This window comes from Lepus europaeus, chromosome 6 (genome assembly GCF_033115175.1).
Source record: "Lepus europaeus isolate LE1 chromosome 6, mLepTim1.pri, whole genome shotgun sequence".
NCBI classification, from domain to species: Eukaryota; Metazoa; Chordata; class Mammalia; order Lagomorpha; family Leporidae; genus Lepus; species Lepus europaeus.
Window position 1 is genome coordinate 93,771,327 of NC_084832.1, and position 1,153,433 is coordinate 94,924,759.

Consider the following 1,153,433-nt stretch of genomic DNA (forward strand, 5'->3'; position numbering starts at 1 on the left):
GTGCCTAGGGTCAGCCGTGTGGCTGGACATCTCACAGTTTGCTACTGTGCTCCAGTGACCCAGAGTGGAATGGAAATGAAAGAAAGGCAAGGCTGTGGGAGTAGATTGAGCAAGACCTGGCCCACCTCCCTCTCTCCAAGTGGACGCATTGTTTCTTTTTCCTTTCTATTCTGCAGTGAAGCCTTCAGAGCTTTTAGTTTTTATTGTTGTATTTTCCAGTTCTAAAGTTTCCATTTGGGTTTTCCTTGCATCTTCTTTTTATTTGCTGTGATTTTCTGTTTGTTTTATCCATTTTATTTGTTTCAAGTGCTCATTCAAGCATTTTTATCACAGGCACTTTAAAATCTTTGTCCAATAGTAACAGCATCCCTGTCATCTCATTTTTAGTGTCTGTTGATTCTGTTTTTTCACTACCTTTGATATGTTCCTGGTTCTTGCAACAATGAATTATTTTCTATTCAAATCTATATATGTTTTATTCTTTTGATAATCTGCATCTTATTTGCATTTTACATTTTTTTTTCTGATACTGCTTCAGCTGTGGTGGAAGGAGGCACTACCTCATTACATCCAGGGCAGGTAGAAATACAGGCTCCCCACTTAGCCTCTGTTGACACTCATAATTGGAGGAAGCTTCTTGTTGCCCTTGGGAGGGGACACGAGTCCCACCTTCCCGTGGGTTCTCTTCTGACTATGTAGTAGTAAGTGGTGTTCTGTGTCCGTCTTTTTTTTTTTTTTTTTTTGACAGGCAGAGTGGATAGTGAGAGAGAGAGACAGAGAGAAAAGTCTTCCTTTTTGCCGTTGGTTCACCCTCCAATGGCGCATCACACTGATCTGAAGCCAGAAGCCAGGTGCTTCTCCTGGTCTCCCATGCGGGTGCAGGGCCCAAGGACTTGGGCCATCCTCCACTGCCTTCCTGGGCCATAGCAGAGAGCTGGCCTGGAAGAGGGGCACCCGGGATAGAATCCGGCGCCCCGACCGGGACTAGAACATGGTGTGCCAGCGCCGCAAGGTGGAGGATTAGCCTGTTGAGCCATGACGCTGGCCCTGTGTCCGTCTTTAGGATGATGTTTCAGCATCCTATCTGGCTTCCTGGACAGCACCAAGCAGGGGTCACTGGGCCTTGTGGCTGCTTCCCAAGGCTGGGAGTCTTGGAGCATGCTCAGCCTTTACAGCTGTGGATGTGTATGAGATTGTTTAATGGATAATACCCAAGGTTTTAGTTGCACTTAGTGGAAAGAATAGGGAACAGTATATCTAGTCCATTTATCCTCTCCGTTTGGGTTGAGAATTGTGTATACAAAGATGCTTGATAGGAGTAATATTAAGTATAGTACTTTCAGTTATCAAATGTCTTAATCTCTTTTCTGCAGAAAAATTTGATCACAGAGATTAAATGAAAAATGTTAAATAGCAGATTTGGTTCTGCAAACCAAGTCATGTCATAAAAACCTGTTCTTTCTACACATGGCAATGATTTTCTATGGATTAGGATTCTGTCTTGCTTGTTTCACTAGACCGAATCTTCTCTTCACTGTGGTCCATTTGCCAAAATGCAGCCATTTGCAACTCATGACTAGAGCCTAGGGAGATTACTGACACCATTAACAAGAGTGTCAAATTGTTAAATCAACAACAGGAGTCACTGTGTACTTATGTCTCATGTGGGATCTGTCCTTAATGTGTTGTCCAATGTGAAGTGATGCTATAACTAGTACTAAAACAGTATTTTTACACTTTTGTTTTTGTGTGGGTGCAAACTGATGAAATCTTTACTTAGCATATACTGAATCAGTCTTCTGTATATAAAGATAATTGAAAATGAAAAAAAAACTGGTGTTAAATTGGAAATTGCATAGAAAATTAATTAATTTTAAAAAAATATCATGTAGGATCTGTCTTTAATGTGCTGTACACTGTTATTTAATGCTATAGCTAGTATTCCAACAGTATTTTTTCACTTTGTGTTGCTATGTGGGGGCAAACTGTTGAAATCTTTACTTAATATATACTAAACTGATCTTCTGTATAAAAAGGGAATTGAAAATGAATCTTGATGTGAATGGAAGGGGAGAGGGAGCGGGAAAGGGGAGGGTTGCGGGTGGGAGGGAAGTTATTGGGGAGCCATTGTAATCCATAAGCTGTACTTTGGAAATTTATATTCATTAAATAAAAGTTAAAAAAAATAAAATAAAACGCACCATTTGAGATTCAAAAAAAATGCAGCCATTTACAAGTGTTTAAAACAGAGGAGATGATTTTGAAATTTCATAGTATACTCATTTTTAACCTACATTTTAACCCTTTAAAACTCAAGCAGGGTTAGGTATTTGGTGCGGGAGTTAAGATACCGGGAGTATAATAACTGGGTCATATGCTGGATTTTTTTTAGTTGTCTGAGCGGTTTTCATACTGTTTTCATCAATTTATATTCTAACCAAGAGTGTTTTATGGTGTTTTTCTACAACCTTGCCCACATTTGTCATTTTCTTGATTTTTGGATAATGGCGCTTCTACCTGGAATGAGGTAATACCTCAATGTAACTTTTATTTGCATTTTCCTGTTGGATAGTGATGGAGCATTTATTCATGTATCCGTTGGCCATTTGTATTTCTTTTTTTTAATTTACATTTGTATTTATCTATATGAAAGGCAGAGTTACACTCTCCCAAGTGGGCGTAGAAGCCCAAGGACTTAGGCCATCTTCTATTGCTTTCCAAGGCCACATCAGAGAGCTGGATCAGAAGTGGAGCAGCCGATCTTGAGCTGGCACCTATGTGGGTGCCAGCAGTGCAGGTGGCAGCTTTACCTGCTATGCCACAGCAATAGCCCCATTTGTATTTCATCCTCTAAAAAATACATGTTCTTATCCATTGCCCACTAGTGAGCTGGATTTATTTATTTTGTTGTTACTGAGTTTCTGGAGCTTGGCATATCTCCTGAATATTAATCCTTTCTTGTATGCATGATTTGGGAATCTTTTCTCCCATTCTGTTGATTTTCTCTTCACTTTGTCATTTGTTGCCTTTACTGTGCAGAAGCTTCTTGGCTTGATATAATTCCATTTGTCTATCTTTGCTTTTATTTGCTGTGCTTCTGTAGATTATCCAAGAAGTCCTTCTTTAGGCCAGTGTCTTACAGCATTTCTTCTATGTTTTCCTGTAGAAATTTGGTGGTTTCATGGGAGCAGCACTGTGTCGCAGTGGGTAAAGCTGCCGCCTGCAGTGCTGGCATCCCATATGGGCACTCGTTTGAGTCCTGGCTGCTGCACTTCCGATCCAGCTCTCTGATATGGCCTGGGAAAGCAGTAAAAGATGGCCCAAGTCCTTGGGCCCCTGCACCTGTGAGGAAGACCCAGAAGAAGCTCCTGTCTCCCAGCTTCGGATCGGTGCAGCTCTAGCCGTTGTGGCCAATTGGGGAGTGAACCAGTGGATGGAAGACCTTTCTTTTTCTCTGCCTCTCCTTCTTTCTCTTTGTAATTCCAAATTTCAAGTAAACAAATCATTTAAAAAAAAGAAATTTGGTGGTTTCAGATGTTAAGTTTAGATCCTTGATCCATGAGTTGATTTTTGTATAGGATATAAGGTAGGGGTCTTTTTTCATACCTTTGCATTGAGAAATCTATTTTCCCATCACCATTTTTTAAAAGATTTTATTTATTCGTTTGAAAGTCAGAGTTACACAGAGAGAGGAGAGGTAGAGATAGAGGTAGAGAGAGAGAGAGGTCTTCTATCGACTGGTTCACTCCCCAGTTGGCTGCAACTGCATCAATCCAAAGCCAGGAGACAGGAGCTTCTTTTGGATATCCCACTTGGTTGCAGGGGCCTAAGGACTTGGGTCATTTTTCACTGCTTTCCCAGGCCATAGCAGAGAGCCGGATCAGAAGTGGAGCAGCTGTGACACGAACCAGTGCCTATATGGGATGCCAGCCCTGCAGACAGCAGCTTAAAATGCTTTGCCACAGCACCAGCCCCTCCCATCACTATTTGATGAAGAGACTTTTCTTTCTCCAGGTAATTATTTAAGGTCATTTGCTAGTGATTAGTTGGTTATAAATTCATGAGTTAATTTCTGTTGTGTCCCATTGGTCTATGTCTGTTTTTGGGCCAGTGCCAGACTGTTTTGATTATAACTTCCCAGTAGTATGTCTTGAAATCTGGTATTGTGGTGCCTCCAGTTTTGATTTATTGCTTAAGATTGCTTTTGCTATTTGGGATCACATGTGTCTCCATATGAATTTTAGCATCTTTTTTTATCTTTGTGAAGAATGTCATTGGCATTTTGATTGGGATCTCATTGAATCAGTGAATTGCTTCGGATAGTATGGACATTTTGATGATATTAATTCTTCCAATCTAATAATATGAAAGATTTTTTTTCAATTTTTGATGTCTCTGTCTATACTTTCATTAATCTTTTATAATTTTCATTGTATAATTTCATGGTATTATTTTCATTTTTCCTATCCTTGGGAAAACTTATCCCTTTGTACTGAATTTTTTGGAGCTACTGTGAAAAGGGCTGTGTGGGTCCAGTGCTGTGGTGTAGCAGTTAAATCCACCACCTGCAGTGCTGGTATCCCATATGCACACCTGTTCAAGTTCTGGTTGCTCCACTTCTGATCTAGCTCTGTACCAGGGTGGGAGACCTGGAGGAAGCTCTTGGCTTCAGATCAATGTGGCACCAGCCTTTGCAGCCAACTGGGGAGTGAAGCAGCAGATAGAAGACTCCTCTCTCTCTCTTTCTGCTTATCTTTCTCTTTAACTTTCTAAGTAAATAAATAGATAAATCTCTAAAAACTGGGGGAAGTGTGTTGGTTTTATATGTTAAATTTGCCAAATTATCTTGTCAGGTCCAGTTGTCTCTTCATGGGTTCTTTTGGTTCCTCTACAAAAAGGATCATGCCGTCTGCAAACAAGGATAATTTTGACTTTCTGTTTTGCAATTTATATCTATTTTATTTCTTGTTCTTGTCTAATATGGCTGACTAAAATTTCCAGAACTATATTGAGTAATAATATTGAGAGTGGTCATCTGTGTGGCTCCAACTTTTCCCCCTTCAATATGACTCTTACTGTGGGTTTGTCATATATTGCCTTTATTGTGTTGTGATATGTTGCTTCTGTCTCCAATTTTTAAAGATTTTTTTATGAAAGGAAGTTGTATTTCATCAAATGCTTTCTCTATTTTGAGTTAATCATATAGTTTAGTGGATGTGGGATAGTACATTTATTGATTTGTGCATGTTGAATGAACCCTGTATCCCTGGGGTAAACCCACTTGGTCAGGGCGGATGATCATCTCGATGTGTTGATGGGTTTGATTTGCTAGTATTTTTGCATCTGTGTTCATCAGGGATATTGATCTCCAGTTCAATGTTTAATGATACTGGAGAAAATACAAAACTGTTAAGCACAGCAGGATTAGGGAAACATAGTATGTTTGCCAGGCAGCATTATGGGGTCATTTGAGGTTAATTATTATTTAAAATAAGACTAGTCCACAAATTCAAGTGTTTTATGGAAGCCACATTCCACCTCTAGTGTGCAGTTATAGAATAGGCAGAGAAAACTATATTGAGTCTGGTCTGTGGTCAGCCATGGAGTACCTCAAAGCAATACAGGAGCAAAGGACGTGGAATTAAGTGTTCTACAAGGGACCAATTATAATTCTTGACTATGGAATTTGAATGGAGTGACAAACATGTGGATGTGAGTGGGTGAGGGAGCGTAAGAGGGCAGTAGAATCAATGATGTAAATGTTGCTGTGGAGAAAACTGTTGCAGTTGGGGTACTAGGGTTGTGAGCTGTAAACACGGGGCTTAGAGAATAACACAGTTAAATAGGCTATGGGAAGTTTGCAGTTTTCTGTTTTTGTAATGACAAGTTAAAGATTTTGACCAATGGCTAAAGAATTAAATCACTGGAGAGATTTAAAAAAATATCAGAAGCCAAGTATTAGAAATACCTACAGAGTATTGAAGTTGCTGGAACTTCTGATTGGTAGAGTGATTACGAACAAGGAGGAGTTATTGCTGCAACACCTAGGGTGGTAAGTGATAGACAGTCTGTAATAGGTGAGTTAAAATTGAATATTTTGGGGGAGAAGAGGGGAATGGTCTGGAAGTAGTATTCAGGAGTGAGGACTCCCCTCTGTCATTCATAGCCGAGAGATAAGGAGGATATGGAAGTTAACAGGTATATCTGAGAGAGCTGCAGGTGAGGTAGTGTTATCAAGTGAGAGCCAGAGGTCAGTTACTGCTCTATATGTTATGAGGTCATATTGTTATAAACGTCTGTATTAATGATCATTACACATTTTTAATCAACATTCCCTGATTGTCCTTCATGACACTTTTTGCCTTCAAATCTATTTTTGTCTGATGATAGTTGTCCTTGTGGCTTTCTTTTGGTTCATATTTGCCTTGTTCCATTCCTTTGTTTTTATCTGTCCTACGCATTTTGGAAGCTTGTCTCTTATAGACCATGTATTGCCAGATCATACGTTTTAATTCAGTGTGGGAATTGCCTTTCTATGTGTGAATCCCTTTCATGTTAGAGCTTTGAATTCCATTTTAGTTTGTATTTTTTTCTTTATTTCCTCAGATTCTATGGGTTTGAAAGACTTGCATCTTTTATTTGTTTTTCCATTGTTCCCTACTTTGTTACATTTGAAAATATACATCTATGGGAATATATTTAACTATTTAAAATACTATATATGATTAAAATATATGTTTAAGACAACAAACTTTACAGTTATTTCTCATTCTTACTCTTATATTTCATAGCATTTCCTAACTGTTTCTGTTTAATAGGTTAGTTCTCCCTAGAGTCTTGTCTTGTCTTGTCTTTTCTTTTCTTTTCTCTTTTTGACAGATATGAGAGAGAGAGAGACAGAGAGAAAGGTCCTCCTTCCATTGGTTCACCTCCCAAATGGCCGCTACGGCCAGAGTTACACCCATCCAAAGCCAGGAGCCAAGTGCTTTTTCTGGACTCCAATGCGGGTACAGGTGCCCCAGCACCTGGGCCATCCTCCACTGCCTTCCTGGGCCACAGCAGAGAGCTGAATTGGAAGAGGAGCACGTGGGACCAGAACTGGTGCCCACATGGGATGCTGGTGCCGCAGGCAGAGGATTAACCAAGTGAGCCACGGTGCTGACCCCCTAGAGTAGAGAGTCTTGATGATAATCTACTCAGACTTGGAGGTCTAGGAATATAGTTATTGTGTCCTAACAGTTAAATGCTAGTTTCATTGCATGTAGAATTTTAGAGTTAAAATTTCTTTTTTCAGTGTTTTGAAAAGCTACAGAATTGTTTTCCTGCATCTGATGGTTCTCTTGAAAACCCTGATAGCATTCTGAATCTCATTCTTTATGGGTGAGCTGCTCTTTGAAAGCTTGTCAGTTTTTTTTCTTTGCTTAGTCAACATGATTAAGAATTCATCTTCAATTCCATTGTAGTATCTCCGAGTATTCATATTTCCCTATCAACCCTATTCATCACTCCTTGTCTTTTCAGAATTTACCTTTCTTTGAAAGATCTTACCTGTTTTTTCATATTTCAGCTTCTTTCCCTTCAATACTTGTTTTAAAGATTTTATTTATTTATTTGAGTGGTAGAGTTACAGATAGAGGGAGAGAGAGAGAAACAGAGAGAAAAGTCTTCCATTTGCTGGTTCACTCCCCAAATAGCTGCAGTGGCCACTCTGCACCCATCAAAAGCGAGGAGCCAGGAGCTTCTTCCAAGTCTCCCACATGGGTTCAGGGTCCCAAGCACTTGTGCCATCTTCTGCTGCTTTCCAAGGCTGTAGCAGAGAGCTGGATTGGAAGAGGAGCCCAGACATGAACAGGTGCCCATATGGCATAAGTTGCAGCAGGAGGCTTCTCCTACTATACTACAGAGCTGGCCCCTCCACTACTTTTTTAAAAATAATTTTTATAAATAATTGTGTATTTATGTGAAAAGCAGAGAGAGCGAGAGAGAGACAAAGAGCTGTTCTACCCAGTGGTTCACTCCCAAAATGGCCACAAGCTAGTTCTGGGCCAGACTGAGGCCAGGAGCCACGAACTCCATCCTGATCTCCTACAGTGGGTGACAGGGAACCGAGTATTTGGGCCATCATAAGCTGTCTTCCGGGGCACATTAGCAAGAAGCTGGATCCAAAGAAGAGTAGCCAGGACTTGAACCAGTGGTCTGATATGGGATGCCAGAGTCACAAGCAGTAGCGTAACCCCCTGCACCACAATCATGGCTCTGATTTTAAAAATCTGATTTTAAAAAAGGGAGGGACAGAGAGAGAGGGAGAGAGAGAAAGAATGAATCGATCTCCCATCCACTGGTTCATTTTCCACATCAAATTCAGGAAGTGGATGCACAATCCAGGTCTCCCTTTTGGATGGTGAGCACCCAAGTACTTTAATCATTACTTGCTGCCTCCCAAAGTGTGCTTTAGCAGGAAGCTGTATTGGAATAAGAGTAGCTGGGACTGAACTTGACACTCTGATGTGGGATGCAGGCATCCCAAGCAGAAGTTAATGGCTGTGACGATGGCTGCTCCTCTTCTATTTTTTATCTCTCTTGTTAGGATTCTTATTATAAGAAGGTTTTCATTTCTATGTCTCCTGTATTTCTTTTGTAATTTTCATCTGTTCTTCCTTCCAAATGCCTTTGAAAAGTACCTTGACCTAATATTGGTCTATGTCCATTTTCCTGTGTATCTCATCTAATTTATAAGTAGGTTTTGAATATAAAATCAACCTGCTTTGTTCTTTACAATTATTTGTGATTCATTGCCTCATTCTATTGTTGAGTTTTGCTAGTCTTGTCATCTAGAAAATTAACGTAGTTTACTCTCTTCCTGGTTGTCTAGTTATTTTATCTATAAACTCTTTTCTCCCTTCTTTACCGAATAATAACCACTTTCTGATTCTCTAGGGGTTACTTCTGCTTTATATTTAAAGATCTATTTATTTATTAGTTGAGGGCAGAGTTAGAGATAGAGTCAGAGGAAGAGACACATAGAGAGAGATCTTCCATCTGCTGTTTCACTCCCCAGATGGCTCAGATGGTTGGAGCTGGGCTGGTCCGAAGTCAGGAGCCAGGAGCTTCTTCTTGGTCTCCCACGTGGGTGCAGGGACCCAAGGACTTGGACCATCTTCTGCTGCTTTTGCAGGCACATTAGCAGGGTCTAGGATCTTAAGTGGAGCACCTGGGACTAGAATTGGCACCCTTATGGGATGCCAGCATTTCAGGTGGCATTTTACTGGCTTTGTCACAGCAAGGGCCCCTTTTTTTCCTTCTTACACCCGTTCACCACTTCTGTTGCATGTTTGGGTTTGGATTTTAGGAAGTAGGACTGTGCCACTTTGCTTTCATGTCAGTGGCCCTGACATGTACCTTTTTTTTTTTTAAGACTTATTCACTCATTTGAAAGAGTTACACACAGAGAGAAGTAGAGGCAGAGAGAGAGAGAGAGAGAGAGAGAGAGAGAGTCAGTCTTCCATCTGCTGGTTCACTCCCCGATTTGCTGCAATGTGTGGAGCTGGGCCGATTTGAAGCCAGAAGCCAGGTGCTTCTTCCTAGTCTCCCACATGGGTGCAGGGACCCAAGGTATTGGACCATCCTCTGCTGCTTTCCCAGGCCATATCAGAGAGCAGGATTGAAAGTGGAGCAGCTGTAACTCAAACTGGCGCTTATATGGAATGCCGGTACTGCAGGCAACGAATTTACCCACTAGGCCACAGTGCCAGCCCCTGATATGTCCCTTTTATGACTCAGCCTTCACCAGGCTTTGCTTTCACTTTGCTTCCAGTGAACTAGAGCAGAAGATATTCTCTTAAGTAATCATAGTAGTCGTCTGGAAATTAAGATGTTCAATCTAAGAAAATGTAGCAGGACATAAATGCAAAAGACAGATCAAGCCATGCACATTCATGAAAAACAAACTGGGCATTTTATTGAAACATAGGGAAATTTGTTTTGAACACGCTTGTATTGAATTTTTATAGTCATTTAGTAGTCTTCTTAATCCTGGGAGTGAAACAAGAAAATATTATTACAAATTGCTCAGAAACACATTTGTGGGATATAGGTAAAGCATAGGGAACCTAAGAGAGCCTTTAGAACTCACAAGGCAAACTTAGAAAAATCAGTTTATAATCCATATTAAAGTCATATTAAAGGACACAATGTCTTGCAGGACAAAAAAAAAAAAGAGCAGGGTGTGACAAAATTACTTACCAGATAATATTTTTAAAAATTCCTTTGAAAGGCAAAAAGGCAGTTAGTTTGGGGGTGGGAGAGAGAGAGAGAGGGAGGGAGGGAGGGAGGGAGGGAGAGGGAGAGAGAGAAAGAGATCTTAAATCAGCTGGTGCATTCTGCAAATGCTAGAAATAACTAGGGTTCTGCCAGAAGACTGGGACTCAATCTTCCAGCTGGGTTATAGGGATTCAAATACTTATGGCTGAGAAGTTCGGGGGTCATGGGCCATGAGAACTGGGTTTCAAGAGCCATCCACTGCTGTAGCCTAAGGTGTTTATTAGCAAGAAGCTGGATCAGAACTGGTGGTGGGACTCAAACCCAGACACTTTAATATGAGATTTGGGTGTCTCAAGTGACATCTTAATCACTGTGTTAACATCCAACCCATTCCACAGTATTATCTCAAAGTTAAAACATGGCTTCAGAATTAACAATGGTTGTTATTTCTGGGGATAGAATTTGTTTCCAGTTTCTACAACAAGCATGCATTGCTTTGTAATTAAAATATTTAGTGGCATTTTCATAGGTAATAATTGTATCAGTATGGCAATCATTGCAAGGAAAAATGGAGCAACATTCTTATAATGTTGACAGTTTTTCTAATTTCTATCAGAAACACAGAACAGTACTATAAGTTATCATGCATTTGTATGATTGACTATCATGTATCCAATAGAATGACAATGTAGGTCTACGTGAATATAGAAAAACTTCAAAGATATACTGTTAAGTGAAAGAAAAGCAAGTTTAAGAAGGTACACTATATGAGCTCATTTTCACTTGGTACATTATATCTATATTTGGAGAAAAATGCAAGGTATACTAACAAGCAAAAAATAAAACAGAGCACTGTTTAAGAGACAGAGCAAGCCTCAGAATGAGAGCCAGGTGTGATAGGGATGTTGGAATTTACAGACCAGTATTTAAAGGAATCATGAAAAGTGTGCTGTGGGGCGCCAAATGTAAAAAGTAATCAAATGCAAGAACAGGTAGAAAATGTAAGCAGAGAGATGGGGATGGAAATTCTAAGAAAAATTGAAAAAAAAAAGTTGGAGATCAGTACTCTAACAGAAATGAAGAATGGCTTTGATAGGCTCATTTGTAAATTGTGCACAACTAAGGAAAGACATCCTGAGCTTGAGAATGTGGTGATAGAATCTTCCCAAACCAGAAAGCAAAGGGGGGAAAAGGCTGAAAAACAGAATATACAAGAACTGTGGGAAAGTCACAAAAGGTATTGCATTGCATATGGGTCATGGAAATTCCAGCAGAAGAAAGAAAAACTAACAGAGGAACTTTGAAGCATTAATGACTGAGAATTTTCCCATATTGACCAGGAACCAAACCATATCCATGAAGCTCAGAGAGCACTAAGGTGTATAAATCCCAAACAATTACATGTAGTCACATCGAGTTCAAACTGTAGATACCAAATAAAGAAAAATTCCTAAAGGAAGCCAGAGGGCAAAAATACCTTTTGTTTTCATCTCTCCAGAAACTATTGAATGAAGAAGACAGTGGAGTGAGAAATTCAGTAATGATAGAAAAACCCCACCAACCTAGAAATCTGAATCCCATAAAATTATCCTTCAGGGACTGGTGCTGTGGCATGTAAAGTCAATTGGCCGTCTGCAGTGCCAACATTCCATATGGGCAAAGACCCAGCTAAGACCTACATAGGGAAGTAAAGGATTTTGATGTAGCATACTTTGTGCCAGCTGTGAGTTTTCAACAAAGATTTTATTGTTAAAATTCCAAAGGCCAAAGAGTCATAGAGACACAGGATGAGTGAAAAGAGATATGGCTGACAGTCATTCTCAGTAGCCTTGATCTCACTCTATTTGGTAAGATTTTCCTGATTTGATTCAGTATTTAAACCATGCAGTTAACAGTCTATTTCACGTGTCTGTAATGTGTCACAGAAATGTATTTGCAATTCTACTTCTACCTTAATTTCTGTCATCTAAAATGCCTGACCCTGGGAGTTGGCATTGCAGTACAGTGGGTTAAGCTGACTCTTGAGATGCCTGGTTGGTTGGTTTTATATATATATATATAGATAGATAGATAGATAGATAGATAGGCAGAGTGGATAGTGAGAGAGCGACAGAGAGAAAGGTCTTCCTTTGCCGTTGGTTCACCCTCCAATGGCTGCCGCAGCCGGCGTGCTGTGGCTGGCGCACCGTGCTGATCGGAAAGCAGGAGCCAGGTGCTTCTCCTGGTCTCCCATGCGGGTGCAGGGCCCAAGCACTTGGGCCATCCTCCACTGCACTCCTGGGCCACAGCAGAGAGCTGGCCTGAAGAGGGGCAACTGGGACAGAATCCAGCGCCCCGACCGGGACTAGAACCCAGTGTGCCGGTGCCGCTAGGTGGAGGATTAGCCTGTTGAGCCATGGCACCGGCCTTGGTTTTATATTTTTCAGAAATGAAATCCTCATGTCTGTGACACACCAAACTCTTAGTTTGGCAACTACCTGGTGCCACAGGAGAAAGATTAGGGAAATGAAAGCTGTAGGAAGAAAGACCTACCAAAATGGTTAACAAGGCTGAATTTCCATGAATTCACCTGCCATATTGAAATACCTTCTTAGCATTGTGGAGTACACCAAACATGGGTGTTTTCTGCTCCCTTCCCAGGGCTCCTCCAGGAGTTAATGCTTCTAAACTTCTTTATTATGCATTCTTTATTTTTTAGATTATATTTATTCATTTGAGAGGTAGAGTTACAGACATTGAGAGGGAGAGACAAAGAGAAAGGTCTTCCTTCTGTTGATTCACTGCCTAAATGGCCACAATGGCTAGAGCTGCACCAATCAAAGCCAGGAGCCAAGAAATTCCTTTGGGTCTCCCATGCGAATGCAGGGCCCCAAGCCCTTGGGCCATCCTCCACTGCTTTCCCAGCCCACAGCAGAGAGCTGGATTGGAAGAGGAGCAACCGGGACTAGAACCGGTGCTCATATGGGATGCCAGCACCACAGGTGGAGGATTAACCTACAGCACCACAGCACCAGCCCCTATGCATTCTTAAAATAATCTTTTAAAGGATTTTATTTATTTGAGAGGTAGTGTTACAGAAAGTGAGAAGGAGAAACAGACAGAAAGGTCTTCCAGCTGCTGGTTTACTTCCCAAATGGCTGCAGGGAATGGAGCTGAGCCTATCCAAAGCCAGGAGCCAGGATCATCTTCTGGGATTCCCATGTGGGTGCATGGCCCCAAGGACTTGGGCCATCTTCTGCTGTTTTTCCAGGACATAGCAGAGAGAGCTGGATTGGAAGAGGAGCTGCGGGACTAAACTGTGTACATATGAGATGTCCTCGCTGCAGGAGGAGGATTAAGCTACTAGGCCACAGCACCAGTCTCCCAAGAATTTGTTATTAATAAGGAGAATGCACTCCTCCTTTTTGGTTTTGAAAAGTAACTCAAAACCAATAAATCAACCTCTCGGTAAGTTCAGAGAATTAATACTCCCTTAGACTCTCCATTGCACAGTATCATAGTGGTGGGGAAGAGGAAGATCTCAGACAGAAAAATTACTTTAGGTTTTACACATCATCTGAAAGTGTCAGTCTTTCCACCACATACCTGACTTTCTTGACAGGTCATGTATCCTCTTCTGTTGGTGGCTGTTGGAATGTCTGTTGAACAGATTCGCTAGAGGAAGGTATCTCCTTTTTATGGCTGATCAAAGCATTTGGTCGACTAAGATTCAATTTATATGTCTCTTGTAGCTATAAAATGAATTAAGGATATCATGAAAAGAATGGGACAGGCTCTTTAGGGAGGTCTTCTGACCTGGTCCTAGACTGAACTACAGCTCCTTCTTTACCCTGCATTTGCAAGTCTTCCTCTTACATGTGTAATTTCAGAGATGGTATCTATGGCAAATCAATACCTGGGGCCTAGTTAAGCACCAGTCTTGGTCATAGTTGTGAAACTGTGTTATTTGCTTATTTATGAAGGCTGTTTTTCTTTATTTCTAAAATAGGAATAACAAGATTGTAGACATTGTATAAGGCAGCATATGTGGAATTTAAATTGTGACACACTATGCCAACCTAAGATAGCTAGCATTACTGCATACACACTGAATGGCGGACACTGAGCCAGGCATTTCCCACATCAGCTCATTTGGAATTTATAACTACCTTAAGAAGTGGGAGTTTTTATTTGTGTCTTACATATGGAGGAGCTAAGGAAAACTTTAGTGTTGGGGCATGTGTTGTGGTGCAGCTTATTAGCTGCTCAGGTCCTGCATCACATATCAGAGTGCTTGAGGTTGAATCCATCTCTGCCTTCCAATCCAGCTTCTGAATGCTTATGCTCCTGGAAGACAGCAGAAAATGACTGAAATTCTGAAGGCCCTGCCACTCATATGGGAGACCAGAGTCAATTTCTTGGCTCCTGGTTTTGGCCATGTTGATTCTATGAAAACTTAAGGTATCCAAGTATCTTAGCTAGCATGTGGTGAAAGTTATTTGAATCCAGATAATCTGGTTACAGAGCCAGTCCTCTTAATGATCACCCCGATTCAGTGTAAGGTATTCATTCCTGTCTGCCCTCTTATCCATTTTGATTTTCACTGTCTCTTCTTAATGCCTTCATACCAGTATGTTCAGATTCCAACATTCCTGGACTCAGACCCTTACTCATCATCTGAAATGCCCTAGACCTGTGATTCCTGTTAGATGGCTAACACATCTAACACATCTTGCTGGGCTCCATGCACAATTGGCCATATTTGCCAAATCTAAAAGTGAGGCATGGTCTTTTTTATTAACAGAGGTATAATATTGCATATAAAATGTTCCTAGAACTCTAGCTTGTGTTGTTTATAATTAGAACTTCAGTTAGTGCTAGGAGCTCAGCTCTTTTTTTTTCCCTCCCAAAAAAACCTTTATTTAAGGAATACAAACTTCATGCATTTCATGAGTACAATTTAGGAATATAGTGATTCTTCCCACCATACCCACCTTCCCACCCCTCCTCCTCCCTCTCCCATTCCCAGTCCCATTCTCCACTAAGATCCATTTTCAATTTAACTTTATACACAGAACACCAACTCTATACTAAGTAAAAAGTTCAAATAATATTGATTTTTCTATTTGCCTCTGTAACTACCTATACCAGAGTTCTTGATTTCATCATGTAGTTTCAAGTTGTTTAGTGTCTTGTCATTTCACGCTGAAGTACTGTCTTTAACATTTCTTGTTGAGAAGTGACAAACTCCTTCACTTTTTGTTTATCTTGGAATGTCTTAGTTTCTTTTTGATTTTCGACAGAAGAATTTTTCAAATGAAGACATAGAATTCTTAGTTGACAGTTTTTTTTTTCTTTGAAGGCGTTTATGCTAATGTCTTCTGTTAAGGCTTCTGGCTACAAATGGACTGTTCTTTTTTTTTTCTTTTTTTTAAACTTTTATTTAATGAATATAAATTTCCAGTATACAGCTTATGGATTACAATGGCTTCCCCTTCCCATAATTTCCCTCCCACCCGCAACCCTCCACTCTCCCGCTCCCTCTCCCCTTCCATTCACATTAAGATTCATTTTCAATTCTCTTTATATACAGAAGATCAATTTAGTATACATTAAGTAAAGATTTCAACAGTTTGCACCCACATAGAAACACAAAGTGAAACATACTGTTTGAGTACTAGTTATAGCATTAAATCAAAATGTACAGTACATTAAGGACAGAGATCCCACATCAGGAGCAAGTGCACAGTGGCTCCTGTTGTTGACCCAACAAATTGACACTCTAGTTTATGGCACCAGTAACCACCCTAGGCTGTCGTCATGAGTTGCCAAGGCTATGGAAGCCTTCCAAGTTCCCCGACTCTGATCATATTTAGACAAGGTCATAAAAGACAGGGTGAGGATAGTAACCAATGATCCTAAGAGTGGCATTAACCAGGTCTGAACAATGATACAGCATTAAGTGGGGAAGAGGACCATCAGTACACACAGGTTGGGAGTAGAGCCATTGGTGGTAGAGTAGAGGTTATGATTACAAAGGAATGAGGCCCAAGTGCGCTAGACAGGGTCTAGAACAAAGGACAGAGTCATTATTAGAGGAGCTAAGAAAGGTGCTGTCTAAGCTACAATTAAGTTTTCTGATTGAGAGGCAAATAGAACCTGATAGAAGGGGCTTGATAATAATCTGGTGGGCTTTAGGCCTTGTAAGTTAAGAGGCCCAGACCTATCTATCTCTTCACATGGGGTATATCCTAAGGGAGGTGTGAACCTCCTAGGGGAAGGCACTCTGTTGACTTTCATTACTTGGCTGGCCTGGGAGGAGAGCTGGCCAGGTAAAGGCAGGGGGCATCTCTAACAAGAAATTTACAGTTCTGCCTGCAATGTTGCTGACCCTACTTGACCATCCCCTCAGCTGCAGTGGTCACTTTGGAAGTTGGGCTGAGTGAAGGGCTTTTCAGCTTAGAGCCAATAAGATCTGTGGCTCTGACCTGGGCATCCTTCGACTCCAGGGCAGGTCCATTTCCAGTGACCCAACTCTTGGCAGAGCTGCCAGGGCTCTTCACAAGCTGACTTCTGCTGAAGCCCAGGCTTACCACATTGAAAGCCACTGCAGTGGACTGGCCTGTTGGGTCTCCTTGAGGGCAGATCACTGTACAGATCAGCCATTAATAGGCCTGCCACCCATTGCTTCTGATGCCTAGCTTTCTTTTCCTCCTGGTTTGTGTTAAAGCAGACCAGAGGATGCAAGTCAAGGGAGTGCCCATGTCCCATCTCTAATCTTCGGTGGCCTGAACTACAAGTCTATAGTCACAGGCATGTTCTGTAGTAGTTTTTCTAAGGTAGACAATGCCCACAAGGAAAATTATATTCTCACTTTAAAACTTTCTTTCCCTTTGGTCTGAAAGGGAGGGTTTTTTTTTTTCTACTTACTGTATACTTCGCTGATGGCGAAGTGAATCTAGCTATGAGATTATTATTTAAGCTCTTATTTTGGCTATGCTATTACAGAAAAATGTTAGCCATCTCTTATAAGGTCTAAAGATTAAATTGTGCGTCCTACAGATTCCTTCATAATAGAATTAGTTCCCTACCTTGAAGAGAATAGAGAAATGAAAGAACAAGTTGGGCTTAGAATAGAGAAATGAGGGAGCAAGTCCTAGATCACTTGCTGATAATAGCAATATTACATGAATACTTAGCAAACTGTTTCAACCCTTAGATAAGAACTTAATAAAACATTTACCAGAAGGTCCAATGCCTTCTATAAATTTTAAGAATCATGTATTTGAAAACACCTCTTAAATATCTAACATGGTGTAGTTTGTTTAACCAGTAAACTTAAGCACAACCATATAAAATGTTTTTAGTTTCTTTCTACCAACAAGTTTAAAACATATGATACACAGATTCAGGTCACACAAATTAAAATGTATCTTTGATTTTAGCAGCTTAAATTTATGGACAATCTTATCTAAAAGCCATTTAAAATAAAACTCTTAATAAAATTTCCCCATGTGGACATACAATATGTACGCACATATAACATAGCATAATAGACCAATATCAAAATCCAAAATATCTGGTTGAACTAAGATTCCTTAAAATCATGACATAACATAGACCAAATTTGATCATTGTTACAAGGTGATTATTCAAGTCTTTGAAAATAAGCACATAGTTAAATAACCCATAGCTCTTAATAAAAATTCAGCTGTTTTTGAACAATTAGAATTTAACAGACATCAAGAGAACATAATAGATTACTTTAACACATTGCTCTAACAGAGCATCAGAGTTTAATTCTATGTCAAAGAGAAATTGAGCTTCCTGTGATCTTTTGCTGTGAGGTTTCCTTCCTTTACCTTCTTTCATATTGGTGACCATGTTTCTGTGTTTCTGTGTGTAAGACATCTTTAAGCAGCTTTTGCAGGGCAGGATGAGTGGCAACAAATTCTTTCAGTTTCTGTTTGCTATGAAAAGTCTTAATTTCACCTTCATTCACAAATGAGAGCTTTGCAGGATATAATATTCTGGGCTGGCAGTTTTTCTCTCTTAGTACCTGGGCTATGTCTCGCCATTCCCTTCTAGCTTGTAGGGTTTCTGATGAGAAGTCTGCTGTGAGTCTAATTGGAGATCCTCTGAGAGTAATCTGACGATTCTCTCTTGCACCTTTTAGAATCTTTTCTTTATGTTTCACTGTGGTGAGTTTGATTATGACATGTCGTGGTGAGGATCTCTTTTGGTCATGTTTATTAGGGGTTCTATAAGCTTCCTGTACTAAGATGCCTCTGTCCTCCAAACCTGGGAAATTTTCTGCTAGTATCTCACTGAAAATGCCTTCTAATCCTTTCTCCCTCTCCATGCCTTCAGGAACTCCTAGAACCCGAATGTTGGGTTTTTTAATAGTATCCTGTAGATTCCCGACAATATTTTTTAGATTTCTAATTTCTTCTTCTTTTCTTTGGTTTGCCTGTTTCCTTTCCTGTTCTCTGTCTTCTAAGTCTGATATTCTCTCTTCTGCTTCGCCCATTCTGTTTTTAAGGCTCTCTAATGTGTTTGTCATTTGATCTATTGAACTCTTCATTTCATTATGATTTCTAGTCACTATCAGAGTTTCTTGTTCCACTAGTTGTTTCATTTCATTTTGATTCCTCCTTAATATTTCACTTTCACGAGAGAGATTTTCTATCTTGTCCATTAAGGATTTCTGTAGTTCAAGAATTTGTTTTTGAGAACTTCTTAATGTTCTTATCAATTTTTTGAGATCCGCTTCTTGCATTTCTTCGATCTCATCATCTTCATAATCTTGAATTGGGGTGTCTTTTTCATTTGGGAGCGTCATAGTTTCTTCCTTGTTCTTGTTAGCTTGGTTTTTGCATTTGTTGTTTGGCATGTTGGAGATATTTGGTTTCTTCACTGTGGTGTTTTTTCTTGTTACACTATGGCTCTATATTAAGTGGACTGTCTGCTTTCAGTGGAGCCTTAGAGGCTTGAGATGGGTGTGGACTGAGAGCTGTGTTTGGTTCCTCAGGGTTGAGGGTGTGTCAAGATGACACTCCCAGGTTAGGTGTGGTAAATGTCTCTTTCTTTTGTTGATTCAAAAGGGAAGTAATTCCTCACAGCTGAATGTAATTGGAGGTAGTTAGCAGGCAAATGATATACCCACAGGAGCCAGAGATTGGAAGGTCTTTCCCAAGGACCACACAGGGAATCTGTGCTGCCCTCGGTGTGGGCTCCAATTCTCCTGCAGTCTCCCACTGGGTTGCCAAGTTAGATGCTAATCTCCAGTTATTTCACCCCTCCCCCCAGAGTCAGGTTTTTCTGCTAGGCTCAGGGCCGGTGCAGACCTGAGGTCGCCCTGCTTATGACGTATGTCCAAAATGGCGCCTGCTCTTTGTCTTGCTCGCCCTTGAGGGGTGAGCGGAGAGAGAGAAACTCGTGTCCGTTTGGGTCACTTTTTTTTTTTTCCCTCTCTCTCTTCTAGTTAGCCTGGTGAACTTTTCCCCACGGAGTTTCAAGCCTCGTTCCCTCTAGCCTCCTCTTTCCGCTTGCCCGCTGGTGTCTCGGGCTATGGAGGTTCGGCTCACCTCGCGTTCCAGCGCTGGTGCGTTGAGTCTGCTGCTGGTGTCCCGAACTTGGGCTCCCACGCTCTCCACGCAGGTCCACTGTGAATCACTAGTTCCGGAAGAGTTTCCGCTGCTGTTTCTTCCCCTACTCTTCCTTGACCCTGCAGTATCTCCACTTTTATTAACCTGTGTCTTGCCGAAGAATATCAATGTGCTCCCTTCCTATTCCGCCATCTTTGATTTCCCCCCAGGAGCTCAGCTCTTAAACATATAATCCCAGGGGAAAAACTCGCATCTCAGCTTTGGAAGTCTACTGTCACTCTCAAAACACATTGGTGGTTTTCTGAGAAGGGGCACTAGGCCATAGTGCGTGGATGCTAGCTTGAACAGGGTTGTCTGCCCTGGTGCTATGGAAGCAAGTTTTCTCCCTCCTTGTAAACTCATGAGAGTAAACCCAGCCACCTGAGAGTATTGAGGAGAAAGGTAACCACCCTGGATTAGGGAGCAGTGACTTCAAGAGGTTTCACCTCTGGAGTCAGGGAGAGTTGGGATGACCAGGAAGGAGCTGAATATTTCTGAAACTCACACCTATTCTTATCTAGAGGTCTACCAAGTTAGTATTCCTGTTGTCCATCTAGCAGTGTAACTGGTCATACTGTATTGGTGGGTTGGATCATCTCAAAAGCTATATGCACTCAGAACCTCTGAAAATGTCCTTACTTGGAAGAGGGGTCTTTACATATGTAATTTAGTTGAGGATCTCAAGGTAAGATCATCATGGATTAACCAAGATGTCACTGGGTCCTAAGTCTGATGGCATGTGGCCTCCAAAGAGACCAAAGTGAATCCAGAACACACATGCTAATGTGGTCATTTGGAAGATGGAGGCAAAGATGGAGTTTAGTGGCTGCAAGCTTAGGAATACCAAGGATTTCCAGTGGCACTGCAGTCTAGGACAGAAGCATGGGTCGGGGTTCTCCCTCAGAGGACCCAGAAGAAACCAGGCCTGCAGCACCTTGATTTTACACATTTTTGACCTCTGGAACCATGGCAGGTTGCCTTGGGAAACCTTGTATTCTGCCAGGGTGCATTTGGGTATTTATGCCATCATTCATGGCCATAGAAAATTGTGAACTTAAAAATTAGCCTGCTATAAATTCCTTAAATTGCACGTCTTGCCTGTGGTTGCCTTGCCAGGACCAAACCAAATGATTTCAAGGACCTTGTCTGGTCCATGGGCAGAACATTCCCCACCCTGTGGCGTCAAGTTTGTGGTAATTTATTAGGACATCTCTGGAAAAGTGGCTTTTGTGGTTTCTGCAGGTTGGTGTTAAACTTTCAAAACGTAGTGCTTTCATTTTTCTGTCATAACTCACTGCAGACAGTGAACAGAAAGCAGATTACCTGGTTAAATAAGGTTATCATTTTCCTCAGGCACTGATTCCGTTTCTCTTCCAGAAGCTTCTGCTTCTCAGTCCAGACATGCATCACTCTTTTCTGATAGTCATCAATTTTGCTCAGCATGACGTAGAGTTTCTGCATCTCAAAACCTTTCCCAGTGTTTTGGGTAGCTTTCACTCGATGGATTATGTAGTTTCTTGAAAAAAAAATTGACAAAGATTAGTTTGATTAGTTAAGGAGCTTAAGTTTTCTCATTCCTCACATCACCCTTTGTTTCCCTCATTTCCCTCATTCCTCGCATCATCTATTGCATGTAGAGAGGAATGCGATGGGACAGGAACAAGGGTTTTTGTTTCTGTTATTAACAAGACAATCTATTTCCCCATGAGAATAAGCTTTCAATAATCTAAATGGCCACTGAATTTTCATTAACTATTCACAGTTTCTTAGCATTTAAAAGCATTGCTTGTCATTTCAATATGTAAAAATGTTTAAATACATGTATTTTTAAAAAATGTCTCAATGGGAAAAATTCTCCATAAAAAAAAAACTGATATGTAAGACATGTAGCAAGTACTTAATACAATTATTAAAAGACTGTCCAATCCTCCAAAGCACTCACATTTTTAATAGAAAACTTTTATTTAATAAATATAAATTTCAAAAGTACAACTTTTGGATTATAGCAGTTCTCCCCCCTTAACCGCCCTCCCACCCGCAAACCATCCCATCTGCTACTGCCTCTCCCATCCCATTCTTCATTAAGTTTCAACTCTATACTAAGTAAAGATTTCAACAGTTTGCACCCATACAGACACACAAAGTATAAAGCACTGTGTGAAGACTAGTTTTACCCTTAATTCTCATAGTACAACACATTAAGGACAGGGTTCCTACATGTGGAGCAAGTGCACAGTGACTCCTGTTGTTGATTTAACAATTGACACCCTTATTTATGATACCAGTAATCACTCGAGGCACTTGTCAAGAGCTGCCAAGGCTGTGGAAGCCTCTTGAGTTCACATACTCTGACCTTATTTAGACAAGGCCATAATCGAAGTGGGACTTCACTCCTCCCTTCGGAGAAAGGTACCCCCTTCTTTGATGGTTGCTTCGTTCCATGGGGATTTCACTCACAGAGATATTTCATGTAGGTCATTTTTTGCTACAGTGTCTTGGCTTTCCATGCCTGAGATACTCTGATGGGTTTTTTAGCCAGATCTGAATTCCTTAAGGGCTGATTCTGAGGCCAGAGTGCCAAAGCACTTATAAATGAGAATAGTGATTGATCAATTAGCTGTGTCAAAGATACAATGAATAAATGCTAAACAAAAAGAAAACAAGGCTCTGTGAGCAAAAAGAAAGCATAATTAATACAAGAGTAATAAAGAAAGCTTTAAAATCTTTTAACTTTTATTTTAATTGAAAGGCAGAAAGCACTTCTATCCACTGGTTGACTCCCCAAATGCCAGTAGCAACCAGAGCTTTTGCATGCCAAAACCATTGTCAGGAACTCAAACTAGGTCTCCCATGTGTGTAAAGTGGACCCATGCCATTGAGCATCTTAACCAGTGTGCCAAATGCTCATGTGATGAAGAAGATTTTTAGGAACGTACTAAGTAAATCTTGATTTAAAATCTCTCAAGTTTTGCCATTCTCATATCTACAGGAGAGAAAAAGGAATCTGAGCCAAATTCAGTATTTTTTCTAAAGTTTTACTCTCTCTCCATAAAGCAACAAGGGTATTTCCCAAAGCATAGACCCTGGGCACCTGGACTCCATCATTGAGGGTGGTTTTTGGAAGTGCGGATACCAGGGTGCTTCCCCAGACCTTTTGAGTCACTATCTTGCTGATAGTCTTTTGGAATCTGCAGTTTCAACAAAACCTCACGTAAATGTTCTTTTACTAAAATTTTAAAAGCATTATGCTAACCACCAGCATGGGAAGAAGAGGATGAAGAGTTTCAGGTTGCCTGGGCAAGCAGTAGAAGATAGCCCAAGTGCTTGGGCCCCTGCACCTACATGGGAGACCAGGAAGAAGCACCGGGTTCCTGGCTTCAGATTGGGCAGCTCTGCCATTGCAGCCATTTGGGGAGTGAACCTACAGAAGGAAGACCTTTCTCTCGGCTCTTCCTCTATCTGTTACTCTACCTCTAAAATAAATAAATAAAATCTTTAAAAATAGATAATACTACCAACAAGCAGAAAATGACAGTTACATTGAGGGTGGTGAGTAGTCTGGGAGAACACAGAGATATGAGAAAATGTGTCAAGATGTAGTGAGAGAATGGAACAAGGATGGCTGGGTTATGGAACATCCTCATAGGTTTTTTTAAAAGATTTATTTATTTATTTATTTATTTGAAAGTCAGAGTTACACAGAGAGAGGAAATGCAGAGAGAGAGAGGGGGGTCTTTCATCCGCTGGTTCACTCTCCAGTTGGCCGCAATGACTGGAGCTATGCTGATCTGAAGCCAGGAGTCAGGAGCTTCCTCTGGGTCTCCCATGCAGGTGCAGGGGCCCAATGACTTGGGCCATCTTCTACTGCTATCCCAGGCCATATCAGAGAGCTGGATCAGAAGAGGAGCAGTTGGGACTAGAATCAGAGTCCATATGGGATGCAGGTACTTCAGGCTAGGGCGTTAACCCACTGCGCCACAGCACCAGCCCTGTCTTATAGGTATTTTAAAGAGTTTGGAATGTTTTGTGGGTAATAGAGACCCTTCAAATATTTTCCTCAGTATATATAAATTTAGAAATCTGTGCCTACTTTTTTCATACTATGCATCATTTTCCATGAACTCTTTAGGAGTCATATGCATGAACTTCAGAATTTTTTTGCACCAAAATAAGTTTAAAACTATTTGCTGTGACTTTATGAAGTACCTACTTATCTGTGTGTGTGTGTGTGTGTGCGCGTGCGCGCACATTGATATATTCTCTCAGGGAATCCATACAATTTACCCAAAATTCTGTTTGAAAAATCATCTTTCTACGGAATGCTACTCAGCCATAGAAAAGAATGAATCCTGTCTTTTGCAACAAATTGGATACAACTGGAAACCATTATACTTAGTAAAATAAGCCAGTCCCAAAATGACAAATACCATATGCTTTCCATGAATTGTGGTAACTAATAGAATACCAAAAATATAATGTATATGAGTGAAATTGACATTTTGAGATGCAGTGAATATTTATAGCCCTTGTCTCTACTGTTGAGGTACAGTGTTTGTTTCTTCCATTTGTTGAGTGTTGTACTTAGTGTAGGGTTAATCTTATGAGTATTAAATAGAGTGAGAGTAGATCATTATGAAAATTAAAGGAAGAAACGATAAAGGAGGAAGAGGCAGGGTAGAGTGGGAAGTATTACTATGATCCAAAATCTGTGTATGTGAAATATTTTAAAAAGATTTTTAAATACAAATTTTTTAATTAAAAATAAAATTTTTTCTTCTTTCTTCCTCCCTCCCTTCCTTTCTTCCTTTTCTTCCTAGAGAGAATAACTTTGCTTTTTGGTCTCTTTTATGAGTGGATATAATTAATACTTTGAAACCTGCCATATATATTGATCATTTAATACTAATATGTATTAACTTTTATTTTTCCCATAAGCCTCTTTTTCACACCACATGTTTTCTATCATTTTCTATTTACTACATACATGGTCTTTTGAGATCTCTTCACCCATAATTTTTCCCTTTTGATATAATATTTCACTACTTGTTTACATTTTGTTTCATTTCATTTTAGGTATATTATGTTTCATGTATCTTTAGAGGTAATTCATTCTGAAATACTCATATTCAGCCTAGGGAGAACCATGGGAATTATTTCCTTAGTTAAAAGTCCCAGCAGAGAGAAGCAAGGCTATTCATCCTCCTAACCCTTTGTTTCCACTCTCTTAGCCAATGCCATTTGTATTGATAACATATTGCCCCCATTGTAAGGAATGGTTATTTTTATCTGTTTTACATTTACAATGATTTGCATTTACTGAATATCTACTAAGAATCAGACCAAGTACTAGAAATTATACATCAGTCCTCTCTTTGTTGAAGCAAATATCATTGCATTCATAGTAGACATCACATTTGCATCTCAGAGAGGTTCAAAATTAGACATTTAAATCAAGAGTGTGGTTTTTTTTTTTGGACAGGCAGAGTTAGACAGTGAGAGAGAGAGACAGAGAGAAAGGTCTTCCTTCCATTGGTTCACCCCCAAAATGGCCGCTACGGCCACTACGCTGCGCTGATCCAAAGCCAGGAGCCAGGTGCTTCCTCCTGCTCTCCCATGTGGGTGCAGGGCCCAAGCACTTGGGCCATCTTCCACTGCCTTCCTGGGCCACAGCAGAGAGCTGGACTGGAAGAGGAGCACTGGGACAGAATCCAGCACCCCAGCTGGGACTAGAACCTGGGGTGCTGGCTCTGCAGGCAGAGGATTAGCCAAATGAGCTGCGGTGCCCACCAAAATTAGACATTTAAATCAAAATCTGCCTGATTTCCATAACCAAATCTAAGTAATATATTTTCATGTGGTTTAACCTTGTTCATGTAATGTTCTTCTAACAATTCTAGATTAGACAAGTTTGAGTCTTTCACAAAAGTTTCTTTTTGTAATTTTACTTATTTTGGGAGACAGAGACAGGCAGAGAGAGCTCCTTTCTATAGTTGGGACTTCGTGAGGCCAAAGCTGGGAGCCAAGAAGTCAAACCAGGCCTCCCACATGGTGAGCAGGAACCAAATTACTTGAGCCATCACCAGGGCCTCCCAGGGTTCACATTAGCAGATGTTGTCACTACACCTCCAGCTCTACTAAGTAGAAGTAGAGATGGAATCAAGATCCAGACTCAGAGCCAGCTATTGAACCCAGGGACATTGTGGGGTGGGATGTGAACATTTAACTGCTGGGCTGAATGCCCACCCACCCCCTACAAAATTCATATTTCCTTTGGCCTATTGGTTTTTACTGTTTCAGAAGGTCAGTGAATCCACTTTCAATTACAAACCCCACAGCTTTCCCTTAGTTAACTGGAGTTATAGTGTGGAAATTCCGCCAAGGCAGAGTGTCCTTTAGGACAACAGGAAACCCTGCAGTAGTAATTTCATTGCCACCTTTATATTCCTTCAAGAGTTAGGTGGATGCCCTCTGTTCCTAGCTTATGGCTGTGCATGAAGCTTTACTCCTCCTTAGATCCATCCTCCACATGAATGGCTTTCACTGCCCTAGAAAGGTTCTTCAGTTATCCTGTCATGTGCAGACTGAGTTACAAGATCTTTAGAGTACTATTTAGGATTCTTTGTTACCTGACCATTCTTTAGGGTTCTTCTGGCCCACAGCAGAGTACATGGTTCATGTACTGGCTCCTCTGCTTCTAATTCAGCTTCCTGATAAGATATAGGCACAGGCAAAGACTTCTTGGAAAAGACCCCAGAGGCACAGGCAGTCAAAGCCAAAATTAACTATTGGGATTACATCAAATTGAGAAGTTTCTGTACTGCAAAAGAAACAGGAAAGTGAAGAGGCAGCCAACAGAATGGGAAAAAATATTTGCAAACTATGCAACCAATAAAGGATTAATAGCCAGAATCTACAAAGAGATCAAGAAACTCCACAACAACAAAACAAACAACCCACTTAAGAGATGGGCCAAGGACCTCAATAGACATTTTTCAAAAGAGGAAATCCAAATAGCCAACAGGCACATGAAAAAATGTTCAGGACTACTAGGCATCAGGGAAATGCAAATCAAAGCCACAATGAGGTTTCACCTGACCCCAGTTAGAATGGCTTACATACAGAAATCAACTAACAACAGATGCTGGCGAGGATGAGGGGGAAAAGGGACACTAACCCACTGTTGGTGGGAATGTAAACTGGTAAAGCCACTATGGAAGTCAGTTTGGAGATTGCTCAGAAACCTGAATATAACCCTACCATACAACCCAGCCATCTCACTCCTTGGACTTTACCCAAAGGAAATTAAATTGGCAAATAAAAGAGCTGTCTGCATTTCAATGTTTATTGCAGCTCACTTCACAATAGCTAAGACCTGGAATCAACCTAAATGCCCATCAACAGAAGACTGGATAAAGAAATTATGGGATGTGTACTCTGTAGAATATTATACAGCAGTAAAAAAACAATGAAATCTGGTCATTTGCAACTAAATGGAGGAATCTGGAAAACATCATGCTGAGTGAAATAAGCCAGTCCCAAAGGGACAAATATCATGTGTGCTCCCTGATCAGTGACAACTAACTGTGCAACTAAAAGGAAACCTGTTAAAGTGAAGTAGACACTATGAGAAACAATGACTTGATCAGCCCTTGTCCTGACTGTCAAGGAACAACTTACTACTTTATTCCTTTTAGTATTTTTTTTGTACTACTTAATACCATTGGTTGAACTCTTTAATTTACACACAATTTTTCTTAGGTGTTTAAATTTAACTGAAAAGTGATCCCGGTTAAATATTAGAGTGGGAATAAGAGAGAGAGTGAAGATGTACAGTTCGGCACATGCTCAATCAGACTTACTCCTAGTGGTAGTTAGAAACATGCCAGGGGATTTCAATTAAATCCCATCAAGGTGGCATGTACCAATACCATCTCACTAGTCAAAGTGATCAGTTTCAGTTTGTAATTGGTCATAATGATAGGATTAAGTGTCAAAGGGATCACATAAACAAGACTAGTGTCTGCTAATACTAACTGATAGAATTAAAATGAGAGAATGATCCAACATAGAGAAGCGGGATACACAGCAGACTCATAGAATGGCAGATGTCCTAAAGAGCACTCTGGCCTCAGAATCAGCCCTTAAGGTATATGGATCTGGCTAAAAAGCCTGTGAGAGTATTTCAGTCATGGAAAGCCAAGACATAGTGGCAAAAAAATGACCTAAGTGAAAGATCTCTGCGAGTAAGATCCCAGTAGAAAGAACGGGCCACCAAAGAAGGTCATTCTCACCTTTCTCTGAAGGGAGGAGAGAACCTCCACTATGACTAAGTAGAAGTTAGTCAAACTTGGCACCTGCCCTGTCATCCTACCCTGAAAAACTGCCCATAGCCACATTCACTACTGTTTTATACCCCACTAGCTCCAGTCAGCCACTCAAATGGCCCACAGCCTGTGTGCGGTCATGCCATTCCTGATTATCATTGTTCCTCATTCCTACCCACATCTGAGCAGGCACTCCTGTGGTCTCCCGTTTTGAGCACTGGTTAGTCAATGATGGGTAAGATCTCCTGGGGGACAACCTAAGACAGGCACAGCCGCGTACAGAGACCACATGGAAACAGGCTGGGAAACCCCCTGGGAAACCACCTGGCAACAGAGCCTGCCTGGCAACAGGCTGTGATTGATGGCTTTGGAAATCACATGGCAACAGAGTCTGCATGGCAACAGGCTGTGATTGGTTAGGGCATAAACTGCCCCTTGACCAGATTGGCTGCCTTGGCTATTTAAGCTGCTGTACCAAATGAAATAAATGCGTCTGTGGGCTGCTTGCCTCTGGCCTGCTTTCACCCGATTCCCGGGGTCAGTGTGGTGACTGTGCGCCTCTTGCCCCCACCACGCTCCTCCTCTCAGAACGAATCCACCGCAACAATTGAAAAATGGGCAAAGTATTTGAATAGGATATTCACAGGAAATGAAATGCAGATGGTTCTGATGTCTATGAAGGATACTTAGGCTCACCCACAACAAGGCAATACAAACTAAAACAATGAGATTCCACATTTGATCTGTTGTATTGGCAGTGAACAAAAAGTGTTATACCCCATGCTAGTCTTTTTAAACATCTGTTTGTTCATTGGGGTGGACATTTGACACAGTGGTTCAGGTGACACTGGGAAGCTCACAATCATATGTTGGAGTTCTTGGGTTCCATGCCTACTTCCTGCATGCAGTGCAGCTTCCTGCTGATGCACACCCTAGGAGGCAGAGGTGATGGCTCAAGTAGTTGGGTTCCTACCACCCACGTGGGAAATGTGCATTGAGTTCCTGGCTCCTGGCTCCAGCTTGGCCCAGCCCAACTGTTGAATGTATTTGGGGGAGTAAATCACTCGGTGGGTGGGAGATTCTCTCTCTCAGTCTCTCTGCCTTTCAAGTAGGTAAAATGAACAATTTGTTAAAAAATTAACTTCTCTTTTTAAAAATGCTTATTTCAAAGCAGAAAAAGGGAGACAGAGCAGGAACTCCCATTTGCTGGTTACTCCTTCAAATACCCGCCACACTGAGGGGGTGGTCAGTGTGCTCAACTGTGAGCTGGGAACTCAACCAGGGCTCCCATGTGGTTGACAGGAACCCAGTTACTTGGCCATCACCTCTGCCTCCCAGGATCTGCATTAGGAGGAATCTGGAATCAGGATGGGGAGCCGGATCCAGGGATTCAACACAATTACTCTGATATAGGAGATAAGGATGCTAACAGGTTGTCTTACCCGATAGGCCATACATCAGTGTCCATCTCCGTTTTTAAAGATCGTACATCAGCTGGAGTAGTTGATTTGGTCTAGCCAGTTAAAGTCACCCATTAAGCTAGTGTCTAGGATGCCCATTTCCATACCGAAATGTCAGGGTTTGATACCTACTCTGCTTCCTGATTTCGGTTCTTGTTAATGCAGACCCTGGGAGGCAGCAGTGATGATGCAAGTTGGGTCTCTGCCAACTTGAGGAGACTATTCTTAGCTCTGAGCTTTGGCCCTGATCCACTTCTGCCCCCATGTGGGCATTTGGGGAAGAAAACCAGGAGATGGAAGTATTCTCTCTCTCTCTCTCTCTCTCATTCTGTCTCTCTTCCCCTCTCTGTCTCACAAATGAATTTTAAAAATGAATGTAATTAGACATTATTTTTAAAAAAGAAATAAAAATCCTACATCTTCTGGTGAACTAAAGATGAAAGAAACTCAGAGTGACCAGCAGGCATCTCTGACCTTTAGAAGTTGATCTTTTGGAGATCAACCATGATTCACAAAACATGCCTTAGCATCTCTGCTTGAGATATGAAAGAATGAAATGGATCTTGTTATTTGCCATTTCTTATCCACTTAAAAATGTCTCCTTTTGCTGTCTTAAACAGGCTTCCATCCTACATATCTTCAATAAAAGGTTCTTTCACAATATGCAATCTGACAAACACGAATATACTTCTAGGGCAAGGAGGGAGGATATTTGATATCAGGACTCTTAAGGAAAAAGCTGGGCATAGATCAGCTAGATCATTGGAGAATTATCTACCTGGAGCGCTGGATCATCCTGTAGGCAGTGTACTTGTGGAACAGGTATCCTAGCCGAACCTGGTCTGTGTGAAGGGTCTCGATGATGAGATTCCTAGCTGTTGTGTGGAGCTGGGAAGGGAGTCCATTACTTGTTAAGGCCTGATTTAATAACATCAGGTTCTTCCTCTGAGCCTCCACATCAACAAAATACATCCTCCCTTCAAGCTCTTCAGGAGAGGAAGGGGGTACCATCAATTTGTCTTTGTTGATGTCTGAAACTGGCTTCATGAACCATGGTTTATCTAGAGAGGGGTATTGGGATTTTGAGGCCCTCTGAGAAAGAGGTTTCTGTGATGTCCTGGAAGGCTGAGGAGTGGCAGAAGGCAGTGATGTTCTAGGCTTCTGCCGAGTGTGCAGCATTTCCTCATTAGTGTAAGGGACCCGTGTCGGTGGGGACTGTTGAGGAGCGATAGAAGGCAGGGCCATTCTCGACCTCTGTCGAGAGTGCAGGACCCCCTCATTAGTGAAAGGGACCCGTGATGCTGGTGTCAGTTGAGGAGCGAGAGAAGGCAGTGATGTTTTAGGCTTCTGCAGAGGATGCAGGGTCCCCTCATCGGTGTAAGTGATGCCTGATGTTGGTATGCTGTCGCTAGTGAGATGGGACTGAAGCTCCATGGGTGAAGAATCCTGGGGTGTTTGGGTTTCTGCAGAAGGCTTGCTGGCAATGAATGGAGTGAGATCTCTCTTCCTACCTGGAGGACTGGGTTGGACCAATTTCTGAGAAGCAATTCTTACCAGTCCTTTCTTCCTCCCAGAAGAGGGTATACTATTCTGGGGCATTCCAGCAGCTGAGGGGGTCCGTGATGTGGAGGGATGCACAGAGCTGGGAGCGATCTGTGATCGAGAAGTTTCTCCAGGAAGGGTCGGTGGTGCCAGATGTTGCGCAATGGCAGAAGGGGCCTGGAGGGCGGGGGGCTTCCCAGTGGAGACAGGAGGCTGGTGTGCCGGAGGCTGTGCAGAGGAGGGTCCAGACTCCAAGAACTCTCCAGGGAAGGAAGATGGCCCAGGAGCCAAGGACTGGCCAGGAGAGAGAGCACCATGGAGACCTGGGCTCTTTGTAGAGATGGATGTTGTTCTAGATTTAATAGGCCACCTGGGAGTGAGCGGGGCCTTCATTGCTGGAGGTGGCCGGGCAGTTTGAGGAAAGTCCTGCTTAGGCCTTAAAACCTCCAGCTCAAGGGGCTGCCCTGGAGTAGGAAGGGCCTTGTCAGGGGTAAGGTGGGCCCCCTGAGTCTGGGTGTGGTGAGGGGCCAGAGTGGTTCCCAGGGCCTGTGCCTGCTGGGGATCCAAAGTGGTCTCCAGGGCCTGGACCTCCTGGGTGGTTAGTGTTTTCTCCAGGGCCTGGGTCTCCTGGGGGGTCAGAGTAGTCATCAGGGCCTCTGCCTGCTGAGGGGTCAGAGTGGTCATCAGGGCCTCTGCCTGCTGGGTGGTCAGAGTGGTACCGAGGGCTTGGGCCTGCTGGGGGGTCAGAGTGGTCATCAGGGCCTGGGTTTTTAGGGGAGTGAGACTTTTGTATTTTGGGTGGGGCTGTGAGTAAATGGGAGGAGCTCCAGGTGGTGAGGATTCGGTGAAGGGAGGAGCGGCGTTTGTGTTCAGCTCCAGCTGTCTCTCTGTCTTCAGGCCCTGGCTCAGCTTCTCTTTCTTCTCCTCTTGCTGTTTCATTGGCCCCGGTGTTTTCAATTCAGCCGTACCTTCCAAAGTCCCAGGACCCATTTGCTGATGGTCTTCAGGTGGATGATATTGTTGTCCCGGCAAGTCTGGGGTCAGTACAGCTGGGGCTTTAAGTAAAAGTGAAGAGCCCCACTTTATCTCAGAGGATGTGATCTTTTTTGTTGGAGACTTATATAAAGTATTTTCCAATTCCTTGGCTGAAATATTGTCCATACTGTCTGCTATGTCCCCAGCCTTGATATTGGTCCTGGATGTGGGCATTGATGTATATTCTTCTTTCTCTTGCAGTTTTCGTTGCAGCAGCTCGTTTTGCTCGCTAAGGTCACAGATCATCCTTCTGGAGAGCTCTTTTTCTGTTTCATATTTTTCAAAAAACATGCTGTCACTTACAATGTTAGAAACATTGACTTGTTCACACTCGGCACTCAAGGCTTTGGAAAGATTTAATATAGTTGCTGAGATATATTTGATTGCAGTTTTTTCCATTTTGTTGAATGTTGAAGAACCTATAAGTTCTTGTAACATACGTTGAATTTCCAAAACCTTGGTGTTGGTTGTAAATTGATCAGAGATCATTTGATCTGGTCTTAGTGCAAGGGCTGTTGCAGGTCGCTTTATAAATCTGTCTTTCCATGTTTTCCATAGAGTACCTCTAGATACTGGAAGGAAAAAAAATGTAAAACAAAACAATGAGATCGCATTGCTTCTTTTGTGCTGTGCTCTATGTTTAAGCCTAATGAATTTAGACCAAATGGACAGGTAACTGTCCATTGAAGATTAGTCAGAAAACTTTAGCTATGACCCTGGCCTTGTGCCACACCAGATTAATCCACAACTTATGATCCTGTCATCCCATGTTGGAGCACTCACTGGAATCCCAGATGCCCTGCTTCTGATCCATCTCCTTGCTAATGTGCCTACGAGGATAGTGAGGGAGGGTCTGAGTTCCCAGCCTCTGTCACCCACATGGGGATAAACTAGATGGAGTTCCAAGCTTCTGACTTCACCCTGGCCCAGCCAACTAGGAAGTGAACCAGTAGATGGAAGATCTCATTCTCTCTGTGTCTCCTTCTGTCTCTGTCACTCTACCTTTCAAATAAGTAAATCTTTGAAAAAAGAAAAACAGAGAGAAAACTGTAGCTCTAAAAGTTTTGGTTTTAGAATCATCTTCTCTTACAATCACCCAGAATTGCTTCCAGAGGTAAGGAGATGATCTCAGTTGTGACATAATTATCTCACTTTTACTTGAACTTTGGGATTAGATAGAATGCAAATCCAACTTTCCCTGAGTTTGGCTATGCTTGAAGTGTTCAGTTTTCTCTTTTGGGTTCCTGTCTCCCTTTTCAACCTTTTCTTTTTTTTTTTTAGACAGGCAAAGTGGACAGTGAGAGAGACAGAGAGAAAGGTCTTCCTTTGCTGTTGGTTCACCCTCCAATGGCCGCCGCAGCCAACGCGCTGCGGCTGGTGCACTGCGCTGATCCAAAGGCACGAGCCAGGTGCTTCTCCTGGTCTCCCATAGAGTGCAGGGCCCAAGCACTTTGGGCCATCCTCCACTGCACTCCTGGGCCACAGCAGAGAGCTGGCCTGGAAGAGGGGCAACCGGGACAGAATCTGGCGCCCCGACCAGGACTAGAACCCGGTGTGCTGGCGCCGCAAGCAGAGGATTAGCCTATTGAGCCACAGCGCCGGCCCAACCTTTTCTTATTGTTAGAAACTTTGATTCTTTCAAGAGGGCCGTAAATCAATAGAAAGAAGATATACTGAATGGCTGAAGGAGAAACTCAACAACTTTCCCCCCACAACCAATGACTGAAGTGTCTGGGTCCCTACTGCCTATGTGGAACACCTGGATTGTCAGTCATGTATGAAATACAAAAGTCCCACAAGATCCAACTACAGGTGACACACCCTGGATTCAAAGACACAAAGAGAGCAGAAGTAAAGTGAAAGAAAAAAGATACACTTTGAATATGTGAGAGCTGAAGATTATACACTATCTGACAAAACAGATACCAGCACAACAACAATGGTTCTGGAGACAGCGAGGGTCAATACATCAGCAAGTTGTAATGATTATAAACATACAGCAATGATTGTAATGATTATAAACATACAGCCAAGCCCCCAAATACACAAAGACTGATGGAATTAAATGGAGAAGTAAATAACAGTCATAGTGTGGGGGAATTCAATTTCTCAATGTCAATAGTGGGTGGAACATGGGCCTGTGTTGGAGCCCTCTGATTGGATTTCAGAGCTCTTGAAAGGTACTGAGAATCATTTAACATGTTGAGTTTTATGGTCTATAAATGATACCTCCACCAACCTGCATTTTGAGAAAAAAAAAAAAACTCCATTAGCAAAGTCACAAAACACAGTTACCTATTTTTTTCTTCTGTGTCTTCTTATCGTTAAGGAAAGTGGTGCTGATTCTACATAGTATATTGACATTATTCTCAATGGCTCTCAGTGTTTCTGGAAACATCTCCATTTGTACTATCGAGTTGTAATGTTCTTCAACATCAAATGCAGTTATGTCAGACAAAATAACATCTTGAAGAGAGGAAAAACATTATTTTATGCTTACAAATAGATAAGCATAACCATATAGCTTTATAACATCAGGTAACTACTAAATAAATTGTATTCAGGAGTACAATCATGGCTATCATGCATTTACTGCTATTCTGAGGCTTTTCTCAATGAAACAGGGAAAAAAATTGGAGGAAGAAGCTGAGTAGTAAGTCTTATGAATCAAGTTTTTGAAAGGTATCTGTTTGGTTTTGTTCAACTCCAAGGAAGTCAGTGTCTAAAATAGGAATAGATGCTTTCATATTGGGTGTCTAAATGTAAATCGACCTGTTTGGGCAGTTTTCCAGTGTTTCCTAACCCCCATTACATGGAATTTCTTGTAAGGAGATGAAATATTTTAAACAAATGGTGAAGGGCCCAGCATTCTGGCATGGATTGCAGGATTCTCCTTATTCTACATATCAGAGTGCCGGTTTGGGCCTCAGCTGATCTGCTTCCAATCTCTCTTCTCCTGAATGTGCCTCAAAACTCAGCAGAATATGGACAAAGTACTTGGGCCCATGCCACCAGTATGTGAGACAGGATGGGGTTCCAGGCTCTTAGCTAAGGCCTGGAACATCCCGGACCATTGTAACCATTTGGAGAATGAATCAGTGAATGAATTGTCTGTCTGTCTGTCTATCCATCTATCTATCTATCTATCCCTGTTTATCTCTCTCCTTCTTTCTCTGACACTGTGCTTATTATTGTATGCTTGTTCATTCTTTAATTCACCAGTGTCTATTTAGATGTGTACTGTTGCAGATTCTGTTGATACAGCATTGAATACAAGTTCCCCAACTTCCTACTGCTTACATTCTAGCGAAAGGAGACAGAGAGGAAATAAAAATTAAAAGTTGTGTGGTATGGCAGATACAAATGGTGTAGACAAAGGTAAAGAAAGGTGCTTGGTAATGCAGAATGTGAGGTAACAGGGGATGTCAGAAAACACATTGTTTTTAAAGTGAAATTTAGGCAAGAAATGAGTGAAAAAATGTTCCAGGCAAGCAAACAGGAAGCATAAAGGCATTGGGCTGGGGCATTACTGGCATGCTTGAAGAAAAACAAGGACATCAGCATAATGTTCACTAAGTGAGCAAATCTATATTTTCTTCTTACTGGAAAATGAGACACACATTTTCTGAAAAACCTCCTTAGTGTTTTCTTCTTTAATCTGACTAATTCGCCACAGTAGAGTTGCTGACTTTGTGATTTTTCTCTGAAACACTTCTAGAAACTTACTCCATTCCTCTAACCAGGCCAGAATGTAGGCGAGTGTCTTTTCTCTGTTTTCCACGTTCTTAGAGAGAGTATCCATTTTCTCCAGAAACAGGGATCTCTGTTTCCTCACGTGTTCTGTAAGAGATATGCTGTGTCTGGAGGGCAAGTCAAAGTCGAGATTGTAGCGAGCCATTATTCGGTGCACGTTGCTCATTATTTCACTCATCTGTGTTTTAATGTTCTGAAGAAAACAAAGAGATAATATGTAAACAAAAGCTTTGAAGGAGGGGCTTATAGAACTGCATTGAAGGAAATTTAAGTCTCAGAAATGGAGAGTGCACCATCTCACAGATTGAAAGACAGCATTGTAGAGATCACATGCTCCCCAGATTAATCAAGACACTCAGTAGAGATTCAGGAAAAATTCAAACATGTGGTTTTTTTTTTTTGTTGTTGTTGTTTTTTTGGACAGGCAGAGTGGATAGTGAGAGAGAGAGACACAGAGAGAAAGGTCTTCCTTTTTGCTGTTGGTTCACCCTCCAGTGGCCGCTGCTGCCGGTGCACCGCGCTGATCCGAAGCCAGGAGCCAGGTGCTTCTCCTGGTCTCCCATGAGGGTGCAGGGCCCAAGCACTTGGACGATCCTCCACTGCCTTCCCGGGCCATAGCAGAGAGCTGGCCTGGAAGAGGGGCAACCGGAATAGAATCTGGCGCCCCGACTGGGACTAGAACCCGGTGTGCTGGTGCCGCAAGGCGGAAGATTAGCCTGTTAAGCCATGGTGCCGGCCCAAACATGTGTTTTACAATTGATTTTAAACTTCTCAGTCCAGTTCCAGAAATTGTACTTATAGAAGAGCAAATGGCTCTTCTAACATTTCCAAGACTCTCCCAGGTAGAAACATTTGATAGTGATGTTAGAGGTAGGAGTAAGATTACATTGGTCAACATTCTGATGATATGGGGGCATCAGAGTTTTATTAAGCCCTTTTTCTACACTTGTGGTAACCGGGCTGTGTAGTACTGCAAATCGACCAGTGAATCAGAATGGAGACCACCAACAGGCCCACACACATACACAGAAAGCTGATTTATGATAGAACCAGTTTTACACATCAGTGGGGATAGAATGAACTTATCACCAAGTGGTGTTGACACAAGCACTTATCCATCCAGAAAAAGCATAGTAAATTGAACTTCTGCCCCATACATTCACAAAAAGCAGTTTAGGGTAGCCTAAAGATAAATGTGGGAATGAAAATTATAAAATTTTTATAAGATTCCAAAAAATGTGTTCATAAGTTTAGGTAGAAAATGGTCGCTCCACAGCCAACTTGTATCTAGCTCTTAAAAAGAACAAAAATAAATGGTTTAATGTGATGTAAAGTGATTGCCAAGCCAAAAAGTTAAGTTTAAAAAAAGTAAATGTAAAAGACTATATCATTCATGTTTGAACAATGAAGATATGATTCATTATGCCTGAGTACTGTCTATTGAACTCCTTTGCCTATTTTTTAACTGGACCTGTTGGTTTTTTGTTGTTGTATTTTTTGAATTGCTGATATATTCTGGATTCTAATCCTTTTTCAGATAAGTAGCTTATAAATATTTTTCCCACTCTGTTGGCTGTCTCTTCGCTCTAGTGTTTGATTCCTTTGCTGGGAAAAATCTCCTGAGTTTGATAGGATCCCCTTTGTCTAGATTTGCTTTTGTTGCCTGTGCTTTGGGTAAAGTCTTACCCAAGAAGTCATCACCTACACCAGTGTCTTGAAGTGTGTCCCTATGTTTTCTTCCAAGTCTCAGGTCTTCAATTTAGGTCTTTGAACTATCATGAGTTGTTTGGGGTTTTTTGATATTTGATGAAAGGTAGGGATCTAATTTCATTGATCTCTATCTCTATATTTATATCTATAAAGATAAAGCTATATCAGTTTTTCCAGCAGCATTTATTTATAGAGGAGATACCCTACCTTTCAAATCAATCTTTTTTAAACAGTAAGGAAACTGGTAGAATTCAATTCAAATGATACCTGATACTCTTAGTACAGAAATCTGCCCTTATTAATGGGAGATACATGCCAAGACCCTAGTGGATGCCTAAAATGGTGGCTCTACCTAATTCTATGCTTAACTGATGACCAAGATTACTGTTAAGTGACTAATAGGTAGGTAGCATATCCAGCATGAATACACTGGATAAATGGATGATTCACATCTGGGAGAGATGTAACAGTAGTATATGAGATTTCATCACACTTACCCAGAACAGCATGCAATTTAAAACATGCCAGCTACTTACTTCTGAAGTTTTCTGTTTAATATTTTCAGACTGCCATTAGCCATGAGTAACCCAAACCATGGAGTTTGAAACTGGACAAGGCGGGGGGGGGGGGGCGGCAGTTGTAATGATGCAGTGATTCCAGTCATAAATAAAGTTCATGCACACATGCATCAAAAGATATGAACAAAACATTTGTAGCAATAATATTTATAGTGACCACAAATAGTAGAGTGGATAAAATTATAAAATGGGATGATAGTAATGAAACTTAAGGCACTGACAGTGATGTCATCAAGATGAAGAAGTACAATATAACCAGCTTTGATCCTCTACAAATAACAACTATAGACAACTATGTACATACCAGAATGGGCAAGGACGTATCAGAGGTCCATTTAAAAATCTGTAGCAGGGGCTGGCATTGTGGTGTAGCAGGTAAAGCAGCCACCTGCAAGCCCAGCAGCCCTAGTGGACAACGGTTTGAGTCCCAGTTGCTCCACTTCCAATCTAGTGCCCTGCTAATGTGCCTGGGAAATGGCCCAAGTTCTTGGGACCCTGCCACGCACATGGGAGACCTAGTAGAAGCTCCTGGCTCCTGGCTCCTGGCTTCAGACCAGCCCAGCTCTGGCCATTGGAGCCACTTCAGGAATGAATCGCAGATGGAAGATAGTGTCTGTCTCTCTCTGTCTCTATCTCTCTCTTTGTAAACATTGGAGGGAGTCAGCTAGAACAAGTAAAGGTAGATTTTACTGTTTTTTTAAGACTTAATTATTTATTTGATTGTCAGAGTTACATGCACACAGACACACACGCACACACACACAGAGACAGAGGGGAGAGAGAGAGAGAGAGAGAGAGAGAGAGAGAGAGAGAGAGAGAGAGAGAGGTCTTCCATCCTCTTGTTCACTCCCCAATTGACCACAACAGCCAGAGCTGCACTGATCCAAAGCCAGGAGCCAGGAGCTTTATCCTGGTCTCCCACACAGGTGCAGGGGCCCAAACACTTGGGCCTTCTGCTGCTGCTTTCCCAGGCATTGCAGAGAGCTGGATTGGAAGTGGAGCAGCTGGTACTCAAACTGGTGCCCATCAGGGATGCTGGCACTGCAAGTGGTGGCTTTACCCACTATGCCACAATGCCAGCTCTAGGTAGATATAACTGTTATCCAGTCACATTGTAGGAACCTCTATGTCCCTACTGGCCTGCTCCACAAAGAACACTGGCATCTTTGGGCACTGAGCTAACCAATAGCCATTCTCACTTTGAATCACAGAGAGCAGGAGATGCTCTTCCTCAAGAAACAGGTCTGTTTGATGCTCTGGGACCAGAGTTATCACCCCTCACCAACCCACTGGTGCCCTGTCCCTGAGCCATGGCTGCTCCATGAGTGCCTACACACTTTGTGCCTCTGTGGTTTCACTGAACTTGCTTGCACTTCAGACACTGGAGCCATCACCATAGTGAGCTAGGTCACAAGCCAGGTCCTAGAAGGAAGGTCTCTCTGTGCATGCACACAATCTGTTCACAGGGTGAACCACCATCGAGAGCCAGGCCCCACTCAGACCCCAGGGACACTGAGGCTCTGTTCATGCCCATGCTCCCATCCCTAGTTCCTGAACTACTTTACAATCACTTTTACACAGAGTTGCCAGCATTTCAGAGGAAGTGCCTGTACCCTGGGATCTGGTCCTATTATCACCCCTGGCTCCAGAACCATAGTCCCTCCCCATGTGTATGTGCTTTGGGCCTCTGTTACATAGCTGTGCACGTGTACCACACAGCAAACACCAGTGCACTGACACAAGTCATTCCACAAGCCAGGCCAATGTGTTGACATGGGGTTCTAGGAGTTCTTGAAGGCATGGAGAGGGAGAGAAAGGATTAGAAGACCTTTTTAGTGAGATACTAGCAGAAAACTTCCCGGGTTTGGAGAAAGAAAGAGACATCCAAGTACAGGAAGCCCACAGAACTCCCAATGGACATGACCAGAAAAGATCCTCACCATGACACATTGTAATCAAACTCACCACAGTGAAACATAAAATATTCTAAAATGTGCAAAAGAAAAACACCAGATTACTTTCAAAGGATCACAGCAGACATCTCATCAGAAACCCTACAGGCTAGGAGAGAATGGCGTGATACAGCTCAAGTACTAGGAGAAAAAAACACTGCCATCCAACAATATTATGTCCTGCAAAGCTCTTATTTGTGATTGAAGGTGAAATAAAGACCTTTCATAACTTTCAGAAATTGAAAGTTTTGTCACCACTGGTCCAGCCTGCAAAAGATGCTTAAAGATGTGTTACACACAGAAACACAATCATCAATACAAAAGAAGCTCTCTGCTATGGCCTGGGAAAGTAGTAGAAGATAACCCAAGTCCTTGGGCCCAGGCACCCACATGGAAGACCCGGAAGAAGCTCCTGGCTCCTGGCTTCAGATCAACATAGCTCCAGCTGTTGTGGCAAATGGGGAGTGAACTAGTGGATGGAAGGAAGACCTCTCTCTCTCTCTCTCTCTCTCTCTCTCTCTCTCTCTCTCTCTGTGTGTGTGTAACTCTTTCAAATAAATAAATCTTTAAAAAATTGAATTAAAGTGGGAAAAATATTTAACCACCCAGAAAGACTCACCCAGTGAAAGCGTCTCAGCACCATTTGTTACTATGAAAGTGCAAATGGATACAATTATGTCACTTTTGAGTAGCTGATAGTTAAAAGATTGACCACAGCAAGTGTTGATGAAGGTGTAGAGCAACTGAAACTCTTGTATATTGCTCGTGGGAATGTAAAGCAGGATGACCACATTTCAGAGAGGTTGATAGGTGTTTTAAAGACATCAATTTGTTTGAAAGGCAGAATTTCAGACGGACGAGAGAGAGAGAGAGAGAGAGAGAGAGAGAGAGAGAGAGACTGAGACTGACTCTCTAAATTCTGGGCCAGGCTGAAGCCAGGAGCCAGGAACTCCATGCTGGCTCCCTTCTTGGGTGGCAGGACCCAAGCACTTGGGCCATTCTCTGTTGCTTTCCCAGGCACATTAGTAGGAAGTTGGAACAGAGGAAGAGAAGCCACCATATAAGATGTTGGCCTCCCAAGCGCAGCTTCACCCCCTGTGCCTTATCTCGACCACACGTGCTGTATTTCTTAAGTGCTTGATTAATTGTGACAAGAAGAGATTGATATCAGGTTGGAGCTTTATTAATCAAAGAATCAGAGTCAAGTGACATCATTTGAAGTCTGTTACCTCAAAGTCAAATATTGTGAAATCCAGTGAGCTTTAAAAAGAACTTGCCTGGTCCTGGAAAGATTTTTAAAAGTGCAAGGGTGGGCATCTGGCCTAAGCACGTAAGACAGGTGTTGGGATGCCTGCACCCTGTGGAGTGCCTGAGTTTGAGTCCTGGTTCCACTCCCCATTACAGCTTCCTGCACAAGTGCACCCTGGGAGGCAGCAAAGGATGGCTCACGTAGTTGGGTCCCTATCACCCACCTGGAATACCTGGACTGGGTTCCTGGCTCCTGGCTTCCACCTCGCCAAACTCCAGCTATTACAGGAACCTGAAGAATGAACCACTGATATCTCTCTCTCTCTCCCCCTACCCCATCTCTGAAATAGAAATAATTTTTTTAGCGATGCAGTCTGTATATTTCTGGTTCATTTCCTACCTCTGTGGCTCGAACGGCCTGTGCTCGCTCAATCCGAGAGATGATGTCCTGTACGGAGGCTGGGATTTCAAGCGTGGAGACCGCTGGAACATCCTCAGCACTCCTGGGGTTTCCTCTCATGGTGGGGGAATGATTGGCATTTTTTTCTAATTCAGATTCACCGTCTTTCTCACTTGACATTTTGATAAAAATGTGGAGAAATCTGGTGATTTTATTCTTTTTCACAGAATCTAGGCAAATACTAACAATGGCATCCACTAGGAAGCAAAGAAAATGGGTTTCCTGCTCCCACAGGCAGTGGCTAACCGTTCTAGGAACTGGTTGAAAACCATCAACTCCCAGTCCTGGTGATGTCATAGGAGACCCACTGTGACATTCCCCACTGACTCACAGATTCTCTAAAGGGCCCTTCCCATATAGGCCAGCTACTGTATATGCTGTGAGGGTAGCAAAGAATCGACAACAGGAACACTAAAAGAAGTAGGAGATGAGCCCTGCAGAAATGAGCTAAAATGCCTGGTTAGAGTTCAGGATACAGTGTATTAAATGTAATTATGTTCTCTCTTCCTGGGATTTTGCTTAAATATCTTTTTAAAGATTTATTTCATTCCAAAGGAAAAATTACAGGGGCGGGGTGGGGGGGGAGACACAGATAGATCTCTCTCATCTGCTTGTTCACTCCCTAAATGACTGTAACAGCCGGAACTAGGCCAATCTGAAGTCAGGAGCCAGGAGCTTCTTCCAGGACTCCCACATGGGTGTAGGGACACAAGCACTTGGGCCATCTTCCACTGCTTTCCCAGGCACACTAGCAGGGAGCTGGATTGGAAGTGGAGCATCCAGGACTTGAACTGGTGCCTATATGGATACCGACATTGCAGGCAGTGGCTTTACTCGCTATGCCACAGCGTTGGCCCCCTTGCTTAAATAAGTATTTTAACTTATTTAAGTTAAATAAGTATTTTAAGTTCCTCAGGTGTCACTTAATTTTTCTTAGGTAGAAACTTGGAAGATATCATTTGGATGATGATAAAGACCACATTCCCTGCCCTTCCATCTGCTGGTTCACTTTCCAAATGTCCCCAAGATCTGGGGCTGGACTAGGCTCAAGTCAGTAGCTGAGAATTCAATATCCATCTCCCATATTGAATTAGGAAATAAAGTACTTGAGCCAAACTGTCCCCTGCCTCCTAGGATGCACATTAGTAGGAAGCTAGAATTCAGAAGCAGAGCCAGTACTGGAACCCGGATTTTCCAATATGGAATGGCATCTTAACCACTGCATCAAGTGCCCACCCCAAGGGCTATCATTTTTTAAGTGATGATAACCAAAAAGTGGAATTTGTGATCTTGGCTATAATCTTCATGACTGATATATTCCTTGTGAGGTGCTATTGGGAGAATGACCTTGTTCTCGTAGAGTCAGCTGTGCAGCCTGGCCTAGCACAGATACCGATCACCCTGTATCTTTGTCTCTGATGTATTTTAAATAATTGTCTGTGATAGCCCAAAGTCTGAGGTCAGCGTGAGGTCAGGTGGTCACACTTGTTAGTGGATCTGTCCAGGGATCAGCATTTCATCACATCAAAAAGTCACTCTTGAAGCAGGTGGAGGGCAGAGGGGAGGAGCTTAGCCTGCATCGCTGGTCTCCTTCACCACGGGCCTGACTCAGTTCTCTCTGCCCTGGAAGGGTGCACAGAGAGGGCAGCACCACTGAGCATGGCGTGTGAGTGTGAGCACTCTGTAGACAAACTCTAGGGAGAGAAGACAGAAATGCAAAGCTACATTGTCCGGGACAGCTGAGAAGACGCCGGCAGCTGCCCAGCTCCAGTTCTACTGGGAGGTTGCCTGAGAGGGGCTGGGGTCAGGGTGCTGTCTGCACAGGTGGGGCAGTGGATACGGAAGGAGATAGGCCCAGCTCTAGCACAGCACACCCTCTGTGCAAGAGAAGACACTTACTTTTCCAATGGTCACACTGGGGCTGCCCCAGTGGCCCCTTAGGAAAGACAGCCATTGGCTGCTGAAGCACACGTGTGCTCATTAATAGGCAGTCGGTGTGACTGCAGCCCAGGGAATAGGCAGGGTCAGCAAAGCTGAGTGAGCGGTGCTTGGTCATCAGCTGCTAGGGCGGAGAAGGCTGACTGCGGCCAGCAGAGGAGAAGTCACAGCTGCATGCTGGGCATCATACTGCTGGCATCCAAATGAAGATGACACGGCATTGAAATATTCTACTAAAGCCTTTTAAACATGAGTTTGTATGGAAAGAGGAGCTGGCAGGATTGAAATCAGCTCTGTAGGGGCTGGCATCTTGGCACAGTGGGTTAAGCTGCCACTGATCGCAATTCCGGTGTCCCACATGAGGGCTAGTTTGAGACCTGCTACTCTGCTTCTGATCCAGCTCCCTGATAATGGGCCTGGGAAAGGACTTGTGCCCCTGCAACCGATGTGGGAGATGGGATGGAGCTCCGGGCTCCCGGCTTCAGCCTGGGCCCAGCCCCGACCACTGTGACCATTTGGAGAGTGAACCAGCGGATAGAAGATCTCTCTGTCCCACTCTCCATCACTTTGTTAAATAAGTAAAATAAATCTTTCTAAAACATCAACTGAAGTTCTGGTGGAAAATAGGCTGCCTCCTGTGTGCTGTTGCAGTGGCACTGGGCATCACGTCAGAGCTGGCCATTGTCACCGTCGCCAGTTTCCCAGCACCAGCACATCTGAGCAGGATTCGTCCATGAGCCTTCTTGGCCGTGATATCACTCCTCATCCTTGCTCCTCCTTCCTTCCTGTCAGGGTGGCCCAGTGAAGCACAGGATCGCCTGTTAGAGACGCATTTCAGATAAGTGATCCAGTTTTTTAGTGTGTCTCCATGATTGCCCAGTACACACAATAAAAAATTGTGCCAAGCTCTGAAGTGCCTGGTGCATTTATTTGCTGATCCCAGTGCCCTCCTCCGTCTGGGTGCCTGAATCCCTTACTGCACGTCCTCAGGCGCTTATGGGGATACGGCCTAAGCTCTACTGCTCTGTAGTTGCTAAGCCAACAATGAAAACACTCAGATTTTCTCTTTTCGGCCAGTGCCACAGCTCAATAGGCTAATCCTCTGCCTAGCAGCGCCAGCACACCGGGTTCTAGTCCCGGTCAGGGCGCCAGATTCTGTCCCGGTTGCCCCTCTTCCAGGCCAGCTCTCTGCTGTGGCCCAGGAGTGCAGTGGAGGATGGCCCAAAGTGCTTGGGCCCTGCACTCCATGGGAGACCGGGAGGAAGCACCTGGCTCCTGGCTTCGTATCAGCACGGTGCGCAGGCTGTAGTGTGCCGGCTGCAGCAGCCATTGGAGGGTGAACCAACGGAAAAGGAAGACCTTTCTCTCTGTTTCTCTCTCACTGTCCACTCTGCCTGTCAAAAAAAAAAAAAAAGATTTTCTCTTTTCACCAGGTCAGTCTCTCCCAAGAGCCCACGGGAGGTGGACTCACCTGAGATGGCCAACCTGAGTGTGGGCGTAAGGGCTTTGGTTTATTGTTAAACCAAATATCACTTTAGCCAGAAAATTGTTTCAGGGCCATGGGGATTCAATGCTCTTCTCAAAAGCAGTTTTTAGTTCTTAGAGGTCACCAGCAGAGGGAGCACATTCCACAAGGCCACTGTGGACATGCGGTGCAGGACACAGGGCTGAGCTCATGGCTGGTCTGGGCCACCTAGGATTGGTCAGGCCCCAGGAATTGATAGAGCACCCCCAGGTGATGAAGTCTCTGTTGAGTACTTAATTTCTGACAGCCCAGGAGAGCTTGGGCAAACAAACCAAACACCCAGACAACAGCAGATAATGAAAGAAACACTCCATGTAGCTGATATGTTGAAGGAACTTCTGAGCTATAGCCAGCCCATAAACAAGAGGGCCAATTGTTAAATCAACAACAGGAGTCACTGTGCACTTACTCCCTATGTAGGATCTCTGTCCTTAATGTGTTGTACTATGTGAATTAACGGCATAGCTAGTACTCAAACAGTACTTTATACTTTGTGTTTCTGTGTGGGTGCAAACTGTTGAAGTCTTTACTTCGTATATACTAAATTGATCTTCTGTATATAAAGATAATTGAAAATGAATCTTGATGTGATTGGGGTGGGAGAGGGACTGGGAGATGGGATGGTTGCAGGTGGGAGGTAGGTTTCGGGGGAACAAGCCACTATAATCCAAAAGTTGTACTTTGGAAATTTATATTTATTAATAAAAGTTTTTTTTAAAAAAGGAAGAAACCCTCCAGCATTTATCAGCATGAAGTAAGTTAGATCTAAAAGGAGGGGCCAGCGCTGTTGAGCAGTGGGTTAACGCCCTGTCCTGAAGCACCAGCATCCCATATAGGCGCTGGTTCGAGACCCGGCTGCTCCACTTCCCATCCAGCGCTCTGCTATGGCCTGGGAAAGCAGTAGAAGATGGCCCAAGTCTTTGGGCCCCTGTGCCCACATGGGAGACCCAGAAGAAGCTCCTGGCTCCCAGCTTCAGATTGGCTCAGCTCTGGCCATTGTGGCCACTTTGGAAGTGAACCATTAGATGTAAGACTTGTCTCTCCCTCTCTCTGCCTCTCCTCTTTCTGTGTGACTCTGACTTTCAAATAAATAAATAAATAAATAAATAAACAAATATTTTTAAAAAAAAAGATCTCTAGGAAAGCTTCTCTAGGACTGTGGAATTGGGAAACCGTGTTCAGCCCCTGAGACTTGTGTCCTCCAGTGTTCTCCGAGCAGCAGCACCTTCTCTGCTTTCTCCCAGGAGCTGGACCTGCCTCCGACCACTGCCTTTCATTCACTTCCCCGAGGGGCTGTACATACACTCTTTGAGGCCAGCTTGGACTTTGTTTCGGCCCCTCAGGGGCACAGCTGTGGTGACCAGCATGTAGTGGGCCTCTTCAGATACCGGTGTTCTTGGGAGAGTTGAAAGAATGTTTTAAAATATCATGTAAAAGTAGGGCCCACAACTCTCCATCGTGAACTTTTGTACTCAAGAAAGTTTTGTCTGGGGCTGGTGCTGGGCACGGTGGGTTCAGCTACCACCTGCAACACCAGTGTTCCATATGGGCACCAGTTCAAGTCTCAGCTTCTCCTCTTCCAATACAGCTCCCTGCTAATATGCCTGGGAAAACAGCAGAAGATGGCCCAAATGTGGGCCACTGCCACCCACATGCCAGACCTTGATGGAGTTCTAGGCTCCTGGCTTCAGCCAGGTCCAGCCGCAGCTGTTGCAGACATTTGAGGATGAACGAGTGAGTAGAAGATTCTCTCCCTCTCTCTCTCCCCCTCACCTTCCCTCCCCACAACTCCCCCGCCATAACTGCATTTCTAACAAATAAATACATCTTTTAAAAAAATTGCGCTGCTCTTTCGAAAAATGTCTATTGAGGTCCTTGGCCCATTTCTTAAGTGGGTTGTTTGTTTTGTTGTTGTGGATTTTCTTGATTTCTTTGTAGATTCTGGTTATCAATCCTTTATCTGTAGTATAGTTTGCGAATATTTTTTCCCATTCTGTTGGTTGCCTCTTCACTTTCCTGACTGTTTCTTTTGAAGTACAGAAACTTCTCAATTTGATGCAATCCCAAATGTTAATTTTGGTTTTGACTGCCTTTGCTGTTGGAGTATTTTCCAGGAAGTCTTTGCCTGTGCCTATATCTTGCAGGGTTTCTCCAATGCTCTTTAATAATTTGATGGTTGCGGGTCGTAGATTTAAGTCTTTAATCCATGTTGAGTGAATTTTTGTGTAAGGTGATAGGTATGGGTCTTGCTTCAAGCTTCTGCATGTGGAAATCCAATTTTCCCAGCACCATTTATTGAATAGACTGTCCTTATTCCAGGAATTAGATTTGGATCTTTGGTCAAATATAAGTTGGCTGTAGGTGTTTGGTTTGATTTCTGGTGTTTCTATTCTGTTCCATTGGTCTATCCATCTGTTTCTGTACCAGTACCATGCTGTTTTGATAACAACTGCCCTGTAGTATGTCCTAAAATCAGGTATTGTGATTCCTCTGGCTTTGTTTTTGTTGTACAGGATTGCTTTGGCTATTCGAGGTCTTCTGTGTCTCCATATGAATTTCAGCATCATTTTTTCTATATCTGAGAAGAAGGTCTTCGGGATCTTGATGGGTATTGCATTGAATGTATAAATTGCTTTTGGGAGGATAGACATTTTGATGATATTGATTCTTCCAATCCATGAGCATGGAAGATTTCTCCATTTTTTGGTATCCTCTTCTATTTCTTTCTTTAAGGTTTTGTAGTTTTCATCGTAGAGATCTTTAACGTCTTTGGTTAAGTTTATTCCAAGGTATTTGATTGTTTTTGTAGCTATTGTGAATGGGATTGATTTTAGAAGTTCTTCCTCAGCCGTGGCATTGCCTGTGTAGATCACTAGCAACCAGAGAAATGCAAATCAAAACCACAATGAGGTTCCATCTCACCCCGGTGAGAATACCTCACATTCAGAAATCTACCAACAACAGATGCTGGAGAGGATGTGGGGAAAAAGGGACACTAACCCACTGTTGGTGGGAATGCAAACTGGTTAAGCCACTATGGAAGTCTGTCTGGAGATTCCTCAGAAACCTGAACATAACCCTACCATACAACCCAGCCATCCCACTCCTTGGAATTTACCCAAAGGAATTTAATTTGACAAATAAAAAAGCCATCTGCACATTAATGTTTATTGCAGCTCAATTCACAATAGCTAAGACCTGGAACCAACCCAAATGCCCATCAACAGTAGACTGGATAAAGAAATTATGGGACATGTACTCCATAGAATACTATACAGCAGTAAGAAACAACAAAACCCAGTCATTTGCAACAAGATGGAGCAATCTGGAAAACATCATGCTGAGTGAATTAAGCCAGTCCCAAAGAGAAAAATATCATTTGTTTTCCCTGATCGATGACAACTGAGCGCCAAAGAGGAAACCTGTTAAGTGAAATGGACACTATAAGCAACAATGAACTGATCAGCTCCTGTCCTGACTTTAGATGTACAATGTAATACTTTATCCTTTTTAGTATTTGTTGTTGTTGTTGTTGTTCTAGTACTATTGGTTGAACTCAGTAATTAACACACAATTATTCTCAGGTGTTTAAATTTTAACTGAAAAGTGATCCCTGTTAAATCTAAGAGTGGAAAAAGAGAGGGAGGAGATGAACAATTTGGAACATGCTCAATCGGACTGGCCGCAAATGGTGGAGTTAGAAATGTGCAGGGGATTCCAACACAATTCCATCAAGATGGCATGTACCAATGCCATCGCACTAGTCCAAGTGATCAATTTCAGCTCACAATTGATAGCTCTGATAGGTCTAAGAGTCAAAGAGATCACACAAACAAGACAAGTATCTGCTAATACTAACTGATAGAATCAAAAAGGGAGAGAAAGATCCAACATGGGAAGTGGGATACACAGCAGACTCATAGGATGGCAGATGTCCTAAACAACACTCCGGCCTCAGAATCAGCCCTCAAGGCATTCAGATCTGGCTGAAGAGCCCATGAGAGTATAGCAGGCATGGAAAGCCAAGATATCATGGGAAAAAAAAAAAAAGACCTAAATGAATGATCTCTGTGAGTGAGATCCCAGTGGAAAGAACGGGGCCATCAAAGAAGGAGATACCCTTCTCCGAAGGGAGGAGAGAACCTCCACTTTGACTATGACCCTATCTGAATAAGACCAAAGTCAGCGAACTCTAAAGGCTTCCATAGCCCTGGCAACTCATGACTAGAGCCTAGGGAGATTACTGACGCCATGAACAGGAGTGTCAAAATGTTAAGTCAGCAACAGGAGTCACTGTGTACTTACACCCCATGCGGGATCTGTCCCTAATGTGTCGTCTAAAGCCAAGTGATGCTATGACTGGTACTGAAACAGTATTTTTATACTTTGCGTTTCTGTGTGGGCGCAGACTGATGAGGTCTTTGCTAATTATATACTGAAGTGATCTTCTGTATATAAAGAGAATTGGAAATGAAAAAAAAAAAAACAACCTGGTGTTAAAATGGAAATGGCATAGAAAATTAATTATTTTGAAAAAAAATTATGTAGGATCTCTGTCTTTAATGTGCTGTACATTGCTATTTAATGCTATAATTAGTAATCCAATGGTAGTTTTTTCACTCGATGTTGCTATATGGGCAAAATGTTGAAACCTTTACCTAATATATACTAAATTGATCTTCTGTATACAAAGAGAATTGAAAAATGAATCTTTACATGAATGGAAGGGGAAAGGGAGCGGGAGGGGGGAGGGTTGCGGGCGGGAGGGAAGTTATGGGAGGGGGGAAGCCATTGTAACCCACAAGCTATACTTTGGAAATTTATATTCATTAAATAAAAGTTTAATAAAAAAAAAAATTGCGCTGCTGGCCATTGGAACTGTGTGTTGGGAGGTTAGCCCTTGACTGTGAGCGACACAAACCATCCCTTACTTCTTCCCTCCGAAGTGCTGAGCCAGCCTGTCCTTCATGGAAGCCGTGGTCAGTCCCACTCAATTCTCCTTCCCCTTCTCATCAACCAGAGGAGAAACGGACAGGTGAGCCCATTGGAAGGGAGGAGGAGTGAAAGCAGCAGAAGGAGCTGGCTTGAGAAGCAACAAACTGTGAAGAAGAAACGACATCAGCCTCCGTTGCCTTTGAGGCTTAAGCTGGCTGAGGCCAGAAGCAGGGAATGGAGGCAGACTGCAGAGTCGCTTCCATTTGTTTGATGTACACACCTAACACTTGCACACAGTGAATTTCTCTGCCAGTTCCAGCACTAACATCTTTTGCTTCTTTTTATTACTGCACTGTTAGTCCGCAGCTCGTGACTTTAAGTGGAATACTTTTAATGTTTCATTGTTAAGTTTGATTCTTTTTGTTAGATGCTCTTTATCAGGTTAAGGAAAGTGTTTTTTAATTAAAAATTTATTTATTTAAAGCAGAGAAAGAGTCTCCCATCCACTGGTTCACTCCCCTGAATGCCTGCTTGCAAAATCTAGGACTGGGTCAGGCTGAAGCTGGAAGCCAGGAACCCAGTCCTGGACTCCCATGTTGGGGCAGGGACCCAGCTACCTGCGCCATCACTTGCTGCCTCCCTGAGTGCACATTAGCAGAAAACTGGAATCAGAACTAAAGCCAAGACTCAAACCTAAGCATCAGATATTGGATATGGGTGTCCAATAAAATATATGTATTTTTAAAATTTATTTGAAAGGCAAAGTTACAGAGCAAGATGGAGAGAGAGAGATCTTCTGTCCCTTGGTACACTCTCCACATGGCCACAACATTCAGTAAGGGCTGTGCGAGGCTGAAGCCGGGGGCTGGGAACACAATCCAGGTCAACCATATGAGTACAGGGGCCCAAGTTCTTGGGCCATCTTCTGCTGCTTTTACCAGACATATTAGCAGGGAGCTGAATCAGCTTTTGCCTGCTACACCACAGTGCCCGCCCATTATTTGCTTTTTCTTACTAATTTGGTGAACTTGCATTATTTTCTTTTGGAAAAATGTGCCAGGAAACAAATGGACCCCTCTGCCTTGTTGTTAGCAGTGGCTTAGTCTGAGGAGGCCTAGTGCCAGGCCATGAGCAGAAAGCAGTCATTGGCATCTTTAGGACGCAGTTGCACAGCCCCAGGCAGGCATCAGAAGCACGTGGCAACCTTGGTCCTTTCCAAAGTCACATGACCAGGTGTCCCAGCCAGGTGTGTCTTATCGAGACATGTAAGAAGGGGGATTGGTTTGGACAGCCAAGCAGGCACCTGGCATCTCTGCTCCCCAGCCCCTCTCCAGGGCCTGCATCTGAAGGCTCCTGTATCTCAGGACCCCAAATGTGTCCCCAGTGCAGGAACCTCAGGCCCAAGCACACATCCAGGGGCCACCCCTATCTGGAATGTGACCTGCACTTGAGGAAACGGGATGTGGTCCTGACTGGCCGGGCTGGCCCTTCTCCCTGAAAGGGCCGGGAGCTCCTGGAGGCCTGAGACTGAGCCTGGGACCTCGGGCCTGGTGAAGTCCATGGCTTCGTGGCCTTGTGGAGGGAGGCGGGGGAGGGGTCAGAAGGATGTGGAGCTGAGATGGGTTTCTGGCCTGATCTCGGGCAGCTCCGTCAGCTGCTTTAAGCCCCAGTTCCATCCACTGTAGATGGAGATGATGGCAACTGAAGGGGTTAAACGAGGTGCCACGTTCCCTGCGTTTTCAGCTGTGGATCCCAGGGTCTTGCCCCTGGTGTAGGAGGGGTGGGCTGGCTACTTCCCACAGTGGATGGAATGGCCAAGTGTGCTGTCTTCTCCCCTGGAGTTTCCCTGTCCCCTGTGAGCAAGCAGGACAATGCGGCAGTACCCCTGTTGTCTGGGTCACTGGGCAGTCACCCCTGAGGCTCTGGGCCTGGTGTTGTCTTCTGGAACTGGGGTCATGACATCTGGTGAGTCCCCGTGCTGAGCACCAAGTGAGGTGACAGACCTGAGTGGATGACGTGACTTTCCACCTGCTGCCCTGCCTGCCCTGCCTCACCTCGTGGCAGCTGCCAGTGCTCCCGGTGCTGCAGTGTGATTGCTCCAAGGTTCCTGCTGCTGCCCCGTGTCAGGGCAGAGGCTTTGGCCCCCATCTCAGAGTCTCAGCCCCTGCCCAGAGCTTGCAGCCCTGTTGCATGGAGTCCTCGCAGAGGGAATCAGGAATGCATCGATGCTCTGGGATGGCACCCTTCTTGGCTCAGGCAGAATCCTAAAGGGCAGGTTCTGGGGGTGGGGCTGACCTGGAGCCCTGGAACTGCTAGCTGGTGGCCCCGTGGAAGGCCAGAGCATCATTCCTGTTTCTGCTCAGCTGCTCCACCACCTTCATGCTTGAGCTTGTCATAGAGCATGTGGAACTGAAGTCCTCCAGGGTCTGGGCCAGGGTTGGCGCCCCCTGCAGACTGAGGCCTTGGAATGAGACGTTGGGGTGAGCAGCAGCCTGGAGTTGGGCTCCAGTACAAGTGGTTCAGCCCCTTCTTCCCTCATAACAGAGTTTGGTAAAGTTGCAGGATATAAAATCTACATGCAAAAACCAATAGCCTTTTTATACACAGACTATGCCATGGCTGAGAAAGAACTTGTAAGATCATTACCTTTCACAATAGGTACCAAAAATTAAATTCTTTGGGATAAACTTAAGGATGCAAAAAATATCTACAACAAAAATTATAAAACATTAAAGAAAGAAGTAGAAGAAGACAAAAAATGGAAAAATCTTCCATGCTCATATATTCAAAGAATTAATATCATCAAAGTGTCCATGCAACCCAAAGCAATTTACAGATCCAATATGATCCCAATCAAAATACCAAGGATAGTCTCATATCTAGAAAAACCAATGCTAAGATGCATGTGGAAACACAGAAGACCCCACATAGCTAAAGCAATCTTAAACACAAAAACAAAACCAGAGGCATCACAATATCACATTTCAAGACATACTACAAGATAGTTATAATCAAATAGTCTGATACTGACATAAAAACAAACATGTAGGCCAATCGAACATAATATAAACCCTAGAAATCAGTCCATACATCTACAGCCAACTAATCTCTGACAAATGAGCTAAAATCAAGGACAAAAGGGAAGTCTGTTTTTTGTTGTTGTTGTTGTTGTTGTTGTTTTGTTTTTTCTCTTTTTGGACAGGCAGAGTGGATAGTGAGAGAGAGAGAGACAGAGAGAAAGGTCTTCCTTTTTGCCGTTGGTTCACCCTCCAATGGCCGCTGCAGCTGGCTCATCACGCTGATCTGAAGCCAGGAGCCAGGTGCTTCTCCTGGTCTCCCATGCGGGTGCAGGGCCCAAGCACTTGGGCCATCCTCCACTGCCTTCCCGGACCATAGCAGAGAGCTGGCCTGGAAGAGGGGCAACTGGGATAGAATCTGGCGCCCCAACCGGGACTAGAACCCGGTGTGTCGGTGCCGCAAGGCGGAGGATTAGCCTGTTAAGCCACAGCGTCAGCCGGAAAGTCTGTTTAACAAATGATGCTTGGAAAATTGGATCTACATGTGCAGAAGTATGAATCAAGACCCCTCAATTGCACCTAATGTAAAAATCAACTCAAAGTGGATCAAGAATCCAAATCTACAACCTGATACCATCAAATTACTAGAGGATAGCATTGGAGAAATGCTGCAGGTCATTGAAATAGGCAAATACTTCCTGGAAAAGATTCCAGAAGCATAGGCAATAAAAGCAAAAATAGACAAATGGGATTCCAGCAAGCTAAGAAACTGACACTGCAAAGGAAACACTCAACAAAGTGAAGAGGCAACTGACAGAATGGAAGAAAATGTTTACAAACTATGCAACTAACAAAGGATTCTATAAACAGCTCAAGAAACTCAACAACAGGGGCCTACACTATGGTATAGTGGGTAAAGCCACCACCTACAGCACCAGTATCCCATATGGTTGCCAGTTTGAGTCCCAGATGCTCCACTTCCAATCCTGTTCCCTGCTGATGTGCCTGGGAATGCAGCAGAATGTGGCTCACATCCTTGGGCCCTTGCACCCAAGTGGGAGACCCAAATGAAACTTCTGGCTCCTGGCTCATCACTGGCTGTTGCAGCCATTTGGGGAGTGAACAAGTGGGTGGAAGATTCACTCTCTCTCTTTCTCTCTCATGTGTGTGCTATCTGTCTATATCTGTATCTCTCTGCCTTGCCTCTCCATTTCTTTAACTCACTTTCAAATAAATAAATATTTCAAAAACCTCAAAACAACAAAACAAACAATTCAGTTAAGAAATGGTCAAAGGACTTGAACAGGCAGCTTTTAAAAGATGAAATGCAAATGGCCAACAGGCACATGAAGGAATGCTAGGATCATTATCTAACAAGGAAATACAAATGAAAACCATAATGATCCTGTTAGAATGGCTAACATTCAAAAATTTAAAAAAAAAATGCTGGTGACAATGTGGGGAAGAAGGTCCCCTAGTAAACTGTTGGTGGGAATGTAAATTAGTACAATCATTATGGAAGGCAGAATGGAGATTCTTCAGAAATCTGAAAATAGATCTTCCATATGAACCAGCCATCTCACTCCTGGGAATTTATCCAAATAAAGTGAAATCAATGAAAAAGTTATCTGTACCCCCATGTTTATTACAGCTTAATTCATAATAGCTAACATATAGAATCAACTAAATGTCCATCAGGTAATGACTGGATAATGAAAAATGTGGCAAAAATACACTATGGAATACTACTCAGCCATAAAAAAACAATGAAATATTCTACACCAAAATGGATGCAACTGGAAACCATTTTGAATAGTGAAATAACCGATCTCAAAAAGACAAATATCATATTTTCTTTGATATGTGGCAATTAATATAGAAAACAAAAAATTTTTTAGGAATGAAACAGATGTCTTGTGATTTGTTTGTTGTTTTCGTCCTTGTTTATACTCCTGTGGAACTGTGGTCTTCCTACTTTTCACTTGTTGAATATTATAGTTAGTGATGAATTAAGCATGCAATTATAGAGATTAAAATTATATCTTTGCAAAAATTAATGAAAAGAACAGAAGGGGAGGGGGTTTGGGTCAGGGAAAAGGAAGGAAGTATGGTTATTTTCTTAGAACTTTAACTATGAACTCTGTTCACTTTATATAATAAAAATTTAAAAATAGTAAAAGAAAAAGACTAGATAACCAAATAGAAAATCTTTGGCTAAATGGAGATTCAAAGCCCTAAAATCAGAGTGGTGACAGTGTTTGGCCCATTGATTAGGATGCTGGTTGGGACTCATGTATCCCATATCAGAGTGCCTGGGTTCCAATCCTGGATCTTCTTCTGATTCTAGTTTCTTACTAATGTGGATCCAGGGAAGGAGCAGATGATGGATCAACTGCCTAAGTCCCTGATATGCACATGAGAAGTTTAAAATCAATTGTAAAACACATGTTTGGGCCGGCACCATGGCTTAACAGGCTAATCTTCTGCCTTGCGGCGCCGGCACACCAGGTTCTAGTCCCAGTCAGGGCGCCAGATTCTATTCCGGTTGCCCCTCTTCCACTCCAGCTCTCTGCTATGGCCTGGGAAGGCAGTGGAGGATCGTCCAAGTGCTTGGGCCCTGCACCCTCATGGGAGACCAGGAGAAGCACCTGGCTCCTGGCTTCGGATCAGCGTGATGAGCCGGCTGCAGCAGCCATTGGAGGGTGAACCAATGGCAAAAAGGAAGACCTTTCTATCTGTCTCTCTCTCTCTTCTCACTATCCACTCTGCCTGTCAAAAAATAAAAAAATAAAAAATAAATAAATAAAATAATAAATAAAAAGACTGTCTTTCCCCTCTTGATCTTGGGCCCTTTGTTGAAAATCACTTGACCACATAGGCAAGGGTTAATTTCCGAGCTCTCAATCCCTTACTAGGTATAGTTATATTCAGATTTTCAATTTCTTCATGATTTAATCTTGGTTTTGTGATTCTTGGAACTTGTTCATTTCCCCTAGGCTATGCAATTTGTTAGCATGCAATTGTTCACAGTAGTCTTACAATCCTTTTTATTTCTGTGCAGTTTGTAATGTTGTTCACATTTCCATACTGAGTTTCTGCCAGACAGACAGACAGACAGACAAAAAGATACCTCCTATTCTCTGGTACTGGAGTACACTTACTCACCTTGACCTTCTACAGACTTCATTATTTCAAAAAGCTGCCCAGACACTACCCCAGTGAGAAAGGATGAATGGTTGGATAAGCCCTTTCTTTTTTATTTTTATTTATTTATTTATTTATTTTGACAGGCAGAGTGGATAGTGAGAGAGAGAGACAGAGAGAAAGGTCTTCCTTTTTGCCGTTGGTTCACCCTCCAGTGGCCGCTGCGGCCGGCGCACCGCGCTGATCCGAAGCCAGGAGCCAGGTGCTTCTCCTGGTCTCCCATGCGGGTGCAGGGCCCAAGGACTTGGGCCATCCTCCACTGCCTTCCCAAGCCATAGCAGAGAGCTGGCCTGGAAGAGGGGCAACCAGGATAGAATCCGGCGCCCCAACTGGGACTAGAACCTGGTGTGCTGGCGCCACAAGGAGGAGGATTAGCCTGTTAAGCCATGGCGCTGGCCAAGACAGTCTTTTTTAACAAATGGTGCTGGGAAACTGGACAGCCACATGCACAACAATAAAGGCAGAACCCCACCTAACACCAAATACAAAAATTAATAAGTGGGTCAAGGACTTCAGTGTAGTACCTGAAACTTCACAACATGAGATTTGGCAATGATCTCTTGGATTCAACACCAAAGATACAGACAATTACAGTTAAAACAGAAACCAAACTCCATGAAACCTAGAAAGTTCTGTGCATCAAAAGACGCTATAAACAGCATGAAAAGGCAGCTCACAAAATGGAAGAAAACAAGTCAAAATGTGATAAGGGATTCTGAATTCAGAGATGACTCCTAAAACTCAACAACAAAATATCCAAAAATCTAACTGAAAAATGAAAGGTCTTGGACAGATACTTCTCCATGGGAGATACATAAGTGGACAACAGGTACATGAAGAGATGTCAGAACCTCTAAAGCATTAGGGAAATTCAAAGCAAAACCACAATGAGCTTCATCCTAACAGATGATATCACAGTGAGTCTGTTCATGAATGAGGAAACATTCTGAGATGCTGGGGTCAGGACTTGAACTATAAGACCTGTTGGGGGACGCAATCCAGCCCTAAGGACCCACAGGGAAATTTTGTACTTTCCACCAAGAGCAGTGTTCTCCAAGCAGCCGGTTGGCTGTGTAAACAACTTACACACTGGGCTCACTGCCTGCTTGTGTTGTGTCTGTTCATTGCCCCCATTAAAGCTCTGTGACAACTGTGGCCATCCCTTGCCAACTACATGGGTTTTGTGAGATGCATTTTGGGACCTTGATTCTTTGGGGTGGGTTGCTTATCAGATTTCTCACCACCTTCTAATTGTGCTAATTTGTGGTATTTATATAACCTTGATGAATCACTTTGGATTCTTTAAGGAAGGGAGAGCTGTGTACATAAAGCTCTTCCTTGCCTCTTGCTGCAGCTTTCCTGTCTCCCTTGTGGCTGTTTGTGAGTTGGCTGTGCCATCCCTGGCTCAGTTCTTTGTTTTCCTGGACTGGCCCTGCAACCTCCTCTGCTATTCCAAGCCTGGCCTTCTGTGAAGTCGCAAGAAAGACAGGGAAGGCCATTTGGGAGCTGTGCTCTGCCCTCTGCTTCTGAAAATCATTTCCTGGGGCCAGCTCTGTGGCATAGTGGGTTAAGCTGCTACCTGCAGCTCCAGCATTCCATAAGGGCTCCGATTCCAGTCTGGCTGCTCCACTTCTGATCCAGCTCCCTGCTAATGCACCTGAGAAAGCAACAGAAGGTTGCCCAAGTGCTTGGGCCCTTGCACCCATGTGGGAGACCAGGATGAAGCTCCTGGCTCTTAGCTTCAGACTGGCCCAGCCCTGGCCCTTGTGGCCATTTGGGGAGGGAGCCAGCTGGTGGAAGACTCTCTGCTTCTGCCTCTGCCTATGCCTCTCTCTAACTCTACCTTGCAAATAAACAAATAAATAAATAATTTTTTTAAAAAAGATATGTTTATTTCCTGTGGGGATAGTCCTTGAGTCTTCTCTGGGGACCCCTGTTCTGGCTCTGAGACTTTGAACAGAAGACTCCAAAGAGAAGCACAACTGCTGGTACCTGGAACCGGCCCTGCACAGCACAGGGCACCCGCCCCAATCCAGAGAGTTTGCAGCCTGTGGGAGAACCAGACTGGGTCACTCAGTCTGTGCAGAAGAAAGGGACTTGGTGGTCTGACTGAAGGTAGGACACAGGGTGACAAGAAGCATGACTGATCAAGGAAACAGCATCAGCGATAGTCAAGGTTGTGCAGAGACGAGGTGTCCTGAGTCCTTCCCTGCTGCTGCAGTACCTCTTAGCTCTTCCTGCTGCCTTCTGCAGACAGCAGCTCTGCCCCTTCACTGTCTTCTCCAAGCTGCGTGTTACCAGGCCTTTTGTTCATGGGGCCTGGTGGTTCCCATTCAGCAGTCACCTGGGGATAGATCCTAAGCATTGTAATTGGCAACCCAGCTTCCAGGCTGCCAATAAAATTAAGGAGTGTAGGGGGCTGGAACACACAGGGCTGAGGGTCTTGTGAGGGGAGACTGCTGCCACCCCGAGTGTGACAGGAATAAGAGGGTTGCCTCATGGAGAGGGACACAGGAAAAGCATCTTTTCTGCCAATGCCTTTTAAAAGATATTTCTTTTCATTTTATTTGAAAGAGAGCTAGCCTCCATCCAGTGCCCCACTCCCCAAATGCCTGCAGCAGGCAATGCTGAGCCATGCCAAAACCAGGAGACTAGAACTCAATCTGGGAATCCCAAGGAGGTAGCAGGAACCCAAGTAGTTGAACCATCACCTGCTCTCTTCTAGGGTGTCTTAGCCAGAAGCTGGGTCAGAAGCTAAATAGTTAGAACTCAACCCAGGCACCCTCATATGGAATGTGGGTCTCCCGTGCAGCAACTTAATAACTGTGTGAACATCCAACCCTCTGGGAGTCTTTTGAAGGCTCCTCATGGGCTCAAGAAATCTATACACAAGAAAATATGCAGAGCTATGGCTGTTCTGTGGATCAGCTGAGTAGTAAAGTCAGTGAAAATCAGCTCGCATTGCAGTCTGGGCTTGCTACAGAACTTTCCTTTGCTCTGATCCTTACTCAGAACTGTCATCCCATAGGTGTCTTAAGTTGAAGTCGGAACACTAGTTTCTTCCCAAATACAAAGAAGACCACCAAGCACTGTACCTGTTTGTTGTGGTAAGTAGTGCAAGGTGCAGCAACTTAACCTTCATCTTGGAGGAGACATCTCAACATGCTCCAGAGCACTAGATTACCAGAAACTTCACCGAGCTGGTGGGTTCCCAATTCTTGTATTTATCTTCCACTTTCTGAGGTCTTCTACGTCTTACTAAGACCCTTAAATTGTTCTTTCCTGCCTACTGTTGACATTGAACCAGCATAAGGTTATAAACATATAGGCCAGTGTGATGTTTTGACATCATTGACATCATTGGGTTTCTTGGGTTGTAATTTGTCAGAAAGCAACAGTTGATATAAATGAAACTGTGAAAGTATACTTTTGGTCCTGTCAGATAAAAGTAGTCTACTTCTAGAAAGCTTTTGCAGATTGGTGTGGAGGGGAAAAAAGCACCAGCTAGTTATATAACTATATGCTAAGTGGAAGAGGTTGTGATTTGCTCTGGGAAAGATCACATCTAGGACAGCAGCTGCACCCAAAGTCACCACCCATTCTGCAAAAAAGGCTGGTTGTGGTAGTGGCAGTACATACCCACTGTGTGGGATGCTGAGTGACTTAGACATTTGGGATTCTCAACTTTGGATTTCAGATTTTCCAATTCTCTGTTTCAGGATCTTGCTATTTTTCAATCAGTGCCCCAACATTCCCATGGAAAACTTGTAAAGGCTGTGAATTCAATTGCTTTTGTAACCAATACTTACATAGTTAAATTTCATGTTTGAATTTCAACAATAGTGGCCCTATTGTTCTGAGAATTGAAATCTTATTAGGATTGTCTCTATATGTTAGAAAACACTTTTATTCTCAGACTGTGACCTTGAGCTTTTGTGTCTTTTCCCTTCTGTAAGTGCTCAGTATACTCAGGAAAACTGAGTCTACTCCGCGATCCTTATTGTCATCATTGCTGCCTTGATGATCACGTTCAGCTGCCATTTGTGCACTTTATCGCTTTCAATGAAAAGTTGTAATCTGGTGGAATAGGTCCCATGGAATACCCCCCTAACTTGTCCTTGGAGCTGTGACAAGCAGCACGGTCAGAAGAGGTTGATCCTCTGCTGCTCTCTTTAACCCTTGAACTTTTCTTCTCATACAACTCTAGACTCCAGAGTTCAGGTTCTGGGGATGCAAAGTTCTCATGAAGAAACAGCGAGGTGGGTTCATGTCCTATCATTTTCAGAACAGACTTGATCATCAATGGGATAGAGGGGTAGAGTTTCTGTTCTCAGGACTATATTCAAACAATACACATGTGTTTCTAAGACATTTTTCTGATTTTTAAAAATGTGGTAAAATACATAAAACATAAAACTGATCACTGTAACCATTTTAGGTATACAGTTCAGTGGTATTAACTGCATTCATAATGTGCAATAATCTACCATCTTCTCCAGAACTCTTTTCAGTCTGTAAGCTCTACACCCACTAAACAGTAATTCTACTTCCCCCGCCACCTTCAGCCCATGGCAACCACCATTGTATTTTCTGACTCTATCATTTTTGACTACATGGAGTACCTCATGTAAGTGAAATCATACATTTGCCTTTTTGAGATTGGTTAATTTCACTTAGCATACTGTCCTATTGTAGAATATTAAAGAATTTCCTTCCTTTTCAAGTCTGAATATGTGTATTTTGCTTATCCATTTATCAATCAGTAGACACTTATATTACTTCCACAGTTTTGCTATTGTGAAGGATGGTGGTACTAACATAGGTGTACAAATATCTCATCAAGACCCCACTCTCAATTATTTTGTGTATATACCTGAGAGTAGAATTGCTGGGCCATATGGTAACTCTATTTTTGAGGATTTATTTTTGAAAGACAGTGTGACAGAGGGAGAGATATAGATAAATAGATAGGTAGATCTTCCATCTACTGGTTCATTCCCCAGATGATTGCTCAGCCAGTTTTGGGTCAGCCTGAAGCAGCATCCAGGAGCTCCATCCTGATCTGCCACATGAGTGGCCGGGGCCCACACACTTACAACATGTTCCACTGCCTTCCCTGACACTTTAAAGTCCAAGAAGTTGGATTGGGACAACAGCAGCTGGAACTCAAAACAGAACTCTAATATGGGATGCCAGTGTTGCAAGCAACAGTTTAACCTGCTGTATCACAATGCTTGCTCTAGTTGCACTATTTAAATGCCTACTAACAGTATGTAAGGGTCCATTTTCTCTACACCCTCATCAATGCCTACTCTGTTTTTTTGTTTTTTAACAGTAGCCATGAGTTGGTATATCATTGAAATTTTTTGCATTTCCCTAAGGGTTGGTGATTTTGAGCATCTTTTCCTGTACTCACTGATCATGTGGGTGTCTTCTTTGGAGAAATGTGTATTCAAGTCCTTTAGCCATTTTTTAAAAAATTTTGGTTGTTGTTATTGAGTTTTAGGTCTTTATAAATTCTGGATGTCGATTCTTTATCAGGTATATAATTTACAAATATTTTCTCCCATTCTGTTAATTGTCTTCTTATTCTGTTGTTAGTGTCATTTGACATAGGAAATTTTTTTCATAAAGTCTATGTAGCCTATTTTTTCTTTTCTTGCCCATGCTTTTGGTGTCACATCCAGGAAATTGTTGCTAAATCAAGTGTTGTGAAACTTTTGCCATACATTTTCTTCTAAGTGTTTCATTATTTCAGGTCTTGCATTTAGGCCTATATTTGATCAGCTTTGAGTTGATTTTTGTATAAGGCATTTGGTTAGCATCCAACTTCATTGTTTTGCATGTGGTTGTCCAGTTTGTACAGAACCATTTGTTCAAGAGGCCAGTTTTTTCCCATCATATAGTGTTGGTATCTTTGTCAAAGATCAATTAATCTTACTTGTAAGTGTTTATCTCAGGCTCTTTATTCTGCTTCTTTGATCTAGATTTCTATCTTAGTTGTTATAATACTGGTTTGATTGTTGTAGCTTTGTAGAAAGTTTTGAAATCAGGAAGTGTGAATCCTTAAGCTTTGTCTTCTTTTTCAGGATTGTTTTAGCTATTGGGGATCTATTGAAATTCCACACGAAATTTAGGATGTGTTTTTCTGTTCCAGCATATTGTGTCATGTGATTGTGATAGGGACTGCATTGCATCTTCAGATTGCTTTGGGAAATATTGACATTTTAATAATAGGAAGCCTTCTAATCCATGAACATGGGATATGTTACCATTTATTTATTTATGTCTTTTTTCCTTTTCAGCAATGGTTTAGGGTTTTTACCTCCTTGATTGAGTTACTTCCTGAGTATTTTATTCTTTTTGATGCTTTTGTAAATGGAATTAATAACTTCCTTTTCAGATTGTTCTTAATATATAGAAACACATTTGTTTTTGTAAACTTTCTATCCTACTACTTTGCTGAATTCATTTATCAGTTCTAACGTGTGTGTTTATGTGATTGTATGTGTGTGTGATCCTCAGGGTTTTCTACATAGAAGATGATGATATCCTTTGTGGACAGAGTAATTTTATTTCCTACTTTCCAATGTGGGTACCTGCTTTTCTTTTTTTCTTACCTCATTTCTCTGGCTAGAAATTCCACAACTTTGCTGAATAGAAGTGGGAAAAGGCCATCACTGCCTTGTTCCTGATCTTAGAGAAGAAGCTTTTAGTCTTTCACTGCAATATGGTGTTCCTCCTGGGCTGTGTATGTCTTTTACCATGGTAGGCAGTTTTCTTCTGTTTCTACTATGTCAAGTGTCTTTATCATGATAGAGTGTTGAATTTTGTCAAATACTATTTCTACATTAATTAAAATAATCACATTTCTCTCCTTCATTCTGTTAATGTGATGTATTACATTGATGAGTTTTTGTATTGAACCACCATTAAATTCTAGGAGTAAATCATACTTAGTTATGGTATATAATCCTTACTATCCTGCTGAATTCACTTTTATAGTATTTTTTGAGGATTTTTGCATCATTGTTCATAATGGGTAGTTTTATTGTAGTGTGTGATTCTGTAACAGAGTAATACAGGCCTCATAGAGTTCGGAAGTTTTTTCTCCTGATAAATGTTTTTAAAAAGTTCAAGAAAGACTGATGATAGTTCTTTAAATATCTCATAGAATTCACCAGTGATGCCATCAGGTCCAAGCTTTCAAAATTAACTTAATTAATTTATTTTGATTTGGCGGAGGGAGGGGGTGCCATTCATTGGTTCACTCCCCAAATCCCAAATGCCCACAACTGCTGAGGCTGGGCCAAGGCTGAAGCTCAGAACTGGGAACTCAGTCTCCCATAAGGGTGGTAGGAATCCAGTCACTTGAACCATCACCTGCCTCCCAGTGCCTGCCTTGGCAAGAAACTAGAATCAGGAGCTGGAGCCAGGATTCAAACCCAGACCTCCTACCTGGCAGTTTACCTGCTAGGCCAAATGTCCTCTCTTAAGAATTTTTTTTATCAGATTTTTTATGACTAATTCAATCTCCTCACTGGCTATAGGTCATTTCAGATTTTCCGTTTCTTCATCATTTAGTCTTGGTAACTTTTGTTTCTAAGAATGTGTTCATTTCATGCAAATTAGCCAATTTGTTGTTTTAAAATTCTTCCTAGTACACTTTTTTTAAGTTTTTTTTTTTTATTATTTGAAATAGTTACAGAGAGGTAAAGGCAAAGAGAGAGATGGAGAGATAGGAAGATAGGGGGAGAGAGAGAGAGAGAGAGAGAGAGAGAGAGGTCTTCATCCACTGATTCACTCCCCAGATGGCTGCAATGGCCAGAGCTGTGCCGATCTAAAGCCAGGAGCCAGGAGCTTCCTCCAGGTTTCCCACGTGGATTCAGGGGCCCAAGAACTTGGGCCATCTTCTACTACTTTCCCAGGCCATAGCAGAGAGCTGGATTGGAAGAGGAGCAGCCGGGACTAGAACCGGTGTCCATATGGGATGCTGGCCCTGCAGGTGGCAGATTTACCTGCTACACCAGAGTGCTGGCCTCTCTAGTACACTTTTATATTTCTTTAGAATTGTTACTAATACTCTCACTTTAATTACTCATTTTAGTAATTTGGAAGTCTTTCATTTTTATTATTCCATCTAGATAAAGGTTTATTTAATTTTACTGATATTCTCAAAGAGGCAATTTTTGGTGTCAATGATTTTCTCTGTTGGTTTTCTACCTCCTATTTTATTTATGACTGTTCTAAACTTTATTATTTCTTTCCTTGTTTGTTCTTTGTTTTCTAATTCTTTAACTGGTAAAGTTAGGTTGTTGATTTGTAATAGTTTATAGCTATGAATTCCCTCCTTAGCACTGCTCTCACTGTGTTCCATAAGTTTGGGAATGTTGTGCTTTTATTTTCATTTGTCTCTATATTTTCTAATTTCCCTTGTGATTTTTTTATCCACTAGCTGTTTAGTAATATTGTGTTATTTGATTTCTATAATTTGTGAATTTTCTAACTTTCTGTTATTTATTTCCAATTTTATCCTTTTGTGGTTGAAGAAAATATTTTGTATGATATGTATCTTGTAAAATCTATCAAAGGACAAGATTTTTGTCACAGCAGTTAAATGCATGCCTCTTGGGGTGCCCACTTCCCATATTGGTTGTTCCTGTGTTTGATTCCTGGCTCTACTTCCAATACCACCTTCCTGCCACTGTGAATCCTGGGAGGCAGCAGGTGATGGATCAAGCATTCTAATCTCTGCAACCCACATAAGAGACCTGAACTGAATTCCCGACTCCTGTCTTTGGCCTAACCCACCCTTGGCTATTGTGGCCTTTGGTGATTGCATTGGAGTTCCCTCTTTGTCCATCTTGGTCTCTCTACCTTTTAAATAAATATAAATAAATACAATTTTAAATGTATTGATACTTAATGTGTAGACTAACGTGATGCAGTCTATCCAGGAAAGTGTTCCGTATGTACTTTGAAGAACATGTATGCTGTTGTTGGTGGAATGGTCTATGTTTTGTGCTAGGTAAAGCTAATTTATTATGTTAAATCTTCTCTTTCCTTATTTATCTTCTTTCCAATTGTCCTTTTCATTATTGAGAATGTGTTGTTGAAGTATCCAACTATTGTTATAGAAATATGTCTCCCATCATTTCTAACAGTGTTTGCTTTTATTTTGATAGTTATTAGGTGTGTAACTGTTTATAACTTTTATCTTTTTGCTGTATTGAAATTTTTCTTAACATATAATGCCTTTGTATCTTGTAACTTTTTGCCATGTAAGTCTATTTTTGTGGGTATTAGTAGAAGCAATGGGTGGCAGGCCTATTAATGGCTGATCTGTACAGTGATCTGCCCTCAAGGAGACCCAACAGGCCAGTCCACTGCAGTGGCTTTCAATGTGGTAAGCCTGGGCTTCAGCAGAAGTCAGCTTGTGAAGAGCCTTGGCAGCTCTGCCAAGAGTTGGATCACTGGAAATGGACCTGCCCTGGAGTCGAAGGATGCCCAGGTCAGAGCCACAGATCTTATTGGCTCTAAGCTGAAAAGCCCTTCATTCAGCCCAACTTCCAAAGTGACCACTGCAGCTGAGGGGATGGTCAAGTAGGGTCAGCAACATTGCAGGCAGAACTGTAAATTTCTTGTTAGAGATGCCCCCTGCCTTTACCTGGCCAGCTCTCCTCCCAGGCCAGCCAAGTAATGAAAGTCAACAGAGTGCCTTCCCCTAGGAGGTTCACACCTCCCTTAGGATATACCCCATGTGAAGAGATAGATAGGTCTGGGCCGTTGAATTTACAAGGCCTAAAGCCCAACAGATTATTATCAAGCCCCTTCTATCAGGTTCTATTTGCCTCTCAATCAGAAAACTTAATTGTAGCTTAGACAGCACCTTTCTTAGCTCCTCTAATAATGACTCTCTCCTTTGTTCTAGGCCCTGTCTAGTGCACTTGGGCCTCATTCCTTTGTAATCATAACCTCTGCTCTACCACCAATGGTTCTACTCCCAACCTGTGTGTACTGATGGTCCTCTTCCCCACTTAATGCTGTATAATTGTTCAAACCTGGTAAATGCCACTCTTAGGATCATTGGTTACTATCCTCACTCTGTCTTTTATGACCTTGTCTAAATATGATCAGAGTCGGCAAACTTGGAAGGCTTCCATAGCCTTGGCAACTCATGACGACAGCCTAGGGTGGTTACTGGTGCCATAAACTAGAGTGTCAATTTGTTGGGTCAACAACAGGAGCCACTGTGCACTTGCTCCTCATGTGGGATCTCTGTCCTTAATGTGCTGTACATTGTGATTTAATGCTATAACTAGTACTCAAACAGTATGTTTCACTTTGTGTTTCTATGTGGGTGCAAACTGTTGAAATCTTTATACTAAATTGATCTTCTGTATATAAAGAGAATTGAAAATGAATCTTGATGCAAATGGAAGGGGAGAGGGAGCGGGAGAGGGGAGGGTTGCGGGTGGGAGGGAAGTTATGGGAGGGGGAAGCCATTGTAATCCATAAGTGTACACTGGAAATTTATATTCATTAAATAAAAGTTTAAAAAAAAATCAGGCTAAAAAAAAAAAAGAAATTTTTCTTAACATATAATGCCTTTGTATCTTGTAACTTTTTGCCATGTAAGTCTATTTTTGTGGGTATTAGTGTAACCACTCCTGCTTTCTTATGGTTATTAATTTCATAAATATCTTTTCTCATCCCTCATTTTCAGTCTGTTTGTACCTTTGGCTCTTAAGTGAAGTTTTCATAGATATAACATCATTAGCTCATGCTGTTTAATCCACCCTGCCAGTCTAACTCTTGGTTGGAGAGTTTAACCCATTTAAAGTGATTATAGGCCAGCACTGAGGCTCAATAGGCTAATCCTCCACCTGCAGCACTGGCACACCAGGTTCTAGTCCCGGTTGGGGCGCTGGATTCTCTCCCGGTTGCCTCTCTTCCAGGCCAGCTCTCTGCTGTGGCCCGGGAGTGCAGTGGAGGATGGCCCAAATGCTTGGGCCCTGCACCCACATGGGAGACCAGGAGAAGCACCTGGCTCCTGGCTTCGGATCAGCGAGGTGCGCCGGCTGCAGTGCGCCGGCCACAGTGGCCATTGGAGGGTGAACCAACAGTAAAGGAAGACCTCTCTCTGTGTCTCTCTCTCTCTCTCACTGTCCACTCTGCCTGTCAAAAAAATAAAATAAAATAAAATAAAAATAAAGTGATTATAAGGCTGGCGCCGCGGCTCACTAGGCTAATCCTCCGCCTTGCGGTGCCAGCACACCGGGTTCTAGTCCCGGTTGGGGCACCGATCCTGTCCCGGTTGCCCCTCTTCCAGGCCAGCTCTCTGCTGTGGCTAGGGAGTGCAGTGGAGGATGACCCAAGTCCTTGGGCCCTGCACCCCATGGGAGACCAGGATAAGCACCTGGCTCCTGCCATCGGATCAGCGTGGTGCGCTGGCCGCAGTGTGCCAACCGCGGCGGCCATTGGAGGGTGAACCAACAGCAAAAGGAAAACCTTTCTCTCTCTGTCTCTCTCTCACTGTCCACTCTGCCTGTCAATAAATAAATAAATAAATAAATAAATAAAGTGATTATAATGATAAGGAGAGTTTTAATTCCATCATTTGGCTATTTTTATATATCATAATTTTTTAATCCTTCATTTCCTGCATTACTGTACTCCTTTATGTACAATTGAATTTTGTAATGAAACATTGAAATTCTTTTCTCATTTCCTTTTGTGTATATATTGTAGCTCTTTTCATTGTGCTTACCATGAAGATTACGTTTAACATCCTAGTTATAGCACTCTAATTTCAATTTAAACACAAATTTAACTTCAATGATGTCACAAAATTAACAATATTATACAATGTGTGCTCCAAAGCATAAACTAATGATTATTTTAAATGACTTAGTTTCAGAAAAATTTTTTTTATTTGACAGGTAGAGTTATAGACAGAGAGAGAGAGAGAAACGGAGAGAAAGGTCTAACTGATCCAAAGCCAGGAGCCAGGTGCTTCTTCCTGGTCTCCCATGTGGGTACAGGAGCCCAAGCACTCGGGCCATCTTCCACTGTCCTTCCAGGCCACAGCAGAGAGCTGAACTGGAAGAGGAGTAACTGGTACTAGAACCCAGCACCCATATGGGATGCCAGTGCCACACGTGGAGGATTAACCAAGTGAGCCATGGCACCAGCCCCAGTTTCAAATTTTGTAGAAAACAAAATATAGAGTTAGAAACCAAAGTTACAGCAATACTACCTTTAAAATTTAAATTTTTTTAAAAGTTTTAGTCTCTTAAAGTATGTAGAAAATAAAAATATGGGGCTGGCGCTGTGGCGCAGTGAGTTAAAGACCTGGACTATAGCGCCAGCATCCCATATGGGCACCGGTTCAGTCCCAGCTGCTCCACTTCTGATCCAGCTTTCTGCTATGGCCTGGGAAAGCAGTAGAAGATGGCACAGGTCCTTGGGCCCCTGAACCCACGTGGGAGACCCGGAAGAAGCTCCTGGCTCCTGGCTTCGGATCAGTGCAGCTCTGGCCATTGTGGCCAATTGGGGGGTGAACCAGTGAATGAGAGATCTCTCTTTCTCTCTGGCTCTACCTCTTTTCATAACTCTTTCAAATAAATAAAATAAATTTTAAAAAAAAGAAAAGAAAAAATAGAGTTATGAACCATTGTTACAATAATGCTACAGTTACTCATGTATTTACATTTAAAGGTATCTTTATTTCCTCACACAGCTTTCAGTTACTGTTTGGTCTTCTTTTATTTTACCTTACCCAACATGAGCATTTCTTGCAAGGAAGGTCTAATGGTAATAAACTCCACAGGCTTTTGTTTAACCTGGAAAGGTCCTAATTCCTTCCTCACTTTGAGGGACCATGTTTCTGGATATAAGGTTCTTGGTAGACAGATTTTCTTGTTCCATTTAACATTTGGATTTTATTAGCCCATTGCTTCTGGCCTTCAAAGTTTCTGGTAAGAAATCTGCTGCTAACCTTACCGAGGATTTCTTCTGGGTAATGAGTCACATTTCTCTTGCTTTAAGATTCTGTCTGGGTCTTTGCCTTTCAAAAGTTTGATTCTCATGTGTTTTGATGCAGAAATTTTGTGTTCAGCTTTTTTGGAGTTTATTATGATTTTGGGATGTTTATGTTCATGTCTTTAATCAAATTTGAGATGTTTTCAGCCATTGTTTCTTCAGATGTTCTCTCTGCTTCCTTCTCCCTTTCTTCTGCTTTTTGGATTCCCATATATGTATGTTATTGTGCTTGTCAATGTCCCATAGGTCCTCTTGGGTTATGTTTACCTTTTGCCAATATTTTTTCTTTATGTTCCTCAGATTTGATCATTTTTATTATCCTTTCTTCAAATCCATTGACTTCTATCTACTCAATTTGCTTTTGGATCTTTCTAGTGAATTATTCAATTATTGAACTTTTCAGCTCCAGAATTTTTTTGGTTTGTTAGGTATTAACTCCCTTCATTGATATTTCCATTTTGTTCATATATCACTTTCTTGACTTTATCCATGTCTTCCTTTGTTTTTGCTTTTAGCATCTTTAAAAGAGCTGTTTTAAAGTCTGTTTAGCAGCTAGTGCTGTGGTGTAGTGGGTAAATCTGCCACCTGCAGTGCCAGCATCCCAAATGGGCGCCAGTTCAAGTCCCAGCTGCTCCACTTCTGATCCGGCTCTCTGCTATGGCCTGGGAAAGCAGTAGAAGATGGCCCAAGGTTTTGGGCACCTGCACCCAATGTGGGAGACTAGGAAGAAGCCCCTGGCTCCTGGCTTTGGATTGGCAGAGCTGCAGCTATTGCGGCCATCTGGGGAGTGGACCAGCAGATGGAAGACCTCTTACTCTCACTCTCTCTCTGCCTCTCCCTCTGCCTCTCTGTAACTCTGCCTTTCAAATAAATGAATAAATAAATCTTTTTTAAAAAGTCTGTTTAGTAGATCTGCAGTCTTTTTGAGGGACAGTTTCTGTATTTCTTTTCTTTGAATGGACTGTACTTTTCTAACGTGCCTTAATATGTGTTTCTTAATATACCTTGAGATTTTTTGTTGAAAAGTAGACATTTGAATCTAAAAATGTGGTAACTCTGGGAATTAGATTTTCCCCCTCTGTAGGACTTGCTTTTTGTTTTTTAAATTATTGTAGTTGGGGCCGGCGCTGTGGCACAGCGGATTAATGCCCTGTCCTGAAGCGCCAACATCCCATATGGGTGCCGGTTCAGTCCCAGCTACTCCACTTCCGATCCAGCTCTCTGCTATGGCCTGGGATAGCAGTAGAAGATGGCTCAAATCCTTGAGCCCCTGTACCTGCGTGGGAGACCCAGGAGAAGCTCCTGGCTCCTGGCTTCAGATCGGTGCAGTTCCGGTCGTTGCGGCCAGTTGGGGAGTAAATCAGAGGATGGAAGACTCTCTCTCTCTCTCTCTCTCTCTCTCTCTGCCTCTCCTCTCTATGTGTAACTCTGACTCTCAAGTAAAAAATAAATAAATCTTAAAAAAAAATATTATAGGCTGCCTGTGTGCCAAGGATCTGCATGTGTTTTAAACCTAAGTTCTCTTCAGGTCTTCTTCAGAAAAGATTGCATCTTTACATGGACGCGTGAAGTCACTTAAATCTCTCCCATATATACACTTACTTTTGAATGACTTAGTCTATAATATCTGCCTCCCAAACATGAAAAAAGAAAAATGAAGGGGGAAGTCTGTGAGTCATTTAAATTCTCTGTAAATTATTATAACTGGTGAGGGAGAGGTTTACAAAAATGGAGATGATGCAGTAACTAGTGCTTCCCACCTCTGTTTTCTCACCTGTGTTATGGGCACAGATCCCTGAAATTTGAGGGACAGGCTACTATTTGTCCAATTTGGTCCCCTATAAACTGTATGTAAACTACTCCTGGAACAAATGTTCAGCTGCCTGCCTTGGTGCTGAGGTGTGGAGTGGGTCGTTGCTACCGTGATAAGAGTTGAGATTAACCAAAATTCACCTGGATTTATAGTTCAAGCCTTCTCCTAGAAGTGGTAAGTCTTCAATAGATTCCAGAGTACCAGAACTGTTAACCTAAAACAGACACTGCTCATGCAGTTGTTGTCTAGGTGGGGAGACAGACTTCTGGTGCTGCTTACTCAGCTTTCTTTTCAGAATTCTCTGGCAAAAATTATTTTTACCTAGGAAATTATTCTGGAAGTTTCGTCTAAGTGAATTTAAGTTATAGTAGCTAGAGAGAAATTCCCCCTTTCACTTCCAATAGTCCTCAAGGCATTTTATGTGGTATTTTCTCTCTTCGCTCTTACATTACCGCCCTCCTTCCTTCTTCCCTTCATTCAAAACCAGTTTAGTATTTTCCCAGTTATTTGGTGGATAGCTGTTCCGTTTTGTTGGATGTCCATTTAATTCTTAACGTCCCATTCCCTTAACTACTTTTGGCCATTTTTCTATTGACCCTTTAATTGGAAGAAAGAAGTAGGTAAGGAGATTAATTGCTAAATGAAGGTAGGTGTTAGCATCAGGCTCAGATTCCTCATTTTCTCTCCAGACTTCTTCTCATGTGGAGGATCTGAGACAACCAAAATAATTGGGTGTAGTTTTATGACCTCTGGGAAACGAAAGAATATGAAAGAGGGAAGATACAATTAAATCAATGTAGACATTGTTAAGAAATTTATTTGCAATTCTTGTTTTTGTGATTTTTGTTTGTTTTTTAAATAACATCATTCCTTGGATAAAAATGCAATCTTACAGGAATATACAATAGTGTCTCACACAGAGATGACCCTGAAGCTCTCCTTGAAAGATTGCCCCTTCTAGATTCCCTGGCCTTTCTCAAGGGTGAGAAGGCGCAGCAGGCGAAGCCTTTGACAATGGGGTTATTTGACGGTTACAAACTGTACAACAATATTTACAACAATCAGACTGTGAAGTCGTGGAGCCTGGAGGGGTGTGCAGATGCATGGGGGATGAAGACAGTGGAGGCACTCTCCATCTTTCCATACCTTTCTGCAAAAAGATGTGATACAGATTGAGCTGGGGCATGAAGGTGGCCTGAACAAGAGGACAACAGGAGGAGGCTGGAGGGGTGTCCTTTGGAGCCTTTTACATGGAGGGCAGTTTGCATTCTAGCCCTGGTGTTTAAAATAAACAGCAACATTATGAGAGTCATAGACATTCCAGTGCTTCACCACCTGGGGATCTGTCACTATTAATGAACTTTTGGGTTTTTCCACATTTCTGTCATCACAGAGGCATCCAAACCTGCTTATGTCTTTGTTATTCATGGCCTATTTCAGCATAGGACCTTGTGCCCATGAGGTTCTGGAAACAACCTATATGATGGGAAGGCATGGTGCAGCTACAGAGTGGCCATGGAATTCAGGCTTGAGGAATGGGATGCGGCTGATGCATGGATGGCATGGTGTGGAAGCAGAAGGGCAAATCATTTGGACCACTGGACTTGCCTTCTGCAGGATCCCCTGGCACAGGACTGCTTGTGAATAAATCATCTGCCCTCTAAGGTACCCCCTCCCATTTTAACGTGAGTGTAGTTTCTCCACGTTGAGAGGTTGTAAAGCGTGGAGCTTCGTACAGGACCCAGTGACCCATCATTCTCTTTTGCTCTTCTTGTGACTCTACAGAAAGGAGCTTTCTCTTCTCTCTTCTCCTGACTAAAGACTCAAGAGAGACTTCATCAAGGAGGTCTAAAACTTGTCCCATCAGGTTCCCATGGGAAGCAAGCCCCTGTTTACCCCAGTGCCTGCTCACTCCCTTCTTCCTTATTTACCTGCTCCTGAACTTGAGGGCTAAGAGACCAGAAAAGGAATTATTCAGACTCCACACTGAATAAAAATCACTCTGTCCATTTTCACATTTCTCATATAAATGACCCTTTTGGAATACCTACAACCTCTTCCACCCAGAACTTTCACTGCTAAGGACCTTAGTAGGTGGTAACTGAGTGATTTTTACGTAGGAGATTTTCAGTAAACAGCAGATTCATACCAGGTTCAGTGCCAAAGTTCTGAAAGCTGGGATGCATGGGATATGTCAGCAAGGAGAGGGGTACCCCTGGAAACAGCCACCACCTGCTCTACAAGGAAAGAATCTGGCTCAAACAATGGAACATTTCCAAATTTTTCATTTTCTATTTTTTTTTAATCTTCCTTATTGTTAGCAGAGGTTTAAGATAGTCTTCACAGTAAAGCTTGACTCTGGTTCGACTCAGGGTAGAATGGATTTGCTGTGGCTTATATAAGCAGCCACAAGCTCAAATTCCCTTTCAGACCCTTGAGTAAAAGGCATTTCTGATATCCTAGAAGGACAAGTGTCTTACCCCTTCATGTGCTGTGGATCAAAGCTCTGACAATCATCTCAGGGGAAGGAGGAGTGGTGGTTTCAGGGATAATGTTTTTTTTTTTTCTCTAGTGTTGCTAAATTATATTTATTTCCTAATCACAACAATAGCTGAGATGGCACTATTCCCACCAAAGGATGTGGGTCTGCTCTCCCTGTATCTCTTTACACAGGATTCACCCGTATGGAAGAAGCCATATAGGTAGACCTCAGACCCAGCACTTGGGGCCTGTGTGTGTGTGTGTGTGTGGTGGGCAATGAGGAAATCTGCTAGAAATCTATTTGTCTGTTCTATTGGTATCTGACTCCTAAAGCAATGCCCCATTGCTTTGAAATATAAATAAACAAAGTGAAAACTTAAAGTGGCTTGACAAGGATACTGTAAGAGTCTACACATTGGAACTTTTTGTCCCTGTCACCAGTCAGGAGGAGGAGGGACAGCTCAGGGCTGGAAGGAAGCAGGAAGAGAGTGAACTCTTAGGGAGGAGACAAATCCCCCCACCACACACACCCAAGCACACGATGCTTCTTTCCCTTATAAGATGGGTCTTCTAATTCTTATTCTTCTATTTATGGAAAATCTGTATTATGAAAAGAAACTATGCATAGATTTCAAAATTTTTTACACCAAAATAAACTCTGTGTATATTTCCATTTTCCACAAATATTTTTGAAATACTCTCTCTCCTCAAAATGCAGCTGTGGAGAGCCAGGACTTTGGGGACTGAGAGCTGCACCATGAACCAGACTGGAGCTTCCCTGCTGCTTCTGACAGGAGCCTGGTTCAAGTTGCTTGCTGGGTAACCTGAGGGGTGTGTGTAGCATGCACAGTAGACAGCTGCCCAGCCTGGGTGGAGGGAGATTTCATTGTTCTCATTGCCCAAAGTAGATCCGTAAGGCACTGGCCTCTCTACCACACTGCTCACTATGGGCTGCTGAAATGGACATTGCTCTCCATAAAATGGAAACAGGCCCACAGGGAGTCAAAATATTCCCCATTTGTCCTCCAGGCCTCTCAGTTGTCACTAGAGCCAGGTCTGCTTTTAAAATTGCAGTCGGGGTGGGCTAGTGGTAAGACCCTGCATGTTACATCACAGTACCTGGGTTTGATTCCCAGCTGGGGATGCTGACTCCAGCCATGATGAGCACCTGCCATGTAGGAGACCTGGATTGAGTTTCCAGCTCCGAGCTTTTGCCTGGCCCAGTCCTGGCCCTTGTGGGAACTGGTAAATGGGAGCTCTCTCTTTTTTTATGCACTGACTCTCAACTCTCTCAAACACATAAAAAAGAAACAACAATCAGAATCAGCCTAGACTCAATATCAGCATGTCTTTTACTTCCCAAGGGCTTAAAGAGTTCTTCCAGTCTCTTTGATAAACTAACTCCTAGACAACCTATTTCAAATATTCTAGGCCTCTAGGGGTAGAGATGCCACTATCCTCTTTAGCCACATGTCTGATTATGGTTTGATGAGGCTAAAAGGGCTAAACACAAGAGCTCTGCCCTACAGCCAACCTTGTTTCACTTCTCTGCCTTCAGGAGGAATGGGTGTACCCTTTCCTCTGTGAAATAGCCGTCAACCTGGTGATGACTTCCAAACATCTCATCTCCATCTTGTTCATCGGAGTGACACTAACTTTGGCACTGAAACATATGAAAGCTCTTCTGGAAGTTCTCAGATTTTAACAGAATTTAAACAATTTATTTTTGGTTAAAAACGCATGCATAGTTTTTTCATAATATGCAGTTTCCACATACTTGTTGAAGATCCCTCATACACTTGCATTTCAAAATTTTTTACACAAAATAGACTTTTCTTTTAATACATTTTTTATGAACTTTTGGAAGCGCCCTCATATACTTGTGTGTTTGCCCTGCCATCAGCAGCAGGAATGTTCTGGGTAGAGAATGACCATGAGGAAATGGCAGGCAGCTTCACTCTCAACCTCTCAACCAGCACCTGGCATTTGGACCCATAGAAACATGGGAGGTCAAAAGAGCTGGCCTTGCTCCTTTGCCTTTGGATCTCCCAGTCAGACGGAAGCCTATCACGTTAAGAAGATGGAAGGGAAAATACCCAATCGTTTCTGAATCCAAGGAGGAACAAACTTATGAATCAAACCAAAACCTACAGAGAAAGTTCTTTGTGCCCCAACAAAACAAGAAGCTTTCAAGAACAGATGGAAAAGAGACAGTGGAAAATCTTTCTGCTTAACATGGCCAGGCACACGAATAACTATGGAAAGACTGAGGTGTGAAAATAAAAGATGCAGGGCTGTTGAGAGGACAAATAAAAACTAAGTTTATCAAACTGCACTTCTTCAGACTCATGGTCCTCAGCCATAGACTGCTTCTCTCCCACCACTCAGGGGTGGTCAGGAAGGCCTATTGAAGAGGCGGTGACTGTGTTAACAAGGTCCTGGAGAGAATTCCATCTCAGGGTTGAGGAAACATCACTCAATACATGGTGGATATGGTTTGCTGATTCCACTACTGCTTGTACCACTGTCATCATGGCCCACATCACCATGGGGTCAGCCTAGGAAAGCCCCAGTGCCCTAGAGAGGGAATTTCTGTCTGCACTCCCCTACCTCCCCAGCAGCAGAGGGCAAGTGTGCCCTTGTCCCTGCTCATGCCACTCACGTGCAGTGCAGGGATGAGGGCTTCTCTGATCTTCTTGCCAGTGGTGACCATCAAGGAGAAAGAAGGCAATGGGTGTGAGTGCTGCAGGGAATCCTGCTGGGCAGGTCCCTAGGAGGAGCTGGCATAAACCCAGGCTGTAGTCCATGCCACTGAGCCTTGCGGATGCAGATGAAAAGTTCAAAAGAAAGAGAAGGCAGCATGAAAAGGTTGAGTGAGCATGTAGGTGTGTTAGGTCAATCAAAATTTCACATTCCAAGGTAGGAGCCCAATGCACAGCAGGAACCAGATGTCCCAGGAGAGCCTCCTCTCCAGTGTCACTAAAGTCTTCTCAGCACAGTGGTAGAAGTTTCAGGAAACTGGGCCAAGGACAACAGCTAACCGTAACTTCTGGAAGGCCTTGACAGCACTGAGAAGAAATCATGGAAGTGTGGGTGGACTGGGCATGGAGAACCATGAGGAATCTGTTTTCGGAATTTACGTCACCCTGGGATTATCTGTGCTTTACCATGAATCAGTCCATGACAATGCAGCTCATCTTTACTGAGGAACAGACTGTCCACTATTTTAATTTCTAGCTTGCTTGTAGATGTGCCAAGAAGTGTTACCAGAACATTGGCAATGGAAGAGATTCAGTGGGTAATTTCTTGGTGAATCATTGGGTCCTGTGTCCTGCAAATCTGTTACATTTCAACCCGCGTGGTTGAAATATATCTGAAGGACATAGCAGCAATCGGATGATGTCCTCGGTCTATGTAAATGGGCTTAAGACATAGCCCCACTAAATCTGTTTCCACTGTGAGCTCCTGATTCCTCCTCCCCATGTCCAGCTCCCCTCCACGGCTACCACGTAAGTTAGGGTGGGCCTGGAGGCAGTCCTGCTGCATGAGGAGGAAGTGATGAGAAGTGAGCACATCACGGTGGCTTCTGGTGGACCAAGGTTCCACCCAGGTGACTTTCTCTAGGCCTTGCTCTCTGTGTGTGAGAAGAGCAATGGTTAAAAAGCAAAGGAGCCTCTCTCACTGCCATCCAACCTGGCTTTGATTTCATGCTGGCAGTCAGTGGGCACTGTATAAAGGAAACCAACTCTTCTGTGGGGGTGCAGACACCAGCCCAGGGACAAAGAGGCCAATCAGAATGCCACTGTGAAGAACACGGTGACAGGCTGCTCTGGGAGTTGCAAATCCAAGAAGCAGAGCAATGGACAGAGTGAAGAGTGGAATCAGACATGTCCTGGTCTCTCTAAGTGAGATGTGTTCTGAACCTACCTATCTTGTGATTCAGGAAGAACTGAGGGAAATGGAAGCAAACACAAGATATGCAAAGCAGTGATGTCCAGACCTGTTGGTGGAGAGCAGAATGAAGACTTACAACGGCGATACCTTTGCTCATGGCACAAATGAGTTCCCTTCCCCCAGTCAAATATAGAAAAGCACTTCTGAGTTCAAAGGTAAAGCTTGTCACACTCCAAATACAAAATTATTTACTTTACATGCAGCAAAACATACAAGAAGTGAATTCAAAAACAAACTTAATTCATTATATTCGCTTGGCACAATTTGCAATTCAGTTTTAAAAAAATATGTGAAAAATACTGAAACTGACCTGAATTCAAGTATAACAGTTTCTTCAACAGAAACATTATCAATGCAATAAAACATTACACGGAATATATTGAAGCAAAATGCCTTCTTTTTTTCCCTTAAATTTGTTTTGTTTAAATACAGTTAATGCCAACACAACTCACAATTGTATTTTTAAAATGAATATTATTGCATTGTTTTTGCATATCTTGTGGGACAGAAAATGCAGAGTTACTGATTCCCGTTTCAGAAGTAGAGACAGTGGTTTGTTCTTGCTTTCTAATGGCCCCACATTCTGACCTCCCTGTAGTTAAACCAGAAGGGAAGTGTGTGGTCACCTGTGTGCCCGGGCACGCTGTGTGGGTGCACATCCACATGCACACAACCCACGCACACACACGCGCAGACATCCTCAGACATGCTGCCGCTCTCCTGCACCCACCAAACACCCAGCATAACACGGAACCCAACTCAATCACCCATATGTGCAAGACCGTATCAAGTGCATTGCCAATTACTTTTAAATTATAAATCAAAACCAAACCAGGAAAAAGAAAAAAGAAAAAAACCGTTACTACCCCAGGAAACGGTAACAAATTTGGGGGCATACACAATGGCTGGTAAAACTCCCACAGCGGCTTCTATGGAACCCCCTCTCCATGGGAAAAGGAACCCACAGCCTTTAAATAATACTATAAAACCAAGCCAGATTTACATATGCAAAAGTGGAAGCAGGAAGGTGGGTAGCCGCAAAATTTATAAACGCTCTTCTTCCTCCCCTCCCCCTGGGAAAACAATGATAACGATTAAAAAAAAAAAAAAACTGAAAACCGTAACATGCTGTCAAAAACATGGCAAATCACCAAACAAAAGAGCGCTCAACGGAAGCGCAGCACCACCCGGTCAGGCTGCGCGCTGGCTGTCCGGACCCGGGGACCGGACCGCGGCGGCCGCGCAGCACAGCGACGCGCCACCCCGCACAAGCAGCTGCGGATGCGGAGCGCGGCGCGGCGGGCGTGGGCCGGACAGCGCCCCCGACAGCCCCGGGCGCGGCGCGGAGCTTCGAGGCCTCCCCGCCCTCCGCTCCCGCTCCTCCGTACCCGCTGCGCAGCCTCCTGCGCGTCCTTGCCCCTCTCGGGGTCCTCGCCGCGAGTCCTGCCCTGCGCCCTTCTCCCAGTCCACAGGGCCCGGCTCTATGGAGACAGTGAGGCTCATACAGAATATGTGCAAATGATTTTTTTTTTTTACAAGCAAAGTTGAAAGACACCCGTTTGGTTTAGGGTCCTTTTGGCGAGCGAGGGCCACCGCAGGAAGCTGAGGTTCTCTCTCCCGCCCGGGGCGCGCCTGGAGCAGAGCTCGAGGGCGGGTCTCTTCCCCTTCCCGCGGCCGCCGCCCCCTCCTCGCCTCTACCTCTGCGGACAAAGAGGGCTCCACACCTCCCAGCCTGCGTCTCGTCCCAACAGAAATGAATGAAGACGCTGTTCTGGTTAACTCCAGGTCACGAGAACAGTGAGGCACTTCTGAAACGAACCCATTAGGAACATTGAGACAAATAAAAAACCCGCACCCCCGGCCCTGGCGCCTACAGGTTGCTGACGCCGGCCCTGCGGTCCGCGAGGGCCTCCTCGCTCTGCCCGCGCCCCGGGGCGCACGCGCCGCTCGCGTCCTGCTCGTTCTGCCCCGCTCTGTCCCGGCCCGGGTCCCTGCAGTTCACAAAGGGTAACAGGGTGCCATTGGGGCTCTGCCGGGCGCCCCCGCTGAGAATGTCATCTGCCGCGTTCTCCATCTCCTCTATGGTCAGATCGCAGGCGTCAGCCAGCTCCTGGGTCGTGACCTCGATGAACTTGGGATCTTGAGCAAACTGCCCCAGTCCTTCGGAAATCAAGACCTGAGGGATCATGGGGGAGAACCACAGGGGAGCGTCGTTAGCAGAGCTGCTGGGGTGGGCGGCTTCAGGTAGCGGGGTGTGTGTGTGTGTGTGTGCCTGTGGACACTGTGCACATGCATGTGTGTGAGTGTACATGCATCTAGGCAGGCGTGTGTGTATACTGTGTGGCTGCGTGTATTTGGGGGAGGGGCGGCGCCCACAGGAAAGCGGTAGAGACGGAGCATCCGACAGAGCAGGGGAGTTGTGGAGTGTCTGCAGCTGCCAGCAGACTCACATAGGAGCCGCAGGGCCCTGCTCTGCTGTTTTGGGGCAGACTGCAGCCTGGCCTCTTCGCTCCCCTCTGGCCCCAACATGTGCCTTCCTATTATTCTTCGCAAGAAACGTTCACTCCCCCTTTGGGAAACTGTTAACCTGTGCTGCCCACCCCTCGTCAGCGGGCTGCCTTCCTGGGCAGGAGGATCCGGGCGTATGACAAGTGCAAAACACCGTGGCTGCACCTGGCCCTGCTTTGCCCAGAAGGGGCCCATGGTGACCCCCAAAGCTCCTCCAGCCTGGGAGAATCAGCTCCTGAGCCAAGGCGTGGGAGGAAGCGAGTGGGTGGAGCTCCACACACACTTCTCCTGGGGACTCCTGGGTCTTCATCACCTAACCCTCCTCCAGAGCAGGGCTCCTTCCTGCACGCCTGTTTAGTGCCTGCCTCTCCTCACCACAGTGAGAGCTCAGGAAGGCAGCAGCCCAGTATCAGCACTGTATACCAGCACCTGGGGCGGCACACGGCGAGTGCCCAGCAGAGATCTGTGAAATGAGTCAAGGGCCATGAGGCCAGGTGCAGCAGCAGAATCAACGGACATTCGAAGTCACCTGGTTCAACTCCCGACCTCCTGCCCGCAGCCTGGTGGCCTGGAAGGCCCTGTCTGCTTGTCTAGGTCCTGTGGTGGGAGGTTTCCTACTTTATAGGAAAGACCCCTCATTCTGGCAGAGCTCATTGGAAAGGAGCCGAAATCAGCCCCGCCTGTCAGTCTGAGCCAGCTGCCCCGTCCGTCCTGCCCAGGGCTGTAACCCTTTTCGGCTGAGTGCCCGTATGGGTGTGAGATGAGAACCACAGCCTCGTCAGCCACTCCTTCTCGGAGTCACCCTCCTCTGGGTTTGCTCCAGCTTGTGAAAGGCCCCCTAAAATGTGGCGCCAGGACTGCATGAGATGCCCTGGACTGGGCAGCCGGAAGCACTCGTGTTCTCGACTGATGGCGCTCCAGCCTGGCTGTGCATCCGAGCTTTAAAATTCTCAGTTTAATTTGCCACAGTCTTCCAGAGCTCCCCGGCCACCGTGTGTGTGTGTGTCTGCAGCCCAGGTTTGCGTGTGGGTTCTGAGCGGTCCTTGAACATTGAGGCCCGTTTCTCGGGGTTCACTGCCTATGTTGCCCAGTGCTCTCTTCCTCAACAGAAGCCATGAGAGCCCATCACTTTCTGTGTGCCCCGAAAGTGGCGGTCAGGGAGTTGACATTCAGTCTATAGGGACAGAAGCGGCTCCCCCCTCCTCAGTTCTCCAGTCCACATGCCCTTCCCCTGCCTCTGCCCCGCAGCCCAGACTCACATACCGCTTCCACCAGGCTGCTGGCGCTGCCGTGGAACTGTCTCCCCTGGGCCCCAGCCTGGCTGGGCACAGTGAGGGAGACGGGCCGGGCTCTCCGGGCGGTGCTGCTGTCCCCTCTGCAGGGGCTGTTCTCCCCAGACCATGAACCGCAGTGGATGGATGGGAAGCTGCTGTTGAGTTTCTCGCTGGAGTCGGCCCCCTCCAGCCGCAGGGTGGGGATGGGCTGTGGGGGCCAGCCTCGGCTGCCCGGTGTGGCAGGGGGCGTGGCACAGGGCCTGGGGAGCGAGGTGGGGGAATGGCTTCTCTGCAGGAGGGGGCTCAGGCCCGCCACTGCCAATGCCTGTGGACACACAAGAAGCACGAGTTACTAGGAGCGATGGGGCCCAAGGGACACAGGCCTCTAATCTTCCAGTTAGTTCCGCCCACCTGGAACACACACCCCATCTGTCTGACCCCCTCTGAGCCCTAGCTCATCGAGACCTGGCCTAGGTTTCCATAATCTCAAAATACATCTCTGCACAACTCAGTCTGCCTGAAGTGATCTCTTCCTTCTGTGAGTTCAGAAAGCTGCAATTGAGTGGAATCAGGATCATCTGCTGTGCTTGTGAATCCTCTTGTTCTTGGTAGACTGCAGTGAGCGATGACCTTACACTGTATGTTAAATGCAGGACACGCATGCCCTGTAAGTCAGCCCTGCGAGTTGGGGTGAGGTTCATGGCCTGTGAAGAAGTTCGATGTCCATCAGGAGGAGCTAGACCAAGCCAGTACTTGTTGTTATGACTTTTATTAAAAAAAAAAAAAAAAAAAAAAAGCAAGGACGAGGAATAGAACCCTGCCAACCCCTAGCTCAGGTTGTCTTTGAGCCATGGCGGAAGCCTTACACTGCGCTGCTAGGAAGCCATGTACGCGTCTGTGTCCTGTGTCCCTGGCTGCTGCTGGGCAGCCCTAGGGTCCTGGCCTGCATCACCGCTGCGTCAGGACTCCGCCCCGCAGCGTCTGCTGCTCTGCTGTGGTGTGTGGTGGGAGGGGGCGACACTGGGTGGCTGGAGGGGCCAGATACAGGTAAGGAAGAATGCCTTGCCCACCAGCGTGATAAGAACAGATGGGTGGAACCAGCTGCTAAATCCACCTTCCAAAATAGCAAGCACGGTGTCCTCACTTCCTGCCATTCCCCCTGCCCCGGCCCCAGCTCCCAATGGGGTTCCTGGCTGCCTGGGAACCTAAAGGAAGTACAAGGCTATGTGTGGTGTTGTGGACAGCCCAGCAGAAATCATTCACACATGGGCAGCGCTCCACAGGCTAAGCAAAATGATGGATTTCTGTGAGCTGAACTGATATCAACGTGGCCACGCCAAGCTGGCTGTCTTAGGGTGATTATAAGCTTTGATTGCCAATTGAATGCCTTTAAGTATGGCCTAGACTGTTGGGGGTGGCTTAGTGCAGTATCATGGGCTACCTGGTGATGGACCAGATGCAGGGGCAGGACTGTCTTCTGAGAGATGTCTCCCCCTTGATGCTTCTGCCGCTTCAGACACTCCAGGTGGAAGGAAGCCCTTCGACCTGCAAAGCCAGCCAAAGAAGGGGCTCAGGGCAGGAAGAGAGGACAGGGCTGTGACAGCTCCGAACCCGGTGGGAGCAGGGTCTGAGGCTCAGACCCCCTTCCTGTTTGCCTCTTGCTTTGTCTCTGAGGCGTTTCGGAGCGTGTGTGTCCAGCTCCCACCCCAGCAAACCCTGTCTTTGCAATCGTTCTTCTCACTTTGGAAGTCTGCCCAGCCCACTGCCTGGATGTTGTTTGACCCCGGGGCATCCCGAGTCCCTGACCAGGGCCACCTCAGGGTGACCGCCAGCGCCCTCTGCAGAGCCAGGGGTGTGCTCACCCAGTGACGCGGAGCGCAGGAAACCCTTCTTTGGAGACAGCCGGATGTCCCGCTTCTCCTCCTCCGGGGGCGTCAGTTGTCGGTTTTCATCGTCCTGGTAGGAGAGCCTGGAACACAGAACTCTCGGGGCTCACTCCTGGAGCTCAGAGCTTTCGTCCACAGAAACCAGTTTGCCTTTTCCCTTGCTGAGGGGAACGCCCATCCTTCCCCACCCGGGGGTGCTTATGTACAGGTTTGGGGAGGGGCGGCCGACATCACAGATGTTGGCCCAAGGGGCTGTCCGTCCACTGCCCATGTGGTGAGCCCTGCGTTTCTGACTTCAGGCAGTGGGGGGCACTCTTGGGACAAAGGTAGTGAGAAAGTTGGAGGAAATTCCAGGCCCCTGTGCCTCTTTCAGAGTGGCCTAGGTTCCTGTGTTCACAAAGGCCAACGCTCTTTACCAGGGCTGTTCTCAGCCTCGGCCCCAGCGCAGCCCCCGCTCCCCAGATCCCCCTGCACGTGCATTTCAGCAGCTGCACACGACAAAGATGCAGCCAGTCAGTGGCAAGGTGGAGAGGGACCTTTGGGGTATCTGGTGGATGGCTGCCAAGCCTTCCAAGGGTGACCCCAGCAAGAAATACCTCGGGCACCCTGCCCGACAGACCCAATGGAAGGAAACGCACCTGACGGCACTCCCTGCACTCTGCACATTGCTAATCTACATTCGTCTGCTTGGTTTTGTTAAAAGGCTTGGGCTGCAACACACTCCAGGGACTTCACAGCCCCTCGTGCATTGGCCTGCATGGCTTGCATCCACCCCTTCATGCCACAGGTGAGGCCCCGGATGCTGTCCCCAGTGCTCCCCTACATAGTGGGCAGGGGTGTGCTGCCTTCACCACCGAGCGCACCCCTGCTCCGTGCGTTGATGGGTAGATGTTCATTGAATCTAAAATCATCTGTATGCATTGCTCCTTTCTTCTCAACCATGCAAGCCCTCCCTATTGTATTTCCTTCTTATCCACACCACCACCGCTCTTGCAGACCCAGCTTCTGTCTGAGCTTGGACTCATACCCATCACGGTCACCCTGCCCCCACCCCTTCTCAGAATGCCTCTGCAGCTCAGTGTGTGCCCCACTCCCACTCTGTGGGCAGTTAGTTAGACAGCTGCCAACCATCTTTCTTGTCTGAGATCCTCTCGGCTTCCAAACCAGTTTGTAAAACAGCCTAGAGTATGGACTGTAGTTAGTAACTCAGCAGAACTCCCGGATACCAAGCTCGCAGCCTGTGCTTTTCCTGATTTCTAGGATTTGTAGCCATGTGGTAATTTGCATTATCTAAAATTAATTTAGGGGCTGGTGCTGCAGTGCAGCAGCTTAATGCCCTGGCCTGAAGTACCCGCATCCCATATGGGCACCGATTCGAGACCCAGCTGCTCCACTTCCTGTCCAGCTCTTTGCTGTGGCCTGGGAAAGCAGTAGAAGATGGCCCAAGTCCTTGGGCCCCTGAAGCTGTGTGAGAGACTGGGAGGAAACTCCTGGCTCCTGGCTTCAGATCAGTGCAGCTCTGACCGTTGCGGCAAATTGGGGAGTGAATCAGCAGATGGAAGACCTCTCTCTCTCTTTCTCTCTCTCTCTCTGCCTCTCCTCTCTTTGACTTCAAGTAAAATAAATCTTTAAAAAATTAATTTAGAGGTGGGCATTTGGTTCAGGGATTAAAATGCCACTTGGGGCTGGTGCTACAGCTCACTTGGCTAATCCTCCGCCTGCGGCGCCGGCACCCCAGGTTCTAGTCCCGGTTGGGGCGCCGGATTCTGTCCCGGTTGCTCCTCTTTCAATCCAGCTCTCTGCTGTGGCCAGGGAGGGCAGTGGAGGATGGCCCAAGTGTTTGGGCCCTGTACCCGCAAGGGAGACCAGGAGGAAGCACCTGGCTCCTGGCTTCAGATTGGCACAGCGTGCCGGCAGTAGTGGTATTTGGGGGGTGAATCAATGGAAAGGAAGACCTTTTTCTCTGTCTCTCTTTCACTGTCTAACTCTGCCTGTCAAAAAAAAAAAATGCCACTTGGGGCGCCTGCACTCCAAGTAAGAGTGCCTGGTTTTGAGTCCTGTCCCTGCTGAGTCTGGTGTCCTGCTGATGTGCACCCTGATGGCTCAAATAGTTGGATCCCTGCCACCCATGTGGGAGACCCAGGTTGAGTTCTAGGCTCCTGACTTCAGACTAGCCCATTCCTGGCAGTCACAGGCATTTGGGGAGTGAATTGGTGGGTGGGGGAATCTCTTTGCCTGTCTGTCCCTATCTTTCAAATAAAATGAAAATATATTCACAATTCCAATTAGGGGAGTGTTATCTGTTAAAGAGGACCTTGGGCTTCCTACGCACCGTGTTTCACTGAGTCAGAAAGCAGGTGTTTCGCCCCCTCCCCCCTCTGCTGATTGGACATGAAGGCACAGAGGTTAACTGATTTGTCACGAGTTGTGGTCCTGCTGCTCTTTCCACGGTTTCCCTCACTTGCTGGATTCTTACAACATCAGGGGACAAGGAGGTGGCTCTGCTACTCTTCAACCTCTCTTGCCACTCCCTGGGGGGCCTGTGTCCCTGTCCTACTCCTGCCTCTGCAGCCACACACATCCCCCCCCCCCAAAAAAAACAACCCAGAAGGCACAAAGTGCTCTCCAGAAAGCATCCCAAACAGTGCATCTTAAGCTGTTCTGAATGCCACCCATAGCTGTCAGCGCATCTTATAAGGAGGCACGGTAGACAGGCATCCGTGTTGGCAGTTCAGCCATGGCAGACACTGATATTTTCTGTGTTCTGCTGGACAACAGACTGCCACACCCTTGGGCACATCCAGATCTGCGGGCCAGAGCTCGCCTCCAGCAATCCAACAAGAATCCAAACTCAGTCCCAGATTGCCAGCAGTGCCCTCTTCTGGGCAGCTTTTCTGTTTAAAAAAGTTGTTGCTATTATTTGAAACAGAAAGAGAGAGTACGTGCTGATTCGCTCCCCAAATGCTTGCAACAGCTGGGGCTGGGCCAGGCCAGAGCTGGCAGCCAGAAACTCAATCTGGATTTCCTGCAGGGCAGCTGGGCCCCAAGTGCTGAGCCGTCACCTGCCGCCTCGCACAGTGCGCCCTAGCAGGGCTCCCTAGGCATTCCCCTGTGGGGTACAGGCATCCCAGGCAGCATCTTAACCACTATATATCTCAAATGCCCCCACTGGGCAGCCTTATTATTAGAACAGTAGCTCCATGAAACACTTAACTGTAGATGTACTTATGTATGTGCTGTGTCCCACATACATATGTATGTGCTGTGTCCCACAGAAAACGTGCTTGTGGCTGCTGCTTGCAGCCAAAGAGGAAAGACGGTCAGCCGTTTTCCCAGGAGCGAATCATAGTGAGGAAGGACCCAGCTAAAGGGGATTGTGTGCGTGTTGGGGGTGGCCTCTCCCTCCCCTAAAGTGACCGCAGGTGCAGGGCAAGCAGGACTGCTCTCTGATCTCTCCTTCCCTACAGCTGGGGCCCGCCTGGGCCAGGAGGCAGCAGGACTCACATCTCTGTGGAGAGCAGGCTGGGCTCGCTGCAGCACTCGGCTTCTTCACCGATCCTCACGTCGTAGGTCTCGTCCTGGGACGCGCCCTCCTGACATGCCATGGCTATCTGGCTCTCCTGGGAGTGGCATCTAAAACATCCAAGGCGGAGGAAAGCTTAGGGACTGCCAGCCCCCCTCCCCTTCTCCCAGCCAGGAAGGGGCCACACAGGCATGCACACACGTGCACACACACACAAATGATGGCTGTGGCCTCTTCACCCGGCAGCTGCCGATGAAGCCGGGGAGCTGTGGAAGCATCAAGATTGAGGCTGAGGCTCTTGGTGGGAGACAGACCCACTCAGCCTCTGGCCCAAGTCACTCAGCCTACCCTGTGCCTCAGTTTCCCCTCCTGTAAAGTTGGAATGACCTGTGCTGTTGCTCGCAGGGTGGCTGGGCTCCTGGGCTGTCCTCTCCAGGGCAGAGTGGCACAGAGAGGGCTCTCCCCACCCCGTGCTGCAGACGGCTGAGCCTTCAGACATTTGGCCAGCTGAGAAGTCCCCAGCATCGTGGCCTGCCAGATTTAGTTCTGACGCTGGCTCCCTGGAGCAAAGGCCCAGAGAGGACACCTCACGCGGAGGGCTGTGTCCTACTGAGCAGAGGGGGTGGGCCTCAGTCCCTGCCGAGCCCAGCTGGGGCTTGCACTGTGATGTGCTCTCTCTGGAACAGTCTTCCTCGCTCCGGGCTCAGGGCTCTGCCCATCTCATCTTGGCTTGGCTGTCTTTCTCCCTGCGCTGTGTGCCAAAGCCCACTCTGCCATCAGGCCCCAAGAGGCATCTGGGAAAGAGCACAGTGTACCTCTCCCCCTCACACTTTGGCTGTGGGCTCACAGAGCAACCTGGGCAGACTGGGGCAGAGCTCTTCGGGGAGGACATGGACCATCTCCCGCCAAGGTCAGAGGGAAGATGAGATGTCAGGGGCTCCAGATGGAGCAGAAGGTAAGGCGTGTAGAGTGGGCGTGGCAAGGAGCCATGGGATGAACTGCACATGGGATGGCGGCAGGCAGGCAGCACCGCTTCTTGGGACCACTGTCTGTTCTCAGCCACAGCGATGCTGCCGCCAGAGCCACCACCGTCTGCCTCGAGCTCTGGCGGGAGGGACAAGGCCCAGGACTCCAGAGTGTTGGCTGCATTCTCCTCTTAGCATCCCGAAGGTTGTTTTTACCAAAAGCGGTGAGGGGAGAGGGCACTGGGGTTTAGTGAGCACTTAGGATGCGCTCAGTGCTCTGCATGTGTTATGTTTCATGGACAGGTGTCTCCGTGGGGGAGGAAAACCTCTGCTCCTCCCCCGCCAGCTCCTCTCTGGCAGTCGCTCTCACCCGGGGAACAGGAAGTGTCCTGCACAGGAGGTCATTTCATCTACACGGATACGCTAACGCGGGACGTAAAGAGCCTTCCTGAAGAGGTGAGTGGGGGAGAACGTGGGGCCAGGACTGAAGCCATGAAGGTTCTGGAAGAGGGAGAGAGGCCACCAGAACAGGCAAGGATGAGCCACTTGCACGTCCCTTGCCAAGCCAGCTTTTCCATGCCCTGTGCACACCTCTGTCCCAGGTGTTCAGTGAGTGCTTCCTATATGCTAGGCATTGTCAGGGGCTGGGTCGACTTGTCCTGAGCCCATTCAACCAAGGACAGGACTTGGGAGGCACCCTAGTACCTACCTCTCTCGCAGGGGGTCCGGGGCTACAGCCTCCATTGAATCTTGAGGGGTGGGGGGCCAGCCTGGGGCTAAGTGCTCCTCCTCCACCTGGCCCCTGGCAGTAGTGCGTGAGGCGTGGGCATCGGCCCTGGATGCCCCACCCCCCTGCTTACCTCTTGGAGCTGAGCTTCCATGCTGCCTCCTGTGCCTGGATAGCAGGAGACAAGGGGGACCCGTGGCCCTCCACGGTGCTGACTGTGCTGGGGTAGCCGGCGGGGCGGGGGAGGCGGCCCAGGGCAGTGTTGTTGGCATTGTTGATGTTGGCGTTGGAGCCGGTGGACGAGTAGCTGCTGGGGGTGAAAGTGGAGTCCACCAGCTTCTCGTGGGAGGGCGACTCGGTGTCGCCTTGGTTGTTGCTGGCCTTGCTGATGTGCAGCGGGCGCTGCGTGGTGAAGGTCTGGGGGAAGGCGCTCCGGCTGTCGCTTTGGTAGTAGCTGACGTGGTTGCCGAACAGGCCACCAGCCCTCTGTAGGCAAGATGGGGGCGGGGGAAGAAGCCCCTCAGCTACCCCTACCTCCAAGGCAGATGGAGAAGGAGGGAGCAGACATAGCATCCTGGCTCCCCATCCCGGGAACCCGTCACACAGGGCAGCTGTTGAGGGTGACAGCTGTCCTGGGAGTTCCCAGTGGAGCCCCTGAAGATCGGGCTGTGTCCCGGGGACAGTGTGGGGTGGCTGCCCTCCACAGCACAGTGCACGGTGGGTGCTGAGGGCCGGAGATTGTACCTCTCACTTTCCACAGGAAAAACCCACTGGCTCCCAGAGGGAGAAGCTAGGAAATGAGGGAGCAGAAGCTACCTCCTGTGCCAATGCCACCATGGCTTCCTTCCCCTAGGGGATTCTGGGACACTGAAAATTAGGAACCAGTGTTCTCTTTCTGGCCCCGTGCACTCCTTCCTTGTTTATATTTGTCCTGGGTGAGTGGGCAGGCGGCCCTGACCTGAGAATGTCTCTGGCTCTGGCGGAGGAGTCGTGGTTTCCGGGGTCTTGTGGGGCACTGGTAATGTGATACCAGGTCCCTGAGACCACCTGCTGAGGGACAGCTCATGGAAGTGAGGGTGAGCAGGAGCATGAGCCATGGGCAACATGGGCTGGTCCACAGCCAGGGGCTGGCCTCAGGGGGCTGCAGGGTCAGGCGTGAGCAGGGCCCCCCTACAATTACGGTGGGCAGGTTCTCCCTTGCTACTGAAGGACTTGCAGCCAAATACCTTCAGGGCGAGGCAGGGGTGCTGAGGAGGACAGAGAGCCAGACGCCGGGGTTCTGGCATTCCCACACACACAGCCTTCATGACTGCACCTGTCGGGTGGCCTCCATCTCCAGGGATGGAGAAGGAGGGCTGGGGGGCTTCTTCACCTGGAGTACACACGCTCCATCTCACAGGGCAGTGCCACTTCGTCCCAGCCTCTGCTGCCACGTGGGAACGCAGCCCAAAATCTTTTGATTGCTTTTTTTTTTTTTTCAAGAGAAGCTGAAAGCCTGGATTTTTGCTCGAATTTGTCAGATTTTCGAATAATGGCCAAGAAAATGGGTTTTCAGATTAAAGGTGGCCCAGAAGCTACCACTTTGCAACTTTTTATGTGGAAGAAGTTCACCTTGGAAATGTGTCCTTAGGAAAATAGCTCTCTCCCCCTTCCCTGAGAGCCAGTGACCAGCTACCACGTCCCCGGAGTGCTGGCTGGAGATGGAGCCAGGCTCAGCCAAGGGGCAGGGCTGAGCCAGGCCAGGTGGGAGGAGTCTGCCACAGGGCTGAGGGCCTTGCAAAGCGAAGGGGCGTGCCTGTGGCAGCCACCTACCCTGAAGATGTCATCCTCAGAGGCAGCAGACACAGCCTCCTTCATGGCCTTGTCCAGCTCCTCCTCAGCTGTCAGGTCTCCGGAGATGGCCCGTCGGATCTCAGGCCCGATGTCGTGCAGAGTGCGCAGGCCAGCCTGGAACACAGAGGGTCCCGTGAGGACCTCGAACCCTTTCCACAGGCTTCCCAGCCAGCTGCCACCGCCCAGCACCAGGACCTGCCACTGCTGCCCCCAGCCACCCACACTGCCACTTCTCCACGGGGCAGGTGCATCTCCAGAGTGTGTGTCTATGTGTGCGAACCAGAGGACGGCTCCCCTGAACCCCCTCCCTGCACTAGGGAATGGGTCCATGCAGAGTCCATTCACCCGTCCAGAAGGGATCAGCACTGCACTCCTGAGAGCAGGCAGGACTGTTCAGGGCAGTGTGTGCGTGAAGGGACTGTGGGAGGGAAGGGGTTACATCACCCCCCACACACACACATCCACCTGAGAGGCCTGGAGCTCTCAGGAAGTTTCCTTTGGAAGAGGCAGGGCCTCTGGCATCCTGGGAAAACCCTGGGACCCTGTCAGAGGTCAGGACTTTCCTTGGGGTGTAGACCCCTCCCTTGAGCCCCCAGCCCCTCACCTGCAGGGAAAGGGCGTTCCTCTGGGAGGGCTTGCCCACAAGCCCTTGCTCTTTGCGCTTCTTGAATTTCCGGAAGTACTCTTGGATCAGGAAGGTAGCGTAGAACTTGCCGACTGTGACCTCATCATCTGGGACAGAGGAGAGGAAGGGCTGTCAGAGGCAGACAGGGGGCATCCACGCATTCTTTGACTTTTTCACAGTGATTTTTGGGGGAGGCGGTACATGCCCACAGCCCCTAGACAGAAACAGAAAGAGTTCTCCCACCAAAGCCCTCTGCTTAGCTACCACCTCCCAGCAGATAGCTTAGCAGATAATTAGCTTCTTGAGCATTTTTCCAGAAATTCCTTCTGTAAACAACTGATGCAAATAGTAAATGTATCCTTATTCTCTCTCTCTCTCTCTCTCTCTCTCTCTCTCTCTCTGTAACTTACCTGCCATTGCTAGCTCTCATTTGATTCCACAGCTTCAAGTGCCATGCCCTGACTGCAAGCAAGGTTATGCTTCCAGGTCGGAGGGAGAGAGCTTGGTGCAAGGGAGGCTTTCCTCCTCTTGGAGTTTGTGTTTTTGTTTCAAATCACATGCGTGGGGTTTGGTGCCGTGTGGCCTGGCTGCCTCCCTGCTCAGCTGGGCACCCAAGACTCCAGGTGACAGAGTCAGTGTCTATCTTGTGAGAGAGCTAGAGCATGGGGAAGCTGTATGGGGACCACATCCGGCCGAGAGCAGCTGTGTCGTGGCTTCCAGTGAAGGCGACAGCTGGCTGGGTGAGATCTGGGGGCTTGCCTGGCTCTCCTGCTCCCCACCATGCCTCAAGACCAGCCAAGTCCACAGCAGGAAAGGGCCTCCCATCTCACAAGCCCCTCACTTCCGTGTGGGAGAGAAAGCCCTGGAGGTCCCTGTCCGGGGTAGCTGGGGGCGGGAGGAGGGGGGAGGTAGGGGGAGGACCTGCATGGTGGGGCAAGTGGAGTTCCAGGCTCTCTCAGACCTGGATTTGAATCCTGAATCTGCTCTGTCCTCACCATGTCACCTTGAGCCAGCTATTCAGCTTCTTCTAAGAAATCTCGTCCCTTGAAGAAATGCCATAGAAATGTTACGAGAATGAAATAAAATCACGGGTGCAAAACATCAAGTGACTCTTGCCTCTGTGTGAGCTTCAGCCCCTTCCTGCATTCCCTTGGGAAGCAGCTCTCAGCAGGGGTGAATCACCTCTTCAGGAGAGCCTCAGAAGAGGACAGGATGCTTTCCAGTGGCCCCAGTGACCTGGGGTCTCCTGGCATTCAGGGGCTCCAGATGTGCTCCTTAGCACATCACGGCTCTGTCCTCTAACGGCACCTATGCGTTGTACCAGACACCTGTCTGGGCAAGCAACGTGTTCATAGTGATCTCAGCTAAGCATCTGCTTACGAGCCTGGAGCATTTCCTGCATGGTTTTATACACCTGGAGGTTTGCAGGAAGACAACTGCTGCGTGAATTGGTGGAAGACTGTACTCTGTGCTGTCTGAACTTGACCGAGAGGGGTTCACATTTTGGAAAAACTGTTTCCCTGATGGCAGTGGTCTTTTGGTATCTGAACCTCCTCCACTCTTGTCACAGACAAGGTCACTCCGCACCCGCGCCTGTGTGCATGTGTGCACACTCATCTACATCCCGTATGCACACTTGTTTAGCCCTGCCTGGCAGATGAAGAATGTAAAGTGCTGACAGTACTCAGCTTTGTGTTACTTCCTTTAACACTAACTGGTTCATGACAAGTGGCTGCATGGGAGCAGCTCGTCAGTTAGTTACAACTTCTGACATAGCCGTGCCTGAGCATTTATCTGCGAGGGGTACTTCAAAACATCTGAGGACGAATGAAAGCACAGGGGATAGCACTTCTGTGGCTTAGCAGGTAAAGCCACCATCAGCAGTGCCAGCATCCATATGGGTGCTGGTTGGAGTTCCAGCTGCTCCACTTCCAATCCCGCTCTCTTCTAATGGCCTGGGAAAGCAGTGAAAGATGGTCCAAGTGCTTGGGCCCCTGCACCTGCTTGGGAGACCCAGAAGAAGCTCCTGGCTCCTGCCTTTGGATCAGCCCAGCTCCAGCTGTTATGGAATAAACCAGCGGATGGAAGACCCGTCTCTCTCTCTCTCCCCTTTCCCTCTCCCTCTCTCTGCTAACTCTGCCTTCACATAAATAAATAAATCTTTTTTAAAAAAATTAAAGCAAGGGTTTATTTTGGTGCAAACCAATTTTGAAATTCACACAGAGTATTTCCATTGTATTCTTTTTTAATCAACTTTTTGATGACCCCTTATGCAGTTTTAAAAATTGATTTCCACCAAAGTAAACTTACCTTTTAGTTCCATTACCCACAAATATTTTGAAATATAGCTTGCATTGAAAAGATTTCCTTATAGAATGTTTTACATTAGACTTAAGGCATTATAGTAGTATTTTGGAAATTCTATGTGTATGAATATTATACTATCTTTGATTTTCATTTGGGGTTCTAGTAAGTAACAATACAAGGGCTCTTCAAGAAATCTGTGGAAAATGTGTCTTATGTAAAACATAGGCAAGGGTTTTTGTTTTTGTTTTTTTGCACAGAAATAAACCTTTCTCTTACTCCCATTTTCGCATTCTGGAGTATCTTCATAAAAAGAATTTGCCACGAAAAAGGGCTTCGAACTTGATGAGGTTGAGAAACACTACTCTAGGAAGAATAAAAAGAATTTCAACCAAGAGGGGCAGGATCTCAGAGGATTCTTCTTCCAGGCCCCCAGAGCGATCAGCCCGGTGGCTTTTGGGGAAGCCTATACTTTGTGGATTTCCTGGGAATTTCTGCCAAGCTTGCACGCATGTGCCTGTCCATGGCTGCAGTCCTGCAGCAGATTCCCCACGTGACAGGGGGGCTCTGAGCTGGCGTAGGATGCTGTACCCCTGTCCCTTCTAACCACAGGAGCCCCACAGGAAAGGTCTGGAGAAAGCAGGCCTCTTGCAGGCCTAGTGGACTCTCAGGGCCTATGTCCACATTTCTAATGATGCTACAGCCCACGGAGAGGAAGGCAGAGAAAGCACGTGGGTGGCTGAGCACCCCGGGGCACACAGCCAGGAAGCACTTACCGCCCGCAGGGGGCACCACTTGGTCCAGCAGCTTCATGCTGGTCCGCTTCCAGATCTTCTTGATGATGGCCCGCAGCTCCTCATTGGCTTGTTCCAGGTTTCCTGAGGAAGGGGAGGTGCCAAGAGGAAGGGTCATCAGCCCCTGGAGGGCCCCAGATGGGATGGATCCCTCTGCACAAAGCAGGGGGCCGCTGATGGCGGCAGTGGCCCCTCCAGAAGCCCGATTTTTGTGTCTCTTCTTTCCTCACTGCCTCCCCCTACAACACCCTGCCCCAGGCTGCCTGTGGCCCCTCCCTCCTCTTGCCCTTCGTCTCTCTCTCTCTCTCTCTGTCTCAGTTTTCCTTCCGTCCTCCTTGCCTCCTGTGTCCTGTGCAATAGCACTGTTTTTCCCTTCCTCCCTGCCTGTTGCTCAGGCCAGCCCCTGGGGTCCCCCACATGCCATGCTGTTTCTCTTGTGGGTGGCCCGGGTCTGAGCCACTGCCCCGGCAGTGCCTGGCCAGGCATCTCTCATCAGCCCCGATGGCCAGCACCAGGAGAGCAGAGAGGGTGGCTCCCCGGAGCGGCACATCTCCTGGGCCGCCCTGGGATGCACAGGAATCCTGTGTGATCACAAGGAGAGGCAGTCTCCCCCACACGTGGACGCACACCTGTGTCAGTGAAGACTGCCCTCCCAGTCTCCCATAGGGAGGAGGTGGCCAAACCTCCCAGCGGAAGCAGAAATCCGAAGACTGGGTCCTGGGGCTGTGCATTTTCTCTGAGTCCACTTCCTCTTCTGGACAGACAAGCTCCATTGGTGCCTGTCCCATGTGGCCTCTGGGATATTGGGAGTTATGGCTGGGGAGAGGAATGCTCAGAACCTGCAGCTACAAAAGAGCGCGGGAGAGGCGGGACTCTAAGATGCTCCCCACCCCCAGTCTCCACGGGGCACCTAATCTCTGCAGCTGGGAGTAGCACAGACTTCACTGCCATGATGGGATTAGTTCCATGACACCTAGGATCTTAGGATAGGCAGATGATCTGGGTGGCCTGATCGAATCCCATGAGCCCATTGAAAGCGGGGAGTCCTCTCCAGTCCGGGGCAGAGGGGCAGTGGGAGAGTTGGGCTTTGGCTGGCTGGGACGGAAACCTAAACCGACACCCACTGTGTCAGCAGAAGACAGACAGGCAGCTTCTATGAGCCAGCAGCCGGCAGGGAAAGGGGGACGCTGGTTCTGCAATAGGGAGAAATGAATTTCACCCACAGCCTGAATGAGCCTGGGGGCAGACACTGCCCAAGAGCCTCCAGAAGAGAATGAGACCTCATCCAATTTTGGTCTTGTGTGATCCTGAGCAGAGAGCCTGGCTACACCATGGCTGTACTCACGGACCAGAGAACCAGTCAGGGGAAAGGAGTGCGGTGCTTCGTTGGTGGCCACAAGACACTAAAGGCAGTGGTTGCTGCGGTTAAAGAGGACAGGCAGTGCAGAACAAGACTGCCTGAGGTCAAACCTGCCTCTGTGCCTGGAAGGCAGTGGAGAGGGGGTGATGGGCTCCCGGACTCCTCATCTGAGCACCACGTACAAACAGTCTCTGGAAGAATGCTCCTTGGTATTCCAGTTAGAGAGGCATTCAGTTCCCTTTGGGGTTAAGGTTCTTAGTGATTTATGACACACGCAACCAGAGAGCTGCATAAATAATGCAGAAATATTATGGTTGCATAATATTCCCTCCCCTCCAAATTCATGTCTACCTGGTAGGAAATGGGGTCTTCCCCCATTAGTTACGATGAGGTCACGCTGGCCTAGGGTGGCTGCCTGTTAGAAGAGGACACACAGACACAAGGGCAAGGGGGCCCTGTGATGGTGGAAGCACAGGCTGGAGTGGTGCTGCCATGCGCCCGGGAACACCAAGCACGGCTGGTAACTATCAGATACCAGGAGGGAAGCAAGGAATAGATTCTCTCTCAAGAACCTACCCCACCAACACCTAAATGTTGGAATTCTGGTCTCCTGATTGGTGAAAGAATAACCTTTTCTTAGTTTTAAGCTCCCCAGGTTGGGATCGCCTGTGATGGCAGACCTAGGAAACTGATGTATCAGAGCCGGTGCTGTGGTGTAGTGAGTAAAACCACCACCTGAAGTACCGGCATCCCATATGGGCGCTGGTTCGAGTCCTGGCTGCTCCACTTCCAATCCAGCTCTCTGCTATAGCCTGGGAAAGCAGTGGAAGATGGTCCAACTCCTTAGGCCCCAACACACATGTGGGAGACCCATAGGAAACTCCTGGCTCTTGGCTTTGAATCAGTGCAGCTCTGGCCATTGTGGCCCATTGGTGAGTGAACCAGTGAATGGAAGACCCCTCCCCCCCCCCAACCCGGCCTGTGTAACTCTGACTTTCAAATAAACAAATAAATCTTTTTTTTTTAAAAGAAACTGATGTATTTTCCCGAAGGGTCTTTCCTATCATTTCAAGCCTCAGGATCTGCATGACTGTGCAACGTCACCAACATGTAGGTCATGCTTCTACTCCACACACTTTCCTTCCATGCTGCAAGACAAAGGCCTCTCTGCCTTGCTGCCAGACTGTGACAACGGCTCCAGGTCCCTACAGAAGGCTCAGCTCTCTCCAGTCCCTAAAGCTCTCAAAAGCCTCAGGGCTGAGGGCTGAGGGCAGGTGTTTGCTCAGAGTTCTTCCTAGCTGCTTCCAAGGGTGTGCCTTTGCCCCCCCGGCCTAGGGTTCTAACAGGTTTCGGAGGCCTTGTTTTTGGTAAGGGCTCACTCTTGGTAGACATTCTGAGACATCTTTGTGTGGACAAGACTTTCTTTAGCTCACAACTTGGCTGTAGTTTGCACACGACTAACTTTGCCCCTGGTCTTGGGAATCCGCACCTCAAACTTAACCATCTGTGTTTGACCCTCTTTGGGTAGTTCCTTCGCATTGTCCCAGCTGGTGATGTCCAGGTGCCACTGAGTTTGTTCTGTTGGTGCAGCGCCAGCATTGCTGAATCTTGACTTGTGCATAATAGTGTTTCATTGCTCCACCATGGAGCAAAAACTTGCCTCAGGAAGTGACATCAAGCCTTAAGTCTTAACGGCATATTCCTTCCAGAAGTCATTATTCCTTCTTCCCTTAGAAAGGGAAACCCTTTCCATAGAACATAAGTGCAATAATATTCATAGAAGAAAACTTGGTAAGGAAGAAGGCAGAAGTCACCACTCAGTAATTATCAGTATTAATATATTGAAGAATTTCCTTCCAATTCATCTCCTATGTTATATGCACCATGTGTGTATTAAATGTCTATTGAGTTGTTTTTAAAGTACATCTATTTAGACTCATTTCAGAGTGAATTATTGCATTGGCTACTGCTATTGCATTGGCATTTTAGCCTTTGTTTCCTTGGTACTTTAGGAGTAGTAGCAGTTGACCTATTTCCTTTTTTTTTTTTTTTGAAAATTAGCTCAGGGGCCGGCGCTGTGGCATAGCGGATAAAGCCCCTGCTTGCAGTGCAAACATCCCATATGGTCACTGGTTCGAATCCTGGTTGCTCCATCTCTTTGCTATGGCTTGGAAAAGCAGTAGAAGATGGCCTGAGTCCTTGGGCCCCTGCACCCATGTGGGAGACCCGGGAGAAGTTCCTGACTCCTGGCTTCAGATCGGCGTAGCTCCGGCTATTGTAGCCATTTGGGGAGTGAACCAGCGGATGGAAGACCTCTCTCTCTCTCTCTGCCTCTGCCTTTGCCTTTTTGTAACTCTGCCTTTCAAATAAATAAATCCTCAAAAAAAGAAAGATTAGCTATTATTCTACCACGTTTCTTGCTGGATTGGTTCTCTTCTCTTAGTTTCTGATGTTTCTGTTGCTTCTTGGAAGAATTTTACTGGAAGGAGGCACCACCCAGGCTACTTACTGAACTAAATTCCCACAGGTCCTCACCTTTCTTTGCTTTACAAATGAAGAAATGCAAGAAGTGTCAGAGAAGATGACTAACAGGCCTGGGGTTAGGGACAGAGCTGGGATACATTCCATCTCCACTGAAGGTGGCGCTGACTGGCAGCCGCGATTCTGAAGTTGAAATGAAAGAAGGCCAAGGAAAACGCACTCTGCCTCATCTGTGTTTTCTGTAATTGCTGTGCCCATGGGCTTCAAACCTCAGCTACAAGTGAATGACCCCTGCCGCTGGGTCAGAAAAGGACCCGCAATGGACGCCAGGGCAGAGGCCTGTGGCCACACTCTGTGGCCCACACGCTGCAGTGGGTGACAAGCTCTTGGAGAGAAATGGCAGCACAGGTGCATGTCACACAGCTTTCCCCACCCAGTGGCTCAGAAACAGCCAGTAAGGGCAGCAGACTCCCTGCCGCAGCCATGGCAGCTACCAACCCACGGGACGCCTTGGCGCACATTAGCAGGGACCCCTCCATGGGATGCGGCCCGCAGGGGAACGGTCTGAAAGGGGGCGCCCAGGTGGCGTCTTCACCCTCACCTATAGCTGCACAAAGGCAGGCCACGCCCTCCAGCACAGCCACCACTTGCCACGCTGTCCCCTTCCCAACACAGGTCTTTTCCATTTCAAAAGGGAGTTGAGCTCTTGGGAGACCCATGCGCTGCTGCTGGTGTGGCTGGGCCCCTCCAGGTTTTTGGAACCAGATAGTACGGCTTCAAGGCATCACCCAGAATAACAGCTTGGGTCTGACGGAAAGCCGGGGCTCCAAGTATGGAAGCGGGAGGCAGTGAGGCCACTCAAGAGGCAAAGGGAGCACGAGCGGTCCCAGCCCCTGTGCACTTGGAGCACACGCGCCCTGTCTCCCTGCACACATGCTGCATGGGACGGGAAGGGTCCAGCAGCACCAAGTGCCTGCCGAGCTCCTCGTTGGCCTGCTGGGGCTTCCAAGCAGCTCTCCTGGTGGCCCACAGGTGACCTTTACCTTCTGTTTTGATCCTCAGAGCTGTCCTGACCAGGGCAAACAGGGTGGCGTTGAACATGACCGTCCCGTCGCTGTTCAGAGGCATGTTCATGGAGACCAGGCGCTGGAGGGGAAGGGGAGGCAGAGCTGGTGACCACAGCAGGTGGTTCTCAAAAGGCCTACAGAACCGCGAGGGCGGAGGAATGCTGGGAGGGTATGAGTGTGGGTCAAACTGAAATGTATTCGAAGTCTTTTCTGGGGAGCATCTTGGCTCAGGCATGGATGGAATGCACCCCCGTTAGACTCTCTCCCTCGGAACAACGTTAAGCCTCCCCTGCCCTGCCTAGCTGTCTGCTCTGAGAGACAGCGTGCTCTCCACTGCGACCAAAGGCAGCTGTGCGCCAGGCTTTCGCAGGGTGCCCGCCTGCCAGGCAGCATTCATCCAAAGCCTAGAGAAGACAAACGGTAACAGGAGGCTCACTCGGAGGAGACACACTGCTTCCTCTTTCTGACTACTGACAAGCATGCCTCCACATCCAGCTGGACCAGGACCGCCTCCCCAACTTCCCTCCTTTCCACCCCCAAAGTGCGCTACTGTTGTAAGGTGCTATGACAGGTGTCACAGCACACACGGGGTCGGGAGAGTTGCATGGAGCTCATTACAGCATCTGTGTGAAGGGTGTGGTCAAAGACACTATTTGTCAGCTCCCATGGTAGCCTCCTGTTAATCTTAGCACCGGGAGGGGTTATAATTTTCCTCAGTGACTGGACCCTGTGGCCCTCACAGAACTGTATAGCAGGTTAACTGGGAAGCTTCGAGCCCAGCACAGCCTGCCCAGGCTCACTGCGAGGTCAGCAGGACTGGGCTTCAGTCTCGGCCACAGGGCACTCCTCTCTACTCATGTTTCCATCATGTTTTAGCTTTAGCTCACATTTAATTTGTGCGTTGGGGAAACATACAATCTTTTCGAGTGAAACAGAGCAGAATTAGAAAGTCCCGTGGTTTCTTCCACTCTCCACTTTCCACAAGTGGATTACCTACAGAGTTGAATCTTTCTGCCATCTGTGTTTCTTCCTCTCTCTACAGCTCTCTGACTCTACCCCCTCCTCTTTGGTGCTTGGTTCCTGACCCAGCACGGGGTGTTAGAATGGTGACAATGGGAGTGACATGGCAGCTGGAATTACAGGGGAGAGTACGGGGGTGACTCTCTCCTGCTGTTGGGCTTCATGGTGTGCCTGGGTGCACACATGTAGGGGGTCTCACTCTCAGGGCAAGTGATGTGTCTAAAAATGAGGATATTTGTCTTAACCTTTTTTCCTTCTTGGATTCATTCAGGAATCTGATAAAAGTGATAGAGCTCCTGCCTGGTAAGACTGTTGAGTGTTTTACTGCTTTTGCATACATTTTAGGGCTTCACAAATGTCTGAAGCAAATGCATGGCTCTCAGATGGCAAAAAAACAAACAAACAAACAAACCAAACAAACAAAAAACCTCCCAACCTGTGCACCGTGGACCAGGAAGTTTCTGGTGCTATGGTTTGGATATCCTCAAAGGCCTATGTGTCCTTGGTTCCCAAAGTCTTATGTCAACGGCACTAAGAGGGTGGGAACTTAATCCAATCAAATGTTTAGAGGTGGTATCTGGGGAGGTGATTGGATTGGATGAGGCTATGATTGAGTGATGATGGCCCTATAAGGAGAGACATAGAAGATGCCTCTGTGCTCCCTATTGCCATGTGGTACTCTGTACCACCTTGGGCCTCTGGCAGTGAGAACTCCTCCAGATTTCAAACCAGCTGGGCCACTTGGTCTACGACTGTGAGCCTTCAAAAGCATGAGCCAAAATAAACCTCTGTCCTTCATAAGTAGCTTTCAAAAGCTGACTGATGCACCCAAGATGCCCAGGTGACCCAGCCTGCTGAGCTGACCAAGTCTTTTATTCAGAACAGAGTGCAGAGTCCACTCAGACTTGGGGCATTCACTCAGTTGTGCCTCAACAGAGTCTAGAAGGACCCTTAAAATCTAACCTGCCCCTGGCCGGCGCCGTGGCTTAACAGGCTAATCCTCTGCCTTGCAGCGCCGGCACACCGGGTTCTAGTCCCGGTTGGGGCGCCGGATTCTATCCCGGTTGCCCCTCTTCCAGGCCAGCTCTCTGCTATGGCCCGGGAAGGCAGTGGAGGATAGCCCAAGTCCTTGGGCCCTGCACCCGCATGGGAGACCAGGAGAAGCACCTGGCTCCTGGCTTCAGATCAGCACGATGCGCCGGCCGCAGCGGCCATTGGAGGGTGAACCAACAGCAAAAAGGAAGACCTTTCTCTCTGTCTCTCTCTCTCACTATCCACTCTGCCTGTCAAAAAAAAAAAAAAAAAAAAAGAAAAGAAAAGAAAAGAAAAAAAAATCTAACCTGCCCCAGGCTTGCTTTTTTTAGGTCCAAAAATATTATCTTTATTCACTCAAAGGGTCACAAGACAAACAGCATCTTGCCCCTCCTATTTTCTCATTTGCCAATGAACTCAGGTCTTCTCTTACTTTGCAAGCCACACGGTGAGGGCACAGCTTCCCAAAACCCAGTGGGGGCTGGATCCGCCGGAGGAGGGTCACCACATCCAGATGTTTGATACGACCCCTAGAAGAAAAGAGAGGAAGAGCCATCAAAGGACCCCAGAATCTGCCAGCATCCCAGGACTCACAGGTCCCTGAGAGTTAGGGGCCCATGTACAGGAAGAACTCTCCATGGTGGAGCACTACTGGTCAGCTCCACACAGAACTGAATGGTAAAACTCCCAAACCAATACAAAGGTGTTTAGATTTTAAAGAACAATTTTGTGTCAGTGCTATGTTCAAGGTGGAAGGGATTTTAGCACTGCAATTGAATTCTCAATATGTACTTGCTACTTTAATCACCTGACCATATGACCAAAAGGTATTTAGTGAGTGTGACTAAAAGGTGATTGACTAATGAGAGTGTTCTTAGACCTGAGGCAAGAATAGAGCAGAGTTCTACTTGACTTATGAAGCTGTGATGTCCTAATAAACTGATCACTAGTAGAAAATATTGTAAATCAACAATGCACTTAACACACCTAATCTACCAAATGTCGCTTAGCAAATTAGTGACACGGTGCATTGTGGAGAACTCTACCACCAGGTGGAGATTGTGTCACTGCTGGAAGCTGCACTGTCTGCTGCTGCCTAGCATTGATAAAAGGGATCCTACTGATTACTGCTGGCCCAGGGAAAGAGCAAAATTCAAACTTTGAAGTATGGTTTGTACCCAGTGTGCATCACTTCTGCACCACTGTAAACTTGAAAGATCATTAAGTCAAGCCATGGTAAGCTAGGGACCATCGGTACTTGGTATTCATTCCTGATACTAGGATCTCCTATCCATCCACTCAACTCAAGTGATGGTTGTGTCTCAGACTCAAAGATACTTGGCCTCCTCTTCTCTTGCTGGCCCTTGACCCTCCACCCTGAGGTCTGGTGCAGTTCAGCGTTTCCAGTGGATGCACCTGGTGTTGACCTGTGTTGAACCCTTCTGCAGATCTGGTCACTCAGTCCACTCTCTCAATGTGAGAAATCAGGCTCTCCTACGGACACTCACTTGGCTTCAGGGTCATACTCTGCCCAGATTCTTTTAAATTCATCCAGATGGTGGGGACCAAGGATTGACCAGTCCCTTGTCAGGTAGTCAAAGTTGTCCATGATGACAGCTACAAAGAGATTGATGATCTGTAGAGAACAACAAGTAAAATGAGGCACTCGAAGAGGACTTTCCTACTCCCTTGCCTCTTGAATCTACCTTGCCAGCTAGTGCCCTTGCACAGCAGAAGCCAAAATCTCTAAATCCCAGCATCATGTTGCCATTTAAACACCAGCTCCTACATCCTGGGTCTCTTGGACATAAACTCGACCTGGCTCCCCTGCGAGTTGTATGTAATGAGCCCACATGTAGGCTGGACATCTTCCCTTACACCATGTTGCTGGGACAGGCTATCTTCTTTTCCTCACTCCTCATCAAGGTTCCAAAAGATTTTAAGCTCTCTCTAGGCTTCCATACATCACCTCTGTCCTCTGAGACAACGCCACCAGGACAAGAGCCGAGAATGGACAGAGAGATGCTGGCTGAACTTGCTCTGGCCCAGGGCTTCCTGCCTGTATCTTTGTTATTCCTAATAACTCAAGTCTTCCCAAGTCAGCTTCTCTGATGGGGTTACCCTGATCATGAGCTGCAGAGACCAAGGTGCTGGGCTGCCCCGTCATTGTTGAGTCCCTCCTTGGCTTACCAGGAAGGCACAAAGCATGTAGAAGCTGATAAAGTAGAAGACGGCGAAGCTGCTGCCGCAGGGAGTCTCCCCTTCTGTGCTGTTGTGGGGCTCAGACTCTGGGGCGCACTTCTTGCCTGGCATGCAGGCCAGCATGATGTCCTGCCAGGCCTCCCCTGTGGCACACCTGGGGGAGAGGTGAGAGAACCCAAGATCCCTAAAGCCAACTTCACAGATGCAGCTGGAGCCCCCCTGCCCCCTCCCCATGGGGAATTATTGAATGAGTGTGATGTTTATCACTCCCTGAATGCTCTGATGCAGTCATAAAAGATGAAAATATATAGCATTATTCTGAGTGTTCTGAAGTTTTAAACAGCGACGCATTATACCTTTTCTATAAACTCATCCTTTTTGCTATCAATATTAAATTTTTGAGGTTTAGCCACCTGGGTATATTTTAGCTCTAGTACATTCATGTTAACTGCTGTACAGGAGTACAGTCTATAAACATAGCATTAAGAAAATCCAGGGGTGGGTATTTGGCTTAGTGATTAATTAAGGTATCTGCTTCCCATAGCAGAGTACCCAGGTTTGGTAGCCACATCCAGCTCCTGATTCCAGCTCCCTGCCAGTGCAGACCCTGGGAGGCAGTGGTGAGGGCTCAAGTGTTTGGGTTCCTGCCACCCACCTGGATTCAGTTTCTGGCTCCTAGCTTTGGCCTTGGCCCAGTCTTAGCTGACTGTGGGCATCTGGGGAATGAACCAGCACCTGGGAGCTCCTGTCCTGTCTCTGCCTCTCAGATTAATTTTTAAAAAATCTAACGTCTTGTTAAGGGGTGTTTAGAATTTTGTTTTTAGTTTTATTTATTTATTTGAAAGACAGAATGATAGAGAAGGAAAGACAGACAGACCTTCAACCTGCTGATTTACTACCCAAAAGCCCACAACAGCATGGGCTGGGCCAGGTCAAAGTCAGGAGCCAGGAACTCCACCCAGGTCTTCCACATGGGTGGCAGGAACCTAAGTGCAAAGTCCATCATCTGAGACCTCCCAGGCTCATTAGCAGGAAGCTAGATTAAAAATGGAGGTTGAACTTGATCCCAGGCACTTCAATATGGAATTGCAGGCATCTCAAGTGGTGGCTTAACCCACTGTGCTACAATGTGCCCCCGCCCCCTTTTCTATTACAAATAACACAGAAATAAATGTGCACACTATAGGTATCTGTTTAGAAGTGGAACTGCTAATTGAAAGTACATGTGTCGGCCGGCGCCGTGGCTCAACAGGCTAATCCTCCACCTAGAGGCGCCGGCACACCAGGTTCCAGTCCCGATCAGGGCGCCGGATTCTGTCCCGGTTGCCCCACTTCCAGGCCAGCTCTCTGCTGTGGCCTGGGAGTGCAGTGGAGGATGGCCCAAGTGCTTGGGCCCTGCACACCATGGGAGACCAGGAGAAGCACCTGGCTCCTGGCTTCGGATCAGCGCGGTGTGCTGGCCGCGGCGGCCATTGGAGGGTGAACCAATGGCAAAGGAAGACCTTTCTCTCTCTCTCACTGTCCACTCTGCCTGTCAAAAATTAAAAAAAAAAAAAAAGAAAGAAAGTACATGTGTCTTCACTGGTACCAGGCGTTTCTTGCTCTCCAAGTGTTTGTCCAGTTTTGACTCCCATCATCAGTGTGGGAGAAGTGTTATTAGAGATGATTAACTTGTGGTATTAGTAGTGAATTCTAAAAAATGTCATTCATACAGTAAGTGGCAATGATATTAAATGGCTGTTTTAAAATGAATTGAGAATTTTATCTTCAGTTAAACTGCATGTTCACATTTTGGCTTGTTGGACTCTGGGTTATTTTGGTTGTTCAGTTTGTAGGATCTTTTATATTTTCTTCATATATCCATCTTTTGGTAATTATATGCATTACAAGTATCTTCCTCCAGTCTATGGCTTGCCTCTTGCTCTATTTGTAGCATACTTTGGTGAATCTAAGTCTTAAATTTCAGTGTAGCCAAATTCCTTTTTTTCTTCTACATTTTATGCTTTTTGCATCTTGCTTAAAAACTCCATTTGGTAGGGGGCAGCATTGTGGCATAGCGGGTAAAGCCACTGCCTGTGATGCCAGCATCCTGTATGGGCACCAGTTTGAGTCCAGGCTGACCCACTTCCAACCCATTTCCCTGCTAATTCATCTAGGAAAGGAGAGGAGGATGGCCCAAGTGCTTGGGCCCACGCACCCATGTGGGAGACACAGAAGAAGTTCCTGGCTCCTGACTTCAGTCTGGTCCAGCCCTGGCCATTGCAGCCATTTGGGATGTGAACCAGTGGATAGAAAAAAATTCTCTCTGTCTCTCCCTTTCTATAACTGTGCCTTTCAAATAAATAATAAATCTTTAAAAAAAATCCTCCCCTATTCTAGGTCACAAAGGTATTTTCCTCTATATTTTTCAAAAGGTTCTAAAGTCTTGTTTTTCACAATAACTCATAAACCTGAATTGTATTTTTGTGTTCAACATTAGGTATGCATATGCTTTTATCTTTCTGTATAATTAATTTTTCGAATACTATTTACTGAATGGCACACCTTTACTTACTGATTTGAGATATCTCTTCTTACATAAATTGTATTTCTATAGATGCCTGGGCCTTGTGGCAGCCTCTGTTGCACTGCATGGGTTTCCTTGACCGTCTGTTGTTGTTGTTGTTTTTTTTTTTTAAGATTTATTTATTTTTTTGAGAGGTAGAGTTACAGACAGACAGAGGGAGAGACAGAGAGAAAGGTCTTCCAACTGCTGGCTCACTTCCCAGATGGCCGCAATGGCCACAGTTGGGCCAATCCAAAGCTAGGAGCCAGGAGTTTCTTCCAGGTCTCCCACTTGGATGCAGGAGCTCAAGCACCTGGGCCACCTTCCACTGCTTTCCTAGGCCATAAACAGAGAGCTGGATGGGAACAGGAGCAGCTGGGATACAAACCAGTGCCCATATGGATGCTAGCATCTCAGGTGGAGGCTTAGCCTACTATGCCAGAGTGCCAGCCCCTCCTCATCTGTCTTGACACCAGGGATCCACACTGCCTCCACTTCCTGCCCTGGGAGAGCTCCAGCTTGCTCTTCCAAGTTTGTCCTAATGTTAATTTTTCTTTCAATGCCACAGACACATTAGCAATGGAGCGTCAATTTCTATGAATGAAACTGTCGATAATCTTAATAGAATTTCATTAAAACATAGATTAGCTTGAGGAATCCTGACATCTTTGTGCTATTAAATCCACTGTGACACACCTCTCCATTCAGTCTGACTATATTAGTTTTTAAAGTCTTCAATAACACTTTGTAATTTTACAAAATTTATTTACAAATTTTTTACAAAATTTGTTACATTATTTTTAGGTATCTGTTGCACACTGCAGATGGTCTAGTTTAAGAGTTGTATCAGTTTGCTGTTGATGGAGAGGAAACAGAACTGATGTGTTATACACAAGGCTAAATGAACTCCTAGTTTCAACTTTTCTGTAGTTTCCATATTTTCTGTAGTTGTATATTCTACCATGGCAATCAGGTTTTGCCATTTAGTTTTGTTTCTTCCTCTCCAATTCTTATCATTTGGTTTAGTTTTTCTCATAGTTTGTGATAAGACTTGCAGTACCATGTTGTCTTTATTCTATTAGTATCCTGTTAATTGTGTTAAAGTGTTTTCAGTTGATTTGCATGAATTTTCTACTTTCATTAGCCCACAAACAACAGCAGTTACACGTCTACGTTTTCGTATGTACAACCTGCGTTTTTTTTTTTTTTTTTTTTTTCTCATTTCCTTGTCGGCATCAGTCTGTGCTGATGAGCAGGGAGGTGTCCCCGTCTCTCTTTCCTGGAGAGCTCAGGTGACACAGGGGTGGCCTGGGGCTCGACAGTCTAGTAGGAAAATATTGGCTCTTGGGTCTTTTTGGAGGCTGAGACTTTCTTTTCGATATAAATTTATTCTTAGGATTTTTGTGATTCCTATTTTCCTATACAAAAGTATCCATTTCATTTAGATTTCTAAATGTATTGACATGAATTTGTTCATAATACTCTCTTCCGTTTTTTCTAAATTTTTATTTATCTTTTTGAGAGAGAGAAGGGTATCCCATCTGCTGGTTCACTCCCCCAAGTGCCTACAGTGACCATAACTGGGCCAGGCTGATGCCAATAGCTGGGAACTGAATCTGGGTGTCTCATGTGGGTGACAAGAACCCAACTCCTTGCACCAGCACTGCTGCCTTCCAGGGTCTGCATTAGTGGGAAAATAGAGACAGGATCTGGAGCCAAAAATTGAACATAGGTACTGGTTATGGTGTCATAACCAGCAGGTTAAACGTCCGCCACAGGATGGTTAGTAGTAGTAGCAGTAGTTTGCTTTGAGGGCTGATCTTATTTATTTGTTATTCCTAGGAAACCTTATTTTTGACAGGACTCATACTCAGAGACCAGTGTTCTCAGAGAGGACAGCTTCCATCTCTTGACAAGTTGCCCATGGCATTTTTCTTCGGTTTCCATTCTCTAGGCCAAAAGTTGAACACATCCTTTGGGCTCTTCCTCCCGTCATGGTGTGCCATTTCTTGGCGCACGCCCCTGTGTCCCTGCTGCGGGACATGTACAGTAGCAAGACATGAGACGTAAGTGCATTTTTCCTAGGCTTTTTCCAGTCTTTGTTTAGCGGCCTCTGCACAACAGTTTGGGAACATTTCTAGAGAGACCGAGGAGTTTGCAGATTGTTCTCCGGATCCCAGCTGATGAGGCACCAGAGTATCACTACCGAGTCCAGAATAACCCTCGCCTTTCTATTTGTACAACAAAACTGAGAAAGCTAGGAGTCATAATCCGCCCGTTCTTTCTTCAGTTCTCCTTGGTTTCTAACAGGAATGTCCCTTACCCGTAGCAGGTGCACACAGTCACACGACACAGGGAAGCTTCATTTGTCAGCTCTTTCACAACATCCATTCTTTGCCCAAGGTGTCTGCAGCCAACTTTGGTGGCCACGTCCTTCTCCCACAAGCACAGGCAGGAGATCCCCAGTTTCATCTTGAGGCAACTGATCATCTCCAGGTTGCCACAAAAAAAGACGTGTAAAACTCTCTTGTCTACATTCTAACTACATTGATTTTTGCACTCCTGTTCTTGTGTCTTTTTCCAATTGGATTTGATGAAAGTTTTCTTATATATTTTTTCTCAGAAAATCAGCTTTAGAGTTTATTGATGAAATCTATTTTTTGCTCCATATGTGGTTAATTTATGTTGTTTTGTTTTTAAAGTTTTAAAAGGCTGGCGCTGTGGCTCACTAGGCTAATCCTCCGCCTGCGGCGCTGGCACTCCGGGTTCTAGTCCCGGTCGGGGTGCCGATTCTGTCCCGGTTGCCCCTCTTCCAGGACAGCTCTCTGCTGTGGCACGGCAGTGCAGTGGAGGATGGCCCAAGTGCTTGGGCCCTGCACCCCATGGGAGACCAGGAGAAACACCTGGCTCCTGCCTTTGGTTCAGCGTGGTGCACTGGCTGCAGTGCGCCGGCTGTGGTGGCCATTGGAGGGGGAACTAACGGTAAAGGAAGACCTTTCTCTCTGTTTCTCTCTCTCACTGTCCACTCTGCCTGTCAAAAAAACAAAAACAAACAAACAAACAAAGAAATGTATGTGTTTATAACTTGGGGTTATATTTTGATTCCTTTTTGCACTTATTGGTTTCTTTACTATAAAATCTTTTAAGGAATAGATGAATTTTGGGCTCTGTTTTCTTTGGTGTTGATTGATGTGTCTCATATGCCTAAGACACAGTACTATTACTCTCTCATTTCTAAGTAGTTTACAGTTTCAGCTTCAATTTACTTAGAAGAGTAAGAACTATTTTAAGGAAATGTATTTGGAGGAACTATTGTTTTATGGTTAATTTCTGATTTACTTACATTGGAGTCAGAATTTTTAGAATTTATCAAATTCTTCTCATGACCAAAATTTTGTCTAACTTTTTTTTTATTTGATAGGTAGAGTTATAGACAGTGAGAGAGAGAGAGAGAGAGAGAGAGAGAGAGAGAAAGGTCTTCCTTCCATTGGTTCACTCCCCAAATGGCTGCCACGGCCAGCGCTGCGCTGATCCGAAGCCAGAAGCCAGGTGCTTCTTCCTGGTCTCCCATGCGGGTGCAGGGCCCAAGGACCTGGGCCATCCTCCACTGCCTTCCTGGGCCACAGCAGAGAGCTGGACTGGAAGGGGAGCAGCTGGGACTAGAACCCAGCACCCAAATGGGATGCCAGTGCCACAAGCAGAGGATTAACCAAGTGAGCCACTGCACCGGCCCCAATTTCGTCTAACTTTTATGAATATTTCTGGGTGCTCAAAAGGTATGTGTATTTTTTTTTTTTGCTATTTGATCTTTTTTTTTAATATTTATTTATTTATTTGAAAGGTAAAGTTATACGGTGGGGGGGGGAGAGAGAGAGAGAGAGAGAAAGAGAGAAAGAGAGAGAGAGAGAGAAAGAGAGAGAGAGAGAGAGAGCTTCCATTCACTGGTTCATTCCCTAAATAGCTGCAATGGCCAGGGCTGAGGCAGGTCAAAGCCAAGAGCCTGGAACTCCATCCAAGTTGCAAATGTGGGTGGCAAAGGTCAAAGTACTTGGGCTATCTTCTGCTGCTTTCCCAGGCACATTTTACAGAGAGCAGGACAGGAAGCAGAGCACCCAGGATTCGAACTGGCACTCATATGCGATGCTAGCATTGCAGGTGGTGGCTTAACCCACTGTGCCACAATGCCAGCCCCATGATCTGTTAATTCTTATGAACTAAATTAAGCCTCCCACTGTGTGCTTGTGGGTGTATGCACATGTGTGTATTTTCTCCTTATGGTTCTATCAATGTCTGATTCATTTCCAGATTACATAGCTGGGCTCTGTCAGTTTTATGACAATTCTAAATTCTCGTTTTTCTTATACCTCTTCATCTTGTTTGATGTCTTTTGCCTGGAGTTCTCTTTATTCTGATACTGCTACTACTACATCTACAGTGTAAGCACCATCTGGTATTCCTTCCCCGTCCTTTTATTTTCATTCTCTTTAGGGCATCTTAAATTACTGTATCTATTATAATAAATAGGCTAGAGTTACATTTCTTAAATCCAACATAGACTTTGTTTTAACAGAGAAATTTGTCACTAATTTTTTTTAGTGATTGTGACTATCTTTGCTCCTATTGCTGCCATCTTACCACACTGTTCTAAATTCCACATTCTATTTCCTTCTTTTGATGAATTGCTCAAGTTTTCTTTGTTCACTCTGCAACCCCCCAACAGTGGTTTGGAATATATCTATTGCATTCTCTGTTTTCTAGTGGTCGATATTTAAATATACTTAAATGTTTTTAAATGTAGCTTTTCATTGGTTTAAAGGGAAAAGTGAGAGACAGAGGCAGAGATATCAGAGAGCTTCCATACAGTGATCCGCTCCCCAGATTCCCATAACAGCCAGGGTCAGGCAAGCAGGAAGCCAGAGGCTGGGAGTTCAACCCAGATCTCCCCCACGGTGGCAGGGACCCAAGCACTTGATCCATTGCTGCTGCCTCCCAGGGTGCACACGAGCAGGAAGCTGGAATGGAAAGCAGAGCCAGGCCTGGATCCCAGCCTCTCCTATGCAAGGCAGGCCTTCCAAGTGGCATCTTAACCTCGGTGACAAACATGTGGCCTGAATGTCAAGTATTTAACATATATAGTTATACACACTTTGGATGGAGCTCCCAGTTCCTGGCTTCGGGACCATCTGTGGAGTGAAGCAGCAGATCAAAGGTATTTTCCTCTGGAGAACCCCCTCTCACTATCACTCTTTCAATTTAATGAAATAAAAATCTGTTTTAAAAAGTTACATATAGAATTATAGTATCAATTTCTTCTCCCCAAAGAAGAGAAGAATCTTAATACAGTTTCATGCTTCTCATTCGTCTACCTTCTCACTCCCTATTTGTGGGCATAATAGGGGATTATGCTGCCAAATTGTGACTGAAGTTGTGGATATTTTCTCTGAACAATTATTTATACTTCATACAACTCATAACCATAAACTTTATCATATCTTTACCTGTGCTATTAATCTTCATACTCTATTTCTTAGACTCACTTTTCATTTCATGGAAGAGTACTGTTGTGTAACTGCTTCAGGGAAGGGTTTTATGAGGGAATAACTTTCTTGGTTCTTATGTTTCTGAATGCTGATTAGACTGTATGTAGGAGTCTAGGTTCAAAAATACATTTTCCTCATAATTTTGAAAAGTCTGATGTTAATTGATTCTTTTGAGAGAATTTTTTTTTCTTTCTTGGCAATACCATTATAGAAGAGACTGTCTTCTCTCCATTGTATATTCTTCTTTTTTTAAAAAAAAAAGATTTATTTATTTATTTGAAAGTCAGAGTTACACAGAGAGAGAAGGAGAGGCAGAGAGAGGTCTTCCATCTGCTGGTTCACTTCCCAGTTGGTGGCAACAGCCGAAGCTGCACCAATCTGAAGCCAGGAGCTTCTACCAGGTCTCCCATGTGGGTGCAGGGGCCCAAGGACTTGGGCCATCTTCTACTGCTTTCCCAGGCCATAGCAGAGAGCTGGATCAGAAGTGGAGCAGCTGGAACTCGAACCGGCGCCCATACGGGATGCTGGCTCTTCAGGCAGTGGTTTTATCCACTGCTCTACAGCACCGGCCCACCCGCCTGCCTGCCTGCCTACCTGTCTCCCTTCCTCTCTCCCTCCCTCCCTCCTTCTCTCTCTCTCTCTCTCTCTATTTTTTAACAGAAACCATATTTAATTTAATTAATTGGGGTGGCTCCCATCTGCTGATTCACTCCCAAAATGCCTGTGGTAGCCAGGGCTGGGACAGGCTGAAGCAAGAAGCCAGGAAGTCAAACCAGGTCTCCCACAGGTGGCAGGGACACAAACACTTTTGTCCTCTCTTGCTGCTTCCCAGGATGTACGTTAACAGGAGGCTGGAATGGGAACTCAATCTGGACACTGTGATGTGGGATGCTGTACATCCCAACAGTGTTTCAACCACTGTGCCAAACTCCTGCTCTTGTGTGTGTTCTTTGTTCCTTTGTTGAACCTCAGTGGATGAAATGCGTGGGTTTGTTTCTGGAATCTAATATGTTACGTCAGTTGTGTCTGTTTTTATGTAGTGACCATGCATTTTGGTTGCTAATTTTGAGGGTAGCATCATACCTCCAACTTTCTTTTCCTTCTCATGATTGTTTTAACTATTTGGAGGTCTTATGTGGTTCCATATGAATTTTAGGATTCCCTTTCTATTTCAGTGAAAGATGTCACTGGAATTTTGATAGGAATTCCACCAAATCTATAGAAAACTTTGGGTAGTATGGACACTTCAACAATATTAACTCTTCAATCCATAAACATGGCATACTTCTCTATTTCTTTGTGTTGTCAACATTTCTTTCATTAATGTTTTATAGTTTTCTGTATATGAATATTTCACCTTCTTGGCTAAGCTCACTTCTAAGTATTTTTATGTTACTGTGAATGATATTAATTTTTAATTTCTTTTCCAGATTGCTCCTTGTTAGTGTATATAAATGTTAGTAATTTTTTGTGTTATTTTGTATCCTACAACTTTACCGAATTCATTTATCAGTTCTACCTACTTCCTACTGGAGTCTTAAAGTTTTCTATACATAAAACCATAGAACTGCAGAGATAATTTCTCTTCTTCCTTTCCTGTTTGGATGCCTTTTATTTCTTTTGCTTGTCTAATTGCTCTGACTAGAACTTCCAGTCCTGTGTTGCATAGAAACAGTGAGTGAGAATGGGGGCTGGCACTGGGGTGTACCTGGTCAAGCCGCCACCTGCAGCGCCAACTTCCCATATGGGTGCCAGTTGGAGTCTCGACTGCTCTGCTTCCAACCCAGCTCCCTGCTAATGTGCCCAAGTGCTTGGGCCACTGCACCCATGAGAGACCTGGAAGAAGCTTCTGGCTTTGGACTGGCCCAGCCCAGGATGTTGCAGCTATCTGGGGAGTGAACCAGTAGATGCAAGATCTCTCTCTCTCTCTCTCTCTCTAGCTCTTTCAAATAAATAAACAAATCTTTAAAAAAAAAAAAAACAGTGAGAATGGCCCTGCTTATACAGCTCCTGGTCTTCGAAGCAAACCTTTGAACTCGCCGCTGAGCCTGCTGCCTGCTCTGGGCTGGCCACGGTGGCTTCTATTGTGCTGAGGAGCATTCCTCCTCTGCTCAGTTGCCAAGGGCTTTTATCATGAAAAGATGCTCAATTTTGTCAAACGCTTCTCTGCGCCTATGAGATGCTCACGTGGCTTTTGCCCTTCATTCTTCCTGTGCTGCATCACCTTTACCGATCTCTGTGTGTGGAACCATCCTTGCCTCCCAAGTTCAGACGCTGCTTGTCTGTGGTAAATGAGCCTGCTGAGGATTTCTGCATCTGGGTTCCTCTGGGACAGACCGGGGGCGGGCATCACAACCTGAGGCTGGCTCACGTGGAGATAAAACTCAGCGCACAGCAACCGGCAGGCACTTGGCCAATGGCTCTACCTCCGTGTTTATCTGGCGAGGAAACTGAGACCAGAGATTCCGTATCTTGCTGAAGGTCAGAAAGCCAGTGCGTGGCAGGCCTGGCCTTGAGCCCATACAGATTCCCAGCCAGTGTGTTTTTAGGGTTTGACTTTTTGGTCTCCAAAGGGGTTTCAGTGGTGGCCAGCAGGTGTGTCACAGAGGGAACGTCACGTCGAATAACAGGGGAGGCTTGCAACTGGGGAGACGGCGCCCTGCGTCTCCGCCCAGGCTGCATCATGCAGGTGAGAGTGTGTGCATGTGTCCCAGAGACCCACCTGAAGAGGAGCAGCACAGCTTGGGGGAAGGTCTGGAAGTTGTTGTTCCGGTTGATCTCCGTGGTGTCGTTCAGGGCGATTTTCCCAAACACCTGATGGGGGGGAAGGAAGAGGTACTCGGTGACCTGTGGCCAGACAGAGGGTCCTAACATCCAACCGTGGGTCAGTGGTCTCTTTGAGGGGTACAGGTGTCTCTGGGACTGGCTGACATACAAGGCAAACAATCTCACGATGCAACCTGGGAGGCATCTGCTGCCCACCCGGCCTCTGATCCCAATTCCTTCCCCTGCACAAGGGAAAGGGGAGCAGTGCCCTTGACCCTCGGGAAAGGTCCCTGCACCCAGGGTGAGCTGGGGCTGCTGAGATGGGGACCCTCCTTCTGGGCAGCACCTGGGGCTCACTGCCTTCTGCCCTCTGCCGTGTCAGCTCTGTATGTCCACGTACTCTTCCAGCTTGAGCTCTTGGCTTTGGGGTGATATGGAATGTGTGATCCAGGGCTTAGGCAACCTCATTTCATTTCTGAAACCCGAGGTCTCCTTTCTCCCTGATCTTTTTGTGAAAGCGACACTCACCTTAGAAACAGCCACCTTTTGTCAGGTATCAGGGTGATCTCAAAAGGTGTTGGCCCATGAGCCCTTGGGTCCTTCTGCACTGAGCACGCAGAAGGAGCTACGGAGGGAAAGCTCAAAGCTGTGGGGGTGTGCAGAGAGAGGTCCTCCCAGGTCTGACCTTGGGGACCCAGCCAGAGACATGGAGAGAGGCTGGGAGCTCTGGGTGTAGGGCAGGAGAAGGCGCACGGGGAGTCTGCGAGGGAAGACCCCCAGAAAACTGTGGCACATTTGGTGGGGCAGGCCTGCCTTCTGGCCCTCCCAGTCGCTGGCCTGCACTGAGCAGCACTGGTGGGCAGTCACCCTCAGGCCACCAGACCTGGCCAGAGCACGGCATCTGGTCAGGCACACCCTTCCTGCTGTTTCCTGAGAAAGGGCTGGGTCTTGGCCTAATTCAGGAGCAATTTCCTATACCAAAGGCAGAACCCAGGCCTGGGGCCATGGGAAGGAAGCTCTCTGTACATAGCCCACAACTGACCAGCCACCCCTCTACCTAGAGGAGACCCATCTGGGGGAACCCAGCCAGCAAGAGTGAGGGGCAGAGGAGGAAGGGCAAGGAGGTGGTGCCGGAAACTGGAAGACAAGGAGGCGGTCCGGGGCCAGCGGCGGGTGGCCCTGCCTACCTGCATCCCGATCACAGCATAGATGAAGAACAGCATCACGATCAGAAGAGCCACATAGGGCAGGGCCTGGAAGGAAGCAGACGGGACCGCGGTGAGGCGGCACGGGAGGCCGGCCGGGTCCCTGCCCCCGCAGCACTGTGCCCGTCTCTGCAGCCAGCAGCCTCTGCCTGCGGCCAGCATGGCACCCACGTACGACTGGGAGGAGGCCTTGGGAACGGGCACTGACTTCTCACTTCAGCTCGGATTTAACCCGCTGGGCAGCGGTGTGGTGGGCCAGGAAAAGGAGGCGCGGAGCGACAGATACGGTGTGATCCCACCGTAGGAAACCAACGGAGACGAGCAAGGCTGCCTCCGACCCGATAGACATACGGCAAGGAGAAAGTGCTGGGGGCTGAATACTGCTCATGGTGGGGACATGGGGAGTGGCTGACTTTTGCTCCACCAGTTGTGGTGAGCAGGTGCTACTATTGTAGTAAGAACACCGAATAAAGAGTAAGTGTGAAGGAAGATCCTGACGCCATCTTTTTCTGCCACTCTGTAGCTTGTGCCTGTTGCTTAACCTCTCTCAGCCTCGGTTTCCTCATCTGAAGAATGGGAATAGCAATAATTACCTCTCAGGAGTTGTGTGGTATGTAAATGCTTTAAAACGTATGAAGGAGCCAGTGCTGCGGCGCAGTGGGTTAAAGTGCCAGCCTGCAGCACCAGCATCCCATATGGGTGCTGGTTCGTGTCCCGGCTGTTCCACTCCCTATCCAGCTCTCTGTTATGGCCTGGGAAAGCAATAGAAGATGGCCCAAGTCCTTTGGCTCTTGCACCCACGTAGGAGACCCAGAAGAAGCTTCTGGCTCCTGGCTTCGGATCATCTCAGCTCTGGTTATTGAAGTCATTTGGGGAGTGAACCAGTAGAATGGAAGACCTCACTCTCTCTGGCTCTACCTCTCTCTATAACTCTTTCAAATAAATAAAATAAATCTTTTTTTAAAAAAAGCATATGAAGTGTGTGGTGCAATGTCTTGCACAGAGGGGGGCTCCACACATTTCTTCAACTCAACATATGACCTGCCCAGCAGCTCAGACAATTTCATCTCCCAGCCACTTCTGGAGAAAGGTGGAGGGGGCCTCAGTACCCTTTACGTGTGAGATCCAACTCAAGCTCCTTGCTTAGCCAGCTGCCCAGGACCACTAGGTGGCACTGTGAGCCCACACGATGCTTTCTTGGTCTCATTGACATTCCTACTCCACATTCAAGTGGCTTCCTTTCGGCTACCCCCCATCTACTGCCTCTTCCCAGCCCAGGGAAATACTGGGGGTGGGGAGATGCTCTTTAGCCACTCACAGCTGTCAGCCTCTAGTGTAACCCCAGGGCTGAGCGAGGCACTGGACTGGGGAGCTACTGGGTGATTATCATGGAGGGTCTGACAGCATGGCCGGAGGGGGTCCGGCTGTAAGGGGTGTGGCCTGGCTGAGGGCCTTGACTGCTGGTGCCTAGAGGGCTGTGCTCTGGGGAGGGCCTCCAAAGCAGGCAGGCACCTGGTGGCAGAGCACCTGCCCCCTGGCTGCATCCACCGCCACCAGCACCACCCCCAGGCCTGCCTGCCAGAGCAGAGGACACTGCGGGTCAGCCCGCCACTGCTTGGAAAGCCTGAGCAGCATGTCCCTGGATGGAGAGAAACCCTCCGGTGGCACCAGGCCAGGGAGGCAAGGAGCCATATTCAGAGGTCTGTACACTCATCTTCCAGGAATTCAAGTGACCTAACAGCTTTGCTTCTCTTTAACTTCAGACTTACATAACTCTCCTTCGCGCTGGCCAGGAGCGATCATTATTCTGTTTTTACAGATGGAAAATGAGGACTGAGCAAAGGGAATGAACCATGCAGTTAAGCAATCCTGTGCCCATACGCAGGGACCACTCTCCCCAAGCAGGGTGACAACAGGGTGGTGAGAACCTGGGTAATTAGACACGCAGGAGCGGGCAGCAGAAATTCCCATTGGGAGGAAGGTGACGGCCAGATTGGAAAAATGCCAGAGTTGGAGGGGACCAGGGAGCTTAGCAGATGATATGGGCCTCTGTTCTTCAAATTTGTTTCATGCCACAAACCCCTTTGTCCAGAAAATAATTGCAGAGAAAGATGCTGACTCTGGGTTAGGTGGGGGTGGATCTGAGGGCTCCAGGAGTCTGCTTTTGAAAACTCCAGAGCTCCTCTGAGCCCCTTGTTGCAGAAAGCAAGGTGTTGCCACGTGGCTACGAGTGGCGCCATGAGGACGGCCCAGGGCCTGCAGCTCTCTGCTCCCGGGGCCGTTGCTCAGAGCGTGCCCCTGGCAGGCAGGCCGGGCGTGGGCAAGTGGCACAGCTACCTGGAAGGACTTGATGAAGGTCCACAGCAGCGTCCGGATGCCCTCCCCGCGGCTCAGCAGCTTGACCAGGCGCATGACCCGGAACAGGCGGAAGAAGGTGATAGAGATGCGGGAGTTCTCCTCTGCGTTCTGGAATCCATTGGCAACAGGTGCAGTTAACACAGCGAGGGGGCGGGGCAGGAGGGGCGGGCCCACTCCGAGACACGGCCCTTGGGTGGGGCAGGCGGGGCAGGGAGGGCTCAGCTGCACGAGACTCCTTGGCTCCTGTCTGCAGCCTCAGAGGCCCAGACGACCACCTTGGCCGGGTGGACAGGCCAGTGCAGCATAGTCTCTGCAGAGCCAGTCTGTGCCCAGGCCCCCGTGCTCACAGCCCTGGCTTTCCTGTCACCCTCTTCCCTTTCATCCCTGGTTCTGGGTTCCCTGGAAGGGGCCCGGGAAATTCCATCAGGAACTTCCAGATGCTGTAGAATCTCTGAGGCCCAGAATCTGCGTGGTGCCAAGGGAGCACCCCGGCCTGGCCCATCTGGTTTGGCTGAGGGTCCTGCACTCGAGGAGGACTGGGCTCTGCCAGGAGGCAGGCAGTGGGGATGATCACTTCTGGGGGGCCTGGTGTGCGGCGGGCTGCCCGCTGAAGTGTCCTCACTCCCCGGCTGCTCGGAGCTCCAGCCTTCTCTGGGGTCAGGAGGGGCGGGGAGTGGCTTGGGGCTGGGTAGAGGCCTGGTCTTCAGCCCTTGCCTTTCTCCTGGGCTCCTGCCCTTCTATCATCCTGCAGGCTGCACAGGACCCTGCAGGGCTGGGGCAGAGGGCAGGGGGAGGAAGGGAGGCAGTCCCTCCGAAAGGGTGCAGGGGTGCAGCTCAGAGCGCATCGTCTTCTCCCTCAGTGGAGTCCTGAAGGCACTAAGGCCGAGGCAAGAGGAAGTGGGACTGTAAGGTGCCAGCTGCCCTGGATCTGCTGGCCAAAAACTCACCCTCGGTGGTTGGACCTGAAGGAGCCTGGGGGCTTGGGCACTGGCCTGATCAGGGCTCTGGGGCAGGACTGGCCACGCTGTCAAACTCTGCCTCCAGACCTGAGCGCACCATGGATTGACCCCCACCTCCACCCCTGTCCACACCGGCCGGCCAGGCAGAAACCCGTGATGGAGCCACTGGTCCTTTCCCTGGAGCTAGTGCAGCTCACCCAGCCCTGCTGGCACCCACCGGGAGAGAATGGACCCTTGGAGGTGCCCCTGCCTGTTCCCACCCTGTGCTTCCCACATTATTGGAAGCATTCTGGCCCTCTTGCGTCTCACTTCCCTTTTCCTCTTGCTTTAGTTTTCATTACTTTTAGGTCCACCCTTTCCTCCCTGACAATAGCCACACCTTGGCTGCACCCTGAAAACCCCACTGAGCACTAAAATACTGGAGGCCAGATCCTATGGGCCTTTGCACCCTGTCCTGGCCACCTGTTGTCACTGTCACTGACACAGCTGCACAGCCTCTGAGGCCACTCCTCTCTCCTGTTCAGGGCAGGGGCCCACGAGGGAGGCCGGAAAATTCAGAGGCAGCTCTCCTAGGTCGGCAGGGCTGGAGGCCACCAGGGAAGCCAGGCCAGGGCCCTTGCCTGGTGTTCCAAGAGAAGAGTCAAACCCTTTATTTATTGGGGTGCTTTGAAACATCCACAGAAATGTGAGGCTGAAAGTTCATTTTGGTGCAATTTTGAAATTGATGCCCATTTTTTTCATAATGCAACTTCCCATGAGCTTAGGTGAAGGCCCTCGTATTTCAAAACCCGAGCGGGCTCCTGTCCCCTGCAAGACAGGGCCAGAGAGAGCTGCAGGTGTTTGGGGATGGCCAGCTGGGCTGCCACGGGGACTGCAGAGGGAGCAGGCAACGGCCCTTGCTCTGTCCCGGGGCCCGAGCCTGCCTGTGTATTTTGAGGTCTCCGAGCAAAGTGCCTTCTCTCCGTATTTCTATCACCTGCGGCAGGTGACTTCTGCACGAAATTCTGTCTTCTCCCCTTAACAGGAGCCTGTGTCCCCCTACAAGAGCATATGGAGAAGGCTCAGGGTGTTGGAACGCAGGTGTCAGTTCCACCACGGTCAAGAAAGGATCTGACGGAAAAGAACAGGCTTCAGCGGGCAACTTCAGCATGGGAGTCATGAGTTTGAGTCCAGGGCACCACTGAGACCTTTGGATTTGCGGAGTTAGAAGTCACCATGGACAAAAGCCTGGCTTGCAGTGAGAGCGCCACTCTGCTACTCCGAGCTCCCCAGTGGCTGCAGCTCCTGACACTGCCCCAGAAGGAGCACAGCCAGCTCGCCATTCGATGGACAGGCAGGTTCCTCTCATCAGCCCAAGGACACGCGGGTCCCCAGGGCGGCCCCTGTGCACCGGGTTGAGTAGCCATGGGGCAGCTTTCCCAGCAGCCTTTTGGCCTGCCTAGGAGGGGCTGCACTGGGGCATACCACGCACTCACCGAATCACACCTCTCGGGTGCTGACCTTTGGGGCTTGGGGAAGCGACTCCCTGGTCCTTCTAAAGGCCCGATGGGAAATGTGTGATGGTAGCTGCTTTGGAGGAGGCTGCTCCAAGGAGACTTCAAGGTCACCTGAGGGGCAACTCTGTCACTGGAGCCAGAGTGCATCCTGGGCTCCGACATCAGGAGTGGTCCAGTCGACTGAGTGTGTTTCTGTGCTTCCTGCCTGCTGCACAACACTGGGCACAGCCCAACTGGAATGAACTTAGAATTTTAAAAAACGCGAGCAGTAACATGGCTGGGGTGACTGAAACTTTCCTGGTGGCCGTCACCGCAGGGCACCTGGGAGGTTGCTGGTCTCAGACGCTGATTAACAGGAAGCTACCGTCTGTCCACCTCCTGGCTAGGTGGTCTCTTTTTCCTCCTCTTCCCTACCAAGGCTCTCCTGGGTGCCCTCTGCAAACCTCCCACATCAGATGAAGACTGGAGAAAGAGGCTTTGGGATGTTTAACAGGAAATGGCCCTCGGGTCCAATTCTCTCCCAGTGGCTCATTAGCTAGTCACAGAGACACCTCCCCAAGGGAGCTGGGAGGGTTCAAAGACAACCAAGACACGAACAGCATTTTCACAGCTCACACAAGACAGGCAGGCAAGGCACACGACAGCCATGGTGGCTACATGCATTGGGAGCCAGGCTGGGCTCCAAGAGTCTCTGAGGCTGGGGTGGGTAAGAGTGGGGGTGTTCGGGGGCCACGGAAGCTGGGAGCATGGTCTGGAGGGTCGGTCTTACCATAGAGGGAGAGCATTGGGTATGTTCAGCTGGCTTTAAAGAAAGGCAGACAGAGATAAGCTGTAATGAGTCCCGATGAAGACACCCAGCACTCTAGGTGTCGCTAACACAGGAGTAACACAGTGGCAGGAGAGGGCCAGAGGAACAAGTGACAGGACACAGAAGCATGGGCCTGGCAGGGACGTCACCACAGCTGGGGCTCTGTGTCACCAGGCCTCACAGCCAGCTTTCTCCTACCTGTGGGCATCTCTGGAGATGAATTAAGTCACTCGCCCCTGTTACAGACGAGCATCCAAGGTCTTCCAGGGTTTGTGGTTGGAGGTGTTGCTCCCTAGTTAGTCACATGTTCTACGATGACCTTGGAGGGTTTATGCTCCCTGCACTTGACCTTACCCCAAGCAGTGCCAGCTGAAAGATGAAGACCCTGCTGACGCCAAGGACCACCTCTGCCCACACGCAGCCACACAAAGGAACTCAAGGGTGGCGGCCCTCAGGTTCAGGGCAGACTGAAGTCTCCTGGTCACAGAGAACCCAAAGAAGCAGCTTCCAATGTCCTCCTTAGCAGGGTCTGGATCTTAAAGCTTAGGCCTAGAGGGTAGATGGTCTCGCTTGGCTCCTAGTTAACAGGTATATACAGTCTTGGCCACTGGCATGAACTAGTGAATGTGTGATGACTTTTTTTATTTTAAACCTGGAAGCCCTGCACACAGTTTGGGGTATGGTTATCAACACTCCAAGAAGCTGTTGTCATGGGTCTGAGTGCTGACCTCACTTGGGGGCAGGAGCTAAGGGCACAGGCCTCAGGTGGGTATCCTGGCCAACCCTCTCACCAGTCCCTTGAGCCTGTATCTGGAAGATGCCCTAATTGTTGGGGGCCCAGCACATGGAGCACAGCCCCTGGCTCATCTTGACCCTCTGAGCTGTTAGGAACTTGCTTGCACCCTCCACCTCCAAACAGCTGCTCTTGTTTCTCTAGGTCACAACCAAGGAAACTGAGTGATGGATTTCGGAAGGAAGAAAATGTACATAACTAGACTTGTGCTTGCAGCCCGAACAGGCTTCTCAGCAAACTTTTTGTTTCCCAAAGCTGTTTGGGGCCCTGTTTTGGAAATGGTGGCTCAGAGTGAGGTGAGGGAACGGCAGAGAGGGTCACTCCTCTTGTCACGTACAGAATACCCGCTAGACCAGCTGCACAGGCCTGCAGGGCGGCGGCCGCTCGCATCTGGCTCGGGGCTGAGGCTGAACACAGAAACAGACACACATGGACACACATGCACACACGCACACGGGAAGCATCTTGTCAAAGCACTGAACCCCCTTTTCCGCGGTTGGGTGACAGTCGCCCCATGGTCTCCTCTGGCTCCTTCCTGTCCCTCGGGCTGATGCAGAGTCTGTGCTCCTCTGTCAGTGGCTAAGCAGCTCTGTCACTCAAGCTTCAGGTGGTGGCTGAGGCAGGGTTGCTGGTACTACGCCAGTGCCTGGGTATTAGGCACAGATCCATCCTGAAAGCCATCACAGCCACCCCTGATTTCTAAGACTCCCGGGCACATGCCATCCTGAATCAGACAGACTGGGGCCAATCAGAGCACCCACTCGGCTCACCCGGCCCAACTGAAAACGGGAACACTTTCATTTTACTTCTGCAGAACATTGCGTTTGGGATTTTTAACAAGTTCTCTTCACATTTCCCTTGTTGCTTTTTAATATCTCGTGGCTCCCATTTAAGATCTCATCAATTTAAATCATATATTATGTGAAGATTTAGTTTTCAGTCTGTTCTAATCCTCTTGGTTGCATTTTGTTATTCCAGTAATATGTATTTACTTAATGATTCTTTGGTAAGTCCCTGTAACAGGAGACAAGAGGCCAGGAGGGTAGTGGAGAGGAGGGAAGGGGGCTCTCTGGGATCCCTAGTGGGTTCCCAGCCCAGGCATCAACCACTCCTCGAGGAGCCTCGCTTGGGGAGAACTCAGAGATGCCCAGATGAACTTGCCCTTGGGCCTTAAGCCATGCTGTTTAGGACACACGTTCCATTTTCTAGTGGGATATGTTTTCAAGACTACGGTCTTAAAAATAAAAACATTCATAACCAAGCCAGAGAGCATTCACTGAGGGATTTCTAGCTGGGGACAACAGAGAGAAACCCATGACACAGACCTTGCCCTGTGAGAACCCCGGCTCTGCTGATGCACTACAGACCTGGAGGGCCTCTACTGGGTGACCCGGCTGCAGGTGCGGACTGCCCTGGGAGGACCCACGGTGCCTCAAGCTGAGCGATCAGCCAGGGCCGCAACTGTGTGTGTGCGCCACTCTCCATGAATGCCGAGTACAGGGCCTTGGGAGGCCACGCACCAGCTGTTGTGCGTTTGGACTAAAATTCAGAGTGAATTAGTAGCCTGGAGCGCTTGTGGCACCAAGCTCAGACTCTTTCTTAGATTTGCTCCTAGGGGCCTTGAGTTGACAGCTTCTTCCTCCCTGGACTTTGTGGGGGTAGAAGGAGTGGTAAGAGTCCCTGAAGACTAAAGCCCCATGAACCTGGGGGTCCTCCCTGCATTCAGAGAGCCCCACCTCTAAGGGCGGCAACAGAGCTGCTTGCCCAGTTGGAACATTCTGGATGCTTTACAAATGCTCTTCCCCCTGATGCTAGCACGGAGTAAAGTTCTGAGCAGCCAATTGTTTCAAATAAAACTGGGAACAAGTCAGAGAATTCACTCGGCTGTGTGCCCTAAGGGGCTGGCAGTTTTTGAGGATGTCATGCTATTGAGGCAATTAATTTGTTCGTGCAATTGGCATACACTGAAATAAAGCTCCTGTTCCACGTCTGAGGCGGGGGTCAGGTGTAGTCAGAGTCCTGGCCATGGCTCTAGACAACAGGCACAACCAGCCACCTCACTTCAACGTATCTGTGCAGACTTCCTTGGTTTGGTGTGACTGGCGCTGGTGCCAGGAAAAGTACTAGGCAGCCAGTGAGAGATCATCTCTGCACAATGGTCTTTCTGAATTAAGTTCAGGGTCAGAGCCATGGCTTCCGGCGTGCACTCACTGTGACTTTTCACTGAGGTCCTAGCTCTAGAGCACCCGCAGGTGCTGAGGGATGAGCTCAGGGAGTTCCAGAGGCTGGCAGGGAGTGGGGTGGGGTGGGTGGGTGGTTTTCCCAAGAGCATGGCTTCAGAATCCCTGGCATGTGTTTCCCAGCTGTGAGATTACACTGTTGCTCTGGAGAACCGAAATGTCGCTGAGAGATGGCTCTTGACCATACGCAAACGTCCTGTTCAAAAATGATTCTTTTTACCCAGTACGCCCAGGAGGTAAGGTGACTAGGAATTCAGGGGCTGGGTGGAGACGGTTGGGCTGGCATACACAGCCGCATAGTCTTCCAGGTGATTCTCTGGGGACAAGGTGGCCAGAGCGTGTTCTGAAGGGACCACAGGCCCTGACGGCACTTCCCTTGCCCTGTTGACCTTGGGAGGAAGGTGACCCAGCTTACTGCAAGGGAGGGCTGCTCCCAGCGCTCCAGAGGACGGCTGTCCAGACCCAATGGCTGCCAGTGCGATTCCATGGGTCCCTGAAGCCGGGATCAAAGCAGTGTCATGGGAGCAGGTGGGACTCCAACTGGCTGCCCTGCTACGGAGCCCTTGTTTTTTTTGTCTAGAACTTGAGGCATTGTGTCTGATACAGAGTACCTTCCGAACTCCCAGGAGGTTCGGCCCAGCCGGCTCCCCTCGCATCCCAACCAAGATGCCCTCCTCTGCCCTCACTGTCTCTTCTCTCATCCCAGTTTCCTCTGGGAGACAGGGCACCCGGTCCTGTCGGGAGAGTGTCATGTGGGGGGACGGGGGTGGGGCCGGGGCCGGGGAAGACTGAGGGACTGTGCCCTGCTGGTGAGACCCAGCGTTCCTCTAGGTTGGGAGGACAGTCATCAGGCTGTCTAGGTAGCTGGAGAGAACTGGGGGTGACACTGCCTCCCCCCCAGGGGCCATCAGGGTAGGCTAAGTGTGTGTGTGTGTGTGTGTACGCACGCTGAGCGAGTGCAGGAACTCCAGTGTGGCCGTGTCTCTGTGGAGGAGTCGGGAGACACTGGGTCTCAGAGACAGCAGCAGGAAAAGGAATCTCAGGACAGCCAAAGGCAAACAGGTTTCCAACAACAAGCCTCCTAAGGTTGAACAAGGAGCCCCCTTGCCAAGAGAGAAGCTCTATGAGCAAGCGCACTTCACCTAGGATACGCAGAGCCTGGGGTACAATGGCCTTCAGGTGGGAGGGCCGATGGGGGCAGCCTGAGCAGTGAGGAGCCAGCTGGAAGCGGAATTCGCAGTACAGTGCTGGTGTGGAGACGGAACTGGGTGGGTGCAGGGGCGTGCTCCGCAGAGGGAGTCCGGCTGAAAGCCAGGATGGGACAGGATGGGGAACCGGAGGGTGAGGCAGACAGCCGGGAGGTGAGCAGCTGCCTCTCACTGGCCCTCCTCAAATTCCAGCTGGAAGGGGACACGCCCATTCTGGCATTGCCCCTTTAGAACTCCCCTGGAGGGGGTCTTTAGCTTCAAGGTGACTCAGAGGCACAGGTCATGGCAGTTGCTGGCTCCTGGCTCTCCCTTGCTCCTCCTGTCTTTTGTACTGAACAATGCAAGGCTGACCACTGTGACCAGCTTGTATCACGGGCAGCACAGCGGCCAGCTCCTGTGGCTGGAATCGGCTTAAGCCTCAGGAGTCATTGTGTTATTCACCTGCAACCTGATGGCTCCCAGGTGCTATCACCTGCTAGAAGTGCACTAAACAGGGTCGATTACAAAACCTCCAGGGTGTTCCTATCTGCCCCTGGGAAGAACAGCTGCTAGCCAGTCATTCAGACACACAAAAGAACAACAACAAAAGCCCCACAAAGAATGAATGAGTGAGATCAGCTTGTTAGCAGTGCTAGCAATAGCAAAGAATTCCAAACTGAGAGAGAGAGAGAGAGAGAGAGAGAGAGAGATCAGAAGGATAGATAAGACGGCAAATAGAACTAGTGCAGGCAGGGACAGAGACCCAAAATGGAAAGAGACAGCTAATGAACAGACACAAGTGAGTCTCAGGGCAGGAGCACTACACAGGACAGGGAAAGGAAGGCGACAGAAGCCGCCCTACTTTTGCAGGCACCGTGGGCCTTCCTGAACCTGTCCACGGCACAGCTCTCCTGCTCACTCCCAGCTCATGGAATCTGCTAGGTCCTTTTGCTGTCTGGAAACCACCAGCAGCGCCTGCTGAGCTGTAAAGGCTGAGTTGCAGACACCAGCCTGGCACAAGCAAGCCACACCGCCTTGAGGACAACCCAGGCGGCATGTCGTGATGAGTCCTTTTCACTCGCTTTTATAGGAAAGGAGGGAGTTGGATGTGAGTCTCAAAGATGAGCCTAAGGGAAGACAACAGAGGGAAACACAGGTGAAGTGGTGCTGGTCAGAAGATGGAGGGCAGGGGAGCCTGGGCTCGCTGCAGCTGTGTCAGGACACTCGGGCGATCGACTACAATGGAACTAAGAACCAGAATACGAGATAGCCGGGAAGAAGGGTTCCCATGGATCTTTGGGCCCAATTCTGCAGCTCACGGCTCAAGGCCATGACTTGGGAAAACTGTCCCAGGCCACTGTATCAGGCCTGGCTCTCTTCCCTCCACCCTGTCTGGCCTCGGCTCCCAGGGTAAGCCTAGCTCTGGAGACCCCTCCCGAGGGTCAGATGTGAGTCTGCCTTCTGGGATTGAGCGTGCTTCTGCTTTATTTCTAAACAGAACAGAAAACTGCCCTTACAGAAGGATGGGAAGGCTGCAGAGTGGGAAGACACCAAAACAAAAACTCCTTCCCCACGCAGGTGTCCCACGGCTGACGTCTGACCCCAGACACTGATGTGTTACCTTTAGAGCACACACTGCCTTCTCTTCTTTAAAGGTAAAGTTATTTCTTGGAGGGGTAGCTCGGTGTGAAGTGGTGTGTTGGAATCTCTTCCTTTTGAAATCAAACCCCTTGGTGGCATTTGCTGTGTTGGAGGGGTTAAGGATGGTGTTGAAAGTGGGAAGCAGCTGGAATGGGGTTTTGAGGGCGACAGAGGAGGGATCTAATAATGGACAAGGGAGGTGAGGGCAGAGGTCAAGGGTGAACTCCACCCCACCCATCTGCCCTGAGACCAGCAACCTTGACCCCATCTATCTACCCCGGAACTATCTCAGGCCATGCCGACCACTGCCATCCACGCAGTGTCGGGCAATAGCAACATAGGAGCCCCCGACTACACACATGGGTGTGGGAGTCCGGGCCTCGGTTCTGGGCCGACCCTGCCATAGAAAAGCTGGAGATACCAGCAAGTCACTTTTTCTGCCCCCGGCCCTCTGTGCCTCAGCTGTAAGCAGATCCCGAGGCTCTGGCACACAGTAGGCGATCAACACACATTTCAGGGACGGATGCTCTGCAGTTGTGTCCACCCTCGCATTCTGGGACAAATCTGCTCTCTGACCGCATTTTCCCAGCTTCCTCCCTCAGCACACCTCAAGTCCCTTCTCTGCTGGGGCAGGGGCAGGGACAGGGGCAGGGGCAGGGAGGGGCGGATGGAGCCACGGGAGCAGACTGAGAAGCAACCAGGCCTGCTGCCCTGTGTGAGGGGTATGGCTTGAGGATAGGAGCCGGGTGGGGGCTCTGACTCAGCCCCGAGGGGTGGCTGTGTAGCAAGCAGCTCTCCATGACTCAGGGCCTGGATGCCAGGGTAGGAGCCAGACTTGCTTCATCATTTCCATGGGTAGCCAGGGAGGGACACTCACTGGGAGCGGTGCCTGTCGGTGGAAGGCTCCAGGCCTGGGGGGGGAGGCAGATTCGTGCTCAGCCCCCGGATATGTCTGTTCCCTGGCATGCGGCTGACCCCAGGCCACCCGTGCCTTATTCCTCTCTCCTATGCTTCCCTCCCACTCCTCGCCTTCTCTTTGTCAAGCTGCAGATGTCCGCTGGGCAAGGGGAGTGCGTGCTGCCTGGTGCTTCCTTTGCTGCTCTCTGCCTGGGCATTCCGAGGGCACTGTGGCCTCCCTTGCTCCACCCCAGCAGCTCAAACAGGCACCAAGAAGCTCAGTTAAGCAGCTCTGGCCCAGGTCACTTGCTGGGAGGGCACTGGATATGACCTCTGAGCATCGAGGGCCTCCAGTCCCCATCCCTTGGCAATGCCATGTGGAGCCCAGATTGGCCCAGTGGGTCCGCAAGGGGCAATTCTCCCGCACATGTGGATTTGAGCCCCAGGTCTGCCAGAGCTTCCATTTCCTCATATGGAGACTAAGTCCTAGCAGAGTTCAGGAAGCTCATCATGGGTACCTTGTCCTTGGCATGGTGCCTGATACATACTCTAATCAGACAGCAGTTGTCTCTCTCTCTTACTGAGAGAGAGAGAGAGAGAGAGAGAGAGAGAGAGAGAGAGAGACGCTCCCTCTGCTGCAATGACTGGGGCTGGGCTGGGCCGGAAACCCAACTACTTGGGCCATCACGTGCTACCCCAGGGTATGCGCTGGTAGAGCCTGAACCAGGACTCACACCCAGACACTCAGGCATGGGACACATTGGGCCACTCGTCGTTAGAATGCCTTCCTGTTTTTCCTCTCCTCGTTTTCTTTTTCCTCCTCCTCTCTGCCCCTCCTTGCTCCTAATCAATAAGGTCACGGTCAGTGCCACCATTACTTAGCTTTGTTTTCCAGCTCTAGTCACTGTGGTGGACCAGACACTTTGTGCCTAAGGAAGTCCCTCAGTTTTCCTCCTCTGGGCCTGGCCCAGAGGTGCCCTTCCCCCACATGATCTCTGTGCCCACCCTTCTTCCCCAAGATCTCTCTCCTGCACCTTCCCTTGGGAGCATCCCCAGGTGAGCCGCACGGAAACCATGTGAGCTGATGCCCACAGGCCCTGGGAGCTTTCTGAGGAGAAGCCAGCAAGGCAATGAGGGGACAGTGAAGCACCTGTCTCCAGCCATCTGAAAACGCCCAGCTTAGGATCCTGGAGTGCCATCTCCACCCCATCCCCCAACCCCCATGTTTGTCCAAAGAGCTGGAGGCCCAGAGCATGGGCTTAACTGTCCCCTGTTACCTGTGCTTCTAGGGCCAGAGCCACAGGCATAAGCAAAGCTTCTCAATTCTCAGCGTGAGACTCTCTCTAGGTCTACCAACGCAAGGACCCAGGCCTCTGAGCACCTTCTACTTTTCAAAATACTTTAAACTCCAGAATGAGAAAGAAGAGTGTTAGCACCCACATGGATTCGGACTTGGGATGACACTAGGAGGCAGTTTGGAAGCCACAGTGGCTTTCAGATACAACCCCGGTCTTCTTTCTAAAATGGAGGATTTCAGACCCAAGACCGGAAGCTCCTCTGAGCCACATGAGCTGCACTCTGACCTCACAGGGCACACAGAGCGGGGCAATCCCGATTTGGAACAAGGCAGCTTAGAGCGGAGGTCCAAGGAGCTTAGTGCTGGGTCCTGGCCATTGAGGCAGAATTCAGACTAACTAGACAAGGTGGGGCCACAGGGGCCCCTCCTGTAATGCTGGGCAGCTCTTCAGAGGCATCTGCAGAGACAGCAGCAGCTTCCACACGTGGTGGCTCTGGGTACCACAGGGTGTCCCCTGTTCATGCTGAGGCCCCTGCCTGTGACCTCTTGGCTCTTTTCTCCCGTGGCACTCCCCTCTGGCATCACTGCTCTGAATGCCACCACGTGTGGGTGAAGCTGCACCCGCACCACAGATCTGCGTGGCCAGGCGTCCGCCTCGTGTCTCCGCTCCGGAGCTGAATGGACATGGCCAGGCCAAGCTCCAGACACGCACTGCTCCTACCAAGTCCATCCTGCCACTGCCCAGCCCGGGGGCCTCTCCTCCCACACCCACTAGGAGGGCAGGGGGCTCAGACCCTCCAAGGGTGGGTGGAGCAATGACTTCTTTCTTAGAAGATGAAATTTTAAGAAAGCCAACCCCAAGCCCTACAGTTATTTGAAATATAACTCACAGGAAGCAAAGCTTGAATAATCTCTGGTAGATGGGAATAGGCCAGAGAGGGACCTGTGGGGTTCATACCCTTATTACAGAGCACCAGACCAGGAATTAAAGAGACAGAGTTGCCTCTGGCCCAGGGCAAGGTGAGCTGGCCACCCCAGGGACACCTGGACCCAGCTCTGGGCAGGAGGAGGGGTAACACTCTCTCCATCAGCAGTCCTAACATATGCAAATGGGGGATGAAATTTCCTGCCTGCCAGGTTCACAGTTAACAGTTAAGTGAGGCAAGTGGAAAAGTGAATTTTAAGTAGAAAACCATGATGCTAGGGTGGGCGTTTGGCAGAGTTGAAGTCAGCTCTGTGGACACCAACAGCCCACACTGAAGTGCCTGGGTTTGAATTTCGGCTCTGCTGTCCATTGCAACCTCCTGCTAATGCAGGCCCCGGGAAGCTGCAGGTGATGCCCCAAGCGCTTGGGTCTCCCCACTCATGTCGGAGACCTGGCCCGAGGTCTGGGCTCCTGACTTTGGCCTGCCCCAACCCTGGCTCTTGCCAGCATTTGAGGAGTGAACCAGTGGATAAGAGAGAGCTCTCTGTCTATATATCTCTCTGTCTCCATCTCTCTGTTTTACAAATAAAAAATGTTAAAAATATATAGATACATAAGGATCTGCTTGACAATTTCAGTCTTCCTTCTTGTCCTACACCCACTCCACCCCTCTCTCCTCCAGCTGCTTTTTCGGTAAAACCTTCTATATTCTAGGAATTTTTTGTTCTTTCTAATTTTGCTATTACACATGCAAATCCTTTGAGAGGAAATCACAGGTGGACAGCTATAGGCCATGCCAACAGTGAGAAGGGCCTGCCAGGAGCCCCTGGGGTTGAGATGGGTTCTCTGCCACCTGGAGTGCTGGCTGCTGTCCCCTTCCTATACCTTCCTGCTGTGGTGCTGTGTCCTTCTGCACAGGTGTTCACATGGATCTGCACTACTTTCTGCCAAAAAGAGACCCTCTGGGGCCGGTGCTGTGGTGTGGTAGGTTAAGCTTCTGCCTGCATTGCCGCATCCATATGGGTACCAGCTGGTGTCCCAGATGCTCCTCTTTTGATCCAGCTCTCTGCTATGGCCTGGGAAAGCAGCGGAACCCACGTAGGAGACCTGGAAGAAGCTCCTGCCTCCTGGCTTCAGATGGGCCCGGTTTTGGGCAGGCAGCCATTTGGGGAGTGAACCAGCAGATGGAAGACCTCTCTGTCTCTCCCTCTCTATGTCTATAACTCTGCCCCTCAAATAAATAAATATTTTTAAAAATAATATTAGTAAAAGGAGACTCTCTGAGAGCAGAGCCCCACTGTTATTTCTTCCCTGTTTTTGAACACCCCAGCACCCCCTGTGCAGATCGCTGCCTGGCACCAGCTCTGAGCACAGCAACTCTGGCCTTTAAACTCCCAGGCTTGTCCAGCCTGCAAAACCGGGAGTCCCCTAAGCAGGGGCAGGGGTCTAGGTCAAGGGAGACTCAGAACATCAGCAAGAAGACTAACTTTGCTTAATGATTTGAGAACTTACCAGAAGTCAAGGGAGAGGGTACACATGTACACACACACATACACAACTAAGACAATGTTCGGAGACAGGGGGCAGTGGAGCTGGAGCTGCAGGATGAGCAGGGAGGGGATGTATGGAAAGTGCGTCCACCTCCTCCCAAGGCGCACCTGCTGTGAGGGGAGCACGCAGGACTTCTAGGCTGATAACAGGTCAGTTCAACTAACTGGGAGCATCAGAGCGACACTGGGGGGACGTGGGGGTGGCCCCTGGGACACTTTCCAACATCTTAGATTAAAACTCTCAAGTATCTTCTCTGAGCTGTTACTCAATGGTTCAGTGCATCAAACGTTTATGCAAACATTACCAAGTTTCTCTTCATTAAGGAAAAATCATGACAAACAAATTAAACAACACATGGTTAAGACTAACCGCAGGAGGGCTTGCCTATAGATAGAGAGAGAAGATTTAAACATGCCAGGTAACAAAAAGACATGTGCAGGAACTGCTAGGAACTGTATCGGAGGACGCAACTCTCGGGAGGAGGAGGTGGCCAGAGGCCTGGGGCACGGGGCTGTCAGGTCAGGGAGTCAGGAGTGGGGCTGTGAGCAGTCAGGGAGTGGAATCGGTGGAGAGGGACCAGGCGGGTGCAAGGGAGCCAGTTTCCACAGCCTCTGGGAGGCAAGGCCCACCGATAGATCCCCCAACCTCGGCTCTTTTGCCATTCCAGAGAGGAGGGGCACAAGCAAGGGGATGAGCACAAGTGGCCCTGCCATCCTCTCCCAAAGGAGCCTGGAGGGGCCAGGCCGCCTGCACGGGCTGCTGATGCCAAGCTGAAACACAGCCTGCTCAAGGTGAGGATGATGGAGTTGTCTTTGGGCGAGGGAGGCCTAAGGCTGACGATACAGGCAAAGTCCTAGCCTTAATTCAGGTGTTCTGTTTGCGGGAGAGCCTTTTCAGGATGTGGCGGGGATGAGAAGTGGGGGGGGAGGCAGTGGTCCGCAGGTGCAGGTAGGGGCTGGCAGAGGTCTGAGTCCCTGCCCCAGCAGCTGCCTAGCAATGATAAACACCCCAGGGTTTTCTCACTCCGTGGCTCACACAGCTGCATCCTCCCATACAGTGTGACTCATGCCAGGCCGATTGTAAGGGGAGAGAAAAAGATGCAGCAATCAAAACGCAAAAGGAAACGGGAAGCCCTGACGCGTTCCAAAAGTTTTAAAAAAAAAAATTTAAAAAACAAAAGTTAAAATAAAGCAACCAGAAAAAAATCCTCTGAACCAGTTTGAACAAATTTTTTTTAAAAAAAAGAAATAAAAATAATGAAGTGCGGAGGAGAAAATATAATATGAAGGGTAAAAAATAAAGCGGGGAGAGACAAATGAGTGTTAGAGCGAGCACGGCCAGTTAGGTGCACGCCGTGTACTTACGTGTACCTCGGTGATCGCTATATCAACAATGCTACCCACAACAATCAAGGCGTCAAATGTATTCCATGCATCACAGAAATAGTGCTGCATGGGGCAGAGAAGCCGAAGAGAGAGAGGAGAGAGAGAGAGGAGAGGGGGAAAAAAAACAAACAAAAAAAACCAACAACAAAGGAGAAAAACAAAACAAAAGGGGAGAGGGGAAAATGAAAAAAAGAAAGCATGAAAAAAGGGAGAGAAGAGAAAAAAAAATGAGAAAAGAAAGAGGTTACGTGGGCATATTAAATCATCTCTTACCACTGTACAGTTCTGGCGGCTCAAACCTGGGTAACCTGCTTTTCACGGAGTGGAGAGGGCTGACAAAAGCTGGGTTAGTTCAGACGTGACGCGGGCCTGTGGCCGCCGGGGCAGGGAGCCGGGCGGCGCCTCCCTGGGCACAGCTCCGCGCTAGGCCAGGCCCGGCCGGGCAGAGCTGGGACCGGTGGGAAAAAGGAGGAGCGGCTCCCACTTTTCCCCCACAGCACGACGGCAGGTTCAGTAAAAAGCATGACTGGAGGCGGGTCAGAGCAGGAAATTAAAAAAAAATAAATCATAGCACGAGGGAGGAAAGTGAGAGCCAGAGAGAGACAGAGGCAGAGGAGGAGGAGGAGGGAGGGGGAGGTTTCCTGGGGAGGGCAGAGTAATACTCACATTAGTCTCACTGAGAATGACGTCAATTATGCTGCCAATTACGATGAGGAAGTCAAAAACATTCCAGGGATCACTAAAGTAACCCTACATAAGGGAGGGGCAGGCAGGATGGGGATTAAAAAGGAATATTAGACAGACAAGAACAGAGCAACATCACCATCAGAATCACTGTCCAGGCACCTCAGCGCGGCTGCTCCAGGTCCGAGCGTCCTCCCTGCGGCCCGGGGCCCAGCGGGAGCGCAGGCGGCATCCGGCCCGGCCCTCCTGTCCTGCACTGCCTTGCTCACAGACCCAGCCCGCCTCACGGCTCCTACACAGAGGCCCTCTCCTCCTCCCAGCCTGGGCAGGGCAGGGCAGGGCAGGGCGAGGCTCTCCTCACAGCCCACGCCCAGCATCTCCTGCACCCCCTGTTCTCTTCCATCAGAGGGCCTGTCTGCAGGGAGGGGACACGGGAATGGGACCCCTTAGAAGGGTACCGGCTGTGGGCCTATGAGTGGTGCTGGGACCAGAATCTCAGCACGGAGGCCAGGAGGACGGCCAGGTCATCTGGGCACACAGGTGCTCATGGAGAGCTCAGAAATATCAAACGGGCCAGGTCACAGAACCACTGCCTCCCACGAGCCAGCCAGGGCACCCCTCCATTTGCCCTGGACACGCCCAGTGTCTCAGGGGGCACTGCTGCCTGGCAAAGGCCTTGCTGAGAGCAGACAGGGTCGAGGTCAGTCTCACGGTCTGGCAATGACTTAGATGGCTCCAGACAGAGCCAGGGGGCGTCTCCCAGAATTACCGCACTGATGTCGGTCACACTGGGATGTAAACACCACCCACAGGAAGAGACGTTCCCAAGCCTTTCCCGAAGACAGGCTTGACAGGGGTGGGCTGGGGACCGGGCTTGGGGACCCTGGCTTCTTAGAAAGGTGACACAGCCACGGTGCTGGCAAGGGGTGAGGTGGGAGCATTCTGACCCAGAAGGGCACGTGTCCTATCTCTACCCCTTTATCCTACAGGCGTGGATTTTGTTTTGCACTGTATTTGGAGGCGGGAGGAGACACATGTTCAGTGAAAGACTTTGTTGAGCTAGCTGGGCAACAGGACAACCAATGACAAGGCTGTCCCAGGCGCCGTGGAGTTCTGCGTGGGCAGAGTCCTCACCAAAAGCAGGCGGATTTCGCGGGTCTGGACCTTTCGCCTCCCTGGGAGCTGTGGGGCCTGGGGAGCAATGCTGTGAGACCCAGGGGGCAGGCAGCACAGCGCAGGAAAGCCCAGGGCCAGGACCGATTCCCTGAAGGCCGGGGGGAGGGAGTGATGTCCTCTTCAAGAAAGGACGTTTGCTCCTTTAGCTTTTTCAAGGAATGTTCTGCAAAGGGGACCAGGCAGAGCTGGCCACAGTGGTGGAGCAGACCAGCCTTTTCCTGTCCTCTGAGGCTGAAGGGTGCTCTGAGAAGTTCCCAGATCTCGCCCCGGCGCTCTGGAAGGCTGCCAACACTCCCTGTCCAGATTGCTAGTCACAGGAGCCAAGCCTCTGTGTTCTTCCCTCCCTCCTGCCTCTCGCCAGCACACTGAACTTCCCACTTCCCAGCCATGCCCTCTTTCCAGCCCTGGGGCTGGTATGCTTAGGGTGGGAGGTCAGGTCCCAGGGAAAGGGGCCTCTCTGTTCCCAGGCATTTCTGCCAGAAGCAAACAAACGGCAGCACGGAGACCCTGGTTGGCCAGGGCGTGGGTTAGGTGAGGGTCAGCCTGAATCCTGGCTTTCTAGTTGGCTTCCCAGAGTATTTTTCTGAATAACCCAGAGCCTTTGAGGCAGAGAAAGAGAGACAGAGAGAGAGGAAGAGGGAGAGAGAGAGAGAGAGAGAGAGAGAGAGAGAGAGAGAGAGAGAGAAAGAGAGAGAGAAAGAAAGAAATTCCCCTCTGCCTCTGTCCAAATGGAATCACACACATTCCGGGCAGCACAAGCCATCCCCTCCCAGACAGCACTCCCAGAGCCAAAGGAGAACCCTGACTCTGGGGGAGAAAAGACCCCCAGACGAACTAGACACATAGGTGTGCGTCAGAAGATCCAATTTCGGAAGGCACAGGGGGCTATCTCTAGACAAGAATGCCTTCTTGGAGGGTACAGCCATTCCAGGAAGGGAGGCAGGGGAAAGAGGTCAGGGAAGAGAAGGGACAGACACAGGAACAGGAACGAGAGCAGGTTCCGGAAGGCCCAGCATCCACCTAGAAAACGTGGTGATGGAACATTACTCGGGGGTGAGGGCAGGACAGGCATGGGAAGGTGGGAGTCCCAGTGCTCAAGAAATGCGGGTGAGTTGGGGTCTTTTCATCCACCAGAGACCTGAAACAAAAGCAGTGAGTTGGCCTTGGGCTGCAACACCTCTGAGAGAGGAGAAAGGGAAGGAAGAAAGGCAGAGGGCAGAGCAAAGCTCCGTGTTGAAAACCAGATGGACACGCACAGGTTAGCCCACCCCAGCGCAGGGGAAAGGTGGGACACGGAGGGGAGCCTGCCAGCCTCCTGGTCCTGCATCCCCGGCTGCCCTTTCTCTGGGACGTCTTGTGCCTGAACAGGCGCTCAGTGCCTCCTCGACCACGGGCCTGCGTGGCATTGGCCGGGCTCCGTGGGGATAAACGCCTCGGGCATCACCAGCTGTACTGCTGGAGACTCTGGGTCGACGTCTCTGTTCTGAGTCAAGCAGCGGTTCTCCACCAGCTGCAGCAAACAGAGCAGCTCTCCTGTTGCCAAGGGGCTCCCTGTGAAGCCACCCTGAGTGAAACTCAGGCACAGCCGACCCTCAGCGGGGAGGGAGCAGGTGTAGGAGAGCAGGCAGGGTCCCCTCAGGAGGCGGCTTCTCCCCCTGACCCATCCACCCGCCCTCCCACCCCTCCGCCCCACTGAGCCCACCAGTCTTCCAAGCCAGACCACGAAGACAGCATCAGCTGCAGCTTTCTGGTCTGTTCCCTTCGTCCCACTCCCCTCCCCGTTTTCAACAGCCCCTTCCTGCCTCCTGTTCCACACTTCTGCCCAGAGCGAAGCCTTGCCCAAGGGAGACACCAGGCTGAATCCCTGAGTGGCTGGGGCTTGGGAGGGGTATGCCTCCTCTACACTCTCTCGAGTGACAGGCCTTGGTGTCTGTCTTTCTCACACCCCTATCTGTTTTATCCACCCCTTGATTTGTGGGAACCAATGGAAATTGGGGCCTGCGGGTGTCATAGGGAAGGGAGGGAGGGAAAAAGTCATAGGCTCTTTTCCTTCTGGCCTCAGTGTGACCTGGAACCGGGTTATCCTTGTCGTTCTGTCTTCCCCTGATGGCTGGGTCCCAGACGGCTGGGAAGCCAGGGCTGGGGAAAAGGTTTTCCTGGCTCTCCTTTACATGGCAAACCACACCTCTTGACGTCCACCTGCTCACAGCCCGAAAAGGGATGGTGTCTGCATGGCTGGAAGCCTCGCCTTGTCCTCCCCAAGCCCCACAGAGGTCTCCTGAGCATCCAGGGCCATGTCCTGCTCTGCAGGTGCTGATGCCCTTGGCCAGGGTCCCTCCTCCTGGTGCTGCTCCCACAGCCTTGGGCTGGGCACACACACTCCAGAGGAGGCACCAAGTCAAACTCAGGAAGGAACCCCGGCTGCAAAAGCAGCTCTGGAGGCCTCACACATGCGTGGGATTTTGGAATTGTCTTCTCTTTGGGGTCACCTGTGCCCTGACTCAGCTGCATCGTCAGAGACTCAGAGGTGAAGGGTGGCGCAGCGGCTACCGGCCTGGTCTCGGAGGCGGACACAGCTCAGATCCTGCCTCTGGATGAACTCGAGCAAATGACCTGGTCTCTCCGCGCCCTGATTTCTTCACTTGGAAAAAGGGATAAGTCAAAGGGGTAAGGCACGTATTAAATGAGATTAGGTGCAAAGCACCTAGCACTGTGCTGATGTGAAGGACACTCTGCATAGCACTAACCACAGTTGTTCTGAAGCCGAGTCCATCTGCCCCCTTCGTCATCAAGTCAGATTCACAGGCTGCGTTTTGGGTGTGGGACTGAACAGAGGGAAAAAGTCTAGGTGTGTGGAAGGCTAGCTTGAGCTCTCCTTTGTCTCTAAGGCCTTGTCTGCCCTCCCTCCGAGTGATGAACATTGAGACTCCCAGGAATGAAGTCTGCTGGCACTGCCCGAGGTTGGCGACACGGGCAGGTGAGCTCTTGTTACACCTGCTGGGTTTCTGAACAGCCCTGTCCCCACCAGGGAAGACACAGCCACAGGCTGTGGAAGAAGAGGCTGGGCTGCCGGAGCGCTCGTTTCCTGTCTCTGATGTCCAAGAGCAGGGCATGCCTAGCCCTGGAATTCTAGAGCTGTTGGCTCCTTCTCTGCCTGCCCAGAGGTCTCTTCCCTCAGCAATACAAGTAGTAAGAGGAATTCACGAGACAAGGCACACATTTCTCATCTGCACCCTTGGTGGCGCTGTTGAAGTTGAGGGGGAAATGGTATTTTGCTGCCATTCCCTGCTCTTTCTGTCCCCAGTTCCATCTTGCCTACTCTCATCACCTGCCTCATACGGCCCTGCCAAAGCAAAGGCGCATAGGACAGGAGACCAGGTCATGTGGCCTGCCCCTGCTGGGGAAGCTGCCTGCTGGGGGCACCTGCCCCGGACCCCTCCCTCCTGGGGCCACAGGGAGCCCCGAGTGTGCTAAGGCAGCCCTAGGGGAGAGCTGAGTGGAGACAGAGAGGGAAAGGTTGAAGGAGAGACAGGAGAGGAGGGAAGGCTGGGTGCACAAAGGGAGGCAGCCCCAAGCACCCAGAGCTGTGGGCAGGGAGTGGGGGCAGAGGAGGTAGCCAAGGCCCCCCTGGGGGGTGGAGTCTAAGATGGGAGGGGCGGGGTACAGATGGCTTAGAGAGGCCGTGCCCAGTTCCGGGAAACACTGATCTTTCCTGGGTCCCAGGGAGAGCAGCTGGGCCTGGCAGCAGTGGCAGCGGCAGCAGACCAGGCTGGCATGTGTCAGTGACGGGTTGATCCCTGGAGTATGGTGGGACGCAAATGGAAAGCGACAGCAAGCAGAGGTAACGTGAACTGTGTGACACAGGACGTCAGTTAACATCTCGGCAGTCATGGAGTTGAGTGCCTCTAACAGAGAAAGCAGCGCCCAGCCTGTCCTGTGCTGGGGTCACGCAGAAGCACCTGCGGACAGACAGGGCACAGGCAGCTGAGCCCCCATCGGGGGCAGCATGCTCCTGGATGCCACCTGCTCTGGTTTTACTTTGGAACGGAGCACTTTCCTCTCCAGGGAAGTCTCAAAGGCCTTTATGCACGTGCTCACTCCCTCGTTTACTTACCAACTCATCCTGAGCACACAGAGGTGCTCAGAACAAGCCGGACCTCCCGACAGAGCAGGGAGTTCTGTGCAAAGCTCTTCTTGGGGCCATCAGGAACTTCGGGGAGTTTCCCACCTGCCCGTGCCGTACAAACGAGCAAGTTCTCCAAGAGCCTCTTCCAGGGCAGGGGTGTTGGACGGATGCATCCTAGCAGCTGGATGAGGTAGGGCGACCCAGTGTCGGATGCAGGCAGCTTGCAGGTCAAGGGCACATCACCACAGGCTCTTTGGAGGAGGGGCGGCATCTTTGGGAGTGAGGGGACAAGCAGCAGTCCCATGCTTTGCTGTGATAAGCTTGGACCCGTGGCAGCCTGCCCTGAATCCTTTCATAGTTCAACTCAGCTGAACTAGGCCTTGGTTAGAGCATTCCAGACGCACACCAGCCAGGTCCCTTCCTGCTTAATGCCCTCACAGCTCCCACAGTGCAGCCAGGACTCACTGCTCAGCAAAGGGGTGGGTCTGGTCCTGCTGAAAGGAATGAGCCCACCCTTTGCCTTCACTCGCAGAGATGAGCCGCCAGTTTTGTGCGCAGGGGACCTAACCCCTCCATGCCTCAGCTTCCTGACCTGCAAAATGGGAGTGATCCTACCCCGTGCCCTTCAGGGCTTTATCAGGAGCTCGTGAATTCCCACAGGGCCTGGTGCAGAGAGTGCACCTGCGCAGAGGGCTGTCAGAGCTGTCACTGTTGGCTCTCGCAGAAGCTTGGTTCTCTCAGCCTTGCTGTGGCACTGCCTGCTGCCTCTCACATCATGGAAAGCCCTTCCTGCCCCCGAAACAGGTGGAGCTCACGCGGCAGCCCGTGGGCAGGCCGGAATCCCTCTTCCCTGTGTTCCTACGGCCTTCCCAGGGGCAGGGCTGGAGCTGGGCACCGCAGGGCACTCTCCCACTGGGCTTTTCTAACAGTCTGAATGGTTTTCCACATTAAACAATTACATGTAATAGCTAACACTGCCCTTCCGGCATGAAGGCTTTGTGGAAGTCCTGTAATTACTTTTTAGCATTCACAGTAACCTGACAGTGCTCAAACCCAGGCAGGAAGGCAAGTTGTCACAATGTTGCTCCGAATATGCAAATTCCAGTCCGAGCTGCGGGGGTGTGGGGGCTCCCCACCAGCCCATGTGTGCCTGCCTGTTCTCAGTAGCCTGTGGGCACTCCGTAAATAAACAATAATCAGGGTAATGCCGACTTGCAAGGCAGGCAGCCAGAAGCAGGCACATGACCTACACCTCTCACGGCCTAAGCCTCTTCATCCTGTCCTGCTCTCAGAGGCTGGGGTGCGGAAGGAGGTGCCACAATCCATCCCCAGCTGCCTGCCTCCCTTTCCCTTCTCTATGCCTTAAAATTAACAAAGGAAATTATTTATTTGAGAGACAGTGAGGCAAGGATGACGGAGGGAGGGAGGGAAGGAGGGAGGGAGAGAAAGAGAGAATCCAAATGTCTGCAATAGCCGGGGCTGGGCTAGGAAGGGAAGAACTCAATCCAGGTCTCCCACAGGGTTCCAGGAACTCAGCTACTTGAGCCATCCAACACCTGTTGCCTCCCAGGGTCTGCATGATTAGGGTGCTGGACTTAGGATGGAGCTGGGACTGGAACCCATGCATGTGGATATGGGATACAGGCATCCCAGCCAGTGGCTTAACTGTTAGGCCAAATGCCTACCCTACTGTGCTTTTTAATGAGGTTCTGGGCCTATGGATTCTGTTGATGGCAGGAGGTGCTGTAGATAAGAAAATTTCAACTACAACCCCCAAAGGAGTTGAATGAAGTCCCTCTTCAGCTGGAGGCAGGGTTCCTAATGGTGACAGTTAGGAAACTGGAGGTCATCACAGGGGATCCAGCAGGCAACGCTGGCCTTCATATTGGGTGGGGGTGGGGGTGGGGGTGTGCATGCTCAGTGTCCTGCAACGAGTGGGGCAGCTCTGCCCAAGGAGGAAGTGTGGCAGATGTTCAAGGGGCGGTGATGAATGCAAGTAAGGCCCGCCAGGTGTGACCAGGTCTTATTCTCAGGTCTCAGGTCTTCTCTCATTATCCTCTACTTTGTTGTGTATGGAATGGATTCTTGCTTCTACTAAGCACAAACTTTCCTCACTGCATTGTAGTAAAGGAATTATATATTTTTGGCATTATATGTATACATGTGAATTGCATCTGCTTCCCATGGATTTTATTTAAGGAAAATTAAGGAGGTCTTCCTAAGTATTTATCACATAAAGGGTCTGGGGTTTAGAAGGGACTGAGTACTGCTGGCCTTAAAGAATACCTCTAAGTTTCCACACAATTTTTAAAAGAAAATATGCTTGATCGGTGAAAATTCCAGATCAGTGAGGAAATACTGAGTCCCACAAAGCAAGCTGTGTTGTCCGGTGGTCTTGTCTGTGCTAAACCTTGGCAGCTGGCCAGCCCTGGAGGAGGACCTGGAATTGGCTTCCACTGCATATGACCCACCAAAGGCCCCCGGTGACCGGCACCTCCCAGATGCTTTGCCAGGGCACACGGGATAATCCTTCCCTGGGCAGGACACAACACAGCCCCTCCCCACAAAAACTGGATGTCAGTTTCACCTCCTGGGATCACAGGGCTGCCTCTGCAGAGTTCCAAAACTGTTTTCTGTTGGCTGTTAACCGGCTTATGAAAGACCAGTTATATAAACTCAAAGATGAGGGTTCCCTCCTCCAGGAAGCCTGCAAGCACTGACTTCCAGAGCTGACTGAGGCAATCCCAGAGAGCACTCCACATCACAGGTGCTGAGGTCTGCACTAAGAAACCCACCTCATCCCGCTCGACCCAGGGTTTCCCGAGCAGAGAGGACCCTGCTCTAGCTCCTGCGGGGCACCACCCCGGAGGATGGCCATGTGGGCATCAGGGGCCGCTGTCTCTGCTTCCCTCCCCAGCGGCCAGCAGGGGTCACCACTGAGACTGGGACGAGAACTGAAGGGATCTCCTCCCCGGATGCTGGTGCTGGGGCCCCCTCCATGGCAGCCGGGCACACTGCACGGGCCAGCTCTGGTTCTGTCTTGTGGAGGTGACATGCACAGGGCACCACACAGGTGCAAGGTGCTCCTGTGTGCTAGCACTTGGAAGGACGGAAGGATGCATCAGAGACCATCCCGTCCTGCTGGAAGGAAAAGGGCCAGGATAGAGTGCAGGCACTCTGGGAGTTGAGAGCAGTGGAGACCACGCCGGGCTGGGACAATCTGGGAGGCCACTCTCGGAGGATCTCACATTGCAGCTGGGCCTGGGAGGAGGCACAGGTTTTTATGACCTACCACGGGGAAAACGGTCAAGAGCGAGGGCTCCATCTGAATGCAGCCCAGGGCATGGGAGCCTGAGGAGGGGATGAGGGTTGGAAAGCAGGACCGGGGCACACCCAGGACTTGCATCGGGAGCTGCTCAGGGCTAATCAGAGCCGGGAAGAGTCACAGGAAGCTGACACTGCTGCACGGAGGACAGACAATGAAGCTGTGGGCAGAGGGGATGGACGTGAAAGGAGGGGCGGGGGAGATGATGGGAAGTGAGGGCCAACTCTGGAAGGTGACCTGCTCATGACCACCATTCTTCAGCCCGAATCCTAAATCCGTGGCTCACTAGGCTGCTGTTGCCCTCTTCTTCCGTCACCACGATAAGACTTGTGTGAAACCTCCCCACAGAGCAGGACTGGATGCAGCAGGGAGTGGCAGGGCCCCGCACTCCCGAGAAGCTCTCGAGGCACTTCCCAGTACCTGGAATGCCTACCTCATGGTGCAGATGCCTTCCTCAGAAGGGATTACAGGAGCTGTGCATTTGGGGGCCTACTTGTGGCGCAGCGGGCTAAGCTGCCACTTGCAATTCGGGCATCCGTATCAGAGCCCTGGGTCTCATCCTGGCTGCTTTGCTTCTGATCCAGCTCCCTGCTAATGCACCTGGGACAGCAGCAGAGAATGACCCAAGTGCTTGGGGCCCTGCCCCCAACGTGGGAGACCCCAATGAAGTTCTGGGCTCCTGGCTTGGGCCTGGCCCTGCTCCAGCCATTGTGGTCATTTGGGGAATAAAGCAATGGATAGCAGTGTGCTCTCTCTCTCTCTCTCTCTCCCTTTCAAATAAATAATTAAATGATTGAGAGAGGGAGGGAGAAAGAGAGTTCTGTGCATTTCTTGCTGGTGGCCAGAGTTGTCCCCCCGAGCTCAGTTGTTGAGCCCTAATGATCTGTTCTGAGCCCCCCATAAAGTCCATGGGGAGACAGGGAGCTGAGCCAGCCAGACTTCTGAGCCCTGGGCTGACCTAGTGACTGTACAGACAGAGCAGTGAGGCAGTGGTGGGGAAGATGGGATTGGGAGAGAAGAAGATGGTGAAGGAATGAAGATGATGTGTGATGGGCACCAGTCCAAGACCTGGCTGCTCCTCTTCCAGCTCTCTGCTATGGCCTGGGAAAGCAGTAGAAAATGGCCCAAGTCCTTGGGCCCCTGTACCCACTTGGGAGACCTGGAAGAAGCTCCTGGTTCCTGGCTTCGGATTGGCACTGCTCCAGCCGTTGTGGCATCTGGGGAGTGAACCAGCGGATGGAAGACCTCTCTCTCTGACTCTCTCTCTCTCTCTCTCTCTGCCTCTGCCTCTCTGTAACTCTGTCTTTCAAATAAATAAAATAAATCTTAAAAAAATAAAAGATGATATGTGAGAACACCTACCCCTGGCTAAAGCACCAGCCTGGGCGGGGGTATTACTCTCCCTTTACCTAGTATATTTGCACCAAAGACACTCTTAGCAAAAGGGAGGCGCAGTACAGAAGGTCTGTCTTGGGAACCCCACGTAGGGAACCATGAGGCCCCTCAATTCCATCCTTCACAGCTGGAAAGGGAGAGGACCCTGGTGCTTTGCACACGCCCAGCAAGCTCTGAGGAGCCCCTGCCTTGGCTTCCTCCTGGGCGAGGATTTCTTTTCCAGTGGAAAGGGGAGCATCCTAGGAGCCTCTGAGATGCTCACCCAGGAGGGCACAGATGAGGGGGAGCTGCATGTGTAGGAGCCTCCCACCCTCTGAACAGCAGAGGCATTCTGGCCTCCCTCTGTCCTTCCCTGGTGTCTGGAAGGCCTGGGGGGACGCTACTTTGTATCTGGCTTCACTCCTTCCTGGACTCATCCTCAGAAGCAGGATCTCCTTCTTTGCCCTTCCCTGTCAACTTCCTGGTTCTCGGCCTTTGGACCGCTTCTCAGGCCCCCTCCAGTTTCCTTCCTTTTCTGCATTTCTCCCACTTCTTCTCCCAGGGCACAGAGACTTCTGGAAGGTTGCTATCTTCAGAGGAAAGTCTATGGTGTGACTTCCAAACTATGCCCTGACTCCCATAATATGTGCAGGTACTTCAAAAAGTTTATGGGAAAACTGGATAAAAAATGTGGGGGTAGGTGTTTGGTTTAGTCGTTAAGAAGCCCATGTTCCACATCAGGGCTTGGATTTGATACCTGCCTCACTCCTGACTCCAGCTTCCTGCCAATGGAGACCCTGAGAGGTAGCCGTGGTAGCTCAATTGTATTCTGCCACCAGCATGGGAGACCTGGTTTGAATTCCTGGCTCTTATTATCACCTAGTCCGGTCCTAGTAATTGCAGGCATGTGGGGACTGGACCAGCAGATGGGAGCTCTGTCGGTCTCTGATAATGCAATTTCCTGAACTCCAGCCTAGACTACCTGCTTGAATTTCAGATTTTAACAGCTCATATGATGTTTTTATTTAAGCAAAATTTTAAAAGCTTTATTCAATTATTTGAAAGGCAGAGTTAGAGAGAGAGAGAGAGGGAGAGAAGAAGGGAGGGAGGGAGAGACAGAGGAGGGAGGGAAAGATATCTTCCATTTGCTGATTCACCCTCTAAATGGCCATAATAGTTGGGACTGGTCCAGGCCAAAGGCAAGACTCCATCTGGGTCTCCCACATAGGTGCAGGGCCCAAGTGCTTGGGCCATCCTCTGCTGCCTTTCTTTCTTTTTTTTTTTTTTTTGACAGGCAGAGTGGACAGTGAGAGAGAGACAGAGAGAAAGGTCTTCCTTTTTGCCGTTGGTTCAACCTCCAATGGCCGCCGCGGTAGCGCGCTGCGGCCGGCGCACCACGCTGATCCAATGGCAGGAGCCAGGTGCTTCTCCTGGTCTCCCATGGGGTGCAGGGCCCAAGGACTTGGGCCATCCTCCACTGCACTCCCTGGCCACAGCAGAGAGCTGGCCTGGAAGAGGGGCAACTGGGACAGGATCGGTGCCCCAACCGGGACTAGAACCCGGTGTGCCGGCGCCGCAAGGCGGAGGATTAGCCTAGTGAGCTGCGGCGCCGGCCTCTGCTGCCTTTCTAAGTGCATTCGCAGGGAGCTGGATTGGAAGTGGAGCACTCTGGACTCAAATCAGCATACAGATAACAGATGCCAGTGTCACAACCAGTGGTTTAATCCACTGCACCACAGTGCTCATACCATATTTTAAAACACTGCTAAAACATATTTACTTATTTATTTTTGAGTGGCACAATTACAGAGAGAAAGGGGGAGAGAGACAGAGAGAGAATATCTTCCATCTGCTGAATCACTCTCCAAATAGATGCAATAGTCAGGTCTAGGCCAAACTAAAGCCAGGAGCTCCATTCAAGTCTCCCATTTGGGTGCAGGAACTCAAGCACTTGGGCAATCCTCTGCTGTATCCCAGGCACATGATCAGGCAGCTGGATTGGAAGCATGGAGCTGAGGCTCAAACCATGCATTCCAATATGGGACGGCAGAGTCCTGAGCAGTAGTTTAACCTGCTACTCTACAATGTCTGCCCCCATGTGACATTTTTAACTTAATATACCTAAAATACCCCCTTCAAACTGGTTCTTCACGTTTTTCTCTATTTCAGAAAATGACACTGCCTTCCATCAACCCAGGCACAAGTCAGGAACCCAAGAGCCATCCTTGGCCCCTTGTCCTCACCCTCACATTGGTTTGCCACCACACAACGTCCTGGCTCCGCTCCCCTCTCCCACCTCTGCTGCCGTCACCTGCAATGCCAGCAACAGGCTCCTGACTCCTTTCTTCCCATCCCAGCCATTCTCCACTCCGCATGCCGGTTCACAGATGCAGAGCAGATTATGCAATGTCTGCACTTCAGGCCCAGGCCCTGTGGCCATCAGGGCAGTCCACTCTTCAGGGTGAGTCCGCTCTCCCTCCTGGGTCCTGAAAGGCTGCCTGCCTGGGCCTCTTTGCTGCTTCCCCTCCTCACTTGCTGCTCTCAATGCTCAGAACAAGCTGGGCCCTGCCGCAGGGCTTTTGCTCATCCCTCTGTCCAGAGGATCTTCTTCTGCCGCCTTCTCAGCCTCCACAGACTCAGGTTCAGTGGGGCTTTCCTGATCACCTTACTGAAAGCAGGTGCATCTTCCCCGCTGCTACAGCACGTGCTGCACCTGTAACCTTGTGTATTCGTGTGTGGTGTCTCCTGCACTGAGACAGTGCCATGTGTCCACATCATCACTGAGACGCTCAGTAACATTTATGGAAGGAAGAGAGAGACAAAAAGTACTGGTGAGTGGAAGCCAGGAACACTGATCCAGTGTGAGCCAGCAGAGAGCTGCCTCTAGAGACGGGGAGTCTCTGGGACACAGGGCAGGAGGGTGAAGAGATTTCTGCATCGATGCAACATCAATGATCCTAATGCTTGCTGACACTCACATGTTGACTCTCTTTCCTTTTTCTTGTTCTCCAGTTCTAGAATGTTCATGCATGCCAGCATTAAGCTTTCACTGAAGGTTTCTCATGGGACACAAAAATGAGTACGAAAGAGTTTGTCTTTAAGGGACTCAGCCATTTGATGTTTGTCTCCACAACTTGCAAATTTTTCTGCTGCAAGTGGATGTGTGTGGTGTGTGTGTGTGTATACACATGAATATAAGTGTGGCATATGTGTGTGTGCATGGATTGATGCAAATATGTGCATGAGTGTGCATATATGTGGAGACATGGAAATGGGTGTGCGCCCACACATGGATACATGTGAATATGGGTGTGTATCAGGCTGTGGCTTCTTGGCCCTGAACTCACCTATATGGTGACTTCCCCCTCTCCTGAAGCAGCTGTCAATTGAGATTTGGAAAGAAATCCAGAAAGTCAGCACCAGTTCAAGGAAACATAGAGGCCAAAGACAGAAGGGCCGTATGAGAGGTAAGGGGAGAGCAGGGGCCTCAGAGGAGGAAAGGCCTAGGAACAAGGGACGCGATCAGCTCCATAGAGCTGTTCCTTAGGAACAGCTTGCTTTCATTTTTTCCTCCGATTTTCCTATAGGCAAGACACTCACATGGGTTGAGGACCCACCAAAGGCACAGCAATGACCAGCCTGCTCACAAGTCTTCTTTTAGTGGGGTGCAGGGGAGAGCTTGGCTTAAAAATCTCAGGATTTTTATGATGGTTTAACTGAACTCACATTTGTTCAGGTGCTTAGAGCAGTGTGGGGTAGATAATGAACAGGACAGTGTTCATTACAGATGATAAAACAGAAAAACAGCTCTGCAATCTTGGACATGTCACTAATCTTAGTCTTTCTCTGACCGCTGCTTGTCTTAAGCATTGAATGAGATAAGGAAGAAAACATAGAGCCCAGCGTCTGGTTCTTCATAGGCACTTAATGTGCCATTCCCTTCCCTGTGTTGCTTAATCTAAGTTGTAGGAATTGATATAAGATTGGCCAATGTATTTGTTGATGGCTTTGTTTTACTTTGGAAAATGAATACCAGGCTGAACAGAAAGTTTTCAGTGATAAATAAGATAGTGAGCTGGAGGGTCAACAAGCACCAAGAACGGGAAGAAGCATTTGGCATAATGGTCAAGAAGAGGCTGGGGATGCCCACATCCCACATCTGAGTTCCGGGTTTGAGTCCTCTCTGGATATCAGCTCCCTGTTAGTGTGCACCCTGGAAGGCAGCAGATGACGGCTCAAGTACCTAGGGTCCCTGCAATCCATATAGGAGACCTTGACCCAGCCACAGCTGTTGTGGGCATGTGGGGAATAAGCCAGTAGATGGAAGTCGTGTTTGACTATTTCTGTCTGTCTGTCTCTTCCTTTCAAATAAATAAAAATAATACATTTTAGACCATTCAAATTTTTAAAAAGACCCAAGAATAGGTCAAAACCAGGGACATTTATTCTTTAGGTGCGTCCCTAAAGCAGCGGCCCCTGCTTCTCCACCCTCCATGAACCATGAAGGAACCCCCAGGGGCGAGGGCAGCTGGAACCTTCCATTTGGGGTGAACCCCTATCTTCCTGGGCAGATGAGGAGCCATAGCCTCGCCTCCATCTCATCATCTCCTCTAGCTCTTCTTCCCTCGTCATCCCTGTGGAGGCACAGTCAACAGCAAACCCCAGGCAACAAAAGACACCCTCATTCTTGCTGGTCCCCAAATCTGCAGCTGACAGTGGCTTGTCTATGACTAGCACAGCTTCCTGTACCAGGTTCCTGCACTCGCTCTCTCCACAGTGATGCCTGAGTTGCCTGAATGGGCTGATGCCTCATCCTCCTCGGCCCAGAAGGTTTGCTGGGTGGTTCCTTCATCTTGCCTTGGATAAGGTTCGATTTGGAGTTTAGATTGGGGTCATATTGAGTCCAAGGATCAGTTGGAGGAGAAATGGTACCCTACTGAGTCTCCCAATTCATCAACATATTATTTACTAGTTATTAGCTTTTCCGAAATTCCTCTCTATAAAACTTTATAATCTTCTTTGTAGAAATCTTAGTTACTTTCTGCTAGACTTATTCTTAGGCAATAGATAATTTTTTCAAAAAGTTATTTTTGTTATTTGAAAGTCAGAGTTAAAGAAAGAGAGAGAGAGAGAGAGAGAGAGAGAATCTTGCACCCAACTGCTCATTCACTGTCTAAATGGCTGCCACAGCTGGGGCTAGGCCAAGTTGAAGCCAGGAGCCTGGAACTCCATCTGGGTCTCCATGTAGGTGTCAGGGAGCTAGGAACGTGGACCATTTTCTACTACTTTCCCAGGCACCTTAGCAGGGAGCTGGATGGGATGCAGAGCAAAAGGGACTTGAACTGGTGCTTATATGGGATGCTGGCACGGCAGATGACGGCTTAACCTGCTGCACCACAGTGCCAGCCCCAGTGGATGATTTTTATTACTTAGAAAGGATATATCAAATGATTTTTTTTCCTGTATTGGCTGATGAGTTTCAGCTTGTGACAAGAGGACAAGCCAGCTGTTTTGTTATCCGTAGAGCAAACCTTTCCCAGCTGACTCATGTGGGACCCAGGAATCGTCCAGTTGCTTATAGGTAGCTATCTCCCACTTCTAGGGAAGGTACTTCTTCTGCATTGCCATCGGGTATTCAAATCAACACTACCACTCTCTTCATGCTTCTAGGATCTGTGGAGACAGATCCTAGAAGTTTTGTTGCAGACTGAAGCTTTCTACATTGATTTATATTCACCTGTGTTTGTGTGTGTGGGAACAGGATGAATTCAAGGAGTTGGGCATTTGGATTTAGGAGTGAATCCACTTTCCATGAAGTTATGGGAGAATGGATAGAAATGAAGGGATTGGGAACATCAACCACCATGAAGGCAGTGAAAAAAGGAAGCAAGAGAACAAACTGGCCAACTGATGGATCAAGCAACCAACCAAGCACGAGACTAAAATTAGGATACAGAAGAAAACCTGAGCAGTGACAGCTTGGATAACTTCTCCCTGACTACAGTTCTGTCAACCTCCTCCATCCTTGCTGCCTAATCACACTCTCACAGCTAATGCTTCCAAGTATGAACTCGCTGCTCTGGTGTACCAACAACCATGCCAGTGATGTAAAACATGCAGAACCGGAGCCTGGTGACTGGTGAGCTAGGACAGCTGCAGTTCACCTTGTTCAGGTCACTGGTAAGGGCCCACTCATTCTGGGGACAGATCCAGTGAGATATTTCCACCAGAGCTCAATGGTTTCTGGTTTGACTTTGCCTGTTTGGGGCTGTTCTTTCTTAAGGGAAGACATAGCTTAGTGAGGATTCAGGAGACCTGGCTCCCCTCAGGGCTCTTCCCAACCACCCAGCCTTTTCTGGTCAACCAGAGACAATGGCCTTTACCCTCTATTGCCAGAAGTCCCTTTGATAGAATTAACCGGAAGGTTGAGCCACTTTATTCTCTGCTTATGGCATAGATTGACCCTGGCATGTGGCAAATGCAAATGGTCCCGGGAGGCTCTCTACCATCTTTGGAAAGTCTCTCTTATTTTGCTTCCTCTTATTACAGAAAACTAGAGACTGAGGACACCAGGGGACACTTATAGTTTAGGCCACCCCAACTGCCTACCTCCCAGGAAACTAGTTTGTTCCTTGATTTGCAGGACGTAGGTAGGAAGTGTTTCAGGCTGTGGTTCCTACAGGGTCTATTTCATGTGCTTCCTGGGGCAGGGTGCCCCATCCATCTCCTGTGCTCGTGACACATGATTCAGAAAGCCATTGCTAGCCTCTGCAGGCCGCCTCGGGCACCCATCAGCAGAAACACAGCTGAGTCAACTGTGGGGTGACTCAAGGCTTTGAAATATTTAAACCATATGTCCCATGACAGTAGATGAAATGATGCCAGTTTCCTACTGAGACGCTGGCATCTGAGACTAAAGCTCAACTTGGCAGTGACTCCGCATTCCTAGCCTCACTGGGTCATGCTGCTGTGGGTGGCGAACCTTCCAGTATTCCTGGAGTCTGGGACGTGGAATCTGGACATGTGTCGAGAGAGAGAGACTACAGGCCTTATAGAAGGCACTTCAATGGTCCTTGCTAGGTTGGGACCCTAAGAGAGACTAATCTTAAAGGGAAAGTGAAAAAGAGCTATTTGCTTCTCTGGAGGAGGTAGGACAGTACCATTGTCATCGCCCAGTGATGTCCACTAGGGGTCTTCTTCTATGAAAATTAGCCAACACTCCTAGGCATTCTTTGAGTGAGGGAGAGACAGCATTGTAAGACACCATCTTGATTGTCTTCTAAGTCGCTCAAAGGTTATTGCCTTTCTTTCTGAGTCGTCCCCAGGAGAGCACTTGACATTGAAAAGTGCTTGCTAACAGCTTGGTGTGGTGGAAAATATATATCTGCTATAAAGTCAGAGGGACTTGGCTCCAGCCTCAGTTCTTCCGCTTCATAATAGTGATGTAATTAATGTCGGGCACTTAATTGCTGCAGCCTCACCTTCCTCCTCCCGGCAGTGGGGATGTTAACACCCATCGCACAGCGATGTGTGGAGCATTGCACGCAGTGATGTGTGTGCAGGACAGGGCACACCGTCAAAACGCTAGCTGCATATGCACAGAAGGCTATGGACATCTTGCTACTTAACATGGATCCAGCAGCCCCAGAGGACCCTCCACCTCCAGTTAATTCTGGGATGTAAAACTCTAAACAGAAAATAGATACATAGGCCGGCGCCGTGGCTTAACAGGCTAATCCTCTGCCTTGCGGCGCCGGCACACCGGGTTCTAGTCCCGGTTGGGGTGCCGGATTCTATCCCGGTTGCCCCTCTTCCAGGCCAGCTCTCTGCTATGGCCCTGGAAGGCAGTGGAGGATGGCCCAAGTCCTTGGGCCCTGCACCCGCATGGGAGACCAGGAGAAGCACCTGGCTCCTGGCTTTGGATCAGCGAGATGCGCCGGCCGCAGCGGCCACTGGAGGGTGAACCAACGGCAAAAAGGAAGACCTTTCTCTCTGTGTCTCTCTCTCCCACTATCCACTCTGCCTGTAAAAAAATAAAATAAAATAAATAAAAAAAGAAAAAAAAGAAAAAAGAAAGAAAATAGATACATAGCCACAAACTCTTCTTTTTTTGCCTCCCTTTGATCTCTGTTGCAGCTGGGAGAAGCAGCCAGGGATGCAGAGAGAAGGCTCAGGAAGCTCAAGTCAGTAAGTGCACGAGTCTCGCGGACACAAGCCTTCCTCTCCACTGCTCCAGAGGGTGCTGCGGTGGCTGGGAGGCACCGAGCTGCTGCGGGCGCCTCCCTCTGAATCCCAGGCCTGTGCTGCCATGACTGACCTGTTACAGAGGATGAAGGGGAAAGGCACTGCTCACAGCAGTCTGTTTCCCCTAGACCCAGGGACAGTGAGAGTGAGGCAGGCTAGGAAGGGCACAGATAACCCAAAGAGACAGAGAATCCAATCTTCCCTACTTGACCTCTTCCAGCCCGTGGTTCTAATCTTCTCGCCCCTGCGTGCAGCAAAGAAGAGACAACTTAAGATACCTATTCTTCCTGTGTTGGAAGGTAGGTATGAGGGACTGTGAGGCAGGGAACTGCTAGTGCCTGTAGGCTGCAGCCCTAAGCCCTGAGCAAAGGCAGGCCTGGCTAAGGTTTTCTATGAGGTTGATCTGCACAGCTAATAAAAAGGGAGGAAGGCAGAACAGAGACTGTGTGGAGGGGAGGCCTGCAGAGGTTTGGTTTGCCATTCTGTGGGCATTACTCTTTCTTGCTTGTCTACTGGGGATTAGGGCCAGGCACAGGATGGGAAATGGAAGGAAAAGGGCCATCATCTGTCTCTCTAAGAAAAGGCTCAGCTCAGGCAGGAATCTGCTTCCTGTGACACCAGTCATGGCCAAGACCTTGAGTGAGATTCTGTTTCAAAAAGTTGGCCTGGTCCAACTCTTGTTAGGTGTAGGCGTTGGAGCCTGTACTGTGGGAGAAGGGATGTCGTCACTGATGACGCCCCCTCCCTCACTCTGCTTTTCTCAATGTCCGCACTCCTTAGCTCCTTCCCGTCCATTCCTCCAACGTCTGTGAACCGGACACTTTCTCAGAGGCCTACCTTGGGTTTGAAGGCAATGAGCTTCAGGATCATTTCCACGGTGAAGAGGCCGGTGAAGAGCATGTTGAGGATGTTCATGGCGATTTTGAACAGGCAGCTCTGGCCGTAGTGCTGAGTGGAAGGGAGGAGAGGAACCATGAAGGTGAGGCCGGGGTAGCCCTCCTCCTCACAACCTGCTGTCCAGTCTCCGTGGAGGCCCTCATCTCAACTGAGACCTTCTTTGGACAGACCCCCCAAGAGGCCATGCAGCTGCCTGTGGGCAGCCAGGTGGCAGGAGCCTAGGGGAAGGAAGAATCCCTTCCTTTTGTACTGGGAACAGCCTGGCAGAGTTCTGTGCTCCTTCTCTGGTTGGTTGTGACGACTTCGTGGAGACTTCTGACACTCCAGAGGGCTCAGGCACAAGCTGAGGTGCCTGAATGCAGGTGGCACTAGAGTGACCCTCCTCGCCCCTGTCTTACTGACAACAATGAGCACCATGCGCTCAAGGCCTCTGTTCTCCACCTCCACCACTTCAACGCAGGGGCTTATGGATGCTTTCACAAGGTCTCAGAAAGGAGCTCACCCTCGAGAAGGGACCTGGGCCTTTCGTAGGGGCAGAGGTGAGCTCTGCTCTTTCTGCCTCTCTTTGCTATCAGGGAGGTGAGAAACTGAGATGGTCATGCAGCTCTTTCACACTGTATAGCCTCCCACGGCGTTCTCCCATTGCAGGCACCGTGGGAGCAGACTCCCCCCTGGACTGACCTGCATGGCCAAGCAGATGGTGTTGAGCAGGATGAGGACGAACATCAGGTACTCAAAGTAGGTGGAGTTGACCACGTACCACACTTTGTACTGGTGCTGGTTCTTGGGGATGTACCTCCGCAGGGGCCGAGCCTTGAGGGCGTATTCCACGCACTGCCGCTGGGAGGGAGGCCGCGGAGGGGTGGGGTGGCAATGGGAGAGAGTGGGGTTAGTCACTTGCATGATGTGTTGGGGGTGGCACAGAAGGGCGCGATGTGAATGAGTCCTTGCACTTCTGGAAGTTAGAGAAGGAAGCTAACTGGGAAATGTTCTGGTTTTTTCCATCACTCCCTTAATCAAGACAGAGTCCTTGCCAGTCAAATCTCCTCATCTACATCACAGGTAAGGAGCACACATCTTGTTTCAACCTGGTAATGCCTGCAGGGAGTCAGCATGTGGTAAATACTTACTACCTACATGTCCCCGTGAACTATGTCACAGGTTTTCCTGGGGGAACCTCTTGCCTTGATTTTTCTTTTCCATCCTGAATCAACCCTTCTCATTGGCCAATGTCCACGACATCAGATGACAAAGTTCACTGATGGGGAGGAGCCCTGGGGTTAATGAGGTTCCTGGGATGCCTGCAATGGCCTAGTCTATTTCTCCGTGCTATGCCTAGATCCCCAAATCAGGAAGCAGGGAGTCACCTTGGCCTCATCCTCACCCTCCACACCCAGCCCCCAAGCCTTCCCGATTCCATCTCCCTCACAGCTTCTCATCTGTGCTGTCGCTCACCTGAGCTGGACCAGGGTCTAACCATCTCTTATCTACACTCTCTAATTGGCCTCTCTCTTTTTCTTATCTTCCTTCCAGTCCAAAGTCCACCTAGAAGTCTAAAGGATGAGTCTCAAGCTGAGATGTGGAGGCCAAAACCCACGAGGGGTTCTCTGGGCTTCATTAGGGTGGAGCTGGGCTCAGTGTACTGCACCCCCACCCCCTACCCCTGCAGTCCTCAGTCCCAGACAGGGTTCTGTTCCCGCCACCAACAGAGTGGGCCTCCAAGTGGGACTCTCGCTGGGGCGCTAACCCCAGTGACTGCATTTGCATCCCACCTGCAGAGCCCTGTTGCTCGCCAACGGAGCGGCCAGCCCCTTGCAAAGGCTAATAAGGGAGCCTGCCAGGGTGCCTGGCAGCACCAGCTCCTCCCACTTAAGCCTCTTTGCTGTCCCCTTCTTGCACTGGTCTTTATGATTGACTTGAGTAACCATTGAGAGTGGTTTCCCAGAGCAATTTTCTGCTTTACACACCAACATCTCTCAGGACTCTCTTGTTGTCCTTGTTTCGTCTCTCTTCATATAACCACCTGGGTGTTTTCTAGCTTGTCAATGTCTAGACAGGGCATAAGGACCCCCCACCCCCACAGAGCCCATCTTACAGTCTCCTTAAGTGAAAGCTTAATGAAAATGTGTTGCCCAATACATTCACTGTGTCTGAGATTTGTGGGGACCGGCAGCCCTGTTCTGGCTGAGAAGAGAGCGGGTGACCCTGAAATCCACATGGATCTCTGCCTTGACCATGGCCCCTTTCTCAGTAGGACGCAGGCTGCCAGCTGTGCCCATGGCTTTCGTGGGCCCTGCTTTCCCTCTGCCTTCCTCCTCCCCTCCTTGCTGGGGAGCTACCTGGTTCTTGTCCAGCTCACAGTTCTTGTACTCCTGCTCCCCCTGCTCCTGGAAGGTGACAATGACGAAACCCACGAAGATGTTCATCATGAAGAAGGCGATGATGATGATGTAGATGATGAAGAAGATGGAGATCTCCACTCGGTAGTTGTAGATAGGGCCCTTGTCTTCCGTGTGGGAGTCGATGGAGCGGTACAGCAGCCTGGTGGAGGAGACAGGCCCCACAGAGGGACGTGGAAACGCAGTGTCACCTCTGTAGGAGGATAGCACTGCTGTCCCAGGGTCCCTGGGACGGGGGTACCAGCAACAGCTCTAGGCTGGGGAGCCAGGTCTGGGCTCCGGTCCCAGCCCTGCCACTTTCTGGCTGTGTGACCCTGCGAGCATCAGTTAGCTTCGTTGAGCCTCAGATCCTTCATCTCTAAAACAGAGACAATAATCCCTGGCGTCCCTGCCTTGTGGGTTAGCGACAGAATGCATATGAAACCGGAAAGAACTGCACCATGAGCCATGGACATCAATTTCAAATATGGGAAAACTGGTAAATATTGAGACAGCTTTGCAAACTGGCACGGACTCAGAGGATGTCAGGGAGAACGGAAATAAATCTAGCTGAGAGCAAATACCCATGGAGATAAAATTACTCACATTTCCCACAAGCTTCAGATCATGAACATGGGCTCAGTTTCGTCCTTAGGTAGTCCCACTCATCAGGGCCTGGGCTGTGTGCCCAGTTACGCTGGCTATTCTGCATGGCCAGGGATCATCTCCTTGCCTGCCTTTGTGCGTGGCACAGTACTTGGCTATTCTCTAGGTGTCACCTACAGTGACTCACATATGAGATCCATGTGCTGTTACTGACTCAGAATACTGAGATTTTCTACACTTTGACTGTAACTTCCCTGGAATACCTACTGGGGAAAAGCAGGTGCCTATACAAAGATACATGGAGCTCCTGATGGAAAAGCTGCCTGATGGAGATGACACAGCATAAAAGACCAACAGGCCGGCCCAGGTGTGAAGGCGCAGCCTCTGCAGGAGGATGGGACGCAGGCTTTATATCAGTTTCCACTTCCTACTGTGAATACAGACAAGGCCTCCTCCAGGGGGACCGGGGTAGAGTCTAATGAAACAGAGACATCTCTGTTATCTCTGCCATCTTGAGTGCACTTTGGGGTCAAATGTGATGGCAATCAAGAGCCTGAGACCTGGAGAAATTCTTCCAAGTCCTTGTTCCCAGATGCTGTGAGGGCAATGACAGAGACCCCTGATAAAGTGAGCCAAGAAAAAAGCTCATTTTTGGCTGGAGTTTCATAAATGTGGACATCTTATCGAGGAAAAACCCAAGGGAGTATTTCTAGAAGTTTTTGGGTAAGTGGAAGTAAAAGGCAAGTGTACTGGGTGTAAAAAGTTTTAAAATCCATGCATAGGTTTTCCATAGTATGCATTTCCATGAAGTTTTTGAAGACCCCTTATGTTCATGGATTTCAAAATGTTTTAGACCAAAACAAACTTATCTTGTAATTCTATTTTCCATGAACTTTCTGAAGTCCCCTCATAAATATCAGCAGTCAGTATGGTTCACAGGTTGTTCTAGAAGCACACTCTCATGGCCTGGGGAGGCCACCAGTAAGTATGCCCTCTGCAAGGGTGGGGCGCAGCGTGGGGAGTGGCGCAAGGCCCCCTCCTGCCAGGCGGCTGGGCCTGGATGTGTAGACTCACTCTGGCCAGCCCTCAAAGGTGGAGACAGTGAAGAGGGCCATCATGGCTGCCAGGACGTTGTCAAAGTCAAACTTGCTGTTCTCCCAGCTGCGCGGCTGGATGATGGGATGGTCAACCTCTCCGTCTTTGTAGGTGATGTAGTTACCCCTGAGAGAGGAGGAGAAAGAGTCACTTCTGGGGCCTCTCATCTCCCTTTGCAGATGACCCACCAATGACTCCTGGCTTGCTGGATGGGACAGGATGGGCTTCAACCTCACACTTCAGCCACCGGAGAGAACTTCAGTGGGCAGAATCTTCCAGAATAGTTAGTACATACTGCACATGGGCAGAAGTTCTGCTGCTGCTCTGTCTGAGGGAGAAAGACTGTCCCTCTTCCCAGGCCAAGTCCCCGGCTCCCCAGAGCTCACCAGCGTGGTGCTGTTGGCCCTGCAGGCTGTACTCACTTGCATTCAGCCTCAGTCTGTTTGGAACTGTCTGAACAGGTGTACAGCTTCCCCTGGAAGGCAGAAGAACAAAGTGACTAGAGATGGTAATTAATCAATGAAGCAATCACAAAAATGATCAGTGGGCATCACTCAGGCCAGCGCTGAGCTTGGGATTGCAGAATTAAAAAGCACAAGAAGAGCAGACCCCAGATGTGGAAGACATGACTTACATACAGCAAGCAGCCAGAGCAGGGATGTGCAGTGCTGCCAGTACCACTGGGACTCCGCAAAGGGGAGTCCAACCCCTGAGAGCTGGACTGTCAGAAAGGTCTTGTGAGGAAGCAGGGAGTGGTAGGTGGTAGGTGGGAGGGAATCCACGGAGGGTCAGGGAGGGCAGGTCGAGGGGCGGTAGGTGAGAGAATGGCAGGACTGATGGCTGAAGGCGGAAGTGAGCAGAAGCCAAGGGAGACCCCGGGAGGGCTCAGCCAGGGAGCTATCTGGACAGACACAGCGCTCCAAAAGCTACAAGGGAAGGCGAATGTGCCACTGTAGAGAGGACGTGTTGGCTGCAGGTGTTAAGCAAGTGATTGGCACGTGGTCCTGGAACAGGAAAGTCCTCGCCTTCTCACTAGAAGGAAGGGCAGGGACGTGAAGGGCAGGAAAGCTGGGAGGGTGATGGGCCTTTGGCCGGGTAGGGCGGTGCCTCCTTCTGGCTTTCTCCTTCTCCTCTCCTCTGGGAGGCTCGAGTGGGGCTGTGGCTGGACACTGCATTCACTCCAAGTATGACTTGGGCCGCGTCCACTTCCTATTGTGCCTGCCGGGCCCCTTTCCTGGGAATACTGATGGAAAGGGCAGGCAGCAGATCCAAGACTTTACCTTGAAGAGCTGGACTCCGATGCAGGCGAACATGAACTGCAGCAGCGTGGTGACAATCACGATGTTCCCAATGGTCCGGATGGCGACGAACACACACTGAACCACGTGCTGTGGTGGGAACAGGGGGCCAGGGCGAGGGGGTGTGGTTTCAGAAGACACCTGCAGCCTGAGCTTCCTCAGCTGTGCCATGAGCCTCTCTGGGGAGGTAGTACTAGCAGCCCCTCTACCTCAAGGCAGAGAAATCAGCTCAACGAGGCAAAGCAACCCTCCTACAGTAGTGAGTGAGCAATGGAACCCGGTAGAACATAGTCCCCCATGAGATTCCAGGTGACTACAGGGACAGAAGCTCTACCACTAAATTGATGGTGGTAGGAATACAAGGGGACTCCTCCCCATGGGGGGACACTGGGTTTGTGTGGGGGTCTCCCCTTTGCAGCTTTACTTAGGAAATCAGGTTTGGAGTGGCTGAGTTCATTTGCTCATCACAAGACCAGGCCTTGAACCAGGACTAAGTCCAGTCCCCCACCCAGCAGACGCTCGGCCTGCCCATTATCACCTCCATCAGGCTCAGCTTCCACCTAGGCCTGCCCACCTCACCTTTAGCCCCTTGGCCCTGTTGATGGCCCGCAGTGGCCTGAGCACTCGCAGCACTCGCAAGATCTTCACAACATTGATTGCGCTGGACCTGGGAGAGAGAAACAGGGTAGGGGGCTAAGCTCCTCTTGTTCCTGGGGGAGCAGGCAATAACATGTGGAGGTGGCGTGCTGACAGGCCGATCCCAGGCACACCTGTGTCTCAGGACTTTCCCATCATGGGGCCAATTCTTGACTTTCTACTCCGGCCACAGAATGGGACAGTCGCCCTCAGAACCCTGAGCTTGCTTGTGATGGGGCCATTCCTGCTGGTGAGTAAGCCACCTGGTAAGCAGTTCACTGTGCATCACCAGCAACACGGTGCGCTCCTTGTTGGAAGGGGGCATCCCCATGTCAAAGAAAGAGGATTAGAGCAAGGCAAACCTTAGCTCCGCACCAGCACTGCCATCTGCCAGTTGAGTCACCGAGGACACACTGCCTAACCCTTCTAAACCTCGGTTCCCTCATCTGTACAATGGAGCAGTAATCAACTCTTAAAGTTGTTGCAAGAATTTAATGGGAATTTTATGTGAATCATTTGCAGTGGGCTTGGCATTTTTGAAGGCACTTCAAAAAAAGTTGGTGGGGAAAAGTTTATTTTGGTACAAAAATATTTTGAAATTCATGTATAGTTCTTTTTGTAAAAAGACTTATTTATTTATTTATTTATTTATTTATTTATTTATTTGAAGGGCACAGTTAGAGAGAGAGAGAGAGAGGTATCTTCCATCCACTGGTTCACTCCTTAAATGGTTGCAATGGCCAGGGCTGCGCCAGGCCCAAACCAGGAGCCTGAAGCTTCCAGGTCTCCCACATGGATGGCAGGGCGTAAGCACTTGGGCCACCTGCTGCTGCTTTCCCAGGTGCATTAGCAGGGAGCCGGGTCGGAAGTGAAAGCCAGAACAAGAACCGGCACCCATATGGGATGCTGGGGTTGTAGGCAGAGGTTTAACCTGCTTTGTCACAATGCCAGCCCCTCATAGTTTTTTTCTTTTTCTTTTTTTTAATAATGCACATTTTCCATAAATTTTTTGAAATACTCCTTGTAAGCATGGACTTAAAAATTCAGAAAAATAAACTTATCTTTGAATTGCATTTTCCATGAGCCATTTGAGGTGCCCTTTTCTTTGCTTTTTTTTTTTTTTTAAAGATTTGTTTATTTATTTGAGAGGCAGAGGCAGAGAGAGAGAGAGAGAGAGAGAGAACTCTTCCATCCGCTGGTTCACTCCCTAAATGACTGCAACGACCAGAGCTGGGTTGATCCAAAGCCAGGAACCAGGAGCTTCTTCTGGGTCTCCTATGCGGGCGCAGTGGCCCAAGGACTTGAGCAATCTTCCACTGCTTTCCCAGGTCATAGCAGAGAGCTGGATTGGAAGTGGAGCAGCGGGGACTGGAACCAGCACCCATATGGGATGCAGGAGCAGCAGGTGGTGGCTTTACCCAATAAGCCACAGTGCTGAGCTGCCCTTTTCTTAAGAACTGAACGGACAGCAGCTTTTATTTCTGTGCCTGTCGAGAACTCCTGGTACTGTATGGCAAGGGTGGCCCTCCTGGCCTCGCGGCTGGAGTGGCAGGTGCAGGGAGGCTGTTTTCCAGTGTTCCTCTCTAACACATGTCCCTGGGGGGTGCCCGTCACACTTCCATGTGACACTCACACTGCTTTACGGCACTTTGGGGACTCCAATGGTCTCCTCGCAGCAGGTCCTACGCAGTGGGGAGGCCAAGGCCAAGACAGAGTTTCTGGGAGCAGCAGGCTCCTGTTCTTCAGGAGAGGCAAGACCCCCAGGCTCCCTGGCAATGTGTCCGGATGGTTTCCAGAGTGCCAGGTCCTACCGGGGGGCTTATTAACCACAGCAGCTCTGGGAGGCGCTCAGTTTGCAATGAATCACATGGAAGGGACTTAAAGCCAAGTGTGGAAAGCAGGTGAAAGAGGAGGAGTCTTGGTTCAAGGTATCTAGCCCTGAAGTTTCTAGGCAGAAGATTTAGGACAAGGTAATTGGTGATCACAGAAAAGAGTCTCACCTTCCAAGGCCCCAGCCTCCACCCTATCTCCGCCGACCATGAAAACATCTTGGGGAGGGAGACCCAAGCCCCATGGGACTTAAGCCTTTCTCTGCCTTTGGTATGACCTTGAGTAAATCTCGTAAGGTCCTGAACTTCAGTTTTCTCATCGACAAAATAACGATAACATTACCTGTCCTGCCTACCTCATAGGATTTTTGCTTTGTTTTTTTCTTCTTCTAAGAACATGCATGTGTAAGCATTTTGAATGTTAAAGTGCAGGATTAACACAATCAACTCTTAGAAACAGGCAGAAATTAGTAGTGAGATCGGAGAAAGGTTTGCAACCTTGGCTGTGCAGGGGAATCACCTGGAGAGCTTATAAACCCCTCCAGCCCACACTGTACCCCAGTACAATTAAATAAAAGACTGGCCCTGGAATCGAGGCAGATATTTGTTTTGTAAAGCTACCCAAGTGACTCTACTGGGCAGTCAAGACAAGAATCAGCAGTTTCTCTCTGTCTGTCTGTCTGTCTCTTTCTCTCTCACTCACACCATCTCTCCCATCCCCCACAGGTACTTTGGAGAACAAGGTGAAAGAGAGGGGGATGGGACAGAGGGTCAGGGAAGGCCAAGGCCATGGCAGGCCCTTGGCAGCTAAAGGGAAGCCTAGGGATTGGGCACATGGCTGAGAGGGTAAGAAGAGAATGAAGCCCACAGTTTCTTTATAACTGGGCCCAGCGCTGGCAAAATCCAGATATTTCAACCTATTCTGCTTCATCAACACACCCCCAAATGTCATACCATTGAGGACATGGGGACAAGATATCAAAGCCACCATGCTGTAGCGCTTCAAAGGCCCTGCCCCGGTGACATCACAGTCGTCCTGTGCTGCCCTGCAGGAAGGTCCCTGGAGTTGGGCTGTCCTCTTTGACAGCCCCTCCTAGCCGCACGCCCCCGTCTTGGGCTGAGCGAGCTCTACTCACTGGATGCCGAAGGAGATGAGGGACACGCTGACCACCAGCAGGTCCAGGATGTTGAAGTAGTTCCTGCAGAAAGAGCCCTTGTGCAGGAAGGCCCCATACGCAGTCATCTGCAGGGGGACAGAAAAACACCAGTGAGGGTGACTTGGCCCATGCTCCAGAGACCCCCCACCCCACCTTCCTCCCACAGAAGCCTCCAGGAGGGACCCAGGCACTGCCTTTGGGGACCAGGAAGGACTGAAGAAGGAGACACGATGCCAAGACAGGGGCTCTGCACCATCACACAGTCACAAGGAATGGCCCCAGCCCCAGAGGTAAAGGTGGCTTCTACACTCAGCACACCATGCTGGGTTCTTCAGTCCTGGAGTCAGAGCCCTCTCAAACGGCCCCCACCAGCCTCTCTAGTTCTCCGCCGCTTTCTCCATCACAAGTCTACAGCTCCAACCCTCAGCAGTCCCTTGCTGATGCTCCCCAGGCTGGTGTCCCTTGTATGCACGTGTCTCAACCTCCTTTCCAAATGCTGTTGTCCTCAGGGCCAGCTGAGAACACTGAGGTGGGGGAGTGCCCACGAGGCTGAGCAACTGCTCTGATTTGCCCAGGACTTAAGTGGCTCTATCAGTGACAGCCCTGTGTCCCAAGAAGCCCTCGGTCTTTGGGAATCTGAGACCACTGGGCACTCCAGTGCCCAGTGAGAAGCTGCACCAACGACTCCGGTTATTAGCACCCTCCACCTCCTGGCCTCCAGCAAGTGGTGCTGGTGGGCTCTGCCAAACAGTCTAGACTTCTAGGTTGCCTGTCTTCTAGAGGCAGAAACAGTGTGTTCAGATTGGTGATGTGGTTCGATACTGGTTCAGAGCACGACCACTGGCTTTGAATCCCACCCTGTTGTGTTTTACTTGGGCAGTAAGAGACTTCTGTGTGCCTAACAATATCCAGTCAGAAGGGTTGCAAGCATCATCTACTGGGGCATTGCATGCAACACACGAGGGGTACTGCCCTGCAGGCAATTCTCCCCCACTGCAGCTGTGGTTTGAATGCTGGATTCTTCCCGAATGAGGCAAGTCGAGCTCCCTTTATTGCCTTGTTCCTGTGAGGCTCATGCAGGAAACAACGTGGAAGCCCTCTGAAAACTCTGAAAAGGAGGCCACATAGGTGACGATGACCATCCCAGGACTTGACCACTGCTGCCTCCCGCAGAGCTGCCTTCCCCCTTGGCTGCCTGGAATTGCAGGCGGTGGGCGTCCAGAAGAAGGGCTGTCAAAGGCCACAGGGAGGAAGTGTCAGCCAGAGGGGAAAAGCTGAAGCTGAGGACGGGTGGGAAGCCGAGAGCCGCTCCCGGTCACCTGGGGTGCAGCTTATCTCTCTGGAATCAGAGCATGCCCGTGCAGGGTGCCTGCAGAGCAATTCTAAAGCAAACACAGAGGGGAGAGGGACAGAAATAGCTCTCGCAACCTAATTCTTTCCACTTATCTTTTGCAGCGGGGGTCACAGGGGACTTGGGCACCTGTGTTCTGCAACAATGTTTAGAAGTAGGTGTATTACATAAAAAGAGGGCTCACCGTGACACGTCTCAGTGAGCTGTGACCCCAGAGATGGCATGCAGGAGGCTCCCGTGAGGACCCGCCCCTGAGCTTGCACAAGGCTGAGTGCCTTCCCTAGCACCTGGTTTCCATCTTACAAGAGGTGTGGCTCTAAGCTCTCCTGACTCTCGGCCCGGACCCTCTGAGCAACTGCTGGGGTCCAACAGAGCCCTGTGCACTCAGCAAACAGTGTTCAGCACGGAGGTGGACACATGGGGCTCACGGGGCCAACTGCTGTCCTTCGGCTTTGGGTCTCTGTTGGGTAAAGGGACCCTTGAGCGAGACAGCAGTGCAGGAAGCACATGGACTTGTATGGGGGCAGAGTGGAGGACACACCCAGGAAGAGTGGCCATGGGAGAAAGAACAAGTGGATGCTGGGGACACGGAATTTATTGAAAATCATCAGTGGCATGTAGGACAAAGAAGCCATGTTCAGAGGCCCAGCGCAGAGCCTCCTTCCTTGCCTTTTTTCTGACTGCCACCCATCTATTCCTGGTTTTTGAAAGGTTAAGTCGTTACCCAGGGAAGGTCCATTACTGGGGTGTTTCCAGCCGGCAGAGGGAGAGAGAATGGGACATAGGCTCATGACGTCTGTGGCTAGGAAGGGCAGGGAGGGACAGGGCCCTGTTCTGCCAGGGGCAAGCACCTCCTCTAAGGGCAGCTCTTCTAGTATTAGAGGCCTCTTGTCTTCTGCATTTGCATTTCTATGCATTCATCTCCTTCTGCCTTCCCCTCCTCTACTGGACAGTCCTTGCAACATGCAGGCCAGTGATGCGGTCTTACAAGCCTCTGAGTGTCAAGGCCAAACATTCCCAGATGGACAGCAATTGCCGTCCATGCTGCGGCACGAAGCTGGGCCTCCAGACCAGGCAGAGGGCACAGGAGGAAGGAGGTGCAGGAAGAGGCCTGGGGATCGGGTTTGTGCTCAGAAGCACGCTGAGCAAGAAAGAGACCAGAAGAGCGAGAGGAAGAAGGGGAGGGAAGGCCTCGCCATGGTGTCATGACAATGCCCACAGAGACTTTCACTTCCAGTGAAAGTGAAGAGACTTTCACTTTCGCTTTGCTTGTCCTGGGAAAGAACTTGGCCTCCCTGAGTCTGAAGCCCAGGAGGAAAAGCAGTGCAGCCTAGACAAGGGGCTCCCCTCACTGCACCTCAGCACAGGCAGGAAAGCAGCTCAGCCCCTCTCCCCCACTTCCGGGAACCGGGGCCTGCTCAGATCTACTCTGCCTGAGCTGGAAAGAAAATTCCACGCAGTGCTCCTGGTTTGCTGCAACCAGGGACAGAAGCCAGGTGGAGCCCCAGGAACACGGCCTACTCAGATTGTACCTGCACCTGATAGAAGTCACTTCCATGAAGGGGCTGGGCAGGGCTTGGGAGCTTCCCCAGGAGAGGAAGTGGCCCCAGCCGGGTGTGGACATCAGCTCACACCTGCCACCAGGATGGGGAGTCTGTGCTCTGTGGGCTGGGCAGTCCCAGGCAAGCCTCCTTTAGTTGAGTCAGACCCTTGCTCTGGGAGAGGCACACTTGACCCAAGTTCTCACACTCACAACCTGAATCTCAGATGAACGGGCTTGGCCATGTGTTGCTTTGAGGCTCAGAAGTGTGCTAGGAAAACCCAGAAATAATCCTCCATCTAGGGCTGCTCGGATGGGGCTCTGCCCGCTTTCAGGATACCCGCAGGGTAGTGGCTCCACAGGCAGGGGTGAGCTGGGTCAGCCGCCGGCAGGGCAGGCTGCCCAAGCTCCTATGGGCACCTGGTTCTCATCTCACTTAGCTCCCAATACATTTTTCCCTCTGCTGTGCTTAGGCAAAAGCCATTGTAACCAGGATTCTCAGCAGGTGCCTGAGGAGTCAGGAGCAGTCTGTTGTCACCTGCTGACAGCCCTCAGTGGGGATTCTGGCTCCAAATCTTGCCCAACCCTAGCTTAGCCCTGAGGTCTGCCCCATGCACTGAGGAAGGTATTGACGGCCATCCAAAGAGAGCAGTAAAGTGAGTTCTTGGTGGCCTAGAACGGTCCACTTTCTGAGGTTATGTGGCATTCTTCTTGGGGAGAGGAGGCCAGGAGGCTTCTGAGCAGGGCTCTGTCATCAGGAGCCAGAAACAGTGTGTGCTCGTGTGTATAGGGGCGCGGCTGAGGGCTGCAGGGCTGAACCAGTGCCATTGCAGCTTCAGTGGCAACACTGGCAGCTGCGTGCCTCTTCCAGGACAAGAGCTGCTTAAGGACAGCCAGAAAGGAGGGGCTCAGGGACACACGTGTCCGGCTTGCGAGCCTGGGCCCAGAGCACAACCCAAAGCGAGGGACAATAACTTTTGCAATTGCAGGCTTGAGAGAGAACAAAGAGAGAGTGAGAGAAACAGAAGAGAGAAAGGAGACAGCCATACAGGTACACAAAGAGAGAAGCAGAGAGCATGCGTCGCTCAGGTTGCTTTACCTTAAGGATAATTTCTAATGTAAAGATACTAGTGAAGACATAGTCTGCATTGCCTAGGATCTGAAAAATAAGCATAATCGGATTAGTGGCTCTGAGAGTGAACCCAACACCAGCAGGAGCGTGTGTTAGCCGTAGACAGAGACAGCAGCAGAGAGGCAGGGAAGAGAGGAGGGGGGTGGAGCTTTACCTTGAGAGCAATTTCAATGGTGAAAATGGTAGTAAAAACAATGTCAAAATAAAACAGAATCTGCAAAACAAAAAGAAACGAGATGGGGGCAGGGGTGGGAGAAAGCAGAATGGGAGGGAGGTCAGTGGATGTTCACCAGCAAAGGAACCCCGCTTCCAAACAAGGCACCCCTCCTGTGCATGGGGTCCCAGACAGCTCAGGGGCGCTGTGTCGAGCCCCCAGATATGTGAGTTTCCAGTGCAGGCCTCAGCTGGTAATGGGTCTGAGCAGCATCTGGCTGGATGCATTTTTATTAATGCAATTAACCAAGAAACCCAAATCAGAACACTGGGACACGTCAAGAGGGCAGGGGGTGGACTTGTTTTTGTTTCTGTTTTGCAGGGAGCTTCCAAATGCTCGGCTCCTACGCTGGTGCAGCTGAGCCAGCCGGTGTCCTGTGTTGGTGGCAATCTGTGCCACCACGTCCTCTGGGGAAGGAGCACCCTCCAGGTGAAGTGCATCCTGGCTGAGGATGGTCCACGCTTTATTACATCTCAGGTTAGAGCAAGGACCAACACCTCTAACCTTGGGCAGAGAGCCTTGGCCCCAGCCAGCTTCAGGGCTGCTGAGTGGATTGGCGTGGGGATGGCTCTAGATCAGCAGGCCACTCTCTTCAAGCCCACCAGGCTGGGATCGGATGAAGCCCTGAGGCTCTGACTCCAGCCTTTACCATTGCCCACTGGTGCCCTGGGTAGGCCTCCAGATATAGTTCTGCTCTACAAAAGACCACCAGGCTCTCCTTCCTCTTGGCTGGGCCTTCCCACCAGCACCTGTTTGCCAATGCCCCCTTCTGGTCAGAACATTCCAGGCAGAACAGGGCAGGAAGCCAGGGGCCACACTGTGCCAAGTTTATAGGGAATGAGAGCTTCCTGGGGAACATCCACAGGGCAATGGCTGTCCTGAACTTTGTCACTTCCCAAACCGGCCCATGCCCACTATTTCACTTGCTGGTGGCCCCAGGGTGGGTTTCCAGCAAAGCTCTAATCTCTTAGAGAGATGTTTATGGGATTTGGACCTGGACTCTCAATGGGACAATGACGCCGGCAACAAGCAGCACTGGGTGTGGTGACACTCAGAGAAGGAAGGGGTGCAGAGGACAAAAGGGGGTGCATACGTGATTCCTGAAGGAGGTGTGCTGCACAGGGTCCTCGGCAGCCAGGGAAATGCTGCTGAGCAAAATGAAGAAGAGGATCAGGTTGGTGAAGATCGTGTCGTTGACGATACGGTGACACTGGAGGCGGAACCTGCCCAGGGAGGAGAGAGGGCTGTCAGAAGAGACAGAGGAAGCAGCTCCTGGGGTCTCAGGAGTACCTCCCCTCCGATCCTTGCCTTGGTTTGCAAAAGGTGCTTGTGGTTTGGGGGTAGCCCCCCAGCTAAAATCTCACCACTGCTTGTAATGAGAATCCATCAACATCCCCACGATGCGCATCACCATGGAACTGGGGTGGTTCGTGGGCCCTTTCACACGCGGCAAGCTACTATTGACCTTTTGGAGGGTTCTGAGACTCCTGGGAATCTGACTTTTCACATGCTGCTCTGACATTATCAACTGACTTTTGTTTGGAGTTTTCTTTTTCCAATCATCGAAGAAAATTCCCTTCAGGAGATCTACTTGTTATTTTCTGTGCACAGGAAACAACAGCACTAACTGGAGACGCATAAGCTGAGAGCTGGAGAAGTCCACTTTCCGGCTAGAAGGGTTGCCCCTAGGTTACAGCTTTCAAGTTCACGCCTTCAGTTCAAGTTCACACCTCAGCACAGGTGCCAAGAACTACCAGTCTGGGCTTCTGCATGCTCATCGACAGCACCAACAGTGCTCAGTACTTGCATGCCATGGGTGGCTTGGATATGTCCTACCCCTGATGACAGTGCAGGATGGGAGGTATGCAGGTTATTCTCATTGTCACAGAGAAAGACACTGACATGTGGGAGGCAGGGGCTGCCCAGAGAGACAGCCTGCAGTGTGGAGCGCTCAGGGCTGGAGCCCAGGCCTTCAGACTTGTGCTCCTGGCATTACAGTTGCCTAAACGATCTGAGAAGCTGCAGAGCCTGGAAAGGACAAAACGTTGGAGGCACTTCTGGATTTGTGAGAGTTAGGAGACAGCTGCAGGAATCTTCTCCTTCAAACCAACCTACCTGCCTACCTGCCTACCTACCTACATACCTGCCTACCTACCTACCTACATACCCATTCACCTACTGAGCTGAGGTCTGAGTTTGAGCAGCTGGGAAGAATAGGGCTGCCTGAGGATAGATGCTAACAACAGCAGTGCTGTCAAGAAAGTAAGCAAATCTGGGAAGCCTGGGACTTGGGCTGAGCCAGCTTCCCCAAAGGGCATGCAGAAGAAAGATTCCCCAGTCTTAATTTTAGTCCTCAGGACTGAAGTCACTGAGGTCACAACCAAAGATCACCACACACAGAACAGGCTAAGCCACTAAGATAGGAAACCAGGAGAAACGAGGGGCTGGCCCTGTGGCACAGTGGCTCAAGCCACCACCTGTGATACCAGCTTCTCATATGAGTGCAGATTCGAGTCTCAGTTGCTCCACTTCCAATCCAGTTCCCTGCCAATGTGCCTGGGAAAGCAGCCAAAGATGGCCCAAGTGGTTAGGCCCTTGCCTCCCTTGTGGGAGACCAGAAGGAGTTCCTGAGTCCTGGCATTGGCCTGGCCCAGTGCTGTCATGACCATCAGGGGAGTGGACCAGTGAATGGAAGATTCTCTCAATCTCTCTCCCTCTTTCTCCTTCTCTTTCTATAACTCTGCCTCTCAAATAAATAAAATAAATCTTTTTTTAAAGGAACAAGTAAGTGATTAAGATTCTCCCCTCTGACACTACAACCATTGGACACTATGGATATTTGAAATTTTTAATGACATAAAGGACTTACATGAAAAAAATACAATGGGTTGTCAATGGAAAAAAACTGATTTAAACAGTAATAAAGATAAAAAAAAAATAAGAACTTGGATGGCGTATCCAAGGAAATCACCCAGAATACTCAAAGAGAGATAAGGAGGTAAATGATACATTAAGAGATAGGGAGGACAAGGTCTAACACTGGACCAACAGCTGGACAGACTAGAGAATTAAGGAGAGGCAGTATTTAAAGATCAGGGCTGAAAATTTTCTAGGACTTAAGATAAATATAAATACATGGACCTAGGAGCTATAACATATGTTAAGCCAGATAAATAGAAAGAAACCCATGCCAGGAGACATAGTAGTAAATCTACAGCAGATCAAGGCCAACAATAGAGCAAAGGCAGCTACAAATGAAGACAGGTTACTTTCGGAGGGGTGACTGTTGTAATTACAGCAAACATACAGTAAAATAACACCTGTAATGTGCTGAGGGACAAACCTATCAATCTAAAATTCTACATACAACAGAGAAAGCAATTATCAGAGAGGCCAAGTAGATTTTCCATAAAGGAATTAATGGAATTTCCAAAGAATGTACTTTAGGAAGAAAGAAAATGTTTACAGAAGGATGGGCTGCAATGCATCCCCCCCCCCCAAAAAAAAAAAAATGGTAGGAGGCTGCTGTTGTGGTGCAGTGGGGTAAGACACTACAATACCTGCATCCTGTATGAGTGGGGGTTTGAATTCTGGTACCCATTTCCAAACCAGTTCCCAGCTAATGCACCCGGGAGAGCAGTAGAAGAAGGGCCAAGTGTTTAGGGTCCTGCCACTCATGCGGGAGACCTGGATGGAGTTGCAGGTTCTTGGCTTTAGCCAGCCTGGCCCAGTCTGGGCCATTGTGACCATCTGGAGAGTGAGCCAGTGAGTGGAAGATTTCTTTCTCTTTCTCTTTCTCTCTCTCTCTCTTTCTCTCTCCCCCCTTTGTTGTGTGTGTGTGTGTGTATACCTCTGCCTTTCAAATAAATGAAGAAGTCTTTAATTTTTTTTAAATGGTAAACATTTAAAAAGGTAAGTTGTATGTAAATCCAAACACACACTGTCTGAATAATAATAATAATAATAATAATAATAATAATGTGACATCTATCTTGGGTGAAAAATAAAGGCTGGGACTAAGATGCTAATCAACAGTAACAGAAGGGCCAGCGCTGCGGTTCAATAGGCTAATCCTCCACCTTGCGGCACCGGCACACCGGGTTCTAGTCCCGGTCGGGGTGCCGGATTCTGTCCCGGTCGCCCCTCTTCCTGTCCAGCTCTCTGTTATGGCCCGGGAGTGCAGTGGAGGATGGCCCAAGTCCTTGGGCCCTGCACCTGCATGGGAGACCAGGAGAAGCACCTGGCTCCTGGCTTCGGATCAGCGCGGTGCGCCGGCCGCAGCGGCCATTGGAGGGTGAACCAACGGTAAAGGAAGACCTTTCTCTCTCTGTCTCTCTCTCTCACTGTCCACTCTGCCTGCCCAAAAAAAAAAAAAAAAAAGTAACAGAAGTCAGGAGAAAAGTGAGTTAAAACAGCCTAAGGTCCTTCTCTTACACAGCAGGAGGTTTAAGGTGCTGTTTAACTTTATGGATGCTAATTATCCTAATTGATCATTAAAAACATAAGCATGTATCAAAATATTACACTGTACCCCATAAATATGTACAATTATTGTTGGTCAATAAATAAAAAAAAGACTGGTAAACTATGAAGGATAATCAGCAAAGAAAAGAAGCTGAGTTTACGCATTTCTAACAGTGGAGAGGAGAATGAACACAGATTGTCTGATTCAGAATTCAGGGCTGTTTTCCCTGAACCAGCGTCTGTTTACTCCAGGAGTGGGGAGCTGGGAGGAGCCCACGCTCCACCTAGAGGTTCAGGGGAGACACAGGCATCTGCTCGGCTTGTCCCAGGAACAGAGCAGAGTCCCGCCTTCCCTCGCCATCCTTGCATACCTGTTGTTGGGGCTGAAGATGAAAAACGCACTGGCTTCTGGCATAGGCACGGCCTTCTCCTTAAGGTGCAGCTCAGAGAGTGGCCGAGGGCGGGGGCCGACAGGCATCTCAGGCTCCTCCTCGTCTTCTTCCCCTGCAGGAAAAGCAGCAGCTCTTGAAGTGACTCCGCCACGCCACTTATTTTTATCCCTGTGCCATCTACTCCCAGAGGAAGGATGAAGACATCGTTTGTATCCCTGCAAATGTAGGGGTCCAGCCAAGACAGACACCCTGCTGTCTGTTGCGTGGGTATTGCTGGAGCTCATCTCTGTTAGAGAGAAGCTTTCCTGGCAGTACACAGTAAAGTGGATGTAAGTAGGATGCCCAGCTTGTCACGGTTCAGCCAGGACTATCCAGCTTCCATACTGAAATCCCACATCACAAGGAACCCCTCAGGCCTGGGGAAACTGGGCTGGTCAGACATCCTGGCTGGAAGACCCAAGAGAGGGTGACCAGGGAAGACCAGGACATTGTCAGGTGTTATTCCTCCAACCTGGCTCCAAGTGGAAAGATCAGTTGACTTGTGGAACCCCTGTAACCAACCCTATCCTTGAAAATTTCAAGAATTCAAAGCCAAGACGTTGTCCATTTCTGAAACGAACAAAAGCAAACAAACCTATTTATGCAGGGATAACAGGACATAAACCCTGCCCTCAACAGGCCCTCTGTTCAAAAGTTTACGCACCTTCACTAGTTAAAGAAGCTCCTTTGTCCTCCAGATCAGTGACACATTTCATGTGGGCCACTTACTCCTTCGCTTGCAAGCACATTGCCCAGGGGAGGATGCACCAGCCAGCCCACTGGTCGAACATGGGCAGAGATGTCTGCGAGTGGGTCGGTGACGCCATGGGACTTAAGAGCAGTAATTCTCCAGCCAGAAAGCTGGATCCTAACCGTGGCTCTTTTCTTTCTGGCTATGGGCATTTTATTGAGTCTCTCAATTTATCCATCGAGGAAGGAATCATAATAGCAGCACAAGCTTCCTTTAGAGCCGTGTCTGACACAGAACGGCTGCCATGTAAGTGCTCGCTGCTTGAATTACTATCTGTACCCACGGGAGAGACTGAGCCTATAAATCAGCACCCGGCATTTTTCTCAGCCTGCTCCTTACCTGTGAGTATCCCCTAACAAACTGTCTCCTTGCAGCCAACTACTCCCTAAATGCTGGCTGCAGTGGTTGAATAGTGTCCCCTCAAAATGCATGTCCACCCAGGACCTCTGAACATGACATCCGTGGGGCACAGAGTCCTTGCAGATGCAATTAGCTATGCTGGAGTCATGCTGGGCCCTAAGTCTGTTGATTGTTGTCCTCATAAGGAGAGACATGAAGATAACGGCTCATGCAGGGAAGGGGGGCCCTGTGGAGACAGAGGCAGAGACCAGAGGGATTCATCCCCAAGCCGAGCACTGCCAGCAAGCACAAGAAGGCAGCACGAGGCAAATGTAGATTCTTCTCTAGAGCCTTGCAGGAGCGCTGTTCCGACACCCTGATTTTGAAATTCTAGGCTCCAGAACAACGAGAGAATACATTTTTTGTTCTAACTTGTCCAATCGGTGTTAAAGTAAAAACTTTAATTTGGGGTGTGGGGAGGGATGGGGGAGAGAGAGGGAAGGAGGGAGAGAGAGAGAGAGAGAATGCTTCCATCAACTGATTCACCCCTCAATTGCCTGCAACAGCCAGGACTGGCCCAATCAGAAATGAGGAGGCTTTGAAACTCAAGCCAGGTCTTCCACGTGAGTGGCAGGAACCCAGGACTTGAGACATCACCACTAACTGTCAGGGTCTCCGCTGGCAGGAAGCTGGCTGGAGTCAGGAGCCAAAGCCAGGAATCAAAGCAAGGCAATCTGACACAGGAGGTGGGGGTCTGGGCTGATGTGTTAACTGTGAGGCCGAATGCCGAGTGCTAATGGGTTCTGGCAGCCGCAGGGAACAAACGCAGTCACTATGGGCTCTCATCTTTCCACCTGCTCTCTTCCTGACTGAATTTCCCTCCACCTTTGTCTCTCCAGCAGAGCTTACAAGAACCCCTCCTCCAGAGAGCATCCCTACCCAGCTCTCCTGAGCACCAATGCTCCAGAGAGTGACCTTCCTGTGAACCCCAGCAATACTTTGCACCCCCCACACTCACTGGGCAATTAACACACAAAGCCTCAGACACCTGATTTCCAGGGTACCTGACCCATCTACGCGCTGGAGACCTGGGAGTGAGAGGCCATGCCCAGTGCACGAGAACCATTATTTCTTGCTGATGATGGGACCACCAACCCTTCATAAGGAAGGAGGTTTTGCCTTAGGAGTGTCCAGTAGAGACCAATTTGGCTGGAAGAAGGCAGTTTTGGGGAGTTCATCTGCAGAGCCAGCCACGCCTTTGTGTGCTCCCTCTTCTTCAGGTTAGAACAAAGCCAGGTGGTGCAGAGAAAAAAATGTGTGGCACAGAAAGCGGTTCTTTGTTAAGCGCAAAGCGTTTAGGGCATCAAGGCTGTTTGGGAGGCCCAGGGGATACAGGTGTGACTCAGACCCTCTCCCTCGGGCACTTGGAGCTGACCAGCAAGGCAACTGACATTCCCAACAGAAGAGAGGTGCAAGCTGGAAATCTGTGTACAGGCCAAGAATATTGATTTTTGACATCCCAACCTTGGTATGGAAGAGACAAGTCTACCTGAGGCAGAATAAGTGAAACCAGAGTTGGCCTACCTCACAATACTTGTGAGTGAAATTTAATTGAGAAAAACTTTAAACTCCTGCCTAGGTGTTTGTATTCTTTTTAGTTTTGCTCTAAATGATCCAAGAGTTTCTTATTTATGACAATTTGGTCACAGGTAATTTTATGCTTATTTTAATTGCTTATGTTTATAGAAAGCCGCATTTCCTAGTGCTGTGTTTCTCCGAGTTCTTAGCAAGGAAGCTTGTGTGCTGTTGCTGCCGCACTGGCCAACCGTACTACTGGGCAGTTCTGTGGAGGCAGGCACATCGGTTACGCCATCAGATACTCATCAGTTGCAACTCAGGCCAAATGCTTAAGAGGAAACTCTTGGGACTGGCGCTGTGACGCAGTGGGTTAACACCCTGGCCTGAAGTGCCGGCATCCCATATGGGCGCTGGTTCAAGACCCGGCTGCTCCACTTCCTGTCCAGCTCTCTGCTATGGCCTGGGAAAGCAGTAGAAAATGGCCCAAGTCCTTCGGCCCCTGCACCTGCGTGGGAGACGTGGAAGAAGCTCCTGGCTCCTGGCTTCGGATCGGCACAGCTCCAGCTATTGCGGCCATCTGGGGAGTGAACCATCAGATGGAAGACCTCTCTCTCTGCCTCTGCCTCTCCTCTCTCTGTGCAACTCTGACTTTCAAATGAATAAATAAATCTTTAAATATATATATGTATATATATGTATATGTATATATATATATATATATATATATATATATATATATATATATAAACTCTTTCTGAAGGGCAAACTCAAATTTGTCAAGGGGCAGAAATGTGACAGCATGCCATGTCTAGCGTTTACTATGGGTAAGGAGGAAGGCAGACAGATCAGAAAAGGCCTGGTACAGTTCATTTTGGGGTTAGCAAGCGAACCACTTCTGCTCCCAAATGCCAGGGAAATCCCTTTGGGATCTTTTTCATTTCTGTTGCCCAGGATGGGGGGAAGGGGAGGTGTTGGAAAAAGTGATAAGGGGGGAGCTGCTGCTTTAGACAACAACAGGGCTAGAATCTGCGCAAAGCAAAACCTCTGCCCAGCTCAACCTCCCGACTGTGGTCCTCGTCCTCGGTGAACTCGCCCCTCCCCACTGGGTACTCATCCTCCCCTCTGTGACTGTGCTTAATGCCAACGACAATAAAAGCTTCAGTGGCAAACATCTCGTGACTTTTACAAAGCACTGAACTGCACAGGCACAGCTGTGGCTCTGGTCCTTCTGGAAGTTCAGGCATTTAGTGAGGCACGGGGTTCACTGGCAGAGACAGGGTGACGTGTGGTGGGAAAGGAATAACCCCCGGGCAGTGCAGTGGGAGGGCAGGGAGCGAAGTGGAGGAAGCAGTTTCTGCACAGGGTCTCTTCTCTTTAGTGGCTGGGAAAACCCCAGAGTCACCTTCATTCCACTTTCTCCAGCATCCAAGCCATTAACAAACCCAGTCGGCCTGACCTGCAAAGTGTGCCCCAAATCCGATCACTCCCTGAGCTGTCACCCAGCCGTGATGCCACCTCGCCTGGACCACTGCACACTCTCCTCCCTGTCCCCAGTGCTGCTGCTCACCATCAGCTGTCCTTTCTTCCGTGAGACCTTGAAAGGGCAAGTCCTCCTCTGCCTGGCGACTCGGGCGGCTCTTGCTCAGATCAGCCCCTTACCCTCTCTGCTCCTGCCTGGCTTCCCAGTCTCACCATCTGGCACTCTGCCTTTGTCCTTTCGCTGCCAGGCGCACTTTCCCTCTTTGGAGCACTCCACAGCCACGGCTTCCGCCTAAGGTTCCACACCTGCTGGTCCCCTACCTGGGCAGTTCTTCCCTCTGATTTCCTGGGACTATTTGGGTTTCAGCCCAAAAGCCATGTCTGCAGAGAAGTCTTCATCAATCACACAAAGCAGCCTGCCCCTCCCAGACACCCTAACACAGCCCCGGATTTTATCATCTTCACAACACCTGCTGCTACCTCTTTGACTGCTTTGCTTTCTTGTTTCTTATCTATCTCCCCGATGACCCGTCTCTGTCTGGCCCACAGCTGTATCCCTGGGGCTTGGCACCCCACGTGGCCTGCAGTAGGTGCTTTGTAAGCAGTTGTTAAGCGAATGAACATTGCCAAGGTTTCTTCCACCTCTTCATGTCAATGACCATGGTTTGGTCCTGACGCCGAGGGCAGGACAGCCTCAATTATCTATGGACCAGAGGTCTCAAAGGCACGGAGACATGTGGGATGAACAGAAGTGAAAGCAAGGTGTGCAGGAGGGTAGAGAAGGGATTCTGAAATAGCTTAAGACTCCTGAGGCATTAGCAGAGCGTGGGAATCGCTTTCTGTTCAAAAGCAGAAGCATTCCAAGACTCCACGAAGCCTGCCAGGTCATCAGAGAGATGTTTCTGTGATGGCCACCATGGTGACAATATTGTCATCGTCCGTCTTTCTGTGTCCCTGACATTCTTCTCTTTGATTTCATTAAAGCCACAAAGAGGAGAAAAGCCAGGAGGATGTTTAGAATAATAGAATTTGAGATTATTGTCATAGATGCAAGAGGTCGGTCTGCCCCACAGCCACGCGGGAGGGACAGGCTGAGGCCTGACTGCAGCAGGGTGGGGGGCTGAGGGGAGACCTTCAGATCCAGATGTCCCCTCTGTTGTGTGCCAGGAAGCTGCGTGCTGGAGAGTGCGGGGCCAGCCTGGGATTCATGTCACCACTGCCCATCTCCTTAAACTTTAAAAGATGCTTGAGTTCAGACTCCTACAGGAAACCTCCACAAACCCTGCCTTAACAGTCACTGACATTGTGCTGATCGTGTTTCCTTTGTCTTCTCTGCTTCCCCTCTTTTGCTGTTGGAACGTTCAAAAGTAACTCCTCAACATTTTAGACAGCTCGGCATTTTCAAAGCAGAGCTAGAGTAATAGCATGTCAACAAGATTAACAAAAACCATCTCCAGCCATTTATGTGCCAGTCCATATTCCATCTAGCCCAATTATTTCAAGAATGTCACTTTGGTTTATTTGTTGATTCAGGGCCAAGAGGAGACCCTCCCCGTGTGTCTACCAAGTCTGCAAGATCGGCCCCCTCAGCCCACCCTGCAAAGGATTTTTGGACCTCAAAGGGCCCCAACGTGGAAGCAGCCCTCCTGCTCTTCTCTCTGTCCAAGCCCCAGGGCACCCAGTCTGTGCCCTTGTGGGGGCGGGAGCGGGAGCGGGAGCGGGGGTGAGGGTGGACCCTGCTTCCCAAGGACAACAGAAGAGATCTGCTGGTGTCCCTGCATGTAAGCAGAGAACAGGTACAGCGAGAAGGCTTTCCGCCACCTAACTGGCTTTCCCGCCGGACACAGCCTGGTCCACACAGAGAAGGAAATGCCTTGACCGCGAGCTGTTGACTTCAAGCTCGAAGCCGATGATAGTACCTGCAATTCTAGGTTAGAGGAGGGCAAGTCTGGGGTTTGGACAGGATGTGAGGCTGCAAGAAGCAAGACAAGTGAACCCTGGGGGAGGACCGAGGACCTCTGATATTAAAATCCCCTGAAAGGGGACTCCCTGCCCAGTCACGTATCAGATGGAAGCACGAGAAGACGGGGTCAGTAAGAGCTCTCTGGACAAGAAGAGACCTGAGAGAACTTTACAAATCAGCAAGGGAGATGCTGCTGGTGGTAGCCATCCCTGCACCCAGCTGAGTAAGGGCAAGGCAGATGTGAGATTTGCCACAATTACAAAGTGAGCAGAACACAGCAACAGGTGCTACACTAATAAATCAGGCAAGAAAACAATGATTTGACCAACACAGAATATAAGAAAACCTTACAGGTCCATAGAAGCCAGCTTCCAAAGAGCACAAAAGCCTTACTCAACTATAATCTTATCTAACCTAGTGTTGGTACTATGTGGAAACCAAAAACAAAGTGTTCCCCCAGATAATCATGGCAACACGTAAGTACAGAGACAGGAGACATTTAACAGTGCCACATGCTGGTTAGGAGAACCTGGAGCCACTGGCCCCTAACTCATGGCTGTCCGCACATGGCTTTGGAATTTGCATTTCTACCCTCAACCTCCCATCTCAAGGTCAGGCAGTGGGACCAGTACCTGTCGTTTCTGGGTTGGGGTAGGGACTCTTATCCTCACTCTCATTGGGCTGGAGGTCATCCATGTTGATCTATGCAGCCAAGGAGGGGAAGAAGAAGAAGTTAGATAAGTTCCACAGTTTTAGAGGCTCAGAGTAGCCTTGAAATGGCACAACAATCAGTGGCTGAGCTCAAAAACCCGCCTTTGTCACTTGAGACATCCCCTTCAGACACCGGCAGAGGCCTGGATTCAGCCAAGTGCATTGGCTTTATTCCCACAGAGTGGCCTCCCTCTGTCCTCTCCCCTCAGCAGTGGCCACAGCTCCTGGAAGGAGATGCAACTCACCTTGGTGGTAGGCGGGGACTCTCCATCAGCTGTAATGGATTTCAGCTCAATTTTCTCCTCCTTGGCCTCCTCCACGGCCGGCTTCCCTACCACCTCTTGTTTCTTCTCTGGGCTGGCAGTCCTGGCCGGTCAGCAGGAGGAAAAGATAAATGGATGTTTACTGGGGTGACAAGGAGCTGTTCTGGGGTCTACTGGGCTAGTGGGAGCACAGTCCTTGCATGGACATTCAGGGCACATTGCGTGTGCAACTTAATCACAAGTGCCACTGAGCTAGGCTGCACCTGGCTCTGCATGGCACTCAATGGGCCCCTTCCAGCCACGGCTCCAGTTCATTCATCCAAGAATGATTCTGGCTCTCATTTAGGATTGGTTCCTGGAGGAACTCTACTCGGTGCCAGGTGGATGCATGGCCTATGCCTGTCCCATCTAGACACTGAGGGGATACTCAATGCAGGGCCCACTCTTGCTTTCTTATCACTGGAAATGAAGTAGAAAATACCGAGGAGGCAGCGCTCTGAAAGCTGTGATTGTTTCCCCTCTGAGGGGCTGCCTTCCTCCTTCCCCACCATACATTACCACCACCTTTGATGGCTTCTCTGGTGGGGGAAATGCAACACCTTGGTGAGGACTGCAATCCACAACGGTCTTTCTTAAGAGCACCACCCAGGAATCAGAGAGAGGCCCAAGTTACTGCAGGAAGCCTCAGGCCCAGGGCCCTCCTAGGAGTGAAGGGATCGGAGGCCAGCACCCAAGCCTCCCTGCCCCTCCAGTGGGAACAGTATTCCAGAACTGAGATTCTGGGGCCTTGGCCTGGGTGAGTGTAGAGGGTTACCTGGCCAGCTTCTTTCTCTCCTTCTCTTCTTCCTCTTCCTTTTGGGCAGAAGTAAGGCTCTCAGCATCAGCCAGGTTGTCCACAGCAATGGCCAAGAACACATTTAGTAGGATATCTGTTTGTGTCCATTCTTAAAGAAAATGATGCTTGGCCTTGGGGGTATTTGGTGGGCATAGGGGACAAGGAAGAAGCAGGAGACACAGGGGTAGAGTTGCCCAGCAAAGACGGCCTGACACTGACCCACTGTGAGAGGGTCAAAGCCCAACAGTGACCCTCTCCTCTTCCTTCTCCATCACCCTACTAGCCACCTGGAGTTTCCTACGAGGTTGAGACCAGGCAAGCTTGCAGGTTGGAGCGGGGTGGGAGTGAGGTAGCAAGCCCTGCCTTGCTCTTTAATTGCGGGGTTTTGTTGTTGGGTGTCCCGCCGAGAGAACTGCTGTGACTGATACTGCCAACAGCATTGTCTCTAACAGAAGGCAGAATGCTCTTAAAAGTGGTTATTATAACTGGCACCGAGGAGGTGGCCTGGCATCTCTGCCAAGTCTCTATGTGAACCCACACATACAAAGACCCTTGGAGGGTCTGCCTGGAGCTGGCCAGAGCTTGGGAATTCCAAATCAAAGCAGTTATTTGCCCACTTTTTCCCACCTGCCTCCCTCCCTCACCCTCAACAACAGAAACACAGGTTCAGAGAAAGTACAGCTGGACGGGGTCTTCAAGTTCATGTTGTTGACCTCTACCCCCAGGTGCCAAACATCCCCATAATTTCTCGTATAGGGAAACTGAAACCCAAGCAGGCAACAGGCTCGTCCCAGGAAGTGCAGACCCCAGGGGCATTGTCTGCAACATCCCACAACAACTCAGAATGATCGCCTAAGTAGCAGTCAATTATTGTTACTCTACTACAGGCTGAGGTCCCCTTAGCCAAAGTGGTTGGGAGGACCATAAGTGCTTCAGGTTCCTGTCCCCCACCCCACTTTTTTTGTTTGCATTTTGGAATATTTGCATAGATCTAAGGAGCTATCTTGGGGATGGAACCTAAGTTGAAACACAAAATTCATTTATGTTTCATAATGTATCTTATACAAGAGTACTTTGAGAAAGTTTGTGGAGAAGCAGCACTGAAAGATGTTTATTTTGGTGCCAAAAAATGGAAACCCTTACATAGCTGTTCACAATATGCATTTTCCATGACCTTTTGAAAGATCTCTCTTAGGCATGGCTCTCAACGTGTTTTGCATCAAAACAGACATCTTTTCAGTTTCCCATGAACTTTTTGAAGTACCCTCAAATACATAGCCAGAAGGCAACTTTATATCAGGTTTTTAATAATTTGTGCATGATACAAAGTTTCAGATTCTTGGATCGGGGATGCTCATCCCAGACCACAATTCAGTTACTCAGGTAGAGCCTGTGGTTTGCCGAGGCTGCCCAGCTGGCCAGTGGGAAGCCTTGTCTGTAGGCCTCACTGTCTACGTGTGTTTTACCTGGAGCTGGTATCTAACTCCTGAGTCTCTGGCTAGCGCTGTTCTACTTTCCCTCCCAGCCTCTGGACATAGCGCTCCCCTGGCCCAGCTCAGGGAGCGTCTGCAGGGTCTGCCTGGGGAAGCCTGGGCTGCTCTGCCTGTGACTATATGTCCTGGGGAGCAGCTTCAGAGGGAGGGACACTGAATGGAAAGCAGGGAGGAGATATGAAAGTCATTTCAAGGACAAAGGCTTGGTCATTCCTCACTGAGCATCCTCGTTCCCAGCAGGTGCAACAGCCCCCCCCCCCCCATGGCAGCGGAGTGCTCAACTCCACAGGGACGTCCGAGTGAGTAGCTGCCCACACCACAACACCAGGGGGCGGTGTTCACCTAGATTGAGACCAGAACCCGCCTGTGGAGTCGAGCAATGATGTAGCCTGAACCAGCTCAGGAAGAGAAAGGTGCATCCTCACACCAAAGCTGAGGTTTCCACCCATGCCCACCTCCACTGCCAAAGAAGCCTAGTCTGGGACACGTTTCTTCCCCAGAACAGCCTCCCCCAGCTCACCGGGGCACCCAGTGCTCTGTGCCCCGCGCTAGGCCCAGCAGGCACACCAGTTTGGCATTGTGCTGCAGGCTGAGGGGGGCGGGCAGAGGGGTTGGGGTCAGCAGCAAAGGATACAATTTCCACAGATGAAGAGGATGATGAAGTAAATACAGACTAACATCCCTGGAAAAGAGGGGCCGCCATAAGCCATGATCCCATCATACATCACCGAATTCCAGTCCTCCCCGGTCAGGATCTGAATGACACATTCCCACCAATAAGGGACACAGCGTTAGACCAACAGCAAACCCCAAAACGCCCCTGCCCTGCCCTGCCCTGCCCCTCTATGTTAATAAAAATGTCCAAAGTCTCTTTTCCACTGCTCTCCCTCCTTCTGGCCCCCAGGTCTCCACCCCAGGGGCTCCGAGATATTAACCTGGGTGAGTTTGATGCTATCCTCAGGCAAAGTGTGTGGCCATAGGCATCGTTATTTGATCAAAACCCCTCCTACTATCCACACACAGTGCATGAGCTGACCCCGGGAGCCACACCTCGGGCTGAGCTTTGGGCCCCTTTACTGTTTTGAATGCATTTGTTTAGATAGTATTAAACTGCACCAGCCAATTTTTCCCAAACACCAGTCATGGGGGTACTACCTTTAAGGTTTTTGGTACCACCCACATTATTTTTCATTTTACTCTATAAACCAAATCAGTTTCAAGTTTAATAAGTGCCATGAAAGTTTTTCCCTAAGTCAAGATCACTACAAAAATCACAAGTTTGATGGACTAGTTATATTTGCTTCCCTGGGGCAAGTGTGTGGGTAGCCAAGACAGAGCTCCTCCAGCCTCCCCTCCCCCAACAAGAGCAGTCAGGGCTTCACGCAGAATTTATCTGACCCAAGGGTTCCATGGCTTAGAGTGAAGTTTTAAGCTACTCCCTTAGATTTCTCCCGTAACAGTTCACCACCACCACCCCCGCCCCCTGGGGTGGGTCTCCAAGGGGCTGGCAGGAGGGGACGATACACAGGGGACCCAGGGCCCATCAGGGCTGACTGCCCAGGCTGGCTCTGCTTGCCTGGCAGCAGGCCAGGCTTCCTGCTACCTTGTCAAGCCCCCTCCCGCCACCCTGCCCACCTCCTTAGCACTCTGCCACCCTCCCGGAAGAAACTGTACCTGAAACACGGTGAGCAGGGACTGCGGGAAATTGTCGAACGTGCTCCTCCGGGTCTGCATCTCATCGAAGTTGAACTTGCCTCCAAACAGCTGCATCCCCAGCAGAGAGAAGATGATGATGAAGAGGAAGAGGAGCAGGAGCAGGGAGGCGATGGAGCGCACCGAGTTCAGCAGGGAGGCCACCAGGTTGCTCAAGGAGTTCCAGTACCTGGAGCCCAACATGGGGAGGGAGGTCAGCTGCCTTTTCCTTCAGGCTCTCACCCGCTCATCCTTCCTCACTCACTGCCTGTCCGCTGTTACAGGTCCCAAGAGGGTTCCCACTCCCTGCTCTTCCCTTTCCCCATGGGTAGGGGTGGGGTGGGGGGTGGGGGTGAGTGTGGAGCTTGTCGGTTCCCATCTCGGGACCAGTGATGTGTAACTTGGAGGAGAAGGGACTCAGGGCTCCAAGCCTGCTAGCTGCATCACCCTTGGACAAGTCCCTTAGCTCCCCCACTTCCTCCTGCCTCCCTGTCTGAGAAATGGAGATGCTGCTGGGCTACTGGGAAGATTCCATGATGTAACCCCCAGCTGCCCAGGGAAAGCCCCAGCACACAGCTTGGCACACAGAAGCTGAGGGTTAGTAACTCCGCCGCTGGGCTTCAAGCAGAAACAAACCACTTTCTTCCCAAGAGCGCCAGTTTGAGTCGAGTCCAGGCAACAGTTGTCCAGCATGGACCCGAATCAGGTCACCCATGTATGAGCAGAGTTTCCCACATTTACTGTTTTAAGAATGGGCTGGGTAAAAGCGAGTCCTCTGGAAATTCTGATTCAGTAGCTATAGTTTGGGCCTCAGAAATCTGGATTTTCAACAAGGATCCCACAGGACTCTGAGAAGGAAGTCTCAGATTGTAACAAACCCATCACAGCCTTGGGGGGCAGCTCAACATACATGTCCTCCGTGAGTGGGCCAGGCAGCTCTGCCACAAGCAGAGAGCAGCTTCAGGGGGGATCCTTGGCGCAGGACCAACAATCTTTCCTCTGCTAATACAGAGGCACTCACCATAGCTTAGGGCAATCCCGTTCTCAGGGAAAAGTGAGTGTGGGGAACCTACTAACAGCTACTGACAGTGGCTTGGGCACCTGTGCAAGGGTCAGTTCAGGACCAGGAAATGCACTGTGGCAAAAGGGATACAGTCCCTGCCAGGAGCAAGTACAAAAACCAGAAAAATCACATTTCCCTATGGCTCCTGGGCTGGCCTGCCTGCCTTCCAAGCCACTGACTTTTGACTTCCCCCATTAGAGATCCCAGCTCATCACCAGCTTAAGTGGATGATGTGTGAACCACCCCATGGCAGAGCCCACAGCTGTGCCCCCAGTCCAGTCACTTCTCAGAGAACACCTCCACGTTAAGTGCAGGAGTAGATGGGCCAATGGTTTATTGGCGGGAGGGGAGAAAGAGAGAGAACACGCTCCCACCCACTGGCCCACTCCCCAAGTCCCCAAATGCCCACAATGACTGGGGCTGAGCTGAGCCTGAAGCTTAGAGCCAGGAACTCCATCCAGGTCTCCCACATGGGTAGCAAGGACCCAGCCATTTGAGCTATCACTGCTGTGTCCTGGGGTCTGCATTGGCAGGAGCCAGGGCCAGGCAGCAAATCCAGGCACTCCAGTGTTGGAGGCAGCCATCTTACCACCAGCCTCAAAGCCTACCCCAGAAGCTGCAGCCTTGCCCACTCTTTCTCCTTCACAAATTCATTTCCTCTCCCTTTTACCGGCCAGCCACAACTCCTCTGCAGGAGCATGCTAATCCATATTTATTTGTATGTGTTCTAGGCATACTCTGCAGTGTTATTTACTAGTGACAGTCTTGTTTAATCCAAATAAGCTCTGAGCCCAGAGGCTTCTCCCTTTATCTTCCCCATCTTTGGCCCCAGATCAATTTTGCATAACTCAATATGTGTGATGGGCTGTGTGGGGTCCTAATGGGTTAGAGGGTAAAGTGTTCTGTTTGAAGAAGGAAGGAAGAAAAACTCTCTGGGGTACAATGCCCTCTCCTCCTTCCCCAACCTGCCTGGAGATCAAAACCAACTGGGAAGCTTCTTCATCTTCAAAACTCAGTTCCCAGGTCCACTCTCGAACCATGGAGCTGGGGCTTGGGGAGCCCCATGCAGCCAGCCCAGCCCTCATGGTGCCTCATGGGCATTAAAGCTCCAACCATAGCAGTTATTTATTTAAGGAACCAGTACTTTTAGAGCATGTTTATAACAAAAATTTCCAAATAAACCACAGGGGAGGGCGTCTGCATGTGGACTAAGGTCACAGAGCCCTGTGGAGAGCCACAGTATCATGTTCAATTGTCATGGAATATTCTGGAAAAGTCTTAATGGTTGTGGGAGGGCAGAGCCTTAATTTTCATGGGGTACATGGATAGGAGGGAAATAACTCAACCCAGGCTCATGTCTCTGTCCTATCTCTCAAGGTAGCTAGACAAGGAAGCACCTGAATCCACAGAGGAAGTCTTCATAGATGGGGAAGGAGTTCGGCAGTGTGGACCAGTGTAGGAGGCAGAGAGGGGAGGGGAGGTGGGAGGGACATCTCCTGAGGGAGGAGCCTCTCAGAGAGCCTGGGCTTCTAGGGAAGAGGAGGCTGTGGTGGAGAAACAAACTGAGTCACCCACTAGAGGAGAACTCTGTTCTGGAAATGGCTGGTATGCGAAGTGGCAAGTAGTGACATTCTACAGGGGCCAGCAGAGAAATCGGTGTAAGAGCAGGGATGGCCAAGGGAGGCTGGAAATGGGCAAGGATTCTATTAAAAGTGAGAACTGGAACAGGTGTTCAGCTTAGTGATGAAGGTGCCGGTATCCCACATTGGAGTGTCTGGGTTTGATTCCCGGCTCTGGCTCCTGACTCCAGCTTCTTGCTAATGCAGACTCTGGGAGGCCTGGCTCAAGTAGCTGGGCCTTCATTTATTGCTGATAGAAATGAGATTTATTGGTGCCTGGGCAGCAGCCTGATGGGTGGGTGGAGTGGCATGGAATACCACATGGGGGAACTGGCTGGTAGCCCTACAGATCTTCACACTCTAAACTTATTAGCATCCTTCGGATTCCATGGCACTGCCATTATGGCCTGAGATGAGACAATGGCCTCTCTCGTACCAGAACTTCCCTCCTGTTTAGGAAGACTGGCTGGTGGCAAGGTAGAGTGGTCAATGGCACGTTAACCATGAAGTTATGGAGGCTTTGATCCTAAAGGGTCCAAGATATGAAATCACACACCCACATGCCAACAGTGAGCCACTTCAAGTACGCAATGTCTTGGTCATGGCACACTGAGGACTGAGGAGACCTGAGCCAAGAGCACTATCACCACTTCAGAAAGGCTCAGGGCACCCACAGAGATCTACACTCAGCGTCGGGGCTCCCAGGGCCCAAAGTGCAGGCCAGCTGCAGAGGCGCCCCTCCCCTCCTCACATGCTCCACCCACCCCACCCTCCGCCTTGGTGTCCACTTTTCTTTCCCATCCTCTGGCCACTGTGAATCATTCTCTTTAAAGCACACGTGTTTGTCTACCCAAACCACACCCATCTATTTACATTTGAGGGCTTCTAATCACATTTGAGGGCTTCTTTGTTAGGGACCATCTCCCCATGCCCAACAGCCTTCCTGTAGGTTCTGTCGCTTGCTCACCACCCATTCACTTTTGCTACCATTCCCCTCTGCCTCTCTGGGTTTAAGTTACCATCATCTGTTCATGTATACTTTCATCCTCATTTGTTTTTCCCCCTCTAAGTCTATCTCTGAGCTTGAGGCTCTATGGATTTCTACCTCCTTTTCTGCAATATAAAGAGATCCTTGCCTTCCTTGAATTGGAGCTTTCATCTCATGAGTCTTTTGCTTCAAAGAGCTCAGAGCGTGGTCCTTTCTCTTTATTCTAGGTATAGAACAGAGCCTTGAGCTTTCTATAAATAAAATATCTTCAAAAACCAGCACCAACCACTTTGGGGTGCTTTGCAAATGCTCCACTGTCCTTCCTCTCCATTGCAGAGAGGGTCATAACTAAATTTATACTTGTCCCAGCCATTCTTTTCCTGAAAGGCAAAGACAAAATCCTCTTAGTCTCAGTGGCAAGTGATCTATTGGAAGAATATGCATAAAGCAAATTTCAGGGGATGAGTCTGTGAGATGTAGACTTCCAGGGAGGGAATGAAGCCAGGAGGAATGGAGTCAGGTGAAATGACCTGGGAAGCAGGTAGAGGGAAGCCCTGGCCCTTTAAAATTCATTAAGGCCTGGAGGGATTCGTTTAGCTGGTGGCTGAACTGGGCATATTCTGGGCCAGAAGAAACCGCAGAGAATTCTAGGCTGACTTGGTGAGGGTCTGGAACAGCCTGGGGGTGACAGCCTCATCCACTGGCTCAGTTCCTGTTGGTCTCTGCCTCTGCTCCCTCAACTTCACCTTAGTCAAACCTGGCTTGGCTAACAAGTTCAAGGTTTTGTCTAATCTGTTTGCATCTGATGCCTTGGTCACATTGAACCTGCACCTGACCAAATAGCAAGGCAGCCTGGCCTTGACCTTGGGGTGGCTGTAGGAGGGTGCCCCTTAGAACTGCTGGACCAGGAGCTCCTCAGGGTCACTTAGTTGTCCCCTAAGGCAATGGGATTGTCAGGGATGGGGAAGGAGCACATTCAAGTCATCTCCCAAGCATCTTCCTGGTCCCCAGGAGGTGATACAGTCAGCCCCCATCACAGAGAATAACTGCCCTTTAGGTCCATGCCCAGTGTGCAGCTCTTGTGTTTGCGCTGCCTTCTCCACAGATTCTTGGCCAAAAACTGGGCAAACACAAAACATTGACCTTCTTGTCCATACTTTCCCCATCTGCACATTCAACTAGGTGTGAAATGAAAATATTTGGGGGGAAAAACTTGTGTCTCTGTAGACTTTTGATCTTGTCATTACCAGGGGTGATGAGGCCTGCGAAATCATTTTGTCTGGCCTTGTCACAGCCATCACAGGTGGGACTCAAAATTCTATGGCAGGCTAACTTTTAAGTTGATCTAGTTGTATGGCCTGAGGATCATGTTATAAGTATCCAAATGGCCCTTGGCAGATAAAGGTTCCCCAGCCCTGCAGGCCTAAGCAATGCATACTGTTTACGTAGCAGTTGCACTGTAGTAGATACAAGTAGTCTAGAGGAGGTTGGAAGTGTTTAGGAGGATGTGTGCAAGTGACTTGAAAATGCTATACCATTTTATACAAGGGATGTGAGCATCTGTGGAGCTTGGTATCTGTGTGCACCCCCTCAAGACACTGGGGGTCAACTATATACCTCCTTCCCACGGGCCCTCATTGAGCTCACAGGCCCCATGGGTCCATGGGAAGAGTGGGGGGTGAGAGTGGTGGGAGAGGGGGAGTGGGGCCGAGGCCCACAGCCAGACTCTGGCAGGGAATCAGAGGCATTCACAGCCTGGAAGAGTTGCAAAAGGCTCTCACCTTGGGGCTCTGTGGAGTTCCACGGGTGGTCATGATTCCTGAGTGACTCCTTATTGAGTCAGCCCCAGCTCCCATTTCAGGGCCTGGGAAGGGGAAAAGCTGGAAAAATGAGGGGGTGCCACAGGTCCAGAGGGGGAGAACAGCAAGTGCAGGGGGGATCTTGTGGCGCTCCAAGCTGACTGTATGAATAATGGGATGTGATTAGGAACCTGGAGGCATATCCAGACCTAACCTACCTTAGGCCCCTCTTCCTCCTCACAGAGTGATGATGGATCAGACAGATCTGACACAGGGGAGACCAACTGGATGTTGAGTCTTAGCAACATTTAGGGACCCGAAACCTCAGAACAGGAGAAAGCACCCCACCCATCATGTGGCTGGGAGGCCCGCTGCTCTGGGCAGTTTACCCAAAAAGGACAAAGACCCAGGGCACGTGCAGGCCCCTCTGTTCTCCCAGGGGTGGGGCTTTTGTCTTCCTTATTCTTCCCTATCCCACTGATAGCACGGTGCCCGCTCAGCAGTGTGCCTGTGACAGCTCTGCACTTGCAGTCTAGTGCAGGACTTCTGGGATTTCATTTTCATGAGCCACACGGGATGGAAGATATTCACATACACACACACACACACTATGCTCTGCAAGGTGCTTTCAGACTGTGACAACACACACAATGTAAGCACACTGACAATTCAACGATCTGGCCAAGACCTCTGATCTCACTAGGCAGTATGGATGGGTCAGAAGTCCATGCCAGCCACATCCACTCATAAAAGCAGCTGAGAATATAATGGGCTAAAAGTGATGATGTCACAAAGACAACACACTATTTTACTTTATTTCTAAATGTGGTTTATACACACGATGGAATATTATTCAGCCATAAAAAGTGAAATCCTGACATTTGCAACAAAATTGATGGAATGGGAGGTCATTATGCTAAGTGAAATAAGCCAGACTCAGAAAGATAAATTCACAGGCTTTCTCTTAATTGCGGAAATTAATATATTAGGATACAAAAATTGTGTGGATGTCATATCATTTGGTATTGAGTCATAAACAGTGCCTCAGTGAATCATACGATGTACATGACAACATAACCCTTCCATCTGCCATGCTTGGATCATGTCATGAACCCTTCACTTTGTGATGTTAATAGCCCTGTTTTCAATAAAATAGTATACATATATGCATGAATATAGGGTCTACACATAAAGTAAATATGACAAAAATCTTTAAAATTGCTAAATTTGAAAACTAAAAAAAACTTTAAACATTTTTAAAAAGAGAAATGAAAACTATTTTTTTAGCTTGCAGTAATTACAAATGATTTACTACACACACTGCTCAACTGTTGGGAACATACTGACTATTGTGACATCATGGCTGAGGGCCACTGACATTGGTGTTCTCAACTCTTGGGCCTCTGGCAAAGGCATGGGCGGCGGGAGGGCAGGTCAGAATCAACACATTTCAAATGCTGAATTCATAGCAGTTCACCATTACAAAGGGCTATTTTTTAATATAAGAAAGTGGACAAAGGACAACAGCAGGAAATAGGGCAGTGGTTCTCAAAGTGAGGTCATGGGGACACCAGCATGGAACTCTCTAGGGGTCACTGGCCTGCCTCTGTAGGGGAGATTCTACATTGTGATTACCCTTAATGAGTTCAACTCAGCTTAAGAATCACATTCATGGGTTCAGACCACATTGTAAAAAAAATGCTTCTAAAGCATAGGAGGGGCTATAGTAAGATCCTACAACATGTTCTCTGGGGGATTTTAAAAAGAAAAGGGAGAAATGTGTCTGATGTCAGGACCACATATAGGCAACCCATCTCAAGGCTCAGCTTAAGAGACCGCAATGTCCACACGCAGCCCATATTTTAGGCACTTTCGTGGTCACTGGATTGCACTGTGCTCATATCTGTGGCTGGGGACGAGGTCCAGAGGACACATGCGATTCCCCAGCTCAGTCGGCCTTTTTGTTGTTTTCCAAAGTCCCAAGAAAGTTTGGAGACTTGAAAATAGGAAGATAATAGCCTTTGTCAAGGCAACTTCCAATTAGATAATAACATTATTCTGTGTATAAACCCGATAGAGATCTGAAAGTACTAGTAATCCTTCTTGTGGAAGAACTCCGAGGAGCTCTCTGATAAAGATAATTGTTGAGGGGTAGTGTTTGGTGCAGCAGTTTAAGTGGCTACTTGGGATGCTTGCAGTCCATGTCAGAGTGCCTGGTTCAAGTCCTGACTACTCCACTTCTGATCCAACTTCCTGCTAACGCACACCCTGGGAAGTAGCAGATGATAGCTCAAGTACTTGGGCCCCTGCCACCCATGTGGGAGATCCAGATGGAGTTCCAGGCTCTTGACTTTGGCCTAGGCCAACTCTGGCTGTTGTACACACTTGGGGAGTGAATCAGTGACGAAGTATCTCTGCCTGTCTGTCATTTCTTTCTTTCTCTTTCTCTCTCTGCCTTTCAAATAAAATTAAAATAAATAAATAAAAATTTTCAAAAGAATTAGCTTTTGAAAAATGTTTTTTGACAATACTTTCATATTAGAAATAGACAAATTAGTAATTAAAAATAAAATGAATGCTAAATCTCTTCAAGATAGTATAACAATATCTAACAGTGATGCTTCTTTTTTTATAGAAATCTAAAACAAAAACAAAACCCCCAATGCATAGACTTTTGAACATTAAGAGGCATTGAAAACTCCAAGTTAAAAATAGCTTGTACCAGACCTCAGGAGGAGCAAGTAAAATCACCGTCTATCTATCCATAAGATTCAATATGTAACATTCTTGAAGTCTTGTCTCACGGGCAATACAAGACAGTGTGGCCTGTTGGCCCCATGTTTCAAGGAGTGGCTGGGAACACAGTAGCCGAAGAATGGCATACCTGCCTCTAAAACATTACTTATTTATTTGAGAGAGAGAGATTGAGAGAGAAAGAATGAGCACTCCATCCTCTGGTTCATTCCTCAAATGCTTGCAATACTCAGAATGACGTTTGGCCAAAGCCAGGAGCCAGGAACCAGGAGCCAGGAACTCAACACAGGTCTACCACTTGGATGCAGGAACTCAGTTACTTGAACCGCCAATTGTTGCCTCCCAGGGCGCACATTGGGAAGAAGCTAGTGTTAGGAGCTAGAGCTAGGGATCAAATCCAGGTACTCGGATGTGGGACGTAGTTGTGTTCATTGTTAGGCTGCAAAATAGGAAGAATAGTAATGGTAGTAGCCTATCCTCCTCCTCCTACAGGAAACTGTGAAGATTAATGGAGCTAACTTATGTAAGCTTTTGGGTCATGCTATCCGACACGGAGTAAGCACTGACACATGTTAATGATGAGTGTCAGTAGTGTTTCTAATACTTTCACTACAAACCAAGGATTTTTCTGAAATGCCAACATATTCAGGACTTTTAGGAAGAGCTCTTTTTTGGGAGGAGATGGGGAAGGAGGTTGTTGCTCAGAAGTGCTAAACATATGGATGTAAATTCCGTGTATAAGAGGCAGGCGTTTGGCTTAGCAGTTAAGATACTGGTTAAGATGCCCATGTCTGGTATCAGTGTCTGGGTTTGAGTCCTGGTTCTGTTCCAGATTCCAGCTTCTGGCAAATGCACATACTGAGAGGCAACAGGTAATAGCTCAAGTAGTCAGTTCCTGCCACCTACCTGGGAGACCTGGATGGAGTTCCCAGCTCCTGGCTTCAGCCTGGCCCAGCAGGGACCCAACTACTTGAGCCATCACCTGCTATCTTCCAGGGTGTGTATTAGTATGAAGCTGGCAGAAGTTGAACCAGTACCCAAACCCAGGCACTCTGATATGGGATGTGGGCATTACAAACAGCTTCTTAACTACGGCACCAATGGCCATCCCTGAACTTAACACTTTTAAATGCCTTGTCTCGCTGGATCATCTGTAACAGCAGTGTGAGTGCTGGATAGTTGCTGAGAATAGTGTGAAGAGAACAGAAATACCAAGGGATGCTTTGCAGGGCCAGCTGACTCACTCAGCCAAGTTCTGAAGGACACTGAGCTAGGTGTGCCAACCTTCATTAGTGTGCTGACTACCAAAGACTCCCCACGGCACAGATTTTTTGGGTCCCTAATTAGAGATCTTATTTTTGTTTTTATTTGTTGGATAAGGAAGAGGAGAAGGAGGAGAAAGGGGAGGAGGAGGAGGAGGAGGAGGAGGAGGAGGAGGAGGGGGAGGAGGAGGAGAGCCCATCTGCTGGTTCACTTCCCAAATGACCACAATGGTAAGGGTTGGGCCAGGGTTGGGTCTGATGCCAGGCGCCACAAACTCAATCCAGGTTTCTCAAGTGGGTAGAAGGGACCCAGTCACTTGAGCCATCACCACTGCCTCCCAGCATCTGCATTAGCAGGAAGCTGGAGTCAGGAGCAGAGCCAAGAATGGAACCCAGACACTGATACGGGGATACAGGGTGTGGGCATCTTAAGCATTAGGCTAAATGTCTGCCCCCAGAGTAGAGATTCTTAAGAAGAGGGGGCTGGTACTTCAGAAAATAGGCCCCCTTCCAAGTGTTTGCAATTTTTCCTTCTCTGTTTGACTGCCATCCACAGGAAGAAACAGATCTTACACTGCACATCAGATTCAGATCTCAGTGCTATGTCCACGTGAGCCCCTCCAATGTTCTTCTATTCGATATCATTCTTTGGTTACAAACAATGGGTGTGAGAAGGTGCAGAAATTAGAACCCTTGTATGTTTTTGGTGGGCATGTAAAATAGTCCAGTCTATTTAGAAAACAATTTCTCAAAGTCTTAAACACAGAGTTACCACATGACCTAGATGTAGCACTCCTTGGTATATATCCAAGAGAAAAGAAAACATACAGGTATACAAAAATGTGGATCTAAATGTTCATAACAACATCATTCATAGTAATCAAAAGTTATCATGAAACCAAATGTTCATCACTCAGGAATGCAGACATAAAATGTAACTCAGCCATGCAATGGAGGACGGAGGTACTGCCACCTACTACAGCACAGAAGGACCTTGAAACAACACAGAACACCACATGTCTGCACTGATGTAGACTGTCCACAACACACAAATCAACAGAGGCAGAAAGTAAAGCAGTGGTCACCTAGAGCTGGCATAGGAGGACTTTCTCTTTTGGGTGATGAAAATGTCCCACAGCTAGAGCGTGGTGATGGCTGCAAAACTGTGTGTGTGTGTGTGTGTGTGTGTGTGAAACACTGACTAGTATATGTCAAGGGGTAGATGTAAAGTATATGCATTATATCTCAATAAAGCTGTTAAAAATGATGGCTGTGATCCAATAAATTGATTTCACTGCCCCAAACAGATCACGACCCAGTTGAAAACTGTCCCAGAGCACACTGCCCCCTCCCCATGCCACCGCCCCCATCCTCATCATGAGAATCTCAGCACGCCCTGGACAGTGAGAGAGTCTGCAGTCTTTGGGTGGGCAGATGGACAGACAGATGGAGAGGGGGTGGACGTGTGAAGGAGGGATGAAAGCCATTTGTAGCACCATGTCCCTCAGGCTCCTTCCACAGCTAATGGATCTTGACTGCATTTGCAGTAGCAAAAGCCCAGCCAAAAGACTCACTTCGCAGTCTTCCTAACAGCGAGGGCGGCCAATGAGAACAGCTGCCCTTGGTGAGATTTCTGGGAGACATTGTTCCCCCCACTGACACAGCACAAAAATCACCATCATCACTATTTCTAGGCATATAGTTCAGTGATGCTAAAGACACTCATGGTGCTATGAAAGCACCACTTCCACCCCTCTCAAAAACTCTTTCACTGAAATCTAACCATTAAATAGTAACTCCTCCTCGTACTCGTCTACCATACTGTGATTTGTAGTTTATTTTTATTTTACTGGTTTGAAAGGCAGAGAGACATAGATAGAGAGACACACAGAGAATTCCACCCACTGGTTCACTCCAACTACTGGGGCTGTGTGAGACCAGAGCTAGGAGCCAGGAACTCCATCTGGGTGGTGGGGACCCAAGTACTTGAGCCATCTCCAGTTGCTTCCCAGGGTACCCATTTACAGGAAGTAGAATGGGAAGTGGAGACAGGTCTTGAACTCTGGTACATCAATATGGCTGTGGATGTCCCCAGTAGCAACTAAACCACCGAATCAAACACCTGCCCTTGCTTCTGTGGCCTGGACTACTCCAAGTACCTCATATACATGGACTCCTGCAGTACTTAGCTTTTTGCGAGTGGCTTCTTTCACTCAGTCCTCAAGAGTCACCCCTGTAGTAGCACACTGTAGAACCCCCTTCCTTTAAAAGCAGAATGATTTTCCATTGTATGGCTATATCTCATCTTGCTTATACCACATTTTGTTTATCCATTAACCATAGGGTACTACAGTTGTTTCCAGGTTTTGCCACAGTAAAAAATGCTGCTATGAACACAGGGGTACAAATATCTGTTCTACGCCATGATTCACACTCTTATGACTACATACCCAGAGGTGGGATTGATGGATAATAGAGTAATTCCATTTGTTATTTATCTGAGGGACAGCCACACTGTTTTCCACAGTTGCACAGTGGTTGCATTACATTTGCATTCTCACTAGCAATGTGCAAAGGCTGCAATCTCTCCATGCCCTCACCAACACATATTAATTTTTGTATTTTGTTCTGAGAGTAGGCTAATAGGTGTGTCTGGGAGTAAGAGAGACTAACTCAGCTGGGACGGGTGCCCCCATTAGCCCCTTTTCTTCTTTTTGCTTTGAATTAGAGCTGTTTTGTGACCTTTGGGGTAGAATCAACACCAAGGCTAGTGAGGGACAGAAAGACACTGAGTCCCTGACACTTTCTTTGAAGACATTTTGGCTACCTGTCTCTGGACTTCCTTCACACGACAGAATAAACCTGCTTTGTTTACGCCATTGAGTTGAACCTCTGATATTAGCAGCCAGTGAAATTCCAAATTATAAATGCCCCTCTGTTGCATATGAGCTGAGGGCAGAACCTTCTAGAAAATACAGCCACTCTCCCACCTAGGCCTTTCCTCCTCCCTTCCCTTCCCAAAGGACTTCTCCCTAGTCCCATCTCCAAACAGCAACAGGGAGCCAAATACCTCGTAATTTTGAATATTCTCAGGAGCCGCACGCATCTCAGCACAGAGATGCCCAGGGGGGACATGACCTTGGTCTCCACCAGGATGGTCTCCAGGATGCCCCCGCACACAATGAAGCAGTCGAAGCGGTTGAAGAGGGACACGAAATAGGCCTGCAGGCCCAGGCTGTACATCTTCAGCAGCATCTCAGCAGTGAACAGGGCCAGTAGAGCCTTATTGGCCGTGTCTTGTGGGGGGAGGATGTTTTCCCCAGAGCAGCAGGAACCAAGTGGGGGTAGGGAGGGGGAAGACAGAAAGGGCTGTTACCACCACCACCAGTGAAGAACACTCCCGTCTCCAGCGATACCCAGACCTCCCACTCCCGTGGGAGCCCAGCTCGTGGGAAAGGGGCCCCTGGAAGCACAGTGTCTGTGAGCAGCTGCCAACCCAGAAGGCTTTGTGCACACTTCCTTTGTCCGCACAGAGCGAGAGATGAGGGCCGGAGAGGGTGGTGATCTGCCCAGTCCAACCTGCCTGAGCCGGACCTCTTCACCCGAGGCGAGCTGCCTCCCAGAATTCTGGAGTGTAGTCCCCAGGCTGTGGGGACGCCAAGGGCTGAGGGGTCAGTGGGGCCCTCTTCTGCTGGGAGGATGACCCACCTGGCCACCAAACCCCCGGCCCCGTGAGGACAGCTCCCGGGGCGTGGACCTGTTTTGCACTTCCTGCCCATTTGCACATTTCATCCTTGCACGTCTGCGTAAGGCCTGGGGCACTGCAAATCCATTCTGAGAAGTTGGCAGCCAAGGGTCTGAGCTAGCCAAACAAGCGGCAGCTCATGTCCTTGTCACCACCTGGACCCAACGGCGACCGGGGGGGGAGGCAGATGGCGTGGGCCCAGTCGGGTGAGCCGCGTCTGTTCCTACTGTGGTTGGGCATTTTCCTGTGAGCCACCAGGCCCTCAGAGACTCCAGCATGACACCTGCCAAGAGCCACAGCCACAGGTTGCTTTTCTGTCACCCGGGGGACTCAGTGCTGAGGGGAGTGAGCCGGGGCTGGGGCTCACCTTGGACCTCCGTGAGCCAGTGGGGCTGGTTGTAGTGCTCGGAGGCAATGGTGAGCGTGTTCAGGAAGACCAGGAAGATCACGAGCCAGTAGAAGACGTTCGACTTGACCGCTGCGCGGCACTTTCTCCTGCAGAACCGATTCCACCGGCGCCAGTAGCGGCTGCACAAGGGGAGGCAGAGAAGGGTGGGGTTGGCTATGAAATGGGATTTTCCCCACCTGGGCTGCTTTCCACCCTTAGCCCACCTGGCCTTGCCAGAGCAAAGTGGCCAGGGGGCACGCTTTCTGCAAGAGAATGGGGCTGCCCCACTGACTCAGTGCTGCAGGGGCTTGGGGGGATGTGTCTGAACTTCTCCGGGCCTCAGTGCTGTCATCTGTGAAATGGGACTGGGGCCAATCTCAGGGTTGTGGTGGGTATCGATAAAATGCCACCTAGCGTATCTGCCTAGAGCTGAAGGTGCTCGTAACTGAAACTGCCTTCTACTAGTGGCGTTGTTGGAAGTGGGATTGCAAGTATTAAGAGCATTGTTAGTAACCGCGGCGTTGTTAACGATAGGACTAGCAGCAGCTACTGCGCCTGACACGTGCCCAGCCTATCCGGTCCTGCTCAGGATGTCTCCCTGGTTCCTTAAATGACTCTGCAAGGCAGGTGTCACCCTGACTGCAGAGGAGAAAATGAACGGCCACGGCGGGGGCGGGTGGGGATTCCTTGGCTCATACCACGGAGCGGCAGGGCCAGGCCTGGTCTTCTCCCCAGCCGGGTATCCTGCACCTTACCCACACCGCCTCCAAAGTAAAGGACAAGTGGGAGCAGAGGTGCTTTGCTTTTATGGGTTATAGAATATATATAGAATATATCCTTTATTTGGGAAAACAAGCGACCCTCCCCCAACACACACACACACACACACACCTTTTCAGCTCATCCATGGTCACCAAAGTGTTCCCATGGTCTCTCAGGGCCTTTGTCAGTGATTCTGAAACCTGGTTATGCACAGATTTCCCAAGAAAACGATAGCCGTTTCCCCCAAAAAGAAACCTTACCAGTACCCAGGCCCTAACATCAATTAACTGATGCAAATTTCTGGGGGTTAGGTACTTTCAAAGTCCCCAGGGTGTTCTAATGTGTAATTATGGCTGCGAACCATGAAGCTCGTAGGTCCCATTTTGTCATTCTATGGTAAAAGGGCTTATAACTCATCCTGAGTTCCATGCTCTTGATAGAGAGAACTTAGCTGGATTTGGTAATGGCAGATGACGCGTTTCATAAACACCTTGCACTGTGCAAAGTAGAGAAGCAGAGTGATGTACAGGAGGAAGGCAGCACAAGGCTGTGCTGAGGGCTGTGGCAGCAGAGGGGACACAATCGGGTTTGATGTTCGGAAACTGAAACACCCAACAAAAACAGCCCCCTGTCAGCTTCTGGATCAGGGGCAACACGAAAAAGACTCTTCTGGTTTTGCAGGTTAGAGACAATAATGGCAGTCGCTTTAGTAACGACAAAGCAATTTCGGAGGCAGTATCTGTAGGCTACTGAGCTGACCAGATGCCCAGGGTGAGATGGGAACGTATGGAAGGAGCTGCCAGAAGTTCTAGCCCGGGTGATCTGCCAGGGTGACACCCTGAGCCAGGAGAGGGCTGAGTGACACAGGAGGGGCCCCGGGCAGGGAGGCCAGCTATGAGCAGGGGCGTGCTCGGCTCTGGGTGGGGGCTGGGGGTGCTTGCAGGGCACACAGAGAGACCCACTTGCTGGGGCAGTAAAGAAGCAAAGCAGAATCTCTAACTATAGTTTTCCATAAAATGATCCCCAGTCTGCAAATTCCCCCAGTCAGGAAGACATCCTCTAAGCATGCAGATTTCCAGACTTCATACTGCAGCTCACAAGTGGGTTGACCAGGAGGTCATTTCTGGCACTGAAAAATGACCAGAACAGAAACTATCACAGCACAGATCATATCATAAGGATGGTGGTTTTAAAAAAAATTAGTAAGAAAATTATTTTCTAAAATAACAGTTTCGGGTGCGTGTATGTTTGTGTGTGGAGTACAGGGTCAGTATGTGAACGCTGGCCTTCCACTGTAGGGCAGTGAAACTGAATCAGGCCTTATATTCTAGATCTATGTCTCTGGCCTTCTGGCCAGAGATGACCACGAACTCCTGTAGAGGCCCTTCCTCCACAGGTGGGTTCAGGTGGAATGGCAGACTCTGTGTGAGTGAAGTGAGACTTCTACCACTTGTGTGCTTGTTTCCAAGCCCCTGGGCCAGGCAGTACCACATGTGAGTGTGTCCAAAGCAGGCATAAGACTGGTCATGGGGGTCAAGCCTTACTCTTCTACTTCCAGAAAGGGCGTCCCTCCAACTAGCCCACACTCCGGGATGCCAGGGAAGTGGATCCCTGCACCCACCTGCCAAGTTGCCTTTGGGGACAGCTTGGCCCCATCTGTATTTCTGCTTGGTCTGTAGAACACCCTGGTACCAAACCTTGGCTAAGCTTGCAGAGCGGGGCAGGAAGGGAAGGAGCCGCCTGGGTGATGCTCTGATCCGACCCATGGGCGCAGGCTGCTTGAATGCCATCGACAGTGGGCGCCAGGCCTTCGCAAGGACACTCAAAAATTCCCTCCCCAGAGAAGAAACACCAAGTGGTCGGAAAACTGCGGCTTCCAAACGCACTTGGAATGCTTGTCATCTCTGGTCATCGCACCCTCGATCTCAGCGGTGCGTGTGTGTGGAGCGGGGAAAGGCGTGGGACAGTGAGCTGCAGCCGCTCCATAGTGAGAAGCGACTCCACGGCCACCAGTTCCTGGGGCTGAACACCTTCCCTTGGCAGAGCACTGCCCTGCTTCTTTCCTGGGAGTGTGACTAACACATTGTACAGAAACTTGGTAGGGTTTTTTTTTTTTTCCCCTGGAAAATGAATTTTCAGGACAAACTCGTCTCTGATCTTAAATAGGCTACATTGTGGTTGCAAAGACTCTATTTTAAATAGACACAGTCTCACTGTAGAAATCACTGATAATTGCTTGGAGTCTCAAGCAATCACAGTTGCTTTCTTTTATAGTGTGTAGGCACCCGCCCTGGAGTCAGCTGAACACCAACGACCTGAAGCCCCTCTTCCCCCAAGTTCAGGGCAGCCGATGTGGAATGCTGAGAGGGCCGGCCACTCTGTCACGTGGCTCTGGACCTGCTCTGTAGGGGCTCCCAGGGGAGCGGGCTCAGCCAGGACTGCCACCCTCCCCCACACCCCAGTGACAGGGGGCTGCTCCAGCACAGGGCCTTTCACGGAGTCACATGGATTTTGGGCTGGGGTGGGGGTGGGGGTAATTACTATCCAGAGAAAGTATTTAAAGATAATTACACACCTCCCACTCTTCAAAATATAGCTTTACTTGACAACTGGTTTCCTGGCAACACTTCCTACTGTATAATAAATGTAATGGTTTTATTGGAATGTGTAAATTTATTTGTGTTTACGTATTCACGGAAGATCCAGAAAGTAAGTGGTAAAATAGGGAGGAGAAACTTGCCTTCCAGTCACGTTCCCTTCACACCAGCTGGAAGCCATTTGCTCTACAAACGGAACCATCCCCATGCAGACAGAGAAGGATGAAGGCCAATGGGTCTACTGGGCTTCTCTGAGCTCCTGTACCACTGCAGCCCTGCCTCTGCCCCCTCCGCCCGGCTCTGGGCCTGGCTTTTGACTTTCTGCTGTATAGAAGGCCCCCAACCACCAGGGCCTCCACCTTCTGCCTCCTACATTCGCCCACCCTGTAGAGCTCAGCTTGGGCCCCAGCATCTCCGTGATAAACTTTCTAGTCTCCCCAGCATGTGGCACTCCCAGAGCATTTACTGTCTGCATCACTAATTTTAGTGACCCGTGCATGAAATCTTCACTGAACACCTGCCATGGGCTAGAGAGCCCACAGTTCATGCAACAGGCACAGTCCCTGTCTACATGAAACCTGCAGAGTGCCAAGCAAGCTGTCACAATAGGAGGTGTCTGAGCACATGGAGCAGCCAGGAGAGGTTTCCCAGTTCCTTGGGTTGTCAGTTAGCTTTTACTGTCATGGTTCTTGTTTCTCCAGCGAGATCCTCAGCCCCATGAGGGAAGGGGACCGGGCCACCGACCCCCGGTGCTTGGCACAGTCCCGTATTACACACCAGAACTCAGGGCTGACAGGTTGGCTCAGCAGTAGAGGCAACAGAGATTTATGAGGCTCCAGAGACTCAGGGCTGAGGGTGGAGATGAGGAGGCCAGAGCTCCTGCAGTAGTCTGCCTGGCCCGTCACTGCTCATGGGCATCTCAGACAGTGGACCACATCAAATCAGTGGGCACTGCAGGCTCTGTCTGGAGGCTAGGGGAAGTTTCTGTTTTCTACTGACTAAGACCAAGAACAAGTAACACAGAAAATCATGAGATTTAACTCTTTTATAAAAACGGGCTGTTGGAGACTGGGACAAATGTGAATTGGGCCTTGCTGATAGGGAATACTAGGAAATACTCCATTATTGCCTTAATATAATAAGTCCTGGGCCGTTGCCGCAGCTCAATAGGCTAATCCTCCACCTAGCGGCGCCGGCACACCGGGTTCTAGTCCTGGTCGGGGCGCTGGATTCTGTCCCTGTTGCCCCACTTCCAGGCCAGCTCTCTGCTGTGGCCCGGGAGTGTAGTAGAGGATGGCCCAAGTACTTGGGCCCTGCACCCCATGGGAGACCAGGAGAAGCACCTGGCTCCTGCCATCGGATCAGTGCGGTGCGCCAGCCGCAGCACGCCGGCCGCGGCAGCCATTGGAGGGTGAACCAACGGCAAAGGAAGACCTTTCTCTCTGTCTCTCTCTCTCACTGTCCACTCTGCCTGTCAAAAAAAAAATATATATGTATATATATAATAAGTTCATTAATCTACTAATTTTGTCTAAAAGCGCCATTCTAATATTTCTCTTAAATAAGCCACAACCTGCACCTCTCAGATTTACAGATGGAAAAGGCCCATATGACATTCAACGTTGATTACAGGGGTACTTCACAAAGTTTGTGGAAAATGGAATTAAATGATAAGTTTATGTTGGTGCAAACGTTTTTGAAATTCACCTGTATTTTTGTCATAGTACACAGTTCCCAGGAACTTTTTGAAGACCCCTCATATTTCTCTTTGTTAAACTGTTTTGCTCACCAGAGAAAATAGTTAAGAATGTGTTGATAATTTTGTTGGCATTTTCAACCTGCTGCCAGCCTTAGATGTCAACTAGAGTCTACAGAATCTGAATTAGACAACTGCCTGGGACTTCCAGAATCACACTGTCTGATACAGTATCCCCAAGCAACATGCGGCTGTGTGCACTGACATGGGGCCAGTCCACACTGAGATGTGCAGTCAGCGCAAAACACACACTGGATCTCAAAGACTTAGTTTAAAATAAGGATGTCAAAGGGCTCACTAAGTTTTTTCCATTAATTACATGTTGAAATAATAATGTTTTTGATATATGAACTATTAAATCCTTTAAAAATTTTAAGTTACTAGAAACATCATATATATAAAAATATATATGCATGTGAGTGTATATGTGTATATATATGTGTGTATATATAATATATATGTGTGTACATATTATATATATATATATATATATATATATATATAGTGAGATAACAACCAAGCTGCCATCCACTGCTTCATTACCCAAATGACTCCGACACCTGAGTCTGGGGCAGTATCAAAACTAGGAACTAGGGGCTTACTCAACCCAGATTTCCCATGTGGGTGGCAGGGACCCAACTATTTGAGTCATCACTGCTGCCTCCCTGGGGTGCATTAGCAGGAAATTGGGATTGGAAGCCCAGTGTTGAACCCAAGCACTCTAATACAGGACTCGGGTGTCCTGAGCAGCATCTTAATTGCTATGCCAAACACTTGCTCCTAGAAAACTTTTACAAGAAATTCTATTTCTATTCAGAGGCACTGCTCTAGTGCTAGTGACTGTGCCCAAGATACAACAGCTGTGCAGGGACAGGGCTTAGTTTTGCCGGACAGAACCTTACCACCAGTTGTCATGGTGACAGTAGGTGGCCTCTTGTGTGTGAATTATGACATGGATGTACATGAAACATGTGACTCTGGCCTCTCTATCCTCAATCTCTTCATCTGAAAATGGGCTTCATGGTAGCAACTAGGAAAAGCCTTTTGGGAATACAGCGTCTGCTCTCCGTATTTATGCTATATTATGATTGGGGGCTGCAGAAGAAGGAACTCTCCCCAGAGTGAGAGGTCAGGGCCAATGGCTGGTCTACAGCAGGCTCAGCAGGGTCTCAAAGCCAAGCAGAGACCCCAGGAGAGGTGCCACTGCTCTTCCCTTCCATCTCAAAAATGCAGGTTATACCACATATCCCTGGATAACCCTGAGTGTTCTGGGCAATTGGCAGCTTGAGAGATTCTTTACAAAAATGTAATTCTCTCTTCCATCCTCCAGATCATGATAGCTCCTTCCTTCCTTCCTTCCCTCCTTCATGATTTACTCATTTGCACAAATAAGAGTAATATTTTGGAAATAATTTCAAATGTATTTACTCTTATTAGGGTGGAGACTCTGGAATTGTTAAAAGCACAACAGGCTTTCTCAGCTTTGGCTGTCAAATTAGACATTTTGTCTGAATCTGTGTCAAGTTTATCTCCCTGGGGAAAGACCATTGATACATTCACTCACTCAGCAGATATTTAGGAAGCCCCTGCTGTGTCCTCACCAGGCCCTGCTTCCTGGGATTTCAAAGTCCCTCACCCTCATGCATCCAGATCCATCCCACAGGGGAGCTGGGGAAGAGGAAAGATGAGAGACCACACATTAACCCTACCCAGCTAGACTGGAATGTAGCGACACTTATGTTCCTGCTACATCCTAGGTGAGCCGAGGAAAGCAAGATTAGATCAATCATGGAAAATAAACAGCCAATATCTTTAGGCATGTCCAAGATTCGGGGGAGTAAATTTTCATTCCCACGCCACGTGTTTGTCCATTCATCTACTCAACATGCGTATATGCACAGCCCACATGGGATAGGCACTGGGCTAGACTGCTTGGAAGTAAAGTCTCTGAGACACACAGACAAAGCCTATCGGGGGAACAGGCCCAGGAGCTGGTATTTCAGGGTATCACAGTGGGGCTGTGCTAGAGATAGCAGCAAAGCACTGTGGGAATCAGGAGGGGCGAGTAAACTCCCCCTGGGGAGTGTGCAGAAGGTGTCACAGATGCGGGCACAGTTGGGACTGGTGGTGCAAGTCTGAGTGCTCTGGGTGAAGACATCTGGGGAGGGGGAAGGCTCCACGTGTAAGAGGACAGGGAACTCGTGGGTGAGTGCAACGAGGCATGTAGTCAGGAAGGAGGGTATCTGCAGGGATGCACAGGGGCTGAGACTGAGAGGCAGGCGTGGGCTGAAGACCCCAGAGCCTCTGGAAGCCGCTGAGGTAGTCAGAGAGCAGCAACATGCAGCCCAGTCTCTGTCCTCATGGTTCATGTCTCACCTCGCCCCAGCCCCATGAAGCAGGTGCACCTTATCTTCCACTGGACTTCAGCCCTTGGGTCGTAACCCCCAAGGGACAGAGCTATCAAATGACTGCCGGTTTAAGACAATAATTCCACAAACCTCAACATTACTGTCCTGATTTGATCCCCAGACTTTTCTTGCTAACAAAAAAGAAAGCAATTACTCCCGTGGAAGACCAACCCCTCTGCTACCTCTGAACGGGCAGATTTTACCTTGGGCCACCCAAACAGTGGCTGAGGATGGCGCTGACGGTGAGAGGGAAGGAAGAGCGATGCGCACACTCACCTGAATTTCGACTTGGAGATCCGGTGGCTGAAAGAGAAAACAGACACGTTACCAGAGGACAGACACAGCATTTCCTCCGTTTAAAACCACCCCAGCTAAGTCTGATGTTCCCCCAGGTGACTACACACGGGCACTGGAAGGCTGTGCAATGGGAATTCAAACCGCTCCAGAGAGAAAGAAGACCAATGTGGAGACTGAGGGCTGGGCCAGCTGAGCACCCAAATCTGCCACCTTCTGGGTACAGACAGCTCTCTCACTACATCCCCAGGTGGCCAAGGCCTCCCCAGTGAGACCCATGAGATCGGGGGCGGCGGGGGGGGAGAGCTGCAGCTGGGGCAAGCCACAGAGGCAGGGAAGGCCTCTGTGAAGACAAAGGACCCGCCAGGGGCACAGTCGCAGGCACAGGCACAGCAGGGTGGGTGTGGCCCTCACTGCTGCCTGCCAGGAGCCTGCTCTAGGGGTATCTGGGGATGGCAGAACCTTCAGGGAGGCCCTGCGCAAGAGCACTGGAGTCCAGAAAAGCGAAGGCACGTGTCGCTAGGCTTTGGTGCTCACTGTGGACACTGCCGGTGCAGCGAGCATGCCCAGGTCAGACAGGAAGGGATGGCGACGACAGCCACAGACAAGGAGCGACCCGGGCAGAAAAGAGGACAGGGCAGTTTGTCCCAACCTGGCAGAGAGCGAGATGTGTCACGTAGCCAGAAAACACCAACCCCTCTAGTTACTTTTTATTAAAAGAAATTAAAGCAGAAGATGTGACAGGTGGCAAAGCCATCGTGCATGAGATAATTATATCTCTGGGGCACAGAGGATCACAGCCAAGCGCCTTTACTGTTCAGAACCCTTAGCTAACAACCTTTTCCCTCCCCCAAAGTCGGCCTGCTAGGCCTGAAGGTCTTAATCACAAGTTAACAAAGCACGTGGGAGGAGTCCCGGGAGCCCAAGGCAGCATTTTTATTTACAGCCACAGCCCTAGGGGGACTCAAACGTCTCCCTGCTGCTAATTGAGTTGCTGGGGGACCAGGGTTCTCCCCTCTTTGCAGGCCGTGAGGAGCTGGGGCCTTCAGCCTCCCTGGTCCAGGCTTGCCTTTAGGCAGATTGCTCCTCTCGGTGTCCCACATAAACCAGAGTGACAGCCTTCTCCCTCTGTCTCCCAAGCCCTGCCTGGCCCCGGGGCCCTGTCTCGGTGTTCCTCTGTGGAGTGCCCTTCCCTGGAGAGCTCACTCTCGCTCCAGCCAAGTGGCTCACAAGCCAAAGTGGGCTCCTGAAAGCTCCTAGTGGGGAACCTTAGTTGTGGGTGTTGTATCCCCAAGGAAGCAACTTGGACATGGGCCCAGGGCAGGATCAGAGCCAGGGGAGGCTGAAATGCCATCCTAAATGCTAATCCTAATGCCACCCTAGTTCAAGCTCGCTCAGGGAGCACGGGACCTTGCTTGGCATTCTGCACATGTGGAGCGGGGGGAGACCGGGCACGATCTTCTTGTCCACTCAGTTATAGGTCCATGAGGTCAAGGCTGAACAGCACACAGGAAGACAGATTTTCCTGCTGTCCTTGTTGCTGTCCTCAAGAGATTGGGAACATAACTCACTGGGTCCGAAATATTCTTTGCTTTTTATGACTGGCATGTTTGGGGTGAGCATTGTGGTGCAGTGGCTAAGCTGCCACTTGGGATGCCAACATCTCATGTCGGAGTGCCTCCAATTCTGCTCCAGCTTCCTGCTAATGCACACCCTGGGAGGCAGCAAGGGGAAGTTCAAGTACTTGGGTCTGGGCCACTCTGGTGGGAGACCTGTATTGAAGCTCTTGGCCTCAACCTGATCCAGCTTCAGCTGTTATGAGCATTTGGGGAGTGAACCAATGGATGGAACATTCTCTGTCTCTCTGTCTCTGTCTCTGTCTCTCTCTCTCAAATATAAATAAATAAATAAATAAATAACACATTAACGGTGACTGGCACATTTTATCAATGATCAGTGGATGTGCCGAGCACCATATTGCTTAGACAGCTCTCCTTAAGCAAGGGGAGGTATTGCGTATGTAGCAGCTGCCCAGAGATGAAGGCAAACTCCAGGCCTTTGGAGAGATGAGGTTAGAACTCAGTCAAGTATGAACGCCTTGCTTCTCACATCCTCCCCTTGTACAGGGGTACAGGGGCAGTTGACTATAGGTTCTGGCTTCATGGAAATAGAGGGACTCTTTTTCTTGGCAGCCCTTCACCTCCTGGTGGGAGGTTTGGAAAGTTGCTCCTGTGGTGTGAGGAAGGGAGCCCAGGAGCCTGGGGAATCCTGGGGATGGCGGCGCCACTCCTCACGCCGGGCTGGGGAACCAGTGGCACGTGCTTCCTCTCACTGACTTCTAACGTCCCTCCAAGAGCTGCAGAGGTCTCTAGCTTCTCCCAGGCCCAGTGGGGCACATACAACTTGCTCCAAAGAGTTCTGGGGCATCACTCATCCTAGTGAGGCATCATTCCTATCTCATGTTTAAGAGGATTCTTGCAGAATAAGGAGGAAAGTTAATAATTAACACATGAGACCACCACCAGGACAGCCCTACTCGGTTGGAACCAAAGTTCATTCTACCCAAGATACTTTCTCTGTCCAGGCTTCCAAGACAAAGCTTCTGGAAGGTCATCATATGCTTCTCTGAGGTTGAGATTCAAAATTACAGATCAACTCACAACTTTTTTTTTTGGCTTAGTTACTCAATTTGCATTTGTCATTGTTTGACAAATACTTGAACTTCTTGGGAGCTATTTATGTTTTCAGGCTTCCCTCTCAGAGTAATGAGCACCATATGATTACTACCTGCTGTGTGAAATAGTATTTCTGTGAATTGTCCCGAATTTGCCTTTACCATAATCACATGGCACTGCAGTCGTCATCCAGGTCGGCAGCCATCTGACCCAGCCCCTGCACCCCACAACTCCATCACCACCATGGCTGATTGCTGGAGAGAGCACTTCCTAGACCTTGTCACCACACGGCACTGCTGCAACACCGGGTCCCTGCCAGGCTCCGCTTTCCTGTTAGTCCTCCTGCTCTTTCACTCTCACTTTCAGTCTCCACCATCCTCTGGTCACACCCTTCCAAGACACCAGCACTAGCATCAGACCTGACTTCTAGGGTTCAACATGGGCCCAAGGGCATGGCAAGGTTGCCCCTTACTACCATATAGACCCCATATCACCTGGACCCTCTGCTGTGCCTGTGTGGCTAACCCCTGACCCTGGCTCACCCCACTGTCTGTTTTGAGTGCTCCTAGGCCATTGAACTCCTCCATGAGGTTGCTCCACATTCACGATGTCAGTTGCCACTGCAGCCTCCACGCTGAGCAGTGAGCTTCTAGCTACCTCAGTGTGACTCACTGCACTGCCCGTCATGCCCCTGCGACACCTGACCCTCCCTTTCTGGGATCAGATGGTGGAGATCCCTATGTCTGACTCCCACCAACAGCCCTCTGTTTTGAATTCCACATTCTCTACAGAACCACAGATGGTGAGAGCCGGAGGGGACCCTAGGTACCTCCTGGACCCCTGGTATGCAGTTTCTCAGGTGGCCAAATGCAGATGAAATCTTACATGGAAGCCCAACAAGTCAGAGATGAACGTGGCTGCCTGGTGCAGTTGGAGCCCCCAGCCTCTGCTGAGAGCACCTGGAAAGCAAAGGTCAATCCAGCCCCCTGGCTGCTCAGAGAAAGGGGCTGTCTACGCTGTGCCTCCCTACACTGCCTGCTCTCCTCTCCCCTTCTGTGAGCCCACACTTGAGTGGCTGCCCCATGCTGGCCCATTTCCACCCCTTCCTCTCCCAAACTGACCAAGCCGCACCTCAGTGCACCTTCAGAGTTTGTCAAGAGGGCTCCAGAACCCCCAAGCCAGCCACTTGTTAGCACCTCTGTACGGAGACTACCCGACGTCCTGCACATGGGTAATTGCTGCTGCCACTGCTCTCCTATGTCTTGCACCCACCCATGCTGTTTCTAACCTTACAGCAATCCTCCAAGGATGCATGCCAACCTCCCCTACCAGTTCCGTGCTCCTGGAACCTTTCAATGACACCTCATACTCTTAGGACAAAGACTATGATTGGTAAGGGGTCTATAGCCCCTGTCTGTCTCCTGCTTTGTCCCCCACTCTCTCCTCTCCCTCAAGCCCTGGCCAGATCTACCAGCCTGGAGGCAGCTGCTTCCCTCTCACTGGAACATTCTTTCTCATTCTTCACCTCCATGCATGTGTTCCTCCTTCAGCTCTTCAAAGAAGCTTTTCCTATCCTAACAGGTCCCTCTGTTTTTAACTCTCCATTACCTTTACTTTTCCTTCTTAACCCTAATCCCAACCCAAGATCCCCTCTTTATTTGTTGAGCGTCACCTCCTGCTCGGCTGTAAGCTCCAAAGGGATCATGGCCATGTTCTCTAAGGCCAAGCAGCCCCATTGCCTAGCACTTCGCTGAGCGCCCTGTGGGTGGATGGACAAATACAAAGACACTTCAGAAGGGTGGTAGAAAATGGAATTAAAAGCAAATTCATGCTTGTGTTCCAGATTTTTGAAATCCATGGATATGAGGAATCTTCCAAAAGTTCACAGAAAACACATATCATGAAAAAAATGTACATGAATTTGAAAAAAAAATCGCACTAAAATACTTACACATTCATTCCATTTTCCACAGTTTAAAGTACTCTTATAAATACTCCTGTGCTAAAACTCCTTCTCCCCTAGCTTCCAGGCCAATGCTGCTGTCCTCCTAATATGTTTTTTTTATCTATATCCTCTTGGTCTTACTCTTCTGTGTGTCAGTTTCCAAGGTTGAGCCCTTGGTCTGCTTCCTACTGTTCTGTGATCCAATCATGCCACATCATCTCACTGGCAGTGTTCATGCTGATCACATCACATTTTTGCCTCTATCTGTGTTCAGAGTGAGATCTAGATCTTCACATCCCACACACCCTGTGATACCTACAGATCCCTTAAGTTGGGCACCTGCTTCAAATTCTATTGCAGTCTCATTATCATTTGCTCTTCATCACCTCCCTTGCCCACTTGCTGCCTTCCCAGCAAAATATCATTTTACAGTTCTTTTTCCTCTGATCCCTGAGCCCCACAGGAACTATCACCTCCTAGTCCTTTCCAGTACCTGGAAGTCCTCATCCTGACCTTATCTTATTACACAAGACAGTGAGCTTGTATGAGCTTCTTGTGCTGTCTCTCTCATAAGGAATGTTGGCAGTTCCATCCCATCATGGTTTGGGGTGGGGTGGGAAGGTTAGGGAGATGAGGAAAGGCCATGGCTTATGAAGAGTATATTATAATTCTGGCGCTGTGCTGGGTCTTTTGTATGCACAGAGTAGGTGTGGAATGCGTAGAGGTAGCAGGCAGAATTTCTACAGTGCTCCGAAGCTTGTGGAGTACACGCTCCAAGGAAATGATCGATAGACTAGAAACTGCCAGCTTCCCTCTGCAGGGGACAATCATATTGTCTTTCCAACAAAGCCTCACACTCCCAAGTGACTTCCTGGTGCCAGCTCCCTGGCACCTCCTGGTGTGGGACTTGGGTTGTGCCCCAAAGTGAGGCACAGGGTCCTTGGCTATCTTCTCTACAATCCTGCTCTCAATGTCAAGACAACAGAAAGGCCTAGAACTTACGGACTTTGAAGACTTCCTAATGCCTTTCCATAGTGTTGCTGTCTGGGGCCCACTTTCAGAAACTCCAGTGCTTGTTGTGTATAATTCCAAAAGAAGAGGAGAGGGAAAAGTTTTGGACTGCTGCTTTAAAATGTAATTAGCATCGTATTTTAACAACATTTTGACAATAATCGCTTCCCAACAATGCTGAGAATCTGCAGTGCAGACTCCCTGGTGCCACTGTCAGAGTGAGTGATACTGAGGCTCCCTGTGCCCTGGAAACAGAGGCAGCAAGAGCTGGTCTGCTCCTGAGCCTCAGACCTCTTCCTCCAGTGGCTCGACAGCCATTCTCAGGGCCGGCACTGCTACGGTCAGACTGACCAACAGCTCACCTTTCAAAAGGCTGGGGTTGGCCCAGGCTGCTGAGTCACTTGCAGGGGGTGAGCCAAATGTGGTTCCCTTGCAGGGGCAACTGAAAAACTCATCTTGCTGGGACTGTTTCTAGCCAGGGCCTTCTGTTGGCTATTCCTCCCTGTTACCAGGGTGAATTTACCATCCTTGTACCAGAAAAGCAATTGTCACTCTGCCAAGCGGACCCTGAATGATAGGAGGCTTCTTACTCTAGGTCAGCGTGGCCACCTGACAGCAAACAAATGCAGTCTTCAGTGCCGTTTTGGAAACATTGATAGCTAAGCCAGCACTTCATTGATTTTGAGCAGTTAAGCCCTCTCCCCTTCATTTGGGGACATGATTGGTTTTAATGGTTGAGATTGTGAGAATTCACATGGGAACGGCATCCATTGCCTCTGCCCTGTGCCTTCACCTGCCCACCTCTAGTCCAAAGCCAGCTCACAGAAGTCAGGGGTCTGGATTTGACAAGGAAAGGGCAGATGGGAACACCTAAGTGTGGGCTTTGGTTACAGGAGGGACTGGTCTCATTCTAGGCTAGGCACAGGTGAATTTTCCATTAATTCAAAAGGACATTTTAGGTACTTCTGTGTTCCTTCTTTAGGAGGATAACTAAACATTTTACATAAGGACCAAAATGCTTTCATCTCCCAGGGTATTTTCTTACCTGTTTGCTTTATTTCTAGGTCATCGATCATAATAGCAGTGACCAGGGTCATCTCTTAGGAAAGGGGAGAAAGGGACTGGACAGAAACAGACTTTAGAGACCCTCCTGATGCTCTGTAAGACTCCGATCTGATGAAAAGGAGCTCAAAATCCAAGAGCCAGACCTGCCCAACAAGTGCTGAATTGAAGGCTAACATCATTCTAAGACTCATAACATACTCAACCCCAAAGCCATCCTCAATGCCTGGGCTCTCTTCTCCCCACGCCACTCAACCACCTGAGCTTTGCCTCCTGTGGTTAGATCTAACTCTATTCCTCCAAGGGATGAGCCAACCCATTCAGCCTGCACAAGCATGCATCCCAGCCCACCCCCAGAGAATGCCCCAGCCCTGGGCTCGCCGTGCCTACTCACGCCAGCCTGGCCCCGCAGTTTTCTCCTTCGATGTCACCTCCAGCCACGTTTTCAGTGTTGACAGATTCGGTCTCACTTGTGGGCATGCTCACTGCAAGAGTCAAAGGGATGCAGAGCAAGATGTGGAGGGTGAAGAGAAAAAGGGGAATAGGAGAGCATTAGTCTGCAACACACACAATCCTGAGCTGGACTACAGGATGGGAGGAAGGAGCCTGAGCAATCTACGGGGGCTGAGCCCTGGGTTTCCTTGACTTTCATACCTGCTACTTGTCTGGGGGAAAGATTTGCTTTTCAAGGACACTGTAAACTGGCGGGACTATGGGAAGACATCTGGTAACCATTTTACTCTGTAGGGCATATCTAGGAAAAAACTGACCATTCAATGCTTTCACTCCCCTTAACTCAATTGCATAAAAAAAGCTGTGGAAGCATTTCCATTTGCATCTACCATTCTCCATAGAAAGAGGAGCTTTCACAAAAAGGTTTTGTCTTCATTGGTTCTTTTGACACACCAACTCCAAGGGTTCCATCACCAAGATTAGGGTCTGGCTTGTGTGTAGAAGGGATAGGTGGGTTTGGAGAAGACCCCTTTTCCTGTAGTGCACACTGGGTCCTGCGTCAATCACATCTAAGACTGTTTCTGAAATAGAGAGCTTGACATGAATGGCCGTCACTAGAATCACATTATAAGATTCAAACCAGCACTGCAGACATTAGAAATTCAAGAATTTAGGTGTGGAATGCATAAAATTAAATTAAATTTGAATGTGGCCTGAAGACAGCCTGCCAGGGGTACGATCATCCCTTTCAGAAACCCTGACATTCCCATCTCAACAGATTGACTTGAGCTATAAGCCATCTAATGTCAGAGCCAACCTGGCTAGTCAATCTGGAGCCTCTTCCCCAGGCTACTGTAGGCTGGATTTCCAGGTTAGCAGGAATTTTCTAGTTTAGAATCCAGTTTGATAACTTGAGAGCAACTGTTTCTCTTATTATAATGATTTTTCTTCTAAATAAATGTTTAACTCAAAGAATTCTTCACTTTCTGTCACCCTTTCAACATGACACAAGTTTCTTGATTTTGCCAACTCTTGTTCTTTAGAGTGGATATGACATCATTGGCCTTGGTTCAGCTCTACTTCCAGAACAGAACTCTTCATCTGGCTGAGGAAATCACCAAATCACCAAAGAATCTGCAACTGGTGAGGGTGTGGCTTTAGGCAACAAGTCCCCATGGGACTGCCACAGCCCAGGAAAAGACTGATTGTATGCATAATGTGGATGGATGTGGATTTTCCCGTTTTTTTTTTTTTTTTTTTTTTTTTTTGGATGAAGATAAACCAGGTGGGTGAGAAGAGACTTATATCAAGAACATAGAGCATACATATAATGTCCGTGACTTGCCGTCTGTTTGACTGTCACTCGAGAGACCTCTCCAACCTAGGACTCCCTTACCATGAAGGGATCTGAATATCATCACATAGAAGTTGAGAGCTGGATGGACATTAGAAATTATCCAGCTTTAATCTGTTCCCCTCACTTTGCAAAAGAGGAGAGTGAGGCCTTGAGAAGGGATGTGACATCCAAAGTCACACAATGTGCTGGGGTAGGACTGAGACCAGGGGACAAGTATCTGTCCCCTCTACTATTCTTATGTTGATTGTCCCAGTGTTGACCAACTCTTCACAGTACACCCTAGGACAGGACAAGGAACTTAAAACCAAAGCAGTTTCTGGAAACATTATAGTAAGGTAGTGAATTGTTTAGCAGTGGTGTTGGGTTTTACAGTGTTTACATTAACTTTGTATCCCAAGGTTTGAGGGAGCTGGTGAGACATAGGGTTGGGTTTAGCACTGGGATCTGGAAGATAGACCTTCAGAGCTTACCAGGGCACTCATTCAATCCAAACTAAGGAAGAAGTCACAAAATTGAATAGTCTCAGTCTTTCAATGCATCTATCTCCAGCCACCTCTGACCTAAGGTTTTGTTAACTCCCCAGGCACTATGGTTTAAAGAACTGAGCCATGGATAGGAAGCCATCTGGCTTTGTAATGCTTCATTCCTAGAGAGCCCCTTACATTGCAATGGAGAGTTGGGATGGCAGTGGTGCTAGGTTTAGAAAGACAAACAAATAGGGGTGGGAAGGCCTGGGCATCAGGAATAACCACAAGGCACTGCTTGTACTGGTACCAAGTTGCATTAACAGTGACCTTGATCTTGGACTGCACTACCCAAAGAATGGGCTGCATCAAGGAAAGTTGCTGCCGAGTTTCACACCTGCTGATTCCATGTATATGAAGAGGCTCTGAGAGGGACTTGTTACCATCCCCTCACAAAGACTCACAAAAACACAACCACCACATCACAGGCCATCAAGAAAAACGCCCTCCCCTCCAGTCTGGTAGGTAGGTACCCACACACACTCACACACACAGAGCACAGGGGAGCATTACCATGGGTCTCTGTGGAGTGACTAAACCAAGCAAACTTCCCTTTCTTCTGGGCAAGCAAGCCCGCTGGAGTGCCTCCTTTCACAGACAAGATGGTCATTGTCAAGCACCAGGAACAAGACATCAATAGAGAACATGCAGTCAGCCACGGGTAAAAGAAAGAAACAAGGAACTCAGCTTTCACATAGAACATTCATTTTCATCTCCGAAAATAAACCAAACAAAAATTTAAAAAGCAATAAACCAAAACATGTAAGAAAACATAAGAAAATAGAACCAAAACCCCAAATCACACAAATTAACAACACAGACAAATGATGGATTCTGTGGAGGAGGAGTTACTCCAGTAGAGGCTTTTGGTGTCTAATTAGTGACTGAGAAGGACTCCTAGGAGGTGGTTACCACCTCCTTAGGGAGGTACCCCGTTTACAGACTCACCAGAGGTAACACTAAAATCAAACTATAGCATTAGTGTTCCCTCCATCCCTTCCCGGTGGCCAAGGGCCATATTGAAAACCCTCCATTTGCAGTAAATTCTGGGGCTCCCTCACCACTTACAGCTGGATGACCTCCCTTGCAGGTGGAAAAACAGCTCACTGATCCACTTGCCCCTTTGTCCAGCTAATCATCAGTAAAGGCCCATCCCAAGCATCAGATTCAAAACCGGCATGTGTCTGCTTTTGAGCAGCTTAAATGAGCAAAGCAGATGTTAACTTGCCTGTCAAAGGGTGGTGTTTCCAGGAGGTCTGTAAATAAGGGAGAACTTGGGCTGGGCTGTGGCGGAAGAGGAGGGTGCTAAGCAGGCAGTGAAGACCCTAACTTCTGCACAGGGGTGAGGAGGGGCTCTGTGTTCTGCAGTGGACTTGGAGCTCTGGTGCTAGCTGATTTCTCAGAAAGAGTTTTCCCACTTCCTTGAATAGGATGAGCATTAACTAGCACAAACTCTGAGACCACCATGGATGGCACTGAGAATGAGTGGTGGGCATAAAATAATCACAGCTTATTAATGGGGAGCAACAACCAATGGGGGTGGGAAGTCAGCACCCACTTACCAAAGCAAGTGCATGCCCTGATGAGGACTGGGTGGGTGGCCCCATCAGTTTTCAGAAAGGGTGAGAAGGCCAACTCCCATTTTAGCTGTTTCTTAATTTCATCCTCTGCTCAGATTATGTTCAAAGACCTTCCTTGAAAGTTGCTTGTTAGTGAGAATTCTGAAGACTGGTTTGTGAAAAGAAAAGTCAGCAGTATGGAGAACAGCTTTGAAATACTTCGTGGAAAATGAAGATAAGTTTATTTGGGCTCAATAGTATTTGAAATCCATGCATATCAGGGGCTTTCAAAAAGTTCATGAAAAATGTTTATTGAAAAAAAAAACTATGCATGGATTGCAAAACGTCTTTGCACCCAAATATATTTATCTTTTAAGTGCTCTTTTTCAAGAATTTTTTGAAATAACCTTGTGTTTTTAACCTGTGTAAAGGGTCATGTCTCAAACACACTGATCTTTAAAATCCAAAGTGTGGATTAAACAGAAGCTTCACAATCAGGAGCACAGTTTTAAGCATCTTAAGAATTCTGTATGAGAAAACACGGAGAGTTAGGAATGACTTGATTCAAGTTTTTCTCCTAGAGGAAGGTGTGTCTTAATTTAGAACACAAACAGTTACTGAAGTGAGCATCTCACGCTGAGTGGTGTTTTATTTCAAGGTGCAAAAGGGTAAATATAAGACTACCAGTCACTGAGTTTTGTGTGTGGTTGTGTGAGGGGGAGAGAGCCCTGGTTAGAGAGAGGGACCTGAGGACATTCAGACTCTATAGAAAAACACTGTACAGCTTCTGGCTTCAACATAAACAATGTCTCATCTTGTTCAACTTCAGAAATAACTGCACAATAACTTTAAAAACAAAAGGAGGTTGACAAATACATGGTCAGCTAATGTGTAATGGAAATAGACCAGGGCTGGACTTTCATGTTGTGCAAAGTTGACAGCCATCAATGTGGAAAGCGTCTAAGTCACCCCCATCGATGGCCTGCATTGGTATCCACAGAGCTGCTCTTCTGGGTCAGGACATATATCTAGAGACTCCTTGCTGAAAATGAAAGTAATTCACCTGCAAGGAGCAGTGCAGGAACAAACCAGTGCCTGTTCATTTGTGAGAGTTTGTCCCACAGCACCAAAGAAATACAATGGGTGAAGTCAAGGTTCAAGCACCTTTTACAAAGATATTAGACAGCAGTGTGGGAGCTGATTTTTTAAGGAAAACTAGGACACGCAATACCCAAATTGCTCAAAGCCAAGAATCATGAGTGTTGAATATTTATTCCACAGATGGGATATATAGAAAGAAAGATTCTCCTCTCTTTTGGCCATTCAAATGATGTGTTGGAAACTAAGGCAGAAAAATAGTCAAGAACCCAGATGCCTGAGGGCACCTTTTGTCTAAAGGCAACTTGCTCCAATGCCCTTGGCAGTGCCCGTCTGCAGACAAGGACATGACGGCCTAGCCTCTGTAACATACACTGTGATTTAGTATTGAATGAAGTTGGGAAGGAGAATGCCAGGGAAGAAAGTTAAAGGGAGAGCTTGTTTTCCTTCCCACTTCCTAACTTCACTGTTTCCAGTTACCCTGGGCTGGCCTGTCTCTTAGCTTCTGTTGAGAATATAGCAGATAAAGATGATATTTTTTTTTTTTTGACAGGCAGAGTGGACAGTGAGAGAGAGAAAGACAGAGAGAAAGATCTTCTTTTGCCGTTGGTTCACCCTCCAATGGCTGCTGCGGCAGGCGCGCTGTGACTGGTGCACCGCGCTGATCCGAAGGCAGGAGCCAGGTGCTTATCCTGGTCTCCCATGGGGTGCAGGGTCCAAACGCTTGGCCCATCCTTCACTGCACTCCCAGGCCACAGCAGAGAGCTGGCCTGGAAGAGGGGCAACCAGGACAGAATCTGGCGCCCCGATTGGGATTAGAACCCGGTGTGCCTGCGCCACAGGCGGAAGATTAGCCTATTGAGCCGTGGCGCAGGCCTGTTATTTTCTTTTAAAAAGTAACTAAAAGTGGCCATTGCAGGTGGTGGGCAGTGCCCTTGCATTTTCAGTAATGTCATCAATGATTACAATGAGGTAAGTAGACTCTGTCTTGCCCACAACTGACAACATCCTTGAATTACTTCTTCAGTCCCTGCAAAATATCTACTCTTAGCAGCCACTCTTGCTTGGATGGTCCTTAGTTAGACTATTTCTGTGTCTCCGTGGAGATACACTGTTGTTGTCTTACAGCTACTGATGTCTCCCCGGATTTACTTGGAGAACAGTTCTGCGGATTGTGGGGAGATTACAGGAAGTCACCTTCTCCATGGCATCCCCTGAAAGCTGGAAATGAAGCTGGGGAGGGGCCCTTGGCCCGAGCCATGATGATGCCTGGTATTCCCTGGTACATCTGGGTCTGGAAATCCTCTGAGAATTCACTCACTGAAATTTGGGAATTGGTATGAAGCACTGGGTGGTGCTTTGCAAGTCTGGCTGCATAGATCAGCTGGCCAGGCTTTCTGTAGCTGAGGTCAACAGCAAGGACTAGGCTCATGGCACATCTTCCTCATTTTCCCCTACAGGAAGTGAACTGTTTATAAAATGAACAAGTGTCTCTGGACAATTCCATACATTGCTTCCAACAAGTCTCCAAGTGGTGAAAATGCTCTAGGCTGGGCCAGTCTGTTCACACTCATGTCTTCCTTAAAAAGAGAGTAGATCTCATGTAGTCACCACCATGCACCCATACTGTGATATGCACGTCCAAAGATGGCCAAAGCCATCTGCATGACTGAAAATGAAGCCAGGGAAGGTTTTGGCAAAAGTTCGAGGGCCAGAGCATCTGTACTAGGGCAACTTAGTAATAAATCCATGAAGGACAGAGCAAAACATTCTTCGGTATTCCTTCCTTTACTCTTTCCTCCTCCCTTCCCTGTATCCTGTCTGCCCTCCTTCCAATCCCGGAAGGCCATGCACATACAAGCTTTCTGGCCCAGCTCTGCCTCAGATCTTTTTACGCATCAGGACTGACTGATCCATCAGAGCAAAGCTCCATGTGAGAGTGAATTTGGAGAAGAGACGAAGCAATCTGCCCAGTTCTGAAACCTTCAGTCACTTCTTACAAAGGTATTAGTTGTGTGATGTCCTGATGTGACTGTTGGTGACAATGGCTGGCCTCTCAGGAGATTTCCTAAAGGAAATGCCCAGTCTTTATTCAGCATATAGCTGGAAGCCCATTTTCCAAGGTCACAGAACTCATCAGCTGCTGTCAGTCTTTTACTTCCGCCCACTGGGAGAGGCTTGAACGTTGGGGCTGGACATCTCAGGCAGTAGCTGGGGTTCAGAAGCTGAATGTACTGAAGGCATTTCTCACCCAACCTGAGCTTCCCCAATGTGGTGGGATGCCATTCAGAGCCAAAGGGCTGCATCCCGGTTAGCCAGCCTGCTGGGAGCTAATTGCCCAGGCTGCCGTGCACTACAGGATGGAACTGAATAATTTACTTGACTGGATGCCCATTTTTATTATATTTCCTTGCATAGGAGTAATATAATTAATATTTATTTTCTCTAAGTACTGATCAGAGTTATGGCTAACAAGCAAGAAGATTCTTAATTCCCTAGCTCACTGACCAATCTAGAATCCAAAACTCCCTGCCATCCTATCTGTTAGGGGTTGAATTAGGTCCCAGTGGAAACGTATCTGCTGAGGTCCAACCTCCTACTCTCACCCCATATCTCAGCGTGTAGCAATATTTGGAGATAGGGTCTTTAAAAAGTGATTAAATTAAAATGAAGTAATGAGAGTGGGCTCTAATCCCACGTGACTGGGTTCCTATTGAGAAGAAGAAATGTGGACACAAAGATAGAAAGAGGAAAGATCAAGTGAAGACACAGGCAGAAGACGGGCACCTACAACCAAGGAGAGACCTGGAACTCATCCCTCCCTCATGGCCCTCATAAAGAACCACCCTGGCTTCTAGCCTCTAGAGGTATGGGAATCAATTTACATCAGTTCAGTCACTTGGTCTTGTAGCAGCTCCCACTGACTAAGACATTTTGTCTTCTCTGATTTCCCAGTGCTTTCTGCACAAACTCTCCAACCAAGTCAGGTGGCCCCCTGCGTGTGCCATATTTATTTGAATCTCTGGGGTTTTGTATACGTGGCATCATGGATCATGCCCTCTCTGTGGAGTGCTTGTCCACTGAAGGGTTAGAAAATATGGCCAAACTCTAAGATAAATAGGCAGAGGAGGAAGTTGAGACTCCAGTACATGAATTTCATGGGGAATATAACTCAACTCACAATGCATAGCAGGTAACCAAATACAGCCAACTATGTTTTGTGAATAAAGTTTTATTGGAACACAACCATGCCCATTTGGTTATGCAGCATCTATGGCCACTTTGCTACAACAGCAGCAAAGTTAAAGAGTTGCTGGAGAGACTCAGTGTTGTCTGCAGAGCCCAAAATATGTACAAGCCTAAAGAGCCTGCTGACCTGGATCTGTTCAAATTTCATCTATTCCTGGAGGTCCAGTTCTAGTCTGTGGTGGTTCTCGGGACCACCCAAGCCTCTTGTGAGTACCTAGAATCCTGGGGTGTGTGGGGATTTTAAATAAAAATTGGGATTCAGGCTTCAGTTCCCCCTTTCCTAGCTTTGTCATTCTGAATAAGTTATTCAACCTTTCTGAGCTCAGCACTCTGCACCTGTAACAAGGACACAATATTACTTATTTCAAGAGCAACTGGTGAGGATTAAGTGAAATAACACTGCAAAAGAACTTTGCAAAATGTTAAGTGCCATAAATATTTGTGTCTATTACCAACTATTTTTGATGTTTTTCTTCTAGTTTGTTATTATTTCACAAGTGTTAGGTTTGTTTCCCTGACTAAACAGAACTTTCTCAAAGGCCAGAGACTCCATCTTGGAATTCTCTGGACTCCACTTTTGAACCTAGTGGTACTGGATATGGAACTATGGTAAGCACTCTTCCTATCTTCTACAGTGGTCTGAGAGTACCTTCTCCATACTGGGCTTCGTCCTGCTCCATTCTTCTCATTGTGCTCTGTTACAGGGGCTGCCTGTATAAGCTCTATCAGTGTACTCTCCTTTGCTGGGGTGGGCCAGTGGGAGGCACTGGTGGTCCTGAGAAGGGTGAGGCTGGGAATATACCCCCGGCTCTGCTTGCAGTGTCAGGCTACATTGGCTGTGGAAGGCCACAGGTCTGGTCACATGACCCTATCTGCATACCTACTCTCTGACTCTGCTACCTGCTCCCTCACTTTGTCCCTTCGCTGTCCTTGCTGGCTTCCTTAAACCCTGCCTGTAACTTTTAGTAAACTCTCTGTAAATGGGTTTAAGAGAACCCTGTTTTCTGTGAGGACCCTGACTGATACACCTCTATGGTGGGATTAAGGTAGATACTGTTTTCCTTATTGACAGGTGAAAGGGTTGACCTCCAAAGATGAAGTTAGTTCCCAAAGAAAAAGCTGGTAAATGGAGCAGAATGACTAATCTTGAGCCCGGCCACAGTCAGGTGACCTCTGGAATAACTGTGCTCACGTCTGTATCTGCATGTTGAATTACTATTAAGAACTGTGCTGCAGGTTTGATTTAGGATTGCTTTAGCCCTACGGAGAACAGAACAGAACGTTCCAGTCATGGAGACTACCCCAAGAGGCTCTTTTGGGAGGAACAAGGGTGCATTCCATCTGACTTAACTACCTCTTGCAGAAAAAAAAAGTGATGTGGATTTCTTATTACTTTTCTATAGTTTGATAGATAAGCACCTGATCACATACAGTCTAATGGGGAAGGAGTTCTTCATAGCTCTGTGTCTAACCGAGTCTGAGGCATCCCCTCAGTTCTGTGAGTACACAAAACACCAAAGACAGCCCTTGCTCGGCCCTGAAACCAAGCAGCTTTGAGAGGCCACATGGTAATGCTGGGTCTCACTTTCCCCATCTTGTGCATGGGTAAATGGAGCTACATGAGCAGCTGCAGGTCTCTTCTAAGGGAAAGAAAGTGAGGGGTGGGATAGGAGAAAAGCAGATTGTAGGGGGAAGGGAAAGAGGCAGCAGGAGAGAAAGCGAAGAGAGAATGCAAGGTGGTGGGCACAGCCTGCCTGAGTTGAAAGGGGCCACCAGCTTCCAGAACCTTCTCAACAACTTCCTGCCAGCCCAGGCCCAGCTTGGCTTCCTCCACATGAGCAATTAAACTCTGGTTGATTTTAAGCCATCAGAAAATAAATATAAAGCAGGATTAAATATTAAGAAGCCATACAAAGTGGCCTTATTAAAAAAACACAATATAAGCATGATGTGCCACCCTAATAATTATTATTACAGCAATAAACTGGGAGGAAGCAGAAATACCTGTCCTTGATCTGCAGCCATAACCCAGAGAAGAAAACCAGGGTCGTTGCCATCTCAGCAGGCCATAAACATCCAGCACTCCCAAGCAGAAAATTTCTCTCCATCATTACGGTGGAGTCAGGCCACCTAGGTTACTCCCAGGAGAGTGAGAGTCCCAGGCAGGGGCAGGAGGAGGCAGGAGAGGGAGCTCAGCTGAGGCAGAGTCTGAACTTTGGCCTTTCCTGCCCACCCTTCTATGAGGGCTGACAAGGCAACATGGAACTCTTTTGGGCCCTTGGCGGCTTTGGGATAAAACAGGGTGTCTGATCACACAGGACGGGTGGGACGCCCCAGAGGGAAGACCCAGATCCCCTGTAGCCATTAGGGAAGGGATGGAGATCTTCTAGACATGGAAGGAGGCGGTAGCCTCGCTATAAAGCTCCTTTGGAAAAGCCATCCTTTTAAGTAAAAATTTGCTTAGGTTTTCCTGGTTCCTAGATGGTCACCCAAGTGCTATGCTATGAGTTGGAGATTTGTTCCACTAATCTGTCTCCACTCCAGACCAGTGCCATCTCATGGTCGTTCCCACATTGCAAGGCATTATCCCCTCACAGGGCATAACAGCAAAGTCAGTCACTTCTATCTTAACATCATGGGGCCAGCGTTGTGGCTTAGTAGGTTAAGTATCTGCATGTGGAACTGACATCCTATATGGACACCGGTTCAAATCCCAGCTGTTCCACTTAATGATCCAACTCCCTGCTGATGACCCGGGAAAGCAGTAGAAGATGTCTCAAGTACTTTGGCCCCTGCACCCATGTGAGAGACCCGGAAAAAGCTCCTGGCTCCTGGCTTTGGATCAGCTCAGCAATGGTCATGGAGGCCATTTGGGGAGTGAACCCTCATATGGAAGACCTCTCTCTGTATATCCCTTTTTCTGTATGTAACTATGTCTCTCAAGTAAATACATAAATCTTTAAAAAAAAAAGAATCATCTTTTTTATCACTTAGTCTATGTGAGCTACTCTTTCATGCACTTTACATACAGAAGCTGGTTGAACTTTATGAGGGAGGTATTGCATGTTCCCATTTTACAGAGAATTAAGTCATTTACTCAAAGCAAGCAGTTATGATCCAGGATTTGCACTCACACAGATCTGAGGCTGGATCCGTGCTCTTAGCCACCATACGTATGGGATAATTCTCCAACACCCTAAGCAGACAGCCAGCCAGTCCTGGGGATGAGCTGGGTCACTAAGAGGAGCGGCAGGGCTCCAAGTACAGGTGGAGGTGCTGGCAGAGGCTGCATGCTGGATATCCCAGCCCAGAAGATGAAGGCAGCAAGCAGAATAGGGTGCTGCGGCCCATGGTCTCTGGGGCCAGGTGGCTCAAGTTTGGATCCGGGCTCCAGCACATGGGAGCTGGGCGCCCCAGGGCGTGTTACTCGCTCCCCTGGGAATGGAGATCTCTGTGGGACCTGCACTGCACAGTCAGAGGGGTGTTCACAGTGAGGCAGCCTTTCCTTGCCAGCTAGCACTGGCAAGGTCCAGGGAGGGCCAGTGACTTGCTGGGGTCATACAGTGGGCGAGGGGTAGAGTTCTGCACCTCCCTCCACCTCTCTCACCTGCCTGGACAGAAAGGCACCCAGCTGAACACAGGCCCCGGGTCCCTCTCCTGTCCAGTATTTACGTGCTCCTCTGTGGACAAGCTGTGAACTCTGCACCCTGTTCTTTGCTGTTCACAACAACTAGAGAGAGCTCACGGCCCTCATTTTCTCTCTTCCTGGCTTTCTGCTTCATGAGACAATCTCTACCCAGGGCAGACTCCCTGCAAGGAGGCTCCACAGGGCCCCAGCACTACCTTGAAGGACCATGGCAGGGGCCTGGCTTGAGCAAGCAGCAATACTTCTTCAGAAGGGTCTCAGGCTTGTCGCCCCTTCCTGCAGGCAAGGAAGCCGCCGCCTTATATTTCGAAGCTGCCTCTGTTAACATTGCTTATGTGAAGTGAGTCATTTTAGCTACAACCCCATGGTGCTGCTTCTGCTCCAGCATCTCACCCGGGAGTTCACGGGCAGCTGTCCAAGTGCGAATCCACTGCCCCCTTCGGCAGGGGCCCTTACTCCCATTCCACCGCTTGCCCCCCTCTGCCTGCCCTCTGCTTGCCTTTGTTGCTCTTTTGCTCCCCTTTGGCCCTGTGTGCCAAGTCCTTGCTGTGAATAAATGACAACGTCCCCTGAGAGGCCACTCAGCAGGACAGTGTCATGCATCTCTGGGGCCACTGCTAAGTGCCAAGAGCCAGGAAGGTACAGCTTCCCTCTCCCCCGCGGCAGGCCCCACTGGGTGAGAGGCTCAGCGGCCAGCGCCATGTTTGGGAGGGCATGCATGCTCCATGGCTCACGGAGAACAGCTGAAGGAACCAGAAGGGCTCCATTTAGAACAATCAGGTTAGGCAACTTCAGCCCCGTCTTCATGTGTCTGAAGCCTTCTCTTGCAGGAGGAAGACACTGCTTGCCCAGAGTAGCTCCGCAAGGACTGTGCACCAAAGGACGAGAACTGGAGAGGGAGAGAAACGCCTCCCAAGCAGCCTGAGCACCTTCGCAGACTGGGAGGTGCTCATCAGCTGGCGTTTCCAAGGCAAGGCTTGCTAAGAATTCACTGTTGGCTTTGAGAGGAGATGGCTACGACCTCCACTGCCTTCGAACAAATAAGTTGAGCTTCACAAGAGAGGGCTGCTGTGATGTGACGGCACGCCAAATTGCTGACACTGGTGAGGGGCCCCGGGAGGGGACTCTAGACAACGAGAGAAGGGGTGGGTGGAGCTGGGGGCCCACACCTCATTCTCCCGTGGGCTGGAGGAGTCTTGCTCAGCATCATGTTACCCATCAGCCCATGCCTGTCCCTCAACACACACAGTCCTAGCCTGTAACTTCTCCTAAGGCCCTAGGGAACATGGGCTCACTCTGGCGTGCAACCTCCATGCGGGTTTCTGCCCAGCCTTTGTCCTCCAGGGCAGGGGCTGTCCTGACTCTGTGGCTCTAGAACATGCCCTCCACAGGCCAGCTTGGACAGCATCTGGACGGGGCCTGATGCAGGCAGGAAGCTGGCAGGGGATGGTGGGTCTTGCCCTGCTGCCTCCTTCTTGCACTCCCCAGGCTTGGCCACACATGTGGGCCCGTCTTACCCTCCCAGCCCTACCTCCCTCATGAAGACCTACGCTGGGTCCCAGAATGCCTTTTGCATCAAGTGGTCAGCATTTGTACTCTGTAACATAGGACTCACCTACAAGGCTACTTCAAAAAGTTTGTGGGAAAACGGAATCAAAGGCAAGGTTATTTAGGTGCAAAAGAAAAAAAAAAGTTTTTGAAAGCCATGCACAGTTTTTTTCATAATATGCAGTTTCCAGGAACTTTCTGAAGATCTGCTCTAACACATTCTTCTTCTGCACATTAGAACAGCGTGCAGCCGCGTGTGCTGTGAAAGCAGGCGCACGCGCACAACAGCCGGAGCAGACAGGAAGGGACGGTGTCTTTTCCCACAGCTGCAGATGAGGGAAGTGAGGCTTTAGAGGAATGGGGCTGGGAGCAAGGAGGGGGTGCCCCGGGCCTCTCTGCCCTCGGCCCCCTGCTGTTTCCCCAGCCACCCACACCCTACGCAGCTGCTGATGAAGGGCACAGAGGACTTAAGGCTTCCCTAGCCCCATCTCTCCGACTCTGCTGGCTTCAGTGCTACTGCCCTGCTCTCTCAGGCACCTGTGGTCACACCAAGCTGATCTCCCTGGGAAGCCGGAAGGCGACAGGCTCCCAGCTGGGAGCCTGATCTGTAACTTCCGCTGTGGTCCCCAGAGGCACTCGGTACACAGTGGCTGGTCCTGCAGCTCACATCTAATCCTGCTTTCTCCCGTTTTTCCTCCTCCTCTGTTGGAGAAGGGGAGATAGGAAGGAGGGCCGCCAGGACAGGGGCCAGAGCCACCACTGTTTCATTCATTCTGTTTCTTTGTAGCCGGGTCTAGAACGCACACACTCGGCCACCCACCACGAGCTCTGTCCTCCCTCTGATGCTGTTTCGGGAAATGGCCAGGTTACGGCCACTGGTGGGCAGCGGGTACTTCTCCCCCCACAGCAGCTGGGGTGACTCCAAGCCGAGCAGGGAGAAAGAGAACCCAGCCCCACGCCAGCTCTGTTTTTGGGCAGGCAGCGTCACTTTCCTTATTGTGCTGATGAGCCCAGAACCTCCCTCCCCACACTGAATCGGAATCAAAGGATCCTCCAGCCGCCGTGCCTCCGTCTCCGCGCTGCTCTCAGAACTCCTCGAGGAGTTCTCGGGAGAGCTGGGCTTGCTGGGGAGGCTGACTTTCTTCCTTTAGAAGCAAAAGGTGGCTTTTGAAACCTAGAGAACAGGAACCGCTGTCTTCCACAGCAAAAGACCTGGGGCCTGGCAGGAAGGAGGAATGCTAATGATCCTGAAGCCTGCTTTCAGTGGGAGTCAGGCTCCCAGGGGCCCCGCTGCCTGGGGCACACCGCTACCTCCCTGTCGCCTCCCTCCATCTCAGCCTCCCATTCTATGAGGAGCCACACCGCAGGTTCAGCGGCCTGGGAAACGGAGAGGGAAGAAAAGGACAACAGAGGTTCCAGTGTTCGGACAGAGTCTTGGCTGTGGTGTTCGGGCTACAGAAAGGCCCTTCCTGTAGGTGTGGGTTGTGTTCACTGTGTGATGTGCAGGTGTTGGCAGAACAACAGCTTGGGCAAGGGGGCCTTGGGCAGGGTCAAGTCACTCTATTGCTTTGCAGGAGTCTTGACTATCTGGGCAGTCAGCTGATCAGGTTTGAAGATGGAATCTGTCTGTCTTGGGGAAAGTGGAAAGGAGACAGTGGCCAAGTCTGGATCCTAACATTACGGTGGGGGTGCAGTGGGAGTGACCCAGCACGGGTATCAGCTCTGGGGAGAGGGGAGGGGGGCTGCAATCATGCAGGGTTCAAAGCCGGCAGAGAGGTCTCCTAGCAACTGTATGTGGCAGAGGCAGGAGTCCAAAGTTCTAGTCTCCTCCTTAACATGGGCCCATTGGCTGGGAAGGCTTAGTGCTTCCTGCCTAGGGTCACAGATAGGAACAAGAGACAAGAGGTGGGGCACAACCTACAAAGCATGTGCCCTAGTGGAAACATAAGGCAGGAAGGAGGGCAAAGACAGAAAAAGCGATTAGCGTAATTAACCATGTAAGGATAGTTAACAGTGCCCTTGGGAGGACGGGGTTGCACCCACGACACCTCAGACCATGGTGTGGACGTTAAACAGCTGCAGGTGTCAACTCAAAAGAAGGGAGAATTTTCCAACAATTAGAGTTGCACAAAAATAGAAGGGGTTTCTGGTGACCTGGTAAGCGCTACCTCCATGCATTTGAGAAAGGAGTGGGTGAGACTCCATACTAGAGACAGAGGAGATTCGAGCATGGATGGGGATGTGGAGGGGAAGAGAGACTCTTCCAAACCCCCTCCTACTCCCACCAGCACTGAGATTACAAGGCAAAGACAAAGTTATCAGGACACTGGCTCTGGGGAAGAGCATAAGAAGATGGACCATGGAGAAAGAGGTTGCTGCCGGATGTCCAAAGTTCTTAGGTAGCCAGCACTTCCTCGTTAGAGACACCTGCTGCCTGGTGACATAGGGAGAATGACATCCTGTAGAGTGAAAGCATCCTCCTCTTCCTGGGCCAGCCCCTGGCAGTGCTGGAACAGGCACTGCAGAAGAAAGGGACCAAGGGAGTTGCAAGGGGACTGGCATAGACAAGGACTTATAAACAACTTGAGGTTTTTTGGCTATTACTGCTATACACGGGAAATGGAGGCCCGGAGTGGGAAAGGTTGTCTCAGGCCAAAGAACTGGTTAGTACCAGAGTCAGTACTAGCAGCCGGCTCTCCTGACTTCCTTCCTACCACTTCTTTCCTCTCGGTTCCTTCTTCCTATCAGGAGGCTTGTTATCGTGGGGGTCTACCGGGATACCTTTGGGTGGGTGCTGGAGTCAGACAGGGGGTGCCTGGGTGTGAGCCTGCACAAGCTTCCCATGGGCCACCTGGCCTTGGGTCAGTGAACTGAACTTCATCTTTCTCATCTGCAGATGGTCATGCTGAGGATTAAAGATGATACAGGTGAGCAGAGGGGCTGAGTGAATGGTAGCTCTGGTTCATGACATTCAGTAACAATGCTCCGTGTGTGTGTGAAGCGCTCTTGTGTATATCCCTTGGGGAATGCATAAGCCAAGTGCAGATCCGGGAGAAGAAGACTCAGGAAGGATCACTTACTTTGCATCTCAAAGGTCATTTGGAGTCTGAACACTAATTGGTGATGACGTGCGTGTTTGCAGGGCCAGTCCCCACGGATGGCTGCAGAGAACCATGTTCCCCTGGGGCCCATCAGCCTCCCAGATGGGTTCATCACTGTTGTCATTCTTATTATGGAATATTCATGAAGTTCCTACTGTGTGCCAACAGCACCTCACCTACCGCATGGCCCTGGCCCTGGAAATGCAAACAGCTTGTGAGAAGGCAGTTCGTCAGACTCTTCCGTGATGACGAATCAGGAAAAATGTTTAAGCACAACCTGTAAGACAGTTGCCTTCACCTCCCTTTCGAACCTCTTGAATTAAACGAAACCATGGCCCTGCCAGAGATGGTGTTCTGTCCTTTTGACTGGCTTTCTGCCACATCTATTTGGGTACCGCAGTGGCCCAGCTGGCCTCCCGCAGGCTTCTCAGTAGAGCCCGGATGAAGTCTTCAGGGTGATCAGTGCTGCAGAGTTCAGCGGGTTAGCTGGGAAGTGTTTTGCTTCTGCGAGCCAGTGACACCAGTAAGAGAGCAATGTGGGGCCTCAGCTCCAGTTTGGTTTTAAATAGATTTTGGTCTAAACGTATTTTTTTTAATATGCAACAATTGGGTTAGTCTAATGACAAATGCCATCCTCTACCATGGCCAGAGCAACATGCCATTTCCATTAGGAGTAATGTTTCCTGGCCAGATTAAAGCATGGAAAATAATTTTTGGTCATCAACAATTCCCTTCAGTTTCACTGATCTGATTAAACTTAGCAACGGAAAGAAGAATTTACAAATTAGATGCTGTTCTCTATTTATTACCAAAATGGTCGCTCTCCACTACATCCAGGAGATACAGTTGAGATCTTATTAAGTCTCAGCTTGTGATAACATTGACTCCATAAATCTCCAGCTCAGCCAGTGAATGAAGCGAGCGTTACGCTGAAGGCCACATCGTGAATAAAATCAAGTGTCTGCCCCCTTTGGAGGGGACTGACCTCTCCAAGCCTCAAACACAGCCTACTTTCTGGTCCTCAAGAAACAACTTGGAACATATTGCTGGCCGTCTTGTAACCACTTCCTGACTGTTACTCTAAGCTGGTTAGCTGGCCTTCTTCAGATAGAATAAATGAAGGACATTTCCAACACCTCTCCAGATTTATTTAAAGAAGAAATGGGAAAAGAGGTGTATACATAAAGAAAATCATCATGGAATAGTCCTGTCTTCCTTGAAATTAAAATGTTAATAAACAAGAAATGGCAGATAAAAAACTAATGTGTGTGTCTGGTTCATTATATACACTCTGTTGGACCAGATCTAGCCCAGTCTGGTTTTAAATATGACATAGTGACAAAGCAGGCACAAGTCATCTGTCCCCAGAAGCAGAACCCTAAGACCTCCCAAGTCAAGTCTGTACTACTCTTACCCAATTTCTCACCTCTTAGGCAACTAATATTCATTGACTGCCTCTGCACCAGGCTCAGCTGGTGATGGGAAAATAAAGTTCCCCACCCTTAAGAGAGTAAAACTCAGCAGATGGTCTAAGAGAGATTAACCTGTAGACACAGTAGATGGCTTACAGTAAGCACTATTATGCAGGTATGGAATGGGGACTTGGGGAACACAAAAGAGGGAGACTCTTCCAGGGAAGAGGGGGTGGGGAAGGCAGGCAAGGCAGAGAGGGAGGAGATGGCTGAGCTCATTTTGAAGTACATACAGTAGATGGTGGGGCACGGCTTTCTATACAGAAAGAGCAGAGTGTACACAAGCGTGCAATGGATCTTTCAGGGTACAGGCGATCCTGTAGGAGACCCAGCACAATTCCAGGGGTCTAGGGACTGCAGCATGCAAGAATCAACTAAATTCCTCTGGGGTCTGATGGACTGGAACATTCCAGGTTTGGCCCATACTCCTAGGGCTAAAACTCGTGCGTGTCAACTCAGGACTATAGAAACAGCTGTCTGATCTGACCCCCTGATCTCACAGACAAGGCAGCTGGGAAAGGCAAATCGCCAATTGGTTATTGAAGTCAGGTTGCCTGTAGGCTCCTGAAGTTCCACTACAACACTCATGCATCTTGTAAGGAGAGAAAGATGAGAGCCATTTATCTCGTAGTGCTGTACTCTCAACTCATCTCATCAAGGGGTATGACTTAATGGATTAATATAATTAATTAAGGGATTGTGGAGATTATAATTAATGGAAATGATTTTCGAGAAGAACCTCTGCAGTTTTGACAGAGGCTTAGTTCCTTCTTGCTGGCAACCTGGGCGTTCTGCCTGATCGTGAGGGACAGACCGCCATAACCGCCTACTCAATGTAGCAGGGCCGAGTGATCTGTGTGCCAAGGCGCTTGGGGGCCCCTCTCGTACTGGGCAGCTCTCTTGGCAATCCAGTGCTCTCCTCAGGGGCAGTAGGGATCTTTTCCTCAGCCTCTGAGATATCACGTCGAGGCCTCAGCTCACTGCTGGACACAGCTGATCTTAGCAAATATTAATAAGCACAGTGAGATCCTAATTATGAGAACTCTTGATTACAAAGGGTCCTCCATTTCTTCTGGCCCCCATGTCGGGTCTGTGTGAGCCTGTGTCAGTACGTGTGTGGGTACACTTGCATTTTGTTATTTCCAGGGAATTCTGTTAACATAACTGGCCTGATATTGGATACCATCATCATATCCCGTGAGTCACTGAGATGAGTGATAATGGTTGGGCAGGCTGATTTGAGCTTGGAATAGAGGAGGTAAACAAAGGCTTTTTCCTTTAAAGTCAGCCTGTCAAGCATATAATTAAGGTTTTTCACCTCTCCAGGCAGTCACTGAGAACAGATTTATTCTATCATTTCCAGGCAAGACGCAGTTGTAGTAATTCTTTCACACCTCTGGCCTACGGTTTTGTCTTCTCTTGATCTCTAATCTTGGGATTTTGTGTCCCTGTGAACCAGGCGCTCACTCAAGTCCCCAAAATAAAGCACAGGGTGTGTTAGTTAAAACCAATCTCAGGCCAGGCAAGCAATTTTTAAAACCTGATTTAGGGAGCAGCAAGGGTGCCTCTGTCTAGACAATAAAAAAATCTTAATACCCTTCCTTTTTTGTAAAACAAAACAAAACACTGAATAATCTTATCAAAATTTAACTAACTATATTTGTAGAAAGGATAAACCTTTAAACTTCTCTTATCCAATTCATCTACCTACTGGGTCATGCCAGCAGATCATTACTGGGGTTATATGAACTAAGTCCAAGTTGCAATGACTGTATATGTTTATGACAGAATAAACAGCTAAATCCTTCTTTTCTTTCATTTCTTACCCCTTAGGCTATTTTAAGGCAGTAAGTGGAAGACGACATCTGGTCTACCTTGGTGCTCTCAGCAGAGACCATTCATCTTCTATAACTAGAGATTCAGGATCTTCCCTGTCAACATATACTTTTTTCTCATTCTTTCTTTTGAGGAGGGATGGATGGTTCTGTTGCTGCAGGTGTGAGTCCTAGTGGTGGATCCAAATGAGGAGCAGGAGGAATAAAGCTATGGCCTTCTTGAGAAAGTCCAATTTCAGGTTCAAACTCAGGTGTTTGGAAATGGAAAAAATTGCCTGCTTTGTTCCAGGAGGCACTTGCACAGGTCCCATTATGCAACCTTTGAGCATGTGATTTGGAGAAAGTGTTGATGCCTGTCTATTTCTAAGAGAAACTGGATTTGAAAGCACCAATCCAGTCTGTTGGGAACAAAAAGCCCAGATAATTGTCTTGGCTCCAACAGCACTGCCCATCAGAAAAGCATAGCTGGAGGATGTGTGGCTCAGAGAGATAAGGAAATAGGTGGGTGGGTGGATGGATGGATAGATAGATAGATAGATAGATAGATAGATATCCCATCCCTGGTTCACTCCCCCAGTGCCTGCAGACGATGAGAGCCAGAATCTAAATTGAGGTCTCCCATGTGGGTGGCAGGAAACCAATTACATGGACCATCAACACTGTCTCCCAGGGTCTGCATTGGTAGGAAGTTGGAATCAGGAGCTGGAAATGGGAGTGGAATACAGGCACTTTGATATGACATGCAGGTGTCCTGACATCTTAACCACTAGGCCAAACACCCACCCCTGCCTCCTGTTCTAAAGAACTTCTTTTATCCCCTCATATCACCCCCTTTATTAAGTAAATTCTGTTGTTTCTGATCAGGCCTCATTCGTATCTCATCAAGTGGCTTCCATGCAAAGTGATCGCAGTGATTAATGGTCCAGTACCTACAGTAGGCATTACAGTTGTTTAAGAGGACAGAATCTTGGGTATGATAGAAGGGCATGACTCTCCTCGGGAACGTGAGCTGCGGGCCTGTGTTTTCCATTCCATGCAAGGCTCCTGAAGGTTGGCATCATCCAAGCCCCATGTTCAGTGTTGTTATTCACCTTTTTCCTTTTTTTTTTTCCCCACCAGCCACATGATCATCAGGGCGGGGATTAAATGAGATGGCGTTGCTCAGAATTCTAACATATGTACCTTGTAGGGTCAGGGGCTGGCTTGTTGGATGTTTATTGTCATGAATAGAAAAGGGGCCTCTGAACAGCGAAGGGCCAAGGGCCATGACAGTGCTCCCACTGTTGAGCAGACAAACCAACTCGTGGGAAGAAGCCCCCAGAGGCCATGCCATTGCTGTAACCTCTCCACCAACCTAGCACTGGAAAAGCACAGCTCCTTATACTGGAGACTCCAGGGCAGTGTTCAGAGGTCTGCCAGCCCTGGGACTCTCCTGCTGGGTGTAGGCCTCTTTCCACCACTTTCAGGCCTTACAGGCCTTTGCTGTGGGTCTCCCCACCTCCAGCCTCTCTCTCCTTCCAACCCACCGTTCCCACCCAGTTGCACAGCGAACCTTCCAGAGTGAACTTGTCGTTCCTCTGCTTAAATCTCTTCCAAGTCTCCTCTTTATCTGCAAGATAAAGTGTAACTCAGGGGCCCTCATTGGGCCAGGTCTCAGTCTTCCATGCTGGCCTGATCTTTGGCTTCTCCCCTCTGCACCCTGAAGTCACACCAAAACGTGCACACTTCCGTTTTCTTTCCTTATGTGTTTTTACAATCTGTATTTATTTGAAAGAGAGAGACAGTTCTTCCTTTCACTGGTTCACTCCCCCAAATACAAGCAGCAGCTGGAGATGGGCCAGGCTGAAGCTAGGACCACAGAACTCAGTCCTGCCACTTGGGTGGCAGGAACACAGCTACTTGAGCTACTTCCCCTTCCCCACGGTGCACATTATCAGGAATCTGGAATTAGAAGTAGAACTGGAACTGAAACCCAGACACTGATGTGACAGGTGGCATCCCAAGTAGTATCTTAATGACTGCCCCACATGCCTGCCCCTCTTGCTTTCTTTTAAAAATTATTTTAGCTGCATTAGTTTGCTCATGCAGCCTCCTGAGTTCAGAATGTCCTTTCTCAACCTTTTGTCCATATGACCTGGGACCAATCTGTGGTAGAGACACTGCTAGGGGTCCACTCAGCCCCAGTTATCTTGTCTCGCTGGGCACTTAATGAGATGCCCCTTGCCAGGCACCCTGGGAGGGAGGCAGAACTGGTAGCTATGTTCTGGCCAATAGAGCGTGGCGCTGAGTGATACCTGCACTCCTGGACCTGGCTGTGAGGACCTTCAGCATCTTCCTCATCCCCTCTTCAGCTGGCCGGATGCAGAGGACTAGGGCCGTGAGGGAAGTGCCCTGAACCCAAAGACAGTGTGCAGTCCAACTCCCCACCCCACACTTCCACTGTTCAGGTGACTGAGATTGGATCTAGGGGGCGCTTGTTTCGCTGACTGCCAGGCCTCTTCAAGCACCACTCTCTGGGGAGACGTCCCCCTCCCACCTTCCTCCAAACGCTGTCCTCTCTGTTTTACCTTCCAGTCAGGGCAGAGACTGGGTTTTATCCTCCTAGAATTCTGAGTGTGCAGTTGGCACTTAAACATGAATGCACCAATGTCTGCCAAACCCACAGGAGGTATGAGTGTGGCTTGGCAGTGTGTGCCTCCAGGAGGTCCCCCAAACACTCAGTGTCTACTCCTCTGAGGTCCATGAGTCCAGCTTCTGCGTTCTTTCCTCTGACTCCAGATGCCATGGACCACAAGTCAGCCTCCCACGCCACACAGTCCAATGATGGAAAAACAGTCCGAGCCTAATCTCCCTCCATTACCAATGACATTTTCCACATCAGCAAGCGACCTTCTGACAGATGATACATGTTAGTGTAGTGTTCTTTTACCTCCTTGTGCAGAAGGGAGGGTGGCTGAGCACTAATGATTGGAGGGAGGAGATCAGAGAGAAATTTAGGAGGATTCATCTCCCTGAAATCCCTCTGCTGAGCTATGTTCTGCTCCCAGCTGCGACAATGTTTAAAAAGCACCAGACTCTTGGGGCCACGGTTGTGGCATAGCAAGTAAAGGCACCGCCTACAATGTTGGTATCACATATAGGCACCAGTTCAAGATCTGGCTGCTCCACTTCTGATCCAGAGCCCTGTTAATGCACCTGGAAAACAGAAGATGGTCCAAGTGCTTGGGCCCCTGCACTCATGTGGGAGATCCAGACAAAGCTCCTAACTCCTGACTTTGGCCTGGCCTGGCCATTGTGGTCATTTGGGGAGTGAACCAGCAATGGAAGATTCTCTCTCTCTCTCTCTGTATGTGTATGTGCATTTTTCTCTCTGTGTGTAACTCTGACTTTCAAATAAATAAATCAATATTTTTTTTTTTTTGACAGGCAGAGTGGACAGTGAGAGAGAGAGACAGAGAGAAAGGTCTTCCTTTGCCATTGGTTCACCCTCCAATGGCCGCCGCGGCCGGTGCACTGCAGCCGGCGCACCGCACTGATCGAAGGCAGGAGCCAGGTGCTTCTCCTGGTCTCCCATGGGGTGCAGGGCCCAAGGACTTGGGCCATCCTCCACTGCACTCCCTGGCCACAGCAGAGAGCCGGACTGGAAGAGGGGCAACCGGGATAGAGTCCGGCTCCCCAACCGGGACTAGAACCCGGTGTGCCGGCGCCGCAAGGCGGAGGATTAGCCTGTTAAGCCACGGCGCCGGCCAATAAATCAATATTTTTAAAAATACCAGACCCAAATCAAATCACTACATGAGCACAGGCAGACCCTTCTGCCAAAAGGCCCCGTGGCTTTGAGGGAGGAGACAGGACTTGCCTAAAGACATCATATATTAGCCTCTTTCTGAGGCTGTCCCTTGTCAAAAGACTCCTCCTAGGTCCCCCATAGTGTTGACGCTCCCAGGATGACCAGAGACTCAAAAGTGAAGACTCCATGCAATGCAGGATCCTGCAACAAGAGACCCGCCCTACCGCATTCCTTGGACTGTACTTGCCGAGGCAGGGATCCCATTCCCGAGCACTCAGGTTGGCCAATGACCTCCTCTAATTGAGTCCAAAGGAGACAGCCAGGCCTTATAACTGATATGACACCTTCTGAGGCCTACTCAACTGAGCAATGGATGAGCCGTATGACACAGACCAGTGAACTTTCCTGAGTCTCAGTTTTCCCCTCTACAAAATGGGCTAATTGTCCCCGTAGGAAACGATCTGTGCCTTGCCTACCTTCTGTGAAAGGAGAGGATATGTCCCCTCTCATGTCTCTGCCCTCTCACCCTGAAGGGCCCACTGGAGGCTGATGGGTGCCCACTACCTAGCCTTGGAATCCAAAACGCGGCTCCACATGAGCTACATAACAAGGACTCTGCTTCAAGGAGAGAAGGCAGGAGTGAGAAAGGCGGTCCCTCGCTCCATGGACTTCCCAGCTGTCTCTGCTAATGACCTCCCCATTCTATTTCCTTCCAACCCTTCCTTCTAGGCCCACTTTCTCAACACTGAAGTCTTTCTGCCCACACTGTCAACCACAACGCCTTCTCGAGGGCCTACCCGAAGTGTGCCTAAGATGAGACAAAGATGAATTCGCCAACTAGGTAAGCGTGTAGGGCTGGCTAGAAGACAGACATTCTCTGCACGCTCAGGACTGCATTTGCCAAGCGCTGCTCTCCATGCTGGGCTGGAAGGCTGGGTGGGAGTCCATGGGGGGCGTATCTTGGCAGGGAGGGGAGCCATGCATCGGGGTCCAGAGGCAGGGAAGCTGCAGGGGTGCTGGGAAAAGAAGCAGCTGTCTGATTTGCTGCAGGGAAGGAGGGAGGAAGAAGGTCTAAGCCATTTGGCTGGGACCACAGCAGAGATGCCTGGACCCCCATGAGCTCTACATGGTAGCCACGGAGGGACTTTGAAGCTTTCGAACAAGGGAATGGCATGGTCAGCTCTGGAAATACTAATCTGGCTGCCTGCGGTTTGCATGGGAGGCAGGGCAGTGAGGTTGCTCCTAGTCCAGGCCCCTAGTCAGGTAGAGAAAATGGGAAGACAACACGGCAGGGCAACTGATCAGAACGCAGGATCTGCTCACAATGTGGGGGTCACAGATGAAAAGGGAGAGAAGTAAGGGAGGAAGAAGAGGGCTTGGCAGCCTGGCTAAGTGAGAAGATGGTGAAGCTGCTGGAGAGAGCAGTGGGCTGGGAAGGCCTGGCTTCGGGCTGAGACCTGGCTGGGGGGCAGAGCAAGCCCCCCTCCTGGGCTGGAGAAGCGGGCCTTCCCAGCCCTCCCTGCCGAGAACTCACAGCCACGTTCAGATGTTCAAGGGTGAACAGCCTGCCTGCCCTGCCCCCACCCTGCTGGGGGTGGTGAGGGTGGCTGGCTAGACAGCCCAGGAATGTGACTCCCACCCACCAACTTCAAACCTCAGGAGAGGCCCTGGTGGCTCCCTGCTAAGTTCTGGCCCTCAGAAACCATTGTCTGCATGGCACTGGCCTGGCCCCTGCCACACCATGGGCTCTTGACACTGCTGCACGTGGACCACAGACCTTAGACCAAGGTCAAGGCGGGAAACTAAAAGGGTTAAGAGTCCCTCCCCTGGCACCTTTCCAGCTGGTGCTGACCATCGTCTCCATCACGAATAGAACCATTTGCGCTCTGGAGTTTGCCAGGCTTATTATGGTTTGGTTTGGGGCATTCCCCTAAAGTCACAGCCCTGTGAGTGCCAGTGTCTGCACTGAGCATGGCAGTTTCTGCCCCCTGCATCCTCACCACATGGTCCTGGGCTCCACAGGGATGCAGAGCTTCTTTCTGTCTTGAGGGCGAGCTGTGAACTGGGAGCCTCACTCAAGTGCCTCCCGAGGGGACAGGCGAACTGACCACTGGGCCGACCTGCTGATCTCATGCCAGCCACAGGCAAGCCACAGAAGGCTTGCGTTAAAACGGTATGTGGTTCCCACCTCGCAGCCTTCCAGAAGCACATAACCATCATTCCGTGAGAAGACTGGCATGTGGGTTTTGCCTTAGGAAATGCTTGACAGCTCATTGAGACTGGATGGCATGAGTACTGCTCACTGCACACTCAACATGGAGTAGAGGTGGCTCTTCAGCTCCCTGGAGTCAGACAGGACAGTGGTCAAGGCAGATGCACCACCTCTGAAAATGTCCCATCTAGATTCTGACCACCCAAGGAGAGGGACTGTGCACAACACCAAGTGCATGGGAACCTGCCACGGGGAATCATTACTACCAGAACCACAAGACTCCGTTCAATGGTCTCACTGCAGAGCCCCAGGGTAGAGAAACCCCCGCTAACCACCATTGCCTTCAAGGTACAGCATGATCTCCTTTCTTAGGAACTCTGGACACTTCCCACAGCACTTCAACATTTCTGCCTTGGCCACCGGCCCTCCATGCCTAGTCATTTGTTTTCCAGTGCCACTTCCTAGAATGGAGAGTGACTTAAAGCAACTGAGAAGCAAATGTGTTTGCTAAAGGAAATGACTTTGAAAGGAAGTTCATTAACAAACACTGTGAACAGAAGGATGAGCTTACTCAAACCTGGAATAGTCTGAGCACACCTATTCTACCAGCTCAGTGCCAGGTGAAGGACACCTTGCCAGAACTCCATCACAGCTCGCACACACACTTGGGCACACTTGGCTTTTATGTGTTAGAACGTTCCCTAGCCCTGGGCTATGGCAAGTGCAATGAGTTTTAGGCAGCCCCGCCAAGGCTCCTCAGAGTAACCTAGCAGACAGGCATGCTATGAGCAGCTATAATTCCACAAGACAGGTACAGAATGTGCCCCAGGTATCCTGGGAACATGGAAAGAGAGAGAGTTAGGGAATGCGTTAGCCAGGGACGTGCATGGTGTGGTGGGCAGAGTCCTGTCTGGGACAATTGGAAGACCTGAGTTTCAGTGCTGGCTTCTCTAGCAATTAGTCTAGGTAGTTTTTTTTCCAATTCGGGCTCCAGTTGGCTCACCTGACCTCGAATGTAACTTCCCAGCACTCAAGTGTGAGGGCTCTGATTAGGACCAGCTGAGACTTCATGGGAGGCAAAGGAGGAAATTCTGGGTTGTACATGAGGGCATCCACCCTCTCTGAGTGGCACGGGGTCAGGGCAGCCCTCTAAAGCATGATAATTTAAGAATGCAAAGGAAGAACCAAGGAAAACAAAAAAAGGCAGCGTGTTATCTCAAGTAGACTGAGCCAGGTACTTCATGGGATTCAGTTGTAATCACCTAGACACGTGTCAGCCCTTGCCATGAGCTAGGCCCAGGATAAATACTGATTGCATGGATTAGCATGCAATAAAAAAAGATTAAATAAACAAGCACGTGTTCTTGACACATATATAATATAGATAAGTGAAATTCATTTTTACTGCTTGCAAGCCACATGGGGCCCTTTCGTGAGCAACCTGCAGCTCTCACAAGTCCTCAAATTTCTGTATTTCGGTAATGAATTATCCTCAGCTCTGCAGAGTTTTCAGCAGCCCTGTGGCTCTGTTGGTTAATGATGATTGCAAAAGTGGCTCTTGTGAGACATACCAAATACCACTGGTGTAAATACTTAATTCTGCCTATCTAGGTGGAAATGCTGTGTTTGGGTTCCATCGTCTTCCTGTCTCTTATATGTGCAGCCACATAAGTGTCTGTCTTAAACTGCGAGCTTTAGATGGTTAGGACTATATTTGAATTGTCTTAATGATATGAGAGGGATTTCCAAATGAACAGACATGTCATACACATGTTTCTTCATCCTGAGGAGGAAAAAGAAAGGAGAAATTCCCACTCTGCCCCCTTCTTTATGACTTCTCCCTCTAATGTCTGGCCTTCGAACAGATGCAACATTGGAGCTGGAAAATGGACCTGATCCCCTGAAGCAGTGCGTGGTCGTTGCGCAATAGTGATAGTTTTACAAATGGTACTTTCAAGGAGGACGCTATTGAGCTTGGAGGAGAAGCAGCAGTCATGAGAGTAACGAAACCTCAAATTATCCCAGATTTTTTTTTTTTTTTGACAGGCAGAGTGGACAGTGAGAGAGAGAGAGAGACAGAGAGAAAGGTCTTCCTTTGCCGTTGGTTCACCCTCCAATGGCCTCCGCGGCTGGCGCGCTACGGCCGGCGCACCGCGCTGATCCGATGACAGGAGCCAGGTGCCTATCCTGGTCTCCCATGGGGTGCAGGACCCAAGCACTTGGGCCATCCTCCTCTGCACTCCCTGGCCACAGCAGAGAGCTAAATTATCCCAGATTTTACCCCAAGAGAAGAGAGGCATGGAAGCCGAGATCCATGAGGCTGTACCACTTTGGAAGCTGCACACAGGGCGATGGTGCGTGAGCGTGAGCATGCCGCTTTCTCTTGCTTCTCTCCTGCCTTTTTTCACCGAGTTGGCTCTTGAGTATCATGTCCTCCTTTGCCAATGGCAGAGGCAAGGCCAAGTATTGACATGCCAGTAGATGGGGACATAATGAAGGGCTGGTCTCTAGACAGTGTCCTCCTTAAGGCCACGGGTGCCCTGGATTGATAGTTCTCCTCTTCTCCCCTTCTGGTCTAGTCATGGCTAAATTCCTCAGATGGCTGAGGCTTAGACCACACTACCAGAACAGAAGGTCCGCAGAGAAACACTCAATGCCATTGTAGGAAGAATACAGACTCAAGAGACTCACAAAGTCAGACTCTGATTTGCCACCAAGCTTTTGCCCCCCATCATTCCACCAAGCAGCCCTTGTCAAAGTTCCAGTGACCCCCATGCCACTGAGTCTACTGGCTTCACCTTACCTAACCACTGGCAGCACTGACACCCATTCCTCTGCTTCTCCTCCTAGCTCTCTGGAGCTTTTCTAGATCTCTCTGGAGGCTTGTCCCTCATCACCCCAACCCCCAAACATCAGTAGGGCCCCTGGCTCAGTTCTTGGAACTCATCTCATTTCTGTCTACACTCATTTCCTAGTGATTTCATCCAGACAATTGGGTTTAAATATCTTCACTATGTTGTTGACTCCCCAAATTTTAATTCAATCGTAGATCTCTTCCATTGCCTACTCAGAATCTCAACTTGGGTATCTAATAAGCATTTCAAACTTAAATGTCTGTAATGACTTTCCTGATATTCTTTTTAAAATGTAAATTTATTCATTTTATTTATTTGAAAGCCAGAGTAACAGAGAGTGAGAGACAGAGATCTTCTGTTTCTGGTTCACTCCTCAAATGCCTGACACAGCTGGGGCTGGGCAAGGCTGAAGTAAGGAGACAGGAGCTCTATCCGGGTCTCCCAAGTGGGTTAGGAGACAGGAACTCTATCTTGGTCTCCCATGTGGGTGGCATGAACTCAAGTACTTGAGTCATCACCTGTTACCTTACTCCCCAGGAATATTTGCAGAAGGTAGTTCGGAAGCAGAGGTGGGACTTGATTCCAGGTACTCTTTATGGCCCCCGGGCCTTCCAGGTGGTGGTTTAACTGGCTGTACCACAACCCCACCCCAACTCTCCTGATACTCTTCTCACAGTCCTCTTTGTACCATTAAATGGCAATCCTCTGCTACCAGTGTTCAGGACAATCGCCCTTGAGTTTCCTTCACTTCTCTGCCCCCCTCACATCCCGTATCTGATATGTCAGCAAGTGACATCATTCTGAAGCTTTGCCATCGCCTCCACAAGACACCATCATCTCCTGAGGCAGTAGCTCCCTGATTAGATCCCTGCTACGCCATTCCACTCCGTTCATGGCAGCCAGGATCCTACTAAATGCATGTCAGATCATGTCCTTTCTCTGCTTAAAGCCCACAAAGGCTACTTTATTCACTTCCAGCCAAGGTGCAGGTTCTCAGAGCAAGTTACATGATTATATTCCGGTTCCCTGGGACGTCATCTACCACTCCCCACCATATTCCCCACAATACAGCTGCATTAGCTTCCTCTCTGTTCTTTGGGCACATCTACCATGCTCCCACCTCGAGGTGCTTGTGTTGGCCTCCCTTCTGCTCACATTGCTCCTTTCCCAAATACCTCTATGGTTCCTTTCCCTACCATCTTCAAGTTTGCATTCAATTGCCACCTCCTCAGCGGGCTCTCCCCCAGCGGCCACCAGATCTAAAATTACAACCTCTCAACACTTTTGTGTCCCTAGCACTTTTTCATCGTTCTCCAGGGTACTTATCACTCTTTAACACATTATTTAAATTTATTTTCTGTCTCCCCCCTAGGATAGAAATTCCACAGGGGCAAGGATCTCTGACTACTTTTTTTGTGGCTAGAACTGGTGTCTACAACTGTGCCTGGCAGGAACAGACCTTCTATTTGTGAATGAACAGAGAGATGGGGGGGGGGCAGGATGGATAGATGGATGGATTGGAATATATGGATGTTTATAATTTGATGTTTATAATTTGATGTACTGTATTTAAAGAAATGCCTCCCAACCATGTGCTTTGGTTTGCCTATCTTCCCAAGTCCTGTCTCTTCTACTTCCGCAGTGGTTTTTGTAGCTTTTCCTAGGAAAGTTGAATAATCAGGCTCCCCTTAGGTGTGCTCAGCCACCATGTAAGATGTGACATTGAGTCCTGCCTACACAGCAGCCACCTCTGTCTGGTGAGTGCCTTACACCAGGGGCACCTGGTGTGTGCTGAGAGGAAGGACACTCCGGGTAAAAGCAGAGTCACCAGAAACACAGGTGGAATGATTATGCTTTTTTTCCTTCTTAAAATACTAGCTAGTTTTTGAGCTGACAAGAATTGGAAAATATATCATCCCATTACTTAGAAATACACCACCATTCAAAGATTTCAAAGACCAGAATCCTGTACCACTGAAACACTCATCTCCCCATAGCAGCACTCCCCCCTGTATTTGTGTCAAAGGGCCAGTTATGAAGTTTTAAAGATAAGTTGGCAAGCCACAGACTTGACTTTTCTACAAGTCTATCAGGGCACAACTCCTTAGTTATTAAATCACATCAACTCTACTTTTAGTGGGACGTACGCGAAAGACAATTTTACTCTTTTCCTGGCTCCATTCCTGGGTTTCTCACATTCCGTTTCATTGCATGTATCTCTCTGACTCTCTACCCTTTGATTTTTTTAGATGGTCAACCCATTTCCCCATGTCCCTGCAACTGTTCAACCAGCATTTCCACTAATGAAGGAACCAAGTTCCCATTCCAGGCCTCTTAGGACAAGGCTGGCCAAGGACAAAAGTGGATCCACAAGGCTCCTCCAGCCATGAGGAAGCCACACAAGCAGGGAGGAGCAGAAGACTCCAGAGTCACATTTTGTCCCTAATTGGACTTATGATAGTCTTGGCAGAAACTGACTTTTGGCTGTGGTATGCAGTTCACTATACTCTTCTCAAAGCTTGGACAGAAATCTGGTTAGATGGGCCCTGTCAGTGTAATGGCCCCAGCAGCCAAGATGGTGCACCATGCTGGAAAGTCTCCTTGGAATTTACTCAGTGCATGGCAAGATGGAGAAACAGCACACTTCCCCCTTGGGAGCTCTTACTGTAGGCAGAGAGTAGAATAATGATGTGTCTCCCTGGATGGTGACTGGCTGCTAAGCAAGTGGTGGGTAGTGCACATTTGAAATAGCACATGCAAAAAAAATGCTCATTGCCATTAATCATGAGCCAGAGGCCCCATTCCGACTTAAGCTAGAGCAAGGAGCTGAGATACCAATTCCTACGTTTTAGAGATAAGCCTCTGTGCAGCTCACAGGCCAATTTATCTATTTACTATACCACTCAGTGCCACCAACTAATCAACTGATCTGCAGTTCCATCCACAGCACAATAGAAGCTGTCAGGCATTTTCCCAGAAAGACCCTCAATGGCATCATTTCTCATTGTTCTAATCCATCAAAGTCCCCATTTTCCAACTTGCAAAACTACTTAGCAGAGCATGAAGGCCTCCTTGGGTTATTAAATTATGTTGTTACCAGTCCTTTGCCATTCGTGTGCTTTAATTCTGTATTTCTACCTTGAGCGTAGTTATCAGAAAGGGAGTCACTGATAGATTTATTAAATCAATCACTGAAATGAGGGAGCAGAGATTATGCTCACTGTTACCATCTTTGGTTGTCTTCCCATCTTCCTCCATCTACCCCTTCTCTTGGTGTGTATCTTAGCCTGCATCTCTCTCTCTCTCTCTCTCTCTCTTTCCTAGGAAAGGCTTCTTGCTTCCTATCCTTACTTGCATGCCTACATATAGTGCACGCCCTAATCTGCCTGTTAACCTGTTTGGTTCCTTGACTTCTCTGGATGCTCAGTATTTAAGAACTTGTTCCTAAACTAGGCTGGACAGAAATGCTCCCATCCAAATATTAAAATGAATGGGAAGGTATTGCATATAGAAGACAGAGCAAAGGGTATGATTAAAGTCACAGAAATCAAGTTCAAATGACACAAAGTATAATCAGAGCTGGCCCAGTGGTTCTCAAATTAGCCACACATCAGAGTCACTTGGAGGAGTTATTAAAACAGACTCCTGGGGTATGCACTGTGGTACAACAGGTTAGGCTACTGCTTGGTACACCTGTGTCCCATATTGGGGTGCCTGATTGGAGTCTCATGTATTCCATACTTCTGATCCAGCTTTCTGTTAATGTGCCTGGAAGGCGGTAGATTATGGCCCAAGTACTTGGGTTCCTGCTACCCATGAGGGAGACCCTGATGGAGATCCTGGCTCTTGACTTTGGCCTGGTCCAGACCTGGCTGCTGTGGGTATTTGGAGAGTGATTCGGCATATAGAAAATCTATTTCTCCCTTTCTCTCTCTTTTCCTCTCTAACTCTGCCTTTAAAATAGATAAATAAATCTTAACATACACACACAAGCACGCACACACACACATTTACATTGCTGGGCCTCACTCTAGAGATCCTGAGTGAGGGGGTCTGCAGTGGGGCCAGGCCCAGGTGATGCTGATATTGCTGGTCCAGGGACCACAGTTTGAAAATCACTGGGCTAATCTGATACGAGCCTCAATTTCCATGATTCATCATGTTTAATACACTGGTGAGTCAATATCATCAGTCCCTCTCCTGTCTATTCCAGCAATAGCCTATCCAGCCACCAGCCTCATAAAACATCAGAAGAGGTTTGGCTCCTTCTCTGTCATCTTGATTATACTCCGCCAAACTCCTCTGGGCCTCCCATCCTCCCATTTTGTGTCTTCCCAGACCCTTACGTCTAACCTCCCAGAGAGAAACTTTCCACTCCCTTTCCTGGAAGAAACCTCAACACTGCCTAACAGGGTACTGCTAAGGGTGCTGGCGATTCTGCGCAGGTATAAAGTTGTCCACATAGCTGCCTGATAAGAATGTCTCCTTTCCAACAAACCTGGAACCTGGAGGAAGAGGAGGGTGTCTGATTCAAAAAAAAAAAAAAAATTCACTTCACAACCTCAAGTGTCTTTTAAGGTCAAAGATTCTAAAAGGAGTGACAAAAGCAATTATTTTCCATCTGCAACTAATTCCCATGAGTAGCAAATGATTGCAATGAGACAACTGTTGCTCCAGGAAGAGAAACTACAGGCTGCAAAGAAAGGTGGTGGCAAGAGTTTCCTGCTGTCCCCAGTCTTTCCCAAAACCCGGCCCAAAGACACAGGAGGGGTGCTCACTGTTTCGGGGTTTCTCCTCATCCATGCCTTCATCCTCATTCTCAGGGTCGATGTCTTCTGCCTGAGTGATCCAGTCCAGGTAGCCTTTGAGGTCCTCTTCCAGCTGCTGTTTCTCTCGCAACTTCTGGAAATCTCCCCGAGCTTTGGCCTTCTCCCTCTCTTTGGAAAACTCTCTGGTGAGACAGAGAGGAGCAGGCAAGGCGGGGGACCAGAGAAGGGGTCGGGCATAGGAGGAGAGATGGAGATAAGATGAAAGAAGAGTATTAATTGCTTTCCAGGGAGAAAGGCGCCACACGCCCTGACTTTCCACAGACAGCTTTCTCTGGCCAGCCCAGGTTTTGTTTCTATTCTCAGATAGATGGAGGAGTCACTGAGGGGGACATGGTTGACAAAGGCATGAGGTCCAAGGGCATGACTGAAGTCCATTTCCCTTTTTTCTAGGTCACAATCATAGGCTTTTGCCTTCTAATAAAAAATGTCCCCCCAAAGACTTCGAAAATTTTTTTTCCAAACAGTAACTAAAAAAACCCACAACAGTTAAGGACAAGCAGTGTGCCAAAGCCCGCTCCCTCGAACAGGGTCCACAGAGCCTAGGGTGTGTGTCACTTGCCGCCTCTGGCCTCAGTGATGTCCTGTTGGCAGCTTAAGATCAGCCATGGTGGGAACGCTTACAGCAGGGAAATGGGCAAATGCTATAAACTGGAGCTTGCTTCCTCTCAGAGACTGGTAACTATTTTGCAGGACCTCACTGATGTAGGAACCAGGAAAGCTCTCACAACCAGAGCGACTCAAGCTCAGCTTGCCCTCTTTGCATGCCTGGAGGGATCTCTGAACTAGAGGAGGCTCTTTACCACATGCAGATGAATGAGGATTCCCAGCACAAGAAAATGTCCTGGAGATGCCCTTTTGGTTAAAAAAAAAATCAGAATCTGAAAATACATAAAATCAAGATGACATCAAAGTTAAATGATGCATTCAGTTTAAAGTAGTAATGCATAGAAATTGGATCTGGTTTCAGATTTGCTAGAAGAGCCCACTGAATGATTTCTAAGAGAATAGTGATTTCCATTTTTTATGACTCTCATTTTCTCTCTGATTTCCAACTGCACTTTCTGAGCAAGAAGAGGGCTGGCAGCAAAAGTCAACAACCAACAAGGCTTGTTCTCTATCCAAAGCAAGGCTGTGCCTTTTCTTCTAAAGTAGGTGTATAGCAGTGCTTTTGTCTTTGGAATGGGGTGTGTGTGTGTGTGTGTGTATGTGCATGCACTGGGCATCCTGGTTTATTCCTGGAGCCCTGACTCCACCTTCTCTCACCAATAAAGGCCTGGAGCAGCACAAGAGGCTGAACCCACCTTGAAGGAATTTCTTGCAGAGCCAAACACCCGACAAATAGGGAGACAGAAGACTTGGCTCCTAAATCTGCCACCACGCAGCACGTCCCATCACCATCTAACTGTCTAGTGTTCGCATCCTGCTTGTGCCACTTGGGAGAGCAAAGTTTTCATGGTGAAATGGGGTTGGGGCTGGGGAGGGGTCTGGGGAACTCCGTAATTGGGGGAACATGGGGCTCTCAAGCTAATGAGTTCTTGTCAACTGCTGCCTTAATGATGCTCTGGTTTGGATTGAATTTTCTTCTTAAATTTGATTGAATCCAATTCTAATTGGATTGAACTTGCTATTTCTTGGGCTTCCTGCCAACCGGCGGGTACCTTCATTTCCTTCCCAGGGAGTTTTATGCCAGGGAAGTCTGGATTGACAGCTCACAATGAAGATGGGAGCCTTGCCCTGTTTTGCTCCCTCCCTGCTGGAAAGATGCCAGCTCCCCTCCCCCCAAACCTTTATGCCCTGTTCTTCCAAGCATCCCAGGGGCTTGGTCATGTTTTCTGGGGACAGCCAACTTCATAGAGCATCACTCATCCTGTGTGAGCCAACTGCAAAATCCATGTCTCAAGGCCCCTTTCCAGACTCTTTCTGCCTACACGCATTGGCAGTCTGGGTCCCTCACCTCTGGAGTGTGTCTGCGGCTTAAGCAGTGAATGGCTGAGGGCTCACCTGGACTCTTTGGGTGATTTTGCAGAGGGCTCAAGTTCTGGTTACAAAACTTCTACTCACTCTTCTTTTGTAGTTGGGGGGATAACTGGGATCCAATTGGAGTCAAGATGTTGGGCCCAGTCTTGTTTTACAGCACCTGCCCCATGGAATGAAAGCTACCATCTATGAGGAACTAACGGAAACATCCATGGGGAGAAAAGGAAAATGAGGGGTGCTGATGACTCTGACTGGCCTTCTGATGTTTCTGTCATAGTGGTAGGATATGTTTGGGGGAAGATTTAGGGGCACTGCCAGATTGGCACTGGCTCCCATAGAGGGTGGGCTGTAGGAGGGCTTGGGGCTGGAGGCAAAGGGAGCCAAGGTTCCCCTCCCCAGACCCCACGTGGTAAAGGATGTGCCGGGCAGCAATGTCTGGCTCTCTTTGTGTCCTTGCCTGGATGCCAGCCATGTGTGGCTCTAGGGACCGGGCCAATGAAGACATAAAGCCCCAGCCTGATGGGCTGTGCTGGGCCCAGGGGCCAGAACGGGCAAGACAATCAGTCACAGCTGTAGGATTTGTCAAAAGGCAGAGGTGCATCTCCCACCAACAGGGAAAAATGAGGGGTAGAGTGGAGGGCTGGGAGTTGGTGCACAGTAACATAAAGCACACCAAGGGAGAGGCTGTAGAAAATCCAATCCATATAGACCACACAGGTAACCAATACGGCTGATAGCCATTATCTGTGGCTTCCATGCTTATGAATTTACCTGCCTGCTGAAATTTATTTGGAAGCCCAAAATCAATCCTCATGACACTTTCACAGTCATTTGTGTATGTGCATAGAGTGGCCAGAGTCCCCTGCTCCCAGCTGAGCTCACACAAGGCAACACTCTACCTTTTTCAGTGTGACTATAAACTCTCTCATGCTATAAACAGGGGTGCTTTTTACAGTCTGTTTAGTGCCTTGCATTTCTGCATGTTTTGTGCTTCGTTTGTGAGTGATTCCCCTGTTTAAAGTGACCAGCACACATGGTGTTGAAGTGCCGTCTGGTGTTCCTAAGGGACAGAAGGTTGTGAAGGCCAAGACGTGCTCACAGGGAGAACACGTGTGCTAGATAAGCTTTCTCAGGCCCTAGGTGTGCCCATCGCCCATTGAGAAAAGGATGGGTCAAGTCCCCGTGGAACATATCCTCCTGGCCTTTTGCCGGTGGAAGCCACATAAATGTAGCCCTCTAAAAACCAAAACGAACCAGAGTCCAGAGGCTTCAACTTCATGACAGCTTCAAGTATACTTGCAAGAATTTCATTGTCACTGTTGTCATTTTAATTTGTTAAAGGCTGGAGATTGAGGTTTCTGGAGGGGAAATTAATTATAGTCTGATCATTATCTCTATTAATACCAGTCCTATAACTTGCACAGGGTGGATGTGAGTCCCGATAGACAAGGAATGTGGAAGCATTTTTGTAAAATTCCAAGAGATATACATTTTTAACACTAATTGCATCTGGCCTTATCAGAAAGGAGGTGTTCTGAATACATGAGGGCTCCACATTAAGGACGCCCAGCCCTCTGATGGCCAAACCCTCTTAATTTCTACTCTTGAACAGATGCTTTAAAGAGCATCATCTTCCTTACCTCCATGCACACACAAGGCAAAATTAATCATTTCTCAAGTGACTGAAGACATGATTTATGAGGATGTGCTGGGCTGTAAAATAATATTAACTCATGATGTCAAGTGTCACACTCCTGCCCCTAGTCCCAGAATTCTCCCAAGGCTGCAGAGCCATTGACTCGGTGACTGTGCTCTCTCCCAAGGGCCACTGAGATCTGCAGGCTGCCTCCCCAACCACCCATCCAAGGCCATGCTAGGTGGCGCCTTTGCAGCTTCCTCCTGGGCCTCTTCCAGGTCCCACTCACTGCATCCAGTGGACTGTCTATGTGTCACTTCTGCTGCCTGTCTGCCCCTTACCCTTCCTACCACAGCTCCTGCTCCCCAGTCCCCACATAATGAAGAACATGGGATTGCATGGTCAATGAGTCTGGGAAGGGTATACCATGCAGGGTAGGAAGACAGGCTGTGGATTCACGTTGCTCCAGTGGAACTCCATTGTTCATCTGCTAGAACCTTCTAACCTTCACTTTTCTTCCCTGGGGGATGGAGAGCTGGCTGACACCTCGCTCAGAATCATCCTGAGCAGTGCATGAGTCAGTCTCCCAGAAAGTATCCCCGAGCCTGACGCAGGCTGGTAGTGATGGACAAGGCTGTCATGGTGACAATGAAGTTCATGGGTCTCCAAGCCTTTTTTGAATGCTTCTGTTAGGTTGGCTTAATCAGAAGTATGACTCATGGGTAAACAGATGTTTACCACATTCTTATGATAGCCATGATGGTAGATGGCCTTACCTGTGGGAGATAGGTTCCAAGACCCACAGTGGACGCCTGAAACTGTGGACAGCACCAGACTCTACGAACACTAAGTTTTCCTATACATTCACATCTATGCCAAAGTGTAAATTATAAATTAGGCACAGTAGGATATTAACAACAATGATCAATAGTATAGTAAAAGTTGTGTGTGCGTGGTCTCTCTCTTTTGGCTGCAGTGGGGTGGGGAGCAAGGATTTGCTGAACAGACGTATGATTCATGTCCCTGGCAGGACTCAGTGAGACAGTGTGAGATTTCATCATGGTACTCAGAAGGGCAATTTAAAACTTATGAATTGTTTATTTCTGGAATTTTCCATCAATATTTTTGGACCATGGTTGACCAGTGAAACTACAGGAAGTGAAACCACGGATGGGCAGGCTGCTGTACATTGTCCTGGCTGACTTGACGCTGTTGCCACTATATGGTTGGCCAAGTCTATGTCCAGCTTTTGTCCCATTTACAGCGGTAGCCCTCAGCAAAGGAGAGAGGCCTCTTCACCAGGAAGGGGAGCTGCTTGCCCACAGATGCCTCGTGCTTCGCAGAAGCCCTGGAAACCTTGGCAGATGTTCCATCAGCGATCCTGGGACTGCAGGATGCAGACTGCAGCTTCTGGATGGGTCAGGGAGCAGGTGCTGGGAAGGTCTCCAGGAAAGGCCAATGTCTCGACTGAAAGACCCATGGGTTCTGAGGTCAAACAGCCTTCATGCTCCTCTAATGAGTCAACTAAGGTTTCTGAGTATTATTATGTGCCAGGTTTAGGGCAAAGGGTTCTTATGTACCCTACCTCATTTGAACTTAGGCTAAGACACGGCTTTCAAAATGCCTTTTTCTCTAACACTTGGCAGCCACTGTCACTGCCTTCTTGGCTTTGAACAGGAAGATAACTTCTCCGGCTGTGAGGAGAAACTGCTTAAGGAAGCCCTCCTGGGCCAGTGCTCATTCTCCACTTGCGATTCTGGGGAAAGAGGACGTTACTTGCTCAGATTTGCTTCCTTAATTCTAGGGCAGGAAAGTGGAATGCCAGGTTTTTTAACATCTCAAGTGCTGGCTTGTGTTACATGGACACTCATTCACTGTACAGCTAAGGGGTGCTGACGGGAAGATGAGAGCCAGGCTGGACCACAGCTCCGGTCCTGGCTGTGCTATTTACTAACATAGTGATGGTGCACATGCCACCAAATATCTCCAGGCTTGTGTTCTCCTTCTTTAAAAGGAAGGCCACAGTAGCTCTGATATCTGATGATGCTAGTCAATAATCCCCGTTGTGAAAGGCATCCAATGGAGAGGAATCATTGCAGTGCCAGCATCACTATTGAGCACTTACTACATACCTACCAGTCACTGTGCGGGACAGTTGACATAAACCACTTCATTGCTTATTCACAACCACTCAAGAGTTGATGTTATTATCTTCATTTTTTCAGATGAGGAAACTAAAGTTTAAGAGGGGGAAGGGGCCCAGCATAAGCATCCAGCAAACGCAGAACTGGGATAAACAAATTCCTGTTTCCAATGGGGGAGATGAGGTTGACTTTTTCCAAACCTGTCTTGCAGGTTTATATAAAAATGCAGGGCATTTTCTTGTGTTGGGACACAAAAATGAAACTCCCTCTACCCTCCAGGCAAGTGATCAGGAGCTGACGTAGTCCTGCTTATTGCTTCTTATCCCTGGTGGAAGGTTCTAGGCTCTGGGGGGGCTCACCTTGGCAAAAGAAGTGACATCCTCAAGGTCTCTACAGACCATCCACTGTGGGAGGGGGTGAGGAAGGAGCAGTTTCTTCTCCAACCTCCATGCCCCCATTCCCAAGAGTGGACCCAACATCCTGCAAGATGTTAGGCCACTGCAGGAGGCAGGAGTCAACCTTCCCAGTTTATGTGTTGAATGAAAATGAAGAGAAATCTTTCTCCTTATGCCCAAACTGCTCCCAGCACAGACATTCCCAGACACCCAGGAACGACTACTCACAGTAGCTGACCTGTCTCAAGCAGAGCAGAAATCGTTGACCACCCCTCCCCCGCCCCCAGCATAGCAAAGGCAGCAGAGGGTCACCTGTGAGCAGGTTGCCAGGAGCATTTAGGTGTCAGGCCTTGGCGTGGCTGGTATGGCCTTGTGACAAATACGGGCAATACCCATGAGTCTCCACAGTGAAAAGGTGGCTGTCCTCTGGGAGCTCAATGCTGCAACTGGAAGCTACTTCTACTACTCCTAGTGTCATAGGAGCAAGGTCTGGCATTAAACACACTTTACACTTGCAGCCAATTAGAGAAATTCAAGGGGAGTGTATTCCATCCCCTCTGCTCTCAGGATTTAAACAGTAAAGTCCCCTTTCTGTTGAGAAAAGGAAACACCTGAGATGGATAGTTCAGCCTGAAGAGAATTAGATCTTCCCGTCTGTATCTGCTTATTTATCTTTTTAAACTAAACTCTTCTTACTCTGGTCTGTTCAACTCTGAATAAAAGTGATCTGAAATCCTTGCTAGGAGCCTGCCACATGCTGTTACTGGTTCAAGAGTCAGGCGAGTGCTTAACTGCAAGGGTGCTCTATGGAAAGCACACAGTCTGCGGTTATTACTGAAAACTCCTGCTGCCAAACCCTCCCCACTCAAGGGCCGCACCGCAGGACTCCCGGGGCCGTGGTCACTACAGTACAAGAGAAGCAGCTTGCCTACTTGAACAGCCACTTGGGGCTGGGAGCGGGTGGCAAGCATCAGCAGGAGGCAGTGGGACAAGGCAGCTCTCGGCGAAGCCACTGTGCTCCTCTCCATTGTCAGCCCCAACTGTTCTTGTATATTTGACCCCTTACGCAGCCAGGCCAAGGACATGCACTTCAAGGCTCCCCAGGTGACCCCTTATCCCAGGTTCATCATCCCAGAAGAACAGAATAGAGCCAGGAATAGCAGAAAGAATAAATAAAAATAAATGGAAAAATCGAGACCTTTTTCCTTGGTCCTGCTTACCCGCTAAGAACACCGAGAACCAAGTTAAGTACAAAAAATGACCCTATGATGATTAGTGTAACAAAATAGATCCAGGGCCAGTCCCTTCCTACGGCATCATTGACCTGGAAGAATGGAATGATAGTTAGTGAGGCACACACAGCAACCGAGCACGGCCAAGCGCCAGCCCCTGGCTCCCCAGACGCTGACCCGAGCAGCGCCGGGACCCGCGGATCCTCTAGGTGCAAATCAGAGGCCAAATAGGCTGCCCAGTCAATGGGTCAGAACTCGTGCTTGCACGGAGACTTTTTGTCCTGGTTTTCCTGGGCCTGTTAGGGTCCCATCCCTGAGGATCCTGGCCATGGACACGGTGGAACCTGGGACCTTGCTCGGCTGCATTGTAAGGGGGGCATAGAAATGGTCAGCTTACCCGCTCAACACACCGAGAACCAGATTTAGAACGAAAAAGGATCCAAAGATGACCAGACTGACAAAATACACCCAGGGTAGCTCATAGCCCATAGCGTCCTGCATCTGGAAAGGTAAAGGAAAGGCAGGAAAGAGAGAGAGCAGAGTTGAGTCACAGCAGAGAGGCAGGCAGAGCGGGGTGTGAACGCATCTGGAGCAGACAAATGGGGCCAAACTTGACTTTTGTTCTCGCGGATCTGATCCACCGTGACTTTTATCATCACCTACGAGCTACTCCTACGTGACCCTGGCCTGAACTGCAGAGTGCCTTTGGAGGCTCTGCCTCCTGAGGACTCTTGTCTGGTTCTCTCTATTGGTTCATTTCCTGGAAAAGCAAATGTCTCCACCGTTTTCTACTCAGTTGTGGGTCACCTCGAAAATAAGTTCTTTCAGCATGGGATGGTTTCGACTCTGCTGCACCCTGAGGCACGCTGACCTTGATGTCTAAAGCGTGTCAGCTCTTGCAGACTAAGCTGGAAAATGGAAACCTTAGAGGATTTGGGGAGAAGAAAGCTATCTTCCTAAAGGTCCTGTCACCTGGACACTGGTTGGGCCCAGAATGTAGAGGTTAAACCTCAAGGATTCAAGGTACTGCAGGTGACAGGACAGGAAAAGCAGTCGGGTTGGCTTATATCCTCAGAGAGGAGGTCCCGCGCTTGGACCCACAGCCTAGGTGTCGACGATGGGGACCTGCAACTAGCAGAAGGGTGGAGACGCTCAAGGCAGTGGTGCCTCTACAGCTGTGGAGAGCTCACTGCACGCAGCTCTTCCCGACTCCATGTTCACTTAGTGTTGGCAGCTTGACACTGGCCAGCGTTGGTGGGGGAAGCATCTACACCATACAAGTGTTCAAGCAATACACTCAGGGGCTCCCCACCCCTACCTGCACCCCCCAAGCCCTTTCCCTAAGAAGCAGCTGTAGACATTTACCAGACCAACGCTGCCTAGCAGGTGGCCATGAAGAAAAGTCATAGAGCAAGCAAGTACTGTTTTTTTTTTTTAGGCCTAGCTCCCTAAAAATGAACCCCAACTTTGTCCCTGTGAAATTAGATTATGGAAATCCAAATCCCTAAGAGGCATGAGTTCCCTAAATGATTTGTGTCATTGGTTCTCCAAGTGTGATCCCATGGGTCAATAGCAGTGGAATCCCTTGGGAGAAGGATTAGCAAGACAGACAGCTGCACTCTGTCCCCAAGATCTCACTGTGGCTCACAAAGCTGCCTATCAGTCATTCCACAGCTCGACGGTAGGCTGAAATGTGATAGCCACTGCCACGAATTCTGCCTCTTGAGTCTCAGGTGAATATGATTTGCTGGAATAATAATGCCCTCAGCCTCCATTCATCTTAGGCTCGTATGCCTGAGTGGGATGGACGCATCTCATGTTCTTTGTGTGCTGTGCATAAAAATGCCTGAGAAGTGCTGATAGCCTACCTAGTCTGAAGCATCACATCCCAACGTCCTTGACCAACCCACTAATACTTAGCAGGTATTGCCATGCTTTGACTAGAGAAACCCATCCAACATAGTGCAAATACTGTGCCAAAACTGGACTGAACGAAGTTAGTGGGGAAGAGTTCCTAACAGATGAGGGGACTTCAAAACGTGCATGAAAAAAATGAAATTGAAAGATAGGTTTATTTTAGGGCAAATTCATTTGAAATCCAGGGCAACTTTTTTTTTTTGAATATGCATTTTCTACAGATGTTTTCTAGTGTCCTTTCTTATATGTCCACTGTAACAACGTCACAACTACGTTCAGGTTAAGGTGAGCTTATCGAACATTTCCATTCCAAACACACCCTGCTCTGCTTTTTCTCTAGGACTTGTCACTTTGCAAAGTTCACTTATTTATTGTATGTATTATTTCTTGTTTGTCTTCTGTGTTAGAATGTAGCTCCAAGAGGATAAGCAGTTTGGGTCTATTTTGTTTCCTGGCGAATCCCATGTGCCAAGAAGAGCACCTTGCATGTGAGTGGTACTCAGTACCTGTTTGTTGAGTGAATGAATGCGCTTAAGATATGTGAGCAATAGGCACCCCTTGCTGGTAGGGGATACAGGTGCATAGAAGGCAACTACACAAAGGGTGGTAAATGCAACTGCAGGAGTAAGTATTCACAGTTACAGAAGCCCAAAGAAGGGCCGGTGTTACAGCATAGTGGGTAAAGCTGCCGCCTGCAGTGCCGCCATCCCATATGGGCACCGGTTCGAGACCCAGCTGCTCCACTTCTTATCCAGCTCTCAGCTATGGCTTGGGAAAGCAGTTGAAGATGGCCTGAGTCCTTGGGCTCCTGCACCCATGTGGGAGACCTGGAAGAAGCTTCTGGCCTCAGGCTTTGGCCTGGCCCAGCTCTGGCTGTTGCAGTCAATTGGGAAGTGAACCAGCGGATGGAAGACCTCTCTCTCTCTCTGCCACTCCTTCTCTCTCTGTGTAACTCTGACTTTCATATAAATAAATAAATCTTTAAAAAAAATCCCAAAGGAAAGAGGGGCTGTGTGAGGTGGAAATCAACAAGGGCCAGACCTGGAAGGACGGGGGAGTCACAGAAGGCAGGTGTGAAGGCACAAGCAGGAAGCTGAGTCCACGTGATCCTGAGATGGGAATAGGGGTTTCCTGGGAAACTGGCAGTTGTTAAAAATAGAGCCTACAGCTGTAAAGTCTTCCTGGTTACGGGGCGGGGGATTTTCCCAGTGACTGAACTACTAAAATATCCAGCCAAACAGCAGCTGTCGGGAGAAGGGCAGAAGGTCTTTGTGTGCCAGACTCTGTCCCCATTCAGGGAGCGGGGAGCCTTCCTTTAGTCAGACCAGTAGAGGGCAGTTCCTTAGAAGGCTTCATCCCCAGGAGAAGACAAACAAAACTTACAATACAAGATGTGGAAGGAATGATGACAGGAGACCAGAGGGAGCCATCATGAGTCAGAGGCCAGAGGCCGCAATGGCAGTGTACCAGCAGGGAATGTGTATCTCGCAGTGCTCAGATAACTGGGAGATGAGCCTTCGGTTATATATGACAACAAGGATATCACAGTCCGCATGTGTCCAGTCAGCATGTCCTGAGTGCCGACCACGTAGAAGGTGTGTGTTCTGTGTTGGATTCTCTGTTACAGCACAAGCAACAGGATGACAAGCAGCCCCGAGACTGGAGTGCCAGGCATCTGCCTGGGCAGAGCTGCTATGGAACCCACGGCCATGCAAAGCTTCAGTCTTCTTGTAGCTTTTCCTCTCGGGTTAAGTCCTGATTGTAACAGTCAGAAACAATCCCTTCCATTTCCTCCAAATTGGGGCTTCCTTATCTTTGGGTGAGAAGAGGGAGGTCTGGAGAGGCTGAAGAGAACTATGATCCCTCACTAGAAAAAATGCATATAATTGATCATTCTGCACACAATTTCACAAGGTAATAACTCCCGAAGCCAAAGCCCAGGCCTGGTGTTCCTGACCTGCTCTCATGACCACCCTGCTTGTTCTGTGCTTTCTCCACGTGTGTGGGTGGGAGACCCACGGTGGAGAGCAGACTCCTCTTGCTTGTCCCTGGACTGCAGACCCACCTTCCACAGGACAGGTGGGAGGAGCCAGTGTGCTCTCAGAGCTGCCTCTGGAGCCTGGGCAGATGGTGAGTGGGAGGGGGTGGCTGGTGCACAGCCAACCTCCCTGAAATGAGATCTCCCTCAGGTTCCTCACATGTCCTAAATTTCAGGAACACTGCCACTCTCAAACAACACCCCCCACCCCAGGCCACACCGGTGCACCAATGAATCTCGGAAATTCTCTGAGGCCTTTGGGCCTCACACATCATTAGGGATCTCAGATGGATGTGTTATAGTGCTCAAGATCATCCTCCATAGATAGCCAGGGCCATGTTGGGGGAACGCACAGCCTCTGTTTCTCCACACTGTCCTGCATTTTTGCTTGGGCCTGCTCTTTCGCTACGGGTTTGTTCTCTTCAAGTTTCTAGGAGGGGAATGGGAGGCCAGCATGCAGTGCAGTGGGTAAAGCCACCACTTGAGATGCTGGCATCCCATACTGGAGTGCTGGTTTGAGACCCAGCTGCTTTGTTCCTGATTCAGCTTCTTGCTAAAGAGTCTTCCTTCTAATCACAGTGGAAGATGGCCCAAGTACTTGGGATCCTGCCATCTATGTGGGAGACCCAGATCAAGTTCCTGGCTTCTGTCTTTGGCCTGGCCCAGACTTGGCTATTGTGGACGTTTGTGGACTGAACCAGTGGCTAGATGACCTACCTACCTCTCTCTGTGTCTCTCCTTCTCTTTCACTATGCCTTTCAAATAAGTAAATATTTGAAAAGAGTGAGGGGATGATAGGTGAGGAGAGGGAGGTAGAAGGACGGATGACAGATTAGAGCTCCCAGAGGTCCTAAGAACTTCATTAACTCCCTGGTGATCAATTATGGAAGCTTCCAGATGGTGATTCTCTGGGTGCCTGGCTCTGTTTTGAAAAGAAAGGTCCCCTTTGCTTTCTCTATTGCTTCCTCCTCTTTATTCTGGGCCACCTACTTTTGGGGGCAGACTGGGTAGAGAACATGCAATGCTGGGTGACTCTGAAGTAGGGCAATGCCTGGAGTGATGAGATTGATGTCTCAAATCATCTGGAATGGAGCTATTATGAAGGGAAAGAATAAATAAAGTCATATTTTTAAAAAGTGACCCAGATTGCTGACACCTCTATTTGGGGATGAAAAGGGGATAGATCTCAAACCATTAAACCAGACATTTCTTAGGTCTATAACAAAGGGAGCTTCGTGACTACTTTGGTTTGAATACGATTTGTCTCCCAAAGTCACACAGGACTTCAAACTCCAGATCATAATTTAATGGTGGTAAGAGGGTAGAAACTGAATCTAATTATGGTCTTTAGGAGGCGAGGCCTAATAGAAGTTCTTAGGTCATAGGTTATGCCCTCAGAAAGCAATCCTTGTGTGAGGGTTGTTATAAAACCCTGAATCTGGGCCAAGTCTCTCTCTCTCCTCCCTGGCTCACCATGTGATTCTCCCTCTGCGTGTGCTCTGCCATTGACATCCAGCACTCTCATCAGAGGCCAAACCAGTGGGCCCAACCAGTCCTGGACTTGAAACCCCAAAATTGTGAGCTAAATAAAACTTGTCTCCTTATAAGTTAGCTCTCTCTGTCACTTCATAGTGGTAATGAGAATGCTGATCAGTACGGTGACTTTCCTAATAAAGGCACATAGAGAAGTGCTTTGATGCCCACCATCTTCAGCCACAAGGGCCTCTGAAGAGCTAACAGGATGAGCCCTTTGCTGAAGCACACAGCCTTCCTGTTCCCAGATGCTGCAGACAGGGCTAGAGTACCACTGGCTAAAAAATACCTAAGGCCCCTCTGAAGCCAGGATTAAGCTTCTCAAGGGGAACCCCGGTCTTGAAACTTCAGGTTCTCCATTTTTTTCCCCAAAAGAAAAACAGAAGGAACAACAGTCCTTGTCCCTATCCCCTCAAGGTCACTGTGGATCCTGGCTGATTTCTATGAGTTCTCAAGTCGTATATACCTTTTCCCACAAGATTCTTGATAAAAAGACTAAACAGCTATAGTGACAGGAGACAAACCATTAGCCATCAAAAACAGGATGTGTAAACCGATAAAAGTGACAGTCCCTTACGGGGACCATCATTAAATGACAGGCTTTGCTTATGCCCTGAGTGCCAGTCAGCCCAGGGCAATGGCTTGATACACCTTTGTCACTTTGCTTGCTAGGACATAAGTGCCTATCTGATGGGTCACTGAGTTTCAGAGTGACAACAGATTTCATCTGACTCCTTTCCACCTAGCACCTGCTTATCATATGGTGAAAATCCATGCATGCCTCAGAGCAATAGGAAGACCCTGGCTTATGTAGGGGAAGAAAACATTAGGCTCCTAACACTATGGCAAGCCTACACAGCCAACTCCTCCATGTATTAGGAAAAAAATCCCTGAAATCAGACGACATCACACAGTGACACCATGTGGGAGGTTAGGAACTATAGACAGAGTGGTCCCCAATGTGTGTAGGGGACAGCTCACAGCCAGAGGGGCTGCCAACAGGATGTGGGGTTGCATACAATGCCTGTGACTTACTTGGGGACCTTTCAGATACCAAGGGTAATTTGGAGTGGCTGAGCAATTTCTTGGGTCTATTGAGAGAACATGATATCTGGATTATGTAGTAACCTCCACAGCGACAGAGCTTGCTCACTAGGTATAGGAACCTTCTTTCCTGCTCATCATCTAGCCTCAAAGCTGGCCAAATCCCACAGCCTCCAGAGAATTCTGTGTCTCTTCCCAGCCACCTCCACTCTCACGGAGCACACTGTCCTGCAGTGCTCAGCCCCACTCAGTCCTGGAAACCCGGTCATACTCAATGAATGCTTTCAAAATTGAATTACTGAATAATAAGGACTCCTCTAATGTCAATGAAATGAGTAAAATAAAACCCAACAACTGAACACTTAATGGCTTTGACACTTCGTTGAAGTGTTTATAAAGCACCTGTTTATTGTGTACAAAGCAGAGTCTCCGTTTTAAGTAGTATGTGCACTAGGTAGGGTAATACACTGAGGCAGACTAGAAGCTAAGAACTGCCTGGTCCCCCACGTGACCTGACTTTGTGTCTGCTCTGAGACCTGGTGAAGAGTGAGGCTGCTGTTTCTGAGCCATGTGAGGCCTGTTCTCTCCACTCCTCACTTTGACTACGAGGGCTTCAGAAGAATACAGCGCCACCACTTCTGCTTTTCTGTGTCGTCAGAGACTCATTTTCTATATTTTGTAGTGAAAGCAGATGGCATTTTGAAGACAAGATGGAGTGGGGAAATAATAGGGTAAAACATCCAAATTCAACCTACTTGGATACAAAAGATGTTCATTCTAAATCAGAAATATACCAGCAGCATCAAGACCAGAGTTTAGTGACTGGCACTGTGGCGTAGTAGGTAAAGCCATCCCCTGCAGTACCAGCATTGCATATGGGCACAGGTTCGAGTCCTGGCTGCTCCACTTCCGGTAGAGCTCTCTGCTATGGCTTGGGAAATCAGTAGAAGATGACCCAAGACCTTGGGCCCCTGCACCTGTGTGGGAAACCTGGAATAAGCTGCTGGCTCCTGGCTTCGGATTGGCACAGCTCTGGCCGTTGCAGCCATCTGGGGAGTGAACCAGCAGGTGGAAGACCTCTCTCTCTCTCTCTCTGCCTTTCAAATAAATAAATAAATCTTTAAAAATAAAAGACCAGAGTTTAGTGGCTGTCCTGTGTATGTGAATGTCTTTAGTGGGAATGCCTTCACTAAGAACTAACTTGTTCCCAATGTCTCCTGTTTGTTGGCCAAAATTATACCCAGACACAAAGGAAGACATGATTTTTGATTCAAAAGAAATTCTTCCCATTACTTGATTTCTCATTAAGAATTCTTTCTAGCCTTTTGTAATTTCAATTTTTAATTTAAAAAAATCATAAAAGAAGTGATGGTGGAGAAACCCATTAGGGAGGCAATGGGTGGGGTCAGGAAGAGCATGACTCTGATAGGGTAGTAGGGCTAGAGTCCAGGAAAACAGACCAGAAGTGCTCTACTTCACGTACAGTGTGCAACATGCCCAGGGACCCTAATCAGATGGGCACTGGGTGAGCAGACAGCAACAGAATTCTCTCTTAACGAAGAGTTACTCAGCATCTAGATTCCCCAAGGAGCTATTAACATGTGTTTCAGCATGACGCCTACTCTGCACCACAGCTACTTCCCTGTGCCACAAACCTCACATGCCAACTTCTCTGGTGTTCCAAGCCCCAGGTCAGTGGCCATGGAGTTATGCTTCCCATAAGCATAGGCCTTTTCCAGTGATGGGCACAAAGTCAGCACTGAACATATATTTACTTGACTGATGTTTATGCTACTTAACTGTGATCTGGATGCAAAGTAGAAGGGAGAATGCTCAGAGTTTCAAAGTGACCCTAGTCCTCAGGTCTTGCAGAAAAACTTTATTCAGTAGCTTTGTATGTCATTAGGGAGGCACATTAAAATATATGGGACAGACAGTCTTGAATTATGTGCAGAAGGCTAGTGATGTTTGGTTAAAAAAAAAAAAAAAACACCTAGGGGCCTGCATTGTGGCACAGTGGATTAAGCCACCATCGAGACACCAGCATCCTATGTTTGAGTCCTGGCTCAAGTCTTGGCTACTCTGCTTCAGATTCAACTTCCTACCAATGCACTCTAGAAGGTAGCAGAAGATGGCCCAAGTACTTAGGCCCCTGGCACCCGTATTGGAGATCAGAATGGAGTTTCTGGCTCCTGGCTTCAGCTTGGCCCAGCCCTGGCTGTTGTGGCCATCTGGGAAAAGAACCAGTGAATGGAAGCCTGCCACCACCCCACTCCCCACCTCCCTCTGTCTTTCCTCCTCTCCCTGTCACTCTGCTTTTCAAATAAAAAGGCTTTTTTTAAAAATCCCATCTGAAAGAGGAAATGGAAACAACTGAAATTGTTACACAAAATTGGATTCTCCTTTCTGGAGTTTCACTACCCCTAAGGGCCAGTGCTCTTGATCTAATCACATTTTCCCTATTATACTTTTAGAGACTTGGAAATCTAGAGTAAATGCAGAGGCTTTGACTTAACAAGTCATTTCCCAAGAAAATCCCTCCTAAATTTGAATTTTGGTTTAGTTTCCAAATCATGGGTATCACTGGTCCTTTCCTTGTCATTTGCAAACTCCAGGAACAAGACAAGAAGTGTTCTAAGCAAATTGTTCAGTTTGCTCCAGTCAATGCATGGCCCATCGTTTTCATAGCTAGGGCAAAGTTCAAGCACTACTTGACTAAGTTTAATTTTATTTTTAGCCTACTAAGTCTCCCAAATCCTCACAATGAAATGCAGTGATAGATGTCACAGAGAAAGAGAAATGGACTCAATATCATGACAGTAGAAGGCAGGTGCACACCATTCACTACAGTGACTTCCTTGGTCCCTCCTATTCCAGCCACGTGCAGTGATGGAATCAAATTCTTGAATGTTTCGATGACCTACTCTTTCCTCAGAAACTTTTACCCGTCTTTATGGAGGTTTAGCATGAACCCAGCTATTCATTGCTATACTTGAAAATCATGGTTGCTCTTTCCCAAGTCTTCTAGATTTGCCTCTGGGCTCAAAGGGAAATGCGCATTTCCCCAGTCTCTGCAGGAACTACATAGGTTCAAATCCAGTGGCATCACAGCAGCACCACGCAAATTCAATATTGCATTTCTAGGGGTTTCAAACTCGAGCCTGAATCTGAGAATCACTGTGAGAGCTTTTTCAAAACACAGATCCTGGGCCCTAACTTAGGAACTTCTAATTCAATGGCCTGAAGAGAGGTCAGGGTGTTTTTCTATTTTAGAAAGCTCCACAGTTGATGCAAAAACACATTGAGATGTGAGAGTGTAGGTTAGAGATACAGGCCTTTAAGCAAGGAGGATGAATGCCGAAAGGAAAGGAAGGATGAGAGAGAGGGAAGAAAGGGCCAGGAGAAGATCAAACAATTAGACAAATGGTCTGAAAGCAGGCGCATTGGGCTGGGAGGGACTTCTACCATGAATAACCAAGTAGGGGGCTCTGTTTCAGTTTTAGGAATATGTAAGTGTGCATGTTCACACACACACACACACACATACACACACACACACTGTGAAATTCTGGAAAGGTGCTGGGAAAATCAGAGAGAGAGACATGACCCCCAAGCCTCTCCTGTTCCTTCACCTCTGACCCTTTTCCCATGTGCAGTCTGAGCTCTATCACACACACCCCAGGGGAGAAAGAACAACACAGCTGCCGAAAATTGGTAGTTGCTATAGTGTGCTTCCTCCCATTCCCTACTCTGGCTGTCATTATGACAGTGTTTCTTTGGGTCACATCTGGCTGGTGGGGTATCAACGACTTGTCGGGGGAAAGGGAGGGAGCAATAAAGGAGGATCACAAAAATACATCAGGGCCATCAGCAAAGTAAATTATACCTATTCCCCCAACCCAACACCCATCCACCCAGTGCTACCCTGCCCACAATCTGATGCTGTGGAAGTGCAGTCCCATACAATCACACATTCTCTGGCCCATCGGCACACATTGCCCATCTGCAGAAGGATGGCTCTGTCCTTGGCTGGCCATACTTATCCTAGGCAGAAAGACCAGCTAGGGCCACGTGGGAATCTGATCTGCTTTGCTAAATAAAATAAATGTGCTCAAGTATAATGAGTTCAACTCCCTCTCTATGTCTTGCAGATTATTCAAAATCAAGTCCTGATGGAGCATACATCTGAGAAATGTTCTCCAATATTTCATTTTAGTTTGAGGCACAGCTGAATTGACCTTTGTTTCCTGAAAGCATCACAATGCATTGACATTGCCATGGGATAGGCTCCAGTCGCACCATGATTATTCAGTTTAGAATTTCATTGCTTCCCTAGACTGAGCTTTGTAGGCTAAATTAGATCTTATTTACGACTGGCTCCTAAGTGCCCAGTGGTACCTCTGGCATGCAAGGACACTCAACCTAGGTTTGTTGAGTTCAAGTCATCACTGACAGAGAGAAACAAATTTCATAGCAGTACCGGGTTTTGGCATGCCAACCCTTAGGTAAAAACTGGAAAGATGGGTTTTTGAATCAATAGGACATGGTGCTTATTGAAAAATGTAGAAAATATCATAGTATGCATCACATCTTCTACACTGTTACAAAACTCTTCCTTCCGACTCAGGAAGAAGTCAACACCTCTCTTGGCATTGTCTCCCATCTCTTTGGCAGCTCTGCTCCATGGGAGAGCATTCCCTTCCCTCTCACTCTTCCCTGCTTTCACTTGTAGACACTACTCCCTAAGCAAGCTCTTGGATTGTTTGTATGATGGCCAAATAAATTTGACTATTTGCAAAACTCTGGGAGAGATGGTATTTTCAAGATTGGCAACAAGCTTCATTCACCCGAATTCTGGAGAGCAACACTGGGTTCTGGCAAGTCATTTCTCATGCTGAAGTAGGAGATACTACAAAGAATATATTTTCTGGAGGTTTTACAAATAATGGACTTGCCTCTGCCAGACTGGAGACAGTTCAAATATGAAGTGTGTGTTTGCCTATGGGATAGACTGTATACAGATCTGGCACTTCAGTGGCTCAAAGGCTGGCAAAGTAGTGCTGGCTGATGTATAATAAAAAGGCATCTTTAAAGTAAAAAGGAGATAGACTATTGGCTGGTTGGCATGCAGGAAGTGGTATTTCTAAACACACATCACATAACCAGCTCAGTGTTTTGTCAACAGTATAAATGATGACAATACAGTTGTCTGATGGACCATTCAAATTAAGGGAAGATTAATATGAGAAATAAAAATATAGCAGCATGCCATAATGTTACACAATTCAATACAATGGTTTCTCTTTAGATGACCAGGCCTGGTTTCCCCTTTTATCCCTAAGGATTCATAATTCTTCCCTCTGGCTCTCTTGTGGGGAAGGAGGAATAATGGGAAGAAGAGCTACACAGAACCCTGTGCCAGGTTTGGCCAACTCATTCACTGAGCACTAACCACATGCCAGTGTTCCGCACTATGGTTGGCCCAAATGAAAGATGACATTTCTTTAAGGGCTGGTGGTCAGGGACAGAGGACACATTAGGGTAAAAGTGTCATGCTTTGTTTCTTGGGCAAAACCTGGAAGAAATGAAAGACACTCATCAACCATTGCATCATGATGTGTAAATGACCCCAAAGTCATGGGGAAAGGGGAAAGGGAGGTGTCGGGGGAAGGCCTGCAGCCTGTGCACTCCTTGCCCTCTGCTGGCCATCTCAAGCTACATACCCAGTACAGCACGTCGGTCCAGCCCTCCATGGTGATACACTGGAACACCGTCAACATGGCGAAAGCAAAATTGTCAAAGTTGGTGATGCCGTGCTTGGGTCCATCCCACCCGGGCTTGCACACGGTGCCGTTCTGGCACTGCCGCCCGTGGCCCGTCTCCAGAGCACAAGGGGAAGGATCATCTTCTGCTGGGACATCTCCAATGGCCAGGGGTAAAGAGGAGGAGGAAGCAGAAGGGATGGGGAGATGGGCAGAGAAAGAAGAAAAGGAGTTAGAGAGAAACGTGATAGGAGAAGGTGGATGAGATGGGTAAGGTGGCCCCAGCAACCATAATGCAGAACAAGTTTTAATTAGTTCTTCCATTTAGGAATTAAAAGCACAAGAAACTAGGTATTCAGTTTAGGCTGCAACAGATTTTGAAGGGCAGCATTTTCAACAAATTGTTGTAAAATTGTATTTTGACTTCAGTCATTGATTTCAAAGATAGTAAGACTAATGCCCATTCTATTATAACATGTCAGCATCTTGGTCAAATGGCCATTCGAAAAATAATAATGATGCAACCATTTCAAACAAAAACTGTCCTGGAAAATGATGAGACGTCCACAGTTTCTTTTCTTTCTGGAGGGAAAGTCATAGATACTTCTTTTGGGATACCAGGGTACTCCAGGGTGAGGGCTGGACTTGTACTGACTTGGAGACTCCTTCACATGGTTAGTCAACCGGTGCCATCCAATAACGCTTCTGACTCCATATGAGTCTGGTTCCATCACAGGCCATAGGATGCAGTACCACAAGTCACTTCGTAGTAGAGCCTTTCACAGATGAAGGATTAACACACGAGCTTCGACTGTAGGAGAGAAACCTCAGCCACAGCAGCCTTTATGACAATCCAGGCATGCACATACTCCTGGCTGGATTTCATGTGCGTCATGCAGAGCCGTGCAGGGCTGCCCTGTGCTTTCCAGTGTTAATGCCTTTCAGGAAAAGAAAAAGATAATCCTTCCCTGACCTCTGATTAAGACAGAGTGGCAGCAGAGGAAAGGGAAACGATTACCAAGCTGCGGACAAGGCTCTTTCAGCAAACAACAGAACATCTTGTCTGCAGCTAATGACAGTGCCTGGGCTGATTCCACCTGTGGGGAATGGAGACGAGCAAACTGGCAAGCCGAGGTGCTGTGGAGATGGCTGGAAAATGTAGACGAATTAACTGCTCTAAGAACTTTCACTATGGTAAAACACCGAGACAATCTTGGCTCCAACTGTAGCAGGCATGGAGTTCACAGCAGTTTGCAAAATTAAGAACATTGTCCTGAACTTGTAGAAAGTGATGCCAATGGCAACCAGAAGAGGCCTCAGTTCTGACAAGCAGGGACAGATTTGCCTGTCGGTCTTCATTTGGAGACAGCAGCTCACCAGGATCTTTCCTTGCTTCAGATGTAACAGAACAATCACAAGTAAGTACACTTGCCTGTTGGACACAGGCTCTGTCCTAGAGACTATTGGCCAGTTGGCTATTCCTCAGACTGTGGTTTAAATTTGAGACTGCTCACTGTCAAGAGGAGGACAGGAAGAGAAATATTAATCCTTAATTGAGATAATTCTAGAAGAACAGAGTGAATTCTGTGGCTGAAAGTATATGTGGCAGCGGTGGTGGCTTCTTCCTCCTCCTCTTCTTCCCCCTCCTCTCTCTGATAGTTTTATTGAAATATGATTCGCATGCCTTAGACTTCATCAATGTGAATGTACACTTAATTATTTTTAGTAAATTTATAGTTGTTCATCCATCACCATAATCCATTTAAAAACACTTCCATTGTCCTCTAAAACCCCGAGTACTTGTCTGCAGTCAGTTCTTGCTCCTATCCCCAGCTCCTAGCAACCTGATCTGCATTCTCTAGTCATAGCTTTGCCTTTTCTAGACATGGCACACAAATGGGATCATACACTACCTGGCTATTTGGGTCCACCTTCTCTCACTTCACATAATGTTATTGAGGTCGTCAGTGTTGCTGCATCTACCAGCGGATTCTGCTCCTTGCATTGTCCAGCAGTGGAGTCACAGCATGTGTATCCATTTGCTGGTGGACAGGAGTTGGGATTGTTTCCAGGACTGAGCTATTATGACTGATGCTGCTTCCTGGTGCTTGGCCTGCCATGTAATCTTGTGTGTGAGTCTTTCCCCAGCCTGGAGCTTAGGGCTGTGTGTGAGTCTTCCGTTGGATGAGCAAGATGAAAGTCCTGCATTGCTGGTCCCTGATGTGTTTGAGAGAATGCCAGCGTCCACACCATTTTCTTATTTCAGGGTCCAGTTCCCAATAGGGCTCCATTACTATAGCTGCGTCAAGCAGCCTTCTCCTCACAATTTTTAATGACTTTGAAACTGTGAAATCTTTAGACATTTGGAAGTTATGATATAAAAAGAGATGAAAAAGTGAATCTCAAACCTAAATAGTACATTAAAAAGTGGACAATAAATACCTTAAAAAAATGAGAGTTGAGACACTGTAAAACCAAGAACCAGATAGATCAGAAATTCTGTTGGGTTCTCACTCATTCTGGAAACAGCTTTCTAGAGTGATGTCTCCAGTCAATGTGATGAAAGTGCTCGAGTGATATGAGAAGGGACAAAAAGAGGGTGAAAATAACCAATAACGTGTATTTCTTTTTCTCACGTTTTGTGCTTGAGTGGAATAAAGATGCTGCTCCCCTCACTGTGACTATTGATCTGACTTCACCCCCTCAACAGCAGAACCAAGGAGAAGGGGAAGGCTGCCAGGCAGAGGGCAAGTGTCCTCACGGAAGGAAAACCGATCTGTGGATTTCACAAACATCGGTTACAGAGAAAGTGGCACTAGAGGGACGCGATCTTATTAATAAATGAGAAAGGACTGCGATTCAGAAAGATTATCTACAGGCTCAAGTGTGGCTCTGCTATTTTAAATCTGTCTTGAACAACAATAAAAAAGATTGGAGAACAATTAAGAAGCAGTGATGAGCCAGTAAAAATAGGTATCTATAAAAAGCACTAATGGAACACTGGGAAAATGTGCACACACACTAACCAGCAGGTTCCAGCAACATGTACTCCGGAGTGAGGGGAAATTAGCTTCAAGACAAAAATGTGCTGGCGTTCTTTCGCGGAGTCACGAAGTGCCGGGGAGGAAGGTGGGAATGTGAGGTGGGAGAAGGAAGCAAAACAACGTTGGCTCTACATTTTGAAGCAGAAATGAAGAGGGCAACACTGTGGAAAATGCAACTAAAGTTTTCAGTGAAATAACAGAAGTAAATACTAGAAGAGATTTTCTAAATGCAATTAATACAAACAAGAGCATGAAATCCCAGGGGAGCTCCAGGTAGGGGTTCCAAGGAGAAATCACCAAAGACAAAATCATTTACTTTTTTAAGTTCCAACTTTAAGGAGGGTGATTTCATTTCCAGGTTTTACCAACCAATTTTTTGTCCAACTCATGGGTGATAACTGTGCTTGGGAGAGCTATTCAGAGTGACCGGGCTCAGAGCACCATCAGACAGATGGGACAAGCAGAAACAAAAGTACCGGCATATGGTGATGTATTTGTTGAGGAACCAAGAATGTGCCTCACAGATGCCCCAAGGACTAGAGAAAAGTCGCCTCTTCTGAGGCCACCTTCCCTGGGGACTGCTCACTGGAAGGGCAGCCTGCAGAACAATGGTGCCTCTGGCTGGCCCTACAGCTATTGCACATATTGTACATATTGTACAGGCACCATGGCTTCAAATCCACTGGATTCTGAAATCTATGGTGCTTGGCATTCACAGTCTCTGAAATATTATGCAAGTGTGTAAAGGAGAATTTGGTGTAAATTCCATTAGAAGATTATATAATAAGGACCCACAGAGTCCTTTCCTATGATCTACATTTTTTGAAAATATGCTCACTCAATCCAAAGCAGGAAATCTAACAAACTAACCAAACAAACACCACCCACCCAGTACAAAGGTTACACAAAGCTCTCCAAGATACATGGGATTAGTTTCCGAAACTGCAGGGTTTTGGTCTTCTACTCCACGGCTCACTGAATATGCCCAGAGCCATTGTGTGTTTTTCCTTGCTCATCAGGGCTGGTCAGTGCATGAGTGGATGAGGCCCTGATGTGAACAATGGCATGCTCCGTTGGGAGTAATGGACTGCGTCTCTAGGTCACCTTCAGATGGCAGGTCCAAAGACGAGGAGGTGAGTGAGCTTCTCATTGCACAGTATCGGGAAGCACATTCCGCAGCTGGGTCCTGGGCTCCTTTCCCAGCAGGGAGCCTGGCTCCACGCACAAGAGTGAAGTCACCTTCCTGGTGGAACCTGGCATGACTCCTCTCTTGGGAACACTTCTCTTGCTGTCCTCTGACACCCTGGCTCTCCTGGCTGGTGGTAATTCCATGATAGGAGCCTATTTATCTTCTGAACTTGCAGGGTAAAGGCAAAGCGACAACTCCAATCGGTGAGGCCAAGCCTGGTCTTTATCCTAAGAGTGGAGGAGGCCAGGAATGGTTTCGGTGCTTGGGGAGGCGTGTGCACCAGACCCACTCATTGCAGTCAAGACGGGAGCTTCCCATTCTGGTTTCTTGGTGTTTAAGGCCACTGAGACCCTAATAACAAAGTCCAGTGACTTCCAACCAATATTCAAGGTTTCTTGTTCACATAGGCCCCTGGAGGATTCTGCACCAGTAGAAGACGTATGAAGTATTCGAAAGGTTCATGAAAATGTATTTAAAAGGTTTATGGGGGGAGAAAAGTATGTATTCAAAAGGTTCATGGAAATGGAATTAAATGATAAGCTTATTTTCTGGATAAATATCAATGTACAAAAAGGGTTTTCAAAAAGCTCATGGAAAATGTGTATTATGAAAAAAATTGTGTGGATTCAAAATCTTTTCTGTATCAAAAAGCTTATATTTTAATTCTATTTTTCCACAGACTTTTTGAGGCGCCCTCATACTTTTACTGTTTCCCAAGAAGAAGACAGAAAGCAGCTGAGTTACAGGAGCAGCTGCCTTTGGCTTCATGGTGCACACATGCCGGGCTGCACGGCGGGGTTGCCATGCTCGGCTCCATGGCAGAATGCCACCACTCTGCCAGCTCCTATGGTCTTGCTGAGAGTCACCCCCACCCCCACCTGCCCCGTCATCAGGCTTTGGTGCGCTGAATTGGGATCCGCATCTCTTGTACATTTGGGTCCAAACTGCGTACACATCAGACATACCACATTCAGTTCGTAAGGAGGTCTTGGAATGAGTTCTCACAAATCTACACAGTTAATACAAATGTATTCATTCACAGCCAGCTAGATTGCATCAAATGAAAGGAAGGATTTGAAGTGAAGAAGAAATATGATTCATTATATCATTTGGTGTTCTTTCAAGCAAGGTTGAACAATCTCAATATTTCAGCTCAAGGCAAAAGCTGCTTTTTTCCAATTTTAAAGAGATACTATTTTTGAAAACATGATGGTTGATTTTATACAAGTATGACCCAAGTCATTTGGATCTACTCCCTAGAGTGCAAAAGTAGTCTCTTAGATTTTCCCTCAAAACAATAAATACAAACGTGTGACTCAGGGACCATAGTTTACAGGTTTGGTTTGTTTTTTCAGACTGTGGGCATGAGACAATGACCTAGACAGCTGGCAGGTGCCGAGTCCGTCAACCAAGTCAAGCAGGACTACACATGCCAGGTATTTTGGTTTCTGATTATGAACAATCCACTTCACTCCTTGCTTAATAGATGCTCACGCTCCTTATTCCCCAAAGTAAGGGGTGGCAACTTCAGTTTAAGGCCTGGCTGAAGGGGAAGAGAAGTGGTCCAGAAGAACCCCCAATGCCCCAGGCAGATGCCCCTCCTCCATGATGCCGCACACACTAAGCCGGCAGAGCCTGTTGAAAAAACAATCATATATACCTTGACCACTGCTAACCCCTGTGAGCCAAGGGATCTTTTTCAACAAGTTCTTTGTGCTACACTGCTTTATATGTCTCTTTAAAAGCCTTGTCAATTTCTGTTTAAGTGTTTTTTTAAAGGTCAAGCTGAGACGTTAGTAACTTAAGACAGCAGTTTGTTGCATATCCCGCGAGCCCACACTCCAGTGCTACTCAGGGATGCGCTTAATGAGCCTGCATTGCCTGTGAAATATATTGATTTATGGGAGGAACATGAAGAGGGAAGTCTCAATCAGGAACGGAATGAGCACTCAGGAGGCTGGGCTAACCCTTGGCCTTGCTGGTCAGGGGAAAACTCCACCCCTCCCCTCTTCCCCAACCCTGGGACGGGGGTCTGGGGACTTCCGCCTGCAAACAGAGAAGGGGAAACATTAACTGCAGAGGACCCAGAATCCACAGGGAGAAGGGAAAGGCCTCAGGGTCTTGATGAGAGAATGCTGGCCAAGGGCAGCACTGCCTCCTGAAGGGGCTTTGACAGCGAGCCACTTCCAAGTGCGGGCGGAGAGCACACAGTCAGCAGTCAGTTCTGATCCGTAAGATATCCAAGATACCCAAGGCTTGGCTTACAAAGTGAGAGACTGTTAGAAGATAGGTTCCTAAGTCGTTAAATGTTTCTCCTATTATGGAGCTCATTTCAATAGTGTTTAATGGTTCTGGACTAGGTTGGCATTTGGCTGTTTCAATGGAGACTTTCAGGAAACATTGGAATCAACAGAGAAAGCTACTTATGTTTTCTTCCCACTTAACCATGGTAGGGAAACAAGGGCTTTTGAAAGAGGGCCCTTGCTGGACATGGCTGGTAGTGTGAAGGCAGCTCAGGGGCTGCAGGAGAGCAGCCATCAGAACACCATGAGCCCTGAGCACCTGCCACCCCAGCCCAGAGCCCTCCTCTTACCTGCTACGCCCTCCTGGTTGTAGCACGTCTTGTGCATCTTCCCCATGAAGAGCTCCAGGCCGATGATGGCATAGATGATGATGACAAACAGCACTAGCAGGGCAATGTGCAGCAGAGGGACCATGGCCTTGATGATGGAGTTCAGGACCACCTGGAGACCTGCAGTGACAGCATCATAAACAGAAACAACAGCGAGAATATCAGCTTACACACACTGAGCCTGGGTTAGTGTAGAGTCCCTAGGGCCAAATGCACATGACCTCTTTCACACATCCTCCTTAGGGGCTCGGCACAGCCGTGGTCTTGAGATGAGGAAACTGAGGCTCCCTGTCACACAGCCAGTGAGTGAGAGTGGGGCTCTGATCCAGGTTGTCCTCATTCCAAATCAGTCTTGGAGGCACATCCAAACAAACGGACTGGCAGAAGCTGTACTTCCAAAGGAAGAACATGTTGTTTTCAGCTATAACCATCAACTCTCTACTCTCCCATCTTAAAGACAACCGAACATCTTTCTCCCAGAGCAGTGTCTCCACAGAGTCAGAACTCACGTTGATGAGAGATAGCCATGCAGGGATGCTGCGGTTTGGTTGTTAGATGTCCCCCAAAGGCCCATATGTTAAAGGCTTGGCCCCCAAAGTCTTATGTACTAAGAAGGAAGGAATTTAATTCAATGATGGTGTCTGGAGGTGGAGCCTTCGGAAGTGATTGGATTGTATTAGGTTGTTAGAGTGAGCCCTGTGATCCAATCCTGGTGGCTTCACAGGCAGAGGCATAGACACTGTCTCTTGCCTCATGGTGCTCTATGCCACTTGGGGTCTCAGCCAGCAAGAACGCAGTCACCAAACACCCAACTAATGGGGCCACCAATCTTGGACTGTAAACCTCCAAAACCATGAACCAAAATAACCCATTTCTCTTTATAAAGTTAGTTTTCTCAGGCACTTTGTTGTAGTAATGAAAAGCTGACCAATTCAAGGGACTTGTTCGTTACTCAAGGTGGGACTACCAGCGCTTACGGCAGACCTGGCTGACCCATCTGCTAGGACACATCATGGGCCTGGCTGTACGGCACTGTGAGGCAGGCACTCCATGTGTTGAGAGCAACCCACGGGCCAGGACATGTGGACGGGGAGAGCTCCATGACACAGCTGAGGACCAGATCTGGAGCGCATGACTGGACCACCCTTCCTATAGATTTCTCCCCGGCCACGCTGTCTCAGGGTCCATGCTGGAAGGACACAATAGCCTCAGAGAAAGGGACTTACTGCTCAATAGGTAGAAAGTTTCAGTTTGGGAAGATGAAAAAAGTTCTGGAAATGAATGGGACACAGTTAAGCAACAATATGAATATGAGGGAACTTTACTAAATTTGTGGAAAAATGAATTAGATGTTTATTATGGTGCAAAATTTTTTTTGAAATTTACTCATTTGAGGGGTCTTCAAATAGTTCGTGGAAATATCCAATATAAAAAACATAGATTTCAAAGATTTTTTTGTCCCAATATAAATTTATCTTTTAATTTCCTTGTCTACAAGCTTTTGATGTGCATCTGCATATGTAATGGCACTGAATTATATGCTTAAAGACAGTTAAAATGGTATGCTTTGTTGTGTACGTATTACTACATTTTTAAAAAGTTTAGGTCCTTCCAGGGAGAAAAAAAGAATGACTGAGAAGCCCAGGGAGCACAGGGGTCTTGGTGAGCTCCAGCACCCATGTAGCTAGACAGCAGTCTAGTGGGGAAAAGGGGTTCCTGATTTGTAAGCTCAACCATACCATAAATAATGTACTGAGACTGCGACTCATTGAAAGGGGAAGCTGTAGATCTTCATTGGCAAATGGTAGGGAGGTTGTTACCAGGAAGACACCCCCAGATTCTACCCAGCCCCAAGAAGCACTTGTGAGCTTCCTGCTCACAGCAAGTGCACCAAGTAGCCACATCCTAAGAGGAGTGAAGAAGTATCCTTGCCTTGCCTCTATGCTGGTTGTGTGGGAAATTATCCTATGGGTCACGCTGGACACACATGTACCCTGGAACCACACCTCCTGGGTCACTGCTGTTGTCTTCACAAGACTTAGCCACCTCTCAGGGCTCCCTCACCCCAGCCACACCATTCTTCCACCTTCTGAGCTGAGGGATTTTTGCCTGGGCATTCTCTGCAGCCTCCTCACTGGGCAGACAAAGGCTGGGTCCCCTGTCCCTGATTCCAGGGCAGTCAGTCACTGGGGCTCTGTGCTCTGGAGGATGGTTTTCACAAGCTCATTAGGAGAATTCCCCCCAGCTATTAAGCCAAGCTGGGGAGAGAAAAAAAATAAGAGAAAAGTTGGAATAATTTTACCTGTGAATTAACGAGAGTGCTTTGCAGCTTCCCATTAGAACAAGATGTTTTCGGATCCAAATGATTCCATTAATTAGCGAGGTGTACACACATTAGTGTTAAAGTATGCGAAGCCACGGAGAAAACAGAACTGCAAAGTGACTTCCAGAGGTGTCTGCTGGGGGGAGAAGGGTCCTAAGCACTACTCATGGGAGAGGGAGTAGGGAGCTTCTTCTTAGGGCCCCCAAAAGGCAAGAAAGTGGTGGGTGGGGCAGGTAAAGCAGGAACCAGCGAAAGAGCTCTCCTCGCCTCCAGGCCTGCCAAAAACCATCAATGATTCCCTGTTCTTGGGGGTAGAACTGCAAATCCCTGGTGCCCCTACAAAACCTGTCCTGCTGCCCCCCCCCCCCCCCCCCCCCCGCCTATTCATAGCCCCTCTCTCTGGCCTCCAGTCAAACAGCTTTCCTGTTAGAGACCCAAACATGCCACACAGTCCCATGCTGGAGGACAGTTCGGTTAACGACAGCAACATGCATTATGGTGGTCCCATAAGATTATAATGGAGCTGAAAAAAAAAATTCCTCTCGCCTAGTGACTTTACAGCCCTGGTAACGGAGGCACTGCTCCCATGGGCATGGTGATGCAGCCGCAAACATAGCCTTAAAAGCACTGACAAGTAGGTACAGGACATAATTCCTGATCATGGTAACAAATGATTGTGCTCTGGTTTATGCACTGAATAGACTATATTTTGAAAGTTTTTAACTGGCATACAAAAATCATGCATATGTCTGCAGTACCATGGGATGCTTCAATACATGTATGCATTGTGCAATTACCAAATCAAGATAAACATATCTGTCTCCTCAAACATGTATTACTTTGCTATATTTTTTATTGTTCTTTTAGAACATACTCCTACCTGTACAAGCAAAAGTTCATTGCAAAACAATATACTGTGTTAACCGACTTCAGCCTCATACATCTTGTGTTTCTCCATCTCCTGATTGCACCAAGAAGGCACCTCGGGTGACTGACCCACACCATCTTGGTCTGCCCAAGTGCACACTATGGCATTTAGCACAGCGCCGCAACCACCTAACGACACAGGTCTCAGTACCTGCCCGCCTCTGGGGCACTTGTGACTGATTTCCTCCCTGCACGTGGCTGTCACAGCTGCATCCCCTCTGCCTGGAAGATCTCTTTCTCACTCCCTCCAGCTTGCCCTTTAGCTCTCAGCCCAGGGGCCCCTCCCCAAACTTCCAGCCCACAGAAATGACCTTGGTGCCATTTCCTTTCCTTTGGAGCATTCCTTTCCATTTGAAATGCTTGTGAATTAGCGTGATTCTAAAACTCAAGCATCAGGCTGAGACTTGTGAAGATGGGGACTGTGTATGCTCTCCTCACCCTCTTCCCCCTGCAGCTTGGCTTGGGGCTGTGACAGCACGCATCATCTAAATAAATGCCCTTGCTCCCCTGGGGTGCTGTGGGCTTTGCTGCCATGGGGTCTGCTTTCAGGGAGGTGTATAAAGGACAGGTGAGCTTCAGGGCTTGTGGTAGGACAGAGGCTGCTAAACAGGCTGTGAGGAGGCCAAATGGAAGTCAAAACAGCCGGTGGACTTCATTTCAACAGCCAAGGGTGCCACTGAGTTCCCAAGTAATACCCCATTCCTCGTGTTCCCACCTCCCACGTGCACACCAAGGCCAGAACATGGATTTCCTCGACTCCTCCCTCCAATCAGTTACCAAATCCTGCTGATTTGATTTTGAAGTATCTTTAGACATGAAAAAAATGATTTTTGCTACATAAATAATACATGTTAATTATAGAGAAAATAGAAGTACTAATTACACAGAAATTAGAAAACACAGGAAAAGAAAAGCAATCACTCATCCTACTCACTTGAGACAAGCACTGTTAGCCTTTTTGTATACATTTTGGACATTCTGGTCCATGACTCATTTTCCTCCTCCATCCCCTTGGCGTTTGCCCTTGGGCTAACGGGTCTCCCTCAGGCTGTTGTTCAATGCTGTCACTAAAGTACACACAGCAATGTGTCACTTCTGAAAGTCCTCTGATGACTCCCCAAGCAGGTAAAGCTGTCTCCTTCCTCAATTTGCTTTTGTACAATTCCCAAGTGACACCTGCACCTGCGCAGCAAACCCAGCCACCTGACAGTGGGCCTCCTGCGCTCATATCTCAGCGCATGCCGTTGTCCAGGCTTTCAATGCCACTCCCTGCCTAACTGGGTGCTCCTTGAGTGCCATGTCTTCTCATCTTTGGCTCTCAGGCACATAGCAGGGACTCAACGAACAAGCACCATTTGTAAACACGGAATTGGAAGCCACGTAATTCCATGAGCACCTCAACAAACTGAAGATACTTTGTTAGGAAAAGACAAGATTTGTGAGGATGGGAGAAATACCAGTGAGGAGTGTGAAGTCTATGACTTCACTGATTTGAGCTGCTATTTGGAAGAAGAGGGGTTAGATGATTTCTGCATGAACACAGGATTGCAACTAGAACCACCCAGGAAGTATCTGGAAGTATTTGGAAAAGTCAGGCTCAACACAATTGGAAGCCGTCCAAAAAGCACAACTACCTGAAGGTGGAGTGCAGAGTTTTAAGAGGGAGTGGGTTCCCCATCTTAAGGGATATTCAGCGTTGACAGAAAAAGCTCCTGAGAAAAGTGCCACAGCGGGGGTTCAGCCAGTGGGTGAAGGATTGCTCGTGAATACCAAAGCCCCAGCAACTTCGTGAACACCTTCTCAAGACCTACTGTGGGCCAGGTGCAACTTTCAATACTCTATTCAGATTTGTCCATTTGCTTCTTGCCACAACCCTATAAAGCAGGTCTTATTACTAACCATAGTTTAAAGATGGGAAAGTGAGTCTAGAGAGGTGAAACGACCACCCCATAGTCACGGGAAGTGAGTGGAGCATGGGGCTCAGGACAAAGCGGTCTGGCTCCAGGGCCTGTGAACTTCACTGTTGTGCTAAATGCCCCACCCCACCCCCACACAAGACCTCTTGGTCTGGCTCTCAGGCCCCAAGATCTGTATCCATAAAGCACTAACACATGCTTACAGCATCTGCCAGGAAGGTGGGAGAGCTTCCAGGTGAGTGCACGTTTCCAAGCCCTGTCTAGGAAAGGCTCCTGGGTTCTGCCTGCTTTCCTCACTGCCCACACAGGGTGGCAGAAGCCAACCTGGCATCTGAAGGCACAGGGCTGGCACTGCTTCTGTTCAGTCCACCGGACAGAGTCTGGCTCTCAAGGCTTGTGTGTTAAATAGCTTCTCCTTGGGACTGGCTCACAGCTATCCCAGAAACAGTTCCTCCAGCCCACGTCTAATTTGGAAAACGTTCGGTGACATTTCTCCACCCAAATGTCCTCCGATAGGCCACGTTTAGGGCAGGTAAGCAACGGTGGGACCTTCTTCAGGGCCGGCTGCAAAAAGCCCTGTGAATACAAGACCATTATGAGCTGGTGCACATGATGAGTCCTTGTTCCTAGCCCTACATCAGGATGGGGGATTCACACGTGTACTCATTAGGACAACAGAACTATATTGGAAAATTTGGACCATACAGTTCCACGCAGGGATCAGACAACATATAATCCAGAAATTCAGTCTCTGCCAATTTGCAGCTTGTGTCCAGTGACCGTCCCTTGCTGGGTGGTGGGTCTCAGGAAGTGCCCCAGGGAGATGGACTTTGGAACGTGGTAGCATCACACGCTGGTATGAGGAGAAGGGCGATGATGGAGTTTTGCTGGCATTTGTGGCTTTTCCTTGTCTCCCTCTTACATTGCTGGAAGGCCCTGGACAGAAGCCTGTGCTCTTTCTGGGGTCCAACTTGAAAATTCCAGGCTAGAAGGACCTGTACATATAAATCACTTATCCTTAAGGGAGCAAAAGAAACCATCAGTTACAGGAAGCAGCACCTGGCATCTTTCCCTTAGGTCGTGCTGAGATGCTTGTGGGGTTGCCCAGGCTGGCTGAAGCCAGTGCTTGCACAACCTGATACAGACAGGCCACTGTGACAGACACAGGCAGGGACAGACCACACACTCTTCATAAAGGGGCATGTCACTAAGCCCTGTGTTGGTGACCAACTGCTATGCTCTGGGAAGAGTTTGACCCTGACTACATGAACAAGAGCCTGAGAATTAGAAGGAAAACTCACTGGGGCTGAAGGGTGGTGTGGACAATGGCACCGGATCCAGAGTGCAACTCAAGGGCTGAGCTTTTCTCTGCTGAACTCTACCCCACGATTCCCTCTTTCAAATCCAGGTTTTACTTCTGGAATAAAATGGGAGGAGGAAAGGAAGAAATCATTGAAGTCTCTAAAATTGGAGCTCTTTGCTACTGTTAGTTTGACCTCAAAATTCAGATTCCACATAGAACATTTCCTGTTCCCAACTATCAGACTCGATGGATCCAGACAAGTCCTGGGAAGCAATAGAAATGGGCCAGGGGGCTTGGAGACAGAACTTAGAAGGAAAACATGCTGGGAGTGACTGAAGCAGGAAAAGAGAAATTCAGGGTGACAGCAATGGAGGGTACACATTTCTCACAGATGGCCTCAGACATCACTTAACTCCATGCCCCAACCCCCACTGTATATACAGAGCTGTGTTCCAGGGTCACTCACTGTGCTAGGGATGAGGATACAGTGACAAATAAGAGACTTGCAGGCCCCACCCTCCGAGCTTGTAGCGGAAGCCAAGCATAGAGTCGGACAAACTCCGTTAGGAGCCTGAAAGGAACAGAAAGGTCTCTCGAGGGCCCTCCTTTGACAGGGAAGGTGGACGGAGGACTTTCAGGAATGGACACTTGACCCAAAGGCCAAAGGATGGAGATGACCGGGTCAGTGAGTGCAGGAGCTAGAAGCCTGGGGCTTTGGATGACGGGGAGGCTGCCTCGGGAATGGCAGGTCAGCCCCAGGTTTTCCTCCTGACTTTGCCGCTTAAAAGAAACTACCGGAAGGAGGCATGGGAAACCAGCTCGTGGCTTCAGTTTGAACCTCAGAGGGAGCAGAAACCACTTGCACCTCCAGGGAGACCATTCGGGAAGTACCCAAGAAAGGCTCTCCCACAACTGCCTCGGCTGTCAAACGGTGGAGATGGTGCCTGTCCTACACCACAGAGGAAGTGGGGAAGGAAGAGAATTAGGCCAAGAATCCTCTGCTTCTAGGCTGGCTTTTTGGGGTCTCCCTTAATCACAATGTCTTGGCAGATTCAACCCAACTGGAGAGAACTGTGGCTCCACGTGCAAAGCAGCCAGTGTGGAATCCTGATGGGAAGAAATTTCCAGTCGGCTGCGACTCAGAGACAACTCTTACAAATGTGGTAACCACACCCTGGGTGCAGCTAGGGTTCTCCCAGGCCTCACAGCTGTCATTGAGAAGATATATTCTGGGGCTGGCACTGTGGCGTAGCAGGTAAAGCTGCCATTGGCAGTGCCGATTTCCCATATGGGTGCCGGCTCAAGTCCCAGCTGCTCCACCTCCAATCCAGCTCTCTGCTATGGCCTGGGAAAGCAGTAGAAGATGGCCCAAGTCCTTGGGCCCCTGCACCCACATAGGAGACCCGGATGAAGCTCCTGGCTTTGGATCAGCCCAGCTCCGGCCACTGCAGCCACTTGGGAAGTGAACCAATGGAGGGAAGATCTTTCTCTCTTTCTGTAACTCTGACTTTCAAAGAAATAAACAAATCCTTAACAAAATAAGAAGCCATATTCTGGGGCAGACATTTCTCACAGAGGTTAAGACACCACCTGGGACACCTGTGTCCCACATCAGAGTGCCTGGTTTAGAGCCCTGGCTCCAATCCTGAATTCAGCTTCCTGCTAATGAAAACCCTGGGAGGCAGCAGGGGATGATGTTCAAGTACCGGGTCTTTGCCATCCACCTGGTTCCCACCTGGACTGAGTTCCTGGCTCTTGCATTTGGCCTGCCCAAGCCCAGCTGTTGTGGGCATTTGGAAAGTGAACCAATGGATGGGGAATTTCTCTCTCTCTCTCTTTCTCTCAAATAAAATAAATACAGATAATTATTTTTAAAAAGACGTATTCCTACATCTGAGACTGGGGTTAGGAATCAGGACCCACGCTCCTCTAGGGTCACCCCCTCGGAGTTTTAGGAAACGACTTCTTGCTTTAAACTGGCAGGAGCAGAGAAAGCAGCTGCAGATGATTCACTGAGAGGCTGGTCCCACCAAAGCAAGTTACGCCTCCTGTATTTTCCAACAATGCAAACAAAATGATAGAGTCACTCGATGGTGGGCAAATTCTAAGCTTCCTCATGGGCCCTTGGCCTCAGAACCAGAGGCCACGTGGAAGGAATGGACTTATCCCTTGAAACAGTGAAGAGCCGTGTCCGTACTGTGCCCGCCAAAGCCCTACTGCCCCCTGGGCCTTGGACTTGGGAGAGACTTTGTCAGGTGTAGGTAAAACATCGACCGACCTCTCCCAGGAGGGAACTAGAATGTGGCGTTTCTTCTTCAGTCGCATCCTCTAAGGAAATACTTTTGGAGGGCCTCTCCCTCATCTAACAGAGAGTACCAGGTATATCTTCCCTAAGGGTCAAGGCTGCCCTCCCAGGGCACCAAGGACGGCTCTGCCATTCCTCATCGGTGGACCTCCAGAGCACCTAGGATGCACCCTGCCAGTCGCCGTGGGAGGCAGGAGAGAAAGGGCAGTACAGTGCCTGAGACATGGGACCCCTGGGACACGTGAACCCTGACCCAACACATCTCAGCCACGCAGCTCTGCACAAGCTTTGGACCACATCATAAAGGGGGATGATAATAGTGTCTGCCTCAGAAAGTCGCTGTGAGAATTGAACAAATGAGCTCATGCAAAGTATTCCAACAGTGCCTGGGCTACAGCAAATGCTGTGTAAGTGACAGCCATCATTACCGTAAGGACAGTCAGGTTCTAGTGGAACTCTTAAGGTGATGTGCACCCGGGTCACCTGGGGTGTTGTTAAAAGGCAGATTCTGGGGGTCAGCATTCTGGCAAAGTGGGTTAAGCTGCTACCTTGACTTCAGCATCCCATTTTAACACCGGTTCAAGTCCTAGCTACACCACTTCCAATCCAGCTCCCTGCTAATGTGCCTGGGAAGGCAACAGAAGATGACCCAAGTACTTGGGCCCCTGCCATACATGTGAGAAACCCAGATAGAGTTCCAGGCTACTGGCTTTGGCCTGGCACAGTCCTAGCTGTTGTGGCCATTTGGGGAATGAACCAGTAGATGGAAGATCTCTCCATATATCCCCCTACCCTCTCTATAATCTGCCTTTCAAACGAATAAAAAAATCTTAAAAAAAAAACAAAAAGGCAGAGTCTGATTTGGTCCACCCACAGTAAGGTCTGGGCTTGTATTTATTTTTTTAAATCACTTATTTATGTTTATGTGAAAAGCAGAGAGAGAAGAGGCAGCATCAGAAAGACAAAGATCTTCTATCTGCTGATCTCCAAATGTCTACAATAGCCAGGGCTGGGCCAGACTGAAGCCAGGGGGCAGGAACTCAATCTGAGTCTCCCAAGTGGGTGGCAGAGATGTGTTTAAGCATCATCTGCTGCCTCCCAGGATTAGCAGAAAACTGGAGTCAGGAGTACAGCCGAGTCTGGAACCCAAGCATTGCCGTATGGACCACAGACAACTTAACCACTGCACCCAACACACCCCTTGGTCTTGCATTTCTAACCAGGTCCTGCTGATACCAATGTTGCCGCTCCATGACTATGCTTCGAGAAGCCAGGCCCTGGTCCTCGTGGGAGGCAGAAGCTGCTCTGTCCAGCATAGCTGAGGTTCTGAGCTGCTCTCAGGCAGACACTAGGTTTTCACGGGGGTGGTCCTGGGCATGTCACTGTCTTGGGCAATCGGCATAATCGGTAAAGCATGTGAAGCCTGTGCTGGCTTTAGAACATGCTTTACACTAATGGGTACAAGGGTGCTACAGGGTTGTTCACCACTTTTTATTATTAGGATATTTTATAAACACACGATTGCTGCAGAGGGGGAGCCAGGGAGACGTTCACCTACACCGCACCACCAGGGAGTGTAAGTGATACATGCTGGCATCTCTCTTTTATGGCAGCAGCAATAAAAGCTACTCAACGGAGTTATGGAGGAAGCTCTGATGACTGCAATCCAGGGCTGTAACTTGAGGACGAACAGCTCCACACGCATCTTCCCTCTGCCATTACCACTCTCACCAAGCTTGCATCCTCGAGACCACTTTCAGACTCTGACAGGTCAATCCATGCCTTTCTCTGGCCACCATTCCCCTTGATCTATTTGATACTGTTTACTCCTCTCCTTCCTTTTCTAAACTCTCTGCTCTCCTTGACTACATGACAGTGTGCAATTTTAGTTCTCTTCCAACTCTATAATTAATTCCTCACCTCCTTTACTCCTCCCCTCCCTTCTGACTCCCTTTGCATCTGGGGAATCCTACAAAGATAAAAGCGATGTAATCACTGCCCTTGAGGAGCTGTGGGCTGGACGGGAAGACAGGCAGGAAAGCAGCCAATTGCAAAAGCAGGAGACAATATTCCTAAGAATTATGCCCAAAGCACGAGGGAGACAGAGAGAGAGAGAGAGAGAGAGAGAGAGAGAGAGAGAGAGAGAATTCTGGGAAATTAATAAAATATCTCCCAGATAAATGGACATGTGAAGTGACTCCATGGGCAAAGCTTCTTTTGGTCCTTTGATTCAGTTTATCTTCTACCATTCATGCAACTCTCTCTCAAATTCATTTAGTTCACTCCCTCACCCCACTTATATTTTCTTTTTAAAAGATTTATTTATGCATTTGAAAGAGCAACAGAGAGGGAGGGAGGGATCTTCCATCCACGGGTTCATTCTCCAAATGGCCACAACAGCCAGATCTGGGCCAGCCCAAAGCCAAGAGCCAGGAACTCAATCCAGATCTCCCACGAGGGTGGCAGGGGCCCCAGCACTTATACTATCTTCCACTGCCTTCCCAGATCCATTAGTAAGAAGCTGGGCTAGAAGCAGAGAATCCAGGATTTGGACCGGTACTCCAATTTGGGATACCAGCGTCACAAGTGCCCACTTAAGCTGCTGTGCCACAACATTGGCCCCTGCACTTAAATTCCGCCCCCCCCCCCCGAGTTCAAGTCATGTTCTCCGTAAGCATACTAGATATCTCTACCAGGTTGTTCCACTATTTCATGATACTCAAATCTAAATCTCAACTCATATCTTTCTCTCTAAAACTGGTCCCCACAATGCTAAAAACCTTCAGTCACCCTTGCTTGCTTCTTTGTCAACATTCTCCATTCATAGCACCCATCATATCTGCTCTCTCTTCTGTAGACACTGCTGTCCTTACTGCCTCTTGCCTGGATTGGTAGGCTGTGCTTCCTGTCTAATTCCCTTGCAACCCAACCACTCTGCACCATGACCCCATAACTCCTCCTTAAATGTTGCTTTCATCACAACCATGTCCTGCTCAGAAACTGCCAGGAATTCTCCATCCTAGAGGGTGACTCCACCTCCTCTTCTACATGATCTCCAAGTAATAAGTACCCAGAATGCATTTGCAGGAATCATGACAACAGATTTCAAATATTCAAACAGTAGATTCCCAAAAGAAACAAGTGGCATGTTCAGATGAATACAATGTGAGGTGCTTGATGTTTTCTATGGAGGCACAGGGCATAAGTAATAAGAGCCACAAGGGAGAACAGGGAGAATGTGGTGGCCTGGAGGTGGCCACAGCAGTGATCTATGACCAGCCTTAGGCCTGAAGAAGTGATTGCAGGACATGGCTACAGTGAGCAGGAAGGAGTGCATTCTATGGCAAGGACCATCTGGAGTGGCTGAGACAATGCCAGTCCAAAACAACCTGCAGGAAAGGGCCTGGGGACAGAAGACCTGACCTCCCCCACTCCCTCCTGCTGAGGTCCTGCTTGCTCTGCATTGACTGAACCCACCTCAACACTGTGGTCAGCCCCTCGGGCCAGAAAGCAGAGTGGAGGAGGATGGAGAGTGGATGTGATGGGGCAGATGGAAGGTGCCTGGCAGCTAGGACATTGGGCTGCAGCAGCTGGCAAGAGTCTTTCAGCTTTCCACGTCTACCATCACCCACCCATTAAGCCAGAAGGAGTCACGCTACTTGGAGGCTTCTAAACTTGGCGAGTCAACAGGTCTACTCTAGGAGGGGGGTCACACGGACATTCTCTGACTCTAGCTCCCTCACTCATGCCGGGTCCTCCTCACCCAAAGTCACACCTGAGTCTGAAAACAAATGCTTCTGTCTATATTCATGGTTGTGATAACTGCATCCACATCATCATCATCACCAGGCTGTGACTACTGGCCCACACTTTAGAAAAAATTATTGATTTGCTTATTTGAAAGGTAGAACAATGGAGAGAGAGAGAGAAAGAGAGAGAGAGAGAGAGAGAATCTTCCAACTGCTGATTCACTCCCAAAAAGTTGTAACAGCCAGGGCTCAGTCAGGCTGAAGCCAGGAGCTTGGAGCATAATTTCTGCACGCTTCTGGTGGCCAATGAAATGCTCACTAAGGCGTTATCAGGTTGGATGGGTTCCTAAGATAGTCCTGATTACATGAGGGTACTTCAAAAAAGGTCATAGAAAATGTCATTAAAATATAAGCTTGCTTTGGTACAAAAAATCTTGAAAATCTATGCATTTAAGAGGTCATCAAAAAGTTCATGAAATGCATATCATGAAAAAACTATGTTTGAAGTTACAATTTTTGCACCAAAATAAGCTTATCTATTAATTTCACCTTCCATGAACTCTGTGAAGTCCCTGCAAATCTACTGTTCCAATAAAATACTATTAAATCCAGGCAACTCTCAGTTTTGTTTTACTTGGCTGTTCTTGAGGAGTGTAACAAAGAACCAACCTTGTTCATTGTGTCAGCCGATGGTGACTCTACACCAACAGCTAAGTTTTCTAGGCAACTCGAATATGCTCTTAGCAGCCCAGCCTTACTTATTTATTCATTCTGGTTCCAATCACCACTGTATCAACAAAGACTCTGGCACTGATCATATTTTCTATGGAAGGAAAAAAATCTTTACACATCATGTTCAGTTTTAAAAATAATATATTTGAAATTTAGTGGGGGAAAACATGCCCAGCTATTTCCTCTTGTTCTGCTTATAGCTGTGTGACCTTGACAAACCATGTATCCTTTTAGGTCTAGGATTCAATATCTTTCAAATGAAGATATTGGATGAGAAAATCCACTCTGGCTCTGAGACTTGCGAGTTAGTTCCCCCAATTTTTTTTAAAACATCTAGTACTTCTCCTTCCTCCAACTGTTACTGCGCCTTATATACAGTAAGTACTTGATCAAGATGTGATGAATTAATTAATATATGACAAAACTATACCATTTCATTATATTATATGCCATATGATTTGGATATAGTAAATATACAATGTACAGGGAACAGTTTGCATTTGCTAACACATTAAACATTTATTTTGAGATGTAAAAATCAAGTACACTTCCCTTAACTCCCATTTTGGAGTAACTGGCACCACACTAGCCTTTTTATCATAAACATTTTAAAACCTGGATGAAATTATAGGGGGAAACTGTTTTCATAGAGTGGACATAAACCAGCACAGGAGGATAATCTCTAAGAGAAATGAACTCATAGGGTGAACAATTTCCTGACTGTCGCACAAAGGGATACAATCCAAGCAGGCCACTATAGTCCCATTGGTCTGAAAAGGAAGAAATCTGATCAGAATGTCGGCAGTGGTACAGTGGGGCATGCGAAGGAGACAGCTAGGGCAGCTAGGCAGACGAGAGGCCCCTGAAGTCTGTGTGGGCTTAGGGTCGGGTTGAACGTGTGCGCAGTGAAACCACCGAGGCATATCAGATAGAAGCTGCTATGGGGTTGACAGCAGACAAGAGAAAGCACAGGTTAATCAATGCTGGGGAAAGGGCAGAGTCAGGAGGTTGGAGTTCTGCTCCTGCCCATAGACAGATCTAGTTAACGTCTCACCAACAGCCTGGGTAACTGACTGAGTCACCAGAAAGGGCACAACTTGGGAATAAGGGGCTCGACCTAGAGCAGGACCCCACAAATCCTAAAACCAAGGCAGGATGGATCTGAAGGGAAACAGCATCGGGAGATTGATGGCTTCGGGCTTTTGATTTGTCAGCCCTCGCAAGCATAAAACCAAGCCCGCCCGAGTTCATGGTGATCACCAGTCACTGGACTGCCTGCTGAAGAGGCCACTCTTAGGAAGACGAAAGAATTCGGTCTCTACAACATATTATCCACGCTCCCACTACTCATCAAAAAATCACCTGGATACATGAAGAAATAGGAAAACGTGATACAGGCAAGAAAAGAAGCAGGCAACCAACAACAGCAGATGAGACGGTTCAGATGTCACACTTAGCAGAGAAGCATTTAAAACAGCTGAGTTAGTTCCCCAATTTTTTATAAAAATATTATTATATAATATATTATAATATACTACTAATAATGTATATTAGTATTATATACATATATATATATACATAAATTAAGAGAAAACATATTCAATGAAACAAGTCAGGCTATGGTATTAAAGAGGGAGCAGATGGGCCAGCGCCGTGGCTCAACTGGCTAATCCTCCGCCTTGCAGCGCCGGCACACCGGGTTCTAGTCCCGGTTGGGGCGCCGGATTCTGTCCCGGTTGCCCCTCTTCCAGGCCAGCTCTCTGCTATGGCCCGGGAGTACAGTGAAGGATGGCCCAAGTGCTTGGGCCCTGCACCCGCAAGGGAGACCAGGATAAGTACCTGGCTCCTGGCTTCGGATCAGCGCGGTGCGCCGGCTGCAGCGCGCCGGCTGCAGCACACCGGCTGCAGTGGCCATTGGAGGGTGAACCAACGGCAAAGGAAGACCTTTCTCTCTCTCTCTCTCTCTCTCTCTCTCTCTCTCTCACTATCCACTCTGCCTGTCAAAAAAAAGAAAAAAGAAAGAAAAAAAAAGAGGGAGCAGATAGACAGGAGACCCAGAAAGACAAGTATGAAATTGGAGCAGAAAAAAAGTATTTAAAGAAATCACAGCCCTAAATTCCCCAAACTCTATGGTTGGATCTGAGAAGTTCCGTCAACTCCCAGTAGGAAAAATATGAGAACAAGGACTAGTGTTGCAGCACAGCAGTTAAGCCACCACCTGAGGCACCTGCATCCAATGTGAGCACCAGTTCGAGTCCCAGCTGCCCCACTTTACATCCAGCTCCCTGCTAACATGCCTAGGAGAGCAGCAGAGGATGGCCCAGCCCTTTGGGCCCCAGACAACTATGCAGTAGACCCAGCAGGATTTCCAAGTTTCTGGTTGCAGTCTAGCCTGGTGATGGGCATTGTGACCATTTGGGGAGTGAACCAGCAGATGGAAGATATTTCTGTGTGTGTGTGTGTGTGTGTCTTCCTTTCTCTGTAATTCTTTCAAATACACACACATACACACAACGAAAACCACAATGAGGCACAGCATATCCAACTGCTATTAAAAGCATTCAGTGAGAAAAGAAATATTATGAACAGGGGAACTGTGACAGGAATATAAATGACTTCTCATCAGAAACAATGGAGACCAGGAGAAAATGGAACAAAATCTTTAAAGCTCTGAAAGAGAAGGAAAGAAAAAACTTCCTGTCAACTAAGAACCCCATAGCCAACAAAAACTTTCTTCAAGAAGAGGATGGGACAAAGGCATTTTCAGGAAAAAGAAAGCTGAAATAATTCATCAGTATTGGGCCTAAATTATACTATGCTATGGGATATGCCACAGGGTAAGGGAGGCAAGGTGGATATACAGAAAATAGGCACCAGAAATGGTAAATAAGTAGGCAATATTGTATTTGTTCTGATAGTTTACTTATAAGACAACTGGTTTTTTAAAGCCAAATGATTGGCCGGCGCCGCAGCTCAATAGGCTAACCCTCCGCCTTGTGGCGCCGGCACCCCAGGTTCTAGTCCTGGTCGGGGCTCTGGATTCTGTCCCGGTTGCCCCTCTTCCAGTCCAGCTCTCTGCTGTGGCGCAGGAGTGCAGAGGAGGATGGCCCAAGTCCTTGGGCCCTGTACCCTCATGGGAGACAAGGAGAAGCACCTGGCTCCTGGCTTCGGATCAGCGTGGTGCGCTGGCTACAGCGCGCCGGCCGCAGTGGCCATTGGAGGGTGAACCAACGGTAAAAGGAAGATCTTTCTCTCTGTTTCTCTCTCTCTCTCTCTCACTGTCCCCTCTGCCTGTCAAAAAAAAAAAAAAAAGCCAAATGATAATAATGTAGAGTGAGCTTTATAGTGTATACATAAGTAAAAAATGTGTCGTAAACAGAGGGTTGGATAAATGGAACTATACAATTTAAGCATATAAGGTTATTATGTTTGTGACTGGATTTAAAATGTGTGGATTTGGGGGCCAATGTTGTGGCATAGCAGAATAAGCCCCAACCTGCGACACTTGCATCCCGTATGGGCATTGGTTTGAGTCCTGCCTGCTCCACTTCCGACCCAGCTCCCTGCTAATGCACCTGGAAAAGTAGCAGAGATGGCCCACGTGCTTGGGCTCTTGTCACCCATGATGGAGACCCGGAAGAAGCTTGTGGCTCCCGGCTTCATCATGGTCCAGAGCTGGCCATTGCACTGGGGAGTGTACAAGCAGATGAAAGGAAGCTCGCTCTCTCTCTCTCTCTCTCTCACTCCAGTTTTCAGATAAAGTTTTTTTAAAGTATGCATTTTGCTAATATTTGTTGAAAACTTCTGCCTCTATGCAAGGATACTGGGTTTTAGGGGTTATTATTGTGTCTTTTTTGGCTTTTGGTATTAGAGGATGGCTGGTCTTGTGAAAAAGAGCTTAGCAGAGTCACTTCCTTTATAATGTCATTGAATATCAATTATACTTCAATAAAGTTACTTTGTAAATCCAGCATTCAGGCCCCCTTCCTCTGTTAATCCCCACAGGTCCGCACAGAAGGTGCCATTGTGATTCTCATGTTACAGATGTGGAAAGTGAGGCACAGGGCTAACAAGTGGCAGCTCTGGGAATTTGAACCTGGGTGTGGGACTCCAGCGCCTGTGTCCTCCAGCACCAACTGCCATGAATCAAGCTGGGAGAACGAACAAGAATGACAGTTCACGGAGCTCCTGCTCTGCGTATTGATCACTTTACGGGACACTGACGCCCATGCATCTTCATTTCACTCTCCCCTCATTTTTCTTCCCAGTGTTGGGAAAGCCTGGGTCACTTAGAAGCCTAAGTGGTCTTTATTGTTACCATTATTTTTAATTAGGTTATAGTCACCTTGTTCTTGGCTCTTATTTCTCATTCAGGCATCTGCACAGAAGGACCAGGAACAAAAGGGAATCAGCTATGGAGCATCCTGACTTCCCAGGGCTGGTATATCTTTTGCGATTGTTTATTCCACCTCCCATGGTCCTGGGCCCATGGCCGTGCTAACAAGTAGCTGTTGATTGATTATACGGCCACTGTTCCACCACTGGGCTGTAAGATTGCCACCATACTAGGAGTAGAGAGAGAGGGACTTGTCCTGCCCGTGACCACCTCAGGTCTAGAATTAGTGACTCGAAAGGAAACCCCCGGGTCACTGCTCTCCGAATGATAATGCTTGGAAGGACTTTAGAGCAAGCACATCTTAATCCTCTCATTTCAGAGATGGAGAAACTGAAAACCAGAGGTTATATGACTCAGGTCCCCGGTCTCCTCACCTGCAGGCCCACATACCTCCCACTTCATCCCAAGATTCCAGGCGGCAATAGCGCCGCTTCTCAGCTTCTGCCGCCCCCTGGGGGTTGACAAGCCATTTGAACATACACAAACCATACCACACTATGAGCTGTCTTTGGTCTCTAATGCCAGTGGGGACACCCTACAGCAGGGGAGCAAGGACATTCCACTGTGCTAGGAATGGCTGGGCTCTGCTCATACCCGAGAGACCCATGACCACAGGACACAGGGACCATCTCCATCTATCAATAGCGAGAGGCACTTGGGTCTGTCCTTGCCCATTGCTGAATTAGGGATAATGTCCCCCTCTTCTCAGACCACTGGGCTAATTCATCAGCTCATTAAGCTCTCACAGAGTCTAATGCTGAATAATGCTTCCCAGTGCTGGCAAACCCCCCATTTATCACCACCTACATTTTGTTCTCAAATCAAAACGGGACATTTTCATCACTGAGGGAATGCCTGGGCACTTCAGTAAATAGGAGACCTCACAAGGTGATTGGATGCATCCTCTGTCATGATTATCCTGTGCCCCACTGTAGCTAGGACACTGAATACTACAGATTTCCCCAATTTCATCCCAGGCCATTATCAATACTCAGGAACCTCTCTGTAAAACTGTACAACAGCAGAGATAGGCATTCTGAAATACGCTCATCGTGTGACTTCACTGATGGTGCCACACTTGGTCGTCCTTCATTTGTTCCTGCCTGACGCTGGGCTCTTTGCAAGGTAGGTTTCAAAGAAGTTGTGTTGCTAGAAACTCAGGGGTTTTCCCAGCAAAACCGCAGCCTTCTCCACGTATATCCATCATCCATCTCACTTAGTCGATGGAGAAAGAGAGGCAAAGTGGGGAGCAGGAATACTGAAGTTGGTAGCACAGCCTGCACTCTAACTGTATCCCCAGCCTCCTGGTCCAGGCAGTCTTTAAAGAACAGGGACAGGAGTTGCCTGATCAGAAGAGATAGGGGGCACAGGGCCATGTGCCTGCAGTGGAAGGCTGTGTGGGGAAGGGTGAGCATCTCTTCTTGGCTGCCATGAACATGGAAGGCGTGGGGGACCAGGGCAGGGTGTGTGGGGTGCTCTTCTCTGGTTCTATTTCTGACAGGCAAAGAAGGCAGGTGTGCATCAGGGGGCTGACTTCAGACTCCTCACAGCAAAGCAGGCCAGTCTGACACACACCATGGACAAAGGTTTTTCCTCTGGAAACCAACCTGCTCAGAATGTTAAGAGGCCATGCTGCCTGTAGCTTCCTCCAGAGGGCTCTAGTCACCGTCAGAGCACCAGCTCAGGGCTGTTGCCAGAGTAAAGACAATACTTGTGCTGCCTTCCCTCCTGCAGGGTCTGTGCACTCACAAAGCTAGAGGATCCCAAGAGTGCAGAAATCAAGAGTCCTGTCATCTGTGCCAGGTGATTCTGAGGCCATTGAACTTGTTGGGCTGCAGTGCTATCTGTAGGATGGACATTTGACTGGTTTAGGCATTTAAGGTCTTTTCCCAGCCAGACATTCTGATTCAGGAGGACTGGCAGAAGGTGATGTGGGGACAAGATCTGCTTCCTTCCCATGCCAATGAAAGACGTGGTCGAGAAGAGACCTAGAACATGCTGAAGAAAGATTTGGGGGTAGGGTGGGCAGTAGGGGGAGGTGGCTTCTGGCTGCCTGAGAAGTAGAATATGAGATGGGCTAATGGATGTCCCCTACACACACTCTTGTCCTTGGAAGTCATCTTCTAAGTGTCCCTTTGCTTTGGTTTTAGGTTCTATGTAGGATCCATTTAGCACAAAAGAGTAAGCAAAACAGAAAATAAGAGAATGAGATCAAGTCCAGGGAGATGAAAAGGGGGAAAGAGGTGAGGGCAAAGAAGCAGGAAGGCCTGCAAAGGGGCAGTGTGGTGGGCGGGGGCTGAGGGCGAATGTGGGAGAGGAGCAGGGAGGACCAGTGGGCAATCCAGGTACAGACAATGGACATGGATCCAGAGGGAGAACAGGGGTCAAGGCCACGAGCCAGGCATGGAGAGGTCAGGGCTGGGGCAGGGATGGGGAGGGGAGTCCTCCGTCCCTGTCATGCTGGGCCCCGAGCAGCCACCTGCATCCCGCTGACACTTTAGAGGCTTATATCACATTGACCAGAGTGAAAGGGAAGTCCAGAGGAAGATGGCACAGCCAGTGGAGATAGCAAGGGATGGGAGTGAAGCTGTATGGACTTGAGTCTCCGCTCTGGGAAGATCTTCAACACCCAGTTTCCCCCAGGTCCTTAAATACAACGGAGGGTGGCACTTGGGTTGAAATTCAATGAATACGATGTTTTTCAGGACCATGGCCAGTGCAGAGCCCTCCTCCCTCGCTTAGTGTGGCGATGTTTCCAGGCCAGGAAGCGCTGGCCTGGGAGCTGTGCTGCGGGTGCTCAGTTAGAAAGAGCATAGGATGGCCAGACTGCTTCTGAACCACCGATACGTGAAAACACTCCAGGAAGTCGTTTCTAGTAGTTCAACCATGCCTGCAGTGGGTCTGGTTCCCTGGTGCTGCATGGTAAGCAGCACAGCCAGTTTCACAGCTGATCATCCTGGGAGAAAACTGCATGCAGTGGGATGGGTGTGGGTCCCCTGAGCTCCTGGGCACTGCAGGAATTTCTAAGTCAGGATACATTCTATCAATCATAGTCAACAAGAAGTGCTGAGGTCGCCTGTTGGAGTAGTCTGGAGAGAGCAGGAAGCCCCAGATATGGCCTCTGGAGTGGAGATTGTGTGGGAAGACAACAGTGGTCTGCTTTGGTCTGCCTTTCCCCCGGCACTGCCAGGGTTAATGAACTTCCCTGGGAATCAGGATCCATCCTCAGGGCTGACATTCTTTAGTAGAGCTCCAGGACACTTAGCTGCCTCTCCACGGCGCAGCCTTCTGAACATCACTAACAGGCCTCTGGCTTGGCATCCAGCACCCACTGAGGGCTGCTCCCTGTGGCCTCTGCTTACCTTGCTCTCTCTACCTGCTTCTCCATCAGCGGATTGTTCCAGGCACAGCCCTAGATGCTGACTGGTGCACTGGTGACCCAAACAAATGAAATTTTCACCCCTAAATGTCTTTACTTTTCCATCCTGTCCCTTCTACATAAGCCTCCAAGACTTCCATCAATAAAGTTGTTCCGACTGATGCAATCCATGAGAAACCCTCCCTTGGAAGCCACATTACACAAGTCAAATCACCACACACACACCTCTCTGGTATTTTCTGTCCAGACTAATAGGTAATTCAATAGTCTTTAGCTTTTTAAGTGTATCTAATTTCTCATTAGCAATGTTGCCACCTATTTCTCATTTACATTCTATTATACACAAATATGATAGGGTATAGTATCTACCATTTAACTGAGCACCTATTATAGACAAGGCGCTGTTTAAGTGTGTTGCATGCATTAACTCATTTAGTGTTCTCAACAATACACATAATAACTTCTCTTATTCTTCTCATTCCATAGAAGAAACTAAGTAAGGTACAAAGAGGTAGCATCTCCAAGATTACAAAGTGAGTAAGCAGCAGAAACCAGACAATCTGAGTCAAGAACTCATGTTGAAAACCACTTTGTCTTGGGTGTTTCTGTAAGATATCCATTCAAGAGATATTTGCCAATGGACTAGTGCTGGTTTCTCTTTAGGACACAGCTTGAATCTGAGCCAGGAAAAATAGTAAGAGTATGACCCCTCTGAACACACTGGACCTCAATGCTCCTTCTTATCTTTGTTTAATAACAAATCACTTTTCTACTCTAAGCACTTCCAGAAATAACAGTTTTAGCTGAGGAAAGAGATAGCCTCACAATGCGGAGCTTATCGCAATTCATACACTAGGAAAAATATATCTCATTAGATGTCTTTAAAGCATTCGAATGGCTCGACAAATGGGGAGTGCATCCTATTACTTCTGTGTCCCAGAGCCTTGCTTGGTGCTTGGCTTGTGGAGCGTGTGCAGCAATGCTGATGGTGAAGGGAGGATGTTTCTAAGACTGGTGCTGGTCTTGCACCGAGGTGACTGTTCAACAGCCTTCATCTTCAGAGCAAGGCTGCGCTGCTCTGGGTTTTTGTCAAAGCCCTCGCAAACCTAAAAGACACAGTCTCACCTCCATCTGTCTGCTCCCTTTGTTACAGCCTCTCTTGAAAGTTCTCCTGGAGGACATATGGGATGATATGGGGAGGAGGAAATGACCCCTCGCTATTGCTCCGCAAACAAATGCACTCCCTGCATATACATTGCAAATATTTAACCACAACTCTCCATGTTTATTGTTCATGTTCATTGTGCAATGTTTATTGTTCCATATGGTTTATCCTCTGTGCAATGTGTGCATTCACAGCACTTCTGCCGTGGCACAGGAGATGCTTCAAAGCATCAAATGCGAACCAATTTCCTTTCCTGTGGAAGAGTCTCTGTGAGGCAACCTGACCGAATCTTTGAATTACACGGAATTTTGGTGAAAGAGTTGGTCTGATTCTTAGTCCAGTGCAACCAACCCCTAAACCTTGGAGCCTCACTGGGTGCATCTCCAGGGCCACACTCATTCTCTTTCCCTTTCATAATTTTGTTGAATGCCTCTCCTCACTTATCCTTCAAGATCCCAAATGCCACCACCTCCTAGAAGCCTCTCCTGATTCTGTCCCTAATCCTAAAAGCATACCATCTCCAAAGCATTCTTGTACAGCTCAGTACATCATTACCTAAACTTGTGGGGAGAGTATTTCCAATGTTTATTCTACGCAACTGTTTTTAGGAACATTCTTTTCTTCAATTACATTTCAAGTGCTCTGAGAACACACTTAGTATCTGACTCACTTCTGGTTAGCAAATGCTTACATAAAGGAGATACTCAGTAGATTCTGTTGAATAAATGCATAAATGACTTCATGGACTTGTACTCTCACAAGCATTTCTTTCCCTCGATAATCTTCGACTGTAAGATTTCAATGGCATTGAGAATGGCTATACATGGTTATAAAATAACAGCAACCTTTTGGGCCTTTAACACTGCAGGTTCAGAGTTTCAGGTGTCGAAAACCACCAGTCAATAATCTGTTACAAGAAACAGCACCTGGCATTTCTACACATGCCACTTGTGTTTATGCCCACAGGAGTTAGGAAGATCAAATCAGGAAGAAGAAAAAGACCCAGACCTAGTTGTTGTGGCGCTCTCTCCCTCTCCCTCCCTCATCCTCTCTCTCTCTCTCTCTCATTCTGCCTTTGAAATAAACAAATACTTTTAAAAAATAAAAAGAGGGCTGGTGTTGTGGCATAGTAAGTTAAGCCTTTGCCTGCAGCACCAGCATCCCATATGGGTGCTGGTTCAAGTCCCGGCTGCTCCTCTTCTGATCTAGCTCTCTGTTTATGGCCTGGGAAAGCAGTGGAAGATGGCCCAAGTGCTTGGGCCCCTGCACCCACGTGGGAGACCTGGAAGAAGCTCCTGGCTCCTGGCTTCGGATTGGCTGAGCTCCAGCCATGGAGGCCATTTGGGGAGTGAGTCAGCGGATAGAAGATCTTTCTGTCTCTCCTTCTCTCTGTCTGTAACTCTGCCTCTCAATAAAATAAATAAATCAATAATTTAAAATATACTCTTCTTAAAAAAAACAAAGACCCTTTGGAAAGACTAAATAAAAGAGGCACACATATATGGAGGGAAGTCCTTTTCGCATTACGTCATTTGAGTACGACTGCTAGTTCTTAGTAACTGCCAAGGGTAGCTCTGTCACTCAGCCATGGGGTCTGTACGAGTCAGCCTACCGTCACAGCACTGAAATACTGAGGCAGCCCCAGAGTATGAAGAAAACCAGTAAGTGTATTTTGGCTCATGGTTCTGGAGATTCAAGTGCAAATCAGGTGGTCCCACTGACTCAGCCACAGGGAGGGCTCTCGAGTCCCGAGATGGCAACACAGGGGGTCACCCCACAGAGACAGGGAAGGTGTTTGCCTCTGCCTGTGTGGCCTCCTAAACAGCCACGAGGATTTCATCACGGGGCTGCAGCCTAACAGCCTAACCCAACCCAATCACCTCCCAAAGGCTCCACATCCAAACCCCTCCCTGGATCGAGGTCCTAGTCTCATGAACATAAGACTTTGGAGACCGAGCCTTTACCACAGTGGACCTGTGGAGGACAGTCACCATGCAAACCACAGCAGGGTCTGAGCAACAGCGTCTGTTAATATTTGTCTGCCATTGTTGCAGATGCTGGGGATGCAGCTGAAACCAAAGCTAACACAAACCACTGCCCGGGGGGGTCGTGTTTTCACGAGGCACAGGTAATAAAGAAACGAGTAAATACACAGTGTGATGCATGGTGACACGTGACATGCACACCTGAAGCAAGGAAGGGTTTAGGGAGTGTGAGGATGGCAGCTGAGGGCAGGGATGTGACAGCTCAGCAGAGACTGAGGGAGGTGGGCATAAAGGGCAGGCAGAAGGCATGGCGCTTGTAAAGGCCCGACCATGGCAGCGAGCTTGGCGTGGTAGAGGAATGAGCAGGGAGGGGCTGGTGGGGTGGGGGGGGGTAAAAGTGGAAGGAAGCAGAAGGTCAGATAGGAGAGAAGGGTGAAATCTTAGGGCCTGTGCACTTTCGTTCTCAATCTCAGCCAAGGAAACCCTGAGGGGTTCTGAGCGGGGCAATGACATGATCTGGTTTAGATTCTAAGAGGATCATTTTGGCTGCTGTGTCAAGCCTGAGCTGTGACAAAGGGCAATGGTAAGAGCACAGAACCCTGTTAGCAGAGGATCCTGGGATAATCCAGGTAAGAGATGATGGTGGCTGGCACTGGAGTGAGTGAGGAAGTGGTAATAAAACCTGAATATATTTTGGAGGTACGGCAGATAGGATTTCCTAGTAGACTGGAAATCAACTGAAGATTTTCGGCCTGTGAAGCTGAAAGAGTGTACTGACATTTACTGAGATGGGGAAGATTTGGAGAAGTGGGGCATTCTGTTATGGATATGCTTAGTTCAAGACATTTCTTAGACTTCTTCAAGGAATGGAGTAGGCAGTTAAGGACACAGGTCTGGAGTTTAAGGCAGCAGTCTATGCTGGTGACACACAGTTGGATGTTATTAGAAGATGGACAGGTGATCTTTAATGCCATCAGACTGGACATGGTAGCTAGGAAAAGAGAGCACATAGAGAAGAGGTCCAATATCCCTGGATTCTCCAAAGTTTTGAGGGTAAGAAGATGAGAGGGAAACCAGCAAAGGATCCCAAGAAGGAAATTAAGTGACGTAAGGGCAGAGCTAAGAAAGAGCAGTGTCCCAGAAGCCAGGGACAATGGTGGTTCAAAGAATGACTGGCTCCCACTGCAGCCAGATCATGTAAAGTGGCAGGGGAGAACCAACTATTGGTTCAGCAAGGTGGAGATTATTGGTGGTCTTGACAAGAGATATTTGGTGTAATGGTGGGAGAGAAGGCCTGATTGGAGTAGATTCAAGAGAGAATGGGAGAACAAGAATTGGAGACACAGGAACTGGAGATGTTTTGCTGAAATACAAAAGGTGACAACCTAAAGTCATAAGAAATAGAAGAGCTATTTCTTTAGCTGTAGGAGATATTGATATTTTTTATTGATGATTCCAATCAAACTGGAGTGCACTTATTCACCTTGACCTTCTACAGACTTCATTATTTCAAAAAGCTGCCCAGACACCACCCCAGTGAGAAAGGATGAATGGTTGGATAAGCCCTTTCTTTAAGATCCAAGGAGAACCATCCTTGTTTTATTCGTGGCCCACAATATACAAGACACAGTCGTTGGTCTTGTATGGAAATGTGGAGTTATTGGTAGGCTGTCCACAAGTGCAAAATCATCTCAGTGTCATCATCTTTAATGACAACATACTGCCTAATCCACAAGGCAGGGGCCATGGGGGTCTTGGATTCGAGGTGCTCTATCCCATCTTCATTTTCCTGATTATGTAATTCCAACAAACATTACCTCTTCCTGACATCACAATACAAGGATATTTCAAAAAGTTCAGGACAAATGGAATTAAAAGATTATTTTGGTTCAAAAAGATCTGAAAGCTATGCATTCAAAAAATTATGGAAATGCAGATTATGGAAAAACTTTGGAAAGTTTTTGCATCAAAACAAACTTGTCATTTAATTTCAATTTTTTCATTAACTCTTCAAAGTACCCTTTTAATTTCATCATTATTTAATGCAGATGGAAGCAATGCACCTTCTTCAAGAAGTTTCTCTGGTGGAACCCTTGCTACTATATCCAGTTGAATTCCCCTTCTAGTGTCCTGAAACATGAGTGACTCAACCATATGTATCTTTAATTAAGAATTGCTGGATTAGAGGATTTACTGTAACTGTTTGTCTTGATAACAGTATTTCAGGATCTTTGCAGCAGATTGCATTATTTATCCATAATTATTTGACAATGTTTTTCTGTGGGTACTTGTAGACTCGTCCCTTAGTATCCATGAGGGATTGGTTCCTGGATCTCCCAGAGATACCCAAATTGTCAGATGCTCAAATTTCTAATGGAAATTTGCATAGTATTCTCAAATAACTGGTGCAATTCTCCTGTAGGCTGGAATCATTCTTGGATCTCTCATGATACCTCGTACAATGTAAATGGCTATTATACTGTATTGGTTAGAGAATAATGACAAGAAAATGTCTCTAAAAGTACCGATGCATTTTCCCCAACATTCTGACCCACGGTTGGTTGAATCTATAAATGAAGAATCTGCAGATATGGGGAGCCGACCACACTTCTCTATCATTTTATCTCCAAGGTCAGACGTAAGAATGGCTTGAGCTGTTAGAATGTGAGCAATTATGTTGCAAGTTGTATTTAAGCATAAACTTTACATTGCCGGTGTGAGCTAGCTCTGTGCCTGCTTTGTGAGTATCTGTCATCTGCCATGAGCATGATACAGCCTACAAGGAGCTGCTGAGTCCATCTGAGCTCACAGAACTCGGTCAAGGCCAGACTCAAGCTGACTCTATTAGAGCTGTAGCTGACCAACACCCCCATGTACTGCAAGACAGGTAAAAACGTTTGGCTTCAAGGCAGGAAGAGTTTGAGATTGTCTGTTCCTGCAGCAAAAGCTGACTGACAGACTTCTTCATTAGACTGTCAGATTCCTCAAGTGAGAGAGCCATGTTTTCTGTTTATGATATGCCCTAAAGCCCAACACAATGCTATGAAGTTGGGTAGGAGTCATTATTTCCATTGTAGTACTGAAGTTTGGGATTAATTCATAGTTCCTATCATTGACATATGGACTGTACTATCGGAAGCTTCTTAAGGTCATGTCTAACACCACTCTGACTTTCCCTTCTCTCACCCGGATTTTGCTCTATTTAGTTATGACTGATTAACCAAGAAAACCCAATAATTATAGGCATCACAAAAGGGGAATCTGGTCTTGGGTATCAAATATACCATTGCATTTCTAAGTACCCCCGAATGATTAAGGCAAGATAGAGCAAGTCTGCTTTAATTTTACTTGTGTGGCTTAGCTCTATGCTCTTTTTGCACTTGAGATAAACCATAGGCTTTGCTCAGGGAGTTCCACTGCAAAGAAAAATGCTTAACTCTGGCTTTCATTTGTTCAGTAAATTCTCCTCCCTTGTTTAGAGACTAATCTAGGTATTGTGCAGGTATCAGAGACAATTTAAGGTACAAGCCTTGGCTTCAAGAGGCTTATACTGTAATCAAAGAGGCATAAGGATATATGTGTAAAAATCCATGACAATCAAGAGTTTCGTACCACTTTACTCTTTAAACAAGGTAGTGTTGTCTTGCAGGAAAGAGCACTGGTGTAGACGTTTAAGAGGCCTGGTTCCAGGCTCAGCTGTGCTGCTAGCTACTGAAAGTCATGGGAAATTCTTTCTTGCTAAGCTGTGCATGTATAAAAAGGAATTAACAGATTGACATAAGGCCCATGACACTGCTACAGCTTCATGAATCGAAGAGATATCACCGAGCAGCATAAACACAATCAAGCACTCAGTGCATGGTACGGATTATAAAGGCTGTGTAATCGAGAACTCTTTGCTTTCCTGTCCCTACCCCATCTCCAAGCTAGCCTGATTCCTGTGCAGTTTTCAGTGTCTCCTATCTTGAGCCATGAGTCAGCCCAGAATCACAGCTGAATCTACTGGAGAGTACAAAATCTCAGGAAGCGAGTCCAGAATGATTCTCTGACAGCCCTAGTTGAACAAGGAAGAGGAGGCGGAGCTCCCCAAAAACTCGCTAGCAACTTGGGCTGGGGTCTGCTGGGTAGATGCAGGGTGCCCAGTGCTGCAGTGCCAGTGTCGGGGCATGTCCACAGTGGAGGGGCGACACAACGCCGGCAGTCTGTGCGGCTGGTCCTGATAGGCTCTTCAAAGCCCTTCACTCTGAGAGCCAAACACTCTTTACTCCTCAAGAAAAGTCAGTCTCACCATGACAGGTTGCACATCCCCAGATAGGGCTCCCGAGGCCAGAGGTGAAGGGAGGAAAGGGCCGGCACCTTCAGAACATCCACTGATGCCTCCCTCATAGTCCCTGGCGAGTTACAGACTGTGGAGGTCACCCCATTGGCTGCAACACCCTGCGACCCATGGGGCCTCACTGACTGTGCTCACCTGGCACCTCTGCAGCAAGTCTTTCAGTTCCCAGCCAGGGCCTCTGGGGGATGGCTCGGATGGCCATGGGGTCGTTAGGCTGTCATCAGCTGGCTGGGTGATCCTTTTGAACTTTCCCTAGGTGAGTGCAAGAGCTGGGACCACAGTGTGTTTAACATACTTACATCGGAGCTCCGTTGTTGAAATAAAAAAACTGGTGTTTTTAAAAACCCTCCATTTATATAATAGGAGTGTCTTCTACAAAGGACTCTGCCATTCCCGAAGGAGAGCAGAAGGCGGTGACAAGACAGCCCTGCAGAGGGCAATCAGCTTTACTTACTCGGGACTCCAGACACCAGCCGCAGGGGGCGCAGCACACGGAAAGCCCTCAGCGCCTTCACGTCAAATCCAGCCCCTTTCCCTCCTAGAGCATTGGCCCCGTCTGCTTTGGTTGCTTGTTCTAAAATTGCACTAAAAAGCCTGGAAGAGAAGAAAGAGAGAAGGAGCTGTCAGGACAGTGCTTTGTTGCCCAGCTGGGCTCCCAGTGTCTGAGCGCGACCTGGAATACAGGAGCGGGCGCCACAAGTGTGTGTTCACAGCATTCCGTGATCGGCCACAGGCTACCCGCCGTTCATCCACGGCACAGCGCCAGGCGAGAAGGCACATCTGGCTTTGTCGGACCTGGGCAGGCCCTGACCCAAGGGCAAAACAGGCGAGTGTCCTCTGAGCCTCTCCACGCTATCCTAGGTCCCACTCATGTGGGTGCCAGGATCCACACACTCTCTCTCTGCTCATCCCTTTTTTTTTTCTTTTTTTTTTTAATTTTTTAAAGATTTTATTTATTTTATTTGAGAGGTAGAGTCACAGACAGTGAGAGGGAGAGACAGAGAGAAATGTCTTCCTTCCATTGGTTCACTCCCCAAATGGCTGCAACAGCCGGAGCTGTGCCGATCCAAAGCCAGGAGCCAGGCACTTCTTCCCTGACTCCCACGTGGGTGCAGGGGCCCAGGGACTTGGGTCATCTTCTACTGCTTTCCCAGGCCATAGCAGAGAGCTCTACTGGAAGTGGAGCAGCCGGGACTAGAACCGGAGCCCACATGGGATGCCAGCATCACAGGCGGAGGAGACAGAGACAGAGACAGAGACAGAGAACTAGCTTAAGACAGAGCTGATGAGCTTGCTTGTGGGGCTAGAGCGGAGGTGAGAGAGTAAGAGAAATCAAGCAGGATTCCAAAAGCTTGAGTGACTGGCAGGGAAAGTTCTGGAACAGAAAGCAAGAGTCTGCTGTGGGCTCTTGGATGCTGGAGTTGGCGACTGGACCTTGGATTGGGCACCTTGAGGTGACCCCATTGTGTCTGGAGGTCACGGGGAAGGTCCAGGCTGGAGACAAAAATGTGGTAGCTGTACAGATTGTGCTTGAGTTCAGATCACAGGAAGCCACCGAGGAGGTGAGAGAGAAGGTGGGGATACAGAAGGACTGAGCACTGCAAAGCCGAGGGGACATGGAGAAAGAAAGCAGCCAGAGAGACTGACACAGCGTGGCTGGTGGGGCAGGAAGAGAGGCAGGGAGAACAGTGCCCATGCCAATGAGGTTGGTGAGAAGACGACGGCCAACGTGCCAAATGCTGCCGGTACCCTGACGGGGAAGTGACCAGTGGTTTGGCAACATGAAGACCATCAAGGGTCCTTGAAAGCATCTGCCTTTGTGACATGATGAGGACAAAAGCTTAACCGATATTGGCACACGACAGAGTAGGAGAAGCTAGAGACACAGAGGCAAGCTGGCTGGACCCACAGATGTGTGCCACCAATGTTGTTTACCTGTTACAGCAGACACATTTAAAAGGGTGCCATTCATTGTAAGAGCATATTTTATTTGGCTCAACATATCGAAGCATTGTCATTTCAACACGTACTAAATATAAAAATTATTGAGAAATTTTGGCATTGTTTGTTTTTGTACTAAATATACACTTGTGGCATATCTCAATATATTTTAGCTACAAGGGCCAGATGGCCACATGTGGAAAGTGGCTACCACATGGAGAATTTTCCCAAGGAATTTTTCTGTAAAAGCGAGCAGAGAGGATGGTACTGTGGCACGGTGAGATAAGCTGCAAGGAAGCATCCCATATCAGAGTGCCAATTCAAGTCCTGGCTCTCCGCTTCTGATCCAGCTGCCCGGGAAAACAACAGAAGGTAGCCCAAGTACTTGGGACCCTGCTACCCAAAAGGGAAACTTGAATGGAGTTCCTGGCTTTGTCCTGGGCCAGTGTTGGCCATTGCAGCTATTTGGGGAGTAAATCAGCAGATGGACGATCTCCCTGTCTCTGTCTCTGTCTCTCCAACTCTCTCAGTCTGCCTCTAAAATAAATAAAATCTTCTTGAAAAGTGAGTGTGGGTGTAGATCAAGACAGTATTTTTTTGTTTTTAAATGGGAGATATTACAGCATTTAAAACATTTATTTATTCATTTTCCAGATCCCAGGAGAAGAAGGTATCAAGGAACCAAGAAGTTGCTGGCAGCACAGCGGCAGAGATACTGAGTGCAGGAGAGCTGGAGCGAGCCAGGAGCCAATGTCCCCAGGAGCATGAGGAGGAGGACCCACGGATCTGCAGAGTGGAAGGTCTGATGACACAAATATCAAAACTGGGGGATTTCAGGGAGGGGCATGGCCTGCAAGCAGAACCAAGGAGGAAGCGAGGCAGCCTTCATCCCTAACCCCAGGCCCAGCGAAGTGAGGCATCTGGGAGAGAAAGTGGCTCCCTCCCAAGGTGGCCTGGGCAGCAGGGCGCTCAGTGGGGAGCCAGAACAGGAAGATTCGGAATGGCCAGAAGCTGCGGGTTTAGAGCATGAGTTTTGTAAATAAAGTTTTATTGAGATTCACTTCCACCTGCTCTTTCGCATGTGCTCTTTTCCTACTATGGCCAGACCTGGGTACCTCACGTTTTGCTTAACAGCAGGGGTCACCTCCTGAGAAGTGCCTCCTTAGGCGATTCTGTTGTGCGAACATCACCCAGTGTGCTTATGCAAACCAGGATACCTACAGTTTTAAGCGATATGATCTGATGGGACCACTGATGGGGCTGGGCCCCACTGCTGACCCAAACACTCATTATGCGATGGGTGACTACTGCTGGCACAGATATTACTGGGCTCACAAAGCTAGCATCTGGCCCTCTGCAGGAAACGTTTGCTGGCTCCTGAATGGGTGATGGCTTGCGGGGGACAGGATCAAGGAGGAAGCCCAGGTAGCAGAACTGGGGCCCCTTAGCAGACAGGAACTGTGGGCCAGGATGTCTCATGATGGGCTTGAGCTCCTCAAGTGATGGGCTTGGGCTCCTCGAACGACCTTGCCTCGGGGCACTGGGGCCAGGTGCAGCGGAGGTGGAGGGGCTCAGTCACAGGATTTTCAAACTGTGCTCTTTGGAAGTTGTGGACTTCTCGGGCAGTGAGGCCAGAGCTGAGTGGCTGGGCTCAGTCTCTTCTCCCTCAGAGACGGCAAAGCAGTGTCTGACTGTGACTTTGAACAATGGGTTCTGCAGCTGAAAGGACCCTGCCTGCCCCAGCCGGAAACATCCCAAGTCACTCTCAGCTGTATGGCTCCTTCTCCCAGCCTGGCACGGTGAGGGTCTCCTGCATGGGTCGGCAAGGCCTGGAAGCCCAAGCATAAGTTGCCAGGATGGGGGCAGTGGGCCCTGCCATGCCATGAAGGCCAGATCCCTGAAACACATGGACATGCAAGGAGGCTGGCTCGCAAATTTGCCAAATAGCACTGCAAATCCAGGACCAGACTTTTTCCTGGGAGCAATCAATGTGAGTATCAGGGTGAGAGAAGTCCACAGAATGCTCTTCAGAGAAGGGAACAGAGATGAGACGGCATCCTCCTCTTTAACCCCGACTTCAGCTTGAGACTTTTTGTGAAGCATCTGCTGTAATCCTGAAGGGGTAGAAACTCAGACGTGGGGACAGGTGGCATCGGCTTAGCCTGCAGTGGCTGCCACACTTCTCCTCAAGCCAGCACTGACAAGGCCACACTCTGCTTCGTGCTCACTGGTCCCTGGGGTTGGCTTCTGAGACACACTTGGTGGGGGGCTGTCTCCGGGAAGCAGGTGCGTGGCAGCACCGGAGCCAGGCAGTAGAGCCATTCAGAGGACAGTGGGGTTTTGGAGAGCCCGGGCTCTCAAAGAGGCAGAGCCACCATCCTGGGTGGGAGAGAGGGATGGAACAAAGGGCTCTGCACCGAGCGGTGGAGCCAATCAAGGACTTCTCCACTCTTGAGCTGGGATGGGGAGAGGCCATTCCATTGGCCTCCAGCAGCCCCTCCACGTTCGCCCAGCAGTTTGTTTCCCAGTTTGAAAGGAAATGCCTGCTGCCATGCTGCTGCTCTCAGCCTGGCACTCAGCACCAGGGGGGTAAGCCCTCTTTGTCCCAGGCCACTCAGACAGGACCTGTAGGAGGCCAGAAGATAAGGGGGGGCCAAGGAGAGCAGGTGCATCCTACGGGACTCAGCAAGGCAAGGAGGCACCCATTTCATATCACATGGGCTGCGGTTCAGACCGACAGACAGAGGGGGAGCCCCAGCACCACTACCCCTGGAGAAGAGAAATGCGATGATCAATCTAGCCAAGATCAGTGAAGAATAAAACCCAAAAGGTCATGGTCAGCCACAGCTAAGCCAGCAGCCGGCTGGCATCCTAACAGCTTGGGCTTAGAAAGCTGCACAGGGGTGACTTTCAGAGTGCCCGATCTAGATATCTCTGCCCCTTCCTCAATCTTATGGCCCAGACCCCAGGAAGATGCGACAGGCACAGGGGCTGCCCCTACAAAGAGTCTGCCCCTATGATGGTGGGGAGCAGCTGCAGTGGCAGGGACGCAGCCAGATCCAAACAAGCTGCAGATGGGCAGGCGTGGGCCAGCAAGACTCCCTGTGCCACTGAGCGGGAAAGTACCTGGCCCTCGCTCCCAGGGTGACCGTTTGATGCTTGCCCGGACTTTCTGGTCTCCATCCCCCACACTTTAGTTCAGACCAGGAATGGGGTACAGTACAGTTAACTCCAACCCACCCCAAAAACAGGAGAAGAAATGGCAGGTTCTTGGCCTGAACAAAACTGTTTTGTTGCATGTGTGGCAGGGACCTAGGAGACTGAGACCTCAAGAAAGAGGCTCCATTTAAAAAAGGATTTAGGGTCATTGGGAACAGCCCACCTTAAAGACCCTTGCTACAGTCTACTGAGTTAATTCCAGGCATTTGTTCAGCCACTCTTTGCCTATTCTGACTTGAACCTCTCCTCCAGGCCTTAGTGCTCTGCGTGTCATCCAAATGCCCATGATATTCAGGTGGCCACAGTGTGTCACTCCTTAGCCAGGTGAAGTAAGACAGCACAGAAAAGAACCCCAGCGCAGCTGCAGAGAGCTGTCATGAGCCATCCAGACGGCCGGAGCCAAGGAAATCACTGGGAAATCATCTCGATGCGTGCCAGCGTTATTTCCTACATTAAAGGCCAGGTACACCCATGGGATCAGGAGCAGGGCGCTGAGGGCTCCATGGGGATGGCACAGGAAGAGCGGCTCCTCCTGGAATCACAGCCTCCTGACAACCTGGTCTTCACTGAACCCTCGAGAGCCTGGGAACACAGTGGGTGCTGCTGCCTGAGCACCCACCGCGCCCCAAGTCCCAAGGGCTGGGCTCCGAGGAGCCAGCTTCTTCTGCAAAGGCCCCCTCCCCTTACAAAGCAGATGAGCTGCTGGCAGTTTAGCAGCTGCCTTTCGGTGAACCGTGTCCCACACTGCCCGCACAGGCCTGTTAGGTACAAAGCTTCATGGAGAATCAGTTTGAAGCTCCTAGTTTCCTGGGAAGGAAAGTCTCACTTCCCTTTTGCTGTTTGTTAAAAGCCTCTTACTCAAGTGGGACAGGCTGTCAGGGGGAAGGTGTGTTTGGCTCAAGTTGACCACCACTGCCTTGGCCTTTCATGGTTCCTTGTTCTCTTCTCATCCACATGTCCTGAGCAGCCTGGTTTCCGGGGGTCCCAGAACAGGGCCCACCGAGGGGTGATAGAGGGGACCGGGCATCATGCATGAGTATCCTGTGGACCACAGGCACAGCCTGGCAGCTCGGTGAGGGCCCCCACCTTAGAGGCAAGCTGAACTGAACCGCTCAGTGTCACAGCCGGAAAACTGGAAAGAGGCATTGTCGGCCCAGATGTGGCCGGAGATGGAACAAAGTCCTTAAGCAGGGGACTCTCCTCAGCCGTGCAGGGACCCAGGATTCCATTAAGAGCAATTAGATGCAGCTGAGCGCACATGCTCACCCTCTCCCACTCCCGCCACCTCCATGCACGTGGGAGCAGGAGGCAAGGGGCCTCTTAGGTAATCTCACTTTCCCTTTGGAGAAAGTCTGAATTCAAAGTGATTTTTAACTGATCCTTTCATCTTGCCTGAAGGCCAGTAGTACAGTTATGACCAAATCAAAAAGAGCTATAAATACAGAATGAACAAGATGATGGAAAACAGACAGTTATACTCACCCTACAACCACAATTATAAAGTCTAGTAAATTCCAGCCATTGCGGAGGTAAGCGTTGGGGTGAAACAGGAGTCCATAGGCTATTACTTTTAAAAATGCTTCCACAGTAAAAATTATGAGAAAGAGATATTCCACTCGTTCCTAGGAAACAAAAGGAGAAAAGGAAATCATTAGGCTGGGGATTTGGAAAGTTCTGAATGAGCAGATCTCACAAACGCAGCCACACGTTGCATAACAAAACTTCAGTCGAGGACGGACAACATATACATTGATGGGCCCACAAGACCAGCTTGCTTAGCGATGTCATCGCCATCTTAGCTTGTGTATGTGCACCCTGTGACAGTTGTACAATGACAAAATCACCTGAGCTGCATTTCTCAGTACATAACAGCATGTGGCCATAAGTGGAAGAGGTCGTACCTAGGCGGACCCTGGGTGAGACCCCCAAGACACATTAGCAACTCCACAACCTGTTCGGCCAATCTACTGGGGATGAAAGGTTATTTTTGCATTCAAAGATTACCTGTTAAGATGTAAATATTACGGTGGTGGGGAAATTGCACATTTTTTCCAAAACATCTTATTTGATCAGTGAGCATCTCACTGCACCTTGTCAGAGGGAGCGCTCATACCGTCTTGCTCTAAAGGGAAGCAGTATTTGAATGGGGGAGAGGGAAGTGGAGAAGGCATGAAGGGGAACCTCAGGCCACCGCGCTGCAATTCTGCATCAACAGTGGTTGAAGGTAAGGGCCTTGGTGCTGGGGAAGGCACTGGCCGAGCTCTCCGAAACGGCAGAGCAAGAAATTGAGATGTTGATTTCTCTACAGCAGCCCAAACAGAGTTAACCTGCTTACAGACACCAGAAATTGGCAGTCCCTATCTTTGGGAGGATAAAACTCTTGTTCAAAGCCAGAGACTAGGTCCACAGAGAAAATCAGCATTTGGAGAATGGAGGCCGGCTCTGGGCTGGGGGTAGGGATGGAAAAGGCTCTGTCTTTTCTAAAGGGGTGGGAGGCAGTCTCTTCCCTTCCTGCTGCCTTGAAGAACGGCTTTGCATTAAGGATGCGCCTCCCGTCCCTGGGAGACAGCAGTCAACAGGACAAACTCGCTGGCTCAATTAGAGCGAGCCGATTCTGGGCACTGATTCACGCGCTTCCCTCGCCACTAATTGCTTTCTTGCACACTCCCACCCCCAGCACAGAGCCTAATGGCCCCACCAGACAGAGGCTGCCTGGATGCCTTCATGCTCCACTGCCCGTCTCAGCAGGAGCCTCAGCCTGGCTCTCCCTAGGGAGCCACAAAACACTTGTAGCATTGTGTCCCAGGCCTCCCAAAGCCTGGCAGGCCCATCCACAGCCCTCGGCTCAGAACCCCAAACCTTTATCCCCCTCCTCTGCCTAGACAGAAGAGCTCCCTGAAGACTTCCAGGTCCACCCACATTCTGGAAAAGGAGAACTCACTGCAAGGCATTGGGGGCCTGCTGGGTGGCTCTGTGGGGAGAGCTCAGCTATCCGGGGGCCTTAGGCTGCCTTTCACTCTTCTCCAATCCCTGGACATTCGGCAACTGCTGGCCCCATGGTGCCCAGTTTGGGGTGAGCAGTTTGGTGATGCAAAGTCAAAAACTGCAGAATGCTGGCCCTAAGCAAGATCTACTGAAGTAGAGCTCCCAGCTACGGTGCCTGGAAATGTGCATTGCAGGCAATTGCCAGGTGTTTCTGAGACACCCTGAAGTTAAAGAACCTCTGGCCCGGGAGCTGATGAAGGCGCCGATCAGGTAGCACCAATGAGAAGGGGGTGGTGGGGCCAGATGCAACTGGGGTCTCAGAAGCAGAATTGTCACCACCCATCCTAGCACCATAAAGTGGGTCTAGGGACACTAGCTGCTTTGAGGTCGTGACCCAGGAACAAATCACAGTGTGTGGGAACCTATGATCCTTTAAAATCAAGTGACATTGGGTGTGAGGGTACATCAGGATACTGTTGAAAGGGAGAATATGTTACAAAAGGGAGCAAGGCAAGCTGAGGACATTTGTGGACGGTAGGAGGAGGGAAGGGGCCAGACTGGAAAGCTGCTCAGCCTCGGTCTCCTCACCACCCCCGCGCCCCCCACCTCGATGGTTCACAGCTTTCTCGTTTAGCACCAGACGACAGGGGCACTCCCTTTGCTACCCCCAGAAACCTTGTGGAGGACACTTGTCAAGTTGGAGTTGGGATGAGAAGGGAAGAAAAGGAAAATGAAACAAACACAAGTTGGGCACTGACATACATGGATATTCATATATGTGCTGATGGCTCTCATGCTTTCCTTCACTCACCCACCTGCCCACACAACTATCCATCCACTTCCCACCCATCCATCCATCATTCATCCATGCATCCATCCATCCATTCTTCTGTCCATCCATCCACCCACCCACTCACTCATTCATGAGGGTATGGTACAACCAGCCAAATCACCAGCAAGTGACCCAGGAGCCCTCTCTGAGTTGTCTAGACAACAAGCCCTCTGGGAGAGGCAGCATCCAAGCTCAGAATCCCTCCTCTCTCCAGCAGGAAGAACAGCAATATTCCAAAGGCTCAAAGGGCCTTGTGTCCTGGGAAGCTGGCATTCTCAGACATCTCCTTCAAACAGCTGGCATTCCCAGTCCAGGTGGTCTGTTGATTCCCTCATTAACAAGGCTGCTTTTCCTTTCTTACTTGGCTATAGAAAGAGAGTGCCACAGAGGAGGGGGCCTTGCACTCACATCCTTGATGAGACAGGAGGATGGTGGGTCTGCGGCTTCTCTTGTTGACTTCTGGCCTTTGTGAATTCTCCCAATAAAGACTATTCCTTAACCACATCATGTAACATTTGTCCCACACCATGGAAAGTAACACATAGCAGACCAGAAGGATCATCCTCACAAATCATTCACTCCAACTTTCACAGGCAAGTCATAAACACATTTATGTTATGGGATGGGTACCGGAGATTTGAGAGAAACGGCTCAGAAACTGACCTCAAGGATCTCCTGGTATGAAAGGGGCAAAGGGACAGCTGATTCCAACATAGTGGGTACATGGCGTTCTGGAGGCAAGCACAGTAAGGATCTCTGCGTTAAATCTTGAGGGGCTAGAGTTGTGCAGGTGAAGAAGGTAAGGGGATGGACCCCATTTGCCCACAAAGATATATCTAGGTTCAGTCTCAGTCTCCTTATGCTAAGTTATTTAAGGACCTGACATGGAGCTGAAAGGGTCCAGGAGCCAGAAAAAAGGGCCTGGACCAGAATCTGGGAGGGAGGCAGCTGCCTCTCATTGACAACTCACTGTACAGCACAGGCGTGTGCCGACCAAGTGCTGCAAACAGCAGTGTAGTTCACTCTGACATGAAGGCGTGCAGGCCCTTGCAGAATTACCTAGAAAACGTAAACAAATGAAATGACTTGCTCAATCCCTTCAAAAGGTTTATCGTATTTCCATGGAAACATCTAAGAGTGAGTCAGAGAGGAGCGGCGAGGGAAAAAGTTTGAAAACGATATGCTCATCCATGCCCCACGGGCCTCGGGTCCACCTCGCACCTGAACTCCGAGTGCAGAGACCCATGTGCTCTCCTCTCCTGGGTCCTGGGTGGCTACACGCACCAAATACTCAGATGTCAATCAGCCTTTCTGTGATCCTGGGAACTGGGAAACTTTGAAGCCAACCTGGGATGGACAGAGATTCTGACGCCTACTATTCTAGATTAAGGTTGCAAAGGACAGAGGAGGTTGAAAAGCTGCAAGACACAGGAGAAAACACAGAACCATATCTTGGAAACTGCCAAGCTGGCAAAGCTGCAAATGGGGGCTGGGAGGAACACCCCAGGGCTCCCAGAGGACCCTGATCCTCCAGTAGGGGTGGAGGATCCGACCTGCCTGCCTCAGGGCAGCTGAGACAACTGTGCCTCCCCATGGCGCCTCTCTCCTTCATCCCTACCGCTTTCTCTTCTGACCTACTATGATTTTTCCCCTTATTGCTGCTTTTCCATTTCCATTTTCTTCTTCCTTGCTTCCCTCTCTCCCTGCTCATTTCTTTAGGCCTACTGCTGGCAGTGGGGGCCCCTGGTCACACTCATGTCTGAAATATTGAGAAGAGTTCAGTGGAGAGAACCCTGCTTCCAAGAGTCATGATGCCTTCTGAGCACTCAAGGAGCTGGGCACTAAACAGCCCAGGCCACCTGACTGTCTACTTATCTCCTCTTATACACCTCTCCTACTTTTCCACTCTATTATAAGCTCCTAGAGGGCAGAGAATCAATAATCCCTTGATGGTAGTGATCTTGATTCTGGTACCAACTGGCTGCGTGTCCCCATTTATAAACAGACTTAGGGAAGCAGGGTGCTGCAGAGAGCCCCAGGCTTCCACAGGATGCAGGGAGCAGGTGAATGAAGCAGGAGGCTGCCTCCGTGGGGCTCTAATCCAACAGTGCCATTTTAAGCCACAGGCTGATTGTCCAAGGGTCCTAAGACAGGAAGTACAATCCAGGAGTCCATATGATAGGGGTGTGGACAGAGAATACACAGGAAAAGAAGTAGAAGAGTACTTTAGTAAGTTCATGAAAAATGGAATTAAAAGATAAGTTTATTTTTGGTGCAAAAATTATTTTAAATCCATGCCTATGAGGGGGTCTTCATGGAAAATACTTAGTTTGAAAAACATTATACAAAGACATCAAAAAACTTTTGCACCAAAATGAATGTCTTTTGTTTCCATTTTCCCATGAACTGTTTGCAGTTCCCTCATAGCTCCCTCCTACTGACCAGTCTGGAAGACTGCTACCTACTTTATACACTGGGTGCTACATAAGACTTTATGTGAAACAAGGGATCATGGCTTTGTGTGTGCTCCTTGTAACTCTGGACATCAATTCTAGAAGTCTTGGTGCTTTCCTACGTCCCTGCAAAACTGTCTGGCAGGTGAGGATTCTGATTCCTGGTCTGTAGGTGGCTCCGCCTAAGGCACAGCTGGATTCCAGGACCCGGAATGCAGCAGAGTTCCTCTCCTTCACACAAACTGTTTTGAGGGCCACATCAACAGAAGATTTTATAAAAGAAATTGTCCTTTGCTAATAAGAGTATTAAGCATTGAAGGAAACACACACCCATTGTGAGCAGAAACCATGCCGACATAGATCTCTTAGGATCAGGTCAGTCGAGACAGACCATCCTGTGAATTCACAAATGCACATGTGTGCAGCACACACACATACACGGTAGAACGTGAGGTGCCCAATATTCTGTTTGGAACACGGTAAGGCCTAGGTCAGATATGAAACAGACCCAGGATAGGAGAATCCGTAACATGAGAAAGAGCTCATGTGCACCTATGTACCCACTTAAATTTATGTGCACTTATCAAAACTGACAAGAATTCCACACCAAAGAGAATCAATGAGAAACTCGGTTATACGATTTCATCCCAGTACAAGGCACAAAGACAATACAATAGCAACACTTCAGGTAGTATGCAGTAGGTACTCCAAATTGTTTCATAACTTAAGTGCCATTCAATCTGACCTCCAAATATAGCCTCCTGCCTAGGCTTGAGCCAAGAGACAAAGAGCTGTAACCCCTGAGCTCCTCACCCTGCAATCTTCCTCCTAGGTAATCATTCAATATATTGCAAACATTTCCTGAGGGGCTACTCTGCTCCATGCCACTTGCCCCAGTGTCTTTCCGGATACTGCTGGGCTTGTAGGGTGTGACAAGCTGGAAGAGTAACTAGGATACTTCATGGTGCAGAAGTGAGAGCCTGCTTCTCTGTGCTGCCCTGGTGGTAAACTTCAGTGACTCCCAGACCACCTGCCTGCATTCATGGCTTCTCCCCTAGAGGCCAGCCTCACGACAGGGCCCCAACACAGCAGCACAGCACAGGCACTCACACCACAGTTCCAAGGACGGCCACAGGTGTCTGCCCTTCACTGCCCGCTGCCCTGGCCCAGACACATGACCAGTGCTGACCTCTCACAGGCAATTCCTGCCCCACACAGGGTTTCTGAGCATGCCCATGCCTTCTAGTCTGTGAGCCTCTAACCATAATCTCCCATAGCACAGGAGCATCCCTTTTGATTTCTCTACTTGGTGTCTTGCATCTGAAGGAGACAGAAGGAACAATCAACCTGTGCCACACTGCTGCCTGCATCACGTCTTGGCACAGCAGGGAAGCACAAATATCACGTGAGTCAGTCTCCTGTGCCGGGCAGCAGCCCCTTCTCCACTCACCTCCACGCCAGGGCTGCCATTTCCCACAAGGCTATCTGTCCTGGCACTGGACAGCACTGGCTGTCGGAGCCTGGCACAGCCTCTTCCTCTCCAAGGAGCTCACTGTGGCTCAGGCATCTTATTTTTCCTTTAGAGGTAATGGAGTGGGGAGAGGGTGACAGCTATGACCAATCAGAGCTGAATGACTCCTGGGGACAACGGGGCATTTGCTTAGTGACCTGTGAGCTAGTCTAATTTCCCATGTTGAGAAAGGTGTGGCAGTAGCCTGAAATCTCTACTAACTGTGCACTTTGGAGACGTTAGCTCAACAGCTGGTCCAGGGGAGCAGGACCCCATCTTTCTGCCTCATCTGGCGACCTGTCCCCAGCCGGCTGCCGTCACCGCCTGTTTGGATATTGAAGCAGCTTCCTAATGGATTCATTGACATTGGGTGATTTTGCTGCTCAAAAGCCTCCGTGGCATCCCTCTGGCCTTAAAATAGAACCTGGCCTCCATGGCACAGTTCCAAGTCCTATCACAGATGACTCCTAGCTGGCCCCCGGCTGCCCCTTGAGCTCTGGCCATGCCTAAGGTTCACCATGCTCAAACCAGACAAGCTGTGTCACACAATGCATCTCATGCCCTTCCCATGCATGTCATGGTTCCACCTGGAAGACTCCTTCTCCCCCTCCATGAGAGTTGCCATCACCTTGTCTAGACTTCTCAACCTCTACCTGTCTCCCCTTTCAGGAGACATGAAAGGGTGGAATTAGTTCCACTTGCAGAGGCAGCACCCTTTCTTTGTGTGACCGACACGGCACATATCACCTGCGTGTGCATTCTACACTCTGCTCCCTTCCAGGAACAGCACCTGCCCTTGTCCCCTTTGGTTAAGAGGTATCTGTTAGTGAATGGCAAAGTGAGAGAAGAAAAGGGTTCTGGAGTCACATACACACACCTAGCACCCAACTTTGTACCCATGACAAAGGCTATACAATCCTTCCAAATCCTGGCTTCTCCAGGTACAAAGCAGGACTACTTGTTCCTAACCAGGGATACTTTTGACTAGCAGGAATCACACAGAGGGGTCACTCCAGTGGCAGCTGCTGTCCTTGCTACAGCCTCACACTGCACACACAGAAATTGGTGCTCAAGGTGTTTGGCACACCTTCTGGAGTAGACACATCCTCTCCTCCCCAGAGATCCCAGCTCCACCTCCTCTCCCTCAGATCCACATCATCTGTCCTGGCTCTGGGTGGTGGCACAAGTCACTGTCCTCTTTTAATCCCCTTCCCTTTAACAAAAACCAGAGACTCAGGACCCTGCAGCTGCTTTCCATTACCCAAGCCACTTACAAACAAAACAAAAACAAAAACCTCTCTCTATGCTGTTTGCTGGTTTCCATGTGTTCCAGGCATCCTTGCTCTGCCTCCCTCCTTAGCACTAGATCTATGAGAATAGGTCCGTTACAGCCTCAGAATTCCCGTGTCTCTGGGAACTGGCTGGTCCTTTGCCTCTCACGGTGACCGATGCCAGCTATGGGGCATGAGGAAGGAGGTGGCAGGTCGGGGTTCCTCAGGAGCAGAGGCATCTGTGGCTACAGGAGATCTACCAACCTGTGTCACCACCACAGTGATAACTCACCGGATAGTATTTTACGTTCACAAGGCACTTTCTCAGCCACTTAAAAAGTTTGTTCTTAAATTTATTTATTTGACAGCAGAGAGAGAAAAAGAGAGAGAGAGAGAGAGAGAGAGAGAGAGAGAGAGAGAGAAAGAAAACAGACAAAAATGAGAACCCGAATTTGCTGGTTCACTTCCCAAGTGCCTGCAGTGGCTGGAAGCCAGGAATGCAACTCAGGTCTCCTATGTCGGTGGCAAGAACACAGTTATTTGAGCTTTGCTGCTGCCTCCCAGGGACTGCATTAGCAAGAAGCTACAGTCAGGAGCCAGAGCCAAGAACTGAACCAGGCACTCCGATTTGGGCCACGGGTATCTTAACCAGCAGCTTAAATGATGACACATGCCTGCCCCCCTTAACCATTTTTCTTTTTGAGTCTCATAATGGCCCTATGAGTTAGGCAAAATTGGTACTTTTCTCCTTCTTTAATTCGTCTTCCTTACAACTCTTCCTCTTCCTCACTATTCCCATCCGAATCCCCATCCCAATCACTACCACCATGACTATCACCGTATCATCACCATCACTACTACCATCACCACCACTACTAAAATCACCACCATCACCACCACGATAATCATCATTGCCATCACCAGTACCATCACTACCACCATCACCACCACCATTACCGTTAACAAGTCTAAGCCTGCATGTTTTAGTTCTTATCTAATAGTAACTTTGCATGATGGTTACTAAGTGACATCGCCCACATAAACATAAACAAACTAATCAAAGCACTTAGGTAATCTTACACTAAGTTATGCAGCTCATGAGTGATGGAGCTAGGACTCAAAGTTTAATGTTTTCCCATTTTTTTTTTTTTTGTGGAAATAGAGAAAGCTGGATTCCATCAGTTTCCTTCTCATCACCTGAGGACCCTGGCACCTCTGTCAGAAAAGAAGAGGCATAGGAGCCTTGCTGGGGCTACACCGAATGCCTGACTCCTGGGCAGAATCCAGTGATGTCAAGCACTCATTTGACACTCGGTGTCTGTGGGGCTCAGGGCACTGTGTGTTCCCGTGGATTGCATCTGGAGTGGAGCAGCAGGGAACCATGAGCTGGCTACCATGTGGGCTTTTGTGGTCTCTGCCCACTGCTGGCCATACTTTACAGGCACCTGGTGAGGAGCACTGCTGGCTCTACTCATCAACCTGGCTGAAGTCATGCTCTTCCTCTCCACCGTCCGGAAGAGGCTTGGTCCCAACCCTGCCCATGTGCCTTGAAAGGGAATTTTCTCGCTGGCTAAAAGAGAGAGGCACACAGGCAGGAAAGAACCACAATCACCCATCTCTGTCTTGTTTGAAGTCTGAAGCTGTGGCAATCACGTTGAGACCACAAGGACTACTGGATGAGGTCAAGAGCAATGAGCTGAGGGTGGCAAAGAGCAAAGGGGAAAGAACTGGGGTCTAGGCAAAGTCCTTGGACCAAGGAGTTAATCGACTTTTGTGTCACTTAACTTGGGGCTTCCTCCATGTACGGTAAAATTTCCTATCTGAGGGGCTGAGTTTCCTAGCACCTGCTTCCGAAAGCTCAGTTACGGATGTGTTCTGTTTGCTGTCTACTCATCACCACTTCTTCTGCCTCTTTATCCCATGCTGCTCGCTGCTTCCGCCCTGTATCAGCCATTTAGGCTCATTAAAACTAAGCTCAGTCTTGCTCAGCCAGAAAAAGCAAGAGCTCGTAAACACGGGAAGACAAATGCTCTGCAGCCTGCGTGTGAGGTGCTTATTTCAGATTATGTTCTCAGACTAGAGCTACAGAGATCAGCCTAAATCTCCATCAGAGGGTACCCCATGTAATTCTGAGCTTAGTTCCTGTTATAGCACAGGGCTGTGGGGCCAAAGAAATCAGACAGGGAGGCAAGGTAGTTCCCTCCCTGGTGTAGGTTTTTCTTATCTTCAAAGTCTAAAGGCAAAGCAGGCATTTGGCCTAGCCATTAAGACACCAGTCATGACACCTGCATCCCACTGCTGTCTCCTGACTCCAGCTTCCCGCTAATGCGGACCCTGGGAGAAGGCAGCAGTGATGGCTCAAGTAATTGGAGCCCTGCCACCCACATGGGAGATTTAGATGAGTTCCCAGCTCTTGGCTTCAGCCCAGCCCAACCCCAGCCTTCGTAGGCCTTTGGGGAGTGAACCAGCAGATGGGAGGGCTTTCTCTCTCACCTCCTCTCTTTGTTTCTCTTTCAATTGATTATAATTTTTTGAAAGATGACATTCTGAGCAAGGAACTGTCTGGAAGCTCATTTTGACCACAGTGCTTCCCTCCTCATACATACAGGCATTCCCTATCCCTGGCTCTTTGGGCCCCAACTCCTCTGCTTGCATTGTTGTCTCCCCACATATGCACCTTGTCTCCTCTCAACACACATCACTCCAGCTAAGATGCTAGCTGTCCACCTCCCTATTTCCATTCCGGCCTCATCTAGAATGTTCTTCCTTCCTTCAGGGATACCTAGATTCCTCCTCCTATTGGAGTGTGGCTTTGACTTCCCCAGGCCTCCCAGTCTCCTTTTGCTGTGGGCTGTCGTCTTAAAACTAGTCTGTCTGGTCATTTGAGACACTGAAAGATGGCACATTACAGGTCATGGATACACAACTGCTTGTCTGGTGAGTTCTCTGAGAGCAGGAAGTATACTCCACCTCTCTCTTGCCTTCAGGATGTGAGTGCTGTGAAGGTGAGAGCTACACCATGATTTTCCTCTACTCCCCAAGTGCCTATAAGCGCCAGGGACTGAGGAAGCACAGACGTGGGAAGAGTTGGGGGGATACCGGGAGCCATGAGGCTGCTTTCTTGGCCCAGTCTCCATGGCTCTTCATGGCTTATAATGTGCTTGCATGTCTCAGGCTATCCTTTGCCCAGTCCTTGCTGTGCCAGTGGATGGTGGCCCTGGTCCTTGGCAACCCTTTCCCCGACCCCACTGTGTGAATTGAAACAAGAAGCATCTACCAGGACATGGAGTCACTGCCGACGTGGCGAGTGGAGGGGACATCTGAGTTACTAAGGTCAAGGACTGCGATTACAGATGGCATGAGACACTGCCTCTGCGCTCCAGGGGTTCAAAGTCCAAGCAAAGTGCAGGCAGGATGTGCATCGTGGAAAGAACTACACACGTGCCCCTTGTCAAACGAGTAGCACAGGTGCCTTGCCAGGGACTAGTGGTCAGGTGAGCTGGGTGAGCTGACAGGTATGGAGAGAGGGAGGAGACTGCTGGCTGAGCCTAGGTAAGGGAAAGGGGCATCCACGTGGGAAATGCAAGTTACCTAGAAGCAAGGGGCAGACGATTTTTGCCAGAAGGTTTGCACTATGGTTTAAATTAAAGCAGGTCCCAAGTACAGGAAGAGCTTGTGTTTCACACTGAGGATGCTGTACCTGGGATTCAAAGGCCATCGCGACTTGGACTGATGATGGCTTCTGACCCAAGTCACACATCCCAAACTTTGTTATAGGAGAATAGATATAAAAAGCTACCTTCCAATAGGCTAGACTGAAATGGGGTAGAGTGGCACAGGAATGAGAGAGTCCAGGAGTGATGCAGAGTCCAGCAGTGATGTGATGAAGGTTCAGGAATGACACAACGAGAGAGAAAGAGCAGAGGGAGAGAACAGATGAGGACAGATTCGGAGAACATGAGGGCTCACGGAGGGCCCAAAGGAGACTATCAAGCAGGACAGCAAGACTTTGTTCAGGGCAGCTGGAAGAGTGGAAGGATTGCACACAGCAACAGATTGAACACAGCAACAGCAGGGCTGGCCAGTGGGCAGGAGGTGGCTCAGCCGTGTCACGTAAGCCTGCTACGCTGCAGTTTCTTTGTCAAATGCAATCTTTGGCTAGACAACCTCTGCTCCCACACCACTGCACCTTGGACAATGTGCTAAGGGTTTAGCCTGCATATGCCTCCATTTCTATAGTTATAAAATGGAGGTAAGAGCTTCCTACAGAAATTTCTTCAGAGGGCCAGTGCTGTGGCATAGGGAGTAAAGCTGCTGCCCACAGTGCCGACATCCCGTATGGGTGCTGGTTCAAGCCCTGGCTGCTCCACTTCTGATCCAGCTCTCTGCTATAGCCTAGGAAAGCAGTAGAAGATGGCCGAAGTGCTTGGGCCCCTGTACCTGCATGGGAGACCCAGAAGAAGCTCCTGGTTCCTGGCTTCAGATCAACTCAGCTCTGGCCATTGCAACCACTTGGGGAGTGAACCACCGGATGGAGGACCTCTCTCTCTCTCTCTCTCTCTCTGGCTTTCTCTCTCCCTTTCTCTTTCTCTCTCTGCATTTGCCTCTGCCTCTCTGTAACTCTGCCTTTCAAAGAAATAAATAAGTCTTTAAAAAAAGAAGTTCCTTCAGGAGTAAGGGGAACATTTCCTAAGTGTTTCCTGAGGAAATGTTTCCCTTCCCTGCTCCTAGCAGTTGTAGAAGTCCAGGGTATCTGAGAGGTCTACCATAGACATAATAGACACGTGATATGAGGAAGAGAAGCTGCAATATTGAAGTGGAAATGTATACAGGGGACAGAAGATGGTGGGTGGGTCACATCGAAGCTGTGGGTTTGAGAAGCAATGGAGAGAGGAAACCAGTCCACAAGGGGACACTGGTGAGGGATGGCGCAATGCAGCATTTCTCAAAGCCATTACAATTTTTGTCAGATCCATGCATCTGCAGCATTGTTTACTTAATATTTTTTTCTTAACACCTTTTCTTCAAATCAACTCACTTTCCTTAAACATTTAAAAAGGAAACTGTATATGAGAAGCTCTATTACTGCTTGCCACAGTAAAAAAAGTAACAGTGAAAATGCCTATGACAAATGTTTGTCTATTTCCCAAAGCTGTCTAACACATCATCAGAGGTACCCATCCCACACTTGGGGAAACATTGGGCTTGAGGATTGTCCCTTGAAGGGATCAGACTTAATCCACGGCTCCAGAAGGCAGGAAGAAGGATGCAGGACAATAGGTGGTAATCAGAGGAGGCTGGTTTTGTTTGGATGGAAGAGCCCTCTAGGGCTGCAGCTCTCCAGCAAAGAAGTGGCTGCCTCCAGAGGCTGTGCAGTATGGCTATGTGGAGACCAGGGAGTCAACTAACCATGACTTCAGGAACTCAAGCTGAAGTCGTAGAGAACTAGACCATGTTTCTTCCAAGCACGGGTGATCACAGCTCTTTGTGCCATGAGGTATCTTCATATTCATGAGTGACAGGGAGGCAAAATGAATGACTGCATGAATTAATGAATGAGTTAATGAACAGTTGAGTGGGTGGATGGATGGATGGATGTGTGAATGTGTGAGTGGGCAGGTGGATAGGGGGATGAATGGGTGGGCAGGTTGTGAATGGGTAGGTGTATGGATAGATGGTGGGTAGGTGGATGGATGGGTGGATGGATGGATGAGTGGATGGGTAGGTAGATGGATGATTGGATAAATGCATGGGTGAATGGGTGAAGGGATGGATGGATGGATGGATAGATGATGATGGATGGATGGATGGTAGATGAGTCGATGGATGGATGGATGAGTGGAGAGATGGATGGGTAGATGGGTGGAGGAGGACTTGAACCAGAGAAAGGCTACTTGTCAAGGCAGAATGGATTAGGGAAGACCAGAGCTTCTCTGCCATCTTTCCCAACTCACTAACCTTCCTAGCCACCTGGCTACAACAGGACTAAGACTACTCCAGGTTTTATGGCCCCTAAAGGGGGGGGGGTTGACTTGTTCAGGATCAACCTGAGCCCTGTGCATCACTGGGTCCACCAAGCTAGATGTCTGTTTGGGCTTTGCGTACTCTGACAAGTAGCACCATCAGTTCAGGATTCTTAAAAGGGGAAGGCAGGGAAATGAAATGCCCACTTAGCAGCAGCTGGAAACACTTCCCACACAGCACTGCGACTTGAACATGCACACTAAACACCATGAAACAAGAGGCTTAATCAGGCAGCCAGGCGCCTATGGTGCAGGTGGCTGGGATGAGAACTCGCCCTGCCTCAGTGTACCCAGGCTATGTCTCTAAAGGGACACTTTCCCTCCTCCAGTACTGGGTCTGCTTGCTTTGCCCTCTTGATGTTCTAGCTCCTTACCCAGAAGGCTGCAGATACCAACAGTCTCTGTGGTTCATGGACATGGGCACCTGTCAGGACTGACAGACACCTGGGGGCTCATCTAGCCCAATGCCTCAATTTTCAGGATAAGGACAGTAAGGCACAGAAGGGGGGAGGCACTTGCCCAAAGCTACAGAGCTGCATAAAATAGATGATGAGGTAACAATGGTGGTTCACATACTCCCTGTTTTCAGAAATAGAATCTTGCATCTACGTCTTTCCCTCACCTTTCAGAAAATGCAATGGCTCTAATGTTGGAACTTCCACAACACTTCTGTTCCTGATAGGACTGGGGTTGGGAGGATCCTTTTTGCAGCAATATTCCGCTTTTGCTACAGTTAACTGTGGGCAAAGCCCACTTCCCCTGTTAGAGTAGGCCCTTCCAGAGGCCAACATCTACGTTTTGCCTGTGTATCAGCCCAGCCAAAACCACAGGACACAGAGACAGGTCCTGGTCTGCTGTCACCATGCTTCCTGGGCACATCACTTTAGCTTTCTTAGCATCAGTCTTCTCCCAGGTAAAACGGGGATGGTGAGACCTACCTGAAGGATATGCTGAATTTTAAAGAAGAAACTTAAATAATCTTTATTAAGATATTTAGTAATTGTCAAAGCGCTGTGCAAATATGAATTAACATTGCTATAAAAATCAACAAAAAAGGAAAACAATCTAAAACACATGAAACAAGAAGTGAGAAGTCCTGATTTCTTAGCCAAGACTGAAACACACAGAAACAAAGAGACCTCCCCAAGGTCAAGCAAGATCATGGGGACATGAAGAGTGGGACCCATGTCCTCATGCTAAGGCCTCACTTGCACTGTTTGTTCCCAGCATCAAGAGCTTAACAGCATGGGTGGAGAGGAAAGAGCATACTTCTTTAGGCAGGAGAAGCTGGACTCAGGACCTTTGAGTCACTTTCTGAGCCAGCTGGAAGCATTCAAGGTCCACCTGGCACTGGGGTAAGCACAGGGCACAGGTGATGTAAAGACACAGCCCCTGCTCTGAAGGAGCCCTCCAGTGCTTCCTACCCTGGTAAATCAGTGAGGTTCACTCCCAACCACAGCCCTGCCTCTCCACCCAGCATGAGCTCACAAGGGCGACCTCGACTCTCCTCCAGACGGGACTCACTCCTCCGGCATGAGTTCTTCTCGGAAACCGGCTGACTCCTCTACCAAAGGCAGATCTAATTTAAAAGGTGTTTCCTGAAAGCTGTAAACAGTCATGATTTTGGCTTTTTGCGGGTGTCTCCCTTCCCTTGTAAGATTGGGCCTCTTTCCCTGTCTGATCGGTTCCATTACAATGACATAAAACAGAGAACAACCAAAGCCAGGGACATGCCCTACAAAGGAGAGCTGTGATGAAAGGGACTCATGGTCCTTGCTTTTGCAACCTCACAGGGGTGCACTGGGCCTTGAGTTGTTTCCCAAATGAAGATGAACTTGGTGATCGCCTCTCAAATGGGCTCAACTCTTGGCTCCTAATCCTTGCTGCAGACCAGGTCCTGAGCTCAATGCTTCACACAGATAACCATGCAGCAGTCCAGAAAGGTGAGTATGAGCCTTATGCTCATTTTACAGGACCAAGGCCAAGGTCTGCCTGGCCCCAAGCTGGTGTCCAAGCTTGTGTTTGCAACTTCTCAGCACATAGCAACATGGCTGTGGATCACTGGCTTCCACACTCTCTCTTGTTGACTTTTCTCCCTCTGGAAACACAGCATGGGGGATGAGCAAGCTGTGACAGGAAAAGGATCATCCTGGAAGCCAGTACTCTTGGTTTCTAATTTTAGTCTCATCCTTATCAAGCTGGGTGACCTTGAGTAGGGTACAAAGCCTATATGAGCCTGATTTTTCCCATGCACTAAAGGAGGAGGTTGGATTCTAATGGTGGACGCCAAACTTTTGTTCTTTGACAACTCCCTAAAAGTGTTGGGGATCCTTGACAATATAGCCTCCAGGGTACCTGAATCTGCAGAATCTGAATCTTCTAGGGAGGACCTGGGAATCTGGACTCCTAGCAAGCTCCCAAGCTTCTGGAGAGCACTGTGGGAGCATTCCAGTTGGGAGAAGCAAATCCAAAGCAATGGTTTTCAGCACAAAATCTCAGGGACTCATTAAAAGACTCTATTGGGGGCCGGCACCATGGCTCACTTGGTTAATCCTCTGCCTGCGGTGCTGGCATCCCATATGGGCACCGGGTTCTAGTCCCGGCTGCTCCTCTTCCAGTCCAGCTCTCTGCTGTGGCCCGGGAAGGCAGTGGAGGACGGCCAAGGTGGTTGGGCCCCTGCACCCACATGGGAGACCAGGAAGAAGCACTTGGCTCTTGACTTCAGATTGGTGCAGCACCAGCCATAGCAGCCATTTGGGGAATGAACCAACAGAAGGAAGACCTTTCTCTCTGTCTCTCTTTCTCATTGTCTATAACTCTACCTGTTAAATAAAAAAAAAATTAAAAAAACAAAAAAGAAAAGATAAAGAAAAAAGAAAAAAAAAAGACTCTATTGGACCTTGAGTCCAGGTATCTGGATGGTTTTACCCTTAACTAATTGCAGATTCTCAGGTAAGACATTTAGTGACTCTGGATTCCAGTTATAAATAAGAACACCTGAGGCCAGCATTGTGGCACAATGGTGAGTTTCAGCCCTGGCTGCTCCACTTCTGATCCACCTTCCTGTTAATGTGCCTGGGAAGGCAGTGGAACATGGCCCAAGTACTCAGACCCCTGCCACCCATGTGGGAGACTCAGATAGAGTTCCTGGCTCCTGGTTTCAGCCTGGTTCAGCCCTGGCTGTTGTGGCCATTTGGGAAATGAACCAATGGATGGAATTATCTTTCTCTGTTAAGTCTCTCTCTCTCTCATTTTCTCTCTCTCTCTTTCACTCTGCCTTTCAAATAAATTTTAAAAATCTTAAAAAAAGAAAGAAGACCAGATGCCTGCTAACTCAGGGGATGAAGTATAACCCAGCAGATCCATTAAACATCAGGATCACTGCCTGTGATGGGCCCAAGATGATGGTATTAGGAGGTAGGGCTTTTGGAAGTTGCTTAGGTCATAGGACAGAGCCTTCATGACAGAATTGGTTTCCTTGTGAAAGAGACCCCAGAGAGGTAGCTCAGTCCTTCTGTCTGTCATGTTAGATTATAACAAAAAGACAATCATCTTTGAAGCAGGTCGTTCTTTGGTACCGAATGTGCCAACGACTTGATCTTGGATTTCCCAGCTTCTAGAACCATAAGAAATTAACTTCTGCTGTTGATAAGCCACCTAGTTCATGGTATTTTGTTGTAGCAGCCCCAATGGACTGAGACAACACCTGAAGCTGAAAAAAATGGCACAAAACAGTACAGCAGCAAATGTCTCTGGTGTTAGTGAAATGTGCAGCCACTTGGCAGACTCCCCCTCAGGCTGTGAGTTCGATGGGACCACAGTCTCAGAGCACAGAGAAGTGGGCAGCATGACAAATGTGACTGGCACCACAAAACGCCCCTTGATTCTACCCCCTGGTCCCACTAACCTTCACACCCCATGCTTAGCTCACCAGCTAACTGTGTCACTTAGACACAACGGGGTGAATTCAAGGTGCCACACATTGTGGTGCACACGAAGAGTAGGGAGACAAGTCCCCACGAAGGTGGCAGTGCAGGTGGGTAGGATTAACAACCCTCCGAAGTAGAACCACACATGGAGGGACACAGACATTAATGCCATGGCTTACCACAGCAGGCAGAGGAAGGCTTTCAGCAGAGAGCTGGGGAGTGGTAGAATAGAACACCAGGGGGCACAGGATGGCCCAGGTCAGAGGGAGACAGCCTGTTCAAGCACAAAGCTTTAGACATGGCTGGGGTGGGGGCTCGAAGGCAGGCATGATCTGGAGGCTGGGAACACAGTGGAGACCCAGTCAGGCAGGCTTCACCTATCCCTGAAACGAATTCAGGCTGCACTCTGTAGGCAAGCAGTGTTAAGCCAAGAATAAGTCAGTCTTATGAAAGTACTCTCTCAAAAAAAATAACACCAGTTTTCTATTTGCAAGCAGTATAAGACAGCATTTCCTTTGGAATGGTTTCTTGGCTTGAAAGCTCTGAAGTGATGGGGCTGAGGGTCTGCTCGGATCAGGAAAAGCTGATATAGCATAGATTTTTAGCCTTCCTCGATTGTGCAGGTCAGAAGTGAGCTAGCTCCGCTTTCTGGCAATAATTATCTTTCCAGTGCTTCCCAGGTCCTTGTGAAGACTTCACTCATCAGTAAAATACCAAAGGAAAGTTAAGGATGGACAGAGGGTCGCCAGCTTTTATTCTGCCAAGTAGAAATAGTAAAAACAATGAAGATTGATTTTCCTTTTAGTTTCTTAAAAAGAAGAAATAGTTGCAGAACAAAAAGCAGTCGGCAGCCCCAGATACCCTCCTGGTCACCAGCACTCACATGCACCCTTCTTGTTTCTCTCACCCAGCTGCAAGGCTGACCAACCTCCCCTTGCAGACTAGTGTGGCTCAGCAGAATGGCATGTGGGAAACACAGCCCCTCCTATCTCTGGCTTGTGCATACTTCCTGTGTCCTTCCAACTAGATTGTTCTTTGGTCTGTCACCCAAGCCAACCAGTCCATCTATGGAAAATGGCAAAAGTGGCCATGGCAGTTTGCAACTGTCCCCCTAGGATGGTCTATTTCCTCACCTCTTGAACCCGAGCTGACTTTGTCATCTGCTTTGATCAACAGAACTCTGCAGAAGGGAGATTGCAACATCTAAACCTGGGCCTCTTGAGGTCCTGTCACACTGGAGCTATCCCACCACCTGAACACACCCAAGACAGCACGCTACAGAGTGAGAACACACAAAGGCAGAACCCAGTCATAGCTGCCACCCCAGCCAAGGCCATCAGTTTGACTGCAGACGCCTGGGCAACCCTACCAAGATCAGCCGAAAACTGCTAGGTCTGGAAGAACCACCCATATGAGTCCAATCCAAGCAACCAACCTGTAGAAATGTGACCTAAATAAACAGTTGCTGTGTAAAACCACTAAGTATGGGGTAGCCATGCAGCACAAGCTAACCATACATTCCTTCTCCAATCCCAATCTTCATGGGCTTTCTACACCCTCCTACTGTCTTTCAGGAATACTTGGGCTTTCTTATCTCTAAGAATTTACCTAAATTATAGGCTCTCCACTCCTGCCTGACTTATCTGCTTACCTTCTCCATAGATTTTACTCATTCTAAAAGACTCAGCTCTCACCCTCTATGCTAACCCATTAATCACACACTGATCACCTTGCGGCATTTTTTGCCTACTGCTGTAAACCATTCCTTATGACATTAACCTTACATGGTTTATTCCATCTTGCTTTCCCCATTAGATTGCCAGTCTTTCTTGGGCAAAGGCTGGTCTTATATTCAGACCCCACAGCTTTTAACCCACTATTTTGTACAAGTTGGTCTAGTTATTGCTCATTGGTTGATGGATCTTAGATACTCAAGAGATATCTGAAAATAACATGCTAGGTCAGTTCTCACTGATATATTTTCTACCCAGCTCTGAGGACTATCTTAGCTCTGTATCCACAGGGATAAGCTCATTCCTCAGTCCCACCATCAATGCATTCAAGGTCATGGGGATGGGTCACCTGTTTCCTTGCATGAATACCATGGAAAAATCAAAGAGGCCCATCAAAACCAGGCAGACAATTACACTTGCCAAATTATGACTTGACTTCCCAAGTCTCCTGGGGCTTTCTAGAACTTTCCCTTCTCATTCCTGTGACCTTTCCTTTCTCCCGGTCACTGGCATTGGATAATCCAGGCTTCCTGTGCCTTTCAGCCTTCACTGAGGTCTTTCAGGGAAGTACAAAGCTTTGAGGGGGAAAACAGATAAAAAGCTTAGCATTGCAAATGAGGAACACATTAAGCCCTGGGTGGAAAGGAGGGAAGTGCATTTTAAAGCCAGAGCTCTAAGGACTGAAGTGCAGAAGGTAAAGGCCAGGGTTCCTTGCTCCCATGCTCTCCTCAAATGGCCAGGAAGGAGTCATTGACATGCATTTTGCTGTCCCTGCTCTCTCCCTGAAGATCCTGCCTGAGGTCACAGCTCTGAGCCCCCTTGAGGTTCCCTCAGTGGGGCCCATCTTTTCCTTATAATTTTGGCCATCTTATTTCTAATAGCAAAGGTAACAAACTTCATGTTAGAAATGTAAGAAAATGCTGAAACCACACACACACACACACACACACACAGAGGAAATAAGGGTAATCCTGCACACACCTGTTGTAAACAAGTTAAGTGCAAGAAAGCTCATTTTTGTCCTGTGTATGTGTGTGCATGTGTGCTTTTCCAAAATTGTGATATCATATTATTTAATTAATTAATTTCCTTACTTATTTATGTTGGTTTGAAAGGCACAGAGACAGACAAAAAAGAATCTTTCACTTTGATTCACTTCCCAAATGCCTGTAACAGCTGGGGCTGGGCCAAGAATTCAAACCAGGTTTCCCACATGAATGGCAGGGATTCAAGTACTTGAGTCATCATCTGCCACCTCGTAGAGTGTGCATTAGCAGGAAGCTAGATCAGAAGTGGAGTCCGGACTGGAACTCAGGCACCCTGATACAGGATGCAGGCAACACAAGTGGCGTCTTAGCTGCTACACTGAACGCTCCCCCCAACCAAGTGATTTTAGGACCTCCTTTACTTTTGTCTAACAACAGCCTTTAAACATCTTATGCGTTGTCCACTTTGTAGCTACAGGATCATTTTCAATAACCTTACATTGTTTGGTAGCAGGATAGGTGAATTCTCAGTTACTTAACCAATTATTTGCTTTTGGTGCTTGAGGGTCCTACTCTACTTGGCCGTGGTCGCAGATCTGTCCCTCTCAGGGGAGGTTCAGGGCCAGCAGCTGCTTCAGCTCCAGGTTGCTATGCATACACTGTTCTACCTTTTCTGGCCTCTCCTTCTCTCTCACAGAGCAGACTGGGGCCCAACTGAACCCAGCAGCCAGGCATCCTCCTGTAGCATGCAGAGGAGCTGCTGTTGGCCCACAGAGGGCCACAGTCCTGTGGCAGTGTTGAAACACCTGGCCTTTTCTTGGTGTGAGGACTCTGCTCCTTCTTGACCCCTACCAACCTCTACACCTGCTTGGTCTCCTGGGAGATGGGCTTCCCTCAACTTCTCCTCCCCTTGCTCAGCAGGGCACACTGAACCCTGACAATGCAACCAGGAAATAGAGGCAGTAGAAGGACCCTGGCATTCGGGGATCTCTTGGGGAAATGGGTTTCTGTGCTAGACATGCTCTGGGGTTCCACTCCTAGCACAACCTGAGAACTCACTCCCACCCTGGCTCTCCATTGCCCTGCCTCTGTGACCCATCCAGTTGATCTATTTTGCCAAGACACCAAACATCCAAGGAAGAAGAAATCTTTCTCATATTGGGTACAGACAGCTCAGTCCTTGGCCATTCTCTTCTAGAATCTCTTTTGGTTTCATCTTTTTTTTTTTTCCTTTTCTCACCTATTCCTTCCTTCCATTGCCCTCTGGGGCCACCTTAGATTTTCCTTTCTCCACCTGAGACACAGGTGGGCAGTTGTGAACCTTGATCATTCACTGAAGTACCTTGAAGCTTGGCTAATTGAGGTACTTCTTGCAAATGGCTTAAAATCGATGGGGACCATTGAAAATAGAAAAACACAGCACCATGGGCACCAGTTTGTGGTATGGTGCCACCACTAATGAAACACCAGACCTTGCTGTGAAGGACTGATGGAAATCTCTGACCAATACAGAACCACATAATGAGCATGTGTTACCAAGGACACTGATACCAGGCAACCGGCCCGAGAGAAGGGGGGAGGCAGAGCACCCGGCATGAGTGCCCAAGTAGAACCGTGACCTGAATGACCAGCTACCCTGCCTCTGAAGTCACCTTAGACATGTAAGGTGGAGAAGGGAGAAGTTTCAGCTCCCAGCTACAATTCTCTCTGTGCAAGATGGGTAAAATACCACCATAAGCAGGGTCCTTATGTTTCTCATTATTAGGCCTACTGCTTCGGACTTGTGGCTCTAAATCCTGAAGTAGACAGGGTGCAGTGAACTGTGGGATCACATCTGGACCCTGGTGACACAGTCTCAGAAGAGTCCTAATGACGCCATTGATTCATTGGCTACGGCAGCTACTGCACTACCAACACTACCTCTAGCTCTACCACCTGTAACACCTCACACCATTACATGCATCCCATCTCCCAATCACTGTTCCAAGCTCCTTACAGGGATTATCTCATTTAGCTCCCACGACACCACTATGGTACAACTCTGTTATCCCTACCCTACAGATAAAGGCATTGGGACAGTGAAAGATGAAGTTAACTGTCCAAACCATACAGGTTACAAGTGCTGTGGCAAGTGTCTGAACTCAGGCAGGCTGAGCCCAAACTCTGGTCACCTGACCTTTCGTAGCTTTAATTTAGTCATCTATAAAATATAGATCATGAAAAGAAAGCCTGAGTCATGTGACTGGGATTACATACATGAAAGCACTCTGTAAACTGTAAAGCGCATGATGAAAATACTAGTTACCAGCTATCCCACGGTGTAGATCCAAGCTGGAGAAGAGAGAACCTATCCATAAAATTTTAGTAGGCTCATATGATATTAGAGATGGCAGGGAGCTCAGATGGCATCCATCGCAAGTTCCCACTCAAGACAAGTCTAGATTAGAATCATGGAATTGAAGGAGCCTTACACATAAGGAAATGAAGAAAGCAGCAGCAGAGTGGGGCCTGAAGTCTAGGTCTTCTGACCTTCAACAACCACACCAAGAAGCTCTGCCTCCTGCCTTACTTGGCCCCCTGCAGATGCTGCTAAGCTACTGCTACAGCTTGACTTGCTGAACCACTCCATGAATCCAGAATCCTTCTCAACACAGCACTCTAGGCAGCAACTGTCAATCCACAAGAACGGACATATGAATTAACACTCTGCATCTCCCTGCATTGTGCACAAGCTGACTGTATCATTTATCATTTGAACACAGCACTTTTGAAAGAGAGCACTAGTAATAATTACATGGCTCACAGATGGAGACTGGACGGGAAAACACATCCGTGAGTCTCCCAGGGCATCCAGGCCAGCCAAGTCTGTGTGGGTAGAACTGCCCCAAACTGGAAGGACAGTTTGTCAGGCTCATCTTCCTACAGGACTGGGGCAGGGAAGGGTGGGGTGGGGGAAGAAGGGGAACAGAAAGGATTTGCTTCCAGTATGAAAAGACCAAGGCTCTCCTTTGGTCCACAGACTTGTCTGCAGAAGGGACGTCACTGCCACTGGGTTATTTTCCACTCTCCCTTTATTTTCTCTCTGTTCCACTGGCCCATAACAGCCCAAAGCAACACACGGGTGCTAACACTCCGGCTCCTTCCTCCTCTTCTCTTTGTCCTCCTCATATTGAAGAACAGTTTCTTTGATAGTTTAATTGGCCAATTACAAATGTGTTAAAGAATATTGTGGAAGAAGAATTGGTTTACTCATTGATAACTAAACGGGCTGCATTTGATTCCTGGTTTGGAAGATCTATAGGCATTTTCCATTTCTAGATAGCAACACTGAAACATTAAAGTCCAATTGTTGATGGATTTCCCCAAGTAGAATGGAGAAAGGCATCTCATTCATTGCCAGGCTCATCACGTCTTAGGATAGCATAGCAAGGGGCAGAGAATGGCAGTATATTAGAGACCAGTTAGCAGACAGAAAGTGAAGTCCTCATGAGGCCTAATGGCCAGAAAACATCCTACAACAAGATGGAATTCAAATGTTGGACCCCTCTAGTTGGGCTATGGTGAATTCTTCCCACATCTTGAAAGTTCCACTCAAATAAGTCTGTTTCCCACAGTGAAACCCATTTGTCCCTCAAAAAAGAATTGAGACAGATATAGTTAACAACTGAAACTTCAGCTGTGAAAAGTTCCACGGGGCATTGCCTTTAATTTGCTTTATGATATTGATCATGACATTTTTGTTCTTTGACCTTATGCTTTCTCTGCTATGAAACAAAGTTTTCAAAAGTTGTCTAATTGTTAGGTTAATTGGGCAAATTATCATAATAACTGTGGCAAAGCCAGTTGACACTGGGAATGCTGATTATAATATTTTTCATAAATATTAATGTTTCCTATAATGTTTTATACGAAGTTTTACATTTTTTGACACTTTGGGTTGGAAGTATAAGAATTTTATTTAACAGCAAATGGAGTTGTCTTCTGACTGTCTTTAAGTCTGTTAGTCTGTAAGTTTGCCATCTCAGCTGTTATGACCATTTTTAATTTAACTCACAGGATTTGATGGAAAGACGAGTGCATTTCATGCAATCATGAGAGAGGCAGGGCTGTCTCTCTCTCTCTCTCTCTCTCTCTCTCTCTCTGTAACTCTGCCTTTCAAATAAATACAATAAATCTTTTTAAAAAGAGATACATAGAGAGAGACAGGCCGTGGGCTAGTGAAGGATCACTTGGCTCTCCGTGGAGAGGATGCACCTGAAGGGACTTGGTCAGTGTGGAGGCCCACGGTAACACTCTCCTCCCACCTGGGACCAGTGTGCACCTGCTTCAGGACAAGGCAAGCAGCTACGGCCTGAGAGGGGAGAAGGCAAGCAGCTGGAGGCCACAGCACAGCCACAGTGGCTTCTCCTTTATCAGGGCCCAGCTTTAACAAAGGTGGCCCCAACCAGTCCTACGCGGCTGCCCACCGCCTCCGTCGTTACAGCGGGGCAAAAGGGTGGCAGCGTCTCCCTGATGCAGTGTCTCACAGGAAGGAACAGTGGCAGGGAGGAGGAAAGCACTTTCCCAGGATGGAGGGCAGCGAAGCAGGAGGCGAGGAAAGGAAGGAGGTGTGGTTGCTGGGAGCAGCTCCACACCCTGCCCTGCTCTGGAGCTCTTTATTCCTTGGTACTCCCCTCCCAAGTAAACGTTCCCTCACCTCAAATGACACACACACACACACTCATGCTCACATTCTCACACACACCCATACTCACACACACACACACACTCATGCTCACATTCTAACACACATCAACACTCACACATACACACTCATGCTCACACATGCTCACACACATCAACACTCACACACACACATGATCCTACTCATGCTCACATTCTAACACACATCAACACTCACACATACACACTCATGCTCACACATGCTCACACACATCAACACTCACACACACACTCATGCTCACATTCTAACACACATCAACACTCACACATACACACTCATGCTCACACATGCTCACATACATCAACACTCACACACACACTCATGCTCACACATGCTCACATACATCAACACTCACACACACATATGATCATACTCATGATCACATTCTCACACTTGGCATTCTCACACATGCATATTCACACTCATGCTCACACACGCTCACATTCTCACACACACAAACACACACATACATTCATGCTCAAATTCTCACAGGCATTCACACACATTCACATTCATGCTCACACATGTGCACATTCTCACACATGTGCACATTCTCACACATGCATTCTCACACGCATTTACACTTACACATATACCCACACTCACACTCACACTTGCTCACATTCACACACATACACTCCTACTCATGCTTACACATGGTCACATGATCTCACACATTCACACTCACATTCACACATGCTCACATTCTCACACTCACAATTTCACATATGCGTTGACACTGATCCACATACATACCGGCATGCTCACACACACATTCTCTCTCACACACACACCATTCTGCCTGACTGTGGATGTGTGCCCAGCTGGGCTATGGCCGGCATACCAAAGGGCAGGGCCATGGCCAAAGTGGCCTCATTTGGAGAAACACTGGTGGTGTCCAGAGCAAGACTGAGTTAAGTTCAGTGGGGGTTGAACTGTAGGTGTAGGGGATAACAGGACAGTGGGGAAGTGGCCCTTGCACAGCGGGCTCCAGGCCCCAGCCCCGGCCCCACCACAACACATCTGAGACATCCAGACCCAACCTTAGTCAGGACACCCCCTCTGCTGTGGCTGAAGCTGGGTCTTGGGGTCAGGATCTCTTATGAGAAGGATGTGCCGTGCCCAGGAGGCCCAGCATCAGTGTTAAAAACGCTGTTGAGAGCTGTAGGTGGATCCACTGTGGGAATCTGAAGCCGCACCTTGGAAGCAGCTGAACACCGGACAGGGACTGCAAGGCAGTCCCTCCTCCTGGCAGTCACTGCATGGGAGCAACAGCTGGGACTCGAAGTACAGCATTGGTGTGAGGAGGCTCCTCGGCAGCGGGCGTCCTGTTTCCAGGAAAGCCATTCACATCGAAACAGCGTGAGCTGGATCTGATGTCGCCCCTGGACCAGCGCTGCCAACATCCTCTCCAGAAGCCTGATACTCCACACTTGATAGAGGTGAGCACAGGGTCAGGCTTGCTCAACTACAAACATGTTCGGGTGATGTGTGGAACAGGAGTTTCCACAGCAGAGAGGGGCATCGCTGCCTTCAAAGGGAGTGTCTCAGATGGGAGGCAAGCAGCATGAAGGCAGTGAAGACTCAGGTTTGAATCCAGTCTAGTTCTTGCTGGCTGTGTGATCCCTGGCCAGTCTCCTAGCCAATCCGATACTTGCCATCATTTGTAAAAGACTATGGTGGTGATGCCTTCTCCGGGGTGAGGACAAAGATGAAATGTAGGTGACCACGACTCCCACCAAAGAGGCAGAGCAAAGATGAACTTGCCTCCCAGGGCTTCTCCTGGAGGTGGTCCCAGTTCATTGGGCAGAGTCCTGCAGGACAGAAGCAGCTCTCGGCCTGCACTTGTTCATACAGGCTCTGAGCCCACCTGATTCTGCGAGCAGCTAGCACTTACTAGCTTGTCCTGGGCCAAGTTATTTCAACACCATGCCTCAGTTTCCCTATCTGTAAAATGGAGACAGTAGTAGCTATCCCATGGATCTGCTACACAAGGATCCCATGGATAAAAATTACAAATAATACAACTATCCTCCAGTTCCTCCTTCCCTCCCCAACCCTCTCTTTCCCTCCTTCCTTCCCTTCTTCCTTTCCAATGGAGACTTTCTCACTTCCTGACCTTTCTCAGGCCCCAGGTATACAGTGGAGCAGAAAGAACAGAAAAGAACAGAAAGGAAAAGTTCACAGAGTGCAAAGACCCCTGCTCTCACAGGGCTTACAGTCCAGTAAGAAGAAAAGAAGGTTAAATGAATGAGCAAACAAAAGGCCTAAGAAATAGTGATGGCTGTTACAGGGAAATAAAGAGGCTGAAGGCCGACGTCTCTGCAGATGAGGCTCAGATCTGAAGGACAAGGCCAGACAGGCCCTCCGCCTACAGGGGTGTCCTGCCTCCCCAAACCCTGTGCCTCCCCAGACCCTGGCCCAAGAAAGCTTGAACCTGGGCTCCTCTGAGGGGCCAGAAAGGGAAGGCGGAGAGAACAGGGCCAGAAGCAGAAGCGAAGCCAGCAGGACCGAGAGCAGTAAGAATCTCGAAGTGTGCCAGCAGAGAGTGGCAGGTGAAGGGCAGGGAATGGAGACAGAGGAAGACACAGCCAGCGAAGAGGCAGCTGTCCCCCACTGGGATGAGGGAAATGGAGGGGTAGCAAGGGCTAAAGGAAGAGGCAGGAAGGGTGGAGTCATTACTTATATCTGTTGTGCTCCCATGATCGCCAACACACTGGTTCTTGACTATGCAAGAAAGCAAGGGGACCCTGGGCACAGGGATATGCCCTGGCCACTAACAGCCACCATCTGTGATGCCAGTGCCCCTTGATCAAATTAGAGGTGAGCTGGCAGCCTCAGGCTGGTGGCGCCAGTGATGCTCACATTCCAATCTGTCACTGGTTTTTATTTCTTCATGTCATGATTTTGTTGTCAGTCCTGCTGCTGTTGCTAGCTTGTATTTTCATTTTCCATGGGCTTAGAGAACGTACTATGAAGTCTTTCCACATGGAAGGAAAGACTGAACATTTCACTGTAGGGATCAGAGCTCAGGACAGCAGCTCGCCTTGAAGAGGCTGCACAGGGGCACTGTGTGGCTACCAGCAGTGGCTTAGAAAGGAAATCAGGGGTGTTGGCTGGAGTCAAATTCAAAAACCTGGGCAGAGAAGACTGGACACGGAAGAAGAAATAGATGACAGGTGAAAAGATAAATAGAAATTGCTAGAGAAGAAAATTGAAAAACAGAGAGGGAGATAGAGAGGTAAATAGCGAGGAAGAGGAAAATGTATAAAAGCAAGAAAAAAAGTGCAACACCTGTCTGAGCCAGCTAATGACACCAAGGGACACTCAGGGTTAAGGTCCTTGTGTTCACAATGCCCTGGAGTAAGAGCCCAACGGTGGGAGCAGTGCACCTGTGAAGCATGAGCCCACAGCACACACACAGGTGTGATGTCAAGTGTATCCTGGCTCCCACTGTGACTTGCAGGAGAGAGCCTGGGACACAGAACCCTGCTGGGCATGAAGTCAAAACGCCTCTGCGACCCACCTGACTCCAGGAGCTGTACAGGTAACCAGAGGTGAGGAGCACTGTTTTGGATTACCAGGGGAAAGCGCTGGCCCTTTGTTTCCTTTGCAGAAAGAAAACTGGTGACCCCAGTGCCTCTGCCCACCTGAGGCCAAGGTCACCCCTAGACCCATGGACACCCTCAGGCTAGAACCATACCTGTGGCTCAGGGCCACCCATGTGCAGCAAGAAGTTGAATAAACTTGGGAAACACCAGGGTAAGCAAAGGTAAAAGGGTTTCTTTGTCTCAGGACTTCTCAGAACCTTTCAGAACGGAATATGCTGACACTCAGACTACAGAACACTTTTTGGTTTCTGTTATCTCAAGGCTGCTGTTGACCTCTCCAAGGACACTGGTGGGTGGGAACCTGAACTATGCAAAAGGATCCCAGCTGAACTTGGTTTCCACTTGGACCTCCCAAGGCCCTACCTTCCATTCAGTCATCTCTGAGCACAGACAATCAAGAGTCCCTCATCCACAGGTGCCCTTCCCATGGCTTCTATATGAGGCAACCCTTTGATCTTCTCATTAGAATTCCCATTCCCAGTTCTGAAGCAGAAGCAACTGGGAGGTCATGCTGCATTGATACTAGTCCTTTCAAGAGAAATATTGATCATAATAGGTGCATTGAGGGGAGACTAAGAACACAGAGGCCACCACATGTTGGGTGACAGGACAAGTGCAGACACAGTAAATGAAGTAGCTCTCCTGGCAAAGGTGATGAGTTTTATCCCCATCCCTCCTGCGGGGAAACTGAGGCTAAGCAATTTATTCAAGACCCCCAGAGCAGCAAATGATGGAGCCAGGATGAGCACTTGGCCAGACTCTCTGGAAATCCCATTCTGGCTGCACTACAGCATCTTGGACCTCCTTCATGCGAGTACGGCTTTGAGTGTGGGGACACGTGGAGGGTGACTTAAACATTCATTGAGAGTCATAGCTTTTAAGGGGATATGATTCAGCAGGGGAGGAAGATCATGTATATTCGAATAAGGACAGAACAAGGAAGTGCCTAGAAAGAGAGGGCGCTTGTGTCTAGTGCAGGGCAGAGGGCTGGCACTTGAGCTGGGTCCTAAAGGACCGCAGGGTTCCAATGGCTTCAATGACAATGGACAGCCTTTTAAGGGGAAAAGCACCGTGAGCAGACACAGAGGTGGGAGAAGACAAGGAAGCTCCGGGGCCCACATGGCCCATGTGAAGTTAGTCACGGGGCAGTGGAACTTGCCAGAGGTGGTAGGAGGAGGGATCCAGCCCAAGTAGCCTTGAGACCTCCAGTGCACGTGTTCTGAAGTGCAGCAGTCCCGTGAGTAGCTTCAGGACAGTGGGCTATGGAAGGTTGTGTGGGTGCCTTTCATCAGGGCTGTGCCGACACATGTCTGGCCCAATAAATTAACATTTCCATCTCAGCCAAATTCATTTGGCAGGAGCAACAAATTCACATGGCTACTCAAACAGCAGAGAGGAAGGCACAGGCAAGGGGACATAGGGGTGCCAATGGAGTGGGAGAGGCATTCCCATGGGTCAGATTGCTTTCATTCATTGATTCACCCATTCATTCATTCATCAAGAAAGCAATGGGTGAGCCCAAAGCTAAGTGGCTTCATGAATATATCTTTCAATCTTTTATCTTTTAAATCTCATTCTACCTACATCTTCAGGTGTTAGATTTGGGTAGAATTACATGTTCTCAAAGTCTTTTCTCAGTGATGCTACATCTTACTTTGTCCAGAACACTGTCTCCTAGTATTGGCATGTTGGTTCTCAACAAGTAATCGAGACCAATATTCAAGTGCTTTTTCCCTACAACATAATCCCTTCATTCTGATTTCAATTGTTTGAAAATGCACTAAGTACATTTTATAGGCATCTGCTAAATATGCATGTATTTACATATTGATCAAGATATATTTACAAAGGAACTTCAAAAATTCACAGAAAAACAGAATTAAAACATATTAAGGAGTAAGCGTTTGGCCCCACAGTGCACTATCTGGGTTCAAGTCACAGCTCTGACTCCTGACTCCAGATTGCTGCTAGTATAGACCCTGAAAGGCAGCAGTAGTGGTTCGAGTACTTGAGTTCCTGCAACCCCCATGGGAGACCCATAATGTGTTTGTGGCTCCTGGCTCTGGCCTTGGCCCTGGCTCAGCCTTTGCTGTTGTAGACATTTAGGAAAACACCTCTGTTTTGGTGCAAAAATTTTTTGAAATCCATGCATATTTTTCATAATATGTATTTTTATGAACTTCCTGAAGACTCCGCATATGCATGGATTTCAAAATTTAGTAACAAAGCTTAGGTTTTAATTTCATTTTCCATGAACTTTTTGAAGTCCCCTTATATTTATTCCCTAGTCCCCCAAAAATAAATAAATAAAGTGAGATGCTTTGTTGAGCACCTACCACTGGAGATGACTGAGTTAACCTGAACTAATGGCAGACCTAGGACCAGAAACTAGGTTTCCTTAGGTGCAGCTGAGTGCTCTCTCCAGCCCTGAAGCAAATGCAGTCAGCTTCGCAGCTTCCCTGCTTCTCTGTGGCCACCGGGGCTGAGGCTGTGCAGGAGGGGAAGGCTGGGGACACTGCGGGACCTGGGCCACAAGGACAAGAAGATGGCTCTGGACCCCAGAAAGTCTTTCCCTGGCTCCAGATGAAAGCTCTGGGGCAGATGTGGCAGGGAAGGTTGTCTGAAACCAGATGTCGTCACCTTTCCTGAGGCCCAAGTCTCACTATAAGGAAGGAAAGAGACACCTATGGTTCCCTAGGGGCCCAGATTTGGAAGGAAGGAGAAGCTTTCTAAGATCTGCTTACAGAGGATGGATTTCAGGGCACAGAGGAAGGGATCACAGGATGGAGCCGCGGGGCAGACAGGGCACCTGCATGGCTAATGCACACACATGTGCACATGCACACACATGTCCGTGTGCACACACACACAGGTGTGCACACTCCACACTCAGGGGCTCTGCGATCTTTTGCTCACTGGAATTCATCTCAGTACACTCAGGGGACCTCTGAGGTTCTTAGTTTGAAAGGCAAAAGGCATGGCTGGTTTCTGAAATAGCTTCAAGGCCCCAAACAGGGGCTCTTGGCTGCCACTGGTGGCTGCAGCAGGGCTAGAGGCTTAGGGCTCGGAAGACCAGTGGAATCACCATCCCAGCTCTGACCCCCAGTGCTCTCAAGGTCTCTGAACACACAGGTAGCTGAGCCATCTGTGTCCACAGGTTTCTGTAGTAATTACCTGCCAATTTCATCCAGTGGGAAACAGAAAACAATGTGCTAGTGCGCCCCCAACCCCAGACCCCATTCTCCAGGCCTTTCAAGAGTCTTGTCCCCTAAAGGTCCCATTGCCACAAACCAGCTGAGTTCTTCTTGTGACAACCCAGAGAAAGATCTATTTCCATTCTTATCTTTCTCTTTCTTCCTGCCTTCCTCCCCAGGGGTGGATGCACCCAACAGCCCCCAGGGCTTCAGAGGCTGGGAAGAGGCGTCAGTAACACCCAACACACATGCACACCTGGGGAGGACTGAGGAGCATCAAAATTAGGGGATTTTTCCCAAACCAAAAGGGTACACCAGGCCCCTCTGAAAAAGTAACAGAGCAGGGTGTCATCTGGAAGGGGCTGGGCCTCTTGTTCTGCAAAGTGGTACAAGGATAGAAAACTGGAGGTGGCAAGGACAAAGGAAGGATGGGGCATCACCCCCTGTCCTGGGAAACGGACACCACACACACATGCACACACACACGCGTGCACACACACATATACACACATGCACACACACACATACCCTGACAGGGTCCATGTGCTTTTCATCCAGACATTTTTTTTTCTGTCATCCACTTTAAACATCTGGGCTTGGTTTCCTTTGCACAATGTGATTCACGGAAAGCGTGGTCCTTTGAAAATAAGAATTGTCACACAGCAAGTCCCCTGCAGGGACGCAGTTCTTGAAAAGCTCCTACAGCAAGGAAGACAAGGGCTGGGACAGGAGGGCCTTTCACTCTGTGGGTGAGGGGAAGCTTGTCTGCAGCAAAGGGCAGTGGGGCTGCTGCAACAGTGCCCTGCCATGACTTAGGTGATGCCGACTCTGCAGTCCCCATGGGCGTTACGCCTGGCCAAGCCGCGCTGCTCTGGAGAGTGACCCTGCCCCTCCGGCAGATTTTAATAGGAGCAGGATGCATAATCCCTCTATCCAAGGCTGCCAGCTGGCTGAGGCCTGGTGGCTGACAGGTGAGGATGATTCATCCATACCCTGATAGAAAATGCTCCTGTTTGCACTCCCGTCTCCTGGAGCCATCCTGCTCATCCATGTCTCCACTCTATTAGTTCTGCCTCATGCTCTTCCGTCCTCTCCCACCTCATCTTCTTTGTAGCCTTACTTCTTTCTCTCCCCTAATCCCCAGGGACCCTGAGCATCACACCCGCACTGCTTCCGTCTCCTGTGATGGAGAGCAGGTCCTGACTTGGCTTCTTTCTTTCACAAGAGCAGGGCAGGGGAGACTGTGCATGGAGGGAGCACGGGAAACTTACTGAGGTGAGCACTTCAGATTCAGGAAGGAAGGGGACCCTGTGGGGAGACCGACAGGAAGAGGTGAAAGACAGAAAACCTGAGGGGCAGGTGTTGTGGTCCAGTGGCTTGAGCCTCCACTTGGGAAGCCCCGTTCCATGTCAGAACGCCAGGTTTGCGGATAACGGCCCAACTACTTGGGTTCCTGCCACCAACATGGGAGATCTTGATGGAGTTCTTGGTTCCTGGCTTTGGCCTGGCCCAAACCTAGCTGTTGTGGGCACCTGGGAAATGAACAAGTAGATGGAAGATGTCTATCTCTCTCTTTCTCAGTCTGCCTTTCAAATAAATAAATAAATCTTAAAAATGAAGACCTGTGACTAAGTAACTAACATTGAGAAGAAAAAACCATTAATACTTTGGGTACTACATCACACACAATCATCAATAAGAGTTAAAATTGTGGCAAGAAACCAAAAATGGGAGCCTTGATGGAAATTCTACACGGACTGTCACTGCTGGTTCCCATCCATCAGCAGACAATCATCCAAGAGATCAGACCACGGGGACTCCTTGTTTTCCATCCTCTGGTCTGATTCTGTCTCTGACTTTCTGGGTGTGGAGTGGCTTGAATTTAACAATGGTTCAGGCAGGACGGTCCCCAGGGGTGATCTCATTCCACTCCCCCGACTGTCACGATGAGGAACTTGAGGCTCACCTGTCAGAAGCGACGGAACGACCAGCTGGTGGGTGGTGAAGCTAGGACTAGAACACAGACGCCCTCCTTCACAGCTCCTCGCCCCTACTGCCACACAGGTGCGTTCTCCCCAAGGAGTGCTTTTACCATCAGTAGCTATTTTGAGGGGAAAAGGACGCTCCAACACAAGCATCTATAATCATGTTTGCTAATAAAAGGGTAAAAGATATGGGAGTTGAAGAAACTAACAGGACAAGAAGAGAGAGAACCATCAGTACAAGCACAGTAAACTCATTTTGTGATTGTGAATGGACACTAGGCAGATACACCAGGGGCCCGCAGGAGGAGATGCTGAGCAAGGAAATGATCTGGCAGATGACAGACAACTTGCTACTTGTTTGACATCTTAGATGTTGCCCTAGAAATGTTTAGAAATATTAAAAGAAGGCTTCAGAAGTAGAAGCCCTTGCCTGTGAAGACTGAAGATTTTTTCAGCTATAAGCTTTAGCTACCCAATTGGAATGGATGAGACTTCACTAGCAACACAAAATGAAACATGGGCAGTGTATTCTTTGCATAAAATGAAGCAGCTTGGGACTGTCATTGTGGTTTATCTGGCAAAGGAACCACCTGTGACACCAGCATCCCATACGGGTGCCAGTTTGTGTCCTGGGCACTCCATTCCCAATCCAGCTCCCTGCTAATGCACTTGGGAAAGCAGCAGAGGATGGCCCGAGTGTTTGGGCCCCTGCATCCATGTGGAAGACCCAGATGAGGCTCCTGGCTCCTGGCTTTGGCCTAGCCCAGCCCTGGCCACTGGTGTCACCTGGGAAGTGAACCAGTAGATGGAATCACTCTTCTTCCCCTCTCCCCCCATAACTCTGAATTTAAAATAAACAAATTTTTTTTTTTTAAAAAATTGCACTGGCATTGTGGTATAGTAGGTTCAGCCTCTGCCTGCAACACCAGTATCCCATATGGGTGCTAGTTACAGTCCCAGCTGCTCTCTTCTGATCCAGCTGCCTGCTAATGGCCTAGGAAAAGCAGCAGAAGATGGCCCAGATGCTCAGGCCCCTCCACCCACGTGGGAGACCCAGAAGAAGCTCCAGGTTCCTTTCAGTGTGGCCCTGCTCCAGCCACTGCAGCCATTTAGCAGGTGGAAGATCTCTCTCTGTCTCTCCTCATCTCTCAGAAATTCTGCCTTTCAAATAATTTTTTTAAAAATAAGCAGCTTGGAAATTTCTGCTTTTGGAATTAAGGAGGAGACATATTTCCCCTTACTCTCCCCACTATGTTCAAGCAAAACCCCTGGATGTTATATATAAAACACACAAAGGACTCTGGAAGATGCAGAGAAGGGCAACTGTCTGCGACACTCAGGGCCCAAGGACTGATGCTGACAAAACCCATAGCATAAGAGACCCATGACCTCCTGTGGTTCTGGGCAACCAGGAAACACCAACTGGGACAGAAAAATAAAAAGATCCACTAAAGTCTTCTCTGTTTAGCCAAAGGACCAGGAAGAGGAAGCCAAAGTGAGACCCTCTTTAAAAAAATGTGGTACAACATACATAACACGAAATTTATCATTTGAACCATTTTATGTGCATACTTAGCCTACATTAGGTACATTCCTATTGGTGTGAAACCATCATCCCTAGACCTCTCCCAAGGCTTTCATCATCCCAAATGGGAATTCTTTGCCCATCAACTCCTCATTACCCACCCCTCCCACCATGCCTTTCATAGCCACTATTCTACTCTCTGTGAATGTTACTGTTCTAGGTATCTTATATACAATCTCCTTTTGTGTCTGGCTTATTTCACTTAGTGATTAAAAGAAAAAGAAATGTGTTCAAGATTTAGCCATGTTGTAGAACACATCAAAACTTCTTGTCTTTTTTAGAACTGAACAATATCCCACTGTCAGTGGACACTACATTTTGCTTACCGATTCATCCATTCCCTTGATGGTCATTTGGGTTGTTTCTCCTTTGTGGATATTGTTAATAATCTCACTGTGTATCTGGGTATACAAATACCTGTCTGTGCTTTCAGTTCTTCTGAGAATATACTTAGAAGTAGAACTGCTGGATTACATGCCAATGCTAAGCTTACTGTTTTGAAGAACTGCCATACTATTTTCCATAGTGGCTGCCCTGTTTTACATTCCCACCAAGGAACCCACAAGGGTTCCAATATCTGCACATACTATTTTCTGTCCGTCTGATAATAGCTATCCTAATGGATCTGAACTGTTATCTCATTGTGGTTTGTATTTGCATTTAGCTAATGGCTAGTGATGCTGAGCATTTTTTTCATGTGCTTATTAACCATTTAATTTTCTTTGGAGAAATATTTATTCAAGTACTGTGCCTATTTTTAAATTAAGCAGAAAACATTAGAAAATAACCATTCCACTCAAGCCAAACGCCACAGGAAAAATGGTGGTTGCATCCCCAGCTCCGCCAGCAGAGGCCAAGAGGGGAGTCCAGTTTCCTTCTTCATGTTGGTAAGAAGGCACTCAAACCTCCCTGTAGGTGCTGTCAGGATGTTCTTCCCCACTGAGTGGAACCTGACCTCCAGCACCTGCACCCTGTCAGTGGAGACCACGTGAGCAAACCGAACACTAGTGAAGAGACAAGACTTTCACCAGTGCCAAGTGGTAAGGAGTTCCCTCCCCTGCTGCGGTGTACGTGAGGCTGCAGTGAGAGTCCCCTCTTCCTCCCAGCCTCAGTGGCATCAGTAGAGGCGTAATGGAGAGCCTGGACTAGCACCAGAAGTCATGAGGAGGCCTTGGATTGCTGAGCATCCGTGGAGGCTGAGTGGGAAACCTGGACCCCCACCCTTACCCCCTGCCTCCCTGCTGAGTCGGCATCAAAGGGAAAGCAGCTGGAACACAAAATTTTAGATAAATGCCCAGAGTCTGGTGTAACCTAATACTCAGAATATCTAGTTTTTAACTGGAAATCATCCATCTTCCCAAGAACAAGGAAACTGTCAACTTGGGAAAAAACAATCAACAGACATCAGAAGCTAGAAGGTTCTGACAAGGATTCTAAAGCAGCTACCAGAGAAAGTGTTTCAACAGGCAATTAGAAGTACGCTTCAAATAATAAAGTAATAAGAACCATAAGTCAGGAAAGGACCAGAAAGTCTTAGCAAAGACACAGAAGACATAAGGAAGACTAAGTGGAAATTGGAGAACTTGCAAATCAACAGACGAAATTTAAAAAACTCAATGGATGGTCTCAATAGCAAGAGGGAGACAACACAGGAAGGAATCAGTAAGCTGGAAGACAGAATAATGGAGGACAGAGATCACCCAGTGTGAACAGCAGAGAGCAAACAGTCTTCAGAAAGTGAGCAGAGTCTGAGGGGCCTATGGGATTATAACAAAACATCTAACATCCACATAATCGGAGACTCCAAAGGAGAGGGGAGAGAGGGTGGGGGCTGTAGGAATATTCAGTGGCTAACAAGTTCCCAAACTTTGAAAGGACACACACCTACAGATTTAAGAAGCTGAGTGAGCCCCCAAATAAGATAAGCTCAAATAAATCCACACCAAGATGGATCATACTCAAATTCCTGAGCTCTAAAGTCAAAGAAAAAAATCTTGAAAGCAGTGCAAGAGAAATGAAGAGGGGGAGAACTATCCGAATGATACTGGATTTGTCTTCAAAAACCTTGGATGTCAGAAAGCTATAGCATAGTATTTTTCAAGTGACAAACAGAAAGAACTGTCAACCCAAATCCTATATACAGTGGAAATATACTTCATGAATGAAGGGGAAATGAAGATATTTTCCTAGGTGAAGGGACGCTAAGAGAATTTGTCACTAGCACACCTGCCCTAAAAGAGTGGCAAAGGAAGTTCTCTAAAAGGAAAGGAAGTGATTAAAAGAAAAAGAAATCTTGGATCATCAGGAAGAAAGAAAACATATAGATCTAAAATATGGGTAATCATAAAAGACCTTCCATCTCCTTTTGAGTTTTCTAAATTATATCTGACAGTTGAAAGCAAAAGTCGTAACTCTGACACGTCATGTATGGGACGGAAATATCTAAGGCAATTATATTATAAATGAGTGAGAGTAAAGGAAGAAAAAGTATCTGTGTCTCATTTGAACTGAGAACATGAAATACCAGGAGACTGATACATTATGTGTACATCACGTAATACTTACAGCAACCAAGAGAAAAGAATTATATAAAGAGATACACTCAAAAACACTAGAGAGAAATAAAAATGAAGTACAAAAAATGTTCAAGTAATCCACAGAAAGGGAAGAAAATTCATTTCTACGTATAACATTTTTGAGACAACAAAAGGTACAGAGATGGAGAACAAAATAGTGTTTGCCAGGGTGGTAGCTGGTGTGACTATGAGGGTAGCACAAGGAAGCCCTCGGAAGTGGTCTAACAGCTCTGGGGCTTGAGTGCGGGTGGTCACGTGACTCTACACACCACACACATACCCATGTCAGCTTCCTGGTTCTGACATTGCACCACAGTTACGTAAGATCTGTCCAAGGGGAGGGGACGGGTCGGGGGAGCAGCAGGTACTCTGTACTATCTTTGAAGCTTCCTATGGATATATAACTATTAAAAAACAAAAATTCCAAAAAATAAAGTGTTCAGGTCAGCAGAATGTATCGGTACCCCTCTCAAATTTTTCCAGATTTTCCACAGGAAGTAGCTCGGTTTCCCTTCTAGGAATCCACAACAGCAAGCCCAGGTTGTCAGGCAGGGGAAATAGAGGCATGGAGTTCTCTCTCTGCAGTTTAGCAGTGCGTTTACAGGGTCATCTACTACATCCCGAAACCAGGGAAACTAGGCCCATGCACGCCTGGCTCCCTCCTTAGCATCCCAAAGCTCCCTTCTGTTGCCTGTTCATGCTTGGCTCTTCCAAAGAAAAGCCACACACAAAACCAGCTACCGACGGTCCCGTGTCCCTGGGAATCTCAACTGCTCCATGCCTTCCCATGTTAGCAAGCAGCCTCCCAGAAGATGACAAGATACATCAGTTTTCTCTGTGCATATTTGGCCACTGAATCTTCTGGAAGCCAGAGCATGTTATTCAACAGGCTGGGGAGCCCAGCTCTTCCTTTGCAGGCCCCTGAGAAGAGCCCACACTGGAAGAGGCACAGCCAGCAAGCTGGACATCAGGAGTAAGACAGGGCTCACCTTCCCACTAACCCTGTGATTGTTCAGGTTTGTACATGGTTGGGTGTCACCGATTTGATTTTGCCTGGAAAACACAGGTTATAGATACACAGAGCAAGCTCCCCACCTGTGAAAAGTGCCTGCTGAGTGGACCAGTAACCACCATCAAGCAGGGTGGGGGTACTTGCAAGAAGAGGACGACCTTCACCCTAAGAAAGAGTGAGTGGGAGGGAAGTTGGGATGTTCGAGGCTAGAACACAGCTCCCAGAAAGAGGCTCAGGCAGATCCTCCTGAACATCCCCAGAAAATATGAGGAAGGGGTAACACCGGCACATTCTGCTTCTTGATTTACTTGATGGGCAGAGAGACAGAGAGGAAGTATGTTCCCATCTGCTGGCTCATTCCCCAAATGCCACAACAGCTGGGGCTGGGCCAGGGACCCCATTACGTGGGCCATCACTGCTGCCTCCTAGTGTCTGGGCTGGCAGGAGGCTGGAGACAGGCGCTGAAGCCAGGGAGCACCCAGGCCTTCTGGTGTGTGTGTCTCCACTGCCAGCCTCAATGCCGGCTTCACCAGCACATTCCCAAGGAGGCCGCAACCCTGACAGACACGCACTTTCTGGGGCAGTTTAAAAACTATCAATACTGGGGCACCGATCCTGTCCCGGTTGCCCCTCTTCCAGGCCAGCTCTCTGCTGTGGCCAGGGAGTGCAGTGGAGGATGGCCCAAGTGTTTGGGCCCTGCACCCCATGGGAGACCAGGAGAAGCACCTGGCTCCTGCCATCGGAACAGCGCGGTGCGCCGGCCGCAGCGCGCTACCGCGGCGGCCATTGGAGGGTGAACCAACGGCAAAGGAAGACCTTTCTCTCTGTCTCTCTCTCTTTCTCACTGTCCACTCTGCCTGTCAAAAAAAAATTAAAAAAAAAAAAAACTATCAATACTATCAATATTATCCTTGCCAGAGCTGGATCGAGCCCACAGGTGTGCCCTGGGACACCAGCAAGGAACTTTGCCTTGTGAACATCTCAAGAGCTTCCAGGATGGGATTCATGCATCATCCTCAACTGCAAACAGCACAGAGAAAGCCGCCGAGGCACCGGGGCAGAGCCGTGGCCCGAGGGCCAACAGCAGCTCCTACAGAGTATTGCCTTCAGCTCCAGCGCCGGGGAACACGGAGCTCCATGGAGCCCATGAGGGATGTGCACACAGCTACCTGGAACTCGCTTCGGGGCTGGCAGGGGGTGGACTGCAGAGATGGGGGAGGGCCCTCAGGTTGGGAGAGTCACCTTCTTGTCTGTTGTTTACTGCACTTGTCCTAATCATATAGTATCAATGCATCTATAAATTATCTTGTCTCTCCGCAGCTGCCAGAAGTGATGAAAGCTGTCACTTAATCAAAAGAGTTTAAATTAATTAAAGGGGGGGATGGAAAGGGAGAGCAGCCTTGGTGTGTCGGCCCAGGGACTCACAGGGGCTCCGGCAGGCAATGTGGGCACAGGAGTCGTGCCACCCCATCACCAAGCTCTTCAAAATTCACCTCCTCAGCCCACCTCCAACCCCATCACTCGGCAGTTGCCCTCTTATCTGATAGAAGAAGGAAAGCTACTTGCTCAGGCACACACACCCAGCCGTGCAGCCAGGACCAGGTTAGTGCTGAGTACAAGAGTCTGGCTTGGCGTTGTACCTGCTTGAACTTAATGAGGGTTTTGTAGTGGGTGGTCAGAAAGGCATTAATAGTATTAGAAGGGGCTGGCACTGTGGCATAGCAGATAAAGCTGCTGCCTGCAATGCTAGCATCCCGTATGGGCACCAATTCAAGTCCAGGCTGCTCCACTTCCTATCTAACTCTCTGCTATGGTCTTGGAAAGCAGTAGAAGATGGCCCAGGTTTTTGGACCCCTGCACCCACATGGGAGACCCAGGGGAAGCTCCTGGCTCCTGGCTTTGGATCAGCACGGCTCCAGCCATTGCAGCCTTCTGGGGAGTGACCCAGTGGATGGAAGACCTCTCTCTCTGCCTCTGCCTCTCTGTAACTCTACCTTTCAAATAGATAAATAAATCTTTTAAAAAAAGAGTATTAGAAGCAGGGTGACCTGTAGGGAATTTGGGGAGACTGTGGCTTGTCCCTTATCACCCTGGTCCTATATCTTCCTCTCTCCCCTTCCCCTATAAGGCTGTTCTAATTTCCCTACCACCAGCGACCATGTGATGGGATGGCCCTTTCAACTCCAACCCCTATGAAAACTCAAAACCCAAACAACAAAAACACTTGCTCCTAGGAGAGTCAAACGAATTGGGAAAAATTGAAGGAACCTATTACACATAAGGTATTATAACCGATTATGGTGCAAATCATCATTGAGGGGCCAGCGCCTTGGCTCACATGGCTAATCTTCCTCCTGCGGCACCAGCATCCCATATGGGCACCTGGTTCTAGTCCCGGTTGCTCCTCTTCCAGGCCAGCTCTCTGCTGTGGCCCAGGAAGGCAGTGGAGGATGGCCCAAGTGCTTGGGCTCTGTACCCACGTGGGAGACCAGGAAGAAGCACCTGGCTTCTGGCTTCGGATCAGTGCAGTGCCTGCCATGGCAGCCTTTTGGGGGGTGAACCGACGGAAGGAAGACCTTTCTCTGTCTCTCTCTCTCACTGTCTGTAACTCTACCTGTCTAATAAATAAATAAAATCATCATGGAAAGAAAAAGCCCTCTTAAGGCATGCTGCTCTGGAATGTGTGTGGAGGTGGGAGGGACTGGGCAGTGCAGCAGAACTTCCCTGCTCTGGACCTGAACACGGAGCTCCCTGACCCCAGGGGCCCTCAGGCTGCTTCTGAGAATGGGAGCTGAAGGCACCTTGCGAATGGTGATGCAAAGGCTATGCCACGCTCCACTGCCTATCTTCAGATCACTACATCAGTGTGACCTCTAAGATTGATAAACGATTCCACAGAGCCAGTTTTTAAATTCCCCTTTCACGGCACCACTGAAGCTCAGAGAGGTAAGCCCCTTGCTTGAGGCCACATAGCAGTAAATGGCATGACAAGGCCTGGGATAGCACATGTACGTTGTCTGCAGTGCTACCTCGATCTTTCCCTTCCAGCTGCTTGGCTCTGTCATCCAGAGCAACACCCGTTCCCAGCCCAAGCTTCTGGAAACACATGGAGGCGCCCCTTTGAACTGGCCACAGCCTCATCACTCTCACTTCCTTATCCTTAAAGCTCCAGCAACAAGAGGAGAAGCTTAGCAGGAAAGGCCTGGAGAGATAAGTAGTCAAAAAGGCCAGGAACTGCCTGGGTAATTATCCCGCTTCGCTAGAGTCACAGAACCAGGCTGGAGATCGAGGTTTCTCAGGCAAGATATTCCAGCATTTGAGGTTGGCACTCATCTTGTTCCCAAGACACTGCAATGTAGCTTGTGTTCGTCTTCTCCAATGAGAGGCCCAGACATGCAACATCCACGTATGAAGGCAATCCAGGATGTGTTAGACTAGGGTTTTAAATAGTAGGTCCCCAACCCACCTTCCCCGGGCTCACTCCATACCTGAGCCTTCTTTACAGAACAGAAGGAGTGTGGCATTCTCCTCCCTTCCTGCTTACTGTGGAGATGCTTGGAGGCACACCAGAGAGGGCATCGTACGAAGAACTCCTTGTGCCTTTTTAGGTGTGTGTTTTTACTTCACAAACATCCAGGTGCATGGTGGGTGCATGTTTGCTTTGCATATATCAACTCTTGCACTCCTCATAACAATCCTCTTATGAAATAAGCAGGATACCCATTTTAAAGACAGGGAGATTGAGGCTTAGGAAGGTTAAGTTCCTTGCCAAAGAATCAAAACTGAAAAAGTGGACAGACTTCACACCCAGGCATCTAGCTCTCAAACTGTTCTGTATCACCATGAACAGTGCACCCAGCAGGGACCTAAGGATGCTTTCATGACTGCCAGCTCTACAACCTTATACTCTGCCTCAGTTTCCCCATCTGCCCACAGGGGAGACCTGTCCTATCTATCGACCTCATAGGTCAGTTTATGCTGATCAGGAGGCCATGGACACGAAAATGTGTCCTTTATCACAAGCGTGCGACACGAATGTGTCTGGCGCTCATCTGGGAACGTGCAGTGTAAGTCCTCATTGGTGAGTCGGGTTTTCAATCTGAAAATTGCGAAGCTGGAAAACAGGTCTGTCAACCTCTTCTGATTCAGTGCTTATCAGAGGAGCATGTGCATAAAATACCAAGTGAATGGATTGTGGTGATGATGGTGGAGCAAGAAAAATAAAAAGGCAACCTTTCGCCCTTTCTTCAAATCACAATTGAACCTCTTCTATTCTATTCTTCCAATCTCGACCATGAGGCTTCTACTAAGCGGCAGAAAAACAGCTCTAAAAGTTATTCTGGGGAGTGAGCCAGCAGGTGGGAGCTCTATCTTTGAGTAGCTCTCTTGCTGTCTTTCAAATAAATAAAAATCTTTTAAAATGCATGCAGTAATACATGAATGATTATGCCTTGCACCAAACACTGCAGTGGCACTAGGGGCAGCCCAGTTCCCCTGAGAGGTCATGGGAAGTGACTGGGAGAGGCTTAGGGAAGGACTTGCGTCTGAGAGATTTCTTGCAGAGAAGCATAGGATAGAGAATGAGGGGGCCACGAGGGCAGTGAGAAGGCAGGATGCTGGCCAGGCTGGGGCACGTGTGGTCTGGGAGCAGAAGTAAACAGGACCTGTGGTTGCAGCTGCCAGGTCTCCAGCAGGCACTGAGGTGGGGCTAGGGATTCAGTAGGGCCCTGGGGGAGGCAGGTGAGCCAGAGGGAAGGGTGCTTGAAGTGCGAGCAGAGCGCTGCCAGGTGCATAAAGGGACCCCTGGGCTGTGTGAGGTGCTCAGAGAAAGCACTGCACTAAGCTCTTGATTCAATACTCACACTGTCTTTATTGGGTTATCACATTAAAGAAAGGAAGTCCATGGAGGCTCAGTGAGGCCGAGTTCATACACACAGCGTGTGGATGTGGAGTAGGCCCTAAGGCCCAGGTCCTTCTGACCCTAAGGATACCCTGGGGGGAAGACAGGCCTCCTGCAGTGGCTGGGAGCACTTCCTTAAGACTGAGTGCCTCCCTCCCTCCGGGCTAGCCTAAGGGATGGGAGAGAGGCAGCAGCTGCAGAAGAAAGACTGACTTCTGGAGCTAAAAGGCTAGGTTTGCATCCCAGGCTACTGGTGACCTCCTACATGGGCAAGTTCTTTACCTGGCAGAACCTCTGCTCTCTCTTCTGTAAAATGGGATTGGTGAGACCATGCACAATGGTGGGCATTTAACCCTGCCTTCCTAAGGCCGTTTCAGGAGCCCTCTACCTTTGCTTTTGTCTCTCAGAAGTGAGATTTTTAAAAGGCGGCTGAGAGGGGCCAGTGCTGTGGTGCAGCAGATTAAAGCCCTGGCCTGAAGTGCCGGCATCCAATATGGGCGCCAGTTCTAGTCCCAGCTACTCCTCTTCAAATCCAGCTCTCTGCTGTGGCCTGGGAGAGCAGTAGAAGATGACCCAAGTCCTTGGGTCTCTGCACCCATATGGGAGACCCAGAAGAAGCTCCTGGCTCCTGGCTTTGGATCAGCGCAGCTCCGGCTCCTGCGGCCATCTGGGGAGTGAACCATCAGATGGAAGACCTCTCTCTTAGTCTCTATCTTTCTCTGTAACTCTGTCTTTTAAATAAATAAAATAAATCTTTAAAAAAAATAAAAGGGGCTGAGGTGGCTGCAGGACTCACTGTCCTTTGTGGAGGGAAATGAGCTTAGAGGCACACACTCTGGCGTTAGCATCTCCAAAATGCCGACGGACTTAGGAAAGTCAGGATCCAGATTCTGAACACTGGGTCGATCCTGAGTTGTTTTAATATCTGAAGACTCGGTGAGCAGCTCTTTACTAACAGGAGAGTCATCCGTGCTGGCGGACTGGGATGCGGGTTGGGGGAGGGGTCAAGCCACTCCCAAAGCTCTATGGCATTGATTGTGGCTGGGCACAGAGGCCACATCTCAGAATCCATTTGAGAGCCTCAGGTATCGTGCAGTTCCCCTGAGCCCAATCTGCCCACTTGATCTCTCTGAATGGAGAACTCTGGAGTAAAATGCCCAGCCAACTGTGGATTCCGGAGGCCCCACAGCTTCAGGGAAACTCTGTCTCTTCGGAGATACCCTTGCCCCTGGGCCACTGGCTCCTCACAGACTGCCCGCAGGGCTCCAAGGAAGGCTCTGGAACACCCCGGTGCTATTAAGAAGGAATGAGCCGCCAAGCCATGAAGATTTTTCTCTTGATTCTGGCCTAGGGCTAGAAAGGAACCCTTAAGGGGTAGGGGTCCCCAGTTCTCCTTAGAGCCCCCTTCTTCCTTCCATACCCAAAAGCCTGGGCAAGTATCTTCAAGCCCCTCCAACCTCCCATTTCCTCCTCAACAAGCAAGACCCACTCAGGTTAGCAAGGTCAAGTGACTTGTTCAAGGTCAAACAGCTGGTGCCCAATTTGATTCATGAAGCCATCTGGAGCTCCAGGTTGTGGGGCTGCCTGCTTCCCCACAGCAGCCTGTGAGCCACAGGGTAAGGCCTGGCCCTTGCTGGAAAAGCAATGGAGCACCTGCCCTCAGGGTGAGCATGCCTCCCTGGGCACTGGCATTGCTCACCCGACATGGGGCAGCCCCTCTGCCCACCAGCCTGCTCCAGGCCTATCTGTCAGGGCCGTTGCCAACTGCATGATTAATGCCCAATCTAGTCAGCTTCAGTACTGACATAGCTCGCCACCCTCTGGGTGCTGGAATAACATATTCAGTATCACTCACAGCAATCCCGCTTAGGGTGACAAAGCTGGCTGAACACCCTGGGCTCTCCTGTTTCCCAAGACGTTGTCACTGGAGCAGCCTGTCCTTTGCATTTCCCTTATGTTCACGTTCTGTTCTTTGACAGATCCCGGAGCCAAATCACTCTTCTCTTTGGCTCCCTGCAAAACAAAACACAGCCTTCCTTTGCTAGCCCTGCCTGCTCAGATGCTCTGGACAAGTCTTCCTGCTTTACCAGCCCAGCCCTAATCCTTTAAGCTTTGCTCTTTGTGCAAAGCTGTGGTGAGGCATTAAATAGCCTGGTCCTGGTGGCACTGCAAGGTTCTCCTAGGCGATTTGCTAGGGGCACCTCGGGTCGACCTGGGGAGCTCGTTCCAGCCGGCAACCCTCACCCTCTTCCAGAGGAGATCAGCAGAAGCAAACGGGAGAGCAAATCGGCCACTGGGAATTGATGCCAGTTACCTGTTAATCAGCACAGAACCAGCAATAGCGATGGGCGGGGCAGGAGGGTAGCAGGAGGCAGGGACGAGGAAAGGGTGTGTCTCAGTGTGGGTTGGAGGCCTCTTCTTACCCACAGTCTTGAACATCTGGCTCAAGATAGAGGAGCCTAAGGCTTCCCCCAGCTCCGTGGTGCCTCCCCTTACTGCACGTCCCTACCCTGCACGTGCTGCCGGCCCCACCCCCACAAGCCAGGCCAGTAAGTGTAGTGTGGAAGGGGGCAGGCTGTGGCTCCTGCTCTACCCACCCACTTAGACGGAAGGCTCCTAGGAGGTCACTGAAGAAATGGCCATTTGGCCTCAGAAGGGCAGAGGTTTGGGAACAGAGCGAGCCCTGGAAGCCAGCCCAGAGCGTAATCTCACGGGGGGAGGCGACAGTATGTACTAAACCGGAGTCAGCTGGCCCCTCACGTGTCCCGTGAGCCAGCACTGTGCTCGTGAACAAATTCAGGGGAATTCACCACCCGTGGGAGCCAGGACTCAGGGGGGAGTTTGGGTCTGCAAGGCCACGAGGGGGAGGGAGGAGGCACCAAGAGGTCACTTTCGAGTGGCTCCTTCAAGAACGAGGGGAGGAAGAGAGCTCTGGGCAGACAAACAGGATAGGCACAAAGCTTAGGAGGCAGTTTGGGGAGTGGCAGAGATTTTGAATGGCTGCAAGGTGGCTGATGATGGTGAACAGCCCAGGGAGGCAGGGCCAGCACTCTGGGGGCGTTCAGTAGCACACTCAGGCGCATGGACTCAACCTGTTGGTTATGGGGTGTTAAAGGATCCATTCACATCCATGTCTTCAGAACCCCAAGTGCTGGGCAGAGAATGGCCAGAGGGAGACAAAACTGTGGCTACACAGTCCCTGAGTCACAGGTGGCTGGAGCCGGCCAGCCCCTCCACACAAGTCTCTTCCTCCACCTGCCCTCACAACGGCTCTTCTGGCTTTTCCAGCAACAGAGTTCTATGAATTCTTTAGTCTCCAGGTAGGAACATGATCTGCCTCCTTGCTCTTCTATTTCCAAACCTGCTGAGCCCCCTTCAGCATGTAGGGCACAAGACCTATGTGGTACAGCTCTAGACACGACACCTGCTCCTCTTCGGACCCCACACACTTCTACTTCTTCCCGCAGGACTGAGAGGCATGGCAGCCTCCCTCCAGACCTGGCATTCCAGACAGCACCGCTGTGGAAGGTGGGGGCGATCAGGCACCCAGGACCCACCCTGTCCAACTTGCACCTAAGGACTCCTGGTTCCCGGCATGCTCTTAACACAGTTCTCTGCCTCATTGAGTGCCTCCTTGCCTCCCTCCCCCCCTCCCAGGCCAGGACTGTTTAGACAACAACAGTGCCAGACAAGTAGCCACAGCACCTGGGAGCATCTGGGGGTCTGTGGAGCCTGCCACAAGTGCAGATGTCACTTCTGCAGACAGTGGCAGAACAGCTGGGGTCTGTTTCTGCTCAGCTGAGACTTCAGAGGACACAGGGATAGGGCATGTGCTGTCCCTGTGTAAACACAAGCAGGTCCCACACTCACAGCCCTGGGCCCCAGCTCTGGCCCCTTCCCTGGTTCCACTTCGCAGTCAGAGCATCTCAGGGTATTCCAAGGACACAGTTGCAAAGGGCTCAAACGCAGGAGGATGTCGCTTGGAAAGGCTCATTCGGTGACACAATATTCACAAAGTAAAGACCAATACAATTTTCTTGGCCATGGGCCTCAAGAAGGGGTCAGGGATTCAGCTGGGGAGGCAGAGGGAAGTGGAACAGGTGCTCAGAGCTCTAAGTAGGTTTGGCTACTGGGCTTTGAACAAGGCCAGAGGAACTCAAAAGATGCTAAGAATGACTTCAGAAGTGTGTGTATTAACATCTAGTACACAGAAGTGAAAAGCCCTCCCTCTCCCTTTGGAAGAGGCCACACACAGCAGCTTCCCTCCTGATGGCCTCTGCAGCCAGGCATGAGCTTATCCCAGCCCTGGACTTGCTCTGGAGCTGATGGTGCAGATTTGGGAAGGCCAGGAGTTCTTCTACCTCAGCCTTTGGGGTTCAGATTCCCTCCGGCCCAACCAGCTCACTTCAGGTAGAAGGTACACTGTGTGCCATGGGCAGCTGCCCAACCACCTAACTGCTTTCCCCTCACTGTCCCACCTCCCCCATCATAAGGCTTATGACTTGAGAAGCCAGCAGGGAGCCCCCCGCGGGTACTCTAACCCTGATGCCATGCCATGGAGTGTGCTTCCACCCTCACGGGGTTCAGGAACCCCGCTCTCTCTACCACCAGCTCCCACTTTGTGCCGGCCATTCAGCCAACTTAATTCCCCTGCAACCACACACTGCTGCCTTGGGAAGAGCCATGGCCTCTGGACTTCCCTAGGACCACATGGCCCATCCACAGCAGCGACCATCTGGATGCAGGCGTGCTGCCTCTAAAGCTTGTGTGGTTCTTCCATGCCTGGCTACCACCACTCACACCAGTTGGAAACCACACCCCCAGGCCCTGCTGTGACTCACCCGAATTGCTCCTGGGGTCTCTGCACAATTGTGAAGCTACTCTGCCTGGAATGAGCCTGCCACTCTTGCCTGTGGATTTTAATGATCTAGCCTTCAAACTATGACTCGAGAACTTCTGGAATTTTCCAAAGGGGATAAAGGAAACACTGAGGGAACACAAGCTCTGTTTACCCTTAGTGAGCTAACACGCCCCAAGCCTCATGCCCAAGCCAGGAAGAAATGTTCCTTAGCACTGGGATCTCATCTGAGACCCACTGATGCTCCTTGGAGTGTAGCTCATGAATGCCCTTGCAAGTCCAGGCAAAATACTGCATATGTGCACATGGGTCTCTTCTCTCAGGGAGAGTGTCCAGAGCTCCCAGCAGATATGAAAAGATGCTAGGGAAACCCAAATGGTTGAGAACTATGACCAGGCTGGACAGCTTGAAAGAGACAGATCTGTGGCCCAAAAGCATCTGGACAAGAAAAGAGCTGAGATAATGCAGTAGCTTTCCCAGGGCCTCCAGCCTGGGTTTCCAAGTGACCAGCTTCCTGGGTTTGGGATCCTTCAACAGTTTGGGTTTATTAAGTGTTCACGTACTTCCGAACGCAGTGACTCAGCCAAGCTTGGACCCATGCCTTTGGAAAACCACTAATGAAACATTAAATAGCTGGAGAGGCCTAGCTTCATGCCAGAGCTCTGGGCCAGGAGGAGGCCGCTGTGTGGCCACAGGCGGGGGGCTGCTGGGTCCCCAGAAAATTTAATAGGTGGTGACAGGCTAGTCCTGGTAACAACAACTCACCCTGTTCACAGTGGCCCTACGACTCAGGACCTCAGCTGGTGACTCGGAGGACCACAAAGCCTGGGCAGCAGGCCACTGCTCGGCTGAATCAAAGTTCAGCACATTCCCCACACCACAGACCCCATTAAGCCTGCCCCAGCTTCTTGTCAGCAGGCTTACTTTTCTATCCCCCACTCACAGCGAGAAAATACTGCCTGCTTTGCTCAGGCAACCTCTGCATTGGAGACTAAGAAAGGGAATGGGACAGCTTTGCTAGTCATGTACGCAGGAACAATCAAGCTGCAAGAATTTCCACCTCTCCCAGCATGACTCCTCTCTTCACCTCTCCTGTTCCCCATCTCAGAAGGCTTAGAGAACAGATGCATGTCACTGAGATACACACTACATGGCACCGGCAGACCCCAGCAAGTAACCCAGAGCCCTAAAAAGCACCCTGCTTCCTCGAAGTTCTGTTTATTCAAGCAGGTGCTGGACACCATGGCCAAGACTGTACCAAAGATACCACTCACATGCACTTCCTGTGTTGGCTGAATGCCTCTACTGGCCAGGGCCATGCACTTCTGAAGTTCAGTGTCAGGAGAACAGACCACAGCAATGAGTGACCGGTCTCTGGCCAGCCAGAGCAGTAGGCACTATGTGATCCTGACAGTTTTCCTCTCTGAAAACAAAGGGCCCTAATACCAGCTCCTGGCTTGAAAGGATTCACTCAGGTGATGTGTGACAGTGCCTAGAGTCTTGAAAGAAGGTGGATGTTAACGGTGGCCCAGACCTGTGCTAATGTAAATGCAAAAGATAGAGCCAGAAATCAGCTCCCTGCTCATTTCCTAACTTCTCAAATCATGGGGACCAGTGATGTACACACGTCCCTCTGCATAAGGCATACATGGTAAACTCAGGAAAAAGAAAAGAAACTGCTCCAGCTGGGGCATCTGCTTTTTGCTGGGCAGTTGAGCAGCCCTTGCTCTTCCAAACTCCTTTTCCCTGTAACTACAGCCTATGGCCACTAGAGGCACACAGATTTCCCCATCTTTCTTAAGGGTCATGAAAAAGTTCCTTTCCCTTTATTCGGCTCAGTGAGGTAGGAATTTTCATACGGAAATCTCACTGAGAAACTAAAAACAGATCTATCAAGTGACCCGGCTATCTCACCTCTGTGAATATAGCCAAAGGAAGTGAAATCGGCATATGAAAATGATACCTGTACCCCCATATTTAGTGCATCAGTATTTACAATAGTTATGACACAGAATTGGCCGGCTCCGTGGCTCACTAGGTTAATCCTCCGCCTGCAGCGCCAGCACCCCGGGGTTCTAGTCCCGGTCGCCCCTCTTCCAGTCCAGCTCTCTGCTGTGGCCCAGGAGTGCAGTGGAGAATGGCCCAAGTCCTTGGGCCCTGCACCCACATGGGAGACCAGGAGGAAGCACCTGGCTCCTGGCTTTGGATCGGCGCAGCATGCCTGCCTGGCCATAGCAGCCATGTGGGGGGTAAACCAACAGAAAGGAAGGAAGACCTTTCTCTCTGTCTCTCTCTCTCTCACTGTCTAACTCTGCCTTTCAAAAAAAAAAAAAAAAAAAAAAGACACAGAATCAACCTATGTGTCCACCAGTGGGTGAATGGACAGAGAAAAAAATGTGATAATGTGGTGTTATTCTGCCATTAAAAAGAATAACATCCTGACATGTGCAACAAAATGGATGGAACTGGAGCTTATTATGTAAAGTAAAATAAGCTAGACATTGAAAGGCAAATACTACGTGTTCTCTCTCATGTGTGGAGGTTAAAAGGTGTGTGTGTGTGTATGTGTGTGTGTGTGTGGTCCATATGAAGCTACAATACCAACTACCAGAGTCTGGGAAGGGTGAGGGATAGATGGATTGGCTGATGGGCCCCAGAACACAGGGGTGAAGGGGGTGGGTTGTGATGCTTCACAGAACAGAAGGGTAACTAGAATCTGCAGTAAAGGAAATGCCTGCCAAGGCCGGATTACGGTGATTCTATCTTTTGAAATGCTGCACTACAGCCCTTAGGTATTTCATGTTAATCTAAAATTTTTAAAAGTTAAAAAAATACAAAAATTTTTAAAAATCACTGGGAAGTTAAGAAAAAGGAAAACAAATTCAAGTTATAGGGGCTGGCACTGTGGCACAGCGGATAAAGCTGCAGCCTGCAGTGCTGGCATCCAAAATGGGCGCCAGTTTGAGTCCCAGTTGCTCCACTTCCGATTCAGCTCTCTGTTATGGCCCTGAGAAAGCAGTAGAAGATGGCCCAAGGCCTTGGGTCCCTGCCCCCATGTAGGAGACCCAGAGGAAGCTCCTGGCTTCGGATCAGCCCAGCTCCAGCCATTGCAGCCATCTGGGGAGTGAACCAGCGGATAAAAGACTTTCTCTCTCTCTCTCTCTCTCTCTCTCTCTCTCTCTCTCTCTCTGCCTCTCTGTAACTATGTCTTTCAAATAAATAAATAAATAAATAAATAAATAAATCTTTAAAAAACTTCAAGTTATAAACATGGAAATTAGTCCACTGAAAGCATAGAATTTAGATCCAAACCAAACCACAGTCTAAAGGTATAGCTCATGGTACTGGCCTTGTTGCAGATGGGAAAACAAACCGCTGAAACTTCTAACCTGACACAGATGAGCTGGTACTTTTAGCTCTTAGCTCCTGATCCTGTTGGCCCTGGGTAAGAAAGGCCTTTCCTGTCGGGGCCTCCTCTCCCCATCCCTCCACTCCTACAGCCTCTCCCTCAAGGCATCTATGCAGGCTTCCTTGTGTGAAACCAGGAAGCAGGCTTCAGGCACAGGCACCCAGGGCTCAAGCATGTTGGAAAGACTTCATACTTACATAGACAGGAAGTGGACATGATCCTCTGCACCAAGGAGAGAAGATGGCCATTCTCTCCAGGCAACAGGCCCTTCTAGAATTATGTAGCTCAGTAAAATGTTTAACATTTAAAGGTATACTCGGATCTCTTCCACCTTTTCCCTTGACACTCAAACATCAAGGATTAGAGACATTTTCATTCTATCAGTCACATTTACTGTTTCAAGCCCTTCCTTCTAAAGATGGTGTTTATCATGGCTGTGTCCAGGCTTATCCTGGGAGACAGGGGGCAGCCACTGTGCTCACACTGGAAAGAAGCCACATCAGGAGCAGTAAGAGGCTCGGGCTGGATCATATAGCATGGCCTCCATGCTGGTCTGACACTGGCACTGGCACTGGGACTTTGGAAAATCGTGTTACTTCCTTCCAAGTCTCCCTTTTCAGTCTAATTCAGAGACACAGATCCTACCCTGCAAGAATGCTGGGGACAGAATTGTAAATCCTGTAACCTTTCAGGTATGAAGACCAAGACCAGCAAAGTTTAAACCTGGGAGAATGCAGGATCTAAAAGTAACAGAGTGTCTGTTTTAGGCATTTGATATACACAATCAAACCTCCACTACAACAGTGCAAAGTATGTAAAAGGGTACCATACAAAGTTCATGGGAAAATGTCATTAAAAGATAAGTTTATTTTGGTGCAAACATTTTAAAAATCCATGCATAATTTTTCATAATATGTATTTTAAGAACATATTAAAGATCTCCTAGCATGAATTTCAAAAACTTTTTGCACCAAAATGAACTTATCTTTTAATTTCATTTTCCATAAGCTTTTGAAAGGACCTTCAAACACTTGGCTCTCTGAATTCACGATTTCTACACTGACAGATTCAGTCAACATGGATTGGAAATATTTTTAAAAATTGCACCTGTAGCGAACAGGTACAGAATACTTTTCTTGTCCTTATTCCCTAAGTGATACAGTGTGGCAACTATGTACATAGCAGTTATAATGTATTGGTAGTACATATTAGCTAGGGGTGATTTGGACTATAAGGAAGCCTGTGCATAGATTGCACCATGTAAGGGACTGAAGCATCCATGGCTTTTGGTACCCATGATGTCCTGGAACCAGTTCCCTCACTGATACTGAGGGATGACTGTCCTCTTATCATCTTTCAAAGCCTAGAAACAGTTTCTAGACTTGTCTCTAGACTTGTTCTAAACTTGTTTCTAGACAAGTTCAGTCGTTTGCTAACAAGCGGTGGAGGTGTTTGGGTTGCCAGGCTCCAAAGCTCTTCCCACACCTCCCTTGCCCAAGGTCACACAGCAGTTGATGGCAGATCCAGAACATGAAAGGAATTCGCTGTCAGAACCCGTATTGTAGCCCCACTACAGGATGGCATGGTCCTGCCTGCAGGAGAAGTTGGAAGGTCCTGTCCAGAGCCAGAAATCACTCACACACTGCTCAACTAGCAGTGTTTTACAGAGGGCCCTTCAGCCCCAGGGCATTTTCTGCACAGATTGTCAGCTTCTACTGTGAGACATTGCTCTGGAGCCCTGCCTCTCCGGGGAGCCTCAATGGTTCTGTGGAAGATGAATTTGGAGCCTTAGCCTCAGGCTAGCAGGGAAAGCAGTGCATTTCCATGGGCCGTTGAGTAGGAGGCAGGGCTGAGGGGCGGAAGTGTGCTGCAGTGCTTTGCTGTACCAGACAGTGAACAGGAGTCAATGGTCTATCCACAGCACAGCGTTCTTGTAGATGCAAGGATCGTGCTAGGAATGTAAGCAAACCAGCAAGGCCCAAGTGGATGTGCCATATTCTGCTGAAAGGGTCCACAAACACATCCAGAGGGGTGGGGTCAACCCCCCCCCCAACATCCAGCCCCCTGCAGAGACCACCAGTGGGATAATCCTGTGCCTCCCACCTGGACATCAGCTCAAGTCCTACTGTGCTAAGAACAATACAAAGACCATCATGAACAGAGCCTTTTAGAGACAAAAAATCACGCAAAGACAAATTCCCTGGGAAGAATGAGGGGGAAGAGCAGCTTACTGAGAAAGGAAAACTATGTTCCGGGCCCGGGGCCCAACTGTGGTTTCTCAGAAATCCACGACCACCCGATGGATACATCCAAGGAGCTGGCAAATCAGATGTTTTTTCTTCCTGCCAGCTGATACGGTCTGTATGTGGTGCCCAGACAGGTGGAAAGCTAGCAGGGCCCCTGTGGCTTCCTGGAAGAAAGAGGCTATGCTGCCAAATTTTCCTAATGAGCACATAACTTTAAAAAAATAGAAAAAAATAAGTTCCTGTGGGTGCACAAAGGTTACTTATTAGTTGGAAATAGTCATGACGGTAGCTATGAAAAGACTGTAAATAGATGGCTCATCAGAAAGAATCCACATTTTTCTCTCCTTTGCTGTCTTTCTAGTTTAACATCATGGAGCAACGTATTATAGATCAATGTCTGGGGGAAAATGTTGATTTTAAAATTATAATAATTCTACAGTTTATCTGATAAAAACATCATCTGACCTTTTTGACCTTAGAATTGGGTTTTGAAACTCGGTATCATTGATACCATATTAAATTCTTTTTTTTTTTTTTTGAAAGGCAGAGTGGACAGTGAGAGAGAAAGGTCTTCCTTTGCCGTTGGTTCACCCTCCAATGGCCACCACGTGTAGCAGCCGGCGCACCGCACTGATCCGAAGGCAGGAGTCAGGTGCTTATCCTGGTCTCCCATGGAGTACAGGGCCCAAGCACTAGGGCCATCCTCCACTGCACTCCTGGGCCATAGCAGAGAGCTGGCCTGGAAGAGGGACAACTGGGACAGAATCCGGCACCCCGACCGGGACTAGAACCCCGTGTGCCGGCGCCACTAGGCGGAGGATTAGCCTGTTCAGCCACAGCGCCGCTGGCTGACCATATTAAATTCTAAAACCCAGATGGGGAGGCTGATGGGAAGTGAAGTCTAGAGCAAGGCTACTCAGTAGCACTTGCTGTGACGACAGACAGGCTGCCTTTCTGTGCTATCCAATAGAGCAGCCAAAAGCCGTATGGCTATGGAGTGCTTGATCTGTGCCCAGTGCAACTGAGGAAGTGAATTTTAAATTTTATTTCATTGGAATTTAAACAGCCACACTTGACTTGTGGCTAATGTAATAGATAGCACAGGCCCACAAGACAAAGTATTTTTTTAAGACTTATTTATTCAAAAGGCAAAGTTAGAGGAGATGAAGAGAGACAGAAAGAAAGAGATCCTCCACCCACTGGTTTACTACCAAAATGACCACTATGGCCAGGGCTGGATCAGGCTGAGGCCAGGAGTCTGGAATTCATCCTAGTCTCCCACATGGGCGGCAGGGGCCTGAGAACTTGAATCATCTTCTGCTGTTATTCCAGGCACATTAACATGGAGCTAGATTGAAAGTGGAATTGCTGGGTCTCAAACCAGTGCCCCCTGGGATGCCAGTAATGCAGGTGGCTACTTAACCTGGTGTGCCACAACACTGGGCCCAAGTTAAGTCTAGTTATCCTGACACTCAAGAGTGGGTACTTTTTAAGGCTTCACTATAAAAGATGGAAAGATCTATTAAGCAGAAAAGAAATACTTTTCATTAAATCCAAGTTCATCCACAATTTTCAAACTTTCTCCTTTGCCTTAACCTCATATATTTGAAAGAAGCAGCTTATACTCCTCTGTGTCCCTGCCCCCGGTCATGGATCCTTGCCCAGTCACTTTATTAACACTGCTCTTGTAAAGATCCCCCAAAGACCACCTCATTCTGAGATCCAGTGGCCTCTTCTCAGCTACTCTGGTCACACTGGGCATTGTCTCCTTGAACTCTTCTCTCCTGGCTTCCCTGCAGGTTTCTGCCTGGATCTCTCCCACCTACTGATCATTCCTTCTAAAACAGCTCTTCATGCTTCCCCCTTTCTCTGAGGTTGGATGTTTCCCAAAGATCATCCCTGGGTCCCCAAATCCACTCCACATCCATTCCCTGAGTGAGCTCATCTACAACCGTGTCTGCAATCGATCTGCTGAGGGATCAGTATTTCTGAGATTTCAGGTCCTCTGAACCTCAGACCCGTAGGTATCACTCTTTGTGGAACATCTCCCTGTCAATGTTCCATAGCACCTAAACATATGCCACAGACTGCCTGAGTAACATCAGACTTAAGATTTATTCTCATTATTTTTTTTCTTTATTTCAGGTCAGAAAAGAGCATGCATGAGAGAGAGTTTCTATCCACTGGTTCCCCAAATGTTCAGTACAGTGGGTCTTGGCCAGGGTCAGAGCCAGGAACCAGAATCACAATCCAGGTCTCCCTCATGGGTGGAAGAGACACAATTACTTGAGCCATCACTACTGCTTCTCAGGGTCTGGAGTTGGAGTCACATCAAACCAGGCACTCCAGTGTAGGACTGTAAGCATCTTAACTGCTGGGCCCAATGCCCAAAACTTAGCACCTTTATTACTTCCAGCTTAATGAATGGAAGCCCCATCTTCTTGGTCCTCCAAAGTAGACATGTCAGATTTGGCATCTTTGTGTTCCTTACCTTTCACGCTGGCCGGCAAGTCCTACAGCCAAAATCTCTTAGAGCTGTTTCCTCCCCTTTGTCCTTTCTGACCCTGCCTTGGTTCAGGGCCATCACAACTCCACTACTGTAAGGAGCATCTCTGAACTGCCCCCCTCATTTCCAGCTGTCTCCTGCTCTGACCTTCTCTATACCCTCACCTTGCCATAGCCCTGCGTGAGACCTTACAACCATGCAAAAAGAGACCACAAATGCAGAGATTAATGTGCCCCACAAAGGTAAAGCCCCATCACAGGGCTCTATCCCACTTCCCAGCTTGACTTCCTGCCTCTCCCTTTCACTGCTCTCTTCATGGGACCTTCCCCTCCTTACAACCCTGCTCCTAGAGGAATCCTGGTAATTCTTCAAGGCTTAGCTCTTGTGTCACCTCCTCTGATTCTTGACCCTCTCCCAACCTTGTTCCCAAAGCATTTTGTTCATAAAACTACCACCTTCAAATGTGAAGTCAAAACTTATCACGCTGAATGAAGATGAATTTTATTTGTGTCTTCATTCCCCAGTGGATTTTTAAGGCAAAGATTAAAACCTATCCTTTTTTGGTTCCAATATCTACAACAATGACTATGCTATAGTAAATGCTCAGGGCAATCCCCTGAAGTGAAACACTAGCCAAAAATGATTCTCTCCTGGTCCTTATATCCTTCATACTCACCCTGTTAGAGTGAGTGTATGTCTTAGCTAGTCCAGTACAGTCCCAACTGACATCAGTTGTCTTAGTGTATTATTTTGTTAGGGTCCCATTTCATTCTTTTTTTAAAAAGATTTATTTATTTATTTGAAAGTCAGAGTTACACAGAATGTCTCTTCTAGGAACAAGGATCTAGGATTCCATGATTTCTAGAGGTATTATTGAAAGGAGCTATAATAAAAATGCAACCACTTTAATTTCCTTAGCCTGGGAATAGGAGGCACAGTTTTCAGGAAACTGATAAATGAGAAATCCGAGAGGAAGGAATTACACAAGTCTATTCTAACCAGCTGGAGCTTGCCCAGAAAGGATGAGGGGAGGAGTGGGGTGAGTCAGTACCAGAGGGGCTAAGGAGAATGGGAACGGGTGGGCTGGAGCAGAGCAGGAGCAAGAACAGAGCACAAACACATGGAATTAATGACGCCTCTGAAAGGCTGGTGACAGCAGGCTTATTTAAACAATCTGTCAAAAGAAGAGAAACGAGCACCCAAAGTATGGACAATTAGGAGGCAATGGCAAATGTGCAGAGCAGTTATCAATGAAACGAAGCTAAGCAGGGAAACATCTTTGACAGTCCCCAACGTCTATCAGGTTAGACACGGGGGTTGCCAAGTGACACATGGCATCGATTGCACCACAAGGTCGCTCTCCTTCATTCACAGAGGACAGGATAACAATTTTCCTCTGACTCCAAATTCAGCCAGCTTGCCTCTCCTGCTTAAAAACAAACAAATGACAAAAACAGAAAAACCTCCCTTGATCCACAAACTGCCCCGTCTGTCTCCTCTCCTTTCCGGGCCAGAGTCCTGAAGGAATGTAGACACTTGTCTCTGATCTCGCCTCTTGCCTCCTCAGCACAGTGTGCCTGGCCGCTGCCTCCTCATTCCACTGGCCCCCTAGCCAAGCTCCCCAGTGACCCACATGTCTCTGGGCCCAATGCCACACCTCAGTCTTTATCTTCCTTGACTGTTCCTGATCACGAATACGGGACACTCTTCACCACTCACTCCTCCCAACACTGTACCCTTTGCTTCTGTGACTCCACACTCTCCTGGTTTTCGGTCCACCTCTCTGGCCAACCTGTCTCATCTCTGTCACCACTCTTCCTACTCTGGACATTGTTTAAATGGAATGTCTGGGGCCGGCATTGTGGCGTAACAGGTAAAGCCACTGCCTGGGACGCTGGCATCCCAATATGGGTGTCAGTCCATGTCCCAGCTGCTCCACTTCTGATCCAGCTCCCTGCCAATGGCCTGGGAAAAGCAGCAGATGACCCAAGTGTTTGGGCCCCTACCGCCCCATGTAGGAGACCCAGAGAAAGCTCCTGTCTCCTGGTTCCAGCCTGGCCCAGTCCCGGCTGTTGGACCCATCTGGGGAATGAACCAGCAAATGAAAGATTTCTCTCCCTGTCTCTCCCTCTCTTTCAATAATTCCGACTTTCAAAAGAAATAAATTTATTTTTAAAAAAATGATACGTCATAAGAAGTCCCAGGCTCTTATTACTCTAGCCATTCTTCCTAGACAACGAATGGATTTGCACTTCTAGTGTCAGTGACTATCTTTAGATGGCTCCTCATCTTCTGATAAACCCTCAACCTATATTTCTCTGCCACACTTCTCCTCTGAGTCCAGATTCAAAAATCTGTCTTCTAGACAACTACACTTGCATATTCTTACGTAAGTCCTGTAGAACTGAAGCATTCATGTTTTCACATTCATATACATTGTGATTATCATAATCAAGCTAATTAACACATGTATCACCTCATATAGTTATGTGTGTATAAGTGGGGAAAACATTTAAGATCTCCTCTTAGAGCAAATTTCAGGTATACAATTCATTAATCATACCACACTGTATGTTCTCTCTCTAGAATATATCCATCTGATAACCCTTTGACCCAAACCCTCCCCTTTCCTCCCCACCTCCCAATGCCTGGCAGCTACCTCCCTGCTCTCTGTTTCTATGAGCTGGACTTCTTCAGATCCCACATAGAAGTGGGACATGAGCCCGCTTCTTAAATCCATTCCCTTCTATCCATTCCAACAGCCTCTTTCCTACCAAAGGTGCAATCTCTTTTCCTCCTGTTTGCTACTCCTAGACTACTGCTCTGCCTGCATTCTCTTAACACAGATGCCATGACATGGTGAGAAATGGGGGTTGGGGGAGTGGTTCTCTTGCTTGATGCCTCGGGGGTACCCTCCTGCTTCTAGGATAGAATCCAGACTCCTGAAAATGGTCTCCAAGAACACCCCTGTCCTGGCCCCTGATGTTCCAGCCTAGCTGTCACTACTCACCCATGCGATGTGCCGACTTCTTTCAGTTCTTACAATCAGCTGGCAGCTCTCACACAGGCTCTTCCAGGTGCACAGAACACCTTTCCATCCTCCTCTTTGCCAGATTTTACTGAATCTGAGAAGTCCTCGTACCACCCCATAGACCAAGGGGTAGCCCTGGAGCCAGCTGTCTTTCCTTCTACTGCACTTACTGCACTTAAAGTCCATAGCTTTCTAATCATCTAAATTTCCCATTAACTCGAAGTCCCCTCACTTGCCTGTGTACTGTTGCATCCCTACACCTAGGATAATGTTGGCATTTTCAAATAACTAATGACTGGAGAGAATTCTAAACCTGGAGAAACTAAATGTAAGTCAACAAACAAGGTGTATTCTTGAAAGAACCATGAGAGGCATGTTCATACTGAGTGGAATGGCAGTAAGCACAGAAAATGACCCAGATACAGGTATAGGAACAGTCACCTCTTCAGGAATGTGGACAGGCTGAATCAGGTAGTATGGTGAGGCAGACAGTCAGGAGACCTGGGATCATCCATCCATCCATCCATCCACTAATCATACACTGAGCATCCACCATGCTGGCGTTATGCTCAGAGCTGGGATGCAGAGAAGCTGAACATGGCCCCTGCCCTTGGGTGCTCACTGTCTGATGGCAGGGAGGTGGACAAATGCCACGAAGTTCTGAAGGCACCAAATGAGAAGGTGTCCAGATCACGAAGGCAGAGTGGTGAGCCTGTGGGAGGTATGAGAGGAGGAGGCGACTCTAGGAAGAGCCTCAGGGAGGACAAGACATCAAACTATCTCCAAAAATCAACGGGTGCTTGTCAGGGAGCCAGGGAAGCAGTGGGCATCCAGAGGAGTCAGCAGGTCAAGTAGTGAAAACAGAACAAGGAGGAACATGACACAGTCGGGGCACGACAGGCAGTTGTGTGTGGCTGCACTGAAGGAAGCTGGGGTAGGGATTGCCATAGACGAGCTGAGACAAGCAGAGAGAAGGCAGAACCTGACTGGTGCTCATCAACTCGGGCTGTTCATGAGAATTAAGTCAGGGGTCTTTTAAACAATGATGGAAATCCCTGAGCCCCACTCAGCGATGCAAAGGTCGAATGACTGCATGTACATAGGGATACGCACGTGCACTGCTTTGTACCGGCATTTGTCAGTTTTCCTAGTGAACACTCCCACGGCCAACTTCCTGCCCTCAAAAGGACATCCCTGAATGCGGAGTTGGGAAGACAGGGACATGAGTGACACAGCATTAATAATATTTCCACACAACAGATACAGTCGGTGAGAATGACCTGGAAAGCACTGTTCATAGTAAAATGCAGTAAAAGAATTGGGAAGGGAGGACGTTTGAGTATTACCTTTTGCTTTTAATATGATTTATTTAACGGTAAGTTTCTATCATCTCATTTTTAATAAAGGCCGGTTTAACAACCCATTTGCCAGGTTCCTGAAAATTGAATGATTGGCTCTCCTCACCATTGGTCGCACCCCAGACTGGTCATCCAGAATCCCAGGGCATTAGACACAGGCAGTGGCAGTTCTGAAAAGATCCCCACGAGATGGCAGTGTGCATCCAGGGGCAAGAAGTGCAGCTCTGCAAGCCACTGTAGGGAACTTGATAGTCATCCTAGGGGCAAGGTGGGCCACTGAAGGACTTGAAGATTTTACAAAGAAGTTGAGTTTATCAGGTTTGCAGTTTAGAAAGGGAACTAGCTGCAGAGTGATGGGCTAGATCAGGACTGCAGGAAGGCAGTAATCTCCCATGCAGTTTAACGAAGAACAGTTCGTTCTTAGCTCGCGAAGGCAACAGAGGGAGGGTACAAAGGAGTGCAGGGTGAAGACAGTGTGGGAGACGGCAACAGGTCCTCGGGCCCTTGGGTGCAGACAAGACGAGGGTGAGGCCAGGAACCGATGCAATTACGGGTGGGGACGGAGAAAGTTGAAGGAGTTCTTTTCTGACAGCCTCATTTGCCCACTCGTGAAATAGGTGAAGAGGTTTGTTTGCTGCGGGGGTGGGGGGTGCAGGGCAGGAGCCTCAGGAGAGTGGGCCTGCATCTCCGGTGTACCCCCACAAGCCAGAACAGGCCCCTCCAGAGCCTTTTCCAGGTTGGAGACTACAGTTCCCTCACACTGGCATCTGCTCATGTTTTCACTTTCTTAACTGCCTTTATGACTCAGATTACAACCTGCTATGGGCACAAAGACTCCTCGGCCCTGGAAATCCAGACTGCATCTTTGCATGTCTCCAGCCGAGGGATGGAAGTGATGTCCAGGCTGGAGCAAGAGCACTGGCATGTTTCTTTCTCTCCACTTGTTCCTGGCCGGCTGGCTCCCACCCCCGAAGCAGACCCCTCCCAGCTCCTTTCTAGACCCCGTCACACAGGCTCCAGGAAAGCCGAGTGGGGCTCACCCACATCTTTTGAATACCAACTCTTGCAGGAAATGCTACTGGACCAAAAACCGAGGAGTGGGCTTTGTTCCAGCGGCCGAGGAAAGCCTCTGAAAGGTGTCCGTGGAGCTGATCTGTCCCTGCAGTGCCCTTCATGGGCACCGGACAAGGCCAGAGCAAACACTGTGCCTGCAACAGGCTGCAGACTGAGGCCTTAGGCGGCCCGTGCTGCCTATTCCGCCTCAGCTGCCCTTGCCTTTCACTCTTGCTGCTCTGAGAAGGAGGAGCTCAGGGCTGTGGAGCACAGAAGGAAAAGCAGAGCAGGCACACAGAAGAGGGAAGGGAGACTGGCGCTGAGACGGAGCCGGGCACTGGAGGAATATTCACCCCGCTTTTGAGAGAAGGAAAGGAGGGAACAGCGGGGTGCTAGGAGGCCTCCTCTCACTATACCCACTCTTGTTAAAGCTGTTCATGGATTCTATGCCCGGTTCTGGGACCCACACTCAGGGTAGGCCAAGGAGAATGCATCCTTGCATGGAAAGGAGAAAGATGTACACTTGTGCAGTCTGGAGAAAAGACAGTAAGGAAACTGAAGAGAGGCTGATGTTCGGGCACAGCAGGTTAAGCTGCCACCTGTGATGCCAGCACCCTAAACTGGAGCACCAGCTCAAGTCCCAGCTACTCTGTTTCTGATCCAGGTCTCCGCTAATGCTCCTGAGAAGACAGCAAACCAAGGTGCAAGTGCTTGGGTCCCTGTCAGCTGCATAGAAGTCCCACATGGAGTTCTAGGCTCCTGGCTTTGGCCTGGCCCAGCCCTGGCATTACTGCCATTCGTGGAAGGAACCAGCAGATGGAAGATCTCCCTCTCTCCTCTGCTCTGTCACTGTGATTTTGCAGTAAATAAATAAATAACAGAAATACACTTAACAAATCAGACTATCTTTGAGAACACAAAAGACTCTCACAGAAAGACAATGACTGGGGGTTGGCATTGTGACGCAGTGCCTTAAGCATCTGCTTGTGGCGCAGACATCCCATATGGGCGCCTGCTGGCTGCTCCATTTCCTATCCATCTCCCTGCTAATGTGCTTGGGAAGGCAGTGGAGGATGGCCTAGGTACTTGGGCCCCTGCACCCATGTGGGAGACCCGGATGAAACTCTTGGCTCCTAGTTTCAGCCTGGCTCAGATCTGGCCATTACAGCCATTTGGGGAGTGAAGCAATAGATGGATGATGTCTATTTCTCTCTCTCTCTCTCTCTCTCTGTATGTGTGTGTGTGTGTGTGCGCGTACCTCTCTATAACTCTGCCTTTCAAATAAATAAATAAATCTTTGAAAAAGAAATGTGACCAGCGATTGCCATCAAGGAAGGAGCCATGAATTTGGATGGGGTAGAAGGAGAAGTTCCTAGTGCTGCTGACTTCTGTGGGGTCAGAAGTTACTTATTATTGATCAATAAGTAGCTTGTCTGGAGGGCTTCAAAGACCAGAGACTCAGAGAGGTCCTACAGGCAGGGCTGGCAATTGCCACCTCCTGGCCTCTTCAGGGCCTTGGACTAGAAAGATCTGTGATTTCCCTGCTCATCAGCACCCCTGGCAGAAGGGGAAGCCAGGGGCTGAAATGCTAATCAATTAGAGTCTCTGCTCCTTAATAGCTCTTCTGAAGTGATCAAAGGAGGAAGGTAAAACCAGAAGATAATTCAGGCCCCCAGCTCCTGCCTCTGAAGCCCCCTTTTGGCCTGGGTCCTTTGCAGGGTCCTCTGTGAAGGCTACTGGGGCAAAGGGCACTCTGCTGTATTTTTGGCTCCTTCTGTTTTGACGTGGTTTGAGCGTTTAACTCTCCCGGGGAAGGCATGGGAAAAGGGCTCTCTGTTCCCTACCCTGGCTCCGACTGCTATTAACATTATCATTACAGATGAGGCAGTAAAAATTCCCAACTTATTCTGCCGTCTCATTTCCCCCCTCCCCTCTGTCTGGGAATTCAGGCCGTCTATTTATAACTGCACGGGTTTACAGGCTTATTCTAGAGTCACAGCCGGCCCCTCACTCAACCAGACACCGGGACAGGGACACCACTACAGAGGAACCGAGAGAACGGTGCCCTGCTGCTCTCTTATCGCCCAGGTGATGACGATGATGACAAGGAAATCCCCGACCCCTAGATGAAGTGTGGCCGCCAGACTCCCCTCCCGACTTCAGTCCCCAGAACTCCCCTTCACCCTTGGACCCCCATCCCCACCTTTCTTTCCCTGGGGCTCCCAAATGCTGCTAGGAGCCGCTTGCATGTAGCGACGGCAACTGCTACCCTGGTTCAGTGCTTCTGATCAGCCAGGCACGACGAGCGGCACAGCACCCCCTCTTAGGGATGAGAAAATGGAGGGAACAACTTGCCTTGTTCATACAGTTAGTCAGCGACAGTGCTGGGACTTGAACCCAGGATTCAAGCTCGTTTTAGCTGATTCCGTCCCTCTCACCTGCTAGTGGCCTTGCTGGAGCCCTGCTTAGCCCAGAGCTAAGCAGCTTCTTAGTCCTGATCCTGGGGATTAATATCACAGCCTCTCTCCCTCCCTCTGGGGATCTGATGAGCAGCTGAAAGGGGACTGAACAAATAAACGGATTTGAGGGTTTTGATGAGCTCAATTTAAGTCAGTCACCTCCATATTGATGTGAGCTCCTTTTAAATATTCTTGGGTTATTTTCTTATTTAATGAGGAGGTGGGAGAGTACCCAGGGCAGAACACGTTCTGGGACGAGTTCGGAACCTGTCCTTGCAGGGTATTCGATTGCTTTCAGTTCTTGGCACAAACAAGGTTGGTGCCTTCATCTCCTGGAGTTCTGTCTCCCTCCTCTGTCTCCGAGGCTCACAGAAGCGCAGAGTCGCACCCTGAATAGGACTCAGACAGAGCAGCACAGGATGAAAGGGGTCGCTGGCCTGGTGCAGGGGTCCATCAGCTTGTCTGTGCTCTGGCGAGGCCAGTGGATCCCTTCACAGAATGTTTGAAATGGAAATAAAGGATGGCAAATAGAACCAATTATATTGAAATCTAGTTATTAACATGTCTAAGTGACAAATTTGCAATATAAAAGTGTGCGTGCTTCTCCTCCATTAAGGCATTAAATAACAAAATCTAGTAGACTTAAAAAACAAAATCTAACTTCCAGAATTTCAAAATAGTGATGAGGGAAATCCACACTGCTGAGATACCAGCGACCTCCTAAGGCGCCGTAAAGACACCCGTTATCTCTAACTGTGGACAAAGGCACAGAGCTGCTCCCGCTGCTGTGGCCTGCTGTCTGTCTTCACGGAGGAACAACATGGCCAACTCCGGGCAGAAGTCTGAGAAAACAGAGATCCAATTATTTTCCATCCAAGTTCTGGGACCTCCTGGAGACCCCGTGAACTCCAAGTAAAGAGCTCAAGATTAGAGCAAGGGAAGATGTGGGGGAGATAAAGGAAATGGGGTGGGGTGGGGTGGGGGGAGGGGACGTAGGTGTACCAATGAGTGCAATGGCATGCACAGGAGGAGAGGGCCTCTCCTTCTCAGGTGGTCCCGGGCATGAATCTTCTAGAATATTCCCAAAGGCTCCAGTGCCCAAACAGAGCTGCTTCTGCTTCCTCCCAGGAGACCTCCAAGTACTCTGGAAGACTTTCTCAAGCACTGCCAACAGTCAGACTCATTGTTACCAAGGTATCGGCGAAATTCCAAATGAGAAATGCAGGCGACTGCCTGGCAAATCGTTCTGTGCAAGTGGAGGCTGGAGACGGTGGTCCTGCAGGGCCCCAACCCCTGGGAATCCCTTCTCCTGCCACACACTTTGGAAGCCCTCCCCACCCCACACACTGTCGGGAGAAAGCACACAGGTCTGGCTTGGAAGGAGGCCTCACCCTCTCTGGGTTATCCACGTCTCAGAACCCATCCATCTCACTTTCTGTAATGAGGTAGCTGCCCGCTCCCCATCACACACGGCTCCCAAAAGGGCTGTGCCTTCTGTTTAATGCTTAATCTCTACACATATCATAAATGCAGAGAGCATGGGCAGGGGGAAGCTAATTGGTATGATTCTGCCTTTAATTCGAACGTGGCTGTCTGGCAGAGCCCTTCATGCCAGTTTTCAGCCCAGAACAAAACCTCTGTGGCACCCACTTGTTCAAAGCTCTCTGCAGCACAGGCTTTTCCTGGGCAGAAAAGGGGCAGCGTCTTTCACCTGGGCCCAAGAGTCTGACAGGAGAGGATGATGCTGAGTGTGGGGGCCCGCTTGGCACTCGGTTCAGAGCTCAAAGGATCAGGGCATTACACACACAGGTGGCTCCTGGTGCCCTCAAGGGCTTGTGTGTTGGAAGCCGTAATTATGTTGCAAGACCATGGTCCCTGTGATGCTGTTTAGTTACCCAGACTGCAAGCACTGTGCCTGCAAAGAAATAGGCTGCTTCACGCGTTAAGTTTTGCAAACCACAGGCAGAAAACGACACAGAAGTGACCATCTCTACTTTGTTCAAGGGAGGCTGAGGCCACGCAGAACCTGCACAAAGTCATGTTCACAAAAACAGCATCTGTCATTGAGAGTACACACTCTGGCACCAGTAACTCCAACACAAAAAATGTGCAAGGGATACGCCTTTGCACATGTATTTGACTTGACCACCAGTGGGGTGGGAATAGAAGTGTGGGAACCAATGCCCCAGGCCCACATCCTGGAGTGGTGGAGGGCTCTGTGTGACAAACAAGAGACAGGAGCTCCGTGTCACTCCCAGATGACTCTGCCACAGATGCACCAGGAGACCCGAGGCAAGTCCTTTCCCTCTCAGGCCCTGTTTTTTCACCGGGACAATGGGAGGTGAACTGGCCCATCTCTGAGCCCTGACAACCTCACACCCCTGGGAGGCAGGCTAAGAGAAAGCCACTTCTAGGAGGTGTCAAGATCCTTCCCCTTCCTTTACACTTGTAACAGCTCATCTTCCTCCTCGGCCCTAGCCCTGGGTGAGTAAAATTCTCAAGGGTAAAAGCTTTTTCCACTTTATGCTAAATGTGGAAGAGAAAACCGATCAAGGGATACGAACAGTTCCTTAAGATTTCTGGAAAAGGCTGAAGGAGCTAAATAAAGGGTCCTTGATGATTAGCCCAGCAAAGCTATCATCATTGTTACGTGGACAAATTGTATTGCATGTCAGAGCTCATGGGAGATGCACAATAATTTATCAGTCAGGACCCAGAAAATTGTACAGTACGAGTGCCTCTGCAGCTCCATGTCCCCGCTGTGCTGTCCCTCCCCCGGTTCTGTTAAAGGGACACTGCCAAGAGAGGCCCCCAGTTTAGGCCTGAGTTAAAAAAATCACTTGACTTAAATCCAAAATGAATAGAAATATCTCTGTGACATTGATATGTAAACAACAAGAAGAGGAAAACAGTATTTTTCTCCCTTGTTCTCCTTCCCTTCTGTGGTTTCTTTCCATTCTCTAGGGAGTTTCCCAAATACAACCTCAATAAAGGAAACTCAGTGTGTGTAATAACCCTGGAGTTGACCACAAAGACAAGTGCAACTGATGTGGTGAGAAGCTGGCATTGTGACACAGCAGGTTAAGGCACCGCCTGCAGCACCAACATCCCATATAGCAGTGACTGTTCAAGTCCCAGCTACTCTACTTTTGATCCAGATCCCTGCTAATGTGTCCTGGGAAAAACAGAAGATGGCCTAGGTGCTCGTGCCCCTGCCAGCCACGTGGGAGACTGGGATAGACCTCTTGGCTTCAGCCTGGACCAGCCCCAGCCATTGTAGCCATTTGAGGAGTGACCCCGTGGATGGAAGATCTTTCTCCATGTGTCCCTCCTTCTCTCTCTGTCACTCTGCCTTTCAAATGAAATAAATACATTTTTTAAATATTAAAAAAAAGAAACTGACATGATGAACCAAAAATACAAAAACCAAGAAAATCCAAGCCAACAACTGATCCAAGAAACACAGATTTAGTAGTATGCACAGAGGTGGCCATGGGGGCCGGGAGCGATCTGCCCCAGCAGGGGGCGTATTTTATCACAGACATTACGTAGGATGGAGGGGGCACGACAACTGAGAAGCAGAAGAGCTTTCTGCCAGTTTTATTATTGTTTCTAATTCCCTGTAGGGCATGCTCTCCCCTCATGCCTACTCAGGGCAGATGACTTCCACGGGCCTTGGCACGCCTATCCCACATGTGCCACTTGTCCTGCGCTCAGGTTTGGGGATTGGAGGGGTCATTGGCAAGGGCAGGAGGTGGTTTCATGGGAGGCGCAGACCAGCCCTAGAATGTTCTGATGGAAAAATGGTTTTAAAAACTCTAGGTTGCAGAGGTCAGAGGAGGCTGCTGAATCTGTCCAGCATACCAGGGCATTCAGATGGAACCACAGAGAGGGGTTTGCGCATCCCTTGGCACACTCAGAACCTTCTTGGAAGCAGTTTCTGTTTTTCTGACTTGTGTTTCTAAGGCTTGTTCTACCTCTGGATACCATCCACTCATAAGAACTAGCACTACACTCGTTCCCAAGTGGTTTTTGGCACAGTTGTGATTATTAACTGTATTCTTTCTCACTGGTGTCATCATTTGACAGGAAGAAACCAAGTCCAAAGAAGGAGCACTCCGCTCTTCTGCTCCCTGCGGAAGAGAAGTCACAACCCAGGCCCGCTGAGGACCACCTCTTCACCCCACCCTTACCCTTCTCTGGGCTCCAGAATCTGGACCACCAGGCTCAAGCCCACTGACTCTGGAGGACTCAATCCCTTCACCAGCCCAATATCCTCAGCTCTGGAGCTCAAGCAATCATTGCGAGGCTCAGGACTACCTCTCCTCACCCTATTCTCCCATACAGGAGACATGGTGGAGAAATGAGAAGCGTGCTGGCACTCTGACACACTTGCCTTTGTATCCTTTCTCCTCCTCACTACCTGTGTGAGCCTGGGCCAGCCACAAAATGCTTATGAAGCCTCCTTTATGCAGCTTTAAAATAGGTATAATCTGCTTTACCTCTTCAGCGTGCAAGATGGATTGCATGGAGTAAGGAACAGAGCATGTTCTCCATGCACAGTATCTGTCGCTGTCAAGTGTTTTTTCCGTCTTTCCTAGCTGTCTCTTCACAATCAAAGTGGAAGTGTCAACAGCGCCAACAGTATATGGAACAATTGGAATCCCTCTGCCTTAGGGACCTAAAGCTCACAGACACACCAATGATCTGCAGACCACACACTGCAAACCACGCTGGATAAGACAGTAAGTTCCTCGAGCACTGGGATTGGATGGGGCCCCCGGCCTTGCTGGTGGAGCAGGGTTCACTGGTTTTCTGTTGCTGTTTTTCCTCACACTGCATAGAAGACCTGTGCCTGGCTCCCTGAGCCTGGGCATAATACCACATCTCAGCGTTTCTGCTGAGGTTCTTCCCAGTTTGCCAGAATCAATCCTACTCACAACAGGAGGGGGCCAGGGAGGGGGAGGCCACTGAGCCCTCCCTGAAGCCCTGCTTCTTGGGTGAAACCCACAACTAATGCTGCAGTTTAAATGCTAACTGTGGGTTCCCAGGACAGCCCCTTTAATTTCTCCTATTGTTGGCTGGATCCCAGTTCTCCTTTCTCCCTACAGGCCCCTCCTCAAATATCACACCAGCTGGGGAGCTGCCCCACCCCTAATTATTACCCCAGGGCTGCCAAGATGCAGGCTCCAGTGCAGGGGAGGTTGGCAGTGGAGTACAGAACGTGACAACAGCAGCAGCAGCAGGTGGGCAGGCAGAAAAGGCCAGAAGATGGCCTCTGTGATTACTGTCATCCTCTCCAGCCAGGCAGACAGGGGGCGGAGCGTGCCCTGGGCTGGCTCTGGGAGGGCCTCCACCTCCCACGGCCTCTGTTAAAGCAGGTGGAGGCTGGGGATTTCTGTACAGAAAGGTGTGCCTGGGACAAATGCTTCTGGGTGTAGGGTCGTTTGACCCAGAGAAGTAGAGTCCAGGGTGCCCTTGCCTTGGTCTACATTCCACACTCCTCCCCAAGCAAGAGGGTTCCTATGGACCGACTGACAGCACAGCACAGCAAGGCATAGTCTCCTGGCCTGTTACAAGGCAGGACAACCCTTTGGCTGCAAGTGAAGTTTATCTTCAACAGCACCCAGAGCACTCCTTGTACATTTCTCGGGACATCTATGCCACCTCCCCTAGCTGTTCATCCAGCCAACCACCTTTTCATTTTTTGTTGAGAACCTCCTAAGTGCCAGCTGTGTACCACATGCTGGAGACACAAAAGTGGGTAAGACTTCATCCCGACTGTTTCCCCATCCTCCCCCACAGCAGGTGCCCCAGCGTTGGCGCGCTGTGCCTATCCGAAGCCAGGAGCCAGATGCTTCCTCCTGGTCTCCCATGCGGATCGGCACAGCGCGCCGGCTGCAATGCGCTGGCCATAGCGGCCACTTGTGGGGTGAACCAACGAAAAAAAGGAAAACCTTTCTCTCTGTCTCTCTCTCTCACTGTTTAACTCTGCCTATCAAAAACAAAAACAAAAACAAACAAAAAAAAACCCCACAGAATCTGCATGGGAGAAGACCCTAGCTGATCTGTGTGCACACTAAAGTTTGAAGAAAAAAAAAAAAAGAAAGAAACTATGTGCACATCTGGGAATATCCGGGTGGGATCACTGCCCAGCGCAAGGTGCCCTTGATGACCTCTCATCAGGCTCCTCCACTTTGGAGTAAGAAAGCTAAAGGTTCATCCGTACTGGGACCCGGGCCAGATACAGAACGCACATCTTCTACCACCCAACTCAGGCTGATTCCATCGAGCCATGGTCTCATGTTTCATTTGCCAAGCCCTGCCTTCGCCCAGCTTAAGTATAGCCCAGCCCCCCCATGGCAGCCCAGCAAGGACAGCATACAAGGAGTGAGCCCAGGCCAGGTGCTTGGTTTCCAGCTGACTTTCCCTAGCCCACAGTTGAATCATTTATCCTGGTCTCTCTGTCTGAAAATTAGGCTGATACTCTCATCCCCGCGAGTGTTTGTAAGGGTTAAGGCACTGTTCATAAATGTTTGCTTTTTCAATCATGCCTTTTGGATGGGCAAGGCTCACATTGATGGGAGATGGTTTCTTAGTCACCTAATGCTAATGTGTCACTCTTGAAGCTTATCTCTAAGATTCTTTGACTGCTAAATGGATGGTGCAGGGGCCTGTTCTACAGTGGACAGAGAGGGAAGGGCAAATCATGAAGGTAGGACCCTACCTGTAAGTGTCAGCTGTGGGGGTGGGGGGTGCACCCTGACCATTCTGTCAAGACTAAGGAGTAGGAAAACCACCCTTGCTGAATGCCCACCCATGACTGGGCACCACAATAGAAGGGCATCGTATTGTAGGCAGTGCTAGGCTTTGTGCCAGTGGAGGGTATGTGACCTTGAAGGCCATGTTCTGGCTGCCCCCACCCTGACACATCAGCCTGGTGCACACAGTTGTCAATGAACAAACATCAACACCCAATTCCCAATCGTGAAAAAATAAGCAGGGTTTAGGAAGGCATGGGGAATTTAGGAGGGCCCCAGTGGGAGCCACAAGCAACACAGAAGCAGACGGCAGGAAAAATAACAACTGCCGCCACAATAAAAACCTCAGCAGAACTAAAAATGATAGCCAAATTTCCCAAATATCGTAATCAACATTCTAAGACTAGAAAATTCTAGCATCCTAGGGAAGAATGGTGGGGCCCAGAGGAAGGCAGAGAAGAATAATAGAAAAGGGAGAGAACACAAAGCTGAGTTCGGCTAAGTCCAAGTGCACATAGGAAGACCACTACTCAGGGGCATGGGGTGGGGAGTGGGGCAGGTGCTGGGCTCCAGTACCAAAGGCCCAGCCCCTGATGAGCTGTGTGAGCCCAGGCACATCACCATTTTGGCAGCCCAGTATCCCCATCTATCAAATAAGGGCTGGATATGGTGACATCCGAGGTGCTGCCCACTCTAGAAGCCCATGACAAAGGAACCTGGAATACTCCCTGAAGGCTGGCCTCACGAAGTTCACCACGCACAAGAGAAGGGACATGGGGCTGAGTTTACTGAGCATGAGAGAAAGGAGGCGGTGTGGCTTGTAACCTGTCTTCAAGGACACAAGGAGTGGAAAATAGCTTTTCTTACTCTCCACTGCCCTGTCTTGAATGTCTTCTGCAAAACTCAAGTTGAAGCTCAATCCCTCATTTCATATGTTGACAGTGCTTGGAGGTCACTGGATTGGACAGGGCTGTTAGGATGGAGTACCCACGGGTGGCTTTAGATGAGGCAGAGACACACACTTGTTCTGTCACCATGTGGTGCCACCTCCTTGATTTGAAGCAGCAAGAAGCCACAACTAGATGCCAGTACCATACTCTTGGACCTTCTGGCCACTGGAACCATGACCTGGATAAACCTCTACTCTTAATAAACTACCCCAGGCTCTGGTGTTCAGGTACACACACAACAGAAAATGGACCAAGACAGCCACCAATGGAAAGGTACAAGGAACATGAGATTCAACAAGGTTAACAGGCAGATGGATGGATTTTAAAAGCACAAATCTGATTCTGCCACTTCCCTTCTGCAAATACTTTCAGCAGTTCCCACATCCATCATTCAAAGTCTGGTCTCTCCTCAGAGCCCACAAGCCCTATAGATACGGACTGGATCCACCCCAGCTTCCTCCCCAGCAGCCCTTCCCGGAGCGGCGTGTGCAACCCTGGCCTTCCCTTTCTGCCTGGGCAGGCTCCTCTGCAAATCAGGCTTCCACAACTTCCCCATAGGTCTTGGCAGACCATGCCGTGTGCAGCCTCCCCTGGTACCCTGCAGCAGGTCACTCTATCAGACTTCCAGTTCCTGGTCGTCTGTTTCCCCCACCAGGAGGTAGGGGCCAGGAGAGAAGAACCCCTGTCAGTGCTCTTCAATGCATAGTGTGGCGAGCAGAGCTGAGCACATGGAGCAGCTTGGTGAACACTGGCTGAATGAAGGAATGGTGTAAACAGAAACACAGACCCATGTTTTCCACAGATGCACAGAAAGACGGTGTGTGAGGAGCAGTGAGAGCCTTGCCTGTTAGGAGCGATCCGGTCAGAGTGACTCCTTGTGCAGTGAGTCCAGATGATGAAAGCACCCTAGAGCTGCAGGCCAGCTCCCCCTGACACACAGATGGCCGGCACCTTCTCTCTTTGGATGAGGACTCCAGGAGTGTCTTCACACTGGACTTGTGTCCTCTCCTGGGGCTGCCCTCATGTCCGTTTGTGTCTGCTGCTAACGAGCCTCTGCAATGAAGCTTGATGCAGAAAAGAAATGCCCCTGGTCCTGCTCAGAGACTTGCCTTCAGGGGTGTGACCCTGGCTTTGCAGCTGCCAGTTCCTCCCCCCAGCAGCTGACCAGACTTGTTGGGTAGGCCTAGAGGGGCAGGCAGCATGCCAAGGGGTGGACTGGCTTTGGAAAGGGGGGAGATATGATCAGCATCCTCAAAATGACATCCTCATCTGATGAGGACACTAAACTAATCCTCTGGTTTATTTTTGTAGGTTTCCAAAGAAAGGGAGTGTGAATTTATTATTATTATTCCTATGATGATTTTGGCAATGTGGGGGAGTGAAGGGCAGGTGGGAAAGACTGGGTGGGTTGTGGGAAAACAGAACAGTTCTGCTCATGCCCAGCCCTTCTGGATTAACCAGAGATCACATTAGCCTGGCTGAAGATCTGCCTGTGCTGTAAGGTGCACCAAGTCAACCTGATGTTGCCATGGCAACCAGATTTCTCCCCAGCACCATAGCAACAGACTCCAAAGTGTGTTAAGCACATGACACAGTCGGCTCACACTCCCCATCTTCCTAAGCTGGGAAGAGAGCAGCAGGAGGTGGAACACAGATATTTCCTAAACCAATTAGTTGAAAACTCATATAAATGAGGCTCACTTCGAATGGAGAAAATCACAGAGGCTGGGCATCTTCATTAGAACTGCCCACAGACATTGGGGATACCATCAAATTTATGGGGCCCATATGCAGTTTCCTACATCATAAACTATCTGATATTATCATAACAATGTGCTTCACGAAGGAAGGTCTCTTTTTAGGGCCATGTCAAAAATAACTAACTAACCAACAAAACAAAAGCTTCCTCCTTGCCCTTCTAACTTCCCCAGCGCCCAAGAAGAATTAAAAGAGAAGAAAACATAGCACATGCTCCCCACAGCTACTTTTAATGATAGTGCCACGTTGCTTGGCCTGGTGATAGAGTTGTCCTAACATCAGGGAAGAAACACGGGTCTGGAAAGAATGGTCCTCCAAATAGCTTGTCATTTAATTCCACGCATTTCAACACTATGGCCCAAGAGTCTGAGATAAGAGAGACAGTTGCCCCATAGCATGTGCACCCCACTCCCCACACCATTTATTGTTGCTGGGCTTTCTATATCATTATGCTACAAGCCTAAGAAAATCTGTTTCATTGACCTAAGGCAGAGGTTCTCAAAGTGTGACTGCTGAAGCAACAGGAGTCAGGGCATTACCTGGCAGTGTGCTGGCAATGCAAATTCTTGACCATCCTCCCCATTCCTGCTGACTCAGAGACTCGGGGGTGGGTCCAATCCCTGTTTTAACAAGTCATCAGATTGAGTTTGTTGCAAAGTGAAGGTTGAAAATCACTGGCCTAAGGAATCTATTCAATCTTCAGTGTTTGTTTTCTGCCCAACTTGGCCTCCACTCAGTTGTTGATGGAATTACAGACTCTTGCTACAGGGATCTTTGAATGCCTACTTTCTAAAAAGTTCTTTTTTATTTTTAATGGACATGGGAACTATATATATTTATATGGTACAGTGTGACATTCCAATACATGTATACAATGTGTAATGACCAGGTCAGGATAACTGGTCTCTCTAGCATCTCAGATACATATCATTTCATTGAATTGAGAATATCCAAAATCCTCTGTACTAGCTACTTATATTCAATTAATTGCTGCAGCCAGAGTTATCCTATTGTACTGTACAATGTTAAAAGCTATTCTCCTAACCATGTGCACCCCTGCTCCCATGACTCATCGTCTCTCCATCTACTGCCCCCTTCCCTGTCTCTGGTAACCACTGTTCTACTCCCTTTCCTGTAAAATAAATTTTTTTAGCTTCCCCATATAGTGAGAACGTGCAGTGTTTGTCTCCATGCTTGACTTATTTTATTTAACATGCTGTACTCCTGTTCCAGCCATTTTGCTGCAAATGCTAGAATGTGATGCCTTTCAGTCCAATTTCTGCCCAATGAAGCCTCGCAGTGTCACTCTTTAAGGACATTCTTTGTCCCAGTGAGCTCACTATGTTGCAAGATGAACACCTAGCCACATCTTACATAGCTCTAAAAATCTCCTCAGCTTTTAACTCCTCCCCAGGAGCCAGTTCTATTTGTTAAAGTCACTCAGAATTCATCTCATTTCTCTTCTTTGGGATAGTTCCTCATGTATTAGAAATCGGCTCTTACATTGCCACCCAAATGTTCTCCTCTCCAGGTGAGACATCCCTAGATCCCCCCCCTACAGTTCCACACAGAACAGTTCCCTTGTGCTCCCTCCTGCAAGTGGCCAGCTGTAGCTGAAGAAGCTCTTCAGATGCTGGAAACGTGCAGGCTGAGGCCTTGGGTGCCCTCGACCCGCAGAGAAAGCCGCGGACTGCCCCCTCCCCCCACTGGACACTATAAACACAAACACTGACAAGGCAACCTTACAATGCTTTGGTTACAGTCATATCACTCAAACAACCCTTGGTCTATTTTGTAAATGCAACAGTCGCTAGTCCTAATTATTCTGGGGCCTGAGCATGTACCTTTCCATTTCTAATAATAAATTTATCTCATTAGCTTTGGCCTGGAATTTTTATTCACATACTATTCAATTTATTTTGATATTGCATAGAAAATGTGATATTAGGCATGTTCATTTTCCTTTAAAATCTATTATATTGCTGTCCATATATTTTATATCCTACTATTACTGTAAAATGAGAATTTAGACTTGTTACATTCAGAAACATTTTTTATTAGCTCATCACAAGAATTATAGGGTGATCAACTTAAACATTCCCTTTTGACACTGGATTTTTCCCCAATTTTTTGCTGTTATGCACACTGTTTCAATGAATATCATTGTACATAAATATAAATCTTTGTAAATTACTGATAAAAGCATAAGAACATTTCAAAAACCTTGATATATATTTCTAAATCATTTCCAATTTTTTTCCTACATATATCATGATATATGAGAGCCCATTTCACCATACTTTTTGCTAATGTATTACTATTTTTTAAATCTCTGTCAATTTAATAAGTGGAAAATGGCACCTTCTTTTAATTTACACTTCTCTTTTATTAGCAATGCTGGTTCTAAAAATACATGTACTGGGTTGGCACTGTGGTGATAGGTTAAGGCACTGGTATCCCATATGGACATTGGTTCAAGTCCTGGCTGCTCCACTTCCGATCTAGCTCCCTGCTATTATACCTAGGAAAGCAGTGGAAGACAGCCCAAGTCCTTGGACCCCTGCACCTGTGTGGGAGACCTGAAAGAAGCTCCTGGCTCCTGGCTTCGGATTGGCCCATCTCCAGCCATTGTGGCCATTTGGGGAGTGAACCAGCAGATGGAAGACCTTTCTTTCTGTCTCTCCCTCTCTCTGATTGTAACGCCACCTCTCAAATAAATAAATGAATAAATTTTTTTAAAAGATGCATTTACTAACCAACAGGTAGTCTACATTTTGCAAGATGTCTATTCAAGTCCTTTGTGTTTCTCTGGTTGATTTCCAGGATCTTTTTATGTAACAGCAATATTGACCCTGTGCATAGGACATTTTTAAAATAAACATTTTCCAAGCTTTGCACTCTAGAATTTTCTGAAATTTTCCTGTGTGTAAAAGTTTTACAATTTTATTTGTTGAATCTGCTTATATTTCCTTTTGTGCTTTCTTCCATTAATTTTATTTTTAAAAAAGTTCTCCTGGGGGCTGGTGCTTTGGTGCAGCGGGTTAAAGCCCCAGCCTGCATCCTGAATTCTATATGTGCATCGTTTCAAGTCCTGGCTGCTCCACTTCCAATCCAGCTCCCTGCCAATGCACCTGGGAAACTAGTGGAAGATGGCCCAAGTGCTTTGGCCCCTGCACCGATGTGGGAGACCCCGGAAGAACCTCCTGGCTTCTGGCTTCACATCAGCTCAGCTCTGGCTGTTGTGGCAACCTGGGGAGTGAACCAGTGGATAGAAGACCTCTCTTTCTCTCTCTGTTTCTACCTCTCTCTGTAACTCTGTCAAATAAATAAAAATAAATCTTTAAAAGAAAAAGTTCTCCTGAGGCCGGTGCTGTGGCATAGTGAGTAAGGCCGCCACCTTCAGTGCCGGCATCCCATGTGAGCATCTCTTCAAGTCCCGGCTGCTCCACTTTTGATCCAGCTCTTTGCTATGGCCTGGGAAAGCAGTAGAAGATGGCCCAAGTCCTTGGGTCCCTGCACTCACATGGGACACCAAGAAAAAGCTTCTGGCTCCTGGCTTCGGATTGGCACAGCTCTGGCCGTTGTGGCCATCTGGGGAGTGAACCAGCAGATAGAAGACCTCTCTCTCTTTCTCTCTCTCTCTCTCTCTCTGTAACTCTGCTTTTCAAATTAAAAAATAAATGTCTAAAAAAAAGTTCTACTTCTGAGAGTAGTTAAACATTCATGTTCCCCGGGGGTCGGTGCCCTGGCTCACTTGGTTAATCCTCCGCCTTGCGGCGCCAGCATCCTATATGGGCGCCGAGTTCTAGTCCTGATTGCTCCTCTTCCAGTCCAGCTCTCTGCTGTGGCCCGGGAAGGCAGTGGAGGATGGCCCAAGTGCTTGGGCCCTGCACCCACATGGGAGACCAGGAGGAAGCACCTGGTTCCTGGTTTCGGATTAGTGCAGTGTGCCTGCCATAGTGGCCATTTGGGGAGTGAACCAACGGAAGGAAGACCTTCTTCTTTGTCTCTCTCTCTCACACAGTCTGTAACTCTATCTGTCAAATAAAAAAAAAAAAAATTCATGTTCCCCCACTTCTTCTAGCCTATTATTTGACATTTAACTGTTTGATACATCTGTAATTAATTTGGCTAAATGTAGCCAAAATGGTAGGTGGGTGAAGTCATTTCTTTTCAAATAATACTTAACAATTAGGAGTTCCCACCTTGTCCCCCCTCCATTGGGCCCTATTGCTTCCTTTGAGTAGGTTCTCATGAACTATAAATGCAGTTAGACAAGACATTTTTGAGAGACATTTTAGAGTTCGTTTCACCATCCATGAATCAGAGGTGATGTTAAACAGATTTTCTGAGGGGAAAACAGATTTTGTTTTCTAGTACACAAGGTATGCTCCCAGAGAGAGATGCACAGGATAAAGTAAATTTTCTTCTGCTTTTACAACTGATGCACGATTGCGTGGCTCTAGCCTTCCACTTTGAAAATGCTGTTACTGTACACAAGTTTTTTTAGACACATTTCTGTCCAAAAATGTTATTCCGTACATCAGCTACCTTTGTTCCCGAGTGTGTTTCCTGCTTGGGTGGATTCCTTCACCTGCACCCATCTGCTCAACCAGGGATAAGCACTGCCCGCTGGAGGAGAGGACTCGCCTCACGGTGCGCTCTGCATGCCTTCCTTGGTGAATTCTGCCTGCTGTTTGTCCAGAGCCGCTCAGGATGGTTTTTGCCAGGTACCCTCTCATCAAAACAAACAAACAAAACCATACCCTGGGCTGTTGATTGGAATTTCTTAATAAATTATGAATTAACCTGGAAAGAGCTAATATCTTCATGATATTCAATCATGCCTACAAAAATACATTTCCACTTAATTAAAATAATCTTCAATGTCTTTCAGTTAAACAATTTTGCCATGTAGTCACATGTTTTGTTTTGTTTTGACAGGCAGAGTGGATAGTGAGAGAGAGAAAAGGAGAAAGGTCTTCCTTTTTGCCGTTGGTTCGCCCTCCAATGGCCACTGCGGCCGGCGCATCTCGCTGATCCGAAGCCAGGAGCCAGGTGTTTCTCCCGGTCTCCCATGCGGGTGCAGGGCCCAAGCACTTGGGCCATCCTCCACTGCCTTCCCGGGCCATAGCAGAGAGCTGGCCTGGAAGAGGGGCAACCGGGATAGAATCCGGCGCCCCAACCAGGACTAGAACCCGGTGTGCCGGCACCGCAAGGCAGAGGATTAGCCTGTTAAGCCACGGCGCCAGCCAGTCACATGTTTTTAAGAGTATTTCCCCTAAGAACATTTTAAGTTTTGGAATTATTGTAAATAGGAATTACTCCCCAGTCTATTTCTAAATGGTCATTTTTGATACACAAAAAGCTATTGACTTTGAAGACACCAGTATTTATGTCCTATCCAGCCACCTTCCTGATTTTTATCAATCCTAGCCATTTTTAATTAATTTCTGGGACTGTAATCATATTATTTGCAAATACTGACAATTTTACATCTTTCCTTCTACTTCCTGCTTCGTGGTATCCTCCGGATCTTTCACAATGCCAGGTAGCAGTAATCCCAATACACATTCCTTCCTTGTTCTTGTTCTTAGAGGGAATGTCTCCAGGGTTGCAGTCCTAAACATGTACTGTTGGCTTGAGATGGATAGAGTGGATTGTATTACATGCTGCATTTTTTTCATTTGGCTTATTAAGTGTTTATCATAATAATAATTTTCCCAATAGCAAATAGTCATTTAATTTACTGTATATATCCTACCTCATGTGTAGCCATTAGATTCCATTTTTTATTTGTTTTTGTTTTTTCACTTTTGTACAAAGGTAAGATCATTCTAAAACATTGTTATTGTTGCTATTTTTGGTGACATCTTTCTCAGGATAATGTTAGTTTTACTAAGGAGATTCTTAATTTTAATTTGTTTTCTGTGTTCTGGGACAAATTTTCTGAAGTTGAAATTTATATTTTTCCAGACTGTTGTAACTGGAATTTTCAAATTTCTTAGCATACAACTGTGAATAGCATTCATTCGCTTAATCTGAAAATCTCCCATGTTTATGTCATCATGTTTCTTTTATTAACCTTTCTTTTCTTTTTTTTTATTCTAAACTTTTCAGAGGTCACCTAATTTATTTCATAGCACTACATCTTTGATATATTTATCATCTCTAGTCTTATATTGTTCCCTAAATAATTAATGCATTTTATTTTTAGACTTTCTGCATCATTTGGTTTTTAGTGTTTCTCTTGTACAGAATATAGATGGATTTCATTTTTTAACCTGAATCTCTGAGTCTTAGGCTTTCAATAATAAGAGCAGTTAACCCACTTACATATATTATCATAGTTAATATATTGGAGCTTACTTTTGGCATTTTTATGCTTCTGGACATTTCTCTGTGTGTTTCTCTTCTTTGTTTCATTTGCGAATATTTTATTTTGATCTTTTTATGTTTTTGAAAGTTGAAACCCTGATTTTTTAACCTTTCTATCTATTAAATACCTATGCAATCCAAACTGCTATAATTTACAAAACTAACTCATGGCTCTCTTCATTAAGACAAGTAATTTTTTTTAAAAGATGTGCTTATTTATTTGAAAGAGTTTCACAGAGAGAGACAGACAGAGAGAGCAAGAAAGAGATCTTCTACCCAGTGGTTCACTCCCCAGATGGCTGCAACAGCTGGGGCTGGACTGGGCCAAAGCCAGGAGCCAGGAGCTTCTTCCAGGTCTCCCATGTGAGTGGCAGTGAGCCAGGCACTTGGGCTGTCTTCTGCCGCTTTTCCCAGGTCATTAGCAGGGAGCTGGATTGGAAGTGGAGCAGCTGGCATTTGAACAGGTGCCCATAAGGGATGCCAGTATCCTGGGCAGCAGCTTTCCACTTTCCCATAATGTCATTATTAAGTTAATCTTATGTTACATATGCAACTTATCATTCTGTTAGTTCTCAAAAAAGAATGTTAAATTCCAATTTCTCTCTTAACCAGAGTAAACAGTTCTCATGACTAATATCTGTAAGTTTGGTAAGAGCAATAATTCATTGAGTACTTTATCTACATTTTCTATGTAATCTTTGTAGAAATCACACCATTTCACTGTGGTTCAGAAAGATTAAATAACTCTTGCATGGTCCCATGAATAGTTAGTGGCAGCAGTATGATTCTTTTGCAGGTCTCTCTGATCCAAGACCTTTCATTTTAAATTATTAATCCCTAGCTCTATTTAATTGGTTCTAAGTCCACTGTTGGTCTATTTTATGCTGTCCTTGATTTTTATTCATATCAGTCACCTAGAACATTAAGGATTAATTAATTCATTGTCTCAGGAGGAAGACATGAGCGTTTTATTTTCTGAGATGCTGCATGTCTTCCTACGTCTTCATGGTATTTTTCTGACTCATGTCTTATCTAACAATCCAGTTCTTTGGGACTGTCCGTGGGTAGGCATGTGGCGTGCATGTAGGGAATGTGTCTCTCAAGCCACCCCTTCCCATGTGTGCTCCGAACTGCTCCTTAATTTACAAAGGGACTGCCAATTTCAAAGTTGTTGGAAGTTTTATGCTGCATTTTTGAAAGTTCCTAGGGGGTTGGTGTTGTGGCACAGTAGAATAAGCCTCCGTCTACAGCACCAGAATCCTATAAGGGTGCCAGTTCAAGTAACAGCTGCTCCACTTCTGATCCAGCTCCTTGCTAATGCACCTGGGAAAGTAGTGGAAGATGGCCCAAGTGCTTGGGCCCCTGCACCTGTGTGGGGAGACCTGGAAGCAGCTCCTGGCTCGTGGCTTTGGATGGGCCCAACTCCAGCCACTGCAGCCATTTGGGGAGTAAACCAGAAGATGGAAGACCTTTCTCTCTGTCTCTCCCTCTCTCTGTCTATAATTCTGCCTCCCAAATATATAAAATAAATAAATAAATAAATAAATCTTTGAAGGAAAAAAAAGTTCCTAGGAAGCATATCAAGAACATGTTTGCTTCCTTGTCCAGTAAGAAGCCAGTGTGGATTTCACAACTGCTTTTTACTATTTCTGGCATTGGCCGTCTCTCCCGAGTTTGTATCTTTGACATAGTTGGTAAGTTTCTTGTTAGCAGTTCCAGGGAAGTCAATGTTGACTAGGCCCTGAGATCCACAACACTGAACTGGAGGCCTCTTTCCAGACTGACATCAAAGTGCTATCCCACATTCTTTGAACAGTATTGGCCAATCAATTACAAGCCCATTTCGCTATATTTTTACAAAGAATTCATGATAGATACTCCTAAATTCCTTACTGAAACCAACAGCCTTTAGTATTTTTCAATCTAAGCCTAGCAACCCTACAACAAAAGAAAACTCAGTTAATTTGGCATGTTCCCAACACTGCTGATTTCTTTCTAAGACACACACAAGTCATCTTTAAAGAAACATATCTTAAGAGTCTGCCAGGAATTAATGTCAGGCTTGTTCTTCTAGGGCCTCTGAGCTATAGAAAATCCATCATCCACTGTCTCTGTTCCATAATCTCACTTAGGTCACTACCAGAAGCGTTAAGCAAACATAAGGGAGGTTCTTCCACTTGTTCAGATAACATTGGTCAAGACAGACTGGAATCCTTTCATGCATTTGTTTGATTCCTTTATGAGAATGTGTGTTGCACTGCCTCCAGTGTGTAGACCACTCTTGGGAAGATGGGGTTGTGCCTCCCTTAGTCCTAGAAGGCCACATTGTGTCCTCAGCTTCTCTACAAACCTGGGCTTACTCTACTATCATTTTCAGAGATTTTCATGGACTCAACCCACATGCCCACCCCACCGCCATGCTCTGCACCTGCTGAAAATCTCCTTTGCTGGTGTCTGTGTTGTCTTATGCACCACAGCTCCCACTTCGGGAAGGAGGAACCCTCGTGTAGCTGGTCTCCTTCCTCTAGGGTTGCCTCCTCCCCCAAAAAAGCCCTTCCTCTTGGCCCAGAATGAGTGCTGCCTGCTTCTCCCTTTGCTCTCTGAGAGCCAGGGCTCTCAGTCACCCACAGCAAGAGGACAGTCAGAGGCTCTGCTTCCAGCTGATCGAGTCTTTCAGCAGAAGACAGTGCTATTTGAAAAGCTGATTTCAAAAATCATTACCCACATCTGTTCACCCAGGTGGTCTGTGGTACATGTCTACCCGGTACCCAAAATTTCTCTCTGTTTCATCCTGATGAAGTTCCTCCACTTGGCCACCACATTCATTGGGTAGACCTCACTCACAGATGGTCTCTCTCCCAACCCCTGCTACCAGCACAGCACCTTTCGAACAAGGTGCACACCCTCACTGCCACTCCTCGGTCTCTTTCCCACCCTCAGAGCCACTTGCCCATTTTCCTTTTTGCATTAACACTTCAAACATATTTCCTTATCCCATGTATTCACCTAGAGCATTTCAGAATAACATCAATTACGGAAGGAAAACAGTTCAAAGAGAAGTGATGGCCTTCATATTGCTCGCATCTCCCACTTGGGTCTGAGGACTCACACAGGAAGGAGGGGACCCTGGAGCCAGTGCTGACTCCCAAGGTCAGGCTGTCCCTGGAAGGAGCTGACCCCAAACTCAGAGTTCTGGGTCCTGGTCATGGCGCTGGCCTTGTGGCTCCCAGGCCCTCTGGCAAGTTTGGAAGCACACCTGCAGCTTTGCTCAAGTGGGCCTGACTGCTCTTTAAACAGCCTCAACCTTCTCCCTTACAAACTGGGATTCCCTGTTTGTTTGCAGGAGGTGCACAGACCAGCACTTCCAGCCCCCAGAAGCACAGAACACACAGCCATTCACACCAAGACACTCGAGGGAAGCCCGCTTCTCAAGGAGGCAAGAGGTGAGGGCTTCCAAGTCATCTTCCTCAACTCTCATATGTATGTTGTATCTTTTCTTTTTTTATGATTTATTTATTTATTTGAAAGAAAGCATTACAGAGAGAGAGATAGAGGGAGAGATAGAGAGAGAGAGAGTTCTTTCAACCACTAGTTCAGTCCCCAATGGCCAGGAGCTAGGAGCTTGATCCAGGTATCCCACATGGGTGCAAAGTCCCAAGCATTTGGGCCATCTTTGGCTGCTTTTCCAGGTGCACTAGCAGGGCACTGGATCAGAAGTGGAGCAGCTGGAACTTGAACCAGCATCCATATAGGATTCTAGTGCCCTACTTGGCTCCAGCACTGGCTCTGTGTTGTATCTGTTCTTACCCAGACATCACCTCCAGAGGGAAGAAAGAAAAGTATTCTGGGAACAGAAAGGAGGTGAGGGCAGGGAGAGGTTGCCAAGGTTGGGCACGGAGGAAGGACTCTTCCACTGAGAGTCCGAGCAGCCTGGGGCACACTCCCCTCAAGGGTAGAGAAGGCTGTTTGCCAAGGCAGGCAGGTCATCCCTGAGGCCTCACACAGCTAACATGGGCTCTGTCCAGACAGTTGTGTAAGGGACTAAGGGACTCAGAATGGACAATGGTATTAGCTGCGCCAGGCCAAAATGGTGTGGAATTAATAAAAATAGGAACAGAGAAGTCAGAGGGAAAAGCAATGATCACTAGTGATTTCTGCAGTATCTCTAGTAGGCACCAGAGCAGACAAGGTGAGTTTCCAGGGAGAACCTGGTGGGCTATCAGGGAGCCTTGGAAGGTGGCCAGTCTCCTGGATCCCCACAGGCACCCTGGGGACAGACCAGGTATGGGTCAGCCAAGGGTATGACAGGATCAAGGCAGGAGAGGATCCCAGACAGTTTCTGAGATGAAGGCACTGGCCCCTCCTGAGAGCTGAGACATGAATTCTAAGTAGGATTTCAAGAGTTGCCCCTGAGACAGCTCATCCCTGCTGCCCGATATCACTTCATCCCTGGCCATCAGTGCACCTGACTACCAGCTGTCACAGCCGCTGGGAGAACCCACAGCAGGAACTACTTTCATGCCAGTGTTTCCTTAGGGTGAGAACCAGCTGTTATCATCTGCTTCACACTTGGGGAGGAAGAAGGCATTGCACGTGCCTGCCCAGCAAAATGCTATCACTGCCATTGAGTCCCGAGTCTAGGCCAAGGCCGGGTGCCCCCAAGTCCAGCCATGCCTTGCCCTGCTCTCTCCTTCCCCTGCGGGGGCCAGAGGAGGACCGTCGGCCTGATCTGGGTGCTCACAGAAGCACAATTCTCAACCTGTGGAATGCTACTTTCTCGATAATAGTATGGAATACCCACAACACATGCTGCTCGACTACCGGTGCGGTCCCACCCCAATAAACACATCTTGAGCTGAAAATATCGTAAGGTGAAAATGCATGGTAACCCCCTAACCTCCCGAGCATCACAGCGTTGCCACTGGGGTGACTGGGAGCTCTGCTCTCATTTCCTGCCCAGCCTCCTCAGAGAGGATAGGACTGCACAGAGCAGCCCGGGAAGGGGCACACACCCAAAAGTGAAGTACGGCACCCAGAGAAATGCATTTTGCTTTTACATCATTGTACAGGACAGGGCAGGGCAGTCAAGAAATCCTAAGTTGATGGGGCTGGCATTGTGGTATAGTAGGTCAAGCCACTGCCTGGGATGCCAGCATCCCCTACGGGCCCCGGCTCATGTCCTAGCTGCTCTGCTTCCAATCCAGCTCCCTGCTAAGGAACTAGGAAAAGTAGCAGAGGATGGCCCACGTGTTTGGGACCCCACACTTATTCACCCACTTGGGAAATCTGGATGAAGTTCCTCGCACTGGCTCTTGGCTTCAGCCTGGCCCAACTCTGGCCATTGCAGCCATCTGGGGAGTGAACCTATGGATGGAAGATTCTCTCTCTGTGTCTCTCTGTCTCTCCCCCTCTCTTGCCCTCCCTGCAACTGATTTTCAAATAAATAAATATATCTTAAAAAAAGAAAAGAATTCCTAAATTGAACCATTGTATGCTGGGGACTGCAGGACTTCAAAAAGTTCATGGCAAATGGAACTAAAAGACAAGTTTATTTTGTTGTAAACATTTTTTGAAATCATGCATAGTTTTTTGACAATCTGCATTTCCCCTGAACTTTCTGAAGACCCCTCAGACAGTTGACATTAAAAGAATAATAAAACCCAGTCTCTGATCTGAAGATTGGAGTGCAGCTGGGAAGACACGTGTTCATGCACACGCATGCACACACATGCACACACAGCCAGGAAATGGTGAGCCCTGAACAATGTGGTTTAAAATACACTCGCTGAAATGTCACCTGGCACCACACAGGCAGGCAGACTGCAGTGGGCAATAAAAACAGGATTCAGAGGAGCAAAGAGGAGAGGGAAGGCTCCCGTGCAGACCCAACCCTGGGATGGGGGGGAGTCCGAGGAATCCCCCCCACCAGGAGGCAGCATCCTTCAGTCTCTGATTCTGCACAGGACGCTATCTGCATTGTGGACACACACAAGCTCTACTATGCCACTACCCTGAGCCACACCCCCAAGAGCAGGAGCTATTTTGTGTCTATCCAAACATCCCCAGGGCAAAGCAGGTTAGACATCCAAACACACGCATGTGCACAGCTACCACTTCTAAACCCTTACTGTGCGCCAAACACTAAACAAGACACCTTATAAATATGACACCTACTACACATGGACAGGCTTGAGGCAGAGATTACTGTTCTAACGACAAATGAGAAAACAGGTGCCAGAGGATAACTGGATCAAAGTCATGGCCAAAGAGAGGCAGAGCTGACTCCAGTCTGTGTAGTGCCTATTGAAAGTGTGTTGCTCTGAACACTTCCACTGTGGTATCTACCTACCTAGGCTGCTGTTGGCTTTTGGTCTCGGTTTGCACCATCTAAGCCGCTCACCTGGAACCTAAACATATCTATCAGGATTTGGTTCCACTGCATAAAGGAAACAAGAAAATAATGTTAACTTTGGTTTTCTCTCCAGTAAATGCTATTTGAAGGGAGACAGCCATGGCGTGAGATAGCAGCTCCAAGGTCATCAAGTCTCAGGCTCCCCTTTCTGCTTTGCCATCCTTCTTTTTGGCTTCCATCTTCTGGTCAAACTGGCGGCTAGGACTCCAGCCATTACAACTGCACTTCCGAAAGTGGGAAAGAGAAATGAATGGGAGGAGGGAGAAAGCCTGCCTCATCCTTTCCCTCTTAAGGAGTCTGCCATAAATGACAGCATACAGTACATTAGCTTATATATCACCTTGGACAGAGCTCACTAGCCTTGAAGGAGACAAGAAAACCTAGTCTCTTCATTTAGGTGGTAATGTCCCCCAAAGTGGGGTGAGGTCACTAAAGTAGAAGGCCAGGGTAGGCAGAGAGTCAGTTTTCCAATACTAAAATTTCATTTTTCTCAAATACCATGGTATGGCTGGTTTGCAACAGCTCAGAAGCAAAGTTAGTAATTCCCACTGAAGCAAATAAGGTCACAAAGTCATTATCCCAGCCCTCGCCCACTCCCATTACCCCCATGAGCAATTCTCTTCCATTACAGGCTCCTCATTTAAAAGGTACAAGCAGGGGGTGCTGGCATTGTGGCACAGAAGGTTCAGCTGCCACTTGTGATGCCAGTATTCCACAGAGCAGCACTGGTTCAAGTCCTAGTCATTCTGTTTCCCACCCAGCTCCTTTCAAACGTAACTGGGAAGCAGCTGATAATGGTCCAAGCACTTGGGCCCCTGCCATCACGTGAGAGACCAGGGTAGAGTCCCTGGCTGCTGACTTTAGCCTGGCCCAGCCCTGGCTATTGTGTGGCCATTTAAGGAGTGAACCAGAAGATGGAAAAAATCTCTCTCTCTTTCTCTCTGCCACTTTGCCTTTCAAATAAATAAATAAATAAATAAATAAATAAATAAATAAAACATACAAGTAACTATTCTCCGGCAAAATAACAAAGCTCCAATCTGGGATGCTGCCACTAAGTGACAGCAGGTGTAAGGTTACACATGGTGAACAGCAGAACAGCAGCCCTGTACCTGGGCTAAGTGGACTGGGGAGAAGGTTATTAGCATAGTCTTCCTCATGCATCCCAACCTTTCCAGGACAAGGCATGAAAAAAAAAAAAAAAAAAACAGGACAGAATCCACCAAGTTAACATATCTTGCCTTGACATACACGGCATCTAAGACTTAACACTCTGTCAGATCCCTTTAGACAGGGACATTCTTCCCACAGCCAGCAGACAGAAAGACAGAACTGGTGGAATTGGGAGATTATTTAGTACAGCTTCCTCCTTTCCCACGACAGAATCTGGGAGCAGCAGAGGCTGGACCTCTGGAGCACCAGGCTCCGTCCATTCCATTTGCCCCCTCAGACCAGCAATGGATCCTGAGGGACTCCTTGGCACGGGACATCCTGTGGAACAGCAGCCTAAGCCTTCAGTTGCTTCCCTGTGAGGTCGAGAAGGAACACAAGGAATGGGCGTTTTTGCCTAGCCTCTTTGCACTGTATCACTTGGGTCCATTCCAACGAGGAGCCACTGGGGTAGACGTAGCCCGGGCTCTGGAACAGATCCTGGGTGGTAGAAGCACCTGCTGGAGGCTTAACTGGGACACGAAGAGGAATCTGGAGCACAGGTGATTTATCCTCCTTCATATCACCAGTTCCCTGGTTCTCTGTGAGCCAGGCCTGAGGTTCCCCTAGGGGAATTTATTGGAAACACACACACACACACACACACGACACTGGATTTCTCTATCAGAAATTCTAAACCAGGAAGCCTGGGCAGAGCCCAGGACATTGTGTTTTTAACACATGCCCCAAGGGACACTGATGTGTCTGTCCGGGCACACCTGAGGCCATGTGACTGGGAACCCCGGTGCCGACGGCTCTCAGCCAAGCTCCATCACCGTCCTGTGCATCTGATCAGGACGACCCCGTGAGCCGTCCTCCTCTGCTTTATTGAACACACTCTGTGATAATGAGTTCCTCCTGCAGCTTCAGGCTTCCCTACCCCCCACTTTCAGAATCTTTCCTTTCCCGTGGTTAAGGGAAGGCAGCCAGCTAATCGGCAGCCTCCACATCCTAACCCTCACCAGGCTGCAGCTCTTACTAGGTCACCTGCAGCCTTCTCTTCTCCCAGTTAAATAGCCCCCTCGCTTCTCCTCTCTCATCCAGGGCCCTGCTTTCCAACCCATCAATCATTTCCACACTCTCCAAGTCCCTTCCAGCCCTCCTGAGTTGTCTTTGTTCCCAATTCTTCCCTTGAACAGTTTGTGTCTTGTGAGATAAAAAAAAAAAAAAAAAAATCCTGCTCCATAAAGGATTCGAAGGCTATTTTGACAGGATTAAATTAAGAAACCTCCCCATAGCATCACAGCAATCCGGGAAAGAGGGCAGGTTGCATAAGAAAGTCTAGGGAAGGTGCTACACTAAATACGCCATCATCCCTGCAGCCACACATCCCAGAAGTTTTCTGCAGCTTGTTATGCGGCAAGGTGAATGTGTGAGCTGAAGATCCACCTGTGGCCCAGAGGCCAGCAAGGACTGCTTCCCTATCATGTGTTTCAAGAGGCAGGGCTCAGCACAGGCTGAGACCACCCAACCCCACCCGCCAAGAAAGTGATAGAAAACAGGATGGGACGTGGGTGGAGGAGAGTGCAGGTCATCGCGAGCCCTGGCGACTACGGCAGCAGCTCATCGTAAGCAGAAATCCGCTTTGCAAAAGATTTTCAAGGGATGCAAAAAACCTTCTCAAGGGTATGATATGAAAAATCAGCCAGGCAGAGATGAAGGAGAAAGAAAGGGAATGAGACAGAACAGAAGAGAGAGAGAGAGAGAGAGAGAGAGAGAGAGAGAGAGAGAGAGTTCAATGTTTGCTATCGACCTATTTTCTCTGCAGAGCAGGAAGAAAGGGAGAAGACAGCAGAGGTAAGAGAGGGCAGGGGAGAGGGCAGGGAAATTGAGAAAGAATTTGCCTTGGCAGCCTCCAGGGACCTGGGAGAACAGTTCTTGCACTGCCCGGGGAGGGGGGGGCGCAGTGAGAGTAGGCTTTGCTGAGAAGTTAGGAAAGTGGACATCAGAATCTAAATACTTCCTGAGAGGGGAACTCAAAAAATGGCTGTTCAGGTGAGAGCCCTGGTGTCCCACTCACCGTTTTGTGCTTAACCTGGATTGTGTGGCTTCCAAAAAGCCAAACGCACCCAGTGGCTCATCAATGAGCACTTCTCTGTTTTCAAATCCCTCTGCATGTGTTATTTTCGTCTGCCCAACAAGACTGGCAGTTATTCATTATAAATTCCTAAGACTCCAGGCATTGAGTTTAGAGACCACAATCAACTCCTAGCACCACCTATAAGGTGTATTCCTTAGGAAGTCTGCAAACCTTAGCTCCTAACTCTTTGTTCCAATAACAGGAAGAGTCATAAGGAGATTTAAAAGAAATGGTGCAATTCCATGTTCAAAAATGTTCGCTGATATGAATGCCTCCATCTCTTTTAAATACATATATATATATATATATATATATATATATTGAGAGAGCGAGAGCGAGAGCGAGAGAGAGAGAGAGAAAGGGTACCATTCTCCCGCGCCAGTCTAGCAGCAGACAAAAGATAGGGAGAAGTGCAGCCCAAATGCAAGAGGGCACCTCACTCTTCTGTCCTACCATGGAGTCAGGCATATTCTTTGGAAAACCTCTTTGGCACCCCCATTCCTGATGAGACAGGGAATCACCTATGGTCACTGCTCAACTAGAGTGAATATCCTGGGTATGGACGTGTCAGTGTTTGGTGGCGATTCCTCTTTCTAAGGAAAAACGAAAACAAAACCCTAAGCCAACTAAGATCTTTCTGCTCTCTTTGGTTCAATCCCAAACCCTGGCCCCAAAGCTTCTTTTGCTTATCAGTCCCTTTGTTCACTAATTAGTCACTGAGAGCAGCTGGAGAGGGGATTAGTCACCTTGTGCAGAGGGAGCTGTGTGCTCAAGAAAGATGTCACTTAGGGAAAAAAGAGGAGCCTCTCCAGAGAGAAGACGAACCAACAAATCACGCCCCGAATTAGACTCAGCTTGAAGAGGGCCAGGATAAGAAAGCGGGCTTGCCTTGCCTGCCTGTGGCCAACACACAGCCCTGGTTTCAAGGCACCTCTGCTCTCCAGTCTCTCCTCTCATCAGGAGACAGGGACACCAGCAACCTCGGTGCAAGGCAATTCTCCTGAGTTTTGGATCTGCTAGAAACCAGGGAGTATGGCTGGGGAATGGTAGGCTATTCTGGATGGAACAGAAAATCAGTCCTGAGATGCAGGAAAGCCCTAACTCTAACCTTGCCCATTTTGGCTCTTTGTCAGTGAACGATACACAAATCACTGTGTTATTTGCACAGAGAGCTTAATAACACCCCACCAGGTGGTTTCAGGATCCCGTGAAGAGGACTGCAAGATGCTGCATTTGAGAAGTGGAGGAAAAGAAGGAAGCTGTGTTCCAGAATGGGCAGGACATTGGCTGTGAGTTCAGACCCAGTCTTCGGTTGCACACCAGCTGTGTGACTGTGGGCAAGGAACATGAACTTTCTATGTCTTCTGTGGAATGGGAATGCCGATGGAGGGAGAGATAAAACCACATCTCTAGAACACTCCATCTACGACGATGTATCAAAAAGTTCATGAAGGACAGACACTTAGGATGCCTACATCCCATAGCAGAGTGCCTGGGTTTGTGTCCCCGCTCTGCTTCCAGTACAAGCTTCTTGTTAATTTATAACCTTGGAGACAGCAGGTGATGGCTCAAGTATTTGGATCCCTGCCACCCACATGAGAGACATGGATTGAGTTATGGGCTCCTGGCTTCAGCCTGGCCCAGACCTGGCTGTTACTGGCACTAGGGAGTAATCAACCAGATGGAAAATCTCTCTGTCTCTGTTTCTCTCTCTCTCTCTCCACATTTCAAATAAATAAAAATTGTTTTTAAAATCAGTTCATGTAGAATGGAATTAAAAGATAAGTTAATTTGATGGCAAAAAACAATTTACATCTATGCATTCTCATATTTAAGGGGAGGCATAGCAGATGACAGAGTAGAGTCACTGCCTGAAAGCACGTAAGAATTTATGATTCCAAGGTCAGTGCTGTGGTGCAGCAGGTTAAGTCACCGCCTGTGACACCAGCATCCCATATGAGTGCCAGTTCAAGTCCCAGCTGCTCCACTTCCGATCCAGCTCCTGGCTAATGTGCGTGAAAAGGCAGCACAAGACAGTGCTGTGGCCTCTGCCACTCATGTGGGAGACCCAGATGGAGTTCCAGACTCCTGGCTTTGGCCAGGGCCAGCCCCCAGCATTGCGGCCATTTGGGGAGTGAACCAGCATGGAAGATACCCCCTCTCTCTCACTGTTTCTGTCTCCCTCTCGCTGTCACTCTGCCTTTCAAATAAATCTTAAAAATAATTTATGATTTGCATGTACAAGCGAGAAAATGTAGCCCACAGGTCACAGGCAGACAGTCTGCAGCTAGAAGGACTGGACAAAACACAAGCTATCTGCCTCTTTGTTCCACAACTTTCTGCCTCACTGGAGCACCCCCATGCAGTGTGCCCCAACGCATTCATTACTGATGTGAGGAGATCATGCTCCCGCCAGCCCCAGGGCAGCAAAGGCACCAAGGTGGGTTGCTGCTTCCCTCTTGCCTGCCTACAGAGACGATGGGAACATTCCCTCCGTGGGATCCAACATGAGAATGTGTACTTTTCCAACCCCTTTCCAAAGAGAGTCTAGCAGGGACAGTTCTTCTTCTTCTTTTTTTTTTAACTTTTATTTAGTAGATACAAATTTCCAAAGTACAGTTTATGGATTACAGTGGCTTTTTCCTCCCCATACCTTCCCTCCCACCCGCAACCCTCCCATCTCCCGCTCCCTCTCCCATTCCATTCACATCAAGATTCATTTTCGATTATCTTTATATACAGAAGATCAATTTAGCATGTATTAAGTAAAGATTTCATCGGTTTGCCCCCACACAGAACACAAATTGCCAAATACTGTTTGAGCACTAGTCATATCATTAATTCATATTGAACTACACATTAAGGACAGAGATCCTACATGGGGAGTAAGTGCACAGTGACTCCTGTTGTTGACTTAACAACTTGACACTCTTGTTTATGGCGTCAGTAATCTCCCCAGGCTCTAGTCATGAGTTGCCAAGGCCATGGAAGCCCCCTGAGCTCGCCGACTTTGATCTTATTTCGACAAGGCCATAGTCAAAGTGGAAGTTCTCTCCTCCCTTCAGAAAAAGGTACCTCCTTCTTTGATGGCCCGTTCTTTCCACTGGGATCTCCTTAGCAGAGATCTTTCATTTAGGTTTTGTTTTTGTTTTTTTTTTTTTTTTTTTTTTTTTTTTTGCCACAGTGTCTTGGCTTTCCATGCCTACAATACTCTCATGGGCTCTTCAGCCAGATCCAAATGCCTTAAGGACCGATTCCGAGGCCAGAGTGCTGTTTAGGACAACTGCCATTCTATGAGTCTGCTGTGTAAGGGACAGTTCTTATTCCCTTCATTTTTTATAGGTGGTAAGAAGTTCAGAGTCTGAGGGCTTGAGCTGCACCCAGTACCCCTCCTGAGTGCCAAGCAAGAAAAGATTGAGCGACTGTATTTGCCTAATGATCTACCCGGCAGCTTAGGTTCAATTCAAATTGATTCAGTTTGACTAAATGAATTCAATTCAGCCCTATTTATTGAGTGTCCAACTAAGTGCAACATCTGCCTGGTTCCTGGGGGGTCGGGGCAGGGAGGAGTGGGGTGGGCAAGACACAAGTAGCAGATCCTGCTCTCCAGTAGCTCAGGAGAAAGGTTTCGGTGAGGACGGAGGTCTCTTAGTCCCAGGTCTCTCACCTCAGCACTGTTGACACGTGGGCCAGGTCAGTTCCTGTTGTCGGAGGCTGCCCTGTGTGTCACAGGAAGTTACGCAGCATCCCAGGCTCAGCCCACTAGACGCCAGCAGCACCCCCACACATTGTGGCAACCACAACTGTCTCCACACGTTGCCAAATGTCCCCTGTGGGCAAAATTACCCCCTGTGGAAGCCACTGCTGTAACAGGAGGTGACAGATCATCGGCTCCATCAAAGCGGTATATACCAAACGCCCTGGACTTCGGGGACCAGGTGCCATTGGGGCTGGGCTTAAAAAGTGAGTGGGATTTTGACAAATACTGTTTCTATGTTAACAAGGCAAAAAGAAAGCAGCAGGAAATCCTAAGACCCCCAAATCTAGGAACTCGGCATAACCTGCCGGCTACTGAGAGCATCTCAAAATATCTGACGGCCAATGTGGCACCCAGCCATCAGAACGGGCCCTGGGCACAGTGTGGGAGCAGAGTTACACCAGCACAGCATTAGCCATGCCTTGCTAAAATGTGAGATGGGGAGAGGGTCCCAGGAGGGGCACGGGGGCAGCTGGAGTTTTTCAATCGTTTACCCACTGACAAAGGCCCTGCTGGTACATACCAGCTGAATGTGTTTGCCCTTCCCCCAGTGGAGGAGGGCAGGTTCCAACACTTAACCCACTTCAGCAGAGGTTCGAAACAGCACTCGTGGCCATCTCAAAGCACATGTGGTAGAAGGTAAATACGACCAACGCGGCACGGGAGCAAGGCTAGTCCTGCTGCTTGCTGTAGCTTCCACGCCTCACTTAACAGATGTCACTCTCCTGTGTCAGCTCTGCACCCCAGCCCAGCCCCTCCCGGGGTTTGGCTGCATTTCTTTCTGGTTCCTCAGCCTGCCCAAGTCACCAAAACAGTGTGAAGTGGGGAAAGCCAGCAGCCCTAGATGGAGTGTTTGCTCTGAGCTGGAGAGGTAGCAAGAAGCCCAGGGACACGAGGCTGGAACCAGACGCCCAGGCCAGCTTGCTGTGTGTGTAGAAAGCAACGCAGGTGTCAGACACAGCCGACACACAGCAGTCTCTTGCCGAGCTCAGAAAAAGCAAACTCTAATTCACCCCGCGGACAGGGAGGCCTCAGCTCTCCCTCCTCTGCAGGAGTAAAGAACGGACCCTGTTTCTGGTCTCTTCTGATGAAACAACAGGGAACCAGCCGGTGGCCTGGCCAGGAACTCTCACTTCTCACAACCGCAGACAGGAAGGCCCACGTGCAGGAAAGCGTTGGCTCGCCTTGAGCCCTGATCCTCACTAGGTGCTCGGTGCCTGTTTACAACAAGCTCCCACTGCCACCAGCCTTTCTGCCACGGTCAGGACTGCATGGGCAGCGGCCCCCAGCCAGTTGGCTTGCTGTCCTTCTGAAGAAAGATTTGGATGTCACCAACCCACTCAGGTGGCTGGAGGCTGCTCTGGAGGCAGGGGAGGGAGTGCACAGGCCCTGTGCTTGGCTTTGTGTGCTGCACTTGCTGCTTCTCATTGGCTTTTGGGATGGGCTTAGGTACAGAGAGCAGTGACTTGAGGGTGCTGCAGTCCCCAGGAGGATGCCAGAAGGGGCTCTGGCAGATTATCGGAGAGAAGCCGACCAGGAGGTGGGCTTTCACTGCTCTGGGGGGTTGTGGAGAACACAGTCCATCCAATCCTTCCCAGCACCCCGGCAACTCTATGTGCATTTTGAAGTGGCCTCCCCCTTGCATTTCCTCCCCCTGACCCCTGGACCATGGCAGTGGTCGCCCAGATTCTCTGCGTTGCAGCCTCTGTGGACACAGTGGCCAGATGAATCCCAGCAGGCCCTGGCTCGTGTGATGCAGCACCCTCCCTGCCTCTCACAAAGGCATCCCCTGCTGCTTTGCACACAGCTCTGCTTCAGCCAGGTGCATCTAATCATAATCCCCAGCACAGGCTGTGTCCACCACCAGCCCTAAGCCGGAGCTCCACCTCCCTCCCTGAACATCCTCCCCTTCAAATCCTGTCTCTGGCCGCGGCACGGTTCACACTCCACTGCCTCCAGGAAGCCCTCCAAATCAGAGTACTCTCCCTGGACCCCAATATCACTGGGGGCACTTGGCTAATCTAAAGGTAGAGGCTCCTGACCCAAATCCTCCTGGGAACCCTTTAGGCTTTTAAAAAAATGTTTACATATTTATTTATTTTTATTTATTTGAAAGAAGGCAGAGGTGGAGTGAGGGGGAGGGGAAAGAGAGATCTCCCATCCACTAATTCACTCCCCTAATGCCCACAACAGCTGTGGCTAGGCCAAAGCCGGAAATTCAGTCTAGGCTCCAACATGGTTGGCAAGGGCTCAGCTTTTAGCCATTACCATTGCTTCCCAGGGCCTGTATTACAGGAAACTAGAATTGAGAGTGGAGTTAGGACTTCAACCCAGGCAGTTCATTCACTACAGGCATCCAAGTGGTATCTTAACTACTTGGCCAAGTGCCTGCCCCACTGACTTTTGGGCCCAGGCTTGATTCAAGCAGACCATCAAGGTCTTCTCCTCCTCCACCTCCTGCCTCAGAGAAGCTCCAGGGCTCCCAAGAGTCAGACACAGTGCTCTTCTTCCCAGCGGCACCCAACTCCTGTGCTGAGCAGGCAGGGCCACGTGCCAGGAGTCATCAAAGACAGCAGTGTGGAAGTGCTACCGGCATGGAACAGGCAGGGAACACAGAGGCAAAGCCAAGGAGACACAAGGCCCCACCCTGCCACAAGGCACCATGGCTTCAGAATTTCTGAAAATTAAGGGCATCCACTGCCTGGCCTTAATCAGGCCACAGGAGACTTGTGGGACAGGCAAGTGCCTCGGCACAGTCCACCTCCACCCACTTGCCAGGACTCAGCTTGGTGCCACCTTTGCTAAGACAACAGCCCTGAGCATCTCAGCCAACCAGGCAACACCCCTCCAGCACCCAGCACACTGGGAGCCACTCAATCCTCCCTTTCTTCTGCAATAACAACCTTTCAGTACCTTTTGTGATGCTTTATGAGATGAAAATGCATTTGTCTTGCAAAGTCCTATTTGACCCTCCCGACTGCTGCAAGAAACTAAGTGTGCACATCATTATCGAATTTGCAAAGAGACTTAAATAGCTAATTGCCTTCTCAAAGCCTGCATCACAACCAAGAGGTGGGTGAGGGGTAGTACTGAACCAGGTCTCTTTCCCAGACATTCCACTGTCCACAGAGCCTGTTTCCTGCAACAAATAACCCGGTGCTTCCTCAGTGGTCCTCAGAGGGAATCAGCATGTGCCCTCTGGGGAGGAAGTGGAGATGGGGACTGGCATGTAACAGCCGTGAGCGGGCTCATCGGTGCCTGCTGCTGAGGTCGTCACACCCCACCACCTGCCAACTACTCTTCCTGCAACCTGCACACATCAGAGGGAGGCAGCTTGTTTTGTGTGATTGATGAAGACTCTCTTTTTTTAACATAAGAATTTAATTACAGGGTAACCGCATTTCCAGAGGAGCTGTCAATTGAGGTCTCACTATATAAACCTTCTGACAACCTTACGCAGCCTAGGAGACCTCATTACCTGTGCAGAAAAGGGGAAGAAAATGACAGAGCTACGTGGGGTGACTTTTCCCAGCAGAGGCTTCTTGTTGAAGGCCCACAGTGTAGGTTCAGGGACATTAGGCGCAGATGTAATTGGCCAGTACCCCACACCGTCTACCTCCTCACCAAGCTACTGATGCAGAGTAATCTAGAAGCACAGAAAGAAAGTTTTGTGACCCTGGGGACATGGTGATTGTGTTGTTGTTGGGGTAGAAGGCAAACATTTCCACCAACACATTTCTGAACCAGGCCACAGAGAACAGGACAGGTGATTTGAGCCATCTGCATCAGGCAGACAGGCGGCCTGAATTCTGTCCCCAAGCCTTTGCAGAGCCTGGGGGTGCCTCTCCCTTGCTCCAAGCTCCTTGATGGCTAATTTCCAGCCCTAGGGTGTGTGAGGAAGAGCAGTGGGGTGTATCTGGGGGTAGTGTGGAAAGGGCATAGCCCAATGGAACACAGAAGTACAGGCTCTTCCTGGCAGGAAACCTGTTCTCTGGACACCAAGCCCCAGCAGAACTGTGCATACTGCTCTCTGTTTTGCAGCACCATAGACACCAAGCCAAACGAGATCACTGCAGATAGGGTCTCAAGAAAGGATGGCTGGGGGAGGAGGCATCAGACATAACCAGCCCCTCGCTGCCCTCCACACCCACACACCTCCAATTTCTGGTGGGGAGACCAAGGACACCAGGCTGGATCCAGGCTCAGGAAATGGTTGCGCGGACTCCTGGCTTGTTTTGCTGGGCCACTGTAGCAGAGTCAAGGTGAAGAGAGGCAGTTTTTCTGTAGTCGATGAGGCTGAGGTAGGGCCACCCTCTGAGCAGTGTCCAAGGCAGATTTAGAGCAGTGACTCAACGGGGTGGATAGAGGGGGACATCTGGCAGTGGCTGCAGACACTTCTGGTTGTTACACTGGGGAGAGGGGACAGCTGCTGGCATCTGGTGGGTGGAGACCAGGGATGCCACTAAACACCCTACAATGCACAGAACAGCCCTCTGACAACAGACACATCCATCCTCAAATGCCAATAGGGCCCAAGGGTGAGAGTCCTGGAACTGGGATATCCAAAGCAGTTTATTCAGCCCTGAGAATGACCCTGGGGGAAAAGACCAGAGGTCCTGGCTGGGCCAGTGGTTGGAGCTCCCAGGGAGCCTTCAGTTTCCCAGCAGCTCCCCAACAGCTGGGTGCCCATGCAAAGGAGCTGGCATCACCCCTGGGTGACTCAACAGATCCTGCCAAAGAGACACCAAAGGTACTCCTGAGCTGGGCAGCAGAGCGAGCTTGCTGACCTCCATGGTCCTTCCCAACTCAGAAGGCTCTGGTGTCCTGTGGCTATGGGGCTGGCAGAGGAACGACGGGTAGGGTGTGCCCGCTGAAGGGAGTAGAACTCAGCAATCATTCAGTGGAGAAGGGCTGAAAAAAGGGAGACTTGGCAATTTAGGCCAGTTAACAGGTAAGTTTGCTGGGAGCAGCTATTCCATCTTTAGGGTGGTCTGCCATTCAACATCTGGGCATCCAGGCCATTCTGTCCACTGAAATAACCAGCCACCCAGCCCATAGATTGCTCTTCTACTTGCTATCACAGTGGGAATTCTCCCACCTTCTCCTCCCCTGATCGCCCTCTTTCTAGTACTAAAGGCAGTGTTCACAGTGACCAAGGGCACAGACTACAGCCAGACTGCCTGGTGCAAGTCTCAGTGCTGCCCTGACTATTTGTGTGAGTCTGGGTAGGCTTAGTTACCTCAACTTCCTCATCTGAGAAATGGAGTCATGGGGGGAGATGTCTGAGGCAGCAGCTAAGATGCTGCTTAGGATGCCTGCGTCTCAAATCAAGTACCTGGGTTTGAGTTCTGGCTCTGCTTCAGAGCCAAGCTTCCTGTAAATTCACACCTTGGTAGCAACAGGTGATGTCGTAAGCATTGAGTTCCTACCACTCACCTGGGAGCCCCAAACCGAGCTCCAGGCTCCCAGCTTTGGTCTGACTGAGCCCGGCCACAGATATTGGGGCATTTGGGTAGTGAACTAGTCCTGGCTGCTCCTCTTCCAATCCAGCTCTCTGAATATGGCCTTGGAAAGCAGTAGAAGATGGCCCAAGTGCTTGGGTTCCTGCACCCAAGTGGGAGACCTGGAGGAAGCTCCTCGCTCCTGATTTTGGACTGGCTCAGCTCTGGCCATTGTGGCCATTTGGGGAGTGAACCAGCTGATGGAACACCTCTCTCTGTCTCTTCCTCTCTCTGTCTTTAATTCTACCTCTCAAACAAACCAACAAAAATCTTAAAAAAAAAAATGATGCCCATGGAATTAGTACTGGAGAATCTGCCTGACAGTCCACTGACATTTCACACACCAGGACGTCTGAAAAACATTAGTGGAAAATGGAATTAAAAGTATGTTTATTTTTGTGTAAAAAATATTTTGCGATCCATGCACAGCTGTTTGCATCACATGCAGTTTCCGTGAACTTTTTGAAGATACTATGGTTCAAACCCAGCCCAATTGCTTCCAGAGCCCAAAGGTGCTAAAGGTCACTTCCGAAGCCAAGCATCAGCTCCCACAGGACTACAGAGCTCCACGGGGGTCCCAGCCCAAGCCTCCCAGCGCTTTTGCCTTCTCTCCAGTGACGTGTTCCCACAGTGCAACCCACAGCCTGAATTCTTGTGCCGAGTGGCAATGTGACCTTGAGGAGGTCACTGTCCTCTATGTGGGCCTCAGCTTCCCCATCTGTTAGATAAGGGGACTGGATCAAAGAGCACAGTCTTTTCTGGGGCCACCATCCTTCAATTCAGTGTGGGACAGAGGAGAGCCATTTCTGTGGCTGTCCAGAGCGAACTGAATCCAAACATAAAGTCCTAACGCTGCCTCTAAGGAATTCCATCATCACAACATTTTGGGATCCAGCAGACTTTAGAAGAGGCCCATGCTGCTAGAATTCCAGCCTGATATGGAATTTCCACCCAGGGCTGGAAACCACTGGCAAGCCCCCGCACACTGATCCCACCAGCAGGACTCAAGACCCCTGCCCAGCCGGAGAAGGAAGCTGGGTCTGAGACTTGCATAGCTGCTGATGAGCAGAGAGCCCATGGTGGCAACAGGGGACAGGGCAGCAGCTGGGCTGTCCAGGGCCCTGGCAGCCAGCCCAGCCCCTCTCCCACTGTTAGGACAGGTGAGCAGGGGCTTGTGCACTGTTGGGGGGATGCCTGCTATAGTCACCTTGCTGCACTCTCTAGGACACTCACAGCCCCCGAGGGAACAGCCTCTGGGTGTTGCAGCCCCTCCCCTGGAATCTGGTGGAAGTTTGAAACAGCATCCTGCCCAATTCCCATGAGCACAGCCCTCTGGAGCATGTGGGAGGGAGAGAGGCTAGGGTCTGGATCTGAGACCTGCTCCCAAAGCGGGAACCTGGCCTCTGCAAATGGCCTGGTGGCCAAAGCTCAGGCACAAATCAGGCAAAGAGGAAGTGGGGCCTGGCCATGTGGATGGGGCTCAAGGGATGGGATCCCAGAGGTCGGCGCTCCCAGGAATTCCACAGGCATGAGTTGTGCGGTGACCCGTCTAAAGTCCTGGGCTGCCCCCTCTGAGACTCTGATCCCAGAAGAAGCCCAGCTGCTGCCTGGGTCAGAGGAAACCCAGGAGACCACCATGTTCACATTGGGCCTGGAGCTGGCTACATTCTGTGATTCCAAGCTGGCCACGTGCAAGACCTCTCAGCAAAAACATGGAGCTTGACTTCCTCCCGTCCATCCGCCTCCAGCGAGACGGGCTCGCACAGCCAGATGATGGCTCTGGCGGTTGGCTTCAGGATGAAATGAAACAGCGAACTCTGTGCACACACCAAGCACGTGAGAGTCAGGAGTTGCCTAAAGTACACGTGACAAGGAAATGAAGTACAAGTGACAAGGTGGGCAACCATGGTCCGCTCAGTCCAGTCCTCGCTGATGCATGCAGAGAGTGCTGAGCGTGTGGCTAGGGAGCCAGGGCTTATCACAGGGTGGGAGACAGGCTAAAACAGGGGCTCAGTCCCACGCAAGGAGGGGCGCTCACTCAGTGGAAAGGCACCAGATGACTTCTGCATCCTATGGGGTTGTTACCTATACAGCCGGCCACCCTGCTGTGTGAAGGTGTGTCAGAGGCAACTCCCAGGGGCTTCATCTAGCAGGTAGTTCCTGGGGGCCGGGGTGGGTTTCTACTACCCTCCATCCAGGTCCTGGACCCTGGAATTTGGCTCCGGGAAGAATGGAGAATTTCATCAAGGTTCAAACATGTAACCATGGCACCCTTCTGCTCTTTGGGACCTTCAGGATACGTGATCTTCAGGCACAACAGGACCCAGGACCCACCTCCGGGGTCACTCCTGGAACATTTTAAAATGTGCGATTTTTAATGGTCAGCCCAGACCCAGCCTTAGGGGACAGTAGCAGGCCATTTGTGGAAACAGCCCAAAGTCTCCTAGTCGTTAGGAGCACACTCTTCATGGTCCAGCAGATGGTTCCCACCCAGCATTGCCACTTCCCAGCTGGGATCTCAGAGAATTTGCTTACCCACTCTATGCTTCAGTTGCAACATCTGTGAAATGGAGATACTGAGAGAATCCCCTAGGGGTATTTGTCAAGGTTTCTTAGTTAATATATGTAAGAAAGTATTTATTATTTAACTATGTGCTTAGAAACTATGAAAACATATCAAAACCGATTAGTGAATATCCACTGACTTATGACCCCTCCCAAAATAAAATTTCCCATGCCTTGGGCCTTCCTTTCTGGGCCCCAGGACCTCCCCATGATCCAGCAAGTAAGGATAATGCCTGGTTGGCAGATGGAGGACACCTGTACCTGCAGTGATACCTTCCCCTAGCACTGCTCCATGTCTGAATGTCACCTGGCCCTATGGACTCTTTTTTTAAAGATTATTTATTTATTAATTTATTTGAGAGGTAGAGTTACAGACAGTGAGAGGGAGAGACAGAGAGAAAGGTCTTCCATCTGCCGGTTCACTCTCCAAATGGCAGCAACAGCCGGAGCTGAGCTGATCCTAAACCAGGAGCCAGGAGCTTCTTCCGGGTCTCCCATGCAGGTGCAGGGGCCCAAGGACTTGGGCCATCTTCTACTGCTTTCTCAGCCATAGCAGAGAGCTGGATCAGAAATGGAGCAGCTGGGAATAGAACCAGCACCCATGTGTGATGCCAGCATTGCAGACGGCAGCTTTACCTGCGATGCCACAGCACTGGCCCCCTATGAACTCTTGTAATCCCTTCTTTACAGCTGTGTGCCCTGAGGCACTTGCCACACCCCCTCAGCCCACTCACAGCAGACTGAGTCTACAGCACACTTCAGAGGTCCCCACAGCCCCCTGATGAAAAGGGGCCCCGCATCTTAGCTTTCTCCTGCTCTGACTGAGCGTGCAATTCCTCTCCAGATTAGTCAGAGACACAAGGCTCATGGCCAGAGAACTTGACCTTGCATGATTCTCAGCTTCATTTCTAACCCAAAGATATTTGGGAAAAGCTGCAAACAATGTCCATACTTCTATGAAGCTAGGAAAACCCCAAGGCTGGTCTCTAGGGGCCACAGCACAATCTCATATTTCTTAAAGAAACATGAGTTAAATCCATCTAATTCCACAACTGCCATATACCAATTATCCTCCTTGGGTTTGTAATCACCATTGACTGAGTAACCAACCATGCAGGCTGAAAGTACAATGATGTTTGGAGCTGGCATTGTGGTGCAGGGGGTTAAGCTGCCACCTGTGATGCCAGCATCACATAGCATCCCATATCAGAGTTCTGGTTCAAGTCCCAACCACTCTACTTCTGATCCAGCTCCAGGCTAATGTGCCCAAGAAAGCAGCAGAAGATGGCCCAAGTGCTTGGACCCCTGCCATCCATGTGGGAGACCTGGCTGGGATGAAATTCCTGTCTCCTGGATTTGTCTTGGCCAATTGTTGCCTGTTGAGGAATTTGGGGAATGAATCAGCAAATGGAAGATCTCTCTCTCTCTCTCTCTCACTCTAACTCTGCACTTTAAATAAATAAAATAAATCTTAAACAAAAAAGAAAGTATGATAACCAGAAGGAAGCACCTGGCTCCTGCTTCAGATCGGCACAGCGCGCCGGCTGTAGCAGCCATTTGGGGGGTGAACCAACGGAAGGAAGACCTTTCTCTCTGTCTCTCTCTCTTACTGTCTAACTCTGCCTGTCAAAAAAAAAAAAAACAAAAAAGACAAAAAAAAAAAAACAAAACAAAAAACAAAAAACCACGATGTTGAAGTCGACAGAGGCTTTGGTCTCAACCCCGCTGTTGCCGAAAGGGGGGCATCAAGCAGTGTGTAGAGCCTCTGCCTCCCGTCCTCGGTGGGAGTGGGCATGGGTCTGGACATGCCAGACTTGAGGCAGGAGACTTCAGACCATGCATCTTCAAACACACCTGTTGTGTGAGGAACACTCAAGAAAATTAGGTGGATATCCATCTTTGAAATGTATTTACTTATCTTGAAAGGCATACAGACAGAGATCTTCCAGCTACTGATTCACTCCTCCAAAGTCCATAACAGCTGGAACCAAGCAAGGCTGAAGCCACAAGCTGGGACCTGAATCCAGGGGCCTCTCATATGAGTAGCAGAGACACAACTGCTTGAGCCATCACCTGCTGCCTCCCTGGGTCTACTTTAGCAGGAAGCTGGAATTGGGAAAACAGTAGGGACTCAAGGGTCAACAGAGACACTCTGATATGAAACGTGGGTGCCCCAAACACCCACCCAAGTTGAATATAAATTTTGAGACAGAGTTACAGGGCCCAGCAGTATAGCACAGCAGGGATATACTGCTGCTGTGGCACCAGTACCCCATATGGGCACCAGTTCAAGTCCCAGCTGCTCCAGTTCCAATGCAGCTCCCCGCTGATGTGTCTGGGAAAAGCAGCAGAAAATGGCTCAGGTCCTTGTGTCTCTGCATCCATGTGGGAGACCCAGATGAAGCTCCTGGTTCCTGGTTTCAGCCTGGCCCAGCCCCAGCCATTGTAGCCATCTGGGGAGTGAACCAGTGGACAGTTGCTATATCTCTCATCTCTGTCTCTCTCCCTCTCTGCCTCTCCCTCTCTCTGTGTAACTCTGATTTTCAAACAGTTAAATAAATAAATGAATCTCAAAAAAAAGAGTACTTGATCTGTGGATTTGTAACATAAATTCACCCCCAAAAAAGAGGAGAGACTTAGAAACGGGCACTGAGCATGCTCCTACCTCCCAGGGGTGCAGAGAAGCACAAAGCCACCTGCACAAAGATGCGGTGAAAATGCTGAGGGTGAAGCATGTGCACCCCTTGGGGGGAGAGGTGGCCCTCAGAGTGAAAGTCCCTTCTTGGCCACGCCGTTCTATTGAACAGGCTGGCAATTACTAACTTAGCCACCGACTCTCCTCTGGAGACCTCCTAGCAGGTAGCAATCAGCCTTCAGAGCAGGACTGGTGAGATCTCAAGAAGACATAATGGGGGAAAACATGACATCCCAGATTCCAAGAAATTGTGCACGGCCGAGAAGCCGTCTGTAGTGACCTAATTCCATTTTCAAGACAGGGCTGCTCCTTAACTGTACTGCCTGAGGAAGCTGAAGGTTTTCCAGCAGTCACCATCAGAGCAGCTGGTCTGTGTGGGGAAGGTAGCCGGATTTCCTCTATTTGCAGTATAAGAACTGAACTGGTCATCATGTTAGGTAGGAACTGAAATGTGAGTAGATCTGAAAAATAATTTATTTTTAGTTAAGCCAGCCCTTGTCTGGCTGGTACATACAAGGGTGTTGCAACAAGTTCTTGGAAAATATAATTCAAAGATCTGTTTATTCCTGCATAAAAACTTTTGAAATTCATGCATACAAGAAGTCTTTTAAAAGTTTATGAAAATGTATTGTTATGAAAAAAAAAAACTATGCATGGAGTTCAAGATTTTCTGCACCAAAATAAACTTGCCTTTCAATTCCATTTTCCAGGAACTTTCTGCAGTGCCAACACGTGCCTCCAAGTCTAAGTCTTTTCCAGGTTGCTTTTCTGGTTTTTTGTTTTTGTTTTTGTTTTAACATGAATAGCTCTTCCTCCCGCTGGCTGCCTCAATGAGGGCTACAGATAAAATATAGGGCACAAGTTAGCAATGAGCTTCAGATAGACCACAATAATTTTTTATAAGTATGCTATACATATCATATTATTTAGCTGAAATTCACGTTTAACTGGACTGCTTGGTGCTGGGTTTGGTTCTATTGTTTCTTTGTTTCTTTACTAAATCTGGCAACCCAGCTGTTATCCATCTTCTTTGCTTACCCATTAGAAAGAAAAGAAAAAGACCTGTGACTAGTAAATAAATAGAGGTCACCACACCACCTGTGCTCTGTGTCAGACACGCTCGCCAGAGGAGAGACTCTGAAACCTTACCAGTCATTTCATACCCAGCTTCCACAGTCTCTGACAGCTTCCCAGTACCAAGCTAGGAAACGGTACAGGCTCTCTCAGGGGAAGAAAGATGCTGGCACAGAATGAGCTCCCTACTCAGAGACAAAAAACCCTACCTGGAGGCCCAGCATCCCCCTCTGACCAAGTGGTCACCAACACACTGCCTGGCCCTTGAAATTTCCAGTTTGTTTTTGTTGCCTCTTTTAACCAACAAATCGGAGGTGACTCCATCTATCTTACAGAGTTGATATAAGGATTAAGTAAAATAATGCACATGAAAAATGTTAAATACTTGTGTGGTGCTTGTTACTACCAAAGGACACACTGCCAGGATAAGAAATAAGAACCCAGGGGCTGGCATTGTGGCACAATAGGGTAAGCCTCTGCCTGTGACACCAGCATCCCACACTGCAGTGCCCGTTCAAGTCCCAGCTACTCCACTTGTGCTCTAGCTTCCACTTAATGCACCTGTGAAGGCAGCAGATGTCCCAAGTTCTAGGCCTCTGCCAGCCACGTGGGGGACGTGGATGGAGTTCCTGGCTCCTGGCTTTGGCCTGACCCAGACCTGGCTATTGTGGTCATTTGGGGAGTGAACTAGTAGATGGAAGATCTGTCCCTTGCTCTCGCTCTGCCTTTCAAATAAGTAAATCTTAAAAAAAAAAAAAAAAAAAAAAAAAAAAAAAAAAAAAACCTTTAAAAAAAGTAAATCTTATGGGGCCAGTGCTGTGGCTCAGCAAGTTGACACCCTGGCCTGAAGCACTGGCATCCCATAAGGGCGCCGGTTCGAGACCCGGCTGCTCCACTTCCGACCCAGCTCTCTGCTATGGCCTGGGAAAGCAGAAGATGGCCCAAGTCCTTGGGCCCCTGCGCCCACATGGGAGACCCGGAAGAAGCTCCTGGCTCCTGGCTTCCAGTGCAGCTCCGGCCACTGCGGCCAATTGGGGAGTGAACCATCAGATGGAAGGCCTCTCTCTCTCTCTCTGCCTCTCCTCTCTCTGTGTAACTCTTTCAAATAAATAAATAAATCTTTTTTTAAAAAAGTAAATCTTAAAAAAATCTTTAAAAAAATTCCTCAGTCTAATAGGAAAGAGTCAAACTTTAAAAATGAAACACGCACTCTTATGAAGACAGCGCTCTGGAAATATTTGAGGGAAAAGGACAGGACCCCACACACCTTGACAGCACAGAGCGGTCACATCTTCCCACGACCACACTGATGCTCAACAAGGCGGCTTTGAGGGCTGGAAACCACATAATACTCACTGCGTTCTGCTCCAGGAGGTAGGGCAGTGGTTCACCTCGGGGCTCTGCTGCTGACACAGGCCAGTCAGAAACCCTGAGAGCTGTGATCCAAGGTGCAGTGAGCACCTGTGATGTGCCTGGCACTGGGCAAGGTGTAATCACATTCACCGGCTTACAAAGAAACTCTGCTCAAAGCAACTGGCAATTATCCCACTAATAAATATTTGTTGATTGAATCAGAAGCAGATGGATGAATCCCCATGGTGAATTTACAAAGCCTTGGAAACACAGTAGGGATTCAGGATACCCTTGTGACTGAACTCACTCCCTTTATGTAAAAGTGACAGCATAGGGCTGGGAAAAGAGAAGGCACCAGCAGGAGCAAGAAGGGGAAACTTTGAGAACTGCGCTCCATCACTGAGGGGCACACGTGGCACGGGGGACAGGGTGGCTGATGTGGTAGGAGTCATAACTCAGCAGTGCCATCCACACTTTATCACATTGCTTGATGGAACAAAGAGAACATTCCTGAAGATAATTGTAAGTGGTTAATATTTAATGTCATCCTGTATCTCTAGTCTTTGGAAATAATCTGTTTGGGTTTTTTTCCCCTGACAAATGGCAGGGTACCTTCACTCTCATTGTTTTCCAGGGGTGGCGAATGTTTTTTTCTGCCAAGAGCCATTTAGATATTTATAACATTATTCACAGGCCATACAAAAGGATCAATTTAAAAATTAGCCTGCTACAGAATTATTGATTTTCGAGTCCCACCTCGGCAGGTTCAGACCAGATGACTTGGTGGGCCTCACACGGCCCACAGGTTGGATATTCCTCACCCCTGTGCCCATCAGGGCAAGTAGAAACCCCCTGGAGCAGCACGGGATTCACACCCCATCCTCAAGGACAGCTGAGTGGGGACACTAGAATCATGATATGAGTTAAAACAAACCAATGTCAAACTACGGCAGAGAAGGTGTCATGGCCAGGATCTGAAAGGCCAACCCTTTGAGATAAAGTCCCTGCCAATCAAACTGCACACCTGGGAATTAGTTACCCCTCCACGGGGGTCCATCACCAAGCACCTACAGGTTCAAAACTGAGTCGACGGCAGAGGAATATCAAAGATGTCAGATGCAGTCTTGCCCTCAGGAAATTCGTTTTCTAACCTAGAGGACAAAGCGCACAAAGGCAAGAAGACAACTAACAACATCTGCTACAGAGCCATGCGGATGATATCACAGGAAGGGATGGCGGGGCAGCAGACGTCTCCACGGGAGTGCTGAGGTCGCTGCTACCTTGCAAAACCCTAATGTCAGCAGCATCATTCCCTCCGTAAACCAGGATACTCCAGCTGCTCTAAAATGTGTGCATAAAAAGACAGGACTGGTGCTGACTTGGAATCCTAAGAAAATGAGGTCTAAAGGGGTTTTCAGAGCTCAGATCATTGAGTCTCTCATTTGAGCAGAGGAGACAGGGAAAGGGAAAAAGGAAGCACGATTGTCAGGTGCCAAGCTCTTAACAAGCTACCTGACCTCCACTAAGACTCCCAGAGGTACCAGGTGGAATCGTCGTGCAGATCACCTGCCCAAAGTCACAGCTAGGACGTGAGCAGGCACTCGGGATTCAGTCTAACCAAAGCCAACTTCTTTCCTCCCTGCACCCACCACCCCAGGTGAGAACAAGAAGGCACCTGCCCCCAGTCACAAAGGTCATGAGTGGCACATCCAGGCCTAGCCCCAGGCTTTGACTCTGAAGGTCCCCAAAACTGTATTTTATTCACCATCCAGAGCAGGCTGGGAAGCCAAGATGCCAATGCATAAACGAAACAGTGAGCATGGGCCTGATCTTTCTTCGAGGACACCCAGATATGGACCCCAGCAATCCCATCACCACATTTGCAGGAATCCTCCAGATTCCACTGGCGCAGCCAAATTCTGTTTGTCTTAACTACAGGTAGAAATAAGGATGCTCCTGGATTGGGTCTGGCCCTAATTTTTTGAGGTTTTACAGGTGGTTCTAGGGTTATGTTTTAAAAGAATGAGGGTGAGTGTAGAACATTTACTAAAGCTATAGTCTGTTTGTTTGCAGTTTTTTTTTTTTTCTTCTCTCTTTCAGATTAGTAAAGAAGGACCAGGAGCTTTTCAACTCCGATGTTGGGAATCCAAATTTGGACAGGCTTTCTTAGGTCCTTTTAGCAAAATATAGCAAAAAAGCACACAGTTTCACCTATGAATCCCACTATCAGAATTCACAATCACACAACTACAAAAAAAGAGGTACATATAAAATAAATTATCTACCACTTATATTTTAAAGGTGTATCTAGAACAGGATCATTCCTCACCGTGCTGCAAATAACACAAGTAGTGAAAACAGTCTCAGTAGGGAAGCCATGAAACACACCAGGTCCCTGTTAAATCCATTGTGCAGGAGACGAGTGGTTTGCATGAGGCTCCTGCACTGAGCCTGATAAACCAAACAAGACTGGAGTTGCTCCACCGCAGCTCCAAGTCCCCAGACTGAAGCTAAGTCGTGCACCTCACCTGAGAAATCAGAAGAGAAGACGGCAGAGCCAAATCCCCCAACAATTCAGGATTATCAGGCATGGGGCGGAAATTCCTTCCCCTTCACAAGGAAAGTAACTTTTTGGAACAATCACTCTGCTTTTTGTTTTTGCTTTCTGCTTTCCTCAGCTCTTTCCTGCCTATAAAACCAACATCCTCTGCTCAGCTCACTGGAACACTCAAATTTTGTTTTATAAAACAAGGTGTTGGGACCAGCACTGTGGCACAGCAGGTAAAACCCACTGCCTGCAGTGCCAGCATCCCATATGGATGTTAGTTCAAGTCCCAACTGCTCCACTTCTGATCTAGCTCTCTGCTATGGCCTGAGAGAACAGTAGAAGATGGCCCAAGTCCTTGGTCCTTTGCACCCACATGGGAGACCTGGAAGAAGCTTCTGGCTCCTGGCTTTGGATCGGCCCAGCTCTGGCCATTGCAGCCATTTGGGGAGGGAACCAGCGGATAGAAGATTCTCTCTCTCTCTCTCTCTCTCTCTCTCTCTGCCTTTCAAATAAATAAATAACTCTTAAAAAAAAGAAACAAAAACAAGGTGTTACCCAATTCTAGAATTGAAAAAAAAAAAGTCAATTTAGATCTTAATTAAATTTGTTGTAATGTTAGCTTTCAACAGCACCTTCACAGAATTCAATATTGGGCAAATATTAAAATGATACAGAGTATAAAAAATGTATATTGAGCTACGTTGACATCTTGTGATTTGATTGCTATCCATAACTCTTGTCTATACCCCTGAAGAACAGTGTTCTATCTACCTTTTACTTGAGCTCTTTGTTTATGAGCATTGAGCCTGTGATTATAAAGTAAATGGAAAGTATGTTATCATAAAAAATTAAAAGAAAAAGGGAAAAGAAGGAGAGGGAGGAAGGAAGTATCATTGAATTCTTGGAATTGTATCTATGAAATCCATGAAATCCATTCTCTATATATTAATAAATAAAAAGTAATAAATGACATGATAGCTTCATATTTAGTGCCACAGTAAGATATACTTGTGTGTAATTTGATTTGAAAAACTAGGCTATACAGTGTACCCATAGTATCAAGATTCTTTTTTTTTTTTTTTTTTTTTGACAGGCAGAGTGGACAGTGAGAGAGAGAGAGACAGAGAGAAAGGTCTTCCTTTGCCGTTGGTTCATCCTCCAATGGCCGCCGTGGCCAGCGCGCTGTGGCCAGCACACCACGCTGATCTGAAGGCAGGAGCCAGGTGCTTCTCCTGGTCTCCCATGGGGTGCAGGGCCCAAGCACTTGGGCCATCCTCCACTGCACTCCCTGGCCACAGCAGAGAGCTGGCCTGGAAGAGGGGCAACCAGGACAGAATCTGGCGCCCCGACCAGGACTAGAACTCAGTGTGCCGGTGCCGCAAGGTGGAGGATTAGCCTATTGAGCCGCGGCACTGGCCCAAGATTCTTTTTTAAAAAGCATACAGTTCTGTGTTTGCAGTTAAATTAGGCCAGAAGGACATACACATAGAGAAGGGTAGGGCCACTGAGGCCTGTCATTTTGCATGAATTTTTGGGGGCCTTTTTAAAATATGTTCTTTAATGTTTCTATAATGGTTCTATATTATTAGTGTAACTACAATTTTTTTAATTATTTTCTAAATTAAAACAGAAGCTATTACTGCTGTGGAGGGAAAGTAAAATTATTTTCTTCATAAAACAGTTTGTCATAGCAAGATGATCAGGTTTTGGGGGTGTCTTGGAGGGAGGGGTGAGTAAGGAGGGAGAGGTGATAAGAAGGAGGGGAGACCACATCATTTCCTTGGATCTAGGCCAAACCAATGGCAGGGTTACCCCACTCCCAGGTACACCCCACCAAGACTGCTGATTATCTCATGGCCCTGACCCACGGATGCACAGGTGTACCGAATCCCACCTCTGAGGCCTCTCCCAACCTCTGGAGAGCAACAGAAGAGGAGGGCTCCGTGGTCACGGTGGTCTGATCAGAAGAAAGGAGACCATATTCCCGTTGTACCAACTTCCACGGGGGTGGGGGAGGGGACATTTCTGACATGTGGGCCTCCTTGAGCTCCAGCGCATCCTGAGCAGCACAGCCAGGCCCTGCTGGTGGCATCTGGTCACTATCTGAGGGAGCACCTTGCCTACAAGGCACCCACCTGGGGCCTCCTCTTGCTCTTGGCTCCATCGGGATGCTGTGATGCCCATACTGATGCCCATTTTATTCATCTACAGATTATCTGAACTATTAAGTCAGAAGAGGTTTGCTGCTAATGAACTAGCTCCTCACCAGACATCAAAAAGGCTATAATAGGGGGAAAAAAAAAAACAAAAACAAAACAGAAATGAAGCACCCCTCTGGCCTTGTGGAGAGGCAATACCAGGAGTTGACCATGGCCTGCTCCCACCAGGTTTAGCCTAGCTGTGTGCTACTCAGTTCCTCTGGGGAGCCCATTTTTCAGGGGTGAAGTGCACACGACAACCCTGCCTTCCGATCTCAAAGCACTGCTGCAAAGAGCTGGGAAGCTGCAAAGAGCTGGGTGTGTTCCAAATGCTTTGCTAAACTGGAGAGTGTTATACAAATGTTAGCTATTATTATTAAATGGCTGAGACAGTATTTTGTTAGCAGCTTAGTTGTGCTCGGCTGAACAGGGCGCTCCAAACATCTCACCAAATACCAAACAGGACTTTGTTATTTAGGGAAGAGATTCAGGAGCTTTCATGGAACATTGGAAAATCTAAACAGCTGCAGAAAACACAACCCTCCCAGCTTCTATGATAAGCATCTTCATCCTGGTAGGCTAGGGACAGCGGCCAGGGGACAGGATGGGGGGTGTAGCTTAGGATATCTGGGATCCGGGATCCTCAGCTCCATAGCCAGAGAGGGTCTGGAGGGGCTTAGCTCCCAAAGGGGTCTAGAGCTGGGAGGAAATGCAAAGGGGGATTGAACACAATGATCCTGGCTTTGTCCACGTGGGTTTACTCATTTACCTCTGCTACAGCAGAACCTTGCAGAGATTGTTGGAAAAGCAGAAGTACCTGACGGCTTAAAGTAAACCCCTGGCCTTGGGAGGGATCTTGTACCACAAGTGCCTCTCCACCTGTCTATCTTCCTCACACAGACTGTAGGCTTTACAGAGTGGGTATTGTCCCCTAGCACCTAGCAAAGGGTACATAGCCCTCTTTCCAAATACATTAGATGATTTGATGGATGAACAGATGCACTCAGGGATGGATGGAAGGATGGACAGATGGAGAAAGGATGGATAAACAGGTAAATGGATGCATGGATGATGGATGGGTGGTAAATGGACAAATGAATTCTATCCCACTTCTGATCCAATCCCTGACCATGAAAATACCAACCTGTTGCTTCCACTTTTTCTTCTTCCTTAAGAGTAAAATCTGCCCCATGTTCTCCACCTGCATCCATTCACCTCTTTCACCCACCCTTCCTGCCCAAAAGGGGGCTGTTTTGTTTATTCCAGAGACTGATGTGACCCAGGAATCTCCTCCCAGATGCCACCGAGGGCTCTCACAGGACAGGGAATGGCTAATGAGGTGGCCCCAATCCCCTGCCAGCAGCAGCTCTTCCCTGAGGATGGGATGAGAACAATAGGAGAGAAGGAGAAAGAACCCCCTCACCCCCGCCCCGGAAGGGCAATAGATTTCTGCTGAAGCCCTTGTTTTCATTTACATTTTTCACTAGGCACAAAAGCTCCCCCTTCAAACCCAGACTATTCCTGCCCATCTGAGTCACCTATCTCCAGGCAGCCAGACCTTCTGACTCACCAGTGGTTGAAATCTCCGATTCATAACACCACAAAGCTGCTAAAAATGGGAAGCATGTACCTGGACCCCAAAATAGGACGAGACAAACATGGCCCTTTAAAAACTACTGTCCTATCTGTAAAGTAAAAGGGACTCCAACAGGGGCTGTAATTGTCTTCTTCTAGGCTATCGTACATTCATCAATAAGGCTGGTCCTCACCCCTGGGGAGTCAGCAAGGGTGACGGACAGATACAATAGATAGAACGACACAGTTGGAATAATTATGTCTGGCTGTTTTTATTGGAAAACTGTATATCCTTACATTGGTATAGGAGTATTTTCACAGCAGTGGGCAGGAAAATGAACCTTCTCCATCTATGCTCGGGTGCTGGGTTCTCCCTTGAGAATCAACATGGCTTAAAATAGTTTGGGAATTTGTCACTGAGAGACAAAGAAGATGCTTAGTTATTCTGGCAGGGGGAGGGGTAAGAGTGGTTTTATATTTCCTTTCAAGGCTTTTGAGTTCTTCCTATGTTAAAATTTTATAGCTTTTTCCACTACTTACAAAGTGTGTGTTAGTACTTGAACAACTTGGGAACAGCCTTGATTTTTTTTTTAGCCTTATTTTTTTGGTGAAAAATATCTACACCATTGGCAAGTATTCTTTCGGACCAAAGTTATGACAACTTAATCATGCTGAATCTCTTCCTTGGAATGGACCATGGGTTTTTACTTAGCTACACCTTATCTGACCTCACAACAATCTGCAATGGGGTCAGGCCGATGTCAGCATTGATCTTCGAATGCAATTCTGATGATCAAAGAGTAAATGCTCACAAGGAGGGGATGACAGGTGGGCTCTCGCCCAGGATTTCTGACTCACCCTGCCATGTACTTGGAATGGCCCAGAGAAGACACACTTGCAGGAATAGAACAGACACGCTTTCCTGGGGCGGGAGGGAGCCAGTGTGTAGACCTCCTACTCTGATAGGCTGCTCCTCATGGAGCGAGGCCTTCTGTCTTCTACCCTTGTCCACCTTTCCAGATTTCAAGCTGCTTTTTGGCTAATACGCCTAACACAGAGTAGATGACCTAAAGAAAATCAACTCTGGAGACTGTCTGCAAGAAGAAGGAAATGGCTCTTGACATAGGAAACTGCAACTGTTTTTGCTGGTGTTTTAAATTCTCAATGATTTCCGTCAGATCGAGGCTGCTAGCCTTGGGCACAGACCACTGGGTTATGGGGCATAAATCATTGGGGTCACTTGCAGAATCCAGCCTGAAACTAAGGGACGCTGCTGAATGAGTATGATAACAGGTAGCCACATTCACCCTATAACCAGCGGGGAAAAGGACAATATGGCTGAAATACTTGGACTATCAACCTCCAGGACATCCTCAGGATAAGGCTGGGACTCAGGAGTGGCTGCCACTAGCTTGGAACACGTGCAAAAGTCCCTGAATTAGAAGATTCCTAATCTTCTCTTGGATACCTCAACCTTGGGCATTCGTATAAGCCAATGAGAGTACAGCTTGTGTAAAAATTGTGAGAGGCCCTGGAAATGCAGCTTGGGACATTCCCAAAAGGAATTATGAGATTGTCTTTCTCGAATACAACAGAAACCCAAAACCATGACATTTGCATTTAATTTAGGAGAGAAATAAAATTGTTGAGAGTCAACTGTGGCAAGCCTCGAGTGTCTGTCATCTCCTTTAATCCTTACAGTCATACCATGAGATAGTTCATTATTATCTTCACTTTACACCCAAGGGAACTGAGGGTCAGCGAAGTTACAGAATTAGCTGGAAGTCACACAACTAAGAAGCAAATTTAGCATTTGAACCATGACTGGCTGTACACTACAGCCCACTTTGGCTCCACTGCAGCACGGTTTCTCTGGAACATTTGCCCAGTCTCCCAGATTCCATGGAACTAATACCACCGTCCTTTTCAATCTAGAAGGAATTTTTGTTTTTGTTTTGAGATGCACAGAGAGAGAGAGAGCACTCCCATCCACTGGTTCACTCCCCAAATGCCCATAAAGGCCAGAGTTAGGCTGGGCCAACACTGGGAGCCAAGAACCCAATCCAGCTCTTCAGTGGTTGGCAGGAACCCGACTCCTTTGAGCCATCATTGTTGCCTCAGATGGTCTGCATTAGCAGGAAGTTGAAACTGGGAACAGAGCTGGGAGTTGAACCCAAGTACTCCAATATGTGCTATAGGCTTCTTACCTGCTACCTTGACTGCTATTCCATTCCCAGAGACCACCCCTAGAATGATAGAATGAGTTCTTTTGACTCAACCCATGTCCAAATCTTTCTCTTGGTTTCAGCTCTCTTCAATCCCAGTGGTACTACTGGCTGCTGCTGACAAACACCTCTGAGATACAGTAATGCTGAGGGACCTTCATTTTAGAGTGGCTTCCTCCAGCACAGGACAAACAGAGTGGCTCCCATCTACTCTGCCTCATGTGAGTCTTTTCCCCTAGTTGGTAGTAACCTGGAGGAGAAAGGTGCATAACCATGGAGAGCCTCTTAAATGAGACAAATTCACCTTCTGAGGCAGGAAGCAGTGAGAGCAGTGACCTAGCTCCTCGGCCTGCCCTAGGATGGGACAAGGTGCAGTCGTGGCTGTCCGGCATGACCACCTGTGGAAGGAACTCAGAAGAGTGACCAGAGCCAAGCCAATTTCTCTTGCTGTGGTTTGCTCTCCCAAGAGTACTAATTCCTACCTTATCTTTGGCACACTGCAAGGTGCCACACTCACCAGACTTTGAGTATCCCAAAGAGCTACCTACACATCTTCTCAAGGACCTCTGAGAGGGTGCAAATGGTGTCTTTGTGTACTTTATTACCGTGTCATGTTCACTTTGTCAGGAAAGCTTTGGGTGCCACACGACATCTTTCCCCACAGGACGCCTTCTGGGGTGATGGAGGACAAGCAGTTAGCCCACCCAGCAGATGCAGGCTGTATCGCTGCTCGAAGGCTTTGTGCCACACTTTTGGAGGAAGACCAGATTACAGGCTGCTGCTCCCTACACTTGAGCAAATGTTTTACCTCCCTTAGGCCACGGTGGGATGAGAATTCCAGGAGAGAAACAAGAAAGAGAAGAATGCTCGATATTTCACACTAAAGCTTCAAGAAATCAAGGCAGAGAGAAGCAAAACCAAGCTGATGGATGTCAGAAGTCCTCAAGTCCATTCCCAGAGGCCAATCAGGGTTGGGACTGAAAGCACAGGTTTTGGAGTCTCTTGACTTCACTTTGAATTCCAGCTTCACCTCTTAGTACATGTTGGCCTAGGGTAGATCATTTAATCTCTCCTAATATCCAGTATTCCTTATTTATTGCAGAATGCTATGAGATTTCTGTAGTACCTCCCACCACGACCTGTCAGAGGGCCACACACACCACACTCCCTCCTCATCCCCAACAAAACTGTGATCCCTTTCTCAAGAACAAGAGCCTGAAAGAGGCCCAGGACGGCTTCCTTGCGGCTGCTGAGAGCAGGTACCATCCACACACTTTCCTCCCGTGGCTATGACTATAAGAAGACTAAAAATGTCATTGCTACTTCATTTATTGTGGTTGTCTTTTGACTCGGGAATATATTTGCTCATGATAAAAATTTTGATAGTGCCAAAAAGCACTAAAAAGTAGGGATAAATGCCACAAAGGGCACACTCTTAACATTTTGACTTGTTTTCACTCAGATTTTTAATGCACGTTTTCAATGTCATTGAAATTTGACTGCATGTGCGTTTCTTCTGATATTTCTCAGGATAGCATCAGATAAGCATCTCGTCATGCTGTCACAGAGACATCATTAACAGGCACAACATATTCCATTGTGGGGCCAGGCCAGCCCTCACTGCTAAATATTCAGGTTGTCTCCATGCAGGGTTTCTGAAAGGAACACTGCAAGTAGATATCTGTGAGGACATTTTCGCATCTCGGAATATTCTCTTTGTGTAGACATAGGGCTGAAAGTTATGAATATGTTGAAGGTTCACACTACAGGTTGCAGAGGTGCATTCCAGAAACATCTGGTGAGGTCCTTCCTGCCCACCGGGCTCAGGAACTTCTGCTCCACGCTCACATTCTGCTCCTCTCATTGCTTATCCTTGTTAATTCGAGAGGCAAAATAGGCACTTGGCTTATTTTTAGCTTTTTATTTTGAAATAATTTCAAATTAAAAAAAAATTGTATGAATAGTGAAAGGCAAACCCATATACCCTTCACCTGGACTGCCAAGTCATTAACATGCTGCCATATATGCTGTGTCATCCTTCAGAGAAACACATATTTAACATAACACCCACATATGTCAACACAGGAACATTCTCTCTTTATCATCTGAGACTAAATTATAAACAGGGTACTGTAATGCCCATATTTCTAAGAACAGAGACATTCTCACATAGAATGATCAGCAAAACCAGAAAACCAGCATTGACACAGTATTGTCTCTATTCCGCAGATCTGAAATTTCACCCTGTGTCCTTTATCACTAAAAATAAAATTTAAAAACCTAGTCCAGGATCCAGTCCAAGCCTACGCATTACATTTTGTTGTCATGTCTCTTTAATATGGAACAGTTCCCTCAGTCCTTGTGTTCCATGACCATGGCATTTTTGAAAAGGACAAGCCAGGATATTTGTAGCATGTCCCTCACTTTGGGTTTGTCTGGTATTTCCTCCTGATTAGATTAAGGTCAGGCATTCGGGGCAGGAACATCACAGGAGTGGCCTTTGGTCCATCCTAGGGCATCGCATCAGGAGGTGTCCCATGAGCAGGGAGGTTAACTTTGATCACTTAGTTAAAGGGGTATCTAGGCTTTTCCACTGGAAGGTGACTATCTAATGAATAAGTCATTTATGCAAATATCCTGCTCCTCATTAGAGGTGCACCTGCTAGTTTGAACAGGCATTGATGATTCTTTTGAAGCAACAGGATGGCAGCTGAGTGGTGACTCTCTAGCTACCTTTCTGCTTCCACATTTATCGGCTGGCATCATGTCCAAAGAAAAGTTTTCCTCACTCCCCCGGTTTATTTATTCATTAACTGACTAATATCAGAATAGACTGAACCATGGTATCCTATATAATCTGTTAACATCAATACTTACTTGGATGCTCTTATTACTCCAGATTTAGCCAGCGGGACTCCTCAGGAACTGGCTCCTGTGTGCTTTGACATGTCCCTCTCCTCCCATGAATACTACATCCTCACACCAGATGTTACACCGAGTTCTGCTGTGCTAACTTTGCCTTTGACTCTTCTAGTGGAGACTGATACTTAGAAACCGAGATCTGGATGCTCAGTTCACTTATTGCTACAGTGGTTCCCTCACTTCTAAATCGTCTCAGCAGCAATGCAGCCAAGAATTGTATGTATGTGTGTATGTTACAGAAGGACACCTGTATATAGTCATACATATATACATATATACATAATATGCATGCACAAATGTAATCATATTAGTATAGCATTTCCTCTTAAATTAGAATTTTTACAATTAGTATTGAGGTTAAATTTTTTTCCAAGTGTCTCTTAAGATATTATATGGAGGGGCCGGCACCGTGGCACACTAGATTAATCCTCCACCTGCGGTACCAGCATCCCATATGGGCACCGGTTCTAGTTCTGGTTGCACTTCTTCCAGTCCAGCTCTCTGCTATGGCCTGGGAAAGCAGTGGAAGATGGTCCAAATGCTTGGGCCCCTGGACCCACATGGGAGACCAGGAAGAAGCACTTGGCTCCTGGCTTCGGATCGGCGTAGCTCCGGCCATTGCAGCCATCTAGGGAGTGAACCAACGGAAGGAAGACCTTTCTCTCTGTCTCTCTCTCTCACTGTCTGTAACTCTACCTGTCAAGTAAATAAATAAAATCTTTAAAAAAAGATATTATATGGATCCTTTGCTCATTTATATATCAAGGTCTTCATATTGCTTATTGCCTTATACATATTTTAATATAGATACTAAGAAAAGTGCTACATTTGTGGTACTTTTCCAAATTTATTGCTTGCTTTTTTTATTTCTGATGTAAAGATTTCTAATATTTTGAAGTTGGAACTATCATCAACTTTTGAAATTCCTTCTATTGTTTTGAGTTATTAACGTCCTCCCCAGCCAGTAATTTGATATTCACTTTTATTTTTTTCTTCTTTTCCCATTAATCTATTTAATCAACTTGGACTATATTGTGGCAAACCATGTGAGATGAAAACCTAAATGGCTTTGATATTTTTTCCAAGTAGCTAACCAATTGTCCTAGCACCCTTTATTATATAATCCTTCCCTTCATCACTGATTTATCATTGTTGTTTTTAGAAATTGCTTTTTGTAGCTCCATCTGGCCAAGTGGTTTTTATAAAGGTTGCAGGGTAAAACTGTTTTTCTCTCCTAATCTCACACAATTTAGAACCTTGGGAAACAAACAGCACTCTGGCTAAGCATTTTGCCCCTGGACTGAAGCCAGGCTGCTCGGATTCAAATCCAGGTCCACAGCCTTCCTACCCCTAAAACAGGAATAAAAATTGTACCTGCTTCAGAGGTCATGATGAGGAGTAAAGGAGCCAAAACCCTTAAGGTGTTACAAACAATATTCAGTACATGAAAGAACTCAATAGATGCTGGCCAGCATTATTTTGGGAATTTTCTTAGGTTAACCCCTACTTTTCTCATATGGGAAACTGAGACTCAGAAATATGACTTTCCAAGGATCACACATCCCAGCCATCCTACACCAGCACATCTCCCACAAATGGGAGGAGGTGAGTTGGGGGGGGGTCCTTTCCAGCATCTCCTGCTCTGGTCAAGTTCTATCTCGTGTGCTCTTGATGGATGTAAATTCTTCTGTAGGAGAGGGAGAAGGGGGACTGCGGAGAGAGGGCAGGAGGATGCAATTCAAGCACAGCAGGTGGTGCGTGTGCACCCCATGTAAGTGGGGGAGACACAAACCAGCTGCTCACCTGGCCTTTCTTAGCTCCTGCAAGTCTTTCTCACCACAGAGGAAGAGACAGCTTCTCACACTGGTGGGCTTCCATTTGTTAAGGACACAAAACTTCCAAACAATGTGGCCTCTAACCACAAACGAAGTCATGCTTCCACCAGGGGCTCGACTGCCCCGGCAACAGACTGCTCAGCCCTGTGGAGCAGAATCAGCTGCTGTGGCCCTCCCGAGAGGCAGAAGATCCTTCTGCAGCCTAAGATTTTCCATAGGGGCTTTATCCACAGAAACGACCATGGTCCTAATGTTGTACCAACCTAACGGGTATTTTTTTTTCCCCCTTATGCCTTCCCCTTCCCAATTCTTCTCTCCTCTGATGTAAACTTCATTGAGTGCATATGGGACTATAGCTTTCCCAGGCTTAAAACTTCACTGCCTGGGGTAAGACTTGAACCTAAACTGATGAGTCAGGATGAATTCTGTGGTATGTGCAGAACAGGACGGGCTTGTGTGGTTGCGTGTCTTTGATGAGGGCAGGCACTGCAGACTCACCACCCTGGTGGCAGGTGCACTGCCCGGCAGGTCTGCTCATCCTGCCAGTGCAGGGAGCCCCTCCTCACGAGCAAGTTTCCACACTTGGCCTTGAGAATGGCACGCCGCCATTATGATACCAAGGCAAAGCACCCGATTCTGGCTCATGTACTATAGAATCCCATGCAGTTGAAAAAAACATAAAAATTAAATAGTAGAGAGTATTGATGATGTTATTCAACTTATCAAACATGCCAAAATTATTCAGGGGAAAAAGATGTGATTCTGATAGAAAAGGTAGAGGCTGATGCAGTCCCCAAAGCAGCATCTCTCAGGGACCACACGAGGTGGCTGAAGGGACGAGGCAGCCCTTGTGTGTGGATGCTGCTATTCAAGCTCTCGGTCACAGAAGTGGGAGGCACTCACAGCAAACTTTGAGTTCCCATGCTGCTGTTTCTCCTGAACAAATCAATCAGAGAGGTGACAGGGAGACAACAGGTAGGACTTCATTTCACCTGCCTCCGACGCAGACAAATTCTACTTGGTCCCAGATGCGCCTCTGCACTACTCTTTAGTCATTCTGTGGAGGCTGCACTGAGTGGTCCTGTCTACCCACACTGTCAAAGTATATGCTGCAGATGATCAATGGCACAATAAAGAAGATACCTTAACCATAACTAAAAATGACTTTCTAATTGGAGCTGACATAATAAAAGCCCCCATCTAGCCGTCATCATCTAATTGCACCGAGATGGCAATAAAGGGCCCAAGAAGAGAACTAGCAGAGGGGATTGAATGAACAAGGGCGCACACCTGACCACCTGCGATGGCTCTGGAACTTGGAGCTCTACCTTCAGCTCATTTTACTACCCATTCTGGGGTCAGAACTGCGTGACAATTTGGGGCCAATTAAATAAAAGCAGGAACAAAAATGCTAGACCATAGTGACTTCACTCCTTTGATCACAAGCTGTGGACTTGTGTTTAAATGCAGGCAAAAGCTCTATCAGGCAGAGACTGCCCCAACTACAGCAGGTGAGTATCCCCAGGCAGGTTCTGCTGCCCAAGTACCAAGAAGAGAAGACTGAGATCCAGGCAGAAGGATCGTTTTCAGGAGCAAGGGCTATTCCAGCCAGGGCTCGCCCCACTCTCAACACACAGAGAGAAAGACGGCAAGCCGTCTTGCCTTTGGCAGATCTAACGCGAGCTGTCAGTCTTTGGCTGAAGTTCTATCAAAGTTTCCCTTTGCAAAGAACTGACCCCCCTATCTGGGGCATCTGGGAGATGTGCTCTCCTGCAGAGAAACTGCACGATTTCATCATTGGAACTGGAGAGTCTGGGTGGCAGCCAGAGGAAGGAGAGATGAGAGGAGCACCTCCAGGTTTTCCATCAGGGGGCCGGTTTTCAGGTGTAACCTTGCCTCCCACGTCCAGTCACGTGGACTTCTTGCTTTGACTCCATCTTCCTTTGTGGACATTCAAATTGAGGCAACTGACCTTTCATCCTGCTTTTGACAAGGAAACCTTCCAAGTTCACCATCTTCTCCTAGTGAAACTGTTGCATCATTTTCCAGCTTCATCCACTTGCTAGTCATGCCTCATCCAACAGCGTCACAAGATGAGCATAATCAATCAATCAATCAGGTTCACATGTTCTGAACTCCTGCTCATTCCACGCAAACACCTCTCCCCACCATGGCCAGCCTCGTGGGATGTTAAAGAAAGATGGGGTGTGGAAAGTCAGAAACTGCCTTTTTTCCAATGACCTCAGTGAACTGCAAGGAGCCAGGGATAGCTATCGACAGAATCAGAAGGAGGCCTTAGAACTCTTGACCAATAATCCCATCTTCTTTGGGTAGAAAATAGGAGGCAACATGGGCAGCCTGGTCAATCAATTGCTCAATCAACCGAGCACTTGCAGGTTAATGGCATATGCCTAGCAGTGTGCTTCAGTTGATAATATGCTTGAAGGAAGTATAAGCAGAGTTACTTCTGCAAAGAATTTAAAAAGCTACTGAAAAAGCAAGAGGAGCAGGCATCTGACGTCCAGAACCTAACTCTCAAGGGGTAAACCCAGGCTTCCTTTCTTAGAAAAACAAACAAAAGAGAAGTTTATTTCTTTTCCCTTAAGTAAAACAGCCCACTCAACCCAGCTTCTAGAGACAGATAGATGCTTCCATCTTACAGTTGACTGTCTCCTACTCATAGTCTGGGACGGTAGCTAGAGCTCCAGCCATCACATCCACACTCCTAGTAGAGGAAGAAGGCATGAGTGAATGTGAGAGGGCAAGTATTCTAGCTACCCCAGCACTATAGAAAGAGAGCTTACAAAGTCATGAGCCTCTTGGAGCTTGGTCTTGCGGATTTTCTGAGAGCTTCATGAGGAGTCATTGATGCCCATCCTGGTTAAGGATCATTAGACTAGACTGCCTCTTAGGTAGCTTCCCACCTCGAGCCATGCTGAGTGACAAGAAATGAGGAGCGATCCATGAGGAGTCGCACTGAGCTTTGTTCCAGGCAGTAAACCAATGGGTTCATCAATGCAGCTGCGCCTTGAGAAATGCATGAAACCCAGGCGGGCCCTCCAGGCCAGGAACAGCGCGGACGGCTGCAGGAGAGCCAGCCCGGGGAGGTGGGGCTCATGCCTGATGGAAGGACGACAGCTCCTGCAGTGTGAGGGCCACGGGCAGCCCCTCGAATGAGCCGGGCACCCAGGCACTCTGCAAAGGGGTGAAGAACCCGCTTTCTCCAGCGTCTCAGGGGCCCGGATGAAGCTTTGGTGCTTCCTGGAGTGTGGCTGCAAAACAGCTACTTCAAGATTGCTGGCAGAGCTTGTCACAGTGCCCAATCCCAGGCCCCAGCTCAGCCTGCTTTAAGCAGAGTTCTAGAATTCACATTTGTCTTTATAGTTTACAGTCCAACAGGACCCCTGGGTGATATTTAACAAGCACTGTGTCTATGTGTTTCTCTGAAGCAAGGGCAGCTCCCACACTGCACTGTTTCTACCCTAACTCTCCCCAAGCCCCACTTCTAGTCACCCTTTCTCCTCTCTCTTCACCCTGCTTTCTCTCTCCGCCTATGAGGTGCTGAGGCTCCTTCCGTGTCCCCAGGGTCTCTGCAGGCCAGCACGCGCCCTCTCCCTGGGCATTCCCACAGCACTCAGAGGCTGTGGGCAGGTGCAGTGTCTGCCAGGTGGCCTCTGGAGAAGCCACTCGCACACCCTGAGGAGGTCAGCGGCAAGGTCGGGATGAGGTCCAACTTCAGTCCCCTTCTTCTTCTCAAGAAAGCTGCCTGCTACCCACACTGTCGGTGCCCCGAGTGCCCCTGAGAGGAAGAGACAGGCATCCACACAGCCAGGATGCTCAGACACGTAAGCAGAGTAGCAGCTGTCACCCTCACCGAATGCAAAGCAAGCTTCCCCCTCAAAGAGGGAAAAGCAACAGGCACTTACTGAGGATCCCTCTGCACACCGGGCTCTGTGCTAAGTGCTGGGCGTGCACAGCTGTGTCTAGTCCCTGGGTTACAAATGGTACAGTGGGGGCCCACAATTTTATGTCCTTTTTCAAGTTCACACAGCTAGTAAGTGAGGGTCAGGATCGGCTGCAGTGAATGTATTCCTTCCAACAGACCACGTACCACACATCAAAAAAGAAAAATGTTCAACCATTGGACAGCTACTTCTTAGGGCTGTCCCAGCAGCTCTCTGCTAAAACACATGTTGCTCCCCGAGGTGCCCCAGGAGTGAGCTAATCAGGTCATGTTCCAGGGTGAGTGGCTTGGAGAAAACACACCTTGAGAGCAGACAGCACTGGTGACGAGGCAGAGGCTGCTTGGGAAGGGTCTGCAAGGAAGATGAGTGGGTGCCTCTGGACAGCAGGGGCACAGAGAGGAGGGGAGATGGGAGCGGGAACAGGAGCGGGGCAGGCACTCACATGCTTCCTAGAATGACAAAAGGCTAGGGAAAGAGAGTTCCTGTCCGTGCACAGCTCTGGAACCTAAGCTGGGTTTAAATCTGAGTCATTTCACCCTTTGGGCTAGGCCTTGAACTGCTCTGAGTTCCAGTCTTCTCGTTTGTTAAATGGAGATGATTCCCTCCTCATGGGGTTGTGCCGCTATTAAATGATGGATGTAAAAGTCCCTGCACAGTACCCGGCACGTAGTGGGTACTCACTTCCCTGACTGGGCTCACCAGATGGAGAGCAGGCCCACGAGAGAGACAGACCAGCAGAGAGACCCCATGTGGTGCCCAGGCCCTGCTCGGCCATCTCCACAGCAAGCTCCCTTCCGCGCAGCCCGCCAAGGAGCTGATTTATGGAGGTCTGCTTATTTCCTTTTCATATTTGTAATGACCTTTGGATTCTAACAGCATGTCTGCCCTATTTCCTGCTTCACAGAGAACTGCAGAGCGGAAAAGAGGCTGAAAGCGTCAGGGGCCTGGCAGCACTCCTGCAGCACAGGTGCAGGCTGAAGGGGACACATCCGCCTGCGGGGGGCAGGGCCTGAGCAGCACTGAGTGGCAGGCTGGGGGCGGGGCTTCTGGGGGCCAAGTGTGGCCAGCCAGAGTGCCCAGGGCTCCCTCAGATGCCACCAGGCGGAGCGTCTGGAAAGGAAGGGTGTGGCTGGTCCCTTCTTGGCCCCAGGGAACTGAGGGCATGGCGAGTCCAGAAACGTTCTCAAAGCAGAAGGAGCAGCGCCCTGAAGGCTGGCCGGGCCCTCTGAGCGCCTGTCTTCCCAACAAGGCGGTGCCAGCCCCCTCTCCGGCTCCCCCGAGATGCAGGGGGGCTAGAGTGAGTCACGTCTAAGCATCAGAGTGGGGCTTGACTCACATTTTCGTACTTGAAGGGAAGGACTGACAAGTCTCTGGACATCGCGGTTATATTTAGAAGCAACTGGCATGTTCTCAAGTGAAATATCCCCACTGCCTACGTAACCGCACCCTCCCGCTCCACAGGAGGCGCTGCTGCGCTGGGCGCCAGAGGCCGCTCTCAGCTTCCATCTGCTCTGGGTCCTTCCCTCCCACACCACCCAGGCTCTGCAGGGAACTCAGAGGGGTGGAAAGGGGTCGGGGACCCAGTGGAGGTCCTGAGCCCTGATAGAGATGGTCTGAAGGGTGACTTCTGACACCTGTTGTAAACACTCCCTGCACTGGTTTCCACAAAGCCCTCCTTGACCTCTGTTAGAGACACCCTTGAGTTAATGCATTGTGTCCCCAAACCTCTGTTCAAACACTCAGCTCCATCGTAGAACAGGAAGCAGACGACCCTTCAGAAAGAGACTCGCCAGGTGAGCCACCTGATCACTCGGCAGAGCACAGAGGCAGCGCCAAGTCTGCTCTCTTGGGGGTTGCTGGGGCAGCAGGTGCAGGGCAGCAGGCTCAGCATGTGGGAGCTGTCCAGGAAAGGTAAGCACGGGAGAGTGCAGCCGGGTGGCAGAGGCCAGGCTCCTCTGTTGTGAGTTCAACGAAGTCTCGTTCTGGAAGGCTACTCTCCATCCTCACCCATGGTGCCCACTCATGTCCCCAGATTCTGAAATTGCTTTACTATTCCAGAAGAGAACCCCAGCAACTTCTCCCTATGGTCCCCAGCAAGACGGAGCAGAGTCTGGTAAGTATGAATGCGTGGCCCAGCATCAGAGTGCCGTGCTGGGAGAACATAGCCCAACAACTCCATTGCCGATTAAAGCTGCTTGCGTATCTTTGATTTTGTGTTTTAATTTTCTGGATTATGAACTTGCAAGAATTTCTTCTCAACTTTAAGTTTACTTAGAAAAGTGATTTATCGGGGCTGGTGCTGTGGCGCAGCAGGTTAAAGCCCTGGCCTGAAGCACTGGCATCCCATATGGGCACCAGTTCTAGTCTCCGCTGCTCCTCTTCTAATCCAGCTTTGTGCTATGGCCTGGGAAAGCAGTGGAAGATGGCCCGAGTCCTTGGGCCCCTGCACCGGCGTGGGAGACCTGGAGGAAGCTCCTGGCTCCTGGCTCCTGGCTTCGGATCGGCGCAGCTCTGGCCATTGTGGTCATCTGGGGAGTGAACCATGGATGGAGGACCTCTCTCCCTGTCTCTACCTTTCTCTGTAACTCTGTCTTTCAAATAAATAAGATAAATCTTTTTTAAAAAAAAAAGAAAAGTGATTTATCAGACTAGATAAAGGGAGCAAGGTCTGCTGAGAAACAGCCACATTTGGGAAGGTTTGGGTGTTATGTCTGTGTGTCTGTGTGTGTGCACGTGCACCCAAACACACACATTCAGGACAGAAAGAAGGCAAGGAGGTTAGAGGAAGATGCAGAACAGCAAAGAATTGAGGATAGTAGCAAAGAACAGGCAGATACAGGGAGAGAATAAAAAAGGAAGGACCCAAGAGTTGGACCAATCTCAGGGAGTGCACAGCCGAGGAACAGCACAGTGTAACAGATGGGGTGGCCTGGCACATGACAATAGAGGCAGTTCACTTTTGCTGAGTCCTGGCTGCAGACCAAGCACTGCCCTAGGCACTCGACCTGTGTTGGCTTACTTAATCACCATGTTAACTTCAAGAGATGCCTGCACAACTAGCTACGTGGCAGAGCTGAGATTCAAGCCCAGGCCATCTGAATGGCGGCCCATCAGGCAATATCACAAAGTGAGAAGCTGATTGGTTATGGATTTGGAGCGAGCAGCAGGCAGGAAGGGAGCAAGGGAGGCAGGCAGGCAGGAAGTCCTGAACATGGAGCCCATCTCTACCCCGGACAGTTGGCCAAAGTTCCTGAGCCTTCCTTTTCACATCTGTAGAAGGGAGATGATACTTCTGCTGCCTTCTCACAGGGAGACGCTGCGTGTGGAAGTGGTCTGTGGTCACACAGCTCCCCGCCCATCAGGGGCCACTGGGGAAACCTCTGGTGGTGGCAGGAAGACATAATACATGATGCCTGGAGTCAGTGTGCTATCCCTCCCAGCACTCGCAGTTAGTTTCATCAAAAAACAGACACTGCAATCTGTGGGCGGCTCCAGAACCCCATGGATCACCTGGGAATTTGCCTTTCGGGCAGGTGTGCCCTTCTCGGGTTCTCAAGCACTGCCCCTTGCTCATCCCTAGGGCAGGTACCACCTGCATGGCAAACAGTACACACTGATGTGCAGCAATGCCATTAACCAGAAGTACAGAGTTCATCGACTGCTTAAGAAGTCCTTAGAAATATGTTTTGGTCACTGAACAGAATCAGGAGGGTGAGCAGCTGCATCTTGTCCTGACAGATCTGGCAAACCCAGGATGCCTCCCAGGAGCCCAGCCCTTCACTCTCAGGCAGAAGAGACTCTGGAAGTCCCCCACCTGGGCCACCACAGGACTTCGCACAAACCCAGTCTGCACTTAGCCTGGGAGGCAGGGGCCAGTTTCTTCCTCATAGCCAGACTGCCTGTTTCCCACCTTGGGGCATTGGCATTGCCTTGGCACCCACTGTTCCCTCTGCCCAGAATGTTCTCCTCCACATCTTTCCATGGCTGGGACTTGATCTTACTTCAAGGGTCGGCTCAGAGAGCTCTCATCTCCCACCCCATAGGAGGGGGTCTTCAAAAAGTTTGCAAAAAATGCATATTATGAGAAAACTGCATGGATTTCAAAATTTTTTGTGCCAAAATGAACTTTTATTTTAACTCAGTTTCCATGAACTTTTTGAAGTCCTCTCATTTTGTATGGCTTTTTCTCTTCAACTGTCTCACCGATTTCTTGTTTACTTGTTTGTCTATTCCCTTCTCACCCACAGGTTCACACATCACTAAAGGGAAGCCCCACCTTACAACTCTGTCCTCGTAGCCTAAAGTAGGTCATACCTAACACACAGTAGGTGCTCAATATGTACTAGTCACTAGAGCTAATTAAGAAGCTGATTAATTAGTATCAACACATGGCTCAGCAGTACTGCATTTGACCCTCCCATGAGCCCTTTGAGATGGGTGTTACGTCCTCACCTTACAGATGAAGAACTAGCCCAGCTTAATGCAACTTGTAAGTAATGGACTCCAAAGCTATATTGCCCTCACTGGGGGGACAGAAAGAACAAGCCACCCTGTCATGCCTCGGGGCCAAAGGGGAGGTGGTAAGGTAATAGTGAGGGTACTTGCTCTGCTCCCTCCCCCACCAAACAGGGAAGCCAGAAAGAATGCCCTCCCCTGGAAAGGTGGGAGGATCTCAGGAGCAGGTGGGGGCAGGGGAGGGGTGCAGCAGCTGGCCTGGAGGTCAGTGAGTGCCTGCGGATGCGGACGCTGGCAGCAGCCTGAGCTACAGCCAGGACTGGCTGGAGAAACAGCCTTGCTTCACACACCTTTAATTTTCCATAGCATAGCAACTACAAATATGTGATCACCAGCTGCCACTCCAGCCAGCCGTAGCCCTCAGACAGCTGCTGCTACAGCGTGCCAGCGAGAGTGCATGCATGGCCCCTGAAGCCCCTTCTGAGTCAGGTTTGCAGAGGACCAAGCTGGTCTGGCTCTCACCCAGGACCCATTAACGTGGGGAGTGGCATGGAGGGTGCAGATGGGGCTGAGGTTTTCCAGTAAGCTTCACCCTTGTCTGCTGCTCCCACCCCTGGCTGCCTTGGCCTAAGTGTCTGAGGAGGGCTGCAAACCTCCAAGCTGCCTATTTGCTACAGGCTCTTTCTGGAGGAAAACTGTGTCCTGGGTGGGTCACAGAGAAACACCGGAGAGAAAGGAAGCCTCAGAGAGAGGTGATGGCGACACAGAGAGAATACCCTGGCCCTCCTTTCTTCCTCTGCAGGATGACCTGGCTCTGAGCCGCTTCAGCATCCATGGGCGCCCACAGGCAAGGGAACCAGAGCAGAGGGGCAGAAGGGTGATAAATCACGAGCTCATCTCGCTAATTACAGCGATTGCTGTCTAACGGTTTGTGTGTTTTTCTCAGACTGAGAGTGCATTCTCAGACGCCTGGCAGAGCTGCTGGCATATTGGTTGCTGCTTTCTTTTTTCTTTTAACTGAAAAGTTCATGGAAAATGGAATTATAAATTTACTTGGGTGAAAAACAATTTTTTGAATTCCACGTATAGTTCTTGCATGTTACACATTTGCTGTGAACTCTGCAAATGGCCCTCGTGGATCTAGAGAGTCCACAAATACGTGGGAAAGTGCAGCAGCGGGACCGCAGGCAACGCCAGCTGCCTGGAGCAAGGTCAAGGCAGGGAGTTAGGGAAGGCAGAGGCTCATTCCCACAGGACCCCAAGTGCAGGCTTTGAGGGCAGGCCCACCGCAAAAACAATTTTCTGCCCAGTTTGCAGTCTGGAGCCCAGGGGGTCAGGAACAAGGTGGCCTGTCATTAGGCAGGGGACACTCAGTGTCCCGAATGTCGGGCCCATTAGAAGCAGGGATGAAGCTCTCTGAAGAGGGGAAGGGCATCTGGCAGAGTTATGCGCCCATCCTGGAGCAAGACCCCAGATGGCCCTAGGGCGCATGCGCTGTAGCCAGGCGGGGCGGGAGTTGGTGTGGACGTTGGAATCACTCCTGGGGCTTCCTTAGCCCTGAGAAGAGATGTGGAGCCCCCTGCCGACCTGCAGCAGCTCAGGTCACCAATGGAAAGGGTCGCCTGCTGCCGTCGGGGGCTGTCCACTGAGCAGGGTTACCTCAGGGTGCCTTCCTGCAGCTGCCGCCCACCTGCCTCTCCAAGCTTCACCCTTGGCAGCCCAGCTCCCACCCTGCGAGCCCCCTACTACAATTCATAGACAGACCCAGCTGAGAGGAGGAGAAAATTCCTCTGAAATTAAATTAAATGTGTAAAGAAGATGGCCTGTGGGAGGGGCCGCTGAGGCTTGGGAAGAGAGCTGCACCCCAGCGGGGACAGGCCCTCTCTCCCCGGGCACGCACCCTTGGGCTGCCGGCTGGGCCTGTGGAGAACTTGGCTTGGGAGCCAAGGAGCAGGACCTGCTCAGAGAGCCAGGGATGTGTTCCTGCCCCCCCCCCCCCATCACAGGGGAGCCCTGCCTGGCCAACACAGGTGACGGGGCCACGAACCCACCCTGTTCCCAGGCAAGGACCCTTGGGGGCACAGAGGACTGGTCCCCAGACAACACTGCTGTTGTCACGAAGAGCTCAGTTCTGAACTCAGTCGTCTTCCTGGAGGAGGAGTTGTTTTCCTAGAGGAGGAGGCCAGCGGCCAGCCACACTCCGAACTCATTCCCCCTCCTCTGCCCCCAGCTGTCTCCCAGGCCCAGTTCTTTTCTGGGACCCTCAGAGAAGGCTCCCTGCTGAGACCCTGGGAACAGAATCCCTGTGCTTACAGATGCAAAGCCCAGTGCCTGGAAGGGCCAAACAGAGACAGCCCTGCTGGCTGGTGGGCAGGGAGCAAGGGGGACCTCTCTACTCTGGTCTGCAATCCTGAAGATAAAGACTAGCTCATTTTAGGGTCATTGGGGTCTACCCTTGATTCTCCCCTAAGAAGGAAGTCCCTTGCCACCAGAAGTGATTCCACCTAAAGATCTAAGTGCTGGCTTGAGGCCTGATAGGGCCACCTTATACATCGGGCGAATTTTCTGTCGCCTTGGTTAAAGTCATTGTTCAGGCGTCTGCAGAGTGAGATGTTACCCCTGACTTGTTGCCACCTGTCAGGTCTGTAATTACACTTCACAGTTCTAACAAAAACTCATCTCGTTGTGTGGGTACCAGCTCCAGAAGGAACAAGACAGGCAGGAGGGGCCTACTGCTAAGTCTTCAAACATGCATACATTTGGTTCAGGGCAGAAGGCAACCCGTGAGGACTGTACTGTACATCTCTAACCACTGGCCAGTTACTGCCCGTGGCTCCAGCCAGCAGCACCCTCCCCCCTCCCCGCAAGCACCCCGGGGCCTGTCCCAGGAGCTCTGCCCTGGTGCTGGCCACCTCTGCCTCCCCTGGCCTGTGCAGGAACACATGTTTCCCCAGGCCTCGCTCCCCTGACCTTCTCAACAGTGATTTATTCCCTAGCAAGAGTGTAAGTCACCGTGTCATCACCTCTCCCAGGGCTGGCCTCGCCAAGATTACGAAATGAAAGGGAATCGGGTTGTTTGTTCCTGCCTTCTGGGATCTCTCCACCTAGACCAAGAGAGCCAGCAGCCTGAGAGGTAGCAGCTGTCCCCTCCCAACCTGCCTGCCTGCCTGGCTTCCCAGACTAGCTCACCAGCAGGATCTGCCCCACCGCCCTGGGCCACAGATCTTGCTCCTTTCAAGGCAATTCTGTGTTCGGCTGCATTCAGATGCAGTGATGTTTATTTATTGGCTTTATTTTATCATAGACACACACTATGTTTCCAATTGTTTCATTTTTAAACAACTGTGGTAAAGCATGCATGATACAAAATTGAGCATGTTGACCAGGTTTGAGCGCAGGTCGGCAGCGTTAGGACGGTGCCATTGTTGTGCAGGCATCTCCAGAATTCTCTCCCTCTTGAAAAATGGAAACTCTGTCCCCACTAAACGCTGACTGCCTGATCTCTCCTCCGCACAGCCTCCAGCGGCCCCCTTCATTTTCCGTCTCTAGGGTATTGACTGGGTATGACACAAGAATAGAATCTTTTTGTCATTTTTGTCTTTTTGTAATTGGTTTGTTTCCCTCGGCATAATGTCCTCAAGGTTCACCCAACTCTGCAGCACGTGGCAGGGTTCCCTTGCTTTTCATGGCTGAATAACACTCTGCTGCACCTCTGTGCTACATTTGACCCATCAATGGACATTTTGCTGTCTTCTACTTTTGGGCTATTTTATCGCTGTGAACACGGATGTACACCTAGCTCTCTGAAACACTGCACTCCGTGCAACCGCTACATCACTTGGTCATTCTAATTTTAATTTTTGTTCACAGTGGCTGCACCATTTTATATTCCCACCAACTATGCACATGTTCCAATTGTTCAACATCCTCACCACTACTTGCTGTCTGGCTTTTGTTTGTTTTGTTTTGTGTTTTTACAGGAGCCATCCTAGCAGGTGTGAGTAAGTTTCCTTTATGTCTGGACACTCGCTCGACGCAAATCCAGGGTCTAATGCACTGCATCACACAACAGTCGGCTGGTGGGACTGCTTTCTTCTCTGCCTCACTGGTTGGCTTTCTGTGCACACACGCATTGCAGGAGCCCTGACTAGCAGACACTGGGCAGTTTCTCGGCAGTGAGCTAAGGAACTAATGGTGTCCTGTGCATCAGAAAGTAGTTGAAGGCATCTTTCTCAGGCCACAGGGGGCTCCAGAATCTGAATCTTGGTGACTCTGTACACATGACTCTACCACGCCTGAGAGCGAGCCTGACACTTTACCCAGGACATCCTAGGGCTTTCTTAGCAGCTAAAAAGCAAAGTCCCTGGTCAAGACTCTCCCACCTGAGCAATGGGTCAGCACTGCCTCAGCTACGTCACAAGCAGACGCCTGACGCCCATCTCCGTATACACAGGGGCTCAGCAAAGGTTTTTCTGCAATACCAGCAGTAATTACTGTGCATTTCTGAATGTTTACTACATGCCCCGCATATGATACACATTGACCGATTCACTCCTCAAAACAACCCAGTGGAGCTGGCCTGGATATCCACATTTTCCAGGTAAGGAAGCAGAGGTCTCACAGAGTAACACAGGCACATTGCCAAGGCCACGCAGCTAAGAGCAATGCCCAAATTTGATCCCTGTCTGCTCCGCCCTGTTGCCTCCCTGGATATGCTCTGTTTGGAAGGGGTGGGGGGGACATCAGTAGAAATCAAACAGGCCCAGGGCTAGTTCTTTTAGTGGTGCCACTGGATTCCTGGGTTGGAGTCCAGAGTCTCCAGCCACCCCTCTGTCCACAAAAGTCTTGCCCCTGGGCCACGGCTTGAGGTTCCTGTCACCCTGAAAGGTGGTTCCCCATAGGCCAGGAGACTCCTCACACACAGAACCCCAACACTCACCTTCCTGCTGTTGTCACCCCTCTGCCTGATGACATACCCGCCCCCTTGGCCCGGTGGCAGTAAGAGTCTGTGGCCGAAAGCCAGGCCTTCTTAGAGCACTCGTATTCCTCCTCTAGGTAAGATCGGATTTCTGTCCAGGGGAAGCAAGCAACACTGGTTTAATTGTACTCGGAAACTAATCATTCATTCACTTATTTGCTCAGTCAACTGTATCCACATAACAAATAACGCCTAGAGCTTAATCTGTGCTCAATCAACAGACTTTTCTTCCCTCTCAAGCCCCCCGCCCCCAGCATTCGGAGGGAGGATGGATGATGCAAGGACACCTGCAGCTCCCAGGGCTCAGCGCTAGGCATGGGCGCAAGAACGTCCACCTGAGTTCCGGTTCTTAATGAAAACTGCCTGCAGCATAAAGCAAGGGCAGGCCCACTCTTCCCCCCTCATAAATCAAGTACATGGACAACATGGCTTCTTAATCAGCTGCAAGGGAAACACTCACAACTTGGTGGCACGTCTTCCTGGGCAGGCATCTGTCTAGCTGAAGGAGGCTGGTCCTACGCTGTCATAGATCCAGTCTTAAGCAAACACTCATCCGTCTCTCATGCCCAGATATTGGCACAAAAAGAAAGCAGACTGTCATGGGTGATCTCCATCAAGGGAGTGTCAGGGACTCAGCTTCCCCAAATCCCCTGGATAGCTAAGGACAGGCCACACCCACAGAGTGCACCTGTGTTTAAACACTAGACATTCAAAACAGGCACTCTGTGCAGAAGAATGGGTCTAGGGCAGCTGCAGAGAGAAAAAGGAGATGTCTCCTTTGTCCTCACACATAGTCAAAGAGTCTTTTTAGGTAACAGAAAGGTCATTGGGTGAGGGGTCAAAGGCCTGGCTCTTGACCTTGGACAAGCCACAACCTCTGTTTCCTCCGTCCCTCTGTCTGTGCCTGTGTATGTGTGTGCATGCACACACACGCCTTTCAAATTAACAAAAAACAAATCATTAAACAATTTTAGAAAGAGAGGGCTGAACCTGCCAGACAGTGGCCTCCTAAGCTACACGCCCTGTCCCCTGGAGCCGGCCAAGCGGGAAGCTACTGCTGCGACTTTTCTGGGTCTTCCTGGCCACAGGAACCAAGACACGAGGCATGAGGGCCCCACGTGCAGATGCTCTGACTGTGGTTACGCCCCATGCAGACCGGGAGGCGATAGAGCGTCTCCAGGGAGCCTCCTTAATTGAAAAAGTGTCAATAGAGAAAAAGCATTAAGAGCTTTTTCAGCTGAACACAGTGTCCTCACCTTGGCCCTGTCTGCCCCAGTCCTAACCAACCTGCTAACGGAGCTTCTCTTAGAAAGCGCCTGGCGGGCCCTCCCTTATGGGCAGACCCCTTGGCTGCGCAAGGGAGGGAGGGAGCCTCTGATTATGGCAGAAAGAAAGGCCTCTGCTTCCTATAAGCCAGGAAAACCCACTCCCCAAATCCTTGAATGGAGGCTCTAAGTGAACCAGTGCAACCAAATGTCACCCAACCCATCATTTTCTTTCTCCCCCGGTGGCGTTTTTTCTTGGGGAGTCTCTAGGTCTTTCCCCCTCAGGTTGCTCCTTTCTAGAGCTCATCTCCTGCTGTTCAGTGCCCTGCCAGAGGGTGCCTTGAAGTTGCACTCACAGGGAGAAGTTTCAAGGAAGCTGTTCTCCAGTAGACAGCAAGGGGATGTCTCTGAGGTTCGCGGAATGACCAGAACGTCCTAGACAGCCCCACGTGCCAAGAGCCACCCTGCCCTTTAGCCTGCCCTGCTCAATGAACCAGCCTGTGGGCGGAGTCACTGTCAGGGCTTGGGAGCACAGTGGACAAAGACAAGCTGGATGATGGGCCGGGGACATGCAGACTCGTTTTCCTCCACCCGTGCAGCGGTGACTGGTGATTGATGTCCACCGTGGACAGAAAAGGCAGTCCCCTTGCTCACAGGCCACATTTCTATCCAACTGGGATGTACAGAATTATAACTCAGATGAAGACAGACACCCCCAACACTAGGAGAGGAGAGGGAACGTGGGAGTCAGGACTCAGTACCTCAACATTGAACACACTTATTCCAGCATGAGGAAGTATGACAAAGGTCATGGTGAATGTCTGGGTTTAGGTTAAGTGAACTGATCTGCATTCAGCTTGTGCTCAACAGTCACTCATGTAAAGAGATGTCGGGGGCTCGTCTTTGGAAGACAGAGTTACAGGGGGCGAGGGCTGAGGGGGATGTTCTAAAGATTCACTTATCGATCTCACCCTTTTTTAAGGCAAGAGTGAGATGACGGTTGGAGCACAACATGGGGCTGTATGGTTGGACATGAGGAAATCAAAACAGAGCAAGCAGTGAAACTCTTTCTGAGCAGACTGGGACCATGCTTAGTTCTAAGCATCTCCCCCAAAACAACAGTCAGCCCAAAGCAGATGCCCAGGATGCCAAGAGGTCTGGAAGCCACATCCCAGGGGGAACATTGAAGGACGTGAAGAGAGCAAGCAGAGGCTCTTCATGAACTGATGAAGTGTTGGAAATGATCTCTGTTACTGGTGGAACAGGAACAGGCCTCGTTTTCTATGAAGTTGATATGACAGTCAACTGACATATTACAGTGCTGTGTTGTCATCCTTGACTTTCTTAATAAAAGGAGAAGTCAGTGAGTGACCCACACACCTGCCCCACCAGCATGCTAGAGAAGTCCCAAGTTCCTCTCCTCCTCTAGGAGCTGGGCTAAACCAGAGGACTTCCAAGGTTCCTGGTACAGTCAGTGGAGTGGAAAACCATTTACAGGCAGAGAGAGAGGCAGATAGGGTGAGCTCCCATCTGCTGGGTCCCTAAACACTCCCCTAAACACCCCCAACAGCCAGAACTGGGCTGAGGCTAAAGTCAGGATCCAGAAACTCAATCCAGGTCTCTCAAGTGGGTTGCAAAGACCCAATCACATGAGCCTCTTGCTGCCTACCCAGGGGGGTGCATTAGCAGGAAGCTGGAATCAGGAACTGGAGCTGGGTACTTAACCTAGGTACTCCAAGATAGGGTATGCACATCTTAAACCACTAGGCCACATGCCTGCCCCTATTCAGCTTTTCTTAAAACTGGCTGCCCTAAGTCTCCACCCCTAAGACACTGGGGATGTGAGGGGCTGGTTGGCCTGAGGTATGGCTTTCTGGCATTTTCAATATGTGTCCTAAAATCCCCTGACTCTCTGTGGAACATTTCCCCTGACCCACAACTTCATCTCCTTGTATTCGGGAGTTGGGAGGGGGGGTGGAGGCGGTGAGCAGTATCTCACAAGTTCCCAGAGTTCACATGATCCTAAGAGCCTTCACAGTCTGAACTGTGTATTTAGCAAATAAAATACATGAGACAGAATTTACCATTTCAGCCATTAGTAAGTAAACCGTTTATTAGCATTAAATACATTCACAGTGTTATGCAACCATCACCACCATCCATCTTCAGAACTATGATGCTATTTTAAAGGCCACTATAAAGTTAAAAAATTATTCCCAGGGACCAGTGTTGAGCTACTGCCTGGCATCTCGTATCTGGGTGCTGTTTAGAGTCCGGGCTGCTCCGCTTCTGATCCAGCTCCCTGTTAACGTGTCTGAGAAAGCAGAAGAAGATAGATAGCCCAAGAGGTTGGGCCCCTGCCACCTACGTGGAATACCTGGATAGAATTCCAGACTCCTGGCTTTGGCTTGGCTCAGACCTGGCTTTTGCAGCCATTTGGGAAGTGAACCAGTAGATGGAAGATCTCTCACTGTCTCTCCCTCATTCTCTATAACTCTGTCTTTCAAATAAGTAAATATTTTCTTTAAAATTCCCATGGTTTCCTCTGGAGGCCCACGATGGCTGTGACCCTTCCCCTCTATGTGCATGCTCACATCCCTGATTAGCTAAGCTTCTGCTGTCTCATACATCAATCAGGTAGAGAGTCATGCCTGCTGTAGGTTCCATGTGACATGAAATGCTGGGCTACACTTCCCAGGCCCTGTCAGTCTCCTGTTTGGGTAGGAAGGATGGTTAGGCAGCCTCTTCTTGGGTTGGGACTGACAACCACCCCTGGGTAAATGGGTCAGCTTGGGTCTAATTTCACTTCTGTCTGAAGGTCAAGGGGGACAATTAAATGTTCCTGCACACGCCAGTTGACCTGCCGTGCTTGGTGTTAATGTAAACAGTTCATTGCAGGCTTGCAGAATTTAGGGTAGTTTAATTAACTCCAGTTCACGCCTTGCAATGTTTACATTCCAAATTACCTTCAAGTCAGAAGCATGCAGCCCAGAACCTCAGTTCGGGGGCAATGAAATTCCACCGGCCACTGCCAGCATCTGTAAGTCATTTACAAAAACAGCCAGAGTTTGCTCTGTGAGAAAGTTAGATCTGCTTCAGGAGGGAGATGAGAGGACACTGGCTTTCCCCAACATTGCTGACGTAAGGAAAGGCCCAGGCTGGCTCCAGAGCAAGGGTGACGTCCTGTGGACTCTGAGTAGAGGAAAGCCTGGTCATGTGCTGCCACCAGCATGAGAGGACGCCTAGAACAAGGGCCTGCAGGAAAGGCATCACACCCACCAGCAGGGTTAGATGTCTGGAAAATGTTGCTCTGCTTAAGGCATTCTGCCCTTTTTTGTTATTATTTATTTTCATTTATTTGAAAGGCAGATATGGGGGAGGGGAGAGACAGAGAGGGGGGGGGGGATCCATCCACTGATTTGTTCCCCAAAAGCCTGCCATAGCCAGAGCTGGCCAGACCAAAGCCAGGAATCAGGAACTCCAGCTGTGTCACCCATGGGTAACAGAGACTCAAGTACTTGAACCATCACCTGCTGCCTCCTATGGAGCCCATTTGCAGGAAGTTGGATTGGAAGCAGAGCCAGGACTTGAACTAGACACTTGGATATGGGATATGGGCTTTCAAAGCTGTCTCTTAACCAATACAACAAACACTGTCCCTAATTTTTTTTAAGTTCCAGAGGGAGTTGGAGGGTGGGGAAAAGAGAGAGAGAGAGAAAGGTAGCAAACCAAGTTACTCTGATGTGTTGCCTTAATTGCTACACCAAATGCCTGCCCCAAGGAGTTACTTTGTATTGTTAGACACCAGCCCTGGGTTGTGCTGTTTGGGTTGTCTTCCTTTTCTCACACCTTATCTACCAACCCCCACCAAGTGCACCTTGCAGGATTCACAGAGAACTCCATCTGCAATAGGACAGATGCTGGCTGCAACACTTGGTTCCTTTGATGTGGTGCTGCAGAATACTACCAGCTGATTGCATGACACCTCCAGAGCATGCAGGATCCTGGACACCTCTTATGCACTGAGAACTGGATTCCACTGAATGAAAGCAACCATGTGTAGAATGCCCTTGCCAACTTCATCTAGTCCATCCCCCTGCCTTTAGGCAGAGCTGAATGTAAACCATTCCAGATTTTCAGCTCCCTACTGTATCATTTCCCTCTTCAGATCTGAAGAAGTAGGTGTAGGGCATGAAAAATACTTTGAATTTGCTCCTTTGGAAGTCAGATTTCCCAATGAGTCAACAATGCCATAGAGTTTACAACATCTCCCTAAACAAATCAAAACTTGATGGAAATTCTAGTATTTGTCAATGTCACTCTGCCTCCCACTCATTCAAAAGCCAAGTTACATTTGTCGGCGCCACACTTCAAAAATTCGGCATTCGCACAGCCTCTGTGACTGGAGGCTGGGAATGGAATGCCACCACATCTCTCCAGCTCAGGGAATGAGACATGGGTGCTGGAGTCAACAGACCTGGTTTGTGGCTAAGCTAGTTGTCACCTCTGAGCCTCAGGTTCCTCACATGGTAAGTGGGATGAGAGCACTGCTTATTGGATGGGGGTGTTAAGGGTCACATGAGCTAATCCTTTGCAGGTGGTGCCATCTGGGGTAGCCAAGGAGTGAGCTGAGCAGTTCTAGGGACCATGAAACAAGGTTTGAATGTATCACTGACTCACAGATCCCTAGGCCACCAGGTCTCTGAATACAGATGGCACTGGATCTACCCAGACTGCTCCTGGCTGTAACCACCTAGACCTTCTAGAAACCTCAGACCTTCCTGAATCTGCCTCGCTGTCTCTTTCATGCATCCCACTGCTGGACTGCTCCATTCCTAGAGGCTAAGTCTCCAGGGGGCAGGGACTGCATCCATGTGACTTACTACATGCAGCACAGTGCTTGCAACGTTACCTGCAGAGTGAGGCTTAAGTAGTTTTTACTTTTTTATATATTTTGATTTTTTCCCAGTTTTATGGAGGTGTAATACAAATACAAATTTTATCTACAGGGGATAGGTCCCAAGTCCACCAGTGGTGGCTTGAAATTGTGGACAGCATCAAACCCTATGTATACCATGTTTTTTCCCCTACATACATAACTGTGATGAAGTTTTATTTACACATGAGGCATAATAAGAGATTAACAACAACTTATTGTAGATCTTAGCTTACACTGGTTTTGAGTTTCTTTTTTTCTTTTTCTTTTTTTCCTTATGAAGTCAAAAGCTTGCAGTTCTTCATTTAAAGAAAGCACTTTATGGCTTCTCTTTGGCATATTCAAATTTCCAGCATCAATAATTTTGCGCTTTGGGCTATTATTAAATAAAACAGGGTTGCTTGAACTGATGTGTGACACTGCAACAGTCAGATAACCAAAGATAACTCTGTGACTAAGGGGCAGCCACCTAGCATGAATGTGTTGGGCAAAGAGATGGCTCCCATGCCAGGTAAGAGAATCCCATCACACTATTTGGAATTGCACACAACTTAAAATTCTGCACTATCACACCTTCAGAAAGATAAGTGGGGACTACTGTATTTAAGGTATACAAAGTGAGATGTAGACATTGTGAAACAATCACCACAATCGAGCTGTTTAATACATCTGTCACCTCACTTGCTTGACTTTTTGTGTTAGTGGTGAGAACTCCTGTAATGTATTCTCTTAGAAAATTTCAAATATACAACACAGCATTATTAATTATAGTCACCATGGTGTACATCAGACCCCCCGAAGTTAATCAGCTGATAACAAAGTTTACATGCTTTGACTCACATCTTCCTATCTTCCTGATAACCACAGTTCTATCCTCTGCTTCTGTTACACAATTCAGAGTCCACACACAAGTGAGGCCATACAGCGGTTCTCTCTGTGTGTGTCTGTGTACTTCACACTGTCGCAAACGGCAGGATTCCTTCTTTTGAAAGGCTGAATATTCTGTCATGTCCATAAAAATCTGTTTTCTTTGTCCATTCATCCATTGACAGACACAGTTGTTTCTGTGTCTTGGCTATTGTGAATAATGCTACAGTGACTATGGAAGAGCCGATTTTGCTTGGATTTTATTTCCTTTGGGTAAACACCCAGAATCGGAGCTGTTGGATGGTGTTGGCGGTTCTGTGTCTAATTTGCAGAGGAACTCCCATATTGCTTTCCACAGTAGCTATCCCTGCATTCCCACAGCCCAGGGTTCCCTTGTCTCCACACTCTCATAAGCATCTGTTATGACCTGTCTTTGTCACAGCAGCCACCCTCACAGGTGAGAAGTGATAGCTCACTTTGGTTTGGGTTTCCCTAATGACTAGTGATGTTAAGCATCATTAAGCCATGCACTTGCTGGGCATTCGTATGTCTTCCTTGGAAAAATGTTCATTCAGGCCCTTCGCCCATTTTTAAATCAAGTTATTTACCTGAATAGCCAAAGCACCTTTGAGAAAGAACAAAGCTGGAGGCATTATGTGTCCTAATTTCAAACAATATTACAGAGTTATGGTAACCAAAACTGTATGGCCTTGGCATAAAGACTGAGACACAGCCATGGAACACAATGAAGAGTCCGGAAATAAACCCATGCATATATGGCCAATTAATCTTTGACAAAGGTGTCAACAAGACAGTGAGGAGAAAACAGCTTCTTCCAGAGATCCACATACAATAGAATAAAATTGAATCCTATCTCGCAGCACAGACGAAAATTAACCCAACATGGAAGGAAGACCTAAATGTGAGACCTGAAACTGTAAAACTCCTAGAAGAAAACATACTGAAAAAGCTCCTTGACAATGGTCTTGGCAATGATTTTTTGGGATAGGACATAAAAGCACAAGCCACAAAAGCAAAAATAAGCAAGCATTCCCACCCCAAACTGCAAAACCCCTGCACAGCAAATATTCAACAAAATGAAAAGGCCTCTTTGGAATGGGACAAAGTATTTGTACAGTATATACCTGACAAAGGGTTAATATTTTAAAATATATAAGGAGTTCGTACACCTCAACAGCAAAAAGACAATATTTCTAAATGATCACTGGAGTGTTAGCACTATGTTACATGCTATCCACATGAAAAACCAAGATGTCTTAGTCCTTTCTCTAACCCATGTGGATAATTACGGACCTGAGTTTCTGGCCATGCATCCCAGCAGGCAGGTGTCTTAGTGAAGCCTGCATTCTGGGTTCTTACTCTGTATGTCAGCATCTCTTCAGGTGGGTCCAAGTGGCACTGCATCAAAACCATGTGGAAAGAACCCATACCACTTAAAAATGCAGAGTCCTGGCCCCCACCCCAAACTTCCTGAATTATAATTTCTGGGGATACAACTAGGGATCCTCCCTGTAGATAACAGCTCCCCCACCTCCACCCCGTCCGCAGCCTCTATGGCTTCCAGAACTTCTGCTTCTGCTCCTACTGTTCAGTCTACCCCAGTGGGCAGTGTGCTGGGAAGGTGTGGCCAGCTCCTTACATCAATGGGCTTGACCAGGAGGAGCCTGCTCCTTCTGCTCTGTAAAAGGGACCTTAGAGTTTCAAATGCACCAGAGAGCAGGCAAAGCCCTTTGCTGCCCGGGCTCAGCATCACAGAAAGAGCCCTCCAATCAGAACCTCAAAAGAGGCAGCCTTTCTCCCAGGCAATGACCCTGTGCTCATCTGCACAGTCCTCGTTCTTCAAGACAGTTCTGTAATTTCTAGAAGGTGCCGCAGGTGGTTCTGCTACACAGTGAAATTTGAGAGTCACTTTTCAAGGCCACACATCTCCACCCCTTGGCAGAGGGACAAACACACAGGAGTAGGCCTACCAGCTCTGGGAAGCAGGAAGCTACCTTCTGCAAGGAGCTGTGGGATTGTGTGTCGACCCTCATATCTGGAAGTTTTAATTTGCATCAACTATTAAATAAAGAGAATTAAATGAAATCAGCAGCTATCAGATTTTCCTCTAACAACAGAATCATTTTTGCCAAAGAAACTTACCCAGAACCTGGGCACAAGAAAGAAATTAAAGAGGAGCGGCAAGCACTAACAGCATCAGCCATGGAGCCATTGCTGCTGGATCCCAGAGGGCAGGAGCTCACACATCCTAATTCCCTGGGCCCATGACCTCATGTCCAGGTCAGACTTGCCCGCAGAGGTAGATAGGCAGGAAGCCCACTGCCCAGACCCCAGGAAGAGAGGGCAAAGGCTAGCTGGCAGGAGGACGTCTCTGTTTCAGCTGCATGGCAGTGGCTCGGGGTAGGATCTGGGCAGCAGGATGGTGGTTTGGTGAGGTCCAGATTTCCTGCTGGGCCAGGGACGCTATCTGGTTTCCCATCACTGCCTTGGGCAGTGCCAACAGCACTGAAAACATTTCCTCATTTCCATGTGTGCTGGAGGGGTGGGTTTTGGTTTCTAACTGTGGATTGGTTCTCCCTCCCCCTGCATATTTGCATATCAAAGACCTTGGTAAGTCCTCTGGTGAATGAGCTTGTGTAGAATATTTCAAGTCAGCATGTCTCTGACTCTTTATTATTATTGTTATTATTATTATTACTAGACTCTTATTACAAGTAAAATTTCTCCAGTAATTCTTGGAAAGGCAGTTTGTGATATATAGGGATATGATTTTGAATGTACTTCAAGAGTGTGGGTTTTGGGAGACGATTGACATTTTGAGGATTCACAGGTGGGGAAGAGGCGAAGAGGAATGGCTTCTAGGGCTCTTTTCCCTTGAGTTCATATTCTACATGATGAAAGACCACCAAGGCTTAACTTTACGACAACCTAGGTGCTAGGACTCAATCTAGCTACTTGACAGGCGTCTCCAGGGTCCCTCTAGTTGGTCTGCTTTCTGGCAGCAACTCAGGCAGGGACAGAGGCCCGGAACAGGCTGTCAGCACTGTCCATCACTTTCTCCTTGAGGGCTTTGCGCTAGCCCTGCATGCAGACCCTCCAGGGGTCACACTTCACAGCATGCAGGCTGGAAGTGGGTTGTGTCTCTCACTCAATGCTTCCCACCTTGGATGGAGCCTGAAAAGCACCACTCTGCACAAACCACAGCTTCTGGAAGTTTCCAAAGTCCGTTTCACATCCTAGCCACCTGTTGCAAAACAGGATGAGTGGAACATGGGTCTCCCCGTGGAGTTTAAGCACATCAGACCTAGAGCAAGACCACCTGAGCTCAACTCCTGGCTCTACCATCCACAGCCCCAAAATTTCCAGTAAGTTCCTGAAACTCTTAAAGCCCAGCTTCTTCTACTATAAAACAAGGAAGGTCAATAGAAGCATTAAATGAGCAAACATAAGTAATTAACCAAAAATGATGTCTGGCACATGGCAAGACCAGAAAGGTGACTGTATTATTAATGTAATATCACAATTCTGCTCCACTAGCAACCTATTCTTTTACATATTTATTTACTTAAGAGGCAGAGAAACAGAGAGCAAGGGAGACAGAGAGAGACAGGAAGTTCCCATCTGCTGATTCACCCTTCCAATGCCTGCAACAGTCAGGACTGGGCTGCAGTTAAAGCTGGGAGCTGGGATCTAGCACGTGAATGGCAGGGATCCAACCTACCGCCTCCCAGGGTCTGCATTAGCAGGAAGACAAGGTCAGGAGCTAGAGTTGGCAGTCTAACCCATGTACTCTGAGATGAGCCATGGGCACCTTAACCAGTGAGCTAAATGTCCACCCTGCAGCCTGCAGCCTGAGACAACCAGGCTCGGGTCATGTCTGAACCCCCACAAATAGACACAGCTGAAAGAAAGTCAGGGCAATGGGCACATTGCTGAAGGCAGCAAATCAACAGAAGACCACACAAAATACTCCAATGGAGGAAAGGCACACCAGGCTGGGAACCAGGAGACCTGGGCTCCACCTGAGCCTTCCCCAGCAACTTTGTGTTTAGGGATCAGTCTCTTAACCTCTCTGAGCCTCTGCTTCCTCCCGCGTAAAACAACAGAATAAAGGAGGTGGTCTCAGACTCTGTCCCAGAACTTAAATTCCAGGCTCCTCAGAACAGACACTAGGCAGAGGGAGAGCCAGAAGGTGACCAAAAAGCAGATCGGGTAAAGAAATGGCCCCTGCAGTGCGTGCATCTGTGTGTGGGACAGGAGATCGGGAAGATGGATGCTCAGATGCTTCCCGGCGTCCCTGCCGAGAGGCTCTGCCCAGCAGTACTCTGAGTGGCTCAGGATGGTGCTGACGCCAAGGCAGTCATCATCCTGAAAACACACTGCTCAGCTGCCCTGAAGCTACCGTGAGCCGAGGAGGAACTGAATGGCATATTCAACAATAAGGATCCGTGAAAATTCAAGGCCCCCTGGGTGCAGCTGCTTTGCTAATCCAAATGCTTGGCCCTTCCTGCCCCCACTCTTCACCCAGCAGCTCTTTTGGGTGCCCAGTCCTAGATGCTGAGTAAACCTCACCTTAACTCTGCATTTGGATGCAAAGAATGGTTTTTGCATTTAAAAGCAACTGGCTGTCCTGGCAAGAACAGATCTGCTGTGCAGAGGACTCCTAGGTTAGAAGATCTGGATGTGCCCGGGGCCTCTGGGAATTTGCTTAGTGGCCTGTAAAGCAAAGGGAGTTTTGTGACTTTACAGAGGGGAGAAGGAGGCAGGAGGCAGCCTCCCCTGGACACCGGGTCACAGGAGCTGCCCTTACCCTTCCAGCTGCACTGGGTTCATCTACCCGGGCTTAAGAGGTGGAACAGTGACAACACAGGGGAATTAAACCTGCTCTGAAAAACCTGTACAAAGGGGTCTTCCCACCGCTGGGGTAGTAACCAAAAGTGGGGTTTGTGGCTGCTTTGAAAAGAGACCACCTGCTTGCTTGGGGAAGCCTGGCTTGGAAGGCAAGAGCTGCAAGCACAAAGAGTCTTCAGGGCTGGATCACTCGCCAGCTTCATTCCTGGGGCCCGTGCCTCCCCAGCTCCCCCTGCACCTCCTTCCAGACACAACCCCAACTGACACTCCAGGAGGCCACCTTTCCACTTTTCACTTCCCGCTGCTGCCAGAGTTCAGGGCCCCTGCCAGACACCCTCTGTCTGAACTCCTGGTGCTCTGACAGGAGAATCACTGCACACAGCCCAGCACATGCCACCACGGCTCCTGCTTCAGAAAAGACCACTTGTCCCCAGGAGAGACGCCGGGCCCTCGGCAAAAAGTCCCTCCACAAGCCCTGTCCTCATCTATCCACTCAACAGATACACCGGGAGCACTACCCACATGCAGGGGGAATTTGGGTCAAAAGACAAGTAGGACCTATCTCCTCCATCCCAAAGCAGCGTCACTGCCCAAAGTCACAGGGGACACGGGCTTTCAAGGCTGCCAGCAACCCACAGGGTGCCTGCATGGGAGCCACATACAGATGCTTCTCCTAGATTCCCCTCACTATCAGCTCACCCTCTGCTCAGCCTCTTGGGGCAGCCTTCACCACGCAGACGACAGCGTGCACAGGCACTGTTAGGGGCTGAATGTGTCCCCTGCCAACCCCAGCCCCTGGGAATGTGTCCACGTTTACAGATGGGTTCTTAAAGAGGCAACTACATTAAAAGGAGTCCATAAGAGTGGGCCCTGTCCACCATGGCCAGTGTGCTCCCAAGAAGGGGAAGGGTGGACACCGAGACGGATGCAGGGAGAAGCCAGTGAGGGAGGGAGCCTTGGCAGAAACCACGCATGCTGATGTTCTGACCTCTCTGGCCTGCAGGTGGGTGAGGGGCACACTGCTGTTGGGAAGCCCTTGGTCCATGCTACGCCTTCAGAGTAGCCCGCCAGCCTGTACTGACTCTCACACTCATTTCCCAACCTGTAGGCCACTCTCATGAGCCCACAGAATGCTGGCTGCCATGCTCAAGCACGTCCCTGCCAGTGAAGGCCTGAGGCCCCCATGCCTGATGCCTGCCTCCACTGGAGGTTGAAGTAGGAGGAGGAGGAGGCAGAGAAGGGGATAAGCTTGGAGACTGCCCATAAGCAGGAGCGTCCAAGCTGGCAAAGTGTCCCGAGGAGCGAGGATCCCCATGCAGTGGCAGGTGGGGCAGAGCCTCCCAGACTGCATGAGCCCCCAGTCCTGGCAGGTGATGGTATCTGTGGGAGCACCCCATCTGAAAGCCACCAACAGCCAAACAGAGCGGACATACCGGCCAGTCCCAAATTAGAAAGTGAAGGGCAGAGAAATAAAGCAGACCAAAATACCACCCTTCTCACGAGGGAGTATTTACTGAATAGTTTATATATACTGAATGAATCTTATGTAAGTGTCAACATGTTCAAAGCACTAAAAGTAGGTCTGGATACATCGCAGTGAACAAGCTATTGATGTAGTTAACCCTTGTAAAGAAAGAGCAGCTGGGCCAGAGACGGGCAGTGGTTGTACCTCACCTGCACGCTACTCCCAGCCCATGCCAGCTCACGGTGCGTCATGGAAAGGGGGAGGCCACAGACACGCAAAGGACAGCCCTGCCCAGCAAAGCAGAAGAGGCCTCAGGCTTCCAGGAGGCCAGAGTGACTCGGAAAGGAACTTCCAGGAACTGCTGACTTTGGAAAGGGAGTAACAGAATAAATGAGGCAAGAGGCTGACAATGTGGCTGTTCTCCTGCCTCCCGTGGAAGGATGGCCTCGGCATTGGTTTCAGGCACCTAAGCCAGCCTGGCACTCATGGGGAGCAAGGTACTGCCTTTCACTCCTGTCAGATTCTCTGCTCCTACCAAGACACAGCCCAGGACCCCCCATCCAGCCTAGCATCCCAACAGTAGGAGGGCCCCAGCCCAGGGCCAGGGATGATGAAGGGGCTACAAATGAGCCCTCAGGGTAGGCACTCCTGAGAGACAGGGACAGCCATTCTACAGGTCACAGACACTGGACAGTCATGAAAACCACGGAGCGTCAAAAGCAGCTTCTTCTTGAGAAAGAAGCACTCGTCTCATCAGTGACCCAAAGTTTACAAAATGTTCCCGGTACAACAGTTGGATCACACTCCTTTGGCAAAATTATGGGACCAGAAACAAATGAAAAATGTCTTCACAACAGCCTCCAACCACGTGAGCAGCTCACAGGATCGCAAAGCCCCCCTAGGAATCTCCTCTCAGTCTGCCTTCCAGCTGCTTCGCAGCCAAGGACCTGGAACCCAGCCTGGGACCCTTGCAGGACCAGGCTGGGGACCCTGGCCTTGGTGTCCAGGGCCTACAGCCTCCTCCCTTGGAGAGGAAAGGGCAGGTGACTGTGCATCAGGCTCCTCTGGGCTCTGTCTTGCAGGGCCTCAGTCTCTGGGCAGCACAACATTCCCGGGAGCTGTACAGGAAGGATTCTAGGGTCAAAAGGGTGACACAAGTCCTTCCCAGTAGGACATCACTGAGCCCCAAAACTGCTCTTAGTGATTCTCCAGGAGAGGACGAACTGCAGCCATTCTCATGCTCACTTGACTGAGAGAATTCCACTGACCTGGGTCCCTGGAGCAAATCACAGACCAGGGATTTTCTGGGGAAAACTCTGCTCTGATCTGTGCTCACCTGTGGACCCAAAACTAAGAGCTTGCTGGACAATAGGACCTAAGACCTAAGCTCTAACCATGTCCTTCAAATGCAATTCTATAAGGTGAGAAATATTTGAAGACCCCACATTCAGGAAAGCAGGATATGGGGTTGGTGCTCTGAGCCAGAGATCTACTGATGTCTCCTACATGGTGGCCAGAGGAGGGAGGCCGCCTGCTCTGCTGCCCCCATCCGAGCAGCCGTGGAGGAGAGCACCTTTCCCAGTCAGTGCTGCCAGGTGTGCCTATAGCTTCCAGACACAGCCCTGAGGGCCAACTCCCAGAAGGCTGTGTGCCCACGGCTTGTGGCGGCTGTTGGGAACCCTGATCCGAAGTGGCCATGCCGTCCCAGGATGACTGGGACCCACGTTGTCCATCCCAGGTGGGCAGGCAGGAAGGCTGCTCACCATCTCCCATCTCAGCTGTCACTCCCCTCTCCCAGGCTGCTGTCCACTCCTTGGACAGTTCTTGTCTGGATTTTCTGGCAGCCTCTGGACTCAAAACCTTGTCACCACCTCTCAAGGGGCTTCTCTAGCCATCTTCAGGCCTCACTGAGTTCCTGTCCTTGAATCCTGTAGCCCTGGAGAGCTCCGATGACACAGTTTTGCGGTTAATTACACATCCTCTCATCTAGCTCCTGGTCATCATAGTGTGCTAACTGTGCTTCCCAAACCAGGCTGCATTGCCTTGAAGGAAGGAAAGCTGTCCTTTTCATTGACTGATTGATTGAAAGGTAGAGTCGGGGCCGGCGCTGTGGTTCACTTGGTTAATCCCCTGCCTGCAGTGCCGTCATCCCGTATGGGCGCCAGGTTCTAGCCCTGGTTGCTTCTCTTCCAGTCCAGCTCTCTGCTGTGGCCCGGGAGGGCAGTGGAGGATGGCTCAAGTCCTTGGGCCCTGCACCTGCATGGGAGACCAGGAGGAGGCACCTGGCTCCTGGCTCCAGCCTGCCGTAGTGGCCATTTTGGGAGTGAACGAACAGAAGGAAGACCTTTCTCTCTGTCTCTCTCTCTCACTGTCTATAACTCTACCTGTCAAAAAAGAGAGAGAGAGAGAGAGAGAGAGAGGTAGAGAGACAAAGAGAGCTCCCATTCGTCGGTTCAATCCTCAAATGCTTGCAATGACCAGGACTAGGCCAAGGCCAAAGCCAGGAGATGAGAACTCAATCCAGGTCTCTCACATGAGTGGCAGAGACCCAGTTATTTGAGCCATCACTTGCTGCCCCTCAGGGTCTGCACTGGCAGCAAGCAGGAGTCAGGAGCTGGAAATGGGAATGGAACCCATGCACTCTGATAGGGGCTACAGGCATCTTAACCGCCAGGCCAAACGCCTCCCCTAAGCTGCCCTTTCTATGAGTGATGCCACCACACACGAAGCTGATTCACTTTGGGTGACCGTCAGGACCTCATTGTCTTCCCAAGAACAACTTCTGTTCTTTACAAGTAAGGCCTGAGTGAGATTCACCGGGGTCTTACTCCAGCTCTCTCAGGGAAGTTTCCAGTTCAGATACAAGTTCATAACCAGTTCCTTCCTCAGCCTCTAGATTGGCCTCAGAGTCAGAAGCACTGACTCCATGTTTTTTTGTTTTGTTTTTTGACAGGCAGAGTGGACAGTGAGAGAGAGAGACAGAGATAAAGGTCTTCCTTTTCTGTTGGTTCACCCTCCAATGGCCGCTGCAGCCGGCACGCTGCGCTGATCTGAAGCCAGGAGCCAGGTGCTTCTCCTGGTCTCCCATGTGGGTGCAGGGCCCAAGGACTTGGGCCATCCTCCACTGCACTCCCGGGACACTCCCTGTACAGGAAAAGGAGCAACCGGGACAGAATCCGGTGCCCCGACTGGGACTAGAACCCGGTGTGCCGGCGCCGCAGGCGGAGGATTAGCCTATTGAGCCGCCTGTAGCTTCCATAGGCGTTAAAATGATGACACTGATGGTGATGAGCACATTGCCTGTCCGTCATGCCAAGTACTTCATGGGCATTAACTCATTCAATCCTCAGGTCACGGTTATAAGTAGGCAACAACAGGGATCCCCATTTTATGAACGATGAAACTGAGGCTTAGAGGGTGAGTCCCTTGTCTCCTTAGTGGGCCGTAGAGCCCCCAAGATGACCAAAAGGGAAGCTACAAAATCTTTCCTGGGGCCCCTGGGTTAAGATGCTGCCTACAATGCCAGCATCCCATATGGATGCCAGTTCAAGCCCTAGTGCACCACTTCTGATCCAGCTCCTTGCTAATGCTCATGAGAAAGCAGCAGAATATGTCCCAAGCACTTGGGTCCCTGCACCCACCCTGAGAGATGTAGATAAAATTCCTGGTTCCTGGTTTCAGCCTGGTCCAGCCCTGGCCATTGAAGCCATTTAGGGAGTGAACCAGCAGATGGAAGATCTCTCTTCTCTCTCTCTCTCTCTCTCTTTGCCTCACCCTTTCTGTAACTCTGCCTTTCAAATAAACAAAATATTTTTTAAAATCTTTTTTTCCCAGAAAATGAGGGCTGAGTCTTCCTTTCCCAGGGGTTTCTGAATCTGGCCAATTACCCAAATCATCTTCTGGGAAGCTTTCATAACAATTAGAATAAAAGATTCCACATCCCCATCCCCAGAGATTGCTTTTCAGCGAATCTGGGTGGGGCCCAAGAATCCGTATCTTCTCAAAGAGCACCAGGGGACTCCAGTGGTCTTCAAGGATTGAGAAGCACCGGCCTCACGTGTGCTTCTCTGTCCACAGGCCCTGAATTAGAACAAGGCTGCACCAGAGGGGAGCTCTCAGGCCAACATTTACTGAACACCTACCAAGCCGGAAACGAGAAACAGCTGGTCAGCACACCAGCCCTCCCCCAGCATACAGGAAAATAGATTTCATTGAGCCCAGTGGGCCTCAACCCTGGTGCACATTAGAATCACTCAGGGAACTTAAATTAAAAAAAGAGACAAAGAACACCTGACATGCAGGGAGTGTGGGTAGAGCAAGGGAAGGGGGCCCAGGCCCCCCACATCTGTGGTTTTAGGTTTCCCTGGTGATTCCAACTTGTAGCTCATAAACTTGTCCATGTAGGATGAAAGACTCTGGCCATTCAACCTTGGCCTTTGACAACTCCTTTCTCGAATAAACAAAGTAAGCAGGGACTCTCCTTAAGGGCTCAGGCTTATTTTAAAATGAAAAACACTAAACTGTTTTAATAACCTCAGTAGCTTGGTTCAGCCCCGTCGGGAAAGGGAAACTGAACGTGTGTCCCAGCACACACTCCAAGTCCCCGAGAGGTGGTCACATCTGTTAAGTCAGTCTCAGCACGCTGTCCTGTCCTGCAAGAACTGATGACCAGACACAGCAGGGCCAGGGCCAAGAGGGACTTCAGAGAGCCCCTGGGTGGGTCAGCTGTGGTCAGAGCAGGAGAACCGACCTTCCAGGGGCCACAAGGATCACGTGGTGACCCAAGGACCCGACCCCGGCAGGACTGTGGTCTAGCCACAGTTAATGTGAGAGCCCTAGCATGATGCTACCTTTTGCTTTTCAAAGACAGGGGCCACAAATGAATACTATGGGGTCACTGCAACCTCCATGTGGACTTACGACACTGTCACTGGCGCTTTAAAAGACCCCTGATGAGCACTTGTCCCAAGGCAGGCAGGGCAGGTGCCATGCTCCTTCCAGAAGCTTCTCTTTGACTTAAGCATCCCAACAGCCCAGTGAGCAGCAGGAAGTACTGCTCCTCTGCCTCCAATGGGCGAACAGAGGCTTTGAGGAGCTAAGTCCCCAGAACTCGAACTGAACTGTGTGACTTCCGAGGGCCTCTCCATAAACACTGCGTCACACTCTGTCCCTCAGATGTTAGACACCAGAGAACCAGGAAGAGGAGCTATGTGGGGAAGATATAAAGACTCCTGAAACAGAAAAGACAGCCTCCTTCAGACACCTGTCTTTCTACTTGCTTTGCTTATCTGTTTATTTGTGTGTCCTACGTACATGTGTGTTTTCTTGGCGAGAATTGGAGTGCTGTAACACATCTATCCAACTGCTAAAAACATACAGGTTATACACACATTATACGAGAGGGTGTCTTCAAAACGTTTGTGGAAAATGCATATTATGTAGATTTCTGAAAAAAATTCACCCAAATAAATTTATCTTTTAATTCCATTGTCTGTGAGCCTTCTGAAGTCCTCTTGTACACACATATGTGACTGGTTAGATGTATCTATCAGCAGCTACACTATGCAGAGGACAGGACCAAAGATTCTCACAAAGGTACAATCTGAAAGGCTGCTGTTCCAATATCACTCATAAAATCCCCACGTGGCCATGAGCCTCAGCGACGGTGGGGAAGGGTCTCCCGGGCATCTCTCTCTGCTTGCCCCTCCTCTTAGGAGGCAAAGCCAACAGCCCATTTCCTGAAACAACCCAGCAGCTCTCAGATGAATTAAGACAGCAGCAGGAGGAATAGCATTAGTGGATCAGGCCAGTACCCTTGCCACTAATGGCAACTTTCTGATTCTGCCAATGACTTCCTATTTGTCAATGCCTTCCCGGAGCAGGGACAACGCCTCTCCAAGTCCAGACAACGCTGTGGCTGAAACAATCAGCTGTAAATGCTGCTGTCTTCAAGAGGGCAGCTCCTTGCAGTGGTGATTCCCATAGGTAATGTGTGCCCAGCCCCTAGAGAGACGATGACACAGGAACTCGGGGCCCATGGAGAGAGAACTCGGGAAGCTTTCTCAAGCTTCTCAGATTCTGGCACAGTCAGAACTGGCTTCTGTGGTGAGCCATCCGCTCCACTCTCCTCCTCTTCCCTCTTATCACAGATATTCATCTCCCACAAAGTAAAGGAGGGCATCCAAGGCAGGACCCAGGCCACATGTGATCAAAACAAGTTGGATTTGGATTTCTAAGCCCTTCTCCTCCCCTCCGCTGTTCTGTGGGTTTATCTGACCCGTGATGAAGAGATTCTGATAAAGGTGCTGGCGAGTGCAGGTTTTCTCTTTGGCTGCAAGATGATGGAATAGTGGGAGCAAAGCACAGCGATGATGGTGGGATTTCAGGCAGTGGGTGCCTACGGGCAAGAGAAATGTCCACCTCATGCAGATGGATGTTTCCTTGTGGGTGGACACACACCACCTGGGGGCTTTTTATATCCATTTGTGTCTGTCTAACCCTGGTTCCCTTCCCCCTTTCTTCACTCCTTGGCTCTATGGCACAGGATTTAAGCAGTTTTCAGTGTGACAGAGAGCCCCTAAGGCAGGAATTATGTGGTGTTGGTGGAGGGGGGCAGGGATGTTGTGGGGGGAATATTCTAAAAGCAGAAGAGAATATTCTAAAAGCAGCTCCAAATATTCCTTTGGGTTGACCATGGTAGGCAGAGAAAAGCTGGGCTTATGCCCCTTTTTAAAAATATTTATTTATTTGAAAGGCAGAGTGACAGAGAATGCTGGTTCACTCTCCAAATGACTAGGCCAGGCTGAAGCCAGCTTCAAGGAACTCCATTCTGGGTCTCCCACATGGCTGGCAGGGGTCCAAGCACTCAGGCCCTCATCTGCCGCTTCCACAGGCACATTGTCAGGGAGCAGCCAGGACTGAAACCAGTACTTGATATAGGACGCCAGCAATGCAGGTGGCAGCTTAGCTCACTGCACACTTAGCTAACGATGCTGGCCTCTCTACCCCTCTTTGGGCCCCAGCAATCTTTCTCCAGCCTCTTACTTGTCCCAGAGTGGAGCTACAAATTATTTTGGACTAGCTAAGTATCCAAAGATTACAAACAAACAAACAAACAAACAAACCAGAAACCAATATCAAGGTGAAGTTTTTCCTGAATAGCAAATGCCTTTGTCACCTTTGACCTGTCTTTTGGACCTGGGAGGAAGGACAAATAGAGAAGCTTCAACCCCTCTGGGCTGGCAGGGGCCTGGGTTCCTCTGTCTGTAGGGTGCAACTTCCCTGGCTTCCACATTTTGCAGGCAAGAGACTGAGCCTCATAACCAGTAGGGCAGAGCAGTGATCACGTCCCCTTCCATTAGCATGGATAAACATTTGTGCTCACTCATCATCTGTCAACAGCTCTCTTTCCCCACTCCCTTTTCATTTTTCCATCTCTACTCCAAGGCACAGGGCACAAGTCATCCATTTTTATGACACCTGCTGAGCAACCTCATTTTTCTGACCACTCTGGCATGTGACATCCCTTCTAGTCTCTGCTTCTCACCAAGGCTGCTCTCATGTTAGAGAGGCAGGCAAAACCCAACCACAGGAATCAGGAGGCAACACAGGCACCAGAACAAAGCAGCAGAAAAGCATCATGTAATCAATGATAGGAGATGCGGAGAGGACCCACGTGGAGAGCTTGGAGGTGGGCTTAAGAGTCAGAACACTGTCCCACTTCCAGACCTGCCACTTACTAGCATGTGACTAGGAGGTGTGTCACGTCTCAGTCTCATCTGCAAATGGATGTAATACCAGACCATGGGGGTGGTGCCCCAACCCAAGCATGGAGTGACCACGGAGCCTAGCACTGCGCCTGATTGTGGCAATGAATAAATGGCAGATCTTACTACTACTTTTATATGCTGACCCCTTCAGCTGAGCCAGATTCATTAACATCAACACATGTCACTGAATGACTATCATCTTTAGGGAATTCTGGGAATACAAGGAGACACAAGAAAATTCCCTGCCTACCAAAAAGCAATAGGGGTACACACACATGCACACTCGCCAAGTGCCAAAGCCGTGTGCAGGAAGGGCTGCTGTACCGGGTGGCTGCAGAGGGCTTCATGAAGGAGACCTGGTTTGAATGAAACCTTGAAAGACAGAAGGGGAGAGGCATTTAGATGGGGGTGATAGGTGAGAAGGGTATGATATGAACAAGAAATGATGCATCAATCAGCACGGTCATTTGGGAGGTCATTTGGGGAGGATTCCTGAAAGAGAGCAGCGGGAATAAGTATGAGGAGATAGCCAAGGGCCACCTGTCAAATTCAGGACATTTACCATCTAGGCTTCAAGTCACTTGGGGAAACTTTTTAAAAGGCATTCAAGAGCAAAGAGGGCTGGTGCTGTGGCACAGCAGGTTAACACCCTGGCCTGAAGCGCCGGCATCCCATATGGGTGCCGGTTCAAGACCCGGCTGCTCCACTTCCAATCCAGCTCTCTGCTATGGTCTGAGAAAGCAGTAGAAGATGGTCCAAGTCCTTAGGCCCTTGCACCCACGTGGGAGACCTGGAAGAAACTCCTGGCTCCTGGCTTCGCATCAGCGCAGCTCCAGCCATTGCGGCCAACTGGGGAGGAAACCATCAGATGGAAGACCTCTCTCTCTCTCTCTCTCTCTCTCTCTACCTCTCTTCTCTCTGTGTAACTCTTTCAAATAAAATTTAAAAATCTTAAAAAAAAAAAGAGCAAAAGGGGGTTTAAGAGGAAGACAACAGCAGAAGCATGAGTGAATGACAGGCTGCTGGGAGGGAGCGAGCTCCAATAGTTCAGATCCAGAGGACAGTGTGCAAATGGAAAAACGAGGTGGGGCTCAGATGGGAGACAAATGCCAAATGAACCCCTTCCCTAGGAATGTTTGACCCAGAACCATGAGCACAGCCATCGCCCCCTTAACCATGGAGACTACGCTGCATGAGCACATGTGACACACTGACTGGCGGGTGCACACATGCACGCAGACTGCCCAACCCTCCCCTTGCTGGGTTCCCTGCTTGGTCACTGGTGGAAGTTGCCTCGATGACTTGTCTGGGACAGCATGACCGACAATGAGTCTGCAATCCCAGCAGCTGCCAGAGGTGCCACATAGTAGGGGGCATCCGTCATGGTAACTAGCAAAGCCACTGTCACCAGCAGCCCTTTTGGACCTCCCTGGCGTGGGAGGCACAAGTTCCACCCAGGCCGCAGGGCTTCTCCGCTTCTCGGCCCCGCTGGCCTTCCTCAAGTTCTGTGTTGGGCTCCAGCGGCGCTCGCGGAGGGGATCTTTCCACTTCCACAGAGTCACTTCTGTGTCACAGTGGCTTTCTGTCTCTCTCGCCAGACCTGGGGCAAGGGCTCCCTGACCAGCCTCCCTGTCCACTCTTCCTCCTGCCCATACTGTCGACCTTTCCACAGCTCCCCAGGGCACCCCCCAACTGTCTCCCCGGGTCCCTCTCAGGACATTCAAGGACATCTCTAGTGTCATATACACCCCACTTTGCTCTATGCACTTCCTTCCTATTACCACTGTCTAAATTCTACCATCCATCAAGACACAGCTCCAACAAGAGTCCCTGTCGAGCTCTCCCTTTCCATGTCACGCAAAAAACACTCCCTCTGCCCTAACTGGTCAACAGCTGCTCTTCAATAGTATCTTCTCAACCGCTATTTGATTTTAAATTGTATGAAGACTATAGCTTCACATCAGCTTGCATGTCCAACCCCAGATGGATGGTGAACACTCTTATGTCCATGGTTAATTCAAAAAGTTCATGAAAAATGTAAGTAAAAGGTAAATTCATTTTGGTATAAAAAAGAATTTTGAAATCCATGCATAATTTTTCATAACATGCATTTTCATGAATGTTTTAGCGACCCCTTTAGTGCATTAATTTCAAAAATATTTTGCACCAAAATAAACTTATCTTTTAATTTCATTTTCCAGTAACTTTAGGAAGTACCTTCAGATGGCCAGGGTTGTGCCTTGAGTTACTTTGCATGATTAGCACCTGATGACGGCTGGTTCATACTATTAGACAGTTAGCAAACAGTTAAATTAATATATTAGTACAAATACTATAAGAGGTCATCATCACCTTGAGAAAAAAATGAAAAATTATATTCTAACAGAATCTAGAAGCTGCTGTAATCTCTTAGCCACTCACCAAACATCCATTATTCACTACATTCAGATACCATTCTAGGTCCCGGTAGGGATCTGAGTGAAACAATGAGGATATAACTGGCTTGAACACTAAAGTGCATATCAAAGACAGCAAAAAAGCCGAAGCAGGCGACTCTGACGGTCAAACTGTGGACGACTCAAGTTGTTGGAGGCACTCGTAGAATTAAGAAGTGAAAAATAAGCCGGCGCCGCGGCTCACTAGGCTAATCCTCCGCTTTGCGGCGCCGGCACACCGGGTTCTAGTCCCGGTCGGGGCACCGATCCTGTCCCGGTTGCCCCTCTTCCAGGCCAGCTCTCTGCTGTGGCCAGGGAGTGCAGTGGAGGATGGCCCAAGTGCTTGGGCCCTGCACCCCATGGGAGACCAGGAGAAGCCCCTGGCTCCTGCCATCGGATCAGCGCGGTGCGCCGGCCGCAGCGCGCTACCGCGGCGGCCATTGGAGGGTGAACCAACGGCAAAAGGAAGACCTTTCTCTCTGTCTCTCTCTCACTGTCCACTCTGCCTGTCAAAAATAAAAAAAAAAAAAAAAGAAGTGAAAAATATTAATTATCCCAACACTAATTAGGCATCTTAGACATGCAGTTCATTCCAGTACCTGCAGCTAGGACCACGCTTAGGCCGTCGTATCAGAATCACTCATATTTATAAAAGCTGAGTGGTAATAAGCCAACACCGTCTCACCTCAGTCTGGAGCAGCTGGCTCATGGTTAGTCTGGCACACTCATGCTACAGTCTGAGCCCATTTCTTCCACTTTTGGTCTTCAAAAGACACCGAAGGCATCACTTAGGCAGTGCTGCTCCACGCTCAGGATGCCTGGGCACGGAGGGGCAGCGAGCCAACTGGTCCACCTGACGTTCCACACAGGCACACAGGTACCCAGACGCTGCCGGCCTTCTCCCCATCCACTCCCTCCCCCTCCCCCAAGCCTGAAATGCACCGCCAGGGCCTTGATTTTACGAGAGCAAGAAACACATGCAAGTATCCGTGCCTGGGCATCTACCAGGGAAGACATAAGTAAGCTGCAGAGGGAAGTGGAATTTCGTGGGTTGCCAAAGGCTTATAAAACTAATAAGTACACCTGAAACTAAAGGAAAAGAAGCAATTACAGGAGCTCGTTAGCAGTGCGCCTTCACACAAGCACGGGGCCCCTAGCAGCACTCCCTGGGGCCTGGTGCTGCAGGCCAGAGATGAAATGGAATGAGAACAGCAGGAAGGGACGCGAACACCACGTTCCCAAGTGGACCTTCACGCAGTCTGCCCAATGGGCGCAGATATTTGAGAACCAAGCGATCTGCAGGCCCCTGGAAGAAGGCAGCTTTGTCTGGGTTTTCTCACTGCCTGCCCCTCCTGCCCCGCTCACCTTCCTCTGCATATCCTTTGTGCTGATGGGCCCCTCAGCCCCTCCAGCCCGTCCACTTTGGCCGCTATCATACCCCAGTGCCTACACAGTAGACACTTGGCAAGTGTTTGCTGACTGAATACACAAGACTATGGACAGGGTCAACAACTTGGCCAAGGTCACACAGCAGTAAGTGCTGGAAGTTTCCAATGTGGGCTGTCTTGTCTGACCTCTCTGCTGGACAGGGTGACTGGGGTGATAAATGGCAGCCAATCTGACTCTTCCAGACGCTGCAGAATACCTGTAAACGTGTTTTCTTCATGACAGGTGGAACGTGCACAGAACTGAACCGTCACCTTAGTGAGCAGCTGCGTCCAACTAAACATATGCGTGCTTCCTTCTCTAGTCTCTCGCAAAGGAGGGACCTGTCCTGGGGGGGGGGGGGGCATCGTTTGCTTCACTATTGCATAGTTTAGCCCGTTGAGGCGTGTCTCCTCAACTCTCACTCACTGAAGAACAAGGTCCTTTGCTTTATTTGGCTTCCCGAGGAGCCAGCGCAAGGCCTGGCTCTCAGAAGTGCTCACAGGTGTCTGTCAATTGATCTCCCCCCAGTTCCACTCCCAGTGACGCTCTCATGGGGGTGTCCCGCCGAGCAGGTCTGAGGCTGGGCAGGTCATCCGACCCAACAGAACAAGAAGGAGCCCAAATGGTCCTTTCCTGCCTTCTTGGATGGAAAACTGTTTCTAAAAGGAAATCTCAAAGTGACACGTGGCACAACTGCCTCATGGGCACCCCCCCCCTCTGCTGGCCCACTGGGGATTTCTAGAAAAGACTTTCCTCTGCATGTGAGCCACTGCTCCCTGTAGTACTCAGGGGTGTGCTCTTGGCAAAGGGCCCGACTGCAGAGGGTTGCTTACATTCACCTCTCTAGCTTCTTGGGAGGGACAAGCAGTGCACAGCAAGTGGCCCAGACAGGGTGCTTCGAAGCGCTGCCATTCAGAAGTTGCTTCCAGCTCCCTTCTCCACTGTGGATGCTTCTGTGACAAGTTTTAATAAAACTATATTTATGCTGAACACAAGACCAAACAAAACCTCCAGACTCTCACTTCCTATTTACAAACATCTCAATCTGAAATAATCAAAACAGTTGCAAAACTACCAGTTACCTTCCTTTCCTGCTGCTCCCTGGTGGCCCACCCAACAAGGAGCCAAATCCAGAAAGAGTCTGTAGTTGCAAGAAATCACCACTAGGTGGTGCAGGCAAATTCCTCGCCAAGGCTCCAGGACAGGACTGGAGCAGGTAAGCCCAGAGCATGGCCTGTGCGCCACTCTGATTGTTTTGACTGCTGTTTCTGGATTCCGACGCCCCTCATGGAGAAACTGCTCCATTTCCAAACAACTTTTGGGAGGTTTCAAAAGAAGAGCCTTTTATTATTTCGTCTTTTTTTTTTTTTTCTTTTTAGTCAGAGTTAGAGAGACAGAGAGAGGTCTTCCATCCACTGGTTCACTACCCAGATGACCTTAACAGCAGGGGCTGGGCCAGATCAAAGCCAGAAGCCAGGAGCTTCTTCAAGGTCTCCCACATGGGTAGCAGAGACCCAAGTACTTGGACCATCTTCTGCTTCTTTTCCCAGGCCATTAGCAGGGAGCTGGATAGGAAATGGAGCTGCCAGTACAGCATCCTTATGGGATGCCAGCAGTGCAGGTGGCAACTTTACCTGCTATACCACAACACTGGCCCCAATTATTTTGTCTTATCGAGGGTTAACGATTCCATGGCCCCTATGCACCAGACATATTAATATGTACTTTACATGCTTTTAATCCATACAACACTATCATGTGTTATGGCCTCATATTACTAAGAGACAGCAAGTCTGGAGACTACTATCCATGCCAGAAACCACCACCAGTTTTCTTGGATGGGCTGACTGGATGCTTCTTGGCATTTGAAAAAGAGAAGGGAGTGACATCTTAAAGCCATCACAAAGGCGTCCCCCTGTCCCAGAGATCCTGTAACCAGCACTAATGACGCCGGAAGTTCCATTCCTTTAACGCGTCTCAGGCCCCATGAGAGGTCTGACCTCTCCAGAAATGCCCGCCCACCCTCCCTCCCCAGCATGCCCTTGACTCCTCTGCTCAGCTGCCTGACACCGAGTGGACCAGCGCCGGCCCCACAGGGAGGGATCCTGGGCCGGCCTTCCCTGAGTATGCTTCCACCTACAGACCAGGCGCCAGCTCTTTGGGGTGCTCTCCAAGACAGCCCAACTAATCCTCTCCCTGCAGAATTCCTTTCCTCACTGAGGTCACCATCCAGGACTGCATGGCGGGGCAGGATGTCCCTAACACAGATCACCTTCTTCCACCAAAGAGGGTGTTTTCTTTGCATCCAACCAGCACTTTCTCCCTCAGTCTTTTATTATTAATTATTATTTTTTTTTATTTTTGACAGGCAGAGTGGACAGTGAGAGAGAGAGAGAGAGAGAGAAAGGTCTTCCTTTGCCGTTGGTTCACCCTCCAATGGCCGCTGTGGCCGGTGCGCTGCGGCTGGCGCACCGTGCTGATCCCAAGGCAGGAGCCAGGTGCTTCTCCTGGCCTCCCATGGGGTGCAGGCCCCAAGCACTTGGGCCATCCTCCACTGCACTCCCGGCCCATAGCAGAGAGCTGGCCTGGAAGAGGGGCAACCGGGACAGAATCCGGCACCCCGACCGGGACTAGAACCCGGTGTGCCGGCACCACTAGGCGGAGGATTAGCCTGTTGAGCCACGCCACGGCGCCGGCTAATTATTATTATTATTATTAATTTACTTGAAAGGCAGAGACACAAGAGAGACAAGCAGAGAGATGTCCCATCCACTGGTTCACTCCCCAAATGCCCATAAAGACTGAAGCTGGACCAGGCTGAAGCCAGATGCCTAGAACTCAAATTGATGTGGGTGACAGGGACTCAACTACTTTTTTTTTCTTAAAGATTTTTTTTTTTGAGAGGTAGAGTTATAGACGATGAGAGGGAGAGACAGAGAGAAAGGTCTTCCTTCCATTGGTTCACTCCCCAGATGGCCGCAATGGCCAGAGCTGCGCCGATCCAAAGCCAGGAGCCAGGAGCTTCTTTCGGGTCTCCCATGTGGGTACAGGGGCCCAAGGACTTGGGCCATCCTCTACTGCTTTCCCAGGCCACAGCACAGAGCTGGATTGGAAGAGGGGCAGCCGGGACTAGAACCAGCTCCCAGTTGGTATGCTGGTGCCACAGGCAGAGGTTCAACCCACTGCACCACAGAGCCGGCCCAACAGAGCTCAACTACTTTCACCATCACCTGCTGTCCCATTAGCAGGAAGTTGGATTGGAGAAGGAGTGGGGCCTTGAACTCAGGCACTCTGATATGGGATGCAGTATCCTAACAGCATCTTAACTGCTGCACCAAATGTCTACTGCCTCCCTCATTCTCATGTTTATCCCCCAAGGTGTCTGCTCCAAGGACTCACCTGTGGGACCACCACCCCGCAGGCCTTCTCAGAGGGAGTCTCAAAGCATGCACCTGCCCTGCTGAGCCCAGGGAGATGGAGAGGACAGTGCCCCAGCATTGTCCCTTTCCTGATGCCCTTGGCTGTGCCCCACCCCCAGCCCCCCACTGCCTCGACATCTGCTGAGTGGGGCAGGTGCTGTCCAGAAGGCTCTCGTTCGATGCTGATTCTCCACCTGTCCACGCTTACCCACCTGCAGACTTCAGCTCTGTTGGGCCAATTAAAGTATTAACTCTTCAGAGTGAGGGCAGCTGGCCGTTAAGTGCCTAAGAACTTTGCCTGAATTAGCTTCATTTTTCAAAGGGTGAAGTCAAAGAAATATGAGGAAAGTTCCAAAAGTTCATGGAAAATGCAATGAAAAGGTTATTTTAGTGTAAAAATTTTCAAGATCCACGCTCGCTGTTCTTGTAGAACATATTTTTCCATGAACTTTTTGAAGATCCCCTCATACTAAGCTGGGCATCAGCAAAGCATGTTTCCCATGCAAGCTTTCTTGCTAATTAGCTGCATGGTTTTGGGTAAGCTTTTTAACCTCTCTGGCTTCGGTACTCCTGTGTTTAAAATAAGAGGATAGGACCAGGTGGCCCTCCGAAGGCAAATCTCCAGTGACTCTCTGTGACTTGATACTCATTTCTCTCACCAGCAGAGAGTCACTTGAGCTAAGCGAGGGTGAACATGTACATGACAAAACAGGAAAGCTGTTCTTTTGAAAACACAAAAAACCAGAATGCATGGGCTTTAGCATCCACGTAGGATGCTAAACGTCATTTCAGAACTCCGTGTCTCCTGTGTGCTCTCAGAAGCACCCTGGCCCACTGCACCTACGGCAGCGACAGGTTTGTCACATGACATCCTGATACACTTGCATCCTCTGACAGTACAGAAATCATAGACTTAACAAGCCCTGTCTGCTCCTGCCTGTAGATTTGTATAGGATATTATACTTCCAGTTGCCCCACCAGTGAGCTCTAGCCAACAGGGTCACCTCTGGAGGTGACTGCTCCGGCTGTCCCTTCCCTGAGCAGGCCAGCAGCTGAGGACGACAACTGGGCACCAAACTCACAGCTATATCCTCTCGAAGACACACAACTGGCTTCTGGGCCATGTGGCCTTTCCTTCCGACTCCATTTTCAGGCATTAAAGCCCGGACTCTCACGCCCTCCTTCTGTGCTGTCTGCACCCCAAGGTTGTGTGCGAGGAGCCCCACATGTTGTTGCTCCGGAAGCTCTTGGCTCCCGCAGCTCCGCTCACTGCCTGGGGGCTGTTTTCCTCATATGGTATGCGTTTGGTGCCTAATTAAGCAAAGGCATCGGATTTCAAGGAAGGCCTAGTTCTTCCAGCGCAGCCCACTTGGCACAGGGGAACCCTCCTAGCCGGGCTGGCAACCTGAGCTCGAGGCGTTTCTGAAAGCTTACGGTAGACTATGGTGGAGAACAGACTTGTCATTCAAATTTGCCTTCCTCGCCATGTGTCCCTGTTTCCCTCCTAACACACATTTTGGCTGCTAGCAGTGGCAGCTCCAGCAACGGAGGCTGCGCTGCAGGAACCCGTCAGCGGGGGCTGCCAGAGTGGCTGGGAGTGGCGTGGGGCTGAACGTGCACGCTCTTCCTCACGACCCCACGGAGGGCTGAGTGGTCCTGGGGGAGACCAGACAGATGGGACGCACAGGCCCTCCATGGACACGGTGCAAGGACGAGTTCTCAACCCCGCCCCCTAAGTGGATGGAAAGAGCCATCCCTGAGGACCGTGGAACACAGCTGCGGTCAGGGAACAGATGCAGTCACAGAAAAGCTGGCTCAAAAGGAATGGAAGACATCCTTGGTGGGAAGACGCGGGAAGGGCCCCTCTGGGGTGCAGTCAGCCTCTGCAGAGCGACTAACTCTGCTGGCCAGGCCGCCGGGGCCGGCTGGCTGATGGGTTTCTGAGCTGATCGAGGAGGCAGAATTTGCACCTGGGTCTCAAAACTGCAAAGTGAGGGAAATAAGACATCATGACATATTTAGCAAGAAATCACTAGACCTCGGAGGGAAGCTGGCTGGGCAGGGACTGGAGGCTTAGGGCAAACGGCATTGCCATTGGCAGTCTGTTGCACCTGCATACCAGCTCAAGGCAAAACGTGGCAGGGAGATGAGACACAGACATCACTCACTTCTCCAGAGAACGAGGGAAGGGAAACTAACTGGGCCCTCCCTGGGCAAGGGTCATTGACACGGCACACAACAACCAGCCCCAAACTCTGGGTTGTAGCTCCAGGACACTAGAATAAACACCTGCTAGAACTTCCATGGGGTTCCTGTGAGAAATGGAGGACATCACCCATCTCTGCGTGGCAAATGTCCGCACCTGAGACTCATTGCTTTGGGACAGTGATAAAATCCCTTACTCTGCCACGAGCATCACTCAGTAAGAGAGGAGCACAGCCAAGGTCTTGGAGCGAGTGAGTCCCCTGACCACATTTCCCTCTCACAGAGCCCTGACACCCAGGTGATAGCATTATTTGGTTCCTGCTTGTCTCCCCCGCCAGACAACCTCCAGCCAGTAAGCCCTCCCCAGCTTCATGCCTGGCACACAATCCACAGCTGAGCAACAGGAGCTGTCAATGAACCTCATGGGCCTGTTCCTCAATCACAGAGAGGGACCTGGAAGCCAGGGCTACTGCAAAAGGGGCCCCCTCTTGGGTCATCTGCAGATCCTGTGTGCGGACAATGGATGCTGCTCCTTCCTCCTAAGGTCCATTACAAAAGAATAGGGCAGAACCCCAGAAAGTCATAGCTCTTGGTCCCTTCTCATGCAAGCAACCAAAGTCCTTTCCCAGGCCTAGGGGAGTGCTTTTGTTCCTAATTTTAAAATACATTTTCTAAAATTTATTTTCATTTTCTTTGAAAGAGCATAATACAGATGGAGACAGATCTTCCATCCACTGCTTTACTCTCCAAATGCCCACAATAGCCAGCGATGGGCCAGGCCAAAGCCAGGAGCCAGGAACTCACTCTGGGTCTCAAGTGGATAGTCCGGACCCGAGTACATAACCCTAAGCCACCTCCCAAGGTGCATTAGCAGGAAACAGGCTCACAGATACGGAAGCCAGGACTTGAATCAGGCACTCCAGTATGAGAAGCAGGCGTCCCATGGGGAATCTTAACCGCTGTGCCAATGCCTGCCCCTTGGTGAGCCTTGACATTAACTCTCAAGGGAAATAAAACAGGCCAGTCTAGATTCAAAGCTTTTTGCAAAGAAAAGGACAAGCAAAACCAGAAATGGCCAGGTACAAATGAGTATTCAGCTCTGGGTGGCTCTGTTCATTCTAGTAAGTCCAGTTGTCATCCCCAATTCACACAGGCAACAAATGGTGGCATGCAAAGACAGGCCACGGGGCCAGGTACCCTTAATTTGGGTAGAGTCCAGTTCCTGGGAAACCTCTCCAGGCCTCAGCCCCTGTCCTGTAAAATGAGGGCCCATGAGTCTCTAACAGGTGATGATTTCAAATATGACAAACGCTGGGAAGATGTTCAGTTTGAAAAGCTCCACCCTCTGCCACCTCCTGTGGAGAGACATTGAACTCCACCACCAGTGTGTTATTCCTTGGACTAGTAACTCAAACCCCTAATAAAATGCACCCCTGAGTGGGGCCGCACCAGCCTCCATCTGAATGAGCACCATGGGAGCCGGCTGAGAAACAAGGACCAAAGGCGTGGTGAGGGCAGATCATGAGGTGGGGTTGCAGGGACTGGAGGAGGGAGGTCAGATGGAGACTAGGAACACAGACAGTGAGGCTTGGCTACACCTCCGCCGCAAGCACCCCAGCGCTCATGGACCAGCCGGACCCATCCCCTGGGGTGAGGAGTCAGAGAACAGAGCTCCTGAGCACCAAGAGCTGGCACTCACTCAGGGAAAGGAAGCTGGTGACTCACCCTGCTGCCCCCACCTGCACAAGTGTCCATAACCAGGGGTATGTCGGTAAACGACTGAACAACTGTGGGGCGGGGGGTAGGCAGACTCTGGCTGTAGCCCCTGCTGGCTTCATGGTGCCAGTGTTGCCATCATCGTCCACTCCCAGCTGTCAGTGGGGAGCCTGAATGCTGAGCTCACATGATGAGTTCCACGAGCTCACTCGATCCAAGGAAGGGGTGATTCCTGTTAGGGACACAGCAGGTGGAAAGGAGTCTAGGAGGTCAGCTGCCGCCAGCACTTACCGGGCGTTACGCCCCTCCAGGAGAGGAAAGAGGCCAGGCACCACGCAGGCTAGCCCAGGATGTTGTAGCCCTGCACACCTCAGGCCCCTCCCCAAGTGCTCCCAGCAGCGGGCAGCTGCACAAAGGAAGAGAGACAAGGCCCTGCCCTGGCCTCTTCTGTGACTACCAGAAGGAGATTTCAAAAACTTGGGCATTTAGAGAATTCAGGCTCCCTGCCGCCCCTTGCTTGGGCTTAGGGGCCGGGGGCCAGAGACCAGTCTGGTCTCATTGCCAAGCCATTAGGACAGGGAACAAAGCAAGGCCCCATAGAGCGCAGGGCCCAGAATTATGGGAAATTACAAGGACACAATTGCCATTTGCATGACTACGTGTCTGACAGTTGCACCACACTTTGGCAACCTGTTGTTTTTTTTTCTTCACTTTGATCCTGGTTCAGTCTATTCTTCCCCTAAAAAGTTGACAACATGTACCCAGGCAGAGGGCCCCACCCTGGAGAAGGGTACTGGGCTGTGCCCAAGGACTCTGCCCTGCTCACCCCTGTCCCAGCCCCTCATGGGCTCTTCCCTTCAGCCCTCCTCTCATTCATTCCGTCTCGGCAGCCGCCTCTTGTGTAACTGAAACCACAAGAAACTTTCTGTTTGGCTTCTAATTCAGAAGAAATTCCAGTAACTCAGTTCCCGCTACTTAAAGAAAAAAAAAAAAAAAACAGAGCTGTGCTCTAGAGAATTCCACTTTTCTGCTGGCACAAATGTTCACTGTCCGCTCCCCTCACCCCCCCAAAAAAATTGCCTTTCACTCCTGCTCCCCAGCCTGCCCCTCATCCCAGGCTGAAACTCAAACATCTGAAGTGCATCAGTCCCTGGGCATCCCTGGTGCTGCCGTTCCTCCCACAGGCCAGGGCCGAGGTGGGGGGCGGCCCACTCCTGCCCCATGGCGGCAGCCCAGCTAGTTGGGAGTGCTGGCAGATGTGCCTGGCTGGGCTCCCTCCTCGCCCTGTATCCTGCTCATTTTCCCTTTCAGCAAGCAGGAGCTCCAGGAAGCAGGAGATAAGATCTCCCTCCCAGCACTCAGCCCTCCTAACTTGGAAATAAGCGTGGCCCGGGCCCTGCTGTCCTCCCACACAGGCCCAGCTCTGCCATCTCCTAACATCCATACCAACAGCTTCTGGCCTACATGAGTGTATAACAGGCAGCTGCGGCCAAGTCACAAAGAAGGACCTTACTTTCTGTGAGCTAGGCTCTTTCTGCTCAAAGAAGAGCCCAAGGTTGGTTGACTCCTGGGTGCTTGGTTCAAATGTAGCATCCTGCATCCCCACCCCGGATGTCCTCAATCAGAAGATTCCCTGGGCAACTCTGCAGCATAGTAAACCTTGAGAAGCACTGTCTTTAGACCACGAGCTAGTAACAGTTCAGTTCAACAGACACTGGCTGGGCAGCTGCCTTGCACCAGGCCCTGTGCTTGGAGCTGAGATCACGGAATTAATGCCTCTTCCGGTGAACACACAGAATAGACCAGCACAGCGCAATGACATGCTGTCCCCATGGGCTGGTGTGGGCACAGTGTGAGGGGCCCATGGTCTTCCTTCATGAAGGTCAAAGATCTAGCTTGTCCTAAGTCAAAGCTTATGAATTCAGATACTTCCATGGCCTGCATTTTCAGTAGCGTTCTGCGGCTCATGTTGGCTGGCTACCCAAACTCTCCTACTCACTTCTCTTCTGTCCTTTCCACTATAAAGAGTGGGCAAAGTAAGAGACTTTGTCATCCTCTCTTGCATACTTGTAGCCATCGTATCTCGCAAAATACAGTTTCCAGAAGCACTAATATACTCCAGAGTGAGGTCCACCAGATCCCAGGAAGGTCACCCATAGGTTTCCCCTCTTTGTGGATGGAGACTCCGGATGGGTTTTAAAATAATCTTTGCAAACTAGGGAATCTGGCTAGGTTATTCTGAAGGAAGGGAAAGGAGCAGGCAGGCAGAATATGCACGGCCGGTGTAAGTGGGAAGACACAGCGATAGAAACCAGACAAAATAAAAGGTGGAGGGAAAAGAATTCAGTAAAAGGAAAGAACATCAGTGATTTGTTGGACAACTTTAAGAAGCCGAATATGTTCCCACAGGGATGGGGGTGGGGGGCAGAAAAAAATCTGTAGAAATTATAGCCAGAAAACTTTAACTAAAAAATACAAACCCATAGACTCAAGACATTCAGTGAATGCCAAACACTAGAAACATTAAAAAAAATTTTTTTTTACATTAGGGTGCATCATAGTCAAATTGCTCCAAACCAGTAATAAAAAGAAAATGCCAAAAGTAGTCAGAGCATAAAGATTCATTTACGTATTCTTGTTGGAAACCACATAAGCAAGAAGACAGTGGAACAGCAGCTTTAAATTACTGAAAGAACAAACTGTCACCTCAGAATCCTATACTAAGTAAATATATCTTCCAACAAGAAAGGTGAAAAACAAAGGCTCCTTTCCAGACACAACAAAAGCTAAGAGATTTCCTCACCAGCGGACTCACACCACAGGAAATGTTAAAGAAAACCCTTTAAGCAGAGAGAAAACAACACGAGATGGAGATGTGGAAGGGCCTCAAGCGATGAAGAGTGCAGAAACGATGACCAGTGGGTAAGTGCGAAGATGCTTCCTTTAAAAGATAACTGACTATGTCAACAAAACTCATAACAATGTATTGTGAGGCTGCTAACAATAGTAGCACACAGGGGGCAGGCATTTAGCTCAGGTGTTAAGACAGGGATGCCCCTTTGCCATACTGAGTGCCTGGTTCAAGTCCCAGTTCAGTTCCAGATTCCAGCTCCATGCTAACCTGCATCCTGGGAGGCAGCAGTGATGGCTCAAGTACTTGGTCCCTGACACCTAGGTGGGACACCTGGTTTGAGTTCCTGAGTCCCGGTTTCAGCCTAGCCCAGCCTCAGCTGTTGTAGGCTTTTGGGGAGTGAACCAGAGGATGATCTCCTCACTCATTCTTTCTCTTTTTTTTTTTTAATTTTTTTTTTTTTTATTTTTTGACAGGCAGAGTGGACAGTGGAAAAGAGAGAGAGATAGAGAGAAAGGTCTTCCTTTTGCCATTGGTTCACCCTCCAATGGCTGCCGCGGCCGGCGTGCTATGGCCAGCGCATCGCGCTGATCCCAAGGCAAGAGCCAGGTGCTTCTCCTGGTCTCCCATGCGGGTGCAGGGCCCAAGCACCTGGGCCATCCTCCACTGCCCTCCTGGGCCATAGCAGAGAGCTGGCCTGGAAGAGGGGCAACCGGGACAGAATCCGGTGCCCCGACTGGGACTAGAACTCGGTGTGCTGGCGCCGCAAGGCGGAGGATTAGTCTAGTGAGCCACGGCGCCGGCCCACTCATTATTTCTGTCTCTGTCTTTTCCTCTCTGCCTTTCAAACAAATAGAAATAGATAAATTAATTAAAATGTTAAGATAATACTAGAAAGGCCAGGATAGGAGATGCATAAACATATCATTGTAAAATCCCCATGCTATTTGTGAAGTGGTATAATAATAACTGAAAGTAAAAAATGATTATTAAAAGGTATACTATAACCCTATAGCAACTGTTAAAATAATAAAACAAAACTTTAGTAAATAAGTCAACAAAAGAGATATGAAGAATGAAGAAATCCTCTCAGTTATTCCAAAAGGAGGTGGAAAAAGAAGGGAAAGGAAACCTATGTTCCATTTAGAAGAAGCTATGGGGCACATGGGAAACAACAGCAAATGATTAACTTAAGCCAGGGCATGCATCAGTCATCACTTTGAGTGAGCAAGGGCTGAAGATCCTCAGACTGAATGTAAGAGCAAAGCCCAACCATATACTGCTTACAAGAAATCCATCCTGATATAAAGACGCAAATAGGTTAGAAGTAATAGGAAGGGGAAAGATACATAATACTAACACAAGCCAAAGGAAAACTGGAGTAGCTACGTTATTATCAGACAAAGTAGATTTAAGGGCAAAGAGTATCAGCTGGGATAAAGGTCTTCCAGAGCACCTAACAATTCTAGATGTGAACACTGTTATTCACACTTTAAAATACATAAAGCCAAGGGCCAGTCTTGTGGCATAATGAGTTAAGCTGCTGCCTGCAATGCTGGCATTCCCTATGGGCACTGGTTCAAATCCCAGCTGCTTCACTGCCAATCCAGTTCCCTGTTAATGCACCTGGCAAAGCAGTGGAAGATGGCCCAAGTTCTTGGGCCCCTGCACCCATGTGGGAGACCCAGATGAAACTCCAGGCTCTTGGCCAGAAGAAAGAACTGTCTCTTTGTTTCTCCCCTTCTCTCTGTAACTCTGCTTTTCAAATAAAAATAAATCTTTACAAAAATATATAAAGCCAAGGATTTTCATTGTACCAATAAACAAGCATTATAAAATTCAGATGAAAATGGAAAAGATTGGGGGTGGGGTGGGGGGCAGCAGACATTGTGGCATAGCAGGTAAAGTCACCACCTGTAGCACAGGTATCCCATACAGGTAATGATTTTTGTCCTGGCTGCTCCACTTCCCATTCAGCTCCCTGCTAATGGCCCACGTAAAGCAGTAGAGGATGGCCCAAGAGACTCGGGTAAAGCTCCTGGTTCTTGGTTTCAGTCTGGCCCAGCGCTGACTATTGCGGCCAGCCTAGGAGTGAACCAGTGATGGAAGATCCCTTTCTCTCTCTTTCCCTATCTCTCTCTATACATATATTTCTACCTTCATCTCCCTCTCTGCAACTGACTTTCAAATCTTTTTTTTTAAAAAAATAGAAAATGTAAAAGACCTAGAATAACCAAAACAACTTTGAAAAACAACAAAGTTGAAGGGGTAATAAGCACTACCTGATTTCAAGACTTGTCGTAAAGCTACAGTAATAAAAAGGGTGCTATCAGTGTATAGACATCAACTGGACCAGTGGAAGAGAACAGATAGTACAGAACTAGACCCCACAATGCACAGATCATGACTTCCAACAAAGATGTGAGAGAGAGAAGACAAGCACAGACTGAGATAAAATATTTGCAAATATATATCTGATCAATAAAAACAGCTGGCCAGATATATAAATTTCAAAATACAATAACAAGAAAATGATCCAAGTATTAAATGGAAAAAGATGTGAAAAGACACATTCATCAAAGAAGTTATATGAATGGCAGATAAGCACAGGACAGATGTTCAGTCATTAGGGAAGTACAAATTGAAAACATAAAGAGAGGCTGGCACTGTGGTGTAGCAGTTCAAGCGGCTGCCTGTGATGCCGGCATCCCATATGGACGCTGGTTTGAGTCCTGGTTGCTCCTCTTCCAATCCAGATCCCTGTTAATGTGCCCGGGAGAGCAGTGGAAGATGGCCCAAATGCTTGGGTTCCTCCACCCACATGGGAGACCTGGAAGAAGCTCCTGGCTCCTGGCTTCAGCCTGGCCTAGCCCTGGCTATTGTGGCCATTTGGGAGAGTTGGAAGATCTCTCCTTCTATCTCCCTCCCCACCCCCCACTTTCTCACTGTAACTTTGCCTTTCGAGTAAATAAATAAACCTTAACGAAAAAGAACACACAATGAGATATCACTGCACACATATTACAATGACTAAGAGTCAAACTGTTGACCATCCCAGGTATCGCCTGGCTAACAAAGGGACAGCCACTCCCATGTGCTGATGAAGGGGAGTGTAATACTGTAGAACTACTTGAGAAACCAGGTTGGCAACTTATCAAAAGTTTAAGCATGAGGTTCTACCATAGGATATTACTATCCCACTCCTAAGTATTCACCGGCAAAAAAAGGAACGCATATGTTCATGCAGTGACTTGACCACAAATGTTCACAACAGCTTTATCTAAATAGTCCCAAATTAGAAACAACCCAAATGTCCATCAATAGGAAAGCATGTAACAAGGTGTTGTATATCCATACAGAGAAATATTACTCAGCAATAAAAAGGAATGGGATCAAAATATCCAACAACTTGAATGAACCACAAAATAATTCTGCTGAATGGAAAAAGTCAGTCAAAAAAGAGTACATGCACTATGATTCCATTTATATAGACCTATAGAATACACAAATTAAACTATGAGCATAAAAAAAGAGACCAGTGGAAGAGGGTCAGGGCCCATAAGCTAGCAGGATTACAGAAAGCAAAAGGAAACATTAAGGGAGGAATGGGCACTTGGCCTAGTGGGTAAGACACTGGTTAACCCACACCTGTCCCACAGAGCAGTGCCTGCGTATGCCTGGCTCTGCTCCTGACTCGTTTCCTGCTAATGCACCTTGGAAGGCAGTGATGAGGGCCCAAGTACTTGGGTTCTTGTCACCCACATAAGGATGGACTCTCTGGCTCCCAACCTCAGCCCAACCAGGTACTGCTGCAAGAACTAGGGGAGTAAAACAGTGGATGGGAACTCTCTCTCTTTCTCTCTCCACCTCCCATCCCTCCTCCTGCCACTTACATAAAAATAAAACAAAAACAAAAAACCTTAGAGGGTGTGGATATGCTCTCTCTCTCTTGACTGTAGTGATGGTCTCACAGGTGTACACACACATCAAAACCTTTCAAAGCATATCCTTGAAATACGTGGTTTGGATATATTTTATATCTCCATAAAGCTGTCTCTAAAGGATTCTTAGATCATGGACTGAAACTGGGTAAATTGTACTGTATGGATGAAAATTCTACCTTGTTCAACAAAAGCATCTTTAAAAAAAAAAAAGTCAGGAGAGACATCACGATGTTTGGTAATTCCATCCCCGGTTTGTCCCTGTAGAACTCAGAATCAGGTAATATTCTGGGTCCTGTACCGATGATACCAGCAGCAAAGACAAGTTCCTGGGATTCACCCCCTGGCACGGGCAGGCCAGCGGGGAGGGAAGGTGGCCCTGACCACAGCCCTTGGTGCCCCAGTCTCCAGGTAGTGATGTCGCCACAGACGCCTGGGTGTGATCAGATTAAAGGCAGTTTCTGCATGGAATGTAACATCTGCAGGGCCCTTGCTCCACACTCTCGATGCCAGTGTAGTAGGATCAAGCCACATAATGAAGTGCTAACATGCAAGAAAGAAGCATCAGAGAAAACAAACCCATTTGTGGCAGGCAGAGGGAAGGACGGGAGCTACCATGTTGATATGTAAAGGATGTTACAGAGACGAGGTGGAGGAGGGGGAGAGAGAGAGACATTCCCCTGTCTTCTTGGGACATTGCTGGTCAAGACTCAGAGATGAAAGACTCAAGCCACACTGCACTGGGATTCTAGACAGCATTGATCCTGGGCCACCCTCCTAGAGCTGTATGAAGGCCAAGTAGGGGTGAGGACCCCACTGCTGCTGATGGAAGCCTCCTTAGATTTCTGAGCAGAGCTGGGGTTTCTGAAGGTGGTTTTCTGTTAGAGAAGCAAAGGACAGGGTTAGGGTTAGAGAAGCAAGGAGCAAGATCCTCTCTCCCCTATCAGCCCTGAGAGAGGAGTGTGTGTCCGCTATCCGCCTGATATTTACAACACCATTTGTGGGCCATACAAAATTATCAACTTTGAATTTCGCCTGCTATGGATCTGTTGAATTTTGAGTGCTGCCTGCGGTTGTCCTGGCAGGGCCAGACCAAAAGATTCTGCAGGCCTTATATGGCCTGCAGGCCTGACATGCCCCACCCTTGGTCTAGCAGAAGGAGAGAGAACGAACTGAACTAAATGCTTCCAGGACATTAGCTGAGGAGTGATCGTTACAGATGATGCACCCAAGCAATGACCCACTGGGCCCCGATCCTGTACAATGGGGATGATAATATTAACAGCAGGAGCAGTGTCTCTGGAGTGAGACAGGAACTGTGAACGTCAGCTACCAATATTAGCTGGGGGCACCATCCCTGACCGCAAAGCCTAGTGCTCTAAGTTTTTTTCAGTGGCTCTGCACCCCTGTGAAGTGCCAGAGAGAGTCGAGGCCATGGCAGAGGTGTCAGGGAATGCATATTCCACATAATTTCACTGAGCAGGTAAAGGTCACGCTTGAGACTGCTCTGGGCCCTCTGGGCCCTGACCACCTGATTCAGGCACCCCTTTCCTAAGGGCACCCCCGCTGAACGGCCCTTCCTTTGCTGAAAATCGTCTCCTCCTCTCTGAACTTTTCCTTCATCATAACTGTCCTGGTGGGCATCTCATTCGCCTATAGTCGTGGTCTCTGCATTCATTTACTCTGCCAAGCACATCCATGCCAAGGTGTAGGGGCTGTTAATGTCTTTATTCATCTGCCCTGGTAGCAGAGGCCCTAAATGTTTTCTCACTGTACCTGTGGAGCTCTGCTGGCTCTGGCAAGCCCACTTGGCCTCCTTGGGGAATCAGGAAAAGCTCAGCAGGTGCACCCTGGATCATCCATTCTCCCCTACACACTTGAACTCAGGCATCCCTGCCCTTGTGTGTCCTATGTAAAGTCTTTGCAGAAGATAAGGTTCTCCAGTTGTAAAATATTTGCTAATCCGTGACTTCCCCCAAAGGTAAAGGCAGGAATCTCAGGGAGAAAACGGCAGATCCCCCAGGCGCAGCGCGTGGGCAGCTGTTTGCTCCAGTACTGGAACCACCCTGGCCCACTTTCGGGTAGAAGGCAGCAGAGATCCAGGTTCTACCGCAGACCTACTGCCAACCTGCTCTGTGTCCTGACCACATCCCTGTTTGCTCCTCTGAATGACGAAGTCAGGGGGCTCAATGATGTCTGAGCTTCCTTCTGGTTCTAAAACTCATGGTCCTTGAGTATTGGCAGCAGGTGATCCCCTCCTCCAAAAAGCCAGCTGATGAACACCCAGGGTCACTGAGCACCTCTCTGTGATGTGGCATTGACTCTCTTCTCCCACACCATAGCTTCCATGGCAACGTGGTGGCTTCCTTCCCATCCTGGTCCAGCCATGAGAGACAGGTCCATGTAATGTGGTATTACACAGAACAGCCATTTGCCCACAAAGAGAGCACCAGGATCTGACGGTGCTGTGGGCTGAGACCACGTGGGTCTGACTCTGTTCCATGGATACAGCTCCACGAGTGGGCGCAGCTGGAGGCGGCAGGTCAAGAGCAGGACCTGGGATTGTGTGGGGCTGCAAGTGGGAATGGCATGAATGTGGAGCTGCACGTGGGTTGGAAGGCACACAAGAGGGAAGTCTGGGGAGGGGGGTGGGAGCGGGAGCTGCACTGGTGTGGGAGGGTCGCGGGAGGACTAGGGGAAAGAGCAAAGAGCAACGCAGTTCAGGTGGCAGGTTCAGCAGACATTCTACCGGGGCAGAATCTGCTGGGAGACACAGCCTGTGAGATTGGCCCCCGGTAGGGCATGGTGAGGAGTCAGGGCCGACACATCATCCCTTTCCCACGCCATCGACACGCACACAGAGCCTGATGTGCACTGGGGAAGCAGAGAAAATTCCCGGTAGCTTACATGGCTGCTGATGTCTGCTAGCAGGCAGGACAACAATTACATACCAAACGCTCCACAGCAACTAATTTTCAAGCAGATCAAAATAAATCAGAAAACAAAACCATTCTGACAGCAGAGAAATGTAGAAACGTGTTAAGAGGTAATTACAGTCTTCTCCCCCTTGTTTTACCCGCGTCTCTCCTGCCACTGGTGCAAGCGTTGAATCACAGCTGTCACTCCTGTCAGGAGGCTCAAGCCTGCTGAAGGAATTGTGCAGGGCGTTCAGGGCCGGGAGTGCTGCCAGCACGCCTGGCTGCCTGGAGACCAACATCTAGTAACAGGGGCATTCGTCCCATCCCGAACACTTGAGACTCTGAGGGATGGAATCTTGTGGCATCCAGGGGCCACAGTCCCGGGCATTCCTGGCACTCCTCCACCATCAGATACTCCTCAGAGAAACCCCATCACTTCTTTCTGTGGTCTGGACCCATCTCTGGCCATTTCAGGCATCTGAACTAAAACCAGGAGCCAGGAACTCCATCCAGGTCTCCCTTGTGGTATCAGGGACTCAGTTACTTCAACCATCACTACTACTCCCAGAGTCTGCATTGGCAAGAAGCTGGAGTCAGGAGGTGGAGCGAGGAATTGAACCCAGGAACTCTGATAGGGGAGGCAGGCATCCTAACAGGAGGTTTAACTGTTAAGCCAAACACCTGCCCCCAAGCAGTTTCTTTTTAAGGGTCAATGTCAGTCTTATTTGCCTATACACTGATTTAGCCTTGGACTAATTTGATCCAGATCCTGGGCCTATGAATGTGTGTTCAGCAGAACAGATCAATACAATGCCCTACTGGTCCTACGGTGAAGTTCCTCTTCCAGGAAGAGTTGGAGTTAGAAAAAGATAGACATGCCTCAGCATGGCTCTCTTCTCATGGCACGTGAAGGCCTGAAGAGTGTCCGCATGACAGCTACGGAGCAGCGAGAGACCTGAAGCAAGCCACCTGCACTGGAGCGCATACTCACCCACAAAGTCAACCGTGCAACCTCCCAGCATGCTACTTCTAGAAAGTAGCTCCTTTCTCACGTCTTAAAACAGCGTTAAAAAAAAAAAAAATAGAGGCAATCCACAGGTCTGCAGTTTAATAACATCTGCTCTCTGGCTTCCTGCTCATGGTGTCATCAGCATAGACAGCCATAGACTTACTCGGAGGAGATAACTGATGGCAGGAGGCAGGGCCAGCAGGGACAACCCTGTAGGGCAGGCAGGAAAGGGTGCAGGAGCTCAGAGGATGGGAGCGCCGGGGGGCAAGAGGACAGACTGCAGGGTGGCCTGGAAGGTGAGCTGGAACCCGAAGGATGAATGGGCTTGGGGGTAAAGGTGAGGAAGCAGAGGGCTGTAGGTGAGGAAAGGTGAAGGCGGAAGCAAACAGGAGTCTGAGGACCAGAAGCAGATTGCCACAGTGGAGCCGAGGGTTCGTAGCAAGCAGTGGGCAAGCCAGAAGCCAGTTTGTGGAGCAGACAGCCCACATCCCCTGAAGGTCTGGGAGCCAGGCAATAATTTGGTGAAGGAGCTGGGGGCGGGGGGCAGATGTGTCCCCTTCGGTGGCCCACCAGATACCCTATCTCTGAGTCCAGGAGGAGGACGCTGTGCCTGGGTGTGAGCCATGGAATAAACCAAAGCATGGCACAGGGGGCGCTCTCTCTGCACTCAACACACTGTCCATCATTGAATCTTCCCACCAACAGCCAGCGGGAGACACTATTCTGATCCCCACCGTATGGACCAGGAAGTGCAGGACCTAAGAGGCTAGGTCACTCAGTCCAGGACTTGAACTCAGGCAGCCCAGCTTGTAACCACTGAGCCATGCTGCCTCTGAGGAGACTCTCTCCAGGTACTTTTCCCAAGGCTCAGGGCAGTCTCCAATTTCTGTTTTGCGTCAAAAGGGAAAACATCAGCTTTCCACGGCTGCACCTTGGACTTAAATCTACAGATTTTTTTTTTCCATTTAGGACAGCACTGGGAAAAAAGACAAGAATAGAGGAAAATCCACATTTCACCCAAATTGGCACAGGAAGCCATGGACTGGATTCCATGTCCAGTCCTGCCTGGGAATTTCCAGTGGCAACCTGCTGGTGACCTCACAGAGGCTGTGGAAGACAAAGCCCATCCCCTCTAGGAACCCCACGGTAGAGAAAGGCTCAGTGAGCTCTCCAGGGAAGAGATGGCTACAGGGGAGAGCAGTCTCTGCTATCATCCCAAGCAAGCCCCCCACTTCGGGCCCTGGGGGAGCACGCGCCAGCCCACCAGTCCTGGGTTTTGCTCTCCCTCATCTGCACCACCACCATGGGGGCTCCCTGGGAGGCAAGTGGCCGTGCATCCACCAGGGCATGCGCAGCACTTCCCGTGCTCCCTGCTCAGGCAGACACAGACCTCACGTAAAGAACAACGCGACCTGCAGCGGGCAGACACCATGGCCTCAGGGAAGAAGGGACACTCAGGGACCAGGGCCCTGTGGGGCCACAGTCATGGCCAGCCTTCAGCCAGAGGGAAGGCCAACGACTTTCCATCAATGCCACCTTGTCCCTCACTCAGACCTCTCTTGGTTGCATGGCTGTGGTGCCTAGTGGGTAAGACACTGGGTAAGATGCTCATGTCTCACATCAGGGTGACTGGGTTTGAGTCCTGGTTCTGCTCTTGACTCTCGCTTCCTATCCGTACACACCCTGGGAGGCAGCAGGGACAGCTTAAGTAGTTGAGTCCCTGCTTGCCACACGGGAGACACAGATTGAGTTCCCAGTGCCAGGCTCCAACCTTTACATGGATTTGGAAAGCAAACCAGTGGGTAGCTGGCACTCTCTCCACCACCACCCCCACCTCAGGTAAAAATAGATAAATATTTGCAAGTATTGTTACGAAGACTCATTGAGTTCTAGGGCTTTGTAAAGCATCCAGCATTGCACACCGGTATGTGTATAGGGGGCTAAGTTACTACAACTGGAAAAAAGAGGCTCAGTCCTTGTCCTCAAAAAGCTGATGTTTCAGGACAGGAGGCATATGTGGGACGTCACCAAGCTCCACTGTGGTTTGTTCAGTGTGTGTTGAAAGGCAGACTTGCTGGTCTCAGGGACAAAATAGTTGAATGAAGATAACCTCTTTACAATCTCTCCTTTGCAGGATGAGCTTCCCAGTGTGGGCCAAGCTCGGCCAGCATCGCAAGCAGGTGCTCACTCCCTGCCGCCTCCCGGGCTCCTCTCTCCTCTCTTGCACACCCTGTCGTGTGCCCTGGAAGGAGGATGTGTGCCTTCACGATGCTTTGGCCAGTGAGAAGCACACACAGGACAGCCACAGGGCCTGTGTGGAAAGAAGCAAGGTTTTTTTTCCACTCCCCTGGTTTTGGTGCCTTGGTCCTGGCAGAGGCTGTGTCCTCCACAGATCCAAGTCTCCACCTCGTGGCCCTTCCCCCACAGCTTCAGCTCCCACTGGGCTCAAGCAGCACCCTTCTCTCTCCTGGTACCTTCAGGCCTGGGATGGTCACCACTAACCCTGGGTGCCTCACTATCCCGTGTCAGTTTTCTTCTCCCTCTAGAAACAGGCCCTGAAAAAATCTTTTTCAGTTGAACCCTGCACGAAGAATTCTGTTTCCTACTGGAACACGGGCTGAATAGTCACAGCCTGTTCTCAGAATGCAGCTGAGATTCCCTAAGAAACACAAAGCTTCCACACTTGCAGGTTGAATCCTTGCTTCTACCAACACTTGCACACAAGCCCACCCTAAAGACGAGAGGTCTTCAAAAAGTTAATGGAAAATGTGTATTATTAAAAAAATTATGCATAGGCTTCAAAAGTTTTTCTTGTTCCAAAATAAAACATGTCTTTCTGTCCCATTTCTCCAGCAACTTTTTGATGTACTCTGGTAGACAATCACCACACTCATTGTTCAAACGCTCCATACAACAGCCCATGGGTTGCGTATGGATTCCGGATCGAGAACCCAGCAGAAACCTCACTCGGGCATTTCACTGCCTCTCCCATCAACAGCAAGGGGGCCGTTTTCAGGCCTCACTGAGTCAAACGCAGATATCACAATCTGGGCAGGTTTTGCCTCGCTAATTTCTTCCAACCCGTCTATAAATCAAGCACTAATCCTGATTGCTCCTGTTGGGCCCTGGGATTAGCATTCCCTCCAGCCTCCACGGGCTGGCTTTGGCATATTGAAGTCATTTTGCTCATTGCTCAGCTTTCCCTGAGTAGAAGCAGAGGCATTTTGTAACTGTCAGTGTTTTGACCAAGGCCGAGTATTTGATCACATGCCTGCTACTCCCCTACCCTGCTGGGCACAGGCCTTTCTGGTCTCTGTGGTCAGGGTGCTACAGGGCTGCCCAGGCCCTGCACAGGGGCAGGAGAAAGGCGTGGAGTCAAGGAATCGGGACAGTCCCAGTGCCCCGCTTTTACAAGGCACTTGGCTTCTTCCAAGTCCTGAGTTTGCCTTCACTTCCCCCTCCAATGGAAAGGGCTTCTGAACCTGGGTGAATAGCACCCATAGGAACCCAAGACCGGAAGGACCATCGTGCACTTTCCCTGCCTCTTCTGGAAAGAAATCCTCTTGGCAGATGGTATTTCTAGCCACGGTCTCCCTGGGAAACCTCCCTCTCCCCACGCCGCTGCTTAGCAACCATCCGCACTGGGGGTCCATGCTGCATTCTGCCCCAACTGCCCACGATGCTCCCCAGTGGGCTCAAGGTCCACACCCCCCATGCCCACTTACAAAAAGAGGCCCCTGGAGCAGCCTTTACAGGGCTGTTGATAACTGCACGTCCAATTGCTCCCTCTGCGGGAGCCACTGGCCGTTCTACCACTGGCCATGACCTACCACTCCCTCCAACACCAATCCCTGCCTTCCCCTGCCTGAAAACCCCAGCCCACCCGGGCACGGGCACATTTCCTTTGCAGCCACCTCAAAACTCCCCTTTCTCCCGACAACTTTCCGAAGCCCAGGGAGTTGGTTAATCCCTGAAATCCTCTGGAACAAAAGCAGCTGGCGCGGGCCCTGGATAAGTCGATCAACAAACATGTCTGAGCCCCGTGTGGTTCAAAGTGTTTTTTTGTTCCAGCCACGGAGCACGGATCTCACGGGTCCGCCGTGACCCTCCTCCTCTCCCAGCCCCACTCCTGCCACATCCTTGAAAGCTAAGCTGTCTTCTGAGGGACCCAACCATCATCTGGCCCCTGGTCTCTGCCTGTTTCAGAAACCACCTGATTAAACATTTTGGAGCAAGTCAAGGTTCAATGCCAAATGAAAACAAACTGGTCCCTTGCAAAAGGCACAGGCTGTTCAGTGGAAGTGGAGGCCCCATATGGTTGTTATTCTGAGAGGAAATCAAAGAACCTAAAAACCTGTTTCTTAGACAACAACAACAGGGGAGGGGAAAAAAAACACACAAAAAGCATGCTTTGAAATCCCCACTCTTCACTTGACGTGTGAGCGACTCAACAGTGGCAGATGTTTGGCGAGTGCTGCAAGCCCAGAAGGACAGGCAGAGAAACAGCGCTGGCACAACCAGCCGGACCGGCAGGATTTCTCAAGAGTCACCGCAGGGGACACCCCTCCCAGATGTGCCGCGTGGAAGGAATCTGGCGGCTGCTTCCTGTGGCCCTCAGAAGTCAGGGACATCCCAGCCTCAGAAAGTGGGATCAGCGGGCGCAGGCCCACAAAGGCCGAGACCCCACTCCAAGGCGAGAGAGGCATGCGGGGGAAATGAGGCTTCCTTTTGCATGACTCAGTTCCTTCACTTGAACTGTTCCAGACCGGAGCTGAGCGGTCCTTCAGGTTCCTCTCCCAGCCTCAGTTTCTCATCTGTAAAATGGGCACTAGAATACCTACTTTGTGGGCTGTTGGGGGGATATGTGTGGTGTGTCTTCATGGCAGGTGCTGTCATTTCCTCCCTGCCCTGTCCTGCCACACTCTGTTCCTTAACTTCCACAGAAGCCCGCACAAGTATCATGCAACAAGGCCTACTTCATCAGTTCCAAGCTGAGCGACACAGGGCACATCACTTAGTCTTTCTCGGCCTCACTTTGCTCATCTTTAAAATGAGGATAATAATCACATGTGTGTTGAGGGGGTAGGTGTTTGCCCTTAGATAGTGAAGCTGTCTGCCTTCAAGTCCTGGCTCTGCTCCTGACGCCAGCTTCCTGCTAATGCACAACCTGGGAGGCAGTGGCCATGGCTCAAGCAGTTGGGTCCTTTCTGATGGAGCAAGGATAAAAAGCAACCCCCTGCATTCTTGAGACACCCGCCCTGCTCTCTCCCTCAAATAGCTCAGTTAGGACACCCTGCCACCCTGCCTAGTGACTGAGAATAGACCCCAAGTCCCTTCCCCACTTTGTTGAGACAGTTCCTCCTGCATTCTTCCCCAACCAACCAGCCTGCATAAAGGAAGGCCACCAAGTTTGACAAACCAGCTCAGCCCCACCTAATGCCCTCCCCCTCATGACCCAGCTGCCGTCTGCTATATAAACCTAGCCTGTCGGAGAACCCTTGCTCTCTGCCACATGATCGTTCTGTATGCACACTGGTAGTGGGCTCCTCTCAGGTTTATTCCCTTGAATAACCTTGTTCTGTTCTGCCTGTGAGTTCCTATCTCACGTCCTCTTTGTCCAGCTCTCCTTTCCCAATATTTTTTTAAAGATTTATTTATTTATTTATTTATTTGAAAGTTAGAGTTACACAGAGAGAGAAGGAGAGGCAGAGAGAGAGAAAGGTCTTCCATCCACTGGTTCACTCCCCAATTGGCCACAATGGCTGGAACTGTGCCGATCCGAAGCCAGGAGACAGGAGCTTCTCCTGGGTCTCCCACACGGGTACAGGGGCCCAAAGACTTGGGTCATCTTCTACTGCTTTCCCGGACCATAGCAGAGAGTTGGATTGGAAGTGGAGTAGCCAGAACTTGAACCGGTGCCCATATGGGATGCCAACACTGCAGGCGGCAGCTTTACCCACTATGCCACAGTGCCGGTCCTTCCTTCCCCAATATTCTGGAAGCCTGCCTTCAAACCTGATCACTCTCTGTCCAGGCAGGCTGAACATCCATTTTCTTTACCCCCAAAAGTCTTCTCTAACTAGTTACTTCCTTGCCTTTCTTCAAACACTAAAATCCTAAAACCTAACACTGTCCACCCATGTGGGAGACCTGGGCTGAGTTCCTCTCAACCGCAGCCTAGCCCAGCCTTGGCTATTACAGGTATATGGGGAGTGAATCAGTAGATGGAAACTTGCTCTCTGCCCCACCCCAATCTCAATGTTTACAAAAATGTGCAAAGGGGCTTCAAAAAGTTTGTGGAAATATGTATTATGAAAAAAATTACACACGGATTTCTAAATTTTTGCACCAAAATAAACATCTTTGAAATCTATTATGCAGGAACATTTTGAAGCCCCCGTGTATATAAAATATGCTCACTGTAGGGAGTAATGGTAAAGTCCTCAGGCTCCCCCAAGTTTACAAAGACCTCCTGAGCACTCCATGGGCCAGGGGCTGTACCTGAGTCTGGGAACAAAATGATGGGTGGCACCAACAGGCCCTGCTTTCAGGAAGCTCACTGCCTGGCCAGGGAGAGCCTACATAAACTAGCAAAACTCCTTGATTCTGCCACATGCTATGGAGGTTTCAAAAAGAGAAAAATTGGGGCCTAATAGTATCATTACCAGTAGCTGTCTATGTAGCTTTGCTGTCCCTTGGTTTACAGACAACAAAGAGAAGCTCAGCATAGTTAAGCACGTGTCCCAGATGGCACATCCCTTTGGGAAGTGCCAGGATGCAAGCCCTGCCTGCCCAGCTGCAGTATCTCTGGCCTGCCTTCTATGTCCCATGGCCTCTGTGTCTGATTTAGAAACCCTCTCTCTAAGCTCTCCTAAGAGTCTCAAATGTTATCTCATTATGTCCTTACAGCCTTCCTGAGAAAGTGGAAGGATGTTCGTATTCTCTTTCCATTGACAAAGCATGCCAGAGCCAGGTCAATTTTCACTAGAGATCATACCAGCTCTTGCTTCTCTGGGAACCCAACATGCCTTCCAGCCTCCCATAAAGGTCCCATAAAGGGAGCAGGGACACAGAAACATCATGGCAGCCCTGGCAGCAGCCACTTTGTGAGCCCCACACTCCATCTAACAGGTGTGCCCAGAGCAGGAGGGTCAATGCAGAAGAAACATGAGAGCAGGTGTCAGAGGCTGGAGCAGGCCCAAGACCCCCCGCTCCATCCTGAATCAATATGCTCAGCTTAATGACTTCAGGACCCAGCCAGTGGCTGGTGCATCCAGCTCAGAGCTCTGTGCAGGATAACAAGGCCATATGCTCCCAATGCCAGCCCGCCCAGCACATTCTCAAACAGCAAGCCCAGAGGCATTATTCTGGAGGTGGAGGAAGGGGGAGAATGAGGCAGCTTTGGAAAAAACAGGAGCTTTGGGTCAGAGCGAAAGCACTTTTGCCTAATGACATGTGCATGGCAGTCCACACGCCTGCCTGTCCCTCTGGGCAGCCTGTGCTTTCTGAGCTCTCTGACAGCAGAAGAGGGGAATTGTGACCTTGTATCCACAGAGTCCAAGGATGAGGTGTTTAACTCATCAGATTGTTGAGATACAGTGTGGGTGTTTCGATGTCATTACTGCACAGAGAACAGTGTGCAGTGGAGGGGAGATAAATAACATGGGGTCCTTAAACAATACACCGAGAACCTACAGAGAGCCTCAGAGCATCTGAGCCAGCAGGAACCCCAGAGATCGCTGGCCTACCCAGCACTCCCTGTAGGCGGGAGACTGAGGTCAGAGAGGAAGGAGAGAAGAAAGGCTGACCAAAGGAGGGAGGGGCAGAGCATAAAACGCCTGGCATCTCACGGCTGGCTTCCAGGCTCTTCCCATCACACACAGCGTTGTGCTTTGGCATCTCTGACACAGAAAGATGGTGGCACAGAAGCCGCTGCCCAGCCTCACGCTGCATTTGCAGGCAAGACTGTCCCCCTGGAGATGCTAAGGAGAGAGTTTGATTGCTTGGAAAGAAGGAGGTGGCAGAGGTGGAGAAGGAGAAGGAGGCAGCATACAGGAGCCCCTGATCCTTAGTAACATCCCACTCCTCGGGACCCAGAAAGGTGGAAGGGGCATCTTCCCTCCTGGCCTTGGAGTGAAGCACCAAGTTCTTCCAGGTTTGAAGCACCCCAAGCTAGGATTTCTGCCTGAAACAGAAGAGGAACAAGTGCCCCTACACTTTGCTTCCAGGTCTGTAAAGCAGAACTGTCAGTTGTGGGGCAGAGGGTTAGGGGAGTCAGATGTGCAGCAATGAACAGTCCCCTCCCAAAGCCTGGGCAGAAGGTCAGCATCACTCTACCCACTTCCCGAGGGGCCCAGAGCCACCCACCAGGCCAAACAAAGATGCTGATCCTCAAACTCACTGTCCCGGAATCCCTGGTATTGTTGCTTCATTCACCAGGTCACTTGAGGGTAGGAATGACCTCAGCTCATCAGGCAGGCATCCGGGGGCTGATATTTAAGGAGAGATCCAGAGGCTTACAAAGCAGTTAAGAAATAGGAAGCTCAGACAATTGGAAGGAGAGAGGGATTTGCAGGGAGCAAAAGAGAACAATGTGTGATCAGACAGGGTAGAGACAGCTCTGAGATGGGGTAGAGATGGACTCCAGCATTCAGAGAAGAACATCTTGGGACAGAGGTAACTCTCTGCCCCACCAAGGACACAGGAAATTAGCAAAGCCAAAGAAAGGACCATCAGTTTCAAACAAGCTAGCTCTTGAGAAGGAGTAGCTTGCCAGGGAATCCACGTGTGATCCAATGTGTAGCTGGATTGCCAAAAGGGCTGGGTGACCTCAGGCCTACCACTCATCCCCTAAATTCTGACCTGGCGGCAACAAGCCCATGTGGAGGAGAGTCAGGGAGAAACAGAAGAACAATGAGCACACAGCCATCTCCAAAGAAGGACGTTTGGGAAAATGCTCTGGGCCTGGCTCCACTGCAAGGCTTCCCTGATTTGCCCTAGGTCATGAAACTTCTAACTTGGACAAGTCGGTCCCCTCATCTGAAAGAAGAAAGAGCTGGACAGGATGCTGGCCGCGGTCCTTGTCAGCTCAGATACTCAGCAGGTCTAATCAGGGGCTCCTCTGTTAACTGTGGTCATGTGAAGACAGGCGCGGGAGAGAAGAGCCAGAGGGCGGCCTGAGGAAAGGCAGAGCTCGGCTCCTCTTCAGGGCCACCCTGGAGCCCTTTCAGAGGCAGTCCCAGTCTTAGGAGATATGACACATGGCGTGTCTGTTCCAAGTCCAACGGGGCTCTCACCCAATCAGGGGTCATCCTGGTTTGAAGGAAGGCTTTAGGCCCTGCCTTCTGCTACCCATGCTGCAGCACCAGCAGGGAGAAGTGGGGGAGTAGAAACCCCTTGGCTCCTCGGCTGCTCTTTGGGTTAGGCCCACAGTTTGAGGCTGGCTCTAAGATCTCCTTTCCTTTATGTATCTGATCCCAAGTTGATCTCCAACTTAACTCCAGTTCCTGAACTTCCCCATGTCCAATCAGCCCCTGCCTATCTCAAATAATGGCCATTCTCAAGACTGGTTGTGCAACCAAGAAATTTTGAGTCGGGGCTGGCGTTGTGGCTCAGGTTAAGCCATGGCTTGCAATGCTGGCATCCTATATGGGTGCCGGTTCGAATCCCAGCTGCTCCACTTCTGATCCAGCTCCCTGTTAGTGCACTTGGGAAAGTGGTGGAAGATGGCACAAGTACTTGGGCCCCTGCACCCACATGAGAGACCAGATGAAGCTCCTGGTGTGAAATGTGGGCATCTTACTCAGTGTCTTAATCCTTAGGTCAAATGCCTATTCCTAAACTTACTTTGGAACTCCATTCTTCCACAAAAATTTTGAAGTACCCTTATATATTTTATTTATTTGTTCCTTTATTTTCTTCTTTCCTTTCTTTTCTTCTGCCCATGAAAGGGTAAGCCCCTTGAGGGCAGGGATTTTTTTTTCTGCTTTGTTCAATGACATAATTACTGCTGCATCCACAACAATACGTGGCACACAACAGGCACTCAGTAAATTTTCTGTTGAGTGAACAGTATCTTTTACCCACAGTAGGTATTAGGAGATCACTTGACCAGGAGGGGTAAGAAGCACTTTCAGATTTACCGTGTTTCTGATCTGCTTGCTGTCACTACTCTTTCCTGCTCTACTAACTTTCTGTACTCTGTGCCATTTGTCTCACATTTTAGACAGCCCACTTCCACCCTGGTCCTGGAAAGCATCACTCTGGCTCCCAGCCACCTCCAGCTTGTTCAGCCTCTGCCATCTACAGATGCTGGTCTGTCATGAGCATAGCCATTGGCACAGGCCAGAGTCCTAATCCCAGCTCCCTGCCCTTCATCCTCAACCTAGGGCTGCACACACCCACTGCAGATGCCAGAAACAGTCTTGGCCACCAGAAAGACTGAGCCCTCACTCTGATTGGTCAATGGTTCCGTGGATTTCTCCCTTGGTGGGAGATGAGGAAGGAAACAGACTGGGAACTCAAAACACACCAGGTGTTGAATAGATGGCTAAGTGAAAAGAGTTTCCAAATCACACGCCAACCCAGCAGCTTGCTGTAGCTTTCAGCCCACAGCTCGCATTATGATTTCTGGACTCAAAGGCCAAGGGAGTGCCAGCTGAGTATCACAAGGTTTGCAAGTCCCCAATGAGGGACCAAGTCATGGCCACATCTCCCAGAGACTCTGAACATCTACAGGGCTGAGTTGACAAGGTCTGGTTCCAGCACTCAACCACAGAGCTGCATCCTGACAACAGTCTGCTGTGCCCTTGGCAAGCCTCTGTTGGCCTGAAGACACTTTCTATTCTGCCTGCTCCCCTTGAAGTCCAGCTCCACTGGGAGTCAGGACACTTAGGTTCAAGCCCCAGCTCTGGCCACGACTCACTGAAGAACTAGTCTGATGGCCTTCCCAGCAGAGCCGACGAGATGATGTGGAAGTGAATGCTTTGTTTCCTATGAGGAAGGCGACCATGCAGCATCTGCTTAGTGCCATTCTCACATTAGTGCCTGTGAATACGACCCAGTGCTGCAGCCCAAAACACATCCAGGCACTTCCAGGGCTCCTGCTGCCCAGATACCATGACAAGCACTGCTCTGCAGCCACAACAGGGGCAACTGTCGGCTGAGTGGGCTGCATAGGGACCCTCTTGTGGGGTCCCTTGTGTAGAAGCTATATCTCCTAGTTAATGGTGGGCTCTCTAATAATTTTTATTTTAATTTTATTTTTACTCTATACAATGTATGATAGTAAACACGTCATAACTTATTAACTCATTGGTTCTCAAAGTGAGTCCTAAGGAATCCTAGGAGGGTCCCTGAAGCCGTTCTGGTGAGTCTTTGAGGTCAACATTCCTTTCTTTTCTTTTCTTTTTTTTTTTTTTATTTGACAGGTAGAGTTATAGACAGTGAGAGAGAGAGAGACAGAGAGAAAGGTCTTCCCTCCTTTGGTTCACTCCCCAAATGGCCGCCACGGCCGGCACTGCGCCGATCCGAAGCCAGGAGCCAGGTGCTTCCTCCTGGTCTCTCATGTGGGTGCAGGGGCCCAAGCACTTGGGCCATCCTCCACTGCACTCCCGGGCCAGAGTAGAGAGCTGGACTGGAAGAGGAGCAACCGGGACTAGAACCCAGTGCCCATATGGGATGTTGGTACCACAGGCGGAGGATTAACCAAGTGAGCCACAGTGCCGGCCCCAACATTATTTTCATAATAATTCTAAAATGCTATTTTCCCTTTTCATTCCCATGCTTTCACAAATATACAATGGAGTTACACAAAGGCTACATGACAGGGGATGTTGCAACATATTAAATGGTAGAACAGACATGAGAACCCAACTGTCCTCTAGTAAACCAGACATGTAAGAAATTTATAAAAATGTAAAGCAGTTCTATTCTCCTTACCAAATTTTATTTTTGTTTTAGAATACAGTTATCTCACAAAAACTGTGAAAATGTTCATTTCTTAATGAACTTAGTTTAATTTCTAATACATCAAACACTGACACCTACAATGTGCATAAATAAAAACTCTTTTGGGGTCTTCAAGAGTTACTGAGAGCATAAAGGAGTCCTAAGACTACAAAGGAGCCACTGCCATAACTCACTGAATTCTCAAACAATCCTGCAGAGTACATGTAATTATTCCCACTGTAAGAATGAGAATGTTGAGATTGAGATCACACAGCTAACAAGTATTGGGAACGTGACTTGGGCCAGAGCCTGCGTGGACACAATGCCATGCTCTTGACCATCTGTGCTACCCTCACTCCAGGATGGCATTGCCCTAACAAGCAGAAGGGGGTTTTTGCCTATTGGGATCGGGCGATCTGCACCAGTCTTTTCTTCCCCAGATGGTAGCAGTCAAGGGCCTACTTGAGGCTCCAATGCCTAGCATAGCAGGGAGCTAATGACCTCCTGGAGGAGCTGTGTGTCTGCTGTCTTCAGACAGTTAGGCATTGCTGGACGGACACTCCTGGGTAGCCACTTTCCCCTGGATACTAGGGTCCCATCTGGTGGGAGCCAGCAGAGAAAGAGGAACTCTCTGTGACCAGAGAACACCCAGGAGGTCAGGGATGCACAGACAGTGCTGTTACTGAGGCTTTTTCCACTGAACTGAAAAGAAATTTGATTAAAACAAAAATTGCATTAATTGGCTGATTTTTAATGGGAAAAAAAGTATAACACTTGCCTGAAATTATATAAAGAAAGCTACTCTCTTAGATCTGATAACAACGCTTAATCCAGTGCTGAAAGGCAACCTCTGGGCAACAGAAATAAGCCTTCCCACCATTTCCTCTTGTCAAGACCCTGGAAAATTTTGTGCTGCTCCTGGCTCTCCACCTCAATCCTACAGAGCAGTTTTGCTTCTTAAAAGAAGACAAACAGCTTATTTCTGGTCTTTAACCACTAACTTGTGAGGGTCTTTTGTTGTTGTGTTGTTTTGTTTTAAGACAAAAGCATTGATTTTTCTCATTAACATTTAAGAAAACTTAATTTAGTTTATTTGAGAGAGAGGAAAACAGAAAGACAGAGATCTCCCATCTGCCAGTTCACTCTCCAAATGCCCACAACAGCTGGGGCAGAGCCAGGAGCCAGGAACTCAACCCAGGTCTCCCACGTGAGTGGCAGGGACCCAACTAGTTGAGCAAGGGTATGTGTTAGCAGGAAGCTAGAAGTGGAAGCAGAGCTGAGACTTGAAACCAGGCATTCCAGTAATGGAACATGGGCATCCCAAGTGGGGTCCTAACTGCTTGGCCAGACACCCACCTCTCATTAGCATTTTTAATTTACTCAAATGCGTTTCCACTACCTAGTTACTATCTGCATGAACAAGTGGCTTCCAACTGACCTCAGAGGTGGAGTGCTGGGTCCCCTGCAGGGGAGGGGTACCCCCAGTTCTGAGATGTTTGTACGTCACATGGGTTCCCAGGTAATTGTGATGATGCCAGTTCAGGGCCCTATTTTGGGAATTACTACTTAACGTTAGTTTCCTGACATCTCTGTGGATCCTGAGGCAAAAGAAATATTGAGCTCTCTGACTTCCCCCATGCTCAGGTAAATCGCTTCCAATTATGGGAGGGCCCAACTGGTGATCACACTGAACTCATTCGTGTAATTCTATCTCCACTGCCAATTTTTGGAAATTGCAAACTGTACAAGTTAATGTATACAGAATTCATAACATTATTATTAATCCATCTCTCAAACTGATTGCTTTTTAAAGGAGATTTTCCCCTCTTTTTTACTCTTTGGAACACTTAAAAAATCCATTTTAATGGGACAAAACTAACCAGGATTTGATGAAATAGTCAGTGACTTTAAGGAGCCTCTGTCATAATAAATATTATAGGAAATTGTCCTCTCTTAAAAGCTGAGTTCTATGAAATGGAGAGGAAGGAGATCAGGGTTTTAACAGGGTGGGCATTTTAAGGTTCCAGCTGGATAGCCACATCCCACAGCAGAATGCTTGGGTTCAAGCCCCAGCTCCACTCCTGAGCAGCTTCCTGCTAATGCAGACCCTGGGAGGAAGCAGTGCAGCAATTGGACCCCTGCCACCTCTGTAAGATGTCTGTATTGAGTTCCTAGCTCCCAGCTTCAGCCTGGTCCAGCTCCAACCTTTGTGGGCCTTTGGGAAGTGAGCTAACGGATAGGAGTGCACTCTGTGTCTATGCCTCTCAAATTAATTACTTAAAAAATAAAGCCATAATGGGCAGTTGGGGAAGGGCAGCATTATGCAGCAGAAGGAGCCCTAGATTGGACGTGGATCCAAACCTAGTCCCAGCCGAGAAACTTTATGAGCTCAAAAACACCCTTAATTATTATAGACCTCATGTTTTTAAAAGAGCATGAATTTTTAAAATGTCATGTCTTTTTGAAAAAGTGAGAAAAAATGAGTTATCAAAAAGTAAAATATATTTTTTAAAAAAACGCAAAGATGCCAACTAAGAGCATCATTCAATGATTCTGACTAAATCCATATGCAGCCCCAAGTTTCCTGGCAGCTAAGCTGGAGATGGCACTGATTACCTAACTCTTTATTATCTCATTAATTGAGAGGCAGAAACAAATTCCTCGAAGCAATAAAATGAGAAAAAGTGTGCAAGAGCTTTTGGTAAATAAGCAGAAATAAGATGTCATTATTAAGGCTCATGAAGCAAGGGGATGTGGACTTGCTCCAAAGGTAGGAAAGGGCAGGCTCAACACACATCCGGTAACAGCACTGAATGCAGAGAAAGTGCTCGCATTCTACATCTCCTCTCTCTCTTCCCTCTGCCTAGATTCCCAGAGAAATCTCTGCCTACTGCAGATGGCAGAGTGCATTATAGAAAACAGAGCCAAGGTGCTCTTAGAGAAAGTTGAGAGTGGGGGCCGGCACCGTGGCTCACTTGGTTAATCCTCCGCCTGCGGCGCCGGCATCCCTTATGGGCGCCAGGTTCTAGTCCTGGTTGCTCCTCTTCCGGTCCAGCTCTCTGCTGTGGCCCTGGAGGGCAGTGGAGGATGGCCCAAGTGCTTGGGCCCCTGCACCCGCATGGGAGACCCGGAGGAAGCACCTGGCTCCTGGCTTCGGATCGGCGTAGCTCCGGTCATAGCGGCCATTTGGGGGGTGAACCAATGGAAGGAAGACCTTTCTCTCTGTTTCTCTCTCTCTCTCTTTCTCTCTAACTCTATCTGTCAAAAAAAAAAAGTTGACAGAGTGGTATTCACTTGTATGAAAATGCCATATTCATAGGTCAAAACCAATCCAATCCAATACTGGCAATTTCATGGAGGTTAGCCCAACAGACAGGCCAAGTGAAGTGGAGGAAGAGGCGCTACTAGGCACAAGAAGAGAATGGATATAAAGTATATACAACATTGGGGGGTGGTGCTGTGGTGCAGGTCATGCTGCTCCCTGCGATGCTGGTATCGCATCCCATATGGGTGCTAGTTCAAGTCCCAGCTGCTCTACTTCCAATCCAGCTCCCTGTTGGTGTGCCTGGGAAAGCAAAGGAGGATGGTCCAAGTCCTTGGATCCCTGCACCCACGTGGGAGACCCAAAAGAAGCTCCTGACTCCTGGCTTCAGTCTGGTCCGGCCCCAGCCATTGCAGCCACTTGGGAAGTGAACCAGCAGATGGAAGATCTTGCTCTCTCTGTCACTCCCTCTCTCTCTATAACTCTGACTTTAAAATAAATATAATAAATCTTAAAAAAACAAAGAATATAAAACCTCAAGGCTACCTTTGCAGTTGAGTCATTATAAAAGAAAATTACCAAGACTAGACAGTTCAGATCAGTTCTGAACCTCACTGCTTGGGAACCTGAGAAGAAATCACTGAAAATGATTAAAGGGCTATGGTGCAGGAAGGAAGTACGCTAGGAATGAGTTAGAGATGAGCCGGGTGTTCACCCTGCCCAGGTCCCTTTCCTCCTGGGCTCTCCACTTGGCCTGCATTTCCCAGCCTCCTTGCAGACTGGGGTGGCCACACACACACCCATTTCAAGCCAATATAATATCAGAGGAAGTGACAGTCACCATGTACAAGCCTTACCAATAAGAGCTGCCACTCTAATCCTCTCGGGCTGATAAGCAGATGGAGGTCCACACCCAGGGAGGCCATGGAAGCCACTGTCCAAGAGGACAGAGCTATGGTTTCTCAACAAATAGGGAGCAGAGCCACCTCCAGCCTTGTTGGATTCACATGAATAATAAACAAGTTTTTTTTAAGCCACTGTGCTTTTTCAGAGATCAATGTCACGTAGCTAATGTGGTAGAAGAACAGATTAAGGAATGGCGGTTCTTACACCCTCACAAGAGAGAACTGAACTATGGAAAAGAACACTACTTACTGACTGTTTAAAAAGATATGGTGCCAGTTCCCACCCTGGGTAACTTATCAGGACCACCCACGGCACTCTGTATTCAGTACACATTCCTACAATCCCCTCCCCCACGGGGGCCTCTCAAATTTCTGAAGAATATTCTTTTAAAGTTATTTAGTAGGGGTCAGTGCTGTGTGCAAAGGCTAAACCTCCACCTGTGGCACCGGAATCCCATATGGGCGTCGGTTCAAGCCCCAGCTGCAACTCTTCCGATCCAGCGCTTTGCTATGGCCTGGGAAAGCAGTGGAAGATGCCTTAAGCACTTGGGCCACTGCACACAAGTGGGAGACCTGGAAAAAGCTCTTGGATCCTGGCCTCGGATTGGCTCAGCTCCGGCCGTTCCAGCCATCTGGGGAGTGAACCAGCAGGTGGAAGATCTTTCTGTCTCTCCCTCTCTTTCTCTGTAACTCTACCTCTCAAATAAATAAGTAAAATAGTTAAAGTTGTTTAGTAGACTATGACTCTGGGCATCAGTCTGGAATCAGAGGCTGGCTGGAAAAGTTGTGGCCACACCCTGATCCCCATCTGCATCTTCATTTCTGTGTGCCTGGACACTCACTCCTCATCTGCATTGCATCTCAGCCTTTCATCTTACACCGCCTTCTCACCTTTAACTGGTTACCCAGTTGTGTCTTCCCCTCTCAAAAGCCCTGCATGCTCATCAGGGGTAGCAGTATAGTTTTTATATTTCTTTCCTGAGCAGTGTGAAGCTAGGAAGGTAAAAAAAGCTCAATCAACACTGTCATTCATTTGATTCAAGCAGTTATTTTCCATATCATCAGATTAAGGGAGAAAAGGGCTTTCTTGCAACCCAGACATAGGAGGCTAGATTCAGTGAGACCATTCCAATTCTGTGTATGCATGCTTGTATGTGTGTGTGTGCATGAAACTTGTTTTTAAAACATTTTTGAAGAGGTGGGGAGGTGGCTAGTTCTCAAACTGTCATGTGCACAAGGGTAAACTAGGGAGTTTGCTTAAAATGTGGATTCCTGGGCTCAAACCCAGGTGGGACATGGGAAACTGAATGTATGACATCCCTCCTCCTACCCCAACCACAGTCCTTGGACAGCTGGCATCAGACAGTGGGGATGACTGCGCCATCATCAGTGAGGCTGGATCAGGTCTGTTTTGCTGGATGCCACATCTGTGGGGCCGGGCATCTCTTCCCCACTTGTCATTAAGCTTACTCTGTCCTGCATGAGGAGGACACTCATCCGCCTGACGTATCTTAAATCCTGCCCTTCCTTAAGAAAGTAAGTGACCTTAGTGACCCCTCCGGCTCCCTGAAAGCTGCTAGCTCACTGTCACACACTCAGTCACCTGGGAAGTGGCCCCTGGCGGCCTCAAACCCATATGCTCAGAGTTCTAAGTGAGGCCAGCCTCCTATGATTGGCATTTCCCTCTCACTCTGCCGGAGAGCATCTGGACCTCCTGACAGCTCAGACATTCATTGCTCCTTGTGGGCACAGACAGGCAAGGGCATGGACAAGCGAACCTGGATCCAGACATGCAAGCCTGGAATGACCCCAGGACTGTTAGCAAACTCTGCAGAAGTTCTCAGAGCCCCCTGCACCTGGGCCGCAGTGCCTCTCTAATGACTAGGTTGGTATATGCAGCTGAATTCACTGTCCTTCCATGATCTCACTGGCTCTCACAGCAACTCAGTCAAACCATTAGGAAGCAGGAGTTTTCATCCACATTTTGCAGATGGCAAACAGACAGGAAACCTGACTTGCCCAAGGTCACACAGCAGGTCAGCAATGAGGCCAGGGAGGGCATCCAAGCTCTGAGCATCCAAAGCCACAGCCAAAGTGCCTTTAGGTTCGCAGGGAGTTGTGGCTGCTTGGAGTTAAGGCTGTGTTTTGGAGACAGTGTGATCTTCAGAAAAGAAACACGAAGCTAAGATTGATCTCCCCTCACTGAAAAGACCTTCAGGATGACTCACCGGCAGAGAGATCATTCCTCAATTGCCATCCAAGGTGAAGAGAAGACAGAGGGATAATGGAAGATCTTTCTCTTGACCATGGAAGAAACCTGTTGGTCTCAGAATCACTTAAGGAACTTTCTCAACATATGACCATACTTCAAAAAAATCATGGAAAAATGGAACTGTAAAATCAGCGTAGGGCCAGAAGTTGGACACAGTGGTGAAGACAATGCTTGGGACACCCACATTCCATATCAGAGGCCCTGGCTCTGCTTCTGATTCCACCTCCTGCTAATGTGCATCCCGGTAGGCAGCAGGTGAAGGCAAAAGCATTTGGGTCACTGCCACCCACATGGGAAACCTGGATTGAGTTTCCAGCTCCAGACTTTGGCCTTGCCCAGCCCTGTCATTCTCTTTTGCACGCTCTCTCTTTCTCTCTCTCTCTCCTTTCCAAATACATAGAAACTAATAAATTTCTCATGGGAAATGTCTATTATGAAAAAACTGTGCTTGAATTTCAAAATTTTTATGAAAAAAATAAACATTTTTTTCCTGGCAGAATTCTGATATGTTTGATTGATTGACTAATGATCGATTTGAAAGGCAGAAAGACACAGAGGGTGAGGCGCCCAGGGGCCCTGTGTCCATTTCTGCACCATGGGTGGGAACAATGCTAAGGACTAAACAGCAACGGAACATCAGACAATTCTGCAAGTTAGTTCTCTCAGATCCCAAAGCTCCATGCTTGTGTACCGACAAGCAAGTAAAAAATACAGATTACAGCCAGAGTTCCCATCCACGGTTCAAAGAAACAGAGGGAATAGAAGGAATGAAGGAAGGCAAGGCAGGAATGAAGTAGAAGGGTCGCTTAGCTGCTCAGGGGTCAGAAACAGAAGACTCACCCATGTCAGGAAGCTCACTCACAGGCAGCGCTCTGGGTCTTCAAGACTCCTCCGTGCTCACATCCTCATCCCCACCAGCCTGAGAGCAGTGGAGTGTGGGTGCCTATCTGGACATCCCGCAGGAGTGAGTACAGTGCTGGGCACATACTGTAACGTTCCAGGGGAGTTGGTTTTGCATTGAGTTGGGGACAGAAAACTGTACATGCCATAGGACACCTCCAGCGCCTTTTGGACCTCACCCACCAGGCACAGCCAAATTCAGGAATGCCACAGTGAGGTCAGCCAATGGCTACCTCATGGCTCATCACTGCAGATTCAATACCACTAACAACCCAGCTCCTGATCCATTCTTCCTGTGGAGCACTAACCTGTTCCTTATCCCTCTCAGCACACATCTGTCAGGGCTACTGTTTGAACAGGATGTAGCTCCTAAACTCTGGCAGATATTTAATCCCCAAAGTCATAGTTTAATGGTGCTAACATGATGGGAACTTAATCCAATGGTGGTGTTCAGGAGGTGGGTCTAATGGGCCATCTTTACGTCCTTGGAGACATGCCCTGGGAAGGTAGTTCTCATAAGATGGATGGTTACAAAAGCCTGGGTCAGGCCCACCTGTTGTCTCCCTCTGCTTTGTGGCTCTCTGTGTGATCCTTTCTTCACACAGGCTTCACCATTGCCAAAAAACAGCTGAACCAATAGGCCTGCCTGATCTTGGACTATGAACCTCCCAAAACGTAAGCCAAAATAAACTTCCTTTCTTCATAAATAGCTTGTCTTGGGTATTATGCTATAGTGACAAAAGCAGACACATTCACTTCTACTGATTTTGAGGTTTTCTCTCAAACAATCTTGTAAGTCAGGTGTATGAGATATGAGGTTTTCTCATCATGCATTAAGCTTGTAAACTGTTCCAAGGAGATAAAAGGAAAGGCCTTCAACTCCAACGAGAAGGATGCCCTAGACATCCGAATGAATGTTCTGACAGTAAGAGTCATTTAACTATGAAACAAGTAAAACCAAGGGACCGGAGGGGCAGGCCCTATTGCTTATGGACTACCTTGTGTGTGTGATTCTGTGTGTTTCACTTAATCCTTCACAGTTGTTGTCAGGAAGGTATCATTATTTCAGAGATGAAGAAAGTGGAAAGCTACAACTTTTTAAATAGCAGACATTCTTAAAATACAGGAGCTGTAGACTTTGGTTCCAAGGACTCTTGGGGAAGAAAAGGGTCCCAGATGTAGGCTCCATCACACTCAGAGCTGCCCAGAGAGAGCTTTCGACATGCGCCAGTGAACGGCCAAGGAGTTCCAGGCCTTGGGTGGTGGCAAATAAAGAATAGTCCCTTTTGCCCCCTATAAAGCTCAGGAGCAATTAAGAAATAAGATGGAGGAAGCATACAGATCAAAATCAAGCTAAGAGCTTTATTATGAGCAAACTATAAAATGGAAGAAGTGGCTTAGATGGACTCCAAGGGCTTCCTAATATTTCATCCACAATTAAACATACACACCCAAACAAAAGATGGGCTCTTTGTAGATTTTTTCCCCACAGGGCCAGAGCCAGCAGCCACAGTTACTTGGTGAACCCTTCTTTGGGGATAAACTGATTCAAAAGGGAGGCCCAGAAGGGCTCTGTCAAACTCTGTAATCGGATAAGGTCCCACGCTACCCCCTGCCACTGAGATCCAGGGCATGAGGAGGCAGGGACGAGTGGGAAGTGTACCCCCTCTCCCAGGCCTCCCCTCCCCCTCACTCTGCCCACATTAACACAATGAGTAGCAAGTAAGGGGCCTTCCTCTTTTTGTGGGGGCGAGGTGGTCCTCCAAGTTTTGAAGCTAGCTCGAGTGTACAGGAAAGGCAGAGTAATCTAATCCAGGAACCAAGCACAGGTTCACCCTCTAAAGGATGACACAAAAGGCCTTGGAAGGATCCAAGAAGATTTGGGAAGGAAAAAAAGAAATAAATAGGGGCAGAGTAGAAGCTTGGGAAAAAGAAAAGGGTTCTACTGGACAGGTTTGTCCTACAAAGGATACACTTGTCAATGGGTAAACGCCTTGATCTGATCTGACATTTGCTCTGCGAAGAACTGAATAATCTCCTGGGACAAACCAGGCCTCCTCCTCCACCACCTGCAGAGACAACCCTGGAATTCAGAGAGCAGAACTGTGCTGCTTCTTGATGAACAGAAGAAGAACACGCAGGACAAACCACAAAGCACAAAAAGCCTCTGGCCTGACTTCTCTGCTTCCCAAGCTCCCAGATCTCTGTTATTTGGTTTTTCTTTGCCCTCACACCTCCTGCTCGGCACTTTGCCCTCCAGCTTGCGTTCCCTCTCTACGCTGTCCTAGAAACCCAAAGTTTTGTGTACAATATCAGAGCTGATCATTTGAAGAAGCCCTTGCCTCTGGCCACATTGCAGAGGCCACTCGGCTTACACCTGCTTTCCTTGTCAGATGTACTGAATGCTCACATGTGGGAGCAAGCCCACAAGACCTGCCTGGCACTCATGCAAACAGCCAACTCTGGTAGGGGGAAAAATCATTATTAACGGGGATTAGAGAACTCATTTGAACAGGAGCTGAGTCACCTCAATTTAGCAGTGTAGCGGCTTTTTCTGAACTCCAGTGGATACTTCACAAATAACAATAAAAATGTTAATGGTAGGACAGGCACGAAGTAGGCTATACAACTTCACCCATGAAACAACTTCCGCCATGTTCAAGGATTCAAGCTGTTTTATGTAGCTGGCCGCTTCGCCTAAGCCGGCTACAGATGACAGAATAAATTTTCACGGTGCAGAGTTGCAGTAAGAAAGCAGCTTCATTAGCCCTGTTTAACAGACGCCAAAACCCAAGGCCAGAGAAAGGAAGTGACTTAGGGTCAGTTCGCGGTGGTGCCAAGAGTCCCTTCTAAGCCCCCACCTCTCACCCCAGCCCCCTTTTGGCACTGATTTGCTGAATGTTTTCGCTTCATGGAAGCTCGGAAGATTCCATTCACTGGAGAATGGCAGGGCAGCTGTTTCTGATTATTTTTCCAAGAAAGACACATAACCAAAAGGGTATTTTGGTTATAAAGCTACTTCTGTTTCTATGTCTATCCACTCACATGGGGCCAGGCTGGACTTGGTTACACGGCACTGGCACTGCCTCGAAGGATTCTACTGACTCGGGAAGGTTCCCGATGGGGAACAATACGGTTGCAGCTGTTCCACGTGGACAAATCCCAGGGCGTCTGGCTGACCCCTTGGAGACCTTGCCAAACCAGCTCAACTCCTGGTTTGGAATCTTTGCCAGAAATTCCACCAAAGCTACTTCTCCTCTTATTGCATCCACTTTTCATTATAAACGGGTAGGGGACTCAACAGAGGCCAACAGGGTCCTTTCACCTGACTGCACTGGAAGTTGGACACAGTCCTGACCAGCTATTGGTGGAGCCACTGACCGCCTTAAAGTCCCCAGAGACACACATTGGTGGCACCACATTACCCAGCAGCAACTTAGCCTTGTGATGACTGTACCTGTGTCCCATTGTCTCACACATGCACACATGCACACACACACACAGCCCAACCTGGGTCCTCCCCAACTGACATGACTGCCTTCCCTAAAGACACACTGAGTTGACTCAGCAGAAACTGCCCCACCTCCTGCCTCATGCAGGAAGTTGTTCCAAGTGCAGGACATGGGAGATGGGATGGTGTTTTTTCCACAAGGACAGAAAAGCCAGGCCTGGACTGGTTAGGGAGAGGACACCCTCAAGGCCACAGACCAGAAAATCAAGTAATCATTCTTGGTGGATTCTCTTTGTCTACAATGAGAACAGAACAAACCCCTACAGTAGAGGAATGTCCTTCATAGCCAAAAAAGAAACACTGGCCATTCATGGTCATCAGCCAATGGAACAAGTACCTGGAAGGTATGGTGTTGGCACTGCAATAGTACTCAAGCCAGGAGGGCCTGGGGAGAGATGGGGAGAGGCTGGGTTCACCTGGAGGACCAGGGCCTTCTAGTTTAGCCATCTGTGTAATACACAGGCATGGCTGGGGTCAGTCTCCAGTTACAGCTCATGGCACACCACCACCTCACTCATCCCAAGTTTTGCAATGAAGAGCAAACATGATCACACATGTGAAGGTACTCAGGAGACAGGACGCCCAACCCAGAGAGGCACCATTGTCAGCCTCACCCATGGTCCTGACTACAAGTCTGGGGGCAGAGAGGAGAACATGGCCCTGCATGACTCCAGAGCATCCACCGTAGTGACAAGCAGCTGAGTGGGAAGTGTCTCTATAGGGGAGCTCAGTGCTGGGGGCTGGCTGGGTGGGAGTAGGGGACGCTGACTGAGCCTGAGTACCTCAGGGAGGGGGGCAGGTACACAGATGGACACACAGGCCCGCTGTCTTGTAGGAGTCCAGAGAGAAGGTAAGGCAGAGGAAGAGGGAGGCCTGGCTCCACCTTTGCAGATCCTTTGAGTCCTACAAATTCCAGATGCTTAAAAAGGAATGGTTGCAACTCATGGGTGCCTGTTTCACCAGCTAGCATGTGGAGTACTGGGTGCCTACATTGTGAAGGGATGACACTGGTCCTAAGAGCAAGCACCTGCTACATGTTTACTCTATGCCTGGCAAACTTAAACCTTCTCATGACCAGAAGTCAGCAAGCTTCTTCTGCAAGGGCCAGATGGTAAATGTTTCAGGATCTGCTGGCCAGACGGTCTCTGTCACAGCTACTCACCTCTACTGTTGCAGCAGAAGAGCAGGCATGGGCAGGACGTAGGTGAGGAGTGGAGCTCTGTCTGACATCATGCTCTTACGAGGCAAATGGGAGGCGGGACTGGGCCAGGGGTTATCAACTCTACTTCACCCACTGTCTCTTGCTATGACCCTCTGAAGTATGCAGCACTTTATACTCACTGTACAGCTGAGAAACATGGGGTCCCTAGCTGCTAATTAACTGGTTCAAGGTCATGCAGGTGCAAGTCAAAGAGCTGGGACTCAGACAAAGGCAGTCTGCCTCCACAGCCTTTACCTCCCTGCTGATAGCCTCTTCAGCACACTAGAAATGCAATGTAGCAACCACTACATAGAACAGAGGCGCCTGTGGTAATTATAGCCAACTGTACCCAGTGCCTGTTAACATGCCAGCCACTGCTCCAGATGCTTCCCATGCCAGAACCTTCACAGGAGCCCCAAGAGAGCAGGACTGGGTTGACATTCTTTGTACAGATGGAGAAACTGAGGTGGGGAGCTGAAGTCCCTTGTGGAAGGTCCTGCCAGAATTGGTGAGCAGTAGCAGAGTCATACCTGAACCTGATTCTGTCTGCCTCCAGGGCCAGCCTTCCTTTCATGCTCGGAGGCACGAGGGCCAAGAGGCTAGGTCGGCCCCCTTCTTCTCTGCAAAGTGGAGTTGGGCATTGTTCTTCTCCAGAGCTTATACTCACTGAGGCTTTGGATACAGCAGCTTCCTGCACTGCCTTGGCCTTAATCTCACCCGTTTAAGCCCTCCCAACGGCAGCCACTGCCTTCCCAGCATCATCATCGCTTGTCCTGAATGTCACTTAGCAACACACATCATCTGCCAGTTTCTATGGCACCCTGGGTTTAACATCTTACTTGGAGGCTGCTAACTAAAATATGGGAAAGGAAAATGGAGCCCAGGCATGGGGCTCTGGATCCTTCATCACGGAAAGGGCTCTTGGGTTGTTTGGCCAGCCACAGAGGAGCATTCCTTGGAAGGACATCACAGACTTTTCCGGCATTCCAGCTCTGGCTCCTAGACCCATCTGTTCCTCTCCTTAGCTGTTCAGGAGTCAGGCACAGAAGAATCACCTCTTAGTGGCTGTATTTGTCCAGGGGAGTCAAGTAGCCAGGGAGTAGAGATTATGGGAATGCACAGTGCAAACAGAGCCCAGAGGAAGTGCCTCCTAATGATGTTACAGTGAACATTTGAGGTAAAGCTTCCTCGGTGACCTGGGCTAGAGGGGTGCTATTGCTTCCACACTTATGCACACATACACATAGAACTTTTGAGTTACAAAAAATTGGGGGTAGAAAAAGATACTCACATTGCAGCTCTCTTTTATTTGTTTGTTTTAAAGTCAGAGTTACAGAGAGAGAGGGAGAGACAAAGATCATCTATCCTCTGATTCACTCCTTCAAATAGCCACAATGGCCAGGGCTGGACCAGGCCAACACCAGGAGCCTTGAACTCCATCTGGGTCACCCACATCACTGACAGGGGTCCAAGAACTGAAGCCATCTACCATTGCCTTCCTAGATGCATTACCAGAATTTTGGATAGGAAGTGGAGCAGCAAGATTCAAACTGCTTATATGGGATGCTGGCTTAAGAGGTGGCAGCTTAACCCACTGAGCCACAACACTGGCCCCAGCTCACTTCTAGAAATCACTAAATTTTTTTGAGTATGGGACAGGAAAGAAGAGTCCCTTCTGGTCTACAAAGGGCCTGAGCCCTCTACACCTCTCATGTCCCCATTTCCCCGACTTCAAGTTGTCTTCATCTCCCTTGGAGAACAAAGAAAAAGAACAGCAGGTAAAAGGTAAGCAGAGATGAGAGAGGATTAAGAAGAAGGGCAAAACAGCTCAGCAAGCATCCCGATTTTTAGAAGAAAAGAGTGCGTGACTAAAGACCTAAAAAGTTTCAGCAATGATTTCCTTTTGTCTCTTTGCAAATTCTGGCCACCACAGTCCATAGGGAGCAGAACAACCAGAGAATCTGGATGCTGCTTTGGCTGCTGACCAGGAAGGTCAGGAAGCCTGGATTCTGGCCATGGGGACAAAGTGCCCGCCAGGAGGATGAAGTCTGAAGTCACATTGCCATGTTGAACTGGGATGCTCCATCACAATACGGCACCGTTGTGCTTTCTCCCAACCCAGAAATCTGTGAACAATTTTCCTGCAAAGGTTATATCTCATTTTGGCACATGCAAATTTAAGCTAATTAAAGTATACCCAGACAACGAAGTTCAAGGCAAGAGCGTTACACTTATAGGACTCTAAGGTGTTGACAGGGCGGAGAGAGAATATACGAAACCAAAGGTGACTTTATGGAAATAGGCAAAGGTGCTCCCAATATCCAGGAAATGCTTTAAGACCACACAGAGAAAGAGAATTTATAAAATGCCACCCCCCTTCATATGTCCTTCATATTTTTTAAGACAAACGATTTGTTTCTGGGATAATAAAGGTAGAACCTGGGGTTAAAAAAAAAAAAAAAACACAGAATGGATTTAAGGAAACTAACATTTTGCATGAATCAAAGGACTGAAGGAAAGAAACTGGAGTTGCCTTTCTCACTTGCCAGTCTTAAATTTTCTTAAGCTTTTAAGAATTTGAATTTTGCCTCTCAGGAAGTGATTGTACCCAAACGTGTGTGTGCATGGAGAAGGTGGCCTGCCTGGCAGTGGGTGGGAGTCATACAGAAGCAGAGAAGCAGCCTCTGTGCATCAAGCTGTCAATCAAGGGCTTGTCTCCTTGAAGTTCCCAAACCACATTTCTTGGTTGGATCACACACTTGGGAACTTCAGTGTTTATCCCTAACCTTTTCTGCTGTGTCCTGGTCACCACCTCTCAAACCCTACCCCTTCCACCTCCATCACATTTTCCAGGGGAAGAACAGAATGCTTGCTGAAGCCAATGGAACTAAAGGGTTCTTCCATACCCAGAAGACAGTGTTGTCCAGGAAAAAGCCTCACTTCTGGAACATGACAAAGAACAGCTGAAGGCAGAGGGTAGCGGTTAAAAACACAGACAGTGAGGCAGGGAAGACACTTGCATCCCCTATCAGAGCACCTAGGTTCACTCCTCAGCTCCAGCTCCTGATTTCAGCTTCTTGCTAATGCAGACTGCAGGAGGCAGTGGTGATGGCTCAAGCAATGGGCTCATGCTACCCATATGGAATACTTGGCTTGAGTTCCCAGCCCATTTTGGGCATTTGGGGAGAGACCCAGTAGATGGGGATGCTTTCTAGCTCTCTCTCTGATTCTCTGTCTCCCAATTCTTTTTTAAAAAAAGCATAGTCATGGAACTGTGGTGGCTGATTCTCATCACAGCCTCCAAATTCACCACTCCTGGGACCACCCTGTCTTGTACCTCAGTCTCCTCATCTATAAAATGGGGATAACAATAGTATCTACTTCAAGGAATTGTGACTTAATAGCTAAAGCATTAAGGAGTGCTTTATGGGAAGCTATATGGGAAGTCCTAGGTAAACATTTGCTGATATTACTCAGTCATATTTCAGGAAAAAAGCACAATGCTCAGCGGGATAAAGGAAACCTGAGATTCAGTATCTAATTCCTCCTGGGAGCCATCATTCAAGAGGCCTCAGCAAAGCCTCCTATCCAGCAGATACCTTTCCTGCTCAGAATTCCATCTTGCTGCCCTGTCTACAGAACGGGGGCCCAGCCCCCTGCCAAGCAGTCAAGGCCTGTAGAATCTGTCCTTTCTGCCTGGCTCTGCGCAACCAGCCTGCTCCTGTCATCCGCGGCACTCACTGGGCAGTCCTCACTAGCACTCACGGGCTGCCCTGTATTGTTTGGTACCTGCACCGAGAATCTCCTCTTGTTCTGCCTTGCTGGCCCTTCCTCTCCCATCCTAATGGTAGACGCTTACGGAAGACTCGCCCAGGTTGTTATGACCACTTCAGCATGGGGAGGTAACACAGAGAAGTTAAGACACTGAGAACTCACACCAAGGAAGCCAGGGCAAGTAGGTAGTGCTCGCTGGGCACAGAGCTCTACAGACAGCCACAGTCTCTTATGGCAACACTTGGGCCAAATGCATTTCAGAGCTCACCATTTTTTGTTTTAGCAAAGTGATTTATGCACTGAAAAGCTTGCAGAAAGGGGAATTTAAAAGATAAGCTTATTTTGTTGCAAAACAATTTTAAATCCATGCATAACATAAAATACTATGTATTTTCCATGAACTTTTTGAAGCCCCTTGTAATGAGTGTAACACTACAACAGGATGAGGGGCCACACAAGCAAACACGTTTCCTCAGTGAAGCCTGTGTTTATCCATTCCCCCCAGGTTAAATCAGACCACAACTATGCTCATGTCAGATGAGGGCTGCTTTGCCCCGGATGAGTCTGAAATAGAGTACTTTTTTTTAAAGCTTTTTATTTACTTATTTGAGAGGCAGAGTTAGAGAGAGAGAGAGGTCTTCCATTCCTTAGTTCACTCCCCAAATGACCACAACAGCCAGAGCTGGCTGGATCCAAAGCCAGGGGACAGGAGCTTCTTCCAGGTCTCCCAGGTGGGCACAGGGGCCCAAGCACTTGGGTCATCTTCCACTGATTTCTCAGGCCATAGCAGAGAGCTAGATTGGAAGAAGAGCAGCCAGGATACGAACCAGTGTCCATATGGGATGCCACCAGGCCCAGGATAGGGCAAGTTTAATGAACGACCAATAAACTTTGCTTCTCAGAGATCTCTGGATTTCAGAATTATAGAGAAAGGACTTGGATCTGTACTAGATTTTCTGTGGATAGAAACTAATGTAGAGGGGCCAGTGCAGCCAACTCTGCAGGTACAGCAGCCACCTGCAGTGCCAGCATCCATATGGGCACCGGTTCGAGTCCTGGCTGCTTCACTTCCGATCCAGCTCTCTGTGGCCTGGGAAAGCAGAAGAAGATGGCCCCAAGTCCTTGGGCCCCTGCACCCACTTGGAAGACCCAGAAGAAGCTCCTGGCTCCTGGCTTTGGATCAGCTCAGCTCCAGCCGTTGCAGCCATTTGGGGAATGAACTAGAGGATGGAAGACCTCTCTCTGTCTCTGCATCTCTGCCTCTCTGCCTCTCTGTAACTCCACCTTTCAAATAAAGAAATAAATAAATCTTAAAAAAAAAAAAAAGAAAGAAACTAAGCCGGCGCCGCGGCTCACTAGGCTAATCCTCCACCTTGCGGTGCTGGCACACCGGGTTCTAGTCCCGGTCGGGGCACCGATCCTGTCCCGGTTGCCCCTCTTCCAGGCCAGCTCTCTGCTGTGGCCAGGGAATGCAGTTGAGGATGGCCCAGGTCCTTGGGCCCTGCACCCCATGGGAGACCAGGAGAAGCACCTGGCTCCTGCCATTGGATCAGCGCGGTGCGCCGGCCGCAGCGCGCTACCGCGGCAGCCATTGGAGGGTGAACCAACGGCAAAAGGAAGACCTTTCTCTCTGTCTCTCTCTCTCACTGTCCACTCTGCCTGTCAAAAAAATAAAAAATAATAAAAAAAACACATAGAAAAAAAAAAAGAAACTAATGAGGAAAGGAAATGCTCATTATAACTGGGTTTTAAGAGGCCCAGTGAAAGGCAGAAGCCTGGACAAGTTGTAGAGCACCTCCTCTGAGACTCAGTCGCCTTGTCTCTTAAATGGGATGACACATACTTGACAAAGAGAGGTTTCGAGGGAACCCAAAAACTCCAGCCAGGATTCCATACATGTTAGCTCCTTCCCCTCCTTAGCCAGTCAGTGGAGATGCAAACACTGGGGGGCTGAGCCCGCATGCACTGAAGTGTCCTCTACGGATAAGCGAGCTGAGGCTTCACCTGGAAGCGTTGCAGAGGAATGCACTCCAGCCAATACTATTAACTGAAGACGCAAAGCTCCAGGTAGGAACACACATTCTACTTATGTCACAAATGGTAAGGGCATCTTCTCATGGCCATACAGGCTCTGCTGTTACTTTCTTTTAAATTTTTATCTGTTTTCATTTTATCTGAAAGGCAGAACTACAGAGACAGAGATCTTCCATTTGCCAGTTCATTCCCCAAGTGCCCACAAGAACCATGGCTGGGCCAGGCTGAAGCAAGGAACCCAGAACTCAGTCTGGGTCTCCCATGTGGATGATAGGAACTCACCTACTTAAGCTATGACCTGCTGCCTCCCAGGGTGTACATTAGCAGGAAACTGGACCAGAAATGGAGCCAGGAATCAAACCCAGGAACACTGAGGGCATCCATATGGCATTTTAACCACTGCACCAAACATCTGACCCTGCCTAGTTCTTCTTGCAACACTTTAAGATGCTTTTATTTTTGAAAGACATCAAAATATACAAACTCAATTAGGCTATCATCGCAACATTGGGACAGAGTTTACAGAGCAGGAGAGAAATCCAGTGGGAATGTCAGAGCGAGAAGACAGGATCAAGGCCTCAGGCCCAATGAGTCTGGGTTTACAGTTTACTCTGTTTGTTTTTTGTTGATAAAAGTCTTTCCTCCAATGTCCATTCTGAAGAGTTCTCTTTTACATAAATGAACCTAATCCCCCTGTTTATTAACATTAAACTTGACATTTATAGCCTGAGTGCTTTACCAGCATTAACCAATAATCCTCAGAGCATTCTGTGGGGAGAGTTCAATGTTAGGCTCTGAACTGCTGAACAAGAGCCCTCACACACACAAAAGCAAGCAATGATTCTGCTCTCAGAAGGAGGAGCTTCAAAAGCCTGCTTATGGCCTTGCACATCGTGAGTCCAACACACCAGACTTCCATACAGCTCCTAAACTGGGCGGGAAATGAGTACTGCTGAAATGACAGTGAGCCCACAACGTGGTTAACAAGAGAACCCAGAACCACTGCAGGAACCTGGGGGACAGCCAGGCCTGTGCTGGATAAGGGAAGAGTGAGGTCTGCTCCTTTCCAGGGGTCTCCCTTAGGAAACCCCTTCTCTGTCTAGTGAAGAAGGTACCCAGGATCAGGCTACTCAGGTTCAAGAGCAGAGCGGCAACTGAGGACACCACACCCCTACGCTTCAGGTAAATGAGCAAGACATGCAGCCACGGTCCACAAAGCACACTGGAAGGAGTGACAGCCCCCCTTGCATAGCTGAAACAATCTTGGAGCGAGTGCTTAACCACACTGGGGGCCTAAAGACCATGGGACAGAGAGGAGAGTCCTAGGAAAGAGCAGCCAGAGCCAGATCTGCAGAGTGGGCAGAACTGCTCCCAAGACCTATCCAGAAACTATCCTCTCCCTGGCTAAAGATTTGAGCCAGTTCCTTAGTAAAGAGACACAAGAATTCACATCAAAACTCGGCTGTACGTTCGTGGTTGTATGCAATTTAAGTGAATTAATAGTTCTCTTTCCACTATGTGCACCCAGTCATTCTCCACTTGACTTTATTATCTTCATAAGATCTCCAGTCAAAAGGCTCCTCCAAATACTGCTGGAAGGGACTATTTGAATTGAGTGGACTTCATCCACCAGATGCAGGGAGGAATTCAATGCCCAGTATTGGCAAACCCAACAGACAACAGCCTTATGAGCACAACACTAATGAAGCAATTTCTGACTGGGTCTTCCACTGGAGCTCCTGCTCTTCCAGGAACTATGCCAGACACATATGAGGAAGATACAGCTGTCCCCATTTTATAGGTGAAGGAATCAAAGCTCCATAGAGTTGCTCCACAGCCAAGGATTTGTCAGATCCAGACCGGACTCTAAAACACCATTTCCACTCTGTCATTTCTTCCCTTCTTGTCTCCCACTTTGCTCTTTTCAGATGGTGACCATACTGATGGCAGCCACTGCACACGCCATCATGCACATTTGACTAACAGCTACTCCAGACGAGGGACTGAGGATTGGAATCACTGAGCCACCAGGACCCTGAGTGTCTTTAGGCCCAGCCTAGCTTTGGTTTGAAGTCATGGCTCTCTATGAGATGGCACTCCCATTTTCCTTCCATTCAATTTATCAACAATTGCTTACCATGTGCCTCTACTGGCACCGCTGCAGTACAGTTTACCCCTGCCTCCCAGTACTCACATCAGATTGGGGACATAAGCCTGTCACACAACAAATAATCAAATAAGACCATGGTGTAAAACTATGTGACAAAGATGGTGAAATAGGAAGGGAGCACACTGATAGTCTGGGGAGAGACAGTTTAATAAAAGTGGAGATACTGTAGGTTCAAGGAAGAGTAGGAGAAGAAACAGCAGAGGAAACTCTTCTGGAACTAGTGATTCATAGTGAACCTGCGTGGAGAGCGTGGGAGCCCAAGTTCGGGACACCAGCGGTAGAAGCAACACACCAGCGCTGGAACACGAGCTCTCTGCTATGGCCTGGGAAAGCAGTAGAAGATGGCCCAAGTCCTTGGGCCCCTGCACCCACGTTGGAGACCTGGAAGAAGCTCCTGGCTCCTGGCTTCGGATCAGCCCAGCTCCAGCCATTGCTGCCATTCGTGGTGTGAATAAGAAGAAGGAAGACCTCTCTCTGTCTCTCTCTCTCTCTCTCTCTCTGCCTCTACCTCTCTCTAACTCTGCCTTTCAAATAAAAAAATAAATAAATCTCTTTAAAAAAAATTATGTGGCAAACTATGAGCAGAGGTGTGGCTTAGACTGTATTAGCAAGAACCCATATATTAATGAGCTCCTTACTCCTTTCTTTTTTTTTTATTTTATTTTATTTTATTTTTTATTTTTGACAGGCAGAGTGGACAGTGAGAGAGAGAGACAGAGAGAAAGGTCTTCCTTTTGCCGTTGGTTCACCCTCCAATGGCCGCCGCGGTAGGCGCGCTGCGGCCGGCGCACCGCGCTGTTCCGATGACAGGAGCCAGGTGCTTCTCCTGGTCTCCCATGGGGTGCAGGGCCCAAGGACCTGGGCCATCCTCCACTGCACTCCCTGGCCACAGCAGAGAGCTGGCCTGGAAGAGGGGCAACCGGGACAGGATCGGTGCCCCGACCGGGACTAGAACCCGGTGTGCCGGCTCCTTACTCCTTTCTAAATACTACACAGTACTTAGCGTCTTAACAAAGCAGAAGATCTCATTTCTACCCAAGAGTTTAAACAAAACAAAATGCCAAACCTCATAATATAGCAAAGACCCAAGTGCTGAGGCCATATCTATCATTTAGAATACACATGGCATTTGGTAAGTCACCTCTCCTCTCTGGGCTTCAGCTCTTTCCTCTACAGTTAAGAATAATCCTATTCTCCAAGCCGCTAGTGCACAGGATTCTTCTGAGGATCAAATGAAACCATGAAAGCACTGTGGCATTGCAAGTCAAGCTAATATAGTATTGGGCAGGTCAAATATTACTGCTCTCATGTACAAATGAGGAAAGTGAGATCAGCAACAGAACTGGGAATAGAATTCAGGTCCTTGGAGTCTCGGGCCAGTGGTCTTTCCACTCCATGATGCTGCTTCACTTTCCAGGAAAGGAAAAAGTCAACCGGCACATGGTGATCTGGGAAGACTCCCGGAAGCAGAGGTCACACATTAGAGGCTAGCAGGCCAGTGTGACCCACAGATGTGTTTTATTTGGCTGGAACAGAAGGTAAAAAGTTTTTTTCTTCAACTCAACATTTAAGAAGCAGTAGGGGGAGTAGAGCATTTTGCCCAGCAGTTAATGTACGCATGTCCCACATGGGAATTCCTGTGTTTGATTCCCAACCCCTGCTCTTGACTACAGGTCCAATGGCTCAAGTAGCTGGGTTCCTGCCCCCATGTGAGAGGCCTGGACTGCACTTGAGTTCCTGGCTCCAGTCCTTGCCCTGGCCCAGCCCTACCTATTGCAGGTATTTGGAGAGTGAACCAGGTAATGCTTCTCTCTTTCTCTCATCCTCCCCTCTCCCTGTCCCTCTCAAATAAATAAAACAATCGTAATGAAAATTCTAAAGCAGTAGGTTTCACATGAGAGCCAGTTGCCTGTCTTGAAAAATCAGAGGAGCTCACAGCCACAGCACTAATCTGCTGTATCTGCCATCTAGGGAAGTAGTGTTGTTCAGTTTGTCACAGTCCCCCTCTCCAACATGGAATCCAGGGTCAGTGGCCATTCATCATGACCCTTGAATGTATTGTTGTCAGATAACAATGGGACCCAGTGTATTTCTATGATAAGGTGAAGACTTTTCCACTACTTATAGATGTTTCTTGTCAGGCTCCAGTAGACATTTGAATTTGTATCCTCTGAAGGACGAAGACAGCCCTGGGGGGCAGCAAGAGCAAAGTGGGCCAGGGACTGCAGGAGGCCACCAGGGAGCAGTGTGACTGGAGGGGGGGGATTCACAGATGGGGGAGGGGACAGGCAGAGAGCCCAGAAGACATTTGGACCAAGAAATGAGGTGGCATTATGGAGAGAGGAGTTTGAGTGCTGATAATGACAGCGGTGGGGGTTGGGGTGGCAGCAGGTGGTAGTACTACCTGGTAGACAGTGGGGATGGGAAAGAGAGAAGAAATGAAAGTGCTGATGGTTAAAAACTAGCAAACTTTGCTAACTCATTCATTCAACAAGATTGTATTGAGTACCCAATGTATGTTACTGTATGCCACTGTCATGTTCACTGCAAATACAGCAGGAAACAAAACAAAACAATGCCTGCTTTCATGGCGTCTGCAGCCAAGCTGGGCAGGTCTTTCCACAACAATTCCCACTAATGTCCAAGGACAGCTGGTTAATGCATAAGGTGTTTTTGAGCCACAGAGGGCAATCGGCAAAACCCATTGTAAGTGGACGGAGAAAGGAAGGGAAGGAGGTTTAAAAATGATCCACCTGCCACTGCTCAGTCCCTGAAAGCACAAAGCAGCTCCACACCTTACTCATTAATCTTCTGAAGACGTTGGATGAACTTCAGCATTCAAGCAGATGCAGTGGGTCCTGTCATTCCTCTGACCTATTTTTCCAGGCTGTTCACATTTTGTGATTGATCACATCTACATTTCTACACGCAAGTGCTCCTCTGCTTGCCCGCTGTCTGCAGTATGTCTGATGGGTGATGAGCAAAGGGAGAGGCAAAATAATGACAATAATAATAATAGCATAGTAAAATGGAAAGATCTGGAACTCTTCTACATGACCTTGGTTAAATGACTTAATTCTTTTTTTTTTGACAGGCAGAGTGGACAGTGAGAGAGAGACAGAGAGAAAGGTCTTCCTTTTGCCGTTGGTTCACCCTCCAATGGCCGCCGCGGTAGCGCGCTGCGGCCTGCGCACCGCGCTGATCCGATGGCAGGAGCCAGGTGTTTCTCCTGGTCTCCCATGGGGTGCAGGGCCCAAGGACCTGGGCCATCCTCCACTGCACTCCTGGGCCACAGCAGAGAGCTGGCCTGGAAGAGGGGCAACCGGGACAGGATCGGTGCCCCGACCGGGACTAGAACCCGGTGTGCCGGTGCCGCAAGGCGGAGGATTAGCCTAGTGAGCCGCGGCGCCGGCTTGACTTAATTCTAAGCTTCTGTCTTCTCATACTGAAAAATGGGGAGGGGTGGGCATTTGGTGCAGCTGTTAAGATGTCACTTGAGATGTCTACATCCCAAATTGGAATGCCTTAGTTCGAGTCCTGGCTCCATTCTCAATTCCAGTTTCCTGATGATGTGCAGCCTGGGAGGTGGCAGATGACAGCTCCTGTTGTTGGGTCTCTACCACTCACACGGGAGACCCAGACTGAGTTCTTAGCTCCTGGCTTTGGCCTGGCCCAGCCCCAGCTGTTATAGGCATCTGGAAAGAGAACAAGTAGAAAGAATATCTCTGCCTGTCTGTCTCTGTGTTTCTGAATCTCTGCCTTTCAAATAAATAAGGGGTAATAATACTTAGATCGGAGAAATTTTATAAGGATTAAAAGATGTAATCTGTAGGAGAGCACAAAGCCAGCCCAGCACCTGGGGCTGCGTGGGTTTGCAATGTGCTGTCCTTCCTGCCTTACTCGCATCACATGGGAGGAGTTGGCTGCTCAAACTGCTTACAAATCAGAAACCAGAGCCTCTCAAGGAAATGCCCCCTTCCCACTGCCATCACCTCATTTTGTCCAGAGGGACAGAGCACAGATTGGTTATGCAAACTATGCCTCTTATGGGCCTTTCAAAAGAAATACTCGGACTCCCTGCCATTTGGGTTCAAATATTCTAAAATGCAAATGGAATCCCTGGCAGGGATCCCACAGTGGCCAAAGCTCCCACAAGAAGATGGGGTGAGAGGTCTCTCACCTTGGAAATCAGGCCCTGGGGACAGACTAGGTGAGCACTGCAAGGGAGATCCAAACTGCCCGAGATCTCATGGGGGAAATGATCAGAAGAGGGGTAGACGAAGAGGGAGTGAGGAAACCAGACATGGCCACTTCACTGTGTGCTTGGGACCAGACGAGGCTGAAGGAGGCACCCAGTTTCTATGGTCAGCAGAGAGCAGCACCTGCTACACAACAAGGCCAATGCCAAGTGCTTGGACGGCAGAGAATCCAGCTCTCACACTGGCCTTCAGGGTTTCACCAAACATCTCACCCCTTCAGGAGTCAGATCAGCCAGCTTAGAGCTTGGACCTGAGAGTCCAGGCTGTACCCACTGCCTCCCAGCAGGTCCTGCCTCATATCCTCAGCCCACCTGGGCCTGTGGCTTTTGTTTGGGTCTGGCCTGCCTCTGCAAAGTTGCAGCATTTCTGCACACATCATGGACTTCACCGAAAAAGTTCTCAAATTCTTCCTCAACATCTAAATTTCAGGATTGTTCAATATGACTTTTTTATATAAGGGAAGAAATTTCTGCACTCCTCATCCACTTTCTCTCCGATGAGAAAGGCGACAATGGAGGGGGAGCACCCGAGTCGGTAGGGCGGGCAGCACCGTGGCATTTTCATGGTGGCTTTGGAGACTACAGGAGTCGAGAGAACGATCTTACCGAGCTGTTGGTGTTTCTTGTAATAACGCCCTAATGACTCAATTAGCATTGATTCGTCAGCACCAACAATATTTTCTCACTGATCCAGCAATTTAGCACTCACTGGTGATTGATTCAATTTCTACCAGTAGAAGAAAGCAGTTTGAAAGAAATGCAATTCTTCACAAATAACTTTTTAAAACATTTTAATACTTATTTCCGTGTTCTGTGCTTTCCCCCACCAGTGGAGGCCACAAGGACCCCTTACGCTGAGCATCCTTCTGCCACTCTGCCTGGCCCAACCGTCACGCAGGCCAGGGCCTCCCTGCCCCTTGTCTGGGCATCTTCAGCCTTCGCCGCCCCCTGCAGATGCCTGGTGGCTGCAGCCAGAGGGACAGATGGGGCACAATTGCTGAGGCTCAGTGAATGGTACCCGGGCACGCAGCCTGTGTGGAAATGGCCCAGGCGAAAGCCACTGAAGCAAGCTTTCTGAAAACCTGCCCTGGTAACATCGCTAAAATTGGAAATGAGGCAGGGTGTGCAGTGGGGCAGAGTGGGAGGCTGGTGGGAGGGAAGAGGGACAGTCAAAAACAGGGAAGGGAACCGAAACACTCTGTTGGAATAAAATCTCCTACCAGTGAGAAACTGGGCTGCTCAGGAAAAGAGCTAAAACCCCACGGCTGGTAAGAGAGACTCTGGAAGCAAATGGCCTTTAGGACATCAGTGATGAGCACAGAGGCCATCAGGTCTGGGCAGCTGACCCCTCCACAATCTTGGCAACTCACTCTGGTACTATTGCCAAACCCATATCCTGCAGCCATGCCCCAGCTGTGGCTTCCACCAACTGCCTTCCAGAATACAATACGTGTATAGGGGGAAAGCATGTATGGAGGGAAAGCCCTATGAGCTGGTGAGCTGGAGCCAGCCCAACCAAGGTCACCCCTCAGGCCACTGGGGTGAAGTTCACCCCAGCCCAACACATCCCTCAGGCAACCGGCATAAGCTGGAGTCACCCCAGCCTAAGCTATGACTCAGGCCACTGGGACAAGCTAGAATAATTTCAACCCAGACCACTACTCGGGCCACTAATGGCAAATGGGTCCTGGTGGATGGAACCACATTGGAGTTGTTCTGTAGGGAACCTCCTTCCAAATAGTTCTATTGCAGCGTATAATGTCTACCACTTGATTGTCTATGTAACTCCTTCTTTTTTTTGCCCACTTATAAAAGTTCATAAAAGAAAAATGGATTTAAAAGATAAGCTTATTTTGGTGCCAAAAATGTGAAATCTATGTAGTTTTTTCACAATACTTTCTAAGAACTTTCTGAAGACCACTCATATGTACAGTTTATAAAATTTCTTCAACCAAAATAAATTTATCTTTAAATTCCATTCTCCACTAGCTTGTTTTATTCAAGAGAAAGAATGTGTGAGCGAGAGATCCTATCCATGGGTTCACTCCCCAAATGCCCACAACATCTAGGGTCAAAGCTGGGAGCCAAGAACTCAATCCAGGTCTCCCACATGAGTGGCAGGGACTCAAGTACTTCAGTCGTCATCACTACCTGCCACGGTCTGCGCTGCTTGGAAGTTGGAATCAGAAGCTGGAGCCCAGGTACTCCGACATGGGATGCCAGGTGTCTGAACTGGCACCTTAACTGTGAGGTCAAATGCCCACTCTTTGCAAAAATTTTGGCACTCCAGAATCTCTCTGGATCGTTAATCCTTACATTTCAGCCAAAGCCAGAGAGATTTTCTCCTAATTTCTTCTTCTCTGCTTCCTGCAAGTGCAACCACCTTCTTATTGTGCTTCTCAGAGAAGACAAAAATGGTGAACACCTTTTCAAGAAGCCTGTCTTTGGTCACACGCGACCTTTCAACCAAAGGACTAAATGATCCACATTCCCTCCACTCCCAGAGAACAGCCGAGTCCTTCCTCGTGAGTCAATTCCAAAACCTGGGGACTGCATTAACTTGACCCTTTAGGACTAATCAGTTACGTATTGGTTATGATTCACAAGGCAGTCTTCCAATTTTGCTATGAAAGTCAGTGTGATTTTGGTGAAATTTCTACCATAGTTCCAACACCTTTTACCCATCACCACCATGACAGTCAGATAATGGAATATGGAAATTTCTGAGTCTGCAAGCTCAGAAATCATATTTAAGGCAAAGGCGAGGAAGCACATTTCCAGTACTTTCTAAATTCAGGAAACTATCTCTGTCTGCATATGGTCCAGAGCCATTATTTCCGTGGGAAGATCATGTCAAAGTCTACTGGTTACCTAGTTACTCCCTCATGGGAAATACTTCTTTAGATACACCATGCCTACTATCTGTACTGGTTACTCTTGAAAAAATAATCCTCTTCCTGCATAATACTTTCCCAGTTTCCTGTCCATGAGCCTTGCTCCCAAACCTGATGCTGTCTGCTCTGATGAGAACTAGAACAAAGTGTATTGTTTGGGTTTTTAATAAAACTACATAAAGGAACACACAGATAGGAGAAGCATTCAAAACTGCATTTATTAATTTCAGATTTTCAATATTAAAGCCTATTACCATCACCCTTATACACTTGAAATGTTTTGGGGAAAGTATGTAAGAGTAGAGATTGAATGTGCAAAAAGAAGCAGTGTAGCTCATGAAGACAGGTTAAGATTAATGTCACAGTACCTAGTTCTTCCTTAAGACAACATCATTAAAAACGAGATTCCAGAGGAATCCTTCCCCATTGGTTATGGCTCAAAAGAGGTCAGTTATTGATCACTGGGAGCCAAGTGCTCAGCGTCTCTTAGAGACCAACCCTCTGAAGCGCTTCCATACCTGAAAGGTGCTGGCAAGATGCATGTGCATCTTAATTCAGTGCAACTTAATTCAGTTTCCTTGCTAGCAAACAATAATCAGCATTTACATTCCAGGGTGTCATTGTGGTTCCTTTATTCTCCTCTCATAGGTCTCAGTGGAGAGGTACATACTGCTTCTCTGATGATGTTATCCAAATCAGAAGCCCTCTTTGATGCTAGTCATCATGGAAAAAGACAGAAAGGAGAAGAGATTGTTCCAAGTGAAAGAAGTTGCTTTTTGCTTTAACATATCTAGAAAGCCACACTTTCACTGGTTCCACACGTTGGAATTATGGTTCCCCACGAGGCCACCATGTGGCTGGGTCTGGTCTGGCCTGGCCCATTCACTACTGGACTTGTCATATGCCCTACACCACCAGTAAGTAGGTAAACCAAAATACCGACCCATTAACACAGCAAGCCTCGGATGTGGTTATCCACCAAAACTCAATCCAGAGCAACAAGAGGACCCCAAGGCACTGCATAATCCCCATGGTGTTGGATGGTTAGCATTAGAAACACCATGGAAACTAACTTCAGGGGTTCCAGGGCAGAGGAGATTCTGGGTGAATGGAATCTTCAGAGTAAATGGAAGCTCCCTGATCCTAGGGTTGAAGACACAGCAACCCGATGAGGGCAGGACACAACTCCCCTGCATTTCTCTGGAGAAACACTTGGTTCACTTCAACCGTCAGCTTTGCCCAGGTTCTTAGGCACACTCAAAATCAATGGTTGCCATGGTGATTCTGCTTCTGTGGTGGAATCACTGAACTTTGTGTCTGATCCCTTGTACCTTGCTGGGTGTGGTTGAGAGAACTGCATCTAATAAGTATCTCAGAAAAAAGGACTGAAAGTAGCCCAGAGTGTCAAGCTAAACCCAAGGACAAAAGCAAGACTCTTGAATAAGAAACAAAAAGAAATGGGGGGATATAATCTCAACATTTTCCACAAAGGGCCCAAGAAAATTAGTTTTAAGGCTTTTAAAAACGGTTACTTTCTGCTACTTCTCCAGTAGACAACTCATTGAATTCTTTTTCATTTTTATTTTTCATTTATTTATTTAAGAAGTAGAGAGATGCAGAGAGAGAGAGAGAGAGAGTGCCTATCCACTGGTTCACTTCCCCCAATTGCCCACGATGACTGGGACTGGGACTAAGCTAGGTAGCAGCTGGGAGCTGGTAACTCAGCCCAGGTCTCCCACATAGGTAGCAGAGACCCAACCACCTGAGATATCACCGCTGAGTCCCAGGCTCTGCATTAGCAGGAACATAGATTTAGAATCCACAGCTGAGTATTAATCAGGGACTCCAATGGGAAACACGCTAATCTTAACCAGAGTCTTCACCGCAAGGCTAGATGCTCATCCCAAATTCTTTCTGGTATTATTCTATTGCCAAAAGAGCCCTCTATTCTAATGTACTGACAGTGAAGAGAACAGACGTAATAGTCAACTAAGGCTTTGCTACTTACACTTACTTCATCATGTTGACAATCAGCTAGGAGCTTGTTGAAAATGGAATTCTTAGGCCACACCCCACATCTCAGAACCACATTTTACCAGAGACCCCAGTGATTCATGTGCACACACAGGTTTTGAGGAGCACTATCTCAATTCCCCTCCCCTGCAAATCTGTAAATCCTTTCGTTTGGAATGGAAAGGGACCTACATTATCAATATATTGATATTGACTTTATCTATAGCAAGAAAAGACTCTGAGACCAATCTGCCCAGCCAGCTCCAAAGGCAAATGCTCATTAGAAAAAGTATTAACCTTCAAAAGCTTCAGTTTCCTCACTTACATAACAGTGATAACAGCAATACCTACCTCACATGAGCCTGTGAGCCTCAAACAAGGTCACACATGTAAAGCTTTTGAACCTGTGCCAGTTATGTGGGAAACACAACAGTTGCCCTCAGCACCCTAGGAGCACCAGTTCCAAGACCCTCCCAGACCCTCATTTATAATAGCATCATATTTGCACAGAATTTATGCACTTCCTCCCACACATTCTGTATCATCTCTGGATTACTGAAGACACCAAATACAGTGTGTGTGCTGAGTAAATAGTTGTTATACCATAGTGTTTAGGGAATAATGACAAGGAAAAAAAGCCTGTGTGTGTTCAGCACAGACACAATATGTTTCAAAATATTTTAGTCCTTGGTTGGTTGAATCCAAGGATGCAAAACCAACTCTGTACATGGGAAGTAGATAGGTGGTAGGATGGATGTGAACAAGAACTGAAGCCACCGCCTCCTGTGCTGGCATCCCATATGGGTACTGGTTCAAGTCCTGGCTGCTCCACTCTGATCCAGCTCTCTGCAATGGCCTGGGAAAGCAGTAGAAGATGGCTCAAGTCCTTGGGTCCCTGTGCCCACATGGGAGACCCGGAAGAAGCTCCTGGCTCCTGGCTTTGGATTGGCGCAGCTCTGACCATTGCAGCCATCTGGGGAGTGAATCAGCAGATGGAAGACCTCTCTCTCTCCCCTCCGCCCCTCTCTGCCTCTTTGTTCAAATAAATAAATAAATCTTTTAAAAAAAGAAGAAGAAGAAGAACCAAAGAATGGAACCTGGAAGTGGCCTCTATAGCTCCTGTGTACTAGACTGACAGACAAGTCTCTTTGTTAGTCATTTATCCCTTTATCCCCCTTCCCCATCTCACACAGCTTTTGTTCCCGATTTCTGAGGAGCCCCATGGATAGAAGCTGAAGAGTACTACACCTCACTCTATCACAGCCCTGAGTAAACTCACCTCATGCTGAGATGATCTTGGTCTAGTGGTACTGCAGAGGGAGCACGTAAAAGAGACTGCCTCTCTGGGGAATACATGATCTCCCCATCTCCTACCAGAAAAAAAAAATGCTTCAAAATAAGCCAGCAATTTAAAAATATCTAACCCATGATTTTCTGGGTGAAACAATTAGCCCTGAGTCGCTCCAGCCCTTGGCATCCTCCCCCTGCAATGCCGGGGTTGGAGCAGTGCCCAGCTGCTGAGCTGGGTGCGAAGGGGCTGGAGCCAGGCCGAATGGCCTTCCTGACTTGGTAGCTCCAGATGCTAGCTTGTCACTGTAGAGCAAGTGAGTTAATTAGGAATTTCTGTGGAATCAGAACTCTAAGTGGCTGAGAGAAGGCCGGGGACAAGAAAGCAAGAATGGCTAGCTTGTACCACAAACAGTATTTCCTGCTCAGAGCAGGCTGGAGAGACGGAGAGAATACTGGCCCTCAAAGACTCACATATTGATAGAGCTGGAGATGGAAGAATGGATGTTTGGAAAACTAAGGGGTGTTGTTGCCATAGCCCCTGCCTTGAAGAGAGCTGCCTCGTGCAATTCCACAGAGACTATGGGTCCATGGCAGGGTGACAGCAAGAAACCACCATCACAAGAACTTCCGCCAGGAAAGGGCGTCACAGATTCCATGGCAACTGTGCATCCAGATTTCTCCCCACAATCTCCTGCCACTGCTATTGTTTTGCCTGAACCAGAGCTCCCAGGAGCATATTCCCCTCCCTGTCCTCCACCTCTTGCCAATCTGCACTGTTACTTTGAACTGAAAGAGGTAAGCTATGTAGGTCAGCTAATTTAAAATTCTCAAGAGCAGACCACTGCATTCCAAGCAGAACGGGCCATACAAGGCTGATCTATAAGCTAGATTTCATGTAGTAAAGCACACACACATACCACATACACACACAGACTTTTGTGAAAAGCAGCATAATGAAAATGGAGAACGACATTAAAGATTAATGTCTATAACCTGGCTCCCAGCCATCTACCAGGGTCAAAGCTAGAGGGTCAGAGATGCCTAGGGGCATGGCTCTACACTGTGGAGCACCTGTATCTAGTTGTCTATCTCTGCAACATCTTTGGCACATCTAGAAAATGAATTCTCAGGGACTTGGATCCTGTGTTACTTTTTAAGTCAAATGCAGGTGATCTCTTCAGCCCTCACTTTTCCGACCACAGAGTGCATAGCAATCAACTTGACCACATTTGATTGTCTCTTCCTCCCAAGAACAGCCAATAGGGCAGTCACTGTGTGCAGATTTTGCATGTGGAGAACACACACTCGTTCAGTGACACAAAAGACACGTTTTAACAGATGCCACAAAGGAATGAATGGAAAATTCTGCATTAGCATGAGTTTCCAGCATTCCCATCTTTTTCAGCAGATGTGTCCAGCCAACTGACTTGTTGGAAAGGGTTGCATTGTCCAATCAGGAAAATACTCCCTACCAGAGACACCTCTTTGGGCTGTGAAAGTGATTCTTACTATTTTCAAAAATCTGAGTAAAATGGCTAATAGCCAGTCAGAGGGAGAAGCACTGGCATAATGCCAGATTGTATTGAATCAGCTCGGAAGTATACGAGGTGGGAGTGAGGATAAGGCATGTCCAAGTGACCTTAACTGACTTAGCCTTAGTCTCCTTCAGTCAGTACACAGACCCAATTTGATGTGTAGGTGGGCTAGATTAAACCCAAGCAACAGAATCTCTGCAAACACACTTGGGCTGAAAGGATCATTGAGGGGTCTGGGAGCAATTTGAAGGGGAGAACTCCTACCCCATCCCCAGCCCCCTGGGAGATGGGGAGACTCATAATGGAGGCCTGTTCTTGCAGTCAGTTTTTCTTTTTCCTGCCAGCAGACTCCATATGTTGGACAGAGGGAGCTGTTAGGCTCCAAAGGTCTTGCCAAGTCAAAGGATGCATCTTCAGCCTCTTGGCATGAAGCCTAAAAGGGCCAACCAACTATGTGTCAGAATCAAGTCATGTGCAAAGGTTTAATGGTGCTAAGAAGTACCATGTGTGTGAGAAAACAGCCTCTTCATATTCTCACAACCTGTGAAACTGAAATCAAAATTTAACCCCCTGCCCCAGGCAGGGGCATTTTGGTATAGCAGTTAAAGTTGCTGCCTGCAACACTGGCATCCCATATGGGCACCAGTTTGTGTCCTCCCTGCTCCATTTACAATCCAGCTCCCTGCTAATGGCCTGAGAAAAGCAGCAGAGGATGGCCCAAGTGTTTGTGCCCATGCCATCCATGTGGGAGACCCAGAAGAAACTGCTGGCTTCGGATCTGCACAGCTCTGGCTGTTGCGGCCATCTGGGGAGTGAACCAGTGGATGGAAGATATTCTCTCTCTCTCTCTCTCTCTCCTTCCTCTTTTTCCTCCTCCTCCTTCTTCTTTTCTCTCTCTCTCTGACTTTCAAATAAATAAACTTTTAAAAAAAATCACCCAAGCTGATGTACAAGGTTTTATAATGCTGAATAATCTGAAATGAATTCTCACAATTTATTCTGGCCAAGAAGAGGAAAATGCTTCCTAGACTTCATGGAAGACATAGAACTTGACTCACAAGAGCAAAACCAACACCTATCACAAGGCCTGGTGCACCAAGTACCCAGCACAGATTTGCTTAATGCACCAGTGAAAGGGTACTACTGAATCATGAATTTACTTCAATGGAATTTAAAATGCCACCAGAGGGGTCATAGGTAAACGGTGACAGAGGAGACTGTAAAGATCACTGAGAGTCACAAATGGTCACTGACCCATGACAAGACAGGGAGCCCACATCAAAATGGGAAGCAACATACTACTTCCTTCATCAGAAAAATCTGGATATAGGAAAACAGAGAACAGAGTACATACCTAGTATACAGGTCATGGGCATTACACACCACTCCCCAGTAAAAGGAACCAAGACTCCTTGGAGAACTGGCTGATTCTAGTACCAGGGTAGGAAAAATCTGAGATGAGCCAAGAGGCCCTTGTGGTCCACAAGCAGGAGAACCCTGGAAAAAGGATGTAGATATGTCAACAGACACAGGCGCCAACCCAAAAGAGCTCTCAATGGCCAGACCCAGAAGAATTTGAGCAACAAATTAATAACAAATTGCCAGTCAAGGTATCTCATTCTTTTAAAGATTTATTTATTTATTTATTTGAAAGGCAGAGTTACAGAGGCAGATACAGAGAGAGAGAGAGAGAGAGAGAGAGAGGTCCTCCATCCACTAGTTCACTCCTCAGATGGCCACAACAGCTGGAGCTGAGCCAATCCAAAACTAGCAACCAGGAGCTTCTTCAGGGTCTCCTACATGGGTGCAGGGGCCCAAGGACTTGGGCCATCTTCTCCTGCTTTTCCAGGCCATAGCAGAGAGCTGGTTGGAAGTGGAGCAGTAAGGACTCAAACCAGTGCCCATATGGGATGCCAGTGTTGCAGGCAGTGGCTTTACCTGCTATGCCACAGCGCCAGCCCCACGGTATCACATTTTGAGTAGCACTGTGCTAGGCTGTTCACCACTTACCAGAAAGAAAGAAATCAAAATGCCCTATTTTGGGGGCTGGCATTGTGGAGAGTGGGCTGGGCTTCTCATATCACAGTACCTGCTTCTGGTCCAGCTTCCTGCTATTGAGACTGGGAAGTCAGCAGAAGATGGCCCAAATGGTTGGGCCCCTGCCATCCATGGGGAGACCTGGATGGAGTTCCTGGCTTTGAACCGGCCCAACCTCACTGACCTATTGTTCCTGCTTCACAAGTATCATTAGGCCCTGCATTCAAGTAGCCAGGAGGTGTGAGCATGGACATTGCTCACAAAGTAGGAAATCATCTCTGCTCTGATTTTGCAAACAAAACCTTATTAGTGACCTTGAGTAGCTCACTTGCCTCTTATCTCGGTTTTCTCAGTAGCATTGGATTATAACTCACAGAGCAAAATAAACAAACATGATTCTGATATAAATTAATAATCGAACAAATAAACGGAGCATAAAGGACAGCTGTTCCTAACAGAAGAACCCAAATTAATAAATGTAGAAGGAAATTAGTAGGTAAACACCAGAGTAATAACTGTTGCAGCCAAGATCCACTGATGAGGGACTGCAATTGTGGCACAGCAGGTTATGTTACCACTTGCAACCAGCATCCCATATTGCAACACCAGTTCAAGTCCTGGCTACTCCACTCCCAATCCAGCTTTCTGTTAATGTGCCTGGGAGGGCAGCATATGACCGTCCAAGTGCTTGGGCTCCTGCATCCATGTGGGAGACCCGGATAAAGTTCTTACAAGCTCCTGGCCTCAGCCTGCCTGAGCCTGGGCTGCTACAGCTATCTGAAAAGCCAACCACTGGATGGAAGATCTCTCTCTCTCTCTCTCTCTCTCTAATAAATAAATCTTTTTTTTAAAAAAAAGTTTATTTAAAAAAATCCACTGATGAATGCGAAAATTATGGGGAAAAGTTTGAGAAGAAACAGGATATTTGCATTGTCTCAAGATATCTCCCCCAGGATATTTATTAGAAACGGAGACAAAACCATTCCATAGCATAGAAACTCGACAGACACTACAATCACCAAGTGGAGGCTGATGGCACCCGAAAGCAGAGTCCACATCACTTAGCTATAGACAGGCACCTGTGAAGGACATATCAGTTCTTCGAAAACCAGAAGCACACATTCAGTATGCAAAAAACACAGAGCCTCAATCTAACCACAAGGAAGCAAACTCAGAGGCAACATACTGAAATTAAGGAACATTCTACACGATTACTGCCTGTGACTCTTCAGAAGAGTCAAAGTCATAAACCACAGGAAGCACTGAGAACTAACGCAGGTTGGAGACAAGGAGCCATGGTGACGAAATGCAACGTGGGGCCCAGGATTGAATCCTGGAGCAGAAAAAGGAAAAACTAGTGAGGTCAAGATGAAGCCTGAAGGGTAATTAAAAGCACTGCAGCAGGGTGAGCATTTAGCCTGGCAATTAAGATGCCTGCGTCCCATATCAGAGTGCCTGGGTTCACTTCCCACCGCCATCTCCTGATTGCAGCTGCTGCCAGTTCAGAAACCTGGGGGATGGCAGTGACGGCTCAAGTGGTTGGATCTCTGCCACCCACATGGGAGATCTGCACTGCTTTCTCAGCTCCTGACTTCAGCCGGGCCCAGCCCTGGCTGTTCTGAGCATTTGTGGGGTAAACTGGAGAGTGGAAAATCTCCATCTCTCTCCCTCTCTCTCTGTCTCTCCATGTGTGTGTATGTGTGTGTGCATGTGTATGTGTCTTCCAAATAAATTTTTTGAAACTCCTCAGTTTTGATCTCGGTATTATGTTTAGGCAAGGTGTTAACACTGCCAAGGAACAGTGTATGGAAACTCTCTAAGCTATTTTTCAGCTTTTATGTCAGAATAAAATTATTTCAAAATAATACATGCCCTCCCCCCTAAAAAAAGGTCAGGAAAACTAAGTATGTTTATAAACATGATTGATTTGAATTCTGTCACAAGCTATTTAATCTTGCCAGGGAGTAGTAACAGGTAACTAACTGGTCTACCAGTCACAGGATCACATTGTGAGTAGTGCTACACTAGACTGTCTGTAATTGACCAGAAAGAGAGGAAACAACGTGCCCTATTATTGATATCTAATAAATATTATAAAGTCCTGTGTTCAAACTTTGTACCCAGTAGGTGTGGGCAGTGACATCGCTCACAAACCAGGAAATCAGGAGATGAAGGTTCTGATTGTTGTTCTGACATTAAAACCAGACCAAAATCCCACTAGTGACCTCAGGTAGCTCACTTGTCCTTGATCTCAGTTTTCTCAAAATTAAGTGGGGGAAATCCCGTGCGCCCCGCCACCCTCACAGCGTGCGTGCAAGGACAAAATGAGGCCAAGCTATGGAAGGGTTTGCAAATCGTAAAGGCTCCACTCAACGGCCACTGTCTCGCTTCACTGACAGACATGTTCTTTTTTGTTGTTTTCAGAACTGAACGGCTCCAGTGAGAATCGGTAACTAAAAACATCCATTCCGCTTCAGAAATTCTTTCATATTCACTGAGCCCTACTACGTTCACGGCATTGGCTTAGAGACTATGGTAATTGTAACATGCATCCCACAGGCACTCTGGCCTCAGTGACCTTCCAGCCTCAAGACGCAGGGTGGCACAAATGTCAACTACAACACAAAACAGGAAGTGGAAATTGCCAGCTGCCCAGCAGGCATTCCACGTGCATATGGGGAAGAGAAAGGACTTCAGCCAGCTTCTTTTCCCCCTTTCTGACCACACAGTTCCTTTATGGATTTGAACAAGTTATTTCTAAAACCTCCTTCACAGAACTCCACATGGTGGGCAGGAAATGATTATACGGCTGATACGAGGAAAAGCGATAAGGTTTCCACAGCTACAAGCATGAGTCTGAATAATGACTTCAGCACCTCTCAGCTATGGGTCCTCCACCTTGGTTTCATGCTCTGTAAAACGGGGAAACAACACCACCTACCCTCAGGAGGGTTCTGAGGTCTAAAGGAGTTCATACAGACCAAGTACTCAGCACAGCACCTTGCACAAAATAAATACAATACAAAACTTAGCTTGCTGCTGCTGCTACTGGTATCTTGTCTTAGGGAAATGTATGTAAATATTTTGTAATGGACAGTAGGGAAAAACGAAACCCCACACAAATCAAAATAGAAAACTCTCATTGCAAAGGTCTCTTTTCTCCGGAAAAGGAAGAGGCTCTGTCAATGGCACGTGGACTTGTCAGCCCCAGGGCCACTGTCGACCTGCGTGGGTGTCATGTGACCTCACTCGCCATTCTCACCTGTGCCCTTCTTTGCCTTTGAGACACCTGGTTGTACCCTTGGCTTCTAAGTTCCCCAAGTCTTCTAAGGAGTGGAGATACACACACACACACACACATACGCTTCTGACTTCTCACTCATCAGGGACTGTGCAGCCAACCTCTGGCTCCACTTGCCTTTCCTGAGAACTCCATGGCTCCTTATAACAGCCTCTTGGGAGAGCCAGGGTGAGAGGTATCCTTCTTGTCCCCAGCGTGCCCTCCAGTCTCACCCTATGCCCTGGCTCTTGTCTCTGACATACAGCACAGCCATGTGCCTTTCCCGGCCAGCCCACCACAACCCAGACATGTTACCCGGGGACGGAGGGGCAGGCAGTCCCTTACTTCCTGCTGCAGTGTTCCAAGCCCACAGTGACAGGAAATAAACAAAGAATGGCCAAAGCCACAATGTGACCCATATATCCCCAGCCTCTTCCTCCTCCTACCCTGTCTATTCTCGTTTACACTTCTGGACAGAGGGTCACTTGCTCAGCTCACAGCAGAGCCCTGTGATAACCAGGAGATGCACACACACACATACACACAGAACCCCCATGGGATCCCACAGCCCCCCTGTCATGGCACATGGCAGCCCAAGCACTCCTCAGCTCAAAGTTTCCATGGCTGCCATCTCTTTCTCCACGAAAGCCAACACCCTAACCACAGCCTACAAGTGCTGCTCCACCTGGCCACCTCTATCTCCAACCAACACCTCCTCTTGCTCTGCCATTCCAGGTGGGTTGCCTCCTTGCTGTTCCCTGCACACACTTGCCCCTACCCCTGATCATATGTCCTTGCAATTCCCTGTGCCTGGAATGCTTTGTTCACAAACACCCGCTCATGTGGTTCTCTCATCCCCATAGGCCTCTCTGCCTGCACCCAAGCCTACCCTGGGGAGGCCTCCCCTACTCATTTTATGCAAAATATGAAACTCCCCCCATTTTCCTGCTCACTCTTCTCCACAGCAGTTATCATCAACAAACTGCACTGTGCTTACTTATTTGTTGCCTCTTCTTACTATAATGTAAGCTCCCATTGGGCAAGAGTTTAGGGCTCTTTTAACTATTGCTAAGTCTCTGGTACCTAGAACAGGTCATCAATATTTGATGAAGCAAGGAAGGAATTTAAAAATCTGTCAACACATACACAAACGCACAAGTGTATTTCTTACACGTACACATGGAGCTACCATGACATCCAATGACGTCCCAGGAACCAGTTGAGGTCTATGTGAAGCACCACACTTTCTATGAGTCTCTGATTAAGCCTTCCAATGGGGCAGTAAGAAAAATATACGTCCACACAGTAGAGAGGTGAAAAACCTGGAGCTCACAGTTAAGGAACTTCCCTAAGTGAGCCAGCAAGGCACAGACAATACTGAGCATGTCCTTCAGAACTCCCAACTCTGTACTCCTCCACCAGTTACCCTGGTCTCTCAGAGCTCACCCCCTGGTAACTTGCCGCCCTACCAGCAAATGGCCCAGACAACTGCTGCCTTTTCTCATGGACTGGGCACTCCTAAGGCCATGGCAGCTTCTTCTGCATCTCATCTTTTCCAGGATACCTACAGATACACACACTGGCACACACACATACACAGGGAAGTCAGAGGACGGTTCCCAGCACATCATCTGCCTACATCACTCATGGTTGGAAATGCTAGCTTTATATCCACCTGAGCTGACAAACCATCAAGCATTACTCCTTGCTTTTCCCTAGCAACTGGGACATGTCTGATTTAAGACCGAAAGGAAAGAAAATCCTAATGGACAAAGTGAGGTGCTGCTCGGGCCAGACGGCCACAGCCACTCCCACCCACCGGGCCTGAGGACACCACACCAGAGGTGGAAAGATGGAAGGGGCACAGCTTTTAGGGGAGAGTCTGAAAACCCACTAGGCAGGGCTCAGAGTCTGGACATCTCAAGCATATGACTCATCAACCAGGTTCTCAGTGGACTGAATGTCAGATTCAGGTCCTAGGCTGCTTGATCATCACCACCAGCTGGGATGGAGTGGGCAGAGCGCTAAGAATCACTTTGCTCTCTCAGGCTGGGAAGGAGGCAGTGTGGCACAATGGTTCCAGTCATGCACTTTGGAATGAGACAAATCTGGGTTCAAGACCTAGGCAAGGATTCACTCCTAAGCCTTGGTTTTTTTCATCTGTAAGATGAAGATATAGAAGTATGTATTTTATGAAATTATTGTATTAATTAAAAGAGTTTACATATGTCAAGTGCTTGACACAGAAAACACTCAATAAATGTCTATTAAAAAAGCCTAACCTCCTTATCATACAACAGGGAATCAATCCCTGTGTCAGGAGTCACAAAGGCAATCTGGGGCCAAACAGAAGCTGAGTTACTGAAAGTCACCTGAACTCTGACTCAGAAATGCTACCCTAACTGTCATTTCTACCCTTTCAGGTGTGCCCCAGAGGCCCAGAAACTTCTGCACATAGGAACGCGGGACAGATGGCTGAAAGCAAGGACAGGGAGGACACTGCCTCAGGCATCACCAGGTCAGTGCAGATATCTGCCACTTGGGTGCAGGGAATTTGGACCCAGTTTTTAAGACAACAACTGGTTTTTCATCAACTAAGGAATTCATGGATTATAAGATTATTTTGTGTACCAATAAGAAAGAGAAAATAATGGCAACTGAATACAACATACCATCCATTGGAAAATACATCCCAGTCTTAGAAAAAAGTGTGGGGAAAATGCATGTCTTAGAATCAACAGAATTAATAAAATCCACCACAGGTTGAGTATTCCTTATCCAAAAATGCATGGGACCAGAAGTGCTTCAGATTTGTTTTTTTTTTTAATTTTTGGAATATTTACATATGCATAATGAGATATTCCAAGGACAGGCCCCAGCTCCACATATGAAATTCATTTATGCTTCAGACACATCTTATGTACATAGGTTGAAGGTAATTTTGCACAATATTTCCAGTGTGCTTGTGTTTTTACCATGATCTATTGTAAGAGGTCAGTTATGGAATTTTCTACTTGTGGCTTCATGTCAGCATTAAAAAAGTTTTGGATTTGGGGGCATTTCAGATTTCGGAGGTTTGGGTTCCAGAGACTGGACCTGTGGATGAAACCTAAAGCAAGCTGATAGCTGATGTGCACTGCCAATGAGGGGCCATCACTGAGGGCAGATGGCCTGTGGTTTCTCCTGCCCGATGCCATGTGGAAAGCTGTTTGAAGAAGTCATGTGAGTTCTCCAAGAGGGAAAGAAGAAAATGGAGCGAAAATGTAGAGACTCCCATAGGCCAAGCAGATCCAGCAGGCACTTTACACAATCTTATTTAATCCGTACAGAGAAAAATATCATTATCTTCATTCACAGACTCGGAAAGGTTAAGTAACTCAGCAAAGGTTAGTAAAAGGTAGACCTGGGATTCAAACTCAGATTCCTCTGATCACAAAGCCCATGATCGCATCACTCAACTACCACCGCCTGACTGAGAGATCCCCACGGCCAAACACAGTTCCCAATTCACTTGAAAAGCTTGAAATGCTAATGTTCTTGGGAAGAACTGACACTGAAGTACAGTAACCATTCTTCCAGAGAGCAGGTCTTGGTGGAGACCTATCTTGGAGGAAGAAGGAGAGCCTGGGCTACAGTCAGGAAGGAAGGATTTCCGAGAGGCGAGTGAGAGCTAAGAGGCAGAGCCAGGGAACAGAGAATCTGCCACCAACCCAGGGGGCTCTTGTGTAGTGAACTCATAGGACCGATCGCCTCCCTGCACAGACAGGTCACAGTGTCAGCTTCAAGCACCGCAGTGTCTGCAGTGAGGCCCGGGACAGGGGTATTTGGAAGCCCAAGGTCAGTTGGGCTCCTTTTCCTGGGACAGGGATCCAGGTGCAGCTCCTCCTGCTGACTGCCCGCACGATGCAGCCATTAGGAGGGAGTTCGCTCTAAAATGGGCCACTTCTCAAGAGCCCTCCTTATGCCAATAGCGTACTTGAAGCCCGTGCTGAAGACCAACAGGGAGAGAGCTTGGGAACGAGAGGAAGATGGAGTCGCACTCTGTGGACTGCATAGCTGCTTAAGACTGAGTACAAGCAAGACAAGTCCCCGGCTTACTGGCTTCCATGTTGAGTCTCCTTGTAGGAAACAGTGACAAGACATAATTATTAATAGCAACAAGCCAGGTTTTAACCATATCGTGTGCTATAGTGACAAAAATAAGAATTCAGAAGCGTGAGATATTGAAAAGAAATCCAGATATTTAAATGGAGCTTGATGTTTTTGTATGCAACATTCATCAGGGACAGGTGGCCTTTAATAAACACAGGTGGCTTCCAAAGGCTGCTTCTCCCCAGAGAGACAGGCAAGGTGTGTGAGTAAACACAGAGCTAAAGACCTGCCCCTGCCTTAGATTTACGCTGGCTCCGTGGCCTTGGCCAAGTCATTCAGCCTCTGAGTTCTGCGGATACCCTCATCTGCACAATGAGGATAATTAACATTAGCTCACCTACCTTAAAAGCTAATTTTTTAAATGTCAAATGTTGTAAATTTTAAGAGAAACACAGATAATAACTAATTAATTCATTTCCTGATAGGTTCTACTACCCCTTGTGAAGGAAACCGTGTGTGTGTGTGTGTGTGTGAGAGAGAGAGAGAGAGAGAGAGAGAGAGAGAGAGAGAGAGATGCATCTTCGGTGCTTTCTAAGAGCAGGGGATAATTCAGTAAATAGCATCATCAACCTTCCTTCCTTCCCCCTGCAGTGGGAATTCACAGTGGTCTTCTTCCCTTTGAGGTCATGCCATCCAAGTGTCTCACCGAGGGGCAGGCAGAGGTCAGACCTGCTGGAGGTCCTCATGATGACTCAGACAGTTCAGGGATCATGGCCTTGCTCACCAGGGCCTCCCCTGGGCCCTGCTTAGTCAGGATCTCATTTTCACAAAGGCCTGCCATTCCACAGAGGCCCACAGTGCAATGCCCACAATATTCAGAACATGACAAGCGGCTGCCTACTTACTTAGAGCTTTCCTCTAAAGTGCACACCTTTCTCCTTGCAGGGCCTCAAAGGGGCACAGGCAGACACAGACTCCTACACACCAGCGCCCCAAAGCCCAACTCTGCAGAGGATCTCCGCCCTCCCCCCATCCTTCTTACTCAGGCCTCCTGATGTCATTTACACAAAACAAAGTCCCCGCATGGATCAGTTCCAGATAGGGAAGAAGAACTGTGATCACTTGATCTATCATCCCCATCTTGAGAGCTGATTTCTTTCAGTACCATTTCTCATTAATTATTTATGCTACTTTTATTTGTATAACACAAAAGGTAACATTTGAATTATTGCTCTCCTTAGTCGCCTGGTTTCTGCCTTTTTGAGAAGATATTAGAATAGCATCTAGCAGGCAATGCAGAGATCTGGTCTTTATAATTCTCTGTGCAACACTACACAAGTGCTGAATAAATGCTTTTTAATGATGCCACAGCTGAAAGGGTTGCACACATTATGTTATTCATATTGAAGATATCCTGGCGAAGTGAGCAATGTCTCACAGATGGAGAAACAAAAAAGCAGAGAGGTGAAGTGACTTGCATGAGATCAGAAAGCAAATCAGAAATGGGGACTTGACAGCCTTCATACTCTTCAATGTGGAGTGCTAACGCTTATCCATTCATTCAAAAAAGCCACAACCTTAAACATCCAAATTCTCCAGTCCTGCAAAATGTGGGTATGACAGAAGCACTTTATAAACTGTATTAGAAAAAAAAATAGGGGTCGGCACTGTGGCACAGTGGGTTAAAGCCCCAGCCTGCAGAGTTGGCATCCCAATGGGCACCAGTTTGAGTCCTGGCTGCTCCACTTCCAATCCAGCTCTCTGCTATGGCCTGGGAAAGCAGTGGAAGATGGCCCAAGTGCTTGGGCCCCTGAACTCATGTGGGAGACCTGTAAGAGGCTCCTGGCTCCTGGCTTTGGATCAGCTTAGCTCTGGCCATTTCGGTCATCTGGGGGAGTGAACCATTGGATGGAATACCTCCCCCCCCCCCCCGCTCTACCTCTTTATGTAATTCTGTATTTCAGATAAATAAAATAAATCTTTAAAAAAAATAGTCCCCGCAGTTGGCTCAGGTACGTACGATCTCTTCCAGCTAAACATCAGAAAACTACCTTACAAGCACATCTCACATTGTCACCCCCTTGTGACAACAATGGCAAGAGCACACTTGTATTTACAGGACACCTCCCATCTTCGGACTCGACCCCAAGGTGCTTTGTAATTGAATGATCTCCAATACAGAGCTCTTTGCTTATTTGAAAGAAGCCAGGTTGCAATTTTTTCATCAAGAAATTGATGGCAAAATTACACCACTGTCCAAGATCTCAAAGTGAGCCAACAAAAGAACTTAATCTCCAAAGTCACCTTTTAACACCAGAGTCAGACAAATCACACATTTCCCTTAATATTAAACTACAATACAACAGGTCATTCCTGGCTATCCCCATGAGGTGTTGAGCAGGTGGTTGGAATACGGAAGCTCACGAAGGAAGAAGAATGGGAAAGTAATGCATTCTATTTCAGACTAAAGTCCAAGAGAATGCTGCATAACAAGGTTTAGAAACTTAGCCAGGCAGATTAGAAGTCCAGGAGAGAGTTCTAGAACAAAGATACAGATGTGTGTGACTCATTCACACACAAGTGATAGTGGAGAAGATTGGCAATCCTATTTTCTCAAATAGGTCCCCTGTGACCAGCCATGTTTATCATAATAAAAGCTCCATTTCCAAGATATTAGTTGGGAACTCACAGACAAGTGGAATTGTAACAGACCAGGCACGAATCTTATCAACAGGCAGTAGGTTCAGTTCATAACCCAAAAGGCAAGGTCAGCTGGGACTAACTCTCACCATCTCCACCTGTCAAAGTCACTTCCATTTTCTAAGTCCCATCTCAAATGTTTCATTCAACTTGTTTCTTATTCTCTGATTTTTTTATTCCCTCCCTCCTTTAAACTCTCAAAGGGTTTTGTGTGTGCACCTTTTATGGGATGCATCATAACCAAAACAGTGTCATAGAGATCTATAAACTAAACCAGAAGGTATTTCTGCAAAAACCATTTACTTAACCATTATTTATGGAGTTCTTGCTTCAGACTTTAAACTCTTACAAAATAATAACATATACAATTTTCTTAAGAGATAGAATCTCAGTTTATTAGCATTCTATCCCAAGCAGCACTTGGTACAGAGTAGATACTTATTAACATATGTCGGATGCAACTGAATTCAAAACCATTAGGGATGGGAAAATAATTTACTAAGAAGCGAGATAATAGGGGAGTCAAGAACAAGAACTTTAGAATCAGAGAGATCTGGATTAAAACTCCAGGTGAGTAACTTTGCAGTTTTATGACTCTGGGCAAATTACACAGCCTCAGTTTCCCCATCTGCAAAATGGGGACAGGAATACTTAGCTTCCAGGGTTTATGTAAGGCTTAAATGAGATGATGTAGGTGGAGCAGATTACATGCTCTTCTAACAGTGGCACTATTGTTATTATCCTTTTGTATATGCTGACAACAAGTGGGTTCCCGTGGTCACATACTATGGGAAGGATGATGGATGTTCCATTAAAAGGGCCTGTGTTATGGACACACTGAATTAGCAGCTATGTGGGCACTTGTTCAAGACGACACAGGGCTCTCTTCTCAGAGTCAAAAGGCACTGCTGACTATCAGGGTTCCTTGAACAATGTAGTTCCACCCAGGGGGTTATCCTTCATGGTTACTGGTGTGTGCTATATTTTCTACACCTCAGTGGAGCTGAGAGCAACCCTCCTCCTCTCTCCCCTCCCCAAAAAAACCACTTGTGGCTGGTCAGATCTGGCTGCTTCATCTCCATGGTCTAGGCTGAAAACGGGGGCTCAAACCTTTATGATATAGCTCTAAACCCATTCTCTACACAGTTTCTTTTTGGAGGGGTGACTTCCCATTACAGCATCCAGAAATGGACAGCTGTGCAAAGTCCAGTACACTATGAGTCTTATAAAGCCCAGCAGGATATCCCTGGCCTTGAACAATTCAAATCAGGTGCCCAGTGAGCTGCTCATCAGCAGTTCTGGGCATGTCCATTTCAATAGGGAAGGACCATAACATCTCAGAGCCCAAGGTCTAGAAACCACTGTCTCCTTGAAACAGAGAAACGATGCATTTCTCCTTCATCCTCATTCTGACTGCTGCCTGTCTCTGCTTTACTCCTTTGTGGGTTCATTTCCACTGGGTTTATGTAACCAAACAGCCGAGCAACGTAGCCCAGGGGCTCTGGGTGCTGCTGCCACTGCCGAGATAGCATTCATGTACAGTTTTCCAGGGAACAAGAAGGCCTCCTGTTTGACAGGTGCCTGCTGCTCTGGATAACCCAATTGTACCTGAAGTCCTGATTGCCAGCTTACTTCAGGTCATGGGATCAGAAATGAACTGGCCTAACACTTAGACATAGTATGCCATACTGTTGCATGAGATGCATACTCTGGGGTACTACAGTGCATCAGGAATCAGCCACCCAAAAATGCATCTGTGCCCACAGGCAAGTCTGTGGGTGAACACTGGGGCCCTAAAACACTAGTATTTACATTGCACTCTTCCTCTTACAAAATATTTGTCATTCCTTATCATATAACTCTCACAACACCATGAAAACACTATCATTGTTTTTATTATTGCCATCATTTATTTCTATTTGCAAATTAAAGAAGCCAAAATTCTATGTATTATTAGAGGTTATTATTAGAAGTATATGTGATCCCAGAGCCAGCAAATGGCAGAGATGAGACCGTAACTCAAGTTTCTGACACAAATGTAACACTTTTCTTAAGACAAACTTTGAGAAATTGTTTATTTTACTTGAAAAGCAGAGAGGAAGAGAGAAACAGAGAGAAGTCTCCTACCTATTAGTTCACACCCCCAGATGCACACAATAGCTGGGGCTGGGCCTGGCCAAAGCCATTCTGGATCTCCCATGTGGGTGGGAACCCTATGTCAGTTCACCCACCTACTTGAGGCATCACTGCTGCCTCCCAGGGTGTACATTAGCCGAGAGATGAAGCTGGGAAGCAAGTACAGAAACTCCAGCACGGGACGCAGGTGTCTTCCAGACTCCCAGCTTCAACCTGGTCCAGCCCCAGCTGTTGTAGGCACTTGAGCAGTGACCCGGCAAATGGAAGATAACTATATCTATCTATCTATCTATCTATCTATCTATCTCCATTTTATCTCCTTCTCCTTCCCTCCCTCCTTTCAAAATAATTAAAAGTAAATAAATAAAAACTAAAAACAAATGGCAGCCTCTCAACATAAACTTTCTGAATATAACTGATTGTGTTATATGTGGTTGCATATTGAGAAATTAGCTCACTAATTTAGTCACTATTCAGATTTATGTTCAGGTATAGAAAAACCATCCATCATCAGTTTTTAAATGTACTATTTTCTTAACTTTTATTTCAAATGTTTACTGTAGAAAATTTAGAATAATCATCAATGATCATAAAAAGAAATAAAATAACTTGTAACTATTTTAATTGGCTTAATGTGCACCCTATTACATTTCCCAGAGTATAGTACATCTTGTCTATAAATATATGAAGTTTAAATAGAGTTTATATGTATTATAAAATTGGACTCACATTATAGATAACAGTTTACATTTACATAAAATCCAGTTGAACATCTTCCTATGCTATTAACTATCTTTCCAATTATCACTTGAATGGCTAAGTGGTATTCTATAATATTCATATGCATTCCAACTAATTCAACCAACAAATAATTGAAGAAATGAGGAAATAAATTACAAGGGTACTTCCAAAAGTTTGTGGAAAACAGAATTGTAAGACAAGCTTAGTTTGGTGTGAAAAAATTGGAAAATTTATGCAGATTGTTCATAATATGCATTTCTGTGATCTTTTTGAAGACCCCCCTCATACTGCAAATTTGGCTCCACTCTGAATAAGGGTAAGATTGCAACAACCATATTTGCAAGTAATATTTAAGTTTCTGATTATTTTTATAGGATAAAATTCAAAAGGAATGAATTTTTAAGGTGCCTATATATTTTGCAAAGCACTCTCCAACATGAATGTAACTATTTGTACTGCCGTCAGTTGGATGTTTCAGAACATCCAACTTCCCCAAACACTGAATCAATGTTTGCAGTGCCCATATTTATCCACCTGTACTGCCTGCCCTCCTGCTGGGCCTCCTTGTCCACCTGTCCAGCTGATCACCTGCCCTGCAAGCCCTGGCAGCTCTGCCTCCAGCATACACCATTCTCCTCAGTGGACAACTGGGTCTGTTCACCTCACCTCTGCTGCTGCTACCTGCTCCCAGCCTCCATCTCTGCTACCCAACTGGTGTCTCATCCCCTCCCAAGTCCATTGTCTAATTCACAAGCAGAAAGATCTTTTCAATAAAGAAATAAAGCATGTCAACCCCACCACCATCACCAGTTGATCTATCTATAGATCACCATCATGATCCATCCCTTGTCAACCCCTCCGACCTCCTCGCCTGTCACCCTCTGGGTCATTTGCTATGTGCCAGCTTTGCTCTTCTGTTTCTGACACACAATGAGGTTATCCTAACTCACGGTCTTTGCCCTTGCTATTCCCACCAGCAGAAGTTCTCTTTGACACATCCAACCACATCAGCCCCATGTACACCTGTGCTGTCCCACAAGAGGGCAGAGGAAATGCTGGTACATGTTGCCTACTGCTAGGCCCTTAAGGGAGTCATGCTCCACTTGGTGTATCACGTGAATTATCACATACAACCTTCACCCACCTGCAGGATCCTTGTCCCCATTCTTACAGAGAAGAAAACTGAAGTTCAGAGAGGCATGGATTACAGAGCCATATCTGACACCAACACATATCTGACTCCAAACATGAGGGCACTTTCCCAAAACATTCATGGGAAATGGAATTAAAGCATAAGTTTAGGGGCCAGAGCTGTGGCATAGCAAGTAAAGCTGCTGCCTGCAGTGCCTTCATCCCATACGGGTGCTGGTTCGAGTCCCAGCTGCTCCACTTCTGATCCAGCTCTCTCCTATGGCCTGGGAAGGCAGTGGAAGATGGTCCAGGTCCTTGGGCCCCTGCACCCATGTAGGAGACCCGGAAGAGGTTCTTGGCTCCCTGGCTTCAGATTGGCACAGCTCCAGCCATTCCGGCCATCTGGGGAAAATACCAACAGATGGAAGACCTCCTTTTCTCTCATTCTCTCTCTCTCTCTCTCTCTCTCTCTCTCTCTCTCTCTCTGCCTCTGTATAACTAACTGCCTTTCAAATAAATAAATAAATCTTTTTAAAAAATAAGTTTATTTTGGTGCCCCCCAAAATGTGAAATTCATGCTTATGTGAGAACTTCAAAAATGTCATTGAAATATGTTATTAAAAAATGGATAGGCTTTAAATTTTTTGCACCAAAATAAACTTACCTCTTAAGTACAATTTTCCATGAATTTTTAAATTTTCATTTATCTTTTTATTAAATGAAAGGTATGGAGATAACTGAGCCTATATATGCCCATAACAGCCAGGGCTGGGCCAGGCCAAAGCTAGGAACACAGAACTCCATCCAGGTCTCTCACCATGGATGGCAGAGACCCAAGTACTTAAGGCATCATCTGATGCCTCCCAGGGTCTATGGAGCAGAATCAGGACTTGAACCCACACCCAGGACATGGGAGGCGGGCACCCCAACCACTGCACCAAGCATCTGCTCCCATTTTCCACAAACTTTCTGAAGTCCTTTCATATGTGCTTTTCGCACCAGGGCTTAGGGAGCCCAGAGCACTGCTAGTTAAAACAGGGGTGCCAGCTGACAGCCCCTGATTACCGCCTCCACCTCACCGCTGATCCTGGATGCATGATGCCTCAACTTGTGAGAAGCAGCACCTCCTTGCTACCACAGAGAACAGCTTTCCACCTACAATTCCCATGACAACCACTATGTCCCAAGCTCATTCAAGGTCAAAGAGTGCTCTCCGAGGCCAGTGCTCTCTGGCCCCTGCCCAGGGTCAGCAGGTCCCTTGTCATCAGACCACATAGTTTCTGGAATTCCCTTACCCTCCCAGGGCCTCTCTTGAGATACAGGCTCTGAAAATCCTGCCCACGTGCAGTGAAGCCTGCCGTGACTGTGGGGGGCGGGGAGGAGGGGAAGTTTCCAGGGTTTGGGGTGCTCCAAAAGAAACTTCATGGTCACTTCAAAGGATGGGTTTCTCTCTCTCATCTGCATCATCACCATGGGGTATGGTTATGGGGAAGCAGGCTGGAAAAGCTGGACCCAGAGAGAGGTGTTGTGCCCAAGAGAGTGGCACAGTCCCAAACACATTTGGTTCTGGATTTAAACAAAGGAATGGACACAGAATAAAATGCTTGGCTTCTAGTTGGTCCAGTAAAATACAAATTTCCAGGACCGAGTCAGCAGCCCTACTGGACTCCTTGCTTCAGTAAGGGCCTCTGAATGGTAAGTAAAACAAAGGCAGAAGAGGGGATGAGAGTTTTTTCTGACATTGCCCCAAAAATCACAGGAAGTCAGGAAGAAAATGGGTGGGGGTATGAAGCAGGCTCATCCTCTAAGACCCTGGGTGGCCCAGCAGGGCTGGCCTCCAGTGATGGGAAAAGTGGCTGACAGCCCCTGCATTTATAACAATCAGAACCCCCAAATCTGGAGGTGAGACTCCACCAGGCTGAGCTTTAAAAAGTGCAGTCAGACACGTATCTGCTGAATCTAACTCAGCACGAGTTTAGACCCAGTCCTTCCCTCCCACATGTCAAGCACACAAGTGCACATCACACATCTTGAAACTGACAGCTTCCCATTCCCTTGCTGCTTGCCTTGCTTTACTCGAAAGGTATCTTGTAGACTGAACTCTGGAGACATCCTGAAATTGCAGGAAAACATCCTGGCTGCTAGGCACTGGTCAGTCAACCCACAGTCAGCAGCTGCCAGAGGACAGAAAAGCTGATTGCAGTGACCACGTTTCTATGTGCAACCTGCAGCCGAGCAGGGGCCAACCCCCACTTTCTTTTGTCTGTTGTTCTAACAAAACAGATCTTCTTAAATATATTTCACGTATTGCAGCAGTCCGGACATCAAACGTTTCCCAGAGCGAAATTAAATATAGCATTTTATTTGGAACAAGCCAGCCTAACTCGATTTTCCTCCCCAGCATTGCCACAAAGAGACCTTCCATTTGGCAGCTGAAAGATGTGCTCAGCTCCAGGCTGGACTCAGGACCTCTTTCCATGGTCCCAATAATCCAACTGCATCCCCTGCCCCATTTTAAGCCCCACAGGAGTCACAGAGGGGAATCTGACCCTTTGCCCCTGCGCACTGCTTTTAGGGAGAAAAAATATCCCTCGCCTCCCAGCAGGGCATCTCCAAGTTCCTGCAAAACAAGGCATTTAAACATAAGAAAGTAATGTCCTAAAAAAGGGGGAGCTGAGTTTGCCAGGAAGCAGCTTTCCCTCTATGGAGAGAATGGGTCACATCCAGGATAGTGCTGTTCATGATTAACCTAACAAGACCACCACACCGTCAGCCATACCAGGAAGCTCACGGTCAGCAAGCACTGACTGGACTGTGCAGAGGGCTCTGCCCCAGCTCAGGGAGTGAGAGACTGTGAAGCAAAGGCTGCCAGAGCAGGTGCGATGGGAGAACCCACAGTCTCTTTGGCCCACTGTGCCCACTTGGCAGATGCAGCAGCTGAGGCCCAGTAAGGACAAGGATATACCCAGGTAGGCAACACCAGGCAGCAGCCATGATTGCAGAAATCTCAGATTAAGATTTTTCCCAGCTCTCCCTCTTAAAGTTCATCCAGGGAGACTAGTAAAGAGTAACAAATACAGCAGGTAAGTGTGATCCCTCCATGACACCTACTGTTTCCTGAGGGTCTGAGTAAAAGCTTGACGCCTAAGTCATCAGTTGGCGAAGCAGCCCAGAAATGAGGAAACTCGCCTGGATCGCATGGAGTGTGGATGCTACAACTGCCATTTGAACCCAGTTTAGTCTGACTTCAAACCTGTCTACACCACATTGCCTATCTAGTAATACAAGAAGGTACTTCCAAAAGTTCATGGAAAATGGAATTAAAAGATAACTTTATTTTGACGCAAAAAAGTTTGAAACTCTAGGCTAGCATTGTGGCAATAGCAGGTTAAGCAACCACCTGCAACACCAGCCTCCCATGTGGGCACTGGTTCAAGTCCCTCTTCCTCCAATCCAGCTCCCTGATAGTACGCCTGAGGAAACAGTAGAAGATGGCCCAAGAACCCAAACCCCTGCCATCCATGTGGGAGATCCTGAAAAGAGTTCTTGGCTCCTGGCTTCAGCCTGGTCCAGGCCCAACCATTATGGCCATTTGGGAAGTGAACCAGCAGATGAAGATCTCTCTGTTTCTCCCTCTATCTCTCTGTCATTATGCCTTTCAAATAAATAAAAATAAATGCTAAAGAAGTTTGAAACTCATGCATAGTTTTTTCATAATACACAGCTGCATAATACGTTCTTCAGTACTAGAAGAATTCAAACTGCATGCGTTTTTTTTTTCACAATATGCATTCTCTGTAAACGTTTTGAAGAAACTTTGTGCCATCTCACTCACTATTCCCCTGATTCCCATGAAATGGAACCATCGCTGTAAGAAACAAGCACTAAACCAAAGCGAGTCCAAATGAAAACCCAGGTTGCAAAGCAATATCATCCTAAACTCTGTGTGTGTGTGTGTTTAAACAATTTGAACCCAGATAAATAACTAAATATTTAACAATAAATATTAAAATAAGCATAATTCATATTCATATAAATTTAATTTTTAAAATTGTGGTAAAATACATGAAACATGAAATTTATCATCATAACCATTTTTTTAGTTTTATTTATTTATTTGAAAGGCAGAGCTACAGAGAGGCAGAGGCAGAGAAAGAGAGATCTTCCATCCACTGGTCACTCCCCAAGTGGCTGCAATGGCTAGTACTAAGCTTATCTGAAGCCAGGAGCCAGGAGCTTCTTCCAGGTCTCCCACAAGAGTACAGGGGCCTAAGAACTTGGGCCATCTTCTACTGCTTTTCCAGGTCATAGCAGAGATCTGGATTGGAAGTGGAGCAGCTGGGTCTCAAACTGGCACCCATATGGAGTGCCAGCTCTGCAGGCAGTGGCTTTACCTGCAACACTACAGCACTGGTCCCTGTAATCATTTTCAAGTGTACAGTTCAACAGCCTTGAATACATTTGTATTGTTGCTAACCATCAACACCATCCATCTCCAGAACACTCTTCATCTTGCAAAACAGGAATTCTGTACCCACTGAACTCCCCATCTCTCCCTCCTCCCAGTCCCCAGGAACCACCACTCTATTTTCTGCCTCAATAAATTTGCCTCTTCCAGGTCCTCATATAAGTGAAATCATACAACATTTATTTTTCCGTAACTGGCTTGCTTCACTCAGCGCAGTGTCCTCCAGGTTCATCCACATCACAGCTGTGGGAGAATTCCATTCATTTGTAAGGCTGAAAAAAAGTCCCATTCCATGGATACAAACCACATTTTGCTCTTCCACTGAGGACCACTCAGCTTGCATTTACTTTTTTAACTATTGTGAATGATACGGATATGAACATGGGCATGTAAATATTTTAAAGCACATAACCTTTTTAAATCCTAAAGTGTATTTTCAGGATATGCCACAGGAGACCAAAGTCGGGCTACATTCCAACTGGGCCCCAGTCTCGAAAACAGAAAATTCCACACTGGAGTCCGAACATTCTGCTTCCTTGCCTTAAAGCACCTGTAAACCTGTAGGTCAGAGTCACCTGGGGGTCCCGGCCCCACCCAGACCTCTGAGTCTGAACTCCTACAGGTTGAGGCAGAGGAGCTGGGTCTGTTGCCAAAGCCGCCCCAATCATTCCAATGCACTGACAGGAGTAGGAAGTGACCGCCATCATTTCCGCAGCACAACACTCAGAGGCAGCATTCCCTGCCCAGGCTATGGCTTCCATTGCTGATTGTGGAACGAGAGCTGGTTTCCTTCTCAGAAGGAATGCTGACATGAGCGAGCAGGTAGGCAAGTATTTCCAGGCCGGCTCAGTCCTTCAGGTAATTACAACCCTGACCTTATAAGGCAGCAAGCACAGTGAGAGAGACAGAAGATGTGGTCCCAGCCACCTCCAGTGCCCCCACGGCTAAGGGGCCCATTCCCTGCACCTCCTGCTACTCCACTCTGAAAGCACCCAAGTCCTGCACCACCTGCATCCCCTGAACTCTCAGCAACTTAATGTGGTGTTTCCCAGGGACATCTGGCGCGGCTTTGTCCAGTTTGCCATGTGCTAATTTCCCGGCGGTAATGAACTCCCCTCATCTGACACTAGCCTTAGGATACGTCTCCATGCTGCCTACACAGTCTCTGCTTCCTGAGTTTTTGACAGCAAAGGGTGCCAATAAAAGGGGAGCACTGTGACCTCAAGAGCAAGCTGAGCTCTAGGCATCTTTGTCAGAAACTCCACAACCACAAGCAGAGCAAGAGGGGCAGTGGCAGGGCCTTGCTGCTCTCGCTGGGGCTCCCCTGCCTCCCTGGAGACAGCGCTCCACACAGGGTCACAGCAGTAGCTCTGAGATCCCAGGCAATGGCCCATCTGGGACCAGAGGGTTCAGCCTTTCCTTCTGCCAGGCCTGCCCTGGAGCCTCTATCTGAGGGTCTGGGATGTGCCCAGATCCCCAGCAGGCAGGGCGACTTTGTCCCCAGGGGACTGAATGTCCTTGTGAAATGCCAGTGTCATAGAGTACCAATCTGTGCAGGGGACGGAGACCACGGTAGGAGCTCTGAAGAAAGAAAGCAAGCTCTGAGCTAGCAGTCAGGTGGGAGGGAGTGCAGTAGGGAGGACCGGAGTGCAGGGGGCCCTGCAGAAGGAGAGTGGCAACAGATGGGACGGAGCCCAGCATCGGAGAAAGGCAGTGCACACTGGGAACAGGACCTGCCTGAATGCAGCCGGGTCTGGACAGCCCAGCTCTCAACGCTTCCCAAGCTCTCTCAAGTAGGCTCAGCCCCCAGAGCCATTCAGGAAACAGGGCACCCACAACCATGGCTGCTGACCAAAGCCTGTTTTAATGAGCAGGCAAACTCACGGTCAAGGGAGGGGAAGAAATAAGAAGGACAAGGAAAGGGAAAGAGAATGAAAAGGCCTGACTAATGCATGGCAACCCAGACCGATCTGCTTCTAGCCTGTCTCTGCACAGAGAACCCCAGGGAAGCAGCCAAGCGCGGGCCTGTGTCTCTAGATCATTCATGCAGCATGCATTTGTTGAGCACCTACTACACACCTGCCTCTGGTTTTTATGCCACCTCTCTCCTACCCACAAGGAGCTAACTCCAAACCCAGACAAATCCTCTCTGCTACATGAGAGGGAAGGAAGCAGGGAGAGGCAGGATGAGACACTCCGCATTGTTTTCACCTCTCCTTCAGCACCTCCTGGAGGTGAGGCTGAGGCATTCCTGCACATTTTCTAGGGAAGGAAACACAAGGGCAGAAGAGAGGGAATTCAAAAGAAGCTCACACATCAGTAAAAGACGTGTGCCAGCTGGGATTAACCTGGGCCGGCAGGGGAGATGGGAGGGAGGACTACCTGGGCTCTTCACACAGTTCACATAAAGCACACATTATGAAAACTCTGGGCATGGACTTTTTTGAAAATTCTGTTTTGCACAAAACAGACATCTTTTATTATTATTATTATTATTATTATATTTATTTGACAGGTAGAGCTACAGACAGAGAGAGGGAGAGACAGAGAGAAAGGTCCTCCCTCCGCCGGCCCACCCCCCAAATGGCCTCCACGGCCGGAGCTATGCCAATCCAAAGCCAGGAGCCAGGTACTCCCCCGCCCCGGTCTCCCACACGGGTGCAGGCGCCCAAGCATCTGGGCCATCCTCCACTGCCCTCCCGGGCCACAGCAGAGAGCTGGACTGGAAGAGGAGCAACCAGGACCAGAACCCGGTGACCACATGGGAATCCAGCATCGAAGGTGGAGGACTAGCCAAGTGAGCCACGGCGCCGGCCCAACAGACATCTTTTAATTCCATTTTCCCATGAACTTTTGCAAGTCCCCTTGTATTTATACATGCTAAATTAAAACACCACGGCGGGGCATGTGTTGTGGCATAGTGGGTTAAGCTGCATCCCATATGAGCACTTGATAGGGGTCCAGCTGCTCCACTTCCAATCCAGCTCCCTGCTAATGCACCTGGGAAAGCAGTAGAGGATGGCCCAAGTCCTTGGGCCCCTGCACCCATGTGGAAGACCCGGAAGAAGCTCCTGGCTTCAACTTGGCCCAACTCTGGCCATTGCAGCCATTTGGGGAGTGAACCCGCAGATAGAAGCTGTCTGTCTGTATGTCTCTCTCTCTCTCTCTCTCTCTCTCTCTCTCTCTCTCTCTCTTTGTAACTCTGCTTTTCAAATAAATAAATCTTTAAAAACATAAAAATAAAAGTAAGACACTATGGCAAGAGGGCTTCTGCAAAGCAGTTAAAATGTTGCTTGGGCTGCCCACATCCCACATCAGAGCACCTGGGTATGAGCCCCAGCCCTATTTCCAATTTTAGCTTCTTGTTAATGTGACACAGGTAATGGGTCAAGTATTTGGGTTCCTTCCACTCACATTGGAGATCCGGATAGAGTTCCTAGCTCCTGGCTTCAGCCTGGCCCAGCCCTAACTCACGTGGGCATTTGAGGATTGAATTAGTGGATTGGAGAGTCCTCTCGTTCTCTCTCTCTTTCTTTCTCTCTCACATGCACACGCATAAACAAAATAGAAAAACAGAAAGTCATAGTCACTCCTAGATAACACCTGCAGCCCAGGCCTGTGGCTGAGATCCATGTCTGAGTATACTTACACATGAGAAGGAGCCTAGTATAATCACAAATGGCACAGGCATACGGATGCAGAGAGATCTGGATTCAACCTGCAGCTCAGGTTTTGTGACACAAAATTTCAGCATTAAAATAAGCGATAAAATACAGTTTCATGGGCTAGAAAGAATCCTAGTATTCTCATTGTGGTGACACTCAGTAATTCCTTATGATTGCTATTAACTTATTACCAGTAGTTTGGCTTTCTTAAGCTTATTGCACAAAGATTCATAACCTTGCCCTCATTTACCAGGAGAAACAACAGTGTTTGAATTATCTAATGAAAATGAATGAATCATTGATTATGCCCTGACACAGAGCAGTTTCCCAAATACATTTGCTAAGTGAAAAAGGCCATAATGCAGGAATATACAAGTGTTCATCTCAGGGTGCCTAAGAAATTGACGTGTGTATTTTCACTAAGACGTGGATCTTCTTTCAGATTAGGCACTGGGGGTTGGCAATAAGGGGAGAAGGCCACCTTTCCATGAAATACCCTTTTGTGTATTTTTCTAATTTTGTACCTTGTAGATGAGTTAATGCTTAGAAAATGCATAGAGGGGCCAGCACTGTGGCACAGTAGGTTAATCCTCCACCTGCGGGGCCAGCATCCCATATGGGTGCCGGTTCTAGCCCCAGCTGCTCCTCTTCCGATCCAGCTCTCTGCTATGGCCTGGGAAAGCAGTAGAAGATGGCTCAAGTCCCTGGGCCCCTGCATCTGCCTGGGAGACCCGAAAGAAGCTCCTGGCTCCTGGCTTCGGATCAGCCCAGCCTGTTGCAGCCATTTGGGGAATGAACCAGCGGATGGAGGACCTTTCTCTCTGTCTCTCCCTCTCACTGTCTGAAACTCTACCTCTCAAATAAATAAATAAATTTTTTTTAAAAAAAGAAAACATTTAAAAAAATTTTTTTTCTTAAAGCAAGAGAGACAGACAGAGATCTCACACCCACTGGCTCACTCCTCCAAAAGACCATAACAGCCAGGATTGGGCCAGCCCAAAGCTAGGAAGTCAATTCAGGTCTCCTCCATGGGTGGTAGAGATCCAACCAGTTGAGCCACCACCTGCCGCCTCCAAGCATTTGCATTAGCAGGAAGCTGGAATCCCCCGCAGAGCAAGAACTTCATCTCAGGGACTCCCATATAGGATGCAGGTATCCCAAGCAATATCTTAACTGCTACACCAATGCCTTGCCCCTAAAAGCACTATGACCCTGAAAAGAACATATATGTATAGCTGGTACACATGACTGAAAATCTTGGAGAAGCTAGCCAGAGTAAATGAGTGGAAATGTCTTTCCTTAGCCCACCTGCAGGTGGTCTTGACAGGGCTCCTGTGCCTAGGGCCACACAGAGGTGGCTGCACAGAGTTCTGACTCCAGTGCTCATTACAGGGCCTCAAGATGAGGCTGGGCACTGCTGACTCCAGGCACTGACCTCGACTCCAGGCTGAAGCAGAGGCCCACCCCAGGCGATCAGATAGATACCCAAATCCATGGTTCTTCGAGAATGGGAAATGGCAGGAGCTCTCTCCCAACAGACCCCTGCTCTCTTGGAAAATTCTTAGCCAAGCTAAAAGCACAGCAGCTAAAAGCCACCTCTCTGGAGGTAACACTTGGCGAAGATGGCCATACTCTGCATACACACAGTGCCTTTTATCCAAGTGCCAGGCACGCTCCTGAGCTCCCAAAGCCACCTCCCAGTAGAAGGGAGCAGCTCACTGAGGGGCGCGGAGCTCAGGCAGGCTCCCCGTGCCGTATGATGGCTAAGAGCACGCTTCGCTTTGTGTCCAAGTCTGTCACTTCCAGTGACTGCACAGTGGCTCAAATTCTATGCCTCGGTGTCCTTGTTTGTAATTGGAAAACAATAACAATCTTTAGTTCACAAGATTCATGGAGGATTAAATAATGACCAGACCCAATAACAACGAATGTTTATTGAGCCTTGACTCTATGTTAATTCTACTTGAAGCACTAGATGCATGTTTGTGGTTTAAGTCTTGCACCAACGCTCAGAGGTAGGTGTTTTTATTATCCTGACCTATAAGGGAGGACATAGTGTCAGAGAGGCCCAGCAAGTAACCTGCAGCACAGAATTGCTGAGCAGGAGCCCAGAGCCCCTCCCCCGTACCCCTCCTTGGCAGCTGGCCTAAGGACCTTCCAGATTTTAAAATACAGCTGCTGCTCTAGACACGGAACAACCAAGGAGCAGGGAGTCTGGTGCCAACCTACCCTGCTCTTCCCCTAGATGACTATGGCACCCTGGGCAGTTGGAGGAAAGCCAGACAAGAAGGGACCATGTGATGTTACTGACTCTTTGTCTGAAGGGCCAGGGGTTCAGGCCAGCATACTCCAACGTGAGCACCCATCTCCTCCAAGACTAGCAACAAGTCCCTCTCTTTCTCTCTTGGGACCTAAGACACAGAGCCTTGCTGACCCACTACAGAAAAGCTGCTGGGGAACCTGCCCACATCCCAAAGAGCCCCACAATGAGAAACCCAGCTGATGGCTGCCACTTAGACACACACAGGCGGGGAACACACTGCCAGGAGGAGGGGTGGTGTGAAGTCACAGTCCTTCTGTCACAATGCCCTGGTCCACACTGCCTCTATTCCTTCCCCTTGTGGACAGGCTCCGGGAGGCCAGTGGCAAGGAAAGGAGTCTAGCGATCTGCTTGTGATGGCCAGAAAGATGGCTGCACACAGTGTCTGTCACAGAGCACAGGGTAAAACAGGCGCACTGAGAGCTTCACTCATTAACATTGGTGTTGCCATGACAATGAGCTGTTGCCAGGTAGCAGGGAACTAGGAGAAGAGTGAGAATTAGCAAAGCCTAAAAATAAAGCTGTTATGTTTCTTCCCCCGTCTAGATGTCCATGTGTAACAGGCAACAATCTCGCCTCCTCCTCACCCCAGCCCCCACCGCTGCTCCCAGCCCTGGGCACCACCTGGGATAGGCCTCACCCTGTACAGGAGGGAGGCACCTGGAGACAGATGCTGCCTAAAATCTGAAGGTCACCTGATGGGCAGCACCAGGAAAGGCTCAGGGCAAATCTGGGAGGGACAACTTGCTGACCCCGGGCACTGACCTCGACTCCAGGCTGAAGCAGAGGCCCACCCCAGGCGATCAGACAGACACCCAAATCCATGGTTCTTCGAGAATGGGAAATGGCAGGAGCTCTCTCCCAACAGATCCCGCCATCGTGGAAAATTCTTAGCCAAGCCCAGGGCCCAGGGGCACCCGGGGCAGTCAGGAGCCCATAGGGAGGCATGAGCTGCTTGTAACGTAACAGGACCACCACTAGGAGAATCATGGTAACAAGAATTCCCCAAAGCAGGATGTTTTAACAACAAAAAACATTGAGCAATGCGTTAATCTCTTCAAAGGACAAGCAATGGAATTATTTTCAGGTTTGATTGTGGTATCAGAGGAGAAAATGTATGGAGTCCAAGAGTTATCTGTTTCCTTTGTCCATCTCTCACACCAGATGCCAATCTCCATAAAGGCAGAAATCTAACTGACACCCTTATCACCTCAGCATGTGCTGGTATTTGAGACACAGAGAGCACAATAAATACGTGAATGGAGGAATGGAGGGAACAGAACAAGTGATCAAATATAAGAGAATTAACATTCTGGACAAATGGTGAAGATCTTAACTCTAGGGACAGGCATCTGGGGAGGTGGTTAAACTGTCGCTAAAGATGCTCACATCCCATATTGGAGTGCCTGGTTCAAGTCCCGGCTACAGTCCTGATTCAGTTCCCATGGATGGACAGCCAGGGAGGCAGCAGGTGATGGCTCAAGTATTTGGGCCCCTGGGAAACTCGGAAGGAGTTGCATGCTCATGGCTTTGGCCTGGCCCAGCCCCAGATGTTGTGGGCATTTGAGGAATCAACAAGTACATGGAAGATCTCTCTGTGTGCCTCTGTCAATCTGCCTTTTAAAATTAAAAAAAAGGAAACAAACTTTCAAGATACTAGTAGTAATAATATCTGATCTAAATGAATGTGCTTCTTTCTAAAATTCTAAGCTCTGAATTCTAAGAATTAAATCCTATTCCCTATCTAGGTCTCTATTCTCAAAAAATGAGTTATCATGTGAATAGGTGTAAACAAATCAGATAAATTAAAATTCAGATTTTTGGTGGTAATGATTTTCTATATATATAAATCATAAAAAGATTTCCGTAAATACAAAACCTGCCTAATTTGTCCTTTAGATAGCATGTAACAATCTGTATCTGACCATCACTTCATAACAAAACATAACTCATAAAAATACATAATCCCTATTCTGGATTATCCAGTCGTGAATCTAATGCCAGTTCATACCTCTGGTATTCCAATATTGTACAAATAACTTGAAAGTAATAGAAGGAGGGCCAGCGCCGTGGCTCACTTGGCTAATCCTCCGCCTGCGGTGCCGGCACCCCGGTTCTAGTCCCGGTTGGGGCGCTGGGTACTAGTCCCAGTTGCTCCTCTTCCAGTCCAGCTCTCTTCTGTGGCCCAGGAAGGCAGTGGCGGATGGCCCAAGTGCTTGGGCCCCTGCACCCACATGGAAGGCCAGGAGGAAGCACCTGGCTCCTGGCTTCAGATCGGTGCAGCGTCGGCCGTGGCAGCCATTAGGGGAGTAAACCAATGGAGGGAAGACCTTTCTCTCTGTCTCTCTCTCACTGTCTATAACTCTCTCTCTCTGTCTCTCTCTCTCTCTCACTGTCTAACTCTGCCTGTCAAAAAATAAAAAAATAAAAAAAGAAAGTAATAGAGGGGTGCAGGCATTTAGCCTAGTGGTTAAGACACCTGCATCCCACAAAGGAAGGTGCCTGAGTCTCATACCCCACTCTGGCTCCTGACTCTAGTTTCCTGCTCACACAGACCTGAGAGGCAGCAGTGACGACTCCAGGAATGGGTCATTCATGTAGGAGACCTGGGTTGTGTTCCCAGCTCTCAGCTTCCACTCTGGCCTTTGCAGGCATTTGAAGAATGAATCAGGGGTGGGAACGCTCTCTCTCCTCCTCCTCTACTAAAGTAAGACACCCAGACCTCTGCTGGTGAGACCACATGTCCACACAACAGGGCCAGTTTGATATTGCTGCTGGAACGTAATTTCTACAAGGTGAAACATCGTGCAAATGACAACATCCCGAATTTTATATGACCTTGACCTGACAGCCTTGGGAAGACTCCAAAAAAAGTGAAATCTGTCTGAGTTATTGCTCTTGCTGCTAAAACTTATCCGGTCTCACTACTGACCTTCGTGCCAACACTCACCTGACACCTGGGTTTTCCAAGGGTCTTCCCTTGACCGCAGAACAAACAGAAAAGCTAGCCCTGACACTGATGGAGGAATAGGGTTCATCTGAATGGCTCATGTCCCTTCCTGGAAAACACACTCCAGGAGGCAGTTCTGCCATCACTGAACCACCATCCTGATACACAAATTCCCAACTTAACCTCATCCTCCACTTGCACGTATGTATTCTTCCTTCTCTATGGAACAAAACGCCAGTTACAAGAGAGCAGGTGACACTGCACCCAGCTTCAATCTACCCCAGATACCATCTCCAGCAATGTGCGGAGCACTCAGTGGGTAAGCAAGAATCATATGTTGAACACGTGAAAAAGTAGCTTGGAGCTTGTATCTCTAATACACTCTCATCAATAGGAGGTTTCCAGACTTTGAAACTCGGGCCCTGTCCTCTGTGATTCCAGTCACAGTTGATCATGTTTGCAAAGATGGCTGAACCACAAGCTGTGTCATTAGCACCATCATCACATCCCACTTGACAATATACACTCCTTCACATATCACCAGTTCAGCCTACCCCACCCTTAACCAGGCTTCCGATTGTCCATCATGGCCCTGGTGAAATCTCCATGACCCTAAAGGAGCTGTTGAAACACAAGCAGATTCCAAGTCTGCACCAGCTCTAGATGTTCTACTGCAAAAACGGTTGGATAGAAATAAACCACACCAAGCTGAAGATCTGACTCCCCTCCCTGCCCTTCCTTCCTTCCTGAAACAGATAAACTTCTTTTCTTACTTTGCATCTGCCATTTTTAGAAACGGGTTGAAAGTAAAACCCAACTCTCTTGAAGAGAAAGATAAGGCAGTGTGTGTGTGTGTGTGTGTATCTGTCTGTCTCTCTCCCTCTCATCCTCCTTCCCTCCATCTCTCTCTCTCTAATCTTTCTCTCCCTACCTCAGCCCCGCCACCACCACCAGCTCCTCTCTGGCACGTGTCACTGAATTTATATAGCTTAACTCACTGCATCTCTGATATGAGCCACTTATATACACAACAGAACCAGACACATATTTTTAAGAGTATGCAACACTTAAAATAACTGGATTTTAAGCCTTCTGATTTTAGTTGAGAATTTGATTTGGGGACTGAATGGATCTTGGCTCTGGAGAAAATCAAGCAATTACTATTTTAAAGAAATGCATGAATAACCCACCTTTAAGGGGGCCACCGAGTGCAACACAGAAAAACAGGACTGGCGTTTTACCCCATCAGATCTCCTGGGAAAGGCAGACACTCTCCCATGGGCTGTTGACAAAGATGAGTTTTCTGAGGCTCAAGGCAGTTATTTTAGACTTCAGCTCCTTAAACTGAATTTCTAAAATTTAATTAGAGATTCTTGATTCTTGCCCAAACAGCTGCTAACAGGGCCCTGTGCATACAGCAGCACAAATCAGTGAACAACTAGATGAAACAGCAGCCAATCCACAGAACAGCAGGGGCACACTTCCCCTCCTCCACACGTACACACTTGCACAGGCACAGGCATGCTTCCTTCCCTCACACACACACACATTTGCACACACATGGACATGCTTCCCCCTTCACACACACACACAATTGCCCATACATGGACATGCTCCCCACACACACAGCTGCTTGCACATGAACACACTTGCACAGGCACAGGCATACTTCCTCCCCTCACATACACAGGCTTGTACACTCACAGGCACGCTCCCCTGACATGTACACAGCTGCACACCACAGGCATGCTCCCCCCTCACACACACACTTGCACACACTTGGGCATGCTTCTCCCCTCACACACACACACACACACAGAGCTACATGCACACACACAAACACACAGAATACCATCTTTTTTTGAGAACCAAGAAATTCTAGGCACATGATAGCTCTCCCAGTGAACATCTTCTTATCACCACCATCAAACACACCACTTCCATGTCTTGCTCATGAGGATCATTGGTGTTTGTTTTACTTTGGTTTTCTTTCATGCCATACAGAGTGGACGCTTACAAAAATTTTAAAGGTGTTTGACAATAATTTTTCAACAAAAATAAATTCAAGTGCACCACTTCCAAAAACAAGATGTCAATGCAGCATCACATGGTCTGTGGCTTCTTAAGGGCAGAAGAAGCTGACAGGTGAGAGCCAAAGCTGGGAGGACATTCACTACCTCAGGCTGCTCAGGTATCTACTCACCAGAATGGACACTGCCAGCCAGGAGAACTGGTGCACGACTCTGGAGTTGTCTGCCCTTGCCAGGCCTAAACCTGCTATTGGATGGATGCTGGAGAGGCCCAGGAGTTGTGGCAGTGGGACAGGGTGGTGGGGGCACATGGATTAGAATGCGTACAGTGGTCAGATAACAGGTGTCTCCATTACATCTACACGTGGGCACCTAGGCCCTAAGGTAGATCCTCAGATTAAGTGAGGCAGAATAACCTTAGGATGGGGTGAAGGGAGATAGATAACCTACACCTGGGTTTATCCAGCCCTGAGTCCTAGTTGGATCTGGTGTATGGTAAGGACATATCGGTCATTAAATATTAAAGCTCTTCTGTATTGGCTGGACAATAGCAGTTGCCCCAAGTCTTCGCAATGCCCCCCACCACCCAGGTATCCTTACTCGTGCCCCCGGATGCTTCCTACAATGCAGTAAGTCAAGGGTTTATGCCTGGCTACAGTCTGCATAGATCCCCTGGTTGGCCGCAGTACCAGTTGTTGCTCTAATACGTGCAGCCCTCATCAAGATCTTGCATTAAGACCATCTCAGCTGACATGACTATCCTAGCCAAAGCCTGGGCAACCTCTCAGATATGTAATATCCCATCTTCTGAACAGGGCTTTATCAAGCTGTCCCTCTCTCATAGCACATTATAACTTTTCCACCTTGAACTGTGTTAAGAGCATGTTATTAATGTTTTCCCATTTGTCTTAGACTTAAAGCAATTCACAGCAGGCAGTAGGCTATGTTTTATGTCTTGCTGATATTTTATGCGTAGTGCAGTTCCTAGTGCATTACAGATATTTAGGGAGTTGTTCATTGGGAGAAATTTGCCAGCCTATCCAGGCCCAGCTGTTCCTAAAGTTCCCCCAGGTCTGGTCCCCTCCATGATGCCTCTGGACTCCACCCCCCATAACAATGCTTCCTTTTTTTAATTTCCACAGACTCAATGCACTGTGCACTCAACACCTAATTGAACTGGTACCACCTTGTGTTGGCACCTTACTTATGTAAAAGTTCATCTCTTGTTCTTCATCCTGTCACCTCTCTAACACTTCTTGAATTTAGGAACCCTACATAAACAAACACATGTCAATAATTCTTTCCTGTAATTTGGGAAATGCTAACTTATTTATCATTATTTTAAGTAGGAAAAAACAATAATATACTGCATGTCAACACAAAACCAATTTCCTAAATGTAACCAAAACACATTGTATTTCCTAAAATGTATCAAAAGGCAGGGCATCCCATATGGGCACCAGCTCTAGTCCCGGCTGCTCCACTTCCAACCCAACTCCCTGCTAATGTGCCTGGGAAAGCAGTGGAAGACAGCCCAAATCCTTGGGCCCCTGCACCCACACGGGAGACCCAAAAGAAGCTCTAGACTTCTGGCTTCAGATCTGCCCAGCTCCAGCCATTGCAGCCATTTGGGGAGTGAACCAGCGGATGGAAGACCTCTCTCTCTCTCTCTTTCTGCCTCTGCCTCTCGGTAACTCTGCCTTTCAAATAAATAAATTAATAAATAAATCTTTTTAAAAATGTAGCAAAAGGTCATGTAATGTCTATTACATAGTATCATGAAGCTCTTAAGTTGCATGTAAGATGTTCAACACAGCACCTCCTGATCTCTAAGTTTACGGTGCAGAATTCTGTCAGGAGTTTCACCCAGACTGCAAAAGGGCCAAAATGGAAAACCTCCCTCTAGGAAAGCTGGCAGCCAGAAAAGGGGAATGGAAGAGAATGCAGGAGCATTGTGGATTGGGAAAGCAGCCTGTTCTACCTCCCAACACACGGGTCTGGCCAATCCTCTGCCACATGCAGCCAAGACTGCTCACTCTGGGGAAGGATGAATGTTCCTTGGACTCAGTCACACAGCCCAGGAACATCCCCACAGCACGTCCCACTGCTGACACTTACAGGGCTTTATGCACACCTGCAAGTAGGTCTCACGGGCAGCTAACTGGATGTGAAACACAACTGCAGATCTTTCTTTAAAATGTTGTCTTGTGGTCAGCATTGTGGTGCAGTAGTTAAGTCACCACCTGAAAATACCATATTAGAGCTTCAGTTTGAGTCCTGGATGCTCCACTTCCAAATCCAGATTCCTGCTAATGTGCCTGGGAAAGCAGCAGAGATGGTTCAAGTCCTTGGGCCTCTGTAACTCATTTGGAAGTTCCTGCCTTCTGGATTCAGCCTGGCCCAGCCCTAGCTGTTGTGGCCATCTGGGGAGTGAACCAATGGATGAAAGATCAATTTCTCTCTCTCTCTCTCTCTCTCTCTCTCTCTCTCTGTGTGTGTGTGTGTGTGTGTATGCATGCACACACGCATGGGTCCTCTCTGTCTTTCTGCTTTTCAAATAAATAAAATAAGTCTAAAAAAACAAAAATATAAAGTCTTAGATTTGAGGGATGGGTGCTAAAAATATAAGCATTTTCTATATAAACATCAACATAACCATTTTATTCAGAGCTGTGTATAAAATATGAAGCAATGCCATTCAAAATCGAGATGTATTCTCCCAGGAATGTGTTCACGTGAGAGAGTCTACAGCATAAATCTGTATTTCTTCTAAACCTTCACCACCCTTACCACAACAATGAGAGCACTACACATGCACACTGTGAAGTTAGGGACTAAACAGTTAGTGTATCTGATGATTCAAAGGAAAAATGAAACGAGGTCAGAGAAATTAGAAATTAGAGTAAGCTGGAGAGCTGGACATGTTTGCTATTCTGGAGAAAAAAGGAAAGAATCAACATCCCCGGGACACTCACTATGAAGCAAACTTTGTGGTAGGGAGGGAGGCGTGTTTGTCATCTCATTGAAGATGCATGATCCCTCAAAGAGGGAAGGTATTACCAGCCCCACCTTACAAGTAAAAACACTGGTGTCAGACTGGATAAACCACTCGGCCCAGAGCCACACTTCCCGTGAATGGAGAGGCACAGACTTTCAACACAGCCTCACCTGCAAAGCCTGGGCTCTCTCCACCAGTGCACACTGCCTCCTCCCAGGCACAAGCAGGCTCCACTCACGCTCCTTCAGTCTCCCTGTTGCCAGAGTCTCATGCTTTGTTAACATACTGTCCTAAGCTTCTGGAAACACACATCTACATTTTATAAGTTGTCACACGACTGCTTCCCTCTGGATCTCTTCCAAGGCTGGACTGCACATATCAGAAGCTCCTGTGAAGGGCTGGGTCTCATGGATGCTACCAGGCATCTACAGATAGAGTAGTTCCCGGTGTGTCCAATTCACCTGCCTACCTCCCTAACACCCTCCAAAATAAAGGCTAATTCTAATGCAGTCCAGGTACAATGCTACAGACTGAACATTTGTGCAGCTATAAATCCATCTGTTGTTGAAAACCTAAGCTCCAAGCAGATGGGAGGAGGAGGTAGAGCTTCCAGTGGATGACTGGGTCACGAGAGAAAAGCCTTCATGAATGGCATCAGAACCCTCATGAAAGGTGTCCCTAAATACCTGTGCAGGCTTTCCTCAGGGGAGAACATAACAAGATGACTATCCACGAACCAGGAAGCCAGCCTGCCCAGGTGCCTTGAGCTCAGATTTCCCAGGATCCAGAAAACAGACATAAATTTCTCCTGCTTCTAAGCCACCCTGTCTACGGTACTCTGTTACAGGACCAGGAACAGACCAAGACAACATCAAATACTCTGCCTTCTCCTGCTACAGAAGCATGGAGCCCAGGAGACTCAGATATTGCATTTACTCATTCCACAGAGATGCTTACAGCCAGTACCAGCTCAGTGTTGGGGAGACCACATGGACAGTAGACAAGGATACCATTGGCTAGGAGCGACAGCAATCACACAGATAAACACAGAGGTCCAAACTGTCTTAAGTGCTAACTGGGACAAGAGCACAATAGGACAAAATAAAGGTTAAAACATGGAAAGGTTGGGGCCAGCACTGTGGCGCAGCAGGTAAAGCCACCACCTGCAGTGCCAGCATCCCATATGGGCACAGGTTTGAGTCCTGGCTGCTCCACTTCTGATCCAGCTCTCTGTTGTGGCCTTAGAAAGCAGTAGAAGATGGTCCAAGTCCTTGGGCCCCTGCCCCAAGATGGGAGACCTAGAAGACGCTCCTGGCTCCTGGCTTCAGATCAGTGCAGCTCCAGCCGTTGCGGCCAATTGAGGAGTGAACCAGCAGATGGAAGACCTCTCTCTCTCTCTCTCTCTGCCTCTCCTACTCTCTGTGCATAACTCTGACTTTCAAATAAATGAATAAATCTTAAAAAAAAAAACCCGGAAAGGTGATTTAGAATAGGAGTCAGGGAAGACTTCAAAAGAAGTGATGTTTAATGGGATCTGAAGACCAAGCCAAGAGTGAGTGCTCTGCCCCCCCATGGCTACCTGATAGCTCCTGCAGCCTTCTCTCCTAGCTGCCTGCCACCTCCCAAAGCTCCACCCCTTGGCTACTGAAGGCTTCCTGCAGCCTCAGCCCCAACCAGCCAGCTCCCAGGTTGGAAATGTGAGAACCTGGGCTCTCAGGTCCACAGGAAGAAGCTTTCCCAGTTTGATATGCAGAATCCTGTTGCCCAATTTCACCCAGCCTTTTAAGTAGGTAAACATGGACAGCTTCCTTCTAGGAAGGTTGAAGCCACCAAAAGGGAAGGGAAGGGAAGGGATGCCAGGAAAGCTGATTTAACAACCTCCCCAACTCCTGCAGCCAAGACTCCTTTGCCCTGGGAAAAGATGAACATTCTCTGGGGCAGAGAGTGAGTACATGTGAATGTGTGCATGCATGTGTAAGAAGTTTTAAATATGCATTCGGAGAGAAACGTAACTTGTCTGTTTCTAATCCATTCATCACTCATCAAATTATTATTTTGCAAGCTCTGTTTGATGTCCCAGCAACTGCCCAGCCTCCATAACCCTGCTTCTCTTTTAAGTGGTGACTATGCACACGTCACTCACTCATGGCCTGTGTGCTGAAGGACAAAGCCTGGGGTTTTGGCCCTGCGATTTGGCAAGATGTAGATCCTTTAGGTCACAACACCACATTCCATCCCCGTGGACTCTGTTTAACAAGCTCTCTGATGCAAAAGTGTACCAAGAATGTAGGGGTGATGCAGCCAGAGGCTGAGGGCAGGAGCAAAGGAGGGGAAGGCTCCTCAGCATTCATTTCATGGATGGGCTGGGTGAAGCCAGGATGTGCTGATGGCCAGGTACACACCAAGGAACAATGAACCTAGTGTCCCCTCCACTCAGGAGTGGTCCTGAAACAGTGGACCAGCGGAAGCCAAAGGGGGGCCCTAGACATATGATGAAGTCAAGCCCCACAATTCGGACTCTTAATTAGTGCTGTCTTCAGAGGTTCTCAACCTGGAGCCAGTTATCCCCTAGCAGGTAGCAAGAAGTCACTGGAGCCACTTTCACTTGTCACAATACCTGGGGTGGGGAATCAGGTAGAGGAGAAAGCCAAGGACTCTGAACACTCTAATGGGTGGGACAGGCAAGACACCCAACAGCATCCAACCTGATAGACACAGGCAGGAGCAGCCACATGTCCATAACTGCTGCTAATGGTTGCACTGGGGAGCACGGCACCATCTTCTTGGTAGCAGCCAGTAGCTTCCATGACCTAAACGTCAGAATAGTTTGCAAGTGGCCACCTTGTATGAAAGACTACACTAGCTTCACTTCAAACAAGATGCATGCAGCTACAACCCTCAGTGCCCAAACCAAGTCCCTTTCTAAATCCCACAGGGGACATGACTACAATGCCCATGATGGCTCTGCATGCAAAAGAAAATCACAGAGAACTTTTGGAGGTGCCTGTCATCAAGCACTCAGATTTCCAGCAGCAAAGCCTCTGCCCATGGAGAACAACGCTCTGTCGTGACTGGGGGTGTGGCGTCCTTGGCTAGGCACATGCCTTTATCTGTGGGCACGGAGCATTCTCAGAGCCCAGAGCCCTTTATCCTTGAGCCTCAACTCACCTCTGCTCTTGGGACAGAAGACCACAGAGCCCATCATTTACTCACAGACCATTTTTAGTTCAAACAGGGAGCAGACATTTGGCCTGCAAGATGCAAAGTTCATATCAGAGTGCCTGGGCTAGAATCCAGGATCCAGCTCCTGCCATCAGCTTCCAGTTTACGCAGACCCTGGGAGGCAGCAGGTTATGGCTCAAGTAATTAGGTCCCTGCCATCTACATGGGAAACCTGGATTGGGTTTTTGGCTCCTGGCTTTGGCTCAGACCTGGCCCTGGCCCAACCAATGAGGCATTTAGGGAGTAAACCAGCTAATAAGAATGCTCTTTCTCTCTCTCTCTCTTTCTCTCTCTCTCTCTCCCTCTCTCTCTCTCTCTCTCTTTCACTGTCCTTCCCTCACCCATCCTTTCTCTGCCTCTCAAATAGATTTTTTTGAATGACTTACAAATGACCTTTATTTTTATCACACTATAGAGGTCAGAATACTTTTGCTTTTTTCAAAGATTTATTTTATTTATTTGAAAGGCAGAGTTACAGAGAGGCAGAGAGAAAGAGAGAGCGGTCCTCCATCCACTGATTTACTCCCCAGATGGCCACAACGACCAGAGCTGCACTGATCCAAAGGCAGAAGCCAGGAATTTCCTCTGGGTCTCCCACTCAGGTGCAGAAGCCCAAAGACCCAGGTCATCCTCCACTGCCTTCCCAGGCCATAGTATAGAGCTGGATCAGAAGTGGAACAGCTGGGACCCGAACCAGTGCCCATATGGGAAGTCGGCACTGCAGGTGGCAGCCCTACCTGCTACGCCACAGCGCTGGCCCTTCTCAGATTTTTAAAAATTAATTAACTTGAGAGCCCCAGGGTAGTGTTAAGCAGAACACTTCTCATGTGAAGCAAGACCCCTTTCTCTCCTCTGCTGTGGCTGCTGAGTTAGTTGTGGTGGAGATCGCCATAGAGGAGGAAGATGACAAAGACAGTACAGGGAACCAAAGATCCCCTGACCCCAAAATAATCTCCACACCTACTAACACGTGCTTGACAGGTCTTTAGATGATTCAAGTGAGAACTGAAAACCGTAAAATATCTAATATTCATGCTGAGCTATAAGCGACGGCTCCTTAGTTCTTTAGCTCTTGTGCAGGTTTTAACTCAGATAAAAACTTAGAAGCGCACAATAGCACTGATTACCTGGAGGGAACAGGGATTGAGCATCAGGAAAGTAGAAAAAAGAAGACACAAAAGGAAGACCTTGAGCCCCAAAGACATGCACAACTCAGCTAAATGAGCTGTGAGACACTGGGCTGACCACCTGGCGGCTTGAGCCTCTGGGTCCCCATTATAAAAGGAGAAAATGTCCTCCCAGGCCTTGTAACTCTGAACTCCTGTCCCCCAACTTATCAACAGCAGCTTTTGTGCACTGCAAAGAAGCAGCTCAGGCAAGGGCAAATAGGCCAAAGACCATCATCATCCTTTCTCTGATCTTTATAACCTGAAAGGAAATTGACGGCAGGCACTGAGCCCAGCGGTTGAGATCCCTGCACCCCACATCAGAGTGCCTGGGTCCAATTCCTGGTACTGGCTTCTGCCTCCAGTTTCCTGCTAACATGGAATCTGGGAAGCAGCGGTGATGGCTCAAGCAGTTGCGTCCTACAGCCCAGATGGGAGTCCTGAATTAAGTTCCTGCCTCCTAACTTCAACCATGGCCATTGTGGGCATTTGGGAAGTGGTTAAACCAATGGATAGGAGCTGTGTGTGTGTGTGTATGTGTGTGTGTGTTGTGTCTGCCTCTCAAATACATAAACTTTCTTTGTAAAAAAAGGAAAAACATCATTTTTCACATGATAAAAGGCTAGAAAAATGCAATGATCAGAATCCTCTGGCCCTTGCTGGAAGACAAGTGATAAAACTGGAATCATCACCTACACAGATGCAATCTCATCGTCTCCCTTGGTGATGGGGCTAGATTTTGTGGGGGCAGCCACCTCTCTCTTTGGGATGGAGTCAAGACACTCCCATTCTCCTCCCTGGAGGGTCATCTGCCCAAACCTTGGCCAATGAAGCATGCCAGAAGCTTCCTGGAATGTTTGTTCTCCCTTCAGAGACACTCACATGGCCTCTCAACACTGCAGCCCCTGCCTGTGATACCTACAAGTGATTTCAGAGGTAGCTCCCTGAGATGCCACCCAAACCAGGGCAGAGCACAGAGGAGGACAGCTCTGTGATCTTGCCCATGTGGCAGAGCTGCTGACTCCTGCAGCCTTGAGATCCCCTCCCCAATACTTCTGGATTCCTGGGTTTCTGTGCTCAGAGTCGTTAGGACACCAGCAGCCAACAGAAGCCTAGATGACATACAAACGGCAAATGATGCTACATTTGTATCAAAGATAAACACATTCTAGAAGCATAAAATGAATACCTAATTCCTTTGGCATTTCCAAGATTGGCAGCTAAGACAATTTACAGACTTCTTAGGTCCTGGAGAACATGGAGAGGCAGAGTTCCTGGGACTTAAGACTCTGAACATCAAGGTATTCCTAAGAGGGGCAGCAAGACTGGTCATCCAAGAATAGCTGCCAGTGCACCTGCAGCACAATGGTGCTGAATTATGCTGCACTGTAGCTGCCGTAGAACTCAACAGATAAGAACACCAAACTATTATTAGGGAAACAAAAATGATGTCTATGGCTCAGTTACTGAAAATCCCAAAGCAGCAATGTGTTCTGGAAAAAGTCTCTTACGTTCTCTGTGTCCTGACTTATTACTGTAATATACTATCCTGCAACTCTATGTGCAGGAGTGGAGAAAGGAAGCTGTAAAACTCCTGATATTGGAAAAGGAAAAGAGATAAACCATTGTCATGAAGTCTAAAGTTAAAAAACTACTCATATTGGGAAAAAAAAAAAACTTTTTTTTTCAAGAAGCTCAGCTCTTCCCAAGGAATGCAATATGGCAAAAATCATCATTACCATCACCATCATCTTCACCATTATCATCACCATCATCACCGTCATCATCATCACTATCACCATCATCATCACCATCATCACCATCATCACCATCATCACTGTCATCATCATCACTACCACCATCATCATCACCATCATCATCATCGTCGTCGTCATCACCATCATCACCATCATCACCATCACCATCATCTCAATCTGTTTTTCCAGCAGATTTCTAGGCTACCTGTACTGGAGGAAAGCACCATTTAAGCCCGATAATGATGGGTTCTCTTAAGCAATCCGAACCTCAGGGCCCGTGGGAAGCTGTGCCCTTCCCCATGAGCACATACCAGCCTATCCTCCTGGGTGAGACCTGCTGGCTAGCCACGGCTGCCTCAGGCTCAACTGTGAAGTCCCATCGCAGACATCCTCAGAAAGCCTTCCCTGATCACTGGCTCTGAGGGACTCCCAGAGCTGCAATTATGGGGCTCTGTTTCACCTCCTCCTCAGCCCTGGTCACTGGGCGGTGTCACCTCACTGGTTCACTGTCTGTCCACCCCAGTTCCATCAATGGAGCATGAGCTTCTTGAGTGTAGGGCTTTGCCCCTTTACCACTGTATCTGTACACTCCAATCGCACACTATCGACATCCTGTGCCCACACCTTCTTGGTGTGTATGGAGGTGGGGGAGGGTGCTGTGCCATGTCTTCTTCCTTTTTACATTTTATTTATTTAAATATTTGAAAGACAGAGTGACAGAGAGAGAGGGAAAGGCAGAAAGGAAGTGGGAACGTCCATCCGCTGGTTCACACTCCAAAGGCTGGCAACAGCCAGTGTTGGGCCAGGCCACAGTCAGGAGCCTGAGACTCCATCAAGGGTCTCCCACATGTGTGGCAAGAATGCAAGTACTTAGGCCACCCTTCACTGCCTCCCAGCCACATGAACAGGGAGCCGGCTGGGAAGCAGAGGTGGGACTAGAACCAGCGCTCATGTATGGGATACAGGCTCCCCAAGCAGCAGCCTAACTAACACGCTGCACCACACACTGGTCCCTGTGTTGAGCCTTCTTGATCTCCACTCATGAGACGCCAGGAGCAACCTGCTGCCTCTCATGACAACCAAAATCTAGACATGGACAGTGGAGGCCAAAATCATCAGTTGGTTGGAACCACCATTCTAGAATTGTGCCTGACATAAGTATTTGCTGAAGTATTCACCCTACAGATCCGGATGGACACCAGAAAAGCACAGAATGCAGCACTCCCAGGAAGCACTTTACACGACACCAGCCTTCCTCCCAGATAGGCTGAGACGTGAAACTCTGGAATGTTGCCTGGATTTTAAAACAAAAAACCAGGGCCAGTGCTGTGGCCCAGTGCCTGTGGTACCAGCATCCCACATGGGCATGGGTTAGAGTCCCGACTACTCCTCTTCCGATCCAGCTCTCTGCTATGGCCTGTAAAAGCAGTAGAAGATGGCCCGGCGCTTGGGCCCCTGCATCTGCATGGGAGACCTGGAAGAAGCTCCTGGCTCCTGGATTCAGATTGGCTCTGCTCTAGCCATTGCAGCCATTTGGGGAGTGAACCAGTGGATGGAAGACCTTTCTCTCTGTCTCTCCCTCTTTCTCAATAAATAAATCGAATCTTAAAAAAAAAAAAAAAAAAAAAAAAGGAACCCAGGGCTTTCCATGCATCCATCCATTCACTCTTGTGATGAGTTTTAATATACATTCACCACACGCAAGCACTGCTCTCAGTGCTAGGGATACAGCAGAGAACATCCTGGTAGGAGGCAGACCAGAGCAACAGAAATCAGTAAACAAATGAGATGATTTCAAAGAGCGATAAGCACTGGGGAGGGGGAGAATAATAGAACACCAACTGGGAGTTGGGAAGATGGTGTCATATTTCACAGGTGGCCAGATTGTGGAACATTTGAGAAACCTGATAATGGAGATGGAGAGAGGTGGGTGCCATCTGTGGGAAGGGCAACCCAAGCAGAAAGAACAGCACATGCAAAGTCCCCGGGGCCCAAACAAGCTTGGCTTTAACCTGGGACCAAAAGAAATGTAACAGAGCTGAAGTATAATTAGAGGCAAGAAGGGAACAGGGATTGGGAGAAGTCAAGCCTGAAAGTCTACCAGGACACCATGGATATGATAGAGTCAGGTACCCACTTGGAGTCACTCAACACAGCTCAAATGGGACACACTTGCAATAAATACCAGGAGAGATGACTTAATGCAGTCAACACTTTTATAAAGGCTAAGATATTCATTTCAGGAAAAGTTTTTAAACGATTTTTGGACACTAGGCCATTAATAGACGACGAAGACACATTTGAGGCCAGTAGAAGGGCTCTTCGCATGGAGAACTGAAGAAGTGCCAAAGAGCAGCCTGCCTCCCCGAGGTCACCTCTTGATGGCCCTGTGACAATGAATGCCAGCCACAGCAGCAGCTGGGCACCAATGCTTGGGGGAGTTTCCTCGCCCTTCTTCTGTACCTGTACCTGCTGCTGTCTGACCCCACCCTCCCCACCCTGCCCCAGCACCCACCTTACCCTCAGGGAAGCTGCAAGCTACAGGGTAGTAAATGAAGACTGAATATCAACGACCTTTTCCTCCAAAGCTGGTTCGATTTCTGTTTCTTAGAACCGAAGCCCTCATAAGTGGGTAAAGTGGAGAAGCTCATTAACGTTGTGCAACACTGAGATGACAACCCCACAGACGTGCAGCGCCCACGAGACACTGGGCTGTAACTAATTGTTAAACAGTGAGTCATCCTGATGCCCGAGGAACACACTTACACAGCCTCAGAGAGAACGCCTCTGGGCTCACAAGAGACCCGGAATTCTCCTGGCCACCACCATCAGCGGCCTCCACGGCAGCCACCTCTCTAGGGAGAGGTAGAGGCGGGGACAGGGGCCGAGCAGAGAGGGGGCAGAGCAGGCAGCTCTCCAGGAGATCAGGCAACACTGCCTGACCCGGATATTTGCTCAGAAAGGACAAGGCGCAAAGAAGAGGACGTTCCTTCCCACAGGGGTCTCTCGTACCCACATCACCGCACTCCCAGCTATGGAGACCCCGCTATCCTCTCCAGGGCTGGCTCATGAATTTCAAGGCCATCTCATCCCTTGGGCTGGGCAAACCACATAATGACAGAAGGTCATTTCCATACAAGGGCCTTCCGGTGGTAAAACTTAATTTAGACCGGAAATAAATTTGAATTCCATTTGCCAAATGCAGAAAATGTAAATCAGAGGCACATTCCCAGTGAAATCGCAGCTAGTTTTGGAAAGGGCTGAACCTAATGTTGTGGCTCTGGATGCAGGTTCATAAACAGGCGCGGCAGGTGTTTCTTTGCAGTAGCTCTGCTTCTACGAAAGTGTCCTCAAAACCGTGAGATTTTGAAATTAAGAAAATTCATTTAGGCTTTGATGCTTCTGATTCAAACATGACTTACTCCCCACCGTCATTCTGTCCCATCAGTGACTTAAATATGGAAAAATCTTGATTATCTGAATGCTTTGAGGCAAAGGGGAGGGAGGGACGTGTTGACAAAACTGATAAAAAAAATTCCAAATTGCTGACTTTTACAGAAAAGTAGTATTGAGCAAATTACAAACTAAGATTTAACTGAGCACTAATAAGTAAAATTAAGTTAGTAAAAAATTGCTATATATAATAGGCTTTCATTACATAATAATAAGTTACATTATATCGCTGAGTCTTAATTTTTTTTAATCAAGGGGAAACACAGACTGTGTGGGACTTCCTGGGCTACCATGTGGCTTGCTGGTGCAGAGCACGCAAGACTTCACTGGGCTTTCTCAGTGGTCAGTGAGAGGCTTCGGTGGATGTAAGACATGGGGAGGCAGGAGGGAAGGTGGGGCAGGAGGCCTCCCCAAGGAGGAGCAAAAGACTGCTCAAGTGCAGAACCTCAGTCACAGCCTTGACAGAGAGTGGTGTCAAACCTCCTCAGCTGGGGTCCGGGACACATGCTCCTGGCTCTGATTTTGTTGGCCACTAAGCTTAGAAGAGCAGGACAGTGGGGCTGGCACTGTGGAAAAGCAGGTTAAGTAGACACCTGCAGTGCCAGCATCCAACGTGGGTGCCGGTTTGTGGCCCTGCTCCAATCCAGTTCCCTGCTAATGTGCCTGGGAAAGCAATGGAAGATGGCCCAGCAGAAATGGCCCAAGTGTTTGGACCCTTGCCACCCACATGGGAAAGCCAGTTGAAGCTTCTGGCTTTGGCCTGGCCCAGCCCTGGCCATTGTAGCCATTTGGGGAATGAACCAGCAGATGGAAGGTCTCTCTGTCTTTACCTCTCTCTTTAATTCTGCCTTTCAAATAAATAAATAAATAAATATTTAAAGAAAAAGAGCAGAATGGTGCCCCTGAATCAGGACGGGTGTGTTTGGAGCCAGTCTGTAGTTAGTGGAAAGCAGAGTTCTGGAGATAGAGCTGGACATGGGATCATTGAACCTAGACAGTGTAAGAACAGACTTTGCTGGGCAACATCAGCCCATCTGTGGGGAGCAAAAGGCAAATTGCTAGCAAGTTCCATCCTGCTAATGACTAGAGAAGCCCTAAGCGTCTTGGCCTTCTACCACCCTCCTAGCTTTTAATAGTTCTGCATCTGCTGGTCTGTAGGATTTTGGAAATAGCCAGGGATCTGTGTTTACAGGACACACACAACAGTGGCCTCAGGCTCTAAACTCTCCTCTGTGGCGGCTGCCTCTCCTGGCCGGCCCTGCACACACCCAGGGGCCTCTTGCAGCCTCCCGTCAGCCCTCCTGCCAGAGTTGCAATGAATCAGACATCTTTCTCTCCCACTTTGGTGAAACCATGCTCAGGCTCCAGAGGGACTGCTGAAGACCGTTCCAGGCAGCGTCCCCGACTGCAGTTCTGTGCTGTTCATTCACAACCAACTCATCCTCCCGTATGATTCACAGCAACTCTACACTGTTTCCACTCTGCCGTGGGTTCAATAGCCCAGCCTGGAAAACTAAATGCCATGTACAGTTTCCCAAGTTGGAAACACCAACTTAATAATGAAAATCGGGTATCACCCACAAATGACTTTTGTGTGAAGAAATGCAGTCTCTTATCCAGCAGACCTCATTTAGGCTTGTCACTACTTTTTCACAGTGTATCACCTAGAAGTAGCAAAGAATCCTGGACTCATCACTCCCCAGTGAGAAGGTAACTAACTGTGGAAGCAAGCTGGGCAGTCCCGGACACTCGGCCTAGATGGGAGAGAGGAGCTCCCTCACCCAGCAGAAGGGTGCAGGCATCTGGCATCCAAGCAGTCTGCTCCATCCATTCTAAGTAAAACAGCAAGTCCCAAGACAGTTCCCAGCCTTACCACACGAATCTCTAGAGCAGGAGTTATTGGAAGAGAGCTTAAAGACTCTTATAAGCCCCACATTCCTAAAGCAAGCCCTATTCACCAAGACCCACTCCCAAAGGAGGGCACACAGGTGGACACAGCGTGGGAGCAACACTGACCCAGAGCCTCTTCTGCTGGGGCTGCCCCATGAGCTGGGACCACAGGGCCTCAGAGATCTCATGCTTCCAAGGGCTGGGTCCTGCACCGAGACTGACATAAAACAAAGGGATGAATTAAGTGCACAGTGGGGTCCTTTTCTAGATCTGACATACAAATTCTGAATTTGGGGGATTCAGTGGAAGACCCTCACCAGTGGAGACATCCCCTGTCCGAGTGGACTTAAATTACAGGGTACAAGGTCAGAGATACGTAGGTAATCTTGTGTCTCCCAGAAAAGCCAGTTCAGAAATTATTTGCTCTTCTGTTTAGCTTGCTTGCCCACTGTTTCCTCTCACCTTCTTCCCCACCCCCAGTTTGCCCAGAAATGGTTTCCTGAATACCACCAACCTAAGCTCATTCAGTCTGTCCAAAACCAGAAGACATTTTGGTGAAAGAATTTTTTTTCTTATGACAACACTATTTTCAAAGGGATCAGGAGGTGCTAGAATCACCAATTTGCAGAGCTAGAAACACTCCTATGTATGGTTAATCAGATCCCACCACCCAGAGAAACTGAGGCCCAGAGACCCAGCCAAGTGGCCACCAGAGGAGCCCCAAACCCAAGTGCTTCCTCTCCCCTGCCTGTCCTTTGTGCCTGTGGAAAAACATGACTTCCTAATTAAGAACCCTGCTGCCACAGGGAAGGGCGTGGAGAGGTGCTTGGGGCTGGTGCTGGCTCCTTGCCCTTGGCCCCAAGACCTCGGACATGAACACTTGCTACTTTCCATGTGTGTGTGCAGAGCCGCGCACCCAGCCAGGCACATGGCGAGTGACGGTCACTGACCTCCAGCCATCACTACCAGCGATGTGAACACACACAGCCCTTCCTCCACTCAGAAAGGGTGTCTGGTTCCTGTAGGAGACAACGTTCAAATGCAGTCAGAGTGACCTGAGACCTCTCCCAGATCCCACTGTGGGCAGAAAGACATCCCAGTTAGCATCTGCTTCTGGGAATCAAGTGTCCCCAGTGTCTTCAAAAGACCAGAGCTTGGCAAATCCCAGGAATGGGATTTTCAGACATTCCAGGAGAGATTACAGGACATACCCTGAGGATCACAGAGCTTCTGTGAGGATGAGAAAGCCCCCTCCTCCCTCAGGTAAGGAAGGTGGGGCCAAGACTTTGGGGACAAGTGTTGCTGCCTGCGAAAATGGGATAGAGCCAGAAGGAACAAAAATGATAGCAGGGAAAGCAGCATAATCAGATGATGCCCTCCAGGCGCTGGAATACTGAGCTCATGGTGGAGAAACAAAACAAAAATGTCACAGGGCAGGAAGGGGGAGGAAGAAGACAGGCAAGGGAGCACGGAGAGGCCAGGCTGCCAACGAAAACCACTTGGCCGAGAATTTCCAAGAGAAGGGGCTGTTCAAGAGCAGAATGAGAGAACAAAGCTGTACCAGCACCACAGGTCAACGGGAGCAAACCCTGCAACTGGGGGCTGGGGAGGGGGCAGGAGGAGGGGAGGAGGCAGCAGAGTGGGGTGGGGAGAAGAGGAGGAGGAGAGGGAGGAGGAGGAGGGGAGGGGATTGTAGGAGAATGAGCAAGGCAAGGAAGAAGAGGAGGGGAGGAAGAAGAGGAGGGGGAGATGGGAAGAGGCAAGAAGGAGGGGATTGGGTGGGAGAAAGGGAGGTGGGTGAGGGAGGAGGGAGAGCAGGAGGAACTGGAAGAGGAGAAGAAACAGCACTGGGAGAGGGTGTAAAGAGGGGAGGAGGAGGAACAAGAAAAGGAAGAGGAAGAGGGGAGTGAGGGGGGGGGGGAGAGGAATACATACTCTTGGGCTATGCTGATGGAAGTGAGTGGTCCTAACAGGAAACCAGGCCCCTTGCTCCCTTGCTCCCTATGGTCCCGCTGCAGTTGAAACTCCTGTTCAATGACAAACACTGGCGCTCAGAAGAGAGTGGCAGAGCTGCAGGCAGAGGATGCAAGGGTGAGAGCAGGTAACACCAGCGCTCAGAGGAGAGCGACAGGGCTGCAGGGGTGAGGAGAGGTAACACCGGCGCTCAGAGGAGAGCGACAGGGCTGCAGGGGTGAGGAGAGGTAACACCGGCGCTCAGAGGAGAGCGACAGGGCTGCAGGGGTGAGGAGAGGTAACACCGGCACTCAGAGGAGAGCAACAGGGCTGCAGGGGTGAGGAGAGGTAACACCGGCGCTCAGAGGAGTGTGACAGGGCTGCAGGGGTGAGGAGAGGTAACACCGGTGCTCAGAGGAGAGCGACAGGGCTGCAGGGGTGAGGAGAGGTAACACCGGCACTCAGAGGAGAGTGACAGGGCTGCAGGGGTGAGGAGAGGTAATACCGGCACTCAGAGAAGAGTGACAGAGCTGCAGGGGTGAGGAGAGGTAATGGAAAGGAAGATGAGTTGCGGCACAGGAGCACCCACTTCCTCATCAAGAAGGAAGGGACAGCAGGTGGAAGACGAAGAACGGCAGCTCCAGGAAGTCCCTCCTCACCAGGTAGGCATCCTCACACGGACAGCCTGCTGAAATCACAGGGCATCGGCTGGGTGGCCCCAAACACCTGTCCAGGCTGCTGCAGAAGGGCCCCCTCTGTTGGGTGAGCTGCAGAGGCCCCGATCAGCTTCGTGGGACAGAAGCGCTTCCATCCACGTGGCCTTTGCCTAAGTGAGACCAGCCACTCGTGGCAGCCCTGAGTTCTCCTCCAGCCCTAAGAAGTCAAGGCGGAGGGCTCTCAACACCAGCCTCCTGCAGAGGAGGCGGCCAAGGAGGCTTCCAACGCTGTCAGCCTCTTCTCTTCAGGATCCCTCCTGCACATCAGCTCCCCCGAGGTGACCAGCTCGCTGCAGATCTCCCAGGCCGACTGGCAAGGAGACACTGCCCGCTCCCCTGCTGCCCGGTGTGGGACCTGAGAGCAGCTGACTGCTTGCCCAAATGGACCTGAACGGGGAAACCTCCTTGGGGCCGCACCTTGGATGGAAGAGAAAACATTTCTGCAGAAGCACGTGGCTATGTTTGAAGGTCCTCCGCCCATCTGCCTCTGATGAGCTCCTGGCGGACTTCTGGGATGCCTCTCTCCTTACAAAGATACACAGCCGGGGGCTCTTTGGCTCCACCCACTCTCACTTCTGCCATCATGCATCTTCCACTTGAGTGGCAGGGTGGCCCTCCAATGCTGTGACTGAGACTGGGGCGGGGGTGGGAGGTTGAGGGGTTGGGCGTGAGAGCTGCCTTTTGACTGTGGATCTACTGTTGACCACAGTTTATACATTATCTTCCTGCATTCCCACAACATTCTTGCAATTCTGAAAGCAGCATGCCCATTGTACAGAAGCAAAAACTGAGGTCTGATCAAAGTAAATATGAAAGGAGAAGAAGTCACTCAAAATAAAAATTGACGCCCCTGCTTCCCCCTTCCCAGAGGATGACATAGCTCAAAGCATGCCCCCCGTCTTGGAAAGAGACAGGGTCAGACCCACAGCTGACGGGCCCTTGAACTGAAAGGGACATTCATGGCCCTGCAGAAAGGAGCTGAGCTCAGCTGACCTTGGGCTGAGACCAGAGAGAGCAGGAGTGGAGGGGGCATTGTCTGGGAGTAGCAAAGGGGAGAGGTGGAAAGGGCAAGAAATACACAAAAACACTGATCCCAAAGCTGGCAAAAGCCAAAATGCCTGAGGGACTTTTAAGCCCAGAAATGTCAAAATACTGAATATTCACATTACAATGACAGGAACCTCCTCCATCTTCCCAAAATTTGAGCACAGACTGAATGAAGCAAAGCCCAGTGCAGGAGTGTAGGGGGGTGAGGGTGTGCAAATCAAAGAAAAAAATCAGGTCCTTGTCTGGGTTAATCCAGAGCACAGAGAAGGGCACAGCCAGAGAGAGGGTCCTGGTAAGACTGAGGCCAGCAGTGACCAGGGAAGGGCCCCGAAGCAACACCAGCATCTTAAAGAGCGCCTGGGATGAAGGGCTGAGGTCAATGCCTGGGAGGCCTAAGGACCAAAGCCAGGGCCACGCTGTTGGTGACTGTGGGCCAGCCCTTAAATCCAGCTCTGTCTAAAGACACATCCATGCTGTTTCCCCTCCTTTGCTCAAGTTGCTCCTATCCTGCGACCTTTGCTCAAGTTGCTCCTATCCTGCGACCGCTCTCCCCACATCCAACATGCAGCACCCACGACATCACTGCTGAGGGCACAAGGCTGCATCTCCTCCTCCTGGACACACAGCTGAGCCCTACTTTCTAGACTCTAGACTGCAGGAGGTGGACCACAAAGTTCTGACCAATGCACATGTAGGAAACAGGTGTCGCTTTTGGGCCTGGATGCTAAAACACAGGTGCAACCCACCATGCTTCTGTCTTGTCCTGTATGTATTGGCTGAATTCTGGGCATCCAGAGGAAGATCCCAAGGCCAAGGGTAGCACAGCCTCAGGACAAGAGCCTAGGACCCTGTGTAACCCCTGTTGACACCCTACCCTTGTCATGCTGCCAAGACAAGATGGGGCTGTTTGTAGGGCAGGTCTGCTACTCCCACTAACACACAGGTGTTGATCCTTCTATTGTCCTTGTCTACCAGGCTGTATCTCCACATTTTTACCAAAATGCACGTTTCTCCCTTGGATTGACCTCAAGGAAATGAACTGCATTATACTCATTTCTAAGTCTTAAACACCTAGAATACAAAATTTATGTCTTCATTAAGTGGATAATGAAAATAGATAAGTGAATGAAACAGCCCAGGTAAGCCCAATGCAAATGTCTATAATACTCTACAAAAATTAACTTTTTTTTAAAGCAGGCATTGTGGTGTAGCAAGTAAAGCTGCTGCTTGCAACACCAGCGTCCCATATGGACACCAGTTGATTCCTGGCTGCTCCACTTCCAATCCAGCTCCCTGCTAGTGGCCTGGGAAATCAGTATAAAATTGTTCAAGTGCTTGTGCCCCTGTACCCATGTTGGAGACCGGGAAGAAGCTTCTGGTTCCTGACTTCAGCCTGCCACAGCTCTGGCTGTTGCGGCCATGTGAACCAGCAGATGGAAGATGTCTCTCTCTCTCTTTCTCTGTAACTCTGACTTTCAAATAAATAAACAACAAAAACATACCAAAGCAAGCAAAGGCATGGATGAAGGGAAAGGAGGGTTAGAACACAAGAGCACCCTTCCCTTTCCTGCTAGGTTCCCACTGCCCAGGCCCACCTGGAACAAAAACCTTACCTAGGAGGAAGCTGGCTGGCAGGAACCTTTCACTGCGCTCATCCTACAGTATTTTGAAATCTTTTGTTTAAATCGATTGGCAATGTTTAAATACACCATTTCACGCTGAAGTACAAAACTACTAATTAGACAATAAGGGGAAAGTCAGTGTCAGTTCATGGTATTGCACCATGCACAGAAAAGCCCTCCCTCCTTCAAAGAAATTTTCAAGGATTTCACAGATTCTCATTTCTAGTGCAGAAAGGGGACTCGGTCCTACTCACAGAGAGACACTCCCATCATAGAGGAGCACAAGGCACAGCCTCCATGATGCTTCCTCTGGGGCTAAGAAGTGCTGGTGCCGAGCTTGGCTACTTCCACCCTCACCTTGATCGAGGGCAGCCAGCTCCAGCGATCCCACCTTCAGTGGCCTTCACCTCAGTGATCTCAAGGGATCTACCTTGTAGAAGTAAATCTCCTTGGGCATCCTTGTGAGGTCCTTCTTTCTTCTTTCAATTCACCACTTGGGAGAGCCCTCAGTGAGCACATCTCTTGAATGGGCCCATCACAACTCCACGCTATGTTAGCTTTTTTCCACCTCGGGTCCAGCACGTGGCTGAGGATACCAAAAGTGCTCTCCCTTTTCCCAATCCAACACAGGCTCTCACTCCACTTGCTGAGACGTTTTCAGGTTTGCAGCCCGCTACCTCAAAACTGACTTTGGCAAGCTGGACCTGGGCCCCTCATCTGGGGCAGCACAGCTGGGGCCCAGCCTCAGTCCCAACACAGAAAGGCATGGTGCTCCCCACTACAGCAGTGTCTACCCATGTCTGTGTACAAAACCCTTCCGGCATCTCTGGGTGAGCAAGGTCTCTCGGCCTGGGAAGCGTTTTCTCTCTTTGTATGTACAGGGCACTTAGCCATCAAGTCAGCTGCTTCATCCTGTTCCTTGATGCTCAGTATCTGCACACACATGCAGGCACACACACACTGCAAGGTGTTCTGTCCTGGCTGGACGCAGGCTTTCTTACTGGGCAGGGAGAGAAATCCTGCCTCCATATCACGTTGGAGCCACACAAAGCTGCTCGCCCCAGGCTCCAGGAGAGCCAGCCCCATGATACACGCCTCTCCAGCCTCCACTTGTAAAGGTTGAGCTGTTGGACACACTCCTATGTAGAATCGGTGGCCTCCCTTCTTCAAAGGACTCAAGGCAGCTGACCAGCATCATTTCTGTGGGGTACTCAGCAACTCTCCTCGTTTCTCCAAGAACACTTCTTGTATTTTATGGCTATAAAAACACCACCAAAGAAGAGATTCAAGGACTTGAGAACTCAGTGTCATTTAAGCCTAGAAACTGACTAGTAATTTGTTGAAATCATCTCTTTTTATTTTAATCTCTCTCTCTCTCTCTCTCACTCTCTCTCTCTCTCCTTCTGGAGATGGGGAATAGGGGGACAGAAGAGGTTTAATCCATTAGGGGCTGTAGGTTCAACTCCCATATTAACAAGCTTTTCAAAATCCTGCAAAAACATTTAAAAATAAAAAACAAAAACAACAAAATGAGATGGGGCCCAAAATACAAAACTGCAAAATCAAAATTAGTGTTTAACCCAACATTGACAAAATATAGCATTGTGTTGACTATTCAAATGTAGCTCGACTCACAGAATTATCTATCCGTTTAATAGCGGTTATGTCACAATGAATAATTTATCCTTAATAAAACTCAACATTATAAAAAACACAGCCATTCTTCCCAATTTCATTAGAGCAAATGTATTCCATTTGATGTGGCCTGTGGATACATTTTAAGATTTCTGATGTGCTCAAGGCAGAGTTGCCAAACACCAGAAAGCCCTGGGCCCCCATAGGTCTCCAACCACTCTGGCCAAGAGGGAGGTTATTAGTATGTGTGGACCCTAGGGTATCACATCCATAACGAGTTTTCTTTCCGTGTTTTGGCTTTCGTGATACTGAAAGACTCCTGCCCAGGCCCCTTCTTCTGTTTGGGCATTTGCTTCTCTCTGACAATGGCTCTTTCCCAATAGTTCAGCTAAGGGGTTCAAAGACAGGCAGCTCCCAGGTGGCTGCTGATGGCTCTCTGAGGGTCACTGTCCCTCCTGGGTGCCTTCCCAAGCTCTGTGCGGGTGGAGTGCCTCAAATCCCGTCTTGCGGTCAACAGACTGGACCCTAAAGTCAAGATAAGGTGCTAGGGACTCTGGAGCCTCCAGCCGTCTGTCACAGGCCCGAGAGCTGTGGCACCAGGAGAGGTCACCAGAGCAATTCTGCTTCTGCTCTTTGGTTATTTTTCTGCAAGGAGAGGGACCAAACACTCCAAGCCAAGTCCCCGCCCATGCTGGATACTGCCACTGCTTTCTTTGGCTGCTCTCAGTTCTCTCCACAGTCCCTGCCATGCCCTGGCCTGGGGCCTGCTGGTCACTCACACACACCCTACAAAAGGTGGCTCTCCTCACAGTCGCCTGGAAGAGCCGTCTTTTTGCTTTTTGAGAGGGAACATTTAGCAGCTCCCCACGCCTACCCCCAGGATGAACAAGTGAAGCTACTGCTCAGACCCTCTGCTTTCGGAAGAGGTCACTGCATCCAGAGGGAAGCGGGTGGGTGCCCCTCGGTCCCTCAATGCTGCAGTCTCTCTACTCACCGCCAGGCTGACCCCAATGCCACGTGCCCAGTGTTTCTCAGAGAGGTCCCAACCAGGGCAAAAGCTGCCGGACTGAACTCTGACACCACTGCAATTCAAAGGATCGATGGAAAAACAGAATGAAAAGGTACAGTTATGGGGTGCAAAAATGTTGCCATGGGGGCTGACGCTGTGGTATAGTGGGTTAAGCCACTGTCTACAGTGCCTGCTTCCAATATTGGTGCCGGTTCGAGTCTTGGCTGCTCCACTTCTGATCCACACTCCCTGCTAATGCACCTGGGAAAGCAGCGGAGGATGACCCAAGTGCTTGGGTCCCTGCACCGATGTGGGAGACCCGGAAGAAGCTCCTGGCTCCTGGCTCCTGGCTTCGGCCTGGCCCACATCCAGCCGTTGTGGATATTGGAGAAGTGAACCAGCAGATGGAGGATCTCTCTCTCTCTCTCTCTCTCTCTCTCTCTCTCTCTCTGTAACTCTGCCTTTTAAATAAATAAATAAACTTTGGAAAAAAAAGTTATCATGAACTTTTTAATGACTCCACCTTGGCCGGCACCAAGGCTCATTAGGCTAATCCTCCACCTGCGGCGCCAGCACCCGTGTTCTAGTCCCGGTCGCGGCGCTGGATTCTGTCCCGGTTGCTCCTCTTCCAGTCCAGCTCTCTGCTGTGGCCCAGGAAGGCAGTGGAGGATGACCCAAGTGCTTGGGCCCTGCACCCCATGGGAGACCAGGAGAAGCACCTGGCTCCTGGCTTCAGATTGGCAGAGTGCGCTGGCCATAGCGGCCATTTTGGGGGTGAAGCAACAGAAGGAAGACCTTTCTCTCCATCTCTCTCTCTCACTGTCCACTCTGCCTGTCAAAAAAATAAAATAAAAAGGCTCCACCTATGCATAGATTTCAACATTTCTGCACCAAAATAAATAGCTTTTCATTTCCTTTCCCATGAACTTTCTGATGTGCCCTCGTAGAAGCTGAGCAATGCAAGTGTAGGCAAGCCTTTAATCTCCCTAAACCAGTTTCCTCACCTATACGATGCAGAAAATAACGCCCAGTTACAGAATGGTGGTGAGAATGAACCTTGACACTGGCACAAACCTGAGATTCATTTTCCCCAGGGGTCTGTGTGCTTGAGTCTCCTGCTAACAAGAATGGCACCAAGTGACAGAGTGATGAACTTTGGGGTCATAGTCCCAGCTCCTCTTTTAGCTAATCATATGACCTACCCTGAGCCTTACCCTCCTCTTTGATTTTTTTTTAAGATTTATTAATTTATTTGAAAGGCAGGGAGAGAGAGAGAGAGAGAATCTTCCATCCACTGGTTCACTCCCCAAATGGCCACAATGGCTAGAGCTGGGCCAGGCAGAAGCCAGGAGCCCAGAGCTTCTACCAGGTCTCTCACATGGATGCATGGGTCCAAGCACTTGGGCCATCTACCACTGCTTTCCAAGGCACATTAGCTGAGAGTGTGGATTGGAGGTGGACCAGCCAGGACACAAACTGGAGCCCATATGGGATGACAGTGTGGCATGTGGCGGCTTTACCCACCACGTCACAGCATCAGCCCCAGCTTCCTCCTTTTAAAGTGGGGTTGATGAGTGTCCCCTCATTGGATTGTCACAAGGATTACAGTAGGAGGTCATGGTTAGGATGACTTAGCATACAATCCCTAGCATATAGTACTCACTCGAGAAAACACATTGTTTTTAAAACTCTACTCTGAAGATTTGTGTAAGTGAGGATGCCAGGCACACAGGATGGGAAAATCCAGAGCAACGTCACCACTGTACCCTCTGTGTTCTCCATGTCCCCTCTCTCTGCCTACCATTCGCCTCTCTGGCTCCCTCCCCTGATCTCTCTCTCTCTCTCTCTCTCTCTCTCACACACACACACACACACACACACACACACACACACTCATTCACTGTCTGTGCAGGTTTCTTTTCCTCTTTCTGTCTCCATCCCAGGTTTTCTCTTAGATCCTGACCCCAGTGTTCTCTTAGTCTCCTTTTCTCCCTTCACTTATCTAAAACACGAAACTCAGCCTGTACTTTCTTGGGCAGAAGGCACACTTCTGCCTGAGAGGCACCCTCACCGCAGGGGCTCTCCCCACGGCTTCTGCCACTCCAGGAGCCCACTGTCCACAAGCAGTCTTTTCCCAGGGAAGAAGTCAGTTACCCAGGCCAGGGCACAGCAGGATACGGCCTTCCTAGCCCACCTGGCAGGCAGCTGGGCACAGCCAGGACACCAAGAAAGGCACCAGGGAAGGGCACGTGCTCAACCACAATGCAAGAACCCAGTTCTAACATCCCAGGCAGGTGGCCATGCAGATGAGAGGCCCAGAGAGCAGCTCACAGACAGCCACAGGCCAAGGTGGCAGTGGATGCTGCCCTGTATCTGGCTGAAGCCTAACCCAGGATGAGGGCACCAGGAGATACATCGGAAGAAAGGAGTCCAGCTGGGGCTGGGAAGCTGACCCTCTGGTCACCAGTGTCTCCCAGGCACTCAGCAGGTTAGGGCCAGGAAGAAGTCTAAGATGCTGCCCGAAGTCAGAGCTGTTCTCAGGGAACCTACAGGCGTCATGGAGAGCAGAGAAGCCTGGGGGGAAGGTCAGACTGGATTCAGGGCTGCAGACAGGGCAGGAGGGAAGTGCCTGTGTCAGTGTGCCACAGCTACCCTGGCAAAGTGGCTGATGCCACAGTCATGGGCTTCCTCACAGTTCTGGAGGCTGCAGGTCCAAGACCAAGGTGCCAGGAATCTTCTGCAGCCTCTGTCCTTGGAGGCAGCCAAGGTCTCCCTCTGCGTCTGTGCCCTCATTTGCTGCTCCTCCAAGGGCACTAGTCATACTGGATTAGGGCCCACCTTTCACTCTTTATTTTCACTTAATTGTCTCTTTTTCAAAGATTTACTTATTTATTTATTTGAAAGGGAGCATTACTGAGAGAGAGGGAGAGATCTTCCATTTGCCAGTTCACTCCCCAAGTGGCAGCAATGGCCAGGAATAGGCCAAGAGGAAGCCAGGAGACTGCAACTACATCCAGGTCTCTCACATGAGTACAGGGGCCCAAGCACCTGGGCCATCCTCTGCTGCCCTCCCAGGCACATTAGCAGGAAATGGATTGGAAGTGGTACAGCCAGGACTTGAACCGGCAACTATATAATGTGCTAGCATCACAGGCGGCAGCTTAACCCACTGTGCCACTACTCTGGTCCCCACTTAATTATCTCTTTAAACGCTCTCTCCAAATACTTAGCCACTTTCCCAGTCAACAGGTTAGAACTTTGATATGTGAATGGGGATGTAGCAGGGGTAGGGAGTGGTGCAGATGACAACGCAACCCGTAAGAGCTGACCAAGAACAGTCGGGCAGGAAGGCGTTGCTACGCCAAACAAGGTCCTGAAGGCACATTCGGCACCGGGAGCGGAGAGCCACGGCGCAGGTGCAGAACTGCCCCCTCCTCTACTGCAGATTCCTCCCTCCCTGTGTCTGTCCAACTTGCCTGCCTGCTGCCCACTAAAATAGAAAGGAATTTGGGGCCTGTGGCAAACTGGGAGGAAAAAAAAAAAAACAGAACTAGAAGCCCAAGAAAGAGAGACAACTTGGAAGGAGGCAATGGTGACATCTAAACTTTCCCACTGCTGGGCAATGGGCGTGGTGGCAGAGCTAAAGCTACTTCACACTGTACATGCAGCCGACTGGGGAGAAATGGAGGGGTCCCACCTCCCCTCATACAAAAGATGGCTCCACATCCCTTTCCTTAAGATTTCAACCCCAGTCAATAAGCAAATATCCAAGAGACAGGTAGCACTTAGTGTATTACGAGACATTTAGATGCTAGTGCTAATGAGCACAGATGCAGGTAGAGACAGCAGGAATGTGACAACATGGAAGAAGAAAGCAGGCTGCATGTAGGGTTGCCCTCGTCCCTCATTCTTTCTGGAAGAAGTGAAGGCCTCTGTATCCCAAAGTCTTCACCGATGACTGCAAACAGCACAAACATAGCTCAGACTCCCAGGGAAGCAAGTCTTCCACAGTGACTGGAAGCAGCTGTGTCCTTCTGTCCCTTGAGTGGTCAACTCCAGGAGAAGTCAGAGTTCCTCCCACTGCCCATGCAACATCATAGGAGTCGTACCAGGAATAAAGGAAACAAGCAATCAAGTCCAAGGCTCCCCACCATAGAGGACATGTTGAAAACCAAGTTCCTGGCCACTCAATGTAGACCCCACACTCTCTTCCTATCTGTTTTCAGTATGCATACCCAAAAACCCTGCAAACACCAGCCCTAGCTCTGGGAATAAGGAACTGCAGGCAGCAGGGAGTGGAATGGAGAGAAGGGGAAGGAGATACCTTAGTGGAAAGGATTGGGCCAATGAGGAAAAATTGCACCAGCACGCAGACCCCATGGGCTGCCCTGCACCTCCCCTCTCTGCCTTTCACTCCAATAGACATAACTCACAACACATTTTACATCCATAGGAACCAGGCTGCTGCCTTTTCCCATGTCAACTCTTCAAGCTGGTTAGAGCCAAGCGTCTAAGAACCTCTGGAGACAGAGCTGGCAAGGTGGCACTATTTCCCTCCCTGCACACCTACCTGGCAGACAGTCCCATAACCACCACCTGCTCCTGTTTCCCTGGCAGTCTCTGGAAGTGGAGGGCACTGGTAGTGCAGAGCAGCACAGTTTCACGTCCCCTCCGCGACCCCCAGGCCCACACTCCTGCCCCCTTGCACGTGGCACACAGGAGGGCCTCTTCATTTCGGGGGGATCAAAAAGCACTTTGAGACACTGATGAAGACCAGGGGCCTCTATCCAGAAACGCAGACACACACACACACACACACTTTTTTGTGCCTATTTTTAGCAGGTCTCCCAACCCAGCTCTGCATTAGACACACTCGGGGAACTCTTCAGAGTCCTAGGCAGTCCCTTCCCACGCTCACTAAAATAGACACTCAAGAGGAGGCACCCAAACTCGGGGGATAAGAAACTACTTCCGCTAACTATGAGACCCAGCTGGACACCAACCTATGCCCAGCAGTTTGGGAACCTCAGCTGCGAGGACTCATGGGTCCTGTGGTAACCATCGCTCTCCTCCAAGGTCAGGGAGGAAGCGAGCGTATGCTAAATGGCTTCCCTCAGTTAATGTGTTTAACTTGATCTTTATAGAAATCGCACCATGGAACTCACATCATCTGCATCCAAGAGTACCCAGCAGAGGCTCAGAAAGGTTAAGGAACTTGCCCAAGATTACCCAGTATGCGAGGGCTTGAGGACTGAAACCCAGAACAGTTGGATCCAAATCCTCTCCTGATTATGACAGCACCATCAAAACCCTACCCAGGGCCCAGCGTTGTAGCACAGTGGCTTAAGTTGCTGCTCTGCCTATGATGCCTGCATCCCATATCAGAGTGCCAGTTCAAGTATAGGCTGTTCCACTTCCCATCCAGCTCCCTGTGAATGCACCTGGGAAGATAGAGGAAGATGGCCCAAGTGCTTGGACCCCTGCCACCCATGCAGGAGACTCAGATGAAGCTCTGAGCTCCTGGACCAGCCCCAGTCATTACAAGCACTTTGGGTAGTGGATAGAAGATCTCTTTCTTTCTTCTCTCTCTGTCAATGTCTTTCCCTACCCAGGTGACTCCTGAGAAAGAGCCCCCACCTCTTACTGCCCCAGGACCCTGTGTGTCATCACCCCAAGGTGCATCATGCTGCCTCTGCCCAGCTGTCTCGTCCACCCTTGGACTAAGGAGGCAGGAGGAAACTCCAGCCCCTAGCACAGTGTTGGCCAACACAGGTGCTAAACAATTATTTTCTGGATAATTCGACAAGGAAAGGAGAGAAGTGTAAGGTTAAGCTGATCACTTCTCTCTATAAGAACTTCAGGAGAGAAGCCATTTCCCCCAGAGTGACTTTAGATTTTGTGACTACGATGTTTTAAGAAACCAGTGACCTTTATGTAAAGAGGCTGTGAAACCTCCACAAATATGAGTGGATTTCAGCTTAGGGGAGTGTAGGAGGGGAAACCTTTCAGTAAGGACAGAGACCTGAGTAAGGCATGGGGAGTGGGGACCAGAAGAAGCAGAAGCAAACGAACCCATCAGCACAACTCTGCAGGTGCACGGCCCCTTCCCCTCACACACAGTGCCGCATACTCAGCGCCATGGACCTGATTCTCATGCTTTGCTCCCATCGGTCTGACCACATTCATGCACACAGTTTTGTGATGCTGGCTCTTGTTATGGATGCCATTCAAGAAGACCACTTGGGTGCAAGGCAGTACCACCACTGATTGCTAACAGAAATTCACGTGTCATCAGGCCAGTTTGGTCCCAGTGACAAAATCCATTCCCTGGTAACCCAGACCATCACCCACCCAACCTCTGCTCAAATGTCTACAGGCATGGAGAATTCGTGGCCTCCTAAGGCATTCCACTTCTGAGCAGCTCCTGATTGAGCCCCTAACATCCTCCCATTGGTCTGAATTCCACACTAGCAAGTAGTCCAGCACCAATTCACTCCCTCTCTATATGACTCTCTTCAAGTGCCTCTTGCCTGGGCCCTCCAGCTGTTCATTACAGGCAAAGGATCCCTTGCAGCCCATTACTGGGCCTCTCTAAGCTTCAGTATTCTCATCTACAAAATGGCTCTAACAATACTATCTACCCCGTGGAGTTACTATGGGGATTAAATAATAAGCTAAAATTAAGTGTCATGTGTGCAGGACTCTTGGCCTGTAATATCTCCAAAATATTAATTGCTCTCACTCTGATTTTTCTTTCCCAAACACTATTCATCTAAGGATGCAGCTTGCAATTGTGCCATATTTTCAGCAGCCCTGCTCACAGTAAGAATAAAAGACAACATCTGGACTATTTTCAGGGGAACTACCCTCAAATCTGCTCCTTCCCATCATGTGTTTGGGCAACTGAGTTTGGAAATCAAAGCTTCAGCCTCAGACGTCTTCCTGTGTGTCTCAGCTCTCCATCCCGGCGTGTCACAATCATTACTGATCTTCACCTGGTCCCAGATGAAGGCCTGGGGGCTGCCCCTTCTGATGGCTCAATGGTCTTCTAGAGGTTCTCAAAGTAGCTCCAAGCATGAGCTCAAAGACTAGAGACTCAGTCCAAGACTAGAGACTCGGTCACTGCCTCTGTGAGATGATTTCAATTCATTCCCAAGACGAAGAAACTGAGATGCGGAGACACAAGCACTGCACAGCTGTCCTGTGTGAGCACCTTCTTTCCACATGGCACTTGGCCACCTGCTTCACCACGGGCTCTCCCCTAGACAGAGCTCCTCCCCGAGGGTAGGCACTCACCAGGCACACACGAGGCACTCAGGACATTCTTGTTCAGGAAACAAACACATGATCTGTTTGACATTCCCAACCAAGAGATTAAACAAGGTCCCAGCTGGTTCTGGGAAGCACTGTGATTAGAACCCAGTCTGCCTGGCTCCAGAGCCAGCCCCCTTAACCCCTCACTTCACTGCCTCCCCATAAGCAAAAGTGTTCTAGAATGCAACCCTGTGGACAGTCAGGGCAAGGCTCTTCACATCACCTCTGAGAACTTATCTGCTGCAGTCACATTCCCCCAACTTACATCTAAAGCAGAGAAGTGGGAAAAACCCGAGACCTAAAATATCCTTGAGCAGAGAAGATCCTTTAGCCTCTCCTCCCAGAATGACTCACGCTGGTTCCACTCTCCCACTGACTCATCCTGCCGGGACATTTGCTTCCTCTGAAAGCAGAGGGCTCCACGCCAGGCTTGCTGGTGCTTGGGCCTCACTGGGCTTCCTCGCAAAAGCTGGCTCTAGGGAGGATGAAGGCCAGGGCTTCTGAGTCCTATCACTGTCCCTTTGCCCTTGGCCTGACAGAGAGCGAGAAGACAGAAGACTTCTCTCTGTCTATGCTTAGGAGTACATGGGATTCTGGCATGCAGGTGAGCATTTTTACCTGTATGTTTGTTTACTCAAAGTGAAGGCTTCCTTCAATCATTCATATACTGAACCTTAGCACAGATTCCAGTGGAGGTTACAGGGCATGGAAGACATGCTCCCCATCCCAGCAACATGAGTAAAGAATCAAGGCAAGTCTGGCTGAGGAAGCAGCTAGGGGACCAACCTGACCCCCAAAAAGCTTACGCTGCAGGGTGGAGAAAAGAGTTAGGCCTTAAAAGCCAAGCTAAGAAAATTCTACCCTTCTTCTGGCCAACGGAGAAACCATGGAAGCTTCTTTGGGAGCACAGAAGGAACATGGTAGAAACCAAGGATCAAGAGACCAGTCCAGCAGTGGTGTGGACAGTGGGTCAGAGGGTAAATAAACCAAAGGCAGGAAAGCAAGCATTCTTCCTGAGGGAAGACAAGCATCAGATGACAGCGGAATAAGCATACTTCCTGCCTAACACCCGAGCATACACTGGGGGCATGGCCATGGCAGCTGGACTGCTCCTTTGGGACCTACTGATGATCCTGTTCATCCTTCTCCTTTCTAACTTCAGTCACGTCCATTGCTTCCTCTGGATGTCCTTGACTCTGAATCTCTTCCAATCTGTGGGTTCATGTCTGGAGCCAATATCCTAGCAGCACTCCACTAATTACAATAATATTCTCTAACAACAATAGGGTCTGGGTCAACTTCCGGTAGGCAGAGCCCAGAGTTTTTGCAGTAATTATTAATCAAGTGTCCGATGAGGCAATGGGTTCAATGACCTCAAACAGACCTTAAGAGTCTGTGGATATGGGGCCAGCACTGTGGCATAGTAAGTAAAGCTGCCGCCTGCAGTGCCAGCATCCCATATGGGCGCCAGTTCTAGTCCCAGCTGCTCCTCTTCCAATCCAGCTCTCTGGGGAAGCCAGGGAAGCCTGGGGAAGCAGTGGAAATGGCCCAAGTCCTTGGGCTCCTGCACCCACATGGGAGACCTGGAAGAAGCTCCTGGCCCCTGGCTTCGGATTAGTGCAGCTCGGGCCATTGCAGCCATCTGGGGAGTGAACCAACAGATGGAAGACTTCTCCCTCTCTCTCTCTCTCTTTCTCTGTCTCTCTCTCTCTCTCTCTCTCTCTCTGCCTCCCTTCTCTCTCTCTCTCTCTGCTTCCCTTCTCTCTGTGTGTAACTCTGACTTTCAAGTAAATAAGTAAATCTTTTTAAAAAATTGAGTCTGTGGATCAGCTCCCTGCTAATGTGCCTGGGAAAGCAATGGAAGATGACCCAAGTGCTTAGGTCCCTATACCCACGTAGAAGACCCAGATGAAACTCCTGGCTCCTGGCTTCGGCCTGGCCCAGGCTTGGCTGTTGTGGCCATTTAGGGAGTGAACCAACGAATGGAAGATCTCTCTCTCTCTCTCTGCCTCTGCCTCTGCCTCTCTGTAACTCTTTCAAATAAAATAAATAAATAAATCCTTATATTTAAAAAGAGAATCTGTGGATACAGGATGCTGACTCCATTGATAAGATTATATCTTTTCCTCATGTTGGACAACTCATGTAACCAAGAGCCTAGCTAAGGCCATCCCAAGGAACACTTCCTAAATATTTGGCCATGAACCTTCCTCTTCCATTATTGTTGTGCTCCCAGTTCCAACAGACAGGATGCCTGTAATGGCCAAGGATGCTTGGGGATACAAGAGAACACTTGGATACAAGGCTGAGCTCCAAGCTTTCAAACATTCATTTTAATAGCAGTTTAATCCATTAAAGTTGTTCTAACCATAGGAAAACCTCCTTATCACTTCTGCTAGTTTTCTCTTCTCAGGGCCTGTGGGATTTGTTTGAAATAAGTGCACACCCACAGGTGCTGTTAAAAGTATAGTATATTCAAGGAGCCCCAAAGGCCCCCTGGTGAGAACCACATCAGAAAGGAATTCACAGAGTATGCCCGGGGCCAAAAAGATGTTCACACTCTTCCGACAGTCTCAGAAGTGGCCCAGAGTCCAGGTCATAGCCTCCACCTCCCTGGACATAGATGTCTTGATTCTATAAGACCACTGCTTAGATTCCAACTCAGATCCTCAGGTCAATCATCTGTGGGTCCTTGGGTTGTCTGAGAACACAATCCTACAAGCAGCATCAACTCTGAGTAAGTTCATCACATGCAAAAAGCATGGTTCATGCCTCCTCCAGGTATTTTTAAGAAAAACCATAAAGAGCCTGGTTTTTCTGGTCCTTTGCAGACACCCAGAAAACTCTAATACTCTCCCTTCCCAAAGAGTCCTGGATCCTGAAGAAACCTCTGGGAATGTGGGCCCTAGTTCCTCTCCTGCTGACCTGATGGATATTAAGCTACCAAGGACTACCACTCTAACATTCAAGTCACAGTATCCCTCCCTTGGCAAATCCACATCCCTCACTATGCCCTTCCTTTTTCTTGGCAGCGCCTACAGTTTGAAAAGAAACTACAGTGTGAAGAGGCCTGTCCTCTTGCCACCTCCTGGCCTCTCTTGGTGTCTCATCTTTGTGCTAGGCTTGTAGGGAAGATCTCAGAGGAATACAAAGGAGCATTGGCAATAATGACCAGAAAGCACAGGAAGGGATGTTTGCAAGCTTTCTTTGAGGCAAGATCTGCTTGAACTAGGTTCAGTTTAATTTTTGCTTCAATTTACAAAGTCACTGTTTAAGTTGAGGTTAAGTGGTTCCCCAGTTGTTTTTGTTGCATATACAAACTCAGAGCGGAGAAGAAGAGAAGCCAGGGTGCAGGGGGTGGGGAACAGCTACTTGACAGGGACAGAGGCTGCTTGCATTGTACCTTCTCCTGGTTGCTAAGCACCCATAAATTCATAAGCAGCCTGTGATAGGCAGGAGTTACAGACAATAGGCAGGAGTTACAAAGATAGATGCTCATCCACACACAGGCTTCCTGGAAGCTAAGAAGGCAGCTTGAATGAAAAGGTGTGCTCCAAGCTGCCTGTAAAAGTCCACATGCGAAGGAAAGGCCCTTCTTAGTTGAGCCAATCCTCGCCATGGTTAAAGTGGCTACCCTTAGAAGACGAATGGACAACCCCATGAGAAACGCTGGAAATGTCAGACATTCCCACTGGATATCCATACGTGGTTAGCCAACGCTGATTCATCAGTGACAGTGACGCTGTTCTAACAGACCTGCAACCCAGCCTAAAAAAAGGGTCAATTAGAGGCATTTCCCCATGTGTCATACATTTAGAGTAAGAGTGGACTCCACTTCTTAGGAACAATGGACACAGACAGAGCTGTTCTGTTTGGAATCTGGGGAAAGAAGGCTTTTGCGCTGGGATTTTAAGTCATGAAGCATTCAACGGCACCCAGGAGCTATGCTGAGGAATGTTTAAGACTGGGATCAAGGGGCAAGCATTTCCTGTAATCCAACATCCAGCCATGTGGATACACAGAGTTCCTCTACAAACAGATGAAGCACCTTCCATCCTCCTCCTCACCAGGCAAGGCCAGCACAGAAGGAAGCTTGACCAGAGCTGAAGGCTTTCTGATTTTAACTCTAAACTCAGTTCTGCCCTTACCTGATGAGTCTATTCTCCTCTCCAAGCAGCCAGGGAGATCTCTTAAAACCACAAGTCAGGGGCTGGCGCTGTGGCATAGCAGGTAAAGTGCTGCCTGCAGTGGCAGCATCCCATATGGGCACCAGTTCAAGTCCCAGCTGTTCTATTTCCGATCCAGCCTGGGAAAGCAGTAGAAGATGGACCAAGTCCTTGGGCCCCTGCACCTGCATGGAAGACCTGGAAGAAACTCCTGGCTCCTGGCTTCAAATTGGCACAGCTCTGGCCGTTGCGGCCAATTAGGGAGTGAACCAGCAGATGGAAGACCTTACTCTCTTTCTCTTTTCTCTCTCTCTCTCTCTCTCTCTCTCTGCCTCTGCTTCTCTAGAACTCTGTCTTTCAAATAAATAAATAAATCTTAAAATAAAACACAAGTCAAACTATGTTGTAGCTCTGCTTAACATCTTTTCTTTTTGCTTCTTAAAATTTTAACTCCCATATATAAGGATGAAGATGTGGTATTTGTCTTTCTGTGTCTGGCTTATTTCACTCAACATAAAAGTTCCAACCATTTACTGCAACTGATAGAATTTCATTCTTTTTTATAGCTGAATAATATTCTATCACACACACACACACACACACCTATATAGCACATTTTCTTTATCCATTCATCTGATGATGGATATCATGGCAGATTGATACCATATTTTGTCTACTATGAACAGCATTGCTATAAACATGTTAAAAGTAGATATCTGACACGATAAGTTCAAGTATTTGGGTATATAGACAGCAGCAAGACTGCTGGATCATATGGCAAGTCTTTTTCTAGCTTTTTAAAGAAATCCCCATACAGTTTTCCACAGGGGCTGCACTAATTTACATTCTCACCAACAATGTATAAGAGTTTCCCTTTCTCCACATCCTCAGGAGCATTTGTTGCTCTCTGTCTTTTGGATGATAGCCATCCTGACAGGGGTTAGGTGATACTTCATTGTGGTTTTGATTTGCATTTCCCTTATTTGCATTTCCCTTAGAATCTTCCAGCAGTTGCCAGTCTCATTCAAATAAAAATAAATAAATAAATAAATAAAAACCAAAGCCCTTAAAATATTCTACAAGACACTACAGGGGGCGGGTATTCAGCCTAGCAATTAAAACACCAGTTGTGATGGCCATATCCCATATCAGGGTGCCTGGTTCAAGTCCTGGTTTTGCTCCTGACTCCAGCTTTCTGCTAATGCAGACCCTGGGAAGCAGCAGGTGACAGTACAAGTAGTTGGTTCCTGCCACCCATGTGGGAGACACATACTGAGTCCCTGGATCCCCAGCTGTGACCCAGGCTATTGCAGGCATTTGGGGAGGGACCCATTAGATAGGAGTGTTCTTGCTCTCATATATAAAATTCTCTCTCTTCTCTTTCTCAAATAAATGAAAATAATAAAAGACCCTACACTATCTGCCCCTCACCACCTCTCTTGCCCCATCTCTCACTAACTTTCCCTCCACTCACCTTCACCAGCTGCAGAGGACAATGTTGGCCTCAAACCTTCCATATATACTACCACTTTCTTATGAGCCTGCCTAACCCTATTTAAAAATTGCAAGTCCAGGGGCCAGCGCTGTGGCTCAGTGGGTTAACGCCCTGGCCTGAAGCAATGGCATCCCATACGGGCACCAGTTCGAGACTCGGCTACTCCACTTCTGATCCAGCTCTCTGCTATGGCCTGTAAAAGCAGGAGAAGATGGCCCAATTCCTTGGGCCCCTGCATCCACATGGGAGACCCAGAAGAAGCTCCTGGCTCCTAGCTTTGGATCGGCACAGCTCCAGCCGGTGTGGCCATTTAGAGAGTGAACCATTGGATGGAAGACCTCTCTCTCTCTTCCTCTCCTCTCTTTCTGTGTAACTCTGACTTTCAAATAAATAAATAAATCTTTAAAAAAAAATAAACATTGCAAGTCCAAATCCTGCCATCTCCACCAGGAGTTCCTATACCCCAGTCCTGATTTATTTGTCTCCATAGCCCTTGTCCCCACCTAACTCAACATTCAAACTTACTGTTTGAGTTCACCACCTGCCTTTCTCCACTAAAACATAAGTTCCAAGAAAGCAAGGACTCTCCTCTGTGGTGTTCTGCACTGATCAGGATTTAGGATAATGTCCAGCATACAGTAGGAACTCAATAGATATCTGTTTAATTGATCTATTTAAAAAAAAAAAAATCTCTCCTCCTTTGCTAGGACACCAGCTCATTACTCTGAAAACTGATAGATGATGGGAAAGCACTTGTCCTGCTCTTTCTGTCAGGAAAACTGAATCGTTGATGAGGGAGTGTTTTTCTTTGTAGAAGAATCCCAGCCACTAAATGCAAAAGGAATGACAGAATCACAAAATGAGCATTTCACAAGCTCTAATGGAGTAAGGAATCTGAGCAAACAATCACCAAGGGATGCCCACTCTGGGAGGGGCAAGGCCCAAGGGGCACTCTCTAATGGCTGAGAGATGGGGCTGGTGGTCCTGAGCCCATGCAGCAGCAGCAGCATCACTGCCTGTGCTTCTCAGTTCAATGCAACGGGAAGGACACAGCCCCAGCTAGAATCTCCTTGATGTTCCCTTCAAAACAATTGGGACCTGAGTCTGACTTCTAGGTTATAGAAAATATGGAAGATACAGGAACAAATTAAATGACAAAATGAGGAAGTAATCAACCAGATCAAAAGTCCTTCAGCAAACAGAGGACACGCAAAATGAAAGTGGGACATTAATGGTAAACAGAGATTTGCAAGACATATGAGCAAGTGAAATGTGCAGGCCTTGTTAGGTTCCTGATTCAAACCAACCATCAAAGACAATTTGCGATAATAAGGGGAATTTAAATATGAACTGATACTAGATGACATTAAAGATCTCCCGGATTTTGTTGCTGTTATCGTTATCTGGGGTGACATAGACATTTGGTTATGTTAAAAAAAAAAAAAAAGCACTTGTCTACTTGTCTGCTAGAGATGTACACTGAAGTACTTACAAGTAAAAGTATATAATCACTGGAATTTACTTTCAAATATTCCAGGGGAAAAAAAGTTTGGGGAAACAGATAAAACCAATTGGCAAGAGTTAGTCATTAACTGAAGCTGGAGCTGGGAGATGGATACTCACTATAGAAGTCCTCTTTACTTGGATTATATTTGAAATTTTCCATTATAAAAACATTTTTTAAAATATGACTTCCTGTTCTGCAAATGAACTTAATGAAGTAATAATAAAATTCAAAGTAGCTTAGAAGAGTTCTGTGTGCCCCATCAATGCTAACAGGAGGTCAGAAGCCAGCAGCAACAGAGCTCGTCATTTTATGACTGCAGATGAACCTTAGAGCCTGCCTTCCCTGGTGTAGAGAAAGCCCCCCTGGTTTTTACGCTGAGACAAAGGCCAGATACGCCAGCGATTTCTGAGCACTGTGAAGGATCAGCAGGCATTTATCAGGGTCCTGCCTACCTTCTCCATGTAAGGCCACACATCCCTCTCATCTGCTCCCTTCCCCTTGGGCAAGTCCTATCACTTCAGTGAGATGTTCCTTAACCACGTCTAAATATATTATGCAATAAATCTGTGAACTTGTGTGGAAAGTATTAAAACACCCTGGGATGTCTGGTACTGGTTCTCAGAGGGAAGGGGGGCTAACTTTTATTGAATTCCAGGCCCTTAAAAGGCAGGTAGAGTTGTCTCTGTTTCTCAGACGAGGAAACTAAAGTGAAAGAGATTGGGAAAGTCAACCAAAACCCGGAGCTGATCCTAACAACAGCCACACATGCATGGCTGCCTCTGTCGCAGGCACTGTTCTCAGGAAACTGCCTCCTCTCTATGACTATGAGGTAGCTACTACTGCTATCCCCATTTTACTGATCAGGAAACTGAGGCACAGAAAGGTTAAGTCACACACCCAGCCAGCAGCTGGAGTGGTGGTAGAGTGGGTGCCAGGGAGGAAGGGAGCCACAAGGCTGGAGCAGACAGGAGTCGAGTTGGATGCACACACAGAGCACACGTGTCCTCACACCTGGTATTGAATGGGGTGGCACCTCACCTCCTAGACCAGAAGTACAGTGACTGTCCCAGGCTCCCTGGGTCAGTCACTATGCAGGCCTGCTGTTTCCTCGTAATTATTAACAGTGCCCCTTTTCTTGCTCAAATGTGGCCCAAGTTCAGACGATAACTTATACAAGCATCTTGACTTTAAGATCCTCCGGGGGTGGTGGGGACATAATAGCAACTGCTTACGAGCTGTTGAATAAAAGGCAAATGAAGTATCTTTTCAAGGTGATGGACCTTCTGGGAATGGGGGTCTGACCAAGTAAAGGTCTCGTGGTTTCCTGGGTTGCTCCTGTGAATCCTGCAACTCATCCCCTCACATTTAAATAGACGCACGTTCTCCAGGCTCCCCTGGGCCACTCACAGCATTTCTTGGGTCAGTGAAGAAGTGGACCTGGGTTAGAGCCAAACACTGGACCTCCTGCACTTTTATCTGTGACTCCCAAGTAAGACATCCCTGACACACTGTCCTCCCATCCTTCACCTGGCTCACGTCAGCCTGCTCTGCCTTGGACAGGTCCAGGCTTCTGTCCTGAATGGTCCATGCCTTTCAGAACCCAATTCTTCCTGATGGATCCATCTCACACCTCCCATCAGCTCTGCTGTCACCTGTCACTTCTAGTCCAGCAAGACCCCAACCAACACTGCCCAGTTTGCTTCCTCAACTCCCTGTCCTAACCGGGATGGGCTCTACAGAGCCAGGACTGTCAGTTGGTCCCTGATGGTGTTCTGCAGGCTTGGCGTTCTGCAGCAGCTAATTAACCAGTCCCTTCTGTGGGCTACATCTCCCTACAGTGACATTATGATAATCCCATTTCCCTAATCCTATCATTAAATTGCTAGGACAGATTAGCTATCTTTATACAGACAGAGATAAAGGCAAGGGGAAGATTTGATCTTCATCTTAAGATCTGAAGCCATTTTCTCAACTTCTCTATGGGTCTCATTCCTTCCAAAGATACACTTGGTAGGATATTTGTATGTGTATCTCACTGCTTGCATTTTGAGCTCTTCCAAAGAAAAGTGGATCTAAAATGGTAAGATCTTATTATCATCATTATTAATATTAATTTTTAGAGCTAAGATAATTTGGTCTTGATTCACTGCAACCATATGGTACTTATTGGACAAGCACATTATTGCTTCATTAGAGGGCTAAGTGCTCCTGGTGACGCTGCCTTTAGAGTTGACAGTACAGCAGGACAGAGCCTCTGGCTCAGACTTGCTCGAGCAGAGAGCAGCAGGGCCAGATGAGCGCCCCTTCAGCTCCTGCATGGACTCCCGTTGCCGAGGTGATAATTGGCTCCACTTTCCCGCCTTGGAGTTTCCACATTTGCTCCAGGTCCTCTCACTGCTGCACACCATGATTCATACTGTACTCGTTAGCGTGGCGCTAACTGCCATAACAAATAAACACCAGCATTTGGGTGCCTCAGTACAACGTGAGTTTATTTCTTGCTCATGCATAAAGCACCACCAATTCTGGCTCAGCTGTCTTCCACACGGTGTCTCAGACACCGGCTCCATCCTCCCCTGGGGCACCACGGCCACCTGCATGCATGACCTTCTCCCAGGCCTGTCACGAGGGGCTCTTTATCATAGGGTCAGAGCCCAAATCAAGCTCCTCAGGGAGGCCTTGCCTCCTGGCCCATCCCCCGCAGCCACAGCCCCAGACTTTCTCCTCATCACCACCTCTGGGTCCTCCCAGCACCTGCTGGCATTTGAAAGTCTCCATGACTTGCTTACTGGCTGCGCTGCTCTCCCTTCCCCAAGAATGTCAGGCCTGTCTCTACGATTCTCCTCTGCATTTCCAGGACTTGAAACCTTATGGGCTGGCAACAGAGGCTTGTGGAGAAAAGGAAAGAAAGGACAAAGGGAGAAAGGAGGGCTCAGGAAGACAAAGGATGAGTTTAAGCAATGTCCCTAAGGTCCCCTATCCAGGAAGAGCACACTGTGAAAGAAGCATCCTCTGTCTGCGAGCTCCCCTCTGAGGCTCATCGCCCAAACCTAGCAGGCTGTTTGTCCCTCCCCAGGCCAGGAGCAGCAGAGCTTGGCCAAGGAGACCATGTGTCTGCCTTCCTCAGCAATGGTGCTGTGTGCTCTCAGCCACACCCACTCCCTTCTCCAGGCTCCTGCTTTTGAGTTGGCTGGAGTAGGAGACATGTGAAAACCCCAAGGTCAAAAACTCGATTTCTATGGGGGCCAACTTGTTCAGTTGCAAGGCAAGTTCCATTCCATCAGTCACACCTTCAACTCTGACCAAGCAGCTACACATCTCATTACCCCGACAGGTCATCGTGCCTCTGCCCTGGCCTTCTGGGAAGACATCAGTGAGTCTTCCAGGCCGGTGTCCACCTCCTCTGTTCAGGGAGCAGACCCTGGCAGTGAAAAACATTCTCAAAAACGCAGCCCAGTGCTTCCAGAGCAGGATCCGCTCCTCCCAGCACAGACATCCTGCAGGCTCCTTAGTCCAAGTGCAGACCTCCCTGCCTCCAAGACGAGTTGGACCCCTCACCCTCACCCCTCTAGAAAGCTACACCCACCAAATATTCCTCCAAAGTGCCAGGAGTCTGGGGGAGCTCTCTCCAGAGAAGCAGCACAAGCCTCATTCCTTTCTGCTAGGCCACACACCTGCCTCCAACTGGCCCATTTCAAGCCACCTCAACATCTAGCTCGCTATGTCCTTCGCCCTCCTTCTCACTGAACGCGGGGTGGAGGCAGGCGGGAGAAAGCAAAAGCACAGGTAGAAGACAGGAACTCGGGTCCCCCTTCCTTTCAGCACCTATACTCGGGCTGCTCCCCAGGGAGTACAAACCAGAAGTCTGCCCCAGCTCCCGGACTCTGAATGTGGAACATTATGTCTTTGAGGTGCTGATTCACATTGCAGTAAAGCGGACTAATTATGCTGATCTTCCTGAAGTCACTTGCCTCATTAGCAGATCTTCTCCATCCTGGGCCAGGACTCAGTCCTGCAGCAAAGTTGGCTTAGTCAACCAAACACAAAGCAGCAGGCCAGCCTGGGCCCTCTCCTCCCTTTAGGTCATACTCCTCTCTCTCTAGTTCTAACATACGCTTTTCCCTCTAAACACAGGTATGTGCTCTGAATTACAGCAGGTAAACCAGAACAGAGGGCTGAGCCCCATGTTGAGACGGACACCCCTTCTCTCATAGTCCTGATCATGTGGAAGTCATATTAAAAAGAAGGAGACTGAGCAAACATTCCACTGTGCAAAAAGACAAAGAATCTTTTAATGACTCAGCCCTGGCCACACGGAGTCAGAGCTGAGACTCACAGAGCCAACTGCCAGCCACAGCTGGGCGTGGGGCTTTCATTTGCTTTGCATCTACTACATGCCAGACCCTGGGCTAAGTGCTGGGGATAACAGACTAAAGAAATAGGCATAAACCCCGCCAGAACCCAACCAGGGAAAATTTGCAGTTTCCTCCTATCCCATGCTTCTTTGGAGCGTGCACGCTCTGTCTACCCCCCCCCCCCCATCTCTGAGACTCATCCCCACCTCCCACTTCTGCTGTCCACAGTGCCCAGATGGGACAGCATAAATAAGTTAGTGTGCTTCCTCAACTGACTTTTTCCAATGTAATGGGCCTTCATAAATAGGAGCTTTCTAGAGGTAGTGACCAAACCTCTTTGAGCTACATTAAATGGAAGAAATTTCAAGCACAGAGGCAAGGAAGTAAGAGACAAACTCGGAGCAGGTCCAAATAATAGCAGAGGAGTCCAAGCATAGGCCTGATTCTACCAGAACCCATAAAGCAGACGCTGGCAAATGTCAAGTGTGATCTAACTTGAACATCACATGCCATAAGCACAGTCTCCCACTTCCTGGTATTTTTGCCAAGTGCAATTCAGTGACCACAGCACGACAGAAGAGGGGGAACCAGTATGGAACGGTGCACAGTGTCCACAAGCTCAGCTTGCAGAGCAGAAAGCCACACAGTCAAGGAAAGGACATGAGCAGGTGCTCAGACCACGCCCCCACTGAGGACAAGGAATGAATGCCTTCACACCAGGCCCCCATGCCTGGCGAACACCTGAGCCAATGTTCTCCTACACTCCAAACTGGGAAAAGATCAGAGGAAAACACTAGAGCCATATAAGATAACAGCTTTCAGCCAAATCTAAGTAAAATGACATTCATCAAAACAAAAAGGCAGGAAAGTAATTCACCACTCACCACACCAGGTCTTGCAATCCTAGGAGGAAAGCCTTGGTTCACAGTTGCACACAAGCAACAGCATGCGACAATTATGTTGCTGCCTTTCCAACTCCTGAGGCCTGACGTTTCACAAACCGAATGCAGGATCAGTTTGGCAAGGCGGTGCACTCAGCCACCTAAGCACTAAAAGACCTGACCTCCTACTGAGGCGAGGCACACAGAAATGTGCCATGCTGAAGGTGAGCTGCTTGGCCGTGGACTCCCCTCCTGAGCAAGGACCCGGTTGCTTTTCTTGGTGTCATCCAATCCCTGACTCATCCCTACCTGCTCTACAGGAACCCTTACAAGGGGCATGGAGCCTCACCTTACTATTGGTTCAGAACCAGGAAAGGATAAACACGTCCAATTACATTGCCATCAGCATCTTCTGAGGTTCTCCAAGCACCTGCAATAGGATGTGTCCCACTCTTCCTTAGCCGCTAATGCACTAGATCCACACCACCAGGTTCCTGCTAAGCCCATACCTTCTTTCTGAGGGCAGCTTTTTTTTTTAACTTTCATTTAATGAATATAAATTTCCAAAGTACAGCTTATGGATTACAATGGCTTCCCCCCCCCATAACTTCCCTCCCATCTGCAACCCTCCCCTCTCCCGGTCCTTCTCCCCTTCCAGTCACATCAAGATTCATTTTCAATTCTCTTTATATACAGAAGATCAATTTAGCATATATTAAGTAAATATTTCAACAGTTTGCACCCACACAGAAACACAAAATGTAAAATACTGTTTGAGTACTAGCTATTGCATTAATTCACAATGTACAACACATTAAGGACACAGATCCTACATGAGGAGTAAGTGCACAGTGACTCCTGTTGTTGACTTAACAAATTGACACTCTTGTTTATGGCGTCAGTAATCACCCTAGGCTCTTGTCATGAGTTGCCAAGGCTATGGAGGTCTTTTGAGTTTGCTGACTCTGATCTTATTTAGGCAAGGTCATAGTCAAAAAGGAAATCTCTCCTCCCTTCAGAGGAAGGTACCTCCTTCTTTGATGGCCCGTTCTTTCCACTGGGATCTCACACGCAGAGATCTTTCATATAGTTTTTTTTTTTTTTTTGCCAGAGTCTGAGGACAGCTTTTTAAGATCACAATCAAATATCTATAGTGTTACAGGAGATCTGAGAAATTTAAAGGCTACTAGCCACCCATGGTGCAGTTCATATGTGTTGCCCACATTACCTTAATCTATTTGTAAGCCACACACCACCACCAAGTACATTTTCTTCTAATGGCATCATTTAAAGCTTGGACTCAAAGGTCTGTGTATAGTGCTCTGAAAAACAGCCTTGTGAGGCCTCCCAGCCCCAGTAAGGCCAAGCAAGGGCATTAATGGGAAGACCAGAGAATTAGAGCTGCAAGAGACTTAATGAGCAGTTGGCTCAACCTCTCAACTTACAGAGGAGAAAACTGAACTCTCTTTTGCCAATCAGTCTCCCAACTATCTGTCTACCCATCTGGGTCACCCTTCATACAGATGCCAAGCAGTGTTTCTGAGACACACTTCTGATCATTTCACTATTTTGATTAAAGCTCTCCATGGCAGCACTCAGGGTAAAGTCCAAATCTTTTCCCTAACATCCAGCGCGCTGGATGATTTGGTCTCTGCCTTCCTCCAAGTCGTGTGTGTGTCTGTCTAGTCTCCATCCCTCTTCCTTGCCCACCTCCCCACACACATATAAACACACACTCTTCCAACCATGCTGAATGACTTGAAGTTCTTGAAATATACATTGTGGGTGTTTTGCTTCCAGTATCTGTTATTAAACTGTTATTTAACCAAAAATTTAAAATAATTATTTGTATGTACCAGCAAGCAAACAAATGCTGGAGAAAACTGGGAGAGAAGATTACTGGATGGGGTTTTTAAACTTTTTATGTGAGAGTTGCCCCAAGTAGAGTAGCTAGAAACTAGATAGAGACCTGCAGAATAAAAATAAAAAGTTTGGAGCAACTGGAAAATGAGAGGAGAAATCCTGAAAGAAGTAAGTCTAAGAATGCAAGCTACTAATTTGTCTGACTCATGAGCTGTACGTGCATAGGGCACATTTTGAGCAGTCCTGCTAAAATTAATAGAACTGATCAGAGATTTCAGTCTCTGTTCACCACAGAGAAGAAGTTTGGTGTCTCTGTTCAGGTCAAACCAAATGCCTGCTAAAGTTAAAAACACAACAGAATTCATATCTCTACAATTTTTCACTGGCAATTTCCAGAACATAATCCAAAATTACTAGATATATGCAAATATGACCCATACTTAAGAGAACAGGCAATCAATGGAGTTTGATCTTAAGCTGACTCAGCTGTTGGAATTGGCAGACAAAGACATGTCACAGAGCTCTGTCATCCACGGCTTTGCACATGCAGCACCCTCTACCTGAAACAGCCTTCTCCCCTCACTAGAATACTATGTGCTTGTTTTCCATCTGCCCTTCATTCCTCCTGATCGCTCAGGAATGTGTTGTCTGATTCTCTGGTTACTTCCTCCTTCAACTTTCTTAAAGGTAAGGAGTAGTTCATTTTTACCTGTAACATCAATGTACAGGAAAAATTTGATGGTAAATATGAGTTGAATGAATGGAAAAACAAATGAAGTAACAGTGAACAATATTAAAAGGTTTGGTATCACTGACACACGGGTAGTCCCTCTGAATCATGTTCACGTAGGTCCTTTATCCCTTAACGTGGCAAAGATGCAGAAAGTTAAGTCAGAGATTTGCTCGCAAGCGCACATTCCTACATTCAGAAGTCTACGAACTAGTTTTCCCCATGCTCCTCACTTCTCCTGAAATGGGTCTTATTCTCCTTAATATTGGCTCCAACACGCCCGGTAATCAATCTTCCCCTGAGAATAGTGAACATAATTTCAGCCAACTTTCATCATGTGCCTTCTACAGTGCTAGGCAGGCATGGTGCTAAGCATTAAACACACAGCTGCCCATTTAATTCTCCTATCGGCTCTACAAGGGGGGTATTACTGTTGTTGCCATTTCACGTATAACAAAACAGATTTTTGAGGGAGGCTATTTACAAGGTTAGTAACTGGCAAATTCCTTTGCCCACCACACTAGACAAAGAAAGAAGCTTTCACAGAAGTCTTTTTTCCTCTCATTTTTGACACTCTTTGAGCAACTTAGTGCTAATTTAAAGAATGCACTTGATTGAGGACAATGTGTCCACTCGCCATGAAAATCCTAAATAAACACCAAAAGCCATATGAAGCCACATAAAAACAACTTGGACACCTGCTGCCTGCCCCTTCCGTGTAAGTTTGTCTTCCAAAGGGGCGTGAGTTAGACTCCCAAAGACTCTCTACTAAGGCTGGAGGCAGCTCTCTGCTCCCCACTGGGGCTGGTGAGGAAGACAACAGGCAAGAGGAAGACAGACAGACAGGCATAAAGCCCATCATCCAACAGTACAGAATGTCTGCTAGGCCTAATGGGACTGGAAAACAGTTCCAGGCCTGATGGAACACATTTCCCCAGAGATGATCAATCTCCTAGAAATCACGGGAGCACTAATGGGATTAATGAGTAGAAGATACTTCTTTGAAGTTCGTCTTGTTCTGTTTTATCAAAGCTATTTCTTCACAAGCTACGTGCCCCTCTGCATGTACGCCATTTCCATTACTTCTCTTTGCTCTCTGAGTATTTATTAAAATTTGGCTTTCTTGTTCTCCTTTATCCCCTAGCATGCATTCTGATTCTGAGAGTCAGTGTTCAAATACAGTTCAATATAAATCAAGATAAGACCTGAGAGATCTGGAAGGCCCAAGTGTAAGTCACCTACCACTCATAAAATGACACTTTGGGTGCCAGTGCTGTGTAGCGGGTAAAGCTGCCACCTAAAGCACCAGTATCCCACATTGGCACCAGTTCTAGTCCTGGCTGCTCCACTTTCGATCCAGCTCTCTACTACAGCCTGGTAAAGCAAGGGAAGATGGCCCAAGTCCTTGGGCCACTGCACCCGCGTAGGAGACCTGGAGGAGGCTCCTGGCTCCTGGCTTCAGATCAGCCCAGCTCCAATTGTTGTTGTCATCTGGGGACTGAACCAGCGGATGAAAGACACCTCTCTCTCTCTCTCTCTCTCTCTCTCTCTCTCTCTCTCTCTCTGCCTTTGCCTATGCCTCTCTGTAACTCTGCCTTTCAAATAAATAAATAAATATATTTTTTTTTAAATGACATTTTGATCAACTGATCTCTCTGTTTCTTAAAGACTGTGTGCTGGAAACTTCTACAGGCACTTGAGCTTCAGGCTAATACACACATATACACACACACGGACTCTAGAAGTTGTTTGAAAGGTAACACTGAGTCAAGATACTTTTTTCTTGCTTAAATATAGAAATACCAGCTAAAGTTACGTTTAAAGCCAGGTTACGTCCATCCATTCCATTTTCTAAAGCCAGGTTGTGAACAGCCTGCTATCAAGGCATTCATTCCATTGGCAAGATTAAGGTACCTAAGGTTATAGTCAGTGACCTTCCCAGCATCTCAGGGCAAGGTAGAAATTTTTTTGTTCAAACCCAAAGTCTTTCTTTAGCATTAATTGCTTGGATCACTGAGCCACCTCCAACTATAATACTTGAGAAGGCTTCAGTTACTTAAGCCCAGAGCTGCTGGAAAGAGAAAAGTGATTTCAACAGTAAGTCTGTAGTTTTTGGTAGTTCAAGGACAAACTCTCCTTAGTAAATCACCTCAAATTGAAGCATCTCATTAAAATAGTTTCTTATCACTGAATTGTTCCATTTTTCACAATTTAGTTGAAAAAGAAAGTTTACATTTGACTTGTTTACATTGGCAAAAGAAAGCAAGAGTAACTGTTTGAATCACTCGCCAGAAATTTGAGACTCCAGAGAGTCAGTCCATGTTTTTGTAAGTCTCTCCCAATTCCATAAATTATGGAACTCTATTAAAATGCTATCATATGGGGCCGGTGCTGTGGCACAGCGGGTTAAAGCTCCAGCCTGCAGTGCTGGCATCAGACTGGCGTAGCTCCAGCCGTTTCGGCCATTTGGGGAGTGAACCAGCTGACTGAAGACCATTCCCCGCCCCCCCTGTCCCCCCCCCCCCAGCTCTGCCTCTCTGTAACTCTGCCTTTCAAATAAATAAATAAATAAATCTTTTTTAAAAAAAGAAACAAACAAACACAGGGAAGTAAATTCTTCCCAGGTAACAAAACCAGGTCCCAGGCTTCCAAGTCTCCATTTTTCCAATGACCCTGTACTAAGTTTCATCAAACTAATCTGTCAGCATTCACTCGTAAGCAACACACCCTGGCACTCCAGGAGAAAGGAAAGAAACCAGAGCCAGTGTCTGGCCCCAAAGAACGCAGAGTCAGGATTATCGCCCCTGCAACAATCGAAAAATGGCACAAGGGGATATTTAATATGGGACCAACTCAGGTGCATTCTGGGAATAAGAGATTCCCTGGAGAAAGCAGGGCCTTTGAGGCAAGCAGGATTTAGACAGACACAGAGAGGAAAGAGCGGCATTCCCGGCTCTGGGGTGAAATACGAAGCCGAGCAGCCTGGTCCATCACAGCAAAGTAACAGATACCCTGGTTTCCAGTGACCTGGGCAAACCTCCTCAAAAGACGTTACTTTTGCTACCTGTTAAGCATGCTGACACGAACTTTCAACTTCAGCGGAGTTACAGGCCCAGGGGCTGAAAAGTCAGCCTGGGTCGCAGGTGGCTCCAGTTGTGTTTTAGCTCCGCCACAAATAGCCCTTGCTTTGTACTGCAGCCATGACCCTGCCAAGCCATCATCATCACTGGAATGCCTCGGAGGCCAAGGGAAACACACACACAGCCAGAGTCCTGCAAAATCGATCCAAACTCTAGGGAGAGGGGGAGGAAGGGCCTGACTCAGCCCTGATGCACTCACTTGCCGAACTCCTCTACACCTGGGCCAGGCCTGAAGACGTTTCTGGATCCCATGTTTCTCTGAACCTTCACCACAAGCTGAGAGCCATTTCCTCATCCCCTTGGAAAACAGAAAAGTCTACACATGCTGGCTCCCATCAAGGGCTGAAAAGAGAAGCAACAAGTCTTGGGTCCAAGCTCTCCACTGCAAGGCTGAAGAAGCACCAAGGATTACAAAAAGAGCACTGGACGTGGAGTCTAGGCTTGTACCCTGCCTTGTAATTCAGCACAGAACGTGGCACGGTGCCTGCAACATTGCAGCACCAGTGTCCTTACCGTGAGCGTGACACTGCTACTGCCGTCTAGCCCACACGGCGGGTAGGAGGCTTGAATGGCAGACAAGGATGGTCATGGTCGGTCTGAAAGCAACACACACATTCCAGTGGCCCTCTTTTTAAACAGGGAAGGCAGAGCCACAGTTTCTCAGACACGTGGGCAAGTGAGGGGCACACATCTGCTCAGTTCTCATGCAGATGCTCAAGGAGGCCCTGCTTTGTGTTGGGTCTCAACAGAGAGATCCACAGAGGCACACGGCAGAGACACCTCACTCAGCAGAACTCCATGACGTCAGCATGCACACACAGCCTGGGAATGACAAAGCCACTCCTAATCATGATGAGTCCCCTCTGGAGCCCCTCCCTGGGCCAGGTGGTGTGCTTAGGGATGGACAAACTCCCCTTCTCGGGAAGGCAACTTCCTGCAGGCCCTCGTGTCGCCTCCTCTGCTGTGGTTGAGGGCACTTCCATCTCTCTCTTCATCCCACTTTAACTCATCATTAGTTACACCCTGGGAGAGTCAATGGGCAGAGTTACTGTGCCTTAAAGATACATCCTCCCTGTTTCACATTTCTTTTCATTTTATTTGAGAGGCAGAAAGACAGAGCAAGAGAATCCCAGAGAGATTTTCCATCTGCTGGTGAACTCTCCAAATGCCTCCAATAGCCGAGTCAGGCTGATGCCAGGAGCCAGGAACTCCATTTGGGTCTCACTCATGGGTGGTAGTGATACTGGGAGATAGGAAGGAACATTAGGTAAGAATAGGTGAGCTAGAAGTTTGTTTTGTTTTGTTTTTTCATAATTTCTGCCTCTAGCCCTTCACTGTAACTCCACCCCTTACCTGTCAATCCAGAGAGCCTACTTTTACATGATGCACCTGTGTCTCATCCAGGACCAGGAAGGAGACGACAACATAAAGGCCACGAGGAAGCTCCACGTGGAGGTGCCATGAAACTTCCAGAAAGCCTCATGCACACTAGACCCTACCCAGCCTCCATCCCATTTGTATATTCCATTAGGGCGCCACTCCCTATCCTACAAAAGGGACTGCTATACATGAGAGCAGCCCTTTTGCTTTTTGGGTCCTTCTCGGGCTCCTCCCTCTTTCTCTCTCCTCATGGGCAGCTCTCTGGCCCAGTCACGATGGGTATCTCTCCGTGTGGGGTGGCTCACACACACATGAATGTATATTCATGCTCTCTCTTTTAAATAAGTTCTGCTCTCACTTGTGCAGCTCACTTATACCTCTGCTTTGAATTCTTATCTCTGTGGGTACAAGAACTTGGAATATAAAAATCTGGATACATATTCCCATGACAGCAGGGGCCCAAGCACTTGAGCAGGCACTTGCTGCCTCCCAGGGTACACACCAGCAGAAAGCTGGAATGGGGGCCCAACATTGTGGTATAGCAGGTAAAGCTACTGCCTGCAACCCCAGTATCTCATATGGGTGGTGGTTAGTATCCTGGCTGTTTTATTTCTGATCCAGCTCCCTGCTGATGGCCTAGGAAAAGCAGTGGAAGATGGGCTAAGTGTTTGGGCACCTGCCACCCATGAGAGAGTCTCTGAAAGAGCTCCATGGGACTGGCTTCAGTCTAACCCAGCCCTGGCCATTGAGGTCACCTGGGTAATGAACCAACAAATGTAAGATCTGTGTGTGTGTCTGTCTGTCTGTCTCTCCCTTCTCACTGCAACTCTGACTTTCAAATAATAAATTATTTTTAAAAAAGAAAGAAAGAAAGCTGGAATGGGAAGCTGAGCTAGGACTCCAACTCAGGCATCCAACATGGAATACAGGCATCCCAAGTGATATCTTAGGCAATGCACCAAAATCTCACCCTTCTTTTATATCTTTGCTTTGTGGATGATAAAAAAGAATGCATGAGCCATTTCCCTCTGTTCCTTGCTCATTTCCACAACTTTTTCTTGCACTTCCAGCCTCCCTGTGGAAAGCAAACTGGGTGGGGCTCACGTCCCCACAGTGGTAAAATCATCCAGGCTGGATCAATAAGCCGAAGGCTACTCCTCAGGCACCTGGTTTCAACTCAGTGGGAAAGAGGGAGTTCTAAAATGAGGAGGGAGTGGTTATGGGGGCTTGCCAAGCTTTATAAGAAAGCAATCATCTCTTTCCCTTGTGGCTATTGTTCTTTGGATGTAAGGTCCACTCTGAGACAGCCTTGGAAGGGAAGGGCAGATGGGAGAAATTAGAACCAAAACTAAACTCTAAACCCCATACACATATGGCAAACCTGCAAAATAGTCAATTTTATCTTTGTTTTACAGATGAGAAAACCGAAGCTTACTCGTAAATAAATGGATGTCAGTGACTGTACAATCCAGTTGGAAACACAAAGTTAAGGCATATCAAAACAAACAGAGAACAGTTAAGTGTCAAGGTCTATGGTGGCGGTTTAAGGGCTAGGAAGGTCAGGATGTATTTATTGAGAGCTTCTGCTTCCAAAACAAAACAGAACAAAACAAAATTTCCCAACGACCATGGCTGCCCTCTGAGTCACCAAAGAGGTAAATGGGCTGGCAAAGCTGTGTATACAATCTCCAGCTTGGGTAAGTGCTGGAGGCCAGGAGGCACCCTTCAACAGACCGACGCAGGATCGGAGGGGCCATGCCCCAGAAAACTGCAGGTGACTTACAAAACAAGAAAGTAGGCCACAGCTTCCATCATTCTTCCCAACTTGAGGTGCCCACTCCCTCTAGATTCAGTCACCTGGTTGGCACATTTCTCTCTGCCTCATGAGGCTACACAGTGGGCCTGCATTTCAGGAGGTGGACACATGTGAACCTGGTAAGCCACACTGGCCCCACGGATCAGGCGCCTGCAAAAGGATAAAGGAAGCCCCGAAGCTGAACTCTGATGCCCTCACACCGTTCTTTGCCTGCCATGTTCTGTCCTCTGTGTGAGCCCTTGGCCCTCAGCCAAGCAGAATGAGTGAGGAGCACGCAGTGTCCCCACGTCTGCACTCCCAAGACCTTTTCCATGTTACATGGCACCAGCACTGCTTGGGCAAGATTTTGTCAACCAAATAAATGTATTGGCAATTAGCTTCTCACTCTTCCACTGCTACATTTATCAAAGAGAGAGGGCTACCAACCAGAGCTTCCAGTCAGCATGGAATAACCACAGCGGTCGCACCAAGTCTCACTGGTACACTCCCTAAATGGCCGCAATAGCCAGGGCTGAGCCGATCCAAAGCCAAGAGCCACAGCAGTCGCACCAAGTCAACAAAAACAGTGACTGTGCACAGCCTTATCCTGAATACATGGGCCATTTCCATTAGGCGTTTTGAAATTCTAAAAAGAGCTCTCTGGTCGCCGTTGTGCCCTTCACGAGATACTAGGTGTGGGAACTCCAGACTGGAAATTACTATGGTAATGGTTCATAGTATTTTCTCTCTTAGGAGCATTTGCACTTTCCTTAAATTCCAAATACCTTTAAGGACTCAAAGCACTGAACAATGAGATTACAGGCAGCAAAAGTAGAATCTGAGGGGTTGGGAGAAGTGACCACAGGCCCTTCCTGGTGGCCCCATTCATCCTGAGGATGCAGAAGGTGGATGGTTGGCCCACTGTGAGGACAAGGGGCAGGAGAGAGGAAATAAGCCCATGTCACAGCTGCCCAGCCCATGTATCCACCAAGAGCATAGTGCGCCAGCCTCTGTGCTAAGCAAACAAACCACAGACTGTGCTCTCCAGGAACTTGTAGGCTGGACACACCTTCGCTCCCTTAGAAGAAAATGCAAAATGCACCACCCTGACAAGCTCCCAAGACAGAGCAGGAAAGAAACACAAGTGAGGTTTCCCCGACATGACACATAGCCACAGACCCCACAGCAAGCACCAAGAGACAGGGCATGGGACAGGCCATAATTAGCTCCTTAAACTTGGGGTCTCCGCAGGATAGCCCAGTCCAGAGGCAACAAGAGGGGGAAGCAGTGAAGAAAGAAACTGAAATTGCCTCAACGACCAGCATGGAGCAGATGCTTAGCAAAAGATTTGAAGAATACATGAAAAGACAACATGGGATCTTACTGTACTTAAGTGAAATAGTAGCAGAGAAGAAAGCCACTTAGCAGTAGTTTTTTCCAGCTTTTATTTGTATTTGTTATATGTGCATATAATTTTATTCAAAAAGTCAAATAGTTCTAAAAGGCTCGTAGAAAAAAAAATCCACAGGTGTCTTCCCGCTCCTTCTCTCCACCACACCTCCCTGCCAACAACAAACTCTTTCAACTCCTTAGCTGTTTCTTTTGGCATTTCATTCCATGTTGTTAGGTAATATGCTCCTTAGTGGCTTTTCCTAGTATTTCCCCTATTGCGGAAGGTAAGGACCTAGCTCTCTTTCACTGCTCCTGGGTCCTCTGCAATAGTCACATTGTGATGATCTGAGATCAACGTCCTGAGTTTGCATTTTCATGACCATGAAGGAGCTCCTTTCACATAATCTATCTGCCTCTCTCTTGGGTTTTTCCCCTGGTTCTTAAGTCCCTTATTTTCCTTGGTTTTCTCCCTCCTGATGGAAAGATGCTCCTCCAAGCACAGGTGCATGGAGCTCTGTCTGCTTTTCTGTTACAGATGTGCACCTGTCAGGGGATGTCTTCTCTCTGTCCTTGTGCCTGGGAGATAGCTGGGTTGGTTGTAAAATTTCCCACTGAAAATCTCTTTCCTCTAGGAATTTGAGGGCATTGCCCCACTGTCTTGCAGCTTCCTATGCTGCTCCTGTTAAAGCCGGTAGATTCCTGATCTTTGGTAGCATGCTCTTTCTTTCCGGAAACTCCTAAGATGGCCCAAGCTGCCCACTTCTCTGAAATGTCGGTGATGTGTGCTAGCACAGGCCTGCTTCATCCATTTGTGTGGGCCTTTAATGAGCCCCTTCAATCTGGAAACTAACAGCCCTTCTGTTTCAGGAAATGTGCTAGAATGATCTCGCTGGTGATTCCCTCCCCTCTGTTTCTTCCGTTATCTGTTTCTGGAACTCCGAGTATTCACAGGTTGGAGTTCTTGCACTGGGTGTCTAATTGTCATAGTTTTTCCTCCTAAATTCCATCTTTGATTATTTTTTGTCCTACTTTCCTGGAGATTCTTCAACTTTGTTTTCCCACCATTCACAGTCCTCAGCTATGACAAATTTAAATCCCTAAGAGTTTCTTTTTGTTACCTAGCAATCAGCTTCTGTTTTAGGGATATAATGTCTTATCTTTCTAAAGACTGAAAGTAATTTTTAAAGCTTCTCTGTGCATGTTCTGTTTTTTTTAATATTTTAAAATATTTTTAAAAGATTTTATTTATTTGAGAGGCAGAGTTACAGACAGAGGGAGAGAGAGAGAAAGGTCTTCCATCTGCTGGTACACTCCCTAAATGGCCACAATGGCCAGGGCTGAGCCGATCCAAAGCCAGGAGCCAGGAGCTTCTTCAGGGTCTCCCAAATGGGTGCAGGAGCCCAAGAACTTGGGTCATCTTCCACTGCTTTCCCAGGCCATAGCAGAGAGCTGGATCAGAAGAGGAGCAGCCAGGACTAGAACCGGCGCCCATATGGGATGCCAGCACTGCAGGTGGAAGGTTAGCCTACTATGCCTCCACACTGGCCCCTGCACGTTCTGTTTTAAATAAGCATCCTTGACTGGTTTGCTTTGGTTTCTGTTTTTGTTTTTTTGTTTTTGTTTTTTGTTTTTGTTTTGTTTTGTTTTGTTTTACTTTAAAGGGCTTCACCAGATATTTAAGGATCTTTTGTCGACTGGTCATAGTTAAGTGTGAAATACCAAAAACTGGACCAGACACTGTAAGTGGTAGGCAGGGCTTGTCAGCAAGGCTTCGCTAGGCTGCTCCGTGAGGTAGGTAGGCCTTGGCGTATCTACACAGCTTTGCTCTTTCTATTCCGCCTAAAGAATGTTTAAATCTACCCCCTAGAGAGCACAGGCCCATGGGTGTCTACTGAGAATAGACAGCTCAGCCTTCCTCACCCCAAATATCCTGTTGCCCCCAGCACCCCAGTCCAAGAGCCTCTGCTTCACCTCACTACAGGAGACCCCTCCAGCCTTCACTACAACAGGGAAACAGCTGGAGTCGGCCTTGTGCAGCAATGGGATAAGCCACTGCCTGCAGGGCCAGCATCCCATATGGGCGCCAGTTTGAGTCCCAGCTGCTCCAATTCTGATCCAGCTCCCTGCTAATGCAGGAGGATGATGGCCCCTGCACTCACATGGAAGACCTGGATGGAGTTCCACGCTCCTGACTTCTCCTGGCCCAGCACCAGCCATTGCAGCCATCTGGGGAGTAAACCAGTGGATGAAAGATCTCTCTCTGTAACTCTGCCTTTCAAATCAATCAATCTTTAAAAGGTGACATGACGGTGAGGGCGCTTGTTTTCTCTAGGAAAAGAGGTGATGCCCTGCTTTTGAACTGCTGGTATCCATCAAGACATGGTCAGTCTCTTCTCCCAGCTTCCATTAAAATGGGTAAATAGTGTTCTTTGGCTGCTCAGAATAGGAGTAGGCATCTGGGGTCTAATTTCTTCTGTAACAAACTTTGACCCAATTCCCCAGTTTTAGCACCATTTTCACCACCACTTCCATCAATACCTGATACCACTACTTCTCAAAACATTTGGGGGTTTTGAGTGGCATGTTCACCTGAGTCCTTATTTTCCCCACTGCAACTTAAGACTCAGCTGTCTCATACCTGCAATGCCAGGCACTATTTGTCCATCCACTTGCAGCTTTCAAACTACTACTACTGCCTTCCCCAGACAGTGCTACTGGGTTCCAGGGGGCCAGAAGCTCTCTGGCAGGCTCAGTTCAGTTCCAACCTTAACGCCTGCCCCCACCACCTCTATGCGCGAGGAAGACACTGCTGCTGGGGGTTAAAACAGGCATCAATCCTGCTTTGAAACAGCAAGGAAGACCACACTCATCCACAACAGCCCAGCCTGTGCAACTCGTGTGTGCTTATAACCAACTGTAGAAAAACCTGGTAGAGAAACTGTGTGCCAAACAGCAGATCAACCTGAGGCCAACCATAACCAGAAACTAGAGAAATGGCTACTTCTCACTAAATCAGCAGGGAAGTGCAGCCCTGTGAAGCAATTAGTTGTAGCTGTATAGCTGTCAGAGAAGATTCCAACTACAAAGTGAACAAATAAAAGCCTGCAGCACTGGCATCCCATATGGGCACTGGTTTGAGTCCCGGCTGCTCCACTTCTGATCCAGCTCCCTGCTAATGCTCCTGGGAAAACAGAGGAAGATGGTCCAAAGGCTTGGGCCCCTGCAGCCACGTGGTAGACCTGGAAGAATCTCCTGGCTCCTGGCTTAAGCTTGGCCCAGCCCTGTCCGTTGAGGTCATCTGGGGAGTGATCCAGCAGATAGAAGATATCTCTCTCTCTCTCTCTCTCTCTCTCTCTCTCTCTCTCTGCCTCTCCTTCTCTGTGACTCTGACTTTCAAATAAATAAATCAATCTTTAAAAAAAGAAAAAAGTCCTCAAAAAGTGTGTGTGTGGGGGGCTGCTGTTGCCTTCTTTCCTGTTCATTTTGTCCTTGTGGTTTGTGCTTTACCATATTTTGGCGCGGCTTTGGAAGAGAGCATTCAGTCTGCGTATTTGTCAACAATTTTCGGATGACTGTTTTCTCTGATTTCTTTATCACTTTATTTTACTTTTGTAAAACATAGCACACATTCAGAAAAGGGCGCAAGCCGTATTGTTGGGGTTAAGGAATAACAATGAAGTAAACCCTTGGGTAACTCCCATCCAGATCAAAAACAGCATTGCCAGCTCTCAGAGCCCTTTCCCGTATATCCCTCCCCGTCACCACCCAGGGCTTCCCCCAGTAGTGCAACTATCTGTTGCTGCAATCATTTCCAGACTTTTCTTTCTGGCTGTAACACTTCCGTACATGTACCTCAAATGATTGCTTAGTTTTGCCCATTTTAGCTTTATACGAATTAAATCCTACTGAACATATTCTTCTGCTTTGTTTCTTTCACTCCACCTTATGTCTGTCAGATTCACCCATGATGTTGTACCCAAGCCATTGGTTTATTTTTGCCTTTTAAGGGAAAAAACTTCACAATATTAATAATAAAAATGAGGGGCTGGTGCTGTGGCAGAGTAGGTAAAGCTGCCACCTACAGTACTGGCATCCCATGTGGGCAATGGTTTGAAAGAGGGCTGCTCCACTTCCAGCTCTCTGCTATTGCCTGGAAAGGCAGTCGAGGGTGACCCAGGTCCTTGGGCCCCTGCACTCTTGTGGGAAGACCCAGAGGAAGCTCTTGACTCCTGGCTTCGAATAGGCACAGTTCTGGCCATTGCGGCCAATTGGGGAGTGACCCAGCAGATGGAAGACCTCTCTCTCTCTCTCTGCCTCTCCTTCTCTCTCTGTGTAACCCTGACTTTCAAATAAATAAATAAATCTTTTTAAAAAAGGAAGCCTTGGCCAGCGCCGTGGCTCACTTGGCTAATCCTCCGCCTGCGGCACCGGCACAGCGGGTTCGAGTCCCGGTCGGGGTGCCAGATTCTGTCCTCGTTGCCCCTCTTCCAGTCCAGCTCTCTGCTGTGGCCCGGGAGTGCAGTAGAGGATGGCCCAAGTCCTTGGGCCCTGCACCCCATGGGAGACCAGGAGAAGCACCTGGCTCCTGGCTTCGGATCAGCGCAGTGCGCTGGCCGCAGCGCGCCAGCCGCGGCGGCCAATGGAGGGTGAACCAACAGCAAAGGAAGACCTTTCTCTCTGTCTCTCTCTCTCTCACTGTCTAACTCTGCCTCTCAAAAAAAAAATAATAATAAAATTAAATAAAATCTTAAAACATAAGACTAACTATGTGGCCCATGTCTTAAAATCACTACCCCTTGCTATGAATATAAGGTACTCTAAAACAATAGAAAAAAAAAAGGGAAGCCTTAAAAATAAGATGAGAGGAACTGGGGAACTTTGGAGGTGGCATATAAAGGAAAAGAAGGAGAAAATAAATTTCTTAGAGAATAAGTGAAAAATCCTTAGAGTCAAATGTGGTTCTCTCTTAGAGTCCTTACAATGGCTTTCCAGGGACGTCTGGCTCATCCTCCCACCTCTGGTGGGTCTTAGAGTTTGTCTTCTCCAGGAAAAGAGGCAATGCCAGATTGTGAACCAGTGATACCTTCTAAGACACAGTTGGTTTCTTCTCCCAGCAATCTATCGAATATATTATAGTGCCTTTGCGTGAGCCATGATTAATTCCTCACGTGAAAGCAATGGACTGAGGTCAGAAACTCTTTAAACAAACAATCCAGTGATTCTTGTCACTTCTTCAAAGGCCACAGAATGGTGGGGAAATAGCAATGAAAACTCACAGAGTACAGAATTCTGAAAAAGTCCTAAAAGATCCTTTAGGGTAATCCTTCTTTTCATCCACAGAAATGGAAGCCCACGTGCAGTGAAATGCTTTGTGTTACATCACAGCGCCTCTTAAGCCCACTGGGTTGCAGGCTGTTCACAGTGGAGGGCAGGTGTCCACTGAGCAAGCCCACTGACATCCTAACTCCTGTTGTCTACAGGTGAATCCACCCCACACCAAGTCAACGCTGTATCTTCATCCTCCACATTCTCCATGCAAAACCGGAGTACGACTATGTGTATGCCCACGTGTGCTTGTGTGACTGCACACACAGAGAACTCCATCTGCACTAGAAGGGTCTTCCCATAATGCCCCTACATGGAAAAAGAAATGCTTTCATCTCCTTATAGCCCAACAGACATGGAAGGCACCTCCACCCCAGGAATGCAGGGTGGACCCCCCACCCCCAAGAACACAGCCACTTCATTTCTCTAACGCTTCCGGGTCCCTGTTTGTTAAGTGAGCGCCAGGATGCTGGACATGGCCAAGCTGGACTACAGGGACTGGGGCGCTGAGCAAAAAGACGCTGGGCTTGCAGGAAGGAAGTCACCGCACACGTTAGAGGTGGTGTTCTTTTTATAACCTGGCAGATTTTGTTTTCTGATCGCCCACTCTTTGATTCACCAGCAGATCATCCAGAGCCTCGGGACTGCCTCTCCCAGCACACCAGCCCCTGCTCACTCCCTGGCCAGACTCGGCAGCACGTGTTGGGAGTGGGCTGCAGGATTTCTTCGTTGTTTGTTTTTTAAGTGCAGCCTGTCACCGGGGAGAGATGACTAAGCCTCCTTTGTCAGGAAGAACCCAAGAGTTTTAAATGGAGAAACTCAGGGAAAAACAATCCTCTGCGAAGGCCTCAGCTGCTGAACTTCACATAGAAATCCCTCTACTCGGAGAAGAGGCCGCGGAAGTGTCTTTGAGGAGAAGGGAGTTATTTTCTGCTTGAATTTCAAAAGAATTTTTCCCTAATATTCTGGGAGCAGGACAGGGGAGAGGAGGAGAGCATGACAGGATGGATGAAAATTTTCGGAGCTTGGAGAGATCCTGTGATGATTTCTGAGAGAGTTAATATTTAATATTTCCCCAAGTACATTCCAACTCTCTTATTCATGATCTATGCCTATGCACCTCCAAATTAAGAAGCCAGACTATTTTTCTTCATCTCTCAGGATATAAAATTAAAAGATAAAAGGATGGAAGGTATTTATTGAGCGCAGGCCTGCCGTACCCTACACTGGCGAAAAAGGGCTGTGTAGTCCAGCGTCTTCCTGCTCCCCACCGACACCATCCCGGCTCCTCCACAGTAGCAAGGCACGCACCCATACCTTAGTCAAAAGTAGCTCCAGTCGCAAGAGGACAGACACGTGTGGTTGCACTTACATGGTATACGTGGAATCCATAGATTCCATGTGGTGGAATAGATCCATAGAGGCAGAAAGTAGAAGGGTGGTTGTCAGAGCTCACGGGGAGGTACGAGGAGCAACTGTTCCAGGGGCACACTCTCCATTTTACAAGATAAAGTCTGGAGATGGCTGGTGGTGAGGGCTGCACAACACTATGTGTGTGCTTACTGCCACTGAACTAGACTCCAAAGTGGGCGGGAAAAAAACATATGGATATTTTACCACCATAAAAAGAGAGCTTCTACCCCAAAATGGAGAGCTCTGTGAGGATGCATCTACACAGTGAGTGTTCTCTGCTCCGAGTCTCAAGAAGGCACAGCTCCACACGGCTCTTCTAGGAACAAGAGACGCAGGTGGCACTAGAAGGGAAGAGACTGCTTCCCTGACTCACCAGACACTGAAACTGATGACTAACGCTAGCCCTTCATTCTGCCAGTCCGTGCCACACCAACCACACACTGAGGCACGCCCAGGTGCCCTAAGCTGGTTTGTCCTGGAACTAACTCCTTGAGCTTTCACCTCCAATTTTAACTTCCAGTCTCTAGGAGAAACCTGGCCCAGGATGATCTAAGACAAAGGTCTGTGGGATACTGGGTACCAGCACAGTCTACCATGGGTCCTAGGGAGCACACCAGGCCTACAAGTGAGATGGGTGCCAGGAAGAGATAGAATAGTAACAACCTGGGTACTGGTGTCCCTGCCTTTTTCCTATCACTTGAACTTGGCCATCTTATCCAACTGCTATATTTTGTTTCATTTCCTTTTTGCTATTGTTTTTGTCTTCTAAAAATCAAAGTTCCCAGTAAGTAGGGTATCACTTAAGTTACAAATTGGGCTGCGGGGGACAGAAAGCAAAAGAACAGGGGCTTGCATTATTTATTTACTCTGTCGCATGAAAGTCCCCCAGCAGCTACGGGGGCCCAGCAGCTTCTGCATTGTTGCTTCAGCAGCCCTAGGGCATGCTTTAGCCTGCACAATCCAAGACTGCTCATCGCCACAGCTGCATTCACACCAGCAGGAAGGAAGAAAGGGACAGGGGTTGGAGGTAGGACACAACTCCAGGCAGTCATGCACCCAGCTGAAAATTCTACTACTATAAAAGATGTGGAAAACAGATACTGGGTGGCAATTTCTGCCCAGGTAGAGTCTGTGTCCCCTTTCCTACGAGTGACCCCACCTTCACATGTGCTCTATAACATGGCTATCTAGGGAAGCGCTCAGCTGACATTGTCCTGAGACTAAATCAGCAATGAGAGATGGAGTTCTGAACGTCTCACACCAGTCAAGGCCCTAGAAAGACAAGGGTCTAAATCTGCTGACAGTTGGTCATTCTGGTGGCTGCCACACCATGACTGGGTTCAGACCTCTTCAGGGCACACCATATCCCTGGAGCAGCATGGGCGCAGGAGATACCTGGCAGGTCAAAAGCTACTGTAGTGGGGGCCCTGCCTGTTCTTTGGCTCATTCACCATGTATCAGCATGCACTCCTGTGGGTCTACTGGTGCATGTACTGGGGATAAATGAAGGTGGCCTGGTGTCATCTCTACTTTTCTGTAGCACTCTCATCGTGATGGAGGTCAAGACAAGGTATAAATCTCCCTTTTCCATCAATATAAAGCCATTTCTGCAAACCTGGCTCTCTGCCCGGCTTCACGACTCAGTCTATGACAAGCATTTGTTCTCTGGCTGGGACATACCCAGCCTCCTGGCCAGATCTCATGGCCTGGCTACTGAAATGGATGTAATAGGGACAGAATCCAAAGCCAGCAAGTCTTTTATGCAGAGTTGCTCCTGAAAAGGGAAATACTATTTTTGGTTCTGCTACTCCAAACCTATGTAAATGTCTTAAGAGTGATGAACGCAACTCTAAACCCATAAAAATGGCTCTGCTCCGTGCCAAATCCCCATCGTCCACCGACCACTGCTCAGTCTGCAATGAACACAGAGAACACTGGCTGTGGCAAACAGGGCTCCAGTTTTATTTAGACCCAAGCATAATTTGATGTAGCCTCAGTTTCCTTATCCTGTAAAGTCAGAGAATTAGATTTGAAGATCATCAGGTCTTCTTGTAGGTCCAATGAGCCAAAAACCTTGAATTCTACCACATTGGGCTCAGCCATAGCCACAGGAATCTCAGACTACTTGAAGCATCTGTTGTGAACAGACTACAAGAGTTCAGGGAAACTCACGAAACCTGTGACTGTTACTCACATTTCTCCATAATTGTCAAGGACAAACCAATATCAAACTCAGCCAGAAGAACCAATCAACACAAAGGAAAGTATGCAGCACACAAAGATGCAGGCTGCCCCAGGCCCTTTGCACCTGCCCAGAGACAATGTTTACCCCTGTGTTTTACATGCCATCTTCCCAAGAGGCAGGCCACAAGCACTGTGTCCATTACACAACACTGCACAGGTGTGAGACGGTGCTATTAGATCAAGAAAACAATGGAAAGGGAGACAGCTCCCCATCTTTACTTCTCAAGGGAGGAGAGAAGCAGAAGGAAACTGAAAAAAAACTTGTGGGTTAAATGTTAATTCTGTGTCACTGTCTTTAAAACAACCACGTAAGTAAGTATTCACTGCAAGCCAAAGCCTGCCACCAAACACTCCTTCCATCAGAACACATGGAGGGAATGACATCAGCCACACCTATTTCAACGTCACCTAACTCTCTAGAGTAGAGGGCATGCAGTAATGTTTGCAAAGCTATTCTCTGGGTGGCAGCCCGGTTCAAAAATTAAGAAGGAAGAAGATCACAGCATGAACAGGGCTCTTGTTCCTCTCTCGTGGGCATTCCATGTTCTGGGCATGCGAACCTCATCATGGAATGCATGGGTGCTTTGTCTCCTCTCTGCTCTGTTCCCTGGTTATGGTGGGCAACTGAGGGATGGAAGGGACCCTTTTTCCTCCTGAGTTCTGTTGGCTAATAAATTGAGGGACAGCTGCCTTCTACCTCTTTCTTCTATGCAGGGTTTCCTCTAGAGACCTGTCTTTTGCTGCCACTTTATTTTTATATTGTCAATCTATAAGCTCCAGTTCTGCCCCAGCTGGGCCTGAGTCTGGGCTCCTCACCAACACGGAAAGATGCTGAGCTGGCAAAGAGGGTGACTGTCCCCCTTGTAGGGGCTGTTACTGTCCCTGCCCACATTCCACAGCGCCTCACGGCTTTCTATTGCCTACTCTCTCTGCTAGACCCCTTCCTCTGTGGTGTCTGTGCTTGGACACCGCTCACCAGTTATCATAACCTGGACCCTAGCCTTGCTTCCTGTCTACTGCTCAGGGAGCCAGTGCAGTTCCTCAAGCTCTGCCCGGCACCCAGGCTCCTGAGCTGCTGGCAGTGCTGATGCTCCACTGCGGCCGACACCAAGGGCTCAGGCTACAGCCTCACCAGAAGCCTTGTTTTGGGGGTTGCCCCAGCCTGCAACACACACACCACCACTGAGAGTCAGCCTTAGGTCCTTCTATCCTCCTTCAGGTCCCACTTTCTACCTCCAGGTCAGAGAAAGCTTGCCCACCTTGCACTTCCAGCTCCTGTGAGACTCCAGGGCAGGCCTGATCTAAGAAACTCCATGGTGTGGCAGGCAGTTAATAAATAGTCAAATATATTGAAGGGCTGCTGATCCAGAAAAGACAGAGCCTGGTTGCTACCACCCTGAAAATTCCAACAGCCGGGACTCTCCTGGACTCCAGATTTCCAAACACCACCCATAGGGCTCAGTCTTGCAGGGAACATATTAAATGGTACTTGGGCTTTTTAAGTGAGTTCAATAAAAAGGACCATGACATTTCCCATGATATTTTGCCAGGCCCCTTCTCTTTCTTTTGGCTTTGAGCCTAGAATGGATGCGTACTCAGCTGGATTCTTCATGCTGCCCTGCCATGAGTCTGAACACGGGTATTCATCTGAGCATTTCCACAGAGGACAAAGCACAAAACCCTAGGATGCGTCACAGCTGCCCTTGCTTCCTCAACTTCAGACATCCAAACGCCCTTGCTAAGTTCTCAGATCAAGCAGACTCATCAGTTTTCGACCTAACTCCATATTCGCCCCAAACTCCACCTTACAAGGTTTCTTCTACTCAGGAGACCTCCAGGACTATACCTTCCCAGATGCAAAGCATTGCTACCCAAGTCTTTACAGATGGCCCTGGGAAAACTCAAATCCTGTATGCAATCTCTACTGGGAAGTTCAAAAAATGAACTTTAGGGACAGGCATTGGATGCAATAGTTAAGACACAGTTTGGGACAATCACCTTCCAAATCAGAGTGCCTGGGTTCAAGTCCTGGCTCCACTCTTCAGTCTAGCTTCCTGCTAATGTACAGCCTGGGATAGAGAGAGTGATGTTTCAAGTCTTTGGGTCACTGCCACCCACGCAGGAGACCAGTGTTGAGTTTCTGACTCCTGGCGTGGGCCTGGCCTTGTTCCAGTTGTTGTAGGCATTTGAGGACAAAACCAGAGGATGGGCAATCTCTGTTTCTCTTTCTGTTTCTCTGCCTTTCAAATAGGTTAAACACATTTTTAAATATATGCATAAATAAATGTTGGGACTAGTCCAGAAAGGACACAAAGAAACGTGTCACAGGGACACTCATTAGCTCGCCCATGGGATTGCTTCTAGTACAGTACAGGGTGAAGGAAGCATGTTTCCAAACCCTGGGGCAGGGTGGGGGGCTTGCCTTGCTCACCACTGTGGTCTCACACACCAGAACATCCTTCCCTTCCCTCGCCAGGCTCGTTTTATGTTGCATCTGAAGTAGCCAAGCATGCAAAACGCTCTGTACATTGCAAAGGACAAGGGCTTGTATGATGTGACCATCACAGAATTTGGTTCAAATCCTGGCTTCCCCGTTTCCCATATGTGTGACTCTGGCCTCTAAACCTGCTTCCTAGCTTGCAAATTAGAACTGAAAAAGTTGTTACGTGGATTCAAGAGTGCAAACGCAATGTCCCTAGTGCATAACGCATGCTCCAGAATTAAAGCAGTAGTCATTAATGCTGTGATTAAAAATCAATGGCCTCTAGAGGGAAGACGGAACACAGAAGCCCTGGACTCCAATGCATTCCTGAGAATAGGGAGCCTGTCCTGACCATGGAAAGGACACACACGTGGGTGGCAGGGGTTGACATGTGCAATCTTTGAGCCGCAGCTAGAAGACAAGTTTCAGGTGCCAATAGTGGGATCAATATCTCTGGGGCAGGTCTTTTCAATGCAATATTTTAATATGAAAGGCAGAGTTGAGGTTTCCAAGAACTGTCAGACAGGAGGGAATTCAATTCACCAGAGATTTATTGGAGATTTCTGTGGTTGTGTGAATGATTGGTTTGCTGCAGAGTGATATATTTGGGCTTTCTTGCCTCTTTCTCATCTCTGAAGTCCCTTTGGAGATTTATTTATGACTTTACGATGCTAATTCCTGCAAAAAAAACTTTTGAAAGATTTGGTAGGTTCTATATAAAATGTATGTGTGTGTGAAGGTGCATGTGAACATGCGAACAATAAGAATTTTGAAAGCTCGAGACATTGCTTAAGTATATTTTCGCTCCCAGCATCCTCCTAACTATTACCAGATGTGCAGATGGCATACCACCTTCCAACAGGATTCTGCACAACTGACAGTGGGAAGCCCAGGCTTAGGAATGAGGATCACTGGAAACCCAAGTTGTAAGCAGAAAAATATTCAAAATGATGCACCTGGGAGAAAACCTGCCGCATACTTAATTACCAAAACAAAGTCCTCAGTAAGGCTTGAGATGGTAGAAAGAAGCCTTTCACTCCCTAATTCATATTTCTCCTCCTTCCAGTCTGGTCATGGTACTTTCAATCACTTCCCTTGGCATTTTATCACTGCCAGCACACATGCTTCCTCTCCATGTCTGCTTTTCTCTTCCTTGTGCACGTAATGCTGAGCCCCATCTCATCTTTTCTCTGTCCACTAGCTCACCTTTCTTCTTTATCAGTAACTGAGTTCGTAGACATTATCTAATGCTCAGCACAAAGAAGCCACGGGTCCCCGGTGAGTATTTAATGGCAGATAAGACCAAATGCCAACACAGCTAAAAGCCTACATTGCCTGCACTTGGCATTTTACTCTCCAGAGTTGCCTAAGGAAGTTGTCGACAATTTTCTCATTGCATTAGTGCCACCCAGTAACCAGCTGTCCGGAAGGCAGCCTGGCCTAACTACAAGAGCAGAGCTCATTTCCACCTTCAACCTCTGTACTGTGCTGGTTCAACTTTGCTACTCTCTAGTTGGCCCCACTGCTTGGAATTTCATCTCAATTGCTCAATTCCTTTGATGCTTCTGAAACACAAAACAAGTGAATCACAACATTTGAGAGGTTGTCACCCTCTCTTGGAGATGCCACCCTCATTCTTGAAGTCCTGAATCTTACAGATGGGTGAGGGGATGTCAAGGAGTGAGCTGGGGTAGATATGACTTATACTGAAATCAATGTGCTTGCTAACTGGAGGGGCTGAAGAGTTCTTAGGATTTGTTTTCCCTCTCTCTCTCTCTCTCTCTCTCTCTCTTTCCTTGCCCATATCTGGACTGACTCTGGCTCTCCTTCTCCCACTCTCTTCCCCGCCTCCCTCCCTCTGTCCTCCTCCTCCAACACTCAGCCTTGCTTGGGTCATATTAACCCTTAGACATTCTCTTTGAATGAGTCAGGGACTGAAAAACCAGTCCCACTCCTACAAAACCCTTCCTGCAAAAAAGAGAGAATGTGGTGAAGAAGGCTACATGAGTCTGGGGTTATGGTGCTCTGCCCACTGGGATGTGAACCAAATATGGGATGAAGAGTAGAAACCAACCTGCTCAAGCTTGACAGGAAAACAGATCATTAAATTCTGTCAATAAGCAGAAACATGAATACCATTCCCAGGGGCTCTGCTCTGTCTCCAAGCTGCCCTTCCCATGCCCAAAGACCTCAGACCTGGGCCACCCTGGGCTTTCCCCAGCACCACACACTTCCCTCATCCAGCCTCCCAGGAGGAAATTCTGTACGATCCATTACCTGCTGGTACTGCGAGTCCCCAGCCAAAATGCCTCTGTATGTCCCTTGCCATACACTGCTACTCGATTACTATTTAGTAACAATGAGAGTAAGAAGACAATCAAGTCTCATGCTGAGGATCGCCGAACTCAAGCACCCCTTCCCAAGGAAAGCCTCTCCTGATGGCAGCTGTAGAATTTTGGAGCAAAGAACACCCAGAGAGATTCTTGAGCTCTCTCCCTTCTCTGAACTACAAGTACATGAGCCTTAGCGGGGTTCCTGCCTTGCAACATGACCATTACTCCTCAAGGGCAAGAACCACACACACACACACACACACACAACGCCTAGCTCAGTGACATGAGAGGTGGAAAAACAGGACCCTCTCTGCCTTTGTCACCTCCCCTGGTGTTGAATGAGTTGGCTTACTGGAATAATGCTCCACAATGCTCAAGGAGCTTGTACAAACAGAACCTCTAGAGAGATAATGTCCTCTTTAACAGCCCATGAGTTAAGTGGGTCTAATTGGCTCTAAGTAGCAGGTGGAAACTGAGGCTCAAAGAGGTGAACTGACTTCGCAAGGGCAGAGCCAGGTCACAGGCCCCAGCCTGGAATTCGCCTTCACACCATAGGCCCTCTCCAGATTCCTTCAAGCGTCCCTGGCATGAATCAGGTAAACACCAGGAAAATCCATGCCAACCCAAATCCCACCCGTGGCAATACCTGACATTTGCCATAATCAATATAGCAGTCTTGCCATCAGCTTGTGAACTGCTCAGGCCAGCAGGGACAATGTCATCTGTATCGGCATGCCCCTTGCCCAGCACTGGAATATTACAGGCGCTCAGCAAATGGCAGCTGACTGAGCAAATGATGCAGAAAACAAGTGGACACGCTAACAAATGAAGAAGAGGGGTGTGGCCACTGTAAATGCAACCAAGAGCAGATTTCAAATCTACAAGGATGCCCAAATTTAAGGAAAGCTGATTCCAATTTACAAAATGAGAAAAGCCCACCAGAGTAAACAAAGAGGTTTATTATTTCACTTGAAAAGGGGAAAATCAAGAATTCTACTCTGGAGGAAAGGGGGAAAAAAAACATTATTCAGGTAGAAAATTCTCTTGATCCCAAAAGGATAAGCTTACCATAACCAAAATAATAATAGCAAAAATAGTTTACAGAAAAAAATAAGCTTTGCTAGAAATGGCTGGCTATACAGGGAAAGGACTGAAACTGACAAGCGGAGGTAAAATCTTCCGGATATCGGGAATGACAGCAGGAAGCACTCAGGGGCTCAGCACCCTCCGACTTTTCTACAGAGCTGTCGCAGCTTCTGCACTGCAGTCTCCCTGGCACCACGCTGCTCTGCTCTCTGCCCTCAGCACACAGAACTGAAAAATGTGCTTGGGTCCTTCTTGCTGGGGTACATTTTCTTTCCTCCCAGCACCCTCACGAGGTCCTTTTGAGAGGTGCGATCTCACTTCCAGCAGCCATAATCTATTCTCCCATGAAGATTTAAACTTCCTCTGCACTGTTCATTCCTTTTATTCAGCAAGTCTTAAGTTTTCTGACCCAGGGGCCATTTCAGCAGTATAAAAAAAGTTCCACAACCATTTACCTGGAAACATTTTTCAATCATAATTGCAGAGCAATGCCCTCCTCATGCAACCACCGCTGACTTTTCATGCAATAAAGATTAATAGTTTGGGGTTTGTCTTTCTAGTAGCATAAGTAAAATATGAAAACAAATGTGGTCACACCCACAACACAAACATAAATATTTTAGAACCCAACTGTACTTGAACAATGAATGAGAAGTATCTGATACATGCTATGTCTTACATATAGTAGGTACTCATGCAGACCACCCAAGAACATTCTTAAGCTGAACTTTCAAAATTCCATGTTGCTATGTCAGAATCGTACCTTCTGCAGGGAATTATGTCTCCTCCTTCTCTTACCCATAATCCCTTCAGTCTGACCACTGGCCCAGTCAATTCCTCACATCTTTCAAGACCTCCCTCAGACCCAGCTCCCTCCAAGACACCTTTCCTGCCTCTCCAGTTCACACTACCAACTTCCTTTTTGGCCTGCTCATACTCACACCGCAGTCAGAATCTTACAGATTAGCCCTTGATTCTCCCACATGTCTCTGCTCTGCTTTCTCCATGTTTATATGGTTATTCCTCTTGTAGGCCCGCATGGGGCTAACCACAAGTGACAGAGAGGATGGACCAACTAATTACCATGGTGGTTTTTTTTCAAACACTGCTAATATCAGTAACTAAAAACATTTGATCAAATGTCTTTAGGTAACTTACAAATAAACTAAAGATACAATCAAAAGCACCAATATAGGCATTAGTGTCACATTAGAGGGATGGGCCTCGGGGTGGGGCTGGGGAAGTTAGCAGAGCTCTGTGTACCTGGATGGAGCCAGGACACCCTATGTTAATGGTCTTTCCAACAAAGACTTTTAGAGGTCGCCTTGAACTACACAATTTGGGAGGGGAAGAATATCAACTATATTTTAAAAATCTGCTCCCTGTTTGACTGACTCCTGAGAATAGTATTTGTGCACTAATCATGCCCTGCTCTCTTCCCTTTGGAATGTGGGCTTTGGCTATGTTGGGTTTGTGGGAGCAATCTGTGCCACACTGGCATAGAAAGGACTTTGGAGATCATCCCTCCACCCCTACCTTACAAAGCCTGAAACCGAGGCCCAGCCAGCTGAATGAAGCCACTTGCAAAGACCTAGAGCAGGGATTCTGGTTCTCATTGGCTCAGGATGGTCACAGCTCCACATCACCTAGGCAAGTCACCCCTCTTCCGACCTGTTTCCTTCTTGGTCAAAGGGATAACTGTACCATCTACCTCCCATGGTTGCTGGGAGGATTGAGTGAACATGAGGCACAAAGCAGCTGCATTGGAAGCACTCACAGACACTAAGAATTCCCATCCAGGTCATACAGCCAGCTGCTGGCTGACCCTGGGCCAGACCAGGGGCCTCCCAGCTCAGTGCTGTCTCCTCCACACCTGAGTCTTGTGCTAAGCCAGCAGCAGTCCCTCTGAAGGAACAATGGAGACAACTGGACTTTCCTCTAACATGACCCCTTGTCTCCAGTCCCAAAAACATCACCCCGCGGCCATGAGTGAGGGACCCTCTTGCTGGGCCTCTCTGGGGTCATCCTGCAAACCGTCTACCCACCGGGACACTTCCCAGACTGAACCAAGGCCTGTCTTTGTCCCAGGACTCTCTGGTTAGGGGACAGGTCCTCACCAAAAGGTGAGGGCAGCACAGCCACACGGGCATGAGTGAGAGTCTGGAGGGAGAGTCAGCGCTTCATAGTCACCACCTGTGCACTGAGAGCTTCTTACTGTCCAGACTGAACCTTGGCAGAGGTAAGTCCCTGCTGAGACCCCCGGCAAGCACGGCTCTCACCATCCTTCCCTGATCAGCTGCCGGTCTTAGGAACAGGAGCTGAAAGGTCAGGCTCCATTCTGATGGGCTGGCAGGAGGTGCCCTCCTTCCTGGTCACTGAGAAGCAGGAAACACCCACAGTGGGTCAGCTGCAGCCTGGAGACTCACCTCTGCCCAGGGACACCCCCGTCCTGACTCAGCATTTTCCCCTCCTTTGGATCACACATCTGAGGCAAGGGGGCAGAGGAGCCAAGAGAGGAGAGGAGTGTGTCCTGAGCTGCGGGACTGAGCTCAAATTGGAAACCTTGGGCGGGAAAGTCACCACCCCGCCAAACAAGCTGCCATTGCTCAGGCTACCGTGCTGTAAAAGGCAAGTCCAGCCCGACAGCGGCTAACACAGATGGGCAGCAGCCCAGCCAGGACTCCACCCACCGCAAAGCACTCTCAGCCTAGCACTCAGCAGACACTTATGCAGCACCTGCTGCATGCAGGCACTGTGCTCCACACTGTGTGGCCATGAGTCCTCGTGAGGAGCGCTCTTTGAGAGTGTGCTGTGGACTGAACTGGGTCCCCTCAAAAAGGTTGTTCAAGGCCTGGCTCCCGTATATATAAATGGCCCTTTATTTGCAAGCAGTCTTTGTAGATGGACTCAATTTAAGACATGGTTACACTGGATTAGAGCTCATCCTAATGAGAGTGGATGAGCCCTAATCCAGTCACAGATGTCCTTACAGGAGGAGGGCGATCTGACACTAGGAGACTGATTCCCAGGGGAGACACCACGGGAAGATGGAGGTAGAGGCATGAGTGATGTGTCTGGAAGCCAAGGAGTGCTGAGCACCGCAGGCAACACAAGAAGCCAAGAGGGGTGGGGGCAGCATCTCCCTCGGAATGGCCATGAGGGGCCCACCCCACTGACAAGCCGATTTGGGAATTCTGGCCTCCAGGACTGTGAGACAACCATTTCTATTGTTTAAGCTGCCAGATGGAATCCTGTTACAGCAGCACTAGGAAGCTACAGCAGTGAGAGACAACTACAAGCAAGCGAGAGATGCAAAGTGGTGACAAATAGGGCTGGGCTAACACAGGGGGCAGCACACAGGTCAGAGGAAACCACTTGGACTGCTAACCCCAGCCTTGGGGAGGAATAAGAGTGAGTCAGGGGGCTGGCATTTGGCCTAGAGATTAAGCCGCCTGCTAGGATGTCCAAGTCCCACATCAGAGTGCCCAGGTTTGCAGTCTGGCACCAGCTCTTGATTCCTGCTTATGCAAACCCTGGGAGGCAGTGTTAATGGTTCAAGTAGTTTGGAATCGGCCTCCCACATGGGAGACCTGCATTGAGTTCCTGACTCCAAGTTCCAGCCCCAGCCCAGCCTCAGCTATTGTGGGCATTTGGGGAGTGAACCAGCCAAATGGGGGCCCATGTACTTGCTCTCTGCTTGCTCGCTCGCTTGCTCGCTCACTCACTCCCTGCCTCTCAAATAAATGTTTTTTTAAAAGTTAGCCAGAGGGGGCCGGCACTGTAGCATAGCGGGCAAAGCCACTGCCTGCAGTGCCGGCCTCCTATATGAGTGCCGGTTCAAGACCCAGCTGCTCCACTTCTGATCCAGCTTTCTGTACCCCAGGAGAATCCTCTCGGCCCAGCACCAAGCAGCCTACCCAGTCTGATAACACTGGGTAAAAAAACCCTTCACCTGTTTCACACCCAGGAAGCCCTTTGTCCAGGTGGGGTGAAGGAGAGGCCCCACGCCCTTAGAAGCCCCAGCCTGGGTACCATCGCTCAGATCCATCTAAAGAGCTGCTGTCTGCGGGGCCATGGCACAGTAGGTTAATCCTCCACCTGTGGGGCCAGCATCCCATATGGGCGCCAGTTCTAGTCCCAGATGCTCCCCTTCCAATCCAGCTCTCTGCTATGGCCTAGGAAAGCAGTAGAAAATGGCCCAAGTCCTTGGGCCTCTGCACCCACATGGGAGACCTGGAAGAAGCTGCTGGCTCCTGGCTTTGGATCGGTGCAGCTCCAGCTGTTGCATCCAACTGGGGAGTGAACCAGCGATGGAAGACCTTTCTCTCTCTCTATCTCTGCCTCTCATTCTCTCATTGTGCAACTCTGACTTTCAAGTAAAATAAATAGATCTTTTTTAAAAAGTAAATAAAAGTTAGCCAGAGGAGTTCACAAATACAGTCACTCTCCAGGAGTCAGAAATGGTGACATCAAGGCTGAGATCCCCAGGACCTGTGTAGCATTTAGCCTGGCCCTGGGGAGGGAACAGCAGTCTGGCAGGAAACACTAAGAACAATAGCCTCAAAGTGAAGGGAGCGATGCTCAAGTCCAGTGATTGTGGAGTGCAGGCCTGGAGGGAAGTGGAAAGAGTGTGGATACAGGTTTCCTGCCACTGCTTCACAAATCACCACAAACCCAGCGTCTTGAGACACAGCCCTGTCTGGGTTCTCAGTCCCATGGGTTGGAAGCCCAGGCTCAGTGCAGCTGAGCGCTCTGCCCATATGTCAAGGGTGAAGTCAGTTTGCTGGCCTGCAGGTTCTCACTGGACCATGGAGTCCTCTTTCAAGCTCTCCTAGGGGTCAGCAGAATTCAGGTCTTTGCTAACTATTGGCCAGAGGTCTCTCTCAGCTCCTAGAGGCCACGTTCATACCCCTCCTCCATGGCTCCCCTGTCTTCAACCCAGCAACAGAGATTTTTCTCACACACTGAATCCCCCTGTACTTTGATTTTTCTGTTCGTGAAACCAGGAGGAGCCAAGTCCCTTTCCAAGGGACCACCTGATTAGGTCAGACTCTTTCCCCTTTTTTTTTTCCCCCTTTTTTTCCCCTCATCACAAAAGCAATACCTCATCATAATCAAAGGAGCCACCACACGCAAGGCAGGGGACTGTGCAACAGTGAGGGTCATTGGGCATCACCTTAGAATGTGGCCTTAGCCTTAGAGTGGGCAGGCAAGGTGGGCCAGCAGCATCCTACACACCAAGACCACCCATTTCCCTGTGCCTTCCTCCTTGTACCCATCCTCTGACCCTACTCAACACATTCTCCCAAGACCTGCAGTGCAGGAACCCGAGGGGACCTAGCACAGACCGGGCTCCAGGTAGGGACTCAATGCACAGTCCCTCTATTATGCTGCATGTGTGTCCAGGTATGCAGAAGCCGGTGGTTGACAAGGGCTGAGAGGCCATGCTGAGGTCTGTCCTCCATGGAGCCAACCTCTGGAACACTCCGCTGACAAGCAGGGCAAGTGGCAGATACCACAGCCTGCTGGGGTCACTCTCATCCTCGTCAGGCCACCCCCATCAACCTGTCCCAGTGCCCCGGCTCATACACAGTTATATTCTGCACTGTGCACAAACCCAGCCTTCAAGGTCACACCTGCACCTGCCCCAGCCCCCGGCCTTCCCCCAGACAACCAGGATCTGTGCAAAGCACAGGCTTTTTGCACCTTAGCCCTGCTGGGGCTTCACCTGACTGTGAGCACCACAGCACTTCCGCTCAGATCTGAAAAAGGCCCTGCACAGCCCACGGGGTCTCTTGCTGAACATGGCAAATTTTCTCTTTCCTTGACCCCTATCTCTGTTTCCAAGGACTCAGAGGCCCCAGCAAGGGAGCCTTTCCCAGGTTGTATTTCTGACCCTGTGCCGGAGCACCCGGAAGGAGAAGCCCCAGTGCTTCCAACACATTTCCATTGCAGCCTTGAGCAAGGCCTTGCACCACGGTAGAACAGCACTAAAGAGCTACTCTACAGCTACACTCAGCTGCTCTGGAGATAAACGAGCGAAGAAACAAGAAGTGTGCTGGACGAACTCTCCAGCCACAGCAGCCAGTGTGAGGGACAGGGTCAGCCTCAGGCACCCACACAAAGCCAAGGGTCCAGCCGGCCTGGCTTTCCCAGGCTCCAACAGCCCAGCCGGGTCCTCAGCAGCAAGCAGGTTACGGGCCACACCGCTCACCATCCATCTTGGAAAGGTCAGGAACTAAATTTGGAACTTGGCTTTTAGTTCTTTCGCTTTTTGCATCTCTAAGTTATCTTGAGAAGAGGCTGAGCAGAAAGGTTCACAGAGGAATGTACCAGAAAAAAAGGAGGAAATATTTCAGAGAGGGGATATATCTGTCTAGTTTTAATAGCAGCAGCAGTAACCACCATTGTGAGAATGACCCCAATGTTTACTAGAGCATTTCTATATGGCCTCTCGGTGACCTTACCATGACCCCAGAATGGAGGAATGGTTATCTTCTGTCCACAGCTGAGAAATCTGAAGTCCAGGGAAGTCCCAAGGCCGTGATGCCATCATCAGTGGTGGAATTAGAACTAGAACCCAGCTCAGCGCTCTCCCCACCACATGCCCTATCATTGAGGCTAAGGCTCTGTGCTCTCATGCCTCCAACAGAGCCATGCCCACTCAGGTACTTCCTGTGAAGCCTCCCCCATGAAAGGGATCTGTTCATAGCCGGGGCCACATGCCATTGGGGTCCCCCACATCTAACGCCCCTGGCTCGGACACTAGACAAGTACTGACTGAGATCCCAAGAAGGCCCCAAGTTGAGATGTGGGCCCAAGTCGCTTCTGAGGCCGGGCGTCGGTGCAGAGGCTGGGACACCCACATCCCATATCAGACCACCTGGGTTCAAATTTCGGCTCCACTCCTGACTCCAGCTTCCTGTGCACCATGGGAGGCAGCAGATGACAGCCCCAGTGGTTAGGTCCCCTCTACCCACATGGGAGACCTGGACTGAATTTGCAGCTCCTGGCTCCAGCCTGGCCCAGCCCCAGATGTTGCTACCGTTTGGGAAGTGAACTAGCAGATGGACAATTTCTGTCTGTCTCTCTCTGCCCTTCAAGTAAGTGAAAATAAATTTAAAATGTTTTAAAGAAAAGGTTATTTTGGGAGTGAAATGTCATTCTGATTTTGAGGATCCAGGTTTTAGGACTATCTCAGGAAGTCAGGTTGGCTCTGGACTCCCCGTGCCCCTACCAGAGTTTCTCATCTACTTAGGACAAGGCCTTGGGGCCTGCATGGTTGAGGATCTCAGCTACCATGAAACACTGGGAAGATGGGACCTCCAAGCCAAGTCTACCTCTCAGGCCTCCTCCCACCCCCAGCCCACATTTTCCTCTGAGGCCCGCAAGGTGGGGGGGTCCTCACTCTCCCGATGGCTTCACGGTATTGCAATGGCTCCTGCCACTGACCTTCCCAATGATTTGCTGTCCCAGAAAAAGGAAGAAATATGCTCCAAATTTTTCTTTCAAGGATCCAGGGATTTTTATTTTATATTTTAGAGAGACGTTCTTCAAATATACTTAAATTACAAGGAGCCTGGTACATGAAAGGGGTTCCATTACATAAGAAGTGGATTTATATGGAACATGTTCCCCCTCAAATGAATAAAGACGGATAAAAATGGAGCAAGAGGTGTCACCATATTTAGACTTCAAAGAATCCTCTCCTCTCATCCCATCCACAGGCAAACGCAGGGCACACAATGCCTTCCCCTCTCTCTGAAATATTTAGTGAGTAAACACTGAGTCAAACACTTGCCCCAGGCACCCTGAAGGTTTATGAGCACTAGGTGAAGCACAAATCTGTCAGAGAGCTTGCCTTCCAACCTGAAGCATCGTGTTCCTGATGAGGCCGGTCTCGTGGCCTTTGCTGCTCTCCTCCCCTGCACCAGTCTTGCAATAACGTCCTAAAGTGCACCCAGCTTGGTCCTCTCTCCCAACCCCTCAGTTCCTGGGGTGACAGCTTCCCCCAATCTGTGGCTTTAAACCACTGCCTCTACAGAGCAGCATTTACTCAGGTGTGTCCCAAACAACACTACTTGGCAAGACGTGATAGTAAGTGCTGAAAGGTCAAGCACCCTGCATGATCTAGGGGATCATGGGCACCTTGACAGGGAGGCAGCTGCTGCACAGTAGTTAAGAACCAAATCTTGGGGCCGGCATTGCGGCATAGTAGATAAAGCTGACACCTGTAATGCTGGCGTCCCATATGGGTGTCATGACATTCCAGTCCTGGCTGCTCTACTTCTGATCCAATTCCCTGCTAATGGCCTGGGGAAAGCATCAGAAGATAGCCCAAGTGCTTGGGCCCCTGTGTTCATGTGGGAGATCTGGAAGAAGCTCCTGACTCCTGGCTCCTGGCTCTTGGCTTTGGCCTGGCCCAGCCCCAGCCATCTGGGGAGTGAACCAGCAGATGGAAGATCTCTCTTTCTCTCCTCTCTCTCTGTAACTCTAACTTTCGAATAAATAAATAAATCTTTAAAAAAAATAAGAAGAAGAACCAAATTTGGAGACACACTGCTTATATCTACACAGGTATTCTTTGCTTCATCGCCATGTTTCATAGGGCAAATGATTTGCAAGCTCTGAACTTTGGTGCCCCCCTCTACAAGATGGGCTGATTACAGTATCCATAGCATACAGTCATTATGATGCTTAAGTATATTAATATACACAAAGCATTTAGGGCAACAGCTGCACATGGTACAAATTCATAAATAGGTATTATTGCTGCACTAAAGACCTGGAGAGTCTTGGAATAATTTATTTCGGTTAAGTCAGCATTTACTAAATTTATTTTGTGACAGAACCAAATAGGTTTCCTTAAAAATACCTGCTTATACTGCTACAGAGTGTTTAATCTCTGACACATTTTCACATCCACCTCACTGGATCTTCACAGCCACCCTCCACATGCCAGGGACAGAGGAAAGAAGTCAGGCTACAGTTTCATACAGGCCTCAGTGCAAATTACAGCTCATCAAGGAACTTGCATTTTCTGAGATTGTATTTCCTCATCGGAAAAATTTAAAAAGGGATCGATCATTGCCAGGCAGGATTCACTCACCCAACAAGAATCAAGAGCCCAGCATGTGCCCATCACTACTCAAAGCCCAGAGGATACCGCAATGAACAAGGGGGAATCAAGTCTCTTCCCTGGAGGACACAAATAAATAGACAACATCACTTACTGTGATGCGGATTAGAAACAGCGACTGCCAAGCCCGAGCAACTGGTGGTTGCTCAATAAAGGTGATCGTTACGACTAAGCACTTGCCAGAAGAGAGCTAACAGGAGGCTAAGTGACTGGCCTAGGGTCACACGGTTAATATCTCCTCCTTGGTCAGTGCCTGCAACCTGGCTCCAGCACTGGGTTGAAGGCACATCCATATCAAGTCCCACTAGGACCAGCTCATTGGAAGTCTCCGAGGGGAGGGCCTACTCAGTAGAGCGCTTCCCCAGAGCACTGCCAAGCTCATCCTCACACCTAACAACAGACTGCTGCCACCATCCCGCCCAAGGCACCCACCCACCCCCGACTGCATGGCAGAACAGGGTGCGTGCACATAATGCAAGAGCTAGGTAGCTTGTTGCCTGCGATTAACTGTGAGTGCATTTTATAAGCGAGTGTTTCAGCAACGTGTGTATGTCTGGAACATTAGCACGGCACATACATGATAGTGACAATAAATCCCATTTTGCTATGATCATTACTGTTGACACACAAAAGCCCCATGAAAAGACTTCACTCTTGCAAACCTGACGATAAAAGTCGCAGCTCGGGGCAGGGGTGAAGGAAACCCAAACTGGTATTTGTATCCACTTCTCCGAGCAAGCCCCCTCTCAGCACCTGGGGAGCAGGACTCAGATGCATCTCAGAACGGTGGTCCCAATGCAGCGCCCCATGGGGCGTCTTCAGCCCAGCACTGCCTGTGAATGAGGAGCCTCAGGTTCGCAGCCTTGGGCACACCCTGGCTCCTTGAGCTGACTGGCAAGAAACAAAGAGCTGTGGGAGTGGAGAATGGAGCCCCAGCCACCCAGAGCTCCCCTCTGCTGCTCCGTACACAGCCACTCACCAATCTTGCTAGATCTCAGCTGCCAGAAAGCAGAGCCTTTTGGTCTCCTCTCCCTCCTTCCCAAGGCAACAACTAGCCTGAGATGCCACCCAGTCTGACTCACCCCCAGGAGCAAGGCCATGGGGAGTGGGTCTCAGCCTCTGACTTTGACTTCCAGAGGGCAGCCCACCTGTGCCTGCACAGGGCACTGCTGCACACATCTTACATACAATGAGTCACAATCAGGTTCAGGTGCAACTCTTCAGTTTTACAGCAACAAATGGGAAAATCTGACCTCCCCACATCCTTCTAGTGTAGCTCAAGCCTCTGAAGGCCCTCTCCTTCCTCTCACTGCCTAGAAAGGAGAAGAAAAGCTCAGCCCAAAATGATTCCTTTTCTGGTCTCTTCCTTGCGTCTCCTCTCTACTTCCACTTAAAGCCTGGCTCTTGCTCCAGAAAAGTACGCAGCACTAGTCTTTGCACAAGGTCAAAGGTCAAATATACTCTCTTCCTACTTCAACTCAAGCCAAGTCTTTGTGGACATAAAGATTTGCCGAGAACTGGGAGCTTCCCACACACGATGAGGCCGCTGTGGCAGAAGCTGCTCAGCAGCCCCCTGCCACCCACCTACTGTGTAATGCCCATGGCGAGAACGGGTTCACGGTGGCTCTGTTGTAAATGACACCCTGTAGGGCAGGTGCATTGCCAACCACAGGACTGTGAAATGTCATGCCATGGACTAGTTAAGGTTTCATCATGCTTCACTTGCATGATGAAAAGACAACAAAGATGATGGATTTGGGTGCAAAAGTCTATGTTAGGTGGAGCATAAAACAAACAGACTTCTATTTAAACAATGAGAGAAAGATATTTTTTAAAACTCTGTCCTGGAATATTTTTCATCTCTTGGAAAGAGAAGAAAGCAACGTGTTAGAGAAATAAATGGGGATTCAATTAAGCAGGTGGGAGAAAGGAAAGGAAGTCAACAAATTAGTGAGGGAAACCGAGAGCAGAAACACGGGCATGTGGGAATTCGCCAGTATGAGCAAGCTTTGCTGTGTAGATTATTCTGGAACCCAACAGAGTGAGACACCTCTCTCAGTGGACACGGGTCACCTTTCTGCCTGGGTTCTAGAGAGCTGCTGGGCAGCAGGACTAGCTGTGGAGAGAGAAGAAGGTGGGTCCCTCCTGTGGTGATAACCGTCAAAGTCACTGTTCTAAAGGGCAGTCTATGGCCACCCAGACCAGAGCCACCAGGGGAGCTTGTCACAAATGCATACTCCTAGGGTCCTGCCAGACTCTCAGAACCAGAACCTCTTGGGTAGGTCCTGGGAATGCATATGAAAGCCTCACCACTGAGGTTTGAGAACCACTGCTGCAGGTGTACCACTGTATCTCCTTTTGACATTTCCCAAAAGAGGTCTCTGAAACTCCTTATTAAAAAAAAAAAAAAGCTATAAAGGACAGCATCCGGAACAGCAGTTGATTCGCCATTTGGAAAACTCGTATCCCATACTGGGAGTGTCTGTGATTGAGTCCCAGTTCTGCTCACAATTCCAATTTCCTGCTAATGCACACCCTGCGAGGCAGCAGATGATGGCTCAAGCATTTAGGTCCCTGCCATCCACATGGGTGACCTGGATTGATTTCTTAATCCCTGGCTTTGGCTGGTCCAGCCCCAGCTCTCATTGACATTTGGGGATGAGCCAGGGATGGGAGGTCACTCCTGTCTCTGTCACTCTGACTCTCAAATTAAAAAAAAAAAAAAAAAAAAAAACGAAAATAAATAATTCTTTTTTAAACCTATGGAACGACTGGAGGGATTCTCAAGCTTCATTTTAGGGGTCAGCATAATGATGTGAGGAGTCGAGCTGTGGCATGACAAGGGGACTGTTTCAGCTGCCGAGCCACAGTGAACACTGGTTGTACATCTACTATCTTGTTGCCTCAGGAAGGCCACACATGTGGATCTACGTCCTCTCCCACCCTGAGCCCTCAGCCCTGCTCCTGTCACAGCCAGGTGGAGCCCCTCTTCACTGGCCTCAAGTGGTTGTAAATGACAACTCATCCCTCTGTTATGCATTTATGTTTCTTTCCTTTCTAAGGTTCCATTCTCTGTGATTTCTCTCCCTATCTCTCAGGCCAAACCTTCTTCCCATCTATTCTCTGCTCCTCTTCCTCCACCTACTGCACCAAACATGCTGTCCAGGTCTGGCCTTGGCCCCACTACAGGTGCTCTGGTGCATCCCTGTGGCCTCCTCCCATTCTGCTAATCCTCTTATCACTCACAAGTCTCCAACCTCAGCACCAACTGTCTCATGAGCTCCAGGCCCCTACCGATCTCTCCATCTGTAAGTTCCACGGGCTCCACTCTTAACAGATCTGTAAGGGTCCTCATCAGGCCCTGCCCCTCTTCACAATGCCCTTCCTCCTGCGGTTCTTCTCCTGCCACTGACCTTACCATCCTGGGAGTCTGCTCCCTCCTACATCACAATATCCAACTGGCCACAGAGCCAGGCACGTTTACCTCCTAAATGCACCATGTCCTCTCTATCCTGATTGTCACTATCATCTGGGCTTTCAGAAAGCTTCCTCTTCTCCTTGGAAACAGTGAGGCCTCCACCTGAGCCATCTTCCCCAGCCTCCAAAAGCAGCAGTCTCCTGTTCCTACAGCCTCCAGGGCCCCCTCATCGCCTGCAGTTTAGCCCAATTGTTGGCCATGAAGCACCCATCACCTGGCTCTTCTATTTACAGGAAACCACCACCCCCATCCGCTGATCATGATGAGTGTGGCCATGAGGCCTTTGCACACACACATACCTGAACCTGAAATGACTCTACTGGTCTGAAAAACTCCTCCTACTGGGAGGTAAAACTCAAATATGTCCACCTACTTGAAGCCTAACGTTTCTTCCTTCCCAGTGGTGAAACGAAACAGTCCTTCCTCCCCGACATCCTGACATCTTTCACAATTTGCAAACCTTTCCCTCCAGGGTCTGCCCCTTGAATCATCCCGAACACGGTGCCTGGCTTTTGGAACACACTGCACAAGCACGAGACAGACCAGGAGAAAGAGAGACTTGAGGGAGAACAGAAAGGAGGTCACTGTGACGGTCTAAGCAAAGGCAGTGAGGGCCTGCGTCAGGATGACAGAAATGACGGGAACAACAACAACGACATCCAACGTGAATAATTTCCCACAACACTCTTCTAAAAGCTCGGCATCATTTGCCAAGCTCATTTAATACTCACAGCAGCTCAATGAAGTAGACACTCTTATTTTCCTGATTTCCATTTTGGAGATGAAGGAAATAAGGCACAGAGAGCTTAAACAAATAATTCTGAGAATAGGAAGGAAGCTAAACGTGATATACTGCCAATTAAGATCTCCATAACTGGGCCAGTGTTGTAGTACATCAAGTTAGGCTGCTGCCTGAAAGCCAGCGTCTTATATGAGAGCTAGCTCAAGTCCCGGCTGCTCCACTTCTGATCCGGCTCCCTGCTAATGCACCTGGTAAAGCAGTGAAAGATGGCCCAAGTGTTGGCTCTCCAGCCACCCACAAGGGAGACCCTAATGGAGTTCCAGGCTCCTGGCTTTGGCCTGGCCTAGCCCTGGATGTTGCAGCATTTTGGAAAATAAACCAGCAGATGGAAGATCTCTCTCTCTCTCTCTCTCTCTCTCTCTCTCTCTCTCCCTCCACCCTTCTCTGTAACTCTTTCAAATACATCCTTAAAACAAAATCTCTCCAGAACCAATGCATGCTCAGACGGGTCCACAGATGAGAGGAATGCATCAGAGACAAAGCTGGGTCACAGCAAGGTGGCCCAGGACATCACTGAGCAAACAAAGGCAAGGAAGAGGGGTGGCGCCCACTCAGGTTAATTCTGACTACTCTGGGGGGACAGGGTTGTGTGGTGCGAGGCAGAATGAGTTCTACTTGGAGTTTGTTTGAGGAACCCCAGGACATCCCAGCATAGTCCCCATCTGCCTTACTCTTCCCCAAAATCCTCAGAGGCACAACACCTCCCCTTTACAGGCCAGAGCACCGAGGTGTGGAAACACTAAAGATATGCAGGTTAAAATCCAAAGTAGCAAAGTGGCAAAGTCAAGATTTGAACTCACGTCTGTCAGACTCAAATTTTGCTCCATCCAAGAAGCCTGTAGTTCCCAAATCTGATGAATCTATAGCCACTCCGTGGGGAATTTTTTTTTTTTAAATGCATATTGCTAGGCCATGCCTCAGAACTACTAAATCTAATGCAATCCTCAGGTGTTGGAAACCGTGTGGAGTCAACCCCACATGTGGTTGTGGTGACAGGCAGCCTTGCAAGCTGCTTCCAGGCCTGTGGGCCTCCCCACCACAGGAAATACTGGTCAGAACACCTGGAAAGAGCACAGAGCTGGAGAGCGAGGTCTTAGCAACAATTTGCCTAGAAAGACGCTGAAACTCGCAGATGTCCCAGAGCTCACCAAGGGAAGGGCACAGAAGAAAACAAGCCGTTCCAGACAGACCTGGGTGGGAAAAGCCCCGGTGAAAAGGGGCATCGACCTGCACAAGATCCTGCCAAGGAGGAAGAAGAGGGGTGGGCCCCAAGTTCGTCAGCTGTCATCTCCATGGAGAACAGCAGCACTGTGCTTGGTCGGCTGAGAAGAGGCTGTGTTCAGTGTCCGGTTTTAGGGCTTTCTCTTTTTATGATTTATTTTTATTTGAAAGCCAGAGTGACAAAGAAGGAGCCAGAACTTCCATGCACCAGTTCACTCCCCAAATGTCCACAATGGCCAGGGTCGGGCCAGGTCGAAGCCAGAAGCCTGGAATTCAACCCAGGTCTCCCATGCAGGCGGAGGGCCATCTTCCGCTGCTTTCCCAGGGAGCTATCAGGGAGCTGGATCGAAAGTGCAGCTGCTAGGACTTGAACCAGCGCCTATATAGAATGCTGGCATTGCAGACGGAGGCTTAACCCACTGTGCCACAACCACGGCCAGTTTTAGACTTTCTACTACCCCAGACTATTACCTCTCCTCATGCCACACAAGCGGTGCAGTCACTGCCCCAGGGAAGACGTGACGCTGTGAAACACAGAGAATGAGGAGTCAGAGCTCAGTTTTATTGAGGTGTCATTTACGTTCCCGGAGAGCCCCCCATTGCAAGTACACCATTCAGTGATTTTAGGGAAACTATGTGACCATCACCACCCTCTATTTGCAGGACACCTCTGTCTCCGTAGTGTGAAAGAAACAATCACCAGCCTCCAGCTGTACTCGTACCAAAAACTTCCATTCCAGCTCCATAGCAAGTTCAGAGGGACCCGGCTGTCTCCTGTTGGGCCCTTTACCTCCTGGAAAGGGTTAACAGGTCTTGGCAAGCCCAAGACTTCTCCAGTAAACAGCGTCCCAAGTGGCCCTGCTAATCCTCCTGGGGAGGGTGGGGTGAGAGGGCTGTTACGGGGCCATCTCCAGGGCCTAAGGGAAGCCAAACCTCGCTGCCCACTTTCACCACTGCCCAGGCCAGGAGTAGCCCAGAGCCCCACTGGCTGAGGAACAAGACATGGAATCTATTTGTAACCAGCTCCCTGTTTAGAAGTTGCAGATTAAGTGTTAAGCTGCAGGGGGATTTGGGGAGGCAGGCGGGCACGCGGAAAAGACATAGAACCAGTGGGAGGAGCTCCTGCATTGGGAAGACTCTTTTGCTTGTATTTACTTGACCCAGTAAAGATTTCTGGCCTGTTAAGAGACAAGGTCACACCCCCAGATGGCTGCATGGACTGCAGCTAGTGCTCTGCCCGCCGACTGCAGCCACATCATCACTCAGTGCTCACTGTCCAGCTCTGGAACCTTTGGAACCTGTCCCCAGCAGGTGGCCCCACACCCAGCCACAAGACACATCAGCCATGCACACACTGAACACCTAACTGAACAGGGGTCTGCAGCAAATTGTAAAAATGGGGGAAACAGCAAGGAAGTTTAAAACACCCGTCGGATTTATTTGCCTGAAGGGTCTAAGAAAACGTCAAAGGTTACAAGATGAAAGAATTCATCCATGATAGCACCAGCAGCCAGCAGTCGTGGGAAAGAGAATCCTCTGACATCCCTGCTTCCCTTGGAAACATCCTCACCCGACGGTCCGAGCTCACTAATTAAGAGGAGGGTGCTGACAACAGAGGAAAGGTGGTGGCTTTGGTGGCCAAGCAGACTTCGTGGAAATCATATGAAAAGTAATGGTGTGTCTGCAGGGGAGGGGGAGAGAGAGACAGGATTTTCCTACGCGCCTGTGGCCCAGGCATCCCAGAGTGCCCTAGTTTTGCCAAGTGCATTCCAGAGCTCTTTTCCTCACATGCCCAGACGGAACGAAGGCCTTTGTAATGACTTCACGCTCGGCCAAAAGTAAACACACTCTCCACTTTTTCCATGGACAAATCCTAACCCCAAATTGCCAGTGCTGGCCTCGCAACAGGCCAAATGGAAAGCCGCCTTTCCCAAAAAAATAAAGCCTTTTTAACTCAATAATGCATCCTGGCTGCAAAAGCAAACTTTGCTAAATGCTTCCTAGAAGTTATTTATCACAAAGCCAGGCTGCAGATCACCTGAGCAAACTCCACCATCGGAACAAAGGTGCTGAAAGCAAAAGCAACAACTGCTCCTGGAATAAAGGCTCACTCCCGCAAACACCTGTGCTTGCAACTCGGGCAGCACAGTTTCAACACAGGATTTGATGCTGAACACATACACACACACACACACACACGTGCACACACACATACATACGCACCCAGGGCTCACTACCACCAAACAGGAAGGTTCTTTCTGAAAACCGTCTACAACAAGACATGTGCCAATTGGAATACACAGCACTCAGGTCTGAGCTGTGCAGTGCCTCTCAACACTCTAGCACCTCTCACCCCTCTTCCACACTCCAGCTCGCATCCATGCGATCCAAGCTCTGTTCTCCATCGAGTTAAGAGCAGACGCAGGAGGACGGTGCACTTACCAGGTTGGAATTGGTGGCATTGGAGTCATCTTCTGGAAATGGAATATAGATTGCTAAGGCCACACAATTGGCAAAAATAGTCAGTAAAATAATTATTTCAAATGGTCTGAGGAAGGGAGTTAAGGAATGCTGCTGAAAACACAAGTGAAACAAACATGCATCTATATGTTCTTTAGAAACGAATAAAAGTTCAGAAGAATTTTGTTTAAACAACACATTCCAAGCCCCTTGTATTCTGAAAAGAAACATATGCCTTTTTAAGTGCTTCGAGTGGGTCCCCGCCAAAATTTTTCCTAATATGTCAAAAGCAGTGGAGGCCAGTCGCGTGCCAGAGTAAACACAGAGTTCTAAAAACTTTTTTCTCCCTTCTTTTATTTATTTAGATTGCATTTGCCTTCATTTTCCCTCGTGTGTATTTGGGGTGGCTTTTAAAGAGCAGCGCCTGCCCCAGGCAGGACTCCCCGGCGCCCCACGCAACCCGTTCCCTCGCAGCTGATGAGCTGTCGGCAGGGAACCCAAACACGCCTGCAAGTGGGAGAGTTGGACTTTAGGACAGAAAAACTTCAAATTCTACACTAAAATTTGAAGACTTTATTTTTAATCTCTGAAAACGAAATTAAGAGGTTTGGACCACATATGAAGCCCAGCCAGGGGCCGGGGACCCCCAGAGCAAGGCAGGATGCTCACAGTGTGTCTAGGCAAGGGCTCGGCACAGCACGGAACATGTAAAACCCCTGCCTTCCGTGGACAAGGCTTTCACGGCAGGTCCGCTCGACACTTCCACAGGCTTGTGCTGGGCTCTGGAGGGACACCCTGACCTTGACACACAGCGGCAATGCACTCTGAGGATCCCACGTCCAGACTTCTTGACCACAATATGGGGCAGGATGCACTTGGACAAAGATGAGCTAATGCGACATCCCTACCAACAAAGCCCACCCACACCCACAACAAAAGGCCAGGAAGGGGAAACTTCATAGGAAGCTCTATCCCACGGCCGAGGCTCCCAGCCTACTTCCTAGACAGAAAGAGGAAGAGAAGGAGGGATAAGACCAACTCAGTTCTCCCAGAGAAACCCAGACTCACAGAGGTAAGGAATTCTGAAGCAGGAAGAGGCCTTAGAGACCCTCAGGTCCAAACCTCAGAGGCCGAGACAGCCTGAGTGACCCGCTGGGACTAGAACCCAGACTTCCTGACTGCCCGACCCAGTGCTCAGTCACCTGCCATCGATGGCCATTGGGGCCAGTTCCACAAGCAACCCCAGGCCAGTGTCACCGAATCCTGGACCTGGAAAGAATCTAAATGACTGACCCCCCTCAGCCATGGGCACAGCTTGGCACACAGGGGCCTGCCCAACCTCCCCACTTTATACATATAAGAAATAAAACAGCCTGTCCAAGATCCCAAGCTGGCAAGGAGGACAGCCAAGACCAGAGCCACCTAGAGCAGCAGCTGTATCACGGCATCCCGATGGAGCAAGCTGGTACCTCCAGCATCCACCCTGGTGCCTATCCAGGCCTACACAGAATCTGCCCAGTCCTACTTAGAACCACTTCATACCACAGTACACAGGGACTTTGGATTCAGGGGCACATGGATTTGAAACCCAGCTCTGTTGCTTGCCAGCTGTGTGATTTAGGGCCACTTCCCTGGCTTCTCTGAGCCTCACTGCCCTTCTCTCTGGTGTACCTGACCTGAAGGGCCCCCAGCTCTCCTATTCCACGATCGTGCCTTGAGCAGCTGTGAAACAGCCTGATGGGGCGGGGCTGACCAAGCCAAGCCACTCACCCTGTCATCTAGGGACCAAAACCATGTCTGGCCACCCAGGACAGACTGGCCAGCTCTGCAGGAGCTGCCTGTTGCAAACTGTTTAGAGTTGGGCTGGAATATTCGAACACTTCTTGCTCCACACAGACTTCTTTTGATAACCAGATCATCTTTTTTTACCTCTCAACCACCAGACAAGACTTTTAAATCTTTCTGTGGAAACCCATTAATGAAATGGAACACTCCTAGCCTACCTGGGGAGACAGACTGCCTAATGAAGTCTTATGATAGAAATGGCCAGCACTGAGCGGCAGCGTTCTAGTCCCATCGGTAACTGACCTGATGACTCAGAGTCCCTCTGTGAAGCTCCAGTCATCACTGGTGAAGGTCAGGGTGGACCTCCTTTCCAATCTCTGCAGCCCAGGACCCTGAGGAGGCGAAGGGGCTCGGAATTCCACATTCAGATCTTACGCCTTCGAAGTCACTTCCTCTGGAGGACCCCCCAGTGCTGTCTGCATACACAAAGTGGGTCTATGGGTTTTCTTTCTTTCTTTCTCTTTCTCTTATCTTTCTCCTTCCTTTCTTCCTTCCTCCATCCCTCTCTTTCTCTCTTCCTCCCTCCCTCCCTTCCTTCCTTCCATTTACTTGAAAGACAGAGTGACAGAGAATGATCTTCCACCTGCTTGTTCACTCCCCAAATGTTCACCACAGCCAGGAGAGCTAAACCAGGCCAAAGCCAGAAGCTTAGAACTCCATCCAGGTCTCCCATGTAGGTGGTAGGGATCCAAGCACTTGAGCCATCATCCACTGTCTCCCAGGACACATTAACAGGAAGCTGAACTAGAAGTGGAGCAGCCAGGACTCAAACCAATCACTCCAATATGGGATGCAGGCATTCCAAGTGGTAGCTTAACCCACTGCACCACAATGCCTACCCCAGAGTCTGTGTTTTAAGCTCCAAACAAGTTTGGCTGAACATTATAATCACCTGGAGCATTTTTCAAGTGCATGAATAGGGACAGGTATTTAGCGTTTAAGATGCCTGCATCCCACATTGCGGTAACTAGGTTCAATTCCAGGCTCCAGCTCCTGACTCCAGTTTCCTACTAATGTGCACCCTGGGAAGCAGTGGTGACAGCTCAAGTAAGTGAGCTCCTGCCTCCCACATTAGGGCAACCAGACTGAGTTCCCAGCTCCTGGCTCTGGCCATGGCCCAGTCCTTACTGTTGTGGGCATTTGTGATGAAAACCAGGAAATGGGAGTTCACAATCTCTCTGTCTCTGTCTTTGCCCCTCTGCCTCTCAAATAAAATTTTTAAGTGCTTGGGTAGAGTTCAGATGTCTGTAGTTTTTTTAAACTTTTCAAGTGATTCTAATGTGCAACCGAGACCAGGGATCCCAGGCGCCTGAGCCAAGAGCCAGAGTTGCCAACTATTACTCTCCTGCATCTCTTATGTTCCTTCAGCCCAAGGAGAGGCGGTCATCAAACTACCCCAGTGCCATGAGGGAAAGCAGGCTTTGACGAAGCACTCAATGACCATGAACCCAGTCCTGTGAGTGGAGCCATGGAAAAGCTTGGCCATATGAGATGCTATTTCATAGCCTCATAGGTTCATTTTCTCAAATGTTGCTTATTATGTGAAAAAAAAATTCCATGGGCCATTTGTTATACAAGCACATTCCTGGGCCCTGTACTGGGAGATTCTGATTCATCAAGTCTTGGGCAGGGGCCTAGAGCTCTGCATTTCAACAGGACCCCCAGGGACTCAGACACAGCAGTCTGAGAACCAGTTTATAAGCCTCTGCACTGTCAACATAGCCGCCGCCCAGTAAGTTCTGGAGGGAACTAGAGCACCCCTCCAAGCCCAGAGCACAAAGGATACTTCCACTCAACGATGCTTATGCACGCCCTCCGGATGGGGTTCTTCAGGGTGAGGCAGAGCAGGGCACGGGGCGGGCGAGTGGCAGTGGTGCTGCCCTGCTTCTTGGGCTTCCCATACTGCTGCCGCTTCCGCTGCGTGGAGCTGACGGTGGAGATAGTCGCGTTGCCAGCACTGCCCATCAGCTTGGCCTGCCGGGCTGCATCGATGGCTGCCTGCCAGGACAGGGCTGCCCCTGGGGTGGGGATGTGCTCGGGGGCGAGCCCCGCAGCTGCGTTGGCATTCATGTTGGCATGAGCTGGGCGCGGGCTCCCATAGTTGGAACCTGCAACGAGAGAGGAAAGACGACATGTTACAGGAGAGAAAAAAAAGCACAAGTGACCTGTTTTGGATCCCAGACTCACCATATTTTTAAATTCTTATTTCAAGCTATTGCAGGAAGGTGAGGGGTAGCAACTGGAAACACCAGGGTGAGATGCTGCGGACAGACAGCCAAGAAATCTCTTCACTATCCTACCTCTGCCTAGTTCTGGTCTTCCCCACCTCATCTTAGATGGACAAGAAACAAAATATGTGCATTATAGCATGCAGCAAGCTTGACAGCACAGTACTAGTTAGCAAAGAGGCTGCAGAAAGAGAGAAAACACAATGCAATAACTGTACACATAAACACATCTTTAGGGACCAGTGCCGTGGCATAGTGGGCTAAGCCTCCACCTGAGGTGCTGGCATCCCATATGGGTGCCGGTTTATGTCCCAACAGCTCCTGTTCCAATCCAGCTCTCTGCAATGGCCAGGGAAAGCAGTGCAAGATGGCCCAAGTGCTTGGGACCCTGAACCCATGTGGGAGACCCAGAAGAATTTCCTGGCTCCTGGCTTCAGACTGGCTCAGCACTAGCTGTTGCGGATATTTCGAGAGTGAATCAGTGGATGGAAGACCGACCTCTCTCTCTTGCTGTCTATAATTCTACCTCTCAGATAAATAAATAAATCTTTAAAAGAAACACATCTTTATTATTATAAGAAAACACACAAATAAGAGAGCCTTCACTAAACAGAATATTATGGTTGTTTTAAGAAAACTGAGGAAGAAAAGAATAAGGCATGAGGATAAGAAGGAATAGGAATGAATGAATAAATAAATAAATGTGAAAGGTCACTATATGAATCAATGATGACAAATGTACAATGAATTAAAGAGTGTCATTCACTCTACTCTCTGCACCTGAGTTCCAAAAATCTAAAAACAACAAAATGAGGGGTCTAGCCTAAAGCAAGGTCCCATCTAGGTAGCTTACACCCCTGTGGGCAATAAGTGTTGGTTGGGTAGGAGGGAGCAGGGAAGCTGGGATGGTTTTGATCATGTCAGCAAATCCTCTGACATCTGAGATCCCTCTCCAAGGGAATGAAGAGCTAGGCCCCCTGCTCTTGAAATGAGGTGGGGCACTAGGGACTATTCTGACCAATAAAATAGAATAGAGGTGACACTGTGTGACTTCTAAGGCTAGGTCAAAGGAAAGAAATCTTGTATCCACCTGACTGTCTTGGGACGGTGACTGGCAAAAGCTAGCCATCATGCATAGCAGCCTGGGTTGTCCTTAGCAGGGGTAGCTCTGCTGCTCTGGCTCAATGGCACCAAAGCCTTCAACATTGTCCCTCAGACACAACACATGCTCGGCACATGTTTCTCAGTGTGGCCAGTGCCTCACCCTAGAATCCATAAAGTTCGCACGGTGATCAGTTCCGCCTGATCAGAACATCTGCTTGACCTTGAGACTTGGTGCTGCAAGTCAACTGGTGGTGTAGTCAGGTCAAGAAAAGCCGCAGAGCATGAGGAACCACTATGGGCAAAGAGCTTGGCATCTAGATGCCAACCCAGTTGCTTGGGAGCCTGTGGCAAGCAGCCAGCCCAGTTGTATATACATCACTTCCACGCCCGCCCACAATGACCTTCTCTGCTCAACACACCCGGGCTCCTTCCAGGGAAACTGCTGGTCCCAGAACAAACCAAGCTGTTGGGCTTCTTCCCCTTCCCAATCTGCAACTCCCTAATACACAGATGAACCCTTGGTGCCTCCCCAATGTTTATCTTGGGCCTCCAAAATCTCGCTGCTCTCAGCATGACCTGCTTTCCAGAACCTATCACTGCCACCAACACCACCCCACAGAAAAAGCACCTGACAGGAAAACAACATTCTCGCCCAGAGACACAGTCCATCCAGAGTCAGATCTCTAACAACTCCACTGGATTCTGTACCCAGCCATGCCTGAAATTACCCTCATGTGAGCCACGCACAAGTGAGACAGGTGTGGCTCTCAGCCTGGCCTCCACAGGGCTGGACTTAAAGGCTCAGCTTAGCCTCCCCTTCCAAACATTTTTTCCAACCCACTAGAATGATTAAGTTATTCAGGAACTTAGCTTAAGCGCCTTTGAATTGGGTCTCTGTCCTCGAAACAAACAAACAAAAAAAAAAAAGCAAAAAATAAAAAAAAAAAATAAAAAAGACCTGGCCTGTGCCTGCTCTGCATTCAAAGCCCACACCTGGCTGGGCTGTCCTTTCTGCCAGACTTCTAAGACTGTGTTGTCCCCATCTCACCGAGTTTCAACTCCTAGGCCGACAGATTGACCTGGTTGTCCAAAATGCTATACTTCAAGAAGACAGTCTATCACAGTATTGGCAATGGCCACCGCGGACCCAGAGGTCAGGGGCTGGCAAATACATGGATGCCATGTTCTGCACACATCATGTCTGCTTTACTGCCAGCTGACCAACTGCCTTGTGCACTGCTGTTATCTGGTCCCTGTAGAAACAGAGCCCCACCCCAACCCCCAGGGCCTGGAAAATTGCTTTTTTGCTCTCCCAGTTCAAGCTCTATTCTCAATGTGGCATGACCTCTACCTCACTGTATATTCCCATCACCCTCCTCCTTTTCGCAGTCCCGGCAGCTCTGGGCAGCTGCCGAACCCCCAGTGGTACAGTGTGTTAACCAGAACAGCAGGCTCCTGGAGCAGCTGACACTTCCTAAGATGAGACGTCTGGGCTTTTCCGTAGCCTGTCACTGGCCCCCCTGCACCCACTGTGTGCATCCCAAGCATAAAGCCAGGAAGACCCCATCAAGGTAGCCCAAACGAAAAAACCAGGGGAGTGGATGTGAATTAATCAAGGCACCTGAAGCACACGCACTGCTTTCGGAGCCAGGGAGCGCGAGGAGCCCCACTTCTCACACAGGAAAACAAAGGAGTGCATGACTCATTAAAGGTCACCAAGTGAGACAATGGAAGATTTCTGCAGCAAGCACAGGCCCCACAGTCAACTGCCAGACTATACTCCCGCCTCTTCACATCTCACACACACGCACATGCTCCACATGCACTCACACGTGTGTGCTCACAGGCACGGCGATGCAGCAAGCACGCACCTGCCACTGGGTTTGACAGGCCTTGAGAGGGACAGGGCTGCATTTCTGACCCCAAGAACATCCTCTCTATTTACTCTGATCTTCAGGTAACGGCACCTGCCGTGCTGACAGCCCCAGCACTAACCCACAAGACACCCCCCTCCCCGGGGTAAAGCAAAGAAAAGAGCATCCCTGTTTCTATTCGCTGCACTGAGGTGGCCCAGTCCAAAGCGGCCCAATCTCCAGTTTTACTCAGTTCGCCAGAGAAAGCAGGAGCTCTAACCCTGCTCCGTTTATCTGCGGTCTGTAATTTTTCCTCCCTAGACTCTCTGGCATTGACAGAATGTAATATAATCTATTTTAGTTCTAGGATGAATGTCTGCCCTTGGCTCCCATACATAAATACAGCCATAAGTCCCCTGCAGTCAGCCTTCCAGCCCCCAGACCCTGCTCAGGACAGGCCCTCAACCCCTCACACCTCCCCTGGGCTCCCTCTCTCACTCAAACTCTACTCTCTGTCCTCACCCCATGCAGACTGTCCTCAATCTCCCTCTCTCAGATAGGCCGCCAGTTCCAAAAACCCACTTGGGCAGAGGGCAGCAGGTGCCTTAGAACACACACATAGGCTGGGCAGGAGGGGTGTGTCCTGTTACCCGAAGCATAGGCAAAGGTGTCCAGAGAGCAAGATGGCATCTATCCCCACAGAGCCAAGGCGTCGCGAAAACCAGGCCTGAGTAGGCCAACGTCTGAATATCGCACCCCGCCCCCACTCCACAGGAGACTTTATTTTGTTGTGAGCCGTTCCCAGAACCCAAGGGCCTCTCTGGAGCACACCATCTGGAAAAAGCACATGTGGATAGGCCTGTGGGGAACCTATGGGGACAGTCAGCCTCACCCTAGCCAGAGGACAGGAAAACAGCCTGCAACGTTTGGGTCCTGGCAGCTCTGGGTGTTGTTGCTACATGACTAAGGGCACTGCCACAGTAAACCGGGGGCCAAGGGCAGGTGAGACAGGTGTGGCTCTCAGGCTGGCCTCCACTAGGACTGTGCTTAAAGCATGGTGATGTTCCCCACTCAGACCTGCAGGTCCATGAATATCTTCCTCTCACCCCCTAAAAGATGGGAAAAATCTCTAAGAATTGCAGACATGGAAAGCTGCATCTCTGGCTCAATGGTTCAGAATCCAGGATAATACCATGAAGGTAGGGAAGGCAGTAATGTGTCCCCAATAGCTTTGTTAGCACAAAATCACCACCCAATGCAAAGAGACCAATTTTCAAATTATAAAGCTGATTCAAAGCTCTGTCTTTTGGCTGCCAGCTGAAAAAATGCCACCCATTTACGTCTGTTCTGGCTCCTGCCTTACTTGGCTATTTCCACTGATGCTCTTGTCCCTGAACGAGCCCCAGAGCAGCAGCTTAGCAGATCAGGCCACGTACAGACAGGCAGGGGCCCCACAATGGCAAGCTCTTCCCTACACATAAGAAAATGACTCCCATTTGTCAAATGGCCCAGCTCCCCTGAAGATAGGCCCAGCCCCCTTCTCCTGCACACAGGTGCTGCTGCCGCTCTCAAGACCAGGACAGGCGTAAGCCCGCAGCACAGCCTGACGGCCCATGTGATCCCACTGTGCACGGGCCCTAGCAAGTCAGCAGATGGCACTTTATGCTTCCTTCTTGGAAGCCTTAAAGGAAGGCTTAATGCTGGGGACCTGGAAGGTTTTCCTTAAGAAAACAATTGGTGTTTTTTCTTTAATCCAGCCCTATCCATGCACCTGACTCAGGGCCACATCCCAGAAAACACTCTGCATCTATCTGCTACTATGACTAAAATGAAAATGATGCCATGAGAAAGATGATGGTGACTACAGGTAAACGTCAGGAAGAAGGCTACTGGAGTCAGGCCATCTGTGCCCAAAAGAATGGGCTCATTCTCAAGCCATCAGGCTCTTCCAGGCTGTGGCAGTGGAAAGAGACTATGAACAATGCTTTCCATCTCCCACATCACGTGCCACTCCAGGCCACCATCTTTTTTTTTTTTTTTTTTTTGGTCTGGACATGCTGCAGCAGCCCCTCCTGACATTTCTCTCCCTTCCACTCTTGCCCATCCCCAGTCTAATCTCCTCGCAGCAACCAAAGTGACCTTCTAGAAATATGCATCTAAAACAAGGCTCTGCCATACCCCTAGCTAAATCAATCCCCTCAAAGTCCAAACTCTGCCATGGCTTAGGAAGCCTGCACAGGCTGAACTCACTTCTCTGAGCATATGTCTCTCCCCTCAACCTGCTCCAGTGCATTCCTGACACACTGGTCTCTTTTCACGCCTACACATGTTCAGTTCTCATCTGCCACAGCGTCCTTGCACATACTGAGAAAGTTCTTCCCGGGGCAGGTGTTGTGATGTCATGCCTGCATCCCCAACCAGAGCACCGGATCAAGTCCCTGCTCCTTGGTTTCCAATCCAGCTTCCTGCTAATGCAAGAAGGGAGGCAGCAGATGACTGCTCAAGTGCTAGGGCCCCTGCTGCCCATATGGGAGTCCCAGATGGAGTTCACTGGGTCCTGGATTCCCCCTGGCCTGCCTCTGGCTGTTCTGTCCATGTTGGGGGTAATCAATAGATGGAAAAGCTCTCTCTGTGTCTCTGTCTCTCTGCTGCTCTAACTTTCAAGTACATGAAAATAATTTTTTTTTTTTAAAAAACATTTTGAAAAAGAACATTCTTCCCTCTGCTCTTTGTGGGATTTCCTTTTACACTTTAGTTTAGGGCTTAAATGATTCATTCTTTTTTTATTTTTCTTCTTTTTTTTTTTTATGACAGGCAGAGTTAGACAGTGAGAGAGACAGAGAGAAAGGTCTTCCTTTTTCCGTTGGTTCACCCCCCAAGTGGCCGCTACGGCCGGCACACTGCACCGATCCAAAGCCAGGAGCCAGGTGCTGCCACCAGTCTCCCATGTGGGTGCAGGGCCCAAGGACCTGGGCCATCCTCCACTGCACTCCCGGGCCACAGCAGAGAGCTGGACTGGAAGAGGAACAACCAGGACAGAATCTGGCACCCCAACCGGGACTAGAACCCGGGGTGCCAGTGCCACAGGCGGAGGATTAGCCTAGTGAGCTGCGGCACTGGCCAAATGATTCATTCTTAAAACCCCTATTTGAACAAGCAGAATTCAAACACAAGATGCCAGTGTGCTCCCCATCTGCCTGCCTCCATGCCACCCCAAATAAAGATGCCCAACCCCTGGCACCATAAAGGGATCCCGAGCCAGCCATGTGTGGTGGGGCCACTGACCATTTCAACAGTGTGGCCCCCTGCTGTAGCCTAGGACCTTGCACCATGCACAGAGGCAGCTCAGGCCTCATAAATGGCCTTCATGTACAGAGATACCTAGAGTGACTTACAGAGACCAAGAAGCAGCAGTCACACCAAAAAGGAGAGAGCTGCGAATGAATTTCCTCTTCAAGTCCTGACAACTTCAAGGAGATGCTAGCTCTCTGGCCAGGGTCTCACACAAGGCTTTGCAGAAGCCCACGTGGCTCTCACTGTTTGTCGCTGTAGCGACAAGGAGTCTGCTTTTCCTTTAAGAGTCCAATTGCTGACCTCAAACAGGAACCATCTTTTTTCTGCCCTTTAATGGCCCAAAGACTGGAAAGCAGGAGGCCATGCATCTCCCCTTGTCTGTTTGCTTTACCCATGTAGCTGGAAAATGCAAACAGAGAGAAGACTGTCTCTCGGTCCTAGAAGATAAGCCTGTCCATCTCCAGCCCAGTGGTGCTCAGTCAGCAGCTGGGCTTCACGTGGCAGGTCGGAGATAGGTCTGCCGCTCTTCCAGCCTCCCTGCACTGTGTCCTCCTGGACTGCCGGGCCGGGAGAGCTGAAAACAACTCCCAACCTACCTCGTAGCTAGAATTCCTGATGCAACTTTGGGACTGGCTGATGGAGAATTGAACTGAAACTAAGCCAGGGGAGGAGGGTGTCTAATTCATAAGTATAGAGCTGGCAAGGGCCTGCCAATCACTTCCTGATCACGGATAAGGGAGTGTGATCCTGGAGCCGCTCTTGGCACAGTGGCTTCTAGATTCCACCACCTCCTAACTGTATGAGAGCCACAGTTCCCACGGCAGATCTGTTCTGTGGTATTTTTCTGGAAGTCATTCCTACAGACCCAACATACAACCTCTTTTCCCATCCCTTCCAATGATTTTATAAGCCCTTACTCTCCTGTAAGGGTCTTACCTCTTCAAATGGCTACAACAGCTCTTGTTATAGGTCTGGACCTTGAGGGAGTCATACCCGTCTGTAGCACTGCCACCCAACATGAAGAAAAGACACTGTCACTTAAGGCAGTCCAATTAAGTAACCAAAAAACCTGAGTGGCTGCTAAGCACTTGAAATGTAGCTGGTACAATTGCGGGAGCATATTCTAAATTTTATATAATTTAAACTCATTTAGATTTAAATAGCCACACATGGCTAGAAGCTGCCACGTTAGACAGGTGTATGTGGAGAAGAAATCACAATGGGACAAGCATGGTGAGATATCAGCATATCTGATCCCAATTGCAAAAAAATTTAACAAGAAACCAAGAACTGATTCAAACATGAGTGAGCAGGTTTGCTGATCGGGAAACAATCAAACTATACAAAAAGACTTATTTTCAAGGAGGTGTAAGAATTCTAGGTTCCAACAAGCAACACAGAAACCAAAAGTCCTTTCTCAGGGGCTAACACTCTTAACAAATGAAACTAACCTCTTCTCAATGGGCAGATGGAGAAACTGATGACTCCCTGCAGCCAAAGTGATGAGGAGACTGAGGATGCGCCACGGGACACGGAAGACCTCCTACCAGAATGGCATGGAGGACAGTGGTCTTCTGAGTGTGTCCACCAGCGGGCTAGACATTTCCTTACTCTCTGCCTTCCCTTCCCTCACCTGCTACAGACACTGGTCACAAGAGATGGGGAGGCCCAGAAGAGGGCCCATGACCACGGTAATCAAACCTGCTTCAAAACAAAGACATGGGAGCCAGTGCTGTGAGGTAGTGGGTAAAGCTGCTGCCTCCAGTGCCAGCATCCCATATGGGCGCCGGTTCAAGTCTTGGCTGCTCCACTTCCAATTCAGCTCTCTGCTATGGCCTGGGAGAGCAGTAGAGGATGGCCTGGGTGCTTGGGCCCCTACACCCATGTGGGAGACCCAGGAGAAGCTCCTGGCTCCTGGCTTCAGATGGGTGCAGCTCCAGCTGTTGAGGCCAGTTGGGGAGTGGAACCAGCAAATGGAAGACCCCCCCCACCTCTCCTTCTCTTTCTGTGTAACTCTTTCAAATAAATAAATAAAAATCTTTAAAACAAAACAAAACAAAACAAAACAAAGACATGATGTGGGACCTACGACTTATGTGGCTATCTCCATAGATCAGTTGGTCAGGCACCGCCTTAAACAAAACTATCTCTTTCCTTTCTTTATTCTTTTTATTGGTGATGCAGAGACACGGAGAGTCTCCCCATAATGACCAGCACTGGGCTAGACCAAAGGTGGGAGCCAAGAACTCAATCCAGGTCTCCAAAGTGGTGGCAGGAACCCAACTATTTAAGCCATCACCACTGCAGGAGGAAGCTGGGGTCAGGAGTCAGAACCAAGTATCAAACTCAGACGTATCAACGTGGGACCCCGGTGTCTCAACCAGCATCTTAACCACCAAGCTAAACACCCACCCTTAAAACCCTCTTTTCCATTCTACATCCCCCTGATGAGTGGGGAAGAGGCAGGAAGGAAGGCAGAGAACCTAGAGCATTGCAGAGGCCCAAATCAACTGAAAAAGTGGCAAAGCTACTGGCATTCACACCTTCTAACGATCCAGCAAACTAAACCTCTTCTCTTTTATTTACAGTGCAGCTACAGTTGAAAGCAAGGGAAAAGAGGGGAAGAAATCCTAGTAGGGAATCCCACTGGCAGGAAACCACCTTCAGATGACCACAAGGCCAATGTCACCTTGGCTAGGAAGGCTGCATCATGATGCCATTTCCCCGTGGTCTTCAGGGGTTCTCCTGTTGATCACAGAGCACAAGAAAAAGAGAGGAAACAGCCACCACCCTCACCCGAGATAATAAACTGTGATACCCACAGCCTGCTTCTCCCACTTACTTCCACACATGGGAAGGAGTAGCCTCTTGCCCTCTTGTATCTGCACCACCTGATGACAGCAAACTTAAATTGCAGGCCCGCACTAGAGACATATTCAAGTTTAGGGCAAGTCAGTGTTTTAGTCTTTTAACTGCTGGGCCTGAGCAGCCTTTGTAGTGAAAGCATAGGGGTCCGGTCCTGGCTGAGGGCAGATACCCAGCCAGAGAAACGGGAATGCCTTCGGGCTGCCGAAGTCTGGGGAACAGGCCGGGGGTGCAGAAATCCAGGAAAGGGCGCCACTGTGGCCTAGCAGGACACCGACAGACTCAAAGGCTTGAGTCCTTCTCTTAATCTCCCAAGAATTCACAAACTTTGCGACCTCAGAAATCCTAACACAGTGCTTGTCAGTAGGCGCTCAAAATACACTTGCTGCGTGAAAGTTTTTTACAGAACTCTTATTCACCCTTCAGTGGCTCTCGTGCAGGTGTTTCCACGGATGGTGCAGTTTGAGTATTCAAATTACCATGCCTACCACATGTTAAGTTTGTCTCCTATTACATGTTAAGTGAATATTTGTTTCAGCAGAAGGGAAGTCCCAGGAAGCAGGACTCCTGTCTATTTTACTCACCGCTCAATTCCCCACAGTCCAGAACAGCCTGGAGTGTGATATGCAGGCAATAACAATGCATTGAATGAGCAATTGAGTGAGAATCTCAAAATATAACTGTCCCCAGACTCTTTCCCAGCAATATTAATTACCTAGCCCTGTGTCCCCATTTGGGGACTTGGCTGCTCTGGCCCATTTTCCGGCAGAGACATGGAGTGAGCGCACCTTTCTCAGGTAGCAGAACCAGAACCAGGGAGGCAGTGCCATCTTGCAAAACCACAGTGTTAGTATACGCAGCAGCCCCAGCCTCCTCTCTTGGGATGAGAGGAGAGGACAGGGGACAAGGAGGCTGCTGCAGCTGGAACTCACCCTGCACCTGCACGTCGCACCCTGAGGTAGGCAGGCGCCTTTGGGGACCAGCAGTAACTACTCTGCTCCAATTCTTGCCTCTGAATGCCCAGCCACACAGCCACAGGGATGACTCAGGGAACGACACTGGCTCCCAAGAGACCCAGACGCTTGGGGTGCTTCTGTTCTCTCCCATTTAGAGCACTGAGCTGCAGCTGCAACCCCTCGAGCCCCTGTGGGAATGGGAGGCTGAGCACCTGCACCCTGCCCAGTGCCTCTTCACCAGAGGGACTGTGAGCTGCCAGCCCCCAGCACCCATACTGAGAGGTAAGCAGCTGCAATCCATGACCACCCTTCCCGGGAGCTTAAAGGACTAGTCCCAAACTCCAGCAAGCAATGGACCTGGACACCCACCCCAGCAAGAACTGCCAAGCTGGAGATAACCTAAAAGCCCATCCGGAGGGACCGGCGAGATAACTCAGTGCACAGCCATGGGACAGAATCTTAGAAAATCACGAAAATGAGATCAAGGCAAAACTTAAAGAACACAGATAAGCCACTGTCAGCATAACATGAAGCAAGAGAAACAAGGTTCGAAAAAGTGTATACAATAGGACCCCAAGTTCATAAAAGAAGCATTTTCCATAGAGGACTAGCGGGAAACGCATTAAAAGATTACCGGGGGTTATCTCCGGGTGACAAGTGATATTTATTGGCAGAGGTCTAGCACTTAGGGGTAAGGACGTGGAAACCATGCAGACCAGCTCCACATGCTGGCTCAGCCGGTGGCAGCTGCGTGACTGGGACACTCAGACAAACTCTCTGAACCAGAGGCTCCTCATCTGAAAAGGGGCTCACAGTGTACACCGTGCAGCACTGTGGTGGCAACCCAATGAGTCAGCAGAGGCTAACTCTCCCAAGAGGGCCGGGCAGTGACAGCCTTTGAAGTATATGCCGCTTTTATTAGTACATTTTCCAAATTCTGCCATAATATCCAATTCTTTGATAGTCGGAAAGAAAAAGGCTGTGGTTGAGTTTCATTGTGCCAGATTCTCGCCCGTCTGGAGACAGTGAAATTCTGGGAGGGGGCATATGGACCCCACCTGGCAAACCAGCTGCCCCGCCTCCTCGCCTGCCTGGGCCCCGCCCTCCTGATGCACAGCACAGTGGGCTAATGCGAGCATCTGTCTGCAGCCACAGAGAAGAAAATAAGGAGTGCCGTGAACACTCAGCTCGCACCTCCAAGATGCCCTCTCCTAATCCCAGCCTCAGCTCTAGGCCAAGGGCAATTGGAGCCCTCTGTTCCCGGCTGGGACTCTTTGTTAACACAAGGATCTAGGTTTTGGGTTCATTTGAAAATTAGCTGAGAATCACAGGCAAGATCTTTTGCTGTTTGTTTCAACTTAGTTTTAAAAGCCATCCCCTAGGGCAGGCGCTGTGGCGCAGCGGGTTAACGCCCTGGCCTGAAGCGCCAGCATCCCATATGGGCACTGGTTCGAGACCCAGCTGCTCCACTTCCAAGCCAGCTCTCTGCTATGGCCTGGGAAAGCAGTGGAGGATGGCCCAAATCCTTGGGCCCTTGCACCTGCATGGGAGACCCAGGAGAAAGCTCCCAGCTCCTGGCTCCTGACTTCAGATCAGCTCAGCTCTGGCCATTACAGCCATTTGGGGAGCAAATCAACAGATGAAAGACTTCTCTCTGCCGATAGCTCTCTGTAATCTGCCTTTCAAACAAATAAATTAAAAAAAAAAAAAAGCCATTCCCTTCTATAGCCACTTGCCACCAACAAGTATAAGCAAAGCCACGCACTTTCAGGGAAAGACCCCAGAACTGCAAGTCAGGCTCCAGGTCTGAGATTTGCCATCCAAAGAAGCACAAGACCTAGGAGGACTCAGAGCAGAAGCAGACAGCACAGGGGGTGAGTGGTTTTCCCCAAGTCCCACAGCTAGCCGGGTCCAGAGCGCAGGCGCTTGACTCCAGCAACCAACCCTCACACCACCAGCAGTACTGCCCAGGACCAGGCGACAGGCACTTCTCTGGGCCTCAGTGTACTCATGTGTAAACCAGAGCTCATGACATCCTAGCACACTCCTCACAGGACAATCACAAAGCCTCCGGGAGAGTACATCTATGAAGTATTATTTAATATGAATCATTCCGCAGATCCCACACAAAAAGCCTCAGGGCACCAAAGAAGAATACCTCATCTCAATGAAGTGAAATAAAACATGAAAGCTGTTTCATTAAGAAAACAAACAACTTTCTCCCAGGAGCACATCATCCTGTTAAGCAACCACCTCTTAAAAACTGCTATATTCCTTACACAAACATTCAGGGGTCAGCTGATGAGGAGAAAGTCAATCTGTCTGCAGAATTCCGGAGATCCTGGAAAACAGTGCATCCTGACATACGGAAAGGCTCGGGGAGGCTTGGCACTGCATGGACAAGGGGGTCATCCTACACAGTTGCACACCAGAAACCACACACTCACACAAGGCCTGCTTGTCCTACTCCTAGAGGTCTCCAATTTTCATCAAGGCAGAACAAGAGAAACAGGATGCATTTATTCCCATGGACTCCCAGGCCACTTAATAACGACGCTTTGTATAAAATATAATGCTTCTTTCATTTAGAAAAGTCAAAGCCATTTATCTCATTAATCCCCACAAAACCTCTGCCAGACGACAGGCAGACAAGAAGGTGAAACGCAGAGAAAAACTGTGCACGTCTCCCCAGAGGCAGTCGCTCCCTGATAAACACTGGACTTCTATACACAAGAGGCTACACTGACCCCCACGCCGGGTGGGAAGAGAACCAGCGAAAGTCAGGAGCTTGCTCGGAATTCCAGTCCCAGCTCCATGCCCCGTGTCTCTGTGCCCTCAGGCAGGTCACCCTCCTTTTTTCCTTCTTGGCTCTCAAGGCTCTCACCTCCGGAATGAGGAGGTTCAAAAGGCACCATGCCAGGCCCCTCCAGCTCACACACTCAGGTTCCAGAACTCTTTGGTCCAGGCATATTATGAAAAAACTGTGCATGGATCTCCAACATTTTTCACACCAAAATAGACTTATCTTTTAATTTCATCTTCCATGAACCTTGGGGAAGACTCACATCTATACAACTGGGTATTATTCGGCCTTAAAAAGGAACAAATTCTGAGATGCTACTGTACAGGTGAGCCTTAAAGCCATCATGCTAAGAGCAACAGGCCAGTCACAAAAGGCTAAATACTGTATGATGCTACCTGGAATAGTTACATGGATAAATACAGAAAATAGAATAGAAGTTGCTGGAGGGGTCAATGGGGAGTAACTGGGGGCAGTTTCAGATTGGAGGGGTGAACGCTTCCAGCGCTGGCCACTGGTATAGGTACTTGGAGGCCATTAATGTCCCCAAACTGTACTTTTAAAAATGGAGGCTGGCACTGTGGCACAGCAGGTAAAGCTGTCACCTGCAACACCAGCATCCCATATGGGCACCAGTTCGAGTCCTGGCTGTTCCACTTCTGACCCACCTCCCTGCAGATTCGTCTGGGAAAAATGTTCCAAGTGCTTGGGCTCCTATACCCACATGGGGACCCAGAGAAAGCTCCTGGCTCCTGGCTTCAGACTGCCCAGCTCTGGCTGTTGTCACCATTTGGCTCCAGACCAGTGGATGGAAACACCCTCACTTTCTCTCTCTCTCTCTCTCTCTCTCTCTCTCTCTTTCTCTCTCTCTCTCTCTTTCTCCCTCTCTCTCTCTCTCCCTTTCTCCCTCCCTCCATCCTTCCATCTCTCTTTGTAACTCTGCTTTCCAATTAATAAGCAAATCCTTTAAAAATGGTTAAAATAGCACATTTTATATCAAAAATTCATTTCATTTATTTTAAAAAGCCAACGAGGGCAGAGCGTTGGACTCTGAGCATGCCAGAGGAAGGCAGTCTGTGCTGATCATGAATAGGAAGAGAAGGAAGGCACCTGGAATGTAAGATACACAAGCTTCCCCTCAGGAAGGGGATGGGGAGAGGGGGCGTGAGGGGAGCTGTGGGGCAGGACGTGTATCTCCCCTACAGGAGTGCTCTCTGACGGCCCCCAGCACGAGACACAGGCCCAGAGAAGGATGCAAAGAATTTGGATCATAAATTGTTTTCAAATATCATATAAATCACACATACACATACACAAACACACCTTCACACTGAGTAAAACCAGACTCACATCCAAAGACATCTACGGTGTTCTCAAGCGCCGTTAAGTATCCAGCGTCAGACCGTGGGCCAGCCAACACGCAAGCTCAGAAGTGAAGTCAAGCCCACACTTTGGCACAACTTCTGTCCTGTCAAGAGCTCCGCTCTGGGCACCTGTGAGGATCTCCAGGGCAGGCCACCACTTGTTCATCTCTGTCGCTGTGGCGCCCAGCAGGTATGAAAAAGAAGGATTTCCCGAAGGGATGTTGATTTCAACTCAGCACCCCAATCATTTCAAGTGAGGAGACAAGATATTACGCCCATAACCACCGATGAAAACAAGCCAGAGACCCGTCCAGGGAAGTCTAGGATGAGGCTGACCTGTCCACTCCTTGGCATCTTAAATTCACGCTCTTTCCCTAGACCCTCTGGTGGCCAGGAACCTTCCCACTCTCTCCCTCCAGTAGGCATTTATTTTCCATCCCTCTGCGCCCCAGGCTGTTCTTGCTCTTCTTTCTGCTCACATTTCCTGAGCACTTTCTAGAGCCAGTGCTACCTGATCCCTCTCCCCCCACCACTCAACACCTTTCCCCCATGGGTGGGCTGAGGAATTGTCTGATGGGGTCGCCGTTGGGTTGGGCAGAGGCACATAGCAGTGGATGCCACGAAGTTGAGGATCCTGGGAAATCCAAGTCCCAGGTTGATCAAAAGGCACTAACAGTGCTGCCTGGGCTCTTCCCCAGCCTCAGCTGCCCCAAAAGGCTGGGATAAAAGGGAGGAGGAGGGGAGAGTTGGGGAAGCTCTTCTCTAACAGCAGAAGGCAATGGCCCTGCCATCTCAGGATAGAACTGGAATTCACAGAGCAGAAACAAGGGCTGTAAAAATGTCGTAAGACTCTATAACCTATAACTCTGTCACCCTGTTTATATGTTCCTCTCCTCTATGTCCCCATAGTAATTAAGAGGGTTAGACTATTTAAGACAAGTTGGATTTGGTTCTGGTCTATGAAAAAAGCAAAGAAAAAGGGAGAAGATAGAGTGTGGGATCTAGAAATCCTGAGTTTCCGGGGAGGCAGAATGGCAAGGGAGCAGAGTGAGTCCCGGCAGCCCCCTCCCTGGAGACCATGGGGCAGCCTAGCGACTAAAAGCACAGAGCAGCTGTCACATGAGACCCAAGTCCCTGTCCTGTAATTGCTGCTGCCAAGCCCTGGAGCCTGGGCTAATGATTTGGCAGCCCCCAGACTTGGGCAAGTCTCAGCTGTCGCATTTCTACACACTTAGCACAGTGCAGTCAGATACCAAGTTCGCAGTGAGCAGTAGTCATTAGCTGGCCTCACTGTTACTTGTTAAAGGAGACTGAGTCCCTGGGGTGCGCAGCCATGAAGGAAAGGCGCAGGGAGGGGCTGAGCCCCAGAGTGGTCTCTGTGGGCACCCTACCACGGAGCCAGCCCAGAGTGTCTGCATTCACAATCACATACATTTCCACTTAGACTCAAATGGTTCCAGCCACTGCTCTGCTGGGCTCTCCTGGTGGGCTCTCTTCTTGAGGCACTCTTTGGAGAGGGGCTAGATGCCTCGGTCTCATCCTCCCTCCCTGATTAAGTAGCTCTCTGCGACTCTGGACAAGCTCCCCTCCCTCTCTGAGCTTCGCACACCTCTCAGTAGAATGAAGGAGATCACCAAAGGATCTCAAAGGTCCTTTGATTCTGGAATCCACAGGTGGCAGTGGAGGAGTTGATTACATGGAACATACTGGTGAAGGAAAGAGGCTTCCCAGATGGATGGCAGGTCCCACCTTCGCCACCCCCACCCCTGAGTTCCTTCCTTTAATGCTGACGGGTACCCTCAGAGTAAGATGGCCACTTCCCAGGGCCACTCCTGTCCCTCAACAAACACAGCTGAGGCCGGCGCCGCAGCTCAATAGGCTAATCCTCCATCTGCGGCACCGGCATACCGGGTTCTAGTCCCAGTCGTGGCGCCGGATTCTGTCCCTGTTGCCCCTCTTCCAGGCCAGCTCTCTGCTGTGGCCCGGGAGTGCAGTGGAGGATGGCTCAAGTGCTTGAGCCCTGCACCCGCATGGGAGACCAGGAGAAGCACCTGGCTCCTGGCTTCGGATCAGTGCAGTGCACCGGCCGCAGCGGCCATTGGAGGGTGAACCAACGGTAAAAGAAGACCTTTCTCTCTGTCTCTCTCTCTCACTATCCACTCCGCCTGTCAAAAAAAAAAAAAAAAACCACAGCTGAAGGGTCAGGGCCAGGATAGCCATGGCTCCCTGAGAGTGGGACAAGCAGTATCTCGATGGGCTTCTGAGGTATCTGCTAATGTGTTAAGCGGTCCTTTCGGGCCCTCTCTGATGCCCCCTAGAGCATGAAGTAAGATGCCCCTGCAGTCATAATCGGCGGCTCAAGAGCTTCCATAAACACCAGGCTCCTTTGGCAGCCTTCCCGCCTTTGCTTTCCCAATCCCTGAAACAAGGCTACCACACCCAAGGAGGCAGTAAAGGGGGATAAGGGCAAACTTTTAGAGTCTTTGGGGTGACCTGGGAACACCTTCCTAAAGGTGAGAGCTGCCTGGTTTCCACACATGTACAGAAGGTTGCAGGGAAATGGGGCACCTGTTTTGGCCCGCTCTGTGCACTCCATATTCTACTGAAGAACAATGTCGTCTCTGCACAAACACAGATGGACTCAACACAGCTCTGTTGCCAAGTGGTCCCTGGCAGCCTCCAGCTGCACACACCGGTTGCCGAGTGCCGTGAAAGAGGCATTTTCCTTTATAAATCTATGGTCCTAGGGTCACACTCAGCCAAATGTCTGTCCAGCTTCCCAGTTGAGACAAAGAAGTCAAGAAGCTGCCACCCACTGTCCCCACATCAGTAACAATCGTACAGTTGTGTAAAGGGATCAGTAGCAGGGAGGGCAGAGCGGCTGCCACCTGCCCACTGTAAGGGGCAAGTCCCTCACTTGGCCACACGGTCACCCTGATGTATGCACACCAGTGTGTGACCAGAATGGGATGCACAGGCCCAGCCCAGCACCAGTTTCATCTGCCCACCAGCTCATGGCCTTGCCACTGCTTCCCTTACACCCACACTAAGTATGGCCTCAAAAAGTTCATGGAGAATACGCATTATGAAAGAAACAACAAAGGGATTTCAAATAAAATGGTTTAATCAAAATAAGCATACCTTTCAGTTGCATTTTCTACTGACTTTTGGAAGGCTCCCTGCTCAAGCAGAACTCAGGGAACAGAGCCCTCTCTCATTCCACTTCACAGCCCCCTGGTACCAAGCACGGGCTAAGTGGCTAACAAATCTTCAGGTGTGTGGCCATGGGGACCCCGCAGGTGATGGAGGCATGAGATGCACGGCTGGGGAAGACCCTCCCTGCCACAACATGCCACAGCCTCCTCAAGACAACAGGTCTCAGCCACACCTTGCCTCTACTCCCGGACATGCACACAGACACACAGCCATGCGCGTGCTCCACTAACGGTGCACAGCCAGGGACCTTGATCACACAAATTTGGACTTGAATCCAAAGCAACCAAGGTGAGACAGACCAAAGCGTAGCTCTAGGCAGGTTAGCTTTCTAAAGCATGTGGCTGGCTCCTCCAGACTTGGCTCTGCCGCAGAAACTGGGCGGCTTCTCCCTCCTCCATCAGCCATGGCTCACACACTACAATCCCAAAAGCAGTGGTGTTGGGTGAAGGGAAGAACCCAGGAGATATGATGCCATGTAGTGCAAAGAAGGTATGCTTTGGGGATTGGACATCTAAGTAGACTTTACATACGCATCTCAGTTTGAGCCCCAACTTTTTTATTTTGTTTATTTATTTGAAAGACAGAGAGAGAGAAAGAGAGATATACAGACAAAGAAAGAATTCACTCATCTGCTGACTCACTCCCCAAATGCCAAAATAGCCGGGGATGAGCTGAGCCAAAGCCAAGAGCTCCATCCAGGCCTCCCACCTGAGTGCCAGGGACCTAACTGCCTGTGCAATCACCACTGCCTTCCAGTGTGTGCATCAGCAGGAATCTGGAACTGGGAACAGAGCCAGGACTCAAAACCAGGCACTCCGATGTGGGGAGCAGGTGCCTCAACCAGCATCCTCTTTTTTAACTGTGTGATCTTTACCACATTAACTTAACCTTTTTGATCCTTACCTTTCTGACTGGTAAAGCAAGAACAATATATTGTAACAAGAACTAAATAGGTGCATTAACACCATGCATGCTTACTAAAGGCTAACTTTTTCAAGACTACATTCTCTCTAGAATCAGCAATAATAAACAGAATTTACACCCTCCTTCCCCAGTCACCGAGAGATGCCAGCTATCACCTGGCAACTCCTCCCAGCCCACTCCAGAGCATGGATGAACCCCCTGTCCTAAAGAGAACAAACACCTCGTGATGCCTTGTCCTCAGCACCACATCCAGGCTTCCAAGTCTCTCTGCCTTCCTGGAATACAATGGCCCATACCAGTCACAGACTGGTATGGGACTTGGGGGTCACAGTGAGACACATCTTCCATCAGGCCACCAGTTTACAAATATTTGACCTTATCAGGCTTTAACTGCAAATGAAAGATAATTGGAGTTTCATATGAAATCACTGTGCAACTCACGGATGACCTAATTAGGCTTACAGGGCATGTAATATTTTCACTTGTTTGTTGCAAAGACATTTACGTAGGGGCTGGCAGTAAAGCTCTGTGCTGATGCCCTTCATTTCTGCTGTTGCTGTTCTCCTTCCAAAGAACTGGTGCCCAGGAGTCATTTCCCCAAAGCCTCGTGTACCTTTCCCCCTCTACTCCTTCAGAGCAGACTCAGTCTCTCTTTGAGCTGAGAGAGAGAGAGCAATGAGAGGAAAGCGAACAAGAACTGAGAGCAGATTGAGGATGGAAGCAGACTCGGCCATGCAGAGCTAGAAAGACCCATCGGTCTAGTGCCTCCTTTTCAGAACCCAGGACACAGGCTCAGAGGAAGCATTCTCACCTGAGGATCCACTCAGGTCAAAGCCAAACCAAACTGGAGACCAAGATTCCCGGATGCGATTTTTATTAACCCTGCGGAAAGCCTAAGCTGGAAGGCACGGAACCAGAGCCCTCTCTCCCAAAACCGCTCCAATCACAGCCCTCTGCGTGGAAAGGACCTAGTGTCCTGGGCTAAATGGCAACCCCCACACCTCAAAGATGCCTCTGCCCTACTCCCTGGCACCTGTGAACATATTACTTCTGTGGGAAAAAAACATTCTGCAGGGACACATTTAGCCTAGCAGTTAAGACGTCCATGTTCCGCATCTGAGTGCCCAAGTGTAATGCCTGGCTCCAACTCCTGACTCCAGCTACCTGTTAGTGCAGACCCTGGGAGGCAGCGGTGACAGCTCAAGTAATTGGGTTCCTGCCACCCAGGTGGGAGAGCCAGACTGAGCTCCCAGCTGTCAGCTTCAGCCTCCTGGCAGGGGCCATTGTGAGCAACTGGGGAATGAACCTGCAGATGAGAGCTCTCCCTCCCGTTCTCTCTGTCTCTGTCCATTTGCATCTCAAATAAATAACTTTTTAAAAAGTTTAAAGAGAAACTCTGCAGATATGATGAAGGACTCTGAGTTGGGGAGGGAATTCTGGATTATCCGGGGGGTCTGATAAAACCTCCTTCTAAGAGGGAGATAAGAGAGCAGAGAGAAGATGCTGCACTACTGGCTTTGCACTGAGAGAGCGGCCACCAGCCAAGGAATGCAGGTGGCCTCTAGAAGGATGGGAAACAGATTTCCCCACACAGAGGCTCCAGAAGGGACACGGCCTTGCATACCGGAGGGTCTGTGTTGTGAGCCACTAGGGCAGCAACAGGCAACCAACACACTCGGCATCAGCTCTGTGCGAAATCATCACAAACACAGCAGCTGGCACGGGGCAGAGTTCGTGATCTCCCAAGGATGCTGGTTACTTGGCCACATTTTGGGGACTTCTCCCCGAGGAAGCCCCTGCTGCCCTCAGCATCTGCTGCAGCAGGACTGGTCTGGCTGTCTCTGTAGGAACAGGCTGATCCCAGATGTTTGAGGCTTTGGGCAGAACAGAAATACAAGCCTCTGCACGTTGATTAAAAAAGCAAAGGGCTTGAGTAGACATTTCTCCAAAGATGACATATAAATGGCCAACATAACTAATAATCAGATACACATGGACCAAAACCACAATAAACTATCACCCCACCCCCATTATCTAAACACAGAACACAATGAGTGTGGACGAGGTGTGGAGACACTGGAACCTTTGTGCCCCATTGGTAGGAACTTAGAACAGTACAGCTGCTATGAAAAACAGTATGGCATCAACTCCAAGAAATAAAACCTGTCCTATTATTTAATCCAGCAAATCCCACTTGTGGATTTCTATCCGGAAGAACTACAAGCAAGGTCTCCAAGAACTATTTGCACATCCATGTTCACAACAGCAGTATTCACAATAGCTAAGTGATGAAACAACCCAAACACCCATTGACGGGAGAATGGACACATAAAATGTGGTCTGTGCATACACAGGCATACAACACAGACTTAAATTGTACTGAAGCAGACAGCATTGTGGCACAGTGGATTAAGCCATTGACTGCTATGCTTGCATCCCATGCTGGAGCACCAGCTTAAGTCCCAGATGCTCTGCTTCTGATCCAGCTCCCTGCTACTGTGCCTGGGAAGGCAGCAGAAGATGGCCCAAATGCTTGAGCCCCTGCCACCCATGTGGGAGACCCAGATGGAGTTCCAGGATCCTGGCTTCTGCCTCATCCAGCACAGCTGTTGCAGCCATTTAGAGGAGGAGATCTCTCTGTCTCTCCTTTCTCTGTCATTTGACTTTCAAATAAATAAAATAAATCTTCAGGGAAAAAATAAGTACTGAAATCCCAGTGCTTGCTACAACATGGATGAGCCCCGACCGAGGACATGATGCTGAGTGAAATAAGCCCATCACAGAAAGATCAGAACTGTATGATTCCACTTCGATGAGGAACCTAAAGTAGGCAAACCCACAAAAATGGCAAGCAGAGGGGGGCAGGGCAGGGAAGGAGAGTTGTTTAATAGGCATAGAATTGCCATTTTCAAGATGTTGGATGTCTTTTTCACAACACTATGAATACACTTAACACTACTGTACTGTAACACTTAAAAATGATACAGATGGTAAATTTTACATTATATGCTTGTATCACAATAAAAAAAATAGTATAAACTTTGTAAGTGTCTGCATTCACATACAACATTCACCAGAAGATCCCAGCAGGCCCGAAGGACTCTCACAGCCCAGCATGGATAACAGCCCTCAGTACTGGGTCTTCGTTTCTGCACTCACCGCAACCTGTGTTACTTTTGTGTTCGTCTCTCCCAAGGAGAACATAAGCTCATAGAGGACAGGCCACACATGTTCCTTTATTGAAAGATTTTGTCTTATTTATCTGATAGAGTGACAGAGAGAAAGAAATCTTCCATCCACTGGTTCACTCCCCAAATGGCCACAACGGCCAGGGCTGGGATAAGACAAAGCCAGGAGCCTGGAATCCCATCCGGGTCTCCCACATGGGTGGCAGGGGCCCAAGCACTCAAGCCATCTTCTACTGCTTTCCCAGGCACAGTAAAAGGGAGCTGGATCAGCAGTGGAACAGCCCCAGGAATCAAAACAATGTTCTGATAAGGGATGCTGGCATTGCAGGTGGCAACTTAACCCCGCAGCTCCACAATGCCAGCCTGCGGCTGCAAATCTTATACTCCACTAGTTCACCAGCACCCAGCACAGTGCTCCACACACAGGAGGTGCTCATGCAGGTTAATCCTGTTCTTCCCCAGTGGTGCCCAGTCCACTATTTGCTTACCCAGGGTTAGGGGGCAAGGAGGGAGGCTAAGGGCTTTGGAAGAGGCCCAGACAGTAAGTGACACAGCATGGTTATTGGCTGTGTGCTCAAATAATGTCATTCCTTTATTCCAGCCCTCATTTTCCTTGCACACAACAGGTTAAATCTCTCGAGGACACAGATGCAGAGAGCAAAGCAGAATGACCAGGAACAGGTCCAAGCTTCACTTTGGTGAGACAGAGAAGTGCGAAGTCCCAGAGCACAGGACTCCCAGGCTCAACAACGTGGGAGTGGAAGCACAGCCTCCCTTCCATGCAGCACCTTCCCAGTTCCTACGCAGAGAGTGCAAGTTGCAGGGTCGCCATGGTGAGGAGTGCCCCATGGTCCCTCAGTGCTGCAGTCACATGCAATGACCACTTCCACTAAATCCTGCCAAGCAGAAGCCCATTTACTGCAAGCTGATGGTCATCTAGTGTCAGTGAGGCCAGCACGAGGACAGAGGAAAGGCCCTTCTCCTGGCGTCTGCAATCATGACGTCCACCCTAGGGCCCGTGAAAGATGTGCAGGGAGGCTGTTCCTTCAGCGAGCGGCAAAGGAAAAACCATCTGAACAAGACACTTTTCTGTCCTCATGATGTAATGTATACTAATTTAGTTAATCCTCTCAATATGTCCATCAGAAAGGCATTAGCACTATGCCCACATCATATATGACAAGACTAAGGCCCAGAGGGACTAACTAACTTGTGCAAAGCCACCAGTTCAAACCCAGCTGCCCACCACAGAGCACAGGCTCACAGCCCCCACAGGTAGGTCCTGCCCTAACACGGCTGGTTTTCAGCCTCCTTTACCTCCTCCCTAGCTTCCCAATTCCCCTGCAGTGGGTGTTATTTCTTTCAGCCCACATCCAGAGAGCACATAAGTTTAAGGAAGTATTTCTAAAAAGGAGTATTTGCAAAAGGCTGCATGTCTCAAGGCAAGAATGAAAGAAACAAGATACAGAAAAATTCACCTTAGAAAAGTAGAAAATGTATTTGGAATTCCCATGGAATGTTGTACTTACATAATCTAAAGCATTTTAGAGACATGAATTACTTTTCCCCCAAACCTCCTGCAAATTTCCCCTGCCCCCATGCCATGCAATAGGTCAGTAGGTGATCATCAGAGGGGAAAGTGGCCTGCTCAGGTGAGCAACCTACAGAGGGAGTGGGTGATGACACAGGTAATGATTTCAAGCATCATGGCTTCTGAAATCTTACAAAACAATATCCCTTCCATTTGCGAAACCATTTGGAAATATTACCCAGAGACAAATACTTTAAGTATGAGCATCTCTCAAAAGAGATACAAGTCAAAGCACAACATTCGGCTTCTTCGTTTCAATAATCACAGAATGAGACAAGATCTTGAGCTTGCTCACTCCTCCCCTGCCCCTCTCCCCCACTAGGTCACTTCCCAGGCCCTGAGATGAGCTCTCCACCTCACAGCTTTTCCAGGAAAGCACACGCCTTAACCCCTCTCCGAAATCCACAACCATAACCCAAAATGCTGGAACTAATAAATTGTCTTTTACCTAAAGATCACATACTAAAATATTAGGTACATTCTTCTTTTTCAGAATAACAAAAGAACATCTCTTCTAGCACCATTTTCCTTAAATTTTTTCAAACCATCTTCTTCAATAGATATAAAGACGGGTGACTCGCCCCAGGCTTGTCCTATTTAAGATACACAGTTCTGATTTTTTTGGCTTCCCAAAGTCTCTCCTTGTGAATCTTTAAGTCCTCTAACTTTCCCTAAAAGTAGAGTTTAAGTCCAAGCCCAGAACTCATAGGAAGGACTTGAAAGCATGGAGTGGAGGGAAAGCACTGTCCCCTGGGACTTGGAATAGGGTGGGCTGTCACCCAAGGAGCACACCTATCAATGGCAGGCAGGTACCAAGGATCATAGGGCCCCAGTCCCAGATATATAAACTGTAGATATTCCGCTCGGAAACTGGAGAGATGAGGAATCAAGTTCAAACAAGTCAGCAAAGGAGGAGTTAAGTACCAACAGACAAGAAGGTTTGAGAGGACCAGAAAGGCAACAAGCAAAGATGAAAAATCCAGGCTGGGAGACAGAGGTCAAATGGCTTAGAGCACAGGCAAAGGCCTTAGAAAAGAGGGGATCTGAAATGCAGCCTGGGAAACCTGAGGACAGACTCTAAGAACAGGTGCAAGGGCAGAGAATGTCCCCTGTTCCGGCGGCCTATACTTTCCTGCCTCCCTGGCTGCTGTATTTGGCGTGTGTGTAAATCCTGGCCAACAATATGGAAGCAGAAGTGCCGGTGCACTCTCATGTCCTGGCCTGGCCCATAACACCCTCCCACACACACTCTCCCTGCTTTCTCATCTGCAGGGCTTTCTCTTGATCTACCCTAGGCTGAACAGAGAGGACTCCGAAGACCTAGAGGAAGACAAAACTGCATGACGACCCAGAACTGCTCTGGGTCACTGAGTCCCCACTTAAAGGTACCTGACAAGGAATACCTACACTGGACTGTGTAAGGCACCAGAAACTTTTATTGTGTCAAGCTGGTGAGATGTAAAGGTTGCCTGTTGCACTTGGTCTCCTTCTCTGACTATTACAGGGTCAGAGAAACAAACATATAACTCAGCAAGAAAAAATGGAGCTCAGCAAGCCTAAAGTGGACTAGGAAACAGGAGATTTGCAGAAAAACCTAATTAATGGCAAAGTATCTTATTATTTTCTTTCTTCTTTTTGAAAGGCAGACAGAGAGAGAAAGAGAGAAAGAGTTCCCATCTGCTGGTTCCTCTCTAAATCCTGATAATGGCCAGAGCTAGGCCAGGCAGAAGCCAGGAGCTAGAAACTTAACCCAGGTCCCCCATGTGGATGGCAGGGACCCGACGACCTGAGCTTCACCTGCTGCTTCCCAAGGTGCACATTAGCAGGAAGCTGGAATGGGGAGCGAAGCAGGGACTCTAATCCAGGCAGTCCAGTATAGAATGTGGGTATCCTAATCAACAGCTTTAACCACTAGGTCAAACACCTGCCCCTGTTACTTTTGTACTACGATTGCAACCCGTAATCCCAAGGATGCCACAGATGCAGAATTCCAAGAGCCCTACTGTGAGGTAATGGTCATGGAGTCCTGGGTGCACTGGCAGTGACTTTGAAGCCACCCATTTACCCACATGGTTAACAAATCCTGAGTCTACTGTGCTGGGGTTGTGGCCACCAGGAAAAACAGTACAGCACTGCCCTAGTGGGAGAGGCAGGCAAGCAGTTACCATAAGTTACCTAGTGGGCAGGCTCAGTGTTAGGACACCTTTAAGAAAAAGTTCCTCACTCACTCTCAGCTGCACATGGGGGCCCAAAAGAGGACACACTTGTCCTAAGTCCTGACAAAGGTAGAAATGAAAGTGGGAGAGGTACTCTGGGTGAAGGGCAACACCACGTGCAAGCCATGAATCAATGTATCATTTGGGAACCAGCAGCAGATGGTGCATCTCAAGGGTGTGGTTATCAGGATAGTCCAGGTTGACTAGGAAAGGCCACACTATGAGGGAACAGCCATCACTTCCAGGGGACAGGGAACCAGCAGAAGGCTGGGAAGCCAAAAGGTGCTTAAAATTGTATAGGTGAAACAGAGGCAGGTCTGAGCAATGGATTAGGAGATATTAAGGAGGAAGAACTTCCGAGGCCAACTGATGATTTAAACGTGGACTGAGCAGAGCTTAGACATGGAGAATGGCTCCCAGGTGTCAGCTTGGCCAACTCAGCGGTGCCCTCACTGAAACGGTGATCACATAAAGATAAGCAGGTTTTAGAGGATTTTGAGTAACCAATAGAAATTGTTAAATGTGGACTGGAGACAGGTATCTGGACTGAAAAAGTAAATTGGAAAGTCATAATCAATCATGGGTATGGCTGACATTGCCTGAAGAATGATAAGTGAGAAGCAGGTTAAAATGCCTGCATTGGGGCCGGCACTGTGGCACAGCGGGTTAAAGCCCTGGCCTGAAGCACCGGCATCCCATATGGGTGCCAGTTCTAGTCCCAGCTGCTCCTCTTCTGATCCATCTCTCTGCTATGGCCTGGGAAAGCAGTAGAAGATGGCCCAAGTCCTTTGGCCCCTGCACCCACGTGGGAGACCCAGAGGAAGCTCCTGGCTCCTGGCTTCAGATCAGCACAGCTCTGGCCATTGTGGCCATCTGGGGAGTGAACCAGTGGATGGAAGACCCCTCTCTCTGTGTCTCTATCTATCTCTGTAACTCTGTCTTTCAAATAAATAAATAAAAATAAATCTTAAAAAAAAATGTCTGTGTCTCATATTGGAGGATCTGAGTTCAATGACTGGTCCTGGCTGCCAACTCCAGCTTCTCAGTGATGTGGACCCTGGAAGGCAGTGCTGATGGTTCAAGTAGTTGGATTCCTGCCACCCATGTGGAAGACCTGGATTGAGTTGTTAGCTCCTGGCCTGGGCCCAACCTAGTTCTGGCTGTTGTAGGCATTTGAGGAGTGAATCAGAGGATATGAATTCTCTCTTGCACGCTGTCTCACTCTCACTCTATCTATGTCTCACAAACAAAAATTTAAAATGCTCTTCATTTAAAAAAAATCATAACTGGTGAGTCAAATATAGAACTCAGGGCTGGGTATCATGGCACAACAGGTTAAGCCCCTGCTTGGGACATGTTCATCCCATAGCAGAGTTCATGGTTCAAGTTGTGGCTACTCCACTACACTCCCGCAGCCGGCCAGTGTGCACCCAAGGGGCAGAAGATGATGACTCGAGTACTTGAATCCTTGCCACCCACGTGGGAGATCCAAATGGAGTTCTGGCCTGGCCCAGCCTTAGATGTTGCAGGTATTTGGAGAGTGAATCAGAGGTTGGGAGATCCTCTCCCTTTCTCTCTCTTGCCTTCTCTCTCTCTCTCTCTGCCTTTCAAAAAAAAATAAACACACATTACTTTAAAAAAGAAATAAAATTCATATAATCAGTGGAGGTAATACACTTAGCAGGATTTGTGGTTTGAAAACACAAGGATACACTGGTGACTGACGCCTTCACAGACACACTGATTTTATGCACAGAGGCCTAGAACACTGATTCAGAGATGCATTTAAACTTGGAAGGTCTCTACTGATGTGACCCAGGGCTGTCTTTGGCTGTAGCTCTTCTGACACTGAATTAAAAATTGGGATGAAGACAAACTTGCCAAATGTGCTGCTGACACAGATCTGGGAAGAACAGCTAGTAAGTTGGAAGGTTGAATCAGGACTCAAATGACCTCAATATGCTGAAACCATGGTTCAAACTGACAAGATGAAATATAATAGGCATAGACTATAAAGGGACTGCACTTAGATGAAAAAAAATGTCACTGCCTAAACATAGGGTAGGAGGAAATCTGGCTTATCAACATTTTATACGACAAGGACCCTAGGGGTTTTAGTAGTCAGTCTGAAACTCAATATGAGTCAACAGCATAACATAGCTGCCAAAAAGGCAAATGCAATCTTTACTCCCTTATTCTGCACTCAAAGCCCACAATAAGGGAAGGAGTAGGCTGAGCAAAGCACGAGTCAGCCCATAGAGAAGCCCTGTGCCCCTTCCAGGCAACAGAGGGCAGGAGGAACACCAGCACCGAGGAGGGTGACTGACTACATGAGGAGAGAACATGGGTAAGGGAAGTGGGAAATAAGCTTAGACAGACCATGGTATCCTGCTTCAAAAGCCTGGAGAGCTGGGCAGACACGAGGGCCAAGGGGTTAAAAAGCCGGTTAGGATGCCTGAGTTCCAGAGCACCTGAGCTTAATTCCCAGCTGTGGATTCCAATTCCAACTTCCTGCTAATGCAGACTGGGCGGGGGGCAGGCAATGATTCAAGTAGTGGATATGGGAGACCCCCCCAGGTTGAGTTCCTGGCTCCCTGCTTTGGCCTGGCCCACTTCCAACTGTTGTGGGCATTTGGGGGATGAACCAGCAGATGGAAGTACTCTCTCTCTCTCTCCCTCTCTCTCTCTCCCTCTCTCTTGCTCTTTCTCTTGCTCTCTCCCTCCCTCCCTTCTCTTTTTCTCTCTGCCTCTCAAATAAATAAAACATAAATCTGGAGGAAGATAAAGGCTATTTAAAACTGGTAGGCTGCTTTTTGAAAGTAGTGAGTTTCCCTGCTCTAGAACGACCCAAGTAGAAATCAGGTGGGCCCTGTTAAGAATGCTAAGAAGGCCCGGCGCCATGGTTCAATAGGCTAATCCTCCATCTGCGGTGCCGGCACACCGGGTTCTAGTCCCAGTCGGGGCACCGGATTCTGTCCCGGTTGCCCCTCTTCCAGGCCAGCTCTCTGCTGTGGTCCAGGAGTGCAGAGGAGGATGGCCCAATTCCTTGGGCCCTGCACCCGCATGGGAGACCAGGAGAAGCACCTGGCTCCTGGCTTCGGATCAGCGCGGTGCGCTGGCCGAAGCAGCCATTGGAGGGTGAACCAACGGTAAAGGAAGACCTTTCTCTCTGTCTCTCTCTCACTGTCCACTCTACCTGTCAAAAAAAAAAAAAAAAAAAAAAAAAAAGAATGCTAAGAAGAAGTCTGCATTGGGCAGAAGGCTGGGCTGACCAGTAGTTCACAGGGTTTTGGGTTTCAAGGACCAGTAACACTTTTATATAAATATAATTTTACTGTGTAAAAATTTTTTGGAAAAATCAGCTGCCATCTTCTACCACTATCACTGCACAAAACAAACAACAGGGCAGATATGCATGGAGTCTTCAAAAAGTTCATGGAAATGCATATTATGAAAAGAACAATGCATAGATTTCAAGTTTTTTGTACCAAGATAAACTTTTCTTTTTTTAAAAGATCTATTTATTTATTATTTATTTGAAAGGCAGAGCATTCGGAGGGGCATTCCTTCGACTGCTTCACTCCCCCAACTGGCAATAATGGCCAGGTCTGGGCCAGGCTGAAGCCAAGAGCCAGGAACTCCATCCTAGTCTCTTACGTGGGTACACAGGCCCAAACACTTGGGCCATCATCTGTTGCTTTCTTGAGAGCATTAGCAGGGAGCTGGATGAGAAGCAGAGCATCTAGGACTTGAACTCAACTCTGATAATGGAATATGGGCATCACAAGCAATGGCTTAACCCACTGCACCGCAACACCAACTCCAAACTTACCTTTCAATTCCCTTTTTCCATAAACCTTTTGAAGTACTCTCGTACTGCCAGCATAAAGAACAATCTTTCATATTAATTAAGTTTAATCTTATGAAAAGCACACGCCTAATGTTTCTAACTTTGTGACAGCCAGAGGAAACACTCATCATGATCCACTTGTTTTACTCACGGATGTATTCCCAGTGCCTGGCATTTAGTGGGCACTCAAGAAATATTTTCCCAGTGAATGACCAAATGAATGCATGCATTTAATTTATAAAGCACTGGCTTCCACACTGAGTCAAACAGCTTCCCTACCTCACTGTTAATCGATATTTATTGACAGCTCTCATCGTTGTGCGCACTGAAATGTGGGACAGCAAGGCCCATTAACTTCCCACAATACATCCTCCAAGCACTGAGGGTAGCGATGCCTTATATCTGTATTATGTTTTCAGGTTTACATTTCTCCCGCATCATCTCATGCAACTCTCTACAACATGGAGACAAACAGCAACAGTTCACAGCTGGAGAAACGATGATCAAAGGCTTTGCCAAGACCACATCTTGGAGCGGGGAGAGGTACAGTCAAAACAGGCCCCAGGGCTTCCAACAGCAAGGCAGATGCTGTTTCCACCCCCTCCAGCTTCCTTTCTAAGGAAGGGACAACCTGGACCTCTGGTACCCACCCTGGGAAAGTCAAAATGCCCCACCTCAGCCTAGGAACCCCAGACACAGGCCACAGCAACACAAGCTGCCCTGCCAATGCTGGGATCTACAGCCAAGCCCTCTGAAGAAAAGCGCAGAGACTGCAGGGGCACACAGCTTCTATCAACAGCGAGCCAAGAGCCTTTGTTTGCCTTTAAGACACCATGTGCCCATTGGGTCTGCTAACACTGGCAATTAAGTCAGCAACTCTTCTGATATGAGCTTGACCTTGGGTCTACCCACAAGCACCAAGAAAAGCCCTCAGAAGGGTGCTGACAGTGTGTGAGAAGATAGTCATAGGAACCTAAATACATTCAGAGCTCCTCTGTCAGTCTGTACTCAAGCCTGGTTATGTGAGACAACCTGATTAACTGCTTTAGCCTGAAATTAACAGGCAACTCAGAAAAACAAATAGCACAGTCCATGATCAAACAAACTAAAGAGACAAAAAAGACAAACAAAACTATTTTCACAAACCAAACAAGACTATTTTCACACTTAATCTGTCAATTCAGTGTGTGTGTTTAAGTATGTGTATGTGTGTATACACCCACATATACATAAGAGAGGGCATCAAAAAGTTCATGGAAGATAGATTTAAAAGATATTATAGGGACAGGCATTTGGTGTACTGGTTAAGATGCCTACATTCCATGTTGGGTTCAAGTCACAGTTCTGCTCCCAAATCCAGTTTCCCACTAATATGCACCCTGGGAGGCAGCAGTGATGACCCAGCTTGGTCCCTGTCACCTTCATGGAAGACCACAGATTGAGTTTCCGGCTCCTAAAGTCAGCTGGGCCCAACCTCAGTCAGGCATCTGAGGAGTGAACCAGTGAATAGAAGCACTCTCTCTCTCTCTCTCTCTCTCTGTCTCTTTTCCTCTGTCTCTCTGCCTCTCAAATAAATAAGTATGTTGTTAAAAGACAATGCACACCATCCATGAACTTTCTGAAACCCTCTCATATATCTGGGATTTAAAATACACTTGAGCAGTTCATCTTTTTATTCAAAATATAGTAAATGAATGAAAATTCCTAGAATGTGGGACATCTCACTCTTGGCACCTCCTCTCTAGTGTGTGACTAAAACAGGGCCTGGTGCAGCTTAGCAACCCCAAGCTCTCGTTTTCTCACTGATAGTTCTTCGGCTAAAGAACCACAATCCAGATTGCAGTGAAGCCGCTCAGTGTGGCATGGCCAAGGTGCCAGAAGCACCTGGAGCAGATGGTAAAGGCAGGTGTGCAGGGGAGGGAGGAGAGAAGGCACCCGCCCTAAATGCTGTGATCATCCCCTAATTTCCTAGCAACACCTGCTCGTGATGTTGTCTAAGCACTAAAGGAACCGGAGGACAGCAAGCCCAGGCTTGTTGAAATCAAAACAAATATCAAGGAGACTCAGCTGGGCTGTGCAACACACAGAAACCACACAGCCAGGCATCAGGTCTGAAGGGGATAAGTCACACGGACCCACAAATGTGTGAGAGGGGGAAAGTGGGGCATCAACTTACAGAAGTGCAGAGCCAATGTCTGCCTATTCCAGAAAGGCCACAGACTGAAGCAGGGAGGGACAGAGCCACAGAAAGAAAAGAGCAAGACTTTGAGGTCGGACAGATCCAAGTCAGAACAACCATTTTATCACTTTTCTAACCCAAGACATGGACAGGTTGTTTACCAGATTTCAACCTCAGCTTGGTGCTCACCCACATCCACAAAACACGTTGCATCACTGGACATTATTCTGAGTGATGGGGGCACAAGATAAAGAAGCCCCCTGTTTGCTTGCCTCTAAAAATGAGAACATTACCTTTCTCGTGTGGTTGCTTTGAGACTAAATGAAACACCTTGGCTCCCAGCAAGACCTCGATATATGCAAGTTGCTATCCCAGTGATAATGAAGGTATCCAAAGGTCCATGTCTAGATATTTCTTTTTCCTTCTGAATTGGGAAATGTTTTAAATAATAGCTCTTTATTCCTCTGAAAAATACTAAGACTTAGAACACTCGGATTCCAATCTTTGTACGCACCCCATTCCTCACTGGCCTTCTGCTTGACCGTTCAATGTTTGCCACCACCTTCATTTTGAATTATCCTAAATTTCAGTCTTCCTTTAAGAATTAATATTTCTTCATTAAATATGTCCCTTGGTAATTATTTCAGCAAGGATCATTTCAGAGGCAAATATTCTGTTGATGCAAAAAAATGTCTTTTCAACCTAATTCCTGAATGATAATCTAGCTCTGCATTGAATTCTGGTTTGATATTCACTGAGCACTTTGAAGATGCTATTTAATTGTCTTCTGTCCTCTATTAAGGTTGATGAAGTCTGCTGTTTATAGAAAGATAATCACCTTTTTCCCTGCTTACTTGAGATTTTCTCACTTTCTTTGACATTAAAGTTTGTCTACATTGGGTGTCTAGATATAGATGTATTTTTTCTCTTTATTAAAGATTTTATTTATTGATTTGACAGGCAGAGTTACAGAGAGAGAGGGAGAGACCTTCCATCTGTTGGTTCACTCCTCAATGGCCACAAAGGCCAGCAGGGCTGGGCCAGGCAAAAAGCTAGAACCTGGAACCCCATCCAGGTCTCCTACATGAGTGGCAGGGGCCCAAGTAATTGAGCTATCTTCCACTGCTTTCCCAGGCATATCTTCAGAGAGCTAGGTCCAAAGTGGAGCCGCTGGGACTCCAACCAGCACCCATGTAAGATACAGGCGTCACAGACAGCAGCTTAACCCGCTGTACCACAACAAAGGGCCCTGGCTGTAGATGTATTTTTAATTACCTTACTCTACACTCAGTATGCTATTACCCTGTAAAAGTCAGTATCTTCCTTAAATTTCGAAATATTATTGATATTACCTTTTAAAGTAATATCTTTCCACCATTCCAACTGGTTCTAGAACCCTGCTTACATATTTACTAAACCCCTGCCTTCTATCTCCAATTCTTTCACTTCCATACATGTAGTCTTTTCTATCTCTGTGCTGCCTTCTGGCAAATTTCCTCAGATCTAACTTCCAATCCACTGATTTTTACCTTCTGCGATATCTAATCTGATTTTTAACTCATTCATTGTATTATTTATTTCAAGGTGTTATTTTATTCTAGAAGTACAACTGGGCCATTTTTCAAATCTTTTCTTTCTCATGTGGTCCTATTCTTAATTACTTTCTATTTCTTCCTTTGTTTTTAAACAAATTTATTTTATAGTCTCCTCAAATTGGTCTTGTTACTTTGGTTCTTGGCATAGCGATTCTGACTGTTGTACCTGCTAACTCCCCCTCATGGTACTTTATTATGAGATTTATATTTTTTAATTGTTAGCTCATCATCATCCAGGATTGTTTCTTCCATTAAAGTTTCAATGGCCCTAACCTGTAGATATGTACTCCACTATGAATATCAGACACACCAGATGAGAATAATATTTCTGTGTTTTTATTGTGTCCAAAAACACATAACACAGGGTGGGAGTTTGGGGACCGTAGATTAAGCTGCCACTAGTAACACCAGCATCCCATACTGGAGTGACAGTACAAGTCCCAGCTGCTCTGCTTCTGGTTCAGCTTCTTGCTAATGCACCTAGGAAAGCAGCAGAATATGTCTCCCAAGTACTTGGGCCCCTACCACCCACTGGGAGACCAGGTGGAGTTCCTGGCTCCTGGTTTTAGCCTGGTCCAGACCTAGCTGTTATGGCCATTTGGAGAGTGAACCAGTACACGGAAGATCTCTCTCCTTCTCCTCTATCACTCCTCTTTGTTCATTACCCATCCCCAATCCCACCCTTCAAATAAATTAATGAACTTTTTTTTGAAAAATTGCATAACATGAAACTTACCAGTGTTAAAACTACTCCCCAAATTCATAGCTGAAACGCCAATGCCCATTTTGATATATTAGTTGGCATGGGGTTTGGGAGGTAAAGAGACCATAAGGATGGATGCTGATAGATGAATTAGTACCTCTTTAAGAAGACCTCTAAGAGGTCTTGGTATTTTTCAGAGGAATAATGAACTACAATGTAAGATATTTTATTGCTTAAAAGAAAAAAAGAGAGAAATAGCCAGACATGGACCTTTGAGTACTATCATTATCACCCTTCTACTCTGCCAGTAAAGACACAGCTGCCCAACCCAAGGCACAAATCAGCCCATGGCAGCCCACTGGATATGGATATACCACATTTTCCTCATTCATTCAGCCATCAGCTTCCTGGATTTTACTTGTTAATTTTTCATCCTAAAGGTCCTGTGAAGTGTAAGAAGTCTAACTTCGGATTCCACACCTGTGAGTGGTCCAGGCCTAGAGTTTCTCTTTCTCCTAATTGATGCAGCAGACCCAGAACAGACAGCAAGCAGCCCTGCTGCTGATTCCAGAGCAGCAAGAGGTCTTTCTCATTTCCTCTCTTGCAAAAGAAGTCCTTTAGGTTCTGGCCATCCCAGCTTCCCCAGCTGTCGTAGGCCCGAGGCCATAACTCTTGCCACTCAATCTCAAACCCTCTGCCCTGTACCTAGATCCAAACTTCTGTGGACCACAATGGTCTGAGTTACTTTGTACCCATCCTCTCCTTTGGTCAATGAAAACACTCATTAGCAATATAGGACTATTACAAGAATTAAATTACACAATTCAGATGAAGTTCCTCATATAAGGCCTGGCATACAGTAGATCTTCGATGAAATGTGCCTATTTTTACTTCCAAATCCCAACTCAGCCCAGTCTAGCCAAAACCACTTCCTTTCCTCTTAAAAAACATAAAAATTTAAACCTGTGATCTATAACATTATGTACCTTGGGCTACTGATACATTAAAATTTCCCCTTTCTCTTGAAAAAAGACAGAGACAAAAATGTTTTTAAAAAGAGATATCTGCAACCAATTTTCAGTCTGTACCCCAATATCATTTGTATATATGAGATATCCCAATGCACAACAGTTGCCTACAAGATCAGTTAATGTTCAAACTTAAACAAAATGCCCAAAACTCACCAATCTACCACACTCACACAGCTATTAGTTGTACCTAATAGAACAGACACACACCTTAATTAAATATTTGTTCATCCCTCACAGGGGCAACCAAGTAGACTAAGCACTGGTCTCCCTCTTTGCTCAATGGTAAGCTACAGCTATCAGTCCTAACATATTGTGATAGTTTGTCTTGCTCCAGCCAGTGCTTCTGTCCCTCTGGGGCCCACAGGAATTTCTTAATTTCCCTCTCAGTGGAAAGTACTGTAGAGCCTCTAGAGCCCCTTGTCCTGCAAACACAGCAACTGCCAGGTGCAAAGAACAGGAGGCTTCTGGGGCCTTCCAGGCAGGACAGCCCAGTTAAGACATCCCACTATATAAAGCAGGAGTTCGCTTTAACTGGGTTGCCTCAGAGCAAACAGCCAGGGTCCTGGACACAAGTGTAGTTGCCTTTAGGATAACTGGGACTCAAACTTGGAAGAGAAGCCAGAGACAAGTAATTTTGGGAGTGCAAAATATATGGTGCCAGATATGCGGCCTCGGGGGCCCTTTCTTACCCTTTGGAAAACTGTTTTGTCTAATGAATGAAAAATGTATTTTGCTTAAGGAAGGAAGGAAGGAAGGAAGGAAGGAAGGAAGGAAGGAAGGAAGGAAGGAAGGAAGGAAGGAAGGAGACAGAGAAGGAGGAAGGAAGGCAAGGTAGAGAAGGAGAGAGGGAGGGAAGAAGGGGAGGGGAGGGGAGCTTCATTAAAAATGTGGTTTAGTCCCCAAAGCAACACGTTGAACCATGCAGCCACTGCAATAGATGTGTACATACTCCTTTATTTATTGTATCCTCTTGGAATGCATTCAAAGTAAGAACATTAAGCATGTGCAATATCCAGAAGTGAAAACAGACCCTCTTGACATCGCTCTGCGCATTTCTGCCCTAACTTAGGCAGTGAATCAGAAGGTTACATCTGCGGGTGGGTTGGGCAGAGCAAAACCAAGCGCCTACAGCACGGGAGCATGTTGCGGGAAGTCTGCAGCTCCCAGGCCAGCCAGTCTTTTCTTCAAGTTAGGAAAGGCAGAACCAGGCTAAGCTTGTTTTACTGCAGTGCAGACAGTGACAATTCCAAACTGATAAAGAAAGGCCCTAAAATAGGCCCTGTGTATCAGGCTGCCCTGTGTCCCTGGGAAAGAGCCATGTGTCAACTGGATGTCAACCCAAGCATTTTCTTACTGACCCACCTCCCTGACTTTTATCTGTGAGCATGCAGATAAACACAGATGACAGCCTCTGGAGATTATTTCTAAATATACCCACCCCTGTTTATACCAAAATGGACTCCCTGACTGTGAGCGTTCCCTGCGTATAGGCAGACTCCCAAGAACAAGCCCTGGCACATCCGCTCCCAGGAGAACCTGGGACCCTGGTTCTCACTGTCCTAAATCTGTGGTTGGGACAAGGACAAGTCCATCATGCTGACCCCACTTCCATGACGACACACATTCCTCACGCGAGCCCTCTTCAGGCTGGGGAAGGTCTGCGCAGTATCCACAGGCTCATTCTGCCAGCACATGGGCTGCTATTTAAACAACCAAGGAAAATCTCAAAAGCCCAACAACAAACTGTCCAAATCAGAAGGAAAACAATATAATCATGGCTGTGGCTTTCATGCACAAAGGCTCTGAAGCCAAATCCCAGCTCCACCATCTATTAGTTGTGTGACCCCAGGCAAAGTATTTCAGCACTTTGAACCTTGGTTCTCTCTTCTGCAACATGGGGAGAGCACCAGTCCCCACCTCATCAACTGCAGGCAAGGGTTAAATGGAGCACGTATGTGATGCCCTTAGCACAGTGATGAGCGGGGCTTCACTCATCAGAGTGTGCAAGCTCAATAAACTGCAGCTTCTTATCCTCCAGAATGCCTCCTTGCCACGCCTTGCAATCATCAAAGTCCCTAGTTGTAGAAACAAATCCAAATGCAGGCCTGGGCTAAAGAGAGCGGGGGTGAGAAGATGTTGGCTGTCATGACTCTAAACTGTTTATAAGCGCAGGAATGCATTAAGACGCTCACACTCAGAGAGCTGATTTATGTTAAGTAAATGGCCCCACAGCCCTGGGCCGTCTCTACTTGAGCTCTCTCCACAGCCTGGCCATTTAAACGCATGCTCTGCTCTGGGTCCTCACTTGGGTGTTGGCAGGTTGAAAGGCACTTCCAAAGCCAACCAGCTCTAGAAAGCCAAATATGGCCAAGCTCAGACCACTCTAGGTGGGCCACAGCAGGGAGGCCCCCCAAGGGTGCCAGGAGATGGTGAGAGGTGACTCAGACAGCACTAGCTGACAACTTGAGGGTATGAATGGCCACAGGCTATTTTCATTTCCAAACGAAATTTTCCATCTTATAAGCCCCAAAGTGCTTTATCAAAGCAGTGGGGTCTCATTCATCAGCTTGTTGCTGGAAGGCCAACCTCTCAAGCAGGGAATGCACAGCTCTGTTGAGTCACTGCACCAACATACAGCCTCCTCTCCCTGGATGGAAATTTCCGCCTCCTAAAGGGGAATCCCAGAAGAGTCAGGGGGAGTTCAGGGTCCAAAGGAAGGAAACTAGGGTCCACTTTCCATCAGCTCAACTTGTCATGCAACCATTGGCGAGTCAGGGCATCTCTGAGCTTCAGTTTCCCTACCTATGCACTAAAAACAAGAAACACAGGGGTCAGAGGAGAATAAAATAAGGCAATATGTGCGAGATGTTTTTGAAAAATACTTGGAAAGTACATAAAACTCTAAAGTACTATCTAGTGACTCCTTCAAGAAAGTTATACTGGAAGTCAGGAGCATTCAGGTTTAATTCCCCTTTAAAAACATATCTAACTGTGACACAGTAGGTTTAAGCCATGGCCTGCAGCACCAGCATCCCACATGGGTGCATTTTTGAATCCTGGCTGCTCAACTTCTGATCCAGCTCCCTGCTAATGTACCTGGGAAAGCAATAGAGGATGGCCCAAGTCCCTGGCCACTGCACCCATGTGGGAGACCCAGAAGTAGCTCCTGGCACTTGCCTTCAGATCAGTGCAGCTCTGGCCATCACAGTCATTTGGGGAGTGAACCAGCAAATGGAAGACCTCTTTCTCTCTCTTCCTCTGCCTTTCTGTAACTCTGCCTTTCAAATAAATAAATAAACCTTTAAAAAATAAAATAAAATAGCAGGTATGCTGCATGCATTACCTCCATCCTATGTCTGTGGCAGACATCACTAATCAATCACTGGACCCTTTCTCTGAGATCAGAAAACAGCTCAGAAACCTTTTCAACACAATACTCCAGCAACCATATTTGATAAGTCCTTTGTCCAATTCAATTTGAAACCACAGCCTCCGTAAAATCATCCATAGAATGATTTTAGTCTACTAATTCTTCCTAAACTTATTTGCTGATGCCTGAAGTTCCTGGAAAGGAGACAAAATCTTCCCTTTCACAACTACAGAAAAGGCTGAACATGCAAATACTTCAGAGAGAAGATAAAGCGACTTAAATTTATACAAAAATGTAAATAGTTGGTTCCAGCCTCCCTCTGAGCAGGGTCCAGGTGGCCAGGCTCCTGCTGGAGGAGCTCTTAGCTGTTTCCTTAAAAGGATCATTTTCCCACCCTGAGCTGGCTCTTAACGAAGTCAGCCTCCAGGGAGAGCCGAGCTCATCCAAGACAGGAGGAGACTGCCAGGGTGAGCAAGAGCAGCGCAACAAGGGCCTTTGTGTGCAGACAGGTTTAGACAGAGAGCAGCAGAGGTGAGAGGGAAGAGCCCTGGTTCCTCAGACTGAAATGAGAGAGTCCCACAGCAACAGACAGGGAAGAGAAAGGGAAGCTGACAACCAATAGACTTGAAGACACAGAGCTAGCATCTCAGCCCCACAAAAAATCATCTGTCATATTAGGTTCACCCTCCTTATCCAAAAGCTGATGAACTGCTGGATTAACTTAAAAAATAAAAAATAAAAAAACTTGGTCCTTGATGAGGACAGGATATCAGTCTATGCACGACAGCTCCATTTAAAATTATTTATTTATTTATTTATTTTTAAAAAAGAAACTCTTTCATAGTCTGGAGGATTCACATACTTCTCAAAAAAAAATCTTAAAGTGTTTGTGGATAAATGGAATTAAAATATGTCTAGGGGCAGGCAGGTGTTTGATCTAAAAGTTAAGCCATCCACATCCCATATCAGAGAACTAGGTTTGATTCCCAATTCTCATCTAATGCAGACCCTGGGAGACAGCAGTGATAGCTCAAGTAGTTGGGTATCTGCCGCCCACTGGGGAGACCTGGATCAAGTTCTCAGCTCCAGGCTTTGGTCTTGCCCAGCCTTGGCCATTGTTGGCATTTATCCAGTGAACAATAAAGAAGAACTCAATCTCTCTCTCCCTCTCTCTCTCTCTCTCTCTGTCCCCCAGTGTGTGTGTGTGTGTGTGTGTGTCTGCTTCTTAAATAATTTTTTAAAAAGATAAGTTTAGGGACCAGTGCTGTGGCGTAGCAGGTAAAGCTGTCACCTGCAGTGCCAGCATCCCATATGGGCACAAGTTCTAGTCCTGGCTGCTCCACTTCCCATCCAGCTCTCTGCTATGGCCTGGGAAAGCAGTAGAAGTGCTTGGGCCCCTGAACCTGCATGGGAGATCTGGAAGAAGCTCCTGGCTCCTGGCTTCGGATCAGCACAGCTCTGGCCATTGTAGTCATCTGGGGAGTGAACCAGTGGATGGGAGACCTCTCTCAAAAAAATTAATAAATCTTGAAAAAAAAAGGTAAGTTTATTATGGCCGGTACCATGGTGCAGCAGGTAGAGCTTGTGGCTGGCATCTGATATGGGCACCAGTTTGAGTTCCAGTTGCTCCACTTCCAGTCCATTTCCCTGCTAGTGTGCCTGGGAAAGCAGCAGAGGATGGCCCAAGTGCTTGGGCCCCTGCACCCACATGAATGACCTGGGAGAAATTCCTGGCTCCTGGCTTCAGATCAGCTCAGCTCTGGCCATTGTGGTCATTTGTGGAATGAACCAGCAGATGGAGGATTCTCCCTCTCTCTCTACAATTCTGCCTTTCAAATAAATAATTTTTTAAAAAGATAAGTTTATTTTGGCAAAAAAATCTGAAATCCATGCATGCTTTTTTCATAACATGCATTTTCTGGAAGATTTATCTATGTATAGATTTTTAAATTGTTTGCACCAAAAGAGTTATATTTTAATTTCATTTTTCCATGAACATTTTGAAATACCCTCATATGAATGTAACAATGGACTATGTTGCCACCACTGAGATACTGGACTGCCATTTCAGCCAGTGGCCCCACTGCGAGCACAGGATGGCAGATGCCCAGCTGTTTCACTCATCAGGACATCTAGTGCTGCCTGTCTAGTACCTAGTAGACACCTAGACATGGCTGTCAAAATCGGTTATGCTTGCTTACACACTCTGCCAAGTGGCTATTACAGTGCCAAACTCACTGGTTGATTGATTGATTGATTGATGATTGATAGTCTGTTCTTTGATTCCCTAAGCAAAAATAGCAGAATGAGTATATACCTAATTTTCCTAAGAGACATCTAATGTACCAAATATATATATATATATTATTTCTTTGTAAGATTTATTTTATTTATTTGAAAGGCAAAATTACAGGGAGAGAGAGAAAGACTGAGAGTCAAAGAGATCTTCCATCCACTGATTTATTCCCCAGATGATTGCAATGGACAGGGTTGGGCCAGGCTGAAGCTAGGAACCTGGAGCTTCTTCTGGGTTTCCCAAGTGAGTGCAGGGACCGAAGCACTTGGGCTATCTTCTGCTGCTTTCCCAGGCCATAACAGAGAGCTGCATCGGAAGCGGAGCAGTCAGGATTCAAACTCGCACCCATATGGGATGCTGGTGTTGCAGGCAGCAGCTTTACCCACTCCTCCAAACATATATTTTAATGTAGACCTAATGTATACTTCTCACACAAAATGATATTATGAATAAGAAACAGTGGAGTAACATCGTGAAAGCTTGAAATACTCTGTAAATCAGTAAATTCCACTGGACAGAGTAGAAGTGACTAGGTTCCACGAACGAGAGGCAATCAGTGGGTGGATGCAAGCTCTTAAACAGCACCTTTTACACTGCCTCCGAGAGTTCTCCTTACAAGCCTCGTTTTGCTAAATGTCCAGTTCAAGGGAGAATTGTGTAACCAATCGGTAGAGGCATACCCACCAACACCCCTTCCTTGTAAATGGATCAATATCGTCAAAGCAGATGGACACTCTCATCCCAGTGGTCTCTACATGATCCCGTGATGGAAATAGAAGGGGGTCTATAAAACAGATGCAAATGTCCAGTCCTGGCAAGACAGCAGGCCATACTTAGACCACCAAACAATGGAGGATTTATTTTCTTTACAACACATAGGAATGCTGAATACTAGGAGTTGAGCACAGAGGAAAGGGAATACCTTAGGCCAGGAAAGAAAAGAAAATGTGGACCTTGAGAGAGCGGCAGAGGTGATGAAGCTGTGACAGTCCAGAGGATGAGTGCAGATTACAGGCCCGAGGGCCAGGCCTGGGGCGGAAAGCTCTCCGTGGGACGGGAGACACAGCCATGGCAGTCCACGAAACAGAAGCTGGAACTGGAATCCTGCACAAGGCCAGGAACCCAGAACAAGTGCACCCAGCAAAAGGGCTCTAAAACCTTCACCCATCTGCCCAAGGGAAAGATAGAAAAACTGAGGTATGCAGACGTTGTCGGGATTTCCTTATGTGTCTTAGAATTACAGCTGAAGCCACAAACCTAAGAACAGTCAGTGACCGGGAGCCCTCAGGCAGCAGCAGCACTGGACAGATAGCTGGTGACAGGACTAGGAGGAGCCAGGATGGTCCTTTGGCACTCCCTCCACCTGCCCATCCAGCCTACACAAGAAAAAGTCCAGAAAATTAGGAGGCCTGGAGGCCTGCAGGTGTGGACTTAGAGCTTCCGCCCCACTCCTCCCAAGCCAAAGGAATTGCATTCCAAGAGGAGCACTTCTTGAGATGGGGTTGCCAACAAAAAAACAGACCAGCTTCTCACTTCCTGGCCTGACACCCACTAAGTGACACTCCTATGTACCCCAGCAGAGATACACTCCCAGGAAAGCCTTAAGCCAGATCTTCCCTAGCCAAGAAGGTGCACACACACCAAGAGACGGCACCTGAAGACTGGGCAGGAAGCTAACTAGAGCAGCTGTGCTGACAAGGCAGGGAGAAAGGGAGATGGCAGGCAGCAGCCTGCAACTCCAATTCTCAACTGAGTAGAGTAGGGTCTCTGCTGAGTGGATGAGGTGGAAAGAGTTGGATGCAAGCCTCTGAAAGTGTTCCTGCTGCCGCAGCAGAAAGAGCTTGTGAGAGTCTGGAAGAGATCACGTCACCCACACCATAAAAGACCCCACGGGGTTGGGGGGGGGGTGCCACTCTCGGCACCAGCATCCCATATGGGTCCTGGTTTGAGTCCCGGCTGCTCCACTTCTGATCCAGCTCCCTGCTGATGGCCTGAGAAAGCAGTAGAAGATGGCCCAAATCCTTGGGCCCCTGCAACTGTGTGGGAGACCCAGAAGAAGCTCCTGGCTGATGGCGTTGGATTGGCCCAGCTCCAGCTGTTAACAGCCATTTGGGGAGTGAACCATTAGATAGAAGATCTCTGTCTGTGTCTCTCCCTCTCTCTGTCTGTAACTGCCTCTCAAGTAAATAAATAAATCTTTAAAAAAAATAGAATGAAATAAAGAAAAACATGGGGATCGTCAGTGAAACCACAGAGGTGCCTAGGAAAGAGCCACTACTGGGACAGCTACCGTAGCAGCCAGCAGGACTCCCAGTCATTGTCGGGCAAAAACCACTCCAGGGATAAAGATGGCAGCCCCTCTTCCTCCCAGTCCCTCTCCTCTGGCCTATTTCTGAAGATCCAGAAGCAAGGGAAGGAAAGACAAGCCCAAAGAAGGGAAGCAAAATCAGGCTCCAACTCTCTTCCCCCACACAAATGTGTAATCCATGGATAAGGCCTAAAATGAAATAATATTTAAAGTTGAAACTGGGAGGGTGGGCGTTTAGTGCAGTGGTTAAATCAACACTTAGGATGCCCACATCCCACACTAGAGTGCCTAGTTCAAGTCCTGGCTGTTCCACTTCCCATCCAGCTTCCTAATACACTGGAAAGCAGCAGTGTGATGGCTTAAGTGCCACCTGCTTGGGAGACCTGATTGAGTTTCAGGCTCCTGCCTTCAGCCTGAACCAGCCCTGTTGCAGGTATCTAGGGAGTGAACCAACAGACAGAAAATCTCTCTCCATCTCTCTCTCTCTCTCTCTCTCTCTCTCTCTCTCTCTTTCTCCTCTCAAATAAAGTTAAAATAAATGATTTTTTTCTAAAAGATAAAATTAGAGCCTCTAGCAGATTAGACTGAGCTTTTTTAATATCTGTAAAATGAGTCCCAATTATTGACATGAGACTTCTCTGATAATGAATGTGAGTGGAAAGCTAAATAGGCCTGAGATTACATCAAAGAACAGGAAACGGTGATCCAACCAAGTGAGTCTGAACACAACAAGGGGAGAAAAGCTCAAATGTTTCCTGTGTGCAGGTGAAACTCGGGCCAGTCTACACCTGTGTTACATTCATCTCTGACCTAGATCGTGGGTGTGGAAAATGACTCTCATGACAAAATATAGGACCAGTATGCTGTGGGCACTGCATATTAAGAAGCACATCTCAAAAACTGTTTCCAGATCAGTGAAACCACAAAGAATACCCACCAGAAGCCAATGAGAAACAGCACTGTAACAATAGTTCCACACTGCTTAGAACTTGATGGAGGAGGCCGGCACTGCGGCTCAATAGGCTAATCCTTCGCCTGCGGCGCTGGCGCACCGGGTTTGAGTCCCGGTCGGGGCGCCAGATTCTGTTCTGGTTGCCCCTCTTCCTGTCCAGCTCTCTGCTGTGGCAAGGGAGTGCAGTGGAGGATGGCCCAAGTCCTTGGGCCCTGCACCCACATGAGAGACCAGGAAAAGCATCTGGCTCCTGGCTTCGGATCAGAGCGGTGCGCTGGCCGCAGCACGCCGGCTGCAGCGGCCATTGGAGGGTGAACCAATGGAAAAGGAAGACCTTTCTCTCTCTCTCTCTCTCTCTCTCTCTCTCTCTCTCACTGTCCACTCTGCCTGTCAAAAAAAAAAGAACTTGATGGAGGAGAAAGTACAATGAAGATGAGTCAGATGCAAAATGTGTGTGCCAGAGAAGGAAATGACCCACCATCAGTGACAGCCATGGGCACACCAGACAGGGTAAGTATTCCCCAAGAGCCAAAATAATCTGAATTAGGCTATAAATACATGTTTTTTAAAATTAACAATCTTGGGGCCAGCCCTGTGGTGTAGCAGGTAAAGCTGCCACCTGCAGTGCTGGCATCCCATATGGGAGCCGGTTTGAGTCCTGGCTGTTCCACTTCTGATCCAGCACTCTGCTATGGCCTGAGAAAGCAGTGGAAGATGGCCCAAGTCCTTGGGTCCCTGCACCTGCGTAGGAGACCCAGAAGAGGCTCCTGGCTCCTGGCTTCAGATTGGTGCAGCTCCGGCCATTGTGGCCAATTGGGGAGTGAACCAGAGGATGGAAGACCTCTCTGTTGCTCTCTGCTTCTGCCTCTCTGTAACTCCACCTTTCAAATATATAAATAAATCTTTAAAAGAAATTAACAATCTAAAATATAGGATAGAAACCATAGAGAAAAACATACTCTATGAAAAAGCCCAAGTATTTGAAAAAGAACAAAAGTTAATTTTAAAGAAATAAAAATCACCTAAATAAAAACACATTTAAAGGTTAAATAGCAGATTAGATATAAATGAGACAAAACTAGTAAACTGGAAGACAGAATGATAGAAATTACCCAGAATGTAACAAAGAGAGATAATGAAATATAGTATATGAAAGAGCATTTAAAAGACAGGGTAAAATGAGGAAGATCGGCCGGCGCCGCGGCTCACTAGGCTAATCCTCCGCCTTGCGGCGCCGGCACACCGGGTTCTAGTCCCGGTCGGGGCACCCATCCTCTCCCGGTTGCCCCTCTTCCAGGCCAGCTCTCTGCTGTGGCCAGGGAGTGCAGTGGAGGATGGCCCAAGTGCTTGGGTCCTACACCCCATGGGAGACCAGGATAAGCCCCTGGCTCCTGCCATAGGATCAGCACGGTGCGCCGGCCGCAGAGCGCCAACCGCAGCGGCCATTGGAGGGTGAACCAACGGCAAAAGGAAGACCTTTCTCTCTGTCTCTCTCTCTCTCACTGTCCACTCTGCCTGTCAAAAAAAATAAAAATAAAAAAAATAAAACTTTTTTTAAAAAAATGAGGAAGATCAATATAAAAGAACTTCCAAAAGTTCATGGGAAGTGTAATTAAAGGTATTTATATTGTTATAAAAAATTTTGAAATCTATGACTAGTTTTTTCATATTATGCATTTTCCATGAACTTTTAAAAGACCCCCCACATTATGTATGCATTTCAAAAATTGTTGCACCAAATTAAATTTATCTTTCAATTCCATTTTCCATAAAATTTTTAATTACTCCAATATGTGTTTTAATCATTAAGAGTTCTAGAAGAATAAAATAAAGAGACTGGGGAAGAGCCCATATTTGAAAAGATAATGACAAGGAATCTTTCGGATCTAGTGAACAATATGAATCCTTAGACGGAAGTATATCGCCAAGTCTAAGCAAGATTTTTTTAATCTGCACATAAACCCAGCATGGAAAAACTGATACACTAAAGACAAAAAGAATATATTTTTAAAAATCAAAATTGTAATTACTCATGTGGAAAGAGAGCAAACTTTTCATCAGCAACAACAGTGTCCACAAGATATTGGAGGAGCCTCAAACTGCTGAGGAAAGATAACTGCTAACACAGAAACCTATGCCTGACTACACCATCATTTAAGAGTGAGGACCAGGGGCCGGCATTATGATATAGCAGATTAAGCCACTGCCTGTGACCCCAGCATCCCACTTCCAATCCAGCTCCCTCTAATGCTCCTGGGAAAGCAGTGAAAGGTGGCCCAAGTGTTTGGGCCCCTGCCACCCATGTGGGAGACCTGAATGGAGTTTCAGGCTCCTAGCTTCAGTCAGGCCCAGCCTTGTCCATTGTAGCTATTTGCAGAATGAACCAGGGGATGGAAGATCAATCTCTGTATCTCTCTCTCTCTCTCTCTCTCTCTCAACTCTGCCTTTCAAATAAATAAAATAAATCAAAGAAGAGAGAAGAGAGAAGGAGGAGGAGAAGGAGGAGAAGGAGGACAATTTAAGACAAAGAGAAAGTTTACCTTGCATAGGCCATTAAGGAATGCCAAGATGCAATAAAGCTTCTGCCCATGTGACTTCTTACTTCAGGTAAGAGAAAGGACCTCCATCTCAAGATGAGCACTCTGTGGTTCCACTACAAGGCCCTGGACACCCAGGGCATGCCTGGGCCTTTGATACAAAAGCTCCTTTTCCCAGGTGCTACTTTTAAGTTGTAGAGCAGGATTTTATACTCTTCCTATGCCACTCCCAAGACAGTCTTTCATAGTGTAAAACTGGAAATATACCTTACATCTTTGAGCCTACACGACAATTTCTTTATGTGACACAATGTTTTCTCCTCCTATACTCATGGCCCCTGACTTGTGATGCTTCAACTTACAATCTTTTGACTTTATGACATTGTGAAAGCAATAGGCACTCAGTGGATACCATACTTTGAATTTTGAATTTTGACCTTTTCCCAGGCTAGTGATACCTGGAGTAATCCTCTCTAACAATGCTAGGCAGTGGCAGTGAGCCACAGCTCTAGTCAGAAATGGACAGCCCTGCCACAGCAGCCTCCCTATCATCCAGCAATTAACTTCAGCTCAATGCCTCCACCTTTCTTCAGGCCCAGTGTGCTTTCAACTGTGCACTTTAATGGTGAGTATCCATCCAACCATTCTGCTGCTCTCTTTCAGTGTAGGATTCAACAAATCACTTAAGACATTCACTATTTCATTATAAAATTGGCTTCATGTTAGATAATTTTGCCCAAATGTAGGATAATACAACTGTTCTTAGCATATTTAAGGTAGGCTAAGCTAAGCTATGATGTTTGGAAGGTTAGCTGTATTAAATGCACTTTCAGCTCCCGGCATTTTCTATTTACAATGAGTTAATTGGAATATAACTCTCTTCTAAGTTGAGGAGCATTTGTATTTGAAGCAGTTCCTTTGCAATATTCATTCATTAGTAGAATTTAAAAAATGAACAGATTCTTACAAGGGGTAAGGAGGTGACAGATTCAGAACTACAGACTTGAGGAAGTTAAATGCTTCAAGCAAAATGCCAAAGCAAGAGGCAGAGGTCGACCTAAATACAGATCCCCTGTTCCCAGGTATGGCCACACATTGGGACAACATGGTATTTTCAGGGTTTCAAGTCACACTGTTTTCCTCCTCTCTGCTTCTTCCTTTCTATCTCTCACACATGCACTATTGCTAAATTCTCTCTTACATGTATGGATGTACAGCTACACACACACACACACACACATGCAGTTGCAAATCAAAGAATTTGTAATCATTAGGCCCTCAAGTGTTACAGGAACCTGTCCGTCAGAGTCTCTGGCTTAAAATTTCTCTTCATTTACTTTTGAGCCTAGAAGACACAAGTTAGATAGCCTTTATTGCTACTTTATCCTCTCCCTTTCAGACTGACCATGACCTAGGAATAATCGCTTAGGAGCCTAAGCTGTGCCAGTCTTGGGGCAAGGATGCATGAACAGATACCGTGGATATCCGGAACCCCAGAAGAGCAGGGTCCACCACTCAGGGACGCCAGCCCATTCTACTGCTCCACCCAACTCAAGAATATCTTGCTTTTGGTCACTTTCTTCTTCGGCATTTTTCTCCTTCATTTTATGGAAGGCAAGGCGAACTCTAAAGAAACACCAAGGAGCAGTTGTCTGGAGCACGACAGCAGCTGGGAGTGAGGAAACCTGTCCATCTGGACTCTGAGTTCATTCCACAACTGATACCCTCAGAGGAAAACATTCCATTCTGCCCCAAGTTTCACTGGAGTGGAAAAAAGGAAAAGTCCCAAAGCTTTCTGCTGCCCAGGCCCAGCAAGAGATCACACTGGGGTCACTGCTGCCCTTGAGGTTCATCAGAATAAGGCCAAACTCTGCAAGTAGGTTTTCCAGATGAGGCTAGACAAAGTGAAATGGTGGCCACAGGGCCAGCCATGCCGACTCCCACGCGGGCTGTCAGCACACACCGTTTGTGGGCAAGGCAGACAGAGGACTGGGGCTGCTGTTCTAGCCAAGAGCAGCACAAAAAAGGCAATGGCTTGCGGTCCCTGGACTGTCTGTGCATCTCAGCGTGACAGCCTAATACTCCATTCTCAACAACATGCAAATTGGCATCTATGACTTAGAAATCAACAAGGTGCCGCTCTTTGGAATAAAGCCAGTGCAGAAGAATGAAACTGGCCTTCTTTGATCCAGAGCCTGGCCAGTGCAAGGAACTTGAATGGAAATGCAGGAGCCTGGCCTCCCCAACTCAGTGACCTGGGGCAGCCACTGCTCCTCCTGCCACCCCTGGAAAGGCCTCCAGTCCAACACTGCCAGATCCCCACAGAGTTCCTTGCACATGTGACATGGACTAGGGCAGTGCCTCCTGGTCATTAACTCCTTCCTGCACCAAGAGTAAACTCAGAGTCGCCCAGCAAAGTAGATTTCCGTGGCATTCAAAGGGTGTTCTTAGCCTTGGCACCAAAAACTCTTATCCTTCCACAAAACATTCAAGATAACTTTTTTCTTGATTACAGGGAAATTCAAATATTGCAAAGCTCCAACAGGATCCAACCTGAGATTTTCCAGTGGTTTCTAACATTTTTGTCATAGGGTTAGAAGGGGAGAGAGGTTCAGAAAAAGAAACAAAAGCTCTGTTCTCAGGAATTTGATATCCTGATATAATTGTAAAGGTATAAAATCAAAAGGCTTAACACTCTATGAAGGCTAGCCAGTTCTCGTAGGCTGGGAAGCTGGACGTGGTGTGGATTGGGGATGAGAGGGTGGAGGGAGACAGAGGGGAGAAGAGCATGGAGGTAAGTTCTCTCCAGGTATACCTCAAGGTTGGCACTTCCCATGTGAATTGCCCAGAACACTGCTCCTCTCTACCGCTGCGCCATGACTAAGACTAGCAGCGCAAGTTCTCAGTCGCAGATGCCCAAGACAGTCTGTGAAAAGCCTAACGTTTGACCCTCACCTCCACTCAAGTCCTCCCATCACTGCTTCCTTCCATCTGTGTATTTGACGTGACCTCAGGTCTCTAGGCCATGGACTCTCTGCTTTGGTGTCTAGTGCCCAGAAGACCCTCGAGAGGCCAAATTACAAAGCCAGTAAAGTTTGTTTTCGTATGCCTACCCTTAACACACACATACACACACACACACACACATGCAAACACACAATACACTTCCTCCTCCACGACCCTAAGTCTCCCCAGCCACCCAGTGCCCCAGCTTGCTATCTTCTGTTCACATGCTTCCCAAAGAAAGTCTCCTTGCCCTCTGCACCTACATTCAGAGCTTCAAGGGGCCAACCAGCTATTCTGATGAATAACTCATATACATAGGGACAGTGAGAAGATTCAGACTCCAAGTCCCCTATGAAAACTGTCCCGAGAAGACTCAGGATCCTCAGCTCAGTCTCCTCATCTTTTCAGGATCAGGACTTACCTGAGACCCCTAACAGCCCCTCTTCGGCTTCCCCACTCCAACACCATGCTATAGTTTCTCATCTTGTGCTAACCCTGTCTGTCTCCAAAGACAGACTCCCACCTCCTTTGCTGGGTTGAATCTCCCTCACTCCCATCTCTGGCCTACTGCCTACTTGCCTCCTTCCAGATCTGCTTAGTCAATAGCCTTCCCCCACTACTTCACCCAACTCATAATCTGTGCTGCAGCCAAACTCCACTCCTGATGCTGTTAAGATCCAACACATATTCCTGTCACTACATCACTGACTATTCCATTCTTCCTGTTGGGGAAGTTCACCCCTCTTCTCTATCCCACTTCTGCCCACCCTTCGAGGTTCAGCCATATCACCACCTCATAAATAACTCCTCCGTGTTTTCCAGCTGACTTGCTATGGTTTGAACAAGATTTGAACATCAATTCATACAGACGTTTAATCCCAAACTCATATTAATGGTCAATGGATTAATGTTGATGGTTGATGGATTGAAGGTGGAGGCTTGATCCAATCACAGCATCTGAGAGGCGGGCCTAGTAGGAGGTCTTTAGGTCACTGGAAGACAGCTTTCAAGAGAGGGTTGGTCATATAAGCCATGTCTAGCCCAACTTCTCTCTCTGCTTCTAGGCTCACCATGTGATCCTCTCTCCCTATGCACTCTGACATCCACCACCTTCATCAAACAGCAGACCAGTGTGGCCACCTGATACTGGACTGTGAACCAACAAAAACATGAGGTAACCCTTCTTCCTTCCTTATAGCTTCTCTCAGGCATTTTAGTTAAGGTGATGAAAAGCTCCCACACGACTGTATCATCACCCTTCTTTTGATGTCCTTCACCTCTTCGTAACACCAAGCATATTCTGTCTTTTATCACAATTGTGATTATCTCTGTGTCTGTGAATGTGGCTATAACTCCTTAAAGAAAGGGATTATTGGGATCCTGAAGTCCTGCTGCTCCAGAAATCGTGTGAGCAAACTGCCTTACAGAGAGCAGATGCTCAGTAACTTTGTGTTAACGATTAACATTCAGTTCTGGGGGGTAGAGGGAGAGGGATACTACTCAGGGTTGTTATTATCACAACTGGCACGAGACACCTCCTTTTCAGAGGCATTTCACAGTCAATTTATCCCGGGAAAGGCTTCTTATCTCCTGGTCTTTCAGACAGCTGGGCATAGGTCAAAAATTTTTGCCTTTTAAATAATTGAAAAACAGAGGCACAAGATCCTATCCACTGCAGACCAAATATGAGGTCTGAGTCACTGTGTTCCACTCAGATGTGGAGCTCGGGTCCTCAGAACGTCTCAAGCAGCCAGACATGGGACAGAAGCTTCGACCTTGAGGAAGCGTTGTTCAGCTCCAGCTGTGGTCACTGGCCAAGCCACAGCTGTAAGCAGGACCATGGAGGGGACGTGAAGGCAGAGCCCACATGAGAGGAACTTTCTGAGAGATGGATTAATGTGCATTGGCTTCCCACAACCGCCAGAAGTCTGGGCATCTTCATCCCTGTGCCCAGGTCTCTGATGAGTGGGTTCAGCCAAGACAACAATGTGTGTGTTTATTTCTGCTTCAGATCAGCAGGCTTAGAAACGCAGTCGGGAATATGACTTATAAGTAAAATGATTACCAAAAACACAACCCTCCCACAAGTGGAACAGGGCTGCCAGAGTCGTTTACTGCAGTCATCAATCCATAGCAAAGGGCATGTTGCTATCTCCCCTCGCTCCTCACTGCCTGCTACCACCTTCTCTCTCCTCTTTGCCCCATTCTCTCCCTCTCACTGTTTACTGTCCTTCTCCTGCTGCTAGACTACAGCTGTGTGAGCAGCAGGTAAGAGCCAAGGGATGCTCCTTTTTCCCAAAAGGTAGTTTTAAGGCTGGACACGGAGGCCCCTACTCAATTCAGCCACACTTGGGGCAAGGCGGGCATTCAGAGCAGCCTCCCGCAAGTTCTACAGAGGTCTGGTCCCTACCACACATTGAGGCAGCCATCCTCTCCACAGTCCCAACGCTTCCCAGGTTGAACATGTCTGTCCACAGGCAGCCGTGGGCCTGGACAAGACGCACAGGCCAGGGAGGCACAGAGAGAGCCAAACACCTACTTCCTGTCGAGTTACAAAGTCCAGTCAGCACAGAAAAGAAAGATGAACTGGACGTACGGGCCCGCGCTGTTCTTGGAACGTGGATATTATCAGTCACTCCTTGTCTAAAGGCAGCTGCTGGACTGTTAAACACCCCATCAAGTAAAATTTCTGATTTAGGTACTGGAAGTCAGAGGAAATACTAGATCCTCACGAATGACACAGTGGAATTTCCAGAGACTGTCTTCTCACCTACACAGGACTCAAACTTGGGGAGCTGCACAAGCAGGCCCTAACAACTGAAACGATGTCATTGAGAACAGCAATGCCACTCCTGTCCACACCTGCAAGAACGGAAAACGGGGACTCACTCAGCTAGTTGTGTGCCCAGTGCTCACTGCTGTGTCATTCACAAGAGCCAAACAGTGAAAACAACACAAGTGTCTGCCAACAGAATGTGGTACAGGCTTAGAACGGGACATTACTCAGCCATAAAAAGGGACAACATTCCAACACACGCTACACGGATAAATCCTGAAAGCCTTATGCTAAGGAAACCAGACTCAAAGGACAGGTGCGAAGTACCAAGAAGAGGAGAGGTCATACAGATAGGAACTGAGGAAACAGGAGTGGTGAGTTATTGCTTCATGGGTACAGAGTTTCCATTTGGGGTGATTTTTTTTTAAAGTTTTTGGAATAGATGGCAGTGATGGCCTCACAATTCTGTGAATATACTTGAAGCCACTGAACTGGAAACTTAAAAATGGTTATAAAAGAGGATGGCACCGTGGTGTTGGAGGTTAAGCCACCACCTGTGACATGAGCATCCCACATGGGCATCACTTCGTATCCTGGCTGCTCCACTTCCAATGCAGCTCCCAGCTAACGGCCTGGGAAAATCAGCAGAAGAGTCCCAAGTGTCTGGGTGCCTGCTGTCCATTTGGAAGACTCAACTGGGGCTCCTGACTTCAATCTGGGTTAGCCCTGACCATTGCAGCCATTTGGGGAGTGAACTAGCAGATGGAAGATCCCTCCCTCTGTCTCTCCCTCTCTCTCTAACTCAGGCTTTCAAATAAATAACCAAACCTTTTGAAAAAGAGTGGTTATAATAACACAATTTTTTACCACAACGAAAAATACATTAAGAATCAAAAATCAGGGCTGGTGCTGTGGCACTACGGGTTAAAGCCCTGGCCTGAAGTGCTGGCATCCCATATGGGCACCGGTTCTAGTCCTGGCTGCTCCACTTCCAATCCAGCTCTCTGCTATGGCATGGGAGAGCAGTAGAAGATGGCCCAAGTCCTTGGGCCCCTGAACCCATGTGGGAGACTAGGAAGAAGCTCCTGGCTCCTGGCTTTGGATCGGCACAGCTCTGTCCGTTGCGGCCATTTGGGGAGTGAACTAGTTGGATGGAAGACCTCTCTGTTAATACCTTTCTCTGTAACCCCATCATTCAAATAAATAAAATAAATCTTAAAAAAAAAGAAGAATCAACCATGAATACAGAATTTATAAAAAAAAAAAAGAATCAAAAATCACATCTTCTTCAACCTTTACTAGGTCTTTAAAAAGACCTAGCTTTTCTAATATAATTTTTAAAAATCTTAAAACTACTTTCCATATACTTGAAAAGAAGTACTTGATTCTCTCCAAATGACACCCAGGTGCCTAATAATGCGTACTTCTAACACCATGATTTATCATGCAGATTACAACATACCTAGGGCTGAAATTTATGAGATGCATTGCCAACAATTACACTACATGGTGAAATTGTCAAATTACTATTGCTATCAATAAAGCACAAAAATTCATAGAGATGAAAGTAAATTCAGGGGAGGCGGTGTTGTGGCATAATGGGTTAAGCCTCCACCTGCAACAGTGGCATCCCATATGGGCACCAGTTCAAGACCCAGTTGCTCTCCTTCCAATCCAGCTTCCTGATGATGCACCTGGGAGATCAGCAAAGGATGGCCCAAGTCCTTGGGCCAGTGTACCTATGTGAGAGACCCAGAGGAAGTTCCAGGCTCCTGGCTTTGGATCAGCCCAACTCCATCTGTCGCAGCCATTTGGGGCGTGAACCAGTGAATGGAGGATCTCTCTTTCTCTTTCTCTCCTTTTCTCTCTGTAACTCTGCCTTTCAAATAAATAAATAAATAAATCTTTAAAAAAGAAAAAAAAACAAATTCAGGGTTCCCAAGAGCTGGAGGGAGTGGAAAATAAAGAGTGACCATCAGTGAGTACAGAGTTTCTTTTTGAGATGATGAAAATGTTTAAGAACTAAATAGAGGTGATGGATTCAAAATTCTATAAAAACATTAAGAACCATATAATTGCTGACACTAAAAGGATGACTATTATGGTATGTGATTTATAACTCAACAAAGCTACTTAAAAATAAATACACAATAGGGGCTGGCGCTGTGAGAGTAGGTTAAGCATCCACCTGTGGCGCCAGCATCCTATATGGGCACCTGTTCAAGTCCGGCTGCTCCACTTCCGATCCAGCTCCCTGCTGATGGCCTGAGAAGGCTGTAGAAGATGGCCCAAGTGCTTGGGCCCTGCACCCATATGGGAAACCTAGAAGAAGCTCCTGGCTCCTGGCTTTGAATTGGCCCAGCTCTAGCCGTTACACTCAGTTGAAGAGTGAAGCAGCAGAGGAAGAACTCTCTCTCTCTGTAACTGCCTCTCAAGTAAATAAATAAATCTTTGAAAAAAATACACAATAATGCATGAAGTACAGGGAGCTCCACTGCCAGGATGGTTTCCTGCACTGCCTGGAATCTTGTTTGAGAACCTATTTTCCAGAAGGAGATAACTGAGGAAACATCCCAAGAATGGGTGGTAAAGTAAGACCGCATCATGATAAGGCTTACTGGCCCAGGTGCTCCAAGAAGGTTGACAGAGGGACCTGAAGAACCCTTGAGAGCCCTGGCAGAGCCATGGGATTGAGTGAATGACTACAGGATGAGACCAGGAGTAGGGGCTCTGCAGAGTAACCACATCGTAGCCATTAAGAACAAGTATTCAGATCTTTATCCACTACACCTGTCCATCAGGAGCAGATGGTTCAACAAAGCAAATCTAAGCAATGTTCCAAAAGGCTAGGACAAGGTAGTCTTCCCAATATGTACAGGGAATGGGTTCTTTTCTCTACTCTCACCTAACTAGAGGAATAATAGAAAGCATAAATGTTTTGTAAGTCCAAGAGATCTAAATTTAATTCTCAGTTCCAATACTGTCTGGGGGACCTTGGTCATATTACTTAACATGTTCAGTTTCTGCATCTGAAAATGTCATTAATATCCACTTCGCAGGATTGGTATAAGGATGAAATTATATCAAGCACATGAAGCATCCAGAACAATAAATGGTAGCAATTTCTCCTGCCCCATTCTAAAACATAAAAGTGGATGTGATACCTCAATACAATTTCTTCTTTATAACAAACACTGAAGCATGTATGGCTCCACAGAGCACAGAACCAGAGGCAAAGAGGAAAGCAGAGTGCAAAGTGAAACACAAGTTCCCCAGCATACTTCTTGATGACGATCTTCTTGCCTGGGGAAACGAAAGGCTAGTTATGCCACATATTAAAGCTCTTTCAAGTTCTTCCTAAAATATATACTAGGTAATTGTGAACCACAGTCATCCCACCATGCTGTGGGACACCTGAACTTATTCCTTCTGAGTTCTGATAAGTGTCTAAGGAGCTGTGTGGAACTACTCCCTCTTCATCTACAAACATCCAGCACTTTCCCGATTTAAAGGAGAAAAAAAGTTTATTTTCCAAAGTCAACATTTACTTCTTTGAAACTAAGTTTTCTTTTCCATGCAGTCTGTCTTTCTGTTCTCCCGAAAGCTGTGTTTAGGTTTGGGGAATTCAGGCTGGAAAATGCCCACGTGGTGTCCTTGCTGCACACTCAGTGGTCCTATCCACAGGTACTCAGCCCACGAAAGGTATGCTTGAGGCTGAAGATAGTGAGCCAGGTACCGTGGCTGTGAGAGGGCAGCACAGCAGGTGGACAGCTCCAGGGCCTTGGAAACCTGCACAGACACATAACACACACACACACACACACACAGGTCCTGCTTCTGCTCCTCTGGCAGTCCTGGAACCCTATTGGCCAGAGGCAGGCTGACAACTATCAAGGAAACCACTGGACTTTATGCCAACGTTTTCACTTCTTCCTTGATTGCACTGCTAGCAACCGGACCAACTTAGTATCTTGTTTCTCAAAGTTTTTACAACTTTATCTTTCAGAGTTGGAGTAACGTCAGCCCTCCAACAACACCTGCAGAGCTGTGTGCAGTGTTGGGAAAGTGGTGTTTTCCAGAGCTGCTTTTTCAAACTCTGCCACTCTGCTCTCTGAGGAGGGCAGCAATAGTAACTTTGTGTACACCACGATTCCCAGGCATTCTCCCATTTCAAACCTCATAGTGACCCTGGGAAGTTGACCAGCTAAGTATGCTTATCCCCAGTTTACAGGTGAAAAGGTGAGACCTGATTCCTTCAAAACTCCCAGCGATCAAGTCAAAGAATGTACCCCAAATCACTTCTCTAGCTACAGCCTTATTTATTTTTATTTAGTCACTTACTTTGTGACTTTTGCTAACCAATCTCTTTGAAAGGTTTTAATCCAACATGGACTATTTTGGAAGAAAAGAAAACAACAACATAAATGACTAAACATGGCACAATGGTTATAAAGTAAACAGAGCTTAATTGAGTAATCAAGTCAACATTTCTGCCCACAGGCAATACAGGGGAGAACATTCATTTACTGTCTAGATTTTGGCTTGATTCTCTAAAGGACGGAAGACAAGATTATTTTATTTTCCTTTCCACTAGGTTCAAGCGGGCAATGCCAAGTGTAGCCAAGTGTAATAAAAGAAACCCCTGTTGGCAAATTGGTGACTTGAATATTTCATGAAATTATAGCAACACTGTGTTCTGCGATGGTGGCTTCCTCCAGGGAACCTAGAGGCCACATCTCTAAGCATGTGGCTCATGGCCCATCTTAAAACTAAACCAAGTCAGCCTCAAATGCCTTCCAGTTTCTAGAAGATGACTTCGAAGAGTCTCCAACAACAACCACAAAACACGTGGGGATGGTGGCAATGCTAGAGGAAGGGCCGAGGTGAACTCTTTTTCATGGGCCAAATCTAAACCACCAGGCCTGGGAACAGGAGACCAACCCTGACAAGAAGACTGGAAGAAGCAGTTGTCTACCCAACACAGGTAGAGTCCAGGGCAATGAGTCCCCTGGACAGCAGCAACCTGAACATCCCTGTGGCTCCTACTGAGGAGCTAATCTCTGTCTTCCTGCCCTGGCCAACAGCAGAGCTGGCCAGTCCAGGAAGAATTCCTAACAGCCCGCCAAGGGAAGTCCTACCGCACAGCTCAGTTTCTCATCTCCACTCCACCACCCACCACCCCGCCAAAGAGGGTGAAACAAGCCAAGATCAGGGCAGAAAGGAAGCGAGTAAATGAAAAAGACTCAGAGGCAGATCTGCTTACAGACAAAATAGTAATCTGAACTTCACAGGAATTTCATGAGGACACATGTGAACTTCTACTTTAAGAAATCAGTCTGAGGAATTCTTTCTACACCTGTCCAATGGCAGACTCCCCATCCTGATTCTATTCTTAAATCTATCCTCTCAGAAATGATTTTAAAGCAAAACAAAGGTGGAGACAAAACTGGGAAAGTAGAGACAGGTTGAGAAGCTTGTCAAACAACACTTAACCAGAAACACTCAGCACTGCTTTCCTTAACCTGCACCAAGGAACAAGCATTTGACCCAACAGTTAAGCTGCCAAAATGCTACATAAGAGTCCTTGGTTTCATTCCTGGCTCTGGCTCTGCCTCCAGCTTCCTGCCACTGAACGACCTGGGAGGCAGCAGTGGCAGCCCTGACAACTGCACTCCCGCCGCCCATCTGCAAGACGCACATTGCGTTCCCATCTCCCAGAACCGCCCTGACCCAACCCGGCCATTACAGACATTTGAGGACCACACTGGGGATGGAAGCTTACTCCGTCTGTCTTTGTCTGTCTCTCAAATAAAACATGAAAATAAAACACACAGCAAGTGTTATCAAGAAGAGGCAGGAGAATAAACAGACTGAAGACCATATTTTTAGTCAAATCCCTGTCCGTGGACCTTTTAGGAGCCTCCATTTTCTCACATGGAAATAGAGCTTGTCCCTAATGTTCCTTTACCCATACGAGGTTCTAACCCTAGGAAGTAAATTCCCAGAGAGGAGGCCGGCCCTGTGGTACAGCAGGTTAAGCCATTGCCTGCAGCACCAGCATCCCATATGGGCACCAGCTTGGGTCCCAGCTGCTCCTCTTCTGATCCAGCTCCCTGCTAATGCACTTGGGAAAGCAGTGGAAGATGGCCCAAGTGCTTGGGCTCCTGCATCCATGTGGGAGACCCAAATGGAGCTCTTGGCTCATGGATTCAGTCTGGCCCAGCCCTGGCCATTGTGGCCATCTGGGGACTAAACCAGCAAATGGGAAACTTCTCTTTCTCTCTCTCTGCCTCTCCCTCTCTGTAAGTCCACCTTTCAAATAAATAAATAAATGTTTTTAAAAATTCCCAAAGAGATATTGCATTTATCCGTTTGATAAATTCCTCTAAGAGTCCAGAACTTTCCTCTCCTCTTCTCTCTCTTCTGTCTCTACCTGCTTGTCTCTGTTCCCTGCATCACCCACCCCCCACCAGCACACACACACAATGCAACCCAAGAAGATCACGTTAGTCAACGTGCTATGGTAGGTACCTCTCTGTGGGGTTTGGGAGGGGAGGGTCTGAGGGGTTTGGTTTCTTCCTCACCCTCCGTTCAGGTCAGATCAACTATCCCTTTCATCTCCTGGGCCCTGTGAAGTAAGAGCCGATTTTCAACCTCTGACTCCTGAACATCAGCCCCAAACTTCTCTCCTTATGTTCCTTAAATCCCTTCTTAAGCTCAGGTCAGTTCACAAGTATCACTGAGAACTCCAGTGACCTATAACCCGCTCCCCAAACTCCCCCAACATACCCCAGTCCATGGGTCCTCTCCTGCTCCCCCGATCTCCTATAACCCCTGCTCCCCAGATCTGCAGCCATCTGACAACTCTGCTGCTCTGTGAGGCCACTCCCAGGCCCCTAGCTGGGATCCCACCCACACAGTGCACACAGTGCACACAAGTGGGCCCCACTTACTGTCTTGCCATAAGCAGCCTCCAGGGGTTCCTGACTGGGAAAGCACCACGGTCTGCTGAAACGCTCCAGGCCCACGTCTACACTGGGTCAGGAAACCCTGCTGTGTACTCGGGACTTGTTACACCTGCCCCTGGAGCCTGGGCGTTAGGCTCCCCACTGGGCTTTCTCTGCAGTGGGTCCAGTTGACTGGGACTTGCCTGGCTTTTGAGACAGCCCTGGAAAACATTCCATTTTCCCAGAGGGACCTGTCACTTTCACTTGCTTTCTACTCCTCTAACCCTGAAGTACATGTAAACAGGTGTTTACTAAATTATTTTTATACCGACAGCCATGACTGAGAGTGCTGCTTCATTATCAGAATGTTTAGCACTTATGTCGCTAAATATTTAGCACCTGATACTTCGCAAAACAATTATCCGTGCCTTTAAAAAAAATTTAATCTTCTGCCCTCCTCCACAATGCCCAGCACGAATCCAGGCAACAGTGAGGAAGGAATTGAGAAACTGGCAAAATCAGTGTGATTATTTTGTTAATTAGTTTTGTTGTTCGGTCTCCAGGTTATTTTCCAAACAGTCTAGCACCTTTCACTCATCCATATTTGAAAATCAAATCCTGTCCTGAGTTTGAATGCTGCCCTCTGATCTCAGGGGCAGAGCAAGGGAAGAGTTGGAGGAAGAATTGCTGAAGACAGAAGCAAGTGCTGCCAGCCGCTCACTCACTCCCACCACGGTGGCTAGGGTTTCTCAGGCCTCAGGGAACTTGCCTCATGGCTAAGAAAACCTAGGGAAGACAGGGCAAGCAAAGAGAATGCCAGGGTTGGAAGACACCACTGGAAATCAGAACAAGCTCAATCACTTCTAAGCTAGGTCTCCAGAGCTTTTCTGCCGCGACCCAGCAGGAGACCCGGGCAGACGCAGCTGCAAAGGGAACCAAGATGTTGACCTGACTTTATCCCTAATAAGGCTTGGAAGATGCCTCCTTGTCTACGAGCTGACAAGGGTTGAACTCCGTAGGTTACTTTCCCTCACAAATCTCCACTGGGCTGAGGAACCATCCATGGCAAAGCAGGGGTAAAATCAACAGACAGCCCTACCAGGTTCAGCTCCTCACCCAAAAGGCTGCTTCGAGGCTCCAGAGCTCCCCGTGCTAGGGATACTGAGGAGAGGTGGGGAGGGGCATGCAGCGGGAGAAATCCCAAGGATCGAAAGGTCACCAAAGGATCTGGGCCCCTCCCTAACATCGTGAGGGCTGCTGGTATATGGGGTAGCATGGAACCACACACTGGTGTTTGGGCAGCTTTGGGCCTGGTCAAAGAGGCACAGCTCTCGCAGCAACCCGTCTCCAAAATCCCGACATCTTTCCTCGCCAGACTGACCCTGGAGCCCCTTTCCTGACTCCTAAGCCCTGTAGCGCCACCTACTGGGAGAGGCAGAAGTCACATGCACTGTAGACCTTGCCAGGGTGACACTCACTCCTTCACAGGCATTCAATCATGTAGGAACCAAGGCTTAGGAAGTCCAAAGATCAGCAGGACCTCAGCATATGCATTCAGTCTGGTCCTCCAACAGATCCTATTCACAGAAGAAGCCATCTCGAGCAGCTTTAAGTAGAAAACTGGAGGAGTCCTAAGTCATCTAGACACGGCTCCAGGGGGCTTATGGCTCACTTCTTTTGCAAAATACTATACCTGTAGCCTCTACCTGTCCAGAACAGGTCTCCAATGAATATGAGGTAGCAATGTCCAAAGTCAAAGGAGACTGCACTATCAGTGCTCCTCTCTGTAAGCCCCAGGCACCTGAAGGCCCCCTGCACTCTTTTTAAAATAACGTTTCATATTCAGCATGTGCACGTGTGTCTACAGCCAGGCCCTTAAATACTGTTAGCACGTATTTCACGGAAATAAGGAGAATTGACTCTTTTTAATATCGCCCATCATGTCATATTACGATACATTCAAAAGTGCCTGAGGAATACTAGGAACAATGTTTTGATTCTTAACAGCCTTTTTCCCTGGCTTCCCTCATGCACTCCTCCTGAGATAGAGAAGCCAACGCCAAGCTTTCTATTACCCACAAAAGCCGAGGCGCAGGCAACATTGTTCTCTGACCATTTGTAACGAGAGTTAACCGTGATCATTATTATTATTACTTTATTATGATGATTACTATTCTGCTGCATTGCTAAGTAGTTAAAAGAAAAGCACAGTGTGTCTTCCACTCCCAGAACACATGTTTCTCCCCTCTGCCTTGTCTCCAGCAGATAAGGGACATTCTGACGTTTTATTTGGTAAATCGTTGACTATTAAGAAATTCATTTGCTAGCTGGAGCCTGCCACGGAAAATCAGCCCAGAAAAGTGGGAGGCTGGCGTGCAACTAGAGCAGATAGAGCACCCGAGGTGAGGCGTGGCTCGAGTGTGCCACCCGGGCCTGTAACCCAGGGTCAGAAGCCAGTCCTTCCAGGCTGTTCCAACATACTCGCCTCCAGTCTCCACGGCCTGACACTCAAACCACTTGGGGTGGGAGGGGGAGAGAGAGAGAGAAGCAGGAGGGGGAGGCAGCCTAATGCACTCAGTGCCTGCAAGTGAGATGAGAAACACAGCCCCCCCACTGGCAACCTCCTGGGCCCTCTGCTCCTTAGTTTGGTCACCGTTACTGACCTGCGGCCACCATGGGGCTCCCCGCTTCTCTGTCTCCTAACACTCTAACCCCCAATTATGTTTCATCCCCTTTAGTTATTGAAGTCACAGCAACCCCAACATGGTAAACACGTATGCTCTTCTTGGTCCATCCTCTCCACCTCCATCATCATCCTCCTCTCCAAAAACAAAACCTGGGCAATGCCAACCAACCCAGGTCGAGGGGACGGACAAGGGTCCCGGTGCTCTCTCACCCAGAACCGCATCTAGGAGTGGAGGCAAACTTGCTCCCGTGAATTATATAACCACTGCAGCTCCCAGGCAGAGAAGCACAATTCAGGTTGCCATAGCGTTTTGCTGCTCAAAGGTAGAGCTCCAGGCCACCCGCTGGCTTTCTCCCTTTCCCTCCATCTTTCTCCAGAACCTCTCCCAGGTGGGCACTCCTACTTTTGAGTGTCTGCTCCCTATGTGGAGTCAGGGTAGTGGGGAGAGACTAAGGGGCAGAAGGAAAGAATCCAAGTAAGGGAGATGGGCTAAGGAGGGGCTTCGCCTTCTACTAAGGGGAAACCCGGTAAACTATTCCGGATGATCATCATGTGAGTGACTGTTGAACCACAGCACACTGCCGTCGGTAGTAACGGCTGGGACAGCACTACTGAGCTCTCCCCAGGGCTGTTCAGGATGGGGAGGTGGGCAGAGCGGGCAGTCTTGGAGCACCTGGGGGGAAGTAACCCATCCTCACTCTTTAAAATGCCCCCCTTCTTTTGTGTCTCATTCCCTCCTTCCTATCCACTACTCCATCAGCTAGGAAAGGCACAGGGGAACAGGTGAGCCACGGGGGCCCAGGAGAAATCCACCGATGGAAGCTGCCCCTGTGACCCGAAGGCCCTGGCTCACCCTACTCCCCAGGTCCCTGGCTCACCTTACTCCCCAGGTCCCTGGCTCACCCTACTCCCCAGGTCCCTGGCTCACCCTACTCCCCAGGTCCCTTGTTGATAAGATTCTATTCCTCCAAAGGGAGCCAGAAGCCCCACGCTGCCACCCAAGCTGGAAAGCACAGAGACCCAGGACTGGACCCAGAATCAGTCTCATGGATGGACAGAAAGCAGGCAGGCAGGATGGCTGGCAGCTCCTGACTCTCAGGGGGAATGCTCCTGTCCCCACACAGTCGAGATGGGAGCAAAAGCAAGCAGGAGGGTGGACAAAAGAGACCTAGACACGACTCCTCCCTCCAGCCTGGTCCTCAGCAGGTCCCCCTGCAAGCACCCTGGGAAGGAACAGAAAGCAACAGCCACGGACATTCAGGGAAGAGATGGAGAGGCAGTGTGCAGGCAAGGAGGCTGGGGGGGGGGGGGGGGGAGGACCTAGGAGAGGCTACACCCAAAGGGACAGAGGGAGCCTCCCCAAGAAGAAAGATGCAGCTGGAGGCTGCAAGCCACCCAGCGGGACCACGCCGTCTACAGCCCATCACAGCCTCATTCGCTGAGCAATGTCGAAAATAATCACTTGTTAATGTGGGGGAGGGGGAAGAAAGTTTCCAGAAAGTGGGGAGTTACCTGGATGCCTTTCCCCATCACCTTGGGGGCCGGTGGCACTTGTGCCAAGGCCGGCAATGCTCAGAACGCCCCGGGCAGTGGTGTGCAGGCGCGTGAGCCGGTCCCACCCTTTCATTATTTTCTTAAAACATGGAAAAGCAAAGCCCACACCGCGTCCGAATTCCAACCGCTGCCATCCTCAGGTGCTAGCCCCAGTGAGAAGGCTCGAGGCGTGGGCACACTGGGGGTCAATGGCAGTGCGGAGAGGCGGGTGGGTGTAGGTGAGCTGGGGATGAGGAGGGAGAGGGGGTCGGCGGGGAGAGGGGGAGGCGCGCGGAGCCACACATCTGCACCCCCCGCCCCCACCCGCCACCCGCCACCTGGAACCGCCGCCAGGGCAGGGGGCGCAGGGGAGCGAGCGGCGGCCCGGCAGCCTGGCAGCCTTGGACGCCGGGGGGCGGCGGGGGGCGCGGCGCCGGCCTGGCGTGAGGTGCGTGCGCGCGCCCCCCAGCCGCGCCCGGAGCGGCCAGGGGACCCCGGGGCTCGGCGGCGCCCGCGCCCCCTCCCCCCCGCGCCGCCGGCCGGGCAGCGGGGCGAGCACGACCGACGCGAGGCGGCGAGGCAGCGGCGGCCACTTGGGGAACTTTTCCCCCCTCGCCCGCAATTTCATAGGAAACACATGCTCCGGAGGCGCCGGGGCCGGGGGAGGGGCGGGGATTTTCCGCTCGGGCTCGCGCGGCGGTTCGGGCCCCGGGTCCCGCCGGGCTCCCCGCCGCCCGGCGCCCCTCGCGGCCGCAGCCCCGGGGCCGTTCGGCAGCGCGCCGGGCGGAGACGGCGGCGAGAGCGGGCTGGAGCCCCGGCTGGGCGGCGGGGTCCAGCCTTACCTTGGTGGTTTTCCTCAGGAATGTACATCCTCGTATTCTCATTGACCATGGACCAAAAAATTGTGTCAAAAGGAGAAGCAGCCACAAAGGGGAAGAAGCGTAAAAACGCCCCCGAGCGGGTCTGGATTAATCCCTCCTCCGAGGTCGGCGGCTTTCGTGCAGAACGCGAGGAAGCCGTGGATCTGCAGCAGCTCTTCCTCCCTTCGGAAGATTACCTGATGCCCATTATTGCATCAAACACCAAAAACTGCTCCTTTCCACTACTGCCGCCTCTAGTGAGCTTGCAATGCATCCTCGGTACATCCGGGCCCCTTCCAAGAATTGAGCACCGCACCTCTGGCGGCCACACCGTTCGAAAAAACAGAGCGAGGCGGCGCAAAGGAGGGGCGAGGGCGCGCGAGGGACCCCGCGGCGGGCGGCGCGGGGTCCGCCCGGGCCGGCAGGGGGCTCCGACGTCTCGGCCGGCTCGCGGCGAGACCCCCGCCCCCCGAGGCCGCGGCTCGGCTGCCTTCTGTCAAAAAGAGCCGCCAACTCCTGAGGCGAGGAGGCAGGAGGAGCCGCCACCGCTCCGGGCCGCGCCGCGCCGCGCGCCGTTCTGGCAGGGAGCAGCTTCTGCAGAGGCAGGGAGAGGGAGACACCGGCGGCGGGCGGGCGGGCGCGAGAGAGCGAGCGAGAGCGCCGCGCTCCCTCCCTCCCGCCCAGCCCGGCCCCGCCGCCGCCGCCCGCCCCTGCCCGCGCCCGCCCGCGGGAGGCAGACGCGCTGAACGCTTCCAGATGTGGCCTCGGCGGCGGCGCGCAGGCAGCCGGGCGCACGGCGCGGGGCGCACGGCGGCGGACTTGAGCCCGAAGTTGAGCACCGGCTCTGCGCCCGCGCGGCTGCGCCGCCGGAGACAGCCCCCTGCGCCCACCGGCCGGCGAGGGGCGCGGGTCCCCGGGAGGCGCGCGGGGTGAGGCCGGGGCTCGGGCACGCCCCCCTGGCGCCCCGCCACGCCGGCCCGCGGCCCCCCGGGGCCCGCCGGAGCCTCGGGGCCCAGGCGCGTCCCTGCGGGGCCGGCCACGCGGGGAAGGCCTCTGTGCGCGGAATTCCAAGAAGGGGGACTACAATTTGCCCGACTGCCAGAGTCTCTTTGCAGATCGGGCCACGGAACAAAACGGCAAAATGAGCCGTGATTCCGCGATTCTGTTTCATCAATTATAATCAGAGCGGTTGCAGAAGTGACAGCGGCGAGGCTGGGAAGAGAGGAGGCGGAGCCGCGCAGGCGAGGCAGCGGTGCCCAGATGGCGGAACGCACTGGCAGACCCAGGTTTGCTCATTCCTGGGAGGCGGCCGAGCACGTGTTCTGCGAGCATAGCCTTACCTACTTCCCTGAATTATTTCTGCCGCGCCGGCAAGAATCCATCAAGCACCCCTCCTCCCCGGAGAAGCAAACACTTCCCTCCATCCATCCTTGGCTGTATCCACAGTAAGTTCCAGGGCACCCCCTGCAGGCCCGGGCTCTCCTGCGGTGGGGCTTCCGGAGCCCTTTCAGAGGGGCCTCTGGTCCCCCATTAGGGAAAACCTCCACCTGCCTGCCTTTAAAGCCCACATCCACTCCCATTCCCCTGGTGAGCCTGTCCACTCCCCGGTAAGCCAGTGCAGCATCAAGTGTGTCCAGGCCTTTCCTCTGATTTCAAGACTACAGCCAACCGGACAACTCTACCGCAGTGTCCTATAGAGCAACCCAGAGTATCTAAAAACTGAATTTCTAACGTTCCTTAGAAATCCTGCCCCTCAGGGAGCCAGCACTGTGGTGTAGCGGGTAAAGCTGCCACCTGCAGTGCCGGCATCCCATATGGGCGCCGGTCCTAGTCCCGGCTGCTCCTCTTCCCATCCAGCTCTCTGCTATGGCCTGGGAAAGCAGTAGAAGTGCTTGGGCCCCTGCACCCGCGTGGGAGAGCTCCTGGCTCCTGGCTTTGCTACTGTCACCACCTGGGCCTGCGTTGCTGCAGTAGTTGGTCTCCCAGTCTACCCTCCCCATCGCTACTCTCAGTACATTAGGAGCAATCCACGCAAAAGGTCAGGTCACAGCACTCCTCTGCTCAGCACCCACCAGTGGCTCCTCATTCCACTTAGAAAGAAGCAAGGACCTTTCCTCGATCAGCAAGGACCTACAGCAGGGGTGGGGAACATCACCAGCCCCAGAAAGCAGGCAGAAGCATTCAGTCTGGCCCTGCCAAGGCAAATGCAGGAAGGACTTGAGATTCAGTGTATCCACAGCAGGCGGATTTTTAAGTTGATAATTTTGTATGGCCCACGAATGATGCTATCCAGATGGCTCATGGTGGAAGAAAGGTTCCCCACCCCTGACCTCATGGCCAGGTACAGGTGCTCCAACTACATTGTTCCTTCTTGGTCTCCGACACTGAGGGGAATGAGAGCCCCAAAGACACACACCCCTTGAGCCCTTTGTTCCAGTTCTCTCCAACACCCCAAATACTCCTTCCTCAGATATCCACTTGGCAAATTCCATGCTCCCCTTCTGAATGGGGCTCTCCCTAACTTCACCCCAACTTAGTGCTGTGACGTGCTCAGCCCCATCAACACTTCCAAGCTCCCTTACTCTTTTTTTTAAAAGATTGATTTATTTATTTAAAAAAGTCAGAATTACAGAGATGGAGAGAGACAGAGAGCTTCCATCTACTGGTTCACTATCCAGATGGCCACAATGGCCAGAGCTGAGCTGATCAGAAACCAGGAGCCAAAAGCTTCATTCAGGTCTCCCAGGTGGGTAGCAGGGCCCAAGCCCTTAGGCAATTTTTGGCTGCTTTTCCCAGGCCGTTAGCAGGGTGCTGGATCTAAAGAGGAACAGCTCGGACTGGAACCGGTGACTTACTCGCTATGCAACAACACAAGCCCTTCCTTACTCTACTTTTTATGGTATTTAATCCTTGGCTAACATACTATATAGTTTAGTTACTCATTGATTATATTGCTTATTATCTGTAACCACCACTAAATTGAAAATCCCATGAGGGCAAGCACTTTGCTCACCAGTACTAGAGCAATGTCTGTCAGATGGTAAATACATGTTGAATGAACGAATAAATTAATGTCTGAGATGGCTTCAGGAGGGCTGCAATTCACTGTATCAAAATACTTTCCTCTGTCCCCTGGTTAATACCTGAAACTTCAGCACTAATGCTTCACTCCTTTGTCTAACACAAGTGCTAGGGCAGCCACTGCTTGGAACATCAGCATCCTTTATCAAAGTGCTTGGAGTCCTGGCTCCACCCTGGTTCCCAGCTTCCTGTTAATATACACCCTGGGAGGCAACAGATGATGGATCAAGTATCTGAGTCTCTGTCATCCACCTGGGAGACCTGGATTGAGTTCTTGGCTCTCAGCTTGGGCCTGGCCCAGTCCCAGCTGTTGCAAGCATTTAGGATGTGAACTAGTGGATAAGAGATCATGTGTGTGTGTGTGTGTGTCTGCATTCAAATAAATAATTTTAAAAAATAATAATAATAGAGCCTGGTTTTGTGGAGCAGTAGGTTGAGCCGCCACTTGCAACGACATCCCATATCCAAATGCCGGTTAGGGTCCCTGCTTGTTTCACCTCCAATCCAACTTCCTGGAGGGCGGCAGATGATAGTCCATGTACGTGGGCCCTTGCCACACATATGGGGAGATCCAGATGGAATGCCTGACTCCTGGCTGCAGCCTGGCCCAGGCCTGGCTGTGGTGGCCTTTTGGAGAGTGAACCAGGGGAAGATATCTATCTCTATCTCTCTTTGTCTCCTTCCCTCCCTCCCTGTCAAAGAAAAAAGAGATCTTTAAAGTAATAATAATAATAAAATGCAAGTGCTCCTGGGAGAGGTATTAAGGTTTACTGGGCATCTTCATTGTAATGTGAATATTGATCTATATTTTGTCAGTTATAAGAGAAATCTGGCCTTTTTGCCAGTCTGGTGTGTTCAAACTCAAATTTCAACTAATTGGGAAGGTAAGAAGTGACATCATTCCGACTATTTCCCATTTGCTTTAGGATGCATTAACAGCTGACACTGTCAAATGCTCTATGCCAGTTGTAACTATAGGTGTTGCATTGGCATTTTCTCATTTAGTCTGCATTGCGCTCCTGTAAGATTATTCCCATTCTATGGATGTGGAAGCTGAGACTTCAGTTGTTTGTCCTGGGTCACCCCACTGGCAAATTGTGGAGTCTGAACTCAGCTCAAGAGTATCTGAGGGGCCGGCGCCATGGCTCACTTGGTTAATCCTCCACCTGCGGTGCTGGCATCCTATATGGTCGCCAGGTTCTAGTCCCAGTTGCTCCTCTTCCAGTCCAGCTCTCTGCTGTGGCCCGGGACGGCAGTGGAGGATGGCCTAGGTGCTTGGGCCCTGCACCTGCATGGGAGACCAGGAGGAAGCACCTGGCTCCTGGCTTCGGATCGGCGCAGCTCTGGCCGTAGAGGCCATTTGGGGGGTGAACCAACGGAAGGAAGACCTTTCTCTTGTCTCTCTCTGTCTGTAACTCTGTCAAATAAATTAAAAAATAAATAAAAAAAGAGTATCTGAGATCAAACTAATGCTTGTACTATGAGCCCACTCTTTTTTTTTTTTTTAATTATTTTTGACAGGCAGAGTGGACAGTGAGAGAGAGGAGACAGAGAGAAAGGTCTTCCTTTGCCGTTGGTTCACCCCCCAATGGCCGCTGTGGCCGGCGCACCTTGCTGATCCGATGGCAGGAGCCAGATGCTTTTCCTGGTCTCCCATAGGGTGCAGGGCCCAAGGAATTGGGCCATCCTCCACTGCACTCCCTGGCCACAGCAGAGAGCTGGCCTGGAAGAGGGGCAACCAGGACAGAATCCGGCGCCCCGACCGGGACTAGAACCCGGTGTGCCTGAGCCACAGGTGGAGGATTAACCTATTGATCCGCAGTGCCGGCCCTATGATCCCACTCTTAGGGCTGAGGAGAGGAACAGTTCATAATGACTGAAAAAATGTGATGCAGATAATTTTCCAAGAGCCAGGAAATTGAGAACAGAGTGTATGTGTGTTAGGGGGCCACATGCTGGATTTATAGCCCCGCTTTGTGAAGGTAGGCACTGTATAAATCTAGCAAGTACTTATTACCTTCATGCTTCTTTAGTTTCATTTTTCACTTCTCTTTTCAGCTGTGAAATGTGTTCTTTCCAGAAAAAGTAATTCCTAAACACTTGGACTTGCACTGCACACCCATATCCCACCTTACTGCTTTGGAACATAGCCCCTTCTGCAGTGACGAGTTCTCACAGCACTCACAGAGACCACTCTAAATTCTGATTTGGGGATTTGGGGAGCTGGTGGCAGCAGAGGGAGTCTTTCTCTTCCATTGAATGGTTTGATTCCCTGGCTAAAGATGTGTGCTGCTCTTCTCTCCCAAAATCCTTCATTTGTGCCTCGCTTGTAAACTTGCATGTATGTGTGCTTCTCTCCCCTCCCCCACTACACTATGGAGGTCTTGAGAAAGATTTGTGTTCATTCTTCTTTGTTTTTTTGTTTTGTTTTGTTTTGTTTTGTTTTGTTTTGTTTTTGACAAGCAGAGTTAGACAGTGAGAGATAGAGAGACAGAGAGAAAGGTCTTCCTTCTGTTGGTTCACCCCTCAAATGGCCGCTATGGCCAGAGCTGTGCCGATCCGAAGCCAGGAGCCAGGTGCTTCCTCCTGGTCTCCCATGCAGGTGCAGGGCCCAAGCACTTGGGCCATCCTCCACTGCCTTCCCGGGCCACAGCAGAGAGCTGGACTGGAAGAGGAGCAACAGGGACAGAATCCGACACCCCAACCGGGACTAGAACTTGGGGTGCCAGCGCCGCAGGCGGAGGATTAGCCAAGTGAGCCCCGGCGCCGGTCTCGTTCTTCTTTGTGTGTAACAATGCTTTGGACACTTGGACACTCAATGGATGCTTAGTGCAGGATTTACATGGAAAAAATTTCTTAATGTGACCACAAATATTTCTTTGGGAAGAAATTAGGAGTGCACTGAATTTGTTAATTACGGTGTATTTGTAAGAGTGGAAATAATCTAAATATTCAACAAAAATGCTGGTTAAGAAATAACATTGAGAGAGTAAGGCATCTTCTCAGAACAGCCAGCCTTATGAAGGGAGTGCAATTTTGGAAATACCCTCACCTGTTACAGATAAGGAAACATTGTCCCTGTTTTCACAGCCCTAAACATTGGGAAACTTGGGGTATGGACCCCCACACTCTGCCTTGACAGTCTGTTCTCTTAACCACTGCACAGATACCAGGGTGCCTGCACAGAAGGAGACCCTACACAGAGGTGAACAATACCAGGGAAGACTAGTAGTGACAGGGGGAAAAAACAATTTCCACTAAGATACAAAATGTTATATATATATATGATATGATTCCGTTTTTCTTTTAAAGACAAGTGTATGTTTGAACTAGGAAAAAGACTAAAAAGGGGTTCTCCCTACAGTGTTAACAACAGCTTCTTTTGGGAAGTGCAGCTACAAATCAATTTTTCTTCCTCTTTTTCCTTTGTGGCCAATGGTTCAGATAGCTAAGTTGCCAAGTGGGTTTTTCCTCTAGCCAGGGATGGTATCGCTAATGAATCTCTCTGGAATAACTCTTCCATCATAGACCTAAGGTGTCTCTTCCCTTCCTCTCTCTCTCTCTCTCTCTCTCTCTCTCTGCCCACCTCACCAGTAACTCAGCAATAAATGCCACTATCCATCTCTCTGATAGAGAGCTAGGAGCACCAAAGTGATGGGTACATTTGAACAGTGACCTTCTGGGATTTAACAGGATTGCTCCTGTATAGAGAGGCGGGTATTTCAAACCCTAGGTGAGAAGTGACTGGCAAACCAAGAGTAGGAATAGAGAAGTCAGAAGGTCTAGCTTAAATATGCCTTTTAATCGGTTACTTTCTCTATCTCTACACAGGACCATTCCCTCTCGGAGACCTGAGATCGGAACTTCAGCGCAGTGCTTTTGCATTGGGTCAACGGAATCATGCCAGAACCATGGTTCCACTGAGCTCCCTATGTGGTTCCAGGATGGGTTGTCCACAACAGGTATTTGTGGAGCCATCGCTTTCATGCTTTCATGGTCTGTGCATGCCTACAGGGGCTGCTTCAGGATGCACACATTGTAACCCATCTGCTGGCTTATCCTGTTGGTGACAGTTGGGCTCACAGCTCCTCCAGCTCCTGTCTGACCTCCTCCTTTAATTACTCCAAGTCCTGGGCAAAGCGTATGTCCAGCTCTGTGGTAAAGGGTCCCAGCTTCATGTGTCAGAGTCAAGGTCAGCAGTGGTGAGACATACATAAGGCTTCTGTTTGTCCTTGTGGCCCCCCCTTGGCCTTACTGTAGCCTGTATTACATCGGCTTTTCTTTCTACACTCTGGCACTGTTGATCTACAGCAACTTTAGATCCATCAAAAGATGCAGAGACACCAGCCTTCTGGTGTTCCTCAGTAGCAAATCTGGCCCTCCATCAAGTCCCTTATCCATGTCACTCATAGTGGTTGCACTTTCTTGGTCAACTCTGACATATCAGTGTCACCTCTTTCCAGGCTACTTGCTTAGATGTTTTTATTAGGAAGAAAATGTAGTTGTTCTCAATGTGTATTTGTTGAGTTCATATACTAATTATCATCACTTAATAACACTTAGGATAGTCACTGTGAACATAGCTAAGAGCTGTCTATGGAGGCAGACCAGGCATAGAAACACGCTCTCCCTGTTACAAGCCATGAGAACATTATGACTAACATTACCCCCAACACCCGGTTTCTACAAAATGAAGCTAATAAGATTATTTATCTACTCAGGATGGTTGTGAGAATTAAATGAAATAATCCAGGTAACATACATGGCATATACAATGTGCTCATTTAATGTAAGCTCTTATCCTTCATCCCCACAAGAAAGATTCATTCAGTATCACTATGTGCCCTGAATTCACCATAGAGCTGCCAAAGAGTCTCTCTCCCATCTCACAAGTGTAAATCAGCAGCCAAGAGATTAACTTCTTGCCCAAGATGGCTGGGTCAATAAATGAGAGAATTGGGATTTAAACTCATGTCCACACAAATCCAGAGGCCGTGCACAACTCACTACTACACAAGACATCTCAGGTGGAGTGAGCATTTGGCGCAGCAGTAAAGATACTACTTGAGATGCCTACCTCTGATATCAGACGGCTTGTTTGGGCCCAGCTACTCCACTTCCCATACAGCTTGGAGATAGCATGTTATGGGTCAAATAGTTGGGTCCGTGCCATCTATATAGTAGACCTAGATTGAGTTCCAAGCTCCAGGCTTCAGCCTGGTCCAGCCCTGGCTGTTGTGGGCACTTGGGAAGTATGTCAGTAGATGGAAGATCTCTCTCTCTCTCTCTCTCTCTCTCCCTCTCTCTCTCTCTCTCCCTCTCAGAAGGCTCTTCGGAAAGTCCCCCCAAACTCAGAACTCAGGGAGTAAACAATAATGCAGAGTGGCCCTTTTCCTTCTTTGGAAGGACCCATCATAACACCAATGGCTTCAGAGACCATGTCAATATTTATGAGCCTCTTCTGGCAGCATTCTACCTTATAACACATCTACATCTTGCCTCTTAATCTATGTGTTAAGAAATCATAGGAGGGGCTGGCACTGTGGTGTAGCGGATAAAGCCGCCACTGCAGTGCCAGCATCCCATATGGGTGCTGGTTCAAGTCCCAGCTGCTCCACCCCCATTCCAGCTCTCTGCTATGCGCTGGGAAAGCAGTAGAAGATGGCCTAAGTCCTTGGGCCCCTGCACCCACATGGGAAGACCTGAAGGAAGCTCCTGGCTCCTGGCTTTGGATCAGCACAGCTTCAGCCGTTGCAGCCAACGGGGGCGTGAACCAGCAGATGCAAGACCTCTCTCTCTCTCTTTCTTTCTGCCTCTCCTCTCTCTGTGTAACTCTTTCAAATAAATAAATAAATAAATCTTAAAAAAAAAAAAAGAAGTCACAAGACAGATGGGATCCTGCTAACCCATCTTTATCCACTGCGTTTAAGGAAAATTGTCCCAGCAGCTCAGCCCCAGTTTTGGTCCCAAGGGGAAGCCAGAATGTTGGGAGTGTGGGGGGAATGTAATCCTCATTCTTTAGCAGCCTAAACTGATAAGATAACAACATCGTGGTAACATGGCTACTATTGTGATTTTCAGCAATACTTAAGCCCAAAGAGAGAATGTAGCAAGATGGAGGCCAGCCTGCTCCTGGAGGCTGACTCCCTTGGTGGGAGAATCCACGTGCCATGTGTGATTTCACGTCCAGTACTCTCTTGCTAACTAACACACTAGCCTGTGCCCCTGTCTGGTCCTTTGCAAAATGGGGACATGTGGTCTCATGTCCTGTGGCTCTTGGCAAAGAGAAACTGACATCAAGGGAAGAGCTAAATCATCACCATGACAACATTCATTACTTCTGAGGACGCTGAGAACATTTGTTTCACATGGGCACCTGCTGACCCCCAGAAGGAACTACTCTGTCAAGGTTCAGACCTGGACCTATTTTGTGTCCACGTCTCAAAATTTTATTATTTATTGATTTATTCTATTTTATTTGAAAGGAGAAATGTAAACAGAAATCTTTAACCACCAGTTCTTGCCCCAAGTGCCTACAACAGCCAATGCTAAGCCAGGCCAAAGCCAGAAGCCCAGAACTCAATCTGGGTCTCCACATGGATGGCAGGAATCCATCACCTACTGCCTCCCAGGGTACACTTTATCTGGAAGATGAAATTGGACTTAGAGCTTGGACTCAAATCCAGGCATTTGGATATGGTGTGAGGGCATCCCAAGTGGCATCCTAACCACTGCACCAAACACCCTCCCTTTGTGTCCATTTTTTGAGTTGTTCCAAGGCCATCGCAGAGTGTAAGCTATTCCCGCATGCTTTCATTCTTAGGGCCGGCTTCACAAATTACCACGAAAGCAGCAGAAATGTATTCCCTCACAGTCTTGGGGGGCTAGAAGTCCTAAACCCTGCAGAATCACACTCCCTTTAGGGGCCACAGGGGAGAATCTGTTCTTTACCGCTCCCCACTTTCAGTGGCTGATGGCAACCCTTACCTGGTGGCCACACTGCAATCGCTATCACTGGGGTCACATTGTTCCACCCCTGGCTGTCAAATCTCCTGCTCACTCTGACAAGGACCCTTGGCACTGGATTGAGGACTCACCTGGTAACTCAGAATGATGCCGTTGCCTCAAGGTCCTTAAGTTAATTACATCTACAGAGACCTTTTTTTCCAAATAAGTCAACAATCACACATTGTGAGAATTAGCACATAGACATGTATTCCAGGGGGCACTATTCAACCCTCTACATTGCCCTAACTTACGCTCAAATCCCTTCACCCATCTTCATTTGAATCACAAGCCCAGCACTTACCAGTTCCTAAATAGTTACCAATGACTTTATCTCTCTCTGAGGCTCCATTCCTTCATTTATAAAGTAGAAAATGTGACCATATGTTAAGATTTAAATGATCAATAAGCCCAGCATAATTGCTGGATTGTATGAGTAGAAGGGACTCCTTTCCCTTGATGTTCAGTCTCACACACACAACTCTTTCTGGTAAATATTATCCTCAGTTTTTTTAAAAAAATATATTTATTTATTTGAAAGGCAGAGTTACAGGGCCAGAGCTGTGGCATAGTGAGTGAAGCTGCCACCTGCAGTGGCAGCATCCCATATGCGGCCGGTTCATATCTCGGCTGCTCCTCTTCTAATCTAGCTCTCTGCTACGACCTGGGAAACCACTGGTGGATGGCTCAAGTCCTTGGGCCCCTGCACCCACATGGGAGACCTGGAGGAGGCTCCTGGCTCCTGGCTTCAAATTGGTCCAGCTCCGGGCATTGGGGAGTGAACCTCCACTCTTCTTTGAACACATTGTAAGTTTTCCATCATCTTCAAAACACAGGCTTGAGATCAAACACCTTTATCTGGCCATCAGTTATGAACTTTCTTGTTGATACAACTCTTGATGATTTCACTTTCTTTCAGGATTTCAGCTTTCTGTCTGGCTCTTCTCCCTCTTACTCGTGGATAAATAATAAATGATGGCAGAGTTTGTATCTGTGCTCCAAATTACTTTTTCCTGGATGGTCGCTTTGCGTACATCCCTCTTAGAATCCCAGGGCGTTCATTTCCAGCTTGCTTCCCTACAATATCAGAAATTGTCCCAATGTGGAGCTCTGTAGCCTTGGTCATTCTTGGTTCCTAATCTGACAGAAGTCAGGTGACCCTTTGCCTAATAGGAAATTTGGAGGGACTGGCGCTGTGGCGTAGCGGGTAAAGCAGCCGCCCGCAGTGCCAGAATCCCATATGGGTACCGGTTTGAGTCCCAGCTGCTCCACTTCCTATCCAGCTCTCTGCCATGGCCTGGGAAAGCAGTACAAGATGGCTCAAGTCCTTGGGCTCCTGCACCCACGTGGGAGACCTGGAGGAAGCTCCTGGCTCCTGGCTTCAGATCAGCACAGCTCCGGCCATTGCGGCCAATTAGGGAGTGAACCAGCAGATGGAAGACCTCTCTCTCTCTCTCTCTCTCTCTCTCTCTCTCTCTCTGCCTTTCCTTCTCTGTGTGTAACTCTGACTTTCAAATAAATAAATCTTAAAAAAAAAAAAAAAGAAATTTGGAGCTCGGCAACTTCATTAGACAAAAATGGATATTTGGTCCATAAGTTGTGTTTTTTTTTAGTTTTTTTTTTGTTTGTTTGTTTTTTTGACAGGCAGAGTGGACAGTGAGAGAGAGAAGCTGTGTTTTTTGAAGATGAACCTCTGATCTGATTACAGGTTCCAGGTATCTTTTGTAAGGATGCTGTTGGATCAGCCTGCAGCAGTCCCTATATCAAATCTAAAAGACTATAGGCTATATTGATAGCGATAATTCTAAAGATTTATAGTCTCAGAACATTAAATCCAAATGCCTTTCAACCATTAACATTTGGTACTAATTTACCCTATATTCTAGGTTGTTGTATAGGCCCTTTTCCTAGTCTCAGAGCAGGGCTTCAGGGCAGGGGCAGGGGAGTGGGGAGTGGATAAGTTATAATTAGTCATCATCACCACACTCACAGTGAAGTCTATGCTCCATGATAAGTATAGATAAATGCTCAGACAAAGCAAAGTCAAGGGGATGCCCACAAAAGGGATAACCTTATTAATGGTGACTGTCATTAAATTATCACGTGACTCCTACTCAGTGGCTAGGTAAAGCCTGGCAGAACCAGGAACTTAGCATAGTTTGCAGGCTACTTCCAACCAACCCTTCATGTGCCCCCACAGAAGTAGCAATCCCTGCAAGAGACAGCTGAGGTGGAAATCCTACTCAAAAGGCAGGTTTTGTTCTTCCAAAGTTTACCATTTTTTGCCTTTATCCATAGTAAGTTCAAATCTTCTATCCTTTGCATGCTTATTCTTGATATGTAATCATTCTTCAGTAAATATAAACTTATTAATTTATTTTTTAAGTTTTTTTATTATTTATTTTATTTGTGAGATAGAGTTACATAGAGTGAGAGGGAGAGACAGAGAGAAAGGTCTTCCTTCCATTGGTTCACTCTCCAAATGGCCACAAAGGCCAGAACTGCACCGATCTGAAGCCAGGAGCCAGGTGCTTCTTCCCAGTCTCCCATGCAGGTGCGGGGGCCCAAGGACTTGGGCCGTCCTCTACTGCTCTCCCTGGCTATAGCAGAGAGCTGGATTGGAAGTGGAGCAACCGGGACTAGAACTGGCACCCATATGGGATGTTGACACTGCAGGCGGAGGATTAACCTACTGTGCCACAGTGCCAGTCCCCAACTTATTAATTTATTATTAATCACAAGCTTTGATAATTATTCCCTCCCCTCCAAAAAAAATAGAAAAAATGCTGTTTGATAAAGCACCACCCGCATCAACTCTTACTACAGTTTAGATAGCAAGAACATTCTCTTTTCCTCTCTTTGGGGGCACATGTAAGAGTGTACTTCTTAACCACTCTGCATTTAGACACAGTTATTGGACTAGTTCTGACTAATGAAATGTAAGTGAGTGACATGTGTCACTCTCAAGTTGAGGTGATGAAGGACCTATTGTAATTTTTTGGCCTCTCTCTTCTTTGCTCATAATCCAGAGGGTACACCTACAATATGGAGATGAGATGTCAGCCTGGACCCCTGAGGGTCTCAATGAAGTAGGACCTCCCACCAACCCTTTCTGTACATAGAATATGATAAAAAAATAAACTTTCATTATACTCAGCCCCAAGAATTTGAAAGTCATTACCAAGGTATAAGGTTGACTATGCTGACAGAGGTATAAATCAGCAACTCTGTCTGTGCGACTCATGTGTAAGGAGGGATTTGCCAAGTTCTGATGAGTTAAATCAACTTCCATTCCAATCAACATAATATCTATCAATGATCTGAGTGTCTAAGAGAGCAAGTTGTAACCATGTGATCTTGTGGAGGAATAATATTGAGAGCATTTATAATTTATGTAGCACATAACCACTTTCATTTGTTCTAGATAAGTCAGTAATGATATCCATTGCAACTGGTTCTAGAAATGAAATACCCCAAAACACTGTTTTCTCTTAAAATCTGCTGGAAGTGTAGTACACTTATGCCTCCATTTATACTGATCACTTATGCAAATGGTTCTTGTATGGATGCATCAAGTCCATGTCAGCAATTTCCCAAGTGGGCTGGGAAAATATCTGGAGTAGTTTAGGGCATCTTCAAAACAGTGTAAGAGTAACCTTACTGGGACGTGAATGGTTTGATAGAGTCTGTTTTCAGAGCCTCAGCTCTCATATGTACTCAATCTTAACACTGGTTGGAGGACAATCTGGCACTCACCTGCCTCACAGGCACCCTTCTCCTATACTTCAAAAGATAGGTATACCTGTTACCCACCCCGCATCCTCCCATTGCCCCTCTCCCTGTAATGTGAATACCTCTAGGGTACCAAACAAGAATATCTGTAAAATACTATCGTCCAGAAAGCCTCTTCAATCAGATATCATATCCCTCCCAAAATCTATCTTTTAAAAGATGTATTGCCAAAACTATTTTAATTTTATATTAATGATTACTTTTTAAAGCTGATGATGTAATTGAATTGCTTTACTCAATTACACATACATATTTTTATTTTTAAAGATTTATTCATTTATTTGAAAGGCGGAGTTACAGAGAGAGACAGAGACAGAGGGAAAAAAAAGATCTTCCATGCATTGATTGACTCATTCTCCAAATGGCTGCAAAGGCTGGGACTGAGCCTATCCAAAGCCAGGAGCCAGGAACCCCAACAGGGTATCCCATGTGGTGGCAGGGATCCAAATACTTGAGCCATCTTCTGCTGCCTTCCCGAGCACATCAGCAGGGAGCTGGATCAGAAGCAGAGCAGCCAGGGCTCAAATCCATGCTCCATCCGATGTGGGATGCCAACATCATAGGAAGTAGCTTAACTCGCCGCACCACATTCCTATTTTTAAGGATAATTCAATCCAAAAAAAAAGTGTAACACAAAGCCATATGGTCCCAGGAATTTTTTTTTATATTTAAATTTCAATTTATGTACCTCCTTTTGTTGCAGAGTGGTGTAATAATCTGATCAGTGGAAGACTTTTTTTTTTTTTAGACTTTTTTTTTTCTTCAAAGATTTGTTTTGTTTATTTGAATGCCACAGTGACATAGAGACAAGGAGCCCTAAGGGCTGCAACAGCTGGGGCTAAGCCAGACAGAAGCCAGGAGCCCAGAATATTCTACCTGAGTCTCCCATGTAGATAGCAAGGGGGGAAAGTAACAGAAGACTTTAAAGCATAACAATATACTATATTAGGGTAAAATTTTAAGAGGAAATGGAACATAAATATGTTTCCAAAGAAAAAAAGAAATGATACAAAATCTTGACTGTTAATAGCAGGGCTTTTGTAGATTTTTGAAAAGATAATAGAAGGTATCAAATAGCTTTGGTGTTTATATTTCATTGGAAACTTTTTAAAGAATGATGCAACAATTTCATTTTAAACTGTCAAAATTTACAAAGCACCAGAAATTGCATCATTCACAACCATTTAAACTTATCATGGAAATGTGAGCATGCCAATTTGAAACCCTATGATGAAGCACGCACCTTTTCAGAACTCTTCTGGGGGGATCTGTAGGCAAAGCAGCGGACAGGCAGGTTTCAGCACGGGTCAAGACCTCAGAAGGCTCAGCCCTGCCTCTGAGCAGGTTGCCACTCTCCAGAAAGCAGGCTGAGTCTGGAGACCTCGGCATGTAAGCAAACGTTCATGAAGCAAACGAACGTCTCGGGCTTCCAGTCCTCACTTTGTTGTCTATCCTTACTTACCATGATCTTAAACAATGTGCCTCCCTCTCTGGGTGTTTAACTTCCTGAGAACCCTGGGGTATGAAATGTGGTGTCGTGTGGTCCCATCACCCTAGAGGACAGTGGGCCTACCATGGGAACACTGCTATCCAACCAGTCCTGGGCAGTCCTTTTAACCCCAGATTATTTGTACTTTGTCCAATGGCAGAATCATCCCATTTTTAGGGATTTTTTTGATCCAGAAAGGCCAAACAGAGCAGTGTCTGGGATTTCACTGCCTATATCTACCCTTTCAATTATCTAAGATTGAATTTTTCTCAGACTCAGAAGAAATTCTTTCAGTTCTGGCCTTCAGTCAAGATTTATTGGACAGATCTGAATCTGCTGTGGTTTTATTTACAGTCTAGAAGCCAAAAGGGTTAGGTATTAGAATGAACTCTGAGTTCAAAGCTTGTGTCTATTTACGGCCTGGCTTATGGTCTTTGAAAATCAGTTCCCTCAACTATAAATTGAAGAGCTCCAAGAGAGAAGGTTCTGGGTTCCAAATGAAATATTAGTATGAAAATAATTTGTAAGGAAAGTATAGAAATAGCAGGGTATTTATTACCAGGAAGTTGGACCTTCCATCATCTTTGACAATCTATTCTTGCTCCAAATAATCTCTCTTTGGTCCAACCTAAATATCACCAACTACAGTTCCAACCCCTTTTTATTATTTTTGCCTTTTTTTTCTCATTGGAAAAAGAGAACAGTTGGTCACCACCTCTTATGTAAGAAGCCACTTACATAAGAGAATTTCAAGAGAGGGTATTTGAAACCAGTTGTTCAGAAGTGAAAGTCAAGTGCATCCAACATGGCCACATTGCCCAGCTTACCACCTACTCCTTGATGACCAAATCCTGCCAAATTTCCCATAAAAGTCAAATTTCAGTAGTTTTACCTAAGTAACTATTTTGTGCTTGAAAATTTCCCTTAAAGGGCTTGGGTGGTACAATGGGTTAGGTTGCTACCTACAATGCCAGCATCACATATGAACAGAGGTTCTAGTCCCAGCTACACTGCTTCAGATCTAGCTCCCTGCTAATGGTCTGGGAAAGCAGTGGAAGATTACCTGAGTGTTTGGGCCCCTGCACCCATGTGGGAGACCCAGCCTGGCCCAGCCCCAGCTGTTGAGGCAATTTAGAAAGTGAACAGCGGTTATACATCTCTCTCTCTCTCCCTCTCTCTCTCCCCCTCCCTTTTTCTCATCTCTCCCTCTCTCTCTCTGTAACTCTACTTTTCAAATAAATAAATCTTTTTTTTTAATTTCCCTTAAAACTCTCAAAGCCAATCTTTGGGGGTGGTAGGTAGATTAGTTACAGCATTTACTGTGACATCAATGCATTCAGTGAAGTTCCCATGCAGATAGATGTTCTGCAAAGGGCAGAGCCTGCTCCATTTTCTGGGACTGATCAATGTTCCGGAAGTTTGGGAAGCATGGGGCTAAAAACATTTCCCACCACACAAAGGCCTTCACTGAAGCCATCTTTGATAGTTTTTTTAAATGCCCAAATCATGACTGCTAAAAACAAAAACAAACAAACAAAAAACAGATGGAGCTTGCTGTCCAACCTCAAAAATCTGCTGGTTAACGCTCTCAGTACTGAAGTCACAGGGAAGGGAAGCACCCAGATGGCAAAGAATGTTGACTGAAGAGGCGGCGACTTCAAAGAAAAATCTAGTGCTGTCATACTTTCTACAGGGTCCAAGGAGACTAGTTGATCTCTGCCATCCTCCATCTCTCCTTTGCACAAATCTTGCCCCAACTCCAGAAGCACTCTCTCTACACAAATGGGCATCCACCACCATGGGAATCCAAGAGCTGGAGTCCCCAGCCCAGCCACAGGGATGATTAGTCCCAACCCACAAAGCCCAGTGGACCCAAGTCATCCTATGTTCCTTCTCCCCACCACACACAAATTGCCAGTCCCTCCTTCGTATCTGGCTGGCAGGCTCCTACTTAACCTTTAACACTCAGCTCAAGAATCATGGATTACGGGCCAGCATTGTGGCACAACAAGTTAAGCTGCCACATACATCACATATGAGTGTCAGTTTGAGTCCCAGCTGATGCACTCCCTGCTAACAAACCTGGGAAGGTAGTGGAGGATGATCCAAACACTTGGACCCCCACCAGCCACATGGGAGACCCAGAAAGAGTTCCAGGCTCCTGGCTTTGCCTTTGCCCAGCCAGAGCCATTGAGTCCATTTGGGAAGTAAACCAGATATCTCTCTCTAACTCTCTCTCTTATTTCTCTGTCACTCTGTCTTTCAAATAAATGTCTTTTTAAAAAAAAAAGAAAAAAGAAAAAAAGTCATGGATTGAGTTCTACTTTCTCCGTGCTCCCAGAGTCTCATTACCTATATTAAAGTACTTGTTACATCACTGTACTTTACCTTCTGTGTTCCTAACTAGACTTTGAGCATCTCGAGAGCAAGAACCATGTTCTCCTTACCTTCGAATTTCCCTTACCAAGAACACTATTTGGCTTATAGTAAGTGCTTAATTAACACTTGGTGAACAAATGCATGATTGCTCTAGCAATCCCTGGAGGTGCTACAGTTAATCCAAAGGAATCCAGTGCTACTGGTGCATCCTCAGGCATGTTACAGGATGATAGAGGAGGAATTTTGGGACCTGCCCTACTTCTCACAATCATTTCACAGAAGTACCCACATCAAAGGCTGCCCTTGAGCTGTGAGCTACAGTTCCTGGAGAAGCTCCCTGAAGGCTCCCCAGGGAGATGAGTGCTAAGGGACATTGCTTCACTTGTCCTCTAAGCATTGTTTGGTGAATTACTTAGCCAAACAGACTCTCTACTGGGGGCTGGCACTCTGCAGCAATGTTTTGTCTCTAATTGTACTAATAAGAGGCCCCCGTTACAGGCAAGGGGCAGGCTGCCACACAGACCATCCTTCACAGCCTCTGGCTCTTGCAATTTCCTACCTATAAAGTGTGTGTTTACTCCTATAGCATTTGCAGTCCTGGCATTTGCCAGTGTCCCATCTGTAACACCTAGATTTACACATTTCCTCTTCCCAGCATCTGTCTTTTACAAGCTCTGATGGACGAAAACGCATGTTGAGGGAATTCCCCTCTGAAAACACCTGGCCCAGGACCATCAGGGAGTTTGCTGTTATGGTGGATTGGATCTCTAGAAAGTGAGTTGGATGAGAGAAAAATCAGATCAAGTAATAAAAAGGAGAAGTATAACACGAGCCAGATCTGTTCCTACAGAAACTGGAAATAAAGCAGACACTTGAGCGTGGATTAGCAGTCACTGTGTGTCAGAGCTGCCCAACAGAGCCCTCACACTATTAACATGTGGCTCTGGCTACCTCCAGGAATAGCCCTTGAATCATATCTCAACAATTCTCTTCTTTCATGTTTCTCTGGCTTACCAAAAACTCTCTTAACATCCATCGCTTATTTTGAAAACCAGACTTTGTATCTTCAGTGGCCAAGCATATCAAAATAATAAAGTATTCTAGATGCAGCACCAGGAATAATGGGGGACTTACTGAACAAGAGAGTTCTAGAGGTCACCTTTTTAGTGAGGGCCAGTCTGTTTCGTAGCTGGACTGAGTGGTCACCCACATAACATCCTAAGAGTGATTAAGAAAATTTCCTCTTATCCCTTGGATAGCTAGTCTCCATCAAGTGCCACGGTGATTTAAATTCTGTGAATGGAAATGCACTCTCTAGGTTCTGTAGTGATTCATTAGTATCCTATTTTAGACTGTGATATCCCTATGAGAAAAAAAACTTTTCAAGTCTCTAAGTCACTAACAACTCCATAAGAATTACTTAACTATGTCTCATTTCTCCGGTGTGGAAGGGACTGGGCCAGGTGGAGTGTACAGTCTTTGCTATGATTTGTCTGTCTGGGATCTTTTTTAGGGGGCCAATGAGAACAGAAGGGAATAGACAGAGAAGGAAGCTTGAATGAGAAAAAAAAAGAATGTTAAAAAGTACAGTGTGTGGGGCCGGCGCTGTGGCGCAGCGGGTTAAAGCCCTGGCTTGAAGCACCGGCATCCCATATGGGCACAGGTTCTAGTCCTGGCTGCTCCTCTTCCAATCCAGCTCTCTGCTATGGCCTGGGAAAGCAGTAGAAGATGGCCCAAGTCCTTAGGAGATCCAAGGAGACCTGGAAGAAGCTCCTGGCTCCTGGCTTCAGATCAGCACAGCTCCAGCCGTTGTGGCTCTCTGGGGAGTGAACCAGCGGATGGAAGACCTCTGTCTCTACCTCTCTCTGTAACTCTGTTTTTCAAATAAATAAAATAAATCTTAAAAAAAAAAAAAGTAGAGTGTGTGGTCCCAAAGGAAAACCTTGCCTGCTTCACAGTTTTGCCAGGGATCAGTCCTGCAAAATCCATGCAGAAGGACCCTATTTCCCCAAGAGCTAGCCCGGGGTGCCTCAAACTTTAATGTGCATACAAATCACCAGGGGATCTTGTTAAAATACAGATTCCAATTCAGCACGCTGTGGGTAAGGAGGGTCCTGGGTGGGTTTACGCCAGGCTCTTGTCTTCATGCGTGAAAGAATTCAAAAAGGAGACATGAAAGTGTACAGGAAAGCAGGATTAACTTAAAGGGACAGCACACACTCAGACATGAGTGCAGGCAACCTCTCTTCACGAGGAAAGAAGGGTAGCAGCCCCTACCAAAGTGGGGGTCATCCCTTCAGAGGATAGGGGGAGGTGTCCTCATTGAATATCCAAGTGGAGCAAAGTTTGGGCATGGATGGAGTATCATTTGCTGCAGCCTCCACGTGGGACTGCAGCACATTCGTGGTCATCAAGGCATCTCATGCATGATGGGAAGTGAGGCTCAGGCGAATGATGGGGAGTGGGCGTGCCAAGCTTGCAGCCATGTCAGAGCAGCACGGGATGGGGTGGGGTGTGTGCAGCACAGGGCTGCGGCATAAGCGCTGAGTACCGTGCCTCCTCACTAGCTGCTGGCCTGCCCACATCAAGTGGACATGGGTGGGACCTGAAAACCTGCATTTCCTGTTAGCTCCAAGGTGAGGTAGATGCTGCCAGTCCTGAAACCTTTGAGAAGTGGTGGGCACCATAGAAGGCCCAAGTATTTTCCACACTTTGTATCATTCATCCAGAAAGCACAGTTAGAACTCTGAGGACATGGAAATCCTACTCTGATGGTACAGTGATGAGAACCAGTTCTGCAGTGCACCCCACCCAATCTTCACAAAGTGGAGCGTGCTGTCCCTTCCCTGGGTTGGGGGGGGGGGGTTGTCACATCTGGGTTGGGGCCAGTCCATGCCCTCTTTCCCCTCCAAGGCCCAAGGTCATTTTTGGTGCACCCAATGCTAATAATAAGCAATTTCTTTTCTTTTCTTTTTTTTTTTTTTTTGACAGGCAGAGTGGACAGTGAGAGAGAGAGACAGAAAGGTTTTCCTTTGCCGTTGGTTCACCCCCCAATGGCCGCTATGGCCAGCGCACCGCACTGATCTGAAGCCAGGAGCCAGGTGCTTCTCCCAGTCTCCCATGCGGGTGCAGGGCCCAAGGATCTGGGCCATCCTCCACTGCCTTCCCGGACCACAGCAGAGAGCTGGACTGGAAGAGGAGCAACCGGGACAGAATCTGGCGCCCCAACTGGGACTAGAACCTGGTGTGCTGGCGCCGCAGGCGGAGGATTAGCCTATTGAGCCACGGCGCCAGCCAATAATAAACAATTTCAAGAGCGAGTTCAGTCCTACACACTCTTTACCTCACAGCTAACTCTGAAACAATGGTACAAAAACTGCCGTCAGCAGACAACCAGCCCAGCGCTTGATGACACCAGTCCTAAAGGCAGGAGAGACTGCGATCTCACATGTACATGTGCAGCAGATTAAAATTCCTCGCATGCTTACCCAACAATGAGGTCTTTTTTCCCTCTGTCCTTTTAAAGAACTCGAGGAGGTAAAAGTATACAAGTAAATGGCAGATTAATCTGTCCCATGTTGTGATCCAGTCATGGCTGAAGCTGGATTTACTCCTATGTGCAGATGAGCCCGGATGCTCAGCCAGCTTTGGCTGGTGGAACTGTGCCTGACAATCCTCCCCTAGAGTGAGGTAACTAATGCTGCCTGCAGCAAGAACAGGCAAATCTTCCTCTGCCGGGCCCCTGAATCCACCCATGCTAACCTTGTCTGCAGAATCAGCAGCCCCTCTGGGACTTGCTCCGTTTCTTCTCCTAGGGGTTGTCTACAGGTTACCTGATGATGGCTAAGATCTTACCCTGCCAGGGGCATTTGCTTTGTAAAGACAGGAGCGTGGAAGGCAAGTGAACATGTAACCCACCAGACAACTGCATCCCACCGGCTGTTCATTTCCTTGGCTCCTCAGAATGTGAGCTTAGAACAGCACACACAATGTGACCATCCCTTTTCTGTCCAGTAGATGCAAGCTACCCATCCGGTGGTGATTTTTATGAATGATTCCACTTGGAGTGGCTGTGGTCCTCCCAGTGTTCACTCCTTCCTACAGCCTTGTGTCACTGAATGGAGGAGAACCTCCTGCAAGAGGGCTACAGGGCATCATTCCAACTTTCAGCTCCATGAGGTTCATGCCACAAAACACTGGAGACCTACATAGCTTTTCAAATGGAGAAATCGTAGCTTTCAGAGCTGTAAGAGTCCTTGGAACCATCCCTAACCCAACCCCTGTTTACCAATAAAGGAAATAAACCCCAAAGAAGGGTGTTAGAATAGATGAATCCCAAGACAGCAAAATTAGAACCAGAACCCTCTCTTGCCCTGAAGCAGAAGGTCCACAGCATCTACCCTCAAGAAAGAAGACTTAATCACAGCCAAAGAGATTTAGAATCTGCATAAAGAAGAACACTCTGGTAATGAAGATGATTAAATACTAGAACAGACAGCCACAGGGAATTGTGAAATCGTCCTCCCTGGAGATCTTTTAAAATAGGACAGTTAACCATCTGTCTGAGATGGCTTAAGTACAGTCCTGCCTTGGAGGTAGGAAAATAATGAGATGCCCCCCTCACCTGCCCAATCTGGGGGCTCTATCATCACACCTGGCCATGGGTGTCCAGGTTATGGGCATCCCAGACTGAGTCTGGGTTGTGGCCCCCACTGGTATTCAGGTGAGTGCAAGCTGTTGAGAAGCTGTTAAGAAGGCCCATGAGGCTCTGTTTGGATGAGGAGGGGAGGCATCTGCATGGAGGACATCTGTGCTGGGGTGCCTTGTGGGGAAGAAGGGAGTTGGAAGAAATGGAAATGTCTATTTCCCTGGGCCCCTTGTAACGGCACCCTACCCACTGCCTGCTATATCAGTCTGGTGCACTGCGGTGGATTCCGGGGAAAACCAAGGGATTCCAGGGAACATAGGGACAGCAGTCCTGCTCTGTTCCAAACGACAGTCTAACACCCAGCGAGAGGAAGAAGCACCTCCTCTTTTCTATAAGGAATCCAGACTGGCTCTGGACAACTGACAATTTCCAGGAAACATCCCTCTCTCAGGATTTGGACGATGGGAACGGTGGGGCAGACCTTGCCTTGCGGTGACATCGGCACTCATGATGGGTGGGAGGAGACTGCATGTCCTCGGGTTCTTCAAGGTCTTCACACACCAGCTGATGGTGCTGGCCTTGGAGTGGCTTCCTGTTCCCTTCAGCTTTGATCCTGGCCATTGTTTCCCACGTCTTTCTGGCTTTTCAATGAGAGGTTTTCTGTGCCTCCACCTCTTTCTCCTTCCCTAAGTCTTCGTTCTCTTACAGGTGGATTAGGAATCCCACAGTTCCCTGTATTCTGCTAATTGTATGTGCATATGGAACCAAATTATCCGTTGACATGTTTCTCTACCCTTGCAACCTGTAGACTCCTTGAGGACAGGAACTCTGTGGGATTCAGCACCATGATTGCTAAGCCCGGCTCACAGTAAGATGGATGAATGGAACACTATGAGCTTTTTTTTTTTTTTAAGATTTATTGATTTATTTGAAAGGCAGAGGCAGAGAGAGAGAGAGACAGAGAGACAGAGAGGTCTTCCATCCGCTGGTTCACTCCTCAAATGGCCGCAACAACCAGAGCTGGGCCAATCCAAAGCCAGGAGCCTGGAGCTTCTTCCAGTTCTCCTACATAGGTACAAGGGCCTAAGCACTTCTGCCATCTTCTGCTACTTTCCCAGAAGCATTAGCAGGGAGCTAGAGCAGAAGTGGAGCAGCCGGGACTCAAACCAGCATCCATATGGGATGCCAGCACGACAGGCAACAGCTTTACCCGCTACACCACAGCTCCAGCCCCAAGATTATGAGTTTTAATAACAACAGCTGACACAGCCCTTGATTTATTTCAATGTTATCAGATATAGACCCAGCACATTACATTGACTTCACTTTGATCTTGCATGTCTGGGAGGCAGAGACTAACTTGAGAATAATAGAATAAAAAGGATAATTAGGAGTCATTCATTCCCCTTCTTACATATTAAATAATCCCCGCACTGCACCTGCCACACTAGTCTTCGGGCCTGGAAGCCCACTCTGGCTGTGGTTGTCTGTTAGTCACTGGGCAGTGCTGCCTATGAGGAAGTCTTCATTCTGCTGAGTCCCTCTTCCTTTGATGTCTTCTCTACAGTCCTAATTCAGTTCTCCAGCATCACAGAAAATGTACTGTCTTTCCCATGCACAAGGGAGACATACACGAAGTAACACTGCCTTTGGGTCTCAAAGGACTTGAACTTGAACCCTAACATCGCCACTAACTACTTGTGTGAGTTTGGGCATGTCACCGGACACCTCTGAGCTTCCAATTCATCATCAGTGTAATGAGAATAATAACCAATGGCATCGTTGCGAGAACTAAAATGAGCTCCTATGTTCCAAGGTCTAGGACATAGCAGATACTCAAAATGCAGCTGTTCTAAGTAGTAGTAAGTGTGTTAGTACTAGTGTAGTTGCGATGTTATCTCCAGCTCTCCCCACGCATCTCTTCTCTGGGCCAAAACATGAGATGCTTTAACATATCCTCTGCCATCCTCATCCTCCTTTCTCTATCAGTTCAAAACGCACTGCCCGAGTGAAGCAGTCCTCCAGGGTGCCCCGGCCGGGGTTATGCAACCATCACCACCTTCATTTTAGATGTAGGATTTCCGTTGATGGTGACTAAGGTGACATTAATTTTATGATGGGCATTTTAATCATGTTATACTCATCTGCTAGAGATTTGACTCAGAAGGGATTCAAAATGGGAGGGAGTTGGTTTTGCTGTTTTTCTCAGTCTCCTGTTGTTTGAGCAGGATATTGTCAGGAAACCTCTGTCCTTAAGGATACGGTAGGGGCCCTATTCAAAACCCTGAAGATAATGCCCCCGGCATCACAAGGACAGTGTGAGAACCCAGGAGACATTGGATGTGAAGAATGGGAGTGAAGCTCAATTTTCCAGAAAAAAGGGTATCATCAGACTTCAGCATTTTGCAAACCTAAAAGTGGCCTGGATTTGGGGCGGGGGCGTCAGTGTTCTGGGCTCCAAGCCCCTCACTCAACATCCCAGGGCAGACTCACAGCCCAGGGCTGGTGGTGCTTCTGAACAGGCTGCAGGTGACAGAATGGGCATCCCACAAGCATCAAGGCCAAGAGCCAGAGACAGGCCAGCCGGCCCCAGAGATCGAACTCTGCACATTACGAAGATCCACCCTCCCGATCCTCAGGACTCCTTTTACAGTCAAGGAATGTGGTGCTCCTTGCCTCCTGTCTGGAGGTGGCCCAGGCCCAGCAGAACAGCCTGGGATGGGTCAGCCAGCTACCTACCAGGCCAAACCAGAAGCTCCCTGTCGGACCCACAGGCTTCACCTGGCCTTGTCCCCCTCCCACCCCTATCTTCAGTTTAACATCCTTTTTATCAGATTGGCAATTTTTCACAAAGAAGTCCCCCGGCAAAAGCAAAAACTGTGGGAGAAAACGTTTCCTCTTTCCTGACTTGTATTATTGTGTCCAGCACAGGGGCCCCCAGCGACTATTAAATCAGAACTCGGCTCTATAGATATTTCTGAGAAACCACATTCACGTTCTCTACTTCTAAACCCAAGCCTGAGAGGGCAACAGCATCTCTGGCATGTGGCGTCGGAAGAAAATACAGCTTGATGGTGAGTACCAGATCATGAAGCTCAGAGCTGCCTGCCGTAATTCAGAGGTGAGATGAAAGTCACCAATAAACACCACTGAGCTGTGTCTCTTTCATGGATTCTGCATAAAAATATCGCAGTCCCATTGGACACCAAATAAGGGTAACTGGCTGGTTTAATTCACATCAGAACATCCACAAACACAGTTGCTGAAGAACATTCCTGTTTCAGCAGGTTTTATGCTTTGTCAATTATTCCAAAAAATTAAGGAAAGATGCGTTTGGCAGGTTGGTTTGTAGAGGAATTGAAAACGAGATGCAAATTCACTTTTCAAAAACCTTCTTCAAGAGCAGCGAGGCCCATTCTCCATGAGTGCCATCCGTTGGCTTGGGCAGGAGCCTCCTATCTGGGTGTGCCACGTGATGCTGAGGTAGACCAACAGGTGGCAGGTGGCAAAGGGAGTGATGTTCACTGTAGGGATGTCCATGACACTGAGGCCGATATGAGTCATGATACACATACTGATAGGCAACCTACAACTGCGAAAGTGCTCAAGCCAAGATAGATGGGTGTTTAAGGCCACAGGGGTTCCCCCAAGCAGGGCCCCAGAACATGCCCTCCATCTCCAGTTACCTGGCTCCAGGAGGCAGTGGCTGCCACTCACCCTGGTGCAAACGCTCTGCAGCCCTTGCAGCATGAGGGCTCCACATGGGAGCTGTGGCTAAGGCATTCTTTTTTTTTTTTTTTTTTTTTTTTGACAGGCAGAGTGGACAGTGAGAGAGAGAGAGACAGAGAGAAAGGTCTTCCTTTTGCCGTTGGTTCACCCTCCAATGGCCGCCGCGGTAGCGCGCTGCGGCCGGCGCACCGCGCTGTTCCGATGGCAGGAGCCAGGTGCTTCTCCTGGTCTCCCATGGGGTGCAGGGCCCAAGCACTTGGGCCATCCTCCACTGCACTCCCTAGCCACAGCAGAGAGCTGGCCTGGAAGCGGGGCAACCGGGACAGGATCGGTGCCCCGACCGGGACTAGAACCCGGTGTGCCGGCGCCGCAAGGCGGAGGATTAGCCTGTTGAACCACGGCGCCGGCCGGCTAAGGCATTCTTATCCTTGCCAAACACACAGACACACAGACATACACACACACACACACACACAGAGCAACACATTTGTCCCCAGGGCAGAGAAATAACAGACAACCTGTCTACTACTGCATATTCCGCTAAAATTAAACACAAGCTGTCTGCTACTGCCCCCCTCTCCTGCAGAGCCCACCACTGGTCAACAGGCCAGTACCAGGCCAATACCAAAATGTTCATGGAAAATGGAATTAAAAAATGAGTTTATTTTAAGGCAAATATTTTTAACCATGTGCAATTTTTTTCATGAATTTTCTGAAGACCTCACATATTCTTGTAGCATCTTGGGCAGGGTTGAGTAGGACTTGGAGAAATCTTCAAGGAAACTTTAAAAATGAAAAAAAATATATATATAAAGGCACCCAAAGAAGTCACTAAGACACCTGTGTTAAAAATGCAACCAAAGTGCTCCTTACTGTGAAATAAAATCCAATATTTAGTTGATTTGTGATGCAGCCTGAGCAGCAGGAATTTTTTCAAGATGTATTCTATTTATTTGAAAGGCAGAGTTATATAGAGAGAGGAGACACACACACACACAGAAAGAGATAGAGAGAGAGAGAGAGAGAGAGAGAGAGAGAGAGAGCTTGCATCCCCTTGTTCACTCTCCAAATGGCTGCAATGGACCCGGAGGCTGGGTCAGGCAGAAACCAGGAGCCAGGAGCTTCTTCCAGGTTTCCCTCGTGGGTACAGGGCCCCAAGCACTTGGTCCATCCTCTCTGCTTTCCCAGGCCATTAGCAGGGAGCTGGATCAGAAGCAGAGTAGCCAGGACACAAACTGATACCTGTATGGGATGCCGGAGTCTCAGGCAGCGGCTTTACTTGCTACATCACAACACTGGCCCTCAGGATTTGTGGGGTTTTTTTAATGATTTATTTGAGATACAGAGAGAGAGAGAAAAAAAAATCCATTCATTGGTTCACTCTCCCAAATGCCTATAATAGCCCCAGGATGGGAGAGAAGCTGGGAGCCGAGAATTCAATCCAGGCCTCTCATGTGGGTGGCAGGGACCCCATTATTTGAGCCATTACCTGCTTCCTCCCAGAGTCTCCATTAGCAGGAAACTGGAGTCAAGAGCTGATAACTGGGGGCCGGTGCTGTGGTGTAGCAGGTAAGGCCGCTGCCTGCAGTGCCAGAATCCCATATGGGCACCGGTTGGAGACCCAGTTGCTCCACTTCCAAACTAGCTCTCTGCTGTGACCTGCAAAAGCAGTAGAAGATGGTCCAAGTCCTTGGGCCCCTGCACCCATGTGGGAGACCTGGAGGAAGCTCCTGGCTCCTGGCTTCAGATTGGCACAGCTCTGGCCGATGCGGCCAATTGGAGAGGGAACCAGCGGATGGAAGACCTCTCTCTCTCTCTCTCTCTCTCTCTCTCTCTCTCTGTGTGTGTGTGTGTATGTGTGTGTGACTCTGCCTTTCAAATAAATAAATAAATCTTTAAAAAGAAAAAACCGGTAATTGAACCCAAGCACATCCATGTGGGATTCAGGCATCTTAACCAATGTCTTAACCACTAGGCACAAATGCTCACCCCACATCAGGACTTTTGGATCTCCCCAGTGATTCTATTTTGCATTCAGAACCTCTCTTCTAGGGTAAGAAAAGCAAGACAGGTGGAGAGAAAGAGACCCAAGCAGACTGATTCTACAATTCTACTTCCCTTTAAATAAGGATGGAACTAAAAAGAAACTCACTCTTCAGTCCTCTTATGTTCCAACAAAAGACATAGGAAGCAAGAAGAGATGGAAAAACATGATCTTCTGGAAGGCTTAGCCTGGAGGCCCACGCACCCCCTACTCACCGTGCTGCCCACCGTGCTGCCCACCTGTGTGCCCAGGGATCCAATCTGCTCATCAACCACCTCAAACTCACCTGGGTACCAAAGGCCTCCCACGGGGGCCGGCGACGTGGTGCAGCAGGTTAAGGCACCATCTGCAGCACTGGCATCCCATATGGACACCTGTTTGATTCCCAGCTACTCCTCTTCCAATCCAGCTCCCTGGAATGGCCTGGGAAAAGCAGCAGAAGATGGCCCAAGCACAATAGCTCAAGTGCTCAGGCCCCTACACCCACATGGGACACCCAGAAGAAGCTCCTGGCTTCTGACTTCTGACTTCAGCCTGGCCCAGCCCTGGTTATTGAAGACATGTGGGGAGTGAATCAGTGGATGAAAGATCTCTGTTCCCTCCCTCTGTCTCTCCCTCTCTCACTGTAACTCTTTCAAATAAATAAATAAATCTTTAAAAAAAATTTTTTTTTGACAGGCAGAGTGGATAGTGAGAGAGAGAGACAGAGAGAAAGGTCTTCCTTTGCCGTTGGTTCACCCTCCAATGGCCGGCGCATCATGCTGATCCGAAGCCAGGAGCCAGGTGCTTCTCCTGGTCTCCCATGCGGGTGCAGGGCCCAAGGACTTGGGCCATCCTCCACTGCCTTCCCAGCCCATAGCAGAGAGCTGGCCTGGAAGAGGGGCAACAGGGATAGAATCCGGCGCCCCAACCAGGACTAGAACCCGGTGTGCCAGCGCCGCAAGGCGGAGGATTAGCCTGTTAAGCCACGGCGCCGGCCTAAAAAAATTTTTTTATAAAGGCTTCCCACAAGGGAACCCCTACACGGCAAGAGTGTTGGTTTCCTCATACTGAGATCATAATGCTGAGAAAGAAAAACTCTGGGCTGGATCTCCGATGCAGTGGCCAGATGCTCCCATTCTGATGAAGAGCAGAGGGTTTGCCTTGTAGTGGAGGTCCAAGGACAGCCATGGGCAGCTCAGACTCAGGTCTCCAGCTCCCTTCCTTACACAGAACAAAGATCTCTTGTTGCAACTCATATTAGGTAACTGCTGAGCTTGAGGCTGGTCCATTGTTAATTACCGATCGATCGATTGCACTAGCAACTTCAGGTAGGAAACACACCTGGGGCTTCCTGCCTGACTCAGAACAAAAGGGAAGGTCAAAGAGGTCAGGACACAGCTTGCCTGCCACCTTACAGCCTCCACTCATGAGTAGTGTCCCCAGCCTGCTGCTCACTCTCCAGCTGCCACCTACCTCACCTCTGGTGCCCATGTGATCCTTTCAGTCACAGCTAATTTTCCCAAGTTCAAGTTCAGAGTGCCTGGACTTATAACCTTGCCTGATCTTTTCCATCCATGGCACGTGGCCTAGAGTCTGCTGCCACCGAGTCTCTGGCTCCCAGCCTGACTCCTTCCCGGCAACTCTGCCCTGCTGTGGCCCAAGCCCATATCTGGAAAGATTAGCACAAATAGTCCGTCAGCGAGACAACCTCACATGCACCCAAGGACCCAGAATACGGGTGCCTATGTGAGAACTAAATGCAAACCCCAGAGCACACCTGGGCATCAGCTGAGGGACCAGAGCTGCCCAGCTGCCCTATGGAACCAAGGAGGGGAGGTGTGGCTTTCCTCACCCCAGCCCAAAGACGGTCCACAAATTTGGCTCTAAAAGCAGGCTTTGGCAGAATAATCTATGAAGTTTTTAGTTTATGAGAGTAAAGAAATTAAATCTATATTGGGCAAGGTTTTGTCTTTAGAATATTCCTTTAACCCATGTAAAATATGAAGAAATTGACTGTAATTGATTCCAAAGAAGGCTGCCAGAAATTCCTGTGTTAGATCCAAGCTGAAGAGAGTAACTATTGGGCCTGATTGAGACGGTGATCTTGCTTTTTTCATCTCCTTGAGTTCAGACGTTCATCTTGACAGACAGGGAGTTCACCCCATTAACAAATGGAACATCTTGGGGCCAGTGCTGTGGCACAGCGGGTTAAAGCCCTGGCCTGAAGCACCAGCATCCCATATGGGCGCCGGTTCTAGTCCCAGGTGCTGCTCTTCCAATCCAGCTCTCTGCTACGGCATGGGATAGCAGTAGAAGATGGCCCAGGTCCTTGGGTCTCTGCACCTGCATGGGAGACCCGGAGGAAGCTCCTGGCTCCTGGCTTCAGATCGTCACAGCTCCGGCCGTTGTGGCCATCTGGGGAGCGAACCAGTGGGTGGAAGACCTCTCTCTCTGTCTCTGCCTCTCTCTGTAACTCTCTTTCAAATAAATAAAATAAATTTTTAAAAAATGGAACATCTCAGCATCGCAAAATGACACTGGGCCCTGGTGATCTGTGTTAGGATATTGCTTCCGAGATCCAGGGGGGCCCACATAGCTGCACAGCTCCCCTCGCAAGAGCAGGCTACTCAGGCTACAGGAGTAGCTGGGAGTGTATGAAAGCAAGCTGGCACACATGCAGTGAGGAGACAGCGTCTACACACCCGCCCTGGGAGGGTATCCTAAAACCCAGGCGTCATCCAGGGGCCAAGTCACCCAGCCCCTGGGACCCCATCTCTCCTGGTGCTGCAGCTGTCAACCCGGGCACTAATACTTAGGCACCAGCACCTGTCTCAGTGACAGGCAGGGAGGCCCAGCAAAGTGGGCCCCAAAGCATAGCAGGTGGCTCACTGGGAAATGAGGAACAGCTTCGCATTAAGAAATGGAGATATAAGGAAGAAATGAAAGAAACTTAAAAGTTTGTTGAAATAAATGAAAATGGAAATACAACATACCAAAACCTCTGGGACACAGCAAAAGCACTACAAGAGAGAAGATTATAACAATGAACGTCGAAAGGTCAAAACAGCGCCAGCATCATAATGCAACGGGTGAAGTCGCCACTTACATCCCCAATCAGAGCTCACGTTCAGGTCCCAGCTTATCTGCTTCCAATGCAGCTTCCTTACAATGTACCCAGGAAGGCAGCAGAAGAAGGCTCAAGTGCTTAGGCTCCTTCCTTTCATGTGGGGCCCTGGATGGAGTCCTTGCCTCCTAGCTTCCACCTAGCCAAGCCCTAGCTACTGCAGCCATTTGGGAAGTGAACTAGCAGATGGAAGATACCTCTCTCTCCTCTCTCTCTCTCTCTCTCTCTCTCTCTCTTTCTCTCCCCCATAACTCCTTCCTTCTCTCTCACTCTTGCTCTGCCTTTCAAATAGGTAAATCTTTTAAAAAAAATAGCAGAAAGATCTCCAACAACCTACTACTGCACCTGCAAGAGAACTAGAAAAGTAAAAGTGAACTAAATCCAAAACTGATTGAAGGAAGAAACAATAAGTATCAGGGCAGAAATAAGTGAATTAGGGACAAAGAAATACAAAAGACCATTGAAGCAAAGAGTTGATTCTTCAAGTAGATAAACAAAATGGACAAGCCTTTATATACATCAAGAAAAAAGTGAGAGGATTCAAATAAATAAGTTTGGAGGTGAAATGAGACACAAATAACACCACAGAAAGATTTTTAGATTATTATGAGCAATTATATACCATCCAATTTGGAAGAAATGGACAAATTCCTGGACAAAACACCTTACCCGGATTGAAACACGAAGAAATAGAATACCTAAGCCGACCAATGATGAGTAACACTGAGTCAGTAATAAAGTCTCCCATCAAAGAAAACCTCAGAATCAGATTGATTCACCGCTGGACTCTACCAAACACTGAAGGAAAAATAAATACCAATTCCTCTTAAATTGTTCAAAAATAGGGGAGGAATGAGTTCTTACAAATTCATTCTATGGGTCAGCATTGCCCTGATACCAAAACCAGACAAGGATACAACAGAAAAAGAAAGCTACAGGCCAATACCCTTGATGAATACAAATGCAAAAATCTTCAACAAAATATTAGCAAATTGAATCCAACCGCACATTAAAAAGATTATTCACCACGAGCAAGTAGGATTCATTCTAGGGCTGCAAAGATGATTCAACATATGCAAGTCAGCAGATGTGGAACATCCCATCAACAGACTGAGGACAAAAACAATACGGCCATTTCAATACATGCACAAAAGGCATTTGATAAAATTCAGCATATCCCTTCATGACAGAAACAGCGAACAAATTAGAAGGAACATAAGTACCTCAACATAATAAGGGCCATATGATAAACCAACAGCGAGCGGTGCTGTGGCGCAGTAGTTTAATCTTCTGCCTGCTGTGCCGGCATCCCATATGGACACCGGTTCGAGTGCTGGTGGCTCCACTTCCAATCCAGCTCTCTGCTATGGCCTGGGAGAGCAGTGATGGTCCAAGTGCTTGAGCCTCTGCACCTGCACCTTCCGGGGGGACCTGGAAGAAGCCCCTGGCTCCTGGCTTCGTATCGGCCCAGTTCCAGCCTTTGGGGCCATTTGGGGAATGAACCAGCAGAAGGAAGACCTTTCTCTCTGTCTCTTCCTCTCACTGTCTGTAACTCTACCTCTCAAATAAATTTTTAAAAAACTTTAAAAATAATAATAATAATAATGAGCCAACAGGTAACATCATCTGGAACAAGACAAGTATGCCCACTTTCATTACTTTTATTCAATATTGTACCAGAAGCCCTAACCAAAGCAATCAGTCAAAAGAAAGACATAAAGGGACTCCAAACTGAAAAGGAGGAAGTCATATTGTGCCTGAATGCAGATTACTTGGGTTTATATATAGAAAATCCCAAAGACTCCACCAAAGAAGCTATCAGAACTCACAGATTCAATAAAGTTGCTGTATACAAAGTCAACCTACAAAAATCAATAATATTGTTATACATCAATAACAAATTATCTGAAAAAGAAATCAAGGGGCCAGCGCCGTGGCTCACTTGGTTGATCCTCCGCCTGCAGCACCAGCATCCCAATATGGGTGCCGGTTCTAGTCCCAGTTGCTCCCCTTCCACTCCAGCTCTCTGCTGTGGCCCGGGAAGGCAGTGGAGGATGGCCCAGGTCCTTGGGCCCCTGCACCCGCATGGGAGACCAGGAGGAAACACCTGAATCCTGGCTTCAGATCAGCGCAGCGCACCAGCCACAGCACGCCGGCCATAGCGGCCATTTGAGGGGTGAACCAACTGAAGGAAGACCTTTCTCTCTGTCTCTCTCTCTCTCACTGTCTAACTCTGCCTGTCGAAAAAAAAACAGCATGATGGGCCAGCACTGTAGCATAATGGGTTAGGCCTTTGCCTGTGGTACCAGCATCATATATGGATGTTGGTTCATGTCCCAGCTGCTCCACTTTTGATCCAGATCCCTACTAATATGCCTGGGAAAGCAGCAGAGGATGGCCTAAGTACGTGGGCCTCTGCACCCACATGGGAGACCCAAAAGAAGCTCCTGGCTCCTGGCTTCGGATCAGTGCATCTCCAGCCGTTGCGGCCAATTGGGGAGTGAACCAGCAGATGGAAGACCTCTCTCTCTCTCTCTCTCTCTTTCTCTCTCTCTCTCTCTCCCCTTTTCTCTCTGACTCCTTCTCTCTCCCTCTTTGTATTTGTATTTCTGGCTTTCAGACAGATGAAATGATTCTTAAAAAAACAAACAAACAAACAAACAAAAACAGCAAGGTATCGGCATGAAGGTTCATGGAGAGCCTGAAAGTTAAAGCACACATCCACGTCCAGCTTCTCTCTGACAAAAGTGCTGAGAATGCATTGGAGAAAGGACAGCTCTTCAACAAATGTGCTGGGAAAACTAAACACCCAAATGCCAAAGAATGAAACTAGACCCCTATCTCTTACCACGTACAAAAATGAACTGAAAATTGGTTAAAGATCTAAATGTAAGGCACTGAAACTATGAAATTTCGATAAGAAAATACCAGAGAAATTCCTCAGGACATTGGAATGGGCAAAGATTTTTTGTATAAGACCTCAAAAGCATAGGAAGCAAAAGCAAGCATAGACAAATGGGATTTCACCAAACTAAAGAGCTTCTGCAAGCAAAGCTAACTACAGAGTGAAGAGACAACCCACAAAGTGGGAGAAAATATTTGCAAATCATATCTGACAAGGAGATAAAAATAACTAGAATATATAAGGAATTCAAACAACTCAATAGCAAAAAAATTCAATTAAAAATGAATAACAGATCTGAACAGATGTTATCAAAATAAAACACACAAATGATCAATATATATATGAAAAATGCTCAACATCATTAATTATCAGTGAAATGCAAATCAAAACCACAATGAGATATCACCTCATGTCTGATAGATTGGCTATTATCAAAAAGAAGATAGCAAGAGCTGGCAAAGGTGCAGAGCAAAGGGAACATTTGCACACTGCTGGTGGTAATGTAACTTAAGGGAGCCAGGGATGTGGCTTAGCAAGTGGACCCACTGCCTGTGATGCTGGCATCCTTTACAGGTGCCAGTTTGAGTCCTGGCTGCTCCACTTCTGATCCAGCTCCCTGCTAACAGCCTGGGAAGGCAGCAGATTATGGCCCAAGGGCTTGGGCCCCTGCACCCAAGTGGGAGACCCAGACTCCTGGCTTTAGATCGGCTGTTGAGGCCATTTGGGTAGAGAACTAGCGAAGGAAGATCTCTCTCTGTCTTTCCCTCCCTTGCCCCCCAACTCTGCCTTTCAAACAAATAAATAAATGTTTAAAAAAAGAAAAAAAGATGTCCATTGTGAAACACAGTGTGGAAGTTCCTGAAAACACTAAAAATAGAACTACCATATGATCCAGCAATCCCGCTATGGGTATATATCCTAAGGAAATTAAGTCACTCTGTCAAAGACACATCCGCACTCCTGTGGTTTTTGCAGTAGTATTCACAATAAACAAGAAATGGAAGAAACCCAAGTGTCCATCAACTAACAAAAGGTAAAGAAAATATCTTATATACGTACAATGGAATTTCATTCAACCATAAAAAAGGATGAAATGATGTCATTTGTGATAACATAGGTGGAATTGGAGGTCACTTAACAGTGAAATAAACCAGTCACAGGAAGACAAGTGTTGAACCATCTCATTCATCCATGGACTTGAAAAAAGTTGATCTCAAAGAAGTTGAGAGCAGAATGGTGGTTACTGGAGTAATGGGATCATTGGTGGGAAGAGCAGGAGCAAGGGAGAGATGAATAACGGTTGATGATGAGCACTGAGTTATAACTAAACACAGCAGGGTGGCTCTGGCTAGCAATAATGTGCTGTAGATATTTTCAAACACAAAAGTTAGAAGAGGGGCCGGTGCTGTGGTGTAGTGTGTAAAGCCGCCACCTGCAGTGCCAGCATCCAATATGGGAGCCGGTTTGAGTCCCGGCTGCTCCACTTCCGATCCAGCTCTCTGCTATGGCCTGGGAAAGCAGTAGAAGATGGCCCAAGTCCTTGGGCCCCTGCACCTGTGTGGGAGACCCAGAGAAGCTCCTGGCTCCTGGCTTCAGATTGGCCCAGCTCTGGCCATTGCAGCCATTTGGGGAGTGAACCAGCAGAACCTCTTTGTAACTCTGCCTTTCAAATAAAATAAATCTTTAAAAAAATAAAAATTAAATTCAAAAAAATTAGGCAAGCATTAGTCTAGTGATTAAGTCACTGGTAAGGACGCCCGCATCCCATATCAGAGTGCTTGGGTGTGAGTCCTGGCTCCACTTCCAATTTCAGCCTCCTCTTAATGCAGACACTGGAAGGTAGAAGGCGCTGGCTCAGATGTCTCAGTCCCTGGCACTCATGTAGGACACCTGCATTGAGTTCTTGACTCTTGGCCTGGCCTCAATCCACCCTCCACTGTGTGGGCATTTAGGAGCTGAATCAGCAGATGGGATCTCTCTCTCTCTCTCTCTCTCTCTCCCTCTCAAATAAATTTTTAAAATTTTTAAAATTTAAATACAACACATATGTATTGGTCCAATGAATGCAAAAGGTTCTATGACAGAATGCAGGTTCCCTGGGATTGCATCAAGTATCTCTTCTGCCCCCATTTGGAAAACCCACTAAGACTGAGCAAGTCAGGACCGGCGCTGTGGCACAGTGGGTTAACGCCCTAGCCTGAAGCGCCAGCATCCCATATGGGCACTGTTCTAGTCCTGGCTGCTCCACTTCCCATCCAGCTCTCTGCTATAGCCTGGGAAAGCAGTAGAAGATGACCCAAGTCCTTGGGCCCCTGTACCTGCGTGGCAGACCCAGAAGAAGCTCCTGGCTCCTGGCTTCAGATCGGCACAGCTCCGGCCAACTGGGGAGTGAACCATCGGATGGAAGACCTCTCTCTCTCTCTCTGCCTCTCCTCTCTCTGTGTAATTCTGACTTTCAAATAAATTAAAAAATAAATAAATCTTAAAAAAAAAAAAAAAAGACTGAGCAAGTCATTTCCAAGCAAGGGGCTTCGGTTCTCATGCAGCAATTCCTGACATAAGACAACTTCCAGTTCAAACAGTCCATGATCCCATTCCTCCTCCCTCTGCCAAACACAGGTTTTTACAGACGTGAGGGACACACTCATGAAGCTAGTCACTCTCGTACTAGGTATGGAAGGTAAGAGTTGACAGGTCATGGTGTATCTAAGGGAAAATTACAGAAAGCCCACAATTCAAAAAGACTCATGATACAAACTTTGAAATAAAATCAAGTATTTATTGAGTATTTACTGCAGGCCCCCTACTGTCCTCAATGCTTCTGTATACAACATCATAACAGCCCTTTTACAGATGACAAAGCAGAGGGTAAGGTTAAGTAACTTATGCAGGGCCGCGTAACTACTAAGTGTAGAATAGAGGTTTGAGCACAGGCGGTCCAAGTCTAGAGCCTCCATGGACAGGATCCATTTTACTATACGTTCAGTTTTAATTCTAAGGTTGGTCCTGATACAGTCATGTTGGTTCCTGGCTAAACCAAGGAATCCAATAGCTAATGGGATGAGTAAAGAGCAGTGGACAGGTAGACAGAAGATCAGTGTTCTGGATCCATCTTGTGCACTGGTTGCCCTGATTTGGCTATGGCTTATCCCCCAAGGGTTCGTCTGAAGGAAGTTTGGTCTGTGTGGTAGTGTTGAGGTGCCAGAACCTCTAAGAGGTGGGTCCTGGTGGAAGGTAATTTAGTCATGGGGACTCACTCTACTCTCATGGGTAGAATGTTGTCTTATGGGAAAAGATGAGGTTTCATGGGCCTGGATTTGTGCCCTCAAGAATGGGTTGTTATGAGCATGTTTGGCACCTCTATGCATGCCCAACATCATGATGCTACCTGCATGAGGCTCTTGACACCAGGCTCTTGCACATCCAGAACTGTGAGCTAAGAAAACGTCTTTTCTTTATAAAGCACTCAACCTAGTGTTTTGTTATAGTAATACAAAAACAAGCTAAGGCTACGTTTTCTCAGATTGCAAAACTTCTCTGGCCCTCGGCATCCACTTCTATAAAGAGAAGTTGGACTAGATCAGCTGTCTTCCTGTTATTTAAGCAGAAAGAACACTTTCTTCTTACTTGGAAGCCTGATACCTAAAACAGACTCAGCAGCACTGCTACGGCCTCAGGTGCAGGAGAAAGGACGCAGACTCTCCCTGCCTGCCCCAGGCACTTCCTGGGACCCTGTCCTGGGACCTCCAGACCTTGTGCAGCACATTTAGGAAACCATCCAATGAGGTATCCCAAGGTTCCTCACATTCAAATACTGCTTCTTTCAGCTTTCTTTACCACTATGGGGAAACATGATATTCGGTCACTTTGCCCAAAGACATTTGTTTGGGCTGGTGGCTTTGTGTATCAATCAAGAGGGAATCCCTCTGAGGTCATATGAGGATATCCAAGACCTAAACCATCTCAGGGGCTCGTCTCCTTCTTAACTAACTCCTGAATGTTTCCATCTCAAAAAGGCTCTCCTGGGAGACAGTTGTTTGCTTCTGAATCCGTGTGTTTTCTCTAAAAGTATGAAGCTGGATTGTTAGGGGTTTTTTAAGATTTATTAATTTATTAATTTGAAAAGCAGAGAGAAAAAGAGGGAAGAAGATCTATCCATTGGTTCACTCCCCAAAAGGACACATCAGCTAAGTCTAGGCCAGGCTAAAGTCAGGAGCCAGGTCTCCTACATGACTGGCAGCCACCCAGGGACTTGGGCCATCATCTGCTGCCTTCCCAGGCACATTAGCAGGGAGCTGGATTGGAAGCAGAGCAGCCAGGACTCGGAACCAGCACTTGACTTACTGTGCCACAATGGCAGCCTCTTTTTGTTACAGTTTTACATCAATCAAGGTAGTACCACTTAATTCTTCATAAAACTTCATACACTACTATGTCCCCTAGTTCCCACCGTTAAACTTGGTCAGTGAACAATTGAACAAAAAGCAGAGAGAATATGAGTTTCTCATGCTCATTCGAGAAAGGTCAACTGACAGAGACCTCCAGAGAAGGGGACTTCCGTTTTAAATGTCCACGCTCAAGCTGAACCGTTCTCTCCTCTCACTCATACATGCTTTATCAACAAAAGTTTGCCACAGTGTCTGGAGAGGTTATAGGATTGCTATGACGCAATGTTCAAGGCAGACGGCCACCCATAACTCAGAGACCAAAATAAACAGGAATATTTTAATAGCAGCCACAACATAAAGGCAATTTATTTGCAGTATCTGAGAACTGAGCAGTCGGTAGATAGACTGTTAAGCATTTAAGGCATTAAAGCAGAGGCCTCACAAGTGGGAGGAAGGCAGAAGGGATGAGACTGAAAGAAGAAAGATTGATCTCCTTTAGAAACAATGTAGCATCTGAGCCAATTAACTAGAAAACAATTATATGGTTATGGACAGCACCAAGCACATTGGAAGAGCCGTTCTCCCAGCATCCTCGCCCGGTGTTTAATTCTAGAAGAGAGACCAGACCAGGAAAGGTTTGCCTTTTCCCCAACCCACCTTCCAATCACGGTTTGAATTCAGTGACCGTCACAGTGCCTTCCCTTGGGGGAATGGCAACAAAGAGACAGAAAGCTGCTCTCCAGGCTCCTGTTTTTAAATCCACAAAACCAGAAGGAAACGCCTCATTTTTACAAGCTTTCTTTTCAAACACAGCACAGCACACATCTTGATTGTGTATTCCGGCAATGTCCCAAACAGTACTTAAGAAGAAAACAGGCTGACCATGAACGAGGCAGATCATCAACACTGCAAAGACTTGTTCTGGTGCAGTAAACTCTCACATGAAATCTTCATAGTCAACATTAAACAAAAAGAATGCCCATGTTGTTTTAACTGGGGTGGTAACATGAAACATCAAATGTTCACAAGGGCACATATTGCTTATACATAATGCTTGGGCCACTGATACTTATCGAATCTGAGGTGAGACATGGCCTCTGCAGGTGTCCAGTGTCTGTAGCTGCCCTGAAACCTGATCAGTTCCTTTAGTGTCTCTCAAATGCACTCCCATGCCTCGTGCCTATCTGCTAGCCCACTGCTCACTCAGCTCTCGCCCCACTTGAAGCATCCCCTGGCAGGAGTTTGCATCCTACTGGCTTGTCTGTCTTGAGGCCTCGCTCCATGCTCAAGGGCATCCAACATCTTCATTCTAAAATGCAGATGTGAGCATGCCTTCTTTAGGAAGCTTCCAGGCTCTCGATTGCCCACGGGGTGATCCAAAAGCTTTCCCAGAGCTTCCACTTGCCTCACAATCTTGCTCAGCTCACGTTCTCAGCCTTACCTCCTGCTCATCCTCGTCTTTGCATCCAGCCAACTCTCACCTCCCCAACACGGACCCTTACGTCTCCTTTGCTTGGCCAGCAACGGCCCCCACCCTTCTCTGCCATCTTACAGGTCAATAAAAAGGACAGGTCCTTCATGGAACCTTGCAACATTCTTAGGCAGTTGACTTTCTCTGGTCTTTCAAAGCATCTTCACAAACCTCCACTAGTGAACTATTCATTTGTTCTGTTACTGCTTCCAATTCCTGGCTGTGTGACAGCACATCACAGTGACACCGTCTTGAGTCTCACTTCTCTCCCTCTATTTCAGAAGGACACTGACCTCCTGCATATCTGCCTGACCTGGTCATAAAGCTTAACTACTATCACAGGTCTCTCTGACAAAGCCAGGAAGACCAGCAGGATGCCTGAGGGGCTGGCTCCCAAAGCATTCATGAAAACAGGTTGTGAAACCAACTCCTACCAACCTCCTATTCAATTGGTACACATATAAAATCCGCTGCCACCCTGCACAGAATATCTTGCTGCAGCTTCTGATAGATGCCCATCTGTCCTGGTCTGGAATCCCATATGTAAATTGTCCAGACAAACTCCCTATTCCTAAATGGAGTTTCCCTCTTCATCCCTTGGTCTTGGGATTCCTTGTCAGTCCAGGAGGCAGTTCACCCTTCGTCACCATTCAGACATTGCTTTCCTGCTCAGTCATTCTAGGGTGGTCCTGGGCAGCACACAGCAGGCCCAAGTAGACAACCATTAAATGCATTCATTTAAAAAGGTCAGGAATTGGAGCAGGCATCCGGCATAGCAGTTCTAAGACCCCACTTGGAGGGCCTGCATCCCACATCAGAATGCCTGCGTTCATGCCCCGGTACCATTCCTGATCCCAGCTTCCTGCTAATGCAGACCCCAGAGGCAGCAGGTGATGGTTCATGTGGTTGTGTCCCTGTCGACCACCTGGGAGACTCAGATTGAGTTCCCTTGCTGGCTTCAGCCTGACCTAGTCTCAGCTGTTGTGGCATTTGGGAGAGTGAATCGGCAGATGGAAGATGTCAGTCTCTTTCTGCCTTTTGAATAAATAAAGATAAATTTTAAAACATTGCTATGGTATATTTATTCAAAAGGCGAGAGAAGGAGAGAGAGAAAGAGAAAGAGAAATATCTTCCATCCACTGGTTCACATCCAAATACAACAGCCAGGGTTGAGTCAAGCCAAAGCCAGGAGCCATACACTCCAGCCAGGTCTCCCATCTCCCATGTGTGTGGCAAGTATTCCACGTGGGTGGCAGAGACCTGGGCCATCATCCACTGCTTTCCAGGTGCATTCGCCAGAGGCTGGATCTGAAGTAGAGTGGCTGAGACTTGAACCAGGCACTCTACGAAACACCCGCATCACAAGTGGAGGCTTAACCTCCTGTGCCACTATGCCAGCCCAAAAAATTTCACAAACTGTGAAAGATAAACAAAATGTTAAATAACAATGCAAATAAGTATTAATTCTTGACCAGTAAAAGAAACATAATGGAAAATGAGTGAGTGCAAAAAAATTCAGAGGCTGGCATTTTGCAGGCAAGTTTCTCCACCAGGGAGTATTTGAGTCTTCAGAGGCTAAAGAGCCAGAAGACAGAGCCAGAATAGCACTCCAGGAGGCTGGAGTGGGAGCGAATCAAGGCCAGCGGGCAGGCAGGCTAAGCTGAGCTTGGAGGCTAAAAGTGGAACAGTCTTAGAGCCAATTTTAGAGGCCTGGAGTCAACTGGCCCTCAACAAGAAGTGGTCACCTGCTCCTCCATGCCACAGAGCGTAGTTGCTCCTCCATGCCACAGAGCGCAGTTGCAGTGCGGAGAGTTTACCCCCACGTTCACTTCCAGAGACCTAACTCACAGTGCCCAGTGTCACTCACCCCCTGGGTGTCAGGCTACACAGGGACCCCTGCCTGGAATCAGCTCCGCCAATCCGCACAGACATGGAACCTTGGAACACTGCACACTGCCGGAGGTCATTTCCCTCTCTGAATCTAAGGAGGAGGTTACTCTCCCTAGCAAAGTGGGTCCCCTTCTCTTCACTACAGCCACGGATCTCCACAAAGAATGCAAAGAATTACGTTGGAGGGACAGAGCACTACAGCATTTCAGAGAGGATGTTAGCAGGAAGCAAAGCAGAGTTCTGTAGAAATAAGTGCTTAGAGATTGCACTTTGATAAAGGCATGCAGGAAGTCTTAAGATGCAGTGAGACTTGGGAAGGAAGAAATCCCAGAGCAGTCCTCACCAGAACCATGGCCATGGGCAACCATCTGAGGGCTTGCACCTGCTCCTCAGAGGACTAAGGGGTTGCCACCATAATTTCCTGTGGTCTTCATAGTTCGCTGCATAGGAGTTCGTAAACAAAAGTGCACAGAGCTCTCCTGAGAAGTCAGGAGTGCAGATGCTCTCAATGACCCCTTTGGTTCATCTTAAGCAAGACCCAAGATAGATACAGACCATGTGTCAAACCCTGCTACCTGTTTGCCAATATCCATTGCCCTCACCCCACCCCCACCCCCAGCTACCCAGAACAAAGATGAAGTATCCTGTCTTCCAACAGACTCACTTGGGGTAGCTGAGCTAGGAAGGAAGAGTGGGTGCAGGTTGCTCTTGGCTCCTCCCTGTTGCCTAGCCATGAACATGGTAGGGAGCCTTGCAGAGGAGGAAGAGGAGCAACGAGCCAGATGGGGCTTGGGTGTCTGATGCTGAGAAACTCTGGGTTGCTTGAGACAGAGAGAGAGAGAGAGAGAGAGAGAGAGAGAGAGAGAGAGAGAGGAATATCTATTTCTGTGTAATTTCCAGTTAATTTTAGTTTCTACTCCAGCAGCTGAATCTGTCCACCCCATCTAGGGACATCATATACAAATACCCAGCCCAAGTGGATCTTGCCTGACAGTCAGAGCCAGGACTCCCTGGCCCTGCTGGGCAGTCAAGAAAGCAGCTTCCTATGCAATTTTCTCCTAACAAGCCTCGAGTTTGCCTGGCAGGCTGCAGATCACTCTGACACAGTGCTCACGGTGCGGCAAATGAAAAGGCATGGCCAAGTATCTCTTGATTGAATGAAAGCCTATTCGCTTTGAGCCCAAGAGAAGGAGACTCAAGCTCAACATCTGTCCATTCCCAAAATATGAAGCATCCTGAAATTCCTGGGCTGGATACTCAGCACGGAACCTGGCCATTCCCCTCTTAGTCCCCTCACTTTACGTGAGAGGATGGAGACACAGGTCTTTTAAATACCTCTCTTAAACTCCCCATCCAGCGCTTGTTCTAAGATACGAGAGGGGTCCAGTGGATGGAAGTTTTCTGTCTCTATGCCTTTCGAATAAATAAAAATTGATCAATTAGCTGATTAATTAATTTAAAAAGTAGGGAACAGACATTTGGTACAGCAGTTGACGGCACTTGGGATGCCAGCATCCCATAGCCAAGTAGCTGGGTTCTAGTCCTGGCTCCACTCCCGATTCTAGATCCTGCTGATGCACACCTTGTGAAGCAGCAGGTGATGGCTCAAGCACTTGGGTCTCTGCCACCCACCTGTGAGACCTGGGAGACCCAGATCAAGTTTCTGGATTCTGGCTTCAACCTGGCCCAGCCCTGCACGTTGCTGACTGTGAGGGAGTGACTCAGCAGATGCCAGATCTTTGTCTTTCTCTGTGTCTCTTTCAAATAAAAAAAATTTTAAATAAACTAAATAGAAAGAAGATACAAGGGATCTTCAAATGGTTCATGAAAGATGCATAGTATGAAAAAAAAAAACTAAACTATCAAAATTTTTTGCATCAAAATAAATTCATCTTTTAAATCCATTTTCCATGAACTTTTTTTTTAATAAAAAAAGATTCATTTATTTATTTGAAAGGCAGAGTTACAGAGAAGCAGAGACAGAGAGAGAGAAAGGTCTTGCATCCACTGGTTCATTCCCCAGATGGCCAATGATGGCCAGAGCTGTGCAGATCCAAAGCCAAGAGCCAGGAGCTTCTTCCAGGTCTCCCACGTGGGTGCAGGGGCCCAAGCACTTGGGCCATCTTCTACTGTTTTCCCAGGCCATAGCAGAGAGCTGGATTGGAAGTGCAGCAGCTAGGTCTTGAATTGGCAACCCATATGGGATGCCAGTACTGCAGGCGGCAGCTTTACCTGCTACACCACAGCACCAGTCCATTCCATAAACTTTTGTTAACTGTTTATTTATTTGAAAGGCAGAGCAACAGGGCAGGAAGCGGGGAATCTTCCATTTGCTGGTTCACTCCCCAAATGCCCACAGCAACCAGAATGAGGCCTGGCTGAAGCCAGGGCCCAGAACTTCATCTAGGTCTCCCGTGTAAATGGCAGGGAGTCAACATCAGCTGCCACCCAGGATGCATTAGCAGGAAGCTGGATCTGAGGTGCAGTAGCCAGTACTCAAACCAGTCCCTCCAATAGGAGATGTGGGCATTCCAAGTGTTAGCTTAACCTGCTGTGCCATAATTTCTGCCCCCACAAACTGAAGTCCCCACATCCCTTACTGCCACGTTGAAGGGATCCATAGTCTATAGGAGGCTGATGACACAGGGAAACTAAGCTTTGACACTGGTCTTAGAGGGAAGGTGCTGGGAGCATAGTTGTCATTCCATGTTAAACTTGTCCTTTGTTGTCAGCCAGGGGCTGAGCCTTCAGAAAAGCGTGTTTGTGAGACTGGATGTACTAAATGGTGGAGCCAGGCCTCCTGGGTGCTTCTGACTTCAGGAATGGTCCCACTGCCATTCCACACTGCACCTCCACCTGCTTCTGTGAAGCCTACACCCCTGGCATTCACACCAGCCTGCGCAGGTAAGGAGGAAAGCCCCAGGCTTCCACGTTAGCCAAGAGAAGGCGCTCATTCGGCAGGTAGAAGCTTCTCCTGGGGAAATGCTGGAGACTCTTGGATCCTGTCAATGGCTTTAATGCGCCCACAGGTTCCCTTGATAGGAGACATGGTTGTCAAAGGGGTAGAAAGTGACAAAACTCAAAAATGTAAGAGCATTGGTGCCAGAATGCTGCCCGAACTCCACGCGTGGTTAAGGGTACAAGGAGGGAAAGCACTCAGCACAGCCCACACTCACCCTGCAGCTGCCCACCAGGGCTGACCCCGGGCGGGAAGGTCAGGAGCCACAGCACGGGGAGTGAGCTCCAAAGCATCAACGCTAGATCACTGTGTCACACAAAAAGCTTGCTTGCTTTCTTTTGTTTTTGACAGTAGATCCAAAGAAAGTTAATAAATGTTGAGTAGTAGCTTAAGATAAAAATGCAGTATCTTTTACAACTAGCATTTATAAAGAATTTCAGGACTGCAATAGCAGAATGTTGAATCAAACTCAAGAACTCTTCCTAGCCAGCCATGCTATACGCTGCATGTCCTTGAGGCCAGCCCTGGGTAGGCCTTGCCTTCCATAACACTGTCCTATTATACTGGGTAGAACGAATGCTTTGCTTGTTAGGTACTTGCCACAGTCTGAATGTGTCCCCCAGAAATCTCAAGTTGGTAATGTCTTCCCCAAAGCAGCAATATTGGGAGGTGGGGCTCCTCCCTCAAGAATTAATTAAAGGGGCTGGTGTTATGGTGCAGCCGGTTAAGCCTCCTCCCCCAGTTCAAGCCCCAGCTGCTCCACTTCTGATCCAGCTGTCTGCTAATGTGCCTGGGAAAGCTGTGGAAGATGGGCTGAGTCCTTGGACTCTTTCCACCCACGTGGGAGACTCAGATGGTGTTTCAGGCTCCTAACTTCGGCCTGGCCCAGACCGTCGTAGCTACCTGGAGAGTGAACCAGCAAATGGAAGATCTCTGTCTCTCCCTTTCTCTCTGTAATTCTGCCTTTTAAATTAAAAAAAACAATAATTTTAAGGAGAAAGTGAATTAAAGCTGCTATGGAAAGGGTGTGTAGGAGAGGGTTTGCTTTCTCTGGCACTTCTGCCTTCCAACACGTCAGGACATGGTAAGAAGGCCCACAGTGGATGATGGCACCTTGATCTTGGACTTGCCAGCCTCCAGAACTGTGGGAGAATACATTTTGGTGAGTTATAAATTACCTGGTGTCGAGTACTCTGAAAGAGAAGCACAAAACGGACCAAAACCAGTTTTCTACCCCTGTGTTCAAGCTGGCTGTCCCAAATCCCAGCTCCTCTGCTTGTAGCCTGCGTGGTCCTGAGAGACTTGCTGAACTCTGTGAGCCTCAGCTTCCCCTACTGCAAGACAGAAGTGGAGAAGTGACTACGAAAACGAAGATTACAAAGCTACCAGCATAAAGTGAGGGCATTCAGCTATTACCAGCTATTATGAATACCTAGCAGGAAGGCAGTTGATTAAAAAATGCACTGAATGTTAATCAGTGATTAGGGAGCATTTACGAGCTCAGTATCTAAAAAGAATTTTACTATTGGGGAAATATAGTCAATGATATTTGCATATTTACTGTGAGAACGATTCTGTGAAAGACTTGTGTACAGCCCCAAGAATTCAGTTCCTGGCCGCTGGGTAGAAGTTGCTGGTATGTAAATATGGATCCCGTATAAGGAAGAATTTTCTAATACACCATCTGTGGAGAGGATCTAATGGGTTCTCCATGTCCAAGGGCATTCAAGGAGGCTGCACCACCACCTTGTCAAGATGCAAGCAGAGTTATGTATTAGGCAGATGGCATTCAAGCTCTCTTCCATCCCTCAGTCTGTAGATTCAGTGCAGTCTCGTGTTTCTATTCTGTTGCTGTAATGTCTAATTTTATTCCTTCCATGGCCCTCCACCAAAGCAGCCCTTCTGTCTTCTCTTCTTTCCTGCTCAACCCTTTCCTTGTAGCCAAGCGTGTTTACTGACTCAGGAGTCTTCCAGGCATCCAGAGTGCTCCTTCTCCCATTCTGCCATGCTCTCTGGTGCCTTAGGTGGCCCGCCTTCCCCTCTGCACAGGACCTCCCAGTCAGTCCTCTGTTCTTGCTTATCTCCACGTAGACTTGTGCCAGGAAGCCCACCCTGGTCAAATGACACAGGGAGGGAGGTGCAGAGCACAGATTTGGAGACAAATGGCACTAGGCACTCATGCCATCTCTTCTACCTATGAGCTGTGACCCTGGGCGATTTGTTCAATCCCCTAATTCTCATTGTGTTATCTGGGAAATCTGGGTAAGGTCAGTATCTACCTTGTAGAGCTCTCCTGAGATTTAAACTGCTTAGCATGGTATCTGGCACATAGGTTGCCCTCAGTGAAAGTTAGTAGTTACTCCTGTTGATATCTGATAAAGGCATTGCTGATGGGATCCTGTTCCTGCCTTTCCTTCGGCTTCCAAGAGAAGTGCATGTGAGAGATGGTTTTGGAGGGGCGGGCCGGGGGGCTAGGAAATGACACACACACACAAAAGATAGAGACAAAGGAAGAGGGAGAGTTCTCTGAAAGAATCACCTGCTTTTTTATGTTTGTCCTTAACACAATTTTAAAGATTGTCCTCCATGTTCATACCTCAAAGCCGCACAGTAAGACTTTTTAACAAACGGTTCCTCCCTATAGAAAGTTTACAAACCATACAAAACAGAAACATAAAATCATCCTACCACTGAGATCTTAAGGATACCAATAAATGGTAAATATTAAATACATATAAGTACGTATCTCACATGAAATAATATTGAACATATTGTTGGCAATAACAACTAAATCAATCTGAGCAAACCAAATGACTGCTATGGCTAACAGGATTCCCTCCCAAAAATTCCATGTTGGGGCTGGTGTGGTGGAGCAGGTTGAGCCACTGCCTGTGACCCTGGCATCCCAACCCACTTCCAACCCAGTTCCCTGCTAATGCACCTGGCAGTGGAAGATGGTCCAAGTGCTTGGGCCCCTGCACCCACGTGGGAGACCCAGATGGAGTTCCAGATTCCTGGCTTTGGCCTGGATCGACCTTGGCCATTGCCAGCATCTGGGAATAAACCAGCAGAAGGAAGATCACTCTCTTTCTCTCTTTCTCTTTATTTCTCTTAACTCTGCCTTTCAAATAAATACATCTTTTTAAAAAAGAAAAAAAAAAAAGCTTGGCTGAAACCTCTAGCTTTTGAAAAAAAATTCCATATTACATGACAGGCCATCTGGATCCCACTTCCTACCCTCACCCATCTCATTATCGGCTTTCCTTCCCCTTGCCTACCTATCAAGCCATCCTGCGCTGCACTGCTCCAGGGCACTTAAAGAAAGGCTCCGAGTTTAGGCTCCATGTAGACAGTCACCCAGACTGGTCTCTCTACTTTTTCTGCTTCAATGTCATGCATAGGAATCTTACCTAACAATTTTGCTTCCTCATTAGACAATGTTTAAAGGAGGGCTAAAACTTTTTAAAATGAAGGATGGGGGACTGGTGTTGTGGTGTAGCAGGTAAAGTCACCTTCTGCAGTGCCAGCATCCCATATGGGCACTGGTTCATGTACCAACTGCCCTACTTCCAATCCAGCTCTCTAATAACGGTCTAGGAAAAGCAACAGAAGATGACCTAAATGTTTGGACCCCTGCCACTTACGTGTGAGACCCGGAAAAATCTCCTTGTTTTTCAAATAAATAAATAAATATTTTTTTAAAAGCATGAAGGGTCTGGGACTCTGTTTTAGCTGGTTTCAGTCTAGTTGTATGTTTCAGAGGAATCTAGGTTAGGAAAGAAAAACCCAACATTATGGTAAGGGAAAAGCTTTACCTTTTGTTTTACCTTAATACTAGGGCATATAAAATTATTCATGTAAAAGAGATAAAGAGCTAGATTTTTTTGGTCCAAAATTTTTTGAAATTCATGCATACAAGAGGTTTTCAAAAAGGTCATGAAAAATGCATATTATGAAAAAGCTATGGATAAATTTCAATTTTTGCATCAAAATAAACATCTTTTAATTCCATTTTCTACAAACTTCAGAGTACCCCCATATTTCTACTCACACGTAAATTTTGAGTGCTTTGTGTTTTGTTGTTGTTGTTATTTTTAAGATTTATTTATTTATTTATTTATTTAAACAGCAGAGACAGAGGGGGGGAAGACAGAGAGAAATCCACCATCCACTGTTTTGCCTTCCAAACGCCAGCAACAGCTGGGGCTGGGCTGGGCCAGACTAAAGCTTGGAGCCTGGAAATCCATATGGGTCTCCCATGTGGGTGGCAGGGGCCCAAGTACCTGGGCCATCATCCACTGCTTTCCCAGGTATGTTAGGAAGCTGGATGGGAAACACGGAATAGCAAGGACTAAAATCAAGTACTCTGTAGGGGGATCCAGGCATCCCAATCTTTGCTTAACATATTGCACCATACCACAGGCCCCTGGTGCTATGTTTTCAAAATCAGATTTACCCTATATTAAGTCAGGTTCTCTGTTCCCTGCCAGGTACTGGTCAAAGTGAACTGAGTTTTCTTCCCTAATGAGTTGAGTCATGCTTATTAAGATAGAGGGCCCAAATTAGCTCTGTGACATCAGCTACTATCTTGTACAACGCCCATGCTTGGCTACATCCCAACTGATGGATCAAGTGTTTGTTCACAGCCATGAACTTCATCTTTCCTCACTCCTATGCTTTTATCCGGGCTGCCTCTGGACATTTCAGCTTCCTTTCCACTAGCAGTGAAGTGTTGAAGCCAACTTGAGCTTGTTTGTGAGAGAAGATGGTTACGTTTTCAGAAATATTGTGAGTCAATTGTTAAACATGGCTAGTATGAAAACCAAATTATGCAATTAAATAAATTATATTAGAAATAAAAGAAAGACTTACTCAAAAACTCATCACTTCCTAATTACAAGGGTACTGCAAAAAGTTCTTGGAAAATTTAAAAATCCAGCTATTTTGCTGGAAAAATCTTTGAAATCCTTACATAGGTTTTTCATAAAACATGTTTTTCATGAACCTTTGGCAGTGCCCTTCTAGTTTATTTTACCATTATCTTCGTGCTCCGAGTTATGGATGTCTAGCATATCTGAAATACTGTGCAATGGTGTGTGCACCTCTTCCTAACTACACACTGAGTGACGTTCATGTTGGTATTTTGATATCAAGAAATAGCGAGAGTGTTTGCACAGGGAGCTCAGCAAACGCTATCCCTCCAGGCTTGACGCATTGTTGTGTTAATTGTTTAGACAAAGGGTCTGCAAACTCTGGCCTTTGGCCTGTTTTTCTGTGTCCCTTGAGCTAAGAACGGTTTTTACATTTCAAAGGTTGTAAAAAATATTCAGAACCTCTCTCTGGTATAGACAACAATATTGCATTGAGTCAGTGGAAAAGGCAAACAATGATTTGTTCTAATTTGGCGTGCTATGCCTTCAAGCCAGAAAGGGAGCCTCCAGCTGAGCTCTTCTCCCACCTCTTTGCTAATAATCTTGAGTCTAGCATTAGGATTCCACTGGCAGCTGAACTTGATGGAGTACAAGGCAAATGGAATCCAATCATTTCACCACCGCAGTCATATTAGCCCCACAGAAACAGTAACAGTGAAAATATGTTTTGATTCTTAGAAGCATTAGATAAGAAAAAAAAAAGAAAGAAAGAAAAAGGATACATTTACTGAAATCATCTTCACTTTACAATGGTAAGTGGATATTTGGCAATTATCCAGATAATTGGATCGGTGTAAGCAGCCAGACCACCCCCTCTCTGCCGCTCCCTAAACTTTAGATCCCAGTCTTTCTGGGAGTTTAGTGATCTATGTTGCCAAAATTAACTGGGTAGTTATAAAAGCTGTGCCCTTTTGTTTTTCTAAGGGTGACAACTCATCTCTCATTCATTCTTTTAGCAAATTGTGCCCCTTCTTTTGAAAAATTATTTATTTGGAAGGTAGAGTGACAAGAGAAGCATAGACAGAGAGAGACAGGCATTCCATCTGTTGGTTCACTCCCCAAATGCCTGCAACAGCCGGGGCTGGGCCAAGCCAAAGCCAGGAGCCTGGAACTGTATCCAGGTCTTCAACAGGGGTCGCAGCAGTTACCTGCCGCCTCTCAGGGTCTGCATTAGCAGGAAGCTGGATCAAAAGCAGAGCTGGGACCCGAACCCAGACACTCCAGAAAGGGGTGCAGGCCTCCCAAACAGTGTCTTCGCTGCTGCTCCAAACACCGGCCCCTGAATCGTTCTGAATCCCATAAATGCTTCTCGAAGGGGCCGTCCTCACTGACAGTCAGCCTGCTAGATATTGCCTGAATTCTTGAGATGTTTACCAAGAACACAGGCATCAAATTTTTAACATGAAAACCACCCAGAAGCAACACAGTTTAGTGGCTTCTATTCCATTCTTTTCCCCGTGGGCCAGCATTTCTGCTGATATCAGCATCAGTCTCACCAGCATGCCTGATGAGGGCCTCCATCATTCCTCCTGTTAGGTTTTAGGATTTCAAGGCTCAAAGAAGGAGAGGAGGTGACTAGTCCAAGTAGAAAAGACTTTATTTTAGGGGGGACAGAATGGAGGGGGGGCTGGGAAGTGAAGAGGGAGTAGGGGTTGAGCCTGCCCAGATAGAGCGGAGGGTTTGAAACCAAGCTTCGATCCGTTTGAGCAGCAGGCAGAGTCCCTTCGGAAGTTGCTTGTTGGGATGTGCAGAGTGCTGTATGGACCCTGACTGGGTGGGAAGATGTTAGTGAGGTTCACAGTGTGCTGTGTTAGCAGTTTGGAGTGTTCCAGCTGCGGGGCTTTCCAGAGCAATAAACATTCTACTAGCCTTTATACTCTCTGCGCCCACGGTGGGGAGAGTGGCAAAAGGTTAGGAGGAGGATGAGGAAGAGAGGGGAAAGGGGGGAGGGGGAAGGGGCACAGAGCAAGTCCGGGGACGTTCCTGAGAAGGCTGCATCCCCCAGGGAAGAGGAAAAGAGGAGGAAGGCAAAGTCGAGGATTGGAGAGGAGGCTCCAGGCCTTTCTCCTGCCTGAGGACTTGGAATGAGGAGAGGTCACCTGGCAGGAGGACGAAGGCTTGGCTGTAGGGGACCTCTGACCATTAAGGTTGTAGAGAATTTTGAGAGAAAAAGTACCAAATTCTTGGCCATTTAGTGTCATTTTCCAATTCATATTGAGGCCAAACTTCAAAGCAGAAGAAAATTAATCAATGTGGCCTTATCTCCCCCATTAGGCCCAAATTGTGCAAGGTTTTGAAGAGATGAGCTGGAGAGGAGTAGGGTGAAACGTGAGAAATTTTGGAGCCCATGGATCTGATAGGATGGGTCCAGAGGTTGGAGAGCCACTCACTGAGGACATCGCCCAGGAGCCTCCTGCAACCAGAGGAGTGGTTTATGACACGTGCCCTTGCCTAAAAATGGGACAACCCTCCCCCGTCACGGAAGATCTGCCGTGTAAGGTCTCCCCTTGTTCCTGGGACAAAAGGGGAGGGGGACTGGGACCAAAGTCTACCTTAGACGTCTCAGAGCCCCATCGCACTTTGGGGAAACAACAGCCACCCACGGGCTGAACATCATGTCCAGTGTTGCCTGTAGCAGAGAGGTGAACTCGTCAGGAGGTGAGAAAGTACAAGCAGGGGGTGAGGAGATGAGTGACCAAGGCAGTTTGCCACGGAAAGGAGAAGAAAGTTTGGAGGAGGCAGGGGGTGGGGTTGGGGTGGGGGTCACGGCTCTTACCCAGGGCATGAAGGAGCAGCTGATTTCTGAGGGACCACAGTGGGCAAGAGGCCGATATCCACACCCTTCCCCATACGGACCACCAAACGTAGGGAAAGCAGGAGACAGGGTACGAACTCACAGCCAAAATGAATTTATTCAAGAAAAAATAAACTGGCAGAGGTGGCTGACTGCTGGCACGCACACAGACCAAACATGTGGCCGAGAGCCAGAATTCAGTAATGGGCTAGGTTTACACAGCACAAGTCAGGTGAGGGCCATGGTGGAGGAAGGGGGTGGAGCTGGGCTATTCAGCCTTCCTCTCTGTGGGCCAGTTAGTCGGAAAAGAATGCAGAGGGTGGGATGGCAAATAGAGGGCACGGGACCAAGCCAGCCTAGGAGTGAAGGGGCCACGTCCTGTCCTTGCTCCATTACCTCCCAAGATCCCGTCTGCCAGAATTATGCTTCTGAAACTTGGATGTCACTGCCTTCATTTATTTCATTTTATTTATTTGAGAGGGAGAAGGAGAGGCAGAGGGAGAGGGAGACAGACAAACAGACACACACACAGAAAGAAGAGAGTTCCCCTCTGCTGGTTCACTCTCCAAATGTCCACAATGGCCAGGGCTGTGCTGGACCAGAGACAGGAGCTGGGAACTCCATCCAGGTCTTGGGGTAAAACCAGCACTTAGTACCTTAGGTAACATCAGCTCTATAAAAGTACTTTGGTCACCCAGTTTATCTTGAGGATGAGACACTGTTCTGAAGAAAAAATTTTCTTTTTTCTGGGGCTGGCATTGTGGCACAACAGGTTAAACTGCTGCCTACACTGTGGCGTTCAAGTCCTTGTTGCTCTACTTCCAATCCAGCTCCCTGCTAACATGCTTGGGAAAGCAGCAGAAGATGGCTCAAGTGCTTGGGCCCCTGCACTCAGATGAAGCTCCTGGTTCCTGGCTTCAGCCAATTGCAGCCGTCTGGGGAGTGAACAAGCCATGGAAGATCTCTCTCTCCCTCCACCCCTCTCTCTGTAATTCTCCCTTTCAAATAAACAAATAATTTTAAAAAGAAGGGAAAGAAAGTTTTTTTCACAAACTAAATGTCATCCTGAATACAATAATCTTTAGTATTGTTTCTCCATTAAACTTTAAGCTCTTGGAAGGCAGAATCTGCGTTTATCTTTGTTGTATCGATGGCGTTTAGATAGTTCTTGGCACCTATACATTCAACAAATCAGAGAACAGGTGAATGAACAAATACATGAATGAATGATATCAAGCAGGAAACACTGAACAAGAGTGAAGTGTAAGGGGGCTTCAAAAGACAAGAATACTCTTCCTTGCTGAAGAAACAAGGTCATTCATATAGCTTTTTTTGTAAAGAGAATCATTTTAAAAGTGATTTTCCTACTGAATTGATGATAGACAATCACAGTGGAAAGACCATTGTCGGGAGACCTGAAGCCTAGCCTTGTGCCATCACCCAGTGATAAAGTCGGTGGTTTGTAATTATCCAGTGCTTGATATATCCCATGTGCTGCACTTGTGTTTGCTTATCTAATCTGCAAAAACAGTCCCACGAAGTAGGTATTATTAACAGCCTCTTTGTATAAACAAGAAAACTGAGCCTTGCACAGGACAAGTGAATTGCCCAGGTTCCCACACTGGCTTAGCCAAATTTGACCCCAGGAAGCTTGTTGGTGGCCCAGAGGCTGCCTTGCAGGCTGCCCAGTGGGTCTCTAACCAGCCTGCACTGGGAATCACCTCGGGGAGATTTACTGGGGCCCAATCTCAGTTGGATGATCTCATGTGGGTGAGCTCTGCTCTTGGGTGCCACTTGGAAGACGCCTTGCAGCAGCTCCTGCGTGGCCAGGGCTGAGAGCTTCTCCAGGCTCTCTCAACCCTAAGCTGATGTGCCCTCCCCAAAGCACCTTCTCTGGGCTTCAGTGTACTCTATACAAGGCAGCAGCTGACACCACTTCTCTTGCAGTAATCCTAGCTTGGACATCCAGCAATTCCCCTTGCTCCTCCTGCACCCCCAACCTCAGGCCCAGGTGAGGAGAGGGCTTCTGGGATTTCCACATGTGGCTGCAGCCACCATTCCTCTGGACTTCTCAGCCTCCACACACGAGAACTGGGGCTGTGATAAGGTAACACTGCAAAGGAATCCAAAGCCGAGCAGCTACTTAGGAAAAACACAGGTGGCCTCCTTAGGGTGATCCTGCAGCCCCGGGGGTATCGGTCAGCTGGTTCACTATGACAAGACACCAGAGACGACTCACTTGGGAAGAGAAATAGATGATTTTGGCTCATGCTCCTGGAGATTCAAGGTTGGGTGGCCCCTTGGCTCACCCCTGGGGATTGTATTCATGCTGGCAGAGTCCAGAGGTGGCACAGAGCATTGATGGCAAAAGGTGAGGGAGCTAGTGTCTGCCTGGGTCTCTCCCCAGTCAGCCTCCAGGATTTACCCATGGACCCCACCCTCACAATCCCATCCAGTCCAATAGGTTTTCAGCCTCTTAGCACGATTAATATATGGCTTTGGGGTTTACAGATATCTGCATGTATTTGGAGGCCAAGTCATACTCAAGCTACTGCACTGGATAGAAGGATAGGGAGCATAAGAGAGTTCATGGGCTGGTCAGAGACCAGCCTGGGCTCTTCTGCTCTGCCTCAGTAGGACAAGGGGAGAAGAAGTCAAGATTCCAGGCTGTTCTCTCAGAAAGGAAGCTCCACCAAGGGGAAAAAGAGAAGGTTGAGGGGAAGGTGTGTAGTGGGGCAGTTGAGAAGCTGCTTGGTTCGTCTGCGCCCATATCTCAGCGCCTAAGTTGAAATGCCGGCTCTGCTCCCAACCCCAGCTTCCTGCCAATGTGCACCCTTTGGAGGCAGCAGGTGACAGCTCAAGTAATTGGGTCCTTGCCACCCACATGGAAGACCAAGCTTGATTCCAGGTTCCTGGCTTCAGCCTGGCCCTTCTTGGCACTTCATTTGAAGAAACGGAAGTGTCTCTGGTGCCTCTGCCACGCTCTCCAAATTTCTCATGTAGTACTCGCCCATTTGTGGGGTGATCTCCCCAGAGGGACTCTAGCTCCAGGTAGGCAGGGGGTGTGCCTGTCTTGTATACTGCCACATTCCCAGCTCCCAGCTTAATACATCACCCTGGGGCGCACAAATGATTGACGTAAAGGTTAGCCGGCAATGCAGCGATACCTGCTACCTACTTCGTGGGAAAGCGCTGAGACATGAGCTGCTGCATTTATGATAAGAGCTCTCCTGGTTTAGACTAAACACGGCTTGTTTGGGTTAAAAAAAGGATGTTTGCTTTTCTGACAGTTTCTTGTTTTCTTATGAAGTCCATGTTATTCTTAATAAGAGCGAACAAAACCAAACAATGGTTTTAATGTTTGGGATTCTTAATAAACATATTAATACTAAAAGCCTTCAGAGGCAGCAACTGTGTTAGTGACATGAGCCCGGCTGGCTGGAGTCCTGTTCACTGCTCCTAGGAGTCTCCCTTCCAGCAGTGAAGGTCAAAGAGCTGGGAAGGGCCGTTTATCACCAACAGGAAATGTGGAAAACACCCTGCCCTTTAATCTTCAAATTACCTCCAGGAAAACAGAAAACAAAGCCATCATCAGACATTATCCACGGGGAAAGCAGAGCCTTCCTTGGATGCTCGGAGCCTGCTTTTAAAGCCTCATATTTTATGATTACATCAAAACACTTAAAGCGTTTCAAAGAGTTCTTTCAGCAAGACTCACAGTGGTCACAAAAATAAATGTCATTATCTCCTTATTACAGATAAGGAGAACTGCTCTGGTTTCTACATGATTTCTTCCACAACCACAGAAGGAGATGAGAACTCCAAACGCTGCCTCCCAACCCTCAATGCCAGTGCCACTGCCAGCTGCCGCACCTCCAAGACACCAAGACAGCGCCTATGGGTCCTGAACATGCCCATCCTCCTGCTGCAACTTCGGAGTGCAAAGATGTAGGATGCTACTTCAAAAATTTCATGGAAAATGCAATTAAAAGATGTTTATTTTGGAGCCGGCATTGTGGCACAGAGGGTTAAGCTGCTGCTTGTCACAACGGCATCCCATATTGGAGCCCTGGTTCAGCTGCTCTGCCTCTGATCCAGCTCTCTGCTAATCCACTTGTGGAGGCAGTGAAAATTGGCTCAAGCACTTGGGCTCTTGCCACTCATGTGAGAGACCCAGGAATTCCAGGCCCCTGGCATTGACTGGCCCAACCCCAGCTGGGCCATTTTGCACTTCCTGTCACTCTACTTTTCAACTAAATAAAATAAATCTTGAAAAAAATTTATATTTTCTTATAAAAATTTTGAAATTCACACAAGAAATTCATACAAGAGGCCTTCTGAAAGTTCATGGAAAATGGATATTTGGAAAAAACCTATCCATGGATTTCAATTCTTTCTTTTTTGCGTTAAACAAACTTCTCTTTTAGTTCCATTTCCCTCTCTTTTTCAAACTTTTCGTTTGCTTATTTGTATTTTATTTGAAAAGCAAACACAGAGACAGAAACAGAGAGACAGCTTCCATTAGCTGGTTCATTCCCCCAAATGCCCAGGGCTGGGCCAGGCTGCATCCAGGAGCTAAAACTCAATCTGAGTCTCCCACATGGATGGCAGAGATCTAAGAACCCAAGCCGCTATCTGCTGGCTCCCAGTGTGCGCAGTAGCAGGAAGCTGGTTCAGAAGTAGAGTAGCCAGGACACATACCAGGCATTCCAATACAGGTGCAGACATCTCAAGCAACATTTAACTGCTGTGCCAAGCCCTGACCCATCAATAACTTTTGTTGTTGTTGTTGAAGGACTTAGAGACAGACAGAGACAGAGAGGGTGGGGAGGAGAGAGAGAGAAAGGGAGAGAGAGAGTGCTTTTATCCCCAGCTACACTCTCCAAACGCCCTCAACAACTGGAGTTGGGCTGGGGCCAAAGCCAGGAGCTGGGAACTCCATCCAGGTGTTCCATAGAGGGTGACATGAACCCACTTACTTGACCCATCACCCTTGGTTCCCATGGTCTGCATTAGCAGAAAGCTTGAAATTGGGAGGCAGAGTCAAGAATCAAAACCAGGGGCTGCACTGTGATGTAGTAGGCTAAGCCTCTGCCTGCATAGCCACCATCCCATATGGGCATGAGTTCGTGTCCCGGCTGTTCCTCTTCCAATCCAGCTCTCTGCCAAATGGTCTGGAAAGCAGTGGAAGATGGCCCAAGTGCTTGGGCCCCTGCACCCATGTGGGAGATCCAGAAGAATCTCCTGGATCCTGATCAGCCCAGCTCTGGCCTTTGCAGCCATTTGGGGAGTAAATCAGCAGATGAAAGATCTCTCTCTGTCTCTCCCTCTCTCTGTCTATAACTCTGCCTCTCAAATAAATAAATAAATCTTTAAAAAAATCAAGACCAGACACTTAGGACATGGGCATTTAAAAAAAAATTTATTTATTTGAGAGACAGAGTTACAGAGAGGTAGAGCCAGAGCAAGAGAGAGAGGTCCTCCATCCGCTGGTTCACTCTAAATGATCGCAACGGCCAGAGCTGAGCTGATCCACAGTGCCAGCCCCGACATCAGCATCTTAACTGCTGGACTAAATGCCTGCCCCTCCATTAATATTTGAAGCGCCCTCATATTTGTGTTTTCCTACAGTGTTCCCTGTTCCAAGAGTTCCAAGGACATTACAGAAATAAACAACTGACCTGGCAATGGCAATGATGCTAAAAATTTAAATTTGAAATGATCACCACCAATAAACTCCAAATTGAGTAGCGGCAAGCCTGCCCTTTTCATGAGTACATCTTGTTACTGTGCACAAAGTGCCCTTAGCAAGAGCGAAGTACTGATGCTCGTTCTGGAAGTAAGTGTGACCCTCTTGTCCAGGATACAAATCGCACTATTATTGGGAGCAATGGTCAATGACTAAACATTTGTGGAGGGCTGTGTTTGTACCAGACACTTGATGCTCTAAACACTGATTCCCTCTGCAACTCTAAGAGCTTGGCATTGCTATTGTCTCTATTTTATAGAAGAAACTGAGGCACCTCACGTTGTGCTCCCCTCAAGGTTGACATAGCCAGGTGGTGCTGCTCCAAGGTTTAGACATGAGGGTCTTGGAGTCCAAAGCTCATACTCTTAATAATTATCTATATTGTCTCCAGGAAAGAAAGATAATATTTCCCTTGGACCATATTCAATTCTCCATGGTTTAGGGAGTTTGAAGGAATTACAAAATTCCATAAAATCAGTCAACTAAAATTACTCAGAAATACTTCCTTGTCATTAAGGTGTCCCCTAAATACAAGACCAAAAATATCAGTGACTTAAATGACACTGGTATAGAAATACAGGTTAAATCCGATTATACTGGATCTTAGGGGAGTCTCCAAGCCCTCCTTGAGTCCTGGAAGTTCATTGTGTTAAATATCACTTCCCTCACTTACCCTCTTTCCAGTTCTCCAGATCCTGGCACTTGTCTGAGCGTCACACTCTAATAATGTCTCTTATTTTTTCATGTGTGCTTGTCTTTGTTTCCTCCACAGGGCTTTATACATCTTGAGCATTGGGCTTCATACCTTGTCACCCCTTCCCAATCCATTGTTTGATTATAATATGCACAAACTGGATTCCTACTGGGTATGGAAAAGGTCCTCAGGGCAACTTATTTATCAGTTTGTTTAAATAATATGGATCAAGAGCTGGCATTTGCCCCAGCAGTCAAGACAATGGTTAAGATGCCCACGTCCCACATCAGAGTGGCTGGGTTTGATTCCTGTCTCCAGCTTCCTGCTAGTGCATACACCAGGAGGCAACTCAAGTGATTATTAGTAGGATGGGAAACTTTGATTGGGTTCTTGGCTCCTGGCTCCAGACCCAGCTATTGCGTGCATTTGGGAAATAAATCAGTGGCTGGGAGCTCTTTCTTTGTCTCTGCCTCTCAAATAAATAATTTTTAAATATTTATTTATTTATGTGAAAGTCCAAGTTACAGGGAGGAAGAGAGAGAGAGAGAATCTTTCATATGCTGGTTCACTCTCCAAATGGCCACAAGGGTTGGGCCAAGCTGAAGCTGGATGCTGGAACTCCATCCAGGTCTCCCACGTGGGTACAGGGGCCTAGGCACTGGGCCATGCTCTGCTGCCCAGTCACATTACCAGGGAGCTGGATAGGAAGTAGAGCAGCCAGGACTTGAATTTGCGCTCACACAGGATGCTGGCTTCACACAGGTGGTGGCTCAACCTGCTGCGCCACAATGCCAGCCCCAATAGCTTTTTTTTAATTTAAAAAACCTTACTGTTTTCATTTATTTGAAAGGCAGAGAGAAACACACACACACACACACACCCAGACTGAAGCCAGGAGCCTGGAAATTTCATCTGAATCTCTCACATGGGTGACAGTGGCTCAAGTACTTAACCCAGCACCTCCCAAGGTGTGCACTGCAGGAAGCTGCATCAGAATTGGGGGTAGAACTCCAAACATACCGCTTCCCCCACCCACTCCTCCCTTCCCCCCGCCCCCCATCAGCACTCTGATATGGGATGCAGCCATCCCTGTGTGGCTTAACCCACTGTGCCATGATGCCCACCCTAATTTTTTTTTAAAAGCAAAGAATTTTTTTTAATTTACTTATTTCAAGGCAGAATGATGGGGGTAGGCCATCCTCTAGTTTATACCCAGACAGCCACAAGAGCTGGGGTTGGGCCAGACTAAAGCCGAGAAGCCAGGAACTCCATGCAGGTTCCGCACATGGAGGAGAGACACATGCCCCATGGATGACAGGGACTCCAGTACTTGGATCATCATTGGCTGCTTCTCAGACACATCATCAGAGAGCTAGATTGGAAGCAGAGTAGCCAGGATTTGAACTACCACTCCCAAACGAGACGAGGGCTTCCCACTGAGTCACAATGCCCACCCTCACACCTAAGTTTTAAAAATAATGTAGATCAGTACATTTTTCTGTAATGGGCCAATTGTTAAATATTTTAGGTTTTACTAGTTCAAGTCCCTGCTGTTCCACTACCCATCCAGCTCCCTGCTAATGCTCCTGGGAAGGCAATAGAGGATGGCCCAAGCGCTTGGGCCCCTGCACCCACGTGGGAGACTCTACCTGGCCCAGCTCCATCCAGTAGTTGCAGCCACTGGGGAGTGAATCAGCAGGTGGACAATCTCTCTCTCTCTCTCTCTCTCTATCTCTCTCTCTGTCTTTCTGTGTGTGTGTCCCTCTCTTTGTAATTCTGACTTTCAAATAAACAAATAATCTTTTTATTTATTTATTTTTATTTTTTATTTATTTGAAAGGTGGGGTTACAGAGAGAGAGAGAGAGACAGAGACAGAGAGACAGAGACAGAGGTCTTCCATATGCTGGTTCACTCCCCAAATAGCCACAACAGCCGAGTCTGGACCAAGCCAGAGCCAGGAACCAGAAGCTTCTTCCAGGTCTCCCACATGGGTGCAGGAGCTCAAGCACTTGGGCCATCTTCCATTGGTTTCCCTGGCCATTAGCAGGGAGCTGGATTGGAAGTGGAGCAGCTGGGACTCGAAGCAGTGTCCATATGGGATGTCAGCATAATAGGCAGCAGCTGAACCCACCACACCACCTTGCCAGCCCCAGTTAATCTTTTTTTTTTAAATAAACATTTTTAGGCATTGCTGGTCATGTCATTTCTTTTGCAACTATTCTGCTGTCTTGTAGGGCAAAATGGCCTTGGACAATACAACGACCAGGGCTGTGTCTCAATACAACTTTATTTATAAAACAGAGGTCCAGCCTTAGCCTGTGAGCTGTAGTTTCTTCATCTATTGTAAACTGTTTGTGACAGGCTTGAGGGGCAGGGAAATACTCTCCAATCTCAGCCCTTTAGTGGACACACTGCACCTCCCGTCACCCCCCGTTCCCACTCCCCACCAGTAGAATTCTCACTGCTGACCAAGAGTTTTTCCAAAGCCTTTCACCTTAAGTTTAGTTCAGCAAAATATTTTTCAGTTCAATTTCCTCTGGGGCTTCATACATCAGTTTAAAAGGAGAAAAATCAATGACAAAGTGAAAGCCGACATAGTGGATGTAACAACAACCAGTAATTAGGAAATTCTTTAAACACATTCCACCCAGAAGCCCTGACCCTCTTTCTAGACTACTTTCCATATACTGCCATCTCGGTTGTCACAGATGATTTGCAACATGAATTCAGGTGGATTAGAAAACTACAGAGAGGGAGCAGAGCAGGCATTCGGCCCAGTGGTTACGAAGATGCCTTCGTCCCACGCTGGAGTACCTTGGGCTGCATCTCCAGTGCCAGCCACTGACTCCTGCTCCCTGCTAACGTGGACCCTGGAAGGAAAGCCGTGATGACTGGAGTGGTAGGGTTCCTACCAACCACATGGGAGACTTGGATTGAGTTGCTGGCTCCTGGTTTCAGTCCTGGCCATTTGCAGGCGTTTGGGGAGTAAACCAGTGCATGGGGGCATACACACACACTCTCTCTCTCTCTTTCTCCCCCCACCCTCGCCTCCCTCCTTCTCTCCTTTCCTCCTCCCCCTCTCGGTCTTTCTGCCTCTGAAAAATTATTTTAAAATCCTGGTGACAGAGCCAGTCACCTCTGGCGGGAAGCCATGAAGTGGGCAGGGTAAACACTCCTTGTTCCCAAGAGCGACTGCTTTCCTTTGAGAACAAGGGACACACAAATGGAAGAAGAAAGGCTTTTCTTCTTCTTGATCAAGGCACTGAGCTCTTGGTTTTGACATAACACTGGAAAGTCCTGCTGGGCTGCCTCCCTGACCCAATTTCTCTGTAGAATGTGTCCTTAAAGGGAGTGTTCAGGACTGTTGCTGGGCTTCTCTGCACGTTCATAAGACCCGGTGGGAACAGGTGTAGTTCAGTAGAGAACCCCAGACTCTGGAACCCAGAAGCTCCCTTCTCATTCCACCTCTTTATTCCGCAGAGAAGGGAAGCGACTTGGCCAGAACTGTGCGTTATCTGCTCAAGTCAGATCATCCTATGACCTTGGAGCTACGGCGGCGATGAGCCGGGCAGCACGCATTTATTCAATGTGAAGGTGATCTGCTAACACCCCCCAGACTTCCTCTCTCACCCAGGACAAGACTCCTTGAGGTGAAATCAGCCACATTAAACAGCACCTCCCTCCAGCGGGGGACACAGAGCTGCCTGCGTTTTCAGAGGCATGAAGGTGGCCTCCATATAACTCCCCGCCTCCCTCCCATGGGGCACTAGGAGTCACACAGGACGCTCTGTCTCCTGCAGCCTTAACTCCCCCTTTCCGTGTGTTGTCCTCCCTCTTAGTCATCAAATGACGGATCACTTTGACCGAGACTCATGGTCATTAGTTACCAAAATTAGGTCTTTGCATTTTAAACCAGTTATCTCGTCATGTGGAATTAAAGGCACTTCCTCATGTCTTAGAGCGCTCTGGGTGACGGAAGCCTCTAAAACGGTGTTGTTATTGTAGAAAACTCCTAGGCTCACTAAGCCTTCGCCTGACCCCCGAAAGTGAGATGAAATGAACATATTCTCTGGGACTGGCAGAGAGAGGCAAAGAGAGATCAAAAGAGAGTGCCACATCTGGTCTCTCCACTCCAAAGAGCTCGGCTTACCCCATCCCTCTGCAGGCTGGGTTAACAGAAGTGCAGTGAAGGCGCTCCGGGGCCAAGCTCTGAGCCTTATCACGGGTTGTCTCCTGCCCTAGCACAGGCCTCCCCAGCAGGTCTCCTCCTTCCTCGCATCCTCCAGTTTCACCCATCTATCCCTTTTCATTCTGCTCCATCTCCCAAATCAGCGTTTCCTATCTTTACCCATTTGTACAAATTCATGTGAGTGGCCAGGCCCAAGCACTTGGGCCATCCTCTGCTGCCTACCCAGACACACTAGCAGGGAGCTGGATTGGAAGTGGAACAACCAGGACTTGAACCTGCACCCATATGGGGTGCCGGTGTCACAAGCTGCAGCTTAACCTGCTGTCCCTTAGCACCAGCCCCCAAATGTCTTACTTTCTCTGTCTCTCAAATTAAATAAATAATTCTTTAAAGTTAGTGGGGAAATGGAATTAAAAGTTAATTTTATGCAAAAAGTTTGAAATCCATGAAGCTTTATCATAATACATATTTTCCATGAACTTTTAAAAAATTATTTGAGAAAGAGAGAGTCAGAGGGTGAGTTCTCGTCTGCTGATTCACTCCCCAAGTGCTCATGATGGCCGGGACAGCGGCTAAGGCTGGGAGTTGGAAGCTCAACCCATGTCTTCCATGTGGTTGTCCAGAACCTGACCACTTGAGATATCACTCCTGCCTCCCAGAGTGCCCAGAGTGGGAAACTAGAGTCAGAAGCCAGAGGCAAATATTAAGCCAGGCACTCTGATACAGGACATGAATGTCTTACCTGTTAGGCCAAACACCCAGTCTTCCCTGAATTTTTGAAGACTTCTCATATCTTATAAAAATATTGGGAATGGACTGCCTTGGGAATTTACAACCTTCCTTGTATTTAATGAAGAACATTGTTGGGATGATTTGAGCAATGGCTTCTATCAGAAAAAAAAAAAAAAAAAAAAAAAACATAGTATGCTATGAGAATTGTATCTCAACAAAGTTATAAAGAACTAACTCTGATGATGACGATAGTGATGCTACTATCATTATTAACAATATTTTCATTGAAAAACTTTTTACAGATAGTAAAGCCTTTTCAGGAACATTCTTTCTCTTGACCTCATTTGCATTGTGACATTGTAGGGCAGATATTATGATCTCCAAGATATAGGTGAGGTCACTTGTTGAAGGCCACATGGATAGAAAGTTAAATGAACCTCCCTTTCCAGGGCTGCCCTTTCTACTCTGCTGCTTAAAAAATAAATGAATCAAGCATTGAAAACAACTAATCACACACTGCTTCAAACTGTCTCTCCACTGGGAAGGAGTTTATTCTTGATGTCCACTGTCCTTTGCAATAAAATTTCTAGTACAAAGAGCATCTCATACAGATGGCACAAGAAGAGAATCAGAGTTAAGCCATTTAGAATCCCAAACTCTTACGGGCACCCTGGAAGCTCCTTTCTGCCCTACATTCTAACACATATAGCGCAAATGCAGATCTTAAAGCTTATTCACAAAGAAAACAGTCCTAACAATGCAGATTGTGTGTTTGCACTTTGAAATTATTTTGATGCAAGGAAATGTTCTGTAATTGTATATATTTAAAATTATTTATTTATGTATTTATTTGAGAGGCAGAGAAAGAGAGAGAGGAAGGCAGAGAGATATTCCTTATTCTGGTTCACTTCCCAAATACAACCACCAGCACTGAGCTAGAAGGAAGCTGGGAGTTGAAAACTTAATCCAGGTCTTCCACAAGGGTGAGAGAAATCAATCACTTGAATCATTACCACTGCCTCCCAGATCCTTAGCAGGAGAGTGGAATTGGGTGCCAGAGGTGGATATGGAACCCAGACACTCTGATATGGGACATGGACATCTTAACTAAAGGCCAAACACCCACCCGTAGAGTTGATCTATATTTGTATACAAATGTTCATACCTGGTTACAAAGTCAAACGTTTTGCAGTTAAATCCCTACGAAATGCTTGCAATTTACTTCAACTGATTAGGTGGTGAATTTTATTTTACTTAATCATTGCAATGGTATAAAAATCCCAGGCTCAGATATTATTTTTATCACAATACAGACTTGTTTTAGATTGCAGTATGTAACTTTATAAAGCCAGTGTTAGCATCTATTGAACCTCATAATGACAATTGTAAAATAATCAGGAAACTGTAAATCACCAAAATTTGTTTAAGGTATCATAATGAGGATTATGGAAACACAGTGCAAATTTGGTAACATCATGGAAGCCAATAGAACTTGAAGTTACAGGAATTAAAAAAGAATTTACCTATTTGAGATGGCCTTTTATGAATATCAAGCCTACAACTTGGTATATTTGAATAAGTGGTGATGACCTGGTTTTGCAAACACAGTTTATTCAAGTAGAAAGTAGGCAGAAGTTAGCGTCATCCTGGAAGATCAAGGCTTTAGACATTTGGGGAAAAAAGAATAAAAGAAAAAGAATGAAGCTCTGAGAGCCAGGGATATGAATAGTATGCAATGTTGAAGTCATGGCAGTATTATTTATCTTTTTTTTCTGAGTGTGATTTCTAACCTTCAGAGATTTTTTTAAATTGTATTTAAAGTTATAAGATGAAAAAATTTCCCATTTTTTACTTGTTCCTTTAGGCCAGGCCCAACCCTGGTTATTGTGGGGATCTGGGGAATGGACCAGCAGATGGGTGCTGTGGGGTATGTGTGTGTGTATGTGTGTATGTGTGTCTTTACCGCTCAGATAAATAAAATAAATGTTTAAAATTATGATACTTATTATTTCCCTTTTTGCTTATCTGTCAAGAAGCTCAAAGGTCAATTGCAATAACTATTTTCAAACGAGGGTTTCTATAAAAACTCTCTTTAATTATGGTGACTTTTTAAAAAATCCTTTTCAGAATTCAGGGGAAAATATATGTAACATGAACAATTGGATAAATCACCCTTATTTGATACAGTACGAGTTATGTACCACAAGAAAAATAGCAGCAGAGTGAACTGAGGATTCATAGAAATAAAGGATAATGTGGGAGATGAGGGGAGTAGGGGGGTTTCTGGAAAGAGGCATCTAGGATAAGGGGAATAGAGCTGGAAATGTGTGAGATACTTGGAGGAAACCAATTCTGATACAAGAAGGTAAAACCAGAAAATGTCACTCCCTCCATGAAGTCTACATAGACCAAAAAAAAAAAAAAAAAAAAGAAAAAAAAAGAAAAGAAAAAAAAGCTCTTCTTCAATAAGATTCATATTGATTACGCTCTACCAATAAGCAGGATAACAATTTTAGGAGACTAAGCAGTCAAAGGAAAAACAGAATTAAAAGATAAGTTTAGGCCGGTGCCGTGGCTCACTAGGCTAATCCTCCGCCTGCGGCGCCGGCACCCCGGGTTCTAGTTCCGGTTGTGGTGCCGGATTCTGTCCCAGTTGCTCCTCTTCCAGTCCAGCTCTCTGCTGTGGCCCAGGAAGTCAGTGGAGGATGGCCCAGGTCCTTGGGCCCTGCACCTGCATGGGAGACCAGGAGGAAGCACCTGGCTCCTGGCTTTGGATTGGCGCAGAGCACCTGCAGCAACGCACCAGCCGTAGCAGCTATTTGGGGGGTGAACCAACGGAAAAAGGAAGACCTTTCTCTCTATCTCTCTCTCTCTCACTGTCTAACTCTGCCTGTCAGAAAAAAAAAAAAAGATAAGTTTATTTTGGGGCAAAGATATCGAAAGTCATGTATAGTTTAGTTTTCTCATGATATGCCTGTTGCATGAACTTTTTGGAGACACCACGTATGTTCATCTTACTTATTTGTGAGCTCACAGACTCAGAAAGACATATCATAGTTTCAGCATGGCCACAACAAGCAGCAGTAAATCTTGAGGAACAAACGAACGCCTTTCAGCCAATTTGCTCTCAGTAACTGCTCTACAGTTGTGCTCCTCCAGGTCACTCTGGCTACGGGACATTTTGGTTTTACACCTACTTAAGATATTACAAGGGTTCCCTGTATGCATTGTCTGATCTATTGAGCACAAAGTAATTTTTTTTTCTTTAGGGGCCAGGGTTTATTCTTTACACTTTAAGGATGGAAAGGCTGAACAATTAAGAGGAAACATGATTTAGGTAAGGATCATGGAATTTAAGGGGCAAAAGCTGGAGGGAAAGGAGGCAATGCTCTTTTTTATGTGTGAAGGAAATGCAAAGTTGAGTTGTGGGTTCAGGCTTGAATAATCAGAAGAGCTGGCCAAGTGAGAGTGTAAGACTAGTTTAACAGTTAACCACAAAGTGCTCCAATGCCCAGATGACACATTAAGCGTGTTTCTAGAGTATGTGATCCAGAGCAAAGAGAGTTCAATGACACTGGAAATCTAAGTAAGACTGAACCATCAGAGTCGGCTCATCGGCTTTATATAGTTGCCCGATTGCCATGATCCTCTATTGTTCAAGTGGCAGTTTGAACATTAACTGGTCAGAAATCAATTTAGAGAGTCACAAGCAGAATTTTTTTAAAAGATTTTTTATTTTATTTATTTGACAGGTAGAGTTACAAACAGTGAGAGGGAGAGACAGAGAGAAAGGTGTTCCTTTCCTTTGGTTCACCCCCCCAAATGGACGCTAGGGCAGGAACTATGCCAGGAGCCAGGTGCTTCTTCCTGGTCTCCCAGGTGGGTGCAGGTGCCCAAGCACCTGGGCCATCCTCCACTGCCCTCCAGGGCCACAGCAGAGAGCTGGACTGGAAGAGGAGCAACCAGGACCAGAACCCGGGGCACCATAGGCGGAGGATTAGCCAAGTGAGCCACGGCGCCGGCCCTACACAAGCAGAATTTTTAAAAAATGTGACTAGACACATGTACATCTGTCTATATCTGTTAGTATTACTTCATGAAACTTTCATTTTACTTCATATCAGATACAAATATGTCAATGCATATTCTGGGTTAGACTGCAAAGGAGTGCAGCCCCTTTACCTATGCATGATTTTGGGCCATCAGACATTAGACATTTGGGAAACACAGGGTCGCTGAGTTAAACAGATATTTCAAAGGTTCGACTTTTCATGATACAATAATTTTAAAATTTATACTCATGCACTACCAACCTCATCCTAAAAGACTTTCAGTATTGAGGAACTGTGAAGCTCTAGCTGTAGATACACATTTCTAACTACTATTTCCCACTTGAAGTCTTTTTTTTTATTTTAATTTAAATTTTTTTTTTGACAGGCAGAGTGGACAGTGAGAGAGAGAGACAGAGAGAAAGGTCTTCCTTTGCATTGGTTCACCCTCCAATGGCCGCCACGGCCAGCACACTGTGGCTGGCACACTGCGGCCGGCACACCGCGCTGATGCAAAGCCAGGAGCCAGGTGCTTCTGGTCTCCCATGGGGTGCAGGGCCCAAGGACTTGGGCCATCCTCCACTGCACTCCCTGGCCACAGCAGAGAGCTGGCCTGGAAGAGGAGTAACCATGACAGAATCCTGTGCCCCGACCGGGACTAGAACCCAGTGTGCCGGCGCCACAGGTGGAGGATTAGCCTATTGAGCCGCAGTGCCAGCTTCCCACTTGAAGTCTTAAAAATCACATTGGCAACAAAAATTGTACCTGGTCTGTCTGGAAGTGACAGATGTGTTTTATTTTCCAAAAAATCTCTGTAAAATACACGTCTACATAACTACAGTTTGCTCATAGGTATTTCAAGCAAAGAAAATACCCTCTGGAAATAAAATGTTCTCTGAAAATAAAAATAAAAACATGAATTCAGCTCACAACTCAGGCAGAGTATTTTCCTGGAGACAAATAAGGCGCTCACTTATGCAGCAGGCATGCTTTCTGCATATATACTCTCTTTATACAGAATGTTAACGGGAAGTATACCTAAGGATTGAACTTTAATAAAAGTAATAGCTTTCATTGCTTTGTGTAGAACTCTCTCAAGTAGCAGAAGCTTTGTTTCTTTTCCTCTTTTTAAAAGAAAGATTTATTTATTTATTTGAAAGGCAAAGTTACAGAGAAAGAGGGAGAGACAGAGGAAGGAAGATTTTCCATTCCTCTAGTTCACTCCCTCAAATGGTTGCAACTTCAGAGCTGAGCCAGGTGGAAGCCAGGAGCCAGGAACTCCATCCAAGTCTCCTACCACAATGCAGGGGTCCAAGCATCTGGGCCATCTTCTATGCTTACCCAGGTGCATTAGCAGGGAGCCGGATAGGAAGAGGAGCAGCTGGGGCTGGAACCCAAGCTTCTGTGTGGGCTGTCTGCTTATCTCCAAGCGCCCTGCCGCCAGCCCTACTTTCTACCTTTTTAAGCTGAAAGTGCGCAGCTTGGTAACTTTGCCCTGATTCACGCTTAGCCACCCCTGTTTTCTGCATCAATGGCGCAAATGTCATCACACTGCCATGAAAGTTGTTTTGAAATTACAGAGCCCCTGAAAGGGTCTCAGAATGGCCCAAGGGATTCGAGGACCCCATTTGAACTGGGTACTACCGCATTCAAAAATCCCAGTTCTCTTTCTCTTCGAAATTAATAATGCTTGCGACTTAGTGTTGTAGGTTTCATCACGGAAACGCCAGAGAAAAGACAGGGCAAGGTGTCGAACACATTCAAGAGGGATAATCCCACTATGGGTGCAGCCTAAAGGCTCAAGAAGGAAGCAAACCGCTCCTAGAATAAAAAACAAGATTCAGACAGCAGGCACTGGCTTGTCGTTACCATTGGCAACGATCCTCGCCGAGAGCTGCGCGGCAATCGACTTATGATGTCTGCGTGGCTCGACCGGAGAAGACGGCGGGGGCGGGGGAAGGCAGGGGCCGGAAGGGCTCCCCGGACCGGCGGTCGCCGTGGGGTTTCCGAAGTGAGGCGGCTCGCTCGTTCGGCAATCTATTGAGAGCGGCTTCTGGGAGCCCCGTGTTGATATTGGGGCGGGAGGGAAGATGGCGGCCGTGGCGGCAGGCGGCCTGGTGGGAAAGGGGCGCGACATCAGCCTGGCGGCCCTGCAGCGCCACGACCCTTATATCAACCGCATCGTGGACGTGGCCAGCCAGGTGGCTCTGTACACCTTCGGCCATCAGGCCAACGAGTGGGTGCGTGGGGGCGCGACCGGGCTGTGCAGAGCAGGGCTGGGGCGGGAGCCTCGGAGCTGGAACCCCGTGAGAGCGGGGAGACTCTGGCGCCCTGGAGGTGGACGGTGGTGACCTGAGGCTCGAGGCCTGGGGGGGTTGGGGAAAGGGAGGCTGCTCCGGACGCCGCCTGGAGCTGGGGACTTAGATTTGTGAGATGCCCCACGCCGGGGGCGAGCAGCCTGGCAGGTGCAGGATCCTGACAGCTGAGGGAAGAAAGGACTGGATGCCTGGAGGCTGCCAGACGGGTGTGCTCCACAAAGGCCAGCCCAGCCTTGTTCCTGCAGCCTGGCTGCGGAGGAGGCAGGGGTGGGGAGGAAAGAAAGGCGGGCGTTCTGGGGCGAAGAGAACCCAGTGGGCGAAGGGGCGGGCTCGAGAGTTGTAACCTCGGGAGAAGCACCGAGAAAAGAGCGAACGGTGGGGAATTCAAGACAAAGTGGGGCTGGGACAGACGCCCTTGGGAGGATGAATCCGCCACAGCCCACCGATAGTGGAGTCCATTGGGGAGCCCAAGTATTTCGGTGCTCTTTTCAAAGCCTTGCCCCGGGAAATAGAAGAGGGATGAAATTTAATTTTGCTCAGAATTATGAGGGGATAGGAACGCAAGACCCTCGAGTCCTGTTGCAGGAATTGCGTGTAGTTTTGTAACCCACCCACTTGAACGTAAACATAATAGCCTTTTTTTTAACCTTCTAATGGTTTTGATCCCAAATAAAATAGACCTGTCCACTTGATAACCACCCAGCCATTATTTTAAAGTTACAGAACGATATAAAAAACAGCTTGGGTGAATGCATTTCAAATGAATTTTTTTATGTGTTCTCTGAGTTGGTGACAAACATCAAAATTGGAAAACATTCCTATTGGACAAATTCATATGTTTTTTAAACACCCACGTTCAAAAGTCTACTTATCTCCAACGTGGATCCTCAGCAACCTGTGGTAAAAACTCACTGAAAACCATTAACACAGAAAAAGAAGCAAATGTGGTAGAGAAGAGTTGTGCTTCAAGTTCTTAGTTGAGGAAGTTTACTGAAAGGGGATAAAGAATGGGGTCTTCTCTCCTAATAGCCAAACCCATAAGGAAAATGGAGCTCTTTCATACTCGTTTATCTGTAGTACGAAGTACTTGACCGAAAGAGATTATTTCCTATTAGTTTCCAGGAGAGTTTATCACCTGAGTCTTTATCTAAAAAAACATTGAGCTACATAGTGGACACCTTCCATGGTAATTAGAAATACATAAACAGCTGTCCTACACATGGCTGTAGAAAAACACCGAAGTTATAATGTAGCTCTGTAAGGTAATTCTGTAGGAGCCGTTGGGGCTGGCAGTATATCGTGTAAACTGATTGGACACTGGGAGTGGAGTCTGGAGAAGGCTGAGGAATTGTTAACAGAGAGCAGAGCATTTCTCTTGATAATGATCGTTTCCTGTGGGCTTTTGACAGTTACCTGTGTGATAAGTACCTTTGACAACAGTCAGGGAGGTGTGCTAGCTACCCAGTGAAGCCCTTCTACGAAATCCTCATCAAAAGGCAGAAGTGTCACACTGCATTGCTTCTAGGAGTTATGTTTTCCTGCCTCCTGGACTTGTTGCCTTCAGACAAGGCATAATTCATTCAGTAAAAGGTTATTCTTTCAAAGTACTAATCTTCAAGGCTGTGGTCACCAAGAAAGGAGAGACCAGCTGTAGTGCAGTTGCTGGGGGCCAGCTGTCACCGTGTGCCACTTGTCAGGTCCCTGGATGGGAGCCTTTTGAATGAAAACGCAATACAAATATAAAGAACATTCTTGAGAATGGAGAAGAAGGTATTGCAGGGAGGCAGGTGGGGTGTAAAGGAGGGAATCCCTACACCAACAATAAATGAAGGATGACTTTAGGCATTCAGAGGAGGAGAAAGTAGGAATGAAGGGAGGACAGAGAAAGAAAAGGAAGGATGGTCTCATGGCCAAGGAAGAGCTTTAGAAGTAGACCTGCTCCCCTTTGCCTGTGTGTCAGCTGAAGACTGAAACTGCTCATTATCTTCCACTTCTCAGTCTTACAAACAGTGGCTATCAGCTGGAGTTATCTCTGCCTGGTATCTCTGTCAAGGCAGTGCCTTGGGGACATTCTTACATTTATAGGGTAGAGGCCAGGGATGCTGTTGACATCCTATGTTGCACAGGACAGAGCTGAGAACAAAGAGTTACCTGATCCCAGACAGCAGAAATGTGGAGCCTGGGAAGCTGCCTCAGAGGGGTCTTCCGAGCTGTAGGATGTCCGAGTGACAGGGTTAGACAGTACAGCCTGCCCATCCAAACCTTTGGATGGTGAGGCCTGGGCAGTTGATGCTGCATGCATGAGGGGGAGACAAATCAAGAAAGAGAAATTGAGACCCACTTTCTCATTTGAAACTGTCAAAAGTACTGTTGAATCGGAGTAATTTGCAAATCAAAACTATTTTCCATTCTGTTATTTTGAATTTTGAGCTGCTCTTTTTAAAGCACTTGCATTTTGTAGTAGAGTGTGTAATATTGCATCATTAAGTTTGTACTTTTCAATTTTAAGCTAAAATATCCTAGGACTGTGAACTAAACTAAATACTTGAACATGGAAGTCCTCCTTAGTTGGAATATCTGAGGAAGATCTTACAAAATCCTTAAGTCGTTTGTCACACCACCAACCCTGACTTTGCTCAGAAAGAAAAGGAAAAAACCTGCTGTCCTTTATAACTGTGGAGGACCAGAAAACCGAGTGGATTTCAGCTGGTTCAGCCATCATAGAACAGGAATTTACATTTCCAAAGCCCCTTTTATCCAGGTATCATTGATTGCTTACAATAGGATTGTTTTTCATTGAAAGATCTGAGTGGTGAACACTGTTATCCCTTTTCAGTGGAGAAACTGAGACAGAATAATGAACCAACGTCCCAGTGTGATGGGCTACCCACTCCAGGCCCTGTGTTGTAATTAACTGAAACAGTTCCTGTCTATGAACAAAGTCATAAGAATTACTTGTTATGAGTTAAAGAATAATTCCAAGAAAAGCTACCTTTTACATTTCTGATCTGGATTTTTCAAAACTAAAGATTTTGTTTTTTAAGAAAAAGGAATTTCTGTTGACATCAAGGAAGGCAGGGAATAAGTCAGAAGCTGTTAGCCATGTGCGCTGATGAATATAAACGCTCTTGGATCTCTAAGGTACAAACTGTCCAAAGTCAAATGCTGGAAGACAGGAAAATATTTTGGCCTTGTAGTGAGTGATCCTGACAATGCTCATAGATTCTTCAAAGTCCACCACCTGCATCCTGGCTTCAGTTTCTTAGCAATGTAACTGAGGACATCAGATACTTAAGTTTTTATAAATTAGTTCTTGAAGGCTTTGTGAACTAGTAAGTATTTGCTAGTGTCACCAAGTAAAGCTTGAGGGATGTTCACACTTTCTTAGACTGGGTAGCGTTGTAGTGTGGTGTCCAGTTTCTTAAGGATTAACATGTGGTGGCCGGAGGTTAAGTGATTCTTCATGCTCAAAGTGCACCTGGAAATGGGTTTCTCAACAGATAGGAATTGACCATGTTTGTTTACAGAAAAAAACAAGTAATCTCCGTGTGTGTGTGTGTGTGTGTATTTCATTTTGTCTAGTGTTTTTCAAAGTGCTGTGGCAAGTGGGCCATATTTGAGAAAAAAGGATACTTAATACATTGGAGTGATTTATCTAAGCTTAATCGTAAATCCAGTTTCAGGATGAACTCTTATTTTCTTACCTTAGCTAATATGTTAGAGAAAAGACTGTCTAAGTTAATTGTTATATTTTTATTTCTAATTACATATTCTATACTACTAAACATTTTGAGATAAAAAATCTTGTTGCTAAGAAATGATGTTTTTCCATAGGCATTTACTCTTAACGTCTGGTAATAGTTGATATGATTTTGGCTAAAGTGCGTTTTGTTTTCGTGACTCCTAATACACTTCCGTGGGCAAAGAGTATGTTACTGGACTAAGGCAGGCTGGCATGCATCTGAATCACCTGGGCAGTTTAATGAAAAAGAAATCACTGACCGCCATTCCCAGGACATGGGGTTCAGTAGGTTTGGGCTAGGGCCCAGGAATTTGCATTTCTTCCAGAGACCTGCTGAGTTAGGGTGACCAAGAAAGTAGCTGAAGTGACCTGAGCATGTGAAAGGTCATGCTTTCTTAAAGAACATGATTTTCACCAAAGTTGTATAATTTTGAATGATTATGGTAATGAATATTCTTAATAAACTTTCAGGGGATTAGTGGAATATTGAAATTCAAGTACATAGCAAAAGTTACATTTTAAGTGCTGAATTATAATTGTCTGACTAATAAAACAAATGGAAACACACACACACACTCACATACTCCTGTTTAATGCGCATTGTGTTGATAAACTTTGTCATCAGGACCTGGGTTCCTGCCTTTGGAGAAGTGCAAAAGACATGCCAAGTGAACTAACCAAACTGTCATTTGAACTTTACCTCCGCCCACAGGTCTTCGCAGGCAGCTTTCTTGCGTAATACTTTTGTCTAACTTTATTTCAAAGGCCTTGGGTGAGTTTGACTCCAAGTATTCCACACTAAGGGGATGATTTATGTCAGAAAACAGGACAGCACCATTCCCCCTTCTATCCAGCATTCAAAGTAGCGTAATTGACAGATGATCTGCTCTCCTGTGTGACAGGATTTCGCAAGAGCACATGAACTAAGAAAGTGAAGGCTAATGAAAAGCAGACACTGTAGAGTGTAGCTTGCTATGTGTGCAGTTTGGCGGATGGAGGAAGTCTCTCCTTTCTAGTGAAATCCACAGGCACACTTCTCATTTCAGATAGAGGAGTGTTGCTGTTTGTATTCGCTAGGGAGAGATAGTGATGGCAGAAGAGCTGCTTCCTGCTGTTAATCCGCACAGCCACAGCTGGGGCAGAGAACCTGATTTCTCCTTTCCCTAAGAACAGCGCCTCACATTGCCCATTGCAGCATCACCTGTTTGAAACTGGATGTGATTCCTCTTCTACTCTGTCTGTTTATGTTCTCGCCTGTGTGAATGAAGAGGACATCCATAAGCTGTATGCTTTGTTTTATTTTTAGGAAAAGACTGATGTGGAAGGAACCTTATTTGTTTATACAAGGTAAGAGTACTTTACTGTTATAAAGAAACTGACGGTCTTTGAAATAATATTTTAGTTCAGCTGTGTCACTCTTCAAGTGCAGTTTTATTTCAGAGAAGTAAAAAGAGCTGAATCTTAGTTTGAAATTATCAGTTGGCAAGAGAGAATACTGAATAATGTCACCTGCTATATTCTGATGAATACTAATTTCAGAATATAATTTAAACTTCAGTGTACATGAACTTAAATCTGTGCATGAAATATCCTTTGATTAAATGCATTGTACAAAGTTCTTGAATATAATGCATTGTTAAAGAGCTAGAAATACACCATAAGGAATATTAGATTATTTAATCAGTATTTGGAAAAGAGTTTTCCTGATCATCTTTCCCTGACCCATAACTGTTTAAAAAAACATGATTGAAAATTTAAGCTTTCAGTCCTGCATAGTCTAGTTTATAGTGTGTGTTTCAGAACAGATTTAATGAACTTGTGCTTTTTGTCATTTCTTTTTGCTGGATGTTGTTAATGTTATATATACACAGTGAGTATGTTGTCTTAATGGCACACGTTTTTATTCACATAAAAAGTCATGTAAAGGGGCAGGTGTTGTTGCATAGAGGGTAAAAGCTGAGCATCCCCTATGGGCGCCAGTTTGTGTCCTAGCTGTTCCACTTCTGATCCAGCTCCTTGCTAATACCTTTGGGGAAGCAGCAGAGGATGGCCTGAGTGCCTGGGCCCCTGCACCCACATGGGAGAGGTCAGGAAGAAGCTCCTGGCTCCTGGCTTTGGCTTGGCTCAGCCCCGGCCATCGCGACCACCTGGGGAGTGAACCAGCAGGTGGAAGATCTCTCTGTCTCTCCCTCTTTCTTTGTGACTCTGCCTTTCAAATAATTAAATAATAAATGAATCTTTAAAAAAAAGTCATGTAAAATATCTTAGCTAAAACCCAGTACCTGTAGTAGGTGTGAAGATGAAAGACGAAAGCCTGTTACAATCCCTTAGAGTAACCATTTTTGGGGGGAAACAGGAAATTGTGACACAGACACATGAGTGTATTTTCTTTGCACATGTATTCACATTTAAGATAAACCATAGTACAGAATAGATTATTCTAAATGCCAGTTGCCAGGTTATAAGCAGTGAATGGGCTGCTGTGGTTGTAGAAGTTTCCATAGCATTGATGGGCCTCAGGAATAAAGTAGACCTTGCACAGAAAGGAAAGGCAGTCTACATGAAAAATGGCCAGAGACCTAGAACCTAGTGCTTTAAAAGGATTGTAAGGAAAATGACCCTTTGGTAGATTATACTGGTTTATAGGAGTTAGCGCAGGTAATGGAATTTGCTGGCTTGTAATATCAAAGTATTTTCAAATGTATTTTCTTACCAGTAGGAATTCATAAAAGTGAGGTTCGGAAGAGTAATAGGGTTCTGAGAAAATATATGGGGAAAGTCGGTTCACTTTGTAGGATGCATTGGTTGTAGAAGAAGCTGGCGTCAGGGCATTGAGACATTTGCTACAGCAGGAAAGACATGAGATGATGAGAGTTTGAGTTAGAATGAAGCTGAAATGGAAAGGGCATTGGAAGATTCTAAGTGTAGAGGGGATGATGAAATTTTTAGAAATAACACTAACACTTTGCAAAAGATTTGAGGGTATGAGAAAGATAGGAAATCAAGAACCTGGTTTGGGGACAGGTCTTCAAATTTTTGGCGTAATGGTCTGGAGTAACAGCGCATTTAAATGGAGGTATTTGGCCGCTCAGGATAGGGTCTGGGCTTGAGGTACTTGGAGTCATCTGGAGTAATTTCATAGTTGAAATCTTGAAAGAACAAGTGTTCTCTGGAAGAGTGTGTATAAAGAGGTAACTGAAGGCAAATGGTTGGATTTTAAGGCCAGCAAGGATACAGAGAAGAGTCAGTCAATAAATAAATAAATAGATAGATAGATGAATAAATAAAACTATGCAGAGAAGTACCCAGAGTCAGCTGTATGGACAGCACTAGACTGGTAAGGTTCAGGCTGTCCACACAGGGCAGGTGTCAGTGGAGAAGGGCGGTCTTGGGAAGTGGAGACAGCTGTGGGCTTGGAAGTGCGGCAGTGACTCTCAGCCCAGTAACAAGGCCAGATTATTCAGAGTCTTGGAAAAGCAGTGGGAATGCCTAAGACTCAGTGTTGTATTAGTCTCTATTAAGTTCCAGAGTGTTCCAAAAAGACTAGAACATACCAAGTGAGTTTATTCAGTAGAGTATGACCATTCTTGAGAACTTAGAGGTGAAAAATGAAATCCAAATGATTGAACTCTGAGGCGTGCCAACCCCAAATTGTTCTCATTCATTGCTCACAGGAAGTACTAGTCTCTTGAGAAGTGAAACAAAAGATGTACTAAAATGTATTAATGATTGATTCTAGGGATTTTAAGTGTGATTTTTCTTATACTATGGAAGAGTAATAAATTATACAAATATTTTCTCTTTTGTACCTAACCAAATGTAGGTTTATGTTTTCCAGTACTTCTTAATCTACTCCAGGTCTCCAATGGATCTGTCAATTAAACAAGCCATTAAACTAGGAAAAAAAAAAACCATCATTTCTTAATCACTTCCACAAATCTTAAAAAAAAAAAGAAGGAAATTTAAAAAAACAACCAAATTCTAGTATGTTGAGGTCATTTTTCAGTAGAGGAAGACAGAAAATACAAAAAAAATCAAAAGGGAGTATTTGGTTCAGGGAGTAGAACTTCCAGTGATGGTTTTTAACTTCTCTTCCAGATGTTGTTTTAGAGCAGTTGGCATGTTTGTCCCCTGGGTGTGTTTTACAAACTGTGAGATGAGTCTGGTACCCATATGTACTATTAAAGAGGTGAGATCATGTTGTGATAATGACATACTTGAAGAATCAAATTCTGATTCTTGTTTTAAAAACACCTAATTCCATTTTTAAAAATATGTCTTTCCTTTGTTTCCCTCCCATGTTCTCCTTTCTTAAGAGAGTTTACAGGGTCATCCACTGAGGATTTCTGAACTGGACATGTGGACTCCTGATTAGAGCTCTTCAGGAGTGCAATTTCTTTGCTGCTCTGAATTTAAGTTGCAATGATTGTCATATTATTTCTGGTGTTGATTACATCCCTACCACCACTTACCTCTTTGTAAAATAAGCTAGACAAGGATTGCTTTCCATTAATTTAAAATTGAGGGTTTTGAAAGAAAATCCAGTAAGTGGTAGTGTAACTGTTTCTACTTCTTTGTCCACATTGTCAGCATCAAATGGTTTGAGGTGAAATAAAGCTAAGTTGTAAATACCTTTTCTTCCCGGTGTTCATAACATTTCTGTGGGTTGATAATGACCCTAGCACTCTAGGTTTAAGTAAATAAGTGAATTTTGCTTGCTTCAGTTTCAATGTACAAGTCTGTGGTGCTGATCTGTCAGCAGAAGTGGCACAGTTGAATTACTGTGTGGCTGTCGCCCAAGGGTAGACAAAATGCACATGTGGTTTTAGAGTTTATACACTGTATAATTTGGGTTTTTCCTGTGTGCCCGAGTAGGCATCAAGGTTTATTGAAAAATAAAAAGTCACAAATGCCATTTTTTTATTGACAAAAACTTTTAGAGTTATTTATCCATGAAGTCATGGATAAACTTTATTATTGAAGAAAATGAAATATATGCCTTTTGCTCTATGCTACATCTCCTCAGGTTCATTGACAGAGTTGCTTAATTTCTCTTAAGAGGTTTTGAAGCTCTCAAATCTCAGACCAACACTTAACATTTTCTGTGTACAACTGTGATGTGCACTCTATATTAACTACCAAGATTCTTTAAAAGTATCTGTTTTAAAAAGTAGTTATCTTTTATGCCTTAAACATTTATAACCCATATAGGGAAATGAGATCTGTATATAAACAAAAATATTGTGTTAAATAAGTACCACTCAATTTTTCCAAAAGAATGGTCATGCCAGTCATGTTGTGTTACATTTGACTCGGTATGTGATGACTGCAGTAGCAAAGCCACGTTGCTGTGTGTATGTAGGCTGCTGTATAAAGCTCCTGGACATACGAGAAAGAGAAATGCTTCAGAGGTAGGGTGTGGATACAAGTGCAGCCCACCGAGCACATCGGGGGTAGTGTGTACTGCAAGTCTAGTGTACTGAACGGTGTGTCTTTTGTTCCCCTCCCCCTTTGTGATTCTTAGATCTGCTTCTCCAAGGCATGGATTCACCATTATGAATAGACTGAGCATGGAGAATAGGACAGAACCCATTACTAAAGACCTGGATTTCCAACTCCAGGACCCTTTCCTTCTCTACAGAAATGCCAGATGTGAGTCTTTCTTAATACATTGGGTGCTTTATTTCTGAACTTTGGTCGAGTGCTTGAAATGTGCATGGTCTTCCTTTGTGTTTGTGTTTAATACCAGTGATTCTTGAGGATCAGCATTTGTTAGCCTGGGAAACGGATCCTAAATAAGTGAATAGTTCTTGGGAAAACTACTGATCATGAATGTAATAAGCTTGGAATCCTGACTTTTGCAGCTGTACCACTTTGCAGCGTAAACCCATTGTTAAGCTTGAGCAGGGTTAGTCAAGTTCATGGTCAGGAGACAGCAGAGGGACACACAGGTGGTGCCACCAAACCTAGAATTAAAGATTCAGCTATTGGCACTTTTCCCTCATGTATCAGTTCTGATAAATACTGATAAAATGTTCGAGGAAGAGGCTCTATATTCTAGAAGTACTATTTTTTAATATACTGTAAACAAAAAAATCAAAACTCAGAGAGCTTCAGTTGTTAAGAATGTTATAACCTTGTAATGTTGAAGTTATTGTAGGGAACTAAATGATTTTGTCAGATGTGAAGTGAAGGAGCAATCAGCTGTGTGATTTCTGTCTCCATTTTACTCTCTTGTCTTGGACTAGCGGGCAGCTCAGAGATAGACCAATGAGGTAATCCGTTTCATGGGCATCTCCATGCAAAAGGAAACATGACATATTATTCAGTATAAGAGTGTGTGTGTGTGTGTTTGCACGCACATACATGCACATATGTGTAGATGGACTTGTGCTTTGTAGAAAGCTTTCAAAAAGACCTTGCAGTTTAGAAATGTTTTCCATCCTACTCTTTGAGCTCAAGATACAAGAAATAGCCCACTGTCTGTTGTACATTGTAATGTTAGTAATTAATTAACTAATGCAAGTCACATTTGACATTTTAATCCCAGTGAATCTTTTTAAGTAAATATAGCATTATTTTAATGCATGAAATATAATTCTATATTTACTTATATATTTACATATAATTAAGTTGTCATGATAGGTGGTCATTCTGTTATTGAGAGAATACAGTCAAATTTTGGGAAGAGAAAAAAATTAAAACTCTTAACACTGTAACATGAGTTACTAATGGTAGGTACTATGAAATGAAAACTTTTGTTCCTGTTTCTTTTCTAGAAGATATATTTCTGTTCTAGAAGATATATTTTATCAGTTATATCAGTTATAGCTTATAAGTTGAATTGTTTATATGCTTATATTTTCTTTTTTGAGATTATTAGATTCTATGTCAAGTTAATATATAATTCAAAACCTAAAATAGTCACACAGTAAATATGAAATAAATTAATATTATGAGTTGTAATAATCATTTTAGATTGCTTTTATTCATTTATTTATTTAGATTTTATTTATTTATTTATTTGAGAGGTAGAGTTATATACAGTGAGAGAGAGAGAAAGGTCTTCTATATTACGAGTTGTAATAGTCATTTTAGATTGCTTTTATTTATTTATTAATTTTTTAGATTTTTATTTATTTATTTATTTGAGAGGTAAAGTTATAGACAGTGAGAGAGAGAGACAGAGAGAAAGGTCTTCCCTCCATTGGTTTACTCCCCAAATGGCCACTATGGCCAGCGCTGCACCGATCTGAAGCCAGGAGCCAGGTGTCTCCTCCTGATCTCCCATGCGGGTGCAGGGGCCCAAGCACTTGCACCATCCTCCATTGCCTTCCCAGGCTACAGCAGAGAGCTGGACTGGAAGAGGAGCAACTGGGACTAGAACTCGGTGCCCATATGGGATGCCAGTGCCACAGGTGGAGGATTAACCAAGTGAGCCACAGCGCCGACCCCTTAGATTGCTTTTAATTTGGAAAAACAACTTGGTATAATCAATATTAATAATATTTTAATTCATTTAAAATATATTTTCATTTTTAATTGATATATATTAAGTGTACATATTTATGGAGTACAGTCTTAAGATTCAGTACATGAATACAATATGTTAATGATCAGATTAGGATAATTGGCATATCCATCACCTCAAACATTTATCATTTCTTTGTGAGCTGGGACATTCAAAATTCTATTAGCTATTTTGAAATATATAGTTAATTGATGTCACCCATAATTATCCTACTGTCCTATGCTATGGAATGTTAAAAGTAACTCCTTCTGGGCTGGCGCCGTGGATCACTAGGCTAATCCTCCGCCTGTGGCGCCGGCACCCCAGGTTCTAGTCCCAGTTGGGGTGCCGGATTCTGTCCCGGTTGCTCCTCTTCCAGTCCAGCTCTCTGCTGTGGCCCGGGAAAGCAGTGGAGGATGGCCCAGGTGCTTGGGCCCTGCACCCTCATGGGAGACCAGGAGGAAGCACCTGGCTCCTGGCTTCAGATCGGCACAGTGCTGGTGGTAACGGCCACTTGGGGGGTGAACCAATGGAAAAAGGAAGACCTTTTTCTCTGTCTCTCTCTCTCTCACTGTCTAACTCTGCCTGTCAAAAAAATAAATAAGTAAATAAATAAAAATAAATTTAAAAAAAAGTAACTCCTTCTGTCTAGCTATACCCCACTATGCATTAACCATTCTCTCTCTACCATCTCCTCCCCCACACTCTTCCCAGGCTCTGGTAACCACTGTTCTACTTTCCACTTCTATGAAATCAATTTTTTAAGCTCCCACATGTGAGTGAGAACATGCAGTATTTGTCTTGCTGTGCCTTACTGACTTCACTTAACATAATATCCTCTAGTCCCATGCATGTTGCTGCAGATGACCAACACAGAATTTCATTCTTCTTTTTGGCTGAGTAATGATCCATTGTGTATGTATACCACGTTTTCTTAATCCATTCTTAGATACTACATATAATATCATAAGCTATAGCAAAAATATAAAAACACAAACTCTCTATAAATATTGATTTTACAGATAACTTCCCTAGGTCTCACAGGGTTTATGTGATAGGAAATACTATTTGAATCTAATAAACAAATATTAAATTTCATCATGATTCTAGAATTCTGCTGTTCAGTGTCTTGTCACTAGCTACGTGTGGCTACTGAGCATGTGAAACATGGGTAGTCAGAAATGAGCTGTGCAGTGAGTGTAAAGTAGCACGTCAGTTTTCAGAGATGGAGTTCAAAAACGAAAGAGACTGTTAGAAAAGTCTCAATAGTTTCATATTTACTAATGTGTTGAATTTGGGTTAAATACAATCAGTTATTAAAATTAATTTCACCTGCTTTATATTTTTAATTAAAAAATTCATAGCTCACATTTATGGTTTATTTTTCTTTTTAGCAGGACTATTCTGTTTTCGTTCATTTTTTCATACTTAATAATCATGTTCATTTATTTTACCATGTTTAATAATCACAGTTTTGTAAGAGTAGACATTTTCACTACCTTTTTGCAAATGAGAAAACTGAGGCTGGGAAGGTGACTGACCTGTGTACAGACCCACAAATTCTGATTTTAATTCCATAGCTTTTCACACCTTGTATTATATGAATGCAAATTGAGGGCAACCTTTGGGAAGTATATTAAAAATGTTTCTAATGTATTTCCATTAAAAAGAAATGAAATCAGTTGAACAATGAATAGTGGAAGGAAATGAATCATTTACTCTTCTGGTTTCATTTTGCTTTTATTTTCCTCCTCAGTATCTGATACTGATTACTTTTGCAGCCATAGTCATTTGGTTCCACTTTATTTACTGGTAAAAGCCTTATCAACCCTTGACATCAGAGGTACACAGAAAGGGTGAGTATAGGTTTTGCCAGAGGCTCAGATAACTCGGAAATTTTATATGGTAATTGCATATGGTTTCCATATTCTCAAGTAAAGTATAGAATATTAGTTCATCATGCTTTAGATGAGGGACCCCGCTGCACTCTGGGCTGGGTTTTTAAGAAGTCTTTTCCTCCAGGCTGGCGCGATGGCTCACTAGGTTAATCCTCCACCTGCGGTGCTGGCATCCCATATGGATGCCGGGTTCTAGTCCCAGTTGCTCCTCTTCCAGTCCAGCTCTCTGCTATGGCCCGGGAGTGCAGTGGAGGATGGCCCAAGTACTTGGGCCCTGCACCCGCATGGGAGACCAGGAGGAGACACCTGGCTCCTGGCTTCAGATCAGTGCAGCCAGCCATAGCGGCCATTTGAGGAGTGAACCAATGGAGGGAAGACCTCTCTCTCTCTGTCTCTCTCTCTCTCTCTCTCACTGTCTATAACTCTACCCGTCAAAAAAAAAAAAAAGTATTTCCCTCCAAGATCTGTGCAGTCTTGGCACTTCCCTGTGGCCTATGTGTGTCATGGACCATCTTTCAAGTGGCCTGATGTGGTGTTGATGCAGTTTTGTGGCACATCTTCTTACAGAGATTTTTAGATTCACTCAAAAAAGAAAAAAAAAAAAAATCAGTGCCTCTTGAGTTGAATGAATTTAGAAAAACTAAGAGGTGAAAAATCCCAAACTCTCATTTAATTAACCACAAAAATAGATGTTTGATAAGGAAAGTAACTCTCATTTCGATTAAACACAAAATAGATTATTTTGTTTTACAAAAGCCTTTACAGTCTTTAAATTTTATAATGGGGCCTGACCTGTATAAGCTTAAAATGTAAGACAACTGTTAAGTTGGTTAAAAATTCATTCATTTAACAAATGTTTTCTGCCTGCTAGGCACGTTAAGCCTTTAGATGGATGATCCCATGTAGTTGTCATAGCTGGTTCTTGGAGATAGCAGTGTTCCTGTTTCATAAGGGATACTGAGGTTAAAGAGATCACACAGCATACCCTGGGCCGGGACTGTTTTAACATGGAGACACTGAGCAGAAGCAGCCCAACTTCCAGCCCCAGGCTCAAGCAGTCCAAGTATTAGCGGTGAATAGTGCCACAGGAACAGTTTGCCTTTTCAGAAATACTTAATCTTCTGAGTGTACATTCCAAAGTTCAAACAGCAAGATTTTTTTTTTAAATTTTAATTAATTATTTAAAAATATTTTTATTTCTTTAAAAAAGCAGAGGGAGAAAGACAGGGAAGTCTTCCATCTGCTGATCCATTCCCCAAATGCCAACAACAGCTGGGACCAGGCCAGGCCAAGCCAGAGCCAGGAACCAGGAGCCAGGAGCCAGGAACTCCATCTGAATCTCCTGTGTAGGCGGCAGGGACCCAAGTCCTGGGCCATCATTTCTGTTTTCCCAAGTGCATTAGCAGGAAGCTGGATTGGAAGCAGAGTAGCCAGAACTCAAAACTCGGCACTCTAATATGGGATGCAGGCATCCCAAGCAGCGACTTACCACTGCACCAGACATCCACCCTGCAAGTTTCTTTTTAAAGTTGAAAATTTAATGTCTGGCTGGTTAATTCAGTTGATTAGAGCGTGGTGCTAATATAGTTGAGTTTTATATCCCAGTTGTTAAAGAGGAAATTATCAAATAAAAACAAAAGAAAAGGTGAATTTGACTGCTTCTTTTATGTTGTTTCCCTATATTAGACATTTACAGTATTTTTCACAACTAAGTAAGATTGTAGTATATGGAATACAGTTTAGAGATATATTTTTCCAGCCCTGGCACTGTGGTGTAGCCAGTAAAGCCTCTGCCTGTGGTGTCAGCATCCCATACGGGTGCCAGTTTGAGTCCCAGATGCTCCACTTCAGATCTAGTTCAATGTTAATATGCCTAGGAAAGCAGAAGAAAATGGCTCAAATACTTGAGCCCCTGCATCCACATGGGAGACTGTGAAGAAGCTCCTGGCTCTTGGCTTCAGATTGGCCCAGCCCCGGTCATTTGGGAAGTGAACCAGAGGCTGGAAGATCTCACTCTCTCTCTGTAACTCTGCCTTCTCAGTAAATCTTTTTTTTTTAAAGGAATGTATTTTCCAAAATACATTACAATACTTAAAATAAGTAATAGACAACAGTGATAGTTTGATATCAGAGCTAGACCAACATGCTGAATGTATTATTGTCTGGTTATAGGACTAGAGTGAAATTCATTTTAGGTGTTTGGTTTCACTGTAGACTTAAGCCTGTAATTTAGATCAAATCAGAAAAGAAAAAAATCAAGGTATTTAGGGTCAAAGACGTTTTATAAAATTTCTCCTAAGTTATAAAGATAACTTGCTATATTGTGTGGTTTTATATTCAAAAAGAAAAAATAATTTCTTTATTGTGGAATCTAGGAAAAACTGATAAATAATAATAAAAATGATAGATTGAATGAAAATGATAGTTACAGATAGCCCATCTCTTCTCAATAGGCCGTGTTTTAAAAGTTCCCCTGTAGAGCAATTGGTCGGTGACCTGTTGGTTAAACATGGCAGACCAAGCATACTCCCCCTGGTTCTGTTGGAACTATTGATATGGCAGTAAAGAAACAGGAAAGACATAGACTCACGCTTCATGAAAAAGAATAAACAAGAAAGAGGAAAACATGCTATGAAGTTTTACTGTTCACAGTGATTAAATTTGGCTCCCTACAGAAGATTGGATATCTCTGCCCTGTTGATGTCAGATTTGATCTATGATTTGGTTCTTCACTCCACTGACCTGCCCTGCAGGAAGATATCAAGTGTCTACCCTGTTAAAATCAGGTGTGGCTATATGAATTGTTTTGACGGGTGAAAGTGATACTTGTCACTTCCAAGCAGATATTTTAAAAATTAGCTCAGGATTCACCATGCGTCTTGTCCTTCTGACCTGATGATTAGCAGTGTTCGTGGCAGAGGCTGCTCTGTCAGCCTAGGTTCTAGGATGAAGGTAACATGGCACAGAGGTAAAAGTGACCTGGACATGTAAATGTAAGAAATAGGCCTTTGTCACTGCAAGCCATTGAGATTCGCTTGTCATTTGTTACTGCAGCATAACTTGGTCTATTGTGACTGACACACAAACCATCCAGGAAAAAGGGAATCCAAACTTAGGATGGAAGTGAAGGGATTGTGACAGCGAAGGTAGAGCACAGCCCTATAATAACCCCTGAGCACCTGAAGGGGTCTGTGCAACTGGAGGGTAATCGATCTAAATTAAAGCCAAAAGATGAACTACTTCAGGAAGCTTGTCCAAGATGAAAATTACCACTGACAGTCTGAATCTGTTGGGATATTACAGCTACTTTTTAAGAGTGTTTGGTGGTGATATAACGAATATTGGAAACAGAGGGGGAATGAAACAACAAAAGAAGACACTTCTTAATTCCTGGGAAAACAAAACATTGTGGGAGAAAGGAAATGCAATCATATTATACTATGTAGCTATGCAGATGGCAATAATTACATAGTTAAATTATAAACACTGAATATGCAGTAGTGTTATAATTACACAAGTATTGGAAGGATGGGGGAGTGTGCCTATGTTTGGGTGTGAGCGTATATATAAATCATAAAAAAACTAACTCATCTTCAATAGATTCTAAAAATCAAGAAGTGCTATATACATGATATATGAAAAAAGATTTAAATACCAGAAGAAAGGTTGGATGGGAAATAAATGACGAACAGAAGTAACTGTCATGGATATAATTGTGGCTGCTTTTGGAGAACAGTAATCAAGAACAGAATGACTGAAAAAGAATTCTGCTATTATTATGAATGTAATAATATTGTTTGACTTTTAAAATCATGTACATGTATTTTTATATAAAATAGAATTAAGAATGTAATAAGATGGTGAAATATGGTCACTCAAAAGCAATACCGTAGTTGGTTAGGTTTCTAAGTCAACTCACAAAAGCCCTTTTATAGTCCAGTGTACACCTAAGAACAGCATACTAGCATTATAATAAAATACATATGAAGTAGATCCCTAACATGTGTGTCACTATTTCTGTAGGGAAATTCAAGAGTAAAGCTTCTATATTGCCTGTTTGTATTGACATCATTTGTGAAACTAGGAGTTACTATAAGGTGTTTTTGTTTATGTTTTGATGTATATAGTAGTAGTAAACAATCTTCAAAGCCAATTGCTAAGCCTCAATTCTGGAATGATTCTGCAACTCTCTCCTTTCCATTCCCACTTTATTCCACTTTAGGCTTTTATTACCTATTTCTTGGTGTATTTCATAACTCCTCAAAACAAAGAGTTTGAACTTCTAGCACCAGCCAAAATAGAGTAAGTTCACCACAGTATATCTCTCCTGCTTGTTACAATTGAAAGTTCTAGGGGCCCACTATTATGGAGCAGTGAGTTAAACCACTGATTATGACACTGGCATCCCCCTCCCATATGAGTGCTGTTTCCAGTCCCAGATACTCTACTTCTGATATGACTCCCTGCCAATGAGCTCAGGAAAGCAGGAGAAGATGGCCCAAGTGTTTGGGCCTGTGCCACTCATGTGGGAGACTCAGATGGAGTTCTGGGCTCCTGGCTTCAACCTGGCCCTTTGCTGTCATTTGGGGAGTAAAACAGTGGAGGGAAGAGTCTGTGTGTGTGTGTGTGTGTCACTCTGCCTTTCAAATAAGTAAATATTTTTTTAAAAAATTTTAAGTTTTAGACAATGCAAAACAACTTAGGAGGGCTTTGAAAATAACAAGCATATGAGAAAGGGCAGTCAGAACTTGAAAAACTTACGTGGTTGTGAGTTTTCCTGGTTTTATTTTTTTCTTTCTTTATCTACTTGCTTTGACTCAAGAGTTGGCTGAGTCACAGAACTGAAGCCAAAAACAATAAAACCTGGGAGAAATCCAACTTTTCAACCTGTAAGCCCCAAAATGTGAGGACTTCCAAGTTATTGGATACAGCAATAGTTTCTGGTAATCTGTTCTCCTGTGGATGGAAATTTGGGTTATGAAAGTTGAGTTATTTCCAGGTTTGAGCTATGCTGAATAAAGTTGCCATGAACATTGTGTCTTTTAGATGGATACGTGTACTTAAGTTTTTGCCTAGGTGTGGAACTGGTGGGGGTCATAGTCAGGAGTTTGTTTAGATGGAGTAGGTCGTGTGCTTGTTTATGAAAGTCAGGTGCTTATTTTTAGTCTCTTCAACAATGTCTAAGAGTTCCAATGGCAACATATCTTTGTCAACACTTGGAACTGTTGGCTGTTTTAATTTTAGCTATTATGGGAATTTCGAACTGATAGTTAACAATAGTTTTAGTTAGTATTTTGCCATAACTGATTGTATTATGCATTCCTTCATATATCCTTCATATGCTTATTGGACATTGGGTAGATATGCAAATTAAAACCAGAATGAGAGTGTCATATACTCCCTAGAATGGCTAAATTTAAAAAGACTGATATTACCCACTGCAAATTGGGATACGGAGCAACTAAAACGCATGTATTACTGCTGGGTTAGTAATACAGTACAATGACTTTGGAGAACCATTTGACAGTTTCCTATAAACTTAAGCATATAATTATCATATAATCCAAGTTCCACTCACAGATATTTATTATGTCCACACAAATATTTTTACACAAATGTTCAGAGTTTTTTATAACAGCAGAAACAAACAAAAAACGGGGGATAATGTAAACACCCATCAATTAAGTAAGTGATTAAACAAATGTTGGCCTCCAAATAATGGAATATTACTATGCAATAAAAATAAATGAACTACTAATGTATTCATTAACATGCATGAATCTCAGAAACATGCCAAGAAAAAAAGCCATCTACAAGAGATGATGATCCCATATATATGACGTCTAAGAACAGGCAAAATTAGTGTTTGGTGAAAGAAGTCAGAAGATAATTGTCTAAGCTAGGATTACTGTGGGTTTTGGCTAGAAAACAGAGATTAGGGCAGGCATTGTGGTGCAGCAGGTTAAGCCATCACTTGGGACCCCTGCATCCTTTATCAGGGTGCCTGGTTTGAGTCCCAGCTACTCCACTTCTGATCCAGCTTCCTGCTTATGCACTGGAGAGGGAAGCAGATGATGACTCAAATACTTACATTTCTGCCACCCATGTGGGAGACCTGGATAGAGTTCTAGGCTCCTGGCATTGGCTTAGCTATTGCAGGCATTTGGGGAGTGAGCCAGCAGATGGAAGATCTTTCTCTCTGTCACTCTTTCAAATAAATACAACTTATTAAAAATTCACTGAACAGAACAATTTAGAATATGTGTACTTTATTATATAAATTTTTTTCTCAATTTAAAAAGAAGACTTTAAAGAAATGAATACTTAAGTATAATTTGTTACCTTTCTTTCTTTAGGAGATTTATTTATTTGAAAATGAGAGTTAACAGAGAGAAAGGGAGAGACAGAGAGATCTTCCATTTGCTGGTTCACTCCCCAAATGGCTGCAACATCTGGGGTTGCGCCAGGCTGAAGCCAGGAGCCTGGAACTCCTTTCGATTTTTTCATGTGTGTGCAGGGACCCAAAACCTTGACACATCTGCTGCTGCTTTCTCAGGCGCATTCACAGGGAGCTAGATCAGAAGTGGAGCAGCCAGGTGACTCAAACCCACGTCCATGTGGGATCCTGGAATCACAGGCTGCAACTTAAGCTTCTGTGCCACAAAGCAGGCCCCTACCTTTATTTTTTAAGAAAATATTTGAGAGGCAAAGTGACAAAGAGAGAAAGAGAAAGCTGAGAACTCAGTTCAGATCTCCCTTGTGAGTAGCAGGGACCCAACCTCCCAAGACATCAACTGTTATCTCCCGGGGTACCCATCAGCAGGAAACTGGGATCTAGAGTGGAGCCAGGACGGTAACCAGGTACTCCCATATGGAATGCAAGAGTCCCAAGTTGTGTCTTAACTGATATGCCATATGCCTGTACCCACATCTCCAGAATTTTAAATCAGCATGATACCAAAACCTTTCAATGTAGCTTGACCTCAACTGAAAGTCTTTAGTAATATAAGGTGATAGAAATAGTTCAGCTTGCGTTTCCAGTTTCCAGATCAGTTAGAGATCTATGCCCTCTTTGTCTTGCTTGGGACATCTGCTCCGTCTACAATATCAGAGAAAAATATTTCTGCTGAGAATATGAGAATCTTTGCTGCTCGTCTTGTTTCTGAGTAGAAGGAATTAACTTTCCACTTCTCTCTTAAGACTCAGGTTTTTAAAAAGTCAGTTTTCTAGCAGAGAAAAGGCCTAGCCCCCATTGTGCAAATCCTTTGCATAGAAAAAACTGTGTAAACAGTTAAGCTAGTTTTTTAAAAAGTAGAATTGTAAATATTTTCTTGATGGATGTTATAGAAATATTTATGAAATGCAAATTTTATTTCTCCCACAACTCCAACTAAAATGTACCTGTACATATCCATAATACATAATAGCAGTAAGAAAGTCAAATTTGCCAGCAACAGTGGGTCATAATTTGGAAGCAGCGTTGCTCCCTAAGAATGCTCTTTGCTAAGCGTTTCTCTGCCATGATCTGAGCAGTCATTCATGGGCTGCCGAATCTGTGGGCTGCAGAGAAGGCAGCCGCATGAGGCAGAGGCCAGGTCTGACATTCCACTTGTGTCCTGTGGTACCACGTAAGCACAGAAAATAACCAGATCTGTGTAAGAGACAGCCACGTTGTGGGTGTGTCACAGTCCTTGTGCAGCGTGAGAGAGCATCAGCACGCTCCGGACAGTGCTGGGAAGACACCCTGCCCAGGTGCCCGGCTTGCCACAACTCCTCGGCTTCCCACAACTCCTCGCATTCCCACTTCACCTCCCAAGCGCATGCGAAGCCGAGCTGTGCAGTTCACCTTTCCATGACTGAGGACTCTGATAAATCCGCAGGCAGCAAACTCTAATTCCAATTCTAACACACTGAGAGTTTGACACCTCTTTTCTTAACCTTGGAATCAACCAAGGCAACTATTACAAAAGCGATTTGAAAGGTTAAAAGTGAACCTGTAAGAGTTTATTGCTAGGAAAATAAGTCACATTATCTGCCCACAGATAATCGAGTGCTTATTCTGCCATCCTAGGCTGTTTACTGGTACAGATATTGATAGCCTGGGATTGTAGCTCTTAATCTCTTTTCATCACAAACCCCTTGGAGAATCTGATGAATTTTCTCTTCATTTTTCCCTCCCACCCATCCTCTCTACCTCCCTTCTTTGCTCTTTCCATCTTTCTTTCCTTTGCTCCCTTCCTGAAATATTTTTTGATTGCCTACTGTGTGCCAGGCATTGTCTTATGCTTTGTACTTTTCTAGACCCCAAATGCCTTTTGCATAAATACATGCCGTTTTGCATACAACTTTAGGGATTTCGTTGAACTCCCAAAGGCCTTTAGGGTTGAGAGACATCTTCAAAGTAATTAATTATACAGCTAAAAATATTTTACATTCTTCCCAGGCAGAAACTTAGTATTTGCAGAAGTAACAATATAATACCTTTCTCTTCAAGATCTGCCCAACAATAGAAGATCCTCAAAATAAACTCATTCAAATCACAAGCAATGTGGAATGGGAGATAAGGACTTTGACATTTCATCTCTGTTCAGAATAGGCTCTTGCGCGGTACATGAGAGGAGTGGTTGGTTGCACATGGGAACCTTCAAGAACTCTTTTTAAGCCTGTGCTTCCTAATGAGAAAGAAGGCCACTGGAATTTAAAAATTATAATGTGGTCACTGTATCTTACTTTGTGTCTATAAGCCTCCCTTGCCATTCTAACCAAAAAATTGATCTTTTTAGTACTCACCATTGCTTAGAGAGCTAGTGTGTTCCAATATGTGATTAAGGATTACACATCTACTATGACTTGAGTGATGCAACTTACTGCTCTGACCTTAAATCTAGAATTACTTTTTTGTTCTCTGTCAGTCCTCCACTCATGCTGAAAGGGAGGAGTCTAAACTCTTAAAGGAGATTGTCTATCAAAAGAACTGGCATCTTATCAGTTAGGGGAGGCTCAGGAAAACCTCAAGTAAAGCAGAATTGCACTTTTGAGCTTTGTGGTATCTCTGGTCTCCAGAGTTTTGTTTTTCCTTGTGTTGAGTTGTGATACCTGATAGCTTAGTGAAATATACACCACATCAGCACATAGAAAATATGGGTAAACAGTATTTCTCTTCTCCTGACCACCTCATTTATACAACATCTGCACTTTCATCATAAATAATCAGGAAAATTATATGCAAGGAGTCTTCAAAGAGTTTAAGGAAGATGCACATGATGAATAAATGATGTATGGATTTCAAATATTTTTAGCTCCAAAGTAAACCAATATTTTAATTCTGTTTCTATGAATTTTTTGAAGCCCTGTCATCTAGGACATTTACATGAATCTAGTGGTAAAATATATATACATCTCTAAACTTACTTAACCTCACACTCTGGATCCTTGGAAGAAGAAGAACTCACATGTGTGGTCAAGTCCTGTATGGTGATACACTGCTACTATGTAAGAGTACAATGGAAGTGAATCCACTTTTGTTTTATTCTGAACCGTAAAGCCTCTTAAGATTCTTGGTTTTACCAAGAAAACATCAATATATTCAAATGCTATTTGGATTTATATACGGCAGTTGTGGCTTGGAGATGCACTGTATTTTATATTTTGAATTTGAGAAAACCTAATTTGGCATAGTAGAAGTTTAAATCTTGGCATAGAAAAACTGTATTTCAGTTCATTCGCTTAACTGCTTAATGAATGACATTCCTTTGGTCTCCCTACCCTAACATAGTACTTTGCATATAGTAAGTAGTTATAATGGCTATATTGAGTGGCATGTTTACTCTGTTTTTTAATATTACTGATTTTTAATCCAAAAAATCACAAGAAATTAGTTTCAGATAATCAAGTTCTGGAATCAGGGTTAATTTACTTCTTAAACTAGAGAAGGAAAAATTATGATTGTTCCATGTTCTTAGGGGTTTTAGAGAAAGAAAACAATTTTGGCCAAGAACTAGCATTAGAATTATCCTGTGTACAACCTTAGAGCTCTTGTTTCATTGTAGAACCAAAACATGATTTAACTGTTTACAACATGAAGGGCTTTTGGAAAAGTGATCTCCTATATCCATATTCACAGATTAAAGTCAAAATTTTAAAAGTACAGAAACTCTGACTCACTTGTCTTCGATCAGAAAGTAGCGACAGACTCATTTGACTAGACCATTGCGCTGTAAAATCATGTGTTTTATAGTTAGGCTATTTTCAGCAAAGCTATTTTTGTCATTGTTAAACATTTGATTAAATCATCTGATTCAAATATGAGGAAGTCTGTTTTTTGTTGGAACAAATTTTTGACCTGAAGAAATACTACTTTATGTTTAGCTTAACTGTATCTTTCTCACTAACTGCAATTATACAGAACTGAACTTATTTCTCTCCACTGAGAATCACTTAATAAATTTTCAGTGTGTTGCTGCAATTGACATTTCATATAAACTTTATTATTTTTAAGATAATGTACTACTTGTGCATGTAAGTTTGAGATTATTATCAGACACAATAGATTATAAGATATCAGGATATGAATATCTTCATTTTTTTTTGCTAAAGTACTGTTAGTTATGCCCTGCCCTGTGCTTTTCCATAATGAAGAGAGATGCATGTGGTTTTGTAGGTTTTTGGCATTCTTTGAGCTCTTAGTTGCCAGAGCCTGACAAGTAGTCAATCATGGAGGATGGCATATGGTAAAATTGTAATAATAAATGTACATAAATGAATATATATAAGTGCATACACAGTGTTGGATCAATAGAAAAATATAATCTCTGGGAGCTCATATCCTGCTGACAGGATCCCATCAACATTACTTAATATCCAAGAATATAAATTGTTTGAAGCAAAATAAACTCTTAGTGAAGTTAGCAGGAGACTACAAGGGGCAACGTGAGGAGAATAATCATGCTGTGATCTGCAGTGGAAAGTGTAACCAACTCAGAGAAGATTCTAGCATATCTGGTCCACGATATTTAATTGAATCAGAATATTGATAATTACTGCTACTAGCAATTACAGGGGTTATTGAATGCATAAGAGCTTAGAGTCTTAGATTTCAGTTCAACCCAGCAAACACTTGTTTTGTGTCTATGCAGGTTGTTATGCTGAATGCATTAGCTAAGACCTTGGCTCCAAAAGCTTATAGTCTAATGGAGGGAGCAGATGTGTAAATACTTAATTATTACTTATTTTTGGTACAAAGATAAAGAAAAAAACTGGGAGCAAAGAAAATGTTGGGACTGCTTTGTCCCTGGAAAAGTGAAAAAGATTGGATCCTCAAGGATGAGCACGAACTCAGAGGAGGGGGACAATATTGTAGAGAATCTCTCTTTGATACTCATGGCCTAGGAGATCTTGAGCTTGATCTCCAAGATTATGACCAAAATGAAAGTATAAATTCCAATGGAAAAAAAAAAACAGAATGAGTTGTTCTTATATTTATTAATATCTATGGATTTTTATGCTTCCTAATATTTTTTAAAGTTTATTTGCTGTGTTCTATCTCCTGCCCTAGAACAAAGGTGCTTTTCTCTGATACAAACAAAATCAGGAAGTTAGTGTACAATGAAGGAGATTCCACCTGACTCTAGTGAAGTGGGGAGTCCCGGTTGAAGAGGACAGTGGTTGCTGTGGGGATTAGGGAGGTCTGTTGACATAGCATACATGTGTCATGAATGAGTACTTGGTAAAGTTTAAGTCCATCTTTTACTTTGAAGCTAATGAAGTCTCATTAATAGATGGACAGTATGTGTTAATTTAATACAAATTGGTATACTGCCATAGTTAAGAGGTTTCTCTTTGCGTTAACTTTTTAAGGATAAATTCTAGAAAAAGTAGGGTTGTTTCTACTGTTTAGAGTTTCTACTGTTTCCCCCCAAACGTTTGTAAGTGTTAGTCACCCATCAAATAGAAACTGCTTCTCATCTACTGAGAACCTTGCAGTGTTCCCAGATCACGGGCTCACTGATTTGTGAGGTGCAGTAAAACTATGTCATATGAAAAGAACCAGACCAGGGGCCAAAGATAACACTGCTATGTAGACTCTCTGTGGCCAGTGGCGATTTCGTTTTACAATATGTGTCCGTGTTTGGTCAGCAAAGCTAAGGCAGTGGGTTGAATGAAAGAACATGACTTTAAAAGCATTGAGAAGCACGCCAAAGGCAAGCATTTTTCATGCAAGCATTCCAAATGGGGCAAAGCACACAGTCAGCGGAGAGCTGGCCAGAAGTTGCTGCTCCCCCATCTATGGGCGCCGGGCCCCAGGCTGCACAGTAGCTGCTCCAGCGTGTGCGCTGTAGAGGACTGCCCGTGCTAGCCTTTGTCCCACCTCCCCATCCTCTCTCCCTTGCTTCCATCCTTCCTGCTTTCCGAGCCCTTGTGTGAAAACGACTAATTGCAATCTTTTTCAGCGTGTCTAGAAATCAGTCAAATCTAGAAAGCTTCATGGATTTCATGTGTAAGTCTGAGGGAGGGGCCTATTTCAGAGAAGAGAGTGAACCAGGAGAAATGAGTTCCGCTCCCCAAGTCAGCCTTGTGGATCAGACTCCTCATTGGTCAAAGCTTACAAAGCTGTGCACTCATGGGCCTCTCTTTCTAATTTGCAGGTGTTGGTTGGTCTTTCTGAGTGCAGTAGCTGTGTGTACATCAGTGTGGTCACCCTTCCAAAAGCCTGAACTAGACAAAAAGTACAGGAAATCAAATATTACACCTGAATAAGGCCCCCAACAAGTGTTCACACTAAATGTGTGACTAGTCACTCCATCCTTACATTAAGATCGTCACTCTACTGCTGTGAGATAAACATTAGGAAAGGAATTGGTAAAATTTGGATTATCCTAAAATGCCCAGAAGAGATGTGTGTCGTTTAACACTGCCATGTTTCCCATGGTTTTCCTAGGAAAGAGAACTTATCCACTTTCCCTGATGGATGCTAAGAAAAACACATTTCTGCCCTGCTGAGGAATTAATTACATTATTTTAAAAAAAGAGCATCACCAAGTCAGATATCTGGCCCATTTAAATTTTACTCATATAATTATGATTTTTGATATACTTACAAACTATGGATATATGCCATCTTTTCAAATTTGCATAAATATTAGCATAGACAGATGCTTGTTAAATGGCTACAAGCTATCATTCAAGAGTTAGAGTTGAAAAGTAACTGGGATAAAATACAGAACAAATGATAAATGACTTGAACAAATTGAATAGATTTATTAGAAACATAAATAAAAAATAAATTTATTAGAAACATAAGACAGGGTTAATCCCCAAAAAACATCCAAACTGAATTAAAGTGCTGTGCTAAGAAGAAACAGCTTCAAATCAAAATTTTAATGACACCTGATACTGTCTCTAATGACCCTTTACCTGCCTCTTAAAATTGACCAGCTTTCTATTTTTTCCACTGAAGAACTTAAAAAATTAGAAAAGATCATTATCGAATATAATTGGCTTGCTATCTTGTCTGTGTGTAGCAACAAAATTCAGACACGAAATCTAATATAGAAATTTGAATTTCCATCATCTTTCTCACAGAATGAGAAGGAAAGTAGATTGGTGTTTTGCCATATAAAAGCGATATAATCCTCGCCTGTTGCTTCAAAGATGGTTTAAATGTTTTTAAATTTATTTTTTATTTGAGAGTGTGAGAAAACATTGTGGTTTTTTTTTTTTTTTCTGAGAATTTCCAAAGAATGACATAAATGAAGACATTGGGTTTCTAGGCAAAACTTCACAAATGTGCTGCTGAAAGTCCTGCTTATGTACAAAGAGATGAGTCCTTGGAGTGGGGGAATCACCTTGGCATTTCTAGAACACTTTGAGTAAATTTCACCCTCCTCTTCCCTGTTCCTTACTCCGCAGTGGGGATCTTACCTCCAGGAGAGATGTAGAAATGGTTGAGTTGAGCTTCATGCACCACAGTACCTTTACACGTCCTCTCCGTTTCAGCAGACAGGTGGCTAGGCAGCGGCTGGTATGCTGGCTGAACAAGGGCTCGAAGCATTGTCAGTTTCCAGTTGTGTACAAAACAGGGTGATTTTTAAAGCTAAACAAATACCCTGCAGGTGATCTTTTCTCCTTGTAACTTTTTAAGACTGAGAAACTATTCCTGCAATGTCACTTCAGTGCCACAAAAGTTTACGTGACCATATGACATTGCTGCAAATTGATGTTTCAGTAACTACTTTACGTTTTAGAATTCTAAAACCACACTTTCCTTATTGGCTCTTTTCTGCCTTGTCTTTCTCTCTCTTCCCTGCTAAGCCTGTGCAGGGATAGGCCTCTCCCCTGGTGACTCTACAGGAAAACTTGGATTGAAAGGAGAAGGTAGTGGTTCCTGTCAGCCTGTCAGCTCATCACCTCCCTACGGCATGCTGAGCTCTGGGTTTTATATATCACCACGAGCTGCTCTGATATGCCCTCTTGTGTGTAAGGGCGATAGGCTTGACCGGGGGCCTGGTAGCCCCTGGGCCCAAGGGGCCGAAAACTGCAGCTGGAAGGTGCACTTTGATGGAATTCACTGCCCCTTTCCCAGCGGAATGCGGCTCAAGTTGCAAAACTATTTTAGGGGGAAAAAAATGAGGCTCGGTGTTGCATCGTATCTTGTTGCCCCCTTTCAGGAGCCAGGACTGTTGGTAAACGTGCTTCATTTCTTGGCAATTTAAACTTTTTCAAAGGGACCGTCAACTGGGATAAGAACAGTTATTTCAAAATGGTCCCACTTTAATTCTAAAACCATGCTATCTGTGAGATAAATGGTTGGGTCCTAAAGCACTCTCCACAGTGTCTTAAATACTTGCTCAAACGCAGCCTCTCTCGGCCCTGCTTTGCCGTTCGAGGGCTGGAAATCGTGGGTGCTTCCTCCCTGACTGCGTGGAGTCACCTCACGGCAGCGACTTGGAGAGACTGCTCTCCCGTTTGTGCCAGCAATTTCCTTGTCATCCTCGCCTTAGGAGAACCTTAGGGTAAACGCCACAAATGTGTCACCTCAAAAAAAATGACACCCGAACTGTTTCTACTCCACTGATGGGACACCACTGGCTGGGCTCCCCCCCTGCCTTGGGGCCTCCAGTTTCCTAGCTGTGCTGTGGGTTTTTTTCCCTCTTGCTACCACCTTTCTCTTCTGATGCTTTTGGAAAACTCGGTCTCCAAGGGAGAAAGTTTGCACTGTAACCAAAAAAAAATATTTAAACAATAAAAAAACACCACACAAACACCAAAAAGCAGAGCAGGCTCCTGGTGTTGTAGCTAAGGTTAAGGCGCCGGCACACATATTCACACATATGCAGAATTCTAAAGTGGTCGAATGTGCACGTGTCCTGTAAGAGCATCAGGGTTAGTGTGTAGGACTCTGCTAGGGAATCGGAGTTGGAGGTGGCGGACTGCAAACAACCTGGAATGTGAAGTCTCGAGGTACACATTTAATGGTCTTGAGATGAAAGAATTTTGTTTTGATGGAAACGCTCTCATAGCACATCAGCTTCAGAACTCAGATGTTCCTGTTTTCTAGAAAAGCTTGTCCGTCTGCCAGGGAGGGGTGTGTGTATTTCTGTCAAAGAGTGTTGTGCTCTCCTGGCCCCTGTAGGTAAACGAGCTGCATGTCCCTGAGACACCGATCATTACAGAAACAAGTTAGTGATTCAGCTTCCCAAATTCCTCTTAAAGACCTCTGCCTAAAATAGCACTAAAGAGACATTGCTTAGACCTTTTGATATTTGAATCATTACTGACGAGAAGCAGAAATTTCAAGCCTACATGTGGGTCAGGTAAGCAAGAGAAAAAGGTGGTGCAGTTAGAACATTGTAGCTGTTTTTATGACAAAATAATGTAACTGAATGTTTTGAAAGATTACATTTAAAAACTTTTCCATTTTAAAAGTACATTTGTTGTTTTTGTTTCCCTGTTAATATTGCTACTATTTTCAATAAAGACTTTTAAAATATATGCAGGCAGTGAATTATTTACATGGTTATTACCACCAGATTCTCAACTGGACAACTCCAAATATATTTTGGCACAATTTCAGCCTTTACTATAAGGATGATATAGACACATACAGAATTTACTGTACACTCAGGTAAAGATCAGTAAATCATCAATAGCAGCTATGTGATACCATACTGTTTTTATCACTAAATGATTAAATCATCATTATCATATCTAATCTCTCAACGGTTGTAAATTTTCTGTTATAGACATTTTGAAGTCAGAAATTTATTATTCTATTTTTTCCTGTACCCCATTCCAACTTATAGCTTACAAAGCCAAGTTTTCAGTTAACATATTCCTGAGAGAAGAAGGGAGGGTGGTTTCTAGGCATAATTTGAGCATCAGATTTCTGAATATTTAAAAATAAAGATGGAATGTGTTCATGAAATGTGCAAATGGAGTACAGAAACAATGACGTCTTGAAGCCAGGAAGTTTAGAAATTCTGAGTTCATTTTCAATCTGTGTTCATTTGCTTGAGAGGCATTTATCAAATGCTTGTTGTGTTCAGGTGCTAAATTTTTAAGGAAAACACATTTCATTAGACGTATGCATATCTCTGTGTATGTGTGTGTGTGTGCGTTTACATGTGCATGTAGATTTCCCTGTGGGCTTAAAAAATTCCAATGCTAGATTTTTAAGCTTTAACTTCAATGATTGGTTTCATTTATTCAGTTTTATTGAATAAATTCATTCAATACAGAATTTATTATTTCTTTCCCCTAAAGCTGGAAAAGGAGTTTTTTTCCATGTTGTAGTCTGGGAGATGCTCATAATTTATTGGCTGTGTTTTTTGCAGTGTCCATTTATGGAATTTGGTTTTATGATAAGGAAGAATGCCAAAGAATTGCGGAGCTTATGAAGAAGTAAGTGCTGAAAGCTAAATATTTTTCAGGCCCTGGTGCTTTTGTTTGTATTCCTAAGTGTATGCAACTACACTGTAATCTTAACAGAATAGATCTCTTACAGCGGCCCTTTCACAGTGGGCAGGGAAATGTTTAACACTGCTTAAATGAAAAACTGACATTAGAAATGACTTGCTATATTTTCACTGCGTAAAATTTATCATCTCAAGTGACTCAACTCATTTTTCTCTGCCTGTGGGAAATATATACAAGTATAATATAAATTGTTCCAGATGGCAATTCTTCTTAATATTTTCCTCATTCGTAAATTAGCAGTTTTTGCTTTGAAAAGTTCTCAATATGTCAGAGCAGTCAAAAGAACATTCACAGGGGGCCAGTGCTGCAGTGCTGCGGTTAGGCTGCCACTTTCAACTCCAGCATCCCATTATCTTAGCGCCGGTTTGAGTCCTGGCTGCTCCGCTTCCGATCCAGCTCCCTGCTAATGCACCTGGGAAGGCAGCAGAGAATAGCCCAAGGGCTTGGGCCCCTGCCACCCACACAGGAAACCCAGATGGAGTTCCTGGCTCCTGGCTTCAGTGAACCGAAGATGGAAGATCTTTGCCTTTGTTTCTCCTTCTCTCTCTCTCTGTCACTCTGCCTTTCAAATAGATAAATCTTTAAAAAAGAACAGTTGGAGCCCTCCTAAAAGGTTATTCAGATTCTCTAAATCTTCTATTTCCTTTCTATCCTAAATGCTTTCCTTTAACTCTCCAGCCATGTTTATAGAAGCTCCAAATTTTCTCCCTACTTTGGATAGTCTTTATTTTCAACCATTTTTCACATTTCCGGGTGAATATCAATTTGCTCAGTAGATAATCTTTCCACCCCCATCACTACCACTCTTCTAATGTCATGTTACACCATGATTTGTCCCATTCTGCATTTTGGGGAACTTTGAAATGAACTGTCTGGGTTTTCCACTCTTGGCTTCCCTGATTGCATTGAGAGGAGGGCCCAGGTAAGCTTGTTGTCTGCTCTTTGAGTGGCTGGTAGGCCCCAGGCTGCACACTGTGAGGCGGTTATTTCCATGCTATTTGTGGGGATGGATTAGAGCCTCAGAATGAAATGAGTTCCTGCACATGTGGTGCTCAGCCTGGGCCACACACAGGATGGCTGCTGCCTAGGTGGATGTGACAGTGCAGCTGTCTGCCAGAGAACCAATTTCCACTCTAAATCCTGGGGTGACAAAATGACTAACAAGTGACCCCAAGGAAATGAAAACTAAGGAACGCCTTTTAATAAGTAAGAATCCTGAAAATGTAGCTTGTGAGAGCTAATTTTAGGTGAGTAGCTCAGTTGCAGATGGTGATTAAGTGTATTCATGTTGGTGTTTACTGTTGTAACAGCCAGTTCCTAGAACATGCACATTATTGTAAACTGTGCAGTGGACAACAGCAGAATTTCATGTAGATTAAAAAGTACCCTGTAGCTCAGCCAAGAAGCTGTGCTAAAATGAGCTGCGTTCTGCAGCAAGTGCTTAACAGCTCGGGCAGGAAATTGATTATTTACTAGCAATAAGCAGCTGATTTGTATGAAACCTCTTACCCAGTTAGAAGTGAATCAGTAAATTCTCAGGACCCCCCCCCCCCCTTCTCTCTGTATCTCTCTCTCTTTCCCCCCTCCCCCACCATGAACTTAAGGGCAATGATAAAAGAATCTGAGTTGAAAGTCAAAGCAACAACAGGAAAATCCATTTCTCCACATCACTCTGCAGCACGTAAGCGGGGTCTCCCAGAGTTCACAGAAGGTGTAGTGTGTAAAAGCTGTGCATACCTTTCAACATTTTTGCACCAAAATGAACATCTCTGAATTCTGATTTCCACTAACTTCTTGAAGTCCCCTTAATGAGGCAGGCTAGCTTCTTATCAATCCTCCTTTCAGGGCAACCAAAGACACTCATTTTCTGAGCAGTTTTCTAACTGTCCCTCTTCTCATAACTGGAACGGAACCTTCCCTGTGTTTCTAAACTACCAGCGAAGCCCAGGATCCCTGCTGCTGGAATCAATGTTGCCTTGGACCCAGGCACTCTGGAATGAGGGGAGGAGAGGCTGTGTTTGGCCCACAGTTCCCTCAGTGTTTGGGGACACCAGATTGGGTGGCCTCAATAATTAAGGACGGTGTCCTTTCAAGTGTTCTGAGAGTTGGCCAATTATCTTCATCAGAAGGTGGATTTTTGAGACTTTCAGGCCACAGTCCATCTCTGTTGCACAACTTACCTCTGCCTGTGCAGTGTGAAAACAGCCACAAGCAATACGGAAACAAAGGAGCTTGGCAGCGTTAGCAGCATTCTTTGGGACACAGGCGATGAGCATGGGTGGTGGGCTCAGTGTGGCCCACAGGTAAGAGCTACTGACCCACATGTTTCACCTATGTGATTGGTGAACCCAGGGCCCCAGCTCTCAGTTGCCTTTGAATTCCTGAGCAGCCTTATTTCTGATAGGGTTGTAACAGAATTAAAAACAATTGCAAGAGAATTGGGATGGCTTGAAAACCACCTGTCTTGAGTGGATCTTCCTTGTGTGGACTTTGCCCTCTGTTTTTCTAGCCTGACTCAGTATGAACAGTTGAAAGCCTGCCAGGGGACTGGAGCAGGAGCCTCCCCAGTTCTCCCCAGCTCAGGGGAGGGCAAGGAAGTGGATATCCTACGCATGCTCACCAAGGCCAAGGATGAGTACACTAAGGTGAGTGTTTGCGCTGCCTTGTCATCCACACTCAAATCCCAGTGAGAACACTGTCCTTCAGAAAGCCTGAGAGCTGCTCACGTACAACCGTATGAGAAATAAAATGAAGACCATTTGCTTTCAAGCGATTCAAAGGGAGCCTAGGAAATCATTAGCCTTGTCATAGCGCACAGTATCCAGGACCTCAGCTCTTACTTGGCTTCTTTGAGTTCCTAACCAGTCTTATTTAAACTGCGTAATTTAAAGAATGTATTTGAAATAGCAACAAAGGACTGTGGGAGTCTTTGTAATAAAACTCACAAAAAATGGGCAAAACTCATTTTTTGTATGAGGAAAACTTTTTTTTTGAAGATTTATTTTTTATTTACTTGAAAGGCAGAGTTAGAGAGGGGGAGCGGGAGGGGGGAGAGGAGGGAGAGAAAGAGAGAGAAAGAGAAAGATCTTGAGAGATTTTCCATCTGCTGGTGCACTCCCCAAATGGCTGCAATGGCTGGGGCTGGGTCAGGCCAAAGCCAGGAGCCCAGAACAATTTCTGGGTCTCTCCCATGGGTGCAGGGACCCAAGCACTTGGGTCATCTTCTGCTGCCTTCCCAGGCACATTAGCAGGGAGCTGGATTGGAAGTGGAACAGCTGGGCTTGAACTGACACCCATATAGGATGCTGTCGCAGGCAGAGACTTAACCTTTAAATACTCATGAAAGGCATAAAAAATAGACTTGAACTATAGGAAATACATGCCCTGTTCTTGGATCAGAAGAGTCAACGTAGAGGTCTCAGTTCTCTGAAATCTGTAAGTTTAAGGTGATCCCCAAACAAATACCAGTCTGCTTTCTTTCTTCCCTGGAGCCAGACAAGTTGATTGTAAGGTTCGTGTGGAGAAGGATATGAGGGAGAGTAGCTGGGAAAACCCTGACAAAGAAGAGCCACACTCTGGCGGTAGGGGATGGAGGTGAGGGATATGAGGGGAAGGTGAGGTAAGTGAGGGTGGGGGAGGGGAATAAGCCCCACCTGGTATTAAAAGATTGACATGTGCACAGTGTCACACAGTGTGAGACTAGCATTTGGCCTTGAGATTAAGCCACCCTAAAAAGGACACCCCCATTCCCACATGAGAGTCCCTGGCTTTCATTCCCAGCCCTGTTTCCTGATTCTAGCTTCCTGTGCTGCAGAGCCTGTGGGGCGGACACCTGGATTGTTTTCTGGTTCCTGGCTTTGGCCTGGCCCAGCTCTGCTATTACAGGCATCCGGGGGGTGACCTAGCAACTACAGGCTCTGTCTAGCACTTACATACACTGAGTCCCTGTCTCTCTGACTCTCAGATAAAAAATTAAAAAGAAGAAGAAATTTTAAAAGAGAATAATCTCTTCTAAAACACAAACACACCAAATAGTATGGATTAACTGGTTGTACTGGTATTAAAAAAAAAAAAAACTGATAGACTAGTAGGACAGATAAGTAAGTACAGAATTAGACTATACACACACACACACACATATTTATATATATGGCATTTACAATATGATAAATGTGGCAACCTCAAATCAGCTATTTGAATGGGTTTTAAATAAATGGGGCAACTGATAGCCATTTGGAAAAATACAGAATTGACTCTGTACTTCATCCTAAATACAAGATAAATTCCAAATGTGTTAGAACTTTAAATGTAAAAATAGAACCATTTAGTTACTAGAAAACTTACATGGATTTCTTTGTAAACTAGGAAAAGGGAGATCTTTACCTATGCCTTAAAAACCCAAAAGTGACTAATTCAGCTACATAAAAATAAAATAAAAAAGTGATGATTTTGCAAGGTTTTAAAAACAAAAGTGGTCTGGCATAGTGTGTTAAGCTGCAGCCTGCAACACCAGCATCCCATATGAGTTAGGGTTTCGGCACCAGCTGCTCTGCTTCCAATCCAGCTCCCTGCTAATGTGTCTGGGAAAGCCCCCAGAAGGTGGCCTGAGCATGTGAGCCCTTGTTACCCACATGGGAGGTCCGGATGGAGTGGCCTTTTGGGGAGTGAACCAGCAGATGGAAGCTCTCTTTTTCTCTCTGTCTTTCCCTCTCTCTAACTCTGCCTTTCCAATAAGTAAATACATCTTTAAAAAAAAATTTTTACTTATTTGAAAGGCAGAGTTTCAGAGAGAGAGAGAAAAAAAGAGAGAAAGAGAGGTCTTCATCCCCTAGTTCAATCCCCAAGTAGCTGCAACAGCTGGAACTGGGCCAATCTGAAGCAGATTCTATAGTATGGGATGCCAGTGTCACAGCAGCTGCTTAACCCTCTTGGCCACATGCCAGCCTCTAAACTGGATTTCTCAGATTGTTTCAAACTGTAGAGTACTTTTCTGTTTTGTTAAGTTTTTATTTTTTAATTGAAAAATAAAAATTTTATGAATTTAGGTTTATGATATTGACTTAATGCATTTATTGTAGAATGGCTAAACCAAGCTGATGTATATGTATTATTCTCACATACTTGTTTTTTGTAACAAGAACACTTAAAATCTGCTTTTAGCAACTTCCAAATGCATAATATATTGTTATTAATTGTGATCACAGTAGATCTCTTGAATTTATTCCTGCTAACTGGAATTTTGTATTCCTTGACCAACATCCCCAGTCCCACAGCCTCCAGACTCTGATAACCACTGGTCTCCTCTCTGCTTCTAGGAGTTCAACCTTTTTAGATTCCAAACGTAAGATAGGGTCACATGGTATCTGTCTCTCTGTACCTGGCTTATTTCACATAATAAAACGTCTGCCAGGTTTATCCACGTTGCCAAACACGCCAGGATTTCCTCTTTTGTGAAGGCCCAATAGTGTTGTATTGTGTGTATACACCACATTTTCTTTATGCTTTCATCCACTAATGGATACTTAGGTTGATTCCAAATCTTGGTTATTGAGAATAATGCTGCAGTGACCATGGGAGTACAGATATATCTTTGACAGGCTGACTTCAGATTCTGTGGGTGAATATCCTGTGGTAGAATTGCTGGATCACGTGGTAGATCTATTTTTAACTCTGTGGGGAGCCCCCATACTGTTTTCCACAGTGTCTACTAATTTACATTCCTACCACCAGTGTGCAAGGATTCCCTTTCCTCTACATTCTCGCCAGCACCTTTTATCTTTTTTTTTTTTTTTAAGATTTATTTATTTATTTGAAAGGCAGAGTTACAGAGAGATAGAGAGGTTTTCCATCCACTGGTTCACTTCCCAAATGGCCACAATGGCCAGAGCTGGTCCAATCCAAAGGTAGGAGCCAGGTGCTTCTTCCAGGTCTCCCACACAGGTGCATGGGCCCAAGCACTTGAGCCATCTTCTGCTGCTTTCCCAGACCATAGCAGAAAGCTGGATCGGAAGTGGAGCAGCTGGACCCATATGGGATGCTGGCACTGCAGGCATGGCTTTACATACTACGCCACAGTGCCAGCCCCTGCATGGTTTTGATTTGCATTTCCCTGATGATTAGTAATAATGAGAATTTTTCATGTACCTTTCAGCCATTTGTATATCTTCTTTTGATAAATGTCTGATCAGTTCTGTTGCCCATTTTTTAACCAGGTTGTTTTCTTACCATTGACTTTCTTATCTATCTGGATATTCACCCTCTGTCAGATGTGTGGTTTGCGAATATTATCTCCCAGTCCATAGGTTGTCTCTAACGCTGTTAATTCCTCCTCTGCTGTGCAGACATTTTTAGTTTTACATAATCCCATGTGTCTGTTGCTTTGGTGACCAGACCAGTGTCCTGGAACTCTTCCCCTGTGTTTTTCTCTGGTAGTTTTACAGTTTCTAGACATGGTTTTTTATACATTTATTATTTGAAAGGCAAATAACAGAGTGAGAAGGAGAGAGAGGGGGTGGGGGAGAGAGAATCTTCCATCTGCTTGTTCACTCCCCAGATGGCCACAGTAGCCAGGGCTGAGCCAGACAGAAGCCAGGAACTCCATCTTGATCTCCCATGTGGGTGATAGGAGTACTTGAGCCATCATCCCTGCCTTCCCAGGCACATTAGCAGGGAGCTGTATCAGAAAGGAGCTGACGGGACTTGAACTGGCACTCAGATATGGGATGCCTGAATCCGAGGTGGTGACTTAGCCACTATACCACAAGGCCCCTCTCCCTTTCACCCAGTCTTACATTTAAGTCTCTTAAATTTATGGAATTCCTAAGAAGTAAAAGGAGGAAAAATTTTGAACTAGACGTGTGTGATGCTGGTTAAGTCTAGTGACACCATATACAACTTTTTGCAGAAAGTTAATAAAATAATTTGAAAAGCTTATTTTGGCCAGTATTTTATGCTTTCTCCTCTGAGGAACAACTTTCTATGAATCTGCATGAAAGTAGCATCAATGTTAATTTGACTTATATAACTGGATATATCTTATATATCTGGATTTTCCTGTTACCTCCTTCCAATTCAGTTTATAGTTGAGATACAAATGATAATAAAATAACTAAAGTTCAAGAAGAAAAAGAACCAGGGCCAGAAATTACCTATACTGTGTAGGTAGGCTCTGAGTGTTCAGAAGTTGGTTATTTTATATCTGTGGTTTAAGACAAGAATTAAATGTTTTTTGTCTAGTTCTATCTGTGACTTATTTATGAAATTAAGGGAATTAAATCTTTGCTGTTTGATGAGAAAAATAAAAAAAAGTATAAAAGAGAAAAAGAAAGGGTAGGCATTTGGCCTAGCTATTGAGATACCGCTTAGGAGGCCAGTGTCCCACATCAGTTACCTGGGTTTGATTTCCTGTCTCCAGCTCCTGACTGCAGCTTCCTGCTAGTGCACACCCTGGGAGCAGTGGTATGGCTCAAATAGTTGAGTTCCTGCTATCCACCAGGGAGACCTGGATTGAGTTCCCAGCTCCCAGCCTCAGCCCCCTGACCTCAGCTGGGGCTGGTGAAGGCATTTGAGGAGTGACCCAGACACTGGGGGAGCGGGCGTTCTCTCTCCCTTCCTCTTTCCCTCCCTCCCTCCCTCCCTCAACTAAGAGGGAGAAAAGGAGGAAGGAAGAGAAAAAAAAAAAAAAAATATATATATATATATATATATACACAGTGGATACTATTCAGCCATTAAAAGGGTAAAATCCTCTCGATCTGGAGGACATCACGTTAAATGAAATGAGCCCCACACAGAAAGACATATACCACATCTCACTTACAGGTGGAACCTGAAAAAGTTACCGTCATTGACATAGAGTAGAATAAGGTTATCAGGGCCGGGGAGAGGCGGTGGGAGGAGCATGGGAAATCGGACAATGAGTGCAAAGTTGCAGAGATGAGATCTGGTGTCCATTGCATAGTAGGAGACTGTAGTTAACAAGAACGGATTCTAAATTTCCAAATAGCTAGAGAAGGTTTTTGAATGCCCTTGTCAGAAAGAAACTATAAATGTATGATGCGATGGGTATTCTGAGTACCCTGATTGACCATTACAAGTATTCATGTATCAAAATGTCACATAGTGCCCCATAAATATATCCAATTATTACATGTTAATTAAAAATAGAAAAAGAAACCACATGTAATCCTATAACCCAAACATATTTACTTTTAACACTTTTGGTATTACTTTATTTCAGGCTTTTATTGGCACAATTGTGTCTGTGTATGATAAGATGAGATTGTGTGGTATAATTTTGAGGCTTTAAAGAAATGCCTCAGGTTCTCTATGAAGAATATTGTATGCTTTCTTTTTTTTTAGTGGGATTTTTCCCTCTAAGTATTTGAAAATTATTTTGGTTGGGAGAAGCATAGAAAATTAAGCAACTAGAAAATGAACTGTAAACTATTGAAGTAAATGCTATTTAATTCTGAGCAATTTGATAAAGAGGGAATAGCTTTTACATAAAAGCCAGGCTTCCCGCATAGGTTGATCATTGCAGTGACACAGAAAAGAGCTTCTTGAGATACACTCTAATGAGAAAAAGTATTAAATTTTTTTAAAAATGAAGATGAAGAGACAAAGCAGAGGCCTGCCACAGCTCAGAGTTAAGCTGCCTCCTGTGACACCACCATCCTATATCCAGTTCTGGCCGCTCCACTTCCCATCCAGCCCCCTGCTAATGCATCTGGGAAAGCAATGGAGGATGGCCCAAGTGCTTGGGCCCCTGCCACTCACTTAGGAGACCCTGCAGGAGCTCCATGCTCCTGGCTGCTTCAGCCTGGCCCACTCACTGCTGTTGTGGCCATTTGGGGAGTGAACCAACAGATGGAAGATGTCTTTGTGTGTGTGTGTGTGTGTGTGTGTCTCATTGACTTTCAAATACATACATAATTTAAAAAAAAAGAGAGAGAGAAAGCAACATATTGGCCCCTATGGCTATGGGTGTGGGGAAGGTGGGAAAATCTGTTTCTCTTTGCTTGAACTCCAGCTTCCCTGAAGAAGTCCAGGGAGTGGCAGTTCACTTTCTTTTACCAGTAGGGGGAAGTTACAGGCTTTCCATGCTCACCTTCTGCAAGTGGCTATATCTTTTTTTTTTTTTTAAGATTTATTTATTTATGTGAAAGAGTTACACAGAGAGAGAGGGAGAGGCAGAGAGGGAGAGATATCTTCCATCTGCTGGTTCACTCTCCAGTTGGCCTCAACGGCCAGAGCTGTGCTGATCCTGTGCCAGGAGCCTCTTCCGGGTCTCCCATGTAGGTGCAGGGGCCCAAGCACTCAGGCCATCTCCTACTGCTTTTCCAGGCCATAGCAGAGAGCTAGATCGAAAGTGGAGCAGCCGGGACTGGAACTGGCGTCCATATGGGATGCCGGCACTGCAGGCGGTGGCTTTACCCACTACGCCACAGCGGTGGTTGTATCTTAAGGCTGAATTCTTGTGTTGTCTTGGTCATCCACATCTTGGGGTCCATGCAACCATACTGGTAACCACTGAAGAACTGGGAGTAATACTTGATGACTTATAAAGTCATTTTACAACCTTGTCGACACTAGTGCCACATATCTGAACAATTAACTGAATTCATGGAAGAAAATAATTAATCTTCTATATGGCTTACCTTACTGACCTCAGTGTACACAGTGGTAATAAGTCCCAGACCCCCACATCCTTGAATTAGAAAGTATGCCCCAAAACTGTAAAACACACTGGGAGCCTTGGGTCCCTGAGGGGCAAGATTGGGTTTGTGGCTCATTTGATGTCAGATACGTGGGAAATGTTTTCTGGCCCAAGGCTTTGGCTCTACTGCTGAAACTCACAGCACTGTAGAGGATCTGTATGCATGTACTTATGGAAATTGAATAGATAGGTTTATTTTAGTGCAAAAGAATTTGAAATCCAGGCATAGACAGTGTCTTCAAGAAGTTTGTGGAAGCACGTATTATGAAAACTGTGCATTGATTTCAAAAGTGTTTTAAACCAAAGTATACTTTGTAAGTTAATTTTTCCATGAATTTTTGAAGTACCCTCATAGTAGAGAAGGTACCGTTTTTATTTTGTCTTATTTGATGGAACAGAATAGACAGCCAGCATCACTGCTGTGGTCCTTTTGTTCTGAACCCTACTGCGTTAGCAATTGCATGGTTGGTTACATTAATGTATGATAATGAGTGAGTATTTGAAACGATGAGGCTTGTCTCTTGTCTCTTTCTCTATGAAATTCTAATTTGTAGTGAGTGCCTCAGAACACTCAGATTTGAATTATTCTGTTTATGCACGAAGCCATTTATTAAATAAAGATGATGTTAGTAATTTTTAAATCAGTGGTTTCAGTCAGCTTTACTTTCTGGTTTGTAGACCAAAAAGGTTCAGTTGCTTTGACTACACTCAGCAACTTTCCAATTTTAAGTCAGCTGCCAATGGAGTAGTCCAGACATGTTATTTAAGGAATAGTTTCTTTAATTATGTTATCGTTGAAAAGCATTAGAGTAAATATATTTAAACTGTTGCTTAAGAATATAAATAGCCTTTCAATTATCCACATTTCTGAGTGTCTCTAGGTCAGGCTGATGTTGTTGGTAATATTTTAGGGCTCTGAATTGTACAGCTAAGTAAAAATCAAATTTGAGTTTGACTTGCACTCAAATACAGCTCTTGTCAGAGACATTGAAGGGATTTTCCCTTATGCATGAAAGTTTTCAAAAAAATAGCCATGTAACAATTAGATAAGAAGCAAGAAAACATATTCTTTTTTAAAAACTAAAGCTTTTTTTTAATGCCAAAAAGTAACGTGTGTGTTTTCCATTTCAGTGTAAAACCTGTTCTGAGCCGAAACAGATAACCAGTTCGTCTGCCATCTATGACAACCCCAATCTCATCAAACCAATTCCAGTGAAACCCAGTGAGACCCAGCAGCCGTGCATCCCTCAGCCCAGCCAGGTAGTGGGCCCTCGGTGTGCAGCGGCTCCCCAGGGAACAGCTAGGGAGGACCTGGTGCTGTCAGGGCATGCTGTCAGGTCCCTCCAAGGAAGAGAGGTCTCGGATTCCCTGCTCCTCCTGGGAAAGGGCTCAGATGGTTACTTCTGGTATTTACCACTTTCTGTCCTCATCCTTTGTGGATCTGAACAGACAACTAACAGCACTGTCAGAGGTGACAGGAATGTTACCCTTGGGTTCCTGTTCTGGGGCCGGTGGTTTCCCAAGGTCACCAAGGGACCAGCAGCGGAGGCAGCAGAGTCGAGCACCACGGGTCTGAGCGCCTCCCTCGGGCCAGGCACCGTGCCAGGCTCTGTGGCCTGAAGGGGTCCCCTGCTCTCAGAGAGCTCCAAGTCTAAAGGAGTGGCTTCCCACCCCCCTTGGGACCTGGTGACTGGCCATTGCATTTGCAATCTAAAATGGAAATGCAATCACAGGTCTTATACCATGTGTGCAGTCTTCAGTATGGCACAGCTGTAACAAATCTTGATAATCTGCAGGCTCCTGTTGACTGCATTTCATCTGTGTGTGTCATGTGACCGTGGTTATTCCTATCAAAGGGTTTTTGAAGGAATCCGTTTAAATCAGTTTTGAAAATGAACAAGGAGCCAACAGACAAAGACTGGTTCGTGATAGTCTGGTATTGAACTTTTTTAAAAAGAAGGCATTTTCACTTTCTTTTAACTTTCCCTTCATTGTTGGTTTTCTGAGGAAATGTTCTTTGTATTTTAATAGAGAAACCAGAATATGTTGACTTTGACATGAAGCTCATGGTGTTCATGTGACAGTGCAGAAAGCACCAAGAAGAAGAAGGGCCTGACACAGAGTAGGAAAGGGGTAGCTTGGTAATTGGCCAAGCCAAGGTATATTGTATTTATCTGATGAATTTTTTTAAGATTTATTTATTTATTTGAAAGGCAGAGGCAGAGAGAGAGAGAGAGAGGTCTTCCATCCGCTGGTTCATTCCTCAAATGGCTATAATATTGGAATTGGGCTGATCCGAAGCCAGGAGCCAGGAGCTTCCTCCAGGTCTCCCACACAGGTGCAGGGGCCCAAGGACTTGGGCCATCCTCTACTGCTTTCCCAGGCCGTAACAGAGAACTGGATTGGGAGTAGAGCAGCCAGGTCTTGAACTGGAGCCCACATGGGATGCCAGCACAGCAGGTGGCAGCTATGCCACAGTGCCAGCCCCCTGATAATGTTTTAAAAGCTACAGGTATATACTTGGAACAAACAAGTTAGAGATTCTAAGAAAAACTACCAGGAATGCTGAAACCTTCACATCCCTGTATATTCTCAGTATCTTCTTGCGGTCCGCAGGGTTAGATAAACTTCCCTTTGGAGGGGTTATTCCCTGCATCATGTGTCTAATATCCTTCCACAGTGGTCCTGGCTGCAAGCCCGGGCCTCCAAGGAGCAGGCGCTGTCTGACCCATAGCATATACTGATGTGTCAGCAGGGGCTTGACTTGGGCTGCGGGGAAAAGGCTGTGCAGATTTTTGACTTGAGGAAGGAAGCTTCAAATTTTGGACATTCAGTAACGAAGTGTTTTGATGCTCTCCGAGCTATCCTTTGTAAGTAGATAAATCAGCAGGGAGGCACACTAGGGCTCCACCCCGCCCCTCATGAGTGTCTGTGGACCCATTTTCAGATTTCTTTATTTTTTCCAGACCTTAGACCCTGAACCCCAACACTTATCCTTGACAGCTCTGTTTGGGAAGCAGGACAGAGCCACAAGTTCAGACACCGTGGAGCCCCCACAGACCCTCCAGGCCCAGCAGCCGCACGAGAAGCTCCCAGTAAGGCAAGGGGTCGTGCGCTCCCTGTCCTATGAGGAACCCAAAAGGCAGTCGCCGCCGGTGGAGAAGCAGCTCTGTCCAGCTATTCAGAAACTCATGGTCCGGGGCACAGACCTCCACCCGTGGTCAGAGCTGCCCGAGAGCCGGCCCCGTGAAGAGGGCAGCCCCCGTCCGGCCATCCCACCTGGGTCACCCTGCACCGCCGGGGCTGCTCACGCTCCACAGAGCGCTTGCAGAGCTCAGACCCTGCTGGAGAAGCTTCACAGCGCGCCAGGGCCAACGGACAAGCATGACCTTGGCACAGTAGTCCCTGCCGGGCCGGTTGCCCCAGGCTGCAGCACAGCCCTCACCACTGCCACCCCAGCCAAGGGTGTGGCGCAGCCGCAACTGCTTTCTTTCAATGGCACCCTCCCGCCGCACACACTAGGACCTCAGGCTCATGGGAAAGAGCAGGCCACGTTCGCTAGACAGATGGGCCCTCCCTCCAGCACCCCAGCAAGCAGTCCCCGGGTGGCAGCCCCTCCAGAGCTACTGAGGAAGCTGCAGGTGGTGCCGCAGGAGCAGCAGCTGCCCGTGCCCACCCGGCCAGCCCTGGCAGCTAAGTTTCCTGCAGCAGCTCAGGGCTCTCGGACTGGGAAGCCCTTGGAGTCCTGGATCAACAAGACGACATCCGGCACAGAAAAGCAGGCTCGTTTCCTTCAGGTAAATATCAACCAAGGACCAAAAAAATAAAACAAGGGATCACTGTCCTACGGTGAAATGTGTTTATTAGGCAGAAAGACAGAGCTCTCCCTCCAGTGGCTCACTCCCCAAAATGCGTCCGATAGCTGGGACTGGGCCAGGCCAAGGCCGGGAGCTGAATGGCAGGGACCCCACTACTTGAGCCACCAGCTGCTGCTTCCCAGGGAATGCGTCAGCAGGAGGCTGGAGTCAGGGGCAGGAGCCAGGACTCAAACTCAGGTGCTCCCAAGTGGGGCACCCACGTCTTAACCTCTAGGCCAACCGCTTGTCCCTGCAGTGAAATTTAGACTCCCCTCCTGTGCTGTAGGGGCTGCGTGTCACACACATTTCTGTTCAGCACAGGAGCTGAGAACCCCGTGCGTGCATCTCATTGCGTCCTTAACTTTCTGCCTAGGCAGAGGGTTGCTTCTCCCGCCCCCTGCCATTAGACGTAGTTTACTTGAAGAGTTCTCACTTCATACTGTTACTGGGTGTGAAGACCAGTGTAGACACGGAAAACACCCCCACCTGTGACAGTGGAACATCCATGCGGTCTGCTTTGAAGTCGTGCTGGGATACCAAACATCTCCCACCTCGTTTTATCAGTCCACAGTAAATGACCCTTTTTTTTATTCATTGACTTAGAAAATATTTTGAGCACTTTCTGCATGCCAGGCCTTGTGCTATATATTGATGAAGAAAATTCCCTCCCTCTCCAGAGCCTGTAATCCTGGAGATTCTTGAAGGAAACAGGAAGACACATTAACGTTTAAAGGTCCAGCCTGTTTTTATTTATCCCTAGGTCATCAGTGCAGCATAGTTAAGATCAGGAAAGGGATACATGTGCCACCCACCCGCAACTCCCAGTGCCAGAGGGGGAATGTTGTCCATTTCAGAAAGATCCCATTCTTCAGGGCAGGTGGCTCAGGGTGTGTGTCAGTAACTTGGAACAGTGCGCAGACCACAGCCTGGGGGCAGCACCTGCAGGTGCGCAGACCACAGCCTGGGGGCAGCACCTGCAGGTCTGGCTCAGAGTCCTATGCATTCGCTGACCAGGCATTGGGTTTCAAAACTGGGAAGCGCTCTCTACTTGTTTTGTAGGTTGTGTTTTGTCAAGTAGCTTCTGACAGTGCCTCGAAAATCTTGCCTTTAGCAAAGTAAAGACTTTAGGCATGCACCCTAAGTCCGTGTGTATGTGAGACCTCGAGACAGAGCCTTCTCACTATTTATCAAAAGTCCTAACTCTGAGTACCCTCATTTCAGCAGAACGTTGTCCCCTTTGTAAGACTTTTTTGCTTCCCCACCCCCCACCCACCCTTGGTAATTTAGAATCAGAAAACTGGGGTTAATCGTTTGACTTAAATTTCTGCACGTATAATTCTCTTTCAGCACTCACAAATGTCAGAGCCAAGTAAGGAAAGTGTACATTTTGTCAGCCCACACTGTGCTCTTCTTACGGCTGCCACTTCTCCCCTGGGGCAGCCACTCTCAGCACCTCTCCCTGGAGCAGCAGCGAGGGCCAAGGCACAAGCAACTCGCCCGCCTGGCCTCCTGTAGGCTGCCTTCTGCGCGGGGTGCCACGGGGCCTGCGTCATGCCGGCCTCCGTGCCCGTCTCACAGGTTCTTTGGGGGTATTAGGAGGCTGATCGATAACATTCCTTTTTCTTCCCTGAGTTAGCACCAGTGAGCGCTGTAGGAGTCACTCAGCTGGGGATCAAAATGTCACTTGCGTAACAGAAAGTTCCTGGAGAACTTGGTTTTAGGTCTGTTAGCCAAGTGAGTTAGACCCAGACAGGTGAGTCGCTGGCACTGCCGAGTGATGCCGAGCCTGTCCCCACACCTCAGCCTGGAACAGCAGAAAGAAGGGGTGAGGGCAGCAGAGGAGCAGGGGGCTCATCCCACAACCCCCGCTCCCCGAGGCAGGGCCGAGGGTCTGCCCCTAACATGTCAGAGCCACGTGCTCGGACACTGTGGGCCTTAGGCCAGCACAGTGGCCAGCTGGCCCCGGGCAGGCCGGCGGCCTGAGTGCACTCTGCCCAGCAGTGATGGCGAGCCTGCAGCGCACAACACCACACACAGGCCTCATTCCATGCGCAGCGGGCACAGCAAACCACCCCGAGCTGCCTAGGGCCCCCAGGAGGAAACCCTGGAGAAGGGACCAGGAGCCCGTTACACAACAGCTGGGAACAGTGCGCACAGAATGTGTCCTGCCCCTCTGTCTCCCCGTGCCTCGCGCTGCACCGAGTTGCTCCTTACTGTGCCCTCTGTGTGTGTGTGTGTGTTTGCCGTAAGCAGGTCGCCTCACCTCCGCACATCCCTGCCACGGCGGCTCCTGCTCTGCTCCTGGCCCCCACAGTGTTCGCACACTGCGCCTCTGCCCCGCCCAGGGAGAGAGACGGTGGACTCTGGCCCCTGGGAGGCCACGGACCGCCCAACACCTCCAGCAGCCTCCTGGTGCCCCTGCAGAGCCCGGAGCCCCTGGTGGGCTCCAGCAGCCCGCTCACCAAGCTACAGCTTCAGGAGGCCCTGCTGTACCTCATTCAGGTAAGGGGCACATTCCTCCCGGGCCCCTCCATGAGCCGGGCCCAGCGGGTTGGGACTGCGAGCCGGAGACCTGGGCAGCGCTTCCCTGGGCCTCCCCGCAGCAGCTCACCCTCGCCCCACGGGCTTCACAGCTGGGTTGAAGCTGGGGCTTTGCATGCCTCAGCTCTGCGAGGAGCTTTTAGGAGGCGCCGCGGGGGCCCCTGGGAAGCACAGCTGACAGCCGCGTCCCAGCAGGCTGTTAGTAGGAAACAGGTAAGGAAGCAGGTGATGCTGTGACTGCCAAAAGCAGGCTTTACAAATTCTGAAGCCTGCTAATTAGGTAGGATGGGACGAGGAACCGCGTCTCTGTGTCAGCCACTTGTCTCTAACATAATCATAACAAAGACAGCTCCACTTACGGAGGCTCTGTGCCGGGCACTACTCGCATAACTCCTTCAACCCCGTTTCCCTGTGTCACAGATAAGGACACCGAGGCCACCACGGCTGGAGCTGAGCCCATCCGATCTGAAGCCAGGAGTCAGGAGCTTCTTCCTGGTCTCCCATGTGGGTGCAGGTCCCAAGCACTCAGGCCATCTTCTACTGCTTTCCCAGGCCACAGCAGAGCTGGATCAGAAGTAGAGCAACCAGGACTAGAACTGGTGTCCATATGGGATGCCGGCGCTGCAATCAGGATTAACCTACTGCACCATGGTAGGCCCCACCTACTGGTTCTTAAGAAGTGCCGGGGCCAGTGCTGTGGCGCAGCGGGTTAACACCCTGATCTGAAGTGCTAGCATCCCATATGGTTGCTGGTTTGAAACTCAGCTGCTCCACTTCCGATCCAGTTCTCTGCTGTGGCTTGGAAAAGCAGTAGAAGATGGCCCAGGTCATTGGGCTCCTGCACCCGAGTGGGAGACCTGGAAGAAGCCCCTGACTCCTGGCTTTGGATCAGTGCAGCGCTGGCCATAGCGGCCAGAGACCTTTCTCTCTGTCTCTCTCTCACTAACTCTATCTGTCAAATAAATAAGTCTATATAAAAAAAAAAAAGAAGTGCCGTGTGTGTGGAGTAGGGCGGAAGGGAGGGGGTGCTCACCTGATGTGAGCAATCCACAGCATCCTACAATATGTGCTAGGTCTGTGAGGGGGAATGTGGGGCAAGTGTGGCATGGGGGCGAATTGCCTTAAAACATTCGAGGGGGAGGGAGAAGACTGTGGAATGAGAATGAAGGAGACCTATGAGACACCGGGGATGGCGATTGAAAAGTGATCACGAACTCTATTAGCGAAGTCAGGTTTTTTTTTTAATTTTTTTTTAAAGATTTATTTTATTTTGAAAGAGTTCCAGAGAGAGGTAGAGTCAGAGAGAAGTCTTTCATCTACTGGTTCACTCCCCAGATTGCTGCAATGGCTGGAGCTGAGCCAATCTGAAGCCAGGAGCAAGGAGCTTCCTCCGGGTCTCTCATGAGGATGCAGGGGCCCTAGCACTTGGGTCATCCTCTGCTGCTTTCCCTTAGTAGGGAGCGGGATCGGAAGTGGAGCAGCCAGGACTCGAACCAGCTCCCATATGGGATGCTGGCACTGCAGGCTGGGGCTTTAACCCACTGCGCCACAGCACTGCGCCCCCACACAGCCCGTGAAGTCAGTTTTTAGAAGGAGCCTATTTTAGAGAGAATGGAAAGACGGGGCCTAGAAACAGCATGTGAATGTGAAAGCACAGTGGCCATCTGATAGAAACGGGCCACAGCAAACAGCTGGGCCTTGCCAGCTCACAGGATAAAAATACTTCCACTTTTTAAAAGCTCTGTAAGTTCATGAGAATTTAGAAAGGACATCTGTAAACTTTACCATGAGCAACAAATGAGAGAGAGAGAGAGAGAGAGAGAAAGAAAAAAAAAAACCCTTAGACCTGAATTTTAAAGATCCATCTTTTTTTTTCTGGTTCATTCCATTCCAATCACGTTGCGAGACTGGAGCCTAGAGCAGCCCCTGTGTGTTGCTAGTTAGGAATCCTCTTCCGCTGGTTCCACTCCCAGCATGCGTTGTGCTTCTGCCTCTGTTCTAGGCACCGGTCTTGGAGCCAGTTCCTCTGTAGTCCACACACAGTGTTGGTGGGGGCTTTGTAGGAAGAACAGGGATGGCATGGCTGTCTTTGTTGCTGGAAGTGGTGCTAGGTCTGTGAGGGGGAATGTGGGGCAAGTGTGGCATGGGGGCGAACTGCCTTAAAACATTCGAGGGGGAGGGAGAAGACTGTGGAATGAGAATGAAGGAGACCTATGAGACACCGGGGAGAGCCACGGTTCTCGCTCGCAGCTTAGCCAGGCAGAAGAGCTGCAGGGAAGAACAACACTGGGTCGGATGAGGCAGACTGCAAGAGAAGTCCCAGTTAATGCCAGGAACAAAGGACACACACTGTGGGCGACGTGGGTGCCTCTGAGCCCAGCTCTGCCAGCCACCGACCCAGGTGGCTTCCTCCCACTCCGCCCAGCTGCCAGCAGCCAGTGTCTTCATGCAACAGACCCCACTCTCCATGAGGAACCCGCGCCCCCGCAGGCCACAGGGTTGGGGCCCCCTCCGCGCTGTGTGTGGCAAGCAATTACCCCACCCCCACTGGCAGGTGGAGACCCCCAGCTCTGCCCAGCCTCACCGCCAGACCGGCTGGACACCCTCACCTGTAGCCCCAGGTCGGCGCAGAAGCCCTTGGCGCCTGCGGACCAATCGCGTTCCCTTGGGTCTCTCGATTTTGTTTTCCAGAACGACGACAACTTCTTAAATATAATCTACGAAGCCTATCTCTTCAGCATGACGCAGGCGGCTGTGAAAAAGGCCGTGTGAAGACTGCGCCCGGGCCCTTCCGGAACGCAGCGCAGCGTGCTTCCCGTGGAGTGTTGCCCGAAGCGCCTCTGCCTTTTTTTTTTTTAGACAAGTATGTGTAATAGGAAATAAATTGTTTTCTACAACCAAGTGTGTTTTTGTTTCTTAAAATCACAGCCTTCAGTACACCTGGTCCCCAGAATGGAGTGGGTAGAACGAGCGCTTTGGCAGGACACACCGTAGATGCTGAGCTCCGACTGCTTTCTCTCACGTGTCTGGGGCCATTTTTAGAAGACGGCCTCTCTATGGGGAGAACTGTTCTCAGCGCTTGGCTTGTATTTGTTAATAGCCCTGATTGTTCTGAGAGCGCTTTCCTGTGGCTGAGCGCCTAGTGCCACAGTGCGTGCTGACCGCCAGGTGGCAGCCTCGCCCCACAAGTGAACCTTCAAAGACGTTCATGAGCCTTTGGAAGTAATGATGGCTTACTTCTACCGGATCAAGTAAACCTTTCATTTGTAAAAATCTCCTTGGCATGTTTTCCCCAGGCCTTTGAAAGGAAACGGTTGCTGAAGGTATTTATAGCCGGTTTCCAGATCTAGAGGAAGGTGTTCCCGGGTTTCCAGCACCACTCCCTCAACCCCAGCTCCTGCTGTTTCTTTTGGACCGGAGCAGCAGGACCTGCAGGCCTCTGCTTGCCAGTGAGCCGGCCGCACGCGCTGAGAGAGAGAGGCCCGGGGCCGCCGAGCCTTGGCTCAGCCTCTGCCAGGAGGTAGTGGGTGTGTGGCCAGGCCCAGGGAGAGGGGTTCCTCCAGTGCACAGCGAGGAGGAGCTTCTGGGGGGAGCCGGAAGAGCCCTTGCCCAGCTGTTCAGGCCCCAGAGAAAGCACGTGGGGGGGTCCTCCCTGCTGAGTATCAGTAATCAATAGAGCTTCACTAGACTGCTTTGTATCCTCAGGCCTGCTCTCTAGACGGACCATAGAGGGGGCGGGGGCGTGGGAAGAAACCAGGTTTCCTCTCGCAGTTTCTGAGCCCTGGGCTACAGAACACAGCCCCCTGCTCTCCGCTGAAAGGGCCTTTTCTTGGGGGGGGGGGCACGCTTCCCCTTAACCCTTGTGCAGTGGCCTGAGGACGCGGCTGTGCTGTCCCATGACGTCCAGGAAGGGACGGCTGCTTTGTTTCTTTGCTCTCTCCTACAGCGTCTAACCTAGGAAACTCAGGTGAAGCCCCATGAAATATTTGGGATTAATGGTTGCACTAATGAGAATTCAACAAGTTCATGGGAAATGCACATTATGAGAAAAGGAAAAAAAAAACTATGGATTTCAAAATTTTTTGTACCAAGATAAACTTTCCTCTTAATTCTGTTTTGTTTTTTTTGTTTTTTTTTTTAATATTTATTTGAAAGGCAGTTACAGAGAGGCAGAGAGAGAGAGAGAGGGAGGGAGGGAGGGAGGGAGAGGTCTTCCATCCACTGATTCATTCCCTAAATGGCTGCAACAGCCGGAGCTGGGCCAATCAGGAGCCAGGAGCTTCTCCCAGACTCCCATGCAGGTACAGGGGCCCAAGCACTTGGGCCATCTTCTACTGTTTTCCCAGGCCATAGCAGAGAGCTGGATTGGAAGTGGAGCAGGTAAGTCTTGAACCAGTTCCCATATGGGATGCTGGGACTGCAGGCGGCGGCTTTACCCGCTAAGCCACAGCGCTGGCCCCTTAATTCTGTTTTTCCATGACTTTTTGAAATCCTCTCATGTATCTGCTCCTAAAAGGAGAGTGGGGGCTGAGAAGAAAGACATGCCTGGACCTTCTATCCCAGAAGCAATGCTCACATTGGCAACACGTGTGCTGAAATTAAAGCCAAATCAATGATATGCTGAACTGCTGGGTAGCCTTTAAAGAAAGTCTCTTGGGGTGGCGTTGTGGGTTAAGCCACTGCTTGCCAGTGTTCCATCTCTGGGTGCTGACCTGCAGTCCAGGCTGGCCTGCTTCTGATCCAGGTTCCTGCTGAGGGGCCTGGGGCAGCACATAGGCCCAGCCCTGCCTGGCCACCATGTGAGGATGGAAAGTCTTTCCGTGTGTCTCTGTGTCTCTCCCTCTGTCCCCCCTTCTCTGTTTCTGATAGTCTGCCTATGAAATAAATAAATCTTGCAAAATCTCTTTGATCGTCATTACAAGTTTAAAGTCTCTCCTGTAACTAGGGAGAGAGGAATTCCACTTGTAATGCCCTACGCAGGGTGAGTGGCTGGTTCCATGGGCTGCTGCTTCCTGGGCTCCAGCACTGAATAAGCGCAACAGAGAGAAATGGCGCCCGACGTGAAAAGGAGCCGTGGGGTGCTGACACCACAGCCTCGAGCCCGGCCCAGCGCAGGGGCCGTTTTAGGGCAACGCCACAGTGCTCCATTTTGAGAAAATAACAGATTCTCCATCCTTTAGAAGTGACAGGCCAGTCCATTTAGACCAAAGACTAAGTCACCCTTTCAAGGGCAGGGTGCTGGAGTGTTGTGTCGTGTCGTGTGTATAGCAGAGCAGGCGAGAGCCGCTGCGTACAAAGAGCTCTCTCCAGAGAGTCCAGGAGATAGATCCGAAGGGCTGTCTAAGGCCCTGGATGGAAATGAGCTTTTCTTCTTCCCGCTCGTACCCCAGATTTTGAGAACGCCCCTGGTGCCACTCCCAGGTGTCCCTGGTTCCCAGGATGCAGTTCTAACCTAACTGGAGCCCTGGGATGCCGGCTGCTAGAGGGGGCACCATGGCTGGCATAAAGGCAGAGCAGGTCCTTGGGACCCAAAAATGGGCCCCTGCCACCCATCGGGGGGACCTGGATGGAGTTCTTGGCTTCAGCCTGAGCCAGCCCTGGCCACTGAGGCCAAGAAACCAGTAGATGGAAGATATTCTCTCTCTCTCCCTCTCCCTCTCCCCCTCTTCCCCTCTCCCTGTCACTCTGCCTTTCAAATAAATAAATACATCTTTTTTAAAAACAGACTGGCTGGAAAGCCCAGTCCAGACCCTGTAGAGAGTGGACGCCCCTGGGTCCTTGCAGGAAGGGACCTGGTTGGAACCCCATGCTCCCCTACAACTCTGCAACTGAGCGGAGCAACACGAGAGGGGCGGGATGGGCGGTGGAGACCTGGTTGGGGGGTGGGCAGTGGTCCAGGCAGGAAAGGGTAATGACCTGGCCCAAGGCTGTGGTAGCTTAGATTTTTTTAAGGGGATGGGGGAGGGGACTGCCTTAAGAAGTAATCCAGAGCAGAATCAATCAAGGCTTTGGTGCCCTGCGGTTGGTAAAGGAGAAGCAGTAAGGGGCAGAGCTCTCCTCTGCCAGCGGCCCCACCCACAGCCTGGGATAGGAGGGAGGAGGCGGAGCAGCCCTGCTCCCAGGCCGGCCTGGACCTGGTTCCCTGGGGCCCCAGGAAGCAGGTCCCAGACCCAGCAGGACACAGCCCTGCCATCCTGGGAGCACGTGATCCTATGGTGTCCCAGGGCCCCCCTCATGGTCTGCGGGTCTTGGCACAGTCTCTCCCGGTGGCTTCCTGGCCTCCTCAGGCAGACGGAGGCTGTGCCTCGGCTGTGTCTCTTAGCCACGTAGACGATTTGCAGAGCCCTGGGAGCCCCTCTGCCCACTCCAGCTGGGGCTCCCTGCACTCTCCTATGCCCTGAGATCTCCAGGTACTCACCTGGCCTCGTGGACTGGCACGAGGTCAGTGGGGGGCCAGGGCCTGCCTCCTCTCCCTCGCCACTGCCCAGTCCAGGCCGAGAGGGGGACACTAGGGCCGGGGAGACCATGCCTGTGTCTTAATCGGCCACAGGACGCTCTGCCCGCTCTGGATGTCAGCTCCGACTGGAAGATGACACAGCTGGGTCTGATCATGAGCGACAATGCCTCGTGTTGAGGGCCCTTCACAGTTTTAGATTCAGCAACGCCGGGAGCCAGGGGTGAGGTGGACACTGGCTAGTCGAGGGCCCGTGGGCGGCCCCTGATTGCCGACTTCAGGGACCCTTGTGTCACCCGGTTACTGAGGTCCCTTCCTGTCTCCCCTCTCACCCTGCCCTCATGGAGGTGGAGTGGGGGATAAGGGCCACTCCTCCATGGCACGGCCAGGCTGGAGCCCACAGAACATTCGGGAGGGAGCTGGCGGTGGACGGAGGCCCTTTCAGTCCTCAAAGTCACGGATCCTGGAGCTCCAAGACTCTTCCTTCTGTTGTCCACCAGTGGGGACGAGGCTGCTTGCGAGTGTGGGCTGCTCACGATCCACCATGGACTGTGCTGCTCACTGCATGCCACCACATGGGATCCGCAAACACCGGGCCCGCTGCCCCCTGGTTCAGCCGTGCAGCCGGCACCAGCCTCAGACACAGCGCCTCGAAGAAGCCAGGCTGCCAACGAGAGCTCCCGGCCAAGGCAGGAGCCCACGTTCAGGGCCTGACCCCGGAGCTCCTTCGGCTGTTTGCGACTGGAACCAGGCCACGGGAGCCCTCGGAGCCAGCGTGCACTGTGGAGTGGAGGGTGTGAACACCTTCTCATCTCAGCAGCCAGCCCCCGTCTCCTGTTGGGTCCTTCCTTTGCGGTTAGCATGGAGGCTCAAGGAGGTCACTGCCAGCCCACGGCCACTGGTCCTGAGTTCACAGTGACCGCCGAGTCCCCTGCCTCCACTGCCACCTAGAGGCGGGCCCCAGCCGTGCCGGGGACAGGCGTGAGCAGAGACGGGGTGCAGCCCATCTGGCCCAGGTAGCTGGGTGAGTCTGGGCCAGCCAAGGTCACCTGTGTGTGAGGGCCAGCCGCACAGGCCCTTCCCGCTTCCCTTCGATCCATGCCTGACACAACGCTGTGACCTTGGCCAAGGGCACTTCACAAAGTGTAGCCCACCCCTTTCACCTGACTGACGCAGACAGGCAGCTGTGACCAGGCCCTGCAAGGCAGAGCCAGGACTGAACCCCGGTGTCGCCGGGCACAGCTGCCTCCTGGGACTTGGTGCGCCTCTCCCTGCAACTCGGCACAGCTGCCGGCCCGGCGCTCGGCACTCGGCGCTCGGTGCTCAGTCAGCCTGGAGACTCGAGTTTATTTCTAAGGCTGCTGCTGCTCCGCCCAGCTGAGGGCGGCCCGCAGGCATTCCTGAAGGCAGGTGCACAGCGAGGCCGGAAGCGAATGGGGAGGGGCTAGGCAGGACCCACGGAAGGCCCAGGTCCCCTGCTGGCTGCCGCCCCTTCCGCCTCTGTCTTCAGAGCACAGGCACAACTACACAACACACCTGCACTCACACACGCTCATACGCGTATGCGCATTCACGCCCAGTGCACTTACAGCGCTCACAGAGGCACACGCGCACACGCTTACACATGCAAACACCATGTGAGCACGCAATGCTCACACACATCACAGTGCACGCATGCACACATCGGCACACATGCACACTCACACATGCTTACACACACAGGTACAACATAAGCACACACAGGCGGCCTCCTGGGGCCCCGCCGGGAGGAGGGGAGGTGAGCCACAGGAGCGTCCTGGGGTGCAGCAGCCTCCAGCACCCAGCAGATCACAGCTCCTGCTTTACAGGGCACGGTCGGTGACCGTGAACCCAATCTCCAGTCTCTCCCTCCTCAACCCCGAGGACAGCGTGGCTTGGAAGTTGCAAGATTCTCGCCATCCAGGAGCCCACCAAGAGCTGCTGCCAGGGACGTGGGAGTGGGAGTGGGAGTGGGAGCGCTGCCAGGAATGGAGACCAAGTGAGGAACAGAAGATGCCCCCGGCCCCTAGGAAATCCCGGGGGGTTGGGGAGTTCCGTGCTGGGAACCGGGGATGGGGCCTGGACATACTCGCTGTGTGTGGCGGTGGGCAGCCAGGGGCCAGGCGCTGATCTAGGCACTGGAGAAAGCAAACATTCCGCCCTGGGGGAGACAATGACCGGAGAAGAGTCAGAGGGACAGTGGGGTGTGTGGGATGCCAGGGTGAGAAACACCAAGGAGGACAATCCAGCAGGGACGGCAAACAGGAGGAGCCAAGCTAGGATTGCATTTGAAAGATTTTACTTACTTGAGACACACAGACACGAAGAGTTCCCATTGCTGGCTCCCGACGGCCAGGACTGGGAGTCAAGAACTCCCAGCCAGGTCTCCCACGTAAGTGGCAGAAACCCAGTGACCTGAGCCATTACCCACCTGCTGCCCCTTGGGGTCTGCATTAGCAGGAGGCTGGAGTCAGGAGCTAGGAATTGAACCCAGGCCCCCAGGAGTGGGATGCAGGCGTCTTAACCACTCGGCTAAACACCTGCTCCTGGGGGGTGCGCGCTGACAGGGCCTTGGAAGGACTCTGAGGAGGAACCAACTGGACAGACCCCCGGCAGAGCTTAGGGCAGGCCCTCCCTGCTGTCTGGGGCAAAGGCATTGCAACACAGGACATCCGGGTCTGCCACGTGGGTGCATGGCCCCAAGCATTTGGGCCATCTTCTGCTGCTTTCCCAGGCACATTAGCAAGGAGCTGGATCGGAAGTGGAGCAGCCAGGACACAAACCAGGATCCATATGGGATGACCGTGTCACAGGTGGCGGCTTTACCTGCTATACCACAACACGGGCCCCATAAAATAAATCTTTAAACATAAAGTAAAATGAATCACCTTGCCCAAACTGTCCAGTGAGTTCAGGCTCTCTGGTCCTGCCTCTTTTGTTAATGGGGCAGGGCCTCTCTCCTGGTTTTAGTTATTTCTGGAAAAATGAGAGTCAGCCTCAGATGTTTCCAGAAGCCCCTGGAGCACTGCCAGTCTCTGTCTCCTGCTGCATCTGTCGCTTCTAGTGTGTATGCTGGTCCACCTGCTGTGACCACTTCCGCAGGGCCCCAGACTGGGCCCGGAGGCTTGACTGTTCCTCCAGATGATGGCAGCCCGTGGAACCCGAATTCACCAATGACGGGAAGGACTAGTCACAAAACGTGGACAACTCCAATTCCGTTTCTCAGCAGGTAAACCTTGCATCGTCTGCGTACGCCCCTCCGCTCAGGGTGAAGCCGCGGGCTCTCCCTGAGCTGAGCAGGAGCCGGTGGCGACCCCAGGTCAGTGCAGGTTGAAGCCGTGTTTTCCGCTGGCCCTCTCCTTGGATGATGCTGGTCCGGGGTGCGCCGCACACACAGGCACTCAGCGGCCCTTCTGGTTCAGAGCAGCAAGTTCTGAGCGCGCCATCAGCCTGCACAGGCATCTCTTGTAGACCCTGGCCTGGCTCCCCAAGGAAACACCCCACACACTGACCGTGCCGGCACCCCTCCAGCCTGCTGTGGCCTGGGGTGGGGGTGGCGGCTCAGCCCCTGCTGCTGCTCCCTGTACACCGCGCCTGTTCCAACACCTCTCTCTCTAGCTGGCATGGGCCCTGGTTATTTTTACCGACAGGGCCAGGGTTTTGTGAACTGCATTGCCAGGCCATGGGGGAACGATTCTAAATTTACACGTGTGTGATTTTGCAGGCCCAGGCTGTCGTGCGGCTGTGGGACTTAGTCCCACTGCAAACTTGGCTGCCCGGCCAGGAGCCCTTCTGACATTCCTGGCGTGGACTCCCCGGTGCAAGCTGCCCCCAGCCTTCAACCACCCGCCTGTGCACGGCCAAAGAAGTGCAAGACCAGGGAGAAGTACAGGCTGTTGGGACTTTCCTAGGTTCTCCCAGGAGCCCTTTCCACTCCCTCCTGAGCAGCTGGGGAAACCAGAGACCCCGCTGCCTCCATTTGCCTTCTCAGTTTTTCTTAGTCTTCTTAAAATAAAGATCCATTTATTTAAAATATATTTATTTGAAAGGCAGAGTTAAGGAGCCAGAGAGATCTTTAGCTGCTGGTTTGCTCCCTAAATCGCCCCAACCATGAGAGGTGGGTCAGGCCGAAGTCAGGAGCCCAGAGCTTCATCCGGGTCTCCCACATGGGTGCGGGGGCCCAAACAGCTGGGCCTTCTTCCGCTGCTTTCCCAGGTGCATTAGCAGGGAAGTGGAGCAGCTGGTACCCGAAACGGTGCCCATATGGGATGCCGGAGCCACAGGCAGCAGCTTAATCCATTGTGCTTCAGCGCTGGGGCTGGCTCAGTCTTGTCTCACTGCTCAGTCATGGCCTCTTGGCTGACCTCCAAAGAACTGAAATACTGCGCAAGGCAGCAATTTGGGGACCCAAGTTTTCAGTGACAGTCACCTCCAGAGGGCAGCCGGGGAGCCTCCAAGGAGACAGGCGCTCGAAGCTCTGTCTTGGCCTGAGCTGATGGGGCTTGACTGGCTGACCTGGGTACCCACCCCCGCCCACGTCCTTCCCCTTGCCTTGGGCGAGCCCGTGCCTCACCTGGGCCCATCTTGGCAGATGGCTCACCGTGTGTAAATGTGTATGGATTCTGCTGCATGCGTGTGCCAGAACTGGCAGCTGGTGGTGAGCGTGCCCGTGTGTGCACGCACTGCCCTGTGGCCACCACCACCGAGCCCTCTCTGTCACCTGCAGTGGCTTCTTCCCTCTTGCATGCATAGCACCTCCTGAGCTCAGGACCACCACCCTAGATGCTCTCACCCAAGGCAGATGGCAAAGTCGGGAGCTGAAAGGCCAGCCTGGCACAGGTGCTTAGGATCAGGGCGGGGGCGGGAAGCCAGGTCTTCTGCTCCCTGGAGCCCTGAGGCTGTCACCGCGGCTCCCAGGTGGCTGAGTGCTGGCCCCTCGGCCTGGCTCCTTCCTTCCTTGCCTTTGTCTTCTCCTCTGGGGAAGAGGGGCTGCACCTTTTGCTAGGCTCCCTTACAGTGCCCTGGGAGAACACTCCACCCATCCGCCCTTACAAGGAAGAGGGTACATTTGGCACTGATGGCAGTGCCAGGCCCTGTGCTGACGTGCAGAGTCCCCCATACTGCACGCATCCACTTCTTCCAGCCCCGGCAGGCCAGGGTTTAACAGAGCAGTCCTGGGAACTTTTCCACCGGCCTTGCAGTGCCTGGTGAGTTTGTGGCCCACTTCCGGCCAATGGGTCAGAAGCCTCGGTCGTTTTTGGAGGGGCCAAGGCACGGCCCTTTGTCCATGCACTCAGATGTAACTTTTGGAAGGGCCACAGCCATCCTGTAACAATGTGACAAGCAGGAGAAGCCAGCAGGCAAAGGCAGGAGGGGCAGACAGGAGCAGCACCTGGGGTTCAAGGGCATTGCTGGAGCAACGGAACCCGGCAAGCTACTACCACCACTGCCTGCTCCACACCTCCTGCTTAGCTCTCGCAAGTCCCCCACCTGGCAGCTGCTAATGGGTGACGCCTTCCCTGTGTTCTGGGTAAGCAGAGTTGGAGGCCGTGGGTGGCAGGAAGGGCAGGGCTGGGGCTCACGCCCAGGCCTGAGGACCCAGGAGTGCTCCTGTTGTCTGCAGTGAGTTTGCTAAGCAAATTACCCAACCGCAGAAGGTTCATGCTGTGTAAAAGCTGGCTGAGAGCTAACTAGAGCTGGGCGCGTCTTCCACTGCTGGTCCTCTCTCTGGCCATGGTCACGGGGACTCCCTAGAGCTGAGCAGGTGCACTCTCCCCTGGGAGTGGCCGTGTGCAGTGAGGCAGGGCCCCCCAGCTGAAGGTTCCAGCACGTCCAAGCCTTCCCTCCGACAGGCGAGGTAACCATTGAGCCTGCCCGAGGGAGGCCCAGCCGGCAAGTGGCCTGGTGTCAGGGCCCGGCACGGCCCGTGCTCGCACTGGGACTTGGAGCAGAGCGCTCCCCTCTCTGGGCGCCTCTCTGAGGGGCGCTGTGGTTCCCCAGCACCCTCTCCACCGTGGGGAAGCTCTGCGGGCCCCGGGGTCGGCACTAGAACCCCGGGCCCGAGCACGGAGCACTTGCGTTTCCTCCGCGTGTGGCCCCACGGTAACACTGTGTCGTGCACACGGCGGTGGGTTACTGGGGGGACCATGTCATACCGCCACGCTGCCTGAAGTCACTGCCGGCACTCGGGGGCCCAGGCTTGTGTGGCCTGGTGCCGCGGGCACCCCTTCTGTTCGCTCTGCAAGGCACCTTTGACAGCTGCAGCATCCGCGAGGCCTCCCTGCCACCAGTGCTGAGAGACAGGGGGACGCAAGGGCCGTGGGAAGCACCAGCTCCACTGCCCCCTGGTCCTCCCCAGCCCCTGATCCCCGCATGGCCTCCTTCCGCTTCTCACAGCCTCCGACTGCAGCTCCCCGGCCCTTCCCACGGGCATGCATGCTCTCAAGGTATTTACAGGCTCGCAGGGGCTGTTCCCAGCGGACAGCGACCTGCCTCTGCTCCTGGCTCACGTGTGGCCCCGGGCTCCTCAGCAGAAGGGACAGGACACAGGCGGGTGACCGCACCAGGGAATGTAGGCGCTGCTTGGTGACTGCGCATCACCTTGTGATTGGTGGGTAGGGAGCCGTGCGCGCGCGTGTGTGTGTGTGTGTGTGAGAGAGAGCGTGTGTGCATGTGTGTATGAGTGTGTGTGAGCCAGACCATGGTATTGTGTGTGTGTGCCTGTGTGAGCCCAGCCATAGTGTTGTGTGTGCGTACGCATGTGTGTGTGTGAGCTAGACCATGGTATTGTGCCTGTGCGTGTGTAAGCTAGACCAGGGTATTGTGTGTGTGTGTGAGTGAGACAGACCATGGTATTGTGAGTGTGTGCCTGTGTGAGCCCAACCATAGTTTTGTGTGTGCGTATGTATGTGTGTGTGTGAGCTAGACCATGGTATTGTGCCTGTGCGTGTGTAAGCTAGACCAGGGTATTGTGTGTGTGAGTGTGTGTGTGTGTGTGTGTGAGACAGTCCGCAGTATTGTACTTAATGGCCTTACTTACCTCTAACCTCATGGAGGGTGCACTTTGAGCCCTGATTGACGGTGCTGGGAGCTGGGAAGTCTACGTGCCCTTTCTCAGCTCTAGAATTCAGCCAGAACAAACGTTGTGTGTGGATGGGTGTGGGTGTCCGAAAGTAGAGCGCAGGCCCTGGGAGCCAGGGCAGGGACCAGACTCCTGGTGCTACCCAGGGAGCTGTACAAGGCCTTCTCCCTTTTTGTTCCCCCGACTCCAAAAAAAAACGGTGCTCTCTCTCTCTCTCTCTGTCTCTCTCTCACACACACACGCACACACACACGTTGCCGTCTTCAGGGTGTCGGGGTGCGTGGTTCGTTAGCAGCAAGTGCATCCACAGTCACCACCACCCTCTACCCCCAAAACTGCTTCTCTGCGCGAAACGGAAACTCTGTGCCAGCTGAGCGCCCAGCTCCCCTCCCGCCTCACCCAGCCTCTGGAAGCCACCATTCTGCTCCCCGTCTCTGGATGTAACTGCCCTGGGCGCCTGCGTAAGTGGAGTTATGCAGCCTTTGTCTCTCTGGGACTGTTACTCACTGCGTGTAATGTCCTTGGGCTCTTCCCGCAAACCTTGCTGTACGAGAGCACGTGTGGCAGGACGCACCGGAATCCCGTCCTGCGCCGTGGGGTTCCGTGATGCATGATGCCGGTGCCACATTCTGGTTTCCTAGCAACACTTGGATTTACCCAAGATCCGCATGTATCCATGACAGACTCGAGTCACTTCTGCTTTTGGCTTTGTGACCAATGTGGCGGTGAGCATGGATGTACAATGCTGTAGATTCCCCTGTGGTGTCTCTGTGCCATCGGAAGACAAAGTCTGCGGAGTGAAGGGAAGATGGGGGCCTTTGCTTCCAGCCCAAGCGCAGAGCCGGGGCCCCTTTCAAAGCCCTAGGAAGGGGAAGAGTGGAGAACAGCTGGGCCGTGGCCTCAGTGACCCCTCCCCACAGAGATCGAGTTCCCCTGGAGGAGGGCGGAAGTAGAACACTGTCATGTGGCACCTTGCTGACAACCACTAAGAAGAAACAAGATGCTGTAAAGATGGATATAAAATGTTGGCTACTGGGCCCCAGACCTGAGTCCGGCTTCTGATCCAGCTTCCTGTGAGCGTGCACCCTGGGAGGCAGCAGTGATGGCTCGACTACTTGAGCTCCTGCCACCCACGTGGGAGGCCTAGGCTGGCATCCTGGCTCCCAGCGTTGGCCCCAGCCCAGTCCTGGCCTTTGCAGGAATTTGGGGAGAGAACCAGCAGGTGGGAGAATGCTGTCTCTTTCTCTTCCCCACTCCCCCTCCAAATAAATGCATAAAAATGTTTTAAAAAGAAAGAAATGTGAGGGGCCGGTGCTGTGGCTTAGCAAATTAAGCTGCCACCTGCGGCGCCAGCATCCCATATGGGCACCAGTTTCTAGTCCCAGCTGCTCCACCTCCAATCCAGCTCCCAGCTATGGCCTGGGAAAGCAGCAGCAGATGGCCCAAAAGCTTGGGCCCCTGCACCCATGTGGGAGACCTGGATGAGGCTTCTGGCTCCTGGCTTTGGCCTGGCCATCCCTGGCCACTGGCAGCAACTTGGGGAGTGAACCAGCAGATGGAAGACCTCTCTCTCTCTTTCAAATAAATATCTTTTTAAAAGAAAAGAAAAGGAAAAAAAGGAAATGTTGGAGGTGGGTGAAATTTTAGATCTTGTGGCCAAGGAAGGTTTTGTTTTGGGGGTGCACTAGGAGGCCCCAGCTGGATTTATTCCAGGTACTTGTCTCCACATGAGAGAAGTTCAAGCAGAGACGTAGATAGAGTGCAATGGGAGCAGGATTTATTTTAAAAGGCTAAAGAGAAGTGAACGCGGGCAACCTCATGAGGAGAATCGCAGCCCACACCCATCAGTCGCCCCCTAATTGACTACAAATGGGGTGCAGTTTCGGCAGGGCCAGCGCATGCAATGGTCTCTGGTAAGGTTTCATGGCGTCATGGCGTCTCCATGCCTCGTCCTGGCATCTTCTGTGTGATGGAGGAGGTTCAGGTGCATCATGGGAAAGTGGGTGTGTCCAACTGACACAGAAGGTGGTGGAATTTTTAGCAGGGCAGGGCTATGGCACAGAGATGGCAGGAAGTCTCTCAGCCACTTGTCCAAGGCTAACTCCATACCTAGTCCATGTTCACTCAATAGAAAAGTGACTCAAAAATTTAATCAGTACGCACGCAATTTGTGCCATAAAACTCACCTAATTAACGTATGCACAGCTGAGGCTTTTTACTGCATTTGCGAGGTTGTGCACCCACAGTAATCTAATTCAAGATATTTTCATCACTGGTGGCGACTTTGAGTGAACGCCTCATGCTGGTTATTTTGCATTTGTTCTTCTGGTGGGGCCCCGTCCATGGACCCTTTGGTTGGCCAGAGAGCGGGGAGTGGGGAGCAGAAGGAGTGGGGGTCTATGCCTGCAGCCTTCAGTTCCCAGTCCAGCTCCCTCTACCGCACCCCACTCCTTTCCCTTCCTGCCCTTGCTCCCTGCTGTTCCAGCCTGGGGTTTCCCTGCACCCCATCCCCACCTCTATACACGGTCCCTCTGCTCCAAGCAGCTCACGTCCCTGACTCTACGTGTGCCCTTCCTTCCAGCAGGCCTCCCGCCTCCTCATTCCACTGTGGGTTCAGGGGAGTTTGTCCCCATCCAAACTCATGTTGAGCTTGGTCCTCAGGTGGGCAGGGCTGGGAGGTGGGGCCAAGTGGGAGTCGCTTGGGGCACCGGGGGCGCGCTCCTGAGTGGACGCATGCCCTCCGCCAGGAGGGAGGAGGCCTCGCTCTAGAACAGGGCTTCCCCGCTGCTCCATCTCTTCTGCGCGCACCTGCTTGCCTTGCCTCCTTCCACCCCAAGCTGAAGCAGCAGGAGACCAAGCAGACGCAGGCGCTGTGCTCTGGGACTTCCCAGACAGCGGAACTGGGAGCCAAATACGTCTCTCTTCTCTATAAATCAGCCCATCTCGGGTGTTCTGTGACAGCCACAGGAAAGGACGGAGACAGACCCTGGCTGACTGGCGCCAGAGGGAAGCAGGACAGGCAGAGGCTCTGCAAGGGACTGTAGCCTCCAAGGGCAGGTCCTGGGGTGGAGCATGGCCTCCATGCCCCAGGAGCAGCGAGCAGCCACTTCGAGTCAGGGCAGGTAGTGAGAAGGCAGGATCAGCAGGTGCAGGAACCTAACTTTTCCTCTAAGTAAGGTGAGCAGCCACCAGGAGCTTTCGAGCAGGAGGGCAACAAGAGATGACTTAGATTTTCAGAGGAGCCCTCGGTTGCTGTATGCAGTAGACTGAAGTGGGACAAGGGCAGGGCGGGAGGCGGCCACCAGACCTGCGAGGCAGGAAACAGGGAGGTCTCTTCAAACCAGGCAAATCCGATGTACCAAGGGACTTCTTGGAAAGGTGTGGATGTAGAAGACACACAAGGGCTTAGAAATCCAGGACTCAGGAGCACTGAGCTGTTACCTCCGTTCATGTCAAGAGAAGGGAGTGGTCACCACGCTAAAGGGGCCGCGGGGTGCAGGGGGCCGTGGCATTGGGTTGAGGCACACAGCCAGCAGGGGTGACCTCACCCTCGGCCCTGCCCCCAGGCTTCTGCAGGACCCTCTGTTGGCTGAGGCCCATGGAAGCCAGATGGCCATGGACTCCACCCGGGTGGCCCATACAGAACAGCCCCCAGGGGGCTTCCTTCTCACCATCCCGAGACCCCAGTTAGTGAATGCCTCTCCCTCCATTAAGGCTCAGCTCTAACAGTCCTTTCTCTGGGAAGCCTCCCCTTAAAGTCCCTACCCTTTGTCCTGCCACTCGGGAAAAGCAGTGCTCCCCAGACACTTCGCTTGTTTTAGCTGAGCGACTTCCTGCCCTGCACAGACTCTGCTGGCCTTCGCTCCAACCCTGTGAACACATCTCCAGGGCCTGGGGAAGGGCTGGTGCCCAGAAAGTGCCCTGTGGACCTGGGTGGGGTTATGTTGTAAAGGGCTGGAGACGCCGACAAGATTGACCCAGAGAAAGTTGGAACACCCTTTCTCTTACCGTCCTTAGAAATAAAAGCACCAGGCCGGTGCGGTGGCTCACTTGGTTAATCCTCCGCCTGTGGCGCCGGCATCCAACATGGGCGCCGGGTTCTAGTCCTGGTTACCCCTCTTCCAGGCCAGCTCTCTGCTGTGGCCCTGGAGTGCAGTGGAGGATGGCCCAAGTGCTTGGGCCCTGCACCCCATGGGAGACCAGGAGGAAGCACCTGGCTCCTGGCTTTAGATCAGCGCAGCGCGCCAGCTGTAGCAGCCATTTGGGGGTGAACCAACAGAAGGAAGACCTTTCACTCTGTCTCTCTCTCTCACTGTCTAACTCTGCCTGTATAATAAAAAATAAAAATAAATAAAATATAAAAGAAAAGAAAAGCACAACACCTACAAGGAAGGATGCTTCAGAAAGCTTGTAGGTGATGGAATTTAACATAAGTTCATTTTGTTTTTTAAAAAGATAAACACATCATTCATGATTTTTGGAGGTCTTCTCATATGCATGAATTTCAATTTTTTTACACCAAAGTGAATGTTAATTCTCTTTTCCACAAACTTTTTTGAAGTATTCATGAGAAGTGACTGAGGCCACTGTCACAGGTGGTGAAAGAATTCACCAGCACGAGTGAGCAGTTAGATTTATTGAATACACCGCAAGAGAGCACAGGCAGATGAGAAAGTTAGTGCCACATGCACTAGAATTTGAAGGGTAACAGCAATCTCTTTTTAGTGAGGGTGAGTTTTCCCATGATTCAACAAGTTTCCTAGGCAGGTGATTTGCATTTCTGAGCAGAACCCTTAGCCTAGCGACCTTCCCAGTCTGCCAAGTGCCTTGGTGGGAAAATCTTCCTCAACCCTACAAATTCAGGAATAGATGGATGAGCCCCTGAAGGTTCTGAGAGTCAAAGATCTATTTAAGAATTGATAGTGGGGCCGGCGTTGTGGTGTAGTGTGTTAAGCCATACGGGCACCAGCTCAAGTCCCGGCAGTTCCATTCCCAATCCAGCTTCCTGCTAATGTGCCTGAGAAAGCAGTGGAAGATGGCCCTGCACCCACGTGGGAGACCCGGAAGAAGCTCCTGGCTCCTGGCTTCCACCTGGCCCAGCCCCAGCCTTTGGGGCCAATTGTGGAGTGAACCAGTGGATGGAAGATCTCTCTCCCTCTCTCTGTAACTCTGCCTTTCAAATAAAATAAATAAATCTTTAACAAACGAACAAAAAAGAATTGTTAGCTCCCTTAGCCCTATGCTGCACCCCCAAACTTCATTTTATTTCTGCTAAGAAGCCACTTCCCTACAGTTATGCAGCTTGAAGGATCTCTGCTCTCCCTACTGCCTCCCCCACACCCCACCAGAGTCCCTAGTGTGTTGTAGATTACAGTAAGAGAGGCCAAGGCCTGGAGAAACCAGGATTTCCCAGAGTTAGCAGTGCACAGGTGGAATCTGCTTTAGAGCTCTTGAAAAGGCATTTTGCCCTGACTGGGGAGGGCGCCCTTTCAAGGTGTAGTTCCTTGGTAGGTCTTCCAGAAGCCTGTCGCCATTCTAATACCAGTGTCTCTCTGTACATGTGCTGGGGTGGGGGTGGGGGCGCTGACTGTGCAGGACCCAGGCAACCACTGTGTCTGTAAAATGAACAAAACAAGCATGGCTAAGACTTTGTTTTGAAAAATTTTATTTATTTGTGAATTTATTTATTTGAAAGGAGGCAGAGAGAGAGAAAGAGCGAGAGCACTCCCATTTACTGGTTTACTCCCTTTACTCCCCAGTGCCTACAACAGCTGAGGCTAGTCCAGGGCCAAGGTCAGAAGATGGGAACTCACTCCAGGTCTCCATCCAGGTGGCAGGATTCCAATGACTTGAGCCATCACCACCTGCCTCCTGTAGGCTGCATTAACTGGATGCTGGCGTCAGGAGCAGAGCCGGGGATAGAATCCAGGCACTCTGACATGGGATATAGATATCTTAACTGGTGTCTTTACCACTAGGCTAAATGCCTGCCCCAGATAGTACTTTCTAGAAAATTCTCACACTTAACACATTAAGAGTAGGTCAGAGGATGAAGCATGTACAATCTCTATCTTTCAAATAAAAAAAAAAATTAAGAGTAGATCAGAGGGGCTGGCGTTGTGGTACAGTGCATTGCCAGCATCCCCTATGAATGTCGGTTTGAGTCCCGGCTGCTCCTCTTCCGATCCAGCTCCTTATTAATGCGCTGGGAAAGGAGCAGAAGATGGCCAAGTGCTTGGGCCCCTGCACCCACGTGGGAGACCCGGAAGAAGCTCCTGGCTCCTGGCTTCCGCTTGGCCCAGCCCTGGCCATTGCGGTTATTTGGGAGTGAATCAACAGATAGAAGAGATTTTCTCTCTCTCTCTCTCCCTCCCTCCCTCTGCCTTTCTCTGTGTAACCCTGCCTTTCAAATACATATGATAAATCTTTCTCCAAAGAAAGGGTAGGTCAGAGTCCTTCATGAGCAAGGTGCTAGAACAGGGTGCAGGGGCAGAGTCTGTGGGACTGGAAGTTTGTGTAATTTGGGGATGCTTGTCTAGAAGAGAAAAAGAATGTAAGTCATCCATATACAATAGTGATGAAAATGGGTATTTATTATGGAAAGCAGGGTGTTGACAAGTTATTGTCCACACATGTTAGTAGTAGCACTATTCACAGTAGCCGAAAGTCAGAAACGATCCAAATGCCTGTCAAGGGTTGAGTGGACAAGCACAATGTGGTCTATCCATGCAACAGAAGGCTCTACACCCTGAAGAAGGCAGGAAATTCTGAGACACGCTACAACATGCAGGCAGCTTAAGGGCACTATGCAATGTAAGGCAAGCCAGTCGCAAAAGGATGTAGGAGTCCCCTTACATGGAGCACCCAGAGGGCCGGGAGAAGGGAGAAGGGAGAAGGGGAAGTTACTGTCTAGTGGGTAGAGAGTTTCAATCTGACAAGATGAAGGGCTGCAGGAGTGGATTATGGTGATCACTGCACCAGGTTCACTGCCACATTACTTAGTAACACTGACCCACGCACTAACACTGACCCGCGCACTAACACTGACCCGCGCACTAACACTGACCTGCGCACTTAAAATGTGTCTTGTGTGTGTGTTGCCGCAATAAAAGATGAAAAATGTAAATATTTACTTAGAATTCTAAAAAATTATTCCAAATTACAAGTTGTTTGGTTTTGTTTTTCGAGGGGAGAGCTGAATGTCTTTCTCCAGTGGGATTGACCATTAGGCGAGGAAGGCAGAGGTGAGGGCTCCTGTGGGCAGCTCCCAGGGGCTTCCCAGGACTCACACCTGGCAGGGTGGGGGGAGGTGGGGCGGAGCCTGCTGCCTTCTTGCTGTGTCCCTTTTAGCTGGGGACCAGCTGGCTGAGGGCTGGGCAGGGGGGCTGGGCAGTGCCGGGCTGCTCAGGAGGGTCTGGGGACGCTCCATCACCCGCCTCCATCCAGCAGGCAGCAGAACAGCCTTGCGTACCCCCAGTTACAAATTGTCAGAAGCAAGCAAATGCCACCAAAATCACAAGACCTAGGCAAATCAATCCCATATTCTTGTTATACGTTAACTGTCCAGCTCACCTCTGTAGTGTTTTCCAGGTTCGTAATCCTGAAAGAATATACAAAGTTAATCTGAAATCAAGGCATTCATAAGAACAGTTCAGCTGTGTTTTAGAATTGCTGCCAAGTAGTCCTGAGCCACATATCTGTGTAACCAGATTACTCTGATACAACAATATTGGCTTACTGATGAACGCATGCGGGAGTTTTGTCACCAGAACACTTGCTTCTTCAACTGCTCCACTGCGTCGGTGGCGACTGCGTGTGCCATTTTGTGGGAACTACCAGATTTTGTCAAGACAGCACGTCTCTGTTACACAGCAATTTGATTTGTGGGATGCGCATAATGTATGGTGCCACACATACCACGCCTGTAGTACTACTACACAAGAATTTTGATCAATTCTTTGTGTAATTCCCATCAGATAAGAAAACAAGGGCCAGCATTGTGGCATAGTGGGTTAATCCACTGCTTGCAACACCAGCATCTCTTTTTTTTAAGTATTTATTTATTTGAAAGTCAGAGTTATACAGAGAGAGAAGGAGAAGCAGAGAGAGAGGTCTTCCATCCACTGGTTCACTCCCCAGTTGGCTGCAATGGCCGGAGCTGTGCGGATCCAAGGCCAGGAGCCAAGAGCTTCTTCCAGATCTCCCACATGGGTACAGGGGCCCAAGAACTTGGGCCATCTTCCACTGCTTTCCCAGGCCATAGCAGAGAACTGGATTGGAAGTGGAGTAGCCGGCACTTGAACCAGCACCCATATGGGATGCCAGCATTGCAGGCTGTGGCTTTACCCACTGTGCCACAGCGCTGGTCCCACCAGCATCTCTATGAGCGCCAATTCAAGTCCCAGCTGCTCCACTTTCTATCCAGATCCCTGCTAATGTGTATGGGAAAGCAGCAGAAGATGGTCCAAGTGGATGGGTCCCTGCACCCTATGGAAGAACTGGATGGAGTTCCAGACTCCTGGCTTAGGCCTGGCTCAGCCCCAGCCATAGTAGCTATCTGTGGGGTGAATCAGGGTATGGAAGGTGTGTGTGTGTGTGTGTGTCTGTGTCTGTGTCTGTCTCTTTCTTATTCTGTAACTCTGCTTTTCAAATGAAAATAAAAATCTTAAAAAAAAAAAAAAAGACAGCAGCATATACCGTGTTTGTAATTGCACTCATTTAACATCCACTATTTTCCTAACTTCTGTCTTGGCCAAACTTCGATGAAAACCAAGTTCTCTTCTAATAATTATTTTTCATTTATTTATTGAAAGTCAGAGTTACACAGCAAGAGAAGGAGGCAGAGAAAGGGGGGGGGGTGTCTTCCATCCACTGGTTCACTCCCCAATTGGTCGCAATGGCCAGAGCTACACTGATCCGAAGCCATGAGCTAGGAACTTCCTCTGGGTCTCCCATGTGGATGTAGGGGCCCAAGGACTTGGGTCATCTTCCACTGCTTTCCCAGGTCATAGCAGAGAGCTGGATCAGAAGTGGAGCAGCCGAGACTTGAACTGACGCTCATATGGGATGCCGGCGCCGCAGTGGCAGCTTTACCCTCTACACCACAGTACAGCCCCTGCTGATAATTTTAAAGTGTTCCTCAAAAAGTTCATGGGAACTGGAATTAAGTTTAGGGGCCTGCGCTGTGGCATAGCGGGTAAAGCCGCCGCCTGCAGTGCCGGCATCCCATATGGACGCCAGTTAGAGTCCCAGCTGCTCCACTCCCAATCCAGCTCTCTGCTGTGGCCTGGGAAGGCAGTACCAGATGGCTCAAGTCCTTGGGCCCCTGCACCTCCGTGTGAGGTCCGGGGAGGCTCTCCTGGCTCCTGGTTTCGGATTGGTGCAGTTTCAGCTGTTGTAGCCATCTGGGGAGTGAACCAGCGGATGGAAGCCCTCTCTCTCTCTCTCTCTCTCTCTCTCTCTCTCTCTCTCTGCCTCTCCTCTCTGTGTAACTCTGACTTTCAAATAAACAAATAAAAAAAATTTTTTTAAAGTAATTTTACAGGGAGGTGTTGGGTGTACTGGGTAAGACGCTGCTTGGGATGCCTGTGTCTCCTACCTGAGCGCCTGGGTTTGGGAGCTGACACCACTTCTGATTCCCAGTTTCCTGCTCACGCACATCCTGAGAAGCAGCAAGTGATGGTCAAGTCCTTGGCCCCTTCCCACCCTGTGGAAGACTCAGGTAGAATTCCCGACCTCTGCTTCAGCATGGCCCAGTCAAGACAGCTGCAGGCATTTGGGAAGTGAATTGGCAGATGGACAACCTCTGTCTGTCTGTCTCTCTCTTTCAATTGAATGCAAATAAATACAGTTATAACTAACTGTATAAAGCAAGTTTATTGAAATGCACAAACTTTTGAAATCCATGCATGGTTTTTTTGTAATACACATTTTCCATGATCTTTTTGAAGATCCCTCTTTTGCATGGATTTCTTTCTCTCTCTTTTTTTTTTTTTTGTTGTCTTTTTTTTTAATTTTTATTTTATTTTTTATTTTATTTTTTTTAACTTTTATTTAATGAATACAAATTTCCAGTGTACAGCTTATGGATTACAATGGCTTCCCCCTCCCACAACTTCCCTCCCACCCGCAATCCTCCCCTCTCCCCTTCCATTCACATCAAGATTCATTTTCAATTCTCTTTATATACTGAAGATCAATTTAGTATAAAGATTTCAACAGTTTGCACCCACATAGAAACACAAAGTGAAACATACTGTTTGAGTACTAGTTATAGCATTAAATCACAATGTACAGCACATTAAGGACAGAGATCCCACATGAGGAGCTAGTGCACAGTGGCTCCTGTTGTTGACCCAACAAATTGACACTCTAGTTTATGGTGCCAGTAACCACCCTAGGCTGTCGTCATGAGTTGCCAAGGCTATGGAAGCCTTCCAAGTTTGCCGACTCTGATCATATTTAGACAAGGTCATAAAAGACAGAGTGAGGATAGTAGCTAATGATCCTAAGAGTGGCATTTACCAGGTTTGAACAATTATACAGTATTAAGTGGGGAAGAGGACCATCAGTACACACAGGTTGGGAGTAGAGCCATTGGTGGTAGAGGTTATGATTACAAAGGAATGAGGCCCAAGTGCGCTAGACAGGGTCTAGAACAAAGGACAGAGTCATTATTAGAGGAGCTAAGAAAGGTGCTGTCTAAGCTACAATTAAGTTTTCTGATTGAGAGGCAAATGGAACCTGATAGAAGGGGCTTGATAATAATCTGGTGGGCTTTAGGCCTTGTAGGTTAAGAGGCCCAGACCTAGCTATCTCTTCACATGGGGTATATCCTAAGGGAGGTGTGAACCTCCTAGGGGAAGGCACTCCTGTTGACTTTCATTACTTGGCTGGCCTGGGAGGAGAGCTGGCCAGGTAAAGGCAGGTGGCATCTCTAACAAGAAATTTACAGTTCTGCCTGCAATGTTGCTGACTCTACTTGACCATACCCTCAGCTGCAGTGGTCACTTAGGAAGTTGGGCTGAGTGCAGGGCTTTTCAGCTTAGAGCCAATAAGATCTGTGGCTCTGACCTGGGCATCCTTCGACTCCAGGGCAGGTCCATTTCCAGTGATCCAACTCTTGGCAGAGCTGCCAGGGTTCTTCACAAGCTGACTTCTGCTGAAGCCCAGGCTTACCACATTGAAAGCCACTGCAGTGGACTGGCCTGTTGGGTCTCCTTGAGGGCAGATCACTGTAAAGATCAGCCATTAATAGGCCTGCCACCCATTGCTTCTGATGCCTAGCTTTCTTTTCCTCCTGGTTTGTGTTAAAGCAGACCAGAGGATGCAAGTCAAGGGAGTGCCCAAGTCCCATCTCTAATCTTCGGTGGCCTGAACTACAAGTCTATAGTCACAGGCATGTTCTGTAGTACTTTTTCTAAGGTAGACAATGCCCATGAGGAAAGTTATATTCTCACTTTAAAACTTTCTTTCCCTTTGGTCTGAAAGGGAGGTTTTTTCTACTTACTGTATACTTCGCTGATGGCGAAGTGAATCTAGCTATGAGATTATTATTTAAGTTCTTATTTTGGCTATGCTATTACAGAAAAATGTTAGCCATCTCTTTTATAAGGTCTAAAGATTAAATTGTGCATCCTACAGATTCCTTCATAATAGAATTAGTTTCCTACCTTGAAGAGAATAGAGAAATGAAAGAATAAGTTGGGCTTAGAATAGAGAAATGAGGGAGCAAGTCCTAGATCGCTTGCTGACAATAGCAATATTACATGAATACTTAGCAAACCGTTTCAACCATTAGATAACAACTTAAGAAAATATTTACCAGAAGGTCCAATGCCTTCTATACATTTTAAGAATCATGTATTTGGAAACACCTCTTAAATATCTAACATGGTGTAGTTTGTTTAACCAGTAAACTTAGGCACAACCATATAAAATGTTTTTAGTTTCTTTCTACCAACAAGTTTAAAACATATGATACACAGATTCAGGTCACACAAATTAAAATGTATCTTTGATTGATTTTAGCAGCTTAAATTTATGGACAATCTTATCTATAAGCCATTTAAAATAAAACTTTTAATAAAATTTCCTATGTGGACATACAATATGTACAAACATATAACATAGCATAATAGACCAATATAGCAATTTTAATAATAGCTTTTAAAATTTTTAACTCTTTTTGTAGATTGCCAATTGATTTGAATTGCTTTTTGTTTTTAGATTACTTTAACACATTGCTAACAGAGCATCAGAGTTTAATTCTATGTCAAAGAGAAATTGAGCTTCCTGTGATCTTTTGCTATGAGGTTTCCTTCCTTTACCTTCTTTCATATTGGTGACCATGTTTCTGTGTTTCTGTGTGTAACACATCTTTAAGCATCTTTTGCAGGGCAGGATGAGTGGTAACAAATTCTTTCAGTTTCTGTTTGCTATGAAAAGTCTTAATTTCACCTTCATTCACAAATGAGAGCTTTGCAGGATATAATATTCTGGGCTGGCAGTTTTTCTCTCTTAGTACCTGGGCTATGTCTCGCCATTCCCTTCTAGCTTGTAGGGTTTCTGATGAGCAGTCTGCTGTGAGTCTAATTGGAGATCCTCTGAGAGTAATCTGACGTTTCTCTCTTGCACATTTTAGAATCTTTTCTTTATGTTTCACTGTGGTGAGTTTGATTACAATGTGTCGTGGTGAGGATCTCTTTTGGTCATGTTTATTAGGGGTTCTATAAGCTTCCTGTACTAAGATGCCTCTGTCCTTCTCCAAACCTGGGAAATTTTCTGCTAGTATCTCACTGAAAATGCCTTCTAATCCTTTCTTCCTCTCCATGCCTTCAGGGACTCCTAGAACCCGAATATTAGGTTTTTTAATAGTATCCTGTAGATTCCCGACAATATTTTTTAGATTTCTAATTTCTTCTTCTTTTCTTTGGTTTGCCTGTTTCCTTTCCTGTTCTCTGTCTTCTAAGTCTGATATTCTCTCTTTTGCTTTGCCCATTCTGTTTTTAAGGCTCTCTAATGTGTTTGTCATTTGATCTATTGAGTTCTTCATTTCATTGTGGTTTTTTGTCACTATCACAGTTTCATGTTCCACTAGTTGTTTCATTTCATTTTGATTCCTCCTTAATATTTCATTTTCATGAGAGAGATTTTCTATCTTGTCCATTAAGGATTTCTGTAGTTCAAGAATTTGTTTTTGAGAACTTCTTAATGTTCTTATCAATTTTTTGAGATCCGCTTCTTGCATTTCTTCTATCTCATCACCTTCATAATCTTGAATTGGGGTGTCTTTTTCATTTGGGGGCGTCATAGTGTCTTCCTTGTTCTTGTTACCTCGGTTTTTGCATTTGTTGTATGGCATGTTGGAGATATTTGGTTTCTTCACTGTGGTGTTTTTTCTTGTCACTATGGCTCTATATTAAGTGGACTGTCTGCTTTCGGTGGAGCCTTAGAGGCTTGAGATGAGTGTGGCCTGAGAGCTGTGTTTGGTTCCTCAGGGCTGAGGGTGTGTCAAAGATGACACTCCCAGGTTAGGCCTGGTAAATCTCTCTCTCTTTTTTTTTTTTTTTTTTTGATTCAAAAGGGACGTAATTCCGCACAGCTGAACGTAATTGGAGGTAGTTAGCAGGCGAATGATATACCCACAGGAGCCAGAGATCGGAAGCTCTTTCCCAAGGACCACACAGGGAATCTCTGCTGCCCTCAGTGTGGGCTCCAATTCTCCTGCAGTCTCCCACTGGATTGCCAAGTTAGATCCTAATCTCCTGTTATTTCACCCCTCCCCCCAGAGTCAGGTTTTTCTGCTAGGCTCAGGGCCGGTGCAGACCTGAGGTCGCCCTGCTTATGACGTATGTCCAAAATGGCACCTGCTCTTTGTCTTGCTCGCCTTTGAGGGGTGAGCAGAGAGAGAGAAACTCGTGTCCGTATCGGTCACTTTTTTTTTTTCCTCTCTCTCTTCTCGTTAGCCTGGTGAATTTTTCCCCACGGAGTTTCAAGCCTCGTTCCCTCTAGCCTCCTCTTTCCGCTTGCCCGCTGGTGTCTCGGGCTATTGAGGTTCGGCTCACCTCGCGTTGCAGCACTGTTGCGTTGAGTCTGCCGCTGGTGTCCCGAACTTGGGCTCCCACGCTCTCCACGCAGGTCCACTGTGAATCACTAGTTCCGGAAGAGTTTCCTCTGCTGTTTCTTCCCCTACTCTTCCTTGACCCTGCAGTATCTCCACTTTTATTAACCTGTGTGTCTTGCTGAACTATCAATGTGCTCCCTTCCTATTCCGCCATCTTGCCCGAGACCTCTTTCTCTCTCTTTTCGCACAAGAAATAAACATCTTTTAATTCCATTTCCACCCACTTTTTGAAATATCACTGTGTTTGTTTCACCTTGGAAGAACTTTTGAGACTGGCTGCTAGCTCAGTGCTTTGCAAGCCTCATCTTCCCTTCCTCATCACATCCGGCCAGTGATGGACACTGCAGGACACAGCCACAACCTGGCCCTGCCCCTGGTCCTGCCCCTGGCCCTGCCCTTGGGGGTTGTGGTGCAAGGCATTCTGGGCATTCCCAGAGGCCTTTCCTATGCAAGGATGGCGGGAGACACCTTGTCTGCACATGGGACAGGGCTTGAGCGACCAAGACCAAAGCAAAGATTTTCCCAAGTCAGCTTCCTCTGAACTGGATCCCCCAATGTCCACAGCCACTCAGTCATCACCCCACCTAGGGGCAGGCAGACAGAGGAGTCGGCAGGATGGAGAGGGACGGTGGTCTTGCCTGCTTTGGGTTAAACTGTATGACTTCCGTTTATTTTATACGTGTTTGGCCACAGGAACAGCTTGCTGGGCCCCTCCTGGGGAAGGAGCCTGTGGGAGTGAGAGGCCTCGAGCTTTGTCGGTTTCTCAGCGAATGCGATGTCCAGGAATGGGACCAGCACTGTGGCGCAGCAGGTTAAGCTGCTGCCTGCAACAATGGCATCCCACGTGAGCGCCGGTTCCAGTCCCTGCTTCTGGCTTATGCTGGGCGTTGTGGCCGTTTGGGGAGTGACCCAGCGGATGGATGGTTTCTCTTTCTCTCTCTGTCACTTTGCCTTTTAAACAAATAAATAAATCTTAGAGGGGAAAGGAAAAGTCAAGGAAGAAGGGACTTATCAATGTACTTTGATGCAAAAAATCATCAAGTGTAATTTTGTCCATAAAGCACATGTTCCATGAACTTTTCGAGGACTGCTCATGCATCCCTAGGCCAGGGCCAGGAGCAGGTGAGATGTAGGGGTGCTGTTGGTGCTGTTTGTAATCTGGGCGTGAAACACCAAGCCTGGACATGTGAGCTGGACTCCACTCCCAGCCCCCTTGGGCCCCTGTGCCTTGGGACCCCTGCAAAGCACAGTGTGGCCCCCTGGATCACGCTAAGGTGACAGCAATCGGTCAGTCCCAGCAATGCATGAACTTGACCATTGTCTTTCTCCTTGTGAGTCCAGAGGCTGCTGTGCAAGCCCAGGGCTGCTCCTTTAAAGCACAGGGGTGCTGTGGCCCCTGATGGCAGGGGCTGAAACCAGGATAATCCTGCTGAGGTCACGCCCAGCCCTCCCTCCAAGCCCGGCCCTGCTGTCAGGGGGGATTAGAGGAGAGGCCAGTGGATTAAAGGGACTCATTCTCTCAGTGCCTCTCCTGCTGCAGGCCCGCTGGCCGGTGAGGCAGGAAGAGCCCTCCCCAAGCCAGGCCTGGCTGGGTCGCCCAGCGATCTGGGTGTAGGGTAACAGACTGCGTGACCTCGGCGGGGGGGAGGTTCTTGCCTCTCCCCAACCTGATCCCAGCAGGAGCACCATGCCTGGACTCCCCTGGCCCCACCCAAACCTCAGCCCCCCTCACAGCGGCGTCCCCTGCTGCGGGCGGCCAGGGCCCTGGGTCCTCCTGCGGGAGACAGTGATCATCCTGTGGCTGCTGCTGTCCAGCGCGTCCCTTCCGACCTGGGGGCAGACCAAGATCCCTCTGGAAACGTAAGCATCAAGTTCACCCCTCACCCCCAGGCCCTCCCGCTCCCTTCCCACGGGCAGACCCCAGCTCTGCCGCTCTGACCCTCTTCCCCAGGGGCTTCTGTCCTGCTGGGCAGCCCTTCCTGTCCTCTGGATGCGCTGCTGGTTTGGGAGTCTGCAGGTAGTAGGACATGGGGGCAGGGTGGGGAGGTGGAGGAGGCATAGCCTTCTGATGCCTCCAGCTCAGATCCACCCAGCCAGCTACCTGCTTTATCCCACATCAGTGTGACCTCCCCGAGGGCCAAACAGGTCTTTATTGTTTATTATTTTATTTTCTAAAGATTTATTTTATTTATTTGAAAGGCAGAGTTACAGAGAGAGAAAGGCGTGGGGGGAGAGAAAGAGAGAGAGAGAGAGATCTTCCATCCACTAGTCCACTCCCCAAATGGCCACAATGGCCAGGGCTGAGACAGACCAAAGCTAGGAACAAGGAGCCTCATCCAGGTCTCCCATGTGGTGCAGGGACCCAAGCTCTCGGGCCATCTTCCGCTGCTTTCCCAGGCACATTAGTAGAGAGCTGGATCAGAAGTACAGCAGCCGGGACATGAACTGGTGCCCATACAGGAATCTGGCGTGGCTGGTGGTGGCTTTACCTGCTATGCCACACTGCCAGCCCTGGTCAGGCAGTTCTAAACTCAGAGCCCGGCTCCTACAAACAGGAGGGAGCTTTTCCAGGAACCAGGTGACGTTGGACTTAGGCTTAAGACTAAGGGTGGCCTTGGACTTGCCTGTCTATCTTTCTGCCTCTTTGCAGGCCTCGATTCTACACCGTGCTGTTAAGAGGAGCTCCCTGGTCATGTACACTTTGGTGTGGATTTTAATCACAGTGTGACACTTTGTACAGGATGGGGGTGGGGGTGTAGACCTCTAATGCCCCATTAAAGAAATTTCCAACAGGTGTGGGAGCAGAGCACTGTAGACTAATGGGTGCCCCCTGCCTAGTCCATGGCAAGGTCAAGGTGCTGAGCCCAGCCTGACAGTCAGGCTACTATAGGGCAGCCACCAGCTACCTGCCTTACCAGATGCGGGGACCAGGAGCTAGGCAGTGCACGTTTGTGTGTAGCCTTGCTGGGCTGTGGCTTGTGCCATGCCCAGGGCTCTGAGCCCGGCACTGTGTCCAGCCTGTGCCGACCCTGGTCCACACCACAGGTCACTAGAGTGAGTGTCTTTGCAGCGGGGGGAACAGAGGCTGAGAGGACGGACACCTCCAGTTCCCAGGACCAGTGAATGGATGTGCCAGAGTTTGAACTCAAGTCAGCCTGGCCTCGGCATTCTCCGCGACCCCCACTGGCAGCCTAGGCAGCGTGTACTGCTGAGGGGGATGCTGGGAGCAGCACACAGCTTCTAACAGTAGGGAGGCAACTCCAGGGTTGGGCGGCGGCCCAGGAGAGGCGGCTGGGAGCCTGGTTGTCATGGGGAAGGACGCTGAGCAGACCCTGCCGGAGCAGCCTGAGGTCCATAACTGACCCCAGCTGGGCCGTGCACCCTGTGGGCTCCGCCCCCACCCAGGCCCTTGGCCCGAAATCTCCGAACTCTGCCACTCCATCCTTCTCGCTCTCCTGCTTCAAGCCCCATCCCCCACTCACTCCCTTCCCGCTCAGCCCTCGGCCTCCAGCAGGTGCCCAGGCTTCCTCTGCAACCCGCTCTCAGTGAGGTCACCAAAGACCTGTTGCTTGCCGATCCAGTAGACATTTCTGGTCTCATCTCTTGGAACTCCATGGCTTTGGACATAGCCTCCCCTGCATCTCCTGGTTTTCTTTGGGCACTTGGGTTCTCTTTCTGTTTCTCTTCGAGTGCTCCTTTCCCTGTGCCCCCAGAATTGCTGGTGATCCCCAGCATTTGTTGTCACTCAAACTACCATCTCCTTGATACCGTCCACCCTCGGAATTTCAGTGCCTACCCCCGTGCTGAGCGCTGTCAGCCCTGTATCTGCCTATAAGACTCACACACCCGGTGCCCGTGAACATGTCTTCCTGAACATCATGGAAAGTTTTAAGTACAAGTTTGTGTCTTTCAAGATAGAGCGTGATCGGTGTCTTCTAGAATTGTGCAGTGCACAACCTGCCCTCTGGCACTCTGCAGCCTCGCAATAGAAACTCACACTCAGCGTAGCCCAAACGATGCCCATGACCTTCCCCCCTCACAGCTTCCTCCCTCGCTTTCCCCATAGTCCCAGTTTCAATCAACAGCATCAGCCTAGCAACCCAAGCTGGAGACCAGGCAGTCATTTTTGCCTGCAAGCCTCTCTGTGCAATCTACCTAGAAATCTAATCCCGATCTCTTTGGCAGGCAGGACTCAGATCCCCTCCCCAAGGAAGCCCTCCCTCGTCACCACTAGCCTGTCTGAGCTCTGCTGGGACTCCTTCCAGCTTGTACCGTGCTGTTGGTATAGGAAGGGTGTCCCTCCAGCTCGGGGGTTTTGGGGGAGGACTGAGTGTGGCTCCCCCGGTGTGGCACAGAATAGGGCCTCAGTAAATATTGAGGGAGCGGCTGAAGCAATGCCGGACTTGCCATGAGCACGCAGACAAATTGCTTTTGCTCCATCCAGAGAGCCTCAGGCGTGGTCCTGGATCCCCACCCCCAGGCACCTGAGCCTGCTCCGGATGGCGGGACCTTAGAGCATCGCTAGAGGGTGGGCCAGAGGCTACCCTCAGCCGAAGCAGCTCAGAGCCTACTGCCCGCCTCGCACCTCTTGCTGCCTCTGTGGCGGCTGGGACCTGAGCAGCGGCCTCTGGGGAGAAGGATTCGTCAAGGAGCATGGGTAGTCCCTGTCTCATCTTGGAGTATCTGGCCCGGCTTGCTCCGCCTGCCGCCTCTCTGTTCTCCACCCTCCAGCCAGAGCCCTTGGGGACTTGGGGTCAGGCTTGGCTCTGGGCTCTTCAGCCCCTGCCCATGCCCCTCAGCAGGAAACCCCCGAGGCCACCATGAGCTCAGCGGGGCTCTGGGGCTCCTGCCCTGGCCAGGCCCACAGCTTTAGGGACAGCTCCTTGAGCGGGCATGTGTCAGTGTGTATGTGCATGTGTATACACATGTGTGTGAGGGATCTTCAACAAGTTCATGGAAATGCCTATTATGAAGAAATGTGTCCAACTTTAGAATTTTCTGCAGTGCAATAAACTGAACTTATTTCATTGGCCTGCAAACATGTGTGTGCGCATGTGAATCTCTGTATTACGTGCATGTCTGTGTGATTGTGTGCGTGTGAATCAGTGGGTGTGTATGTGTGTAGACATTCGATTTGCATGTGTGTCTGTGTGCATGTGGGTCTGGGCACGTGCGTTCACACGTGTGCTTTCGTTGTCCGGCAGGGTGAAGCTGTGGGCGGACACCTTCGGACGGGACCTGTATAACACGGTGACCAAATACTCGGGCTCCCTCTTGCTGCAGAAGGTCAGTAACTGCCTCCGGGAGCGCCTGTGCGGTCCCAGGCAGCCACCCTGCAGCATCTCCGTCTTTACAGGGACGAGGCGCTCTCGGTGGCACCGCCGCTGTGAGGGGCCTTGGAGATCATCTAATCCAATCCCCTCATTTTCACATGGGGAAACTGGAAGGAGGTGGGCAGGGGAGGAGCAGGCCTCTCACCTGTTGGGGAGGGGCAGGCAGGAGCAGCGGAGCCTCAGAGCACAGGGCCCAGGGGCTGCTCAGGTGGAAGGAGCGGGTGGGTGGACTGCAGCCCCCTGGGTCAAAAGCACAGCCCCCTCCTTAGTTAGCGTTATAGCACAGGCAGACCTACGGCTGGCCCGTCCCCTCACCTCTAGGCTTTGTAACCGCCAGGGCAGCTGCACCAGCTGCCAGCCCGGCCCCGCGGTTGCCATGCGCTCATGGATTTACTCTCACCGCAGCTCCACGAGGCTGCCCATCTGGCAAACGATGCTGGTTCTTGGGGTCTGACGCCTGCTTGTGACCACACTGCAGCCCCTCCCCTTCTCCCAGGCTCTGCCCTGGGAGCAGGCCTGGCTGGGGAGCCCCCAGAAGTGCCAGCTAAGACCTCAGCTCCCATGCAGAGCACACACCTGCATTGCAAAGCTGCGCCCCATTGATTTGTGCGTGAGCGCCCCCCAGGCCCAGGGCAGGAGGACGTAGAGGCAGTGGCGTGGCTGTCCTAGGTGAGAGTGTTCTTCTCTAGAGTCTATGCCCTCTAGAGAGTTCTCTGACACTATGTAAATGGTACAGCTTACAAATGAGCACGTGCCTGAGGTTGCAGAGCTGGGTCAATGGCATTCGTGATACACACCCTCAGGGAGATGGCGCCAAACGGGCCCACAGAGTAAACTGGAGCTGGTTCTCCAGGCTCTCCCAGGCAGCCATCGGCATACCCTGAGCTGTGACTGTGTCCAGAGGGTGAGAATTGAGGTCCACGTGGATGTGTGCAGGCCTCAGGGAGTACAAAGAACATGGGCGTGGAAGCCTGGGACACCTGACCTGTGCAGGCTCCCTGCACACTGGCTGTTGACCTTTGTCAAGTTCATTGACTCCTCTGGGCCCCAGCCTACTTCCTTGTTGAGTTATTAACCAAACGTGTCCAGAGGCCCTGGGTCAACGAGGGCAGTGGAGAAGAGGCAGCTGGTATTTATTGTGGTACTAACATGATTACCGGGGCGATTCTGCAAGGAGGTGAACGCGGTCCTTGCATCCAGTTGAGAGGACAAGGTTCCACCTGTGGGAGTGCAGTCACAGAGAGAACGGAATCAGGCGCAAACAGCCTGGTCCAAAGCCTGCGTGGCCCCCTCTCCCACTTTGCCTGGGCAGAAATACAAGGACGTGGAGTCCAGCCTGAAGATCCAGGAGGTGGATGGCCTGGAGCTGGTGAGGAAGTTCTCGGAGGACATGGAGAACATGCTACGGCGGAAAGTCGAGGCTGTCAAGGTGCTCCAGCCAACCGCCCTGGCCCCGCCTCCCCTCCTGTCCCCCCTGCTCCCCAGAGGGCGAGGCTGGCCTCTCCAGTCCTTTTGGGGACCTCACTGGTCTTGGGTGGCCAATTCCTGGCTGGGTGGAGCAGGGACCATGAACGCCCAGCCCCACAGTGCCTCCTGGCTTACCTCCACCAGGTTCCTACAGGTGTGGGGGAGACACTGCACATCCGGGAGGGGGACACCAGGCCTGGGGGTGTCCAGTGAAAGAACCCGCTGAGTGCAAAGTGCCACATGCACCTCTGCTTCCTGGTTCCAGGTGCCCTCGGAGCTCCTGGGGACCACGAAGCTTGGGTCCTTTAAGGCCAAAGGGGAAGAGAGGAAGGGGGAGCAGAGAGGAGAGGAAGGGGGAGCCTTGCTCTGGGCACGTACCTGGGAGTGGTGTGGCCGGGCCATATGCTAATGTCATGGCTGACTTTCCGAGGACCCTTTTACCCATTCTCTCTCCCGCTGTGTCCCGCCTCTCAGAGTCTGGTGGAGGCTGCTGAGGAGGCCGACCTGAGGCATGAATTCAATGCATCTCTGGTGGTGAGTCCTGCTCCAGCCGCTGGTGCCGGGAGGGTTCCATGACTGCTTCCTCGACACCCACCGAGAACGAGATACCCAAGGGAAGCCGGCTTTCTAAGGGTAGAAGGTGTAGTTGGGCTTGTGGCTCTGGAGATTCACAGTCCAAGATCGGCGGCCCCAGCGGTCAGGTGTCTGGTGTCCCGAGGCAGCAGGGCATTGCCCACATGTCTATCTTTCCTAAAAACGTTGTCAGGATGCCCTTGCGGGGCTCAGCCCACCTGATCAGACCCCAAAGGCCCCACCCCCTCAGTGCCAATAACCCACATGGGATTTGGAGGACACACACACACACACACTAATATCCGAGCTGTAGCATCACAGGGGTGATGGCTGCGGTGTATAGTTGGATGCTGCAGGTGCACAGCAGCAAAGCACTGGGGTGAGCTGTGTTCTTGACCCCGAGAATCTCACAGATTGAATAACTCCAGCACAAGGCCTATGGCAAGTCCAGACAGGTCTTGGGGCATTATGGGATACAGACTAAAGGAGGGGAAGAGCCACAGAAACCCCTGCAGATGGAACCATATGAGGAGGAGAGAGGTGTCTGGGCAAGGATCAGAGCAGGCACAGAGTAGGGATCTCTAGGCTGAGGGAGAAGACACAGAAATAAGAAGTGGAGGTAGTAGTAGGTGGTCAGCTCCATGTGCGCGGAGGATAGTGAAGAAGAAAGTGGCCTGAAAAGGTAGCCTGGGGGCAGACGGTGGGAGCCTTGAATGCCAGGGTAAGCAGGGGAGGCACACAGCAGGGGCAGGTGCACCTTTGCACGCTGATGCTGACAGCAGCACTGGGAACGGGGAGCTAGGGGACCAGGGGGTGTTGCAGCAACAGTCCTGGTGGGTGCTCAGGGTGTGACCCCGGGAGTGACAGGCAGGTAATCCACACACACCCCCAGCAGCGCACGAGGGGCAGAGAGAGCCACCTGCTGCTCCTCTGAGAGGCTGAGGCCCCTGGACCGGAGCCCCCTCAGGCCCCCCTCTGGGTCCAGGGGCACTGCCAGACTGGAGAAAAGGCTGGTGCTCAGGAAGCTGTCTTTATCTTTGTCTCCCTATGAGTCAGCAGCTGCCCGTCTCTGTCTCCCACTCCAGCTGTGTCACGCACTGAACCCCATGGAGAAGAAATAGGACAACTTACACAAAAGGCTCATCCAATAAGCTAGCTGCTGCAGTTACCTGGCTGTGTCCTGTCCCCAAGTCACCCCAACCACTGTGGGGACCCTCCCCACGCCACTGCCATCTGGTCCCCGATCTCTGACACCACCATTTCTCTCTCTCTCTCTCTCTTGCTCTCGCTCTCTCTGGCTCTGTGCGCCGCTGGGTCCGGCCGTCCCTGTCCACCCGCAGTTTAACTACTATAACTCGGTCCTGGTCAACGAGAGGGATGAGAAGGGCAACTACGTGGAGCTGGGGGCCGAGCTGGTGCTGGAGCCCAATGCGCACTTCAGCAACCTGAGGGTGAACACCTCGGTCAGCAGCGTGCAGCTGCCCACCAACGTGTACAACAAAGGTGGGTGCCCCGCCTGGCTGGGTGCTGGAGAGCACAGGGCGGAGATGGGGTGGGGGTAGGAGGGCTTTTCATGATGTTGCCTCCGTTTCCTGGCAAGCCCCATGGGGTCATAAACGGCCTTTGCAACCTGCTTGACTGAGGATGAAGACGGAAAGGATTCTACCCAGGCCTGGGCCGCAGGGAACTCCGTGTGGCTGGGTTAGAGGGTGTGAGCATGGTTGTCCGAGTGAGCTGTGCAGGACATCACTGCAGGGTTGTGTGTGTGTGTGTGTGTGCATGCGTGAGGCTGAGCCTGTGGAAGTTTGACCACTGTTGGTGATGACTCAGTTTCCCCTGCAGTTCCTTCTATAATCTCACCTTTTAGACCCAGATATTTTAAATGGAGTCTACATGTCAGAAGCCTTGAACCCTGTCTTCGTGGAGAACTTCCAGAGGGACCCTACCTTGACCTGGCAGTATTTTGGCAGCTCAACTGGATTCTTCAGGATCTATCCAGGTAGGGACATTGGCGGCATGGAATGGACAGTGGATCCCAGCACTCCGTCCTTTGGTGAGTGAGGCCAGCCTCCCAGCCAAAGGAGCCTCCAGCCCACCCTTGACCCTCCTCACCACAGCTTGCTCATAGAAAGAGTTCTTGAGTGGCAGATGAATGATGAAAGCTTTGAACAGCCACTGGCAGCCCACGTTAAGCCTCTGTCCTGAAAAAGCACCATGGGAGATGCAAAGGAAGGCAAAGCAATGCCTTGTCTTCAGCAGGTTACATCGATTGGAAAAGCAAGGCGTCCTCACGGGAGATGTCGCACTGCCTTATAGGAGGTGTCACCAGCGCTGTGTGATCGGGGGCCCGCCCCCCAGTACAGGTGGAGAGGGCAGCCATCCGCCACAGGCTTGCAGCAGCTCTGTCTCCTTCCACTTCCCATGTGGAATAGGGCGCCTCCACACTTCACACCCCACCAGCTTTGTATTTCAGCGCATTGTCCAGAAAGCCTTAAAGTTGCCCCGTTTTCTGAGACAGGAATCACAAAGGCCCTGAAAGACCACTCTTTGTCCATGGTCCTGTGGGCACACGGGGACCTCAGAGCTCAGGCTGTCCCCGGGTTTGACATGCCCCGCTGCCCTGCCTCGCATTTCTCTGCCAGAAATACAGAGCCAGCCTTGGGTTCCACCTCTGGTCTCTGCAGCCTGAATGAATAGGTCCACTCCTCCTCCATGCCACCTCCTGAAGGCAGCCCCCGACCCCTCACGTCCTCTACAGGGCACAAGTGCTGCAAATACAATGGATCTTCCAGAAGGGCATGCAAAATGTGCTTTATGAAAACACTCTGGGGACCGGTGCTGTGGCATAGAGGGTAAAGCCGGCCATATGGGTGCCAGTTGGAGTTTTGGCTGTTCCACTTCCAATCTAGCTCTCTGCTATGGCCTGGGAAAGCAGTAGAAGATGGCCCAGGTCTTTGGGTCCCTGAACCCGCACAGGAGACCTGGAGAAAGCCCCTGGCTCCTGGCTTTGGATTGGCGCTGTTCCAGCCTTTGCGGCCATCTGGGGAGTGAACCAGTGGCTGGAAGACCTCTCTCTCTCTCTCTCTCTCTCTCTCTCCCTCTCTCTGCCTCTTCTCTCTCTGTGTAACTCTTTCAAATAAATAATCTTCAAAAATAAAACACTGCATAAATTTCAAATTCTTTGTACCAAAATAAATTTATCTTTAAAAAAAGGTTTGATTTATTTGAAAGGCAGAGAGAGAGAGAGAGAGAGAGAGAGATCTTCCACTCACTGGCATCACAAGTGGTGTCAGCCCACTGTACCACAACACCAGCCCCTTTGCCATAGCTCTTGATGACAGTATATATTACAGCTCTTAAATAGTATATAGTATGCATTAATAGTATATATTACAGCTCTTATATTTTTATCCAAGCTGGCAGTCTGTTTCACCAGCTAACAAGTTAAGTGCACTTAACATTTGTTGTAAGTATTGATATACTTGAGGTACTAGCATCTTATTTTTAAAATTTCTACTCATCCCAATGCTACTTGTTTGTTCTTTCTCCTTTTTATCTGTTTTTAATAAATAAATTTTTTTAAAGATTTCTTTAAAATTATTTGAGAGATAGAGTTACAGAGAGAGGTGGAGGCAGAGTAAGGTCTTCCATCTGCTGGTTCACTCCCCAAGTGGCTGCAGTGGCCGGAGCTGGGCTGATCCAAAGCCAACAGTCAGTAACTTTTGGTTCTCCCATGCTAGTGCAGGTGCACTTGGGCCATCTTCTACTGCTTTCCCAGGACATAGCAGAGAGCTGATCAGAAGAGGAGCAGCCAAGGACACAAACTGGCACCCATAAGGGATGCTGGCACCACAGGCGGAGATTAACCAACCATGTCACAGCACCGGTCCCCTTTTTGTCTATTTAAATGAGTAAGCTTTTACAATAAATGTCCTCTGGCCTCATTATTTCTCATTTTTATTCTATCAGTTTGAACCTTAACCCTCTGTTTCTGTTCTTTCAGTACTCACTCTTGCAATCTTACCAGACATAATTAACACAACAAAAATGCTACAATTAGGATATTTTTATTCTGCTCACATTCACAGAGGGTTTTAGAGCTTTGGTGCTTCCTCCCCCCATCCTGACTTCCTGTCTGTTGCCATCACATACTCGAACCCCTCACCCTGCAGTCAGGCACCACCACTGCTGTCTACACATGAGTATGGCCTGTTGTTTACCGTCTTCGGTCACCATTACTTCATGAATCCCAGGCTGCCTTTCCCAGCCCATTTTTGTTCTTCTCCATGTAAGTCTTCCGGAAGTTTCTTTACAAGGACTCTTGGTGATAAACTGCTTCAGTTTGTGTTTATCTACACACATTGCTTCTAATCCTCCCTCCTGAGTGATAGCTTTGCTGGGAATGCAATTCAAAATTAGCAGTTCCTTTCTCTCCACACCTCAAATCTGTTTTCCCACTGTCTCCTGGCTTCCGCTGATGTTGAGAAAATCTGTTACCACTTTAAGTGCGGTTCCTTTGTGGGTGTCTTGCTCTTTCTGGCTGCTTTCATTTGCCTTTCAAGTCCCGGGGTTTCACTACTGTGTCTACATGTGGATGTCTGCTCCGGCCTGCTGGGCTGCTCCTTCCTGCTGGGGCTGCTCCCTGCTTCCTGGCTCTGTGTAATCATGAGTGGGATTTACCAGTTCTAGAACATTTGCCTGCATTGTCTCTTTCACTACTGCTTTTCCTTCTCATTCTCGCTTTCCTCTTTCTGTGTCTCCAGTAAGATGTGTATTAAACCCTTTCATTCTAGCCTCAACAGGATTCTGGGTACATCTCGCAAATATGAATTTTCTCATTCTCTTACCCATTTGAGTTTCTCACCTGAAATTGTTTTTAAGATTTATTTTTATTTATTTGAAAGACAGAGTTACAGAGAGAGAGAGAGAGAGAGAGAGAATCTTCCAACCACTGATTCACAACCCAAATGATTACACAATGGATAGGGCTTGGTCAGGCAGAAGCCAGGAGCTCAGAACTCCATCCAGGTCTTCCACGTGGGTGCAGGGGCCATCTTCCGCTGCTTTCCCAGGCCATTATTGCAGAGCAGGAACAGAAGTGGAGCAGCTGGGGTCTGTACTATACTCGCATATGAGAAGTCTGCATCTCAGGTGGTGGCTTAACCCACTGCACCACAGCGCCAGCCCCGTCCATTAAAAATGTTTAAGGCTGTGTCTTCGTTCCTGATTGTCCCTCATTGTACACTCTTTGCTGTGGCGTGTTCTTCTCAGACACTCCTGTCCTGTATCTGTGTCTGGCAGTTCCAGCATCGGGGACTGTCGGGTGGAAATACCTGACGGCTCTTGGTTCTACTGCACCTCCCTCCCAGGGGCCCGCTGCTTCTATATTTGGTAGTCTTCGCTTGGGAAGCCATGCTGCTCTGCAAGCTGCAGGAACCTGCAGTCCTGTTTGAGAATCCTCAAGAGGAGTCACTTCTGATTCCACTTGGATCCACAGCTAGGACCACCAAGGCCCTTGGCTAAGATTGGGAGTAAGAGCCAAGAACCTCAACCTTGGCTTCTTTTCTTCATTGCTGTTCTAAGGATCGAATTCCCCATGAGCGTGGTGCTATTAAGAATGTGGCTTTGAGGCCAGCGCCATGGTGCAGTAGGTTAATCCTCTGCCTGTGGCGCCAGCATCCCATGCGGGCAACGGTTCTAGTCCTGGTTGCTCCACTTCCAATCCAGCTCTCTGCTATGGCCTGGGAGGGCAGTAGAAGATGGCCCAAGTCATTGGGCCCCTGCACCCACATGGGAGACCAGGAAGAAGCTCCTGGCTCCTGGCTTTGGACAGGCACAGCTCCAGCCATTGCAGCCATTTGGGAATTGAACCAACAGAAGGAAGATCTTTCTCTCTGTCTCTCCCTCTCACTGTCTGTAACTCTACCTCTCAAATAAAATAAATAAAATCTTTTAAAAAAGAATGTGGCTTTAGGAAGGCCTCTCTTCCTGTATAGGTCTAGATCGGACTCACGTGGCTGCAACACTGCCCAGTTCTGGTCTCGCCTCCCTCTTTCAAGGCCTTTGCTCCTGGCTGTCCTGGCCTCTGGAACTCTGTTCTCATTTGCTTGGTTTTAAGAGAATTGTCCCTGAAAATCTGTCTTTTGGGAGACCAACAATGCCTGCAAAGGTACACGCCATCTGCAGTCCAACTGCTATGGCCTTGGAGATTTGCTAACGATACTGCGACCATTTTTTTTCCTATCCCAAGCACAACTCATTAAAATTTCCCCTGTTTTCATTTCTGTAGTTGTTTTTTGTTTTTTTGTTTTTGTTTGTTTGTTTGTTTGTTTGTTTTTTGGACAGGCAGAGTGGACAGTGAGAGAGAGAGACAGAGAGAAAGGTCTTCCTTTGCCATTGGTTCACCCTCCAATGGCCGCCACGGCCGGCGTGCTGTGGCCGGCCCACTGCGCTGATCCGAAGGCAGGAGCCAGATGCTTCTCCTGGTCTCCCATGGGGTGCAGGGCCCAAGGACTTGGGCCATCCTCCACTGTACTCCCTGGCCATAGCAGAGAGCTGGCCTGGAAGAGGGGCAACTGGGACAGAATCCAGTGCCCCGACCGGGACTAGAACCTGGTGTGCCGGCGCCGCAAGGCAGAGGATTAGCCAATTGAGCCGCGGCGCCGGCTCATTTCTGTAGTTTGAGCCCAGTGTTCCCCATTATGAGAGTCGGGGCAACCTCACTGAGCTAGTAAGATAACCAACCTTTGCTTCCCCAGGTATAAAATGGACACCTGATGAGAATGGAGTCATTGCATTCGACTGCAGAAACCGTGGCTGGTAAGAGCCTCTGGGGACAGGTCTCTGACCTGGCATTTCTCTTACAGGGATTTTGCCTGGGTCTCCTCTACTCCCCTCCACCCACCCCTCATGCCATTTGGGTTAAACCTAGAGTAGGAAGAGTTGCCAGCTGCACTCTTGCTCCCCCTCAACAGCTTCCCCTGCTCCAGGCCTCGTCCCATTCGCCCGCACTCACTCAGCCTGCTGCTGGGGCACCGAGCTGCCTCCAGACCTACCCTCTGTCAGGCTAGCCTCTCCCACGAGGCCCCTTTTCTGGCAGATTTGTAGCAGATTCTAAGAGAGGAATCCAGATCCCACCCCCACCTCCGTTCCTGCTGCCAGCCCCTCAGGGATCCTAACTGATCTAAACCAAAAAGGACTAAGGTCACCTCTAGGACTTGACCTGGTCCATCAGGCGGGCAGTCCCAACCACTGCCTTTGGAACTGGGTTGAGTGACTAAGGTGCGGACAGAGTATTGACCTGAACCCTGGGTGCCCTCGGACCAGAATCCAAATATAAATAACAAGACTCTGGCTTTCCCATGCGCGGCCTGTGCTTTTCTTCCCACTAAAGGTACATCCAGGCCGCCACGTCTCCCAAGGACATAGTGATCCTGGTGGACGTGAGCGGCAGCATGAAGGGGCTGAGGCTGACCATTGCCAAGCACACCATCGTCACCATCTTGGACACCTTGGGAGAGAATGACTTTGTTAACATCATCGCCGTGAGTGTGCCTTTCTGCTCGCGCACCGCTCCCCCCTTGCTCCAGAAAAGTCTTCCCCCTGCTCTAAAAGGATTCTTCCTTCGGGAGCTGGGGCTCCTAGCCCACGGCCCAGGTTCTGCCCAAGGATGGGCGTCAAGGGGGGTCCATGAGTTCCCGAGTTCTGCATGAAAGGTCAACATCTGTCTGGCTGAGCCCACATCTTCCATCGGTTTCTCAGGATCGAACAAAAGTTGAGGACCACTGGGCCAGGAAAATGCCCCCAGACCAGCGTTGAGGGAGGAGTTTTATTCATTCATGTATCTATTTATTTTTCAAGATTTATTTTACTTATTTGAAAGATAGAGTTACAGAGAGAGGTAGAGCCAGAGAGAGAGGTCTTCCATCTGCTGGTTCACTCGCCAAGTTGCTGAGCTAATCCAAAGCCAGGAGCCAGGAGCCTCCTCTGTGTCTCCCACATGGGTGCAGGGGCCCAAGGACTTGGGCCATCCTCTGCTGCCTCCCAGGCATACCAGCAGGGAGCTGGGTAGGAAGTGGAGCAGCCGGGTCTCGAACCAGCAGCCATATAGGATGGCAGCACTGCAGGCCGGGGCTTTAACCCACTGCGCCACAACACTGGTCCCTTTATGTATCTATTTTTAAGATTAATTCATTTGAAAGCCAAAGTGAGAGAAAGAGGGAGACAGAGAGACAGGGACATATCTTTCATTCCCAAATGGCTGCAACAACCAGGGCTGATCCAGGCAGCAGCCAGGAGCCTGGAACTCCACAAGGGTCTCCCACACAGGTTTCAGGAGCCCAAGCACTTGGGCCATCTTCCACTGCTTTCCTAGGCACATTAGCAGGGAGCTGGATTGGAAGTGGAGCAGCCGGGACTTGAACCGGTGCCCATATGGGATGCCAGCGTCACCAGCAGCAGCTTAACCTGCTGCTCCACAGCACCGGCCCCAAGGGAGGACTTCTAGAATGGAGGCCCAGATGTTCTATGTTCCTTTTTCTCTAGTCAGAAAAAACTGCAAACAGCACAGTGTACCTCAAGAGAGCAAGACATGGGGGCCCAGTGACCCCCCTACCCCGACTGCCCCGGGGGCCTCCCTTGAACCTCCCTGCTGGGCCCTCACTTTCCAAACTGCCCTTGTCTGTCCCGACCTCTCCGCTTCCTCCCCGCAGTATAACGACTACGTCCACTACATCGAGCCTTGTTTTAGAGGCATCCTCGTCCAGGCAGATAGAGACAACCGCGAGGTGAGTGCTGGCCGCAGCCCTGTGCTCTCATCGGGAGTGGAGGGCCATGGGCTTTCGGCCCCATTTGCTCACTCCCACAGTACCTGCAGAGAGGGCAAAGCCGGCTGGTGCTCAGCGGGGCAGAAACACACACAGGAAATCGCCCTTGCAGACCTCGGCCACTCACCAGGGCAAAGAGTGAGCAAATGGAGAGTCCACGTGGTCCCTTCCTCGGGGCTGGTGTCTGTGCGGGAGACAGGACTCAGTTTCCCCTTTGGCTCTGTCCCCATGAGGAGTCTCCCCTGAAGGAGCAAGGTTCAAACCTAGTGGGAGCAAATCCTTCTGTCCACAAGAAGACCCAGAAGGCAAAGACGAGGCCACAGTTCTTGAAAGGGGGATCCTGCTCCTCAGAGACCCCCCCTCTGTGGCCGGGCAGTTGGGGGTGGCTTCCTCCTGCGTCCTGGCCTGGGTGCCCGGTGCCCTGCAGCTCTTCCTATGAGAGGTTCACCCCTGGTCTCGCATGGCTGTCCTCCTGCTGTGGTTGGCCTTGCCCCTGGTGGGGGTGGCTTTGTAGCAGTGTATCTGGGGGTTGGGGGTGTCCAGAAAGCATCAACTGCAGGCCCCAGCCCATGAAATCAGTTCCATCATGGAGGAACAGCCCTGCAGCCATGTGCCGGGCACAGCTCCATCAAAACAGAGAGGAGGGGCCCCCCCGCCTCTCCCTGCCCTGAGCCCCTCTGCTCGCATCCCACCCGTGACAGCATTTCAAACAGCTGGTGGACGAGCTGATGGTCAAAGGCGTGGGGGTCGTGAACCCAGCCCTGAGTGAAGCCTTCCAGATCCTACAGCAGGTAGGTACCTGCAGTGGAGGAAGCCTGGGAGAGCCGAGGGACTGAGGTGGGGGGAGAGCCGAGGGACTGGGGTGGGGGGAGAGTCGAGGGACTGGGGGGGGTGCAGAGGGAAAGGGAGAGGTCACACTGCCTTCCCCTGCCCCATGCAGTTCCAAGAAGCCCGGCAAGGCAGCCTGTGCAACCAGGCCATCATGCTCATCACCGACGGGGCTGTGGAGGACTACGAGCCCGTGCTGGAGAAGTTCAACTGGCCTGACCGCAAGGTGGCTCCTGGGGGAGGGGCGGGGCTGGGGACAGCTGGTGGCACTGATTTCAGGTGGTCTCTCCCATTACCCTCATTCACATGAGGGGACTTGAAAGAGTTCATGGAGAATGGAACTAAACAGGCGAGTTTATTCTGGTGCAAAAAAAAATTTTGAAATCCATGGTTAGTTTTCTCATAATATACATTTTCCATGAGCTTTAAAAAATATTTGTTTGTTTACAAGGCAGAGAGATGGGCCAGCACTATGGCTCACTTGGCTAATCCTCTGCCTGAGGCGCTGGTACCCCAGGTTCTAATCCCGGATGGGGCATCAGGTTCTAGTCCTGGTTGCTCCTCTTCCAGTCCAGCTCTCTGCTGTGGCCCGGGAAAGCAGTGGAGGATGGCCCAGGTCCTTGGGCCCTGCACCCACATGGGAGACCAGGAGAAAGCACCTGGCTCCTGGCAGTACGCCGGCCGTGGCAGCCATTTGGGGGCTGAACCAACGGAAGGAAGACCTTTCTCTCTGTCTCTCTCTCTCTCTCTCTCTCTCTCACTGTCTCTCTGCCTGTCAGAAAAAAAAAAAAAACCACAAGGCAGAGAGATGGACAGGTACACAAACAGGAGGGGAGACTTCCACCCATTGGTTTGCTCAGATGCCACAAAAGCCAGGAATGGGGCATGCGAGAGCCAGGAGATGGGAACTCAGGCTGGGTCTCCCGCTGTAGTGGCAGGGACCCGAGATGCTTGGCTCACTACCTGCTTGCTGCCTCCCAGTGTGCGCATTAGCAGGGAGCTGGAAGCAGAAGTGGAGCCAGAACTGGGGCCTAGGACTCTGATTTGGAATGGAGGGATCCCAGTGGGGTCTTCACTCCTGTGTCAAACACCCACTCCCCTCATATGCATGGATTTCAGTTTTTTACACCAAAATAAACTTATCTTTTAAGTTAGTCTTCCATGAAAATTTTGAAGTACCATTGTAGATTCAGGTACGTCCTAACTGGAGGTTTCAAATCTGTGGCAGGCCAAGGCACAGAGGACAGGTGGGAGGGGTTCAGGGGGGTCTCCAGACAGGCACTGCAGGCTGTGAACCCGAGCCACGAACCTGCTCTGTGATCACCAGACAGCCCCTGGGCTCGACACGCTGCTGCCTGGGGCTCAGAACTTCTGTGAGCAAACAGGGGTGAGGTTGGGATCCAGAGACTGAACGGTGCTGGGCCCACATCTGGGCCTCACACAAGTTCTGCTAACGTTTCTCACGGCCAGGAGCGGGGCTGCTGAGCCCATGTGTGTCTTGCGCGGTAGGTCCGAGTGTTCACTTACCTCATCGGGAGAGAAGTGACTTTTGCTGACCGCATGAAGTGGATCGCTTGCAATAACAAAGGTAAGCAAGGCGGCGGCACCCGGGGAATAAGTAGGCGGCAGCGGTCAGCTGGAGGCACTGGGTAACGCGCGCGGGGTCGGGCAGAACAGAAGTGCTGTGTCTACAATGACAGCCTGTGTCCTACCTTCTCCTTTGGCAGAAGCAAAACCAAAGGTAGATTCCTCCACAAAGCCATGAGTAAATGCCTGACCGCTCCCGTAGCGTCTCCATGTCACGGAGTCGCCAGAAATGAATTCCGGTGCTCTTCTCTCCAGTGTGTGCATGGGAGAGTGCTCTCTCCAAATAAGGCTTCACACAGAACCACAACGTACTCGTAACAGACAGTGAGGCAGGAGCGGGGCTGTCATGTTCAGTGCCATCCCTTGCTTCCATCCCACCTCCACACCCCTTGCAGCAAGCAGAGGGTCATCGTTTTTTCTAGAATAAGGGCTGTGTGCACCAGCCCTCTCGTATCCTCCAGCCAGAACCCACGACCTGGGCTTCACAGTGTCTTGTGGGCTGTTGAGGCAACAAAAATGTGCTGTCTACTGTGTACCTGGCACTGTTCCCGGGGGCTGGGGAGTCCTGAGCGATCAGGGTGAACTCAGGATCAGGCGTGCCCTTGGCGCTGGCCTGTAGGGAGACATCAGCAATGATATGACCGGAAAGGAGCTGTGACGGTGGAGAGGTGCAGGGTGGTCCCAGAGCTAGGAACAATGGGAGAGGCACACCCCCCAACTAGGGGTGAAAGAGACAGGTGTCCCTGACAGAGGGCACAGCGTGCTCAAAGGATCCGAACAAGAGCCTTGCTGGGCGCAGGCAGGAGGTGGTGAGAATGAGAGCAGAGGGGTAACCACGTACCAAACCATGCTGAGCCTTTTTTTTTTTTAAGATTTACTTTATTTTATTTTACCTGAAAGAGTTACAGAGAGGCAGAGGCAGAGAGAAGGAGAGAGGGAGAGAGAAAAAGGTCTTCTATCCACTGGTTCACTCCCCAGATGGCTGCAACAGCTGCAGCTGGGCCAATCCGAAGCCAGGAGCCAGGAGCTTCTTCCAGGTCTCCCACACAGGTGCAGGGGCCCAAGGGCTTGGGCCATCTTCTACTGCTTTCACAGGCCATAGCAGAGAGCTGGATCAGAAGTGGAGCAGCCAGGACTTGAACCGGTGCCCGTACCAGCACTGCAGGTGGCGGCTTTACCTGCTGCACCACAGGGCCTGCCCCCATGCTGAGCCTTATGAGCCAGTTATTCTTTAAACTCCATGGCTGCCCTGAAGAGGCTCCAGCATCCACCCCCTACTCAGCTGAGGAAGGCAAGCTGGCCTGGGTGGGGATGTGTCAGGGTCTTGACCTGGGGCCCTGAGGACAGACTGGAAACTGAGTAATGTGTACAAGACCTCCTGCAGAACGACTGGAGATTCCGCAGGGAGGAAGGGGTTGGAGGGAGGCAGGACCAGGAGAGGGAGAGACACACAGATGTTGAGGTCCTCGCTGCTCCTGTCCCAAGTCCAGGCAGCATGGGCCTCTGTCTTCCCACCAGCACCACTGGCCTCAGGCTTTGCCCAGGGATTGGGCATAACCTTGGGGACGCAGTGTCCTACAGCCCAGGGCGGGTCACAAACGGGGCCCAGAGCCACGGGCAGCTGGGGCAGGTGCATGGACCCACCACCACCCTCGTTTCCCCTGCCAGGCTACTACACGCAGATCTCCACACTGGCGGACGCCCAGGAGAACGTGATGGAGTACCTGCACGTGCTCAGCCGGCCCATGGTCATCAACCACGACCATGACATCATCTGGACAGAGGCCTACATGGACAGCAAGGTGGGACCCTGGTGGCAGCTCCAGGACCAGAGTGCGGGTGCAGCTCCAGAGTGAGCAACCTCAGGGAGTAAGGGGTAATTTCATGCCTCAGGAGAGGGGTGAAAAGCCATGCCGGCGGTGAAGAAATGTGTCTCGGGTGCTTTTTCTCCTCCTCAGTCCACGAACAGCACCACTGCCCGTGTGCTGCCCCTGGACGTACAGACCTCTGCTCCCAGCAGACCTGCCCAGGGCCGCTCCCCTGAGCAGGGCTCCTGTACCACATTTGCTCCTCTCCCCTTCCCCATCTCCCCCCTGTCTGTTGGCTGTGGTCACGCCAAGGGTACTGCAAAGTGACAGTTCTCAGAACTCTGGGATCTGGGAAGAGGAACATGGGCTTTGGCTAAGGATGGCCTCAGCTGGTGCTGGAGGCCTGGGGCACTTGGGTGTGCGTTGGGCAGGAGGAATGGGAAGGAGGACAGGGTGGGGAGAGGAAAATCCTTGCTTCCCTGTAGCAGTCAGAAGACCTCAGGGGAGGGGCTGCGTTATGGCTTGCCGCCTACAGTGCTGGCATCCCATGTGAGCGCCAGTTCGCGTCCCAGATGCTCTGCTTCTCATCCAGCTCCCTACCGATGCCCTGGGAGAGCAGCAGAAGATGGCTCAAGTGCTTGGGCCCCTGACATCCACGTGGGAGACCTGGAAGAAGCTCTTGGCTCCTAGCTTTGGCCTGGGCCAGACCTGGCCATTGCAGCTGTTTGGAGGGTAACCTAGTAGATGGAAGATCTCATTTGGCCTAGTGGTTAAGACATCTGCTTCCCACGCTGGAATACTTGGATTCAATTCCCAGCTCCAGCTCTTGACTCCAGCTGCCCTGTCAGTGCAGTCCTTGGGAGGCGGCAGGTGATGGCTCAAGTAGTTGGGTCCCAGTCGCCCTCATGGGAGACCTGAGTGGAATTCTCAGCTCCCAGCTCTGGCCTGGTTGGTGAGAGCTCTGTCTGTGTCTGTCCCTCTCACTCTATCTCTCAAATAAGTTTTAAAAATTCTTTCAGGCAAGATATGCTGTGCTGTCCTTGGGAATAGCACAGGCAACCTGACCTTCCAGCACCTCTGTTTCCTTCCATGCCCACAGCTGAGACCACAGTTTTATTTTCCCTTCAAAAAATGACACCTGTCTCTCAGTCAGAAGCCCCAACCCTTACATCCCCTCTGTCTTCCTCCTTGCCTCTTCTGAGTGACCTAATATCTCTGAAGTCGAGGTCACCTGTAGCTCTCCTGAATCCACTTTGGGAACCTCTGAGTTGAGGATGTGAGTCCAGGGTGCAGGACAGGTGTCCCCACCTTGCACTGGTGTCCAGAGACAAGAGCGCAGGACAGCCGTGTGCCGCCCTGGAACCTGTCTTGAGTTGTAAGGTGATCCTAAGGGGCAGTGGGGACAGAGAGGCCACAACGCTGGGCTGTGGCTTCCGTGGAGGGGCGTGTCCAGCTTCACCAGCCCACAGTTCAGAAGGAGACTCGGAAGCCTGCATCCCGCCCCTGGGATGTGTCTGAGCACAGAACACGATCAGCCGTCTCTGTGGCTCACGTTCAGAAAACCTCACTCCAGACCCAAATAAAAACACCAGATGAGGTCAGGGAAGAGACTTGATGGTCACCAATGTGTGCCTTTTCAGACGAGTCTACTGGAGACTGTAGACACAGCAGCCTCCCTCACTGCACCTGGAGCGAGGTCAGCCTTGGCAAGCCTACATGTGCACACTCACTTTCCAGGAGCCCATCTGAACAATGTAGGGCATGCCTGTGGAGCCCGTGGGGGCAGCTGTAGGGGCAGGCACGGTGGGATGGGGACCCAGCAGCCTCTCGGAGTCTGGACATGACCCCAGCTCTGTGCTCTGAGTGGAGAAGATGCCTGGGTCTGTTCCAGGTGTGTTAGGGTGGCCCTGAAGCAGACCACAGCTGCCTGCCCACCTGCCCGCCCGCCGTGGCGCCGATGCACACACCTGTGCGTGCAGGTGGCTCTGTGGTAATGTCCTTCTCCCTCTCCACTGGCCCGCGCTATCCTTTGTAGCCACCTGGGTGTGTTAGTCAGCTTTTCACCCCTGTGACAGAAACCCTGAGGTATGCTGCTTAGGAAGCAAAGACGTTTATTTTGGCTCGTGGTCTTGGAGCTCCTGGTCAGGCAGGTCCCATTGGCTGGCTGTCAGGAGAGGCTGGAGGAGGGTGAGGTGCAGCGTGTGTAGAGGTACAGCCAGAAAGCTGGAGAGAAACCAGGTCTGACTCAGGTCTCCCAAGGACTACCTCCGGAGGGCATGCCCACGGCGACCCAAGGACCTCCTGCTGGGCCCACTGCTGGGCACCTTACTGATTCTAGCCTCCGCCCCATCAACCCATGACTTTGGATTTTAACTGCATGCGTTTGGGAGCAGTGTCCTAGTCACCTCCTGGCGCTCGGGTGCACATCAGAGGTTCTGGCAAGGCTCTTGCTTTGTGCTCTGAATCTGTGGGCATGCGAGGAACGGGCCTGTTCCCTGGCTGTGCTCACCTTGGCTGGCCGAGATGAGAGGGCTTGGGGAGCCTGCTCCGGAGCTGGGCTGTGGGCTCAGGGCTCTGCAAGGTGATGTCAGCCCCATGCCCCTCTCCAGCCACCCCTGGCCTGAGCTGTTCTCCGGTGGAGAAGGAACAGCAGGAATCCTTCCCGCTGGAAGGGAGGCTGAGTCACATCAGCGACTGCGGGTTCCCGGGCAGGGCAAAGCATGGCCCCAACCTCTGCCCTTTCCTCCCTGCAGCTCTTCACCTCGCAGACTCAGAGCCTGATGCTCCTCACCACCGTGGCCATGCCTGTCTTCAGCAAAAAGAACGAGACGGTGAGTGGCCGCTCCCACAGGGGGTGCAGCAGAGGTGGGGACCGGGGGACACCGATGCTCCTTGACTTGGCTGAGCACCCAAGTCACCCCTGGGAGGGTTTCAATGCGGATTCCCAGGCCCTATCCCAGCCTAGCTACATCAGAATCTCATGCTCAGAGCTGGGGCTGGGGTCTGTATCGGGAGCACCACCTTGGGGATACAAGGCTGGAAGAATCACCTGCCAGGTTGGCAGGCCCTAACTTGCCTCCAAAAGCTTGGGGTGAGGGAGTTTCTAGAAGCTTCCATCCTTCTAACACTCAGGAATGTGCCTCCTAACAGGCCCATGTGCTTCACAACACCCTTAGTAATGTCCCCTGGGGTCCCAATACCTCCACTGAGCTGTGAAGACGGGTTCCTCGTTCCGAGTTTCATCTCACTGAAGTGCTACAACACGGTCATCCATACTGAGTGCCAGGCTCCCGGAAGCTGAGGTTGCTCTGAGGCCTCTTCCCCTAGGGTCTGGAATTTTGTTCTGGGAGCTCAGCCTAAACTCTGGCTTCAGAGGCGGGACCTTGAGCTAAGGCCTCAGCGGCCTCCTCTTCCAGGCGCTGGAAAGGCCCAGGGTCCAGCCTGGCCCTGTGTCTCCCCTGATCCCCGTACTTTTCCTTCCAGAGATCCCATGGCATCCTCCTGGGCGTGGTGGGCTCTGATGTGACCCTGAGGGAGCTGATGAAGCTGGCGCCCCGCTACAAAGTAAGCCTGGGTGGAGTCCCTGAGGGGCAGTCCCAGGCTCCCTAGGAGCTGTCCCCCCTCCCCGGCCCAGGAGCTCTCTAGGCAGAGGCAGCCAGGCCCAGAGCAGGAAGGTCCCCCAAGTGGCCCCAGAGGGGTGCAGGTGCTGAGTGTGGGAACAGTAGGTTGTCTTCCAGGCGGCTCTACCACCATTAGCTCTAACTGCCCTGTAGCCTTTAGCAAGGCCTTCCCCTGCCCAGTGCCTCAGTTTCTCAGTCTGCTCCTCCATGCCACACAGTCCTGTTTGGAGAGTGAGTAAGATTACCCACCACATCCCTAGAGGGTGTGGCAGTGATGTGCATTCTGGGGGTTGCTATACACAGGGAGGTTTGGAGAGGATTTCCACATCAGTAGGGAGAAGCCCGGCACTGCCCAGTGATTTTCTTCTTTGAAAATCTCACTGTGGGAGCAGCCATATTTAACCACCCTGTCCCCACAAGCCCCTTCTCAACTCGCTACCCAACATGACCACCAAGTCTAACGCTTGTCAACCCTGGACTCCGGCAGCTGGGTGTGCATGGATATGCCTTTATGAACACTAACAACGGCTACATCCTCTCGCATCCTGACCTCCGACCCTTGGTAGGTACAAAGTTTATTTGCTTTGGAGTCCTGATGCTATGGGATTTGAGGGGATCTCTTAAAAACAAGGAACCCTCATTGAGTTCCACTTGGAAGCCCTATGAGTAACATGAGAAAAAAAAAAAGAGTTGTAAGCCCTGGCCCCTGTAGTGATTCCTTTTTGTTACCATAACGAAACACCCGAGGTAGCTAACTTATAGAAAAAAGATGTAGTTAGCTAATTTTGGAAGTTTAAAGTTCAAATGCCATGGGGCAGGCTCTGACAAGTGGTCCATAGTGGATGACAGGGCATGCATGGGGGGAGGGTCCCCTGGCAAGGCAGGAAGCAGAGAGGGTGGGTGGGGCCAAGAACCAGTTTCCAAGGGCACACCCCCAATCAGTTAAGAGCTCCCACCGAGTCCCACCTCCCAGCTGCACCACCTGGGGACCAAGCCTTTGACACATGGGCCTCCGGGGCCCTCAACGTTCAAACACTGCAGTCCCCATTTACACACTGCTTAGACTCCGGCAGGAGCGACAAGGCAGGTAGGCGACACGCCTGCTGAGCAGCCGGAGAGCAGCCGGAGAGCAGTGCTGCGGCTACAGCGCCCTGACACAGCCTCAGTCGCCGCACTCCCCCTGTGCATCAGAACCCCAGGGGCCCATAGGAGGCTGGGAACCCCAAGTTATAGTAAGAATGGGAGGGCAGCCTAGTTTGTCTTGGGGTGTGTCCTGAGTGGCCCATTCTCACCACCCTGATGCCAGGGCTGTGGGTATCTTCCCAAGGATTCAGCTGAACAACTGGTGGCTGAGAAACACAGTTGTACGGTCTGAGCTGAAGGCTGTCCAGGGCCAGGGGCTCCTCCCTACGGCTCTGGGGCCTCTCAGTGTGATGACTTGGGGCCGGGGTAGCTACAGTCCTGGAGAGAGCTTAGCTCGGCCCCTCCCGGTTCTATACTGACAGCAGATGAGGACAGACGGCAGGGCCCCCACCAAGAACTTCCTGAGGGTGTCATCTGCCCCAAGTGTCATTCGCAGAAACCAGCCGAAGCCGCGGTCCAGGCCATGTGGTTCAAATGGAGACTGCAGGGGGCTGACGGAGCAATCAAAGGCACACTCAAGGGGTTCAGCGGGAAGGGATGGGGTACACTGGAGACCGGTCTCTCTCTTCTGTCTTCCCCACTCAGACTCTGCAGGGCAAGCATCAGCGCTCATGACATTCACAGGCTTGGCCCATGGGTTCTATGAGGACAGCCCCAGTGCCAGCAAAATGACTTTCCAGGGAAACCATAAACACATTGGTCCTACAGCTCACTTGCCAGATGAGGGGCACTGATCCAGCCCACCTGTCACTGTGGCCACCTATGCATTCAGAGGGAGGACCCGCGGTGTGCTCACCCGTGTGCCCATCCTGACAATGCCACGGAGACAGGTGCAGGCAGACCTGGGCATCTAATGAGGGCAAGACGCCTGGCCCGAACAGAGGCTTTGGAGAAAAGCACTTGGGCAGCCGCAACACCGGCACACTGGTGAAGCCCCTGTACAAGTCTATAAGGGAAGCGCTGCCAGGACAGCAATGTCGGGTTACAGAGGGTGTCACAGAGAATGAACGGACACTCCCAGTGAGAATTTTTTTTAAGATTTTATTTATTTATTTGAGAGGTAGAGTTATAGACAGAGAGAGGGAGAGACAGAGAGGTCTTCCATCTGCTGATTCACTCCCACAAATGGCCACAATGGCCAGAGCTGGGCTGATCTGAAGCCAGGAGCCAGGAGCTTCTTTCGGGTGCAGTTGGGCCATCTTCCACTGCTTTCCCAGGCCATAGCAGAGCCATGGATCAGAAGAGGAGCAGCCAGGACACGAACCGGGGCCCATATGGGATGCTGGTGCCACAGGCAAAGGCCCAGCCTACTGTGCCCCAGCCCTGGCCCTGTCAGTAAGAAATTAAAAGAGGATCAACAGCCACACACTGCACCTGAAATCTTTGTCGGTTTGCCACGTATGAGTAATTGACAGTAGAACGGTGGTTTTACTGAGGAGTGTGGCGGGCCTTTCAGGTGCCACCAGGTGTAGGGAGTGGTGAGGCAATGTTGCACCTGGTGCTGATGGCCAGACAGGGCTGTCGGATGAGTGTGGGGATCTGTAAGGACAAGGGTGAGAGTGGCGTTCAGGCTCAGGATTGGAGAAGAATGGGAGGGGGCTGCAAGGGAAAATTATTCCATGGATCTCCTGGATGGCCAGAAACCAGCAAGCAAAACACTGGCACAATCACAACTGTGACGGGACTTCCACCCGCTGGGTGTCTGCAGAGGCACGCGGATCCATTCTTACTAACCTGGTCAGCTGCCCTCCTTCCTTACTCAGCTAACCCTGGGAGGTACTGCAGACCTAACGGGAGATAATGACACTCTCGGGCATCCGAGAGAGGAAAAGCCAAGGCCAAAGATAAGAATAATTCTCAGAGGACTGACGAACAGCTCCACGTCAAGTCAGAGGGAGGGATATTTAAAAAAAAAAAAAAAAGATTTACTTATTTATTTGGAAGTCGGAGTCGGAGTTACAGAGAGAGAGGGAAATGTACAGATATTCCCTCCACTGGTTCACTCCCCAAGTGGCCACAACAGCCAAAGCTGAGCCAGGCCAAAGCCAGGAGCCAGGAGCTTCTTCCAGGTCTCCCAGGTGGGTGCAGGGCCCCAAACACTTGAGCCATCTTCCACTGCTTTCCTAGGCCTTGAGCAGGGAGCTGGATCGGAAGTGGAGCAGCAGGGACATGAACGGCGCCTATACAGGATGCCAGCACTGCAGGTGGCAGCTTCACTTTCTATACCACAGTGCCGGCCCTGGGAGATCTTTATTAAGCACCTAAAAACTAACAAGACAAAATATCTTGGGATGCATGAGAAGCTTGGCAAACTATTCAGTGCCCACACATCAGACTGTGGGGGTGTAAGGTGGCAGTGTGCCACGTGACCAAGGTGTGAACTGCTGGTGGTGCAGCCGTCCACGAATCCCCCATAGAACCCCCCGGACCACTGGTGTTTGTCCTGGGAGTGACCTGACAAAGCAGAGCTGGTTCCAGAGGAGCTGAGGCCCCTGCAAAGTGGGGTGCTCTGGCCGGAGAGGGGAAGTCCTGCCCCGGGACAGGGCCTTTACTGACCGCTGGGCTGTTGTTGGGCAGAACACATGCTGTGTCACTCCTGGGGAGGAACTCCGAGCAATGGGTGGAAGCCACAGGGGGACAGATTTCAGCTGAGCACCAGGAAGCCCTTTCTCGCTGTTGGAGCTGTGCAAAGGTAGACAAGCTGACTCTCAGTGTCACCCACACCTCCTCATAGAAGGGGAGACCCCTGTCGCCGTGGCAGCAAGGGATGCCCTGCTGGGCGTGGATGATAGGCCCAGAGGACCCTGGCGCTCACTGGAGGTCTTTGACTTTATGAATATACCCAAAGGCTTTATTTATAGAAGACAGGGAACTTGGACAGGGCCCGGACTAACCTTGTGCGTTTCCTCCTGACCTGCTCCATCCAGTACAGAGAGGGCAAGAAACTGAAGCCCAAACCCAACTACAACAGCGTGGATCTCTCCGAAGTGGAGTGGGAAGACCAGGCGGAAACCGTGAGTGGGGCACGGAGGGAAAGAGAAGCTGGGTTAGCTCTACGAGAGTTTATGGAAAATGAAATCAGACGATAAATTTATTTTGGTTTGAAAAAAAATTGTAAACTCCATGCATAATGTATGATTTCATGGTGTGCGTCTGCCATGACCCTTTCGAGGGCCTCTTGTATATCCGGCAGAAGGGCTCAGCTGTGTGGCCGCAAGCTTTGAGGTCACCGTGTCCCTTAGAGCAGCCCAGCTTTCCGAGCCTTTCCGAGCCTTTCCGAGCCCAAAGAAGCAGTCCCTACAGTGGGCAGGTCTTTGCATGGCTGTAAGACTGTATCACCAGCTGCCTGATTCACAGGGTCACTGAGGCCGGTGAAATTGCACCTAGAAGCTACAGAGTTTGAGGCTTAGCCATGTCCAGTGACTTTCAGTGACGTCTTAAACAGGTTTGGGCCTCAGCGTCACATCCCAGATGTGATGCATGCACGTGACACTATGCACCCCACGGTCCCACCCACTGGGTGAAGGCCCAGAGCTGGAAGCTAAATGGAACCCAGGGTCAGGCCGCCTTCCCACCTGGCATTCTGCTCAGGGCAATAAGAGAGGATCAAGGATTCTCAGGGCTCCGTGGAGCTCAATCCCATGCACTCCTGGAACTCACAGCCTTGTCTTTCCTCTTGAAGCTGCGAACAGCCATGATCAATGGGGAAACGGGTTCTCTCACCATGGACGTGAAGGTGCCCCTGGACAACGGGGTAAGGAGCTGGGTGAGCAGCAGGATGTGGCCCCAGGAAGGCAGCATGTCAGTTCGCTGTTTGGGGTGGTGACGCAGGGACTTGGGCTCAGCTGAATTAGGGGTGTAGTGCTTGTGTAGCCTAGAGGGCCTTGGGGGAGATGGCTCCACCCCAGAGGAACACCTGGCCCAGGAGCGCCACTGCAGCTCGCATCCAGGCCTGGTGCTTGGGGGCCTACTACAGAGCCAGTCACCTACAGCCCTTCCTTCCCTATGCTGCCTGCGGCTCAGCTGTTTTGTGGTATATGATGCAAAGGGAAAAACATGGCAGTTTATTTTGCAAATGTCAACTGCTCTTGTAAAAGCAGGCTATGGGGAAGACGCTGAAAATATCTGTCATGGCTCTAGCGGATGTTCAGGCCCTGGGACCTTAGGTAATCGTCGGTACCCTCTTCACACCATTCCTGTCTGCCCATCATTTAGAGGAGCCCTGCATCCTCTCACGTAGAAAGTGGCAATGCAGCGACTGAATGGCATGGTCCCTTGATGTCTTGCCAAATGTCACCTCCTCCCTCACGTCCACCCCAGTTCCTCCTCCTCCTGCTGCCCGTCCACCTCACCTGTTAGACCTGAGTGCTTCCATAAATGCAGGCCTCCAGGGAAGCCAGACCGGAAGCCTTGGCAAGGAAAGACTGTTCTCCGTGTCTCTTAGACCGTGGACTGATTCTCCCTGGGACGAAGAGCTGGCTTTTGGGGCATCTGCCTGGCTTTTTGTATGCTCTGGGCTCAGATGGGCCCCCTCTAGACAGACTGGGCAATGTCCTCCGTGCCAGGCCACCAGACTCCTCCTGCTGTCGATCCCAGACGGTTGGAGGTTTCTCTCTCCCTCCCTTCCTTCCTTCCTTCCTTTCTTTCTTTCTTTCTTTCTTTCTTTCTTTCTTTCTTTCTTTCTTTCTTAAGATTTTATTTATTTGAGAGATAGAGTTATAGACAGTGAGAGGGTGAGACAGAGAGAAAGGTCTTCCATCCACTGGTTCACTCCCCAAATGGCTGCAACAGCCAGAGGTGGGCCGATCCAAAGCCAAGAGCCAGGAGTTTCTTCTGGGTCTTCCACGTGGGTGCAGGGGCCAAAGTGCTTGGGCCATCTTCTACTGCTTTCCCAGGCCATAGCAGAGAGCTAGGTGGGAAGAGGATCCGCTGGGGCTAGAACCGGTGACCATATGGGATGCAAGCGCCACACTGGAAGATTAATGTACTGAGCCACAGCACTGGCCCCATGGAAGTTTCTTCCATACGCCCCATATGTCCCCTAGCCAGACTCCCACTCCCACACACACACAAGGAAGCTCCCACCTACTCCAGCCCTGCCTGGGTGTCTAACCACGATGGGAAAATTAGCATGCATGTGGCACACAGCCGCTTACAGGCAGGTTTTCGTCTGGCTGTGTTCAGTGTAATGCGCACCAGCGTACGCAGTGGCAGTCCTGGCTTCCACCTTTCCTCTCAGTGTCTGGTGTGCTCACACTGTGTCCTTCTCACAGCCACCAAGACAGACTGCTGGCCAGACCTGCTAGTCTGAACCTCCAAGACCTCTGCTCACCCCTTTGAAATAGACTCAATGCTATTAAACCATCCAGGCTGTATTTGTGTGCAACGCAGCCAAGGCCTCGCATCCTGTGGGTAAGGAAGCACTGAGGAGGAGGCAGCTCCGGCTGTGATGGGCGGTTCCCAGCATGCCATGCTCAGGTCCCGCTGCTGGTGCTTCTGATCCCCAGAAGGATGGTGGAGCACCTCGTGCGTACTCACTCATTAAGCACTCACTGTCCTCACCCCGGTGTACAGATGAGGAGATTCAAAAAGCCCGAAGTGCTTGTCCAGGGTTGCTAGTCCACACCTATCTAATTCTAGACCACGCTGTCCTCGCCACTGCTGCTCCAGGGGACTTCAAAAACCTCATAGAAAAATGGCATGAAAAGATAAGTTTATCTGGGTTCCGGAAGTTGAAATCCATGCACTCTTATCCTAATATAAATTTTCTGTGAATTTTTTGAAGGCCACTTGTATGCGTGGATTTTGAAACTTTTTGCAGCCAAATAAACTTATCTTTACCTTCTATGTTCCATGAACTTTTTTTTATTTATTTTTTGCCAGGCAGAGTCAGACAGTGAGAGAGAGAGAGACAGAGAGAGTTATAAACAGTGAGAGACAGACAGAGAGAAAGGTCTTCCTTCCGTTGGTTCACACCCTAATGGCCAGTACGTCAGGCGCTGCGCCGATCCGAAGCCAGGAGCCGGGCACTTCCTCCTGGTCTCCCATGCAGGTGCAGGGCCCAAGCATCCGGGCCATCCTCTACTGCCTTCCCGGGCCACAGCAGAGAGCTGGACTGGAAGAGGAGCAACCGGGACAGGACCGGCACCCCAACTGGGACTAGAACCCGGGGTGCTGGAGCCGCAGGCAGAGGATTAGCCTAGTGAGCCGCGGCACCAGCCAAGTTCTTTTTTTTTTTTTTTTTTTTTTTGTAAGATGTATTTACTTACTTGAAAGTCAGAGTTACATACACAGAGAGAGGAGAGGCAAAGAGAGAGAAGTCTTCCATCTGCTGGTTCACTCCCCTAGTTGGCTACAACAGCCGGAGCTGTGCCGATCCAAAACCAGGAACCAGGAGCCTCCTCTAGGTCTCTCATGTGGGTGCAGGGACTTGGGCCATCTTCTACTGCTTTCCCAGGCCGTAGCAGAGAGCTGGATAGGAAGTGGAGCAGCCGGGACACGAACCAGCACCCATATGGGATGCCAGCATTGCAGGCGGCAGCTTTACCCACCACGCCACAATGCCAGCCCCATGCAAACACTTTTGAATCAGGCAGTTTTCTCATTAACTTCACGAAGACTTCATACGTGTACACCACCACTTCTTCACTCCTGCGTCCATCAGTGGCCACCCACTGGTTCTCATCTCACTGTATGAGCAATGGTGCAGCTGTCTTTCAAGGTGCTGATGCCATTGCTGGTGGGTAAACCCCCAGCAAAGGGGCTGCTAGGCTACGGTAATTCTGTTTTCAATTTCTTTAGGACCTTCATGCATTTTCCACAATGGTTGCACCAACTGCATTCCCAGCGGCAGTGTATGTGGGTTATCTTTTTTCCACACCTTTGCCAACATTTACCATTTCTCATCCTTTCACAAGACTGCCCTAACAGGGGTGAGATGGTAGCGTGCTGTGGTTTTGACTTTATTTCCTTGATGATTCATACTGTTGAGCACCTTTCCATAGACATGCTGGCCATATTTATGTCTTCTTTGGAGAAATATCTATTTAGGTCCTTTGCCCATTTTAAAAAATTTGATTACTCAGGTTTTTGCTATTAGGTTTTGTGAGTTCTTGATATAGTTTAAATGTTAAACCTTATCAAATATATGGTTCACACATATTTTTCCCAACTTGCAGGTTTTGTTAGTCCTATTTGTTTACTTTTGCTTTTGTTGGTTGTGTTTCCCAGTGGAAATTTTTTAAAATGTTTGTTTGTTTGTTTATTTACTGGAAAGGCAAAGTTACATAGAGAGAAAAAGAGAGAGGTCTTCCATTCGTTAGTTCACTCCCCAAATGGCCACAATGGTCTGGGCTGGGCCAAGCCAAATCCAGGAGACTGGAACTCCCTCCGTATCTCCTACGTGGATGCAGGGGCCCAAGCATTTGAGCCATCTTCTGCTGCTTTCCCAGGCATGTTAGCAGGAGCTGGATTGGAAGTGGAGCAGCCAAGACTCAAACCAGTGCCATATAGGGTGCCGGCACTTAATCTGCTGTGCCACAACGCCAGCCCTGGAAAATTTTTTAAAAGATTTACTTATTTGAAAGGCAGAGAGAGAGAGAGAGAGAGAGAGAGCGCACGCTAGATCTTCCATCTGCTAGTTAACTCTGCAAATGGACCAAGCTGAAGCCAGGAGCCTGGAGTTCCAGTCAGGCCTCCCACGTGGATTGCAGGAGTCCAAGTACCTGGATCATCCTTCGCTGCCTTCCTGGGTGCATTAGCAGAGAGCTGCATCTGAAGCAGAGCAACTGAGCCTCGGACAGTGCTCTGACGTGGGATGTCGGCATCGCAGGCAGCATCTGAGCCCCGCCCCCACAGTGCTGGCCCCACACGGAAATTCTAAAACACGTACAGTATCAGAAATGCAAATTTCACTAGAGGGTCTTCCCGAATGACTGGAGGAAAGAAGGGACAGTGAACTGGAAAAGGAAGTGATAAAAATACACAATTTGAAGAACAGAAAAAAAAAAAAGTTAAAAGTAAAAGAAGAAAGAAACAGTCCCTGTGGACTTGGAAGAGTTAAAGTAATCAAATGTTTTGTCCTTGGAGTTCCAGAAAGAATGGAGCAGGAAAAAGTTATTTGAAAATCTAATGGCAAAGCCTATCCTGAACTTGGTGAGAAAACATCAACCCGTAGACCCAAGAATCTCAGCAAACCCCGAGCAAGAGAAAAGTAAAAGGAAAACCACCCTTGGGCACCTCATAGTCCAGGTACTGAAAACCAGAGACAACTTTTCTGAAGAAACTAGAGAAGAAAAGATGCATTGCATTGAGGGAAGCAATGAGAACAATGGCTCACCTCTCATTAGAAGCAACAGTAGAACTTCATTAAAGTGCTGAAAGGAAAACACCTGTCAACCCAAATTTCTCTGTGTAAATATCCTTCAGGAATAATGTGAAATAAAGACATCTGCAGATAAAAGAGGACAGAGGCTTCCTCACTATTAGACCTGCACCACAAGAAGTGCTTAAGGAAATTCTTCAGACTGAAGAAAAATCACACCAGATGGAAATTCCAATCTACTGGGGAAATTAAAGCATACTGGAAATGTTAAATAAATGCGAAAAATGTTAAATATGGGTTAATGTAAGACTATCTTTTGTATATTTCCTTAATTTCTCAAAAAGACAACTGAATATTTAAAGCGAACATTTTGACATTGCATTGTAGGGTTTATAATGTGTGAAAGTATACGTGGGACAGTGGCACACAGCGGGGCTGTCCTGAGGATGTAAGGTCAATGAGACATTGAGAAAACAGCCACATCAATGTGATCCGTCTGTTAACAGAATAAAGAAGAAAAGCCATCTGGCCATCACAATAGTTGCTAAAAGAGCATTCCGGTAAATCTTAGGAACAAAAGTAAATTCCATCAACATAATAAATAGCATCTGTGAAAGACATAAGCTTTAGGAATGAAATAGCAAAGACTTTTTCCCTAACGTTGAGAATGAGACAAGGAGGTCTGTTCCCCACTTCTATTCAGCATTGCACTGTGGGACCTTGCTGGTGTGATAAGGCAAGAAGACGAAATAGAAGATGCAAAGAGCAGAAAGGAAGAAGCATGGCCAGCGCCGCGGCTCACTAGGCTAATCCTCCGCCTTGCAGCGCTGGCACACCGGGTTCTAGTCCCAGTCGGGGCACCGATCCTGTCCCGGTTGCCCCTCTTCCAGGCCAGCTCTCTGCTGTGGCCAGGGAGTGCAGTGGAGGATGGCCCAAGTCCTTGGGCCCTGCACCCCATGGGAGACCAGGAGAAGCACCTGGCTCCTGCCATCGGATCAGCGCGGTGCGCCGGCCGCAGCGCGCTACCGCGGCGGCCATTGGAGGGTGAACCAACGGCAAAAAGGAAGACCTTTCTCTCTGTCTCTCTCACTGTCCACTCTGCCTGTAAAAAAAAAAAAAAAAGGAAGAAGCAAAGCTGTCCTCATTCTGTTGGTTCACCCCCAAATGGCCGCTACAGCTGGAACTACGCCGATCTGAAGCCAGGAGCTGGGTGCCTCCTCCTGGTCTCCCATGCAGGTGCAGGGCCCAAGCACTTGGGCCATCCTCCACTGCCTTCCCGGGCCACAGCAGAGAGCTGGACTGGAAGAGGAGCAACCAGGACAGAATCCGGCGCCCATATGGGATGCCGGCACCGCAGGTGGAGGTTTAACCACGCAAGCCATGGCACCAGCCCCTGCAGATGTCTTTCTTTAACATTATTTTTAAAAGATATTTACACATAAAAATTTGGGTTGACAGGTAAATTTAGTAGATCCACAGAACACCAGTCAGTATTATGAAAAAAAATTATTTTTATACTAACAGCAAATAATTAGAAAATGAAATTACTTTTAAATAGCAGTAGCATCAAATAACATAAAATAGTTGGGAATAACTCTAACAAAATGACCTATGTACTGAAAACTATATAACATCAGTAACTATACGTCACTGATAACAGAATACCAAAGAAAAAATTAAATGGGATCATATAACCATGATTACAGGTTGTGAAGTCTGTATTGCTAAGATGTCCATTCTCCCCATATAGATCTATGGATTCACAGTCAAAATTTAAACAGACAAGGTGATTCTAAAAGTTATATGAAAACACAAAGGACTTAGGATAACCAAAAAAAGATCTTGGAATAGAACAAACAGAAAAAAGTCACACCACAAAACTTGCTATAAAGCTACAGTAACCAAGCAAGGTGGAGTTGACAAAAGAATAGACAAACAGACCAGTGGAACTGAACAGAGAACTCAGAAATAACCCACATATACATTGCCAATTGATTTTCAATACCTTGGCAATTTAGTGGGGAAAGGAAGTTTTTTCAACAAAACTGGAAAACTAAATAAGTGTGCGAAAAAAACAAATCAATGTGCTAGATCATAGCCAATGTAAAAGCTAAAAGGCTGAAACTTTTGGGGCCAGAATTGCAGCGTAATGGGTTAAGCCACCTGTTTATGACACCAGCATCCCCTGGGGGCGTGGCAGGTCAAGTCCCAGCTTCACAGCTTCCTTTCCAGACCCCTACAACTAATGCACCTGGGAGAGCAGCAGAGGATGGACCACATGCATGGGCCCCTGTCACCCACATGGGTGATCTGGATGGAGTTCCCGGCTCCTGGCTTCCGCCTGGCCTAACCCTGGCTGTTGCAGATATCTGAGGTGTGAACCAGAAGATGGAAGTGTGTGTGTGTGTGTGTGCCATTCTGCCTTCTCAAATAAATGAATCTTTAAAAATAAATAAATGATAATTTTTTTACAAGAAAACAAAAAAATCTCAATTTGAGGGTGTGCAAAGATTTCTTTGATAAAAACATAAAATGCATTAAACATAAAAATCTGACAAACTGGACTTCAAAAGTAAAAAAGTTCTGAACATCAAAAGGCTTTAGAAAGAAAATGAAAAGCAGGGGTAGACTGTAACTAAAATACGTAAAGAACACCGACAAAGCAATAACAGAGCCACTCTCACCCCACAGAATGGCCTAAGCACTGTAGCAGACATTTCAGAGAAAAAGCAGGAACTATTAGTCATCAAGTAATGCACATTAAAACCACAGTGAGGCCTCATTGCCCTCTTTGCAATGGCTACCATGTAAAAGATAAAGGATCCCATATACCAGCCAAGAGATGGGAAAACGGGAACCCGCACACCTCGCTAGTGCAGCTTTACAGTGGCAAAACAACTCTGGGGAATTGTTTGGCAGCTTTTACTACACAATTCCATTTCTAGGTGTTTACCAAGACACAGGATATTGACAGCAGCTTCAAGCATTACAGCCCCAAACTGGAAGCAAGCCAAGTAGCCATCAGGAGGTAGCCTGTGGAGGCCAACTGTAGTGTGTCCGTTCACTGGAACCCTACTCAGCAATAGAAAGGAACAGAACTCTTTTTTAAAAGATTATTTATTTATTTGAGAAGTAGAGCTACAGAGAGAGAAGTCTCCCGTTGGCTGGTTTACTCCCCAAATAGCCGCAATGACCAGAGATGGGCTGATCCGAAGCCAGGAGCCAGGAGCTTCTTCCAGGTCTCCCAAGTGGGCACAGGGGCCCAAGCACCTGGGCCATCTTCCACTGCTTTCCCAGGCCATCAGCAGAGAGCTAGATCAGAAGTGGAACAGCCATATGGGATGCCGGGACTGCAGGCGGATGCCTAGCCCACCACACCACAGCACCGGCCCCCAGAACTCTTCATACATACAGCAGAACAGGTGGATCTTGAAAACAGTATGTTGAATAGCAACAACAACAAAAGCCAGCCAGGAAAGGAACAGGCAGAACTAATCTATGGTGACAGAACTAAGAACAGAACTTGCCCATGGAGGGAAGGGTGGTGGTGGATTTGACGGAGCAGGCAGGGCGCACAGGTGCCATGTTGACAGGGAAGGTGATTAAACACACCTATAAAAAAATTCAGCATGGGCTGGTGCCATGGTGCACTAGGTTAATCCTCCGCCAGCAGCGCCGGCATCCCATATGGGCACAGTTCTAGTCCCGGTTGCTCCTCTTCCAGTCCAGCTCTCTGCTGTGGCCTGAGAAGGCAGTGGAGGACGGCCCAAGTGCTTGGGCCCTGCACCCACGTGGGAGACCAGGAAGAAACACCTGGCTCCTGGCTTCGGATCGGCGCAGCGCCAGCCGTGGTGGCCATTTGGGGAGTGAAGCAATGGAAGGAAGACCTTTCTTTCTCTCTCTCTCTCTCTCTCTCTCTCTCTCTCTCTCTCTCACTGTCTATTACTCTACTGTCAAATAAATAAAAATTAAAAAAATAATTCAGCAGCACACTGAAGATATGTGCGTGTCACCTTTTCCTTCATTTAAAAAAACAAGTAAGGAGGAAAAAGACCACTTCTAGTCCTGATGTTCAAGCCAGGATGGAGCAACTACAGTTCACAATAACAAATCGTGTGCTGTATAATGAACCAGAGGATAGGAGCTGGTCGGCTCCAAATGCGACAGAAAGGTGGAGAGGTAGGGATGTTGGTCACCAGATTTGAACAGCTTACCCCACAGGCAGCTGCTAAAATGTTACCCTATGCCCCTCAATCGTACAAACGTTACACGTTCATCAGAAACTGCAAAAACGAAGGCGTGAGCCTTTGTCCTAGTAGTTGAGATGCTGGTTAGCATGCTCACACCCCATATTGCACATAGTGCCTGGGTCGGAGTCCCAGCTCCACCCCCAGATGCTAGCTCCTGCTAATGCACATCTTGGGAGGCAGCCGGTGATGGCTCAATCAAGTAACTGGGTTCCTGACACACTCACCTGGGAGACTTAGATTGAATTCCTGCCTCCCGAAGGGCCAGGCCATTGTGGGAATTCGGGGAATGAACCAGTGGATGGGAGTTCTATCCATCTGTCTCTTTGTGTGTGTGTGTGTGTGCCTGCATTTGTCTCAAAGAAAAATAAAGGAGGAAGGATAAAGCAAGTCATTTTTAACATTTTATAATAAATAAAAAAAGGAAAAGTCAAAATATAAACACTTCATCCTGAAAACTAATTAAATTAACAAAAATTTGGAAATCCGGTTTACCATGCAGAGTGCAAGGTTCAGTAGTCACATGTGGCCCAGGGCTGCCGTGAATGGCAGTGCAGGTGTAGACATGGTCCTTAAACCCAGGCACCAGCCTCCAACCCACAGGTCGCTAAGCTTGGAGATGATTCTGCCCGCAGAGGTCAGCACAATGCAGCAGGTCGGTGGTGGCCAGGGACACGCAGGGCCAGTGTGGAGGGGACACGCGGGCAGTGGGCAAGAGGAAGGTGGCCGTGGCAGGCGCTCTGTCCTCGGCTCCCCAGCACACACCCTGTGCTCTTTCAGAAGCGAGTTCTTTTCCTGACCAATGACTACTTCTTCACAGACATCAGCGACACACCTTTCAGGTAAGGCCCACGCTTTATTTTTCAAGGGGGAGGGGAGATAACTTTGGGGTTTTGGGGAAGGACCTGCTCCCACTGGGTTGGCAGTGTGTGGTAATCATGGAATCCCAGGTCCACATTCAGGACCCGCCTTGCCTGTGTAGCCCAGTGTGCAAGCTCTGGGTTTGAATCCCAAGGGCACCACTAACAGGAGGCATGGCCTTAGGTGCCCTATGCTCTCGCCTCACCTGGAAAGGAGGGAAATAATAGGCGCTCTTTCTGGGTGGGGCGAGGATTAAATGACATAATCCACTCAAAGGTTTTCAAGCACTGCCCCCTTGCAAGAGGAAAGAGTCGAATGGGAAGCTCTCTTAGGTTCCCTCCGACCACACAAATATTGACTAGAAGCACTACACAAATCGGAGAACGAAGGGTCCTTACTGCTGAATTACCTTGTTTCTCAGTAAAACTCTGGTCCCAGCTCACTAGAGTACCCAGGAAATTTTGTAAAATCACCAATTCCCTATCCAGACCAATTTAATCATAGTAGCTGGAGTGGAGCCCATCATTATATGTATGTATCATTATATGCATGTATTTTTAAGATTTATTTTCTTTTTTAAAATACAGAGTTACAGAGAGAGGAGAGGGGAAGGGAGGATAAGGAAGGAGAGGGGGAAAGAGAGACAGAGAGAGATCTTCCACCTGCTGGTTCACTCCCCAAATGACCACTATGGCCAGACCAGAGCTAGGAGCATAGAACTCCATCTGGGTCTTCAGTGTGGGTGGCAGGGGCCCAAGCACCCAGGCTATCCTCTCCTGCTTTTTCAGGCACATTAGCAGGAAGCTGGATCAGAAGTGGAGCAGCCGGGACTCAAACCAGTGTCCATATGGGATGCCAGCACCGCAGATGGCGGCTTAACTTGCTGTGCCAAAGCACTGGCCCCTCATCACTGTGTCTTTTAAAGCTCCCTAGGTGAGGCAACTCTGGTGCAGCAGCTGAGAACCCACTTAGGGTGCCCACATCTCATATCAGAGTGCCTGGGTTTAGGCCCCAGCTCCACGTCTGACTTGGGCTTCCTGCTAATGCACACCCCAGGAGGCAGCAGGAATGGCTCAAGCACTGGGTCCCTGCACCAGCCTGGGAGACCTGGATTGAGTACTGGGCTCCCTGCACCAGCCTGGGAGACCTGGATTGAGTTCTGGGCTCCTGACTTTGGCCTGGTGCAGCTATGGCTGTTGTGGGCATTTGGGGAGTGAAACAGCAGATGAAAGATCTCTCTGTCTCTCTGCCTTTCAAATAAAAACTTAAAATAAAGAAAAATGAGTAAACGGACAATAATGACTCTCGATGGACCAGATATTGAACCTAGGTGCCCCACTGATGTCCTGGCAGCAGAGGAGGGTGTCTCCTATTTGTGGGGTGCACCGTGAGGCACAGAGACCTCTCCGCACCTCAGCAGGTCCTTGGGAGGCTTGGGACAGGCCTTGACCAAAAGGGGAGCTGTAAGGGCTCTTCTGCTGTGGGCTTTCTGGGGAGAAAGAAGGGCTGATGGAGGTGCAGAAGTGCTGCTTGGGTTCCAGAGGGCATGGCCAGGAGGCTGGGGCAGGCCCAGGGGATGGCTGTCCACACCGCGTGGCATGGGCCCGTGAAGAGCCTCACCCTGGCTGAGGCTGGCTGGCGTTGGCCGCTGAGCATGCACTTCCCCTTCTCTCCCCAGCCTGGGAGTGGTGCTGTCCCGCGGCCACGGGGAGTACATCCTCATGGGGAACACATCCGTGGAAGAAGGTGGGTCGGCGTCAGGTGCTGATGGAAGCATGGGGGGAAATGGGTTCTCCTGGGAGGACCAGGAGACCCCTTGGGCCACCTCCGCAGTCCCAGGCTCCCAAGTGGCCTTTGGGAGCCGTGCTGCCTGGCAGGGAGGGGCCCTCACATCTGTGATGCCCAGAGCGCACAGCATCTGCCAGTCGGTCATCAAACCTGCAGGGCCCCGGGCCTGCCAAGCACGGGTAGTCCGATTTTGGGGGGTGTTGCTCAACCAGAGGGGAGGGCCCGTCCAGCAGATGCATTTCTCTGAGCGAAGCAGGATTTCCCCTGTGAGAAGACTACAGAGGGGCTGAGAGAACAGAGGCCAGGAGAGCGAGGGACCAGTGTGCATGAGCTTGCTAAGGAAGCTTAAAGCGGAAATGCATTCTCTCGGCGTTCTGGAAGCTGGAGTCTGGAGTCGGTGATGGGAAGGTGATGCTCCCCAAAGCCTCAGTGGGGGAGGGAGGCGGCTTCTCCTTGCTACTTCCAACTTCAGTGGCCCAGGCCCCCTTGTCTTGCAGCTGCTGCACTTGGGTCACTGACTCCACCTTGGGTGGTGGCTCTTTCCCTCCAGCATTTCTGTCCCATTGGACCAGGGCCTACCCTAACGACCTCCTCTTAACTGGATGACCTCTGCGATGATCCTGTTTCAAGGAAGGTCACAGTCACAGGCAGCAGGACTCAGGGCTTCTGCCTGACTATGGGGAGACACAGTTCAACTCCCAACAGGGAGTGTATGGGCAGGGAGGCCAGGAGGTGTTAGCCAGCTGTCCATCTCCATAACAACACACCTGAGAGAGAGAAGCTACCCATGAAGGAGAGAGGTTTAATTTGTCTCACATTTGGGAGACCCATAGTCCAAGGTCAGGCAGCCCCACCGATCCAGCCACCTGGTGAGGTAGAGGATGACAGGGGTGGCGCTCGTGGGGAGGAAGGGGTGTGTGACAAGGCAGGAAGTGGACAGCGTGGCTAAGCCCAAAGTGGCCTTGATACCCACTCCTCCTGCAAGAACGCTCTGGCGCGGGACCCAAGGACTTTCCCGCGGCTCCTGCAGGAGCTGCTGTACAGTGGGCACTCTAGGACGTGCCCGGGGGTGACTGAGCTCCAGCCTGGTGATGAGTGGGGCAGCTGGAGGAGGAAGAAAGGGGCCTCTGGTGTCTGTCCTGAGCCTTGCAATGGCTGGCACTTGAACATGAGCAATGGGAGGCGTGGGCCAAGACATGATCCCAGCATGCCCATCATGGGCCTGCACTGCACCCCTGCTTGGAGCCACAGCACAAGGGAACAGCCCAGCCCCGCCTTTGAGGGGCTCCAGGGCGGGCTGCAGGGCACACACTGCCCACCCTGGGGACGCGTCGCCCTGAGCCCCACCCTCTGCTTTCAGGCCTGCATGACTTGCTTCACCCGGATCTGAGCCTGGCCAGCGACTGGTAAGTAAGGCAGGCGTTGGAGCTGGCGGGGAGGAAGGCCTAGTGTCTGGAGGTAACCGCAACTCTCCTGGTTCCAGGATCTACTGCATCACCGACATCGACCCTGACCACCGGAAACTCAGCCAGCTGGAGGCCATGGTCCTCTTCCTGACGGGAAAGGACCCTGACCTGGAGTGTGAGTGCAGCCTGCCCACGCACGTGCAACCCCGGTCAGCCAAGTGTGGTCCTGGGCATCCACCTGCCTGACACCTCTGCCCCGCCCCTCGCCCAGCAGTGGGCCCCTGGGGCAAGTAGCGGACATGCTGCACCCTGAAGGCTCATCCCATCTCAAAGCCTGAGGTCTGGGAGCGTTTTCCAAGCCCAGCCTCAGCCGGCCTTAAGTTCCCGCTGCACTGGTGTAACTGGGAGATCCCCGGACGCCACGCTCAGCACGATCCTCCTTCCTCTTCTTTGCTCACTCTGTCACGTGTCACCACGTGTCGCCCCCATGAGGAGGCTCTGCCTCCCAAGCCAGGGCACGCCTCGGTTCATCCCATTATCGCTTCTGCTCTGAGCAGTCACTCGGTGCGTGCCTTGGGCTGCACACAGGAGCTGCTGCAATCCCCCAGGCAAGGCCAGCTTGGAGCTCATGCGGCTTAGAATCTGATGGAAAGACCAGCCAGTCAACAGGAAGCACACACCTGTCGGTGCACGTTGCTGCGAATCGGTGTCCTGTGTGGGCCCTGCTCTAAGCACATGGGCAAGGCAGTGTCCCTTAAGCTAAGGAGAGCCAAGAGGCACTCCCATAGCTTAATGGGAGGACAAAGGCGTCCTAGACCAGATACAGGACATGCTTGCACAGCACTGGGAGTGCACTATGTGTGCCCTTTGAGTTGGTTGAAGTCATACGGATTTCACCTAAATAAAAGCAAGTAAGTTAGAGAAAGAGAAGGAGGGGAAAGAACGCGCAGACCAAAGAACAGCTGCCCGGGGCTCTGAGGCCGGCAGCCCACGCGCGGACAAGAGGCCCGGGTGTCCTGCTGACCAGGCAGCAGCATGGCGGGCACTGAGATGGGAGAGGCAGATCCAAGTCTGATCCGACCGAGGGGTGTCAGGGTTCAGCTCTACACACGCCGCTCTGAAGGCTAAAAGAGAGGGAATGATTTCTTCAAGCTCTCACACACTTCTGTTTATTTATTTATTTATTTATTTTTTGGTTTGTTTGTGTGACACAGAGGAGCACTCCCATCTGTTTGTTCACTCTTCCAATATCCCTGGCTGAAGCGCAGAGCTGGGCACCCGATCCAGATCTCCCGCATAGGAGGCAGGAACCCCATATGTGAGCCGTCACCACTGCCTCCCAGTGTCTGCATTAGCAGGAAGCTGGAGTCGGGAGCAGAGCCGGGCGTGGGACCCGAGTGCTCTAACTGGCTGCTGAAGCACTCGGCCAAAGCCCACCCAGGCGGCGTGTTCATGAGGCACATCTCGTCCCAAACCGCCACACGGTAGGCGAGCTGCATTCAACAAGAGTGCCTGTGATCTTGCCCACAGGCGATGAGGAGCTGGTGCGGGAGGTGCTGCTGGACGCGGTGGTAACGGCCCCCATGGAAGCCTACTGGACGGCGCTGGCCCTCAACACCTCTGAGTAGGTGCCAGGAGGGGGCCGGGGTTCGGTGCAGGACAGGCAGCGGGGCCCCGCCCACCACCTGGCAGGCAGCTCAGCAGGCCACCCACATCCTCTGGCCCAAGACCAGTGAGGACACAGGGCTGGGGAAAGGAGTGACCCTCACACAGCCCCCCAGTAGAGCAGGGGCCCAACAAAGCTGCCACAGACCACAGATGGCTGCTGCCTTCTCCCTGCTTTGAAAAAACACCAAGGTGAGTCAAGTCCCTACCCCAGGGTAGCCCTGTTCTAAGGCCCCTTCCCGGGGTTGGGCTCCAGCCAGGACAGCCCATGAACCAAAGTGTCCTAGCGAGAGTTCATATAGGGCGGTGTCTTGGTTCCAGCAGGTAAGGTGGCAACAACAACACAGTGTCCCTCGGTGTTTCCTGGTCCTTTAGCTCTCCTGGCCCCTTTGCTGGCCTTGACCTGGTGCTGTCATCTAAAGATGGGCAGCATGTGACTGTGGGTGTGTGTGCGCCTGCGCGAGTGCTGACGTTAGTGAGGGTAAGAGTACGGAGCGCCACACTTGACTTCTGAATAGGAAGATTCAACAAACCTCCCCTAGACATCTGTAAATGAGTTGATGAGTGCTATGCTACTAAGATACCAACAGGGCTTTCTAGGAACAATCTCCTATCTAAACAGCAAGCTGTGGAGTGCCGTGCAAGGTACGGTGTCGTTTCTGGAAAGCGAGGACAGGAGAGAGTGCATATCTGGGAGGGGGTGTCGGTGTGTGGAAGGGCACTTGGGGAAAGCTCTCCTCCGTTGTTTCCAGTGAGAAAGAAGGGTAAGTGTGACAGGGATGGGAGGGACACTTTTCACTCTACAACTCTTTGGGACAATTTTGAATCACATACGCATGTGGCCTATTCAAAACTAAAAAGACAGAAAAAAGGCACAGTGGACCAGGCACTTGGTGGGCATTCACCACTCTGGCTCTCACAACAGCCTACACTGTCTGTGCCACCATTGTCCCCACCAAAGGGCAGTCCAGGTCCGGCCTCCAGATGCTCAGCCCTGCCTGTCCTGCCTGCCACCGAGAGCAGTGGTGCCAGGTTTGAAGAGAAGGGGCACAGATCTTCCCAGCTTCTGAGATTAGCCATGGACGTTTTGTAGTGTTGAGAAACATTGAGCAGCAAACATTTATTTTTTAAAAAATTATTTATTTGAAAGTTAGAGTTACAGAGAAAGGAGAGACAGAGAGATTTTCCATCTGCTGGTTCACTCCCCAGGTGGCCTCAATGGCCAGGGATGGGCCAGCCTGAAGTCAGGAGCCAGGAGCTTCTTCCAGGTCTCTCGCATGGGTAGTAGGGGCCCAATCATTTGGGCCATCTTCTGCTGCCTTCCCAGTCCATTAGCAGAGAGCTGGATTGGAAGTGGAGCAGCCAGGAGTTGAACTGGCGCCCATATGGGATGCCAGCATTGCAGGCAGCAGCTTTACCAACTAAGCCACAATGCACCCCTCCCACCTCCACCCTCACCCAGCAAACATTTCTTAACCAGGATTGTGCATGAGAAAAGATGACCTGGGGACTTTAGCTAAAGAGAAAAGTTAGAGACCCATGCACAAAAGGCATATGAACAAATATTCGTCTCTATTCATGTCTTTAAAGACCATTGACCTAAGCCTGAAAGTCAAGATTATCTTTTTTAATTAACTTATTTATTTGAAACGTGGAGTTACAGAGAGTGCAAGGCAGAGGCAGAGGCTGGGCTGTTCCTCCGGGTGTCCCACGTGGATGTAGGGACTCAAGCACCTGGGCCATCCTCTGCTGCTTTTCCCAGGAGCATCAGCAGGTAACTGGATCAGAAGTGGAGCAGCAGGGACTCCAGTCAGCGCCCATCTGGGATGCCAGCACTGCAGGCGGAGGCTTAACCTGCTGCGCCACAGCGCCGGCCCTGAAAGCCAAGCTCTTCATGAGGCTAGAGGCCCTCCCACTAAAGACAGCAGCCAGCCAAACATGCTTACTTCCCTGCTGGTATTTAACAAGACCGCAAGGCAAGAAAGCACTTTAAGGCGATGAGAGTTGGAAAGAAAGAAGTAAAATTCTCTCTATTTAAAGAAGATAGGGAGTGCGGGTATTTAGGCTGCCAGTTAAGACACCTGTGCCCTACATCAGAGCACCTGGGTGCATTCCCAGCTTTAACCCCTGACTGACTTCAGCTTCCGGCTAATGCAGCCACTTGGAGGCAGAAATGATGGTTCAAGGGGTTGGATTCCTGCCACCCATGGAGGAGACCTGGCTTGTGTTCCTGGTGCTGAAATTGGGGCTGGCCCTGTCCCAGTTGTTACAAGCATTTAAGGGTGAACAGGAAGGTGGGAGATCTCTCTTCCCCTCTGTGTGTGTCTGTCTCTGTCTCTCAAAAAATAAAAAAAGATGATATGATTATTCACGTAGAAGCTCCCAAAGAATGAATAGGAAACCCATTATAGACAATAAAGAGAATTTAGTAAAGTAACAGCTTATAGAATCAATATCAAATATTAATAGGCTTTATCAACACAAAAACTGAATAGAAGATATAATAAGAGAAGGGGTATTTAGAAGGGCAAGAAAAAGTTTAATAAACCTCTAAGACTGAGAACATATGAAGCATGAAATTATGAGAACTTTCCAGAAGCCTATATAAGGAAAATTATGAAACACTCCTGAGAGATGCAAAAGCAGACTTGCACACATGGAAAGATACCCAGCGTTTTCGGATAGTAGGAGTCAACATCATAAAGATGTTAATCCTCCCTAACTTATTTTCCAGATTTAATGCAATCCCAATTAAAATGTCATCAGTACTTTCTGCACTCAGATAAAATGATTTAAAATCTCATTTGGAAGAACAAGCAAGAAAAGGCAAACCTTTCTGAACAAGAAAAGTGGTGAATGATGGCAGGATCTGCCAAGATATGAGCACCTCTTACAAAACCCCAGCAATTAATTTATGAAGTTGTGATATTGGCATATGAAAACGCAGGCAGACTAGGGGCGTGGAATAGGGAATCCAGAAATTCATCTAGACGCAGCCAAGAATTTAGTATATGACAAAGGCATCTTGTCTAGTCAGTGCGAGAAAGATAAACTTTTAGTACTGGCTCGAGGGCCATATGGAGAATGATAAAATTGTGTTCTTTTCACACCATGCACCTGGATAAAGTCCAAATGACTCAGAGATTTAAATTTAAGAAATGAAACCACATGAGTACTAAAAGAAACCGTGAGCCAATTGCTCTAGAATCTGGTAGTGGGAAAACCATCCCCAACAATGACTCAAAATTCGGAAGCAATAAAGGAATGACTGATAAACTTCAACAGCAGACAAACATGTACATGGCAAAAATAAAAGCATGAGCAGGATACAAAGAAAAACAAGCTGGCAAAATGTACCTTACGAAACAGAAGAAAGGGTACCATTTCTATCACATATCCATGAAGAAGAAAGGGCTTCAGAAATTAAAATGCAAAAGGCCAAGCATTTTATAGGAAAAGCGGTCGGGAGATGCGCACAGCTTACAGGAATAGCATACAAAAAGCCTTCATGTAGATGAATATGCTCAACCCAGCTCATCATAACCGAAATGCACAGTAACAGTGTACAAGATGTGCCTCCCGCCTCTCAGAGTGGCCAGTGTGCCCCTGGCGCTGTTGATCCACCAGGCTCTGGGGCGTCAAGTGTTCCTGCAGATTGCCAGTAGGGACGAGAAGCGAGGCACACACCACTCGGGGGGACGTGGCGATATCACCCAATTATTCCCACCTGGCCCGGCGTCACTTCTAGAAACTCATCCCAAAGATACACTGGCAAAAATAGAAAAGGACATGGGCCGGCAGGGTTAAAAAAAAAAAAAAAAAGGCAGAGACCAACACCTGAGCTATTCATTGCAGCACTGTTTGTTACAGTACAATATTGAGGACAGCCTAAATGTTCTTCAGTAGGAACTTGGTAAAATAAATCACCGTGGAAATGAGAACTATCTCTACCTGAGGGCACTTCCGAAAAGTCATGGAAAAATCAAATTAAAAGATAAAGTTTAAAAGGTTTATTTATTTATTCATTTGAAAGGCAGAGGTACAGGCAGGGGATGGGGGAGAGAGAGAGAATCTTCCATCCACTGGTTCACTCCCCAAATGGCTACAACGGCCTGGGCTGGTCCAGACCGAAGCCAGGGGCCAGGAGCTTCTGGGTTTCCCATGTGGGTGCAGGGGCCCAAGCACTGGGGCCATCTTCCACTGCTTTTCCAGGCACATCAGCTGAGAGCCGGGACCAGAACACCTGCCCACATGGGATGCCAGCATCCCATGTGGCAGCTTCACCCACTGCACAGCAACACCAGCCCCATTCGTGTATTTTTAATCAAAAGAAGGTTACCTGCAGGAAGGCTGAAGAAACGGGGCTGTGAATCGACAGATGATCGTGCCTCAAAATGCTTTATTTTTCATACTGACTTTAAAACCATGTACATGTTTCATATAATTATATGACCAGGGGCCAGCGCTGTGGCGTATTGGGTAAAGCCACCACCTGCAGTGCCAGCATCCTCTTCGGGCACTGGTTCAAGTCCTGGCTGCTCCCTTTCCGATCCAGCTCTCTGCTGTGACCTGGGAAAGCAGTGGAAGATGGTCCAAGTCCTAGGGCCCCTGCACTGCTTGGGAGAGGTGGGGGAAGCTCCTGGCTCCTGGCTTTGGATCAGTGCAGCTCTGGCCATTGTAGCCATCTGGGGAGTTAACCAGTGGATGGAAGACCTCTCTCTTTCTCTCTGTCTCTCTCTCTCCCTCTGCCTCTCTGTAACTCTGCTTTTCAAATAAAATAAATAAATCTTTTTTAAAAAGTATGTGACCAAATTAAAATTTAAAAAGTAATCTCTAAAAAATTTGAAAGCAAATGAAACAAAGGAGCCCAGCCATGTCAAGTTCATGAAATAATCATGCATGGGGAAAACTCTCAAGGGCTTCATAACGGTGAAACGGGTGAAGCGGTCAATCGGTAAAAACCTTAAACTGCTCGGCACTCACACTGCTGGAGGAATGCTGGCATTGCCAAATAGTATTAGTTGCAAATAGTATTAGTTTTTTTTAAAGATTTATTTATTTATTTGAAAGGCAGAATTACAGAGAAGCAGAGGGGGAGAGAAGGGGGGCGGTCTTCCATCCACTGGTTCACTCCCCTAGTGGCTGCAACAGCTGGAGCTGCGCCAATCCAAAGCCAGGAGCCAGGAGCCTCCTCTGGGTCTCCCATGTGGGTGCAGGGGCCCAAGGACTTGAGCCATCTTCTACTGCTTTCCCAGGCCATAGCAGAGAGCTGGATCAGAAGTGGAGCAGCCAGGACTCGAACCAGCACCCATATGGGAAGCCGGCACTGCAGGGAGTGGCTTTACCCACTATGCCACAGCACTGGCCCCGCAAATAGTATTAAGTTAATGTCCTTGGGAACCAAGTATTATGCTAATGTCCTTGAGAACCAAAAGAGCTTTGAGAACCAAAAGAGCTTCTCCTTTGAGATGCAAATTTTAAAAAATTTGCAGGTACCAAGGCCCCACTTGGTGGGTGTCCCAGTGAGTTCGCCACTGGGCGCAGGTGGCTGTGGTGTTTAAGTTCCACAGGGTTCCAAGGCACAACCTGTAAGAGCCCCTCTCAGTAATCCTGGGGTCCGAGTCGATGTCCGCCCGAGGCTCCAGCCCCTGTCCTCAGTGACTTTCCATACTACGGGCCGCGTGTCTCCATGCCATTCCAGGTTCTATCCAAGGATACAGCCTGGGGCAGTGCCCAGCAAGCACAGCCCAGCAGCCTCACCTGTGAGTCTGGGCAAAGGGGCTGCCTGCCTTGGACATGTCCCCGAGCCCTCGGGCCTGGCATTGCACAAAACTAGCCACCAGCAACCGAGAACCAGGACAAAGGCAGCAGCACCTGCTGCCCAGGCCCTGTTTTGCGCTCCTGTCCAGTGTCCTTTGTCACCGTCCAGTGTCCTTGCAGGCTGAGAGGAAAACCAGTCACACTCTGGCCAGCAGTGGACTCTGCTTTTCAGGTCGATGGCAAGCTGGTGAAGTCCCCCTGAACTTCTCTTGGGGGCCGAGGTCAGTGCCTGCTCCTCCCACCCTCGCGTTGCCATTAGAAGGGAAAGTGTGGAACGCTTTCAAACCCACCCTGGCCGTAAGGTGTCATTCCGCAGACCCCAGGACAAAATCTCCCTGCTCGAGTTTCCAGCTTCCAGACCCTACTCCCCCAAACCCAGGGGCTCACAGTGGAAGCTCAGTGTGACACAGAAGAGAGGCAGGGACCCCGGGGGCCACTTAATGAACAGAGCCACTTCCTGGAAGCAGGGTGGGGGTCTGCGGCAAGCTGGGACGCTGGCAGTGGATGGGGACAGAGGGCACGTACCTGGCACTGCCTGAGAACTCAGCGGTCTTGGAAAGTGTCCTCAGAGCCAGGCTGGGTGCAGCTGGGAGAGATGGCAATGCAGGGGCCACCTGGTCATGGCTCCGCTTTGTCTGTCCCACAGCGAGTCGGAGCCGGAGGTGGACATGGCCTTCCTGGGCACCAGGGCCGGCCTCCTTAGGGGCAGCTTGTTCGTGGGCTCCGAGAAAGTCTCTGACAGGTGAGTCCTGCAGGGGCCCTGGGGAGTTGCATTCCTGCTCTTGGGTTTCCGTGGCACTGGGCAGACAGAGGCTGGCGAGGGAGGCCGGGAAGCTGGAGTTTACAGATGGGTATGAAAAGTAACCCTTTCCACCCAGGCTCAGATGTGTCCACCCGGGGGTGTCCCTGGGGGGGGGGGAATTCAGGTCTGGGAAGGCAATGACCATGACCTTGAAGTTAGGAGGGTTGACGGGATTCCTTCCTGCAGAAGGGGTAGTGGGACTGTTTTCTTCCCTGGTGCTGAGCCTCCTGTCCCAGCCCTGAGGGGAGAGGCCCTCCTCCTGTGCCCTCTACCCAGGAGATGCCCTCTGGGCTGCGTTGGGACAAGCCTGCCCCTGCCGTGTGTGGGAGATTTGTAATTCCCGCTCCGGTCAGAGAGGGTGCCAGCTGCAACCCACTGTAGGGTGCAGAGGGCTTAGGACTCCTAGCCAACAGCTCTCACCTGGGGGATATTTTGATATTTCGGGCTGCTACTGGGCAAGGGGGAAGCGAGGGAGGAAGGGTGCAGCTGACCTCTCACGGGTAGAAGCCAGAGATACCGTTCAATACCCTGCGGTCCCGAGGGAAGCCCCTGCCACAACAGGCACGCCCCACCTGGTACCAGTGCCGACCCCGAGAAACCCTGCCCCAAGCAGAAGCTGGCTTAGCCCCAGCCAGGGTGCCCAGCAGGTGGGAGCCCAGAGGAGGGTGTGGGCGCGGGGCTGGGGGCGCAGCGCCACCTGCCGCTCTGCAGACCTGGGGGCTCAAGCCCCTAGGCACCTGGACAGCAGCTGAGGGGCTGCTGACCCAACGGGACCCCCACCCACTTGCTGCTCCTCTCGCTGCATCTCAGCATGCCCAGGCCCAGAGCACTGACTTTGAGCTTCTTCCAGGACTCCGAACAATCCACACTCGCTAAGCAAAGCTGAAGCTTTCTAGGAAAAGAGATGCCGTGGCTGTTCCCTCTCCCTCCTTCCTTCCCCTTCCCCATCTCCTCCTCCTGGGCAGAGACAGCAGCTATCTGCGACCCCACATCTATTCCTGATACTGCGCCCCACCCCCAGCCTCTCTAAAGGGCTTCTCAGAACGGAGGGTGGAGACCTCAACACGCTCCCCAAGGGGATGGGCACACACAATGTACACTGTGCAGTCCCAAGGGCACCCTTCCCCCGCACATGATGTGAAAGGCAGCCCAGCAACTGAATGGGCTCAAACGCCCATCCCAAGCCCCTCTTGCTGGATTGTCCACCACCATCCCTCCCTGCTAGCTGCTCCCAGGCCCACACTGTCCTCTGCAGGCTGCTGTGTGCTCAGGGACACAAGGCAGTAACTAGTGAGGTCCAGCTGCTCAGCAAAAGGACAGCCGGTACCTTCTGAAACCTCGGAAGCTGTTTGGGGGAGTTTACGCCCCTCTGTTAGTGCAGTGATGCGGCTGACAGTTTTCTCACTCAGACACACAAGGAACCAGACAACAGGAAATTAAGATGGGGCTGGCATCATGATGCTGTGAGTTAAATTGCCGTCTGCGACACGGGCATCCCACATGAGGACCCATTCGAGTCCCAGCTGCCCCGCTTCCAGTCCAGCTCCCTGCTAATGCACCTGGGAAAGCAGCAGAAGATGGTCCAAGTGCTTGGGCCCCTGCACCCATGTGGGAGACCCAGATGGAGTTTCTGGCTCCTGGCTTCCGCCTAGCCCAATCTTAGCAGTTTTGGACATTTGGGGAGTGAACCAGCAGGTGGAAGATTCTCTCTCTCTCTCTCTCTCTCTCTTTCTCTCTCTCTCTCCCTCCCTCTCTTTCTCACTCTGCCTTTCAAATAAATAAAATAAATGTTAAGATTATTTTTAAACAGAGGAATTAGGCTACTTGCAAAAGAAACAAACTCTGCAGGCAGAGCCTGACATAAAACCAGAAAATACCCCCTCCTGATACAGACCCTATCCCTCTTCGAGCTGCTACTGTGTCGCTAGACCCAGCATCACTTTGATTCCTGAAAAAGCAGGAAGTGCCAGGACACTGTGTGGCAGAACCCCGTTAGCAGCTAAATTCTCCATCCATCCGTCTGCCCCTCTCTTGGCTCAGCCAAGACAGCCTTATAGGGGACGGGGTGAACGTGAGAAGACTTCAAAAAGCTCATTAGAAATGGAATAAAAAACAAATTTATTTTGAAAAGAGGTTGGATTTATTTATTTATTTATTTGAAAGGTAGAGCTACAGAGAAAGGGGGAGAGAGAGAGAGAGAGGAGTGAGAGAGAGAGAAGGGGAGTGAGAGAGAGAGAGAGGGAGAGGGAGAGGGAGAGAGATTTTCTATCTACAGTTCACTCCGCAAATGGCTGCAACAGCCAGGGCTATGCCGGGCCACAACCAGGAGCCTGGAACTCTATCGGGGTCTCCCACTTGGGCCATCTTCTGCTGCATTCCCAGCTGCATTAGCAGGGAGCCGGATTGGAAGCGAAGCAGCCGGGACTCAAATAGGGGCTCATGTGAGATGCCATTGTGCCACAATACCAGCCCCTGAAAAAAAACTGGATTCCATGCATATGAGGGGGTCTCTGAAAAGTTCCCAGAAAATATGCATTATGAGATCACTTTGGGTTTCAAAACGTTGCACCAGAGTGAAATTTTAATCCCATCTCCATGAGCACTGTGAGGTCGCCTCTTATGTCCCCCATTCAGAGGAGCCCCAAATCTTCCTTCTGCAGGAAGTTCCTGACGCCAGAGGACGAGGCCAGCGTGTTCACCATGGACCACTTCCCGCTGTGGTACCGCCAGGCCTCCGAGCGGCCTCCCGGCAGCTTTGTCTTCAACCTGCACTGGGCACAGGGACCAGGTAATGCTCACTCCCACACTGCGGTGAGACACCCTCCTCCTCCTCCTCCTCCACTCCTCCTCCTCCTCGTCCTGGGAGAACCCAGACCCAGGCTCCCCCTGCCAGCTCTCGTGACACACATTAGGGCCAGGAGGGCACGCCTGCGAGTCTCACCACACCTGCCTACACGCATGCCTGGGTGCCTACGCTGAACGCAGGGCTGATCACTTCACTCCCCAGCCCCCGTGGATAAAGGAGAGTCTCCCCGGACATTGAGAGAGCTGGATCTGAGCCCAGATCCCAAATATAAGATCTGGAGGTTGATGGCTAAGGCTCTTGCTCGTCTGAAAGTCTAAGTGTCTTTGCCAGTTCCATGAATGGCTCAGAGGACAGGAACAGACTGGCTGGGGGCTGCGCCATTTGTCAAGGCCACAGGATCACCGAAGCTCTTCCCAGGCTGAACAGCAGCGACCTGGCCGCTGTGCCCTTGAGCTTGCCCGGAACCGCACCCGGAGCTTCCAGCCTGGGGGAAAGCAAGACCTGGCTCTGGCGGGCAGGCAGCAGCCAGGGCAAGGCCTTCAGGCCTCCAGCCGATTCCTGCAAGGCCGAAACCCGGAGGATTCTCAGGACCGCAGGCACCCAAGTCCCAGTCCCCCAGCTCTGAAAAATGGCCCAAAGATGAAAAGTTAGGTGACTTTAACCAGCACCCAGAACAATCACCAAATGAGTTTACACGCAAAGAGACTGTGGCCTGAGGGACTGAGGGGCGGGTCCAGGGGCCAAGAGTGGGTGGCTGAGCAGGCTCCCCAGCAGGCTCCTGGGGGCTCCCCCTGGGGGGCAGCTCATAGGAAAGGCAGCCCATCTCACACCCGGTCCCTCCACCAGGCACCGGAACTAACAGTCCGCACAGCACTCATTCAACCTGCACAGCCTGGTTAGGTTAGTGTGGTCACTGCCCTTGGCCTCACACATGGCTCAGGGAGGTTCCGTGACTTGCCCAGGACACACAGCAAGGGAGTCGCACAGCCAGGCAAGAGCCAAGGTCGGCCCCGCCCACTGGACACAAGCTGGACACAAAGCAGAAGGGGGAGCGGAGGGAGATGTGTTTATATCCAAGGCAAGCCCGCGAGGCTGGGAGCCTCGGAGCCAGGGGAGAGGGCCGCTTCTCCCACTGCCCACTTCTGACCCCACAGCAGACAGAGGCAGCCTTCTCCCCTGCCCCTACCAGCCCCTGCAGCCCCTGGGAGGGGCACCCACAGGCTCCTGGCTAGGTTCTCCCTGCCTGCATTGTCACCGGGACTCTGCTTGCTGGCTTCCGGGTTGCAGGGGGAGACTTGATGTCTCGGTGAGAGAGGACGGTGGGTGGGCAAGGAACTGAAGCTGGCCACCCACAGGAGGCTGCCGGGGAGAGAGCAGGCGCTCCCTTGCACGGCCTGCCTTGCTCTCCTTCTCAGCTCATGCACAAGCTGGGAGGCACATGGATGCCTGTGTTCTCCCATGCAGCCCAAACGAGAACAGCATCTGCATTGCAGCGGGGGCCAGCCCTGAGCAGGCTGAGGGGAAGGGGAGACGCAGGCTACAGAGTCAATGGAGGCCCCATGGCTCCCAGGGGGCGCTGTGCCCTTGGCTGGGGCCAGCAGGCTGAGTTCTGCCTGCACAGAGCTATTTGTTACCACCAGCACCCTAGAGACCAGCCGAGGCGTGGCAGTGTCTCGCCAATGTCCGGGAGGCTCAGGGCAGTTGCTCCCCCTCTCCTACAACTTCTTCCTGGCCACTGCCTGAGCCCTACCCCTCCAGCACTCAGAACCCTGCTCGTGCCCCAAGGGTACCGGGCCAGGGAGCTGCTGTGACGCAGGCCCTCGAATTCCAGATGTCCCTGGAGACTCTGTGATTCGGGTCTCCACGCCCTCACCTGAGTGTTTGCTGGGAGCCTGTGCTGGCCACCGCACACATGCAATGAGAGATCTGTCTCGGGAAGCAGGCTGCAGAGACCAGCAGTACGGCAGGCCGTCAGCCACTTTAGTATCTTCTAGATGTTTCTAGAACGGAGGTGAGGAAGTGGACTTTGACTTCATTGTGGCAGATTCCAGAATCAAGGACATCTTGGGTATTGCAGGTTCCTAGAATCAGAGTGTAACTTTAGATTTCTGTGAGATGGTTGATGACAGCGAAGTGCGGAGGGTAAACCAGGCAACAGAATGAATTTGAAACAGCAGAGCTTCAGCCCGTTGCAGCGATGCCCTGGCAGCAATGCCCTCCACAGGTGATTCCGAGGGTCGTTTGTCTCCCGTGGCACCGGAACACGACAGGCCAGCAGCGAGGGAGGCTGCGTGACATCCAGGCAAGGGCGCTTCCACAACTGCTCCGGAGCTGGGCGGTGAAAACTGCGCACCGGGGCAGGGAGCAGCCCACCCACCCCAGCTCCCTGGAGCTCTGGCTACCTTTCTTCCCATGGAGGCCTGGTGCTTCCAAAAGAAGGGGGAAGACGGGGACTTCTGTGCCACTCGTGCGCCGCATCTAGCCTGACTGCGGGTGTCACCACTGCCTTACTAAGGACACAAGGGTCACCCACCACCCAGTCCTGGAATGAAGCAGGCCCCTCCGCTCCACAGCACCCTGTGGTGCGGCACAAGTCACCTGTCCTAGGAGGGGACAGCCCCCCAGAGCCCCTGAGCTGTGCTAGCTGGAGCTCAGGTGAGGCGGCAGTGGGCGGACAGGTGTGCCGCCCTGAGACAAGATGAAAGTCACGGGGTCATGTCGGCGCTGGCAGTGCGGCGTCGTTCAGGCGCTCGGGACCGCGTGTCACTCAGATGAGCAGTGTCTGATGCTAGGAGGCACCATCAAAGACTGGCGCTGGCAGTGACCCCTCCTCCAGCAGCAAGGTCCCCGCACAGGCCCTTCCCCCTCCCCCACCTGCTTGTGTTAGTCCAGCCAGGCCTGAGGCTGGAACCTGTGTCTTGTCTTCCACAAGGGGGCCAGGGCTCAGTCGCTGCTCTGCCCCCAGGTGCTCAGAAGGTGACCGCGTGATTTTTGCCTCCCCAGAAAGCCAGGGGGAGCCGCTGGCGGTGACGGCGAGCACAGCTGTGGTGGTGACAGTGGACAAGAAGACGGCTGTGGCTGCAGGTAGGATGTGCTGCCCACTGCGGCCAGTGTGCATGGATAAGGCCCCTTGGAGATGCAGGAGGCCCCACGTGGGGCCTGCCAGGGCCACTGTCCTGCGGCTGCCCTTGACCTTCCACGTGGAGTGTGGGCATGAGGGAAAGGGGGCTCTTCTGAGCCACTTTGTTTATAAAAACCTAAAGGGGCTCAACAAGTGAGAACAATGACAGCCAGAGAGGTTGAGAGACCTGCGCAAGGTCACCCAGGACAGAGACTGCAGCCCAGACCCCTCTCCCCACCCCCCTTCTGTTGCCTCGGGCTCCAGGACCCACTCACGAGACAAGGGGCTTGTGACTCAGTCCCTAAAGTGGGCATTCCGTATGTGAGCTCAGCACGTGCCAGGCACCGTGGGAACCGCCTCCCACGCCCTTTCCCGTGCAGTCCTCGGGGTGCTCTACAGAAGGCGATGGGGGGCTTCGCCTTACATGAGGAAGCTGAGGCACAGAAGAGATATATGCCCAAAGTCCAGCTAGTGATTACCGGAGCCAGGCTGTGGCCTCAGCCCGCCCCCCAGGGCCAGCGTTCTCCACGCTGGGATGCCGGCACCCCATGACGCCCACAGGTGTCCCCGGATGTGGCAGTTTCTCGGGGCCTCAAACATCCTTGGTGGTCCTCCTGACCTGGCTTCAGCATCTCTGTCCTGACCCCAGCTCAGTTCTACAAAGTGGCGCCATCCGGTGGCCATTCCCACGGCTGATCAGGGCTGCTCAACCCTCCCTATCAGGCACCTGTTTTGTTAGCCTGGGGTCTGGCCAGGTGCAAGGAATTCTGGGGGGAGGGGCAGGGTCTGTGTGCTCCCCACCCCCGCCCCAGGCTGAGGTCAGGACAGAAGAGTGGAAAGAGTGGGTGGGGAAAAAAGAAAAAAAAAAAAAGAGTGGGTGGGGCTCTGTCTCCCAGCCTGAGAGGGTAAAAGGACCACCCTGGGTGGAGGTCCCAGGCTGCTCTCACCCTGTGATTAGAGGAGGAGAGAGAACAGCACCATCTAACGTTGGGTTCAGTGGGAAGCAGGTGCGCCTCTGGGGGTCTGCGGGATGCAGGCTGTGGCATTGAGAAGGCATCTACCCCCTTGCTTCCCAAGGTTGGTCTCCCGAGCCTGTGCCCGCCCTGCGACCCATGTGGCGGCCTCTCAAGGAGAAGGGAGGAGGGGTCAAGCTGCTGGCTGTGCATTCCTGCGCTCCCCAATTATTTGATAACATTTTAAACTCCGAGCAGAATTAGAACAGGAGGGGTTGCCATAGAAACCGTGTCCCAGTGCCGTGGGTTTAACTCGCTGCAGACAGTTGCTCTTATGCTCTAGGGTGCATGGATGTGACAAGAAAAGGATGAGATGCTAGAGACCTGAGACTTCAATTTTTTTTTTTTTTTTTGTCTTCCTTTGTAATTTCCTCTCCCTGGCTTCTGGCTCCGCCTCTCTGCTCCTGGGGCCTGCTGGGGCCTGCAGCTCAAAGAGGAGGTGGTGGTCTGTTTCCCTGCAGGGAGGCTGGGGACCCAGTGTGGTGGGGGCTGCATTTGTGTGACGTTTGTGACTGAGCAAGGGAAGAAGGGAGGAGAACGGCCCCCAGGGCGGCGGCTTGCAGTGTGTGACCTCGCTCCGGGTCGCGCAGCGCACACATGGATGGGGAGCGATCCTGTTCATCTCCAAGGAGGTGATTTTTCAAGGGCTTATGCAAAACTTGCACAACTCAAACGTCTGATCGGGATCTGCTGTCAGGGCCTTGCGGAGGATCAGGCGGAGCAGTGGGCAGTGGCCTCCCAGGCGCGGGGCCTTCAGTGCCCCCACACCACACGCTCCTGCCCACGGCCAGGCCCAGAGCCCTGCCCACTGTCTGGGGCAAGTGGTGTGTGGGTTCCTTTCCTTAGGGCACGGCCTTCAGGCCACGGTGGTGGAGCCCCCTCTGGGAACACTGGGAAAACCCACGGATGCCTTCCACAGCCTTGTGCAGGGCATGAGGAGCCCCACACTCCCCACCACCCGTTCTGCGCACTGAGCTCCAGGAACAGGGCCCCTCGTGGTTCACTGCTCCTGGCCGCTCCTGGCCCGCTGGGCCATTGTCTTTGCCCGAGGCGGTCACCTGCCCACAGGGAGCCAGGGGGCACTAAGTCCCAGGGGCCCTGTCCTCTTGCTCACCCCCCCAGCCCCTGATCCCCCATTCCAACTCCACACCCTCTGTGCCCCATGGAGGACCCTGACTTTAAGCCGAGAGTGTGGCTGGCATGTGCCTGGTGTCAGTGTGAAAGGACGAGATGGTAAGGGGTTAAATGAGGCGAACTCGTCAGCCTCTCCGGAGCTAATAAGAGCCAGCAGGGCAGGCAGAGAAGCCCCCCGAGCCGCCCTCCCCCTCCTCTGGGCCAATGAGCCCCTTCTCACCATCTGTCGCTGATGCCAGCATGGATTTGCATCAGGCAGGGCCAGATGAACCCCAGGGGCAAAGGGGGCAGGGCCTGCAGCCCCCCCCTTCAGTCCACAAGGCCCTCGCTGACCATTGAGCACCCTGAGGCTCACGTGCCGGAGGGTGAGTGGCCTGAGAATCCCAGTTGAGCCATGCCAGCCCCAGAGCCTCCTCCCATGCAGGCCTCGGCCCCCACCCCTTCTTCCCCATTGGTGCCCAAGGTGCCCTACGCAGCTCTATGTGCCAGGGGGATGGCCCTCAGCGCTTGACTTGGCTGCCAGGGGAAGGTGAGGGGCAGGAAGCAGCTCTCCCAGCCACCCACGCCCCGTTCCCTCTCAATAAAGGCAGGAAGTACATAGGAAAATACAGTCTTTATTGGTCTTCTGAAACAACAAACCAGAAATATAATTTTGCCTTTAAAAATCTGCTGTCTCAGGCTAAAGATACCACCAGTGACAGTACCCTCCCTTCCCCTTTCCCTTGAGAAAATCTCCAATCCTGGGGTCAGCTCTCAATCCAAAAGAAGGGAGACAGTGCCCCCATCTAGGGGAGTCTGTGATCCCGATGAGCAGCCTATGCCCCAGAGAGCCCCAGACACCGCCTGGGGAATGACCTCAAAGGCACCCCTGCCACCACAAAGGGCGCCCCGTTCTGCCCTGACACCCTTCACAGACCCCCGCCCGCCGTGTCTGTCTGGTCCTCTCCCTGTGCTACCAAGACCCCGGTCAGAACCAGAAGCCAGCCTGGCGCCTCCTGGCCCCCTCTAAGCACGAGAAAGCCAGTGCCCAGCAGAGGGAGACCTGGGGACTCCCCGGGTACTCACATCAGACTCACGCGGAGGGGCTACAACTAGGAAGAGTCCCTGGAGGCAGTATCTCTGCCCCAAACAGAGCCCCCGCCCACAAGCTGGTTTGGACCCTGGTGCAGATGCAGCCCATAGTCCTGGGGAGCCGGGCTGCGCGGACAACACCCAGGGGAAAGGAAGCGCATGGTGGAAGTCTCTAGACAGAACGCGGCTGCCTGGTGCCTGCTCGGGAGTCTGTCTGGGCCGCGTCTCTCTGCTCACCACCTGCCTCCCTCCAGGAGGGCGTAGGTCACCTTGCACGACCCGGTCTCAGCCCTGAGATCCCAGGCCAGAAGCTGCAGACGCTAGGGGGCTGAGAGCTACAGGGCAGCGGTGCTGAGGCTGCAGGCTCCAGGGAGTGTAACTGGGGGGTGTCCCCCAGGGCCCGACCTGGGGAGGCACGGGGCGGGGCCGAGGAAACACCCAGTGGCTGGAGGCTGGGCTCCAGGGACTGCCGTCCGTCCGCACAGCTTGCAGCTTCCAGGCCTCCCTGGAAAGCCCAGGGGAGGCGTGAGCGTGTTGCCACGGCGACCGCAGTCTCCGCAGCTCTGCTCTGGCCCACTTTACGGTTGGCTCCTCCCCCTGCTGGCGGAGGGGACCTCGGTGAGCGCGGGAGGCTCCGCGCCTGGGGCAGAGACCCGCGGCTCCGGCCTGGGTGGCTGCGTGCTGTGGGTGTGTGTGCGCGTGTGTGTGCGTGTGTGTGTGCGTGTGTGTGCGCGCGCGCACGCACCTGGGCAACTGTGCCGGCGAGGGCGAGCTGGAGGCTCCGGGAGCAGTGTGCTCTGTGGCGGACACGGTGGCGCCAGGCAACAAGTTAGAGGAGTGCAGCGCGTCCCGTCGCGTGTCCAAGTGCCAAGTGCGGAGCGGCCCTGGCCTTCCCCCGCAGGGCGCCAAGAGCAAGCCTCCGGCCTTAGGGGAGGTCAGAGAACCTGCCCCTGGCCCCACTTCACAGCCCCCACCCCCCCAAGTGCGGACGACGTGGGGACCAGTCGCCCAGCTGTGAGGACCCCCGGAGGAAAGGCCACAGGGGTGCTCGGCGCCCGGAAGCTCCTGTGGGGGCACGCGTGCCGTCTTCCCCGTGCCAAAAGCTTAGGAACAGGCCCCGGGAACTCCAGAGAGTTGGTGGCCCAGTGAGAGGCACCAGTAGGAGCCTTCTTCGCTCGGCGGCTCCAGGGAGGCTTGAAGTTCGTGGAGACCGATGCTGCGCCAGTGCACCACGGGTGGGGAGGACGTGGGGCTGGGGAGGCGGGGCCTGCGCGTTCCTCCTGCCCTTCCTACCTGGGTCGGGTAGGGATGCCGCTCAGGCCACGGAGGAGATCTGCTTCTGATCTTCGGGCTCGCCCTCCGGATCTCCCATCAGCGGCTGGCGCTTCTTGAGCTCGCGGTGGTACTTGGCCATGAGCGAGGCGTAGATGCAGCCGTAGGCAGCCGCCACCACCATCATGATGCACACGACGCCGCAGACGACCGCGGCGATGATCACCGTGCCGATGGCGCGCCGCACGCTCGCGGGCCGGTGCCGCTGCTTCTGAGGGCAAGCTGTGCTGGGCTCGGGCTCCGGCTCCGCCCCCGGCTTGGGCTTAGGAGGCTCCGGGCTGGCCTTGGTGCAGGGTGGCCCCGGGACGTCCATGCCGGCTGAGCTGTTCTCGTCGTCCAGCTGCGAGCAGTAGTTGAACATCTCCATGGGGACCACGCGCATGTCTTTCCCCCTCAGCTCCTTGGGCAGCGTGCAGGCGAGCTGGTCCAGGCGGCCCCCTGCAGCCGGGGGGGCAAAGAAAGGAGGGGCTGAGCAGGCATCCGGAACTGGACCCCCTCTCCCCACCCCCCAGCTCCTCCAAATGGAGAGCCCAGAAATTTCTATCAGCGATGCCATCAATCCTAGAATCCGAGGCTAGGCGAGCAAAGGAAGGAGGGAAGCCAGTGTTGGTGGAGCCACCCACCACAGTGGAAGAGTTACAGGTCATGCCACTCAGTTCTTGCAGAAGCCATGTAAAATGGACGTTGTCATTATTCCCATCTATAGAGAAGGACACAGCCACTTCCACCAACCTCCAGGGGCAGGCTGAGCCTCCCGAGGCTGCCGAGGCTGACGAGGCTGACGTAGGCAGGATGCTCACAGCCATCCCACCCGGAATGCAGGGCCGCTCTCTCCCTGCCGGACTCTGCCTGCTGGCCCCTGCAGCAAGAACACAGCAGCCCAGCCCCCAGGGGTCTTCCCTCTCGAGAGCACAAACGTCATAAGCCAGTGCCTCTGCCAGTGCTCTCCAGGCAGGACATGCCGGCCGTCTGTGAAGGATGCCTCCTCGGATAGGGGAGAAACAAGTTGGGTGCCCTTCCTCCCCTGTGTAGGAACAATCCAGCGGCCCCTCCAAGCCCCAACCAGAGCCTCTGAGTTCGAGGGCATCTTGGCGGGGAATCCTGGAGACACAAGAGGCTGATGGGCATACAGCAGTGGGCACACAGGCTCCCCAGGACAATGGCAAACCAGGCCTGGTCGCAGACAGATAGAGCAGCAGCCCTTGGGTGGGGAGAGAGGCAGTGGCTAGGGAAAGTAGCCTGCCAAGGTGTCCCCTAGGGAGCGGAGTTTGGCTTTGGGCCCACTTTCAGCCTCGAGTGAAATCCAGACCCAGGCAGGAGATGCCTGCTGTAGGGCCCGGGCTCCGGCTGCTCCATCACTGTTGGCCCAGCCACCATGGTGTCCTCATGCAGCAGACGGCAATCTTTCCCTGGGATGCTGGCGAAAAACTTCCCAGGATTTGTTTTGGAAGGAGTTCAAGGTTGAAAGCAACTCTCCTGTTAAGAGGATCTGGAAAGGGTTGGTTCCCATTGCCTGCCCCTTTGTGCTTGGAATTAGGGAAGGGCAGGGATGTGTGCTAAGGGCATCGTGTGGTTCTGGGTCTGAAAGGAACCTGGCCCCTAGCTGCTGGGGCCACTGGCTGCCTGGGTGGGCTCAGCGAGTCCCACACCTGGTGACCTTGCACCCGGCAGAGGGCTGGGTTCTGAGACACACCGTCTCAGAAGACCTGAGACTGAACCCTGGCTGTGTCATCCTTCTTTAACTTATCTCATGACTGTGGGTCTCAACTTTTCTTAGTGTAAAATAAGAATGTCTGTCTCAACTAGCAGCCAGCCAGAAGGATCAAAATAGTGCCATACATGAAAAGATATTTGTAAACTAGAAGCTACATAACAAGTATTAATCATTATTTCCTTGCCGATACAAAGCGAGACAACAGCTCAGTGACTCACATGGCACTTTACAGTTTGTAAGAGGTCTTCAGTTAACTCACACATAGGAGTGGCTTGGAACTCACCGGGAGTGGGACTGGGTACCAACACGAAAGCAGTGAGACTTTAAAGAAAAACCTTAGCGTTCAGAGTTTTGCTATCCGTTCACTCATCGAGTAAGCATTCACTCAGCATCTGCTCAGTGCTGGGCACCAAACCGTGTCTCACCAAGTCCACTGGTGTGCTGACCACTGCTGGCAAGTGGACACACGGGCGAGTGTGTGATCGAGGACTGACTGCGCCCGCCGCCTCTCAAGCCTCCGCCTGTGTTACTGTATCTAATCCTCAGAGGGATCCTGGCGGGCAGACACTGCTTTCCTACCCACCTTACAGAGGAGGCGCCGAAACAGAGAGACTATCCCCCTTTCTCAAGAGCGCACAGCTCGTAGGTGGCACAACCGCACTCCCACCCCAGACCCGGCACCTTCACCACTGGGCTTGCTTCTGTGTCACCTTTGTGTGTCCCATCCAGTCATTTCCTAGCTCATCAACAAGTTTAAGAAACGTGGAAGGGAAAGGAAGTAAAACTAAAAGCATTTGGCTTCTGACTCAAAGTTCTGATAACAAAACCTGGGAGAAGAACCTGGCACCGCTGTCAAAAGGAAAATTGGGTTTCCCAGGTGGGGTTCAGCTGTGCGCCACCCCCCTGAGATGAATATTTAAGAGACAGCTGTGTCGTTCAGAGGAAGGGCACTTTCCTCTCCTCCTCCAAACTGGCCAGGGATGCCCAGAGACATAGCTGGTGAGGTGCATCTTTAAGTTCCCTCTTTAAATCTGTGCAGGTGAGAGCAAGTTACAGACCCATGTCAGAGAACAGGAAGGCAGCAGAGAGGTCCCAGGCAGAAAAGGGAGCAGGAAGGGAGGGAGGAGGGGCGCAGCAGCCAGCCCCCTGCTTCCTGGTGCAAGCGAGGCTCGTGACTCGTGCAGTGAACTTGGCAGAGAGGTAGTGTCACCCCCCTGTGTCCCCTGACCTCACCCCAGTCTCCAGGAGTGCCCTTCCCTGTCCCTCACGGCCGGCCAGGGCTGGCTCACTCACCTCGATAGGAGAACCACTCCATCCAGTGCTTGAACTCACGCAGGTTACAGTCGCACTCCCAGGGGTTGTCTCCCACCTGCAGCAGCTGCAGGCTCGCCAGGGGCTCAAACGTCAGCCGGTCCAGGCTCTGCAGGCGGTTAGAGCGAAGGGAGAGGGAGCGCAGAGCCGGGAGTCCATCGAAGAGGCCAGGGGGCAGCTGGGCCAGGCCGTTGATGGACAGGTCCAGGTGGCGCAGCAGCGGCGCGTGCTGCAGCAGGTCCCTGTCCAGGGTCCTGATGCTGTTGTTGCGGAGCTGCAGCTCCGTCAGATTGGTCAGGTCCTCGAAGACGGAGCGGGGCAGCTGGTCCAGGAAGTTGTTGGACAGGTCCAGCCGCTGCAGGCTGGACAGGTTGGCGAAGGCCCAGCTTGGCAGGGTGCTCAGCTTATTGTTCAAGAGCAAGAGGGTTCGGGTGGCGGCGGGCACGTCCGGGGGCACCGTGGTGAGGCCCAGGCCGCTGCAGTCCACCTCCAGGCTGCGGCTGTCACATTTACAGGAGAAAGGGCAGGTGGGGAGGGCCTCAGCAGTGCACAGGGCGATCCAGCAGGTGATCCCTGGCGGGGGGAGTGGAGAGAAAGCCACACACTGAGGTTACTACCTCCTGCCTCCACCCCCTCCCTTCCAGTTCATAGCATAACAACTTCGAGGCTACATCTGCTTTGGCACAAGCCACAATCAGTGTGCAAACATTTACTAACCATGAAAAATGATCATTAAACCCAAAGCCACTTCTACATCCACAGACGGCACACCGTGTCAGCTGCACATCAGACGAAGAAATTGCTTTAGTCAAGTGTGGCACATGGGTTACCCCAGCTCGCAGGGTATCCTCGGCTCAGCTCCCCGAGGAGCCTGGGTCCCCTGGACACTACAGATGTTGACACAATCAAGGGCACGTGTCTAAGGCTATCAGGGAAACCTATCCCACGTGAGGAGCAAGAGTGTCTCCTTCCAAAACGGCTGCACTGCTGAGGCCCCTTGCTCTGCGTCCTAGACCCAACCTGGCTGCTCCGTACACTGTGTACGGAGGGGGAGAGCCCGAGGGGACCTCCTAGCCCTGTCCCCTATAGCTTCCTAAGGGCTGTCATGTTCACCACTTCCAAGACAGCACCAGTGACTTCGTGTGAGGATCGGGACTCCAGGCCCACCTGGGGTCCTGCACCAGAGCACACGGCAGACATGACAAGGACAAGATGGGCAATCGCACTGCGCTCGCCAGACGGCGGGGCCCAGGAGGAGCTCCACATTCATTTACATGGGGAGCCGTCCATGCTCTCAGCCTCCCCGCACCATGGTCATGGCCGGGCTTCCCTTCATGGCCCTGTCTTCTTGCACAAGGCCCACAAGATGCAAGCGTGAGACCCACCTGTGGATAGGGAATGGGGAGAGTGACCCTGGGCAAACAGTTGCAGCAAAGCTGCCGGCATTCCAGTCCTTTCTAGAAGCGACCTCAAAGCCCTCCCTTGGTGACCTCCCTGTGAAAGGAACCCAGGAAGCTCAACACTGGTCTGCCCACCAGGTCAGCTCCACCAGGTCCAGAGGAGAGACCGTCGCTGGGGAACTGGCAGGGAAGTGCAGACCCAGTCCACAGTCCAGGTGGCCTCAGCCACACTGGTTACGGAAGAGGCCTGAGTCCCCTAAGGCGGATGTGGCGAGTACCCGCCACGATGCTGGAATCACCCAGCACTGAGGCCCAGTGCTGTCAGCAGAGGGAAGGACTGTGGGCAGCGGGACCGCCGGGCACCACTGCCCCCCACTGACGTGGTAGTGGACTGAAGCACCCTTCAGACGTCAGATTCCAGACCTGGCAGGTTCCAAAGCATGCAGCTGTAACTGCCCGGGCCGGCGTGGCCGAGGGGGAGCCAGTGCTGTAAATGATTCTCCAGAAGGGGTCACCTGGCCCCCATTTGGAGAGACGAATGTGCTCTGTGGCCCCACGGAGTCTTAGTCACATCTACTGGGGCATGGGGAGGAGTCAAGAAGCGGCCTCACTCAGAATGAACTTTCCATCAAGTTCTATTTACATCCCAAGAAGTGCCATGAAGAACACTCTATTAAATAAGGTTTTGGAATGTTAAAAACCAAAAACAAACCCCTGGAGGCCTGCATGGGACAGCCCTGAGTCTGTCTGGCTGGTGTCTGGTTGTCTGATGTCCCACAGGGCCAGGGGACACTGTCCCCCGCCCGCCCTGCCTGGAGGATCAGTGACAGGTGAGGGACACATAGCCACGCTGACATCTGAACCTCTTTGGTCTCGACAGGAAATGAGCATAGGCCCGGTGCGTCCTGGCCATCCGGGGTCACCCACTGCTACCTCCCCTCCTCTCGCCCCTCTGCTGCCAGGTCAGCCTGCTCCACACTACCCCGCCCCACACCATTTGAAAATCAACCTTCTCCAGAGGAGAAAAAAAAATCCAAGCCACCTGGCTTATCTGGAAAGGATCCACCTACGGAGAAGCCACTGGCCCCTTCCCGAGGGGACAGCGTTTGGAAGAGCGCAGCTCCCTGCCTGCCCCCGGCCCGGGCCCTGGAAATCCAGAGACCCCCGAAAGCTCTGGAGACAAGAAACTGTAATCCTGTATTGCAAGGTGTTGACTGATTCTAGAATGAGGTTGAAAGGGAGCTGAGTGGCTCGGGGCTCAGCCACTCCCACGTGGTGAATTATTCAGGGGCCTGTGTGGCGAGGCAGCCAGCTCACCGGCCGCCCGGCGCGGGGAGAAGTCAGGCAGAATAACCTCACCTGTCTCGTAGCCCTGGGCAAGCCAGCTGGGGTTGACCTTGTCTGCCTCAGAGAGAGCGTGTTCTGGGGTGTCTGTCGCCCTGACAACTGACAAGCGCTGCCTTCACGGACATGGACTCCTCCTGGCACATGGAGGTTCAGTCTGCCCACACGCAGACGGGTCAGGCCCAGTCACTAACACACCCCGAGAGCCCGCTCGCGCCTCTATGTGGAGTTGGGAAGACGGAGGCATAAAGACCACGAGGGAAGTCTTCAGAGGCGAGACCAGGGAGCAGGGCCCAGCCTGGGCTGGGAGGGGCAGACCTCCAGCCTCCGCACCTGCGGCTAAACACGGGTGGACACGCTCCGACAACATCGATTCCACTTAAAACCCAGGAGGCCTGGCTGGTCTCCAGCAGGACGCTGCTCTTAATGTTGCCATCCTCGAACCCAGAGCACGTGGAAGGACGAGACAGACTCACCAGTGTGGCCTCCAGCTCCTGGCCTGACCTCAGACGCCCCCAGCGTTTCCTTGCTGCCATGAATGCTGTTATCTTGACCCTGGCTTCCCAAAGCAAGGCCTTGGCATCCTGGGAAGACCTGCTGAGACCTTCCTGCAGGCCCCCACCACGCACCCCGCCCCGCCAAGGGCGTACTCACAGGAGGCTCTCCACGGCCCGCCCAGCCTGGTCTTCTGCTCGGAGCCACTGCACAGTGCCAGCATGGTGGACCCCACGGCTCGCTGGGCCCTGCAGCTCTGGGGAAAGAGAAGCCCCTTGGGCGTGCACTGCCAGTCAGTCCTGGGAGAGGGAGAGAGAGAGAGGGAGAGGGCGAGTGGGAGGGAGCTGAGCGAGGCCCCGTTCCAGCCCAGGGGTTAGGGAGAGGGCCCGGGTGTCTCTTTACACCCTATTCCTCTCCTGTTCCTCTCAGCTACAATTCCCTAGGCGGGGGAACACGAGGTACAAGGGAGCAGAAAGAGAGAGGCCAGGAAACCTTCCGCCTCCCTGGGGTGCTGGAGGGGTCAGGCTCAGACAGGGCTCCTCTGGCGGCTGGTGGACTGTGATCCCCCCACCCCCGCCTCTCCCTGCCACTTCCCACTGTCTCTCTGGCATGTCGATGTCTTAAATGTTTCCACAGCAATGCGGTCTCCGTCTGCGATGGCCCCTCGGGTGGGGAGACTGAGGCACGCTTCTCGTGGGTAGGCAGGGCGAGGTGGCAGGTCACAGCTACACCTGCCCCCAGCCCAGGGCTGCTTACCATGGCACCGGGCAGGCAGAGGCCGGGCCCTTGGCAGCGAGTGCCTGTGGTGGGCGCACTGGGAGCCGCGGGGTGGCCTCTTGCGCCCGCCTCCGCCGGCGCCTTAGGAGTGAACGGCAGGGCTGCGTCTTCCGGCAGTCGGTCTTTGAGCCTCATCAGCTCAGGGCATCTGGGGTGACTGCGGGGCTCCGTCTTCGCCGGCAGGTCTGTGAGAAGACTGCGCTCAGAGGCCAGGCTGCGCACCTGCTCCGGCAGCAGGGCCAGGGGCCAGGGCAGGAGGGCTGGCAACAGGCTGGGGCTGGGGAGCAGCCAGAGGGGACGAGAGGGCGGGCTCACCCCACCCCAAGGTCTCCTACGCCTCCGCTGGGTCCCCACTCCCTTCCAGATGCGGCAGATGGCGTCAGAGCGGGCCCGGCGCGTCTCCCCGCCCGCCCCTCCGCGGACAGCCCAAGGACACCCTTGCTCAGCCCACGGCTCCCGGCTCCCGGTTGGCTGACCCTCCCAGGTCGCCCAACGCGGCCCTGGGCAAGGGCGCTGGCAGCCTCCTGGCTGCCGCCCCCAGCAGGCCTGTGTGAAGCTGCAACCTCGGGCGCGAGGGTCCTGCAGCGACTGCTGCGGTCGCCCCTCCCCATGCCCTCGCCTGCGCTCCCCCGCGGCCGCGCCGTGGCGGTGCCCCTCCGGCGGGTCGGCGCCGTCGTCAGCCAGCGCGGCGGGCTCCGGGAACTAGCGCCCTCTGCTGGCCGTCGCCTCCGCCGCGTCCCCAACCTCCGCCCGCAGCGGCTCAGACGCGGGGTGTGGGGCGCAGCCCGGTCCCTACAAGGCCTTGTGCGATCCCGAGCGCCTGGGACGGAGAGGAGTGAGTCGTCGGGGTGGCCCAGCTGCCCTCAGAGGCCGGCTCCGGCAGGCTCCCCGCTCAGATTTGCAGGCAGGAGGGTCCTGGGTTCGAATTCCCGTCCGGAGGCTCCTTTAAACAGACTATGTAAACTCTGCGGGCCTCAGTGCTTTTATTTCTAGAACCTCACTGGTGGAACTTGCGTGTGAATATTCGCCAAATTCAGGTGAACGCTCCAGCTCCTCCCACCAGCCTCCTGAGCACACACACACACACACACACCCCAGCCCCTGCTGCCATGGCCCACACCCAGAGCTCACGCCGGTGGGTCTCTGTGTTGGGTCTGCTTCTGCCCCTCACATTCGCACACCACCTTCCCAGACAGCAGCCTCCACTCTGTGTCCTTGGAGCTTGACCTCAAACAACCTCTCAGGTCCAGCGCACAAGCATCCCCAAGACATCAGCCAGGTCAGCAGCCCCCACCTGCGTCACCCGTGAGGCTGAGAATGGATTGCAGGCCCCTTTGCCCAGCTGCTCATCCACTCCTCTGCCAAGGTCATCCAGCAACGGCCTTGCAAGGACACACACACACAGGCGTCAGGCACACACACTCAGAGGGCTGTGCCATTACGCGTGTGCTGCCACGGCTGTACACGTATGCACACACGTGCAGGTGCAGCCGCAGCCGCACATGCATGCATGCCTTTCTGACACATCCCAGCACTCAGTGGAGTGTTCCCGGATGCCCCCAGCACACAGAAGGAGAGGCACCTGCAGCCCGGAGGGGGCCTGTGGGCAGCCCCTGACCCAGGAAGCTGTCCATGCTCAGGCTCACAGGGGGCTGGAGACTGCACCAGGCTCTGCTCCTCCCACTCCTCCTGGCTTCCTGCAGAAGCTCCCCCCACCGCCTCCAAAGCTCAGGCCCACTTCCACCTGGGGCTCCTGCCCTCCTCCTTTCCAGCTCCCCATCCAGGGCCACCCCCACTAATGAGCCCTGGGGACAGCCAGCAAACAGCTGCTCCGTGGAGAAGGGGACCTTGAGCTCAGGTGCTGATGCCCACATGTGACTTGGGGCATGTCACGTGCACAGAACATGGCAGGCAAGTGCCCACGGTGCAGATCCTCAGGCACTGTCTTGTGGGGTAGCAGGACACTGATGAGGAGCTGGCCTGTGCTCTCTGGTGGCCCACCCTGCCTCCCTCAGCCCCTGGGACTTCCCAAGAGTGGGGAGAGCAGCCTTGCCCAGCTTGGGGACGAATCACAAATGTGTGTGTGGACCCTTAGAATGACCCTCAGGGAGATGTGGGGCTGGAAGCTGCACTTCCTGGCCCCTTAACCCTCTGCCCCACAGCGCGCTTCTACCTAAAGCGTCCCTTTGCACCCCAGAAGAGCCAAGCCTCTGCAGGAAAGGGGTGACCTACAGCAGCAGCGTGGGGAGCTGCTGCCGCAGCAGGTGCTGGCCAGCTGCTGGAATGCCTGAGAGCCGTCTGCTGGGGACAGAGAAGAGATGGGGGGAGGGCCCTGCCAGGAAGCGCTCCTGTCTCCAAGGCCCATGGCCTTGTCAGCTTGCAACGCTGGCTGCTCCTCATCCTTACCTGGGTCTTGTCCCTGTCCAGACACAGGGACCAGAGGGAAGGGGCTGCCCCCCTGCCCCCGCCCAGGGCCCCCTGGACTTCTTTGCTGGACCCTGCTGCAGACTGGAGAACAGGTTAAGGAGCTAAAAGCTCCTTAGAAAAATCCAGAAACATGAGGCTTTGGCTCCAGCCCTTGGCTACTCAAAGTGTGGCCCATGAACCTGCAGTGTCAGTATGGCCTAGGAGCCACTTAGAAATTCAGAATCTGTGTTTTTAACAAGAACCCCCAGTAATTTGTTTGCATGTTCAAGTTTGAGAAGTTCTAGGCTAAGCATCTCCCAGACAGGGGCAAACCCCCTGCAGGCTGCACCCGTCTGTCCCCGGGGCCATCCTGGCCAGGGAACAGCATCTGTACCAGGAGAGACAGGGTCCACAGCCACAAACATAGGGTTGTTAACTCCACTTGGCAGATGGGGAAACTGAGGCACAGGATGTTCAGTCACTCGCCTGGGTTAGACAAATGGAAGGACAGAACTGAGCCCAAGCTGAGTTACTGACTCGGTGGCCTTTGTAAGCCTCTGGTCTGCTCCTGACCTGCTTTCCTGTGGGGGTGCCTGCCACAGGCTGGCGGGGGCGGCCGGGTGCAGGGAGGGCCACGCAAGCCTTCCTTGGCGCAGCCCTCGCCTCACTGGGCACAGCCAGCTGCTCTTACCCCGCTCACCCAGGAAGAAGCAAGCCCTGTGACTGGCTGGGCTGAGCTGCAAGCCAGGTCCCCGCTCCCAGCCGCCCCCTTTCCAGCAGACACAGGCGCGGTAGTGACAGGAGCTCGTCGGGGGGGCGGAGGGGGCTGTCTCGAAGCTGTTCTGGGGGGGTTGTGCTGGGGTGAGGGAAGCCGGGCTGGGGAGACAGTGATGAGCGGGAGGCAGCAGTGGGAGCAGTGAGAGCAGGTGCCCTGCTGTGCTGAGTGGGCTGCAGCACCCCTTGGAGACTGGGGGGTGGGGGGGGTGGGCACTGCTTCCAGGGAGCTGCCGAGGTCAGCATCAGCAGAGGCAAAGCCTGCAGGCTCTGGCTAGAGACCCTGGCAAAACGACCCCATGGGGCGTCCACACCTTTCCTCCCACACCTTTGTCATTATCCCTGCAAGCCAAGTGTCTGAGCCACTGAGCGCCCAGGGGCTCCCCACTCCCACTGTGCCCTGCCCTGCCGTCGTCCCTTGGTCTAGGGTTCCTGACTCAGGACAAGTCCTCTGCACGCCCCCAGCTTCAAAAACTCCCAGCACACAAGAGCACAGGAGGGCCTGCGCAGTTTACTCCACCCCTCTCTTCCATCTGCAGCTGGGCCGCGCTTCCAGCACCAGCAGTGCAGAGCCAGGACCGGGGCCGCACCTGGGCCAGCAGGAGCCATGCCTTCGCTTCTCCAGAAGGACAGCAGGGAGCCTGGACAGGAGCCAGAGCCCCTGTGGGGAGGCAGCACCTGCCGCCACCTGCCTGGCCGCCCAGGCCCTTCTAGGAAACCTTCTAGCTCTCTTCCCTGCCCGTCACCCCCACACCCGCACTGCCCAGGCAGCAGGGAGGGAGCTTTTATAAAAACCTCTATATTTGTACTTGGAACAGACACACACCCTCCTGGTTCGTTTTAAAACACACGCCCCATCCTCACCCCCAGCTTCCTGTCAGATATTCCCAATCCCAAACAGACTTTCTGGGAAGCAGAAGAGACAAATCCCCTAAATCAGGCCCTGGAGCTGCTCCCACCAGCACTGCCTGAGGCTGGTTCAGGGTGGGGCCCCGGGGGGGAAAAGGAAAGGCCTGGCCTGGGGACAGAAGGAGGGGCACCCGGACAGGGCACAGGTGCCTCTGCTCTAGCTCCCTCCTCCTCCCTCCACCCCCACAGCCCTCCAGACACCCCAGCCACCACCTACACACCCTCTCCTGCCACCCACTCACACTATGCAGCCCCCATGGGACCCCTCAGCTTGTGTCCTGGGCCCAGGCACAGCTTCCAGGCAAACCTGGACGAAAGCAGATGGCTGACCTGAGAGGCCCCTCTTTCTCTCCCTCTCCCCCACCCCCCAGCCTGGCTTTCCTGGGCTCCCTCTTCTGGCAGTGCCAGGTGTGTGTGCATGAGGGGGAGGGGGCTGCTGTTGGGTTTCCCTCCCAGCTGGACCTCCCCTCCAGCCTGGCTCCACGTGCTTGGCTCCCTCCCCACCCCCACCTGATGCAGTTACCTAAGCTCGCAGGGTGTCAATCTGCCCAACAAGCCTTGACACCCAGGTGCCCACATCACTGCCACCCCTGAAATTCTGACAGCGGGGCGGGGAGGGGGGAGGCGGGCAACAGCCGGCAGATTCCCCCCACCCCCAGACCTGCAGGGCAGTGTGGATTTGAATGGCAGACTCCGGTCAGACTGTCTCTGTGTCCAGCGCTGTCTAAATGGGACTGGAGGTACCGAGTGCCACTGTCCTACTCCAATTCACAGTGTCCATGCCCCCAGGGTCAGGGCGCCAGGTCAGCACGGCCAGGCCTCCCTCTAAGCTGAGGCACAGCCCCGACTCGGGACCCTGGCCCGTTTGCAGCAAGGCCGGGGCTTTGTGCTGGGACAACCCACAAGGGTTTGTCCCAGCTTCCCCTGTCCTGTCCTCAGGTGAGCTGGAAGCAGGGGGCCCAGGCTTGGTCCACTCTCAGCCACGCCCACACCAGGGAGGCTTCACCCAGGCTGCCTGGACCTGTGGCCAGCTTGGGCACGGCTCCTCTGCACCCTTGTCCAAGGACAGCCAGCAACTGGAGCCCCACAGCCCCCGTGGTGGAGCCCACCCTGCCACTCACCCAAGCCTTCCTCTCAGCCCCATCTCCAGCACCGACCCACCCCCTTCCCGAAGCGCCAGAGTTCCTCGGGGCCCCTGTGCGGAGCAGGGCATGCACACAGCACCGGCTCTTGGCTGCTTCCCCCTGCTGCAGGACCAGTTTCCATGCCACCGGGGGGCTGTCATCTGGCACCCGCATTGCCCTCCTCCCCGTCTCCTGGCAGAACCCACAGCTCAGTCCCCAGCACTGTGGGGTCAGAGCCCAGTGTCTGGCATTCTCAGGACACCCAGCCCCGCAACTGCCCTCAGGCAGGAGGCAACAGCTGCTATGTCTTGCAGGGCAGAGACCCAGCAAAGATGGTCCCCAGTGCCCATGCCCAACCACCCTCCGTCCTTGCCCCCAGCCCTGCATCCTCCCCCACCAGCTGCTTGGCACTCACCTTGCTTCACTCTGACCCATCCAATGAGACCACCCCCCCAGGCTTCCTGAAAGAATTCAGACACCACTGCCAGTGGAGCGCAGTGAGCACGGCTGCCGGCTGCCGGAGTCCCGGTCCCCGGAGCAGGGACCTGGAGTGCAGCACCCAGCGCGGGGAGGGGGGATGCCCCAGGCGGCTGCCGAGGCTGCTGGGTCAATAACAAACTGAGAAGGGAAGCCGGAGGGACGGAGGGAGACCGAGAGGAGGTGGGGGGAAGGGGAGAGGGTGGAAGGCGCGTGTGTGCGCGAGCAGAGCCAGAGCAATGGAGTGACAGCTGGGGGTACATCTGTGATGACAGCGGCTGCCGCGTGCGCGCGCGTGCGCGCACACACAATCACACACACACACACACACACACGGGCGCGCGCCCGAGGAGCTCCCGGCTGTGAGGGCAGTGCTTGCCCTGGCAGTGCTCACATTTCAGTGGACAAAAGCGCCTGCAGGTGCATCGCTTCCAACTCCGGGGAGGAGCCACGCACCTTCATTTTCCTTCCAGGCTCTGTGCGGCTCCCCTTGCCCCTGGCTGCGGCCCTTCCGTCTCTGGCTCCTCTGGGGAGGGAGGGGCAGACCCGGACCACAGAGCCAGCCGGCTGACTCTTGCTCCCTCACCCCCACCCCCACCGTGAGGCCACAGCTGGGTCTGTCCCGGATATACCCAGGGAGAAGGAAAAAGCCGAGCTCTTCTCTCAGTTCAAGGGTGATGGCCCCAAAAGAGGCTCCCTGAGGGGTGACAGGGATGCCACTGTGCCTGACCCCCCTCAGGAACGGGGCCAGGGGCACGTGGTCCTGCACGGGCCGCAGAGTCCCCGCTACCCCAGACCAGGAGTATTTAGGAAGCCCAGCGCCGGAGCAGACAGGCTGGGGGCCCAAGCCTGGGGATGTCCAGTGAGCACCCAGGGCCCTGGCATGAGCCCAGCAGGAACCAGCCCCCAGCCTCCACAGCTGGCCCCACAGGCCCCTTGCTTCTCTCTCTCTGGGTTAGGCACAGGGCTCAAGAACTCAAGGGGCCTCTGCTTACCAATCAGGACAAGGCAAGTCGGAGGAGAAACTGATATCCAAGAGATAGAAAGTGGATGCCCAAAGGCACAGTCAGCCAGGCCCACACCAAGAAAGGAACTGGGGTCCCTGCTTGGAGCCCCCCGCCCTAAACCACCCTGGCTTCGCATCTCTGCAAGCCTGCCCTAACCCCTCTGGGGGCCGAAGCATGTGGGCGGCGCACTACAGGTCTTCTGCTTTCCTCAGGGGACCCAAAGTCAGGACTAGGGGTGGAGGTCGAGAATCCCTGCCTTGACCCAGGACATCTCTGATAGGACACTCCCCTGCCCCTGACCTGGGCCACTGGGGGAGGGGCGCTGGGACTGCCCTGGCGGGAGGAGGAGGGAGCGTGAATTACCTCTTGGGAACTCCCTGCCTCTCACCCTCCACCCCCCACCCTGTGCCCACATCCTGCCCTTCAGGACACATCTCTATCCCCGTGGAAGTGGGACCTCCTTGGAGCCTGGACGCCTCCCCTCCCCCATGGTGGCCTCCTGCCTCCTTCCCTCAGCCAGGAATCAGCTCCCAGCTCCGAGATGGAAGCCCTGCTTGCGGCTCTCATCACCACTGCCTGTGGAGCGGGGAGCTGTCGGGAGGAGGCACCCAGCCTCACCTGCTTCTCCCCCACTGAGTCCACACTCCTGCTCATCAGCCACCTGTTAGCCCCTGAGCCACACCCAGTCTCCTGCTCTGCAGAATGGGCGGGTTGGGACCTGGTCCCCGAGCCCCTGACGGGCCCCTCTAGCCATGCAGTCTCCACCCAGCTAAGCACAGTGTCTTCCAGGCGGAGGAGGAGGAGGGACAAAGCCAATCCAGAGTTAGGAGGGACCACTGGCGACCATGCAGGAGTCCTTTCTGTGTGCATGACCTCATGTGTGTGTGTGCGCGCGTGCGCAGCTGTCTGGTCGCGCTGACTTTGATGACAAAGCAGCACCGAGGTGACAGGATGAGCAGGGGAACAGCACACATCTTGAGATGCTGTCTGCTGCCTTATTGAGGCTCTTTGTTAGGGTGTCCTTGCGAGGGTCAGGGGACAGAGGGAGGGCCGGATGCTGAGACTTGACCGCCTCCATCAGGTCACGGCAGGGCCTCTGAGGGACCAGCGCTGGGTCTAAAACAGCGGCCCTCCACAGACAGGCTTGGGAGCTCTGAGTGCACCTGTTACGGGAGCCATGTTGGGCACACAGCAGGCTGGCGGCAGCGACAGCAGGCCAGGCCTCTGACAGTGGCCAGCCAGCCAGGCACAGCAGGGTTTCTTTGGAAAGAAGGCTGGGCTATCTCCGGGCTTGGGGTAGAAAAGCACAATTGAGGGCGTGAGGATTTGAGATGATTTTAAGCCAAGGAGCTCGAGCTATTGGGCCGAATGCAGCTGATCCATACTGCAGATCAGCCATTGCTGACCACTGCCTTCCTTCCCGGGGGCCTAGTCCTGTGGTCAGCACTGTTCAGGAAGTCCTTCCTCGTGTCTCATTCAAATTCCCCATTTCCTGGACCCAGTGGATTGTCTCCGAGGTCTCTGAAAGACTCGAAGCACGGCTCAGTCTCCGAGATTTCAAGTCCAATGTTGGTAAGAGGGCGGGCTCCAAAGGGCAGGGAGGATTGAACAAGGCTGTGGAGCTGGGAGGTGAGGCACAGTAAGATCCTGTAGGATTCAGCAAGAGACTGGCTCAAGTGGAATTGATTTATGAAGTTCAGGAAATATGTTTCGAGCACCACTGTATGACAGGTAATGTTCCAGGACCTGGAGATTAGAATCCAATCCCGTGGCCTACCAGTAGCTCCGTTCTAGTGGGGAGACACAGACAGTAAGTAGGCAGCCAGAGGATCAAATCAAATTAAAAGCTATAGAGTGATGAGATAGAGAACAGAGAGGCCAGGCAAGGGCTTGCAGGGGGTGGAGTTTAGGCTGAACTCTGACAATGAGAAGGAACAGGCATGTAAAGTTCTAGAGGAAGAGCATTCCCAGAAGGGAGAACAACTGATACAAATGGCCTGGGGTAGGGATGAGCTTCCCGTGTTTCAGTGAAGTGTTTCAGGTTGAAATCAGAGGCCTCAGCGAGCTGGCTTGTTGGCCGTGTTACAGGGGAATTTAGATTTTGGTGAAGGGGCCACAGGCCAGCACTGGAGAGTTGCGGAAGGGTATGCTGTGACTTGCTGTTCAGAAAGATCACACTATGTGGGAGGTGGATCATGGACAGGGAAACAGGAAGATGCTCAGGGAGCCCCTGGCGTTATCCTGGGTGACAGGGATGCCGGCCCGGCCAATTGGCGAAGTTTGGAAACTAAAGTCTGCAGAACTGGGGGTGGGGGGCATTTGGGCGCTACCAGGTAGCAATGGGGAAGCGTGGAGAAGACCAGCTATGGGAGGAAAGGCCTGCCTTCGGTTTTGAACACGCCAGGTCTGGGAGACCCAACTGGAGATGACAGGTCAGGAGGCAGCGGGAAGTCCCGATTTGGCCAAGGACACCCAGAGGCTGCCTTCAAGGAGCTGGTGACCCAGGCCAGTAGGGGCAAACCTGCTTCCCCCATTCCTACCCAGGGAGTCAAAACCGGAGCTTCATTCGAGAAAAATCAACCGCTGCCCTCCCAGTATTGGAACCACGGACTTCCTTGCAGCTCAGAAACCTGATTCCAGGGACTCAACTCCGAGCCCTGGCAGTGGCAAGGCACGGTCTCCTCAGAGGAATAACTGAGACCCCTTTGACCACAGAGGCCAAGGGTGGGGTTGTGTCCGCTTCCTTAAACCCCAAGGATTGATCACGCCTAGACAGCAGCCCAGTCCTCCTGGGACCTCTTTGCCGCTGCCTGTTTCTGCAGGTGAAAGAAATCTGTCTAAAATGAACAGCGCAGCTGGTCCAGGAGGGGTCCCCACAGCCTCAGAGAAGTAGGAGTGAGAGGAGGAGGCGTGGCCACGTCTTTGACCCAATAAGTGGATTTACCTGTCCCCTTCCCTCCTGCCTCTTTGAGCCACCTGGACCTTGAAGCAACAAAGAAGCCCCCAAACGCCTCAGCTGCCCCGCACTGTGCCTCCAAGGGTGGCCTCTCGGGCCCTTGCTGTCTTCCTCTGCAAACTCAGATCAGCTCTAGAACCACACTGCTCAACGCAGTGGGCGTCACCTCTGTGGCTACTTAGATTGAAGCTAATTGCATTTGAATAGCATGTACGAAGTCAGGTCCTCAGCCACGCTGGCCACCTTGCAAGTTCTGATAACCACATGTGGCCAGTGCTTGCTGTTTGGGACAGCACAGGTAGAGGACATCTCCATTGTCCCGTCAGTGCGCAGGGGTTCCCAAAACAGGGTCTCCGGACCTGCAGCAGGAACCTCACTGGGAGCGCTTTAAAATGCAAATTCTCAGGACCCATCCACCCAAGACCTGTAAATGAGGAACTCTGGGAGTGAGGGTTTACCAGCCTCCCAGAGGATTCTGGTAGACAGTGACATTTCTCCTGCAGGATCTAACTGGAGCAGCAACAATCCCACACTCAACCTGTCTCTAGGGTGAGTGTGAGGATACCTCAAAAGTGGAATTAACACATAAATTTTTGGCAGTGTCAAAAAAATGTTGAAATCCATGCACGGGTTTTCACGACACACATTTTCCATGAACTTCTTGAAGACCCCTAGTATGCATGGATTTCAGCATATTCTTGCACCAAACTAAATTGATCTTTCAATCCCATTTTCCACAAATTCTTTGAAGTACTCTATATAATCATGCTTCCATTCACAGCAGTAGAAGCATACACAAAGGCCACAGTCCCAGAAAATCCCTGTCTAGAATGCTGGCCCTTTGACCCTTAGCCCTTTGTTCAGCACATTTTTTTTTCCGTGTCAAATTTCTCTGGGATCATTCCAGGTTCAAGGGGAGAAAATGGTCCAGTTCTGCATCTCCAGTCCATGTTAGAAGAGCCCAGTAGATACTCAGGAGGCCGGAATAATTGTGACCCAAAATCTCTCCACTGGTCATGGCAGTGACTTTGGAATTCCCCGTGAACAGCACAATGGTTAAGAACCCAGAGCTGTTCCCCACCGTACTGAGAAGGAACCTGAAGCCCAGGGCGGGAGCTTGGCTGGCCCAGCTCCTGCAGCTCCTGACTGTCAGGACCCGAATCCAGGTCCAGAGAGCAGAGAGCTTAAGAACTTACACCTTAGAGACAGGCAGATTTGGGTTAGAGGCCTGGTTCTGTTATTCACTAGCTGGCTGACTTGTAATGCTTGCAAAACCCGAAAAGTAATGGGTGGGTGTGCACGTGGTGGTGCCTGACGCCCCCTATGTGCCCAGTGCGTCTGGATATTATTATCCCAGACACTAGGAAGCTGGCCTAGTTATTTAATTTTTTTTTTCAGTGTAACCTGCCTTTTCTTTCTATTCTTCAGCCCCAAGTCTTCCTGGAGCTCTTTGTCCCAGATTTCTCTTAGTGCGCGAGCCCCCGCCTGGGTTCTCCAAGCCTACTTAGGAATCAGAGAGGCAGTGGCTGATCAGAAGAGCCTTTGCAGGCACGTGGCGTCCACAGCTTGCTGAAGTCTGCCTGCGAACCCGGGGCTACCTGAGCACAAGCTCAGCAAGGAGAGAGCCCTCCTGGGAGCGGGAGCCCAGCCCCGAGCAGCAGCCGGCCTCACAGATGCTTCCCCCCAGGGGCAGCACCCTGAGTCCCAGCCTGTGTTACCACCCACGCGGGCACGCCTCCTTTATTTTTATAACAAAATTTATATAATTTTATAATCTTTAATAATATATTTTTTAAAGATTCATTTTGTTTATTTGAAAGAGTTACAGAGAGAGGTAGAGACAGAGAGAGAGGTCTCGCATCTGCTGGTTGACTCCCTGGATGGCCGCAATGGCTGGAGCTTTGCCAATCCAAAGCCAGGAGCCAGAAGCTTCCTGCGGGTCTCCCACGTGGGTGCTGGGGCCCAAGCACTTGGGCCATCTTCCACTGCTTTCCTGGGCCATAGCAGAGAGCTGGATCAGAAGAGGAGCAGCCAGGACTAGAACTGGCGCCCATATGGGATGCCAGCGTTTCAGGCCAGGGCTCTAACCTGCTGTGCCACAGTGCCAGCCCCTTTAATAACATATATATTAAAAAAAAAAAAAAAAAAGCCTTGGAGTTGTGGCAGAGAGAAGAGGAGCCCAGAGCTTCTCCCCTCAATTACCAGCTGCCTAAGGGCAGGGGCACCCAGCCAAGCCTCTTGTAGCTTTAATTCCCTAAGAGCTGTGGGTTCAGACAACCTGAGGCTTGAAAGGGGTGAAGTCAGGAGGACAGGAACTTGGGGTGAAGATGGAGAAAAACGCCCTGGGGGTGCTCAGGACATTTCTCAGAGGCCCAGGGCCCACAGAGGCATCCACCTGAGTACCCTCTTCCCCCAAGAGGTTCGGCGGAGGCCAGACCCAGCCCAGGGCCTTGGGAGGCAAATCTTGGTCCCTGCTCTGTCCCCGCAAGTCCAGTTCCTCCCCGAGGAGGGTGAACGGAGGATGCCCATAATCAGTCTCTTGTTTCTGACTCTGTCTTGGCTCTCTGGGGCTGTGAGGGGCGGGGCAGGCAGGCCAATGGTGGGGGAATTCTCCCATTTGCTATCCTGGCTGGACAGAGGCTGTAGGCGCCCAGTGCAGGGGAGTTGTTAAAGCTGTCCCCGTCCATCAGTGCTGTTGGCCGGGTCAATCTGAATAGTCCCCAGATGGGTGATGAAAGAGAGCCTCTAGTTTTCCATCTGTGGGAAAGAGGAGCAGGACTTGACCGCACCCTGGCCCACCTGCCTTGAGCTGGGGGGATCCGAGGGATGAGTCATCCTCCTTAGGGTTGGGCCTCCCCTCCCCTCACCCCTTCTTCCTCCCCTTCCTCTCTCTCTCTTCACCTCTTTCTCTTTTTCCCTCTTCTCTCACCCCTGCCTCTCCCCCCACTTCCCCTCCCTCTCTTTCCCTTTCCTCTCTCCCCCTTTTCCCCTTCCCCCTTTCCCTCCCCCTCCTCTGCCTCCCTTCTCTCCTCCCCCTCTCTTTCCATCTCCCTATTTTTTATTTTCAATGTCTTTTATTTATGTGAAAGGCAGAGAGACGGAGCGAGAGAGATCTTCCATCCTCTGGTTCATTTCCCAAATGCCCACAACTGCGAGGTTGGGCCAAGCCCAACCCGTGAGCTCCGAACAATCCAGGTCTTCCCAGTCTCTTCCTCCCCTTCCCTCTCCCCTCTCCTTCTCTCCCTCCTTCTCCCCTCCCCCTCTCTCCCTCCCTCTCACCTCCCCTTCTCTCCCTCCCTTCTCTCTCTCCCTCTCCCCTCTCCTCCCCCTCTCCCCTCCCCTTCTCTCCCTTCCTCTCCCTTTCCCTCTCTTACCTTTCCTCCTCCCTCTCTCCCTCCTGCTGCGTACGCCACCGCCCTGCGGAGCCAATCCTGTTAGATTCGCACTCTGCCATCTGACTGTGCGCCCCATCGGGTGGCCGCCCCGGGGTCATCCCTCCGTGGTGTCTGCGGGTGCCTGCTCTCTCTAACGCGAATCTATCCTTCTCTCCCACCTCCTCCTCCCCAAAAACGCACGCCGGCCCTGCCTGCGTTCCCGCTTCCCCGCAGCGGTGGGCGTCCAGATGAAGCTGGGGGGTCTCCAGCGCCGGTTCTGGGCGGCCACGCGCCAGGTAGGTGTGGCGCGGCGCGGGCTCCGGGCTGCCCCGCTCTCCCCGACGCCGGGCCCCGCCGCCGGGCCCTCCCGGCTCCCTGGCTCCCTTCTCTCTGGGCCTCGCAGCCCCCCTGCCCACACGGGGGCACCCCGCAGCTGCCCACACGGGACCCCCAGGGACGCACAGCAATGCCAGCGTTCACGGCGTCTCCTCTCCCCTCTAGTGCGACGCGGCGGCTGGGACGTGCCCGGAGAGCTGCGCCGACAGTGTGAGCGCGCCCAGCACCGCGAGGGGGCTGTGGGAGGCCGGTCCGCTGGAACCAGCCGTGCCCTGGGCCCTGCTCCCGGGCCCAAAGAGGGGCGAGGGGCCGGCGGGACCCTGGCCTGACCCCTCTTCCTCCCCAGGACCTGGACTGCTTCGTCATAGACAACAACGGGTTCATTCTGATCTCAGAGCGGGCCCCAGAGGTACGTTCCAGGAAGGCAGGGCCAGGGCCAACGGGCAGGCCGCGGCGGGGAGGGAGCAGAGGGCCGCAGGCCTGGCGGGATCCCCGGCGGGCAGCCAGCACAAGCAGAGGTTTGGTGGCTCCCCAGTCGCCTTGGACGGTCAGAGGAAACAGGAGCCCTCCATCCGGCTGCTCTGGCCTTCGCGGGACGGCCGGGAAAATGTCCCTGCCACACAGAAGTGAGGGACACTCAGTAAGCCCCGCTGTACCCCACCCACCATGCGGAGGTGCCTGGCTGCCGAGCATGGCGTGGTGGGGGTGGTGGTAGTGGGGGGCTCCTGGCTTCTCCCCTCTGCCCCATCCCCATTTCCACCACCAGGAGGGCAGCACCTGCCCACTCTGTCCTCCCCAGCAGCCTGACGCCGTGTCGGGGAAGGAAGTTGTGGTGGAGGGCATCCTTTCTCATCCCAGAGCTGGCTGGCACACCCTCGGGTGTCACCTCCCGCCTGGATTCTGGTGCCCAGGGCATTGGCAGAATGGTGGAAGCAGAGGTTGATGGTGCCTAGGACCATGGCCAAGGCTGTCCCAAAAGCAGTGGTCTGGCCTGCACTGCATGGGGTTTAAGGTCCCAAGAAGGGATCAGAACAGAGCAGAACTGCAGGGGGCTCCAGCGGACCATGGGTCTCATTTAAATCACCACTTCTCCTGCAGCCCAGGTTGGCAGCAAGAATCGAGAGAGAGGTGACTTCCTTCATTTTCCCGGTGGGGGTTGGGGGAGGCAGAGGACCCTACATGGTTTGCAGCACATCACTGCTAGCTGGTCATCGCAGTCACCCAGGCGCCTGCCTTTGATCTCCTCCCTTTTAGCCATTTTGTTCTTCTCACTTGCTCTGGGAGAATGGGTGATGGCAGAATTGAGACTGGGATAGAGTGTGGCAGGGGATCCTCTGGTGCTCTCAGTCACTCCTGCTCTGATGCCTGGGTGCCGGGTAACTGAGACCAGACCCGGTCTCCAGGGCATCTGGGTGTTGGCTTTCATGGGCCAGAACATGCGCATTTCAGAGAGAGCTCAGAAGCTTGGCCACTGGGAGGGAAGATGGCAAGGCACAGAGGACAGCCAAGTGCCCCTCGGCAGAGTTGGCAGTCATTTCCAAGAGACAGGTTTTGGTTGGGGGCTTTGCAAGTCAGTCAGTCTCTGGTCACCACTCCCCAGCTCTCCGTTGTAGCAAGAAGTAACCCTAGACAATACGAAAATGACTGAGCATGGTATTGTTCCAGAAAGATCTTAAGACAATACCAAAGTTTTAATTTCATATAATTTTCATCATGAAATATGATGAATCTTTTGATTATTCCTGCCAACCATTTGAAGATGGAAAAGCCACAGTCAACAGTGAGGCCGAAGTGGCCCGTGGGTTAGGGTTTGCCAGCCCCTGCTCCATGAGCAGCCAGGCCAACTTCACAGGGCAAGGGCAAGGGCATCTGGGTGATAGGACCCACGCCCCAGGGGCCCTTTGCATAACCTTTGGACTATTTAGTCCTACTCAGCCTAGACCACAGGCCTTCAGGAATTGTGATATCACTGGGAACTACTGGATGCCACGAGTTTGTATGGTAGTAGTCAGCTATTCAGAGGTTTATACTGTATAAAGTATTTTTTTTAATATTTATTTACTTGAAAGAATTACAGAGAGAGATTTTCCACCCACTGGTTCACTCCCTAAATGGCCTCAACAGCCAGGGCTGAGCCAAGCCAAAGCCAGAAATTCCATCTGCATCTCCTATGTAGATGCAGGGGTTCAAGCACTTGGTCCATCACCCAATGTGCCATCCCAGGCACATTAGCAAGCAGGGAGCTGGATTGGAAGGAGAGCACCCTCATATGGGATACTTCACATCACTGACCCCAAGTATTTGTTTCTATCTAACAAATACTTGTTATATGTATATATATTATACATATATATTATATATATGTATATATTATATATAAAATGGTGCATATATATATACCATTTATATATATATATACATATATATATACACACACACATATATCATAAAAGTACCATTATGCAGGGGTACTTCAAAAAGTTCAGGGCTTCACATGATGAATTTATATGTTCAACTGCTGAATGATTACAGACATGAACTAAAACCTAATTCTGACAGAAAAAAAAAAGATCAGGGAAAATGGAGTTAAAAGGTAAGTTTATTTTGTTGCAATTCCGTGCACAGTTTATCATAATAAGCATCTTCCCTTGTACACACATGAATTTTACAATTTCTTTTGCACAAAAATATGCTTATCTTTCATTTTTTACCTAGAAACATTTTGTTTAAGGTATACAAACTTCATGTATCTCATATACATAAATTTAGGAATAATGATTCTTCCCACCCTACACTTCCTCCTGCCCTCACGCCCACCCTTCCTCCTCTTCCCTCTCCTATTCCCATTCTTATTTTTTTTTTACTAAGATTTTCAATTAAGTTTATACTCTATTTTCAATTAACTTTATACTCATAAGATTAACCCTACACTAAGTAAAGAGTTAAACAAATAATATGGGAAAAAACCCTGTTCCTCAACAGTTGAGACAATGGGTGTTTAAAATCAGCCATGTCCAAGTTTCAATTTCAGTTCTATAGCTTACCCTTTAGGTACCCTATTAGTTACCACAGATCAGAGAGAACATATGGTATTTGTCTTTTTTGGGACTGGCTTTTTCACTAAGTATAATGGTTTCCAGTTGAATCCATTTTGCTGCAAATGACAGGACTACTTTTTTTTTTTTTTTTTTTTTTTTTTTTTTGCCATTGTGTAGAGCTCCATGGTGTACATATACCATAGTTTCTTTATCCAGTCTTCAGTTGATGGACATCTGGGTTGATTTCCATATCTTAGCTATTATAAATTGAGCTGCAGTAAACATAGGGGTACAGATAACTCTTTTATATGCTGATTTATTTCCTTTGGGTAAATTCCCAGGAATGGGATGGCTGGATCATACAGTAGGCCTATATTCAGATTTCTGAGGTATCTCTGTACTGTCTTCCACAGTGGCTGGACCAGTTTACATTCCCACCAGCAGTGGATTAGGGTATCTTTTTCCCCACATCCTCACCAGCATTTGTGGTTGATTTCTTCTTCTTCTTTTTTTTTTTTTTTAAGATTTATTTATTTATTTATTTGAAAGGCAGAGTTAAAGAGAGGCAGAGGCAGAGACAGAGAGAGAGGTCTTCCATCCACTGATTCACTCCCCAAATGGCCACAATGGCTGATCCCACGTGGGTGCAGGGGCCCAAGGACTTGGGCCATCTTCCACTGCTTTCCTAGGCCATAGCAGAGAGCTGGATCTGAAGTGGAGCAGCCGGGACTCGAACCAGCGCCCATATGGGATGCCGGCACTGCAGGTGGCAGCTTTACCCACTAAGCCACAGTGCCAGCCCCTGTGGTTGATTTCTATATGAAATCCATTCTAAATGGGGTGAGGTGAAACCACATTGTGGTTTTGACTGGCATTTCCCTGATGGCTAGTGATCCTGATTCTTTCATGTTTTTTGAACTCTTTATAGATTCTGGATATTAATCCCTTATCAATTGCATGGTTTGCAAATATTTTCTCCCGTTCTGTCAATTGACTCTTCCCTTTGCTGAGTATTTCTTTTTTTTTTTTTTTTTTTTTTTTTGCCATGCAGAAGTTTCTCAATTTGATGCAATCCCATGTCATTTTGGCTTTGATTGCTTCTACTTCTGGGATCTTTTCCAAGAAGTCTTTGCCTATGCCAATGTCTTGCAGAGTTTCCCAATGTTCTCTAATAATTTGATGGTATCTGGTTGTAGGTTTAGGTATTTGATCCATTTTGAGTGGGTTTTTTATGTAAGGTATAAAGTTGGGGTCTTGCTTCATACTTCTGCATGTGGAGATCCAGTTTTCTGAGCACCATTTGGTGAAGAGACCGTCCTTGCTCCAGGGATTGATTTTAGCTCCTTTGTCAAAGATAAGTTGATTGTAGATGCATGGATTGATTTCTGGAGTTTCTATTCTATTCCATTGTTCTACTCATTTGTTGTTTTTTTGTCAGTACCAGGAAATGGTGAGAGTGTGCATCCTTGTCTGGTCCCAGATCTTAGTGGGAATGCTTCCAACTTTTCCCCATTCAAGAAGACGCTGGCCATGGGTTTGTCATAAATGCCTTGACTGTGTTGAGGAATGTTCCCTCTAACCAGGAGAAGCACCTGGCTCCTGCCTTTGGATCAGTGCGGTGCACCAGCCACAGCACGCCAGCCACGGCGGCCATTGGAGGGTGAACCAACAGCAAAGGAAGACCTTTCTCTCTCTCTCTCTCACTGTCCACTCTGCCTGTCAAAAATATTAAAAAAAAAAAAAAAAAAAAGGAGTGCTCCCTCTATATCCAATTTGCTTAAGGTTTTCTTCATGAAAGGATGTTGTATTTTATCAAATACTTTCTCTGCATCTATTGAGATAATCATGTGGTTTTTGTTTTTCAGTTTATTAATGTGATGTATCACATTTATTGATTTGCAAATGTTGAACCATCCCTGCATACCAGGGATATATCCCACCTGGTCTGGGTGGATGATCATTCTGATGTGTTGTTGAATTCAATTGGCTAGTATTTTTTTGAGGATTTTTGGTTTATTTTCATCAGGGAAGTTGGTCTATAGTTCTGTTTCTCTGTTGTATCTTTCTCTGGTTTAGGAATTAAGGTGATGCTGGCTTCATAGAAGGAGTTTGGGAGGATTCCTTCCCTTTCAATTGTTTTGAATAGCTTGAGAATATTTGGAGTTAGTTCTTCTTTAAATTTCTGGTATAATTCAGCAGTGAAGCCATCCAGTCCTGGGATTTTCTTTGTTGGGAGGGTCTTTATTGCTGATTCAATCTCTGTTTTCATTATTGGTCTGTTTATGTGTTCTATGTCTTCATGGCTCAATTTTGGTATATGTGTTCAGGAATGTATCCAGTTCTTTTAGGTTTACTGATTTGTTGGTATACAGCTCTTTGTATTAATTACTGATGATTCTTTTTATTTCAGTGGAATCTATTGTTACATTTCCTTTTTCATCTCTGATTTTATTGATTTGGGGTCTTCTCCCTCTTTTTTTTTTTTTTTGGTTCGGCCAATGATGTATCAATTTCATTTATGTTTTAAAAAAAACAGCCATGGCCAGCACCACGGCTCAATAGGCTAATCCTCTACCTGTGGCGCCGGCACATTGGGTTCTAGTCCTGGTCGGGGTACCGGATTCTGTCCCGGTTGCTCCTCTTCCAGTCCAGCTCTCTGCTGTGGCCCGGGAAGGCAGTGGAGGATGGCCCAAGTCCTTGGGCCCTGCACCCACATGGGAGACCAGGAGAAGCACCTGGCTCCTGGCTTCAGATCAGCGAAGTGTGCCGGCCGCAGCGTGCTAGCCGCAGTGGCCATTGGAGGGTGAACCAACGGAAAAGAAAGACCTTTCTCTGTCTCTCTCTCACTGTCCACTCTGCCTGTCAAAAAAAAAAAAAAAAAAAAAAAACAGCCATTCATTTCACTGATCTTTTGTATTTTTTATTTCAATTTTATTTCTTCCTCATTTTAATTATTTATTTTCTCCTACTAATTTGGGTTTGGTTTGTTGTTTTCCTAGGTCCTTGAGATGCAATGATAGCTCATTTATTTGGTGCCTTTCCAGTTTCTTGATGTAGGCACCAATTGCTATAAACTTTCCTAGTATCTCTTAAGTTTTGATATGTTGTATTTCTGTCTTCATTCATTCCCTGAAATTTTTGGATTTCTTCTGTGACCCACTGTTGATCCAGGAGCATGTTTTTCAGTCTCCATGTGTTTGCGTATGTTCTAGAGATTCTTGAATTGTTGATTTCCAGCTTCATTCCGCTGTGATCGGAATGCACTGGTGAGAAGAATGTTTATTCTGCAACCGTGGGATGAAAAGTTCTACAGATATCAATTAAGTCCATTTGGTCTATAGTGTTAATTCTGTTGTTTTTTTTGCTGATTTTCTTCCTGGTTGATATGTCCATTCCTGAAAGAGGGGTGTGGAAGTCCCCCATTATTACTATTGTATTAGAGTCTATGTCTCCCTTTAGATCCATTAACATTTCTTGTAAATAGCCATGCACCCTGTAATTGGGTGCATATACCTGTTTTATAATCACATCTTGCTATTGAATTGATCCCTTAATCATTACATAGTATATTTTATCTGATTTTAGGATGGCTACATCAGCTCCTTTTTGGTTTCCATTAACATGGAATATTTTTTCCATCCTTTCACTTTCAATCTGTGGGTATATTTGTTGGTGATATGTGTTTCCTGTAGGCAGCAAATAGATGGGTCTTGTTTTTCAATCCATCCATCCAGTCTGTATCTTCTAATTGGAGCATTGAGACTATTTATATTCAAGTCCCATCAAAGCAAAGGTCCTCCCAGCTATTGATAAGTAACTCTTGATAAGTACTATTGATAAGTAACAACTTGGCCCTGAAATTTTTCCATAAATGTTCCTGGTGCTTATTTTGTATTTCCTTTGTACTTTTACTGGAAGATATTCTGCCTTCACCTTCTTTCATAGTGATGACTGTGTTTCTGTGTTTCTTTGTGTAGCATATCCTTAAGCATCTTTTGCAAGACTGGACAAGTGGTGACAAATTCTTTCAATTTCTGTTTTATGGAAGGTCTTTATTACACCTTCATCATAAATAAGAGCTTAGCAGGGTACAGTAGTCTGGGTTGATAGTTCTTTTTCTCTTAAAACTTGGACTACATCTTACCATTCTCTCCTAGCCTGTAAGATTTCTGATGAGAAGTTAGCCGAGAGTCTAATTGGAGATCCTCTGAAAGTCATCTGGCATTTCTCTTGTGCAAACTTTAGCATCTTTTCTTTATGTTTTACTGTGAGAAGTTTGACTACAATGTGTTTTGGTAAAGATTTTTCTCATCAAGTCTATTAAGAGTTCTGTATGCTTCCTGTACTTTTTATTTTTTATTTTATTTTATTTATTATTATTTTTTTTTGACAGGCAGAGTGGACAGTGAGAGAGAGAGAGACAGAGAGAAAGGTCTTCCTTTATGCCATTGGTTCACCCTCCAATGGCCGCTGCAGCCGGCGCATCATGCTGATGTGCCAGGAGCCAGGTGCTCCTCCTGGTCTCCCATGCGGGTGCAGGGCCCAAGCACTTGGGCCATCCTCCACTGCACTCCCGAGCCATAGCATAGAGCTGGCCTGGAAGAGGGGCAACCGGGACAGAATCCGGCGCCCCAACCGGGACTAGAACCCGGTGTGCCGGCGCCGCAAGGCGGAGGATTAGCCTGTTAAGCCACGGTGCCAGCCAGCTTCCTGTACTTTAATATCCCTTTCTTTTTCCAAACTGGGAGCATTTTCTGTAATTATTTCACTAAAAAGGCCATCTATTCCATTCTCTCTTTCCACACCTTCAGGAACTCCTAAGACCCCTATGTTGGTTCATTTGATAGTATCCCATAAATCTCCAACACAGTTTTTAATTGTTCTAATATTCTTCTTCTTCTTCTTTTTGATCTGACTATAAAACTTCCAGGGATTTGTCTTCTAACTCAGATATTCTTTCTTCTCCCTCACTGAGTCCTGTTGTTAAGGATTTCCACTGCATTTTTTATTTGATCTATTGAATTCTTCATTTATAGTATTTCATTTTGATTTCTCTTTAAATCTCAATTTCATGGAAAAATTTTTCATTCATGTCATGTGTGGAGTTCTTTAATTCACAGATTTGCTTCTGATTACTTCTGAGTAATCCTATGATTAATCTTTTGATTTCCATTTCTGGCATTTCATCAGTCTCTACCTCTTCACATTCTAATATTGAAGTGTTGTGTTCCTTTGAGGGTGTCATGTTGTCTTCCTTATTCTTGTTTCTTGAATTTCTGCATTTATTTTTAGGCATTTGTGGAGATACTTGTTAATTTTTTTTCCTCTGATGGTTTTTATCTTTGAACTACACCTCTGTGGCTTAGTGGAGTGTCTTCTCTTTCAGTGAATACACAGAGACATGTTCTGGGTGTGGCCAGGGAACTCTGTTCAGTGCTTCAGGGTGGGGGCAGTATCCAGGGTGACACCCAAGTTGGGCATGGTAGAGCTTCTCCTTTATTTTTTATTAGAGGGGAGGATTTGGTCAGCTCTGTTGGTGTAGTCACACCCTCAGTGCCTCTCTTTCAAGGTCAGTGCCTGGGCCCACAGCGGGTGCAAACTCATCCATGCTGCCACGAGAACCATACAAAGGATCCATGCAGTCCTCAGTGTGAGCATGGGTCCTGTTGCAGCGACCCACCCCAGGCAATCAGGGAGCCATGAGCATGTAGAGCTGCCCACAGCGACTGCCCAGAGACCCCACCACACCGTGCGCCCTCCCACACAGCCACAGTGTTTCAACAGTCCCGGTACACAAGGCTCCCACAGTCATGGGGCACTAAGGATCCACTCTGTCCTGCCAATCTGTCCTGTGACAGAGGCGGACACCCTCCCAGAGCCAGCTGCCTTTGGGTGCTCTGCCTAGGCAGTTTGAGCCCCAGAATCTGTGATGTGTTGGGAGGCTGGGGGCATCTCACCGTCCTACATGGATGCCCAGTCCCTTGTCAATCTCCCAGCCAGACTCAGGCGTCTCTTCTCAGCTGGTTGCTGGGTGCACAGACACAGGCTGGTACAGCTGTTATGTATGTCCAAAGTGGTGCCTGCCCTCTCAGCCAATACAGGGTGCCATTGTTGGTGTATGGGGAGAGAGGTTGGCAGGCACCCTGTTCCCTGCAGGGCTCCAGGCGAGACTCACACCAGGGTCTCCTTGCAGCTATAGGCCAGTGGCTTGAGCTGCTGCGGTCTGTCTCACCTCGCTCTCCAAAGCTGGCACTGAGGCTCTCAGCTGCTGGGGTTCTGTGTTGTGTCCATGCTCACGCTATGTGTCCACACCCTCCACAAAGACCCACAGCACCCCTCTTCCTTCTGTGGAATTTCCGCTGCAGTTTTCTCCCTAACTCTTCCCTGATTGCACTCTCTCCACTTTTTTTTTTTTAACTACCTTCCCCTAACCTAGAGCATTAGGCTCCCTCCCTATTCTGCCATCCTAAGCTTATCTTTTAATTCCATTTTCCCACAAACTTTTTGAGATCTCATGTGTTTTTGCATCCTATGTGATTTTATAAGCTCTCCAAGTCCTTCCTGAAATGCCCCAGGATATAAATGAAATAGCCCTGGAGAGGCTCCCCCAACCAGGGCATTCAGCTAACACAACTCCCTGCTCCCCACCACTCCCTGCACTGTGAGGCCCCAGAAGCAAGGCAGCTCTTCTCCCATCATCTGGGAGGATGTCATTAGTCTCATACAAGAGCCAAGGTTTGCCTATTAACCCAAAACAGACAGAGAAAAGTTAGACTTTGAACCCAGAATACAAGCAAAGAGGAGCCATGGTGGAGGTGGGGGTGGGTTCTAGAAAAGACATCATGGGCAGGGAAACCAAGCTGGGTGGACCTATGCTTTGATGGGACTTGAGCACGTGTAGAGCTGGCACCCCCCCTCTGCAGAGTGGGGCAGGCTGCAAGCCCCTGTCTCCCAGGTGCTTGGGCTCCTGCCCTGAAGCCCCCACCCGGCTCACTGTTCCTGCTCAGGACACCGTTCATTCACTTCGCTGCCCTTGGCTGAGTCTTACAGAACCAGGAGTGATGCCTCCGGAACCCTGAAAGCTAAGAACCAGGACTGCTGCCTCCTGGGTCAAGCTGCAAGGACAGTGTCAAGGTTCTGGGAGCGGCAGTCCTGATGGGACTTCCCTCCCTTGGGACAGCTGTGACCCTGTGACTGAGCTGTGCTCAGTTAGAAAGGCTATTCCCCTGGGGGATGCCACCAGCCCAGAACTCAGCTGACTTCCAGCTGAGGCAGGAAGCAGCCCACTAGACGGCAGGGAGTGGCCAGCAGGGAGGTGGGAAGCCTGGAGCGAACGGAGTCGCTCAGCTTTCTGTCCCCCCGTCCATCTGCCTATTCTAGTTTCTTTTTGAACTCATTCAATACCTGTGGCAGTTTTCCAGTGCCACATAACGAAGCACCCTCAAATCAGTGTCTTAAAACCACAGACACACTAGCTGGCATTCCAAGGGTAAGGATTCTGGGTGTGGCTCAGCTGGGCGTTTCTGGCCCAGGGTCTCTCAGGAGGCTACAGTGAGTTGGCGACCAGGGCGGCAGGTCTCTCAAGGCTAGCAGGAAAAGTCACATTGGTTGTTGGTGGCAGAGCTGGTAGACTGCAGCCACCTTGGCTCCCCTGTACCTGGGCCTCTTGTGACATGGCTCCTTCAACTGAGCCTGAGTGACGGCTGTGAAGAGCCCATGAGAGCAGGGACCAGATGGGACCCGAGCTCAGCGGGGAGTGGCACCCATCACTTTTCCCACACTGTATTCGCTAGAAGCTTCCCTGAGCTCAAGCAAGGGGCTTACACAAGGACAGGACCAGCAGAAGGCTGGGATCACTGTGAATGTTTCAGAAGCTGCCCCACACACACTCCTACTCTCCTACCCAAACCTGCCCCTCTCCCAAGCACACACGTGCCGTCAAGGGCCTCCTGGCCTGGCTGCTGCTCTTCCCTATTCCTAGACTTCAACGCTCTGTTGAGATGCAGATCCCCCAGGCCCCCAGTCAGATCTGGGGATTCAGAAGCTGTGGCCTGGGGCTCGGGGCCCAGCAAGCCTTTAACAAAGCTTCCAGATGGCCCAGGTGCCTGACCATTTCCCGGCCAACACTGCGGCCTTGCTGCTGAGTGCTCCCGGCCTGGATGCTGCTGAGCGGGCTGCTCCCACGCCGTGGACCAGGTGACCTCCGGGAGATTCATCCCTTCCAAGGCCCATCCCAAGGCCTGGCGAGAGAGGCCTTTTGCTGCTTCAGAGCAAACAATCTCCCCAGACAGCCCTCTGAGCCCTTCTCCCCTCCCTTCCAGCGCAGGGCTTGTTAGAATGCAGTCACACCAGGACAGCCCTCGAAATGGGGCCTAGCAAGAGCAGCAGACAGCTGAGGCCGTGAGAGTGACCACAGCTCTGAAGATCTCCAAACGTGCTCAGGGGATCTGTCACCCTGGATCTGGAGGTTTCAATCTCAGTCATTTGCTTATGGGCGGCACCCACCCGTAGGAACTTCCAGCTGGACCTGAGAAGGGCAGCAAGCCTAGAAAACCTGTCGAAGGCACACCACCCCCCTCCCTCCCTGCCCCAGCCTGTGAGCCAGGGTTGGGCAAGGCCCTCAGACCTGGAGTCCCAGAGGTGCCTGCCTTGGGCCCCGCGGCCCCTCCCCTTCCCTGCCTTTTCCTCCCCTGTCCCATCCCAAACAGCGCTGCCTCCCTGGGTGTCCCCGGAGTAACATTCCTGTGGTCAGCTGGCCGAAGCAGGCTCTGAGGCGGCTCTCCCACGAGCACAGGGCTGGTGCAGACCCCCGCCCATCACAGGCAAGGCTGTCAGGGCAGGTAAGGGCTGGAAGGAAACAGGGGCCAGACACAGTGCCGGCACACATGCTGACGGGTGTTCCCACGTCTAAAGAACAAAGTGCGGCTGCCTCGCGTTTGTTCCATTCTGGCTCAGAGCCAAGAGCAGCGCTTTCTCCCTGGGGACAGGCACGTTGGCGCAGCCGCCTCACCCGAGCCCGAGCCCCGGCTCAGGCAGGAATCTCAGCAGCTCCGCCTCTTTTGCGGCCTCCAGCCCATCTGCTTCCTCTCAGGACCCCCAAATCCCAGCCTCCCCGCGGCTAGTCCAGCCCCAGGACGCAGGCAGCCCCATGGGCCCATGCTGATTGACGTGTTATCCCCAGGGAGAGGGGCCAAGGGGCTACATGGCCTGACGCGGGCAGAAGGTGGGTGCCGTGGGCTTCGCTCTGACAAGACCCCACACGCCACCCCTGCACGTGGGCTGTGCAGGGTCAGAAACGCCACTCGAGGCACCGACCCACTCAGAATCGTCTTCTGATGCCAGAATAGAGTGCCCAGCACAGTGGCTTAAACAGCTTTACGGTCTGGGCTCTAAAAATGGACGAAGGCAGTCAGTGCCACCCAAGGATTCCTGGATAGGGGCGTTCCCCCCTCCTCAGATCAAACAGCCAGAGCACCTCACAGACAGGAAGGGTAGGCCACGCATCCTCTTCTCCCTTTCATTGGACACGGGAAGTTCTGCCCAGCAACTTTGCTCGTCCCTCCCTAGCTAGCCGCACCGCAAGGGCCCCTGGGAAGTGTAGTGTTTTTAGCTGAACACATTGCTACTATCCTTAAGTCAGCGTACTTTAAAGGGAGGGGAGAATGGCCCCAGTGAGAGGGCCCGGTCAGCCCACACCTGGAGTAACAGGCAGAACTGGATACCTTCTCCTTCCCCCACGCTGGCCTGCCCTGGGGAGGTCCTGGCCTCCTTCCTGCTGCCCCCTGCTCTGTCCACTGCCCTCCTTAGTGAAGCCTGGCAGGCCTCCAGGCCAGGACAGATGGAACCCTGATCCTTTATAGCGTGATCGGCAGCCCCGGTTATCAGCCGGCCCCGAGTTAGGGTAACGTCTGTCTGTCCACACTGCCCCGAAGCTCTTGCCTGCCCTGCCGCCCCTTCCACAGCCTGTGTGCTGTACGAAAGCTGTGAGAGGGAGTTGGGCCATCTTCCACTGCTTTCCCAGGCACATTAGCAGGGAGGTGGATCGGAAGCGGAGCAGCCACGACCAGAATCCACACTCTGGTATGGGATGCTGGTGTTGCAAGCTGTGGCTTAGCCCATTGCACTACGATGCTGGCCCTGAGGTCACAGTTTTGCCCTACAGCCCTACATTTTTAGTGAGCTGTATCCTGATTTTTTAATTTTATGTGAGCTATTTCCCAACAGGAAATGCTGTAGGCTATAGGGATTGTATTTCTTATTTAATCTTAGCTTGGAAAGTGACTTCACTGCCGAGTTCAGGGTGGACCCCTTTGGAGACTAGGTCATAGCACCATAAACCATGGGAGCAGCACTGGGGCAAGTGCCCGGGCGGTGCCATGCCTTCTCTCTGGAAAGAGCCCTTCCCTGGTCAGTGGTGCACTTCTGGGGCCCTGAGTTCCTCTGATCCTTGCTGGGATAACCTCATTTCCTTCAGAAGGAAGGTAGACTGGCAGCTACTCGGCTTCCCAGGCGGGCCCCGGGCCTGCACACACGCCTGGCTTGCCTGCAGCTCCTGTGCCCGGCAGCATTTCTCTTTAGTTGGCCGTTACGAGGTGTGCCATTATCTTAGGCCCCTCCTGAGCTGTCCATGGAGGAAGTGAGAGGAGCAGGCGTCCCGCATGTGCACACAGGTCCCCGGCCCCCCTTCCTTTCCCTCCCTTGTCCCCTCCTGTTCACTGGGCTTCTCCTCTGGGCCATCTGTCCTCACCTCTAGCCAAGGGTGCAGCACAACTGGTCCCTCTCCACACCCAGGCCCTGGGGCCCGGACCAGAAGCCAGGGAAGCTCTGGAGAAAGAGCCGCGTGTGGCGTGGACTTGGCCTCCCCCTCTCTGCCCCGCCCAAAGCCTGAACTGCCCTCTGCAGAGTTCAGAGACCAGGAAGAGGTGGTCCTTGTCCTCCAGCAGCTTTCCAGACACCAGAGAACAAATAAGAGCGCGGACTGTGACCCTGCAGAGCGGCAGCACGGGTGTCAGGGCGCGGAGGAAGGGGCCCTGTGGCTGGAGAGGCCTCCCCACCGGTGGAGCAGCTTCCTTTACGGGGCGGGCGTTGTCTGTGCCACCTGCTTGGTACACCCAACCCCCGTCTTTGAAACAACCAGCATTTGAATGAGACTCCAACATCGCAGACTGAGCACTCCCCCGCCCCACCCCCAGCCATGTTGAGAAAAGAGCAGAACCAAGAGGCCAAGGCGAGGAGAGAGTGGGGTCCCAGCCATGCTGGGGGGCAGCTGAGCCTGAGCACCGCACGGGTGTGGCAGGTGCTCTCCAAACACTGCTAGGATAGCGCTGGGAGGGATGGGGGTATAGGAGGGAGCATCCCGTTCTGTTTGGCGGGAAGTGATGAAGAGCATGACCCAGTCTAGGCTGTTGGGGGCAATGTTTCCGGCAGCAATCACCAGGGACTGGGAAGAAGGGTCAGTTAGGACCGGGGCACCTAGGGCAGCCGTTCTCCATGGCTTAGCAACAGTGTGGCAAATGCACAGAGCATCCAGCGATGGGGAGAAGTCAGAGATGGCCTGGTTGGCTGCAGACCAGGGCAGAGTGTGGCTGACACAGGCAATGCCCATGAGCTGTTTTGCAGAAAAGCATTTTACATCTGACCCTGCACACACGATGGCCCAAGTGAATGTTCACAGACTTCCTGCCCTCCCACCACCACCAAGCAGCTACACGGACTTGTTCCAAGGGACTGCGTACTGTTTCCAAAATCAGAGCCACCCTCGATCCAACAAGGGGCTGTAGAGCTCGCTGGCAGGGCAGCAGGTGGCCCGTGGCGGGGCATTGTAAGCTGGGCAAGGTCCTTTGGAGGGAAAAGGCCAGGCTGGCGTGCCGGGTCTGGAAGTCTCCGTGCTCTCACTGCCTCTCTCCCCGCAGACTGGCAGGTTCCTGGGGGAGGTGGACGGCGCCCTCCTGAGCCAGCTGCTCAGCATGGGGGTGTTCAGCCGGTAAGTAGGGCGCGCGGCAAAGGCAAGCGCTGATGCTAAATGCTCCAGACAGATCTCGGGATCCTGACCTCAAAACTCCCAGTGAAAGCCCCAAAGAGCTCCAAAAGCAACCTTTCCGGAGCTAGGGGGTGGGGGGATGGGGCATCAGGTCACGTGGACATCCCTGGGAGCGGAACGCCCCCCCCCACCCCCGCCTCACTTCAGCCCCTGGAGGAAAAACCATCCAACCAAAAGAGCAAGCCGGTCGCTCTTCCTGTCCTTCCAACCTTCCAACCGTTCAAAGTGCAGAAACGGCTGTTTCAGCGTGTGCTGCCCTCGGAGCAGGCGTCCCGCAGCCTGAGGGTCTGGGGGGCAGGGAGGGCTGTGCTAGTGAGACCCTCAGGGGCGGGGGCGGGGCAGGGGGATGACCTGGGACCCCCACCCCCACTTGTCTCTGGCTTCCAGAGTTACCATGTACGACTACCAGGCCATGTGCAGACCCCAGAGTCACCACCACAGTGGGACCCAGCCCCTGAGCAGCGTGAGTGACACCTGACCTGCCCTCTGCCAGCCGTGGAGTTCCCCTGCCCCTTCCCCCCCCCCCTGCTTCTCCCGACCTCCTGCTGTCTTTCCCCGGGGCCTCCATGACTGTCTCCAACTTGTGCCTGCTCCCCTGCTGCTCACACAGCACAGGTCCCCCGTGTGAGTGGACCACACTCTCTCCTCTGCAGCCGCTCACCGCCTTCCTGACGGCGACCAGGTGGCTGCTGCACCAGCTTTGTCTGTGAGTGGGGCCGCGGCCGGGGAGGGAGCCGTGCAGGTGTGGCTTAGGAGGAGCTCCTGTGAGCAGGCGGCTGCCTGAGGTGCCCAGAGCACCACACTGGCCTCCAGAGCCTGGCCGCGGAGTGCGTCTGGGGTCTTCTGCCCTCCTGCTCCGCCTAGAGCCCCCCACAAGGATGAGGGTGTCCTGGAGGAGAGGGGTGGGGAGGGCACAGGCCCCCAGGTCCAGTTCTGTGTCCAACAGGTTCCTGCTGGAGTGGTGCGCCTGGGGCTCCTGGCATGAGCGCGGGGCCGAGGGTGAGTTGGTGGCTGCGCAGCTACGTGGTGTATCTGTCAGCTCGTTTGAAAACCTGTCATCTCGGGGGTGGCAGTGGGATAAGGACTTGGCACCTGTGGTTCCGTGCTCACATCTCACCCTGCTTGGCCTCCTCTGGCCCCCTCATCTCTCTGTGTGACATCATCACCTCGGAACACCACTGCTCCGTGTGACACCACCACCACCTGTGACGCCCTGCCCTCGTGTGACACCATGCCTTTCCTGTGCCATTTCCACCCTGTGCTGGCCTCTGTCCTGGGCAGCCAAAGCTGTCTTCCATCACTGTAAGTAGCATCAGCGGAGGAGGTCCTGGCTGGCCATGGCGGGTTAGGGAAGCAAAACAGCTGGGCTGCACAGCACCTGCCCTCAACTCTGCATCCCAGGAATGAACCCTGGAAGGGCTGAGTTCTCTGGATCTCATCCCATACCCGTCCAGTCCTGCAGAAAACTGCAGCTGCCTCCTTGGGTGAGGCTCAACAAGGACAAGGGTGCTGTGGCTCACCAGAACAGCCACCAGGGCACCCCTTGGAAAGCAGAGCAGCGGCGGCTCCGACCCAGGCGCCCAGCAGCAGGGCTTGGGCCTCCCGGGGTGCTTGCCTACAAGGTCTGGGCATGATACCCCCCAGCAGAGTCCCCCGGTGGCAGCAAAGCCCCCACAGGAAGCAAAGCAGCAGCCCTGGCCTGAGTCTGTCCCCATGAGGATGGCCCCCAGGAGCAGCAGCTGAGGCTGCTCAGTCCCCAGGGGCCCAGGATGCCAGCAGAGCAGAGCCAGACCACATTCCCGCTCTGCTCCATGAGGGCTCTGCTGCCTGCCGCCCCGACCCGAGCGTCAAGCCTGGCCCAAGTTCTTCTAGGTCCCCTATGAAACCCTGTGTCTCTCCGAAAGTCATGTCACCTCTGTGCCTGTCATTCCAGGAGGAGAGAGTGGAGGTCTCATGGCTGGGCAGCAGGGACTAAGGGAAGGGCAGGGAGGGTGCTTGGAAGACGCCAGGCGTCCACCCTCCCTCCTGGGCCCTCTCAGGCGCAGCCCAGCAGGGGGGACGTGGGGACTTCCTGGGCGCCACCTTGCCCTGGGCTGAGCCCTGTCTGCGCCACTTCTGTCCTTGACGTGGTGGGCGACAGCGCATCTGCAGACAAAGGAGGCTCAGAGACTGTCTGCCACGAGCCCAGCTCTCCCTGGCCGGCTGCCGCTGCTCCACTGTACACCTGCTTAGGGAGAGAGGCGGGGCCTGGCCCCGAGTGGGCAAGTAGCCATGACGCTACCTTCGCCTGGCACCCCTGCCGCCTCTCCTCTCTGGTTGCTGGGTAGCAACGCTGGGAGGAGCCTTGGAGAGGGTGCACTTCAGGCCCCGGCTCACGCTGAGGACCAGGCTCCCAAAGGCGCAAGTGGCTGCCCGAGATCGGGAGGCACGAGGACCCATCCCCCTGGGTGCTGCACCTGTTCTCTGTTGTCTTCCCTCACTTGCTTTCCCCCCTCCCCCGCCCCAAGAGGCCACCTGGCAGAGGACTAGGGGGCGTCCCCATGGCCTAGCGGAGAGCCAGGGACAACCTGTAAGGCGCCTCTCAGTCCTCACACCTGTGCCTGTGTACCCGCAGCCCACAAGCACAAGAAGCAAGACGTGCTGCAGCCCTGCGACACGGAGTACCCGGTGTTTGTGCACCGCGAGGCCATCCGGGAGGCCAACGGCATCATCGACTGTGGCACATGCCAGAAGTACGAGCCCTTGCGCTCGCCCTGCCCACCGCCGCCGGCAAGGGCGTCGGAACCCACGGGAGGCGGGGCGAGGGGGCGCTTCCTGGGGAAAGATCATTCCCCTACTGGGGGTGGTGGGTGGTTCAGTGAGGGGGTGCACAGCGGCGCTCCCAAGGGCACGCCCACCCCAATCCCCGCAGCCTCGGGACCCTCGGGCTGGTCCCCCTCCTGTCTAGGCACAGGCCAGCTCGCCGCTGCCTGGCGTCGGGGCCGCTCACGCTGGGGCCATCGGCAGTGCTCGGACAGCCAGGGCGGTGCAGAAGAGACCCAAGCCCACTCTCCGTGGAGTCCGCACTGTGCTGGGAAGCCAGAGAGCAGGAGGAGGCTGCGGGGTGGCTGGGGCTGTCAGAGGGGGCTGGACCTGCCTGGGCTGGGGCCCAGCTGAGGGTCCTCCCTGCCGACCCCCAGGGGTCTGGCCTAGGCATGGCAGGTTCTCCGAGGCCTCTCCGCTCCCCAGGGACCGCCGGAGAGGCCTTTATCCTAGGTTCACCTCAGACGGTGTGACACACACCCTGATGGCCGTGTCCCTCTGTGAAGCAGTTTTCTGAGGCTTGTGGTGAGGCCGAAGGCACTGGCATGGCGTGAAGCCAGGGCTTCAGCAAAGACTCGAATTTAAACACAGCTTCTGCTGCTTCCGGCCGTGCAGCCCGGGGGTGGAGGAGGCTCCTCAAGCTCTTCTAGGCTTAGCTATCCCACCTACAGAATGGGAACAATACATGGTGCTGTGCAGGTTAAATGTACGTGAGAGGACTTGAAAAAGCCCCCAGAAAATGCAGTTAAAAGGTGAGTTTAGGGGCAGGTGTTTGACTTCCTGAGGAAGATGTTCACGTCCCATTTGGAGTGCATGGGTTCCATTCCCGGCTCTGCTCCTGACCCCAGCTTCCTGCTAATGCAGACCGTGGAGACAGCAGTGAGGGCTCCCTGTCAGCACGTGGGAGACCCGGATTGCATTCCTGGCTCCAGGCTCCCGGCTCTGCCATTGCAGGCATTTGAAGGCTGAAGCAAAAGATGGGAGCTCTTTCTTTCTCTCAAACTGAAAAACAAATAAGTTTATTTGGGTGATTAAATTTTGAAATCCCTAATGAACTTTCTGAAGACCCCTTGTACATATTGGCATGTGTGTGCAAGATGTGTGGATGTGTGTGTGTGTGTGTGTGTGACAAATCACGGAGGCCATAGGAAACGTGCGGAAAGTGGCCGCTATCATGGGCTAATAACCCCAGGCTGCCGCACAATCCGTGGCCCAGGTCTTTCGCCCCTCCCTGTCTGGCGATTCCTGAGCTGTGTGCAGGAGCACTCTGCCACCTTGTGGTCAAGCTTGGTACTGCACCTTTCCACACGACCTGCCCTATCTCCATTCTGTTGGCCTAGTGTCCCCGTTTGCAGCGGCCCTTGAGCCGGCCCCGCTCGTGTCCTTGCCCCTGCCCTCAACACCAGAAGCCCCTCCCAGATGCGGAGCCACAACCCCCGTCTCTGCCGCAGGGTCTTCGTGATACAGCAGATCCCCAACAGTAACCTCCTCCTACTGGTGACAGACTCCACCTGTGACTGCAGCAGCATCCCGCCAGTCCTGCAGGAGGCCACGGAAGTGAAATATATCCTCCGGTCCTCAGGATGAGCTGGGCGGGCGGGCTGGGGAGAGTCACCACACCACGGGGCTCTGACGGGGGTGGCCACAGCCGGGACACCTTTATTCTCCAGTTCTCTCCCTGACTTTTTGGTTGCCGCCCCGACCCCTCCCACCCCAAGCTGCTGACAGGCGCAAGTCCCCAGGCTCTCCAAAATGGCATGCTACTGACCTTAACCGTGAGCCTTGCACATAACGCCTCTGTCAAGTGTGACAGGATGCGCTCCCAGAAGCTCCGCCGCAGACCCGACTCCTGCCACGCCTTCCACGCAGAGGTGATGGGCTGGGGGAGGGGCGCTGTGCCCAGGGAAGGTGGGAGCCACCACTGTCCCGGTGCACCCGAGTGGGAGGCAGCCCCCGCTGTGCATTGGCATCCACTCCCCGTGACTCTGTTCGGTCTTCACCCCAGGTCCTGTCATTGGGTTCCTGTGACCCTTGTGGCTCCCTGGTGTGACCGAGGTGACAGAAGCATCTTCTGTTAACCCTTAGTCCCTGGCTCCTGACGCGAGCAACTTCTAAGCCGCCCGTGTGCTCAGAGTGTCCGTGTATGCCCAGGCTGGGGCAGGTCCCCAGAAAGACAGAGGCAGGATTGGCGCGCTGGGACTGTGGCCTCAGAACCTTATTTCTGGGGAAAGGAGAGGGGCTGCAGATGGAGCTTATCTCCAACAGCCAATGATTCAAGAAAAAACACGACCGTGCCTCGGGCCGTGCGGGTTTGCGGGATGGTGAGCGGGTACAGGAACTGAGAGGGTGCAGAGGGCTCGGCGGCTGCCCCCTGCTTACCTCCCCGGTCTAGCTGCTCCTGAGTTGCGTCCTTGATAACAAACCAGTGAGAGGCTGGCAAGTTCCCTCCAAAGCTGCGTGACCCAGTGTAACAGATGACAAAGCCGAGAGCTGGGCTGTCCGCAGTGTGTCTGCGGCTGGGACTGAGCCCCTCACCTGGTGGCGTCTGGTGCTGGCTCCAGGCAGGGTCAGGATGCAAATGAACTGAATGGAATTATGGGACGCCCAGCTGGTGCCCTATGAGCCAGCGTGCTGATGGGGTGGCAGTGGGGGATAATGCAGTCCCCACAGCCGTGGTCATAAGTGGTGCAGCAAAAACACATCAAAGCACCATGCTGTTAAAATACCGAGGCAACCAGGATCGAAGGCTGGCTCCATGGAGAGCCACGCTTCCTCGGGCTTGAGGCCCAGGCGAAGTAAAGTAGTTTTCCCGTGGGGTCCTGCCTCCTGCTACATTTAGCTGGGTGTGATCTGAGCAAATGGAAGTCGATAGGTGGATAAAGGAGCAAGGACTGAGCACCTGAGATGCAGGTGTGGCTCCTGGAGCCAGTGTGGTGCACACAGTCCGTACAGCCTCTGCCCAGCACCCTGAGGTGCTGCCTGACCCTGCAGCCACCCCAGGACAAGGGCCTCCAGAGAAGGTGGGGGCCCAGGACGCAGACCGCACCCACAGCATCTGCTCCTGCCCTGACGGGTGGCAGGGCTTCCGCGTTCTGAACCTTCCTTCCCCCGGGGTTTCAGCCCTGTCGGTCCCCGGGACCGGCCTTCCCTGGACCCTGGCCGTCCTGCCCGGCGGGCCTCCCTCTCAATGCGTTCCTCTCTGCTCTGGCCGCAGGAGAACGCGCAGGACTGCGGCGGCACCGCGGACACCTCGGCCTCCCTCGCCCTGCTCCTGCTACCTCTGTGTGCCTGTTTCTGTGGGCACACAGCCCCTGTCTGACGGCCGCTCGGCGAGACATCCTGAGAGGTCCCCGACCGCCGTGGGAGCCAGCCCTGCGGCGGGGCTATCGCCCAGGCCCGGGCCATCTCAGCCATGGGCTAACCGTCCCTGCCTCTGGACACTGCTGACGGAATGAGAAATGACCACCACCCAAGTCACCTCCCAAAGACCCTCCAGGGGGCCTGGCGCCATCCGCCCCAAGCACAGGCCTAGCGTGAGCTCCACCTGGACCAAGACAGAAGAATTTAGTTCCTTGGTCTCCACCAGTCTCAATGTAGCTTGGAAAGGGTCAGCTTCCTCATGGACAGGGCGGCCTGCACGGGTGCTGGCTGAGGGAGAGGAGCAGAGCGAGGCCAGTGGCAGAGGGAGACTGAGGCGAGAGCCACGTCCCCACCTGCAGCCGAGCTTCCTCCAAGTGAGGTCATGGTGGAGGGCACACCGTTCCCTAGCTGTTGCTTGGAAGAGCCCTGATGCGTGCGGTGCGTGTGTGTGTGATTAAATCATGAGAGCATTGGCATGGCTGCATATGATATGTCCACAGAGAACCCTAGTGCAGAGGAAGCTTGGCATCTAATACAAAGCCCGCAGGCCGAGCTCCACACCTGCTGCACAGGAACACGATATGCGCTCAGGGCAGGCGGCAGGAGAGCGGCAGCCAGGCAAAGGAGTGGCTCCTTGCATCTCCACTGTAGGGGCCCAGGGTTGGCTCCAAGCTCACCATGAGGTCCACCTGGTCCCATCGTGGTCTCTGATCTACAGAAGCAGCTACCTGTCTCTGGGGTGAAGTCCTTCAGGACCATCCCTGGGGCCCCCGGAGGCCGCTGTATGGGAACTCACCCTCACACATCCTTGGTGCCCAAGGCCCTCGGACGTCCTCCCTAGACCCAGATCCCAAGCGGCAGCAGTCTCCCCTGCCACCCCTGCAGAAATTCTGGGGTGTGCTCAGATCTTTAAGCTTAATGAACCTCCGAAGCGGTGGCCGAGCCCTGAGGGACCCGCCTCCCTTGCTGTCCACCTTCACCCCCACACCAAGGCCAAGCTGCCCCGCGTTTCCCACCAGCAAGCAGCCTTCCTCTATTGCAGGCCAGCTCCTGCAGCACCCGAGGTTATACACGAGCCGATGTCAGCTCCACGGGCACTCAGTCTTGATCCTTCCAGCTCGGCATGGATGCCCCCTGCACAGCTGCAGCGCTCGGAGCTGTGTGAAGGCAGCAGAATAGCACTAGTAATAGCTAAGGTTTACGTGTACCAGGTTGACAGCATGTACGATGTACTTACTCCGCGCAAGTAGCTGCTATGACTGGACCCGTCTTATAGCCAAGGAAACTGAAGCAGAGAGCGCGGAAAGCTGTCTCCAAATTCTAAGAGGATCGTCAGCCTGAATATGATCCATTTATGTCATGTGCCTGGAGAGGCCTGGCTTACAGCAGGCACCGCATTTGTGTTGGCTACTGTGACTACCTGGTCCCCTGGAGGTGGGAATAACAACAAAACTCCCAGTTTGGATGCCAGGAATAACAGGCACAAATCATGGGTGTCCACTTGGCCCAAGGGCTGGAAGGCAGCAGAGCCCACTCCCCAGCCCCCCTAGCTGATGACCTGTGACAACCAGGGCAGGATAAGGGTTTCCAAACTCCTGCTCCAGCCACTCCCTAGGGCCTGACTCCCCACCTGCCTTTCTTTGGCATTAGTGAGTGCTCTGACTTCCAATGGCATTTGATCCAATTCCCAGCTCGGACACCAACTACCAGTTTCTCTCCAGGGTAATCCGGGGCTGTCTTTTGAAAGGCTTGTGGTCCCTACACAGCCAGGAGAAGCACCTGCAGACAAAATTGCACACAGCATTTTTTTTTAAAAGATTTATTTATTTACGTGAGAGGCAGAGTTAGAGGGAGAGACAGAGAGGGGTCTTCCACCCACTGGTTCACTCCCCATATGGCCACAATGGCCGGAGCTGGGCTGATCTTTCTTCCTGGTCTCCCATATGGGTACCACCTTCCCAGGTGCATTAGCAGAGAGCTGGATCGGAAGTGGAGCAGCAGGGACAAGAACCAGCGCCCACAGGGATGCCAGCTTTGCAGGCTACAGCCCTTCCTCTGCTTCTAATAGAGCCACTAGGGGGCAGCAGAGGGCAGCCTGGCTCACTGAAGGAGTCGTCATCTTGATTTCAGCAGGGCAGAGTGGGAGAGCAGTCACCTGGTAAACTGGGGTACAGACCTGAGATCTCACCAGTGCTGCAGTCTCGTGTGACCGTGACCTCAAGAATGCCGTCAGATCCTTCCTCAGCACCGGCGCTCTATTAGCTACTGAGTCCACTGCTAGTGACGCTTCTGTGTATTTTAACAGAAGTGCTTCCAGGTAAAACGCTTCAACCACCACTTCACAAGGCTACGTGAAGCTTTTGGTTCAGGAGAGCAAGGGAGGGAATACATCTTAAGGTCAGGAAAGTATGGGGGCCAGGGAGCTCGAAGTGGACAGAAGGAAGATCGCCCAGGAGCTGGCACAAGCACCAATCACTGCGGGAAGTCTGCTGGCTCCAAGGATGGATCACGTCCCACTTTACTACTGAGGCAGCGAATGACTTCTTCTTGCCTATGTCACATTGGGATTTGAACAGCCTCCTTTTTTTTTTTTTTTTTTTTTTTTTGACAGGCAGAGTGGACAGTGAGAGAGACAGAAAGGTCTTCCTTTACTGTTGGTTCACCCTCCAATGGCTGCTGCGGCCGGCGCATCGTGCTGATCCGAAGCCAGGAGCCAGGTGCTTCTCCTGGTCTCCCATGTGGGTGCAGGGCCCAAGCACTTGGGCCATCCTCCACTGCACTCCCGGGCCACAGCAGAGAGCTGGCCTGGAAGAGGGGCAACCGGGACAGAATCCGGCGCCCTGACCGGGACTAGAACCCGGTGTGCCGGCGCCACAGGCGGAGGATTAGCCTATGGAGCCGCGGCGCCGGCCCTCTTCGGACAGTTAGGGCAGTGGCAACTAGAGGCTTCACGAACATGCAGCGTAAGCCCTGCTCCCGTGGTTCTCCCCAGTCCCGATCCGTGCCAGCCAACAAAGGCAGCAGCCAAGAGTGGGCCAGACCAGCCTTGTTTTCACCAAGTCAAATAAAGGCAGAGAAAATATGCACCCGAGACAGGACATGGCAGGTGGTGAGCAAACAGTTCACGCCCACTGAGGAAAACCGAACACTGCTCTAGCAGAATATTCCAGAAAAGGATGCTGTTTCTGGGAGAACTGTAGAGCAACACTGGCCAGGACTCCTATATAAAGTCGAACTTCAAACTTGGCCTGATCTATTTCCTCTGCACTACCCGCTAGATCATCTGAGAAGGAGGAAGCACAGCTTTTATCAAGACTAGGAAAATCCAAACTGGACCTGCAGGTCTGAATTTAATCAAGAGCAGACTGTGATCCAGGTTCTATACCAGGATAATATGTGGGAAAATCTTAAAGTTCTACCTATACTTTAAGTAAGAATCCTAGGGGTCTGGCACTGTAGCATAGCAGGTAAGGCCACCACCTGTGGACGCCAGCATTCCATACGGGCACTGGTTTGAATCCTGGCCATTCCACTTCCAATCCAGCTTCCTGCTAAAGCACCTGAGAAATCAGTGGAAGATGCCCCAAGTGCTTGGTTTCCTGCCCCAACGTGGGAGACCAGGATGGAATTCCTGGCTCCTGGTTTCCTGCAGTAGATGATACATCTGTCTCCCTGTCACTTCATCTTTCAAAAAAAATAAATCTTTTTAAAAAGTTCTATCAGAAACCAGATTAACAAACCCCATGGCCTCCAAGTCAATATTCATGAGAATCATCAGAATAAACGAATACAGGAAATTTTCCTCTTAAAGCGTCTTTGTTTTCTCCAGTAGAGAATGCTCTAACAGACTATGTCACACAGTTTTCTAAGCTTCAGTTTCCTCATCTATAAAAATGAGTCACAATAACACTGACTAGCCCACAGGGTTATTATGAGAACAGTAGTTCGTTTGACACACCCCTTGGCATAAAGCATTATTAGGCATTATTTATATAAACTTTACTAATAAATCAGGTGGGGAGGCTGCTGTTGTGACACAGGTTAAGCAGACACCTGCAACACCAGCATCCCATATGCGTACCAGTTCAAGTCCTGGCTGTTCCACTTCTGATCCAGCTCCCCACTAATGCACCTGGGAAACCAGAAGATAGCCTAAGTACTTTGGCCCCTGCCACCCATATGGGAGACCCAGATGGAGTCCCAGGGTCCTGGCTTCAGCCTGGCCCAGTCCTAGGTAGCTATTGTGGCCATCTGGGGACTGACCAGCAATGGAGGCTCTCTGTATAACTCTTTCAAATAAGTAAGTAAATAAAGTACCACTACTTTGAGTCAGCTCTCCTCTCCATTCTGAAGCTGGTTCAAGTGACAGTGAAAGCTTAAGAAAAAGTTGGGGCCGGCGCCTCGACTCACTAGGCTAATCCTCTGCCTGCGGCGCCGGTACTCCGGGATTCTAGACCCGATTGGGGCGCCGGATTCTGTCCTGGTTGCTCCTCTTCTAGGCCAGCTCTCTGCTGTGGCCCGGGAGTGCAGTGGAGGATGGCCCAGGTCCTTGGGCCCTGCACCCACATGGGAGACCAGGAGGAAGCACCTGGCGCAGTGTGCCGGCCTTGGCGACCACTTGGGGACTGAACCAACAGAAAAAGGAAGACCCTTCTCTCTGTTTCTAACTCTGCCTGTCCAAAAAAAAAGAAGTTGGAAAAAGTGAGTTGGCCCTGATTTGTGAATTCATAAGGGGGGGTTTCTGAGAATTTCTTAAACTTTAGTATTTAGGGCTTTAAGAAAGTGCCAAAGGTAATGTTAGTGGCCAGCGCTGTGGTGCAGCAGCTTAGGCTGGCATGCACATCAGAGTGCCAGTTGAAGCCTTGACTGCCCTGCCTCTGACTGGCTTCCTGCTAATGTGCCTGGGCAGGCAGTGGATGATGGGCCAAGAGCCTGGACCCTTGCCATCCACATGGGAAACCCAGACTGAGTTCCTGGCTTAGGCCTGGACCAGACCTGGCTGTTGCCAGTATTTGGTGAGTGAACCAGAAGACAGAAGACACCTCCACCCTCCCAACCTCCATCATTCTGCCTTTTAAATAAATAACACTAAAAAAAGAAAAAGCAGTTTAAAAAACACAACAGAAGCTTAGATTCCATTTGATTCTTTTTATTAGAAGAGATTGAGAATACAGCAAGTAGGGAAACCCCTTGGTGAATGGAATCATCACACAGGTGCCTTTCTGGGACCCCAGCCTTCTAAGATCCCCCCAAAATGTGCTTTGTGGCTTCAGCAATTTATAAAGGAGAAGGTGGATATACTGAAAAAGGCCACTGTTTAATGGTGAAAGAACAAAGCTGTAGAGGTCCTAAGCAGCCTAGGGCCAAAAAAGAAAAGTAAAGCTCTGCACGGAGCAAGCAGGCCTCTGACCGCTGAGAGTAAGGCATTCAGGCGCCAACCTGGTGAGAGTTCTCAGCGGGCACTGTATGGTCAGTGCACATCGAGGCTGTTGGGGTGAGCTTCACGTTGACACACACACATACATGGGCCCAGGCAGGCCCACACACAGATACACCCGAAAGAGGGAGGTTTTTACTGGGTTACATACTGGAGGTGTTAACTTCATTTTCCTTAGGGTTTGTGCTATGTTGAACAGCTTCCTCCCATTGTGGGGTGTGGGGAGACTGGGCCCAAGACAGCTACCTGGTGTTGTTACAGGGCTCATCCCTGCATCCCAAACTGCATGACTGAAAAACAAGTCTGGCTTTTGATATGTGCTATTGCTCCCAGGAAACCAAGTGAGCTTCCTTCCAGATGGCCACAGTCCTGTTGTACTATGTTTTCTCAAAGGGATTTAATACTGCTCTTGACTCCCGTCAGGCATGGCACCAACCCACACACTGAGTCTTTGGCTTGGCCCACCTAGCACCACCAAGGCAGTGACCTTATGGAGAACCAAAACACTCTCAAGTCCTTCCCAAGTTCAAGACTGGATTCTTTCTTCCTGGATTTCAGCTTGTGCTGGAGACGGAGGGGAAAGGAGAAATAGAACCAAGAAATTCTGAATAAATGGGAGGGCCTTCCCATGCTCCAAAACATCCATTTGAGGATGTCAGTCCCCAGGCTAGGGTCTCAATGTTCGGTTCTAATACCCACAATCCCCAGGATGCAACATAATCCCCTGAAGTTTGTGGTGACAGTAACCTAAGACAACGCTGTTTTAGGAGTTCACTTACAAGCCAAGATCAGAGATCTTTCTCCCCTACCCCTACCCTTTGACAACATAACACTGTAGACCTGGGACAAGAGCAATCATTTTTCATTTCTAGTAACAACTCAAAAACATGGACTCAAGCATCCTCCTGGACTTCCTGGCAATACCATGCCATTCCCTTTTACAGTGCGTACTAAACAAGGCCTGCAGAGTGGGGTTCGGGGAGTGGGGATAGTGCCGTGGTGGGTACATTTTGCCTCACCAGAGTTCCACCCGCTTTCTTGTGACAGGGGAGCTGAGGTGTCTGCCACCTGAGAGGCTTTATCAAAACAGCGTGCCAAGGTCCAATGCTTCCTTCCTGATCCAAAGTGTGCTGCCAGCCTACGAAATGAGTGCAAGGTGACCCTCAACAAGTAAGACTCTCATTGTGGCTGGCTCTGTGCCACGAAGTATGATGCCAGGGATTAAGGTAGGGCAGTGATTTTTAATACAAACTTACAGGAAGTTCCAAAGCTCCATAACAAGGATATGGAAAACAGTCACATCTCTCTAATCAGGTAAGAATTACCACCCAACTGAACAGGATGCCAGAAGTCATCACATCAGCCCTTGTGCTGATGTATCCAGAGCTCCTCCACGTCTCCACCACCCACCCCTTCACCAACACTGAACGACAGCAGTGGGGAGCTCTGCTCCTCAGAATGGTCACTCTCAGCCTACAAGCCAGTCTCTCAAACGCCACCTTAACTCGAGTGCACATGCTGCTTCCACTAAGAAAATGCACACCACCTCCCACCACCTCGGCTCCCACGGGCCCTCAGACTTGAGAATGGTCTCTCTGACCCACCAGGGCCCAAGGTATGTCAGCCTTTAGAAGGCACCTCATTGCACCAAGACATTGTACATTCTGGGGCTCTCACTTGATCGTCCGTCCTACAGTCACTTTGTGCGAAATTGAAACAGTGTGTGGTACTTGCATGTTTCATTCTATACAAAAATTCTCCCTCCCTCCCCTGCCCCTATGTTTTAAACATTTATATAAATTCTTATTTAAACAGTAAGTTAGAAATCTTATTTACATTAATTTCTTTGTTTGCCCAAAAGAGCATCTAAAATCACACTCCCACCCTTAATTGGATATAAACGTTCACCTAAATTGGTTCGTATTATTGTTTTAAGGAGAGAGAAAGGGAGAAGAAAGAAACAGCAGCTAAACTGTTTCCCCATCTTCTACAAATAAATAGGATACGGGTCAGAAGCCAGTTTGCCAAAGGTCTTGCAGAGCCCTCAATCAGCAGATCCCAGGAGTTAAGTCAGGGTTTGGGCCATTTTCTCCTCCAAATTGATGCACTCCATCCTTTGAGGTATGATTTATTTTTGTTTTTCTCTTCTCAGTCGTGTACCATGTGGAGCCCTGGGCCGTCACAAAGCCCATGATGCTGTCACAGTTTTGGGGCTCTCTGGTACTGGCATCACTAGCCAGCAGAGAGGCCTGCAGGTGCTGCAGGCCCTGTGGTTCAGGTCACAGTCCCTGGCTACTGGTAGGTATCACAGTGCATCCTCTTCACTGCAGCCCCCGCCGATCATGAAGCGGAACTCCTGGAGGTTTGAGACACCATGGAAGTGAACGAAAGCTCCAGCGACCACAAAGATGTGGAACAGCTGATGAGAGTGAAACTGGAGGGCGGGGGGGGAGAGTAGAGAAACCCATACATTATTAAGTCTGCTAAGATTTTTATGATCATTTAATCCTGGTTTATACTGAGCAGAGGGCATGGAATGGATGTTACAGAGCTCAAATTCAAGATGTCCACAGATCCTGCAACATCCATTAGGCCTATCACATTCTGCTGAGTTGAAAGCCAGCTGTCCCCAAAGAAATCAAGGTGCTGCCATTAAGCCTTAGATATGAATATGTGCATACTTAACACTAGAGCATCTGGTGAACTCAGTGGTGAGACACACACTCTTGACAAGAGGCCCCCCAGGAATCCTACAGGTCTTCTGACTCCTAGCAGTGGGCTACTGTTTCATGGGGAGGGGGGGCCTCACAAAACACTGGTGATCAAGGCCTTGTACTTCCTTCAAGTCAGAGCTGGTCTACAAGGGCAACAGTATTGATGAGTTTGCCCGTTCTGCTGAATGCCACTGCATATTTCCAGAAAGGTATCAATTACTCAGTACACCCAAACATCACTGCAAAAATCACACTACTCTCTTCTACAGTTTCAAAATGGAAAAGTTCACTGGCACAGCAGCATTTATCACGGGAAAGACACTGACTCATTTGGAAGTATAAGCCAGAAGCAACCAAAACTCACAACCCAAAGAGATGTTTCCTAGGAAACCACAGGGGATTAATCTTCTAGAAAAAGGGAAGGGAGGAAAAATCCCTCTATACCAATGTCAAAATTAAGATAAGTCAATCTCTAAAACATAAATTAGTCAATTTGAAGTCCAAAAGATTGCTAAAGTTCAGGAGTATATTCATTTTAGAGACAGTTAAACATGACTTCAAAGAGATCACATGATCAGCTTCACCGTCAATAACCAGCAACGTGCTAAGAAACAGAATCCCAAAGGTCAGATTTCACATGAAACAATAACCCGACTCTGTACTACTGAAAACGTGTCAGGCCTCTTTCAGTCAGAAAATTTTCCATCTATCATTGGTCCCTTACAGGAGTATTTTCTTTCTCCCCTTCTTCTTCCTCTCTTACCTTTAGCTACAAACTCTTCCTCTTCTCCCAAACATCCATGAACACATTCAACTCTCATCACGAATCACTGAATTCTGGTAGCAAAAGGACATTGGGAGAAACCAGACCTCTGGTCCACCACCCTCATATCGTAAATGAGGAAACAGAAAAACAATGTCCAAATGACCTCCCATCAGAGTCAACAGGAGCAGAGACTCCAACAGTAAGACTAGCCTGAGTGTGGGCTCTGTGGTGCAGCAGGTTGAGCCACACCACTTGTAACGTCCACATCGCCTATCAAGAGCGCAAGGGGAAGTACCAGCTACCCTATTTCTGATCTAGTTTCCTGTTAGCGCACCCTGGCAAGCAGCAAACAATGGCCCAAGAGCTTGGGTTCCTGCCACCCACACTGGAGACCTATATGGAGTTCCTGGCTCCTGGTTTCAACCTAGCAGCCTCATTGTTACAGCTACTTGGGGAGTGAACTAGCAGATGGAAGATTCTCCCTCTCTTTCACTCTGTCACTCTGCTATTCAAGTAGAGGAAATAAAGAAAACATTTAAAAAGACGGAATCTTTAACAGCATATTTAAAAAACTGTCTTGGGGGCCAGCACTGTGGCATAGCAGGTAAAGCCACTGTCTGCAGTGCTGGCCTCCCATATGGGCGCCAGTTTGAGTACTGGCTGCTCCACTTCCAATCCAGCTCTCTGCTATGGCCTGGGAAAGCAGTGGAAGATGGCCCAAGTCCTTGGACCCCCTGCACCCGCATGGGAAGACTCAGAGGAAGCTCCTGGCTCCTGGCTTCAGATTGGCGCTGCTCTGGCCATTGCAGCAACTGGGGAGTGAACCAGTGGATGGAAGTCCTCCCTCTCTCTGCCTCTCCTTCTTTCTTTGTATAACTTTTTCAAATAAAATAAATAAATCTTAAAAAAAAAAAAAAAAAAACCTGTCCTAGAAACAAAACAAGGAACAACACTGTGGCACAGTGAGTTTAACTGATGTTTGTGAAGTCAGCAACCCAGCTGCTCCTCTTCCAATCTAGCTCCCTACTAATAATGTGCCTGAGAAGGCAAAGGAAGATGGCCCAGTGGGCCCTGGCCACCCATATGGCAGACCGAGGTGGAGTTCCTAGCTCCTTTGAGGAGAGAACCAGTAGATTGAAGATATCTATCTCTATTTCTATCTCTCTTTCTCATGGTCTTTAAAAGAAATAAATGAATCTTTAAAAACAAAAAAAACTAGCCTGAAGCAAGTTCACACTCTACCACTCAGAAGTCACGTGCCTTGGACAAGGTACCTATCTCCCCTGAATCCTGAGTTTCATAGTTCTAAAATGAAAACATGCATCATATGTACTACAGGACTAAGGCAGGAAATGAGGTGATTCATGTAGAGCACTCAGCACAGTGCTGGACACCAGGTAAGTGCTCCAAGTGTTTGTTCCTACTGTCCTTATGTCCAGAGAAATAACAGCTAATAAGAGACACCCAAGTCTCTTAAACCGAGCTTAAGACTTTTTCAATTAAATCATTTTCCAGTTTGCCAATAAACCACTAGCAGGTGTGAACATACACTTAATCACCTCCTACTATACTCACCCAAATGTCACATTTGCCAGGAAAGAAGCGCTCAGGGATCCGGGCAGCATACAGGGCGGCCCCTGTGATGTAGAGGCTGGCCATCAGCATTAGCCAGCCTATCTGCCCTATGGTGGCGGCCTTCAGGAATCCCTCCGAGATGACATAGTGCAGGGTAGGAATGATCCCACTCAGGCCTAGGCCCAAAAACACTCCTAGGAGCCACAAGAAAGGAATAAAGTGAGAACAGAGAAGGAAGGAAGTCAATATGACAGCACACTGCCATTAACTCTGCAAACTAGGTATTTCAAAGTGAGATGCAATATTACCTTCTTGTTTTAAAGAAAAAAGAGAGTTCTTTCAACTCCAAGAGATGGCCACACAAACAATGCAGGTGTTCTAAAGATCGATTTACAAATGCAATGAGCCTCTGCTAAGAAGCCTTCAGCAGGCTTCAAGGGTTTAGAATTAGGCTGTCAAGTATTTGGAGAAAGAGCTCTGGGAGCTTGTTTTAACATTCCCAAATGCTGCTCCTTTATAATAACACAGATAACACACAGCAATTCATACACTCTATTTTCTCTTTGAAGCAACTGATTTTCCTAAATTAAGGGAGACAGTGAATGATCAGATAACCTGGGGAGGTAGATGATACCATAAAGGTAAGATACTTTATAAACAGTACTCTCACTGTGACCTGTAATTGGGCCTTTAAGATGCTTTGAACAAATGACTTAACTTGTCACCTAAGTAACCAGACCAACAGAGAAAGGAAGGCATGTGCTTCTGAGTTTCCAGGCCCCCCACAGCAATTAAGTACAGACGTCTCAGAACTTCTCAGCATAGTCTGCTGCCTCTAAAATGATCTACAGCAGGATTTCTAAACTGCCAGATATGACTTAGGTCCTAAGATCAACTGGGTCTCAAACAGCACTTTAAAAAATGAGTTAGAATAAAAAATACCAAATTGTGTCACAAATGAAGGGTTAAATAGTATTTTGTAAAGTTTTATATAAACGTGAATTTATATATGTATACATGTTTGGGGTTACAACAGAAAATGTCACTATAAAAAAATAAAGTCTGAAGTCCACAGATTTAAAATCACTTTGAAAACTATGTCAGCCAAAGCAACACAGGAATCCTTACTGCAGCCCGTAACTGTTCCTACATTTTGACAGACAAAGCAAAGAGTGGCCCTTGCAAAACAAGCTATCATTTGGGAAGCTTTCTCACCAGACATTGTTTTGTTCTGAGTAAAACCTCAACATGTCTTACCTGCTCTTACTCCCCGATACTGTGGGGTGGCAAACATGTCCCACTGGGAGACTATAATGGCTGCAATGCCCAGCACACAGATGACAATCAAGTAGATGAAGCAAGGTTGCGGATTACAGTAGAAAGAATAATAAAGCCAAGGAACAAAACTTCCCATAATCAGAAGAGCAATACCAGAGTAATCCAGTCTAGGATTTAAAAGGAAAATCCATTTAATATTAAAAAATTACTGCCCATTACAAGTTCCAATTAAACCCCTATGACATGCTGACTTTAATTTTAAAACAACAAAAAAAGTTCTCATCAGATGGCATCTGAACTCTGCCAGCTCTGCTAGATATTTCCCCTAATACACTGCCTCTAACACGCACCAAAATTTGCACTTTACAGATACTTACTTAGAGAACAGCCGGGACACCCCTTCTGAGTGGCAGTAGACTGTGTGGAAGAGCCATGAAAACGAAAGGCAGAGAATGGCTCCTAAGAAAAATAACCCAAAGACCACCTTTTCTTGCAGAGGGGCCACAAAGGAGATGTTTGGGCGAAACATATAAAAGATCCCCAGGCACAGAAAGAATACACAACCTAGGAAGAGAGCACAGGAGATGGATAAAACGTCATCCTTTGGAAGAGATCTTGTTTCATACTAATTCTGTTTTCAATCCTCCAAAATACCCAAATCTAGAGTTCCCTGAGACAATTTTTCAATTAACTCTTATCCAAAATGTTAAGTTTACTTCAAACATATATCCAAATACACACACTTTGACTTCATAAACAAATATATAGAATATAAGAACTCAGACATGTAAGGGCAAAATCCGAAACTAAACCAGATAGTGCTGCTACTTCCTAGAAGACTGAGTCTACTTCTACCTCTCGATCTTGTATGAAATTTCATGTATAAAGTTTTGGACACATACACTGTAGCCCAGCTTTCAAAGGACAATTTAGCTTTGCTTCTTCAGTGAACCTTAACACTTCTAACCCTGGCCAAGAAACAGAGCCTTCTTATTTTCACCAACAACTATCAAGGAGCATTATACTGCTTCTCCAGTCCTCATCAGCTGGCCCAGGAAATGACAGGTTTAAAGACAGTAAAATGTCACTTAGGCAGTTTACAACCTGTTCTTAAACTCTTCTTGTCCAGAGTCAGATACCTTAATGTTTAATGTTTTTAATGTTAGAGAAGGGTCACCTCGCAGAAGGAAGGCACAGAAATTTAGAAGTTAAACAGTTGCCAAGTGACTTTACCATTTTATTTAAAAAGTATCCTTGAATTAAAAGTCAGCAACAGGGGCCTAGTGCTGTGGAGTAGTGGGGAAAGCTGCTACCTGAAGTGCCAACATCCCATATGGGCGCCAGTTCGGGTCCTGGCTGCTCCACTTCCAATTTAGCTCCTGCTTATGGCCTGGGAAAGCAGTGAAGGATGGCCTAAGTCCTTGGGCCCCTGCATCCACATGGGAAATCTGGAAGAAGCTGCTAGCTTCAGATCTGCGTAGCTCTGGCCATTGCGGCCATCTGGGGAGTGAACCAGTGGATGGAAGACCTCTCTACCTCTCTGTGACTCTGCCTTTCAAAAAAATAAAATAAATCTTAAAAAAAAAAAAAAAAAAGTCAGCAACAAACTTGATTTGATTCTCTATTATAGTACCACTATACTAGCAGGCAGGAACTTGGAGGCATACTGGAAATTTAATGTGTGGTAAGAAATATAAGTCAAATGGAGTAAGACCAGAAACTATTTAGTATATTCATAAGGTTGTACAACCATCACTACTATCTAATTCCAAAGCATTTTTATCTCCCCTAAAAGAAATATTGTATTTCTTTGTCATCTCACATTTCCTACCTCCAAGCCCTAGATATCTACTCACCAATCCACCTTGTCTCTATGGATTTTCCTATTCTGGATACTGTATATGGACTCATATCATGTGGTCTTTGTGTCTGGTTTCTTTCTCTTAGCAAATGTTTTCAAATCTACCCACACTGCAGCATGTGTCAGTTTATCTCTTTTTATGGCCAAATAATATCCCACTGTATTTTGTTTACCATTCACCCAGCTGGTAGATATCTGGGTTGTTTCCACTTTAGCTGTTATAAATAATTTTGCTATAACATTCAGGTACACATTTTTGTGTAAACATGTTTTCAATTATCTTGAGCCTATATATATCTAGGAGAAGAACTGTTGGTAGCTATTTTGCTTTTTGAGGAGTTGCCAAACTATTTTCCAAAGGAACTGCGCCACTTTACATTTCTACTTGCAATGTACAACTGTTTCCATTTCTCCACATCCTTTCCATTCAGTTGCTGCAGCAAGACTATTTGTTGAAACAACTATTCTTTCCTCCACTGTATTTTTTCCTTGATATACAATCACAATAGAAAAAAAAATAACAGCTTACTTCCTAGTTCAAGTCAAATAGATGTTTAACGATGAATATTTTTGACTTCCATTATAATAATCTTTCTCTCAATGCTCATTAAAATAATATAGCACATTTTGTATAACAACTTTTCCTTGACCTGGTTTGAAGGCATTGAAAATCTACTAGAGAAAAATATGGTTAATTGTAATAAAATCATAGTGCAAACTAAATAAACAGTAAACCAGTGCAAAAATTCACCATAGAAATTCAGAAAATAAAACGGTGATTCCAATGCATTTTTAAAGTTCTGTCCTTACTCTCAAATACACAAAAATAAAGGGAATAAAGTGAATCATCAATTCATTATACACTGGTAATACATACCTAAGAGATGTGTCCAGATGTTGCCTGTCTCTGTGTGTATTCTGAAAATGCTCTTAAAACAGGCCCGGAAAGAAGGCATAGGAGGCCGGTGTCCATGTAAAAGAAAGTCGTTATCCTTGAGCCAGTCTGGTAGCACATCATGAGGGATTACTCGCCATCGACCTTCCCATACCTGAAGGAGAGTATTTTCAAACATTTTTGTAGTTTTAGTTGCCAATTCAGCAACACTGTTCGAAAACAACCATCTCTTACTACACTGTTTTTATAATGGGAAAAAAAATCAATTTTTCAGAAGGTAAATATATTCAAAAGGAATAGTGTTTTGTATACATAATTCTTTAAAAACAGACTGATAAAAAGATATTTCTTAAATTGAGGGCTTTTCTTAGGAAAAGGAAAGAATAAACAGGTTTATAGAAGACGCCCTAAAAGACTGGTTTCAAGTTTTCTTTCAAGCTGGCTACAGGTAAGGCAAGGGGCCCAAATCTCCACACATATTAATCTCCTTTCATCCTACACAACAGACTTTACCTCTGAAAAGTCCCAATAGTACTAAATATCATTTTTCTACACAATACTCTTGTTACGGAGCTGGCGCTGTGGCACAGTGGATAAAGCCATCGTCTATGGCACCAGCATCCCATCTGGGTGCCAGTTCAAGTACCAGCTGCTCCACTTCCAATCCACCTCTCTGCCAATGTGACTAGGAAAGCAGTGGGAGATAGCCCAAGTGCTTGGGCTCCTGCACCCATCTGGGAGACCTAGAAGAAGCTCCTGGCTCCTGGCTTCGAATTGGCTTAGTTTAAGCCATTGCAGCCATTTGAGGGAGTGAACCAGCAGAACTCTCTCTGTAACTCTGCCTTTCAAATAAATAAATCTTTAAAAATACTCCTGTTAGTAGAAAAAGCAACTATAGGAAATCACAACCTTGTGCCTTTTGCTAAAACATCTTTCACTCCCACTTTTTACTTCTTCTGGTATAACCACAGTAAATCTGATGAAGTAGAAAACAAAAAGTACAGGAGTCAGAAAATCTGGCTCTCTGACATTAGCTGTATATACTTTAATTAATTACAAAACCTCCAAACTTCAATTTCTTCATTTAGGAAATGAAGATAATGGTAGTTCAATTACTTCATAAGGAAATATGAGGATCAAATAAAATGACACGAAGCTCTTTACAAATGAGTACATACAACCCTAGCATCCCCACCAAGGGTGGTATGTAACCTTGATCCTCTCCACAGGCAATCATCCATGAGTTAGTTTGTTATGACTTGCTAATAGTTTGGGTGTCTCCCCAAAACCCATGTATTGGGGGTTGGTCCGCAAGTCTTATGTTAACAGTTAATGGCTAATGGATTCAGGGCAGAGTGGCGCTCCTTATGGCATCTAGGAGACCTCAGTAGGAGGTCTTTAGGTCACTGGGGTGTACCCTCAAAAATGTTTGTTACGACTTGCTAATAGTTTGGGTGTCTCCCCAAGACCCATGAATTGGGGGGTTGGTCCGCAAATCTTATGTTAACAGTTAATAGCTAATGGATTCAGGGCAGAGTGGCGCTCCTTGTAGGTTCAGTAGGAGGTCTTTAGGTCACTGGGGTGTGCCCTCGGAAAGTACTTCTCACAAGAGAGTTGGTTATAAGGGCTGAGATGGGCCTAGCTGTTCTCCCTGGCTCCTGGCTTACCATATAACCCTCCCCTCTCTCTGCACATATTCTGCCATCCATTGCCTTCATCACACAGCAGTCCAATGGTGCCACCCAATCTTGGACTGTGAACCTCCAAAACTGTGAGCCAAAATAAATTCGCTCCTTTCTAAGCAGCTCTTCATGGGTACTTGTTAGGTAGTAACAAAAAGCTAATACAGTGACTAAGCCACCCTCCTCCTCATACTGGAGAGATGGTAAAAGCCTTGCCTTAACTGCCATGTAAATCCCTGAGCTCCCATTTCTTTCTTCTCCTCACTTCATCTAGAGGGAAGGGGCTCAGGGGACTTGGGATCCCTCCTCAGAAAGTTTGTCAATCTAACGTCTCTCAGAGAGCTCACATCACAAGGACCACAAAATCCTGAACTAACTTGCTTCTGCTAGACAGAATGAGATGTAGGGAAAAATTCCAGGCACATGATCTACCTTCCAATTAACGAGGTCTTAGCAGTTCTTCTAATCTATTACCACATTTTGTATAGCAACTCTTCCTTGGCTTGGTTTGAGAATACTGTCGGAAAATCTAGTAGAGAAAAATATGGCTTAGTTGTAAAATTGTAAAGGAAGCATCAGACTACAATTTAGCAAGGATCTCCTTCAGACAAAGACCTTCACTCCTGCCCCATGGGGGTCTAGTGACAACAAAGCTAAGCTGCAGAGACTTGCTGCCATGTGCACAAAGACACGAGCCAGCCACTGTGCCCATTCCTTTCACGACACCACTTGTTTCCTGTTCTTTGCTCTCTTACTTCCGTATCTATAGGTTTATCTTTTTAAAACTTTTTAGAAAAGCAAAGAGACAGGGAACTCTCCCTCGTTTATGGTTCATACCCCAAATGCCTCCAACAGTTGGAGCTGTGTCAGACTGAAGCCAGGAGCTCAAAACTCAATTTAGACCTTTCCATTTAGGTAGCAAGGACCCACTAATTGAGCTACCATTACTGCCTCCAAGGGTTTGGATTAATAGGTTAGAATCAGGACCAGAGCAGGGACTTGAACCCACTCTGATATTGGATGTGGGTGGCCCAAGCAGTATCCTTTTTTTTTTTTTTAAGATTTGTTTATTTGAAAGACATAGTAAGAGTGAATAAGTGAGATCTTCCATCTGCTGGGTCACTCCCCGAAATGGCCAAAAGGGCCAGGGCTGGGCCAGGCTGGAGCCAGGAGCTTGGAACTACATCTAGGTTTCCCATGTGGATGCCAGGAGCCCAGGTACTTGGGCCATATTCTGCTGCTTTCCCAGACACTCAGCAGGGAGCTGGATAGCAAGCAGAGCAGCTGGGACTCAAACCAGAGTTGTGATATGGGATGCTGGCATCACAAGCAATAGCTTAACCCTCTGCACCACAACACCCCACCCCCCGCCGCAATTTCTTAATAAATGTACCCAATGTCTGTCCCCTTACTGACACTGTAAAAGAACTGACTCTCCTCTACCTCCAAAGGAAGTGAAGCCTAACAATTTAAGAAAGATGTGGCCTTAAAAAAAAAAAAAAACATTTATTTATTTATTTATTTATTTGAAAGTCAGAGTTACACAGAGAGAGAGGCAGAGGCAGAGGCAGAGAGAGAGAGAGAGAGAGAGAGAGAGAGAGAGATAGGTCTTCTATCTGGTGGTTCACTCCCCAGATGGCTGCAACGGACGGAGCTGTGCCGATCCAAAGCCAGGAGCCAGGAGCTTCCTCTGGGTCTCCCACATGGGTGCAGGGGTCCAAGGACTTGGGCCATCTTCTACTGCTTTTCTAGGCCATAGCAGAGAGCTGGACAGGAAATGGAGCAGCCGGGTCTTGGACCGGCGCCCATATGGGATGCTGGCGCTTCAGGCCAGGGCGTTAACCCACCACGCCAAAGCACCAGCCCCAGTTGTGGCCTTCTTAACACTCTATCAAAACTATCTCTCTCCTTCCCCTCTCTCTATCTTCCAATCCAAAATTTGAGGCAAAGGGTTACTACTGTTAACTTGGCCAATCCTTACTTATTTCTAACAAACAATAAAATAAACAATGCCAAAACATCAATCTAGATTTCTAAAGTCTACTGTTAATAGTATAACCACCCCTCAGTATCTATGGGGGGCTAGTCTCTGGACTCCAGAATCTGTGCATGCTCAAGTCCCTTATATAAAATAGCACAGTATTTACAAATAATCTACTCACATTCTCCTGTATACTTTAAATACCTCTACATTACCTATAATACCTAATACAATGTAAATACTATGTAAATAGTTGTTCCACTACAGGGAATAATGCAAGAAGAACAAATGTGTATGTTCAGGGTTTTTCTGAGTATCCTCCATCAGCAGTTAGTTGAATTCACAGATGTGGGTAGAGGACTGATGGTACAATCACTTGGTACAAGTAGATATATAAAATTATCCCTAAGACTTTATGGACCGAGAGAACAAAATACTGAAATTTCTGAACTTGGGAAAGGTTATCATTATTGACATTAAGCTTAGAAAACGTCAGTACTCTACGTTACTTCAAAAGAATTTTATTTTCTAGGAAGCAGAGAAGACAGAAATCAATCTTCACACCTTCAAGGTCATTCAGCATGTGTACACTGCTCCGCTATGACTACATCAAAAGTGCTACTGTGCTATCACATGCAGACAAAATAGTCAAATGCTCCCTTTTCACAAAGAATACATTGAGTTTCTATACTAGTTATATGTATACGTAACATCAGAGTGATTTTCGCCACTGTTTTAAAACGACATTCTTATGGTATAAATACTGAGCCAAAGAGCTACACTTTCCTAACTATCCTTCAATTAGTGGCATATTCAACAGATAATTCACCCATACATCAAATTGAAGTCACTTCATATACAGTCGGCCAAACACCAACATAAATAGCTATTTTTTTTTTTTTTTTACAACTTCTGGAAAACAAAGAATAGAAACACAGCTTAACCAAAGTTATGTTCATTTATAAGCCTGATTAAGATACGGTCTAATTCAAACATCTTAGCAATGGTCTGTTGGATTTGTTTTAGACCATAAAATGAACATGCTCACAACACCCACCCACCTAAATGTTTTTAACTACCCATGACACTTTTCCTAGTCTCACATGGGCCTGGCTATCCTGGTAAAACCTCCCAAAAAAAAAAAAAAATTGTATTCTGGAAAAAGAAAACAAAGATCCAACTCAGAAACTCATAGCTAGAGTTAATTCAGTAGTTACAAATAAATTATTTTATGTATTTCCCCCACTCCTGTAAGAAAAGCTTCTCCAAAAGGGAAGGTACACCACTAACAAGGCTACAGCACACTTTATTTTAAACTGTTTCCTTGCTTCGCACCCAAGAAATGATCACAAGACGTGGCTAGTTTTCAAGTATTGGTCAGCTGCACTGCCACAGCAAGGCGGATCCACACAGGAGAACACTGTAACAGGCTGCCTCAACATTCTGCTCTCACAGACAGATTAAACACTAGGGGAAAGGGAATGCTAATGATTTTTGTGTCCCAAATATTTTTTTTTTCAGTAAATCATCATTTATAGCAAGCAAATGCTCACCTTGTGTATCCTCCCATTAGCTGTTTAAATTTAAAGTTTCATTTGCTTTATTCTTTGCTCTCAGTTCACAAAGGGAGACAAAAAGTTAAGTCCACTATGGAACCCCCACTGATTTATAAACAGTAAAATTCCCTAAAGGTTCACATATCACATGTGCAACCGTGCGTGATTTCTTCACATCAAATTTGCTTTTTGAAGTACAAAATGTACCTACTGCGTCCCTTTGTGCTAATCCTTCTGAAATAGTGATCACTAGAATGGACTTAGTCTGCTTGTTCTTTTTTGTCATAAATTTTCAAACACTGATGAAAATTTCCAGGACTCTATGTAGATCCATGAATGCTAGTCTTGAAAGATATGTCTGTGTTCAATTATAATGTTCTCTTTGCATCCCCTGGTCCAATGTATAGTATTCTAATTTAATTGGCCTCAGTTATTTTTAGCACCATTGTAAATGTAAACCTAAATTTAGTTTTCAGGAAGACCATGTGCATAAAAAGTCCAGTTTCTGAGCAGGCCTAGCAATTGAGATGCTGTTTACTACACTCAGGTCCCATAATGGAGTACCTGGGTTGAAGTCCGAGCTCCTCTCCAGATTCCAGCTTCCTGCTGATACAGACTCTGGGAGACAACAAGTGATAGCACAAGTGGCTGGGTTACGGCCACTAACATGGGAGATCTGAATTGAGTTCTCAGGTCTTTGGGCAGGCAGCATGGAATCACAGGACTATTTGGGACTTAGTGCTAGGCTGATAAAACTCAGCACTGAATAGATTCTAACAGTCCCTGTCCCCAGGCCAGTGTCTGCAGACAGAGCCTCTGAACCTGCTTCAGGGCCCAGCAGAGTTCTGTGGCCCTGGCTGAGCAGATTCCAGTAGCTGATAGGTACAGGACTGGGCAGTGAGCTCACTGCAGCAGCAGAAACCACAACAGATTGAGCTTTGGTGCTACCCCCAGGTTTCAGTGGTCTTGGTGGCCTGAGAGCTCTGGGTATGATCTAGCATTATGGCATTCATGGACTCAGAAAAAGGAGTCCGAGCCTACTACAGGTTGCACGACTTGAAAACCCCTTTTTAGGCACTTCCCCGGTTCATTCTGAACAATACATCAACAAGAATTAGGGAAAATTGAGTTTAAGGAGTAAAAACATACCAATAGCAGACCTGTGGCAAATCATGATTTAGGGTGCTTTCTATCTAGTGCTGAAATAGCAGAAGTGTCCATAGGCTCAGAGAAAACAGACTGCTTAGCATCACTAGAAAGACAACAACAAATGAAGCCAGATCACTGTAACTAATCCTTCAAGCACAATGTTGGACACCAACATGCATCAAGAACTTTCATGGAACCAAAAAAAAAAAAAGGCAAAATAAATGCCAGAAAACAACTTACCTAGGATTTGAAATTTCCAAATGATTGAATGATGATTTCAAAATAGCTACTTTGATGAAACTCAAGAGAATTCAACACAGAAAAACAATTCAATAGAGGATAGCATGAAAAGAGCAAATATTCAGATATTAGGATTTGAATCCCTCTTGAGAGGGATTTGAGAATATCACAGCAGTATAAAGCATATTCAAAGAGATAATGACAGAAAATATCCCAAATCTAGAGAAAGATATAATTATCCAGGTATAGAAACTTCAAAGGTCGCTAGTCAAATTCAACCCCACGTCTACCCCTGCTTGGAGTCAAGTTCTCCAAAAGAGGATTCTCAAAGCTGCAAGAAAAAAGCAGCAAATACTGCCAATTTACCTGACCACAGAATTCTCAGCAAAAACCTCACAGGCCAAGAAAAGAATAAGATGGGACCTTCACAGCGCTGCCGGGAAAAAGTTGCCAGCCAAAAACACCATGTCCAGCAAAATTACCCTTCAGCTATGAGGGAGAGACAAAAACATTCCTAGACAAATGAAAGCTCAGAGAATGTATCACCACCAAACTTGTGTTACAAGAAATGAAAGAGATACTAACAAGTAATAAGAAAATATCAGAGCCGGCACCGTGGCTCAATAGGCTAATCCTCCGCCTGCGGCACCAGCACACCGGGTTCTAGTCCCGGTCAAGGCGCCGGATTCTGTCCCGGTTGCCCCTCTTCCAGGCCAGCTCTCTGCTGTGGCCCGGGAAGGCAGTGGAGGACGGCCCAAGTGCTTGGGCCCTGCACCCCATGGGAGCCCAGGAGAAGCACCTGGCTCCTGGCTTCAGATCAGCGCGGTGCACCGGGTGCAGCGCGCCGGCCACAGCAGCCATTGGAGGGTGAACCAACAGCAAAGGAAGACCTTTCTCTCTGTCTCTCTGTCTCTCTCTCTCACTGTCCACTCTACCTGTCAAAAAAATTTAAAAAAATAAACAAGAAAATATCAGAAGGTAGAAAACTCACTGGTAAGGTATATGCAAATTCAGACAGATCTAATACTGTAAACATGATGTGTAAACCATGTATGTCTTTATTATAAAGGCTAAAACATTATAATCACTATATTAAAAGATAAAAAAAGGCAATTTAAAAGAGGTTAAATGTAACACCAAAAAGCCAAAATGTGGGGGCTAGCACTGTGGCACAGCATTAACTTAAGCTGCCACTTACAATGCTAGCATCCAATATCAGGTACTGATTCAAGTTCCAGCTGCTCTGCTTCTGACACAGCTTCCTGCTAATGTATCCTGGGAAGCCAGCAGAAGATGGTCCAAGTGCCTGGGCCTCTGCCACCCATGTGGAAGACCAGGATGGAGTTCCTGGCTCCAGCCTGGCCCAGACCTGGCTTTGTAAGCCATTTGGGAAGTGAAACAGTGAATGCAAGATTAAAAAAAAAAAAAGACAAAGTGACCAAATGGGTTAAAAAACAGGACCCAATCATATGATGTTTACAAGAAACTTAATTCACCTCCAAGCACAAACAGATTGAAAGTCAAAGGATGGAAGAAGATATTCCATGCAAGTGAAATCCAAAACAAAGAAGGAACAGCCATGTTTCTGTCAAACAGAACAGATTTTAAACAAAAAGCAATAGAAGAGACCAGGAATGTCATTATGTAATGATAAAGGGCTCAATTCAGTAAGAGGAAATAACCCTTATATATATGTATGTGCCCAACACTGGAGCATTTGGATACCTAAAGCAAATATTAAAATAGACCAAAAAGGAGAGAAAGATTCCAATACAATTAAGAGTAGGGTACTTTTAACACCCACTTTCAGAAACAGACAATACCTACACAGAAAGTCAAGAAAGAACCAGCAGAATTAAATTGCACCCTAGGTCAACTGGACCTAACAGACATCTACAGACCTTCCTATCCAACATCTGCAGAATACATATTCTCAACAGCACATGGAACATTTTCTGGGACAGATCATATGATAGGTCACAGAACAAGTCTCAACAAATTGAAAACAACAGAAATCATATCAAGGATCTTTTCTGACCTCAATGTAAATAGGAACCAGTAATAAGAAAAGCTTTAGAAACCACACAAATACATGGATATTAAACTTATTCTTGAACAATCAATAGAGGAAAAAATTGCAAATTTCTTTAAACAAATGAAAACAGAAATACAACATACCAAAACCTATGGGATATGACAGAAGCAAGATTAAGCAGGTGGTTTACAGCAACCAAGGGAGCCATCAAAAAAAACTCACAAAGATCTCAAACAACTTAACCACTGTACTCCATGGAACTAACATTTAAAAAAAAGATCAAATCCAAAATTGGAAAGAAATAATAAAACTCACAGCACAAATAAGTAACATAGATACTAAAAAACAAACAAATCAATGAAACAAACAGCTGGTTCTTTGAAAAGATAAACAGCCCAAAAGATAGCTAGCCCAAGGGAAAAAAAAAAAAAATCAAATTAAATCAGAGACCAAAATGGAGACATTACAACTGATACTACAGAACTACAAAAGACTGTTAGCGTACTATGAATAATTATATGCAAACAAATTTGAAACTTTGAAGAAATGGACAAATTCTTAGACATATATACCTTACCAAGATTGAAACATGAAGAACAGAATATCTAAACAGACTAAAGAATAGCAAGATTGACTCAGCAATAAAAAAATGTCTTATCAGAGCCCAGGAACAGATGGCTTCACTGCTGAATTCTAACAAACATTTAAAGAAGTAACATTAATCCTTCTTCAATTATTTTTTTAAAAAATAAAGAGGAGGAAATTTTTTCAAATTTATCTATGAGATCAGCACTACCTTGATAACAAAAACTGAGCAAGTACAGAACAACAGAAAGAAAATTACAAGCCAATACCCTTAATGAACACAAATGCAAAAATCCTCAACAAAATACTAGCAAATCAAATCCAACTGCACATTAAAAAGATGGTTCACCATGATCAAGCAGGCTTCATCCCAGGAATGCAAGGATGACTCAACATATGGAATAAACATGACAAACCATATCAACATAATGAAGGACAAAAACCCATGACCATCTCAATAGAAGCAACAAAGGATTTTGGTAAAATTCAACATCCCTTCATGATAAAACTCAGAACAAATCAGGTCAGAATATATCTCAAGAGGGAGCCAGCATTGTGGCACAACAGGTTAAGCTACTTCCTGCAACGCTGGCATTCCCAAACAGGTGGCCTGTTCCAGTCCTTGATGCTCCACTTGTGATCCAGCCCCCTGTGAATGTGCCTAGGAAAGCAGTGAGATGGCCCAAGGCTGCACTCATGTGGGAGATGCAGATGGAGTTCTAGGTTCCTGGCTTCAGCCTGGCCCAGCCCTCAATGTTGCAGACATCTGGGGAGCGAACCAGCAGATTCAAGAGTGAGATCCGTCTCTCCCTCCTTCTGTCTCTCTATCCCTCCCTGCCTCCTTCTCTCTCTTTTTGAAATAAATAAATAAATCTCTAAAACAAAAACTGTTTGGAGAAAACACAGGGGAAGGGGTAGGTGCTGAGGTGCAGTGGGTAAAGCCACCACCTGCAGCACCAGCATCCCATTTGGGTGTGCTTCAAGTCCTGACTGCTCCACTTCTGACCTAGCTCCCTGCTTACACACCTGGGAAAGCAGTGGAAGACGGTCCAAATACTTGGGCCACTACAACCACATGGGAGACCCAGAAGAAGCTCCTGGCTTCAGATCAGCCCAGCCCAGCCCAGCTCTGGCCATTGCAGTCATTTGTGGAGTGAATCAAAGGATGGAAGATCTCTCTCTGCCTCACTCCCTGCCCGGTAACTCTGACTTTCAAACAAACAAACAAACAAAACATGGGGGAAACAACTCAGGACACTGGAATGGGCAATGATTTTCTAGATCAGACTTCAAAAGCACAGTAAACAAAAGCTTTTGCACAGCAAAGAAAACAATCAGCATAGTGAAAAGACAACCTACAGGATGGGAGAAAATATTTACAAACTATACACTTGACAAGGGGTTAGTAATCAGAAAATATAAGGAACTTAAACAACTAAATAACAAAAACAAACAACACCAACAAATAATCCAGTAGAGCTATACTTTTCTCAAAGGAAGTCATACAACTGACCAACAGGTACATAAAAAAATGTTCAACATTTTCTTTTAAAAAAAGATTTAAACATTTGAAAGGCAGGGTTATGGGGGGGGGGGGGTGGAGGGTGTTCCATTTGCTGGTTCACTCCACAAATGATTGCAATGGCCAGAGCTGGGCCAGGCTGAAGTTAGGAGCTTCATCTGGGTCTCCCACAGGGGTGGCTGGGGCCTAAGAACTTGGGCTTTCATTGCTTTCTCAGGCACATTAGCAGGGAGCTGAATGGGAAGTTCAGCAGCTAGGATTTGAACCAGAGCCCATATGGGATGCCAGCATCACAGGCGGCAGCTTTATCTACTACGCCACAACACCAGCCCCTCAAGATTACTTATAATCAGAGAAATGGAAATGAAAATTAAGGTACCACCTTAATCCAGTAAGATTGGCTATTATCAAAAAGACAAAAGAGGAGCTGGTGGGGGACAGCGCTATGGCATAGTAGGTAAAGCCACTGCCTGCAGTGCTGGCATCCCATAAGGATGCCGGTTCCAGTCCCGGCTGCTCCACTTCTGATCCAGCTCTCTGCTATGGCCTGGGAAAGCAGTAGAGGATGGCCCAAGTCCTTGGGCCCCTGCACCTGCGTGGAAGACCCAGAGGAAGCTCCTGGCTCCTGGCCAGGATCAGCACAGCTACAGCCATTACGGTCATCTGAGGAGTGAACCAGCGGATGGAAGGGATACCCTTCTCTCTCCTTCCCTTTCTCTTGTAACTCTTTCAAATAAAATAAAGAAATATTTTAAAAACAAAGAAACTCTAAAAAACCGGATTTGGGATACTTTTACTATAAAGAAATGTTAAATGCTTGAAAGGGTATTTTGCCCTCAGTAAATACTATAAAATGTACACATGAAATGAAACAGCACATAGTACTCCACTAATACATATAATGTCTGTATCTTTTAAGTTTTATTTGAAAGTTTAGTTTCATAAAACCCAAGAAAAGCTAAATGTCACAAAAATTCCTCTCTAAACAATCTAGAGATCTGCCAAAATGTTTACCAAATGAATTTACATACATGCACACTGACTCTCAGGAATGAACTTTAGTTCCTATCTGAAAGGGCCCTGATTGAAATGATTAATCAAGTGCTTATGCATTTCCTAATGTCCTTATCTTCTCAAAGCAAGGAACCTGAATTCTATTATCATTTTAGAAATAAATATACTGGGGCCAGTGCTGTGGCACTGTGGGTAACATCACCAGCCTGTGGCAACAGTATCACATATGGGTGCCAGGTCAAGTCCCAGCTGCTCCACTTCTGATCCAGCTCCCTGCTAACGCACCTAGGAAAGCAAAAGAAGATGGCCCAAGTGCTTGGGCCCCGGCACCTACAAGGGAGACCCAGAAGAAGTTCCTGGCTTTGGCTTCAGATCAGCCCAGCCTAGCTCTGGCCATTGCAGTCATTTGGGGAGTGAAACAGCTGATGGAAGATCTTTCTCTTTCCCTCTTACTCTCTCTGTAACTCTGCTTTTCAAATAAATAAATAAGAAAGAGAGAGAGAGAGAGAGAAAGAAAGAGAGAAAGAGAGAAAGAGAGAGAGAGAGAGAGAGAGAGGGAGAGGGAGAGGGAGAGGGAGGGAGGGAGGGAGGGAGGGAAGGAGAAATATACCACAGATTCAGACAATAAATGGGAAGAAACATCTTTTAGAGACAGAAATTACAGCAGTTAAAGAGATCAGAAGAGAGAAAATTGGGAAATTTCTATCTTAATAGCAGCTTGATTATCCAGAGAATCCCTAGAAATATATATTTGTCATCACAAACAGCAGAATACTGAATGCTATTTTACTATTTCTAAGCATCAGCCATTCCCAATTTTGCTTCACCTTGTCCTATCAACATTTACTCTGTTAACATATATCAGGAAAGCTTTGTTTCTCAATTGGATATTCCAGTTTTTTATAAGAATTTCATCATGGGGTCAGTGTTGTGGCGCAGAGGATTAAACCACTGCCTGTGATACTTATATCACAGCTGCTCCACTCCTGACCCTGCTTTCAGCTAGTGCACCTAGAAAAGCAGTGGAGGATGGCACAAGTGCTTGGATCCCTGCCACCCACGTGGGAGACCCAAATAGAGTTCTGGGCTCTGTGTTTCATCTTTGTCCAGTTCTAGCCATTGTGGCCATTTGGGAAGTGAACCAGCAGAAAGAAGATTCTTTCTCTCTCTCTCTCTCTCTCTCTCTCTCTCTCTCTCTCTCTCTCCTTCCCTCCCTCCCTCTCCCACCCTTCTCTAATTCTGCCTTCCAAATAAAAAATAAATCTTAAAAAAAAAAGAAGCCATGAAACTTCCTCTGCTAATTTTGCCACAAATTTCCCCCAAAGGAAACCAAAGGCTAAAGTACTACTATTATTTCTAAAGGTTTCTGATTGGGATGGCTATATATACAGCAGGAAAAAGACAATAAAGTGCCACCTTACCTTACAAACAAACTCTTCCATTCTTTCCATAGCATGATGGGCTTGTAGGAGAGGGGACATTCCCATAAACCCCTCATCTTCCTGGGAAACATCATCATTGCACTCATGTTCCTCAGAGCTCTGCAAGGCAACCAGAGAAACAGTCAAGGACAGAGAATGAGAACCAAATGACACAATCAATACAATTTTCTTGCAGGATCATAATGAAATTATCTTGAGGTCAAAACGAGATCTCAGACAGTATCAACAATATAGTAAGTAAAGTCAGCTTATTACACAGTTCTCAGTAACAAAAATAAGCAATAGTTACCAATTTCTCCTGTTGATAAAGGCAAGGCAGGGAGTTAAGGACTGCTAACACAGAAGCCATGTGGACCACCTAAATCCCACCACCTTCCATGCCAATTTAATAGGCCTGGAGACTCACTCCTCACCATGCAGTTAAGTGTCACTTCCATCACACACCAGACACCTTCCTGGAGATCAACATGTATACTGAAGCACCATTACAAACCCTGCCCTCCTTCAGATTTTCAATCAAGTCTTGTCCTGAACCCCAACTCTTATCCTTTAAAAAAGATTATCCCAGCCTGGGTAGGGGCAATTCTCCCTCTTGAAGCTTCTAGCACTCACTCAGGCCCGAGTGTGTACTATCCTTCTGCCTTTGAACATAGCCTACTTTTCTGTTCACTTGATCTATGTCTCCCAGTTGTATCCTTTAAAAAAAAAAAAAAAAAATATTTATTTATTGGGGCTAGTGCTGTGGCATACAGGCTAAGCCTCTGCCTGCGGCACCAGCATCCCACATGGGCACTGGTTCTTGTCCCAGCTGCTCCTCTTCTGATCCAGCTCTCAGCTTAGGCCAGGGAAAGCAGAAGAAGATGGCCCAAGTGCTTGGGCCCTGCACCCGCATGGGAGACCCAGAGGAAGCTCCTGACTCCTGGCTTCTGATTAGCTCAGCTTGGTCATTGTGGCCATCTGGGGAGTGAACCAATGGCTTCAGCCTGCCCAGTCCTGACCATTGCAGCCATTTGGGAAGTGAACCAGAGGATGGAAGACCTTTCTCTGTCTCTCCCTCTCTCTAAAACTCTACCTCTCAAATAAATAAAGTCTTTAAAAAAAAAAAAAATTATCTTCATGAAACACATTACATAAAGTTGAGAAAACATCCCACCTGGCACACAAAATAAGTAATTTGCTCTGGTGCAAAAGAAGAAAAGAAAAACATTTATTAAATTTTTAAGAAATGCTTCACAAAAAAATGCTTCACACAAAAAAAGAAATGCCTTATATAGATCATCTAACTTAACTCTGGTGCATCAGCAGGGAGCTAGATTGGAAGTGGAGCAGCTAGGACTGGCACCTATACGGCATGCTGGCACTGTAGGCAGCAGCTTAACCTGATACACCACAAAGGCAGTCCAATAAGTATTCTTTTATTCATTTAACACAGAAGCATATCAGGCAAAGAAGTTAAATAATGTGTTTAAGGTTAAAACTAGTAAAGTGGAAAAGTCAAAAACCAAAAATTCACCGTCTTTCCAAATTCTTAAAGAAATTAATAATTTGTAGAAAAGGAACAAGAAGTGATAATCTGGTAACATCTTAAAGGTTATATCACTAAAATAAAAATTTCTGCTTCCATACCAAGTTCCATAACAATCTGACAGAATGAGACTGACAAGAGCAAGGAAGTGAGACTGAGGCCATGAGAAGACTTATTACCATGTACTACACCTGGTTCTGCTGTCAACACTGACAGACCCTTTCTGCAGGTCTCTTAACCTTTTACACCTCAATTTTCTCTTTTTTTTTTTTTTTTTACTTTTATTTAATGAATATAAATTTCCAAAGTATAGCTTATGGGTTACAATGGCTTCCCCCCTCCCATAACTTCCCTCCCGCCCGCAACCCTCCCCTTTCCCGCTCCCTTTCCCCTTCCATTCATGTAAAGATTCATTTTCAATTCTCTTTGTATACAGAAGATCAGTTTAGTATATATTAGGTAAAGATTTCAACATTTTGCCCATATAGCAACATAAAGTGAAAAAACTACCAATTTTCTCATTTATTTCTAAAAGGAAGAATTTAAACAATCTCTGTATTTTTTTACACCTCTAAAATTTCTGTGATTCTTTAATTCAACAAGTAATGAGAACTGTAATACCCTATTTAAGCAAGAGTCTGCTAAAAAAATACTGCTGGGACCAGCACATCCCAAATGGCTGCCAATTCAAGCCCCGGCTACTCCACTTCTGATCCAGCTTGGCATCTTGGAGCTCCGGTCTGAGTCATGCCTGCTCTCCTTCCAATACAGCTGGGGAGGGTAGCGGAAGGTAGGCCCAAGTACTCGGCCCCTGGCCACCTATGTGGGAGACTCAGATGGAACTCTGGTTCAGCCTGTACCAGCCATGGGGAGTGAACCAGCCGATGGAAGATCTTGGTCAACTCCATCATTCCATCATTGGTCATCTCCATTATTTATTCTTTCAAATAAATAAACCTTTAGGAAAAAAAAAATGTAAAAAACACCTTCATCCTTGTGTCATCCTTGTTTACTTAAAACTTAACCTATCTTTCAACGCCTAGCCCAGCATACTTCCTGTTTAAAACCTTTCCCTCTAACTCTTCCAAATAAATTTTTTAAACTTAAAACATAAAAATAAAATAAAATAAAATAAAAAGAAGGGGTAGGGTGTAATCCTCAAGCTTAATCCAATTATGTGGTTTAGAGGTAGGGCCTTTGTGAGGTGATTAGATCAGATTAGGCTTTTACGTGCTGCTCCCATAACTCAATCTTGGTGAATTTATAAGTCACACACTGACAACTCCATTCTCTGTGTCTTGCCATGTAATGCCATCAGCAGAGGATGAATGGGGTCTGCTCAGTCTTGGACTGTAAATTTCCAGAACTGTGATCCAAAATACATCTCTTTTCTTTATAAAATTAGGTTGCCTCAAATATTCCATTATAGTGACAACAAACTAATACAAGGCAACAACTTGAGATGATCAGCAGACTGACTTTAAAATATAAAACTATATATAATAGCTCAAGTATTTATAGATATAAAACATGTATTTTCTTTTTCACAAGGAGAAAACAAAGGGACTCAATCTTTATTCTCATACAAGTAACTTGCATTACTAGTTTTAAAACTACAAAGAAGCACATAAACAGAAACATAGTTAAATGCTTCCTGAAGAAACTGATGAGACTGTGGTCTGAAATATCAGTGAGACTACTTAGAATCAGTGATTCTAAATACCAGATCTAATGTAACTGGATTCATAGAGAATTACTGATAGTAAAGGTAAGCGAGCCTCACTAGCGGAAAAAAAGGACATTTCACACACTTAACCTCCAGCTTCAGACGTAGGTAAGGAAAAATAAAAATAGGTGTCTTCTGCAATAGGTACTCAGTACTACATGCACCTAGAAGAAAAAGAAATGAATGGTTCAAACAGTTCTAGGAAGGGATGACACTATGTCTTCAGCAGTGCTAATACATGTTTAGTGAAAGAAAGAAGTATATATAGACTGTAGGATGTATGCTAGCAGGAGCCAATAACACTTTTTATTCATTCATCAAACCTTTACTAAATATGTTTTAGGAAAAGGAAGTTTTTTAAAATGATTAAGACTGAATTTTGACTGACACATTTCGTATTACATAGTCTCTAGACATCAGTTTCTATAAAATGTAAAATGGCTTTAACAATACTATAACTACATTGCTCATCTGTCTGACACATCTGTCTGATGAGTAAAGATAATGAATTAAAAAGTCTATAGGCCGAGGACTATGAGAGTGATAAATAAGTAACAGCCCTGACGACGACGACGGACTAGGTTCTGAGTACATTAAGGTAGGTATCACAATCTAATGAAGACACGTGTGTATATACATAACTACAGCAAGTAACTAAAGAAATTAAGAATAGGGTATGATGCAAAGAGAAGACAATTAACTCTGGCACTTTAGGGAATTTTTCAGAAAGGTAATATCTGAACCAAGCCCTGAAAAATGTTTGAGCTCACCAACAAGACTTACACCAGGGAGAAGGCACGAGAGGAAAGGAGGTAGCATGTATTCAAAAACACAGAGGAAAGGGGCATAACACAAAAGAATGCTGTGGTTTTGTATGGCTGGGGCAAAAAATAAATGTGATGTAGGGCTTACAAAAATAAATATGAAAACCCAAATGATCATGAAAAGATGAAGGGATAAAGTATGGCACATACTTACAACAGAGTAGTACCAAGTCGTAAAGAGTAGTGAAGTTCTGATTCATGCTACTACATAGATAAACTTTGAAAAGAGTATGCAGCCGGCGCCGTGGCTCAATAAGCTAATCTTCCGCCTGCGGCACCGGCACACCGGGTTCTAGTCCCGGTCGGGGTGCCGGATTCTGTCCCGGTTGCCTCTTCCAGGCCAGCTCTCGGCTATGGCCCGGGAGTGCAGTGGAGGATGGCCCAAGTGTTTGGGCCCTGCACCAGCATGAGAAACCAGGAGAAGCACCTGGCTCCTGGCTTCAGATCAGCGCAGTGCACCGGCTACAGTGGCCACTGGAGGGTAAACCAAAGGCAAAGGAAGACCTTTCTCTGTCTGTCTCTCTCACTGTCCACTCTGCCTGTCAAAAAAAAAAAAAAAAAAAGAAAGAAAGAAAAGAAAGAAAGAAAGAAAGAAAGAAAGAAAGAAAGAAAGAAAGAAAGAAAGAAAGAAAACACTATGCTACGTAAACTATGTCAAACCTGAAAGGCAAATATTCTAGAATTACACTTACATGAATATCTAGAATAGGTAAATCCACAGAGACAGAAAATAGATTTGAGGTTACCAGGTGCTGGTAGGAAGAAGGAATGGGGAGTTATTCTTTAATAGTCACAGAGTTTCCCTTTGAAGTGACGAAATTTTGGAAATACTAGAAATGGTTGCATAACACTGAAATATACTTAATGCTAGTTAACTGTAAGCTTGCAAGTAGTTAAAATAGCAACGTGTGTGTGTACACACACACACACATATATACACACACATACATGTATATTTTATGTATGCTTTATATATTTTACCACAAGAAAGAGTTTTTAAAAAGGAGGTGGTGGTAAAAAGGTCCACAGCAGCATTATTCATAAAGTCAGAAAGCAGAAGCAACCCAACTGTTTATCAGGGAGATAATGAACAAGTGTGACATCGTTATATAACCAAATGCTTGGTCTAATAAAAAGTACTACTCACATACAAAACATGGATGAGTAACAAAAACATTCCAAATATAAGAAGCCAAACCTAAGAGCTTGTACTATAAGACTTCATTTACGTTAAGTTCCAAAACAGGCAAAACAAATCTACTGTAGCAGGAGTCAGAACTGTGGTTATCCCTGGGAATGAGGGTGAAGTGGGAGCAGACGTCTAGGAAAAGAACAAGAGAAAAGTTTCTGAAGTGATGAAAATGATACGGCTTCAATCTGTGATAGGCATACAAAGCTACTTCAAAAAGTTCATGGAGGGTAACTCAGCAGTTTAGATGCCTGAATCCCACATCAGAGTGCCTGGGTTTGAGCCTCAGCTTTGCTTCTGATTTCGGCTTCCTGGTAATGAGGACCCTGGGTGGCGGCAGGTGGCTGGGTCCCTGTCACCCACATGGGAGACCTGGATTCAGCCTGGTCCAGCCCTAACTGTTAGAGGCATTTGGGTTAGATGTAGCAGATGTAGAATTATTGTCTCTGTCTCTGTCTCTCCCTGCCTCTCAAATCAAACACACACACACATACAGATATCAGGAAGAATGGAATTAGTTTTCTTTTTATTTTTAAAAATCTGAATCACTATGTAAATAGTGACTTCAATATTTGATGGTGTTTAAGTTATCCCTCAATACCATGTTTTCTAAAAATGGGGTTGAGGAGTGCAGTTAGGTAGGAACCAACTTGCTAAAGGCTTTGTCCTGTAGGTAAAGCTGAGCATTTAAAGAATGAGAGGTTAGGACAGCGGAACATTATTAAATCTACATTTATAAACTATTACTCTGGCAACAGAAGGAAGGTCAGGGTGAAAAGAAACAGGATAAAAATCAGGTAACAAAATACTTAAATATTCTAAACCAATGGTTCTGAACTAGGGACAATTTGCCACTCCCTCTGCACCAAGGGGTTGTGTGGCAGTATCTGGAGTCATTTTTACTTATTGCAGTGGGGAGAGTGCTACTGGCATCTAGTGGATAGGGGCTAAGATGTTAAACATCTTGCAATGCAGAGCATAGCCCCTCAAACAATTATCTGGTTAAAATGTCAACTGGAATGATGTAAGGAAATGATCTATGCATTTCAAATTATGTATGCCACAGGACAAAAGTATGTGATTCCATCAGAAAAAACGCATTCTTTAGACTGAAGATGATATATTAACAAGTGAGCTGCGTATTCAGTGTTTACCAGTGCCTGCTATCACATTACAGATCAGGGCGGAACCTGAGGTTAAATGATTTGTCAATGTCACATATCTAAAAAATGCCACAGTCAGAAATTCAACTTATATCCACATATGTAGTTCCAAAGTTCATGCTCTATCTATTGTATGCACATTGTTTTCTAGTTATAAAATTGTTCAATTTGGGGACTAATAGATATTTAACCCAAAGACCAAAACAAATATAGGCAAGCACTGCCTGAAACAGTAGTGTGGGACATTAAAATTGACTGTGTAAGCCAAAACCACACAAAGCAATCTTAACCACCAATGGGGAAAATGACTATTCCTTGACCCTAAAAGGTTTTGGAACATTTAATGTATAAAAGTCTAGGGGTGCCGGCGCCGCGGCTCACTAGGCTAATCCTCCACCTGCAGCGCCGGCACCCCGGGTTCTAGTCCCAGTTGGGGTGCCGGATTCTGTCCTGGTTGCCCCTCTTCCAGTCCAGCTCTCTGCTGTGGCCAGGGAGTGCAGTGGAGGATGGCCCAAGTCCTTGGGCCCTGCACCCTCACGGGAGACCAGGAGAAGCACCTGGCTCTGGCTTCAGATCAGCTCAGTGCGCCAGCCGCAGCGGCCATTGGAGGGTGAACCAACGGCAAAGGAAGATCTTTCTGTCTGTCTCTCTCACTGTCCACTCTGCCTGTCCAAAAAAAAAAAAAGTCTAGGGAATGTCAGTTTTAGATGTATTGGGAAATTTAAAAATAGTTCAAAGTAGTATTTATGGGGCCGGTGCTGTGGCGCAGTGGGTTAAAGCCCTGGCCTGAAGCGCCAGCATCCCATATGGGCGCCGGTTTAGTTCCAGCTGCTCCTCTTCTGATCCAGCTATCTGCTATGGCCTGGGAAAAGCAAAAGATGGTCAAATGCTAGGGCTCCTGCACCTACATGGGAGACCGGGGGAAGCTCCTGGTTCCTGGCTTTGGATCAGCGCATCTCTGGCCGTTGTGGCCATCTGGGGTGTGAACCAGCAGATGGAAGACCTCTCTGTCTCTACCTCTCTCTGTAACTCTTTCAAATAAATAAAAATAAATCTTTTCAAAAAAAAAAGTAGTATTTATTTGTAGGCTGTAATTTAAAATGAAAACACTGAAAATTAAGAATGTAAAAAAAAACAGGAGTAGCTTGAACATCAGGATTAACTTAAACTGTGTTTGCCTTTCTCATATGGTACTAAGGAAGTCTTTGTTTTTATTGTTTTTATTTTTATTTATTTTATGTTTTTTAAATTAAGAAGCAGAGACAAGGAGAGAGCTTACAACCACCGATTCACTCTCCAAACGTCTGCAAAGGTCAGGGCCACAGCCAGGAGCCATGAATGCAATTCAGGTCTCCCACAGAGATGGCAGGGACCCAAATACTTCAGACATCACTGCTGCTTCCTGGGTTCTGCACTGGCAGGAAGCTGGAGTTAGGACAAAAACTCATATACGTCAGGGTTCAGCGCTGTGGCATAGCAAGTAAAGCCGCCGCCTGCAGTGGAAGCATCCCATAAGGGTACAGGTTCAAGTCCTGGCTGCTCCACTTCCGATCCAGCTCTCTGCTATGGCCTGGAAAAGCAGTAGAAGATGGCTTAAGTCCTTAGGCCCCTGTACCCGTGTGGGAGACCTGGAGGAGCCTCCTGGCTCCTGATTGGTGGCTGCTCCAGCCGTTGCAGCCAACTGGGGAGTGAACCAGTGGATGGAAGACCTCTCTCTCTGCCTCTCCTTCTTTGTAATTCTGACTTTCAAATAAACAAATCTTTAAAAAAAAAAAAAAGCAAAAAAATTCATATGTTTCAATGTGGAGTGTGGTTTTCCCAGCTGGTAGGCTAAATGCTGGCTCTGGAGCATCTTTTCTATGCCCCAGTAAACTGTCATACTTCTTTGTAAGTTTGGATCAGCTTTCAATATTTTTTTCTTTGCATGTTCAAGTCATTAAAATACTGAGACTTTTCTTATTATGACTTTTCTGCTAGCATAACTGTCTCTGGACATCTTTATTCTATCATAAACTCAGCTCTTTTATGTCAACAAGTCTGTCTTCACTAGATTCCTGTCTGCTTATCTAGAATCTCTTAAGTGCCAGCTAGCAGTGTCAACACTCCCATAGTCGACTGTGACTCCATGTACATCTGATTTTATTTTCCTCTTCAGTATCATCACTTTAACTGGTTTGCTTTTATCTTTTATCTTTGTTGGCCAAGTTCTTATCCATTTTGGCTTAAATTTATTAGTGGGAGACAAGAAAGCAACACAACTATACATTTTGTTGTCTGTGGATTAACTGAAAATCAGATGTGCAATAATCAATCTCTGAGACTTGTGACATGATTGGCAGCTGAACATGATACATACATCTACTATTTTTATAACCTATGGACTGAAAAGCTAGGTTCTGCACTTTATGCAAATGCCTACCATAAACAAACCATAACGGAAATTTGAACCATACTGTTGAGGGACTAGTGTTCATCTTTTACAATTGCCCTTTGCAAATAAAATGGTGCCTCTAAAAAGCTCATCTCAGTTCAACAGAATGTTAACCTACATGTAAGAATCTCACTGTAGATAACATTTCTATGATTTGCAACTACATCCAGCTTATCAGTACTTGTTAATAAATATAATCAACAGCAATAATTTTATCTTTAATGGACCAGTGTGTTATAAGGCAGATTATAACATCAGTGTTCAGACATATATACTTCAGTAAAGATTAATACTTCCATCCATCCCAACATGTCAGCAAGATTGCAGAATACTTAAAAAAGAATGTTTCTTTCAGAAGTGTACAATATTAATAAGTATGTTCATATATAAAGTATTATCCCCAACTATCACCTTCCTATATGTGATATTTACAACTGTTTCCTCAAATAACAAATGCCTAAAATGTTGGGCCATAATTAGTTATTTACTATGTTCAAGCATTATGGAGCTGCAAATTAGGGACCCACATAACGTGGGTGGTGGTAAAAGCAGTTCCCTGCATAAGGGTTTAACAAGTAGGAATAAGGTGGTAGAGCTAAACACAGGGATGCAACACAGAAATAGAAAAAATCTTCCCTAAAGTACACAAGCAAGTTTACAGTTACGACATACACTGATGACCTGGTTGGCCTGTTAGGTCTCTGGGGCCGGCGCTGTGGCATAGTAGGTAAAGCCACTGCCTGTAGTGCCAGCATCCCATATGGGCGCTGGTTTGGGTTCTGACTGCTCCACTTACAATCCAGCTCTCTGCTACGGCCTGGGAAAGCAGTACAAGATGGCCCAAGTCCTTGGGCCCTTGCATCCACATGGGAGACCTGGAAGAAGCTCCTAGCTCCTGATCAGCACAGCTCTGGCCATTGCAGCCAAATGCAGAGTTAACCAGCAGATGGAAGACCTCTCTCTCTGCCTCTTCTTCTCAGTGTAACTCTTTCAAATAAATAAATCAATCTTTAAAATAAAAGTCTCTATCTTTCCATATTATTTCCAAAAATATTACCACATCATGAATGGATTTTCTATTTCAACTTCCCATCTAGCAGTCAGTAAGTCACAATCTCCAAAGATCTTTCAACAATAAATTGTATCTAAATTAGGATGACTGATACAAGTGTTAAATACATATCATGTCCTGCTACTATTGCCAAACCTCTCACTATACTCTTATCAAAATAAATTATCAAGAGAAACAGGACACTGTAAAAGGTTAAACAATTAAAACTAAAGTTGTCAAGAATAAGGGCATAAAACAATTTTCCAAGGTTTTCTATTACTAAACAACTATATTTAAACTTAAAGAGGTTAATGCTTTCAAATGAGTATAAAGACATTTTAAAATGTTTTTCCCTTCTAACATTCAAGGAGGTCCAACTGTGAGAAGAGTTAGAAATGTTGGCCTTATTTTAAATCATAATGCCATCTGACTTTGCTGTCTGTCCAAAAAGCAATGTAAAATGACAATTTTTGGGGCCAACATTGTGATGTAGCAGGTAAAGCTGCCACCTGTGATGCCAAAATCCCATATGGGCACCAGTTTGAGCCTTGGCTGCTCCACTTCCAATTCAGCTCCCTGCTAACGCAACTGGGAAACAACAGAAGATAGTCCAAGTCCTCAGGCCCCTCCACTCACATAGGAGACCAAGAGGAAGTTCCTGGTTGCTGGCCTCTGGCTTCAGTCTGATCTAGCCTTGGCAGATGCAGCCATTTGGGGAGTGAGCCACTGGATGGACATCTCTCTGCTTCTTCTTTCTAATTCTACCTTTCAAATAAAATAGATCTTTTAAAAAATGACAATTTTCTACAGTATATTTTACCTCTGGAAAAACAAAACCATAATGATTAAGATCAGAAGCATAGTGCCAGCATCGTGGCATAGTAGGCTAAACCTCCACCTGCGGTGCCGGCATCCCATATGGGCGCCAGTTCGTGTCCCAGCTGCTCCACTTCCAGCTCTCTGCTAATGGCCTGGGAAAGCAGTGGAAGACTGCCCAAGTCTTTGGGCCCCTGTAACCGCATGGGAGACCCAGAGGAAGCTCTTGTCTTCTGGCTTTCAATCTGCATAGCTCTGGCTGTTGCAGCCATCTGGGGAGTGACTCAGTGTATGGAAGACCCCTCCCTCTTTCTCCCCCTGTCTCTAACTCTGCCTGTCAAATAGACAAAATCTTAAAAAAAAAAAAAAAAAAAGAAAGGGACTTTAGATAAATCTAGTATGAAAATGATTCACAAACCTGGACATTTATCTGTTTTAGCCCAACTCAGCCTTATTCAATTAAACAAATATTACTAAGTTGATTAAAATTAAGATGAATAAAATATAGTCTGTCTTCCATGGGCTTACAATCTAATAAGGAGTTGAATTAGCCATATTAATGACTATTATAGGAATAAGGATTAGCTAGTTCAAACACAGGACTGTGGAACTAAGTAAAGGCTGCCCAAAGAGGAGCATTTGAGGAAGGTGAGAAAAAGGAGGAAAAAAATCAAGAAGGAAAGGCCAAGTATCATGTTGAGGAAAAGAGAATAGTTCAGTCCAGTTGAAGCTTCAGATGCCTTTTTGGGAACACCAAAACGTGATACATTTAAATACTAGCCTGAAGTTACGACATCAAGAGCCAACGAGACTCACAGTCATCCACCATACACAATTAAAAGAAAAAGGCCATGAAATGGTGTTTAGGGGAAACACACACACACACACACACAGGACACCAAATATTTGAAATTTGCCTTTACAGACATCACTGAGAACTTCTGTATTCACCCAGCTTAATTATGAGGACTAAGCTATAAAGCCTGTGTATCAACACAAGGTAGGTAAGGCTACAAACTGGAAAACAACTTGGTCCAAGAATCTCCAACTATTTTATCACCAACTCTATGGTCTCAATAAGATGTCCATATTGAAAGACTTGCCTTAAGCCACTTGAACCCAGACTCCCTCAAAGCCTATAAAAGTCCATTCATGACCTCTCTTAAAAAAAAAAAAAAAAACAACAACAACAACAACAAAAAAACAACGCCGTGGCTTAACAGGCTAATCCTCCGCCTTGCGGCGCCGGCACACCGGGTTCTAGTCCCGGTTGGGGCGCCAGATTCTATCCTGGTTGCCCCTCTTACAGGCCAGCTCTCTGCTGTGGCCCAGGAAGGCAGTGGAGGATGGCCCAAGTGCTCGGGCCCTGCACCTGCATGGGAGACCAGGAGGAAGCACCTGGCTCCTGGCTTCGGAATGGCACAGCACGCCAGCCATAGTGGACATTTGGGGGGTGAGCCAACGGAAGGAAAACCTTTCTCTCTGTCTCTCTCTCTCTCTCACTAACTCTGCCTGTGAAGAAAAAAAAAAAAAAAGAAAGTGGAGCAGCCAGGGCTTAAATGGGTGCCCACATGGGATGCCAACACTGCAGGCTGGGACTTTAACCCACTGCATCACAGCGCTGGCCCTGAGAAAAAAAAATTTTTTTTTAATAAAGATTTATTTATTTATTTGAAAAGCAGAGATATGGGGGAGGGGGAGGGAGACAGAGATCTTCTATCTGCTGGTTTTGAAGCCAAGAGCCAGGAACTTGCTGTTAATGCACCTAGGAAAGCAGTGGAGGATGGCCCAAGTTTGAGGGTTCCTGTACCCACGTGGAGACCCAGAAGCAGCTCTTGGCTCCTGGTTTCGGCCTGGCCCAGTCCTGACTGTTGCAGCCATTTGGGGAGTGAACCAGCACATGGAAGACCTCTCTCTGTGTGTTTCCACCTCTCTGTAATTCTGCCTTTCAAATAAATAAAATAAATCTTAAAAAAAAGAGAGAGAGAAATTCGCATAACAACTCTCTCCAATCCTAACTGAATTTCTTAAGAAGACTTCTCTATGAAAACTAGAAAAATTGGGCTGGCGCCGCGGCTCAGTAGGCTAATCCTCCGCCTTGCGGCGCCGGCACACCAGGTTCTAGTCCCGGTCGGTGCACCGATCCTGTCCCGGTTGCCCCTCTTCCAGGCCAGCTCTCTGATGTGGCCCGGGAGGGCAGTGGAGGATGGCCCAAGTGCTTGGGCCCTGCACCCCATGGGAGACCAGGAGAAGCACCTGGCTCCTGCCATCGGAACAGCGCGGTGCACCGGCTGCAGCGCGCCTACCGCAGCGGCCATTGGAGGGTGAACCAACGGCAAAAAGGAAGACCTTTCTCTCTGTCTCCCTCTACTGTCCACTCTGCCTGTCAAAAATTTAAAAAAAAAAAAGAAAACTAGAAAAATTGACAGAATTCTATTTATAAGTTAACTTTATTATAAACTAATAATATAGTGGCAGTGAGTTTGGTTGAAGTAAACTAGTAACCAGAATGAATAAAAAAAGTGAACTCCTCTCAATTTATGAAGGAGAATCTGGAACAGAGGCAAAGTGGGAAAGCCATAAACATTGATGTCTTTATTCAACCTAATACCTTGAAAACAGAGATAAGGGGGAAAAAGTTATAAAATTGAAGAGCTGGGCAACCTAGTTTAAAATTTCTCTTTCATATTTTTACCTAAAGAATTACAAAAATTTTAACGAAGTTCAACAAATAAAGAGCATAGGGTCTAAATGCAGGGGCCTAGAAGCAATGGTCTATTCATACCAATATATAGCATTAGATACTTCAGAAAGAATTTGTGTGGAGCCGGCACTGTGGCACAGGGGGTTATAAAGCCCAGCTTGAAGCACCAGCATCCCATATGGGTGCCAGTTCTAGACCTGGCTGCTCCTCCTCCGTTCCAGCTCTTTCTTATGGCCTGGGAAAGCAGAAGACAGCCCAAGTCCTTGGGCCCATGCACCCACGTGGGAGACCCGAAAGAAGCTCCTGGTTCCTGACTTCTAAAGGGCTAAGCTCTGGGCATTGTGGCCATTTAGGGAGTGAACCAGTGGATGGAAGACCTCTCTCTCTTTCTATCTCTACCTCTCTCTGTAATTCTTTCAAATAAGTAACAATAAATATTAAAAAAAAAAAATCCGTGTAACTCTGAAACGGCCATTCTACTGTGTTTGCTTAGGCTTTCTTCAGCCCTTTTCTGCCTATAAAACCAATCTCCTCTGCTCCGCTCATGGAAACATTTATTCTGTTTTATAGCATGATATGTTGCCTGATTCTACAATCAAAAATAAAGTTAGAACTAGAGTTGTGGCAAAGCAGGTTAAGCTACCACTTACGACACCTGCATCCTATATCTGATAAGTGCTAGTTCAAGTCCTGGTTGCTCTGCTTCCAATCCAGCTTTCTGCCAATGCACTGGGAAAGCAGTGTAATGATGGCACAAGTACTTGGGTCCCTACTATCCACACGGCAGACATGGATAGCAGACAGAATTCCCGGTCCCTGGTTTTGGCTTTGCCCAGCCTTGGCTGTTGCTGTCATTTGGGAAATTAACCAGCAGAGGAAGACTTCTTTCTCTCTTTGTCTCTCCCTATCTGTTACTCTGCCTTTTGAACAATTTTTTTTTTTTTTTTTTTTTTAGATAAAGCCAATTAAGATCTTTAAAAAAAAATTTTTTTTTTTGGATAAAAGCATATTGGACCAGGAGTCTAAAGATCTGGATTTTAAGCCCTAGCTGACTAGACTTATTTGCTGCCACATCCTCCAGCCTGCTATAACCTTGGCCCTTCAGTACAGCTATATTGAATAGTTTTTGGGTTCAGGTATCAGTAGATACCAGTGTATAATCAATAAATGTCAGCCATAATTATTATTTTCTCTAAAAGTACCATATTGTTTCCTGCTTCTGAGTCTTAATATCCACTATTCTCTTTGCCTAGAATGTCCTTTAATCCTTTAAGTTAGCTGACTCTAAAATTTAAGTTTTACTCCCCCTGGTTCCCACTTGCAGCTGGAGTTGCTCCTATAGTACTGTGTGCATGCAATCACATAGCACTCACCAAAAACATACTGATCTATCTGTCCTCCACTCCAACTAAAGCTGCTTAAAGGCAGAAATGCTCCAAATGCCAACACATAGTAAAGAAACTAAAAACATCCAAAGAAGGAATAAATTCAGGCATATATCCATTAAACTGAATTATCCTTGGGATCCCTTTCACTCTGACATTCTAGGAACCAAGTCTGGATACTTGAAAGAAAGCTGGTACTATCTAACAGAAATTGGGAATTAAAAAAGCTGGTGCAGAAGAAGGCAAGTTAAATAAGTTCAATTCTGGGGCTGGCATTATAGCACAGCAGTTCAAGTCTCAGCAGCTCCACTTCCAATCCAGTTCCCTGTTAATGGCCTGGGGAAAGCAGCAGAACATGGTCCAAGTACTTGGGCCCCTGCCACCCAAATTGGAGACACAGAAGAAGCTCCTGGCTTCTGCCTGGCCCAGCCTTGGCTACTGCAGCCATCAGGGGAATGAAACAGTGGATGGAGGATCTCATTCTCTCTGTCTCTCCCTCTCTCTCTGTAATTCTGACTTTCAAATCAATAAAAGTTTTCAATTTTATCAGCTAAAAGTTCTATAAAGAAGCCAGTTGTAAGAGATTTAGAAATTATTATGATCAAGTAACATTATTCATAACACAAAAACCAAATTAATTCCATGTCTACAATAAACTATTGAATAAATAAAAATATCCATACAATGGCATACTATTCCATCATAAAAAGAAATTAAGTATTGACATTCTAGGCCAGTGCCGTGGCTCACTAGGCTAATCCTCCGCCTCCGGCGCCAGCACACTGGGTTCTAGTCCTGGTCGGGACACCGGATTCTGTCCCAGTTGCCCCTCTTCCAAGCCAGCTCTCTGCTGTGGCCCGGGAGTGCAGTGGAGGATGGCCCAAGTCCTTGGGCCCTGCACCTGCATGGGAGACCAGGAGAAGCACCTGGCTCCTGGCTTTGGATCAGCGCGATGCGCCGGCCACAATGTGCCGGCCACAGCAGCCACTGGAGGGTGAACCAATGGCAAAAGGAAGACCTTTCTCTCTGTCTCTCTCTCTCTCTGTCCACTCTGCCTGTCAAAAAATATAAATAAATAAATAAATAAATGACATTCTATAACACTGATGAACCTTGGGAACACTTCACCAAGTAAAAGAAGCCAGACACAAAACACAACACATTGCGTGACTGCATTCAGAAAAAGAAAAGTCCAGATTAGGCAAAGTTACACACAGAAAATGGACTGGAGGATGCCTAGGGTTAGGGGTAGGGGTAGGGATAAGAAATTATAGCAAATGAGGAAGAGGCATCTTTGGGGTAATGAAACATTTTAAAGTTATATAGCAGTAACAACTGCACAATTCTGGGAATAAACTAAAAATCACTAAGTTGTACATATTAAAGCAGGGGTAGGGAATCTTTTTTTCTGCTAGGAGCCATTTGGGTATTTATATAATTCATGGGCCATAAAAAATTATCAAATTTAAAATCTGCCACTATAGATTTACTGAATTTCAAGTCCTGCCTGCAGCTGCCTTGGCAGGGATAGACTAAATGACACTCTGGACTTCTTACAGCCAGCAGGTCAGACATTCCCCACTCCTGCTTTAAAGGAATGAATTTGATGGCATGTGGAATATACAAATTAAAATGCCTTTAAAAAAAAAAAAAGTCAGAGCCAGCACTGTGGCACGGCAGGTTACACAGCCCCTTATCACAGGGAAAGTTTGAGTTCCAGATGCTCCACTTCTGATCTAGCACCCTGCTAACATACCTGGGAAAGCAGATGATGTCCCAAGTACTTGGGCTTCTGCCACCCACATGGGAGAGCTGGATGGAATTCCAGGCTCCCTGCTTTGGTTTGGCCCAGCTCTGGCTGTTGTGGCCATTTGGGGAATAAATCAGCAGATGGAAGATCTCTGTCACCCTGCTTTTCAATAAACTAATAAAAAAAATCTTAGAAAAAAAGAGTCATCTGTGAGTCAATGAGATGTTTTCTTTAACAAAAAGTAAGTATAATTTTACTTCCCAATATTCCTCAGAGGATGTATATCCTTTGCAAAGTATACTTCTGAAAAGTTTTAATACATTAACCATTTAAAATAAAATAGTACTATTCCTTTAGGCGGTGTTTTTTAAACAGTTGTGGGCATCTTAGTTACTTGTCAAGCTTTTTAAAAATACGTACTTGTGGAGCCAGCGCTGTGGCATAGCAGGTGAAGCTGCCACCTACAGTACCAGCATCCCATATAGCCACCGGTTCAAGTCCCGGCTGCTCCACTTCCAAACCAGCTCTCTGCTATGGCCTGGGAAAGCAGCAGCAGATGGCTCAAGTCCTTGGGCCCCTGCTCCTGTGTGGGAGACCTGGAGGAGCCTCCTGGCTCCTGATCAGTGGCTACTTCAGCCGTTACAGCCAATTGAGGAGTGAACCAGCGAATGGAAGACCTCTCTCTGCCTCTCCTTCTCTTTCTCTGTGTAACTCTGACTTTCCAATAAATAAGCAAAAATTTTTTTTTAAATCTTAAAAAAAAAAAAAAAAAAAAACACTTGTACATCTAAGACCCAAAGATTCTGATTCATTAGGTCTGAAATGAAATCCTGTATTTATTTTCTTTAAAAGGCTATATGTGATTAGCACTACATTAGACACTGATTTAAAGGAACCTGGAGGTAAACACCTGTAACAAAAGCATCTAACATTGCCCTGTTAGATGGTAGCAGATAAAGCTACCACCTATGGTGCCGGCATCCCATAAGGTCACCGGTTCAAGTCCTGGCTGCTCCACTTCCGATCCAGCTCTCTGCCATGGCCTGGGAAAGCAGTAGAAGATGACTCAAGACCTTGGGCCCCTGCACCTGCATGGGAGACCCAGAAGAAAGTTCCTGGCTCCTGGATCCTAGCTTTGGATGGGCGCAGCACCAGCCCTTGCAGCCAACTGGGGAGTGAACCAGCAGATGGAAGACCTCTCTCTGCCTCTCTTTCTCCCTATGTGTAACTCTTTCAAATAAATAAATAAATCTTTAAAAAAAAAAAAAAGCATCTATCATTCTACAATGTACATTACTATCTGCTATGGTCTAAATATATCTTGCCCTACTAAATTCATGCTGCAGATTAACCCCCAAAGTCATATGTTAAGAAGGTCTAAACTTAATTATGGTGTTTAGAGGTGGGATATCTGGAAAGTGTAGAGCCCCATGATTATATCCTAGTGGCTCTAAACAAGAGGGAGACAGAAGCAGATGACATGTACCCTCCAAGACTCTTGCCAGGTGATACTCTGTGTTTCCTTGGAACTGACTCTGCCAGCAAGAAGGCCATCCAAATGAAGTGCTGAAATCAAGGCAGGCCCGCACCAGAACCTGCACCACAGTGTTTGGACTTTCAGTCTCCATACTATGAGCTAAAATCTCTTCTGTTTTAAGTTTTCTGCCTTGGGTATTTCATTACAGTAATGAAAAATAGACTAATATACAACTTGAAGTCTTATTTTATAAATCCAGAATTTAAGTTAAAAAAAAAAAAAAAAGATACACTGTTGCCTTGCCCATTAAATTTTTACCCTTGGGGCCAGAGCTGTGGCCCAGTAGGTTAATCCTCCACCCAGGGCACCAGCATCCCACTTGGGTGCCGGTTCAAGTCCCAGCTGCTCCTCTTCCAACCCAGCTCTCTGCTATGGCCTGGGAAAGCAGTAGAAGATGGCCCAAGCACTTGGGCCCCTGCACCCACGTGGGAGATCTGGAAGAAGCTCCTGGCTCCAGATCGGCTCAGCTCCAGCTGTTGTGGCCATCTGGGGTGTGAACCAGCGATGGAAGACCCTTCTCTCTGTCTTTTCCTCTCAATGTCTGTAACTTACCTCTCAAAATAATAAATAAAATCTTTAAAAATTTTTTTATCCTTATGCATGATTGGAATTTGACACAACTTAGAAAGTTGAAAGGGTTCTCATTGTATATTTAAAAAAATTTTTTTTGAAGTGAGAGTTATAGAAAGAGGTAAGGACAGGGAGTGATCTTTCTTTCTCTCATTCCTGAGGCATCTGTAACAGCCAGGACTGGGCCAGGCTAAAGCCAGGAGCCAGGAGCTTCTTCTAGGTCTCCAATGGGTAGCAGGGGCTCGTGCAATTGGGTCATCTTCCACTTCTTTTCCCAGGCCATTAGCAGGGAGCTGGATCAGAAGTGGAGCACCGGGACACCCATCACACATATGGATGCCAGCATTGCAGGCAGTGGCTTTATCAGCTATTCTACAACACAGGCCCAGATATTTTAAATTGTTGCTTATTTATTTGAGAGGTAGAGAGGGAAAGAGCATGTACACACATGCACTTGCTGGCCTACTCCTCAAACACCCATAGCAGCCAGGGAGAACTAAGCCAGGAACCAGGAACACAATCCAGGTCTCCTACATGGGAGGCAGGAACCCAATCACTTGAACCATCATCAATGCCTTCCAGGGTTCCCATTAACAGGAAGCTGGAGTCAGGAGTCAGACTCAGAGATTGAACCTAGGCACTCCAATGTGGGATGTGGGCATCTAAACCATTAGGCTAAACATCTGCCTCCCTCACTATATTTTAGAAGACACTTAAACAATCTATTTATGTTCTACATCTTAAAGACAAGGGAGAAAAACACTCAAAAGGCAGAAAATGGGCAGAAACATGAAAGGCTTCACTATCATATATTAGCTTTATTCATTTTAAAAATAAATAGAAAATGCACTGAAAAGTTGGAATACGTCTGGGAAGTAAAATTATCCTAGTATCCCAGAAAACAAAGAGCACAATAGCAGGGTTTGGGATTCAAAAACATTAAGTCAATCTGGTGCCAATTCTCATAAAGGCAGCTTTGTTCAGCAGAAAATGCAGTCCAAAGATTTAGTACATACATTCTTTTAGCCATGTGACCTTGGGTAAATTATTCTCGTCTTTCTAAATTCCACTTTCATCCACTTTCAAAAAGAGATTGTATCTTTTCTCCCTATTTCAGAGTATAGTTTTGAGAAACAAATGAGATAATGTCTGTGAAAGTGCTACTATATTAGAATTATTGAAAAGGAAACACTCTACTTGCAAAGTTCAAAACTGAAAATATAAGAAATGAATCCTTTCTAGAAAAAGGTAAGTGTATGGAACTCTTCAAGTCACTTGAAAATATTGTTTATATTTTACCTTTAACTTCAGTTTCAGAATTGCATCATCTCCTTCAACTTTTATCCTCTCTTTTCTAGCTCCCTGTTTACTATATACTAACCTTGAAGCCAGCAGCACAGATTAAGTAGAAAATAGAAGTCATAATGAATAGGAAAAAGGGACAAGGGAGAACCAGAAGAAAAGTTTTTATTGCTGAATTCTCTACTGAAACCACGTCCCAAGTAGGCAGTATATACAAATGTACCAGGTCTCTCCTTAAACTATCTTTCCTTTGTCAGTAAAGAACTTCCACTCCAAAGAGAAACAACATACAAACGACAAATTTCCATTAGAACAAAAACACACAATTTCGTAATTGAGGAAGGCAAAAAAGATTTCAGAGCACTCTTTCAGCTTTACACTCATGACTCAGAATCTCTCACTACTTGATTCTTCATAGAAAAGACCAGCGTTAGGCCAGATGGGAAAAAAGATTGTTTCTTTTGTTCAGACTGTTGGCTTTTGGGTTAGCTCTAAGATTAAAGGAAAATCAAATACTACAGATTTTCAGGATAACAATATATTTATTCATAAGGATGAAAAAAATCACATTTAATTATTTGCTAGTAGAATGAAAATACAAATATCATCTTTAGAAGATACCACTCTATCCAGTGAAAACAGTAAATAAAAACAGAATGTAAAAGCAAACAGAAAATTAATGTGGATCAGATACAAAAAGGATTGTATAGGTAAATTCTGAACTCTAAACATATTTCCTATCTCACTGCTAAAATATAACAAGATTATAAATAAAACTTTATTATCATTTTTAATCTCAAACTGGTGAACCTGGAACTGCTTCAAGCTTTAAAATTCCTTAGATTACTGACACCAGTGTTGTGATATAGTGGGTAAAGCCACTGCTGTGACCCTTACACCCATATGGGTGTCAGTTTCCTGGCTGCTCCACTTCCAATCCAGCTCCCTGCTAACAGCTTGGGGAAAACAGTGGAGAATGGCTTCTGGAGCCCTGCCACCCACATGGGAGACCTGGATGAAGCTCCTGGCTTCAGCTTGGCTCAGTCCTGGCTGTTGTGGCCACTTGGGAAGTGAACCAGTAAATGGGAGATCCCTTTCCCTCCTTCTTTCCCTGTCTGTAATTCTTTCAAATAAATAAATAAACCTTACATGTTCGACCCTCTGAACTTTATCAATTTCAGTTTTTAGCTAAAGCTAAAATTATTATCCTTGATTCTTGTATTTTCCTCACTGTTCACATCTAACCCACCAGGAGGTTCTACCGCCTTGACCTCCAAATTGACCCAAAATTTATTTCTGCTGATACAACCACCCTTTCTCAAGTGACATCCTCTTCTAGAATATATTCTAACAGACTTTTGGTCTCTTCCTCTAGCTTATCTTCAAAGAAAAAAAAATTCCTCACTCATGTTTAAATACCTCAAGGGTTTCCCCTTTCTGGTGAATATTATTTAAAATGTAATCTAAATTCCTTTGTACATCCATATGATTTGGTCCCCCACTGGCCCACTGACCTCATATCACTTCATTCTTCCCTCAAGGTCCTTAAGCTGTACCTGAACTGGTCTTCCTTCAGTGCTTATTTAAAACAGAAGAGGGGCTGGTGCTGTGGCACAGTGGATTACAGCCCCGGCCTGCAGCACTGGCATCCCATATGGGTGCCAGTTCGAGTCCAGCTGCTCCACTTCCAATCCAACTCTCTGCTATGGCCTGGGAAAGCAGTACAAGATGGCCCAAGTTGTTGGGCCCCTGCACCCACGTGGGAGACCTAGAAGAAGCTCCTGGCTCCTGGCTTTGGATCAGCTCAGCTCTGGCTGTTGCAATCATTTGAGGAGTGAACCAACGGATGGAAGACCTCTCTCTCTCTCTAGCTCTCTCTCTCTCTCTGTAACTCTTTCAAATAAATAAAATAAATCCTTTTAAAAATTTTAAAAAACAAAAACAAGAAAAGAAGAATAAAGAGAGGACAGTACAGGAGGAGGTGGGAGAAAAGGGAAGAAAAACTTACTCCTACTTTGGACCTCTGCACTACCTTGTTTTCTCAACCTGGAAACTTTCCCCAGGTCTTTGCAGGGCTAGTTCCTTGTGGTTCAGGTCTCAGCTCAACACTACCTCTTTTTTTTTTTTTTTTTTTTTTTTTTTTTTTTTTTGACAGGCAGAGTTGTCAGTGAGAGAGAGAGAGACAGAGAGAAAGGTCTCCCTTTGCCGTTGGTTCACCCTCCAATGGCCACCGCGGCTGGTGCGCTGCAGCCGGCACACCGCAGCCGGCACACAGCGCTGATCCGATGGCAGGAGCCAGGTGCTTCTCCTGGTCTCCCATGGGGTGCCGGGCCCAAGCACTTGGGCCATCCTCCACTGCACTCCCTGGCCACAGCAGAGAGCTGGCCTGGAAGAGGGGCAACCGGGACAGAATCCAGCTCCCCGACCGGGACTAGAACCTGGTGTGCCTGCGCCGCAAGGCAGAGGATTAGCCTATTGAGCTGCGGCGCCGGCCTCAATACTACCTCTTAAACTTTCCTTCACCACTAAACAAGCCCATCAACTACCCTATTTCTCCTTTTCTCACTCTTAATTTTTACAAAGATCTATTTTCAGTTTAGTGTATACTCATAAGATTAACCCTGCACTAAGTAAAGAGGTCAACATATAGTATGAAGAAAAAAAACACTGTTCCTTAACAGAAGAACAGGAGAGGGAGAAGGAAGAAGGGTGAGAGCATGAGTGGGAGGGAGGGTAGAGTAAGTATTACTATGCTCCTAAATCTGTATAAAAGAAATACATGAAGCTTGCATACCTTAAATAACATTTTTTAAAAGTTACTCTATTTCTTTAGTACTTATTTTCCTCACAGCACTGGTTGTGATGATCTTTTCATTTACGCCTTTAAGGGTTTCACTGCCCATGTCTTCTCTACTACTGCACTAGCACGATGCAGGCAAGAATCAGGGCTGCTTTATTCGTCACCATATTCCAAGTACTTAGAAAGCCACACATGACCACGGTGAGCACTTGCATTTGGTACAGCGGTTAAGACCCTGCTTCAGGTGCCTATATCTCATATCAGAGTGCCTGGGTTCAATTCCTGGCTCTGCTTCCAATTCCAGCTTCTGCTAATGCATACCATGGGAAGCAGCAAGTGATAAAATCTGAGTATCTAGATCCCTGCCCTCATGTTGAGAAACCTGGACTGAGCTGCTGGCTTATGGGTTGGCCTGACCCAGCCCTGGCTGTTGCAAATATCTGGGGAATGAATCAGCAGGTAGAAGATCTCTGGCTCTGGCACTCCCTCTCTCACACTCTCCATCTCCCTTTAAAATAAATAAAAATGAATTTAACAATTTACCTTTTTTAAAAGCACCTGGCCTTAAGTAAACAAGGCTAGTAAGTTCCACCACAGACTGTACCTAGTACAACTTAAAACAGACAATTTGGGGCTGGAGTTGTGGTGCAACGGGTAAAGCCGCCAGCTGCAATGCAAGCATCCCGCATGGGCACTGGTTCATGTCTCAGGTACTCCAATTCTGATCCAGCTCCCTGCTAATATCTGGGGAATAAACCAGAAGGTCTTTCTAACTCTGACTTCAAAATAAATCTTTAAAAAAAATTTTTAATGTTTAACACTAAAAACAATTTCATAACCCACTAATGGTAACAAAACTGAACTAGAATTACAGTATTGAACACATAGCATATAAGGCACAGGTTCCACAGCATATAGCAAAATGGCTGCAACATGACTTTGAGGCTGTTCACAAATATTTATATCTTTGTTCCCTAGGTATAACTGCATGAATAATTTAAAAGTTCCTCTGTCCTCTGGGAAGTGAAAGATTAAAAACTATCTTTAGTTTTCAGAATTCCATGAACTCCCAAGGTGTATGCTGGAGATAAATAGTTTCTGGAAAAGCATTTCCAGCATGTGATCAGAATGCCTCCAAAAATATCACTGACAACATCATAGCTATAGCATGGTTTAATTAAAAAGCTTATATGTTAACTAAAAACATCTACTTCTCCCCTAAAATAAACAAAGCAAATAAAGAATAATTCTAAGTGTCAGCAGAAAGGCATAGCTATGAAATCAAATACCTGAACATTATTAAGAGATTTCAGATTAAAACACCCCATCCTCTTTTTATTTTATTTTCATATTCAATTAGTTTTTAACAGAGTCAATGTGGTTTATAGATAAAATTCTAAGAACACAATGATATCCTCTTTCTCCTTCCTTCCCTCCCTCCCCCATCCTTTCTTTAGTACTGGCTCTATACATTTTTTTAAAATAGCCTCCCTCCTGCCACATATCCATAAATGTTTGCTCTCTTTGCCATCCTTCCACTTTAACTTACTTTTTTGTGATGGGAAGAACAAATAAATGCCTCTAAAATAGGCTCCAAATCTCCCTGGTAGCTGTCATTATCATCTCTTGTACCATCAAGCTGGTGCCCTTTTCTGAGCCTTATATCTGGCTCTGGAGTCCTGCTGCACCCCAATCGGTTTTCTGCTGGCTCGTTCATGGGATTTCCACGCCTTTCTTACAAAGAGGTCTTTCCGTCCCTTCTTCTTGGGGGAATGGATTTTCAGGATAATGAGTTGAACCTAAGGAGAGGAAAGTTTTTAATATATTTTAGTGAATACATTATATGAATACTAAGGGAAGAGTTCAGTTATATTACTATACAAACAACAGAAAATTCAGCAAATTCTATATTTGCTGATAGAAAAAAATGCCAAAATCTATAATTTTAAATAAAAAAGCAGGATATAAGTTAATGTGTATAATATGTTCCCACTTAAATATTATAAAAAATGTAAGTGTATATGTACATAGAATAATTACCAGAAAAAAATCCAAAACCAAAACTATTTCCTTGGCACAGAAGTACCCAAGGAAGAACCTAGGGTCTAGAGTGAAAACACTTTTCCCTTTATTCTGCCCTTTTTCTTTTTACAATATATTTTTCAATTAAAAACACAGATATCTGTAGAAAGACTATAGGTAGGGGGGCCAGTGCTGTAATGTAGCAGGTAAAGCTGCCACCTTCAGTGCCAGCATCCCATGGGGCGCCAGTTTGAGTCCTGGCTGCTCCTCTTCCAATTCAGCTCTCTGCTACGGCCTAGGAAAGCAGAAGATGGTCCAAGTGCTTGGGCCTCTGCACCCGCATGGGAGACCCAGAAGAAGCTCCTGGCTCCTGGCTTCAGATCAGCCCAGCTCCAGCTGTTGAGGCCATGTGGGGAGTGAACCAGCTGATGGAAGACTTTGTGTCTGTCTGTCTGTCTCTCTCTCTCTCTTTCTCTCTTTCTATGCCTCTCTGTAACTCTACCTTTCAAATAAATAAATCTATTTTAAAAAAAAAGACTATATGTAGGCTTATAAATCACAGTAGGATTTTACATATCCAATCTCATGTAAACATCACAATGACCCTACTATGTAGTTTTGTTGCTATTTCACAGGTGAAGAAATAAAAATTCATCACACATTTTTGTATAAAATAATTATGATTTCTCTAAATTTATACAGCACATACTATTGGTAATATTTTACATTCAAAATGCTTAATGTCTGACATTTCAACATTTTTTAGTTGTTTTGATCTCTAACAAAAGACTATCCTGGGAAACAATAACTCAGAGCCAGAACACAACCCTTTTATATCCATCTGAGTTCCCCGAAAGTGCTTTGCACATAAAAGTTTAATGACTATCTGATAGATATTTCAATGTGCTTGAGTGCTAAAAACACTTTCAGAAATCATCAGTATCTCTCTAAATTGGACTGCAGTTAAGTTTCCCAGGAATCCAATTTTTTTAAGTCTTGGCACTTGACCTCTTAACACAGAGTACACGAGCTTATTTTAGACAATTATTTGTGCATCCAAATATGGTGATTTTCCCAGTCAATCCAACCAGAAATACCAAAACAGAAAGTGACAAAGTTATTGCCATTTCTTAACTCGCATCAGATTCAAAGTTGCTACCAGAGACAAGAAACAGCAAAAAAAAGTGGTAGGGCCTAGGTGCCTTGTATTCATATACATTGGATACACACACTAAGAATTAAGCAAAGAATTAGAATTAGATTAAGAATTAGTCAAATATCTGTCTCTCTCTAACTCTAACTCTGCCTTTCAAATAAATAAATCTTTAAAAAACAAAAAATAAGACCACATCAGCCTTCTCATAAACAGAAGACATATATGGAAGAGACATATGTGACAAAGTGAGCATAATCAGAATGCTGTCAGAATTGTTTTTGTAACACTCAACTCAAGAAATATTCCCCAAAGAATTTTTAAAGGATTATCTTAAAAAGAAAATTAACTTTCAAGAAATTCCTGAGAGATCAATATCCATTTCTATCAATAATGCTTTCTAAATTTCCAGTAAAACAAATATGTTCCAGTAAAACAAAATAAAAATGAAGAAAATAAAATGATGTAAAAGTTCCAAAGAAATTTAATTGTACTAAAACAGAAAAATATCTATCAATATATTTTAGTTTCAACAACAGAATTACTGAAGGAAAAAGCGTTTACATTAATCCTCAGGATCCCACAGATTCAACAAAACACCTCAATCCTAGAAATAAATATATATATATTTTAACTTTATCTGCATTCTAGCTACTGAATAAATTAATTCCTACTAAGATATAATGACTTAAAATCAAATAAGTCACAGTCTAAAGTGAAGTTTGAGCTCATGGGCTAAGATTGGTTTTTATATAAAATAACTTTCAGGGCTGGCACTGTGGCGCAGCAGGTTAATGCCCTAGCCTGAAGCACCGGCATCCCATATGGGCGCCAGTTCGAGACCCAGCTGCTCCACTTCCAATCCAGCTCCCTGCTATGGCCTGGGAGAGCAGTGGAAAATGGCCCAAGTCCTTGGGCCCTGCACCCACATGGGAGACCCAGAAGTTGTTACTGGCTCCTGGCTTCGGATCGGCACAGTTCCGGCTGTTGCGGCCAACTGAGGAGTGAACCAATGGATGGAAGACCTCTCTCTCTCTCTCTCTGTAACTCTTTCAAATAAATTAATGAATCTTAAAAAAAAAAAAAAAAAGCTAAGTTTGCTAGGGAAGTTACTTAAAGTGACTTAAACAGGAGAAATTTATTTTCTCACAGTTTTGGAGGCAAAACTCCAAGATCAAGGTATCATGGGTTTGGTTTCTCCTAAAGCGCCTCTCCTTGGCTTGCAAATGGCTGCTTTCTTTCGGTGTCCTCACTAGGTCTTTATGAGCATTCATCCTTGGTGTCTCTCCTCCTTTTACAGGGATTAGGGTCCTTCCCTTACGCCTTCAGTAAACCTTAAAGTCCCTATCTCCAAATACAGTCGCATTCTAAGGTACTGGCAGTTAGGACTTCAAAATAACATTTTTAGTATATGCGTTGCTGAAGTGAGCACTCAACAAGACTTTTGAGGAGATACACTTCAGCCCACAACATCAAGGAATTCCTAATGAAAAGCTCATTTATTATTTAAAGGTTTTTATTATTACTATGTGTTCATTTGAGAGGAGAGACAGACAGACACACAAAGAGAGAGAAACTTCTCCGTCGTTTCATTCCTGAAATGCCCATAATGGCTGAGGAGATACAGAGATAGAAGGGCCGGCACTATGACATAACGGGTAAAGCCACCGCCTGCAGTGCCAGCATCCCATATGGGTGCCAGTTTGAGTCCTGGCTGTTCTACTACCAACCCAGCTCTCTGTTGTGGCCTGGGAAAGCAGTAGAAGATGGCCCAAGTCCTTGGACCCCTGCACCCATGGTGGAGACTCCTGGCTCCTGACTTCAGGTCAGCGCAGCTCCGGCCTTTGCGGCCAACTAGGGAGTGAACCAGCAGATGGAAGACACCTCCCTCTCTCTCTCTCTCTGCCTCTCCTCCTCTCTGTGTAACTCTTTCAAATAAATAAATCTTTAAAAGGGGGGATGAGGGGGAAGTAGAGATAGTGACAGATAGAGAAACTTCTCTATCTGTTGTTTCATTCCTGAAGTGCCCATTATGACTGCAGCTGGACTGAGGCTAAAGCAGGGAGCCAGGAAGGCCATCCAGGTCTCCCACTGCTACCTTCCAGGGTCTGCAAAAGCAGGATGCTGTAGTTGAGAGAGAGCCAGAGTTGGGAACTGAACCAGATACTCTGATAGGGAATGTGGGCGTCCTAACTGCTCAGGCCATTGTGGCTATCTGAGGAGTGAACCAGAGGATGGAAGAATTCTTTCTCTCTTTCTGCCCCTCTCTCTCTAACTCTGCCTTTCAAATAAATAAATCTTAAAAAAAAATTTTTTTTGAGTTTTATTATCGGGTTAATATGCTATAAAATTCATGAGAATTATAAACTAATGAGAAGAATTATAAACTATGAGAAGAATTATAAACTAATATTTGTAGTTTAAAAAGGAACTACATAGAACTATTCACAACAGCACCCAAAGATGGAAGCAACCCAACTATGTGTCAACAGATGAATGAACAAACAGAACATGGTTTAAGTACAAAATGGAGTATCATTTGGCCACAAAAAGCAAAGAAGTTGGCATATACATGCAATGGAATACTGTTCAGCCATAACCATTCTGAGACATGCTGCAATATATATGCTAAGTGAAATAAGCTCGACACTAAAAGACAAATACTGTGGAACACCATTTATACGAAAAACCTGGAAGAGAAAAGTTAAAATCAAAAAGTTTAATAGAGATTTCCAGACTCTGGGAGAAGGGAAGAAACGCAAATTGTTGCTGAATGGGTATCAAGTTGTTACCCGAGATGATGAAAAAGTTCTGGAACTACACAGTGGTGATGATTATACAATGCTGTGAATATATTTAAAACCAATGACTTGCACACTTTAAAATGGTAAATCTTATGTTCACTTTATTATCCCATAATTTAAAAAAGGAATCTAAAATACTGAATTGTGTATCTTATTGTTAATTCTGTCAAGGCATAACTCCTTAAAATATATGCAGTATAAGTAAGTTTTTAATAAGGTAAGCATAATTCATTTTTTCTTTTTTTTAACTTTTATTTAATGAATATAAATTTCCAGTGTACAGCTTATGGATTACAATGGCTTCCCCCTCCCATTACTTCCCTCCCACCCGCAACCCTCCCCTCTCCTGCTCCCTCTCCCCTTCCATTTGCATCAAGATTCATTTTCAATTCTCTTTATATACAGAAGATCAATTTAGTATAAAGGTTTCAACAGTTTGCACCCACATAGAAACACAAAGTGAAACATACTGTTTGAGTACTACTTATAGCATTAAATCAAAATGTACAGCACATTAAGGACAGAGATCCCACATGAGGAGCAAGTGCACAGTGGCTCCTGTTGTTGACCCAACAAATTGACACTCTAGTTTATGGCGCCAGTAACCACCCTAGGCTGTCGTCATGAGTTGCCAAGGCTATGGAAGCCTTCCAAGTTTGCCGACTCTGATCATATTTAGACAAGGTCATAAAAGACAGAGTGAGGATAGTAACCAATGATCCTAAGAGTGGCATTTACCAGGTTTGAACAATTATACAGCATTAAGTGGGGAAGAGGACCATCAGTACACACAGGTTGGGAGTAGAGCCATGGGTGGTAGAGTAGAGGTTATGATTACAAAGAAATGAGGCCCAAGTGCGCTAGACAGGGTCTAGAACAAAGGACAGAGTCATTATTAGAGGAGCTAAGAAAGGTGCTGTCTAAGCTACAATTAAGTTTTCTGATTGAGAGGCAAATAGAACCTGATAGAAGGGGCTTGATAATAATCTGGTGGGCTTTAGGCCTTGTAAGTTAATAGGCCCAGACCTATCTATCTCTTCACATGGGGTATATCCTAAGGGAGGTGTGAACCTCCTAGGGGAAGGCACTCTGTTGACTTTCATTACTTGGCTGGGCTGGGAGGAGAGCTGGCCAGGTAAAGGCAGGGGGCATCTCTAACAAGAAATTTACAGTTCTGCCTGCAATGTTGCTGACCCTACGTGGCCGTTTCCTCAGCTGCAGTGGTCACTTTGGAAGTTGGGCTGAGTGAAGGGCTTTTCAGCTTAGAGCCAATAAGATCTGTGGCTCTGACCTGGGCATCCTTCGACTCCAGGGCAGGTCCATTTCCAGTGATCCAACTCTTGGCAGAGCTGCCAAGGCTCTTCACAAGCTGACTTCTGCTGAAGCCCAGGCTTACCACATTGAAAGCCACTGCAGTGGACTGGCCTGTTGGGTCTCCTTGTGGGCAGATCACTGTACAGAACAGCCATTAATAGGCCTGCCACCCATGGCTTCTGATGCCGAGCTTTCTTTTCCTCCTGGTTTGTGTTAAAGCAGACCAGAGGATGCAAGTCAAGGGAGTGCCCAAGTCCCATCTCTAATCTTCGGTGGCCTGAACTACAAGTCTATAGTCACAGGCATGTTCTGTAGTAGTTTTTCTAAGGTAGACAATGCCCATGAGGAAAATTATATTCTCACTTTAACACTTTCTTTCCCTTTGGTCTGAAAGGGAGGTTTTTTCTACTTACTGTATACTTCGCTGATGGCGAAGTGAATCTAGCTATGAGATTATTATTTAAGTTCTTATTTTGGCTATGCTATTACAGAAAAATGTTAGCCATCTCTTTTATAAGGTCTAAAGATTAAATTGTGCATTCTACAAATCCCATCATAATAGAACTAGTTTCCTACCTTGAAGAGAATAGAGAAATGAAAGAACAAGTTGGGCTTAGAATAGAGAAAGGAGGGAGCAAGTCCTAGATCGCTTGCTGACAATAGCAATATCACATGAATACTTAGCAAACAGTTTCAACCATTAGATAACAACTCAAGAAAACATTTACCAGAAGGTCCAATGCCTTCTATAAATTTTAAGAATCATGTATTTGGAAACACCTCTTAAATATCTAACATGGTGTAGTTTGTTTAACCAGTAAACTTAAGCACAACCATATAAAATGTTTTTAGATTCTTTCTACCAACAAGTTTAAAACATATGATGCACAGATTCAGGTCACACAAATTAAAATGTATCTTTGATTGATTTTAGCAGCTTAAATTTATGGACAATCTTATCTATAAGCCATTTAAAATAAAACTTTTAATAAAATTTCCCCATGTGGACATACAATATGTACACACATATAACATAGCATAATAGACCAATATAGCAATTTTAATAATAGCTTTTAAAATCTTTAACTCTTTTTGTAGATTGCCAATTGATTTGAATTGCTTTTTTGTTTTTAGTAACCTCAGTTAACTATACTTTCTCTCAGTTGGTACTGTTAATACATTATTGGCTTCATCTGTTTACAGAGCCATCCCAAAGTACTGAATACAATACAAGTGGCTGGAAAAAGTCCATAGGAACCTATAGGACAGCTAAACACAGAACCAACAATGCTTTAGTTTTATGAGCAGCAAATCATATATAACTGTGGATGACAAAAGACTTTAAGTTGCCATGTTTAAAATTATAAACTCATCAACCAACAAGAGGCACTTGCTTACTTTACAGTATTTTTGAAAGCACCTGTAGGATTTTACAAGTATTTAACCCTTTAGGCCTCTGGGGCTTTCTCATTAAGCTAACTATCATGTCTAGTAACACAATATCATTAGACTTTTTAATTCTCAAACATTTGTATTAATAGCATTTTCCATAGAAACTTAAAAGTCTGGTACCACATCACATCTTGACAGTACTTCTAATATAATACAAATAGACTGATTAGTTGGTGTCTCTATAAGATGAGAGACATAGGTCCTTCGATTTTTTCAGTTGGGCCCAAACTGGAAAAACCAAAGTCCAGGATTTACTGGAAATTTTAGAGACCAGATTGTTTGAAACTTTGATTTTTTGAATGCCTGTCAAGAATGCCAAGAAGGCTCAAAATCCAAAATATCTGGTTGAAATAAGATTCCTTAAAATCATGACATAACATAGACCAAATTTGATCATTGTTATAAGGTGATTATTCAAATCTTTGAAAATAAGCACATATTTAAATAACCCATAGCTCTTAATAAAAATTCAGCTGTTTTTGAACAATTAGAATTTAACAGACATCAAGAGAACATAATAGATTACTTTAACACATTGCTTTAACAGAGCATCAGAGTTTAATTCTATGTCAAAGAGAAATTGAGCTTCCTGTGATCTTTTGCTGTGAGGTTTCCTTCCTTTACCTTCTTTCATATTGGTGACCATGTTTCTGTGTTTCTGTGTGTAACACATCTTTAAGCATCTTTTGCAGGGCAGGATGAGTGGCAACAAATTCTTTCAGTTTCTGTTTGCTATGAAAAGTCTTAATTTCACCTTCATTCAAAATGAGAGCTTTGCAGGATATAATATTCTGGGCTGGCAGTTTTTCTCTCTTAGTACCTGGGCTATGTCTCGCCATTCCCTTCTAGCTTGTAGGGTTTCTGATGAGAAGTCTGCTGTGAGTATAATTGGAGATCCTCTAAGAGTGATCTGACGTTTCTCTCTTGCACATTTTAGGATCTTTTCTTTGTGTTTCACTGTGGTGAGTTTGATTACAACATGCCGTGGTGAGGATCTCTTTTGGTCATGTTTACCAGGGGTTCTATAAGCTTCCTGTACTAAGATGCCTCTGTCCTTCTCCAAACCTGGGAAATTTTCTGCTAGTATCTCACTGAAAATGCCTTCTAATCCTTTCTCCCTCTCCATGCCTTCAGGAACTCCTAGAACCCGAATGTTGGGTTTTTTAATAGTATCCTGTAGATTCCCGACAATATTTTTTAGATTTCAAATTTCTTCTTCTTTTCTTTGGTTTGCCTGTTTCCTTTCCTGTTCTCTGTCTTCTAAGTCCGATATTCTCTCTTCTGCTTCGCCCATTCTGTTTTTAAGGCTCTCTAATGTGTTTGTCATTTGATCTATTGAGTTCTTCATTTCATTATGATTTCTCGTCACTATCACAGTTTCTTGTTCCACTAGTTGTTTCATTTCATTTTGATTCCTCCTTAATATTTCATTTTCACGAGAGAGATTTTCTACCTTGTCCATTAAGGATTTCTGTAGTTCAAGAATTTGTTTCTGAGAACTTCTTAATGTTCTTATCAATTTTTTGAGATCCGCTTCTTGCATTTCTTCGATCTCATCATCTTCATAATCTTGAATTGGGGTGTCTTTTTCATTTGGGGGCGTCATTGTGTCTTCCTTGTTCTTGTTACCTCGGTTTTTGCATTTGTTGTTTGGCATGTTGGAGATATTTGGTTTCTTCACTGTGGTGTTTTTTCTTGTTACACTATGGCTCTATATTAAGTGGACTGTCTGCTTTCGGTGGAGCCTTAGAGGCTTGAGATGAGTGTGGCCTGAGAGCTCTGTTTGGTTCCTCAGGGTTGAGGGTATGTCAAAGATGACACTCCCAGGTTAGGCGTGGTAAATCTCTCTTTGTTTCTTTTTTTGATTCAAAAGGGAAGTAATTCCGCACAGCTGAACGTAATTAGAGGTAGTTAGCAGGCAAATGATATACCCACAGGAGCCAGAGATCGGAAGCTCTTTCCCAAGGACCACACAGGGAATCTCTGCTGCCCTCAGTGTGGGCTCCAATTCTCCTGCAGTCTCCCACTGGGTTGTCAAGTTAGATGCTAATCTCCTGTTGTTTCGCCCCTCCGCCCAGAGTCAGGTTTTTCTGCTAGGCTCAGGGCCGGTGCAGACCTGAGGTCGCCCTGCTTATGACGTATGTCCAAAATGGCGCCTGCTGTTTGTGTTGCTCACCTTTGAGAGGTGAGTGGAGAGAGAGAAACTTGTGTCTGTATCGGTCACTTTTTTTTTTTTTTCCTCTCTCTCTCTTCTAGTTAGCCTGGTGAACTTTTCCCCACGGAGTTTCAAGCCTCGTTCCCTCTAGTCTCCTCTTTCCGCTTGCCCGTTGGTGTCTTGGGCTATTGAGGTTCGGCTCACCTCGCGTTCCAGCGCTGGTGTGTTGATTCTGCCGCTGGTGTCCCGAACTTGGGCTCCCACGCTCTCCATGCAGGTCCACTGTGAATCACTAGTTCCGGAAGAGTTTCCTCTGGTTTCTTCCCCTACTCTTCCTTGACCCTGCAGTATCTCCACTTTTATTAAACTGTCTCTGCCCCCGGACTAATAGTGTGCTCCCTTCCTATTCCGCCATCTTGCATAATTCATTTTTTCAAAAGTCTATAAAAATGATCAGTGGCCCAGAAACTCACAATCAATTTATAGTATATATATGATAATAACATGGCCAATAATTCAAATTTTTTTAACAGTCTGGAGTTTCAACTTCCTTCTCTAAACTTTTAACTAAAGAGAAATAAGTTTCTTAAAGTCATAATTTGTACTCCCTTCTATTTAGTGCTTTTCACTCTTGGTACACATGCAAATGAGCAGTAAACTGGCACTAAAGATTTAACCTAGGGGCCAGCACAGTGGTGTAGCAGGTAAAGCCGCCTCCTGCAGTGCCAGCATCCCATATGGGCGCTGGTTTGAGTCCCGTCTGTTCTACTTCCTATCCAGCTCTCTGCTATGGCCTGGGAGAGCGGTGGAAAATGGCCCAAGTCCTTGGGCCCCTGCACTCACATGGGAGACCCAGAAGAGTTTCCTGGCTCCTGGCTTTGGATTGGCTCAACTCCGGCCATTGTGGCCAGTTGGGGAGTGAACCAGTGGATAGAAGACCTCTCTCTCTCTCTCTCTCTGCTTCTCCTTCTTTGTGTAACTCTTTTAAATAAATAAATCTTAAAAAAAATATATATATGTATATGTATATATATATATATATATATATATATATAAAATCTAAAACCCAGATAATCAAAATAGTATTAAACAGGAGCCGGCACTATGGTGTAACGGGTGGGGCCACTGCCTGTGGTGCCAGCATCCCATACAGGTGCCAGTTGAGTCCCGGCTGCTCCTCTTCTTACCCAGCTCTCTGCTATGGTCTGGGAAAGCAGAAGATGGTCCAAGTTTGGGCCCCTGCACCACATGGGAAGACCTGGAAGAAGCTCCTGGCTTTGGATCGGCACAGCTCCGGCTATTACGGCCAATTGGGGAGTGAACCAGCAAGTGGAAGACCTCTCTGTCTCTCTTTCTCTCTCTTGGCCTCCCCTTCTCTTTCTGTATAACACTGACTTTCAAATAAATAAATAAATCTTTAGGAAAAAAAAAAAAAGCTGCCACCTGTGACACCAGCATCCTTTATGAGTCCTGGCATCCCTTTTGAGTCCTGGCTGCTCCACTTCCAGTCCAGCTCCTGTGCAAAGCAGCAAAAGATGATCCAAGTGCTTGGACGCCTGTCCTGAAGTAGCTCCTGGTTTCAGCCTCATCCAACTCCAGTTGAAGCCATCTGGGTAGTGAACCAGCAGATGGAAGATCTCCTTCTCTGTCACTCCCTCTCTGTACCACTTTCAAACAAATCAATTTTTAAAAAACAAACAAAAAAGAAGACCTGGAAATCAAGTAGAGAAACTTGACTTACATACTCAAGGTGACTTTTCAGCCAGATTTTAACCAGTGAGTTGGAATTTGCCCAGCAGAGACAGGGAAAGATACTCCACAGAGAAAACACCATATGCAAAACAGAGATATGCATCTATGTCTGTTCAGAAGTCAGAGAGCAAGGGACAGAATTCAAGATACATTCAAAGAATCTAACATTTGGGTGACTGAATGAAAAGGATCAATTAAAAATGGGTGAAATTAGATAATCAAGTTTTCCACTTTAGCTGAAACAGCAATGTTATTCACTGAGATGAAGAGATGATAATGGAGAAAAGCTAAGTCAAAGTGGAACAATAATGAATTTGGTCTTGGAAATGGCCTGAAGTGACAGAAATGTTCAGTTGGCCCAGGGAAACAAATCTGGAATTTGGAAGAGACAATGAATCTGAAAATAGAACTGTTACTGGCACAAAAAATGATAGTTACTGGCATAAGAATGGACAAAGTTCTCAAAAAAAAAGCAACTATACAAAATAGTGAGGGGCAAGAATCACAGTGCAGAAGCCACAGAAAACCAAACAATATATAAGAAGTCAGGATGGAAGGCAGATCTCTTGACTCCTAGTCAAAAGTACGTACCATACATAGCTGCCTTCCCAAAGGGAAGGCAATGGAAAAATCACACACCCCTACACTGCTTCCCAGAACTTTACTTGCCTCCAGGTAACATAAGGCAAGGTTATTATGTTGTTTAAAAACATTATGATTGCTTTAATGGTACCTCAAAATTGACTTTTCTACCCAAAGAAACTGTTAACTTAATTCTTTGATACTTCTGCTTCAGAAATCTAAATCTACTCTAGGAAAGGAATTTCTAAAAAAACAGTTTGTAAGTGCCACAAGGGCAAGCATTTCTGTTTTTTCACTGTTGAATTCCAAATTCCAACTGATAAACAGTAATCATTCAACAAAGATTTTCTTAATTTTCTAAGAGAAAAAAAGAAACTAAAAGCCTATTATATCTGCATAGTAAAGTGGGCCAAGACAGACTGCATTAATACAAGGTACTTCTTCACCTGTTTGTGATTTTAACCTGTATCTTGCCTTTAATTTTAAAGGAAAAGGTAATATATGGAATACAATATAGAAGGTCCTCAAAAACCTAAAACTAGAATCACCCTGTGATGGATCAAGTAGTTCTACTTGTGAGTATATACTGAAAAGAACTGAAAGCAGAGTCTCAAAGACATAGCTGAGCACCCAGGCTCACAGCATTCTTCATAAGAGTTAAAATGTGGAAGCAATCCAACTGTCTCCATCGATGGAGGAATGGACGGGCAAAATGCAGTTTTGAACAGGAAGGAAATTCTGATACATGTGACCACATGCATGAACCTTGAGAACATTTTGCTAAGTGAAATAGGCCAGTCGCCAGCAACAAAAAGGCAAATACTTCATGATTCCACTTTTCTGAGTTTCTTATGGTAGTGAAAATCCCGAAACAGTAACTGGAATGGTAGCTGTCAGGGACTATGGGGAAGACAGGATGAGGAATTACAGTTTAATGGATATAGTTTCAGTTTTCCAAGTTGAAATGTATTTCAAAGAATATACTTAGTCTGGAGCATAGAGTTCACAGTTTATAAAATAGAAACCAATACAAAGTTAAAGTTTTATGAACTGGGAAGTAAGATAATTAAGGCTGAGTTTCAAGACTATACTCTTAGTCTAATAAACTTTTTATTCAAGTAAAAAATACACAACATTCTAATACGCAGAAGGACTCTTTATCAGTCACTTGTGCCCAGTTCCCATCACTGTACAGCTATTTAATGTTAACTTTAAGAGCCCCAATCCCTTGATAGTTCACATGATAAATCCCTTCCAGCAAGGTCTCGTAAAGATTTCCATCAGATAGGGTAACACCTCCAGCGATTAAAATTGAAAAAAGAAAAAAAAAAAATGGTGCCTTTAATATTCTTGCTGGTCTTACTGCTCAAATACTCCATCCCAAAAAGTAATCCCATTCAATCCTATCAGTAGTTTCAGATTTACAGCCACTATATTTTGTTCACTTAGTCTGAAAGAGGTTGGGTATCTCCACGTAGAACACTTTGTACTACTACTAAGGTTTCCACTGAGGAAAAGCTGTACTTGATATCAGAAATCTCATTAACCAGGCACTAACTTCAAACACATATTTCACTACAGAATGATGGTAAGGATTTCGGTGTAGAACTTTTAAGCCACTTTGAAAATGGCTTGCAAAGGTTAAAACAAAACCACGGTACATAATTTTTCCATCTAGCTTCTATCACTGAGTAATTCAACCACAGAACTTAAAAGTGATGCCACTAGACTTTAAACTTTAACACCTAACTCAGAGTCCCGGCTACTACAAGAGGACACGGCACCACTGGCACTTGGAATTAAAGACTTAATATCTTAATTTTTAATAACCTTAAAGATCCTTGGCAGATTAATTTGTACTAGGGTTAACAATCTCTATTTTGTAAGTGGTTGTGGGGAGTGAATAACAGAGGCAACCTGAGCATTAAATTAAATCATGCCCCATGAAAACAGGCAGAGAATTACTAATAAGAAAGCCTAGCCTAGTATGTATCAGCTTACCTCATGCTGTGATAGTCACATCTGAAAATACCTAAGTTTCTGATGATAGCAAACACTAATAATGAATTGGTATTAAAAGGCAACCATTATGTCACGACATCCTAAATTCTTCATTTCCTTTTGCTATTTTTCTTATGGAAGAGGGTAAGTAATCACCACATAAAAGAGTGAAATATAAATGTAGCTTTTAAAATAGATGGTTGAAGCCCTAGCTTGTAATACAATGAGCTGAAAAAGTCTGCAAATAATAAAATCCACCTATCCAGTATGAATCTTCTTTCATCAAGTAATATATAAAGAACTGAACCCAAAATATACCGAATGACTTTTAAAATATATGGAGTCAATTTTTTTTATTATCATCATAGATTGGAGTCAATTTTCCAAATGAAAATTGTTCAATACATTCTTTTTTAACCGGCACATAAAAATTGTACATATTTATAGGGTACCACATGAAATAGTGTGCGACGTTCAAATCAGGGTAAGTATATCTATCCCCAGTGATGGAGATCTCCTACAAATGTTTAATATTTCGTAATGGGCTGGATCTGTCCAAAGACAACTGTTTTGTTCAGTTCCCCACAAATAAGTGGTACCTACTGATTTGCTATAAGCCGTTATTACTCATTCAACTCTGACTCATTTATGCCAAAAAAACTTCTTATACATTTATTTTTCCATACAGGATCCATTTCCTAATTTCTGCTCATTTTCTTGGGACTTTAGTGGAATCTGTCATAAGCAGCTTAGAACAGCATTCCTAAAATTTTTAAAATAATACTCTTCACAATCATTAATATTTGATATATGAGGCAGAGTATATATGTAAAACACATGATTAACATACTTAGACACAGAAAACTTCCCTTTAAGTTTCTCCTAAATTTATGATTTTCTTGTTTTGTTATACTTACTATTTTTTTAAATATTTATTTATTTGAAAGGCAGAGTTACAGAAAGGCAGAGAGAAAGAGGTCGCCCAACTGCTGGCTCACTCCCCAAATCGCCTCAATGGACAGAGCTAAGCCAATCCGAAGTCAGGAGCCAGGAATTTCCAGCAGGCCTCCCACACAGGCGCAGGGGCCCAACGATTTGGGCCATCTTCTGCTTTTCCAGGCCACAGCAGAGCTGGATCGGAAGTGGAGCAGCTGGGACTCAAACCAGTGCCCACATGGGATGCCGGCACTGCAGATGGCAGCTTTACCACTACGCCACAGTGCTGGCCCCATACTTGTTATTAACAACTGGAATGAGTCCACTCTTTTTTTTTTTTAAAGATTTATTTTTACTTATTTGAAAGACAGAGTTATAGAGAGAGACAGAGACAGAGAGTAGAGGTCTTCCATCCACCAGTTCACTCCCCAGATGGCCGGAGCTGCGCCGATCCAAAGCCAGGAGCCAGGGGCCTCCTCCAGGTCTCCCACACGGGTGCAGGGGCCCAAGGACTTGGACCATCCTCTACTGCTTCCCCAGGCCATAGCAGAGAGCTGGATCGGAAGAGGAGCAGCCGGGACTAGAACCAGTGCCCACATGGGATGCCAGAACTTCAGGCCAGGGCCTTAACCCACTGCACAAAAGCGCCAGCCCCAATGAGTCCACTCTTTTTTCCTTTTTTTGAAGAGACAGAGAGAGAGAGAGAGAAAGAGATCTTCCATCCACTGGTTAGCTCCCCAAATGGCTGCAACAACCAGGCTGGTCTGAGCCAAAGCTAGACACTTAGAACTCCAACTGGGCATACCACGTAGGTGGTGAGGACTCAAACACTTGAGCCATTATCATTGCTTTCCTAAGCTCTAATATTAGCAAGAGCTGAATCCAAGGCGCAGCAGCTGGAACTTGAACTGGCCCTACCATAAGGGATGCCAACATCCCAAGGAGCAGCTTAATACATTGTACCACAATATCAGGCCCAGCTTTTTTGTTTTAAATAAAATAATCGGCTACATTTCTACTGTTATCTACTGTTTCTCATTTTATAAGAGAGTCTTCCAAGCTGTATTTCAAGCATTTGACCCATTTTTAAATTAGCCACAGGAAACTTTCTATCTTCCTTCAAAATACATAATTTGATATAAAACAAATGCTTAATAGAACTTCTGGAAAATGTTACTCTCAGCATCAATCCCATGAAGTACTACTCAAAATATACAGAAAGCCTTCAGGTCACAACCCAATTATTATTACTTATTTAGCATACTCTACCAAATAAGATACACATATCAATGGCCTGATGTAACAAAAACTTTAAGTCAGTGGTTCCCAAACCAGTCCAATCAACAATCATCTGAGTATCTTTTTAAAAATACAAATTCCTGGATCTCACCCTCAGAAATTCCCATCCATATAGATTTTTTTTTTTTTTTAAAGAGAGAAGCGGAAGCCAAGATTTTATTTTTAAAACTGTCCAGGTGGGGCCAGTGCTGTGGTGTAGTGAGTTAAGTCTCCACCTGCAGCACTGGCATCCTATAAGGGCGCAGATATGTGTTTTGGCTGCTCTTCTTTGGATCCAGCTATCTGGTTTATGGCCTAGGATAACAGTGGAACATGGCCCAAGTGCTTGGCCCCTCTAGCCATTGCAGCCATCTGGGGAATGAACCAGGGGATGGAAGATCTCTCTGCCTCTCAAATAAATAATCTTTAAAAAACTGTCCAGGTGATTCTGATGATTAGTCAAGGTTTGTGAATCACTGTACTAAACTTTATTCAAAACAGATAAACTAAGATATGCAACCTATTAAGAAAACTTTTAATTTTTTAGAAATTTATTTATTTATTTATTTATTTATTTGAAAAGCAGAGCTATATAGAGGCAGAGGCAGAGACCATCTGCTAGTTCACTCCTCATATGGCCACAACAGCCGGAGCTGCACCAATCTGAAGCCAGGAGCCAGGAGCTTCTTCTGGGGCTCCCACACAGGCACAGGGGCCCAACAATTTGGGCCATCTTCTACTACCTTCCCAGGCTATAGTGGGAGAGCTGGATCGGAAGTGGAGCAGCCGGGACTCAAACCGGCGCCCATATGGGATACTGGCATTGTAGGCAGTTGGCTTTTTACCTGCCTAGCCATAGCACCGGCCCCCAAGAAAACTTTTTGCATTAGTTGAAATGTACTTGTGAGTATGAAGATATGTAAGCCAATGGTTTGATTTATATAAAAGGATACAAATAAATTATCTATTCATATATCCTAGTATGAATCCAAAAACTCAGCAACTGATTGATATAATGTATGGTTAAGCTGGCGCCGCGGCTCACTAGGCTAATCCTCCACCTTGCGGCGCCAGCACACTAGGTTCTAGTCCCGGTCGGGGAGCTGGATTCTGTCCCGGTTGCCCCTCTTCCAGGCCAGCTATCTGCTGTGGCCTGGGAGTACAGAGGAGGATGGCCCAAGTGCTTGGGCCCTGCACTCCATGGGAGACCAGGATAAGCACCTGGCTCCTGCCATCGATCAGTGCAGTGCGCCAGCTGCAGCGCGCCAGCCGCGGCGGCCATTGGAGGGTGAACCAACAGCAAAAGGAAGACCTTTCTCTCTGTCTCTCTCTCTCACTGTCCACTCTGCCTGTCAAAAAATAAAAATAAAAACTAAATAAATAAATAAATAAATATAATGTATGGTTATTATAGTTTTAAATAAAGTAAAATGCATAAGTTGCAGGGTTTTTGTTTTTCTGTAGAAAAAAGATCTATTCATTTATTTGAAAGAGTAAGAGAGAGAGAGAGGGAGAGATGGAAAGGAGAGAGGAGTTGAGGGGAGGATCAGAATCAATCTTGCATCTGCAGGGCTGGCACTGTGGCATAGCAGATAAAGGCAGAGAGAAAGAAGTCTTCTATCCACTGGTTCACTCCCGAGATGGCTGCAACGACCAACACTGGGCCAGGCCAAAACCAGGCGCTAGGAGCTTCCTCCAGGTCTTCCACATGGGTGGCAGGGGCCCAAACACTCATGCTATCCTTTGCTGCCTTTCCCAGGTGCATTAGCAGGAAGCTGGATCAGAAATGGAGCAGCCAGGACTCAAACTGGCATATATATATGCCTCCATTACAGGCAGCAGCTTTACCCACTATGCCACAATGCCAGTCCCAGTTGCAAAGCTTATTAAAGGAGACTATATAGGAATATCCAGGTCTCTTCTATGCATTATACATATTTTCTCACTAAAATTCCCAGGAAAGTACTAGAATAACCTTTGCCTATTGTCTTAATAGCCTCTGACATAGCCAAAGCAAAATAAGCTGATCATCTGCTCCAAACAAGGACTGGTGGCATCTAACAGAGGTCCCTTTAAAACTTGGAGTGGGCATTTCCCCTAGTAGTTAAGAAGCCTGCGTCCCATATCAAAGTGACTGGGTTCAATAACTGGATCTGGTTCCTGACTCTAGCTTCCTGCTAATATAGACCCTGAAAGGCAGTGGTGATGGCTCAAGTAATTGGGTCCCTGCTACCCACATGGAAAATCTAGACTGAGTTTCTAGGTCCTGGCTTTACCCCACCTCTGGCCCAGCCATTGTGGACATCTGCGAAATGAACCAGCCAATTGGAGCTCTCTGTCTCCATTTCCTTTTCTCTTTTCTCTCTCTCTCTCTCTCTCTCTCTCTAACACACACACACACACACACACTTTTCTATCTCATCATTTTTTTAGAAAAATAAAAATCTAAAACAAACTAACTCTTAGCTGGAGAAAACTGATTTCTAAAAACTATTCTTAGTTTCAAAATGCCATAACTAATGGTGATATCCACCTGAATTTTTAGGTGGAGCCATATAGTTTTCTTAACAGTTTTGTCATTCCAGGTAAATATCAAGTACATAAAACAAGTTTTATTCTGGCTGAACAATGACAATTTCAGGTTTATACATAATTTGCCAAGATAAAGTACTAACTTGCTGTAATCTGAGCTGTAATGTGTGTTTTAAGTGCCTTTGCCAAAGGTTATAAGCAAAGGTCATATGGAAACAGCACTTTTGTGGTTCAAATTACTATCACTTTGTTTTCCTTTCAATAACAATCTATTGTTAACAGGCAGTTAGTTTGCACCCATGAAAATACATCATATCTAACAGCACAAAAGAGGGATTCAGTCAATATTTGTTGAATGACCAATGAATATAGGAAGGAGAGACAAAAGGGAGAGAGTTGAAACTTCTATGTTTTTAAAGAAATTTTTGGGAAACAGCTCCCTTGGGAAGATTATGAGACCTATGAAACATGCATGGAGACAAGATCAAGAGTAGAGACATTAAATTAAAACCTGACCAGTTTCAATTCATGTGCTATAGATAGCTTGGACAGACTGTGTCTTCAGCAGTATCTCCTTACATTCTTGGGCTCCACTGACACAGGCAAAGATTTTAAAATGAACTTCAAGGCCACTGAGTGTCCAAAAGGGCACTTTCAGTTAAGAAATTTCTGCACTGAGTGACAATTTATAGCTTATAAAGAATTTTCACATCTCTCACGTGCAATCTATTCTAAAACTCTAAGGAGGGGCTGACGCCATGGAGCAGCAGATTAAGCCCATATGGGGACCAATTCCAGTCCTGGCCCTCCACTTCCAAGCTAGCTCCCTGATAATGCACCTGGGAAAGCAGCAGAAGACAGCTCAAGTACCTGGACCCCTGCCACTTATGTGGAAGACTCAGGTGGAATTCTGGGCTTCTAGCTTCAGGATGGACCAGAACTAGACACTGTGGCATGGTGGCACAGCAGGAACAGTTGCTCCCTGCAACACTAGCATCCAAAATGACCGCCAGTTCAAGTCCCAGATGCTACACTTCCAATCCAGTTCTATGCTAACGGTCTGGGAAAAGCAGCAGAAAATGGCCCAAGTGCTTGGCCCCTGACAGCCACATGGGGGTCCTGGATGAAGCTCCTGGCCCAGCCCTGGCCATTGCAGCCATCCGGCAAGTGAACCAGCAGGTGGAAGATTTCTCTCTTTTGTTTTGCCCTCTCCATAACTGATTTTCGAAATAAACAAATCTTTAAAAAAAAAAAAAAAAAAAAAAAAAACCTAGGCTGGCGCTGCGGCTCAATAGGCTAATCCTCCACCTTGCCGGCACCGGCACACCGGGTTCTAGTCCCGGTCGGGGCGCCGGATTCTGTCACGGTTGCCCCTCTTCCAGACCAGCTATCTGCTGTGGCCCAGGAGTGCAGTGGAGGATGGCCCAAGTGCTTGGGTCCTGCACCCCATGGGAGACCAACCAGGAGAAGCACCTGGCTCCTGCCATCGGATCAGTGCGGTGCGCCAGCTGCAGCGCACCGGCCACGGCGGCCATTGGAGGGTGAACCAACGGCAAAGGAAGACCTTTCTCTCTGTCTCTCTCTCTGTCCACTCTGCCTGTCAAAAAAAAAAAAAAAGTTCTGCCCATGGATGCCACCAAGGAAGAATCGTCAAATTCTCTCTTCCTACCTATGCATCATGTGTAAGTCAGAGTCTCCTACAGAGCCCAACCAGCTGTGGAAGCTCTTCATCAGAGGACTGGGCTTTGAAACAACCAATAAAGAGTCTAAGGAGTCATTCTGAGCAATGGGGAACATTCGCGAACACCAAATGCTTTGGGTTTGTCACCTGTGCCACCATGGAGGTGAATGCAGCTAAGAACGCAAGGCCACTTAAGGCAGATGGAAGAGTTGTCGAACCGAAGTGGGCTGTCTCAAGAAAAGCTTCTCAAAGACCAGGTGCCAATTAACTGTGGAAAAAGATCTTTGTTGGTGGCATTAAAGAAGACACTGAAGAACATTACCTCAGAGATGATTTTGAACAGGATGGGAAAAGCAAAGACAACGACTGATCGAGGCAGTGGCAAGAAGTGGTGTTTTGTTTTTGTGATCTTTGATGACCATGACTCTCTGTGGATAAGATTGTCGTTCATGTACCACATTGTGATTGGTCACAATTGTTAAGTAACAAAGACCCTGTTGAAGCAAGAGATGGCCAGTGCTTCACCCAGCCCAAGAGGTTAAAGTGGTTCTGGAAACTTTGGTGGTGGTCGTGGAGGTGGTTTCGGTGGCAATGACAACTTAGGTCACGGAGGAAACTTCAGTGGTTGTGGTGGCTTTGGTGGCAGTGGGATGGTTAGAATGGAACTGATGATCTTGGAAGCAATTCTGGAGGCAGTGGAAGCTACAATGATTTTGGCAATTACAACAATCATTCTTCAAATTTTGGACCCATGAAAAGAGGAAACTTTGGAGACAGAAGCTCTGGCCCCTATGGTGGTGGCAGCCAATATTTTGCCAAACAAAATCAGGGTGGCTATAGCAGTTCCAGCAGCAGCAGTTGCTATGGCGGTGGCAGAAGGTTTTAATAACTGCCAGGAAACAAGGGTTAGCAGGAAAGGAGAGACAGAAAAATGACAGGGAAGCTACAGGTTACAAAAGATTTGCGAACTCAGCCAAGCACAGTGGTAGTAGCAGGCCCTAGCTGCTACTTAAAGAAGAAATGTTTTAGATAATATTCCTGTGCATGGGCAGAAGAAAACACAGGTTGTATTTGTGAATAACCTGTATAACAGGTTATTTGAGTTTCTGTTCTGTGGAAAGCATAAAGCATTCCAAAAAAGGGTTACTGTAGTTATTTTCCTTTTTTGTACCCATGCTGTTGAATGCTAAATGTAATAGTCTGATCATGACACTGAATGTCCTTTTTAAAAATGTGCTGTATAAAGTTCATCTACTCTGAAGCCATCCTGGTAAACTTCCCCAAAAGTGTAAAGCCAGAATTCATCAGGATGATGCCAGGTTCCATGTGAAACTTATTTACAAAGTGCTTGGGTGGAGAGAAGCCACTGTCCTTAGATACTGACAGTTACTGCTTTGACTTTCTGAAGTTCACCATTAAAACAGCCACCCAAAGTTATGGGATTATTTGTTTATAAAAATGAGTGCTAGAGGGCCGGCTCTGTGGCACAGCAGGTAAAACAGCCACCTGCAGTGCCAGCATCCCATATGGGCACCGGTTTGAGTTCCAGCTGCTCCACTTCCAATCCAGCTCTCCACTGTGGCCCGGAAAAGCAGTGGAGGATGGCCCAAGTCCTTGGGCCCTTGCACCAGTGTGGAGGGCCCATAGGAGGCTCCTGGCTTCTTACTTCAGATCTGCACAGCTGTGGTCATTATGACTATTTGCGGAGTGAACGAGCGGATAGAAAACCTCACGCGTGCTCTCTCTCTCTCTCTCTCTGCCTCTAACTCTACCTTTCAAATAAAATAAATAAATCTTTTTTAAAAAAATGATTGCTGACACATCCTTTGCAATATATCTAAATTGAATAATGGTACAGATGGGAATCAAGCTGAGTAACATCCATTATCATGTGTAATCAGTAAATGATTTAATTCTCTTGAAAAAATCATTTTAAAAAATAACCAATATACAAATATAATAACAACTATGTAGTCAAATCGCTTTCAGAGACTCAGAAGAATTAAAAAAAAAAAAAATTATGCCCAAGCAATCTGACCTAAGAAAGATGAGCGTAGGTAATATTCCTCCTAATCTAAGCAACCTAGAGAATGAAAGATTGACTTAGAAAATTTTAAATGACTTTAAACTTTAGAAATCAAATTGAGGGGCCAGCACTGTGGTGTAGCAGGCTAAGTCTCTGTGGCACCGGTATCCCACATGAGCGCCAGCTCATATCCTGGCTGTTTGTCTTCTGATCCAGCTCTCTGCTTATGAGAGATGGCCCAAATGCTTGGGTCCCTGTACCCGCGTAGAAGGCGCAGAAGAAGCTCCTGGAACCTAGCTTCAGATCAGTTCAGCCCCGGCCATAGCAGCCATTTGGGGAGTGAACTAGCGGATGGAAGACCTTTCTCTCTCTGTCTTTCCCTCCCTTGTGTCTCTCATATAAATAAATAAAACCTTAAAAAATTTTTCAGAAGAATCTATAGCAGGCTGTTTAAAAAAAAAAAAAAAAAGAAATCAAACTAAATAACTCCAAGAAAAAAGTGCCTCTCTTTCCAATCAAGTTTTTATCAGATTAAGGCAGTAAAAAAGTCCAAGTCTTACAAGCATTCCTATCACAGCAGGCTAGGAAGATAATCAACAAGTTGACTCATCTCAAAACTAATTTTATTGCCTGCTTTCCAATAACACAGCTTATTTCTGAGTGTTTGCATCCAAAATTCTATTTCCTTCTTAAGAGGTATTTAAGATTTTCTTCCTGAATTTGGTCACAGATAAATTAAAGCATTTTCTCCACATATCCTCTGTTAAGAAAAAAAAAAAGCTGCAAGGGACCAGCATTATGATGTAGCAGGTAAAGCCAATGCCTGTGTCGCTGGCATCCCAAGTGGGCATCCTGCTAATGGCCTGGGAAAAACAGCACAAGGCGGCCCAAGTACTTGGGCCCCTGCAACCACGTGGGAGATCCTGAAGAAACTCCTGGCTCCTAGCTTTGTCCTGCCCAGGTCGAGCTGTTGCAGCCACCTGGGGAGTGAACCAGCACATGGAAGATCTCTGTCTCCTCCTCTCTCTGTAACTCTTTCAAATAAATAAATAAATCTTTTTAAAAAGAAAAAAGAAGAAGAAACTAAGAAAAAGGCTGTCATCTTCTCCCATTTGGGAAATTAAAAAAAAATCAAACACGTTTACTATAACCAATATCTAGCTGGATACATTTCATGGTAAAATCACATATGTAAATGATCACAATATAAAAAAGGTCAGAAGAAAAATTATGAGCCTTAAAGAAAATGAATCTTTAGGAAATGAAAACTAGATAAATATTAACAATGTAGTTCAAGTACAATAGTGTATATATGGCCAAGGAAAATGCATCTTCCAGACACATCACTCACTGGTGCTCCAAGTGAAACAAAATCCATCCAGGTAAAATATCTGCTTTGTAGAGCCAATCTTTCAGGCAAAATCAAAACCCTACCTTAAAAGTGATAAAGCACCTATCTCCCCTTAGTGATAACAATCACCCAGGCCCTAATCTCATCTTTAATAGTACCTTCAAGAACACAAGTCTGGAGGTGGACACTATGGCCTAGTGACTAAGACACCAGTGACAACTCCTTTGGCCTGTATCAGAGTGCCTGGGTTCAGTTCCCAGCTCTGGCTCCTGATTCCAAATTCCTGCTAATGCAGACCATGGAAGGCAGAAGTGATGGCTCAGTAGGTGGATTTCCTCTACACATGCGCAAGACCTGGACTAAATTCCTGGCTCTTGGCATCAATCCCTGCTGAGGGCCACTACAGCAAGCATTTAGGGGGTGAACCAGACGAGATCTCTATCACTCTATTCAGTCATTCATTCATTCATTCTCCCTCTGTCCATTCTCAATTTTTTTTAATTTTTAATTTATGTATTTATTTACTTTTATTTGAAAAGTAGAGTTACAAAGAAAGAGAGCTCTTCCATTTGCTGGTTCACCTCCCAGATGGCCACAACAACCGTGGCTGGGCCAGGCTGAAGCCAGGAGCTGCTTCCAGGTCTCCCACATGGGTGCAAGGGCCCAATTCTCTGATGCTTTCTCAGGCACATCAGCAGGGAGCTGGACTGGAAATGGAGCAGCCAGGACTCAAACAGGTGCCCATACGGGATGCCAGTGCTGCAGACCATAACTTTAACCCACTGCATCACAGCGCCAGCCCCTCAAATTTTTTATTTAAAAAAAGCACAAATTTCTTTTTCCAGTTTCTGTAATGCTGCAAATAAAGAATCTAAATGGCTAGCTAACTTTCTCAGTATTACTAGGCAGACATTTAAAAAATAAAACTTGCACCTACAAGCTTTCTCAGTGTCGTACAATTTCAAGAAATCACAATGCCTTATCTTCATCATTACAAATGAAGGAAAAGGAACAAAAATAAAAACCTAAAATATATAACTATCTGCAGGCCTCAGCGACAACTTCTCTCAGATTAAAAGTGTAATGAAGGGGCTGGCACTGTGGCATGGTAGGCTAAGCCTGCGCCTGCAGTGCCAACATTCCATGAGCGCCCGTTCATGTCCCAGCTGCTCCTCTTCTAATCCAGCTCTCTGCTGTGGCCTGGGAGAGCAGTGAAGGATGGCCCAGGTGCTTGGACACCTCCACCTCGTGGGAGACTGGAAGGAAGCTCCTGCCTTCAGATCAGCCCAGCTCTGTCAGTTGCAGCCATCTGGGGGAGTGAACCAGCAGACAGTATATTTCTGTCTCTCCCTCTCTCTGTGACTCTACTTCTCAAATACATAAATAAAAAAAAAATTTTTTTTTTAAAGTGTAATAAAAACTCTCGACCGGCACTGTGGAATAGCGGGTAAAGCCGCCGTCTGCAGTGCTGGCATTCCATCTGGGCACCAGTTCGAGATCTGGCTGCTCCACTTCTGATCCAATTCTCTGCTATGGCCTGAGAAAGCAGTAGACGATGGCCCAAGTCTTTGGGCTCCTGCACCCACATGGGAGACCCGGAAAAAGCTCCTGGCTCCTGGCTTTGGATTGGTGCAGCTCCAGCAGTTGCAGCCAATTGGGGAGTGAACCAGTAGATGGAAGACCTCTCTCTCTCTCTCTGCCTCTCCTTCTCTCTCTGTGTAATTCTTTCAAATAAATAAATAAATCTTATTAAAAATTCTTTAAATGGAAAGAAAAACCATTTTCATTGTTAAAGTGATTCATAGTGCTATCAAACATCTCAAAAGGATTCAAATTTACTTACATAATTCCCCTAAAATCAAAATTAAAAGCCTCAAATTTCAGTATACACATGCAGTAAGAGCAAATGAATGACTACATACACATAAGTATCCTCAAGATTTGAATCAAGTTATCAATCAACTACCTTCTCGTCTAGTTTACAATCTGAGGATATTAATGAGCAATGCAAAACCAGCAATCTGTTTCCCCATTAAAATTTATCCTCCAACTATCTGCAACTTAACTTCTATTTAAAAAGTGATTAGGAGAGAGGCCGGCACTGTGGCACAGCGGGTAAAGCTGCCACCTGCCATGCAGGCATCCCACATAGGCGCCGGTTTCAAGTCCTGGCTGCTCCACTTCCAATCCAGCTCTCTGCTATGGCCTGGGAAAGTGGTAGAAGATGGCCCAAGTCCCTGGGCCCCTGCACCCATGTGGGAGACATGAAAGAAGCTCCTGGCTTTTGGCTTTGGACTGACACAGTTCCAATCATTGCGGCCAACAGGGGAGTAAACCAGCAGATGGAAGACCTCTCGACCTCTCTCTCTCTCTCTCTGCCTCTCCTTCTCTATGTAACTCTGACTTTCAAATAAAATAAATAATTTTTAAAAAAGTGATTAGGAGAAATAATATTTGGGTGACAGCTATAAAACATGCTCTAAACCTATCCATTCCTCTAGGTTCTATTCTTGGATCAAGTAATTCACCAACCACATTACTCTGGCCCAAAGGTCACAACCTTGAACACGAGAAGCAGTCTGGTCAAAGAAAAATAGGTTGTCACTGTGCTGAACAAGAAAGCATGCCCTGCTTAAAATTATTACAATTCAGAATTGTAAAGCACTCCTGTTAACATGCCATAGTAACTGAGTATGCATATTTAAAAATTAAATATGATCGCTGCCTCACATCATATGCAAAAAAAATTTTTTAAGGCAGAATCAAGACCTAAACAAAGACAAATCTCTAAAGCTTTTAGAAAAAAAAAAAAATCAGACTCTTAATGATCTTGGGATATGGACTTTTCTTACAAGAACACAAACCAAAAAAGAAAACAGTGAGATTTTACAATCATTTCAACAAAATAAGCCATATAAAAGTTAACAAATAAGGGCTGGCATTGTGGTAAAGTAGGTAAAGCTGCCATTTGCAATGCCGGCACCCCATATGGGCACCAGTACGAGACCCGACCCGGCTTCTCTACTTCCTGTCCAGCTCCCTGCTAATGTGCCTGCGAAAGCAGTGGAAAATGGCCGAAGTACCTGGGCCCCTCTCGCTCACAGGGGAGACCAGGATGGAGTTCAGGTTCCTGGCTTAAGCCTGGCCTAGACCTGGCTGCTGCAGCCATTTGGGGAGTGAACCAGTGGACAGATCTTTTTTTTTTTTTTTTTTGACAGAGTTAGACAGCGAGAGAAAGGTCCTCCTTCCGTTGGTTCACCCCCGAAATGGCTGCTAAGGCCAGCTGGCCGATCCGAAGCCAGGAGCCAGGTGCTTCCTCCCGGTCTCCCATGCAGGTGCAGGGCCCAAGGACTTGGGCCATCCTCCACTGCCTTCCCGGGCCACAGCAGAGAGCTAGACTGGAAGAGGAGCAACCAGGACTAGAACCCAGCGCCCATATGGGATGCTGGCGCCGCAGGCGGAGGATTAACCTAGTGAGCCAACGGCACCAGCCCGGAAGATCTTTCTATCTCTCCGTCTGTCAATTTGTCTTTCAAATAAATAAAATACATTTTTTAAAATAAATAATTTAGTGGAAGATGAAGCTTGTTATTATAAAGTAAACTGAAAGCATGTTATCACAAAAATTAAAAGAAAAATAAGAACGAAGGGAGAGTGCTGGCATCCCATATGAGTGCCAATTCAAGTCTGGGCTGCTCCACTTCCAATCTAGCTCCCTGCTAATATCCTAGGAAAGCAGCAGCAGATGATCCAAGTCCTTGGGTCCTTGCACCCGTGTGGGTGACCAGGAGGAAGCTCCTGGCTCCTGATAGGCCCAGCTCCAGACATTGCAGCCATTTGGGGAGTGAAGCAGCAGATGGAAGACCTCTCTCTGTTTCTCCTTCTCTCTGTTACTTTGCCTTTCAAATAAATCAATAAAAGGAAGAAGGAAGGGAAGGGGGGGGGGGGAGAGGAGGGAAGAAGGAGGGGAGAGGGGAGGGGGGAGGCAGGGAGGCAAGTACTATTATGTTCTTAAAACTATATATATGAAACACATGAAATCTGCTCTTTACACAAATAAATTTATTTTAAAATATTTAATAATTTAAAAATTTTGTGTATCTACAAAAAGACATGATATCATTTTATACTTACCAGATTTATAAAAATGTTTCTAAAAATCTGACAATGTCATGAAACATTAGGAAATTAGCAAATTCTCAAGTCCTGGTGTTAAAAAATGTGAAGTGAGGGGCCAGCACTGTGGCACAATAGATTAAGCCATTGCTTCAAACACCCATATCTCATATTGGAGTGCTGGTTCGAGTCCCAGCTACTCAGCTTCCAATCCAGCTCACTGCTAATGTACACTGAAAGCAGCAAAAGATGGCTCAAGTACTTGCGTCCCTGCCACCCCAACGTGGGAGACCAGATGAAGTTCCTGGATCCTAGCTCCTGGCTTCTGGCCTGGCCCCAGCTGTTGGGCCCATCTGGGAAATTAATCTGTCAATAGATGGACGGATCTCTACCTCTTTCTTACACTCACCTCTCCTCACTCTACCTTTCAAATAAACAAATAAATCTTCTAAAAACATGCTAAGCGATACAGATTTGGAGAGCAATTTGACAGTAGCCAACACAATTAACTGAGAGGGTACTTAGCCTAGCAATTAAGATGCCTGCATCACATAGGAAGTATTTGGGTCAGATCACTGGCTCTGGCTCCTGACTCCAGCTTCCTGATGATGCAAACCCTGGGAGACAGAAGTGATGGCTCACACATACGGATTCTTGTCACTCACATGGGTGACTCAGATTGCCTTTCTGGCTCCCAGCTTCAGCCCTGGCTCAATCCCAGTTGTTGCAAGCATTAGTGGAGAGAACTAGTTGATGGGACCTCTGTCTGTCTAACTCTTTTTCTCTCAAATAAATAAGGCTAAAAAAAAAAAAAAATTCCCATCAACTTCAAAAACCTGCATCCAAAAATCACACTTCTGGGAAATTTACCCTAGAGGACATTTCAAACTTAATAACCACATACACACAGAACTAAAAATTTCACAAAATCATCTTTACTACCTGCAATACAACCTGATACTTTTCTATTTTAATCCCTAAAGTGGTTTCACAACCCATTAATGGGGTCACAAAGCACAGTTGCCAAAGATCTTAAACTTAGGAACAAAGATTTCTAATCAGGAATATTCAATGTAGTATTGTTCTGAATACAGGGAAAAAAAGTAAACAATCGAAATGCCTATCAATATGAGAATAAATTCAAATTCAACTGCATTCATATAATAGAATATTGTGATTATACAGATCCAAGTGATGACTAGTTACTAGGCTGCACCATATGAAACCACCATTTTTGTAGGTCAAAAATGGTGGAAGTCTCAGCAATTTCAAATGAATCTAAAACACATGTTTCATGAAAGACAAGTTACAAAGTAGAATATCATTTACATAGTTGAAAATAGGCAAAACCATACTATGGAATGTATACCTATATAATAATTAAAAACAGCCATTAGAAATGATCAACACCAAATTCAGGATAACGGTTACTTCTAAAAAGAAAGTGAAATATAATCCAAGGTACTTCAACTGTACATGAAAGTTTTTTTCTTAAAAAAGCAGTAAATACAGGAACATGCTTAGATTTACTACAGCCCTATGTTTGAAATATTTAAAGGAAAAAAAAAAAAAAACTGTGGTAGTGCCAAACAAAACATACATCTTGCAGCCTAAATAAGAGCCAACACCCATACAAATTTATTTCTTCCACTGGCTTGAAACTTTAATGCTTAACCCTCCTTTTAAAATCTAAGACCTCTAACAACAATGAATGGCTTTTATGTAATCCCTTATTAAAATAGTTCCATAACATCACTTATTAAGATTACCTACAGAAAACTGGTCTTGCCCCTTCCTGCTCAGTGCAACATACTTTACCATATTTCTACCTTTGACTTTGCTGCCAAGCAAACTGAAAGTCAATTTTATTCTTAGTCACTGAATTCTGCTGTCACGTGGGAACAAAATATAGGTTTTATTCTTTTCTTGATTTCTCCTTTTTTTTTTAAATATTTACTTATTTATTTGAAAGGCAGAGCTACAAAGGGAGAGGCAGAGAGACAGAGGGCTTCAATCTGCTGGTTCACTCCCCAGATCGCCGCAACAGTTGGAACTGAGCTGATTCAAAGCAAGGAGCTTGCTCTGGGCCTCCCACAAGGGTGTAGGGGTCCAAGTACTTGGGCCATCTTCTACTGCTTTCCCAGGCCATAGCAGAGAGCTGGATCAGAAGTGGAGCAGCCAGGACTAGAACCAGTGCCCATATGGGATGCCAGCACTACAGAAGGTGGTTTTACCTGGTACACCAGAACACCAGTCCCTGATTTCTCCTTTTCATAAACATTTTATTACACTTCTGGATACTTTAAGTTACCAGAAATTCTTCTTGAATGAACTATGATAAAATAAAATTTAAGAAAATAAAAAAGTAAACCTTCTTTCCAATCTGATGAAAGTTTTCACAATGGATCTCACACGACCTTCTCCCTAACCAAAGAAATGGTTATATAACTATGAACATACATTCACTAAACTAAAACTTCAGGACACAGAGGATTAAAGTGACTACGTTGCCAATGAGACATTAACTAATATATTAACAATAAATGCATCCAGAAGAAAAGGCCTAGATGCCCAAAATTGGTTAGTTAACTAAAGCTAATTAATTTTGCCTCTTTAAGATCCTGTGTTTCGGGGCTGATGCTGTGGCATAGCAGGTAAAGCCAACCTCTGCCAGGCCGGCATCCCATATGGGCACTGGTTCGAGTCCCAGCTGCTCCACTTCCAATCCAGCTCTCTGCTAATGGCCTGGGAAAGCAGTAGAAGATAGCTCAATTCCTTGGGCCCTTGCACCTGCATGGGAGGCCCAGAGCAGTTTCCTGGTTCCTGGTTCCAGATCTGCACAGTTGCGGCCATTTGGGGAGGAGCCAGCAGATAGAGGACCTCCCTCTCTCTCTGCCTCTGCCTCTGTGAATCAGCCTATCAAATAAATAAATAAATCTTAAAAAAAAAAAAAAAAGAAAACTCATGTTTCTCATGCTTTGCTTTCTGGTACATTTGTGTATCATGGAAAATACACAAATCCAATAAAAAAAAAAAACTATAAGTCAGCTGTAAAGAAAATTCTGGGGCTGGCACTGTAGTATACAGGTAAAGCCTCCTCCTGCAGTGCCGGCACCCTATAAGGGCACCAGTTTGTGTTCTGGCTGCTCCACCTCTGATCCAGCCCCCTGTTAACCTCCTGGGAAAAGCAGCAGACGTCCAGGTACTTGAGCTCCTACCACCTACCTATATGGGAGACCTGGATGAAGTTCCTAATTCCTGGCTTCAGCCTGGCCCAGTGCTGGCTGTTGCAGCCATCTGGGAAGTGAACCATTGGATGAAGACTGCTGTCTCATCCTGTCTCTCTAAAACATAAATAAATCTTTAAATCCATTTTCTCTTCCATGAGAAAATGTCAGTATCCTTTCCCACAGGTATTTTTTTCCACGCCTGAAGATAATCTGGCAGTTTCCAGAATTTTGTTTACCTTTTCCATTGGTCTAAACACTTACCAATGTCTACTTAAACCAAACAATGATTTTTTTTTTTTAAGATTTATTTATTTGAAAAGCTGGTTATAGCCAGAGAGAGAAATACCTTCCATCCACTGATTCACTATCCAAATGGCCACAAGGACTGGGGTGGACTGGGCCAGGCTGAAGCCAGGAGCTAGAACTCCATCCAGGTCCTCCCACATGGGTGGCAGGGACCCAAGTACTTGCAACTTCTTCCACTGCCTTCCCAGGCATAAAAGCAGGGAGCTGTATTAGAAGTGGAGCAGCAAGGCTGACGCTGTGGCATAGCAGGTAAAGCTGCCATCAGCAGCACCAGCATCCCATATGGGCGCCAGTTGGAGACCTGGCTGCTCCACTTCCAAACCAGCTCTTTTCTATGGCCTGAGAAAGCAACAGAAGATAGCTCAAGTCCTTGGGCCCTTGCACCCACATGGGAGACCTGGAAAAAGGTCCTGGCTCCTGGCTTTGGATCAACCCAGATAAAGAACAGGGTGGGGCCAGCGCTGTGGCGCAGTGGGTTAAAACCCCAGCCTACAGTGCCAGCATCCCATATGGGCGCTGGTTTGAGTCCAGGCTGCTCCACTTCAGACCCAGCTCCCTGCTAATGCACCTGGGAAAGCAACAGAGGATGGCCCAAGTCCTTGGGCCCCTGTACCCACATGGGAGACCAGGAAGAAGCGCCTGGCTTTTGGCTTCAGATTGGCTCAGCTCCAGCAGTTGCAGCCATCTGGGGAGTGAGCCAGTGAATGGAAGACCTCTCTGTCTCTACCTTTCTTGTAGCTCTTTCAAATAAATAATGTTTAAAAAAAAATAGGGTAATTAGCATCCTACAACTGTACACACAATGCACAAGGGCAATATATATTTAAACAACTGAAGTATGCAGCAACAGAAGCACCACCAAGTTATTAAAAATAAGAGTAGGGGCCGACGCCATGGCGCAAATTAATCCTTCACCTGCAGTGCCATCATCCCATATAGGCGCCAGTTCTAGTCCCGGCTGCTCCACTTCCAATCCAGCTCTGCTGTGGCCTGGGAAAGCAGTAGAAGATGGCCCAAGTCCTTGGGCCCCAGCACCCATATGGGAGACCAAGAAGAAGCACCCGGCTCCTGGCTTTGGATCAGCGCAGCTCCAGCCGTTGAGGCCATTTGGGGAGTGAACCAACGGATGGAAGACCTCTCACTCTGTCTCTCCCTCTCACTGTCTAACTCTACCTCTCAAATAAATAAATAAAATCTTAAAAAAAAAAAAAGAGTAGACAGATTTATTGACAAAAACTATCTACAAATATTAATTTTTAAAAACACATTACTATGAACCAAGATAGCACATAGATGGCAAGTTCCCACATAGATGGCAGGAACCCAAGTACTCAGGCCATCTTCCAGTGCTTTTCCAGGTGTGTTAGCAAGGAGTTGCATTAGAAATGGAGAAGCTAGAACTCAAACCAGTGCCCTGATATGGGATTCTGGTGTCACAAGCAATGGCTTAACCAGCTGCATCACAAAGCAATCCCCTACAATTATGTTAAATCTAGATCTTGTAACATTTTGCAAGCTTTGATCTCACTGAATATTAAGAATCACATCAATCCATCAGGGTTGCTAGAGCTCTTTGAACTTCCATGTCACAATAAGCTTCTGAGACTTTACATTCTCATGTCATGACTGATAACAATACAGTGAACACGATATTGCATAATTTCACACACACCAGGTTAAGAGACAGCAACAAAGGATCAGTGTTGTAGTATAGCAGATTAACCCACTACCTGTGATGCTACATCCCATACGGATGCTGGTTTGAGTCCCAGCTGCTCCATTTCCCCATCCAGCTCCTCTCTTGCTAATGTGCCTGGGAAAGCAGCAGCAGATGACCCAACTACCTGGGCCCCTGTACCCAAGTGGGAGACCTGGAAGAAGCTCCTGGTTTCTGCCTGGCCCAGTCCTGACCATTGTGGCCATTTGGAGAGTGAACTAGCAGATGAAAGATCTCTGTCCCTCTCTCACTATAACCCTGTCTTGCAAATAAATGAACAGATCTTAAAGAGAAACAGCAATGCAACTACAGCCAAGATATGTTTGGATTGATAACTGAACTCTACAAGAGAAAATATGGAATGATGCCGGAACTGTCAATGTTGTCACAAAATGTTTCTCAAAGTTCAGCAAGATATTGATTATTGCCTTAATACTCTTCAAAGGTAAAATGAAAAAGAAAAACAGGATGGAAACTCGGAATCTGAGGATAACAACCAATAGCAAGAGACCTGCTAGTGCAATGTGCAACAAGGAAGAAAGACTCCAAACACAAGAAAAAGTTAAAAATGCCATGAAAGTAGTGTCAGCACTGTGGCACAGTGGGCTAAGCCTCTGCTTGCAGTGCCTGCCTCCCATATGGGCGCCGGTTCATGTCCCAGGTGCTCCTCTTTGGATCCAGCTCTCTGCTTATGGCCTGGGGAATCAGTAGAAGATGGCCCAAGTGCTTGGGCCCCTGCACCTGTGTGGGAGACCCAGAAGAAGCTTCTGGCTCCTGGCTTCAGATCAGTCCAGCTCATGTCATTGTGGCCATTTGGGGAGTGAACCAGCAGATAGAAGACCTCTCTCTCTCTGTCTCTCCCCTCTCTCTAATTCTGCCTCTCAAGTAAATAAATAAATCTTAAAAAAAAAAAAAAAAAAAAAAGGGATAACAGAAGAACAACCTCTAACCATGAATGAAAAACTTCCTCAAGACCTGGCCCATTATAAAGCACACAAAGATAAGAACATGATGTTTGCTAAAACATTCAACGCAGTTCTTCCAAATCCTCAGATATGGAAGAAAAAATTCCAAGGAAAGCCTACAGAGGCCTTGATAAAATCAGGAGTACCAGAATATGAAGGGTTAAATGCTAACAATTACATCCCAGGAACAGAAATTCTGAAAGTTAAGAAAGCAGAAGAGAAAGCCAAAAAAATGATAAAGATGGTTGAGGAAGCACCAGTCAGGGAGGAGGATGTCCACAGTCAATGACTTGGCCAGCACCACTCTTTCTGTGACCAGCAAGAAATCTCCAAGAACCTGAACAGCTTGCCCATGGAGAAGCAAAAGCCTAAGGAAAAAAATTAAGTTCTTCCCCCAGGGAAAGCCCCGAAGAGGAAATACTTTGAAACATACAGTGATGAGTAGGGAATTACTTTTTGGAGTAGCCTTCACAAAAAAGTCAAAGTCTAATGAAATAAGACTAGCAATTACAAGGGCTATAAAGATAGTCCAAAAAGAATTTACAAAGAAAACCAAAAACAATCTATTTTCCAGATTCAGAAATACAGAAAAATGGAATTTTATGATGACATGATGTAGCCAGAACATTCAGTTAAAAAATAAGCGTTCCTTTGGAGAAAAGTATCTGGCATACTTTTTGTAAAAAAGACTTCTGTATTTATATGTGTATGCACATATGTACATACATATTTATTTATCTGAAAAGCAGAGTAAAAGAGGGAGGGAGGGAGGGAGGGAGGGAGGGAGGGAGGGAGGAAGAGAGAGATTCCATTTGCTGGTTTACTCCCCAAATGGCCATGGCAGCCAGGTCTTGGCGAAGCTGAAGCCAGGAACTAGGAATTCCATCAAAGGCACTGGAAGCATCAGGTTAATTTGCTGTGCCATGATGCCAGCCCCACACTTTTTTTAAAGGGAAAAGAAAAAAAGTAAACTTCTAAGCAAGTCTTCAGTCCCAAGAAGAACACTAATTTTGACATTAATCTGAAAATCAGCACTGTGTTTTGAAAACTATAAGAAAACTACACCATTAACAACAACTGGTTTGATCCCACTTGAAAAAAAAAAAAAACAACTCTGCAACACAAAAAGTTCAACTGTAAATTATGGACTAATTAATGACAACAGACTGATACTGGTTCATCAGTTGTAATACGCTCATCAATGCAAGATGTTATAACAGGAAACTGGAGGCGAATATGGGAACTTTCTGAACAGCTCAAATTTCTGTAAATCTAAACTTCTCTAAAAAATATTTTTTTAACTCCTCCTATGTAGATAAATTTGAAAGTAAATGTTTGTGCTCATATGTGCAAAGAGAGGTAGAAAGATCTCTGTTACGAGGGATTATCTACAAAGAATTAAACTAGAAAGAGGAGCACGCAGAAGTTTTACACTGCGTACTTCTGGACTGTCTAAACTCCACAATAAGCAGAACAAGGAGAGGCTCTGTGGCAGTGTTTAAGAAAAAAAAAAAAAAACTGGTTTCTGAAACCAGGGCGCCTGGATTGCAATCAACCCCTAGCTGATGAACTTCAGCAGCTACTTTATTCCTCTGTGCATCAGCATTGCCATCTGCAGAACAGGGACCAAGGTAACAGTACATAATCACAGAGCTGCTGCAGGGACTATATTAATACAGCTACGTAAGCGAGGAAACTGTCTAATACCTAGTAGGTGCTCAACAAATATCAACCATTATCATCACATCATCTCTAAGCATCTATTATTTCTGAATTTTCTTTTTAAATTTTGACCAATAGAGGAAAACTTAGCTCATCAAGCCCATTTCTTGAGATCTTAAATGCAGAGGTACAAAAGCATTCAAAGACCAAACAAAAATAATCTGTGATACTAGTATTTGAAAAAGCAGATTTCAGGGGCTGGCGTTTTGGTGCTGTAGGTTAAGTCATCATTTGGAATGCCCAATTCCATATGGGAGGGTGGGTTCAAATCCAGCCTCCTGCTAATGCACCTGGGAGGCAGCAGATGATGGCTCAAGTGCTTGGGCCCCTGCCACTCATGTGGGAAATGCAGATGGAGTTCCTGGCTCCTCACTTCAGCCTGGCCCAGCCCCAACTGTTAAGGCCTTTGGGGGATTGAACCAGCAGACAATCTCTCTCTCTCTCTCTCTCTCTCTCTCTGCCTTTCAAATAAAATAAACCCTTTTTTAAAATAAAAATTAAAAAGCAGATTACAAATCAACATTTAAAAATGAGCTCATTTACACAATCACCAAGATTCGTTAATGAAAATAAAAATGCATAGTATAATTCTGAGTAATCTTTCCTTTCTATTTCATATTTTTCTAATTTTATCCATTTAACATGCATCCCTTTTCATAGAGGCCAGCAAACTTTTTCTATTGAGGATCAAGTAGTGAATATTTTAGTTTTTGCAAGTGATAGAGTCTTTGTCCCGTCTGCTCAACTTTGTCCTGTACTGCAAAGCAACCACAGACAGTACCTGAACAACTGCATAATGGCCATGCTCCAATAAACACTTTATTTACAGAAACAGGCAGCTGGCAGGACCTGGCCCACAGGTTGCAAAGTTTGATGTGATTTATACAAAAGAAAGTGTACCAGCTAAAAATGATAGTATTAATGGAAAATACTTATTCACTTATAAATTTATACAACAAGCCTAGGATTAGAAAAACACACTCTTTCAGGCTCTGGAAATTCGACTATCATCCCCAGTGGCCCAGTTAGAAGAGGAAATCTGTTACTAAGAAGCCCAAAGCACAGATTGGAATGTATACACTGGTGAGTAGCCAGTTACATATATAAGTTATAAGAATGCCTTTTATATTTAATTGGAAAATTTTTTCAAATTTCATAAATCACTACAGATCTGCCACCACACACACATAAGTCTCAACTACTGAAGAACTAATTTTTCCAGATGGTCACAATCAGCATTCTGACAACAAATTTGTAAGAAAGGATGAAAAGGAGCCAGCATCGCAGCACGGCAGGTTAAGCAACTACCTGTGACTCTGCATCCCATATTCTAGCACCAGTTTCAGTCCCGACTGCTCTGCTTCCAATCCAGCTCCCTGCTAATGTGCCTGGGAAAGTGCAGTAAGATGGCTTAAGAGGTGGGCCCTGCCACCTACACGGGAGACCAGGATGGAGTTCCAGGCTCCTGGCTTCTGCCTGGACCATACCTGCCTACCAAGCTGTTGTATCCACTTGGGGGAGTGAACAAGCAGGTGGAAAATCTCTCTCTCTTTTCCCCCTGCTCCCCACCCTGCCTTTCAAATAAAATAAAGAAAAAAAAAAAAAAAAAAGGAAGGATAAGAATATCTCCCCTCAAAAACTAACGCGGTAGGTTGGACAAATTCATTTGTAACATTTCACTAGGAAGTTTTAAGATCACGTAACTTTAAATGCTTTAACAGATTTCTTTTTAAGTGGCGTATGACAGTGACAATAATATAAACTTGAAAACTTCAAACCAACAAAATAAAAGATCATTCTACTAAAAATAATATTGTCAACAAGCTGCTAGGATATCACCGTAGTCTACAAAATCCCAGTTGGATTACTCAACTCTTTCTACCAAAATTCACTAGGATCGTCTCAAGCTGTCAAACTCCAGAGGCAAACGTTTAAATCAAGGTCAGAATCAGAAGCCACGAGAAGAGGGGAAAAGTATCGGTTTCCTATTCAAACTCTCTCACAGACCCCTCAAAACTGATGTGTAACCCTGTTATCACCGATTTCAAGAGTGAGAGAAGGCGAGGAAGACCTTGCCAGCCCGGCCGCTGCAAAAGTAGCTACTAAGCACAACCGTCCGGAGCCGGCCACCAAATTCCTAGAAGTGACACAGGAGACGGACAGCGGGAGAGGGCAGGCGGACTGTCTCTGCGGGCAGGGGCACCCGACGGTGACAGAGCCCAGAGGGCCGGCGGGAGACGCCGAGCTCCGCCGACAGCGGCTGCAGGCAGGGAGACCCAGGCCCCTCACGCTGGCCCCGGCGCCGCCGCACACCGCGCGGGCGGCAGGTCCGAGCTGGAGAGCCAAGCCGAGGTCTGGGACGAGCGCGCGCTCCGGGCCGCGCCGGGGACACTCGCCCCCTCAGCCCTCACCTTCCCCGACCCCGGGCTCTCCCTCCGCGCACGGGAAACGGCGCTCACACTCGAGACGCTCACCCGGAGCTCGTCTCCACCTCGTCGCACGTCTCGGCCTTCTCGGGAACCACAGCTGAGGGGAAGGGGGAGGAGGGGGGAACGGAGGAGGGAGGGGTCCAGCCCGGTCTAACCACCGCCGCTGCCGCCGCCGCGGTACCTCGTCTGGATCGTGCCCGCGCTGCCGCGACCGCCGCCGCCGCCGCGTCTCTCCGCCCCCGCGACCGCACGTCGCCGTGACGCGCATCGCACGAGGAGTTTCGAACCAATAAGACCGCACCCCGTGCGCAGCCGCGCTGGCCCAAACCGGAAGCTGGCCCTCTGGCCGGTCGAAAAGCCGGGTGCATGTTGGGAGTTGTGGTTTGGCCAAGCTTACTCGACGGAAACAGTACAGGCGTCGAAGGACCGAGGAAGGGCGCCGCGCCGGCGCTAGCGCGGCTGTTGGTAGTTCTTTCCTCCCACCTAAAAGGGAAGCAGTTTAGGGCTGAGGAGGAGGCGTCGCCCTGGCTCGCGGACGCTTTTCCCGGTCTCTATGGCTACACACCTTGGGGAGGAGCCAAAACTTAGGGATTTAGGCTGCAAAGTGTCTTTTTGCCAACGGCCGGTGTAATCTAAATTCAAAATTCGAAAGCGTTAGCCCAAAATAATAGCGATTGCCTTCTATTACCTTATTAACGTGTTATGAGTTGTGCTGCACTCACTCGTATAATTGACAATATACGTTTAATTCAGAACACATTTTTAAATGGTTTTAATGGAAGGGTAGATCAGAAACTACTTAAGCGTTGATTGTGTCCACTTCTCCGGAATGCGTGATTTTCTACAAGTGAGCTTTAAATTGAGTTCTAACTCAGAAACCAAGAACAGGTAGGGTTATATACATATTCTAGAAAAGTGTAGGAGTTGATCTCTCTAGAAAGACAGTTTTTTCACATTCAGTTTTAGAAGGAATTTATCATACGATGAAGGATCAAAAGCCTCACTTATCAAAACTTGTTATCGATTAAAGAAGAGTCTTAAGTTTTAGAGAAAGCTATGCCCATTCTCACAAGAGAAATGAACCAGTGCTGGAAAAAGCTTCATGGGTCTCACAATAAAGGAATTGGAGTCACACATGAGGGAAAAAAGAGAGCTCTTCAGTCTGGAAATGTAGAATGAAGAAGGGTTAAAGTTTCCAAAATCACAAAGAGCATGGATAAGGTGGTCTTGACACAGAACTAAGATCCACTTATTTAAGCTTGAGGTAAAATTGGTATAAAGAAAAACTATAGAAACTAATTCCCTTGAAGAGGAAGTTTACCATGAAAATATAAATTGCCTGTTTAAAGTTTCCCTAATTTGTGAAATGCTTCTATGTTTCCAAGTAAAGACACAAAGTTTTTGAGATTGAAATCAAGGAAGACAATTGTCCACTCACAGAATACAGCCTTTTGGGGATTGTGAATTTAACCCATTGTGCCACCTCACAAAGGGCAAAAAATGAGAAGAATGAGATTCTCAGGCTTAATATGGGATCTGCTGAAGATGACAAAGTTGTAGAAAAGAAAGATAATTTTCAAAAAAAAATATTTTTCTAATATTCCAAGCATTTTCTGTATCCCTCTCACTTAATGATTCCACTTTGACAAAATAAAGGGCTTTATGTTAAGAAGCTACTTCTGAGGGCCAGTGCCGTGGCGTAGTGGGTTAAGCTTCCACCTGCAGCCCCAGCCACCCATATGGGTGCCGGTTCCAGGCCCAGCTGCTCCACTTCCAATCCAGCTCCCTGCTAATGCACCTGGGAAGGCACAGGAACATGGCCCAAGTGCTTGGGCCCCTGCCCCCACATAGGAGACCCAGATGAAACTCTTGCCTCCAGTAGACTGGACCAGCCCTGGCTGTTGCAGCCATTTAGGGAGTGAACCAGCAGATGGAAGATCTTTCTCTCTCCCACTTTGCCTCTCCCTCTCTGTAACTCATTCAAATAAAAGCAGCAGCAGCGGCAGCAGCTACCTCTGGAACAGCCCGCCATGTAAGAGAACCTGATCCTTGTCCCACAAAGATTTACACCTTGTTCTCTCCTTGATCTCATCCCCAGACCACTGCTGCCACTCCTCATGTTCATAGAATGATCAAACAAGCCACATCCTTTCCTCAGAATGCGTGCCCTTCTCAGCTAGTGAGGCTACTGGCGCCCTTTCCAACCTGAGCCCCACCTCCATGGCTCACTTCATCCTTTGTGTCGTATCTGAATGTCCTATTAAATCTTCCAAAGCAGTTCTCTCAGAGCCCCTCCCTGATGGTACTTCGGCTACTAACCTTCATATATTGTCTTCTGACCAGCTGCCTAACACTCAAGTGGAATTCGGTAAAATTCCATATCCTCCAACGTCAGCTGTGGGACTTGAGACCCTCTGTCTCCTCCATTCTTACGGCGGCGCACTTCGTCACAGGAGGGTGCGGTCCTTCATCTTCTGCTGCGCCAAGATTTCCTCCCACCCTCCCCACCCCCCATGCTAGTCACCAGTGATCCGACAGAGCCCCAGGCCACAGCTAGGCTGCTGTGGCCATCTCTGCCGCTGTCAGCTATTGTTGATGTGAAGGATGCATCACTGGGTGAGCAACTTCCATGATCCAGTTGTGGCCCCAGTGATGTTACAATCTGCTGCTGACCTGATGACACTTCCATTGTGATACGTAAGGTGACAGCCAATGAGAATTGAGGATGTTTCTAAAACTACATGCACATGAAGTTGTGGCTTTCAGATTCTAAAAGGGGGAAAATGCTCTAGACCTCATTGTGAACTTGAGGTTGCCACTAGTTTTTATCTCTTCTCCAATTAAGGAAAGGAGAATTATTTTGTTTATTAATTTTCTAATCAGAACAATTGCTATTCTTAAGAAGGGAAAAAAGACAACTTGCTAATGAAAACCAAAATTAGTAGTATTTTCCCTCTGAAGTCCCACAAAGGGAAATTAACAGCTTCATGATTACAGAAGTGTTAACACCAGCCCAAACTCCATTTTTCTGCTTGAGTATTTGTCAGCCTTTAAAATAAACACATAGAACTAAGGGGGAAATCTGGACCATACAGAAGATAGACCATAAAAAGATAAACCAAAAGAAAGGGCAAGGAATGTCAGGCCAGGACTCATCATTATCTCATATGCATGCTTTTTTTTAAGATTTATTTATTTATTTATCTGAATGCCACAGTGACAGAGAGAAAGAGAGAGTGGGGAAGGGGGGAGGTAGAGAGAGCTTCCATCTGTCGATTCACTCCCTAAATGGTAGCCACGCAGGGGCTGGGCCAGGCCAAAGCCAGGTGCATGGATGTTAAACAGATGCAGCCAGCTAATTGGGATTCAATGGTCTTCCCAGCTTTGAAAACAGTTGTCTTATGATCTCTGTGACAAAACTAGAGGGAAATACTTAAATATCTGCATTCCATCTTAATTAAAAAGTTAAGCACTGATATCGAAGAGCTATATTGTTTAAGACAACATGAATGTTAGATTTGAAAGTTGACAATCAATGCATTTTTTAAACACTTAGAAAAACATAATACACTAAATTCCCATTTGTGCCAAGTAGTAGCCGTGTTTAAAACTGAAGATAAAGAGCAGCATAAACACTGTCGTAATTACATAAATTACATTCATAGATCCTCAAACACAGGCCAGGTAACATAGCCCTGGGGAATGAAGCTGATGAGTCACTGTTCAGCTAGGGCCCGAGCATCAGTTCTTGTTCAGCTTTGATCTCGCCCATAAAATAAAGATGTCAGCAAAGGCCTGTTTTACATGGGCAGAAAGGATCCCCCAATTTGATGAATGTCCTTGCCCATGGGCAGAGGAGGAGGATGGGTCCAGGAAGTAAGGAGATACCATCTGTATCTGTAATATTTCCTTCCTTCTATATGAGAATTATATAGCAAAGAGCAAAATGTTTAACATTTATGAATCCTGGACAATGTGTACATGGTACGTGAACATCTGAGCTTTTATTGTAGTTGATAAAAACTACATAAATCAGTAAATAAAGCTGCTATGAATATTCATGTACATATCTTTAGGAGGATATGTGTTTTTATTTCTTATGGGTAAATAACTAGAGGCAAATAGCTGGGTCATATAGTTTATGTTTAACTTTATGAGCAACTGTCAAATTGTTTTCCCAACATGGTTGTACCAATTTACACTCTGACCAACAAAGAATGATGTTTCAAGTTGCTCCACGTCCTTGTCAACACTTGGTATTGTCAAACTTCTTTGTTTTAGCTATTCTAGTGTGTATTTTAGTAGTATCTCACTGCAACTTTACTTTTAATCTTGTATTTTCTTCTCTCAAGATTTTTATTTATTCGTTTGGTTCACAGGCAGAGTGACAGAGAGAGACAGAGACAAAGAGGTCTTCCATCTGCTAGTTCATCCGAATGGCAACAATGGCTGGGGCTGGTCTAGGCCAAAGCTAGGAGTCTAGAAGTCCATCTGGGTCTCCTATGTGAGTGGAAAGGCCCAAATACTTGAACCATCTTCTACTGCTTTCCAAGACACATTAGCAGGAAGGTGTATGGGAGGCTGAGCAGGCAGGACTTGAACCAATGCTCAGCTATAGGATGCCAGCATTGCAAACAGTAGCTTAACAAACTGTGCCACAATGCCAGCCCCTTGTATTTTCTTTTGTGATGTGTCTATTCAAATATCTGTCCCATTTTTTAAAACTGTGTCGTGGGACCAGCGCTGTGATGTAGCAGGTAAAGCCACCGCCTGTATTGCCAGCATCCCTTATGGGCACCAGTTCAAGTCCCGGCTGCCCCACTTCCAATCCAGCTCTCTGCTATGGTCTGAGAAAGCAGCAGCAAATGGCCCAAGTCCTTGGGCCCCTGCACCCGCGTGAGAGACCCAGAAGAAGATCCTGGTTCCTGGCTTTGGGTTGGTGCAGCTCTGGCTGTTGTGGTCATTTGGGGAGTGAACCAGCGGATAGAAGATCTCTCTCTCTCTCTCTCTCTCTCCCTGCCTCTGCCTCTAACTCTGCCTTTCAAATAAATAAATAAATCTTTTTTAAAAAACTGAGTTGTTTTCTTAAGTTATAATAATTATTTAAATATTCTTGGATACACGTGTTTTGCAAAAAAAAAAAAAGCAAGCAAATGCAATTTTAACAAATCCAATATTACATAATATTTCACAGTTATAAAGGGTTGTTTCCATTCAATCTCATTTGCTGTGAGCATAGAAAGAGAAACACAAAAATGTTCATTACATTAAAAATATAGAGTAATAAAAATGTGTGTTAGTATTGAAAAACAGGAAGTAGAGATAAAAATCAATATAGAAAAATGTTGTTTAATAAGTAATGTAGAAACACCTGTTAATTAAAAATCTGTCAGCTTTTTATTAAGGAAAAATTCAAGACAGCATCTGTTACACTCAGTGACTGCTTAAGCCTTCACCCACACACAGAAAACTGTGAGTCAGAAAAAGAGCATTTTATTTGTTGTGCCAAAATTTAAAATCCGTGAAGAGGTTTGTTAACTTTGAAATATCTTAATGATGTACAGCTCACCTCCGACATTAGGACCAGGTTCTTAGGGTAATTTGACAAGAATTCTTTCATCAAGTTACTTTGAATGAGTTCCTAAGCCCTCGGGGCTGCAATACAGCGACGTGACAGTTTGCTGAAGTAAGCGCCGAGAACTGGCAGGCATTTGCTGCAGAGGGGACAGGCTGACATGGAGCTGGATTCCAATGGCGGTGACTGACAGCCACCAAAGGCAGGAAGGCAGCATCTGGGGGGGTCTCCTCACTTTGTTTCTCGGGTTTATTTTTCTTTTTCTGTTGCTTTCAGTGAGAATCGTAAGCAAACTGAGTACGAGAAGGGAGCTGTAGCAAAAAGATATAATTCTCGCCCATAACTGCTCAGACCATCGGCCAGCATTGTGGAACAGTGGCATCCCATATTGGAGCACCAGTTCAAGTCCCAGCTGTTCTGCTGCCCATCCAGCACAATGCAAATGTGTGCAAAAGCAGCAGAGGATAGTCCAAGTACTTGGGTCCCTTCCACCCACATAGGAGCCCTGGACCGAGTTCCTGGCTCCTGGCTTCAGCCTGGCCCAGACCTGGTTTCTATTGTGGCCACTTGTGGAGTAAACAAGTAAATAGAATCAATCTCTCTCTCTCTCTCTCCCCTCTGTTGCTCTGCCTTTCAAATTAATTAATTAATTAATCTCTTTCCACAAATATTTAATTAAAAGTAATGACGAAAAGGGGGAAATGTTAATTACCAGGAGTTGATCAGCATGTGTTGCATATGTGTATTGAAATGCACTGTTCTCCACAAAAATATACAATTGTTATTAAAATATTTTAATGTTTTTTGAAAAAGATTTATTTTGTTTATTTGAAAGGCAGAGTGACAGGGTGAGACAGAAAGAGAAAGAAATCTTCCATCCACTGGTTCACTAGCCAAATGGCTGCAACGATCAGGGCTGGGCCAGGCAGAAGCCAGGAACTCCATCTGGGTCTCCCACAGGGTGGCAGGGGCTCGAGCACTTAGACCATCTTCTGCTGCCTTCCCAGGCGTATTAACAAGGAGGTGAATTGGAAGTGGGACAGCCGGAACTCCAGCGCTCCAATATGGGATGCTGGCTTTGCAGGCAAAATGGCTTAACTTGCTGCACCACAGTGTTGGCCCCTTAATATTTTTAAAAGTAAACAAATATAAAAGGGAAAACACAATTTTAAAAGATTCATGGTGAACCAACATGTAAAAATAAAAAAATAAGCAAAATGAAGAAAGAATGTTGATTCCCAGCTCTAAAGTCCTCGCTTCCAAGAAGACAAAAGAAATAGCAACAGTCATGCCAGAAAGGGCCTTGGCCACATGTAGCCATTCAGTGCACAAACTGTGCTTGATGTGTGCCCCAAGGACAAGGTGCTGGGAAGTTCCGCATTCAAAGCACAGAGCAGGCTGCAGGTGTCAGGGACATTTCCAAAGCTAGAGTCTGCCATGCCCGCATGACTCCCAAACAGTAGGTGAAGCTACAATGTTGCAAGAGTCTTGTTGTGCCATTCACAGCAAGGCAGCCAGGAACTCATCTCTCTCCTTCCTTCCTCTTTTTTTTTAACAAGAAAAATGCTTTGTTTAAAAACATTTTTTTTAAATAAAGACAGAGTTCCCATCTCTTGATTTCACTCTCCAAATGCATGGAAGGACTGAAAACTGCTACCTAAATTTAAATTTGTAGATGCTGCCCTCATCCTCTACCAAACCCATGTAATGAGTTGAATCCTTAAAGACTGAAGTAAAACTATTCTCCAGAAAAACAAAGTGGAAACTATAACAACAAGGAATGTAGGTGGTGAACATTTGGCCTAACAGTTAAGACACCTGCTTCCCACGTCAGAGCGTCTGTGTTTGAGTCTCAGTTCCACCGTCCATTCCAGCGTCCTGCCATTGCAGACTCTGGGAGGCAGCAGTGATGGCTCGAGGAATTGAACCCTTGCTACCATGCGGAAGCCTGGGTTACAGACATTTGGGGAATGAATTAGCAAATGGAGCAAGCTCTCTCAAAAGAAAACAAAACAAAAAGGAAAAAATGCTGATTCCCAGACACTATTCCAAGAATTCTGATCCATTAATTCTCCAGAAATCAGGTTTTTACCAGGCAAAGAGACGTCACAGCGTCACAGAGACACTGATCTATGAGCCGCACGCAGGCCTGGCTTCCTGGGCAAATGACCAGTGCAGTTGTGCAGCACCTTGGATCAAGAGCACCCTGTGCTTGGTTTCACACTGTCTTGAAATTCCTAATAGCACTTTTTCAAAGATTATTTATTTATTTGAAAGGCAGAGTTATAGAGAGGCAGAAGCAGAGAGAGAGACAGGTCTTCCATCTGCTGGTTCAATCCCCAGACGGCTGCAACAGTCCGAAGCCAGGAGCCAGGAGCTTCTTGCAGGTCTCCCACGCAGGTGCAGAGGCCCAAGGACCTGGGCCATCTTCCACTGCTCTCCCAGGCCACAGCAGAGAGCTTGATTGGAAGTGGAACAGCTGGGACTTGAACCTGTGCCCATGTGGGATGCCAGAACCGCAGGCAGTGGCTTTGCCCGCTATGCCACAACACCGGCCCTCTAATAGCATTTCTTAATGAATGAGGTTTCCAATATTTATTTCATAATAACATGAACAAAAAAGGCCCCTCATTTTCATGTTATACTAGGCCCTATCATTTATGTAGCAGATCCTGTCCCCATAGGCCACAAAACTGAAATGGTCACTGGACATGAGGTCTCAATCTTCCATTACTGAAAATACCAAGGGAATTATCTGTGGATCTAAGGGATTGTAGGAAAGTATCTGAATAAAATTCCTTTTCACAGTTTCTACTTGGCACATTCAGATCAGGGACCCCTGAGAGGCCTGGTTTCCAGAAAGAGAGCCTGGGAAGAAAAGTAGTTGTTGATGCAGAAACTGGCAATTATTTGTGCAATGAAGGGAAAATGAAAAAAAAAAAAAAATACACACCCCAAAAGCCATACATGAGGCTGGCACCATGGCTCAACAGGCTAATCCTCCGCCTTGTGGCGCCGGCACACCGGGTTCTAGTCCCAGTTGGGGCGCCGGACTCTATCCCAGTTGCCCCTCTTCCAGGCCAGCTCTCTGCTATGGCCCGGGAAGGCAGTGGAGGATGGCCCAGGTCCTTGGGCCCTGCACCCACATGGGAGACCAGGAGAAGCACCTGGCTCCTGGCTTCGGATCAGCGAGATGCACCGGCCATAAGCGGCCATTGAAGGGTGAACCAAAGGCAAAAAGGAAGACCTTTCTCTCTGTCTCTCTCTCTCACTATCCACTCTGCCTGTCAAAAATAAAAAATAAAAAAGCCATACATGAAAAAGGAAAATCACTCTCGAGTATTTGAGGGGAAGCAAAATTGACCCAATAAAGGTGATCAGATAACTTGAAATTCAATTATTTAAAGAAAACTTTAATCCTTAAAAACTAGAAAAAGTTGAAGACCATTGTAATGAATTCTAATTGACGTGATTCTGCTAAAGCTTTCAGTAGTAGAGATCAGTGGGGAGAGAGAGAGACTTTAAAAGTCTCTCGTGGTGCAGCAGGTTAAGCTGCTACCTGTGACGCCAGCATCCCATGTGTGCACCGGTTCAATTCCCAGCTGCTCACTTCTGATCCAGCTCCCTGCTAATGCACCTGGAAAAGCAGCATAGAATGGCCTGTGCCACCCATGTGGGAGACCCAGATGAAGTTCTGGGCTCCTGGCTTTGAACCTGGACCAGCCTTGGCTGTTGCAGCCATTTGGAGAGTGAACCAGAGGATGGAACATCAATTCTCTCTCTCTCTCTCTCTCTCTCTTTCTCCTCCCCTTCCCTCTTTCTCTCTCTGTAACTCTGCCTTTCAAATAAGTAAATAAATCTTAAGAAGAAAGAAAGAGGGGCCAGCATTGTGGCATAGCAAGTAAGCCGCTGCCTGCATCACCGGTATCCTATGTGAGCACCTGTCAGAGCTTTTTAAAATTTTTTTTAAAAAACTTCAATGACTCCCAGCTCCCTGCCAACGTGCCTGGGAAAGCAGCAGAGGATAACCCAAGACCTTGGGCCCCTGCACACACATGGGAGACCCGGAGAAAGCTCCTGGCTCCTAGCTTTGGACCAGCTCAGCTCTAGCCATTGTAGCCATTTGGGGAGTGAACCAGCAGATGGAAGACCTCTCTCTGTCTCTCCCTCTGTTTCTCTGTAACTCTGCCTTTCAAATAAATAAATAAATCTTAAAAAAAAAAAGAAGATGAAGACAACAACGAAAAAGAAGAAGAGGAGGAGGAGAAAAAGAAAGAAGAGAGAGAGAGAAAGAAAGGAAGAAAGAGAGAGAGAGAGAAAGAGAAAGAAAGAGAAGAAGAGAGCGTCTCTCAGTTGTCTTGGTGTTCTGTGGGAGAACTGGGAGAGATGAGCTTTAGGGTATCAAAAGCTCCCATGTCCCCATTCATTATTTATCACTGGTGGAGCATCAAGAATGCACAGTCCATGGTGTGAAAAATGAAACAATGGCAATGAGTCAGTTCATTTCAAGCTGGAAAATAGAATCAGTGTTCAAACTGCTTTTGCCACCATGATTCAACTTGAACATGTTCATCTCAGCAGTCCAGTCAGACCACTCAGAGAGGCTGGCTGGCCATGAACTAGAACGACACGGAAAAGGCTCCATGGTTAGTTTTACCTGAAATGATCAGCTGGTCATTCAACATTTTTTGTGGCTGTTCATTTTTACTCGCTCTTCCGTGGCATCAGGAAGGCACAGGTCATGCTGATTTTTACCATCATTATCATCAATAGTAATAGCATATGTATAGAACATTTATTATGTGTTGGGCATTTTCTGAGTTACTTATACACATTAGCTCATGTAACCACAACCGCATGACATAATACTCTTGTTGTCCCCACTTCACAGGTGAGCAAACTGAGGCACACAGAAGTGATTTGGTTAAGGTCACACAGCTGTTAACAGTAGAGTCAGAATCCAAACACAGAGAGTGGGACCCTAATATCCAAGCACTTAACCCCTAGTCTATTCTGCAGAGGATACTATTCTGGGAGCTTAATTAAGCTAGGCAGACAGAGCTGCTCTTAAACTTTTTTTGGATTGTAGATTCATTTGAGCATGTATAACTTTCAGAAAAATAAATATATGTGCCAAATATTTACAAGTTCACAGAGGACTACCTTTTCTCAAGACCATCCATTTTCCTTTATGACTTGATTCTTGGTTAAGAATTCCCTCTGCAGGGGGCAGGCCCTGTGGTGCAGCAGGTTAAAGCCCTGGCCTGAAGCGCCAACATTCCATATGGGCTCCGGTTCAAGAACCGGCTGCTCCACTTCCAAACTAGCTCTCTGCTATGGCCTGGGAAAGCAGTAGAAGATGGCCCAAGTCCTTGGGCTCCTGCACCCACATGGGAGACCGGGAAGAAACTCCTGGCTCCTGGCTTTGGATCAGCGCAGCTCTGGCCATTCTGACCATCTGGGAAGTGGACCAGCAGATGGAAGACCTCTCTCTGTGTCTCTACCTCTCTCTCTGTAACTCTGTCTTTCAAATAAATAAAATAAATCTTTAAAAAAAAATACTGCAGGTACTAGTTGTTCGTCACTGTCGACCTCCAAATTTCTTGAGAGAGAGAGAGAGAGAGAGAGAGAGAAGGAGAGACAGAGAGACAGAGATCTTCCATCTGCTGGTTCATTCTCCAAATGGCCACAATGGCCAGGCAGAAGCCAGCAGATTCTTTGGGTCTCTCACATGGGTAGCAGGGGCCCAAGCACTTGGGCCAACCTGTGCTGCTTTTCCCAGGCTGTTAGCAGGGAGCTGGATCAGAAGTGGAGCAGCCAGGATAGAAATGGGTGTTCATTTGGGATGCCGGTGCTGCAGGCAGCAACTTTACTTACTACACCACAGCACCAGCCCCAATCTCCAAATTTCTTTCTTTTTTTTTTTTTTAAAGATTTATTTATTTATTTATTATTTTTGACAGGCAGAGTTAGAGAGAGAGAGAGACAGAGAGAAAGGTCTTCCTTTTCCATTGGTTCGCCCCACAAATGGCTGCTACGGCCTGCCTGCTGCGGCCGGCACACTGCACCAATCCGAAGCCAGGAGCCAGGTGCTTCCTCCTGGTCTCCCATGCGGGTGCAGGGCCCAAGCACTTGGGCCATCCTCCACTGTCTTCCCGGGCCACAGCAGAGAGCTGGCCTGGAAGAGGAGCAACCGGGACAGAATCCGGCGCCCCAACCGGGACTAGAACCTGGGGTGCCGGCGCCACAGGCGGAGGATTAGCCAAGTGAGCTGTGGCACCTGCCTATTTATTTATTTGAAAGAGCTACATAGAGAGAGAAGGCGAGGAAGGGGGGGGTTCTTCCATCCACTGGTTCACTCCCCAATTGGCTGCAATGGCTAGAGCTGTGCCGATCCGAAGCCAGGAGCCAGGATCTTCTTCTGGGTCTCCCACGTGAGTGCAGGGGCCCAAGGACTTGAGCCATCTTCCACTGCTTTCCCAGGTCATAGCAGAGAGCTGGATCAGAAGTGGAGCAGCCAGGACTTGAACCAGCGCCGTATGGGATGCCTGCACTGCAGGTGGTGGCTTTACCTGCTATGCTCAGCACCAGCCCCAATCTCCAGATTTCTTAGCAGGATAATTTAATCATCGGTTCCTGTCAGTTAAACATATGATGGGCACGGGGGCAACTGAAATCATCTTGGTTTGTATTTACTTTAAAATTACTCTGGTATATTCTAAGTTATTCTCATATAGTTTCTGTGTGTGAGTCTCCTTTTCCAAGATTGTCATGGGTTGTATTTCTTTCTTTTCTTTTTTTTTTTTTTTTAAGATTTATTTATTTATTTGAAAGGTGAGAGAGAGAGAGAGAGAGATCTTCCATCCACTGGTTCACTGTCCTGAGCAATGATTTTAGAAGATCTTATTAATAGAAGGAAACAACAGGAGACCACTTAGAGTTATTTTAGCTCATACTAAGAAGAGTTGTGCACGCTCTATGGAATGGTGGATGTGGATCTATTGGTTTTATTCTGCTTTACCTAGTTTACCACTGTTTTTCAAACAGCATTAATGCGTGATTTTCAAGCCCGAGTCCAGATCAAAGGAAGGCTTTAGCTGGCTCAAGAGGCTAATTAGCAGGCAGCCTATAAACAGCATGTGACTTAATTAGGGGACATCAGCAAATCTCTGAGAGTTCCTAACGCACTCCACTGGGAAGCAACTTAGCTCTAGAGAACGCTGTCATATGTATGTATTGGCGTCTTCTCTCAGCCGCAGTTTGGTTAATAACTGCAATTATGCTTTGGTCATTTCAACAGCTCAGAGCCTTTGTCAGACCTTAGCTCTATTATGGACTTTTGTACCTTATTGGACAACTGCAGTGAGCTCCTAATTGGCCGCCCTGCCATTCATCTCATCACCCTCCAATCCAGTCTGTCTACTGCAGCCAAGACTAACTTTCAAAATGAGTTAAGTTCAAAACCTCCAAAGGCTCTCAAGTCTAAATTCCCTTGAGCTGAAAGCCAAGGTCGTCCACAATCTGTCCCTAACAGATTCTTCCAGAAATTTGCTCATATTACTCCCTGTACCGCGTACTGTGCTCCAGCCAGTTCGACTACTGGCTGATTCCATAATATGCCTTTTGCTTTCTGTCTCTGTGCTCCCTGCCTTAGAAATCCTTAGCTTCCTCCCAGCCCACTAAGACGTCCTTCCTAATACTGGAACTAAAATTGGGCAACTTTACTCACCCTATTAAAAGCTAATTGATAATTCTTCTGGCATGTATAGTTTACCACAGTCGTTTTCAACGAAAATACTTGCCCAGAGTAGACTTCAAATTTGGCATATTGGGAGCTCAGATGACCTGAAGATTCCCCTGCTACAAACACCTAAAGCTGACGAATAAACTCAGTACGTTTTCTTTTTGATCATTCTGAACACTCAAGAGAAAAAGTTAAATTGCCAGATGCGAGAACCAGAAAAGGAACCCAGCCCACTGAGGTGTGAGTGAAAGTGTGAGATAGAGAGCAGAGAGCAGAAAAAACCCTTCCCTGAAGAATTTTGTGCCTGTGCCTCCTATACTTATGATTGAGGCTATAAAATAAGCATCTTAAAATCACAAAATATCTAAAAGTAGAGAACAAAGACAGAATAAGAATCAATGAAATAAGATCAGGTTGAAATGCAAATCAGTCAGACTTCTAGAAGTCATAAATGAAAACGTGGTGAATACATCACACTGCATATTGGAAACAGCTGAAGAGAAAATTAATGGCCTGGATGGATTTATTCAGAAGGCAGCCCAGAGTGAGAGAAGAAACAGAGATTCAAAGACAAAGAGGATAATACATCTAGTGTAACTCTAATAGATGAGCCAAAATGGAAGAGAGAGAGAATAGGATGGAGGACAGTCATTCAAAGAGATGAGCAGGGGGGCCGGCGCTGTGATGTAGCAGGTAAAGCTGCCGCCTCCAATGCCGGCATTCCATAAGGGCACCAGTTCGAGTCCCAGCTGCTCCACTTTCAATCCAGCTCTCTACTATGGCCTGGGAAAGCAGTAGAAGATGGCTCAAGTCCTTGGGCCCCTGCACTCACGTGGGAGACCCAGATGAAGTTCCTGGCTCCTGACTTCGGATTGGCACAGCTCTGGCCATTGCGGCCAATTGGAGAGTGAACCAATGGATGGAAGATCTCTCTCTGCCTCTCCTTTTCTCTCTGTGTAACTCTGTCTTTCAAATAAATAAATAAATCTTTGAGAGAGAGAGAGAGAGAGAGAGAGAGAGGAGAGAGAGAGAGAAGCAGGGGCCAGTGCTGTGGCACAGTGGATTACAGCCCTGGCCTGCAGTGTTGGCATCCCATGTGGGTGCTGGTTCTGGTCCTGGTTGCTCCTCTTCCAGTCCAGCTCTCTGCTGTGGCCTGGGAAAGCAGTAGAATTTGACCCAAGTCCTTGGGCCCCTGCACCCATGTGGGAGACCCAGAAGAGGCTCCTGGCTCCTGGCTTCGGATCAGCTCAGCTCTGGTTATGGTGGTTATTTGGGGATTGGACCAGTGGGTAGAAGACGTTTCTCTCTCTCTAGCTCTACCTCTCTCTGTAACTCTGTCTTTCAAATAAATAAAATAAATCTTTAAAAAAGAACAACAAAAAACAAAGAGATAAGCACTGGTAATTTTCCAGAATTGAGGGAAGATGCAAATCTTTGGATTCAAGAATCATAATGAATGCCACACTCAATAAACAAAAGAAAATTCACACCTGGACATATCATAGTGCAACAGTGGGAGACAAAACACAAAAGAGTTGCAATTAGATGCAATGATAAAGGCTCAGAGATAATAAGCCCAAAGATAAGTGCTGAGAGACAAAACACATTATCTAGAATTCTATATTCAGACAAATTCTCAGGAGTACAGACACAGTAGCAGGCATTTGGTGTGGAAGTCCAGACATGTGTCCCATCTTGGAGTGCTTGGATTCAATTCGAAGGTCCACCTCCTGACTCTGGGAGGCACTTGGGATGACTCGACTGACGGGGGTTCCTGCCACCCACGTGAGAGCACTGGACTGTGTTCGTGCCTCCTGTCCTGGCCCTGGCCCAACCTGGGCCACTGCGGGTATTAAAAGGAGTCAGCAGGCAGGAGCACTCTCCCTATCTCTATCTCTCTGGCTATCATGGAAAAATAAATGAATTTTAAAAAAAGACATTTTCAATCAACTGAAGACTAGGAAGGTTCAACATTCAGATCCTTTCTGAAAAGCAACAACAACTAAAGAACTAAAGTGTTTACTTCTTGAAAAGTAAAATGCAAGAAACAATGGTAAGTGTTTTGATCTGTCGCAGGTGGGAATGTAAATTTGTATAACTGCCTTGGACAGCAGTCTGGATTACCAAGTGCAGTTAAGTATGCACATATCTTATGACCGCAACATTCCATGCTACATATAAAACAGCTGCAGAGGGTGGCTAGAGGACCAGCACTGGGCAGGCAGGCCTCACAAGCTCTAGTCACAATAGAAACTGGGGCCCAGGCAGGGAGGCCAAGAAAAACCCAGCCCCACAGAGTCATTGAGAGCAAAGCCAGGAGGAATTCCAGGCTCCAGGCACCTGAGTTACAGCATGGGACTTAACACTGAAGTTCCTGATGCACATGGCCCTGGCCAGAGCCTGGTAGAGACATGGAGCTCTGTGAACATACAGTTTTAAGAACTAGAAAAAGCAATAGGCCGGCGCTGTGGCTTAACAGGCTAATCCTCCGTCTTGCGGCGCCGGCACACCGGGTTCTAGTCCCGGTTGGGGCGCCGGATTCTATCCCGGTTGCCCCTCTTCCAGGCCAGCTCTCTGCTATGGCCCGGGAGTGCAGTGGAGGATGGCCCAAGTGCTTGGGCCCTGCACCTGCATGGGAGACCAGGAGAAGCACCTGGCTCCTGGCTTCGGATCAGCGAGATGTGCCGGCCGCAGCGGCCGTTGGAGGGTGAACCAACGGCAAAGGAAGACCTTTGTCTCTCTCTCTCACTGTCCACTCTGCCTGTCAAAAAAAAAAAAAAAAAAAAAAAAAAAAGAAAGAAAAAGAAAAAGCAATGGAGGAGCAAGGAAGGAGGTCTGCTTAGCTGTATTGCTATAGTTTTAAATTTTCATTTTACCTACTTGTTTTAATTTGAGTGGCAGAGAGATGTACAACCCAGCAGACAAACAGACAGAGCCCCCATTTGCTGGTTCACTTCCCAAACTGCAACAGCCAGGGCTGGGCCAGGGTGGAAGCCAGGAGCCAGGAACTAAATCCAGGTTCCCAGTGTGGGTGGTGGGGTACAAGGGAAGGCTGTGTGGGGGTGGCTCCTCGGAGGGGAGGAACTCCATGCCTCGGTCCCCAAGGAAACCACACAGAGCTCAGGCACTCCCTTCCTGCCACACTTTCCTTCCTTCTTGGGAGCCTGCAGCCTCCACCCTCCCATTCTTGGCCCTTGGAAAGGGGTTGATGGTAGCACTCACCACTCTTAGTTCCTGCAGAAAGAGGGGTAGGTTCGAGTGTGGAGGAAGCAAGGATGGCCGCTGGTCTGAGTGTCCACAACTCTTTCGTGTGCCCACCAGGAAGAAGGAGATATGGTGGGGGGGTTCTATGGCCGAGGGAAGGGCTGTATCCCAGCAACAGCTGGTGATGTCTCCAGTAACTTATTTGAGTTTATCTGAGGGTGACACAGCGTGTGAAGGATTCCAATTGTGCCTGATTCCAGCACCACTTTGCGCCCTGGCTCCTCCCTAAGTGCCAGTCAAATAAGCTGCAACTGAAATAGAAAGCTGTATCTGGCAGGACTGGCCAATCAATATCTGGTTTCACTCGGAGTCTCAGCAGTTCAACAGGCAGTCACGCTGCCATGCAGCCTCAGGTGCTGCCCCAGGTGCTACCCTCGTGGTGCCTGGCTGGGTCCAGGGGGACCGTTCCCTGCTGGGGCAGACTGGACTCCTCTCATTGGTGGAGGCCATATGGGGTGACTTGGCCACAGGACATCTTGGCTCTCATCCTGACTGCTATTTGCAAAGCAAGAATACAACACAGTGAGTTGGGGCAAGCAGCGATGGGCTCTTGCTACAGAGCGTTTCACCAGTTCTTGGCTGTGGTAGTGCAACTGCATATCTCTTCCAGATACCAGACTCCCTCTGCCCTAGTTCTCTTCCAAGTCCAAAGACCAGGACACTCCCTACAGCCTGGAGCTTGAGATAGGCTCGTTCTCATGAGTAATGACATTGTCTTTGGAGGGAAACCCAGCTAGACTTCCAGCCGAAAGGTCAAGAAGCAGTGAAACGCCTTCCCCAGGAGCTCAGCCAGGGGTAGCTTTGTGGGGAAGGAGTTGGGCAAAGGGTTCCTTTGTGGTTTCCAAGTTGTTGAGTTGACTTTTTTTGTCTCAGCATGTATTACTCATACAATGGTATGTCTGTCCAAAGGTTGAAGTTGTGCGGTATGCCTGTGTGTTTGTGTTCCTGTGTATGTATTTGTGTTTGTGTGCTTGTGTATGTGTGTCTCTCTATGTACCTCTATCCATGTGTGCATTTTTGTATGTGGGAATGTATTTGTATGTGAGTCTGTGTATATGTGTGTTTGTGGGCTCTCACAATTGCAGCTTTTCTCCACTCCTGGCTAGTCCAGAAAACAGAAAAGGATTTATTAGCTATTTCCACCATGTAAGAAAGAAGTGACACTCATTGCTTTTACCACCTTAGAGTTCTCTGTGTTTTCAGTTGGTTCCATTGTGGGTTTTTTTTTTTTAATTTCTTTTTTAAAAAATTTATTTTATTTGAAAGACAGAGTGACAAAAAGAGGGAGAGAGAGAAAAGGAGATCTTCCATCCCCTAGTTCACTCCCCAAATGGGTGCAGTACCAGGGGTGGGCCAGGCCAAAGCAAGGAACCAGGAACTCCATCCAGGTCTCCCACGTGGGTGCAAGGGCCCAAGCACTTGAGTCATCTGCTGCTTTTCCAGGTGCATTAGCAGGGAACGGGAACGGAAGTGGAGCAGCTGGGACTCGAACTAGCACTCTGATTTGGAACGCTGGTGTTCCAGGCAGCAGTTTAACCCGCTGTGCCACGACACCTGCCCTTAATTTGTTTTTTTAATTGACATCTTAAAATTATCCATATCTAAGGGTCCCAAGTGATTTTTCAGAACATTCACAAGAGTGTTGTTGGTAATCAGCTTCAGTGTCTAACCCTGGCCACAGCCCAAGGCTTCTGAGAAGGCAAAGAAGCCCTTTCCCCCCAGAAACTTGAAGCAGTCCTGGCCGACTTCCACTCCCACACCAGCGCACAGAGTCCCCATTGCTCCACACCTCCTTGCACACAGTAGAAGATCAAGGTTTTTAATCTTCACTCATCTGATGGGTGAAAAAATTTCTCTGAGTTTGAATTTACATTTCTTGTATTATTAATGAGATTTAAAGCACTTTTTCAGGTGTTTTAAAGCTATGCAAATTTATTCTGCAATTTCTTTTTTTTTTTTAAAGATTTTTATTTATTTATTTGACAGGTAGAGTTACAGACACTGAGAGAGACAGAGAGAAAGGTCTTCCTTCCATTGGTTCACCCCCCAAATGGCTGCTACGGCCGGTGCTGCGCCAATCCAAAGCCAGGAGCCAGGTGCCTCCTCCTGGTGTCACAGGTGGGGTGCAGGGGCCCAAGCACTTGGGCCATCATCCACTGCCTTCCTGGGCTACAGCAGAGAGCTGGACTGTAAGAGGAGCAACCGGGACTAGAACCTGGCACCCATATGGGATGCCGGCACCACAGGCAGAGGATTATTCTCCTGCGCCACAGTGCCGGCCCCCTTCTGCAATTTCTTAAGGTCCTTTGCCCAGTTTCTTTGAGGATCTTATTAATTTTTTAATTGCTTATTTTCTAAATTTTATTTGTGTATCTTCATTTTATTTGAAAGGTAGAGAGACAGAGAAACAAAAATCTCCCACCTGCTGGTTCACTCCTCAAATGCCTACAATATCCGGGGCTGGGCCAGGCCAAAGCCAAGGAAACCTGAACTCTACCCAGGTCTCCCACATGGGTGGCAAGGACCCACGTACTTGAGCCGTGGCCTGTTGCCTCCCGGGTGTGCACAGCAGGCAGCTGGGTCAGAAATGCAGGAGCCAGGATTCAAACCAGGCGCTCTGACATGGGACATGGGTGTCCCAAGCAGGGACTTCACCACTGTGCCACTGTGCAGCACACCCTCCCCAGGCTTACCTGCTATTAGTACACTTTGCACGTGATGAAAATTGGGTCTTTGTCATGCTGTGTATGGTAAATTATGTTTTGATTTCTCCATTTTTGCCACGTGGACAATTTTAATTTGAATCAATGAAAATTCACACTAAGGTTTTTAAGTGGTTTATCCTGACTGCTGTCCCTTCCTTTTCTCTCTTTCCTCCCTTCCCATTTTCCCGAAATACTAAAATCCATCTGGTAACATCTGACCCAGAGCATACTTCAGCTTTCTGGGGCTAGGGTCAGAGCAGCAGCCAAAGCTTCCCCAGAGTTATCCAGGCAAACCTTAGAGACTCAGCCTAACCCCTGGGGCCCTTCACTCAACCTTGGCCTGCTGTGTATTTATAGGGCGTCCTAAATCTGTCCGCAGAGCTAATACTTCTGGCCTTCTTTCAGCCCCCGGGGGATTTCTGGGTCCCAGCTGGTCTGAAACTACCCCTGCCCCTTCTGACCTCTACCCTGGGTGCCAGAGCCAGCGGCAGCCTCTCACTCCCCCACCCTCACCCCCACCCTCAGAGCCAGGTTGCTCATAGCAGCAAAGGGAGGGGAGGAGACAGGGACAGGGACGGAGTTCAGATCAGGGCGGGAGGTCAGGGTTCTGTACACAGAGGAAGACAGAGAGACAGCACCAGCCCAGAGCTGTGAGGGCTTCTCCGAGTTGGCCTCTGTGTGTCCTTGAAAGGCCCACGCACCCCTCCTTCCCCCTGCCCCCGGCCTCCACTTTGTAAGAGCAGAGCACGGGCAGCTGTCTCCATGGTCTCCGCCTATCCCTTCTTCCGGCATACATAGGGCTGCACAAAACATCACCATGTGGGCATGGGGGATTCCAAAATCCTGATTAATTATCATTGGCATATTTGTTATTCAATTACTCCATATAATTAATATTAATAAATTAGTCGATATGCTTATTATTAACATTTCAGACATAATTCTGAAAAGTTCCACTGCCCTTAGCATGACTGCGCCCTCCTAGATGCACTTCAGTCCCAAGCAGCCTCTCCCTCCCTCCCTCTTTCCTTCCCTCCCTTCTCCCCTCCTTCCTTCTTTTCCTCTTTTCTTTCTTCCTTCCCTCCCTTCCTCCCCCAAATGTTCACCGAGCTGCCAGCATGGCTCGGCTATGACCAGACTGGCAGGTGCGGGAGCTGCCTGCCGTGAGTGCACAGGCTGGTGTCTGTCTCCCAGGGGCAGGGGCAGGGAGCAGTCCCACCTACAGCCTCCATCAGGCCTCCAGTCAAATTGTGTCCTCAGGAAGAGTGGGACCCTGATGCCCGGGGACCTGAGCACTTTAGTAAAGGTGGAGATTTTGTGGGTCTCAAGTGCACCTGGGAAGAGGGAAGCCACCTCCCCCTGCACTTCACAATGAAAAGCTGTGATCAGTGCCCTCAGCGCTGAGCTAAGGGAAAAGAGCCTCTGGGGCTGCAAGGGACACAGAAGCTCCAGGCAATCATCTGTGCCTTCAGTTCTTCCTGGTCTCCTGACAACACCCTGTTTCCCAGACCAAAGTCGGGGGTGGGGGGTGGGGGAGGTGTAGTGACCCTTCTGCCAGAGAGGAGCACATCCAGTACCTGTGGCTGTCCTTTTGCACTGCAAAATGTCTTTTAGACACTGTGCCACTGACATCACCTCCAATTCTTTTTTTTTTTTTAGATTTATTTATTTAATTGAAAGTCAGAGTTACACAGAGAGAGGAGAGGCAGAGAGAAAGAGAGAGAGAGAGAGAGATTTTCCATCCGTTGGTTCATTCCCCACATGGCCACAGTGATCCCGGCTGGGCCAGGTAGAAGCCAGGAGCCAAGAACTCCATACAGGTCTCCCACGTGGGTGTCAGGGCTCCAAGCACTCGGACCATTCTCCACTGCTTTCTCAGGGGCATTAGCTGGATCAGAAGCAGACCAGCTGGGGCTCAATCTGGCACTCCAATACAGGATGCTGGCATAACCTGCTGTGCCAAAATGCCAGCCTCTCACCTCCAGTTTTCTCTATTCATTTGCAGGAGCAGTGAGGAGTGTGAAACAATGGAGCAACTACTACATGCTAGAGTGTAGACCAGGCCTTGAGCAATGAAGATGTGAGGAAGAGTGGCCCTTACCCCTAAAAAGCTTAGAGGCAGGCATTTAGCCTTGTGGTTGAAGCACTTGTGTCCCACATCAGAACCTGCCTGGCTCTGGCTCCTGACTCCAGCTTCCTGCTAGTGCTTCCCTTGGAGGCAACAGCAATGACTGAAGTGGTAGGGCTCCTGCCACTCACACGAGAGACACGGATTGAGTTCCCAGCTCTGGGTTTCAGCCCCAGTCCAGCACCAGCCATTACAGGAATTTGGGAGATGAACCAGCAGATAGGAGCTCTGTGTGTGTGTGTGTGTGTTCCTCTAAAGTAAATAAAAATAATAGCTCATGGGGCAGGCATTTGGCACAGCAGTTAAGACAACACTTGGGACACCTGCATCCCATATCAGAGAATCCTGTTTATGTCCTGGCTCCTCCACTCTGATCCCAAAGTCCATGTGGACTTAGCAAAAATAGCTAAGCTAAATCATAATGTAAGCAATAAAGTGGGAAAATATTTGCAATGCATGTCATGACGAAGAGCTAATTGTGGTCACATGCAAAGCATACTTAGTAGTCGATAAGACGATGGCACAGCGTTTAAGTCACTGCTTGGGACGCCCATATTCTACGTCAGAGTGCTTGGTTTGAATCCTGGCTCTTCTACTTCCAACCCAGCTGCCTGCTAATGCATACCCTGGGAGGCGGCAGACCATGGCTCAGGTGTCTGGGCCCCTGCCGCCCATGTGGGAGCCGTGGATAGAGTTGTGGGCTTCTGGATTTGGCCAGGATGAGACCAAGATATTATAGGAATTCAGGGAGTGAAGCAGCGGAGAGAAGATCTCTTTCTCTGCCTGTTTCGGACTCTCTGTGCCTTTCAAATAAAAGGAAACTAACTAACTAAATAATTTTAAAAGCTCATGACTGCTCTCCTGCGTGTGATGAGGAAATCTCAATGAGAGATGAGCAAAGCACCACTCTGAGAACTTCCCGAATTCTTTCTTGTCTGGTGAGGGCTCTCAGGAAGGAAGAGGAAGTGGTGGACAGGTTTGGAGGGAGAGGGCAGAAGGTGCAGGGACTCAGGACCCTCCCGACTTTGTTAGCTGACGCATGCAGGTGTAGGGGATCCGGTACCTGGCCCATGCAGAGGGTAGCCTGACTGCTGGCAGGTGGCAGGAGCCCCAGGCTAAACTGCTCCCCCAGGCCCACCTGGAAAGCTACTAGCCTATGTGACCTTTGAGCTGATTGGAGAAGCACATCAGTGCCAATATCAGCTCTATCCTGCAGAATTCGTGTTACCCTGAATTAGCTACGCCCCCTCTGCTGCCCTTTAAAAGGTGTACTTGGTTGTTAATAAAAGGGCATGTTCACTGAAACTTGGGGCCGGCACCGTGGCTCACTTGGCTAATCCTCCACCTGCGGTGCTGGCATCCCATGTGGGTGCTGTGTTCTAGTCCCGGCTGCTCCTCTTACAGTCCAGCTCTCTGCTGTGGCCTGGGAAGGCAGTGGAGGATGGCTCAGGTCTTTGGGCCCTGCACCCGCATGGGAGACCAGGAGTAAGCACCTGGCTCCTGGCTTCAGATCAGCGTAGCTCTGGCCATGGCGGCCATTTGGGGGGTGAACCAACGGAAGGAAGACCTTTCTCTCTCTCTCTCTCTCTCTCTCTCTCTCTCTCTCTCACTGTCTATAACTCTACCTTTTGGCATGTTCACCGAAACTTGTTTCCGGGCGCTCCTTGTCAAAGAACGCCTTCACCCCCCACCCAACAGTGTGGACCCCGCGGGTCGAGTCCGCATCCTGGGGTCAAAGAAAGAACATAGCGCGGAGGCTGACTACGAGAAGGGACCTGAGAGGGGAGGGCAGCAGAGCCCCCAAGGCAGGGAGCCGTGAGTTTGGAATGGGCAGCTTGGCCCAGGGATGGGATTTTCCATCGGAGAAAATGGGAAGAGAGAACAGAGCTAGGAGTTGTCCATGGGAGACGGTAGGAGGGCGACTTTGCAGTGGGTGCCTTCTGGAGAGCTCTAAGAGATTAGCCCTGCCCTGTGGGGCCCAGGAGTCTGACTGAGACATGAGGTCCAGGGCAAGCTGGGACTGGAGGGAGCTGGCGGGGGGTGGCAGGGAGCAGCGGGGCAGGTGTCAGGAGGATCCACAGCGATGGGGGAGCCTGGGACAGGATGGAGGTGCAGCCATAGGCTGTGAAGGCAGGCATAGCTGGGGCGGGGGGAGGGGGAGGGCTGGGCTGGGTTGCAGATAGCTTTCAAATAATAAAGGGATGATGGGATGTGACAGGGCTAACTCTAGGCAGTGGCTCCCTGGGCCTGACCCGCTGTAGGAGACGGTGGCCATGTGGCCGGATTCTCAGTGCCCTTACAGAGGGGCCCCTTGGTGGGTGAAGTACAACAGCAACATGGAGAGAAGGTGGCCGGGCTGGAGGGAGCCCTGGGCCCGGCTGCAACAGTGCTGTGTGGAGATCCCGGAGACCCTCACCCAGGGGTGCAGAGGAGGAAAGAGCCTGAGCCCAGAGGGTTTGTGACCCCCATAAACCCCATGCCAGTGTCCGGGAAAATCCGGCATGCAGTGGGCCAGAAGCGGTGGGATCATTTTCAGGAAAGCGAGTTGAAGCCTCATAAGACTGTATTTTCATGGCATCGTCTAGATTCTTTCCCTAGCATGGTGAGGAGTCAGATGGGTTAATAGGTAGTCAGGGGACCCCAGTGGAATTTGGGGTGTAAAATATTTGCTTCCTTCCCCAAAAGGTTATCTTTAGCAAGAACAAACAGGCCACCCTCCTTCCTTCGGAATCTTCAAATTTACCAAGGGAGCTCTTCCTGAGGTCACAGCTCATTGTGAAAACAAGTTACCTATCCCACCCTAGCAGGCCAGACAGGATGGAGAATTGTAAATCAGGTCTTTTGCTGAGTTGAGTTTATCTCTGCCTTGTTTTTTTTTTTTTTTTTTTTTTTTAAGACTTATTTTATTTATTTGAAAGAGTTAGAGAGAGAGGTAGAGACAGAGAGAGAAGTGTTCCATCCTCTGGTTCACTCCTCAGATGGCCACAACGGCCGGAGCTGGGCCGATCTGAAGCCAGGAGCCAGGAGCCTTCTCTCAGTTTTCCACATGGGTGCAGGGACCCAAGGACTTGGGCCATCTTCCACTGCTTTCCCAGGCCATAGCAGAGAGCTGGATCAGAAGTGGAGCAGCCAGGATTAGAACCAGCGCCCATATGGGATGCCAGCGCTACGTGCCAGGGCTTTAACCCGCTGCACCACAGTGCTGGCCCCTCCACCTTGTTGATTGACAGTTTGGCCTCCAGGATTGTATTTTAAAAGATTTATTTATTTATTTGAAAGTCAGAGTTACACAGAGAGAGAAGGAAAGGCAGAGAGAGAGAAAAGTCTTCCATCTGCTGGTTCACACCCCAGATAGCTGTAACAGCCGGAGCTATGCCGATCCAAAGCCAGGAGCCAGGAGCTTCTTCTGGGTCTCCCACATGGGTGCAGGGGCCCAAGGACTTGGGCCATCTTTAGTGCTTTCCCAGGCCACAGCAGAGAGCTGGATTGGAAGTGGAGTAGCCGAGACTTGAACCAGTGCCCATATGGGATGCCAGCACTGCAGGCAGTGGCTTTACCCGCTATGCCACAGTCGGTCCCTCTAATAAATACTTTCAAATCTCTTTGCTGTCCTCTTGGAAATTCTTCTTCCATGTGAGACAAAGAACCGAGGTAACAATAATTTCTTGGCCACGGTTTCCAGTAACAGAGCCAGAGTTGGACTTTCCATTCTACTGAATAAAGCATGAGCTCCAGGGTTTCTGCTTGACCTAGAAGGCCCTGTTCATAATTTTGCATTTGTAATTTTAATTTTCTATTTTTTAGATTTTATTTATTTCCTTGAAAGCCATAGAGAGTGCATGCGAGAGATCTTCCATCTGCTGATCCATTCCCCAAATACCTGCAACAGTAGGAGCTGGGCCACGGCAAAGCCAGGAGCCTGGAACTCCATCCGGGTCTCCCAGATGGATGGCAGGGGCCCAACCACTTGGACCATCTTCTGCTGCTTTCCAGGGAGCATCAGCAGGGAGCTGGATCAGAAGTGGAGCAGCTCGATTCGGCACTCATACTGGACACCAGTGTTGCAGGTGGCAGTTGAACCTGCTGTGCCACCATGCCAGTCTCTGTATTTGCAATATTTAAACATTGCCCCCACTCTGATTCTATAAGCTTGAGGCCACACAAAGGCTTAATTGCTGTCTGGAGCTCCACAAGTCCTGTCCTGGGGGATGAAAGACCTCACTGTTCTGACTTTCCAAACAATGTCCCTGCCCCTGTGTTATCACAAGATAAGCAAGAACAATGGGAAGTGTTCTGCTAGCAAGAGAGTTTTTCCCTTTCACATTCTTGGGCCAGGCCAATCTCTGAGGTTCGGTTACTGCGACCTTACAGGAGGTCACAGTTACCCAACAGTGTTCCCGGGGAGGGTGCAGCAGGTGGGTTGGAACCACTCGCCTCAGCGTGCTCCTGTGCTCTCGTGTCTGCACCCAGGCCCGCTTTCTGTCGGTGAAACCTCCCGCCTGCCCGGCCATGGGGAGCCGCTGCACAGAGTGTCCCCAGCTTATAAATGACTATTGTTCTCAGAATCTGTGAGCCAGCTGTGTAGAGCTGGAAGGCATTTCCCCAGAGACACAAGGACAAATGTAATCTGTATTATGTGAGGCAGCCCCAGAGAACTCCGTGGGGTCCCAGCTTGAAGTGTGCACAGTGGTGGCAGAAGCCCCTCCTGGTGTGAGCTGGGCCCTGCAAACAGGGAGGAGGCCAGGTTGTGGGCTGGGCATGGGGCACTCAAGGAGGCCGAGACCCCTTTCAGAGCCTGGCTCTCTGGCTGTGACTTGGGAGGGCTCAGGAATGGGCCCGCTTTCCCTTCTGCTTCTGTACTTCTTTGAAGTCCCCAAAGGTCTTTGTCCCTTAGAAACAATGGGGCATATGCTGGGAGGTTTTTCCTTTGTACAGGCGGCATCCTCCCTTTCCGCTCTTGGCGTCTCAGGAAAGACCAAGGTCTCATGGGGAAGAAGGCAGATTTCTGGGTGGAAAAAGACTGTGCAGATCCGGATCTCTGGGCAAGAACCTTCACGTGTGTGGGGCTTCCATCAGCAGGTGGGGCCCACGGTCCTACCCGTGGTGCGCTCCGAGAGCCTGCTCCTCTCACTGCGCCGTGGGCCCTGGCTGCCGGCTTTGGGGCCTGGCTGATTTGCCAAGGGAAGGCAGGACTCTGTGGCTGCAGTGGGTCTCTGGAGGATATCAGGTTTTCTACACGCTCTCACTGCACTGAATTATCCTAAACATCCCAGGGCCTCTTCTTCTCCACGATGCCTGCAGGGAAGCCCCCCACCCCCAGCACCTGTCTGGGGACAGAGCTCCCGCTGGTTAGAAAGTCACCCTTGATCCTTTTTTTCCACCTTGCATCTTCCTGGCAGCAGCAGCAGCAAGGTTTGGCAGAGAAATTGTTTTTCACAAGTTTGCTGGAAAGAAGCCACAAAGGGCTTGGAAAACAAGGGTCAGCTCACAGCACAACTGAGTTAATCCCCAAGGCGGGAATGGGACTGTGCACATCTTCCAAACTTGCAGAGCCCTGCAGGGCGGGCAGAGCTGGACACATCAGCAGAAAGCCGCGGGCCAACGAGGGGCTGGGGGCCCAGCTACTCTTCTGAGACTCCTGGGCAAACCTGCAACAGAGCCCAGACTGCCAGCTGGTCTCCTGAGCCTGAGATTAAAAAGCCAAATCCCCACGGCCATCAGAAAACCCAGTCTTGTTGATTTTACAGATTCACGAGGTTTTCATTTGGGCAAGCTCTTCCCTCCGTGCCCAAGCCCAAGTTCAGGGTTACTGAAGCTGGAAGCAGAGGCGATTCCTGGAGGACTTGGTTAAAGGAGACCGTGAAGCCCCACGTGGCTGTTGCCGGCTGGTCACAGGGCGGGGCAGTGGATCGTGAGCGAGACGGCAGTGACATGGGAACCACACTCAGAGCCCGTCCTTCAGGGCTGGCCAGATCTGTGGACTGCGGGACTCTGCATACCGCGAGGGCATCTCTCCAGAACCAGAGAAGCCGGGCTGGCTTCACAAGAAAGCCCCTTCTCGCCTGCTCTCTATTGCAGGTCCCGCTGACCCCCGGGGGGCCTGGAATCAGGCCCAGGATGTTGAGGCCACCTGCTTCACCATGTTGACCACTCCTGCCTGCAGGTCCATTTCTGGGTGTGTAGGCCTTGGGGACTGACTCTGGAGTTCCATCCCCAGGCCCCTGGTGCTCTGAGGCCCTGCCTGACATACAAACAGACCTCTGACCACACAGAAGGGGGTGGGGCAGGCACATGTGAAAACCTCTCCACAGTCCCCAAATCCAGCTGCTCTCTGTAGGGAAGACAACATCAGGGCGAGTGTTTGGCCCAGCAGCTGATGCCTGTGTCCCACATCACAGGGCCTCAGTTCAAGTCCTAGCTCTGGCTCCTAACTCCAGCTTCCAGTCACCGTGCACCCTGGAAGGCAGCAGGCGATGGCTCAACTAGTGGGAGACAAGGTTTTCATTTGGGCAAACTCTTCCCTCTGTGCCCAAGCCCAAGTTCAAGTTCAGGAGCTCCAGGCCCTGGCTTTAGCCCAGCCTGGCTGTCGTGAGCCTTTGGAGAATGAGCCAGCAGGTAGGATTTCTCTCTCTCCCTCTTTGTTTGTCTCTCTGCCATTCAAATAAATACATATAAAACAGATTTCCAGGCTCCTCCTAGACTCGCTCAATCAGAATCTCTAGGCCGTGACTTTAATTCATGGGATTCAAGTGATTTTAATTCATGGACGGCAAGCGATGAGGAACTGGTACTTAGGACGCACGGCCTCGCTCCGGGCTGGCAGCAGCAGCAGAGGGGGAAAGGCCCTGCTCCCAGCACATCCACCAGGGCAGCACTTCCCACCCAGACTGGGGTGGCCTGCTGCAACCCAGCTCTGCCTGCGCTCCCGCTGCCTGCAAACCCCGTCTCCCGAGGGCACGGGCTCATTCCTCTCTGAGCAGGCAGAGGACGTGGAGGCATCAGGAGCCCCAAGAGCTGCTCATTCCGCCTCCTTCACCAGCGGCTTTCCTGCGCCCTCATTCCTGCTAGAACACAGAAGCCCCTGTTGAGAAGTGGGAGTGGGATAGGGGCTGGAGCTGCGGCGGTGCAGGGGGCCTGAGAAGCAGGAGGGAGACAAGCTCTCCTTTTTTGTGGCCATCACAATACCTGAGCATCCCCTGCTTCCCTCTGTCCCTCATTCCAGCCCAACATGCAATTCCTGGGGCTTGCTCGGTGCAACGGTATGACCTGCACAGCACGCCCAGGCCACGCTGCTTTGGGATGGGGCCTTAGAGTGGCTGAAAACATCACTGAATTTGCAAGTCTCTTAGGAGGCCCCCTCGCATGCATTCCTCACGGAGAGACAGGAGGCTGGCACGCTGAGTTCACAGCCCGCCCGCTCCAGGGCAGAGGCGCTCCAGTGCTTCGCAGCTGTGAGGACCCTGGCACTGTTTCTCAAAACCTTGGGCCCACGGCCCGAGCAAAGCAATGGAAGGAAAATTTCCCTTCCTGGGAGTTCAGGGGAATGGTGCTATGGCTGTTGTGTAGAGCGACTCCGCAGCGCCCGAGCTGTGGGTTAAACCCCTGCTTGCACTGCTGACACCCCGTGTTGGCGCCCCAGCTCCTGACCCTCCCAGTCAGCTTCCTGGGAAGGAATGGAAGATGGTCCAAGTATTTAGGCCCCTGCCACCCACGTGGGAGACCAGGGTGGAGCTCCTGGCTCCTGGCTCTGGCCTGGCCCAGGCCTGACTGTTGCAGCCTTTTGGGGAATGAACTAGCAGTTGGAAGATCTCTCTCTCTCTCCCCCGATCCACCACCTGTCTGCCTTTAAAATAAATACATCAGATTAAATACTCTTAAGGACGAACGCCATGAGGCAGCTCTGAGCCCGTGTTTCACTAAGTGCGCGGTATCTGCCGAGTCCCAGGGTCTGGGACAACTCCCCCCAGCTCGGCTTCCCACCAGCGCTTCTCTCTGCTGCCAGGCACTGGCAGTCAGCTACCCGCACTGGCTGGCCCGTGCACTCTGTGTTAGCTCTGGAACCCCCAAGTTCTCTGGACCACGTGGGCCTATCAGCCAACAGCCCTGGAGTCACGTCTCCTGCTCTGCACGCCCTGAGACAGCAGGAAGTGGGCACCTCTTTCTTCAGGAGAGCAGAGCCTTTGGCACCCAGAAACCCAGGGAGGAGGAACGAGGAAGAGCTCGGGAGGCCGCATCAGCTGTCAGCTCTGGGAGGCCGAGGCTGGGCCTTAACCTCTCCCAGGTGCACTTTGCCCTCTGCAGCACGCCCATCTGGCAGAGGTACCGAGAGAATTGTAAGACGGTGTGTGTATGAGGCAGCCGGCACGCGGCAAGCACACAAAAAGTGGTAGCTGTAATTATGGCCGCTTCCTTAATAACACGCAAGCGTGCAAAATATTCAGCTGCCTGCAGCAAGGAACAGGAAACACACCGAGCCCCGGCTCAGCACAGCCTCGCACACAGCCACCTGCCAAGCGGGGGCCCCATGGTGGCTCTTTTTTTTTTAAAGATTTATTTATTTATTTGAAAGTTAAGTTACAGAGAGAGAGAGGAGAGAGAGAGAGAGAGAGAGAGAGAGAGATCTTCCATCTTCTGATTCACTCCCCAAATGGCCACACCAGCCAAGGTTGGGCCAGGCCAAAGCCAGGAGCCAGGAGCTTCACCGGGGTCTCCCATGTGGGTGCAGGGGCCCAAGGACCTGAGCCATCTTCTGCTGCTTTCCCAGGCCATAGCAGAGAGCTGGATCGGAAGTGGAGCAGCCAAGACTTGAACTGGCCCACAAAGAGGTAGGGCTTTACCCAACACAGTGCTGGGCCCTTCGTGGTGACTCCTGACAGCTGACCAGGAGGAGGCATTCCCCTCATGGTTTCCTTCCTAATCGCTGATCTAATCCCTCCAGGTCCACACAAATGAAAAAAAATCAAGAACTCAAAACTCAAGTGGGCTGCAGTACAGACCCCCAAAGCCCAAGTTGGGAGCGGAAAACATTGACTAGGACTGAGAAGACAGCGACACTGTGTGGCCACATGGAGAACTGCAGGCTAGTCGTGGTCTCCTTGGGAGGACTCCCTAGAGTGCCAGAGAATGCCCCCAGTGCTCTGTTCTCAGAGGAGGGGTCAGAACAGGTTTCAGGTTAGAAAACAAAAGGAGGAAGGAGGTACAGCACCTTACAAGTGTGAGTGGCACGATTTCCTGCTTTACAAACGTGTGCTAAGATTCCAGGTTGAGACGGCCTTTGCTCAGGACTTGGGTCCCTGCCACACACGTGGAAGACGGGTGGAACTTCTGGCTCCTGGTTCTGGCCTCGGCCCAGCCCCAGCTGTGGTGGGCATTTGGGGAGTGACCTAGCAGATGGAAGTTCATTGTATCTTTTCTCTGCCACTTAAGCTTAACAAAACAAACGGAAGGTCCAAGAAGTCACGGCTAGGGTAAACAGGTTTTCAGATGCTTGCTTTGTAGGCCCTGGAGAGTCGTGGACGACGCGCAGGAAAATCTGAGCCATGCCATCTGTTGCAGGTACATCTTTTTGGCACCCTCAGGTCTGGAAGGGCAGGAGGTGGGGAGCAGGAAGGAGCAGCTGGTACTGAAACCCCCCTCCCAACCTCCTTCCCGGGAGTGAAGGACCCTTGAGACAGGGATTGGAGTGGCCAGAGCTGCAGGGCGGGCCACAGCAGGCTGCCCCGACTCCTCCCCAGCCCTCTGGTTCTTAGCAACATCACTTCCTCCTCACCCGATCAGCACGGGGGTCTACTCCTTCCAAGGCTGTGTAGGGAACATGGGCTTCACACCAGAGGGCTCAGGTGCTTAGGACAAGACTCCTAATTATGCCTTCTTCACAAAGGACTCAGTAAAAATATCCTGAGAGCGTAGGAAACACGGACAGCAACAAGCTGTGCTACGCGCTCGGCCTCTGCGGCTAAACCCCAACACAGACTCGAATGAGAACATCAGTAGCCCCTTCCAGCTTGAATTAAAAAAAAATTTTTTTTTAATTTATTTGAGAGTCAGAGAGGCTCATGGAGAGAAAGAGTTCCTTTCCATCTGCAGGTTCACTCCCTAAATACCCCCATGGCTGGGGCTGGGCCAGGGAGCCAGCAACTCAATCCAGATCTCTCACATGGGTGGTAGGAACCAACTACGTGGGCCATGGCCGCTGCTTCACAGGTGTTCCTGCCTTGGCAGGAGTGAAGCCACGGTACACCCACGTGGGATCTGGGTGTCAATCTCAGGTTACCCACTCACTCCCCCACCTTGAATTCTTTTTATTTATTTTATTTATTCAAAAGGCAGAGTAACAGAGCGCGAGGGAGAGAGAGAAAGAGATCTTCCGTCTGCTGGTTCACTCCCCAAATGAATGCAACGGCCAGGGCTGGGTCAGGCTGAAGCCAAGAGGCCGGAACTCCACGCAGGTCTCCCATGTAGGTGGCAGGGGGTCATTATCTGCTGCTTTCCCATGCACATTAGCAGAGAGCTGGATCCGAAGTGGAGTGGCTGGGACTCAAACTTGGACCCATATGCGATGCTGGAGTCACAGGTGGCAGCTCAACCCATTGCACCACAATGCAGACCCCGTACTTTGAATACCTAAACCCCTGCAGTCCATTGAACTCCACTGAGCCAGGGCATGGTGGAGGGAGCCCTGGCCCCGACACCTTCCAGGAACTGGGAACAAGGACCACGAGAGCTTCAGGGTCACTGTGTGTGGCTGGGAGTGCAGCTCGTTACCATAGAAGCTGTCACTGCCAGGTTTCCCACCCAGGACCAGAGGAAGCTGGGCAGAAGGAGAAAGCAGGGTAGGTGGGCAGCGGCCCCCGAGAAGAGGAAGGGAAGGGAGCGAGATGCAGAGGCCTTGGGGCGGCCGCAGAAGGCAACGCAGAGCTGACTTTCCCGCTCCCCGCCGTATCCCCACCTTTCCATCTGTATCCCCACCTTTCCATCCGGCTCCGGTGGCCTGGGCAGTCGCTCTCATGACGCCTGGGTTCCCTCAGCTGTTCAGTGGGAACCATCATTCCCTCCTTCAGAAAGAATCATAGTGCTTTCCTGTGGTGGGCACTGTTTTAGCTTCTGGGAGACACACAAAGGAGTCCGAGACTTTAAAAATTCCTTTGTGGGGGCTGGTGCTGTATCATAGTGGATAAAGCTGCCGCCTGCCATGCTGGCATCTCACATGGGCGCCGGTTCAAGTCCCGGCTGCTCCTCTTCCCATCCAGCTCCCTGCTAATGTGCATGGAAAAGCAGCAGAGGACGGGCTCCTACTACCCACACAAGAGACCTGGATGGAGTTCCAGGCTGTGGCTTTGCCTGGACCAGCCATTGGCTGTTGCAGCCATTTGGGGAGTAAACAAGTGAATGGAAGATTTTTCTGTCTTTCCCTCTCTGTCACTCTGCCTTTTTTATTTATTTATTTATTTATTTTTGACAGGCAGAGTGGACAGTGAGAGAGAGAGACAGAGAGAAAGGTCTTCCTTTGCCGTTGATTCACCCTCCAATGGCTGCTGCGGCCGGTGCGCTGCGGCCGGCGCATCGCGCTGATCTGAAGCCAGGAGCCAGGTGCTTCTCCTGGGCTCCCATGGGGTGCAGGGCCCAAGCACTTGGGCCATCCTCCACTGCACTCCCAGGCCACAGCAGAGAGCTGGCCTGGAAGAGGGGCAACCGGGACAGAATCCGGCGCCCCGACCGGGACTAGAACCCAGTGTGCTGGCACCGTAAGGCGGAGGATTAGCCTATTGAGCCGCTGCGCCGGCCAACTCTGCCTTTTCAATAAGTAAAAATGAACCTTGGGGGGGACAAAGGAAAAAAAAAGGATATCCACATCTCACATCACAGTGCCTGGGTTCAACTTCCAGCTCTGGCTCCTGACTCCAGCTTCCCACCAAGGCAGGCCCTGGGAGGCAGCAGTGCTGGCTCGAATAATTGGGTCCCTGCCACCCACATGGGAGACCTGGACTGAATTCCTAGCTCCTGGCGCTGGCCCCAGCTGTTGAAGGCATCTGGGGAGTGAAGCAGCAGATGGAAACTCTGTCCCAAATAAATCAGTTAAAAGAAATCTTTTTAAAAAATGCGACATAAAGGAAGACTCATGAAAGACAGCCATGTGTCCACAGAAGGAAAGGGAGAGCAGCTTCAGTGAGGGTATTTAATGTTGGAGAGAAACTGTACATCTAGAGTAGAGATGAAGAGACCAGGCCGCTGCGCCTCCCCTGTCACTGCGGCCTGCTGTCGGGCAGGCCTCCCTGGTGGAGGAAGTGGAGCAGCAGCACCCAAGCTTCAGTGCAAGGCTCGCCCGGGCTGCTCGCCGGGGCTGCTCGCGCACCTGGCTTCTGCAGCCGGGCACGCTCAGTCCCTGTTTTCCCCGCCGTGCCAGGCCGGGCGACCCCTCTCCTTGCGGCAGGAGGGTAATTCTCGCTGGAAGGCTGGGGCAGTCCCTTTGTGGTCCCTGAGTCAGATGACGTCAGACCCGTCCTCGTTTTGGGGGAAGAAGCCGTCCCTGGACTGGGGCTTCGGCAGGTGAGCACATGAATGAAAGCGAGCGGAGACCCGGGGTCCACTCCCGAACCCACGAACACTCTGGGCAAGACCTGGGCCGCTTGTCTCCCCAACAGACTCCAGACTTCCAGACAAAAGCATCCCCTCCACCTACGCACGCCCTCACCCCCCCCAAGGCCACGGGCAGAGAGGAGCCCTCTCTTCCCACACGCTGGGTGCAGAGAGCCGGCAAAGTCCCAGCCTCCACCATCTCCAGTGTCTCTTAAATAAGCTTTTCCTTCTCTCTTTTCTTCTTTTAATTATTTATCAGCCATCCACTTATTTATACAAATATAAAATATATTTATATAGATTTATATAATATAGACTTTGGAGAGGCAGCGTGGCGGGGAGTGGCGGGAGGCGCGGGCCGCCCGCCCCAGCTATTTGCAGACGTACTGGTCCACGATCTCCGTGCACTTCTTGCACTTGACAAAGCAGCACCAGTGGAACTTGCAGTGGCAGCGCTCCACCTGCACGCTCTTGAACTGGTCGTAGCCGCGGCCGCAGCACATGAGCTCACAGCCGTCCATGCCCTCCGAGGTCTTGTTGCAGATGCGGCCCTGCGTGCCCAGCGAGCCCGTGGTCTCGTTGCGCAGGCAGTAGTCAGGGCTGGGGTCCACGTAGACCAGGTCCTCGGGCGTGGGCTGGTTGAAGCGGCTGTTGACCAGCTCCAGCTTGCCCTTGCGGGTGATGCGCATGGCAGCTGCGCTGTCGTACTTCTCCTTCAGCTGGTCCCCCACCTTGCGGAACTCGGCCAGCTGCAGCCAGCACGTCTTGAGGCTGCAGGAGCCGGAGACGCCGTGGCACTTGCAGGCTACGTCTGCCATCTTGTACACAGCCTGCGGGGAGCAGACAGATGGTGATAAGAAGGAGAGACCCAGGAGATCCGAGGGGGTGGGCGTGTGGCACAGTGGGTTAAGCTGCAGCTTGGGACACCCGCATCCCACAGAGAGTGCCTGGTTCAAGTCCTGACTACTCCACACTTCCCACCTAACTTCCTGCTAATGTCCTTGGGAGGCAATCAATGAAGGCTCAAGTGCTTGGGCCCCTGACATCCATGTGGGAGACCCAGATGGAGTTCTCGGCTCCTGGCTTTGGCCTGGCCCTAGCCTCAGTGCCAGAGAATGGAAGATTTCTTCCTCTCTCTCTGTTACTCTGCCTTTCAAACAAGTAAGTAAGTAAATTAAAAAGAAAAAAAAAAAAAAACAGACAAGAGGGGCTGAGGTGAAGAGGGAAAGCTGCTTTTCTTTTTCTTTTTTTTTTATATTTATTTATTTATTTGAACAGCAGAGTTACAGAGAGGCAGAGGCAGAGAGAGAGAGGTCTTCCATCCGCTTGTTCACTCCCCAGAAACCTGTAATGGCTGGAGCTGTGCTGATCCAGAGCCAAGAGCCAGGAGCTTCCTCCAGGTCTCCCACGCAGGTGCAGGGGCCCAAGGACTTGGGCCATCTTCTGCTTTCCCAGGCCATAGCATAGAGCTGGATTGGAAGTGGAGAAGCTGGGACTTGAACTGGTGCCCAGATGGGATGCCAGCACTGTAGGTGGTGGCTTTACCCACTATGCCACAGCTCTGGTCCTGAAAGCTGCTTTTCAAATGCATGCAAAGATCTTGGGGCTGCCACTGTGGTTTAGTAGGCTAAGCCTCTGCCTGTGACACCAGCATCCCATATGGGCACTGGTTTGAGTCCCAGCTGCTCTTCTTCTGATCCAGCTCTCTGCTATGGCCTGGGATAGCAGTACAAGATGACCCAAGTCCTTGGGCCCCTGCACCCATGTGGGAGACCCAGAAGAAGCTCCTGGCTCCTGGCTTCAGATAGGCCCACCTCTGGCCATTGTGGCCATTCGAGGAGTGAAACAGCGAATGGCAGACTTCTGTCTCTTTGTCTCCCTCTCTCTGTCTGTAACTCTGCCTCTCAAATAATAAATAAATACATACTTTTAAAAATGCATGCAAACATCTTCCTGGGATCCCGCATGGCTCAGACTGGAAGCAGATGCCAGGAGCACCTCCTGGGAGGACGCAGTGGGGACTACATGGTCTTTTTTTTTTTTTTTTAAGATTTATTTATTTATTTGAAAGGCAGAAAAAGAGAGAGAATGAGTGAAAAAAGAGACAGACAGAGAGAGGTCTTCCATCCGCTGTTTTACTCCCCAATTGGCTACAACGACCGGAGCTGCACTGATCCGAAGCCAGGAGCCAGGAGCCTCCTCTGGGTTTCTCATGCGGGTGCAGGGGCCCAAGGACCTGGGCCATCTTCTACTCTTTCTCAGGCCACAGCGGAGAGCTGGATAGGAAGAAGTGCAGCCGGGACTAGGACTAGTGGCCATATGGGATGCCAGCACTGCAGGCCAGGGCGTTAACCCACTGTGCCACAGCATGGGCCCCACTACATGGACTTAACAGCTATGGGGTCGGCACTTGGGATGCTTCCACTCTGCTTCACTATTTTGTATTCCTTGAACTTGGTACAATAATGTGTCATTTTAACAATTAGAAAAGAAAAATTATATCTTTATCAAGGTCTCAAACCAAAAAACCAAAAATTGGGAGAAAAAGAATCCGGGGAAGGCACTTGGCACCGTGGTTAAGATGATGCTTGGGACACCCACAGCCAGTCTCGGAGTGCCTGGGTCCAAGTGCCTGGCTCTGCTCCTGACTCCAGCCTCCTGCTAGTGTGCATCAGGGGAGGCAATGGGTGATGGCTCAAGCAGCTGGGTTACTGCCCACCCATGGGGGAGACCCAGACTGAGTCCCCAGCTCCTGAGGGCATCTGGGGAGTGAACCAGCAGTTAGGGGATCTCTCTCTCTCTCTGCCTTTCGAATAAATTAATTAATTTTAAAAAATCCAATTGTGGCCGGCGCCGCGGCTCAATAGGCTAATCCTCCGCCTAGCGGCACCGGCACCCCAGGTTCTAGTCCCGGTAGGGGCGCCAGATTCTGTCCCGGTTGCCCCTCTTCCAGGCCAGCTCTCTGCTGTGGCCCAGGAGTGCAGTGGAGGATGGCCCAAGTGCTTGGGCCCTGCACCCCATGGGAGCCCAGGAGAAGCACCTGGCTCCTGGCTTCAGATCAGCGCGATGCGCCGGCCGCAGCGCGCCGGCCGCAGCGGCCATTGGAGGGTGAACCAACGGCAAAGGAAGACCTTTCTCTCTGTCTCTCTCTCTCACTGTCCACTCTGCCTGTCAAAAAAAATAAAAAAAAAATCCAATTGTGTCACAAACCTATGACAGAAAGCACTCCTTGGCACTGGTTAGTTTAAAGCTCTCCCTGAACCTGTCAAATCCCCTAAGAATTAAATGGTCCCTTCCCCTGTGCTGCTAGCTCTAAGGAGCCACACCACAGACCATCATACTCACAAGCAAGGCTACTTCCTCCCACCCAAGCACTCCTGGGGAGAGGCTGTGCATCAAGGGGAAAACTCGGAGACCACGTGTGAGAGTGGAGGAGCAGGACGGGGCTACCTATCCGCCTCATTCATTTGGAAACAAACCTGCCCCGGAAGTCACTGAATCACGACACTGTGGACTGGACTTGAACTTGGGTTATCCCAAATCGACATGTACAAACAAGAACAGAGTGGAAAGTTGCTTACAAAGTGATTTTCAGTAAAGCATAAGGATGCATTGTGTCAAATACCGCTGGCAGCTGGCCCAAGAGGGCAGATGGCAGGAGAAAAATGCTAGCCGGCTATAATGCCACAGTCATTGTCACCAATGGAGTCAGGTTGCATTTTTCAAGGGTTTCTCTTGGATTTATTTTATTTTATTTTATTTTTATTTTTGACAGGCAGAGTGGATAGTGAGAGAGAGAAACAGAGAGAAAGGTCTTCCTTTTTGCCGTTGGTTCACCCTCCAATGGCCGCTGTGGCCGGCGCGCTGCTGCCGGCACATCGTGCTGATCCGAAGCCAGGAGCCAGGTGCTTATCCTGGTCTCCCATGCAGGTGCAGGGCCCAAGCACTTGGGCCATCCTCCACTGCCTTCCCGGGCCATAGCAGAGAGCTGGCCTGGAAGAGGGGCAACCGGGATAGAATCTGGCGCCCCAATCGGGACTAGAACCCGGTGTGCCGGTGCCGCAAGGCAGAGGATTAGCCTGTTAAGCCACGGTGCTGGCCTCTCGGATTTATTTTTAAGAGTCCCCAGATTGAGTCTCTTATTCAGCGTTGAGCAGAGTGCTGCAGGTGCAAGAAATAGCACGCCCATCATCAGCTCCTAGGACCACTGTCCGAACCCTTCCCAACTTTCCTTGGCATGGAGTTATTACCACTACTTATGGTGGGGAAACTGACACTCTACAGAGGTGCAGTAAGCTGCTGGGAGCCCCACAGAAGGGAGTCAGAATAATGCTTGTCTACACCCCAGCCTTGGGGCTGAAAGATGGCTTGCATGGCGAAAGGCTCCCCTGGGTTACAGGGACCAGCACCCAACCTGCAAGCTCCAGGCCCAAGGCACAAAGGAACTGACCCTGCAGCCCAACAGGCACTTCAAAGATAGGACCTGCAATTATCCTCGGCCCAAACCCCCAGGTCTGAGCCAGCGGACGTGCCTCTGCAAGTGGCCCTTGGGTGAGAGAAAGGGGGCAGGCGTCCGGCTGACAGGAAGCAGCATTAAAGGACGAAAGCTGTGTACCCTGCCACTAAGCCACAGAGCAAACGGAGTAAGCACTTGGGGAGATCTGGAGAAGGAGAGGCCAGAGCCAGACTCCATGGGGGAAGCGCAAGAATTTTATTAAAGCAAATTCCAGCGTAAGAATGGCACGGCCCTCACGACTCAGACCTCCCTCCCCTCCTTCCTCGCAGACGGTAACATCGGCATTTTACTCCCATTTTACTATCGAGCTACACATGCCCTTTTTTTTTTATTATTATTATTTTTGACAGGCAGAGTGGACAGTGAGAGAGAGACAGAGAGAAAGGTCTTCCTTTTGCCGTTGGTTCACCCTCCAATGGCCGCCGCGGTAGCGCGCTGCGGCCGGCGCACCGCGCTGTTCCGATGGCAGGAGCCAGGTGCTTATCCTGGTCTCCCATGGGGTGCAGGGCCCAAGCACTTGGGCCATCCTCCACTGCACTCCCTGGCCACAGCAGAGAGCTGGCCTGGAAGAGGGGCAACCGGGACAGGATCGGTGCCCCGACCGGGACTAGAACCCGGTGTGCCGGCACTGCAAGGCAGAGGATTAGCCTGTTGAGCCACGGCGCCGGCTACACATGCCCTTTTGGTAGGAGAATTGAGGAGGAAATTTCGATTTTGCATCCTTCCGGCTAACTCAAAAAGCCTTGTGAAATGTGTTAGTTCTCCCTCTTGTCTCCTCGCAGGCCTTTCTAGCTAAAGCTGTGACGAGCTCGGTGGTCGCAGCCAGGAATGTCACAAGGATTCGGTGCAAGGCTTCTCGCCGGAAAAACGCTGAGAAACCCTTGAGTGACAACCTCAGAGCAGCCCACCTGTGTTGCCGTCAGTGTCTAAAGTACAGCTACGGGACGCTCTCAAAGCCAAGAGAACTTTCTAGGCAAGCATGTCCAAGGTTCACTGTGTGGTCAAGAGGTCGGATCCTAGCCAATCTGTTTAAAAATGCATAGATGGCCATAAAACACTCCTGGGGTCTCCCGCCCGGGCCACATGTCAGTCTCTCCTGGAGCTTTCTGTGTGGGTGTGAGCTGCCGGGAGGTGAATACCTTTGGCCACAGAGAGTGATTGATGGCCAACGCCTGTTCCTTGGAGAGGGGGCCAAACATAGCGGGCCAAGAATTCCCAACCTGGAGCAGACAGAGGCAACGGGAGAGATAAAGGGCTCCGGAAGAGGTGTGGGGCGGGGAGGAGGGGGAGGAGGGGCCAGGTCGGAGACAGACAGAGGAAGACAGGGAAGGTGTGCAAGAGAAACAAGACAGATGGAAAGGAAGGTGCTGCCCAGATAAGGGCCCAGTACAAACAAGCAAGCAATTAAGGGCAATAAAGTGAGTAGGGGGGAGGGGGGGTCAAGACTGACAAGCAGGGGGAGAGCTGCTGTCTCCTGTCCTCCAGGCTGCAGATGGGGCCTCCTGTCTGATCACCTCGCATCTGCCCCATCCCACAGGGGAGCTCAGAACAGAGCCCGCAAGGCCTCCATGAATTTGACCTCCTCCGAGATCCCACCTGAGGCGAGAAGGCAACCTCTGCCTGTACACGAGTGCCCACGCACAACGGTGCTCCCTGTCCCCAGCAACTACAGCCACAGAGAAAGGCAGAGTGGGAAACTCCTCACGACAGGTGCAGGTGCTCAGCAAAGCTCAGGTGGGAGAGGGGGAGTGGGGAGACTCTAAGGAGGGCGTGGTACCTGAGCCAGGACAGGTAGGATCCGGGCATTCAGGAGATAAAAGGGAAGGGCTCAGTCCTCTTCACCCATCTCTCTACTCTCCAAGTCGGACGCCCAAAAGCACTGCTAACAGATGAGGTCTCCAGAGACAGGCAGCTCCGGATGCCCCACTAAGGCCGTCTCTCTGCCCTGGCTTCCACTGTAATAACTGCAGACCAAGCCAGACCAGGCCTCCTGGCATCACCCCCCCACACACACACACACATACCCATTTCTGACCACACAACGCCAGTGTCTGGATATGGGCTGTTTAAGAGAGGCACGGGGCAAATGGCCAACTCTAATTTATCCTGGATGTCATACTACCGATGAGGCTGTTTCCACAATCTATTAAGTCAGTGTCACAAGATCCCAGTGTAGCAAGTAAAGCTGCAGCCTGCGACGCCAGCATCCCATATGGCACTGGTTCGAGTTCCGGCTGCTCCACTTGCCATCCAGTTCCCTGCTAATGGCCTGGAAAAAGCAGTGAAGGGTGGCCCAAGCGCTTGGGCCCCTGCACCCACGTGGGAGACCTGAAAAACTCCTGGCTTTGGCCTGGTCATTGTGGCCATCTGAGGAGTGAACCAGCAGATGGAAGATCTCTCTCTCTCTCTCTCTCTCTAACTCTGACTTAAAAAAAAGTCTCAATTCATACTAAAGATATTTTTAATTTTAATTTCATTTAACTGATATGTGCTCCTAAGAAATATGATTTTTTGAATGTTTGGTATATAAAGATATTTTCTGAAATATTTTCATACCCTGTTGCTGAATCACCAGTGAGCCAATGTTAAACACCTGACCTTGGGGCCGGCACTGTGGCGTAGTGGGTAAACTCGCTGCCTGCAATGCCAGCATCCAATGTGGGTGCTGGTTTGAGTCCCTGCCACTCCACTTCTGATCTAGCTCTCTGCTATGGCCTGGAAAAGCAGTAGAAGATGGCCCAAGTCCTTGGATCCCTGTACCCATGTGGAAGACCCGTTAGAAGCTCTTGGCTCCTGGCTTCAGATTGGCCCAATTCCGGTTGTTGCAGCCAATTGGGGAGTGAACCAGAGGATGGAAGACCTCTCCATGCGCCTCTCCTTTTCTCTCTGTGTAACTCTGACTTTTAAATAAATAAATAAATCTTTTTAAAAAAAAGAAACCTGACCTTACCTCTCCTCAAGAACTGGCAGTTCTTTTTTTTTTTTTTTTTTTTTTAATGAAATTCATCTTTTTTTAAATACTTTATTTATTTATTTGAGAGGTAGAGTTACAGACAGTGAGAGGGAGACACAGAGACAGGGGTCTTTTTTTTTTTTTTTTGGACAGGCAGAGTGGACAGTGAGAGAGAGAGAGACAGAGAAAGGTCTTCCTTTGCCGTTGGTTCACCCTCCAATGGCCGCCGCGGCTGGTGCTCTGCGGCTGGCGCACCGCGCTGATCCGATGGCAGGAGCCAGGTGCTTCTCCTGGTCTCCCAAGGGGTGCAGGGCCCAAGCACTTGGGCCATCCTCCACTGCACTCCCTGGCCACAGCAGAGAGCTGGCCTGGAAGAGGGGCAACCAGGACAGAATCTGGTGCCCCGACTGGGACTAGAACCCAGTGTGCTGGCGCCACAAGGCGGAGGATTAGCCTGTTGAGCCACGGCGCTGGCCAGAGACAGGGGTCTTAAGGTCTTCCATCCACTGGTTCACTCCCCAAATGGCCGCGATGGCTGGAGCTGGGCCAATCCAAAGCCAGGAGCCAGGAACTTCTTCTGGGTCTCCCACGTAGGTAGCAGGGGTCCAAGCACTGGGGCCATCTTCCACTGTTTTCCCAGGCCATAGTAGAAAGCTGGATGGGGAGAAGAGCAACTGGGACTAGAACCAGTGCCTATATGGGATGCTGGTGCTACAGGAGGAGGATTAACCCACGGTGCCACAGCACTGGCCCCTGGAGTTCATCGTTAATCTCACTGCGGTGCTGCACCTGGGACGCAGAGCCAGCTAGCTGGAATCAGCCCTGAGCAGGGACAACAATCCAAGAAAAAATGTCTGTGTGGTTTCCTGACGGGTTCTTTCCCACTGCCCAGCACTCGGACCTCAGGATGTGCTAAAGAAAAGCCTGGATGCGCACCTACACGGCCCTCCACGCCCTGTCCAGGCTGGCTCTGCTGAGCCAGCACAAGGAAGTTTCCCGTAGGGCAGGGCAGGCCTTCCAGTTTCTGGTGCAGAGGCAGCCCATGGCAGGGCATAGCCCAGACGCGGGGTCTTCACAGACAAGCTGCAGGCCCTGAAGAAACGTGGTCTGGGAATAGCAGAGACGGCAACCTGAAGCTCCTGCCCAGGTGCGCTCCGCACATGGAACAAACCAAGCTCGGCGGAGAACTTCAGCAGTTAGGACGCTGGTTAAGACGCCTGCCTCCCACACCAGAGGGCCTGGGTTCAATTCCTGGCTCTGCTCCTGACGCCAGGCTTCCTCCTCATGCAGATGCTGGGAAGCAGCAGGGGTAGCTCGAGTAGGTGGGTCCCTGCAACCCACATGGGGACCTGGATTAAGTTCCGCTTCGGCTTGGCTCAGTCCGACTCTGCCAGGCATTTGGGGAGTGAACCAGTGGACAGGAGCTGTATCTCTGGCTCTCAAATTAATTAATTAAAAAAAACCCCAAACTTCTATTTTTGTTACTACTGAAACTGAGGCTTAGGGAGGCAGTCACATTTTACACAGGATACGGGTGACAGTTTGCTTGAGCCTTAAAAAGACAGCTGTCTTTTCACACTTCCACTTAAGTTTAAACACAGCTAACGCGGAAACATGTCTCCTTTGGACTTGAATGCGTTTGTTGCCTGGACTCCTAGATACACGTGACAGCAGCTCCTGGAAGTCAGAGCTGGCTTTATCTGAGCCTTTAACAAGTCAAAAGCCAGCTCTTACACCTTCGACTTCCAATCATCTTATCTCTTTGGATTATGAAGCAGCGGCCAATTTCAGACAAGAACTCTACTCTGTGTGTCTAGAATGTTCACTCAAACACTGCCCCCAGGCCTTGAAGGGACAGATGTCCTGTGAGGTAACAAACAAGGTTAGAAAATGACAATCTTCTGTGCCTCCCAAGACATGAGGCATCTGGGCCAGGATTCGCTCAGTAACATGGGCAGCTGCCCATGGGAACCTCCACCGTTGGACTGACTGTCCCAGGCCCCTGCGTGGGGCCAGGGCGCGAGGGGACTGGCTTACCCTTCTGCCTGCCTCGTTGTTCTGCAGGTTCATGAGCACCCGGCCCTGCTCCTCCGATCCCTTGGCGAAGTTCTTCTCCCGCTCCCGGGCGTCCACAAACTCCTTAGCAAAGCGGTAGCCGTATTCCACGTTGTCCCCGCAGCCACCCCACAGCCAGTCCCGGGGCAGGTCCTTGGGCCGCGCTGTCCGGCTGCAGCCACAGGTGGACAGCTCGCCCTCTCGGCAGGCCCGGCTGATGGCGTTCACCACCCCCGCGGCGCTCACGGCGTAGGTGAAGGCCGTCTCACGGCTGCCTGCAAGAGGAGATGAGAGAGGTGGCGAGGCGGTCACTCTCCTTGGCCTTGGCCTCTGCCTGGCCGCCCCCACCCTGCCTCGGGTGGGCACCGTCTGGGGGAGCGCCTTGCCCCATAGGTCCATGGGTTAGAAACCCTTCTCAAAGGGCTGAATTTCTGCCTCTGGACCTTGGCTCCCCGCAGTGAAACCTTTCTGGGTAAAATGCATCCTGCTGGTAGATTCTATGACCCAGAAGTTCTCAGGAGGGAGACCTCAGTGGAGAATGGGAGTTCAGGAATTGAGAGAACAGAGTGGGTCCTCAGCCTACTGGTTAACACTACCTGGGTTCAAGCGCCGGTTCAAAAAAAAAAATTGATGTGGGGCAGGCACTGTGGCATAGTGGCTGAAGCCACCGCCTGCAGGGCCAGCATCCCATGTGGGTGCCTGTTCTAGTCCCGGCTGCTTCACTTCCAATCCAACTCTCTGCTATGGCCTGGGAAAGCAGTGGAAGATGTGGAAGATGGCCCAAGCCCCTGGGCCCCTGCCCCAGCATGGGAGACCCAGAGGAAGATCCTGGCTCCTGGCTTCGGATCGGTGCAGTTCTGGTCATTGCGGCCAACTGGGAAGTGAACCAGGCAGATGGAAGACCTCTCTCTCTCTCTCTGCCTTTCCTTCTCTCTCTGAGTAACTATGACTTTCAAATAAATAAATCTTAAAAAAAAAAAAAAAAAAAAGGATGGATCTTGTGGGACTAAGACTGAGAAGAAAGCAAGAGATCAGTAGCACTGTCCTACCGAAGTCTTCTCCCCCAGATGCGACTTCTCAGCACGCGATGATCTCCCCCCCCCCCCCCCTTTTCATTGCTGCCCTTATCTAGCTAGAGTGGCAGGGGCTGGGAGTAGAAAGTGCACAAGAGAGGCTGGAGCTGTGGCGTAGCAGGTAAAGCCTCTATCTGCAGTGCCCGCACCCCATATGGAAGCCGGTTCAAGTCCTGGCTACTCTACTTCCAATCCAGCTCTCTGCTATGGCCTGGGAAAGCAGTGGAAGATGGCCCAAGTCCTTGGGCCCCTGCACCCACGTGGGAGACCCAGAGGAAGCTCCTGGCTCCTGGCTTCAGCTCAGCTCAGCTCCGGCCATTGCGGCCATCTGGGGAGTGAACCAGCAGATGGAAGACCTTTCTCTCTGCCTCTGCCTCTTTATAACTCTGCCTTTCAGATAAATAAATAAATCTTTTAAAAATAAAAAATTTTTAAAAAGAAAGTGAACTAGAATTAGAACTCCAGAACAATCCAAACCACCACCCCCCTCTTCCAGGGGACTCCCCTGCCTCCTAACTCACTGGTCACGATATCTATGGCACAGACTCTCAGCACCCTCTCTCTCCAAATCCAGATTATTGTCCAGGAGAAAAACCCTGACTCTGTTCTTTTTTTTATGCTGTAGTGAACCACTTGCAAACTCAGATGGGGTATCTTCCACTTCAGTAAAAATGCTTATAAAAAAATAACACTCAGCTACCAGAGAAATGCAAATCACAAGAAGATATCACTTCACACCCTCTAGAATGGCTATAATCAAAAGAGAGCTAATAACAAGTTTGCAAGGGGATGGGAAAATTACAACGCGTCTGTACTGCTGTGGGGAGTGCTACAGGGTGCAGCTGCTTCGGGAAAACCTGGCAGCTCCTCAAGAGGTTAAACTTAGAGCTGCCACATGACCTGCCAATCCCACGCTTCAGACTGCACCCAAGAGAAATGAGAACACATGTCCACGGAAAACTTACACGCGAATGCTCACGGCAGCCACAAAGCAGAAACAACCCAACCGCCCATCAGCGGAAGAAGGGATCAACAAAATGCTGTATTCTCCATACAGTGGAACATTATTCAGCCATGAAAGGAATAAAATACTGGTACATGCTACAACATGCACGAAGCTGTAAGTCATTATGAAAGAGATGGGTGTTGTGGTGCAGCAGGTTAAGCTGCTGCCTGCAAAGTCAACATCCCATATCTCAGTGCTGCTTCCTGTTCTGGCTTCTCCACTTCTGATCTAGCTCCCTGCTAACACACCTGGGAAAGCAGCAGAGTGCTTGGTCCCTGCCACCCACGTAGGAGACCCAGATGAAATTCCAGGTTCCTGGCTTCAGTCTGGCCCAGCCCAGGCTGTTGTGACCATTTAAGGAGTGCATCAGATGATGGAAGATCTCTCTCTCTCTCTTTCAGCCTTTCAAATAAATAAATGAATCTTTAAAAACAAACAAAAAATTATAAGAGATGCCAATCACCAAAGGTCACGACCCCATTTATGTGAAATGTCCAGAAAAGGCAATAGGAAATGCCCCTAGTGGCAGAAGCCTTAGTGGCTGTCTTGCATTGGGCACTGCTGGGAGAGAGAGTGACCGTTAAGGGGTAGGCAGTTTTTCTATGGGGCAATGAAAATGTCCTGGAATCAGTGGTGATGGCTGCACAGCCGGTGAAGGCACTACACTAAAAGCCTGTCAATTGTATACTTTACGGTGCTGAATTACATGGTATGTGAATTGTGTCTAAGTAAACCTGGTCTAAGAAAAAATAAAACTTATATGGACTCAGATGGGGGGGGGGGGAAGGGAACAGTTCCTAGCAGGACACAGATTCAATCCTGATTTCGGAGACGAAGCCAGGCAGGCTCTTCTGTTCTCCCTTTCTTCCTCCCCTGAGGTCAGGGGCAGACATCCCACAATGCTGTCTTGGCAGGTGCAAGGGCAGCCGTCTGCCAAGAAGCAATCAATGCTTAGGTCCAGAGTGATTTCCCACCCTGCCCTACTTCCTGATTGTCCAGACACGGCAATGACCTTGGCAACCACACCACACCTCACCGGATGAGTAAACCAGGGGCTGGCTTCTGGACGGTTACAGAATAGGAACAGCCCGAGAAAACCCCAAACAATGGCAGGAAGCTGCAGGCATGACTCAGCCCTCAGGACTGACATCTGAGTCAGGCCTGAACCACAGCCACAGCCACAGCCCAGGGACGCGGTTGAAGGGAGTCAGACTGTGACAGTGCACACCCAGGACAGTCAGACGGCCAAAGAGACTACGAGGGAGGAGGCTGTGGGCTTCCTCCGCAGGGACTCGTCCCTGAGCAGCTATCCCGAACCGCAGCCCCAACCCCGAGATGGGGCACCCGGAACAGCCTGAGCTACACCTCCGCATGGTGTTCCTTGAACAGGTGGCTAGGTTTTCAAAGCAACCACCCCGTCCCTTGCTTAATGACTCTAACCACCAGAATGTTCTTTCTAATATTAAACCAAACTATGGCTGCCTGCAGCCTGCGCCTGCTAGAGCCACTCTGCCTCTGTCTCTGCTGGGGCGGGGCATCCTGAGTCATTGAGTGTGGGGTGCTCTGCCTTCACGGAGCAGCGTTTGGGTCCCTTTGTGACAGTGGACATGAAACCCTAATAGCACCCCACCCCTTCCCAGGTAACTCCCTTTTCAGGAGGAGCTGCTACCGACAGGAGGAGTGCAGAACTCAGAACTCAACGCCTTCCTTTTTGTGGCCCTGCAGATGGGACTCAGACTACTGCTAGTGTTATCCTTAGCAAGAGAGGGGATAAGCCATTGGGCCGGGTGGGAGGGAGGCTTATCCGTTCAGAGCTGAAACTCAGACAGCGGCCCCTAGAGAGACCTTACATTCCCTCCGCCCCTCCCCCACCCCGGACAAGAAGCCAGCAGAACCGCACCAGGAAGGCGCCTCCAGGCCTGCCTAGGCAGAGGCTGGGGAAAGTGCCGGGGCTGCTCCAAGCTGCTCTGCTGCCCTCTGCTGCTGGCTTTTGCAGTAGCTTTACAGTAAAAGTCTTTTGGAAGCCATGCACAAGATAGTGAGGGGACTCACCCAGAACTACCCTAGACCCGCTGGGAAGAAAGGACAGCTGGCCAGGTAGCACCGGCTCTGAAAAGGATGCACACAGGCGCGGTGTCACTGTGTCGCAGTGGCTTAAGCTGCCGCCTGGGACTGCTACACCCACATCACAGCGCCTGGTTCAAGTCCTGGTTACGCACTTCTGATCCAGCTGCCTGCCGATGCATTCTGGAAGGCAGCAGGTGATGGCTCAAGGTCTTGGGCCCCTGCAACAAATGTGGGAGACCTGGAAGGTGTTCCTGGCTCCTGGCTTTGGGCAGCAAAGACGTGGCTTGGGATGCCTACATCCTATATTGGTTCAAGTCTCCATTCCAACTTCCTGTTAACGTGCACCTTGGGAGGCAGCAGGTGATGGCTCAAGTAAGTACTTGGGTCCCTTCTACCCACATGGGAGACCCGAATGGGGTTCTTGGTTCTTGGCTTTGTCCTGACCCAGTGCTGACTGTTGCAGGTATCTGGGGAGTGAACCAGTGGATGGGAGCTCTGTTTGTCTACCTTTCAAATAAATATGTTTAAAAAATTTTAAAGGAAAGTTGTTAGTAAAATGGTGCCACCTTCCTAAGCCCAGCCTGGTTTACTAGAAGTCAGGTGACTAAATGGCCCAATCACAAGCGTCAGCTCCACCCCTACCCTAATAGATCTGCTGCTCCCACTTCCTTACCTCTGCAAAGCTATATAAGACCTGTTCTCCTGGTACAGGCTGCTGCTCTCTCTGTGCACGGGGAGGTAGCCTGTTGGGTTTCCCCCACTCAACAATAAACCTTTTCCCTTACTCCCATTCCACCACACACATCTGAACCCAGCCCAGTTTCTACTCCCACCAACCCCTTGCTTTCCTAAAGCAAAGCCTCTCTTTTTGGCTTTAGCAAATATGAAGTCAGCACATGAAAAGGATGTAGCCCCAGTCAGGTCCCCGTGTGATTGGAGAATGTCCCTGGTCAGCCAAATACAGGACAGAGAGAGCTCCCAGGACAATTTCACCAGGGGAAGGACAGATGCTGCGGCCTGGAGAGGAAGCCAGACGTTGTGACTACATCCCCACTTAGCCCACGTGCACTCGTTGGGGAAAGCTGCCCCAGAGGCTGTCTCGGGAGCACTCTTGAAGGAAGCACACAGGCAGCCAGGGGCCAAGTGTACTTTGGGGCAGGAGTGGTTGAGGAAAGAGGTCTGCAGTTAAAGAGAGGACAGAGGGCCTTCCAAGCACCTTTCCTGACAGTGCTGCCTGGGAGCTCCCGCCCCTCTCCAGGTAGCTCCAGAACATCGGAATGTCCCCTTTTCAGGGGGAGCTGCTCCCCGGAATGCGAGGGGAGGACGAATGCAGAGCTCAACAACTTCCTTTTATGGCCCAGTGGATAAGACCCAGTAGAATAGGGCCGGATTTCTCAATTTTGTGCCAGGGAGGGGAGGATTGCATTTCAAAAGGACCTAAAACAATTAGACCTCAGCTCACACCTCCATCTAAGCAATAGCATGGCCAAAGAATCCTTGCCCCAGAGGGGAAGGGACAGGAATCCAGGAAGAGTCCCCTTCTCTCATCTTTCTTCTTCAGTCTGTCCCCTTCCCCCACTTTCACACACATCCCCTTTCAAATGAAAAAGCCACTGGGTCTGGATCGCCAATGACAGCTATTACCAACTTGGCCCAACATTTCTCTTTCTCTTCCAAGGCTCCAAGGGGAAGAAACAAAAATACTGCAGACATTCAGGGCAGCAATTTTTGGTTCTCCTCCCTAGGCTCTCAAAAACACTCAAAGGAGGCCATTGTGGCAAAGAAGACAAAGGAGGCAGTGGTGGGCGGGTCTTCTAACCAGCTCAGATATTCTGACCCCCTCCCAGAGGCAGCCCCCCTCCAGAGGACAGAGCAGAGTGACTGGGAGCCCCACTCCCCTCCCTGCACAGACACCCAGGAAGGCGCTCACTGGAGCTCTCCAGGTGCCAGTGCAGAGAATGAATGGCACCCAGGCAGGAGCACAGGTGCGCAGCCAAGCCATACCTATCTGCATGACTCTCCCAAAGACGGACGAGTTGTCCACTGTGCTGCAATTCCACCGCCTCTGCCGGAACTGGTACTGGCACTCCTTGATGCCCATCTTGGCTCCCTCTCCGATGTAGGCCATGTGCTCCTGGTACAGCTGGCACAGCTTTCTCTGGCCAGGGGAGAGCCCGGGAAGCTGACTGCACACAGGCTGAGCACCAATGATAAACATCTCAGGTCTCTGCACCGGGCTCATGGCTAAAGACCTACAACAACAATGAGGAAAGGGAGAAAAAGACACTGAGTCACTCATTCAACACATTTATTGAGTGCTTTCTGTATACCAGGCCCTGGTCTAGGGATTTGAAAAGGAAAATTAGTAAAACAGAGTGTCTACCATCAGAGGATGACTGGACGGAAACAGGTACAAGCAGAAATGCCAGGTGGGAAGCCAAATGCCTATCACAGTGGAGCTTCTGGATCCACCAAAAGCCCTCTGTGAGGAGGTGGCGAGGACTTGAACAGGACAGGGCCAGGCAGAGACACATATGCAGCTGGGGGCAGGTGTACAGCCATTCATCTGATGCACGTGGCAAAGATTCACGTGAGCCCAAGTGCAGGATACCTGATGGAAAGCAATCAACTCCTTCAAAAGGAACTCTCTGGGGCACGTATGGTGGTGCAGTAGCTTAAGCCACCACTTCTAACACCGGCATCCCATATCGGAGTACCGATTCAGGTCTCAGCCACTGTGCTTCTGATCCAGTGCCTTGCTAATGTCTGAGAAGGCAGCGAAAGATGGTGCAAGAGCTTGGCACCCACGTGGGAGATGAGGGTGAAGTTCCTGGCTCCTGGCTTCAGCCTGGCCCACAACTGGCTGTTGCAGCCATTTGGAGAGTGAATCAGAAGATTTCTCTCTCTCTCTCTCTCTCTCTCTCTCTCTCTCTCTCTCTCTCACTGTTTCTCCCTCTGTTGCTATGACCTTGAAATAAATAAATCTTAAAAAAAAAAAAAATCTCCCTTAGACTCCAGGAGTAGGCATTCCTCCTAGCAGTTAAGATACACATGTCCCACATTGGAATGCCTGGGTTCAATTCCCACCTCCAGTTCCTGATTCCAGCTTCCTGCCCAAGTGGACTCTGGGAGGCAGCAGGTGATAACTAATGTGATTGGGTCCCTGCCACCCATATGGGAGAATCAGCCTTGGCCATGTGGGCATTTGGGGAGTGAACCAGCAGATGGAACTTGTCCTCTCTGTCTTTCAAATTAATTAACTGAAAAAGTAAAGGTGCCAGTGTTGTGGCTTAGCGGGTGAAGTTGCCGCCAGAGATGCCAGCATCCCATATGGGTGCTGGGTGTACATCCTGGCTGCTCCACTTCCGATCCAGCTCACTGCTAATGCACCTGGGAAAAACAGCAGAAGCTGGCCCAAGTACTTGCCCCCTGGCACCCACGTGGGAGACTAGGAAGAAGCTCCCAGCTCCTGGATTCAGCCTTGCCCAGCCCTGGCCATTGCAGCCGTCTGGGGAGTGAACCAGTAGATAGAGGATCTTTCTCTCTCTCTTCTTTTCCTCTCTCTCTAATGCTTTCAAATAAATACATCTTTAAAAGAAAAATTGAAAATGAAGTAAAATACAGCCCACTTTATATACATCATAATGTATTCTACATGCATTCACGTCCACGTGCACATCTCCTAATGCGATCTTCATCCATGCAGGGTCCCCCTCTTCCTCACCACATACCAGATATGATAAAGTGTTAAGTTCAACAAGAAGGCTGTAGATTTGCCATCTGACTACAAATGGGAGCAGGGCCCAGAAACCATGTAAAAGAGGTGACCCCCGCATGTCCGTGCCATCCAAGTTGACTTGGCCTTCAAAACACAAAAAGAAAGCCACGCATGGAACTCAAATCCCACATCTCGTCATCAGACGTCTAAAGCAGGAATTCTCCTGTCTCTGCCCCTACCAGCAAAAGAGTAAGTCAAGCAAACAGCTGTCAGTACTCCTAGGCACCCAACACAGAAGCAGAGCTCTGATGGTAACCCATGGGCATGCAGGAAGGCCCACGAAATGGGGAATGAGGTCGGGACCCAAGAAGAAAATCAAACAATCAAGTCCTTTATCCCTGGAGAACTCTCACCTCTGGGGACTTGAGACAGAAAAAGAACCCTGGGGCCAGTGCTGTGGTGCAGTGAGTAAAGCTGCCGCCTCTGGTGCCAGCATCCCATATGGGCACCGGTTCGAGACGGGGCTGCTCCACTTCCAATCCAGCTCTGTGCTATTGCCTGGGAAAGCAGGCCCAAGTCCTTGGGCCCCAGCACCCATGTGGGAGACCCAGGAGAAGCTCCTGGCTCCCGGATTCTAATTGGTGCAGCTCTGGCTGTTATGGCCAATTGGGGAGTGAACCAGCAGATGGAAGACCTCTCTCTCTCTCTCTGCCTCTCCTTCTCTCTCTATGTAACTCTTTCAAATAAATAAGTCAATCTTAAAAAAAAAAAAAAAAAAAGCAACAGAGCCCTGCCTGTTTTCCTGGGTTTATATAAAAGAGGCCCTCCCTCAGCACACCTGGGACCACACAGATGATGCCCCTTCTCCACTGGGCCATCACCAAAGGAGGCCTCAGGCTACAGAAGCAGACCTCGGCCCCGCACTCACCACCAGGAGCTGGCGTCTGCCAGGAGCTGGGCCCAGCTGGAGAGCAGAGCAGCAGTGAACAGCAGCAGCAGGCTGGGCATGGTCGGCCTCAGCCCTCCCCAGGGCCCTGGCGCTGACAGCTTCCAAAGTGCGGCACCCTGGAGAACACAGAGATGATGGGAGAGTCAGTGTGGAGAAGGGGGTGGACCTGAAGTCAAGTTCTCCCCCACCCCAAAGGACAGTCAGCAGTCCTTCCAACCTGCTTATCTTCTCACCTCCCACCCCAAACGGTGGGAACCCTCACAGCAAAGGAGACAATGAGCTGAGAAACCAGGAAAGAGAAATGGAAACAAAGCATTTCCAAAACACAGTTAGAGGTGCGCCCCCACGTCTCATACCAGAACGCCTGGGTTTGAGTCCCTACTCCCCTTCTGACCCAGCTTCCAGCTAGTGCATAAGCCAGGAGGCAGCAGCTGATAGCCAAGTACTTGGGCCCCTGCCACCCACACAAGAGACCTGGATGAAGTTCCAGATTCCAGGCTTCAGCCTGGCCCAGTCCTGGTTGTTGTGGGCATTCGGTAAATATAACAAATAGAAGATCTTTCTATATCTTTCTGCATTTCAAATAAAAATAAATTAAAAACAGTTTTTAAAAACTGTATGCTCTACATACATCCTAACTGGAGTCTTCCCTAATAAGCTTTCCCAATCTCACCCAAGTTCCCCCCAAGAGTTATAGCAGAAAGAAGAGCAGATTTGTCAGTGGCTCAGGGTAACTTCACAGAGAGATGTAAGAGCCAGGGGAGGGTACTGTGGTGCAGGGGGCTAAGCTGCCTGTTGGGACACCCACATCCTCTATCAGGGTGCTGGCTCCTCTGCTGTGATCCAGCTCCCTGCTAATGCACCCTGGGAGGCAGCAGATGATGACCCAAGTACTTAGGCCTCTGCCACCCATGTGGGAGACCCAATCCTAACCCTAACCCAGGCTTCAGCCTGGTCCAGCGCTGGCGTTTGCAGGCAATTGAGTGAACCAGCAGATGGAAGATCTCTGCCTTTCAAGTAGATGAAAATAAGTAAATATTTTAAAACATGTTTGATATTAAAAAAAAAAAAAAACCCACAGCGCCAACTGCCTGTCTTGGCGGCTGAGCAGTACCAGGGGAGGTGGACCAGTGCCTTCCTGTGCACCCGCAGCTGCAGGGACCGCAATGAGCACCTTTCCCGGTGGCCGCGGCGCTGGGGCCGCACCTGGCCCAGCCAGAGCCTGTGCCAGAGCCTCAGCCCCTCCCTGCAGCACCAGACCTCTGCCTGTGCTTTCCATAACCGATGCCTATGTCTACATCTGCAGAGATCACCCCTCCAAAGTCCATGCTTCTGGACCCGAGAGCCGGTAGACAAAAACACGCCCCCTCCCGCTCGCCCCCGCCTCATCTCTCTAGCTTCCCCTGGGGCGTGACCCCACATCTCCAGCGAGTCTTCTGCCCAAGACCCCTTAACACCTCTGCCGCCCGCCGCCCACGCTCGCCCACCCCATCTCACCGCGCCGGTCCCGCGGGTCTGGATCTCCAGGCTCCCCGGGAGGGGGCGGCAGGTGCTTGGGGCCATCAGTCGAGGAAATATTTTTGCCCTGGGGCCACCAAGCGAGGAAGGTGGCCAGAGCTGGCTCCGGGAGAGCCGAGACACAGCCTTTTCCCCACCCCCTTTTGGTTTTTCTCCTGGAGGTCTTTGCTGGGGCGGGGGCGCCAACAGGCAGGTGTGTGGGGCCGGCAGGGGGCAGATCAAAGAAGAAACTCGCCCCTTGCCCTTTGTCATGCAGAGCCCGCTCTCGGAAATGATCCGGCCTCCAGCGCGGGGCTCACAGCTCCCAACACCCTACTTTCCCAGCAGACCTCTCCTTCTCTAAAGGATGCCCCCTCCCCCTCCCCCATAAATCCTCCCCCACCCTCGGGGCAGGAGGTCTGTGAATGCACCGACTGGAACCGAGAGAGATGGGGCAGAGATAGGGCTGGCACCAGAAGCTAATGGCTTTATGGAGGGGAGGGGACCAGGCCCAGGGCTGGGAGGACGAGAGAAGAGCTTCAAAGCATTTCCTTGTCCAAACATCCTCCACTCCACCTACCAGTCCTTGGGGATCGCAGAGCTAGAGCTGCCCCCCATTCCTTCCTGTGTCTCCTGCCTTCCTCCAGCTCCCTGCCCCTCCTGCCGCGCCCACTAGCGTACCTGTGCCCACACCATCCCACCATGGGAGAGCAGAGTTCTGTCTCCCACCTGGTGACAGTCCTCCAGTCACCCCTCTCATCCTGGCTACGCTTTCATCAGGGCCCCGGGGAACCCTTTCTGGCCCTGCAAACTCCAGGACCCACGGAGGCCACGCAGGGGCTGCTAAAGGACCTGCAGCTCTGACTGCCCCACCACAGGCCAGACTTCCCAGGAGTCGCTAATCCCGCCCCTTATAAACACAGACACCGGGGTCACTCCAGGCAGCTGTTCCCGCCAAACTCCCAGTCCACTATATATATATATATATATATATATATATATATATATATATATAGACAGGCAGAGTGGATAGTGAGAGAGAGAGACAGAGAGAAAGGTCTTCCATTTTGCCTTTGGTTCACCCTCCAATGGCCGCTGCGGCCGGCGCATCGCGCTGATCTGAAACCAGGAGCCAGGTGCTTCTCCTGGTCTCCCATGCAGGTGCAGGGCCCAAGGACTTGGGCCATCCTCCACTGCCTTCCCAGGCCATAGCAGAGAGCTGGACTGGAAGAGGGGCAACCGGGATAGAATCCGGCACCCCAACCGGGACTAGAACCTGGTGTGCCGGTGCCACAAGGTGAAGGATTAGCCTGTTAAGCCACTGCGTCGGCCTAAAAAGATATATTTTTTAAAAAACTGTTTCAAAAGCAAAGGCTGTAGCATGTGTGTTGGCTTCTCTCTCTGCCTTCCAGATGTGTGGTACATGAACCTGAACGCACACACACCTGGCAGCACAGATGCGAGCCACCCCCGAGGGATCCCAGGGCAGAGGCAAGCAGCTGCCTTCCCTCTCTTACATTCCTGGGTAGGCGTGGGAGGAGAAGGGGTCCCTGGGGCAGGCAGAATGGAGACTTCTCTGGCCGCCGCCACCCTAGGTGGGGACCCCTGGTTCAATCTCAAGGTGCCCTATTCAATGAAAGCTCTGCCCGTGCGATGTGAGAGTGACAGCAAGACTCCATCAGGGAGGGCTCATCCCGGTGTAGGGAGAAAGATGTGGCAAACAGCCCAAGTCGGGGAAGGTGCACTACTGCAGGCACCCCTCCACAGACTCTGCGGGTAAGGGTGTGGAGTGCGGAGCCTGGGGGAGGGGGAGTCGCAAACCCTGCAGTCAGGACCCTTGCTCCAACATCTGCTGGGTTCCCTGTCTCTGCTCATTTCCTTGTTCCTTCAATACATTCACTGAGTGCCTGGTGTGTGCCAGTTACTGTGCCAAGTGCCTGACAGGTGACAATGAACAGACAAAGCCATTGTGCAGTAAGCCCAGGAAATATCAAGAGAAAAGTACAGTGGGGACCAGAACCAAGAATGACAGGTGGTGATGTTTGCAACATTCGGGGTCTCGTGCAAGGTTGCTTTTGGAACTCTGTGCTCCCCCCAGTCGTATCCACTCCACTGTAGATGGGATGGTGGCAGAGGGTGTGACCCGAATCTCTGTACATCCATGATTCCCAGCTGCCCCATGCCATGATTCCTTCACAGCCAAAGGATCGCCTATCTGCAAACAGGAACTCCAGGTTCTCTTCCTTTCTCTGCTAGATCTTGTCCCCAGCTGATACTCCTTCCAGAGGCTCCATTCATCCCACCCAGACTTCAGACACTGGCAGAAGTCAGGAGCAGAGTGGTTTTGTGAAGAAATGTAAGGTTTCAGGAGAAAATGCAAAGATGTTTTAGATTAATCTTTTTTCTTTTCTTTTCTTTCTTTTTTCTTTTCTTCTTCTTCTTTTCTTTTCTTTTTTTTTTTTTTTTAAGGCAGAGAGAAAGAGAGAGAGCGTGCCCAGGTTCCATGTCTCTCACATGAGTGGCAGGGACTCAGGTACTTGAGCCATCACCTGCTGCCTCCCAAGGTGCACATTAGCAGGAAGCTGGAATCGGGAGCAAAGCTGGGACTCGAACCCATGTACCCCAGTCATGGGATATGGACATCCCAAGCTGCTTGTTCATCTCTGCACCAAATGCCTGCTCATCAGTTGAGTCTTAACAGTGAAACTGACCCCAGGACCATGTCCTCAGAAAGGAGCAATTCCATTCAGAGAGCATAACTCTGTGTTTAATACAACTTGGGATAACTGGACCTGCTAATCCACTTGCAAGCTTTCTGATCCCCTCATAAGGTCTGGAAACGGTCTTGCTCCCTGTTTTCTCTGCAGTGGTTCCGACAGGTGTCCGGCAGGTACTAGGCAAATATTTGTTGACTGAAAGAAGAGAAAAGCCCTCTTTGGGCTCTTAAGGAAATAGGATACAAGGCACTGAGTCCAGCCTCTCATGGAGACAGAGTCCTCTTGGCTTCTGCAAGGCCCGGTCCACTCACCAGCGAGAAAGCAGCGCATCTGCTTTCTTGGGAATCTAGCGCTCCGTGAGACCCCGGGTATGCCCTCTCTCAGTCCTTTCCTGGGTGACCCAGTCATGTTCTGCTTCTAGGAGTAAAGCACTGAGCCACTGAGTCAGACAATGTACGAACGCTAGCAATGCCGGTGCTTCGGGCCCACTGGGAAAGCATGAAACCACTCCGAAAGGACGGCAGCGGGACTGGAAGCATCGAGGGAGCAACTGTCCTCAGGATGTGGGGTTGGAGCTGGGTCTGGAAGAATGTGTGGGCTTGCAGCAGGAAGGACCTCACCTGGAGGTGTGGACTGGACCAGAGAGACCACTTCCGGGTGCATTCGGAAGAGGAAAGAGAGAGACTACATGAAAGAGGAACTCAATTCCTCATTTGTTCAGAACCACTCTTATTCATGTCATCCCTCCAAAACCTGACATTGAACTTGCATTGATGATTCAATACCAGTTATCTAGGAAAACCTCCATACTGATGTGCGTCTAACTTCTGGGGGTGACGCTGAAGGAATGGGGCCACAGGCTTGGGGGATCAGTCACCCTGGGTGCGGTCCTCTGGACCGTGGAATGGCGGCCGAGGGCATCCTCCCAGATGCTAGGCAGTGCAGAGGGGAAGATGCTCCTTCCAATCCTTGCAATCCTGCTTGTTCTCATCCTAGATGCGGGCCTGAGAGCCGGTTGGGTTGCCAAGGTCTCTTCATGGTGTCTCCATAGTATTTCAAATTCATTCCCTTCTCCTTATTCCTCTAGTCATGCTGTGAGGCGCCACCCAGCCCGCTATTTGATCACTTCTCCCTCCTGCTAACTGTAAATGTTTCTGTCTGATGCTTGCCTATTGACTACTTAGATAAATCCCCTACACCCAGATCTCCGATTTTCTTTTCTGTTTTTTTTTTTTCTTTTAAGATTTATGCATTTATTTGAAAGGCAGAGTTACAGAGAGGCAGAGGCAGAAGTAGAGAGAGAGAAAGATCTTCCCTACACTGGTTCACTTCCCAGATGGCTGCAACAGCTGGAGCTGGCCAATCCGAAGCCAGGAGCCAGGAGCTTTTTCTGGGTCTCCCACATGGGTGCAGGGGCCCAAGGACTTGGGCCATCTTCTACTGCTTTCCCAGGCCATAGCAGAGAGCTGGATTGGAAGCGGATCAGCCAGGACTCAAGCTAGCACCCATAAGGGATGCCAGCACTGCACGCAGTGGCTTTACCTATTACACCAAAGCGCTGGCCCCATAGGTTTTTCATACTATGCACTTCCCACAAATTTTCTGAAGACCCCTCATATGTATAACTTCAAAAAAAATTTGCACTAAAATTATCTTTTAGTTCCATTTCCCAAGAATTTTTGCAGTTTCCTCATACATGAAGCCCAGCTGCTACTGTGCCAGGAGCCAGTTCAGCATCTGGTTCCTTCTCTTTCTCACTCGGAATGAGGAGCTGCTAAACCACCTCTGTCTCACTCCTTTGGGGGCAATTATTACTGCTCAGCCCTCTAGCTTGCAACTTCTCCTGCATGAATTTTTTTCCTACACACTATTTTCCCTTAAAACACATTTTTAAAGTAGCAACCAAAGATTAATGCAATAAGGTATGGGAGATGTCAGCAGACAAATCTACAGCCTCTTCAGAGACTCCTGGTGCTCATCTTCCTGGTCAGCTCACTCAGTGGTGCCTGGGGCCAGCCTTGATTGTTCTTTCCAAGGATCTCTTTCTGTCTCTCTCTCCAGTTCCTCTTTGTATCTTTGGCTCAACAATCCTCTTAGCTCTAAAGCACAGCCCATCTTTTACTTCCACTTTCCACAAACTCTTTGAAGTACCTTAATTTTTATAAATCTGGATTTTCACATGTGGGGTTTTCTGGGAGTCATTGCACTGATTTTTTTTTTCCCTAAATAATTCTGTAATTTCACCCCAGGAAGTAAATTTGGATGAGATAGTATTGTCTTATCTTATTCTAGTCTTCTTGTTCTCTTGAACTATTACTGAAGCTGCCTACTTCCTTCAAAAATCAGTGATAGGGGCCGACGTTGTGGCACAGCAGGTTAAGCCACCACCTGCAATGCCAGCATGCCATATAAGCACAGGTTCTAGTCCTGGATGCTCCCTTCCAATGCTCCCGGGAAGTACTTGGGCCCCTGTCTCCCATGGGGGAGACCCAGATGGAGTTCCTGGCTCCTAGATTCGGCCTGCTCCAGACCCTGCTGTTGCAGCAGGAGAGTGGACCAGCAATGGAAGACCTCTTTCCCTCCATCTCTCTCTCTCTCTCTCTCTCTGTGTCACTCTGCTTTTCAAATAAATAAATATTTTATAAAAAAATTAACAATTTCTGGAGTGAACATTTGTTCTAGTGGTTAAGACAGGAGTTAAGAAACCCACATCCCATATCAGAGTGTCTGGGTTGGACACCTGGCTCCAGTTGCTGACTACAGCTTCCTGCTAATACAGACGCCCAGGGAGGCAGTGGTGATGGTTCAAATAGTTGAGTTCCTGCTATCCATATGGGAGTCTGGATTGTACTCCTAGCTCCTAGCTTTGGCCCCAGGGCTGGTCCAGGAGCTGGGCCACTATGGACATTTGGGGAGTGAACCAGAATATGGGAGCTTTGCCTGTCTCTGTCTCCGTGTCTCTATGCCTTTCAAACAAATAAAAAAAATTTTTTTTAATCTTGGCAGGTGTTTGATACAGCAGTTAAGCTGCTGCTTGGGCCATCCACATCCCATATGTGAGTACCTGCTCAAGTCCCAGCTCCATTCCTGATTCCAGCTTCCTGCTAATGCACACCTTGATAGGCAGCAAGTGATGGCTCAAATAGTTGGCTCCCTGTCACCAATATAAAGAAGCCTGGATTGGGGATTCCAAGATGGCTGAATAGGGAAAAGATGTACTGCTTTAGGTGAGGGTGCAAGTAGCAGAAAAAGTGGAGGAAGTGCATTTCCAGGGGAGAGATGGAGAGAAATGTGCAGTGGAAACCTATAGAAGGAAGAGGGGCTTTGTGGATCAGCATGGAAGGTGTGGATGCACAGCAGCGAGCGTGGACACACACATGATCCCTTCAGCCAAGAGCCATAGGATACTCGCATCATACACAGTGATTGCCCAGACTGCAGCAGCCCATACCCCTGGTGATAATGCCGGGGGGAGGGGGGCGGCTGGAGGAGCACACTATCTTAGAATCCAGCCTGGAACCCTAACAGGGGGAGGGGACTTGCCAGCCAAAAAAAAAAAAAAAAAAAAGCACATTTCCTTTTTTTTTTTATTTTTAAAATTTTTTATTTTTTTTTATTTTTGACAGGCAGAATGGACAGTGAGAGAGAGAGACAGAGAGAAAGGTCTTCCTTTTGCCGTTGGTTCACCCTCCAATGGCCGCCGCGGCTGGCGCGCTGCAGCCGGCGCACCGCGCTGATCCGAAGGCAGGAGCCAGGTGCTTCTCCTGGTCTCCCATGCAGGTGCAGGGCCCAAGCACTTGGGCCATCCTCCACTGCACTCCCAGGCCATAGCAGAGAGCTGGCCTGGAAGAGGGGCAACCGGGACAGAATTCGGTGCTCCGACCGGGACTAGAACCTGGTGTGCCGGTGCTGCAAGGCGGAAAGATTAGCCTGTTGAGCCACGGTGCCGGCCAAAACACATTTCTTTCTCCCATACCCCTATAAGAGTACCTGGAAACTGGTGGGGAGAAGGCAGCATTTTGACACCGATAGGAGCTGCAGTGGCTTTTTTTTTTTTTTTTAAAGATTTATTTATTTATTTGAGAGGCAGAGTTACAAACAGAGAGAGGGAGAGACAGAGAGAGAGAGAAATGTCTTCCAACTACTGGGTCACTCCCCAAATGGCTGCAACAACTGGAGCTGGGCTAATCTGAAGCCAGGAGCCGGGAGCTTCTTCCAAGTCTCCCACGTGGGTGCAGGGGACCATGCACACTTGGGCCATCTTCCACTGCTTTCCCAGGCCACACACAGGATTGGAAGTAGAGCAGCCTAGATATGAATCAGGGTCCATATGGGATGCTGGTGCCACAGGCAGAGGCTTAGCTCACTACGCCACGGTGCCTGCCCCAGTGTGGTGGCTCTTGTATAAGTGTGTGATCTGGGGATTTTATCAGAGGGAAAAAATCCATGTTCCCCACTGACTTTGAGTCTGGCTGGGCACCCACATAGAATTGTGAGGCACCCCCAGCCTGTTAACATATCATGGGCTTCAGGGCTCAAACAGCCAAGGTGGAGCCCACACAGGCAGCTGGCTCTGGGAATGTCTCTGCTCTCTCCATGAACAGGACAGACTAGTGGGGCGGAGCAGACCCTCTGCACCCCGTGACTGTGGGAGCCTTGGGCATTGTAACTGTGGGAATACTGTGACTGCACGATGGGGGGGGGTATAGCTGGGTCTCTGGGCAATCACTGTGCATGGCACCAAAAGCTCAGCTTTCCCTGATTGCCTGGGTCACTGCAGAGGATCACACTGGTCACTGCACAGTGTGGTTCATGTGGCAGTGTGGGTGAGTGTAACACCCACTGTGGGCTAACCCAGATATTGATTGCCTTGGAAGAGGGGAGGTGAGGGTGTGATTATGCCAACAGAGGTGATTACACCCTCCCCTTGCTGACAATAGAGATCTACCATGCTGAACTTGGGTACCTCCTGGATACTTGCCCCACCCTGGAACACTAACCAGAGCTCCCTAGCCACACCTAGCACATGCCTCTAGGTATTCACTGAAAGAATAGACACTCTACTAAGCCACAGAGGGATAGTTCAAAGATATAGGCTATCAGAAGAGAGAGAGAGAAAAAAAAAGTATTTCTACAAATGCCTAAAAATAAATTCATAAATTCAAGCAACAAGAATACGGAAGACAACATGACTCCCCGAAAGAAACACAACACTTCATTATTAAAATGTGAAGACAAAGAGATTGATGAAGTGCCTGAAAATGAATTAAAAAGATCGATCATAGGATTACTTAGAAGCAATGAGAAGCAAATTCATGAGTTAAAGAAATACATACATGACATGTATGAAAAATTTTCCCATGAAATTGAGATTTAAAGAGAAATCAAACTGAAATGTTAGAAATGAAGAATTCAATATGTCAAGTAAAAACTACAATGGAAAGTTTTTTTTTTTTTTTTTTTTTTTTTTTGACAGGCAGAGTGGATATTGAGAGAGAGAGACAGAGAGAAAGGTCTTCCTTTTTGCCGTTGGTTCACCCTCCAATGGCTGCTGTGGACGGCGCATCTCGCTGATCCAAAGCCAGGAGCCAGGTGCTTCTCCTGGTCTCCAATGCGGGTTCAGGACCCAAGGACTTGGGCCATCCTCCACTGCCTTCCCGGGCCATAACAGAGAGCTGGACTGGAAGAGGGGCAACTGGGATAGAATCTGGCGCCCCAACCGGGACTAGAACCCGGTGTGCCGGTGCCACAAGGTGGAGGATTAGCCTGTTAAGCCACGGCGCAGGCTACAATGGAAAGTTTTAACAACAGACTTGGTGAGGCAGAAGAAAGAATATCTGAGCTAGAAGACAAATCTTTGGAAATATATCAGTCATACAAAAAAAAAAAAAAGAAATTAGAAAAATTAAAAACAATGTTCGAGCTTTATGGGATACAATCAAATGACCTAACATACAGGTCTTAAGATTTCCTGATGGTGTGAAAAGAGAGGATGGATTACAAGGCCTATTCAGTGAAATAATTACAGAAAACTTCCCTAATTTGGAAAAAGGGATGTCCAAATACACAAGGCATAAGGAACTGCTAACAGACATGACCAGAAAAGATCTTAACCATGACACATCGTAGCCAAACTTTCAACAGTAAAACATAAAGAAAAGATTCTAAAATGTGCATGAGAGAGACACCAGATTACCTTCAGAGGATCTCCAATTAGACTCACAGCTGATTTCTCATCAGAAATCCTACAGGCTAGGAAAGAATGCAGAAACATAGTCCAAGTCTTCAGGAAAAAAAAAAGTCAACCCAAAATACTGTGTCCTGCAAAGCTCTCATTTATGAATGAAGGTGAAATAAAGACCTTCCATAACAAACAGAAATTGAAAGAATTTGTCACTACTCATCCAGCCTTACAAATGATATTTAAGGATGTGCCACACACAGAAACACAGAAAGATGGTCCTCATTATGAAAGAATGTGAAGGGGGTTGGTGCTGTGGTACATTAGGTTAAGCCTCCGCTTGCGGCACCAGCATCTCATATGGGGACTGGTTCATGTCCCAGCTGTTTTGCTTCTGATCCAACTCTCTGCTATGGCCTGGAAAAGCAGTAGAAGATGGCTCAAGTGCTTAGGCCCCTGCACCCACATGGGAGACCCAGAAGAAGCTCCTGGCTTTCCTGGCTTCATATTGGCACAGCTCTAGCCATTGCAGCCATCTGGGGAGTGAACCAGCAGATGGACGACCTCTCTTTCTCTCTGCCTCTCCCTCTCTCTCTCCCTCTTTCAAATAATATATAAAAATAAATTCTAAAAAAGACACAGACTTGTTTAATGGATTAAAAAATAACACCCATCTATTTGCTGCCTACAAGAAACACAACTCACCCACAAAGATACATGCAGACTGGAAGTGAAAGACTAGAAAAAGATACTCCATACTAACAGAAAGCAAAAAAAAAAAAAAAAAAAAAAAAAAAAAAAAAAAAAAGAAGATATAGCCTTCTTAATTTCAGACAAAAATTGATTTTAACACAAAACTGTTAAAAGAGACAAGGCCATTATGTAATGATTAAGGAATCAATTCATCAGGAAGATGTAACCATAATAAATATATATGCACCCAATTACAGGGTGCCTGGCTATTTTAAAACAAATGTTAACGAATCTAAAGGGAGACATAGACTCCAATACAATAGTAACAATAGTAACAGCAATGGACTGATCAACTAGACAGAAAATCAACAAAGAAACAACAGAATTAATGGACAATATAACAAATGGACTTAATTGATATCTACAGAATCTTTTATCCCACAGTTGTAGAATACACATTCTTCTCATCAGTGCAGGAACTTTCTCTAGGATAGATCATGTGCTAGGCCATAAAGCAAGTCTCAGCAATCATACCATGCATCTTTTTTTTTTTAAGGGAAAAGTTTATTGTCATGTGGGGGGCGGGGCAGAGGGGAAGGGACCCAACAGGTCGCCTCCCTGTGCATGAGAAAACAGCCCATGCATCTTTTCTGACCACAATGGAATGAAGCTGGAAATTAACAACTCAGGAATCTCTAGAACATATACAAATACATGGAGACTGAACAACATACTCTTGAATGAACAATGGGTCACAGAAGAAATAAAAAAGGAAATGAAAAAATTCTTGGAAACGAACCAAGATCACAATACAACATATCAAAACTTATGGGAGGAGCCAGCGCTGTGGTGTAGCGGGTAAAGCCACCGCCTGCTGTGCCAGCATCCCACATGGGCGCTGGTTTGAGTCCCAGCTGAACCTCTTCTGATCCAGCTCTCTGCTATGGCCTGGGAAAGCAGTAGAGGATGGCCCAAGTCCTTGTGCCCCTGTACCTGAGTGGGAGACCTGGAAGAAGCTCCTGGCTCCTGGTTTCAGATCAGCACAGCTCCAGCCATTGTGGCCATATGGAGAGTGAACCAGCGGATGGAAGACACCCCTCCATGCCTCTCTATAACTATGCCTTTCAAATAAATAAATAGGGCCGGCGCCGTGGCTCAATAGGCTAATCCTCTGCCTAGCGGCACCGGCACACCGGGTTCTAGTCCCGGTCAGGGAGCCGGATTCTGTCCCGGTTGCCCCTCTTCCAGGCCAGCTCTCTGATGTGGCCCGGGAGTGCAGTGGAGGATGGCCCAAGTGCTTGGGCCCTGCACCCCATGGGAGACCAGGAGAAGCACCTGGCTACTGGCTTCAGATCAGCGCGATGCGCCGGCCGTGGTGGCCATTGGAGGGTGAACCAACGGCAAAGGAAGACCTTTCTCTCTGTCTCTCTCTCTCTCACTGTCCACTCTGCCTGTCAAAAAAGTCAAATAAATAAATATATCTTTCAAAAAAAACTTCTAAGATCAATTCCATTCACAATAGCTCCAATAAAATTAAATATCTTGGGATAAATTTAACCAAGGACATGAAAGATCTCTATGATGAAAATTACAAAACATTGAAGAAATAAACAGAAAACACACACACACAAACAGAAAAATCTTCTATGTTCATGGATTGGAAGAATTAATATCATCAAATATCCATACTATCAAGAGCAATTTACAGGTTCAATGTGATCCCAATCAAAATACCAAGGACAGGGGCTGGCGCTGTGGCATAGCAGGTAAAGCTGCAGCCTGCAGTGCTGGCATCCCATGTGAGTACTGGTTTGAGTACCAGCTGCTCCACTTCTGGTCCAGCTATCTGCTATGGCCTGGGAAAGCAATAGAAGATGGCCCAAGTGCTTGGGCCCCTGCACCCACCTGGGAGACCTGGAAGAAACTCCTGGCTCCTAGCTTTGGATTGGCACAGCTCCGACTATTGTGGCCAATTGGGAAGTTATTCAGTGGATGGAAGACATCTCTCTCTCTGCCTCTCCTTCTCTCTCTGTGTAACTCTGACTTTCAAGTAAAAAAATAAATCTTTAAAAAAAATACCAAGGACATTCTTCTCAGATCTAGAAAAAATAATGCTGAAATTCATATGGAAACACAGGAGACCCTGAATAGCTAAAGCAATCTGAAACAACAAAAACAAAGCCCAAGGCATCACAATACCAGGTTTCAAGACATACTGCAGGGCAGTTATAATCAAAACAGCCTGGTACTGGTACTAAAACAGATGGATAGACCAATGGAACAGAATAGAAACTCCAGAAATCAACACACGCATCTACAACCAACTTATCTTTGACAAAGGAGCTAAAATCAATCCCTGGAGCAAGGACAGTCTCTTCAACAAATGGTGCTGGGAAACTGGATTGCCATATGCAGAAGTATGAAGCAAGACCTCTACCTCACAACTTACACAAAAATCCACTCAAATTGGATCAAAGACCTAAATCTCCTACTTGACACCATAAAATTACTAGATTGGGGAAATCCTGCAAGCCACTGACAAAGGCATAGAGTTCTTGGAAAAGACCCCAGAGGCACACTCAGTCAAAGCCAAAATTGACAAATGGGAGTACATCAAATTGAGAAGCTTCTGCACTGCAAAAGAAACACTCAGCAAAGTGAAGAGGCCACCAACAGAATGGGAGAAATTATTTGCAAACTATGCAATTGATGAAGGACTAATAACCAGAATCTAAAAAGAGCTCAAGAAACTCCACATCAACAAAACAAACAACCCAGTTAAGAGATGGGCAAAGGACTTAAACAGACATTTCTCAAAAGGGGAAATCCAAAGGGCCACAGACACATGAAAAAATGTTCAGGATCACTAGCGATCAGGGAAGCACAAATCAAAACCACAATGAGGTTTTACCTCACCCCAGTTAGAATGGCTGTCATACAGAAATCATCAAACAACAAATGCTGACGAGGATGTGGGGAAAAAAAGTACCCCAATCCACTGTTGATGGGAATGTAAACTGGTGCAGCCACTGTGGAAGACAGTATGGAGATATCTTTGTGGTTCCCATAGTTACACCCAAGCTTGGGCTACCATCATGTCTTACTCAGACAACTGTTAGAATCTTTTGCTATTTATTCCCTTGATAATCTGATTTCAACATTGCAATTCAGATAATCAAGTTAAAACATGAGATTTTCAGTTCCTGTAACACACTAGGTTGCTTCACTACAAGCCCATAGATAATTATTTCCTTTGCTTGAAATACTGTTTATCTTGATGCTGTTATATTAGGTAAAACAAACAAAAACAGACAAACAAAAACCCTGCACTTCTCTTGGGTCTCAGCTTTGCTTCCCTGACTTACAAGTTAAACGTAAGAAGCTAGAATGAGTATCTAGGCTTCTGAGGTGGAGAAAAAAAAAAAACTATTCCCATTGCTATCTTGAATCTTTTCCATGAGCACTAGCTGTAGTACAGTTTATTCTCTTCATTTGAGGATTAATGGGCTATCACAGGCATGGTTTTGTTATGAAACAAATCTCTCTCTGGCTGGCTCCCGTGATCCCTGTAGGACAGGCTCAGCCATGTTGTGATGCAGTGAGAAGGCCCCCATCAGATGCCATGGCCCTGCTCTTGGATAGTCCAGCCTCCAGAACCGTGACCTAAGAAAATGTCTAATCTTTTTTTAATAAAGGTTTATTTATTTATTTGAAAGGCAGAGTTACAAAGAGGCAGAGGCAGAGAGAGAGAGGTCTTCTATCTGCTAGTTCACTCCCAAATGGCTGCAACCACTGCAGTTGGGCCCATCCAAAGCTAGGAGCCAGGAGCTTCTTCCAGGTCTCCCACTCAGGTGCAGGGGCCCAAGGGCTTGAGCCATTGTTTACTGATTTTCCAGGCTATAGCAAAGAGCTAGACTGGAAGTGGAGCAGCTGGGACTCAAACCAGCACCCATATGGGATATTAGACCTGCAGGCAGCGGCTTTATCCACTACGCCATAGCACTGGACCTATAAACCTTTAATCTTATATATTATCTGGTCTCTGGTATTTTGCTATGCCAACAGAAAATGGACCAAAATAGTCTCCTAGAAAGTCAATATTGGGGCCAGCACAGTGGCATAGTGGGTGAAGCTGCTGCCTGTGGTGCCAGCATCCCAGGTGGGCGCCAGTTCGAGTCCTGGCTGCTCCACTTCCAATCCAGCTCTCTGTTATGGCTTGGAAAAGCCATGGAAGATGGCCCAAGTCCTTGGGCCCCTGCACTCGAGTCGGAGACCCAGAAGAAGCTCTTGGATCCTTGCTTTAGATCAGCGCAGCTCCATCTGTTGTGGCCAACTGGGGAGTGAACCAGCGGAGAGATGACTTCTCTCTGCCTCTGCTTCTCTGTAACTCTGCCTTTCAAATAAATAAGTAAATCTTTTTTTTTTTTAATAAAAAGATGCTTGGATATTAGGATTTCTGAAAAATCCTCCCTCAGAATAGGTAAAAAATACTATTGTATTTTATTTTTTTAAGGTTTGTTTGTTTGAAAGGCAGAGCAAGAAAGATAGAAAGAGATCTTCCATTAACTGGTTCACTCTCCAAATGGCTGCAGTGGCCACAGATGGGCCAGGCTAAAGCCAGGAGCTGGGAACTCCACCTGGGTCTCCCATGTGGGTGGCAGGAGCCCAAGCATTTGGGCCACCTTCCACTGCTTGCCCAGGCATATTAGCAGGAAGCTGGATTGAAAGTGGTGCAGGCAGCACTCGAACCAGCACTCCAATATGGGATGCAAGCATTGAAAGCAGTGGTTTAACCCACTGTGCCACAATGATCACCCTACTATAACATTTTAAACTGAATTTCTTTGCTTGTCATTGAGGTCATCCATTTTTAAGATGTTCAATAGCCATTTGTATTTCTTATTTCATAGTGTTTGAGTTTTAAAATTAGAATGCTCGCAGGAGGTACCAGGAGGGACATGATTACCTGTGTCTTTCAGCCAAGAACCAACTAAAGAAGGGGGCAGCAGTTCACCCAGGGCTGTCACCAGCTCAGCCTACTTGGAACTGTAGAACCCCAGCATTGGCTCAGCTGTGCCTCCCACAGTATGCCTGCCTTTCTGTGATACATTCAATGGAGTAAAGGTGGTTGCAAGCAGAGCATTGTGGGGTTCCATATTTGTTCTCTTTCTGTGACAGCCGCATCCAGTCTTCCCAGTTGAGAAGTCAAAGGGGTTACAAATTCCACCCAGGACCTGGAAATCCAGCTGCGCTGTGTGAGTTTCTTTTTACTTTTCCATGAATAAAGATTCTACACAGGGACCCTAAGCAAACAGTGCTGCTAATAAGGTATGAGGCAGATGGGTCCTCAGACTCAACTGGCCAAGGACACACTGGTTTTGCTTGGCTAATTCTAGTGCAAAAAATGTGTTTTTGCCAAAGCAACTCTGTAACTAGATAGACATTGAAATCACCCAGAGAGCAGAAGTGTTGAATCAGAAGGCTTTTTCTGCCCCTGCCATTTTTCCAAACCTAACCATGCTTTGTGGCCACAGCACTGTCCCCAAATTACCCTTCTGTTGTCTAGGTGAACTAGCGCTTGGGCAATGATTCAAATGATGGAAAAAAACCAACTCACTCTTTCCATCTGGGTTGAATCTGCAGAATACAACACTGTTGATTTCAAAAGCATTTAGAAATTTAGTTTTTAGAAAATACATGGAAAAAACTGAGGGGAAATTCTAACGTGACTCCTTTGCAAATAATGCCCAAGAACCAGGCTCCAAGGTCCAAATCTAGGAGAGCTGGTGGGGGTCCCTCCCAACAGATCTCAATTTCTGGAGCAGGAGTATGGGGGAGAGAGTTCTCCATCTTCTGCAAAAGGGTCCCCTCCTCATGGGTGCTATTGTCTGGGAAGGCAGGGATCGGAAGCTCTGATATGCCACCAACAAATGGGTGTCGACAGCATGCAGCAGTATCACACTGTCCTCATCTCCCTGTCTGTGGGAGAGAAGCCTGGTTTTTTCTGCTCACATGCAGCACATTTGCTATGCTATGGGTGGCACTCACAGCAAAAAGCAAGAGCAGGAATGTAAAAATGCATCCCGAGGACAGTTTCCAACTTAAAATGACTTGACCCCTAGGAAAATTTCAGTGGTAAAAATGGGTTCATGTTTGTGTCGAGAGAAACCACACACCCAAGCCTAAAAAAAGTCAATGGAAAACAGCACGGCATAACCCAGCAAGTATAATATGACCTGAGTTGATGGAATGGTGTGCAGCAAAGGGTAAAACAATTGCAACTTTCTAACTTGAAGGAAACACTCTCAACGACCAAGGCAACAATGGCAATGCTTGAGTGTTCTCTACACGTGACACTGTCACTCATGTATACACTAAAAAACATTTTCCAGGGCAGGTATTTGGCTGAGTGGTTAAGATGCTGCTTAAAATATCCATGCCCATATCCCACATCAAAGTGCCTGAGCTCACTACCAGCTCCACTCCTGACTCCAGCTTCCTGCTAATGCAGACCCTGGGAGGCAGCAGTCCTGGTTCAAGTACTTGGGTCCCTGCCACCCACATGGTAGACCCTCAATTGAGTTCTGGCTCTTGGATTCCTGCTGGCATTTGAGGAGTAAACCAGTAGATGGTCTTGGCCTCTCTTTCTTTCTCTCCTCATTTATCTCTCAAATAAATAAAACAATTTTTAAAAAGACCTCTCTAGCTGGCACCGTGCTCACTAAGCTAATCCTCCGCCTGCAGCACTGGCACACCGGGTTCTAGTTCCAGCTGGGGCACCGGATTCTGTCCCGGTTGCTCCTCTTCCAGTCCAGCTCTCTGCTGTGGCCCGGGAAGGCAGTGGAGGATGGCCCAAGTGCTTGGGCCCTGCACCCCATGGGAGACCAGGAGAAGCACCTGGCTCCTGGCTTTGGATTGGTGCAGCGCGCTGGCCATAGCAGCCATTAGGGGAGTGAACCAATGGAAGGAAGACCTTTCTCTCTGTCTCTCTGTCTGTCTGTCTCTCTCTCTCTGTCTAACTCTGCCTGTCAAAAAAAAAAAAAAAAAAAAAGACCTTTCTTTTCCTTTTCTTTCCCACACTCACTTCCCAGCCTAACGCATATTAACTAAAGAAAAATGCTCAGAGTTGGAATCAATGTCTCTCGAGTGTTGCCCACATACACTGTACCAACAGCTGAAGGTCAGAGTGAGCAGAGGCCAGGACAGGCGGAGGGTAGCAATGCAGGAAAGGCAAATCCTTGCTGCAGTTCAGCAGTGAGAGCAGCCGGGAGGGGCTGGTGATCACCGACAAGGGGGGGGGGGTGCTGCAGGCTGAAAGGCTGGGCCACATTCCCACCCCTGTTCAATCCTGAGCAGCAGCCACTACAGAATCAGCCCTTGTGTGGTTTCCCTGTGTGAACAAACACAACTTGAGAAAATCTGTGTGCAGAGAAGCAAACTTTCCTTGACCCATTAAATCTCCTCTGACTTAAAAAAAAAACAAAGATACAAACAACTTTTTTATGGAAACAAAACACACACTGACTAAAAGGCACACATCTTAAAACACACAGCTTGATGAATGTTTACCTGCATACATGAAACCACTACCCAGGCCAGGGTACCTAACCCCCGGGGTCAAGGAAATGGCAGGAAAAGGTAGGGACAAGATCCAGCCATGTCTCCCCCACACCTGCCCAAAGTGGCTTCGTGGCTGCTATTATTTTTGTAAATATTTATTTATTTATTTTGAAAGTCAGAGAGAGAGACTCTTCCATCTGCTCATTCATTTCCCAGATGGCCACAAGGCCCAGCACCAGGCCAGGGCGAAGCCAGAAGAAGCTTCATCAGGTCTCCCACATGGATGCAGGGTCCCAAGGACCTGGGCCATCTTCTACTGCTTTCCCAGGCCATAGCAGAGAGCTGGATCGGAAGTGGAACAGCTGGGACTTGAACCGGCGCCCTTATGGGATGCGGCACTGTAGTTGGTGGCTTCATCTGCTATGCCACAGTGCTGGCCCCTCCTTGCTTTTGACGTCATTCGGATGCTGAGAGACAGTTTGCTCTTGCTAGGGGCTGGGAGTGGAAGCCAGCTCAAGAAGGATGCACAAGACTCCCCTGCTATGCCCAGGGCAGAGTTCCCTCGTTGTTTAGGGAGCTTGGGGTCCCTACATCTCACAGGTGTTCAAGAACCATTCTGGCTCCAACCTACTGCTGTCACACATTTGCACCCCTAATGTACTGGAGTGGGCTCTGAGTCGGCTTAACTTCTACGTGGAAGCAGGTGCTCTCTCCTGCTCAACACCACGAACTCCTGCCTCCCTTCAGTTTTGCTTTTCCTCTGGGAGACACTTCTTTCCATCCCAGCCCAGCAGTGGATGAGAAAGCTATGTTAAGGTCTCCAATTCTCCCTTTTCCGGCTTCATCTTAGAATCCAAATGAATAGGTTAAGAAATAAAACCTGATTTTTTAGGAAAAAAAAACAACAACTAAACACTCTGCTGTCAATATGACCCATGCATAGGTATTGAACAACCAGCTCTCTCCTAGAGTAATTTAAGATGATTTAATGTTAACCATGTGATTACACTGGTCAAGGATTTTATGTATGTATGTATGTATGTATGTATATATGTATGTATTAATTTAAAAGGCAGGGTTCGAGAGAGAGAGAGAGAGAGAGAGAGAGAGAGAGAGAGACATCACCCATCCGCCGGGTCACTCCCCAAACAGCTGCAATAGCCAGGGCTGAGCCAGGCCAAAGCCAGAAGCCTGAAACTCCAGGTCTCCCATGTGGGTGGCACGGGCTCAAGCACTTGGGCCACCCTCTGCTGCTTTCCCAGGGGCATTAGCAGAGGGCTGGATTAGAATTGGAGCAGCTGGGACTTGAACCATATGGGATGCTGGTGTCACAGGCGGCAGCTTAGCCTGCCACAACACAACACGGGCCCCGGATCAAGGAGTTTAAATGGCTCAGATTTTAAGCACTTACTCTCCTTATACTGTATAACTCTCTCTTTCTCTCTGTAATCTTTCAAATGAATAAAATAAAAATATTTTTAAAATAAAAATATTTATTTATTGATTTAAGAGTTACAGGGAGAGGAGAGACAGAGAGAAAGATCTTCTATTTATAGATTCACTCCTCAAATGGCCGCAATGGCCAGGGGCTGGGTGAAAGCTAGGAGCCAGGAGCTTTTTTTTTTTTTTTTTTTTTTTTTTTTTTTTGACAGATAGAGTTAAACAGTGAGAGAGAGACAGAGAAAGGTCTTCCTTCCGTTGGTTCACCCCCCAAATGGCCGCTATGACTGGAGCTATGCCGATCCAAAGCCAGGAGCCAGGCACTTCTTCCTGGTCTCCCATGCGGGTGCAGGGCCCAAGCACTTGCTTGGGTTAGGGTTAGGGTTAGGGTTAGGTTAGGGCCATCCTCCACTGCCCTCCTGGGCCACAGCAGAGAGCTGAACCGGAAGAGGAACAACCATATGGGATACTGGCACTGCAGGTGGAGGATTAACCAAGTGAACCACGGTGCCAGCCCTGCCAGGAGCTTCTTTCAGGTTTCGTTGTGGGTGAAGGAGCCCAAGTACTTAGGCCATACTTGCTGCTTTCCCAGGTCATTTACAGAGAGCTGGATCAGAAGTATAGCAGCTAGGACTTGAACCGGCACCTATATGGGATGCTGGCACTGCAGACGGCCGCTTAACCTGCTGCACAACAGCACTGGTCCCCAATAAAGATTTATTTATTTATCCGAAAGGAAGAGTGACAGAGAGAGAGACAGAGATCTTCCATCTGCTGGTTCACTCTCCAAATGGCTGCAACAGCCATGGTCAGGCCAGGCCAAAGCCAGGACCCAGAAACTCCATCCAGGTCTCCCACATGGGTGACAGGGACCCAGGTACTTGGGCCACCATCCCTGATCTCCCAGGAACATTAGCATTGAACTGAATCAGAAGCAAAGCAGCCAGGACCAAAACTCACGTGGGATGCTGGCAGGGTCACAGGTGGCAGCTTAACCTGATGTGCCACAACACCAGCCACTCCAGGGTGGTTTTTTTTTTTAAGATTGTATTCATTTATTCTAACAGCAGAGCTACAGACAGAGAGGGAGACACAGAAAGAGGTCTTCCTCCAGGGTGTTTTTAATAAGTGAATTTATAATGGAAGATATGATAGTCAGGATATTCAATGTAATATAAAAGCAAATATGTAATCAACTTTATTAACACTCCTGTGCATTTTCCCTAATGAAGCATTTCAAACTAAGATACGTCACTGATGAGATGACCAGGCTGGTGAATTCAAGCTCCACCAGCAGGGATCACTTCTTAGTTTACATACCATTTTCTAAGTATGCCATACGTTGAAAAATGGATAAAAGCAGACAACTGGAGACCTAGGCTGAAAAAGGATGCCCCAAACAGAGTTTTCCAGTTCCCCTTGCATGGCCACTTCACAGCACTATCATGCCTGGTGACGTGAAAAATGGAATTAAAAGTATGAATTTATTTCAGTGCAAACATTTTTCATAATATGCAGAAAATGTGTATTATGAAAAAACAATGCAAGGATTTCAAAATTTTGGGCACCTAAATAAACTCATACTTTTAATTCCATTTTTCCACGAATTGTCTCAAGTCCTCTGTACTTCTGCTCATGCTGTGATATCATTCTGATTGAGGGTGAGTTTGTGGAAATATGGGGTGCAAACACAACAGCAGCACAGGATGGCGACCCCAAAGGGGCACCTGTGGGAGCAGATTCCTGAGTGCGCCATGGGCCACAGGAAAGATGCACTTGGCCTGGACTCTGAGAAAGTAATTTTTTTTTTCTTTTACTTTTTTGAAAGGCAGAGTGACAAAGAGAGGGAGAGATGGAAACAGAGATCTTCCATTCACTGGTTCACTCCCTAAATGGCCACAACAGCCAGAACTGGGCCAGGCTAAAGTCAGGGGCCAGGAACTTGGATGCAGTCTCCCACATGGGTAGAAGAACCCAAGCACTTGGGCCATCATCTGCTGTGTTCCCAGGTGCATTAGCAGGTCTCTGGATCAGAAGCAGAGCAGCCGGGACTCCAACTGGTGCTCCAGTATGGGATGCTGGCGGTGTCCCGAGCATGTGATTCTCCCGCTATGCATTTTTTCCTTCATTTGCAAAAACAACAACATCAAGAGTTGTCATTCACACCAACACAGGGTTCAGGTGTCCTCTTAGGACTTAGATGGTTTACTCTGCCCAGATCCCCCAGTGCTAATTTGGGTTCCTTCAACCCACTCCATGGGGAAATTCACTGTTACCACAGTAGTCACTGACTACATGAAGGAGGTACTTGAACTCTGGCCTTGAACGGCAAGTGTAAAAATAAAAAGTAAACAACAAACAAAGAAGCTCAACGACTTCCAGGTTCAAAGACTAAGAAGCACTGTTCCAATTTTAGAAACAAATGTGAACAGGGTTTCCGCTTCCCGCAGGCCAGGGGGAAAAGCCACGCTTGGTGGAATGTGCTCATCATCTCTGGGCTGTGAAGGGTTAACCCCAGCAAGCCACAGCCGGCTTTTCTACCCCCTTGAGATCAGGCTATTTTTTTAAACCTTTAACCCCATCCTCTTGGCCGAAGAGGGAACCTGGCTTCGAAGTCAGACAGGGTGGCGGCGGCCACTCCTGTGGGTCTGACGTTCTGTGAGAAAGGCAAAGGCGCGGGCTCATCGCAACAGGGCTGGCCTGCAAAGCCGGGCTCGCTGCCAGCACCTTTGCAAAACTTGGGCTCTGGCCGGCTGCTTTAGACAGCAGGGGCTCCGGCCTGATGCCCCGTGGCCAGTTCTGCTCCTCACCCCCACTCCCGTGCCTTTTGAAATACTGACAAGATACGACAAGCCCTCCAGGAACCTTATACAGCCGCAGCCTCAGCTGCTGTCCACTCCATGGTGGGAAAGCTGGGCACTCAGGCAGTGTGCTCCCGGCGCCCCTGGGGAAGCAGCTGGTCAGCTGCTGCTTCTCCTTAGCCTGCATCCCTGGAGCTCTGTGTGCAGTAACTGTCGCAGGCCACAAACAGCAAATAGCACTTGATAAAAACTCTCTCCAGACCTTCCGGTCCCCTGTTTCCCATGCTTTTTGAAACAGTCATAATTAACAATAATTTTACGATTGATGAGTTATTGTGTGACGGGCCAATACATGTATACAATGTGTACCGATCAAATCAACATTTTCCCCTTCTTTGGCATTACTTTCTAATTGGAGGCTGGGAGCGGCTGTCTTCTGTTTGCTCATACATACATACTAGATTATTGGGAACTACAGCCCCCTCACTATGCTGTGTGACACCAGAAACTTACTTCTTCCATCTACCCCATTATCCAGACTCCCTCCATCCATCCCACCCCTCCCAGCCTGGAGCAGACCAACAATACTCCTGGTGGTGCTCAAATCCTGCCCGGCCACACCCCCTCCTACCTGCCAAAAGCCCCCTTAGGATCTGCTCACCGGCTCTCTGGGAAAAGAGGTTACTGACACCGAAGTGGGCTCTTTCCCGACACAGGGCTAAGAGGGGAGTAACCACTAGAGGGTGACATGATTACACCCAAGCACATTCCCTCCTATACAAAGCCAGAGCCAGAGGTGTACCCAGCTGTGGGCCTGAGGGTATAAAAAATGCTATCAGCATCACACACACCCACAGTGTACACACTCCCACAGCTCGCTCTCCTGCTCTCTCTCACACACACACATATTCTAAAATACAAAGCTACAATGCCTAGCAAACCAACAAGTGTTTTTGGAGTACTCCCAGCCCAGACAACATCTCATTCATGCTACCGTTGCTCTCACCAGCTCCCCCACATTTGCATGATGTAGTGGCTGCATCCTGGCCAAGTGGAATACTGACGCTATGCAGCAAAGCCTGGTGTTTTAAAATGTGGGCTCTAGCAGGTTCGAGTCTTGCTGCTTTACTTCCAATCCAGCTCCCTGCTAATGCGCCTGGGAAGGAATGGCTGATAGCCCAAGTGCTTGCGCCCCTGCTACCCACAATGAGAGATCTGTGTGGAGTTCCAGGCTCCTGACTTCTGCCTGGCCCAGCCCTGGCTGTTGGGACCATTCGGGAAGTGAACCAGCAGAAGATCTCTCTCGATATTTCTCTCTCTCTTGCTCTCTCTCTCTCTGTCTCTGTCTCTGTCTCCCTCTCTCTCTCTCTGTGTGTGTGTGTGTGTGTGTGTGTGAGGCTCTGCCTTTCAGGTAAATGGAATAAATCCTTCAAAACATAAAATAAATAAACGTGGGTTCTACTGGAAGGCGGTTAGCCTAGCAGTTACAGCACTTGTGACACCCATCGGAGTGCCGGGATTCTGTGCCTGCCTCCAGCTTCCTGCTAATGTGCACCCTAGGAGGCAGCAGGGATGGCTTATAATTTGGTTCCTGTCAGCCTCTGGGAAGCCTGCATTGAGTTCTCAGCCACTGTATTTGGGTCCCGTTCCAGGGGCTGGTCCATAGCGGGCATTTGGGAACAAACCAGCAGGTAGGAGTTCTCTCTCTCTGCCTCTCAAATACATATATTTGTTAATGTGGGCTCTGGTTCAAGGTCAAATTCAGTTCTGTTAATTGTCTGATCTTGAGCTAGTTATCCCTCTGTGCTGCATGAGTTTCCTCATCTGTGAAACGGAGGTAGGAATGAAGCGTGTTCATAAGTGGTGATGATTAGGTAAGTTCTTCCACATGAAGACCTTCAAACAATGCCTGCTGTACAGCAGATGCTTGGTGAACTGGACCGTACTAGATTACCTGCATTGTCCCAGTCGTCCATCACAAAACTCCCAAGATAGGAAAGTCATTAGTCCCATCATACAGATGAGAAAACTGAGGTTCCTAGTTGTTAAGTAACTGCCCAGAGTTATAAAGCTAGTAAGTGGCAGACCCAAGACTTTATTCCAGAGCCTACCTAACTATGAGGCCAATGTTCTTTTTATTTTTTATTTAATTTTTATTTATTTAACAGATAGAGTTGGACAGTGAGAGAGAGAGAGAGAGAGACAGAAAGGTCTTCTTTCCTTTGGTTCACCCCCCAAATGGCTACTATGGCTGGAGCTGCGCCGATCCAAAGCCAGGAGCCAGGTGCTTCCTCCTGGTCTCCCATGTGGGTGAAGGAGCCCAAGCACTTGGGCCATCCTCCACTGCACTCCTGGGCCACAGCAGAGAGCTGGACTGGAAGAGGGGCGACCGGGACTAGAACCCCGGGGTGCTGGCGCTGCAGGCGGAGGATTAACCAAGTGAGCCACGGCGCCAGCCCCCAATGTTCTTTTTACTTACATTCCCAGGGAAAACTTCAGTCTTACAAAAGAGCAGCCTAACATCCAAACATAAAAGTCCAGAAGTGGAGGGAAGAACTATAGTTTTTTTTTTCTAGATGTCTTTTGTTTTACTAGGAAGGAAAAAAATCTTTTAAAAACACAGCTTTTAGAGATTTTAAAGGTGATTGGGCAGGCGTTTGGCCCAATAGCTAAGACACTAGTTGGAAGGCCCACATCCCGTATCAGAGGGTTCAAGTCCCTCTGCTTCCAATTCCAGCTTCCTGCTAATGGGAATCCTGGGAGGCAGCAGATGATGGTTCCAGTACTTTTTTTACAAAAATATTTATTTATTTATTTATTTGAAAGGTGAGTTACAGAGATGGAGAGGCAGAGAGAGCGAGAGAGCGAGAGCGAGAGTGAGAGAGAGAGAGAGAGAAGTCTTCTATCCACTGATTCATTCCCCAAATGGCAGCAACTGCCAGATATAGGCCGGACCAAAGCCAGGAGCCAGACCAGAGCAAAGCCAGGTCTCCCACATGGGTGCAGGGGCCCAAGCACTTAGGCCATCCTCGATGGCTGTCCCAGGTGCATTAGTAGGGAGCTGGATTGGAAGTGGAGCAGACAGGACTCAAGCCAGTGCACATATGGGATGCTGGCATTGCAGGCAGCAGCTCTACCTGCCAAGCTACAGCGCCAGCCCCCAGCACTAATACTTTTTTTTTCATTTATTAAACTTTTATTTAATGAATATAAATTTCTAAAGTACAGCTTATGGGTTACAATGGCTTCCCCCCTCCCATAACTTCCCTCCCGCCCGCAACCCTCCCCTTTCCCGCTCCCTCTCCGCTTCCATTCACATCAAGATTCATTTTCAATTCTCTTTATATACAGAAGATCAGTTTAGTATATATTAGGTAAAGATTTCAACAGTTTGCCCCATATAGCAACACAAAGTGAAAAAACTACCGTTGGAGTACTAGTTATAGCATTAAATAACAGTGTACAGCACATTAAAGACAGAGATCCTACATAATATTTTTTTAAAATTAATTAATTTTCTATGCCATTTCCAATTTAACACCAGGTTGTTTTTTTTTTCCATTTCCAATTATCTTTATATACAGAAGATCAATTCAGTATATAATTAGTAAAGACCTCATCAGTTTGTACCCACACAGAAACACAAAGTATAAAAATACTGTTTCAGTACTAGTTATAGCATCACTTCACATTAGACAACACATTAAGGACAGATCCCACATGGGGTGTAAGTACACAGTGACTCCTGTTGTTGACTTAACAATTTGACACTCCTGTTCATGGCGTCAGTAATCTCCCTAGGCTCTAGTCATGAGTTGTCAGGGCTATGGAAGCCTTTAGAGTTCGCTGACTTTGATCTTATTCCGATAGGGTCATAGTCAAAGTGGAAGTTCTCTCCTCCCTTCAGAGAAAGGTACCTCCTTCTTTGATGGCCCCGTTCTTTCCACTGGGATCTCACTCACAGAGATCTTTCATTTAGGTCTTTTTTTTTTTTCATGGTATCTTGGCTTTCCATGCCTACAATACTCTCATGGGCTCTTCAGCCAGATCCGAATGCCTTAAGGGCTGATTCTGAGGCCAGAGCAGCACTAATACTTGAGTGCCTGTCACTCATGTAGGGGACCTAGGCTGAGTTTCCAGCTCCCAGCTTCAGCTGGGCTCAGGCCCAGTTGTTGCAGGCATTGGAGAGGGAACCAGTAATGGGAGTGCTCTCTCTATGTCTGTCTTTTTGCCTCTCAAATAAACACTAAATAAATAAATAAATAATGTTAAAGCAGGAGAAAACAAGCTCGGCACTAGGAGGCAGTTCTATCAGGCTGCTTAACGCTATGGCCCTCAGACCAGTGTCATCAACACCACCCGGGAAGCACAGGAAAAGCAGATGCTTGGGCCTCTTCCCAGACATCATGAATCAGAAACCTTGAAGGTGACTCTGTTGCCCAGCCAAGGTTGGGAACCATTGCTGTGAGCAAAAGAAAGAGGATAAGCTGGAGGTGCAAATGTGGGCCCGAGGCAAAGGACAGAAGAGTTCCACACTGTTTCTCTGTTGGGTGGGTGGCACCTGCCACTCCTCCACCTTCCAGAGGAGGGGCCGGGTGCGAGGAGACAGGTGGCTGGCTCTCACCGAAGGCTGACTATGTTACGCTCCTGGAACCGTGCTGTGCTTCCGCTTCCCAGACCCGTGCACTTCTTAAAAACAGGAAATAACGTTTTAAAAAGGTTTAGCTGCAAGCAGTGCAACTATCTATCTGTGCAACTTGGGGGCACATCTGTGCGAAGGCTTTTTCCTTTTATTCTCATGGTACATTCACACACACACACACACACACCATATATTAGGGCTCCACTGTGTGTGGGCTTCTACACCAGGCCCTTCCTTCTTCATGGACTTTCCCTTAATGAATTCTCACAACAGCTCTGTGAACAGGAATCACTTTTGTTTTGTAGACAAGGAAACTGAAACTCAAAGAACTGCAGTCGCTTTGCTGTAAGCCATGCATCCAGCTAGACCAAGGGAGCTGCGGTCTCAGGCAAGCTTCCAAGTCAAGTCTGGAGCAGTGTAGCTCAGGATTCTGCCTCAGGGTCACACCCGAGTCAAGGACCCTGCAAGCCACAGGGAAGCTGCTCTGGGCTTTCTCCAGGGCCAGGCAGAACAGAACACTCTCACCGCCTCCCTCTCTATCCTTGCCTGCATGGCATTCCCAAGTCCTATTGCAAGACGGGGGCGAGCTGGACACATGAAGACAATGCTGATTAAAACCATTTCTTTCCAAGGCAACCTTGATGGCAAAAACAATAGCAAAGTCCAAACCACAAATTAAAATGCTCTGGCTTCAGGGGTGGCTTAGCAGTTACAACACCTGTGTTTCATTTCAGAGTATCTGGGTTCATGCCCCGGCTCTGGCTATGACTCCAGCTTCTCGCCAATGCGGACCCAGTGATAGTTCAAGTAATTGAGGTCCTGCTTCCCATGTGGGAGACCTAGATTAAGTTCCTATTTGCTGAGTTTGGCTCTGGCCTAGCCCTAGCCAATGTGGCCATCTGGGGAACAAACCAACACCTGGGAGCTCTCTCTGTGTGTCTCTCTTCTTCTCAAATGCATTTAAAATAAAATAAAAATTTCTGGCTTCAGATACTGAATGCCAATTCCAAACAAATAAAAGAGTTAAAATAAAGATTTGTTGTTCTTGAGGTTGGGGTAGGGAGGAAAGCTAAGAATTCCTTGACAAGGTGATATTTTTTTAAAAATTTATTTATTGATATTTGAAAGCCAGAGATATGGGGTGGGGGAGAATATCTTCCATCTGCTGGTTTACTCCCCAGATAGCTGCAAAGGCCAGGGTTGAGCCAGGCTGAAGCCAGGAGCCAGGAATCAAGAGCTTCTTCCAGGTCTCCCATGTGGGTGGCAGGGGCCCAAGTACTTGGGCCATCTTCCACTGATCTTCTCAGGCCATTAGCAGGGAGCTGAATTGAAAGTGGAGCTTTTGGGAATTGAACCCCCATTTATATGGGATGCTGGTGTCACAGGTTGGCAGATTTATTTGCTACACCACAATGTCAACCCCAGAGAAGGTTATTGAAAAAAAATTTTTTTTAATTTATTTGAAAGATAGAGTTATAGAGAGAGATAGAGAGATCTTCCATCCACTGGTTCACTACTCAAATTGCCACAATGGCTGGGGCTGGACCAGGACAAAGCCAGGAGCCAGGAGCTCCATTCAGGCCCCCCATGTGGATGCAGGGGCCCAAGCACTTGAATCACCTGCTTTCCTAGGTGCATTAGCAAGGAGTTAGAACAGAAGTGGAGCAGCTGGGACTAGAACCAGCCTTCATTCAGGATGGGGGTGTAGCAGGTGGTGACTTAACCCACTGTACCACAACACTGGCCCCAGGGAGGTAATTTTTTAAACTAACCTAACTGATACCCCCATAGGGAAAAGCCATACCAACCTAGAACAATATATGTTTACTATTATAATGGCCTTATTATTTTCTGAACAAAGCAAAGTTTCAATCTGTTCTCTAATAGAATTTCTATCATACATAATGACCTTCCTTTCATCAACACTTACTCAAATTCTGGTCTTCTCTGTGGATCCTCTGTACTGAAAGTATTTTGTTTCTATCACTCTTGGCACTTACAACACCAACAAACATTGCCATTGTCCACAGGTGTTTTCTAGCTCGCCTGCTGGTCCCAAGTACTTCAAGGCAGAAACATCATCTTGAACATCTTTGTTGACTTCACAGCATAGAACAATGTATGTCATTTGTATTTCCTGAATACATTTCTTGAATTATTAAATAAATTGAAAACCCATTTTTCTAAGTGTTCATTGCCTACACTACAACATACTTTATTTTTCTTTTCTTTTTTTAAAAAATATTTATTTAGGGGTCAGCACTTTGGGGTACTGAGCATCCCCTATGGGCACCAATTTGAGTCCCTGCTGCTCCACTTTGGATCCAGCTCCCTGCTAATACTCCTGGGAAAGCAGCAGAAGATGCCCAAGTGCTTGGGCTCCTATACCCACATAGGAGACCGGGAAGAAGCTCTTGGCTCTTGGCTTATTGCCCCAGCCCTGGCCATTGCAGCCACTTGGGAAGTGAATCAGCAAATGGAAGACTTTTCTCTCTCTCTCTCTCCCTCCCTCCCTCTCTCTGTAACTCTGCCTTTCAAATAAAATAAAATAAATCTTTTTTAAAAAATTCAGTTATTTGAAAGGCAGAATTATGGAGAGAGAGCTATCTTCCATATGCTTGTTCACCTCTCAAATGGTTGCAACATCTGGGGCTGGGGCTGGGCCAGGCCAAAGCCAGGAACCAGGAACCCTATCCAGGTCTCTCATGTGGGTGCAGGGGCCCAAGCACTTGGGCTATCTTCCATCACTTTCCCAGCACATTAGCAGGGAGCTGGATCAGAAGTGGAGCAGCCAGGACTCAAATCAGTGTTCATATGGGATGCCGGCGTCGCAGGTGGTGGCTTAACTTGCCATTTTTTGACACCGGTCCCAAAATACTTTATTTTTGTATAGTTTCATATCCACTTGCTTTGTGACAAGTACTTAAGGTTTTTGCCAATATAAACAAATAACACGATGTTTGAGATTATTCTATTACTATATTTCTAATACTTTGGTTGGGTGCCTGAAAATACAAAAACTTATATTAGAGTTAACACTTAAAAGTTCCGAATTACAGAGTTGGCATTGTGGCACCGTGCTTAAGCTGCACGCTCCCATCCACCATTGGGAGTGCCCAGGTCAGGTCCTGGCTACTCTGCACTTCTCACGCAGCTTCCTGCTAATGAGCCGAGAGGCAGCCTATGGGCCCCTGCCACCCATGTGGGAGACTTGGATGGAGTTCCTGGCTCCTGGCTTCAGCCTGGCCTAGCTCTGCTGTTGTGGGCATTTGTGGGGCAAACCAGCAAATGAAAGCTCTCTCTCTTTCTCTCTCCATCTCTCTCTGCCTTTCAAACAAATAACTTTTCAAAGAAAGAGGCAAATTACAAATTATAAACAGCAGCCCCACTTGAAGAGTAGAAGGAGGGACCGACGATCTGGCTGGCGTCCCTTGATAGCATCCTCTTTCACTGCCAGTTCTCCAATGAGTGATGTGGATTCTGTACCGTCACCCTAACATGAAGGCTCTAGCTACCAGATTTTCAAGCCTTTGTTTTTACAGTGGTGGATAAAGACGATGCTAACCCAATGTTTACAGTGAAGAACAACCTAACAACTTGAGAGAAAACAAAATTTTTTTTTGGCAATGTTGATGTTAAAACATTTTTAATCTATTTGCCCCTTTTACTTCTACTTTTATTTTGAAGTGTTTATTCTACTTAAATCTTGAAAAAAAATTTTTAGTTGTGGTAAAACAGACGTAATAAAACATTTATCATCTTAACCATACTAAGATGCACAGTTCAGTTGTGTTAAATCCATTCACTTTTTATTTTTTTAAAAATAATTTTTTTTGAAAGGCAGAGAGTTAGGGAGAAGGGACAGACACACACACACAGACACACACACAGAGAGAGAGAGAGAGAGAGAGAGAGAATCTTCCATTAGATGGTTCACTCTCCCAAATGGTCATAATGGCCAGGGCAGGGCCAAGCTAAGCCAGAAGCTTGGAACTCCATCCATGTCTCCCACATGGGCTGCTGCTTTTCCAGGCGCATTAGCAGGAAGCTGGATTGGAAGTGGAGCAGCTGGGACTCACTAGTGCTCATAAGGGATGCTGGCATTGTAATCTCAACCCACTGTACCACAAAGCTGGCTCCTTTATTCACATTTTTTTAAAAAAAGACATATTTATTTGAAAGACAGAGTTACAGAGCGAGAGCGAGAGAGCGAGAGAGAGAGAGAGAGAGATCAATCTTCCATCTGCTGGTTCACTCTTCAAATGGCCACTATGTCCAGGGCTGGGCCAGACCAAAGCCAAGAACCAGAATGGCCATTCCTCAAAAGACCAAAAATAGAATTGCCATATGATTCAGCAGTTTCACTTCTGGGTATATACCCAATAGAACTGAAAGCAGGATCTTAAAGAGATGTCCACAGCAGCAGGATCCATAGTACCAAACAGAAGCAACCCACATGTTTTTTTGCCATTTTCCCAAATTCCAAATGGTGCATAAGAAACAAAATGTGGTATATCCATACAATGGAATATTAGTCAGCCTTAACATGGAAGGAAATTCTGACACATGCTACAGCACAAGTAAGCTTTATGGCTCCACTGCTAAGTGAAATAAGCAGTTACAAAGGAACAAACATAACAGGAGTCCGCCTATACAACGTATCTAGAGTAGCCAGCACCAGAGACATCGGAAGTAGAAGGATAATTGCCTGGGGCTGGAGGTTGGGGAATGGGGAGTTGGTCAAAGGATATAGAGTTTCAGTTTTATAAGCAGAGAAAGTCCTGGAGGTTGGTTGCATGATAGTGAATGTGTTGTAGCACAGCAGCTCAAGCTGCTGCCTACAATGCTGGTATCCCAAATGAACACTGGTTCCAGTCCTGGCTGCTCCACTTCCGATCCTGCTCCCTGTTAATGAACCCAAGAAAGCAGCAGAAGATGGCCCAAGTGTTTGGGCCCCTGCCACTCATGTGGAAGACCTGGATTGTGTGTGTTTCCAGCTCCTGGTTTCAGACACAGCTCAACCCTGGCTGTGGTGGGTATTTGGGAGTGAATCAGATGATAGGAGGCCTCTCCATCTCTGCCTCTCAAATAAATAACTAAATACACTTTCAAAAAGATACTGTTATTATTAATGTTATTAATCTCATTCATTTCAGTTCAATAGTATCAACCAAGTGTCTACTACATTGTGAACACTGCTGTGGATACAGCTAAGTTAATTTAAAGGAAAACAGACATAAACTATCTTAACTCCTTTGGCCCCCAACCCATAATCTAGACTTGGACACTGCTTTTGGGGACGTATCTAGCTGTGCACATATTTTTGATACAGGGATATTAATGAGGCTTTGAGAGCCACAGATCCCTTCTAAACTTCTTGCCAGGTCCTCCGTCTCTGAAGGAGGAAGTAAGCCTGATCTTTGGGTTGGGCCATACAATGTTCCCAGGCCCCACCCAATTGAAAACACACTCCATCTGAAAATCTAGTTTTCTTTAAAATTCTTGGTAAGGTTTTGGAGAGACTCCCTGCACAAGATTATCATTGCTGCTTCTAAACAGACCTTTATTGTTTATGCAGAAAAACAAAACACAAAAACTTCTGTTTTTAATTTGTTGAGTCATATACAAAACCACCTCCTTTTTTAACTTAAAAAAAATTACTTGATGGAGCTGGGGTTGTGGCATAGTGGGTAAAGCTGCCACCTGGGACAACAGCATATGGGTACTGGTTCAAGTCCTGGCTGCTCCACTTCTGATCCAGCTCCCTGCTAATGCTCCTGGGAAAGCAGTGGAGGATGGCTCAAGCACTTGGACCCTTATACCCACATGGGAGACCCAGAAGGAACTCCTAGCCCATGGCTTCTGCCTGGCCCAGCCCCAGCAGATGGAAGCTCTCTCTCTCTCTTTCTCTCTCTCTCACACTCTGCCTTTCAAACAACTAAAATAAATCTTTTTAAAAAAATTTATTGGAGAGGCAGAGAGACAAAGAGAGACAGAGCTTCCACCTGCTGGTTCACTCTCCAAATGCCCACAACAGTCAGGACTAGGTTGGGTTGAGTTGGGAGCCAGGAACTCAATCCAGGTTTCCCATGTCCATGGCAGGGACCAAACTACATGAACCATCACCATTGCTTCCCAGGGTTTGCACTGGCAGGAAGATGGAGTCAAGAGCCTGAGCCAAGACTCAGTCCTAGGCATCCTAACTGGCAGCTGAGCTCCTAAGCCAAAGTCCTGCCCCACTGACTGCTTTTGAGATATAAACTGCTATCTGTGGGAGCCTCTCCACTGCTGTGCAGAGTCTCCTGTCCAAATATCCTCTACATCTACTTCTGTGTCCCAGCATAAAAGGAACCTCCTAACTCATGGCATGTGAAAACATTCCTAATCAGAAGCTTGCATCGGGAGCCATGTCTGAGTAACATTGCAGGGTACGAGCCAGCAGGACTCAGTGAAGTTCCTGAACAGCATCTATTAGACCTCCTGGGTTATGCAAGGAAATTGAGACCCTGAAGCGAGCGAGCGGCATTTCCTCAATGCCAATAAAAGTCACCAGGAGGGGCGAGTGCTGTGGTGAAGCGGGTAAAGCCACTGCCTGCATTGCCGGCATCCCATATGGGCACCAGTTCGAGCCCTAGCTGTGTCACTTCTGATCCAGCTCTCTGCTGTGGCTTGGGAAAGCACTAGAAGATGCCCCAAGTCCTTGAGTCCCTGCACTCGCGTGGGAGACCCGGAGGAAGCTCCTGGCTCCTGGCTTCAGATCGGCACAACTCCGGCCATTGCACCAATTGGGGAGTAAACTAGCAGATGGAAGAAGATGGAAGACCTCTCTCTCTCTCTCTCTTTCTCTCTCTCTCTCCCTCTCCTCTCTCTGTGTAACTCTGATTTTCAAATAAATAAATAAACCTTTAAAAAAATAGTCACCAGGTGTCCAAACTCAGGGCCATTTTCTTTTCCCCTATGAATATTGATATCTACTAAAACGCTTCTGGATGTTGTAGTAGGCTAAGCCTCAGCATGCAGTGGCACCATCCCATATGGGCACTGGTTTGAGTCCCCACTGCTCCTCTTCTGACCCAGCTCTCTGCTAATGGCCTGGGAAAGCAGTGGAAGATGGCCCAAGTCCTTGGACCCCTATTCCTCATGGAAGACCCAGAAGAAGCTCCTGGATCCTGGCTTTGGATGGGCTTAACTCCAGGCATTGTGCTCATTTGGGGAGTGAACCAGTGGATGGAAGACCTTGCTCTCTCTTTCAAGTAAATAAATCTTAAAAAAAAAGAAAGAAAGAAAGAAAGAAAGAAAGAAAGAAAGAAAGAAAGAAAGAAAGAAAAGGAAAAAGCAATAATCTTGGCTTCTGCATTTCCTGATTTAGGAAGGTATATTATGCTCAGACATGATTTTGTATGTACTTGGTCTGTATTGGCCACTTGGGCAAAGAGAAGTGGCCAAAAGCTACCAATCTCATATACTAAGCAACCATTTCTTTCTTTCTTTTTTTTTAAGATTTACTTATTTATTTTGAAAGTCAGAGCTACACACAGACAGAAGGAAAGTCAGAGAGAGGAGAGAGAAAGAGAGAGAGAGAGAGAGAGAGGTCTTCCATCTGCTGGTTCACTCTCCAATTGGCCGTAATGGCCAGAGCTGCGCTGATCTGAAGCCAGGAGTCAGGAGCTTCTTCTGGGTCTCCCATGTGGGTTCAGGAGCCCAAGGACTTGGGCCATCTTCTAGTGCTTTCCCAGGCCACAGCAGAGAGCTGGATCAGAAGTGGCACAGCCGGGACTCGAACTGGTGCCCATATGGGATGCTGGCACTGCAAGCGGCAGCTTTACCCGCTACGCCAACAGCACTGGCCCCAGCAATCATTTCAAAATCAGGTCCACAAATAATGACAGGCAGGTGCTTATCATAGAGGTTAAGCTTCTGCTTGGGAAACCTGCAACCCATATTAGAGTCCCTGGGTTTGAAACCAGGCTCCACTTTTGATTGCAGCCTCCTGCTAATATGGACCCCCTGCCACCAACGGGAGACCAAGATTAGGTTCCTGGCTCCTGCCTGGCATTGCCCTGGCTGTTGTGGGCATTTGGGGTGTTAGCCAGCAAATGGTAGATCTTTCTGTCTCTTTCAAATAAATAAAATCAAAATTATTAAAAACTGAATCCACAAACCCATTTTACTTTCCTGATGGATAAATCTGGTTGTCTCTTATCTGGTTGTGTGGCTTCATGAATCAAAATGCAGCAGGCCATTACTTTTCTGACTCAAAACCTTTTGGCTTAGGGATAGTGAAAACAAACTCTGAACTCCTCTGTTGTGTGCACATGGGATGCAGGGGCCACACTCGGAGCCTTGCCCTGGTTACACACACACACACACACACACAGTTTATAAACTGACAGACAACCACCCAAACCATTCCAGGAGTCATTCTGCTGCTGAAGAGAGCAAATTTGCACCTGTACACTCACACTCCAGTACTGACTGTGAATACACGTGGGCCACATGATGTGTGATCCAGGAGTCGATGAAAAGAAAAAGCCCAAGAAAGGCTTAGAGAGGGCTGCTGCCTTCTAGGATCAGAGCAGGCTGAGGGCCCAGCTGTTCCGCAGCGAGGCACGGAAGTGGTCCAAGTTCTGGTGTCAAAAGGCCTGACAGAAGCTCGCCTGGCACTGTCTGGAAACAACCATAAGATGCTGGGGGGAAGTTGCCATGAATAATTCTAGAAAATTCTAGAACGGGAACAGAAGTGGGGCCAGTGCTAAACTAAGATGAGTAAAACAGAGTTTCTCCCCCAATTTAAGGGTCGAGACTGGAGCAAAACGAAGCCCCACTGTGGGGAGCTGGGGGAGTGATAACAGAGACGTGTTAAGGGCCATCAGGGGTAGTAAAAAGAAGGAAGGAGACTCGGGTGATGATTACCCAGTATTCTATCCGGGCGAGTCTCGCAAGGACGATACAGGGAGAAGGGCTGAAGTAAGGGTCAGGAATCCTAAAGGTAAGTGAAGGGGCCGTGCGGACGGCCAGCAGCGAAGAAAAAGAGAAGGAAGAGGGCTGGGGCGAGGCCACGGGCTGCGGGCCACGAGGAGGAGGGCGGGGACGCGCTCTGCTGACAGCGGCGCTCCAGCGGCGCCTACAGGGTTAAAAGTCAGGGGCGGCGGAACCGGGAGAACTCGGTTTCCAGGGCAACGGCGCCGACAGTTCCGGCAGCGCAGGCTCGTACCACTGCGCGGCGCGCGCGGGGGAGCCGCAGCGAGGAGGGGACGCGCGAAGGCGCAGTCTGGCGAGCGGCCTGTCCCGGACGCTACCAAGCGCGCCGCCCGCCGGCTCGCCCCCGGGGTCTGCGCCGGGCCGCGCTCCGGCCGCGGCGGCCGCGGCGTCCTCGGTGCCGGGGCCGGCGGCTGCCAGCTGCCTGCGGACGGCGGGGGGCGGGGGCGAGGGGGAAGGGACGTGCGCCCGGTGGCCCGGATTGGCCTCCTGGTCCCCCCGCCTGGGCGGCTGAGTGCGGGCGGCCCGGAGCTGGGAGGTTTGAAAAGCGGGCGAGAGACAAAGGCAGCAGGAAGCCTCCTCGGCGCCCGGAGCCCGTGCGCCCGGCGCCCGGGGCCCCTCGCCGGCCCGCCGGCCCCGCACAGCAGCGGCGCGGCGCGGCGGCGGCGGCGGAGGATGCGGCAGGGGGCGTGGGAGCGGCGGCGGCCGAGCGGCGCGGCCCGAGCGCGGCGTGGTTAGACTCGCGGCGGCGGCGGCGGCGGGGCTCGGCAGTGAGTGCGCGGCGCTTTCCCCGCCCGGGATGTGAGCGCCGAGCAGAGCCCGGGGCGGGGGGAGGGCAGGGAGGCGAGGCCGGCAGGAAGGAAGGAAGGACGGACGGACCAGGAGGAGGAGCGGCGGCCGGAGCCGGAAGGCGGGGAGGGGCCGTCCGTTGGGCCCGAGGCGGCGGCGGCGGCGGCTGTGGCCGGGGCGATCCGCTCGCGTCGGCTCCCCGGGGCAGGAGCCGCAGCGGCGGCGGCGGCGGGGCTCGCGCCTCCTCCCCCCAGCGCCGCGGAGGGGGGAGGAGGAAGATGGAGACCCACATCTCGTGCTTGTTTCCCGAGCTGCTGGCCATGATCTTCGGCTACCTGGACGTCCGGGACAAGGGGCGCGCGGCGCAGGTGTGCACGGCCTGGCGGGACGCCGCCTACCACAAGTCGGTGTGGCGGGGGGTGGAGGCCAAGCTGCACCTGCGCCGGGCCAACCCGTCGCTGTTCCCCAGCCTGCAGGCCCGGGGCATCCGCCGCGTGCAGATCCTGAGCCTCCGCCGCAGCCTCAGCTACGTGATCCAGGGCATGGCCAACATCGAGAGCCTCAACCTGAGCGGCTGCTACAACCTCACCGACAACGGGCTGGGCCACGCGTTCGTGCAGGAAATCGGCTCTCTGCGCGCCCTCAACCTGAGTCTCTGCAAGCAGATCACCGACAGCAGCCTGGGCCGCATAGCCCAGTACCTCAAGGGCCTGGAGGTGCTGGAGCTGGGGGGCTGCAGCAACATCACCAACACCGGCCTCCTGCTCATCGCCTGGGGCCTGCAGCGCCTCAAGACCCTGAACCTGCGCAGCTGCCGCCACCTCTCGGACGTGGGCATCGGGCACTTGGCCGGCATGACGCGCAGCGCGGCCGAGGGCTGCCTGGGCCTGGAGCAGCTCACGCTGCAGGACTGCCAGAAGCTCACGGATCTCTCCCTAAAGCACATCTCTCGCGGACTGACGGGCCTGAGGCTCCTCAACCTCAGCTTCTGCGGGGGCATCTCTGACGCCGGCCTCCTGCACCTGTCGCACATGGGCAGCCTGCGCAGCCTCAACCTGCGCTCCTGCGACAACATCAGTGACACGGGCATCATGCATCTGGCCATGGGCAGCCTGCGCCTCTCGGGGCTGGATGTGTCGTTCTGTGACAAGGTGGGGGACCAGAGCCTGGCTTACATAGCCCAGGGGCTGGACGGCCTCAAGTCCCTCTCCCTCTGCTCCTGCCACATCAGTGACGATGGCATCAACCGCATGGTGCGGCAGATGCACGGGCTGCGCACGCTCAACATTGGACAGTGTGTGCGCATCACGGACAAGGGCTTGGAGCTGATAGCTGAGCACCTGAGCCAGCTCACTGGCATAGACCTGTACGGCTGCACCCGAATCACCAAGCGCGGCCTGGAGCGCATCACGCAGCTGCCCTGCCTCAAGGTACTCAACCTGGGACTCTGGCAGATGACGGACAGTGAGAAGGTCAGGTGAGGGCGGCAGCACCGGCTCCCCTGGCCTCCCCCCAACCCCAGGCACGTGCACACACAGGTCTTTGCAGTGGATGAGGAGGGGCCCTCCCCACCTGCAGCCCGTTCCCTTCGCCTCCAGGACTCCTCTGCCGCCTGGGCCTGGGCCCTCCTCCCGGCTTCCTCATCCCTGCGGGGGAGCGGTGGACTCGGCTGCTTACCCTCCGCAGGGCCGCAGGACTGACTACTGTATCCCGCCGCGCCTGGGGCTGGGTAGGGAGAAGGGCCAGTCCTTTGGACCCTGGGGAGTTGGGGAGAATGTTTGCCTTCACTGAAGCTTTCGTTGGAATACTGTGATCCGGTTTTTATTTTGAAATGTATAAAGAGCAAACCCAACTACAACAGCCTTTTCACCCTTCGCCCACTCGGTACCCGAACCCCAGTCTCTTCTCATCGCTTCTCCTTCACAGCGCTCTGCTGCTCACGCTCCCTGCATGTTCACGTTCCTTTCTTTAAAAATTTTTGGAAGAAATTTGAAATCATGGTCCTTTCTTTCTGAATACATTCTATATTATATATATATAAATTATACACACACACACACACACGTCTGGCTACCTCGTTTTAGTTTACTTTTTTTCTCTGAAGCCCTGGAATTCTACAAGAGAGAGAGATTCTGAGTCTGAAACATTCGTGTGCCTAGACTGGAAAGATGCCCGCTGGGTTTGTACACCTTTTTTTGTTTTGGCTTTTTCCCAACCTCCATCCATCCAGGGTGCCCCACTTCCACATTCTGGCCATCATCTTCCCTTTCCTCCTTGTCCACTGGGATATGAGGACCCAACCGTGTTTTTAAATCTTGACTTAATTTATAGCACAAATGTGTGGGAGAAATGAGTCAAACTGCTTTTTTTGTTTGTTTGAGATGCAGATTGTGTCTTGCAAATGATTATTATATATGCAAATTCTGCCCTCTCACTCTTCCATGTTTTCCACAAAGAGGTCATGGGGAGACTTTCCTGTTGGGAGCCTGCGCCCCTCATGTGAAGGGGAGGAGACTGGGGACTCCCGTCTTGTGTGTGCTCTGTTCATAACATGGGAGTTTATGGGTTTAAAAAATTCTGTTTCTAAATGGAGGACTAGATGACATTATTTTGGTGGGGGTTGGGACTTGTGGCTTTAAAGAAATGGCTTTTGAGTAGGATGTATATTTTTGTTGGTTTTGTTTGTCTATTTTTTTAGAACCCTCCACAGCAACATGCAAGACCATGGAGTTAAAGAAACCCAGAGACCTTTATCAATTAATTGTACTGTTTGTGAATTTGTATAAATAATAACAAAGATCCTCTTAAAACGTTTATATTCTTACAGTAAAAGGTTAAACTGATATTTATATAATAAAAGAGGAAATATGAAGTATGTTTTTGAAAAAAAAACACACCAAAAAAAACCCACAAAAAAAAAAACCTTGTATCTGTGAATTATTTTTAAGGCATTGTGTGTTGGGTCATGCCAAAGTAGGAGGTGCTGTTTGTATGCTCTACGGTGAAGCAGAGTTTGGTGCATCCTATGTGGTATGAGTAAGCTCATGGTTAAACATTGATTCTGTATAAGGTTACTACTGACGTTGGAATGTTTTGTTTCTAGAAATGTGATTAGACGAGATTTATAAAGTTTTCGGTTTTAAACTGTCAACAACTTGGAAATTTAAGGAAACTGAACCAAATGAAACTTAAAAAAAAAAAAAAAAAAAAACCACCCAGATTTGTAAGAGTCACGATTTGCCGGAGCAGTCAGTTTTTTCCTTGGGTAGAAGAAGTGGGTCAGGAGCTGCGGCCTTGGGCGAGCCAGGTGGGTCTGCCTGGCCTCAGAGTGGGCGCGGGGGGCCGCCGGGGCCGAGCCATTGTTCCGCAAAGTTGAAAGAGCGCTGTCCGGGCCGGCCCGCGGCGCAGTCAGGCGTGTCATGCATGCGGAATGTCACAGCGGGAGCGCGGCCCGGTGGGAAGGCGCAGGCCGCTCCGGCCCGCTTTTTAACATTCCGCTCCAGGCCCGGCCGGGCGCGGCGCTCCGGGGCTGCGGGGGCTGCGGGGGCCGGCCGGGAGTGGGGCACATTTGCATTTTAAGCACTTCAGCGGGGAGGCCGGGCACTCCATGGACTCTGTGGAGGGTTCTCGGACTGAATCTAGGGCAGATAAAGGAATACCAACAGTTCTAGCGAAGAGTGCCCTTAGACCATCACTGAGTCCTCACCCCGCGGCGGCCGTGGGCCTCTCAGCCTGTGCCTGCCTTTGCGTCCTTCTGCTCACCTTGTTACCTTGTTGCTGAGATGGGCTTTTTTTTTTTTTTTTTTTTTTAACAAAACCAATCTGGTCCAGGGAAGAGGTGGTAAGAGTAGGTATGAAACTTTGCTAGGTCGACCCCTCTTTCCAGGAAGAGGGCTGGAACCCAGGTTCATCTGCGGGTAAGACGGTTGTGTAAAATTTCCAAGCCTTCTGCTAGAGCCTATCACAAAAGCGGCATTGTTCCTTTTTGGAGAGCCATCACAATTGGGTCTAATTGAGCCTGACACCAGATCCATCTTCCTTTTCTTTGGGGAAGGTGTGGGTCTCTGTCTTTGCCGCTTAGGTTACAGTGCTTATTGCCTGAAGGAAAAAGAAAATGTGTGAGCCCTAGAAAGAAGCAGGGGCTCTGAATAGGGTCAGCTTTGAAGCTGGGGTCCTGGCCTGTTTTCTCAGAGCCTGGGGCCGGACAAATTCAGTGGATAAAAATTCAAGCACCAGCTCTCTTCTCACATTCTTCGTTTTAACAGCTATGGTAATCCTGCCCACTCTCGGAGTATTTTCTGCTGTTTAAGACTGATTTATTTGAAAGGGAGAGTGATGCCCACAACAAAGCCGGGAGCCTAGAACTCCATGTGGGTCTCTCACATGGGTGGCAGGGACCCAGTTCCTCCCAGGCACACAAGCAAAGTAGCGGGGACTCCACCGGGCACCCTCCCAGGGGATGCGGGCCTCCCTGGCCACAGCCTGATCGCTGCACCACGGCGCTCGCCTGACTTTTCTGTTTAATTTTTTTACGCTATAGCTTAGTACGTTCATGTTTGAAAGTCAAAACTGTGGGTCTAAGTGTCCTTATCCTGGACCAGGCACACTGAGCATATCTGGAGCTTCTCTGGGGAAGATGTTGCAGGTCAATGGCTTGCTTATCTCATCCTTTTTTGATGGGAAGATAAACGTGTGCTGTGCATGTAGATTTGCAAATTCTAGTCCTCAAAGCAACCTGCTCTGTTACCCAACCATTAAAGTGAGGGAACCAGGATTCAAACCAGGTCCACTCCTAACGTGCAGGCCCTGTTCCCTGGAGAAGGTATAGTTACACAAGGTATAGTTACACAAGGTGAAGGTATAGTTACACAAGGTGAGCCTCAGGGAGCGCATGGAGCACAGGCTCAGAGGCACTGTTTGAAGCCTGGCTGGAGCGGATTCTTGGTGGCCTGAAGGGCCCACTCCCCCCCAGACTTACAGGAGGGAAGCTTTGAAAGAACAGAAGCGCTAAAGAAAATGAATTGAAGACATTCTGTGGCTGGTGCAAATGTTAAAAGGCATTTCAGGGAAATTTTTAGAATTACAGGAAAAAAAAAAAAAACACAAAAACCTGGTCCAGATATTTGTTGAAGGTTAACTGAGGAGAGAAGATATAAGCTTACTGTAAACCTGGCATCTAGAAGCCGTACACCTTATCAGAACCTGTTTGGGTAGCAGTCAGAAGGGGCTCACGGGCCCAGCTTTTCAAAGTCTCGTTAGGCAGCCGCCTAATGGAATGTCTAAACTGCAAAGATTCTAAGTGCAGCTCGGTCACGATGGGCCGCTAGCTCAGAGTGCTGCTGGTGGTGCGTGATTTTCCCTGCTGAGCTCCTCAGCCGTCACCAGTGGGAGGGAGGGGAGCCTACTTGATTTATTCCACATTTGGCAATGGCGACAGGATGCTTGCCTATCTTAACGTTTACCAAAACTAAAGGCTGGCAGCCGTGCATCCTCAGTTAAAACAGAAACCGATCACACTCTTTCCTGATTCACATCAACAAAGACTTGAAAAAGCAAATGTTCCCTTTACTGCAGTTTCTCCTAAAGGCGTGAACTTGCTGTTCCACAAGGAGCGACAATATGAACTGAAGTGTGCCCTACCCCCCAACTCCTCTTGGCATATACGTAAAACCTTTCACTTGGGCTTAAGAGAATCTGAACCCAAGTTTTCAAAGGGGAAAGGGTAGTGGCCCCCCAGGGACCACTGTGTTTCCAAAGAATAAGGACCTCTTGATTGAAAGATCAGATTTGTAAAACAAACCCAAGACCTCATGCAGCTTCTGACAACTCTCTCTTCCCAGTCCCATGAAAGGGAAGCCTCTGGCCTCTGATCTTTGCTCTGTTCTGCTGCAGAATAGGGAGGGGCCAGAGTAAGTCATCTAGTGGTCCCTCCTCTGTTCCCTTTCTCTTCCCCGCATCAAACATCACCCCTTTTAAAAGTTAATTCTATCCCTTTAGTAGAGGGCAAGACCTAAATTTTGTGCCATTATGAACCCCCGAGGAGCCAGGCTTTTTCATGAAGTCGTGTGCATCATGAGTGGAGCACAGGATTAGAAACCAGAGAGCTGTCTGCAAACCAAAGCTTAAGCTTGGGCTACCTATCGGCCTCATTTTTGTCCCAGGATTCGGTAGCAGGTTAAATGTTTTACAAAGTGAATGTTGGAAAGCACGCCTGCTGCAGCCAGTGCCAGCTGTTAATCCTTCGTGCTGGCTGAGAGGTGAGGAGCTCTTGGGCAAAACGGTATTTCTGGACAACCGGAAAATCACGGTGAGCACCCGGGCTCAGTGTCAGCCTCCTCCTCTGCGGAGATCACTCTGATTTTGCCCAGTGGACGTGCCTTTAGCAGCTCAGGACACCTGGCACTCTGTACGGTGAAGCCTTCCAGTTGAAGTGCCAGAGTCCTTACCCATGCAGCACCCCCAGTAAAATGAGGTGGAATGCCTCTGCCTGCTGTTTGTAATGCAGAAAAAAACAAGTATGCACTTTCATTAAAAACTTAAGCTCTTACTGTCCCCTTACTCTTCTACTTAAACGGTTTCAGGGACAAATGCCATATATTCTGCCCTCCCCCCCCCAAAAAAAAAAAAAAAAAGCCTTACAGGGATACGCATGTCTGTGACTGTGGAAAGGAGCTGCATCTCAACGATCAGGAAGAGAATGATGTCTGCAGTGACGGCAGCCAAGAAGCCCAGGAGAGACCTCGGGGACGTGAGTGGGCTCCTAAAGTTTCATTTGTTTTTTTGTTTGTTTGTTTGTTTGTTTTTTTAAAGATTTATTTGAAAGGCAGAGTGACAGTGATGGAGAGATCTTCTATCTGCTGGTTCACTCCCCAAATGGCTGCAATGGCCAGGGTTAGGCCAGGCCAAAGCCAAGAGCTAGGAACTCCATGCGGTCTCCCACATGGGTGGGGTAGGGGCCCAAGCATTTGGACCATCTTCTGATGCTTGCCCAGGTTCATTATAGCAGGGAGCTGGATCAGGAAGTGGAGCAGCCAGGACTCAAGATGGTGCTCATATGGGATGCTGGCATCGCAGGCAGTGGCTTAACCCACATGCAGCTTTATTAATGGGCAAAGAGGCTGGACAAGGTTGACAAGATTTTCTCTTGTGCCAAATGGAGTCAACCGTAGAACCACGGCTGCTCCAAACTCCAGTGGAATCAATGTACAGGTAACCCTGAGAGGCTGCAAGGTGCCCACCCACAAGTTTTCAGAAGCAAGCTCCCTGAGAGAGCATATTATTTTGATTGAAAGCAAAACCAAAGGTTGAAAGATACTATTTAATATGCATTACTGTATGCAAATGTAGCTGTGTATTGTAAACCTCATGCATAGAGTTGGTTATTCAAGAAGCTGAAAGAACAGTGCAGGTTCGCAAGTGGTCCCTATGGCAGTGAAGGAGCTGTTTGCCTGCTGCCCTCAGAGGACTTGAGCCAGTCTCCAAAACACTGCTCTGTTACAAATAACAACATCCTAGTAGATGTGCTAGAAGATGCCTCAAAGCTAAGAACTTAGGCACATTGAACACACTACAGATACCTGTCACATTGGGGTTAGGTGGCCCACATCCCGTAGCAGGGTGCTTGGGTCAATATGTGGCTCCAGCTTTTGACTCCTGTTAATGCAGTGATGGCTCAAATGATTGGGCTCTCGCCACCTTCATGGGAGACCGAGGTTAGATTCCCAGCTGCAGGATTCGGCCCCTGCCCAGCCCCCGACCACTGTGAGCCTTTGGCAAGTGAACCAGCAGATGAGAGGGCCCTCTCTCTCTCTCTCTCTCTCTCTCTCTCTGTCACACAACCCTTCTATAAGGCAGAACTGGGGCAGGAACTCGAGCTGTTTTCCCTTCCTCCAGCAGTAGAAAGGCTTGACGGCACAGATGGTTTGGTTACAAACCCCTCTTGTCCAGAAAGAGTAAAAAGGTCTAGTTTGTTAAGACCAAGCACCCTCTTGCATTCACTGCTCCTCTGTTTCCGTAACCCATGCTCCAGGAGGAGCAAGACTCGCCCTGCTGTCAATAGTAACCTCCCTCAGCATCGATACAAGAGACGGGAACGGGACTGTAGGAAAACAGTTCTTCGAGACAAGTTTTCATAAACAGTGTGGAACTGCTCAGTGAGGCTTAGGAAGCATTTCTTATTCTTCTAGAAAAGATAACAGAAAATATTTATTACCACTGTCCATAATGTTTCTCTTTAGGCAATCTTTACCTCCAGCTGGCATTTTTTTTAAGATGTATTTTTATTGATTTGAAAGGCAGAGTGACAGCGAGAGAGAGAGAGAGAGATCGACCTTCCACCTGCTGGTTCACTATCCAAATGGCTGCAACTGCTGGGGCTGGGCCAGGCCAAAACCAGGAGTCTGGAACTCCATCCAGGTCTCCTACAAGGGTGGCAGGGGCCCAAATACTTGGGCCATCCTTCACTGCCTTCCCAGGAGTGAAGCAGGGAGCTGGATTAGAAGTGGAGCAGCCGGGACTTGAGCCGTTGCCCAAATGGGATGCCAGTGTTGCAGGAGGTGGCTTTACCTACTATGCCACAGTGCCAGCTCAAAACTGGCATTATTTATATACATATCTGCTTCCGTTTTCCAGCCCAGAGCAAGACTCTGAGAAGTGGTCTTCAAGCAGGGAGAAGTCAAAAGAAAGTGTTCCTATTATTTCTTAGACTCTTTAGAAACATCACCAAGGTTAAAACTGGACAAGCGGACAGTAAGGGAGAAACTGCAACAGGTAAGCCTCATGAATAAATTCTTAATGTTCTTAGATGGAAGGCAACATCACCTTCCACTGTTACTTGCAATATTTTAAACTACTGCTGCTGGATGGGTTAATAAGCAGTCAGGATGGCCCCAGTGGAAGTTTGGAGTGTAGCGTGCATGCTTTTCCCCAGAAGGTATCCTTAGCAAGGTCAGAAGTGCCTGCCTGCTCACTCCTTGGGAGCTTCCAGATTTATGATGACAATAGCAAGGGAGTGGTGATCCCATCCTCCTGAGCTCACAGCTTACTGTGAAAACACGTTACCTATCCACTCTTCTGGATGTTTTTTTGTTTTCTCATGAGTGAGCCAGATAGGATAAAGGATTGTAAATCAGGTCTTTTGGTGGGTTTTGTCCCCGCCTTGTAACTGAATGTCAATCAAAATTGTGCTTAAAAACTACCATGAGCCACTTCCGGTTTTTCCCTCTCTTGGAAGCCCCCCTCCATGCCACTCTGGCTGGAGGTCTGTGACTCTAATAAAATTTTGCTTTTTAAATCTCAAAAACAAAATAAACAAAAAATACCTGCTGCTATGAATTATATATTTAAAAAAAAAGTGTCCAGTAGGTGTGTCTTAAGCAAACAACATGAAAACAAGTTGAAAGTCACCATTTCTAGCTAATTCCTTTTAAATACATAACATTCAGCCAAGACGGCTGGGCTCTAGGGGCTAGCATGGTGGTGCAGCAGGTAAAGCTTCCCATCCAGCTCCCAGCTGATGGCCTGGGAAAGCAACGGAAGAAGACCCAAGTCCTTGGGCCCTGCACCTGTGTGGGAGACCGGGAAGAAGTTCTGTTCAGCCTGGCCCAGTCCTAGCCCTTGCGACCATTTGGGGAGTGAACCAGCAGATGGGAAATTCTGTCTGTCCTCTCTGTGTAACTCTGCCTTTCAAATAAATACATAAATCCTTAAAACAACCAACCAAACAAGATGGCTAGGTTCTGTGGACCACACAGGCAGTGGAGGGGTTGTCTTATTTCCGGGGCCTGGGGCAGCGGAAGAGGGAGCCTCGCACCTCTCTGGCCTCTGTGAGGCCGATGCTCTGCCTGGGACGCGGGGAACCCACGGGCAGGGCCACCACCGCGTGTCCCACACAGAGGGCCCCGCTTATCCACCGACTCACAGGGGAGCTGAGGAACGCGGCAAACCGTCACCACCGCGTCTAAGCACCTGTGCGGGAGGAGGCTGCTGGAAGGTGGCTGGAGAATCCTCATCGCGGTCTCCTAGGCTGATCCTTGAGCAGTCTTGATGCCTTGATCCAAAGGCAGACGCGGAACAGCCTCCCACCGGCTCACTACGATGTGCCCTCCCTCTCCGTGATGCCGCCGCGAGCCGCTTCCAAACCGGGATCAGGGGAGCAAGGGGTCCGACCGCGGCCGCCTCTTCCCCTCAAGTTCCTGAGGACATTTTAGGGTCCAGTATCAGGCAGGGAAACTCTACACCGCGGCGACACAAAGTGGAGACAGAGCTGTGCACGAGGCCTGCACGCCCTGGGCTTTGCCAGCAGGCGGCAGCATTGTCTGACACTTGGAGGCCGTGCGCGGGAAACCGGGCCTCTCCCTAGGGCCACATCTCCTCTGGCCACTGCCCCAGGAGGTAGGAGTTAAAGAGAACAATGTCACTTCTGCGAAAGGACGAGGCCCAAGTCACCGCTCTTTGTTTTTGGAGTAAAGCAAGAGATGTCGGCCCACAAAGGTTCTCTCTAATTTTCTGCTTTTGGAGGCTGGGAATTGAACCCATTTCAAAATCGTTTTTACTTTTGATTCTCCCTGAAGGCCATTTCATCTTCCTAAGTCCTTGTTGGGGTGCCTTGCTGGGAAAGTTTGGGAAAACAACCAAGGGACAACTGACACCCGTGCTCCCAGACAGCAGATTCAATGGCCATGGGACGCACTAACGCTCTGATAGAGGGAGTGCACTGTCTGTGGCGAGAATGCCAGTGCTCCCACGGGGACACGCAGTCTGAGCTCCTCCTGCAGAAAGTGCACACCAGGGGAAGGTAGCAGGCATGAGAACAGGGAAAGAACGGAGCCAGCCGGGCCAGATTCCGTAGAGTGTCACAATGAGGGCCAGGCGGAGCAGAGGAGAGACCTCAGGGGCTCCTGGCGGCTTTGCACTCAACGGCCTGTCCTCGGGCGATCCACGCGTGGAGCCCAGGGGATGGAATCTTAGGGTGGAAGGTGCCCGTGCCCTGCGGAGATGACCACCGAGCTGTCTTGCAGCGTAGTAGCTCCGTGATTCAGAGGGCATTTTTGGTTAGAGAATGAACAAGGGAAGGGAAGGAAACGTTTGTGGAACTCAGGGCCTAGGCATGAAGCAAAATAACTATTCCTGGCACTATCCATGGAGGTCCTAGACAAGCAGAAACCAGAGCTGAAATGTGCCACAGTCAGTGGCTGTGCCCACAGAAACGAGCGAGTAGAGGAGAGAAAAGAGGACATGCGTCTCTGCACCCAGGACGGGACCCAGGGCAGGCCGAGGGCCACATCAGAAAGATTCGGCCAGGGAGGGTTACAGACTAAGATGCCACTTGGGGCACCTGCATCCCGGGTTCAAGTCCCTGCTCTGGCTCCCAGTTCCAGCTTCCTGCCAGTGTGGACCCTGGGACACAGCAGGTGATGGCTCAAGTGCTCAAGTCCCTGCCACCCACATGGGAGATTCGGATTGAGCCCCAGTCCTCGCTGTTGTAGGCAGTTTTTGAGTGAACCAGTGAATGGGATCTTTCTGTGTGTGCACGTGTGTGTGTGCGCCTGCCTTTCAAATAAGTAAAAATCATCAAGTGAGGGGAAGTGTATCCTTCACAAGAGGTCTTCAAGTTCATGGGCAATGCATATTATGAAAAAACTATGCACAGATTTCAGAGGAGGTCCCCAGAAGAATCAGGAGGCTGTGCTTTGATGCGCTCAAGAAGCTAGGTCCTGCTTCTGTGGTTGTTTGGATTTGACTCAACACAAAAGTCCCCATGGGTGTGATCCTCAGGACGGCCCGTGACCAGGATGGCAGCAACCAGGGCCGGAGAGCGACCCGCCCGGAGACCTGCGGCTGCTGCCGTAGCTGCCAGCTCCTGGAAGTAGGGCTGCACACCGCTTCATCGCTACCCTATCCTTCCAGGGAAGTCGAGCTAGAACAGTGCCGGAGATGGGGACAGACAGAAGACGGTGTGTCCAGGGCAGGCTGGTGGGCGACACTCCTCATGGGGGTCCAACTCCCATGACTGCAGCTTCTATGCTCCATCGTGGGTAAGAAGGCCTAGCTGAGGGCTCCCGCAATCCCAAGATGCCAAGACGACAGGCGTTCCCATGGGAGGTAACTTCTTCCAACCGCTCCCCTAGAGGGCTCCCGAGGCCGGTCTGCAAGTGTACACAGGCTGGGTCCCCACCAGCAGACCAGACAGCCTTTGCTGCCCCCTCCCTAACCTTCCCTGGTACTCCTGGCCCCTACTCGCCAGCCCCACAAGGATGTCCGTTGGCTCTTTAAAGGCATCCAGCATGGCTACTTGGGGGTGTCTCGATTTCCCAGGACCATCTACGGAGGCTGTCAAGAGGGCACAGAGTGTCGCCGAGGGGGATTCAGGGGAGTGTGGACATCCCAGTGATGCCATGAGTTCCACGGCCTCCTACACACACAGCGTGGACGCCAAGCAACACCTCGCCATCACTGCAGACTCGGGTCGCCTCCTGTGCAATGCCACCTCAGGCCCTGTCTGTTCCCATTCCTGCGTCCATTCCTGCTTCTGCACCTGCCCGGAACTTGCAGAGAAACTAAGGAACTGTGTGTAAGTGGCTGCAAACACCTTCCCACCCTTGCGCCAGTGCCCACAACAGGCCCGCTAATGCTAATCTACCCCTCTCTCGCAGCTCAACAGCTTTTCTCCTTTAAGCCCCTGATAATGGTTTTACTAAAATCCCCTTTTGATGGAAAAAAATCCCAGCTGGACATTTCAGGCCCCAGCACAATGTACAAGTCTGCAGGTCCCTTTCCCTCCCTCACAAAGGCCTCTAATCAAGTGGAAAATGTGCTGGAGGCCAGAGGTTTGGGTCTGCAATTATTTTTTAAGGGATTACTAGAGAAGAATAGGGGGCGGCAAGGACCTCCCCCCTCCCTTGGTTTTCCATTTGGTCCTGCTTTTAGACATAGAGAGCCGGGAGTATTTGTCCAGTTCTCCAAGCATAAGAGCCTCATCTCTCTCTTCTCTGGCAGGATTTCCTCTTTGAGCCCCACTGCTTCAAAAAGATGGGGGGTTTGGAAGCAATGCGTGGCTCCCATGCTGACCCCATTTAAGCCTCTATGTATAAAACCACAGCTGACCGGGCTCCCACACATGGGGAGGGCACTCGTTCACTGACCTCTGGGCCTGCTCTGTGTGTGTGGAGGGCAGGGGGTGCGCGGCATCCGCTCACTGCTGAGCCCAGGGGCATTCATCTGGGCTTCCCAGCTTGGGAGTGCACGAGGTCAGATACCGGCCTTCCCCTCCCCACCGAGCGCGAAGGGCTCCCAGCTCTTCATCTCCGGGCACAGCACGGACACAAGGACAGAGCAGTGACCGTGCGTGCAGTGCTGCACCCTGGGGCAGGGCGACTGTCCCCTGGGCGTCATGCAAAGGGCCTTCTCTGACGCCACTGACAGGTGAGCATGCACTAAGGGTTAGCTGACGGAGAGGAGCATGGGGCGGGGGGGTCCTTGATTCTTTCAGCATCCACCTAAGCCCCCCTGGCTAGGCATGGATGCAAATACCCTGTAGAACTGGAAATGGTCACAGTACCTAAGTGTGTTCTGGAACGATCAAGAATTAGATTGTTCAGCTCTGAAAGTTAGACGTCAGCCTATTTTCAAACTAAAGACCAGGCTAAGTACCACGTTCAGGTCCTTTCTTCAAAGTTCCTAAAATCCTCTGGGCCACAAACAGAACAGAACAAACAGCACCAGGACGACTGCAGATCAGCAGAAAACCCCTCTGATGGTTTTCCTCGTGTGCATGTTTTATCGATACCTGCCGTCTCACTGATTTCTGTTTTCACTCAGAACACCCTGGCCAAGAGGGACAGAAGCACAGACATGGAACACAGAACACGAAATACCGACTGCAAACACCCCTGCTGGGTGTCGGCTTTGGTTTTCCTTGCGGTGGGGGTCAGGGGAGGGGCAGCCATATGTGTAGGTAAGCGACAGTGGGCTCTCCGGGCAAGAGCCAGCCCGGCCAGCACACTGCTGCTCACCCCCAAGCTGTGGGGGAGTGAGCAACGGTGACCTACGTTCAATGAAGGTGGACTTTCACTAGGAAGGTGAAGATATACACTCACTGGGCACCACGAGACAGCAGAGCATCTCCAAGGAAAGGCCCAAGGAGGCCCGGCTCCTGAACAAGGAACAGATCGTGAGCTTAATCCGCAGCAGAGCGAGACTCGCCCCAGGGCTTCTCTCCCGGGGACTTTGCCTGAGTGCCTGCTTCCCTTGGCTCCCCCCCAACCCCATCACTTCGGCATTCACCAGTAGCCCTCAACTTCTGTGCTCTTTTAACAAAACATCAGGTGTTGTAAAAGCCACTCTGGGCTGGCGCTGTGGCACAGTGGGTTAATCTGCGGCCTGTGATGCCAGCATCCCACATGGGCACCGGTTCGAGTCTTGGTTGCTCCACTTCCCATCCAGCTTCCTGCTGATGTTCCTGGAAAAGCAGTGGAGGATGGCCCAAGTGCTTGGGCCCTGTACCCACATGGAAGACCCGGATGGAGTTCCAGGCTCCTGGCTTAGGCCTGGCCCATCCTTAGCCATTGTGACCATTTGAGGAGTGAAACAGCAATTGGAAGATCTCTCTCTCTCTCTCTCTTTCTCTCTCTCTCTCTGTGTGTCTCCTTCTCTCCCACCTCCCCATAACATTGCCTTTCAAATAAATAACTCAATCTTTAAAACAAAAAAAAAAAAAAAAGAAAAGAAAAGCCAGTCTTCCTACCAAAACCAGTTTTGAGAAGAGTAAAACACTAATTTGATGAAGTAATGGCAAGAATGAACCTCAGATTTTTATCTTTCTTTTTCTTTAAGATTTATTTATTTATTTGAAAGGCAGAGAGAGAGAGAGAGAGAGAGAGAGACAATCTTCCATCTGCTGGTTCACTCCCCAAATGGCTCTAACGGCCAGGGCTGGGGTAGGCTGAAGACAGGAGCCAGGAGCTTCTTCTAGGTCTCCCAGTTGGGTGCAGGGACCATGCACTTGGACCATATTCCGGCTTTTCCCAGGTGCATTAGCAGGGAGCTGGATGGGAAGTGGAGCTGCCAAGAATTGAACTGGCACCCACATGGATGCCGGCACTGCAGGCAAAGGCTTAACCTTCTACACCACAGCACCGGCCTCAGATTTTTATCTTTCAGACTCATTGGATCACAAAGGTCTCTAATTAATTCAGAAAACAAAATGAACATAATTAGAATTAAGAAATACAAAGCTTCAAATGAAGGAAAACTTTGTTCAAGGTCTAAAGAGAGAGAGACTACATCTTGAAATGCTCTCCCTGTCAAGTTCACTGAGTTAAAGTGGCATTTGTAAACTAGTTGCAAAATGCCCTTGGATGCACCAGGGGGAAGGGAAGGGTCAGCCCCCGAGATGGCACTGTGTGGGACAACCCACAGGAGAAGCGGCCTCCCCTCCCCACGGCGCTTCCTCTGCTTCCTCTTCCTGCCCCCCTGAGAACCGAGGCGTGCCCCTAACTCCAGCCCAAATTGCTCATCCTTGGCGGGGCTGCTTCACACTTCTTGGTGATGCCCATCTACCCTCTGGCCATCACTTATACACTTACCCTCTGCTTCCCACGATTCTCCGTGTGAGCAACCCCGACCCAGCCCCCACACAGCCTGCTCCGATCTCTGTGCTCCTGCTCTGGAGCTCTCTGCTGACCCTGCCCTGCCCTCCACATCCCTCTCAGGCACCTCGACAGGCCCAGAAAGCCCCAGAAGCATCCAAAGTCTGCATCCCGCTTCCTGCAGGTTATGGTGGCCAGGTGACTGATTTTTATTTATTCATTTATTAAAGATTTATTTATTTATTTATTTGAAAGGCAGACTTGCAGAGAGGCAGAGACAAAGAGATCTTCCATCCGCTGGTCCACTCCCTAAATAGCCTCAATGGCTAGAGCCGTGCTGATCCAAAGCCAGGAGCCAGGAGCTTCTTCTGAGTGTCCCATGCGGGTGCAGGGGCCCATGGACTTGGACCATCTTCTGCTTTCCCAGGCCACAGCAGAGAGCTGGATCAGAAGTGGAGCAGCCAGGACTTGAACCAGTGCCCATATGGGATGCCGTCACTGCAGGCAGCAGCTTTACCCACTATGCCATAACACCAGCCCCCAGATAACTGAAAATGACCTCACATTACTGTATTTGGTTGTTAATCTCCACACCAAATTTCTTTTAAAAAATATGTTTACGGGAACACACCTGTCCATTTAACATGATGCATAAATCCCTATTTTTAAAAATGCTTATTTAAAAAAATCACTCAGGGGCAAGTGTTTGGCTTAGAGGTTATCATCTGTGGATCTGAGTGCTGGCTCCTGACTCCAGCTTCCTGCTAATGCATACCCTGGGCAGCAGGTGATGGCTCACGTCCTTGGGTCCTGGCTGCCCACGTTGCAGGTCTGGGTGGAATTCCCAGCTCCGTTTTGGTCTGACCAAGCCCTGGATGTTGTGAGCATTTGGGGGAGTGAACTAGTCATTGGGAGCTCTCTCTCATACATAAATCAAAAAATAAAATAAAAAAGCATCATCCAGAACGGGAAAGTTAGATGAGAAAGCAAAGATGCTCCAGTCCTCTGGAATCCCACCTGATCCCCTGAGGTAACAGAGGGGGCCAGGTCCTCAGGGACTCAACTCCAGCTTCTCAGGGTTCCAACAGCAGTGACAAAATGCCTCAGGATTCAGCTGCGCTAGCAGACTCTTCTTGACATGAGA

At 48.4% G+C, this 1,153,433-nt stretch overlaps 7 protein-coding genes, 1 non-coding gene and 1 pseudogene across 27 annotated transcripts; 5 read left to right on the plus strand and 4 right to left on the minus strand.

Annotated features, from left to right (window-relative positions):
- Positions 1 to 79,242: 79,242 nt before the first annotated feature.
- On the minus strand, positions 79,243 to 710,914 carry CACNA1C (calcium voltage-gated channel subunit alpha1 C). Of its 17 annotated transcripts, none has more exons than XM_062194587.1 (49): positions 710,550 to 710,914; positions 646,126 to 646,447; positions 642,477 to 642,582; positions 305,472 to 305,611; positions 299,284 to 299,423; positions 270,275 to 270,433; positions 263,410 to 263,594; positions 251,143 to 251,246; positions 243,720 to 243,892; positions 213,090 to 213,164; positions 210,637 to 210,727; positions 203,532 to 203,558; positions 195,712 to 195,872; positions 194,670 to 194,895; positions 182,097 to 182,304; positions 181,057 to 181,177; positions 178,909 to 179,023; positions 178,077 to 178,197; positions 177,753 to 177,822; positions 170,951 to 171,083; positions 167,209 to 167,338; positions 166,056 to 166,115; positions 161,858 to 161,964; positions 158,836 to 158,923; positions 158,239 to 158,346; positions 157,381 to 157,433; positions 156,938 to 157,084; positions 155,219 to 155,420; positions 153,561 to 153,719; positions 152,820 to 152,930; positions 133,720 to 133,803; positions 133,033 to 133,116; positions 121,099 to 121,131; positions 117,854 to 117,982; positions 115,499 to 115,564; positions 114,268 to 114,359; positions 103,449 to 103,614; positions 102,767 to 102,894; positions 101,692 to 101,788; positions 99,183 to 99,285; positions 94,281 to 94,382; positions 91,180 to 91,307; positions 90,555 to 90,689; positions 88,876 to 89,228; positions 87,032 to 87,160; positions 83,504 to 83,610; positions 83,083 to 83,186; positions 81,631 to 81,966; positions 79,243 to 80,035 (listed from the first exon to the last, which is right to left on the minus strand). In XM_062194587.1, exons 1-49 carry the CDS (start codon positions 710,596 to 710,598, stop codon positions 79,730 to 79,732), a joined length of 6,573 nt encoding a protein of 2,190 aa, XP_062050571.1. In that variant the 5' UTR covers positions 710,599 to 710,914; the 3' UTR covers positions 79,243 to 79,729. The 17 variants fall into 17 exon arrangements, with proteins under 17 accessions (XP_062050571.1, XP_062050569.1, XP_062050570.1 ...); XM_062194585.1 differs by having other exon boundaries at positions 213,090 to 213,161; positions 263,410 to 263,606; XM_062194586.1 differs by having other exon boundaries at positions 133,039 to 133,116; positions 263,410 to 263,606.
- A 69,702-nt stretch (positions 710,915 to 780,616) lies between these two features.
- DCP1B (decapping mRNA 1B) lies at positions 780,617 to 830,023 on the plus strand. Of its 3 annotated transcripts, XM_062194603.1 has the most exons (10): positions 780,743 to 780,832; positions 783,420 to 783,671; positions 785,959 to 785,999; positions 790,177 to 790,304; positions 810,893 to 810,959; positions 813,544 to 813,679; positions 821,884 to 822,012; positions 823,719 to 824,549; positions 826,863 to 827,111; positions 829,842 to 830,023. In XM_062194603.1, exons 4-10 carry the CDS (start codon positions 790,208 to 790,210, stop codon positions 829,920 to 829,922), a joined length of 1,590 nt encoding a protein of 529 aa, XP_062050587.1. In that variant the 5' UTR covers positions 780,743 to 780,832; positions 783,420 to 783,671; positions 785,959 to 785,999; positions 790,177 to 790,207; the 3' UTR covers positions 829,923 to 830,023. The 3 variants fall into 3 exon arrangements, 2 of the variants coding, with proteins under 2 accessions (XP_062050586.1, XP_062050587.1); XM_062194602.1 differs by lacking the exon at positions 783,420 to 783,671 and having other exon boundaries at positions 780,617 to 780,832; XR_009866223.1 differs by lacking the exons at positions 783,420 to 783,671; positions 826,863 to 827,111; positions 829,842 to 830,023 and adding an exon at positions 825,555 to 826,856 and having other exon boundaries at positions 780,617 to 780,832; positions 823,719 to 825,519.
- A 26,492-nt stretch (positions 830,024 to 856,515) lies between these two features.
- On the plus strand, positions 856,516 to 957,217 carry CACNA2D4 (calcium voltage-gated channel auxiliary subunit alpha2delta 4). The gene is made up of 39 exons (XM_062195194.1): positions 856,516 to 856,688; positions 860,033 to 860,114; positions 861,474 to 861,590; positions 862,103 to 862,162; positions 863,542 to 863,704; positions 864,069 to 864,200; positions 868,960 to 869,020; positions 869,595 to 869,745; positions 870,913 to 870,987; positions 871,728 to 871,817; positions 871,967 to 872,080; positions 873,364 to 873,442; positions 875,110 to 875,243; positions 878,003 to 878,080; positions 878,733 to 878,813; positions 879,357 to 879,431; positions 882,940 to 883,026; positions 883,695 to 883,766; positions 893,363 to 893,424; positions 895,122 to 895,189; positions 896,592 to 896,637; positions 896,715 to 896,812; positions 898,168 to 898,261; positions 904,769 to 904,864; positions 907,585 to 907,712; positions 910,734 to 910,814; positions 935,704 to 935,765; positions 935,971 to 936,015; positions 936,152 to 936,214; positions 950,756 to 950,826; positions 951,271 to 951,346; positions 951,537 to 951,589; positions 951,830 to 951,882; positions 952,165 to 952,185; positions 953,498 to 953,615; positions 955,137 to 955,249; positions 955,474 to 955,556; positions 956,900 to 956,969; positions 957,183 to 957,217. Exons 1-39 carry the CDS (start codon positions 856,516 to 856,518, stop codon positions 957,215 to 957,217), a joined length of 3,360 nt encoding a protein of 1,119 aa, XP_062051178.1.
- On the minus strand, positions 913,647 to 922,498 carry LRTM2 (leucine rich repeats and transmembrane domains 2). Its single transcript, XM_062195418.1, has 4 exons — positions 922,422 to 922,498; positions 921,825 to 921,964; positions 918,409 to 918,999; positions 913,647 to 915,839 (listed from the first exon to the last, which is right to left on the minus strand). The coding sequence occupies exons 2-4, from the start codon at positions 921,886 to 921,888 to the stop codon at positions 915,385 to 915,387; spliced, it is 1,110 nt and encodes a 369-aa protein (XP_062051402.1). The 5' UTR covers positions 921,889 to 921,964; positions 922,422 to 922,498; the 3' UTR covers positions 913,647 to 915,384.
- Positions 938,294 to 938,366, plus strand: LOC133762671 (small nucleolar RNA SNORD5). The gene has a single exon (XR_009866338.1). It is a non-coding gene; the product is annotated as a small nucleolar RNA SNORD5 (small nucleolar RNA).
- A 4,961-nt stretch (positions 957,218 to 962,178) lies between the features above and the next one.
- ADIPOR2 (adiponectin receptor 2) lies at positions 962,179 to 1,063,878 on the minus strand. Of its 2 annotated transcripts, none has more exons than XM_062194605.1 (8): positions 1,063,616 to 1,063,878; positions 1,009,100 to 1,009,349; positions 984,757 to 984,876; positions 971,554 to 971,725; positions 969,193 to 969,379; positions 968,795 to 968,982; positions 967,538 to 967,731; positions 962,179 to 964,916 (listed from the first exon to the last, which is right to left on the minus strand). In XM_062194605.1, the coding sequence occupies exons 2-8, from the start codon at positions 1,009,265 to 1,009,267 to the stop codon at positions 964,788 to 964,790; spliced, it is 1,158 nt and encodes a 385-aa protein (XP_062050589.1). In that variant the 5' UTR covers positions 1,009,268 to 1,009,349; positions 1,063,616 to 1,063,878; the 3' UTR covers positions 962,179 to 964,787. The 2 variants fall into 2 exon arrangements, with proteins under 2 accessions (XP_062050589.1, XP_062050588.1); XM_062194604.1 differs by lacking the exon at positions 1,063,616 to 1,063,878 and adding an exon at positions 1,047,120 to 1,047,249.
- LOC133762425 (heterogeneous nuclear ribonucleoprotein A1-like) lies at positions 1,029,210 to 1,030,098 on the plus strand (annotated as a pseudogene).
- Positions 1,063,879 to 1,081,315: 17,437 nt separating the features above from the next.
- WNT5B (Wnt family member 5B) lies at positions 1,081,316 to 1,099,506 on the minus strand. The gene is made up of 4 exons (XM_062195419.1): positions 1,099,383 to 1,099,506; positions 1,096,741 to 1,096,988; positions 1,090,573 to 1,090,865; positions 1,081,316 to 1,081,896 (listed from the first exon to the last, which is right to left on the minus strand). The coding sequence occupies exons 1-4, from the start codon at positions 1,099,460 to 1,099,462 to the stop codon at positions 1,081,438 to 1,081,440; spliced, it is 1,080 nt and encodes a 359-aa protein (XP_062051403.1). The 5' UTR covers positions 1,099,463 to 1,099,506; the 3' UTR covers positions 1,081,316 to 1,081,437.
- A 37,373-nt stretch (positions 1,099,507 to 1,136,879) lies between these two features.
- On the plus strand, positions 1,136,880 to 1,139,911 carry FBXL14 (F-box and leucine rich repeat protein 14). The gene has a single exon (XM_062194606.1). The coding sequence runs from the start codon at positions 1,136,981 to 1,136,983 to the stop codon at positions 1,138,181 to 1,138,183; it is 1,203 nt and encodes a 400-aa protein (XP_062050590.1). The 5' UTR covers positions 1,136,880 to 1,136,980; the 3' UTR covers positions 1,138,184 to 1,139,911.
- Positions 1,139,912 to 1,153,433: the final 13,522 nt, after the last annotated feature.

Coding starts and splice junctions, on each gene's coding strand:
- CACNA1C (XM_062194584.1), bottom strand. CDS start 710,598: ATGGTCAATGAGAATACGAGGATGTACATTCCTGAGGAAAACCACCAA. Junction 177,823..178,076: donor AGTCCCCGCCTACCACCAAG/GTGAGTTGCATC, acceptor TTGGCTGCATAG/ATCAACATGGATGACCTCCA. Junction 87,161..88,875: donor TGGAAGCTCAGCTCCAAGAG/GTAAGCAGGGGG, acceptor TGGATGTTTTAG/ATGCCACTCCCAGGAGAGCC.
- DCP1B (XM_062194602.1), top strand. CDS start 780,683: ATGGCGGCCGTGGCGGCAGGCGGCCTGGTGGGAAAGGGGCGCGACATC. Junction 786,000..790,176: donor ACCTTATTTGTTTATACAAG/GTAAGAGTACTT, acceptor TGTGATTCTTAG/ATCTGCTTCTCCAAGGCATG. Junction 810,960..813,543: donor ATTGCGGAGCTTATGAAGAA/GTAAGTGCTGAA, acceptor CTGTTTTTCTAG/CCTGACTCAGTATGAACAGT.
- LRTM2 (XM_062195418.1), bottom strand. CDS start 921,888: ATGCTGGCACTGTGCAGTGGCTCCGAGCAGAAGACCAGGCTGGGCGGG. Junction 919,000..921,824: donor CGGGCCGTGGAGAGCCTCCT/GTGAGTACGCCC, acceptor TCCCCCCGCCAG/GGATCACCTGCTGGATCGCC. Junction 915,840..918,408: donor GGAGTGGTTCTCCTATCGAG/GTGAGTGAGCCA, acceptor CCCCGGCTGCAG/GGGGCCGCCTGGACCAGCTC.
- ADIPOR2 (XM_062194605.1), bottom strand. CDS start 1,009,267: ATGAACGAGCCAGCAGAAAACCGATTGGGGTGCAGCAGGACTCCAGAG. Junction 967,732..968,794: donor GTATCGGGGAGTAAGAGCAG/GTAAGACATGTT, acceptor TGTGGCTCCTAG/GAGTGTTTTTGGGCCTAGGC. Junction 964,917..967,537: donor CTGGCAAATGTGACATTTGG/GTGAGTATAGTA, acceptor CCCGCCCTCCAG/TTTCACTCTCATCAGCTGTT.
- CACNA2D4 (XM_062195194.1), top strand. CDS start 856,516: ATGCCTGGACTCCCCTGGCCCCACCCAAACCTCAGCCCCCCTCACAGC. Junction 875,244..878,002: donor AGGCCTACATGGACAGCAAG/GTGGGACCCTGG, acceptor TCCTCCCTGCAG/CTCTTCACCTCGCAGACTCA. Junction 907,713..910,733: donor GCACTGGGCACAGGGACCAG/GTAATGCTCACT, acceptor TTGCCTCCCCAG/AAAGCCAGGGGGAGCCGCTG.
- WNT5B (XM_062195419.1), bottom strand. CDS start 1,099,462: ATGCCCAGCCTGCTGCTGCTGTTCACTGCTGCTCTGCTCTCCAGCTGG. Junction 1,090,866..1,096,740: donor TGGGAGAGTCATGCAGATAG/GTATGGCTTGGC, acceptor CTCCTCTTGCAG/GCAGCCGTGAGACGGCCTTC. Junction 1,081,897..1,090,572: donor ACAACGAGGCAGGCAGAAGG/GTAAGCCAGTCC, acceptor TGCTCCCCGCAG/GCTGTGTACAAGATGGCAGA.
- FBXL14 (XM_062194606.1), top strand. CDS start 1,136,981: ATGGAGACCCACATCTCGTGCTTGTTTCCCGAGCTGCTGGCCATGATC.